This window comes from Lithobates pipiens, unplaced genomic scaffold (genome assembly GCF_037356315.1).
Source record: "Lithobates pipiens isolate NorthernLeopardFrog02 unplaced genomic scaffold, aLitPip1_a1.2 Scaffold_3, whole genome shotgun sequence".
In the NCBI taxonomy this organism is placed as follows: domain Eukaryota; kingdom Metazoa; phylum Chordata; class Amphibia; order Anura; family Ranidae; genus Lithobates; species Lithobates pipiens.
This window is the reverse complement of record NW_027507790.1, coordinates 6,573,110-7,603,606: the sequence shown is the minus strand read 5'-3', so window position 1 is coordinate 7,603,606 and position 1,030,497 is coordinate 6,573,110. Positions and strand designations below refer to the sequence as shown.

At 44.3% G+C, this 1,030,497-nt stretch overlaps 6 protein-coding genes, 1 long non-coding RNA gene and 1 pseudogene across 13 annotated transcripts in view; 2 read left to right on the top strand and 6 right to left on the bottom strand.

Annotated features, from left to right (window-relative positions):
- The window catches only part of MTMR3 (myotubularin related protein 3), a 150,476-nt gene extending 147,136 nt beyond the window's left edge, over positions 1-3,340 (top strand). For 5 of the 7 annotated variants that reach the window (XM_077461210.1, XM_077461213.1, XM_077461212.1 and 2 more), the window contains one exon: positions 42-3,340. In XM_077461210.1, coding sequence (XP_077317336.1) covers positions 42-198 — 157 coding nt within the window. In that variant the 3' untranslated portion in view covers positions 199-3,340. The remainder of the gene's footprint in view (positions 1-41) is intronic. The other 2 variants (XM_077461216.1, XM_077461217.1) reach the window with 1 other exon arrangement.
- Positions 3,341-105,680: 102,340 nt separating this feature from the next.
- LOC143940129 (acyl-CoA dehydrogenase family member 11-like) lies at positions 105,681-236,516 on the bottom strand. The gene is made up of 15 exons (XM_077461209.1): positions 236,382-236,516; positions 199,938-200,214; positions 190,708-190,940; positions 168,047-168,146; positions 162,628-162,745; positions 162,404-162,546; positions 161,796-161,945; positions 155,677-155,771; positions 155,498-155,597; positions 122,415-122,555; positions 122,235-122,327; positions 122,043-122,150; positions 121,638-121,809; positions 118,264-118,330; positions 105,681-114,131 (listed from the first exon to the last, which is right to left on the bottom strand). The coding sequence occupies exons 1-15, from the start codon at positions 236,396-236,398 to the stop codon at positions 114,005-114,007; spliced, it is 1,941 nt and encodes a 646-aa protein (XP_077317335.1). The 5' UTR covers positions 236,399-236,516; the 3' UTR covers positions 105,681-114,004.
- On the bottom strand, positions 105,681-754,242 carry LOC143940130 (uncharacterized). Its single transcript, XR_013263826.1, has 2 exons — positions 754,052-754,242; positions 105,681-105,950 (listed from the first exon to the last, which is right to left on the bottom strand). It is a non-coding gene; the product is annotated as an uncharacterized LOC143940130 (long non-coding RNA).
- On the bottom strand, positions 430,996-437,079 carry LIF (LIF interleukin 6 family cytokine). Its single transcript, XM_077461208.1, has 3 exons — positions 436,994-437,079; positions 436,073-436,260; positions 430,996-432,017 (listed from the first exon to the last, which is right to left on the bottom strand). Exons 1-3 carry the CDS (start codon positions 437,007-437,009, stop codon positions 431,559-431,561), a joined length of 663 nt encoding a protein of 220 aa, XP_077317334.1. The 5' UTR covers positions 437,010-437,079; the 3' UTR covers positions 430,996-431,558.
- On the top strand, positions 483,883-484,118 carry LOC143941754 (U2 spliceosomal RNA; annotated as a pseudogene).
- LOC143939951 (uncharacterized) lies at positions 689,803-699,992 on the bottom strand. The gene is made up of 3 exons (XM_077461045.1): positions 699,910-699,992; positions 694,632-694,768; positions 689,803-691,047 (listed from the first exon to the last, which is right to left on the bottom strand). Exons 1-3 carry the CDS (start codon positions 699,941-699,943, stop codon positions 690,619-690,621), a joined length of 600 nt encoding a protein of 199 aa, XP_077317171.1. The 5' UTR covers positions 699,944-699,992; the 3' UTR covers positions 689,803-690,618.
- Positions 754,243-783,893: 29,651 nt separating the features above from the next.
- On the bottom strand, positions 783,894-910,601 carry CASTOR1 (cytosolic arginine sensor for mTORC1 subunit 1). The gene is made up of 9 exons (XM_077461207.1): positions 910,417-910,601; positions 907,586-907,656; positions 859,697-859,875; positions 832,795-832,921; positions 814,595-814,718; positions 813,295-813,408; positions 811,641-811,723; positions 804,065-804,159; positions 783,894-786,775 (listed from the first exon to the last, which is right to left on the bottom strand). Exons 1-9 carry the CDS (start codon positions 910,527-910,529, stop codon positions 786,710-786,712), a joined length of 972 nt encoding a protein of 323 aa, XP_077317333.1. The 5' UTR covers positions 910,530-910,601; the 3' UTR covers positions 783,894-786,709.
- Positions 910,602-940,958: 30,357 nt separating this feature from the next.
- Positions 940,959-1,030,497, bottom strand: part of TBC1D10A (TBC1 domain family member 10A) — a 118,632-nt gene continuing 29,093 nt past the window's right edge. Inside the window, exons 2-9 of the mRNA XM_077461206.1 lie at positions 980,790-980,889; positions 978,186-978,293; positions 976,519-976,625; positions 974,206-974,320; positions 974,068-974,133; positions 962,022-962,211; positions 949,272-949,426; positions 940,959-942,363 (exon numbers count right to left, since the gene is read on the bottom strand). Coding sequence (XP_077317332.1) covers positions 941,845-942,363; positions 949,272-949,426; positions 962,022-962,211; positions 974,068-974,133; positions 974,206-974,320; positions 976,519-976,625; positions 978,186-978,293; positions 980,790-980,889 — 1,360 coding nt within the window. The 3' untranslated portion in view covers positions 940,959-941,844. The remainder of the gene's footprint in view (positions 942,364-949,271; positions 949,427-962,021; positions 962,212-974,067; positions 974,134-974,205; positions 974,321-976,518; positions 976,626-978,185; positions 978,294-980,789; positions 980,890-1,030,497) is intronic.

The window sequence follows — 1,030,497 nt, the reverse complement described above, 5'->3', positions numbered from 1 at the left end:
TTAGCTATTAAGCATCTGTTTGTTTTGTTTCCCTGATAAAGGAACTGTGGCAACGTTTTCTGCTCGAGCTGTTGCAATCAGAAGGTCCCTGTTCCAAGTCAGCAACTTTTTGAGCCGAGTCGTGTGTGCAAGTCATGTTACAGCAATCTTCACTCCAGCCTGGAACTGGAAAATCCCATCACTGCTACTTCTAACTAGGCAATCAACCTTCCGCAGAGAACGATTGAGGCCAGCCATGTATGAATCTGCTGAAAGAGAGCAAGTTTAACATTGGACAACAAGCTACCAATTTTAGTGACTGCCCTGTTTATGCCACTCTACATACTTTCGTTTGTTTATATCGGAGCAGTGTTTGGGTCTTGATGCTTTCAAGCTTGTCTAGGACACTTCAGGAGATCAGAACATCATTTCTTGAAGGACTGAGCACATCTCAATCTATAAGTGCAATGCACTCTTTTTTTTTTTTGGATGAAATATGGCATGTCTGCACCTTTTAATCCACATTATGGAACACATGTAGATGTTATAGTATGGGTATCACACATTAAGTGTGAAGCAAACGTTTTTTGTTTTTTTTATGTTGATTCCCTTGGTACTCAGGACAGGGACTCCTAAACATGGGCTGTGGTGAAATAAGGCACTGCATATAGGGCTTGTATATTATAAAATAAATGCTGACAGTACACAAATGGCCAAAGTAAACACAATAAGTGCATCAAAGCCTGGTGCATTTTATTGCATGGTCATCTCAGTTTTCCAAGTTGTGTGCTGGCACTTTATAGGGTTTAGCAAACCTTCTCTGTAGTCGAGCTGTATCCACTATAATAATCTGACCAGCATAGGGAAAGTAGCCATGTCTGAACTCCATTAACCAAGTGGAATGGTCCTCGAAGGAAATCTTTTCTGAGTGGAATATGGAGGCTGGCATTGCTGACTTCTCATATTGCAAATGCTAGTTGCCTAGCTGTCATTCTGTCCCTTTTTGGCTTTTATATATCCATTCATCAATTCAGAACAAAGTATGTAGATAAGAAGCTCCAATTTTACTCTTCTTCTTATATGCATGCTTTCTAATGGTCATCAACTCAAAACTATTGAAGCAAGTGGGTCAAAATAACAGCCATGCAACTTGAATTTTTCAGAAGGAAATCAAAATTTGTCTTAGGAAGGGTTTAACTTGCATCTGTTTTAAGGTATTGTGCGTCCCTAATATAGCTAGCCTACTTCCATCCCAGTCTGAAGTGTCCGGTTCAGAATCTGTGTTTTGAAAAGCTTTGAAATGCAGGAAAAAGGCTCCTCTGTATGTGCTGTGGACATTGTATGACAAATACAATTTACCGGACCTACTGTCTTTCGAGCAGCCTTCTTAAAGAATACTTCTGCATTCCCTAGTTGGCACACACTGCTCTGAACATGGATTTAACCTAATCCTGTGTGTTTTATATTTGTTCATCCAACAGCTGCAACAGACGGCATGTGATGTAGGAGGCTAGCAGGAGGCCACCTTGCCCTGAAGTCATTCTGCAGGCCTTCGCATTTTTAATACTATTTTTTGTTTTCAGCTACTTTTGTAAGCTAGCAGCTAAGAGTATTACCCCAAGTGGGAGTTTTAATAATAAGCTGTTGATGCTAAACTCCCCTTCCCAGTTATTGTGCTATCCTGCAGAGACTCGGTGTTATGCTGCAAGAATGTTTAAGCACCTTTTAAAATAGGCTCCACAGGGTGATAAGAATAGGTTATCATAGACTACTTCTTTAGTAACCCTTAATATTACTGTGTTTTTCTACTCCCCCCCCTCTAGTACTTGAGCACACCATGGGTTACAGTCATAGAAAATGTTATCCAGTGTAGAGCCTAAAATATATTCCTAATTATTATTATATTTTTTTTTTTTTTTTTTTTTTAGTACTGTGTAACTGATGCCATGATAAAAGTATTTGAAAAGGCTTAAAACAATTTAAAGGCTGTGTTAGGACAATTTATTTTGCACTTCATTATTTTTGTATAAATATTTATTTTTCTCATTTTTTACCCACTTGAGTGCACTTAATTAGCAAACCCGTGTTGTAATGTGCCCTGGGAGGCACCTGCAGGGGATGGGAGGGCTAATGAATTAAGTGGGACAGTAGGATAATGTTTTTTCTATTGCAGTGCAACAGAAGCCCTTCAGCACACACAGGGCTATGAATGACCAGAAGATGTGCTCAAAGTAGCTTGAATGATAAACTTTGATATAAGGTAGTTAAAAGTCCTGAGAACTAGGCATTTTAGGCTCAGCATGAAGACATAAGATGTCTTGATGCTTAGTAGCAAGCCATGAATACGTTATGGTGCATATATAAATTTTGTGGTATAGAATATAATTTTGCAGCTTACAATTGCAATCAGGGGACGATCACAACATAGAACATACTTAAAATAGAGGCTGAATGAATGCATGACAGGGTAGCAGCCAGTCTACACTGATAAAGAATTCTCTGAGAGAAAGAAGGAAAACCAAATTTGGCTGTCGAGTGCACCACTTATACTGTTAGGGAATAAAGGATGTATTAGTGGTACATACTTTAAAAAAAAATATATTCTCCACCTGGTGGTAAAGGTTGTTATTAACATCAGATAAATGCTGCCAGGCTCTGACCATTTTTTCTGCTGGCATCAGTGGCATTCTTAACAGGTCCTAGATTTAACACAACAGAGCTTGGTGATCTGCCAATATCCCACATACTCTGGTCAGTTAAGCACTCCCCCTTTTTTGTTCTGTTCTTCTTTTATAAGGAAGCTGACATCTTAGCTTGTGAAAAAAAAATATATATATATATATATATATATATATATATATATATATATATATATATATATATATATATATATATATATATATATATATATATATATATATATATATATATATATATTTCATATTCTCATATCTAATTTTTCACATCTCAAGCTCCCCCTTATATCACAGCGATAAAGAGCTATTTTTTTTTTTTTTTCTTCTGTCAAAGCAAGAGGTAAATAATTTTAGCATTGTTGACTATATAAATAAAGTTAAATTGACATGTTACTGGCTGCAGTGAAATATATAAGGGTGTGATTTGCATTTTGCTCATGCTGCCTGTTTGTCTGGGTCCGGTGACCTTTTTTTTTTTTTTTTTTTTTTTTTTTCTCTTCCCCTGTGGGATTGTTGCTGCCATTTTAACTATTTTGTTGCCCATCCCTCAAATTATTGGGTATGTCCCATGATTAAGGTAATAGAATAAATATATATATTTTTTAAAGGTAAGGTAATAGGATCTTTGATGTAATGTACCTGTAAATTAAATATTTTGAAGCATCTCCCCTTTTTTTTTTTTTTCTTTCATTGGGCGTTCCCTGCAAAGCTTTCACCAGGGTCCAATCACCTGAAGTAGCTAATTCCTGTACTGCTGGACTGGAAGTGTGGGACTAGCCTGGAATGTGACGTTTTTGAACGATGGGTTCCCCTTGTTTAAAACGTCAAGTGCTAGTAAAAGTTAGCCGCAGAGTGCTTTCCAGAGCCCTGGTACCAGATAAGCACTTGTCTTGTTTATGAAGACTCACTCTGTTGAGTAGGACAGTTGGGCTGCACAGCTGCTGCCTACTTTACTATGCTGAGGGGCTGGTTGACGTCGTCCTCTGGGTGGAGTGGCGTCACTTATTTCCCCCCCAATTCAGTGTAGTAGAAGCAATGTTCTGCTGCTCCTGTTTTTCAAAAGCCCCACATGGAACACTGGTCCATTCCTGCTGCTCACCTATAGGACCTGATCAGCACCAGCCATCTGGCCCTCATAAGTCACCAACTGCCTGGCCTTGCCTCCTACCTTTAAACCTAGTTGCATTACCGCCACATGATCACAAACATCTCTAACTACAATCCAAAAAAGTTAGGACGCTGTGTGAAATCTACTTAAAAACAATGCAATGATTTGCAAATCTCATAAATCCATATTTTAGTCACAATAAAAAAAATATTGAATGTTTAAACCTGAGAAAATTACCTTATTCTTTTCCTAAAATGGTACATTTTGAAATTGATGGCAGCAGCACCTCTCAAATAAGTTGTGACAGCGTCAAAAAGCTGGCAAAGTGGTACTAACAAGGAAGAGCTGGAAAAACATTTTACAACGAATTGGGGTAATGGACAAAAGATCAGTAACATGATTGAGTATAAAAGGGTATCTTGGAGAGTCAGGTTGATTTACTAAAGGCAAATCCACTTTGCACTACAAGTGCACTTGCTGTAGATATGAGGGGAAGCTCTGCTAATTTTATCATCCAATCATGTACAAGCAAAAATGCAGTTTTTTTATATTCCTTTGCATGTCCCCCTCAGATCTACAGTGACTGCACTTCCAAGTACACTTGCAGTGCAAAGGGGATTTGCCTTTAGTAAATCCCAGAGTGTCTCAAAAGTAAACATAGGCAAAGGTTCACAAAATGTGTTAAAAGCTTCCGTCATCATCTACAGTACATAATATCAAAAGACTGTGAATCTGGAGAAATCTGTGCACAAGGGACAAGGCCAAAATGCAATATTGGATGCCCCTGCCCTTGGGCCTTAAGCTGACACTGCAATAAAAACAGGCATGATTCTGTGATGGACATCACTGCATGGGCTCAAGAATACTTGCAAAATCACTGTCTGAACACAGTTCCCTGTGCCATCCAAAAATGCAGGTTAAACCTCTCACGCAAAGAAGCCACATCTGAACATGTTTCAGAAACACTGTTGTTTTCCTGGGCTCAAAGCTCATTTACAGTGGTCTGTTGGAAAGTGGAAAATTGTTCTGTTGTCAGACTGATCCAAAGTTTGACATTTTCTTGGCCACCATGGATGCCCTATCCTCCAGATTAAAGGAGTCTAAAGGACCAGCTTATCAGTTCAGAGTTCAAAGGCCCTTATCTGATGGTACGAGGGTGCAATAGTGCATATGGAATGTCCAGCTTGAATATCTGGAAAGGCACCATCAATGTTGAAAGATACAGTATCTCACAAAAGTGAGTACACCCCTCCAGGGGCGCACTGACTAGGACACTACCGAGGGCCCGTGGCCAGTAGTGGCCCCCATGAGCTAGGACAGTCACACTCTTTAAGAAGTTGTTCCATTCCCCCACCCAAGGTGACAGACATTGGGACAGACCTCTCCTAAGCAGGCACACAGCACTAATCACTATCTACATAAACATCCCCCCATCACTCTGTGTATGTCCCAGATAATGGGAAGTTCATTTATGACCTTTCCATTTAACCCTGTTATGCACACCCTGTACAATGAAGTGTACACTCACCACATAAACTATACACTATATACAAAACAACATTCCTTAATAAACATATGGGGGCACAATGTTCATGGCTATCTGCATGGAACCACAACTGTATAAACACTGATCATTTAGAGAATCATCTATGTTTATGGAGAATTGTTTTTTTGTGCTAAGGCCCCTTTCACATGGGCTTTCTGATCAGGTCTGCCTGTCAGGTTTTCAGGCGGACTTAATTGGACCCTCCAGTCTCCCCTATGGAGCAGCAGATGTCAGCAGTGACATGTCAGCTTATACCCGCTGCTATCCAATCTGATCCTGTCAACTGAATTCAGATGGATGGTGACCCTATCTTCCATTTGCCTATCGGATGAGATCAGATGAAAAAGGACAGGCGATCCGTTTTCATCCAATCTCCCCATAGAGGACAATGGGACTCTGACAGATTCATCTCAGCACAGTGAGCGGACATGGACCTGTCATCCCCCTGCTCAGCAGGGATCAGCGGATCGATCCACCTCTGAGCAAAGCGGGGCCCATCAAAACGGACGTGCCCCATGTGTAAGGGGCCTAACAGTTGGGCTTGGTTCACAACTGCAGGTGCAACCAAGCATGGGCAGGTTTTTTGGCATGTCGCGCCATGTTTAGGCAGGGTTGCTCCTAAATTTACCTACCAGGTGTATTTTCCTTGGCTAATTATAAGGGATCAATTGAACTCACCCCAAGTCTGGAATTGCTGCATTTCTCTCTTCTGCCGCTAGATGGCAGGGTTACCTGGTGATATTAGATAAAATAAGGGCGATGCAAGGACAGATTAGGAGTATATGGGGTATCTCAGCCAATGGGCAGGAGTTTTCTTGTCTTGCTGGGAGAACCTATATGTTTGAGTGAGGTCAGGTGATCAGTGTCCTGTTCCACCTGGATGCCTGATTTGGTGGATGTGTGTTTTGCTGACCGGGGCTGCTAAAAAAAAAAGAGGGGGGTGCAATGCCACGGTGGGGGAGAGGCTTGGCGCTGCGCTGGTGCCCTCCAACGTGGGAGTGGTTATAAAAAACACCCCCAAAAAAGAGCTAAAAGGGTCTCCCTCAAGCTCTGGAAAGCCTACTCATCTCTACAAATGGTATCCTCCCCTGAGAGGGGGTGGCTGGTCAGAGTGAGCATTAGGGCTATGAAATGTCTGCAACTGTTTTTAACACTGCAGCCTCTGTTTATTTTATGATGATTAAAAAAAAAAAGTTTAGCAATTTAATCACATCCCAGTGTGGGTTAAAATGCAACAGGTTCTCTTCCATTACCCAAGACCCTCAATCTGAGGAACTAGGGGCAGGAAAAGACTAATTCCCTCAGGAGACTGTGGTGAGGCTAATGACACCTCTTCTGAGGTAAATTATGGGTGGCCTCACAACATATTAGATTACAATTGAAATGTTACAACATGCACCTTCATCCCAAATAAGTATGAAATTGTTGAAAAGATCTGGTCCCCAGCCAGAAATGTCAACCAAAGAGAGAGAGTGGGGGGACTATTACGGTGCAATTTACAGGGTAAAGAACATTGAAAAAACGGCCGTAAAAAATTATATCAATTTATTTGAGTATAAAAACATTTGACAATACAAATGGTCCACAATTGGTGTAAAGAATTACGTATTTAGACTAGTTTCGCTTTTCAGCTTCCTCAGGAAATGCATATGTCTAGGAATATATATAGAGATCACAGTTAGGTATATAGTAAAAGGTAATATATGATCAAAAAGATACAATGGGGAAGAGTATGAAGTTACAATATGGAAAAACACTTCACAAGGACTTACCCGAACACCCGTGCCCCCGAGACAGCTCAGGTAACCAGGGGGAGCCTCCCCCGGCGACTGGGAGAGGCATTGAACCTGACACAAGCCGAGATCTATATAAAAATATTTATATTAAATCATGGTTCATACTTGTCATAAAACTTTTCTTGGGTGACACCCAGGCATGAGATTTATCTCCATCACCAGGGGTAGAACGATGTGATTGGAAAAATGGGTGTGCCAATGAAGTGGAACAAGCAATGTGCTGTAAGGCAGAACTAGAGTAAACCCCTAGGGCAGTGATGGCAAACCTTGGCACCCCAGATGTTTTGGAACTACATTTCCCATGATGCTCAGCTACACTGCATCATGGGAAATGTAGTTCCAAAACATCTGGGGTGCTAAGGTTTGCCACCACTGCCCTAGGGAAAGGGGAAAGAAAGTGACCTCTTCTGAGGTGTCAAATGCGGGAGAATTGGCTGTTCCAATCTTAATATTGATGGTGCAATTTATTGCTGAATGATTGCTTCACATTTTATGTACCCTTAACCACTACAATACAGGGCACTTTCGCCCCCTTCCTTCCCAGCCCAATTTTCAGCTTTCATCGCTCTCGCACTTTCAATGACAATTGCGCGGTCATGCTACACTGTACCCAAATGAAGTTTTTATCATTTTGTTCGCACAAATAGAGCTTTATTTTGGTGGTATTCACGACTCAGTTTTTTAGTTTTTGCGATATAAGCGCAAAAAAAGCGGAAATTTGGAAAAAACATTTTTCTTTTTTCTATTTTAAAAGAAATCCAATAAAATCAAATTTTGTCATAAATTTAAGCCAAAATGTATTCTGCTACATGTTTTTGGTAAAAAAAATTCCATTAATTATATAATAATTGGTTTGTGTGATCACAGACATATGTACTCAAATGATCATGTACAGATGTGTGCAGGTGATCACGTACATATGTGTGCAGATAATCATTGGAACATGTGATTTTAGTGGGACATATGTGGGGGACATGATTTTTTATTATTTGGGGACATGTGTGGTGACGTGTGTATTACACTAGACTGGTGATCAGTTAGTAAAAAGCTGTAAAAACAGCTCATACTCACTGATCACCAGCCGGCTGCAGCGATCTGCTCTCCTCTCCTCAGCGATGACTTGTGTGAGGAGAGGAGGAGCCGATTGCCTAGCAACCGGCTGTTTATATCACATGACGGTCATCATGTGATCAGGAGGGCCAATCGCAGAGCCCTCCTGCTGATCCAAGATGCGCCGTGTCCGGGTGACACGAGCACATCGGGATCGCGCCGCTGTGTGGGCGATCCCCCTCCTGAAGGACGTTCCTGAACGTCCTATCAGAAGTAGAGAGCTCCCACCCGGCCGTATATGTACATTGGCCAGGTGGGAAGTGGTTAACTGAGTGTTTTGGTTCCCTAAAGCCTGCTCAAGCTGTGCATACGTTTCCTGTCCATTCATTGCTGGAAACCTTTTTTTTTTTTTTTTTTTTTTTTGTATCACCCTGATAAGCATTTTTTTTTTTCTCCCTCCTAAAAAGTTTCCACTTTATCCTATGCTGGAGGAAATTCACAAGTAGGGTATGCCAGCAATTAACGCTGCTATATCCCCTGTGAATGAGTTTGACTTACCTGGCAGACAGTGCTCAAATGCTTAGGGATCCAATGGATAAAAGGGTGGAATTCCTATTGGGAAGGGAAAAAAAAACATTTTTTTTTCTCTGGCAGGCCTTTGCTAAGCGCCTTGTAAGAAGATCCTGGCTAGTCTTCCTTTTTTCTGTGAAACAACTATTGTTTTGGATAACACATCCAAAGAAATTCTAGCGGAAAGTGCCCCTTTTTGCCATTTAAGAAAAGGAGTAAATGTATTTTCCTTTTGAAAGCTCCTTCTGTGCCAGAGGCATCAGCCTCCAGGCAGTCACGGCAGCTTCCACCATCAGGTTCAATCGAATAGGGGGAATTCTTCTGCAGTTCTCAAGGATCTGGCAGAAAGAGTGCGGAGATGAATGGGGGAGTTCCTCAATATCTCCAGGGTACAAACTGGCATTTCAAGAGTTCCTGTCTCATCGTTTTCTCAGATCAAACTTTTCTAAGGATCCAGAGAAAAAGAAAAACGTGCTCATGGAGATCCCCATGTATGGAGTCCATCCCAATCAGTCATCTCCATCCTACAAGGAGGAGAACTTCTGGTGTCAATCGACATCAAAGATGAATACCTCCATATGCCTATTTCCTCGCTCGCTAGTAATATCTACTTTTCAAGGTGGAAAATTTTTCATTTTCAGTGTGTAGCTCTGCTTTCCAGTCCAGCTACTGAACCTTGAGTGTTTACAATGGTTCTGGTCCCTCATCTAGCCAGATTAAGGGCCCACGGTATAATGATTATGGTTTACCTAGTCTAGCTGTTCTTGATAGACCAGTCGGTTGCCCGCTTAGACCAAAGTATGGTCACCACGTTCAACTACCTGGAATATCTAGGTCGGATTCCCAACCTAGGAGAAATCTCCTTTAAAACCATGAAGAAGGCTAAAATACTTTGGTCCAATCATGGGTACACCCAGAAAAGAGGTATTCTTAACCCAGGCAAAGATCACCCTGATAGCGCCCGATCTCGTCTGATCTTGGAGGCTAAGCAGTGTCGGGCCTGGTTAGTACCCGGATGAGACCACCTGGAAATGCCAGATGCTGTAGGCTGAGTGCACCGGAGCCTCAGTTTATGGTTAATATCCAAAAATATACTAAAGGGGAAAATCCTTCCATTACCTGGGAAGTGGCCCAGATCAGAAATGTCCTTTCCCATTAACATTTTAGAAATTCAGGCAGAGCTCTTGGTCCTGAGGGCCTGAAAGTTCAGTTTACGGTATTTTCTTGCAGGATTCAATCCGACATCACCAAGGGGGCACAAGAAGTTGTGTGGCCCAGAGAAAGGTTAATCAGATCTTATCGGCAGCCTTCGTTCTAGGAATAGAAAATTGGCAGGCGGACTACTTGAGTCGCCAGCAGTTGTTCCCGGAGAATGGTTCCTTCACCTCGCTATCTTCCTGTCAATGTGTCAAAAATCGGGGATCCCAGGCATAGATCTGTTTGCGACCAGGTTCAACAAAGTGACAACTTTGTGTCGAGCACAAAGGATCTGCTAGCATATGGAACAGATGCCTTGCTATTCCCGTGGAATCGGTTCTTGCTGATTTTATGCGTTCTCTCTTATTTTGCCTGAGTCCACAACTTCTTTGCAGGATCAAACAGGAAGGGAAGTCGTTGATTCTTGTGGCCTCCAGCGGGGACCAGGAAATCTTGGTATGCAGAAATCTTAAAGATGGCAGTAGGGGACCCATGGACCCTACCAACATGGCCAGACCTTCTCTCGCAAGGTCCGGTGTTCCATCCTATGTTACAAACGCTACATTTAATGGTCTGGATATTGAGACCCACACTCTGAAGAAGCGTAGGCTGTCAGGTTCAGTAGTTTCTACCTTGGTTAATGCAAGGGAGCCGGCCTCCATAATTATATATTATGGAGTTTGGGAAACATGTCTCCCGGTGTGAAACCAGGAGTTGCACCCCAGGAAATATCCTGGGGTCAATCCTTGACTTTCTGCAGATGGGGTGAGAAATGAGGCTGACCTTGAGTGCTTTCTCAGGACAGGTCTTGGCCTTATTGGTATTTCAACGACCACTTGCTTCACATTCTTTGGTTTGTAACTTTTTTCAGGAGGCAACGCGGCTTAATCTCTGTTTAGGTAACCCCTGAACCCTTGGGACTTGAATTTAGCTTTGTCGCCATTACAAAACGGCTTTTTTTTATAAAACGTATTCCCTTGGTCCTTTTTTGATAAGGAAACTGATTTTTCTGGTAACCATATCTGCTTCAAGAAGGGTCTCAGAATTGGCTGTTCTTTCTTATAAAGAGCCATAGTTTTATTTTTCACAAGGATAAGGTAGTATTGCGTCCTCATCCTAACTTTCTACCGAAGGGAATATAAAGTTTTTAATCTAAACCAGGATATTGTTCTACCTTCATTTTTCCAGAGCCCTGGTCTATTGAAGAAAAAACACTACATTCTCTTGATGCGGTGAGAGAAGTCCATGTCTACTTAAAGGTCACTGCTCAGATTTGGAAAACAGATGTTTTGTTAGTGTTGCCTGAAGGTACTAAAAGAGGACAGGCACCATCGAAATCTACTATTTCTAAATGGATTTGACAAGTAATTATTCAAGCTTATGGTTTAAAGAGGTAGTTTTACCCTCTGATCAAAGCGTACTCCTCTAGGGCTGTTAGTGCTTCATGGGCAGTGCATCACCAAGACTCCATGGCTCAATTCTGCAAGGCCACAACTTGGGCTTCAATCCATACATTTACCAGAATCTATCTGGTGGCTGTAAAGACATGAGGATGTCTTTTGGCGCAATGTACTGCAGGCAGCAGTATAAATCCTCTGATCTCATGGTGCCCTACTTTGGTTGTGTCGCTCTCCCCTCAGTTGGAATTGCTCTGGGACATCCCACATAGTAACTATTATGGCGCTGTGTCCCGTGATGTACAATGAAAGAATAGGATTTTTATAACCGCTTACCTAATCTGGATTTCTCTCGCTGCCTGGACCCCCACCCCCATAGCACTGCTGACTTCCCTCCTTTTCTCTCCCACCAGCAGCAGTTGCGGTCACATAGGGGAATCTGTCAAGCCCCGTACAGACGATCAGAAATTCTGCCAGCAAAAGTCAGATGTGAGCTTTTGGTCAGAAATTCCGACTGTGTGTATGCTCCGGCGGACTTTTGCTGACAGAATTCTAGGCAGTAAAAGATTTGAGAGCAGGCTCTCTATTTCTCTTATATTCACTGACTGACACAGCTCCTCTGTAATACTAGGCATTACATGTTATGTAAAACACAGAACTCTCCAGTTCTGCCCAAGGAGCGGTCCCTTGGGTAACAACCCCTCAGCCTGCCATGCAGTCATCAGTTTTATTTTGCCTAGTGAAGAAGGACCTAGGAACCCTGCGGCCCATCGGTCCGTGATTTTTTTAATAATTTTTTCTGCAGAAGCTTTGCATTTTGCACAAGATGATAGATCCTGTGATCTGCTATCAACGGCCGGCTGGGTGACAGGCTGGATACCCTTATCCTTGTAGTCTCCCCAGCCTGGCCATCAAGCGTGTGCAGACCAAAGCTCAGCTTTGGTTCGGTTACGATGTACCTCAGCTCCAGAGGTGGTCGGTGAGCTTTAATGCTCCGGGGCGCAAATATTGACCGGGCTACTAATGTCTGCGTCAGTGTGCCGAGGCCAACAGCCGCCCTGTACTGATCAGAGAGTGGGTCTGTAATGGAATGTCTCCCAGCTCTTCAGGACTGGTAAGTACAGCTCTCCCTGCCTCGGTGGGGCTGAGCAGCTGGGCATTCCCTGGGAGTAAGATTCGGGGGGGGTCCCTCACCTCCCTCTCTTCTCTCCCTGTCCCTTTCTTCGCTCCCCCCTCCCTGTGGGGGATTCTGTGTGTGGCTGCCTAGCGGTGTGTGTGTGTGTGTGTGTATATATATAATGTGCAGGGGCTCTCACCTGTGGGGGGGCTGCGCTGGCTGGCTGTGTCCTGGGGGTGCCTGTGAGACTGTCCCTGTGATCTTTGCAGCACTGATACCGCCATTTTTTAGCTCTGTCCCTCCATGTTTTTTTCAGTGTCAACGACTATCTTGGGTATGGGCAAGGAAAGCATGCTCTCCTGTGCCTCGGCGGTCATTTTCCCTGTGATTTGTCCTTATACTGAACGCCAGCGGCCATTTTCTAGAAGCCTGAGCACCTTTTTCAGCTTCTCTAGAGACAGCATGTGCCCCTGTAGTCCGGTGGCCATTTTCCCAGTGTTTTATGTCCTTCTGGATGGCCATTTCCTTTAAACCTGAGCACATTGCAGAGCGGTTTCAGCGCCATTAGCAGCAGCTTTAACTGACACAAAGCAGTTTCCTCTGCACCTGGGAGCCAACAGAGACCACGGGCACTACTTGCTGGACAGCGCAGAAACCTTCAGGGTGGTGAGTCCTGCGGGAAAGAGACCCTCAGACAGCAGCAGTAAGGAGGGTGGGAGCATCACTGTCCAAAGTCCCCTTCAGGTGGCAGACAGGGTAGAGTCAGCATGGCTCCCCGAAATCCAGGCAATTGCAACCGGTTCGCCTGCAGAATGTGCAGTGCCTTTGGACACCTTGTTGCCAAGATGGAGGCGGTGCGTGGGTGCAAAGTTGCTAAAAAGCGGCCCCTGCCCCCCCCCCCCCATCCTCTGGGGAGATCTCTGATGCAGACTCTGGTCCTGCTGAGGCTGGTGACCCCTGTTCAGTCGTTTCGGATGGCGCTGACCAGGACCGTTCGGACAGTGAGGTTGAGTCCCTATCTGGGTCCGTGCGTGACAAAGCACTTGTTGGAGCACTTATCACAGCTGTGTGTGATACCCTGAAGATTCAGGAGCCAGTAGATCCCTCTGCTGATGTAGTGGTCCCTTTTTCCTCCCGCAAGCCAGACTGTTCACCTAAGGTGTTCCCGTATCTGACTTATTTTAACAAATTCATCTACACGGAATGGGGTCGCCCGCAATGGACCTTTTCGGTCCCCAAATACATGGCTGTGTTGAACCCCTTTTAAGAAGAGCCTTCTAAAAAGTGGGCGGCTCCTCTGGTCATCGACACCCCCCAGTATCCAGGGTAAACAAAGTAACCACAATCCCAGTAGAGTGGACTCCTGCATTTAAGCATCCCACGGACAGGAAGGCTGAGGCAGTGGCTTGTTCCTTGTTCATTGTTGTGGAGTCAGCCATGCAACCAGTACTGGCATCCGCACTTGTGTCGCAGACACTGAGTGGGCAAAACTGTTGCACCGCAAATTGGGCAAACAGCAGGCTTCTCCCGTCCTGTTTGGAACTAGCAGACAAACTAACGCAAGGCCTTAAGTACGTTTGTGACAAGGCCCTGGATACTCTTCCCCTGTTATCCAGGGCTTCAGTGTCAGCAGTGGTGCTGAAACGTCCCTGGAACTGCAAGCCTGTGAACAAAAGTGCTACCGCATGAAGGTTTACCCCCACCTGTGACTCTGGTGGAGGGTCGCCTTCGGGAGTTTGCAGCCCGGTGGTCCTCTCGACTGTCCGACCAATGGGTCTGCGATCAGATTTCCCACGGCTACAAGATAGTTCCTCTCTTGGCTGCCAAGCAGATTCTTCCCCTCCAGCATACCCATTCTCCCGGGTCGCCGGGAGGCCCTCTTGGGGGCGGTAAGGGACCTACTGAATCGCGGGGTGATTGTATCTGTTCTGGAATCGGAACGTTTCCAGGGGTTCTACTCAAACCTGTTTGGACATACCCCTTCCTTCTTGGACTACAATCTTGCATCTAAAACCCCTCAATCACCTTGTGAAAGTGCAGAGGTTCAGAATGGAATCAGTTCGCTCAGTATTTGCTGCACTCCATCAAGGGGACTCCCTGGCATCCTTAGACATCCAGGATGCGTACCTGCACATATCCATATGCCTCCGGCATCAAAAGTTTCTGCGATTTGCAGTCGGTGAAGCCCACTACCAGTTTATGGCTCTTCCTTTTGGGTTGGCATCAGCCCCCCGAGTCTTTACCAAGGTATTGGCTCCTGTGTTGGCGTTGCTATGGCAACGCAATCATGGGATACCTAGACTATCTCCTCCTGAGAGCATCTTCCACCTCAGAGTTGGAGGAGGATGTGGCAATCACCATACCGACCCTGCAGGATTTTGGGTGGCTGTTGAACCTAAAAATGTGGGTGATTGTGCCGACTCAGCGTCTGGAGTACCTAGGCTTGATACTGGACTCCATGGAAGCGAGAGTGTTTCTCCCTTTGGACAAGTTGCAGACTCTCAGGGCCGCGATCAAGCTGCTGATGAACCGCAAGTGGTCTTCGCTTCTGCATGCGAGTCCTGAGACTCATGGTAGCCTCTTTCGAGGCGGTGCCATATGCTCAGTTCCACACCAGAGTCCCGCAGAAGGAGATTTTGACTAAATGGGACAAATCTCTGTTGTCCCTGGATCGACAGATCCAGGTGAGCCAGTTAGTCAGGGATTGCCTGATCTGGTGCTTAAGTCTGGGAAGTCGTTTCTACCTCTGGAATGGCTAGTGTTCACAACGGACGCCAGCCTATCCGACTGGGGTGGAGTGATGGGAGTTCAGTCGACTCAGGGCCTCTGGTCGGTGGAGGAATCCAAGTTGCCAATCAATCTACTTGAACTGAGAGCGATCAGGCTATGCCTCTCCACATGGTCATTGAGACTGCAAGGGCATCCGATCAGGATCCAGTCAGACAATGCCACTGCAGTGACATACGTCAATCATCAAGGAGGAACAAGAAGCTTGACCGCCGCACGGAAGGTTGCTCAACTACTTCGGTGGGCAGAGCAACATGTATCGGCCCCGTCAGCCATTTACATCCCAGATGTGGAGAACTGTCAGATGGACTACCTAAGTCATCAGATGCTGTTGCTGATGCTGGTGTTCAGGCTACTGTGCCTGCGGTGGGGCACACCAGACATGGATCTTCTGGCCTCCCGTCTCAATCGGAAGGTGAGGAGATTTGTGTCAGATGCGCTGGTGGCTCAGTGGGATCAGTATCGGCTGATTCTATGCCTTTCCTCCACTGGAACTGTTGCCATGTCTGCTTCGCAGAGTGGAAGCCGAGGGGATCCCAGTGATACTGGTTGCCCCAGATTGGCCTCAGCGCCTTTGGTACACAGATCTAGTGCACCTGGTGGCAGATGCTCCCTGGAGACTGCCGTTGCAAGAGGACCTTCTATCTCAAGGTCCAATTCTCCATCCTGCTTTACAATCGCTGGATTTAATGGCTTAGCTATTGAGAGCCAGGTGTTGAGGAACAGGGGGTCTTTTGGACTCGGTGATCCCAACTATGTTGAGAGCATGGAAATCTTCTTATCTGAAGATATATCATCGAACCTGTAAGGCTTAAATCTCCATGTGTGAGGAGAGAGGATGGCATCTATGCTCCTTTTCTATATCCAGGATCCTGCTGTTTCTTCAGCAAGGGGTGGACCAAAAATTGGCGTTAAGCATTATTAAAGGGCAAATCTCAGCCTTAGCTGTCTTTCTCCCCCCCCCACGGACCTCTGGCGTCTCTCACTCTAGTGAGTACTTTTGTTCAAGGGGTGCGACATGTAGTCTCTCTGGTGCTTCCACCGTTAACACCAGGTTCAGATCCCATAGGGGTATCGGTGCTTCAAAAACCGCTGTTTGTAAATATCAGAGACATTCCCCTGTTGACTCTTTCTCAGAAAGTGATCTTTCTAGTGGCCATCACATCGGCCAGGAGGGTTTCGGAACTGGTGGCCTTGTCCTGCAAGTTGCTCTATCTGGTTATCCACAAAGATAAGGTGGTGTTGCGTCCACAACCGTCTTTTCTGCCAAAGGTGGTTTCGGCGTTTCACATTGAGGACATTGTTTTACCATCTCTGTGTCCTAAGCCGACACATTCTAAGGAGGTGGCCTTTCATGCTCTGGACGTGGTTCGGGCTCTGAAGGTGTATTTGTCTCACTGTTTGTGGCGGTGGCTGGTCAAAAGAAAGGCATGGCGGTCTCGTTGTCCACCATTTCCAGGTGTATCAGACAAATTGTAGTGCAGCCTACACCTTGAAGGGGCACGTGCCCCCCCCCCTTTCCAGTCACGGCCACTCCACAAGGGCAATCGGAACGTCTTGGGCTTTCCGACATCAAGCGTCTGTCACTCGAGTGTGCAAAGCGGCGACCTGGTCGTCTGTCCACACGTTTGCCAATTTCTACAAGGTAGATGTCAGTGCATCAGCTGATGCCTGTTTTGCAGGTGGCTGTACAATTGCAATTGTGTATGCAATTTTTTTTTTTCCTGTGTTTTTTACCTTTTTTTTTTTTTTTTTTGGGATAAAAACGCAGTACCTTTAAGTTAACGCACTGTTGCATTAGTTACCGCAATTTTTTTCTGCCTGAGGTGTACCCTGGTTTTGTGGTGGGTTTTTTCCCATGCACTGTAGTTTTTTTGTGAGTAAAGTTACAGTAGTTCCCACTTGCCATGGTGGATAAAGTTTTTTTTTTTTTTTTTTTTTTTTTTTTTTAATATGCTGTTTCCCACCCCTCATTTGGCACTGCTTGGGGACGTCCCAATGGCTAAGAGGAGCTGTGTCAGTCTGTGAATATAAGAGAAAATAGGATTTTTTGTCCTCACTGTAAAATCCTTTTCTCTGTAATTCACCGACTGACACAGCACCCGCCCCTCCTGTTTTTTCTTTATATTGTACTGCTCGTTGACGTACTGATGACTGCATGGCAGGTTGAGGGGTTGTTACCTAAGGGACCGCCCCTTGGGTGGAACTGGAGAGTTCTGTTTTACATAACATGTAATGCCTAGTATTCTAATAAAGGTGGCGTAACAACCCAATGGCTAAGAGAGGAGCTGTGTCAGTCGGTGAATTACCGAGAAAAGGATCTTTTTTCGGTTGGAAAAAGTTACGATTGGAAATTCCAATCGTCTGTACAACTTCTGACACGCAAAATTCCTACGCATGCTTGGAAGCAATTCAACGCATGCTCGGAAGCATTGAACTTAATTTTCTCGGCTCGTCATCGTGTTGTATGTCACTGTGTTCTTGACTGTCAAAAGTTCAGAGAACTTGTATGACCGTGTGTATGCAAGCCAAGCTTGAGCGGAATTCCATCAGAAAAACCATCAACGTTTTTTCAGATGGACAATCCACTCATGTGTACGGGGCATTAGGATGGAGAGTAGGGAAGGGGCTGGTTTCTAAGTTAACACAGTGAGTGATTGATACTAATCACTCACTGTATTCATAACTGAGCATAGTAAGCTGTGTTTACTAAGCCTCAGTTTATGAATGGGCAGTAGCATCTGTCTCCTGATCATTCATTTTCAGTGCAACTGAGGCTGCAGAGAAAGGATCCGTGGAATCTGTCCTTGGTACCTGTCTGTCTCAAAAGTGAGATTTCAGGGGCACTGTTCAAACCCCTGATATCTCACCAAAGTCACCCCCCCACCCCACCCGCAACAGAGTTGTGGCTAAATAAATATTAAATGAAAGGTGTTGTAAAGGTCATTTCTTTTTTTTTTTTTCTTTTTTTTTTTTTTTTTAAACAAACATGTTATACTTGCTTCCACTGTGCAGCTCGTTTTGCAGAGTGGCCCCCAACCTGGTCTTCTGGGGTCCCTCGGCGATTGTCTTGGCCCCTCACCATAAGAACTAAGCACCTTCATGCGAGCTCTCTCGCATGGTAGGTAGTTCTTGCGGACATGCTCCCGTGATACAGCCGACGGCTGTAGACGCTCACTGTATCACTCGGACCTGCCCCCTGGTGCGCTGCATCATTAGATATGATTGACAGCAGCGCGAGCCAATGGCTTCTGCTTTCCAGCCACCCACTATTAGCCAATCAACAGCCAGGCTGAGCGGCGAAGAGATGATCGGGGGCGAGCGCAGCAGGTGAACAAGCTCAGGTAAGTAAAATGGGGGGCTGGTGCTGTCGGATGTTTTTATTTCACCTTACTGCATAGGATGCAGTAAGGTGAAAAACACAAACCTTTACAACCCCTTTTAACAATTAGAATAAATAAAAAAAAAAAAAAATTGTAAAAAAAAAAATTCTGACTTAATGTGGTGGTAAACTCTGTACTACCACTTGTACCTACAGTTAGGCCTATAACAAGGTTTAAAAAAGAAGGTAGGATTGCGCTAAGGACAATAAATGGTATATGCGCTGGATGACGTCTTGACGAAATGCATAGGGCGTGGCCATAGGCCTCTCTCTCCCTCTCTCTCCCTCTCTCTCCCTCTCTCTCCCTCTCTCTCCCTCTCTCCCCCCCTTCGGCGGCAGGCATAATAACATTGTGGTTTATAAAGTTTGACAAATGTGAGTAGATTTTTAATTTAATAAAACGGTATTCTAAAACATACTACACTAAGGATATTCCTCTTTCTTATTAAACATCTGCATGAGATGATTAACCCATGGTGAGGAAAACAAAGCTCCCAGGGAGATACCACAAAGCAACACGGGCTCACACTGTGAAGGCAATTTTACCCCTGCAGGGGCAGGGTATCTGGGTGCAAAACCATCACCTTGTGCGAAAAAACGCCCCGGGTGTTTTCCTTCAGCCACTAAGAAGCAGTCAATTGTGCACAAGTCCCTCTCATCACGTCTTTGGACTATTAATTTAATTGTATATTTATTGTTCTAAAAACACTGGTATTTGTTAAAGGTCCCCTTTTTTTTTTTTTTTTTATTTATTTTTTTTTTTTTGGAGTAAGGGAAGTAGTTTGGTTATATATATTTTTTTGGAAACAAAAAAATTGAGTTCTCAACAATGTGCAGAGGATCTAACACTGAATTTGTTCATTTATTTAATCAATTTTGTTGGTTTTCACTTTTACATATTTATTTCTTTAATTCTTCAACACTGTATTTACATATTAATTTGTTTACCTATTTATTCATCTTACTTTATTTTGGCTTTGTTTTTCACTTTCACATATTTATTTTCTTAATCATTACTCAACAAGAGCACACCACGTTTTATTATTGTACACTTATTTTTTTCTATTTTATCCTTGATAATTTCTAAAGGCACTGCACAGATTTTAACTCGGTAAACCCTGAGATTGGCCTCTAAAGTACCAAAGTTTTTTGTTTGGGGTAATCTTAAAAACATACCAGGGGGTCCAATACCATAGTTACAAAACCACATAAAAATTTTAAAACTCATCCCCTCCTATTTTTAGTCAAATTAAACACACCCAGGCAAAAATAAACAAAGGTCTCACCTATGCTTTAGATAGAAAATCACTTGCTTCGGATATATTAACCACTTGACCACTGGGCACTTAAACACCCTTAATAACCAGACCAATTTTCAGCTTTCGGTGCTCTCACATTTTGAATGACAATTACTCAGTCATGCAACACTGGACCTATATGAAATTTTTGTCCTTTTTTACACACAAATGGAGCTTTCTTTTGGGGGTATTTATTCACCGCTGGGTTTTTTATTTTTTGTGCTATAAAAGAAAAAAGACCGAAAATTTTGTAAAAAAATGAATTTTTCTTTGTTTCTTTTATAAAATTTAGCAGATTAGTAATTTTTTCTTCATAAATTTTGGCCAAAATTTATACCACTACATATCTTTCGTAAAAATAAGTACAAATTGGTGGATATTATTTGGTCTTTGTGAAAATTAGAGTCCACAAGCTATGGTGCCAATATCTGAAAATTGATCATACCTGAAGTACTGACGGCCTATTTCAATTCTTGAGACCCTAACATGCCAGAAAAGTACAAATACCCCCCAAATGACCCCTTTTTGGAAAGAAGACACTCCAAGGTATTTAGTAAGAGGCATGATGAGTTTTTTGAAGTAGTCATTTTTTCCCACAATTCTTTGCAAAATCAAGATTTTTTTTTACTTATTTTTTTTTTTTTTTTTCACAAAATTGTCATATTATCAGTTTATTTCTCACACAGCATATGCATACCACAAATTACACCCCAAAACACATTCTGCTATTACTCCCGAGTACGGCGATACCACATGTGTGAGACTTTTACACAGTGTGGTCACATACAGAGGCCCAACATGCATGGAGCGCCATCAGGCGTTCTGGAGCACCCAGGACAATTCTGACATTTCTCTCCTACATGTAAAAATCATCATTTATTTGCTAGAAAATTACATCGAATCCCAAAACATTATATATGTTTTTTCAGCAAACACCCTGGAGAATACAATGGTGGTCGTTGCAACTTTTTATCTTGCACGGTATTTGCGCAGCAATTTTTCGAATGCTTTTTTTTGGAAAAAAAACAGTTTTGTGCTTAAAAAAAACACAGTAAAGTTAGCCCAATTTTTGCATAATGTGAAAGAAGTTACACCGAGTAAATCGATACCTAACATGTCACTCTTCAAAATTGCACAGGCTCGTGGAATGGCGCCAAACGTCGCTAACTTAAAAATCCCCATAGGCGATGATTACATTTTTTTTTACTGGTTATATGTTTTGAGTTACAGAGGAGGTCTAGGGCTAGAATTATTGCTCTCGCTCTAACGTTCACAGCGATACCTCACATGTGTGGTTTGAACACCGTTTTCATATGTGGGCGGGACTTACGTATGCGTTCGCTTCTGCATGCGAGCACATGGGGACAGGGGCGTTTAAAAAAAAAAAAAAAAAATGTTATTGCTCATTTTACTTTATTTATTTTAGTTTGACATTTTTTCCCCCCCAAAAAAATTTTTTGATCACTTTTATTCCTATTACAAGGAATGTAAACATCCCTTGTAATAGGAATATGGCATGACAGGTCCTCTTTACAGTGAGATATGGGGTCAATAAGACCCCGCATCTCACCTCTAAGCTGGGAAGCCTGAAAAAAAAAAAAAAAAAAGATTCTGGATTTTATCGTATTGGTGAGTCGGTAGAAGCACCGGAGGGCGGCGGGAGGGGGGGGGGGTGTCTATGGCTGGGTATTGCAGGGTATCACCGACTATGGCTGGGTATCTCAGAGTATGGCGTTGCAGAGTATGGCGTTGCAGAGTATGGCGTTGCAGGGTGTTGCAGGGTATTGCAGAGTTAATTTTCGGTGAGCAGCGATGTGGGCACTGCAGATGCAGCCCACATCGCTGCTGACACCGATCTCTTCCCCCTCCGCTGTTCCGATCGGTACAGAGAGGGGGAGGGAGGAACCGGCGTCATAACATGACGCCGGTTTGTTTACAAGTGATCACTCCGTCATTTGACGGAGCGATCACGTGGTAAATGGCCGCTATGAGCGGCCGTTTACCGTGATCCGTGATGCGCTGGGTCCGTCACGGATGCTCTCGAGTGCGCGCGAGAGTTGAATTCTGGGAGGACGTCATATGACGGCCTCCCAGAGGTAAGAAACCGCCCTGTAGCCGTCATTCGGCTATAGGGCGGTTAGTAAGTGGTTAAGGTATAGCGCCACGTCTACCTATTGCTTCTTTTACTTTTCTATAACGAGGCTTACCTGTAAGGTACTGTGAATATCTCCTAAACTTTTTTACAGTTTGAGATATTCAGAATGCATGCATCTGATGACATTGGCTCATGAGCTCTGAAGGTCCGGGTTAGAGTGCTGGACCTTCAGAGCCCTTCCTGGAAATTGCGGTTCCCACGTGCATGCCTAGGACTGACGTCATTGTGGCTCTGGCCAATCACATAGCCGGAGCTTGCGAACCCGGAAGACAGACGGAACCCGTCAACCCTCTCAGCGGTGACTTTACTGCACTGGAGGGCTTCATTCCAAACCACGCCCAATATATGCCAATATTTAGCCACACCCACTGTGTATCATGGCTATGCATGTCGCAGGTCAACTTCACCCTGGTAGGGGCCCATGATGCGGTTAAGGTGGCACTGCCCACGAGAGGTTCCTGGTACCTTTATTGGATCTCCAGCTTTAAGTCTCCTTCCACTCTGCATGTAGCCAAGCTAGGTGCCCCTCCACAAGGCCCTGCCACATTAATGTTGAATCATCAAGATGGCTGCCGTGTGCTGGCTATCTTTAAATCAGGGGGCCCCGTGATCCCCTAGTGCCCGGGGGGCCCCATGAGTTGTCAATCCGCCCTGCACCCCTCACATTTTTGTAATTTTTTTTTTTATTATCACTTCATGTGACAACACTGAAGAAATTACACTTTGCTACAATGTAAAGTAGTGGGTGTACAGCTTGTATAAAGCCACGTACACACGTAGCGGTATGTCCGACATACTTAGTCTGGCGGACTTCCCGCCAGACTGTCCGTCGGACTTTCTGAACGGGCTACTTGCCCACACACGGCACTTTTTGAGCGGACTAATACGGCGTACTAAGTCCGCCGTACTATCCGCCCTGCTTTTGAAATGAACGGACTCGCCCACACACGCAGAGGAAAGTCCGCTCATTTCGAGCGCGTCTCCAGGTAGGCGGGGCCCGGGAGGGAGACGTCGCTGGCCCCGCCGCCTGTTATGGACTTAAAGGGGAACCCCAACGCCGAAGAAAATCGGCGTGGGGGTCCCCCCAAGTCCACAACAGACCCTTGTCCGAGCACGATACCCGGCCGGCCAGGAAAGGGGGGGCGGGCGAGCGAGCGAGCGCCCCCCCTCCTGAGCCGTACCAGGCCGCGTGCCCTCAACATGGGGGGTGCCTTGGGGAAGGGGGGCCGCGCGCCCCCCCCACCCCAAAGCACCTTGTCCCCATGTTGATGAGGACAAGGGCCTCTTCCCGACAACCCTGGCCGTTGGTTGTCGGGGTCTGCGGGCGGGGGGCTTATCGGAATCCGGGAGCCCCCTTTAATAAGGGGGCCCCTGGATACCGGCCCCCCACCCTATGTGAATGAGTATGGGGTACAATGTACCCCTACCCATTCACCTGTAAAATAAAAGTACAAAAAAAACACAACACACAAGATAAAATACTTTATTGCACAGCTCCGGGGGTCTTCCGTCTTCGGGGGTCTTCTCGCCGGACTCCTCCGCTATCTTCTTCTAGCTCTTTTACTAGTGGAGGAGCCTGGCTTTCTTCCTCGCCGTCGGCCTCTTCTTCCGACTTCGGGGGTCTTGTCCCCCTCTTCGGTTCTTCTGCCGGGCCACCGCGCCTTCTTATAGCTCTTTTACAGGCGGTGGCCCAGTCTTCTGTCGCCGCCGCCTTCCGTTCTTCTTCTTCCTCTTCTTCTCCAGGAGATGTTGACTCGACAATCTCTCCGGCCGCAATGCCAGGGACGCGCTGCGCTGCCACTTATATAGGGGCAAGGGGCGGTGTCACATGGGTTTATGTCACATGGGTTTATGTCACATGGGTTGGTGTCACATGGTGACCCCGCCCCCTTACGATGTCACAGTCCCGGAGGATGCTGGGACTGTGACCATGTGACATCAACCAATGTGACCAACCCATGTGACATCAACCAATGTGACCAACCCATGTGACATAAACCCATGTGACACCGCCCCTTGTCCCTATATAAGTGGCAGTGCAGCGCGTCTCTGGCATTGCGGCCGGAGAGATCGTCGAGTCAACATCTCCTGGAGAAGAAGAGGAAGAAGAAGAACGGAAGGCGGCGGCGGCGGCGACAGAAGACCGGGCCACCGCCTGTAAAAGAGCTATAAGAAGGCGCGGTGGCCCGGCAGGGGGAGAAGACCCCCGAAGTCGGAAGAAGAGGCCGGCGGCGAGGAAGAAAGCCGGGCTCCTCCGCTAGTAAAAGAGCTAGAAGAAGATAGCGGAGGAGTCCGGCGAGAAGATCCCTGAAGACGGAAGACCCCCGGAGCTGTGCAATAAAGTATTTTATCTCGTGTGTTGTGTTTTTTTTGTACTTTTATTTTACAGGTGAATGGGTAGGGTTACATTGTACCCCATACTAATTCACATAGGGTGGGGGGCCGGTATCCGGGGGCCCCCTTATTAAAGGGGGCTCCCGGATTCCGATAAGCCCCCCGCCCGCAGACCCCGACAACCAACGGCCAGGGTTGTCGGGAAGAGGCCCTTGTCCTCATCAACATGGGGACAAGGTGCTTTGGGGTGGGGGGGGCCGCGCGGCCCCCCTTCCCCAAGGCACCCCCCATGTTGAGGGCACGCGGCCTGGTACGGCTCAGGAGGGGGGGGGGCGCTCGCTTGCCCGCCCCCCCCCCTTTCCTGGCCGGCCGGGTAGCGTGCTCGGACAAGAGTCTGTTGTGGGGGGGACCCCCACGCCGATTTTCTTCGGCGCTGGGGTTCCCCTTTAAGTCCATACCAGGCAGCGGGGCCAGCGACGTCTCCTTCGCGGGCCCCGCCTACCTGGAGACCCGCTCAAAATGAGTGGACTTTTCTCGGGGCAGGAAAAGTCCGCTCATTTCAAAAGTACGGCGGACTGGCACACACACACACGGCCGGATTGTCCGCCGAAATGCGAGTCCGGCGGGAAGATTGGTGTGCAACACGGCATTCTAAGTCCGCCGTACTTTCGGGTCAAAAAAGTATGCCAGAGGCTACACACGGGGATTGTTTGGCGGACTTGAGTTTGCCGGACTTTTCCACCGGATTGTTTGATTGTGTGTACGCGGCATAACAGTGTAAATTTGCTGTCCTCTCAAAATAACTCAACACACAGGCATTAATGTCTAAACCGCTGGCAACAAAAGTGAGTACATCCCTGTTTGAAAATGTTCAAATTGGGCCAATTAGAAATTTTCCCTTCCCCCCCATGTCATGTGACTCATCAGTGTTACATGGTCTCGTGTGAATGGGGAGCAGGTGTGTTAAACATGGCCCCTCATGGCAAAGAACTCTGAGGATCTGGAAAAAAATTGCTTTACATAAAGAGGGCCTAGCCTAGAAGAAGATTGCCAAGACCCTGAAACTGAGTTGCAGTACGGTGCGCAAGACCATACAGCGATTTAACAGGAAAGGTTCCACACTGAACAAGCCTTCCCATGGTCAACCAAAGACGTTGAGTGCACGTGCTCAGCATCATAGCCAGATTTTGTCTTTGGGAAATAGACATATAAGTGCTGCTAGCATTGCTGCAGAGGTTGAAGGGGTGAGGGGGTCAGCTTGTCCCCTGCTGCATGGCTGTTGTCCCTCTTCTCAAGATAATGCACAAGAGACTGCAAACAGTTTGCTGAAGACAAGCTGACTAAGAACGTGGATTACTGGAGCCATGTCCTGTGGTCTGATGAGACCAAGATAAACTTATTTGGTTCAGATGGTGTCGAGCATGGTGGTGGTAGTGTCCTGGTCTAGGGCTGCATCAGTGCTGTCGAAACTGGGGAGCTACAGTTCATTGACCTTGAATGCCAACATGTATTGTGACCTAGAAACAGAGCATGATCCCCTCCCTCCAGAGACTGGGCCGCAGGCAGTATTCAAACGTAATGCCCCCAAACACACCTCCAAGACAACCACTGCCTTGCTAAAGAAGCTGAGGGTAAAGGTGATGGACTGGCCAAGCATGTCTTCAGACATAATCCATATTAAGCATCTGTGAGGCATCTTCAAACACAAGGTGGGGGAGCCCAAGGTCTCTAACATCCACCATCTACGTGATGTCACCATGGAGAAGTGGAAGAGGACTCCAGTGGCAACCTGTGAAACTCTGGTGAACTTCACAAGGTTAAGACAGTGCTGGAAAACAATGGTGGCCATATAAAATATTGACACTTTGGGCCCAATTTGGACTTTTTCACTTAGGGGTTGTACGCACTTTTGCCAGCGGTTTAGACATTAATGGCTATGTGTTATTCTGAGGACAGCAAATTCACACTGTTATACAAACTGTACACTTTCACTACTTTACATTGTAGCAAAGTGTAACTACTTCAGTGTTGTCACATGAAAAGATAAAATATTTACAAAAATGTGAGGGGTGTACTTTTGTGAGATACTGTATATCCAGGTTTTAAAGCGGCATATGCTTCCATCCAGACAATGTCTTTTTCAGGGAAGACCTTGCATAGATCAGCAGTACCAAACCACACACTGCATCTTTGATAGTAACGTAGTAGTAGAGCCCAGGTGCTTAACTGGCCTGTCTGCAGTCAAGACCTTTCCTCAATTGAAAATATTAGGTGCATCTTGAAACCAAAAATACAACAAAGATGACCCAGGCCTGCTGAGTAGTTTAAATCCTATATCGGGTAAGAATGGGTCTTCTGAGTTGCCAGACATTTACAGAGTGTTAAAAGAAGAAGGGATGGTACACGGTCATAAAACTGGCCCTGTCCCCCTTTTTTGAGATGTGTTGCTGCCATTAATTTCAAAATTAGCTTAATTTTTTCTTACTTGGTACTTTTTCATTCGTTTAAACATTTTGATATATTTTCTGTTGTAAATAAAATGTGGGTTTATGAGATTAGCAAATGATTGCGTTCTGTTTTTATGTAGATTTTGCACAGCGCCCCAACTTTTTTTTATTTTGTTTTGGAATTTGTGTTGTAGATACCGGATATGTGTTAAACTAGGAATGCACCCGAAACTTAGATAAGCATATATACAGCTAACAATAAAAATGTGCTTCATAGTGGTTGCTTCTTCAGGGTAAATGTGTGTTAGGTACAAATGTCATCCAGGGATAACAGCCAAAATAGAATCTAAATATGTAGAATAGATAAAATAGAATCTGAAAAAAAATACATAGTAAACCTTTTAAATGTAATATTGTATACATGGTGAAGGGAGGGGAGGTGTCCTGCCATGACCGACATTATTGGGTCTACCTCATCGAAGTCACCCATATCTCTCTCCCATGGGTCTGAGACCTTATTACTCTCTTATATTAAATTTAAATGTAGGATAGCTACGCTTACTATGAAAATGATATGCTATTAGCTGCACTGGCGGATCTATAGACCTTTGAGAGAGTATAATTTTGCTGTATAGGGTCCTTACAATCTATAGCATTCCATCCATTTATTTGCTAAAGTTGGAATGCCAGATAATACAATCTGGCATTAGGAACAGCCAGGCCTCCATCTTTAACTGCAAAATTTCCAGTCTAATCCTAGGATGTTTATATCTCCAGATAAGATCTCCTGAACAAAGTGTTTTTGTTTAACCACTAGAGATCCGCACTATAGCCGAATGACGGTTACAGTGTGGACCTGCTTTGCCGGGACTACGTCTATTGACGCTGTCCAGTGCACGGGCGCGCGCGGCGAGCTCTGTGATCAGCGAGTCTGGGACTCGCCTGATCACGGATCGGAGCAAGGGGTCGATCCCGACCCCTTACCACGTGATCAGCTGTCAGCCATGACAGCTGATCATGTGACAAAACAGAGCCGGTAATGGGCTATTTTTCTGACAGGGAAACGCTGGGAAATGCAGCAAACCACAACTCGAGTTGTAGTTTGCTGCATTTCCCAGTGTTTCCCTGCTATGGTTGCCTCCAGTTAGGGAGAAGGTGGACAGGTTGTGCTTTGCAATCAGCAAAGCCCTGTGAGAGGAGTGCAGCTGGCAAGGTCCTGGTGACATCACTCAGCCTTCTGATGAGATACTGGGAAAGCTGAAGATCTAAAACCTTGTGTGAGTTGGGGTGTAAGAAGGACTTTAGAGCATCTCGTACAACAGGGCTTGACAAATTTGCTTGGAATCTAGGAGCCAGCTAAAAAAGTTAGGAGCCAGGTCCGTGACGTTGATCCGGACCTGTCCCTGGCCTGACATTTTTTAAATTACATTTTAGTGTAAATATGAGATCTGAGGTCTCTCTGACCCCAGATCTCGTATTTAAGTCATGCTTTTTTCTATTACAAGGGATTTTACATTCCTTGTAATAGGAATAAAAGTGACACAATTTTTTTTAAAAAAGAACAGTGAAAAAAAAAAATAGACGTTAAAATAAGAAAAAAATTTTTTTTTTAAACGTGCCCTGTCCCACCAAGCTTGCGTGCAGAAGCGAAAGCATATGAAAGCGATGTTCAAACCACACATGAGGTATTGCTGTGATCGGTAGAGCGAGAGCAATAATTCTAGCCCTGGACCTCCTCTGTAACTCAAAATGCGCAACCTGTAGAATTTTTTTAAACGTCACCTATGGAGATTTTAAAGGGTAAAAGTTTGTCACCATTCCATGAGCAGACTGTTGTCTTATTTTTTTATTTAATAAATTATTTTTCCCCAAAAAAATCCGCTGCGCAAATATAGTGTGACAGGCAGTATTGCAACAACCTCCATCTTATTCTCTAGGGTGTTAGAATAAAAAATATATATAATGTTTAGGGGTTCTAAGTAAAGGGAAGGAGATAGGCGGGCAGTGAAACAGGCAGGGGAAGCTCCATTAGCATTGCTGGTTGTCATACCAACGGCCACCACAAGAGGGCTCCAGGTTCCAGAAGGAACCATAGGACCCCAGAAGGCCTCAAAGCCGCAGCCTCAATTACTGGCCGGCGCGGCCCGACGCGATCATGCTGGGGGGGGGGGGGGGGGTCCATGGAGATGGGATACCCCCAGCTGTGCTGCCCCAGCCGCCAGGTCGCTAATTCTAGTCGCAAATGCGACCTGGCGCCCGAGTTTTGTCGAGCCCTGTTGTACAAGTTCAGTCAGGGCTCCATTAGGCTGAAGATATATGGAATAGTGAAAGACATTGTCATCTGGTTTCGAGATTCCGAAATTGTTGAGCTATGCAAGGATTCCTGTACCTGCTTCAGGATTAAAGGCTGTAATGTAACAAAATAGGTAAACAGCCAGGGGGTGAATACTTTTGCAAGGCACTGTATAAACCACCCCAATATTCCTCAGAGGTATTTAAAGAATTATTAGATTTTACTGCTGATAAAATTGATGCCCCTTGGTTAATAGTAGGAGATTTTAATAACTATCTCGACCCTTCCTTGTATTTAGCAGCTGTACCGGTAACTCCAGTAAGTACTTCTTTTGCTGGTTATATTCAGGAGATTGACCTCATGGATGTCTGGAGAATGTTACATTCCAATGAGTTTTTTTTTCTTGCTTCTCACCTCTGTTACCGATTATATCTGAGGTGTCCGATGCAGCTCGCGGACTGTCTGATCACACTCCATCGGTTCTTAAGCTGTCTCTAAATCCATCCCAGACGTGCACACTTTGGAAAACATAAACCTTATTGGATTGACCTTTTCCCTTCAAAAGAAAATGCTTGATATTTTGACTTATAGTACTGTTAATAAGCCTTCTGTGTCTTAAGGGATTTATTGGGATTCGTTAAAAACTTATATGAAAAGTCTATCTATTTCTCAAATCTCAAGGATCAAAAAAAATCTAGGGCTTGGGAAAGCTTAGTGACTGAAGATGTTTTAAAGGCTGAACTTTGGGGGGGGGGGGGGGCGGGGGGTGCGTGGCCGATAGCGTAATGTGAGAGGACGTGCATCACGGAGTTCCCACATTGATCCTCTTCCCAGCCCAGTACGATGACTGGAATCGAAGCTAATTCGGTGGGGGAGCCCTCCCAGACACACCCGGAATCAAAGGTGAGCACCCCAGGGAGCCATGCTGACCCGAAAACAAACAGACCTGACTGCCGGAAATCCAACATGGCACCCCGGCTCCACTCTCACAGCGCGCACGAGGCACAGAGAGAATGACTGACACGGGTAAGCCTCCAAAGACCCCCAAGGGGACAGGGAGAGACCCCCCAAGAGATGTGCTTTACTATGCCCAGAAGCTAGGGGGCCAGGTGGCACATGGGAGCGGGGAAGACATGTTAAATATCCCTGCTGTGTTCCATACCCAGCCAGCGGAGGAGATGCGCACACAGGGCCCTGCAGCATCCCCTAGTCAGACCCTGCCAGACATGGAAGAGGGGGAAAAAACAAAGCAACCTTCCCTGGCAGAGATACTGCGAGCGGTGCACAAATGCACAGTATCAGTGCACACCCTGCAGGATCACTTTGGAGGCCTGAAAGAAGAATTGGGTTTTCTCAGACATGATTGTCAGAAAACAGAGCGCATCAATGCGTCAGAAGGCTGCATCAGTGAGTTGGAAGACAAAATCACGCCATTATCAAGAGAAACTCAAATAACAGCTAGAATTACCAGAGCGAACAAACTTTTAAATCTGATATTTAAAATCGTCTGAGATGAAGCAATGTCCACATAGTGAGGCTCCAGAGAAGATGGAGGGCAGGGGCCCCACGGAACTTGTTGAGCAATGTTTGTTTGGGAAAGAGGCATTTACCTTGCTGTACTCAGTGGAACGGGCGCACAGAGTACCAACCTGGCCCCTTCCACCAGGGCACCCAATACGCACCATGCTAGCCAGACTACTCAATTATAAAGATAAGGAAATTGTGCTCTGCCAGGCCAGGGAAAGACACAACATCCCATTTTTAATGGGGCCCTGACTACTCAGCTGAGATACAGAAACGAAGAGCCAGATTCTTTGATGTAAAAAAAAAGGTTGCAACAGATCCCAGTCACATACGCCATGCTATTCCCGGCAAAACTCCAGATCATGACGGGAAGCCAGTCCCACTTTTTTGAGACGGCAGATGAAGAATCCTCATGGCTGAATGCTAATGAGACTATCCTACGACAAGCAGGTAGAGGGGCAGTGGAGGGAGACTAACATGTTATCCCCTAGATTCCGGACATATACAGAGAAGTTTAAACAAGTTTGGCTGGGAAGCTGCAGCCTACAGTTAGTCCACAAGCATTGAGAGCAAGTGAATTTAGCACCAAAATGTTCAGTGACTTTTAAGTATTAATCATCCATTAGTTTAACCCAAGCAGAACTTGGAGTTTAATCTGAGTTGCCATGAGCAACCCTACGTTTTGGTTGCATACCCCTATCCATTTTTTTTCTATTGACCTTTGCAGCCCCCAATCTTTCCTCTTCAGGTTGGAGGAGCTTCCCTCACCACTTCAGGGATTCCACTACCCCTTACACTGGAAGGGGGGCACTTTGAGCATTTGTTCTACAGCTTCACATTTTTTTGTTATTATTGTCATGTCATTACCACAACTGGAGCGCAAGAAGGAACCAGCGAGCAAGCAGGATGGACCGTGGCGGATTTCACATACATACCAAAGTAAACTATCTTAACTATGATTCAGGTATTCTGTTTTTGTCACACTTGGCGCATAGAGACTATGCATACCCTAGGGCACCTAGGGTACACAAGATGCCTTATCCTATATTACCCACAAAATTACACATAAATGAGTACTGTCCCATTTCTATCATGGAACATCAGGGGTGTTCAGAGTCCTCTTAAACGCACCATGGTTACCACAATACTTAAAAAATACTCCCCTGCTATCTATTCTTTTCAAGAAACCCACCCTGTGCTGCACACGGTCTCCTGTCTGAACTTCTCCTGCGTGGTTTGGGCATACCACTCAACTCATACCTCCTATTCCAGGGGGGGTGAGTGTTATGGTGCGTTGTGCCCTGGTTTTTCAACTATTAGACAAATTGATAGATGATGAGGGGAGATATTTGATACTACTATGTAAAATCCATCAACTGAAATGTATGAATGTGGCCTTGTATGTGCCGCCCCCCCCTTTAATTCTGAGGTATTGAGAATATTGTTGACGTATCATTTGTGTCACCCTGATGTTCCCCTCATTATTGTAGGGTATCTAAATTGCTACATGGATCCAAGCCTGGATAAACAACTGCCGCCTCCTCAAAAGCTCGAACAGCACTGCGGAAATTCACAAGGGAGGTAGGATGGGTTGATCTGTGGCGCAGTAGAAACCCATTGCAGAGGCAATTTTCCTTATTTTCTAAAACCTACCTATCCCTATCAAGGATTGACCTGTGCCTGTGCACACCCCAAATGACACACTTACTGGAGGACATTAGGTACCTGGTGAGGGGAGTGTCAGATCATTTCCCTTTATTGGTCTCCTTGGCCAAGCCCACCGTAGATATGCCTAGAGCTCCATGGAAACTTAATGCATTTTGGCTTAATCTATTTCCCTCCTATGAAAAAATAGTGGTTGAGAATGCTGGGTTCTGGCGGCTCCACGAGGATCATCCTGAACTGAGGTTAACCTGGGAGACGTTTAAAGCACTCCTCAGGAGGATATTGATTACTGAGGTCATGGGCATGAAAACTAAAACAAACACCATTAAGGAGCAGACTGAGCAGATGGTGAGCCGATTGGAGGCAGAATTTATTGCAGACCCCTCTGATGCAGCCAGAGAAGCATGGCTGGCTGCACAGGAGGCAGTTGACCGGATCACAGGGGAGGCAGCTGACAGAGGTTTGTTCAACAGACAGGCCTTCTATGAAGAGGTCGAGCAGACCGGTCACCTGCTTGCAAAAATAGTGAAGGCCTCCCAGACATCCCCATCCATCAGAGCGTTACGCACAGAGGGAGGATAGCAAACACCCCTACCCACATTATGAAAGAGCTGGTATTCTGACTTGTATAGATCCCGGTGCATTACTTGACCACTGAATTGCAGGATTATCTGCAGGAAATTGAGCTGACTGGTTTGTCAACTTCCCAGAGTACACTCCTGGATTCCCCAATTACACTAGAGGAACTTCAAGAGGCACTTAGCCTCTTCCCAAATACAAAGGCTCCTGGGGACGAAGGTCTCCCCATGGAAATCTTTAACTACCGTATATGTACATTAGCCGGGTGGGAGCTCTCTCCTGACTGGACGTTCAGGAACGTCCTTCAGAAGGAGGGGGGATTGCACGCGTGCCCACGCAGCTGCGTGATCCCGATGCACTCGTCACCCGGACACGGCACATCTTGAATCGGCAGGAGGGCTCTGTGATTGGGCCTCCTGATCACATGATGGCCGTGTCCAATCACAGCCGTCATGTGATGTAAACAAACAGCTGGTTGCTAGGCAATCAGCTCTCCTCTCCTCACACGGAAGTTGTCGCTGAGGAGAGGAGAGCAGATCGCTGCAGCCGGCTGGTGATCGGTGAGTATGAGCTGTTTTTTTTTTTTTTTAGAGCTTTTTTTTTTTAACATAAGATTTTATTAAATTTGTACAGTACATGTCAGAACAGTGGTACAATCTCAGCAGTGATTATTATGGCAGTTTACAGCGGTAAATCACGAAGAGTATTCAGAGAGAAAAGTCAAATCTGGGCTAAGCAGCATATAAACATATCATCTTACAACATACATTCAGGCAGTGTCTCTGTCAAACCAGAATTTCATTCAGAGAATAAGGTCTGTGGATTACACAACATCACGGACGGGATACCATCGTCTATACCTAACACAAGTCATCCCCATTTAACTTAAAAGGGCAGACAGATTCCCCGGCCGTCCCTACCACCACCACCACCTTCCTACTTAGAGATGTTTATACCGTCTGGAGCTTAGTGACTAAGGAAATGGTCTCTCTTTGGTCCAGGGGCCCCATATCTTATCAAATTTTTTTGGGACAGTTTCTTCCTAGGTACATCAATTTATAGAGCGGCAAGGCTGCATCAATCAGGGCTCTCCATTGAGAAACCGTTGGGGGACTAGGGTCCTGCCATTTAATTAGGATAGCTTTCCTAGCATAAAAGGCTGAATAGAATACAAATTGTTTTTTAGCTTGCGATGCTGGGAGCGTGTCTACAATTCCCAATAAAAGGGTAGTGGATCACAGGGGACATCAAATCGGCCTATAGAGCTGATCTCCGATGCCACCCCCCTCCAGAAGGCCTGTAAGTACACACAGGACCATGCAATATGGAAGAAAGTGCCAGAGGCCAAGCCGCATTTAGGGCACATACCATTTCTGTTAGGGTAAATTCTGGCCAAACGATCCGGGGAGTAGTAAGCTCGGTGAATAAACCTAAGCTGGGTGTATCTGTCTCTAGAGGATATCATGAGGGGTAGATATTGTTGGACACCCTCCTCCCAATCCTCCTCCGCCAATTCTGGTATATCCCGCTGCCGTCTGGAGAACAGATGGGAGACAACAGATGTATCAATACTATTTAGAACGGCATATAGGGTCGACAGCGTTTTCTTTTCATTCGAGGTGCCCAGAATGGTCTCCACAGGGGTTGCCTCCAGAGCGATAGCACATGTAAACTGCGCGCAATAGGCATGCCAGAGCTGGATGTACCTAAAAAACATGGAGTTAGGCAGCCCGTGTCTGTTTCAGTTCATCAAATGGAAGCAACCCCTGCGGGGAGGAGACATCCGCCAAAGTTTTGATACCACTCCGGGCCCACAACATTGGGTCTGGAATGGTTCGAAAGTGGGGCAGCCGCGGGTTCCCCCACAGCGGAGTATCAGGGGACCAACTGTGCGGTTTCCCTATCCTGGCCCTGACTGCATCCCAAACCCTCAGCGTGGTCCGCATCGAGGGAGTAACCCCGGGATTGGACCTAGGGCCTCTGTGGACCAAATTCCAGAGTTCGGAATAAGAGCCCAGGAGTGCCGCCTCAAGGGTAGCCGCAGGGTTTGTCGGTCCAGCCGACAACCACCACTGCACCGTTACCAAGACTGCGGCCCAGTAATATTTCACAAAGCACGGCAAAGCTAAACCCCCTAAAGAGAGCGGAAGCTGAAGCGTGCTCTGTGCTATCCTCAGGGTGCTGCCGTTCCAGATAAAGGAAATAATCAAACTATTTAACTTCCGGAAGAAAGCCTGGGGAATATGCACTGGGGTTTGCCGAAAAAAATAGGTGAACTTGGGCAGGACCGTCATCTTGATCAAGTTAACTCTGCCCACTGGCGAAAGAGGCAAAGTCCTCCAACCTGAGCACTGGCGCGTCAGTGAAGACAAAACCGGGTCAAGATTAAGAGGTATAAATCGGGGCAGGTCTCTATGGATTGCCACCCCCAAATATTTAAACTGGGTGACCAGCTGAAGTGGGGTGTTAACCTGGAGGCCAGCATCCGAGGGGTGAAGAGCAAACCGGACCGACTTGTCCCAGTTTACTCGGACCCCTGAGTACCTGCCAAAGTTATCGATAAGGGAGAGGGCCTCCTCCAGTGACGTGGACACCTCCCGGAGGTATAAAAGGGTGTCATCGGCATAAAGGGAAATTTTCTCCTCCACAGGGCCCAAGGGGATGCCACGGATCGCCGAAAAAGATCTGATCAACATGGCCATTTGGTTCTAGAGCTAGCGCAAAAAGCGCCGGAGAGAGCAGGCATCCCTGTTGAGTACCCCTGCGGAGGAGAAAAGGGAGAGAAATGACCGATCCAGAGCGCACTCGTGCCCTAGGGCCACCGTAGATGGCCTTCACCCAGGAAACAAATCTGGGGCCAAAGCGGAGCAGGACCCCCCAAAGATACTCCCACTCGACAGAGTTGAATGCTTTTTCAGCATCCAGGGAGGCCACTGCATCCGCCGGGGCCAAGTGGGCATCCGATCCCAGAACCGTGTATAACCTCCGAAGATTTATATCTGTACCCTTGCCCCGCATAAAACCCGACTGGTCCTCGTGAACCAGGGTTTTAGTAAGCACCTTGGTGTCGCCATTAAGTAAGGATATGGGTCGATAGGAGGAACACAGCTCTGGGTCATTACACGGCTTGGGTATAACCACTATGATCGCCTCAGTCATTGACGCCGATAGGGCCTCCCCCCAAAGAGATTGGACTATCGTATAGTGCAGCCTGGGGACCAACTCGTCCCCATACTGCCTATAAATTTCCAGAGGAATCCCATTGAGGCCCGGAGTTTTCTCTGCCTGGAGTTCCCCCAGCGCCCGCAGAACCTCCTCCTCCGCTATGGGGGCATCCAAAGAGTCCCGGGCCTCAGGAGAGAGAGTAGGGAACTGGATACGGTTCAGGAACCGGTCAAGGTCATCGCCGGAATAGTCTACCCGGGAGCTATAGAGATCGCTATAGTAGGAAGCGAACTGGGCATTTATGAGTGAGGGGTCCACCAGCACCGTGCCATCCCGAATACGGGCAATAGAGGTGGTAGGCTGTTGCTCTCTAGCCAACCAGGCAGAGCTTTTTACTCAATGATCACCAGTCTAGTTTAAACACGTCCCCAAAACACACATGTCCCCAAATAATAAAAAGACATGTCCCACTAAAATCACATGTCCCAATGATTATCTGCACACACATGTCCGTGATCACCTGCACACATCTGTACATGATCATTTGTGTACATATGTCCGTGATCACACAAACCAATTATTATACACTTAACGGAATTTTTTTTTACCAAAAACATGTAGCAGAATACATTTTGGCTTAAATTTATGACAAAATTCGATTTTATTGGATTCCTTTTAAAATGAAAAGAAGAAAATATTGTGTTTTTTTTTTTTTTTTTTCAAAATTTCCTCTTTTTTCGCTTATATCGCAAAAAATAAAAAACGGAGTTGTGAATAAATACCACCAAAATAAAATCTATTTATGCAAACAAAATGATAAAAATTAAATTTGGGTACAGTGTAGCATGACTGCACAATTGTCATTGAAAGTGCGAGAGCGCTGAAAGCTGAAAATTGGGCTGGGAAGGAAGGGGGGCGAAAGTGCCCTGTATTGTAGTGGTTAAACAATATGGGAGAATTATGTCCCCACATTTGCTAAAGGTACTTAATTATGCTAGAGAAGGTGAATGCTTCCCTGAATCCATGACTAGAGCCAATATTGTACTTTTTCTAAAACCAGGTAAAGACCCGCTAGACCTGGGCTCCCACAGGCCAATATCGCTCCTGCAGAGGGACATCAAAATCCTAGCGAAGGTCTTTGGCCTTACGACTCAATGGGGTCATCTCCTCCATTATCCGTTTGGACCAGTCAGGATTTATGCCCCAAAAGTCCACGGCCATCGACCTCCGTAGACTTTACCTGAACATGCAGACACAGCCGGATAATATGGGAGATAGGGCTCTGTTGTTGCTGGATGCCCTTTGACAGCATAGAGTGGGAGTATCTCTGGGCTTTCATGGGCAGATTTGGCTTTGGCAAAGGGTTTATGTCATGGGTGAAACTGCTGTATTGCTCACCCCAGGCGATCATTAGGGAGGCGGGACACATTTCTGCACCATTCACCTTGCATAGGGGCACTCGACAAGGATGCCCACTGTCCCCGCTCCCCTTTGCTTTCGCCATATAGCCCATGGCAGCCTTAATTAGAGCGCGACAGGGAATACATGGATTTCAATACGGAGAGATTCAGGAGAAGCTAATGCTATATGCCAATGACACCATGCTACTTCTGGGGGACATAGCTGACTCTCTGAAGGAAGCTATGGTAGTGATCGGAAAATTTGGGACCTATTCAGGACTGATAATTAATTGGACCAAATCCTCACTTCTGTTGCTGGATGCAAATCCGGACAACAGAAGGCAGATGATACATGAGGTAGTGGTGTCTACCGGCTTCAAATACTTAAAATTTATCTCCCTGAATCTGACCCCAATAATAAATAGAATCTGGGATAGAGCCAACATTTGGTTCTGCCTTAAAATGTCCCTGGTGGGGAGGGTAAATCTCATAAAAATTATTTTTATGCCCCAACTTCTATATATTTTGCACAACACACCAATGGTGATCCTTCTAAAGAGGTTTAGAATTATTAACTCAATCTTTAGGCCTTCAAATGGCTAGATAAACCCCCAAGGATAAAGTTAGAGCAACTACAAAAATCCAAGGAAGCGGAGGCCTCGCCCTCCCTAACCCTTGGGTCTACTATCTGGCGGCACAGGTGCAACACAGAAGCCAGAAGACCTGGAAACGGAGGAAGGAAAGCTACACTCTGAACCCATTAGGGCACTAATGTGCTATGTCACTGGTCTAGACAACATGCTCACGGGTATGGAGGCCTTGGCATATGCAAAAACTAATAAACCTTTTCCCACATACGTTTTCATCCAAAAAATATGGAACAAACTTAGACAGCTACAAGACGTAGAGGGCTTTACCGGACACAGCCCGATATGGAATAATGGATACTATGGGCAGCTGCAGTCATTGGATTGTGGTGCGTGGTGGGAGAGGCACGGGGTCACACACGTGCGATTATATATTTGCTGTGGGAAAATTGATTCCTTTTTTGGAGCTGAGGGAGCAATTTCACCTCCTGAACTCAATGCTCTTCTATTATTATGCAGCTGCATCACACAGTGACGGCGCAAACAGGGGGGCCCCGTGGACTCTCTCACCAACCCCAATATTCCGATACATGGCTTCGGTGTCCCAGTTTAAGGGCTTCGTAACTAGGGCCTATTCCATGATTCTTAAGATCTAGCTTGAAGGATTTCCCCAGGGGGCATCGAGCAAATGGGAAAGATGTGGGATCATTTTGAGGATGAGCAGTGGGAGGAGGCACTCCAGGCAGTACAACTTTGCTCCCTAAATGTGGCCCAACGGCTATGTCAGTGATGCAAAATACTCTGAGTACACTACACGCCTGCCAGGTTGTTTAGGATGGGAGTAAGACCGGATTCTAACTGCCCCAGGTGTGCAAAAGATCATGGGGACCTGATGCACCTGCTCTGGAGGTGCCCCAAACTACATTTGTTCTGGTCAGGGCTTGTGGCTACCATCAACAGTGTCTCAGACTACCATACCCACACATCCAAAAACTTGTATACTGAGGATACTGGATGACATTCATATGGAGGACAATTTCAAACAGGCCATAGCCAGGGCTCTATTTCAGGCCCGTAAGCTGATCCTTAGACGTTGGAAGGCGATTGAACCTCCAACGTTATAGGAATGGATTGCTCAAATGGGGGACACCATAAGACTGGAAAAATATATATTTCAACATATAAGTCGTCAGGGAAAGTTTGATAAGCTGTGGGCATCGTGGCTGGACACCCCCGGCCTCTCACCTGTTGATCTGGTGATGGGGAGATTGCTGAGATAAAGGCTAAGAAAGCAAGTGACACATTGAAAGGGTGGAGAATGGAAATAACTTATACTATAAGAACTCAAATATGGTGCAGACACATAAATAATTGGTCCCTTTAGAGGAAATACCTGAAATATATACTACAAGATGGTATTGGATGATGAGAATAATGTATGACTATACTGCCTGTGTTGGTAATTGAAATGTATGACAAAATCTGTGCCTTGTGAGCTGTAAAGTTTCCATGTACGTTGTGTTTTCTAGTAAACATTCTTCGATATATAAAAAAACGAAAAAAAAAAAAGCCGAACTTCAATATATAGTGAATCCTACCACAGAAACGCAACAGGAGTAGATACAAGAACAAACAGTAATATGCTGACGCCTCCCGTAAAAAGCAGAACAGAATTTTTTTTTTCTTTAACAACCGTATTTTGGGGCTGGGGAAAACACGGGCCATTTTTTAGCAGAAATACTAAAAGCTCAGAAACCGACAAGTAGTAGAATTATAAATTTCACCAACTGAAACGTATGATCTACTTTGGAGATCTCGACAGCGTTTTTTGATTTCTATAAAAACCTGTAAAGTATCCTATAAGGAAACCGAATTGCAATTATTTCTTAATTCTATCATATTAACTGAATTATCAGTTTCTGACAGAAATGTTGGATCAGCCTTTGACATTAGAGGAACTCCAGTTTGCTTCTGCGAGCCTACCTAATAATAAAGCCCCAGCTGCAAATGGGTTGCCGGGGGAAGTCTATAAGGTTTATGGAGCCCAGCTGTTGCCTGAATTATTGGAGGTATTTAATACATCATTAGAATGAAGCAATTATTAGGAGTTTTATCTGGTTTTAACAAAAACTATAATAATCCTGAATTATATTGTCCAATATCACTACTTACATCAGATGTGAACTTATTGGCAAAGGTGTTGGATATTCAATTAACAAAAGTAATATCTATGATAGTGCATAGAGATCAATCTGGCTTCATCCCAAATGGATCTACTGCAGTAAATTTAAGGTGCCTATTTCTTAACTTGCAGGTCCCGTATGAAAATCTGGTTAATATAGCTATATTGTCGCTTGATGCGGCAAAAGCTTTTGATAGTATAGAATGGAACCATTTATGCCATTGCTTAGAAAAATTTGGTTTTGGATGGCAGTTTATGAGATGGCTACAACTTCTTTATGCTGCCCCGGTTGCTCGGTGCAGATAAATGGACGTGTCGGCGCCTTTCACACTGCAAAGAGGAACAAGACAAGGATGCCCATTATCAACTTTGCTTTAGCTTTGGAGCCGTTGGCAGCATCTGTTCATCAATCATCTAATATTGGGTTTCGTAGATCTTTAGGAGAGCATAATATTGCTTCAAATGCCAACATTATACACTGCTATTTTTGAGAGATACATCATCTTCTCTAAAGGCAGTGATGTCTTTAATTAATACTTATGCCTCTTTTTCAGGTTTTAAAATTAATTGGGATAATTTTTTTTTGGTATGGAATTTCGGGGGACCCCCACGCATTTTTATTTTTTATTTTTACTTTTTAATGCTAATGACCTGTGTGCAATGCAAATAGCCTTAAAACACCCCATAGAAGACGTACAACATTAGAATCCTACTATAGCATGTAGATGAAATATTCGACCGGGAATGTATGATTGCAGCATAAGTGGGTTTCGCTGCTCTGTCGAATCTTCTTTAAACATTCCGACAGACACCATAAGCCTACAATGACAGATTTGACCGTAATTCATTTGGATTTTTAGACAAATGCAATTTTTTAACGGAAAACTAAATAAATAAAAACGAATTTCGGGAGTAACTAAATAAATGTATTTTTCGTAAGAAAACGAAATTCCGAAATGAAATATTTCAGTCTGCACATGTCTATTAATTTCTGATATGAGTTTAAAATGTTATTAATAATATGGATATATTGTAACTGGTTTAGACAACCTTTGGTTGGAAATGAAATCCAGGTTAATGGGGAAATTTGTAAAAATGGGATTAGTTTAGATTAAGATAACAATTTTGGAATTTTACATTTATTGAGTGAAAAAAAAAAGATTAAGATGAGGCTGTTAATTGGAATACAGCTGCCATAATATTTAACAAAGCCAAGATGGATGGTATACATAAGATGTTTTTCTACAAAGATGAAATCTAAAGGTTTGATAATAACTTGATGTGTGGCCCATGATGTGAGAGTAATAATAAATAAAATGTAAATATAACAGACCCATCACATCAAGTCCACACACCCTGTTAGGATAGATCCCACCTGCAGACAATTGTATAGTTTTTGATCTGGCTGAGAGCTTTCTGTTCTGTCATATACAGATTGTTGGCCCTTTTGTTTTTTATTTATTTTTGTATTTTAATTCCAAAGCAGAATGTGTGGACTGTGAAATGATGTGCCCCTTTCCTTGCCATGGTATAAGCAAAATAATATTTTAGATTTTTTAGACATCTCTGCATGACCGCAGGGTATTGTTATCATTTATTATGTTATGACACCAGGAAAATAATGTCAAATGGAAACTAAGGATTTTTGTTATCTAGCTAAAACTAACAACAGAGCAAGCAATGAAAATGTATAATATTGCCAGGAAAAAGTTGTCTTGTTGAAACATGACACTGGAGTTCTTAGACAAACAGCATGATAGAAAATAAGTTGTAATATATTTATGCAAGCTGGACCCAGTAATGAGGGGTTCACCCCAATATATCAGAGCTGTAGCTTTATGCAAAGGTGCTATTAGACAAAGTTACAGACATTATTTTGGTAAAATATTTTGTTTTTAAAGGTCCCACATTCTGCGCAGCAAATATACAGTTAACAAAATGTTTGTCTAATGAAAGGTTCAAAATATGAATTTGTTTTGTTTGTTTATGTACAAATCTATCGAAATCTGGAATTCTATTCACCCGTCCACAATGAACCCCCCCTTTCGCGCTTAAAGAAGTAACACCTGTTAGTTTTCTATAGTTAGTTCAAGTACTATTAAGGATATATTCCTATATGAAGCTGCTACTTCTTTAATAAACAACATATAAAACAAGGCAATATTCTAAAAAAAAAAATCACAGTTCCTTCATGAATATTGCAGCAGCGCTTCTCATAAACTGTCCAACATAAATTGCCAGTGATTAGTGGACTAATCAGAGAGATGCGTTTTTTGTTGTTTGTGCTGAAAAGCTTCCAGCAAGAGTCACCACGTGCAATGCAGACTCCCCTATGGGGATGCACTCGCCAAAACGCTGAGGAATTTGTGCCTTTGAAAATATTCCACCTCGTATCAACTTTCCAAACCATCCACTAGATGTCCGTATTTTGATAGGGTTCCGGGCTCATGTGAAAAAAATTAAATGTCCACATAGTGTAAAACTGTAAACAATTTTATTAGTCTCACCAAGCCCCCCTTATAAAAACCGCGTACCACATATAATGTAAAATGAAGCATAAAATTGATAAAGTACAACGCAAAAGAAGAAAAATGACAAATTTTATTAAAAATTTAAGATCTACAGCAACAATTAGATCAAATTAAAGACAGCCACCAAATTGTAGATTTTAATAATAGAACAAAGAAAAAATTTGAGAAATTAGATAGGGATACGCAAAAAAAGAAAGTAAAAAAATATCATAGGGACTTAAATGATTTTAAATCTAACCTAATTTACTCATGGCAACAATCACTTAATTCAGATGAAAACATTTCTCCTCCCAAACCATTACCCTTGCAACGGGTAAAGAACATGACTGCGGTTCCTGCAATAGGTAGCCCATGGTCTCATGAAAATATGGAGGCCACTCAACATGGCCTTTCCCTGACACACTCTTCAACACCGATAAAACGAGGGGGGGGGGGGAAGAAGCTCTAGGGGTAGAAATAATCATGAACAAGCAGGTAAACCATTTTTTTCAGGACCCTATAATGCATCAGAATATCGGGGGAAGGTACCCCATATGGCACCTTACAACATACTGGTATATAATAGGTTTCAGCCATTACAACAGCAAGATGTATATGAACCTTACCCACACCCCTGTCCTTTTTTAGGGAGGGGGAGGGGAAACCATTGGAGAGGACACGGTTTCCCACGAAGGAAGGGGAAACCACCAGGGTATCCGCAGGTACAACCCCTATACAACAACCCACAGGGCCAAATGAATTACGCAAATTACCCAGGAAAGGGTCCTTCGCAACAAGTGAAAACGGGGTTCAAATCACAACAACTACAAAAAACAGAAAAACCCATGGGTGTAGGGCTGGCTTCAGGGCCCAACAAAAGAAGGGAGTCGGAGGAGGGGGCATCTTCAATCTAACACAAACGGTATTAACAGATAAAGAATTAAATATTTTGAATTTAGGACTAAAATGTGGCATAAAGAAGCCCATTGATAAATTCAGTGTATTTATAAGACATTCATAAATACATAAGAAAATTAAACATAAAGAAACATTTTATTTATATTAATCCCAGAATGGGAACCCCTGTGAATTATCAAAACAAGGTGGTTAATAGTGGTTTAAAGAATAAATCTTTATTTAACCCTCCCAATAACCCCAATCATCAAGTAGAAGTGTTCAAAGGCCTGGTTTTGCAGGATTTGGAAACTCTGAAACCAAAAAAGGACATAAAGGTAAGGCATATAAATTATGTTATCAAAATGTTGGAAGAACGTAAGGACATTATTATACGTCCTGCGGTCAAAGGTGGAGGGGTAGTGATATTATCCAAGAATTTTTATCATAATCAGATAACGGATATGTTATCCGACACAATTACTTACAAAAAATTGGATGCAGATCCCACCCAAAAGTATAGAGATCGGCTGGAAAAATTTATGGAAATAGGCTCCAATACAGGAGTTCTAACAACCAAAGAAAGAAGATACCTTACACCTACAAGCAGTCGTGTACCCACATTGTATACCTTACCTAAAATCCACAAGGACCCAATAAATCCCCCTGCAAGACCTATCGTCAACAGCATTGATTCGGTCTCTTCCAGATTGGGTCAATATCTAGACAAGTTCCTACAGAAAAGTGTAGGGGAGACCCGGTCATATTTAAAGGATACAAAGCGTTTTTTAAATCACTTACAAAATTTGGAGTTAAATGATGTGGAACAGGTACTTTTGGTGACAGCAGATGTATCCTCATTATATTCATTAATACAGCACGCCGTTGCTCTGCTGGCTCTAAATTGGGCATTGAGTAAGCGAAATGATTTGCCATATAATCAGAAAATTTTCCTTAGGAATGCCCTGGATTTTTGTTTGAACCATAATTATTTTTGGTACAATAGCACTTTCTACTCTCAAAAAAGGGGTGTTGCAATGAGAGCGAAGTTTGCACCCAGCATTGCTAATCTTTTTATGGCAGAATGGGAGGATAAGGTGATTTTTAAACAACAACCATCTAAGTTGATTTTTTACAAACGTTTTATAGATGACCTGTTTTTTATCTGGGCTGGTACTGAATCAAAACTAAGGGAATTTGTGCAATATCTCAATATGAACGATCAAAATATCAGATTGACTTCAGAATGGCACCAGCAAGAAATACATTTTCTGGATGTTACTATTTACAAAAAGAATAATAAACTGGAAACTAAATTATATTTTAAGAAAACTGATAGGAATAGCTACCTACCAATACCAAGTGGACATTATCCACAGTGGCTAAGAAATATACCAAAAGGTCAGATAATGAGGGTCCGGAGAAATTGTTCGGAACAGGATATTTTTACCACACAGGCAAATATGTTGGCGGAAAGATTCGTGTCTCGAGGATATGACCCGGCAGTATTGGCGAAAGTCATTGAGGAAGTGGAAGACATCCCGGGATCAACCTGCTTAGAACGCGTGAAGAGTGACCCCAACAATGAAAGGGGTAGAAGCACACAAAATAAAGAATGGGGCTTCATCTCGGGTTTTCATGCCCAATATAAAGAGGTTGAGGCCATCTTTAAGCGACACTGGCATGTTTTACTATTAGATAAAAAATTGAACACTGAATTACCGGCTAATCCACAATTTTTTCACAGGAAGGCCACAAGCTTTGGTGATAAAATAATTAAGAAGGTCGTTGACCCACCAATACGCCCACCAACCTTCTGGGATCAGAATGGTTTTTATGCATGTAGGAAATGCAAGGCATGCAGACAGGTCTCTCGACCAATTTGGGCATTGGATAACTTTTCATCACCAGTAAATAATTGCCAATTTAAAATTGACCAGTTCATCACGTGTAATAGTACACATGTAGTTTATGCATTGAGATGCCCATGTGGCCTAATCTATATTGGAAGCACAAAACGAAAATTACGCGTGAGAATTTCCGAACACATCCATAGTGATACTTAGGCCGCGTACACACGGGCGGATTGTCTGCCCAACTTAGTCCGCTGAAACGTGTTTCAGCGGACAATCCGCTCATGTGTGGGCTTCAGCTGACTTTTTCAGCGGACAGTCTGACGGACTAAGTCTTTCGGAATTTCCGTAATTTTGTCCGTCCAAACTTGGTTTCAGCGGACAGTCCGCTCGTGTGTAGGCAAGTTGGACGGACTAAGTTTGGCGCATGCTCAGAAAGGATTTACACGCCGAAGGTTGCATTGCAGTGTATTGGACGTCGTATTTCTAGTCCCGTCGTACGTGCTGTACACGTCATCGCGCAAGCTTTCAGGGGACTGTCTGTTCATCGTGTGTGGTCAAGTCCGTTCATTCAAAAGTTGGACGGACTGTCTGTCGGATTGTCTGACGAACTTAGTTGGGCAGACAATCCGCCCGTGTGTACGCGGCCTTAGGAAGAAAATTGGGTCATTTAAAAAGTTTTAAAATAAAGTAGAATGAAATTATGTGCTATATAGATTTAACTTTTTTGTTTTTATTCTTATTTTTATTTTGAATTTTATATTTATTTATTTATTTTAATTTTTATTTTTTATTTTTTTTAATAGTTACATAATTTCAGAAATAATTTCATAAATTAATTCTTTATATATATATATATATATATATATATATGGATTTTTTTGCATAGATTTTTATATATGGATATATTTTGTATAATATTCTATATATAAATATATATATTTTTTTATTAGGGATATGCAAAATTTATAAAATCATTGAATTCAAGAATTCTATCAAGAATTCTATCTATAATACCGGAGCTTAATATTGATTGGTCTATTAGAAAATACTTTCACAACAAATTAAGTATGTAATTAATACAGACATACACATATACAAGGATCTCCAACTTGTGAGGAGGGACTACGATGTTGACATGTGTGTGGTATATAATGACTATAACACCTGTATGATTATGACTCCGGAAGATATAGTTTGCATTCAATTATGTAGAACCACAGATTATATAGCACATAAACATGTTCATAATCGCCTATAGGTAGAGATTGTATGGGTTTTTATGTTTTAAACAATGTATACTGAATTGTACGAGGATGGGATGTACACGGTACAATGTAAGGCGATCCGATCGGTAAAGCTGATCGAGTGTTATCTGTAATTCATATGAACATAGATTGGCCGGATCTCTGGAGATATGTCCTATCGTTTGAAGAAAAAAAATAAAAATTTTTATTGATACTTGGTCTATTGATCTTTTTTATTGAGAATCCCTTTTTTAACGGTCCCTATGTAATTGGACTAAATATGGGTACATTTTGCCATGTAGTTCATCTCCTGATATTAAAATTTAAATCAAGAATTTGTATTTTTATATATGATTTTGATAACGCTGCATATTTATCGAAAGATAATTCTTTTGCACAATTGTTTTGCATATGTAATTTCGAGTGGCCAAATGAGAACCTCCGTTGATGGGTCTAGGGTGGGTGGACGTTGTTCCATTGGTCCACTTAGTGATCCATCAATAAGGAGGATTCTGTCATGAACCAGATGTGACCAGAACTGTGTGACTGCGACAAGTGAACCAGACACAAATAAGTGAAGGTAAATTTATTAAGCAAACGCATATAAATGTGAACACACCACCAATACAAACTAAGTGAACAAACTAACAACCAAACAGTGCAGATAAGCAAGTAAACCAGTATAATGTAACAAAAGGGAGAACCAGAATCGTAGTCAAGCCAGGCCGGGGTCATAAATAGGAGGTAAGCAGAATAGGGGGACAAGGAGAGAGGGAACAGGTACAAGAGGCAGGATACAGGAAACAGGGATCGGGGATCAGGTAACAGGTAACAGGTAACAGGTATCAAACAGGCTGCAGGTCAGGGCTCAAGGACAATACCAAGGCGAAGTGTATATGAACTTGCCGGGTATTTATAATGGCTGCTGTCAGTCATGTGACGCCTGACTTTAGAGGGCAATACCTGCTCCATACTGCCAGGATCCCTCCGCTGGTGGACACCAGTACTGCGGACCAAAGATGACATAATTCCAGCAGGAGACACCTGCTGGTGGATCGCAGTACTGCATGCCAAATGATTGATATTACCAGCGGAGGGAACCTTTCCTGACAGTACCCCCCCTCAAAGGAGCGACCTCCGGACGCTCCAACTAGCAGTTGCTGGGGAAAGTCCACTGCGTCAAGCTGGGCTATGGGCAAAGTCACATTAGGTTGGGTAACAGACACTTCAAGCAGGGCAGCAGACAGAACCACATCGGGCCGGGAAGCTGGCACGTCAGGCTGGAAGGCGGGCAGCAGCACGTCAGGCTGGAAGGCGGGCAGCGGCACGTCAGGCTGGAAGGCGGGCAGCGGCACGTCAGGCTGGAAGGCGGGCAGCGGCACTTCAGGCTGGAAGGCGGGCAGCGGCACGTCAGGCTGGAAGGCAGGCACATCAGGCTGGACAGCAGGCACATCAGACTGGAAGGCATCGGACTGCAAGGCCGGGACATCAGACTGGAAGGCGTCGGACTGCAAGGCCGGGACATCAGACTGGAAGGCATCGGACTGCAAGGCCGGGAAATCAGACTGGAAGGCGTCGGACTGCGAGGCCGGGACATCAGACTGGAAGTCGTCGGACTGCGAGGCCGGGACATCAGACTGGAAGGAATCAGACTGCGAGGCCGGGACATCAGACTGGAAAGAATCAGACTGCGAGGCCGGGACATCAGACTGGAAGGCATCGGACTGCAAGGCCGGAACATCAGACTGGAAGGCATCAGACTGCAAGGCCGGAACATCAGACTGGAAGGCATCAGACTGCAAGGCCGGAACATCAGACTGGAAGGCATCAGACTGCAAGGCCGGAACATCAGACTGGAAGGCATCAGACTGCAAGGCCGGAACATCAGACTGGAAGGCATCAGACTGCAAGGCCGGGACATCAGACTGGAAGGCATCAGACTGCAAGGCCGGGACATCAGACTGGAAGGCCGGGGCATCAGACTGGAAGGCATCAGACTGGAAGGCCGGGGCATCAGACTGGAAGGCATCAGACTGGAAGGCCGGGGCATCAGACTGGAAGGCATCAGACTGGAAGGCCGGGGCATCAGACTGGAAGGCATCAGACTGGAAGGCCGGGGCATCAGACTGGAAGGCATCAGACTGGAAGGCCGGGGCATCAGACTGGAAGGCCGGGGCATCAGACTGGAAGGCATCAGACTGGAAGGCCGGGGCATCAGACTGGAAGGCCGGGGCATCAGACTGGAAGGCATCGGACTGGAAGGCCGGGGCATCAGACTGGAAGGCATCGGACTGGAAGGCCGGGGCATCAGACTGGAAGGCCGGGGCATCAGACTGGAAGGCATCAGACTGGAAGGCCGGGGCATCAGACTGGAAGGCATCAGACTGGAAGGCCGGGACATCAAACTGCAAGACATCAGACTGGAAGGCCGGGACATCAAACTGCAAGACATCAGACTGAAAGGCCGGGACATCAGACTGCAAGACATCAGACTGGAAGGCCGGGACATCAGGCTGCAAGACATCAGACTGGAAGGCCGGGACATCAGACTGCAAGACATCAGACTGGAAGGCCGGGACATCAGACTGCAAGACATCAGACTGCAAGACATCAGACTGGAAGGCCGGGACATCAGACTGCAAGACATCAGACTGGAAGGCCAGGACATCGGACTGCAAGACATCAGACTGGAAGGCCGGGACATCGGACTGCAAGACATCAGACTGGAAGGCCGGGACATCAGACTGCAAGACATCAGACTGGAAGGCCGGGACATCAGACTGCAAGATATCAGACTGGAAGGCCGAGACATCAGACTGCAAGACGTCAGACTGGAAGGCCGAGACATCAGACTGCAAGACGTCAGACTGGAAGGCCGAGACATCAGACTGCAAGACGCCAGACTGGAAGGCCGAGACATCAGACTGCAAGACGCCAGACTGGAAGGCCGAGACATCAGACTGCAAGACGCCAGACTGGAAGGCCGGGACATCAGACTGCAAGACGTCAGACTGGAAGGCCGGGACATCAGACTGCAAGACGTCAGGCTGGAAGGCGTCTGGCTGGAAGGCCGGGACATCAGGCTGGAAGGCGTCTGGCTGGAAGGCCGGGACATCAGGCTGGAAGGCGTCTGGCTGGAAGGCCGGGACATCAGGCTGGAAGGCGTCTGGCTGGAAGGCCGGGACATCAGGCTGGAAGGCGTCAGGCTGGAACTCTGGCTCTGGCACTCCGGGCTGGAGCTCTGGCTCTGGCACTCCGGGCTGGAGCTCTGGCTCTGGCACTCCGGGCTGGAGCTCTGGCTCTGGCACTCCGGGCTGGGACAGATTGGTAGGTGTGGAGGCAGGTTGGGTTAATGGTAAGACCATTTTGGTTGGGAAAAACTTTCGTTTTTTCTTTGGCTTAGCCACTGAAGCTCTGTAGGTGACTACAGGACTGTAAATAAGGGGTGCAGCAGACTGGAAAGGAGGATTGTGATATGGCAGAGAAGAGGTACCAGTAGCTGGGGAAAGAACTTGTGGGTTTGTAGACAGCGGAGAGGAAGCAGGTGGGTTGAATGCAGGATAAGTACAGGGAGTAGAGACTGGATAGGAGTATTTGGTTGGGAGCAGCGTGTACTGGGCTGCAACTGAGGCTGACATGGCTGGTGGGGAAACATACTTTTGGGTAGGCTCATACCTGATGGCAGAGGTGGATTGTTTGGCTGGGGCTGATTGCACCATGTCAGACAATGCTGAAAGTATGGGTTGTACAAACTGAAGTTTTAAGCCTCCCTGTCTAACCAAAGACTGAGCAGATACAATGCACTCAGCAATCACCTGTGGGGAACAGGCTGAGTAGTGTTCACAAAAATCAGAAGGATCATCTTCAAAAAGCCATACTAAAGATACAACCTGATTCATATCAAAAGGAGGAGTGAAATCATCACGGCCATCTGGGATACAGGGCAGGGCTAGCTCAGTACAGATCTTTATCAAAGGCTGCACCTCCTCAAACAATGTATAACCCTGATCGACCAGGGAGTGAGCCAAACGCATAGCTGCAAACAACTGGTCACTAGACCATTCTTTCAAAACCTGGCGGCAATAATCACCACTCTCAGATGCCAGCAGAGAAAAATAAATGATCTTATCAGCATTCATGTTTGCAACCAAACTAAAGCAAATGGTTCCCCTGTGCAGCCACTTCTGGTCAGGAATGGCCTTGGTATTCTGTCATGAACCAGATGTGACCAGAACTGTGTGACTGCGACAAGTGAACCAGACACAAATAAGTGAAGGTAAATTTATTAAGCAAACGCATATAAATGTGAACACACCACCAATACAAACTAAGTGAACAAACTAACAACCAAACAGTGCAGATAAGCAAGTAAACCAGTATAATGTAACAAAAGGGAGAACCAGAATCGTAGTCAAGCCAGGCCGGGGTCATAAATAGGAGGTAAGCAGAATAGGGGGACAAGGAGAGAGGGAACAGGTACAAGAGGCAGGATACAGGAAACAGGGATCGGGGATCAGGTAACAGGTAACAGGTAACAGGTAACAGGTATCAAACAGGCTGCAGGTCAGGGCTCAAGGACAATACCAAGGCGAAGTGTATATGAACTTGCCGGGTATTTATAATGGCTGCTGTCAGTCATGTGATGCCTGACTGCAGAGGGCAATACCTGCTCCATACTGCCAGGATCCCTCCGCTGGTGGACACCAGTACTGCGGACCAAAGATGACATAATTCCAGCAGGAGACACCTGCTGGTGGATCGCAGTACTGCATGCCAAATGATTGATATTACCAGCGGAGGGAACCTTTCCTGACAGATTCTGCATTGGTCGTGTGACCATAAGACGACTATAAAAGGCCTCCTTCCGGTAGATAAGACACGCCCTCGTGATGAAGTCGGATATGACGAAACGCGTCAAGGGCGTGGCTTACCGGAAGTGATGCGTGCGTTCCAGCGGTGCGGTCCAGCCAGCAGGATATCAAGCAGGTACACATCGGATGGTAGGAGTGCTTTCCGGCGGCGAACCCATTCTGAGACAAGGCACAGTGCACTTTATCAATTTTATGCTTCATTTTACATTATATGCGGTACACAGTTTTTATAAAGGGGGCTTGGTGAGACTAATAAAATTGTTTACAGTTTTTACACTATGTGGACATTTAATTTTTTTCACATGAGCTCGGAACTCTATTGAAATACTGACATCTAGTGGATGGTGTGGAAAGAGTTGATACGAGGTGGAATAATTTTAAAGGCACAAATTCCTCAGCATTTTGGTGAGTGCATCCCCATAGGGGAGTCTGCATTGCACGTGGTGACCCTTGGTGGAAGCTTTTCAGTACAAACAACAAAAAACACATCTCTCTGATTAGTCCACTAATCACTGGCTATTTATGTTGGACAGTTTATGAGAAGTGCTGCTGCAATATTTATGAAGGAACTGTGATTTTTTTTTTTTTAATCTTGCCTTGTTTTATATGTACAAATCTACAATGGAAAAATGTGTACATTTGAATCCAGCCACCTTATTGCCTCTATTGGAGGAGGCTGGAGAAAAAGGAAGTCACATGCATTACATAGATGACTCAGAAATCAGCTGCTGTGAGCCCAGTGCAGGACACACTCCCTGAAGACCCAGATATTTCATTTTTTGTAGATTTGACACCGGTTTTATACTGAGCATGGCAATACCCATACTGAGTATGCAGTATGTATTCAGAGTCATTGGATCCTTTTTCCCCAGCTCAGGAAGCAGAGCTCCATGTTTTAGCAAAGAATGAGAGCTATAGAGAGTATATATTCATTTAGATAGTAGAGAATTAAAGAGCTTTTAGTTCCATTTGAAGGGCCAGAAGTTTGTTTTTACTTTGACAGGTAAACCAATAAAGCATGCCAAGTTAATTGATTGGCTGGTTTCAGCCTTCCAGCTTCTTGCTGAGGTAGCCATATTAACTTTAAATCTCACACATGGAAGCAGACCAAGCAATACTAAGGATGCTGCATTTACAGCCCTGGACACTTGCTGGGTCTGTGCAACACAGATTCCACCCTAGTTCTGGCCCAGTATAGCTGGGATTAATAATTCAACTTTAAGGACCCCAGAACAAGAAGAACAAGTGGTTCACAGGGGGCAACTTCTTATGAAACAGCACTTTGGAAAAGGTGATCGTACATGTCTGCCAGCCACTCTTTTCCCTCCAGCTTGATACATGGACTGTGTCATCAGTCGCAAGCAGTTATGGCTGCCCTAGTAAATGAGCATGGGATAGAGCCAGGGTTTTCCAGTTGTTTTTATAACATACCACTTCTTGTTTTACCTGTCACCAAAAGTGTTACCAAAAGGTGAATATCTCTTCCAGAGATTACAAAAAGATATATCCAGATGCCCAAGTCAGGATCTTACTAATTTGCTTTTTGTTTATATGGACATGTTTTCTGGATGTCTGGATGTCCAGTGGCAAATGCTACTGCAAAGGCCACAGTAAAAAGTGTTATCAGAAGTAGTTTGTAAGTACAGAGTGCAGAATCTACAGAGTAACAGATTAAATATTTTTTTTATAGGAGAGTCCTTAATAGAAGTTTGGAGGTTTTATTTTTACGCCCCCTACTGTCTACAATGTAGCTGCAAAAGTAGAGTAAGAAACTAGAAAACTTTTGCCTGAATGTTTTCTTAGAATGTATCAAGTCCCTAAGGGGAATGCTGGGCTCTCTCCCTATGGGATTTGGTTTGGGAGTGTTACTCACTTGCTTATATTTTGTCTCAGCAGCTGAAGTCCTCCATTTGGATCTTGTGTAGAATGTTGCTGATCTTTTAAGGTTTTTGACAAACTCATTTATGTGTTTTCTCCCCAATTCCAGATCCTAAAATTTTGGAGGGATCCAAAACTAAAGTCAGGTGACTTGTGGATTGTTAATAGACATTTATATATAAGGAAATGTTTGGAGACTCAATACAGCATCTATTTCATGTACAGTTGTGCAAAACTTAAAGGAAAAGTCACCTGGATCAACACCAGATACTGCAAAAATTACTAAATTAAAGAAATCTCTGTGTTTGATTTGTTTCCCTCTTGTGATTAGTCTAGGATACTATTTATACTACTATGTATACTAATACTTTAATTGTAAGGGGGATATATATATATATATATATATATATAGTGCCTTGCGAAAGTATTCGGCCCCCTTGAACTTTTCAACCTTTTGCCACATTTCAGGCTTCAAACATAAAGATATAACATTTTAATTTTTTGTGAAGAATCACCAACAAGTGGGACACAATTGTGAAGTGGAACGAAATCTATTGGATATTTTAAACTTTTTTAGCAAATAAAAAACTGAAAAGTGGTGCGTGCAAAATTATTCGGCCCCTTTACTTTCAGTGCAGCAAACTCACTCCAGAAGTTCAGCGAGGATCTCTGAATGATCCAATGTTGTCCTAAATGACTGATGGTGATAAATAGAATCCACCTGTGTGTAATCAAGTCTCTGTATAAATGCACCTGCTCTGTGAAAGTCTCAGGGTTCTGTTGAAAGCGCAGAGAGCATCATGAAGACCAAGGAACACACCAGGCAGGTCCGTAATACTGTTGTGGAGAAGTTTAAAGCCGGATTTGGATACAAAAAGATTTCCCAAGCTTTAAACATCCCAAGGAGCACTGTGCAAGCGATCATTTTGAAATGGAAGGAGTATCAGACCACTGCAAATCTACCAAGACCTGGCCATCGCCCTCTAAACTTTCAGCTCAGACAAGGAGAAGACTGATCAGAGATGCAGCCAAGAGGCCCATGATCACTCTGGATGAACTGCAGAGAACTACAGCTGAGGTGGGAGAGTCTGTCCATAGGACAACAATCAGTTGTACACTGCACAAATCTGGCCTTTATGGAAGAGTGGCAAAAAGAAAGCCATTTCTCAAAGATATCCATAAAAAATCTCGTCTAAAGTTTGCCACAAGCCACCTGGGAGACACACCAAACATGTGGAAGAAGGTGTTCTGGTCAGATGAAACCAAAATCCAACTTTTTGCCCACAATGCAAAACGATATGTTTGGCGTAAAAGCAACACAGCTCATCACCCTCAACACACCATCCCCACTGTCAAACATGGTGGTGGCAGCATCATGGTTTGGGCCTGCTTTTCTTCAGCAGGGACAGGGAAGATGGTTAAAATTGAGGGGAAGATGGATGCAGCCAAATACAGGACCATTCTGGATGAAAACCTTTTGGAGTCTGCAAAAGACCTGAAACTGGGATGGAGATTTATCTTCCAACAAGACAATGATCCCAAACATACAGCAAAATCTACAAAGGAATGGTTCATAAATAAACATATCCAGGTGTTAGAATGGCCAAGTCAAAGTCCAGACCTGAATCCAATCGAGAATCTGTGGAAAGAGCTGAAAACTGCTGTTCACAAACGCTCTCCATCCAACCTCACTGAGCTCGAGCTGTTTTGCAAGGAAGAATGGGCAAGAATTTCAGTCTCTCGATGTGCAAAACTGATAGAGACATACCCCAAGCGACTTGCAGCTGTAATCGCAGTAAAAGGTGGCTCTACAAAGTATTAACGCAAGGGGGCCGAATAATTTTGCACGCCCCACTTTTCATTTTTTTATTAGTTAAAAAAGTTTCAAAAATCCAATAGATTTCGTTCCACTTCACAATTGTGTCCCACTTGTTGGTGATTCTTCACAAAAAATAAAAATTTTATATCTTTGTTTGAAGCCTGAAATGTGGCAAAAGGTTGAAAAGTTCAAGGGGGCCGAATACTTTCGCAAGGCACTATATATATATATATATATATATATATATAAAATGTGATTTGAAAAGTATTTTAGCCAGATCGGGCCCCCCCAGGTCGGGACCTTCCAGACCACCCCGCCAGTCGTCACAGACCTCCCAGCGGTCCCAATCTGGATCCCAGGCTCTTTGAGACTTGCAAGCCCAAAGATTCCAGCCATCTGGTAAAGGATGAAGAGGTTTGCCCCCCATCTTTTTTTGTTGCCCTATTTCATCTGTTGACCACCAACTCCCGTGCTGTGGGGACGTTACTTTATAAATTTTTCCCCTTGGTACCGTTTTTTTTTTCTCCCCCTGTTGCTCTCAACACGGAGTTCTGGTGAAATGCCCCGGGGCTCCCCCCCCCCATCAGACTGTAATTTGATACTGAACTGTTGCTTTAGCTCATAGAGGAATACCCCGGGGCAGGCTGCCTTGTTGTTATACTGGCGGCCGAGGGCGACACTGACACTGACGTTGCCACCCGGATGCCCACCAGCTAGATCCTTTTTTTTTTTGTTTGTGCTCCTTGGTGGCTCTATCCGGGTGGGACTCTGGTGAGGGATTGCAGATGGGGGTGAGGGGTGGGTGGCGGATGGGAAGTTTCTCCCCCACTGGTAGTCCACAGAGAGGCTGATTTTCCCACATATCTAGACCTCTGGACCCCTCTCCCTTCCATTTAGGTGGAGGGGGGACGGATGTTGTGGCCCGGCTGTGGGTGTCCGCCCGGCCTCCTGGGGGATGGTGGCTTGGCTGCCCTCTCTGGGGGCTTGGACGGACCCATACGTCCGCCCTTTTGTGGGAAAGGTTCACCCATATTTATTGCTGTATTTTTTGTTATACTCAATCTGTTTTATGTTTTTGTTAGTTCTACTCTATGTTCATTTATTAATACTGTTCTCATGTGTTTAATTTAGGCCGGTTGGTCCGACGGACCACTGCTCCCCCAAATGTGTGTACACCTGGCTGAGATGGGTTTCTCGGCCTTGGTCACACTCCTGAGTGGGCCGTTCAGCCCACGTTCTTGTACATCTTTGAGCTCCCTTTATATGCCCTGTCGAGCTTGTTCTTCTTTTTATGCTTTTTGTATCTCTTTTCTTTTCTCTCTCTTTTTTCCTTCTTGTCCTTCCCCTTCTTCCCCTCTCCCCTCGCTCCTTCCCCCCTTCCCTTCGCTCCCTGGGGTGTGGGAACAGAAGACGTGTTGTAGCATGCAGCCGCCATGATGGCGCTTCATTGGCTTTCCCTGAATGTTCAGGGTATGAACTCCCCCCAGAAACGGATCAAAATATTCAAATACCTCCAGCATCTTAAAATCAGCATTGCATGTCTACAGGAAACACATTTTTCTTCTTCTTCTTCCCCCAAATATTTTTCTGCGCATTATCCCCAAGTTTACCTAGCAAACGGCCCTACCAAGCAGAAGGGGGTCCTTATCGCCATTCATAAATCGCTCCCGTTTCTTTGCAGTAAACAGCTAGCTGACCCCGACGGCAGGTACCTCCTGCTGCAGGGCACCGTCCAAGATAATGAGATTACTATTATGAGTTACTATGCCCCGAATAATAATCCTGGCCCCTTTCTGACCCATGTCTGTTCCCTGCTGAAGACCCACCAGAGAGGTGTTCTCTTTTTGGCAGGTGACTCCAATGTGACATTTAACCCTTCTATGGACAACTACCCGCCGGCCCATAAATCCCCTTCCCCATCAGCTAAGAAATTCTTGCAGGCCCTACAAAACCATGATCTTATTGATGTCTGGCGGGAATACCACCCTATTGGCAGGGATTATACTCACTATTCCCACCCTCATCATTCCCATTCCAGGATTGATCACATGTTCTTGCTACGTAAGCATCTCCCTCAAGTAGCCTCTGTTTCCATCTTGACGGTCCCCTGGTCTGACCATGATCCAGTGTTAACTATATGCCACTCCCTTTGTGTCAAGCCGCAGGGCGCCCCTTGGGTTATGAATGACTCTCTTCTTTCTCTGGAACCAATACTTAAGAGCCTCCACAAAGCCTCTGAGGATTACTTTAAAACGAATGTTGGCTCAGTGTCCTCCCCGGTGGTGCTCTGGGAGGCCTATAAAGCCGTTCTTCGGGGACAGGTCATTCGTATAGCGTCCCAGAGGAAGAGGGAGAGGGTCCAGACCCGCTGTAGGCTTGAGGAAAGGTTGGAGGCTCTCTCCACAACTTTTAAACACTCCCCCTCTCTAGCAAAAAGTAGGCTATTGGACGAAGCTCGTTTGGACCTGGACCTATGCCTCACGGATGATGCAGAACGCACCCTCCGTTGGGCTCGTCAGAGGTGGTACGCCAGGGCAAACAAACCCAATGCTATGTTGGCTAGGAGGTTGCGGACCTTCACTCCGAAATTTCAGACCATCACTCTGCGCACCCGCCATAACACTCTGACGGGTAACCCCCGACTAGTATTGGAAGAATTTCGATATCGGCTGGCCAAACTTTATTCTGCCCCGACTCACACCTCCACTCTGGACCTGGGTGCTTTCCTAAAGGAGTTATCCTTGCCTTCTTTAACTGATCCCCAGATGTCGCTTATGGACCGGGACATACAGGTCTTAGAGGTCCTGCAGTGCATTAAAGAATTGAAGGTGGGGAAGCGCCCAGGCCCAGACGGTTTCACCGCTTTGTATTACCGCAAGTTGGCTGCGGTGCTGGCCCCCCACCTGGCGGCTGTGTATAATGCGGTGAAGGGAGGTCACTCCTTCTCACCACTGATGTTAATGGCAAATGTGGTAATGATCCCCAAGCCGGATAGGGACCTTTCTTCTTGGGCCAACTTCCGACCAATTTCTCTGATCAATATCGACGTGAAAATCTTAACAAAAATCCTGGCTACTCGTCTGAATTCCTTCCTCCCCCGACTCATCAAAAAAGATCAAGAGGGTTTTGTCCCCCGGAGGCAGGCTGGTGACGCCATTAGACGGCTAGTGCAAGTCCAACATCTGGCGCACACTAGGTCTCTGGAGACAATGTTTCTTTCCTTAGACGTGACCAAAGCCTTTGATACCCTGTCTTGGTCCTACCTGATGCGGGTACTTACCAACTATGGCTTTGGCGCGTCCTTTATGGGCTGGATTTTGGCTATCTATGACTCTCCACAGGCCAAGGTCTTCCCCATACGTAGGGGAACTCGCCAGGGGTGCCCACTCTCTCCACTACTATTTATTTTAGCATTGGAACCCCTGGCGGAAGCAATTCGGTCACATGTGGACATTTCGGGAGTGGAAGTTGTGGGCACAATGCATAAATTGTCACTGTTCGCAGATGACATTCTGCTGACGCTTACGAACCCCAGGCTTTCCCTTCCCAATTTGTTCTCTCTGTTGGATACCTTCGCTGCGCTGTCTGGTCTGGCAGTTAACCCAGCGAAATCTAGGGCGATGTCTATCAACCTACAAACCGCAGAAATGGAATCTTTACAGGCCGCATTCCCTTTTCAGTGGACATCCACTTTGCCGTACTTGGGTATCAGACTTTCACCTAAATACTCAGATCTTTACCAGGCGAATTACCCCCCTTTATTTCGGAAGTTGACGGGTTTTCTTGACTCTTGGTCAACTCTCCCAATCTCATGGTTTGGCAGGATAGCGGCGGTGTGTATGACTTATCTTCCAAAATTGTTATATTATTTTCGGGTGTTGCCGGTTCCCGTACCCCTTCATGTACTTAGAATCCACCAACGCAAAATCATGCGCTTTATCTGGGGCTCTTCGAAGCCTCGGATTAAAAAGCAGGTTCTTTATGCCCGTAAGGCTAACGGCGGTTTTTCTGTCCCTAATTTGCATGCATATTACACGGCAGCAGGTATCGCCCCCCTGACCCGCCTACATGAACGTCATCAAATACCCCTCTGGGCAATTCTTGATGTGGACTCCCATCCGATTCCATTAACGTCCCTTCCCTGGCTCCCGAAAGTGCAACGCCCACCGAACATAGGCCCAGGCTTGGCCCATTCTCTTCGCCTCTGGGATTCGGTGAAATACTCTGCAGGTCTCCAATCTCCCCATCTCCCGCTCCTTCGTTTTCTACACTGCCCCCTATTCCCGCCAGGCTGTGATAACCCTGGTCAGTTAGCGTGGTGGACGGATCATGGTTTTGTAGATGTCCATTCCTTGCTCACCCCGACTAATATTATCCCTTTTGCAGCCCTTCGGTCATCCCATGATATTCCCCTCAGGGAATTTTATACTTACCTCCAACTTAAGCACTTCCTTCACCAACTGATTGGGCCCCAATCTGCTCCCTACACACTGTCCCCTTTTGAGAGCCTTTGTAGATCTCGGCCCCACGCTCCAGGGTTGATCTCCCTCATTTATACAGCTATTTTATCATCTACAAAACCACCACTCCGACCCTATCACCTTCAATGGGAGGCCGACCTGGGTAAACAGCTTGACCCGGAGGACTGGCAGGCCATGACCAAGGCGTTGCCTACATGCTCCAGAAATGTTCTCTTTCTGGAGAATGCGTATAAGGTATTCTATAGGTGGTATTACACCCCGGCGAGGCTGGCGACATTTATCCCGTCTTGCTCCCCCCTATGTTTTCACGGATGCTCGCAGGAGGGCACAATGGCTCACATCTGGTGGACCTGCCCCAGGGTGACTAGATTATGGGTCAGAATATATGCTCTACTTCGTACACTCTTTCATGTGGATATTAGGAGAGACCCTTTTGAGGCCCTCCTATGGAAACCGATTGCAGAGCTCCTGCGTCCGGAACGTCAGCTAGCTGCACATCTCTTTACTGCAACCAAACTCACCATAGCAAGGGCCTGGAAGACTCCGGTTCTTAGCTATGAGGCAGTTAAGAACTGCATGAACGATATTATGGTGAACGAAAAACTGACGGCGATAACATCAGATATCCATGCTAAATTTCTTCGGGTCTGTCAGCCCTGGGTGGCTTATACCCGCCCATCCAGATTTGATCCGGTACTCCTCTCCCTTTGATCGTTGGATGTCCCCCCCGCTCCAGGGACCCCCCCCGCTCCCCCCTCTTCCCTCCCTCTTCCTCTCCCCCCTTTTTTTTTACCCCATTTCTTTCTTTCCGCCCCCTTTTCTCTCTTTTCTATATCTCTATTGCTATCTCTTTTCTCATTTGCTCCCTTTTTTTTTATTACATCTGTCTCGCAGCGCACTCAGGCTGCTCACTGGCATTTCTGACCAGTAGCGGGGGTTTCTTCTTATTCCCCTTTTGAAAGCAGCCCAACTCCATCTGTTTGCTGTGTAAGAGTTTTGCTTGCCTTTTTACCTGTTGTGTGGTTTTCAGACATTGGCACCTCATCGAATAAATGAACTCTGTCCGCCCCTACGCCCCATTAGCTTTGCTCTATGGGGAGCGGCTGCGTGTCGCGGCCAGCCTTAGATGCTCCTATATGATTATTTTGGGCCGGACACGAGTCCACCATTGTTATGTCCCTATGTAACTCTTCACATGTCTTTGTAATATTTTTGGCAGATTTATGCTATCTTTGTATTGTCTCACTGATGTGAAATTTTTTCAATAAACCTTTTGTAAAAGAAAAGTATTTTAGCCATGTTGAAGACATATTTGTCTTTTGTATGTCTTCCATTTTATGTAGAATTGTTTGCGTTTTCATATGCTGATAAGTCAGCATACCAACAATTAAGTGAAGAAAAAGGGGGAAAACACCGCGCTACCTAACAAACTTACAATGTATTAAGTGAATGACGCAAAACCAGCAGCTGACATACAAACAAACCAAGTCAAATAACTATATGTACTCAAAAATGCAGTGCTAGAAAAACGTATAAATGTGAAGTGACTAATTTGAGTGATTCCTTAGCCTAATAAGTTACGGTAATAGTGAGAAGAATTTACTTAATGACAGCATGTACAATATATGTCATGCTGCTTAGTATCAAAAATAAGTGAAAAAATATTTTATATGCTAACAAAAAAAGAAAAATTAATAAAAAACAGTCAGTCTTTGAACCAATGATTCTAGAGTGTCCAATAGTGTAAATAGTAGACAGAATAGATTCAGATATTCTGTTGACCCAAATCGCAGAAGGCCTTCAACCATCAACCAGGATTTATCACAGGAAAAGGTAGGTACTCTTACCAGAAATGGTGGACACAAAATACCATACAGCAAATGTGTCATACAAGCTTATAAAGGCTCCACATGAGTCAGGAGATTCGTATGCGTTGAATCATGGATCACACCCAGAGCGGCCGATGTCCTTTTCAGCTGTCCAACTTCCAGGTCAGATCTCCAGGGTATAAAACTCCAAGGACTTCAACGAACCTCCAGCTGTCTCTTAATGGTTTTAATCCAAGATGATTCCAAAGGGACTCACCATGTAAAGGAAAGCATGAACACAATGCCTTGCATAGTGAAGATCCACCATTGAAGGTTTATTTGTACAAAATAATATATTACATAAAAATCGAAAAAAATCACATGATCAAATAATGTGGATAATCCACCCAATTCATATAGAAAGGGGTCTTCACGGAATGACCACCGTGTCTCTGATCCTAATGATAGACCTAGAAATAGGGAAGTGAGCTATGAGCACAATACCCCGATATACACACAAAACCGTTATGCAGTCCTCCGTGAGGATGATCCCCGTAATGTTCATTATAACCAATCCTATGCCAATAGGGAGGATGAATACATGCGGACTCCTTATAACTATGAATTCCCCAGCCAGGCCCAGGCTTCGGGTTTTCACGAACCCAGTTACAATTTTGCTCGAAGTCCAAAACCAAGAGAGGTTGCAGAGGGGGCTGGCGCCTTTAATGGAGGTTAGGAAAGGGAATTTTCAATCTAAGCAAGGCCACGCTTTCAGATGATGAAAAAGTGGTTCTTGATAAAGGGCTTTATAAGCTTGTATGACACATTTGCTGTATGGTATTTTGTGTCCACCATTTCTGGTAAGAGTACCTACCTTTTCCTGTGATAAATCCTGGTTGATGGTTGAAGGCCTTCTGCGATTTGGGTCAACGGAATATCTGAATCTATTCTGTCTACTATTTACACTATTGGACACTCTAGAATCATTGGTTCAAAGACTGACTGTTTTTTATTAATTTTTCTTTTTTTGTTATTTATCATATAAAATATTTTTTCACTTATTTTTGATACTGAGCAGCATGACATATATTGTACATGCTGTCATTGAGTAAATTCTTCTCACTATTAACTTATTGGGCTAAGGAATCACTCAAATTAGTCACTTCACATTTATACGTTTTTCTAGCGCTGCATTTTTGGGTACATATACCAACAATTAAGCTAGAAGGCCATTCTGACCACAGGAGTGTACAGGCAGTACTCTGTAAAATATGTCTTATCAGTCATTTGTTTTTCACAATGAAAAGTCATTTTGTAACGAAAAAGCAGCTCAGCTATTTTCTCCACAATGGGGGTTTTGCCTCTTTGGCCAGGACTACCTCCACCTAAGCGTGTGGCGGTTCCAGGTTAAAGGTGATAGCAGGTAGGGTTAGTGATCAAAATATTGATCAAAAGAGAGGAGACTGTAAAGGAAAATCTGTAAGTTCTGTATATAATAGTATTCTATTTTGTATGTATTGCACACTGCCCACACTGTGCACATGGCATTAATAATGTTTTCATTACATGATTGCATTCTTTCGTGTCCTGATTAGATTAAGTCTGCCTATGTTACGCCCCTTGTTAAACGTACATTTGTAATATTAATGTGATACCTACGTAATCGTGTATAAAAAATCTTCAATTGCCTTATAATTAAGGAGAACAATTATTTGTAAATATGCGGAGTATATCTTTTCTGTCTGTTCCCTACTGCAGTAGTTGCTATTAATTTGAAGTTACTAATCAATATGAGGATAGGATTGCCTATCTATAAAATGTTTCACCATCCTAGCCTCAAATCACACAGAGTGGTACAGGTTTTACTCAAGAATATCCCTGTATTTAGCACCATCCACCTTTCCCTCAACTCTGACCAGTTTCCCAGTCCCCACTGCTGAAAAACATCCCCACAGCATGATGCTGCCACCACCTTGTTTCACTGTGGGGATGGTGTTCTTTGGGTGAAGTGATGGGTTTGCGCCAGACATAGCGTTTTCTTTAAAGGCCAAAAAGTTCAATTTTAGTCATCAGACCAGAGCACCTTCCTCCATACATTTTGGAAGTCTCCCACATGCCTTTTTGCAAATTCAAAATGTGCCATTTTGTTTTTGCAAGTAATGGGTTTCTTCTGGGCACTCTGCCATAAAGCCCAACTCTATGGAGAGTATGGCTTATTGTTGTCCTATGTACAGATACTCCAGTCTCTGCTCTGGAACTCTGCAGCTCCTCCGGTGTTACCATAGGTCTCTGTGCTACCTCTCTGATGCCTTCCTTGCCCAGTCCATGAGTTTTGGTGTGCGGCCGTCTCTTGGCAGGTTTGCTGTTGGTGCCATGTTCTTTCCATTTAATTATGATAGATTTTATGGTGCTCTTATGGATTATCAAAGATTTGGATATTTTTTTTATAACCTGACTCCGACTTGTACTTTTCAACAATGTTGTCCCTTACTTGTTTGGAGAGTTCCTTGATCTTCATGGCAGTGTTTGGTTAGTGGTGCCTCTTGCTTAGGTGTTGCAGCCTCTGAGGCCTTTCAAAAAGGTGTGTATATGTAATAACAGATCATGTAACACTTATATTGCACACAGGTAGACATCATTTCACTAATTATGTGAATTCTGAAGGTAATTGGTTGTCCAGAGCTTTTTATGAGCTTCATAATGCCCCGTACACACGATAAGATTATCGCACGAAAAATCCCGCTTTCAGAGAGATCGTTCGATAATCGAATCATTAGTACACGTCTGACGCATCCGATTATGGCCGGTCGTACGAAATTTATAGAAGGAACATGATTGAAAATTTTTCCTGTATGTGAACACAACGAACGATCATCGGATCATTGGTATGGTTATCGTACGAAAATTAAAATATCGAGAAGTGTACTGCGCATGATCGGAAACAAACGAACGAACCGGAAACAAAACCAACAAAAAGTAAACAAAGATACCTGTATATGTCATATTGCCTACATGCATGTTCTATAAATGTGAGGGGGACATTGGGGATCAGTTGTGGGTGGGTGTTCTGTGTATATATGCAGTTTGCTCTGTCTCTAATATATAGAATATATATATATATATATATATATATATATATATATATATATATATATTATTAAATAAATATATATATCTATATATAATTATTTATTAATATACTATTATATATAATAGATAAATAAATATATAATTTGTTAGATATTCATATACCAGCAATATCTAAAAATAATAGTAACACATATAGTAACAATGTCAGACACATAACTTTATTAACTTTATTAACATAAACTTTATTAAACGTTAACGATTATTACAAGTATGAGGCAAAAAAACAAAAACAATAACTGAACAAGAATAAATAATGATTTACAGCTGTGTGTAGTTGTAGTCATTTGACCACTGTGAGGGTGGCCTATCCCTGGGAGCATATTGCCAATGTGGGCCTTGCTGCTGCAATGGTTGGGACACCATGGGAGGAACAGGTGTTGGTGGTTCTTCTGCTAAATAGGTATTATGGGTTAATTTAACATTAACACCTTTGTGTAGAACCTCAAGGAGTAACTTCTCAGCCAGTTGTCTTTGCTCAGTGCACATCAATTTTAGTTTGTTGGCTACAACAATAGCAAAGCCATCAGAGTCATCCGGTCTCCTCTGTAATGCAGCAGCTGCCTGAGCTAGAAATGCAGAAGTACCATCTGAAGATTTTCTCTTCTTTCCTCTTGGCTCCGGTGTTTGAAATGGGGAAACGGTGGTTGTAATCGACTCTGTGTTTTCCTGGGTGATATAAAAAAAGGAGCCATTTAATAATTATATACACCTACATTATATGATGACATTCCTAATGAACCATATTTCTATTCACCTGTGTCAATAATTCTTCACCCGAGTTTTCACAATCCTGTTCCAGGGAGAGACAATCAGGTACTGGTGAAGTAGCAGAGGATGATGGCAGAGTACTAATTGAAGATCTGGAGTCAATCTCTTCTGTAAGAAATTGTAAACTTTCATAGTACCATAAGCGTGGTACATAGATATCATCCGTACCAGCACCTGATTTGTGGGATGCTCTGATCTTATTCAACTCTTTTTTAAATACAGTCCTCAGATTTGCTATTTTTTTTGTCACATAGTCCATTGTTGGATTCGGGCAAACAGCTTTGCATAATTCAACAAGTTTCTCCAGTGCCTCATGCCTTTTGTTACGGTCGTAGTATCCCTTCGACTTAACTTTCCACAGGCAGGGTAGTTGTCTATACATCTCAATAAATTGCATAAGGAAATCAGGCCTGGTGAATTTATCCGCCATACCTAGGAAAAGCATAGAAATGCTCAGCATATGGAAAATAACATGCATGGACATATAGAAGTAACAACTGTCCATTATTCTGTGTGGACTGTCCCCGATTGTAATTAAATTTCCCCTGTCCCTCTGTCCATAGTCAAGTAATAAATAGACAGATCTACATTGCTGCATCTGTAAATTGAATCAATAGGATCAAAGTACATTTTTCACATACCTTTAATACATTGGTGTGTGTGTGTGTATATATATACACAAACAAATATTATCCCTAAAAATTGTGTATAATAATATATATATATATATATATATATATATATATATATATATATATATATGTATGTGATATGCTTTCATCTGTGACTACACTGTCCAAAACAAAAACAATAGTTAACACAAAATCATAAAAAGAATGTGACCTACCTTCTTTCGGCAATGCTGACAGATCGCAGGGTAAAAAAAAAAATCGCTGGGTCTGTGTCTGAAAGATCGCAGGGCCTCTGATCGCTGCTTTGGCAAGATCTTTCCACACAAGTATGACACTGTCCGTGTGCTCCTAGCTCCGCCCCTCTCTAATATGTTTCGCGCCGCATTGTGAAACGTCAGTGTGATGCGCCAACTGCGACATCAGTCAAAACAAACGAAACCACGAGGTAGCATGGCGGACATTGCAGATGCAAGTCCGAAGAAACCTACAAAAAAGGCAGCCAAGCGCCATGATAGGACTTCCATGCAGAAGGACAGAGAAGAGCAGAGTCCAGCAGTAAAGGGTAAAGCAAGTCCCATGTCAAGAGCAGAGATGGTGGACATGGTTTTCATCCTGGAAAAGCATGACTACGATGGGAAGATGAAACACTATGAAAGGCCTAACACCAGGAAGGATCTCATCCTTGAAAAAGTGGTTGAACTCCTACAAAGAAAACATGGTGTTAACTGTTCAAAGGACCAATTAAGAAAGCGCTGGTCATACTTGAAGCTACGAGAACATGAGCAATTTAATCAAATCCAAGTTACCATTCAGAAACGTAAGTAACCATCTTCTAATATTAAACATCTTTATGCAATGTTCTTTGTCATTATGCAAATGTCATTATGTTTGTTTTGTCAAAACTATGTTTGTCTGTATTACATGTTATAAAATAAATGTATTATATTATGTTTGACAGGAAAGAAATTAAAGTTAGCAAAGAAAAGAAAGCGCAGAAGAGTACATACAGAAGGTCCTGAAGAGCATGATCAGGAGACAAGTCCTCCAGGTAATGCCTTTATTAACTGCTTGTTGCCCGCCCACTGTCAAATGAAAAGCTCTTGTTCTGGGCTGCCGTCAAATGGCGGCTCGGAACTTCTGTGGGGGCACCTAGCGCGGCGAGTGGACATTAGTGCCCATCTGTTCCACCTATCCATGCTGCCTATCTGTGCCCACCAGTAGTGCCCATCAGTGCTCATCGGTGCCACCTATCAGTGCAGCATATGAGTGCCTCATCTGTAGTGCCGCCTCATCAATGCCCACCAGTTAAGCCTAATAGTGGCCATTGGTGCCGCCTCATCAGCGCACACCAGTGATTTAATCTATTAAGAAAATTGTTATGTATTTTATTTAAAAAAAATAGAAAACCCTCAGTGTTTAAAAACCACCAAATGAAAGCTCTATTTGTGTGAAGAAAATGATAAAGAATTTTATTTGGGTATAGTGTAGCATGACCGCTCACTTGTCATTCAAAGTGCGACAGCGCTGAAAGCTGAAAATTGATCTGGGCAAGAAGGGGGTTAGAGTGGCTGGTAGTTAAGTGGTTAACAATATATATGAATACAAGAGTGCATTTAAGATACATTGTTTGTCTATTTACCTTTTCATAATTCCTTTCTAAACTGCATAGATCCTAGCAAAAAGAAAAGACTGGACGAAGATGTGGTAGTTTGTCAGTCAAGCCAGGGGCCATCTATTTATGCAGCAACACAGCTAATTGAAGAGGAAGACAGTGGTCACATGACCTTTGATGAATCCTCTAATCTGGGTATACCCCAAAAAGGTATGTCTATGTATGTTGGATACATAATTGATGTTTGATTTTCTATTTATTTCTTTTTTCTTTTTTTTAATAGTGTGTATGTATATATATATATATATATATATATATATATATATATATCATTTTTTTTTTTTAAATAGTTTATTTTAGCTATTATATCGGTGTATGCATCATCAGGCTGATGCTTCATCTGCCCCTGGCGTTTATGCCCTGAGAACTGAGCCACTGAACACAGTTGATGGCTCAATTCTCACTCCTCCACAAGCAGAGCTATGTTGACTGTTTATTAAAGCGTTGCTTCTGCTCTGGACATCAATCAAGTTAGCTGGAGGATCCTGACTTCCAAGTCAGGATTGGCAAGCTAAGTGGAAGGATGGGAGTTAAGTCAGCAGGGAGAGCAGACTCAAAGGGGTTGTCAAGGTAAATGTTTTTTCACCTTAATGCATTCTTTGCATTAAGGTTAAAAAACATCTCACAGTGCCGGCGCCCCAGCCCCCCGTTTTACTTACCTGACCCCTTAAACGTGCCGCGCTCGCCCCCGCCGCCCTCTCCACCACTCAGCCTGGCCGCTGATTGGCTGGAGTGGATGGATTGAAAGCAGTGCAGCCATTGGCTTGCGCTGCTGTCAATCACATCCAATGACGTGGCGCGACAGGGGGCGGGGCTGTGTGATACATCAAGCGGCTATAGCCACCGGCTGTACCATGGGACCGTGCATGCAGGTGCTTCTTACCATGTGAGTGAGTTTGCATGAACGTGAGAAGTACCTGCGGGAGGAAGCAGAGACAGCCGCCGAGGGACCCCAGAAGAGCAGGTTCGGGCCACTCTGTGCAAAACGAGCTGCACAGTTGGAGGCAAGTATAACATGTTTGTTATTTTTTTATTTGTTAATTTACAATCCCTTTAAGAACACTCTCAGCTAATAACGGGTCCCAAGAGCTATAAGAGAAAAGATCATGGTCGAATTGTTCTTTCTTTTATAACAGTTGAGAAATGATTAGTTTCAGGGAAGCTATTTCATTATTATTGAGTTCTAATATAATCTAAATCAATCATTTGCATTACAGATGTAATGTACATTACAAATAAAGGGTTTATTGCAGCTTTTGTTATCTTTTCAGATGATATAATAATCATTCAAACTGAGCAGGAAATCAAAGATGTGCCTAGCAATGGTGAGGATACACTATCAACAAACAATCAAGAAGACTTCTTGGAGAGCTCGTCACCTTCACGTAATGTACAATTTTAAAATTTCGCTCTCCCTCGCTCTGTCTCTACACATGCACACTGTATATAGAGGACATTATCTATACACACACCAACTGTATATAGAGGACACGCACATGTCCCCCCCCCCCCCCCCCACTCAGAGCTGTATTTCTATTGGTTCACCTGGGTTCCTCCAGCTGTATAAGGATGTCGATTTTCTTTGTCGCATAACATTAGTTCAGTTAATTATCAAACACAATTCTTTAGGTAAAAAATATATTTATCAATATAATTTTAGTGTGTTTGTAGGTAGTGAGGAGAATGTTTCCTTTTCTGCACATGATAAACGTGGGCACGGACGCCTGTCCACAGGTGGCTGACCTGTCACTCGTCAGGTGACAGGCGAGTAATAGGCAAGCCGGCTAGCCTGACAGAATGAAGAGGCCTGACACCATGAGACACCTTGACTGGCAAGGGGGTCTGGTACTTGTGCCACCATGGTGCAGATGCCGAGTCAAGGGGGTCATGGATGGGAAGCGATGTGGGGTGAGGTTAGTTGGAGGCACGTGTTCGCCCCCTCCCCTCGCATTTACCTGTCATGACACCCCTCAATATACAGGATTCACCGTAACTTAAGTATTGTCTGGAAGGCTGGCCAAGTTTAATATGCACAATGACCCCTATTAGGCGAATAGACTCACCTAAAAACATGGCATTAACAATATATGTTTTAGACCTTTTCCGTTGACTATAATCTAAAATCTGATTATTATCACCTTTTATAGGACCAGTATTCAACACCTTTACAGTTGGACAGATGTCATCTGCATTATTGCAGTGCTCCGCGGAACTACAAACAATTAAGGATTGCACTTCATCAATCATCACTCGCTTGAAATATCTAATCGATCTTTTGGCCAAAATTGGACAAGAGTTATATTAGACCTGTGTAGTTTGCCTCTCAGTGTTTACCCATATATGTTATTTGTGTTTGTTCAGTATGTTTGTTTGTTTTTGTTAGTGTGGCGCTATCTCCCACTATCAGCAAGGCACTGTTGTCACTTTTTGAAGTATGTGTGTTCCTTTGGTACATAGGCACGGTTGCCATGTGAACGCATATTGTACTTCACTAATGGTCAGGGCAGAATCTTCTAGATCTGTCTTTGACCAAAAATAGAAACAGTTTTTATTGGCACTTTTTGTTCTTTTATATTTTTCTACATAAAAGCTTTTAAAAATGATGTATACAGTTGAATTTAGATTCAACAGATTTTTCTACTTGTAGACTGTACAAACGAATAGAATTCCTAACATAATGGCTACTATAATATACAGTACCACATTTGGTCATGGGTGGGGGGGACCATCGGAAACACTTGTTTGAGTATGTACAGGTTCATCCTAACAGCTCAAAGTGTCGTGTCGATCTCCCCCATCGAATAGCTTGCGCCCTATACTGTGCTACTGCAGTTCGGAGGACAAAATAGATTTTAAAAGTCTATGAAGATAAACAGCTGATGGGCAGCTCTACACGGCGCCTGTGCACTTAATACATGTCCTGAGTCCAGTACTTCAAGTGGACATAGCGAGGCCATTCCAGAAATGTGGCTAGCAAGTGAGCCGTGATGGCCCTGTTACAAACCCCCACAAGCATCTGGAGCGTGGACAGACGCTGAGTACAGCTGTTCATCTTCACAGACCTTTTGCGTCTACTTTGTCATCCGTACTGTGCAAAAGCTATATCTGCCCAGTACAGGGCGGACACTATCCAATGGAGGTGGCATTTGTCTTTAGAACACTGAAACCCCACCCCCCTCTTGACCACATGGTACTGCATAACGCAGAGGCTGGAATAATGTTTATATTGTTTACGTTTGTAATCGATATGTACAAAGTATATCAATAATGTATATGTTCTTGATCAGGGATATGCAATTAGCAGAACTCCAGCTGTTACCTAACTACAAGGCCCATCATGTGTCTGCCTCTGGGTGTCATGCTTGTGGTTGTCAGTCTTGCTATACCTCATGGGACTTGTAGTTGTGCAGCAGCTGGAGGTCTGCTAATAGCATATTCCTGTTCTGGATCCTCCCCTTATAGAGGCCAAGGACAACTAAACATGTCCATGATTACTGGATAATATGTCAATCCGTACAAATATTAAAACAATAATTATGTTTCTCTATAAACAAAACAAACTAAAAAAACTTTCCTTATTGAATCATTGAGCTACTGTTCCTTGATTTGCACCATCATAGTTTTCTTTATTCTAGTTGAATAAAAACATTTGCGCTGTGATTTTGTTTTTGTCCCTTTTTTCTTTGATTGTAATGGTGAGTTGGTAGAAGCACCGGAGGGCGGCGGGAGGGAGGGCGGGGGGGGGGAAGTCCACTCTCGTCTCCTGTAAGAACTATCGAGCAGCGGAATAGCCGCTATGATCAACCTTGGAATCGCCAGCTACAAAAGCTGATATCTGAATGATGCCTGTAGCTGCAGGCATCATTAAGATATCCCCGCACAAAGTCAAGGACGTCATATGAAGACCGGCAGGCAGGAAGTGGTTAAAATGCATTTTTACACTTTACAATTATACACTGGAAGGCATTGTAGCTATGCATATCACACTGAAACATTGTTCACATAAGTCAGTTTAATGACATATAAAAGTGTTAAAACAGAATGTGACGTTGAAATATGGTATTTCATATGTGAAACATCAATTCATTATGTGTCTGCAATCTTTTTTTTTTTTTTTTTTACATATCTGACTGCCAGGGCACTGCTCCAATTCCAGAAAAGTAGTTCAGATATTCCAATCTGCATTGCCTTGCATTCAATGTAGGCAATCTCGGGTGTGCACTGCTCAACGGTGTGAGCACTTCCATAGTTTCTTGACCACCAAAGCCACTAACACTAGGCACTGCCATTGTGTCCGGATCCCTTGGTAAAGGGGTACTGTATGCTGGGGAATGTTGCCGTAAGTAGTTGTGTAAGACACAGCAACAAAGCACAAGAATATCAATTTTAGGTATTGACATATTTATGCTTGTTAGGAACAAACGAAATCTGTTGGCCAAGATCCCAAAGGCATTTTCTACCACCCTGCGGGCCCTTGATAATCTGTAATTGAAGATCCTTTGGTCTGGAGTCAGGTTACGCATAGGGAATGATTTTAAAACATTTTCACTTAATGCGAACGCATCATCAGCTACAAACACAAAGTTCATGTTTTCAAAAGTGTCGTCACGTGTGGGCAGGTTAAGTGTTCCATTCTGGAGACGGTGATAGAATTCTGCCTGCTGGATTACACTACCATCAGGCCGCGTACACACGCGGGGACTGTTCGCTCAACTTTGTCCGTCAAACAGTTTCAGCGGACAGTCCGCTCAAAATTAGCATGGACGGACTTGCCCACACACGACGAACGAACAGTCCGCTGAAACCGTGCGCGATGACCTGAACGGCACGTACGACGGGACGAAAAATACGACGTCCTATACACTGCAATGCAAACTTCGGCGTGTAAATCCTTTCTGAGCATGCGCGGAACTTAGTTTGACGAACAAGCCTACACACGAGGGGACTGTTCGCTGAAACAGAGTTTCAGCGGACAGTTTTTCGGAATTTCCGAAAAACTTTGTTCAGCAGACTGTCCGCTGAAACTGTCCGCTGAAAGCCCACACACGAGCGGACTGTCCGCCGAAACACTGTTCAGCGGACAAAGTTGAGCGAACAGTCCCCGCGTGTGTACGCGGCCTCAGAGTTCCGGCCATTTTTTCCTATTTCAAGATATAGAAAATTATATTTGGCATCTACTACCGCTAGCATTATGATGCTGTAGAAACCTTTATAGTTGAAATAGTAGGATCCAGAATTTGGTGGTGGAACGATGCGCACACGTTTGCCGTCGATGGCTCCTCCACAATTGGGGAAATTCCACAATTCTTTGAATTTATTAGCAACTTCCATCCACTCAGGTGGGTTGCTTGGAAACTGTAAAAGCAACAAAAAAATATAGAGTTTGAATATACTTTAGATTAGATTCTATTTAATATACTTTTTGGATTCTTTTCTATATTAAACTTATAAAAAATAAAAAATCTATACAAAGTAAGTTAGTCAACCACTTTTAAAAAAAAAAATTGGCGCTATATTTTTGTTTATAACGCAAAAATTAAAAACTGCAGAGGTGATCAAATACCACCAAAATAAATCTCTATTTGTGGGAGAAAAAGGACGTCAATTTTGTTTGGGAGCCACTTCGCTTGACTGCGCAATTGTCAGTTAAAGCAACGCAGTGCCGAATCACAAAAAGTGGTCTGGTCTTTCACCATCAAAATGGTCCGGTGGCCCCTTTCACACATGCGGACAGTATGTCCGTATTTCATCCATCCGTTTGCGATGAAATACGGACATACATGCATCCCTATGGGATAGCGGGTGTCTGCGGGTGAACATTAGCAGACACCCGCTATTGTCCGCCTCCGCTATGGTCCAATTCTGCAGACGGAAGAAAATCCTATTTTTCAATCCATCTGCGGATCGGATGAATACGGACAGATGGTCCGTGCTCATCCGATCCCCCATAGAGAAGAGCGGAGAGCTGACAGGGCGGTCTCCTGTCTGCCGCTGGCTCAGCGGGGACAACAGAGCGATCCCTGCTGAGCGAGCGGATCATCACGGGGGGGGGGTCATTACTGATCTGCCCCGTGTGAAAGGGGCCTAGGTAGTTACTATTGGTAGGTTGACATAATTTACCTTGACATAGTTTCTCTGCAGCGCATCAATGATGGCCTTGCAGGTTTCTGGTATTATTCTCCACAGTGATTGAGGTGATATTCCTGTGGAGAATTTTAGGTCCTGCAGACTTCTCCCGGTTGCAAGATACCTCAGTGTTGCAATTAATCTCTGCTCTGGACTTATTGGTTGCCGCATAATTGTAATTTGTTTTTTTATTAATGGTGTCACCAGCTGCAACAATTCCTGGAAACATTCATCATCCATTCTGAGGTAGTTTCTGTAATCGTCAGGATTATTCTCCTGTAATTCTTGCAGTAAGGTCATATGTGAATAGTTCTCTCGGTTCTGCAGCCATTGTTTTGACCATATGCTCCTTTTCTTTTTCTTTTTTTTCAAACCATTTTGGATGGCCAAAACTCCAAGCATTACCAGTGGCAGTGTTTGCTCTTCCATGTATATGTCCATGTTCCGAAAAGAACTGTCGTATATACCGAAATTCACACGAACGAACACACGTCCTTCTATGCTACGATCTCCACGCCACTGCGAACCCAAAGGCGTGGCCTACACAAGGTCAAGTTCTGACATCACCTCCGACTACCACGCTGCAGAACGTACCTACGCACAGGGGACGTTTGAGTTGATCGTATGGGGATTTTCTGATATAACTACGCTGCTGATTCGATTCTAGACGCGCATACGATTATATTTGGATGGATGTTCGTACGATATTCTTAACGTGTGTATGAGGCGGCTGATTCGATTAGAGACTCGTATAAGATTATATTTGGAAGAACGTTCTTACGATAATCTTATCGTGTGTACGGGGCATTACAAAGGGGTGAATACAAATGCACATATGCCAATTATCAGTTTTTTATTTTTTTATGAAAACTAGTTATATGTATATGGAAATGATTTAGTCCAATACCCCAGTGACACCTAATCAGGTTAGGCACCTCATCCCCCAATAAATATGTTATAAAGAGTAAAGGAATAAAGGAGGGGAATTTTTTAGCGGTGCAAAATATAACAATGGTATACACAAAATATACTAAAAATTCATGTTAATTTATTACATATACATTAAAAAGACATTGGAGTACAGAATTATACAAACAGTTGTATAAACATGATTACTAAGCTGAAGGGATCCCGGTAGTAGGTGTTGGCAGGATAATCGCACTTGTTCCCGACATGTTTCGCAATGTGCTTCTTCAAGGGAAACGTGCAACTGACAACAAATTTAATTTTCAAGAAAGAAGAAAAAAGAGGAGTTTAGACCATGCAAAAAAAACAAACAAAAACCTATTTTAAGGTATATTTAATTACTAAAATGAAAAACTATGTAGATATCAATCCAACAAACATGTCGATCTATTAAAAGCAGCGCTTACCCACAACTACCCAAGTCATGAAGTGCTCGGGATCAGCAAACAGATGGAATAGTGTGCACCCTATCAGCCGAACAGACGGCCCCCAAGGCCTATTGGAGGACACAGATGGGGGTAAGTCAGTGCTAAAAAATGAATAAATGAAACCGATTATAAGTAGTGATTGATTAGAAGAGTGCGTCTGCTAGCCTAAAAAATATATACAATAGGGTAATTATTATAATAATAACAATAACCTCATTTTAATGAGGAAAAGGGGCATAAGCCTCAATTAAGTCAATTTTTATAGTATCAAAAAGGACACTCATTACTAGTAGGCATTGCATATGGACATAATGAAATTATTAGCTATAAATGAAAACAGTTCCAGAAATAAATGAACCTATAACAATTTATCAGACAAAAGAGTGTGTAATAATGGCCATATACCTTTAATAATGGGTAGCAGGTGAGACGTGATGTTAAACCTCCCTATCAAACCAACTGTGCATTTTCTAAAAGCAGATAGTGACCAGAGGAGTCAGCAGCCTGGCACGTTGAAAAAAGCCAGGCTCTGTTGCCCCAGAGTGATTCCTTTTCCTGGGGACAAATACAGAATTAAAGCTGGATTCAGGGGTTTTAAAGTAAATAAAGAAATAAAATAAAAGGTATAAGTCTACAAATGAGATATATGAATTACCAGAGAGCAGGGCAGAGCAAAACTCCGTCGTGGCAGCCGATGGTATGTTTGAGCATACTGACAGGGAAGAGGATTGCACTGCTTATAAATCCCCCATCCATCGAGCCGGCGTCTGACGTCACCGGCTCGATGCGGACACTATGGGAGAGGCACTGCGCATGTGTAAAGCTCACCGCGCCGAGCCCAGACTACAGTTCCCATAATGCCGCTGGGCTGATGAAAGTGATGGACCGCCCGAGATTCGCTGCCAAAGGGCAGCAGCGGTGGGATAATCGTGTCGGATCTCCGCCGCAGCGGAGAGACGAGACTAATGCAGAGAGGCCAGAAAGCATGTAGGCGTTAGTCCTAATAAAGGGAACACATCGGAGGCCTAACCAAGACGGGCGCCCCCGGGGTTATGAACGCCAGAGGGCACCCTTGGGTGTCCGTATGCCCTCCAAAAAAACAGTAGAGGCCAGGGGATCAGGAGTCAAGCCTGAGTGGTGCAAATAGGTAAAGAGTGGATTCTCAGAAAACTGAAAAATAAGCGGTGGGACGCCACAGTGTGAACACAGATCAGGGAAACCTGCAGAGATCCCATGCAAGGAATCCATGATCGGCGAGCACTGATCGAACACATTTGGGACCGATATGACCATAGACCATAATTAAGTGTAACCATAAGGACATGCTAATTATACAGTAATATATTTAAGTTAAACACAGATAAACATAGTATTTAATTAGAAAATAAACTAAGAATGAAGAAAAAATTATTTAAAAAAAAAAAAAAAAAAAAAAAAAGTTGATGACTTTATCAAACAAAAATGGGAAGACAATTTACAAACATGCTCTATGGAAATGATGTCCTTGCTTTCCATCCAATATGCCCATGATATTGATTTGGTGGACAAGTCCATCAGTAAATGGTATGACGAACATGCTAAACTTATAACTACTTCTAAATTTAAACGTAAAGAATCAGAATTAGCCAAACATATTGAAAGCTATACTCTGGAAATTATACATTCAAAAGAAAATAAATTTACACGGGACAACAACTCTTATTCTAATGGCATGGCTTACAAATGGCCATCTGAAGGTAAAAGTAAGTTTTCAAGATCACCACGCCCCCCCCCGAATAGGGGAGGCTATAATGAGGATGAAACTAGATCTAATGCTTCTTCCACTTCTTTTCCCTCAAGTCATTCAACTATATACCGGGATCTTTCTGGAGACAGACTCCCGAAGAGAAGAAAAGGCGATCCGGATACCGCCGCTACGGTAGCACCTGATCACCATGTGAGCACTCCTTTACCTCCTCGCACTCACTCCGTTTCTAAACAGGCACTGGCCCGTCCTCTCACCATGTTCCATCACCCAGCACTACCCCCACCACATGTCACTTCCACCTCTGCCAACAATACCCTTTCCACTACCCTCACTCCCTCTTCCATCACCCAGGCACTACCCCCTCCACTTATCTCCAGTATGGATAAAAACATTATTATCTCACCGGCTGGTGCTCCCCTACCGGCGGATGTCCGGTTAGCCCCAATTTTTTTAGGGAAGGATCCCTCTCAGCCTCTCGCTTAATTCACGATTCTGCCATTCATTATGATACAAACACAGATATGAAATTATCCATCATTAACCTGTCATCATATCCTCTCACTGACAATGAGACGGACGTCCTACAATTAGGACATACTTTTTACCCGGATTCCAATTCTGATAAGTTTACTTTTATCAATGATATACATTTGTTTGCACATAAACTATTATTTAGAACCATCTTTCACAAACCTAATACATCAGTTGATCCGCCAGCATGCAATCTTTCCATTGATGATGAGGTAGTCGAACGACAGGCTCTATCTAATCTAATGGAGCTTTGGGAGGAAGGTCATGGCCTCCCCCCGAGGACCAGGGGGCCATTGCCCCTGTTGGTCTGTCGGTGAGATCCGTTTCCTTCCCCCCATTACAGACATTCAAACCAAAATCAACAAATTTTCCTCTTCTCAATACTAACCCCAATATTTGGGCCTTTACGCAACAAGTGTGTAAAGCCATTGAACAAAACAATTTTTCACCAATTAGAGCACATAATTTAACACAGGATCAGTCCAAAGCATTAAAACAACTCCAATTAAACTCCAATATTGTCATTAAGCCCGCAGACAAGGGCGGTAATATTGTAGTTATGGACATTTCACAATATCGTACTATGTGTTTAAAGATTCTCAATAACTCGAACTGGTATCGGCCCATTTCCATTTCTCTAATTTCGCATTTTGATTTAAAATATCGTAAAATCATTCTTAGAGCCTACCAATCTGACATCATTGACAAAAATACTTGGGATTTTCTTAACATCAAGGACCCTAAAATCCCAACCTTCTATGCTCTCCCTAAGGTGCACAAATCCTTAGTTGACCCCCCAGGACGTCCTATCATTTCTAGCTGCGAAAGCATAACTGAAAATGCCAGCTGTCTTGTTGACAATTATCTTACTCCCCACGTTATTTCTCTCTCCTCTTATGTGAAGGACACAATTGACCTCTTAAAAACACTTGAGGGTATTTCTTTGGTTAGTCTCTATTGATGTGGAGTGCTTATATAATGCTATCCCACATCATAAAGGCATACAAACCATACGTTCGTACCTGGAAGAGAGAGGTTCAACTTTCTTTGCTTATAATGAATTTGTTATTGAATTACTAGATTACATCTTGAGACATAACGTATTTCAATTTAATCATTTCCTCTACCTCCAGGTGCAGGGGGTTGCGATGGGGACTAAATGTGCCCCATCGTATGCCAACCTGTACCTGGGGGGGTGGGAAAAATACATTTTTTCGCGTGACGATCTTGTTCCATTCCTGGATAACGTCATATCTTGGTACAGGTACATCGACGATGTCCTATTTTTTTGGTCTGGATCTGAATCTGAGTTGAACCGTTTTTTGATCTACTGTCGACAAATCCTTTCAATTTAAAATTTACACTCAAATATAGTCAAGAATTCATCGAATTCTTAGATTTTACAATTAAAATTGACAGGTGACCTTCACTCGGCTTTATACAGAAAACCCACCGCTGGCAACACCATTTTGCATGCCACCAGTTTTCATCCGGAATCTCTAATAAAGAGTATTCCTTACAGTCAGTATCTGAGAATTAAATGCAACAGCAGCAATAACCATGATTTTCAAATTGCAGCGAAAGATCTATATAAACGACTTTGAATGCGTGGATACAGCCATGCATCTCTGAAGAGATCTTATAATAAAGTGAAGGAAAAAGATAGAACTACTCTTCTTTTTTCCAATAAAACGTCAAAGACTGTAGATACTGTTCGCATTGTCACTCAATACTCAAATCAACACAAAAAATTTCGGGCCATTGTTCAAAAGTTCTGGCCTCTCTTACAAGCAGATCCCACTGTACATCATTATATAAGTTACTCGCCGGCAATCACATTTAAGAGACCTCGGTCTCTCAAAGATCGCTTAGTAAGAAGTCACTTCATTGACAATTCGTTACCCATTAGACCTACACAATTAGGCACATTTTCATGTGGTAATTGTGAAATGTGCCCATACATTAATAACTCTGGCAAGGTCAAATTACCTAATAGTAATTGGTTCTTCCCTAAATTTCGTGTCACATGCTCTACTCCGGGCATTGTATACTTAGCGCAATGCCGCTGCGGAGGCTTCTATATAGGGAAGACGAAACGATTATTTTCAATTCGTATTAAAGATCACATCAAACCCATCTTAAACAAAAAAATAGTCACGGCCATCAGTAGACACATCGGAATTTATCATTCTTTCGATCCAAATTGGATTCGCTTCACTGCCCTGGTACACATACCTCTGAATTCACGAGGTGGTTCTGTAGACAAACTCCTCCTACAAACTGAAGCCAAGTGGATTTTTATCCTAAAGGCAACCCAATACCCGGGTTTCAATGAAAATATTAGCTATAGATCATTCTTATAACCTCGTCTGAGCATTCATTTTCCTGGGTCATTGGCCACTGCAATCCCCACCGCTGTTCTTCCCGTCATTGGTGGTTCGGGATTTCCTTCATTTTAATAATTTTTTCTTCATTCTTAGTTTATTTTCTAATTAAATACTATGTTTATCTGTGTTAAACTTAAATATATTACTGTATAATTAGCATGTCCTTATGGTTACACTTAATTATGGTCTATGGCCATATCGGTCCCAAATGTGTTCGATTAGTGCTCGCCGATCATAATTTCCTTGCATGGGATCTCTGCAGGTTTCCCTGATCTGTGTTCACACTGTGGTGTCCCACCGGTTATTTTTCAGTTTTCTGAGAATCCACTCTTTACCTATTTACACCACTCAGGCTTGACTCCTGATCCCCTGGCCTCTACTGTTTTTTTGGAGGGCATACGGACACCCAAGGGTGCCCTCTGGCGTTCATAACCCCGGGGGCGCCCGTCTTGGTTAGGCCTCCGATGTGTTCCCTCTATTGGGACTAACGCCTACATGCTTTCCGGCCCCTCTGTATTCGTCTCGTCTCTCCGCTGTGGCGGAGATCCGACACGATTATCCCACAGCTGCTGCCCTTTGGCAGCGAATCTCGGGCGGTCCATCACTTTCGTCAGCCCAGCGGCATTATGGGAACTGTAGTCTGGGCTCGGCGCGGTGAGCTTTACACATGCGCAGTGCCTCTCCCATAGTGTCCGCATCGAGCCGGTGACGTCAGACGCCGGCTCGATGGATGGGGGATTTATAAGCAGTGCAATCCTCTTCCTTGTCAGTATGCTCAAACATACCATCGGCTGCCACGACGGAGTTTTGCTCTGCCCTGCTCTCTGGTAATTCATATATCTCATTTGTAGACTTATACCTTTTATTTTATTTCTTTATTTACTTTAAAACCCCTGAATCCAGCTTTAATTCTGTATTTGTCCCCAGGAAAAGGAATCACTCTGGGGCAACAGAGCCTGGCTTTTTTCAACGTGCCAGGCTGCTGACTCCTCTGGTCACTATCTGCTTTTAGAAAATGCACAGTTGGTTTGATAGGGAGGTTTAACATCACGTCTCACCTGCTACCCATTATTAAAGGTATATGGCCATTATTACACACTCTTTTGTCTGATAAATTGTTATAGGTTCATTTATTTCTGGAACTGTTTTCATTTATAGCTAATAATTTCATTATGTCCATATGCAATGCCTACTAGTAATGAGTGTCCTTTTTGATACTATAAAAATTGACTTAATTGAGGCTTATGCCCCTTTTCCTCATTAAAATGAGGTTATTGTTATTATTATAATTACCCTATTGTATATATTTTTTAGGCTAGCAGACACACTCTTCTAATCAATCACTACTTATAATCTGTTTCATTTATTCATTTTTTAGCACTGACTTACCCCCATCTGTGTCCTCCAATAGGCCTTGGGGGCCGTCTGTTCGGCCGATAGGGTGCACACTATTCCATCTGTTTGCTGATCCCGAGCACTTCATGACTTGGGTAGTGGTGGGTAAGCGCCGCTTTTAATAGATCGACATGTTTGTTGGATTGATATCTACATAGTTTTTCATTTTAGTAATTAAATATACCTTATAATAGGTTTTTTGTTTGTTTTTTTGCATGGTCTAAACTCCTCTTTTTTCTTCTTTCTTGAAAATTAAATTTGTTGTCAGTTGCACGTTTCCCTTGAAGAAGCACATTGCGAAACATGTCGGGAACAAGTGCGATTATCCTGCCAACACCTACTACCGGGATCCCTTCAGCTTAGTAATCATGTTTATACAACTGTTTGTATAATTCTGTACTCCAATGTCTTTTTAATATATATGTAATAAATTAACATGAATTTTTTGTATATTTTGTGTATACCATTGTTATATTTTGCACCGCTAAAAAATTCCCCTCCTTTATTTCTTTACTCTTTATAGTTATATGTATATATTTTTCTAATTTTACTTCACCAACTTAGACTATTGAATTCTGATCCAAATAGGTAAAAAGCCAAGGGGGTGAACACTTTTGCAAGGCATTGTACCTACTGGGTTAATTCAAAAAATGTGTACATAGAAGAATTGAAGATTTGATGCTGTCTTGAAGGCAAAGGGTGGTCACACCAAATATTGATTTGATTTGTATTTCTCTTCTGTTCATTTACTTTCCATTTTGTTTATTGAAAAAACAAAACTATTCACACTTCTATTTCTGAAAGCATTCCTAAGTCACAGCATTTTTACATCTGGTTAAGCCAGTCGGATCTTGTCTGAAACTGTTGCATACACACGGTCGGACAAAGTTGGCGAAAAATCTGATCTTTCAGAACGTGATGATGTAATTTCGGTACGATGGGACTACATTCAGGCTAGTAGCCAATAGCTTTGATGTAGGAATTTGATCTGAGCATGCGTGGCACTTGGTCCGATCAAAATTCTCTACACATGATCGGAGTATGTCCGACCGGCCCAGTTGGTCGGGAAATATTTCCAACATGTTGGAAAATTGGGTCCGACGGAATCAGTCCGATGCATACCACACACAGTCGGATTATCCGGCGACACGGTCCGATAGGACACATTCCGATGGATTACCGACCGTGTGTACAAGGGCTTAGAGTTTTGCACAGTACTTAGTCAGCCGTGATCTAAAGCCTCATACACATACCGTATATACTCGAGTATAGGCCGACCCGAATATAAGCCGAGGCCCCCAATTTACCCCCAAAAAAACTGGCAAACTTATTGACTCGTGTATAAGCCGAGGGTGAGACATGCCTGTCCATCCCTGTGTGTGTGTCCGTCCATCCCTGTGTGTCCATCCATCCCTGTGTGTCCGTCCATCCCTGTGTGTCCGTCCATCCATCCCTGTGTGTGTGTGTGTCCATCCATCCATCCATCCCTGTGTGTGTGTGTCTCCATCCATCCATCCATCCATCCATCCCTGCGTGTGTGTGTCTCCATCCATCCATCCCTGTGTGTGTGTGTCTCCATCCATCCATCCATCCCTGTGTGTGTGTGTGTGTGTGTGTGTGTGTGTCCAGCCTACCTGTGTCCCGAGCCTTTGTCCCGAGCCTCCGTCCCGTGCCTTGCCTCCTTGCCTCCGTCCCGTGCCGTGCCTTGCCTCCGTCCCGTGTCGTGTCGTGCCTTGCCTTGCCTCCGTCCCGTCCCGTCCCGTGCCGTGCCGTGCCTTGCCTTGCCTCCGTCCCGTGCCCTCTTCGTCGGCGCCTCGGCGGCCATTGTAAAATTCAAAAGCCGCGCCTCCGCCTTCGCCTGTGATAGGCGGAACACTGAATTTCCCAGCAGCCTGTGTTCCGCCTATCACGGACATCGTATCATCCTCGTCCGTAGTACGAGGATGATACGATGTCCGTGATAGGCGGAACACAGGCTGCTGGGAAATTCAGTGTTCCGCCTATCACAGGCGAAGGCGGAGACGGAGGCGCGGCTTTTGAATCCTAGAATGGCCGCTGTCTGTCTGCTCGACACGCTGATCGAGCGGGCAGACAGCGATGACTCGAGTATAAGCCGAGGGGGGCACTTTCAGCCTCAAAAAAGAGGCTGAAAATCTCGGCTTATACTCGAGTATATACGGTACATAGATTTGCAGATGACCGAACGTCCGATTTTTGTCAAAAGTGCTTGTCCATAATTTTAGAGATGCTATTGGCAATCTGAAATTTTTGGTTTCACAAAGACTAACGTAGCTACGTACTATGAGTGTATAAAGAGGAAGTTTGTTTTTGTGCATGACCCCTCTGGGCCCTTTCCGCTAATTCTGTTAGCAGGCTTTCCGTGATCAAGCTTTTGTCATAATACGTTCTTTTGTGCAAGAACTAGTTATTATGGAAGATAATATAAATTTTGCTATTGTAGGGATAGGAGTAATTGCTCTGACCCCAGCTCTTTGCAAGAAAAAAGAAAAGGACCTCCTGGACCAAAAATTGGTTGCTCAACTGTGAGCAATTTTGCCACATTCCTTTGCTGCGGGAGCTTCAGGAGAATAATCCTGATGATTTCAGGAATAATCTCCGGATGACGGATCCCTGTTTTCACCGCCTGTTAGCCTCGGTGTGCCCCTATATCCAGAAGCAGGACACATGTAAGCGGATTTCCATTAATCCTGAACAGAGGCCAATAGCAAACTTGTGTTATCTGGCCACAGGGAAGTCTTCAGGATCTGAAATGTACCACGGGGATCTCCCCCCAAGCTCTGGCAGTAATCATTCCAGAGACATGTTCAGCTATTATTCAAGTGCTACAGAAGGACTATATCAAGGTAGGTGTTATCTTAATCCAACTTTCATTCCATGTGTTTGTGCTTTCTGTAAATTTTTTGGATAACATAATTCTTAATATTGTAATATGTTGGGAGTGTCCTCTTTGGAATCATGCATACTGTTTGGATTTGCTGCTCTTTTTTTGGGGTACAGGCATATTTTCCTACAGTAACCTCCCCAGCAATGAATTAGTGTCCATACACACCTAGTCTGTTAACTTTCCTGTGTTTTTCCCAGTTATATTTACTTTTTGGCTTATCAAAAGTTCATAAAAATGTGGCTTTAAAAAGGCTTTTTTAAGATGAAAAATTGTACAGAGAGCACAAAGCCTTATTCTGCAAAGCCAGTTTGCCCCTCTGCCCCAGGCAAAAATGCAAAGTCAGCAGTTACAAACACTGTAGCTGCTGACTTGAAAGATTATCACACTTCTTACATGTCCACTGAGCCGGCAATAGAGGAACAATAAGGGGCCAAACTAACAAGGAATCTTGCTGCCTCAAGCGCTCAAGGAAGTAAGGAGGGGTCTCCATTACCCCCTCCCCCCTGAAAGGTGCCAAATGTGGCACTGGGGTGGGGGGGGGGGGGTGAGAAAGCAGATCAGTTTATTTTCCACTTTTGTCTCAAAGTCCCCTTTAAAGTAGAACAAAAGGCTATAATTTTTAGTGCATGATTGGAGAGGGATTTGAGCCTGTCTGTTTTTATTGCAGTCTGTGTCCCGTTAGGAAGATTCACCCTCTGTTTGTCCTGTTTCCCCTTATCATTGAAATTTAACCCCTTGCCGCCGAGGGTACACAGATGTGCGTACTCGGCTTCCGGGGGTTATACCGGGATGATACCCGCACCTGCAGGCATCATCCCAGTACCGTTTTTCAGAGTGGGCGATTGGCTTCCCAGCCATAACAACCGATGTGGCTAAAAGCCGCTCGGCTGTTATGTCGGAGGAGCGGGAGGGGACATACCCCCCTCCCGCCGCTCTTACCAGTGCTCCCTTTCAAACGGGAGCACCGATCGCACATCCGATTCCTCCGGCGGCTGGGCAGGGACTGGAATGAAGCCGTAAGCGGCTTCATTCCAGTCTCCTAATGGTAAACATGGAAGCGATGTCATGACGTCACTTCACGTTTACTCGGCTGCCAAAGGTGCTGGATTAAAAAAAAAAATACACTATTCAGAATCGCCGAAAATGGCAATCTGAATACTTTGAAGTGTAAAGGAGGGATCGGGGGTCTTAGACCCCTGATCCCTTCATAAAGAGTACCTGTCACCACCTATTACTGTCACAAGGGATGTTTACATTCCTTGTGACAGCAATAAAAGTGATCACATTTTTCTTTTTTTAAAACAATTTATTAATTTTAAAATAAATAAAATAAAACATTTTTAAAGTGTCCGCCGTCCCCGTGAGCTCGCGAAGCAAAGAAAACGCATACAGAAGTCGTGCCCGCATATGTAAACGGTGTTCAAATCACACATGTGAGGTATCGCCGCGATCGTCAGAGCGAGAGCAATAATTCTAGCACTAGACCTCCTCTGTAACTCTAACCTGGTAACCGGAATTTTTTTTTTAAAGTAGCGCCTATTGAGATTTTTAGGTACCGTAGTTTGTCGTCATTCCACGAGTGCGTGCAATTATAAAGTGTGACATATTTGGTATCTATTTACTCAACGTAACATTATCTTTCACATTGTGCAAAAACCATGTGACATACAATATTGCAACAATTCTCTAGAGTCTCTGCTAAAAAAAAATATATATATAATGTTTGGGGGTTCCAAGTAATTTTCTAGCAAAAAATATGGATTTTAACCTGTAAACACCAAATGCCAAAAATAGGCTTAGTCATGAAAGGGTTAAAGTAAACCTAAAGTCCCAAATTTGGGGTTGTTCCCCGAAAAATAATAGCTGGGAATTTTTCAAATAGGGAAACTATTTCTGGTGATTTTGTGGTCCTCAATAAATTCCTTGAAATAGCTGATATTTTCTTTCACTTCCTGTTTGACTATGGGACAGGAAGTGAAGGGAAAACTCCAAAATTAGGACAGGGGTTGGAACCCTCCCTTGCTCTATCCTAACTGAAACATCAAAGTTTGGCCCCTAGCTCTACTTTAAGTATATCTTTATGTTGCCTAAGCATTTGTGTATCAAATATGTTTGCAATTTTATGTGCTGAAGTATTAATTTTTTAATTTATTTTTTTTCTCCACAGTTCCCACCCAACCCAGAGCAGTGGCAGGAAGTAGCAGGCCAGTTTCTGGAAGAATGGGATTTACCAAACTGTGGGGGTGCTATCGATGGAAGGCACGTCCGCATTGTCCCACCGTACAACTCTGGCTCTTATTTCAATTATAAAGGGTTTTGTAGTATCTTCATGCTCGCTGTGGTCAATGCGAATTATTCCTTTATCTGGACGTCGGCAAGAATGAGCAGGACTCAGATGGAGGAGTCATAATGCAAACTGAGTCCTATCGCTGGCTCCAGAACAGCTTGTTAAATTTGCCATCCTGCGCCCAAAATGTAGATGGCCTCAATTTAGTTTTTGTGGCAGATGAGGACTTTGCTCTAGGGGAACATCTCAAGTCCTTTCTTCAGCGCAACCTCACCCCAGAGCAAAGAATTTTCAATTATCAGCTATCCCGTGCCCGAAGGGTGGTGGAGAATGCTTTTGGGATCTTGGCAAAACGGTTCAGGCTCTTCATGACACCTATCAATATGCCATTATATAAAATCAACCGTATTGTCCTGTGCTGCTTTATCCTGCATAATTATTTAAGGAAACATGCAGAGAGGTATATCGGCTCCCTGCCAACTGACAGGAATTCTGCAATGCCCGGACCTAGTGGAGAGGCCAAAGGACATCAGGCTGTTGAGGGGATGACAGCCACCCGTGCTGGCTTGCCCACAAAAAGTGCCAGAGAATTGCGGCAAAAACACATGGACGCTTTTGCGGGAAGAGGGGCAGTTTCATGGCAGCAACTTCTTACTGAACCAGTGTAAACTGGTATTTTTTTTTTGTTCTTTGAGGGCGCTGTTGTTTTTGTTGTGATACAACCTATTTTTTCCCTCGTGTTAAGCATATCCTTTTGTTTGGCTTTTTTTTATAAATTGATAATATGCTTTATTTACTTGTCTCTCACTTTATAGCTTCCAAAATGGGATTTTGGTTTGACACTTGCTCCAAAAGTGAAATTTTTGCCATAAGGTCAAAATATTCTCTTCAGCTTTGGGGTGCTTCTACACACACACACACACACACACAATTGTTTGGTTCCTAAAGCATCAAATGCATTAAACAGCAAATCATTATGCCTTTACAACTCCTTTAAAATTTGGCTTCTGAAATTAGCAGGCGATGCCAACATGTACTAAGAGCACATTGTAAAATTAAATATGACAATTTACTAAGATTACAGGTATAGAGCAAGGAAATAAGAAGTCAAACTTTGTTGTGTCCAAACTATTTTACTCCAAACACATTCACAGGTACTTTGTAAGGTGCTTTAACAAAGATCTTTGTTGATAACATTAGGTTCTTCCCCATTTATCCTTAATTTTTGGTATGCAGGCATGTTAAAATATTAGCTACACCTAACAAGTGTAGCTAAGTGGTTTGAGAAAGTGAAGGGCAACAGGGACAAAAGTATCCCAATACAGGGTGGATATTGCCTTTCTCAAATGGGATAATCTTCTATCAACTCCCAAAAACACATAAATGGAAGTCATGCACAACTAGTGCCTTAGCAATGCCATTTAATACCTGTTAAAATTTTGCTTATGGTGGGTAGGGATGAGCCGAACACCCCCCCGCTTTGGTTTGCAGCAGAACATGCGAACAGGCAAAAAATTAGTTTGAACACCATTAAAGTCTATGGGACACAAACATGAATAATCAAAAGTGCTCATTTTAAAGGCTTATATGCAAGTTATTGTCATAAAAAGTGTTTGGGGACCTGGATCCTGCCCCAGGGGACATGTATCAATGCAAAAAAAAGTTTCAAAAACAGATCTTTTTTCGGGAGCAGTGATTTTAATAATGCTTAAAGTGAAACGATAAAAGTGAAATATTCCTTTAAATTTTGTACCTGGGGGGGTGTCTATAGTATGCCATGTTTCCTGTGTTTAGAACAGTCCGAGAGCAAAATTACATTTTCTAAAGGAAAAAAAGTAATTTTTTGCGACTATAAAGTAATTGAAAAGAACGGCATGCAATCCCCCCAGTCCATTTGGGTCTGGTATGAATATTAAGGGGAATCCCGAACCAAAATGTAAAAAAAAAAAAAAAAATTGCGTGGGGTCCCCCTCAAAATCCATACCAGACCCTTCAGGTCTGGTATCGATTTTAAGGGGAACCCGGTGCCAAAATGTAAAAAAAAATGGCGCGGGGGTCCCCCCAAAAATCAATACCTGGCAGGCTGCAGGAAAAGAGGGGGGACAAGAGAGCGGCCCCCACTCCTGAACCATACCAGGCCACATGCCCTCAACATGGGGAGGGTGCTTTGGGATAGCCCCCCAAAGCACCTTGTCCCCATGTTGATGGGGACAAGGGCTTTATCCCCACAACCCTTGCGGTTGGGGTCTGCGGGAGGGGGGCTTATCGGAATCTGGAAGCCCCCTTTAACAAGGGGACCCCCAGATCCCGGCCTCCCCCCTGTGTGAAATGGTAACGGCTTACAAATGTACCCCTACCATTTCACAAAAAGGTGTGAAAATCGTAAAAATGACATGACACGGCTTGGGACAAGTCCTTTATTAAAAAATTTAAAAATAAAAATGTCCCACGAAGTCGTCTTCTCTTGCTCCACCGACGGACTGAAAAAGAAAAAAAAAATGAAAAAACCATGGGAGGCTCCCGCCGTAATGACCGTCCTCGCAGGTTCTTTTATAACGGGGGGGGGGGGGGCGCACGGTGACTTTCCCAGGTGACCCCGCCCCCTCTGATGCACGGGGACTTCCCTATAGCCTGTGACGCACGGGGCCACCCGGTTACGTAAAAGGGTGGCCCGCCCCCTCTGACGTCCCCTGAAAGCCATAGGGAAGTCCCCATGCATCAGAGGGGGCAGGGGTCACCCGGTAACATCACAGTGTGGCCCCGTCCTCAGTTACATTTGTACCCCATTACCATTTCACACAGGGGGAGGCCAGGATCTGGGGGTCCACTTGTTAAAGGGGGCTTCCAGATTCCAATAACCCCCCCCACCTGCAGACCCCACAACCACCGGGCAAGGGTTGTGGAGATGAGATCCTTGTCCCCATCAATATGGATTGTATGCTCGGATAAGGGTCTGGTATGGATTTTTGGGGGGACCCCCACGCCATTTTTAAAAAAAAATTTGGCATGGGGTTCCCCTTTACCACTTAAGGACCAAGCCTATTTTTCAGATTCGGTGTTTACATGTTTAAAACATTTTTTTTACTATAAAATTACTTAGAACCCCCAAACGTTATATATTTTTTTTCTAGCACCCTAGAGAATAAAATGGCAGTCATTGCAATACTTTTTTCACACCATATTTGCGCAGCTGTCTTACAAGCGCACTTTCTTTGGAAAAAATTCACTTTTTTGAATAAAAAAATTAAGACAACAGTAAAATTAGGCCAATTTTTTTTATATTATGAAAAATAATGTTAATTGATACCCAACATATCATGCTTCAAAATTGCGCCCGCTCGTGGAATGGCGTCAAACGTTTACCCTCAAAAATCTCCATAAGCGACATTTAAAAAATTCTACAGGTTGCATGTTTTGCGTTAGAGGAGGTCTAGGGCTAGAATTATTGCTCTCGCTCTACCGATCTCGGCGATACCTCACGTGCGGTTTGACTACTGTTTTCATATGCAGGTGCTACTCACATATGCGTTTGCCGGGACGGGGTGTTTTTAAAAAAATGTTTTTTTACATTTATTTTACTTAATTTTATTTATTTATTTTTGCACTTTTAAAAAAAAACGTTTAAAAAAAATAATTGGATCACTTTTATTCCTATTACAAGGAATGTAAACATCCCTTGTGATAGAAAAAAAGCATGACAGGTCCTCTTAAATATGAGATCTGGGGTCAAAAAGTGCCCAGATCTCATATTTGGACTTAAATGCAATAATAAAAAAAATGTCATTTGAAGAAAATTACATTGAAAAAATGTGCTTTAAGAGCTATGGGCGGAAGTGACGTTTTGACGTTGCTTCCGCCTGCTATGGCATAAATACGGGTGGGGGCCATCTTCCCCTCACTCATCTCCATACCCAGCAATGTGAAGGACCTGATCGCCTCCACCACTACCGACGGCTCCGGTAAGAAGCGTAGGGCGTGGTACAGCGGTGGGAGGGGGTGGTACCTCTCCCACCGCCGATAACTGTGATCTTGTGGCAAACCCACCACAGAGACCACCATTATCGTACACACGACCGGCACCTGAAGAGGTGGATATCTCGGTTGTGTCAGCAGCCGCTGCCGTTACCGAGATATCCCTTTTCAAAAAATGGACGTACATCGTCGTGCGCCAGTTGTAAAGTGGTTAATATTTGGGGGACCCCCACGCATTATTTTTGATTTTGATTTGGGGTTCCCCCTAATATTCAAACCAGACCCAAAGGGACTGGTAATGGACTGGGGGGAATCCCATGCCGTTTTTACAATGATTTATTTTATCTGTATTGCCGGGACCGACAATTCATTATAGCCGTGAGTAGTTTTAGATGACTTTTTTTCCTTTAGAAATGTAATTTTGCTCTCAGACTGTTCTAAACATGGGAAACATTCACCACTTTACAGGCCTACTATGGACACCCCCCAGGTATGAAATTTAAAGGAATATTTCACTTTAAGCATTATTAAAATCACTGCTCCTGAAAAAAACAGTTGTTTTTAAAACTTTTTTTGCATTGGTACATGTCCCCTGGGGCAGGACCCAGGTTCCCAAATACTTGTTATGACAATACCATGTATATAAGCCTTAAAAATTTGCACTTTTGATTTCTCCCATAGACATTTAAAGGGTGTTCTGCGGCTTTTGAATTTGCCGCAAACGCCCCAAATTGTTCGCTAGTCGGCGAACACCCAATGTTTGAGCTCATTCCTAGTCACCACAATGCAGTGAAACATGCGTCGAGAAGGTAGCCAAGGTCCTGTGCACCTCTCCTCCCTGACGGAGGAGTACCGCGATTTTAGCAATGTCTTTGACAAAGGTCAAGCTGGTAGTTTGCCTCCACAACGGGTGTATGATTGTGCAATTGACCTTCAACCTGGTGCCATACCCCCTCGTGGCCGGGTTTACCCTTTGTTGGTCTTGGAGGATAATGCCACAGAGGAGTATGTTGCAGACGCACTTTCTTGAGGTTTCATCCGCAAATCCTCATCTCCTGCTGGTGCAGGTTTCTTCTTTGTGAAGAAGAGTGGTGAACTGAGACCTTGTATTTATTATAAGGGTCTCAATCGTTTCACGCTTAAGAATGCCTATCTGATTCCGTTGATTGCAGAGTTATTTGACTGCCTCAAGGGAGCAACGGTTTTCACAAAGTTTGATTTGAGAGGGGCATACAATCTTCTGAAGATTAATGAGGGTGTCGAGTGGAAAACTGTGCTTAATACCAGAACAGGCCATTATGAGTACCTCGTAATGCCTTTTGGCCTTTGTAACACCCCGGCAGTTTTCCAGACATTTATTAATGATGTCCTCCAAGATTTGTTGCAGTTATGTGTGGTGGTTTATCTCTATGAAATCCTCATATTTTTCAAGTCCCTGGAATGCCACCACACAGATGTCTGTCGTGTGCTTCAGAAACTAAGAGAGAACAATCTTTTGTAAACTGGAGAAGTGCGAGTTCCATCGTGAACAGGTTAAATTCCTGGGTTATGTAATTTCCACTGCTGGCTTTTTGATGGACCCAAAGAAACTTTCGCCAGTTCTACAGTGGCCCCGACCCATGGGTTTACGTCCTCCTGCAGCATTTCCTGGGCTTTGCCAACTATTATCAGAAGTTTATTCGTAATTTCTCGTCTCTGGTCAAGCCCCTCACTGATATGACCAGAAAGGACGGTAACCCACAGAGTTGGTCTCCGGAGTCCATTAAGGCCTTTGAGAGTCTCAAGGCTGCCTTTGTTTTCTGCTTCTGTGTTGGCACATCCTGATCCTACATTTCATGTCTCCTTATTAAAACCTTTGGTCTGCAAACTCTTTAGCACCTCGGTGCCACGTCCTCACCCTGTACAGGTTGAGAAACATGAGGAGTATGAAGTACAGTCCATTGTTGACTCCTGTAGGTTCAGTGGGTGCATACAGTACCTGGTGCATTGGAAAGGGTACGGTCTGGAATGCTCTTGGGTCTCATCCTCGGAGGTACATGCCCGTCATCCTCCGTGATTTCCATAGTTTTCCCCACAAGCCTGGTGGTCCTTCGAGGGGGAGGGGTCATTAGGAGGGGGTACTGTCAGGGCTGGGCTCAGCCCTTCCTTCTCTGGGCTGACCTCTCAGCTGTCGGCTAAATGCTAGCTCCTATCTCTCCACAGTTACACAGCTGTTGATGATATCCTGCTCATCAGTCCTGCCTACTTAAGCCGTCCAGTCCAGAGGTTCTCTGCCTTCACCTTGGTCATCAGCACAGAAACTATCTCCTGCGATCCTTTTCAAGACTTGCTTCACTGACATCCCTTCTGGCTCCAGATCCTGCTTGCTGTTCCACTACATTGATCCCTGACTTCTGGCTTGGCTGACTATTCATTCAGGTTACTGAACTTTGGATATGTTTTGACTACGTTTGTTCTTTTTACTTTTATTATTAAACAAGTGTGATTTAACTGTACTTCTGTCTCGGCCTGATTTCATGGTTTCTGACATTATCATGGGTTCACCTACAATTTTTTTGTTTGCCAGTGTCCAATCTTCCTGTAGGTGGCTGTATGATTCAAGAGGTGAAAAACTTCTTGTGCCCATAATTGACAAAAAAAGAAAAATGAATATAAAACGTTACATATTTTCAGGACCCTGAATTTTTCTACAACTAAAAATGGTACAATTATGCTTTAATTACTTATGGCCCAGAGGTTTTGTATACAGTATATGGCCTCAGCAGCAAGCAGTTGCAGCCATGACCCTGGTATTGTCAGCAGGCAATTGGCTTTCATGTAAGAGTGATCTGAGCAGCTTCACAGCCACCCAATCACTTCTGCAATCTCAGAGGACCTCCCTCCTTCGCTCCACCAGGGAGCCTGAGACCGCTGTAAGTAGTCGTGTTGACTGTGCACCAACGAGATGCAGGAACATAAATTGCAAAAAGGCAAAAACAGTCAATTCAAAACCTCCACCAAACACCGCAAATAACAATGTTGTTAAATCACTTAAAGTATAACACATAATATCCACTGCCCATGTGTGGTGTTATCTGATAAACCCCCACCTCCCCTCTGAGGGATTGATCTTGCTCTAAAAGCTAATCTCCCCGTTGATCTTTTTTAGCCACACTGTTGATAGAGGATATATTCACCTGCTCATATGAGTTTGTGCCGCTTGGCTTTGCAAGTGTTATATTTTACATGATTCAATAACAACGTTATTTGCATGTTTGAAGGTTTTGAATTGACTGTTCTTTTCTTTTAATGTCTTTTGTCCAATAAATTATATATATTTTGATAGCCTACTGTCTGGGGTCACTATATACCAATCTGGGAATCTGTCCACGTTTCTATGAGACTATAACAAGGGGTGTTCACCCCCTATGATAGCAAAAAAGTTAAATGAAAAAAAGTGTAAAAAACACCCCTGTCATCGCACGCAAATGAAAACACGCACATAGGTCAGGCATGCATATGTAAATGCTGCACCACATGTGGGGTATTACTGCAAACATCGTAGAGGAAGCAATAGATCCAGCACCCTGAACTGAAGAACTCAGGGTGCGTTGCTTATGGACAATGTTAGGTACTGTAGTCCATCACCATTTCACAGGCATTCAGAATTTTAAATCTGGACATGTTTGGTATCTATTTACTCCACACAACTTCATCTTTTATATTTTATGTCCAGAAAACAGCAGTTTTCTCTTCCGGCCGGCAGCAGACCTCCAGTAAGTCTGTTTTCTTCAGGAAGGAGCTCTTAAAAAAAAAAGCGTGAACGGCACGCCGTTCTGCGGCTTCCAGCCCCCCCTTCGCCATTTCTCTCTGTTGATCCCATAGGATCGGAGCCGGCGCAGGAAAGGCTTTCTTTTGAAAGGAAAGAGGAAGGGCCGTAGCAGTGGGGGGCGGGGCTTAGCATCTTCCAACACCCAGTGTGGTGAATGTATTTTTTAAAGGCATCATTGTTGCTGTGGCAAGCTGCGGAGGGACACGAGCGTATGAGGTTTGGTGACACTGGCATTCCTTTGACACATTTACTACTGCATCAGGCTGAGCATTAATAGCAGCAGCAGAGCTGGACTATTGCTCAAGCAATGCATGCATTCCTTCTGGTAGTACTTCTGCTTGGTGCATTGGGCTATAGTCAGAAGGGAGGTTAAAATTACCTAAAAAAGGGCTCTAGAAAGACTATAGTCACTAGGGAGCCTAGACCCACCTCAAAAAAGATGGCATCCTCCCCTGAGAGTAATATGGCTGGTCAGAATGACCCATCAGGAGGGGCAAGTGTTGCAGCTGCTTTTAGCATTGCAGCCCCTGTATATATGACTAAGGATGTTTTTTCTCAAACCATTCTAAGTTTGGAGCAAAACATTTATGTTTTAATCACATCCCAGAGTGGGACTAAGCATAACAGGTCCCTGTCCATTGCTCAGGACCCTCATGCTGAGGAACAAGGGGTGAGAGATGACAAATTTCTCTCAAGGGACCAGGAAGGGGCTAATGTCTGAAGAACCTAATACGAAAGGATCAGGTTCGCAGGAGAGGTGGTTAGTACAATCTCTCACTGAATTGGTCCGCCCCACATTTTTACTGCCAATAAGCGCAGTCAATTGATGAGCCCACTTCTGCTTTGGGTTCACTAAAGCCTCCTCAATCTGTTCATGCTTTTCTAATCCATTCATAGCAAAAAAACTTGTATGTGTTCTGAGTGGGAGCACCCAGATAAACAGTGTTTTCCTCCAAAAAAGTTTTCAATACTTTATCCTATGGAGGAAGAGTTCTATAAGAAATTGGGATTTCCAGCAGTTGATGCTGCTATATCCTCCGTACCTGACTTGACCAGGAGACAATGCTCATATGCTAAAGGATCTAACAGATAAGATATATTTCGCTTGCAGGCTCAGCCTGCGCTGGCAGCTATCAGAGTATCTCAGTCCTTAAAGGACCATTTTATGGAGGTACTCAAGATTATTCCTGATCAGCAGGCCCAAGATTTGGCCGGGATATCAGAAGCGTTGTGTTTTGCGGTAGACGCTATGAACGATTCCATTCTCCAGGCCTCACGGCTCATGCTAGGGCAGGTACATGTGCGTAGAAACTATCGTTGAAAAATTGGTCAGCCAAAGCGCCATGCAAAAGCTCTTGGCCATGGTGATCGGTTATTTGGAGACGATCTGGATATGTATATCCAAAGAATTTCTAAAGGGAAAAGTTTCCTTTTACCGGTTAAAAAGAATTTTAAGCATTTTTTCTTTTAAAACATGCTTCTTCTCCGGTGCTAGGGGCATCAGCCTCCAGGCAGTCATTGAAGGAGGAGAAAGAGTTAACATGACTGAAACTTGAATATAGCTGACAGAGGAATAATCTCTTAGACCGTATAGATAAGGTCTGGTAAAAACTGGTTTTGAAACGATTTGTCTTCAAAGTCAGAACATCAGCATTAAATTATGTATTCAGGTAATATCCCATCAGTTAAAATACTAGTTTAAGACTATGTCTGAGAGGCTAGATGTTTGTATAAGGATTATGTGTCATGTGATGAACTCTGTCCTCCCTGCCTCCTTCTTTGAAAGTTGTGCAATATTCTTTGTTCATAATTCATATAAAGATGAAAGTCTTACCATTAAAGCCAAGCATTCAGTGAATGACTTTCTGCATTGAATGCTTTCCGGAGCTCCGAAAGAATTCTACCAATTGTCCCAGGTCTAAGCAGAATTAACCCTTACAGTCATGACGGCCTCCACCGTCAGGTTCAGGAAGGTAAAACCTCAGGGTCAGTCCCAGGGTCAAAAGAGGACCTGGGGGAGGAAACCCACAAAACAAAATTCTGAAGCCTCTTTATGAAGGGGTACCCCTGCTCGCTCGAGTGGGGGGAAGGCTTCTACAGTTTTCAAGGGTCTGGCAGGAACAATGTTAAGACAGATGGGTGGCTTCCTTAATTTCTGTAGGTTACAAACTAGAGTTCCGAGGGATCCCGTCTCCTCGTTTTCTTAGATCAAACGTTCCCAGAGATCCAGTGAAAAATAAGTCTTTCTTTCTAGCTTTGGATCATCTCTTGTCTCAGAGTGATATCAGTGATCCTCTTGGAAGAGCAAGGATTAGGGTTTTTATTCAAACCTTTTCACGGTTCCAAAACCAAACGGGGACGTCAGACCCATTTTAGATCTCAAATCGACATCAAGGATGCTTTCTCCATGTGCCGATTTTCCCCGCTCACCAGAAATTTCTACACTTTGAGGTAGAAGATCTTAATTTCCAGTTTGTAGCTTTGCCTTCAGTCTAGTACTGCACCTCAAGTGTTTATAAAGGTCTTGGCTCCTCCTTTAACCAGATTAGGGGGCTCAAGGTATAACAATACTAACCTACTTAGACAATCTACTCTTGATAGATCTAATTGTTAGCCCGCTTAAAACCAAAGTTTGGTCACCGCAGTCAGCTACCTGGAATACCTAGGTTGGAGTCTCAACCTAGAAAAATCCTCCTTAAATCCATCAAGGAGATTGCAGTAGTTGAGGCTGATCCTAGATATAGCTCAGAAGGATGTTTTTTTCCCCAGGAAAGGATCAGTTACATAAGGGAACTGATTCAGTTCATCAAAGCAAAGAATCCTTCTATTCGACATTGCATGAAATTGTTGGGAAAGATGGTGGCTTCTTTTGAGGCTGTTCCTTATGCACAGTTTCATTCAAGACTGCTGCAAAACAGTATCCTGTCAACTTGGAACAAGGTCCAAGCTCTGAACTCCTCAATACGTTTATCCCCCAAACTGCGTCAGAACATCAGTTGGTGGTTGATATGCAAGAATCTTCAAAAAGGAAAATCCTTTCTAGCAGTTACCTGGAAGGTGGTAACAGATGCCAGCCTTCTGGGCTGGGGAGCAGCCCTGGAAGAAGCGTCTGTCCAAGGGAAATGGTCCAAATCAGAGTTGACCTTGCCCATCAATATTCTAGAGACTCGGGCAGAACGCCTGGCCCTGGACGCTCAGACTACGGAATTATCCTGTCAGGATCCAATCCGACAATGCCACCATATGCCAAAATGGAGAGTTCCAGACATAGATCTGTTTGCGTCTAGGTTCAACAAGATCAACAATTTTGTCTCAAGGACAAGGGATCCAATAGCATATTGAGCAGATGCCTTGTTTTTTTTCCGTGGGATCAGTTTTTCACTGATCTATGCATTCTGTCCTGTTCTGCTACTTCCTCACCTTCTCGCAGGATCAAACAATAAGGGAAGAAGGTGATTCTTGTGGCCCAAGAGATCTTGGTTTGCCGAGAAGTAGGGGACCCTTGGACCCTATTGCTATGGCCAGACCTTCTCTCGCAAGGTCCAGTATTCCATCCTACCTAACAAATGCAAAATTTATTGGTTTGGCTATTGAAACCCACATTCTAAAAGATTGTGGGTGGTTAGCTTCAGTAGTTCAACTTGGTTGACCGTTGTACGTTGGCAGAATGGCATGGCAAGCAAATGGGCGTACAGGTACGTCCCTTTAAATTTGCCGCCCTGCCATTGCGTGCCCACGGGTCGGATCCGTTAGTCGGACCGTGGGTCCCAAGGACTCGATCGAAGCGGGGATAACCCCGATCGTCTTTAGGGGAGGAAGCACTTGTTTACATTAGCATCTCCCCGTTCTGCTTAGTGACCGTGTCACTGATCCCTGCTCCCTGTCATCGGGAGCAGAGATCAGTGACGCGTCACGGACAGCCACGTCCTCCACAGTTAGAAACACACCCCAGGACACATTTAACCCCTACACTGTCACCTAGTGGTTAACCCCTTCACTGCCAGTGTCATTTACACAGGAATTAACAATGGTCCCAAAAATGTGTAAAAAATGTACGAAGTGTCCGCCATAATGTTGCAGTCATGATAAAAATCACTGATCGCCACCATTACTAGTAAATGATGAATAAAAATGCCATGAAACGATCCTCTTTTTGTAAACACTATAACTTTTGCACAAACCAATCAATAAACGCTTCTTGTGATTTATTTTTTTACCAAAAATATGTAGAATACGTATCGGCCTAAACTGAGGAAAAATGTATTTTTTATATATTTTTGGGGGATATTTATTATAGCAAAATATAAAAAATAATCCTTTTTTTCAAAATTGTCCCATTTTTGTTTATAGCCCAAAAAATAAAAACCGCAGGTGTTATCAAATACCACCAAAAGAAAGCTCTATTTGTAGGGGAAAAAACGAACGTAAATTTTGTTTGGGAACCATGTCGCACGACCACGCAATTGTCAGTTAAAGCAATGCAGTCCTAAATCACAAAAAGTGGTCTGGTCTTTGGCCAGCAAAATGGTCTGGGGCTTAAGTGGTTAGTGCTAGGAAGCCAGCCTCCGGAGTCATATACTATAGAATCTGGAAGGCATATGACTCATGGTGTGAATCCAAGGGTTGGCACTCCAAGAAATAGGTCATAGGTAGGACCCTTGAATTCCTACAGATAGGATTAGAAATTAAGCTGGCCTTGAGTACCATCAAGGCCAGATGTCGGCTTTATCTGTGTTTTTTCAACAACCACTTGCTTCACACTCTCCGGTTCATAACTTTATTCAGGGGGTAACGCAGATTAATGCTCCAGTCAGGTCACCCCTGAACCTTTGGGACATAAATTTAGTCCTTTCGGCATTAAAAAAAACCAAAACAGCCTTTCGGTCCTCTTGACGAGGAAAATAATTTTCTTGGTTGCCATATATTCTACAGGAAGAGTATCAGAGTTGGCTGCTCTTTCTTGTAAAGCACCATTATGGTTTATTCATAAGGATGAGGTTGAATTGTGGCTTCATCCTGAATTCCTACCTAAGGTAGTATTGGTTTTTCATTTGAACCTCGTTCTGTGGAAGAAAGGTCACTACATTCTCTTGATGTGGTGAGAGCGGTCAAAGTCTATTAAAAGTGTCCGCTCAGATTCATAAAATTTATATTTTGTTTGTGTTGCCAAACGGTCCTAATAGAGGACAGGCAACGTCGAAATCCACTATTTTTAAATGGATTCGTCAAGTGATTCTTCATATTAAAGCGCACTTCTCCAGGGCTGTTAGTGCTTCTTGGGCAGTGCATCACCAAGCCTCCATGGCTCAGATCTGCAAGGCCGCAACTTGGTCTTCAGTCCATACATTTACCAGATTCTACCAAGTAGATGTAAAAGATCATGAGGCTATCGACTTTGGGCGCAGTGTACTGCAGGCTGCAGTATGAGTCCTCTATTCTCTTGGTGCCCTACTTTTGTTGTGTCTCCCTCCCTTCAGTTGGCATTGCTATGGGACATCCCACATAGTAACTACTATGGCTCTGTATCCCGTGAAGTATGGTAAGAAAATAGGATTTTTATAACAGCTTACCTGTAAAATCCTTTCTTTCTCGTACATCACGGGACACAGAGACTCAGTAATTACTGATGGGTTATAGGGTATCACTAGGTGATTGGACACTGGCACGCCCTAGACAGGAAGTTCAATCCCCCATATAACCCCTCCCCCTACTGGAGGTACCACAGTTTTTTCACCAGTGTCTTAGGTGTTGGTCACAAGTAAAGATGTGCTGTGCTGAGCTCTGCTGGAATATCTTTACTGGGGCCAGCTATGCAACCGGATCCATTCAAAGTGTCTTTTCCAGGCCGAATTGGATGATACCCGGGCCTTGTGTCCGAAGAAACAAGTTTTTACCTGTAATGCTTCTCTTTTTAGAGAGCTGGACCCTGGGTTGGACCCTTTTTCAGCCATATTCCTGGCAGGGTGCCTTACGGGCCCAGAACTGCGGATCCCCCTATTTAAGGGGGCCCCAGTCTCTGAAGGTGAGAGGTGAAGATTGGGTCTGTTATGCAGACCCTGCAGCTGGATAAGGTAAGGGAGACTCCTCAAGAATTTTTCTATTTCTAGTAGGTTTTCTCCTTTTAAAGAGGAAGTAAAGGCAGTTAAAAAAAAAATGCACCCTGCAAGGCAAAGACATAATGAGCTAGTATGCATAGCATACTAGCTCATTATGAATAACTTACCTGAGAACGAAGCCCCCGAAGCGGTCCTCCGTCTTCATGTTCGCCGTTGCCATATATCCCGGAGTGACTTCCGGGTCTTGCTGCTCCGGCGCGGTGATTCGCGGGAGCCGCGATGACGTCACTCCCGCGCATGTGCACGGGAGCCGACACGAGCGGCATATTGCCGCGATCTGCGGCCTGCCCAGTGCACCGCTGTCTACGCCGCATGTGCCGTAGACAGCGGTGGCTGTCTTTTTGTAAATATCTCCTAAACCGTATAGGTTTAGGAGATATTTCTTGGACCTACAGGTAAGCGTTAATCTAGGCTTACCTGTAGGTCAAAGTGGTTTGTAAGGGTTTACAACCACTTTAAGTAAATGTATGCTATGCCTTTAGTCGCCACCGGGGGCTGCCAAGAGCACATACCTTTCATGCCTGACTGTCTGCTTGGTGTCCACGCTCTATGCTCCTCCAGCCATGCTCCAGCAAGGATGAAGGTAAGGGTTTTTTTTCCTTCTGGGATTCTCCCCCCACAGATTAGGGGACTGAGACAGGCCTGGGCAGAGAGCGGTAATATACTGCACCACCTGCTGCCGTCCATTGCCGTTCGCCGCTGCCATTACAGCAGCTTCACATCCACCGGCCCTTCCCTCTCCTCTGCCCCAGCCTCCCCTCCATGCTTACCAGCAGTGTTAGAGCCTCAGCTCGCACAGAGAAAGCTTGTTTTTAAAAAGCGAGCAGGGGTGGGGGGGCGTAAGTGGTTGGAGGAGGGGGGCGGAGCACTAGGCTACACAGGCTTTAAAGTGCACTCTTTTTCAGATGCACACAGCCTATGGAGGGACACAGAGCTGACAGGCGCATGTGAGTGTGTGAGACACAGGCATTCCCAGGCAGCATTTACTTAGGCACCAGACTGAGTCTTGGTAGCAGCGGCAGTTGCTGAACTACAGTGCTCAGCAGTCAGTGCATTTTTTTGTGATACCTCTACCTTTTGTTGCTTTGCACTATGGGTAGAAGAGGTAATAGTAACCCGAATAATAGGGGCTCTGAGGACCCCCCTTCTGCAGCACCTTCCCCCCTGCAGGACCCGGGAGGCTGGCCAGGGAGAGCCGTCGGGGTCAGGGGCTGCAGCTGCTTCTGGCACTTCCGCCTCTGTGTACATTACACTGGAGGTTTTTTCCTCAACCATAAACGGTTTAGAGCAGGGATCCTCAAACTACGGCCCTCCAGCTGTTGCGAAACTACACATCCCATGAGGCATTGTAAAACTCTGATATTCACAGACATGACTAGGCATGATGGGAATTGTAGTTCCTGAACAACTGGAGGGCCATAGTTTGAAGATCCATGGTTTAGAAGAAAGATTAGCCTTAATCGCATCTCCACTCAGTGGACGAAAACGGACTAGGCCCCCCTCTGTCACCCATGACCCTCAGAGTGAGGAACTCTGGGATAAAGGAGAGGATTGGGAGGAGACTGATGATTCCACTTCTGAGGAATCTAGTGGAGTAGGGCTCTCTTCAGCTTCTCAGGATGAGAAGATGTTGGTGCAAATTCTTGCTGGATTGGTCCGTTCCACGTTTAAGTTACCCGTACCTGAGTCAGTTAAAGAACTTACTTCTTCTCTGGGTTCACTGAAACCTCCTCAAACTGCACATGGTTTTCCTGTTCATGGTTTGCTGAGTGGGATCACCCAGATAAACACTTTTTTTTTCCTCCTAAAAAGTTTTCTACACTTTATCTTATGGAGGAAAAATTTACTAAGATGTGGGGTATACCAGCAGTTGACGCCACCATTTCCTCCGCAAACAAAAGCCTGGAATTCCTATTAAAAAATGTTTTCTCCTTGGCAGGTTCAGTAGCACCACCTGCAGTGGCAGCAATTGGAGTCTGTCAATATTTGAGAGACCATGTTAAACAGGTGCTTAAAGCCTTACCTGAACAGCAAGCCCGGGGGTTAGCCTTAACCTTCCAGCGGCTGTGTTTTGCTGTTGATGCTATCAGAGATTCTATCCTTCAGACCTCTCGCCTTACGCTTGGATTGGTACACATGCATAGAATCTTGTGGCTGAAAATTGGTTAGCCAAATCACCATGTAAAAAACCCCTAGCGGGATTTCCCTTTCGTGGTGCAAAGCTGTTTGGAGAGGACTTGGACAATTATATCCAAAGGATCTCTAGTGGGAAAAGCACCCTTTTACCAGTGATGAAAAGGAGTAAAGGTCCCTCCTTTAAACGGGCGCTTTCTCCAGTGCCAGGGGCATCAGCCTCCAAGCAGTCACGACGCCCTCCTCCGTCAAGCTCTAAGGTTAAAACTCAGAGTCAACCCCGGGGACAAAAGAAGTCCTGGGGGGAGAAGGTCTTCAAGACAAAACGCTAAGACCTCCTTATGAAGGGGCGCCCCCGCTCACTCGAGTGGGGGGGAAGACTACTAAAGTTTTCAGGGCTTCTGGCAGGAAGAATTTCGGGACAAATGGGTGGTCTCCACAATAACTCTAGGTTACAAACTAGAATTCCGAGAATTCCCTTCTCCTTGTTTCCTCAGATCAAATGTACCCAGAGAAAAAGAAGTCTCTCCTTCTAGCGTTGGAGCGACTATTGTCGCAAAAAGTTATCATGGTAGTTCCCATGCAAGAGCAGGGAATGGGGTTTTATGCAAACCTTTTCACGGTACCGAAGCCAAACGGAGATGTCAGACCCATTCTAGATCTCAAAGATCTAAACCGATTTCTAGAGATACGGTCCTTTCGCATGGAATTGATCTGATCGGTAGTCTCCATCCTACAAGGAGGAGAACTTCTGGCATCAATAGACATCAAGGATGTGTACCTGCATGTACTTATTTTTCCTGCTCATCAAAAGTTCCTGCGTTTCGAAGTAGAAAAACGCCACTTTAGTTTGTAGCTCTGCCTTTTGGGCTAGCTATAGCACCTCAGGTGTTTACAAAGATCTTGGCCCCTCCTCTGGCCAGATTAAGGGCCCAAGGTATAACGATAATAGCATACCGAGACGACTTGCTCATGATAGTCCGGTCGGTAACCTGTCTGGACTAAAATTTGGTCACCACAATCAACTATCTGGAACGCCTAGGTTGGGTCCTCAACTTGGAGAAGTCTTCTTTAAAACCAGTAAGAAGACTAGAGTATTTGGGTCTGGTCATAGATACAACCCAGCAGAGGGTATTCCTACCCCAAGCAAAGATCAGTGCTATAAGAGAACTGATTCAGGTAGTCAGGGCAAAGAAGGTTCCTTCTATTCATTTTTGTATGAGGTTGTTGGGGAAGATGGTGGCTTCATTTGAAGCAGTTCCCTACGCTAAGTCTCATTCAAGGCTACTGCAAAGCAGTATCCAATCGCCTGGAACAAGAAGGTTCAGGCGTTAGATTTTCCGATGCATCTCTCCCCTACAGCGCGTCGGAGCCTTAGCTGGTGGTTGATACCCGAGAAACTGCGTCGTGGGCGGTGCATCACCAGGCCTCCATGGCTCAAATCTGCAAGGCCACAACCTGGTCATCAATCCATACATTCACCAAATTTTATCAGGTGGATGTGAGTAGGCATGAGGACATCGCCATTGGGCGTAGTGTGCTGCAGGCAGCGGTACAGGGTCCTCAGGTCTGAGTACACCCTATGTTGTGTGGTTCCCCTCCGCTCAGATAGCATTGCTCTGGGACATCCCACCAGTAATTACTGAGTCTGTGTGTCCCGTGATGTACGAGAAAGAGAAAATAGGATTTTTATAACAGCTTACCTGTAAAATCCTTTTCTTTTGAGGTATGTCACGGGACACAGAGGTCCCTCCCCTCTTCTAATACACTTATATTGCTTTGCTACAAAACTGAGGTACCTCCAGTAGGGGGAGGGGTTATATGGGGGATTGAACTTCCTGTCTAGGGTGTGCCAGTGTCCAATCACCTAGTGATACCCTATACCCAGTAATTACTGAGTCTCTGTGTCCCGTGATGTACCTCAAAAGAAAAGGATTTTACAGGTAAGCTGTTTTAAAAATCCTATTTTTCTTTGAAGTACATCACAGGACACAGAGGTCCCTCCCTTCTTTGGTATACACGTGTATTGCTTTGCTACAAAACTGAGGTACTCCCACCAGTGGGAGGGGTTATATAGGGAGCGCACGTTTTAATTTAGGGCGTGCCAGTGTCCATCACCTGAAGGTGGCCTATAACCCACATAGTAACTACTATGGCTCTGTGTCCCGTGATATACTTCAAAGAAAAGGATTTTACAGGTAAGCTGTTATAAAAATCCTATTTTTACCAAAAAATTGGATTGTATATTGTGTTTATTTACACTAATATGCGTTTATCAAATGCAAATTTTCAAGAGGAAATACAATTAAACGACTATATAATATTGTGACATAAACTGCAACAGCCACCAACCATTTTATTCTCTATGACCTCTGCTTTCATAAAATATATAATGTTTGTGTTTATACACTTTCTGCTGTATGCAAAATTGCCTCGCTAGGCAAGCGGTTAAAGTGGCTGTAAACCCCATTCTTGAAATCTGACCTGGGTACATATATCTGTAGTGTTTACGTATTTCTCTCCAAAGCTCTAAGTGTTGTGTCTTTCCGCTACTCCTGTTATTAGCAGAGTCACTTCTGACAAGTTCTCCGACACGAGATAACAGCAGCTGAAAATCTGTGTTGGGGAGAAAGCTAAGAGGCAGAAAAGCAGAGATTTTTTTCTATTCATAATACAGCTCTGCATGTTTTTTCATTCTCCGGACTATGTGGGGGGGAGCGGGGGGTGCCTTTCCTCCAATCAGCTCTCACACAGTGTAAGCCCAGACTCCCCACCGACTGCTGGAAGAGGAACTTCTAACATGATCTGGAATTTCCAAAGAGTGTAAAAAGGGGAAGACAGCAGATATACAAGTAAAACTTATGTGGGTGTATTTGTTTCAACCCTGTGTATAATCTGAGGCTATTCACTTCACTGGGTATAGAGAGGGTTTACATTCAACTTAAGACAATTTGTTTACATAATTATATACTGTATTCTAGATTTCTTTTCAGCTTTGTTGGCGTGGTTTCCAAATAAATATGTGAAAAACCAAACATGCACATGATTACTAAAATATTTATTCAGGATATTATTACACATTCTACCTTAAAAAGACAATTATATCACATGAATATAACATAAGGCACCTTTGATGTTTTTGTTCAACAAATAAAATAGTTCCTGGGTTACAGAATTACAGTGATCTGTACAGGCTGCTTTATACTATGTTTTAAAGAAAAGAATTGCATTACAAAATGTGCTATTTAAGGCAAACAAGGGCAAGGTCACCTGGTCTCAAGTCAAGAGACAATAGTATTTCATATTAACCTTAAAGGTAGGATTTCAGCATACAGTTAAAATTATCCTATATGAATTCTCCATCTTCAGAGTTAGCTTACTGGTTTGTACATGTTTTCTTCAAACCTCTCAAAGTGCAGTAAAGCTGTTTTTTTCTGCCCTGCTTAGTGATACTGAATTGTAACTGCATATTAAACATGGTATTGCCGTAAACTATACAGAAACAGAATAACTGGTCATTTTTTCCCCTAATATTACAAAAATGTACACAATTTTTATGTATGCCTGTCCTGATCACAGGAAGGATTAGTATGACTGGGGTAGGAGTAGCATGACTGAGGTAATGCTTCCTGATCTCTGTGAGAAAGTCTGAGGTACAGTTTGCATACTGAAAGTGATTAGTGAAAGCTCAGTCTGTGTAATATACTATTACTGAAGTGTTAACCACTTTAAGACCGCAATAGGTATAAATTTTTTGAAGTAATTTACTGAGATTATGGCTGAACATATAAGCCATAACCCTAGTATTGTTTTTTAGATCCGGCAGCTGGATTTCTCATGAAAGCAATCCAAGCAAAGTCCCCTCCCGCTGCTCGCCGGTGTGTCTCCTGCTTACCGTTTCCACCGAAAAAACGATCCGACGGTGCGGCTGGCTAGTTCCGGAGGTGATCAAAGAGTAGATACTCTTTGGCCACCTCTATGGCCTTGGAGGACCGGAGCGATGTAAGGACATCACTTCCAGTCCAGGGTGGAAGTAAACTTTTTTTTTTTAAGCAAAAGAGCAAAAAAATATATATATTTTTTGATCTTTAGTTTTTAAAAGGTAAAGGAGAGATTTGGGGTGTTTTTGATCCCAGATTTCTCCATTAAGAGAACCTGTCATCCTCATTTCTATTACAAGGGATGTTTACATTGATCAAAAAAAACAAATTAAAAGAACAGTGTAAAAATAAAATAAGAAAAATAAAAAATGAAGCGCCCCCATCCCTCTATGATCATGTGCAGCAGAGATCGCATACTTTAGGCACGTACACATATGTAAACAGTATTTGCACCACTCATGTTAGGTATCACCACAAACATTAGAGAGAGAGCAATAATTCTAGTGCTAGGCCTCCTCTGTGACTCCAAACAGGTAACCTGTAAAGATTAAGTACCGTAGTTTGTGGCCATTCCAATTGTGCGTATATTTGTTCCCAAAAAATGACACTTGCAAAACCGCTCCGCAAATACTGTGTGACATAACAAATTGTAATGATCACCATTTTATTCCCTAAGGTCTCTACTAAAAAAAAAAAAAAAAGCAACATGTGTAATGTTTGGGAGTTATAGGTAATTTTCTAGCAAAAAATACTGATTTAAACTTGTAAACAAAAAAATGCCAGGAAAAGCCTGTTCATCATGTGGTTTTAATAAACTTTGCACAAAAAGGGTATATGGTTTAAAACACAGCAAATGTGCTATTGAGTGTTTGAAAAAAATGGGCTTCAGTGTTAAGGTACACGTATAGGTCTATTTATGTTTTCACCCAAAACTCGCTATTGTGACACATTCTTCTAATAATAATTAGTAAATACTGGGTAAAAGTTGTGTGAACCTTGAAATCATGAAAATATTGATAAATAGACCACACCACCAAATAGTGTGAAAAGAACTCAAAATCATTTACTCTGAAAAACAAGGAAAATAGTAGGGGCAGATGTATATAATGGTGAAGGGTTATGACAGCACAGGGATTATTTTATATGCCAGTTGACACTTTGTGAAGACTATTTTACCTTTGTAGTAACTCTCTAGACTTTATGAACACTGATTGGTAAATAGCAGTAAAGTACAGCACCAAATTTCTGTAGTTCTTACTGCCTACACTAGGGTACCAACAGACTAATTTTAATATTAAGAAATACCCCCAATTCTCAGTCGCAAACTGGCGGTAATGAGGACCAGCTCAGTGCTAAGAGTGGTGCATGTCTCCATGAGCAGAGCCCCCCTGTCCCTATGTATTGAACTGTATTGTAATTGTGCTATCCCTCCTCTACATTGTAAAGCACTGCGCAAACTGTTGGTGCTATATAAATTGTGTATAATAATATCTGTACTGGGAAGCTGCCATGAATGTGACAGCTTCCTGCAAAGGGCTCTATCTCTGGCCCCATTCAGCTGTTGGTTGAGGGATTCCCTGTAGAAAGATAAATGTAAACAAAGGGACAAAGAATAGTGGTGATGTCATTACCCAAATATGGCAATACCCATATTTGCATCTGTGCGTAGAATTTAACCAAGCCTATTTTTAAAAATTGTTTACTTTTTAAAATCATTTTTTTTGCTAGAAAATTACTAATAACCCCCAAACATTTATATTTATATTTTCAGACACCCTAGAGAATAAAATGGTGGTCCTTGCAATACTTTGTCATACCGTATTTGTGCAGTGGACTTACAAGTGCAATTTCTTTTTTTAAATACACTTTTTGGAATAATAAAAAAAAAAAAAAACAACAGTAAAGTTAGCCCAATTTTTTTTAATATTGTGACAGATAATGTCACGCCAAGTAAATTGATGCCCAACATGTCATGCTTCAAAATTGTGCCCACTCGTGGAATGGCAACAAACTTTGACCCTTAAAAATCTCCATAGGCGACGGTTAAAAATTTGTACAGGTTACCAGTTTTGCGTTACAGAGGAGTTCTTTCTAGAATTATTGCTCTCACTCTAACGATCGTGGCAATACCTCACATGTGTGGTTTGAACACCGTTTTCATAAGTGGGCGCGTATGTGTTAATTTCTTCGCACGAGCAGGGCGCTTTCAAGTTTTTTTATTTTACTTTTTATTTTTTCATTTTTACACTGTCCTTTTAAAAAAAAAAAACTTTGGGTCACTTTTATTCCTATTACAAGGAATGTAAACATTCCTTGCGATACAAAACAAGCATGACAGGATCTCTTAAATCTGAGATCTCACATTTAAACTTAAATGCAATAAAAAATAAATGTATAAAATTGTGTAATACCGTACTAAACACCAAATAAGACTAAAAAGCAGTTACTAAAAGTGCAATACATACAGTAAGAAAATGAAGAAACTTAATGTAGCAGCACTAAAAAAAAATAATGTGTCAATTAATTATCAATGGATTAGACCAAGTGGAAAAAAAATTAATAAATAGCAGTGAAATATCAAATCAATAATTAATAAAAAATAAAAAAAAGGACATAAATAAGGTGAGTTGTGTGCATAGAAAACAGTGATTGCAAATATATGAAGGGAAAAGTCTTTAGTAAATAAAGAACTCTGGAGTGAAATCAATATCGATATCAAATTCTTCCCTTCATGATTAGTACTGCTGAACATGCATTAGTGCACTGGTGATGGTGCAGGGCAAAGGTAAGTGGTTGTGTGGAAATTAGAAGTAGAGAGGACTCACGGAGAGAAGTTTAGAGATGAAAATGTAAAGCTTGGGTGGACAGAAGAACATACTTAACCATAGTAATAGTAGTAGGAACCATCATCAACTCTTGACACGACTACGCAAACTCCCTCTACATAGGACTACCTAAATTCCAGAATGCACGCCTACAAGTCGTCCAAAACACGGCAGCAAGACTAGTCACAGGAAAAAAAACCTGGGAATCCATCTCCCTTCCCTGAGGATCCTACACTGGCTTACCATAAAGGAACGGATCACATTCAAGACACTTTGCCTGACCCACAAATGCACACAAGGAAACACTCCTCAATACTGATGCAAAAAAAGAAAACACTACAAACCCAATCGCAAACACCGGTCAACCAACCAAAACCTCCTCCTCATCCCCAAGTCCCGGTACAAATCAAGGGGAGAACGAAGATTTGCAGTCCGAGGACCACGACTATGGAACGTTCTACCTTTGAACATCCGCCTGGAAGGAAACCACCGGGCCTTCAGGAAAAAACTCAAGACCCACCTCTTTTAAGAAGGATCAACGCAGGTCAGAACAAGCGCCTTGAGGCGATTTAGTTCGCATTTGCAGCGCTATACAAGTCATTCATTCATTTGCCTACTGGGCATTTTTGCCCCTTTCCTACCCAGGCCAATTTTCAGATTTCAACGCTCACACACTTTGAATGACAATTGCACCGTCATGCAGCACTGTACCCATATGAATTTCTTATTTATTTTTTTTCCACACAAATAGAGCTTTCTTTTGGTGGTATTTAATCACCACTGGGTTTTTTATGTTTCCCTAAATACATTTAAAAAAGACTGCATTTTTTTTTTTTTACAAACAGGTAATTTTTTCCCTTCACCGATGGGCACTGATGAGGCGGCACTGGTGGGCATTGATGAGGAGGCACTGATAGGTGGCACTGATGAGTACTGATTGGCAGCACTGTTGCGATTGCATTGATAATCAGTGTAGATGTCCCTGTCACAGAAGCCAGTTATTGGCTCTCCTCTCCTTACGCTGTCGGCGTGAGGAAAGGAATGGCAATAGCCGGCTTGTGTTTACATCATGATCAGCTGTGATTGGACACAGCTAATCACATGGTAAAGAGCCGCTGATTGGCTCTTTACCCTGATCTGTGATCAGCTGTGTCCAGAAGACAGTGATCACAGGGCGGGCGCGATCATGGGTGGCTGTTATATGATGTCCTCCCAGAACTGGCTGGCCATGCTGTGTCGGTCATTCGGCTATAGCATGGTTTGCAAGTGGTTAATAAAGAGCCAGGCAAGCGAAATGCAGCTCTGCAGAATACATGCCAGGGAGGCACATATTTGGTGGCAAAGAATATACACACATGATGTTTTATGTAGAATGTACAGGGGTTGGATGCAAGCAAGGTATTAATACATCCAACCCCTGTACATCATGGCAGATGGGGATACCAAAAATACATAAAGCACAATGGTATTTGTAAGCCTTTAACTAGTTGCTGCCTGCCCACAGTACATTTACTGCGGGCAGCGTGGGTGACGTACATGTACTTCATCGAGCATGGGGCACACAGCACACAGCTCCTTCGACTGCTGTGTCCACCGTTACCTTTAAGCCGCTCAGGAATCATCTGATCACTATGCAATCACAATGTCAACAAAGCTGTTATGAATGTCATTCATACCAGCTGTGCTTCCTATACAGGTATGCTGTGATTAGCCCACAGTTATCACATGGTACCTGGGCCAATCACAGCACCCTGTACCATGTGATTAGCTGTAGTCAATTCATGACAGTTGAAAATATTGCAGTTACAGTGAACATCATTCTAGCAGCAATCAAAGTGTAGTACAGTTTCAGAGTAGTAGAGTGTTACTATGGTGATGAAAGTATAAAAAAAAAAAGTGTAAAAAAATAAATAAAAAAGTTACAAAAATTGAACAAAAAAATTATTGAAACTTTTTTTTTTTTAACATACTGTCACCAGTCAGTGTCCCAGATCACCACACCAGTCATATGACGATAATGTATTGCACCGGTGACAGTATGTAAAAAAAGAAAAAAATGGGAAAACATTTTATTTTTATTTTAAATGTGACAATTGCCATGCCTCTTACTTAATACCTCAGACTGTCTACTTTCCAAAAAGGGGTAATTTGGGGGGTATTTGTATTTTCTTGGCAGAAAGACCTCAAGAAATTAGATTGGCCATCAGTACATAGGACTTGCTCAAGTTTCAAATATATATATCATAGTTTGCAGACACTATAAAACTTTCACACAAACCAATATACACTTATTGGGATATTTTTTTTATTTTTTTTTACCAATGACATGTAGCAGAATACATTTGGCCTAAATTCATGAAGAAATTTGATTTTATTGGATATATTTTATAACAAAGTACAAAATTTTTTTTTTTTCAAAGTTTTTGATTTTTTTTTTGTTTATATAGTAAAAAAAGAATTAAAAAAACTGTTGTGAACAAATACCACCAAAATAAATCTCTATGTGAAAAAAAATTATATAAATTGGATTTGCATAGTGTTGCATGGACGCGTAATCGTCGGTTAAAATATGCAGTGCCGAATAGCGAAAAATGTCATGGTCATAAAGGTATAAAACCATCTGGAGCTCAAGTGGCTAAAGAATTCATATTTTTTCTGATGGCAACAGGACCGTTTGCATTTCTGATGTCATATTACCACAGTTTATGTGAGCAGAAAATATGAATTCTGTTAATTGTGCAATATAGTACAGCATCTGCCATTCTGTATTACGCACATTTCAATATTTTATTTCTGACTGGTCTGGAGACCAGATTTTTGAGGTATATACATGATAAAAAGAAAACTAATCTTCAACAGACATTTGAGCTGCACTGAAAGTGAACCTGTAATACTCCCGTGTATTTAAAATAATATTTTATACCAATGTGCACACTGAAAATGCTACGTGCATAAGATATATTAATGATCCTGTGAAGAAACACAAAATCATACAATATTACGGACGTACATGAAAAGTCCAAATATAAAAGGTATATGGAATGGTTTGCACATCCAACCTATTGTGGAGCAAGATAACCAAAGTAACCATTCATGAGTCCCTGAAATTTTTCAATGTAACATTTTCGATCCCATAGATGTAATCACAGGGCGTCGGAAATCCTAAAATGTCCCGGTGATTTATTAATGTTTCCTAAATCTAATTTTAATTCTGTCCTCTGTTACCTTTCAGTATGACCCCTTTCACACTGAAGGCGTTTTTAAGGCACTAAAGGGCTAAAAATAGCGCCTATAAAACACCTCCACTGCAGCCCCAGTGTAAAAGCCCGAGTGCTTTCACACTGGAGCAGTGAGCTGGCAGGACGTTAGAAAAAGCCCTGCAAGCAGCATCTTTTGATGTGGTTTAAGAGCGGTGTATACATCACTTCTCCACCGCCTGTTGAAATTAATGGGTACCACTGCCGAAGCATCTGCAAAGCGCTCGCAGCAGCAGCGCTCTTCAGGCGCACTTAACCCTTTCTTCGACCACTAGTGAGGGTTGAAAGCGCCACTAAAACTAGCGGCGCTTTACTGAAAAACCAGCACGCTGGCAGTGTGAAAGGGGTCTTAGCCTCCGCAAACTGCTTGTCTCTCCTGCAATAAATAGCCTGCCTGCAATTAATTTTTTGCTTTTAGTTCCACTTTAAGTTCAAAGTCCATGTGTAATATGCCTGTCCTTTTGAACCACTGTTGCTCACAGGTTCCTAGCACCAGATTGGGGGGTAGGAGTGGTACAAACAAAGATGTACTGTATACACACTGCAGCCCCACTCTGGCCTGTCTCTGTATGTGAGCATAAGAGATGGTCTTAATTGCTTTAAGTTACATTATCTATGAACTCAAGGTCATTTTTTTGTCATTTGTTGCAGCTAAAGCAACTCGCTGTAAGTGGTGCGAATAAGAAAAGAATCTGTTGCACACGTTGGAACTCCTAGTGTAATTGTCACAAGGCTTTCAGGTGATAAGCACAGAACTTATATTTATATAATATTTATATATTTAAAGGGATCATTCTGCCAGAAGTGTGTTGTAAAAAGCTTCAATGAATCATCCTCAATGTATTTGAACACTGATCGGATTGGGGTAGAGAAAAACAAAATACAAATGTGGTATTGTTTTTTGGTATTTTCTCAGTTTCATTAATTTTCAGTTCAAAGGGAGGAGATGTGATGTGATATGATGGTCAGTTAAATCAACATGACAAGTAAAAATCAAGAAAAGGTTCCTAAAGTTTGTTCTTATACAACCTCGTATTAGCACTTTGTTTTTCCTTAAATCAGTCCTAATTATTATTTTCTTCCTCTTCACTATTATTTTCTACAGGGAAAAAAACCCCCTATATATTACTTTGCTATTTTAAGTAATGACAAAATCATTGCCAAATACACAGTCCAATAGCAGAAAGGTAAAAAGACTGCTCTGGTCCATAGGGGGCATATAGGTAGGTGTACCTGAAGTTGTTAAATATAATCTAGATAGGTATTTGTGCAATGTAAATCTATTAGTAATCATTTGAACTGAAAACCGAGTCCTAACAAAGGATACGACCGTCTTCTGTTTTAATCATAACCAATGTTCTTACAAATAAAACAGATGCACAATTTTAAAATCAGTACCACTACAGCTTCCCCATAAACAAAGGGCTTTTTTCATACACCAGCTGTCTGTCCATGGATGCTGCCTCTGAACTGTAGCACCCAGATACTTCTGCCTTGTTCACAGGACACAGATCTTGTTCACTCCACCTAAAATGAATCAAAGACAAATATTTTCATAGTTGTGCATTTTAACATTTTTCTGATGAATTCAACCCTTTCGCTGCTCTACAGTTTGACACCAGCATGGCGGAGGTTTAGAATGCAGAGTAGCAGGAGATCGGTGTACATTCATTCACAGATCTTCCCTGGGTAGCATGAACTCGGAAGCACTCAGATCTGAGCGCTTCCCAATTCAGAGTTGTCAAATACCACCTGTTTTTGGCCTGAGAATTAGCTGATCGAGCACAGTCCCAGCCAAGTGCAGAGGTAATGTTCTGGGTCTTATAGACCCCTGATGTTTCCTTCAAGAGAAACTATCACTTGCATTTTTCTATGATGTAAGGGGTTTTACCCACTTGTGTTAGCTATATTATTATTATTAAGTTAAATTTAACAAACAAAATTGTTCAGGAGAAAATGCTGGAATCGCCCACAGTGAAGACAGAATTACAAATTAGGTGAACATGGATTTATCCTCCACCGAACATCAACACACCAGGCCTCTTACCAAAAAGAATGGACCACTTAATCACAGGTGGTCAAACAGGCATGATAAATCCACAGAACCACAAAACCATTAATGGAGATCACAGATGGCTGGGTTTTGTAGTTCCACCAAAGAATCAGAGGTGCATGCATAAAATATAAAAGAAGGAACTCCTCAAGGTGTAGTATTATAAAACCAGAGTCATATTTATTCAAAGAAAAATCCAGGGTACTCACATTTCATCTGATAAAAACAAGCATGTAAAAAAACAGCAATCTGTATAAGCAGCATTTGTTTCCAACCATAAAGATGGCCGCAGTCGACACGTGACAGTGTTGTGATGTTAGAACTCCTAACGGGCCGTTTTGTCCGTTTTTCGTTCTATACCACCTACTCAGATCAGCATTTTTCAATTAAAAAGATTTTCAGAAAGCATTGGGGCATTAAAAAAAAAATTACAGAATACTAGGTCGCTTGCTCCCTGAACAACCTAGGGTCACCTATAGGGGGTGCACCCCCATTGAAACGTCAAGTAGCCCCAAATATTATTAGACCCCCAGTAAAACCAAACTTCTTTGGCGGTTTCAAGGGCTGCTATCTTTGTAGAAAATTTGAAGCTTTTATAAATAATTGCCTTAAGGAGAGGAAATATACCACTTTTATGCCCTGTACACATGTTCGGAATTTCCAACGGAAAATGTGCGATCGGATTATGTTGTTGTAAAATCCGATCGTATGTGGGCTCCATCTGACTTTTTCAGTCGGAATTTCCGACACACAAAGTTTGAGAGCAGGATCCAAAATTTTCCGACAACAAAATCCGATCATTTAAATTCCGATCGTGTGTAGACAATTCCAACAGACAAAGTGCCACACATGCTCAGAATAAATTAAGAGACCACAGCTATTGGCTACTGGCCCGTTTATAGTCCCAAAGTACGTGTTGTACGCCACCTCGTTAAGAACGATCGGATTTTCTGACAACTTTGTCCGAACGTGTGTATGCAAGACAAGTTTGGCACAAAATCCGTCAGAAAAATCCGATGGATTTTGTTGTCGGAATGTCCGACCATGTGTACAGGGCATTAGTTCTAATGTTACTGGTTGATCATATGATGTGGAATCTTTTATCACCTGTCCGACCAAGAATGTAGTTTATATGATCACATGCCCTTGCGGCCTAAATCATGTGGGTTGCACCATCCGCAAGTTGGAAACTCGAGGAGCACCTGGCAAATATTTGTAAGGGCTTCTTGAACCATAGTTTATCTAAACACGATGTCCTATGCCATGGTAAAAGTCCAAAGGGCACATCTTTTATGGCCATAGACAAGTTTGATCCATATTAGTGAGGCAGCCATATTAAGTGGAGGGCCACCCTAAAAAAAAAAATAGCATTAATATTCTTAAAAAAAAAAAAATGTTTTAACTTACCAGAAACCCCTGTTGCTAGGCATTCTTCCTAATCTGCCTCTTCCTATTCTGTGGCGCTTCCTCCTCTTCAGTGAGCGGCCCCGTTGCCTTCTGGGACATGCGTGTGTCCCAGAAAATAACGGGGCCATTCACAAAGCGCCGAGCGACTCACGCATGTGCAGTAGGAAACACCATCTTCCCTTCGTTAAGATGGCGGCGCCAACAGCGGATCCGATGGACGGATCGGCCTGGGGGGGGGCGACATTGCGGGCTCGCTGGACAGGTAAGTGTCCTTATTAAAAGTCAGCAGCTACAGTGTTTGTTGCTGCTGACTTAAAAAAAACAACACATTGTGGCCGGAATGCCCCTTTAGGAGAGAGATTTCAAAGATGAAGACCTGGTGGATTTTCTGTTTAAAATCTTACAGACCATTTGGTTTGAACGTAGAATGGGATGTGAATGCCTTTATTAACAACAGTTAGTTTTCTGTATGTTGCTTTTATATATTTGATTTCCCTGTTATAACTGTTTTCAACCACAAGATGGCAGCATTATGTCTACTATAGAGACAGTTTTTTGAATAAACTGTAATTCTATTAATATTTCCATTTTTTGATTTTTTAAGTATTCTTAATCTTTTCCATCCATCCATGGATCTCCATCTTTTCTTTACTATTCTTGTTTCCAATTTGTTAGGGTTTCTTTTCCTTTCCCCTCTCAGAGATTATATGGATACACTCAGTGTTTTCTATTTAGTCTCACTAAACATGGCTGCCGTGGGTGTTTCTAGCTATATATTTTGAGACCTGGATGTAAACATCCTGTTGTCTGTGGTTCCGCTTCCTGTGGATGGGAGAGAGGCTTGGAACACAGGGGAATGAGCGTGTCTACTTCCGCTCTTCCTCCTATATAAAGAAGTCAGTATGAACTCTAACCATGCCCCTGATGACGTTCGATTGGACGAAACGCTGCATTGGGAGGAGTTCTGACATCATGACACTGTCACGTGTCAACTGCGGTCATCTTTATGGTTTATGGTTCTTTGAATAAATATGACCCTGGTTTTATAATACTACACCTTAAGGAGTTCCTTCTTTTATATTTTATGCATGCACCTCTGATTTTTTGGTGGAACTACAAAACCCGGCCATCTGTGATCTCCATTTATGGTTATGTGGTTCTGTGGATTTATCATGCCTGTTTGACCACCTGTGATTAAGTGGTCCATTCTTTTTGGTAAGAGGCCTGGTGTGTTGATGTTTGGTGGAGGATAAGTTTGTATTCACCTAATTTGTATTTCTGTTTACACTGTGGGTGATTCCAGCATTTTCTCTTGAGCAAGGACTTTATTTCAAACACCATGGCCTTTTTATTTATAATAATACATTTATAGTGCTGCAGATCATATTTATTTAATTTGACCTAATCTCACTTTTTAGATTTTACCATAAAATTGCACTAAAATTTATTTTATTGTGTTGTTAACTGAAAATACAAATTTGATAGACAGTAATGCAATTAGCATTTGTCGTAAAAAACTGCCAACATTATATTATATTACGGTAAAAAAAAAAAAATCTTCAAGCCTAAAATGCGCTTTATAATATGTGTAATAATCAGTTTAGGCAGAGTAAAGTTTGAAGGAAATTATATGTCATTAGAGAAAAATGGATGCTTTCATTGCTGACCTCTCCTAAAAGTTGTCTCGCTTTTACACTGACCATCTTGCTTAAATACTTTGAGTCACTGACCTGGAGCAAATAAGGTTGTCTGATTCGTCTTATAAGCTGGCCATACACTGCTAATTTTTTTTTCCGTTCAGCCAACAGATTCCTCCATTCACACAAATGAGAGAGATGGAGGCGCTCCCCCGCCAAGAAACTGTATTCTGACAACAGCACCCATCGCTGTCAGTGGAGCAACCGAATGGCTGCAGCCGCTAATCGAAAATGTTTCCACCATGTCCCTTTGACAAATCAACTTCTGTCGAGCGGGGACAGCTGCAAACTGATCGAAATTCGCCCAGCCCCTGCTGAACTGGCAGAATTTTGATTAGTTTATGAGCCTGATCCTGCATACTTGTTCCTGGGAATTGACTGAAAGTACTGAAACCAGTGGATCAGTATAACAGACAGAAAATTAGCATTTTAGAAGAGGGCAAGCAGTCTTTGTCTCTCATTCTCTTATGACATTTTTAATTTAAATGTAGTAAGTACTTACCTTTGAGCACAATATATGGAAGTGTCTGTGCCTCCAGCCCAGGCTGCATGTTCAACAAGGAGAGAACCTAGAAGGACAAAAAACAGTAATATATATATATATATATAAAAAAAAAAATCACATGCTATAAAAGAACCACGTGAAAACAGTGTATATAATGTGGTTTTACAACCTCTTAATAGATCTGGCATGAGCTAGAGCCTAACTCAAAGGATTATAAGCCACACATCAGGCCTTATAAAAATTAACCAGGCAAATAAATATACATAACGCAGTTATAGGTTTTATCAATTTCCACCCTAAATTGGCAAATCTATTTTTTTAATTAACACTGTAGAAAGATTAATAGTTATAATAGCCCCTTTTTTGCTCTGTGACATTTTTTTATTCACAAAATAAATTTCATAAAAATAAACATGGCCGTGTCAGATCACTGTCTGTGCTGGTCCCTAGCTGCTACTCCTCCCATCTCGCAAATCACTGGGCTCTGAGCAGCACCCAGTGCAGTCTACCACTGAAGCAGAGTATGGGGGCTTGTAGTAGAAGCCAGCTCCATCTATTTTTTCTAAACCACACTGATAGCTTTCCAAGTGCTCACTAATGTGAAGCTGGGTATACACTTGTACAATTTTGTTTCACGTTTTTCGTTGTAAGAACATTTGTTTGTTTTTCTAATCATTGGTGTGGTCAAATTTACATTTGTTCTTGAATGTACAAATTTCTAACAGTGGTTTTCATTTGGTAAATTCCATTCATTCCAAAATCAAACGCTAAAACCAACCAAAATCTTAAACTACTTTTGAATGACAATAAAATGTTCTGGAGTATTTTCATGCTAATTTTCCTAAGAATTTCCATATATGCCTTCAGTTTGTTTCATTCTGGTCGGAGGAATGTCTTTTTTTTTTTGACAGCTCTGCACTATTTATATAGAACTGGGAAAATGTCAGTTTATATAGAATCAGGAGAATGACAAATCCTTCTCAGCACTATTAAGTATAGAAAAAAAAGCAGACAATTGCATTTAAAAGCTGACAGTGACAGTCAGCATCGGCAAGTGTGGGAGCCTGTCTGTACAGATTGCCCACTCACTGTGTATACTGCTCTGTCATGCCCCTCTCCTTGCACACACTGAATAGTATGTTACGTGTTATTCATACACAAAAACCAGCCACTAAATAGCCTTTATTCTTTTTAATTGCACTGTCAGTGATAGGTGATGTAGAACAAAAGTCAGAAAGAAGGAGCAAGAAGTAATTTCTGGAACTAGCACTGTACAAAAGTCTTGCTAAATATGTTCCCATCCCTGCTACAATATCTTATATATCCAATAAGCTGTTTAGCTCTCTGAATATAACCTATTAACAATAAGGTCTCCCAGGCTGTTTTTCCATGCCTGAGGGGGGCATTGTACCGGTTTGCTTATTTTGCTTTTAGTAATGTGATTAGATGATAACTACGTCAATGGTAGCAAATGCCTTCTGTGCAGCAATTCCTTTGAACCATTCTATGTATGCCTTTTGTTTTACTGTATATAATGTTTCCACCCCAACAACCCCCTGAGCTTAAGGTAACCTGTCAAGGATTGGCAGGCCTGTATAAATGTCATTTTCCTGACCAGATTCACATTACTTTCCTTCTGTATAACAATGCATGCATCTCCCAGTATCTGTAAATATGTAAATGTGATTTGCAGCACTTGTCATTACATGTGCTATGGAATTTATATTTTAACTTAAATTACTGCAAATTGAAAGATGTGGATTGCCAAAAAAGCAATGAGTGTACAAAGATTAAGGGGTACAGTACATTTTAAGTGAGGTGTTTTTTAACTATGTGTTTTTTTATTTATTTTATATTTAGGACAGTTGTAGTAATTTAAAAAGGAACTAAACCCATCCATTTAATAACAAAAAGTTACGTTCATGAATGTAAGCCCTGGTTTACACTGTGACTTGTCATGTGCTTTGGCGGTTCAAAACCGCATGACAAGTTGCACCCCATTGGTGGCAATGAAACTGTTCAAATTGCTGTAGCTCAAAAAATGTTCCTGCACTACTTTTTTGCAACTTGCATTGACTTCTGTTAAATTCGCAAGCCGCAATGAAATCAGAAATTTAAATCGCACTGATCTGCGGCTTTGAAACTGTGCTGAAGTGGCACAATTTCAAAGCCGCCCTGGTGCAAACCAGATTTAAAATGTTACTAAACCCAGGACTCTGCATTCACTATATCTGGTCTCCCACAGTACACAGAACATGGAAATGCAACCATTTTAGTAAATTTAAACTGCTAAATACTGTATTTATTGGCGTATAACACGCCCTTTTCCCCCCTTAAAATCAGGGGGAAATCGCAGGTGCGTGTTATACGCCGATCCCCGCTGACTGTGGGGGCAACAGGAGTGCTCCGACATTGGCTTAGCCGAGTGTACTCGGCTCTACTTGCAGTGATGCCCAGCCCCGCCTCCTAGCCGCTACGTCCTGCCATTGGCCCGGTGTTGTGTCCATCATAGGAGCCGGGCCAAGGGGCGGGACGGGGATGTGACTGCGAGGAGCCGAGTACACTCGGCTTGGCTCGGCTCGGTCTATGTCGGCAGTCAGAGGAGCCAAATATGTCAGCGGCGACAAAGGCTGCAGACGGTCACTGCAAGGCTGCAGATGGACACTGGGGAAGGCTGCAGATGGTCACTGCAAGGCTACAGTTGGACACTGGGGAAGGCTGCAGATGGACAGCGTGCAAGGCGGCAGATGACCCCTGCTTTGCTGCATATACAGACTGATTTTACTGTTGTGGGATTAGTGACACTTTTACTGTCACATTGGTTGTGCTCTTAACCAAACTGTCAAATCATCAAATGGTTGGTGTCATAACGGATCACATGTGCAGCATCAAGGCAGTTGAAGATTAAGCAAAGGGCAGGATGGCAGTTTTCTTGGCTGAAAACGATAAGAGGGTTTTGATCTGCTTTAAGCATATGATGATGCAGTGGGTTTGCCATACACACATTTATTATGGAAGAGCATATTATAGATGTTATACATATATATTCCCTTCACTTCCTGCCCTATAGCCAAAGAATAAAGTGAGAGGAAATCTCTGGTGTCCTCATTGGAAAATGTCCCCTCTTTTTCCTCTTTTCCTGTTCTGGTGACATTCCAAAATTTGTGATTTTCTTTCAATGTAGGTGATAATGCTAAGCAGAACAAATTTATAGATAATAAAGCTCCCTGACCTGACCGGTGTTATAATTCCTATTCACAAGTATAAAAAAAAAATTTGACTTTAGTTATGCTTTCATTTTCAACACAGGACTGGCCTGTACAATAACTACCATGGAAACATAATAGCTCTTTATCTAATGAAATAAATACCAATGAAGATCTTGGATAGACTGTAGGCAAAGTCTCGTGCAGCCAGTTCCATGAAGCCGCTTCCTTTTGTTCCTGCTGACTGAGTAAAGTCTTTCAGTTGCTGCAGAGCTTGCAATAACCTTAAGTTAGGCTGTGACAATTTGGGTTCATTAGATGAGGCTTCCAGGTTCTCCTGTTCAACAAATACAAGTTATGTTGGTTTGGACCATTCATATACAAGCAATAATTTAATGATTGTCTATCTGTATACCCGCTAAAACTAGCTAGGGGCAGGTCTATATAATATTTTTTTCCTTTGGGATAAACTAAAATGTCATAATTATTGCTTTGTTTTGCATTTTTGTGTGTGGTACAGTAACAATACATCTTATCAACCTGCAGCTGAGTGCTTGTTATATAGCTTACCTGAACAGCTGAGAAGAAAGAACCAAGTACCCGCCCCTGACTCTTGATTACTGAACGAAGAACATCTAATGATAGGATGTTAGTTGTCCCTTCCCAGATTGTGAGCACCTGTTATGTAGTATGAGAAAAAGAAAAATAAAAACATGTCATTTGTGCATTTTGTATGATTTTCTCTCTCTAAAAATGTCTTACCTGTGTATCTCTCAGAATGGCTGGTAAACCAGTGTCCTCCATGTAGCCCTGTCCTCCAAAGCATTCAAGTCCCTCTGATACTACAGCAAGAGCCTAGAGTGTAAATATGTATGCATGAGAAGATATGGATGTCCCAAATTATGTAATGAAGTAATGAAGACTAATTGCCTATTTATATACCTGTTTCCCAGTGTATAGTTTAGCAATGGGAGTCAGCAGCCGAAGGAGATGTTGGTCCTGCTCTGTTGCCATGTTTGTTTCTTCCAATCCTAACAAGCGTGCAACTTCCATTAACAGAAGAAATGCACCACGAGCCTCAACCTAGAAGAGACAAGTACACCATTCTAATGTACTTTTATAGAGTCGTAGCATTTTTGTACTCACTGTAAAATCATTTATTTGGAGGGACGCCTAAAAGTTTTTACTGTTGAATTACACTGCTGCCTTCAAGATGAATGGACAAAAAATGTAGGCCAAACCAAGATAATCCCTTGTGCTCCCAAGCATGCATAAATACGGAGTCGGAGGTGTGTGTGTGTGTGTGTGTGTGTGTGTGTGTGTGTGTGTGTGTGTGTGTGTGTGTGTGTGTGTGTGTGTGTGTGTGTGTAGGGGGTGAAAGGGAATGGTGAGCAACAGCAAAGTTCTAATAGGCCCACAAAAAAAAAAAGGTTTGGACAACCTGTAGCTCAAAAAGCCAACTGAAGGACCTTATGCCCAAAGCTAGCATCAGATTAGACCAGAACATGTCAACACAAGACCTTGCAAATCTGAAATACAGTAGCCTGATGCTGAAGAACCCAAAAAGCAGTCGCAGATTTAGTAGTGTGCCTTTACAGGACAGGGTGACACCTGATCCTTGAGATGATAAATTTAAATGATAATCTGCCTGAGCCACAGGTAAATGACGTGGAGATGGAGACAATCCGGAATGACAAAGAAAGAGTCAGTCTTTCTCAAGGAAGCAGCCCGAACTACATCCAAGCAAATGAGCAAAGATATATATATATATCATACAATCCAATATACCCAATTCTTTTTTTTTTTCCTTTCTTTTTTTAGGATTTTTACAAAAGTCCATACAACCATTTGAGAAGCACCTCAAGCCATCAAGCCATATACATAGTGTTAAAATCTCATTACATTACATTGTCGTGTATACATTTTTTTAAATAACCATCATTACATTGTTCTGTATCCTACATACTTATTTCCTTAAAGAAGGGAAAACAGAAAAAAATGAGAAAAACAACAGAAATAAAAGAAAAAGAAACCAAAACGTGAGCACCAAAAAAAAAAAAAATGTTAAAAGGTTCACTCAGCTACTACCAGTACCTCAACTCCCTCTCCTCTGTACTTCTGTACTTCCTTTTTTTTTAACCCCACTAACCTTTTTATGATCCATCCCTCCCCCCAGAATCTCCCTTGTAATAAAGTGCCGAGCATCACAACGATACACCAATTCTATTTACTACCAGTGTATTATATATTCTTATTCCTAACGTATTTCTCTCTCATCTACCACTTCCGCTCCCCTCTATTATTCCCTGATCATATCCACCTAGTCTTTGGGTATGGTCTCCCCCCCTAGTATCCCCTTTAAGGAGGACATCCCATTTTATCTAACCAGGGCTTCCAGATTTTTAAGAATTTATCCAGGTTCCTCCATCTAATAAATGTCACCTTTTCCCTCCATACTGTAGTGTCCATCACTTTATTCCATTCTTCTAAAGTCGGAGGTCTCACTGATTGAATTTTGGGCTATTATCTTTCATGCTTGGAATAGGCCTCTAATTGCTGCGCTTTTACCATTTACTGACACACTGTTGTCCTCTTTCGTCCCCAACAAACATATAGTACCGTTCAGGGCCAGTTTGAGCCCAAAGGTACGATTAATGTCCTCAAGTATCTCTGTCCAATACCTAAATAATTTTGGACATCTTCACATCATGTGGATCAAGTCACCTGTTCCTTGACACCTTGGGCATTTGTCATCGGGTCTATAGCCATACCGAAAAAGTTTCTTTGGGGTATAGTAAGCTCTGTGTAACAAGAATAGTTGCAACATTTTCTGTGAGGGAGAAACGGACACCTGGGAACTCAGATTTAATATCCTTTTCCACTGTTCTTGTGTTATTATTTTCCCCAGGTCCTCTTCCCATCCCTTTTTTTTATTTCTGGCCAATCTTTCCCCGTTGGTAAATTTGCTACATATCTGTTCAGAAATCTCTGATATTAAACCCTTGGAAGATCCTGTCATGGCGATTTTTTGTATACGATGTACTTCACACCATTCCACCCGTCGTGTTTTGAAATGGGTGCTGAGGGTGTGTCTAATTTGAAGATATTGGTAGAATGATTGGCTTGGGATACCATACTCTCCCCTCTTCTTCAAATGACTTCAGGGTACTCCCTTCATATAGTTGCACGAGTTTTCCAATACCGCAAGCCTCCCACTCATTTATTTTACCCATGGGGATCAAATCTGAAAAATATTTGTTGTCCCAGATTGGAGTATATTCTGTTAACCCCATATAGCCCATTACTACCCTAAACGCCTGCCATACTTTTGTTACTAATTTTAATGTGGGGGGACTGGAGGATAGGGAATCTGCTTCAAGCAAGCTACTGTGTGGGGCTCCTTGCAACATCATTGAAACATTTTTATTGGTCTCTCCTTGTATGTTACGTCGCCTAAGATGCTGCAGCTGGGCAGCCAAAAAATAGCTGCACGGATGTGGCACTGCTGCTCCTCCCTCTTTTATTGGTAGCTGCAATATCTGTATACTAATACGAGCCTATCCCTTCTTCCAGATTAGTTCCTGGAACAGTGTTTCAATTTTCTTGAACCATCCCATTCCGATCCATACTGGGGAATTATGTAGCTGGTACAGAAGCTGGGGCATCCAGATCATTTTAATGAGGTTGATTCTTCTGGCAGCTGACAGGGGGAGATGGCACCAGATGTCGCATTTCCGCTTGATTTTAAGCAAAAGGGAGGCGAGATTGTCCTCAATATACTGATCTGGGTTCCTTGTTAACCATACTCCTAGATACCTCATTCTATCTACCACCCTTAATTGCCCCACTGAGGATGGGTGGGGATTCATTGGGTCTACTGGCATCAAAGCCGATTTCTCCCAGTTAATTACCAGGCCTAATATCTTTCCAAAATCCTCCACAATGTTCATAGCAACCGCCAAGGATGAGTCTATATCTCCGAGGAAGAACATAATGTCTTCTGCATATAATGCAATCCTTTCTTCCCCCATCTCTCTTTTAAATCCCTGTATCCCCCTTGCTGTTCTTATCGTAATTGCTAATGGCTCTATTGCTAAAGCAAACAGAGGTGACAGGGGGCATCCCTGCCGGGTTCCGCTCTCCAGCTCAATTGAGGCAGCGTATGCAATGTTAATCCTAATCTTAGCGATTGGTGCTTTTACCCAACCTATAAAGGTGGGTCCAAACCCGAACACCTCCAGAGCCCGCCACAAATAGTCCCACTCCAAGCTATCGAAAGCTTTGGCAGCATCCAGAGACGACTGTTCGTGAGCCCTTATTCTGTATCGGAATCTGAAGGTTCAAGTATACCCGCCTTACATTGATGTTAGTGGCTCTATTGGGAATAAACCCAGATTGATCTGGGTGTATAAGCTTTTGTATATATTTGTTCACCCAGGCGGCTAGCACTTTCTCCTCTCGTCTTCCAGGACAGCCTCTGAGACATAGGGCTCCTCCCTCCGGGACAGGAAAAACGCATACACTATGTCTTTAAAAGGTGGTCCTCCAGGCCTCCCTCTTTAGTTATTGTGTTTCCTGCCAGACGGGTGTTAGGAGAAGCCTTTTAGCTTATTCAGAGATTACTAAAGGATTTAGGATCTCGGACTCTCTTTTCGTTAATTTTTCACGGGCCCGCAAAGGCTGCAGGGCCTCGAAATATTCTATCGCTAGATGGATAAGAATGGCAACTATAGAAGCTTATAAGTTGGAAGGTAAGCAAGCCCTGTTAGTTAAGGCACATTCTGCTAGGGCAGTCTCGGTTTCATGGGCAGAAAGGGCGGGAGCCTCTCCGGAGGTTATCTGTAAGGCCGCAGCGTGGTCCAGCTACTTGACATTTGCCAAGCATTACCGTCTGGATTTATTGTCTGAAAATGAGCAGACATTTGGACATACGATGCCTCCAGGCAGTGATCCCGCCCTGACAAAGTAAGTTTCTTGCTTATCATGTCAGAGGCTGTCCTGGAAGACGAGAGGAGAAAACCAGAGTTAGACTTAAGCTGGCCATACACCTATAGATTATCTGCAGATTTTCTATGGTTAGATGGAAAAAGTGCAACAGATTTCTCCATGTTCGCTAAACTGTGTGGATGGAGGAATCTCCCACTTTTTCCATCTAACCATAGAAAATCTGCAGATAATCTATAGGTGTATGGCCAGCTTTACCGGTAACTCTTTTTCTCGGAGTCTTCCAGGACAGCCTGGTTTCCCACCCGGTGTTTTGAATTGACTGATGTTGGATGTATTTAATAAAGTTGTGTTAGTGTGTATATCTTTCTGAGCCTTCCGGTAGTTCTTGCTTAAACTGAAGAGGGAGGCCTGGGGGACCACCTTTTAAAGACATGGTGTATGCGTGTTTCCTGTCCCGGAGGGAGGAGCCCTATGTCTCAGAGGCTGTCCTGGAAGACTCCTAGAAAAAGAGTTTTACCAGTAAGTCTAACTCCGGTTTTCACCAATATTTTTGCATCTGCACATAATAAAGATATTGGCCTATAGGACGAGGTATCCATTTGATATTTCCCCTCTTTTGGAATAACCACTATTGTGGCTTCTGCCTTTGAGGAGGGCATCCTCCCTCCCGCAGCCACTTCCCCGAACATCCTCAGTAACTCTGGAAGCATCACCTCACCATACTGCTTATAAATTTCTATAGGAAGACCGTCTGGGCTGGGGGACTTCTGGTTAGCCATCTGAGCCACTACGCTTTGCAGTTCCTCAAGGGTTATGGGGGCTTCTAGCACATTTTTTTCCCCTATACCCAATTCTATACCCACAGTTGATCCAGGGGAAGGCGAAAAACCCCAGCAGAGCATGATCCAATTTGCTAAAGCAGGGGAAAAAAATCCTCCCTGATCCCCCGAGAGGCAATCGGATTTTCCCCGGATCAAATTTACCTATAAATGTTAGCACCCAGTTATATTATGTACATTTACGAAATAATCCAGGCCTTTCTTAAAGCAATCTACTGAGCTGGCCACAACCACCTCTGCAGGGAGTCTATTCCACATTTTCACAGCTCTTACTGTGAAGAAACCTTTCCGTAATTGGAGATGAAATCTCTTTTCCTCTAGTCGTAAAGAGTGCCCCCTTGTCCTCTTAGTGACTGTAAAGTGAATAACTCAACACCAAGTTCACTATATGGACCCCTTATATATGATCATATCCCCCTTTATCTCCTCTTATCAAAAGTGAATAAATTCAGTTCCTCTAATCTTTCCTCATAGCTGAGCTCCTCCATGCCTCTTATCAGTTTGGTTGCTGCTCTCTGCACTTTCTCCAGTTCCCCAATATCCTTTTTGGGAACTGGTGCCCAAAACTGAACTGCATATTCCAGATGAGGTCTTACTAATGATTTGTACAGGGGCAAAATGATATCTCTCTCTCTGGAATCCATATCTCTCGTAATACAAGAAAGGACTTTGCTCACTTTGAAAACCGCAGCTTGGCATTGCATGCTATTATTGAGCTTATGATCTACCAAAATCCTCAAAACCTTCTCCACTATGGATCCCCCCTGTTGTACTCCCCCTAGTATGTATGATGCATGCATATTCTTAGCCCCCAAGTGCATAACTTTACATTTATCAACATTAAGCCTCATCTGCCACATAGTCGCCCAATTAGACAGAGCATTGTGGTTGGCTTGTAAATTGGAGACATCCTGTAAGGCCGTTATTCCGCTGTATAGATTGGTGTCATCTGCAAAGACAGAAATGTTACTTTTGATCCCAGACCCAATATAATTTATAAAGATATCAAAAAGCAGGGGTCCCAGCACTGAACCTTGGGGTACACCACTGATAACCTTAGACCATTCAGAGTAAGAATCATTAACCCCTACTCTCTGAATTGTGTCTTTTAGCCAGTTTTCTATCCATTTACAAACTGATATTTTCAAACCTGTAGACTTTACCTTACACATGAGTTGTGTGTGCAGATCTGTATCGAACGTTTTTGCAAAATCCAAGTATACCACGTCCACCACCACCCCTCTGTCCAAGGTTTTACTTACCTCCTCATAAAAAGAAATCAGGCTTGTCTGACAAATTCCGTCTTTCATGAGACCCAGGACTTGCATGCAAAAACGCAGCGAGGACCACCTGTAGAGTCTGCAGCTTGTCCGAAGGGAGAAAGATTCTCGCCTCTGAGAAGTCCAGAAGCAGGCCCGGGTACTCCAGGCGTTGAGTGGGCACCAACACTGACTTCTGTAGGTTCAGTATCCAACCAAACTCCCGTAGAGTTTGCAAAGTGATTGCCACATCCTCCCTTAATTATGAGGCGGAAGCTGCTCTCAGAAGGTCGTCCAGGTAACCCACGATTGCGATCCCTTGCTGCCTTAGCAAAGCCATAATTGGGGTTAGCACCTTGGTGAAGACCCTAGGTGCCGACGTCAGGCCGAAAGGGAGAGCTACAAATTGGTAGTGTGCAAATCTCAGAAACCTCTGATGCTTGATGCATATGGGATGGGGACATGCAAGTATGCGTCCTTGATGTCCAGGGATGCCAGAAAATCCCTCTGATGGAGTGCAGCGACCACTGAGTGAACTGATTCCATCCTGAACCTTTATACCTTCACAAAGCTGTTGAGGGCCTTGAGATCCAGGACCGGACGGATCCCTTCCTTCTTTGGGACTACAAACAGATTGGAGTAGAATCCTTGAAACCTTTCCGGCGTCAATAAAGGTACTATCACCCCACGCAACAGCAGGTCCTGTACAGCCCCAAACATGGCATCCTGACGAGCTGGTGGAAGATGAAGGTTGGAGGGAAAAAATCTGTTTGGCGGACAAGAAAGAAACTCTATCTTATATGCTGATGAAACCAGTTCACAGACCCACTGGTCGTAAAGTAGGGAGGTCCACCGGGCTGCAAACTCCCAAAGGCGACCCCCCACCTGAGAGTCTGGTGGGAGCAAACCTTCATGCGGTAACAGATTTGCTCACAGGCTTGTTTGGCTTGCGAAATCAGGGACGATTTTGTCCCTCAGCAGGCACCTTGTCGGACTGGGAATGCTTACCTGCCAACTTGGGTGGACAAAAAAATCTGCTTTTGAGTGGAAATGGAGGGCCCTTGCCTACAGCGTGGCTCCTTCCCTTTTCTGGACTGTGGAAGAAACATATTTTTACCCCCAGTAACATTCTTAATAATGTCATCCAGCGAGGCACCAAATAGCCTCTCTCCCTGGAAGGAAAAATCAAATCCGCCAGTGCTTTCTTAGATGCCTGGTCCACAGACCAGCATTTCAGCCAAATCAGACGACGTAGCACTACTGCTGATACACAGGCTCTAGAAAGCAAGGGGGCCGTATCTAAGGCTGCATCACAGACATATTTAAGGCCCCGCACCAACTGGTCCACCAGCTCCACGCAGGTCGGGGAAGCCTGTTGCTTAATCAACTCACGGTGCAACAATTTTGCCCATTCAGTAAGCATCTGTGACACAAGGGCCGTGGCTAACACAGGCCGCATTGCTGACCCCACCACCGTAAACATGGAACGGTCAACCGCCTTGGCCCTTCTGTCTGCACGGTCCTTGAAAGCAGGAGTCCCTTTCCACTGGAATTGTGGTTACCTTATTTAACCGGGATACCAGGTGGGTCAACAATCGGAGGAGATGTCCATTTCTTCAGGAAACTCTCCTCAAAGGGGTAATGCACCTCCATGCATTTCACGATTGAAAAGGCCCGCTGCGGTTTTCCCCACTCCTTGTAAATAAACGTATCAAAATAAGTTGGGTAAAGAAACACCTTAGCGGTGCGGGCCGGCTTATGGGAACGAAAAGGGAAAGACACCTCTGTAGATGCCCCGCTGTATCCTCCATTTATAAGTGCTCCTACAAGCGTCTTTTCTTTAGCTGGCCCTGACACGGAGTCATCCTCACTGTCCAAATAGTCCTGGTCCGTATCCTCTGATATGTCAGAACAGGGGCCGTCTGTCACAGCGGGGCCCGAGTCTGAATCAGAGCTTTGTCCAGAAGACAGTGGGGGAGAGGGGGCATTTTCTACCCCCCTTTCGCCTGCACGCCGTTTCCATCCTGGCAACAAAAGCCTCCAGGACCGCCGGCAGAGCATCCATAGGCAGCGCAGGTGCAGAGGAACCAGTTTCAATAACAGTGATGTCTGGAGAACAAGCACCAGCTTCCGATGCCATACTGACCCTCACTCGCTTGTCACCACATAGGGACCTAAGGCAAGTCACACAAAAAGTCCACCAACGAGCTGCCACAGACTGAGGGCGCCCCGCAGGACTCACCACCCTGACTCAGGTACTGCGCTGTGCTGCCGCTGTCCACTCTCCCCTGCGTCATCCACGAGGTGTCTGTGTGAAAAGCACCCTGTTCTAGAAGGGAACAAGCACCCAGCGCTAGAGGCAAAACTACCTGAGGCTACTAGAAAATGGCCACCTCAGCAAAAACATCTGAAGGCACCCAGAAATGGCCGAACTACCAGAAAATGGGCGAAAGGCAAAAACTGGCTGTGGCTACAAAAAAATGGCTACAGCCCCAGGAAAATGACCGCAGAGCGTGCGGTGACCTCCCCATATGTCACACACACCACAAACACCCCACCATGGCCCAGAAACAGGGAAGAGGATGAACAGACCCCCAACACAGTGCAGCCCCCTGCCAGGAACCAGAGCCCCCCCATAGGACCCCCCTGGTACATGCACTGCACCCCCATGTGCCCAGTCACACAGTGGCTCATAGCATGGGGAGGAGGGAAGGGACAGGGAGAGAAGAAAGGGAGCGTGAGAGACCCCCTAGTCAACCTCCCAGGGAATGCATAGCTGCTCCACCCTGCCGAGACAGGTGGAACCATACTTACCCTTCCTGCAGGGACTGCTGGACTCATTCCACGGACAGACCCATCACCCGAGCAGTACGGGGTGGCTGCCGGCCACGGCACACTGTGACACTGACAGCAGTAGCCTGGGCATATGTGTGCCCCAGAGCATATAGCTCAACGGCCGCCCCTGGATCAGACAGGGCATGTCATGGCTGACCCAGCTCGTAGCTAGGGCCTGCTCACACTCGATGGCCAGGCTGGGGGGGACTACAAGGATCTATATTATCCAGCCTGTCACCCAGCCCAGCTGTTGATTGTAGATCACAGGAATTAAAAATGCAGAAAAAAGGAATCAAATTCCCAGGACCAGGTCCTTCTCCTACAATAGGCAGAAAAAAAACTGAGCTGCTGGATACAGTGTGAGGAGTTATAGCCAGTAGGACCTCCCCCTGGGCGGTACTGTGCAAGTGTTGCTGTTTTTAACACATTCTGCCTAGTCCTCTCCTAAAGGGGTGATATAACCCAAAGGTCAAGATGAATATGCTGTGTCCATCAATAAACGAAAGAGAAAGGAGCGCGGATGCCATACCACTCGCAATACGAAAGCTCAGAAACGTGTTGCATATTAGTGATGTCACAGCCCCGTGCCACCACATGTCTTCCAAGCCTCGCTCTGGGTGAGACGTGACAACGCACGGTAGAGCGGCACGATTCTGGCTAAAATAAGAATCCCCTTTTTTTTTGCTTAGAAGATTCTCACGATTCTCATATATGAGGCATAACCTCATCTTTCACATTAAAACAAAAAAAATTGGGCTAACTTTACTGTTTTTTTTTTTAATTAATTGAAGTGATTTTTTTTCCCAAAAAATTGCATTTGAAAGACCGCTGGGCAAATACAATGTGACATAAAATACTGCAGCAATTGCCATTTTATTCCCTAGGGTCTCTGATAAAATATTTGTTTGGGGGTTCCAAGTAATTTTCTAGCAACAAATATTGATTTTACCTTAAAAAAAGAAGTCTCAGAAAAAGATTTAGACTTTAAGTGGTTAAACTTCCTCCATTTACATTGAAAACTTGGCAGTAGGGATGAGCCGAACACCCCCCGGTTCGGTTCGCACCAGAACTTTCGAACGGACCCCAAATTCGTACAAATTTTAGAACCCCATTGAAGTCTATTGGACTCCAACGTTCGAAATTAAAAGTGCTAATTTTAACGGCTTATATGCAAGATGCTGTCCTAAAAAGGGTTTGGGGACCTGGCTGCTGCCCCAGGGGACATGGGTCAATGCCTAAAATGTTTTTAAAAATGGCCGTTTTGGCGGGAGCACTGATTTTAATGACGATTAAAGTGAAAAAAAAGAAAGTGAAATATTCCTTTAAATATCGTGCCTGGGGGGTGTCTGTAGTATGCCTGTGAAGTGCCAAGTGTTTCCCGTGTTTAGAACAGTCCCTGCACAAAATGACATTTAATGGAAATAACATCATTTAAAACTGCTTGCGGTTTTAATGTTATATCTGGTTCCTGCAATATGGTTGAAAATCATTGAGAAAAATGGCATGGGTAGCCCTCCCTGCCCATTACCAGCCCCTTTGTGTCTTGTACGCATATTTAGGGGAACCCCGTACACATATTAAAAAAAGGAAATGCGTGTGGCCCCCAGGCCCTATATACTCAGAACAGCAGTATACAGGCGGTGCAAACAAGACCGGGACTGTGTAGGTTTGTTGTGTTAAGTTGAATCTGTTTGTAATTTTGAACTGGTACATTTTTAAAGTGTAGCTCCAGTCAAAAAAACTATTTTTAAGCTTTTTGGAAAACATAGGGAAGGATTATCACCCCTGTATAATTTGTTTTGTCGTCCATCTTTTTTCATCTCACTTGCTGTTGTCTCCTTCCATTTGCAAGTAGGAGATGTTTGTAAGTTGGATGTTTGAAAGTAGGGGCCTGCCCTATATGCTCTGCAGAAATGGCGGAACAAGGTGTTGGTTTTGCCACAACATTGTAAGCCCTCAAAGTGACTCTTGGTGGACGCTGGAGCGCCCTGCTGTGAACGATTATATCAAGAATTGTAATTACAAGCCATTGTTGAACAGTGGTAGAAAAATTGACCTTTGGTGGCTGTGGTGCTGGTGCCACAACACTATAAGTCCTCACAGTTACTCTGGGTGGGCACAGGAATGGGCCCTCCTGTGAAATATTATATCAAGAATTGTAATTACATGTCCCTGTTAAACAGGGGCAGAAAAATTGGGCCTTAGGCACTGGTGCTGGTGCCACGACACTGCAACCTCTCCCATATACTCTAGTTGTAGTGCAGGAATTAGCCCTGCTGCAAAGCATTGCATCAAAAATTGTAATTTAACGCCCCTGTTAAACAGGTGCAGAAAAATTGGGCCTTAGGCACTGGTGCTGGTGCCACCACACTGCAACCTCTCCCATATACTCTAGTTGTAGTGCAGGAATTAGCCCTGCTGCAAAGCATTGCATCAAAAATTGTAATTAAACGCCCCTGTCAAACAGGGGCAGAAAAATTGGGCTGATGGCATCACCCAGAACCAGAAATGTTCTTCCAACATATCAGCGGAGGAGGAAGAGGGTAGACAATCAACATAACAGGACAGTCACTCAGCATCAGCATAGGCAGTCTTGAAGGGATGTGATATTTCAAAAAAAATTATTCGGTTACATCAACTTCAGGTGCTTGGTAGCTGTGGGTGATCCAAGACGGATTCATCTTGATGAAGGTCAGTCGATCAACTGATTCGGTGGACAGGCACACCCTGTGATCGGTAACAAAGCCACCAGCAGCACTGAAGGTGCGTTCCGAAAGAACGCTGGATGCAGGACAGGCCAGTAGCTCAATTGCATATTGTGTAAGCTCTGGCCAGTGATCCATCCTCAAGACCCAGTAAGCCAGAGGATTTTCGGTGGGAAGGGTGTCCAGGTCTGACCTTGCCCCTAGGTATTCCTGCACCATGTAAATCAGACGCTGGCGATGGTTGCTGGAACTGATCATACCTTGGGGCTGCGGACTAAAAAATTGTCTGAAAGCATCGGTCAGACGGCCACCTTCTCCACCGCTCCTTCTGACCGATGCCTCTGCAACACGTTGTCCAGGACCAGGAGTTTGTAACCTCCCAGTCTCTGGGAACAAGTTACACAGACCTTTCTGCAAGGCCTCCCGGAGATGTCTCATCCTCTGCTCCCTCTGCAATGGCAAGATAAGGTCGGCAACCTTACCCTTGTACCGTGGATCAAGGAGAGTGGCCAGCCAGTAATGGTCCCTCTCCTTGATCCGAAGAATACGAGGATCCTTCCGCAGGCTTTGCAGGATCAGGGAGGCCATGCAGCGTAGGTTAGCTGAGGCATTCGGTCCGGAGTCCTCTGGGTCACTAAGGACAACATGATCCGCAGCTACCTCCTTCCAGCCACATACAAGTCCACGGGTTTCTTGGGACTGTAAATCATCCCTACAAGACTGCTGCTGCTGCTGAGTGCCAGCCTCCACCTCCATGCTGACACAATCATCCTCCTCATCCTCCTCATCCTGTGTGATGGGTGGCACAGCAGGAACACTGTCTGGATAAAGGGGGCCTTGAGAGGCAAGGAAGTCCTCCTCTTCCTGCCTCTGTTCTGCCTCAAGTGCCCTGTCCATTATTCCACGCAGCGTATGCTCCAAGAGGTGGACAAGAGGTACAGTGTCACTGATGCATGCACTGTCACTGCTCACCATCCTTGTGGCCTCCTCAAACGGTGACAGGACAGTGCATGCATCCCTGATCATGCCCCACTGGCGTGGTGAGAAAAAACCGAGCTCCCTTGACCTGGTGCCGTAGTCGCACAGGTACTCATTGATGGCCCTCTGCTGCGTGTGCAGCCGCTGCAGCATGGCCTACGTTGAGTTCCACCTGGTGGACATGTCACATATAAGGCGGTTCTTGGGCAGGTTCAATTCCTTTTGGAGCTCAGCCAGCCAAGCACAGGCATTAAATGATCGGCGGAAATGCACGCAGACTTTCCTGGCCTGCTTCAGGACATCCTGTAAGCCCGGGTACCTGCCCAAGAACCGCTGCACCACCAGGTTAAGGACGTGAGCTACACAGGGCACATGGGTCAGTTGTCCCTGTCGGAGAGGAGGTTGGTGCCATTGTTGCAAACCACCATTCCTGGCTTAAGCTGGCGTGGCGTCAACCACCTCACGGCCTGCCCCTGCAGAGCTGACAAAACATCCGCCCCAGTGTGGCTCCTGTCCCCCAAACAAACCATCGCAAGCACGGCATGGCATCGTTTTGCCTGTGTACTTGCGTAGCCCCTGGAACGCCTACGGAGCACCGCTGTTTCTGAGGACAGAGCACTGGAAGAGGCCATGGAGGAAGAAGAAGAGGAGGGGGTGGAGGAGAGAGGTGTGTCACAACCAATAGTAGCATTTTGGAGGCGTGGTGGCGGAACAACCTCCAACACTACTGCACCTTGTCCTGCATCCTTCCCAGCTGCCAGAAGAGTGACCCAATGGGCCGTGAAAGACAGGTAACGTCCCTGTCCATGCCTGCTGGACCATGAGCCAGCGGTAATATGCACCTTACCGCTGACCGCCCTGTCCAGCGAGGCAAGGACATTGCCTTTCACATGCCGGTAGAGAGCCGGAATCATCTTCCATGAGAAAAAGTGGCGTTTGGGGACCTGCCACTGAGGAACCACACATTGTACAAACTCACGGAAGGGGGCCGAGTCTACCAGCTGAAAAGGCAGCAGTTGAAGTGCTAGCAATTTAGCCAAGCTAGCATTCAACCGCTGGGCATGTGGATGGCTGGGAGTGAACTTCTTTCGCCGGTCCAGCAGCTGGGGCAGGGACATTTGCCTGCTATAATCGGACGTGGGTGTACTGCTAGCAGAGTGCCCGGAAGCACTTGGCTGTGACACACCTAATTCTACACCTTCATTCCTCTCAGAGCAGGTTTCAGAGAGGACTGAATGTCTAGTGGGGTTGGAGATCCCAGCTGATGGGGAGCAAGGAGAGGTCCGCTTTGTTCTTTGGTGTGGGTCTTTGAGGTACGCTTGCCAACGAGCTGCATGGCAGGTTAACATATGTCTGGTCAAGCATGTGGTGCCCAAGCGGCTGATGTTTTGGCCACGCGAGATACACTTGAGACATATGTTGCAAATAGCAGCGGTGCGATCTGATGCCCACACCAAAGAACTTTTAGAATAACGCGCAGAGGCAGCGCCCTGCACAGGCGGAGCTCTGCGGTGTGATTCAGTCGGTGTGCTGCCCCTAAGCTGGCCCCGGAGGGCATCCTGCCTCGTTGGACATGTGCCTCCTCCTCCTCCTACCAGGCACCCACGTGGAGTCAGTGCCCTCATCATCCCCTCCCTCTTCATCACTGGAGAAAACCTGACAGTATGCTGCAGCTTGTGGAACATGACTGCCAGATTGCTGTCCTTCTTGAGCATCCCCTCTCTCTGCATTCACGCTACCGCCTTCCTCTAGCTGAGTATCATCATCAGAGCCTACAAAACACTGGGCATCCTCCTGTATCCAACACTGTGCTCAAAGAGTTCAGGAGACTCCTCAGGAGGACGTGGTGGGTCTAGGGAATGAGTCACTGATGATGATATTGAGAGGAGGGAAGACTATGCGTTGGCAGCTGCTTTGCTAGTACCCTGAAACTGGGTGAGAGAGGATGAGGAGGATGAAGAGGGCTTGGTCATCCACTCTACCAAGTCGTTGGCATGTTGCGGCTCAACATGTCCAGCTGCCGAAAAGAAGGACAAGCGTGTCCCATGGCCACGTGCTGATGATGACGATGCACCGCGTCCACGACCAGCACTGTTGTCTCTAGACACAGAGCCTGGTTGCCCTATTTTATCGGCTCGCGTCTGTCTGCCTCTCCTTGCTGGCCTTCCAGACATGGTAATGGCCTGAAGGGAGTTGGGAAAAACAGCAATTGGGTAGTTTATATAGAAAGGATAGAGGTGGGACTTTATATGAGCCGTGACCATCCGGTACACCGAGCTCCATCCCTAATATTTGAATACAAAGAAAGGGGGGGCAGCAATGGGACTTTATATGAAACAACACATTGAAGGTCAATTAAATCAATCAATAAAATGATATTTTATTGGCGATGCACGGGGAGATACTACAATAAGTTAACAGTACGTCAATATTATAATACATAGACATATACAGAAAAGTATACAATAAAATAAAATATATATAAATAAAATAATAAATAGTAAATAATAAATAAGTAGTAATAAATAATAATAGATGGATAATAAATAAATAAGAAACATGTATGATGGTAACATAGATCAATTCATATTGTATAAGCGTTAATGTATATATTTCATATTGTAGTAACATAATTACACATAAATAGTAGCAGATCAATAGTATATCCCAAAGTGCATATACAGTGGAGACCAATAAAATGAATTGATGATTTAAATAAATAAATCAAACCCATGAGGGAGTCTTGGTTGTTGGGGCATAACATCCACTGGTAAAAAACTCGTAAAAAGTTTGACGCGTTTCGTGGACTGTTTCCACTCATCAGGAGCCGCTATAAAAATTGGGGGTACCTGTGGCAAAAATATACTAAGTATTAAAAATCAATGATAATTGATTATGCAGGAAAAAGGGGGGAACATACAAAGTGGTCCCATCCACTCTTACCTATAGAATAACAAAGGATGCATCTAGATCTCATAGTAGTAAAGGTTTTACTTCAGAGGCACTGTGGAGGGGGAATCTGCAACTTTCCGGGAGTTGAGGTAACATCCAAGAAGCCGGCAAGCAGGCCAGAGAGTGAATAGTCCTAAATGTGACTGGAATTTACTCGAAACGAGTAAGTGTGGTGGAGGGAGGCTAAGGAACCTAAAAAAAGGAAAGAATGTGAAGTGGGATAGGGGAAGAGGGGGGGGGGGGGGGTTTGATAATGAAGAAACAAGGAAAAGTAAGTGAAGCAGTGAATATTGATGAATGAATGAATTGATCTATGTTACTATCATACATGTTTCTTATTTATTTATTATCCATCTATTATTATTTATTACTACTTATTTATTATTTACTATTTATTATTTTATTTATATATATTTTATTTTATTGTATACTTTTCTGTATATGTCTATGTATTATAATATTGACGTACTGTTAACTTATTGTAGTATCTCCCCGTGCATCGCCAATAAAATATCATTTTAGCAATTGGGTAGTGTATATTGTGCTGGAGGCACACACAACTTCCACTAACTCCTGCAGATGACAGATAGCTCAAATAGAGAAGAGCTATGTAGGTGGATATAGCGGTGTATACTGGGTTCAGAGCACGCAGACAGCGCGCACAAGCTCCTACCGCTGACTGCAAGCTCTATTTAAAACGAGCAAGATAGTTTGCTATATAGGTGGATATAGCGGTGTATACTGGGTTCAGAGCACGCAGACAGCACGCACAAGCTCCTACCGCTGACTGAAAACTCTATTTAAAACGAGCAAGATAGTTTGCTATATAGGTGGATATAGCGGTGTATACTGGGTTCAGAGCACGCAGACAGCACGCACAAGCTCTTACCGCTGACTGCAAGCTCTATTTAAAACGAGCAAGATAGTATGCTATATAGGTGGATATAGCGGTGTATACTGGGTTCAGAGCACGCAGACAGCGCGCACAAGCTCCTACCGCTGACTGCAAGCTCTATTTAAAACGAGCAAGATAGTTTGCTATATAGGTGGAGGTTTTTATTAAAAAAAAAAAAAAAAACTGCTGCCAGTTGTATTTACAAAACAAAGACATAAATACTCATTCTTGAAAAGAAGAAAGGAAAACCAACTTAAACAGACTTAATAAAATAGAAAAGAAAATATGCTTTCTTCACCAGCTTAAAAGAAAAGTCACAGGGATTAGAACAGTTTATCTACAATAACAACCTATCTATATACACTACACACCCTTTATAGACAGGAACGTAACGAAACCATCAGTGCCTACCATGCTTTTAAAATTAGATTGCCCAAAAAACTAAACGTGAGGGACAGGACAGACAGACCCACCACCTAGGGAAAAAAAGGGGGGAGGATCATCAAGGTGGCCGGAAAGAAAAGCCTCTCCACAATCTGGCACACCTTTCCCTGCCTGTTCTTTCTCCCTCAAGATACCTCACCTTCACCAATTCCCGAAAGATATCACCCGCCACCTCATGCACGGGCAGGAACTTGCAACTAGTGGACACTAAGCACCGCGCGTGCCAGGTGTAATAAAGGCAAACTGTACTAACTAAAAACAGTGACGATAACTCATGACCCCTCCGGACCCTGAAGTCGCCGTACACCCTCTCAGAATAGGTGAGGGCCCGGAGACGGGGATAGCCAATGGCATCCCCAACCTCCCCCAGAACCTCCAAGTTGAAAGGGCACTCAACTAAAAAGAGTTCCATGGTCTCCAGTGTCCCTCCACACTCGGGACGAGGACAGCCCCTGTCCTCAAGACAGCCCCTGTCCTCAATCACAAAAGTACTTTAAGTTCGACCTCACATAGAGCCGTCCATGGAACACCCTCCATGCAAGATCCCTGAACTTGGCCAGAATTCTCTTAGAATTCAGAAGGGCTAATCCCTCCCTGAGAACCCTGTCCGGACAATCCCTTAAGGCTAGTGGTCTCAAAAAGTCAGAGGTCATGACCCGCTGGTACAGCTCGCGCCGACCCAACGAGCCCACCTCCAGGGCCGTTATCCTCCACCGCCTCAGTACCCTTAGGGCAGTTGGAACATACGTGGGGAGGTACCCATGGAATCTCCGTAGATCATCGGGGCGACCACCCCCCTCCCACCCACTCAGGAAAACCAGAAACCAGTTCTTACATGAGCGTTCCCACAGGGAGGGTTCGTCCTGAAAAATGGATTGTAGGTTGAACTTAAGAAACACCACGGTAAAGAAAACCGTGGGATTAATCATGTCCAACCCACCCTGCCTCCTCTGTCGGTACGTGACCTCCCTCTTTATCAGATTCAGCCTGTTTCCCCACAAAAGCAGAAAGAACAGACCGCAGATCCGCGCATAGAGCGATCTTGACAGAAGACAAACGTAGCTGACAAAGAGGAATTCGGGAAGCAAATAGGTTTTGACCAGACTCACCCTTTCCCTCAGTGACAGCTTCCAGCCTTTCCAGGCATTAACCTTTTGGGTGGCACTCACCAGCATGCGCTCCCAATTTAGTTTGGGATAGTCACCCTGGCCAAAAAGGATGCCCAGAATTCAAATTTCTGTCCGGGGCGTGGGGAACACGTCCGGGAGGGCAAACTGCTCACCCTCCCTCCCCAACCAGAGAACTTCACTCTTAGTCCGGTTGACGCCTCGGAGTAATCTCCAATCTGCGTTTCCACAAACTGGGCCTCCTTTCGGCTAGCCACTACTACCGAGACGTCGTCCGCATAGGCCACCACCCTTACCGCCTTATCCGTGCCACTGCAGGGCTCCGCCTGGACCCCCCTCAGGTGTCCGCAGTCTAGCCTCCTTACGAAGGGGTCAACCGCAAAGACGTAGAGCAGGGGACTCAGCAGGTAGCCCTGCCTAACACCAGAGTCCACCAGAAAGGTAGGACCCACCCAACCATTGACAAGAGGAAAGCTTTCAGCCCCCCTGTACAAAACTCTGAGCCAATCGATGAATTGATCAGGCAAACTGTATCTCCCCAAGAGAAGCCAGAGATACTCATGGTTCACCCGGTCAAAAGCTTTCGCCTGGTCTAATGCCAACAGATACCGCCCGTCACCCGTTTCCCTGCACCTTTCCACAGCCTCCCGGACGTTGAGGACAGCACTAAAGGTGCTGCGGCCAGGAACCGTGCAGTGCTGGGAAACAGACAGTAGCTTGTCCGCGACTGCAGACATACGCACAAACAGTATCTTCGCCAGGATCTTTCTATCCGTGGAGAGAAGGGCGATAGGGCGCCAATTCTCCACCAGGGACGGATCTTTCCCCTTTGACAGAAGGATCAAGGCCGACCTTCTCATCGAGGGAGGAAGCAGGCCAGACGCCAAACACTCACTGAACACCTCCCTCAGACAAGGAGCCAAGAGGCCCTTAAAGGTCCTGTAGAACTCCACCGTGAACCCATCGGGTCCCAGCGACTTCTTTAGAGACAAAGAGTCTATGGCCTGTTCAACTTCGGCCACAGAGATCTCCTCTGTCAAAGAGCCAAGGGGGTCAGACCCCACCTCAAGTGGAGTCTCATCAAGAAATTTCTTGGCTTTTCCCAGGTCCAAAGGCTTCTTCTTCAGGAGGTCCAAAAAATGGGCTCCGACGATCCCCAGGATTCCCGGCCTGGACCTCGCCAAAGAACCCGAGGGATCCCTCAGTCCGTGTATGACCTTCCCACTCACCGCGTCACCACAGCTCTTGTAGGGGTCCGGGTTGGTGAACTTCCCATAATCCCTCTCAAGAACCAGGGAGGCGAGACGGTCATACTGACACTCCTTCATCTGAAGCTTCAGACCTGAAATCTGGTCCTGAGGGCCACCATCAGAAACCAAGCGGTCAAGCCGCCTGCGCAACTTCTGGTAGGCCTGGTACCAGGAAGCTGCCCGACGACCAGAGACTTCACGGAAGAAGCCTTCCGACCTCTTCTTCCCTACTTCCCACCATTTCTGGCGAGAGCAGCCGCTCTCAAGGAGCGAAGCTTGTTCCATAAAGAAGTCTTCATAGGCCGACCTGACTTCAAGGTCCTCAAGTAGCGACCCATTTAGTCGCCACAGGCCCCTACCCTTCTGAGGGGTGTCCGCCACATTCAGAGTGACCGACACCATACAGTGATCAGAAAACTCGACCGCATGCAACACAGGAGCCGCAAAGGATGAGTCCCCCTTCAAAAAAAAACCTATCTAGTCTACTCTTACTACTACCTCTGGAGTATGTGAAACCAGTGAGGTTGGGGAAGTGGTGAACGTGCACATCCACCAACCCGGCCACCCTCACTATGCAATTCAAAAAGATACTATCATATCCCAGAGGGCCTGAGGTGCCTGCCCGGTCCTTTGACCTGGTGACTAGGTTAAAGTCACCACCAAAGACCACCTGCTGGGATGTAAACAGGTATGGTTTCAGCAGCACAAGAAGGTCCTTCCTCCCTCTCCTTGACTGGGGACCATAGAAATTTATGAGGCGGAGAAATTCCCCTCTCACGACTTCATCCACAATCAAACACCTACCGATTTCTAATTCAATCACTCGTCGACAAGCCACCGAACCGGTCTTAAAAAGGACCGCAACACCACTGCAGGGCTCAGCCGCAAGAGACCAGAGGGAGGGCCCATGTCTCCACTCCCTCTTTGCTAGGTGCATCTCTGCCACAGATGCCAGCCAGGTCTCTTGCAAAAACAAAATGTCAGCTTCAACACGGCCGAGAAAATCAAAGGCTGAAAACCTAGCCGCCGCAGAACGCACACTTGCAACATTAATCGTGATTAGTGATTAAGGTTTACGTTCCTCTCTATATTACAAACCCAAGTTAATCCTCCTCGTAATCGGAGGATAGGACCCCAAAACGATTCCAGAGGGCGAGCAAGGATCCCCCACCCGCCCCCAGACTGGTGCTGGGCTGAGGGTCCTCGCCACCCTCCTTCCCCAGGCCCTTCCTCTTCCGTTTTTTTGTCTTTTTCTTAACCCAGCCCGACTTGGGGGGCTCTCTCCCACTCTCACCGTCTGACCTCCCACTAGACACCTCCTTGGGGCGCTTATTCACCCCCTTACCCACCTCAGAGGTGTCCATTGGGATACCACCCTCCAGGCCAACCCGCCGACCACCCACCACCTCCGTGGAGGCAGGAGGAGGCATGAGAAGGGCTGCCGGATCCGGAGGCAGACATGGTATATCTGGGGGGGGGGAGAGGTGGACGGGGAAGGAGAAGAAGGGGGGGAAAGGGAAGGTGGCGGGGGACGGGAAGGGGAGGCAGGGAGAGGGGAAACAAGGGGGGGGAGGGGAAGGGGGGGCTGGGGAACTGGTGGAGGGGGGGAGGATGCTTCTTGACAGAGGGCTTTTTTGGTTTAGCCTGAACTTCTGCTGGATTCCCTACCGTCGCCCCATCGGGCACAGTACCGGACGGGGCCGGGGAACCTGCTGACATACCCACCCCTGCAGTACCCGCCCCCTGCTCACGCCTGGGGGGTCTGACCCTTTGAGGGAGGGGGGCGCCCTCATTCTGTGACCCAGAAGGATTGGGGCCCCCACTTTGTCTAGGGACCCGCCCACCCTCCAGGCCAGGAACACTCTCCTCAGTCTGGCACCCCCTAAAAGCTTTGGGGCAACGGCTGAAGGGGTGCCCCATTTCCCCACAGAGGTTGCAGACTAGAAGTCTGCAACCCTCAGGTGAGTGGCCAAAACCATTACACCTCACGCAGCGAGGCATAGTGCAGTCCGCGCTAAGGTGCGTGGGACTGCCACATTTGAAACAGCGACGGGGCTGGCCAGGGTAGAAGACCAGGATCCGGTCTCTCCCTATAAACGCACTCCCGGGTAAATGCGCCACGGTGCCGGATCCTGACCAACCAAGCACCTGTCCAGACCCCGCGGCCGTCCAAATTCTTCCTCAACCCTGTCTGGAGCTGCCCATACCACGCCAGCCAGGTTGCGATGTCCTCAGGAGGAAGGGACTCGTTTCTAACCAAGACGGTCACGTTCTTTATCTCCTCCTGCCTCGAGAGAGGTACTACACGGAAACCTTTCCACGGATCTGACTTCCTGACAATCTCGTACAGGGTCAGGAAAAGTTCCATAGAGACCACGGAGGCGAAGCTCACATCGAACTCCTTGCTGTTCGCAGGATGTATGACCGTGAATAAGTCAGAAACCTTGAAGCGTAATCCCAGCAGGTAGTCAATTACTTGACCCCTACTGGGACACGCGGCCGTCCCCTCCCACCTGAGCTGCACCACATTCCGCCTGCGCCTCTCCGGACCCCCCGTACCCCTTGACCACGCCTGTGCCCCCTGGAGCTGTTCCTCGGGGGGGCCCTAAAGTTCTGGGCACCAAACTGGCCATACAGGGGGCCCAGAGGAACAGAGGAACCTGCCACCTGGACAAATGAGCGCCCAGCTTTCAGGGCACCTATGAGGTTTGCCTCTTCCTGCGTGCCAAAGATGGGATTCGGGACTGTGGGGGAAGGGCCATACCCCTGCTGAGACGAGCCCATGGGCTCTGACGGAGCAGCACACACCCCCCCACTCCCACCCTCTATCCCCCCCAACGGGTGACTTGTTCTCAACCCCCACCGTAGATGGGGACATAGCCACACTCCCCACAGCAGCGGGGGCTTGAGAGGAACCCACTTCCATCTCCTGTGCCATATCCTGCTCCTGCTGTTGGGACCCCTCCAGCTCCCTGATGAAATCCAGGGCTGGGCACTCCCCCCTTAGTTCCCCCATAGGGGACTCCCCCCAACTTGTCTGTCCACCGGGTAAAGCTCCACTGGAGGATTCTGGGGTACCCATGGCAGTAGCCACCAGAGAAGCCTCCGAGACCCCCAAAGCCCCTACCTGACCCAGAGGAGCAGGAGACTTGGTCACCGAGGCCCGGGGTGTCCCCACCTCCTCAGTACATTTTTTCACAACCTCCGGGGTCACCGCAAATGGTACTTCCAGTTCACGCAGGTCACTTCTGGCCGCACCCCCGGAAACAGGAAGTGACACATCCATCTCCCCGCCCCCACCCTCCCTGGTGTCTGCAGAGGATGTTTGTCCAAGATGTTTTTCCCGCACATGGTCCGTGCTTGCCAGCACCTCCCCCTCACCACATGTGGCCGCGGCGGGGGCCGCCATTACGGCCGGCACCCCTCGCACTGTCCCAGATGCTGCGGGCTCGACCGGGGCCACTGGGGGGGCCCGCACAGCATCACCGTCCACCAACCTCCGGCCGCCGGTCTTCACAAGTCCCTCCGGGTGGCCTCTAGCAAGGACCACCACCAGCTTCCTTCCATGCTGTTCCATCCGACTTGCCTCTCCCCCGGAGCTTCCCTGTGCATCATGGGGTACCCTACCCGGATCTATCTGCTCCACAGCCTCTGGCTGAGAAGGTGAGACAACAGGGATCCGGGGACCCTCCGCACTTACGGCTCCGGGGGCCACGCTCACCTGGCTGGTCTCCACCTCGGGGAGCTGGTCTTCCTCACCCATTGAGGCTGCTTCCTCCACCGGGGTTTGTAGCTTCTCCTCCGATCCCGACAACACTTTCTAGGAAGAGCTCTTTCTCCTGGCCGCCTGGGATCCTTCCTGGCTTGCCCTCAGGAGTTCTTTCTTTACATCAGAGAGGCCGCCCAGCAACCGCCATAGGTCTCTGCATTCATGCTTCAGGCCTTCAATGGCCTCCCGGTATTCCCCCCTTCTGCTACTGGCTGAGCGGTCTCTGCGATTCCGCAGGTCCGCTAGTCTCTCGGATTTCAGCACGTAGGCCAACGTGGCCTTCTGCATAAGGACTTTAATCCTAGTCCGGCGCTTCTGCATCCTCCCCGGGTCCTCTCCCGGCTGAGCCCGGGTCCAGTCCAGTAGTTCAAACTGTGTCTGCAGGAACAATCTCTCCTCCCTGGAGAGGTCTTTCACTCCAGGGGGATGAAACGTGGGCCCAGGCCGGGAAGAGGGCCCCGGACCTGGGCTGGCTGACGCCATCAGCTCCCTCTCCTCCTCCAACTCTCTGGAAGCTCTCACACTCTCAGTACAGTTCAGAGCACGCAGCCAGCACGCACAAGCTCCTACCGCTGACTGCAAGCTCTATTTAAAACGAGCAAGATAGTTTGCTATATAGGTGGATATAGCGGTGTATACTGGGTTCAGAGCACGCAGACAGCACGCACAAGCTCCTACCACTGACTGCAAGCTCTATTTAAAACGAGCAAGATAGTTTGCTATATAGGTGGATATAGCGGTGTATACTGGGTTCAGAGCACGCAGACAGCACGCACAAGCTCCTACCGCTGACTGCAAGCTCTATTTAAAACGAGCAAGATAGTTTGCTATATAGGTGGATATAGTGGTGTATACTGGGTTCAGAGCAAGCAGACAACACGCACAAGCTCCTACCGCTGACTGCAAGCTCTATTTAAAACGAGCAAGATAGTTTGCCATATAGGTGGATATAGCGGTGTATACTGGGTTCAGAGCACGCAGACAGCACGCACAAGCTCCTACCGCTGACTGCAAGCTCTATTTAAAACGAGCAAGATAGTTTGCTATATAGGTGGATATAGTGGTGTATACTGGGTTCAGAGCAAGCAGACAACACGCACAAGCTCCTATATACACACACGCACATTTTTTTAACCAAGAAAAAAATGATGGATGTTGCATAATACTTGCACAGCAGTTTTTAAAACCTAAAAGTTTTAGAAAAAATTCGGAATGGCAAACAAATGACAGTACTTAAAAATTTCCATAGGCGGTAATGGCCTGTTTACATTAGACCGAAACCAAAAGTAATCTCTATGGTAAGCTGGAGAAACAGCTGGCTTTAGTCTCAGGCTCTCCGGTAACACCAGTGGGACGGGAGAGCCTGGGAAGGCATCATAGTGGCAGGGGCAGACCCGCATTCATGGTATGTAAAAATAGGATTTTTGTACTCAACGTAAAATCCTTTTCTCTGTAGTTCACTGACTGACACAGCTCCTTTATTCTTGACCATTGGGTTGTTATGCCACCTTCAGGAGAGGACTAGGCAGAACATGTTAAGATGTACAAAAAACAGAACTTTCTAGTTCCGCCTTCAGTACTGCTTCCTGCAGCCTCATTACGTCAGCAAGCAGTATAACGTAAATCAATAGGAGGGGAGGGTGCTGTGTCAGTCAGTGAACTACAGAGAAAAGGATTTTATGGTGAGTACAAAAATCCTATTTTCTCTGTAGTTCACTGACTGACACAGCTCCTTTATTTTTGACCATTGGGATGTCCCCAAGCAGTATCATAACAAGGCGTGGGAAACAGCATAAAAGAACTTCACCCACAAACAGAAGTGCTCCCTAACAAGGGAGTCACCACTTTATCTGACTGCATCAGAACTTGCAGTAACAATGCAACAGTGCATTATACTCAAAAGTAACTTATTTTCTTTAAAACAGAAAAAGTAGTGCAGAATTGCAACATTATACGCCCGCCCGCAAACTTGCGGCCAAGCAGGCATCAGACGATGCGCTTACATCCACTCTGTAGAAAAAACTTGCGGCCAAGCAGGCATCAGACGATGCGCTTATATCCACTCTGTAGAACTGACGACTAAATCGCCGCCTTACACACCAGAGCGACTGACACTCGATGTTGGAAGCCCGAGAGGCCCCATTGTCCTGGTGGAATGGGTCATGGTAGGGAAGGGGGGGCACCTGCCCCTTCAAGGCGTAGGCCTGTACCACATCTGTCTGACCCATCCGGAAATGGTGATCGACTAGACCTCCATACCTCTTTTTCGGACCAGCTGCCGAAACGAACCGAGATCCAACTCCCGAAGGGGAGCCGTGGCAGACAAATATATCCTTATAGCCCTGATCATGTCCAGGGAATAAAGGGTCACCTCTTATGATGTGTCGGTTTGGGACACAGAGATGGTAACACAATATCATCATTGATGTGGAACTCCAAAACCACCTTTGGCAGAAAGGAAGGTTGCAAATGCAACAACCCCTTATCCTTATGGTTAACCAAATAGAGCGAATTGCAAGACAAGGCCGCTAGTTCCCGAAATCCTCCTGGCCGATGTAAGGCCACTAGAAAGACCTTTTCTGAGAGAGTCAACAGGGGAATTTCTCTGATGTTCTTCAAATGGTGGTTTCTGAGGCGCTGATAACACCAGGTTCAGATTCCACAGGGTAACGGTGAACGCACCGGAGGAACTACAAGTTGGACCCCCTGAACAACAGCACTAGAAAGCGAGACGCCAAGGGTCACTGAAAAAAGACAGCCAAGGCTGATATTTGTCCCTTAATGGTGCTTGAAACCAACTTCTGGTCTACTCCTCGCTGTAGAAACAGCAGGATCCTGGAAACTAAATAGGTGCATGGATGCCATGCTTCCTCCTCCGATATAGAGATGTATGCCTTCCAGGTACAGCGGTATATCTTCCGAGCAGAATATTTCTGTGCTCTCAACATAGTTGAGATCACTGAGTCCAATTTTGGTACGGTACCTTAGCATCTGACTATTCAACAGCCATGCCGTTAAAACCAGGTATGGTAAAACAAGATGGAGAATCAGACCTTGGCACAGAAGGTCCTCTCGCAACTTCAGTCGCCAGGGAGTCTTTGCAATCAGGCATACTAAGTCGATGCGTCAGAGGCCAAGGCCATTCCGGGGCATTAGTATTACTGGAACCCCCTCGGCCTCCACTCTGCGGAGCAGACGTGGTAGTAGCTTTTGCGTGGGAAAGTCGTAGATCAGTCGGTACTAATCCCATGGAGCCACCAGGGAGAATGACGCATCTGCCCAAGGATTTCTTATCCTGGATACGAATCTCGGCCCTACCGATTGAGATGGGAAGCCAGGAGATCCACGTCTGGTGTGTCCCACCATAGGGACAATAGCCTGAACATGTCTGGATGCAATGCCCAGTCTCCTGGGTCCAGCATCTGGTGACTTAGGTAGTTAGCCTGCCAGTTTCTTCCTCCCAGGATTTAATGGCCGACAAGGCCTGTCGCTCTGTCCACTGAAGGATGTGAGCGACCTCCTGTGCTGCAGCCAAGCTACTTTTTCCTCCTTGATGGTTGACATATGCCACTGCCTTGGCGTTGTATGACTGGATCCTGATCGTACGCCCTCGTAGTCTCATTGACTATGTGGAGAGGCAAACCTGATCGTTTGGAGTTCGAGCATATTGGCAACTTGGGTTCCTCACCCGACCAGAGACCCTGGGTCGACTGTACTCCCAGTACACCACCCCAGCCAGTCAGGCTGGTGTCTGTTGTGATCACAGCCCAATGCAGAGGTAGGAACGACTTCCCAGACCGAAGTGCCAGGGACCTCAGCCACCAGAGCAGGGGGTCCCTGACTGGCTGGCTCACGTGAATTTGCTGATCCAGGGATAATGGAGATATGTCCCATTATGTCAATATCTCCTTCTGCAAGACTTTGGTGGAAAGGCGTATGGTACTGCCTCGAGGGAGGTCACCATGAGGCCCAGAACTCACATGCAGAAACATAGCAACGACCACCTGTGGTTCAGCGATAGTTTTACCACGGCCGTGAGAGTCTGCAGTTTGTCTGAAGGGAGAAAACTCTCGCTTCCATGGAGTCCAGCGGTAAGCCTAGGTACTCCAGTGCTGAATCTGTATGAGCACTGACTTTTTCAGGTTCAACAGCCACCCAAATACCTGCAGGGTTTGCATGGTGATTGCCACATCCTCCTCTAATTCTGAGGCGGGAGCTGCTCTCAGAAGGAGGTCGTAACTACGAGTGTGATCTTGCGTTGTCTCAACAACGCCAAAATTCAAGTAAATATCTTGGTAAGGACTCTCTGATGCCTGAAGCATATGGGTATGTGCAGGTACGCATCCTGGGTGTCCAAAGATGCCAGGGAGTCCCCTTGATGGAGTGCAGCGACTACTGAACGAACTGATTCCACACTGAGCCTCTGCACTTAAACAAAGCAACTGAGACTTTTAGGTCCAAGATTGGACGTACCCCTTCCTTCTTCGGGGACTACAAACCGTTTGGAGTAGAACCCCTGGAACCTTTCCGTCACCGGAACAGACACCATAATTCTGAGGTTTAGCAGGTCCCATGGGGCCTCCCAGCGAGCCGAGAGTAAGGGTATGCTGGAAGGGAAGATCTGTTTGTTGGCCAAGAGAGGAACTCTATCTTGTAGCCAAGGAAATCAGTTTGCAGACCTATTGGCCAGATAGCCGAGAGGCCCACTGGGCTGCAAACTCCCGAAGGCGACCTCATACGGGTGGGGGAAAACCTTCATGCGGTAACACTGTTCTTGAAGGCTTGTGGTTCCAGGGACGCTTTCGTCCCCAAGGGTCGTCCTGTTGGACTGGGAGCGTTTTGACGAAGTCCCAGACTTCACGGCGTGGCTCCTTAGTCTTCCTGGCCTGTGGGAGCAAGGTACCACCTGTGACATTCTTAATAATGTCATCCAACGACGCTCCAAAGAGCCGTTCACCAAGGAAGGGTAAATCTCTCAAAGCTTTTTAAATGTCTGGTCCACCGACCAGCCTTTCAGCCAAATCGGGTGCCTCAGCACCACTGCTGACACTGAAACCCTGGATAACAGAGGAAACGTATCCAGAGCCACGTTATAAATGTACTTACGACCGTGCACTAACTAGTCTGCTAGTTCCATGCAGACGGGAGAGGCCTGCTGCTTTACCCTTCTGTAAGTCTTTCCCTTCAGTAGGTGTCTGCGACACAAGTGCTGTGGTCAGTACTGGTCGTATTGCTGGCCCTCCACCGTAAATAAGGAACGGGCCACTACCTCGGTTCCTCCCGAACACAGGAACCTCTTCTACTGGGATCATGGTTACTTCTATTTAACCTGGATACTGGGGGATCCACGCCCGGAGGAGCCGACCCTTACTTAAGAAGGCTCTCCTCAAGGGGGTAACGTACTGCCATGTGTTTTTGGACCTAAAAAGGTCAGTGGTAGTCACCCCCATTCCTGTAAATGAACTTATCGAATAAGTCAGATACGGGCTGGCTTACGGAACCCAAAAAGGGACCGCTACCTCAGCAGAGGAATCTGCTGTGTCCTGAATTTTCAGGGTATCACGCACAGCTGTGATAAGTGCTCCAACAAGCGTTTCGTCACGCGCGGACCCGGACGGGGACTCATCCTCACTGCCCGATTGGTCCTGGTCAGTGTCATCTGAAATAACAGAGCAGGGGTCACCAGCCTCAGCGGGGTCTGAGTCTGCGTAAGAGCTCTCCCCAGAGGATGGGGGGCCCGGGGGCAGGGGCCACTTTTTACTGCCTTTGCACTAACACACCACCTCCATCTCTTGGCAACGACCGTGTTAAGGACCGCCGACAAGCATCCAGAGGCACTGCACTGTCTGCAGGCGAACCAGTTGCAATTGTCTGGATTTCGGGGGAAGAAACACCAGTTTCTGAAGCCATGCTGACCCTACCCTGTCTGCCACCTGTTGGGGACTTAGGACAGTGATGGTCCCACCCTCCTAACTGCTGCAGGTTGAGGGGCCCCCACCGCAGGACTTACCACTCTGATCGAGTTCTACGCTGTCCAGCTAGTTGTGCCTGTGTCCTGTGTCAGCTCCCAGATGCTTGTGAGAGAAAACCATGCTGTGCTGAGCCTCAAGGAACAGCGCTGAGCATGAAAAACGTGTTTAGACTGCAACAAAATGGCCACCGAGCGTCCAGTATAAAGGACATAATCACAGGGGAAATGGCCGCCAAACTACAAAAATATGGTTTCTGACCATGCTTCCCTCTGGTCACACCAATAATGGCCACCAAGCACTGGACACAGAGAGGGACAGTGAAACACAGGTAGAGGAAATGGTGGCAAACAGCGCTACAGCGGTCAGCAGACACAGACCTCCAGACACCCAGGGGAGAGACAACAGACATCCAGGGCACAGTCACCCAGCGCAGGCCCCCACCCAAGGTGAGAGCCCCTGTTCATGTGGCACACACACCGCTCAGAAGCCCATGCAGCATCCCCCATGGGGGGGGGGGGAGATAGGGACAGGGAGAGAAGAGAGGGACCCCTGAATCGACCTCCCAGGGAATGCCCAGCTGCTCAGCCCCACCGAGGCAGGGAGAGCTGTACTTACCAGTCCTGGCGAGCTGGGGAAACATTCCATCACAGACCCACTCTCCGATCAGTATGGGATGGCTACTGGCCCGGCACACTGTGACGCAGACATCCGTAGCCCGGTCATATGTGTGCCCCAGAGCATTATGCTCACCAGCCTCCCCTGGAGCCTGAGGGGCATGTCGTGGCCGACCCAGCACGGAACTCTGGTCTGCACATGCTCGCTGGCCAGGCTGCGGAGACTACAAGGATAAGGGTATCCAGCCTGTCACTCAGCCGGCTGTTGATAGCAGATCACAGGATCTTAATCTTGCGCAAAAGGCAAACTTCTGCAGAAAAAAATCCACTGACCGATGGGCCTGCAGGGTTCCTAGGTCCTTCTCCCTCACTAGGCAGAAAAAACTGAGGCTGCAGGAAGCAGGCTGGAGGGTTTTTACTGAAGGGACTGCCCCTTGGGCGGAACTAGAAAGTTGTGTTTTTTGTACATGTTCTGCCTAGTCCTCTCCTGAAGGTGCTGTGTCAGTCAGTGAACGTAAGAGAAAGCAATCCAGCGGCCATTTTATTTTATTCAACATCGTCATCTGAAAACATTGATACCAGCATCATGACTGCAGCTATGACCCCCTTTATACACTTTAACCAAGGACATAAAGGTACGTCCATTTGATGGAAGTGTTTATACAAAATACTGAAAATGATATACTTGCAGATTTTTTTTTTTGCCCAATGCCGGACACTTTCACCCCCTTCTTGTCCAGGCCAATTTTCAGATTTTAGAGCGGTCATAGCTTGAATTAGAATTATGCAGTCATGCAACACTGTATCCAAATACATTTTTTTTTTTTAGACAGATAGAGCTTTCTTTTGGTGGTATTTAATCACCACTGGGTTTATTTTTATCTTCATAAACTTATATCAAAATATATTCTGCTACATTTCTTTGGCAAAAATAACCCAAATCAATGTACATTTGTTAGTTTGTAGACTCAATAACTTTCACACAATGGTTTGTGTATATTATATATATATATATATATATATATATATATATATATATATATATATATATATATATACACACACACACACACACACACATATATATATATATATATATATACACATTATATATATATATATATATATATATATATATATATATAGGCATACTTATGCCCCGTACACACGAGCGGACTTTTCAACATCCAAAGTCCGTCAGACCGAGTCCGTCAGACTATCCGATCGTGTGTGGGCTGCAACGGACTTTAGCTTCGCAAAAGTCTGACGGACTTTAGAAATGAAGCATGCTTCAAATTTTCCCGACAGAACTCCGCCGGACCCGGTCCCCTTCGAAAACTCCGCTCGTGTGTATGCTACTCCGACGGACTAAAACCGACGCTAGGGCAGCTATTGGCTACTGGCTATGAACTTCCTTATTCGAGTCGGGTCGTACGTCATCACGTTCGAATCCGTCGGAGTTTAGTGTGATCGTGTGTGGCCAAGTCCGTTCGGCCGAAAAGTCTGTCAGAACTCCGTCGGAACTCCGGCGGAACTCCTTTGGAAGTCTGTCGGACATAAGTCCTCTCGTGTGTACGGGGCATTAGAATTACATCCAAAATATAGTGTGTTATGCCTCCCAAGGGGACACCCCATGTCAGAGACTTTCACAGTCTAGATGCATAGAGGGGCCCAAAATCCAAGGAGCACCTATCGGCTTTCAAGGAGCATAAATTACGCATCCAACTTCCGAATAAAACGAAAAGAAACGCTAAGGAGAAAATATTAAATGACATACAATGGAAGCTGCTAACAATATGAGTGAACATTTTGGCTGTGATTGATGATTGGGCTGATTCCTGTTACTGGAGGAGGCTGCCTATATAATTAAGCATGCTTTGACCCATCTTTTCTAAATGGTATTTTTTTCTGGTAAGTGTACTGTCCCACTAAAATGAGTATGAAACATTCACTCTTGGTGGTTTTGGTTCACTAATCATATGAAAGAAGTGCACAGAATGTATGGTTTGGTCTGAAAATTTTTTTTTTTTTTTTTTACACAAAGCTGTCAATTAGAAATATCTTATTAACACACATCATAAGCATACTTAGAATTACACCCCAAAACGAATTCTGCTCCTCCTCCTGAGTATGGTGACATTACATGCATGAGATTTTTTCACAGCATAGTTACACAGAGGGGCCATACTACCCATCACATTTTAGAGAATAAACATCCTAAGGTATTTTTAAGAGGCATTGTGAGTCTTTCATATACTTTGTTTTATTGCCACAAGTTTTTGAAAATTGTGGAAATAAACGCAAATCAAAATCAAAAAAGGTGGCAATTTAATAAGATATTTCTCACATGCAGCATGGGCATATTTAGAATTACACCCCAAACACATTCTGCTACTCTCCCGAGTATAGCAATACCACGTGTGAGACTTTTTTCACTGTCTGGGTTGATTTTGTACTGGACATTAACCAATTGTATCAAAGTCAATGTACTGTAATGGTCACCTCTATATGAGTGGTCAGGGAATACTATATAGTGTCACCTATAGCAGTCCCAGCTCCTATAAGCCAAGCAAGCTCAGCCTACTGGTTAAAGACTGCCCCAGAAATCCCATGCTCACTGGCCTGGTGTTTCGCAGGAATGTAGTCAGCGGCATGTGCAGATGGGTCAGTTGACATGGTCAGCAAACAGGCAAAGGATTGGTCCAGGCAGTAGGCAGAAACATGGTCAATAAACAGGCCAGAGTGAGTACAGGCAGCAGGCAAAGACAACACTGCAATTGTGTGGTGGTAATCAGGGACACTAACTATTGTGGCAGTAATCCAGGGACACTGAAACTGGTGTGGCAGTGATCAGGAACAATATGACTGGTGCAACATTAATTAGGGACACTGACCGGTGCGGCAGCAAATAGGGACACTGACCGGTGTGCCAGCAATTAGGGACACTGACCAGTGCGTCATTGATTTGTTTTAACACTCTGATTGCTTATTACAGTAATAATGACTTTATAAGCAATTAGTAACACTGTTCAAAGTTTTCATTTATGAAACCTTTTTGTATCATGGTGGCTGGTCACAGCTATCACATGGCACAGGACCACTGTGACTGGCCTTGGTACCAAGTGATCTCTGTGACCAATCACATTCCTTCTCCTTTCCTCCTACATCCTACCTATTCTGTGTACCCTGTATAAAAAAATAATTTGTGGATGTACCTTTAATCAGGTCCAGTCATGTGATTCAGCAGTCCTGGCACCCCTCCAAATATTAGCAGTAGTTCTTACACAAAATAATAGCAAATGCTTCACAAATCTACTATTGCAACTCTATACTATAAGAATATGTTATTATGGAATAGGTGGTTTTAGCTTCATACCCCATGATATGCCAGTTTAATATGCAATATTTTATTACATCTACAACATTCAATGGCACTCACCTCCATCCGTGCCATAGTCTGAATATGAAGTGGGTGGTCCTTTATCAGATTGCCAAACACAAATCGCTTTGATGCATATTCTCGTGCCAAGTTGATTACTCTGAATTTAAAATATTTGTTTAAAATTAATTTACAGATATAGTCAGTTTATAGATATACCGAATGCTATGGATTTATACCTTCTCATTACAGCTACTGCAAAAATGGTGTTATGAATCCGAGTGATGCTCAGCATACTGGAAATTGAAGCCACACCACGGCCTTCAGGAGAAATCTGATGTTGCAAAACATAAAACCTCTGTAAGTATAGGACTTTATATCTATTATTAAAATAATCAGTCATTAACAGCTAAACAGGGCATACTTATAGATGATATTAAAGATCAGGCAGGCATGCTGTTCAAATCTCTCCTTCCACCACCAAAAAAATGGAAAATCCCCTTAGTTCAAATAATGCAGCAGTACAATGCTTTCGACAAGTAACCATTTGGTTAGATGAATTACTACCTCATGGAGGGGATACATTCCTAAAACATTGTGCTATTACATTCTCTAATCTTCAAATAAAGGGATTTTCCATAAATAATAGAGTTCTGACTGGTGTTACTTCTTATGCCGCGTACACACAAGCGGACTGTATGGCATACTTAGTTCGTCATACAATCCGACGGACAGTCCGTCGTACTTTCCACTGAACGGACTTGACCACACACGGGTGCACAAACATGACGTGTACAGCACGTACGACGGGACTAGAAATAGGAAGTCCAAGACACAGCAAAGCACCCTTCCGCCGTTTAAATCCTTTCTGGGCATGCGCCATTCTTAGTCTGTCGAACTAGCATACTGACGAGCGGATTGTCCGCTGAAACCAAAGTACGACGGACAGAATTTCGAAAAATCCGAAATTCTTAGTACGCCGGACTGCACGCTGAAAAAGTCCGCTGAAGCCCACACACGAGCGGATTGTCCGCTGAAATGTGTTTTGACGGACTAAGTACGCCATACAGTCCGCTCGTGTGTACGCGGCATTACAGTAGATCAGAAAGATCAATCTACACAAACAGCTGAATAACTCACTTTCACTTGCTTCCCAGAGACAGATTTTGATGAGATCTATCCCGAGTTAAACTAGGTACAGTGCAGCTGAAAAGTATTCACAGGACTTTTTCCACATTTTGTTATGTTACAGCCTTATTCCAAAATGGATTAAATTTGTTATTTTTCTCAAAATTCTCTAAACAATACCCCATAATGACAACATCAAAGAAATTTGAAATCTTTGCAAATTTATTAAAAATAAAGAACAAAAAAAAAAAAAACACACACGTACATAAGTATTCACAGACTTTGCTCAATACTTTATTGCTTGTAGAATTTTAAAGGAAAACAATGAATTTAATCCAATTTGGAATAAGGTTGTAACGCAACAAAATTTGGAAGAAGTGAAGCGGTGTGAATATTTTCCGGATGCACTGTATACAAACTTGTTTTTTTTTTTTGTCCAACCAGCGGATTAAACAAATAAAAAACAGACAGATCCTGGCATCAACATAAACTATGTTGAATCCGGGATCTTTCCTGTTGTGCTATTGTATTCAGGCAGGGGGACCAGAGTACACTGTTCAGAGCCAAGAGCCATTGGCTACAAGCGCTGATTGAATGCTTGAAGAATGCTGAAGAACCGGCTTCTGCTGAGAACAGTATACACATCGAAAGTTGGCTGGTTCCTGCTGAACTGACGAATTTACGGTATTTGTGTACCTGGCTTTCATTATGAACAAGCATAAAAGCATTACTGGGACTTCTTATTTAAAAGCCCAGTGTGCTTTGCAATCTAATGGTCATGGAGGCACTCAGTAATTACGGTAATTGTTTTTTGTAGAGTACAGTGTATACAAAAAGGTATATGTTTACCCTAAATGTAAAATGTAAAATAAAATACACAAATAACCATGATACTTTTCCTGGTTGGATTGTGGAATCATACCAAGCACATGGGTGGATTACAGAAGACGCAGTTATCACTTTGCAGGATTTGAGTTTAGATAAAGCTGTGAATGGAGCATTAAGGATGTTTCTTTGCCTTATAATGTCTTTGTCTGCTAGTAACAGAGGCACTAATGTACTGCATACCACAGTGGCCTTATGATGTTAGAAAATAAAATAGGATTTTTATGTTATACTTACCTGCAAAATCCTTTTCTTTGAGTACATCATGGGACACAGAGTCAGGCTAATATTCATTACCTGCTGGGTTATACTCCACCATTAGGTGGACACTGGTAGACCAAAGGTCTTGAGACAGGAAGTGATCCCCTATATAACACCTCCCATACAGGAATTACTTTAGTTTTGTAGCAAGTACTAAATCCTCAAAAAAGAGGGGAGGTATCTCTTTGTCCCATGATGTACTCAAAGAAAATGATTTTACAGGTAAGTATAATGTAAAAATCCTATTTTCTTTTTCATACATCATGGGACACAGAGTCAGGCTAATATTCATTACCTGCTGGGACATCCCAAGGCAATAGCCTTGAGGGGAGGGAGACATCCTGTCAAACAATAGACATCAGAACTTATACGGCAGCCCGCATTACACTGCAGCCGAAAGCCGAATCCTTGGCTACTCAAACATCCATTTGATAAAATTTTGTGAACGTATGCACTGAAGACCAGGTAGCAGCCTCACAAATCTGAGCCACAGATACCTGATGGCAAAAAGCCCAGGAGGTTCCTACACCCCTGGTAGAACGAGCTCTCATCCTATTGGGAGGAGCTTTTTATTTCAGACCGTAGGCCTGAATGACCAATTGACGGACCCAATTGGCAATGGAAGCTGCCTGACTCTTCTTGGGTTCCTTTGGTAAAAGAAAAAAAGAAAAAAGAAGAGTCTGATCCTCAGATCTATGCAGACCTTGACTGCCCAGACAATGTCCAAAGAATGCAGTCGTCTCTCTTCCACCAAACGAGGCTGAGAGAAAAAAGATAGCAAAATAATGTCCTGATTTAATGAAAGGTCGACACCACCTTTGGCAAAAAGGATGGAACAGGTCGTAACACAACTCTGTCATATAGGATCTTGAGGCAGTAGATCGGGGCAACATGGAAGCGTCCATGGCCCGTCTATCCTCAGTCTCACAATCTCTGGGAACCAGGGCCTTCTGGACCAAGCTGGTGCCACCAGAATGACTGGAACCCCCTCTCTATGAATCCTGCGCAACTCATGTGGAAGGAGAGGGATCAGAGGGAGCATAAATTAGGGAGTACTGGCTCCATGAAACGATTAGAGCATCTGCTCCGATTGCCAGAGGATTTCTTGTTTGAGACACAAACTATTGTAGCTTGATGTTGAACCTGGATGGCCATCCCCAACATTGGCAAATTTCCTGGAACACCTCTGGGTGTAGGGACCATTCTCCCAGGCAGATCTGCTGGCAGCTGAGATAATCTGCCTTCCAGTTCTCTACTTCCGGGATATGGACCGCCAATATCATTAGCATATGTCCCTCTGCCCAGGCTAGTATTTAGTTCATCTCCTTCAGAGATCAACGACTCCTGGTACCGCCTTGGTGGTTTATATAGGCCACTGCCGTAGCATTGTCAGACTGAACCCTGATGGGGCAGTCCTGAAGCGCCACCATCCAGGATGGCAGGGCCAGATGTACTGCCCATAATTCTAGGACATTGATGGGCAGGGTCTGCTATGTCCCTGACCATGTGAGCCATCTAGGGTCGCTTCCCCGCCTGACAGACTGGCATCTGTAGTCAGTACTCTCCAAGTTATGGGAAAAAGGATTTTCCCTTTCACAGGTTCTGATCCTGCAACCACTAGTTTAGGCTTAAGCATGCCCGAGGAGATAAGCACAATGGATAATCCAGGGCTTTTCTCCTCTGTTCCAAGCCAACAAGATGTCTTGTTGTAAAGGCCTGGAATGGAACTGGGCGGAGGATACCATCCTCCCTAGAAGACTCATACAGAGCCGAATGGAGGGTTGTCTGGTGCCCCTTATCTGACACACCTGATCCTTCAGGGCACAGATCCTTTACGGGTGGTAAGAATACTCTTGCTTGGACCGTGTTTAGAATCAGACCTAAATATCTTACTGACTTTTCGGTATTTAGTAGAGCCACAAACTGAAAATGACGTTTCTCTACTGCAAAACATAGGAACCTCTGATGAGGCTGAAAGATAGGCACGTGTAAGTAAGCATCCTTTATATCGATGGAGGCTAAGTTTTCCCTCTGGAGTGAGGTTACTATTGAGCGGTCCGACTCCATGCAAAAGGACTGTATAAATAGATACTTGTTCAGGGACCTTAGGTCCAAAATGGGCCTTGTGTCCCTGCTTGTTTTCTGAACCGTAAACACCCTGTGCCCCTTTCAAATACAGGAACCTCTACAATCATGCACTAGATGATGTAATGCCTGAAGCAATAAGTTTCTTTTTGGAATATCCAAGGGAACGCTGGATCTTAGAAACCTCTGAGGGGAAACCCCCCCCCCCCCCCGTAACTCCATCTTGTAACTGCAAGATATAATTGAGGTGACCCACTCGTCCTGAATTGAATGGTTGATTTCCAAATGTCCGCAAAGTGCAGCAGCCATCCCCCATCTGATGGAGTGGTGGCGTTCACTCAAAAGGAGGGCTTGGTGCTGGGTTTAGAAGAATTTTCGACCCATGGCCTTTTCTGGCCCTGGCCATTCAGCTTGCCCCTGGCCCTAGCGCCCCGTTGGCGACGGAACTGCCCTGGCGCTGAGACATTTGAGGAAGCGGTCCCTGGGTTTTTAAACGAGGGACTTTGTTGCTTTTCTTCACAGTAAGTAGAGAACTCTTCCCTCTGGAAATCTTTTGGACATATTTGTCCAAGTGATCACCAAATAAACGTTCCCCATGAAACGAGAAACCTGCCAATAACTTTTTACAAGCAAGCTCGGCTGACCAGTTCTTAAGCCAAAAAAAGTCTGCGCATTTGTACAGACAAGAGAGCCACACAAGAAACCTGCTGTATTGAATCCTTTAAAGTATCAACAGCAAAACACAGCGCTCGAGGAATATCTGTCTTACTTTCAGGCCTAACCTCCTGGTTAGGCATATCCGGCCATTTGACCTGATCCTGGGACTGGCAAATACCAATAGCAAGACACAAGCAAAAAAGGTACACTTTGCAAACACTCACAGCTAACCCAGAACTCCCACATATGGTCACTGCAAACAGGTGTCCAGCCTTTAGCTAGCTTGACTGATTGTTACAATCACTGGGACACCCCACAATAATAAAATAAAGGGGTTTCCCTTACCCATCCAGGCGCAGGGCCACTTAGAAGCTAAGGGCCCAATCTTCACCCTTCAAGGCAGGTTCCTGTCACTTGGACCTTCAAGGACTGGGTAGGGTTTAGGGTTTCATGTTTAGGGTCTACTGCCTTGGACCTGTACAGCACCCTTAAGAAAATGCCTTAGCGATGTAGTGTCCAGGATTTCCACTCTGCAGGGTCTAGCTCCTGGAGGCCACGTTACAGGCAAAACCTCACAGGATCTTGAGTCTTCTTTGTGAGGCTCGGTTACCATTTATCTAAACATAAAAGCCTGTGTCAAATGGATCTGATCGGTCAATCCCGATTCATTTTTGGAACCGTTTGTGGGACTAAAGACCTGGAGCTCAGAGAGCTCAAACAAACTGTGCCATCCATCTTCAGACACTGGTAAAAAAAACTAAAGTACTTCTTGTATGGGAGGGGTTATATAGGGGATCACTTCCTGTCTGAAGACCTTTGAGTATCGCCCAGCAGGAAATTAATATTAGCCTGACTCTGTGACCCATAATGTATGAAAAAGAAAGCTTATGTCTACCTCTTCCTTTTAAAATATAGCCAAATGTACCTGAAATATGCTTAATAATTAGAATCCCTGCTTTCCATCAGCATCCAAAATATACTTTAGTTTCTGAGTCACATGGTGTATGCTAATATATCAGAGGGAAATCGGAAAATTGCTTACCTTATTTATAAATGTGTCTGAAGGAAGAACTATTCTTCTTATTGACATAAATAATACAGTATTGCTTAGCTGAGCCATTTGTCTTATCTACTGAAAGGACTAGTGGGGCAGAAACTGCATATGCATAAACTGTGATTATACAGCTATATAAAAAATCTTGGAAATGTACAAACTATAGAATAGTTTTTAATGTACAAAACAAGAGAACTTTATAATTTGATTTGTGACACTGACTGTGGTTCTGTCATGGTCTGCTTAATATATCTAATGTGTTATGTTATACCATCAGAACCCTCTTACCCTCAGGGCCTTTACACCATCCAACAATAGTTCTGCTGTTGGAACCTGCCGGGTGCCCAATTTATCTTTAAGCCTCTGAACCTCAATTCCATTTAATTGACCTTCTGCATCTCTTACTTCCAGGTAGAAAAGGGACAGTCCTTTAGTGCCCTACAAAAACCACAAAAACAAAAAGTTTAAAACACCCCAAGCATACAGTATGTATATGCTTACACTGTAAATCAAACCTATTAAAATTCACACTGCACACGATCAGTACAACCATCAGCATTATCAAGTCATGTGTTTTTTTTTTTTTGGAAAAAAAATGTCCTCTTTCTTGCCCAAAATGAAGAAGAAAAAAAATACCCACTATATCATTAATGAAGATCCAATGGTCTCTCCGGCTACCAGAGAAAGTAATAATCACTGTGCAGCACTACACGGCAGGATGTATATGAAATGAGCACAATTAACTGCTTACCATGTACATTTATAATTACAAACCATAAAAAGGAACATGGCTTTTAACACACATTAATAATATAACTTACATTACAAAAAATGTTTAAAAACGAATTTGGTTTTAACATGGAGTATATATCTTATGAATGTGACATACTACATACTTGTATTAAATGTCCTTGCTCATCAACCACTCTTCCTAGGGTCAAAGCCATATCTGAATCTGTGGCTGATGTAAACCATTTGTAGCCATGCAGTGTGTAGGTCCCATCTGGTCTAGGATAGGCCACCGTCTCTGTGCCATGAGCTAAAATAGAAAAGTTTAAAACTACTTATATTTGTGTTTGTAGCATAATTTCCAAACTGCATCTGCTTGTACATTACATACCCACATCTGATCCTCCTTTGCGCTCTGTCATCCATTGTCCTGAAGTCCAAAACTGTCTTGGATCTCGAGATGTAAGGCGTTTGAAGGCATCCTGAAGAGCAGCTGGGCGATCTAGTGTCTAGTAATGTGTTAGAATGCTTACAATGTTATCAGGCATTTCACTGACCAGCTAGTAAAAATTCTTAGGTATAGGTTTTAGATTTGTTTGGAAACCGGGGAAGCCACAGCACTGCAAACCAAAGATGTGTGATTCTACACATTTTCTACAGTATGTGTGATTTTCTGAAGAAGTGACATAATTTCCTCCTCCATAAAGTATGCTAGGATGGGTTTTGTGTATGGGAGGGGGTCTTGCCCCTCCATTTCATCTAATTTTCAAAGAAAATTGATTACCCAATGTGGATAGAAAGCAACTGACCGTCAAAAGTGTAGGGATAGGGGTCCTTGAAGGTCGTCCTGACTGGTAATGTCAAAGGTTCTATAATAGGATTATTAGGATTTATTTTATCATGGAACCATGACTCATCCCATTCAAAGGATACAATTTTATACTTGTTTGACAAACTGGTTGGAGTTAAAATCCATAATGAACTTCAGATTACTGTATTGTCAGTAATGTTGTCAGGCTCTTATAGGCAAATTAAAAGAAACGTAGTTAGGCACATTATCACAGCAGCCCGTTCTGTGATATCCTGGCGTTGGCAACATGTCGAGGCTCCATCAATGACTGAATGGACTTGTGAAAGATTGATTATGTGGAACGTATGATTGCATGGGATGAGGACAAATCTGACTCATACAAACATATGTGGACTGTATGGTCTCATTGCAGATTGTCCTATGACTTTGACTCCTTTATCTCTACTAACGCTTGTAGTCCCTATTGCTACCGGGCACCTCCCACAGTGGTTCATGTGGAAGCCGATTCAGCGTATTCACAGCTTTTATTGCAAAGTAGCCTTTACATATGCAGAGGTTTAACCCATTGTCCTTATGTCTTTTGTTGTGAACAACTTTTTAAGGTTTACTATAATATGGACTACTTAAAGTGTAACTAAACTCCTCTATCATTTTCAGCCAAGGAGGCCATCTTAGCCTCTGTTTGATCTGCAACTGTCATGGTACTGCACATGTGATCAGTTATGATTCCTGATTTGACAGTTTGGTTGAAAGCAAAAGCAAATGTGACAGTGAGCATTCCCTGCATGCTGGAAGTGTAACTGTTTTTTTTTTTACTGTTAAATGAATGGGTTTAGTTCCAATTTAAAAGTCCCGCTGTTTAAAAACTGCTTGCAGGCAGGCTTTTTTTTTTTTTTTCCAGAAAAGACATGCATGAATTCTTCTGCAATAAAATGCTCCTACCCACCATCTCCTCCGGCAGTATAAACTGAGTTGTGCATGTGCAGCTCATCTTGCAGTCTGGTCTGATCTCCAAGTTCTGGGATGACAGCCTCCTGCGCATGTGCAGGAGTGATGTCATCCCCTGCCAGCCAATGAAGAGGCCCGAAAACTGTCACTGAAAATACAGGCTCCGACGTAGGACTGTTGGACAGGTAAGTATGTAGAATTTAGTTCAACTTTAAGTATTTATACAGGGTGATCATATCACCTCCTCTCAAGGATGAATACATACAGCTAAGTTAATCATTCCTCATGACTGAGCTCCTTCATTACCTTTATTTTCTCTACCTTGTCTACACTATTCCTAACTCTATAATGTCCTTTTTGTGAACTGATGTCCAACACTGAACTGCATATTTAGGATGAGGTTTTTCTAAGGTTTTGTACAGGGACAAGTCTCTGCTGTAGCTGGCTCTGCAGAATGTCTGATCCACATAGTAGTTTTTAATGGCAACTATATTACTTTTTAACAGCTGTTCCTTGGTTTCTACAGTCCATTTGCAAATTTTCATACATTTACAACCTGTTTAGCTGCGTTTGCATGCTGCGTTTGCATGCTGCGTTTGCGTCTAGAAGGGTTTAGTAAGGATAATATCATAACCCCCCTCTGCAAGCTCAAAAAAAGGTTTTATATAACTATTTCAGCCATTTTGTGAGACCAGAGTGAGTAACAGCAGCAGTGCCCCTGTATTTGTCCCCATTTCTGTGTTTTTTTTTTTTTACTGAACAACGCGAAAATTGCGTATGAGGACCAGAGTTCGTCGCTGTTGGACCCATCCATTGATCGCGCAGCGCATGTCAGGATATTTTACCAACATGTACGTGTGTACCTACCCCGATAAATTATTTAATTTTACACGCATGTCCATTGCCTCATTTGACATTCTACTAGAAAAAGTTCGGCCCAGTCTGACACACTTGGACACGAACATGAGGAAGAGTGTGCCAACAGAGGAACGTCTTTTTTGACTATCAAATTTCTTGAAACTATGTTTGATCACGTCGGTGGTCAGGCTCAATGGTATGGTCACCTTTTTCATATCTAACAACATATGGGTCAAATTACAATTATACTTTGTAAACAGGGCCGGACTTTCCATAGGGCTTGACGGGCTCAAGCCCATGGGCCCCGTCCAATAGGGGGCCCCACGAGCCCTGCCTGTTAATTCTTTACACTAGGCGTCCGCGCGATAGCAGGCTACAGCGCGGACGACAATTGCTGGTAGGGCGTCCCTGGACGTCCTCCTCTTGTTTACTTCCCCGATGCGTGCCGCGGGCGTGCATCAGGGAAGTTCTGTGTTGGCAGTGTCCCTTGGACACAGCCAATCACAGAGCATGCTAAATGGCCAATCACAGCGGCCATTTAGCACTGATCTGAGTGTCCAATGAGAGATGATCTCATGAGATCATCTCTCATCGCCGGCTCTCCCCCTCACAGAGACAGCCTGTGAGGAGGGAGAGCGACATGCAGCTCGTGAGTAAAAAACAAACAAAAAAAAAACAGGAGAAAATAAAGTGCTGTCACTAGTGCCATGATAATCTGTCCCCAGTGCCACGTATAAGTGCCATCTGTCATCAGTGCCACCTGTCCCCAGTGCCACGTATAAGTGCCATCTGTCATCAGTGCCACTGCCACATATAAATGCCATCTGTCATCAGTGTCACGTGTTATCAGTGCCACATATAAGTACCATCTGTCAGTGCTACTGCCACGTATAAGTGCCATCTGTCATCAGTGCCACTGCCATGTATAAGTGCCATCTGTCATCAGTGTCATCAGTGCCACCTGTCCCCAGTGCCACCCCTTGGACACAGCCAATCACAGATCATGCTAAATGGCCAATCACAGTGGCCATTTAGCACTGATCTGAGTGTCCATGAGATCATCTCTCATTGTCGGCTCTCTCCCTCACACAGAGACAGCCTGTGAGGAGGGAGAGCGACATGCAGCTTGTTGTGAGTAAAAAAATAAAAATAAAGTGGAAAATAAAGTGCTGCCAGTGCCACCTGTCCCTAGTGCCACCTATCCACAGTGCCACGTATAAGTGCCACCTGTCATCAGTGTCACTGCCACGTATAAGTGCCATCTGTCATCAGTGTCACCAGTGCCACTTGTCCCCAGTGCCATTTGTCCCCAGTACCACCTGTCCTCAGTGCCATCTGTTATCAGTGTCACGTGTCATCAGTGTCACGTATTAGTGCCATCTGTCATCAGTGCCACGTATTAGTGCCATCTGTCAGCAGTGCCACATATTAGTGTCATCAGTGTCACATGTCATCAGTCCCGCATATTAGTGCCATCTGTTATCAGTGTCATGTGTCATCAGTACCATGTATTAGTGTCATCTGTCATCAGTGTCACGTGTCATCAGTGCCACTTATTAGTGCCATCTGTCATCAGTACCACATCAGTGTCACGTGCCATCAGTGCCACGTATCAGTGCCATCTGTCATCAGTGCCACGTCAGTGTCACGTGTCATTGTCCTAGTGCTCCAGGGCCTTCAAAATTGTAATAGGTAGCCAAGAAGTTAGATGTATAATTTATTCTTCTAGAACACCTGACGGCGCTCCCTGCATGTTGGGCCTCTCTAAGTGGCCAGGCTGTGGAAAAGTCCCACACATATCGTATCATAATACTCAGGAGGAGTAGAATGTACAATTTATCTTGCACTTTGTTCAATGAGTTATTTTGTTATATTCTTGCAATTTGTTGTGATTGCAACCTTACAAGGTAGTTGATTGTTTTTCAATATGTTTTCCAGGTAAATAAGTGTTTTATGTTCTCATTCTGACCAAGACATTTGTGCATTGCAATAAACCCTTGATCACTTTGAACTTTTTTAATCATTATTTATTTATTGGAAAAAAGCTTTTCAAGCTTCAATCGGTAATAGATTATTACTTTTTTTTAGCATTTAACACTGTATACGGTACCAGTCACCTTTTAAAAGTAGCTTGGCACTTCAAATAACGATTGGATCGATTATATTGTTACGGCACCAGATGGCGACAAATTAATATAGAAGGTAGGGCCCGAAAGTGACTCCCCCAGCACTCCAAGTCCTGCCCTGTTTGTAAAACAACATTGCTAGTGGTGTACTGGATTGGATCAAGGGCTATATATGGTTTATGAATCATTGCAAGTAATTACCAGTTTTTAAACTTTTTTAATGTTTTTTCATAATTTTCCGTAATTTTTTAGTGTTTTAATGTCCAAAAAATTGGGTACCTTTAAAAACGCTTATAAACGAATATGCGGCTAAATGCCGGTACTGCGTTTAGCCATGTTTGGCGTCTGAAATTTGGAAATCTTCGGTGTCTGAACTAATTTTTTTGAAGGCTGTTAAAGAAGGCTGTTAAATGCAACTGCCTAAAAACGACTGTAAACGAAACAGTGTACATGGTCACATAAGATAACATTGAATGAGTTCAGGGGCAGTCCAAAAAAAAAACCCCATCTAACTGCCTCTGAACGTGCGTTTAGCAGCAGCAGTGTACATGGAGCCTAATGCCGCGTACACATGATCTGACTTTCTGGCAAACTAGGTCCGACGGGATTAGTCCGTCGGACAAACCGATCGTGTGTGGGCTAATCCGTTCGTTTTTTCGGGAATAAAATCCGGCGGACCTAGAAATAGAACATGTTTCAAATCTATCTGGCGGGCTCAATTCTGACAGACTCATATCGGGAAAACCGTTCGTCTGTGTGCTGGTCCGATGGACCAAATACGACCCAAGGGCAGCTATTGGCTACTGAACTTCCTTTTTTTCTAGTTTACATCACCACTTTCAAAACAAACGGACTTTCAAACTGACCTAGTCCGTTCGTATGTGGCCAAGTCCGTTCATTCGGAAAATCAGCCGGGAAGACTGTTGGACCTAGTTTGCTGGAAAGTCCGGTTGTGTGTAAGTGTTTCTAAAAAAACTGTGGGGTATGTTATGTGGTCAGTTCAATAGACAAAGGTAGAAGAAGTAAACATACAAAGTATGCTCTATTTGCATGGTCAGATTTCTTACCTCTATAACCTTGGCTGCACCGTCAGTCATAGCAAGAGGACATGTAAACAGGCCTGAGGATGGTGCATACAGGTAGAGCTTCACAACTTGGATCAAGCGGCTACCGGAGAAAACAGAAAATGACTTCAGTTTTTTACATCCTATACCATCCAGTAACAATTTGAACATGTAATAAAGTGTGAAGTGCTGATACATATACACATAAAAGATCAACAGTATCATAACTGATAAAGAATGTAAAGATCTCTAGCAGTTGCAGGGGGGTTCAATTAAATGGAGATACCCTTTAGTGAGTATCATGTTTATTATGCCATTGTTAAGAAAAAAAAAGTATGAGTATGATTAACATTCCATAAACAATGCAGGTTGAGTAACAAGAGAAACTGCTCAGAAATTATCCCATATGATCTAGTATTGGAAATCCGATTGATAGCTATTTGTTACTGCAGATCAAGAGTACCAATGCGCATCTCTGTTCTGAATAAGTCCGTGTGTTAATTTTAACCAGTAATTATAGACAACACTTGAAGCTGAACTTCAGACAGATATAAACAGTACAAAGTAATGCAGCTCTGTAATCATTAAAACATAAAATGTATTTTCTTTAACGTAAGCAGTGCAAGTACCCGACTTTAACTTGGTAGCAGCGTCTTGCAAACTCTTCTAAATCAATCAGAGCTCAGTTGGAGGAGGGAGAAGTAACACAAGGAGCCAATTAGCTTTGATTCAGTACAAGCAGCATGCTCATGAGAGGACAGAGCAAGATGACAAAGTTAGGTTTTTCAGTCTGCTTCTTCTCCTTCACTATCCAGTCAAATGCTAGTGGAAGAATAAGAGCTGAATATGTCTTCTGCAATGCTAGACATGGCTACACTGTGTGGCAGAGCTGTGAAAATCTCAGGACTGGATGGACAGCCATACAAATCCTTTGGCAGGTAAAGCGGCTCCCTTATATCTATTTTAGCTGTGTATTTGGCCATTTGCCTGTAATTTAGCTTTAACTGAAATAGAAGGGGGTCTGAAAAGGACTTGCAGTAATAGTAGAGGTCTAGGATGCAAAATTGTTGTCAACTTTATAAAACACTTAGGTGTTTTTTTCCTACAATCATTGTCAAATTTTAGCCCATTCTGCAAAATACAAAATCAGTTGACATTAGCAGGAAATAACCAACAACTAGATAAAAGCAGGGCATGAGCAATAAAATAAAACCAAATTGTTGATAACAACTCAGTCGTCATTACTAGGAAACAAATCAGCAGTTTATCTAAACTGTCATAATCATCTTCATCATCAAATGTGGCAGTGACGTGACACCAAACAGAGATGCTACAGTTGTAGCGATTGCAAGAGATTAAACATCAGATGACCGTGATTTATGTACTATCTACTCCTCTTAAAGGGTTAGTTTACTTTTATAAAAATAATACCTAATGCAATCAATATATAAACACTATTATTACATAATTCTATATTAGATTTTTAAAACATGCATTTATGTGCCTTCCATACCTGCAGGTCATTTGCACAGGGAGTGAAGCCTGCCCTAAATCATCCTGATAGTTTTCAAAGTTCTGTCCTGTCTGCTTTCTAGGATGGACCAGCCATAGCGCGAGCAGCCCCCTAGTGGTACAGGAGCAAATACAGTCCTTTTTCAGAGCACCGCACATGCGCAGTACACTTTCCTGTCACCACAGATGAGCTTGGCAGCTCAACTCACTACAAAGAAGGGCAACAAAACTAATAAAGGGACTGGAAGACATTAGTTATGAAGAAAGATTGCGAGCACTGGACTTATTTTCTCTGGAGAAGAGACGCTTGAGAGGGGATATGATTTCAGTTTAAAAAACCATACTGGTGACCCCACAAACTTTTCCACGGAAGGGAGTTTATTAAGACATGTGGCCACTCATTATAATTAGAAGAAAAGAGGTTTAACCTTGAACAGCGTAGAGGGTTCTTTACTGTAAGAGTGGCAAGGATGTGGAATCCTTCCGCAAGCGGTGGTCTCAGCAGGGAGCATCGTTGGTTTCAAAAAACGATTAGATAAGCACCTGAACAACCGCAACATACAGGGATATACAATGTAATACTGACATATAATCCCACACATTGTAACAGTGATTCTCAACCAGGGTTCCTCCAGAGGTTGTTAGGGGTTCCTTCAGCATTGGGCAATTTCTGCCTCTCAGAGAAGTTCCCACTCATACCATTGATCTTTTTAGCAATCTGTAAGGAGGTAATTCTTCCCAATGATCACAAGTGTAAGGACCATTCTTCCCACTGACCATCACACTAATGTATCATGAGCTGTAGATTTCTAAGAGAACTATTTCAAGGGTTCCTCTGTGTTGAAAAGGTTGAGAAAGGCTGCATTGTAACATTCCGTCTCCTCTCCACTTGCAGAACAGCACAAGGAAGTGACATCCCTAAGTGTACTACTTCTGTCCTGTTATTCCTAGGCACTTGTATTTGACATCATATGGTATGGATGAGAGAGGAGTCACTTTGCTGCCCTTCATATGGGGGAAATCTCTGCCCTGACCCATGTATACTGCCCTGCTGACCCCTATACACTACCCTGCTGACCCCAATTACCATTAAAGGTACTTATGTAGCGCCATCAATTTACGCAGCACTTTACATGTACATTGTACAGTCATATCAGTCCCTACCCTCAAGGAGCTTATAATCTAAGGTCCCTAACTCACATTCATATACTAGGGCCAATTTAGACAGAAGCCAATTAACCTACCAGCATGTCTTTGGAGTGTGGGAGGAAACCGGGGTACCCGGAGGAAACCCACGCAGGCACAGGGAGAACATGCAAACTCCAGGCAGTTGAGACGTGAGTTTTTCTGCTAGGTAAGAGTGCTACCCACTACACTACTGTGCCGCTCAATTCACTGCCATGCTGAACACTGTTTTCTGGCCAGCTGACTTCTGTCTTCTGCGCTGCTCACCCACTGTATGCTGCTCTGCGCTCTGCCACTTGTTCTCACCCCCACTGACCCCTGTACTCTGCAATGCTGACCCATATACACTAACCTGTTGACCCCCCATTTACTTGTTCTCATCCATGCTGACCCCCTGTTCACTGCCCCCCTGACCCCTGTACTCTGCAATGCTGACCCACGGTACACTGCTGACCCACTGCCCCTGCACTACTGACCCCGTGCACACTGCCCTCATGAACCCTGTGCTCTGCCCTGCTATAATCTAACATACAAACTTCTGGCCCCTGTACTCTACAATCCAGCGGCCTCTATACACTGCCCTAAAAAAATGCTGATTCCTGTACTTGGCCCTAGAAGTGACCCCTGTACACTGTTCTACATACTATTGACCTCTGTATATTGCTCTACATACTAATGTCCCCTGTGCATTCCCTACATACTACTGATCTTTGTACATTGCACTACATACTAATGACCCCTGTACACTGCTCTACATACTAATTACCCCCTGTACACTACGCTACATACTTATGACTTCTGTACACTGCCCTAGATACTACTGAACTTTGTACACTGCAATACACCCTACTAACCTTTCTACACTGCAATGCATCCTACTGATCTCTAAACAATCTTTTTCCTACTGACCTCTGTACACTGCCCTACATACTACTGACCCCTGGACACTGCCCTACCTACTGCTTATACAGGCCACAATTGAAGCCAGCCAGGCCTGAAAATAGCCAAGTAAGGTAGCCTGCAGTACCGGTTGTTTTGCCTTCATGATGGACTCCTGCATCAGACTTGTTGACTAATTATTCAACAGACATGACAAAAATTGTGAATAAAACTGAACGGCAAGTTTCTTACTGTAGCTAACTTTTAAGCTAGGCTAAGCTCATATGTAGTCCTTATTTGTATTAGGACCACACATCAGGACAACACCCTGGTGATCTTTGATCTCTTCAATGTTGTTCAGGTACAGAAGATCTTAACATTTTAAAGGTTGCCTATACCTGCTTTAAAGGATGTATTACCATCCATCTTTCTACTGTTTATTAATTCATTCTACTTAACCACTTAAGGACCAAACCTATTTCTGATTTCTGACATTTGTTGTTTACAAGCTAAAAGCAATATTTTTTGCTAGAAAATTACTTAGAACCCCAAAACATTATATATATATATATATATATATATATATATATATATATATATATATATATATATCAAAGACTCTGGAACAAATACACTTCACAGAATAAAAAAAAAAACTAAACAGTAAAGTTAGCCCAATTTTTTTGTATATTGTGAAAGACGACGTTACGTGGAATGGTGACAAATTATGGTACTTAAAAAATTTCCATAGGTGACCCTTTAAAAATTTTTTTACGGTTACCAGTTTAGAGTTACAGAGGAGATCTTTTGCTAGAATTTTTACTCTTGCTCTTGCTCATATGTGTGATTTGAACACTGTTTACATTGGCAGGCGCGACTTACTTATGTGTTTTTTTTCCCCTCTTATTTATTTATTTTTTTACACTGTTTCTAATAATAATAAAAAAATAATATGATCACTTTTATTGCTGTCATTTATATTGCTGCCCCTTGTGACAGTAATAGGCAGTGACAGGTACTCTCTATGGAGGAATCTAAGGTCTAAAAGACCCCAAACCCCTCCACTGCACTTAAAAGTATTTAACCACTTCAATACCGGGCACTTATACACCTTCCTGCCCAGACAAATTTTGAGCTTTCAGCGCTGTCGCACTTTGAATGACAATTGCGTGGTCATGCTACTCCGTACCCAAGCTAAATTTTTATAATTTTGTTCCCACAAATAGAGCTTTCTTTTGGTGGTATTTGATCACCTCTGGGATTTTTATTTTCTGCTAAACAAATAGAAAAAGGCCGAAAATTTGGAAAAAAAAACATTTTTTTTTGTTTCAGTTACAAAACTTTGTAAATAAGTAAGCTTTCTCCTACACTGATGGGCACTGACGGGGCTGCAGTGACTGGCACTGATAAGGTGGCACTGATGGGCACCAATGATGTGGCATCAATGAAGTGGCACTGATAGATGGCACTGATATGCGACACAGATAGACACTGATAGGTGGCACAAATAGGCACTGATAGGTGGCACGGATTGTCATGGATAGGTGGCACGGATTGTCATGGATGGGTGGCATGGATAGGTGGCATTGATGGGCATGGATAGGCGGCATGGATGGGCACTGATAGGCAGCATAGATGGGCACTGATAAGTGGCACGGATGGGTATTGTAGTGTACAGTATTGTATAGGGATGATGCCAATCAGTGCCAAACAATGCGTGCCAATCAGTGATGCCCATTGTGGGCACTGATTGGCATCCATTATGGGCATTGATTGGCATCCATTGTGGGCACTGACTGGCATCCCTGGTGGTCTAGGGGGGCATACCTGTTGCTGGGCATCCCTGGTGGTCTGGTGGCGTCCCTGGTGGTCCAGTGAGGGCATCCTCGGGGGGGCTGTGCTGATTAGAGAAGCAGCCGATTGGCTCTCCTCTACTTGCGTCTGACAGACGCGAGTGAGGAAAAGCCGACCACCGACTCTTCCTATATACACTGTGATCAGCCGTGATTGGACACGGCTGATCACATGGTAAAGAGTCTCCGTCAGAAACTCTTTACCGAGATCGTAGTTGCGGGGTGTCAAACCGGGGGAGCTCCCGGGGGAGCACAGCGGCTTAATAACCTGATCACGTCATATGACGTCTGGTCAGGATATTAAAACCACTTTGCCACCGTCATTTTGCTATATGGCGTTCGGCAAGTGGTTAAAACACCAAAATCTGCGTTTTTATAATACTGGGGATTTTTTAAAATCAGCGCTGTTGGCAGCCAAGTAAACCAGAAGTGATGTCATGACTTTGCTTCTGGTTAACTACATCGGAGACCCAATGGAAGCAGATTCCAGCTTTGTTTGGAACTCTGGCCAGCCGGCAGACATGCCGACAGGTGGGTCGGGTCTCCTGGTGGGACAGAAGACCTGGGCACAGCGGGGGAAGGCAACGACCCCTCCCGCTTCTTGTGATAACGGCCAAGTGGCTGCTTAGCCGCATCAGTTGTTATCACCTGAAAGCCAACCACCATCTTTAAAAAACTGTACCGGGGTGAAACCTGCATCTGCGGGCATCACCCTGTTATAACCACTTCCTCAAAATGACATACAGGTACATCGTTTTGAGGGAAGTGGTTAATTGAATGGAGAAGGACAACATAGGTCAGGGATATGCAATTAGTGGACCTCCAGCTGTTGCAGAACTACAAGTCCCATGAGGCATAGCAAGACTGACAGCCACAAGCATGACACCCAGAGGCAGAGGCATGATGGGACGTGTAGTTTTGCAACAGCTGGAGGTCCACTAATTGCATACCAATTGAGAACTTGTTTGCAATAATTACTGTCTAGATGATGCATACATAAAAAAAGCTGAATCCAGAAAGAGTTCTACATTTATAACACACAGTGGGACTTATTGTCTATTATTAACCACTTTCAGACCGGACCATTTTGCTGGTAAATGACCAGAGGTCTTTTTACACTTTGGCACTGCGCTGCTTTAACTGGTAATTGCGCGGTCATGCAATGTTGTACCCAAACAAAATTTGCGTCCTTTTCTTCCCACAAATAGAGCTTTCTTTTGATGGTATTTGATTGCCTCTGCGATTTTTATTTTTTGCGATATAAACGTAAAAAGACCGCAAATTTTGAAAAAAAATGATATTTTCTACTTTTTGTTATTAGAAAAATCCAATAAACTCAATTTTAGTCATACATTTAGGCCAAAATGTATTCAGCCACATGTCTTTGGTAAAAAAAAAGTCAATAATTGTATATTTATTGGTTTGCGCAAAAGTTGTCACATCTACAAACTAAGGTACGTTTTCTGGAATTTACGCAGCTTTTAGTTTACGACTGCCTATCTCATTTCTTGAGGTGCTAAAATGACAGGGCAGTACAAAACCCCCCCAAATGACCCCATTTTGGAAAGTAGACCCCCTAAGGAAATTGATAAGAGGCATGTTGAGCCCATTGAATATTTTATTTTTTTGCCTCAAGCGATTGAATAATGACAAAAAAAAAATATTTTTTTTTTTTTTACACAAAGTTGTCACTAAATGATATATTGCTCACACATGCTATGGGCGTATGTGAAATGACACCCCAAAATAAATTCTGCTGCTTCTCCTGAGTACGGGGATACCACATATGTGGGACTTTTTGGGAGCCTAGCCGCGTACAGGGCCCCGAAAACCAAGCACCGCCTTCAGGCTTTCTAAGGGCGTAAATTTTTGATTTCACGCCTCACTACCTATTACAGTTTTGAAGGCCATAAAATGCCAAGATGGCACAAAACCCCCACAAATGACCCCATTTTAGAAAGTAGACACCCCAAGCTATTTGCTGAGAGGCATGTTGAGTCCATGGAATATTTTATATTTTGCCACAAGTTGCGGGAAAATTACAAACTTTTTTTTTTTTTTTTTTTTTTTCACAAAGTTGTCACTAAATGATATATTGCTCATGCATGCCATGGGCATATGTGAAATGACACCCCAAAATAAATTCTGCTGCTTCTCCTGAGTACGGGGATACCACATATGTGGGACTTTTTGGGAGCCTAGCCGCGTACGGGGCCCCGAAAACCAAGCACCGCCTTCAGGCTTTCTAAGGGCGTAATTTTTTGAGTTCACTTCTCACTACCTATTACAGTTTTGAAGGCCATAAAATGCCAAGATGGCACAAAACCCCCACAAATGACCCCATTTTAGAAAGTAGACACCCCAAGCTATTTGCTGAGAGGCATGTTGAGTCCATGGAATATTTTATATTTTGCCACAAGTTGCGGGAAAATTACAAACTTTTTTTTTTTTTCACAAAGTTGTCACTAAATGATATATTGCTCACGCATGCCATGGGCATATGTGAAATGACACCCCAAAATAAATTCTGCTGCTTCTCCTGAGTACGGGGATACCACATATGTGGGACTTTTTGGGAGCCTAGCCGCGTACGGGGCCCCAAAAACCAAGCACCGCCTTCAGGCTTTCTAAGGGCGTTACAGTTTTGAAGGCCATAAAATGCCAAGATGGCACAAACCCCCCCCCCCAAATGACCCCATTTTAGAAAGTAGACACCCCTAAATTTAGGGGTACACTAGTGAGACTAGGTAATAAATGGCGGGTGCCCTGAAACTATAAAAAAATAACTAACCAACCAGCGTCACCTGTAACAGTTATATGGTGATCACTGGTGAAAGGGTTAACTAGGGGGCAATCAGGGGGCTTTATGCGGTAGTATATGGGGGTCCCTGGCGCTATAAAAAGCTGCGGCGAACCTAAATACCTACCTGCCTAACTAGCGTCACCTGTGACACTAATACAGCGATCAGAAAAACGATCGCTTATTAGGCTGGGTTCACACTGGAGCGATGCGGGAACGCCACGAATGCGCGGCGGGTTCCCGCATCGCATGCCTCCCGGCGGCAGTTCACACTGCCCTATGCGAACTGCTGGGAGTGTCAGTGAAATGTTAATGACACCCCCAGATCAGTTCGCATATCGCAGTGCGATCTGCAAACTTGGATCGCATGGTGTGAACACCCATGCGATCCGATTCTGCTGCGGACCAAAAAAAGGGTCCCGTGCGAGTTTGCGGCGGGTGCGGCGGGTGCGACACGAATTCAGCCATACTATCTGTATAGCTGAACTCGAATCGCACAGAGATCGGATGTGATTTGCACTGCAGTGCGGTGCGAATCACATCCGTTCTCATAAACCGCTGCAATGTGAACCCAGCCTTAGTGACACTGGCGACGGGGGGTGATCACGGGGTTAAACCTTTATTGGGGGGGTTAGGGGGGTACCTTAGAACTAAAGGGGGCTAACCCTAACTGCCCTAACAGTTATTAGTCACAAATGACACCTGCCGGGTGATCAGGGGGTTAAACCTTTATTAGGTAATAAATGGCGGGTGCCCTGAAACTATAAAAAAATAACTAACCAACCAGCGTCACCTGTAACAGTTATATGGTGATCACTGGTGAAAGGGTTAACTAGGGGGCAATCAGGGGGCTTTATGCGGTAGTATATGGGGGTCCCTAGCGCTATAAAAAGCTGCGGCGAACCTAAATACCTACCTGCCTAACTAGCGTCACCTGTGACACTAATACGGCGATCAGAAAAATGATCGCTTATTAGGCTGGGTTCACACTGGAGCGATGCGGAAACGCCGCGAATCCGCGGCGGGTTCCCGCATCGCATGCCTCCCGGCGGCAGTTCACACTGCCCTATGCGAACTGCTGGGAGTGTCAGTGAAATGTTACTGACACCCCCAGATCAGTTCGCATATCGCAGTGCGATCTGCAAACTCGGATCGCATGGTGTGAACACCCATGCGATCCGATTCTGCTGCGGGCCAAAAAAAGGGCCGTGAGTGTGCCTGGCATGTTCTACTGTGTGTGGGATGTGTTGGTGCAACTTACTGATCCGCTCTCCTCCGTGTCGGAACGAAAAATACCGACACGGAGGAGAGAATACATCACTTCCTCTCCTGTGTTTACATTACAGGAGAGGAAGTGATGTCACCGGGGATTTCCATTCGTCGGGAGCGATCGCGAGGGGGTGGCCATGAATGAATGGCCGTCCCCTCGTCCGGGATCGCTCCCGAACGAAAACCGACCGCCGCAGGCACCGGGCGGGGGCCCGATCGGGCCCCCGACCCGCGGGAGGCAAATCACGTACATGTACGTGCTTATGCCTGCCCGTGCCATTCTGCCGACGTACATCGGCGTGAGGCGGTCGGCAAGTGGTTAAAGTGCAAGTCCACTCTAACACTAAAATCCCTACATCTACAGACAGCCATGATCTAACACTAACCTACCTAATCCTGTAAAGAAGAAGATGATCCAACCCGATCCCATGCTGAGCTGTCAGCTGCAGATTGACTGTGTAGAGGAGTGCAGAGGACACTCAGCCGACAACGTAAACCCCATAGTAAGTCTATGGGTGACGTCACTCCCCATTCATTTCACAGCCGTTGTTGGCTGTGTCCTCTGCAGAGCTTCCGCCGTTGGAGACCAGATCGGCTTCAAAAAAGGTATGTATACTGATTTATTCTTTACAGGGCTAGATAGGTTAGTGTAAGATTGTGGATGAAAGAGATTTAGAGACTACGTTCTCCTCAGAACAAAAGAATAAGATGTTGCTGTTTAATCAAAAGGCCTTAATGGAAAGCAGATATCAAGAAGGGGGATATAAGATCCTTACTAGGTGGTATAGAACACCAAAAGTGTTACATCAAATTTATCCCCAGATATCAGAGACATGTTGGAGATGTTTGGGAGCGGAGGGAACATTATTACATACTTTTTGGGAATGTCCAAAAATAAAAGTGTTCTGGGAGATGGTAGTTGATACTATTGTAATGATAACAGGAATTGACCTGGGAGATAAACCGGCAACTTTTTTGTTGCTGGATATTCCAATGGCAATAGAAAGATTTAAAAATTCTTTGCTGAGACACCTATTGATAGCAGCAAGGGCATGTATTCCGGCGCTGTGGAAAAAGAGCAGCCCTCCAACTAGAGCACAGTGGTTTCAGAGAATTGCAGAAATCCAACAAATGGAAAATTTGACAATGACAATGAGAGATCAAGATGAGAAATATCAGAAGATTTGGGCTCCATATCTAAAATATAGAGAAAGTATGATGCAGAACATTTGTAATATGGTAGAGCTGGCGAATCATGGGAGGGGGGGGGGGGGGGAGAGGCGAGGGGGTGGATTATTATGAAAATTCCCTTTTTTTTTTTTTTTCTGGGAGGGAAGGGTGAGGGATGGGGGAGGATGATGTGAAATTGAGATATAGATTGAAATGTTATAAGATATAGCTGTTAAAGAAACTGTAGGTATATAACGAAATGTAATGTGCAATCTATAGAAAGAAAAGATGGAAAAATAAAGAATTTATAAAGAATCTGTAGATGTAGGGATTTTAGTGTTAGAGTGGACTTGCACTTTAATAATAGACAATGGGTCCCACTGTATGTTACAAATGTAGAACTCTTTCTGGATCCAGCTTTTTTTTTTTTATTTATGCATCATCTAGACAGTAATTATTGCAAACAAGTTCACAATTGGTATCACAATATGCACAGCTGAATTTTGAATGGCTATGAGTGATTATGCCACTCAATGTCATGGTTAATGTCAAAATATTGTAGAGAAAATCCGTAATGTTTTCAGTGAGCACATCTTTTGCAGTGTTTAGGTTAAAGCGATAAATGATATAAAAAAAAATGGCAGCAGGCAGCTCTTTATTGCAGAAGAGATATGCAATATCTCTTCTGCAATAACAAATAATTACCTGCCTATTCACAGTCTCCTACTGAATGCACATTTCTTGTTTAAAAATAACCCAAATCAATATATATTATTTAGTCTGTGTGAAAATTCATAGTCCACAAACTATGGTATATATATATTTGAAAGTTGATCAGTCATGATTTACTGATGGCCTTCTCAATTATTGAGGCCCTAAAGTGCCTGGAAATTATACTCTTTTGGAAAACAGACAATCCAAGATATTTAGTAAGAGGCATGGCAACTTTTTTGAAGTTGTAATTTTTTGTCCCAATTTTAAGGAAAATAAAAAAAAGATTCAAATTTTGAATTTTTTACATACTGTAACCAGTGCAGTACAGCATCACATCACAACATCATATAACTGGCGAGACAGTGATCAAGGACAATGACTGGTAACAGTATGTAAAAAAAGAATGTAATCATTTTTAAAATGTTTTCCTTTTATTACAATTTTTTTATTCTTTTCATACTGTGACCAGAGCAGTACAGTGTTACCATATTGACACTGTACTACTCTGGGGAGGTGATCAGGATTTTTTTTTTTTTTTGCACACTGTGATTAGTTCAGTCTGTACCATGTGACAAAAGTAAAAAGTAAAATTGTAATGTAATTTTCTGTGAGTGGTTACAGTAATCACATGGTACCGCCAGCAGCCCAGTACATTGATTTGTCCACCAGACACAGTGGGTGACAGATCACGCTAAAGTGTAGCCCGATCCTAGGAGGATATCATGTGGCATCCACCCAGGATGGCAGTGCTCCCACTCGGCTGCCATTGTGCTATAGGCTGAGTGGGAAGTGGTTTAGCAAAAGTAATTTGAGTGACTATTAGACCACTTTCACACTGCTTCACAGGCACTATAGCGCTAAAAATAGCGCCTGCAAAGCGCCTCTCCTGTCACTCCAATGTGAAAGCCTGGTCTCATTACATCACATAAAAAATCGGATTGTAAAGTCGGACTATAAATTGCGTGACTTTGGGGTCGCAATAGTAGAAAACTAGCCTAAGGGAGAAAAGTTTGCTTTCTATTCTTATCAGTGGCGCAACTGTTGGGGGCCCCCCCCCCAAGACAACAGTTGCACTTATATTATTAATTTAAATAGTTTGGGACCTTAAATTTTCCTATAAAGACAGCTATGTGAAGTGAATGCATTTTTGAAAAGTACATATAGTGTAAATACCTTATTTACCAGTGGTGTGTTATTACAAATCAAATGTTGTACAAATAATGTAGTAATCACAGCCATAATAAGGCAAGATTCAATCCAGTGGTGAGATGAGAACGAGGTATTTTCTATACTGCGTTGCATCTGTTACACCTACATTAAACACGTATTACTCTTGTCTCAGAACTCTTGAGGCACAGAAATTCTGTACTATATGCCTCACCTACTCTAACTACAAGCCTGTGAGCAGAATTGTAAAAATGGATGATCTTCGGGCCGGTTCACACCATACCTGCACATGAATCACACAGGAGTATGCTGTACATTCATGTGTAATTCAGACCACATGCAAAATGCACTCCATTTGCGATCTGCAACAACCTTGTGATGTGATCTTTTTTCATTAAAACTTTTTGGACAAAAATTGCCGATCCATGGTGTGCTAGCGAATATGTACCCTAATAAAAAGTGAATAAAAACCCCAAATGCAGGTCACAAACGCAGTACGTTTGCCCGCACCGGATCGCATGATACTGCGATCCAGTTACAGTGCGTTTTAAGAAGTAGTGCATGTGCTACTTTGGTGCGGGGCAAATTTAGCCCATTCAAAATGAATGAGCTCATATCACACCACACAGAACTGCATCTGAATCGCACAGGAACACACAGCGCCTTCCTGTGTGATTCATGTGCTGGCATAGTATGCATGGCCCTCTCAGAGAAGGCCTACTATTTGACACATTGCTCCACTCTGCAGCCTACGTGGGATGCATACAATACAGTAGAGCACATAACAGCTTTACTACCACATACGGGGAATACCTGGAGTGCAACTAGACAGGGCAAGAAAATGGAAAATTGTATTCTCACCTTTCCGTAATTTTCCTTTCCTGACGCATTTCCATGGCAACACACACACACACTGGGTTGTGACTCCACCCCCACAACCTGACAGGATAGGTTGTGGGTATAGGTAACTATAAAAGATGAAGGAGAGGCACCCCACCTCATTCTCTGTAGCTACCACCTAATGAAGGTTGGGATGATGTGTGCTGCCATGGAGATGTGTCAGGAAAGGAAAATGATGGAAAGGTGAGTATACAATTTTCCTGACGCATCATGGCAGCAAACACACTGGGAAATAACTCGCCAGTCGGGAGGGTGCAAGTAAAGTAGTAGAATTTATTTATCATATGGCTGTAGAATTAGCCCGAATAACTGATCTGCCAAATTCCACTATAGACAACTGAACCAAATCTACCCTGTGGTGGGCCATGAATCTATCCTGTTGTGGGCCAGGTTGCTGCCCTGCAGATTGTCTCTGGTGACACTTGCAATATGTCTCCAGGTATCGTCAGATTCTGAACATTGTAGGCTTTCTTGATGGCCTTAACTAGCCAAGATGCAATGGTTCTAGATGAAGCCATTTGGCCTCTTCTTCCTCCATGAGGAATCGCCAATAGATTCTCGGTCTTCCTAAAAGATACAGTAGCTGTCAGGTAGTTCCTAATGGTCGTCATAATGTCCAAAGCATGTGGTTGCCCTTGATCATCAGTAAATTAAGGAAGGTTGATTTCCTGATTGTAGTGAATAGATGATGACACCTTTGGAGTAAAGCAGTCTGATAGTTTCAGTACCACCCTTTCTGGGTAATAGATCAAATAAGGTTCTGAGATCATTAACGCCTGAATCTCCAAAACTCTTTTAGCTGATGTGATGGCGATAAGAAATGTTAATTTCAATGTTAAGTTTCACTATGTGATCGAGTCAGCTGGATGAAAGGGTGAACCTGACAGAGTATTCAGGACTACTGATAAATCCCATGTTCGAAATGTCGGTCTTCTTGGAGGCCTAATCTTTACACAAGCTTTTATAAACTGGATTAGAAGAGGGTGTGATGCCCATCTGAACCCTGTTTTTGCGGATAAAGCTGAAATCTGCACCTTAAGGGTACTTTAACTGAGTCCCTTAGATAAACCTGTTTGAAGGAAAAGCCAGCCATACTGTTGCGCCATGATCGTGAATCTCTCTCATATCCTACCGTAAGTAATATTGGTTGAGAATTTTCTTGCTTGGAGTAGCGTTGAAACAACTTCCTGAGAACAGCCTTGCTCTAGGAACCTATTCCTCTCAACATCCATGCCATTGGATGGAGTCTCTCTGGATACGGATGGAAGAACTGCACCTGGTGAAGCAGATCCTGAGACAGTGGAAGAGAGTTGTAGCAGAGTTGTGAACCAAGGCCTCCTAGGCCATAACGGAATCACTGCTATTACTGAGGCTGACGACCTCCTGAGCCTTGACAGAAACCTCGCTATTAGAGGAGTTGGTGGGAATATGTATCCCAGACGAAAGTTCCACGGATGAAGCTGGCAATCCACCCCTTCTGCAGATGGATATGCTACCCTTGACAGGAACCTCTGGCACTTGGTGTTCGGTGTCGCGGCCAGATCAATTTCCCCCAAGTTTGAGTCAAAAGATCGAAAGATTGATGGTTCAGAGACCATTCGTTGTTTGACAAGAACTCTCTGTTTAAAGAATCGGCTAGTAAGTTCTGTGTTGCCGGAACATACACTGCCCGAAGGTCTGTTAGGAATAACTGGGCCCATTCCAGGATGGGGCTAACTTCCTGTAATAAGGTACTGCTCCTGGTACCCCCTACCTCTGAATGTATGCTACCGCCACTTTGTTGTCCATCCATATAAGGACACTTTTCCCCCCTCATGGACGTGCTGAAAGCTAGGAGGGCTTGAAAGGCTGCTCTGAGTTCAAGAACATTCGATATTATGCACACCGCGTGAAATTGCCATTGACCCTGAACCGCCTGGTCCCAATAGTGGGCTCCCCATCCTGTTTGACTGGCTTCTGATGTAATTACCTCTGGTTCTGGGTGAACTATAGGTCTGTGTCTTTTGACTGTTGTCTGTATTCATCCACCACCAAAGCGACTGTTTCACTCTGTGATGAATGGCAATCGGCTGGAGCATTGATACACCGTTCCACTGATTGAGGAATGAAGACTGCATCTCCCTCGTGTGCCATTGTGCCCATTGGACCATCGGAAGTGTGGCCGTCATTGAGCCTAAATGTGCTCAGACTCTTGCCGGAAGGAATGTTGCTGTCATTAACCTTCTTAGCTTCCAAATCAACGGGTCTATCTTCTTTTGAGGCAGGCGGATTCTGTTTGACAAAGTATTGAGTTCTGCCCCTAGAAAAATCATGTTTTGTGTAGGTTGAAGATTGCTTTTTTTTCCAGTTGATTAACCACCCAAAACTCTGGAGAGTGTTGATCAGCATCCCCTGATGGAGAATCTGCGTATCCTGACTGTCTTCTAGAAGCAAAATGTTATCCAAATGCAATCACTGGAAGGAGAGTTTTTGTAAAAGTCTTGGGAGCGGAGGAGATGCAGAATGGGAGGCATTGGAATTGGAAATGTCGATGATTGACTGCAAATCGTCAATATTTTTGAAATGCGTGATGTATAGGCTCATGTAGATAGGCGTCCAATAAATCTACTGACAGCATCCAGTCTCCTAAGTTTATGGCTAATAGGATTGATTGGAGGCTTTCCATTTTGAAGGCATCGATCTGAATTCCTTTGTTGAGCCCTTTTAAGTCCATCACAGGGCGTAAGTCTCCCATCTTCTTCTTCATTAAGAATAGGGGAGAGTAGTACCCCCTTCCTCTTTGAGGGGTTGGAACTTCCAGAATTGCCCCCTTGCTTTTCAAATCCACCATATACTTGAGAAGTAGTTTCCTCTTGACTGGTGAAGAAGGAAGTCTGGTTGGCTGGAAATGGCCTTCAGGGACCCCGTCTGAAAACCTCCATTTGTGCCCATGTTTTATTGTGGCCAGTGTACAAGCATCCTTTATGTGATCCATCCAGACCTGTTTGAATTTTTTGGGCCTTGCTCTCACTTTCCCAGGCAGGACAGGCATACCCTCAAAAGGACTTGTTATTCCCTGATGTGGTGATCTTAGAATTTTGAAGCCTCAAAAAAGAGGATTGTGGATTCTTCCATGTTCTTTTGAACTCTCTTCCAGGCTTAAACAATCTCGCTTCCCTATACCCTCTCTGAAAGGTTGCGTTTGAAAAATGAATGACATCTACTGAAGTATCTGCTACAAAATCGCCTGCCAGTTTCAGGTCTTGAAGGGAACTAATTATTTTCTCTTGGTCCGCTCCTTCATGTATGGATTTTTCTATATTGGCAGACCATCCAATGATCGCCTTACCGATTGTGGCCGCTGCTACTGCTGGCCTACACGCCCCCCCTGCTGTGTAGTAGGCTTGCTTCATAACCTGATCGATCTTCTGGTCCAGCACATCTCTGAAGGTTACTGCATCTTCTATTGAAAGGGTAACATGTCTTGCGAGTCGCATCAGGGAAGCGTCAACCACCAGTGGATGAATTAATGAACTCACCTTAATTTTCTTCAATGGATATCATTTGGCCAACCTGTTATTCAGGTTGGATCTCTTATCTGATCTTTCCCATTCATCCTTAATGATCCTCCACTCCTCGATAAAGGGAAAAGACTCCGGCTCTCTTTTTAAATTAGGGAAGTATTTCTGTATTTTGGGAGGAGCCGCCTCTGCTTCCTCCCATGCTATGGCCTCCTGTACTGATTTTAGAAAGGGTTCCACTAAGGTAAAGTCGAATCCTGTGGGCATCTCTTCATCTTCATTGTCAGAGGCTGAATCAGAATCAATGTGAGCATTATGAGATACAGCAGATGTGCTTGGCATGTCTTTTCTGGTTCAGGAGCTGATAATTCCAGAATAGATTCTTGTACAGATTCTCTGATAAGGTCAGATACTTCCCTTGCATCCGACTCCTTCTTCCTGGTTGCTTCATTAAAGCTTGCGCTGCAAGCTAATTTGTATGGCAAAGCTGGAGCTCCGCACACCCAGCAAGCGTTTGCTGCAGGGTGGGTGTGATAGCTCCTTTCACGATGAGGAGAAGGAGACCGTCTGCGTGAGCGCCTACGCCGCAAGTGACTGTGGCGAGAATGGGCGTGACCAGAGTGTCAATGACAAGATGAAGACTTTGGGTGACTTCTCCCTGATCTCCTATGGCTTGAGGTATGGTTTGAGCGACCTTGATGCCTGGAGTTTGTCGATCTTGACCTGGAAGGGCTGTCAGAAAGTCGCAGCATTAGAAGGTCACACACTCTTTTTCCTCTTTCATACTTTTACCTTATATGCTGAGGGGGGTCTGCTTGGGCAGTGACCTCCATGAAGAAGTGCACAGAAAAGGTAATACCTGATGAGAAACAACAGTATAGCAAATGCAATGCAAGAAAAACATACAGAGTTGCAAATAACCAGGTAAAAACAATAAAGCAGCCTACCAGAGACTGAGGGCAGAAACAGGCAAAAGAAACGATCCTGAGCAGTCTGCAGCCATCAGCATAATTCAAACAAGCTGTGGGCCTTTTAAAAAGGAAATGACATCACTGCACATGTGCAGAAGCACTCTTGTGGCACCCATGCTATATTGGAAAAGGGCAGAATGACCTGCAGCTCTACCCCACTTCCTCCAGTGCCTGTGTAGGGCCCAGAGAAGGATGCAACAGCCATAATGGCACAAACACTGAGCTGTGGAACTACAGATCTCAGCCAACCCCTTGTTAAATAAACAGAGAGGATAAAGCAAAGTCAAAAGCAATACCTTGGAATAGAAGAAAGGTAGGTCACTGCAGTACTTTAAGCTTCTTTAAAGCTTGTATAAATGCCAGAATGCGCCCTGAGACCACCAGATTGGGGTTCTATCCATAGAGGCTCCTTTAGAGACTGTACAGGAGAGACTTCCAGCCAGGAGAGGCTTAACCTGGTGGAGCGAATGCAGTAAGGGTGCTGAATCCTGTCCATCCGAATCAATGGCTCTATCCTTGTCAGGTGATGATAAAAAAAAAAAGAGAGAATGAGGTGGGGTGCCTCTCCTTCATCTTTTATAGTTAACCTATCCTGTCAGGTTGTGGGGGCGGAGTCACAACCCAGTGTGTGTGCTCCCCTGATGCGTCAGGAAAAGTGAATTTTACAAGGCTCAAATTAAGTTTGCTTTACTTAGGCATACTTTCAAGTCATGAAGCTAGATGCCATAAAACGTTATTTGGAAATGGAAATCTACTTCAATGTAAAGTAAACATATTGTTTTTGGAGAGAAGTATCCTGTTTAGTGGACTTGAAATGCAATAAAAAGATCAGAAGGCATAACACTGTGCAGCACTACTAAACAGAAAGCAGAGCCTGTACATTGTACTGTATAATTACAAACTGTACACAGGTTTACGAAACCAATTGCTAATAAGATTAGGTACATTGATCTTTCACATGTATATTTAAAAAACCGTCAAACCGACTAAACTAAGCAATGTCTAAAATAACAGTTAATATTTACCTACTGTTGATCTCCTCTCTTTAAAGCTACTAAAGGAAGATGGGAAGATGTTTGGTCCCCAATTGAACATTTTGAATCTACCTCCACCCCTGCATCAATACCATGTATTCGGCCGAAAGAACAACAGAGGACAAGGATTGCTTTTTTTTTTTTGTTTAATTTTGGGGAAGCCACAGTGCTTACGGTGTACCTACAAATAACTAAGAGCGGGCATAAAAGGCAGCTGTAGCAGGGTTATGGAAGAGAGCGCAACAACTTTGCTGCCATTGGTATACAAGAATGACTTCAGGAGACCAATCCCTACGTAGCCACAAACACCAAGAAGTTGGAATGATTTCCAGCAATATACTGGGAAAGTATAACATTGCCCTATAAGTAGTATTCAGTTTGCGTAACAAATACTAAGGCTCCTTTCACACTTGTACCACTTATCCTACAACTTGGGACTGCATGAAGTCGCATTACAAGTTGTTCTCCATGATTTCCAATGACAACCATTCATATTAGTACAACTTCAAAGTAGTCCCTGCTAAGGATGAGCTCTGGCATGTTCGTACAGCCCAGGTGCAGGGTCCGTCAGGAAGTCAGCACTGCGCTGAGCTAATCACAGGCAGTGAGACATTGTCCCGATGTGTGGCTGCAGAGAGATCGGGAAATGTCTCACTACCTGTGATTAGCGCAGCGCAGTTCCGGCTTCCTGGCGGGCTCTGCACGTTGGCTGTGCGAACACGCCGGAACTCATATTTAGTCTCTGCACTACTTTGGTCCAACTTTGATCCTACTTCAGCCCATTGAATATCACTGAAGTCGGATCAAAGTCGGATCGCCGTCTTAACTGATCCAACTTTGGCATGCGACTTGTGTTCTGATGATCCTGAAGGGGAACTCCATGGCAAATAAAAAAAACAAAAAAAACGGCATGGGTTTCCTCTCCAAGAGCATACCAGGCCCTTTGGTCTGGTATGGATTTTAAGGGGAACCCCAATGTAAAAAAAAAACTGTGTGGGGGGTCCCCCCCAAAATCCATACCAGACCCTTATCCGAGCACACAGTCCGGCAGGTCAGGAAAGGGGGTGGGGATGAGCAAGCGCCTCCCCCCCCTCCTGAACCAGGCCGCATACCCTCAACATGGGGGGTGGGTGCTTTGGGGCAGGCGGGGCCCTGCGCCCCCTACCCCAAAGTACCTTGTCCCCATGCTGATGAGGACATGGGCCTCTTCTCGACAACCCTGACCGTTGTCTGCGGGAGGGGAGCTTATGGGGATCTGGAAGCTCCCAGATGCCTGCCCCACACGCTATGTAAATGAGTATTGGGTACATTGTACCCCTACCCATTTACCTAAAAAAAAATTGGCAAAAATAAAATACAGTACACAGGTTTTTAAAGTAATTTATTAAGGCATTAATTAAATTATTAAATCGCTTCCGATTTCTTCTCCGCTCTCAGGGTCTTCTCTGCCCTCCTCTGATGTCTTCTTCCTCTGTCCACTGTCTTTTGCCTCTGCCGGGTCTTCTTGCTCTTTTGCTGGGTTTTCTCCGCTGTCTTCTCCCTCTGTTCTTCTTCCGATGTTGACTCAACGCTCTCTCTATGCTCTAATGCTGGGTGCGCAGTGTGCCACTACTTATATTGGCATGGAGCGGGGTCACTGGAGGCCCGCTCCTTATGATGTCACAGCCCGCAGCATGATGAGCGGTGACGTCATAAGGGGCGGGCCTCTGGGGACCCCACCCCATGTCATTATAAGTAGTGGCTCACCGCGCACCCAGCATTAGAACGGGAGAGAGCGTTGAGTCAAAATCGGAAGAAGAACAGAGCGAGAAGACCCGGCAGAGGCAGAAGAAAGCGGACAGAGAGAGAAGAACTGGAGAAGACTAGAAGACATCAGGGGAGAGAGGAGAAGACCTGGAGAGGGAGAGAAGAACCGGCAGAGTCAGAAGACATCAGCGGAGGAGGCAGTAGAGTCGGAGAGGGGAGAAGTCAGAAGAGACGCCAGAGCTGCCTTAATTAATTACCGTATATACTCGAGTATAAGCCGAGATTTTCAGCCTCTTTTTTGAGGCTGAAAGTGCCCCCCTCGGCTTATACTCGAGTCATCGCTGTCTGCCCGCTCGATCAGCGTGTCGAGCAGACAGACAGCGGCCATTCTATTCAAAAGCCGCGCCTCCGGCTCCCCCTTCGCCTGTGATAGGCGGAACACTGAATTTCCCAGCAGCCTGTGTTCCGCCTATCACGGACATCGTATCATCCTCGTACTACGGACGAGGATGATACGAAGGCAGTGATAGGCGGAACACAGGCTGCTGGGAAATTCAGTGTTCCGCCTATCACAGGCGAAGGAGGAGGCGCGGCTTTTGAATTTTACAATGGCCGCCGAAGAGGGCACGGGACGGAGGCAAGGCAAGGCAAGGCAAGGCACGGCACGGCACGGGACGGGACGGGACGGGACGGAGGCAAGGCAAGGCACGACACGACGGCAAGGCACGGCACGGCACGGGACGGAACGGAGGCAAGGAGGCAAGGCACGGGACGGAGGCTCGGGACAAAGGTAGGCTGGACACACACACACACACACACACACACACACACACACACACACACACACACACACACACACATACACATATACACACACACACACACACACAGGGATGGGTGGATGGATGGAGACAGACACAGGGATGGGTGGATGGATGGAGACACACACACACAGGGATGGATGGATGGATGGATGGAGACACACACACACAGGGATGGATGGATGGATGGACACACACACACACAGGGATGGATGGACGGACACACAGGGATGGACGGACACACAGGGATGGACGGACACACAGGGATGGACGGACACACACACAGGGATGGACAGGCATGTCTCACCCTCGGCTTATACACGAGTCAATAAGTTTGCCAGTTTTTTTGGGGGTAAATTGGGGGCCTCGGCTTATATTCGGGTCGGCCTATACTCGAGTATATACGGTACCTTAAAAACCTGTGTACTGCGTTTTATTTTTGACACTTTTTTTAGGTGAATGGGTAGGGGTACAATATACCCGATACTCAGTCAAATAGGGCGCCCACAGACACTGACAACCAATGGCCAGGGTTGTCGGGAAGAGGCCCTTGTGGGCAGGGCCCCCCTGCCCCAAAGCACCCACCCCCCATGTTAAGGGCATGGGGCCCGATACGGTCCGGGGGGGGGCTGCTCACTCATCCCCACCCCCTTTCCTGACCTGCCGGGCTGTGTGCTCGGATAAGGGTCTGGTATGGATTTTGGAGGGGGGGGGGCCCACGCCATTTTTTCTGCGTGTGGGTTCCCCTTAACATCCATACTAGACCGAAAGGGCCAATATGCTCTTGGAGGGGGAACCCATGCCGTTTTCTATTTTTTACATTGTGCCTGTAGTTCCCCCTAAAGATTCATACCAGACAGTGCCTGTTATTATCAGGGATCAAAGTCGGATCCCTGTTCATTGAAGTCAGACGCATGTCGGACTTCAAGTCGCAGGGCAAAGTTGGATCCACAGTCGTACGACTCTCGTGTTGCACCAGTGTGAAAGGGGCCTAAGAGTGAATAAATATAGCACCTAAGCATAAAATCTGTCTTGGGTCTGACTGTTTCAAACAGGCAAACCCACAAGGGGGAAGACATTGCTACAAGGCGAAGGCCTTTCACCTTCTAAAATATGGACAGATTTTAGTATTCATATATTTACCTCCAGCTAGAGTACTTCCTTTCATAAGCTTCTGCTATTAAGCCCTCTTCTGCAGACAGCTCTTTCATTCTTTTCCAGGCTGGGCAGGTGATGATACGATCGATCCTGTGGCCCCAGGCATCATACTGCTGCAGTTGTGGTAGGTTTAATTCACATTCTCGTCCAAGGGAATCAATCTCTTCCACTATGCGTTGTCCAAACCGCTCAAGATCCCTGCTTGCTTCCTCAAGAACCTGCATATCAGATAAAAAGTAAGGCAAGCTATTATGTCTAATTTACCAATGTGTTTCCCAACTATATGTCTCAAGTAACGTAGATAATACATACAAAGTGAGTTTTACGTCACCTCAGTGATGTTAAAACTACAAATCATTCAAGTTGTAATGATTTCTCGACCACTCAGGAATAAACATACTGTACTTTTTTGGAAAGATAATGCGATATTCTTGAATTAAAAATAACAATGTGCAAGATTACATAAAAGCTCCAGTTAAAAGTTAGGAGTAAAGAAAAAAAAGAACGTAAGAAAAACACAACACACAGCTCTTGTTGCAATAGTCACCTTCAAGTTATCTCTTGTGTTCTGGGCTGAATGATGGCAAGGTTGGGAGTATTTTCAAGTTCTGAAGATTAATTTTTTTCCATGAAAGCCTATCAACCAGCTATACTGAAGATATACCATAACTCTTGCTCACATTAAAAGGTAGAGTCATTTAGTAAAATCACACATACATTAGTGGAAGTAGATATAGCAACAACATTCATAAATATCAGAATGTGTTTAACATCTGTCCAATACTTGATCGACTTTTCTCTTTCAATAGTTTTTTATTCAAAAGTTTAACAAAGTACAGAGAAGACCAATGTAGTTAGACAAATATCAAAGAGGAGTGTTCCCTCTAATACAATTAAGAGTCAGAGTGTTATGGACAGGACCCAATTAAAGGAGCCTAAAGCGTCTGTTTACAAAAAGCATAATCTGAGAGTAGTTGTCCTATTACAGACATATAGTGAAGGCTTCTCTATAAAAGAATGTAATTTTAGCAATTGGTCAAATCGTAACGTAACTTCAATCCGAAAAACGTAGGAGTTATACAGAGATTATGTTCAGTACCGCAAAGCCTTACTCCCTAAATAATCAGGAATGAGGTAGGCTCTACTGATCCGCCAAATGCATCCGTATATAAAAAAAAAACATTGGTGGTTAATAAAGGGGGGAAAAAAAAGGTAGAGGGAAAGATAGAGAAGGAGAAAAAAGGGGGGGGGGGGAGTTAACAGGAGTCCTGTCGATTTCCAGGGGGCGTCGGGCCACTAAGGGGCATGGAGATATCTAATCAAGGGATTCCACACCCTCTCAAATTTGGTTTGCTTGTCTCTAAGAATACTGGTCAGGTTTGCATTAATCATAATCCAGGATATTTTGTGTTTAACCAGCGGGATATTGATCACGAGTGATTTCCATGCCCGGGCTATCGTAATTTTAGCAACTGTAAGTAGGAAAAAGATAAGAGTTTGAAGATGCCGGGAGATCTCATCCTAGAGGTCAGTGAACATAGCAGTTTTGGGATTTGTTCGGTCCCGTCACTGAATAAATTAGATCGAATACTCGAATTCAAAATCTTTGGACATTTGCACATAACCACCAAACATGGAACATATATCCCACCAGGCCACAGCCACAGAAACATTTGGGTGAGGCTCCAGGATAGATTTTTCGCTAACCTTGCTGGAAGATACCATCTAGATATCACCTTATAGTTCGCTTCTACTAAAGAGGTATTGAGTATTTACTTGATCAACGTTTAAAAATCATTGCTCAGAGCTTTTTAGGTTATAATATATTCAAACTACACTATTTTTCTATGAAAGTTTCTAACAATTAAAATTTTCAGAATGAACCAAAAAACGTTGGCACTATGTTCTGTAGCAGAAGTTAGAAGAGCCAAATATATTAGGTAATGTCCACGGGATGGTAAGGCCCGACTGTTGTTTAGTGATACCACCTAGAGTGGTGGAAAGAAGTCAAAAACATAGCCCAAACCACTACCCAAAAGGTCCTCACCAAATCCAATCCAATATGTGAATGTATCTTGTCAATAAAGAAATGCAGTGCAAAGACTGGCTCAGCAATATGGTATGTCACAAAAATTTTCATTGTTAAAACGCATATATCCAAGGAGCTGTATAGCTCATAAAATTAGTATCCTGAGGCGAAATGTGTCATGGTTCTGGTGGCTGAACGCTGTCAAGATGGATATCTTGCCTAAACTCTGGCATTATATCTGGAAACGTAAAAAATTTAGGATTCATTGTTCCTCCCTCTATTTGCTCAAATCTCAAGGTGATATTGCCCTACCCAATATTCTTCTATACTACCATGCCTCCTCTCTATTGAGATCGACTTGTACCACTGCCAGGAATCTAAACTGTTGACAGTATTAGAGAACGATTTGGTTGACCCTGAAGACTTTCATACTGTGGACAAACCCAGACGCCTGCCTGCCTAAGGACATTGTGTCTCTTTTGGTCACATCCACACTTCACATTTGGGACTCCTATATGGCGAAAGGTGTACTCTCCTCCAGCCATAGCCCTCTATCCCCTTATTCAAAACACATACAGTATCTCAAAAAATTGAGTACACCCCTCACATTTTTGTAAATATTTTATATCTTTTCATGTAACGCTGAAGAAATGACACTTTTCGACAATGTAAAGTAGTAAGTGTACAGCTTGTATAACATTGTAAATTTGCTGTCCCCCCAAAATAACTCAACACACAGCCATTAACCTCCCTAGCGGTAATCCCGAGTCTGGCTCGGGTTGGGATTTTCATTACAATAGCGGTAACCCCGAGCCAGACTCGGGTTTGCACCGCTCGATGCAGGGGAGGACACAGGGATCGTTACTTACCTTGTCCCCTGGATCCAGCGATGTCCGCCGCGCTGTGTGATCGAGCCGTCCTGCGCTCGATTCACAGTGCCGAATGCCGCCGAGCTCCGTTCCCTGCGACGTTACGACGCACGGGAGCGGAGAACGGCGGCAAATTCAAAAAAGTAAAAACACACAAAACACACACAGCACTGTAATCTTACAGATTACAGTGCTGTAGTAAAAAATACACACCCCCTTTGTCCCTAGTGGTTTGTGCAATGCCCTGCATGCACTTTTATATTATAAATACAGTTTTTTACTGCTTGGAATTTGGAGATTGTCCATAGCAACCAAAACATGTCCCTTTTTCAGTTTTTTTTGGATTTGATTACATTATTGAATAATTTTTATTATTCTTTATTATATTATAAACTTTATCATACCCGGGATGTCCGCTAGACTCTGGTTTGAAGAGATTTCAGAGCGTTATTCCTAAGAATTACAGGACTACAAAATAAAAGCCAGATTTCCATGCAAAATAATTGTACCGCTTTCAGCACCTTATTCCAGACTGAATCATACCGCCAGGGAGGTTAATGTCTAAACCGCTGGAAACAAAAGTGAGTACACCCCTAAGTGAAAATGTCAAAATTGGGCCCAATTAGCCATTTTCCTCTTCCCGGTGTCATTTGACTCGTAAGGCCGCGTACACACGGGCGGACTGTCTGTCCAACTTAGTCTGCTGAAACGTGTTTCAGCGGACAATCCGCTCGTGTGTGGGCTTCAGCGGACTTTTTCAGCGGACAGTCTGGCGGACTAAGTCTTTCGGAATTTCCGTAATACAGTCCGTCCAAACTTGGTTTCAGCGGACAGTCCGCTCGTGAGTAGGCAAGTTGGACGGACTAAGTATGGCGCATGCTCAGAAAGGATTTACACGGCCGAAGGTTGCATTGCAGTGTATTGGACGTCGTATTTCTAGTCCCGTCGTACGTGCTGTACACGTCATCGCGCAAGCTTTCAGCGGACTGTCTGTTCATCGTGTGTGGTCAAGTCCGTTCATTCAAAAGTAGGACGGACTGTCTGTCGGATTGTCTATGAACTTAGTTGGCCAGACAAACCGCCCGTGTGTACGCGGCCTTAGTGTTACAAGGTCTCAGGTGTGAATTGGGAGCAGGTGTGTTAAATTTGGTGTTATCGCTCTCGCTCTCTCATACTGGTCACTGGAAGTTCAACAGGGCACCTTATTGCAAAGAACTCTCTAATGCCGCGTACACATGGTTGGAATTGCGCCCAGCAAAAGACTGATGAGAGCTTTTCATTGGAAAACATGACCGCGTGTATGCTCCATTGGAATTTTGCTGGCCACATTTCCGCCAGCAAAAAATTAAGAGCAGGTTCTCAATTTTCCAGACGAAAAAAGTTTCTATCGGAAATTCCGATCATGTGTATGCAATTCCAATGCGCAAAAACTCAAGCATGCTCAGATTCAACTATGAGACAGAAGCTATTGAACTTCCTTTTTCTAGGCCCGTCGTATGTGTTGTACGTCACCGCTTTCTTGACGGTCAGAATTTGCTGTCACCGTGTGTATGCAAGACAGCTTGAGTGAAATTCCATCGGGAAAACCATCAGAGCTTTTTCCAACCAAAATTCCGATCGTGTGTAAGTGGCATTAGGATCTGAAAAAAATAATTGCTGCTCTACGTAGAGCTGTAAAATTTGCTGCTCTACGTAGAGCTGTAAAAAGGCTATAATAAGATTGCCAAGACCCTGAAACTGAGCTACAGCATGGTGGCCAAGACAATACATTGACCTAACAGGACAGGTTCCACTCAGAACAGGCCTCGCCATGGTTGACCGAAGAAGTTGGGTGCACGTGCTTAGCATAATATCCAAAAGTTGTCTTTGGGAAATAGACGTATGAGTGCTGCCAGCATTGCTGCAGAGGTTGAAGGGGGGGGGGGGGTTAGCCTATCAGTGTTTTAACAATAAAAACTTTGTGATATTGGTTTTAGTGATTTGGACTATGTTTTACATTTTCAGAATGTGTCTTTATTGACAGAATTGTGAAATCATGAGAGGACAGATCGGGAATAAAACATTTTCATGTTCCAGGCTGAAAAATTCCATAAAGCAAAATAGTGCAGAGAACAGTAAATATGTGGCTCTTTTTCTTTAGAAACCGTAACATGTGTTTTGCTGTTTGTGCAGAATTTAACTGCAAAATAATCAGTCATGGAGAGTTTATAGGCCAGACCAAAGCATTTTTAGTTCCACGTTATAAAAGTAAAGTTCAGAACACACTGTTTACAATGACCGTACCACACTTGGTAGGCAAGGGTTTAAAGAGGGAATATGATCACCATGTATAAAACATATCAGTGTTCCATATAGTGAACTTGATGCAGGGTTATTCACTTTAGGGGAATTACAAAGGACAAGGGGGCAATGTTTATGTCTGCAGTAAAAATATAATATACAGCATGAGCATAAGTACCAATTGCATTTGGGGAAACAGGAAACCTTTTTTTCCCTCCACTGGAACAAATTGGACAATGTTTTTTTTAGGTATTTTTCCCTTTTTTCTAGATCAACTGTGGGTAAAGGGTTTTGTATATGGAGATCTTCTATTTATTTATTTTCTATTGGTTGAATTAGATGGGCTTTTCCTTTTCTCAAAATAACTTTGAAACCATGTAGCTAGCTAAATTTAAGAGAGAAACAAAGATGCTTCCAGCAGGCCATCACAGCTACAATGTAAAATTCCAGCTCTTTAATCTACCCACTCTATTGGTGAAAGATTCATGGTCTCTACTAAGAAATCTCTTTTATGGACCCTTGACTATTCAGCCATGGTTTGTCAAAGTAACATTCAAAAGAGGGTTTCAACCACTCATCAGTGAGTTCCTTAAATACAGGATGTCTCCTATTACCACATTGGTCTCCTTTTTAAGGTGGCCCAAATGCTGGGTGTAGTGGCCCAAATGCTGGGTGTAATGGAAAGGTTTTTGCAGCTTCAGGGACTCTAACAAGGCTGGAGACTGCAGTCTAATCCTCCTGCTGCAGAGTGGTGCACACGGCATAAATACAAGCTAAATTGTTCTATTTTAATTTCAGGATAATAGCGGTAAACTGCACCTCCTCAAGGACAAACCCATCTATTACAGAATAGAGTGACTAAAAATCATATAGTCACTAGGACCAATGGCTCAGAAGCTGCTAAGGCCACAAGCAGATCAACTATAGAATCTGCTAAGGAAGGCACGGGAGGAAGCTTATAGCCTCTGCATTCATAATCAGTGAGAAGGTAGGTGAATTGGGCCAAAAAAGCTTGTATGATTGTAGTAGGGCCCCAACTAAAAAGGCAGGGGATTCGGCATTGGCGACACCTGACAAAGCTACGGAGGACTATGATGATGAAGACGACTCTAGGGACAGAGGATAACATGATTCCAGCTTTATATGTTGGCACTTTCTTATACAGTCCCAGAAAAATTAGTAGCGTGTGTGAGTTAGGGTCACCAGCTACAGCAGGACTGCCCTCTCTATGACTAGGATAAGACATGTTACAAGTGCATGGCAGTTAAAGCCCAATTCTGGGCATTTTTTTCCCCATGCAGTGGAGCTGTATACACACTGCAAGGTTTGCTGCACATATTGTCTAGGGGTGAACACAAAGCTTATACTCACCCAATCCTTTGATCCTCCGGAAAACGGCATTCCTCCATGTCCAGTAATGGACTTTTCTTGGTTTATGAAGCCTACTTTGTGTGTGATAATGTCAGGAACAGTCCACTATTCAAGACCGTTGGGGTGCTGCACCAGTCTTGTACTGGGAGGATTGGTTGATTAACCACTTCAGCTCTGGAAGGTTTTAGCCCCTTCCCGGCCAGGCCATTTTTTGCAATACTGCACTGTGTTGCTTTAACTGACAATTATGCAGTCTTGTGGGTGTTTCCTACAAATAGAGCTTTCTTTTGGTGGTATTTGATGACCTCTGTGGTTTTTATTTTTTGCACTAATAACAAAAAACAATATTTTTTACTTTCTGCTATAAAAAAATAAAAATGTAAAGAAAAAAAAATTTCTAACTGCTGTGACTAGAGGAAAACAGAGATCCGTGTTTCTGCTTAGCAGGTTCTCCATTTTTCTTCCTCGCAGAATGCTTTGTTTACATTACAGACCACCAGTCTGCCTCTCCTGTGAACAATCAGTGAGTCCCAGGGGCCATCTGGCTGCAGGACTCGTTGACCTGCTCCCATGGTGCGCTCCAGAGCCCATCAGAAGAATCACTTACAGGTACATGATTTTGTGCTTAAGGGCTGCCCTGCCACAGTATATGTACGTGGGGCAGTCCTTAAATGGTTAAGAAAGTATATCTCTACTCTCCTTTCCCCCTACACAAAAATTAGCAGTGCAGATACATCCCCACTCCATGGGAAAAAAAAAATTTGTCCGGAGCTTTAAGCAACATAAAGTTTAGGGTATGAGGCAAGGCCTCAGATACTCGCGAAATCCAAACATCTGGTAGCAGGTGAAAGTCAGATGGCTGGAGGTGACAGCTGTCGCTGTAGGCAGGCAGCAACTGAAGACTGGAGTAACATATGGCTCATTGCTAATTAGGAGCAGCAGGAAGGTGCTTCCTTGATGCTGAATGGCAGGAAAAAAAGCATAAAATGGGCACACACAACACTCCGCCCCGCAGATAACATCAGAGCTCAGTGTTAATGCCTGTCACAGCAGAAACAGAACAGGAAGTGGGGATTTTAAAGGCAAGCTGCAATCCAAGCAAAATAGGTAGGTCCAGGTGCTCATTGGCCTACTCACAAAGTGAGGCTTTAGAGACTGGGCAACAGCTCTGGACTAACTGGCTACCAGAATGGGGTCTGGGAAGTGTCTTACGCAGAACCCAGTGCCTAAAGGTCACTTTCAGGCACTGTCTAGTCTAGTGGAATCTGGATGGGGCACTCCAACAGCCAGGCTAGAGACAGCTTCACCAGATAGCTGCAGTGAAGATACCATCTCTAGCAGTTATGTAGTGAAGAGTCTTGCTTAAAAAAAAAATGTTGAAGAAAAAAATTATTCTAGCATTAGGTAGGTAGGTCAGCAAAGTTTAAGAAAAGACTTCTATCTTCCTAGGACACTATCAAAAAACTGAGGAATTCTGGAAGTGGGAGGGGCTTTTTGTGGCTGGCCTACAGTTTATTTTTGTTTGCAAGTGTTCAATCCTTCTGTATGCGTCAGTATAACCTGAAGGTAAAAGACTTCCTGTGTCCCTAAATGGTTGAGAAAGACATATATATTACACATCTGTTACAGCTCATCCCATGTAGTAACAAAAATTATTCCCTTATCCCATTGTTAACATTTGGTTAGGGGCTAAAATCCAGCTATTTAGATATTGAAAATTGTGAGTGGCCTCTAAAGATGATATTGATAAATATATAAGGTCAGTTAAAAGTTGTACCATCATCCAGAAATTTTTCTGGTCTTCACTCTTCACCTGGAATTTTTCATTCACTTATTCAAACCTGGTTCAATGGTCACGTTTTCCCGGATTTTCCTTTCACCCCTATTTACACCCCCCCCCCCCCCATGTGCTTCAGTTCATAGTTTACCCATTGCATGCACTTTATTTTATTCAGACTACTACTGGTGACGCTCTGTGCCCTGTGCATACTGGGATTCGGGTAAGCGGTCATGTATCTGTCCCCATTTAACAGCTTTATATTGTTTCAATTCATATATTTCCTGTAACAATGTTTTTTACTGCAAGTGAATAAATGCATTGTTTTTGATCATGTGCTAAGGAAATTGCAGATTTTTCCTGATGAAGTGGCTCACGGCTCAGTCCGTGAAACTAGTAGAAATATTGTCCGTGACCTACTATCCCACTGTGATCCCATCAGGAGAGTATTATCTTGGTGATAAACACATGGACCGTCACCTATATTTTTTAAACCTATTATTGTCATGTATTGTGTATCAATAAACTTTTGTATACTTTTTTTTTTTACATGATTGCTCATATATGTGAACTTACTTTCATTGCATTGTACCGAGATAGTCCAACCGTCCCCAGTTCTTTGGTGAACACCTGGTTGGGGATCAGGCTCCCAACCCTTTTATTTCTAGCTATTTAGATATAACAATGTTTATGCAACACCTTACCTGCAGGTGTAATTTAAAATAGCAAAGGTGGCAAATGCAGGAGGATCAGACCCCACTGTGTTACTACATGAGGGTCAGCAGACACTGGAAAGTTCTTGTTAATACAATAAAACATTTTCTATAAAAAAAAAAAAAAAACTTCTTTTAGCTAATATATTGTTTGCATATAAAGGTCTACTGCCCACCAGTGAAGGAAGATGTCTCCTCAAGTAACTTTGGAGAAGGGCATCCTCCAGAAATTGGTTCCCCAGTTTGGGCTGCTCCTGGAAAAAGCTTCCTATCACAGAACGAGAGACCGGCATCCGTAGCTCTTTCAGAACTGGGTGAGACTTGCTATCTTCATTGCTAATGGCTGGAGACACAGCACTCTTACTACCCATGTAGTATGCAGGTTGGTACTGTACACGGCATCTTAAACTTCTGCCAGGCCAGCATGGCACCAGAAAGTTGACTAATTTCACCCTGCAATGCAAAGAATTATTGTAAACCTATAAAATAAGAGGATAATGGGACTGCCATAAAAACTAAATAGCTTTGTGGAAAACAAAAAACAAAAAATCATCTGCATGACAACACTGTAAACAAATATTATTATTATTATACAGGATTTATATAGCGCCGACAGTTTACGCAGCGCTTTACAACATTAGGGTAGACATTACATTACAATTCAAGACAGGGGGAATCAGAGTGCCCTACTAACTAATGTTTTATTGTAATATACATATGAACGTGACCCTGTCCCCAGACCACTCATTTAAAAAAAAAAAATCTACTATTATATACCCTTTAACCTATTTTATGCATGCTATTTACCAGTAAAAGCCTTGCTTGTGTAGACATCCAAAAGCATCAACCCTATCGCCGGTCGCATTTCATTGATCAATATGATGACCCTAGTTAATCCTAAAAGGTCTCCAATTGATACACTACTACGAGCCACCTTCTCAGACGTTGCCAAAGGGACATATACACAGGTTGTAAAGTCTTAAGCCGCGTACACACGGGCGGACTGTATGGCCAACTTAGTCCGTCAGACAATCCGATGGACAGTCCGTCCTACTTTCGAATGAACGGACTTGACCACACACGGATGCACAAACAGTCCGTCGAAAGCTTGCGCGATGACGTGTACAGCACGTACGACGGGACTAGAAATAGGAAGTCCAATACACAGCAACCTTTCGCCGTGTAAATCCTTTCTGAGCATGCGCCATACTTAGTCCGTCGAACTAGCCTACTCACGAGCGGATTGTCCGCTGAAACCAAAGTATGACGGACAATATTACGGAAATTCCGAAATACTTAGTCCGCCAGACTGCACGCTGAAAAAGTCAGCTGAAGCCCACACACGAGCGGACTGTCCGCTGAAATGTGTTTCGACGGACTAAGTTGGCCAGACAGTCCGTCCGTGTGTACGCGGCTTTAAAGTTTTTCACGGTTTTATTTTTCTGCAGCGCCCCCACAGACCCCCCTTATTTCTTACCTGGGCCCATTCGTTCCAGCCCCGTGGCTCCAGCCTCTGGCTCTCATCTCACTGTACAGATTGATAGGAGAGGAAAACATTGGCTCCAGCTGTTGTCAATCAAATCCAGTGACACGAGAGCAGGAGCGGAATGAGTCCTGCTGTCTGTGCCAATAGAAGCAGCAGCAGAACTCGGGAGCATGCCAGCACGGGTGCCCCCAGGGAAAGCAGCTTTCCTGGGGGGCACCCAATGAAGGGGAGGAACCAGGAGCACCGGCGGGACACCCCAGAAGAGGAGGATGGGGGCTGCTCTGTGCAAAACCCTTGCACGGAGCAGGTAAGTATAAAATGTTTTTTTTTTTTCATTTTTAAAAATCCAAACCTTTACAGCCCCTTTAATGCATTCTATGCATTAAGATAAAAAGGCTTCTGTATATAGCAGCCACCCCAGCACCCCCTAATACTTACTTGAGCTTATCTCTGTCTAGCAGTGTCCACAAGTCCCTCTTTTGTCCGGGACTTCCCTCCCGATTGGCTGAGACACAGCAGTGGTGCCATTCGCTCCCACGGCTGCCAATTAAAGTCTTTTAGCCAATAAGAAGAGAGAGGAGGCGGGGCCGAACGGAAGCTCCGTGTCTGAATGGACACACAGAACTGCAGCTCGGCTGCTCCCATAGCAAGCTGCTTGCAGTGGGGGCACTCGACAGGTGGGAGGGGACAGGAGCAGCAAAGAGAGACCCGAGAAAAGGAGGATCTGGGCTGATCTGTGCAAACCATTACACAGAGCAGGCAATTCTAACATGTTTGTTATTTTCTTTTTTTAAAAAGGAAGAAAGATATTTGAGTCATAAATAAGTTTGTGTATACTTTAACTGTCCAGAGAAAGCTACACTAACAAGCTCATTGGGAGTTCATTTTTTTTTTTTTTTTATACAAAACTACCGGCCTCTATCTCATATTCCAGGGGTACTGGTGCCACAAGCATCATCTAAAGCCTCTTTTGCCAACACCCGATTCCCTTCCCAACAGCAGAGCAGTGCAGGGAAGTGTCAGTGAGAGTCTAATGCACTCCAATGTCACAATCCCCATGCTACACCTGCATTGGGGGGAAGGTACTGTGTCCCCGCACATTGTAAACAATGGGAAAACGTTGAATGGTTATGTTTGTATCATAATAAAACAGTGCTGTGCAATTCATAAATGTCCATAGTAAATAAATTCATATATATATATATGTATATATATATATCACTGAAAAAGTCCCAACTAGTGCATGTGGAGACAGTATAAATCACTGATTGGTGCGGTAAAACACACAGAAATGCTGGTAGTTCTGGTGACCTATGAATTGCGCAGCACTGTTTTATTATGATGTCTATTTGAGGTATTGTTTGAGTTAACCTTGAGTGCCAACTAGCAGTTCACTTTTATTTTTTGTGTAAGCGCTGAATATTCTTCCAAATTTTATCTAACTTTGTAGCTGCGATCGTCAGCTCTTGTGATGGGGAAGAGATTGGGTGCAATTCTGCTAAGGGGGTGGCCCCTGTTTCCAGGAGGAGGAGGGTAGTGATTGGCCACTGCCAAAGCCAATCACAGTCCTGATAGCCCCACTCATCATCTGGAGGAAGATGACTCGCTTGGTTGCCACTGCCAATCTCAGAAAGAAGGGATTTCACTGTGTTTGAGAAAACCACAATCGGGTGACAGTGTGTGGAATTACTGTTGAGCATATATATATATATATATATATATATATATATATATATATATATTTAGTGCCTTGCGAAAGTATTCGGCCCCCTTGAACTTTTCAACCTTTTGCCACATTTTAGGCTTCAAACATAAAGATATACAATTTTTATTTTTTGTGAAGAATCACCAACAAGTGGGACACAATTGTGAAGTGGAACGAAATCTATTGGATATTTTAAACTTTTTTAGCAAATAAAAAACTGAAAAGTGGTGCGTGCAAAATTATTCGGCCCCTTTACTTTCAGTGCAGCAAACTCACTCCAGAAGTTCAGCGAGGATCTCTGAATGATCCAATGTTGTCCTAAATGACTGATGGTGATAAATAGAATCCACCTGTGTGTAATCAAGTCTCTGTATAAATGCACCTGCTCTGTGATAGTCTCAGGGTTCTGTTGAAAGCGCAGAGAGCATCATGAAGACCAAGGAACACACCAGGCAGGTCCGTAATACTGTTGTGGAGAAGTTTAAAGCCGGATTTGGATACAAAAAGTTTTCCCAAGCTTTAAACATCCCAAGGAGCACTGTGCAAGCGATCATTTTGAAATGGAAGGAGTATCAGACCACTGCAAATCTACCAAGACCTGGCCGTCCCTCTAAACTTTCAGCTCAGACAAGGAGAAGACTGATCAGAGATGCAGCCAAGAGGCCCATGATCACTCTGGATGAACTGCAGAGAACTACAGCTGAGGTGGGAGAGTCTGTCCATAGGACAACAATCAGTCGTACACTGCACAAATCTGGCCTTTATGGAAGAGTGGCAAGAAGAAAGCCATTTCTCAAAGATATCCATAAAAAGTCTCATCTAAAGTTTGCCACAAGCCACCTGGGAGACACACCAAACATGTGGAAGAAGGTGCTCTGGTCAGATGAAACCAAAATCGAACTTTTTGCCCACAATGCAAAACGATATATTTGGCGTAAAAGCAACACAGCTCATCACCCTCAACACCCCATCCCCACTGTCAAACATGGTGGTGGCAGCATTGTGGTTTGGGCCTGCTTTTCTTCAGCAGGGACAGGGAAGATGGTTAAAATTGAGGGGAAGATGGATGCAGCCAAATACAGGACCATTCTGGATAAAAACCTGTTGGAGTCTGCAAAAGACCTGAAACTGGGACGGAGATTTATCTTCCAACAAGACAATGATCCCAAACATACAGCAAAATCTACAAATGAATGGTTCACAAATAAACGTATCCAGGTGTTAGAATGGCCAAGTCAAAGTCCAGACCTGGATCCAATCGAGAATCTGTGGAAAGAGCTGAAAACTGCCGTTTACAAATGCTCTCCATCCAACCTCACTGAGCTCGAGCTGTTTTGCAAGGAAGAATGGGCAAGAATTTCAGTCTCTCCATGTGCAAAACTGATAGAGACATACCCCAAGCGACTTGCAGCTGTAATCGCAGCAAAAGGTGGCTCTACAAAGTATTAACGCAAGGGGGGCGAATAATTTTGCACGCCCCACTTTTCATTTTTTTTATTAGTTAAAAAAGTTTCAAAAATCCAATAGATTTCGTTCCACTTCACAATTGTGTCCCACTTGTTGGTGATTCTTCACAAAAAATAAAAATGTTATATCTTTATGTTTGAAGCCTGAAATGTGGCAAAAGCTTGAAAAGTTCAAGGGGGTCGAATACTTTCGCAAGGCACTGTATACACACACACACACACACACACACACACACACACACACACACACATACATATACACACACACACACTATCTCACAAAAGTGAGTACACCCCTCACATTTTTGTAAATATTTTATTATATATTTTCATGTGACAACACTGAAGAAATTACACTTTGCTACAATGTAAAGTAGTGAGTGTACAGCTTGTATAACTGTAAATTTGCTGTCCCCTCAAAATAACTCAACACACAGCCATTAATGTCTAAACCGCTTGCAACAAAAGTGAGTACACCCCTAAGTGAAAATCCCCAAATTGGGCCCACAGTGTCAATATTTTGTGTGGCCACCATTATTTTCCAGCACTGCCTTAACCCTCTTGGGCATGGAGTTCACCAGAGCTTCGCAGGTTGCCACTGGAGTCCTCTTCCACTCCTCCATGACAACATCACAGAAAAGTGGAAGCTCCCCTTATCTGTCTTCTCCCCAATTTGGTGCCCCAATTGCCACCTCTCGGAGAGGATAGCGGGGTACCTGTTTTTGACAGATACCTGTTCCCCACTTCCATTGGACCTTGCCGCAGCGAAGTCCGTCCTCCCTCCCCTGCCACCGGACCAGTAAGAGCACAGCACGCTCTGCGAATGCACAGTAGGGAACGGCAAGACTTCACTGCCGGTTTACCATAACGGCAGCAGCACCCGAGAGCCTATTGAATCATCGTCTGGGGTGCCAACATCGCTGGATTCCAGGACAGGTAAGTGTCCCATTATTAAAAGTCAGCAGCTACAATATGTAGCGGGGGCGGAAAACCATTTTAAGCCAAAGTTGTTAGTATAAGTCTGGAACCGGTAGCAAACACACCATTTTCCTAATGTCAGTCTGTGCTTTATCACTTGTATATTTGAGCTGAGACATTTATGTGCCCAGCCTTTATAGTAGGAGGATCCACATATTTTTCACACATGTTGTAAACACATATTTGGGTCATATTAAAAATGCTGACTGTGCAAAATTCCTTTATGTAGCTTTGTAAGTTAATATGTTACACCGTCCCCTAAGCGACTTTTTGAAACATAAGTGAAACAATATTTATAAGTACCATCCTCCAGATATCCTCATAAGTGTTGCACTAAACACACTAAAGAGAAAGAAGTTGTCACCTTTCCTAAAGAAAACAACATTTACTTTGCTACCTTCAGCTACAAGGCATTGGTGTCTCTAGTGAACAGTTTGAGGAAGTGGTGTTCAGGCAAAGGTGTCCAATCAGCATCATCCTTATAAAGGGTCTATATCATGTCACAAGTCACCAGCAGGAGCAAAGGCATGGATTATCCATTTATTTATAGAAGAGTTTAAAAGAATATTGTGCTTAGCATTAGTTATCACAGACCCAAAAATTAACATCCCCTGCAATTTTGGGTCCAGGATGACAAAATAAATGGGAGCTGTCATTGATTACTACCAGCATGTTATCCAACTGCATTGTCTCTGTAATAGCTTGATCATTGTGCTGGGAGAGCACAGCAAGAAAACATGGTCGCATATGTGCTGTGAGTGGGCATTAAAGCCCACCTGTCTTGCTGCCACACATATGAGTTACATGGTCAGCCAGAGGTAATGACATATTAAAGCCTTTGATTATCCTCATACTCTTCTGGTTATCTCTTGCCTCTACTGAAAAAACCCTCCTCATGGACCTACTTCTCTACAGGTTATCGCCTCCTCAGTCCATCATGAATACTGGTGCCAGGCTCATCCATTTTATCAACTGCTAAGTATCTACCAACCCATTGCTGTCAATCCTTCCACTGGCTTTTGATCAAAGAATATTAACAACAACTTACAAAACCATTCAGAATGCTACATCACCAACCTCCTCCTAAAATATTAACCAAACCATCCACTTCCACTCTCCCAAGACCCTCTGCTCTCTAGCTCCCTCGTCACCTCCTCCATGCTCGCCTCCTTACTTTCCCGAACTAAAGTAATGCTTTCCATACACTATACGAAAAATTGGCCGAACCCATTTTCGAAAAACGAACATTCGGCCGTGAGCGCAAACGATAGTGCCATCATGTAAAGACTGATAAATCGTTAAGTGGACATAAATGAATGCATTTTTTGTTTGTTTTTTTTACATATACCTAGTGCAGACAGCAAACACATTAACCTTTCAGTTTATCGTTTATTCTGCAAAAAATTTCCAAACTTGTCCTTTGTTTTTTCGGCCTCAAAAACATCCCAATGATTATCAATTTTGTGACCATTAACTGACTGAAAAATAAACAAACTGTCGAAATAACCGAATTTCGGACGATTTTTCGTGTAGTGTATGGCCTGCAATACTGCATCTTGTATCACTTGCCCTTATCTTTTGATTGCAAGCTCTCAAGAGCAGGGTCCCCCTAACCCTCTTGTCTTGAATCGTATTGTAACTGTACTGTTTCCATTTGTTTTGTAAACCACTGTGCATATTGTTAGCTCTGAATAGATCAATAATAATAAAGCCTGCCAGGTAGCTATTTCAGAGAAAGCAATGGCAGCCCCAAGTTTCTCTCATGAAAGATTTACAGTAAAATTAAATGCCAGGAATCCAGTCACTTTCTAAAATGTGCTAGCTTTCTATGGGTTAACTCCAAAGAGGTGCATTCCACCTTGTGGGCTAATCTCTTTAATTTAAAATTTTCTGAGTGCTGGGAGTACAGCAACTACAACACTGGACCTTTTGATCTCAGCTCCTACAGCTGCAGAGTCATCTACAGCTGCTCTGCTCACACCTCCTCTCATCTTGCCCAATCACAATGAGCTTTGTATTATGGGAACCCATTCACAAAATACAAAGCCTTCTGTAAATGGACAGAGGAGGGGAGAGCTGGCAGAGCGTCTGCTGTGTGAGAAAGTAGCACCTCTCCTGTCAGAGTACCGGGAGTTTAGTGATAGCTGTACTCCCAGTGCTCAGTAAAACTGTCAGTGGTAAATAAGAGATCAGTCCAGGTGGTGTCATGCCCCTCATTGGACTTAACAGTAAGCCAGCATATTTTAGAAAGTGGCTAAAATCCTGGAGTACAGCTTTAAAGCAGTATAAAACATTTATTATATTGCAGCTTACAAGGGCTGCTCTTAGAAATCCCAAGGCCCCATACAGCCTACCTGACAGAGGCCCTTCCCCAAAAATATCAAATGATATTTTCTCTAAAATGCCATGGTCGCGATGCTATGCTTTGCAGTCACGACAGAAATTATACAGTCGCTACTACCACCTCAACGCCTTTTTTTTTCCCTCTTACTTTTTTAAATTACTAAATAACAATTTTACATTACAAAACCACACTACAAGTGTTTAGCTCGCAGTTGCAGAGCAGCCCCACTGAACTCAATAGGGGAGTTTGACAGGTAGTGCTGCCTGTCAAACTCTGCAGCCTGGGTTAAAAATGCTACAGCTGTGAAGTACAATATTGCAGCAATGCCATGTACACTGTACAAATGGTAACCACCCCAACTTATAACTGGCCTTTGCATTATGGAGCACATGGAAGGGCAAGTCAAAAAAAACAAAATACTAATTTCCAACTCACTTACCAACCAGCCTGTAACAAACGAAATTGTTCTGTCTAATGCCACGTACACACGATCAGACTCAGCCGGACTGTCCGAACGAGCGGACCTGCCCACACACGGTACTTATGCGGTGGACTTAGTCCACCAGACTATCTGCCGTACTTTGGAAAGAATGGACCACACACACACGGAGGAAAGTCCGTTCATTTTGAACGCGGCTCCAGGTAGACGGGACTAGAGAAGGAAGCGTCGCTGGCCCCGTCACCTGGTATGGACTTAAAGGGGAAGCCCTACGCCGAAAAAACGGCGTGGGGGTCCCCCTCTAGGCCCATATCAGACCCTTATCTGAGCACGCTACCCGGCCGGTCAGGAAAGGGTGGGGACGAGTGAGCGCCCCCCCTCCTGAGCCGTACCAGGCCGCGTGCCCTCAACATGGGGGGTGCTTTGGGGAAGGGGGCAGCCGCGCAGCCCCCCCACCCCAAAGCACCTTGTCCCCATGTTGATGAGGAGAAGGGCCTCTTCCCTACAACCCTGGCCGTTGGTTGTCAGGGTCTGCGGGCGGGGGGCTTATCGGAATCCGGGAGCCCCCTTCATCCAGAGTTGTTTATCACTAGTACATGGGATGTATTACTGGCCAGATCCCTTGGGGAAAAAGACAAAAGAAAAGAAGACTGTTGCAGCCACCACATCTAATGACTGGTAAGCTGCAATATAATACATTTTGGGTTTATTACCGCTTTGATTCAGCACAATTGGCCATAATACTTTACTTCATCCTAATTTTCACAGTATAATCATGTGCACATAAACAAAGTCTGTGAGAGTGAAAGATTTGGTAATAATGGTTTACTACAATAAACAGTTGCAAGCTAGTTGTGGTAATATAGTTTGGATTTTCCCAGACTGTTTACATCTTGCATAAGTAGCATAATAAAGTTAAATAGCTTTTGTAATTGAAAACATAACTTTGTTCCCTTGTCATATTTACAGTGAAAAAAGAAAAAGGAATACACCAGAATATAATTTTTTTTTTTAAATCGCAAAAATAAGGAGTCTTGAGATTACATGGCTATATAATGTCATCTTCATGATCATCCCCTATACAGTCAACCACCACAAAGTTCTTGATTCAGAGTTTGGGGCCTAACTAATAATTGTTTGTGGAAACCCCAGCCCAGCATTTCCGCATCATAACAGTTTACCATGTGTAGCTATCTCGAGTGTTTTGCTGAGCATTCTTGACTGCAGAAAGTAGAACATCCCCTGGATGGTAACGTCATCCGTGAGAGAGCATAGAAATTGTACCAGCAGTTCGCTACAAGAGACAATGCAGAAGGTACTGAAGAACCGCAACCAGGACCATCAACAGCACCAGAGCCTGAAGATTTTGAAGCCAGTAAAGGATGGAGCATATTTGGGGGCATATTTAGGGTTTAAATAATAGCCATTTATAGGCATTTTTTTTACCAAATCCAAAAATTTGCAGTTTTGTCACAATTCTCAGGTGCTCTAGGAACGTAACCCCCGCAAATTTGGGGGGTTGACAGCAGTTACATATACTTTTTTTTTTAAAGTTATATTTATTGTAATTTCAAGATGTGAACAAAACAATACAAAGCCTATTGGGCATACCCAGGCTCAGTCACTACAACTACCAAACGAAGAGAGAAAAAAAAAAGGGGCAAGGCATTACATATAACATGCATAACTACCTAAACCACTGTATGCTCAACCACCTGTGTAGAATATCCTAATCAAGGGGGGCGTGGCCTGAGGTGCAATGGAGTAGGACGTTGGCAGTAGGAGCTTCGCTCGTCCACACTCCTGCAACCTCCATCCTGCAACATCCTGCCTTGGTACAGTACCTGGATGACCCTGCCTTCTCCCTCGCACTACCCCTGGAGCCATCTGCCCGTTCGGATGCTGCACGGAGCTGCTCCGGTGGGATTTCCCCATTCGGGGACTGCCTCTAGGAAAGTCCGCGGCTTCGGCCTAGGCGCCGGAGCGGCGGCCATCTTGCTCTGCCCGGCGGCGGCTCTCTCGGACCTCCCCAGCCCTCTAAACCAACCCAGAACTGCCCCGCATCACCCCGGCCATGGGTGTGGGGCCTATTTTCATGATAACGGCCGGTGGGACAGTCCGCGGCTCCGGCCTGGTCTGTGTCAGCGGCCATCTTGCTACACCCGAGGCAGCCTCTAAAGACCTCTCTGACTGCCTGCATACTCGCATCTCTCTGCTGTGGCCGCCAGCTTGCTTCCTGCCACCTGTGAAATGCCCCCCTACCTTGCAGCCGGTGGGATAGCCTGTGGGGCCGGCCGGGGCCTAGGAGCAGTGGCCATCTTGCTACACCCGCTGTGGTCCTGTGCCCGGTGCTCTGCGACCCCCTGACCCCGTTTCTCCTCTGCTGCAGCCGCTGATCTTTTCAGGCACAGTCCATAACCCTAATTGCGGCACTGTATAGTCGTTGTGGGCGGGGACATTTAAGAAGTTGGCCTAATACACAGCGACCATCTTGAAACGCCCCGGACCACTTCCGGACCATGTCCCCACCTAAAAAGTCCGCCGAGGCCGCTGACAAGCTTGCCAGGTACCGCCGCCATTATGAGGAACACCGGGTTAAAGATGACGCTGGCACTCCCTCTGACGCGGACCACTCTGCATCGGCCACTAACCAAGTCCTTGATGCTATCGCCCTATGCCAGAGCACGCTCACCTCCAAAATTGAGGAGGTCAAAATTGATGTATCCCTCATCCAGCAAGACCTCTCCACCCTCCGGGACTGTGTGGTGGAGACGGAGACCCGCATAAGTAGAGCTGAAGACATCATACACCCCCTGCAACACACCACTGACGAGGTGCGCCGCCAGCTGCATCAGCTTAGTGCGAAACAGGACGACATGGAAAACCGTCTCTGGAGATGCAATCTCCGCTTTATTGGCCTCCCTGAGACGGCTGGGGGCAACGATCCGGCGGGTTTCCTTGAATATCTCCTGACCTCCACCTTCGGAAGAGAGGCATTTTCGGTGATACGCATGTGGCAGTATTCCCAGACTTCTCCACCGAGGTACAACGGCAGCGCTCCAGGTTTCAGGATGTTAAGCGACGCCTCCGGGTTCTCCACCTCAAATACGCAATGTTATATCCTGCGAAGCTTCGCGAGAAACACAAGGGACGAACTCACTTTTTTGAAGACCCTGCATTGGCATCCACCTGGATTGACCAGAGGGAACACCCAGACTGAACATGCTACCCTACCTATAAGCTATGGATGACCCCCTTTTTTTTCTCTCTTTCTCCTGCCTCCCTGGGCGCCCGCGATTTGCACATTACAAATAAAGGCCCTTTGCAGGAGCAGGGGGCAAATCCGGAAATTCCTTTACAACTAGTACTGGATCTCACAGCATGATTACCGCCTCCAGGCGACCTCACCGACCTGCGATCCCTGCCTCCCTTAAACCTGCGGAGCGCCTGAGGAAGACCGTAGGTTAAACGACATCCATAACTTTTCTACTATACTTTACCCACCATCCCTATGGGGGGCGGAGCTCCCCCCTGCTCAGCCATGATGGTGTTACACCTTTTTGGCTCCTACTCCCCAAGCACCTTTCAGAGAAGAAGTCGCCCCCCCCCTAGGATATTTTGAATTTTTGTGTACTTCTTCCTCCCCCGTTTGTTTGACTCTTTTTTTCCCCCTTTGTTTTTTTCTTTGTTGCCATGGGTATCTACGCCCCCCTGCAATTACGTTCCATGCCTCCAATGAGTCCTAAGCATTGGATGTCCCCTGTTGGTACCCGGTTATGGGGTTTGATGTCCAAGCCGTGTTGGTGTGGCGCTGGACTGGGTGGGGGGGAGGGAATGTTGTGGTTTTTATTTTTCTTACACCACTATGTTTGCAAACGTTTGTTTATGCTGAAGGTACTATGTTAAAGTTATACATGCACTATTGGTATTGGCTGCTATTGTGTTTTATGCAAACTGACTTAGCCGTGACTGCTCTGCTGACTCTAGTACACCTATGGTTTATTGTATGCGCCCTGCACCCGCCATGAGCTCTCTAAAGTTCCTTACGTGGAATGTCAGAGGCATGCGGAATAAGATAAAACGCACTGCCGCCCTGGCATTCCTTAAGTCCCAGCGTGCTGACAAAATCGCGCTTGTTGAGACCCATGTTACTGGCCATCTTCAATCCTCTCTCAAAAAGCCGTGGATAGGTTGGGCATACCATGCCACCCACACCTCATACTCCAGGGGGGTCTCAGTCCTAATTGCTAAAAGGGTGCCGTTTGACCTAGTGCTGCTCCAGACGGATCGGCAGGGCAGATATGTGATTCTACACGCCACCATTAATGGATCCCCTATTTTGATACTAGCCTGCTATGTCCCCCCTCCCTATAATTCAGCTGTAATTAAGGAGGGCCTCGCATTTAAGGCACAATACCCTTCGGTGTCGGCAGTGTGGATGGGGGACTTTAATATGACCCTCACTCCCGCTCTGGACCGAATGGGCACACCGGACTCCCCTACTGACCTGCCAGCCCATACCAGACTACATCGTATATTGACCGACTTTGCTCTTGTGGATACTTGGCGCCACAGGTATCCGCATGCTAAAGCATATTCGTGCTTCTCAGCTAGCCATAACATGATGTCACGAATCGACTTCATCCTCATTTCACAGACCTCGACACCCAAACTGGGAGATGTGGGCTTCGCTCCGAGAATCCTCTCGGATCACGCCCCCTACTGCATCACGATGCAACTCCTGAAGGCCTCTCCCCCTCCTACTTGGCGGCTGCACCCATTTTGGTTGACCGCCTTGCAGGGGCAAGAAGACATCCCTACGGAATTGCAACACTATTTTACAGTTAACAGGGACTCCGCTACGCACGACATAGTGTGGGAGACATTTAAGCTTTACGCCTGCTCCCTGCTCACCACGCGTATTAACAGACTTAAGCGGTCGTCAAAACTTGTTGTCCAACAGGCTACAGAACACCTACAAAGACTGGAGGAGGCGTTTCATCGAGACCCCTCACATGACACAGCTAATAATCTTAAGATTCAGCTACGACAGGTCTCCCAACTGTATACGGAGAAGGCCAAGCAGCGCATCTTTTTCTGTAGGCAAAGGATATTTGAGTATGGAGAAAGATTGGGCAAACTACTTGCTTACCTTGCCCACTTAGATTCCCGTCCCCCAGTTGTGGTATCACTGAAAGACATCCAGGGGAATGATATTACTGATCCACAACAAGCTGTGGAGGAATTTGCGAGATTTTATCGTGCACTCTATGCCACCCGGGTCACTCATACTCCCCAAGACACCAAAGACTACTTAGCGAGAATTACATTTCCCAAACTGACACATTACTGAGGAGGATATTTACGAGGCTATCTCCTCTCTGGCCACCTCTAAAGCACCAGGACTGGATAGTTTACCGCTTGAATTTTATGCCACCTACTCTGAAATTTTGACCCCTAAACTCCATAACCTATATGAATCCATATTTGACACGGGAATCCTACCCCGTTCTATGAGAGAAGCTCAAATAGTAGTAATTCCCAAGCCCGGGAAGGACCCAAACTATCCGGAATCATATACAGACCTATCTCCCTACTACAGGTCGACATTAAAATACTGGCTAAGATTCTTGCCTCCCGCCTTAACCAGGTCATCCTTTCACTGATCCACCCGGACCAGACTGGCTTTATGCCAGGAAAAAACACAGCCATGAATATCCGCCGCTTACTTATGAACATCCAGGGATCCCATGATGAAGTTGGCTCGCGGGTCGTGGTGGCTCTAGATGCTGCCAAGGCCTTCGACTCCGTGGAGTGGAACTACCTGTGGGAGTGCCTTTCGGGATTTGGACTTACATAGTTAGTTACATAGTTAGTAAGGTTGAATAAAGACACCAGTCCATCCAGTTCAACCTGAGTGTCTACAATTGTCCCTATCCCAGTACATTGCACACTCATATCAATCCCTACCCTCAAAGAGCCCAGGATCCAAGGTCCCCATTCATATACTAGTGTCAATTTTGGACAGAAGCCAATTAACCTACCTGCATGTCTTTGGACTTGGCCCCAACTTTATTCGATGGGTCCAACTCCTGTATCAATCCCCAAGAGCCAAGGTGTTTGTGAATGGCTGGCTCTCTGACCAGTTCCCGCTAGTGAGAGGGACCCGACAAGGCTGCCCCCTCTCTCCCATGCTATACGTGTTGGCTGTGGAACCACTTGCTATTATGGTTCGCGCAGACACCAGAATCCGTGGCCTTAGGATAGGGAATCTGGAGGAAAAGATCGGGATGCATGCCGACGATACACTTCTATACTTAGCAGATTCGGGTCCCTCCCTTCTTGCAGCCCTTCACACCATGGACTGTATTGGTAGTCACTCGGGTCTGAGTATCAACTGGTCTAAATCCCAGATCATCCCACTTGATCATTTTCCCCCTGTACCCACGTCCCCTCCTCTGAATCTCCCTAGAGTCTCTGTGATCAAGTATTTAGGAGTGCAGGTCACTAGATCGCTGACAGACTACGTACTCCTAAACATTGAACCCCTGTATACCCTGATCAAGAGCAAGACACAAACCTGGGCCAGACTACCTCTAGGTGTTATGGGACGCATCAGTCTGGTCAAAATGATACTTCTACCTAAGATACTTTATTTGGTGTGGCATGCACCCCTGTACATACCACAAAAGTTTTTCAAAACAATTGAATCAATTCTTAATTCATTCGTATGGGGTCACAGCAGACACAAATTGTCTTGGAAAATTCTGAAGAATCCAATGACACTGGGAGGGGCTGCTCTTCCAGATTTCCAGGATTATTATCTTGCCTCCCAATTGTCCCATTTTTATCATTTTGACAAGAGCGAGCTACCAAGATACCAGACGCTACTTTGCCAACGCCCCGACGACCCAGCCCATACCCCACTTCAGTCAGTCCTTCGGGCCCCATTGCCAGGATGTTCCTCCCATCACAAAGTAGACATGCTGACACACCACCGGAGGATCTGGCGGACGCCCCTGAAAAAAATTGGGACCCCGCAGGTCCATTCCTATACTCCTCTCTGGTTCAACACTCATTTGCCCGAACTGTTGTCCGTTCCAGACCCCGTGGCTTGGATACGTTATGGGATCCTGTACATGCACCAAATTATGACCAACACTGGGCTCAAATCATTCCAAACGCTAAAGGAAGAATTCTCACTCCCTAACCATCTCCTCTTCAGGTACTTACAGCTTCGACATGCTTTACAGACTCAATTCGCCGGCTCCAACCCAATCCTGACAGTCCCTCCTATAGTTGGCATAATCACAGGTGATGAGCCAACCAAGTTGATTTCCACCCTCTACTCCACCATCCGTCTCCCAGGCACCGCGACATTGGCTTATGCTGCTAAGACCAGATGGGAGGTGGATGTTGGAATAATTGAGGATGAGGAGTGGGATGAAGTCTTGGGGGATGTGAAGAGAGTTTCCCCCAGGCTGTCGGACCGCCTTACACAGTTGTACATCATACATAGGACATACTTGACTTCCCAGAGGATAGCACGGTTCAAACCAATGTATAATCCAGGATGCCGCTTATGCGACCACACCCCGGGCTCCTTTTATCACCTCATATGGTCCTGTCCGGTTATCCAAACATACAGGTGATTAGCTTTCTCCATGATCAGATGGGCTCTCCTGCTAACCTTGACCCAAAGATGTGCCTGCTTGGTCTGTTGCCAGAGTTAGACGCTGACAAACCTCTTCGCACCTTTTTACATGAAACGCTGTTCCTAGCGAGAAAAGCGATTGCTCGTGGCTGGATGCAGGCCCTCCCCCCCACTGTCCAATGCTGGAAGAAAGAGATTAAGGATACCCTTCCGTATAAGAAATTGATCTATGCACATAGAGGATGTCCACTTAAATATGAGCAGATCTGGGGTAGATGGTTGGGAGATGGGAAGACATGTACCTGATTTGCTGCTATATTGATCCCTTGCCCCCCTCCCCCTCTGCTTCTCCCTTTCTGTGTTTCTTCCACCCCTTGGGCCTCCTCTTATTATGTTCCTCTCCTCCCCCCCCCCCTTTTATTTTTATATAAAAAAAAAATTCTGTTTGCTCCCTCTTTCCTGGCTGATACAAAATGGCTTTATAATGACTTTACCTATGATGAGTATCTATCCTTATACAGCACAGCTAATCCAATGTACTCATGTATGCAATACTGACTTGGCCAGGTTGGCCTATGTTACCTGTTGTACCGTTGGTATGTTTGCCATGTCTGCTTTTTACCCTGTCTCCTGCTCCTTTCAATAAAGTTTGTTTTTCGATTAAAAAAAGAATATCCTAATCAATCTTCCAATTCTACATATACCCTACAAAGCTTACTTTAGATACTTATAAGATAAAGTGTACATTATAGTTAAATTTTTGCATTCGCATTCCCCCCCTCCCCACGACTATTGACCAAGCAACCCAGGGGTGTTTATGAGATCAGGGATGCCACTTGGGTCAATCGTGGTACTTACAATACTAATCATCTATCGAGTCTGCATTAGTGGACAGGGAGTCCGTCCAAATATCCCATACTTTGTGGAATTTTTTGGCACACCCACGTGACAGGTAGATAGCCGTGTATAATGGTAGAGCCACATTCACTAACCTCTTCCAAAAATGTAATGAGGGTGCAGATGATGCTTTCCATCTGAGTACTATCGACTTACGGGCATAGTAAAGTAATAATCCTAGTAGGGTTCGGATTGCCCGGAGTGGGGCCAGGGGTTCCACAAGTCCCAGCAGACATACCTCTACAGACAGTGGTACAGAAACAGTGGTGACAGTCAGAATAGAATTGGTTACCTCAACCCAAAAAATTTTGATCTAAGGACAGCTCCAAAATATGTGAATAAAGTCCGCTGAGGATGAGTTGGATCTCCAGCAAGAGGCAGGAATAGAAGGATACATTTTGTGCAGATGCACGGGTGTGTAATATACCTTATGTACTATTTTAAATTGCACTAATTTATCTCTAACTGATACTAGCTGTGAAAAGGGACACTCCCACATTTCTTCCCAATCTTCAGTGTCTAGTGTGGAGAAATTAACCACTCACTTTGCCTTAAGGTTTTCTAGTCCCGTGTGTATGTTAGGAAGTAATGCTTTATATATGGTGGATAAGGGCTTTGGTAGAGCTTCGTCCCTGAGCAGAGTCTCCAGATTCGATGTGTAAAAGGCAACTTGAGCATTATCAAAGTGTTAAAGGCGTGCCTAAGCTGCAGGAATCTAAACAAGTGTGAGTTGGGTAAATCATATTGTTGTTTCAACCTGTCAAATGACTGTAGTCAGCCTTCCAAACAGATCTGATTTATATATTTGATGCCCTTGCATGCCCAGACACTAGGGTTGGGAATGGACCCAAATTCTGGCAATTGTGGGTTAAACCAAAGAGGGCTATGCGGGCATATATGTCCAGAAGGCATGGGTCGCATGGAGTTTGCCACCGACCACGCCCGTATGACCGCTCTCATTGCCGTTGTAAGAGGGAAGGGAACTCTAGTACCCCCGAATAGTAGGTTCCTTAGCACCTCATATGACCCCAGATGTGCTGCTTCCAGAGCCACCGCTGCATTGGACTCATCAGAAACCAGCCAGTTGTGGGAGTGGGATAACAGAGCCGCCACAAAATAGGAGTGGAAGTCAGGGCAAGCCAGGCCTCCCTCTCCCCAAAGTCCCTGTAGCACCGTCAGCCTAAATCTCGGCTGACTGGTTCCCCAGAGGAAAGATAATAAAATGGTATTTATCAGGCAAAATACTTTTTTGGGGATCCAGACAGGGGTGTGTCTGAATGAATAAATTGATCCTGCCAATTAGAGAGAGGGGGGGATTTGCCCAAGCCTTTAATCTAGTCCCCGTCAATTGTATCAGTGGCTCCAAGTTAAGGGTATAATAGTCAGAGATAGATGTGGAGATGTGAATGCCTAGATATTTAAAAGATTTATCCCAGTTTACCTTGAGACCCGAGCAACTACTGAAATTTGAAAGAATGGTCAGCGTCTCTCGGAGGGATTGAGCAGGGTCATTTAAGAAAAGAATGAGATCATCTGCGTATAAAGCAACTTTCTGATTTATGGATCCCACCTGTATGCCCCTAACCCCATCCGCCTGCCTAAGGCCCGACGCAAGTGGTTCCATCACCAGGGAAAACAGAGCCGGCGATAGTGGACAACCCTCCCTCGTACCTCTTCCAACCAAAAAGGGTGCTGACAGAACACCATTGAGTTTTATCTGCGCTGTCGGGTCCTTATACAAAAGAGCAATCCACCTACGGAATTCTGCTCCAAAACCCATAACCTCTAGAACCGAAGACATAAAAGGCCATGCCACTGAAATGCCTTTTCAATGTCTAGTGTAACCATTACCCTCGTTGAGGACTCAGTGGAAGGTAGCCGAAGATGTGTGAACACTCTACATAAATTTATATCTGTTGATTTCCCTGGCACGAAACCTGTCTGGTCTATATTGATCAGGGATGGAAAAATCGCCCGCAGCCTGGTCACTAATATTTTTGTCAAGATCTTGAGCTCATAGTTTAGCAAGGAGATCGGCCTATAGGAAGTACAGAGGGATTTATCTTTGCCAGGCTTAGGGATGAGGACTATGTGTGCCTGGTACATGGAGGGGGGCAAGGACATCTGTTTTTTACTTTCAGAGAAGACCTTCAGCAGTTTTGGTGCAATTAATGAGGCATACATTCTGTACCACTCACCAGGTAGGCCATCTGGTCCCGGGGGTTTTGCCACCGAGGAACGAGCAAATTGCCGCCTCTATCTCCTCAGTGGTAAAATCTTTGTCTAAAAATTTAAGATCCTCCTGTGAAAGAGTGGGTAGGTGCAGGGAATGTAAAAACTCCCTACGCCGGTCCTCATGCCAGCCAGGGACTGCTTCATATAATTTTTCATAGAAGGATCTGAATTCATCCAGAATTAGCTCAGGAGTAGAGATCACCTGACCATCCGAACCACAGATTTCTGACACCACTGTCTGCGAACTAGAGTCCGCAACTAAATTCGCTAGGAGTTTGCTATTTTTGTCTCCGGACTCAGAGATCCTCCCAGCCAGAGAGTTCAAATTAGGTACATATACTTATAAGGACATATCACCACTGTATTTTAAATGAACTTACTGTCTGCTCACCTCAACAGACACCTGTGTCGCTTTTCTAGTTATTAAGTGTTCTTGCATAGCAAGACCACTTACTCTTTATTCACGTATATATTATTATTATAGCCAAATTTACCACCCTAACTCCTCCCACAGCTTTTACACTACATAGACAGTAATATATCAAAACGTGCGGACTGTTCCTGATTGGTGTGCTATTACTTTGTGGAACGTTTCGCCGAATGGTTCGTGAAATTGTTCCCATAAGAATGAATGGCAAAATGTTCAAAACTAGAGTGGGAGGTGACAAAAGCTGACAACCCCATGATCAGCCAAAACATTATGACCACCCCATGATCAGCCAAAACATTATGACCACCCCACAATCAGCCAAAACATTATGACCACCCCACGATCAGCCAATACATTATGACCACCCTATGATCAGCCAAAACATTATGACCACCCCACGATCAGCCAATACATTATGACCACCCCACGATCAGCCAATACATTATGACCACCCCACGATCAGCCAATACATTATGACCACCCCACGATCAGCCAATACATTATGACCACCCCACGATCAGCCAATACATTATGACCACCCCACGATCAGCCAATACATTATGACCTCCCCACGATCAGCCAATACATTATGACCACCACACGATCAGCCAATACATTATGACCACCACACGATCAGCCAATACATTATGACCACCCCACGATCAGCCAATACATTATGACCACCCCACGATCAGCCAACACATTATGACCACCCCACGATCAGCCAATACATTATGACCACCCCACGATCAGCCAATACATTATGACCTCCCCACGATCAGCCAATACATTATGACCTCCCCACGATCAGCCAATACATTATGACCTCCCCACGATCAGCCAAAACATTAAAACCCCCCCACGATCAGCCAAAACATTATGACCACCCCATGATCAGCCAACACATTATGACCACCCCATGATCAGCCAACACATTGTGTGTACATGATCACCCAAAACATTATGACCACCCCACGATCAGCCAAAACATTATGACCACCAGATGATCAGCCAAAACATTATGACCACCAGATGATCAGCCAAAACATTATGACCACCAGATGATCAGCCAAATAATTTATGACCACCTCATTATCAGCCAAAACATTATGGCCACAACATGATCAGCCAAAATATTATGACCACCCCATGATCAGCCAAAACATTATGACCAACCACCCCATGAAAACAAAAATAATAATAAAAAAATAATTAAAAAAATAAACTTTTTTCAAAAAGGAAAATACATTTGTGAAAAAAAAATATGATTTTTGTACTCACCGTAAAATCCCTTTCTCTGAAGTTCACTGACTGACACAGCTCCATTAATCTTGACCATAGGGTTGTTACGCCACCTTCAGGAGAGGACTAGGCAGAACATGTTATACATTTGAAAAAACAGAACTTACAGTTCCACCCTGGTGCGGTCCCTCCAGTAACATCCCCTCATCCTGCTTCCTGCAGCTCAGTATGTCAACAAGCAGTATAACGTAAACCAATAGGAGGGGAGGGTGCTGTGTCAGTCAGTGAACTTCAGAGAAAGGGATTTTACGGTGAGTACAAAAATCCTATTTTCTCTTTCGTTCACTGACTGACACAGCTCCATTAATCTTGACCATAGGGACGCCCCCAAGCAGTGTCATAACGAGGGGTGGGATCAGGACAAAAACTTCACCCACAACCAGAAGTGCTCCCTAATAGAGGAGTCACCATCTTATCTAGCCGCATCAGAACGTCTGGTCAACAATGTAACAGTGCATTAATACTCAAAAAGTAACTGTATTTTTAAAACAGAGTAAAGAGTGCAGAATTGCAACATTACACGGCCGCCTGCAAAACTTTGCGGCCAAAGCAGGCATCAGATGATGCGCTTACATCCACTTTGTAGAATTTGGTAAAAGTGTGAACGGACAACCAAGTTGCCACCTTACACACTTGAGCGACTGACGCTTGATGTCGGAAAGCCCAAGAGGTTCCAATTGCCCTGGTGGAATGGGCCATGACAGGAAAGGGGGGCACCTGCCCCTTCAAGGCATAGGCCTTTACCACAATCTGTCTGATCTACCTAGAAATGGTGGCCGACGAGACCGCCATACCCTTTTTTGAACCAGCCACTGAAACGAACAGAGAGTCTGACTTCCAAAAGGGAGCCGCGGCAGACAAATATACCCTTAGAGCCTGGACCACGTCCAGGGAATGAAGGACTACGTCCTTAGGATGTGTCGGTTTAGGACACAGAGATGGTAACACAATGTCTTCACTGGTGAAATGCCGAAACCACCTTCGGCAGAAAAGAAAGTTGCGTATGCAACACCACCTTATCCTTATGTATAACCAGATCATCAGGGAATTTCACTGATGTTCTCTAACGGCGGTTTCTGAAGAGCCGATAACATCAGGTTAAGATCCCATGGGAGTAAAGGTAGACGCACCAGAGGAACTACATGCGGGACCCCTTGAATAAAAGTGCTCACTAGAGAATGAGATGCCAGGGGTCATTGGAAGAAAATAGCCAAGGCTGATATTTGTCCCTTAATGGTGCTTAAAGCTAATTTATGGTCTACTCCTCACTGTAGAAACAGCAGGATCCTGGAAACAGAATAGGTACGCGGACGCCACCCTTTCTCCACACACATGGAGATGTAGGCTGTCAGGAATCCGCCCGTTCTGCACGATCGGGTGTCCGTTCGCGCACGCGCGTTCGTCCCGCGGGTCGTCGTGGGCACGCGCGCCCCCAAGCACGAGCGTGTGCACGCCGTTCGGATGTGCGCGCGGCTTACGCACGCACGAGTGCGCGTTAGCGCTATTGGCGCCAGTGGCCCTTTTTAAAGGAGCAGCTGCAGTCATTCTGTGCTGTTCGTCTGCAGCTTGTGCCTGAAGAAACCTGTGATTCATCTGCTACCTACCTGATATCTGACCTGGCTCCGTCTGACTCTGCTGACCTCTCCTGCTCTGACCCCGGCTTGTTTGACCTCTCTTGGACTGTCTACCTGCTGCCGAACCCCTGCCTGTACCTGACACCTCTGCCAGTTCCTGCTTGTTCCTGCATCTGTACCCTGCATCCAGAAGAACCCGCCATCCTGCCTGCAGTCTCCTCCCAGCGGCCTGCCTGCCACTGCCAGTTCCTGCTCCTGAGGATTCTCTCCTATCCGGTACCTGCTGCTGCTGCACCTGGCTGGACTCTCCTACCCCGCTGTGCTCCGGTCTCCCTGTTCCCATTCCAGAGAGGCCGGAACCAGAGCCGTAAGAGCGGTCCCCTTCCACTAAGTCAGACTCACCACCTGTGGATCTTAACAGTACGAACAGCCCTAATGTCTGAGTCTGCGGAAGGGGCCTCCGCTATGAAGGAGATCTGCTCGCATCTTGCGGCCCTGACTCAAGCAGTGAAGTCCCTTCAAGATGGTTACTCCAGGCTGGAGGAACGTGTGCAACAGCTATCTACCTCCGGTCCTCCTATCACCGCTCCTCAGCCTCCTCCTGTTCAGCCTGCCATTCCACCAACCGTGATGACGCTCCCACCTGAACCTAGGGTCCCCATTCCTGAGAGGTTTTCTGGGGATCGCTCCAAGTTCCGGGCCTTCCGTAACGCCTGTCAACTTTACTTTGCTCTACAGCCTAGGACTTTTTCTCTGGAGGCTACTAAAGTAGGATTCGTTATCTCCCTTCTGCATGGAGAGCCCCAGTCCTGGGCCCATCACCTCTTGGAGAATGACAGTCCTCTCACCCAGACCCTTGCTACCTTTCTTGAGGGAATGGCCCAACTCTACGAGGACCCCCAGCGGTCCGCTACCGCAGAATCTGCATTAACTGCGCTCCAGCAGGGCCGGAGGTCGGCAGAGGACTATGTATCAGACTTTAGACGCTGGAGCGCAGATACCCAGTGGAACGAGTCGGCCCTGAGACACCAATTCCGCTTGGGCCTGTCCGAGGGCCTTAAAGACGAGTTGGCCCGTGTTGGAACCCCAGATTCCTTGGAGGATTTAATCACTTCGGCCATTCGGATTGATAGGAGGCTCCGTGAGCGTAGGGCGGAACGCTCCACCCAATCCCAAAGACCAGCTTGGATGCCCGCCAGGACCCCTTCTTCAGCACCCTTCTTCATACCATCCTCTCAAGGGAGACCTGCCAGTGCCGCCCAAGCATCTGAAGAACCCATGCAGCTCGGGCTACTCCGGCCTACTCTGTCACCTGAAGAGCGAGCCCGCCGCCGGCAGATGAACTTATGCCTATACTGCGGTGGCCCAGGACATTACGTGATCAACTGCCCTGTTAAGACACGTAAGTGCCTTTCTTCTGTATCTCACAACCCTGTAACCCTGCCTTCCAACTCGTTCCATGTCGCTCTTCTGCTCTCATTCCAGCTGCAGGGAAGAATGATTCACGTCAGCGCTATCCTTGATTCAGGGGCCTGCGGCTGCTTCATCGACGCTGCATTTACCAGTCTGCACTCCATCCCCCTTCGGAAGAAACCCCATGAACTTTCCATCTTCCTGGCTGATGGTTCGCAAATTAAGTCTGGCCGAGTTACCCAGGAGACTCTTCCGCTACCCACTACCACTTCCTGCCAACATACTGAACTACTAACCCTGGACGTTATCTCATCACCACTTTTCCCTGTGATCTTGGGAATTCCGTGGCTTCAGGCACATAACCCCTCCATCGACTGGTCTTCCGGGGAAGTGAGGTTCCTCTCCTCTTACTGCCAGGATCACTGTTTGCCCGGAGCTCCGGTACAACCCAGAACACTCCTCTGTCTGGATCCAGACCAGGACTTGTGTCAGTTAGTTCCAGAACCCTACCAAGAGTTTCTGGATGTTTTCAGTAAACGGGGGGCTGATTCTCTTCCCCCACATCGCCCCTACGATTGCCCCATCGAGCTCCTTCCTGGGGCAGAGATCCCATTCGGACGTGTCTTCCCCTTGTCCGAAAAAGAGCAGGAGGCCCTGAAGGTCTACATCACCGAAAACCTTAAGAAGGGGTTCATCCGTCATTCCACATCTCCTGCCGGTGCCGGAATATTCTTTGTTACAAAAAAGGATCAGACCCTTCGGCCCTGTGTGGACTACCGGGAGTTAAATCGGATCACGATTAAGAACCGTTACCCCTTACCACTAATTCCGGAGCTTTTTCAAAAATTAAGATCAGCCTCTATTTTTACCAAGTTGGACTTGCGGGGAGCTTACAATCTGGTCAGAATACGAGCAGGCGACGAGTGGAAAACTGCGTTTCGGACTCGTTTTGGGCATTACGAGTACTTAGTAATGCCCTTTGGACTTTGCAATGCCCCGGCCACTTTCCAGCACCTGATTAATGATGTTTTCTGAGACTTTCTGGACATCTTCGTCATTGTGTACCTGGACGATATTCTCATCTTTTCTGGGTCCCTAGAACAACATCGTGGGCATGTCAGCAGAGTGTTGCTCCGGCTCCGGCAACACGGACTTTACGCTAAGGCCGAGAAATGTAAATTTGAGCAGCAGTGTATCCAATTTCTCGGCCTAGAAATCTCTCCAGCAGGCATCAAAATGGACCCGCAAAAGGTCTCTGCTGTGCTCGAATGGCCAGCTCCCACCGATAAGAAGGGAATCCAGCGCTTTGTGGGTTTCGCTAATTTTTATAGGAGATTCATAAAGGGGTTCTCGGCCATCATCGCTCCCATCACTCAGCTCACCAAACAGAATTCACGCTTTCATTGGGGACCCGAAGCGCAGGCCGCCTTCCAGAGACTCAAGAGTCTGTTCACCTCTGCTCCCGTTCTCAGGCACCCGGATCCGTCAAGACCCTTTATCCTGGAGGTGGATGCTTCTGAGGTAGCAGTAGGGGCGGTGGTATCCCAACGTCAAGGTAAAGATGACCTGATGTACCCCGTGGGGTTCTTTTCCCGTAAACTTTCTCCGGCCGAGAGAAATTATGATGTGGGGGACCGAGAGCTACTCGCCATCAAATCTGCATTGGAGGAGTGGAGATACCTACTGGAAGGGGCGGTACACCCCATACTTATCTACACAGACCATAAGAACCTTGAGTATCTCCGTACCGCCAAACGTCTGAAACCTCGGCAGGCCCGTTGGGCCCTCTTCTTCTCCCGGTTCAGCTTTCATCTTACCTACCGCCCCGGGTCAAGAAACATAAAGCCAGATGCGCTTTCCCGCATGTTCGATAGTCCCAAGGACATCACACCCCCGGATACCATCCTCCCAGCCAACGCCTTTCTGCTCGTCCAGCCAGACCTCCTGTCTCTGTTAAAGAGTGCTTCCCTCGAGTCCTCCAGTCCTCCAGGAGTTACGCTTATTTCCAGAGAAGGTCTGCTTTGGAAGGACAATCTAATCTTTGTCCCGGAGAACGTCCGAATAAAGGTCTTGAGTCTCCTCCACGATCACCCCCTCGCCGGGCATTTCGGTGTCCGCAAGACCCTGGAGCTGGTACAGCGCTCCTTCTGGTGGCCTGGCATGAGGGAGTACTGCAAAAAATATGTGAATTCCTGCCCTGTGTGCAGCCGGAACAAGGTCCCCAGGAACCGGGCCTGGGGTCTGCTGAAACCACTTCCCGTGCCCGACCGCCCCTGGCGGATGATCACGATGGACTTCATTGTGGAACTTCCCCCTTCTGAGAACTGTACAGCCATCTTCGTGATCTGTGACCGTTTGTCTAAAATGGCCCATTTCCTACCCTTGAAAGGAACACCCACCGCATCGGAGACGGCTCATATCTTCATCAAGGAGATAGTCAGGCTTCACGGGGTACCTTCCAATATTGTTTTCGATAGAGGGGTGCAATTCACCTCTCGTTTCTGGAGAGCCTTATGTGAAGCCCTAAGAATAGAATTGGCCCTGTCCTCCGCCTACCACCCGCAGACCAACGGACAGACGGAACGCACCAATCAAACCCTTGAACAATACATTAGGTGCTTTTCATCCTTTGTCCAGGACGATTGGGTCTCCCTCTTACCTTTGGCGGAGTTCGCCTATAACAATGCCAGCCATGCTACCACCGGCCAATTCCCGTTTTTCGCTAATTTTGGTTTTAACCTGTCCTTTCTCCCTGATATTCTTTCAGAATCCCACGTCCCAGCGGTACAGGACACCGTATCCTTTCTGCAGCGGAACAACCAAATCCTCCAAGAGACCATAGCCAAGGCTCAGGCAGATAGCAAGAGGAATTTCGATCGAGGAAGAAGGGGAGAACTGATTCTTCAAGTCGGGGACCAGGTATGGCTTTCTACTTCTAATTTAAAAGTAGCCTGCCCTTCTAAAAAGTTGGCACCCAAATTTCTGGGTCCGTTTCCAGTTAAAAGGAGGATCAATGAAGTTTCCTATGAACTGTCTTTGCCTGTTTCCATGAAAATTCACCCGGTCTTCCATGTAGCTCTGCTTAAGCCGGCCGTACCTGATCCTTTTCCCGGTAGAGGAACAGGCCCTCCTGACCCAGTGTTGATCGACGGCAATGAGGAATACGAGGTGGAGGCCATTCTGGATTTTAGAAGACGTCATGGACAAGGTCAGTTTTTAATTAAATGGAAGGGTTATGGTCCAGAGAATAACTCCTGGGAACCTGCTGCCAACTTACATGCAGATAGATTGATTCAGGCCTTTTTTACTGCACACCCTGAGAAGAGAGTCGTTAGGGGCACCCGGAGGTTGCCCCTTGTGGGGGGGCAATGTCAGGAATCCGCCCGTTCTGCACGATCGGGTGTCCGTTCGCGCACGCGCGTTCGTCCCGCGGGTCGTCGTGGGCACGCGCGCCCCCAAGCACGAGCGTGTGCACGTCGTTCGGATGTGCGCGCGGCTTACGCACGCACGAGTGCGCGTTAGCGCTATTGGCGCCAGTGGCCCTTTTTAAAGGAGCAGCTGCAGTCATTCTGTGCTGTTCGTCTGCAGCTTGTGCCTGAAGAAACCTGTGATTCATCTGCTACCTACCTGATATCTGACCTGGCTCCGTCTGACTCTGCTGACCTCTCCTGCTCTGACCCCGGCTTGTTTGACCTCTCTTGGACTGTCTACCTGCTGCCGAACCCCTGCCTGTACCTGACACCTCTGCCAGTTCCTGCTTGTTCCTGCATCTGTACCCTGCATCCAGAAGAACCCGCCATCCTGCCTGCAGTCTCCTCCCAGCGGCCTGCCTGCCACTGCCAGTTCCTTCTCCTGAGGATTCTCTCCTATCCGGTACCTGCTGCTGCTGCACCTGGCTGGACTCTCCTACCCCGCTGTGCTCCGGTCTCCCTGTTCCCATTCCAGAGAGGCCGGAACCAGAGCCGTAAGAGCGGTCCCCTTCCACTAAGTCAGACTCACCACCTGTGGATCTTAACATAGGCCTTCCAGGTACGATGGTATATCTTCCGAGAAGATTTTCGTGCTCTCAACATAGTTGAAATCACAAAGTCTGACAGGCTCCGGTTCCTTAGCACTTGGCTCTCAAAAGCCATGCCGTTAAAACCAGAGATGGTAAAGCAGGATGGAGAACCGGACCTTGACAAAAAAGGTCCTCTCGTAACGGTAGTCACCAGGCCAATCTGGGGCAATCGGTATTACTGGTTCTCCTCTCGGTCTCCACTCTGCGGAGCAGACGTGGTATCAGTTTTAGCAGAGAAAAGACGTAGATCAGTCGGTACTGACCCCACGCAGCCACCAGCGCGTCTGACGCATCTGCCCAGGGATCTCTTGTCCTGGATACAAATCTCGGCACCTTCCGATTGAGACAGGAGGCCAGGAGATCCATGTCTGGTGTGTCCCACTGCAGGTACAGTAGCCTCAACACCTCCGGATGCAACGCCCATTCTCCTGGGTCCAGCATCTGGCAACTTAGGTAGTCTGCCTGCCAGTTTTCTACTCCCGGGATGTAAATGGCCAACAAGGCTGGTACATGTAGCACTTCCGTGCTGCAGCCAAGCTTCTTGTTCATCCTTGATGGTTGACATATGCCACCTCCATGGCATTGTCTGACTGGATCCTGATCGGACGCCCTTGTAGTCTCATCAACCATGTGGAGAGGTATAGCCTGATCGATCGAAGCTTGAGCACATTGATAGGCAACTTGGATTCCTCCCCCGACCAGAGGCCCTGGGTCGACTGTACTCCCAGTACTCCACCCCAGCCGGTCAGGCTGGCATCCGTTGTGATCACTGTCCAATGTAGAGGTAGGAACGACTTCCCGAACTGAAGTACCGGGGACCTTAGCCATCAGAGCAGGAAGTCCCTGACTGACTGGCTCACCCGAATCTGCCGATCCAGGGATAACGGAGATGTGTCCCATTTTGTCAATATCTCCTTCTGCAAGTCTCCGGTGTGAAACTGGGTGTATGGTACCGCCTCGAAGGAGGCCACCATGAGGCCCAAGGTTTGCATGCAGAAGTGCAGCGATGACCACCTGCGGTTCATCAATAGCTTTACCGCCTTACCTCAGCTCTGAGAGTCTGCAGTTTGTCTGAAGGGAGAAAAACTCTGGCTTCCATGGAGTCCAGCAGTAAGCCTAGGTACTCCAAGCGCTGAGTTGGTATGAGCACCGATTTTTTTTTTAGGTTCAACAGCCACCCAAATTTCTGCAGAGTTTGCATGGTGATCGCCACATCCTCCTTTAATTCTGAGGCGGAAGATGCTCTCAGGAGGAGATCGTCTAGGCAACCTACGATCACGATCCAGCATTGTCGCAACAACGCCAAAATTGGAGCCAATACCTTGGTAAAGACTCGGGGGGCTGATGCCAAGCCAAAGGGGAGAGCCACAAACTGGTAGTGGGCTTCCCCAACTGCAAATCGCAGAAACCTCTGATGCCTGAGGCATATGCGTATGTGCAAGTACGCATCCTGGATGTCCAAAGATGCCAGGGATTCCCCTTGATGGAGTGCAGCGACTACTGAGCGAACTGATTCCATTCTGAACCTCTGTAATTTTACAAAGCAATTGAGGGCTTTTAGGTCCAAGATTGGATATACCCCTTCCTTTTTGGGGACTACAAACAGATTGGAGTAGAACCCCTGGAACCTTTCCGACTCCGGAACAGGAATTATCACCCCGGGGTTTAGCAGGTCCCTTACCGCCCCCAATAGGGCCTCCCGGTGAGTCGGGAGTAAGGGTATGCTGGAGGGGAAGAATCTGTTTGGTGGCCAAGAAAGGAACTCTATCTTGTAGCCAGAGGAAATAAGTTTGCAGACCCATTGGTTGGATAGCCGAAAGGCCCAGCAGGCTGCAAACTTCCGAAGGCGACCCCCCACCCGTGTGACGGGTGGGAGCAAACCTTCATGCGGTAGCATTTTTGCTCACAGGCTTGTTAGGCTTGCGGTTCCAGGGACACTTTTGTCTCTTAGAGGTCGTCCTGTCGGACTTGGAGCATTTAGCTGAGGTCCCAGACGGACGAAAAAACCTCTTTTGAGTGGAAAATGAGGGCCCTTGTCTGCGGCGTGGCTCCTTAGTCTTCCTGGCCTGTGGGAGCAAGGTACTCTTCCCACCTGTGACATTCTTAATAATGTCATCCAACAAGGCTTCAAAGAGCCGCTAACCAAGGGTAGATCCGTCAAGGCTTTTTTAGATCCCTGGTCCACAGACCAGCATTTTAGCCAAATCAGGCACCTCAGCACCACTGCTGACACTGAAACCCTGGATAGCAGTGGAAGCGTAGCCATGGCCGTGTCACAAACGTATTTAAGGCTGTGCACTAACTGGTCTGCTAGTTCCACGCAGACTCCCGTAGCCTGCTGCTTCTCCAATTTGCGGTGCAAACGCTTTGCTCAAATCGCGCTGTTCTGAGCAGCAGGGACCAGCGCTGAGCATAAAAACCACGCTGGGCTACAACAAAATGGCTGCCGGACACCCTGTATAAAGGACATAATCACATGGAAAATGGCCGCCGAGCTACAGAAAATTGGCCCCTGACCATGCTTTACACTTTACAATGGCCGACAAACAACTGTACACAGTGAAAGGACAGAGAAAATGGCAGCACAACAGCGATATGGCGATCAGCACATACAGACCTCCAGCGGGGAGACATTAGACACCCAGGGACACAGACACCCAGCGCAGCCCCAGTCTAAGGTGAGAGCCCCCCAGGGGACCACTGGCTACAAGTACACACACTGCTTAGCAGCCCATCATGCAGCATGGGGGGAGGGAAAATAGAGACACGGAGAGAAGAGAGGGAGGAGAGGGACCCCCTAATCGACCACCCAGGGAATGCCCAGCTGCTCAATCTCGCCAAGGCAGGGAGAGCTGTACTTACCATCTGGACGGGCTGGGGACATCCCATCACAGACCCACTCTCCGAGCAGGTCGGCGTGGCTGCTGGCCATGGCACACTGTGACATGGACATCGGTAGTCCGGTCATGTGTGCGCCCCGGAGCGCTGCGCTCACCGGCCGCCCCTGGAGCCTAAGGGGCATGTCGTGGTCGACCCAGTGCATAGCTAAGGTCTGCACATGCTCGATGGCCAGGCTGGGGAGACTACAAGGATCTAGATTATCCAGCATGTAACCCAGCCGGCTGTTGATAGCAGATCACAGGATCTTAACATCTTGCGCAAAAGGCAAACATTCAGCAAAAAATCCCAGGACCGATAGTCCCGCAGGGAGCCTAGGTCCATCTCCTTCACTAGGCAGAAAAAAACTGAACTGCAGGAAGAAGGCTAAGGGGTTATTACCAGAGGGACTGCCCCCTGGGTGGAACGGTACGGGGGGCAATTACTGGAACTGATCCCCTGTATAACCCCTCTCTACAGCAGCTGAAAGCCAGCAGGAGGCAGATGAGAAGTAGCCAGCTTTCAGCTGCTGCAGAGAAAGCCATACAGGGGATTACAGATGGATGACTCTTGTCTGAGGGCTGTACACATATCTAGTGACCTCTGAGGTCTGGTAAGCGCCAATTTATCTTTCTGAGCACAATGGTGATGCACGCAGCACTTTGAATTTTGTGGAAATACATCCTCCCAGTTCTTCACCATTCTGGGACTGTTGGTTTTTACAACCTTTAATAGTTCTTTTTGGGACTTTTTTTTCTCACTTCTGTCAACTTTTTATATCATTTTGTTTGATTGTACTGTCACTTATGTTACTATAAATGCCACCATTGTTATTTTAGTTTAGTTTTCATATTGTGTTAATTTGTGGATGGTATGGTGTTGCACATGTCATGAAGGCATTAGTGAACATTTGTGATTTAAAAAAAAAAAAAGCATGTGCATCTGTGTTTGTGAGCTTTGTCTCCAGCTCATTTAAGAGACAGCGCACTTTATCTTATTCTGTCACTTCACTTTTTCTCCTGGAATTCAGGGAGTTCCAGATGCGGCAGTCTCTCAATTGGCTAACGCACCCCATTTTTCTATTTTTGTTCAATTTGCCCAGCTGCCTGTGCCCCCCTGCTGGTCTGGGCCTTGTAAAGGAGGAGTGGCGTTACCCCCTTATTCACGGCCCTATTTGGGGTCACATGTATATCACACCCCCACTCATCGGAAAACACATTGTGTTTTCAGGGACATGAAACCACATGCTGCCACAGCAGCATGCAGCTCCATTGTTTAAAAAAAAAAAAATCTGACTTTTTCCTCGCATTTCCTGCAGGTACAGCAGCCTATTCAAAAGAATGGGCTGCTATGCCCAAGCAAGCACTGCATGCAGGATCTGCTACAGTGTGAACCTAGGCTAATGCACAGTTGTAGGCATATGTTCAGCATCTGTGTTTTAAAGGGTCTGTTTAACAAGTGTTAATGCACAAACACACTACATATCCTGGCCATATAAAAATATTTGTGATCTTCAATTAAAATATACACTATATTACCAAAAGTATTGGGACGTCTGCCTTTACACACAGATGAACTTTAATGGCATTCCAGTATTAGTGATCGATATAACAGCTTCAACTCTTCTGGGAAGACTGTTCATGAGGTTTAGGAGTGTGTCTTTGGGGATGTTTGAGTCTATTTTGTTACAAAGTACTAAACCAAAACATGTTCTATCAGCAATATATCAGATTCGTATTGCAAAAAAACATCCCGAGCCCCCAGAATTTACAAATAAATGGGCATACGATCATAAAGCGGAGGTTCACACAAAAATTGAACCTCCGCTTTTTGGAACCCCTCCCCCCCCTCCGGTGTCACAGTTGGCACCTTTCAGGGGGGTGCAGATACCTGTCTAAGACAGGTATTTGCAGCCACTTCCGAGCATAGACTCCCACGGGAGTCTATGCCTCTTCCTGTCCTGCCACGGTGTCTGCTGGGACACACACGGGTCACAGAGACAGCACGGACCATTCTCATTGCGCTGCGCGACTCGCGCATGCGCAGAAGGGAACCAGGAAGTGATGCCGCAAAGTTTAATTTCCTGATTCCCATGCCGAAGATGGTGACGGCAGCATCCGAGGACCGAGGGACGACATCGCGGGACCCTGGGACAGGTAAGTGTCCTTATTTTAAAAGTCAGCAGCTGCGGTATTTCTCTTTAATGTTCAAATTGGAGCAGAAGAGTGGGAAAAATCATTTATTCTCACACATTGCTTGTCACTGACAACTAAAGCCCAAGCTGGTTTCTCTTTGGTATGGATATCTAGCATCCCTGCAGAGTATAAACTCAGATACATCTAACATATGTTGGTGGTGTCATTCTGCTAAGGGTTTGTTGATACACATTTGGTGGGAATGTCCCCAAATTCATAATTTTTGGGACAGGATCATGCCACTGCATAGTACAGTTACAGGAGAACTAGTCTCCAACACACCACGAATGACTCTGCTATCAATTCTCCCAGGCTACTATAAAAATATTAAAAAAGGGTCTACTTAGACACTGGTTAACAGCGGCAAGATTGATTGTCCCGTGACACTGGCGATCAATACAATCGCCATTAGGAAGGAAGGATAATGGAAATGGATTACATTGAGAGGATGGGGAACCTCATGGCACAAGCATTGGATACATATGAAAAATGCCATCAGGTATGGGCCCCCCTGGAGGACTTATAGGGAGTCTTCAGAAAATTAGAATGATTTATGGGAATTTAAGCAGAATCTAAATAAGACATAATAATCTTTCAAAACATGATCTTTATGTGTTGCCATCAGTTTCCCCCTTTTTTTTTTGCTTTGTTGTTTTTTTTGTTATGTAAGCTTGTATAATGTATTTGTAAATTGACTAATGTATACATATTTGTCTATTTGTATAAAAATTTCCAATAAAATTAAGATTGAAACACATGAACTTTAATTGCATCCCAGTCTTAGTACGTAGGGTTCAATATTGAATTGGCCCACCCTTTTGCAGCTATAACAGCTTAAACTCTTCTGGGAAGGCTGTCCACAAGGTTTAGGAGTGTGTCTATGGGAATGTTTGACCATTCTTCCAGAAGTGCATTTGTGAGTTCAGGCACTGATGTGGAGGAGAAGGCCTGGCTCGCAGCCTCTGCTCTAATTCATCCCAAAGGTGTTCTATCTGGTTGAGGTCAGGACTCTGTGCAGGCCAGTCAAGTTCCTCCACCCCAAACTCGCTCATCTATGTTTTTATGGACCTTGCTCTGTGCACTTGGCCAAATCATTTGGTGGGGGGGGGGGGGGATTATGGTGTGGGGTTGGGGCTTGGCCACCTAGTTAGTTCCAGTGAAGAAATATCTTACAGAGGAAGTAAACCCTGATGAGTTTACTTCCTCTTTCATTTCCCGCAAAGGTAAAGCGTAATGGACTACTATGCATCACATAGTAGTCCATTATGTGTCACTTACCTGACACAGGAGCCAGCGAAATCACTGCTATCCCCTGTAGTCCAGCGCATCCATCTTCTTGGTGGGTCTTGCTGCCCCGCCGCTGTCATTCGGCGAAGCCGCGATGACGTCACTCCCACTCATTTGCACGGGAGCTGCCACACACGGCATATTCACCATTGACGGTGCCGCGCTCAGTGCGCCTACGCGCCGTAGACAGCGGTGCCTGTCTTTCGGAAAATATCTCCTAAACCGTGTAGCTTTAGGACAGGGGTTGACAAATTTGCTTTGAATTTAGGAGCCAGTGAAAAAAGTTAGTTTTTTTTTTTTTTAGAGTGGTATGGATTGTCAGCTCCCGGGGTAAGGCCACTCATTTTCACCCCCTATCCCTAACTCACAATGGAGCACCCAGTCAATAACTCCATTGAAACGTTGTTACATCAGGGTTATGGGCTGACCAGAAAGAGTAAGGCTGGCAACAGATGGAACTGGCTGGCACTGGCAGGTGGCACTGGTTGCCACTGGCAGGCACGTGGAACTGCCAGATGGCATTGGCAGGTGACACTGGTTGGCATTGGCAGGTGACACTGGTTTGGAACTGGCAGGTGGCACTATTTGAACTGGCGGTGGTACTGATTGGCAGGTGGCACTGGTTTGGAAGTGGCAGGTGGCCCTGGTTGGTGATGGCAGGTGGCCCTGGTTGGCAGTGGCCCTAGTTGTCACTGGCAGGTGGCACTGATTGTCGGTGGCACTGGTTGGTGCTGGCAGGTGGCACTGGTTGGCAGTGGCACTAGTTGGCATTGATTGTCGGTGGCACTGGCAGGTGGCACTGATTGGTAGTGGCAGGTGGCACTGATTGGCAGTGGCACTGGCAGGTGGCACTGATTGGCGGTGACAGGTGGCACTGGCTGGCACTGGCAGGCGGCACTGGTTGCCACTGGCATGCACGTGGAACTGCCAGATGGCATTGGCAGGTGACACTGGTTGGCATTGGCAGGTGACACTGGTTTGGAACTGGCAGGTGGCACTGGTTTGGAACTGGCAGGTGGCACTGATTGGCAGGTGGCACTGGCAGGTGGCCCTGGTTGGCGGTGGCACTAGTCACTGGCAGATGGCACTGATTGGCGGTGGCACTGGCAGGTGGCACTGATTGGCGGTGGCAGGTGGCACTGGTAGGTGGTGGCAGGTTGCACTGGTAGGTGGTGGCAGGCGACACTGGTTGGCACTGGCAGGTGGCACTGATTGGCGGTGACACTCGGCACTGGCAGGTGGCACTGACTGATGGTGGCACTAGCAGGTGGCACTGGTTGGAAGTGGCACTGGTTGGTGGCAGGTGGCACTGGTTGGCGGTGGCACTGGTTGGCACTAGCAGGTGGCACTGATTGGTGGTGGCACTGACACTGTCAGGTGGCACTGATTGGCGGTGGCAGGTGGCACTGGCAGGTTTCACACGGAGCACTCTGTTACTGAAATGTAACAGAGGAGCTGTCAGAATTGAGCTTAATGTCGGAATGGACGGGACCCGGCTGGGGTGTGAAACTGACAAGTAACAGAGAGTCGGATATGTCAGATTTGAGCTTGATGTCGGGGTGGGCGGGACTCAGCAGCTATCAAACAGCCAACGATTGGGCTGCTTAAGAAAAGGGGTGGGGCCACATACACGTAGCGGCCCGCCCAGATCCCATTGGCTGGTGTTTGATAGCTGCTGGGTCCCGCCCACCCCGGCCGGTGCCAGCTACCCCTGAAATCTGACAGATCCTCCTCTCTCCATTGCTTGTCATTTTCACACACTTAGCGCAACGCCGCTGAGTGTGGAGGAGGGAGGAGGACGACAGTCAGTGTTAATGCTGCTGCATGTCTGGGGCATCGATAGTGAGTGGGCTGGTGGCAGCTTAGGAGCCAGGTTGCGATTTCTGGTCGCATTGGCAACCTGGCGCCTGAGGTTTGTCCAGCCCTGGTTTAGGAGATATTTCTTGGACCTACAGGTAAGCCTTAATCTAGGTTTACCTGTAGGTCAAAGTGTGTTGTAAGGGTTTACAACCACATTAAGACGTCAACATAGCAAGACAGAATAAGAACAATTTCATACTCTCAACTTTGTGTGAACAGTTTGGGGATGGCCCCTTCCTGTTCCAACATGATGACTGTGTATAAAGAGAATAAATCTAATTACAATAATATATACATCATACACAGCAGCCCAATGAAAACATTGCTGGTGACGTTCTACTTATAACATTCCACATTAGACACAAACCCGACACCCACAACCCGCCTCTTCCGCCAACTCCCCCAAAATGCAGATTACCCTCTTCTAGGTGACATTGCAGATCGTCGCTTCAACTCTTAACAAGTCACGTGAGCAGCCGAGGGCGGAGTCCAGCTCGGTGCTTTGCCATGCTCTGATTCGCTGCAGGCGATCACGCGGGGATTTTTTTTCCCCCTTACACGACATTTGTAGTGGGAGCGGCTTCCGAGCCTGGTGCGCTATGATTGGTGGAAATCGGATCACTCGACATATGTGCGGCTGGGCGGGAAAGCGAGTGAGTCGTCAAATGAGGCGAGAATGTGTGATGACACGCTGTGAGGTAAAACAGAACAGTAATGTTAATGTCTGGTGCAATGGGAAAATGAGGCGTCAGCTCTGTGTGGGAAGTAGTGTGATATTACATCACTTGGTTTCGTGTGGGGCTTAACGTGCCATGGAAGTCCATAGCTCCTTAGTGGCCCTCATAAATGACATGTATATAAAACAAAGAAATATAGTAAAAATAAAACTACTACATTAAGCAATTCGGTTGCATTTTTTGTTTTACTTTTTCTAATTGTATAAAAATGCTTTGAGTATTTGCTTATGACAGGCACTTCTTTCAACAGCCTGACAACGCTGTTAACGCTGTAGTGGAGCGTTGTCACCTTGTTCAACATCGTTCCGTCATGCAGGCAGAATGCAGCAGCCAAGAAAAGGGACAAAATCCAAACAAATTATCCTTCCTACCTTCCATGTAGAAAAATGATTCTTCCTTCCTGCATTACATGTGCCATAGTGACCATTCCTTCCTGTCTTACATGTGCCATAGTGACCATTCCTTCTTGTCTTCCATCCATGTTCCTTAGTGATCCTTCCTGCCTTCTATTTGTAATAGTGATCCTTCCTGGATTCCATGTATCATAGTGATCCTTCCTGTCTTCCATGTGCCATAATGATCCTGCCTTCCATGTGCCATAGTGATCCTTCCCGCCTTACATGTGCCATAGTGATCCTTCCCGCCTTCCATGTGCCATAGTGATCCTTCCCACCTTCCATGTGCCATAGCGATCCTTCCTGCCTTCCATGTGCCATAGCGATCCTTCCTGCCTTCCATGTGCCATAGCGATCCTTCCTGCCTTCCATGTGCCATAGTGATCCTTCCTGCCTTCCATGTGCCATAGTGATCCTTCCCCCCTTCCATATGCCATAGTGATCCTTCCTGCCTTCCATGTGCCAGTGATCCTTCCCGGTTTCCATGTATCATAGTGATCTTTCCTGCCTTCCATGTACCTTAATGATCCTGCCTTCCATGTGCCATAGTGATCCTTCCCGCCTTCCATGTGCCATAGTGATCCTTCCCACCTTCCATGTACCATAGTGATCCTTCCCACCTTCCATGGGCCATAGTAATTCTTCCCGGGTTCCATGTATCATAGTGATCTTTCCTGTCTTCCATGTACCAAAGTTATCCTTCCGTGTGCCATAATGATCCTGCCTTCCATGTGCCATAGTGATCCTCCTTGCCTTACATGTGCCATAGTGATCCTTCCCACCTTCCATGTGCCATAGCGATCCTTCCCACCTTCCATGGGCCATAGTAATTCTTCCCGGGTTCCATGTGTCATAGTGATCTTTCCTGCCTTCCATGTGCTATAGTGGTCTATATTACAGTCAGTGGTATACAGTTTTCTTTTTTTCGTGTACATCCCATTTTCCAATGTCTCTACCTGTATAATTTGAAAATCGAAATAACATTTCTTAAACAGAAATTGTCCATTCTACACCCCTTGGGGCAGGTATCCTCTCAGTCACGAATGCAAGTTTTATGCCCACCAAATTCTTAGTCGTTTTTTAGGTGCAGGCAGGAGAAAAGAATAGATGAAGGGAGAACAAAAAATTATAAGGGGGGTAGAGGGAAAAGGAAAGGCCAGAGAGGGAGGGCAGCTGAGGGCTCATTTCTTGACATAGAGATGTAGAATGTGAAAGAGAGCTATTCAGTATGGTACTGTAAGAATTCATCAGACAGTTGAGATTAAGCCCACTAGAGCCATCTAGCCCTATGTTCCTCAGATTCATCCAGTAGGGCAGAAGTAAGCTGCTCAATGCGTTGTGTGTCATTCACCCTGGCAAACCAATGCACAACTGTTTTCACACATCAAGAACACAGGCTCTAGCAGCATATAGATGATGATTTATGGTAACATTTTCTGTACAGAGGCATCAGGTCTTAGCCCTTGTACACATGGTCGGACATTCCGATGGACAATGTCTGATAGGACCATGTTGTCGGATAATCCGACAGTGTGTGGGCTCCATCGGACTGTTTCCGTCGGAGTATCGGACGGACCAAGTTTTCCAGCTAGGCTATAAAATTTTTTCCTGACAACATGATCCGATCGGACTTTGTCCGATCATGTGTAGAGAATTCCGATCGGACAAAGTGCCACGCATGCTCAGATCAAATTCCTACATCAAAGCTATTAGCTACTAGCCTGAACATAGTCCCGTCGTAACGAAATAACGTCATCACGTTAAGTACGATCGGATTTTCTGACAACTTTGTCCGACTGTGTGTATGCAACAGTTTCGGACAAAATCTGACGAATTTGGTTGTCGGAATGTCCGACCGTGTGTACAAGGGCTAAGACCCCTTTCACACCCGAGGGCTTTCACACTGGAGCGGTGCGCTGGCAAGACGTCAGGAAAAGTCCTGCTAGCAGCTTCTTTGGAGCGGTGAAGGAGCGGTGTGTTTACCGCTCCTCCACCGCTGCTCCCCATTGAAATCAGTAGGGCAGCTCGCCTATACCGCCGGCACAACACCGCTATTGTGGATGGTTTCAACCCTTTCTCGGCTGCTAGCGGGGGTTAAAAGCACCCCGCTAGCGCCCAAAATGCGTCTCAAATCCAATGGTAAAACTCCGCTAAAAATAGTCTTTAATCCTGTTTCTATTTGAATTAAGCATGTCAGCTCTTAGAAAGCCGTGGCACAAGAGACATGTGATGTCCATTCATGTTTTTATCTTTTAAAACCCAACTAAAACTACTGCAGTCTGCTCACATAATTTGTGATAAAAACATCTTTGCCATTCTGAAGCTTCTCTCCAACCACTTTGCATACTATTTTATATAAACCACGATTCTGTACTTGCCAAATATGCTGCAGAAGTCTATCTGCAACCATTTTAACTGTGGGCAGCTGAAGCTGCTGCCCGTTCACTTCCTGGTGTGACATAGGCACATACCGCCAGTTCTACAGCTTTTGTTGGCCCTCTTATGACTAATCCCCCCCCCCTCCCTTCCTGTCAAACTCTCAGGAGAGTGAGATAGAGAGTTGTGTATGATGTCCTAAGCCTTGGCTAATGACCAGACAAAAAACAGGAAGTGGACTGTATAAGGTATTTACTGGCAGAAAAAAAAAAGTTTTACTATCCAAAGTTAAAACAACAAGGGCAGAAGATTTAATAGATGGAAAGATGAAAACATGACTGAAGGTCTGCTTTAAATTAAAAATGTAAAATACATTTCCATTTCCTCCATTGCTAAAATGGAAAAAAATGCTTGTCTTCTCTCTAGTGCTATTCCCTCAGATTCACCACTACGAGGTCCAGCACCAGTCATTTTCTAGGTTGAATTATGCCTAGTTTCATTCAGTCCATCTCTCGTGAGCCCAGGGCATCAAGGAGCACCAACCCCCCCCCCCCCCCCACCTCTTGCCCATACTCATTCACAATAACCTTTAGGACTCGTTTTTTACTTGCTAGAGTTCACCACAACAGGATCCTTCATGGCATGTTTTATGTTAGTGGAGACCATTGATCTGGAGTTAAGTCCAGGCTAACTGGTCTTATTGTGGCATTACATTGTGATGTCAAGACATAGCACTGTTAAGTGTTCAGGACCCCGCCGATGGACTCTTCTAACAGCCAAAAGGCATGAGCCATGTCACCAGAGAGCTAAGTGGGCATTGCAAGAAGTACCCTCCCAAACACCAGACGATAGAAGACCCGGGACCCAGTCTGTCACGTAATGACAAATTCCAGATTTTGTTACAATTTACATAGTGTAGCACCAGCGAAATCATATGTTAGTGAGAGACATAGTTTGTTCGGGCCAAGCAATGTAAAGTGTAACAAAAGCTGGAGTTCAGCTTAAAAAATTTACAATCACTTTAACTAATCTGAAAGTTTTATTTATAAATAAAATCCACCAAAAAATTTTCTGGGTCTCAGGTCTTGCCTCTTCTGGGGTCCTCTGCCGACACTTTTGGTTCCTCGTGTTCTTGGTGCAACCCCATAGGAAGGGGCTTTCTATTTGGGCAGACCTCTGGGCTTGTTCCTGAGCCGGGCTTTGTGCTTCTATAGACACACAGCCTGACTTGGCTCGGCCCGTTCTTCCTCCTCACTGGATTTGTTAGACATCAGCAGGAACTAATGCCTCCCAATGCTGCCTCTTTCCTGTGAATGCAGGGAGAGAGCCATTACAGATGGGCACAGCTCTGGATCGAGTGAGGATAAGTATTTCAAATCTTTTTACCTTTTATACAGGGAATAAATGAAAGTAAAAAATGTCATGTCTTAACCACTTGCTTACTGGGCACTTAAACCCCCCTCCTGCCCAGACCAATTTTCAGCTTTTAGCGCTGATGCACTTTGAATGACAATTGCGCGACCATATAACACTGTACCCAAATGAAATTTTTATCATTTTTTTCCCCACAAATAGAGCTTTCTTTTGGTGGTATTTAATTACAGCTGGGAGTTTTATTTTTTGCTAAACAAATAAAAAAAGATGCAAAAAAATAAAAAAATAAAAAACCATGTTTAATAGTTTGTTATAAAATTTTGCAAACAGGTCATTTTTCTCCTTTATTGAAGGGCACTGATAGGCTGCACTGGTGGGCACTGATAGGCTGCATTGGTGGACACTGATAGGCATAGTTAAGGCGGCACTAATAGGCACAGATAAGGTGGCACCGATAGGCACAGATAAGGCAGTACTGATGGGCACAGATAAGGCGGCACTGATGGGCAAAGATGGGCACAGATAAAATGGCACGGATGGGTGGCACTAAGGAGCACTGATAGGTACCACTGATAGGTGGCACTGATAGGTGGCACTGCTGGGCACTGATGGGCGGCACTGATGGGCACTGGTAGATGACACTGATGGGCACGGATATGTGGCACTAGGGTGCAGCACCGTTGTTGAGGCAGATTGTGGGCACTGATGTATGGCACTGTGGGCACTGATGGGTGGCACTATGGTCACTGATGGGGGGAACTTTTTAATTACTGAGGTGGCACTGGCAGGGGGCAGGTGGGCACTGGTAAGCTGGCCGTGATCGGGACTGATGTCCCGATCACGGCCGCCGGTGATCGGCTCTTTTTTTGACAGCGCGAGGAGGAAAAATAGCCGATTACCGGCTCCGTTGTATCACATGATCAGCTGTCATTGGCTGACAGCTGATCACGTGGTAAGGGGTCGGGATCGACCCCTTGCTTCGATCCGTGATCAGGCGAGTCTCATAGACTCGCTGATCACAGAGTGCGCTGCACGGGACGACGTCAATAGACATCGTCCCGGCAAAGGAGGTCCGTGCTGTAGCCGTCATTTGGCTATAGCACGGATATCTAGTGGTTAATCACTTTACAGGGGAGTTGCTAGCAATCGTTTTTTTTCTTCTTTATTGAGAACAGAGAAATTTAGTTTTCCTTGCAAATGGCTGGTTATTTGAGATGAAGACATTTTGTAATGGAAATACCTGTTTTCCTATACACTTCAATTTGTCATTTTTAATAGATAATTGTTTTTGCACAATCTGGTTTTGTCTACAATTTACAATTGGAATTTCCTATTTTAATGACTCATGTTTTATTCTAGACATCCCATATTAATAGTTTAAACATTGTTTAAAATAGCTATATTTAGACACCATGATATTATGCAATAGGAAGCTGTCCTAGGATTTGCTCAAGTTTTGCATGCTGACTCGCCCTATCCAACATGTAGGTTGCAGCAGTGTGTGGGTGTGGACCTATCCTAAATATGCTTAAAAACTGAAAGTGTATTGATTGTAATTTAATGAAAAATTACCTTCTTTGATTTATTGCTATCCTTTTCCAAATTCCCTACCCACATAAAACAACCCCTTTTATCTTTGACCTCACTGCAACTGTCAAGGTTAAGTCAGTACTCATTAATCACGGTATGTCTGTACATTTTATTGAGATACATTTTCCATTTTCCTGCTGTTTCTTTTCAGTGAAAATTAGTAATGAAATGATCTGAATATCTAGCCAAGTAAGTCATCTAATTTTCCTTAAGTAGTTGGCTGTTCTTAAAGCGTACATGTTCATGGAAGCTGTTGCAACTGTTGAATGCTCTTTCTGCTGTCAAAGTGATCTTCCATGCCACGCACTGAGCATTGTAGGGAGAAACTGAGTTTTCCTTGTAAACCATTTCTGAGGAGTTCTATAAGACCCTTGTGGTGTTAACTCGATTCTGCAGCTACTGTATGTTCGCTACTTTCCATCTTATTTTTTTATTTCTAGTGTCCTGGCATGAATCAAAAAATATGAAAAATGAAATAAAAATGGAGCATGGTCTGAGTGGTGAGAAGGAAGAGTGATGGATAGCTGACCTCCTTCATCCCTATCACATGCGCGCAGCATTTTGGCAGTTGCCAAAGTGGGTAACACAGGTGGCAGATAGACAATGGCAGGCTTCTTTAGTGGGCCAATGAGTTCCCTTTACATAAACATGCATATGTGTCTGCTGATGGTAAACATTGAGAAATGGCTAGGGTTGCTTTAAATAAAAAAGATTAAATTACTTACTTTACTTGTCTTGCATCTGCCTTTGTAGTTCAACCATATTTTTTTTAATTTTGAAACCATGAAAATGCATTCTTATATTTCAATTGATGAATTCGTGGATGTAAACATCATTCATGAAATCTGACCTGGGCACACCTATCTGTAGTATTTACTTATCTCTCTCCAAAGCACCACGTGCAGTTTCTTTCTGCTGCTTTGTTCCTCTGTTATCAGCAGGAGAACTTCTGACAAGCTCTCCGACACAGAGATTAACCACTTGCTTACTGGGCACTTAAACCCCCCTCAGTCCCAGACCAATTTTCAGCTTTCAGTGCTCTCACATTTTGAATGACAATTACTCAGTCATGCAACACTGTAACCAAATGATTTTTTTGTCCTTTTCTTCATACCAAATAGAGCTTTCTTTTGGTGGTATTTGATCACCTCTCGGTTTTTTATTTTCTGCGCTATAAATGAAAAAAGACCGAAAATTTTGAAAAAAAAAGAATTTTTCTTCGTTTCTGTGACAAAATTTAGCAAATTAGCAATTTTTCTTCATAAATTTTGGCCACAATTTATACTACTACACATCTTTGGTAAAAATAACCCAAATTTTTGCATATTATATGATCTGTGTGAAATTTATAGAGTCTACAAGCTATGGTGCAAATCATAAAGATTTGCAAAAAAAGATCACATCTGATGTACTAAGGCCTATCTCCATTCTTGAGACCCTAACAAGCCAGGAAAGTACAAATGCCCCCCAAATGACCCCTTTTTGGAGAGGAGACATTCCAATGTATTTAGTAAGAGGCATGGTGAGTTATTTTAAGTTGTCATTTTTTCCCACAATTCTTTGCAAAATTACGATTTTTTTTTTTTCACAAAATTTTCATTGTAATAGCTTATTTCTCCCACACGGAATGTGCATACCACAAATAACACCCCAAAATACATACTCCTACTCCTCCTGAGTATAACGATACCACATGTGTGAGACTTTCGCACAGCCTGACCACATACAGAGGCCTAATTTTGAAGTAGCACCTTCAGGCATTCTAGGAGCATAAATTACACATTTCATTTATCAACCACCTATTACAGTTTTGAAGGCCCTGGAACACCAGGGCAATGGAAACGTCCAGAAAATGACCCCATTTTGGAAAGCTAACATCCCAACGTATAATCTATGAGGCATAATTAGTCTTTTCAATGGTTCATTTTTTTCCAGAAGTTTTCGGAAAATGTGGAAAAAAATGAAAACGCATTTTTTTTTTACACAAAGTTGTCCGTTTATAAGATATTTCCAACACATAGCATTTACATAGCAAAAATAGCACCCCAAAATACATTCTCCTACTCCTCCTGAGTATAACGATACCACATGTGTGAGACTTTTACACAGCCTGACCACATACAGAGGCCTAATTTTGAAGTAGCACCTTCAGGCATTCTAGGAGCATAAATTACACATTTCATTTCTCAACCACCTATTACAGTTTTGAAGGCCCTGGAACACCAGGGCAATGGAAATGTCCAGAAAATGACCCCATTTTGGAAAGCTAACACCCCAACGTATAATCTATGAGGCATAATGAGTCTTTTCAATGGTTCATTTTTTTTCCAGAAATTTTCGGAAAATGTGGAAAAAAATGAAAACGCATTTTTTTTTTACACAAAGTTGTCCGTTTATAAGATATTTCCAACGCATAGCATTTACATAGCAAAAATAACACCCCAAAATACATTCTACTACTCCTCCTGAGTATGGCAATACCACATGTGTGAGACGTTTACACAGCCTGGCCACATGCAGAGGCGCAACATGCCAGAAACACCGTCGGCGTTCCAGGGACACATAGCCTGCACATACCAAGAATTACACCCCCAAATACATTATGCTGAGCAAAGGGTAAAGAAAAGATTACCTGTGGTTTTAGAAGCGCAGTTGTCCACAGGAGGATATCACTGGTCCAGGCAGCAGGCAGGGACTTGGTCAGCAACAGTGAACACAGTTTTTCAGGCAGCAGGCAGGGATACTGTCCATATTACAGTCCAGGGTCAGTGCAGAGATGTCAGCAGTGCCAAAAATATTGGTCCTGGTAGTAGGCAGGTCCTTGTGGTGTGGTCAGTGCGGCATGACGGCAGTAAGTCCTACAGGCAGCAGACAGAAGTAGAGCCTCGTTCAGGACAGAATGGGGATAGGGGTAGAGGCTTCTCCCTCCCAAATCTCTTTGAAGCCTCCGAGTCTCCAGACCCTAATCTAGGAATAAGAAAACAAAGAAAATTGTTTTCTTCTTCCAGAAAAACTATACTGGAGCCCCTCACATATGTGAGACCCCGTGTTGAATCCCACTAGTCCAGTTGCAGAATACAAGATCAGTCCAAGAGGCAGGCAAATATCGTGGTCAAACAGTCCAAGGTCAGTTCCAGATCAGGCAGAGATATGTACAGAATCGTTAGGCAGAAGCATGGTCGAATAACAGTCCAGGGTCAGTTCCAGATCAGGCAGCGGTATGTACAGAATCGGCAGGCATAAGAGTGGTCAAATAACAAGCCAGGGTCAGTTACAGAGCAGGCAGTGGCATAAGGGGTGTGAAGGTGTATGAAGGCAGGAACTGAGGATTATGTTTACCATACTTCACTAAAAATTTATTGAAGTATGGTAACGCCGAAAACAGTCGCCTATGCAGAGGCCTGGTTGGGAAGGACATTGTGCACAATAATAAGATGTGTCTCTTCTGACTCCTGCTCTGGTACACACCTTGCATCTTTTTTGACGTCTTTGGCCTGTTGGTTTGGGGGGGATTTTATCGGGAAAGTGTCGCTCTGAGATTCGACTAACAACGTCTGATCTGATATTTTCTGGTGGGCCATTTGGGAAAATAAGGGCAGTGAAAACTTCCTCCTGGTAGCCAAAGAAATGTTTGGGGTTTTGGGTGGAGTTGCGGTAAATGATATAGGAATTGTAAATGGCCAATTGAAAAAAATAAATTGCTACTTTTTTGTACCAATGGTATGTCCGTCTTGTGACAAGATATGGTTCCATCATTTGGTCGTTGAAGTCGACCCCTCCCATGAACAAATTGTATTCGGAAATGCATTTGGGTTTCTTTACGGGGCCATTCCTTCTGGGGATTTCCACGAAGGTATCGTTGTGGATAGAAGATAACATATACACATCCCTTCTGTCCCTCCACCTCACTGCCAGAACCTCCTTGTTTCTCAGACTTGCGGTTTCTCCTTTTCGCAGCTTCTTGTTCACAAGACTTTGAGGAAAGCCCTTCCGGTTCCTTTTTATGGTGCCACATGCTGGCGTCTTCTTCCGGTGAAGGTTGTGGAACAGGGGCAGAGATGTGTAGAAGTTATCTACATAGAGGTGGTAGCCTTTATCCAATAGGGGGTATATGAGGTCCCAAACAATTTTTCCGCTGGATCCCAAGTAGTCCGGACAATTAGGGGGCTGCAGCTGGGTGTCCTTCCCTTCGTACACCATGAATGAATATGTGTGCCCTGTGGCTCGGTCGCATAATTTGTAGACCTTCACCATATAGCGGGCCCTTTTGCAGGGCATAAATTGCTTTTATTCTAAGCCTGGCGCTAAATTTAATAAGGGACTCATCCACACATATGTGTTGGTCCGGGGTAAACAATTTGGGGAATATTTCTGAAAAATAATTTAGTATTGGTCGAATTTTGTAAAGCCGGTCATAATTTGGATTATTTCGTGGAAGGCACTGGGAATTGTCACTGAAATGTAAGAACCTCAGGATCATCTGATACCTGCTTCTGGGCATTACCGCGGAGAAGAGCGGTGAGTGGTGGAGGGGGTGGGTTGACCAGTAGGTACGTAATTGATTTTTTTTGTTGAGTCCCATATTAAATGTGAGGCCTAAAAAAACCTTGAACTCCTCCACCGTTAGGTCTCTCCATTCGTAGGGACGGGCATAATAAGAGGTCGGATTTTGCAAAATAAATTGTTGTGCATACAGGTTGCACTGGGCCACAATTGATGACAACATATCCTCCGTAAAAATTAAATAAAAAAAATCAATTGGGGTAAAGTTCTCTGTGTCTACCTGTACTCCTGGCTGGGCGGTGAAAGGGGGAACATTGGCCTCTCCTGAATTAGGAGGAAGCCACAAGGGGTTCTGAAGGGCATAGGGAAGGCCGGCATGGCTCCTAACCCTTTGGGGCTGAGATGACACCCCACTGGTACTTGGCCTTTCTTGCCGGGGCACTGCGGTGCTGGTGGACGGCACTGCGGTGCTGGTGGACGGCACTGCGGTGCTGGTGGACGGGCCTGCCTCACTAGAACGCCTTCATTTGATGGGCCGGATATCTCCCTCCTCGGATTCAGTCAGTGTTTCACTGCTGAAGACTGGCTTATAATTTACGTCGGCTTCAGAATCCGAATCTGAAAAGGAATCTGAAGAGGAGAGCTCCCCGTTGCTCTCGTCGGCCGTGGAAATAATTTGGTACGCCTCCTCAGCGGAAAAGACACGTTTAGCCATGGTAGCGCTGATGGGCACTGATGAGGTGGCACAGATGTGCACTGATTATACAGATGGGCGCTTTTGAGGTGGCACAGATGGGCGCTTTTGAGGTGGCACAGATGGGTGCTTTTGAGGTGGCACAAATGGGCACTGATGGGTCGGCACAGATGTGCACGGATTTATTGCACAGATATGCACTGATTTATTGCACAGATGTGCAGATTTATTGCACAGATGGGCACTGCTGAGTCGGCACAGATGGGCACTGCTGAGTCGGCACAGATGGGCACTGCTGAGTCGGCACAGATGGGCACTGCTGAGTCGGCACAGATGGGCACTGCTGAGTCGGCAGATGGGCACTGCTGAGTCGGCAGATGGGCACTGATGGGTCGGCACAGATGTGCACTGATTTATTGCACAGATGTGCAGATTTATTGCACGGATGTGCACTGCTGAGTCGGCACAGATGGGCACTGATGGGTCGGCACAGATGTGCACTGATTTATTGCACAGATGTGCAGATTTATTGCAGATGTGCACTGCTGAGGCGGCACAGATGGGCACTGCTGAGGCGGCACAGATGGGCACCGATTGGTACAGATGGGCACCGATTGGCACTGGCGGTGCACAGGTGGGCACTGGCGGGCACAGGTGGGGTAGATCTGGGCACTGGCGGGGTAGATCTGGGCACTGGCGGGGTAGATCTGGGCACTGGCGGGGTAGATATGGGCACTGGCAGTGTAGATCTGGGCACAGATGGCAGAAACAAGTTGTTCTTTATTGACTTACAGTATCTCTCTCCTCACACGCTATCGCTGTGTGAGGAGACAGATTCGGCAATGGGTGATGATCTCATTTGTTTACATTAGAGATCATCACCCATTGGAGGCGGCGATCGCGCTGTAAACGGCCGCTGTGATTGGCCGTTTACAGCGATCTGTGATTGGCTGTGTCCAGGGGACACGGCCAACACAGATTTTCCCCGATGCGCGCTCCCGGGAGCGTGCGGGGAGCTCTTAAAGGGGACGACGTCAATAGACGTAGTCCCGGAAATTGAGATCCGCGCTGTAGCCGTCATTTGACTATAGCGCGGATCTCAAGTGGTTAAAGCAGCTGGAAATTTGTGTCAGGGTGGGTGATTCGAGGGAGATTAGCAGAGAGCTGGTCTATGCACAGTACAGCTCCGCATGTTTCTTTATTCCTCTGCCTATGTGGATAAGGGGTGTGTGCCTTTCCTCCAATCAGCTCACATACAGTGCATGCCCAGACTCCACACCCACTGCAGAAACAGGAAGAAACATTTGTAGCATAATGTGTACTTTCTAAAGAATATAGAAAGGGAAAGACAGCAGATATACATATAAAACTTATGTAGCGAGATTTGTTTCATCTCTGTATATCATCTGAGGCTGTTCACTTCATTGGGCATAGGAGAGGGTTTACATCCAATTTTATTATATTAACCACTCTCTCTCTCTCTCACACCTGTAGACCCCCTATGGATCAGATCATTTTTTATATTTCTACTATGGACCTATTTATTTGGGAATAACTGTGTTATTACTTCAGATAACAAAGTAATACAAATAAGTGCACGCAAGGCTTTCTTTTTGTTCTAATGCAATCCTTACATGAAAAAGTAACAAAACGAGGAGTGAGAAGCGCCAAGCCAATCTTTTAACCACTTGCCGACCGCGTCACGCAGATCTACTGCGGTACAGTGGCTCTCCTGGGCGAAATACCATACGGGTATGTCCTACCTATTTTTGGCCACCGCTGCATGGCGTGAGTGTATTGCAAGGTAGATTCATGGGTGCCAGACACTTCTTGAATTTGAAGAGATTTATTTTTTATTGAACAGAACAGTGGGAGAGAGGGTTTAGTGCCAGGACACCCTTAGGTAGTTGCAAATCCTGTGAGCTCTTCTAATCTTTTTACTTTAGTATCTTCCTCAAGCGTCACCTCTGCTTCCCTGGCTTGGCACTCCAGATACTCCTCAAGTGTAACTCCTCTAGCTGGGTCCCTGGCTTGGCACCTGCTAAAGTTTCTCAATTCTTCACCGTCCCCCGTTGTTGAGAATACGGCTTCGGTACTTGCTTCAGCTACTCCTTTAGTGGCGACAGCTTTCCCAATACCTCATACCACGACAGGCTTCCTGGCCGGCAGAACTGTCACATCTGGTTGGACTGCAAGCCGCAATCCCAACCCTACGCTGTTTTCTTGCTTCTGGATAGGCCCTCAGATAGCCTAGCAGCCAGATGTGCCCAGGATAGGCCCAAACTCCAGCCTAGCAGCACAACATATGTCCACTCAGACAGCCGTCAAATATATAGGTTCTCCCAGCAGGCCAAGGGATTTAAGCAAACCTCTGCCCATTGGCTGAGATACCCCATATACTCCTAATATGTCCTTGCTTTGCCCTGGTCTTATCTAATGCCTCTGGGTACCCAGCCACCCAGTGGCAGAAGGGAGAAGTGAAGCAATTCCAGACTTAGGGGGAACTCAATTGATCCCTAACAATCGGCCAAAGTGAATACACCTGGTAGGTAAATTTAGGAGCAACCCTGCCTACACATCAGGGTGGTACATGTATATGAATTAAACAAAGTAAATACAAAAGTAATGTTACCTCCTATGTCTCTATTTCCTATGTGAACATTGTTGATAAACACTAAGGGCTGTAGGGAAAGGCATGTTCCATGCACGTTTCCCGCACCACCCTGGAACACACTGCACTTGCCATCTGGTGCAGTTGCCAATGTTTTGTTAACACCCCAAGCCCAGATCACAAGTGCATTTGCAGGCACCAAATCATATGGTGCCGCAGTACCATGCCATTTGGTGTGGCGTGTTTTAAAAGTAGATGAATGGATTGCAGAATCGCACCACACATGGAACGTGAAGGAATAGCACAGGAACACATGTCGCATTCCTGTGCGATTCTGAAGTGGACCGGCCCTAAGTTAGACAGTTCTGCCTTTTGACAGCTGCAGCTGCTATAGCTACAGTATGTACACAGCAACTCCTGGCTTCATTTTCAGAGCTGAGAACTGTGGAAGATTGGGAGAGGGGTGCTGCAGAAGGGCAGAAGGACTGGGGTTCTATAAATGTTCTGTGTACTTTTATTACTTTTTTGGGGTGTGCGTAGCATCTCAAGCACCCTAGACTGGTTTAAACAAATGTGCTTATATTAGAGAATATTTTTTGTCCATTGACTATATTGTTAAGTTTGGAGCATTGTTCTATATTGTTGACTGTCTCACCTCTGTCCCTTTTATTTAGGGATATTTAGATAATTGTATGTGACATACCACTTTTAATAAGAAATTACATTCGAACCTCTCAAGGGGCACTGAAAAAAAGAAATTACAAACTTATATACATATTTCCAATAATGGGAATACAGTTTCCCATCTAAATTTATAGACCCACCCCCTCCCCCAACCCCCCCTTTTTTTTCTCATTCTTGTCCTTGTCGAGGCTATGCTTGGCTTGGTATTGTAATACCTGTCCTTTATGCTGGCTGGTTTGGTGATGGTGATGTGGGGGTTCCAATGTAATTTATGGAATGTAGTTATCTTCCCCAAGACATGATTGTACAGGTTGTGTTCTGCCCCCTGTCTCTCTGACCCCACTCAAGCTCTTGTATATTGGCCTTTGGCTATAGCGCGGGTCTCAAGTGGTTAAGGAAAAAAACTTTTTAAGGGAAAAAAACGTACATTTAAATGCCCATCAATGCAGCCTTATCAGTGTGCATCTGCAGCCTTGCACAGCGTCCATCTGCATGCTTGTTAGTGTCATTTGCAGCCTTGTCAGTGTCATTTTCAGCCTTGTCAGTGTCATTTGCAGCCTTGCAGCCTTGTCAGTGTCCATCTGCAGCCTTCTCAGTGTCATTTGCAGCCTTGCCCAGGCTGCAGTTAAACTGCAGTGACATGTCAGTGTCACTGCAGTTTGAAAATGGCGCTGCCGAGATACATAGAGCTGGCCCTGTGTATCTCGGCTCCTCTCGTAGTCCCGCCCAGTTCCGCCCTATGATGGACATAACACAGGTCCAATGGCGGGACTGGGCATGACTGTGAGTGGAGCCGAGCGCCGCCCATATACATACATAGCTGAGTGTACTCGGCTAAGCTCGGATAGCTCTGCTCACAGTCACACCCAGTCCTTGTGTTATGTCCATCATAGGGCAGGACTGGGCGTGACTGTGTGAGCGGAACTAGCCAAGGATAGCCGAGTACACTCGGCTATGTATAGATATCGGTGGCGCTCGCTCCTCCACTTACAATCAGCGGGGGATCGGCGTATAACACGCACCCAGGATTTTCTCCTGATTTTAAGGGGAAAAAAGTGAGTGTTATATGCCGATAAATACAGTAATTAGATTGAACATAAATTTATTGACCACGTATAAAACAATCTGAGTTTTTCACAGAGTGTTTCTCTGTTATACAGATTGTGCTTGCTGATGACGGGTCCGTCTCTGCTCACTGTGTAAAGTCGGACTTGTCAGATCTCCGATCTCCTATATAGAGAGATCAGGTGAAAATGGACCGCCTTATGCTCCTCTCTGTAAAAGCCAGTGCTAGCAAATCAGCGAAGTTCAACCCACGAAACATAAAAAAAAAGATGATCACTAAATAGGATATACTGGCAATTATTGCCTTCTGACGAAAGATCTGTTGGGTTTTACTACAAAATGACTACAAAAATATACAGTTCAGAGAAACACATGTAAAAGTGTTAAGCTTGTATAAATATATACATAATTGTGATGAATTTCAGATAATACAATTATAATTTATAATATTAGCTCTGCTAGTCTGAGAATTGTGTTAGGAATTTTGTTTCTAAAAAAATAAATGAAACCACAGCTTTCTGTTTAAGGAAAATTACAATGCTTTCAATTCCTTGTTATCAGTAAACCTTTAAGTGAAATTGGTTATGTGAAACTGCCCTTTCTGAATTTCTGTGAAAGGGGGGAAATGATTATGGTTAATCACAGTGGTGTGATGAGAAATAAGGTGGTGCCTGAAGCCCTTTTACCGAGCATGAGGGAATCTCCAACTATTCACTGTCTTTTTCCCAGCCCACACACGTTCCTCCCTACTGAATGAACGAGTGAAAAATAACAGACAAAAGCTTTGCTATCTCTGCTTGCACATGTCATCCTGTTGCGAAATACTTTAGGCTGCAGATAGCAACAAATACTGAGATGATATACATATATATCGCTTTATTCTATTTTTAGCGCTGGTATAAAACGAGCCTTTTCTTGCAGAGATTTTGACCATTGGTATTTCTAGCTTTCTCCGTTGTATGGACATGACACACACTGTATGCATTTGCGAAGGCAAGGTAGCCACCTAAGAAAAGTAGGTATGCTTTTCCACTGAGCATTTCCAGTGTCACCAGAAGCAAATATAATCCCTCCATTTTGATTAACTTACAACCCTTTGCCAAAATATTAATTATTATTGGATTCTTAAAGTACACTGTTCAAAATAATTGAAGAAACACTTTTTAATCAGAGTATAACATCAAGTTAATTCAACTCCTGGGATAATGATCTGGTCAGTTACGTCGTAGAGGGTGTTGTTGATCAGTTTCAGCTGCTTTGGTATTAAAGAAATAAACAACAGGTGCACCTAATGGGCAACAATGAGACGACCTAAACAGGAAGGGATTTACAGGTGGAGGCCATTGACATTTTTTTTCCCTACTGATCCTTTCTGACTGTTTTTCACTAGTTTTGCATTTGGCTAGGGTCAATATCACTACTGGTAGCATGAGGCGATACCTGGACCTATAGAAGTTGCACAGGCAGTCCAACTCCTCCCGGATGGCACATCAATATGTGCCATAGCCAGAAGGTTTGCTGTGTCCCCCAGCACAGAGCATAGAGGAGATTCCAGGAGACAGGCAGTTACTCTAGGAGAGCTGGACAGGCCCGTAGAAGGTTCTTATCCAATCAGCAGGATGGTATCACAAACAGAATTCATGAGGGTGGCCTGAGAGCCCAATGTCTTCTAGTGGGCCCTGTGCTTACTTCCCAGCATTGTGGCAATTGATTGGCATTTGCCAGAACTGGCAGGTTCGCCACTGGCGCCCTTTGCTTCTTACAGATAAAAGCAGGTTCACCCTGAGCACATGTGACAGATGTTAAAGGGTCTGAAGAAGTTGTGGAGAACATTATGCTGCCTGTAACATCATTCAGCATGACCGGCTTGGTGATGGGTCAGTGATGGTCTGTGGAGGCATATCCATGAAGGAACACACAGACCTCTACAGGCTAGAAAATGGCACCCTGACTGCCATTAGATATCGGAATAAATTCTTGGACCCATTGTCAGACCCTACTCTGGTGCAGTGGGTCCTAGGTTCCTCCTGTTGCATGACAATGCCCAGCCTCATGTGGTGAGCGTATGCAGCCAGTATATGGAGGATGCAAGAATTTATACCGTTGAATGGCCCCCACACTCGCCTCATCTAAACCTCTGGGGCAATATGTTTTGGTCCATCTGACACCACCAGGTTGCACCTCAGTCTGTTCAGGAGCTCAGTGATGCCCTGGTCCAGATATGGGAGGAAATTCCCCAGGACACCATCCGTCATTCCATTAGGAGCATGCCCTGATGTTGTCAGGCATGCATACAAGCATGTGGGGGCCATACAAACTACTGGGTACCATTTTCTGAGTTGTTGCAATTAAATTTCAGCAAAATGGACTAGCCTGCTGCATCATTTTTTCACTTTGATTTTCGTGGCGTCTTTGAATTAAGCCCTCTGTAGGTTGTTTTTTTAATTTCCATAAAACGATGTGGCATTCTTTCATTCCTAATGCATTACCCAGTCCATATCAGTATAGATATCCAGCATGATATTTTTCCCCATTGAAATCTAATGTGTTTTCAAAGTGTTCCTTACATTTTTTTGAGCAGTTTATAACTAAAGGCAAAACTTATTTTTTAGATTTGACCCTGCGGGACAGAGGCATAATAAGCTAGTATGCATAGCACACTAGCTCATTATGAATTACTTATTTGAGATCGAAGCGACCCTCGTTCAGCTCCTCTGTCACTGCCATGATACCGGAGTGACTTCCGAGTATCACTGCTGTGACTGTCCGGAGCAGCGATGACGTCACTCTGGCGCATGTGCGTGAGAGCCGTCAGTGACGGCATGATCGCCTTCACTACTGGCATGCTCAGTGCCCGTTTTTAGGAAAATATCTCCTTAACCGTGTAGGTTAAGGAGATATTTCTTGCACCTACAGGTAAGCCTTAATCTAGGCCTACCTGTAGATTAAAGTGGTCTGTAAGGCTTTAGAACCACTTTAATGTTTAGCATGCTCTGTTGAAACCACTGTAGACTTAATTTATGTTACAAATATACTTCATATTTTCTTAACATTTCACGCAGTATATGCACTTTAATTTACAAATAATTTTTATATTTTGACAAGATGTATAGTATATTAAATATTCTCTATGTATGGTGGAGAAGTCAGCTAGAATACATAAAAATAAAAAAGACTTTCACATTTAACTAATGATAGTTAGGTGCGGCTTTGAAATCGCACTACTTCAGCGCTTATCCTATGAATATGCTTTATTAAATACCTGAGCTAATAAAAACATTCTCTGCAGGGTCCAGCATAATAAATTAATATAATCTAATATGTTGAATACATGACATATCCAGCAAAAAAGAAAATGGATAATAAAAGATGTAAATTATAGATTCTTAGATTATCTGTGTGAGACTACTCTCTATCCATATGGAAATGGAAAAAGCTCAAAGTTTAGTTCAAATGATGCAGATAGTGTCTAGCATACAGAATGAGGACTAGGTTCATACTGTATTTTCGGCCACTTAACCTCCCTGGCGGTATGATTCAGTCTGGTTTTAGGTGCTGAAAGCAGTACAATTATTTTGCATGGAAATTTGGCGTTTTTATATTGTAGTCCTGTAATTCTTAGGAATAACTCTCTTAAATCTGTTCAAACCAGAGTCTAGCAGACATCCCGGGTATGATAAAGTTTATAATATAATAAATAATAATAAAAATTATTCAATAATGTAATCAAATCCTAAAACACTGAAAAAGGGACACTTTCTGGTTGCTATGGACAATCTCCAAATTCCAGCCATAAAAAACAGTATTTATAATATAAAAGTGCATGCAGGGCACTGCACAAACCACTAGGGACAAAGGGGGTGTGTAATTTTTAATACAGTACTGTAATCTTACAGATTACAGTGCTGTGTGTGTTTTGTGTCTTTTTACTTCTTTGAATTTGCCACCGTTCTCCGCTCCCGTGCGCCGTAACTACACAGGGAACGGAGCTCCGCGGCATTCAGCACTGTCTATCGAGCGGAGGATGGCTCGATCACACAGCGCGGAGGACATCGCTGGATCCAGGGGACAAGGTAAGTAACTCTCCCTGTGTCCTCCCCTGCATCCAGCGATGCGATCCTGAGTCTGGCTCGGGGTTAGCCGCTCCTGTTAGTAAAATCCCAACCCGAGCCAGACTCGGGATTACCGCCAGGGAGGTTAAAGCACTGCTGCCCAACCTACAGCCCAAAGGCAGTCATTAGTGGGAGCACTGATTTGTAAAGGGGCCTTTAATAACCATGATCTCCAACACTTTCATGTAATACAGGGGTTGACAAATTTGCTTGGAATCTAGGAGCCAGCTTAAAAAGTTAGGAGCCAGGTCCGTGACGACGATCCGGACCTGTCCCTGGCCTGACATGGAGACGAGTGAGGGGAAGATAGCAGCGCCGTCGCCGCCCCCCCGTCTCCAAGTCATTGCCCATAGCTCTTAGAGGGACATTTTATTTTTTTCAAATGACAATTTTTTTTTCAATTGCATTTTAGTGTAAATATGAGATGTGAGGTCTCTCTGACCCCAGATCTCATATTTAAGAGGACCTGTCATGCTTTTTCTATTACAAGGGATTTTTACATTCCTTGTAATAAGAATAAAAGTGACACAACATTTTTTTTAAAAGAACAGTGGAAAAAAAAAAGTTAAAATAAAGCAGAAAAAATAATAATTTTTAAACGCGCCCTGTCCTGCCCGCATATAAAAATCGGTGTTCGAACCACACATAGGAGGTAGCGCCGTGATCGGTAGAGCGAGAGCAATAATTCTACCCCAGACCTCCTCTGTAACTCAAAACGTGCAACCTGTAGAATTTTTTTAAACGTCGCCTATGGAGATTTTAAAGGGTAAAAGTTTGTCGCCATTCCATGAGCGGGTGCAATTTTGAAGCGTGACATGTTGGGTATCAATTTACTCGGCGTAACATTATCTTTCACAATATAAAAAATAATTGGGCTAACTTTACTGTTGTCTTATTTTTTTATTAACTAAATTATTTTTCCCAACAAAAGTGCGCTTGTAAGTCCGCTGCACAAATACGGTGTGACAGACAGTATTGCAACAACCACCATTTTATTCTCTAGGGTGTTAGAATAAAAAATATATATAATGTTTAGGGGGTTCTAAATAAAGGGAAGAAGAGGCAGGTAATATAATACAGGCAGAGGAATCTTCATTAACATTGCTGGTTTGTCATACCAACGGCGACCACAAGAGGGCGCCAGATTCCATAAGGAATCATAGGACCGCAGAAGGCCTCAAAGCCGCGGCCTAAATTTTCGGCCGCCGGCGGAACGGCCCGACGCGATCACGCTGGGGGGGTCCACAGACACAGGATACCCCCAGCTGTGCTGCCCCAGGCGCGAGGTCGCTATTTCTAGTCGCCAATGCGACCTGGCGACCGGGTTTTGTCGAGCCCTGATGTAATATATCCCTAGTCTCTGATTGTTTTCTACAGTATGACAACAATCTCCATTCCGGTAGAACAATCTCTGACTTTTTCCTCCAGAATGTCTTTATTCTATGACAGTCTTCTGTAGCTTTACGTAAATAGAATTAGAATAAATATTTTATGCAGACTGCATATAGTTCCAGATGGAAATAAAAAAGCACATAGAACAGGGATATGCAATTAGCGGACCTCCAGCTGTTGCAGAACTACAAGTCCCATGAGGCACAGCAAGACTCTGACAGCCACAAGCATGACACACAGAGGCAGAGGCATGATGGGACTTGTAGTTTTGCAACAGCTGGAGGTCCACTAATTGCATATCCCTGACATAGAAGATGGATTATTAACCCCCCTATTCCATGCGCCCGGCCCCTAATCTACATGCAGGGAGCCAGACGCATGGATTCCAATGTTTTTTTTTTTTGAAGCATGTGATTAGAGCCGGAGGATCTAATTGGCTTCAAAAAGGGTGGACTCATGGTGGAGAGCACTGCGCCCTGAGCCCACCCTGTTGTGTGACATTAGCAAATGAATATTTGCTAATGTCTTCTTCTTTCTCCTCCCTGCCAATCACGAATTGGGTACTGAAACCCCATTAGCTGGGAGTCCTAAGACCCCATTGGCCGGGAGTCCGAAGACCCCATTGTCCGGGAGGAGAAGCGACGGTCAGGACATGGAGGAGACAGAGGGAGAAGCTACAGTCAGTCGTGACCTGCATGGAGTAAGTACAGGGCTGATGGGGGGCCTGGTGGGCCCGAGCCGGTGACCGTGGGGGTGTGTGGGCATGGTGTGTGGTGGCGGGCTTGAGCGGGGGGAGGGTTAGTGTGGGGTGGCAGGCTGGTGGACTGGAGCAACGGGGGGGCTGGCTGTGGTCAGGTCAGTCTGACGCCCCCCCCCCGACCAATGGAGCACCAGCCGTCACTGATATGGACTATGGAAACCTAAGTTCAATGGGAGGCTCCCTTTGCCGTATGCAACATAGGTGCTATACACACTAGGTTCTCTCTAATTTTATATAAAAATTTAGCTGTAGCAAAAACAATGCTCTAATATAAGGATAAGTTTAAAGGCCGTGTTGAGGTCTGCAAGCCGTCAATCGCAATCTACCAGTCAACCATGGGCAGCCGACAGGTAGATCATGAACACCAGTTTGTTATTGTGAAAAATTAACTCCAGCGGCTCCCGCCCTCCATCCAGCATAATGCTTTCTTCCACTCTCTGCTCTACTGTACACATGCTGCCAGGTAGGAGAGTGCCACCTACACAGAGTTGTGTTTGTGTGTGTGTGTGTGTGTGGGGGGGGGTGATGTGAAGGGGACAGAGGACACTGTTGGAGGGGGGACAAGGCACACTACAGTGGGGGGTTTTGTGAAAGGAGGCAGAGGACACCTTGTGGGGGGCAGAGGACACTACAGTAAGGGGAGGGTGATGTGAAGGGGGTACGGGACGCTGCTTGGGTGGGGGGAAGGCACAGAACACTGCTTTGGGGGGTAGAGGACACTACAGTGGGGGGTGATGTTGAGGGGGGAAGAGGACACTGTTTTGGGGTACAGGACACTACTGGGTGGGGAGTAGGGGGCAGAGGACACTGCTATGGGGGGCAGAGGATACCACAGGGGGGAAGGTCATGTGAAGGGGGGCTGAGGACACTGCTTTGGGGTGAAAAGGACACTAGAGTGTGTGTGTCTGGGTTATGTGAGGGGGTTATGTGAAGGGGGCAGAAGACACTGCACTCATTGGATGGGAGGGTACAGGACACTACTGTGGGTGGAGGGGGCAGAAGACACTACAGTGGGAGGGTGATGTGAGGGGGCAGAGGACACTACTATGGGGGATGATGTGAAGGGGGCAGAGACACTACTGTGACACACTATGGGGGTTATTTACTAAAGGAAAATCCACTTTGCGCTGAAGTGCACTTGGTAGTGCAGTCGCTGTAGATCCAAGGGAGACATGCAAGGAAAATAAAAAAACAGCATTTTAGCTTGCACATGATTGGTAAAATCAGCAGAGCTTCCACTCATTTCAGATCTTCACCTTAGATTGAGAGCGACTGCACTTCCAAGTGCACTTGCAGTGCAAAGTGGATTTGCCTTTCATAAATAACCCCCTATGTGTTCTTCATGCCGTCTTTTTATTGGGAACTTTATTTAACTTTATTTTTTTTTTTAAACCCCAGGGGAATTTTGATTTACTCCATGTTGTCCAGGTAGATATCAACATCTAAAAGGTTGCCTACCCCTGAAATACAGGATGATGGGACATGGGAAAAAATTCCAAGCACACAGTAAAATAGTAAAATAATTTTGGTTCCATTTGCATTCACTGAGACAGGTTGTATGCCAAAGATATGATGTATTCTTCAGTGTTAACAAGTTCAAAGTCTGCCAAAACCATTATCAAATGCATAAAATCCTTTTTATCCAAAAGGTAACCAGACCTCATGGAGGGATACGTGAACATCTTTGTGCATTGAGGGCATCATCTCTAAGTCTATACATGTACACAGCCCACAGATGCAGGCAACTTCAATCTAGTGATACAATACACCAAAGGTCAATATCTACCAATAATGATCACCAAGTATGGATGTATTCACAGCAGCATCATAGCCAGCATTATAGCCAAAGATAACCCAGGCTATGGATGAAATGCATTCAAGCCCCGGACCATTTGGCTGGCCAAAGACCAGAGGACTTTTTACAATTTGGCACTACGCTGCTTTAACTGGTAATTGCATGGTCACACATTGTTGTACCCAAACTAAATTTGCATCCTTTTTTCCCCACAAATAGAGCTTTCTTTTGATGGTATTTGATTGCCTCTGCGATTTTTATTTTTTCTTGCTATATGAACGGAAAAAGATGGAAAATTTTGAAATAAAATGATATTTTCTAATTTTTGTTATAAGAAAAATCCAATAAACTCAATTTTAGTGATACATTTAGGTCGAAATGTGTTCAGCCACATGTCTTGGGTAAAAAAATGTCTAAGCGTATATTTATTGGTTTGTGCAAAAGTTATAGCGTCTACAAACTAGGGTACATTTTCTGTAATTTACGCAGCTTTTAGTTTATGACTCTCACTTCTTGAGGTGCTAAAATGGCAGGGCAGTACAACCCCCCCCCCCCTTAAATTACTAAATTAGTAGACACCCTAAGGAAATTGCTAAGAGGCATGTTGAGCCCATTGAATATTTAATTTTTTGTGATTGAAAAATTACAAAACAAATTTTTTTTTACAAAAAGTTGTCACTAAATGATACATTGCTCACACATGCCATGGTGATATGTGGAATTGCACCTCAAAATACATTTAGCTGCTTCTCCTGAGTACAAGGATACCACATATGTGGGACTTTTTGGGAGCCTAGCCCCGCACGGGGCCCCGAAAACCAAGCATCGCCTTCAGGATTTCTAAGGGCGTACATTTTTGATTTCACTCCTCACTACCTATCACAGTTTTTAAGGCCATAAAATCCCAAGATGGAACAAAACCCCCACAAATGACCCCATTTTGGAAAGTAGACACCCCAAGCTATTTGCTGAGAGGCATGTCGAGTCCATGGAATATTTTATATTTTGCCACAAGTTGCAGAAAAATTACAAACTTTTTTTTTTTTTGCACAAAGTTGTCACTAAAAAATATATTGCTCAAATATGTCATGGGCATATGTGGAATTACACCCCAAAATACATTCTTCTGCTTCTCCTGAGTACGGGGATACCACATGTGTCAGACTTTTTGGGAGCCTAGCCACGTACGGGGCCCTAAAAACCAAGCATCACCTTCAGGATTTCTAAAGGAGTACATTTTTGATTTCATGCCTCACTACCTATCACAGTTTAGAAGGCCATAAAAAGATAGCACAAAACCCCCCAAATGACCCCATTTTGAAAAGTAGGCACCCAAGCTATTTGCTTTTTTCAAATTTCAAATCTTTGCGAGATCTGCAAAATACTCACCATACCTCTCAGCAAATAGCTTGGGGTGTCTACTTTCCAAAATAGGGTCATTTGGGGGGGGGGGTGGGGGTTGTGCCATCTGGGCATTCCATGGCCTCCGAAGTAGTGAGTTGTGAATTAAAAAATTTACACCCTTAAAAAGCCTGCAGGCGGCGCTTGGTTTCGGGGTCCCGTACGTGGTTAGGCTCCCAAAAAGTCTCACACATGTGGTATCCCCGTACTCAGGAGAAGCAACAGAATGTATTTTGGGGTATAATTTCACATATGCCCATAGCATGTTTGAGCAATATATAATTTAGTGGCAACTTTGTGCAAAAAAGAAATTGCCTTTTTCCCGCAACTTGTGTCAAAATATAAAATATTCCATGATGGACTCAACATGCCTCTCAGCCAATAGCTTGGGGTGTCTAATTTCCAAAATGGGGTCATTTGGGGGGGGTATGAACTGTCCTGACATTTTATGCACAACATTTAGAAGCTCGTGTCACACATCACCAGGGGCGGACTGACAACTAATGGGGCCCCCGGGCAATAGAAGCTCATGGGGCCCCCTTGGGCGCCACACCTTGCCAGGGAGACAAGGGGGGGAGCACACAGGGGGAAACTGGAGGGAGAACGCACACACACACACACTCACACAAACACAGGGACACTCACACACCACACACAGGGGGACACACTCTCACACAGGGAGACACACACACGGGGACACTCACACACACACACCACACACGGGGGGGACACACACAGGGGGATACACTCACGCACACACACACAGGGACACACACACACACCACAGACGGGGGGGACACACACAGGGGGATACACTCACGCACACACACACAGGGGGACACGCACACTCACACAGGGGGGGGACACACTCTCTCACACAGGGGGACACACTCTCACACAGGGGGACACACTCTCACACAGGGGGACACACTCTCTCACACACACACACACACAGGGGGACTCACACCACACACAGGAGGACACACTCTCTCTCTCACACACACACACACACTCACACACACACACACACAGGGGGATACACTCACACACACACACAGGGGGATACACTCACACACACACACAGGGGGGATACACTCACACACACACACAGGGGGATACACTCACACACACACAGGGGGATACACTCACACACACAGGGGGATACACTCACACACACACACAGGGGGATACACTCACACACACACACAGGGGGATACACACACTCACACACACACACACAGGGGGATACACACACTCACACACACACACAGGGGGATACACACACTCACACACACACACAGGGGGATACACACACTCACACACACACACAGGGGGATACACTCACACACACACACACACACACAGGGGGATACACTCACACACACACACACAGGGGGATACACTCACACACACACAGGGGGATACACTCACACACACACACAGGGGGGATACACTCACACACACACACAGGGGGATACACTCACACACACACACAGGGGGATACACTCACACACACACACAGGGGGATACACACACACACACACACACACACACAGGGGGATACACTCACACACACACACACACACACGGGGATACACTCACACACACACACACACACACAGGGGGATACACTCACACACACACACACACACACACACACACACAGGGGGATACACTCACACACACACACAGGGGGATACACTCACACACAGGGGGATACACTCACACACACACACACACAGGGGGATACACTCACACACACACACACACAGGGGGATACACTCACACACACACACACAGGGGGATACACTCACACACACACACACAGGGGGATACACTCACACACACACGGGGATACACTCACACACACACAGGGGGATACACTCACACACACACAGGGGGATACACTCACACACACACACACACACACAAAAACACACAGGGGGACACACACACATACAGGGACACACACACATACATACGGGGACACACACACATACATACGGGGACACTCACACACATATGGGAACACTCACACACATACGGGGACACTCACACACACACACACACACATACGGGGACACTCACACACACACACACACACACACACACACACACACACACATACGGGGACACTCACACACACACACATACGGGGACACTCACACACACACACACACACACACACACACACACACACACACACACACGGGGACACTCACACACACACACACATACGGGGACACACACACATACGGGGACACTCACACACACACACACATACGGGGACACTCACACACACACACACACACACATACGGGGACACACACATACGGGGACACTCACACACACACATACGGGGACACTCACACACACACACATACGGGGACACACACACACACGGGGACACACACACACACACACACACATACATACGGGGACACACACACACACACACACATACGGGGACACTCACACACACACACACACATACGGGGACACTCACACACACACACACACACACACACACACACATACGGGGACACTCACACACACACACACACACACACACATACGGGGACACTCACACACACACACACACACACACACACACACACATACGGGGACACTCACACACACATACGGGGACACTCACACACACACACATACGGGGACACTCACACACACACACACATACGGGGACACTTACACACACACACATACGGGGACACTCACACACACACTCACACACACACACACACACATACGGGGACACACACACATACGGGGACACTCACACACACACACACACATACGGGGACACTTACACACACACACATACGGGGACACTCACACACACACACACATACGGGGACACTTACACACACACACATACGGGGACACTCAGACACACACACACACACACACACACACACACACAGGGGGATACACTCACACACACACACAGGGGGATACACTCACACACACACACAGGGGGATACACTCACACACACACACAGGGGGATACACTCACACACACAGGGGGATACACTCACACACACACACAGGGGGATACACTCACACACACACACAGGGGGATACACTCACACACACACACAGGGGGATACACACACTCACACACACACACAGGGGGATACACACACTCACACACACACACAGGGGGATACACACACTCACACACACAGGGGGATACACACACTCACACACACACACAGGGGGATACACTCACACACACACACACACACAGGGGGATACACTCACACACACACACACAGGGGGATACACTCACACACACACAGGGGGATACACTCACACACACACACACACAGGGGGATACACTCACACACACACAGGGGGATACACTCACACACACACACAGGGGGATACACTCACACACACACACACACACACACAGGGGGATACACTCACACACACACACACAGGGGGATACACTCACACACACACACACACAGGGGGATACACACACACACACACACACACACACACACACACACACACACACACACACACACAGGGGGATACACTCACACACACACACAGGGGGATACACTCACACACTCACACACAGGGGGATACACTCACACACACACACAGGGGGATACACTCACACACACACACACAGGGGGATACACTCACACACACACACAGGGGGATACACTCACACACACACACACAGGGGGATACACTCACACACACACGGGGATACACTCACACACACACACAGGGGGATACACTCACACACACACAGGGGGATACACTCACACACACACACACACAAAAACACACAGGGGGATACACACACACACATACAGGGACACACACACATACATACGGGGACACACACACATACATACGGGGACACTCACACACATATGGGAACACTCACACACATATGGGAACACTCACACACATACGGGGACACTCACACACACACACACACACACACACACACACACACACACACACACATACGGGGACACTCACACACACACACACACACATACGGGGACACTCTCACACACACACACACACACACACACACACACATACGGGGACACTCACACACACACACACACACACACACACACATACGGGGGCACACACACATACGGGGACACTCACACACACACACATACGGGGACACTCACACACACACACATACGGGGACACTCACACACACACATACGGGGACACACACATACGGGGACACTCACACACACACATACGGGGACACTCACACACACACACATACGGGGACACACACACACACGGGGACACACACACACACACACACACACACACACACACACACACATACATACGGGGACACACACACACACACACACACACACACACACACACACACATACGGGGACACTCACACACACACACACACACACACACATACGGGGACACTCACACACACACACACACACACACACACATACGGGGACACTCACACACACACACACACATACGGGGACACTCACACACACACACACACACACACACACACATACGGGGACACTCACACACACACACATACGGGGACACACACACACACACACACATACGGGGACACACACACACACACACACACACGGGGACACTCACACACACACACACACACACATACGGGGACACACACACATACGGGGACACTCACACACACACATACGGGGACACTTACACACACACACATACGGGGACACTCACACACACACACACACACATACGGGGACACTTACACACACACACATACGGGGACACTCACACACACACACACACACACACACACAGGGGGATACACTCACACACACACACAGGGGGATACACTCACACACACAGGGGGATACACTCACACACACACACAGGGGGATACACTCACACACACACACAGGGGGATACACTCACACACACAGGGGGATACACTCACACACACACACAGGGGGATACACTCACACACACACACAGGGGGATACTCACACACACACACAGGGGGATACACACACTCACACACACACACAGGGGGATACACACACTCACACACACACACAGGGGGATACACACACTCACACACACACACAGGGGGATACACACACACACACACACACACAGGGGGATACACTCACACACACACACAGGGGGATACACTCACACACACACAGGGGGATACACTCACACACACACACACAGGGGGATACACACACACACACACACACACACACACACACACACACACACACACACACACAGGGGGATACACTCACACACACACACAGGGGGATACACTCACACACACACACAGGGGGATACACTCACACACACACACACACACACACACACACACACACACAGGGGGATACACTCACACACACACACACAGGGGGATACACTCACACACACACACACAGGGGGATACACTCACACACACACACAGGGGGATACACTCACACACTCACACACAGGGGGATACACTCACACACACACACAGGGGGATACACTCACACACTCACACACAGGGGGATACACTCACACACACACACAGGGGGATACACTCACACACACACACACACACACACAGGGGGATACACTCACACACACACAGGGGGATACACTCACACACACACAGGGGGATACACTCACACACACACACACACACACAAAAACACACAGGGGGATACACACACACACATACAGGGACACACACACATACATACGGGGACACACACACATACATACGGGGACACTCACACACATATGGGAACACTCACACACATACGGGGACACTCACACACACACACACACACACACACATACGGGGACACTCACACACACACACACACACACACATACGGGGACACTCACACACACACACATACGGGGACACTCACACACACACACACACACACACACACACACACACACACACACAGGGGGATACACTCACACACACAGGGGGATACACTCACACACACACACAGGGGGATACACTCACACACACAGGGGGATACACTCACACACACAGGGGGATACACTCACACACACACACAGGGGGATACACTCACACACACACACAGGGGGATACACACACTCACACACACACACAGGGGGATACACACACTCACACACACACACACAGGGGGATACACTCACACACACACACACACACAGGGGGATACACTCACACACACACACACACACACAGGGGGATACACTCACACACACACACAGGGGGATACACTCACACACACACACACACAGGGGGATACACTCACACACACACACACACAGGGGGATACACTCACACACACACACACACAGGGGGATACACTCACACACACACACAGGGGGATACACTCACACACTCACACACACACAGGGGGATACACTCACACACACACACACACACAGGGGGATACACTCACACACACACACACACACAGGGGGATACACTCACACACACACACACACACACACACACACACACACACACACACACACACACAGGGGGATACACTCACACACACACACAGGGGGATACACTCACACACTCACACACAGGGGGATACACTCACACACACACACAGGGGGATACACTCACACACACACACACAGGGGGATACACTCACACACACACACAGGGGGATACACTCACACACACAGGGGGATACACTCACACACACACACGGGGATACACTCACACACACACAGGGGGATACACTCACACACACACAGGGGGATACACTCACACACACACACACACAAAAACACACAGGGGGATACACACACACACATACAGGGACACTCACACATACATACGGGGACACACACACATACATACGGGGACACTCACACACATATGGGAACACTCACACACATACGGGGACACTCACACACACACACACACACACACACACACACACATACAGGGACACTCACACACACACACACACACATACGGGGACACTCACACACACACACACACACACATACGGGGACACTCACACACACACACACACACACACACACATACGGGGACACACACACATACGGGGACACTCACACACACACACACACATACGGGGACACACACATACGGGGACACTCACACACACACATACGGGGACACTCACACACACACACATACGGGGACACACACACACACACACACACACATACATACGGGGACACACACACACACACACACACACACACACATACGGGGACACTCACACACACACACACACACACACACACACACATACGGGGACACTCACACACACACACATACGGGGACACTCACACACACACACACACACACACACACACACATACGGGGACACTCACACACACACACATACGGGGACACTCACACACACACACACACACACACACATACGGGGACACACACACACACACACACACACACACACACGGGGACACTCACACACACATACGGGGACACACACACATACGGGGACACTCACACACACACACATACGGGAACACTTACACACACACACATACAGGGACACTCACACACACACACACACATACGGGGACACTTACACACACACACATACGGGGACACACACACACACACACACACACACACACGGGGATACACTCACACACACACACACAGGGGGATACACTCACACACACACACACAGGGGGATACACTCACACACACACACAGGGGGATACACTCACACACACACACGGGGATACACTCACACACACACACAGGGGGATACACTCACACACACAGGGGGATACACTCACACACACACACAGGGGGATACACTCACACACACACACAGGGGGATACTCACACACACACACAGGGGGATACACACACTCACACACACACACAGGGGGATACACACACTCACACACACACACAGGGGGATACACACACTCACACACACACACAGGGGGATACACACACACACACACAGGGGGATACACTCACACACACACACAGGGGGATACACTCACACACACACAGGGGGATACACTCACACACACACACAGGGGGATACACTCACACACACACACACACACACACACACACACACACACACACACACACACACACGGGGATACACTCACACACACACACAGGGGGATACACTCACACACACACACAGGGGGATACACTCACACACACACACACACAGGGGGATACACTCACACACACACACACAGGGGGATACACTCACACACACACACACACACACACACACAGGGGGATACACTCACACACACACACAGGGGGATACACTCACACACTCACACACAGGGGGATACACTCACACACACACACACAGGGGGATACACTCACACACACACACAGGGGGATACACACACACACACACAGGGGGATACACTCACACACACACACAGGGGGATACACTCACACACACACACACAGGGGGATACACTCACACACACACAGGGGGATACACTCACACACACACACACACACACACACAAAAACACACAGGGGGATACACACACACACATACAGGGACACACACACATACATACGGGGACACACACACATACATACGGGGACACTCACACACATATGGGAACACTCACACACATACGGGGACACTCACACACACACACACACACACACATACGGGGACACTCACACACACACACACACACACATACGGGGACACTCACACACACACACACACACACATACGGGGACACTCACACACACACACACACACACACTCACACACACACACAGGGGGATACACTCACACACACACACAGGGGGATACACTCACACACACACACAGGGGGATACACTCACACACACAGGGGGATACACTCACACACACAGGGGGATACACTCACACACACACACAGGGGGATACACTCACACACACACACAGGGGGATACACACACTCACACACACACACAGGGGGATACACACACTCACACACACACACAGGGGGATACACACACTCACACACACACACAGGGGGATACACACACTCACACACACACACAGGGGGATACACACACACACACACACACAGGGGGATACACTCACACACACACAGGGGGATACACTCACACACACACACACACAGGGGGATACACTCACACACACACACACACAGGGGGATACACTCACACACACACACACACAGGGGGATACACTCACACACACACACACACACACACACACACACACACACACACACACACAGGGGGATACACTCACACACACACACACAGGGGGATACACTCACACACACACACACACACACAGGGGGATACACTCACACACACACACAGGGGGATACACTCACACACTCACACACAGGGGGATACACTCACACACACACACACAGGGGGATACACTCACACACACACACACAGGGGGATACACTCACACACACACACACAGGGGGATACACTCACACACACACACAGGGGGATACACTCACACACACACACACACACACAGGGGGATACACTCACACACACACACACACAGGGGGATACACTCACACACACACAGGGGGATACACTCACACACACACACACACACACACAAAAACACACAGGGGGACACACACATACATACGGGGACACACACACATACATACGGGGACACTCACACACATATGGGAACACTCACACACATACGGGGACACTCACACACACACACACACACACACACATACAGGGACACTCACACACACACACACACACATACGGGGACACTCACACACACACACACACATACGGGGACACTCGCACACACACACACACACACACACACACACACACACACACACGGGGACACTCACACACACACACACACACACACACACACATACGGGGACACACACACATACGGGGACACTCACACACACACACACATACGGGGACACTCACACACACACACACACACACACACACACACACATACGGGGACACACACATACGGGGACACTCACACACACACATACGGGGACACTCACACACACACACATACGGGGACACACACACACACACACGGGGACACACACACACACACACACACACACACACATACATACGGGGACACACACACACACACACACATACGGGGACACTCACACACACACACACACACACACATACGGGGACACTCACACACACACACATACGGGGACACTCACACACACACACACACACACACACACGGGGACACTCACACACACACACACACACACACACACACACACACACACATACGGGGACACTCACACACACACACATACGGGGACACTCACACACACACACACACACACATACGGGGACACACACACACACGGGGACACTCACACACACACACACATACGGGGACACACACACATACGGGGACACTCACACACACACACACACACACACACATACGGGGACACTTACACACACACACATACGGGGACACTCACACACACACACACACATACGGGGACACTTACACACACACACATACGGGGACACTCACACACACACACACACACACACACACACACACACATACGGGGACACACACACATACGGGGACACTCACACACACACACACACACACATACGGGGACACTCACACACACACACACACACGGGGACACTCACACACACACACACACACACACACACACGGGGACACTCACACACACACACACACACACACACACATACGGGGACACACACACATACGGGGACACTCACACACACACACATACGGGGACACTTACACACACACACATACGGGGACACTCACACACACACACACACACGGGGACACTCACACACACACACACACGGGGACACACACACACGGGGACACTCACACACACACACACACATACGGGGACACTCACACACACACACACACATACGGGGACACTCACACACACACACACACACACATACGGGGACACTCACACACATACACATACGGGGACACTCACACACACACACACATACGGGGACACTCACACACACATACGGGGACACTCACACACACATACGGGGACACTCACACACATACGGGGACACAGGGACACACACACAGGGGAGGACACACACACACACACACAGGGGAGGACACACACACACAGGGGGGACACTGGGTTGGGGGGATCCGGGCCCCATGCATCTGTACCGCCACCCCCCATTACTTGTGGCAGGCCCAGGCTTCACTTACCGGCGGATGCCGATAATACTTTTAACGGCGCAGCTCCCCGCCGGCCCCTGCACTCTTCTGCTGTGCACGTATCTCATGCCGATTACAATACGGCTAACTCCGTGCTGCTCCCCGCCGGCCCCTCCTTCCCTCCCGTCCGTCCCAGGTGCTTGTACTGTATGCGTTGTGACATCACCTGAGATGGACGGGAGGGAAGGAGGGGCCGGCGGGGAGCAGCGCGCCGTATTGTAATCGGCATGATCGCGGCATGTGATACTGGCACAGCCGCTTCAAGTGGCCTCTCATGTGGCCGAGACCGGGCCCCTAATGACCTCGGGCCCTCGGGCGGCGCCCGAGTGACCGACTGGTCAGTCCGCCCCTGCACATCACCCAATCTTCTAAGCACTTGAAGAAAAAGCCCTTTCTGACACTTTTAGTTTACATGAAAAAATAATTTTCCTGACAGACTCCATGGCAGCCTACGTGTGGGTTAACCCTGCCTCCTCTCCAATGCTATAGGACTCCATTCAAATAAATGAGCACTCACCGCTAGGTACTACGTTCCTTTTTCTTCCTCCAATGGACCCCACACACGCTGTTTGTGTCCAGTCGGATGGATTTGGAAGGTTTTGGCATAACTTTTGCGGTGTAGCTCAGAGCTCAGCCATGGGCGGGCGAGTAGCTTAAGAGGCCCGATGATACCCTGGTGGTGTGGGGGTGGTTGCCTCTGTATGCCTAACAGACGGATGGATGCACAACTGCTAGAAAGGTCTGAAATTGTTTTCCTTTCCTCCATGCCAGGCACCTCCTTGTGAGATTTTATGTTTGTTTGTCTTTCTACCATGCAGAGTATTCCTTTTTCCCCTTATGGCGACGGGAACACTTCTGCGTTCCAGCTCGCTGTGGCTTCCGTGTCGTGGCCATCTCCGCCAATTGCGCATGCGCCGAACCCTCCTCTAGATCGAGGCTTGGCTTATGTCTGCGTGGTCCGAAGGCTCTTTTGGCAGCCACGCAGGCACCGTTTGGCTATCCCCTTCCATGTAGGCATGCAACGGGGAGGGTGGTGACGTCACGGGCGGGGGATTTAAATTCTGCTTCGAGCTCCTGTCTCTTGGGATTCCCTGGCAGTGAGCGGAAGCAAGCTGATCGCTGTGGTTCCCCCTGCCCTGAGCTACTCTACCTTGGTGTACTGCCTCTTAGGAGGGCATTAATTTATTATTTATTAATTTATTGATTTATTAATTTAATAATTACATTTTTTGTAAGTATTTAATTATAAATTCTGAGGGATTTGTGTGGAGTCTGCTCACTGTTTTCCGGCATTCTTTTTTGCAGACCACCCGTTTTTTGCCATTTTTTCGTCCAGAGACTATGGACAAGTCACCACCTTTAAGTAGCCAGCCCTCACACACAAGGTATGTGCTCGTGAGGGGAGAGGTTTGAGGTTCGGTCGCGCAAGTATTTTGCACCCTCTGATTCATGTCGCCTTCCCCTCCCCACATTCTTTCTTTTTCAGCCCTTCCAGAGTGGAAATTAGAGACCTTGCCAGGCCACAACATCATTTGTCTTCAAGATCCAGACGTGTCTCTCTATCTGAAATGCACCACCATTCCTCCTCCAGACACTGATCCCACCGCCATGATGGCCGCTCTGATCGCAGAGCCTGCTGGGGATGTGGGACACGAGTCCCGGAGGGCAAGTCCTTGTGTGACCGTTGTTATGGCCGAGTGATTTGGGGAAAAGGAGATGCAAAACTGGAGTTTGGCGTCTCTTGTGAGGCATGTGGTGCAACAGTCTTTGAAGTAAGTAGAGACACCCCGCACGCGGAGCCAGTCCACCACTTTTTCTGGCTCCCCGGCGGTTGAGGCACATGAGGTTGCAGGCCCCTCTCAGCCCTACGCTTCTTCGCCTGACTCTTCGGATGGTGAAATTTAAGGTAAAGAGGATATCGGAGGCTTTTATTTCTCTTTGGTCTCACCTCTAATCAAGGCAATTCAAGAAGCCCTTAAATGGGAAGATCCATCCCCCCTAGCTAAGCAGAAAATTTTTTTAAGCAGCTGGAAAAAGAGCATTCAAACTTTCCGCTCCTTACTGAGTTAAAGGACATTATTGAGGAAGAATGGAGCAAGGTGGACAAGAAGACTTCAATGTCTAATAAAACTTCCAGACAATATCCCTTCAAGGCAGAAGAGGTAAAGCATCTGGAGGATGCAGTGTCCTTTAAGGATGGTCTTGAAAGAAAGATAGACCAGGACCTCAAGAGGATCTATGGGCTTGCCGGCATGGCTTGTAAACCTGCCTTGGCATTAGCAGCCATGTCCAAGGCCATGGAAGCTTGGACGGAGAACGTGGACTCCTTCCTTAGAGGTGTGTCAGAAGAATTGGCCAGAAGTTCAGCAGCAGTGGAGCTAAAGTTGGCGGCAGTCTTCCTGGGGGAGGTGTCTATTGATCTGATCCGCCTGCTGGCGCAGATTGTTATCCTCAGTGACAGCCAAACGGGCATTATGGTTATGTCCCTGGCTCGCTGACCCAGTCTCCAAACAAGCTTGGTGTAAAATTTCCTTTGAAGGGTCTCTGTTTGGCAACAAATTAGATGATGCCATAGCCCGGGCCTTCAGGAAGTAAGTCTGGCTTCCTTCCCCAGGACAGGCATCTGTCTAGTCGGAAGAAGTTCCAGTACAGAAGACGCAGCCAGGAGCATTCGAAAGAAGCACGCTCTTACAAGCCTGGTCGGGACTTCAGGAGAAATTGGGGCAGAGGACAGGCTTCCTTCCGTAAGCCCGCTAAGAACAAGACATATGATGGTGCTGAGCCGGCTAAGTCTTTTTAGGATTGCGCCCGCCCAGGCGGGTCAGGTATTAGCATCTGCTCCTCTTCCGTCACGTCTGGGTGGCCTCGATCTCAGACCATTGGGTTGTCAAGATAGTCTCGTCAGGTCACAATTAGGCCTTCTCCAGTACCCCTCCCCCAAGATTCATATCCACTCTATTCCCTTCTTCAGAGAAAAAGAAGCAGGCATTAATGTCCTACGTGGACATACTAAAGACTCAAGGGGCAGTGGCACACATTCCAAAAGATGACTGGTTTCAAGGGGTATACTCCCCTCTCTTCCTAGTTTGAAAAAAAAGTGCTGCTTGGCGCCCAGTCATCAACCTGACCTACCACAACAAATTCATAAAGCACAGAAAGTTCAAGATAGAGACTCTGTCAACCATTCAGCATGTATGTATCTGTACAGCCAGGAGGTTGGCTGATTTCAGTTGACTTAAAAGACGCATTCTTCCATGTCCCAGTGGAAAAAGAGTTTCACAAATTCCTCAGGTTTCAAGTTGGGGAAGAACACCTGCAATTCATCTACCTTCCCTTTGGGCTGACAACGTCCCCCCGAGTCTTCTCAAAGGTTCTGTTGGCTGTAGTGACCCTCATCAGACTAAAGGGCATACGTCTTTACCATTACCTCGACGACCTCCTAGTGTTGTCCCAAGACGGAGAGCAGTTACTGATCCACAGGGACTAGGTAATCTCCACCTTGTCCAGCTTCGGGTGGCTCCTGAATTTGGAGAAAAGTCACCTAATCCCAGTCCAACGTCTGGTCTATTTGGGAGCTCAAATCGATACAGTAGGAAATACCATCTCTCTCCCACTAGAGAAGATTCCGGTGATTCAAGAGACAATCTCTCGGGCCCTACATGCCTCACGTCTAAAGGCCTCTTAGTGCCTGGAGATCATCGGCACAATGGTCTCTACGACTCCTATGGTCAAGTGGGCCCTGTGGAGGTTACGCCCGTTCCAGTAAGGATTCCTCCGTCAATGGAAGTGAGGCGACAAGAATCAAACTATTCTTGTATCCACAGCAATAAGGAACAGCCTCTTCTGGAGGCTTCAGTGCAAGAACCTAGTGAATTGGCACTCCATTGCCCCCATCTCCTGGGTCACAGTTACAACCGACACCATCGGTACCAGTTGGGGGGGCCCTCTACGGATCAGTGCTTGCTCAGGGCAAGTGGGACACTCATCTCCTCAACCCAAGGTCGAACGTTCTAGAACTTCGAGCAGCCTGGTGTGCTCTCCAATCCTTCTCTCATCTGTTGAAGGGAGAGTCAGTGTTATTAAGGATGGACAATACCACAGCGGTATCCTATGTGAAGAGACAAGGAGGCACATGGAGCTCCACACTCCTTCGGGAAGTCAAACCCATCTTTTCATGGGCCCAGAAGAATCTGTCCGGCATCTCTGCAGTATTTGTCTAACAGTCCTGCACCCTTGTCCGGCACAGCTGAGACTGAGGGTATGGTTCTTTTTATGTTTTTTATTCTTTATTTAATTTTAAACATCATACAAAAATATACATCACATAAAACAAAATTCATCTAATTAACCCCCCCCCCCCCCCCCGACCCCCTCCTGCACCAATATCTCTGTTAATATAGGCAATGGCTCTTCTCCCTTCTCTTCCACTACTTATCTTCTTCTCTAGTCTTCCTAACTCCTCATCTTTCTCCAGACTTATTTTATAAAGCCCCATACACACAATCAGTTTTTCTGCAGAGTTTTTCCTTCAGGTTTACCAAAACCATATAATATGAGGTCAAACCTTAGGAGTTTCAATTTGTATGCAATCAGGCAGGCCCTTCTACTACATGGTTTTGGTAAATCTAAAGGAAAAAATCAGCAGAAAAACTGATAGTGTGTATGGGACTTAATTCATTTAGTTATATTGATCATATATCTCCAGGAGTTTTTAAACTTATCCCATTCTTTCCATTTATCCTTCCGGTCGACCTCGCCTATCTGGTCCTCCTCCCATTCCTCTTCCTTCTCTAATTTTTGTATCCTATTTACTCCAAATATCCAATCCCGAATTTTAGGATTTTCTGTTTCCTGCTATTTTTTTGGGATTAAGCTTTTTGCTACATTCAGCAGAATTAGGATTATCAAAGCTTTATATTGCCTTACTGATCTATCAGTCCCATGAAATAAACATATCCATGGATCAGCTGGGATTATTTCGTTAGTGAGTAGCTCAATAAGGTTAAGTATCTCCCCCCCAATATTTTTTAAGGATGGTACAGTCCCACCAAATGTGAAACATTGGGCCTTTATTTTTACACCCTCTCCAACACTCGGAAGACCTTTCTTGCTGGAAACGCCTAATTCCATCAGGCGTGAGATACCATTTTACCAAACACTTGTAATTTGTTTCTGCCATCTTGGCATCTATCGCTGACCCATGTGTCAGTTTTCAAATTTTACCTAATCTCTGTGTGGTGCAGTTAGTTCCTATTTCCCTTTCCCATATCTTGATATATGGAGGGACCTCCGATCCCTCTCCCTCGGAGAGGATTTTATATAAACATGCTATTTTATTTTTTAGCGTTCCCCTTAATAATCCACCTCTCAATCGGGATGAGCTCTTCTCCAGATCCACATTTAATTGTACCCTACACGTCCCCTGCGCACGGGACGTACTATCCATCGAGGGGTCCAGGCCGATTTTTAAATCCCCCGCTAGGATAAGCTCCCCCGCCTTAAACCCTCCAGACGATTCAGCATCTGTTTCAGGAAACAGATCGGGTTTTTATTTGGGCAGTAAAGGTTCGCCAGAGTGTATGTTCGCTCCCCCAATCTACCTTTTATGAATAGAAGACGGCCTTCTGGGTCTATCACTCTTTCAGTTACCGTAAATTAGATTTTCTTTGAAAACCCCACTGTGACCCCCTTTGCCCCCCTTATAGGAGAGTCACTATAATACCAAGTGGGGAAATCTGTTGAATATATTATATTTTGATATTAGTTTCCTGAGTCAGATGTGTCTCTTGTAGAAACACCACGTCTGCCTGGTGTTGTTTAATATCTTTAAGAAACTTATGTCTCTTGATCCAGGAATTAAGTCCCTTCACGTTATATGTCGAAAAATTAAAATCCATCTTCAACTCTTTTTTTTTTATCTAGGAATACTCGGGGTCAGAAACATTACCTTAAAATCTTGTAGGCCCCTTCACCCTGTTTGGTGCAACCCGCATCCCCTCCCTTTCCCCCTCTTCCCTCCTCTTCCCTCCCTCCAGCCATAGCTCGGCTCTGTGCCCATAGGAGGGAATCTGTACTGATCCCAACTTGGCCACCAACTCCCGAGGGTGGCTCACCAGACATGTTGGCCCAGATCCAACCCCTCCCCCCCTCTAAAAGGGGAGGGAGGGAGGTCGGAGCATGTAGGATATTTCACCCCTAAAGTTTTCAAACTCCTTAACCCCTTCAACCCCCCTGCCCGGTAGTTTATCCCAGTTCTTCCTCCTCTCTCCCTAGGAGCAAGCAAGCAGAGACCTAGACAAATATCATATCACAAGACAAACAACCTCTAAAGTGTTGCAGTGTCCAATAACAAACAGCAAACTAAACCCCCCCCCCCCTTTATCCGCCCCGTTTTTATTAACTCCTTCTGTTAATTTGGGATAGTAGGGACAGGAATGTCCAAGTTTTTACAAAACTCTTGGAGGTCATCAAGAAATCTCAGTCGAACTGTCCTTCCTTCATTATGGACCATTAACATGGATGGAAATCCCCAACTATACTTCAAATTTGCCGTCCTCAGTAAATCTAAGAGAGGCTTCAATTTTCGTCTCCAGGCTACTGACAAATCAGAGAAAACTTGGATCTCAGTTCCTTCAAATTGTAGCGGGGGTAATCCTCTCAGTTTGTTCCAAATTTTATTTTTATCCTCATACGCATGAAACTTAACTATAACGTCTCTAGGGATCCCTTCTCTGTGGCCCGGAGGTTTCCTAATCCTGTGGACCCAGTCTATTTTTAAAACCTCTCCTCCTCCTCTGCCTAGGATTGGATTGAATAACTTTTCAATTTTTCCCCGACAGGTCTTCCCCTTGTTGTTCTGGTAGGGATCGGATACAGAGGTTTTGACGTCTACTTTGGTTCTCCTGCTCTTCCAGTTTATATAGGATATCTCTGTTAATTTGCAAGGCCTTCATTTGAGATTTAAGTCCCTTTATTTCTTGTGCTTGCTTACCAGATATTGAGATTTCTAGTTTTTAAACATTTCTAGGTTCGTGGGAATTTGTGCCATGTCCCCTAATTCAAGTGGCTTGTTTAATTCTTGGGCTCCCTCTGAGCCTGCTTCATCCCATATCTTCTCCTCCTGTTCTACTCTTTGTTTCTCCAGCTCCTTTTTTTTTCCTTAGTCGCACTCTGCTTCTTTTCCATACCAGGGCTTTTTACATTCCCGTCCTAAAGATATTTCTGAATCGAGCTAGTGTTTAAGTGTGTTCTTGGGTTCCGTCCCTCTCTGGGAACAACCTTTCATGGTTGATCAGCTTTATCAGATCTAAGTGACACTATGCTATTAAACCTCGTCTCGCCACTTTTACAATAAGGGAAAAAGAGACTGTTTATGCCACTGTGCCACTATGCCATATTCTGATGATAATGGCAAATGTAGTTACCTAACACAAATATCCACCAAAGAAGGAAACTTAATACTGTGAACTCTGGAACCTTGAGCTTAGGAGCTTATGATATTAAACGTTTTGTTGTTTTTTTTTTTCCCTGCCCAAAGGGGGCAACGCCACTTACTGTATGCCAAAGGATGGGGGAAAGCTTTATCCTGCTGTTTCAATTTCCTTTTAGACAACTTTCCACACACCCTGAGGTTTCATAAATGTCTCAGTTTAAGCCACAACACTGTCTTTATCCATTGCAAACTTTTCGCTCATACCTAATGAGGAGGCATCAGTTCTCTAACTCAGTCATCCTTTAACATAGTAAAATTGCTGTTACCGTGGAATATACGCTGTCATCCTGCGTAATGTACGATCTCTGGCTGCTCAGGTGTCGCTGGGAGTCTCCAGGGGCTTGCTGGGTGTAATACAGCCTGTCTTGCTGCCGAATTGTGGGACGTTGCAGGGCTGCTATAGGGCTACAGCCCTCCCATGTCCCCCTTCCTCTGTACTCCTCCTTGATCACCAGCCATCCGCCGATTTCAACCGCCGGGCTTGTATGGAGTTTGCGGGGGTGCGCGTCAGAGGGCTCTCAAGAGGCTCTCTGGGAGACGGAGGATCGCCTTTAGGGCTTGTGTGGGCTCTCACTCCACATGGCCCCCTTCCTCTGTTCATCCAGCGCGTCCTCTCCACGCTCACACAGCACACTCACACGGCCGACATCCCCTGGCTCCTCCCCTCACCTCCAGCGCCTCACGTCTGCATCCTGTCGCCTGATGGTATGGTTCTTGAGAGGGAGAGGCTGGAATCCTTTGGATGCTCCTCAAAAGTGATTTCCACTCTAGCTCAAGAAGGAAAAGCACAAATAAACTTTATGGGAGAATCTGAGCCAAATTTGTTGAGTTTTCTTCCTCGTTGGGCAGATCCTTCAGACATCCAGAAGTTCAGGATATTCTTACTTTCCTCCAATCTGGCCTAGATCTACAGTTATCTATTAGCTCTCTCAGAGTCCAAGTGTCAGCCTTGTCAGCTTTCTCAGGAACCTCACGGGCAGTTCATCCTTCAGTTTGACAGTTTTTCCATGGAGCATCAAGACTCAAGCCCAGAGGAGACCAAGGTTCCCCAAAAGGGATCTTCCCCTCGTCCTCGATTATTTGTCTGGACTTAGTACCTTGGGGCATTCCCCTCTTTCCGTTTAAGGACTTTTTTGCAAAAGTAGCTTTCTTAATAGCCATTACCTCGGCCAAGAGGGTCTCTGTGATTGGGTCACTAAGTCATGAAGAACCCTTCCTGACGTTTTTTCCGGATTGAGTAGTACTCACCCCCATGCTGGGCTCAAACCTGAAAGTGACGTCAGTGTTCTACAAGAACCAGGAGATTGTGTTACCCACATTCTGGTCTCCAGGATCTTCTGAGACGCACCCTCTCGACATAGGTGAAGTTCTAAAAGATTATCTACGAATCACTTCTTCCTTTAGACGATCTGATCACCTTTTTATCCTGCTCTCTGGCGCTAATAAAGGAAAGAAAGCCTCAATCAGGACAATCGCATGCTGGATCGTACAGATCATCCAGCAAGCATACAGGGCTAAGGGCTTGGCTCCTCCAGAGGTGATGACAGCACAATCCACTCAGGGCATAGAAGCTTCTTGGGCAGCGGCCCGGCATGTGGCTCCAGATGTCATTTGCAAAGAGGCCTCCAGGGCCTCTATCAATACATTCATGTCTCATTATTGTATAGAGCCTGCTTCACTGTCTTCTGTAAACTTTGGTCATAAAATCCTATCGCTTAATAGGACAAATTCAATTGTTCAAGCATACCCTCCGATGTGGTTTTGGCTAGTTATTTCCCACACACAGGCTGCCATTAGGGATGAGCTTCGTGTTCGAGTCGAACATACGTTCGACTCGAACATCAGCTGTTTGCCCGTTCGGTGAATTGTGAATGTTATGGACCGTTCGCGCCAAATTCGCGTGGCGCTTACGGCCCACAATGCACTGCGCCATTGCAGTGCATTGCTGGCTCATGATTGGCCAAGCATGCACTGTGAGCCCGCATGCTTGGCCAATCACAGCGCCGGCAGCGAGGAGAGCCATGATTGGCCACAGGCAGGATGCCTGTGGCCAATCATAGCTCAGACTGTAGTACAGGCCCCACACTATATAAGGCCGCCAGCGCGGCGGCCTTGTGTAGTGTGTTAGCGTCTGTAGGAGTTAGTGGGTGTTCTGTGTACCTTCAACACAGTATACACCGATCGTTATCGGCCGATTTTGCGTTCTTGCTCTTCTCTAGTGGTTGTTGTCTGCGTGCCCTGAACCCAGTATACACCGCTATATCCACCTATATAGCTAGCTAAATTTCTCTTTTTTAATAGAGCTTGCAGTCAGTGGTAGGAGATTGTGTGTGTGTGTGTGTGTGTGTGTGTGTGCGCTGTCTGCGTGCTCTGAATCCAGTATACACCTTTATATCCACCTATATAGCTAGCTATCTTTCTCGTTTTAAATAGAGTTTGCAGTCAGTTGTAGGAGATTGTGCGTGCTGTCTGCACGCCCTGAACCCAGTATACACCGCTATATCCACCTATATAGCTAACTATCTTGCTCTTATTAAATAGAGCTTGCAGTCAGTTGTAGGAGATTGTGCGTGCTGTCTGCGTGCCCTGAACCCAGTATACACCGTTATATCCACCTACATAGCTCTTCTCTAATTGAGCCATCTGCCATCTGCAGGAGCTAGTGGATGTTGTGTGTGCCTCCAGCACAATATACACTACCCAATTGCTGGTTTTCCCATCTCCCTTCAGGCCATTACCATGTCTAGAAGGCCAGCAAGGAGAGGCAGACAGGCGCGAGCCAATAAAAGGGGGCAAGCAGGCTCTGTGTCTAGTGCTGGTCGTGGACGCGGTCGTGGACGCGGTGTATTGTCATCATCAGCATGTGGCCATGGGACATGCTTGTCCTTCTTTTCGGCAGCTGGACATGTTGAGCCGCAACATGCCAACGACTTGGTAGAGTGGATGACTAAGCCCTCTTCATCCTCCTCATCCTCTCTCACCCAGGCTCAGGGTACTAGCAAAGCAACTGCCAACGCATCGTCTTCCCTCCTCTCAATGTCGTCATCAGTGACTCCTTCCCTAGACCCACCACATCCTCCTGAGGAGTCACCTGAACTCTTTGAGCACAGTGTCGGGTACATGTTCCAGGAGGATACCCAGTGTTTTGTAGGCTCTGATGATGATACTCAGCTAGAGGAAGGCAGTAGCGTGAGCGCAGAGAGAGGGGTTGCTCAAGAAGGACAGCAATCTGGCAGTCATGTTCCACAAGTTGCAGCATACTGCCAGGTTTGCTCCAGCGATGAAGAGGGAGGGGATGATGAGGGCACTGACTCCACGTGGGTGCCTGGTAGGAGAGAGGAGGAGGAGGCACCGGTCCAACAAGGCAGGATGCCCTCCGGGGGCCAGCTTAGGGGCAGCACACCGACTGAATCACACCGCAGAGCTCCGCCTGTGCAGGGCGCTGCCTCTGCGCGTTATTCTAAAAGTTCTTTGGTGTGGGCCTTTTTTGAGACGAGTGCATCAGATCGCACCGCTGCTATTTGCAACATATGTCTCAAGCGTATCTCGTGTGGCCAAAACATCAGCCGCTTGGGCACCACATGCTTGACCAGACATACGTTGACCTGCCATGCAGCTCGTTGACAAGCGTACCTCAAAGACCCACACCAAAGAACAAAGCGGACCTCTCCTTGCTCCTCATCAGCTGGGATCTCCAACCCCACTAGACCTTCAGTCCTCTCTGAAACCTGCTCTTAGAGGAATGAAGGTGTAGAATTAGGTGTGTCGCAGCCAAGTGCTTCCGGGCACTCTGCTAGCAGTACACCCACGTCCGATTATAGCAGGCAAATGTCCCTGCCCCAGCTGCTGGACCAGCGAAAGAAGTTCAATCCCAGCCATCCACATGTCCAGCGGTTGAATGCTAGCTTGGCTAACTTGCTAGCACTTCAACTGCTGCCTTTTCAGTTGGTAGACTCGGCCCCCTTCCGTGAGTTTGTACAATGAGCGGTTCCTCAGTGGCAGGTCCCCAAACGACACTTTTTTCTCATGGAAGGCGATTCCGGCTCTCTACCGGCATGTGGAAGGCAATGTCCTTGCCTCGCTGGACAGGGCGGTCAACGGTAAGGTGCATATTACTGCTGACTCGTGGTCCAGCAGGCATGGACAGGGACATTACCTGTCTTTCACGGCCCATTGGGTTACTCTTCTGGCAGCTGGGAAGGATGCAGGACAAGGTGCAGTAGTGTTGGAGGTTGTTCCGCCACCACGCCTCCAAAATGCTACTATTGGTTGTGACACACCTCTCTCCTCCACCCCCCTCCTCTTCTTCTTCCTCCATGGCCTCTTCCAGTGCTCTGTCCTCAGAACCAGCGTTGCTCCGTAGGCGTTCCAGGGGCTATGCAAGTACGCAGGCAAAACAATGCCATGCCGTGCTTGCGCTGGTTTGTTTGGGGGACAGGAGCCACACTGGGGCAGATGTTTTGTCAGCTCTGCAGGGGCAGGCCGAGAGGTGGTTGACGCCACGCCAGCTTAAGCCAGGAATGGTGGTTTGCGACAATGGCACCAACCTCCTCTCCACCCTCCGACAGGGACAACTGACCCATGTGCCCTGTGTGGCTCACGTCCTTAACCTGGTGGTGCAGCGGTTCTTTGGCAGGGCAGGTACCCGGGCTTACAGGATGTCCTGAAGCAGGCCAGGGAAGTCTGTGTGCATTTCCGCCGATCATTTAATGCCTGTGTTCGGCTGGCTGAGCTCCAAAAGGAGTTGAACCTGCCCAAGAACCGCCTTATATGTGACATGCCCACCAGGTGGAACTCAACGTTGGCCATGCTGCAGTGGCTGCACACGCAGCAGAGGGCCATCCATATGTACCTGTGCGACTACGGCACCAGGAAAGGGTCAGGGGAGCTCGGTTTTTTCTCATCACGCCAGTGGGGCATGATCAGGGATGCATGCACTGTCCTGTCACCGTTTGAGGAGGCCACAAGGATGGTGAGCAGTGACAGTGCATGCATCAGTGACACTGTACCTCTTGTCCACCTCTTGGAGCATACGCTGCGTGGAATAATGGACAGGGCACTTGAGGCAGAACAGAGGCAGGAAGAGGAGGACTTCCTTGCCTCTCAAGGCCTCCTTCATCCAGACAGTGTTCCTGCTGTGCCACCCATCACACAGGAAGAGGAGGAGGAGGAGGATGATTGTGTCAGCATGGAGGTGGAGGCTGGCACTCAGCATCAGCAGCAGCAGCCGTCTTGTAGGGATGATTTACAGTCCCAAGAAACCCATGGACTTGTACGTGGCTGGGAGGAAGTAGCTGCAGATCATGTTGTCCTTAGTGACCCAGAGGACTCCGGACCGAATGCCGCAGCTAACCTACGCTGCATGGCCTCCCTGATCCTTGAAAGCCTGCGGAAGGATCCTCGTATTCTTCGGATCAAGGAGAGGGACCATTACTGGCTGGCCACTCTCCTTGATCCACGGTACAAGGGTAAGGTTGCCGACCTTATCTTGCCGTCGCAGAGGGAGCAGAGGATGATACATCTCCGGGAGGCCTTGCAGAAAGGTCTGTGCAACGCGTTCCCAGAGACTGCGAGGTTACAAACTCCTGGTCCTGGACAACGTGTTGCTGAGGCATCGATCAGAAGGAGCGGTGGAGAAGGTGGCTGTCTGACCGATGCTTTCAGACAATTCTTTAGTCCACATCCCCAAGATATGATCGGTTCCAGCTACCATCGCCAGCGTCTGATTTACATGGTGCAGGAATACCTAGGGGCAAGGTCAGACTTGGACACCTTTCCCACCGAAAATCCTCTGGCTTACTGGGTCTTGAGGATGGATCACTGGCCAGAGCTTGCACAGTATGCAATTGAGCTACTGGCCTGTCCTGCATCCAGCGTTCCTTTGGAACGCACCTTCAGTGCTGCTGGTGGCTTTGTTACCGATCACAGGGGGTGCGCCTGTCCACCGACTCAGTTGATCGACTGACCTTCATCAAGATGAATCAGTCTTGGATCACCCACAGCTACCAAGCACCTGAAGCTGATGTAACCGAATAATTTTTTTAGAAATATCACATCCCTTCAAGACTGCCTATGCTGATGCTGAGTGACTGTCCTGTTATGTTGATTGTCTATCCTCTTCCTCCTCCGCTGATATGTTGGAAGAACATTTTTGGTTCTGGGTGATGCCACCAGCCCAATTTTTCTGCCCCTGTTTAACAGGGGCGTTTAATTACAATTTTTGATGCAATGCTTTGCAGCAGGGCTCATTCTTGCACTACAACTAGAGTATATGGGAGAGGTTGCAGTGTCGTGGCACCAGCACCAGTGCCTAAGGCCCAATTTTTCCCAGTTGAAGTCTTGACGACGTAACGCGTAGGACGCCCGGAAGTGACGTTCGTATCCGGTTTTATTTGCTGTTTGTCGTATGTGTCTATTTTCCTGCTTCACTTGTGAGTAGTTTTAAATGGAAAAAATATACCGCGCTAAGAAAAAAACATAAATACAAATAAACTATATGTGAAACAGGCTGCAGCAATAGATGTGATATAACACCCAACAGATATGCAAAAATAGAAAAACTGCGCCAACCCTATACTAATAAAAATAATAATAGTGAAAAAAGTATATAATAATAAATAAATAAATAAAAATAAAAATAAAAAATATATATGAAATATATTATCGAAATATGTAAGTGATTATCACAAATGATTATAACAATAAGAACACCTTAAGTGCAAAATAAAACACAGCAATACATCAGGAATAGTGTCATAAACAAAAGTCCAATCATGAAAAGTTCATATGTGAATCTGGATAAACGTTTGTGACACCACAGTGATTCAACACGATCCAAAAGCGCATGAAAGTGCCCGTCACCGTATATTAGATGCGCTTACCAGAAAATAGGCAAGTTAGGGCGTTTATATATATTCAATGGGTCTCATCAGAAGATATCCTCCTCTTTAGTGGGTCAACTCTTCATCTCATAATAGTGCCCTCCAGATAATAATGATACTTCGTGATCCCAAATGGGGAGCGAGCAGCTCCGCTTCAACACGAGGTAATCAAGATGGCGAGAATGGCAGAAGGGGCGTTTAATTACAATTTTTGATGCAATGCTTTGCAGCAGGGCTCATTCCTGCACTACAACTAGAGTATATGGGAGAGGTTGCAGTGTCGTGGCACCAGCACCAGTGCCTAAGGCCCAATTTTTCCCAGTTGAAGTCTTGACGACGTAACGCGTAGGACGCCCGGAAGTGACGTTCGTATCCAGTTTTATTTGCTGTTTGTCGTATGTGTCTATTTTCCTGCTTCACTTGTGAGTAGTTTTAAATCATTTAAATAAATTGCTATATTTTAAAAAACAACGACACTATGGCGGTTTTCTCTGATTCATTCCTCTGAGTTTACCTACCATCCATGAGGAAGCCATAAGAAGTCTCCTAAAGAAAATTCGTTTATACAGCCATCCCTGCAATCACCTTGGTGCCCATTACTATCTTTTGCTGTGTTACTCACAGCAGTGAGGTAATTGCATAGTATTAACACTATCTGCACGGACCATCACGGATGGATCTATCACCCAGCACGTTGCACGTTTAATCTCGTGTGCCTACTGAATTGCACATTTAAAATTTGTGTCCATTACTATTTTCGCTGCGTTACCCACAGCAGTGAGGTAATTATATAGCATTTACACCACCTGCACGGATCACCACGAATGGACTCATTACCCAGCACATTGCACGTTTAATTGAGTGTGCTTACCGAATTGCACGTTTTGATTTGATTGTGTATGGGACATTCTATACAAATCACGATTTAATATTTATTTATTTTTCTTTGTATATATATATTACACGCTGAACACGTGCATATATCTTATATCTTATTTTTTACGTTAAATATTTATGTGTTTTTTTGTGTTTTTTTTGCACTTATCAATCACCGGCATGGTTTTTTAACTCATTGATATATATGTATAGGGATATTCTCTGATTGATTTATGCACGGTTGCACTTTATATAGCTCTATAATTGCACATTTTTAGTTTTGTTGTGGCTATTTGAATGTTTTGTAATTAGCGCATCACATCTTTATTCAATTAATTACAATTTTTGATGCAATGCTTTGCAGCAGGGCTCATTCCTGCACTACAACTAGAGTATATGGGAGAGGTTGCAGTGTCGTGGCACCAGCACCAGTGCCTAAGGCCCAATTTTTCAGCCCCTGTTTAACAGGGGCCTTTAATTACAATTTTTGATGCAATGCTTTGCAGCCGGGCTCATTCCTGCACTACAACTTGTCATGGTTATGCAGTGATCTTCCTGTTTGCTTACCTCCCCTCATGTGTTCAGACTAAGAGGCCAGCCACTTCCACCTGGTGGTTTTTATAACCTCTCCTCTAAGCATGAATGAATGAAATACTTGTATAGCGCACAATGCGAACTGAATCGCCTCTAGGCGCTGTGGCGAGCTTTGATCATCTGCTAAAAGAGGAAGGTCTTGAGTTTTTTCCTAAAAGCCAGGTGATTTTCTTCCAGGCGGAGGTTGATTGGTAGAGCATTCCATAGCCGAGGCCCTTGGACAGCGAATCGCCGATCCCCCTTGGATTTATACCGGGCTTTGGGCACGAGGAGGAGGTTTTTGTTGGCTGATCGAAGACTGCGGTTTGGTGTGTAATGATTTATTTTCTCCATTAGGTATTGCGGAGCTTCTCTATGCACGCATTTGTGGGTGAGGCAAAGGATCTTGAACGTGATCCGATTTTTTTACGGTTAGCCAATGTAAGCTCCTCAGCGAAGGAGAGATTGATTCCCAAGGTTTTTTTTCCTGTTATCAGCCTTGCCGCCGTGTTTTGGACCAGTTGTAATCGCGCAAGTTGATATTATGGTAATCCTATGTAAAGAGAGTTTGCGTAGTCCAGTCGTGAATTAATGATTGTTCCAACTACCACTGCTTTGTCATTCTTTGGGATAAAAGGGATGAGTCTGCGAAGCATGCGTAGCAGATGGTGAGATCCACTGACTACAGAGCCTATTTGCGCATCCATTGACATTTGTGCGTCCAAAATAACCCAGAGACTCTTCGCTTTGGTCTTTGGGGAGATAGTCTGCCCAAAGACGGTTGGTGGAGACCAGGAGGTTTTGGTTGAGGGCTTATGATTTGGGTGTAAGATAAGAAGCTCTGTCTTTGATTTGTTCAGCTGGAGGAGCATGGCTCCACCCCAGGCCCTATCCGGGAACCCTATATTAACCTGTGCACTGCTAGCCAACCCGGCTGATCAACCATTTTGTGTTAGCTTCCTGTTACCTGCCGCGTGCTCTTCTGTTGTTCCGTTACTGACTTTGGCGTGTCTTTGACTATCCCTGTTTGCCTGTGATCCTGACCTTTTGCTGTATCCCTGACTATTCCCGTCTGCTTGTGGCCCCCGACCTTGGCTTTGTCCCTCACCATCCCTATCCTCCTGTTGCCTACTGTGGGTGTGAGCTGGGGGACCCTGGGGGTCGCAACCTGGAGCCAGTTGCAGCCAAGTCCATCCTCACCACTCGAGGCTTTGGTGAACACCTGCTGGCTCTTAGACTCCGCGCCCCAGGGAATCTTACGCTCTAACCCCGGTGGGACCTGTCTCCCGTCCGCAGCAGTCAGCCGTAGGGTCCACAACCTTGCGGTGCACTCCTGATCCCTACGGTGTGCATCTGTCACCTCGCCTCAAGGTGACCTGACACAACTAGAGTATATGGGAGAAGTTGCAGTGTCGTGGCACCAGCACCAGTGCCTAAGGCCCAATTTTTCTGCCCCTGTTTAACAGGGGCGTTTAATTACAATTTTTGATGCAATGCTTTGCAGCAGGGCTCATTCCTGCACTACAATTAGAGTATATGGGAGAGGTTGCAGTGTCGTGGCACCAGTGACTAAGGCTCAATTTTTCAGCCCCTGTTTAACAGGGGCATGTAATTACTTGATATAATATTTCACAGGAGGGCCCATTCCTGTGCCCACCCAGAGTAACTGTGAGGACTTATAGTGTTGTGGCACCAGCACCACAACCACCAAAGGTAAATTTTTCTACCACTGTTCAACAATGGCATGTAATTACAATTCTTGATATAATCGTTCACAGCAGGGCGCTTCAGCGCCCACCAACAGTCACTTTGAGGGCTTACAATGTTGTGGCAAAACCAACACCTTGTTCCGCCATTTCTGCAGAGCATATAGGGCAGGCCCCTACTTTCAAACATCCAACTTACAAACATCTCCTACTTGCAAACGGAAGGAGACAACAGCAAGTGAGATGAAAAAAGACGGACGGCAAAACAAATTATACAGGGGTAGGGATGAGCTCAGGCGTGTTCGCATGGAACACGTGCAGAGCCCGCCAGGAAGTGAGCGCAGCGCTGCGCTAATCACAGGCAGTGAGACATTGCCCGATCTCTGCAGCCACGCATCGGGGCAATGTCTCACTGCCTGAGATTAGCGCAGCGTTGCGCTCACTTCCTGGAGGGCTCTGCACGTGTTCCATGCGAACACGCCTGAGCTCATCCCTATACAGGGGTGATAACCCTTCCCTATGTTTTCCAAAAAGCTTAAAATAGATTTTTTGACTGGAGCTACACTTTAAAAATGTACCAGTTGAAAATTACAAACAGATTCTACTTAACACAACAAACCTACACAGTCCCTGTCTTGTTTGCACCGCCTGTATACTGATGTTCTGAGTATATAGGGCCTGGGGGCCACACGCATTTCCTTTTTTTGGGTACGTGGTTCCCCTTAATATCCGTACAAGACCCAAAGGGGCTGGTAATGGGCAGGGAGGGCTACCCATGCCAATTTTTCTCAATGATTTTCAACCATATTGCAGGAACCAGATATAACATTAAAACCGCAAGCAGTTTTAAATGACGTTATTTCCGCTAAATGTCATTTTGTGCAGGGACTGTTCTAAACACGGGAAACACGTGGCATTTCACAGGCATACTATAGACACCCCCCAGGCATGATATTTAAAGGAATATTTCACTTTTTTTTTTAATCATCATTAAAATCGGTGCTCCCGCCAAAACGGCCATTTTTAAAAACATTTTAGGCATTGACCCATGTCCCCTGGGGCAGGAGCCAGGTCCCCAAACCCTTTTTAGGACACTATCTTGCATAGTAGCAGTTAAAATTAGCACTTTTAATTTCGAACGTTCGAGTCCCATAGACTTCAATGGGGTTCTAACATTCGTACGAATTTGGGGTCCGTTCGAAAGTTCTGGTGCGAACCGAATCGGGGGGTGTTCGGCTCATCCCTAGATGCCATGTTTGATGAAATAAAAAAGATGATCTTAGGCTGAGTACATGGATACCAAACACGACATGTTTTAAAATTGCGCACAAACGTGCAGAGGCGACAAGCTACATACATTTTTAAAAGCCTTTAAACGCCTTTAAAGGTTACCACTTTAGATTTATGGAGGCGGTCTACTGCTAAAATTACTGCCCTCGATTTGACCTTCACAATAATACCTCACATGCATGGTGCAATTGCTATTTACATAAGACGCCAGACCGACGCTTGCATTCGCCTTTGCGCGGGGGGGGGGGGGGGGGCTTATTTTTTTTTTTATTTTTTTTTTTTTTTAAACTGTTCCTTTTTAATTTATATTTTTTTAAAATAATTTTTATTGTTATCTCAGGGGATTTGTAAATATCCCCTATGATAGCAATAAGTAGTGACAGGTACTCTTTTTTTGAAAAAATTGTGGTCTATTAGACCCTAGATATCTCCTCGGCCCTCAAAGCATCTGACCACACCAAGATCAGTGTGATAAAACGCTTTCTCAATTTCCCAATGGCAATGTTTATGTCCGGCGTAATCTAAGTCATGAAATGCTTGTAACTTCCGGTTTCTTAGGCCATAGAGATTATTGGAGCCGTTCTGGTCTCTGATCAGCTCTATGGTCAGCTGGCGGAACCACCGGCTGAATTGTCAGGTTCCCTATTGGGACAGGAGATCCAGAGAAAACCATGGAAGACAGTGGGGGGGGGGGGGAACATTCCCTCCCACTGCTTGTAAAAGCAGTCTAGAGGCTAATTAGCCGCTAGAATTGATTTTCCATAAAAGCTGACCTCTGGCTGAAAAGAATGATACCAAGATGATACCTAAACCTGTAGGCATCTTTCTGGTAAAACCACTCAAAGTCCCCAGCAACATACCAGTACGTTGCTAGTCCTTGTTGGACATATATTGCAATCTTTTGTTTTTTTATGCAGCCTGTGGGCTGAATGAAAAAAAGAGATTGATCGGTGGATATGCCCACCATTAGAATACCTCCCTTCATCCACCCACTTCTAATGGTGGGCATACATGCACCATTTTGTTTTTAACTGTGGTGATGAAATCACTTCCTACAGCGTTGGAGTCACAGCTTTATGTATCGTGGGAGCAAACACTGTTGCTGTCAAGATAAATAAATCAGTTCTGCAGCTGAATGGAAAAAATATAGGCCAAAGCATGGGGCCATCCGCCCAAAAAGTTAGGAGCAAATCGCTCCTCCACCCCTGCTGCCCCCATGCTTTGGCATATATGCTCTTTTTTTTGACTGTGGTGGTGAAATCACCTCCGACAAGCGCTGGAGTCATGGCTTTATGTATCGTGGGAGCAAACGCTGTTGCTGTCAAGATAAATTCTGACGGAAAATGTCCGATCGGACCATGTTGTCGGATAATCCGACTGTGAGTGGGCCCCATCGGACTGTTTCCGTCGGAATATCCGACTGACAAAGTTTTAGAGCTGGGCTATAAAACTTTCCGACAACATGATCCGATCGGACTTTGTCTGATTGTGTGTAGAGAATTCCGATCAGACGAAGTGCCACGCATGCTCAGATCAAATTCCTAGACCAAAGCTATTGGCTACTAGCCTGAACGTAGTCCCATCGTAACGAAATAACGTCATCACGTTACGTACGATCGGATTATCCGACAACTTTGTCTGACCGTGTGTATGCAACACAAGTTTCGGACAAAATCCGTCGGACAAAATCCGACAAATTTTGTTGTCAGAATGTCCGAGCGTGTGTACAAGGGCTAAGACTTACCGTCCACTGACTCCATCCACTGCCCCACTGACACAGACCACTGACCCACTGACACCAACCACCCCCTATCCCAAAAGCACTGTGAAAAAATATATTTAAAAAATAGGGGGGAAAGATAAAAGAAGATTATATATATATATATATATATATATATATATATATATATATATATATATATATATATATATATATATAAAACGAAGCACGGGACAAAGAAAATTAGAATGTACTGAAAGACAATATGACAGTAACATTTTGTTATATGATTTTATGCTGTTTTGTATTATGACGATTTGTATGAAGGAAGAAAAGTTAAATAAAAATGTAATATGAAAAAAAAAAAGAGGCCCCAGGGCAGGCGGCCTACCGGGAAATCTCCCGGTATCCCGGCAGGCCAGTCCGGCCCTGTGCTTGGCCGCTGTACTCTGTATGTAGGCTCAAGTTTTAAGGCCCTGCAATTTTAGTTTGGCACCCACAATTTGCTGGGTGCACTACACATGCCTCTATTAGCCTGGCCCAACAGTCCATCCTCCTTCTCAGGAATTCAGATTTTCAAAAGTTCCCAGGTATGCACATTAGGTGTGTGTCTGTCTGCACTGGCCAAACCAAACCCTGGAGATACAGCTGCTGCATGAGCAGCATGTGAACATTGTCTGTTTTCCAAACAATTGTGAGCGGGATTTTTTTTATTCTAGAAGTCATAATGTGTCCCTTCTGCAATAAAGGATTCTTCTTACCTTAAAAAAAAAAGAAAAAAAAAAAATCGGATCGCATGGGTGTTCACACCCATGCAATCCGATTCATGTCCAAACTGTCAGTTCACAGTGTGATATTCGAGCTGAAATGGGGGGTGTGGTTAACACTGTATGACACTCCCCAGCAGTTTGCATATGGCAGCGTGAACTGACACGCTAGTCGGATGCGATGTGGGAACCCGCAGTGGATTCGCAGGGTACCCAAATCGCACCAGTGTGAACCGAGCCTTGGTGGAAGCAGTCAGGTGACATTTGTAGGGCTGTATGCTTTGAGGCTCGGTTCACAATGATGCGATGCGGGAACCCTGCAAATCCACATCGCATCCGACTCGCACAGCAGTTCACACTGCCATATGCGAACTGCTGGGGTGTGTCATACAATGTTAATGACACACCCATTTCAGCTTGCATATTGCACTGCAAACTGACAGTTAGGATATGAATCAGATCGCATAGGTGTGAACACCCATGCGATTCTGGTGCGGGCCAAAAAAAGGGTCCTGTTTGGTTCGAATGCAGTACGATATCAGCCATACTATCTGTATGGCTGAAATTGCACTGCACAGACATTGCATGTGATTTGCACTGCAGTGCGGTGCGAATCACATGCGATCTCGCACAGCACACTGGTGTGAACTGGCCCTAAGCTCATTCAGCCTTACTGGGTGTAATTATAAAAAGTGAGAAATCCACCCCTCCCCCACATAACAAATCCTGGTGATGGAAAGGAATGTTGCAACTGTGATCAGGTAACCTCACACACACTGCACTCAGTGGCGGAACTACCGTCATAGCGACCCACGCGGGCGCTATGGGGCCCGCAGCCAAGTTGGGGCCCGGTGAGTGGTGTTACTAGGCGGGTGCTGGCCGCTCCGGGTGACACCCGCCAGAGGGGTGACACGCTTGGGTAGCGGCAGCCGCCCATACCGCTAACACTGCTCTCTGTAGTACCTTGTGCCGCTGTGTCCCTCAGCTGCACGGACCGGAGCCACCTCCCATCCTCTCTGTTTACATCCACAGAGGAGGAGGAGCCTGCGCTCGAGGGACACACACGCTGCACTGTGTATCTGCGCTGTTCTGAGGTATGTAGGGGGGGTCAGCACTACTGAGGGGGTCTGCACTGAGGGGGGTCTACACTACTGGGGGGGTCTGCACTGAGGGGGGTCTGCACTACTGCACTACTGAGGGGTGGTCTGCACTACTGAGGGGGGGTCCTGCACTGAGGGGGGGTCCTGCACTGAGGGGGGTCCTGCACTGAGGGGGGTCTGCACTACTGAGGGGGTTCTGCATTGAGGGGGTCTGCACTACTGAGGGGGGTCTGCACTACTGAGGGGGGTCTGCACTAAGGGTGGTCTGCACTACTGAGGGGGGGCCTGCGCTCAGAGGGGAGTCTGCACTACTGAGGGGTGGTCTGCACTACTGAGGTACTGAGGGGGTCTGCACTACTGAGCGGGGGTCTGCACTACTGAGCGGGGGTCTGCACTACTGAGGGGGGTCTGCACTACTGAGGGGGGGGTCTACATTACTGAGGGTGGGTATGCACTACTGAGGGGGAGGGTCTGTGCTGAGGGGGGAGTCTGCACTACTGAGGGGGGGGCCTGCGCTTAGAGGGGAGTCTGCACTACTGAGGGGGTCTACAGTACTGAGGGGGGGTCTACAGTACTGAGGGGGGGTCTGCACTGAGGGAGGTCTGCACTGAGGGGGGTCTGAACTGAGGGGGGGCCTGCGCTCAGAGGGGCTCAGAGGGGTGGTCTGCACTACTGAGGTACTGAGGGGGTCTGCACTACTGAGCGGGGGTCTGCACTACTGAGGGGGAGTCTGCATTACTGAGGGAGGTCTGCACTACTGAGGGGGGTCTGTACTACTGAGGGGGGTCTGCGTTACTGAGGGGGGGGGGTCTGCACTGCTGAGGGGGTCTGCAATTCTGCTGGGGGGTGTCTGTAATAAGGGGGTGTCTGCACTGGGGTGTGTCTGTACTGCTGGGGGGTCCTGCACTGAGTGGGGGTCTGTAATGGGGGGGTGTCTGCACTACTGAGGGGGGTCTGCACTACTGAGGGGGTGGGTGTCTGCACTAAGGGGGGAGTCTATACTACTGAGGGGGGTCTGCACTGCTGGGGGAGGGTCCTGCACTGAGGGGGGTGTCTGCAATGCTGGGGGTGGTCTGCACTGGAGGGGTCTGTACTGAGGGGGTAGTCTGGACTGGGGGGGTATTTGTACTCCTGCACTGAGGGGGGCTCTGTAATGGGGGGGGTGTCTCTACTAAGGGGGGTGTCTGCACTGATGGGTGTCTGCACTAAGGGGGGTCTGCACTTGGGTGGGGGTCTGTACTGAGGGGGGGTATCTGCACTGCTGGGAGGTCTGTACTGCTGGGGGGGGGGGGTCCTGCACTGAGGGAGGTGTCTGTACTGCTCGGGGTCTGCACTAAGAGGGGTGTGTTTACTGCTGGGGGGTCTGCACTGAGGTAGGGGGTGTCTGTACTAAGAGGGGTGTGTTTACTGCTGGGGGGTCTGTACTGAGGGGTGTCTGTACTGCTGGGGGGTCTGCACTGAGGTAGGGGCTGTCTGTACTGAGGGGTGTCTGTACTGAAATGAATATAAGCTGTTGCCTGGGTACTGTGCCACATGGGTGTGGTAATCTGTTGTTCAATGGCATTAGTTCATTTTTTTTTTTTATGGGGGGGGGGGGGGGGGGGCATACAACATTTTGCTATGGGGCCCTGTGATTTCTAGTTACGCCCCTGACTGCACTATAACAATCATCAGATCACTGAATGTTCTACTCTGCCCAGCTCTGACAAGATACAGCTCCCCTAAATCACTTGTCTGTCTATAGTCTGCTGGCTGTTCACTGCAGCATACAGGAGGATCCCATCCCATGATGAGAAACATCCAGTCAAAACACAGTAAAGGCAGCCAATCCTGGGAGAGCTGGAGGGGAGAGGGATGTGAGTTGTGAAATTTTTACACAGGATGCATGAGATATGTAAATCACCTGTCACTCACAGCAAGGGGGAGGTTTTGACAAAGGTTTTGTCTGTTTCTCAAGATTTATCTCATTGAACAATAAAAGAGGATTGCTCAGAGATGGCATAACTCTGTGCGGCAAGACTAGGCTCAAATGATAGGAAATCGTATTATCTATATTATGACATCAAAAAAATAAAAATTCAGGTTTACATCCACTTTAATGAATGAGTGAACATAAATTTTCACATCTTTCACCCAGAGGTGGCTATCTTTTGAATATATACAATTTTATGCCTGTTTTGATGATTATTGTGGCACATTTTGAACTTGCTGCCAGTGAGTGATATATAATTTCTTTTGCACCCAAGCTGACTTGGTGGATAAAAAGGAAACCAAATTTGAAAAATCAGCACTATGAATGCTCCCTTGAATGAACGCCTATCTAGAATGGCTTATTTTGTATAGCTATTTTTCTACCCAAATGGTATTTTGACCCATGTTTCATCATGCTGTACATCTTTGAATTGATCAGTATATTGGAGCATCACTTATGTTGCATCTACATTAATTATATGGATTAGTGGGACTTTAGTGTGGATAGCAGCCTCTCATTGTGCTTAGATTTCCATACTGCATGTTAGCTGGCTACATGGGACAGCTTTGACCATACAACATAGATATAATTCCCTGTGCTTCAGGAACATCATAGTTATTCTACTTCTATGCGCTATTGTGATCCATTTGAAACTATGATTTCAATAAGTATCCTCTAAGTCCGTGGTCTCCAAACTGTGTCCCATGGGCCCAATGCTTGTCTGTATCAGGCCTTCGGTCCATCATTCCTCCCACTGACTCCTGCAATGGGGTGCTATTCCTCCCACTGACTCCAACGATGGGACACTATTCCTCACATTAACACCTAGGATGGGGCACTTTTCCTTTCATTGACAACAATGATGGGAACACAATTCCCCTCAATGACACCAACAATGAGGCAGTATTCCTCCAATATGACAGAGCACCATTCCAACTCCTACTGACCAGAGCTTCTACCTGCATGTCTTTTGTTTTTTACTCCCATTCACTCCCACTGACTCTGGAGTATTTTCTATGCCTTCCACAGTCTGGCCCCCCCTTAATGTCTGAAGGACAATAAACTGGCCCTTTGTTTTCAAAGTTTGGAGACCCCTGATCTAAGTGGTTTAATGTACTGTATGTATATTCCGTGTGCTATACACTTTCTGCACAACTGGAACTAAACTTTGAGTTTAGACTTTTTACATTGAGGTAGTACATTGTCTTTGAGCTTGTACAGGCAATATACAAATCTTTAATTCACCTCTTTAATGGTGGAGTACCCAGATCTTGAACTTTTGAGTAATGTGTGCTATGTTTTATACCTTATTTGCTTGTATGTATTTAAAATATATATGTTGCAAACATAGGTTGTTTTGCTTGATATGTAATGTAGTCAATATACATATTTGTTGGTATTAGAATATATAAGTTTATTATGCAGGGCCCTGCTAAGTTTGTTTTTAATAGTTTTATTAGCTCAGGTAGTTTATAAAAAATAAAAATATATATGTTCTCTGTATGTTTAATGTTTGGCTCTATTATGTTTTTTTTTTTTTCCCTGACAGTCCTTTCTTACTGGGGATTTTGAGAAAATGTTTTGTAGTTTGTGGTTTAAAGCACCAGACAGGAAGGTAGTATTGGTTTGATTTTTCCCTTTCTAACCAGCACTCATTTTCCTTTCTGGGTTAAGTAATGATTTTTACAATAAATGAAAGTGGCTAGATGTAAAAATTCCCCTAGTCAGTTTGAGTCGTACTTCATGAGTGGACGTTATCCTTTATGAGACCACATTTTCTATGCATAGGCTTAGGGCATGCCATCATGCTTATTGCATGTACTGAATCATCTTTTGAACTAATGGAAAACATGGATCCACTTTTACCTTGTTTGAGTTATGTTGCGGAAGAAGTAGACAGGAAACCACATAATCATCACATATTGCAACAGCAGTTTTCCCGTTTAGAAGAGAAAAGGAAATAGTGCTTTTTTGCGAAACAAAGATAGCAAATTAACACTCGGTTTTCAAGTAGTTGAAAAAATTGTAATGGAGTTGAAAAAAGATTACTTTTTGTAATTGATTGAAACTATTCTACAAAGTATTTTAGGTCTAAACTCTGCCTTCTTACACTTCATTCTGTATTCTACAAGCTCCCTATCGGAAGAGAATTAGAATGGGATGCTCAGGAACCTAGTATTTGTGAAGACTCATGCCGCGTACACATGGGCGGACTGTATGGCCTACTTAGTTCGCCGAAACACATTTCAGCGGACAGTCCGCTCGTGTGTGGGCTTCAGCGGACTTTTTCAGCGTGCAGTCCGGCGTACTAAGTATTTCGGATTTTTCAAAATACTGTCCGTCGTACTCGCATTTCGGCGGACAATCCGCCCGTGTGTATGCCAGTCCGCCGTACTTTTGAAATGAGCGGACTTTTCCCGCCCGGAGAAAAGTCCTCTCATTTCGAGCGGGTATCCAGGTAGGCGGGGCCCGCGAAGGAGACGTCACTGGCCCCGCCGCCTGGTATGGACTTAAAGGGGAACCCCAACGCCGAAAAAAATCGGCGTGGGGGTCCCCCCCAAGTCCACAACAGACCCTTGTCCGAGCACGCTACCCAGCCAGGAAAGGGGGGCGAGCGAGCCCCCCCCCTCCTGAGCCGTACCAGGCCGCGTGCCCTCAACATGGGAGGTGCCTTGGGGAAGGGGGGGCCACGTGCCCCCCCCCCACCCCAAAGCACCTTGTCCCCATGTTGATGAGGACAAGGGCCTCTTCCCGACAACCCTGGCCGTTGGTTGTCGGGGTCTGCGGGCGGGGGGCTTATCGGAATCCGGGAGCCCCCTTTAGTAAGGGGGCCCCTGGATACCGGCCCCCCACCCTATGTGAATGAGTATGAGGTACAATGTACCCCTACCCATTCACCTGTAAAATAAAAGTACAAAAAAAAACACAACACACGAGATAAAATACTTTATTGCACAGCTCCGGGGGTCTTCCGTCTTCGGGGGTCTTCTCGCCGGACTCCTCCGCTATCTTCTTGTAGCTCTTTTGCTAGCGGAGGAGTCCGGCTTTCTTCCTCGCCGCCGGCCTCTTCTCCCGACTTCGGGGGTCTTGTCCCCCTCTTCGGTTCTTCTGCCGGGCCACCGCGCCTTCTTATAGCTCTTTTACAGGCGGTGGCCCGGTCTTCTGTCGCCGCCGCCTTCCGTTCTTCTTCTTCTTCTTCTTCTTCTTCTCCAGGAGATGTTGCCTCGACGATCTCTCCGGCCGGAATGCCAGGGACGCACTGCGTGGCCACTTATATAGGGACAAGGGGCGGTGTCACATGGCTTTATGTCACATGGGTTGGTGTCACATGGTGACCCCGCCCCCTTACGATGTCATAGTCCCCATGTGACATCAACCCATGTGACCAACCCATGTGACATAAAGCCATGTGACACCGCCCCTTGTCCCTATATAAGTGGCCGCGCAGTGCGTCCCTGGCATTCCGGCCGGAGAGATCGTCGAGGCAACATCTCCTGGAGAAGAAGAAGAAGAAGAACGGAAGGCGGCGGCGACAGAAGACCGCCTGTAAAAGAGCTATAAGAAGGCGCGGTGGCCCGGCAGAAGAACCGAAGAGGGGGACAAGACCCCCGAAGTCGGGAGAAGGAGCCGGCGGCGAGGAAGAAAGCCGGACTCCTCCGCTAGCAAAAGAGCTACAAGAAGATAGCGGAGGAGTCCGGCGAGAAGACCCCCGAAGACGGAAGACCCCCGAAGACGGAAGACCCCCGGAGCTGTGCAATAAAGTATTTTATCTCGTGTGTTGTGTTTTTTTTGTACTTTTATTTTACAGGTGAATGGGTAGGGGTACATTGTACCCCATACTCATTCACATAGGGTGGGGGGCCGGTATCCGGGGGCCCCCTTATTAAAGGGGGCTCCCGGATTCCGATAAGCCCCCCACCCGCAGACCCCGACAACCAACGGCCAGGGTTGTCAGGAAGAGGCCCTTGTCCTCATCAACATGGGGACAAGGTGCTTTGGGGTGGGGGGGCCGCGCGGCCCCCCCTTCCCCAAGGCACCCCCCCATGTTGAGGGCACGCGGCGGGGTCAGCGACGTCTCCTTCGCGGGCCCCGCCTACCTGGAGACGCGCTCGAAATGAGCGGACTTTCCTCCGCGTGTGTGGGCGAGTCCGTTCATTTCAAAAGTAGGGCGGATAGTATGGCGGACTTAGTACGCCGTATTAGTCCGCTCAAAAAGTGGTGTGTGTGGTCCGTTCATTCGAAAGTATGACGGACTGTCCGTCGGATTGTATGACGGACTAAGTAGGCCATACAGTCCGCCCGTGTGTACGCGGCTTCAGATCCAAGATCAGAAAACTCAGTATTGGGCACCATAAAGATTTAGTGAGCAGGATAAGCTCTGCACAGAATGCCAGCTTGAAAATTATTATCACTCAGTAAGTAGGCCATATTCCCTGTATGAGATTAAATGCAAAATGTTCATGTTTAGGCTCGGTTCACACTGCAGCAATGCGGGAACCCTGCGAATCCACTGTATCACATGTCTCCCGGTGGCAGTTCACACTGCCCTATACCAATTTCAATTAAAAGGTAATGACATCCCCAAATCAGTTTGCATATCGGAGTGAGATCTGCAAATTCGGACAGGAATCGGATCGCATGGGTGTGAACACCCATGCAAACCGATTCTGCTGCGGACCAAAAAAAAGGTCCTGTGCGAATTTGGGCTGAATGTGATGTGAATTCAGCCATACTATCTGCATGGCTGAATTCGCATCTCACGGACACTGCATGTGATTTGCACTGCAGTGTGGTGCAAATTACATGCGATCTCGCACTATGCAGCAGTGTGAACCGGCCCTTAAATTATAACTAAAGACAAAACTTTTTTTTTTGTTTTGTTTAGAGCGGAGAGGGATTTGAACACTTGTCAGTTTTTTGTTGCTGTCTGTGCCCCCCTAAACCACTTGACCTCTGGAAGATTTACCCCCCTTCATGACCAGGCCATTATATGCAATGCGGCACTGTGTTACTTTAACTGACGATTGCGCGGTCGTGTGACACTGTACCCAATAAAGATTATGTCCGTTTCACCACAAATACAGCTCTGCTGGTTTTATTTTTTGCGCTATAAACGAAAAAAAAAATATTTTTCATTTTCTGCTATAAAACATATCCAATAAAAACTGTAAACAGTCTAATTTCTTCATCAATTTAGGTAAATATGTATTCTGCTACATATTTTTGGTAAAAATAATCCCAATAAGCGCATATTAGTTTGCGCAAAAGTTATGGTGTCTGCACACTATGGAATTAGAAAAAAAATTGTTTTTATTAGTAATGGCAGCAATCAGCGACTTATAGCGCGACTGTGATATTGCACTGGACAAATCGGACACTAACTGCCACTTTTGACACTTTTGTGGACCGGTGACACTAATACAGTAATCAGTGCTAAAAATACAGTGGATAAAAAATTCTACACAACCCTGTTAAAATGTCAAAGATAAATAATTTCAGAACTATTTCCACCTTTAATGTAACCTATAAACTGTACAACTCAGTTGAACAACAAACTGAAATCTTTTCGAGCCCTTTCATACCGAGCCGCGAGGGGGGGGGGGGGCGTCGGCAGTAAAGCGGCGCTATTTTTAGCACCGCTTTACCATTGTTTTAGAGGCGCTATTCAGCCGCTAGCGGGGGGGGGGGCGGTTTTAACCCCTCCGCTAGCAGCCGAAAAAGGGGTTAAATCCGCCTGCAAAACGCTGCCGGGAGGCGTTTTGCCAGCGGTATCACAGCGCTGCCCCGTTGATTTCAATGGGGAGCAGCGATGGAGGAAGAAGAAGCTGCTGGCAGGACTTTTTGTGATGTCCTGCCAGCGCACCGATCCAGTGTGAAACCCCTCGGGCTTTCACACTGGAGTGCATGGAGCAGCTTTTTTCAGGCGCTATACAGGAGCTATTTTTAGCGCTGTAGCACCTGAAAAACCCTGGCAGTGTGAAAGGGGTCTTAGGTGGATGGAAGTAAAACTAAAAAACTAAAATATGTTTGCATAAGTGTGCGCACCCTTAACCACTTTCAGACCGGACCAATTTGCTGGTCAAAGACCAGACCACTTTTTGCGATTCGGCACTGCGTCGCTTTAACTGACAATTGCGCGGTCGTGCGACGTGGCTCCCAAACAAAATTAACGTCCTTTTTTTCCCACAAATAGAGCTTTCTTTTGGTGGTATTTGATCACCCCTGCGGTTTTTATTTTTTGCGCTATAAACAAAAATAGAGCGATAATTTTGAAAAAAACTCATTATTTTTTACTTTTTGTAATAATAAATATCCCCCAAAAATATATAAAAAAACATTTTTTTCCCTCAGTTTAGGCCGATACGTATTCTTCTACATATTTTTGGTAAAAAAAATCGCAATAAGCGATTATTGATTGGTTTGCGCAAAAGTTATAGCGTTTACAAAATAGGGATAGTTTTATAGCATTTTTATTAATTTTTTATTATTTTTTTTTTACTAGTAATGGCGGCGATCTGCGATTTTTTTATTGTGACTGCGACATTGTGGGGGACCCATCGGACATTTTTGACACATTTTTGGGACCATTGTCATTTATACAGTAATCACTGCTATATAAATGCAGTGATTCCTGTGTAAATGACACTGGCAGTGAAAGGGTTAACCAGTGGGTGGCAGTGTAGGGGTTAAGTGTTCCTAGGGGTGTGTTACTAACTGTGGGGGGGTTGGGCTGTCATTTAGTGTACACTGATCTCTGCTCCAATCACATGGAGCAGAGATCAGCGTCACTAGTTGCTAGGCAGAATGGGAAAATGTTGTTTATACAGCATTTCCTCCATTCGGCCGCTCCGTGAGACGATCGCGGGGATGCCCGCGGCGATCGAGTCCGTGGGTCCCGCGACCGGACTCACGGGGGTCCCGACCAGCGCGGGAGCGCGCCGCCGGCGGCACGCTCCCGATGGCACGGCGGCAACGAATATTGGACGTACATGTACGCCAATATGCCTGCCCGTGCCATTCTGTCGACGTACATCGTCGTGCGCTGGTCGGGAAGTGGTTAAACTAATACTCTGTTGAAGCCCCTTTTGATTTTATTACAGCACTCAGTCTTTTTGGGTATGAGTCTATCAGTATGGCAGATTTTGACTTGACAATATTTTCCCACTCTTCTTTGCAAAAACACTCCAAATTTGTCAGATTGCGAGGGCCTCTCCTGCGCACAGCCCTCTTCAGATCACTCCACAGATTTTCAATTGGATTCAGATCTGGGCTCTGGCTGGGCCATTCCAAAACTTTCATCATCTGGTGAAGCCATTCCTTTGTTGATTTGGATGTATACTATGGGTCGTTGTCATGCTGAAAGATGAAGTTCCTCTTCATGTTCAGCTTTCTAGCAGAAGCCTGAAGGTTTTGTGCCAATATTGACTGGTATTTGTAACTATTCATAATTCCCTCTGCCTTAACTAAGGCCCCTGTTCCAGCTATCGAAAAACAGTCCCAAAGCATTGTCAGGGAAATTCTAAGCTTCTCCCTATAAGCTTAAAAGCACAAATACAGCCCTCTTTTATATAATGCCGGGAAAGCGTGCGCGTTTATCTCTCCAAGTAACACAAACAGATGCTGGTATCACCTCCAGCTCAGTATAATCCTGAACAAAATAGCCAAGCTGCTTTTATTTATACTAAACACATGGATAACAAAAGAGGGTGCTGCCTTCAGAATCAGCCAGACACTTGTATTCATTCAAAAGAACCAATGACACACTTGCATATATTCAAATAGAAATGCAGTAGTGAGGTGTGCAAACAGTTGTGTGCAAAACCATGGGGCGAGCACATGGTTCTGAAAATGACCGTGTGCACAATCCCACTGCTACCAATGATGCGAGCCATTCTATATTATGGCCCAGTGGACCATAATTTTGTATGATTATGCTATGGTTCCCAAGTACGCAGATCTGCTTACTTAGGAGTTTAAATGCGATCGCCAAGGAGTAGCCAGTCCCTTGGTGAGGCATAAACAAACATCCTTAAAACTTGGGGTAGCGGGTCAGTTCCAAGACAGTGCGCTTCAAAGGCCATCAGTTGACAAGAGAAGCCCTGAGGGTCGGGGGTACAGTGCAGGAAATGGTGCAGTTGTGCCACTTTCCAAATTGAAAGTTGGTAGGGGCCCACTAGGTTGGTCAACTCCGGAATGGAGGGCCACTGCCCCACAGTGACAAACTTAAGAGGCAGCCTAAGTCATGCAAGGATACGAATTGAAGGTTGAAGGCCTGGCGAAAATTTTGGATGTCCGAGAATCGGCAATAATGGTGAATTTTTCATTGTGAGAGAAGCTTGCAGGGCAACTTTGAAGTTCTGCCTTAATGTGGTCCCTATCAGTGGGTGAGATTTCATCTCTTGAGGTAAGGAATCATAGCACCATAGAGCACTCTTCAAGGGTATTTTGATTTGAGTTTGTTCTATTTGTACCCAAAGTTTAGATACCGCATGGCGTTGCCAATCAAGCACTCAGCCCAGATGGATAGCCTGTAATACTTCTGGATATCTGGTAATGCCAGCCCCCCGTTTTGTTTTGGTAGAGACATTTGGGTCCGAAGAAGGCAGGGTTTTTTGTGAGCCCAAACAAAGCGTGTATCAACCACTGATAGTCTCTGTATGTCTGGGGTCAATTTGATTTTACAGAGGAATGGCTCTAGAGATAAAGCAAAGAGAAGGGGTGATAGAGGGCCTCCGTGCCTCGTTCCATTAACAATGGGGAAGGGGTCAGAGAGTAGGCCATTTGCTTTCATTTGAGCTGTCGAGTTGGAGTAGATCTTGCCTATCCAGCTGAATATCCTCTCCCCGAGACCAATGTGGCGGAGCACTGAAAACATAAAGTTCCAATTCACACGGTCAAATGCCTTTTCGGCATCGGTGCATAAAAAAACACACGGGGTACCCGTAGAGGTTGCTACATGGAGGAGGTTGAGTACTTTGGTGGTGTTATCTCTTGCCTCCCTAGTGGGGATAAAACCCAGCTGCTCAAGATGGACCAATTTCTAAAGATGCTGCGCCAGCCTGGTAGCCAAAACCGTAGAGAACAGTTTCAAGTAAATTTTTAAAAGCGAAATGGGCCTTTAGCTCCCGCAAGGGAAAATTGCATCGGTTCCAACTGCATTAAAAAATGCCACCACATGGTCCTATTAGCAGGAGGAGAGTTTGATAGTATTGTATAGTATAGCAATCCAGGCCTGGGGCTTTACCTGGTTTCATGGCTCCAACAGCTAGCTGGAGTTCCCTTAGAGTAATATGGAAGTCTAGTTCTTCCTGAACCTCCATGGGAAGGGACGGGAGCTGAGACGTCATTATATGCTGTAGTCCTCAATGTCAGTTTGGGAAGGTGTTCTGTTAGGTAGGTTGTAAAGTGTGAAGTAGAAATCTATCTATCTATCTATATATATATATATATATATATATATATATTATAATATAATTTTTTTTTTCTCATATTGTAAGATAGAAAATAGAACATTTTTATTAGCTAATGTGTATATACCCCCTCCTTTTGATATGGTGATCCTGCTTGATTTAGTGGAGTTTGTGCTGGACAAGCCGGGACTTCCCATTCTGGTTGTAGGAGATTTCAACATGTTTATTGATCAGACACTAGATAGGCTCCCTCACGGGACTCTACGGGGAGGGTCATCTCATGGCCGATTACTTCGTTTTATGGGAGAGATGGGCCTAAAAGATATTTGGAGAATAAGGAATCCAGGGTCCTGGAGTTATTCCTGCTTCTCCAACACACACTCCACATTATCGAGGATCGATATGATGCTTGGCAATGATGAGATGCATGACAAACAACCCTAGGTACATGCCCAGAGAACTCTCGGATCACTCACCAATGATAGCTTCACTAGCGCCTGTAAAGTGCCTGCAAAACTGCTCCCCTGCAGTCTGTGTGAAAGACAGAGTGCTTTCACACTGAGGAGATGCGCTGGCAGGATGTTAAAAAAAAATCCTGCAAGCCGCACGTTTGGAGAGGTGTATACCCCTCCTCCACCACTTCTACCCATTGATATTAATGGGCACCACTGCCAAAGCACATGCAATGCGATTTGGCAGCTGTGCTTCACGGGCACATTTAACCTCTTCCTCGGCCGCTAGCTGGGTTATATGCGCCCCACTAGCAGCCGAATAGCACAGCTAAAATGATGGTAAAGCACTGCTAAAACTAGCAGCGTTTTACCATCAACGCTTGCGCGCTCCAGTGTGAAAGCAGCCTTCATAAGTGATACAGAAAATTTCTTACATTTAAACATTTATTAAACAAAACAAACCTCCAATCAGTTTACTTGTATGTATGATTTAGATAAAAAAACAAACAAAAAAAACTATATATTAAATAAAAACAGGTAGTCAAAACTTTTGGAGGAAAAAAAATGGGCTACTATTTTATTTTATTTTATTTTTTTAAATCATTAGTGTATTTTTTCCCCAAAAAAATTGCATATGAAAGACCGCTGCGCAAATGCCGTGTGACCTAAAAATATTGCAACAACCGCTCTTTTATTCCCTAGGATCTCTGCTAAAAAAATATATATATATCATTTTTGGGGGTTCTAAGTGATTTTCTAGCAGAAAATACAGGATTTTTACTTGTAAGCAGCAAGTGTCAGAAAAGATTTAGTCTTTAACTGGTTAAACTGAGAACTCTGCACACTGAGTTGAGTTCATTCATTCAAGTGTAAACATTGTATCTCTTTACTCTTTTCTTGGCAGACTGCCCAGAGAGGAGGAAAGTCGCTTCTATGAAAACTCAGGCAACTTGCATTGACTTCTATACAGAAGTCATTTGCAAGTCGCGCTGTAGTTCTAATCGGCCTTTTTATCGGCACATAGCCGATATATCAGTCGACCTTTACAATTAAGGTTTTCCTCCGGGGATGGCTGAGCCAGCAAATTTCAAAAATAAAAAAACAATCAAAGGAAGGGCAGGAAGCGGCAGCAAGGAAAGTAGTATCCTCAGAGAAAGCATATATAAATGACTCGACAACCGTGAACTTTAAGGTTTGGACGGAGGCACAACAGATCTATCGTTTAGTACTATTAGGTAAAGCGGAGAACAAACAAATTTTCCAAAAGCAAATTGCTTTTGGGGATGGGGAAAACTTAGGTAGGATGTTGGCCCACTTGGTTAGAACCAATCATCGGTTGTACCAATGATTAATATTGGTGAGGGTAGGACATCCACCTACACACCAGAGATAGTGGATAGATTTAGCACTTACTATGAGAACCTATATAGGTCCAATCAGGAGGGAAATGAGGAAGAAATGGACAACTTTTTTCGGGAACCTGGCAGTCCCCTGTCTCTCTGAGGAGGACAGGGCCGCACTAGAAGGCCCTGTCACCCTGGAGGAGATAAGGCGGGCTGTCCGGGAAATGGAGGGATGGAAGTCCCCGGGACCGGATGGTTTACCGATTGAAATCTATCGACATTATGGGGGGGGGGGTACTTCTTCCTGAACTCCTGAAGGTCTTCAACTATTCGGTAGCAAAGGGAGAGCTTCCCCTGTCCATGATGGAGTCTACTAGTCTACTATTATCATTATCCCCAAAATAAACTAAAGATCCGCTTAGCCCTGCCTCATATAGACCCATTTCTCTACTTAATTCCGATACTAAGGTTTTAGCAAAGGTCTTGGCGGCCAGATTAAATGGAGTCATACAGAAACTGGTCCATCCCAATTTATACCCGGTAGGTCTACCAGTATAAATATCAGACAGCTATTTTTAAATATCCAAGATGCCGCCAAGGCCTTTGATACCCTTGAGTGGAAATTCCTCTGGAGAACTTTGATGGAATTTCAGATTGGACCTAATTTTATTAAGTGGGCGAAGCTCTTATATGGATCTCCTGGGGCAAGGGTAAAGGTGAATAATGAACACTCAGCCAGGTTTTGATTGCTGAGGGGGACGAGACAGGGGTGCCCTTTGTCCTCCCTTCTTTTCGCCCTTGCTATCGAGCCCTTGGCCCTGTCTCTTAGAGCTTCCCCAGGGATAAAAGGATTTATACGAGGAGAGGATGAATAAAAGGTAATATTATTTGCAGGTGATCTTCTTCTGCTATTTAGAGATACACAAGATTCGTTGAGGGAGACCATGTGTAAAATTAAATCCTATGGGCAACTTTCAAGATTAAGGATAAACTGGGAGAAATCTATTTTTGCTGCCCATTGACCCACTAGATAACCCTTTGCTCCAAGAGGCAAAACGGCTACAAATAGCGAACAAAATAAAATACCTTGGTATAAACATCTCTAGAGACCCTAAACAATTTATTATGAATAACATAGTTCCATTGTTAAAATTATTCAAAGGCAAAATAAAAATTTGGAAAAAACTCCCACTTTCAGCAGCAGGCTGTTGTAACTTAATTAAAATGATACTCTTGCCACAATTGTTGTAGGTTCTCCACAACTCCCCAGTAGGGATTCAAAAACATGGTTTCATAAAATTGATTGTTTATTTAGAGAACTAATTTGAAAGGGGGGTCCATCTCGCATTAACCTTAGTACACTGCAACTCTCAAATAATGAGGGAGGGGTATGGGGGGATGTGAAAATCAGAGAGAAGGTCGAGAGCGGAAGATCCTCCCTTGTAGCCTGCCAAACAATTCTTTGGTGAAAGCATTAGAGGCGGGGACATTCCCGAGGGCACTCCCTACTCTTGACCTGATGGCAAGAGTATGGGAAGTAACAAAAAAATTTTGTGTTACAGAGGATTTACAGAGTACTCCCCTCTATGGGAAAACAGCAAGTTGGGTGAGGTGCAGAAATTGGGTCCGATTAGAGAATGGGATAGACGGGGTTTAAAGTTTATTTCTCCGATTTACCAGGATGGAAATTTGAAGATCTTTTCAAGATTTGAGAGATCAATTTGTACTCCCCAAGAGATCTTTTTTTAGGTACTTGCAGGTAAGACACGCCTTGACATAACAGTTTAAAGGGAGGACATTAGAATGGAGTAATATGCCAGTGTTACAGAATATCATTAAGGCTAAGTCAAGAAAGGGTCTAATATCTAAAATATATCTAAATATACATAAAGGGAGCCGGGAGGGGTCGCTAACAAGGAGTTATAGGGAGAAATGGGAAAAAGATGTGGGACAAATAAAGGAAATACAGTGGGGAAGGATTCTTGAACTTGCTCCATGGGGGGTAACACCTCGGGGGGTAAAGCTCCAGCCGAGCGGATGAGGTGTCCACAGCTCCTAACAGCCTCCCACAACCTCCTGGAGACAGTGTGGGTACAAGCCAGCCTCTTTACCCCCCCTCCCCGGGGGGGAGGCCCCAGGAGGGGGGGCACCACATCCGAAACCACCCCACCAACCTACCCCACATACATCATTAAAACATTTGAAAATGCAACTAAGTAGTATCGCAGTGTACAGTATATTGTTATGTAGGCTGCGCCCTGAGAAGCAGACCTAGTATCTGAACACAGATAAAGGAGCTAAGACTACCCATGCTCTGAATACTGGGGAAACTCCAGAAAAAACATTAAGGCACAAAGATCTTCTGGGCTGCTTGCAGGTGCCTAGGGGCATTTCTGCACCTGTAGTTCACAGGGGATAGAAGTCTCCTTGTCATGTATGGACAGTTATCTGGCATGGTGGTACACTCCATTGGCAGGGTGCAGGTGGTAGGGTGTATCCCACAGTAATAAGATGGTTTCAGAACATATGTGCCATAGCGAAGCTGTGAGGAGGCTGGCCATGTGCTGGGGGCCATGTGCGTGTGTGCCAACAAGAAAAAAAAAAGGGGGGGAAGAAAAAAAAGGGAACAGTAAATGCAGCACAGCCTTTAGGTAGGACAACTAGTATACTAGTGGAAGACAGCTTTTGTGCTGCGCAGAGCTACTCACGACTCACATGTCTCCTCCGTGATGTTGGCGTGAGCTGCGGAGACTCCTGGGTTGGTATGCACTGCCGGGCGTAGCATGGCCCACACGGCCATGGGATCGCGGGATGAAAGCCAGTCTGGTACCACATTGGTTCCGACTCCAGGAAGGGGAAGGGGGATGGGAGGGACTGCGGAGAGTGAAGGAAGGCTGGTACTTGCGGAAGGTGATCGATTGGGGGAAGCCCCATCGGTAGGTGACATCCAACCTCCTGGCTAGGTCTAGAAGCGGCTTCGGGAGGGCTCAGTGCTGCAATGTTGCTCTGGAGAGGTCTGGCAGGATTTTGACCAATGCACCATCAAACTCCAGGTCTCCTGCTTCCCATGCTTTTCAGGCTATAATATTTTTGTGCATATAGTGATGCAAACTGCAGATCAGATCTCGGGGTATAGCGGGATAGTTCGACTGGTGAATCAGAGCTCTATGAATCCGGTCTAATTCCACAGTTTCTGGTAGTTGCTTGCCTGCCACTTTCTTGAAGATGCTGGTGACCATGTCAGTTAGATCTGCTGGGCCTGTAGCTTCTGGTAGACCCCGCAGAGCCGCAAGTTGTGCCTTCAGCTCTGGTCCTCCATCTCCTTCAGCTGTAACTGCAGGCCCAGAGAAGTTTCCCCCGCTGTGAGTCTGGTGGTAAGGGCTTGTATGTCCTGTTTAACAGTGCAAAGTTCCTTCCTGTGTGTAGCTTCCACGCGCCCTATCAGGGCCTCAATGTTGGCCTTCATCAGCAGTGCCTGAAGGATAGATTTCAGCTCTGCATCCTCTCTGTAAGTTAGGTGCAGATGAGGCAAATTCCGTGGGTCCGACAGGAAAGCTGGTGGAATGGTAGGGTATATCACTGAGCTCGAGGACCCTGCAGGGGAGGCAGGATAGGCTAGAGGGTCGAGGCCTTTGGAGTGTGAGGCATGTGCATCCGCCATCCTAAACTCTGGGGAGCCTGAGTGGGGAAGCTGGAAGAATCACTGGATCTCACCCGGGGATGGAGCAACTGGAGTCTGTTTTGTGCCCTTCGTGCTCTTCGCGTTCCGCTTAGCTGTGCGCTTCTTAGATGGAAGCATAATGTATTAAATGGAGCTAGATAAGCTGGGGTAGATAGGAGATGGCTGGGAACTCAGCAAGCACACATCTCTACTCGACCATGTCCAGACCAAACCCCCGATAACATTTGTTTTATGTGTTTTTTTTTTTTTTATGGATTTTTGGTTGATATTCTGTCTCTATTATTTAAAATACACCTATGATAAAAATTATAGACCCTCGTTTCTTTAAAAGTGGGCAATCTTACAAAATCTGCAGGGGATCAAATAATTATTTTCCCCGCTGTACCAGTTGCCTACTGTCTCTTCCCTAATTGTTACTAAAGCTGGCCATACATGGATTGCAATTCAGCTTGTTCAGCAGGAACTGGATGCATTTTTATTCATGTATGGACAGACTGGTTGTACAGAAGTCGATCTGCTTTTAAATGCTTGTTGATGCTAATGGAAATAATTACCTGCTTTTGTGAAAACAACATAGAATGGAAAATTAAGCTCCTACTATAGTATATGATAGCAGGGGAAGGGGAAACCTCAGGTAGCTGGTATTGGAGGTGGACAAGTTCTAACAATGTAAACAAGGTGGCGTTATAGTAATGAGGAGAAAGTACTGATGTCAATGTCATGCAAGGAGGAAGTAAGGAGTGGCCTGCAATTCTGACAGTATCACTTTTTTGGTACTTGCGGTGTTACCCTGAGGAAATGTACATGCCTTCAAAATTTTTCCCTACACATATAGCCGACTTATAGCAGTCCCTATGGCATCTATTTAAAATCTGCCATATAATTAACAAAAATTCCAATAACAATCACCTGAAGAGTACCGTATATACTCGAGTATAGGCCGACCCGAATATAAGCCGAGGCCCCCAATTTACCCCCAAAAAACTGGAAAACTTATTGACTCGTGTATAAGCCGAGGGTGAGACATGGCTGTCCATCCCTGTGTGTCCGTCCATCCCTGTGTGTGTGTCCGTCCATCCATCCCTGTGTGTGTGTCCATCCATCCATCCATCCATCCCTGTGTGTGTGTCCGTCCATCCATCCCTGTGTGTGTATCCATCCATCCATCCATCCCTGTGTGTGTGTGTGTGTGTGTGTGTGTGTGTATTCATCCATCCATCCATCCCTGTGTGTGTGTGTGTGTGTGTGTGTATCCATCCATCCATCCATCCATCCCTGTGTGTGTGTGTGTGTGTGTGTGTGTGTGTGTGTGTGTATCCATCCATCCATCCATCCATCCCTGTGTGTGTGTGTGTGTGTGTGTGTGTGTGTGTGTGTGTGTCCGTGCAGCCTTGTGTGTGTGTCCAGCCTACCTGTGTCCCAAGCCTCCGTCCCGAGCCGCCGTCGTCCCGAGCCTCCTCCGTCCCGTGCCGTGCCTCCTCCGTCCCGTGCCTCCTCCGTCCCGTGCCGTGCCGATGGATCGCCGCTCCAGGATCGCCGCTCTTCTCGGCGGCCATTCTACAATTCAAAAGCCGCGCCTCCGCCTCCGCCTGTGATAGGCGGAACACTCAATTTCCCAGCAGCCTGTGTTCCGCCTATCACGGACATCCTCTCATACTCGTCCGTAGTATGAGAATGAGCGGATGTCCGTGATAGGCGGAACACTGACTGCTGGGAAATTCAGTGTTCCGCCTATCACAGGCGGAGGCGGAGAAGGAGGCGCGGCTTTTGAATTTTAATGTCCGCCGTCTGTCTGCTCGATACGCTGATCGAGCAGTCAGACAGCGGTGACTCGAGTATAAGCCGAGGGGGCACTTTCAGCCTCAAAAAAGAGGCTGAAAATCTCGGCTTATACTCGAGTATATACGGTAACTCCACTTTTATGGAAAAAAAACATTCCCCTACCTGTTTCTGCTATGAAAAAAAAAGCTATTTGTTGTCTGCCGAATATATCTCTAGGCCTGTCGGTATAGGACAAAGGGAAGCTTTTATTCTTCTAACACTTTTATATAGGAAACAGATTATCACGGGAAGTGACTTTTTTTTAAATTAATTATCTGATGCCCTTTCAGTGTTCCAATGAGAAAAATGCAGGGTCTACATCCCTTTAGAAGTGATTAACCTTTTGGGAGTATGTCACCAAAATTTATTTATTTTTTTAGTTGCAGAGGATGCCTAAAGTCTGACTTGTATCTTAGAGCAGACTTCTTGGAAAATCAGTAAGTCAATCGCACAAGCAGGAAATTATATTTCAGGGAGTGTTCCTTACACCAATGGTGTACAGAAGGCTTCCAGGTTCCCATTTTGCATTGGATTTTACAGAAAATTACAGCATTGCAGATTGAAAAGGAAAGGTCTTTTTAATTACATTATAATATTGTGTTGCGATTGTATTTGCTATATTTTTTTTTTATTTACTATTTTTTTTCCACAAAAGTGGAGTTACTCTTTTTTTCTCACATACCGATTGCTTGCATTTGAAAGTGGTAGTAAGATTCACATGATTGTATAAGTCTCATTTGTATAGTTGAATCTTCTTCTTACCAGATAACAAGTTTTTTCCTTAATTTTCAGAGGCCAGCACAGTCCATTAGTCATACTTCTGCCTGTTTATTTTCCTTAATTGCTCTGTAATTGTTTGGACTCAACTTGTCAGTCCTTATCCTGATCATCGGCCTGGTATCTCTGTTATTGTGTGTGTTCTGAATCCAATCAGATGCAGTCTGTTATTGTCAGTGTGTGTTCTGAATCCAATCAGATGCGGCTGCTGTTCTGGTATTCTGACAGCTGCAAGCTGTCAGAATGCATTGACCACAGCAGGAGATTCGTCTCTCTGCACTGTATAGTGTGAATGGAGGAATATTTTCCTATCAGCCTTCAGGCTGAAAAAAAATGTGTGTGTGTGTGTGTGTGTGTGTGTGTATGTATGTAGCCAGCCTTACTTTGCCACTTTATTTAGTTTTGACCCTGTGTCTGAGGACTTCCAACCTTTCTAGCATCTATCCTGCATTTTATATCTGGTAACACAGTGGGCTTCCCAAACTCCTTGACACAGCATAACTGTTTTAAAAAATGTGATTGTCATGGATCTAAGGGATCTCTATAGGATTTTCCACTTTTTTTCTTATTGTAAAAAATGCATTTGAAATATGTCTCTTTTTCAAGAGAGATCATTATTTTGAAGACTAATGGTCTTACTCAGCTAGATTACCTTATTGATGAAATAACTTCCTTCTAGTTCAATGACTACTTTTCTTAACTGACATTAACTTATATAATAAAGTGTATTCTCACGAAATCCTAATAACCGGCACATGCATTTTTGGTTAAATTCTTGTGCTTTTAAGTTATGTACGTAATGTTGGCTACTTCATGCATATCTTTCTTTAAGTATAACGTTTCATTATTAAAATCAGTTAATTGTGCCTATGCCATGCTCACCAGACACATTTTCAGATTTTATTTGACTATATTTAGCAATAACCATTTAGTGTATGAGTTTATTTCATTTGAACAGCTTCAGTGTTGGTTGGTTGGTTTGTTGTACTGATCAAATTTGACTATACGTGGTGAGATCAAATGTGGCCTTGCCAAAGCCTCTCTTAGGTGACAGATACTTTACTTTTCAAGATAATAACAGATCACCACAGTGTGAGGAGTATGCTCTATATTCTTGAAAACCACCTTCTAACTACTTGCTAACATTTAGGTTAGCTGAGATTGGGAGTGAGCCCAAGGAGTTACAAATATCTGACCACAATAGACACTGCAAGAGGTGTCCAAATCATTATCCTAAAGCAAGCAACTTAGCTGTTCCATTTCTCTGTAATTCGAAATTATATTGCGAGCATGTGTTTACCATCGCCAAAAATTGAACTACAAGTTCTCAATGAAATACAAGTCATTGAGACTTTCTTCAGCTCTCTGTATCTTGGTACAGGCAGGAAGATGGTGAAAGAGTCTGCAGCAGTGTGACATTGTCTCTGTGATTCAAAGATTGTGGGTGCAATTATTTGCAGGCTCCTGTGAAGATGCATGCTGATGAGATTTTTAGTGAAAGGTGGGGAAGGGTCTGCTTTAAACACATATATTTGTTTTCAGCCCTGGCAATTTATTCTTTTAATGCCAATTGTTTTGTCACACCCAGGGGCGTAACTATAGGGGGTGCAGCAGTCGTGACCGCAACTGGGCCCTGTGATGCAGGGGACCCATGCAGCCCCCTCTACATATGGCCGGCAGCAGCATAGGCAGCTAGCACACACTATTACATACCCCTTCCATATCCCCCTGGGGACAGGGACCCCTTCTCACGTGGGGACAGGGACCCCCACCTCCCCTGGCGACAGGGACCCCTTCTCACCTGGGGGCAGTAACTTCATCTGTCCTGGAGAAAAGGACCTCATCTCTTCTGGGGACGGGGACCCAATCCTGCCTAGGGACAGTCCCCCAATGGGGCACCTAAAAATGTAAAAAAATAAATAAAAACTACTGATACCAGTGGTGGAACTACAGGGCTCACAAAGGTCATACCTGTGAAAACGCCCTGGAGTTCCACCACCGGACTCGGAGGGAAGGGCCCTGGCTGGGGTTCAGGGGGGCCCTTCAGGGTTTCTTGCATCGGGGCCCTGAAGGTTCTAGTTACGCCACTGGTCACACCCAATATCTTTCTATGTAGGAAGATTACAATGGCCAAGATGAAATGTAAAAGATGGCTTGTATCAAGGCCCACAGTTCTCTCATTTATCCATTTTCTATGTATTTTCTGTGTGCAAGAAACATGTTCTGATTAAAAATGTGGTTTGGCATCTTTAAAGGGAAATCCTTGTGGCTTTCATTACAAGTGCAATGAGTTTAACGTGCAAGCAATGCCGAGAAATGCATTATAATATGATTCTCTGTAATAGTAATGCAGGCAGTTTACTGAGAAGCATCCTACATTTACATGGAGGAACAGTGGACATTCATAAACCAGGTTAAACCACATCCTGTTTGTTAAAGCCTAGCAAATAAGTATACATAATATATAGTTATGTTTTTTTTTTCTGAAATTATATATCGAACACTGTCATTTCTTTTTTTAAAAAGTTAACCAGACGTTGTGGCTTACTATATAATATTTTTAGACGTGTGATTTACTGATTGTTCTTCCCTTTAAGCAAGTTTGCTTTCATGCAGCTCATACCTATTCCTCATTCCCCACTGCTTCAGTCATCAATCAGAAACAAAAAAAAACTGTACTTTTGTTGTTAGATAAGCAATTAACTTGCACCCTCTCTTCCCTGTAATAGTGCTGTTGCTCGATTAGACCCATGAATAACAAACTTTACTTTTGATTAGACCCGTGTTGTCACATGGAAGCAGTAGAGAGCTTTAAGCCATGTGTAAGCTCTGACTATAACATCTAAGAGCTTACACAGGGCTTCCTTTTTTTGCTTACAGTTGTTGAACAGGATGAGAAAAGGCTGAAGGAAACATGAATATCTGCTGCTGCAAAGAGGACAATTAAGCCTCATGCACACGAGACGCAGTTAAACGCGTGTTCAGATGCAGTTGGACACTTTTTTCAACTGCCCCTGAACTAATTCAATGTTATCCTATGTGTCCATGCACACAGTCTAGTTTTTTGCCGTTTTTAAGCAGTTGCGTTTAACCTCGTTTTTCCAGAAGCAAAAAAATGAGTTCAGACGCAAAAATTTCCACTCAGAAATATGATCTGAGAATGACATTTTGTGACCCGAATTTGGGGCCCATATCTTGGGGCCACTTATTGCCAGGAACCCAAAATTTGGTATGCTGACACGGTGGATCTAGCACTACAACATATCCAAATTTAGGGCTCCTATCACCAAGGGACCCCGAGATAGGGGGCCCCAAATTCGGGTCGCAAAATGTCATGCACTTTTCTGCATCAGAATGACATTTTGTGACCCAAATTTGGGGGCCCATATCTTGGGGCCACTTATTGCCAGGAACCCCAAATTTGGTATGCAGACACTGTGGATCTAGCACTACAACATAGCCATTTATTGCCAGGAACCCCAATGTCATGTCATGCACTTTTCTGCATCAGAGATACATGGCCTCAAAGTCAACTGTGACCATCTGCGGCAATGTAATTTGGTCATTAGGGTTGGGTGTTATGGTAAGTGGTTATCCGTTAGGGTTAGGGTTATTGTTTAGGATTAAGGGTTGGATTAGGGTTGTTTAGGGTTAGTGTAAGGGATAGGGTTAGCTGTTAGGGGTACGGTTAGTGTTAGGGGTTAGGGTTAGTGGTTAGTGTTAGGATGAATGGTTAGGGTTAGGATTCTGGATATTTTAAGGCATTAAAAAATTTTATACTACCATATACAGCAGCAAAGAATTTAAATATATTAATGAATACATATTTCACGATAAAAATATAAAACATGTATAAAACATGTATGTGCAGCTGCGTACCTCCCCCGACAAGTTTTTTAATTTTACCCGGATGTCCATTGTCACATTTGATCTGCTCTTAGATAAAGTACGACCTGATCTGACATTCGTGGACACCAATATGAGAAACAGTGTGTCACCAGAGGAACTGCTGTTGGTAACGATCAGGTATGTGTATATATTTATAAAATATATTTTATCTATAGATGTACAGATGAATTTTTTTCTCTGTCCTTTATTTAAAAAAAAATGTCTATTTATAGAAAATTATCCAATTTTTTAAAATATCTAAAATTTTCTTGTGGCAATTTTTAACATGTTAAAAATATATTAAAAAATTGGCCAAATAAATTTAAAACAATTATAAAAAATCGAATTAACATAGATTTGCTTTTAAATAAAACAATTTGAAACTAGAAAAAATTAATAAAAACATATATTAAGATTAAAAAATAAATTATTAACTATTTTTAAAATTGGTTTATATGAGAAATAACGAAAACATGTTAAAAATTGCCACACGAAAATTTTAGATATTTTAAAAAATTGGATAATTTGCTATAAATAGACATTATTTTTTTTTAAATAAAGGACAGAGAAAAAAATTCATCTGTACATCTATAGATAAATATATTTTATAAATATATACACATACCCGATCGTTACCAACAGACGTTCCTCTGGTGACACACGGTTTCTCATATTGGTGTCCACAAATGTCAGACCAGGTCGTACTTTTTCTAAGAGCAGATCAAATGCGACAATGGACATCCGGCTAAAATTAAAAAACTTGTCGGGGGAGGTACGCAGCTGCACATACATGTTTGTGAAATATCCAACGGACATTCGCTGTCCCATCAACGGATGGGTCCAATATCGATGAGCTCTGACTCTGAACCTCTCTCGAAATTTGCGACGAAGTTGCTGTCTCATCAAGAGCAACATCAGGAGCATTTCCTGACATATATTCAATATGGGATCCATTTCAAAATATATACCACAGAAAGAGAGGCAAATGCAAGTGTACAACTGCTCTCTATGCTACTGCTGCTCACTCTGATCAAAATAGCAGAAATAGTTAAAAAAAACATGCTTTGAGAGCTTGGGGAGGGTCTACATGATGTTATCTTTATAAACGCTTATAAACGCAAGCACGGCTAAACGCGTATAAACGCGGCATGCAAGCGTGGCAAAACGCGCGTTTCTAAACGCGCGTTTCAGCTTTTTTTGAGCAGAGTTTTCACCTGCGTCTCGTGTGCATGAGGCCTTAAGCAACCTTACAAAGGCAGATGGAGCACCTTTTGGATGCCTAACCTGTACAGTACCCAGTGAAGTAACTGGCCACAGATGATACACAGAGATGAAACAAATCCTCCTACATAAGTTGTATCTGTTTATCTTGTCTACATCCATTCAAAGTCCAGAATTACAAAGCTTGTCTGAGCTGTCAATAGGGATGGGGAGCTGAAATTACACATTGCAGAGCTCAGTAAAGGCGAGCTCTGAGAGGTGATTGAATAAAAGGCACACACACACACTTCATACAGCCCACAGGGACAGAGTTAAAGTGATTGTAAAGGCAGAAGATTTTTTTTTATCTTAATGCATTCTATGTATTAAGATAAAAAGCCTTCTGTGTGCAGCAGCCCCTTTCAGCCTGTCTAATACTTACCTGAGGTCCCTCTAGATCCAGCGATGTTGCAAGAGTGACTTGGCTGCCCGGGACTCACCTCCTCATTGGCTGAGACAGCAGCGTGGTGCCACTGGCTCCTGCTGCTGTCAATTAAAGTAATTTAGTCAATGAGGAGTAGGGGGTGGGACCTGGCCACAACTGAATAGACACAGGGAGCTGTAGCTTGGCTCAGGTGCCCCCATAGCAAGCTGGTTGCTGTGGGGGCACTCAACAGGAGGGAGGGGCCAGGTACACCGAAGAGGGACCCAAGAAGAGGAAGATCTGGGCTGATCTGTGCACACCCACTGCACAGAGCAGGTAAGTATAATGCACACACGATAGGATTTTCCGACAACAAAACCATGTTTTTTTTCCTGAAGGATGTTGGCTCAAACTTGTCTTGCATACATACAGTCACACCAATGCGGTGGGAAACTCCAAACATCAAGAACGCAAGGGACGTACAACGCGTACGACAAGCTGGAAATTCCGCCAACAAATGTTCTATGGAGCATACACATGGTCGGACTTTCTGACAACAAGCTCGCATCCAACATTTGTTATCGGAAAATTCTACAGGGCATAACGTTTGTTATTTTGAACTAAAATAAACAAGACTTTACAATCACTTTAGGGCTGTCATTAATAGGCTGTATGCTGCAGGAGAACCCTCCCCTGTCACCTTTTTTCTCTTGGTATCAGGAATACTAGTCAGAAATGACTCATGGAGATAAGAGGAATGGGATAGCAGATAGAATTGACACTTAAGGCTCTGGTTTGAGACAAGTACACTAGAGCTGCCACGACGCGTCGACGTAATCGACTACGTCGACTAAGAAAATACGTTGACGTGCGTGCAGGGCGTCGATGCGTCACAGTGGGGGCAGTGCTTAGCATTTACTGCTCCCCTCCGTGCCGCCGTCCCCCTCTCTTCTCCCCCTCCGTGCCGCCGTCCCCCTCTCTTCTCCCCCTCCGTGCCGCCGTCCCTAGGGGTGCAACGGATTATTACCGATCCGTGCGCACATGCCGCGATCCGCGGTCTCGGCCTTAGGAGAGGCCGCGGCTTCGGCCTAGCTCCGAAGCGGCGGCCATCTTTCTACACCCAGGCGTTTACAATGTGATCGCTCCGATGGAGCGATCACTTGTAAACAAACCGGCGTCATGACATGACGCCGGTTTCTCTCTCCCCTCTCTGTACTGATCTGTGCAGTGGAGGGGAGAGGTCGGATGGATGCAGCCATCCCTCCATACCCTGCCAATGCAATACTCTGCCCTGCAATACTATACTATACTCTGCTCTGCCCTGCAATGCCCTGCCCTGCAATGCCCGCCAATACTCTGCCCTGCAATGCCCGCCAATACTCTGCCCTGCCCGCCAATACCCTGCCCTGCCATGCCCGCCAATACTCTGCCCTGCCATGCCCGCCAATACTCTGCCCTGCCATGCCCGCCAATACTCTGCCCTGCCATGCCCGCCAATACTCTGCCCTGCCATGCCCGCCAATACTCTGCCCTGCCATGCCCGCCAATACTCTGCCCAGCCATGCCCGCCAATACTCTGCCCGGCCATGCCCGCCAATACTCTGCCCGGCAATGCCCGCCAATACTCTGCCCGCCAATGCCCTGCCATGCCCGCCAATACTCTGCCCTGCCATGCCCGCCAATACTCTGCCATGCCCGCCAATACTCTGCCCTGCCATGCCCGCCAATACTCTGCCCTGCAATGCCCGCCAATACTCTGCCCTGCAATGCCCGCCAATACTCTGCCCTGCAATGCCCGCCAATACTCTTCCCTGCAATGCCATACAATACTCTGCCATACAATACTCTGCCATACAATACTCTCAAGGTTATCCAAAGGATTAATTAGCTAATCAAAAAAAAAAACCACTAGATTCATTAAAAAATAAAAATAAAAAAAATAATCGGATAGTCGTTGACTAATCGAAGAAATAATCGATAGATTAGTCGACAGCCAAATTAATCGTTAGTTGCAGCTCTAAAGTACACGCTATAGAGCTTTGTTCATATTTAATGTCTGAGGTTTACAACCACTTTAAACAACTCATACAAAAACAGTATTGGATAAACTACTCAGATATGGGTGATCTATGCTAGTGCTAGTACTTCCTATGATACACAAGCTGCTCTACTGACTTCAGTGCACTTGTGCCTGCTTGTGTCTGACAGTTTTCTACACCACTGTCCTCTGAGCTCCCACCCTGTGCCGTGCTGGCTGCTGTCTGCTAAGATACCTGTGCATACTGCTGAGATCGACAGTGTATGTAGATATTACTAAAGGAAAATCCACTTTGCACTGCAAGTGTACTTGAAAGTAAAGTCGCTGTAGATCCGAGGGGGACATGCAAGGAAAATAAAAAAACAGCATTTTAGCTTGCACATGATTGGATGATAAAATCAATCTACCCTTTATGCCGCATGCACATGATCGGAATTTCATGAGAGCTTTTCGTCGGAAAATGCGACCGTGTGTATGCTCCATCCGAATTTTGCTGGCTGAATTTCTGCCAGCAAAAGATTGAGAGCAGGTTCTCAATTTTTCTGACGGAAAAAAGTTTCTATCGTAAATTCCGATCACGTGTATGCAATTCCGACGCTCAAAAACTCAAGCATGCTCAGATTCAACTACGAGACAGAAGCTATTGGCTACTGGCTATTGAACTTCCTTTTTCTAGTCCCGTCGTATGTGTTGTATGTCACCGCGTTCTTGGCGGTCGGAATTTGGTGTGACCGTGTGTATGCAAGACAGCTTCAGCAAAATCCCGTCGTGATATAAGGCCACCATAGATGTGCAGAGATAGTCTGTAATGTTGCCTTTTAGCACCAGGCTCTTTGCAATTCTTTATTGCCTGGTCGACTGGCAAAGTGCTATACAGGTCCATGACAGTAACCCTGGTCATGTTCCTGAAGGCCCTAGTGGCATTCCCTCTGAGATGGGCATAGTTTGGACTCCCTGCAGCAGAAACGGTGAGTGCCTCTGATAGGTGTCCTTCCACTGGCTGTTCACTGGGGGAGGGTTTTGCCTTTACATTTCCCCTAATATAATGAGCTGGGGACTGTTTTTTATCGAACTGATCTCCAATCATGCGGTCTATGATTCCATCCTGGTTTAGAGTTGCTGGATTTAATGGGTTGGTGATTGAAGCCAGAGTCCTGAGAAACGGGTGTCTCCAATTTAGGGCTAGAAAGTTTCATTCACAGAAGATTTGCAATCGGACTTGAAAGTCTTGTGTGGTGTGATGCACATAAACTTCATCCTTGTAAGTACATCTTGGGACACATTTTGGCTTTTCCCCCATATGGAGTAGACAAAAGTTTGGCTCTGAGTACCTTCAAGGGTCAAATTTCGGTCTAGGCAGTTCTCTGCCAGAGAACCATTGGGGGTTATTTGCGAAAGGAAAATCCACTTTGCACTGCAAGTGCACTACAAGTGCACTTGGAAGTACAGTCGCTGTAAATCCGAGGGGGACATGCAAGGAAAATAAAAAATAACATTTTAGCTTGCACATGATTGGATGATAAAATCAGCAGCTCTTCCCTTCATTTCCGATCTGCCCCTTAGATTTACAGCGATTGCACTTCCAAGTGCATTTGTAGTACACTTGTAGCGCAAAGTGGATTTGTCTTTTGTAAATGACCCCCATTGTCTCTCATTCTTTAGTGTGTGCCTTCATACAGGGTGGAATGTGCATTGCTTCACTGCTTTCCTAGTCATTCATTGAAATAAGGTGGTTTTACAACCTCAGTCATATTTTTTTCCTAGAGTGGTTTCTTCGTTACATCCCAACAAAGATATTGTGCTGCTGTCTTTCTGTCTTAAACCTCAGATGATGGAAGAGAAAGCTTTTTATGCCTTAGATGGGGTTCATGCAGTAAAGATTTACCTAAAAGCGACTGCGTTGATTCAGAAATTTGAAACTCTGTTTGTCCATCTTGACAGACTGAGGAAGGAGCAATTAGTTTCAAACTCTACCATTTCTAGATGGATCCATCAGCTTATGTCCCAGGCTTACGGTCTTATAAGAAGGGCTCCACCATTCCCTGCAATGGCTCATTCTACCAGTAGTGTTGGTGCTTGCTGGGTGATTGAACAAGCCTCTGTAGCTCAGGTTTGTAAGGCTGATACCTTGTCTTTAGTTCATACCTTTACTAAGCTCTACCAGGTAGATGTTTGGGAGTCTGTGGATGCATCCTTTGGGCTAAGGGTCTTGCAGGAGGGTGTGTGAGGTGGTCCTAGCCTACTGAGGTTTTTGTTTTTGGGGCCTTTTGGCTTGTTGCCAATTTGCCCCCATCCTCATAATCAGTGCTTCAGGACATCACTATCATAATGGAAGATGAAGATGCCCTGTGTCCTGTGATGTACAGTACATTAGATAAAATGGCATTTTGGTTTACCTGCAAAATCCTTTTCTTGAAGTACATCAGATGAGACAGGATCTCCAGCCCTTTTCCTATGTTGTTCATGGCTTGCTACAAAACTCAGTCTGTGACTATCTGGGAGGGGTTGTGCCTGGGAGGGGAATATTGACTTTTTCTGCCTGAAGGTGGCAGTATAACTTTAAGCATAATGGATATGAAGATGCCCTATGTCCTGTGATGTACTCCAAGAAAGGTATTTTACAGGTAAATCAAAACTCTTTTTTTTTTTTTTTAGATATAAATACATAAAATCACTGTCAGCTCGCAAATACAGCACAACTTGCAAGATTTTTACTTATTGTAAAGGATTAAATCTGTATTGAGTCAATAAATAAATAATTGTCAAAAGTAGGTTGTGTCTTTTTGTGAAAAGGTGAAAATCCAAAGTATGCAAAACTGTGTATAAGCTATGTGTGTTACAAAAACTAGAGGCTGACTTCACACCCATACATTGTGGTTATGCCCAATCTGCACTGCCTTCTGCGCACAGCGTTATTGTGCATTGCAATAAAATGATGAGGGCATACATTTTAGTGCAAGAGGTAAATTTAATGTAATTTAAAAAGTAAAAAAAAAATTCAAACACCACTATGTGTTGTAATAACACAGTGCACATGTACTGGCTGATGCATTGTATGTGTTTGGGCACATGTTCATTATGTGTGTGTGTGGAATTAGTGAGTGGAGGGTGTTTTAATTCTGCGATTTTCTTTTTTAAACATTACTGTAACTTTGATGTCACTTTTGTGATAGAGAAAGTGATAGGGGAAATAGAGTCCCCAACCTACTTCTCCTTTGCTGCCATCACTTGCTACTGAACACAGGTTGTTAGTACTGAGCATTTCCATGTTCATTGACAAATAGCAGGGATAGCAAACATGTCATTCATTGCAGGCACACAGTGGTTAGCATCAGTGACTGGCAAGGCATGCTGGGGGAAGGGGGAATGTCCCTGTCAATGTTCATCGCTATTTAAGTCAGTCCAGCATGCATTAGGATTACTTCTAGGGACCCAGAGCAAGGTTCCTGGCTTACTTGGGGTGGCGACATATGGATTAAAATTTGTGTGGTTCAGCAGGCACCAGCCAAACTTCAATTCATGTATGGGCAGGCTGGTTGTACGCAAGTGGATCTATCGATCAACGTGTGTACAGCCTGTCAGTTTTTCCCAAACAATCTCAGAGAAAGAGACTAAAATATGTATTAATACTTTTTTTCCCCGCATTGTGGGCATTTGGGAGAGTCTACTGAGGTTAAACGCTGTAAAAAAAACGCTTCTAAACCTAAACACGCATAAATGCGGCATGTAAAAGTGGCAAACCGGATGTTTTTAACGGTCGGTTACTAGCTGTCAAGTTCCAGCATTCAGAATAGGTTTCCTGTGTACATGAGGCCTGATAGTTAATTTAAATGTTCTCATTTCCAAATCTCTGCAGTGATAATATGAGAAAAGAGAAACAATGTTAGTGATGGGAATTATATGTACATACTGTATTATACATGTTGTATAGTATGTTCAGTTGAACTGTTACCAACAGAATTGCAAATTGAACCACCATGGCATTATAGTACAAAAATATGGAGGCTGATTTCACATCCCTTAGTTGCTGTAAAAAGGTATTTTACTCAGTTCTTTCCGCTGCTGGATTGTATAATTAGAGAAATTCCACTTGAGCAGATTACTTACAGTGATGTTGGCTCAGGTGATCGTCTATGCTATATTTTTAGCTTGGAAGTGTAAGACCTGCATTCTTTTCAGCAGGATTGCAGCAACAGGTCTGTTTGTGTACTACTTAGCAGGAAACTGTTTCTGTGTAATCTGGGAAGTTTTTCATTTTCCCATCATCTCCTCGATATTACAGATCCGGTGAAAATTGCCAAATTGTGCATGTTAGAACATACTAACTCTCAAAACACAGACTGGAATGTGCTTGTTCCATAAAATACTTCGTAAATTTACTCTGTGTATCAGGCAGGTATAAACATTTGTTCTTAGAGATACGTGATTATCTAACATGCTTTAAAAATGTAATGTTAAAGCTTCCGTAGTGAATTTATTTGAGGTCTGAAGTCTAAATTGTCATAATATGTACACATTACAATCATATGATGATCATTTTGTTCCCCTTATTATACCAAACACTTTTTAAAGGGAAAGTGTAGTATATGATAAATTTAACAGTGCATTCTCAAAATTCCAATTAATAGGTCCAATCACATTTCCTTTCAGCTAGGAAAACTTTGCTCCCACAAAGTTTAATCTCTGGTCACAATGAAGCTGGCAATTTGCTTCCCTTAGTCTGATGAAGCACTTTAAAGCACTGATAAAGGTAACTGTTGACAGATTTTCATGCATTTCAATGCGGATAGTCTAAGGAGAAAAGCATGCGATGATCAGACCATAGGTTTTATATTACTTATGGGCCTTTTAATTAAGAAATTACCAAAACAGTGCATGCTGCTTTACGTAAAAGTAGTTGAGACTTCTATGTGTTCTTTAAGAAGTCATTCTTGCTGTTCTGTTTGTTGTCTTGAGTTTCCTGCACCACATGCAGTTTTATGTCACATTGGTAGTCGATTTTCTACCATCCATGACCCAAAATTCATTGACTCTGAATTCTATTAAAGTTTGGCTTTGGCTCTGACAGAAGATCTTGCTGTGATAGTGGAACAAGATCATCTTTTGGCAGAATGCTTGTTGGATTAGCTGTATTACGCCTGCAGCACTTTAATTTTCTTTGATAGTCATAAGATCTCTGTGATTTCTTTACTTGGACTGCAATTTCATAATTCTAGCAACCACTTTAGGAAGTGTTGCCCAAGAAGAAATCCTACTCAAGAATGTCCATGTGATTGCTGACTATTTTTGCAAATGCCTGGACTGTCCTAACTTCAGGATCACCAACGAATAGCTCAGCAATGGGGGCAGGTATGGGGTCTGTTTCTTGCTAACACAAAAATGTGGTTCCTGAAAACTGGATTGATGTAGAAATGTTTAATGAATAATAAGATGTAGAAACATGGTTGGCTAAGGTTTTGTACTGTGTCAAATACTTTTGGATGGGATCTTTATTTTTTTGTATGAATAGGACATGATTAGCGATAAATATAGAACTTTAAGCTTCATTGTTGTTGTTTGCTAACTCAGAGTCTGTCCCGAAAAATTTTGATGAATTTTTCTATGGATTTCCAGTTTGGCTTTTAGCATAACACTTATCCTGGGAGAGCAGCCGAAAGCTTCAATCTTGGTATTGACATTTTTGTAGGTGCAGCTCTTGCCCTAGTCATCAATAACCTGCATTTACAAAGTTTATAAGGTTTAAAAAGGACACAGGTCCACCCTCTCTCTGAACCTCAGCGTCTTCATGCTTGTAACTGAGATAACATTGTAGACTATAGCCCTCACAGCTAGCATCTTAAAAGTAGTATTCTGTTCTGAAAATGTTGGTATGGTTTTGCATGGGATATCGTCTTGATATTGTAACTTTGGAGAGACAAACCCAAGAGGATTGTACACAGGAGCAATTACAGACAGGAGACCACAACGTGTCAAAGATTTATCTGGTAAATCAACATTAAAATGTAAAGGTATTACCTGTTTCGAGCTTCTGTAAGCAGTTGTTTGGGGTATGATGCTGATCATTGCTATTGTGATGGCTACATGCACGCTTCTACTTCCGTATACTAGGACTCTCAGGGGTTTCTGACTCTTTCCTCCCCCCCCCCCCCTGCTTTTTTTTTTTTTTTTACCTTTTTATTTAAAATCCTTTTTCTTTCTTTTCTGCAAGGATGTCCAGTTTAAGTGACTACTTTCCTTATTCTTTCTGTGTTACCAATGCATCTGTTGCACTTTGAAAAGATAAATGTACCCCTTTGCCTCATTTTCTATGTGGAGACTCTGTATGTTATCCGGGTTCAATACTATGTACTGCAGTGCGCTGCATTGTCATTGTTGCGGATGACTTGTACTATTTTGTTTTCTAATAAAAACTTTTCTGATTTAAAAAAAATAAAATGTAAAGGTATAATTTTCTGCTGCTGCATTGGATTAAGAGAACTAAAGAGATTCTTGTGGTTTCTGAGGGATCTACACAGTCAAGAGTTTTTTTAAATTTAAGTTAAACATATGAATTATTCCTCCTCTTTTACACAATTCTATAGCTTTGACAATGAGTTTCATGGGGTTACCGTGTTGTATACACAGAGGTTCTTCTTAATAAAGGTTGATCGTAATGGATAGTTAGTTTGGTATTACTGAGCAAGAGACTGACAGTGTGGGGCCTTGCTACTGTGACAATGGATGTAAAAATGACACAGGGTTCACACCAGGCCTTTTTTTCAGCTGCAACTTGGTGGAACTCAGTTCCACCACCTCTGGTACAATCCCTCTGCTCCCTGCTCACCACTATCTCTTGTAAACACAGAAGTCTGGCTTCTGTGTTTACCAGGGATAATTTGTCTTCCAATGACTCCTACAGATCTGATCTCCTGAGCTGCTCCCACTAAGAGCAGGGTAGGAACAAGGGAAATGCAGATGCCCTGGGGTGCATTGCGGCTAGATGAACTCTCTGCAAGTGAGAGAGTCAGAGCCACCTACAGTGTGCTGATCCAATGCTGATTTTGTATGTTTGCCCATTGACAAAGAAATGCTCAGTCTGTCAGCAGCCTGTCTCCTTCAGCAAGTGAGGGGGAAATCACCAGCAGAAGAACAGCTTAGGGCAGACAAGGAGCGATAGGTCTGTGCAGAGACAGCTGTCTGTTCATCTCCCTGTGACACAGACTCCAGCAGTGCACACAGAGGGATCACACAGAAATCTCCAGAAAACATAGCGAGACGTTTCAAGTGTAGAAAGATCACCAAAATCCTCATCCTTATTATCCTCATCATTTCTCGTGGCCTTGCTTTTTTGAGAACGAGGAGTAACTGAATAATAACCGGACCAGCTTTACATAGCGACACAGGGGCTCACACTGTGGAGGCGCTTTAACCCCTGCAGGGGCAGGGGAGCTGGTGAGTGCAGCAATTTGTCTTATGCATGGAAAACGCACCGGTTGCAATTCAGGATACATCAAAACACTGAGCACCAGTCACTTTAATCTATGTGGAACTTTTTAAAAACGTTTGCTTTTGATTCAAATGGACTTTAATATGTGGAGAAAATAGAAGACCTATAACCACTTTTTTTTTGCATAAGAACACAAGCACTTTATACTGCACATAGCTGTGGATATATAAAAAAATCCTTTTTTTTTGTCAATTTTATTCCTAATTTTATAGAGGTTTACTTGCACTAGCACTTCTAGCTTAAAATCTGCACATTTAATTATTTTTTACAGATGTTTACTAGCACTTTTAATTTGTAATCCGCATGTGGTATTAACCACTTCAATACAGGGCACTCAAACACCTTCCTGCCCAGACCAATTTTGAGCTTTCAGCGCTGTCGCACTTTGAATGACAATTGCGCGGTCATGCTACACTGTACCCAAATGAAATTTTTATCATTTTTTTCCTACAAATAGAGCTTTCTTTTGGTGGTATTTGATCACCTCTACGGTTTTTATTTTTTGCGCTACAAATAAAAAACTACCGAAAATTTTGAAAAAAAAAATGTTTTTGTTTGTTTCAGTTTCAAAACTTTGTAAATAAGTACGTTTTCTCCTTCACTCATGGGCACTGATGGGGCTACACTGATGGGCACCAATGTGGCACCAATGAAGTGGCACTGATGAGGTGGCATTGATGGACACTGATATGTGGCACTGATAGGCGGCACTGATGGGCGACACGGATGGGCGACACGGACGGACACTGATAGGTGGCACAAATTGGCACTGATAGCTGGCACGGATTGGCATGGATGGGCAGCACAGATGGGTGGCACAGATGGGCATGGATAGGCGGCACAGATGGGCATGGATAGGCGGCACAGATGGGCACGGGTGGGCACTGATAGGCGGCACAGGTGGGCACTGATAGGCGGCACAGGTGGGCACTGATAGGCGGCACAGGTGGGCACTCATAGGCGGCATTGGTGTTATACTATAGTAATGGATGCCAATCAGTGCCAAACAATAATGCATGCCAATCAGTGATGCCCATTGTGGGCACTGATTGGCATCCATTATGGGCACTGATTGGCATCCATTGTGCTGACTGGCATCCCTGGTGGTCTAGGGAGGATTACCTTTTCCCTGGTGGTCTGGTGGCGTCCCTGGTGGTCCAGTGTGGGCATCCTCGGGGGGGGGGGGGGGCTGTGCTGATAATCGATCAGCACAGACCCCCCCTCTCAGAGGAGCAGCCGATCGGCTCTCCTCTACTCGCGTCTGACAGACGCGAGTGAGGAAAAGCCCATCACCGGCTCTTCCCATTTACACTGTGATCAGCCGTGATTGGACGCGGCTGATCACGTGGTAAAGAGTCTCCGTCGGAGACTCTTTACCGAGATCGTAGTTGCCGGGTGTCAGACTGACACCCCGCAACAACGATCGCCGTGATGCGTGCCCCCGGGGGCGCGCAGCGGCTCATAATCCTGATCACGTCATATGACGTCCGGTCAGGATTATGCAACCACTTTGCAGCCGTCAATTGCCTATAGGGCGGGCGGCAAGTGGTTAATTATCATCCTGGTGAATTCTGAATTATAGTAGATAGAGATATATGTACATTTTGCTGTTTCAGGAGAGCGCCATAGCTACCACCACAGTGTTCACATTTCTTCCAACCTATTAGGCTGGTAATATTTGGTAGTGGCAGCCCCCCTTTTTCTATTATTATTTCTTTCATTATTTATATATATTTTTCAATTAACATTTTTCCATAGCGCAACCTTATCCCCCCCCTTTTCTGAGGTGGGATGAAGCCATCAATCCCATGTCCAGGTCTTACTGGAGAGTGGCAACCTAAAGGTTGTGTGAGTGTACAGCTCAGGGCTCCTTCCAAGAGTGGGGTATAACCTTGTTTGAAGACAGGTCTGTGATCTTGTCTTGAGATGGAGGTGCTGTACTCAAGGGACAGCACTCCAGAGAGATTCCTTGTCCATCAGACAGAGAGAGTTGAGGTGAATATGCAAGTGTGGGAGACTGAGAAGGCTGAGACAACTAGGTGAGTCCAGGGGACTGAGGGAATCTGTAAGGGCACTTTCACACTGGGCAACTGTTGATGTGCATTTGGGGTTTAAAAAGCAGGGGAAAAATGAATTAAAATTGTATCCTTTTAAATCCTGTAGAAGTCTTCACGCTGCAGCTGCACTTTGAAGTCCTGCATACTGCATCTTTGGTGCACTTTTTCAAAAAGCACCTTCCATTGTAAGCCAGGTGGAAGGAATTAAAAGGTGTGAAAGGGCTCTTAGGGTCCGTTCACACAGGGGCAACTCCGATCCGACTTCAGGTCGCCCCCTAGTCGCCTCAGGTCGGACAACATTTAAAAAGCAATGTAAGTGAATAAGAGCCGTCTTAATGCACACTACTGAAGTCGCTCCGACTTCAGAAAAGGTTCCTGTACTACTTCTATCCGACTTGTAGGCGACCGGTACCCATTGATTTCAATGGAGATCGCCTCTAAGTCGGATCTCCGTCTATACGGAGGCGACTCTGACAGAATTATCAGCTCTCAAGAGGGCACTCCACGCCAAATTTATGAATAAAAATTTGGCGTGGGTTCCCCCTCCGAGAGCATACCAGGCCCTTAGGTCTGGTATGAATATTAAGGGGAACCCCCTACGCCGAAAAAAAAACGGCGTGGGGGTCCCCCCCAGATCCATACCAGACCCTTATCCGAGCACGCTACCCGGCTGGCCAGGAAAGGGGGTGGGGACGAGCGGGCGGCCTAGCTCTTTTACAGGCGGTGGCCCGGTCTTCTGTCGCCGCCACTGCCGCCTTCCGTTCTTCTTCTTCTTCTTCTCCAGGAGATGTTGACTCGACGCTCTCTCCGGCCACAATGCCAGGGACGCGCTCCGCTGCCACTTATATAGGGACAAGGGGCGGTGTCACATGGCTTTATGTCACATGGGTTGGTGTCACATGGTGACCCCGCCCCCTTACGATGTCATAGTCCCCATGTGACCAACCCATGTGACATAAAGCCATGTGACACCGCCCCTTGTCCCTATATAAGTGGCAGCGGAGCGCGTCCCTGGCATTGTGGCCGGAGAGAACGTCGAGTCAACATCTCCTGGAGAAGAAGAAGAAGAACGGAAGGCGGCGGCGGCGACAGAAGACCGGGCCACCGCCTGTAAAAGAGCTATAAGAAGGCGCGGTGGCCCGGCAGAAGAACCAAAGAGGGTGACAAGACCCCCGAAGTCGGAAGAAGAGGCCGGCGGCGAGGAAGAAAGCCGGACTCCTCCGCTAGCAAAAGAGCTACAAGAAGATAGCGGAGGAGTCCGGCAAGAAGACCCCCGAAGACGGAAGAGCCCCGGAGCTGTGCAATAAAGTATTTTATCTCGTGTGTTGTGTTTTTTTTTTTGTACTTTTTTTTTACAGGTGAATGGGTAGGGGTACATTATACCCCATACTCATTCACATAGGGTGGGGGGGGCGGTATCCGGGGGCCCCCTTATTAAAGGGGGCTCCCGGATTCCAATAAGCCCCCCCGCCCGCAGACCCCGACAACCAACGGCCAGGGTTGTCGGGAAGAGGCCCTTGTCCTCATCAACATGGGGACAAGGTGCTTTGGGGTGGGGGGGCCGCGCGGCCCCCCCCTTCCCCAAGGCACCCCCCATGTTGAGGGCACGCGGCCTGGTACGGCTCAGGAGGGGGGGCGCTCCCTCGCCCCCCTTTCCTGGCCGGCTGGGTAGCGTGCTCGGACAAGGGTCTGCTGTGGACTTGGGGGGGACCCCTACGCCGATTTTTTTTTTTCGGCGTTGGGGTTCCCCTTTAAGTCCATACCAGGCGGCGGGGCCAGCGACATCTCCTTCGCGGACCCCGCCTACCTGGAGACGCGCTTGAAATGAGCGGACTTTCCTCCGCGTGTGTGGACGAGTCCGTTCATTTCAAAAGTAGGGCGGATAGTACGGCGGACTTAGTACACCGTATTAGTCCGCTCAAAAAGTGCCGTGTGTGGGCAAGTAGCCCGTTCGGAAAGTCGGACGGACAGTCTGGCGGAAAGTACGCCAGACTAAGTACGTCATACAGTTTGACCGTGTGTACGCGGCATAAGCTGAACAAAAACACACCAACATTTTTTGTATCAGTCTAAAAGGGCCCTGAGTCTCAAGAGGAGTGAGAGAGCACAGGGTGTCAGGAGAACCCCTATTGAGAGGCCAAGAGTGGGACTCTATAGCAGAGAGCTGTGACTGCAGGCTGAGTGAGCCAGGAGAAAGGCCAGAGAGCCAGAAGAGATGGTGAGAAAGTATAAGGGACCAGTGACTAGAGCAGTGGTACTGCTGAACGAAGAGCTAGGTGGCTTGGTATTTCTGTGAATCTGTTTTGCTGTGTGAAACTGAAACCCCTGTTTTATTAAGTTTTATGGACTTTGCTTTCATGTGTATAACCACTTCTGGACCACCCCACGCAGATAACCTGCAAGAAATCAGATAACTGTACGTGATTTCATGCAATAGGTCTGGGGGCACCGTAATGCAGTGCCGTATCGCAAAAAATGGCCTGCTCATTAAGGGGATAAAACCTTCTGGGGCTGAAGTGGTTAATGAAAGTATTCTGACAAGCACTAAACTAAGTTTAAAGTGGCAAAAGCTTACTTAAAAAATGCTTCTGCCATTGAGCTGAATTCCCCATATCCTAATACTTAAAGTGGAGGGCCACCCTAAAATAAAAAATTGCAGTAATATTCTTAAAAAAATTGTAATAAAACATTAAAACTTACCTGATACACCCTCTGTCACGCCCCCTTAAAGGAGAATTATGCAAAAACAATTATTAGTTAAACCCACAAGTGCTTTTTTTACCACTACTATTCTTTTATACTGGCTTTTAAAATCTACACATGCAGCAATTTAGATATCGGATGAAAGGTTTAGCACTGGGAAACACTTTTTGAATGATAAATAGTGCATTTTATACATAACTATATAGATCAGACCAAAATAAGGGACAAATGACAAGGAAAGATGGACAGAGGGACTTTGTTTCATATCAGGGACAGTCCCTCGAAATCAGGGACAGTTAGGAGCTACAGTATGTAAGTATGAGTCGTTTGTAAGTCAGATGTTTGTAACTTGGGGACTGCCTGTACAGTGGATCCTTGGTTTACGAGTAATACGGTTTACAAGCGTTTTGAAAGACGAGCAACTTTTTTTTAAAATCCTGACTCAGTTTGCCAGTGTTGTCTCGCAAAACAAGCAGGATTCAAACCAATGGGGTGAGCAGTACAGCATTAGGGCATTGGTGACACTTGGAACGGTTTGGGGAATTTCCGAAATACTCAGAATCACTCGTAAATACTCGGAAACACGAATGCCGCGTACACACGATCAATCGGGTGGAAAAGTCCGGCAAACTCAAGTCCGCCGGACAATCCCCCCGTGTGTAGCCTCCGGCATACTTTTTTGACCCGAAAGTACAGCGGACTTAGAAAGTAGTTTTGCACTCCAATCTTCCCACTGGACTCGCATTTCGGCGGACAATCCGGCCGTGTGTATGCCAGTCCGCCGTACTTTTGAAATGAACGGACTTTTCCCGCCTGGAGAAAAGTTCGCTCATTCGAGCGGGTCTCCAGGTAGGCGGGCCCCGCGAAGGAGACGTCGCTGGCCCCGCCACCTGGTATGGACTTAAAGGGGAACCCCAACGCCGAAAAAAAAATCGGCGTGGGGGTCCCCCCAGGTCCACATCAGACCAATTTCCAAGCACGCTACCTGGCCGACCAGGAAAGGGGGGGGCGAGCGAGCGCCCCCCCCCCTGAGCCGTACCAGGCTGCGTGCCCTCAACATGGGGGGGTGCCTCGGAAGGGGGGCCGCGCACCCCCCCACGTTGATGAGGACAAGGGCCTCATCCCGACAACCCTGGCCGTTGGTTGTCGGGGTCTGCGGGAGGGGGGCTTATCGGAATCCGGGATCCCCCTTTAATAAGGGGGCCCCCGGATACCGGCCCCCCACCCTATGTGAATGAGTATGGGGTACAATGTACGCCTACCCATTCACCTGTAAAATAAAGTACAAAAAAAAACACAACACACAAGATAAAATAGTTTATTGCACAGCTTCGGGGGGTCTTCCGTCTTCGGGGGTCTTCTCGCCGGACTCCTCTATCTTCTTCTAGCTCTTTTGCTAGCAGAGGAGCCCGGCATTCTTCTTCGTTGCCGCGGCCTCTTCTTCCGACTTCGGGGGTCTTGTCCCCCTCTTCGGTTCTTCTGCCGGGCCACCGCGCCTTCTTATAGCTCTTTTACAGGCGGTGGCCCGGCAGAAGAACCGAAGAGGGGGACAAGACCCCCGAAGTCGGAAGAAGAGGCTGCGGCGACAAAGAAGAATGCCGGGCTCCTCCGCTAGCAAAAGAAGAAGATAGTGGAGGAGTCCGGCGAGAAGACCCCCGAAGACGGAAGACCCCCGGAGCTGTGCAATAAACTATTTTAAACATGAGGACAAGGTGCTTTGTGGTGGGGGGGCCACGCGGCCCCCCCTTCCCCAAGGCACCCCCCATGTTGAGGGCACGCGGCCTGGTTATGGCTCGGGGGGGGGGGGGGGGCGCTCGCTCGCCCCCCTTTCCTGGCCGGCCGGGTAGCGTGATTTTTTTTTGGCGTTGGGGTTCCCCTTTAAGTCCATACCAGGTGGCGGGGCCAGCGACATCTCCTTCGCGGGCCCCGCCTACCTGGAGACGCGCTCGAAATGAGCGGACTTTCCTCTGCGTGTGTGGGCGAGTCCGTTCATTTCAAAAGTAGGGCGGATAGTACGGCGGACTTAGTACGCCGTATTAGTCTGCTAAAAAAGTGCCGTGTGTGGGCAAGTAGCCCGTTCGGAAAGTCCGACGGACAGTCTGGCGGGAAGTCCGCCAGACTAAGTCCGTCGGATAGTCGGCTACGTGTGTACGCGGCATTAGAAATACTCAGTTCCTGAGTGTTTCTGAGCCTTTCTGAGGGTTTCCGAGTTCAACCGAGCTGTCCCCGAGTATTTCAGAGGCTCTCCAGTGACCCCCACCTCTGGCCACATGCGGTATTGCACGCAATAGAAGTCAATGTGGAACAAGTTATTTTCGTTTCCATTGACTTCTATGGGGAAATTTCAGTTTGATATGCGAGTGCTTTGGATTACGAGCATTATCCTGGAACGGATTATGCTCGTAAACTGCACATCAGAAGTCTATCCAAATCACAATGAAATCATCACAAAGTAGTGCAGGAACCTTTTTCATAATTGTTGCAACATGAGTCACGGCGATATGAAGGGTTCCATTTTCCGGCGAACTGTCAAAACGCATGACAAGTCGCATCTGTGTGAACAGGGACTTATACTGTTTGTTGACCTTTAACTTCCTTTTTAAATACCGGAGGTGAAAAATAGCATGTTTCTTGTTGTATACTTTTAAAAGGAATCATCTCATTGTGTCAATTTTCCTTCCACTTGATGTTTTTGCTTAGGAGATGTAGAAAATGAATATCATCTTGGGATTCATATTTTTCCTAATAGCTCTTCTCATAAAGGTTTGATTGGATGGTGTTTAGAATATCAGAGGTAGCGTGAAAAAGTATCTCCTTTGCTGCAGTTTTTGTAAAGGTACTTTTTTTTTTTTTTAAATAACAAACATTTCATACTTACCTGCTCTGTGCAATGGTTTTGCACAGAGCAGCCATGATCTTCCTTTTCTTGAGTCGTAGAGATCCCTACGATTGATTTTATGCGCTATTTCGATGATATTCTGTAAATGAAACTTTTTATCTACCTATTAAAAGTGTTTAGAACGATTACACTATGGAGGCATCCGTTGTTCTTTTTATTTTATGAGTGGCATGATTGCCATACCCGTACCCACTTTGTGAGTCGTTTGAGGAGTCATTATAGGTTTTTGGGGTTACCTGAGAATTTCTCCCCTACGCTTAAAGTGACCATTGCAGTATAGTCATGTGGAGTCGGTAAGGGTTATTATTACTCACTTCTGGTGTGTCACTTATTTTGAATTTAGTCACCGACTGGGATAAACGAGTCTGATTTTCACTCATCTGAGATTGGATCGTGTTTCTCCAGCACTTTTATGTGGACTATTTCTTTGTGCACTACCTACTACCTCACTTTATATTGGACTTTATTTATTTATATATAATAATTTTTTTTTGATTATTTATATATATATATTACTTGCATAGGTTATATATTATTGATTGTTATCACAGCAAAGGATTTTTTTTACACATGTTAGGATGCTTATGAATTTTGGTTGGTGTCTGCCTTAGTTTTAATCTTTCAGGGATTTTTCACCACTACTTGGGTATTGATTTTATTTATTTAAGATTTTTTAATTTTTATTTATTTCACGTCACTTTGGTGGGTTATCATATTCATTTTATCTCACTTTAGTGGGATAATTAATCAAATAAGTATATCAATATTTTTTTATTTATTTATCTATTTAATTTAGTTATTGTATGTTATATTGATATTTGATTCAGTTTGGTATTTTTATTATTAGCGCTGCACTTTTTTGCACCTTATGTGTTTGTACATGTTGATCATATCCCCCCCCCCCCCCCCTTAATCTCCTCTTCTCAAGAGAGAATAAATTCAATCTATCCTCATAGCTGAGCTGCTCCATCCCTCTTATCAGTTTGGTTGCCCTTCTCTGCACTTTCTCCATTTCCCCGATATCTGCTTACTTTCTGATATAAAACACATCCAATAAAAAAATGGAAAAAAATCTAACTCAAATTAGGCCAATACATATTCTGCTACATTCATTTTTTTACTAGTAATGGCAGCGATCAGCGACTTATAGCAGGACTGTGGCTGACAAATTGAACACTAATGCCGTGTACACACGATCGGACTATCCGGTGGACAATCCGCCGGACTTTGCAGCGGAGGTCAGCTGGAATTTCCGAACGAGCAGACTTGCCCACACGCGCCCACACACGCCCAGACTTTTCTAGGTCTACTAGGTCCGGTGGACAATCCACCGGACTATGGCAGGGGGTCTGCCGGACTTTTGAAATGAACAAACTTGCCCACACATGGAGTAAAGTCCGTTCATTTTGAACGTGGCTCCAGATAGATGGGACTAGCGCAGGAAGTCAATGTCACTGCCTCCATAGGCGAGATTGACACTTTGTGAGCCCTGTCACCTGGTATGGATTTAAAGGGGAACCCCTACACTGACAAAAACGGTGTGGGGGTCCCCCCAAAGTCCATAACAGACCATTATCTGAGCATGCAGCCCGGCCGGTCAGGAAAGGGGGGGGATGCGTTTACATGTTGTAGTTCCTTGATTAGATAGAGTAAACATGATTCATAATATTGTTACAAATGTAATACAACTATTATTGTGGGTGCAGTCAAGCAGAGTAAATCACTGTAACTTCCTGGCACAGAGCATTGTACGGCTTCATGCAAACTGTTCTATTGACATTTTTTTTTCTGCTTCAGGAATTTAGCAGCAATGGAAATGGTGTAAAAAACGTGTGTTTATGCACATTCTTGTGTTTGCCATTAATACATTCTATCGGTCAGAATTCTGGCCACTAGAATACATTAATGAAGAAACACGCCCGGCCGGTCAGGAAAGGGGGTGGGGACGAGCGAGCGCCCCCCTCCTGAGCCGTACCAGGCCACGTGCCCTCAACATGGGGGTGCTTTGGGGAAGGGGGGGCCCTGCAGTCACCCCACCCCAAAGCACCTTGTCCCCATGTTGATTCCCCTAGACTGTGAAATCACAAGGGGTGGGGTCACCATGAGACATCACCCGGTTACCCTGCCCCTTATGCCTATATAAGTCGCCACGCGACGTTTCCCTGCCATTAAGGCCAGAGAGAGTGTTGTGTCAACATCGGAAGAAGAGAAGAAGAAGAAGAAGAAGAAGGTGGCGGCGACATCGACAAACCAGGCCAACGCTAGTAAAAGAGCTGGAAGAAGAAAGTGGAGGCCCGGCAAGAAGAACCAAAGAGCGGGACAAGACCCCCGAAGTTGGAAGAAGACCCCCAGATGGCGGCAGCGACGAAGGAGAAAACCGGGCTCCTGCGCTAGTAAAAGAGCAGAAGACAGAGGAGGAGTTCGGCGAGAAGACCCCCGAAGACAGAAGAAGACCCTCAGAGTTGTCTAATAAAGCATTTTAAAAACCTGTGTTTTTTTTATTAACAGTTTTTTCCCCAGGTGAATGGGTAGGGGTACATCGTACCCCATACTCATTCACATAGGGTGGGAGGCCGGAATCCGAGGGCCCCTTATTAAAGGGGGTTCCCGGATTCTGATAAGCCCCCTGCCCACAGACCCCAACTACCAACAGCCAGGGTTGTCTGGAAGAGGCCCTTGTCCTCATCAACATGAGGACAAGGTGCTTTGGGGTGGGGGCCTGCATGTTGAGGGCATGCGGCCTGGTATGGCTCAGGAGGGGGGGCACTCGTTCGTCCCCACCCCTGTTCCTGACCGGCCGGGTGGCGTGCTCGGATAAGGGGCTGCTATGGACTTTGGGGGGACCCCACGCCGCTTTTTTCGGCGTAGGGTTCCTCTTTAAATCCATACCAGGTGACGGGGCTCGCGAGGTGTCAATCTTGCCGATTGAGGCGGCGACATTCACTTCCTTCTCTAGTTCTGTCTACCTGGAGTCATGTTCAAAATGAACGGACTTTACTGCAAGTCCGTTCATTTCAAAAGTCCGGCGGACGAGCACACAGACGGACAATTTTGGGAAGAAAAAGTCTGCCAGAGCCCACACACGGGCGGATTGTCCGCAGGACAATCCGGTCGTGTGTACGCAGCATAAGTCACACTTTTTGGTTACCAGTGACACCAATACAATGATCAGTGCTAAAAAAATATGCGCCGTCACTGTACTAATGACACTGGCAGGGAAGGGGCTAACATTGGGGCAATCAAAGGGTTGAACATGTTCCTAGGCAGTGTTTGCTATGTAGGGGATGTGCTTGTACTGTGGGAAGGCAGATATCAGTGTTCCTGCGGTAGACTGAAGTGGTAACTCAGATAATGGAATCCCCATAGGCAGGAATGGGGCAACAATATGCATGTGCAGTAGAAAAGCAACCATGCTGGGAGGAAAGCTTTGCAGCTCAGAGTAAAGCTGCACACTGAAGATCACTTAAAGCGGTTGTAAACTACGGCTGTGTGGCTTGTGGGAAAAAAAAAAAAAAGAATACCTGCAAGACAATGGCATAAGAGCACATTATGAAATACTCACCTTGGAACGAAGCCCTCCAGCGCTGTACTGTGACTGCTGAGAGGGCTGACATGTTCTCCCTTTTCTTTCTTCCGGGTTTGTGCTCTCCGGCTATGTGATTGGCTGAAGCTGCAATTACATCACTCCCATGCCTGTGCGCGGGAGCCCTATGTTCTGGCACGAAGCACTGAAGATTCAGCAAGGTATGCCAGACCGTTAGAGCGCACACGCTGGTGAAATCACTGGCTGCATCCAGGGTGATATCTTCTAAACAGTGCACATTTAGGAGATATTCATTTTACCTACAGGTAAGCCTTAGTATAGGCTTACCTGTAGGTAAAAATGACCAAGCAGGGTTTACTACTGCTTTAATTGGAACTGAAGGTATGTAAAGTGCGCTTCATCGCTGTGCATTGTGTTCTGGAAAAAGGGTCTGGTGTGGTTTTTGAGGTTTTGGGGAATGTTGGTTGCCCATTCAAAATAAATTAGCTGCCCTATTTCAACACACATGGATGTGCAACCTAATTTACATTAATATGCGTGTATTAATGCACCATACAAGTGTGAACTTGGCCTAAGGCCAGCCATAGAAGGAGCAAATTTATTTCCTGCACCCACGGGGAGGGGGGCGGGAGAAGCTGTCCCCATGCCGGAGAACACAGTGATTATTGCTATCGGCTAGAACAGCCGCTAGCAATAATCGCATGTCAAATCTGGGAGGCTGGTTGTACCAAATTGTATCGATCGATCAACTTAGGTACATTCAGCCTGCCCATATATGGTTCGAACCGTCTATGGCCAGCTTAGTGTCTACATTTAATGCCAGCACTTTAAAGTGGCACAACATTTTTGTTGCCGTGAATTACAGAGAATTATGTGAGCTGTATTTGTAGTGTGCTAGATTGTTATATTAGCTCATTGATAGATTTCACTGCCTGGATATGTTGTACCTTTTATAACAAAAACTAGCTCATGCTCTTTGGATTCTTCATAATGTAAGATACAAGTACATTGAAGAGAACCTTTCACCTATGGAAAAAATTTGTTTACCTGTTGCAGTTCCTTGATTAGATAAAGTAAACATGATTCATATTATTGTTGCAGATGTAATACAACTTTTATTGTGGGTGCAGTCAAGCAGAGTAAATCACTGTAACTTCCTGGCACAGAGCATTGTAAGGCTTCATGCAAACTGTTCTATTGACATTTTTTTTTCTGCTTCAGGAATTTAGCAGCAAAGGAAATGGTGTAAAAAACGCGTGTTTATGCACATTCTTGTGTTTGCCATTAATACATTCTATCGGTCAGAATTCTGGCCACTAGAATACATTAACGAAGAAACGCGCCTAGAATTATTGTGCATTTAGGCTCTTTTTAGCATTTGTTATGCTAAAAAACACACACACAAGTGATTTCTTTTTTTCTGCCTCTAAATGTCCCTGCGTCTAAACCCTAATGTGTGCATGAACACATACATATATTAACATAGAGGGACGTTTAGAGGCAGAAAAAAAAAAGCTCAAACTTATGTTAAAGCATAATTTTTGAGAATGAGGCTTAAAGCACTCTCACACCACTAATCTATTATGCAGTTATTATAAGATTTATATTAAACGCACAAAAACCTATTGTTTTCTTCTGTTCACTACTCGGCACCTTATTAATACATTTTAAAAAGTTATTGATTTCTGCCCTGTCTCTGCTCTGTAATATTGTAATCTTGCTTTGTGTACAACAGATTCCTCAACCATAATATAGTTTGGGTGCTTAAAAAGTATTTTGATACATTTTTTTTAATTTTTCACAATGATTTGATTTAAAAAAAAACATCAAGCTAGTCAACAGTAACTTAACCTTCGAAATATGGAATGATAAAGATAGGAAGCATTTGTGAATACATTGCCAGATGCCTTTATAAAGAAGTAGTCACATATTGCACATGCTCATGACTAACTACACCTTGTCGTAGATCGCTCATTCTTCCCAGATCTAGTTTTTATATGTCATATCTGGCATTTAGATACAAAAACCCCAAGGAAACACCTCAGGTTGGAGTTATTGGAAACTTTTACTGAAAAGTCACTCATCTCAGAGGGGAAACCTCCCTAATGATTACTAATATAAAACAGTGAAAACTACAAACATGAGTCTTTTAACAAAAAAAAAAATGGACTGGAATAAACTTGTAAACTGCAACTACCCCTCCTAATTATAGCACACAGGCATTACAGTAAGTTGATACCTTCTTGCAAATTTGACTCACTCCTATCAACAATACTTCACACATAATCCTTTTGTAGAGAACTGAATCAAAATCTAGTCTGTACCGACATGGATGCCATCTAGCTCTCTTAAAGTATATAGGAACTCAATTACTAGAATCTGATGTACGCTATAATATGTTAATATACCATCAAGAGTGATTTTCATTATTTCGAAATCTGCAGTTTCCTTTAAAATAATACCTCTAATGAAATTTCTAAGTCTGAATAGTTGCTGTGTAAGGTAATAAGCCTAGTTTAAATTACAGTATACTCCTGTCACAGAAAAACTTTTAGCACTGGGGCTGAGAGTACCAGCTGTCCTATAATGAAGGGATCCTGTTATGTACCATATTTTTCCTCTCTGCTTGTCTATTCTGTTCACAGGCAAGGCAAGTGTTCTGTGAATGAACAGTGGGAGGTTTTGTTGTTTACCTGCCCCTCCTCTTACCGTGTACATTTACAGAACAGAGTAGAAGCCATTTTGTGAATGGACAAGGGAACAAAAGGAAAGTGTACCAATTACTTAAAAGAGAAGTACGTTTTTTTTTTGCAGATTTATACTTACCTAGGTGGATGCTACAACGATCTGATGCTGCCTCTGTCCCCCACCAGCTCTAACATGGAGAACCGAGCGATCTAACACCGCAGATCACTCGGTTCTCACAGCTCCCCAAGCAGACAGCTGGTGACTCTCTGTGGCTTTAGATGGGGTGGTAGTGGCTGGTTCAAGCTCTAGGCTCTTGTTTGGTGCCAGTCCAGTCATATGGGTGGATCCTGACATCAGTGTCTGAATCTTGCCAGTGGCTGGACCGGCTCAGTGACGTCACCACTCTCTGCTGTAACCAGGTTACAGGAGTACAAAACGAACTGCACTCCTGTGATCCACAGGAGAAGTGCAGCCAAACAAGCTTTAGCTGTACTCCTTTAACAAATAATTATTAAAAACAAAATGCACTCACATTTGGATGCACTCACATTTGGATGAAAAAAGGGGAAATAGATCTGGCGCTATACCCTTAAATAAAATAATTAATACCAATAAAGTGAAACAAATTGTGAAAAAAAAATGAAATTATCAGCACGCTGGTAAATAACGAGCTTATAAAACATAAAATGTAGAACACTGTGAAGCCCAACAGTATTATATAGAAGGCAAAGAAGGACCGTGCTATTCTAAGTGCCTAGATCACTCTAGGTGCCATATATCAGGTGCTAAATATGCTGGTATCAACTAAAAAAAAAATTGCATAAAAGCTAAGCGTGAATACAATAATCAAGTGCAAGCCAAAAACACATAATAAATCAACTGACAAAAATAAAAATTGCAATTGCAATAAAGATACAAATAAAAATAAAAAGTACAAATAAAAATAAAAGTAAAAATTGCAATCAGTGAAAGTTCCACACTTATAGAAAAACCAGTGTGTTTTGTGCAAAAAGATGGGTAACTGGTGAATGACAATGGATAATGGTGATTCTCTTCAGTGATTATCTTCATAAAACACAACTGCTTCTCCCAGTGCACAGTGAATAATAATGTGATTTTTGTCAATTGATTTATTATGTGTTTTTGGCTTGCACTTAATTATTGTATTCACGCTTAGCTTTTATGCAATTTTTTTTTAGTTGATACCAGCATATTTAGCACCTGATATATGGCACCTAGAGTGATCTAGGCACTTAGAATAGCACGGTCCTTCTTTGCCTTCTATATAATACTGTTGGGCTTCAGTGTTTTACATTTTATGTTTTATAAGCTCGTTATTTACCAGCGTGCTGATAATTTCATATTTTTTTCACCATTTTTTCACAATTTGTTTCACTTTATTGGTATTAATTATTTTATTTAAGGGTATAGTGCCAGATCTATTTCCCCTTTTTTCATACAATTATTTCCACCCATACAGGGCGGCAAAATAAGTAGAGGCTGCTCATACCATAGATACACCAATTGGGTCCGTAGCGCAATCTTTTCTGTTTTTGTCTCTTCACTCACATTTGGAGACTTGAGAAAGGAGTCATACACCCCCAAAACACTTGTTATCATGGCAACCCGCTTTGTGAGGTGTGGGAGTGATGATTTACTCTGCCAGAGGGATGTCAGTATAACTTTCCTCAGAGCCCTGAAAGGGATTGGTAGATGCCAGGAGCCCGGGTGCTCTGTCTTGCAAGCTTACTGGTTAACCTGGCAGAGGAAGGATTCTACTGGCATTTACCATACTATTGTATCTGGCTCTGACAGGCTGTGAAAGGTGCACATCCCCACTGGGCTCATGTGAGTGCATTGTTTTTCAATTATTATTTGTCAAATAAAAGCTTTATTGTGCTAGTGGCGTGCTTCCATTTGTCTTCTACAGTATCCTACATCCCCTTGTGCCGTTTAATAGGGACATCTGCAGATGTAAGGGTTATATGTGAACAGCCAAAAAAGCATGGAGAGTGCAGAAGTTTTTTTCTTTTGTATGATTGTGAATGGACAAGGTGAGCGGAATGGAAAGGTAAACAACAAGATCCCTTCACTGTACAAAAGCCACTGATTTCAGCCGCAGTGCTGGAAGTTTTGGGCTGACAATAGTATCTGGCACAAATAAGGCCCCGTTTAACCTTCAAAGACACAAATGTTCTGGGTTAAAGGCATAGTCCCACCTTTTTCAAAAAATAAATTCACCCTCATTAAAGAGGAGTTCCAGGTTCCCCCCAAAAAATAAAAGTCAGCAACTACACATACTCTAGCTGCTGACTTTTAATATAACGATATTTATCTGTCCAGGGATCAACGATTTCCTCACCCAAACTAATTTTTCAATTGAGCTCAGCTGCAGGCACTGGCATGGCAGGAAAAGGAGTCAGGAAGTGAAGCAGGTTTCCTACTGCACATGTGCGAGCCACACTGCGCCTTGTAAACTAGCCTGTAACCAATTAGAAGTGCCAAATCCTTTTCTTGGTATAGCCTAGGGTTGTTTCAAAAGAAAATTGCTGGTGGAAATTTTATAAAATGGCAGACTATATTCTTGCATGGTCAGTTTACATCTCTTCTTCGAGACTACATGCTTTGTTACAGCATTCTGTATCTCCAATGTCTGAAGAAGAAGTTTTCCATCCCCAGCCTACCAAGCTTTGGGAAATAAGTCAGTCACATGACTGCAAAATAAGATTGTAAAAAAAGATATCTAACTATAGGTTTATCTCCCTAGGATGTTTTAATTCATGTTTATGTTAGCTCTTGACTGAACTGTCAAACCATCCAATGGCTGGTGTCATAGCTGATCACATGTGCAACCCCATGGCAACTGCAGATCAAACAAGCTAATATGGCAGCTTCTTGGCTGTAAATGATATAAGGTTTTAGTCCTGCTTTGAATAATGTATATGCTAAAAAAAAAGATGAATTTTAAATGAAAAAGTACTTCATGCTTGTTGACTACAAGTTGACTACTGCGCTCATGTTAATAAATGTCTTCATCACAAAGTAATCTGTATTGTCCCGTTTCCTTTAGCAAATCAGCACCATACATGTCATAACTGTGCCTACTTCCAACATTGATTTCCTTTGCAGCACTCTGTAATCGGTCGCATAACATCGCAGAACTGCAAAGGATGTTGATGCTGGAAGACTTTTGGAAGGTGCTAATTACAGGTGTGGGCAAGGACCACATGGCTTCATGAAGTCTAGCAGAAGGCCCTGACTGCGGATCCCACCATAAATTAAGGACTAAATGGGGGAATATCCCCTTTTAGGGCCACCAGTTCAATATATATTATTTGTACTGTCCTGGCGAAGCAAATGTCCCCCAGTCGAGTCCTGCTTGTTTCTATTTTTGTGCAGATGACATATAAATTTGTTCATTTACAATGAAGCTCCTACTTACCGCAAGATAGTAACAAAGTAGTGTAAAAGTTGTATTGTGGTTTGCCACTTGGTTTCACAATACAGTTCATATATGTGTATACCTGACTTTCGTTTTTACTAAACCAGTGAAAGCCAGCACGCAGAAATAAGATTTAATTTTTCACATATGCCCTTTCAGTTTTAAATTCCATTTATTTTGTTATCTTCAGACCTACCCTTTCTAAATATTGGTCCTTTCCTGGTGTCTGTTGCTTAAGAACACCAAAGTTATTGTTGTTCAACAATCTCCCAACGTTGGTGCATTAATACTTAGTGACAGAGAGCCATCATCTGGTCTTCTTCTAATACTCATCAGCCATTCTGATGGGATGGATGTTGAAAATAAGAGTGCCCCAAAACAATGGAAAGTGTATATATTGTAGTAGTTTTACTGAAAATAATGTATTTAAAAATATATCTTCACTCACATGTAGAAGTGCCTTTGGAGAGGCAACTGACCCAAACAGATCTATATGTCTGCGAACCTTGTACCACCACCCTCATCTACCAGAGCCAGCGTGTATTCCACAGAACTGGAAGTGATGTAGGGTTAAAACCAGAAATTACATCAACCTCTCAGCCTCTATGCATTTCAGGAAATGCATAGAGGCTGAGAGGTTGATGTAATTTCTGAGAAACTAGTCCTTCTGTATTGGGTCTCTCCAGCTTGCGATCCACTAACAGTTCCGGGGCGGCCTGTAGTGCCACTCCTTATGGACCTGACACCAGTAGCCCGGACCATTGTCCTCCGGTTGGGGACCATACACTGTTTGGGGTCTTCCTTATCTCTGTCAGGTATGCCCCCACCTAGAAGGCATTCTGTACAATGACTGTAGAACTCCTGACAAACTGTTCACATCCCATGTGTTTTACAGACCATTATTCATTTTGAGTCATTTATCAACAAATAAGCTGTTCCCACTGGTAAACTGGCTTTGTCCTGCTGTAATAAATCTCTGACCATTCCTGTTGAAGATGCACTAGTGTTTAAGGATCCCTAGCAGGCCCCTTCATTACAACCTTCCATGGTTGTGATATTAGTCTACTAAACCTTAGGGGAATGGACTAAACTCAAGTTAAAGTAGAAATCCACCCTAAAAATAAAATCCCTGCATCTATAGACATTCACGATCTAACAGTAACCAATCTAGCCCTGCAAAAAATAAGTCAGTATAAATAACTTTTGTGAAGCCGATCCGACCCGATCTTCAGTGGCAGAAGCTCTGCGGAGGACACAGCCTACAATAGCTGTGAAATGAATAGGGAGTGATGTCACCCATAGAGTTACTATAGGTCTTCCTGTTTCCTGTGCACCCGCCTCTACAGTGAAGCAGCGCCTGACAGCTCTGCGTGAGTTCGGGTTGGAGAGGCTTAAAAAAATGTATGCATATTGATTTTTTTCTTTACAGGGTTAGTGAGGTTAGTGTTAGATCCTGGATGTCTATAGATACAAGGATTTTAGTGTTAGGTGGACTTCTACTTTAAAGGCTTGAGCTTCTGTTCATACTGGTCTTTAATTTATAAAGCGTTTAGAGCTCATGCTGACAGGCTTACACTATTGTGCAGATAGTGTAGCTAATGTAGTTGATACCACCCATCTTAATTCCCCTAATTAATGTGGAGCACTCTGTGGTTGAAGTGTTGGTCTGCAGAATAGCAATGTAAAAAGGAATTGCTGCACATCAGTGTAGATCCTCAAAAGTGGTGCCACTTGGGATAAAAGTACTCAATCGCACCAGCAGAAGCCTAAGGCCGCGTACACACGGGCGGATTGTCTGCCCAACTAAGTTCGTCAGACAATCCGACAGACAGTCCGTTCAAAATTTTAATGAACGGACTTGACCACACACGATGAGCAGACAGTCCGCTGAAAGCGTGCGTGATGACGTGTACAGCACGTACGACGGGACTAGAAAAACGACGTCCTATACACTGCAATGCAACCTTCGGCCGTGTAAATCCTTTCTGAGCATGCGCCATACTTAGTCCGTCCAACTTGCCTACACACGAGCGGACTGTCCGCTGAAATCAAGTTTGGACGGACAAAACCAAGTTTGAACGGACAAAATTACGGAAATTCCGTAAGACTTTGTTCGTCAGACAGTCCGCTGAAAAAGTCCGCTGAAGCCCACACACGAGCGGATTGTCCGCTGAAACACGGTTCAGCGGACTAAGTTGGACAGACAATCCGCCCGTGTGTACGCGGCCTAACCCTTAAGCTAGAATTACACCTTCCCCCTCTGAGGCCAAAAATAGTTCCTTTCCTTACTCCCAGACTTCAATTTCCAAGACCAGACCCAAACCAGGATACAGTACAGCCACAAACGCTGGGCCTTTAAATCTCCCAAACCTGTAGATAAGTTCCCCTTGACATAAAGAGATTCCCCCACCTTCCTGTTCAGAAAGCATCTTGGATGCCTTGGTAGGAGACATGGGGGTTGATTTACTAAAAGTGCTAAATCTGGTGCAGCTGTGCATGGTAGCCAGTCAGCTTCTAACTTCAGCTTTTTTAATTAAGCTTTGACAAAAAAAAACATTGAAGCTGATTGGTTTCTATGCAGAGCTGCACCAGATTTTTCCCTCTCCACTTTTAGTAAATCAACCCCATGGTTTCCATAATGTTTGCTTTTTTTTTCCCTCCCTGCTTCATGTGTTGTAAACTGCCTGTATTTCCACACAGACTAACAGACTTGCATGCTGCTCTTGCAGATCTTTTGAATCTAGAAGACAGGTTTTACAGTTTTTACTCCAACATATTTACAGTTCCCAATCCAAAAGGATGTATTTGTCCCATCTTGGAGTTGACCTTAAATGTCAGATCGAAACATTTTGCATGGAATACACCAGGTCTGTCATAGCCTCCCTCCTTCATCAGGAGGCTTTATAGCCTTTGTGGACATCAAGGATGCATGCTTGCATGTCCTCATCCTTCCAAGACATTAATTCTGCCTCCATTTTGCTATGGGTGCTAATCACTACCTGTTTTTAGCCCCACTATTTGGTTTGTCCTCCACACCCTGCTTGTTTATTATTTGTGGAAAATCTTGACAGTCTGCTATGAGGGAACAATCGACAGATTCTTACTGACAGTGTAATGTGGACACTCCAGTTTAGTTGGATCCTGAACCTTTAGAAATCAGCACTAAAACCGACTCATTGCATGGAGTGTCTGTCAGAAACCATAAACCAGACAGAGACAGAAAGTGCAGATAAAATCACAACTTTAATGAAATAGAAAAAATAACACAGTTGGGCAACGTAGTCAAAAACAGAAGCCGGGGGGGGGGGGGGGGTGGCGTGGCTGGCCTTGGATGGCCGCTTTACTCACTAGCTCCGTAACCTCACAGCCCTTCCTAAGCTCCTACGGGGTTCCACTTAGAGATTTTGCAAATCCAAGCATGGGGACTGCTTCCCAGAACAACTCGACATCAAGATCGAGATTGCTGAGAGGTAATAGAGGACAGAACACTTACCAAATACCGGAAATATTCCGGTCACACAGAACAAACATGGCGTCCTCCACTGCTGCCTCCTCACAAGCGCAAGACATAGTATTAGCGCCTACCATCTCTGACATGGCAGCAAGCCAGGGAGTGTCACAACAACGGACCATACAAGATCTCAGATCAGTTGCTACGGATATAAAGGACACCCTTACCGCTGCTATAACTGAGCTCTGTCAAAAAATACAGGCCATTGCGGGCAGGGTACAAATGATTGAGCAGAAAACAACTCGGCAGCAATTAACAATAAATAATATCACTTATGCCGTTGATAGCCATACTACACAACTGGGAGACATTCAAAGACACATAGAAGACTTGGACAATCGTGGCAGAAGGCACAACTTGCTGATGAGAGGACTCCCTGAAAGCGTAGACAATCCACAACTTGCCGCACCGTATCTGCCCTGTTCAACTGGCTATTAGACAAGAATAGTGCAGAATCCATAGTTATGGAGAGAATCCATAGAGTGCTTAGACCGTGTGGCAGGGAATCGGATCCCCCAAGCGATATCATATGTTACAGCAATGATTACCAGTTAAAGGAGGCAATACTCAAACAAGCAAGAAATAAGAGACCTATGGAGTATGAAGGAAATTCCCGTTTGCGTTATCTGCGACCAATCACGGTCGAACTGCAATACTTCGAGTACCAGAAGACCTAGACACATTTTGCCAGACTCTCGACATCCCATACACGGTGGTACCAAACTGGTATCCGGAATACAACATCCCAGGTTCACCAGACAAAACTTATCTTGAGGACCAAATGGAAACGCAATCCACCCATTTTAGATGCCGAAGATCTCCCTCGTCCACAAGAATGGGACATAATCACATAATTTTGCAGTTGCTCAGGCAACCCAATTTCACACTACCCTCTCTTCATTATAGGGCAAGTTCAGGGCTATGCAACCTGATCCCCCTTCCCCGTGCTCTCCCACGAACAGCCATATGGCATGGTAAGACCACATATGGGGAAAGATCGGGTAATTAAGAGTATGTTAACACTTACATGGCTCCTACATATAAAAATATTATCGGTGTAGGTTGAAACATCTGCATAGTTGAGCCTTATAGTAAACTTGTTAGCAGCTTTTTACTGTTTTATGACATATTACAGACGTGGATTGTCATATAAGCCGGTTATGCCTCTACAGACATAAGGGAACCTTCTTTATTACCTATTTGGCACACAAATCTGTATATAGAGAAGCTAATGACTAAATAAAATTGAGAATTACAAGTTGTATTAACAATGAAGACATAGTCACCTGATTTAACTCCCCCTATCTATCGAAATCAAATTTAAAGAACATGATGCTAACATAAAGGATATTTACTAAATCCCACCCTTAAGTCTGTAGGAAAATTGCGATTGGATCCAGTTTCATAGACTGGTAGTGCTGGTTCCTCCCACAATTGGGGCAAGGTTGTATAACATCATATCGACCACTTGTATAGTTCTGAATTATAATATAATTGTTAAAACTTTGCTGTTTAAGAATATATGAATGCTATGTTATACCTTCTGAGCCATCTCTTCAGCCTTTTTACTAAGTTATCGATACATGACACAGAACATTTGATCTGGAGATTTCGTTCGATATAGATAGATAATATTACTCCTCTTCCAGATAATCCAACACCCTTCTTCACGATCAAATGGTCCCATAGAGGTAAGATACTATATGAATATCACACCTGATATGCACATATTAACCTATAGGCATCTAGAACCCATGTCACACCACAGCTCCTACATATACAATTCCTATAAAGAATGATCATGTCTGGCAGCCCCTAACCTCTCCATTACTTCATTGTACATTTCCATCAACAATTACCATACCCCCACTTTTTATTAAACTACGTAATACACCCCTACTACACCTTGTAGATTACCACCTCAATGCTGAGGAGCTGATGGTACCTTCTAAATCACTGTACTTCAAGACCAAACCAAACCCCACGAAGTGGGACAGATCCAATAATTTCTTCTTACACATATATATTTTCTTTACAAACCACTGCCTGACTCCGGCACTAATCATACCCTATTGAGATAGGTGAGCAGGTTCTCATCTATAGCTGGATTTCCCTGACCTCCCCCTCTCCCAGCACATTTAAGACTGTATTCACGATAAACTTACTTGAGTATCATCCCACATCCATTAACCAAAGACCCGAGGTGTGATCCTACGGTTGACATATCTTCATTATCTTCCACGAGTGGCTATACTAAAGACTTCCAACTGCTACCATATAACTAAATCTTTCTGGGATACCTACCGTCCCACATACCTGCACCAGCAATGGCTTCCACACAAGCTGTGGCAGACCATTGCAACTCAAAATCATTTCCTTAAACGCAAAAGGGCTGAACTTGCCAGAGAAGAGGTCACAACTGCTTTTAACTATGAAACTTAATCGAGCAGACATTATTTTCGTCCAAGAAACCCATTTGCGCACCGATTCGACCCCTAAACTGAGAAACGTGAACTACCCCGAAGCTTATCACTCCACCACATCGACATCTAAAACAAAAGGGGTATCCATACTATTAGGAAAAAACTGCCCTCTCCAAATTACTGACACAATGATTGATGATCAAGGCAGATTCCTGTTCTTGAAAGGTGCTTGTAAAGGCAGGAAACTCACATTAGGGAACGTATACGCACCAAACACTGGACAAGTGTCTTTCTTTAGAAAGTTAGTTCTACAATTGACAAATTTCAGAGAAGGCACCCTAATTTTAAGGGGCACCTTTAATGTCTCTCTAAACCTGCTCTTGGATACATACAATGGGACCTTCCATACTCAGCCCTCAAAGCAATCAGAACTGAACTCCAATCTCTAACACTCCACGACTCATGCGTACTCTATATCCCAACTCTAAAGATTACACTTTCTTTTCGAAACCACATGACAAGTACTCAAGAATTGATTACTTCTTCCTAACCCAATCAGACCTCCCATTCCTCCAAAAAGCTTCTATTGACCCAAAGTACCTCTTCGACCATCACCCGATTTCCATTTACCTGACCTTTCCTGAATCACACCCACTTTCCAGTACATGGAAACTAGACCACTCCTTATTCACCGATCCCGAAATAGCAAAAGAAGTAGAAACTGGCATACAACAATTCTTTAAAGAAAATAACATAAAAGATACCCCCCCTCCCAAAAGATTTGTGTAAAAAGGGGTATACTCATTGCTGCGGCAACCAAAAGACAGAAATTTAAAATTACAACAATTTCAAGACCTGACCAAGCAGATAAATCAATTAGAAAAAGCTTATAAACGCTCCCAAGCATTGACGGTATTAAACTCACTTGTAAATGCCAGAAAAGACCTACTAAACTTATTAGAGAAACAAACTAGCCGTAAATTTATTCTGGCCCAAAAGACATATTATGAATTCGGTAACAAGGCAGGCAAACTGTTGGCAAGAGCTTTACAATCCAAAAAAACGACTGTCCACTCTCTCTCCGATGCACAGGGATGTAAATTGTACTCCACACCAGAAATAGCTAATCAGTTCATGTCATACTATTCTAAACTATACGACTTACCCAACACACACCCGCCTTCACAAAAGGAAGAAAGAGCACAGCTGATTATAAACTTCCTCAAACAATATAGCCCCAATCCCATTTTGGAAGACCAATGTCAGGACCTTGACAAACTCCTGAATCAGAAGAAAGCAAAGTTAGCCTTGAACGTGCTAAAAGTTGGCAAAAGCCCTGGTCCAGACGGATTTACAGTAGGCTATTATAAATCCTTCAGGGATATTCTAACACCTATATTCTTGTCAACGTTGAATACATATGCAACACCCACAATACCTCCAAGAGATCTATTATCTGCCCACATAGCAGTTATCTCTAAACCTGGAAGAGATTCCCAACTAACCACCAACGACAGACCCATCTCATTATTAAATGGTACGCAAAAAATCCTAAACAATAGACTGCTCCCCTTACTCCCTCAATTAATACACCTAGACCAGGTGGGTTTTATCCCTGGAAGAGAGGCGAGGGATAACATCCTCAAAGCCATTAATATCCAACATTGGCTCACGAAAACAAACCAATGGGGATTTTTCCTATCATTGGACATGGAGAAGGCATTTGACAGAGTGGCCTGGGATTACATGTCAAAATCCCTATTACATATCGGTCTCCCAGAATTTATGCTCAATTTCATACTCTCACTATATTCTAACCCTACCACAAAAGTACGAGTGAACGGCCACTCATCGGACACCTTCTCCATCTCTAATGTTATGTCACCCATCGGACACCTTCTCTATCTCTAATGTTACAAAGCAGGAATGCCCCTTATCCCCTCTCATTTACGTCCTCACATTGGAACCATTGTTAAGATGCATCAGAGAGAATTCGGACATTAACGGCATTGACATACATAACCACTCCTATAAAATAGGAGCATTTGTGGACGATGTCCTCCTGTTCCTAACGGACCCATTGACAACGATACCAAATCTCCTCAAAACTCTTGACCATTTTAACCGCTTCACGCCCGCCCTATAGCCGAAAGATGGCTACAGAGCGGACGCTAACTGCCGGGAGGCCGTTCCTGAACGGCCTCCTGTTTACTTCCGCAATGTACGCTCCCGCAAGTGCGCATAAGGGAAGTTCTGTGCTGGCCGTGTTCCATCGGACACAGCCAGTCACAGATCGCTGTAAACGGGCAATCACAGCGGCCGTTTACAGCTCGATCGGCGTGTCCAATGTGAGATGATCTCATATGTAAACATATGAGATCATCTCTCAGCGCCGCTCTCCCTTCTCACACAGACAGCGTGTAAGAAGGGAGAGATCAACGGCTGCAGCGGCCGTAAGTTAAAAAAAAAAGGAAAAAAGTGCCATCCGCCCCAGTGCCATCCTCCCCAGTGCCATCCTCCCCGGAGCCACCTGCCCCCAGTGCCGCCTGTTAGTACTATCTGTTCCCAGTGCCACCTGTTAGTGCTATCTGTCCCCAGTGCCACCTCTTGTCAGTGCCATTTGTCCCCAGTCCCATCTGTCATCAGTGCCATCTGTCATCAGTGCCACGTGTCATCAGTGCCACATATTAGTGCCATCTGTCATCAGTGCCACGTGTCATCAGTGCCACGTATACGTGTCATCAGTGCCACGTATCAGTGCCATCTGTCATCAGTGCCACGTGTCATTGTCCTGGTGCTCCAGGGCCTTCAAAAGTGTAATAGGTAGTCAACAAGTTAGATGTGTAATTTATGCTCCTAGAACATGTGATGGCGCTCCCTGCATGTTGGGCCTCTCCATGTGGCCAGGCTGTGAAAAAGTCCCACACATGTGGTATTGTAGTACTCAGGAGGAGTAGCAGAATTTTTTGGGGGGTGTCATTTGTGGTATACACATGCCACGTGAGAGAAATAACCTATTACAATGAATATTTTGTATAAAAAAAAAATCTTAATTTTGCAAAGAATTGTGGGAAAAAATGACAACATCAAAAAGCTCACCATGCCTCTTACTAAATACCTTGGAATGTCTACTTTCCAAAAAGGGGTCATTTGGGGGGTATTTGTACTTTTCTGGCTTGTTCGGGTCGCAAGAAGTGAGATAGTCCACCAGTATATCAGATGTGATCAATTTTGTATGATTCGCACCACAGCTTGTAGACTTTCTAACTTTCTCAAAGACCAAATAATATCCACTAATTTGGGTTATTTTTACCAAAGATATGTAGCAGTATAAATTGTGGCCAAAATTTATGACAAAAAATTTATAATTTGCATAATTTTGTCACAGAAACAAAGAAATATGCGTTTTTTTTTTTTCAAAATTTTCGGTCTTTTTTCAAAATTTTCGGTCTTTTGTCATTTATAGCGCAAAAAATAAAAACCCCAGAGGTGATCAAATACCACCAAAAGAAAGCTCTATTTGTGGGGAAAAAAAGACAAAAAATTCATTTGGGTACAGTGTTGCATGACTGAGTAATTGTCATTCAAAGTGTGAGAGCACCGAAAGCTGAAAATTGGTCTGGGCAGGAAGGGTGTTTAAGTGCCCAGTAGGCAAGTGGTTAAACTTCTATCCAATCTTCAAATACATTTTTCCAAATCCAACGCTTTAAACATATCTCTTACAAACAATCAATGTATGCAATGCCAAACGAATTTCCCCTTCAAATGGAATAAACAAGCTATAACTTATCTTGGCATCCAATTAACTGCCTCTACCACTAACCTATACTCAGCAACCAATTGTCAGCCTAAGGACCAGAGGTCTTTTTACAATTTCGCACTGCACTGCTTTAACTGGTAATTGCGCGGTCATGCAATGTTGTACTCAAATTAAATTTACATCCTTTTCTTCCCACAAATAGAGCTTTCTTTTAATGATTTTTGATTGCCTCTGCGATTTTTTATTTTTTACGATATAAAAGGAAAAAGACTGATATTTTCTACTTTTTGTTATAAGAAAAATCGAATAAACTAAATTTTAGTCATACATTTAGGCCAAAATGTATTTAGCCACATGTCTTTATTAAAAAAATGTCAATAAGCGTATATTTATTGGTTTGCGCAAAAGTTATAGCGTCTACAAACTAGAGTACATCTTCTGGAATTTACACAGCTTTTAATTTATGACTGCCTATCTCATTTCTTGAGGTGCTAAAATGGCAGGGCAGTACAACCCCCCCCCCCCCCCCCCCAAATGACCCCATTTTGGAAAGTTGACACCCCAAGGAAATTGCTGAGGGGCATGTTGAGCCCATTGAATATTTTTTTTTTGTCCCAAGTGATTGAATAATGACACAAAAAAAATAAAGTTTACAAAAAGTTGTCACTAAATGATATATTGCTCACACATGCCATAGTTATATGTGGAATTGCACCCCAAAATATATTCTGCTGCTTCTCCTGAGTACGGGGATACCACATATGTGGGACTTTTTGGGAGCCTAGCCACTTACGGCACCCCAAAAACCAATCACTGCCTTCAGGATTTCTAAGGGTGCAAATTTTTGATTTCACTCCTCACTACCTATCACAGTTTTGAAGGCCATAAAATGCCAAAATAGCACAAAACCCCCCCAAATTACCCCATTTTGGAAAGTAGACACCCCAATTATGATCGGGGGGGATTTGTGTGCCTATGTGTACCTATGTGTCAGTGTAGTGATTGGTGCACTTACTATGTCCTCTCCTCGCAGTCCGGTCAAAAAGACCGCCCCGAAGAGAGTGACATCACTTCCTCCCTGCCTGTGTAAAGCTTCTCACTCGCCAGGAGCGATCAAGAGGGGATGGCCAGAAACCAATGGCCATCCCCTCATCCCGGATCACTCCTGAAGCAAAACGGACCGCCGCAGGCAGTGGGAGGGGGTCCGATCGGACCCCCCACCCGCTGGAAGGCAAGCATGTATGGGTACGTGCTTGTGCCCGTACATGCCATTCTGCCGACGTATATCTACTTGCGGCGGTCCTTAAGTGGTTAAGAAATACCAACAAGCATGTCACCTGACAAGAATTATTGATTGGAATATATATTCACACACCAAAGAATTTGTCAAACTGAAAACTCCCTTGCCTCCATTCCACTTACCCAAACTCCATGGCTGCAAGAAAACCATATTCCAACTGAATACAGTTCACATCCACTAATAGGCCCAATGCTTGCCATTTATCAATATATTTGCTCCAAATATAAACTTTCATCAAGCACATGTCCGCTGACCCCTCTGAAAATGAACCTGAGTTCTCACCAGGAATGAACCCCTCCTTTCTGAAGGACATCTGGCCACACACAAATATACAAGCCATTAATTTCTTTACTGATGATAAACCCATCCCGTTTTGCGATCTGCAAGACGCTATACGGCCAAAGACTCTCCCATACTGGACATACAGACAAATTCAACATTTCCTTGACACAAAAGCAAAACATTCCGACTGGTACCACCCTCTTACCCCATTTGAAGAAACATGCCAGAAAAAAGAACCTCAGAGACATCTTATATCCTTCATTTACACTCTCTTATACTCTGACCAGAACTCCACAAACGATTGGACCAAATCCCAATGGAACAAAGATCTGTCCATAAATATCACACATAAAGAATGGGAATTGATATACACGGTTGCCCACAAGGGTTCCCAAAATATAAACTCACATAAAAATGCATACAAATTAATATGGAGATGGTACAAAACACCCCTTAAACTGAATCGTATATTCCCATCAGTCTCCCTGCTCTGCTGGAGATGCGGAAAAGAACCGGGATCTCTATTACACATATGGCGGTCATGTTCTAAAATACAACTGTTTTGGAAAGAAGTACACAAATTTATACACTGCATTACTACACTTAAAATGGAATATACATGGCACAATTTTTGCTCCATTATCCAACACGACAACCACGCAAGTATCTGTGATCCCTACCTATGCACATGATTTTAGCTGCAAATATGTGTATCCCTCGCAAATGACGGTCTCCAGACCCACCAATTATAAGAGAAGGGTTCAATCGAATACAAAAAAAAAATTGCAGAAATTGAAGATTTAATACTCCAAGCCAGGGATACCCCTTCCAAATTCATCCACTCATGGTCCTGCACTTAACTACAACCGATACTTGCCTCCAAATCATTAAGTAACAAAACCCCATTAACTATGTCACCGTACTCATCAAACTCATAAACCACCCTCACTGGCACCTCTCCCGTACAATAACACCTTTGCCTTGTTCCTCCCCCAATCCCCATTACAACACAGCTCACATATAGTCTATTGTTTAATGAGTAGTAGTTAAGGAAATAAGAATGCTCCCAGTTGTGAATACACACTCACACCAGAAACTTTGACAGACTCTAAGCCCTTGTACACACGGTCGGACATTCCGACAACAAAATCCGTCAGATTTTTTCCGACTGATTTTGTCCGAAACTGGTGTTGCATACACACGGTCGGACAAAGTTGTTGGAAAATCCGATAGTTCGGAACGTGATGACGTTATTTCGTTACGACGGGACTACGTTCAGCCTAGTAGCCAATAGATTTGGTCTAGGAATTTGATCGGAGCATGTGTGGCACTTTGTCCGATCGGAATTCTCTACAAACGATCGGACAAAGTCCAATCGGATTCATGTTGTTGGAAAATTTTTATATCCAGCTCTCAAACTTTGTTGGTCGGACATTCCGACGGAAAAAGTCAGATGAAGCCCACACACGGTCGGATTATCTGACAACGCGGTCCGATCGGACATTTTCTGTGTGTACAAGGGTTAAGTGTATTACCAATATACATAGTTACACACCAGGGGAACTCCCCCATATAGAGAAACAACCATTTAAACATCAACATGCTATCGGAAGTACAGACAATATCTTAAAGATATTTTTCGCAAACCCCCAACCCACATCCTTTTCATAACACCCGCTTTGAAATCTGCTAATAAAGGTTTTTCTGTTTAGCATCCTGTTTTCCTGTTAAGGTTTGCTAAATATGTTTAATAGTTATGAAGCGGCTACACCCACATTGGTTTTGTTTAAGTTTATGCCTCTTATGATTCTTCTGAAGGATCTAAAATTGACTTTTCCTGGTGGCACTTTGGCTCATACATAAGAGAAAATACCCATTACATCCATTCCAGATAGGCACACATACACCCTCTACCCAGCCACAGATATATCCCATTAGGGGTGGCTGGGAGCGGAGGAAGCGATTAATATTACACACCATACTATCGCACAGAGCCTACCAACTATGAACAAGCATACTACTTCTAACTCTTAAGGAAATATGTCACAGACTCCACATTTCATTCGTAAATAGACATTTGCTCTTTATTCTTTGAAAATGAAAACCAGCAAACAAAACATAACCTTGAGAGATAAATGCTGGTACCAGAAATATGTCTACACACACCATACTATATAAGAATCAGCATGTATTCAGCTATACTTTTTGCTTATATTCATTGTTAACCACTTCAATACCAGGCACTTAAACACCTTCCTGCCCAGACCAATTTTGAGCTTTCAGCGCTGTCGCACTTTGAATGACAATTGCGCGGTCATGCTACACTGTACCCAAATGAAATTTTTATCATTTTTTTTCCCACAAATAGAGCTTTCTTTTGGAGGTATTTGATCACCTTTGCGGTTTTTATTTTTTGCTAAACAAATAAAAAAACTACCGAAAATTTTGAAAAAAAAAATGTTTTTTTTTGTTTCAGTTTCAATACTTTGCAAATAAGTAAGTTTTCTCCTTCACTGATGGGCACTGATGGGGTTACACTGATGGGCAATGATAAGGCGGCACTGATGGGCACCGATGAAGTGGCACTGATGAGGTGGTATTGATGGACACCAATATGTGGCACTGATGGGTGGCACTGATGGGTGGCACTGATGGGCGACACGGATGGGCACTGATAGGTGGCACAAATTGGCACTGATAGCTGGCACGGATTGGCATGGATGGGCATGGATAGGCGGCACAGGTGGGCATGGGTTAGTCGGCACAGGTGGGCATGGGTAGGCGGCACAGGTGGGCATGGGTAGGCTGCACAGGTGGGCATGGGTAGGCGGCACAGGTGGGCATGGGTAGGCACTGATAGGCGGCACAGATGGGAACTGATAGGCGGCATTGTATTATAATATATTGTACTAATGGATGCCAATCAGTGCCAATCAATAATGCATGCCAATCAGTGATGCCCATTGTGGGCACTGATTGGCATCCATTATGGGCACTGATTGGCATCCATTGTGGCACTGACTGGAATCCCTGGTGGTCTAGGGTGGCATACCTTGTCCTTGGCATCCCTGGTGGTCTGGTGGCGTCCCTGGTGGTCCAGTGTGGGCATCCTCGGGGGGGCTGTGCTGATAATCGATCAGCACAGACCCCCCCTGTCAGAGGAGCAGCCGATCGGCTCTCCTCTACTCGCGACTGACAGACGCGAGTGAGGAAAAGCCGATCACCGTCTTTTCCTATTTACACTGTGATCAGCCGTGATTGGACACGGCTGATCACGTGGTAAAGAGTCTCCGTCGGAAACTCTTTACCGAGATCGTAGTTGTCGGGTGTCAGACTGACACCCCGCAACAACGATCGGCGCGATGCGAGCGAGCGAGCGTGCAGCGGCTCATAATCCTGATCACGTCATATGACGTCCGGTCAGGATTATGCAACCACTTTGCCACCGTCTATTTGCTATAGGGCGGGCGGCAAGTGGTTAACTTGAAAAATTTTAATAAAAACTTCTTAAACAAAAACAGAAGCCAGGGTCTGGATGCCAATGGCTGAGAGCGCTGACTGGAGTGTTCTGGCGGGGAGCCATCCCCCAATCAGAACACAATAGAACAGCGGGGGAGATCGCTGTACTAACATCAGATTGTTAGTGCAGTGGCTCTGACCTGAGCTGTCAGTTTTTTTTTTCAGCCCGCTGAGCTTTAGTTTAACAAAAAACTTGCAGTGTGAACTAGGCTTTAGAACATTTTTAACAAGTACAGAAAATACCTGTGGATCTTTTTTTTTATTTGTTATTTTTATTTTAGTAATATTTTGTCATTAAAACAAGAGATCACACGTATAAAAGGAGAGGGGGGAGGGGGTGCATTTAGCATGGTACCAATGAGGACAACAGCAATAGCAGGGGGTCTTAAAATGTTGTGATGATAAGGGCACCCTCCTCGATCTATGTGGACAAGCCTCTCTCCCATGTGAGGAGAGAGTAGGGTGTTCTCAGACGTAAGATCTAAAGCTAGTGCATATATGACTCACAATACATAGATATCATAAGTAAACTTGCGGTGCCAAGAACAGTCAAGCACCAGGTGACCGTTCGGGTAGCTTGAAAACGGTAACCCGAATCGGCAAACGTTTTAGCCCTGAAAGAATGGAGGCATCTCCTCGAAGGTACCACTGTGTCGGTTCTCATTCTTTCTGACCATAAGAATCTCACATTCTTGTTTGAGGCTAAATGCCTCTCACCCAGAAGGGAATGATGGGCTTTTTTCTTGTCCAGTTTAAATTACATTGTCTCGTTCTTACCCGGTACTAAGAATGTAATCGCTGACGCCTTGTCACGACAATTTTCCTCCGCTTCCAAGTTGGAGTTGGTTCCAGTTCCTGTGATTTCTTCTGATCATATTCTGGCTGCGGTTCACACCAGTCTCACTTCTCCTTTGGGTGATAGAATTCTTTCTGCTCAGGTCCATGCTCCTTGTAACCTTGTGACCGCTGCTTTGTCCCAGAGAGTCTCCGTACTGCCGTGCTCCAGTCTCCCAAGGCTACTGGCCACCCTGGGAAGAATCAACTCTTTTGGCCCATTTACCAACAATTCTGGTGGCCTAGTCTACGTGCTGATGTAATCTTTGTAGCTGCCTGTTCCGTGTGTGTTTAGAGTAATGCCGCGTACACATGACCAGACTCTCCGGCAGAAAAGGTCAGACGGAATCATGTCATCAGATATTCTGATTGTGTGTGGACTTCATCTGACTTTTTTTTTTTTTTCAAAAATTCTGAGGGACCTAGAAATAGAACATGTTTTAAATCTTTTCGACTGAATCAATTCCTATCAGGAAAACCATTTGTCTGTATGCTATTCTGACGGACCAAAAACAACGCAAGGGCAGCTATTGGCTACTGGCTATTGAACTTCCTTTTTCTAGTGCCGTCATACGTGTTGTACGTCACCGCATTATAAACGAACGGACTTTGGTGTGATCTTGTGTAGGCAAGTCCGTTTCAGCGGACTTCATCAGAAAGACCAGCAGAGTTTATTCTGACGGAAAAAACGGTCATGTGTACATGGCATTAGACTCCATGACACCTTCCAGTGGGTCTCCTACAACCCATACCCAATGGAGAGAGGCCCTGCACCCCCCCCTGTCTATGGATTTCATTGTGGAGTTACCCAACTCCCAGGGCAACATAGTTATCCTTCTGGTGGTTGACCGGTTCTCAAAGATGTGTCATTTTATTCCACTTAAGAAGTTGCCCACTTCTAAGGAACTGGCTTCCATTTTAGCTTGGGAGATCTTTCGTTTACATGGGCTACCCAAGGTGATTGTCTTGGACAGGGGTAGTCAGTTTGTGTCCCAGTTCTGGTGAGCCTTTTGTGTACAGTTGGGAATTCAGCTTACTTTCTCCTCTGCATATTACCCATAGTCTAATGGGACCACAGAATGAACCAATCAATTCTTCGAGCAATTCCTACATTGCTATATTTCTGACCATCATAACAACTGGTCAGACGTATTACCGTGGGCAGAGTGGGCTCACAACAGTGCCTTGAATTCTGCTTCCCGATTGTCCCTGTTTATGGCGAATTATGGTTTCCAACCTTCCATGCTGACTGACTCGTTTGTTAGAGGAGCATCTCCATGCGTTCCACTTGGGCACAAGTCCAGGAGGCTTTGCGACATGCTAATGATAGGTACAGACTCCATGCAGATCACGGACGCCTGCCTGCGCATTCCTACCAGGTTGGGGACAGGGTCTGGCTGTCAACTGCCAACTTCGTGTTTCCTCACTGAAGTTCGCACCTCGGTTTATTGGGCCTTTCCGTATTCTTTGCAGGATTAACCCAGGGGCTTACGCATTAGACCTTCCTTCTAATATGTGTTTTTTTTCCTGTATTTCATGTCTCCTTATTAAAACCTTTTGTCTGCAACCTCTTTACCACCTCGGTTCCACTCGTAAGGTTGAGAACGATGAGTATGAAGTACAGTCCATTGTTGACTCCCGTAGGTTCCGTGGGCGCATACAGTACCTGGTGCATTGGAGAGGGTACGGTCTGAAGGAGCGCTCTTGGGTCTCATCCTCGGACGTTCATGCCCCTGTCGTCCTCCTTGATTTTCATAGCTGTTTTCCCCTCAAGCCTGGTGGTCCTCCAAGAGCGAGGGGTCATTGAGAAGGGGGTACTGTCAGGGCTGGGCCTGGCCTTTCCTTCTCTGAGCTGGCCGCTCAGCTGTCAGCTAATTGCCAGCTCCTATCTCTCCACAGTTACTCAGCTGTTGATGATATCCTGCTCGTCAGTTCTGCCTACTTAAGCCGTCCAGCCAAGATGATCTCTGCCTTCACCTTGGTCAACATCACAGAGACTATCTCCTGCATTCCTGTTAAGGACTTGCTTGGCTGACATCCCTTCTGGCTCCAGATCCTGCTTGCTGTTTTGCTACGCTCATCTCTGACTCCCTGACCTTTGGCTTGTCTGACTAGCCATTCTGGTTCCTGAACTCTGGCTATGTTTTGACTATGTTTGTTCTATTTTCTTTTATTATTAAACGTGTGATTTAACTGTACTTCTGATTTCATGGTGTCTGACAGCATGTGAGGAGCCTGGGAGCTGTGCAAATCTCGAACAGCACTTTTCCAAACTCCCTCTGAAACATTCTGCTACAGGGAATATCAAGTTGTATTGTTCTCAGTACTGTTGTAAGCATGCACCATAGCAGAGAGGTGTCTGTGCCAATGCAGTTTTCTTTCTTAAGGGTAGTCCATAGTGAACACTAATACTGTGGAAGCTCTGGCGTTGCAAAAGCTTGGGCATAACCAATGAAATGATCAGTCACTAACAGTATGGTCCCTTGGCCATACATGCCAGGATCAGCACTTAAGAAATCAATGCACACCAAATCCATGGGGTCTTCACTCTGGAGATGGCTCATTGGGGCAGCTCTGGAGGGAAACGTCTTCCTGTGGATGCAGCAGCAATAGAAGTGACAATAGCTCTTGACTTCAGTTCACATACAACATCAGTAGAATGATCTCTAACTAACTTGTATGTTCTGTCAGTTTCCATATGTCCATGTTCATCATGTAATGCATTCAGCACTGGCCCCCCTTTGTTTCTCAGGGAGGAACAGTTTCCATCTTTCTTTATGCTCATCCAAGGGGCCCCTTCAGCAGACCATCCCGTCCAGCAACTGTAAAGAATCTCATTCACTGTAGGCTAGTCATGCCTCCTTGGGAGAATCTGTGGCTAGTAGAAGCTCTGGGCAACCACTATCCAAGGCTTTCAAAGTAAAACAGCAGATAGTATGTTCTGCTTGGTCTTTCCTCAAGTCTTTCTTGGATATTGAACAGACCCTCATTCCTCACCTGGGTCAATTTGCAGTAGAGCTCTGGGATACTGACAGCGTGACTTTGATGGCTTTGGCCCTTGTTTCCCCTCTGGCTTTGTACGTTTGACATAAAGTTTCTGAATGCAATTGAATCCACTTTTCCTTAGGAATCTGTCATAGGGTCTTCTTGACGGAGCATCAGTGTCCCTATTTCTGACTCCAGGGCAGTGTTTCAAACTGAAACAAGACCCAGACAGTGCTGTCAAGCATTGATGTCCCATGGCACCAAGTTTGGACATGGTAAGAACATATGTGAACTGGTTTTCATCTGCCTTAACTTGTCATGTATCTGGATGGTTTTGAACCTGGAATCCTCTGATTCTGGTTCTGCAGCTCTATTTATGCTGCCAAACCCTTCCACAAACCTCCTGTAGTAAGAACAGAACCCCAGAAAGGATCAGTTACAGATCCGGGCCTAGGCCAGGTGGTGACGGCCTCCAAATTCTTGGGGTCAGTGGCCTCTCCCTAGTGGAAACAACATTCTCAAGGTAGGTGACCGATGGCTAATAGAACCAGTACTTCTCAAGAGACAATTTCAACCTTCATAGTGTTGCTTCAAAACTTTATCCATATCCTCCACATGCTTTTCTATGGTCCATCCATGATTGTGTTGTCCAGGTATACCAACAATCAGTAAGGTTCATGACGCCAACAGTTTGCTCCTTTAAATGGTGGAATTTTGCATGGGCTCCTGCAGGCTCTGTGGCATCCGATTAAACTCAAAGATCAAAGCAATTTTCTATTGATCGTCAGGCTGCATGGGGATCTGATGGTACTGCCTTCTCATGTCCAGCACGCAAAACTATTTGGCCCCTGACAGACATTGCAGAGTGTCCTCTATTCAACAAGTGGTGTACTAGTCTGGAACTTTTTTTTAGTTAAGGGTGCAGTAGTACACATTAGTGGATTTTGTGCAAACAGAAAAGACACAACAATGGGGATGTGGTCAAGGCAGGCATGTGAGAGGATGCATCTGCCATAGCTCCCGGCCGCCCAATCGAGAACCTACCGGAATATGCTGCACACCTGTACCTCAGAGACCCCTGCGGAACCACCACCAGCTCTCTGCACCAGAGGGATGACCCGAAATAGACAGGTAGAGGCTGCGGGTCTGGAGATCCAAGATGGCACGCCGTGCTCCCTGTGAAAGGTACACCACGAGGCCAGGAGAAGCAAAACCCTAAGTTAAGTAAGCCACCTAAATCCCTCCACAAGGAACCCCCTAAGGACCTGGTATATTATGCCCAAAAGCTATCTGGGCCCATGGGATCGGAGCAGCCATCCCACTCAGGGGGCACACAACGCAGGCAGCACACTATGCAGACAGCGCCTGTCCCTGATCAATGGGGTGAGGAGGAGGGAGAGCAAGCAGAAGCCACACTGCTAGAAACCCAGGCCCCAGACTAACAAGACACAGCACAACCCACACGGGCAGATATCCTAAAGCTGCACACAACTGCACTGTGTCTGTTAACACATTACAGGAGCAGTTTGGGGGCCTTAGAGAGGATGTATCACTATTAAGGCAAGATATGCAGAAAATACATGAACGTACCATGGCTGTGGAGAGCAGAGTCAGTGAGGTGGGGGACCATATGCAGCCCATGGCCTAAGACTCTAGAGCTGCGCTGTAAATGGCGCGGGATGCAAACAGAGTGCAGAGGATCTGGAAAATCGCTTGTGACTAAACATTGTATGTATAGTGGGACTGCCAGAGGAGGTGGAGGGCAGAGACGCAGAGCCAAATTCACTGATGTCAAACGACAGCTAAGGCTCCTGCAACTACCCTATGCCATACTATACCCGGTAAAACTCTGGATAGCAGTGAGGGGCCAAGCCCAATTCTTTGATTCAGCCAAAGAGGCCGCAACGTAGCAAGACCGCAATGAACAAATGCTGCAAAGAGCACAAGAGGATGAGGACTGACACTTGCATTGTGAGTTGACCGGCGGACATGTATAACTACATGGCGAAAGGTACTTTATGTTTATCTTGTTCAGGGGAGACCCCCCGGCATATTTGTTAAGAAGACACTCCCTGGCTGGGGGACAAAATATTGCACAATACAATAAGAGCGAAATGGATGACACATCACCAACTCAAAGGTTGTCGTTGGACAGTGAGTGGCGACAGAAGGTCGCCAACGAAGTTACAGCTGCCCTGTTGGTAGCCAGCAAAGTTCGTAGACCAATTTGGTCTGCAGTTTCAACTCAAGGTTTCTTCCCTGACAGTTATTGGCCAAAAAAGGTACACTACAAAAGACATGGACTCCGTGCCTGCTCGAACACAGATAACTATACAAAGACCAACCAGATGGAGATGAAAAGGCACCCACCTATAGGACCGTACGTATATCTGCACTCACAACCATTCTGTCAAATTTTATTACTGGTATAAATAGCTAAAGTCCCCATAGTGTTCTGGAATGTCAGAGGCCTGCACTCCCCATTAAAACATACTATGATCTTTATGTGCCTTAAGAAATTCCTCCCTGGGGTAATATGTCTACAGGAGACCTATTTGAAAGCAGAGACAGAATGTTTTTTGCGATACTCCTGGGTGGGGAAAGCCACTCTACACATACCTCCTCCTCCAGGGGGGTAAGTGTATTGATTCACGGGGCCCTGGACTACCAGGAATTTTAAAGTGTCATAGACACAGAAGGGAGATTTGTCTTTATCCATGGCAGGTTTCATACATTGACATTGATATGTGTGTTAGCATGCATATATATTCCTCCGCCGTTCACGGCAGCGGTATTGCAGCTCCTCCTAGCATTTCTGGATGGTAGACCGGAGGTGCCGCTGCTCGTGATTGGAGATTTAAATTCAAGGTTGCTGCAAGAGGTGGGCTGGTTGGATATCTGGCGGCACCGCAATCCAGATGCAAAGCAATTTACATGTTTTTTTCCAAATCATATGGTTGTCTTTCTAGAATTGACTTGGGGTTTGGGAACCTGAGCATGCTCCCGTTTGTGGCTGACATAATACATAGACCCCATAGCGTTTAAGATCACTCTCCCTTAGTGATCCAGCTCCTGGTAGCACTGCCTTCCACGTTACCTAAGGCCCCCTGTAAGTTTAATGCCTTCTGGCTAAAGTTGTTCCGCTCACACGAGGGGATAGTGGGGAGCATGCGCGGGTTCTTTGACACCCAGGACCAAGATGTTTCAAGGATATTACAATGGGACGCCTTTAAGACGTACTTAAGGTGACTATTGATTGGTGAAATGAATAAGGTAAAACATGAATCACCTGCCCTAATGAAGGAGGTGAAGGTGCGGGTTCAAACAATGGAACAAGCATACATTGACAGCTCTTCTGATTTGGCCAAGGAGGCATGGCAGGTGGCACAGGATGCCTATCAGCATCTGCTCTCCTCCTCGGCCATGAAGAAGAGGTTCTTTACAAAACAGGTGTTCTTTGAGGAGGGTGAGAAAACCGGGCACCTTTTGGCAGGGATTGTGAACTCCCACCAACATTCGCCTGTAATAGGAGCTATAAGGTCTCAAGCGGGTAACATAGTGAGCCAGCCAGAGTGGATAATGCAGGACTTAACTGGTTTCTATAAGTCCTTGTATAATCCTGGCACGACATACACCCAAGAGGACTTGGATTTATACCTGAGCCAAATTGCTTTCCCTGAACTGTCTGAGAGTCAACGTGCCTTACTGGAAGGAGCTCACAGTAGAGGAACCACAGGTGGAAGTTGGGACTTTCCCTAAATATAAGGCCCCAGGGGAAGATGGTATACAAATAGAAGTATATAAACTTTATTCTGAGGAACTACTACCACAACTACTAAAATTTTTCAATGAAGCTAGAGAGGGAGAGCCCCCCCCCCCCCCCCCTTGTCCAAAGCAAATATAGTCCTACTACTCAAACCCAGCAAGGACCATGTAGACCCAGGGGCATACCGACCAATTTCATTGCTCCAAAGTGACGTTAAAATACTAGCAAAAGCACTGACAATTAGAATGAATGGGGTGATAACATCTATTGTGCATGATGACCAGGCTGGCTTCATGCCCAATAAATCCACAGCAGTCAGTTTGAGAAGACTGTTCCTCAGTATTCAGTCATGGGCAGACAACATGGGCAGTAGAGCACTGCTGTCATTGGACGCCACAAAGGTGTTCGACAGCATAGACTGGAATTACTTATGGTCAGTTCTGCTGAGATTTGGCTTCGGCCCAAACTATATCTCTTAGGTAAAACTCCTATATAGCCAACCACAGGCAGTCATTAGGGGCTTCGGCTCACTATCTCGGAGCTTCGCGTTGAGGAGAGGAACGAGACAGGGCTGTCCCCTCTCCTCTTCACGCTAGCTATTGAGCCACTGGCCATTGACATCAGGACAAACCAAAGCATTATAGGTTTCCGCTATGGTGACCTGCAAGAAAACGTTATGCTATACGCGGATGACATGCTGCTTCTGTTGGGGGACACAGATATCTCCTTCAGGGAGGCCATGTCGGCCATATCCAGATTTGGAGGATTTTCGGACCTACTTATTATTTGGTCAAAATCTGCTTTGCTCCTGCTGGATGGGGACAATACACAGATAATTAATTCTGCCTGCCCTATACCCATAGACATGTCCTTTAAATACCTGTAGATTCAAATCGCAGCCAAACCAAGGGATTTTCTGCACTTAAATTTTGCTCTCCTGTTACTGAGGTTTAGAGATGAGGTTAAAACTTGGAAATCACTCTTCCTATCAGGGGAATAGGCCGCAAAGCTCTTCACAAAAGCTACTATTACACAATGTATGTAGGGGACCTGTTCCCAAGGCCTTGGCCAAACCTCACAAAACATACCCCACCCTTAATTTAATCCAGAAAGTATGGAATAAGTCTAAATATATTCAAAATGCAGAAGGATACACAGAGTACAGTCCCATATGGTGGAATGACACATACACTGAACTGGCCAAGCTACAGACAGGTGCTAGGTGGAAGAGGTATGGGGTTACACTCCTTAAACACATATTCCTCAATGGGGTGCTGCGCCCCTTTGAGGATTTGAAGGAAACCTATGATCTCCCATCATTAATGCATTTTCAATACGTGCAGCTCAGCCATGCTGTGGCAGCACAGAGCCGCTCTTCGGAGTGGCGATTGTCTCCGACCCCGGAGTTCAGCCTTCTGGAGGATGCTGCCTCATCTAAAGGATTTATTTCTCAATGCTACGCTATCCTGTTGCAATTCGTGATGAGGCAGCATCCTCTGAAGGTAAGGGAAAGGTGGGAAGCAGATGCCGGACAATTAGATGGGGAACAGTGGGAGGAAATATTCCAGGCAGTGGGTGTTCATTAAATATATCGCAAAGGCTGACACAGCTGTATATCCTGCTGAGAACGTACTACACCCCCTATAGGCTTCATTTGATGAGCCTACAACTTGACCCCACATGTACTAAATGTAAAAGAGAACATGGGAGTCTTATACACATGCTATGGCGCTGCCCCAAACTACATATGTACTGGGCAAATGTAGTGACTACAGTCAACTCGGTATTTAAAGTTTCCCTCACACAGGACCCGAGAGCATGTCTCTTGGGTGCTCTGGAGGAATACGAGTGGGAAGAACATTACAGAGAGGCAGTGCATAGAGTCTTATTTCAGGCAAGGAAATTAATTATGTTACATTGGAGATCTGAGATTCCCCCGACCACAAAGGAGTGGATTGATAATATTGGAATGATGCTACGTATGGAAAAATTTATATACCAGCATAGAGGCAGCACGCACAAGTTTGAGAAACTGTGGGCAATGTGGCTAGATGTACCGGGACTGGCTCCAATGGACCTGATAGCAGATGAATTACTGGGAATATATGTCGGGTGAGGTTTGAGACAGGCAAAATAATAAAGGGAATAAAGTGATGCTATTAAGGTAGACACATAAGGAAATGTTTTCTGATTGAACAAACTGCACCGTATTCCATAATGCAATAAAGATTTATGTATACTGCAAATGAACACTTAGGCCGCGTACACACGGGCGGACTGTTGGCTCAACTTTGTCCGCTGAACAGTGTTTCAGCGGACAGTCCGCTCGTGTGTGGGGCTTCAGCGGACAGTTTCAGCGGACAGTTTGACGAACAAAGTTTTTCGGAAATTCCGAAAAACTGTCCGCTGAAACTTGGTTTGAGCGAACAGTCCGCCCGTGTGTAGGCCACTTTCGAAATGAGCAAATTGTTCCCGCTCGGAGGGAAGTCTGCTCATTTCGAGCGCGTGTGCAGGTAGGCGGGGCCCGCGACGGAGACGTCGTGGGCTCCGCCGCCTGGAATGGACTTAAAGGGGAACCCCAACGCCGAAAAAAATCGGCGTGGGGGTCCCCCCAAAGTCCACAACAGACCCTTGTCCGAGCACGCTACCCAGCCGGCCAGGAAAGGGGGGCGAGCGAGCGCGCCCCCCCTCCTGAGCCGTACCAGGCCGCGTGCCCTCAACATGGGGGGTGCCTTCCCAAAGCACCTTGTCCCCATGTTGATGAGGACAAGGGCCTCTTCCCGACAACCCTGGCCGTTGGTTGTCGGGGTCTGCGGGCGGGGGGCTTATCGGAATCCGGGAGCCCCCTTTAATAAGGGGGCCCCCGGATACCGGCCCCCCACCCTATGTGAATGAGTATGGGGTACAATGTACCCCTACCCATTCACCTGTAAAATAAATGTACCCAAAAAAAAACACAACACACGAGATAAAATATTTTATTGCACAGCTCCGGGGGTCTTCCGTTTTCGGGGGGCTTCTCGCCGGACTCCTCCGCTATCTTCTTGTAGCTCTTTTGCTAGCGGAGGAGTCCGTCTTTCTTCCTCGCCGCCGGCCTCTTCTCCCGACTTCGGGGGTCTTGTCCCCCTCTTCGGTTCTTCTGCCGGGCCACCGCGCCTTCTTATAGCTCTTTTGCAGGCGGTGGCCCGGTCTTCTGTTGCCGCCGCCTTCCGTTCTTGTTCTTCTTCTTGTTCTTCTTGTTCTTCTCCAGGAGATGTTGACACATCGCTCTCTCCGGCCGGAATGCCAGAGCCGCGCTGTGCGGCCACTTATATAGTGACAATGGGGCGGTGTCACATGGTATATGTCACATGGGTTGGTCACATGGGTTGATGTCACATGGGGACTATGACATCGTAAGGGGGCGGGGTCACCATGTGACCAACCCATGTGACATATACCATGTGACACCGCCCCATTGTCACTATATAAGTGGCCGCTCAGCGCGGCTCTGGCATTCCGGCCGGAGAGAGCAACGTGTCAACATCTCCTGGAGAAGAACAAGAAGAACAAGAAGAAGAACAAGAACGGAAGGCGGCGGCGACAGCGGCGACAGAAGACCGGGCCACCACCTCTAAAAGAGCTATAAGAAGGCGCGGTGGCCCGGCAGAAGAACGGAAGGCGGCGACAGAAGAACGGAAGGCGGCGACAGAAGACCGGGCCACCGCCTGCAAAAGAGCTATAAGAAGGCGCGGTGGCCCGGCAGAAGAACCGAAGAGGGGGACAAGACCCCCGAAGACGGAAGACCCCCGGAGCTGTGCAATAAAATATTTTATCTCGTGTGTTGTGTTTTTTTTTGGGTACTTTTATTTTACAGGTGAATGGGTAGGGGTACATTGTACCCCATACTCATTCACATAGGGTGGGGGCCGGTATCCGGGGGCCCCCTTATTAAAGGGGGCTCCCGGATTCCGATAAGCCCCCCGCCCGCAGACCCCGACAACCAACGGCCAGGGTTGTCGGGAAGAGGCCCTTGTCCTCATCAACATGGGGACAAGGTGCTTTGGGGTTGGGGGGCCGCGCGGCCCCCCCTTCCCCAAGGCACCCCCCATGTTGAGGGCACGCGGCCTGGTACGGCTCAGGAGGGGGGGCGCGCTCGCTCGCCCCCCTTTCCTGGCCGGCCGGGTAGCGTGCTCGGACAAGGGTCTGTTGTGGACTTTGGGGGGACCCCCACGCCGATTTTTTTCGGCGTTGGGGTTCCCCTTTAAGTCCATTCCAGGCATCCATTCCCGCCTACCTGCACACACGCTCGAAATGAGCGGACTGTTGCCTCGTGTGTGGGCGAGTCCGCTCATTTCAAAAGTTGCGTGGACTTAGTACGACGAACAAAGTTTGCCGTATTTGTCCGCTCAAAAAGTGCCGTGTGTGGGCGTGTTCGTTCATTCAAAAGTTTGAGCGGACTGTTTGACGAACTTAGTTTCGGCAGACAGTCCCCGCGTGTGTACGCCGCCTTAATGCAAAGAGAATTATGATTGTAATGTACCTGTGCAAACGAAATAAAATTTTGTTGGATAAAAAAAAAAAGAAAAGACAAAACGGTGATAAATACATTTGGCCCCTGACAGATATTGCAGAGCATCTTCTAATCGACAATCGTTGTACTAGTCTGGAAGGTTTTTTATTTAAGGGTGCAATAGTACACATTGGTGGATTTTTTGCAAACAAAAAAGACAAAACAATGATAGATACATTAAATACAAAGTGGCACGTGTGCTTAAAAGTGGCAGATATTAAACAAATCAACCAAATAAATATCTTTTAACCCAATCCCAAAAGTCTACAAAAAATTCTCAATCTTAATCAAAATAATTGGTAGAAAAATTATTTTTTTCCTATTTATAAAATTTATTTAAGAATCTTATGCCCAATCCATGAATAGATTTTAGCATGTGTAAGCCATCACCAGCCCACAATCCCTAATGCCGTATGTTCCAAATCACTTACCAAATGGTTTTCCCAACAACCAGCCCACACACTTAAGGAAAAGATCTTGTCTCAATCTTCAAGAGTCTCCACAGTATGACACCTCTGCAGTGTACTATAAACAAACCTTTCATTGCGCAAAACTGTATGCATTCTTAAAACACAAAATTGTACCACACACTCATATTAAAAAGTGTCATCACCGTCACTAGTATAAATCGCAGTCATCTGTTATCACAAGCCAGCTTCTGCCATTCTCATCTGGCTGCAAGCTCAAATCTGATCTCCGTGATAACGTACGATCCAACAGCCACGCCCGATGCACGTTTCATCTCTAGACGTCTTCCAGGGGCAGATAGTTGTATGAACAACTGAGGGTGAACATCACAGGCAATATAAATATAGTAACATTCCAACTAGGTATAGAAGTCAAATGTAGAAAACATACATATACCATGATGTCATGATGGTACAAACATGGCATTGTTTATAACAACAACTGTAACTGGGGAAGCATTGGGGGGGTCGTGGGGAATTATGAATAGATGAGGTAGGGGAAGTCGCAGGGTATATTCATTGTATGAGGGGCAGGTCTTGGTCAGGCCCCATAGGATGATGCAGGGAGCTCCATAGCCTCCAGATGGCCCAACAGTGTTTTACTTTATCCAAGAGCTTTGCTTAAAGCGTAACTCCATTTTTGTTGAGAAAAAAAACATTCCCCTCTGAGTGATCTATGTACATTGCAAGGATTATAACAACCTTTGTTGCAGATTCCTACCTTTTGTTATTCTGAAGAAATCCATGTGTGTTTGTCTGTTACACTGTGCTAAATGGGTCTGATGGGAGTGGTTTAATAATTAACTGCCAGGTGTGCAGCTGCAGAGCACAAATGAGGAAATTTGCTGGGCCTGAATCCCTTTAGATGTGCTCATATTGAAAGTATCTCTCCAAAAATGAAATTTTTGTTGCAGGGGATGCCTGAAATCTGACTTGTATCTTAGGCAGACTTCTGGGAAAATTGGTGACCCAATCACACAAGCAGAAAATTATGTTTCTGGGGAGTGGTCAGTACACACTCTGTGTACAGAACACCTCCCGGTAGCCACATTGCAATGCATTCTCAGAAAATCACAGTGGTTGCAGATTGAAAAGGAAAGGTCATTTTTAATCACATTCAATTACAATATGATTAGTGTTACAATTATATGTTCCTATATTATTATTTTTTTATTTGCTATTTTTTTCCCCATGAAAGTGCATGAAAGTTTTTCATGCAGCAGTATAGCATTAACTCTGGATTTGGTGTCGCCTATAGATAGAGTGGATATTAGCCATGCTCTAGCAATCGTTTGCTTTGCAGCAGTAAGGATATACAACAGTAACTTAAAGGCATTGTGACTTAGGGGGTTATTTCCGAAAGGGAAATCCACTTTGCACTGCAAGTGCACTTGAAAGTGCACTGAAAATGCACTTGGAAGTAAAGTCGCTGTAGATCCAAGGGGGACATGCATGGAAAATAAAAAACAGAATTTTAGCTTGCACATGATTGGATGATTAAATCAGCAGAGCTTCCACTCATTTCAGATCTACCCCATAGATTTAGAGCAACTGCACTTTCAAGTGCACTTGCAGTGCAAAGTGGATTTGCCTTTTGTAAATAACCCCCCTAGTCCTGGGGGCCTAAGGTTAAGGAAGGCATATTGAGCAGCAAAAAGCACAGGGACGTTAATAGTTCAGAAAACATTGGACATGCCCACCACACATGGAAGAATGTGTGTCTGCCCACAGTTATGGAAGTAGAAGGCGACCACAATGGGTTATAGCGGGCCACTCTAGAAGGAACAAGGTACCATCTCATCAATATGTTATAATTTCTCTCTGCGGCTAAAACATTGATGGAGCAAGATTTAGCAGATTCCCAAATCTGTGTCCAATCCTGGACCTCCAATTCAATTCCTAGTTCAGATGTCCATTTTTGAGTAAGCGTTGCAAATTCGGCATCAAAAAATGCATATAGAGAAATGAGATCATGACAACGGTGTGGTGGTCAGAGGTACACTTCTCTTTTTCATGCGTGTGGGGAATGTGTTCAATCTCAGAGAATGAACGCCTTACCTCACATGGGTGAAAAAGACAAAGCTTTGCTACAATAAAATAAAGAGAATAAAACCACAAAATAAGTATTTTGAAAAACGTTATTCAAAAGAAAAAAAAAATATTCATTATTTTTTCAAGCACATAAACAGCTGGGAAACTTTAAAGGCAACTACTATTAGGAGAAATGTAACTACATATAGTCATCATTCCAAGCCACTTGACCCTCTGGGGAAGCAAATTGATTTCAAATGTTCATGACTTGAGAAGTGGAGTGTAAGTCCATAAGCTGAACATTCTGAGCAGGGTTTGGGGGCATAGGTACAAAGGGAGCCTCTCTCCTTATCAATTAGAAAATTGTGTAGCACACAGGACCACTTTTGTTACGTTTTCCACATCCAGTTGGATGGAGGAAATGAGTACATGCCACTTAGCAGTACAGACTCCAAATGCACACTCCACAACTCGACGGGCATGGCTCACTCGGTAGTTGAATATTTTCTGTGTGTGGCTGAGTCCATATCTACTATAGGGCTGCATTTGTTTCTCAAATAAAGGCAAGATTAGCGCAGGTCCACAGTACTATACAGCATAAAATATAATCCTAAATATGATTCTAAATATGATCATATCTTCTGTGCAAATATACAAAACAAACTGACACATATATGTGCAAATCAGCAATATATATATATATATATATATATATATATATATGAGAGAGAGAGAGAGAGAGAAACGTATATGATGAATGATTGTATGAATGATATTTGTTTGTGTAAATATACAAATAAAGTGCAAACTGTATATGTGCAAATGTGCATAAACAAAATGTGGAAAAAATTTAAAATAAGAAATATCAAATTATTAAATTAAACCTAAAGTTGCAACAAAAAGTGAATCAATATTTTAATGTTCCAACAATTAAAGACCAATAAATATCTACAACAATTGTGCAGTGTTCCTTTGATATGGTGGCTCTTCAGGCCAATTAAACACCCAGTGTTCAAAAACAAAAAACAAAAACATGAGTCCTTCACCAATCTCACCAAAATAAATTTGCTGTTTGAGATTGTGAACCTTCCAATAAGCTTCAATCACTGCTCCGCTGCACTGATTCATCATACAGTGCCTTGCGAAAGTATTCGGCCCCCTTGAACTTTTCAACCTTTTGCCACATTTCAGGCTTCAAACATAAAGATATAAAATATTTATTTTTTGTGAAGAATCACCAACAAGTGGGACACAATTGTGAAGTGGAACGAAATCTATTGGATATTTTAAACTTTTTTAGCAAATAAAAATCTGAAAAGTGGTGCGTGCAAAATTATTCGGCCCCTTTACTTTCAGTGCAGCAAACTCACTCCAGAAGTTCAGCGAGGATCTCTGAATGATCCAATGTTGTCCTAAATGACTGATGGTGATAAATAGAATCCACCTGTGTGTAATCAAGTCTCTGTATAAATGCACCTGCTCTGTGATAGTCTCAGGGTTCTGTTGAAAGCGCAGAGAGCATCATGAAGACCAAGGAACACACCAGGCAGGTCCGTAATACTGTTGTGGAGAAGTTTAAAGCCGGATTTTGATACAAAAAGATTTCCCAAGCTTTAAACATCCCAAGGAGCACTGTGCAAGCGATCATTTTGAAATGGAAGGAGTATCAGACCACTGCAAATCTACCAAGACCTGGCCGTCCCTCTAAACTTTCAGCTCAGACAAGGAGAAGACTGATCAGAGATGCAGCCAAGAGGCCCATGATCACTCTGGATGAACTGCAGAGAACTACAGCTGAGGTGGGAGAGTCTGTCCATAGGACAACAATCAGTCGTACACTGCACAAATCTGGCCTTTATGGAAGAGTGGCAAGAAGAAAGCCATTTCTCAAAGATATCCATAAAAAGTCTTGTCTAAAGTTTGCCACAAGCCACCTGGGAGACACACCAAACATGTGGAAGAAGGTGCTCTGGTCAGATGAAACCAAAATCGAACTTTCTACCCACAATGCAAAACAATATGTTTGGCGTAAAAGCAACACAGCTCATCACCCTCAACACACCATCCCCACTGTCAAACATGGTGGTGGCAGCATCATGGTTTGGGCCTGCTTTTCTTCAGCAGGGACAGGGAAGATGGTTAAAATTGAGGGAAATATGGATGCAGCCAAATACAGGACCATTCTGGATGAAAACCTGTTGGAGTCTGTAAAAGACCTGAAACTGGGACGGAGATTTATCTTCCAACAAGACAATGATCCCAAACATACAGCACAATCTACAAAGGAATGGTTCACAAATAAACTTATCCAGGTGTTAGAATGGCCAAGTCAAAGTCCAGACCTGAATCCAATCGAGAATCTTTGGAAAGAGCTGAAAACTGCTGTTCACAAACGCTCTCCATGCAACCTCACTGAGCTCGAGCTGTTTTGCAAGGAAGAATGGGCAAGAATTTCAGTCTCTCGATGTGCAAAACTGATAGAGACATACCCCAAGCGGCTTTCAGCTGTAATCGCAGCAAAAGGTGGCTCTACAAAGTATTAACGCAAGGGGGCCGAATAATTTTGCACGCCCCACTTTTAATTTTTTTATTAGTTAAAAAAAGTTTCAAAAATCCAATAGATTTCGTTCCACTTCACAATTGTGTCCCACTTGGTGATTCTTCACAAAAAATAAAATGTTTATATCTTTATGTTTGAAGCCTGAAATGTGGCAAAAGGTTGAAAAGTTCAAGGGGGCCGAATACTTTTGCAAGGCACTGTATCAAAGGAACACTGCACAATTGTTGTAGATATTTATTGTTTTTTATAATTGTTGGAACATTACCATATTGATTCACTTTTTGTTGCACTTTTAGGTTTAATTTAATATATTGATATGTGTTATTTGTAATTTTTGCACTTTGCACTTTATTTTCATAATTACACAAATGAATATCACTCATATAATCATTCATCATATAAGTTTCTATATATATATATATATATATATTGGAGATTTGCACATATATGTGTCAGTTTGTTTTGCATATTTGCACAGAAGATATAGGGGGGTTATTTACGAAAGCAAATCCACTTTGCACTGCAAGTGCAAACTACAAGTGCAAAGTGCACTTGAAATTGCACTGAAAGTGCACTTAGAAGTGCAGTAGCTGTAGATCCGAAGGGGACATGCAAGGAAAATAAAAAACAGCATTTTAGCTTGCACATGATTGGATGATAAAATCAGCAGAACTGCCCCTCATTTCAGATCTACGCCACAGATTTACAACGACTGCAGTTCCAAGTGCAACTTGTAGTGCAAAGTAGAGTTGCCTTTCGTAAATAACCGCCATAGTCATATTTAGAATCATATTTAGGATTATATTTTATGCTGTATAGTACTGTGGACCTGCGCTAATGTTGCCTTTATTTTACTACAACTGACTCATGTCAATACTGAGAAAGCCATGGTCCATTTTGATTATTATATACATCTGTGGCGCTGTAAAAACCTCTTTGTATTGTATTAGGTTCTCTGTAAGTCCAAAAGCCTCATGATAACAAGTGGCAGACTAGGCTCAATTGTGCAGGGAATCCTGAGATGTCCTTCATATAGCCAACGCCACATCTCAGACTCTGTGAAGATTCTGGAATCTTCTTGACTCCCATAGGATCCCACAATAACAGACAAGAAATGGAGGTGGTCATCCACCAGTCCCAAAAGGATGATTAAAAGTAAGGAGTATGAAAAATAATAAAAATACTTTAATTCTGAGTTTTGTGCCACTTTCACCCCAACATGTTTTCCATTAAGGCCTCCAATGCAGTTGGTAAACTAAGGCCGCGTACACACGGGCGGACTGTTTGCCCAACCTTGTTCGTCAAACAGTTTGGGCAAACAGTCCGCTCAAAATTTGCATGAGCGGACTTGCCCACACACGAGCGGACTGTTTGACGAACAAGGTTGGGCAAACAGTTCGCTCAACTTTTGAAATGAACGGACTCGCCCACGTAAGGCGGAGGCAAGTCCGCCCATTTCGAGCGCGTGTACAGGTAGGCGGGGCCCGCGAAGGAGACGTCGCGGGCTCCGCCGCCTGGAATGGGCTTAAAGGGGAACCCCAACGCCGAAAAAAATCGGCGTGGGGGTTCCCCCCAAGTCCACACCAGACCCTTGTCCGAGCACGCTACCCGGCCGGCCAGGAAAGGGGGGGCGAGCGAGCGCGCCCCCCCTCCTGAGCCGTACCAGGCCGCGTGCCCTCAACATGGGGGGGTGCCTTGGGGAAGGGGGGGCCGCGCGGCCCCCCCACCCCAAAGCACCTTGTCCCCATGTTGATGAGGACAAGGGCCTCTTCCCGACAACCCTGGCCGTTGGTTGTCGGGGTCTGCGGGCGGGGGGCTTATCGGAATCCGGGAGCCCCCTTTAAGAAGGGGGCCCCCGGATACCGGCCCCCCACCCTATGTGAATGAGTATGGGGTACAATGTACCCCTACCCATTCACCTGTGAAATAAAGTACAAATAAAAACACAACACAGGGGAAAAAAATATTTTATTGCACAGCCGGGGGTCTTCCGTCTTCGGGGGTCTTCTCGCCGGACTCCTCCGCTATGTGTGTGTAGCTCTTTTGCTAGCGGAGGAGTCCGGCTTTCTTCCTCCCCGCCGCCGGCCTCTTCTCCCGACTTCGGGGGTCTTGTCCCCCTCTTCGGTTCTTCTGCCGGGCCACCGCGCCTGGTCCGGTGGCCCGGTCTTCTGTCGCCGTCTTCCGTTCTTCTGTCGCCGCCTTCGGTTCTTCTGCCGGGCCACCGCGCCTTCTTGTAGCTCTTTTACAGGCGGTGGCCCGGTCTTCTGTCGCCGATGTCGTCGCCGCCGCCGACTTCCGTTCTTGTTCTTCTTGTTCTTCTTGTTCTTCTCCAGGAGATGTTGACACGTCGCTCCCTCCGGCCGGAATGCCAGAGCCGCGCTGTGCGGTCACTTATATAGTGACAATGGGGCGGGGTCACATGGTATATGTCACATGGGTTGGTCACATGGTGACCCCGCCCCCTTACGATGTCATAGTCCCCATGTGACATCAACCCATGTGACCAACCCATGTGACATATACCATGTGACCCCGCCCCATTGTCACTATATAAGTGGCAGCAGAGCGCGTCCCTGGCATTCCGGCCGGAGAGCTCGTCGAGTCAACATCTCCAGGAGAAGAAGAAGAACAAGAAGAAGAACAAGAACGGAAGGCGGCGGCGGCGGCGACGACATCGGCGACAGAAGACCGGGCCACCGCCTGTAAAAGAGCTACAAGAAGGCGCGGTGGCCCGGCAGAAGAACCGAAGGCGGCGACAGAAGAACGGAAGACGGCGACAGAAGACCGGGCCACCGGACCAGGCGCGGTGGCCCGGCAGAAGAACCGAAGAGGGGGACAAGACCCCCGAAGTCGGGAGAAGAGGCCGGCGGCGGGGAGGAAGAAAGCCGGACTCCTCCGCTAGCAAAAGAGCTACACACACATAGCGGAGGAGTCCGGCGAGAAGACCCCCGAAGACGGAAGACCCCCGGCTGTGCAATAAAATATTTTTTTCCCCTGTGTTGTGTTTTTATTTGTACTTTATTTCACAGGTGAATGGGTAGGGGTACATTGTACCCCATACTCATTCACATAGGGTGGGGGGCCGGTATCCGGGGGCCCCCTTCTTAAAGGGGGCTCCCGGATTCCGATAAGCCCCCCGCCCGCAGACCCCGACAACCAACGGCCAGGGTTGTCGGGAAGAGGCCCTTGTCCTCATCAACATGGGGACAAGGTGCTTTGGGGTGGGGGGGCCGCGCGGCCCCCCCTTCCCCAAGGCACCCCCCATGTTGAGGGCACGCGGCCTGGTACGGCTCAGGAGGGGGGGCGCGCTCGCTCGCCCCCCCTTTCCTGGCCGGCCGGGTAGCGTGCTCGGACAAGGGTCTGGTGTGGACTTGGGGGGAACCCCCACGCCGATTTTTTTCGGCGTTGGGGTTCCCCTTTAAGCCCATTCCAGGCGGCGGAGCCCGCGACGTCTCCTTCGCGGGCCCCGCCTACCTGTACACGCGCTCGAAATGGGCGGACTTTCCGAGCGGGAACAGTCCGCTCATTTCGAAAGTACAGCGGACAGGCCCACACACGGGCGGACTGTTCGCTCAAACACAGTTTCAGCGGACAGTTTTTCGGAATTTCCGAAAGACTTTGTCCGTCCAACTGTCCGCTGAAACTGTCCGCTGAAAGCCCACACACGAGCGGACTGTCCGCCCAAACACTGTTCAGCGGACAAGGTTGGGCGAACAGTCCGCCCGTGTGTACGCGGCCTAAGTTTTCTCCCAAAATTGTTATGCCAACTCTTCACACACATTTTCTGTTGAGGCATCATAACAGTGCCCACCAGGTTTCCTGGGTCACTTTGAAAATGAAAAAAAAAAAACAAAGAAAAAAGTTATATATATACAGTCATGGCCAGAAAATTGTTCGGTTACAAATGTATAGGCATTCTCATGTTTATTTATTTTGTTTTCATTGGTAAGACACAAAAAAGTGGAGAAACAAAAAGCCAAATCTGACACATTCCACGCAAAACTCCAAAAATGGACTGGACAAAATTATTGGCACCTTCATAAAATTGTAAGCAATAGATGCATTCCAAGTTTGTGATGCTCCTGTCATTTGTAATTAAACTTGCCTCTATCAATTAACAAGTGCTGACAATATAGAAATCACATTGGCAACCAGTTAAAATGGTAAAAAAAATTGTCAACCTTTGTTGTGTGTCTCTGTGTGCCACACGGAGCAAGAAGAAGAGAAAGAGAAGCAAAGAATTGTCTGAGGATTTGAGAACAAAAATTGTGAAAAAGCATGGACAATGTTAAGGTTACAAGTCTGTTTCCAGATATCTTAAAGAGGAAGTAAACCCTTCCAAACAACTTGGACCTATAGGTAAGCCTAGATTAAGGCTTACCTGTAGGTCCAAGCAATATCTCCTAAACCTATATGGTTTAGGAGATATTTGCCCGAAAATGGGCACCGCTGTCTACGGCGCATGCGCCGTAGACAGCGGCGCGCATGCGCACTAAATGCGGCAAATCCAAGAATGGATTTGCCAAATTTGTCGACTCCCGTGCGCATGCGCGGGAGTGACGTCATCGCGGCTTCGCCGTATGACAGCGGCGGAGCTGCGAGGCGCGACTCCCGTGCGCATGCGCGGGAGTGACGTCATCGCGGCTTCGCCGCTGTCATTGGTCGGAGCTGCGAGACGCCACCAGCAAGATGGACGCGGCGGACTACAGGGATCAGCGGCGACTTCGCTGGCTCCTGTGTCAGGTAAGTGACACATAATGAGCTACTATGCGATGCATAGTAGTCCATTATGCTTTACCTTTGCAGGGAAAAAAAGAGGAAGTAAACCCATCAGGGTTTACTTCCTCTTTAATGTTCCTGTGTCCATTGTGCACAACATCGTTGAGTTTACAGCCCATGGCACTACATCTAATCTCCCTGGACATGCACAGAAGAGAAAAATTGATCTAAATTGCGATGAAGAATTGTTCGAATTGTGGATAAAGAACCTCAATCAACTTCCAGACAAATTCAAGCTGCCCTTTAGGCACATGGTACAACGATGTCAGCATGCACTATTCGTCACCATCTGACACAATGGTAGGAGACACAGGAGGACCCCACTGCAGGGGTGCCAATATTTTTGGGCATGGCTGTAAATATATGTATCTGCACACACACATTTATGTGTATATATGTACAGTGCCTTGAAAAAGTATTCTCGCCCCTTGAAATTTTTGCACATTTTGTCATCTTACAGCCAAAAACGTTAATGTATTTTATGTGATAGACCAACACAAAGTGGCACATAATTGTGAAGTGTAAGGAAAATGATAAATGGTTTTCAAAATGTTTTACAACTAAATATCTGAAAAAGGTGATGTACATTTGTATTCAGACCCATTTTATTCTGATACCCCTAACTAAAATCTAGTTAAACCAGTTGCCTTCAGAAGTCATCTAATTAGTAAATAGAGTCTACCTGTGTGTAATTTCATCTCAGTATAAATACAGCTGTTCTGTGAAGCCCTCAGAGGTTTGTTAGGGAACCTTAGAAAACAAACAGCATCATGAAGGCCAAAGAACACACCAGACAGGTCAGGGATAAGGTTAAGGAGAAGTTTAAAGCAGGGTTTGGTAATAAACAATATCCCAAGCTTTCAACATCTGACATAGCACTGTTCAATCCATCATCCGAAAATCGAGTATCCAAACTGCAAACCTACCAAGACATGGCCGCCCACCTAAACTGACAGGCCAGGCAAGGAGAGCAATAATTAGAGAAGCAGCCAAGAGTCCCATGGTAACTCTGGTGGAGCTGCAGGGATCCACAGCTCAAGTGGGAGAATCTGTCCACAGGCCAACTATTAGTCGGGCACTCTACAAATCTGGCCTTTATGGAAGAGTCGCAAGAAGAAAGCCATTGCTGAAAGAAAACCATAAGAAGTCCCGTTAGCGGTTTGTGAGAAGCCATATAAGGTACACAGCAAACATGTGGAAGAAGGTGCTCTGGTCAGATGGGATCAGATTTGAACTTTTTGGCCTAAAACACTATAGGTGTTATTTACTAAAGGCAACTCCACTTTGCACTCCAAGTGCACTTGGAAGTAAAATCGCTGTAGATCCGAGGGGGACATGCAAGGAAAATAAAAAAAAGCATTTTTAGCTTGCACATGAATGGATGATAAAATCAGCAGAGCTTCCACTCATTTCAGATCTACCCCTTATACCATGTACACACGACCGGACTTTCCGGCAGACTAGGTCCGACGGTCTTTCCAACAGACTTTCCGAACGAACGGACTTGGCCACACACAATCACACCAAAGTCCGACAGATTTGACCGTGATGACGTATGACCGGACTAGAATAAGGAAGTTCATAGCCAGCAGCCAATAGCTACCCGAGCAGGTTTTTGTCTGTCAGATTGCATACAAACGAATGGATTTTTCGACCAGACTCGAGTCTGTCAGAAAGATTTTAAACATGTTCTAAATCTAAAGTCCATCTGATTTTTCGACAGCAAAGGTCCGATGTAGCCCACACATGGTCGAATTGTCCAACAGATTTGTTCCATTGGACCTTTGCTGTCAAAGTCTGGCTGTATGTACATGGAATTAGATTTAGAGTGACTGCACTTCCAAGTGCACTTGCAGTGCAAAGTGGATTTGCCTTTCGTAAATAACCCCCCTATGTGTGGTGGAAAACTAACACTGTACATCACATTGAGCACATCATCTCCACCGTGAAACATGGTGATGGCAGCATCATGTTGTAGGGATGCTTTTCTTCAGCAGGGACAGGGAAGCTGGTCAGAGTTGATGGGAAGATGGATGGAGCCAAATACAGGGCAATCTTAGAAGGAAACCTTTTAGAGTCTCCAAAAGACTTGAGACTGGGGTGGAGGTTCACCTTCTAGCAGGACAACAACCCTAAACATACAGCCAGAGCTGCAATGGAATGGTTTAGATCAAAGCATATTCATGTGTTAGAATGGCCCAAGTCCAGACCTGAATCCAATTAAGAATCTGTGGCAAAACTTGAAAACTGCTGTTCACAGATGTTCTCTGTCCAATCTGACAGAGCTTGAGCTATTTTGCAAAGAAGAATGGGCAAAAATCTCATTCCCTAGACGTGCAAAGCTGGTAGAGACATCCTCAAAAAGACTTGCAGCTGTAATTGCAGCGAAAGGTGGTTCTACAACGTATTGATTGAGGGCCTGAATACAAATGCACGCCATGCTTTTCACATATTTATTTGTAAAAAAATTGTGAAAACCATTTATCATTTTCCTTCCACTTCACAATTATGTGCCACTTTGTGTTGGTCTATCACTTAAAATCTCATTAAAATATATTTACTTTTTGGTTGTAACATATCAAAATGTTGAAAATTTCAAGGGGCATGAATACTTTTTCAAGGCACTGTATATGCACACATACATTTGTTTGCTTTTTTCACATAATGTTAACAGTGACATTATAATAATAACATACCGTATATACTCGAGTATAGGCCGACCCGAATATAAGCCGAGGCCCCCAATTTACCCCCAAAAAACTGGAAAACTTATTGACTCGTGTATAAGCCGAGGGTGAGACATGGCTGTCCATCCCTGTGTGTGTGTCCGTCCATCCCTGTGTGTCCATCCATCCCTGTGTGTGTATCCATCCATCCCTGTGTGTGTGTGTGTGTGTGTGTGTGTATTCATCCATCCATCCATCCCTGTGTGTGTGTGTGTGTGTGTGTGTGTGTATCCATCCATCCATCCATCCCTGTGTGTGTGTGTGTGTATCCATCCATCCATCCCTGTGTGTGTGTGTGTGTCCGTGCAGCCTTGTGTGTGTGTGTGTGTGTGTGTGTGTCCGTGCAGCCGTGTGTGTGTGTGTGTGTGTGTCCGTGCAGCCTTGTGTGTGTGTGTGTGTGTGTGTGTGTGTCCGTGCAGCCGTGTGTGTGTGTGTGTGTGTGTGTGTGTGTGTGTGTGTGTCCGTGCAGCCTTGTGTGTGTGTCCAGCCTACCTGTGTCCCAAGCCTCCGTCCCGAGCCGCCGTCGTCCCGAGCCTCCTCCGACCCGTGCCGTGCCTCCTCCGTCCCGTGCCTCCTCCGTCCCGTGCCGTGCCTCCTCCTTCCCGTGCCTCCTCCGTCCCGTGCCGTGCCTCCTCCGTCCCGTGCCTCCTCCGTCCCGTGCCGTGCCGATGGATCGCCGCTCTTCTCGGCGGCCATTCTACAATTCAAAATTCCGCCTCCGCCTGTGATAGGCGGAACACTCAATTTCCCAGCAGCCTGTGTTCCGCCTATCACGGACATCCTCTCATACTCGTCCGTAGTATGAGAATGAGCGGATGTCCGTGATAGGTGGAACACTGACTGCTGGGAAATTCAGTGTTCCGCCTATCACAGGCGGAGGCGGAGAAGGAGGCGCGGCTTTTAAATTTTAATGTCCGCCGTCTGTCTGCTCGATACGCTGATCGAGCAGTCAGACAGCGGTGACTCGAGTATAAGCCGAGGGGGCACTTTCAGCCTCAAAAAAGAGGCTGAAAATCTCGGCTTATACTCGAGTATATACGGTACCTGAGTGTCACCAGGAGATGTTCTTCAGGTGACACACTCAGCCTTATCTGGGTTTCTTTGCGAGAGGGTCTGGGTCGCAGCTTTTGAAGAAAGTCATTAAAGGTACCAACAGACATCCACGTAAAGTTAAAACATTTGTCAGGGTGTTTTTGTGGCTTCCCATACATGCTCGTGAGGTAAGAAGCATCGTGAAGAAAAACACTTAAGGCCTGTACACACGATCTGATTGTCCGATGGGAAATGTTGGCTGTCAGGCTGTTGGCAGAAAATCCAACCATGTGTATGCTCCATTGGACAATTGTTGTTGGACTTTCGACGAACAAATGTTGGCTAGCATGTTTTCAAATTTTCCGCCAACAAATGTGTGTTTTCGGATTTTCCGATCGTGTGCACACAAATCCATTGGACAAAAGTCCAAAGTACAAACACACATGCTGGAAGCAGAAGTGGTCGGTCTTGTAAACTAGCATTTGTAATGGAGAATTAACATTTGTGACGTGGCAAATTATGAAATCTCCAAATGCAGCGCACAATTCTCTTTTTCTTTAATGGGACAATAATAAAGCTGATTTGTTGGTGATACTGATGTAGTTATTGCAAACAAATTTTCAAAGGCTTTTTTTTTTCCTAGTGATATCAAGAATAATATTATTATTATTATTTTAAATTTTTTATTTGTGCAAATTACCACGACACCATTATTCCCTAGTTTATAAAATCAAAGATACAACTATGTTGGTGTCCCTTGTCAATTTTAGATAGAACTGTTATCTGAAGTAAAATTATTATGCATTAAAACAAAACAAAAAAAAAAGACATGCTATTTGCCAATAGAACTTAACCAAAAAGTGCATTCTATGCATCCAAAAATATAGAAAATATACCAAATCAAATCATTATTCAACCAAAAAAAAAGTCAAAGCAATAACTCCAAGGCCAATAATAAATAACACGTATCTCCTCAGATTCTGCAACTTGTCTGGTTGACAAATGGCCATTCAGAAACTAACTGAAAAGAGCGAACTGAAAAGCGCTAAATGAAAAACACGAAAAGAAAAGCATGAATCAACACTCGCCAAACTTCTACTAACACAAAATTAGCAGAAGGAGCCCAAAGCGTGGCGCTAAAGAGCTGAAAAACCACATAGTATGTCACTACATTTGTAGTTGTTGCTCAACATTTGTGTGGCCATGTGTATGCAAGACAAGTTTGAGCCAACACCCTTTGGACAAAATTCCACGGTTTTGTTGGCGGAAAGTCCAATCATGTGTCCGAGGCATTAGATGGCAAAGGATGTCTGTCTTCTTACCCTACTCAACAAAATCAGCGGGACTGCTTCATCAGACTTGTTGAAAACCCGATCCATGTTGAATGCAGCAAAGAAAGACAGCTAACTTTCTGCTCTAACAGTGCTGTCTCTGCTCTCAGTGACAATAGCATAAAAAATTTAATAACTAATGTATTGCAATGCATTGTGGGCATTTGGGAGTGAAAAATGAGAAGAGGAGATTGTGTTAAATATTAACACTTGTAAACGCGAAACACACCTAAACGCACATAAATGCATTTGCACTATGTGGCTTTAAGTACTTTTTTATGCCACTTTTTCCTGTCAGCTGTTCTGACATTCAAAGAGGATTTCTCAGATTCCTTGTGTGCATGAGGCCTTATGATCAGCCATCATTGTATATTACTTTCTAGAAAACAAATTGACTTATTATATTGTTGTGTAATTATTTATACATTCCAACCAAAAGTAAAGTTCCCAGTAGTTGAGCAAGTTGCACTAATTTACAGTTAGTGCTATGAACTTAAGCCAAATCTTTCTCTTTCATGCAGATTAGAAGAGCATTAGGCCTCTTTCACACTGACGTCCCGTTCAGGCCCGCCTGTCAGTTTTTCAGGCGGACCTGAACGGGTGCTCCATAGAGCTCTATGGAGCGTCGGATGTCAGCGGTGACATGTCCGCTGACATCCGACCCGCTCCGATCCGAAAAAGTGTAACGGAGGAAAAAGCTATTTTTCCATCCGTCTGCGGATCGGGTGACGACGGGCACTGCGGTCCGTCGTCATCCGATCTCCCATAGGGGAGAGCGGCGCTGTGACAGGTCCGTCCCTGCGCAGTGTGCAGAGACAGACCTGTCATCTCCCTGCTCAGCGGGGATCGACGGAGTGATCCCCGCTGAGCAAACGGATATCCACGGGCGGATCAGAACTGATCCGCCCCGTGTGAAAGGACCCTTAAGGTCTTTCTGAACTTCGCATAATCAAATATCCTGTTAAGCATACCAGTAAACTGTTAACTACTTTCAATTTACTGTGTAATTGTAGCATATTCATACAAATCAAAAGTCATGTAGTCTACAAAAAAGAGAATACTAAACAGAAATGCTCTCAGAAAAAAAGCACAGGATCGCACACGGAAAGGGACCGCCCCCTTGGACTTTTAAGGCAGAAAGTCTATTGGAGGTAAATATATTTTAAGTGCAAGACATGGTAAAAAGATGAACATAAATCTTACAAAATGTACATATGCCACAAATAATCAAACCCAATAAGAGCAAGTCTGCCCAATCACTGCTGTGGTCAGACCATAGGGATTTCTTGCATATGTCCTGACATGTTTCGGAATTAATATTGTATATACCTTTATCAGGGATTTAAAATTTGGGTGACTTTTTCTCTTTCTGAAATATAAACATAGTCATATAATAGTCACACTGGAATACATAATGTAGACAGGACCATTAATTTCACAAAGTAGATTATAATGTATTTATGGCTGTTTAGAAACTTACATGGAGAGGTTAACAAAGCAAAAATGAGGAGCAAACATGTGAATCAATGGGGGAAACCCATAGTGGCTGCACCGATCTTCATGGAAACGCCGGGTGGATGGGTGTGCACCCCTAATGAGTAGTCTGCAAACATCCACAAGAAACACCCTGTAGGCTACACCGACAATATTGGTAGCAGTATCTGGAGCCAAAAAGGGAGCCATATTAACATAAAATTCCTTAAAAATGGTTACATAAAGGCATGTAGCACTTTATGGTAGTAAGACAGGAACACAGACAAAAGTTAAGTCTCCCTGTCAGAGATTGCAATACCTTTGCACAAGCTTGTGCAAACATTCTACCACAGTGGCAGTGCTTGATCCGAGACAGACCTGCCGGATGTGAAGAGTTTATATGTGGAGTATCCCACTGAGGTAACCAATCCTCAGAGGGGAAGTTGCTGGGTCCTTGGCACCAAAAAACACTGCATAACGAGCAGCTGGGGCCAGGGACAGGGTGGTTCTCTGACGAGGAGGCGCACCGCGTAATCCTGCCCCTAGGAGTGTGATGACGTCACACATTCGAAACGTCACCAGCCTGAAAAATTCCCCAACTACGTCAGGAGAGGACCCTGTGGGGATGGGTAGGTGCTCCTCCCCGCAAACAGGACGTGAGGGCAACAGGAAGTGGAACCTCCAATGCTGTCTACTGGCCATGTGCAGGTGGTGCCTACCTACCAGGTAGTGTATGCATAGACTCCACGGGGAACGCACGCAGTGTCATCTGGTGGACCATGCGGTCATGACAGCCAAAGTAGATATAACATGGTACAAAGAAACAGAAGGACATGATAATCCAGAGACATATATTGCAAAAATTGTGTTAATAATAATATTGATAAAGCAAACGTTAATAAAAGCAGCAACCATAATCAAGATCAAATTTAACCTCCCTGGCAGTATGATTATTTCAGATTTTAGGTGCTGAAAGCAGTACCATTATTTTGCATGGAAATTTGGCGTTTTATATTGTAGTCCTGTAATTCTTAGGAATAACTCACTTAAATCTGTCCATACCAGAGTCTAATAGACATTCTGGGTATGATAAAGTTTGAAAAATGAAATCATAAATTATAATAAATAATTATACCAAATAAATACTAATAAAAATGATTCAATAATGTAATCAAATCAAAAACACAGAAATTTGCTCAGTTGCAGAATTGTCACTGTCATTGCTTTTCAGTATTTGATGATGGATCTCCCCACAAATCACTATCACTCAATTCTGCGAGTTATTCTAATTTATTATCGCTGTTTTCTAGCTGGTTTAAAACCATTTTTGATGTAAAGGGACAGTTTTGGCTGCTATGGACAATCTCCAGTTTCCAGGCATAAAGAACAGTTTTTATAATATAAAACTGCATGCAGGGCACTGGGCAGACCACTAGGGACAAAGGGGATGGGAAATAATTACATACAGCAATGTAATCTGTAAGATTACATGTAATGTGTGTGTTTTACTTTTTGAATTAGGCGCCGTTCTCCATCCCCGTGTGTCGCAACGCTCACAGGGAACAGAGCCCGGCGATGTGATGAATCGATCCGAGTCTGGCTCGGGGGTTACCGCATTTGGTTCTAAATTTTCACCCTGAGCCAGACTCGGGAATACCGCCAGGCGGGTTAAGTAAGAAGAAAAAGTAATGACAATCTTGAGGGAATACAGGTCTTTGTAATTAGAAACTACAAAGTTAATTTGCATCCCCCTGACACAAATCCTGGAAGGAAGGGTTTAAAGTTAAATGCCTGAAGATCAATAAATACAGTTCGCACTGTAGTAGGTGCTTGTTAAGATCGCCACCCCTGGAGTTGCAGTGTATGTGATCCACTGCCAAAAAATTTACTTTGGGGGTGCTGTCAGCATGGACCAATGCCATGTGTTGGCCAATAGGCACTTCCGGATTACGTTTGCGCATACTGAATAGATGCTGATAGATACGCTTCCAAAATTAATTTATTGTCTTCCCTACGTAGTAACATCCACACTCACAAGAGAGTAGATACTATGCCGGGGGTCCTTGATGAGTGGCTGTGATAGCTCCCTAGTTCTACTAACCCCCACCATGGTGGAGGGGGGGTGGATGGGGGCATTTGTAGAGGAAGATATCTGCTAAACGAAGACAGACTGCTGCACAACGGACACTGAAACTAAGTTATATCTTTTGTGCTGCTTTTTATGTATTTTTTTTTTTTACCTAGGCTTTAAAAAAATGTTTTTGATGAAAAAGGGAAGTTTTTTTTTGCATTTTGCATTGGGGAAATTACCTAACGTTCCATACCACTGACTATCAGAATGTTATAGGGACAGAGACAGCAACAAAAAACATTTTTGTATGAGAAATTCTTAGGACGGTCTGTGCTTTTTTTATCCTGGTAACCCCTTATTCTTTTTGTGTTGTCACTGGGATAAAAAAAGAAAAAAAAAAGAAAAAGCGAGTCACAGAAAGCAATAAAAAACTGAATAGAAATTCTAACCCTACTGCCTTTCTCTTCAAAAAAAAAAAAAAGAGAAACTTCTGGCTGAACTTTTTTGGTCATGCCAGGAAATACTATATGTCTGACAGAGTTTCAGAGTGAAAGGAATATATATATACAAACCTTTCTTTGAAATACTACTCTTAGGTGTTCTGCTTTCAAAGCTTCTATCCCTAAGTACAAGACAAGTGTACAGTCATACCCTTCTCTGTAATTATTGCAGTTCTATCTACAGGGCATTATTACACCTTTTTTTCCACTTACTTGCACTAGTACAATGTTATGTGATATTTTTACTCTGTTACCTCAAAGGCCCTTCTGGAAATCACCAAATTTGTTTAGTGGCTTCAAGATTAGTTTGTAGGCTGCATGGCTTTCCCAGAATGTTCCCCTATCTTACTGTATCCAGATTTTTTTTTTTGTCAAACTACTACTTGATGTAAGTTATTAGCTCTCCATATTCATGAGAAACCATCACAAGAATGTTTCAGTGCAACGTCAAAAGCTAATGTAGTTTTATTAACATTGTTCATCCTAAATTGTCCTTATTTTAATGGACCCCATGCCAAAACATTATGCAAAATGCATGATCACAGAGGGAAATTACCTCTGTAAGCCCTTGTACACACGGTCGGACATTCCGACAACCAAATCCGTCAGGTAAATTCTGACGGATTTAGTCCGGAAGTAGTGTTGCATACACACGGTCAGACTAAGTTGTCGGAATTTCCGGTTGGCAAGAACACGGTGACGTAAGCCGTGTACAACGGGACTAGAAAAGGGAAGTTCAGCACCACGTCCGGCACCCTTTGGGCTCCTTCTGCTGATCTTGCGTTCATCGCGTGTTAGTAGAAGTTTGGTTAGAGACAATTCGCGCTTTTCAGATTTGTGCTTCAGATCGTTACTGCTCTTCAGTTTGTGCTTGTCGGTGCGTATCTGATTATCAGTGCGTGTAGTCAGTTAGCAATTGTTGCTCATTGTGGACTATATCTTTGTACAGTACACTTTGATTTTCATTGCTTATTGTCTGCTCATTTCTGTTTTTCAGTTCGTTCTTTCAGGCCTTGCTGTTTATCGGTGCTTTCTGTTGTCCGTTCTGACCAGCCGACCCTTTTCAAGCAATGTTTCGTGTACATACTCGTCGTAGAGTTCGTGCTGTGCAGGGGCTTGGTGTTGGGCTTTTAGCTTTGACACAAGCCCGGTCCATGAACAGGGTGAGGAGGAGTTCGTGGACCAAGAATTGGTTGCGCAAGCATGACCAGTTCTCGCACATGCCTTTGCTTCGTGAGATCCGGGAGAATAATCCTGATGATTTCAGGAATTATCTCTGGATGACGGACCCCATTTTTCACCGTCTGTTGGCTTTGCTGTCCCCTTATATCAGCAGGCAGGATACCTGCATGCGGTAAGCCATCACTCAGGAGCAGAGGCTCGTCGCCACGTTGCACTACTTGGCGACAGGGAGAAGTCTTCAGGACCTCAAGCTCTCGACAGGCATCTCCCCCCAGGCTCTGGGAATCATTATTCCAGAGACCTGTTCTGCCATCATTCAGGTCCTGCAGAAGGACTATATGAAGGTAAGTTTTCTCCTATAACATCACATTCTATGTATTTAATGTTTGCCAATGTGTTGTATTTCTTTCCTTATTCCCTAATTACCATGGTTGCAATATGCTCTAATTGATATGCTGTGCCCCTTTGTCCTCATGCATGCTGGAAGCTTTTCAAGTTCCTTTTTTGTCCTTCATGCATATTTGCCTTCACTAACTTCCCCAGCATGCTCTTCTGGGGCCATAAACCTATAGTCTAGTCACTTAGCAATGTATTTTGTCAGCTCCATAGTATTGCTTTCCCCTAAACACCCCCTAAAATGTGTACAAATGTTATGTGTGTGCTTAAATTCATGCAGAGTGCCAGAATTATTTTTTTGGTTGGGCCAAACTCATTAGGAACCCCCCCCCCCCCCCCCAACTGCTAGGTCAGCTGATAGCAATCCTCTATCTGCTGACTTTGCCAAACCCAATACACACTATACCTACCTCTTTTCTGGTCAGATTTATGGATGAATTCACCAAAGCATGTAGTGCAAGGGCCTGCCTCAATACTTTCAAATGCTACAGTTTAAAGTTTTTTTTCTCCTATTATTATCTTGATAGGTAATAGCAAAATGTCAAAATGTGCTTCCATTTGTTCCTTTTTTTTGTATTATGACACTTTTTACCTGTCTGGTGTAAGTAAGGAGGGGCTGGCCAAAGTATCACACATTATTTATGCATTCAGCTCTCAATGAAGTGGTCCAAAACAGCCCCCCCCTCATTTTTTGAAATGGCCCATCAGATGGGGGGTGGGGGAGGAATGGGGGGGTGATGAATCTGATAAGGGGACCTTATACTTTAGGCTTTAAATACTCATTTTCCAAAATGTTATACTGATATTGTCCAAAAATGTTTGTGTCTAATCTGCTTGCAATGTTGAAAATGACAATTTTTTTTTCTTGTTTGACTCCACAGTTTCCTTCAACGCCACAGGAATGGCAGACTGTGGCCTCCCACTTTACCAGCAGTTTTGGACCAATTGGGACCAATTGTGGAGGTGCAATTGATGGGAAACACGTCCGCATCGTCCCACCCCCCAACTCGGGGTCCTACTATTATAATTACAAGGGGTTTAATAGTATCGTGATGTTGGCGGTGGTGTCAGTGACCTATGATTTCCTGTATGTGGACGTGGAGCAAATTGGCCGGATGGTGGAGTGTTTGCATGGACGGAATTCTACTGATGTCTCCAGAGTGGCAGTCTGGGCTTGCCACCTCCAGAGGAGAATGTAGAAGAACTCCTGTTTTTTTTTGTTGCGGATGAGGCGTTTGCTCTTGCAAACCATCTGATGCGGCCTTTCCCGATGAGGACCCTCACCCCGGATCAGAGGATCTTTAACCTCCCTGGCGGTATGATTCAGTCTGGAATAAGGTGCTGAAAGTGGTACAATTATTTTGCATGGAAATCTGGCTTTTATTTTGTTGTCCTGTAATTCTTAGGAATAACGCTCTGAAATCTCTTCAAACCAGAGTCTAGCGGACATCCCGGGTATGATAAAGTTTATAATATAATAAAGAATAATAAAAATTATTCAATAATGTAATCAAATCCAAAAAAAACTGAAAAAGGCACATGTTTTGGTTGCTATGGACAATCTCCAAATTCCAGGCAGAAAAAACAGTATTTATAATATAAAAGTGCATGCAGGGCATTGCACAGACCACTAGGGACAAAGGGGGTGTGTATTTTTTAATACAGCACTGTAATCTGTAAGATTACAGTGTTGTGTGTGTTTTGTGTGTTTTTACTTTTTTGAATTTGCCGCCGTTCTCCACTCCCATGCGTCGTAACGCCGCAGGGAACGGAGCTCGCGGCATTCGGCACTGAGAATCGAGCGGAGGACGGCTCGATCACACAGCGCGGAGGACATCGCTGGATCCAGGGGACAAGGTAAGTAACTCTCCCTGTGTCCTCCCCTGCATCGAGCGATGCGATCCCGAGTCTGGCTCGGGGTTACCGCTTATGTAATTAAAATCCCAACCCGAGCCAGACTCGGGATTACCGCTAGGGGGGTTAATGTGCGGCTGGCCAGAGCAAGAAGAGTCGTGGAGAACACTTTGGGATAATGGCCAGCCGGTTCCGCCTATTTTTGACGCCAATCCACATGGCGGAATATAAACGAAATCATATTGTGCTTGCCTGCTGCGTTGTGCACAATTTTTTGAATAAACATTCATCAAACTATGTGGCCTCAGTTGGCCCTGATGCAGACTTGCCGGAAAATGTCAACCTCACGGCCCTTGAAGCTGGTCGTCCTGGCCCGCCCCCCCAAAGCGCCCGTGAGGGATTGGGAGCTCCAGGGGTGAGTCATGACTTACTATTGTTCTTATTTGTATTTCTATTCTTTATATACCACTTTTGGATTGAATATTAATTTCTGTTTGTATATGATTGTAATACTTATCTATGTATTTTTTGTTCATGTAACTCTATTCATTTTAAAAACTATATCCTCTTTATATATATTAGATTTATAAAGTGACGTTCTCTGAGGAAGCAGCGTTTTCAGTGCCGCGAAACCGGTCGGATGTTCACGTCAATCCTACACCTTTGTAAAAAATCCCTCTGTTGGAAAACCTCTAGATCATTTTCGAATTTATTCTGTCTTTTTTTGGCTGAATATATTTTGTTTATTTCTGTTTTGTTATGTGTATATTTGTGTATATCTATTTATAATAAAATATGAGTAAATTTTATGAACTATTATCTTTCAATTACTACATGATACCGCAATAGTCCCTATTGTTCCCACTTAACTACTAGGAAACTCTCTAAGTTTGAGTTGTTTTCCCTGATGTTTTGAGCGTATGCTCAGTTCTTCTGTATACACTAACTGGGACGATGGTATCTTATTTTAAATTCGAGGCTGTTACACTATCTATAAAGCGCCCGTGAGGTCAGAAACCAATACATAGAGTACTTTGTGGGTAGGGGGGCCATTGATATGCCAGACAATGTCCGAGAGGCATTTTTTTAATACATTTTTCTTTGAAACTCCAATAATCGTTGTTTTCATTTACTGCTTGGCTTTGTTTTAGGTGTCTCCTAGGTATTTTTGCTGTTTTTTTGGGCCTTTTTCTACAGCAGTGCAAACCCAAGTTCTGAGCAAGATGAGGTCAGTCTCTTCTTCAGATAATCTTATTATGTTGTGGGTCTGCTACACACATACCTTGTTTTTGTTGATAATGTATTTAGTGCATTACTGACAAAAATATTGCTCATTTTCAGCACCATGGCAGAAATATGTGGGGTCATGAAAATGGCATGATTGGGGAAATGTAAACATCACTGTGGGTGTTATTTACTAAAGGCAAATCCACTATGCACTACAAGTGCACTGCAAAAGTGCACCTGAAACTGAACTTGGAGTGCAAAGTGGATTTGCCTTTAGTAAATAACACCCATTGCCACAGAAAACAACAACTTTACTCCAAATACTGCTTTTGCGCATTGAAAAGGGAAGCCACACATTGTTGATAATTTAACTTTGTACTCAAAGCACATTCACATGTGCGTTTAGAAAAGGGTTTTAAAACAAACCAACATATTTGGTGTATATAACATTATTTTGGGTAACATTTTTAGAACTTGGTGTTTTTGTGTAAACAGGCATGTATCAAAGCATAACATACAGAACACAGGAACTTACGAAGTTCAACTTTGAAAAGTGAAGACAATATCAGACATGAGTATGTACAAACTGTGCTGATATTGCCTTCATCGGATGGGGTGTCACCCCTGGAAAAGCCAAATTTGGAAGAGGCACACAAATTGAGAACCAAAAAGTGGCCAGTTTCCTCCTGATCCCATGCCTAATGTCAACATGTGCTATCTCCCATCATGGGGTATCAATGTACATGTTTTGGGGGTGCAACCCCTTCATCTCAGGCACTTTAGTAGCAAGGAAGGGGTTGCACCCACAAACAACGTACATTGATCCCCCATGATAGGAGATAGTACATGTTGACACACTGTGTGCATCTTCCGAATTTGGCTTTTCAAAAAATATAAAAGTGTTTTTGAGAATTTAAAAACTGTGCTAGCTAGTTTGGGGTGTTTCAGACTCTCCCTAAAACATCAATGATGTTCTTAATTTTTTATTGAACATCATTAATGTTTTTCTGTATATTCTCTAAATCGCGATTGCACCCCATTATCTGCCCAATGAGGATGTGGGCACTTTCACTGGTAAAATGCGCTTCGTCTTCCACATCACCTAAAAAAAATAATTAAAAAACACCATGTATTATAAATATGCAGACATACATTGATTAGCTTACCAGAAGCTGTGGTCTCCGACACTCACCTATTGTGGTGCCAATTTCGCCAATTTCAAAAATCTCTCCTTCCTCCTCCTCCTCTGCTTGTGCTTTTGGTATTTCCCCTTCTTTGGGAGGTGTGGGGTCCCTGGTGTCCTCAGATGCCCCGAGTCTTCTCTCCCCTATGAGAATGTAAAAAAGGAATACTTAGCACACTGTTATTTGAGGGCAGAACTAGGAATATGAAACATTGCTTGAAAGTGTCGTACAATTGTGTTTTTTGGCAGAGTTCAAAGGTGAAAACATTATTTTTGACACTTTCTAAAGCTGGAATACTTACCTGTAGTGTGAACAAATGTAGTCAAGTACAAGTTGGTAAAACATTGTTTTTGGAGTGGGCTAACGAATGATGTTTTTTTACGAATGAGCGAACCCATGAACATGAAAGTGGCCATTTTAAACTGTACAACATTAAATTAAAGCGCATGGAGCAGTATGCAAGCAATAATAATAATAATAATATGAACACACGACAACTACTTACTTTTTTGAAGAACTCACTTAATCCTTCTGTACTGATCGTGCTCCCTCAGTTTCAGGTCTGACCAGCGTTTTCTCAGTTGATCCTTGGATCGTCGTACCCCAAAATTCTTCTGAAGACTCTTCATAACTTTAGTTATGATCTTGGCCTTTCTGATATTTGGGTTTGGGTAAGGTCCATACTTCCCATCATAGTCGTTCCTCTTCAATATGTCCACCATCTCCAACATCTCTCCAAAAGACATATTTGAGGCTTTAAATCTTCTCCCCCGGAATCAGGAAGTTTCTGGCTCTGGGCTTTCCTTGTCCTCCTCCTCATTAGTGGAACTATTAGTGCGCACCTGATGTGTCTCCGCCATGTGCTCTCCCCACTGCGCCGAAAGAGAAGGGGCGGGGAATAGTGTAGAAAGAACGGAGAAACTGACGCGCCGATCGTGCAAACGAAGGTACAATTTTTAACTTTGTACATCACTAGCCTATATTGCTTCTAGATTAAGGCCTGTATTGGGACAAGATGTAGTGGAGTTTAGCCTCTGACGGAGGCTTTTTACCACCTGATCAGCCGTGTCCAGTCATGGCTGATCACGATGTAAACAGAGAAAGGGTTTAGGACTTTGAGTGAAGCATGCAGATGGAGAGCAAGGAGGCACTGAAGGTTATCAAAATTAATTTTATTCCATAAATACAACATACAATACAGTACATTACTGGCACAGAGATACATTGAGACCCACAAGCCATCTAAAGTTGAGTTGCATAATTTATAATATGCGGTATAAATTCGTAAACATAAGATACAATTGTATATGACATCCAATACATTAGTGATGTAAATGAAACCTAAATAATTACACTATATGGTCTTCTCTATCCTTTCCTACATATCGGTTGAATCCTGACATTATACTTACCTGAGCGGAGACGGACCTTTCTCCAAAAGTTTTGGGACACTTCTCCAAAAGTTTTGGGACACATCTGCAGGAATCGTTTTTTGGCTGTCTGCTGACATTCTAAGCTCTACTGACTCACAGAACATATGTTCTTTTGGGTAAGCTCACATCTTCACTGGTGGTGGTCTTGTCACATTGATGATTGCAAGATATTTTGTTTTCTCAGTCGCCTGAAGAGCGTGCAAACTTCTGACCAATCACTTGGGACTTTTGGCACAATCTTTAAATGGACTTTTTCACCTAAAAATTGTTTTGCTATATAACATTGCTCCAATGTTTAAATCTGTCTTTGGACAGCTTATTATATGTTTATTTTAATTTATGTTTATATATGCGTGATCTTAATGTCACTACACTAGTCACTCTTTCACTGTTTATTGTTTTTCTCTGACACCTTCTTATTATAAGATTGGTTGCCACTACCTGTCACCACTCAGTGTGTAATAAGATTGGTTGCCAGTACCTGTCACTATTTAGTGTGTCATAGGATTGGTTGCCAGTACCTGTCACTATTTAGTGTGTCCTTTGTACACATGATGGCTCCAACATTCGTTTAGCTATGCTATTGCTTCAGCCATTTTAAGCGCTACATTTTATATATCCATTTACCTTTGAAACAAACTTATCCAGTTGTTGTGTTAGCTGCTGTTTTTCTATTTAGTTTTGGGAAGCGCAGTGTTCCCTTGATTTTACTCATACTTTCATGGCACAGTGTTTCTTGGCGTGTGGGCTGAGTGGATTGCTTGGTGCGGCTGTGGTTGGTCATGCCCTAGGAGCTGCAATGTGCACTGGGGGTCCCCCCCTTCCTACTCCATTAGTGGAGGGGTCGGATGGGCGTTCCGCTGCATGTTGACGCCCCGGGTGCATGGCGTTCATCTGACGTCAATGCGCTGGCTTCCTGGGCTTTACATCCGGTGTTTTGGATGAGTGAGTGGGTTTGGCGCCATTCGCTGGGCAGTTATCGCTCAGGTTGATGCTTCCCTCACTCCCATATCTGCCAGCGTGACATTGGTGGCAAACAATGGCTGCAGTGTAGTATTCATACTTCAACTGTTTGAACGGGCACTCTCTGTTTGGGCTGGTGCTCTCTGGGTTATCATGCACAACTATTTCACATACATGCACATCCACTTAAAAAGATAATTTTCATCTTTCATCCCTGCTTTTTTTTTTTTGCCTTTGTAGTTTTTTTATCTCCATTCATCTTTTCACCCATCTCATTTAAGTTCAGGCACATCAAAAATATTGGTGTTTCCTTTATAGTGTGTTTTTTTGTTTTTTTTCACATTCTATTCCACATTTACGTTTACTTCCCACATCTTTTACCACTTTCTTATAATAGATTTGGATTACTGCTTCACCAGTGATATAATAATATCTCACATACTGCTCATATATTCATACACACTTTTATATTCATTTACAGATGTTATCATTCACAAACCATGCACATACATGGATTTTAGAGGGGTCCACTCCCCCAGTCACACCTCACCGTTCAGGATTCCCCGTTGCTCTATCATTGTTTTTGCCACCTCTGCTCCCGTGGGAGACAATTGTCTGCAGCTTTGCCTTGGAATCTACTGCCGCACTCCACGTTCATTGTTGACCTGTAAGTACGGGTGAATGTTCCATCATTCCCTCTTCCCCATCTTATGTGTCTTTAGTTTACTCACTGTTCACCTTTCAATTTTTTAGACATCCCTACAGCGTCTGCTCCCGATGAGTGACAGTTAGTCACGAAACGCGCCGAGCTATAGATGCTACAATCATGTTATGTTATACATCCAGTTGTTTGAGCCAACAATGCTGCTACCTTATGTTTACAGTCAGTGAAAATTGTATCACTAATGTATGGGATGTCATATACAATTGTATGTTATGTTTACATATTTATATTGCATATTATAAATTATGCAACTCAACTTTAGATGGCTTGCGGGTCTCAATGTATCTCTGTGCCAGTAATGTACTGTATTGTATGTTTTATTTTTAGGGAATAAAATTAATTTTGATAACCTTCAGTGCCTCCTTGCTCTCCAGCTGCATGCTTCACTCAAAGTCCTAAACCCTTTCTCTCTTTTTGCTGCGCAAAAGCTGGGATGGAGGTACCTCTGATTCATACTTCAGAGGCCTCATCTAAAGTCCCAAATTCTTTTCTTTTTCACGATGTAAACAGAAAGAGCCGTTGATTGGCTTTTCCTCAGTGCTCTCCTGACAAGGGGGGTCTGTGCTGATTGTTTATCAGCGCAGCCCCCCCCCCCCTCGGATGACCACCCAGGACCACCAGGATGCCGTCAGGACCACCAGGGATTGACACCACCCTGGACCACCAGGTATGCCACCCTAGACCACCAGGGAAATTCTAATCAGGGCCCAGGCAGCTGACAATCAGTGCCCATGCAGCTGCCAATCAGTGCCCATCCCCAATTCCTGCCAGTGCCATCAGTGACGCCTATCAATGCCATCTATCAGTGCCTATCTGTGCCACCCATAAGTACCCATCAGTGCCCACCAGTGCCACCCATCAGTGCCCATCATCAGCGCCACCTCATTGGTGCCGCCTTATCAGTGCCCACCAGTGAAGGAGAAAACTTACTTATTTACAACATTTTATAACAGAAACAAAAGAATTTTTTTTTTGTTTAGCAAAAAATAAAAAACGCAGAGTCGATCAAATACCACCAAAAGAAAGCTCTATTGGTGGGCATAAACTGATAAAAATTCTGTTTGGGTACAGTGTAGCATGACCACGCTATTGTCATTTAAACAGCGACAGCGCTGAAAGCTGAAAATTGGCTTTGGCAGGAAGTTGGTGTAAGTGTCTGGTTTGAGGTGGTTAAAGTGATTGTAAACGATCACCTTGTAAAACAACCCATTCAGTTTAAAATAGAGATTAAGGCCCCTTTCACACTGACGTCCCGTTCAGGCCCGCCTGTCAGTTTTTCAGGCGGACCTGAACGGGTGCTCCATAGAGCTCTATGGAGCGTCGGATGTCAGCGGTGACATGTCCGCTGACATCCGACCCGCTCCGATCCGAAAAAGTGTGACGGAGGAAAAAGCTATTTTTCCTTCCGTCTGCGGATCGGATCGGGTGACGACGGGCACTGCGGTCCGTCGTCATCCGATCTCCCATAGGGGAGAGCGGCGCTGTGACAGGTCCGTCCCTGCGCAGTGTGCAGAGACAGACCTGTCATCTCCCTGCTCAGCGGGGATCGGCGGAGTGATCCCCGCTGAGCAAACGGATATCCACGGGGCGGATCAGAACTGATCCGCCCCGTGTGAAAGGACCCTAAAGGCAAAACATTTTTGAATATACATTATCACATTCCCTCTGTTCGGATAAGAGCTGGGGGGAGGAGAAGCAACAACACACAGAGCTTCCCAGTGAATGGCTGTGAGGGGGGGCATCAGGACAAGTCTGATCATTGGAGGGGAGCACACTGAGTTCCCAGTATAGCTAGAGAACTGACCATGGTATGTTTTCCTGCTTAGTGTGGTCAGTTTTTACTAGAAAAGCAGAGGGACTAGCAGGAACACCAGGGATTTCACATAAAGGAAGCATACAATGAGAACAGGATACTTTCTCATACAAGTACATGGTTCAGCAGGCACATATCATGAATATGAAGTGTTGGGGTAACAAACACTTTAAATACTCACAGAAAACTCAATTTGGTGCACTGAAAGTAGAGTTTTCTCTGTTTCCCCACGGGAACACTTTTTCTACAGCTTTGGTAACACCAGACTTACCACAACTTTTTATAAATACTTGAAAGCCAAAGGATCTATTTGAGAACTCCCACCAGAAATTACTCCAATATATACCTAACCTTACTAAGGATGGATGAGATGGCATTACTGATACCTGGTTTCAAGATGTAATCACTACTGTGGACAAGCTCATACACTTAAAATATATTTAACAATTGTGGTATACATCAGCTAAACTATTCTGTGTGAGTCTTGGGACTCATGTCCAATGTCCCACGGATGCTGCTGCACCAATAGATGCACACTTTCCATATAGCCTTCACTCCTCCCACCCCACCACCCACATGTTTTGTTCTGAAACCCCACACCCTACTCCCATACAGTTATTACACCCACAACCCTGAGGATCCAACACTCACTGGCTTTCTCTCAAATGCATAGTAAACATTCCTACCTGCATCTTGTGTTTTTCATCTGCATAAGATGTGTATTGATCAGGTGGTTTCATTATGTCATTTGCTGCCCTGTACACACAGCCTACAGTATAGTAAATCTTCACATTTCCATGTCAACAGTTTTTGTTTGTGTTGAAACATTAGCCAATAAGCATGGCTCTGCACAGGTTAATACATGCGTTCTGTCTGTAGTGTAAGGACTGGCACTTCCTGTGAAGAAAATATATACAAATTGCACATTCTCTAGGAATCTAATGCTAGTGCTCTGCAGGTGAGAACTACACAGTAATTAGATCTGGCACACACACAAGCTGACAGAGCATTCACAGACACACAGAAAGCTCATCCATGCAGCTGGGAGATGTGTTTTATCACATTAGCTCTTCCACATTTATGTTTCAACACAAAGGTAATGGATAGAACAGGGTAGCTACAGCACACCATGGACATAGAGGAATTGATCAGTCAAGACATTTCAAACAGTAGCCTCAACATGTGACATCAGCATTACAATGCAAACAAACAACACAAGGGATATGGCTACACTACCCAGTTAAACAACAAAACCATGAAAAAGTGTACAATTACTGATGCAGTTATGTATATTTAAGTTGTTGTAAAGGCAGACAGTTTTTCATTTTAATGCATTCTATGCATTAGGATAAAAAGCCTTCTGTGTGCAGCAGCCCCCCCCCCCCTCTCCCCAATACATACCTGACATCCCTCTAGATCCAGCAATGTTGTTGAGACTTGGCTGTTTAGGACTCCCCTCCTCATTGGCTGAGACAGCAGCGCAGAACCATTGGCCCCTGTTGCTGTCAATCAAAGTCAGTGAGCCAATGAGGAGAAAAAGGGGGCAGGACCAGGCTGCAACCCCATGTCCGAATGGACACATGGAGCTGCAGCTCGGCCCGGGGGGCCCCCACAGCAAGCTGCTCTGCTTGCTCTGAGGGCACTCAACAGGAGGGAGGGGCCAGGAGCACCGAATAGGGACCCTAGAAGAGGAGGATCTGGGCTGCTCTGTGCAAAACTACACAGAGAAGATAAGTATAACATGTTTGTTATTTTTAATGAAAAGAAAAAGAAGATTTTAATATCACTTTACCTGTATATTTTTGCTACAATATTCACAAACTTGTTGTTTGTTTGTTCTTATTTTATTTTAAAACCTCAATGAAATTATTGAAACAGAGATCAGAGAGGAAACAAATTTCAGGTTTTATTGTTATTTGTGTCCCAGTGGTGGAGAATTTTTTTTCACTATGATCTCTATTCTCTTCAATAGGTACACATACAGCATAAACATGTTTTTTTGAGTAAAGAAACGGTTACTTATTCTTCTTTTAGAACCTCTATCAGATTTTTATTGCCCTCTTAATTGTTTTCATTTAGAATACTAATCACACTTTCTGAACCACTTTCAGTGATCACTAGGACAGAAAAGGGGGAAATCTCCCAGAACACCCAGACACCAATAAAACCTTCTAAATTGTCTAACCCCCAACACATAAACTAGAATAAAACATTAGGTGAGGGCCACACTTTGTTAATTCCAGAAAAAAAGTTTAATAAAGTGTATGTAAAGGCAAACCTTTTTGTTTTGGATAGAGTAGGAAAGGGTTAGATCCTCTGCCAAGTTTTTATTGAAATCTGCAACCCTACTCAGGTAATTCACCCTCTCTTTGTCCTGGTGACCATTGTCACCAAGTCATGAAGTGAGGGAAATTCTACATTTTGGAGTTGTCATGAGAGCAGGAAGTCTTTGACCCTTGAAATATATACTGTACTGCAAATTGGAAATATACTTATTGTTCTAGATTAGGTATAATTTCTCAGCCAAAGATACATGTACCCCTTTTAAAAGTACTTTGTTAAATCAAAGAACCTCAGGAATTTTCATTCTGTAGTACTTGATGGCAGAAGGTTAGGGTTAGTGTACAGTATAACATGCAATTTCATTGTGTCCTTTTCTAGGTATGCGGCAACAGAACCTTTCCTGACTGTTACCCTTTTACCCACATGAATCTGGACCCTGTGTTCTGCTGTTTGCAATTTAGGTTTGACCATCATAGACATCTATGGGGATTTACTACTAAAGTTCAGAGCCATATCTAGTGAGGGACACTATGGAGGTAACTGTAGATTGCACATTAAACTTGGAACTGGATACTGTAGAAATCTCAATGACTACAATGAACTGAATTTTTTAGGATACATTCTTCATGTTATTTATGATAACAGAAGGAATGTTTTGTCTATTCCAAAGCAGACATGATAACGTCTTGAAACAAGTAGAAATCATTCTGGAGTTTCTAAGTATAAAACAACTGAGTATTAATAAATAAATAAATTATTATAAAACAACTGAGTATTAATAGATTTTCATTTTTAAAGTGGTTCTAAAGCCTTACACACAATCGGAATTCTCATTGGAAAAAGCTCTGATGGTTTTCCCGTTAAACTGTCTTGCCTACACACGGTCACACCAAATTCCGACCACCAAGAACGCGGTGACGTACAACACGTACGACGGGACTAGAAAAAGGAAGTTCAATACCTAGTAGCCAATAGCTTCCATCTCGTAGTTGAATCTGAGCATGCGTGAGTTTTTGCGCGTCGGAATTGCATACACACGATCGGAATTTCAGATGAAAAGCTCTCATTAGTCTTTTGCTGGCCGAAATTCCGATCGTGTTTATGCAGCATTAGGCTGGGTTCACACTATTGTGAATTGGATTGCATCCAATCGCATTTCAAGACATTTTGACTGGCTCTATATGGAGCCAGTTCACACATCTCCACAGTGGCTCCGGTGCAAATTGCTCACAAGTTCTGTGCGTCTTCTGGTCTGTTTCAGGTCCGAATTCAGTCAAAAATTCGGGCTGAAATCAAACCTGAAACGGTGAATGGGGATGCACCAGATGCAGTGGTGGCCCGTGCAGTATGGGCGCCTCCGCCGCCCTCCCTATTCCTGTGCCCGACCCCTTTCAGGACGCTGGACACATGAAATACTATGGCGGGGATAGGTGGGGGGTGTGTATTTTGAAGTATGTTATTAGAGCCAGAGGCTCTAATAGGCTTTAAATCAGGGTAGGCTCGGGGGCCCAGAGCACTGCGTCCCGATTGCACCCTGTTGTGTGGCATAGCGAATACATTTCTGCTTTTTTTACACTAATGTTCCTCCCTGTCAATCAGCGGGCAGGTCAGTGAGACCTGTCTCCCGATTGGCCAAAGCATTAGTCGATCCTATTGGATGCCTAACACTTTGGCGGAAGAGGAGACACAGTGGAGGAAGCCAGAGGAGCCGAGCGGACACAGGAGCTGCATCCGCCACTTCCCACCACTACAGAAGAGGAGGAGGAAGCCGCATCAGTCGGTAGGTGCCGCCAAACCAAGGGGAATTGGTTAAGTGACAGCCGAGACGGGGGATGCGCCTGGCTGTATTTGATGGGCACAAGTGGCTTCATATGATGGCCACAAGTGGCTGCATATACTGGGCACAAGTGGCTGCATTTGACGGGCACAAATGGCTGCATATGAGATGGGCACAAGTGGCTGCATATACTGGGCACAAGTGGCTGCATATGATGGGCACAAATGGCTGCAAATGATGGGCACAAGTGGCTGCATTTGATTGGCACAAATGGCTGCATATGATGTGCCCAAGTGGCTGCATTTGATGGCAAAAGTGGCTTCATATACTGGGCACACGTGGCTGCATATGAGATGGGCACAAGTGGCTGGATTTGATTGGCACAAGTGTCTACATATGATGGGCACAATTGGCTGCATTTGATTGGCACAAGTGGCTGCATTTGATGGGCTCAGTGGCTTCATATGATGGGCACAAGTGGCTGCATTTGACAGGCACAAATGGCTGCACATGATGGGCACAAGTGGCTGCATATGATGGGGACAAGTGGCTGCATTTGATTGGCATAAGTTGCTGCATATGATGGGCACAAGTGGCTGCATTTGATGGACACATGTGGCTGCATATGAATGGCACAAGTGACTACATATACTGGGCACAAGTGGTTGCATATGATGGACACATGTGGCTGCATATGAATGGCACAAGTGGCTGCATTTGACAGGCACAAATAGCTGCAAATGATTGGCACAAATGGCTGCATATGATGGGCAAATGTGGCTGCATTTGATTGGCATAAGTTGCTGCATATGATGGGCACAAGTGGCTGCATTTGATGGACACAAGTGGCTACATATACTGGGCAAAAGTGGTTGCATATGATGGACACATGTGGCTGCATATGAATGGCACAAGTGGCTGCATTTGATTGGCACAAATGGCTGCATTTGATGGGCAGAAGTGGCTGCATATGATGGGCACAGTGGCTGCATATAATAGGCACAAGTGGCTGCAATTGATGGGCATAAGGTGCTGCAATTGATGGGCACTAGTGGCTACGTATGATGAGTACATTGGCTGCATATGATGGGGCACAGTGGCTGCGTATGATGGGCACAAGTGGCTGCATATGATGGGCACAAGTGGCTGCATATGATGGGCACAAGTGGCTGCATATGATGGGCACAAGTGACTGTGTATAATGGGCACAATGGCTGCATATAATAGGCACAAGTGGCTGCATATGATGGGCATAAGTGGCTGCATATGATCGGCACAAGTGGCTGCATATGATGGGCACAGTGGCTGCGTTTGATGGGCACAATGGTTGCAATTGATGGGCATAGTGGCTGCATTCAATGGGCACAATGGCTGAATTTGATGGGCAAGTTGGCTGTATTTGCATCAATTACAGTGAGGCTGTAATTGATGGGGGGTGTCAGTATTTTTCAGTTTGTTTGCGCGCCCCAAAAAAAAAATTTGAGCACCAGCCACCACTGACCAGATCCCTGCTGTGAGTCGCTCTGTGCTGTGGTGTGAACCCAGCCTGAGGCTCCATTCACACCTGAGAGTTTTGGATCACGGACGAAATTGCCCCGATTCTGCCCACTGATTTTAAAATCGCTGCAAAATGTGACACGCATTTGCGATGCCATTATTTCTTAATTGCACCCCAAACGCGGTGCGATTTTGCCACGATTGCCGAGCTACAAAATGCACTACAATCGCAGCAAAAATCACAACCGCAAATGCTCCTGGCTCTGTGCCAAGATTTGGTACATGAGTTTCTTTGGAGCATTTTTGGAGTGGAGGGAGGCCCATTCAAATGAATGGTGCCGCTCAAAAAACGTTCCACTAAAAAACAGCTAACAAAACAAGCTGCAGCAGCTGTCGCTGTGCTATGCTCAGGTGTGAATGAAGCCTTAAAGTGGATGTAAACCCACTCTCATCCTTTCTGAACTGGTTATCTATAAGGATATACATGCCTCCTGCATGTATCCTTACCTGTCAAATATTTCCCCTCTGTCTGTTATGAGACCCGAAAAAAAAAAGCTGTTGTGGGTGGGTCTGTTGTCCGGAGCTTGGTGGGTGGAGTCATGATGTCAGTAGACACCCCACCCACCCCTACACTCCCCTTTTCAACACAGGAGAAAATTCTGCTATGATCACTAACATCCAGTCAAACCCAGAAAAGTCACCACATGACTGAGGTGTGGATTAGTCAATTTTGGGAGAGATGGAGAAGAAAGGAGGAGGGGATGGGAATTACACATAATGCCTCTACAAGGCTCGTGCATGAGATATGTAAGTCACCTGTCACTCACAGTAGGGGGAATAACTGACACCTATTTCTCTGTCTGTCTGTTTTTATGTCACTAAAAAAAGATAAGGGGATTGTTCAGAGCTGGATTAACCCTTTGTGGCAAGACTAGACATAGATGATATGAAATCCTATACTGTAGAAGTTACAAGCCTAAATTTAAAAAAAAATCGGGTTTACATCCACTTTAAGGTTTTTCACCTTAATGCATTCTATGTATTAAGGTGAAAAATTCTTCTGTGCTGCAGAATCCCCCTCAGCCCCCTTAGTCTTACCTGAGCCTGTCCTGATCCAGCAATGTGCACAAAAGCAGCAGCTCTCGCTGCTGTCTCCCTCCTCCCTGGGCAAATTGATAGCAGTGGAGCCATTGTCTCCTGCTGCTGTGCTGGGCAAGTGGGGGCAGGGCCAAGATGCAGACAGGATGGCTCCAAGCAGGTATCTATGGGGCCACTTGCAGAAGAGGAGGAGCCTGTAGGACCAATAGGGGACCCTAGAAAAAGCCGATCAGGGATGCTCTGTGCAAAACCATTTCACAGTGCAGGTAAATATAACAGATTTGTTATTTTAATAATAATTAAAAAAAATAAGCTTGTAATATCGCTTTAAGGCTGGGTTCACACTGGAGCGATGCGGGAACGCCGCAAATCCGCGGCGTTTTCCCGCATCGCATGCCTCCCGCCGGCAGTTCACACTGCCCTATGCGGACTGCTGGGAGTGTCAGTGAAATCTTAATGACACCCCCAGATCAGTTCGCATATCGCAGTGCGATCTGCAAACTCGGACAGGAATCGGATCGCATGGTGTGAACACCCAATGCGATCCGATTCTGCTGCGGACCAAAAAAAGGGTCCTGTGCGAGTTTGCGGCGGGTGCGATGCGAATTCAGCCATACTATCTGTATGGCTGAACTCGCATCGCACAGAGATCGGATGTGATTTGCACTGCAGTGCGGTGCGAATCACATCCGGTTCTCGCTGCCGCAGCGGTGTGAACCCAGCCTAAGAAAGCTGAGGCTGAACAATACTTTTTTATAAGTTATAATAATGACAGCTGGAAGAAGGAGAATTTACTTCTATTTATCAATCTCTGCTGCTCACAGTTTATCTGGTAAATTGTATCTTTGTCAGCATGAAACGTTCTAGGTTAACTTCAGTTACTTAGAAAACGTAGATCAATTCACAATCACAGCTTGATCTGTGTGGTTTCCTTTACAACCACTCCCCTTTCTGTTTATAATAGTTCCTGCACATAGGTCAGCTCCCAGAAGAAGACATTGGCCAAAAGGAATGCAGAATAAATACATTTTTCTCTTCTCTTAGAAAAATGCACGCAATAAAATGCCCGAAGTTTGAACCCAAGCAGATCTACAGAGAATTATTCAGAATCAAAAAATTATGAATCAGCAATTCTCCTAAAGCAATTATCCCTATTCATGTTCATGGGGATATTACATAGAGAGTTACATTGTATTGCTCAGAAACAATTTTTTCTATCACTTCAAGCAAGAAGACCTCTGTATAGAATCACTATTGCCAAATTAAATTGATAGATACATATGGATTAATCAACTAATTTACTCCAATAAATGAATAATCTGTAACACACATACTGTTATACAAAAGAAAATTTAAATACCGGTACTTAAAAAACAAATGAATTCGGTTCTGGGCAACCCAGACTTTATACCGGGCTTCCAGAATCCTTGCTTTCATCGTCTGCAGATGGGTGACAGGCGGCGGCTATGTGACTTTATTGGCCCGGATGGTCGACTCACCCCGGAGGCAGGGCCGCGGGCAGTGGAGCAGAGGACTTTTGGAGCGGCCTGCAATTGAGGAATTTCTTGCGTAACTGTTTGCGGACGCCGGGCATCCCTCGCCCCCTCACGGGGTTAGAGCGTATCTGTCATTCGGGGGGAACTGGTGCGGCACTGCCTCTCGCTCCTTTACTCTGCCCTGATTCGTCCAAGTGAGGGGTATGTCCCCCCATTCGTGGCCAAATGGGAGGCGGAGCTCTGTACCCACTTTACTCCAGATCAACAGCAGAAAATTCTTCATTTTGCGCAGAAATCCTCTATGGCTACACGGGTTCAGGAGACGTGCTACAAAATCACATCTAGGTGGTATAGGGTCCCATCCGTTCTCCACCGCATCTTCCCCCAGGTTCCTGCCTGTTGCTGGCGTTGCGGGGAGGCGGAGGGAACCATGTTGCACGTCTTTTGGGCCTGTCCCCTTCTGGCGCGGGGGGTGACCGACACGATCGGACGTCTGACGGGTGTCTCCCTGGAGGGGAACCCTGCGGCCTGCCTGCTGCACCTGTCGGAGCGATCCATTAAAAAGTATAGGAACTCTTTGACTATTCAATTGCTGAATGCAGCGAAGGCCTGTATCCCTTTGTGCTGGAGATCAGAGAACCCACCGGCTATGGCTCTATGGTTCTCTAAAGTGAACGAATTAAGAGATATGGCAGACCTCACAGCGACGCTTTACAATAGGGAGGAGGCCTTTCGTGAGACTTGGAGACCTTGGCAACATTTCACCTACACTGAGGCTTACCTCCGGGTGGTAGCTTTAAATGCCCGTTGAGAGAGGGTCTCTGTTCGCTGGCTTCTGGACCCCCCCCCCCTGCGGCTTGGTGGCGCCCACGGTCATTATTCTGCTCTTTTGTGTTGGGCTCTTTTGCTTCAGCCTGCCTGGAGTCTCTTCTTTGCTTCTTCTGTTTGGTCTGTCTCTCTGTTCTGATCTCTTTTCATTTCTCTCTGGCTCCCCTTCCCCCTGTCTCCCCCTGTAGTCCCTTTCTTCTGTAACCTCTTCCCCCTTATCGTTTCACCTCCTCAGTCCTTTGTCTTTCACGGTTAGATTTTGCCGGCTAGTCCATGTAGGCTGTGGTGGGTTGTGGGCTCCCCCGGGAATGACCAGTTTTCAACAATGTATGCTCTGCCCGCCTGGGGCCGGCCCATCGCCCATCTCCCTCCTCTTCCCTTTCTTTATAAAATAACAAAATTTGTGCATCTCACTGTAATGCATGGCCATGTGATGATTACCGCTCACCTGGGTGGGATCGGATTGCCTAATTGGTGTCGGAGGTCTTAGAGGGGAATTTAGCCCCCTGTTCGGGAATGCTTCCATGTTTAGTTTAAGCCTAAGTTGGGGGTGGTCTCTATATCTCCCACCCGGGTGCTACCGAAAGGTTAATGTTTTGAAATTCTGTATGTTTTATTAATGTTGTCCATGCGCCTGTTATTTCTTCTGGCATTCAATAAAGGAATTACAAAAAAAAAAAATGAATTTATTCTCTAGAAATACAACTCTAATTTAAAGTATAAAAAAGCTGACCTTCCACTAAAATATCAAGATGCACTAATGAGTGCATTAATGCACTAAAGGAACCCCTTTCCTTGTGTTAAAATGCTTGTGGGGGGGGGGGGGGGGTTGTTAATATGCTTACCTTTCCCTGTTGAAGTCATTATCATTCTCACAAGATCCCAGAAAATGTTGAACTAGCACAAAATGCTGAGCCCAAATAGGTGAAAGCCACCTGATACATGCACAGGTATGGCATAGGCTTGGAACTGTTGGACATTCAAGTGGTGGTCAAAAAAACAGACGACCGTAAACAAGTAGATGCTAAAAAGTAGAATGTAGATGCTAAATAAAGTCTTTTAAAAAGCGTTAAAATTGTCTCTAATGCACTAATGCAGAACTTAAAGAATCCCTGTCTCTTGGAGAGTGCTACAATAGTATAAATATCTATTTATATTTAGCAGGGGTATGCACTCAATAATTGATATGCCTACCTCTGCCCCCAGCGCTCATAGGGTGCAGTCAACTTCCTCCCACCTGGGAATAATTCTCAATATTTAGCTGCCGTTATAAAATAAACCTTATCATATAGATACAAATAAGTGATTAACCTGAAAATTCAAATACAACCACTAACAGCGCTAATACCACATCTCCATGTAATTAATAGTTATCTATACTGAACATGTAGTATTTTTAGATCCAACAAGTCTTTTGTCAGAGAATTTGTCCACAAACAAACGGTTTAAAGCTGAGAGCACACACTATTCCACGTCAATCAATACAGTCCTTCATATTCATTAACTCTTCCAAACTATCTGGATGTGCGTGGTTGTGGTCCTACACCTTCAGCATAAGCTGTTCCACCTCCGTGAATATGTATACAGATGGCTGCTTACCAGACCCCAGTCTCTTTAAAGCCTATCTCTACTGTGTGGAACTCCTCTGTGTGATTCTTTGTGTCCCGCGGGTTGCTCTGACATTGGTAATGGACATGAAAAAGATTCAAGGGGTCTCATATAGTGTAGTACCTTTTATTAGGATTCAATGAATTCCCTACCCCCCTTACATAATATGCTTACATTAAAACAATTTAAAACAGCCTATAACATTTGGGGTGTTAGTGGTGCCGTACAAGCGCCTCACCGGTAGGCTGCAGGTCTCATCCGACGCAGTCTCCGTGTGAAGACCCGGGTCCTTGTCGGCTCTCACTCCCCTCTCTTGCTCGCGTGACCACCGCCCTGACGCTTTTCGTGTTTTTACGTCTTCGGAGAGCGTGGTCACACGGCATACACAGCAATCTTTTATAATAGTATGATTGTAAAAGAGGGGCGTCGCTAACCTCCGCGGTTGCGCCTGTCCCTCCCATCGTATCCAGCAACTGTAAGCAGCGAGTGATCTTTCTGTCTTCCCCTCATGCCGCTCTACTTCCGGTTCAAATGTCACCGGAAGTATATGACTATGTCGCTGCGTACGATTAAAAACATTACATCCGTCCTGCTTTACTGCCAGTGTAGTTTAAGCAGGATAGAAAATATCTAACTTCATTCAATTAGTTACATCAGTCATACATACTCCATTGCGCTTCTGCATAATACTTATACTTGCTCAGTATGTCATACTTACAAATAACTACATGTTTACATGCAATTGAGAATATTCTATGTTATGCAGTAACGATATAGGAGTAGCACATATCCCCTGGTATGTACTGATTACATGAAGTAGATGTCTAAGAGACCTTATATGCATAAGACAATATATGTAAAAAATATATATAAAACAATATATATAAAAATTGTACATGAACAATATAACAAAATATATGAACATAGCGGGATTGCCTATCAAACTACATATTACAATATGTGTGCAAAGTCAGTAAGGTATGGAAGTCCGAACTAACAATAACTTATGAGAAATGAGAATAATACAAAAAAATATAAAATAAATAAATAAAATTTAATTAAAATAAAAATAAAAATAAAATGAAAATAAAAATAAATAAAAATAAAAATAAAAATAAAAATAAAAGTGAATAAATAAATAAATGAATATAGTTCAAAAATGATGAAAACCCGAATAAATAGAGGTACACCTAAAGGTCTAGAAATAAAATTAAATTAAATGCACAATATCTTAATGACCTACCCCTATTTGGGCCAGACATATATACATGAGTATTCGTACTATACCCCTCCCTTAGCACCTTGACCCAATATTTCTCTCTTTTAAGGAATTTTCAATAATTTGATACTCTAATCCAAAATTTCTTATTGCTATATTTCAAAGGTATTAGAGATTATAACTCTACATGTGGAGCTACTTCTATTCGTTGGTATAATTACACGAGCCTCTAGTGTGTTCTAATAATTACTTATATGGCAATTAATATCAAGTTCAATGTTAAGGCCCTTAGGGCTAAGTGTATCTGTTAGGAAAATCCATTCGGTTTCACGGCGAGAGATCTCCCTCACCATGTTAGAACCTCTCCAATTTGGATGTATTTTATCTATGCCCCAAAATTTAAGACCCTTAGGGTCTCTCTTATGCTTTTTCCTGAAGTGTAGTGACACGCTGTGTTCTTTGTATCCTATAGTTATATTATAAATATGTTCTGCAACTCGTGTGGATAGCATGCGTTTGGTGCGACCTATGTACATGAGGCCACATGGACACTCTAGTGCATACACTACATGTGTAGATCTACAAGTGATGCACTCCTTAATTGGGAATGTAGAATTATTTGCCGTTGATGTGAATTGGGTCAATGCTCTAAAGTGAGTAGTCACCTGTCTGCAGGCTTTACATCTCCTGCAAGCGTGAAATCCTGTCTGTTCCCAGAACATTTTCAATCTTTTCGTTGGATCAAGTACTTAAACTCCAATTTGTGGAGAAAGGATATAAACCTGAAATATTGGATAAATTAATAGTGAATATAAGCCAAAAGACTCAGGATGATTATTTACTACCGAAAATTAAACGAGATAATACTACTCATGAGTGGGGGTTCATTTCCAACTATCACAAACAATACAAAGATGTAGAGGCTATCATTACTAGACATTGGCATATTCTCCAATTGGATAGGGTAATAGGCCAAAATATACCAGTAAGGCCACCCTTCATATATAGAAAAAATGCTACGTTCGGTGATCAGGTCGTTAAAAAAGTACTTGATCCACCGAAAAGATTGAAAATGTTCTGGGAACAGACAGGATTTCACGCTTGCAGGAGATGTAAAGCCTGCAGACAGGTGACTACTCACTTTAGAGCATTGACCCAATTCACATCAACGGCAAATAATTCTACATTCCCAATTAAGGAGTGCATCACTTGTAGATCTACACATGTAGTGTATGCACTAGAGTGTCCATGTGGCCTCATGTACATAGGTCGCACCAAACGCATGCTATCCACACGAGTTGCAGAACATATTTATAATATAACTATAGGATACAAAGAACACAGCGTGTCACTACACTTCAGGAAAAAGCATAAGAGAGACCCTAAGGGTCTTAAATTTTGGGGCATAGATAAAATACATCCAAATTGGAGAGGTTCTAACATGGTGAGGGAGATCTCTCGCCGTGAAACCGAATGGATTTTCCTAACAGATACACTTAGCCCTAAGGGCCTTAACATTGAACTTGATATTAATTGCCATATAAGTAATTATTAGAACACACTAGAGGCTCGTGTAATTATACCAACAAAAAGAAGTAGCTCCACATGTAGAGTTATAATCTCTAATACCTTTGAAATATAGCAATAAGAAATTTTGGATTAGAGTATCAAATTATTGAAAATTCCTTAAAAGAGAGAAATATTGGGTCAAGGTGCTAAGGGAGGGGTATAGTACGAATACTCATGTATATATGTCTGGCCCAAATAGGGGTAGGTCATTAAGATATTGTGCATTTAATTTAATTTTATTTCTAGACCTTTAGGTGTACCTCTATTTATTCGGGTTTTCATCATTTTTGAACTATATTCATTTATTTATTTATTCACTTTTATTTTTATTTTTATATTTATTTTTATTTTTATTTTTATTTTATTTTTAATTTTATTTTTATTTTCATTTTCATTTTATTTTATTTTTATTTTTATTTATTTATTTATTTTTTTATTTTTATTTAATTTTATTTATTTTTTTTATATTTTTTTGTATTATTCTCATTTCTCATAAGTTATTGTTAGTTCGGACTTCCATACCTTACTGACTTTGCACACATATTGTAATATGTAGTTTGATAGGCAATCCCGCTATGTTCATATATTTTGTTATATTGTTCATGTACAATTTTTATATATATTGTTTTATATATATTTTTTACATATATTGTCTTATGCATATAAGGTCTCTTAGACATCTACTTCATGTAATCAGTACATACCAGGGGATATGTGCTACTCCTATATCGTTACTGCATAACATAGAATATTCTCAATTGCATGTAAACATGTAGTTATTTGTAAGTATGACATACTGAGCAAGTATAAGTATTATGCAGAAGCGCAATGGTGTATGTATGACTGATGTAACTAATTGAATGAAGTTAGATATTTTCTATCCTGCTTAAACTACACTGGCAGTAAAGCAGGACGGATGTAATGTTTTTAATCGTACGCAGCGACGTAGTCACATACTTCCGGTGACATTTGAACCGGAAGTAGAGCGGCATGAGGGGAAGACAGAAAGATCACTCGCTGCTTACAGTTGCTGGATACGATGGGAGGGACAGGCGCAACCGCGGAGGTTAGCGACACCCCTCTTTTACAATCATACTATTATAAAAGATTGCTGTGTATGCCGTGTGACCACGCTCTCCGAAGACGTAAAAACATGAAACGCGTCAGGGCAGTGGTCACGCGAGCAAGAGAGGGGAGTGAGAGCCGACAAGGACCCGGGTCTTCACACGGAGACTGCGTCGGATGAGACCTGCAGCCTACCGGTGAGGCGCTTGTACGGCACCACTAACACCCCAAATGTTATAGGCTGTTTTAAATTGTTTTAATGTAAGCATATTATGTAAGGGGTGTAGGGAATTCATTGAATCCTAATAAAAGGTACTACACTATATGAGACCCCTTGAATCTTTTTCATGTCCATTACCAATGTGAGAGCGACACACAGAATCACACAGAGGAGTTCCACACAGTGGAGATAGGCTCTAAAGAGACTGGGGTCTGGTAAGCAGCCATCTGTATACATATTCACGGAGGTGGAACAGCTTATGGTGAAGGTGTAGGACCACAACCACGCACATCCAGATAGTTTGGAAGAGTTAATGAATATGAAGGACTGTATTGATTGACGTGGAATAGTGTGTGCTCTCAGCTTTAAACCGTTTGTTTGTGGACATAATCTCTGACAAAAGACTTGTTGGATCTAAAAATACTACATGTTCAGTATAGATAACTATTAATTACATGGAGATGTGGTATTAGCGCTGTTAGTGGTTGTATTTGAATTTTCAGGTTAATCACTTATTTGTAAGTATAAATATCTAACTACCGTATTTATCGGGGTATAACACGCACCAGCGTATAACACGCACCCCAAGTTTAAGAGGGCATTTTAAGGAAAAAAGTTTTAGGAGGGAAGTTTAAGGGAAAAACTGGGCAGGACTGCGAGCCGAGCCAAGCCGAATACACAGTAGAGTCGGCTCGGTCTTTATCGGCAGCACTCGCTCCAGAAACAGCAGGGAGGCGGGATTACGAGCGGATCCGAGCAGACGGCTCTGTCTTTTTCGGCGCCGCTCGGTCTTTCTCGGCGGCACTCAGTATTTTAGCCTCACAGACAGTGGGGATCGGCGTATAACACGCACCCACGACTTTCCCCCGATTTTAAGGGGGAAAAAGTGCGTGTTATACGCCGATAAATACGGTATACCTGTCTATGATGACAGTAGGCGTTACAGACATTTATTCTAAAGTCATAATTGTCATTGCTGTTATTGTAAAGGGTTGATAGGCCGAAAGCTATCTAGAGGCAGTTTGGTGTTTAAAGGGTTAATTGCTTTGTTAACTAAACCCAATCACAATTGCTCTAAGTCTGTTGGCACTTAGATTGTGATCCCACAAGCTGGAAAATCTTTGTGTAGGGTGAGGCTGAGAGTGTCTTTGTCGCGTATCAGTGACCGGGTGGTGTGAAGTTGATCAGCCATTTATCACAAGTTGGTGAATAGGGAAATAGTCTGACCCACGTTTGTCACAAGGTCATCTCTCAGCCTGGATTCACACTATTGGGATGTGGGAACCAGCACAATTCCAGTGCCAGTTCCGGCATCACATCTCCCTTGCAGGCAGTTTACACTGTGGGTGATGCTGCGGGTGTCAATACAAAGTTAATGACACCCCCCAGATCGGTTCGCAGATCGCAGTGCAAATTGTGAATTCGGACAGGAATCAGATCGCATGGGTGTGAACATCTATGTGATCCGATTCCAGTGCTGAGAAAAAAAAAGTTCCTGCACTTTTTTTGTGCGAATCTAATGTGAGTTCAGCCACACAACTGTATGGCTGAATTCGCATTGCACAGTCATCGCATGTGATCGGCACAGCAATGCGGTGCAAATCATATTTGATTACTGTGTTGGTGTATGTGTGAGCCCAGGCTCACTTTTTAGTAATGGTTTGTCAGTTTCCTTAGTAAGGATTATGTTTGCCTAATTGTCATAACTAGAATTTTTCATACTAGTCTGGGGAGAGAGAAGGAGGACTAAGGGATCAATGATAAACATTTAATACAATAATCTTTTGGACCTCTCAGTGTGTTGGAACAACAGAATATGCAGAATTTATCCGATAAAGCAATTGTAGCAAATGATGCTTGATTGGAATACTCTATCTCTGATCTACCTAGTCTGATTAGGTAGAGGACTAATGCTGGGTACATACGGTAAATTTATCTTTGTTCAACCCAGCAGGTTAGTGATGTTAGTGCGGCGATCTCCCCCCCCTCCCCCGAGCTTTTGTTTTCTGACAGGGGAACTGCCCCCCGCCAGAGCATAGTGAAGGCTGCAAGCGCTGATGTTGGTTTTCCAGCTTGTTTGTTCATCAGAAGTCGTTGTGAGAAGCGTGTACCCAGCATAACTCAGTTAACACTGCTGTTATCAGTGATTTGAAATACGGTGACTTTTTTTTTCTTTCAATAGTTTTTATTTCAAATTTGCAAATTTTCCATAGTAATACAGAAATATTACATGTTCTAACCGTTTCGTAGTTATAAACATAACGTCTATCTTTAACACCAATAAAACTTTCAAAGATATGGAGCCAATTTATTATCTGTCATAATGCTTTTGATATTATTGTTATCACATTTGTAATTCTCTAGTAGGGTCTGCATCTATTCTCATAAATCATGTTTACATAACTGTAAAATAACCCCCCTTCTTCTGCCAGCTCCCTTTCGGGTACCAATGAGAATGTGTGTACCCATAAGGATATGATAGAAAGGAATGGAAAGAATAGTAAGTTAGAGTTTTTTAGTCAGATAAAGAGAAATAAAGAAAGAGACCCTCGTGCCCCCATCTCTGCCCCCCTCTGGACTGCCTACACCTGCACCGCCCTAGAGCCTTCTGCTAAGTACTAAATCCAGGGGTTCTACATTTTTTCAAACTGTTGCATTTTGTCATTCAGAGATGCTGTCATTTGTTCATTAAGCATAATCCAAGACAGCTGGTATTGGAGCTGATCAAATGGCACCGTGGCCCGTTTCCATGCCTTTGCTATTATGATTTTGGCTGCTGTGAATATAAACCTTATAAGACCCTTTTGGGATTTTGAAGCTGATTTCAGTTCCGTCCCCAATAACGCCTGTTCCGGGGATTTAATCAGGTTCACCCGAGTGAGTATAAAATTAAAGTTATACACTCTAATCCAGTAGCGCCTTACCTTAGGGCACTGCCACCATATATGGTACATTGTCCCTATTTGTCCACATCCATGAAAACACTGCGAGGATGCACCGGGTACGAAGGTTGCCGGTCACGCCGGGACCATATACCATCTCAGTATGACTTTAAAATTTGCCTTTATCAAGGAAGTATTTATGATGGATTTTGAGGCCCCCTGGGCTATTTTGTGCCACTCGTCCGGCTCAATGCCCCCCTGGATGTCAGCCTCCCATTTCTTCATATATTCTAACTTTTCAATACAATTTGTCAGTGTTGTATATATTACCGAGATATGCCCTTTAATCTTATCATACTGTACACATAGATGCTCCATTGGAGTCATAGTAGTTATATCTGAGTTGCTGGATAAAGCATTTAGGAAATGTGTTATCTGTGCGTATCTAAAAAAACTCTGTAGTCGGTAATTGATGCGTATCTTCTAGCTTTTTTCTCATTAAGATACCTTTACGATCACATATGTCTGCTATTCTCAGTAGCCCTTTGTTCGTCCACCATTCAAACGTTCTAGGGGTGAGGTCCGGGGTAAAGTTCACATTCCCCAATAATGGAGCCAGCGGGGTGTGTAGAGATTGGAATTTGTGGGATTTAAGTAGTCTGTCCCAAATGCTCAAAGAAATGGAGAGAGCTGGACATAGAATTGGGGGTCTCTGCTTAGGGAGTAGCCAAAGGATGGAGGAGATTGAGTGTGTTCTACATGCTTTGGCTTCTATCTGCATCCAAATTGGATGGGATCTTGAGCTAAGAAATCTAGTGACATGCGCCAATTGCACAGCCTAATAGTATTTCAGCAGATCTGGGAAACCCAGCCCACCTTTACTCCTTGGAGCATATAGCGTACGAATATTCACCCTAGGCCTCTTATTCCCCCATATAAATGACAAGAGTTTAGTTTGGAATGGTTTAAATAAATTCTAGATATGGCTACTGGTAGTGTTCTAAAGAGGTACAGAATTCTAGTTAGCACATTCAATATGAACGAGTATAGTCTACCAAACCACGACGGCGGGTGGAATGAACTTCTTGACAGATCCGCCCGTATGTTTTTGAACAGCGCAGGATAGTTCTGGGAGTACAATGTATTCCATGGTGGGGTGAGATTTATTCCCAAATATGGAAGGGTATTTGTTTTTCACATAAACTTATAGGATCTTTTTAGGGGGGAGATTATGGCTTCCTCCAGGGAAATGTTCATGGCCTGTGATTTGTCGTGATTTATTTTTAGTCCTGATATTATGGAAAATGGTTTAAGTATGGCGTATAGATTGGGGAGGGTTTTCATGGGGGATGAAATTGCCATCAGTATATCATCCGTGAAGAGGATACATTTATGTTCTATGCTCCCGCAGTCTATTCCTCTGACATCTACTTAAGTTCGTATCTTTAATGCTAATGGTTCTAGCACTAACACAAAGATTAGCGATGACAGAGGGCACCCTTGGCGTGTTCCTCTTTGAATGTTGATTGGGTCTGAGAAATATCCTTTTATCACTAACGCTGCCATCGGGGAGCTGTACAGTGTTTGAAGTGTGGTCAAGAAGTAAGCTCTGAATCCTAGTTGGGCCAGGACAAATAGGAGGTAGTCCCAAGACAGGGAATCGAATGCTTTATGTATGTCTAGTGATAATAGCATTCCCTGCCTTGGATCTATGACCCTTCTTTGATCCGTTGTTTGACGCCCCAGCACAAAGCCCGCTGGGTGTATATAATTCGCTAAAAATGAGTTCATTCTGACCGCCAGGATCTTTGTCATAATCTTTAATTCTGAATTGATCAGTGAAATGGGGTGGTAGTTTTCACAACTGCCATGATCCTTTCCCGGTTTTGGGAGGACATGTATATATGCTATGTTTTCTTGGCCCGGGTAGGGCTGTGCCCTGTCTGATCACATTGAAAAAGGTACAAAGATGCGGGGTCAGAATTTCTGGAAATTTTCTGTAGTATAGGCATGAAAACCCATCTGGGCCCCGTGCCTTGGAAGGGTTAAGACTCTTAATTGCTTGTGCTATCTCTGTTTCAGTGAATGCCTGGTCCATAAGTTCTATGTGTTCTTGCTGTATTGTTGGGAGAGGTTTGTCAGTCCCTACTTTTTCTGAGGCCCTGTAGAGTTTAGCGTAGAATTCCGTGAATTCCGTCACTATTCTTTCCGGATTCTGGGTGAGTTGACTGTTTTTTAGCCGTAACTTGGGCAGCGCTGATGTGTGGGGTCAGGGCACTAACTTCCTCACTAATAATGTGGTGGGTTTATCCCCCATCGTATAATATCTGTGCCGAGACCATCTTATTCTTTTTTCCGCTTGAGTGGTGAGACTTAGATTTAATGCCAATCTAGCCTCATTTATCTTGTGTCTGATGTCTACTTGTGGTTTCATTTTTTGTTCTGTGATTGCGTCCCGCAGTGTCGGTTCCTTTTGTGCCACTGTGCTACCTCTGGACCGCTTGTTTCGTGCTGCTAGTTGGAGTAGTTTACCTCTTATGGTGGCCTTGTGCGCTGCCCAGTTTATCACCGGGGAGGTGGTTACTGGCGAGTTTTCCTTAAAGAAAAGGCGTATTTCCTTCTCTACTTCTGCTACCGTTATCGGGTCATTTAACATGGCCTTCAGTCTCTATGGGGATGGGTAGGGCTTTGTCCACAGGTTAGTGAGGGAAAGTTGGACTGGCGAGTGGACCGACCATGGAGTGTTTAATATCCCAGCGGACTGTATGTATGGTATTGGCGGGGTCACTATGAAGATATGGTCAATTCTAGAGTATGTCCGATGGACATGCGAATAGAAAGTGTAATCCCTTGCTGAGGGATTATCCTCTCTCCATGCGTCTAAGATCATTGTTATGTAGTAGCTTTGCTAGACTATTACTACTCTTAGGTATATTTTTATATAGTAGTTTTCTGTGAGATGTCTTGTCCAGTGTTTGAGCTAATGGCAGGTTACTATCCCCTCCCAAAATGACCTGTCCCTGTATTTTGGGGAGTAGTATCTTGAACATATTATGAAAGAATTCCATGTGACCCGTATTAGGGGCATAATATGAGATAATAGTTGTAATTTGGTCGTTAATGTGTCCTACTGCCATGACATATCTATCCTGTTTGTCTCTTATTATGGTGATGGGAACAAATTGCACTTCACTGGAAAAACATATAGCTATGCCAATTTTTTTTTCTGGACCTGAGGACATGTAAAATTGTGGATATTTTGCACTAAGGTATTTTGGGGTTGAGGTTTTGGAAAAATTAGTCTCCTGTAACATCAAAATGTCAGCCCTTTGTTAGCTTTTTGGGGGAATTAAAGCCCTGAACATTGTGTGTAAGGATGGTATATTTGGTTTGATAATCAATCGCCATCGTGGTTTTGCAGAGTACACTTACCCTGTCCCAGACATGCAATCATCAGCTTCCCAATTCCCAGAGATGAGGAAGCTTCAGTGTTCCACCAGGGCACCACTGGTCCGGGGGGTGGGAAGAGTCAGCACCCCGTAGAAGAAGAAAAGAGAGGAGAAAAGATTAGAAAAGTTTAATAATGTTTGGAGAAAGCTCCAATACCATCCTGTTGGCACAAGATATTGCATTATATCTAACTACCCTGTCTCCTAAGGACAGGGATCACTCCAGATATTTTACCTGGGATTTAGATGCGAAGTTGTTCCCACTCGTGAATGAGAACAAGATCGCTTGAGTGACATGTGTGTCCACCCCGGCCTCCAACATATTGCTTAGCTAGGTAATTGCAGGACATGAACTTGTTAAAACAGAGTAAAAATAGTGTAAAAAGGAAAACTAAAAAGTGAAAGTTATTTGCGATACCCAAATGGACCGCCAGGAGTGGATCGTTTAAGCATATAAATTCCTTTCCTGGAGTCCCCTTATACAAATGTTATAACGACGGGACCTATTCTCTAAATCCATGATTTTTGCATAGGCCTCTTCTAGTCGCTCCTGCATTTCTGCTGTCATCCTGGGATTTTCTGTGTACCGATTTGTCGACTTTTGTTTCAATTGTGTCCAGCCTAATTCCAAAGCTTTGTATATCTTGTTTAATTGTCATTAGTTATGATGGTGCATGCTTTAGATAACTCCTGTTGCAGCATGGCTGAGAATCTTGCTAGTAATACTGCATATACCCGTGTATGGAACTTGTGGAGGTGTTGGATCTGCTGGGGCAGGACTGGCTTGACTAAATATGGAGTCGGCCAATTCCGCCATATTTCTGTCCGTGGATGAGCCTGGGGACCCTGCCCAATCCCGGGCGCCCCAGGGATGCTCCGGTGGATAGGAATAGGGAGGGTGAGACCGCTCCCTGTAATTCCTCATCTGGGTCCTCAGGGGACAGAGAGGAGAAGGGGCCCCTGGACTCAGCGGCTAATGATATTTGAGAGTGTTGTGGGGAGACTGGCTGTTCAGTGCTCCGTCTGCCTCGTGCATCCTGCTTACCCAGTGCCATCTTGGGAGAGGGAGACTGTGCAGAGTGAGGCTGCCACGGCTGATTTTTCCTTATTGCCTGCTTGTATTGCCGCCTCTAGCATCTCATTGCCTTCCCTGCGGGTTCCGGTTTGTGGATGGGTCTGTGTCTGGTCTGTATGTTCAGTCCTGCACTAATGATAGCTGTTAAGCCGGCGGTGTGCGGAGCTTGGCTACAGCATAACCGCCCCGGGTGCCGCGCGCATGCGCACTTGTGACTTTTGTTTTAAAGCAGTTTTGGCTGGCCTGCCTTTAGCTGACTCAGTCCAAGGAGAACAATTTTTAACTTTTGAGACACAAAAAATGCCACTAAATTTACAAACATCTTGTGATATCGTTATTGAAAGCAATGATGATGAAATGGTGAATTTGTGTTACTAAAGGGACATGAGAAAATTGGTACACACACCCAATGATCACAATCCACTTACTATTGTGCTATTGTACACACACATGTTCTTTGCAAGTATTGTGGTCCCAGTTTGCACCATACATGGAACATCCAACTACAGATGCAACAGACACTCCAGTGAACAGATTTCATATTAGAACAAACAAAAAGGAGGATCAAGGAGGCACAAACAAAAAGCCCTGAAAAAGAAGGATCCCCAATCACCCAAAACATGTTTGCTACACCTTTGTCAGATATCTATAAAATTATTATTGTTTTCCCACCAGCTCAAGTTTTAAAGACTTTTCATTTAACACAGCACTCCTCACATATCGCCACATGTTTAAACAGACCCACTCCAAGGACCCTTCATGAGTGACCAACAACAAGGTCTATTGCTACCTCACACAACAAAGAACAGAGAAAATAAGACAGCACATGTATGGGAATTTATTACTGGCACCTCTATTTTCAAACAGCAGCATAATAAATCATGTACGTTCACCTTCTCTGAGGAAACCCTGCCCATCTGCACTTGAGCACCATGTTCCATTCACATACATTGTGATACACCCTGTATAGCAGAGGTTTTAAACTGGTGGCCCATGAGGCATTGCAAGGCTGACAGTTACAAGCATGATGGGACTTGTAGTTTCACAACAGCTGGAGGGCCGCCAGTTTGAGACCCCTGCTATACAGCATGGATGATGGCCTTTTTACTTTTACTCGTTTTTTTTTACAGTGTACAGTACAGTGTGCACTTCATGTGGTTAATGACTTGAATGATAGCCCATTTCTTATCCACGTATTGTCAGAAATGCCCATATATTGTCAAGTCAGTTTTTTAAGAGGACCATCCTACATTCTATAATCTGTATTCAACCCGTTCTAGGGGCAGCTCCCCATATCCACATCCTAGGTGTGTAGCAAAAAATAATAGGGAAGGGGTACCCCCTTCCAAGAAAAAAGTAGGACTTTAAAGGATATGGGGTGGTCACTGAGGGGAGCACATACACAGTATTAGTGTATAAAAAATATAATTTTATTGTACAAACATAGTTTAAAACGTATAGTTGAGTATAAAAACATATAATGATATACAGACAATAGCACAGCCGCTAGAATTTTTGCATATTTCCAAATTCCAGTAAATACATAGGTCCAATGCGTTATACAGAACTATTTCTCTGGTTTATTAGGGAACTTAAATGTATATCTAGATTATTATTAGATTTGAAAAAATAAAAATATTATACACCCAACAGTTTTTTGTTATTTAATATGTTATCTCGTTTGAGCGAGTAAGTAGATATTCTCACCAACTTTACCACAGTACAACTGTTTAAACCTTCCGAGGTGTGAAAAAGGGGACCAGAACTATGGCTCCATGGACCATCTTACTATAATTTAATCCCCTGAAGGCCTGAAACTATCATATGATGCTTTTATTATTCCTGTATTTTGCCAAAAGAAACGTGCACTGCAGTTTACCCATTATTACTGTTCTACCCCACATTTTGTCTTGGGTCACTGACTTTCAGAATTTCTCACTTATGCTGATTACTGCACATTTATATGGTATGTTTGTTAACTAAAAACATGGACTGTTAATAAGACATGTGGACAGGATGGTAAATATTCCTCTGAGGCTCTGTAAGAGACAGTAAAGTGAGATATTTTTATGACAAATTGATGTTGCAGCACATGGCAATCATCAGCTGAAAGGCTAGGCATCCATCTTCTGAAAACCTTACTGTGACCATGGATGTTACTAACATCCTCATTACAGCAAGTTTATAGTTCAGAGGAATGTGAACACTTTTAGAGCATGTCTTAGTAGCGTGTATGCTCTTTAGGTTGTAAGGACATGATCAGTTCATGTTCAGGCCAACAGGCAGGAATAATTCCTTTATAAAGGTTTACGAAGTGTACCATGGTGCACCAACATTCAAATGTGATTGTACTTACCAGTGTTTTTATGTTTGATATTATGGCTTTAATGCCTGTTTTTCAGCAATGTGGACAATTAGAATATGGTTACTTGTGCACTTTAAAATCTCCATTATTAAATCAGAAATATAAAACACGTTTGCATGCTTACATTCTCATATGAACAAAAGCAACAATACCAGAAATAACTTCAAAATAAATATTTATTGTAAAAATACAAAAATAAATATATAAATAGTCATAAAGATCCCAATATACATATATATATATATATATATATATATATATATATATATATATATATATATATATATATATATATATACACACACACACAGAAAAGCAGTACAATGTTCAGTACATTCGCATTCCATTTTGCTGATAAATGGTTTCTGCAGATATATTCCATGTTTATCGTATTGCTGCAATAGCCTAAAATTCAGGGAAATCACCAATATATGTGAGGTATGGTTGAAGTCATATGTCTCAAATGGTTTGCATTGCATATTTAGTTTATTTTGCTGAGATTTGCTTATTACTGTTTAATGATAATGTGCCAATTTTGTGCGGGTTCCTGCACAGATGTATATGCAAATCGCACCCTGAAATCGCCAAAAGTAGCACCAATTCGCACAGTGCCATTGCCAGCAATAGCCACCAATTTGGCATGCAATTTGACATGTTAAATCGCATACCAAATTACTGTAATGTAAACCAGGGCTCAGTGTAAGTGAATATTTAGTAGCAATTGCTGCAAAGAAAGGCACATGTTATATCATATACATAAAATACTAAGGGAGCTTGTTTTTTTTTTTATATTAGTCATGGAGTTTCAAGTTTATAACTTCTTCTTTTGGGTGACAACAATGCATTTTAAGACATATTAATAAGATTCTTTACATTTATATTTAAAGAAAACCAAAAAAAATATTGTTTCCCTTTAAAGAGGTTTGCTGAGATAAAGTAAAGTTTGACCAAAACTTCTGATTCATTTGTATACTGACAAGCATCTCTCTACCATTCCCTTTGCCAGACTAGCAGTGGTACCCTGCTACATTTACTTGGCTGACAAAAAGTTGACATAATAGAGATCATATAGTGGAGATACAGGTGTAATCTCAGATTGTGGCTTTAACTTCTGTTCAATAAGGGAAGAGAAAATGCAGGGTTTGATGAAGGTTAATTTAGCTTTTAAATAAATTAGGTACTTTAGCTGAAAATCAGCCGTATGCCCGGATATCTAGATTCATGCTGGGAAACTTTTGGGGCTAATGACCTCAGAGCAGTGCATGTCAATGTTATGTAATTTGGAGGTTCTGATTTCAAGGAATTCTGTACTCTTAGATGAGGAATAATGAACTGTAAATCAGTACCAGGGAGATACATCAGTGAAATGGAATGTAAACAGATTAAATTTTTCTGAATTTAATTGGTTTAACTGCCTAAACATTATCAGTGAAATGAAAAGAGAACCTTTATGAAAAAAACGCTGTCCTACAGTTAGAATGTACTATATATATATATACATCATAGAAAGAAATCGCATTTTAATAAAATAAATAACTAAATATATTAAATAAATAAATTAATCTGTGCTTCTTTTACTTCTGTAAAACACAGAAAACTATACTTTTCAAATTGAAAAGATGCACTGAACATGAACCTATGGGATTCGTTTAACATCTGTGTAAATTAACATAAATAAATAAATAATCAATAATAAATAAAGATTGAACCAAAACATAGGTCTATTAAACTGTTTCCTTCCTCGGTTATAGTAACATTTTATAACTTTTGGCTGATTGAAGGGTCCATCAATCGTGGATGTTTTATTTGTAAGAGATATGCTGGAATATTAAATCAGGTGCAGGTTCCTTTTTTTTTTTTTTTTTCTAATAGTGAGACTCTGGTAGTAAAAATTCTTTGTTTGAATTCCCAGGTCTGCACACCTGCCATGGAATTTATGAGGAGGATCCAGTCTTCCTGCAGGATTTTTAGGAGGAGCAATGTAACTTCATGGTGACTGCTGGGAAGGGGTAAAAGCTGGGAGCTAAGGCAAGGAGATCTCACTGCTGGAGACTCACAGAATTAGAAGAGGACAGTGGATGGCGTACAGTTCAACAGACCCCACCTATAACTAAAATATTACTTGTGGGTGGATTAGCCTAAATTTAGACATGGTTAGAATCCATATACAAAGGCCAGCTATCAGTAAATTGATCTGTAAAAAAAAAAAATCCAGAATTTCTGGTTTAACACAGTAAGTCTTCATGCACAAGGGCAGAAACAGCGTTTTTATTTTAGGCTTCTGAAAGCAGCTCTAAGTTATCTAATGTGCTTATGCACATTATATAGCTTCCCAGCATATTTTAGAGCCATGTTTAGAGGCATAAAAAAAATCCCCAAAGCTTTGTTTGGAGAGGAGCTAATGAGCATAATTTAGGCACCTAAACACACGCAATTGCATGAAAATTTGTTTTTTACAATGGCTGGAATAAATGGCTACACCCACATGGCCATAAAAACGTTACTGATCTTATGATGCAATGATCAGTAAATACTTATGTAAAACTGTCCTGTTTTTTTTTTCAGTATCCGCATCTGGCATATATGTGTATACGTATGTCCTAAGATGCCATTTTTTTATTTTGTCTTACAGATCTGAACGCAATGCATGTTTACGCACCTGCATGAATGTCTCCATTGAAAACAATGTAGCTGCGTTCAGATCTATAAATAAAGAGCACTTGGAAATGCATTTTTTATGACTGCGTGAATGTAGCCATATGCTTCTAAATGCCATATGCTTCTAAATTCACAAAGAAGCACATACATATTCGCATAAATGCGCCTACATGCGTGACATTCAAGACTTTTTTTCTTACAACTTCTGGCAGCATATTTGGAGCATAAATTCATATGCCTGTATGAATGTAGCCTTACAGGGCAGTTGGAGCTCCATTCACATTAAAAAAATCAGTTCAGTTCAATGTTCTTATTTCTTGTAACACTGAATTAAATATGTAATACTGTGAAACTGAAGTTTTTTTGTTGCATATATTTGCAAATATATGTGAAGCCACACTGCCACGTCAAGGCACCTCTGCAGAGTGTGGTTAATTACTATAACACAGAGGTTTTTGTTGCATACATTTGCAAATATATGTGAAGCCCCACTGCTACATGTTTGCATCGGTAAATATACATTCTTTACAGGAGAATGGCTTTTGAGCATTGGTTGGTTTCTTAAATAGCAGTGCACATCCTGGAATGTAAGTGTGCCTAGGCATTTCTGTGCCTAAAGCATCAGAGCTGTATATCTGCAGTAGGAGATCTAAGGCACTGTTGCCTCTGCCCATTAGTCTCATGAGATTTGGAGTTATGTGAGGTCACTTTGTCTACTTTCCGCATCTCTCCTACTCCTTTTTAATCAATGCCCCACCAGTCATCAGCAGCTCTTGTCCTCCGCTTGCCAACCCTTTTTTGTGTGGACAGCTTTGTGGACAATTCATCTGTGGCTTGTAGATGGATCTTCAACGCTGTCTGCCGTCTTAAACCAGCCACCTGTGATGTTCTCTGCTTGTGAAAGAAAATGTTTGTATTTCTTCAGCACCTTACATCCCATTGTTTTCCTTTGAAATGTTGAGGATGGAAAGCTCATTCCATAATGTACAGTCACTTGTGTTATATGATACCTCCGACAAAGAATACAAGACAGGTTGGAAATAATAGCCGTTATCTCAGCCTTGCTTGTATTTAGCTGGAAGTGCAAACTCTTGCTTTTGGGATTCAGTGTCATCTGTTGCAGCGTGATGTTTCCTATTGCGGCTTTCATATACAGAAAGATCTTATACAGTTCAATAAATTTTTCTTCTTCACTTGTATCCGTTACATTGAATTTAGGAAGATTAAGGGATTCTGGATTACACAGACTATTAGTATCCAGGTCTTTTAGGTTTTGATGGTTCTGGAAGAAAAATAAAATGTGAAGTTTAGTTTACATAAGTTGTTGTGTTAGTATGTTTTGTACAATTGACATGAAATTGGATAATATGCTGTGAAAAAAATCTGCTATGTTTGGAGAGTATTGATGTATTTGCTATACATTGTTATTAATTTGTGGAGAGTAAAAGAGTTAGCCCTTGTACACACGGTCGGACATTCTGACAACCAAATCCGTTGGATTTTGTCCGACGGATTTTGTCCGAAACTGTTGCATACACACGGTTGGACAAAGTTGTTGGAAAATCCGATTGTACATAACGTGATGACGCTATTTCGTTACGACGGGACTACGTTCAGGCTAGTAGTCAATAGCTTTGGTCTAGGAATTTGATCTGAGCATGCGTGGCACTTTGTCCGTCGGAGTAGGCTACACATGATCAGAGTATGTCTGATCGGAGCATTTTGTCGGAAAATTTTAAGTTGGAAAACTTGGTCCGTCGGATACTCCGACGGAAACAGTCCGATGGAGACCACACACAGTCGGATTATCTGACAAAACGGTCCGATAGGACACATTCCGTCGGAATCTCCGACCGTGTGTACAAGGGCTTAGACTCGTTGCTATCACCCTCTGAGCAGGAAGATAACAGGACAGCCGCTCTTCTCTATGGGACGGTCGGATGGAAACAGACTGCATGTCCATTTCCATCCGACTGTCATCTGATCCCCATCAGTCTTTTTTTAGTGGACCGAATTGGATGGTGACGCGTGTCACATCTGTCACTCCATAGAGAGCTATGGATGGCCCGATCCGGTCCGCCTGTCAGTTTTTCAGGCTTGATCAAATACACAAGTAAAAGACATATATGGCAGCTGCTTTACCTGCTAAAATATATGTATTTCTGTTCATCCAGTTCAGAGATTTACACAGCTGTGCCAAACATCACAGCCCTGTCTGGCAGGACAGGAGACCTTACATCCCTGAGCCTGTGACTGGACAGTGAAAGAAGAAGCAGCACCCTCTGTCACTCTACTCTTTACTTCTATCAACATGCTCCTTGAGCACTCAAGCACAGCTGACTGGCTCCTTGTGCTCCTTCTCCCTCTTCCACTCTGAGCTCTGTTGTACAGTGCAAGAGGCTGATACCTGTTATTTTAAATTCATGGACTACTGCTAACAAAATAAATATAATGATGTATTCATGAAAACAGATCTCCATTTTTAATTTGTGTCTTTTAAATCTGCCTAAAGTTCAGGTTTAAGTGCGACACGGTGAAATTCTGTCTTGATAAAATTACTGTCAAAAAACACCCTGAAGATTAAATCAAAACACAACATTAGCCAGCTTTCCTTTATGTTATATTTGCCTGTTATTGGGAAGAAGGAAACCTCATTCTTTTAAAGGATTGGGTCACAAACTATACAATAACTTTCAGCCTTTGCCTTTACGCCGTCAACGACCCCTAGTATAACGATTATAATAAATTGATCATTATAAACTGAAAATAAAATGTACAAAACTACAACATTAACCTTCCTGCATCAGAGTATCATATTCATACACATAGGATTTGTGCAGCCAATTGCATTAGGGTGTGCACCCCAAAACTCGCACCTGGCACAGCCCCTGCGCACGCCTATGTTCATACAAAATCTGCTTGAGGGTCTGATGAAATAGTAGGTGAACTGGATACCATCTTATGCATTTTACAAGCTTAAGATCCATGCCTCTCCCTACAGTAGTTGATTAAGGTTATTAAAAGAAAGCTTGTGCTCTGTCACCTGCATAAAGACACTGTGGTCTTAGACCTCTTGCACATGGACATGATGTACTGATGGTTATACACAGGATCTTGCTAGCAGAGGCTGGCAGAAAGACCCTGAGTAAAAACGCAAGTTATGTTCCTCATGTAGAGGCATGTAAACATGGATTACGTCATGTATACATGTGTAAAATTAATCTTCATCGTGTTCTGCCAGTCCTTAAATTTATGCAAATTCACCCGTATGTACTTGTTTGTTCAATGGACAACTATGCACCTGTGTTCTGATCTGTAAAAAAATACGGCAGCATTTTTTTCATCCATGTGCAAAAGGTTTTACGCATTTATATGGTCACTAAACCCAATGAAATGCCTAGAAATAGCAAACGAGATCACTTCTCTTGTCCCTTGGATTGACAGTTAGGAAATATCCAAAACATTGAGTTCTCACCAGAACAGGAATAGAGAGGAAAATTTCCAGTAAGCTTACTTGTTCTTGTCCAACCCAACGGATGGATTTACTTTACTTTGGAGACAGTTACTCTCACTTCTGCCTGTGTATACAATACAGAAGGTAAAAGGAAATTTCCTTGGTTCCACCCCCTACCCACCTACCTGCACCTTTCTTGGTTCCACCCCCCAACCAAAAATAGACCCCCCAGCAGCAACAACAGATCTCCTAGCAGTCAGCATCAATAGGCCATTCAGCTGCCAGCAGTAATACACCTCTCAATCAAAGGTAGATCCCTCCCAGCAACAATTGACCCCCCAGCAACATAAGTCCTCCTGCCAGCAACAATAGACCCCCACACAAAAATAGATCCCTACCACAGACAATAGATCCCCCAGCAGGCAGCTTTACTAGACCCTCCAGCACACCCTAGCACTTCTTGCCATAATATACAGTGCTGCATTCCCTCACGTTCCCGTTGAAAAAAAGCCCTGGCAGTAGTTATACTTTACATTTCGATGTCCTTATAAAATCAGAGCAGAGCTGTATTATCCTCATCTAGCAAACAGTACAATGGTATCACTCATCTTTGTTGTTATTTTTGGATAGCCTAGATGACACCCAGTATGGATTTTTTTCACAATGTGTGAGTTAAACTTGATATAAACTGTCAACCTGTGTGGCCTCTTTAGGAGGTGGCGTTGAGCATGGTCAGGGGAGGACTGACAACTCATGGGACCCCCGGGCAATAGGAGATTATGGGGCCCCCAGGCAATCAGAGATTATGGGGCCATACAGTATTCAATCACACAGTATACACATACATGTACACACAGTATACACAGACATATTTTTATTGGCTGAGAAGGTACTGGAGAGGTGGGGCAGCTATAATCTCGGGATTTTTAGACCAAAAGTTTGTCGGTAAGGGACATTTCAGAGACAGATGTAAAAAAAACACAGATTTTTACATACTGTCCCTGGTTTTACTGAGGCTGGCAACCCTGATGGGGCACCCTAATGGCCCGGGGCCCTTGGGCAGTGCCCGAGTGGCCAAATGGTCAGTCCGCCCCTGAGCGTGGTATATGTAAATAGATATCTTAGGGCCCACTCAAGCTTAGTGCACTGAAAAGCGTTTTTCACAGTTGAGCCCTGGTTCACACTGGAGTATTTTGACATGCGATTTGACATGTCAAATCTGTGGCAATTTCTGTCAATGGCACTGTCCTAATCAGTGCCACGTCGCTCAGTCTTATTTGCCGTTAGTAAATTAACCCATATGTATACATCTTGGGAGGCTTTGAGGTTGATTTACTAACAGAAAATAGACTGTGCATTTTGAAAGTGCAGTTGCTCTAAAACTTAATAAATGAGGGGAAACTTTGCTAACTTCCATCATCCAATCATGTGCAAGCAAAAATGCTGTTTTTTTATTTTCCTTGCACATGATTGGGCACTGTTTGTAAAGTGAAGCTTTACCTCATTTACTAAGCTCTGGAGGAACTACAGTTGCAAAGTGCAGTCTATTTGCCCATTAGTAAATTCACTCCATTGCCTTTTAAATGTATCAGCCTCCCTCAGCCTGTAAAACTCTAGGTTTGAAGATATCACCCCTCCTTCCTAGAAATCATTCTATTCCGTCAGCTAACTTCTCAACAGTTTCTGTCAGCATTTGATAGGCTGTCAAAAAGTCTTCAGATATTACACACCCTTCTGCCCGACACCAGGAAACGATCCAAGCCTCAGACCTGGTGATGCAACACAACTACAGGAATGTGACAACTTCCCCTTAATCATTTTCATGACAGAGCAATATTCTTTTTTTTTTTCCGAAACAAGGTTTCCTAATATATTTAACTTACATAAGTGTGTAAAAGATGCCCAGCTTCTGTGTGCATTTGTTTTATCTGTGATTGGATCTGTTCCATGATGGCAGTGAGGTTCTTGTTGCACTCGTTGACATCTGCACAGAGGGGGCTTGCAGCATCCAATGGCTTCGCTCTTCCCAATAGCAGAGCCCATTGCTGGAAAATCAGTAGTTGCACAATCACTGTTCAGGAGAAAACATATGTTTCACATTATGCTGTGTTGAGTAGCTTGCTTTCATCCTTGTGACAAATGAGAACTGTAACATCTCTGCTTTGTGGTAAGAAAACTTTTACTGTGAAAATAACGTTTCCTTTATTTGCTTACATAGATTTTGCGCCGCTCTGAAGTTACAAAAAGGTACTTTTCTTTTTAGTAGCATTAAACAGACTTTAAACACTATCTCAAATATCTTTTCAAAATATTTGTAATTTTCATAAGTAAACATATTCATATTTTCTGGCTGACATCATTTGACAAAGCTTATAAGTTTAACATTAGCATTTATATTGTATTGGATGTATTAAAAGGCTATTGGTTAATAAGCAATAGATACCCAATGGTAAAGGCACAGTTTTCTATACTCAATAGCTGCTATGGCATTTTGTTACTGCCACACGTGTCTGCTTTAAATGCGTGGAGAACTCATTCTGTCATCTGCCTGGGCTTGCCTCTGAGAGCTCGCTAAACAATACACTTGTACGACAAAAAGTTAACTTATCACTCACTGATTCCGCTCAGTCTACAAACTACATAACAACTCACAAGTCTCAGAAAGAAAACTATGTACAACATGCAGTCTGCTTATAATTACATATTTAAAATCACTTGAAAAAAATGTCTGGTATGCCAATTCCCTACAGAAACAAATGCAGCATAGCAAAGCAGTCTCTTTAAATGTGAAGAACATGGGTTACCTGCCAAAAGCTGCATACTCTGTTGAAGCCTCCCCTGGGCAGGCTGTGGAATATAGCTGGTTTCAGGAGGGTTTCTTCCTCATATTTATAACCATGGCTTATATAGCAGAGAATGAATAAAAAAAAACCAAACAATTCAAGGCTTTCCTTGCCTGCTCAGCCAATCAGTAAATACAGGAAGTGAGAAGAGACTTTCATTATTCATTCATAGTTTTTTTTCTTTTGAACGTGCAACTACTCTGCTCATCAAGTCTAGTATTTCCATTGGGTTACCTCATTTTTAATCTGGAAAATCCCTGATGGGAAAGTGGTAAAGGGGGGCAGCTGAGTCACTCATCGTCTGTTTTAGCAAAAACTTTTTTGACTCAGTGCATTTTCAGATGTTACATATAAGGATTTTAGAAACTAAGTGAAAGTTGTAAAGTTGAGAGTAACAAGTAAATTTTACAGTGTACTTTTACAATAAGGAATACGGTATATATTCACATACAGTTTTTCCCTTGCTATAAAAAAAAAAATGTCTTTACTTTTTTTTTTTTAAACGATTATTTGCCCTCTGTTTTTGTTAAAATCAATAGATGATGCTACACTATCTCCAGCACCAAGTTAAATACCAGTAACCTGCCAGTTAGAAGTTTTTAATAGTTGTAACCTTTTGCCCACTAGCTGCAGTGTCTGTATTGTCAGGTAATAATGTTTAGTAAGATGTCAGTATAAATGTAAATTTAATTAGGGCTGTGGAAATTAAAGATTAATTCCTTGATTAATCAATACATTTTTTTGATCGATCAAAATTATTTTGATCGATCAAAATTATTTTGATCGGTACTCACCTCTCCGCCGGTTTTTGGGTCTTCAGGGAGTTCCGGCGAGGAACCGGTGATGTCACAGACATCGACGTCACTGGACTCCTCCCCCTTCCCTAAGTCTACCTCCATCTGCTAACGAAGGGAAGGGGGGGAGTCTGGTGACGTTGAAGTTCTGATTGAACGTAACGCGTATGGGAGAGGAACTATGCATGGCGTCACCCGCTGCTGCCCTACGCAACTAACACCATTGTCGGCTTAACATGCTGCATTTTTATCATCTTTATGTGAGTAGTTTGTGTTTGAACACAAAAATTTTAATCTTATACTTAAGCAGTGAGCACTTCGATCTTTTCTTTATACCCATGACCTGGCGTCCTTGCTGAGATATAAGGAGACGTGAGAGAAGTTTATAGTCCTTTTTAACCCTTTTGGTACCCACTTGCATGACCACCTGTTTGTTCTATGCCATAAGGTGAGAGTGATTAGTTAGACCAGAGGTGGAGGGATTGTCACGCTATTGTGGAAAAAAAATTACATACGTCAGTGCTACAGTTTTAATTTAAAACGTCTTTGTGTGAACTGTGAAGTTAAGTCATGGATTGTGGAAAATAACTAGTGTCAGGTGATTGTATATAGTTTATACCACATTTACCACTGACTAATGCAGAGTTGCAATGCAAGGAGATCAGCTAAAAGTAGTTGGATCTGTATGTATAATTAATCAAAATTAGTCGATTAATCGATTTAAAAAAAAAGATTAATCGAACACGAAAATTTTAATCAGTAATAGCCCTAAATTTAATATACAAATATACATTTTAAAGTAAAATTGTATCATCTCTAAAATAAATATAAATTTTATGAGGCCCTTTGGTCACTTACCAAAGATTTTGTTTATATCAGTCTGCATTTTTATGTACTTTCAGCATACTAAAGTTACATTTCAGGCAAATATTAAAAATAAATAATTCAATTCAAGTGTGTCTTAATTAAAAAAAAAAAAATAGGCAAATTGAAAACATACATTTTAATCCAGTTAGGTGTTCATTAAACTATATCTAAAGAAATCCTTAGTTTTGGATGGAATGCCTCCATAAGGTTCTTATTGCCATTTGTGTCTGTCCTCTGGGAAGATGCATCCTCTTTTGTGACCATAGTTACTTGAATAGAAAGTGAAATCTAAAATGTTATATTTGTCTCTGGGCCAGGAAGAGATAAGTGTGGTTTTACATTTATGTAAATAAGGTATGAGGTATATAACTTAAGTCGTAAAATTATATTTTTGGGCTGGCATTCTGCTTAAATAATTATTTAAGGTGAACCTGCTACTACAGGGACACTTGTACAGAAAGCACACCCTGTAAAACAAGAGACAGTATACTTACCTTTCCCACAATATTTTCAATGTTCCATGTGATACATGCCATCACTTTCACTGGCTACAGCATGTATTCCCCTCTTCCTGGTGTGTAGAATACCTATTCCCTTGTCTCCTGCTGTTGTGAATAAAGGGAAAATACCGTGCTAAACCCAAAAGGACAAATTAAATAAGTGCAAATTGGAAAGCTGTTAACACACAAACAAAGTCCCAAGTAATAATGTCAAACAAAAACTGTAGCGCTAAATTAGACTCAATATAAAAGGGCCACAATAAAAAATCAAAATGATTTTTGCTGTTTTTCCTCCCACCGGCTTGTATATGAGCCATTAGGAGGAACCGTTGTGTGCAGAGGGGTGAGAGTTTGGAGGTTGGGTGGTTTTGCTCAGGTGTTCTACCTATCCCAACTGTTGTATACTTGCAGTGAACTACGATAAGCAAAGCAGTGTTGAGTAAATTCATTGTAAAGTTACTTTTTTTTTCTTTTTTCAAATAACAAACATGTTATACTTACCTGCTCTGTGCAATGGTTTTGCACAGAGCAGCCCCCGTCCTCCTCTTCTCGGGTCCCCTGCCAGCACTCTGGGCTCCTCCTCTTCTCTGTGTGCCACCAAAGGAAACTGCTTCCTATGGTGGCACATGTGCAGGCTCGATCCCAAGCTGAATGATTTGATTGACAGCAGCAGGAGCCAATAGCTCTCACTGCTCTCAGTAAGGCCAGTGAGGAAGGAGAGAGAGGTGAGAGCCCCTGTTCTCAGGCACAGTGCTATATTGAGATCAAGCTCAGGTGTATATTTGAGGGGGAAGGGGGTGGCCTGAAGAACTATTATTAGAAGGTTTTTCTTTTCCATAATGCAGAGAATGTCTTTACAACCACTTTAAACACATGCATCGCTGGAAATTAAAAGTGTCCCCCACCGAGTGCACCCATAGCAAGCACATTACTATGAGGGCAGTCGTGCGTGCTAACCCAGTTCTGTGAGTTCATAAGGCACACAGAGCAGGGCTCACCCCGCCTCCCCCCCACCCATGCTCCCTCAGCACTGGCTCTGATTGACAGCAGCGGGAGCTAATGGCTCTTGCTGCTGTATCTGAGCCAATAAGGTGTGAGAGAGGCTTGGCTCTTGTAAACATTTATGGATCAAGATCAGGTACAGATATGTATTTAGGGAGGGCTGTGGGGGAAGCTGCATGCAGAAGTTTTTTTTTTTACCCTACTGCATAGAATGGAGTAAGGTAAAAAAAAAACCTTCTGCCTTTACAATCACTTTAAGTATACATCCTTTTATTTTATAGGATGTTCTTTCTTTCTGTACAAGTAACTCTGGTGACAGGGTCAACTTAAATAATGCTACAAATACCTGAAGTCTCTGTTTATCCCTTTTTATCGTATACCCTTGAATATCTGTACTATAGATTTGACAGAGAGGACTAGTATTGAAATCAAATTAGACCATTGTAATGCACAGTATCAATTAAACACAATCTAACAATGAGAGCTTGCTTACAGGTTTATAGTGACCTTATTTTTAAAATGAAATCCAGGGACACCCTACTGACCATTTACACCTTGAATGGGGCGGGTTTAATAGCACCGCATTAAATGGTGGGTGTGACCAGACAGTGGAAGCAACTTAAAACGGTAATAAACCCAAAACAAAAAAATGTATATATTGCAGCAATTCTTAAATGTGGTGGCTGCATTCATTTTCGTAAGGGCTTTTTAGACTTTTTCCCCTCTGTTTTCACCTGGTGATCCGGCCAGTAAGACATCTTCTGTATTAGAGCACTCTGGATGAAGGAGCACAGATTGACCTTTGGATAGTAGCATTCCCAGTCTGGGGGGGGGGGGGTTTTGATGTGCTAGCAGATTTATATAGACTAATAAATTAAAAACAAACTCCACTTCAAACTGCACTTATAGCAAACAGTTTTGTTTCTTTTGGGATAAAGATTTTACATGAATAAATAAAAGCTGATCATTGTAAGCACCCCTGTCAGTGGTAAATGGATTGTCCCAACACTCTCAACTGCTACATTTACAGGAGAGCTTATTCTTGTGAAAAAACAACAGGGTAACTGGCTGGATCATGAACATGAAAATAAAATGAACATGAAAAACGAAAAAAAGTCTACAAAAGAAAACGATTATAACCATTACACCTAGGAATTGGTAAGCTGCAATATAATAAATGTTTTCTTTTTAGTTTATTACCACTTTAAGGGGTCTGGTTTATAAAAACCTGAGTCTTCTCTTCTTTGGGTCAAGAATGGATAATGCATAGAGTGAAGTGGTCAGGAGTGCAAACCATATAGAGTGCAAGGGGCACAAACGTGCAACTTGTAGAGTGCAAGAGCCAAGAGTAAGTAACAGAGGGCAGGGTTCAAGATTAAGTAAGACACCAAGTTCAGAGGTCTGAAATAAGTAATGCACAGAGTACCTCGCAAATTAAAAGTCTCTTACCCTACCAATACAACCCCCTCCCCCCCCCACCCTCCATGACAAGACCTTCTCCATCACAAATTTCCTCTCCCTCCCTAAATGGTACTCACCAGACCTTGGTAATGCATCTGCTGCTGAGTTCCTTGGTTCCCAATGCCATGACCACCCACAATTTTTTTTTCTATATGTCACTCATGCTGTAATTGTTATAATACGTGAGCAACAAGTGGGTAATCATAACAATGCATGAGCAACAAACAGGCAATTGTGACAATACGCAATCGTATGGGAGAAATTGGGGGCCACTAACTGTGGACAGATCAGGTATGAGGTGTTTTGAGGCAGGGGTCAGTAGTAAGTAATGTAGATTTCAGAGGCCAGTAGTATAAAATACACTGTTCAAGCCTATGTTTACACTGGATCGATTTATCATGTGATTTGAGAGATCAAATCGCATGACAAGTCGCAGCCTGTTGGTGGCAATGGCACTGTTCCAATCGGCGCGACACTGATATTGTGGCGCTGCACCAATTTGCAAAAGTAGTTCCTGCACTACTTTTGCCAATTTCAGGTGAGACTTCAATAAACATCTATATATGAAGTCACACAGGTGTCTAACAAATATCCCCTGAAATCGCATTGACCTTGCTACTTTGAAATCATGCTACTTCACTTCAAGTAGCGCGATTTCAAAGTATCATCAATGTGAACCAGGGCCCAAAATCAGTAGCATTTAACACAGAGTTGAGAGTTCAGTAGTAACTAACTCAAGAGAGCAGAGGTTGGGAAAAAGTAGGGTTCAAAGGTCCACAGGGATTAGAAGAACGTAATGCAAAGTTCAGAAGAAAGTAACTCAGGGGTCAGTAGTGAGTACTGCCGAGTTTAGAGGTTAATAGTATGTAACACAGATATCAGAGGTCAGCAGAAAGTAATGCCACATTCAGAAGAATGTAACGCAGTGTTCAGAGATCAGTAACAAGTAACACAGAGTTCAACAGTCAGTATTAATGCACAGTTCAGGGGTCAGTAGCAAGTAACACAGAGTTGATGGTTGAGGAGTAAGTATCACAGAGTTCAGGGGTCAAAAGTAAGTATCACATAATTTAGGGGTCAGTAGTAACACAGAGTTCAGGGGCCAGTAGCAAGTAACGCAGAGTCTAGGCACGAGAAGCAAGTAATGCAAAATTCAGGGGTCAAAAGTAAGAAACGCAAAGTCCAGTGGTCAGGAATATGTAAGCAGAGTTCAGGGGTCAGTAGTAAGTAACAAAGGGTTCAGAGGTCAGTAGAAAGTATTGCAGACTTCAGAGGTCAATAGTATGTAATGAAGTTCAGGGATAAGGACTATGTAACTCAGAGTTCAGGGGTCAGATGTAAGTAATGCAGAGTTAAATAGCAAGTAATACAAAAGGTCAGCAGAAAGTAATGCAGAGTTCAGAGGTCAGTATTAAGTAACAGAGTTCAGAAGTCAGGGGTGAGGAGTAAGCAACACAGAGTTCAGGGGTCAGAAGTAAGGAACGCTGGGTTCAGAAAAAAGTAATGCAGAGGTCAGTAGTAAGTAACACAGAGTTCAGAGGTGAGTAGTAATTAAAGTGGGGTGCCCCTTAAAAAAATCAAAAAAAAAAATCAGCAGCTACAAATACTGCAGCTGCTGACTTTTAATAATCGGACACTTACCTGTCCCAGAGTCCAGCTATGCAGGGGAATGAAGCCCCACTCGTTCCCCACTGCGCTGGCATTCTTACTGTGGGCACCCGGCCGTGGCTTCACAGCCGGGCACCCACTGCGCATGCGCGAGCGGCGCCACGCACCGTGATACGACGTGTCATCTGGGACCTGTCACGTGTCCCAGATGACTGACTGCGCTGAGGGGAAGTGATGTCAGGTGCCCGGGCACTGAAGGAGGCAGACTACACAAGGGACCCCCTAGCAACAGGCATTTAGAGGTGAGTTACATATTTTTTTTCCAAATTTTTTTAGGAATTTTAATAATTTTTTTTTGGGGGGGGGGGACACCACTTTAACTCAGAGTTCAAAGGTCAGTAGTAAGTAATGCAGAGTTCAGGGGTATGGTGTAAGTAACATAGAGTTCAATGGTTAGAAGTAAGTAATGCAGAGGTCAGTAGTAAGTAGTAGAAAGGTAAATAGAAAGTTCAGAGTGCAGAGTTCAGCTGTCAGTATTATGTTACAGAGTGCAGGAGTGGGGAGTAAGTAGCAAAGTTTTCAGAGGTCAGGAGAAAGTAATGCAGCATTCAGAAAAAAGTAACGCAGAGTTCAGCAGTCAGTAGTAATGCAAAGTTCAGGGTTCAGTAGTATGTAACGCAGAGTTCAGAGGTCAGAAGAAAATAATACAGCATTCAGAAGAAAGTAACGCAGAGTTCAGAGGTCAGAAGGAAGTAACACAGCATTCAGAAGAAAGTGACGCATAGTTCAGAGGTCAGAAGAAAGTAATGCTGCATTCAGAAGAAAGTAACGCAGCGTTCAATGTTCAGTAGCATGTAACACAGATTTCAGAGGTCAGAAGAATGTAACGCAGCATTCAGAAGAAAGTAACGCAGAGTTCAGAGGTCAGAAGGAAGTAACGCAGAGTTCAGCAGTCAATAGTAATGCAAAGTTCAGGGGTCAGTAGAAAGTTCTCAGAGATTAGTAGGAAGTAACACAGAGTTCAGGGATTAGTAGTAAGTAGTGCAGTGTTCAGAAGTCAATAGTAAGTAATACAGAGTCTAGTGGTGAGGAGTAAGTAGCGCAGAGTTCAGGGTCAGAAAATTCCTGCTAAAGATTAATGTGTATTGTGTTAATACGTGAAGCTCTGTGTGTGAATGAGGGTAGCCTATGTTACACTATGGGGTCGCAGCAGCAAACGAACACAGCCACAGGTCCTAATTTGACAGGCGCATGGCTGCATGTGCACGGCCCTGAACACAGACAGTGTGAATTAGGGGACACTCACCCACACCTACACACCTGTTAAATTAGGACCTGCAGCTTGTAATGCTGCTGCATCTTCATAGAGAAACAGGCAGCTTCAGCCCCATGAACAAACCATTCAGATGACAATAGTACCTGTGTGAATGAGTTCTTAGGGCTCATTCACATGTGAGGTTGGGGGGGGTGGGAGTAAAATCCCATGGTTGAGCTGCATTTTACTGCCCCCAACTGCTGCCCCTTTACCTGCAGAGGCAGTGGCTGCGGGTTAACACATGTTGTGGCCGGAATTATACTCCCTGTCAAATGCTACCTATTCATGTGAATGTTGCTGCTCTGCGAACACCTAGTAACCGTGTGCAATGCATGTGGTTGTGGCACCCTAGTGGGGGTTTTAAAGGGTTAAAGCAGGTAGTGGGAGACAATACACCTCCTCCCTAAAGAGCAATAAGAACACTGTTCGCTCTTCAGACATTAAAGCACAAGTGTATTCTTTTTTACAAATATATTTATTTTCTATTTACATCTTTTTAAGCCCAGAGACAGGGGAATTGGTGCCACAGGAAGGGGGGGCACCTACTGGAACCAACCTTCTTGTCGATCCCCCTACAGCATAGCTGGTGGGGGGAGAGGAGAAGAAGCTGGATGCACTGAAATGGGGTGCCACAGAGGGATCAGTTTCAGCAATAGGGCAGTACAGCTGGCCCTCCTACTGTTGAACTGATGGGGCCTGGGCCCCATATAGGAGGGCTGGCTGTAGTGCCTTATCAAGTGGGAGTCAGGGGATTTGGTTGAACTATACACATGGAGAATGCTTGCAGCTACAACAGTAAGGTAGGACATATACTGGAGCAAAAAGAGAGCTTATAAGATTATGCATTGTATCTGGAGTTCACAGACAGTTAATATACACATGGCTTTTCCAAGAAAATGGGGCTAATTTACTAAAGGATATGAGTGTACACCGGTGCATCGTTCGTCCACATTGTATCAGCATGGTATAGTTAGGTTTACACTGGAAGGTCTGCTCCAGCACGTGAATCTGAACCAGCTAAACCATGACAATCCTAAAATAAAAATTTGATTTTTACTAATGTTTTAGGGTCTATCTAACTGCTTTTAATATTTTTAGATTTACATAAATGTAGGAAAAAAATCTCATCATTATATTAGTTTGCCAAAGCACTGTATGCCATGAAAAATTACCATGTTGTGTTTCTTTTTTGTTTTTTTTTTAAATAAAATATGGTTTTCGTTCTTTTTCTTTTTTTTTACATTTAAGTGCTGCTTATCTTCACTGGTCTCTTCCAGCCACCACTTCTTGTCTATGTTCACTCTGCACAGCATGAACTGCACATTATTTTTCGCTACCAGCTTACTAAATGCTGGTGGAACATGTCTGAGCAATACCTCTGCTGGGTTAGCCTCCCCAGATCAAATTTTTTTGAAAAAAATCATATGCAGCTTGTTAGATCAGGTTAGATCAACCATTGTTTGTGTTAGATCTCACACAGAAGAAAGATATTAACAGTTATTTGCTTGAAGGGCTAACCCATCATCAGCCCCCCCCCCCCCCCATCAAAGAATTGACCAAACAGGTATGTTGGAAGCTATTTGTTAGATCCGGTAAGATCAAGTGGTTTTAACGTTAGATCCCACATAATTAGAGACTTATTAAGTGATTAATGAGGGGGGTCCCTGAACAAAAAATCATTCAAGCTAAAAGATATTCGTTAGATCTGGTAAGATCGATTGGTTTTAACGTTAGATCTCACATAATTTCAGAGATATTCCACATAAAAATAAAGATATTAGGGGTACATAAGGATGAGTTAGCCCCCCTACATGCAATTTTATGACCAAAAAACATTCAGGCTAATAGATATTCGTTAGATCTGGTAAGATCAATTGGTTTTAACGTTAGATCTCACATCATTTCAGAGATATTCCACATAATTTTAGAAATATTAGGTGGTACATAAGGATGAGTTGCAACACACCCACATGCAATTTCCTGGCCAAAAATCATTCAGGCTAATAGATATTCATTAGATCAGGTAAGAGAAAGTGGTTTTAATTTAGATCTCACATAATTTCACAGATATTCCACATTAAAATAGAGATATTAGGTGGTACATAAGGATGGGTTAGCCCCCCCCACATGCAATTTTCTGACCAAAAATCATTCAAAATCAAATCAAAATCAGGCTAATAGATATTCATTATATCCAGTAAGATCAAGTGGTTTTAACATTAGATCTCACATAATTTCAGAGATATTCCACATAATGAGATATTAGGTGGTACAGAAGGTACATTCATATTATCTGGTACAGAAGGTACATTCATTTTCATCTGTCTCTGAATGGTCTCTGGAACCGTCTTTGTATCATTTTTCAGCAGGTGCCTGCAATCTCTCCTCACACCTCAGTTCATCTCCCTGCCTCATGGTGATCTCTCCTCAGACCAACAAGTTTGAGTCCTCTAGTCCTCCCTTCTTGCAAAGTAGGCTGGGCTTGGTAGTTCCGCCCCTTGTAGAAATGAATGGGGCCCTTTTGTGATGAGACTTTAAATCCCGTGGTCCTCTTCTGCTGCTTGATTGGCTCCTTCTCCCTGCCAATAGGGACACAGAGAAAAGAGCAAAGTGGGCAGATGCCTGTGAGTGAGCACCGCTTGTCACTCAAGGAAGAAGAGAGGGAGAAATCCCTTACAGGGACTGACAGGCATGCTCCCTCAGTGAGTGCCTGTGTCAGTGACTATTCAGTCTGGCGGTCGCTGGAAGGAGGTGCAGGAGCACGGGTGACAGAGCAGCCCCCTCTACACACTCCCCCCCCACCAAAGAATCTTTGGTCCACCAAAGGAGGTAAAGTGTCTATGACCTGTTACATGCTCTTGATATACACACAGAAAAAAAAACAGGTTAGTGTGCACAGGAAACCATATGATTTACATCTGCATAAAACCCTGGCAGAGGAACATCCCAACAATTAGCATAGGAGGGGAGGCTGTCCTGCCTACAGGCCACCTGAACTGGAATGGTCCAGCTAGATGTGCCAGGGGGGTGAGTTGGGATTGTCCACCACCAAATCTGCAGTGGAAGGGTCAGTTGCTTCAAGAGTCCTTTTTGCAATGAGAAGTACCTCCTCAGAGCTTTCATCCAAAGTATCATATGTTAGTCTTTTGGGCAGGTGAATAACCCTTGGCTCTTGCTGTTCTTGGGTTACAGGCACACTGGTCTCTTCTTCTTCCTGCATATCAGCTTCAGCTTCCTCCTCAATGAAGGATGGGAAGTCTCTGCTGGCAGTAGGGAAGATTGAGGGTCTTCCAACTCTTCAAAAGGTAGACTTTGAGGTATAAACTGTTTTCGCTGGGATCTTTTATGTGGAATATCTCTGAAATTATGTGAGATCTAATGTTAAAACCATTTGATCTTACCGGATCTAATGAATATCTATTATCTTGAATGATTTTTGGCCAGAAAATTGCATGTGGGGGGGGCCAACCCGTCCTTATGTACCACCTAATATCTCTATTTTTATGTGGAATATCTCTGAAATTATGTGAGATATAATGTTAAAGCCACTTGATCTTACCGGGTCTAATGAATATCTATTAGCCTGAATGATTTTTGGCCAGAAAATTGCATGTGGAGGGGCTAACCCGTCCTTATGTACCACCTAATATCTCTATATTTATGTGGAATATCTCTGAAATGATGTGAGATCTAACGTTAAAACCACTTGATCTTGTCGGATCTAATGAATATCTATTAGCCCAAATGATTTTTGACCAGAAAATTTGGTAAGGTGGAGCCAGCCCCCCCTTCATTAATCACTTAATAAGTCTCTAATTATGTGAGATCTAACGTTATAAATAAATAGCTTCCAAAATAGCTGTTTGGTCAATTTTTTGATAAGGGGGGGCTGATGACGGGTTAGCCCCCCAAAAATAACTGTTAATATTGCTTATTCTGTGTGAGATCTAATGCAAACAACAGTTGATCTAACCTGATCTAATAAAGAGCTAACAAACTGCAAACGATTTTTCAAAAATTTTCATATGGGTGGGCTAACCCGGCAGAGGTCTGAGTAATGCCTGACTGCTTGTAGTCTCCAAGAGTAGCTAACGTGGTAGAGTGACAACATAGTAGCAACACTGGGAGACTATTGTTTATTACACCATAACAGGAAATTCCTGTACCAAGGACCTTCATGGCAGCATCATCATGATAACTACGTGCTTTAGTTTATTTGCCCTAATAAATCAGGCCCAGTGACCAACTATCTAGTGAAGCAAGGAAAATTATGACAGCTTCATTGCTTGCACATTCAAAAACAAACAAGTAGCGCCAGCTCCCTTATTTCTATCCTAACAGGTTACAATGTTCAGATCTGACATTATGCTACATTATGCTACAGTGATCACTACACAAGAATTCAACAAGAACTGTTTGATCAATAAAGGCCATGCCACTTTTTGTCAGCTGACTGAAGTGGAATTTTATTGTGGGCTACACTGCTGCTGTACCAGACAAAAGAGAAATACATAACCACTGACAGAGCTGAAATAATCAGTAACCTCTTCTTCCCCAGTTCTGGAGATTCAGGATCTGTTTACTTTATTTGGGGTGCATTAACATGCGTTATGTTGCACATTAACATGCATTCCATTAATACAGCCTATTTAAAATGAATAGACTGTCTACACACCCCAATGTGGTAAAAATTAAGCATAACCATTTTTTGTAACACAACACACACTACAACTACTCCCTGCGTTACAATAACACGTGTTGTAAGTGCTACTGCAGGGTGCAGTAACATACACATTACCACGACACAGACATTTAAATGGGCCCTAAGGCTGCATTCACACCTGAGGGTATCATCTTTGAGTGGTTTTCCGGTGTTTTTGCATGGTTTTTTGCATGATTTAGGTGCCTTTTTAAGGGGGATTTGCGCGTTCTTATACAGCATTTTTGAGCTTTGCTGTTTTTTTAGTAGCCAATAGAGAAAAGTATCATCTATTGCTAGGTTTTTCAGCTTTTTTTTCCCATCAGCTTTTATTTTATTTTTTTAATTTTTATTATTCATTTATTATTAAATTGTTAAGGTAAGGGGTTAGAGTTAAGGTTAGTTTAGGGTTAGTATTAGGGGTGAGGGTTAGGATTGGGGTTAGGGTTATGTATTATTTTTTTATTTTTGTTAGGGTTAGAATGTTACTACTACTACTAATAATAATAATAAATGAATAAATACATGTAAAATAAATACACAAATAAAAATAATCATAAATATAAAATAAATAAATACAATAAATGAATACTATGTAATAATAAATAAATAATTAAAGCAGAGTTTCACCCATAAATTGAACTTCTGCTGTTCGGATCCCCCCCCCCCCCCCCCATGTCACATTTGGCACCTTTCAGGGGGGAGGGAAGAGCAGATACCTGTAAAATCCAGTTATCTGCTCCCACTTCGGGGGAAAGATCGCCACACACTATGTAAGGTCTGGCCCCTCCCGCTGCTTTCTGGGAGACACACAGGTCCCAGAAGACAGAAAGGACCATTCATAAAGTGCAGCGCGACTCACACATGCGCGGTAGGAAACAGGCAGTGAAACCTTAAGGCTTCACTGCCTGTTTCCCTTAGTAATGATGCCGGCACCTGCACCCGGAGCTGATGGACAGGTTGGCTTCAGGTGCCGACATTGCGGGCTCCAAGGTCAGATAAGTATCCTTATATTAAAATCAGTATTTGTAGCTGCTGACTTTTAATTTTTTTTTACCCAGGCAGAACTTTAACCCCTAACCCTTGAAAAAAATAAAATGAAATTATAATAATAAAATAATAAATAACTAAACACCCTAACCCTATCACAAAATAAATAATTAATAATAAAAAAATATTATTAATATTTCTATTAATAATAATAATAATAATAATAATAATAATTTTTTTCAGGTTTGTGTGTTTATTTAGTATCTTGTTGTTGTTGTTATTATTATTATTATTATTATTAATAATACTAATAAAATTATTTATTTATTTAATTTATTTAATATATTTGTAAAGGTTAGGGGTTAATTATTTATTTATTTACTTATTTATTATATATTATAAATTTATTTTACTTTATTTACTTATTTATTATATATTATAAATGTATTTTACTTTATTGATTCTTTTTAGTTATTTCTGTATTTATTTTACATTTATTTATTCATATATCATAACTTTTTTTTTTTTACATTTTTTCATGTAAGCAGAAAATCGCGAATGCGCACATTAACATGCTTTCATTAATTTCTATGGCAATAAAAACGCACCAAAAACATGCAAATCTGCCCGATTTGGGCTACAAAAAAAGCTCCAGAGCTTTTTTGAGCTTCAGGCATTTGGCTTTAGAAAACTTATAATGGAAATGTGAACCAACTCCATAGAGAATAATTGTTTTTTTTGAAGCTTAAGCCTGGGTTGACACTGTAGCGATGCGGAAACCAGCACAATTCCAGCGCCAGTTCCCTACTAGCATATTTCTCACTGGCAGTTCACACTGCCTTCTGTGAACCGTTGTGGGTGTCAATGCAATGTTAATGACACCCCAAGATCGGCTCACAGATCGCAGTGCGAACTGTGGATCCAGAAAAGAATCAGATCGCAATGAGAGAGAACTCCCATGCGATCTGATTCCAGTGCGGGAAAAAAAAAAGTACCTGCACCTTTTATGTGTGAATCCAATGCGTGTTCAGCCATACAAACTGTATGGCTGAACTCGCATTGCACAGACATCAAACCAGTATAGATTAAAAGCTCAATAGCAGAGTGGAAGGGGAACATCAGCAACTAACTTCCATCCTTCCCTTTTTACATGGTTGGATTTCCCTGTATATTACAGTTTCGGTACTTGTACCCACAGACAGAACTGATTAACCATACTATCAGCATAATTATAATGACAATGTACTGTTCTAATACTGTTACATTAGCAAAAATGCAGACCTGTTATATTTCACTTTCCACTGGTGAAAGTTACTCCGCTTCATATACAAGTGACTACCCTTTGCATTGTCTAATACTAATTGCATTAATAAAGTATCACAATGACTAAGAACACATGCATGATCTACATAGACAATGAGAACCTTGTATAGAAATGCTTACATAAAAGCCAGACAGAAAAGATATTATTTAATACCAGGTTCCCTCCTGAGTTCAAATACCTACCGCATACATGCATTCTTATATTAGGTCAGAAGGACAGTTATATGAAGCAACTCCATTGAATCATTCAAGTGTGTGTAGGAAATCTGACACTGAGCATCCTTTAACTGTGTGCAGTGCTCAGGCATGCCTGGACATGGTTCATGGTAAAGCCAGATAGTTTATTGAAAGGAAAGTTGGTACATAGCCACCACATTGCATCTTGTGCCAAATGCTTAGGACACACGTTTTTGTAAAAATGTGCATTGTATATTTTACATTTTGCATTATGTAAACATTTACAGTACTCCCACATGCATTTGTTCATTTATGCTTCACTCTTCTATCATTACAATTTTATTTTCTTATTTGAAAATGATTGAAAATGGCACCTCAAAATGACCAAATGGCAAAGAATTTAAATTAAATTATTTAGTGGGGCATGGCATGGATTCAGGAAGCCCCAGTAGCTCAAATGGGCCCTAAATAGGGCATAGGCATTATTATTATTATGCTAAAGTGGCCTTTTGAGCTTCTCATTGCAGCATGCCTTAAAGTAGACCTATAGGCAAAACTGGATAGAACAGGGAAGGGTTTAACCACTTGCTTACTGGGCACTTAAACCCCCCTCCTGCCCAGACAAATTTTCAGCTTTCAGCGCTGATGCACTTTGAATGACAATTGCGCAGGCATACAACACTGTACCCCAATGAAATTTTTATAATTTTTTCCCACAAATAGAGCTTTCTTTTGGTGGTATTTAATTACAGCTGGGAGTTTTATTTTTTGCTAAACAAACAAAAAAATGCAAAAAAAAAAAAAAATCATGTTTAATAGTTTGTTATAAAATTTTGCAAACAGGTCATTTTTCTCCTTCATTGAAGTGCGCTGATGAGACGGCACTGATAGGCTGCACTGGTGGGCACTGATAGGCTGCACTGGTGGGCACTGATAGGCATAGTTAAGGTGGCACTAATAGGCACAGATAAGGTGGCACCGATAGGCACACTTAAGGCAGTACTGATGGGCACAGATAAGGCGGCACTGATGGGCACAGATAAGATGGCACGAATGGGTGGCACAGATGGGTGGCACTAAGGGGCACTGATAGGTACCACTGATAGATGGGACTGATGGGCACTGATAGGTGGCACTGCTGGGCACTGATGGGCGGCACTGATGGGCACTGGTAGATGACACTGATGGGCACGGATATGTGGCACTGGGGTGCAGCACCGTTGAGGCAGATTGTGGGCACTGATGGGTGGCACTGTGGGCACTGATGGGTGGCACTGTGGGCACTGCTGGGTGGCATTGATGGGGGGCACTTATTTATTCCTGAGGTGGCACTGGCAGTGGGCAGGTGGGCACTGGTAAGCTGGCCGTGATCAGGACTGATGTCCCGATCACGGCCGCCGGTGATTGGCTCTTTTTTTTTTCTCCCCACGCTGTCAGCACGAGGAGGAAAAATAGCCGATTACCGACTCCGTTGTATCACATGATCAGCTGTCATTGGCTGACAGCTGATCACGTGGTAGGGGGTCGGGATCGACCCCTTGCTCGGATCCGTGATTAGGCGAGTCTCATAGACTCGGCGATCACCGAGCGCGCCGCGTGCGCCCCCCAGGGGGCGCGCAGGCTGCTCGTGCACGGGACGACGTCAATAGACGTCGTCCCGGCAAAGGAGGTCCGCGCTGTAGCTGTCATTTGGCTGGATTCTTATTTATTTTATTTTTTTTGCCGTCTCCCATTGAGGAGATTTCCCTTCACTTCCTGTCTCATAGCCAAACAGGAAGTGAGAGGAAATCCCTGCCATTTTAGGGAATTCCTTGAGGACCCAAAAGGTTACCAGAATTAGTGTCCCTATTAGGAGATTTCTCCTTTATTTCAATAGACGTCGTCCCGGCAAAGGAGGTCCACGCTGTAGCTGTCATTTGGCTGGATTCTTATTTATTTTTTATTTTTTGCCGTCTCCCATTGGGGAGATTTCCCTTCACTTCCTGTCTCATAGCCAAACAGGAAGTGAGAGGAAATCCCTGCCATTTTAGGGAATTCCTTGAGGACCCAAAAAGTTACGAGAATTAGTGTCCCTATTAGGAGATTTCTCCTTTATTTCTTTTCTGGGAACAACCCAAAATTTGGAATTTTCTTTTACTTTTACTTTCAATAATGGTAAACAGGACAAATAGAGAGGAGGGATCGCTATAAAGTTGAGGTCCCACAATTAAAATTTTCTTCTAAATAAATTAAAAAACCTAGAAAAAAATGTACTTTTGTTGCTAGGCAGTCTTCCTAATCTGCCTCTTCCTCCTCTTCGGCTAGCTCCCCCGTTGTCTTCTGGGACCTGCATGTTTCCCAGAAGAAGACGGGGCCATTCACAAAGCATCGTGCGACTTGCGCATGCGCAGTAGGAAACGAGCAGTGAAGCCGCAAGGCTCCACTGCCAGTTTCCCTTAATTGCAATGGCGGCACCGGCACCCGATCCGATGGACAGATCGGCCTCAGGGGGCTGACATCGCGGGCTCGCTGGACAGTTAAGTGCCATTATTAAAAGTCAGCAGCTACAGTGTTTGTAGTAGTTAACTTAAAAACAAAAAAAAACGGCTGGAACACCGCTTTAACCACTTAAGCCCCGGACCAGCTTTAACTGACAATTGCGCAGTTGTGCAAAGTGGCTCCCAAACAAAATTGACATATTTTTTTCTCACAAATAGAGCTTTCTTTTTATGGTATTTGATCTACATTTTTTTCCGATATAAACAAAAAAATAGCGACAATTTTGAAAAAAAAAACGCATTATTTTTTGCTATAATAAATATTCCCCAAAAATATATAAAAACATTTTTTTGTTCCTTAGTTTAGGCCAATACATATTCTACATATTTTTGGTAAAAACAAATCGCAATAAGAGTTGATTGATTGTTTTGCGCAAAAGTTATAGCGTCTACAAAATAGGGAATAGTTTTATGGTATTTTTATATATTTATTTTTACTAGTAATGGTAGCGATCAGCAATTTTTAGCATGACTGCGACATTATGGCGGATATGTCGGACAATTTTGGCGTGATTTTGGGACCATTCACATTTATACAGCGGTCAATGCGATTAAAATTGCACTGATTACTGTGTAAATGTGACTGGCAGTGAAGGGGTTAACACTAGGTGGCGCTGTAGGGGTTAAGTGTGTTCTAGGGATGTCTTCTAACTGTAGGGGGGATGGGCTAGCTATGGCATATCAATGATCATAGCTCCCAGTCACAGGGAGCTATGATCAGTAACACTGTCACTAGACAGAACGGGGAGATGCAGGTTTACATTAGCCTCTCCCCGTTCTTCCTCTCCCTGAAACGATCACGGGTATCCCCGTGGACATCGAGTCCACGGGACCCACGACCCAACTCATGGGGGTCCCAGCCGGTGCACGCGCACATGCGATGGCATGGTGGCAAATTTAAAGGGACATACAGGTACGTCCATTTGCCCAGCCGTGCCATTCTGCCAACGTACATGGGCATGCGCCGGTCGGGAACCGGTTAACATGGGCACAGACAGCAATAAAACTTGACAACCATTCTAATCCCTCTACCCTCTATCCAAAACAAAACAAAACAAAAAAATAACAGCTTCATGAATCCCCATGACCCCCATACATTTTTAAAAGAAAAAAATACAAATGGGAGTACAGTGTACCCTGGGCATGTAGACCCGATGCTGATGCTAGAAATTTCAGGATAGAGTTTTCTCAGTAACCATCAGGAAGGCTACTTTAGAACTAGTAAAATGAGGCAAACTGAACCCTTGTTCATTTTTCTTAATCGCTTCAGTCCCAGAAGAGTCTACCCCCTTCCTGACCAGAGCACTTTTTGCGATTCAGCACTGCGCCGCTTTAACTGACCATTACGCATTTGTGTGACTTTGCACCCAAACAAAATTGACGTCCTTTTTTCCCCACAAATAGAGCTTTCTCTTGGTGGTATTTTATCACCTCTACGGTTTATATGTTTTGCGCTATAAACAAAAAGACAAAAAAAACGCCAATTTTGAAAAAAAAACAAATTTTTTTCTTTTTGCCATAATAAATATTCCCCAAAAATATATAAAAAAAAACATTTTTTTTCCTCAATTTAGACCAATATACAGTATATTCTTCTAAATATTTTTGGTAAAAAAAATTGCAATAAGCGTATATTGTTTGGTTTGCGCAAAAGTTATAGTGTCTACAAATTAGGGGATAGATTTATAGCATTTTTATTATTATTATTTTTTTGTTACTAGTAATGGCAGCAATATGCGATTTTTATCGTGACTGCGACATTATGGACACGTAACAATAATGCGACATTATGACACGTTGGACAATTTTGACACATTGTCTGCGCTAGTCTGTGTATGTATACCTCCTGTAAGTATTTGGGATTGTAGGTTTTCATTAGAGGAGGAGACTGATGGTACTGATTCTATTAGTGGATTGCATTGGTGAATAGCTACATAAATAAAAAAAAAATATTTAAAAAGGAGTTAACACATAGGTATCAGAAGGTGGTCATTATCCACTAGCGTCCCTGTATGCCATGCTCCTAATTTGAGTGTTGCTTCCAAATCAGACCTTGTGGACCAGAAGCTGAACTCCAAGAGCAAACATTTTCATTTGAATATATACCTTCATAGCCACTAAGGAATGAAATGCACTCTTTACACTCTAGAGCTTCAGTCACCCTGAATCCAACTTTGAAATCGTGCGATTTCATTTGAAGTCACACAATTTCAAAGTCATATTTCAGTGTGACTTTGGGTGCAACTTGGAAGACATCTGTTCGACTTCATGCACAGATGTCTTTGCAAATAGCACCTGAACTTGCAAAAAGTAGTGCAGGAATTACTTTCAAAATTGGTGCAACTCTGATGGCGTCAGAGTCGCACTGATTTGATAGCTTCCATTGTGGACAATATGGTTCGACTTGTCATGCAATTCAAAAATAATCCAATCGCATGACAAGTCGCACCGGTGTGACCAGGGACTATGTAAACCCAGTTGTTACCTTGTAACAAGTAGTGGTAACCAAGCTGTGGGTGGACTCAACAGGCGCACACCCAATACAAGCTGCCTGCAGAAAACTACAGGAGGAGAGACATACATAAGTCACACTGTACAATGACAAAGAGGCCACGTTTTACATTAGATTACTGCTCAGTTCTGGAAGAAATACACAAAGCATACTTAAGCCAGCCATAGACAGTTCAATATTGGCTGCTTCAGAAGATATCAGCCGACATTTGAACCATGTATGTGATCTATCAACTTGGGTACAACCAGCCTGTTGTATTCAACATGCAATTATCACTAGCAGCTGTTATAGCAACTAGCAATAATCACTGTGTTCTCCCAGGAGGGGAGGCTTCTCCCACCCTTCACCCCTGCCTGGAGAACACAATGGCTCCACAAGAGGGATTACGCCATCAACATTGACCGTGTTGATGGGGGAATCCATCCCATGGAGCTGTTCCTTTCCCATGGTTGCAGGAAAGAAAATCGCTCTTTCTATTGCCAGCCTAAAACTCACATAAAAAGTAAAATTCCTCTTTTATTTAGGCAACATTTGCGGATAATAGAGTACTGATTTAAAGCGGTAATAACTCTGAAGCAAACATTTATTATATTGCAGCTTATCAATTCTTAGATGTGATAGCTGCATTCGTTTTCCTTTTTAGGATTTCTTTCCTTTACTTTTGTCTGGTAATCTAGCCAGTAAGTCTATTGTTTTTCAAAAGAGCAAGCTGTCTTGCCGATGTAGCAGTTACAGGGTTGACACAAACCATTTACCACTGACATGTGGGCCTACAGTGATCAGCTTTTATTAATTCATGTAAAACCTTTATCTTAAAAGAAGAAAAAAATTGCTGTAACTGCAGTGTGAGCTGGAGTTTGGCTTCCATTTTTTCATGTATTTAAATCTGCTAGTATATCTAACACTCTTCTTCGCCCCGACTGACAATGCTGCTGTCCAAAGGTTCCCCTATGCTCCTTCATCTGGAGTGGAGGCACTCTAACACAGGAGTTACTGGACAGATCTATTGATCGACTTTAGTAGAATCAGCCTGTCAGGTTTTTTGTGTGATTACTAACGCCGACTATAGCCGGCAGCAGTTATCATTGTATTCTGATGGTGAAGAATCCTCTTGTGCCAGATTACAATAGCAAAGCGGGGGATTCAACCCATGGTTGAAAGAAAGCCTAAGGGTCCTTTCACACAGGGCGGATCAGTGCTGATCCACTCGATGGATATCCACTTGCTCAGCAAGAATCCCCGGAGTGATCCCCGCTGAGCAGGAAGATGACAGGTCCGTCTCTGCACACTGCATAGGGACGGACCTGTCACAACGCCGCTCTCCCCTATGAGAGATCGGGTGATGACGGACTGCAGTGTCACCGCTGACATGCGACGCTCCATAGAGCTCTATGGAGCATCCGTTCAGGTACGCCTGAAAAACTGACAGGCGGACCTGAACAGATCGTCTATGTGAAAGGGGCCTTAGAAATCGGTTACAAGTGACTGAGTTTTTTCTTGATCATACATATAGGACACAAAATTAAGTATTCAGGAACCAAGAAGTTATGCTGCCATCTGCAGGAGATTGGACACTGACAACACAGGACATCCCTGGATATATCCATCCCATTCCCAGCAAGTCTAATTTTTTTCTATTGTCCTGGGAGAGAGGTCATCTTCTCTGTGCTCTGAGAGAAGCTACCCAATTTTAATTTTATTTATCATTTTTCTTCTAGTAATTTTTTTCAGTAACTGCAGAGATACTGGGGCTCCTGATTGCTGCTTTCCAAACCAGCTAATTCTCAGCATAGCCCTAGAGGAAAGTGCAGCACTTTCAGCACTGGACTCTACTATAGGTGCTTATCTGGGCAGACGATGTACTGTGAAATGTGATTAGACAGCTGCACAGTGCTTTACAGGTCCAGGGTAGTGGTCCACCCATCTGGAAGAACTCTGTCGATGAAGACTGCTTAGGAGATATGCCCTCTGCGAGGGTGAAGATCCAGAGATCTCTTTTTTGTCTCTTTCTCCCCACCCCTCTGCATAGTGGAAATCTACAGAGCACTGCAAAGCTACTGGCATTTTTATAACATCATTTTAACGTCCAGTGTGCATGGAGCCCTATGGAAGCCTGAGTGTTCTAGAGGCTGCCTTCCGAATCTCCTAAGATTTTAACTCTGTAGTTTACTGTTTGTGTAGTTCTCTAGCGGAGGAACTGAGAACTTTGCCAGGCTCCAAGCTTGGGTGCCACATTGAACCTGCCTTCCATTTAGATTAGCCTTTTGCACAGGCGCACTTTTAGCTAGCATGCCCAGTACCAAGTTACTCTCTCCCCACCACCGCTCCACACCGCCAAAAACATCTGGACTTGGGCTTTTTGCTGCCTCCAGTGACAATCACATTCAGCAGTTAACCCTTCCAGCTACATCTGGGTGGTCCATGATTACCTCTGGCAGGATTCACTTACATACAAATATGGCAGATCACAGGCACAAGGGTGGGAGACTATCAGGCATGACCAACTTATGTAGAGCTACCCACATCACCCCTATGGTCCCTGACACAGATAGCGTGTTCCCTGGACAGTTGCAGCATTCCACATAGTGCCTATTAACAATTTCAAGGAGTTAACCTTTTCTCAGTATTGTCTAGGGAGGGTTTCTCAGCTATTGTGTCTCAGTTTATGGAGAAAAATAACAACCATGTTAGCTGATTCAGAATGCAGGGGCTGCTAGTGTGATTTCATGGCCTCCACTCCAGAGTCCATCTCTGATTTTCCTGGAGCTGCAGCTGCTTCTTCATAGTTAGCCGAGGATAAGGGGAATCTCTATTCTTATTTGAGGACTTAGTACATGAGGAGTCTCAGTCTGCAGACATTATTCCAGAACTTAAAATACCACCTCAAGCCTTGTTGATACAGTCTGTACATACCTAGATGTGGACCTGCCTGTGTTGAATACTCCAATACTCCAAGTGTGTCTAGCCTGGGTCCTCTGAAGAGTCCTCAACTTGTTAAGACTTTTCCAGTGCAATCCCTATTTTATCTAGTCATGTATATGATTAACCAAACCCATCAAAAGTGTTTGCTCCTCTTAAACGTTTTGTCAAACAATACCCTTTAGATAAATTATTTTCTAAAAAGTGGTCTGTCCCTGTTGTGGATCCAGCCCTTCCTGTCTTAACTTGACTCTGACTGTCCCTGTTGAGTTCATCCCCGTGATTAAAGACCCAATTTTCTCCTGTCCCTCACAGGCCCTGCTCTGCAACCTGCCATTGCAACTATGTCTATGTCCAGCTGCCAGATCTTAGTTGTCTGGTCCACAGTCAAGATCCTGGTTCCATCCTGACAGATCCTTCTGTCCTTTAACAACAGAAACTTGAACTTCCTATTAAAGAGGCTAAAAAGAGTTTTTATAGTTTTTCTCAGGCTTACAGGTCCAAGGCCAACCTGGAATGACCTTCATGCTATCCGGTCCCAGGACATTTCAGACATTTGGGTATAGAATGTTGTATCCAGAGACTAAAACCTGGAGTTTCAGTCTTTCCCTCCACCCCACTTCATATTGCCAAGCTTAGACCTTCATGCTACTCTGGCCCTGGTCCTCTATCATTCCATTGTGCTGGAAGCAGAGGCGTTTCAAGGTTTCTACTCAAACCTGTTCACTGTCCCTAAGGTAAAGATGGCATCCACTCCATTCTGGATCTGAAGATCCTCAACGCCTTCTTCCAGTGCAAAAATTCTGTATAGAATCTGCCTGATCAGATTGTCTCCTTTTATGTGGGGGACCTTCTGGCCTCTGTGGACATGAAGCATGCCAACACATCAGATATATTAGGAACACCTCCTTCTGTCTGCCAATGTTTAACAAAATGTGCAGACCTTGCTGAGCTTCAGATGGATTCTGAATCTCCAGAGATTGGAGTATCTGGGCCTGATCTTAGACTGTACCCTGTCCAAGTTTCTCTTTCCTCTGCTCAAACTCCAGGCCCTCCTCTCTCACATATAGAATATGCAGTCCAGGAGCTATTTTGCCCTCCATTTTTGCATTAAATTATTGAAGTTCATAGTGTCCTCCTTTGAGGCATTTACATATGCCCAATCTCGCTCCAGGCTAACTTCCTCAGTTGTCGAGGTCAGTAATCCAGCAAGTGGTCTCTCCACCCTGAGGTGTTTTGGAACCTCTGTCACAGGTGGGTGGGGACCTTAAAGCTTCATGGTTCCACAGCAAACTGAGCAGGTTTGTTTTAAGATCCAGGGATCCTCTTGTCTTCTCAGTGAATGCACAGGTGACTCCATGGGATCAGTTCTACTTCATCTACATTGTTTTGCTATCTCAAGCCCTTTCCTTTTAGATTCCACGGGATTGAGTTGGAGGGTATGTCAAATTCTCACTACATTAAATTAGACCAAGATGAAGCAGTACTCTGATCTTGTTAGACTCCTAGCAGATTACACTTGGGCCTTTCTGGATTGCCTGGACCTTCTGTCCCAAGGGCCAGGTTGTCATCCTTTTTCTCAGTTCCTGGTTTTAATGGCTTGGCTTTAAAAGCTCAAGTCCTAAGGGACAGGGGCCTGTTATATTTGGCCATCCCTACACTCTTGAAAGCTATGATATCTACTTCTCACAAATTCTAGTGTCACACTTGAAAACCATATTTCTTTTGATGCAAGACAAGAATGTTGCATCACAGGAAGTTATCCATGGGATGAATCCTGTTTTTTTCTTATTCGCAAGTTTTGAGTTGATGACCTTAACCTGTAGGGAAACATTTTTTTCTGAGGTGGTTTCTTACTTTTACCTTAATCAGTACATTGTTCTGCGATCTCTCTGTCCTACTCCTATACATCCTAAGAAGATTCCTTCCATTGTCTGTGAGCTTTTTGAGACTTACTCTGTACAGACCAAAGGCCATGCAAATTTTGCAAATATCACTTTAATCCCATTTATTTTACTGTTTCTGTTTTGTGATCTCTTTTCTGTAAAAATAATTTTTGCACCATTTGTTTTCTTTTCATTAAAACTATATTTTAAAATTCTGAAGCTGAATGTTCTAAAATATGCATTAAAGAAATTATTGCCTCATTTTGGACAAAGCTATCATATTTTAAACTCTGCAGCATTCTATGACATATAGCCCTGGTGCCCAACCTGCGACCCAAGGGCCGCATTGGCCCTTTGGTATATGATGTGTGGCCCTCAGCAGTCTGTAGTGGGAACATTGATTAGGGTAATAACATTGATCTTTGCTATCCTCATGTAGCATGTTTCCAGGTTCATATTGTCTTCTGCAGCCATCCTATTCCAAAAATAAGTACATCCTTTTTTTCAAGTACTCGCCAGTATCGATTAACAATACTTTTTTTTTAATGTCATGTGAATGTGGCACTAATATGCACTACTGATGAGCACTGATAGGTGGCACTGATAGTTAGGTGGCACAGATAGGCGGCACTGATGGGCACTGAAATGAAGCACTGATTGTCAGTTGCTGGGTGTCAGAAACCATGAAACAGACTGAGACAGAAGTACAATCAAATCACACTTGTTTATTAATAAAAATAAAAAGGTAAATAGAAAAAAGCGTAGTCAAGCATAGCCAGAGTCCAGTAGCCAGATCGGGTAGTGAGCCAGTCCAAAGTTCATTAACCAGATCGGGTAATCAGCCAGGCCAGAAGTCAGGGATCCAAGGAGAGCAATAAGAAGCCAGGGGGGATGTCAGCAAGCCAGTCTTGAAACAAACAGCAGGAGATGGTTCCTTGTGATGTGACCAACACGAAAGCAAAGGAAAAAGTGAGCTGGAAGGCTTTAAATAGGCAGGTCAGACGAGCATCATCGGGAACAGCTGGTAGACCTGCCTGGCCACAATAAAGGCACAATCTCTCCCTCCTCCTAAAGGCTCTCTCATCCGCAGAGAGATGCGTGAAGCCCAGGTGCATGGGTTCATCTTCACTGACCAACTCGGTACCAGGAGGCATGGGAGGTGAGGGAGGCATGGGTGGGACTACAAAGCTCGGTGGCAAACGTACAGGAGGCTTCCGCAAGCGCTCCTTAAGAGAAAGTCTTTCTCTGAGTCTGGAGTCAATGAGGATGGCAAACGAGATCAAGCTCTCCAGCTCAGTGGGTATATCTTGGGCTGCTATCTCATCCTTGATGGAATCTGAGAGATCATGAGAAAAAGCAGCCACGAGGGCCTCATTGTTCCAAGCAACCTCTGCTGCCAGAGTACGGAATTCAATGGCGTAGTCGGCAACAGTTCTGGTACTCTGATGGACATGAGGCACTTGGCAGCAGAAGCGGAGCGTGCAGGAACGTCAAAAACCCTTTTAAAGGAGGCCACAAACTGAGAGTAACTCAAGACAACAGGTTTTTGTGTCTCCCATAGAGGGTTAGCCCAGGCCAAGGCTCTCTCAGAAAGCAAAGATATCACGAAACCTACTTTGCTTCTGTCCGTGGGAAAAGCCTGGGGCAGCATTTCGAAGTATATCTCAACCTGATTGAGAAACCCTCTGCATTGAACTGGATCGCCCCCAAATCACTGGGAAAGCGGAGCAGAACCAGACATACCTCTTATAGAGGTAATACTCGAGGAGGGTGCCTGCACAGAGACTGGTGCAGCAGCAGGGATGGCCTCCGGTTGTACCGGAGCAGCCACCGTGGGGGATTCCAGGTGAGCCGTGCGATTCAGGAGCGTTTGTAACGCCAAGGCAAATGGATCCATGCAGTGATCTTGCTCATCCAATCTGGAAAAAATATTACCAACAAGTGGATTGACTGTATCTTCTGAATTCATGGCCTTCGCGTACTGTCAGAAACCATGAAAGACAGAGACAGAAGTACAATCAAATCACACTTGTTTATTAATAAAAATAAAAAGGTAAATAGAAAAAGACGTAGTCAAGCATAGCCAGAGTCCAGTAGCCAGATCGGGTAGTCAGCCAGTCCAAAGTTCATTAACCAGATCGGGTAATCAGCCAGGCCAGAAGTCAGGGATCCAAGGAGAGCAACTGCAGGCAGGATAAGAAGCCAGGAGGGATGTCAGCAAGCCAGTCTTGAAAAAAACAGCAGGAGATGGTTCCTTGTGATGTGACCAACGTGAAGGCAAAGGAAAAAGTGAGCTGGAAGGCTTTAAATAGGCAGTTTAGACAAGCATCATCGGGAACAGCTGGTAGCTGTGGAAAGAGACGAGAGCTGGCAATTAGCCGACAGCTGAGCGGCCAGCCCAGAGGGGGAAGGGCTAAGCTAGCCTTGACAGTACCCCCCTCAATGACCCCTCTCCTTCGGAGGGCCACTGGCTTGAGGGGAAACCATCTATGGAACTCGTGGAGGAGGACAGGGGCATGTACATCAGAGGATGAAACCCAGGATAGTTCCTCCGGACCGCACCCTTTACAATGCACCAGGTACTGTATGCGCCCACGGAACCTACAGGAGTCAACAATGGATTGTACCTCATACTCCTCATAGTTCTCAACCTGAATACGGTGAGGACGTGGCACTGAGGTGGTAAATTGGTTAAAGACCAACAGTTTCAATAAGGAGACATGAAACACATTTGAGATGCGCATACTAGCAGGAAGGTCCAACGCGTAAGCTACTGGGTTAATCCTGCGAAGGATACGGAGAGGCCCAATAAACCGAGGTGCAAACATCAGTGAGGGAACATGAAGCCGGAGGTTGCGAGATGACAGCCAGACCCTGTCCCCAACCTTGTAAAAAGGCGCAGGCACGCGTCTGCGTTCAGCATGGAGTCTGTACCTATCATTAGCATGACGCAAAGCCTCCTGGACTTGTACCCAAGTGGAACGAAGACCACGGAGATGCTTCCTCTAATGCAGGAATACTCTGTGGAACAAATGGGTCAGGCAACATGGAAGGTTGGAAACCATAATTCGCCATTAAATGGAGACAATCGGGAGGCAGAATTCAAGGCACTGTTGTGAGTAAACTCTGCCCAAGGTAATAGGTCAGACCAGTTGTTATGATGGTCAGAAATATAGCAACGTAGGAATTGATCCAAGGACTGATTGGCTCGTTCTGCGGCCCCATTAGACTGCGGGTGATACGCAGAAGAAGACGCAAGCTGGATTCCCAACTGTGCACAAAAGGCTCACCAGAACCGGGAGACAAACAGACTGCCCCTATCTGAGACAATCACCTTGGGTAGCCCATGTAAGCGAAAGATCTCCCGAGCAAAAATGGAAGTCAGTTCCTTAGAGGTGGGCAACTTCTTAAGTGGAATACAATGACACATCTTTGAGAACCGGTCAACCACCATAAGGATAACAATGTTGCCTTGGGAGTTGGGCAATTCCACAATGAAATCCATAGACAGGTGAGTCCAGGGCCTCTCTCCATTGGGTATGGGTTGTAGGAGGCCCACTGGAAGATGTTGTGGAGTCTTACTCTGAGCGCACACGGGATAGGCAGCTATGAAGGCAGTAACATCAGCCCGTAGTTTAGGCCACCAGAATTGTTGGGAGATGGCCCAAATTAGTTGATTCTTCCCAGGATGGCCAGCTGCCTTGGGAGAATGGTAAGTCTGGAGCACTGCAGTACGGAGACTCTCTGGGACAAAGCAGCGGTCACAAGGTTTATTAGGAGGAGCATGGACCTGAGCAGCAAGAATTTTGTCACCCAAAGGAGAAGTAATACAGGTGTGAACCGTAGCCAAAATACGATCAGGAGGAATCATTGGAACCGACTCCGACTTGGAAGTGGAGGAAAATTGTTGTGACAAGGCATCAGCCCTTACATTCTTAGCACCGGGTAAGAATGAGACAATGTAATTAAAGCTCGACAAGAAAAGAGCCCATCGCGCCCTTCTGGGAGACAGTCGCTTAGCCTCAGACAAGAATGTAAAATTCTTATGGTCAGTAAGAATAAGAACGGGCACAGCGGTACCTTCAAGGAGATGTCTCCATTCTTTCAGGGCTAAAATGATCGCCAACAGCTCTCTGTCACCAATCTCACAATTGCACTCAGCAGGTGACAATTTCTTGGAAAAGTAGCAACACAGATGCATAGCGCTCTCAGAGTTAGGACGTTGAGACAGAAGGGTGCCAACTCCAGTCTCAGAAGCATCAACTTCTAGGATAAAAGGCAACGTAGGATCAGGATGTGCCAACACAGGAACAGAAACAAATGCAGCCTTGAGAGTCTCAAAGGCCTTAATGGACTCCGGAGACCAACTCTGTGGGTTACCGTCCTTTCTGGTCATATCAGTCAGAGGCTTGACCAGAGACGAGAAGTTACGAATAAACTTCTGATAGTAGTTGGCAAAGCCCAGGAAACGCTGCAGAGGACGTAAACCCACGGGTCGAGGCCACTGTAGGACGGCTGACAGTTTCTCTGGGTCCATCGAAAAACCAGCAGTGGAAATTACATAGCCCAGGAATGTAACCTGTTCACGATGGAACTCGCACTTCTCCAGTTTACAATAGAGATTGTTCTCTCTTAGTTTCTGAAGTACACAACAGACATCTGTGTGGTGGCTCTCCAGGGACTTGGAAAATATGAGGATATCATTGAGATAAACCACCACACACAATTGCAACAAATCTCGGAGGACATCGTTAATCAATTCCTGGAAAACTGCCGGGGCGTTACAAAGGCCAAAAGGCATTACCAGGTATTCATAATGGCCTATTCTGGTATTAAACGCAGTTTTCCACTCGTCACCCTCCTTAATGCGCACGAGATTGTATGCCCCTCTCAGGTCAAGCTTTGTGAAAACCGTTGCTCCCTTGAGGCGGTCAAATAACTCTGTAATCAATGGAATCGGGTAGGCATTCTTAATCGTGACACGATTGAGACCCCTATAATCTATACAAGGTCTTAGTTCACCACTCTTCTTTTTCACAAAGAAGAAACCAGCACCAGCAGGAGACGAGGACTTGCGGATGAAACCTCCAGAAAGTGTGTCAGCAACATACTCCTCCATGGCCTTATCCTCCAAGACCGACAAAGGGTAAACACGGCCACAAGGAGGTATGGCACCAGGTTAAAGGCGCAATCATAAGGCTGGTGTGGAGGCAAACTACTGGCTTGAACTTTATCAAAGACATCACCAAAATCACTGTACTCCTCCGGCAGGGAGGGAAGGGAAGTGGTGCACAGGACCTTGGATACCTTCAGGAAGCATGTCTCACTGCATTGTGGTGACCAGGAGAGAACCTGAGTACGGAGCCAATCAAAAGAGGGGTTGTGCCTCTGTAACCAAGGATAACCAATAACCAGCGGAAATCTGGGTGAGGAAATAACTTGGAATTGGATTATCTCATGGTGAAGAACCCCTATAGCCATGGACAACGGAACCGTGCCATAAGTCAAATGGGCAGGCTGTAAAGGTCTCCTGTCAAGAGCCTCAATGGCAAGTGGAGTGTCACGCAGCTGCAGCGGAATCAAGTGCTACGAAACAAATGCAGCATCAATGAACAGGTCTGCAGCCCCAGAGTCGATTAGAGCCTGTATTTCGATGGACGACTCAGCCCAAGAAAGGGTGACCAAAACCAGGGGCTTATCCTTCTGGATAATTGGGGATGAAACAACTCCACCTAAGGTCTGTCCATGACAGTACCTCAAGGTTCGAGCGTACCCTGGACGGGTAGGACAAGACTTCAAAAAGTGACCTGCCTGGCCACAATAAAGGCACAATCTCTCCCTCCTCCTAAAGGCTCTCTCATCCGCAGAGAGATGCGTGAAGCCCAGGTGCATGGGTTCATCTTCACTGACCAACTCGGTACCAGGAGGCATGGGAGGTGAGGGAGGCATGGGTGGGACTACAAAGCTCGGTGGCAAACGTACAGGAGGCTTCCGCAAGCGCTCCTTAAGAGAAAGTCTTTCTCTGAGTCTGGAGTCAATGAGGATGGCAAACGAGATCAAGCTCTCCAGCTCAGTGGGTATATCTTGGGCTGCTATCTCATCCTTGATGGAATCTGAGAGATCATGAGAAAAAGCAGCCACGAGGGCCTCATTGTTCCAAGCAACCTCTGCTGCCAGAGTACGGAATTCAATGGCGTAGTCGGCAACAGTTCTGGTACTCTGATGGACATGAGGCACTTGGCAGCAGAAGCGGAGCGTGCAGGAACGTCAAAAACCCTTTTAAAGGAGGCCACAAACTGAGAGTAACTCAAGACAACAGGTTTTTGTGTCTCCCATAGAGGGTTAGCCCAGGCCAAGGCTCTCTCAGAAAGCAAAGATATCACGAAACCTACTTTGCTTCTGTCCGTGGGAAAAGCCTGGGGCAGCATTTCGAAGTATATCTCAACCTGATTGAGAAACCCTCTGCATTGAACTGGATCGCCCCCAAATCACTGGGAAAGCGGAGCAGAACCAGACATACCTCTTATAGAGGTAATACTCGAGGAGGGTGCCTGCACAGAGACTGGTGCAGCAGCAGGGATGGCCTCCGGTTGTACCGGAGCAGCCACCGTGGGGGATTCCAGGTGAGCCGTGCGATTCAGGAGCGTTTGTAACGCCAAGGCAAATGGATCCATGCAGTGATCTTGCTCATCCAATCTGGAAAAAATATTACCAACAAGTGGATTGACTGTATCTTCTGAATTCATGGCCTTCGCGTACTGTCAGAAACCATGAAAGACAGAGACAGAAGTACAATCAAATCACACTTGTTTATTAATAAAAATAAAAAGGTAAATAGAAAAAGACGTAGTCAAGCATAGCCAGAGTCCAGTAGCCAGATCGGGTAGTCAGCCAGTCCAAAGTTCATTAACCAGATCGGGTAATCAGCCAGGCCAGAAGTCAGGGATCCAAGGAGAGCAACTGCAGGCAGGATAAGAAGCCAGGAGGGATGTCAGCAAGCCAGTCTTGAAAAAAACAGCAGGAGATGGTTCCTTGTGATGTGACCAACGTGAAGGCAAAGGAAAAAGTGAGCTGGAAGGCTTTAAATAGGCAGTTTAGACAAGCATCATCGGGAACAGCTGGTAGCTGTGGAAAGAGACGAGAGCTGGCAATTAGCAGACAGCTGAGCGGCCAGCCCAGAGGAGGAAGGGCTAAGCCAACCCTGACACTGGCCTGGCATAATAAATTAAATGAGTGATGAGAGGAAAGGAAGGATTTTGCAGTGCTATATGCTGCAATGTACATCTTGGTACACCTTGCAATCAGCCGCCATAGTAAGCAGCAGTGACATCTTTTTTTTACACCCAGTCCAAACTATATGGGCTGGGTGTAACAAGATGTCCGCTGCTGGCTTACTGCAGCTGGATGCAGGGTGTACCAAGATGGGCGTCGGGATGATCAACCTCTGAAGGAGACACGGAACGTCACTTCCGTTACGCAATGTGACGACACTGATTCTGATAGAACATGCTGCTGTGCCCTGCACCTCTGCCCTGGCAAGCTTACCTTCCGCTGCTGCCAGCCTGTTGAGGATTCACTCTCCGCTCCGTACTCCGCCCATTGACTTCTGGTTTCGAGCAACACTGCCTCTTCATTCCCAGGTATTGGATTAGGCATCAGGAGCATTTGTGCGAGTACAAGTACTCGGTATTGGCCCCAATACCGATACTAGTATTGGTATCGGTGCAACCTTAGTAAGATCCAAACTATATTAATGGAGCTTACACAGGGCTCCAGTGTGCAAATATGGTGACATGGGATTGAAGAGAGGTAAGTATCAATATAAGGGTAAGTCAAGCCAAACAACCATACAGTACAGAACACAGGTCTTCAATCATAATGAATGGGTTATATGGTGCACCTTCAGGTGATTGGGCAATGAAAGCCACTCAAAGCTTTAGACAGTTCCTCACATAAACCCTCCTGCCATGTGATTTTTCAGGTTTTTGCTATTGTCCTTAGGTGATGGATGCATCTTTCTGGAAATAAATTTGATTTGATGATTTCGTCTATCAACACTATTAATAAATACACCATGCCACTGCAGCAGAGGGTGTGAGTCTCCTGAATCAGTGCCTATTGCTTCCATACTATGAGGACTGTAGCCAGACCCGTGTCAAAATAGGACTGGGCCTGGCCTCTAAGCTTTGCTTGTACAGGACCTGGTGCATAGGCGGTTCACCTAGGTACAGAGAGCTACACATGTATCATCACTGGATGCTATACAGGTCCAAGGCAGTGATCCCCCTGCAGGGAATCCCCCCATCATCGGTGAAGGCGGAACGATTAGACCCAAACTGGGCAGATGCCTTTTGAGGGTTCTGTGGGACCGCTCTACAGGAGTGGCATGTGGGCACCAGTATTTTAAGAACAGATTGGGGTGGCTACTGAGCATTTTTATTCCCCTCCTCTTCCATATGTGGCTACCAGCAGGGTCTGGCCCAGCATACAGGGGAAACATAGTGGTTAAAGTGGTGTTTAACCACTATTTTTATCTGTTCCCCAATGCCACCGCCATACTGCTCCTCAGGCGTAGATCCCATCTTGGGCTTTTTATGAGCGTTCACAGCACAGGTACAGGTTCCATTTTGAGTCACCTGGCACACTGACTGGCAGCTCATTAACAGCTCCTGGCATTTAATAGGAAAAACAAAATACTCTCAACCCAGAGAACAGATCCAAAACATAGCGTTACTTCCAGCAGTGCTCAAGGTATCACAGACAATATGATTTTAAGTCTGCAAGGGCTTTCATTTCACTATATCATATTATATATTTTTGCTCAATTATACCCTTGAAGAAGGAGAGTAACATATATTCTCCGCAACGTGTCGGGTGCAAGAATTACTATTGTGCTAATTATATTATGATATCATGACAGCACTGTAAATCTGTTCTATTACATTTTTTTATGTGTCTTTTTTTTTTAACATGTTTTGTATTCTTTATATTGAATACATTTTCATACTAGATTAATTTTGCTAACAATCCTTTGTGCCTTTAAAGTCCACCAATAGGGGATTTTGTTCTTTTTCTATAAAACTGGATGTGACACAACCATATGCTCAAATATAACCAACTCACCTGTTGTTAATTAAAGGTATTAAAGATAGCTCATTCTTCCATCACCAGTTAAAATTATTCTCTGCAGCCTTATGTTACTGTGTGGAAGGAATTAGTGATATACTTCATGATTATCATGTATTGTACTTCTGTCTGTACAAATGCAGAGAATTCTCTGACTAAAGTGTTGGTCTGCTGAACCAGCCTGTAAGAAAAGACTTTAAAGAATTCCGTTTTGGGGTGAATTCCCTTTCAGGGAGTTCTTGGATTCTTACATCAACAAGATTACAGGGGAAAAAAGTTTGCTTTGTTGCCATATAAGGTAGATGAGGGACTCCTCGGGAAGTCATTCTTTCATTCCCCATATTTATTTTCGCAGGAAGTCTTGGTCCTTCAGACCCTCTAAACCAGGGGTCTCAAACTGGTGGCCCTCCAGATGTTGCGAAACTACAAGTCCCATCATGCCATTGCCTTTGGGAGTCTTGCTCTTAACTGTCAGCCTTGCAATGCCTCATGGGACTTGTAGTTTTTCAACAGCTCTAGGGCCACCAGTTTGAGACCTCTGCTCTAAACCAAGCTTCAAGTCCTCTTCACAATGAAGAGGTGCCCCAACGGATCATCGCTGTCACAAGGTGCTCTGGTGACACAGCGGAATTAATTTTAATGCTTTCCCCCACCTTCAGTTGGTACTTATCTGTCTCAGAGGATCAAGGTGGAAAGGACTATGATGATTTTGATAGTTTAAAGAAGGGGTTGGTTCTCAATGCTCTTTGCATGTTAGTAGAAACAATCTGGCTTCTTCTAGATCATCCAGGCCTTTGATGACAAGGGCCCATTTACCACGCTTATTCCTGGTCACTGGCAATGACCGCATGGCTGTTGAGGCCCAGTTCCTAAAATAATCTCAGAATTAGAAATCCCTACACTTCTTAAGGCCAAAAAAGGCTATATCTTGTAAGACATATCATGGATCAAAAAACTGGCATTAGTACTCTGAAAGGGCAGGTTTTGGTATTGGCCCTTCTGTTCCAGAGACCCCTAGCCTTTTACTCCTTGATAAAGGCCATTGTTCAAGGAGTTGCTCATATTCTTCTACTTGTCTGACTTTCAATGATGCCATGGAACCTTCCTTTGGTTCTATCGGTCAAACAAAACCCGACCTTCAAAACGATCTGATTATTTGGTGGATCTTATCCGTAAGGTATCATTTCTGGTGGCTATTACCTCTGCCATATGGGTTTCGGAGCCGGTCAACCTGTCTTGTATAGAACCCTTTTCGGGATTACGCAAGGACAAGGTCTTGTGTCCGAATGTTTCCTTTTTGCCAAAGGTGGTGTTTGGTTTCAACTTAAAAGAGGTTATTGTTTTACCTTCCCTTTGTTCTTTTCCAAAAATCCAAAAAAGGAGGCAGCTCTTCACTGTTTGGACATGGTGTGAGCTGTAAGGGTTTATATTGCAGCTGACTCAGTCAGAAAATCTGAATCTCTCTTTGTCTTGCCTGATAGGGATAAAAAGGGTTCTTTGGACTTGTGATCCATCATTGCAAGGTGGATTCGCCATATCATTTCTTGAGCCTATTCTCTCAAGGATAAGAAGCCTCCCTTCCCATTTAAGGCTTATTCAAATAGATCAGTTGCCACGTCTTAGAAGTTTCAACATCAGGCTTCTGTTGCACAGTTTTGCAAGGTTGATACCTGGTCTTGTGTGCATACTTTTGCTAAGTTAATGTTCAGTCTTTGAGTGACACCAGTTTTGGGCTCAGAATTTTACAGGCCATAATTTAAGCTTAGTTGAAATTATTAGGCTTTGTTTTATTTCTTAAAGGTCTGTTGGCCATAATTTGGTTACCCGTTAGTTAGCCACCCCCAGTTACTGATTTGGGGCATTCCCTCAGTTATGATTGAAGACCTGTGTCCTGTACTGTATGATAAAGAAAATTAGATTTTTTATGTACCTGTAAAATCCTTTTCTTGTAGTACAGCTCATGACACAGGACCCTCCTATCTGTACCTTTGGTCTTTTATTGCTTGCTACAAAACATGGTGGGAGGGGCTAAAGCTTTGGCAGTGTCTAATCAATTAAAGGTGCAACATATAATCCACCCATTATGATTGAGGACCTCTGTCATGTACTGTACTCTAGAAAAAGGATTTTACAAGTAAGTAAAAAATCCAGTTCTGCACTAATAGGAAGTGGTGAAGCTGTGCCTGTCAAAGTTGCTTGGAGTTTTGGCCATGACAGGATGGTTTGGGAGGCAGCTGTAAGAATGTGCACTTTATACCTGCAGCAGTTTATATTTTTTACCCATAGCAGTGTCTCTTAAAATTTTAATTGTGTTACACATAGTTCTTTGTACTTGGAATGTTATAATAAAAAGATCAAAGTCCCCTGCATACAAATGCCTAACTCTTCCATTAATTTATTTAAAAGATATGAAAAAAATGTGGATTTACCAAATATATTTATATGTACATATTCATATATACATACAGTATATTAAAAAACATGAGAAAGGTTTAATTCATGCCCTAACTTTTATTAATTTTGTTCCATGGAAGCAAGGCCCATTATTGCTCCTTTAATCTATGCATCTCTTTTATTCGTTTTGATGCGTTTTGTGCACTTAGAAATCGTACTATTTAGTATTTGTCTATAGGCACATACAGGAAAGGACCCAAACCCTGTGGGTGGTGAATACACTCTCTTACTACACAGAAAAAATGCTGTATTTAGCAGGTTTAATGCTACAACATGCTGTCTCCGTCCCAAGCACATTTCCAGTTTCAAGTAGAACTCCATAAGTTTTTGCTTTAACCTCTTTGAGTTTTTTTGTGGCCACACATGAAGGTGAGAAGAAATTGTTTTAACAAGGATACACAGAAATAAAAACAGAAAAAATAAATCTGAGTGATTTTCAATGGACTTGTTGACATCTGAGTGTTTTGTTGCCTGTAGCAAAATGCTTTCTTTTTGGTAGATTCCAGGTAGAATGCAGGTATTTCAGCCCCATAGAAATCAATGTGGAAAAAAAAAGAAAACATGTGAAAATGTTATGAGATGAGCGTTTTGTTGTGCTTTTTCCATGCACACGCTGATCACCCTAATCAGCTGCACTCCACCCCTTTGACTGACAATCAAGATGGAGGATGGCACATCCCATCTCCTAGAGCCAGAGAGCTTCATTGCCCTGGTGTAGTTCTACCCTTACCTTTTTGACACCAAGAACGCTCAATATAAAAACAGGGGTCAGAAGTTTTGCAGACTGGGCCAGATACTCTGCCTCCCAGAGGCAAGAGAAAGGTAATCTCAACACCATTGCATGCCTGCTCATATATCTGCAAAACTGCAGCTGCATTTCTTGCAGACATATGATTTCAGCAGCATTGGACCGGTGAATTTTTTAGCATAAAAAAGCAGATATTTACATGTATGAGAGAAATGTCAGAATTGGCCGGTAGGGGCCCATACACTGTTTTTTTTTGTTGGTGGCTCTTTTGTTTACATTAAGCTTTCACTGTGAGGTCCTCTGTTGACAGCAGGGATGACTCATCCTTGTTAGGAAGCTGGCTTCTTAACATCCAATGACTTATCCTTGTTGATTGGTGTGGTGGTGATCAGAGACACTGTGGCTGGCTGCACTGGTATGGTGACACTGTTCTGGTGTGATTAGTGATAAGGGTCATTGGCTGGCTGCATTGGCATACAGTGTAATCAGAGCAGCAAGCCAGTGTCCCTAATCACTTGCGACCCCTGTGCAGTGTCACCATAATGACACTGTACTAAGTGACTAGTGATCAGGGACACTGGCTGGTGATACTGTAGCTGTTAAAAAATTGCTTTGAGAGAAAAAAAGAGTGCTGGCTGCAACATGCCTCCTTTCTTTACATATGTGATCACGATGACTGGCCACAGCAATCATATGGTACATGGGAAATTTTATTGGACCTGTATACTTTGCTCAGTGAACTGCTGTGTATTTTTATTAGAGAAAGTAAAAAAATACAGTCCAAAGTAAGACAAATAAAAGATTCCAGGTAAGCATAGGAAAATCAGAAAGCATCAACTGAAAACATATTAGCCCTTGTACACACAGTCGGACATTCCGACAACCAAATTCGACGGAAACTGTTGCATACACACAGTTGGACAAAGTTGTCAGAAAATCCGATCGTACTAAACGTGATGACTTTATTTCGTTAGGACGGGACTACGTTCAGGCTAGTAGCCAATAGCTTTGGTCTAGGAATTTGATCTGAGCATGCGTGGCACTTTGTCCAATCGGAATTCTCTACACATGATCGGACAAAGTCCGATCGGATCATGTTGTTGGAAAATTTTATAGCCCAGCTGGAAAACTTGGTCCGCCGGATACTCCGATGGAAACAGTCCGATGGAGCCCACAAACTGTCAGATTATCCAACAACACGGTCCTATCGGACATTGTCCATTGGAATGTCCGACCGTGTGTACAAGGGCTTAGTATATAGATAAAAACATCTACACAAAATCATGGTTTGAAGACAACTATAAGTCATCAAATATCCAAAAGGAGGACCCAACATTGATTTACCTAAACTTGAGAGTGCAAAATCGGGTGCAGCTCTGCATGGAGACCAATCAGTTTCCAGGTTTTGCCAAAGCTTAATTGATCAAGCTGAAGTTATATTGGCTATCATGCAGCACTCCACCAGATTTTGCACTCTCTCTTTTGGTAAATCAACCACAATGTTCCTAGAGATAACAGTGGTTAGCAACTAGAATGCTCTGTGTAATGCTAAATAGGTTTTAAACAGAAATAGGAAACAAGGGTAGAAGAAAAGGAAAAGAAAAGTAAAGAAAAACGGAACTTGAAACCTCTCGTAACTTCCAAATGTAGTGTCTAGTCTAGTGTGATTATAAAGAGATCTGGATATATTGTGCTCAAGGGTCCCTTACACTTTTCAAATTGTTTGCAGGTATCATTCAAGATATCCTCTCATTGCTCATGTTCCAGGAAATGTTTTTCTTAAACAAGAAAACCGATGCTTTCTTGTATGTTCTAGCCATAGTCAATTTAGCTGCTAAGAAAATAAAGAAGATAAATCTTTGTAAATTGTGAGAAATATGTTCAACTGGTTCGTTTAACCTGTTCCTGACCAGCCGCCGCAGTTGTACTGCGGCAGAATTGTACAGGCAGGCAAGACGCCATTATCCTACGTCAGGTGCGCGGCCAGCGAGGAGGCGTGTGCGTGCACCGCCCACAACGATGGGATTCGATCAGGAACAGATCAATCCCCAGGTCCAGGCCAATGATTTCTGGCCTGGACTTGGTGATCGCTCCTGACGAATGATATCCTTCCCCTGTCTGTGTAAACGGAACATCACAAGTGAGTTGCACCAACAGCACACTGACACCAGGTCACGTAGGCACACAATTCACCCCCGATCACCACCTGTCACTGTGTCACCCAGTACAGCAATCAGATTTTTTTTGATCGCTGTACTAGTGTCATTAGTGACACTAATCAGTGTTAGGGTAACTAATATTAGGTTCAGATAGGACTAGGGACCCCCCTAACCCCCCAAATAAAGGTTTAACCCCTTGATTACATCCATGTCACCTGTGATCACAGTATAAGTGTCACGGGTGACACAGTTTAACTAGTTATTTTTTTATAGTGTCAGGGCACCTGCCGTATTTTACCCAATAAAGGTTTAACCCCCTGATCACCCGGCGGGTGATCAGAGTTAGGTTTTAGGGTCACGTAGAGTCTGCGTCGCTCCCCAGGCAGCATCAGGTTAGTGCCAGTACCGCTAACACCCACACACGCAGCATACACCTCCCTTAGTGGTATAGTATTTGAACGGATCAATATCTGATCTGATCGGATCTATACTAGCGTCCCCAAAAGTTTAGGGTTCCCAAAAACGCAGTGTTAGCGGGATCAGCCTAGATACCTGCTAGCACTTGTGTTTAGCCCCTCCGCCCAGCCCAGCCCACCCAAGTGCAGTATCGATCGATCGATCACTGTCACTTACAAAACACTAAACACATAAGTGCAGCATTCACAGAGTCAGACCTGATCCCTGCGATCACTAACAGTTTTTTTGGTAGCGTTTTGATACAGTCGCTGAAAGCCTAGTAGCTCTTTTTCCTGTGAGTCTCACTAGTGTACCAATAAATTTAGAGCCCAAAATGGCAAATCGAAGGTACACTAGTGAAGAGGCCTACACGTTTCTGAGCATGACAGATAGTTATGAGTCACTCATCTGTCAGATTCAGGCTCAGAATACGAAGCCGTAGACTGCAGCAGCACCCTGACAGATAGCTCTGACGACAGAGTTGTGGCCCGTACCAGACCCCCATCTTCTTCTGCTGTCACTGAGGTGCAGGAACCGCAGGTCCCTCGTATGGAGCAGAGCAGTAAAAGCGAGGCTATTCATTTTGGTGAACTGGCAAGCACCAGCAGCCTAGTACATCCTGGTCGTACATCCAGCACTGCAGTGGCACGTGGCAAGTTTCATAAGTGCAGTTCAAGCTAGCGAGGTGGCAAGCACAAGTAGTGTCCCGCTGCCACCAAGAAGACAAAGACAGGCCCATCAAGCCCATAGTGCCCTTCCTGCTGCATTCGCCAATCCTAATTGGGAACCCACCACTTCTGCAGCACCCGTACTTCCACCATTCACTGGCCAACCCGGCATTCAGGTGGAAACAGTTGATTTTACGTCACATGATTTTTATTCTGTGTTTTTCACCGAAGATCTCTATAGATCGATTGTGGACCAAAGCAATTTGTATGCTGGTCAATACATCGCCACTAATCCCCAGCTGACCCTTGCCAGAGATTGGATACAGATTACGGTCTCCGAATTTAAGACCTTTCTGGCCTTTCCCTCCTCATGGGCATAGTTAAAAAGAGTGAGTTGTGGTCATATTGGTCCACTGACCAATGCCCGTGTTCTCTGCTTCCATGACCAGGACACAATACGAGCAGATCTTGCGGTTCATGCACTTCAGTGACAATGAACTCTGTCGTCCTCGGGGTGACCCTGAATTTGATCGGCTCTACAAAGTTAATGTTTTGCAGCCTTGTTTACTCCCTTGTTTACTCTACAAGTTGTCTGCGTTGATGAGTCCCTGATTAAGTTTTCTGGCCGCTTGTCATTCAAACAGTACATTCCCAGCAAGCGTGCGAGATACGGGGTCAAGATGTATAACCTCTGTGACAGGGCCACAGGCTATACATGTAGTTTCATGGTTTACGAGGGAAAAGATAGTCACGTAGAGCCGCCAAACTGCCCTGACTACATAGGAAGCGCTGGCAAATATTGTGTAGGACTTGGTGTCACCCTTATTCGGAAAGGGGTATCGCTTGTATGTGGACAATTATTATATAAGCGTGCCACTGTTTAGTCACTTGTTTGATCAACAGATTGGAGCATGTGGCACCGTGCGACCTAATCGACGGGGCTTTCCCCAGCGGCTTGTAGATTCCCGTCTTAGGCTGGGGGAGAGAGCCTGCTTGAGATGTAATAATTTGCTCGCTATGAAGTGGAGGGATAATACGAATGTTTTCATTCTTACCTCCCTTCATGCAGACACGACTGTCCAAATTCCTATGGCGACTGGTGTTGTGGAGAAACCCCTCTGTGTCCACGAATATAAACTTAATATGGGAGGGTTGGACCTCAACGACCAGTTGTTGGCGCCATACCTAGTTGCCCGTAAGGCCAGACGCTGGTACAAAAAAGTGTCTGTATACTTATTTCAATTGGCTTTGCTGAACGCTCATGTGCTATACAGAGCTTCAGGATGAACTGGATCCTTTCTTAAATTCCAGGAAGAGATCCTTCTGTATCCAGACAGTGCTCTGGCCCAACTTCCCAGTGCAAATGCAGTATGCCGGCTGCATGAGAGGCATTGTCCGCATGTCCTCTCTGGTACCCCTACCCAAAGAAGATGTTGTGTCTGTAGAAAGCGCGGATATAGGCCTGACACTCGCTTTTATTGTCCCTGTGTCCCCCTCCAAAGATGTAATGGCCATCACATTTTGAGAGACCCTAATCTGCAACGTTCAATTTATAGTTTTTTTTACAGTTTTTATAAAAGGGATTTTGAGTGATTATACCAGAATGGCCGGCGCGACAGACTTAAGGCTTTGAAACATCAATGACATTGTAAGTGTTATTTTATATTCTTTAAGTTTTTTAATAAAGGGTTTTTACACTATTGGAGCCCTATTCTCTTTTCCAGGGTGTACGTTTTGAGCCTTCCAAATTTGTGAGAAGTATCCTATGAAAAACGCATCCAGCTATTTGTATATGGAAAGGGGGGTGTAAAGGCGAACAGGAAGGATTCCTTTGGAGTGGGGGACAACCTTATATTTATATGCTCACCGTGATCCTCTGTAGTTGGGGATTATGAAGTTCCGGTAAGAAGTAACTTCAGATACTTGGTGGTGGATTGAACACTTTTCGTATATGGAGGACTCTATTTGTATCTAATCCTTTACAGCTGGACTTGTTTCTTCATTTATTCATTTGTTTATTACTTTGTGTTTATTTAGAAACTTTCAGTTCACGGGTGTTTTTAGATGTGATCACCTGATTTATATGATTTACATAATTTTTGTACACTAAGTTGTGACCTGCCCACTTAAGGGTGTGGCTGGGAACAACACTTATATTGTTTATTCTCCCACTGGTTGGGAGTAGAACAATATTGTCTGCACATTGTCACTTTAATCTGTTATAGTGCACTTAGCACGGCTTAATATTTTTACTATATTTTTCCTATACCAGAATGATGCCTGTGGATTTAGGTATCATCTTGGTATCATTCTTTTCAGCCAGTGGTCGGCTTTTATGTAAAAGCAATCCTAGCAGCTAATTAGCCTTTACAAGCAGTGGGAGGGAATGCTTTACATGGTTTTCTCTGGCTCTCCTGTCCCAACAGGGAACCTGAGAATACAGCCAGTGGTTCTGCCAGCGTAGAGCTGATCAGAGACCAGAACAGCTCCAATCATCTCTATGGCCTAAGAAACCAGAAGCTACGAGCATTTCATGACTTAGATTTCGCCGGATGTAAACAGCGCCATTGGGAAAGCATTTTATCACACCGATCTTGGTGCGGTCAGATACTATGAGGGCAGAGGAGAGATCTAGGGTCTAATAGACCCCAATTTTTTCAAAAAGGGTACCTATCACTACCTATTGCTATCATAGCGGATATTTACATTCCCTGAGATAAAAATTAAAGGAGCAGTTTAAAAATAAGATAAAAAAGCAAAAAAATAAATTTTAAAAAAGCACCCCTGTTCCCCCCCTGCTCTCACGCAAAGGCGAACACAAGCGTCGGTCTGGCGTCATATGTACACAGCAATTGCACCATGCATGTGAGGTATCACTGCGAAGGCCAGATCGAGAGCAGTAATTTTAGCAGGAGATCTCCTCTGTAAATCTAAAGTGGTAACCTGTAAAGGCTTTTAAAAATGTATGTAGTTTGTCACCGATGCACGTTTGTGCTCAATTTGAAAGCATGTCGTGTTTCGTATCCATGTGCTCGGCCTAAGATCATCTTTTTTTATTTCATCAAACATTTGGGTAATATAGTGTGTTTTAGTGCATTAAAATTTAAAAAAGTGTGTTTTTTCCCAAAAAAATGTGTTTGAAAAATCATTTTAATCTGTAGAGCCTTTGCTTTAAAAAAAATATATAATGTTTGGGGGTTCAAAGTAATTTTCTTGCAAAAAAAATATTTTTTCATGTAAACAAAAAGTGTCAGAAAGGGCTTTTGTCTTCAAGTGGTTAGACGAGTGAATGATGTGTGACATAAGCTTCTAAATGTTGTGCATGAAATGCCAGGATAGTTCATATCCCCCCCAAATGACCCCATTTTGGAAAGTAGACACCCCAAGCTATTTGATGAGAGGCATGTTGAGTCCATGGAATATTTTATATTTTGCCACAAGTTGCGGGAAAATTACAAACTTTTTTTTTTGTACAAAGTTGTCACTTAATGATATATTGCTCAAAGACGCCATGGGCATATGTGAAATTACACCTCAAAATACATTCTGTTGCTTCTCCTGAGTATGGGGATACCACATGTGTGAGATTTTTTGGGAGCCTAGCAGCGTATGGGACCCCAAAAACCAAGCACTGCCTTCAGGCTTTCTAAGGGTGTAAATTTTTGATTTCACTACTCACTACCTATCAGAGTTTTTCGGGGGGCCCTGTACGCGGCTAGGCTCCCAAATAGTCCCACACATGTGGTATCCCCGTACTCAGGGAAGAAGTGGAAAAATGTATTCTGCAATTCCACATATAGCCATGGCATGAGTGAGTAATATACCCATTTAGTGACAACTTTTTGTAAATTGTCATTATCCAATCACTTGGGACAAAAAAATGTAATATTCAATGGGCTCAACATGCCTCTTAGAAATTTACTTAGGGTGTCTACTTTCCAAAATGGGGTCATTTGGGGGGGGGCGGTTTTACTGACCTGCCATTTTAGCACTTCATGAAATGAGATAGGCAGTCATAAACTAAAAGCCGCGTAAATTCCAGAAAATGTGCCCTAGTTTGTAGATGCTATAACTTTTGCGCAAACCAATAAATATACGCTTATTGACATTTTTTTACCAAAGGCATGTGGCTGAATAAATTTTGGCCTAAATGTATGACTAAAATTGAGTTTATTGGATTTTTCTTATTAAAAAAAGTAGAAAATATCTTTTTTTTTCAAACTTTTCCTACTTATTGTGTTATGTTGTAAAGGGGTTTTCTATCGTGAAAGTAATGGCCTATTCTTTAGAGCTGTTTATTTAATCACCAACAAAAAGCTTTGGGATCAAGACCAGGAGGAAACATTGGATTGTTAAAAAGATGCACTAACAGAAAGAAGGAGGAAGTGAGATTCCTATTGTGTCTCAATCTATCTCACACAGCCAGTGAGTTGGACAGCGTAGTGACAAGTATAAGTGGCCATTGCTTTGCAGGTTTCCACTTTAGGTAATCTAATGTATAGGGATGGCCTGCCCTCTTTCCATTGCCACCCAATCAGGCTTCTCCCCACAACAATATACAGCGGACTGTTGGGTTAATTGGGCAGCTTGAAAATAAGATAGCATAGGATTTGTAAATCCAAGGCCACCTTCAGATCTTAATAAAAAATAACACCTTTATGGATAACCTATGTATGTATTTTACCACCCTAAATATAATTGTCAGGTCACCTTGAGGCCAGGTGACAGATGTACACCGTAGGGATCAGGAGTGCACCGCAAGGTTGTGGACCCTACGGCTGACTGCTGCAGACCGGGGTTCAAGGTGATAGGAAGGCAGGGCCGCCAGAACACCAAGATGGATCCCACCGGGGTTATAGCATAAGATTCCCTGGGGCGCTGAGTCTAAGAACCAGCAGGTGTTCACCAGAGCCTCTAGTGGTGAGGATGGACTTGGCTGCAACTGGCTCCAGGTCGCGACCCCCAGGGTCCCCCAGCTCACACCCACAGTAGGCAACAGGAGGATAGAGATGGTGAGGGACAAAGCCAAGGTCGGGGCCACAAGCAGACAGGAATAGTCAGGGACACGCCAAAAGGTCAGGATCACAGGCAAACAGGGATAGTCAAGGACACGCCAAAGTCGGTAACGGAAAACAACAGAAGAGCACACGGCATGTAATAGGAAGCTAACACACAAAGGTTGATCAGCAGGGTTGGTCTGCAGTGCATAGGTTAATATAGAGTTCTCTGATAGGAGCTAGGGTGGAGCCATGCCAGAGGATGTATTACAAAAACAGTCAGGTGAGGGTCGGCTGGTCTCTAGAGATGAACACATGGAGACAGGTAAGCAGACAAACTCTATTGCATAACCATGACAATAATGTATTTCCTTCCACTGAAAGCTCAATATATTGGAGCTATTAATTGCAATAGGAACAGAATTGCTCAGAAGCTGAATCATTTATGCCGCGTACACATGATCGGACCTTCCATCAGACTTAGTCGGCGTACCGGAATCCGTCGGAAAATTTGATCGTGTGTGGGCTCCAGCGGACTTTTTTTTCCCCAAAGTCCAACGGACCTAGAAATAAAACATATTTCAAATCAGTCCGATGGACTCAAGTCCGACGGACTAAAAATCGGGAAAACCATTCGTCTGTGTGCTAGTCCAACGGACCAAATACGACGCAAGGGTAGCTATTGGCTACCAGCTATTGAACTTCCTTGTTTAGTCCCTTTTACGTAATCACGTTCAAATCGAATGGACTTTTGAATGGACTTAGTCCGGTTGTGTGTGGCAAAGTCCATTTTGTTCAGAAAGTCTGTTGGACCTCCGCTGAAAGTCCGTCGGGAAGACCGTTGGACCTAGTCCATCGAAAAGTCTGGTCGTGTGTACGCGGCATTAGAGCTACTTCAGCTTTCTATCCAGCCAAGGACTGGGCAGAGAAAAGCCGTGAGTGGCAGTTGAGGAGTGCCAGAAATTATCATGGTGGGGGGGGGGGGGCAACATGGTAACATAAACTTCTGTACACTTTTTTCACATCTGCCTCCTGTACTGGGCCTTTTGGCTGGGACCAGAGGAGTCTTTATACTAGGCAGAAGACCAGCCATTGTATTACACTTTGGCACTTTTTGATACAATTGTCTTTTATCCCCATCCCTTTTATATATGATGTTTGATTTTTGCACAGTACTATACATTTTCATTTAACACTGCCTAGTAGAGTGTAGGTCCTCAGACTTGCTCTTAAAATTTCTTGGAGGAGGCACATGGAATTTTGCTTGGGTTCTCCTCCTCCCATGGGGTCTCCCTTCAGGAGAGCCTCACCTAGTACTTAGGAAGGCCTTACTTCTGCAGCTCTTCCACAGAGAGGGGTCTACCAGGTTTCAGCCAGGTGGACCAACAAGTACCCTAGTCCCTGTCAGGTGGAATGCACCCTGTGGGATCAGGGCTAGGATCCTTTCACAGGTTGCTCAGAAGCTGAATCATTTCCAGTTGCTCTCCAGCTTTCTATCCATACAATTGTCTCCAGTCCCATAGACCTCAGTTTGTAAATTAAGCATTTGTGGTATGCAGTATCAAACACTTTGCAAATTCCAGATAACATCCACTGCCCACTTAGTCACTGCTTGGTTCCCATTAGAATGTCAAAATGTTTATCTGATAATAAGAGCTTCTCAGCCTTTTGGCTAAGATCAAGTGTAGTATTTGTTCTTATCAGTGTTTGGCGACAGAACCCTGGTTCCCTTCGGCAATTTGGGGAACCGGTTAGTAATTCCTGGTGTAATAAGGTGTGTGCAGGGGAGGGCTCTTTTTTCTCACAGGTGGAACTTGGCCTGGTGCACCAGGCTTGTCCCCAGTTGAAGGCAGTGCTTTCTTTAAGTAGCAATGCCTTTCTAGTAGCAATCATGCCTCATTTGTCTGACCCGGACTGTGCAGAGAAAAGCCTGCGGTGCAAGTGCACCTGGAGTGGCAGTCATTCTCATGGTGGGGGAGCTCACTCTGAATTTATTATGGCACCTTGATAACATGCACTTCTGCACACTTTTTCCACACCTGACTCCTGGGCTGAGCCTTTTGGCTTTGACCAGAGGAATTTATTGTACTGACCAGAAGTGCAGCCACTGTATTGCACTTTGGCACTTACCGCCATCCCATTTATATACGTTGTTTGTTTTTATGCACAGCACTATGCACTTTCACTCAACCCTGACTGGTAGGGTGTAGATCCTTGGGCTTGCCCTGAAAGTTTTTTGGGGGGGGAAAGAAAAATTGGTCTTGTTGTCCCCCTTCTATGGGGTCTCCCTTCAGGGGAGCCCCACCTAGCACTTGGGTAGGTCTTACTTTAGCAGGTCTCCCGAAGAAAGGGGTCTACCTGGTTTTGTCCAGGTGGACCAACAAGTACCCTAGTGTGGTCAGCTGTCTTGAGCCCTGGGGGATCAAGGCTGGGGTCCTTTTTCCTCGGAGAATCATGTGTACAGCCTGTGCACTTTTTGTTTGTTTTACTATTGTGTGCTCTATAAAAAAGAATCAAAGGGGTTGTAAAGGTAAATGTTTTTTCACCTTAATGCATTCTATGCATTGAGGTGAAAAAACATCTGACAGTGTCGGCGCCCCCAGGCCCCGTTTTGCTTACCTCACCCCTCGAAAGTCTCGCTCGTCCCCCGACGTCCTTTCCACCGTTCAGCCTGGCCGCTGATTGGCTAGAGTGGATGGATGGAAAGCAGCGCAGCCATTGCCTCGTGCTGCTGTCAATCACATCCACTGACGCGGAGCGCCGGGGGCGGGGCCGTGTGATACAGCGAGCGGCTATAGCCCCCAGCTGTATCACAGGAGCGCGCCCGCAGATGCTTCTCACCATGCGAGGGAGCTCGCATGAACGTGAGAAGCATCTGAGGGAGGAAGCTGAGACAGCCGCCGAGGGATCCCAGAAGAGCAGGTTCGGGGCCACTCTGTGCAAAACGAGCTGCACAGTGGAGGTAAGTAAGTAAAAAAAAAATAAAAAATTCTCTTTACAACCCCTTCAACTACTTTGAAGTAGAACTATAGGTAAAACTTATTTTTTTCGTTGTGCATAGAGTAAGGTAAGGGTATAACTCCTGTATTTATTTATTTTTGCCATCTTTTTTGTCCCATTGGGAGAGTTACCTTCACTTCCTGTCCATAGCCAAAACAGGAAGTGAGAGAAAATCACTGAAATGTTTGGTCTTTGGACCCCCCCCCCCCCCAGGTCACCAGCACTTGTGTTCCCATTGGAAGATTTCCCCTTTATTACTTTTCTGAAGACAGCCCAAAATTTGGGGATTTATTTGGGATGTTTTACATTTTTGTTTTGGGTGCTTTGAGATTCTGATACAGTATTCCCAAAGCACGATGCACTCCTGTGACCTACATTTAGCAGGCTAAAGCCTGCTGCCTGCTGATGTCCCAGAGCTGGTTCAGACTCTGAGAGGCCTCTGCCAGCATGCCACTGAGAGCCTGAGCCAGCTGCTCGCACCCCCTCCACAGCCTAGCATTCCAGTGAGCACTGGAGGGGCAGAGAACAGAGTGGTGGCAGACAGTCACTGCTCTCTTCTCCAAGCGGACCCAAGAACTGAACGATCATCTGTCTTTTGATCGCTCAGTTATAGTGTAGAGCCAGTTGGGGACAACTGCAACTCTGGTTAATGGTGCAGTCATCTATGTGAGTATGTTTGGGGTTGATTAAAGAGGAAGTAAACCCTGATGAGTTTACTTCCTCTTTCATTCCCTGCAAAGGCAAAGCATAATGGACTACTATGCATCGCATAGTAGCCCATTATGTGTCACTTACCTGACACAGGAGCCAGCGAAGTCGCCGCTGTCCCCTGTAGTCCGCCGCATCCATCTAGTTGGTGGGGTCTCGCAGCTCCGCCGCTGTCATTCGGCGAAGCCGCGATGACGTCACTCCTGCGCATGCGCACGGGAGCCGACACGCGCGGCAGCTCCGTCGCTGAGAATGCCACGCTCAGTGCGCCTGCGCACCGCTGTCTATGGCGCATGCGCCGTAGACAGCGGTGCCTGTTTTCGGGCAAATATCTCCTAAACCATATAGGTTTAGGAGATATTTCTTGGACCTACAGGTAAGCCTTAATCTAGGCTTACCTGTAGGTCAAAGTGGTTTGTAAGGGTTTACAACCACTTTAACGAAAACTGTAACTAAAACTGGAGAGTGCAAACTCTGGTGCACCTCTGCATATGAACCTTTGGGTTCTTTGTCAAATCTTAATTGAACAAGCTGAAGTTAGAAGCTGAGTGGCTACCATGCACAGCTGCACCAGATTTTGCACTCTCCAGTTTTAGTAAATCAACCCCTATGTTTGTTTGTTTTTTTATTCCCCACTTCTCTTTTAATAACAGACTAATGCCGTGTACACACGTTTGGAATTCTCGTCGGAAAAAGCTCTGATGGTTTTCCCGACGGAATTCAGCTCAAGCTGTCTTCCCTACACACGGTCACATCAAGTTCCGATCGTTTATAATGCGGTGACGTACAACACGTATGACGTGACTAGAAAAAGGAAGTTCAATAGCCAGTAGCCAATAGCTTCTGTCTCGTAGTTGAATCTGAGCTTGCGTGATTTTTGGCGTGATGGAATTGCATACACATTACCGATAGAACGTTTTTCTGTCGGGAAAATTGAGAACAGCATTTTCCGATGAAAAGCTCTCATCGGTCTTTTTCTGTCCGGAATTCCGATCGTGTGTACGTGGCATTAGAGACCCTGACAAGGGAAAGTAGGGGCTGGGAAAGTATGTTCCTCTCTGTAAATGTTAGCAGACTGGGGGCATCTGCATTTGTGGACAAACCATCTGTGCATTTAAAGTGACCCTGTCACCAAGATGGGTTTCAAAGTTAGGATATTACTTATCTAGTACTTATCTTACTTAAATAGGCATAAATACTTGCCAAAGTCTTCTATAAAATTGACACTTCCCCGAGTGTTGATAACATTTGTCCCCCATAGCATTCACTTGTTCCTCTCACTCCTGCTTCACTACTGTGTCTTCTAGTGACAGCAGGAAGAATCACTCAGCCCTGCAGGGAACACAGGAGATTGACACTCCTAGATGTGTTGATGCTCCAGCATACTTTAGGGACAATGCCTTACCAACAGAGTTACATTTGCCATTGGGGGCAGCAGAAGAAAGAAATATGTACACCGTTCTTTTGTTTTGTCAAAATGGTAAATGTAGTATACACAGTGTGTATAGGGATTGCATAGTAAAAGTGGCCTTGTCACCTCTTGGGCGATAGGATGATGTTGATCTATGTTACCTGTAACAGCTCAGGTGCAGTAGCTAAGCAGTTTTTTTGGCTATACTCCTAAAGAAGAGATGGAGGACAGATCCTTCTTTACAGGTGACATCTTTATATATATTGCTTGCTTCCCAGGGCCCATTTTTTAAATTTAAAGCAAAAAGTGATCTGTTTTAAAAATTTGGGAATATGCAAAACAATGGAGTGAGTTTCCAAATATTGTATACATAAAACGCCTATTGTATACATACAGGGCCGCTGATAGGGCAGTACAACCAGCCCTGTTGTACCGGGCCCGGCCAGCAGGGGGGGCCCGAGCAGCTTTTAACTTCTAGCTTAAAAATAAAAAATAAAAAAAAATAACTATATTAACCTGCACCCACTTGATTACTAACATATATAAGGAATATATATTCATTTCCTGGGCCCCATCAGGTTACCAGAGGGGCCCAGGAGGTGAAAGCAGAAGAGGGACTTTTTTTCTATTTTCGGGTGCAGGGATACAATGCTGTGCCGCATGCTGTTCTCAGTATACCTGCACAAACTAAAGTTCTTCCTGCTCACTGTATGCCTCTCCGGCGGATGGATATTACTGTTATACGGCTCCCTTCATCCAGTAAGTGCTGCAGCTTGAGGGACTTATCACTGGGACGGCTGAGACAGACAGAGCAGCAGGAGTAATCTGGACAATGGCAGTGGTGCACAGGCAAGCAGTCCCCTGCACACACACACACACACACACACACACACACTGACAGGTCACACTATTGTAGCATGTGCAGTCCCTAGACTCTGTGTGCTCATGGTTATTATCATTATGATGATCAGGGCACAGTAGGTGCTGTATGGCTCTGTCAGTGTAACATGACTGTGTGGTGCTGACTTTCCTGATATATGACTGTACTGTGTGTTACAGACTATAACTCAGCACAGCCATAACAAAGTCAGCATCACACAGTCATGTTACACTGACAGAGCCACACAGCACCTGCTGTATTCTGATCATCATAATGATAATGACCATGAGCAGGGCCGCTGTTAGAAATCATGGGGCCCCATACAGCCTACCTGACGGGGCCCCATTGACCCCGCCCACAACCCATCCTGGCTCCGCCCATAACCCCACCCCTGCCTCCACGCTGTCAGGGCAGGAGGCAGGAGCTGGAACATTTAACATTTACAGCGCCCCACCAATCATAACTGCATCTGAATGGGAGAGATGTCAGTGTTTTGACATCTGTGCCCATTCAGTTTGTGTCTTCATACGGAGCTTTCAATCAGGTCTGCATGAAAAAGGACCTAATTGCAAAGCTTGGGTGAAAGGTTATGAAAGGAGAGTGGTTTGGGGGTGGTAAAAATGCAGCTTGGCTATGTATTTTTACTGTCCCTTCCCCCATCACATGTGTAAAAGTAGCATCTCACTATGTGCTCATGGTCATTATCATTATGATGATCAGAGCACAGCAGGTGCTGTGTGGCTCTGTCAGTGTAACATGACTGTGTGATGCTGACTTTGTTATGGCTGTGCTGAGTTATAGTCTGTAACACACAGTACAGTCATATATCAGGAAAGTCAGCACCACACAGTCATGTTACACTGACAGAGCCATACAGCACCTACTGTGCCCTGATCATCATAATGATAATAACCATGAGCACACAGAGTCTAGGGACTGCACATGCTACAATAGTGTGACCTGTCAGTGTGTGTGTGTGTGTGTGTGTGCAGGGGACTGCTTGCCTGTGCACCACTGCCATTGTCCAGATTACTCCTGCTGCTCTGTCTGTCTCAGCCGTCCCAGTGATAAGTCCCTCAAGCTGCAGCACTTACTGGATGAAGGGAGCCGTATAACAGTAATATCCATCCGCCGGAGAGGCATACAGTGAGCAGGAAGAACTTTAGTTTGTGCAGGTATACTGAGAACAGCATGCGGCACAGCATTGTATCCCTGCACCCGAAAATAGAAAAAAAGTCCCTCTTCTGCTTTCACCTCCTGGGCCCCTCTGGTAACCTGATGGGGCCCAGGAAATGAATATATATTCCTTATATATGTTAGTAATCAAGTGGGTGCAGGTTAATATAGTTATTTTTTTTTTTTTTTTTTTTTTAGCTAGAAGTTAAAAGCTGCTCGGGCCCCCCCTGCTGGCCGGGCCCGGTACAACAGGGCTGGTTGTACTGCCCTATCAGCGGCCCTGACCATGAGCACATAGTGAGATGCTACTTTTACACATGTGATGGGGGAAGGGACAGTAAAAATACATAGCCAAGCTGCATTTTTACCACCCCCAAACCACTCTCCTTTCATAACCTTTCACCCAAGCTTTGCAATTAGGTCCTTTTTCATGCAGACCTGATTGAAAGCTCCGTATGAAGACACAAACTGAATGGGCACAGATGTCAAAACACTGACATCTCTCCCATTCAGATGCAGTTATGATTGGTGGGGCGCTGTAAATGTTAAATGTTCCAGCTCCTGCCTCCTGCCCTGACAGCGTGGAGGCAGGGGTGGGGTTATGGGCGGAGCCAGGATGGGTTGTGGGCGGGGTCAATGGGGCCCCGTCAGGTAGGCTGTATGGGGCCCCATGATTTCTAACAGCGGCCCTGTATACATAATACAACATAAGCCTATTTTTAACTTCCCTGACTGAATTAAACCACTTGCCGACCTCTGCATGTAGATTTACATCGGCAGAATGGCACGCCTGGGCAAATGGGAGTACAGGTACGTCCCTTTGAATTTGCCACTGTGTGGTCTCGTGCGACCCTGTCGGGAGCTCCATGAGTAGGATCACGGGTCCCGCGGACATCGAATCCGCGATCGCCTCACGGAGCTAAAGAACAGGGATATGCTAATGTAAACAAGCATCACCCCATTCTGCCTAGTGACACTGTCACTGATCATAGCTCCCTGTGATCGGGAGCTATAATCAGTGAAGTGTAATTTGTAGCCAAGCCTCCTAATGCCTCATACACACGGTCGGACATTCCGACCAATACCAACGGATTTTGGCCGAAACTTGTCTTGCATACACACAGTCGGACAAAGTTGTTGGAAAATCCAATCATTCGGAACGAGGTGACGTAAACATTGTACGACGGGACTAAGTAGAGGCCAGTAGCCAATAGCTTTCATCTCCAAATTTGGGTGTCGGAATTCTCTACACATGATCGGAAAATATCAGATTGGATTTTGTTGTCGGAAAATTTTAGATCCTGCTCTCAAACTGGAAATTCCGACAGAAAAAGTCAGATCGAGCCCACGCCCGATCGGATTTTCCGACAACATAATCCGATCTGACTTTTTCCGTCGGAAATTCCGACCATGTGTATGGGGCATAACAGTTAGAATCACTCCCCAGGACACACTTAACCCCTCACTAGCCCCCTAGCAGTTAACCTCTTCACTGCCAGTGTAATTTTTGCAGTAATCGGTGCAATTTTATAGCACTGATCGCTGTAAAAATGACAATGGTCCCAAAAATGTGCACAAAATTGTCCGACGTCTCCGCCATAATTTCGCAGTCCCGATAAAAATCGCTGCCATTACTAGTAAAAAAAAAATCAATAATAAAAATGCCATAAAACTAACTCCTTTTTTGTAGATGCTATTTTGAGCAAACCAATCAATAAACGCTTATTGCACTTTTTTTTACCAAGAATATGTAGAAGAATACATATCGGCCTAAACTGAGGAAAACATTTTTTTTATATATTTTTTATAACAAAAAGTAAAAAATAATAAGTTTTTTTCAAAATTGGCGCTATATTTTTGTTTATAGTGAAAAAAATAAAAACCACAGAGATGATCAAATACCACAAAAAGAAATCTCTATTTGTGTGAAAAAAAGGACGTCAATTTTGTCTGGGTGCCACGTCGCACAGCCACGAAATTATCAGTTAAAGTGACGCAGTGCCGAATCGCAAAATGTGCTCTGGTCTTTGGATAGTAGCCCATTATGTGTCACTTACCTGACACAGGAGCCAGCGATGTCACCGCTGTCCCCTCTTCCGGTCAGGAAAGGGGGTGGAGACAAGCGAGTGCCCCTCCCTTCTGAGCCATACCAGGCCACGTGCCCTCAACATGGGGGGGTGGGTGCTTGTCCTTGTCCCCATGTTAATGAGGACAAGGGCCTCTTCCCAACAACCCTGGCTGTTGGTTGTCGGGGTCTGTGGGCGGGGGGCTTATCGGAATCTGGGAGCCCCCTTTAATAAGGGGGCCTCCAGATTCCGGCCCCCCCACCCTATGTGAATGAGTATGGGGTACGATGTACCCCTACCCATTCACCTGGGGGAAAAAAGTGTAAATAAAAAACACACAACACATGTTTTTAAAGTCGTTTATTAGGCAGCTCTAGGGGTCTTCTTCTGACTTTGGGGGTCTTCTCGCCAGGCTCCTCCACTATCTTCTGCAAGGCGCCCCCCTTCCCCAAAGCACCATCCCCCATGTTGAGGGCACACGGCCTGGTACGGCTCGGGGGAGGGGGCCGCTCGCTCGTCCCCACCCCCTTTCCTGACCGGCCGGGCTACGTGCTTGGATAAGGGTCTGGTGATGACGTTGTGGGGACCCCCACGACGTTTTTTCAGCGTAGGGGTTCCCCTTTAAATCCATACCAGGCAATGGGGCTTGCAAGGTGTCAATCTCACCGATGGAGGTGACGACATTGACTTCTTCTCTAGTCCCGTCGTACCTGAAGTCACGTTCAAAATGAACAGACTTTACTCCATGTGTGGGCAAGTCCGTTCATTTGAAAAGTCCGGCGGACTAGCACACAGACGAGCGGATTGTCTGCCGGAAAGTGAGTCCGATTTTGGGTCAAGTCTTCTTTCAAAGTCCGCTGGACTTTTGGGAAGAAAAAGTCAGCCGGAGCCCACACACGGTCGAATTGTCCGGCGGACTCTGGTCTGCCGGACTAAGTCCGCTGGATAGTCTGATCGTGTGTACGTGGCATAAGGGTTTACAACCACTTTAATATGTGTTATTGCCAAGTGTTTTAGATGTGCATGTCTTTGGCAGTTAATTAAAAAATAGTCTTGATTTACAGAAGCTTATCACAAACTAATAAAAAGTTTCTGAAGACAATCAGACCAAATAGTCTTTAGGACTTCCAGGAATCCATCATGAGGCAGAAGCTTGTTGTAGGTAACGTTAATTGCATGCATACTTCAATTGCAAACCCAAAAACATTAATTACATATTAGATGGGGTTGAAAAAAGACACTATTAGGTGGGGTTGAAAAAAGACACAAGTCCAACCTATGTGTGTGATTATATGTCAATATTACATTGTATATCCCTGTATGTTGTGGTCGTTCAGGTGCTAGGTCCAAGTATACACTGGCCGCAATTGTAACCACCCACTTCCGAGCTCCTGGTTACCGCTCCTAATCTAATTAATAAGGTAACGGTATGTTGGTATTGGTTCGGCCTAGTCGACGGTTCGGCCATCTATGACAACATCTGAGGGTGCCCAATGAGGGTGCCCACTCACATGGTGGGTGTTGTGGTGCATCTGAGGGTCCTTCAATATTTATATTGATTGGAATGGACCCTGGGTGTGTTGTAAAAGTTAACTGTACCTTTATGGGTGTGCCCAGTGATTAATGTATGGGGTGCTAACCCATAGTTTCTATTTTATTTAATTTTACTTTATTTTATTAATAGTGTTTGATTTTAGATGATTTTTGATTTTTTTTCGGTTATGGGTCGAATCCCATGACTACACTAGGGGGTTGACTCATAGCCTTTAATCGGATAGTGCAGCCCTTTTTCGATCGGGGACAATGAATTTCCCTTTGAGTCTTAGGATTTCTGCTACATGTGGATTTATCTAGCATGAGTCCCATATTGTAGAAATATACTTTTAAGTATATATTTTTTATAAGGGAAGATAGGAAAAATGTTTTGAAAATAAAAATGTTTTTTATAATTTTAAATATAATTTTTATACATGTTCTGACCATCATTTTGGGTATGTAACCTTTATTCTAAAGAGGTACATAAATGGTTAAGTGTATATGGGTCCCTATATGATTAACTGTATATACTTACATTATTTGATGGATCAGAGAGGGACGCCCCTATCCAAGGTACATACTCCTAGTGGAGCTATTAAGGTTTAATGGTAGTGATTGCATTCGTGAATCTATTATTAATATAGGAAATTGTTCCTTCTTTCTCTTAAATTAGTTTGTAGTATATGCCTAATGTTAAGGGCAAGCTATCAATATTGCCCTATTCTAAAATGGCGGATTAGGAGCGGTAACCAGGAGCTCGGAAGTGGGTGGTTACAATTGCGGCCAGTGTATACTTAAGGCGGTGGATCAGCGCGCCGCCCGTACCCCAGGAAGAAGTCAGCTTTGACGAAACAACGTAGGGTTGAGCGGCGTGCTGACGTCACCGCCATTCCCCGTTGGTCTAGGAAGGACGGGCAGTGTGAGCGAGAGAGAGCCGGCCGGCTCGTTACTGTATATACACGCTTGTATGCGGCTGAAATTGTGAGTTTGCAATCTCTGTTTTATTTTGTTTAAATAAAAGTTTTATATGGAGTTACGCTATGGGAGCCTTTCTGTTTTATCTCATTAAATGATTGTGGTGAAACGGGAGACGCTCCGAGGAGGGGATGCATGAGTTGGAGATATCAGCAGTGTCTTTTAAAGGGACCGGATTGATGGTTTTGTTTGCGAGCATGTATGATCTCCCTTTAAAGAGATCTTGTCAGCTGGTAAGCCTCACTGAATCTAGTGGTGGAGGAATTCCTTTCTCTGGGTGCACTTGCTACATACTCTGAGGGGGTTTTGTACGGTGTCACCTAAATGGATTGAAGCCTCATCTTCTCACCTCTTTCCCCCTTTTTTAGACTGTTCACGTTTTCAATTAGTTTATGTTTTTTATTTATTTGTATTATTTGTGGTTATATCAATATTTTTGCACACAGGGTGGAAGAATTATGTTATGATGATAATGATATGATTTTGCACTATACGATTTCTAGCACAGCTTCCTTTTTTAATTTCATAGTACAAACCCAGATTCTAAGACGAGAGGGGTGAGTATCTTGCTCTCTGGGTTGGTATCATGGTCTTTTGTTGAACAGATGAGTGACCCAGACGGACGGTATCTGTTTGTTAAGGGTGACCTAGCGGGTCGGCGGGTTACTTTAGTTTCTCTTTACTTACTGAATAGAGCTCAGCTCATTTGTTTGGATAGTATTCTTAATACTTTGCAGAATTTTATGGAAGGGGGGGTGATACTGGGTGGAGATCTCAATGTGGCTCTTGAACCACTATTGGATGTTTCTAAATCTGCCTCACACCTCCCATACCAGTATCTTAGTTGGATAAAAAAAGACCTCCAAATGTATGTTTGGTAGATATTTTGAGAATCCAACACCCAGTTGAGCGCAATTATACTTTTTACTCGACGCCGCACAATATTTATTCCCGTATTGACTATATATTGGTATCCCAATCGCTACTACCTATGGTAGTTAACTCGTCAATTGGATTACAAACTTTGTCTGACCATGCTCCAGCGCTTATTGATCTTCAACTGCACAAGGTTAATAGACCTTGGTCATGGAAACTCAATGAATTATTAATACAGGAAGGCCCACTATGTAATGACCTTGCAAGTGAACTGACTAGAATTTTTAACGAAAACAATTCAGACGAAATTTCCCCACTTATATTATGGGAAACGCATAAATGTGTTATGCGGGGTATTTATATTAAAAAGGCAGCTGAATTAAGGGAAAAAAAGCCAAGCAGCATTTCAAGCCCAATTAAATCGGGTAGCAGACTTAGAAATTAAGCATAAAACAACATTGGTACAATCTGTAGCAATAGATCTTAGGCTAGAGAGAGAAAAATGACATTCCCTAATGAGACAAGAGACTAATATACAGATATTGAAAGCTAGGAATACGTACTATGAACAAGGGAACAAATCTGGCAAACGGCTAGCACACTCACTTAGGGAAAACTCTCAGAAGAATTATATCCCACATATCGATTCTGACAGTGGAAATCACACTTTCAAATCTAATGAAATTAGAGACCTTCCGAGAATATTATATGTCGCTTTATAATCTGCAGACTAATATTTCATCAGATCTTGATAAAGCAACAAAAATTCAGGGAATATCTCTCTTCCTCAGGACTACCATCAATTAACCACTTACAGACCGGACCATTTTGCTGGTCAAAGACCAGACCACTTTTTGCGATTCGGCACTGCGTCGCTTTAACTGACAATTGCGCGGGCGTGTGACGTGGCTCCCAAACAAAATTGACGTCTTTTTTTTCCCACAAATAGAGCTTTCTTTTGGTGGTATTTGATCACCCCTGCGGTTTTTATTTTTTGCGCTATAAATAAAAATAGAGCGACAATTTTGAAAAAAACGCATTATTTTCTACTTTTTGTTATAATAAATATCCCCCAAAAATATATAAAAAAACATTTTTTTCCCTCAGTTTAGGCCGATACGTATTCTTCTACATATTTTTGGTAAAAAAAATCGCAATAAGCGATTATTGATTGGTTTGCGCAAAAGTTATAGCGTTTACAAAATAGGGATAGTTTTATAGCATTTTTATTAATAATTTTTTATTATTTTTTTTTTACTAGTAATGGCGGCGATCAGCGATTTTTATTGTGACTGCGTCATTGTGGGGGACCCATCGGACATTTTTGACACATTTTTGGGACCATTGTCATTTATACAGTAATCACTGCTATATAAATGCAGTGATTCCTGTGTAAATGACACTGGCAGTGAAGGGGTTAACCAGTGGGTGGCAGTGTAGGGGTTAAGTGTTCCTAGGGGTGTGTTACTAACTGTGGGGGGGTTGGGCTTTCATTTAGTGAACACTGATCTCTGCTCCAATCACATGGAGCAGAGATCAGCGTCACTAGTTGCTAGGCAGAATGGAGAAATGCTGTTTACACGGCATTTCCTCCATTCAGCCGTCCCATGAGACGATCGCGGGGATGCCCGTGGCGATCAAGTCCGCGGGTCCCGCGACCAGACTCACGGGGGTCCCGACCAGTGCGGGAGCGTGCCGCCGGCGGCGCGCTCCCGATGGCAGGGTGGCATTGAATATTGGACGTACCTGTACGCCAATATGCCTGCCCGTGCCATTCTGTCGACGTACATCATCATGCGCTGGTCGGGAACCGGTTAAAGAGGGTGCGTCGGAAATATTGAACACACAAATTTCAATTGAGGAATATACAAGGGCAATTAACACACTCAAGCCTTACAAAGCTCCTGGCCCTGACGGATATATGGTAGTATATTATAAGGCATTGGCCTCTATTTTAGGCCCGCGATTCATAAACACATTTAATTCCTTGTTAGAAGACTGGCCTATACCAAGAGATACCCTTAGAGCACATATTACAGTTATCTCTAAGGAGGGCAAGGATCATGCTCAATGTAAGAACTATCAACCTATCTCCTTGTTAAATGTTGATTTGAAAATTCTCACTCGTATACTAGCCACTAGGTTACAGCCGCTCCTTCAGAATGTTATCCACCCTGATCAGGTGGGTTTTATGCCTACTAAAGAGGCAAAGGACAACACTACCAAAGCTCTAGATATTATCCATTTGGCTTATGCCCATAAAATACCAATGTGCTTATTATCCTCCGATGCTGAAAAAGCCTTTGATAGGGTGGATTGGACATTTCTGAAGGAGATGTAAAGGAGTCTTTACCAAGGTTTTGGCTCCGGTTTTGACGTTGCTACAGCAACGTGGGATCGCGATAGTGGGATATCTAGACGATCTCCTCCTGAGAGCATCTTCCACCTCAGAGTTAGAGGAGGATGTAGCGATCACCATGCAGACTCTGTAAGAATTTGAGTGGCTGTTGAACCTAAAGAACTGATTGTACCGACTCAGCGTTTGGAGTACCTAGGCTTGCTACTAGACTCCATGGAAGTGAGAGTTTTCTCCCTTCAGACAAGCTGCAGACTCTCAGATCTGCGTTAAGACTGCTGATGTACCGCAGGTGGGCGTCGCTTCGCTTTTGCATGCGAGTCCTGGGGCTCATGGTGGCCTCCTTTGAGGCTGTACCATTTGCCCTGTTCTACACCAGAGTCCTGCAGTAGGAGATCTTGTCTAAATGGGACAAATCTCAGTCGTACCTGGGTCGTTAGATTCAGGTGAACCAATCAGTCAGAGAATCACTGATCTGGTGGCTGAGGTCCTCGGTAATTCAGGCTGGAAAGTTGTTCCTACCACTAAAGTGGACAGTGATCATAATGGACACTAGCCTTTTCCGATCAGGGTCCAGTCAGACAACGCCACTGCAGTGGCATACGTCAATCACCAAAGGGGGACAAGAAGCTCAGCCGCGGCACGGGAGGTTGCTCACATACTTGTGGGCAGAGCGACATGTACCGGTTTTGTTGGCCATTTACATTCCGGGAGTGGAGAACTGGCAGGCGGACTGTCTGAGTCACCAGATGCTGGACCCAGGAGAATGGGCGTTGCATCCGGAGGTATTCAGGTAACTGTGCCTGAGGTGGGGCACACCAGACGTGGATATTCTGGCCTCCCATCTCAATCAGAGGGTGCCAAGATTCGTGTCCAGGACAAGAGATCCGTGGACGGACGCGCCAGACGTGCTGGTGGCTCCGTGGGATCAGTACCAGCTGATCTATGCCTTTCTTCCACTGAAGCTGTCACCACGTCTGATTCACAGAGTGGAAGCCGAGGGGATCCTAGCAATACTGGTGGCCCCACATTGGACTTAGCGACCATGGTACGCAGACTTGGTGCGTCTGGTGGCAGACGCTCCCTGGCGAATGCCATTACGAGAGGGCCTTCTGTCTCAGGCTCCAATTCTCCATCCTGTTTTACCATCGCAGGCTTTAATGGCATAGCTATTGAGAGCCAGGTGTTAAGGAACCGGAGTCTGTCAGACTCGGTGATCCCAACTATGTTGAGAGCACGGAAATCTTCTGCTAGGAAGATATATCATTGTACCTGGACGGCCTACATCTCCATATGTGAGGAGAAAGGTTGGCATCCACGCTCTTTTTCCATTTCCAGGATCCTGCTGTTTCTTCAGCAAGGAGTAGACCAGAACTTGGCAAGTTTCAGCTTTGACTGTCTTTTTCAGCGACCCCTGGTGTCTCACTGATAGTAAGTACCTTTGTTTAGGGGGTCTGTCATGTAGTCCCTCTGGTGCATCCACCGTTACCCCCATGGGATTTGAACCTGGTGTTATTGGTGCTTCAAAATCCGCTGCTTAAAAAATATCAGGATGTTTCCCCTGTTGACGCGTTTTCAGAAAGTGTTTTTTCTGGTGGCCATCACATCGGCCAGGAGGGTCTTGGAACTGGCGGCCTTGTCTTGCAAGTCGCCTTATCTGGTTATCCATAGGATAAGGTGGTGTTGTGTTCGCAACCGTCCTTTCTACCGAAGGTGGTCGCGGCTTTTCACATTAATGAGGACATGGTGTTACCATCTCTCTGTCCTAGACCAAAAACACCCTAAGGCTTTGGGCGTGGTTCGGGCGCTGAAAGTGTATTTGTCTACCACTGCTCCCATTCGGAAGTCAGAGTCGCTGTTTGTCTCAATAGCTGGTCCCAAGAAGGGCATGGCGGTCTCATTACCACCATTTCCAGGTGGATCAGACAGATTGTAGTACAAGTCTATGCCTTAAAGGGGCAGGTGCCCCTCTTTCCGGTTATGGCCCACTCCACAAGGGCAATCGGAATGTCTTGGGCTTTCCGACACCAAGCGTTTATCGCTTAGGTGTGTAGGGCGGCGACCTGGTCGTCTTTCTACACTTTTACCAAGTTCTACAAGGTAGACGTCAGTGCATCGGCTGATGTCTGTTTTTGGCCGCAAAGTTTGCAGGTGGCTGTATAGTTGCAATTGAATATGCAATATTTTACCTTTTTTTCCTGTTTTTTTTTCGATTAAAAACACAGTACCTTTAAGTTAATGCACTGTTGCATTACATTCCGCAGTTTTTTGTGCGGTTGTGGGTAGTCACTCCTGTTGAGGGTACCCTGATTTTGTGATGGATTTCTCCATGCACTGTTCTTTTTGTGGGTAAAGTTTCACTTGTTCCCACTTGCCACGGTGGATGAAGTGTTTATGCTGTTTTCCCATGCCTCATTTTGTTCTGCTAGCAGGCAGGAGGGTTGATACCTAAGGGACCGCCCCCATGGGCGGAACTGAGGGTTCTGAGTGTTGTATTACAACTTTGCCTAGTATTCTCCTAGAGGTAAGGTATACAACCCAATGGCTAAGAGAGGAGCTGCGTCGGTCTGTGAATTACAGAGAAAAGGATTTTACGGTGAGTACAAAAAATCCTATTTTAGTTTTTTATCACGTCACCAGAAACTATGTTTCCAAATCTACTAAAGGAGTTTGATTGCTATAGTAAAGTGTTGAATTTTAAAATTAACGTTCAAAAATCCGAATTATTGAATATCACGTTGTCAAGTAAACAAGTACAGGCTCTTCAATCTTCTTTCTCTTTCCCCTGGGCATCTACATCTTTGTTATACCTTGGGGTAAAATTGACTTCTTCAGTAGATAAGGTTTTTCATGCAAATTTTCCACCATTACTGCGTGAACTCTCCGTAGATTTGGAAAGATGGAATAAAGGTCCCTAAACTTGAATGGGTAGGAATGCTATTCTCAAAATGAATATCCTACCAAGACTACTATATTTTTTTCAGACTTTACCGATAGCTATCCCAGAGTCATTTTTGAAATCAGTTCGTAGTGCCTTTATTAGATTTGTCTAGGCAAAAAAACATCCCCGAATAGCCTTTCACTATCTGTCAATGCCCAAAACCCAGGGTGGTATGGCTCTCCCGGATCCAATAAAATACTACAAAGCAGTTCATCTCGCCAGGGTATTAGCCTGATGTAGAGATGAGGGACATAAAACCTGGGTATCGATAGAACAATCATATACAAAGATCCCATTGCCTTGTTTGCCATGGTTAGGGCCAAGAAATTTGGGAACATTAAGACAGCACCCTTTGATAGGGGCAACTTTAAGAGTAATCCAACAAAGTAATTTATTTGTAGAAGTGGAGGGGGAAATCACCTGACTCTTTCCAGTTCTGGGGAATCCTTTATAACCTCCAGGGTATACAGATAGTAGCTTTAAATAAGCTAGGAGAGATGGTAAAATCAGATTAGGCAATTTTTTTTAAGGGACAAGGATGAAAACTGCTTCGGAAATACAGCTTACTCACTTTCTCCGTTCTCTTATGTGGGGAGAGAGATCGGATTGCCTAAATACACCAATGGAAAATCTCTGATAGAAAAACCTACTTCCCATGCGGTATCGGAGGTATATAAAATATTAATAGATCCTCCGGAAGATTATGTCCCTAGATTTCTTGAGAAATGGGAAAGGGACTTAGATACCACATTTTCTAAAGAACAACATAACCAAATCCTATACTTTGCCCATTATTGTTCTACAGCCAGTAACTATCAAGAGTTATGCTATAAAATTCTTACGTACAAAGTCCCATCGTTAATACAGAGAACTTATCCGGAAGAGACAAATATTTGTTGGCATTGTGGAGAATTGGTGGGTGATATGCTACATATCTTCTGGTCATGTCGAAAATTACTAGATTTTTGGGTCAAAGTGAAACAGATCATAAAACAGTTAACAGAATATGATTTGTGATCTGACCCAGCTAGATACCTCCTCCACCTTTCAAAACATACATACGGAAACTCGTTGGTCGCTCATTTGTTGAATGCAGCAAAGGCATGTATCCTGGCCTTATGGAAGCAGAGGACACCCCCTCCGACTTCACAGTGGTTTAAAAAAATAGCTGACATATGTGCTATGGAAAAGGGTATTGCAACCACATATGGTAAAGAGGAGAGGTTTGAATCAAAATGGGAACCTTGGTCTCATTTCGTATCCACCAGAGAATACGGCAGGGAACTTGTGGAAGAGGAACCAGGGGCAGAGGGAGGAGAGAGAAATTAATTACTTTTGTTTTTTTTATGTGTTTATGTATAATCGGATGAAAAATGAAATGATATATATTTAAGATATGTTTTGTGATACGCATGCAATGGAGTTGTATTTGTGTTAATGTATAAAAATTATTGAAAATAAAATATAGAATTTACAAAAAAAACAACAAAAAAAACAGGAGTTTAAAACAGGAGTTAAGGCAAGAGTCTTATAACCTTAATCTTCCGATAAGTAAGTATAATGTAACTGGGAAATGAGTGCTAGCAAGATTGAAGGTTTTTCTCAGTGCAAAGTGTGCCACATGTATGCAGAAAGGGTGCAACAGCTCCAGGATGGATGTAAGATGTGAAAAATGTAAGCTGATTGCTCTTATTAGATATCTAGAAGAGCAAGTTGCAACACTGAGCAGAAAGGACAACACTGAGCAGGTGGTTATTAGGGCTGATGTGGTGGGGGGAAGTCAGGGATTTCATGTAGGAAGATGGGTTAATGTAGTAGGAGGGAGTGGTAGGGGTTTACAGAAAAGGAAGGCTAGTCCTATGTTTGTGGTTTCTGGATGTCACTGCTACCCCTAACAGCCGGGAGAGCAGCCCATCTAGTGGGGGGGGTTCAAGGGTAGTGCAGGTAGGCCTAGACAGCTGGGGTTAATAGGGTATTCAATAATCAGAAGGACTGATAATAATTTGTCGCCCCAACTGAATGGTTTGTTGTCTCCCTGGCTGGGAGACCCAGAGCTGCTACACGTTGACTAGTCCACACACTAAAAGGAGCATCTCTTGTAGCTGTTTGTCTTACAGACTATTTTTCAAATGATTGGTGGGTCTTTACTACATATTTTTATACATATATGACTCCATTCTATCGTCACAATTTAAAGAACTAGGCTGCCAGTTGAAGGGAAGGAACTCCAAGGTGATAATCTCTGAAATATTGCCTGTGCCATGCGCAACACAGGAAAGACAGGGGGATATTACAGAACTGAATGCATGGCTAAAGACCTGGTGTAAGAAGGAAGAGTTTGGGTTTCTAGAACACTGGGCTTATTTTTCATTTCAAACATGGTTTGCACCTAAATGGAAGGGGGTCTGCTGTGTGTATTTAAATTAGGAATGAGGGGGGAGAGTGAACTATAATTCAGTCGGGCAAACAGGTCAGTTAGAGGGTCAGACATTAATGGAGGGTGCAATGGGGATAGATCTGGGGAGGGTTATGGCAGGTGACAAGAAGGTTCCCATGTTACAAACAACCATTAAAAATGATAGTGGTATTTATACTACTAAAAAAGATATGCAAATTACAACAGCAAAATGTAATAATGCATTCAAGTGTTTGCTCACTAATGCCAGAAGTCTGCCAAGCAAAATAGGTGAAAAATTGGGGCATAAAGAGAAGTATGATTTAATCAGTATTACCGAATCTTGTCTTTATTCTTCACATGACTGGGATAATATTCCTGGCTATGCACTCTGTCTCTATGTGAGAAGTGATTTCAAAACAAGTGTGAAAGAGGACCTAGTTGATGGAGAGTGTGATGAGGCTGAAGCTTTTATGTACCTGCCGGATGAGCGTGACATGCAGTGGGAAGGCTGTCTCGTACAACCCCGGCTCAAGGGCCACCGGTGTTGCAACAGTGGTCGCAAGAGCCTGGCGGTGTATGGGTGCCTGGTTCGTCTTTGGTCTTGTCAGTTCAGCTGGTGCAGCAGGAAACAGGAAGCAGGCTGGTAAGCTGGGGAGACACTGAATACGTAGTCAGACAAGCCGTGTTTGGTAACAGATGATCAGCTGTAGATACAGACAACAGGCAGAGAATGGTCAGGATACAGGCAAAGTTCGACAACAGGATATCAAGCAGTGTAGAGCTGAGCGTGGTTACAAGGCAGGCCAGGGTCAGGATAACAGAAGTCAATCGTAGTCAAACAAGCCGGGTCAAACACAGGAAACAGATCAGATCACAGGAACAAGAAGTCATGGGAACAGGTATGAGCTGCAGATCAGACAGCAAAGACACGGTGCTGCTGAGGTGTTAAATAAGGCAGCCTGTAGCCAATCACTGAAATTAGTCTGCACTATTTTAACCCCTAGGTAGCAGATCCATGACAGAAGCATTATGGGTGCAACTGCATATAGACATAATTAGTTTAAAGAGTTTGTTATAGGTCACCCAGTGTTAACGAAGAGGTGGAGACTCAGCTCCTTGCACAGATGGAAAGGGCTGCAATTTAATGTAATGTTAGATGCAAGCAACAAAATACATGAAAGATAAAAACACTTAACTTTAAGAGAGCACATTTTCCAAGGATACGGGCTGCTTTCCAAGACTTGGAGGACTTTGAGGAAATATTGGCATCGATGAACACAGAACAGAAATGGGAATTCTTCAAAGAGACTGTATGAACACAGTGCAAATATATTCCCATGGGCAATACGTTTAAAATGCTAATATCCAAAGTTCACATCCAAAGTTAATAAAGTTATAATAAAGAAAATAACTTTTAAAAATATATAAAAATTAAAGAATACTATTATTGTTTAAATGTTACAAAGAATATAACAGAATATGTAAACGGGAAATTAAGTATGCAAAAATTCAAAATGAACGACAGATTACAAAAGATAGTAGGATAAAACCCCAAAAAATTCTTCAAATATATTAAAAGTAAAAAGGTCGGGTCTGAGCATGTAGGCCCTTTACAAAATAATCTGGAGTGGATGACTGAGGACAAAGAGTAGGTATAATTATTACCTTTTTACTTCTGTGTATACAAAGGAGCATGGGGGAGCGCATGTCCATAATGGGAATTAATTATATTATTATATGGGAATTATATCGCCACAGCCCCATGGGGGAGCTCGTGTCCATAATGGGAATTATATTGCCACAGCCCCAAATTAACCACTATGGTTTAAAATTGATATGGTCCGGGAATATTTAGACAGAATAAAGGTGAATAAAGCACCTGGACTGGATGGAATATACACCTCCTATACACATCCTAAAAGAACTGAGCTCTGTCATTTCAAAGCCATTGTTTCTAATTTTTAGGGACAGTTTAATGACTGGGATGGTACCACTGAATTGGCGTAAGGCCAATGTCGTGTCTTTATTAAAAAAGGATCAAAGTTTTTACCAGGTAACTATAGACCTGTTAGCAGTGGCAGGTGGTGTTTTTTTCTTTTGCCTGTTTGCCACCCCCCCGTCAGTCGGCCAATGGTGGCAACCCCCCTCGGAGGAAAGTCGGGACATCAAAGCCCCGCGCTTACCATCTAGGAAGCGGGCGGGTGGGCTACGTCTTCTTGTTTCAGAAAAACACCCTCTGCCACTGTAATTCATGCGCCCGGTGTCCTGAAAGGGGCCAAACACATGAATAGGGGGTGTCTGCGGCAGCCATGGATAGATAGATGCTATGCATGAATCTACAGTGGTGTGAAAAAGTGTTTGCCCCCTTCCTCATTTCCTGTTCCTTTGCATGTTTGTCACACTTAAGTGTTTCGGAACATCAAGCCAATTTAAACAATAGTCAAGGACAACACAAGTAAACACAAAATACAATTTGTAAATGAAGGTGTTTATTATTAAAGGTGAAAAAAAATCCAAACCATCATGGCCCTGTGTGAAAAAGTGATTGCCCCCCCCTTGTTAAAACATACTATAACTGTGGTTGTCCACACCTGAGTTCAATTTCTCTAGCCACACCCAGGCCTGATTATTGCCACACCTGTTCACAATCAAGGCATCACTTAAATAGGAGCTGCTTGACACAGTAAGGTCCACCAGAAGATCCTTAAAAGCTACACATCATGCCGAGACCCAAAGAAATTCAGGAACAATTGAGAAAGAAAGTAATTGAGATCTATCAGTCTGGAAAGGGTTATAAAGCCATTTCCAAAGCTTTGTGAATCCAGCGAACCACAGTGAGAGCCATTATCCACAAATGGCGAAGACATGGAACAGTGGTGAACCTTCCCAGGAGTGGCCGGCCGCCCAAAATTACCCCAAGAGCGCAGCGACGACTCATCCAAGAGGTCACAAAAGACCCCACAACAACATCCAAGGAACTGCAGGCCTCACTTGCCTCAGTTAAGGTCAGCGTTCATGCCTCCACCATCAGGAAAAGACTGGGCAAAAATGGCCTGCATGGCAGAGTTCCAAGGAGAAAACCACTGCTGAGCAAAAAGAACATCAAAGCTCGTCTCAATTTCTCCACAACACATCTTGATGATCCCCAAGACTTTTGGGACAACATTCTGTGGACCGATGAGACAAAAGTGGAACTCTTTGGAAGGTGTGTGTCCAAGTATATCTGGCGTAGAAGGAACACTGCATTTCATAAAAAGAACATTATACCAACAGTAAAATATGGTGGTGGTAGTGTGATGGTCTGGGGCTGTTTTGCTGCTTCAGGACCTGGAAGACTTGCCGTGATAAAAGGAACTATGAATTCTGCTGTCTACCAAGAGATCCTGAAGGAGAATGTCCGACCATCTGTTCGTGTACTCAAGCTGAAACGAACTTGGGTTCTGCAGCAGGACAATGATCCTAAACACACCAGCAAGTCCACAACCGAATGGCTGAAGAAAAACAAAATGAAGACTTTGGAGTGGCCTAGCCAAAGTCCTGACCTGAATCCTATTGAGATGTTGTGGTATGACCTTAAAAAGGCCGTTCATGCTCGAAAACCCTCTAATGTAACTGAATTAGGACAATTCTGCAAAGATGAGTGGGCCAAAATTCCTCCAGGACGCTGTAAAAGCCTCATTGCACGTTATAGCAAACGCTTGGTTGCAGTTGTTGTTGCTAAGGGTGGCCCAACCAGTTATTAGGTTTAGGGGGCAATCACTTTTTCACACAGGGCCATGATGGTTTGGATTTTTTTTCACCTTTAATAATAAACACCTTCATTTACAAATTGCATTTTGTGTTTACTTGTGTTGTCCTTGACTATTGTTTAAATTGGTTTGATGTTCCAAAACACTTAAGTGTGACAAACATGCAAAGGAACAGGAAATGAGGAAGGGGGCAAACACTTTTTCACACCACTGTATCTATTAATCATATAGGGGTGGTGTGGATAGAGGGGGCAACACCCATTCACCCTTAATGTACGGGCAGCCCCTACCTGTTAGTTTATTTACGTAGTATATTTATATTTTTCCAAAGCGTTTGACACAGTTCACCTAATGTGTAAGGTAAAGTCTACAGGATTGGAAAAATCAGTTTGTAAATGGATAGAAAACTGGCTAAAAGACCGAATTCAGAGAGTAATGGTTAAAGAGGAAGTAAATCCCGATAGGTGCGCATGCGCACGGGAGCCGCCACTCGCGCCATATCACCGTTGACAGCGGCGCCTGTGTTTTGGCAAATATCTCCTAAACCGTGTAGGTTTAGGAGATATTTCTTGGACCTACACGTAAGCCTTAATCTAGGCTTACCTGTAGGTCAAAGTGGTTTGTAAGGGTTTACAACCACTTTAATGATTCATACTCTGAATGGTCTAAGGTTATCAGTGATGTAACCCAAGGTTCAGTGTTGGGACCCTTACTTTTTAAAATATTTATAAATGATATAGGGTCTGGGATTAAAAGTACCATTTCAGCATTTGCTGATGACACCAGTGGAATAACGTCCTTGCAGGGTGTCTCCAACCTGCAAGCCAACCTCAACGCACTGTTTCATAGGGCAAGAGTGTGGCAAATGAGGTTTAATGTTTATAAATGTAAAGTTATGCACTTGGGGGCTAGAAACATGCATGCATCATACATACTAGGCGAAGAACAGCTGGGTGAGTCAATGGTGGAGAAGGATCTAGGTGTTCTGGTAGATCATAAGCTTAACAATGGCATGCAATGCCAATCTGCAGTTTCCAAAGCAAGCAAAATCCTTTCTTGTATTAAGAGAGGCATAGACTGCAGAGGGAGAGATATCCTTTTACCTCTGTACAAATCATTAGTAGGACCTCATTTGGAATATGCAGTTTAGTTTTGGGTACTTGTTCGTGTTGTGTTTTTTTTCTTTACACTTTTTTTCACCAGGTGAATGGGTAGGGGTACATGGTACCCCAATACTCATTCACATAGGGTGGGGGGCCGTTATCTGGGGGACCCCTTATTAAAGGGGGCTCCTGGATTCCAATAAGCCCTCCACCCGCAGACCCAGACAACCAACGGCCAGGGTTGTCGGGAAGAGGCCCTTGTCCTCATCAACATTGGGACAAGGTGCTTTGGGGTGGGGGGGCCGCAGGGCCCCCCTTCCCCAAAGCACCCCCTATGTTGAGGCCACGTGGCATGGTACGGCTCGGGGGGCCCTCTCGCTCGTTCCCCACCCCCTTTCCTGACCGGCCAGGCTGCGTGCTCGGATAAGGGTCTGATATGGACTTTGGGGGGACCCCACAGCGTTTTTTCGGTGTAGGGCTTTCCCTTTAAGTCCATACCAGGTGTCAAACTTGCCAATGGAGGCAGCGACATTGACCTCCTTCGCTAGTCCCGTCTTCCTGGAGCCGTGTTCAAAATGAATGGACTTTTCTCCGTGTGTGGGCTAGTCCATTCATTTCAAAAGTCCGGTGGACTAGCACACAGACGGACAATTTTCAGTCAAAACTTCTTTCTAAGAAGCCCACACACGGGCGGATTGTCCAGTGGACTCTGGTCCGTCGGATAGTCTGATCGTGTGTACGCAGCATTACTGGCAGCCTGGTAGGACTCCTGCCTCGTTTTGTTTTTTTGGGGACTTTTGTTTTTTTCCTCACCCCTTTGTAGGCATTTCTTTGGGACAACCCAATGGTCAGAGATTACAATCTCCTCTGTGTCCTTCAATGAACTAAGGAGAAAATGGGATTTTTCACTCAACATAAAAAAAAGTCTCTAATTTCATAGAAGAACATAGAACCCATGCCTCTGGTTGTGCTGTCTGTGACCAGTTGTCATTGCTACTACTTTCTATCTAACTATGCTGCCTTTAGCAGGTTGGGGGTTTGATCACCATTAGGGGCCACCCCTAGGCTGTGCTTTGCTTTTTGTGTCTAGTGTCCTTCTTCTGTAGGTGGCTCTATAATCCAGTGGTCAGCGGTAAAGATCGATGCTGTGTCCTTCAATGAACTCACTCATTTTGAAGTGATTACAAAAATTTCATTATTCCTCTTTCAAGGATATTGAACAATGCCATTCAAATCATTCTTTATTCCCCTGTGCATGCAAAACTGCTGGTTTATACCAAAGATGGATCCTAATATTACAGTGTAACTTACCAAACTGCACACAGGTATATTTAGAATTGATTTGTGTAATGTATTAAAAGGATGTGGCCTTAAGTATTAAAAAGTAGCTTTGCCACCTAAGTCTGTCAAGTAAGTCACGCAAGACACAGCAGTTGGTCATGTGTAGAATAGTTAGTATTTTTGTCTATTCCTCCTGCTGAACGCTCTTTTCTTCATCCAAAGCTTTCAGTTCTCCAGAGCTTAGTCATTTCTCCTCGAGAGAGTGGTCACATTTTACTTTTCCTCCTTTGTCCTACTTCATCCTTCTCACTCTTCCGTTTAATTTTTTATTTGCTCTACTAAGGTTGGTCATTTCTCTTATGTGGAGTGGTTAGCTCTTCTTTTCTCTGCTTCTAAGCCAGTCTTCCCCGTCTTGCATGTCCTCCCAGACATCCATCTCCGTTCTCACTGTTAGCAATCCATCTTCCTAAGCTGCCTTTTTTTCCTTCTGCTTTATTTTTCCTCCCTCAACTTCAGCCATCCTTTTCCCTCAGCGGTGGTAATTTTCCTCAATTAGTAATAGCTGCCCTTCTCCCTCATCACCAGCTGTCCTCCTCTTCCCACCCTGTCAACTGCCTTCTTCCTCTCTCAATGTCGGCACAGTGGCTGACATTGAGTTTGCATGTTCTCCCTGTGCCTTCATGGGTTTCCTCCCACACTCCAAAGACATGCCGGTAGGTTAATTGGCTCTTGACTAAATTGGCCCTAGTATGTGTATTTATAAATTAGAGTCAGGGACCATAGATTGCAAACTCTCTACCACCATGCTGAGGATGGACACATGCCACAGATGAGGGCTCTTGATTTTATGATGTCTTTTAACACTCAACGATCTTGTAAGTGCTTTTAACCCTTTGTGCAATTTATTACATTTTGCATACTGCACTTAGAGGCGCCTTTCTTTTCCTCTTTTATAGAGGACAGTTTACTCTTAGGGCCGGTTCACACTGCGACGCGAGGCGAGGCGACACGGCTCGCCTCGCCTCGCTCCCGCAAGTCGCCCCCATTCAGTGCTATGGAACCGTTCTGAGAGGAGCGACTCGAGTCGCTCCGACTCAGAAAAAAGGTTCCTGTACTACTTCGGGGCGACTTCGGGGGCGACTTGCATTGACTTCTATGCAGAAGTCCTCTGCAAGTCGCCGCTGAGGTCCGTGCAGGTCGCGGCGAGGCAAGTCGGAGACGCCTCGCCGCGCATCGCTGTGTGAACCGGCCCTAAGTAAATGCCTTCAATTATTAACATTTTAGTTCCATGGAACTATGGTGCTATTAAATAGAATGCTTAATGAATCAAAGTGATGATACTTGTGCTGCCACGCAGGTGCGTTGAGGTGCTATTTAAAATTCCCAGAATCACCAAGGTACATAATGTGTGTTGCCACTGGTACAGCAGCACAATAATAAGAATCCAGATTAAGGGTTGCACAAAAATAGTGCAATGCCTTTAGGCCTTTGCATATTATCACTATAACAACCCACCAAATTCCTTAGTGTAAATCCTCCATACTCAGTAACATAGCACAAATATGTCAACCACACAGAATTCTGTATTGGATAAAAAGGAAGTTGGATGGTTTACAGAAGTCGCCATTAGCAACCAGCAACATATGTGTTGTTATGTTTCAGACATATGACACTTCCTTAGGATACAACAATTGTTGGGTGCTTGTGTTGTTCAGGCCAGCTATGAAGAGGGGGTCTTTCAGACCAGAAACAACACTGAATTAATATTGCACTTCAAAACATGTAGCCTACTTCATTAAGTACCCCACATACACGCAGTAAATGGCATCATGCGCCTTGTTATTTTTCAGCACTCCACAGCACATACTGTTTTAGGCTCTAAATATACTCCGTAAACCACAACTTGTATGCCATTACATTAAGCACACTGCACCAACCAAGCACTTCACTAATTCAGCTGGCAGCTACATACATTTGACAGCAATTAATATTTTTCAGCATTCACTCCTTTTCATTTGCACCCCATCAAAATAAATGTAAGAAACGTAATTTACTAAAGCCTGAAAGATCTGTCATTTGAGTACTGATATTTTAATGGCTTCTTAACACTCTTTCAGCACTCAACATTTTTTCTAATTTTTGTTCATATTTAGGGCTCAGTTGCACGTGAGCTTTTTTATTACTGAGTAGTGTAATGCTGGGATCCAGACATTTGCTTCTTGTGCAAGAAACTGAAATCAGTGCATGGAAATTATATGGTGTATTTACAGAGATTCATGTGAAATATGCCCAACATTCGTCCATATTAAAAATTCTGTATTATACACAGTATCAGCACCATGGATAGCAATTGTCAGTAAGTGGATGAATTAATGAATGAATAAACTGTTATTATTCACCCAAAACATTCCCTCAAAGGTGAAAAATAAATGCTACTGACCAATATTTGCTCTAGTGAGATTCAAACTAATACAAATCTCCCAGTGAATGTCATATAATAATATAATAAATAGTATGAGTCTGGCCAGAAAATGCTAAGTGAATTCCATCAAATCTTTCTTTACCTATATTTTTAATGAAACAAGCATATTTCAATAACCAATCATTGATAAACACACACCAACATTTTTTTAAACAAACATAAATCTCATGTTGTCATTACAAATGTTATAGACAGTATATCACTGCAAACTAACTTACATTTATTTTCTCTTTGTAAAGTTTTTTAAAATTTGGTTTAGTTTAGTTTTTTAAGTGAGACATATCGACAGTGGCCAAACAAATGTATTAAAATTAAATCACCTTATTGAGTGTATAATAAGCAGCATGCAGTACAATATTAGCTCTAATTTTTGAAGAGAGTATGTACATGCAAGACATTTGCAACATACAAGGAAGGGTAATTTTAGCAAATATTTTTAAATAGCATTCCCACATCTTCACTATCATAATGGTTGACACCTGAAAGCCACGTATCTGGCAATAGGGGCAACTCTCAAAGAATCTTTCTGCTTGAACTCGCATGAACAGATAAACTTTCCCCTATGCTGTATTATCAGTGCTACTGAATTTGAATAAATACTGGTTAAAGAAGAACTATCTTGCATGTTTAGGTATTTATTTTATACTGCATAACATCATGTGAAAACACTTTTTCCATTACTTGTCAAATTTGCCCCACTAGCGTTTTAGTGTCACATTTCATAATGATTATGCGCAGTTTTAAGAGATCTATGTGTATGCCAAACCATGTTGTTTGCCGTTAGAGCCATATTCAGTTTTGTCAAAATTTCCTTCTCAAGGTCATGTGTTTGCAGATCCACTAGCTCATTTTATTCAGTAATCCCTTTTGAAAGCTCATTGCCACATTAAAGAGAATCTCTATTAAAATGATTGACATATGTGCATGAAATTATAGGGAAATTATATGTAAATTACCCAGTAAGGAAGTAGTACACTTCCCTATTGGGTAAATAACATAACACCACAAACAAATTCCTAGCATTGTATGGAAAAATAACAAACATAAAATTTACAGTTCAACTACTGTGTACAACTTGTACTCGAAATGACAACTCCAGCAATATATATTAGCAAGATCATTTAGACGTGTTTAATCGGGTGCTCCCTTTTTATTAGAAGTATTACTAACTTTATTTGAAATTTGTGTTGGCATCTTTTGTCCCATGCATTCGGACATTGAAGCACAGTTTTATGCTTAGGTCAGCTGGTCTATCTGGGTTGAGGCTGGCATGCAGCATGCTTCCTACAACCTATAAACTCCCTGTGTCCAGTCATTCTTTTTGTACCAGTATACTCACTATCATTTAGTTTTACTTGTACCCATAATCTCCCTGGCACTTAGTGTTTTTGGCCCAAACCTTTATTTGTGTAAATATGCTACCTCTTATTTAGTGGTCTACACATCTTTGCTCTCTGTTTTTATTTTTGTGCCCATGGATATACTGTACGTAGGTAACCATGTTTAAGAAGCCATCCACTAAATTTCCACCCTCGAACACGAATCCTAGTGTAGTAATCTTTCTAAAACAAACCATAAGAGACATTTGTAAACTACCACGTACAAAAGGTAAACCCCAGAATCTAACAATGGAAGAGAATGAAGCTTTAGAATCATTATGTAACAATGCAACAATCGTAATAAAACCTTCCGATAAGGGTGGCAATGTTGTCCTTATGGACAACCAGGACTATATACTAATGTGCCAAAATGTGCACATCACAGGTGACGCAGATAACCACACCCAGTTCCCACTAAGTGTCAGATCCCAGTTGGGCTGCCAGAGGGGAGATTGGATTGAACATGTGTCTTGCTGCCCGAGATGCAGTGTACCATCATCTCACATCGCAATTGCCATTCCATCATCTTGCTATTCTGATTAATCTGCTCGTTTTGTTCTCAGATTACTGTTACTGTTTACATTTTGACGGACAGACACGATCCAATCTCCCCTCTGGCAGCCCAACTGGGATCTGACTCCTAGTGGGAACTGGGTGTGGTTATCTGGGTCACCTGTGAAGTGGTGGAGCAATCAGAGGCACATATGGTTATTAATTATTTTAAGGACCAGATGAAATCTGTGGTATATGCAAAACCTTGACGAAGCAATCATGTGAAATATGTTGATTCTCCTTATCAACGCATCAGATTACGATTATCAAGTATTGTTTCATGGTCCATCAAATACGCTATAAATATGTATTTTTATATGTTTTTGATACGATTAATAAATGTATATATTTAAAAAAAAAAATTGGTGTCTTATGTGCCTACCCTATCAATAGACCTTGTCTCAATTAAAATCCCATTATTCTTTAAAGAGACTTGTCTCTTTTCTCCCCCCTCTCTTTTAGCATTACCGGGGATTTGAGACAGTGTCTATTCTGGAAATGTTCAATCATCAATATTTATAGGACTTTCAGAGTCTGCCAATACCTGGAGACATTAGGACTCATTCAGCAAGGGCAGTGACAACTTCCTGGGCAGTATATTGCAGGGTGTCACCAGAGACAATCTGCAGGGCAGCAACCTGGTCCTCCAGGCATACATTTATGCCCCACTACAGGGTAGATTTGGCTCAGGTATCAACAGTAGAGTTTGGTAGATCAGTTATTCGGGCCAATTCTACTGCCATATGATAAATATATTCTGTTACTTTACTTGCACCCTCCCCACTGGCGAGTTATTTCCTAGTGTGTGTGCTGCCATGATGCATCGGGAAAATTGAAAATTTTATACTCACCTTTCCGTAATTTTCCTTTCCTGACGCATCTCCATGGCAGTACACAGCATCCCACCCTTCCTTAGGGGATAGTTACAGAGAATGAGATGGGGTGCCTCTCCTTCAACTTTTATAGATAACCTATCCTGTCAGGTTGTGGGGGCGGAGTCACATTACAGAAAGGTGAGTATACAATTTTCAAGGTTTTTTTTTTGCACGTGTGAACGGTAATATTTTGTTCTGTTTTATGGTCTTATGGCTGCACCATCGTTAATGCATCTTTTAGGGTGTGCCCCCAAAATATCTTGTTTGTCTATTGTATGAATTCTGACCAAATACTTTTGGGCAGGAGCACCCCACTTCCTCATCATTGCCTCTCATTATTGTCCACCTGTGTCATAGGTGGAGTCCTTTAGTTCTCCCATATAGAGGAGTATATGTCTCCCATGGTTCAGAGAAGCAGGATCTCCCATTCTATAGATAGCGTAGGACCCACTAACTATGGGGTACTTTGTCGCAGTAAGTGGGTTTAAGCACCATATAGTAATATGGTGTCACCAAATCTAAACATTAAAAAAAAATATGGGGGTGTTTTAGTTTTGGTTGCAGGAGGCAAATGTCTTTTTTGCATGTGTGTGCTGTAATATTTTATTAAAATTGGTGTTATCGCTCTCGCTCTCTCATACTGATCACTGGAAGTTCAACATGGCACCTCATAGCAAAGAACTCTCTGAGGATCTGAAAAAAAAGAATTGTTGCTCTACATAAAGAAGGCCTAGGCTATAAGAAGATTGCCAAGACCCTGAAACTGAGCTGCAGCACAGTGGCCAGGACCATACAGTGGTTTAACAGAATAGGTTCCACTCAGAACCGGCCTCGCCATGGTCGACCAAAGAAATTGAGTGCACATGCTCAGCATCATATTCAGAGGTTGTCTTTGGGAAATAGACAATTGAGTGCTGCCAGCATTGCTGCAGAGGCTGAAGGGGTGGGGGGTCAACCTCTCATTGCTGAGACCATACGGCGCACACTGCATCAATTTGGTCTGCATGGCTGTCTTCCCAGAAGGAAGCCTCTTCTAAAGATTATGCACAAGAAAGCTCGCAAACAGTTTTCTGAAGACCAGCAGACTAAGGATATGGATTACTGGAACCATGTCCTGTGGTCTGATGAGCCCAAGATAAACTTATTTTGTTTAGATGGTGTCAAGCGTGTGTGAGGCAACTAGGTGAGGAGTACAAAGACAAGTGTGTCTTGCCTACAGTCAAGCATGGTGGTGGGAGTGTCATAGTCTGGGGCTGCATGAGTGCTGCTGGCATGGGCGTCCGCAGAACTTTTTCCAAGGGGGGGCATCATTTTAAGGCCACTCATGCTCCGCCCCTTTTTGACAATCTCATGAAAATCTTTCCACTGGTAATACATATGTGTTATATAACAGATAATTCATCTTCACTTTGTATTGGAAGTTACTCTGGCGGCTGTGTTCCATGCCCATATAGCCTAGAGAATGTACATCTTTTTACATTGCAATACATCTGTTGTGGCCATATTTTGATCTCATACTGTCACTGTATAGGCTGTTTTCATCAAGATAAAAATATGGCAAAAACAGTTATATTGCAGTGTAAAAAGATGTACATTCTCTAGGCTATATGGGCATGGTACGCAGCCACCTGAGTAACCTTGCGGACGCCCATGCTTTCAAAAACCAGCCCTGGAAAAAATGTCATACCAGCCTCACAGCATTATTATACCAGCCCAACAGCATAACGTCATTATTTTCTTGTTCATGAAAGGGAAAACCATACATTTTACCAGTTAATAGTGGTAAGTGATCAATCATCAAGGGGGACCCCAGGAACATCAAAATGTTGGGGGGGACCACCTTCTGCAGAAAGAATACTCGAAGGTAAGGGGGGGGTGGGTTACTAATATAAGGAGGAAACCCTTTATATCAGTGCCCCTTACATTATCGTATTCACTCCCCCCTTACATCAGTGACCCCCGACTGGCCTGGCGGTGCTTTCACTGACCTCCTCTCAGGTGCACTGTACAGGGCTCAGTCAGTCGGCTCCAGCTTGGTGGGTCTGGTTTTATCCTATGGTCTCCTGTCCACAGTCCACACAAATCTGACTTTTCCCATGACCCCCATCCCAGCGGTGCTCCCACTCTTGACTCCTCTCCAGACTCCCTCAGAGACTGCAGACATGCTACAGGAGATGGACAGAGACTGCAGACTTGATGCAAGAGCTCAATGCAGCCTCACCAGTGCCCATCAAATGCAGCCTCACTGTGCCCACCAAATGCAGCCTCACTGTGCCCACCAAATGCAGCCTCACAGTGCCCACCAAATGCAGCCTCACAGTGCCCACCAAATGCAGCTTTACTGTGCCCATCATTGCAGCCCCTCCTGTGCCCCATGTCCCAGTCTGCAGTCCCTGTCTGTGGGAAGGTGTGTTGTTGATGCTTGGTACGGTACCTTGCATGCCAGCAGGATATCCATGATGGGCAGCAGCAGGCAGGATCTGTTCTAGTTTTGGATGGGGACGGTGCTCATTCCAGAGGATCTGTCTGCTGTGAGATGGAGTGGTCCCTGGCCACCTGCACCTTCAGCCATCCTCATTTTCCAGCCCCAGTCAGCCTGTCCTCTGGTCCTGGGGAAGTGGAGAGCACTGGGTGGGAGTTGGAGAGAAGGGGGAGCGTATTAGAGAGTAGAGAGTACTGGCGGGGTTGGAGAACACATGGGTGGGGGCAAAGAGCGAGGGGGAGTGGAGATCACAGGGGTGGGGAGCGCTGGGGGGCCAATAAGAACAGGGGTAGAGAGCACGGTAGGCTGAGAGCACTGGGGGGGCTAAGAGTGTGGGACGGTGAAGAGCACTGGGGGGGGCAGAAAAACAGGGGTGGAGAACACGGGGGCTGGAGAGTACTGGGGGGGTACAAAGATACAAAGAGCAGGGGGAGTGGAGAGCACCAATGGGGGCCAGAAAGAACAGGGGTGGAAAGCACGGGGGACTGGAGAGCACTATGGGGGGGGGGGTGGAGAGCACTGGTAGGGTTGGAGAGCACATGGGTGGGGGCAAAATGCAGGGGTGGAGAGCACGGAGGGTAGAGAGCACTGGGGGGCCTGGAGAGCACAAGGGGGCAGAAAGGACAGGGGTAGGGAGAATGGGGGGCTGGAGAGCACTGGGGTGGGGGCTGGAGAGTGATGGGGAGAGCTGAAGAGCACTGGGGGGAAAGAACAGGGGGCAGAGCACGGGGGAGCACTGGGGGGAGTGGAGAGCATGGGGGGAGAGCACTGGGGGGGAGTGGAGAGCACAGGGGGGGGAAGAACAGGGGGGAAAGAACAGGGGGAGAGCACTGGGGGGAAAGAACAGGGGGGAGAGCACTGGGGGGGGGAGAACAGGGGGGAGAGCACAGGGGGGGGGAGAACAGGGGGGAGAGCACTGGGGGGAGAACAGGGGGGAGGAGAACGGTGGGAGAGCACGGAGGGGAGAGGACTGTGGGGAGTGGAGAGCACTGCGGGGGGGGGAACAGGGGGGAGAGCACTGGGGGGGAACGGGGGAGAGCACTGGGGGGGACGGGGGAGAGCACTGGGGGGGACCGGGGAGAGCACTGGGATGGTGGCTAGAGAAGGATGGGGAGAGCTGGAGAGCAGGGGGGGTAGGAGAGTGTGGTGTTGGAGGAGAGCACTGGGGGGGGCAAGAGAGTGTGGTGGTGGAGGAGAGCACTGGGGGGGCAGGAGAGTGTGGTGGTGGAGGAGAGCACTGGGGGGGCAGGAGAGTGTGGTGGTGGAGGAGAGCACTGGGGGGGGGCAGGAGAGTGTGGTGATGGAGGAGAGCACTGGGGGGGGGCAGGAGAGTGTGGTGGGTGGAGGAGAGCACTGGGGGGGGCAGGAGAGTGTGGTGGTGGTGGAAGAGAGCACTGGGGAGGGCAGGAGAGTGTGGTGGTGGAGGAGAGCACTGGGGGGGCAGGAGAGTGTGGGGGTGGAAGAGAGCACTGGGGGGGGGGCAGGAGAGTGTGGTGGTGGAAGAGAGCACTGGGGGGGCAGGAGAGAGTGGTGGTGGAGGAGAGCACTGGGGGGCAGGAGAGTGTGGTGATGGAGGAGAGCACTGGGGGGGACAGGAGAGTGTGGTGGTGGAGAGCACGGGGGGGCAGGAGAGTGCAGTGGTGGAGGAGAGCACTGGGGGGGCAGGAGAGTGCGGTGGTGGAGGAGAGCACTGGGGTTGGCAGGAGAGTGTGGTGGTGGAGGAGAGCACTGGGGGGGGCAGGAGAGTGTGGTGGGGGAGGAGAGCACTGGGGGGGCAGGAGAGTGTGGTGGTGGAGGAGAGCACTGGGGGGGGGCAGGAGAGTGTGGTGATGGAGGAGAGCACTGGGGGGGCAGGAGAGTGTGGTGGGTGGAGGAGAGCACTGGGGGGGGGCAGGAGAGTGTGGTGGTGGAAGAGAGCACTGGGGAGGGCAGGAGAGTGTGGTGGTGGAGGAGAAGAGCACTGGGGGGGGCAGGAGAGTGTGGTGATGGAGGAGAGCACTGGGGGGGGCAGGAGAGTGTGGTGGGTGGAGGAGAGCACTGGGGGGGGGCAGGAGAGTGTGGTGGTGGAAGAGAGCACTGGGGAGGGCAGGAGAGTGTGGTGGTGGAGGAGAGCACTGGGGGGGGGCAGGAGAGTGTGGTGGTGGAAGAGAGCACTGGGGGGGGCAGGAGAGTGTGGTGGTGGAAGAGAGCACTGGGGGGGCAGGAGAGCGTGGTGGTGGAGGAGAGCACTGGGGGGCAGGAGAGTGTGGTGATGGAGGAGAGCACTGGGGGGGACAGGAGAGTGTGGTGGTGGAGAGCACTGGGGGGGCAGGAGAGTTCAGTGGTGGAGGAGAGCACTGGGGGGGCAGGAGAGTGTGGTGGTGGAGGAGAGCACTGGGGGGGCAAAAGAATGTGGTGGTGGAGGAGAGCACTGGGGGGGCAGGAGAGTGTGGTGGGGAGGAGAGCACTGGAGGGGGGGCAGGGGAGCACAAGGTGAACTGGGTACAGTAAAATAAGTTGGATACACCCCCCCTCCTATCCAGGCACTGTGGCACATAGGGCGGGCTTTACCTGCAGCATCTCCTTCTCTTGATCATAGTGCTGGGTGTCTCTGTGTACTGCGGCCGCTCTGTAACATGGCCCCGCCCCCCCAGACAGCTCATGTGATAGGCGGAACTTTGATTCTCTTTACTATCACACGAGCTGGTCTGAGGGGGCGGGGCCATGTTACAGAGCGGCCGCAGTAAACAGAGCCATCCAGGGCTCTGATCCATAGGAGTCAGAGAGGGCGGAGGATGCAGCTGCGAGCGGACAAAAAAATGAAAAAAAATAAGTGAAAAAAAATGCAGCATGGCAGCGGCTAAGGCACCTTGGGGATTCCGGGGGGGCACTTGACCCCCCTTGCCCCCTGCTGCGGACGCCCATGGCTGCTGGCACTGTGGAGCTACAGTTCATTAAGGGAACCATGCATGGCATGAATATAATAAAATATTTACAAAAATGTGAGGGGTGTACTCACTTTTGTGAGATACTGTGTGTGTATATATATATATATATATGACATGGAACTTCATTTTTATTTTATTTTTTATAACACTTGAGTCCTGACAAATTTTCAACCCCACGAGAATCAATGCCGAAAAAAGTTCACTAAAAAAGTGGTACTAGACTCTGCCATCTCAGTCTTAAACAAACATCTTATGCCACGTACACACGATCAAACAATCGGGTGGAAAAGTCCGGCAAACTCAAGTCCGCCGGACAATCCCCCCGTGTGTAGCCTCCGGCGTACTTTTTTTACCCGAAAGTACGGCGGACTTAGAAAGTAGTTTTGCACTCCAATCTTCCCGCCGGACTTGCATTTCGGCGGACAATCCGGCCGTGCGTATGCCAGTCCGCCGTACTTTCGTAATGAACGGACTTTTCCCGCCCGGTATGGACTTAAAGGGGAACCCCAACACCGCAAAAAAACGCCGTGGGGTCCCCCCAGGTCCACATCAGACCCTTGTCCGAGCACGCTACCAGGCCGGACAGGAAAGGGGGGGACGAGTGAGCGACCCCCCTCCTGAGTCGTACCAGGCCGCGTGCCCTCAACATGGGGGGTGCCTTGGGGAAGGGGGGGCCGCGCGGCCCCCCCACCCCAAAGCACCTTGTCCCCATGTTGATGAGGACAAGGGCCTCTTCCCGACAACCCTGGCCGTTGGTTGTCGGGGTCTGCGGGCAGGGGGCTTATCGGAATCCGGGAGCCCCCTTCAATAAGGGGGCCCCCGGATAGTGGCCCCCCACCCTATGTGAATGAGTATGGAGTACAATATACCCCTACCCATTCACCTGTAAAATAAAGTTAAAAAAAAACACAACACACAAGATAAAATAGTTTATTGCACAGCTCCGGGGATCTTCCGTCTTCGGGAGTCTTCTCGCCGGACTCCTCCGCTATCTTCTTCTAGCTCTTTTACTAGCGAAGGAGCCCCGGCTTTCTTCCTCGCCGCCACCCTCTTCTTCCGACTTCGGGGGTCTTGTCCCCCTCTTCGGTTCTTCTGCCGGGCCACCGCCTGTAAAAGAGCTATAAGAAGGCGCGGTGGCCCGGCAGAAGAACCGAAGAGGGGGACAAGACCCCCGAAGTCGGAAGAAGAGGGTGGCGGCGAGGAAGAAGGCGGTGGCCCAGTCTTCTGTCGTCGCTGTCGTCGCCGCCTTCTGTTCTTCTGTTCTTCTCTTCAGATGTTGCCTCGTCGCTCCCTCCGCTCACAATGACGGGGACCGGGTGCGCGGCGACTTATATAGGGACATCACCGGATGATGTCCCCGCCTATCATGATGTCACAGTCCCAGCATCCTCTGGGACTGTGACACCATAATGGGCGGGGACATCATCCGGTGATATCCCTATATAAGTCACCGCGGGTCGCGTCGGAGCCATTGTGAGCGGAGGATGCAACGAGGCAACATCTGAAGAAAAGAACAGAAGAACAGAAGGCGGCTACGACAGCAACGACAGCGGCGACAGAAGACCGGGCCACCGGCCATCTGTCTCTCCAGTACCTTCTCAGTCAATAGAAACATGTCTGTGTATACTGTGTGATTGTATACTGTGTGTGTGTGTGTGTTTGTGTATACTGTGTGGCCCCATAATGTCTGATTGCCTGGGGGCCCCATAATCTCCTATTGCCCGGGGGCCCCATGAGTTGTCAGTCCGCCCCTGGGTTGTGGTAATGTTTCTGACTTTATGCATTGTTTCGGGTCCTGCCCTATGGTCCAAGTGTTTCGGTTGGACCTTGGTTCCTTCATATCCACGGTATTAGACCTCTATAATACTGTATACTATATTGTACACTATACCCTAAAAATTGTCCGCTAGGTATAATTAGCAATGTTACTATATCTAAATATATGACACATTTGCAAACCCTATATTTCTTTGCTAAAAAAAAAAGGGTTACCGTATATACTCGAGTATAGGCCGACCCGAATATAAGCCGAGGCCCCCAATTTACCCCCAAAAAAACTGGCAAACTTATTGACTCGTGTATAAGCCGAGGGTGAGACATGCCTGTCCATCCCTGTGTGTGTGTCCGTCCATCCCTGTGTGTCCGTCCATCCCTGTGTGTCCGTCCATCCCTGTGTGTGTGTCCGTCCATCCCTGTGTGTCCGTCCATCCCTGTGTGTCCGTCCATCCATCCCTGTGTGTGTGTGTGTCCATCCATCCATCCATCCCTGTGTGTGTGTGTGTCCATCCATCCATCCATCCCTGTGTGTGTGTGTCTCCATCCATCCATCCATCCCTGTGTGTGTGTGTCTCCATCCATCCATCCCTGTGTGTGTGTGTCTCCATCCATCCATCCATCCCTGTGTGTGTGTGTATCCATCCATCCCTGTGTGTGTGTGTCCGTGTGTGTGTGTGTGTGTGTGTGTGTGTGTGTGTGTGTCCAGCCTACCTGTGTCCCGAGCCTGTGTCCCGTGCCTTGCCTCCTTGCCTCCGTCCCGTGCCTTGCCTCCTTGCCTCTGTCCCGTGCCGTGCCTTGCCTCCGTCCCGTCCCGTGCCGTGCCTTGCCTTGCCTCCGTCCCGTGCCTTGCCAGGATCGCCGCTCTTCGTCGGCGCCTCGGCGGACATTCTACCATTCAAACGCCGCGCCTCCGCCTTCGCCTGTGATAGGCGGAACACTGAATTTCCCAGCAGCCTGTGTTCCGCCTATCACGGACATCGTCTCATCCTCGTCCGTAGTACGAGGATGAGACGATGTCCGTGATAGGCGGAACACAGGCTGCTGGGAAATTCAGTGTTCCGCCTATCACAGGCGAAGGCGGAGGCGCGGCGTTTGAATGGTAGAATGTCCGCTGTCTGTCTGCTCGACACGCTGATCGAGCAGGCAGACAGCGATGACTCGAGTATAAGCCGAGGGGGGCACTTTCAGCCTCAAAAAAGAGGCTGAAAATCTCGGCTTATACTCGAGTATATACGGTATCTCTCCTTACACTAACCACCTGTCTTAAGCTGATTAATGATGATGTGGGCTCAGAGGGAGCAGGAGATGATAGGTGCAGTAATATTGTGAGGGCAGAAGTGAGGGTGATATGTATAAGCTGTGGGGTGGAGAGGATTAGTAAAGAAGTCAGAGTTTGAGGACAGAGGGCTTTAAAGAAGGGTAGTAAGTGCATGTTGGAGGGTGAAGAGAGGGGAGAAGCAGGTTGAGGAAGAGACACGAGGGATGAAAGTGCACTTGCAGACTGTTTACTCTTATAAGTAAAACCTTTATCCCAAAAGGTAAAAAAGCTGTTGCTGTAACTGATTCAAGTTAAAAAGTGTTAGCTGGAGTTCAGATTAAATTTGCTAGTCAATCTAAATTTACTGGTGCATTTAACACATAGTTACATAGTAGGTGAGGTTGAAAAAAAGACATAAGTCCATCAAGTCCAATCAAGTCCAACCTATGTGTGTTATTATATGTCAGTATTATATTGTATATCCCTGTATGTTGAGGTCGTTCAGGTGCTTATCTACAGTTTCTTGAAACTATAAATTTCCCCTGAAACCGCCACCGGTAGAAGGGAATTCCACATCCTTGCCACTCTTACAGTAAAGAACCCTCTACGTAGTTTAACCACTTGCTTACTGGGCACTTAAACCCCCCTCAGTCCCAGACCAATTTTCAGCTTTCAGTGCTCTCACATTTTGAATGACAATTACTCAGTCATGCAACACTGTAACCAAATGATTTTTTTGTCATTTTCTTCATACCAATACAGCTTTCTTTTGGTGGTATTTGATCACCTCTCGGTTTTTTATTTTCTGCGCTATAAATGAAAAAAGACCGAAAATTTTCAAACAAAAAGGAATTTTTCTTCGTTTCTGTGACAAAATTTAGCAAATTAGCAATTTTTCTTCATAAATTTTGGCCACAATTTATACTACTACACATCTTTGGTAAAAATAACCCAAATTTTTGCATATTATATGATCTGTGTGAAATTTATAGAGTCTACAAGCTATGGTGCAAATCATAAAGATTTGCAAAAAAAGATCACATCTGATGTACTAAGGCCTATCTCCATTCTTGAGACCCTAACAAGCCAGGAAAGTACAAATGCCCCCCAAATGACCCCTTTTTGGAAAGTAGACATTCCAATGTATTTAGTAAGAGGCATGGTTAGTTATTTTAAGTTGTCATTTTTTCCCATAATTCTTTGCAAAATTACGATTTTTTTTTTCCACAAAATTTTTATTGTAATAGCTTATTTCTCCCACACGGAATATGCATACCACAAATAACACCCCAAAATACATTCTCCTACTCCTCCTGAGTATAACGATACCACATGTGTGAGACTTTTACACAGCCTGACCACATACAGAGGCCTAATTTTGAAGTAGCACCTTCAGGCATTCTAAGAGCATAAATTACACATTTCATTTCTCAACCACCTATTACAGTTTTGAAGGCCCTGGAACACCAGGGCAATGGAAACGTCCAGAAAATGACCCCATTTTGGAAAGCTAACACCCCAACGTATAATCTATGAGGCATAATGAGTCTTTTCAATGGTTCATTTTTTTCCAGAAGTTTTCGGAAAATGTGGGAAAAAATGAAAACGCATTTTTTTTTACACAAAGTTGTCCGTTTATAAGATATTTCCAACGCATAGCATTTACATAGCAAAAATAACACCCCAAAATACGTTCTACTACTCCTCCTGAGTATAACGATACCACATGTGTGAGACTTTTACACAGCCTGACCACATACAGAGGCCTAATTTTGAAGTAGCACCTTCAGGCATTCTAGGAGCATAAATTACACATTTCATTTCTCAACCACCTATTACAGTTTTGAAGGCCCTGGAACACCAGGGCAATGGAAACGTCCAGAAAATGACCCCATTTTGGAAAGCTAACACCCCAACGTATAATCTATGAGGCATAATGAGTCTTTTCAATGGTTCATTTTTTTCAAGAAGTTTTCGGAAAATGTGGAAAAAAATGAAAACGCATTTTTTTTTACACAAAGTTGTCCGTTTATAAGATATTTCCAACGCATAGCATTTACATAGCAAAAATAACACCCCAAAATACGTTCTACTACTCCTCCTGAGTATAACGATACCACATGTGTGAGACTTTTACACAGCCTGACCAAATACAGAGGCCTAATTTTGAAGTAGCACCTTCATGCATTCTAGGAGCATAAATTACACATTTCATTTCTCAACCACCTATTACAGTTTTGAAGGCCCTGGAACACCAGAGCAATGGAAACGTCCAGAAAATGACCCAATTTTGGAAAGCTAACACCCCAACGTATAATCTATGAGGCATAATGAGTCTTTTCAATGGTTCATTTTTTTCCAGAAGTTTTCGGAAAATGTGGAAAAAAATGAAAACGCATTTTTTTTTTTACACAAAGTTGTCCGTTTATAAGATATTTCCAACACATAGCATTTACATAGCAAAAATAACACCCCAAAATACATTCTAATACTCCTCCTGAGTATAACGATACCACATGTGTGAGACGTTTATACAGCCTGGCCACATACAGAGGCGCAACATGCAAGAAACACCGTCGGCGTTCCAGGGACACATAGCCTGCACATACCAAGAATTACACCCCCAAATACATTATGCTGAGCAAAGGGTAAAGAAAAGATTACCTGTGGTTTTAGAAGCGCAGTTGTCCACAGGAGGATATCACTGGTCCAGGCAGCAGGCAGGGACTTGGTCAGCAACAGCGAACACAGTTTTTCAGGCAGCAGGCAGGGATACTGTCCATATTACAGTCCAGGGTTAGTGCAGAGATGTCAGCAGTGCCAAAAATATTGGTCCTGGTAGTAGGCAGGTCCTTGTGGTGTGGTCAGTGCGGCATGATGGCAGTAAGTCCTACAGGCAGCAGACAGAAGTAGAGCCTCGTTCAGGACAGAATGGGGATAGGGGTAGAGGCTTCTCCCTCCCAAATCTCTTTGAAGCCTCCGAGTCTCCAGACCCTAATCTAGGAATAAGAAAACAAAGAAAATTGTTTTCTTCTTCCAGAAAAACTATACTGGAGCCCCTCACATATGTGAGACCCCGTGTTGAATCCCACTAGTCCAGTTGCAGAATACAAGATCAGTCTAAGAGGCAGGCAAATATCGTGGTCAAACAGTCCAAGGTCAGTTCCAGATCAGGCAGAGATATATACAGAATCGTTAGACAGAAGCATGGTCGAATAACAGTCCAGGGTCAGTTCCAGATCAGGCAGAGGTATGTACAGAATCGTTAGGCAGAAGCGTGGTCGAATAACAGTCCAGGGTCAGTTCCAGATCAGGCAGCGGTATGTACAGAATCGGCAGGCATAAGAGTGGTCAAATAACAAGCCAGGGTCAGTTACAAAGCAGGCAGTGGCATAAGGGGTGTGAAGGTGTATGAAGGCAGGAACTGAGGATTATGTTTACCATACTTCACTAAAAATTTATTGAAGTATGGTAACGCCGAAAACAGTCGCCTATACAGAGGCCTGGTTGGAAAGGACATTGTGCACAATAATAAGATGTGTCTCTTCTGACTCCTGCTTTGGTACACACCTTACATCTTTTTTGGCGTCTTTTGCCTGTTGGTGTGGGGGGAATTTTATCCGGAAAGTGGCGCTCGGAGAGTCGACTAACAACGTCTGATCTGATATTTTCTGGTGGGCCGTTTGGGAAAATAAGGGCTGTGAAAACTTCCTCCTGGTAGCCAAAGAAACGTTTGGGGTTTTGGGTGGCGTTGCGGTAAATTACATATGAATTATAAATGGCCAATTGAAAAAAATAAATTGTTACTTTTTTGTACCAATGATATGTCCGTCTTGTGACCAGATATGGTTCCATCATTTGGTCGTTGAAGTCGACTCCTCCCATGAACAAATTATACTCGGAAATACATTTGGGTTTCTTTACGGGGCCATTCCTTCTGGGGATTTCCACGAAGGTATCGTTGTGGATAGAAGACAACATATACACATCCCTTCTGTCCCTCCACTTCACTGCCAGAACCTCCTTGTTTCTTAGACTTGCGGCTTCTTGTTCACCAGACTTTGAGGAAAGCCCTTCCGATTCTTTTTTACAGTGCCACATGCTGGCGTCTTCTTCCGGTGAAGGTTGTGGAACAGGGGCAGAGATGTGTAGAAGTTATCTACATAGAGGTGGTAGCCTTTATCCAGTAGGGGGTATATGAGGTCCCAAACAATTTTTCCGCTGGATCCCAAATAGTCCGGACAATTAGGGGGCTGTAGCTGGGTGTCCTTCCCTTCGTACACCTTGAAGGAATATGTGTACCCTGTGGCTCGGTCACATAATTTGTAGACCTTCACCCCATAGCGGGCCCTTTTGCTGGGCATAAATTGCTTCATCCTAAGCCTGCCACTAAATTTAATAAGGGACTCATCCACACATATGTGTTGGTCCGGGGTAAACAATTTGGGGAATATTTCTGAAAAATAATTTAGTATTGGTCGCATTTTGTAAAGGCGGTCATAATTTGGATCATTTCGTGGAAGGCATTGGGAATTGTCAGTGAAATGTAAGAACCTCAGGATCATCTGATATCTGGTTCTGGGCATTACCGCGGAGAAGAGCGGTGAGTGGTGGAGGGGGTGGGTTGACCAGTAGGTACGTAATTGGTTTTTTTTGTTGAGTCCCATATTAAATGTGAGGCCTAAAAAAAGCTTGAACTCCTCCACCGTTAGGTCTCTCCATTCGTAGGGACGGGCATAATAGGAGGTCGGATTTTGAAAAATAAATTGTTGTGCATACAGGTTGCACTGGGCCACAATTGACGCCAACATGTCCTCCGTAAAAATTAAATTAAAAAAATCGATAGGGCTAAAATTCTCCGTGTCCACCTGGACTCCTGGCTGGGCGGTGAAAGGGGGAACATTGGCCTCTCCTGAATTAGGAGGAAGCCACAAGGGGTTCTGAAGGGCATAGGGAAGGCCAGCATGGCTCCTAACCCTTTGGGGCTGAGATGACACCCCACTGGTACTTGGCCTTTCTTGCTGGGGCACTGCGGTGCTGGTGGACGGCATTGCGGTGCTGGTGGATGGCACTGCGGTGCTGGTGGACGGCACTGCCTCACTAGAACGCCTTCGCTTGATGGGCCGAATATCTGCCTCCTCGGATTCATCAGTCAGTGTTTCACTGCTGAGGACTGGCTCATAAGTTACGTCGGCTTCAGAATCCGAATCCGAAAAGGAATCGGAAGAGGAGAGCTCCCCGTTGCTCTCGTCGGCCGCGGAAATAATTTGGTACGCCTCCTCAGCGGAAAAGACGCGTTTAGCCATGGTAGCACTGATGGGCACTGATGAGGTGGCACAGATGGGCGCTTTTGAGGTGGCACAGATGGGCGCTTTTGAGGTGGCACAGATGGGCACTGATGGGTCGGCACAGATGTGCACTGATTTATTGCACAGATGTGCAGATTTATTGCACGGATGTGCACTGATGAGGCGGCAGATGGGCACTGCTGAGGCGGCAGATGGGCACTGCTGAGGCGGCAGATGGGCACTGCTGAGGCGGCACAGATGGGCACTGCTGAGGCGGCAGATGGGCACTGCTGAGGCGGCACAGATGGGCACTGATAGGTCGGCAGATGGGCACTGATAGGTCGGCACAGATGTGCACTGATTTATTGCACGGATGTGCACTGATAAGGCAGCAGATGGGCACTGCTGAGGTGGCACAGATGGGCACTGCTTAGGCGGCACAGATGGGCACTGATTGGCACTGGCGGTGCACAGATGGGCACTGGTGGGCACTGGTGGTGCACAGATGGAGCACTGGCGGTGCACAGGTGGGCACTGGCGGTGCACAGGTGGGCACAGGTGGGGTAGATCTGGGCACAGGTGGGGTATATCTGGGCACTGGCAGGGTAGATCTGGGCACTGGCAGGGTTTATTAGTATGACTGGCACTTTTTATTTCTGACTGGACTGGCAGAGAAGCTCACTCACTGTTCGCTGTCTCCTCACACGCTATCGCTGTGTGAGGAGACACATTCGGCAATGGGTGATGATCTCATTTGTTTACATTTGAGATCATCACCCATTGGAGGAGGCGATCGCGCTGTAAACGGCCGCTGTGATTGGCCGTTTACAGCGATCTGTGATTGGCTGTGTCCAGCGGACACGGCCCACACAGATTTTCCCTGATGCGCGCTCCCGGGAGCGCGCGGGGAACTCTTAAAGGGGACGACGTCAATAGACGTAGTCCCGGAAATTGAGATCCGCGCTGTAGCCGTCATTTGACTATAGCGCGGATCTCAAGTGGTTAAGGTTAAACCTATTTTCTTCTAATTTTAATGAGTGGCCACGAGTCTTATTAAACTCCCTTCTGCAAAAAAAGATGTATCCCTATTGTGGGGTCACCAGTATGGCATTTGTATATTGAAATCATATCCTCTCTCAAGCGTCTGTTCTCCAGAGAGAATAAGTTCAGTGCTCGTAACCTTTCCTCATAACTAATGTCCCCCAGACCCTTTTATTAGCTTTGTTGCCCTTCTTTGTACTCCATTTCCAGTACATCCTTCCTGAGGACTGGTGCCCAGAACTGGACAGCATACTCTAGGTGCGGCCGGACCAGAGTCTTGTAGCGTGGGAGAATTAGAGTTTTATCTCTGGACTTAATCCCCTTTTTAATGCATGCCAGTATTCTGTTTGCTTTGTTAGCAGCAGCTTGGCATTGCATACCATTGCTGAGCCTATCATCTACTAGGACCTCCAGGTCCTTTTCCATCCTAGATTCCATCAGAGTTTCTCCCCCCCCTCCCCCAGTATATAGATTGCAATCATATTTTTGCCACCCAAATGCATTATTTTACATTCTCCTACATTGAACCTCATTTGCCATGTAGTTGCCCACCCCATTAATTTGTTCAGATCTTTTTACAAGGTCTCCACATCCTGCGGAGAAGTTATTGCCCTGCTTAGCTTAGTAATGTCTGCAAATACAGAGATTCAACTGTTTACCCCATCCTCCAGGTTGTTTATGAACAAATTAAACAGGATTGGTCCCAGCACAGAACCCTGGGGGACCCTACTACCCACCCCTGACCATTCTGAGTATTCCCCATTTATCACCACACTCTGAACTCGCCCTTGTAGCCAGTTTTCAATCCATGTACTTACCCTATGGTCCATGCCAACGGACCTTATTTTGTACAGTAAACATTTATGGGGAAATGTGTCAGATGCTTTTGCAAAATCCAGATGCACCATGTCTATGGGCCTTCCTTCATTTAGATGCCAACTTACCTCCTCATAGAGAATTAATAGATTGGGGGGAGATGGGGACCCAATGCACGTGCTCGGCAGCCGCAATGTCCGCCGGACACCTGCAATTGCCCGGTAACAGTCAGGACGTGGATCTGTGTATGTAAACACACAGATCCACGTCCTGTCAGGGGAGAGGAGAACTAATCAGATGTTCCTTGTACAGAGGAACACTAATCGGTCTCCTCCCCTCATCAGGCCCCTCCCCCCACAGTTAGATTCACTCCATAGGACACACATTTAACCCCTGCAACGCCCCCTAGTGTTAACCCCTTCCCTGCCAGTCACATTTATACAGTAATCGGTGCATTTTATATAGCACCGATCGCTTTGTAAATGTGAATGGTCCCAAAATAGTGTCAAAAGTGTCCGATCTGTCCGCTGCAATGTCACAGTCACGATAAAAATCGCAGATCACTGCCATTAGTAGTAAACAAAATAGATAACTAAAAATGACAAATCTATCCCCCATTTTGTAGACGCTATAACTTTTGCGCAAACCAAACAATATACGCTTATTGGTATTTTTTTTTACCAAAAATATGTAGGAGAATACATATCGGCCTAAACTGAGGGAAAAATAAATATTTTTTTTTAAATGGGATAGCTATCATAGCAAAAAGTAATAAATAATGTTTTTTTTTCAAAATTTACGCTCTTTTTTTGTTCATAGCACACAAAAAAAAAAAAAACGCAGAGGTGATCAAATACCACCAAAAGAAAGATCTATTTGTGGGGGGAAAAAAAAGAAAAAATTTGGGTACAATGTCGCATGACCGCGAGTGACAGCTCCAAAATCTGAAAATTGGCCTGAGCAGGAAGGGGGAGAAAAGGCCTGTATGGAAGTGGTTAATATGCTCTTAAAGCAAACCCATCTCCCCTCCGTGTTCTTTGTTCCTAAGATTTTATCCCAATTTATGCCTTCTAGCAAGGTTCATAGTTTAGAGAAGTTGACTCTTTTGAAATGCAGTGTCTTTGTATTCCCCTTATGTTTCCTATTTGTGTGATTTATACTGAAGCCAATTGACCTATGATCACTGTTACCTAAATTGGCCCGTATTTCCACATCCGTGATCTTGTCTGTATTGTTGGTAATCAGTAGATCCAGTAACGCTTTATTTCTAGATGGTGCGTCTACATAAAATTGTCCTGCAAGACATTTAGGAACTGGCAAGCCTTAGATGAATGTGCGGTTCCCTCCACCCAGTCTATGTCTGGATAGTTAAAATCCCCCATTATGATAACACTTCTCATCCTTGCTGCTAATCCAAATTGTGGTAGGAGATCTGTCTCCCCTTCTCCCTCAGGTTAGGGGACCTATGACATACTACCAGTATTATTTTCCCCTTTGGAGCTCTACCCATAAGAATTCTACCTCCTCCCTAGCTCCCTTAGTGATGTCATCTTTCACCTGTACATTATTCTTGATATATAGGCATACCTCTCCCCCTTTTTTACCCACTCTATCATTGTGATAAAGGGTATACCCTTGCATGTTTGCCAGCCAATCATGAGAGCTGTTGAACCAGGTCTCTGAAATTCCCACAAAATCCAAATCCTCCTCATACAACAGTATCTCTAGTTCACCCATCTTGTCCACCAGGCTTCTGGCATTGGTGAACATGCCACGTAGTTTAGACAAGTCTCATAGTATCCTATTAATGGGTGTTCGGAGATGGCAACTAGAACTTGCTACTATACTTACCTTGGTTTTATGTGCTTTGTTCAACCTACCACTAATGCCCCCAATATTACCCTCTGGAATATGTTCCACGCTGACTATCTCTATCTCTGGCCCCTCCACCCCATCGCCTAGTTTAACCACTTTCAGACCGGACCATTTTGCTGGCTTAAGACCAGTGCGATTCGGCACTGCGTCCCTTTAACTGACAATTGCGCGGTCGTGCGACGTGGCTCCCAATCAAAATTGACGTTCTTTTTTCCCACAAATAGAACTTTCTTTTGGTGGTATTTGATCACCCATACAGTTTTTATTTTTTGCGCTATAAACAAAAAAAGAGTGAAAATTAAAAAAAAACGCATTATTTTCTCTTATATTCACCGACCGACACAGCTCCTCTCTGTAACTAAATGGGTTGTATAGCCTACCATTAGGAGAAACTAGGCAAAATTGTTACACAATACACAGAACTTTAATCCCGCCCCAGGGGGCGGGCCCCGTGCTATCAACCCTTCCCACTGCTCCTAGCAGCTTCAGTTTTTATTTTGCCTAGCAAGGAGGGTGACTTAGGCCGCGTACACACGGGCGGACTGTTCGCCCAACCTTGTCCGCTGAACAGTGTTTGGGCGGACAGTCCGCTCGTGTGTGGGCTTTCAGCGGACAGTTTCAGCGGACAGTTGGACGGACAAAGTCTTTCGGAAATTCCGAAAAACTGTCCGCTGAAACTGTGTTTGAGCGAACAGTCCGCCCGTGTGTAGGCTACTTTCGAAATGAGCAAACTGTTCCCGCTCGGAAAGTCCGCCCATTTCGAGCGCGTGTACAGGTAGGCGGGGCCCGCGAAGGAGACGTTGCGGGCTCCGCCGCCTGGAATGGGCTTAAAGGGGAACCCCAACGCCGAAAAAAATCGGCGTGGGGGTTCCCCCAAAGTCCACACCAGACCCTTGTCCGAGCACGCTACCCGGCCGGCCAGGAAAGGGGGGCGAGCGAGCGCGCCCCCCTCCTGAGCCGTACCAGGCCGCGTGCCCTCAACATGGGGGGTGCCTTGGGGAAGGGGGGGCCGCGCGGCCCCCCCACCCCAAAGCACCTTGTCCCCATGTTGATGAGGACAAGGGCCTCTTCCCGACAACCCTGGCCGTTGGTTGTCGGGGTCTGCGGGCGGGGGGCTTATCGGAATCCGGGAGCCCCCTTTAAGAAGGGGGCCCCCGGATACCGGCCCCCCACCCTATGTGAATGAGTATGGGGTACAATGTACCCCTACCCATTCACCTGTGAAATAAAGTACAAAAAAAACACAACACAGGGAAAAAATATTTTATTGCACAGCTCCGGGGGTCTTCCGTCTTCGGGGGTCTTCTCGCCGGACTCCTCCGCTATCTGTGTGTAGCTCTTTTACTAGCGGAGGAGTCCGGCTTTCTTCCTCCCCGCCGCCGGCCTCTTCTCCCGACTTCGGGGGTCTTGTCCCCCTCTTCGGTTCTTCTGCCGGGCCACCGCGCCTTCTTGTAGCTCTTTTGCAGGCGGTGGCCCGGTCTTCTGTCGCCGCTGCCTTCCGTTCTTCTGTCGCCGCCTTCGGTTCTTCTGCCGGGCCACCGCGCCTTCTTGTAGCTCTTTTACAGGCGGTGGCCCGGTCTTCTGTCGCCGCTGTCGTCGCCGCCGCCGCCGCCTTCCGTTCTTGTTCTTCTTCTTGTTCTTCTTCTTCTTCTCCTGGAGATGTTGACTCGACGAGCTCTCCGGCCGGAATGCCAGGGACACGCTCCGCTGCCACTTATATAGTGACAATGGGGCGGTGTCACATGGTATATGTCACATGGGTTGGTCACATGGTGACCCCGCCCCCTTACGATGTCATAGTCCCCATGTGACATCAACCCATGTGACCAACCCATGTGACATATACCATGTGACACCGCCCCATTGTCACTATATAAGTGACCGCACAGCGCGGCTCTGGCATTCCGGCCGGAGAGAGCGACGTGTCAACATCTCCTGGAGAAGAACAAGAAGAACAAGAAGAAGAACAAGAAGAAGAACAAGAACGGAAGGCGGCGACGGCGACGGCGACAGCGACAGCGGCGACAGAAGACCGGGCCACCGCCTGTAAAAGAGCTACAAGAAGGCGCGGTGGCCCGGCAGAAGAACCGAAGGCGGCGACAGAAGAACGGAAGGCAGCGGCGACAGAAGACCGGGCCACCGCCTGCAAAAGAGCTACAAGAAGGCGCGGTGGCCCGGCAGAAGAACCGAAGAGGGGGACAAGACCCCCGAAGTCGGGAGAAGAGGCCGGCGGCGGGGAGGAAGAAAGCCGGACTCCTCCGCTAGTAAAAGAGCTACACACAGATAGCGGAGGAGTCCGGCGAGAAGACCCCCGAAGACGGAAGACCCCCGGAGCTGTGCAATAAAATATTTTTTCCCTGTGTTGTGTTTTTTTTTGTACTTTATTTCACAGGTGAATGGGTAGGGGTACATTGTACCCCATACTCATTCACATAGGGTGGGGGGCCGCTCGCTCGCCCCCCTTTCCTGGCCGGCCGGGTAGCGTGCTCGGACAAGGGTCTGGTGTGGACTTTGGGGGAACCCCCACGCCGATTTTTTTCGGCGTTGGGGTTCCCCTTTAAGCCCATTCCAGGCGGCAGAGCCCGCGACGTCTCCTTCGCGGGCCCCGCCTACCTGTACACGCGCTCGAAATGGGCGGATTTGCCTCCGCCTTACGTGGGCGAGTCCGTTCATTTCAAAAGTTGAGCGGACTGTTTGGCAAACAGTTCGCTGAAGCAGTCCGCTCGTGTGTGGGCAAGTCCGCTCATGCAAATTTTGAGCGGACTGTTTGCCGAAACTGTTTGACGAACAAGGTTGGGCAAACAGTCCGCGCGTGTGTACGCGGCCTTAGGAAACCCTGCGGGCCTCTCGGTCCATGTTTTTACTGCAGGTTTGCTGCTCTTTGCGCAAGATGAGAGATCCTGAGATCTTCTATCAACTGCCGGCTAGGTGAGGCTGGTTAATGAAATCCTTGTAGTCTCCCCAGTTCGGCCATCGAGCGTGAGCAGGTCACAGCTACGGCTCGGCAGGCCACGACATATTTTTTTGCTTCTTTTCACCTCACGGCCATCTTGGATTTGGGAAATCTATAGATTCCCCTGGGGAGCTTCAGCAGCCAGTTTCCCTGGGATTCCTATGGATTGCATTGGCAACCATTTTGTGAAAGCCAAAATGCTCTCTTCACCGCTGGCCTCTTGTGACAGCTTGCAATGTGCTTTCTCTTGTCACTTCCTGTATTCCCTGTGTGTGAGGGACACTGGATGGCTCTGTGTGGAACGCTGAAGCTGTTCTGCAGACCATTGCACCGCTGTTAGAGCTGCTGCTGCTGACACAGTTTTTTCTCCTCTCTGCATCTGGGAACCTCCTAGGGACTAAAGGCACTGTTGTTGGCATTCACAGAACGCCCCAGGGTGGTGAGTCTAGCGCTAAGCACCCCCCCCACGTGGCGGCAGCAGGAAGGTGGGACCTTCACTGTCCTAAGTCCCCTTGCAGGTGGCAGACAGGATATGGTCAGCATGGCTTCAGAAACTGGTGTTTCTTCCCCCGAAATCCAGGCTATAGCAACCGGGTCACCTGCGGTTAGTGTGGTGGGCATGGACACCCTGACGGCGTTCCTGGACTCCTATGTTGCTAAGATAGAGGCGGCACGTGGCAGGGAAGGTGCACACAAGAGGCCCATGCCCCACCGTCCTCTGGGGAAAGCTCTGATGCAGACTCTGGCCCTGCTGTGGCTGGAGACCCCTGCTCTGACCTATCAGACGTGGCTGACCAGGACCGTTCGGACAGTGAGGATGATTCCCCGTCCGGGGAATCATCGCGCGACAAGTCGCTTGCTGGAGCACTTATCACAGCTGTGCGTGATACCCTGAAGATTCAGGAGCCAGCGGATTCCTCTGCTGATGTACAGGTCCCTTTTGGGTCCCACAAGCCAGCACATTCACCTAAGGTGTTCCCGTATTTGACTTATTTCGACAAATTCATCTACAGGGAATGGGGTCACCTGCAACGGACCTTTTCGGGTCCCCAAAAACTTGGCGGTGCGCTACCCCTTTGAGGAAAGCCTTCTCAAAAAGTGGTCGGCTCCTCCGGTTGTGGACCCCCCAGTATCCAGGTTAAATAAAGTAACCACGATCCCGGTTGAGGGGACTCCTGCATTCAAGGATCCCAAGGACAGGAAGGCCGAAGCAGTGGCTCGTTTATTGTTTACGGTTGTGGGGTCAGCCGTGCGACCTGTACTGGCATCCGCACTGGTGTCGCAGACACTGACTGAGTGGGCAAAACTTTTGCACTGCGAATTGGGAGAGCAGAATGCCTCCCCTGTCTGCGTGGAGTTAGCAGACCAACTAGTGCATGGCCTTAAGTACGTTTGTGACGCGGCCCTGGATACTCTCCCTCTGTTATCCAGGGCCTCAGTGTCAGCTGTGGTGCTGAGGCGCCTTATTTGGCTGAAATGCTGGTCCGCTGACCAGGCATCCAAGAAAGCCCTGACGGATCTTCCCTTCCTCTTTGGAGCCTCGTTGGATGACATTATTAAAAATGCCACGGGTGGTAAGAGTACACTACTCGCACAGGCCAGGAAGGCTAAGGAGCCACGCTGCAGGCAAGGGCCCTCCTTTTCCGCTCACAAGCAGCTTTTTCGTCCGCCCGGTGCTTCGGCAAAATGACCCCAGCCCGACAGGACGCCCGCGGACGGTCAGAAGCGTCCCTGGATCTGCAAGCCTAACAGGCCTGCGAACAAAGGTGCTACCGCATGAAGGTCTGCCCCCACCCACATCTCAGGTGGGGGGTCGCCTTCAGGAGTTTGCAGCCCGTTGGACCTCCCAGTTATCCGACCAATGGGTCTGCGACCTGATTTCTACAGGCTACAAGATAGAGTTTCTCTCTTGGCCGCCAAACAGATTCTTCCCCTCCAGCGTACCCGTGTCCCCGGTTCGCCGGGAGGCCCTGTTAGGGACAGGGCCTCCAGGTGGCCCCCTATATGCTGAATCAGGGGGTGATAGTACCAGTTACGGAATTGGAACGCTTTCAGGGGTTCTACTCTAATCTGTTTGTGGTTCCCAAGAAGGAAGGGGTACGTCCAATCTTGGACCTAAAAGCCCTCAATCACTTTGTTAAGTGCAGAGGTTCAGAATGGAATCAGTTCGCTCAGTAGTCGCTGCACTCCATCAAGGGGACTTCCTGGCATCCTTGGACATTCAGGATGACTACTTGCACATACCCTTATGCCTTCGGCATCAAAAGTTTCTGCGTTTGGCAGTCGGGGAAGCCCATTACCAGTTTGTGGCTCTTCCCTTTGGCCTGGTATCAGCCCCCGAGTCTTTACCAAAATACTGGCTCCAGTATTGGCGTTGAGACAACGCGGGATCGCGATCGTGGTTTACCTAGACGATCTCCTCCTGAGAGCTTCTTCCGCCTCAGAGTTAGAGGAGGATGTGGCGATCACCTTGCAGACCCTGCAAGCGTTTGGGTGGTTGTTGAACCTAAAGAAGTCGGTGGTGGTACCGACTCAGCATCTGGAGTACCTGGGGTTACTATTGGACTCCAGGGAAGTGAGGGTTTTTCTCCCCTCAGACAAATTGCTGACTCAGATCTGCGGTCAAACTACTGTTGAACCGCAAGTGGTCATCACTCCGCTTTTGCATGCGGGTGCTGGGGCTCATGGTGGCTGCCTTCGAGGCAGTACGTTATGCCCAGTTCCACACCAGAGTCCTGCAAAAGGAGATCTTGCTGACATGGGACAAATTTCCGTTGTCCCTGGATCGGCAGACCCAGGTGAGCCAGCCAGTCAGTGACTCCCTGATCTGGTGGTTGAGGTCCCCGGTGATTTAGGCCAGAAAATCGTTCCTTCCTCTGAAATGGACAGTGGTCACCACGGACGCCAGTCTGTCCGGCTGGGGTGGAGTGATGTGGATTCAGTCGGCTCAGGGCCTCTGGTCAACGGAGGAATCCAAGTTGCCGATCAATCTGCTCGAATTGAGAGCAATCAGGCTGTGCCTCCACACATGGTCGGCGTGTCTTCGAGGGCGTCCGACCAGGATACAGTCAGACAACGCCACAGCTGTGGCATACATAAATCACCAAGGGGGAACAAGAAGTTCAGCCGCTGCTTGGGAGGTCGCTCACATACTTCGGTGAGCAGAGCTACACGTTCCGGCCCAGTTGGCCATTTACATCCCGGGGGTGGAAAATTGGCAGGCGGACTATCTGAGTCGTCAGATGCTGGATCCAGGAGAATGGGCATTGGATCCAGAGATATTCAGGCAGCTGTGCCTGAAATGGGGCACACCAGATGTGGATCTATTGGCCTCCCGGCTCAATTGGAAGGTGCAGAGATTCGTGTCCAGGACAAGAGATCTGTGGGCAGACGCGCCAGACGTGCTGGTGGCTCCGTGGGATCAGTACCAGCTGATCTACGCCTTTCCTCCGCTAAAACTGTTGCCACGTCTGCTTCGCAGAGTGGAAGCCGAGGGGATTCCAGTAATCCTGGTTGCCCCAGATTGGCCTCATCGGGCCTGGTACGCAGACCTGGTGCGCCTGGTGGCAGACGCTCCCTGGCGACTGCCATTGAGAGAGGACCTCCTATCTCAAGGTCCAATCCTTCACCCTGCTTTACCATCGCTGGCTTTAACGGCCTGGCTATTGACAGCCAGGTATTGAGGAACAGGGGTCTGTCGGACTCGGTGATACCAACTATGATAAGGGCACGGAAATCTTCTTCCAGGAAGATATACCATCGTACTTGGAAGGCCTACATCTCCATGTGTGAGGAGAAAGGGTGGCATCTGCACTCCTTCTCTATATAGCCGAGGATGAACGGCGCCTGCGCACTGAGTCCAGGTTCTAGCCCCACCATCCAAGTGGACATAGAGTAGGAATAAAAAAGAGCCGAGTGCAGCGAGGCCGAGCCCGAAGCGTGGCGAGCGAAGCTCGCCCACGAGGGGCCGTCTAATTTTCACAACCCTATATCCTCTTGGATGGTGGGGCTACCACCTCCACTCACGGCGCAGGCACCGTTCAGCTTCGGAAATTTTACAAAGCTTCTTCTGCCCTGTACTGCGCATGCGCAGTACGGTGCGGACGCTATATGATGGCCGGACTGAATATGCCAGAACACCGGCACTCCTGCCAAATGCCCTCATAGCAAGCAGCTTACTATGGGGGCACCTGAGCAGGCTTGCTTCCAAGACGCTGCTATGTGTGTCCATTCACACATGGAGTGTGGCTTAACCCTGCCCCACCCCTGCTCTCTCCTCATTGACTCACTGGCTGTAACTGACTCAGCCAATGAAAAGGAAGAGACCTGAGAGATATGCTGTTCTTGTGCACATCACTGGATCAAGATGGAGCTCAGGTAAGTATTTGGGGGGACTGCTGCACACAGAAGATTTTTTATCTTCATGCATAGAATGCATGAAGGTAAAAAACCTTGAGGCTTTACAACCACTTTAAATAGAAAACGAATGCAGCTACTACATTTACTGATTGGTAAGCTGCAAAATATAATTTTTTTGGTTTGGATACTCTTTAAAGAGGAAGTAAACCCTGATGAGTTTACTTCCTCTTTCATTCCCTGCAAAGGCAAAGCATAATGCACTACTATGCATCGCATAGTAGTCTATTATGTGTCACTTACCTGGCACAGGAGCCAGCGAAGTCACCGCTGTCCCCTGTAGTCCAGCGCATCCATCTTCTCGGTGGGGTCTCGCAGCTCCGCCGCTGTCATTCGGCGAAGCCATAGGTGCAATAAATATCTTATAAACCTACACGGTTTAGGAGATATTTGCAAAAGACAGGCACCGATGTCTACAGTGCATGCGCCATAGACAGCGGCGCAGGTGCACTGAGCATGCCACTGCTGACATCATCGCAGCTCCGGTGCTGTGACTGGCCAGAGCCGTGATGAAGTCACTCCGGGATAGATGTCGAAGGAGGACAACTTCAGGGGCTTCCATCTCAGGTAAGTTATTCATAATGAGCTAGTATGCTATGCATACTAGCTCATTATGCCTTTGCCTTGCAGGGTCTATTTATTTATTTTTTTAACTTTGGCTTTACTTCCTCTTTAAGCTGTTTCCCCTTGCACCCTCACGTTTGTTTAACAGGAAACCACAATCTACCTTCAGAGATTTTACTTTGTATTATTCTAAAGGTGACGTGGAGTAATTATGATGTGACATTACACATGCTTACTGCTCTATATTTTATTGATTATGTGCCATATACAGAGTTTTTGAGCTTTCCTGTATCAGGGAGCTTCAGTAGCACCCCTGCTGAACCTCTACTAAAATAAATGTAATTACCATATACAGTATCTGTTCTCAGACCTATAAGCTTGCAGTGAGAAAATGGAGCTGTAAAGTTCAATCTCTGTGTAGCATTCCTAAACAAGAAACACAGCCATATAGGCAGCAAGCAACTATGAATGCAGAGTTCAATATTTTCTTACGTAGTTAGCTGATATTTAAAGATGAGGAAATGCTGGTTGCGACGCCATAACATGAAGTCAGCTGTGTTTGAAAAAAATAATTTTTTTTTCTGGGCATTTGAACTCCCAAAATACAGATGACAACAATGGTTATATTATTGCAGAATGTGTGTATATATTTTACAGTCTGTGATGGTTTTCACATATCTGGTCATGATATAGTTAAAAGTAGTTAGTCACATTCACAGACTATTTGTGGTGTATACCCTGTGACTGGTGGTGGAATATGAGAAAACAACAAGGAAACGTGTGTATTGCAGGGTCCACTTACATTTTATCCTTAAATGACAACATTATAATTTCACCTCCAACAGCTTAGAAACATAGAAACATGGAAAAGTGACAGCAGAAAAAGACCATGTGGTCCATCAAGGCCGCTCATTTTTTTTTATACACGTTTTTGAACTTTTATGTCTAGTATAGATCTATCTATGTTTGGCCCAAGTGTTTGGAGTCATTACTGTTGATCAACTGACAACTTCTGCTGGAAGACTGTTCCAAGCAACTACACTTTCAGTAAAATGATACTTTCTAAGATTAGTTTTGGACTTTCCTCCTGTTTGAGGTCATATCCTTGTGTTCTTGATTTTGGTTTCATATTGAAAATCCTACCCTCTTGAACCTTATTCACACCCCTGTATTTAAAGGTTTCAGTCATGCCTCCCCTTTCCTTCTTTCCTCCAGTGAGGTCTCCAGAACTGGGCACTGTATTCTAAATGAGGTCTAACCAGGGCTCGAGTCCTGCGGGAACGCGTGGGAACGGCGTCCCTGCACTTTTTTCACAGCAGGAACGCCGTTCCCTTTGCAGACTAGAGCCGCCCGAGCCGATCCTTTACTAAGCGCCGATGACCAGCATCGCCGCATAGTGAAGGACAGAAGGACACAGTGCAGGAAGGAAGTCGGCAGCCGCATCTGCCGATGCCCAGTCTGTAGATCCGGCCGCTTCTGCCCACAGCTACTGAGGTGTGTGAGCGGTGCCGGAGTGATCTCCAGCCTTGTTTGCTGCGCCGGAGTCTGGGAGGGGGGACGTGTCTGACAAGGGGAAATCCCGCCCACTGCCCCACCATGCAGTTTGACATGCCGCTCAGACTCTGAAGAGGGGCAGCCAGGAGCCGAGGACACTATTGTAAGGGGAGAGTGGGGAGAAGTGTATGGGGGTGAAAGGCTGTGCAGTCTCCTCATGCTGTGTTTGGATGACTGGTGGCAGCCTACTCTGCTGGAACTTGTAGTGCCCTCTGTTGGGGGCTGAGATATGGCAGCCTCCTATGTTGGGACTTGTAGTGCCCTAGACTGTGGGTGGACTGAGGAATCCTCAGTCCCCCACAGAGGGCACTATAAGTCCCAGCAGAGTAGGCTGCCATTCTTCAGTCCCCCATAATCTAGGGCACTACAAGTCCCAGCATATCAGGCTGCTCTTACAGAACAGGAGAAGGAGATGGGAGGGGGATTTGTACTGGAAGAGGAGAGAAGGAGGCGGTTTGAGATGGGGAGGATTTGTGATGAGAGGGGGGATTTTTGCTGGGAGGGGGAGATGGCGGAGGTTTTTTTTTTCTAAGAGGGGTAATATATGCTGGGAGGGGGAGATGGGGGAGGATTTGTACTGGGAGAGAAGAGAAGGAGGCACAGGTTTGAGATGGGGGGGGGGATTTTTGCTGAGAGGGGGAATTTTTTTGCTGGGAGGGGGAGAGGGGGGATGATTTTTGCTAAGAGGGGGGATTTATGCTGGGAGGGGGAGATGAGAGAGGATTTGTGATGAGAGAGAGAATTTATGCCGAGAAGGGGGAGATGAGAGAGGATTTGTGATGAGAGAGAGAATTTATGCCGAGAAGGGGGAGATGAGAGGATTTGTGATGAAAGGGAGAATTTATGCTGGGATGGGGAGATGGGGGAGGATGTGTGCTAGGAAAGAAGGTGAAGGCAAGGGTTTGTGCTGAGAAGGGGAATTAGTCCTGGAAGGGGTTATATGAGGGTGAGGATTTGTGCTGAAAGGTGGGATTTTTGCTGCTAGGGGGAGACGGAGGGGACAGGAGTCTGTGCTGAGAGGGGGGATTAGTACTGTGAGGGGTTATATGAGGGTGAGGATTTGTGCTGAAAGGTGGAATTTTTGCTGCTAGGGGGAGACGGAGGGGACAGGGGTCTGTGCTGAGAGGGGGGATTGGAGGTAAGAGAATTTGTGGATTTATGTTGTAGGTGGGATATGGGGAGTGAGGATTTGTGCTAAAGGGGGAGGTATTTGTGCTAGAAGGGGGCATATGGGGGTGAGGAGTTTGCCCTGGGCACTGGATGATCTTGTCCCAGCATTGGCACACTCTACAAATTGCAAAGGCAGAGCTGTGAAGAGAGAGGGCCAGGTGCCGACGTGAGGACTGGATTGGAAGTTGCTGCAGCCTGTACTGATGTGGTGGCGACTATGGCGGCCAGGAACGGCAGACTCGTGAGTACCTAGTGGCTCTGCTGAGTGAAGTGACACACACACACGTGTTTCTTTGGTAAGATAGCCCCCACAGCTAGCTTAGGTGTATAGAGTGGCAGTCGGAGGAATAGTGTCCCATCATTTATTTTTTTTTGGTGGGGGAGTGGATCTTGGGTGGGAGTTCCCACACTTTTTTCCCCAGGACTTGACCCCTGGGTCTAACTAAATATCTATATTGGGGAATCAGGACCTCCTTTCTCCTGCTGGTGATCCCTCTAGCTATGCATCTTAGAATTCTATTCATTTTTCACACTACCTGGTAACACTGTTTGCTCATTTTAAAATCATCTGAACTACCCCAAATCTTTTTCCTCTGTAGTGCTCACCAAAAGCATTTTTACAAATTGACACAAACTTGACTAGCTTATTAAACATTTTTTTTTTAAATCAATCAAAATTTAATCTGTGGATAACTTTTAACTTCTGCATCATTTATGAAAGGATTATTTAACCACTACAGCCCCGGAAGGATTTACCCCCTGCCTGAGCACTTGTTACAATTTGACACTGCGTTGCTTTAACTGCTAATTGCGTGGTCATGCAATGCTGTAACCCAAACGAAATTTGCATCCTTTTTTTCACACAAATAGAGCTTTCTTTTGATGATATTTGATTGCCTCTGCAATTTTTGCGATATAAACGGAAAAGTTTGAAAAAAAATTATATTTTCTACTTTTTGTTATACAAAAATCCAATAAACTCAATTTTAGTCATACATTTGGGCCAAAATGTATTCAGCCACATGTCTTTGGTAACAAAAATGTCAATAAGCGTATATTTATTGGTTTGTGCAAAAGTTATAGCATCTACAAACTAGGGTACGTTTTCTGGAATTTACACAGCTTTTAGTTTATGACTGCTCATTTCTTGAGGTGCTAAAAATGGCAGGGCAGTATAAAATCCCCCTAAAAAACCCCATTTTGGAAAGTAGACACCCCAAGGAAATTGCTGAGAGGCATGTTGAGCCCATTGAATATTTAATTTTTTTAGTCCCAAGTCATTGAATAATGCCAAAAAAATTAATTACAATATTGCCCACACATGCCATGGTTATATGTGGAATTGCACCCCAAAATACATTTTGCTGCTTCTCCTGAGTACAGGGATACCACATGTGTGGGACGTTTTGGGAGCCTAGCCACGTATGGGGCCCCCAAAAACCACACACCGCCTTCAGGATTTGCTGAGAGGCATGTTGAGTCCATGGAGTATTTTATATTTTTAGTTGCAGGAAAATGACAAACTTTTATTTATTTATTTGCACAAAGTTGTCACTAAATCATATATTGCTCAAACATGCCATGGGCATATGTGGAATTACACCCCAAAATACATTCTGCTGCTTCTCCTGAGTACGGGGATACCACATGTGTGGGACTTTTTGGGAGCCCAACTGCATATGGTGCCCTGAAATCCAATCACCACCTTCAGGATTTCTAAGGGCGTAAACTTTTGATTTCATTCCTCACTACCTATAACAGTTTCAAAGGCCATAAAATGCCAAGATGGCACAAAAACCCCCAAATGATGGTGAGTATTTTGCAGCTCTCATTTGTTTTTGAAAATGAAGAAAGAAAATAATTTTTTTTTTCTTCTTTCAATTTTCAAAACTGTGTGACAAAAAGCGAGGTCTGCAAAATACTCACCATACCTCTCAGCAAATATCTTGGGGTGTCTACTTTCCAAAATGGGGTCATTTGGGGGGGGGTGCCATCTGGGCGTTCCATGGCCTCCGAAAAATGTGATAGGCAGTGAGGAGTGAAATCAAAAATTTACACCCTTAGAAAGCCTGAAGGCGGTGCTTGGTTTTCGGGGTCCCATACGCGGCTAGGCTCCCAAAAAGTCTCACACATGTGGTATCCCCGTACTCAGGAGAAGCAATAGAATGTATTTTGGGGTGTAATTTCACATATGTCCATAGCATGTTTGAGCAATATATCATTTAGTGACAACTTTGTGCAAAAAAAAAAAAAAAAAAGGTATTTTTCCCACAACTTGTGTCACAATATAAAATATTCCATGGACTCGACATGCCTTTCAGCAAATAGCTTGGGGTGTATACTTCCCAAAATGGGGTCATTTGGGAACCGTCCTGGCATTTTATGCACAACATTTAGAAGCTTATGTCACACATCACCCACTCTTCTAACCACTTGAAGAGAAAGCCCTTTCTGACAATTTTTGTTTACATGAAAAAATATTTTTCTTTGCAAGAAGTTTACTTTGATCCCCAAAACATTATATATTTTTTTTAAGCAAAGGCCCTACAGATTAAAATGGTGGGTGTTTATTTTTTTTTTCACACAGTATTTCATAGCGATTTTTCAATACGCATTTTTTAGGGATAAAAACACACTTTTTAAAATTTATTGCACTATATTGCCCAAGTGTTTGATGAAATAAAAAAGATGATCTTAGGCCGACACATGGATACCAAACACGACATGCTTTAAAATTGCACACAAACGTGTAGTGGCGACAAACCACATACATATTTAAAATCCTTTACAGGTTACTACTTTAGATTTACAGAGAAGGTCTACTGCTAAAATTACTGCCCTCGATCTGACCTTCGCGGTGATGCCTCACATGCATGGTGCAATTGCTGTTTACATTTTACGCCAGACTGACGCTTGCATTCGCCTTTACGCGAGAGCAAGGGGGGACAGAGGTGCTTTTTCTCCTTTATTATTATTTTTGCTTTTTTACTGTATTTTTAAACTGTTAGTTTTCTTTTTTTTGTTATTATTTTTATTGTTATCTCAGGGAATGTAAATATCCCCCATGATAGCAATAGGTAGTGACAGGTACTCTTTTTTGAAAAAATTGGGGTCTATTAGACCCTAGATCTCTCTTCTGCCCTCAAAGCATCTGAACGCACCAAGATTGATGTGATAAAATGCTTTCCCAATGGCGCTGTTTACATCCAGCGAAATCTAAGTCATGAAATACTTGTAGCTTCCGTTTTCTTAGGCCATAGAGATGATTGGTGCCATTCTGGTTTCTGATCAGCTCTATGGTCAGCTGGCCGAATCACTGGCTGTTTTCTCAGGTTCCCTGTTGGGACAGGAGAGCCAGAGAAAAACATGGTAGAGACTGGGAGGGGGGATGACTGCTTGTAAAAGCAGTCTAGAGGCTAATTAGCCGCTAGAATTGCTTTTACATGAAAGTCGGCCGCTGTCTGAAAAGAATGATACCAAGATGATACCTAAACCTGCAGGCATCATTCTGGTATAACCACTGAAAGACCAGCAACATACCAGTACGTTTCTGGTCCTTGTTGGGCATATATTGCAATCTTTTTTTTCATGCAGCCTGTGGGCTGAACAAAAAAGAGATTGATCGGTGGGTGTGCCCACCATTAGAATACCTTCCTTCATCCACCCACTTCTAATGATGGGCATACATGCACCATTTATATATGCCGAAGCATGGGGTCATCCACCCGCAAAAGTTAGTAGCAAATCGCTCCTCCACCCCTGCTGCCCTCATACTTCGGCATATATGCTCTTTTTTTTAACTGTGGTGGTGAAATCACCTCTGACAGCACTGGAGTCATGGCTTTATGTATCGTGAGAGCAAACGCTGCTGCTGATAAAGATAAATAAATCCACGCTGCAACTTAATGGCGTACCTGCTAAGCAAATGATGGTTAACAATAAAACAAAGTAACATTACAGTATAACAGTAAGACATACCATACCTGCAAAGCAAATACAAAAAAAAACTAAAACATTTTTTAATGCAATCTGTTCCTAAAATATATATATGCCGAAGCATGGGGGCATCCACCCCAAAAGGTAGGAGCAAATCAATCCTCCACCCCTGCTGCCCCCATGCTTTGGCATAAATGCTCTTTTTTTTAACTGTGGTGGTGAATTCACCTCCAACAGCGTTGGAGTCACGGCTTTATGTATCGTGGCATCTTGGGAGACCCTGTGAAAGTGTGCCTAGTCTGTGCAGTGCTGTACCCTAAGCCAATACTCAACTAGTGTATGGTAGCATTCAAAACATTCACCAATGAAAAGACCAGGATTGTCAGGACAGCGGGGACAATAATAATGGGTGTCACGCCTATATCCATGCTTGCTGCACACACGACATCTTCTTTGGGGGGCTCGGGGTAGGGGAACTCGGGAGGACATAAGGAAAATGCCTCTCATGCAGCCGGCTTACTGCATTTGGATTGGGAAGCTGTGGTGGAGCACCGTCTGGAAACAGAAGGGCTCTGACGATCTCATCCTGGAATTTAAGGAAGGATACAGTCTGTCCTGAAGCTCTGTATAGCACATGAGCGTTCAGCAAAGTCCAATTGAAATAAATAAACAGACACTTTCTTGTATCAGCATCTGGCCTTATGGGCAACTAGGTACGGCACCAACAACTGGTCGTTGAGGTCCACACCTCCCATGTTAAGGTTATACTAGTGGACACAGAGGAGTTTCTCCACAGCACCAGTCGCCGTAGTAATTTGGACCATCATGTCTGCATGAAAGGAGGTAAGAACGAAAACATTCTTATTATCCCTCCACTTCATAGCAAGTTATTACATTTCAAGCAGGCTCTCTCCTCCAGCCTAAGACAGGAATCTACAAGCCGCTGGGGAAAGCCCCGGCGATTAGGTCGCACGATGCCACATGCTCCAATCTGCTGATCAAACAAGTGACTAAAAAGTGGCACGCTCATGTAATAATCGTCCACGTACAAGTGGTACCCCTTTCCCAAATAAGGGTGACAATAAGTAGCACACAATCTTACCAGCACTTCCTATGTAGTCAGGGCAGTTTGTCGGCTCTACGTGACTATCTTTGCCCTCGTAAACCATAAAACTACATGTATAGCCTGTGGCCCTGTCATCCTGCACGCTTGCAGGGAAGGTACTGTTTGAATGACAAGCGGACAGAAAACTTAATTAGGGACTCATCAACACAGACAATTTGATGGGGAGTAAACAAGTCTGCAATACGTTGGTTGAAGTGGTTTATGAGGGTCCGAATTTTGTAGAGTCCGATCGTATCCAGGGTCTCCATGAGGACGACAGAGTTCATTGTTGTTGAAATGCATGAACCACAAAATCTGCTCGTATCGTGCCCTGATCATGGAGGCAGAGAACAAGGCATATGATTAGTTGGGTCAGTGGACCAATATGACCGCAATGCACTTTTGTTGGTTATGCCCATGACGAGGGATAGGCCCAGAAAGAGCTTAAATTCAGAAACCGTAATTGGTTTCCAATCTCTAGGAAGGGAGGACTGTGTTGACTAGCATAAAAATTGCTTTGGTCCACAATAGATCTATAGAGATCTTTGGTGAAAAACAGTGAATAAAAATCAAATGACGTAAAATTAACTGTTTCCACCTGAATGTCAGGGTGGCCAGTGAATGGGGGAAGTACGGATGCTGCAGAAGTGGTGAGTTCCCAATTAGGATTTGCGAATGCAACAGGAAGGGCACTATGGGCACAACAGGCCTGTGTTTGTCTTCTTCTTGGTGGCAGCGGGACACTACTTGTACTTACCACCTCACCAGCTTGAACTGCACTTATGGGACTTGCCACGTCACCACGTGATACTGCAGTGCTGGTTTGACTTTGACCAGGGTGTACTAAGCCGCTGGTGCTTGCCAGTTCACCAGAAGGATGAACGGCACTAGTATTTCTCTGCTCCATATGAGGGACCTGTGGTTCTTGCACCTCAATGACAGAAGAAGATGATCGTGATCTGGTACGCCTGACCTTGGCAGGGACTACAACTCCATCGTCAGAGCTATCTGTCATGGAGCTGCTGTCATCCACAGGATTGTATTCTGAGCCTGAATCTGACAGATGAGTGACTTCCTCTTTACTATCTGTCATGCTCAGAAGCGTGTAGGCCTCTTCACTAACGTACCTTCGATTTGCCATTTTGCGACTGTATCAAAACACTACCAAAAAAACTGTTAGTGATAGCAGGGATCAGGCTTGACTCTGTGAACGCTGCAGTTATGTATTTAGTGTTTTGTAAGTGACAGTGATCGATCGATACTGCACTTGGGTGGGCTGGGCGGAGGGGCAAAACACATATGCTAGCAGGTATCTGGGCTGATCCCACTAACACTGCGTTTTTGGGAACCCTAAACTGCTGGGGATGCTAGCATAGATCTGATCAGTTCAGATATTGTTCCGTTCAGATACTATACTGGCAACAGGGGTGATAAAGGGGTTAAACCTTTATTATGGGGGGTTAGGGGGGTACCCTAGACCTAAAGGGGCCCAACACTAACTGCCCTACCACTTATAACAGTCACAAATGACACCAATACAGTAATCATAAAAAAAAAAATGCTATTGGTGTCACTGTGACAGGGGTTGCAGGAGGGTGATTGGGGGTGAAATGTGTGCCTGCGTGTTCTACTGTAAGTGTAGTGTTGGTACAAACTCACTTGGATGTCTTCTCTCCTCGGCGCTGGACGAAAAGACCGACACGAGGGGAGATGACATCACTTCCTCTGCTCCTATTTACATTACAGGAGCAGCGGATGCTTTCCATTCGCCAGAGCGATCGCGAGGGGGTGGCCATGAATCAGTGGCTTCCCCCTCAGCATGGATCGCTCCCAGAATGATGCCGACCTCCTCGGGCAGGGAGGGCACGATGTGCCCCTCGCCCACGGGAGGCAAGTAACGTACCCATATAATACTTTGCCTGCCCCTGCCATTCTGCTGCAGTATATCTGCGTGAGGCGGTTGGCAAGTGGTTAATAACTGGTTAATTTCATTTAGAGGGATTTATTACAACTATAATTCCCTTCCTGATGAAGAGCCTGTGCAGCACAAAACTGATTAAAACAGCGTTTCTTCTAAATTCTGGAAGTTATAAAAGAAGAATAAATGTTAACTGCTATAAGTAACAGTCCTGAAAGTGGTTGTAAACCCTTACAAACCACTTTGACCTACAGGTAAGCCTAGATTAAGGCTTACCTGTAGGTTCAAGCAATATCTCCTAAACCTATATGGTTTAGGAGATATTTGCCCGAAAACGGGCACCGCTGTCTACGGCGCATGCACCGTAGACAGCGGCGCGCAGGCACACTGAGCGTGGCATTTCCAAGAATGGAGCTGCCGCGCGTGTCGACTCCTGTGCGCATGCGCGGGAGTGACGTCATCGCGGCTTCGCCGGATGACAGCGGCGGAGCTGCGAGACGCCACCAGCAAGATGGATGCGGCGGACTACAGGGGACAGCGGCGACTTCGCTGGCTCCTGTGTCAGGTAAGTGACACATAATGGGCTACTATGCGATGCATAGTAGTCCATTATGCTTTGCCTTTGCAGGGAATGAAAGAGGAAGTAAACCCATCAGGGTTTACTTCCTCTTTAACCTACATGTAAGCCTAGATTAAGACTTACCTGTAGGTGCAAGAAATATCTTCCAAACCTGAAAGGTTTGGGAGATATTTACAGGAATAGTGGCACCGATGTCTGCGCCGTAGACATCGGGCGCAGGTGCACTGAGCGTGCCGTTTCTAACGGCGATCATGCCGTTAGTGGTGGCATCAGCAGGCATGCACGGGAGTAATGTCATCGTGGCTCCAGCCACCAGCTTTTCTTAGTGGTGTGATAGTGTGAAAAGATTTTTCTGTTACTCTAGTGTCTCATCCAGACAGGTTGAAGGGCTCCAGAGTTCTTGTCTCATGCAGAGAAAACTGGATGTTCAGTTTCCTTAGAGGTTGGTAAAATCCAATTTGAGACCTGGAGTTTGGGGGCTTCATAGAGACTTGAGAGAGATGAAGTCTCCAATACTGCGTTCAGGTTTTGTGAGCAACTAGCACACTGATTGTGCAGGTGTATGCAGGGCTTTCATTAGAGAGGTGACTAGTGTTCACGGCTCCCCCCCCCCACTCCGTCAGACTCATTCCGATGACAAAATCCATCGGATTTTGGCCCAAACTTGTCTTGCATATACACGGTTGCACAAAGTTGTCGAAAAATCAGATCGTTCAGAATGAGGTGCTGTATATCACGTTCGACGGGACTATAAACGGGCCAGTAGCCAATAGCTTTCGTCTCGTAATCTATTCTGAGCATGCGTGGCTCTTTGTGCTTTGGATTTGTCTACACACTATCGGAATTTAAACAATCGGATTTTGTTGTCGGAAAATTTTAGATCCAGCTCTCAAACTTTGTGTGTCAGAAATTCAGACAGAAAAAGTCAGATGGAGCCCACAGATGATCGTAATTTCCTACAACACAATCCGATCTCACATTTTCCATCGGATAGTCCGACCGTGTGCAATAGCATTTGTAACAAAAGACTGTCTGGAGGAGACAGACCAGGTCCTGAGGCTTGAGGCCACTGCAGCAGTGGTGCAAGTGTAGGCCAGGAGGCTGATGAACAGTTGTTTTGTTAAGAGACATGCTGATGTGATGTTTTGAACTTTTTAATAAAAGTTGTCAAGAAAGGTCTTTAACCACTTCCCGACCGGCGCATGATGATGTATGTCGGCAGAATGGCACGGGCAGGAAAATTGGCGTACAGGTACGGCCATTTAAAATTGCTGCCATGCCATCGCGTGCACCCCAGCGGTGGCGCGCATTCCGATCGGGACCCCCGTGAGTCCAGTCGCGGGTCCCACGGACTCGATCGCTGCGGAGATACCCGCAATCGCCTCACAGGAGGCTGAAAGGGGAGAAATGCGGAAGTAAACAGCATCTCCACGTTCTGCCTAGCAACAAGTGACACTGATCTCTGCTCCCTGTGATTGGAGCAGAGATCAGTGTTCACTAACACACAGCCACGCCCCCCACAGTTAGTAACACGCCCCTAGGACACACTTAACCCCTCCACTGCCACCCCCTGGTTAACCCCTTCACTGCCATTGTCATTTACACAGGAATCAGTACATTTGTATAGCACTGATTGCTGTATAAACGACAATGGTCCCAAAAATGTGTCAAAAATGTCCGATGTGTCTGCCATAATGTCGCAGTCACAATAAAAATCACTGATCGCCACCATTACTAGTAAAAAAAAAATTATTAATAAAAATGCCATAAAACTATCCCCTATTTTGTAAACGCTATAAATTTTGTGAAAACCAATCAATAATCGCTTATTGCAATTTTTTTTTACCAAAAATATGTAGAAGAATACGTATCGGCCTAAATTGAGGGAAAAAAATTTTTTTATATATTTTTGGGGGATATTTATTATAGCAAAAAGTAAAAAAGAATGCGTTTTTTTTTTTAATTTATGCTCTTTTTTTGTTTATAGCGCAAAAAATAAAAACCGCAGGGGTGATCAAATACCACCAAAAGAAAGCACTATTTGTGGGGGAAAAAAGGACGTCAATTTTGTTTGGGAGCCATGTCGCACGACCACGCAATTGTCAGTTAAATCGACGCAGTGCCAAATCGCAAAAAGTGGTCTGGTCTTAAAGTGGAAGTAAACCTTTCTATCGTTTTCAGTCAAGGAAGCTGCCATCTTGGCCTCCAATGATTCTTCAATTGCCATAATGCTGCACATGTGATCAGTTATGAAACCAGCCATAGGATGGTTTGAAAGTTTGGTTGAGAGCACAACCAATGTGAAAGTTAGCATTTCTGGCATGCCGGGAATGTAAGTGTTTTTTGAAACTGGGTTTACTCCCGCTTTAAGCCAGCAAAATGGTCTGATCTGAAAGTGGTTAAACAGAAGATTTAAGTAAGTGGCTGTATCCTTAATGCTCTTCACTGAAGCTTGTTCTCACAGTGGTTAGAGGCATCACCTATTTTCTTTACCTAAATGCAAGCCTGCACCAAATCCTGTTTTATTTTGTGTCTAATTTTTTTTTCCACTAACACCAATAAGACATAATGTCTCCCACTGACACAGATTATAGGGCTTATTTTATCCCACTGACACCAAAGATGTGGTTTATTTTGCTTTCACTTTCTCTTTAGTGTACGCTAAGCCCTATTTTGCCTGCAACATAACAAAGCAGAATGGGAAAAATTTCACACTACAAGCCATATGCCATGAAACCACAGCCACCTCATTGGAAACTCTTATGCCATGTACACACGATCGGACTTTGCGACAACAAAACCGAAGGTTGTTGGCTCAAACTTGTCTTGCATACACACTGTCACACAAATGTTGGCCAACAATTACGAATGTGGGAACGTGGTGACGTACAATGAGCCGAGAAAAAGGTCAATAGCCAGTGTGGCTCCTTCTGCTTGATTGCGAGTATGCGTGAACTTTTGTGCGACGGATTTGTGTACACACGATCGGACTTTCTGACAACAAGTTTTGTTGGCGGAAAATTTGGAAACCTGCTAGCAAACATTTGTTGGCGGAAAGTCCGACAGCAAATGTTCGATGGCGCATACTGTGGTAGTACGGAATCTCCAATCCTGGGACCGGGTTTTGGGAACAGCCAGCAGTCTGGCTGGATGATTGCACAGGTGGGTCTTGGGCTTAAAACAAAGCCAACACCATGGTTCTGGGCTCCACCCTCCCGAGGAGTCCAGGCGAGTAAGGGAGAAGAAGTGTGCATGTCTGCACAGGTCGGTCTGTCAGAGCAGACAGAGGGTCCAAGCTTGTGGGCTGAAAAAAAAAGAAACTTGTAAAGAGTGCTGAGGTACTGGGTGTACAGCAACCCTGTTACAGAGCCGAGAGGGCTGCAGCATTAGTCTGAGCAGCAGTGCTGCTAAAGAGAGCCAGGTGGCTTGGTATTTTTGGTTCTACTTACATTATTGCTGTGGAAAGCTGAAACCCCTGTGTGGGCAACTATTTTGTTATCGGACTTTTCTTTCTTTAATAAAAGTGGGCCTACAAGCCCTTAAAAATGGCATATCTGGCGTGGACTCAGCTCACTGGTAAGCTCTACCTTTAAGCTAAAATAACCCCCAAATATTACAATACACACTGTTGGACTTTCCGACAACAAGCTCACATCCAACATTTCCCATCGGAAAATCCGACCATGTGTACACGGCATAACATTTGTCCACAACTTTCTGTATGACCATTTTTATTCTCAGATCCTTCAAGGTGTTCATTCTAATTATTTCAAAATGTTGGCAGCTATATAGTTATCATGCAACTTCTGAGTTTTGCAGAAATCCTCATATTCTAAACTGTAAAACATAGATCCATGCTGTAAAAGCCTAGAGGGTGGAATGTATTCTTGGCACAAATGCACTTTCCTCTGAATAGTTACGTGAGCTGACTCAGACAAGTCCCAGACGTTTATCTGGATCTGCGTAGTAGAAGCTCTGACTTGTGTCAGTGTTCTTCCAGACACTGGGAAAGACACCACTCCTTTCTACTTTTCCTTTATCCTTACTGTAAATTAGGGTCAACATGTGTTAACTTAAAAACCTAAAAGAAAAAACAACACACTCTGAAAGGGAAATTGTGAAATGATCTGTCTGGCCAAATTGTATCTACTTGCACGCATACAACCTCTTATGTTTGTTGTTGTGATGCTCTACTTAAGTACTTCCCAGGCTGTCCCTCTAGGACCACAAACAGGTCATGCTTTCTAGATCTCTTACAAAATCAAATCAGAAAATAAAACAACTCTGTTAAAAAATTATTATTTAATAAACTTGAATTTCTGATAAAGCGTGGAAAGCATGCTTTTTTAATGTGGGATACACTGACCATTCCAAAGTGAGCCTGTCATGACAAACATAAAAGTGCTGCAATTGCAAACCCAGTCATCTGCTTGTGGCACCAATCCTCTGGCTTCTCTATTTCATGAAGCTTTGACCAGGATTAGGTATGCAGATCAGAACCTCACTGGCAGCATAATGTTCCAGGTTAGTGACTTAAGTACTGAAGCCAGTGCATTTACAGTTTGCAGATCACTCCAAGCCATCCATCATATTAAACAGTAATCAATATTGTTTATATAAAATTATGCTGATGCATACAGTATGTATACAATTCTTTGGATCTAAAAAAGGAAAGGAGATCACAATATAAAGTGTGAGGGGTTAGCTCGGCAGCGGGTGTGTGTGACCCCCTGGATGGGTTCACAACACAAAATCAGGCACAGCAGACAGCGTTGTAGGTGCAAAAAAAACAAAAGATGCGGTTTATTTCTGCTACATGCAGTGATACATATAACAGCCAAACAAAATAAAACATGAAAATAAATCCTGGTCAGCTTGACCTCTAACTACACACTTAGATTTCCCTGTCTAACAACTGAGAGCAGCCTTGTGCTGCCCCAGTCCCTGTCCCTGTTCCTGTCGTAGAGGTTTGCCACACAGGCGTTAACTCACCGCACAGAACAGGTGTCACACTCCCCAGTCTATACAACACAAAAACTGGTTCCAGGATGGAGCATCTCCCTAAGCATGCTGGGGTTTTTTGTAGAGGTCTTAATGAGCCCACTTACTTCAGCTGGGCTCATTAACTCTTCCCCTCTAATTGTAAAGGTCTGCATAAAGCCTGAATCTAGGGCACACATATTTCCCATCCTGGATACAACCAGGTGACTTTACCTGCCTGCTGCCACATACCCCCCCCTCTTGTTTCAACCTTGGGGTTGTAACACAAGCAGTCAGACACGCATGTATCCGAGACAAAGCATCCACATTCCCCATTTTAACACCAGGGCGATGCTTAACTGTAAAGTTAAATTCCTGTAGGGCCAGGAACCACCTATTTACCCTTCTATTGGTCTCCTTGTTTTGAGCCATCCACTTTAAAGGAGCGTGATCAGTCACCAGGTCAATGTGCCTACCTAGCAGATAGTACCGAAGGGAATCTAGAGCCCACTTCACTGCTAAACATTCCTTCTCAATCGTGGAGTAATTTACCTCATGGGACTTCAACTTCCTGCTGAGGTAAATGACTGGGTGCTCTTCCCCGTTCCAGACCTGGGATAACACTGCTCCTAACCCAACGTCTGACGCATCAGTTTGTACCACGAAGTCCTTAGAGAAGTCTGGTGAGTACAACACTGGCTGGCTACATAAGGCTGTTTTTAAGGACTGAAATGCTTCTTCAGCCTCTGGGGACCATTTAACCATGACAGACTCTTTCCCTTTTGTCAGGTTGGTGAGGGGCACAGCCTGAGAAGCAAAATGGGGAATGAATCGTCGATAATAGCCAGCGATTCCCAGAAAGGCTCGTACCTGTTTCTTGCTGTTGGGAGGTGGCCAACTCTGTATGGCCTCGACTTTATTGACTTGGGGTTTTATGACCCCCCTCCCAATAGTGTACCCAAGATATTTGGCCTCCTCCTGTCCAATGGTACACTTCTTTGGATTGGCCGTAAAGCCAGCTTCCCGGATAGAGTCTAGGACTGCTTGTACTTTCGGCAAATGTGAGACCCAGTCTGTGCTATGGATAATCACATCATCCAGGTAAGCTGCAGCATATTTCTTATGGGGCCTCAGAATCTTATCCATTTTCCGCTGGAATGTTGCCGGTGCATTCTGTAACCCAAACGGCATTCTCTTATATTGGAATGCCCCATCTGGGGTTACAAACGCAGTTTTCTCCTTGGCCGACTCGGCCAGGGGAATTTGCCAATACCCTTTGGTGAGATCAAGAGTTGTCATATATCGGGCTGTTCCCAGCCGGTCAATCAACTCATCTATACGCGGCATGGGGTAGGTGTCAAATTTTGTAACTTTATTTAATTGTCGAAAATCGTTACAAAACCGCCAGCTCCCATCAGGTTTGGGCACTAGTACGATAGGACTGGACCAGTCACTCTGGGACTCCTCTATCACACCCAATTCCAACATCCTTTGAACCTCCCCACGTATTGCCTCCCGTCGGGCCTCTGGTATTCTATAAGGTTTTAGTTTTACCCTTTCTCCTGGCGGGGTGATAATGTCATGGTCTACGCCAGATGTTTGTCCCGGAAGCTCAGAGAAAATCTCTTTGTTACGAAGTACAAACTCTTTAACCTCCTGTTGTTGGGGTTTCGATAAGGTGACTGCTATTCCAACCTCAGGAACTAAGCAATCAGGCTGTACTTGTGACAAAGTCTCTGCGACTAGGGATTCCCTATCCCTCCAGGCTTTCAGCAGATTGACGTGATAGATCTGCTCCGGCTTTCGCCTTCCTGGCTGTCTAACCCTGTAGTTCACCTCACTAATTTTTTCAATTACTTCATATGGACCTTGCCATTTGGCCAGAAATTTGCTTTCAACCGTAGGGACTAGCACCAAGACCCTATCCCCCAGGGAAAAAGTACGGGTCTTGGCCCCACGGTTGTACACTCTCTGCTGTGCTAACTGCGCTTGGGTTAAATGTTCCTTTACAATTGGCATTACCTGTGCAATTCTATCTTGCATCAGGGCGACATGCTCAATCACACTCCTGTGAGGAGAACTCTCATTTTCCCAAGTTTCCTTGGCGATATCCAGCAGCCCTCTTGGGTGTCTCCCATAGAGCAACTCGAAGGGTGAGAAACCCGTAGAGGATTGGGGTACCTCCCTAATGGCAAACATCAGATAGGGTATTAGACAGTCCCAATTCTTTCCATCTCTATCCACCACCTTCTTTAACATTTGTTTTAGGGTTTTGTTGAATCTTTCAACCAACCCATCTGTTTGGGGGTGATACACAGATGTACGCAATTGCTTCACTTTGTACAACTTGCATAATTCTTTCATAACCCGGGACATAAAGGGTGTACCTTGGTCCGTAAGCAGTTCCTTACAAATACCCACGCGGCTAAAAACAAGAGATAGCTCTTTGGCTATGGTTTTGGCCGAGGTATTTCGGAGAGGAATTGCTTCCGGATAACGGGTGGCATAGTCCAATATAACCAAAATGTACTGATGGCCCCTGGCGGACTTCATTATCGGACCTACCAAATCCATTGCGATCCTTTCAAAGGAGACCTCAATGATAGGAAGAGGTACCAGCGGGTTACGGAAATGTGGCATAGGTGCCGACTTCTGACACACAGGGCAGGAGGAACAATAATTTTCTATTTCCTTCATGACCCCAGGCCAATAGAATCTCTGCAATACCCTCTCTCTGGTTTTCTCTGTCCCCAGATGACCTCCCAGAATGTGCCCATGAGCCAATTCTAACACCAACTTCCTGTAAGGTTTGGGCACTACAAGTTGCTCAATGGGTTCTTCTGCCCTTTGAGCCACTCGATACAGCAGGTCCCTTTCCATAGTGAAGTAAGGATAAGGGCAAGTCTTATCTGGGTTCACTAACTCGCCATCTATTTTCACCACATTTTCCCGTGCCTTTATTAAGGTGGGGTCTTTTAACTGTTCTGTGGCAACATTTTCCCTGTGAACCTCAAGATCCGAAAACTCCACAGACGGCATGTTTTCATCTGAGGATGTTGGCTCCTCCCCAGTTTCTCGAGTTTCCCCCGCCAATACCGACAAGGGAAATTCAGGAGAGTCCTCACCACTCCCAGAGGAATTCTGGTCATCTTCCTGGTTTATAGGGGCACCAGTGGGGGGCTCAGGACAATCCCAGAGTTCCCAGAATTTTGGAAAATCCCTTCCCACAATAGCATCATGTGGTAAGTGAGACACTAACCCCACCTGATGAGAGAGGTTACCTTTGGGGGTCTCAAAAAACACTGAAGTTACAGGATACTCTCGGGTGTCCCCATGCACACAAATAACAGCCACCCTGTTCTTCCCAGAGACCTCCGTAGTAACTAATTCAGCTTTTATCAATGTTACCAGGCTACCTGAATCCAGCAACACATCAACATTTCTACCATTAATACACATTTTACATAAATGTTTCTCAGGTCCCCGAATGGCAGTGCATGCAACTGTCGCAAACAGCGACTGACGTCTCTCCCTTATAAAGTCACATTGCATAGGCTCATCCACCACGGGGCAATTGGCTGCAATATGTCCCTCTTGCCGGCAGCGGTAGCAAATAATCTTTTTCACTGTCTCTTGCAGCATGGGCTTCCTGGGCTGCTCCCGCCAGACCTTAGGTAGAACCCCCACCCTCTCACTCTCTCCACCCTCACCCCTTGGAGTCATCTTACCCGCCACTGGGGATGATCTGGTCTTAGGATGGAAAGTCCGTGAGTCCCTGGAAGAGGTGGTCAAGTTCTCTGTAGCCAAGTACCTCTCAACCAGATCCACAAGTTTATCTGCATTTTCTGGGTCTCCAAGGCTTACCCATTTTTGGATGGCAGTAGGAAGAGCTCTCAGGAAACGATCCATAACAACACGTTCCACAATGTTTGGTGCGGTCAAAGTCTTTGGCTGCAGCCACTTCCTGCTCAGGTGAATGAGATCATACATTTGAGACCTGGGGGGGTTTTCCAACCTGAAAAGTCCAATTATGCACATGCTGAGCCCGGACGGCCAGGGTGACACCCAGCCGTGCCAATATTTCTGCTTTTAGCACCACATAGTCTTTTGCTTGGTCAGGCTCTAGGTCATAATAAGCTTTCTGCAATTCCCCAGTTAACAGAGGGGCCACCAGTCCAGCCCATTGCTCCTTAGGCCACTTTTCCCTTTCAGCAGTCCTTTCAAATGTGGTCAAAAACACCTCCGGATCATCCTCTCCAGTCATTTTTGTCAATAAACGGCTCACACCAAAGGATGCGGTATTATTGTAACCACTTGCTTCATTGGTCTGCGGACGTTGCTGTATTAATGTCTCTATTTTCTGTTGAAAACTCTGCTCTTGCTTCTGCAACAGGTCTATAAAGCGGGCTTCAGATTGCTGCTGGGCTTGTTGCTGAGCTTCCAAACTCTGCTGCAAAGTTGCATTTATCTGCTGCTGATTTGCATTTGTCTGCTGCTGGGCTTGTTGCTGAGCTTCCAAACTCTGCTGGTGAGCCTTCTGCTGATTTTCCAGACTCTGCTGCAAAGTTGCATTTGTCTGCTGCTGGGCTGCAAGGCTCCTTTGTAAACCCGCATTTGTTTGCTGCTGATTTGCATTTGCTAGAGCCAGCTGTCTCAGTATCTCCTCCATGCTGGCCTTTAAAAAAAAAAAAAAACTGCCAAAATTCTCCACCAACTGTGAGGGGTTAGCTCGGCAGCGGGTGTGTGTGACCCCCTGGATGGGTTCACAACACAAAATCAGGCACAGCAGACAGCGTTGTAGGTGCAAAAAAAACAAAAGATGCGGTTTATTTCTGCTACATGCAGTGATACATATAACAGCCAAACAAAATAAAACATGAAAATAAATCCTGGTCAGCTTGACCTCTAACTACACACTTAGATTTCCCTGTCTAACAACTGAGAGCAGCCTTGTGCTGCCCCAGTCCCTGTCCCTGTCCCTGTCCCTGTCGTAGAGGTTTGCCACACAGGCGTTAACTCACCGCACAGAACAGGTGTCACACTCCCCAGTCTATACAACACAAAAACTGGTTCCAGGATGGAGCATCTCCCTAAGCATGCTGGGGTTTTTTGTAGAGGTCTTAATGAGCCCACTTACTTCAGCTGGGCTCATTAACTCTTCCCCTCTAATTGTAAAGGTCTGCATAAAGCCTGAATCTAGGGCACACATATTTCCCATCCTGGATACAACCAGGTGACTTTACCTGCCTGCTGCCACAAAAGTCAGAGGAAAGATTGGTTATAAAAGCACATGGAAGAGGGGAAGGAGAAAGGGAGATGGGGGTGGGGAAGGGATGGGGAGAAGCCCAAAAAATAGAAAAGGGAAAGAAAGAATGGGGCATGAGGGAAAATAATGGTGTGGGAAAGAATGAAGATGAAGGCAAGGGAAGGGATATGACAGGCAGCTTTGGTCATAGGAAGCCTTTTTTAGCAATCTCTGGGCTCCACACAAGCGTCGATAAGTGGGTACATTTGTAACACCATTAATCAGTATGTTCCCCTTGGGAAAATTCTCCTTCACTTCCAGTCTGGGTGACAGACTTAATTAGATTCACATTTAAAACCTGAGAAAATATTTTGTTTAAACTTGGGCTTCAAAAGCAGTAACAAAATGGCACTTAAAGAAGAAGCGTTATAGTACTCAGCTTGATCTGGGAGGGGGGCAGTATGAGAGACTGTCCCAAAAATGAAATTTTGATTGTAATCAGACCAAAAAACTAGAGTCACTGCCATTGTTAGAATCCCCACCACCTGACACTTCCAGACATGCTGCATGCCTGTGTTTCCCTGCTACTTGCTGTGGCTTGACCCTTTCCTTGCCACTGTGTAACTAGTGTTGGCTGTGAGGGTTCATGCTTTGAAAGAGATCAAAGATGAGTCAATAAAAAATAGAAAGTAGTATAACTGTTATTTGTTATGCTATATTTTCTTAGACCTATACCATAGCAATGCCTCTTTAGGTTTGGAAATTCAAAGTAAAGTATGACTGACAATTTTTGAGGACCAAATGGACATTGAAACCGTTGCTGAAAAAATGAGGGTATAATGCCTACTTACAGAGCCTTAGGGAAATAAAAATGTCCTTTTTTCCAAATTAGTAGTTTAAATAAATCTAAGCAAGGGGAGAAAATGAATACAGTGTATTGCATATTAAGCTCGCTGAAATGGGGGCCGTAAGTATTTTATTGTAATCAGGGCCGGTGCTACCACAAGGTGGAGTAGGCAGCTGCCTAGGGTGCACTACCCCCTAGGGCGCAGCCACGGCCTCTGTCCCTCTGAATCTCAAGGCAAGTTTGAGTTTGCCCCTGTCCCGGGAACACATCTGCATGCCTCAAATGCCCCAATGTGTCCCGCTGAGCGCCCCGCTGTTCCCTCTCTTCACAGAGTAAAATCTCACAGCGCCGCTCCGGGACTCCTTTGCTCCAGCCACTGGAGCGGCACTGTGTGTCTGTGTGTGTGAAGCAGAGGGGCGGGGCTCAGTGGAGATTGGAGCATCGAGAGGTGCAGCGTCTGTTAGCTGACCTCCCGGCCGGTGGGGGCACCATAGCAATACTGCCTGCCAGAGGTGGCTCTAGGATTTGTGAGGCCTTAGGCGAAACTTACACATGGGGCCCCAATCACACTCATAATGGGAAAAAAATTCAAGCAATAAAAATGGCTGCAAAAAGATGCACAGATCTAGCACACAGTTCTTCGGCACCACTTCCAGGGCACCCTCCTCACCCATCAGACATATGCAGCCATTAAAACATCTGGGGCCCACCAAGGTGGCAACCCCTCTAAGAATTTCCCGTGTCTTGGGAGAATGGGGAGGAGATGTCACTGAGCCATTCCACATCCGCAGAGGAAGTAGAGTGGGGGGATCCCAGCACAGGGGGAGCGAGAGAGGGGAAGGGAGACAGAGAGGAGGGGAGGGGGAGAGAGAGGGGAGGGGGAGGGAAAGAGAGGGAGGGGAGCAAGACATTGTGAGTGAGAGGGGAGGGAGAGTGGGTGACCGAGAGGGAGGCAGATAGGGGGAGAAGGGGATGAGAGAGGGGTAGAGAAAGGGTGCACAAAAGGGGGAGAGAGAGGTGGAGAGAGGAGAGGAGGGGAGGGGGAGAGAGAGGGAGGAGAGAGAGGGAGGGGTATAGAAAGGGTGTGCAAAAGGGGGAGAGAGAGGGAGAAAGAGGGAAGGTAGAGAGGGAGGGAAGGGAGAGAGAAGGAAGGGAGGAGGAAGGGAGGAGAGAGGGAGGGAAGGTAGGGAGGGGAGAGAGAGAAGGGAGGAGAGAGGGAGGGAGGAGAGAGGGAGGGAGGAGAGAGGAAGGGAGGAGAGAGGGAGGGAAGGGAGGAGAGAGGAAGGGAGGAGAGTGAGAGAGAGGAAGGGAGGAGAGTGAAAGAGAGGAAGGGAGGGAGGGAAGGGAGTGAATGGAGAGAAGGGAGAGAGGGAGGGAGGGAGGGAGGGAGAGAGAGGCAGAGAGAAGGGAGGAGAGAGAGAGAGAAGGGAGGAGAGAGAGAGGGAGGGAATGGAGGAGAGAGGGAAGGAAGGGAGGAGAGGGAGGGAAGGAGAGAAGAGAGGGAGGGAAGGAGAGAAGAGAGGGAGGGAAGGAGAGAAGAGAGGGAGGGAAGGGAGAAGAGAGGGAGAGAGGGAAGGAAGGAAAGGGAGAGAGAGAGGGAAGGAAGGGGAGAGAGGGAAGGAAGGAAGGGGAGAGAGAGAGGGAAGGAAGGGAGGGGAGAGAGAGAGGGAAGGAAGGGAGGGGAGAGAGAGAGGGAAGGAAGGGAGGGGAGAGAGAGAGGGAAGGAAGGGAGGGGAGAGAGAGAGAGAAGGAAGGGAGGGGAGAGAGAGAGAGAAGGAAGAGAGAGAGGGAAGGAAAGGAAGGAGAGAGTGAGGGAAGGGAGGGAGAGAGGGAAGGGAGGAGAGAGAGAGGGAGGGAATGGAGGAGAGAGGGAAGGAAGAGAGAGGGAAGGAAGGGAGGAGAGGGAGGGAAGGAGAGAAGAGAGGGAGGGAAGGGAAAAGAGAGGGAGGGAAGGGAAAAGAGAGGGAGGGAAGGGAAAAGAGAGGGAGGGAAGGGAAAAGAGAGGGAGGGAAGGGAGAAGAGGGAGGGAGAGAGGGAGGGAGGGAGAGAGGGAAGGAAGGAAAGGGAGGGAGAGAGGGAAGGAAAGGGAGGGGATAGAGAGAGGGAAGGAAGGGAGGGGAGAGAGAGAGGGAAGGAAGGGAGGGAGAGAGAGAGGGAAGGAAGAGAGGGAGAGAGAGAGGGAAGGAAGAGAGGGGAGAGAGAGAGGGAAGGAAGGGAGGGGAGGGAGGGAAGGGAGAAGAGAGGGAAGGGAGAGAGGGAGGGGGAAGGGAGAGAGGGAGGGGGAAGGGAGAGAGGGAAGGAAGGGAGAGAGGGAAGGGAGGGGGAGAGAGGGAGAGAAGGGAGGGAAGGGAGGGAGGGAGAGAAGGGAGGGAGGGAAGGGAAGGGGGATAGAGCGAGGGAAGGGAGAGGGCGAGGGAAGGGAGAGAGGGAAGGAAGGGAGAGAGAGAGGGGTGGGAAGGGGTAAGATAGAGGAGTGTGGTGAGAGAGGGGGAGAGAGAGGGGGAGGGAGGGAGAGAGGGTAAGAGAGAGGGGGGGAGAGAGAGAAAGATAGAGGGGGAGAGAGGGGGTAAGAGAGAGAGAGGGGAGGTGAGAAAGAGGGGGTGAGGGAAAGGGGGCGAGACAGATCTAGAGATCTGTCCCTGTCTGCAGCCCCTGGGGGGGCAAAGAGCAGGGAGGAGCTGCAGAGTGCTGGGGGGTGGGGACCGGAGAGTGCTGGGGGGTGGGGACTGGAGAGTGCTGGGGGCCAGAGAATGCTGGGGGTGGGGGGCGGAGAGTGCTGGAGGCCAGAGAGTACTGGGGGGTGGGGGGCGGAGAGTGCTGGTGGCCAGAGAGTGCTGGGGGGTGGGGACCAGAGAGTGCTGGGGGGTGTGGGGGCGGAGAGTGCTGGGGGCCAGAGAGTACTGGGGGCAGAGAGTGCTGGGGGCCAAAGAGTACTGGGGGTGGGGGGCGGAGAGTGCTGGGGGCCAGAGAGTGCTGGGGGGTGGGGGCCGGAGAGTGCTGGGGACCAGAGAGTGCTGGGGGGTAGGGGCCAGAGAGTGCTGGGGGTGGAGGGTGGAGAGTGCTGGGGGTAAGAGAGAGCTAGGGGGTGTGGGGTGGAGAGTGCTGGGGGCCAGAGAGCGCCGCAGGGGGTGTAGGGTGGAGACTGCTGGGGGCCAGATAGTGCTAAGGGTGGGGGGTGGAGAGTGCTGGGGAGGAGCTAAGCTTAAGAGGGGAGGCCGAAAGAATTGGAGAGCAGGGGGTGCTGGCGAAATGGGGGTGGAGCCAGGGAGGACAAGATTGGGCTGGAGAGCAGGAGGGACGGAGCCAGGGAGCAAAGGGAGGGGCTGAAGAGCAGGAGGCGGGGAGAAAGGGAGTACAAAGGAGGGGCGGAGCCAAGGAGCACAAGGAGGGGCTGGATAGCAGGAGGGGTGCAGCCAGTGAGCACACGGAGGGGCTGGAGAGCAGGAGGGGCGGGGCCAGGGAGCGCACGGAGGGGCAGAGCCAGGGAGCACAAGGAGGGGCCGGAGAGTACGGGGGATGCAGAAAAAGTTAAATAGGAGGAGCGGTGGGGAGACTGCACATAGATAGTGGAATTTATTTTTCCATATTCCTCCATGCAACCGCTGAATGATCACTTCTCATCCTCTCCTCCCTGCAGACATTCAGCGGCTGTATGGAGTAATATGGAAAAATCAATTCCACTATGTGCAGTCTCCCCACCGCTCCTCCTATTCAGGCACACAGGGAAGGCTGCGCGGCATGGGCACTCACCTTTGCTCTGGTCGGCAGCATAAGACTTCCTCCCTCTTCACACTCATGGTGGGACTATCCAGCTGGATCGTTTTTCAGCAACCCACTCCAGAACCAAATAGGAGGCAGGTGCGGAGGAGAGGTCTGGTGAGCGACACAAGAGGGAAGCTCAAGTGAGGGTCCCACATGGACATGCCGCCCTCATGCCTCATGCCGTCTGTCATCCAGCCGCTGCGCCACCTAGAGGCCTCTACTGTCCCGCTCCCCGCACTTGCTGCCACTGATCGATTGCGAGGCCCCTGAGACTGCGAGGCCTTAGGCAATCGCCTAATTTGCCTAATTAGAGAGCCGCCTCTGCTGCCTGCCCAGCGCTGAGGAGAGTGTCCGGATGTGATGGTCAATGAAGCAGAGGTAAGGAGGAGGATGGATCCTCCCTATCTACATTGAGCTGCGTATGGGGGGGTGAGTAGTTCAGGAAATAGGAGTCAGGTAGGTAAGTTTATGTGTCAGGTAAGTCAATGTGTGTGTGTGTGTGTGTGTGTGTGTGTGTGTAATGGTAAGGTAGGTCAGTGTATGTGTCAGGTAGGTGGGTCAGTGTGTCAGGTAGGTAAGTCAGTGTGTGTGTCAGGTAGGTGGGTCAGTGTGTGTGTCAGGTAGGTGGGTCAGTGTATATGTCAAGTAGGTGGGTCAGTGTGTGTCAGGTAGGTGGGCCAGTGTGTGTCAGGTAGGTGGGCCAGTGTGTGTCAGGTAGGTGGGTCAGTGTGTGTGTCAGGTAGGTGGGTCAGTGTGCGTGTAATGGTCAGGTAGATCAATGTATGTGTCAGGCAGGTGGGTCAGTGTGTGTGTCAGGCAGGTGGGTCAGTGTATGTGTCAGGCAGGTGGATCAAAGTGTGTGTCAGGTAGGTGGGTCAGTGTGTGTGTGTGTCAGGTAGGTGGGTCAGTGTGCGTGTAATAGTCAGGTAGGTCAGTGTATGTGTCAGGTAGGTGGGTCAGTGTATGTGTCAGGTAGGTGGGTCAGTGTGTGTGTCAGGCAGGTGGGTCAGTGTATGTGTCAGGCAGGTGGATCAAAGTGTGTGTCAGGTAGGTGGGTCAGTGTGTGTGTGTCAGGTAGGTGGGTCAGTGTGCGTGTAATGGTCAGGTAGGTCAGTGTATGTGTCAGGTAGGTGGGTCAGTGTGTGTGTGTCAGGTAGGTAGGTCAGTGTGTGTGTAATGGTCAGGTAGATCAGTGTGTCAGGTAGGTGGGTCAGTGTGTGTGTAATGGTCAGGTGGGTCAGTGTATGTGTCAGGTAGCTAGGTCAGTGTGTGTGTAATGGTCAGGTGGGTCAGTGTATGTGTCAGGTAGGTGGGTCAGTGTGTGTGTGTAATAGTCAGGTGGGTCAGTGTATGTGTCAGGTAGGTAGGTCAGTGTGTGTGCGTAATGGTCAGGTGGGTCATTGTGTGTGTGTGTGTGTGTGTCAGGTAGGTAGGTCAGTGTGTGTGTGTGTGTGTAATGGTCAGGTGGGTCAGTGTATGTGTCAGGTAGGTAGGTCAGTGTGTGTGTAATGGTCAGGTGGGTCAGTGTGTGTGTAATGGTCAAGTGGGTCAGTGTGTGTGTCAGGTAGGTAAGTCAGTGTGTGTGTAATGGTCAGGTGGGTTAGTGTATGTGTCAGGTAGGTAGGTCATTGTGTGTGTAATGGTCCGGTGGGTCACATATTGCAAAGGGGGTGGAGTCATGGGTGGAGCCAATGAGGGTGTCAAAATGAGGTTTCACCTAGGGTGTCAAAAATTATTGCACCAGCCCTGATTGCAATGCTAGCCCATTTGAAGACAAAGGTAACCCTTCATTTCTGCATTACAACCTCTGCAAGTGAGTGACTTCTCAGATTTTTCAAGGTTTGATAAAACAACCTTACATTTCCGCATCAGGCTATTCAGAGGGATGTATGAATTTGTACAAGAAAAACTGAAAATTTATATCAAATACTTACCATAACTTTTCTTTCCTGATAGGCTCCATGGCAGCATACGTGTGGGTTAGCCCCGCCTCCATAATTACCCAATAGGACCCTACTCCCATAAATCTTTGCTCCTGGCTGCTATCCGTGTTCCGTAACTAGCTTACTCCAAACATTTGGGAGGGAACTCCTGCTGCCATGGAGCCTATCAGGAAAGGAAAATTACGATAAGTATTTGATATAAATTTTCCGTTTTCCTGACAGGCTCCATGGCAGCCAACGTGTTGGAAATAACTCGCCAAAACACACCCTGGTGGGCAAAATGTTGAGCAAAGAAAAAAACCTTTGCCTTTTAATTCTACTTCAAACACAAAGCAAATCCTAATGATAGAAACAATGTAGTCCGATCGGATTATATTGTCGGAAAATCCGATCGTATGTGGGCTCTATCGGACTTTTTCTGTTGGAAATTCCGACGGAAAAAATTTGAGAGCAGAATCTATAATTTTCTGACAAAAAAATCCGATCAGACTTTTTCCGATCGTTTGTACGGAATTCTGACGGACAAAGTGCCACACATGCTCAGATCAAATTACGAGACCAAAGCTATTGGCTACTAGTCTCGTCGTATGCAACGAACATCACCACATTCGGAACGATTGGATTTTCCGACAACTTTGTCAGACCGTGTATATACAACACCAGTTTTGGACAAAATCCGTCTGAGAAATCCAACGGATTTTGTGGTCGGGATGTCCGACCGTGTGTACAGGGCATAAGAGCTCTCAGACACCATGCACATGGATCCACGCTGAAGGATATGTAAGCAATTTTTTTCCAAATATGCATGATAAGAACTGTAATCCTTAGGGTATGTGACATTAACAAACACTCTGCATGACATTCAAGTCACTGAAAGGTGCTTTTTGTTTTGCTTTTTGGAAGATAGTCCTTAGATTCCAATTGGGTCTGATTTTTTTTTTTTAACTACATTTATAGTAATATATATAAAAAACAATAAAGCAAACCAAAAAAAAATGCCTATTCTGTGCTTCCTAAATTTACAGTATCTCACAAAAGTGAGTACACTCCTCACATTTTTGTAAATATTTTATTATATGTTTTCATGTGACAACACTGAAGAAAATACACTTTGCTGCAATGTAAAGTAGTGAGTGTACAGATTGTATAACAGTGTCATGTGACTTGTTAGTTTTACAAGGTCTCAGGAGTAAATGGACAGCAGGTGTGTTAAATTTGGTGTTAACGCTCTCGCTCTCTTCTACTGGAGACTGGAAGTTCAACATGGCATCTCATGGCAAAGAACTCTATGGGCACATAGAGTTAACTATGCACACAAACGTCCAAAAGAAACTGACCACACACAGCATATTCAAGCTCAGAGTTACTTTAACATATCATAAATACTGCTATAACAACTTGGTGTTAAACCTTGTGGCAGCAGATTTGTTTGTATGTGTTTTGCATGTGAAAGTGTTGCAGGTTTTTCCTATTACTTTTCAGAATTCTGGCAATCTGGTAGCCTTCAAAGTAATATATGCAAAAAAAACAGCCCAAAAGCTAATGCTGCGCTAGAAAAAAAAAAGGTACAGGCATACCCCACTTTTAATTACACAATGGGGTTTATTTACTAAAGCTGGAAAGTGCAAAATCAGGCTCACTTCTGTATAGAAACCAACGGGCTTCTAACCCCAGCTTGTTCAATTAACCTCCCTAGCGGTAACCCTGAGTCTGGCTCGGGGTGGAATTTCAGTACCACGAGCTGTAACCCCGAGCCAGACTCTGGATCACATCGCTGGATACAGGGAGACTTACTTACCTTGTCCCCTGAATCCCGCGATGTCCTCCATGCTGTGTGTGCAAGCCGTCCTCCACTCGATTCACATAGTGCCCGAGTGCCGCCGAGCTCCGTTCCCTGCAATGTTATGACGCACGGGAGCGGAGATCGGCGCCAAATTCAAAAAAGTAAAAATACACAAAACACACACAGTACTGTAATCTTACAGATTACAGTGCTGTATAAAAAAAAATACACATCCCCTTTGTCCCTAGTGGTCTGTCCAGTGCCCTGCATGCACTTTTATATTATAAATACTGTTTTTTCTGCCTGGAATTTGGAGATTGTCCATAGCAACCAAAAAGTGTCCCTTTATGTCAAAAATGATTTTATACCAACTAGAAAACAGCGATAATAAATTAGAATCACTTGCAGAATTGAGCGATAGCGATTTGTGGGGAAATTCGTCATCAAACACTAAATCTAATGACAGCGACAATTCTGCAAATGAGCAAATTTCAGTGTTTTTGGATTTGATTACCGTATATACTCGAGTATAGGCCGACCCGAATATAAGCTGAGGCCCCCAATTTACCCCCAAAAAACTGGAAAACTTATTGACTCGTGTATAAGCCGAGGGTGAGACATGGCTGTCCATCCCTGTGTGTCCGTCCATCCCTGTGTGTGTGTCCGTCCATTCATCCCTGTGTGTGTGTCCATCCATCCATCCATCCATCCCTGTGTGTGTGTCCGTCCATCCATCCCTGTGTGTGTATCCATCCATCCATCCATCCCTGTGTGTGTGTGTGTGTGTGTGTGTGTATTCATCCATCCATCCATCCATCCCTGTGTGTGTGTGTGTGTGTGTATCCATCCATCCATCCATCCATCCCTGTGTGTGTGTGTGTGTGTGTGTGTGTGTGTGTGTGTGTGTGTGTGTGTGTGTCCGTGCAGCCTTGTGTGTGTGTCCAGCCTACCTGTGTCCCAAGCCTCCGTCCCGAGCCGCCGTCGTCCCGAGCCTCCTCCGTCCCGTGCCGTGCCTCCTCCGTCCCGTGCCTCCTCCGTCCCGTGCCGTGCCGATGGATCGCTGCTCCAGGATCGCCGCTCTTCTCGGCGGCCATTCTACAATTCAAAAGCCGCGCCTCCGCCTCCGCCTGTGATAGGCGGAACACTCAATTTCCCAGCAGCCTGTGTTCCGCCTATCACGGACATCCTCTCATACTCGTCCGTAGTATGAGAATGAGCGGATGTCCGTGATAGGCGGAACACTGACTGCTGGGAAATTCAGTGTTCCGCCTATCACAGGCGGAGGCGGAGAAGGAGGCGCGGCTTTTGAATTTTAATGTCCGCCGTCTGTCTGCTCGATACGCTGATCGAGCAGTCAGACAGCGGTGACTCGAGTATAAGCCGAGGGGGCACTTTCAGCCTCAAAAAAGAGGCTGAAAATCTCGGCTTATACTCGAGTATATACGGTACATTATTGAATCATTTTTATTATTTATTATATTATAAACTTTATCATACCCGGGATGTCTACTAGACTCTTGTTTGAACAGATTTAAGAGTTATTCCTAAGAATTACAGGCCTACAATATAAAACTCCAAATTTCTATGCAAAATAATTTACCGCTTTCAGCGCCTAAAATCAGAAATAATCATACCGCCAGGGAGGTTAAGCTTTGGTAATAAAACCTGGAAGCTCGTTGGTTTCTATGCAGAAGTGAGCCTGATTTTGCACTTTACAGCTTTAGTAAATAAACCCCATTGTGTACTTAAAAGTGGGGTATGCCTGTATAAACACAGCTTCTAGCATCCCAAAGTGTAATACAAACTCAAACAGATATACATACAAAATAGATGCAGCACTAGCGATTGTGAAAATTTACAAGTGAAAAAAGACTTAGAATAAAAGACTAAAGCAGAGTCCCAAAATTTCAGTCCATAGATGAAAGTGAAACAAACATCCGTGCTCTGTATAGATGATAAGCTGTAGGTGAGGAAAACGTGACACTCCTTCACATTATATGCATCCAGCTCCACACCCAAGTGAGAGTAAGTAGCCTGTTTACCAGCTCTCTGTGATCACTAGAATAATGGTCTCACCAAGCACAGAGAAATAGGTCTCCCCAGGAACCTTATTAATGTCTGGAAACTCAATTTTGCTAGTAAAACTCAGAAATATTAAAAAGAAATGCTCCCATAGTACAGTACTTTAAATTATACAGATTTAATAAAATGAATGGGTTGCACTTACAAGATAAAAGCAGAATATAGGCATCAAAGGCAGCATGTTGTGTTTTTAAGAACCGCGGCGTCTCCACAGGCTTCGCTTCACTTCCTGGTTCGCTTGTCTGTCAACCCCCTGGGGGGAAAAAGCGTGATGACGTCACCGTCGTAGGCCCCACCCTATGCGTTTCATAATTAAAGGGCATCGTCTGGGGATTGGGCAGGTGATTATGTCAACACGCATATCATTTATATGATCCCATGGCGCCATCTTAACTACTGGCCGCTGGATTTAATGCTATACGAAGCCAACGACCAGTAGTTAAGATGGCACTGCGGGATTATATAAACAATATGTGTGTTGACATGGTCACGGAGAGCTGGTAAGCAGGCTACTTACTCTAATTTGGGTGTGGAGCTGGATGCATATAATGTGAAAAAGTGTCATGTTTTCCTCACCGACAGCTTATCATCTATACTAGGGATGAGCTTCGTGTTCCAGTCGACTCAAACATCGGCTGTTCGCCCATTCGGCAAATTCCGAACGTTGTGGGCCGTTCGCGCCAAATTTGTGTGGCGCTCACGGCCCACAATGCACTGCGCCATCGCAGTGCATTGCTGGCACATGATTGGCCAAGCATGCACTGTTACCCCGCATGCTTGGCCAATCACAGCGCCGGCAGCGAGGAGAGCCATGATTGGCCACAGGCAGGATGCCTGTGGCCAATCATAGCTCAGGCTGTGTAGTACACGCCCCACACTATATAAGGCCGCCAGCGTGGCGGCCTTGTGTAGTGTGTTGGCGTCTGTAGGAGTTAGTGGGTGTTCTGTGTACCTTCAACACAGTATACACCGATCGTTATCGGACGATTTTTCGTTCTTGCTCTTCTGTAGTGGTTGTTGTCTGCATGCCCTGACCGTAGTATACACCGCTATATCCACCTATATAGCTAGCTATATTTCTCTTTTTTAATAGAGCTTGCAGTCAGTTGTAGGAGATTGTGCGTGCTGTCTGCGTGCCCTGAACCCAGTATACACCGCTATATCCACCTATATAGCTAGCTATCTTGCTCTTTTTTAATAGAGCTTGCAGTCAGTTGTAGGAGATTGTGCATGCTGTCTGCGTGCTCTGAACCCAGTATACACCGCTATATCCACCTATATAGCTAACTATCTTGCTCCTTTTAAATAGAGCTTGCAGTCAGTTGTAGGAGATTGTGCGTGCTGTCTGCATGCTCTGAACCCAGTATACACCGCTATATCGACCTATATAGCTAACTATCTTGCTCTTTTTAAATAGAGCTTGCAGTCAGTTGTAGGAGATTGTGCGTGCTGTCTGCGTGCTCTGAACCCAGTATACACCGCTATATCCATCTATATAGCTAGCTGTCTTGCTCGTTTTAAGTAGAGCTTGCAGTCAGTTGTAGGAGATTGTGCGTGCTGTCTGCGTGCTCTGAACCCAGTATACACCGCTATATCCATCTATATAGCTAGCTATCTTGCTCGTTTTAAATAGAGCTTGCAGTGAGTTGTAGGATATTGTGTGTGCTGTCTGCTTGCCCTGAACCCAGTATACACCGTTATATCCACCTACATAGCTGTTCTCTAATTGATCCATCTGCCATCTGCAGGAGTTAGTGGGTGTTGTGCGTGCCTCCAGCACAATATACACTACCTAATTGCTGGTTTTCCCAACTCCCTTCAGGCCATTACCATGTCTGGAAGGCCAGCAAGGAGAGGCAGACAGACGCGAGCCGATAAAAGAGGGCAAGCAGGCTCTGTGTCTAGAGACAACAGTGGTAGTCGTGGACGAGGTGCATCGTCATCATCAGCACGTGGCCATGGGACACGCTTGTCCTTCTTTTCGGCAGCTGGACATGTTGAGCCACAACATGCCAACAACTTGGTAGAGTGGATGACCAAGCCCTCTTCATCCTCCTCATCCTCTCTCACCCAGGCTCAGGGTACTAGCAAAGCAGCTGCCAACGCATCGTCTTCCCTCCTCTCAATGTCATCATCAGTGACTCCTTCCCTAGACCCACCACGTCCTCCTGAGGAGTCTCCTGAACTCTTTGAGCACGGTGTTGGGTACATGCTCCAGGAGGATGCCCAGTGTTTTGTAGGCTCTGATGATGATACTCAGCTAGAGGAAGGCAGTAGCGTGAATGCAGAGAGAGGGGATGCTCAAGAAGGACAGCAATCTGGCAGTCATGTTCCACAAGCTGCAGCATACTGCCAGGTTTGCTCCATCGATGAAGAGGGAGGGGATGATGAGGGCACTGACTCCACGTGGGTGCCTGGGAGGAGGAGGCACATGTCCAATGAGGCAGGATGCCCTCCGGGGGCCAGCTTAGGGGCAGCACACCGACTGAATTACACCGCAGAGCTCCGCCTGTGCATGGCGCTGCCTCTGCGCGTTATTCTAAAAGTTCTTTGGTGTGGGCCTTTTTTGAGACAAGTGCATCAGATCGCACCGCTGCTATTTGCAACATATGTCTCAAGCGTATCTCGCGTGGCCAAAACATCAGCCGCTTGGGCACCACATGCTTGACCAGACATATGTTGACCTGCCATGCAGCTCGTTGGCAAGGGTACCTCAAAGACCCACACCAAAGAAAAAAGCGGACCTCTCCTTGCTCCTCATCAGCTGGGATCTCCAACCCCACTAGACCTTCAGTCCTCTCTGAAACCTGCTCTGAGAGGAATGAAGGTGTAGAATTAGGTGTGTCACAGCCAAGTGCTTCCGGGCACTCTACTAGCAGTACACCCACGTCCGATTTTAGCAGGCAAATGTCCCTGCCCCAGCTGCTGGACCGGCGAAAGAAGTTCACTCCCAGCCATCCACATGCCCAGCGGTTGAATGCTAGCTTGGCTAAATTGCTAGCACTTCAACTGCTGCCTTTTCAGTTGGTAGACTCGGCCCCCTTCCGTGAGTTTGTACAATGTGCGGTTCCTCAGTGGCAGGTCCCCAAACGTCACTTTTTCTCACGGAAGGCGATTCCGGCTCTCTACCGGCATGTGGAAGGCAATGTCCTTGCCTCGCTGGACAGGGTGGTCAGCGGTAAGGTGCATATTACCGCTGACTCATGGTCCAGCAGGCATGGACAGGGACGTTACCTGTCTTTCACGGCCCATTGGGTCACTCTTCTGGCAGCTGGGAAGGATGCAGGACAAGGTGCAGTAGTGTTGGAGGTTGTTCCGCCACCACGCCTCCAAAATGCTACTATTGGTTGTGACACACCTCTCTCCTCCACCCCCTCCTCTTCTTCTTCCTCCATGGCCTCTTCCAGTGCTCTGTCCTCAGAACCAGCGGTGCTCCGTAGGCGTTCCAGGGGCTAAGCAAGTACGCAGGCAAAACGATGTCATGCCATGCTTGCGCTGGTTTGTTTGGGGGACAGGAGCCACACTGGGGCGGATGTTTTGTCAGCTCTGCAGGGGCAGGCCAAGAGGTGGTTGACGCCACGCCAGCTTAAGCCAGGAATGGTGGTTTGCGACAATGGCACCAACCTCCTCTCCGCCCTCCGACAGGGACAACTGACCCATGTGCCCTGTGTGGCTCATGTCCTTAACCTGGTGGTGCAACGGTTCTTGGGAAGGTACCCGGGCTTACAGGATGTCCTGAAGCAGGCCAGGAAAGTCTGTGTGCATTTCCGCCGATCATTTAATGCCTGTGCTCGGCTGGCTGAGCTCCAAAAGGAGTTGAACCTGCCCAAGAACCGCCTTATATGTGACATGCCCACCAGGTGGAAAGCAACGTTGGCTTTGCTGCAGCGGCTGCACACGCAGCAGAGGGCCATCAATGAGTACCTGTGCGACTACGGCACAAGGACAGGGTCAGGGGAGCTCGGTTTTTTCTCACCACGCCAGTGGGGCATGATCAGGGATGCATGCACTGTCCTGTCACCGTTTGAGGAGGCCACAAGGATGGTGAGCAGTGACAGTGCATGCATCAGTGACACTGTACCTCTTGTCCACCTCTTGGAGCATACGCTGCGTGGAATAATGGACAGGGCACTTGAGGCAGAACAGAGGCAGGAAAAGGAGGACTTCCTTGCCTCTCAAGGCCCCCTTTATCCAGACAGTGTTCCTGCTGTGCCACCCATCACACAGGAAGAGGAGGAGGAGGAGGATGATTGTGTCAGCATGGAGGTGGAGGCTGGCACTCAGCAGCAGCAGCAGTCTTGTAGGGATGATTTACAGTCCCAAGAAACCGTGGACTTGTACGTGGCTGGGAGGAGGTAGCTGCGGATCATGTTGTCCTTAGTGACCCAGAGGACCCCGGACCAAATGCCTCAGCTAACCTACGCTGCATGGCCTCCCTGATCCTGCAAAGCCTGCGGAAGGATCCTCGTATTCTTCGGATCAAGGAGAGGGAGCATTGCTGGCTGGCCACTCTCCTTGATCCACAGTGCAAGGGTAAGGTTGCCGACCTTATCTTGCCATCGCAGAGGGAGCAGAGGATGAGACATCTCCGGGAGGCCTTGCAGAAAGGTCTGTGCAACGCATTCCCAGAGACTGGGAGGGTACAAACTCCTGGTCCTGGACAATGTGTTGCTGAGGCATCGGTCAGAAGGAGCGGTGGAGAAGGTGGCCGTCTGACCGATGCTTTCAGACAATTTTTTAGTCCGCAGCCCCAAGGTATGATCGGTTCCAGCAACCATCGCCAGCGTCTGATTTACATGGTGCAGGAATACCTAGTGGGAAGGTCAGACTTGGACACCTTTCTCACCGAAAATCCTCTGGCTTACTGGGTCTTGAGGATGGATCACTGGCCAGAGCTTGCACAGTATGCAATTGAACTACTGGCCTGTCCTGCATCCAGCGTTCTTTCGGAATGCACCTTCAGCGCTGCTGGTGGCTTTGTTACCGATCACAGGGTGCGCCTGTCCACCGACTCAGTTGATCGACTGACCTTCATCAAGATGAATCAGTCTTGGATCACCCACAGCTACCAAGCACCTGAAGCTGATATAACGAATAATTTTTTTAGAAATATCACATCCCTTCAAGACTGCCTATGCTGATGCTGAGTGACTGTCCTGTTATGTTGATTGTCTATCCTATTCCTCCTCCGCTGATATGTTGGAAGAACATTTTTGGTTCTGGGTGATGCCACCAGCCCAATTTTTCTGCCCCTGTTTAACAGGGGCGTTTAATTACAATTTTTGATGCAATGCTTTGCAGCAGGGCTCATTCCTGCACTACAACTAGAGTATATGGGAGAGGTTGCAGTGTCGTGGCACCAGCACCTGTGCCTAAGGCCTAATTTTTCTGCCCCTGTTTAACAGGGGCGTTTAATTACAATTTTTGATGCAATGCTTTGCAGCAGGGCTCGTTCCTGCACTACAACTAGAGTATATGGGAGAGGTTGCAGTGTCGTGGCACCAGCACCTGTGCCTAAGGCCCAATTTTTCTGCCCCTGTTTAACAGGGGCGTTTAATTACAATTTTTGATGCAATGCTTTGCAGCAGGGCTCATTCCTGCACTACAACTATAGTATATGGGAGAGGTTGCAGTGTCGTGGCACCAGCACCAGTGCCTAAGGCCCAATTTTTCAGCCCCTGTTTAACAGGGGCATGTAATTACAATTCTTGATATACTATTTCACAGGAGGGCCCGTTCACCAGCACCACAACCACCAAAGGTCAATTTTTCTACCACTGTTCAACAATGGCATGTAATTACAATTCTTGATATAATCGTTCACAGCAGGGCGCTCCAGCGCCCACCAAGAGTCACTTTGAGGGCTTACAATGTTGTGGCAAAACCAACACCTTGTTCCGCCATTTCTGCAGAGCATATAGGGTAGGCCCCTACTTTCAAACATCCAACTTACAAACATCTCCTACTTGCAAACGGAAGGAGACAACAGTGAGATGAAAAAAGATGGACGACAAAACAAATTATACAGGGGTGATAACCCTTCCCCATGTTTTCCAAAAAGCTTAAAAATAGATTTTTTGACTGGAGCTACACTTTAAAAATGTACCAGTTGAAAATTACAAACAGATTCTACTTAACACAACAAACCTACACAGTCCCTGTCTTGTTTGCACCACCTGTATACTGCTGTTCTGAGTATATAGGGCCTGGGGGCCACACGTATTTCCTTTTTTTAATATGGGTACGGGGTTCCCCTTAATATGCGTGCAAGACCCAAAGGGGCTGGTAATGGGCAGGGAGGGCTACCCATGCCATTTTTTCTCAATGATTTTCAACCATATTGCAGGAACCAGATATAACATTAAAACCGCAAGCAGTTTTAAATGATGTTATTTCCGTTAAATGTCATTTTGTGCAGGGACTGTTCTAAACATGGGAAACACATGGCACTTCACAGGCATACTATAGACACCCCCAGGCACGATATTTAAAGGAATATTTCACTTTTTTTTTCACATTAATCGTCATTAAAATCAGTGCTCCCGCCAAAACGGCCGTTTTTAAAACTTTTTTTTGCATTGACCCATGTCCCCTGGGGCAGGAGCCAGGTCCCCAAACCCTTTTTAGGACAGTATCTTGCATATTAGCCGTTAAAATTAGCACTTTTAATTTCGAACGTTCGAGTCCCATAGACTTCAATGGGGTTCTAATGTTCGTACGAATTTGGGGTCAGTTCGAAAGTTCTGGTGCGAACCGAACCGGGGGGGGGGGGGGGGGGGGTGTTCGGCTCATCCCTAATCTATACAAAGCACAGATGTTTGTTTCACTTTCATCTATGGACTGGAATTTTGGGACTCTGCTTTAGTCGTTTATTCTGATTCTTTTCTCACCTGTAAATTTTTCAGTATCACTAGCGCTGCATCTATTTTGTATGTAAATCTGTTAGTTTTGAAATTGAAGCAGAACTCCAGGCTAAATACATATTGTCTAAATCAGGTTCAGTTTTTTCCTAAACAATTAGTGCCACAGGCTATAAGCCGGCAGCACTAATCATTGTGTTCTGCTGGCAGCGATGGCTCTCCTCACTTCCTGAGAGCAGAAGACAATAACTCGGTGGGAGGGAATCCCCCATCAACACTGAATGCGTTGATGGGGGAATCAAACATTTTCTTTCCTTCCTCCTCTGGTGGTAGGAAAGAAAATTGCATAATGTATGGCCTGCTTTACAGGAATCTTGGTGTTCTTTGTGTATTTCTTCCCAATTTGTGCAGCAATCAATCATTATCAATTGTGCAGCAACTCTGTGCAGGACTTTCCTGTAATAAAGATCGGTAACTGCTGTACTCTTTCCTTGTGCAGGGTGACTGGTCTTGTATCTGCACCCCTGTAGTTTTCTGTAGAGAGCCTGTAGTGTGTGTGTGTGTGTGTGTGTGTGTGTGTGGGGGGGGGGGGGTTGGGTGAACTACTAGGCCCTACTTACAGCTCTGCTCTCAGCACAGGCTATGTGTATGCATACCCTATGCAGCTAATATGGAGATTTTTAGTAAAAACTTAAATTCTATTTTAAAATCTTTGTTGGGATCTTTTAAAGGGGTTGTAAAGTCAGAATCTTTATCTTAGTGCATTCTATGCATTAAAAAAGCATTCTGTGTGCAGTAGTCCCCCTCGCCCACCCTAATACTTACCTGAGCCAGCCCCATAGATGTCCATGAGTGGTTTGGCCGTCCGGCACACTCTCTCCTGATTGGCTGAGAAACAGCAGCGGTGCCAATGGTGAAAGTCAGTTAGCCAATCAGAAGAGAGGGGGCATGGGCCAAACCACAGGTCCGTGTCTGAATGAACACTGGGAGCTGTGACTTGGCTTGGGTGCCCCCATAGCAAGCTGCTTGCTGTGGGGGCACTTAACAGGAGGGAAGGGATCTGGGCTGCTCTGTGCAAAGTCACTGCAACAGAGCAGGTAAGTATGACATGTTTGTTATTTTTATAGAAAAAAACAGAGACTTTACAATTACTTTAAGGATCTTTAAGATTAAATTACTTCACTTTACAAACAACTAGAGAAGTATAAATAATTTAATGTCCATGTCATAGGGACTTTTACACTTTAACTACTTCCGGCTCGGCCACCGCACATATACTGTAGCAGGGTGGCCCGGCTGTGTGAAACAACGTACATGTACGATGTTCGCCTTCTTCTGGGTCTGGCCAATCACAGCGGGAGCCAATCAGCAGGTCTGGCAGCCGTGATGGCTGCAAAGACCCACCGATTGTTCACTGGAGATGCAGAACAGCGGTCTGCCTATGTAAACAAGGCAGACCTCCGTTCTGTCAGAGAGGAAGAGAGAGATCTTGTGTTCCGGCTAATCAGAAACACAAATTTCTCGCTTCCTCTGGTGTCAGCATTCCCCCCACAGTTAGAAAGCACTCCCTAGGAGTACACCTAACCCTTTGATCGCCCCTGATGTTAACCCCTTCTCTGCCAGTGATTTTTTTTTTTTTTTAGCACTGATCACTGTATTGGTGTCACTGGTCCCAAAAAGTGTCACTTAGTGTTAAATTTGTCTACTGCAATGTCGTAGTCCCACTAAAAATCACTGTCCACCACCATTAATAGCAAAAATAAAAATGCCATAAAAATATCCAATAGATTTGCGCAAACCAATCAATATACACTTATTTATATTTTTTTACCAAAAACATGTAGCAGATTTTTTAAATCTTTTTTATTTGGTATGTTTTATGCAAATTTTAAAGGAGTCACAATTTTGTGTGTTTAGTATTTCCAAATGATCATAATTTTCCCCCCAAAAAAGTGATATGTGCCAACATCAGAAATACAAATGTAATTCCCAAAATTCAGAGGGTAACATTACTATTCTACACACCAATATATGTATATATATTGGTGTGTAGGCATATGTCCAAAGAAATACAGTATTTATGTGTAGGGGGGGGGGGGGTTCGACCACCATTGCAAATCATGCCATATAATGGGCCTTAACATTTTCCCACCAGCACTAATTGTAGCCTATTACCAAGCAAAAAGCAACAACATTTTGAGATGGTTCAGCATGCTGATCGTAATCAATCATAACCAGCCTTCAAAACAGATGGCATATGCCAGAAACAGGCTGTTCAATGGCTCTCCAGCCCTCCACAGTACATCTGCATTGATTAACTTATTGCACCCCTGGGACTTATGACTGATTGACACCTAGGGTTGCCACTTTTTCTTCAAGCCAAACCCGAACGTTTTAGCAAAAATATATATTTTATACACTATAACCGTGGTCTCCAAACTGTGGCCCTTTGCTTGCCTTTATCGGGTCCTTGAGTCATTATTCCTACCATTTGACACTAACAATGGGCAGTATTCCTTCCACTGACATCCATTGGGCATCATCTCTTCTAACAACAACAAAAATTGGGCACATTTCCTGCCATGGACACCAACTGTTTCTCCCCCTAATACCAAAGATCTGGCATGGTTTACTCCCACTGGGCACAGTCTGGCCACCCTAAAGTCTGAAGGACAGTAAAGGGGCCCTTTCTTTAGAATGTTTGGAGACCCCTGATCTATAGGATTGTAACAGGCCTGGGACACCTTTGGGCTCTCCAAAGAGAATAGCAATGTGGCATGCATAGTGCCCCATAGAAGGCCCTTAGAACGCCCTTAGAACAGGCCCTCATATGGGGCCCTGTTCTAAGCCACATTCCTGTCTGAATATTGTGTCCGGGTTTCAGGTGGACTGAAACCCGAACACATGATTCAAAACCCGAACTGTCCGGGTGAATCCCGAACAGGTGGCAACCCTATTGAAACCACAGAGATGCAGCCTACATCCATGTTGCAGCATAGTGGCTAATGGGTTAGCACTTTTGCCTAGCAGCACTGGGGTTGATGGTTCAAATCCCAAACATGCCACTTCATGTTGAGAAGTTGTCTGTTCTTCCTATGTTGTTTAACATAACTCCAGACTCGTGTCCTTGCATAAATGTAGTATTTATGTGGTGGAGGGTTCCACCACCATAGCAAACTATGCCATATGTTTTTCATGGGCAAGGACAATAATCAGCCTTAAGATTTCCCCACCGGCACTAATTGCAGCCTCTTACCAAGCAAAAAGAAACAACATTTGAGATGGTTCAGCATGCTGACAGTAATCAGCCATACCCAGCCTTCAAAACAGATGGCATATGCCAGAAAAAGGTTGTTCATTGGCTCTCTGGCCTTCCACAGTACATCTGCATTGATTAACTTATTGCACCCCTGGGACTTAGCCCTTGTACACACGGTCGGAGAATCTGTCGGAATGAGTCTTATCGGACCGTGTCGTCAGATAATCCGACTGTATGTGGTATGCATCGGACTGATTCCGTCCGAATATCCGTCCGACCCAATTTTCCAACATGTTGGAAATATTTCCCGACCAACTGGGCCGGATGGACCTAATCCGATCATGTGTAGAGCATTTTGATCGGACCAAGTGCCACTCATGCTCAGATCAAATTCCTACATCAAAGCTATTGGCTACTAGCCTGAATCTAGTCCCATCGTAACGAAATTACATCATCACGTTCTGAAAGATCGGATTTTTCGCCAACTTGGCCCGACCGTGTGTATGCAAAAGTTTCGGACACAATCCGTCGGACTAAATCCGACGAGCAAAATCCGACGGATTTGGTTGCCAAAATCTCCGACCGTGTGTACGTGGGCTCAGGACTGTTTGACAGTACAGGGATGCAACTTCTATCCATGTGGCAGCACAGTGGCTAACTGGTTAGCACTTTTGTTTAGCATTACTGGGGTCAATGGTTTGAATCTCAAATATGCTACTACCAGGCTAGAGATTTGTATGTTCTTCCTCTGTTGTGGTTTTAAAGTTTTTTTTTTTCTCACCAGTGATTACATTTTTGATGGGTTTCACATAATGGATGTATAAGTCTGGTGTGATCTTGCACACATATTTTAATTTTGTATGCTGGTGATGAATGATGAATGCACTTTGTCAACAATTTGTGTGAAGCAGCCCTCAAAAAGTTATCATTTCCTGTTTTGTACACTCCACACGCCCAACAACGTACAAGTTTAATGTGTAGATTTTTTATATCACTGATCATGGCCAGAGCTTTGGACATTTGTTATTTTTAGGTTCACCCTGCACAGATATATATGCTGATGCTTTCTTTGATTTGTAAAGAGTGTGTGTTCCCGATGAACAGGTGTGAACACTTGAGGCATATATGAAGAGACAGAATCAATAACACTGGGGGGTGTGCCCTTTACTGGGTGGGTTTAAATGTGCTAGCAATCCTAGCTAGGTTATATAAAGGCCTGCAGTTGTGGTGGATGTTTGGCCTGATAAGAAGCCAGAAACTTTGTTTGCAGTGCTTATATTGGTTTACAAATAGATATGTTTTAATTTTTAATTTTTTTGGGGGGGAGAGTGTGCATAATGCCCGACCCACTAAGGCTGTGGTTTGATGATTGCTTTATGTGTTTGCTGGTATAGTTTTGCATTAAGGCCCTCAAAAGTGTGTTTTTGTGGGCATGGTTTTTGTTTGTGTGCTGCTTCTTTGGATTTTGTATTCATTTGGTTTGGTTTTGCTTATGATCCTGAAATTTAACTTTTTCGTTGTTTGGGGCGAGGAGATCCATGCCTCATTCATTTTTAGAAATGTGAGGTAGTTAACACTGTCGTGAGCTAGGCGAGTATGCTTATCGGTCACGATCCCCCCTGCTGCGCTGAACGTCCTTTCGGACAGGACACTGGACGAGGGGCAAGCCAACAGTTCGATTGCAAATTGGGCAAGCTCTGGCCAGAGGTCAAGCCTGCCCACCCAGTAGTCCAGGGGTTCATCACTCCTCAGAGCGTCCACATCGGCCGTTAACCCGATGTAGTCGGACACCTGACGGTCTAGGCGTTCCCTGATGCTGGATGCGGATGACACCTGTCGATGGGTCGGCTGAAAGAATGACCTCATATCAGAAGTCACCAACACATCTTCAAACCGGCCTCTTCTTTCAGGCGCTGTTGGATTGGTACCCGCAACTCCTTCTCTGGGAGTGGGAATTGCTCCTCTGCCAGCGCACGCAAAAGCAGAATGCAGCATTTCTCGAAGCAAGGCCTGGAAGTGCTCCATTCTGACAGCCCTCTATGACGGCGGTAACATTTCCGCCATTTTGTGTTTGTACCGGGGGTCTAAGTACGCTGCCACCCAGTACTGGTCCTTGACCCTTATGCTTTTGCCATTTGCACTAAACTGGAAGCGGTGTGGTGGCCTGGCTCCTGCTCATCATCCAGGATAATGTCGTCCTCTTCATTCTCCTCTCCCCATCCACGCACAACAGGGATCCCAGAAAGGTTTAAAGCATGCTCTTCTTGCTCCTCCTCATCCGCCCCGACACCATCCTCCTCTGACTCCTCTTCAGACTCCTGTTGTTCACTTGTCTCAGATAGAGTAGCCCCCCCCTGGGAATTCATCCAGCATTGCGACTTCCTCATCTTCCCGCTCCTGCTCCTCCACAGCTTGATCAATGACACGACGCAATGCATGCTCCATAAAGAAGGCATAAGGTACTATGTCACTGATGGCGCCATGGCTGCGACTGACCAGTTTGGTGATCTCCTCAAATGGCCACAGAAATCTGCATGCGTCGCGCATGAGCAGCCACTGGCGCGGTGAAAAAAAAACAGCTCCCCAAAACCTGTTCTGCTGCAGAGTTCATACAGGTAGACGTTAACTGCACGTTTCTGCTGGAGCAGCCTATCAAGCATATAGAAGGTTGAGTTCCATCGCGTCGGGCAATCGCAAATAAGACGTCTGACCGGCAGATTGTGTCGCCGCTGAATGTCAGCAAGGCGAGCCATGGCCGTGTAAGATCTTCTGAAATGGGCCGAGATTTTCCTTGCCTGCTGCAAGATGTCACGACCAAGTTTAAGACGTGTGCCATGCATGGCACGTGCTTAATTTTGCCCTGTTTCAATGCATTAAGCAGATTGGCACCGTTGTCACACACCACTTTACCAACTGTCAAATTGAGCGGTGTTAGCCACTGATCTGCCTGTGAATGCAAAGCTGAAAGGAGTGCCGGGCCATTGTGGCTCTTGGCTTCCAGGCACAACAGACGCAGCACGGCATGGCAACGTCTCACCTGGCATGTCAAATAGGTTCTGGGGAGCTTGGGCGGCGCAGCGGAAGAGACGCTAGCAGCGGAAAAGGAGGAGTCAGCCGAGGAGGAGAGGGAGGAGGAGGAGGAGAAGAAGAGCCAGGCCTGCATGCAATCCGTGGCGGTAAAACCAAATCTACACAGGTGCCACGGGTTACATGCTTGACGGCCGTCAGAAGGTTCACCCAGTGGGCAGTAAAAGTGATATACCTTCCCTGCCCGTGTTTGCTAGACCACGTGTCTGTGGTCAGATGTATCTTGGCACCGACACTGTGTGCCAGAGATACATTCACTTGCTGCTGAACATGACCATTTAGCTCTGGGATGCCCTTCTCTGAGAAATACTTCCTTCCTGGGACCTTCCATTGTGGTGTTCCAATGGCCACAAATTTTCGAAAGGCCTCAGAGTCCACCAGTTTATATGGCAGTAGTTGGCGGGCTATCAGTTCTGAAAAGCCAGCCATCAACCGTTGGGCAAGAGGGTTATCCAGCGTCATTATTTCTTTACGCTCGAACATTAGGCCCACGGAAGCCTGCCTTTTTGCAGAAAAACGTGAGCTTGGCGTGATGGAAGGTGGAGTGGAGGACAATTGTGAGGAGAGAGGAGAAGAAGTAGAAGATGAGGCTGGATGGTGAGAGCCTGGAGTGTGGCTTTGTGTGTTCCGTTGCTCCCACTGGGCTAGGTGATGGCTGCTCATGTGCCTTCTTAAGGCGGTCGTCCCTAGGTGAGTGTTGGGCTTACCGCGACTAATGTGTTGACTGCAAAGATTGCAGATGGCAACACTATTGTCAGCAGCGGACACGTTAAAAAAGGCCCACACTGCGGAGCCATGTGCCGGCGTCCTGGGAGAGCGCCAGATGTGACTGTACATGGTCGATGACTCGCTCCTGATACATTAGCAGTCTGCTTTGTCCCTCCTGTGCAATGTAAGTTATTCCTGCTTCTCCTCCCTATCTGCTGGTCCATATCTCCCTCTGAACTCCCCTCCTCTTCCTCTCTTGTGGGCACCCACGTGACATCACTAGACACGTCATCATCGACGTCACCTTCCCCACCGCTATAAGTAGAGATCTCGGAGTAGGCAGCAACACCAGGGACCAACCTCCTCCTTGGGTTGATCTGGGTACTGTCGTCAGACTGCTGAGTGGCGGTTCTTGCTACCTCCTCTTCCTGATCCAATGCCAAGAGTGGCTGCACATCAGAAATGTCTTGATATGGATCGGAAAATTATTCATGTGACTCAAGTGGAAGGTATGTGGTGGTGGTGGTGTTGTTGGTGGTAGTGTCTTTGGGGGTGCACATAGCAGAGAGTGAAGAAGAGGGTGCAGATCGAGAGGATGAGGAGGGTTCAGAAGAGTAAGGCTGAATGAGCCACTCAACCAAGTCTGGTGCGTCCTTTAAAGTAATTGAACGCACCTACTGCAACTTCCCACTTTGGCTCAAGCCTGTTGCTCCTGCCCTACCCCTACCACCCCTGCGGAAGGGCCTGCCTCTTCCTCTGCCTGTCATTTTTTAAATTACCCTGTGACAAAACTCTCAGTCCCTATACTGATAAAGGACTGCTGCAGAATAGGGCAGCAGTCAGCAGTAGTGCACCTCAACCCTATATATTGTGGACCTATACCAGTCCTTAAGGAATAGCAGACTGTACCTCACTCAACCCTATGTACTGTAGTACACTATACCTTACCAGTCCTTATAAGGACCTTTGTGGAACTATTAGTGAAAGACATTTTGTGCTCTACAAACTATTACTACCTTGTCTCTTCACATAGTTATCTAGTTTATAAAACCCTACTAAGCACACTGATATAAAGTTACTTATGAAAACACACACATTGCTGCTAGTAAAACACCATCTTATTTATTTCCCAAGAAATTAGGAAAGCTAACATAAAGTATTAAAAAGACATTACAATATCACAAAGCTTACAATCAGAACATATAATACAAGAATATGAAAGATACTTATCACACGGTCCTCCGTGAGGCTTTGCTGCATCGGCTAGGCTCAGACCAGGAGAGGGCCTTCACCATGAGGTTTAGGCCGGAGCCATAGCCCAGAGTAGGCCAAAATCACCACATGACAGAGTCTTGCAGCAAACAGAGAGAGACAGCTCTCTTTGATGAATCCCTTTTTGATAAACACACACCATCCAAACCGCATCCTACTGCCAGTCCATTTGCTTTGGACCAATCAGTGTTCACATGACAGCCCTCCTAATATTACTGACTGTCCTGCCATACTTGGCTTCTGTGGCCAGTATTGCAGTCGATGTGCCCTGGGCCGTCTTCGTCATCAATCTCTTTGAAGCTTTGTGCACACCAGGTGGGCTGAAGATAACTCCTTTGCTATGCAGATTCTGCCACATTCCTCTATACCTTTTAAACATGTGGGACTGCAAATATCAATATGGCTGAGTTCGGTTGTACAAACAGATGTGTCGAACTTTAGATATATAACATTACTTCTTGTTCACTTCCAACAATTAGGTTGTGAATGATTAGCAGACTGTACCTCAGTCCCTATACTGATAAAGGACTGCTGCAGAATAGGGCAGCAGTCGTGCACCTCAACCCTATATATTGTGGACCTATACCAGTCCTTAAGGAATAGCAGACTGTACCTCACTCAACCCTATGTACTGTAGTACACTATACCTTACCAGTCCTTATAAGGACCTTTGTGGAACTATTAGGTTGTGAATGATTAGCAGACTGTACCTCAGTCCCCATACTGATAAAGGACTGCTGCAGTATAGGGCAGCAGTCAGCAGTAGTGCACCTCAACCCTATATATTGTGGACCTATACCAGTCCTTAAGGAATAGCAAACTGTACCTCACTCAACCCTATGTACTGTAGTACACTATACCTTACCAGTCCTTATGAGGACCTTTGTGGAACTAGTAGGTTGTGAATGATTAGCAGACTGTACCTCAGTCCCTATACTGATAAAGGACTGCTGCAGTATAGGGCAGCAGTCAGCAGTAGTGCACCTCAACCCTATATATTGTGGACCTATACCAGTCCTTAAGGAATAGCAGACTGTACCTCACTCAACCCTATGTACTGTAGTACGCTATACCTTACCAGTCCTTATAAGGACCTTTGTGGAACTAGTAGGTTGTGAATGATTAGCAGACTGTACCTCAGTCCCTATACTCATAAAGGACTACTGCAGCAGAAGGGCAGCAGTCAAGTATAATATTCTTTCTATATTTGGAAGAAAGAATATTATACGTGTACAAGCCTATTACCATACCAGTCCTGAAAAGAGCCTTTGTGGACCTAATAGTAACAGCTACTGATTAAACTGACTGTCCCTCACTGCCACACACAGCTTCCTGCCTTTCCATATTTAAACTGACAAAACACAGGCTGCTGGAACAATAACTTGAATAGCACTCAAAACTATATCATGTACTACTTTACCATACCAGTCCTGAAAAGGACTTTTGTGGACCTAATAGTAACAGCTAATGATTAAACTGACTGTCCCTGCTGCACACAGCGTCCTGTCCCTCTCTCTACACTGACAAAAGACAGGCTGCTGCAACAATCACTAGCACAGCAGTGCCTCAAACCTATATCCTGAACTACACCTAACACCTATACCATGATACCAGTCCTTAAAAGAACTTTTGTGGACCTAATAGCTAGCGATTTGGGTCACTGCAGTCTCTCCCTGCTCCACACAGCAACCTCTCCCTATAGTGACATGTGAAAGAATGTAAAATGGCCGCCGGATCGGGTCTATTTATAAGTTAGGGGGAATGTCCAAGTGTCCATGTGCTGTAATGTCTCAATTGGCTGACCTGTACCCCATGATGGATGTGTCATCATAGGTCAAAGTTCTTTTACACAGTAAACACGGAAGTCTGCCGGGCGAACAGTGGCAATAGTCCGCCGATCGGGCGGACCACGAACAGCCGAAATTCGCCCCGAAACGACCGCTGGGCAAACCGTTCGGCCATCCCTACTTATATGCAAGTTATTGCCATAAAAAGTGCATGGGGACCGGATACTGCCCTAGAGGACACAATGCAAAAATAAAGTTTTTAAAACACTAGCTTTTAACCACTTTCAGACCAGACCATTTTGCTGGCTTAAGACCAGACCACTTTTTGCACTTCGGCACTGCATCGCTTTAACTGACAATTGCACGGTCGTGCGACGTGGCTCCCAAACAATTGACATGCTTTTTTTTCCACAAATAGAGCTTTCTTTTGGTGGTATTTGATCACCTCTGCAGTTTTTATTTTTTGCGCTATAAACAAAAAAGCGCAAATTTTGAAAAAAACGCATTATTTTTTACTTTTTGCTATAATAAATATCCCCCAAAAATGTATAAAAAAACATTTTTTTTCCTCAGTTTAGGCCAATACGTATTCTTCTACATATTTTTGGTAAAAAAAATGCAATAAGTGATTGGTTTGTGCAAAATTTATAGCCTTTACAAAATAGGGGATAGTTTTATGGCATTTTTTTACTGGTAATGGCGGCGATCAGCAATTTTTATTGTGACTGCGACATTATGGCGGACATTTTTGGGACCATTGTCATTTATACAGCAATCAGTGCTATTTAAATGCACTGATTCCTGTGTAAATGACACTGGCAGTGAAGGGGTTAACCAGGGGGTGGCAGTCTAGGGGTTAAGTGTGTCCTAGGGGCATTGTACTAACTGTGGGGGGCGTGGCTGTGAATGAACACTGACAATCACAGGGAGCAGAGATCAGTGTCACTTGTTACTAGGCAGAACGGGGTGATGCTGTTTACTTACGCACCCTGTCCAGCTTCCCCTTGAGATGGTCGCGGGTATCTCCGTGGCAATTGAGTTTGCAGGACCCGCGACCGGACTCACGGGGGTCCCGACCGGTGACGCACATGCAATTGCATAGGGGCAATTTCAAATGGACGTACCTGTACGCCAATTTGCCTGCCCGTGCCATTCTGCTGACGTACATCGTCATGCGCTGGTCTACAAGTGGTTAAAGGAGCAGTGATTTTAATGATGCTTAAAGTGAAACAATAGAAATTAAATATTCCTTCCGTGCCCGGAGTCTGCCTGTAAAGTGGCGCATCTGCACAATGTATAGAAAATGCCACAGCTGTAATGTATTGCCGGCTCCTGGCAATATAGGTGAAAAAAAAATGACGTGGGGTCCCCCGCCCCCAGTCCATACCAGTCCCTTCAGGAAAGTGGGGGAACAAGCGAGCGCCCCCCTCTCCTGAACCTTACCAGACCGCTTGTCCTCAACATGGGGAGGGTGCTTTGGGGTGCAGAAGGACGTCAGAAGGGGGCGGAGTCATCTAGTTGCGTCACCCGGTTGCCCCACCCTTGCCTATTTAAAAGCTGTCAAAGTGAAGAGAGTGCAGTCGATGAGAGGCCCTCCATTGAGGCAGAGTTTTTTAATTTTTGCAATTTTTTCGGGTACGTCGGGCAGCGTGATTAGCGGTGTATTTACATTGCGAGACATTATTTAAAAAAATAAAGGATTTGTCAAAAACTGTCTGTTGTGGTTTTTACTTTTTTAGTGAATGGGTAGGGGTACAATGTCTGTTGATATTGTCAGGATCCACCCGGCTTGCAGATATTCTGCCTTTCAGAATGCAACCAGTGACAACCATACCTGTCTCCTCACCATTATACTGCTGCAGTTAGCACTAGAGAAGCAGAGCAGAGAACAGTGATTGACAGTCAGTGCTCTCCACTGCAAGCAGACTGAGAGTGAACTGATCAGTGGTCATGTGATCGCTCAGTTCTCGGTCTTGTTGTTGGTGTGGGAAAGCTGCAATGTCAGAGAAACGCTGCAACATGGAGGTATGTATTTTTTTCCGTATAACCCATCATTTTCATAAGTCGTGTCTCTTGTATTAGTGATATTTGCAGCCTTGATGTAAAGTTTGTAGCATGAAATGAATCCTTCAGTTCTGTTCATTCTAGGTATTGTGACTGGTTTGGAATGTGAAATTAATTGATTTTAAGCTCTTTTCCACAAAGAAGATTTGAAGGTAATATACAAAACATCCATCATAAATCACGTATCATTCATAAAACATCTATAAATCCATGATTCAACACCCAATGCAAATGAAAATGTTCCTGCCACCGTTGTGCTGATACAATGGAAATTCTAAAACAGACAGTGATTTATTCCATAGGAGAAGCCCAACGGTGACAGGAAATTTTTAATTTGCTTCTTAGGTATTTAATCATGGACTTATAGATGTTTTATTGACAATACTTTATATAGTCATGGTATATTGCATGGTATATTTGCATTATTCACATATTGCATGTATATTATTCATGAAGTAGATGGCAATTATCTTTAACCACTTCCCGCCTGGCCTATAGCAGATTGACAGCCAGGCGGTGGTTGCGTTATCCTGACTGGGCATCATATGACGTCTAGCAGGATAACCCTTAGCGCTCGCCGATCGGGGACGGCGTGTATGCCTTGGACACAGTGTTTCCCCGATCAGGGTAAACAGCCAATGAAATTGGCTGTTTATCATGTGACCAGCTGTGTCCAATCAAAGCCAGTCACAAATGCAAACATTGAGGAGCAGTTACTATCTGATCCCTGTTCTCTCCTCACACCGATCGTGTGAGGAGAGAGCATTGATCAGTAAGTGAGATCAGTGTAGTGTATTGTCTGTAGTACTGTACTGTGCACAACACGACCCCCCCCAATAAAGAGGAGCTGTCACAACATCAGCCCATCTGTCAATCAGCCCATCGCCATCAGTACCGCCACACAGGCCTGCCACCGGTACCGTCATCATTACCTCAACCCGTGCCACCATCTTTACTGCCATTGTTACCACCATTGGTACCGCCACCAGTACCACCACCATTACCGCCACACAGGCCCGCCACTAATACTGCCATCGGTACCACCACACAGGCCCGCCACCACTACCACCAGCAGTACCATTACACAGGCCCGCCAATAAGTACTGCCATAATGTCTCAAAGTGTTTACACATCTGAGGAGGCATATGCCATTCTTGCCATGTTGGATGATGAGAGCAGCGTAGAGCTCCCATCATCCAATTCTGGTTCAGAATACGAGCCAGTGGAGGATAGTGCATCAGAGTCTGAGTCAGCGGAGGAAACCATCCCTCCCAAAAGAATAAGGAGATCAGGACCAAGATCAAAAGACCTGCCCACCACCAGCCACGACAGACCACTCGAAGAGGAGCCCAGTACAAGTACTGGAATTACATGCCCAACCCAATCAATCAAGCCCCAGTCCTACCTTCCTGATGCCCTGGAAAACCCTCTTATGTTTGCCTGCCAACTCAGAATCCACTTAAAAAAAAAAAACGCAATAAGCTATTATTGATTGGTTTGCGCAAAAGTTATAGCGTTTACAAAATAGGGGATAGTTTTATGGCATTTTTATTAATAATTTTTTTTTTACTAGTAATGGCGGCGATCAGCGATTTTTATTGTGACTGCGACATTGTGGCGGACACATTGGACATTTTTGACACATTTTTGGGACCATTTTCATTTATACAGCAATCAATGCTATACAATTGCATTCCTGTGTAAATGACACTGGCAGTGAAGGGGTTAACCAGGGGGTGGCAGTGTAGGGGTTAAGTGTTCCTAGGGGCATGTTACTAACTGTGGGGGGCTGGGCTTTGTGTTAGTGAACACTGATCTCTGCTCCAATCACATGGAGCAAAGATCAGCGTCACTTGTTGCTAGGCAGAATGGGAGATGCTGTTTACAACGGCATCTCCCCGTTCAGCCGCCCCGTGAGACGATCGCAGGTATACCTGCGGTGATCGAGTCCGCAGGACCCGCGACCAAACTCACTGAGATCCCGACCGCCACGCGAGCACCCCCACCTGTACGCCAATATGCCTGCCCGCACCATTCTGCCGACGTACATTGGCGTGCGCCGGTCGGGAACTGGTTAAATTGTTTTTGGGCTTACAAAAAAGAACGAACTCCACGCCTATTGGTCCACCAACCCCATCCACCACATACCAATATATTCTGCTGTCATGTCCAGGATAGGATACGACATGATTATGCGTTTTCTACACCTCCACAAGATCATCCGAACCAGGACAAATTGTACAAGATGTTTTTATCCCAGACCAAAAAATTTGAGTGGACTAGTCATTTATACATTTTACTGGCCGACTGCACTTCAAGCAGTATATCCCAAGTAAGAGAGCCAGGTATGGGTGAAATTAAATAAATTGTGTAATCGAGCCACTGGATACGTGTTCACATTCCGGATTTATGAAGGCAAAGACTCCCAGCTCTAGCCCCGTAATGGGCTCCCATGACAGGCAGCTGTCTGAGGGGTGCAGGAAGACAGCGGCCTGTGGGGAGATGTGTGCTGTTGCTGTGGGGAGAGAGAGAGCTGCACCCCAGAGGAGCTGGTGGGAGGGTGTCACCCAACCCCCATCACACTGCTCTATTGTGTACAGTCATACCTGACCAATGTACACTCCTTTATATTCCACCATACCCTGTATACATTCATCATACCCGGCACACACCCATTACACTTGATACCCTTCAGACCAATGTACAGCCATCTACTCCCTGCAGAGATCTGATACCACCAAACACTCCCCATTACATCCTATTATATCCTGCATACACACATCACACTCCAATATTACCCTGCCAGCAACTCTCACCACAGATTTCCCTCACTGCCAGGAGGGTGATTCTGATTCTGTTCTTCTAACCACCACTGCTCCTGAGCTGACCAGGTTTGCACAGCTACTTAACAGTTTAATTCTTCCTTACACTATAGATTAATTGTATCCCTGTTATTCAATTAACTCCCTTACTAAAACAATGATGAGGCAAGGATTTCCTTTACCTAGAACTTTACTGAACTGTTGAAGAACTACCAAAATACATTAGTTGACATGCTAGCATTCCTTCATAAAATGACACAAATCCAACAAATCTAAACCTTGGTAATATGTACAAAAATTATTGCTTTCCACAACTTGTTTTTTTGAAGAATTGTTTGATATTTGACAGGAGGGGTGTTGTGGTGCTACTTACAGTTCAGACACTCTGCTCATTTCCCAGTAGGCCATAAGCTTCCACTGGTCCATATAGCTTTCCCCAGGTTCAAAGCATGCCATCCTGCTGAGAGGATCAACCAGCTCTTACTCTGCTGATATTCCAAGAAGACCTTGCAGTGACTTCTCACATCCCTAAAGTGGGAAGAGGGTGAGGCCTGTCCAAAGAAAATCGCCTATTAGGGAAGTGGCAAATAATTAAAGAGAAATACCAGATCTAACCCCTTGGTAAAAAAAAAAAAACATAATAAGAAATCCTGTCTGTAGGGCAGCCCTGTACCAGTAAAAAGCCATGGCAAACTGGCTGCAACTATTTACCACTACTACAATTATGTTCAGTCATTGTCCACTGATTATGATTCCCTGATAAACTTAAGAAGATATAAAAAAAAATAATAATTCTAATCGCCAGCACAACAAAGCGGTCCACCAATTAACTTGACTCCAAAATGCTGCTTTGGATCTGGTTTTTATATGTGTGTGCGAGTGAGAGATTTGTTCTCATGACACTGTATGAGTTCATAGATAAAATCAAAAACTCATTTGTTCTGAGTTTATTCCTCACACTTCAAGTTGAACATTTGGCATAGGTAAGAGCTCATTGCAACATATCGTGCCTTTCCCTCAAAGTGGTGTAACCAGCTAATCTCCTTTCTTTCTGGCAGTCTGCTATCGTGTTTTTGCCAAAAAACACAGATATGTTTATTCCTAATAAACTATTTATTCACATCATTCTGAAAAATCTAAAATGTACTGTTTTATTACTGTAGAGGTGGAAAATGGCACTAGACAAACACTTTTAAGTAAAATTTAAATCTGTACCTTTTATTGCTTTCAGACTGCTGAAGTTTAAGGACACATCATATTCCAAAGGGCTGCATGCGGCCTTTGGGCCACAGGTTGGGCATCAGGGGCATAGAACATGACCATAACTCTAACATGCACTGCTCATTCCATACATTTGAAAGAAAGGGGAAAATAGAGAGGTTTGGAAGCTCACAGAGGACATTGAGAGGTCATCTTGTGATATTGGCAGCATAGGGGAAGATTGTTTTCTCCTATTAGGAAAGCATTCCCTGTGCCTGAGAAAGCTTTGATGACCAGTGGTGGCCTATGGCATGTATAGCAATGAACAGTATGCCTGAACTGTAAGAAGCACCATAAGACCCCTCCTGTAAATTGTGGGATGGATCTGAAGTAACTCAAGATATGGAAAGGTTGCACTTTTCTGCCAAGTGGTGGACTTCTGTGTATGTGCTATAGGCTGAAAAATTACCCTTGTATGGATTTATGTAACTTGTTAATCATTCAAGGGTTCTGTTAAAGTTCTGAGCAAATCAAATCCTTCCCCCATCACTGTCTCAGAGAGGAATTATGTTTAATGAATGCCATTGGCACAGTAATTATTTGGTGTGAAGAAGAGTTAAATTGTTAAATATGTGATTGTGCAAACCTGGTTGGCTCTGAAGCGAGTGGTGGTTAGGGGACAGGAATCACCCTCCTGGCGATGAAGGAAGACTCCCTTGTGTATAATGCACCAGGTGACCTTGTCTCTCATACAGCATGGGCCCTGTGTGAGCAGATGAATTCTCCAAGCCCTAACCATGGAACACACAGACATGTGTGTAAAGGTGCTCTGGGTCAGTGACGTAGCGTGGGGGGTGCGGAGGGGGCCGTGGCCCGGGCGCAACATTTAGGGTGGCAAAATTCTGTCTGCCTTCTCCTAAATTTACTTATCTGTGTCCCCACGCCCTGGCTGCCATGTTCAGTCTCCGGCACCCTGTGATTGGGTGTATGGGGTCATGTGCGTCGGTGGGGCTGGCCTGTCCATGATTGCGGTAGATCCTTGTCAAGCCTCTGATGTGAGGCCGGGTTGCTGAGAGGGCGCCCCTTGCGGCTGAGTGAGACAGGGAGTATGGTGCCCAAAGGTGCACGGGTTGCTGGATGCGGTTTGCTGGGTAGCCGAGTTGCTAGGGTAGCTGGGGTGCACTGATATAGTAAGTTGGGAAGCCATGCATGGAAGGATCCCAGTGGAGCAACCAGGAACAGGATCAAGCCAGGCCAGGGGTCGTACACAACAGGATGAATCAGGAACAGAGTTAGTAGCCAGGCCAGAGGTCAACACCGTGCGGACAAACAGAGGTACAGGAGTGCAGACGGAAGCGTAGTCAGGTCCAAGCCAGGGGTTGGTGCAGGCAGAGAACAGGGAGAGTCAGACAAGCCGAGTAGTGGACAGGAATCAGACACAGGCAGCAGGTACAAGGGACACAGGGAGCTGACGATAATCTGGCAACCTGCCTACAGTCTGCAGCAGACCTAAACAGGCCAGAAGGCGCCAACTACTGTCACCGTGCTGGCACACTGGCGTAATTCTGTGCGTACCTGCCGTAGTACATCTGCGTACGCCCGCCGTATTGCACCTGTGTGCGCCCATTGTCATGCACCTGTGTGCGCGCATGCGCCCGGGGATTCAACTGGCGTGACCACGACGGTTTCTGCCAGGATCGCCAGTCCTACAGTTGCTTCCCTGACAATGCCCCACCCAAGGGGCAGCCTCTGGGTGCCCAATCGGGTCCAACTCTCGGGACAGAGGGCTCGGAACCTCTAACAGTCTAGGAGCATGAATATTATTTGCTGGTTCCCAGGAATTTTCTTCTACATCATAACCTTTCCATTTAACAAGGAATTGAATTGTCCTACCTCTCCACCGACAGTCCAGAATGGCTTCTACTTCATATTCTGTTTCGTCTCCCACTGAGACCGGAGGTGGTGGAACTTCTTCTCTTCCTGGAAAGGGACTAGAGACAACAGTTTTAAGCAAAGAGACATGAAATGCAGGATGAATTTTATAGGAAATTGGCAATGTTGGTTCAAATGCCACTGGGTTAATTTCCCGTTTAATTATAAATGGCCTGATAAACCTAGGTCCCAGTTACCGGGAGGGACAAGGAAGCCTCAGGTTTGCCGAAGAGAGCCACACCTTATCTCCAACCTTAAACACAGGGTTCCTCCTTCTCTTATCGTACTAATTTTTGCAATCCTCTTGGGCCTTTTGCATAGTCGCCTGGCGGATCCGATAGTTGACCTGGGTGGCGTTCACCCTGTCCTGGACTGCTGGAACTGAAGCTTCCGGAATAACGCTAGGTAGAAATGAGGGATGAAACCTGTAGTTAGCTCAAAACAGGGATTGGTTGGTGGTTGCATGAGTTGAATTATTATATGCGAACTCCACACATGGGAGTAAGGAGATCCAATCATCCTGGGAAAAAGAGCAGAAACAGCATAAGTATTGTTTTAGAGTTTGGTTTGTTCTTTTGGTTTGACCATTGCTTTGGGGGTGATAAACAGAGGATAGATGTATCTTAATTGACAGCATTTTGCAGAGTTCCTTCCAGAATCTGGAGGTAAATTGTACCCCCCTATCGGACACAATACTATTAGGTAGGTGTAGTCTGACTATTTCTTTTATGAAAGTCTTTGCCGTTTCAGCGGCAGATGGTGTACCCCTCATGGGCACAAAGTGAAAGAAAGGAGATTAAGATCTGGTGTGACCCCTCTGATACCTCCCTAATAATGCACAAAAAACACGAAAAATAGCCCTGGGACTTTAAATGAGGTGAGAGAGGTTTAGCCAATGTCCACAACAAACACTGAGACCAAATCAATTTATTTGTTTCAAAATGTTATGTAACAGAGCGGCAACAACAATGATTCTGAGTTACCCGGCATAATAGCCAATGTACACAACACAGATGAAAGTAAATATACAAAGATTTATTACAAATGTTGTACATCCATGAGCAACAATAAAACTTAAAAGTTGCTGGGTCAGTAAATACACATACACAATAAAAATGTACATACATGTGGACAGGAAATATGTAAACATAATGCAGACATCAATAATACCCAGAATGTACTGGCATAAAACAAGCATCAATAAAGCCGTATGCATTTTGCGAGACCCTGCTCGCTTCTTCAGGGGCGGATGCATGAATGTTGTATCTGCAATGTAAATAATATCAATAAATGTATGTTGTTGATAAATGGGGACAGGCGGAATAATTGGCAAGAGAGGTAAAAAACAGACCCCATACTTATCGAAGGTCTGAGATAAATCGCCAAACGCTGGATATCAAAATGGCAGCCGTGTAGTGCATCTAGCTCGGGAGCTGAGGGGGCAGAACAAACAAAGGCCACAACAGGGGAACATCCGGAGGATCTGGATATTGGTATTTCTCACTGCGGTCTCCACTTAGCCCCTTAAATCGTGTCTTGAAAATGTCTGCAAGGATGCACATATATCGGAAGGCATCATAATTGCAAAATGGGCTTAATGTATAAGGTTCTAAAATGTAATTTATATATACATAAAGATGTAAATAAAATAATTAAACTTATTAGAGTATGTTGGTATGAAAGACTATCTGAAATATGGAATATGGTAAATGCATAAATGCAGACCAACATAGTTATAAAGCTGGCATGGGCAGAGAAACTACAGGACAATATAGAAATGATATAAGTATTACATGTGTATAAAGACAATGTAACAGACCCAATAGGTGTCAAGAAAGTAAGAAAGTTGTACCTCAATGGAGTGAAAAATCCAATGGTTGTCAATTTGTTCTTACATTTTTCCTTTTATTACACATATGAGTTTTTGTCACATTTGTATGTAGCAGCTGCATGCCACTATAATATTTTTGTTTCGCTGCATTTTAGCGCAGTAATTACCATTTTTTCTAGAGAACATAATGGGACAGAGCATCTCCGTTCCCATTCTTGGATCCAGGGCGGAAGGTTATGTGGAAATTGAATCGGGCAAAGAATAGAGCCTGTCGAGGTCTTAACCGATTTGCGGTGCAAAGGTACTCTAGGTTCCTGTGGTCCGTGAAAATCATTATGGGGTGAGAGGCACCTTCGAGGAGATATCTCCACTCCTCTAGAGCAGTCTTAATGGCCAAAAGTTCTCGATCAACCACATCATAGTTCCTTTGGCTCATTTTCCATGAAGAGAAGGCCACGAGATGCAGTAACGATTTAGGCCCCTGGCGTTGGGAGAGAACTGCCCCAGTGGCTACCTCAGAGGCATCGACCTCCAGGATGTAAGGCAGAGCGGGATCAGAGTGTTGTAGGATTGGGGCTGAGGTAAATAGAGACTTCAGCTTGTGGAAGGCAGATTGGGCTTCTGGAGACCACAGGAACCGAGCATGTAGACGGGTTACTTGGGTTATAAGTGACATAATAGAAGAGAAGTTTTTAATAAACCTTCTATAAAAATTTGTGAAGCCCACAAATCTTTGCACCCCCTTTTTGTCAGATGGAGTTGGCCAATCTAGGATTGCCTGCACTTTCTGTGAATCCATGGCTACACCACTCATGGAGATGATTAATCCCAGAAATGGACGCCTTCTTAAAGTCACACTTTTCTGCTATGATGATGAAGAAATCTAGGTATTCACAGAAAATATTGTTTACAAAATGTTGAAATGTGGCTGGGGCGTTGCATAGCCCAAAAGGCATTACCAAATACTCAAAGTGTCCAAAACGTGTTCTGAACGCTGTCTTCCATTCGTCACCCTCTCGGATGCAAACGAGATTGTAGGCCCCCGTAGGTCCAGTTTAGTGAATATCCGGGCAGTACGAAATCTCTGTAAGAATTCAGGAACAAGAGGGAGAGGGTAACTTTTTTTATGGTAATCTTGTTAAGTTCCCTGTAATCCACACATGGTCTTAGGGTCTTGTCCAAATGGAATTTCGGCCCCAGGGATTAATTCAATCGGACAATCATAGGGCCTATGTAGGGGCAGAACATCATCTTTTTTCTTATCGAAGAAATCCAAAAATTGGTGATAGACTGGTGGCACATTTGGATAACTGGCAGGTACAGGTTGAACTGACAGACAACTGGTGATGTCCTTGTGGCTGGGAGCTAGGCAATGCTGCAAGCAGTAAGGAGAGGTGAACAAAAGTTTTCTCTTGATCCAGTTGATCTGAGGGTTATGTGCTTGGAGCCAGGGAGTACCCAGGATGACTGGAAACATGGGGGAGCTCAGGACATCAAACATATGAACTCCTGATGGCCATCAGGAGTAGTGACAAAGAGAGGAGCAGTCTCTAGGGTAACGGGACCAGAACTAGGAAGGGTACCATGGGCCAGGAGAACTTCCAGCCTACGTTTCTTGCCAGGTTTAGATCCAGAAACAGCTTCATGCCCCGGGAATTCACTATGGCCTGCAGAGGAACACTCTTTTCCGCCAACTGCAGCACAATGGAAAGGACAAGGTGGGAAGTGGAAGTCCCGGAGACCTGGAAGTACACTGGGGTGCATTTGAGTGGCTTGCAGGGCCTAATGGGACACTTGCAAAGGAAGTCTCCATCTCCTCCGCAATAAAGACATAAGTTGGCCTGACGCCGACGTTGTTTCTCCTCAGGGGTCAATGCAGTTTGCTTCATAGTAATTGGTATAGCCCAGTCTCTGGAATAAGTGTACCGAAAGTCTGTGATTGTTCGGCCTGGTGCTCCCGTAGTCGTCTGTCCAACTGGATTCGGAAAGTTCTAAACGGAAATTATGTTTTAAAGCTGCCTCATTCCAGCCTGTATCCATAGACCACTGATGGAAGTCTATGGTGTAGTCCTCCACTGGCCGCTGTCCCTGCCGTAGAGAATGTAGAGCAGCTTCAGCGGTGGCTGTGAGCTGAGAATCCTCCTAGAGCTGTGACATGGCTGCAAAGAAAGTGTCCACTGTGCGGATAACTGGGTCTTTACGTTCCCACAAACTGTGGGCTCAAGCCTGGGGGTCACCAGATAGTAAGGAAATAAGGAATTCAACTTTAATAGTTTAAATGGAAAAAGTAGGGACTGCAGAGCCAGATATAGCAAACAGGCATTTTTAAAAGATCTGAACTTTAGTCGATCTTCGGTGAATCGCTCAGGAGATGGTACTTGTGGTTCTGGAGGCAGGATCATCACTTTAGGAGTAGTTGATTCCATTAATAGCTGTAGCCTACCCTCTAAATGCAAGTATCCTTCCTGTAGTTTTTGAACTACTTGAGTAAGGGTAGAAGCCTGTTGTTACAAAGTCTCTACAGGGGACGCACCTCTGTCGGCCTCAGTCATAGCTGGATTATACTGTCAAGTCTCTGATGTGAGGCCAGGTTGCTGAGAGGGCGCTCCTTGCGGCTGGGTGCAGCGTACCCCTGGGAGTGAGACAGGGAGTATGGTGCCCAAAGGTGCACGGGTTGCTGGATGCGGTTTGCTGGGTAGCCAAGTTGCTAGGGCAGCTGGGGTGCGCTGGTATAGTAAGTTGGGCAACCGTGCGTGGAAAGATCCCAGTGGAGCAAACAGGAACAGGATCAAGCCAGGCCAGGAGTCATACACAACAGGTTCAGTCCGAGAGGAGGTACAACGGGATGAATCGGGAACAGAGTTAGTAGCCAGGCCAGAGGTCAACACCGTGCGGACAAGCGGAGGTACAGGAGTGCTGACGGAAGTGTAGTCGGGTCCAAGCCAGGGGTCGGTGCAGGCGGAGAACAGAGAGAGTCACACAAGCCAAGTAGTCAACAGGAATCAGATAATCAGATACAGGCAGCAGGTACAAGGGACACGTGGAGCTGACGATAATCCAGAAACCTGTCTACAGCATTTACGTGCACCCGCCGTATTGCATCTGCGCACACCCATTGTCACCCACCTGTGTGCGCGCATGCACCCAGGGATTCGCCCGGCGCAACCATGATGGTTTCTGGCAGGATCGCCAGTCCTACGGTTGCTTCCCTGACAATCCTGGAGTCCCGCCTCTGCACATTTTCAGTCTCCAGAACCCTGTTATTGGGCGAATGGGGTCATGTGTGGAGGCAGGACTCCAGGAGCAACCACGATCATTAACAGGAAAGCCCCACCGCCGCACATGACCCAATACGCCCAATCACAGGGCGCCAGAGTCTGAACATAGTGGAGCGTGGGGGACACAAGAAATCAAGATTGTGAAGTGTAGTGGACAGTATAATTCTCAGTGTAGTGTAGTGGACAGTATAGTGGACAGTATAGTGGTCAGTGTAGTGTAGTGGACAGTATAGTGGTCAGTGTAGTGTAGTGGTCAGTATAGTGGTCAGTGTGGTGTAGTGGTCAGTATAGGAAACAGGTTGGTTAGTACTATTGTAGGAAGGGAAAGGACAGGACTTGGGGAGTGCTAAAAGGCTACAAGTTAGGGGGCGCAAATTACTTGCCTTGCCCCGGGTGCTGACAACCCACGCTACGCCACTGCTCTGGGCATAAGGGATTTACAGAATTTAGGACCAGGAGATGAGTCAGAAAGGCCTATGGTCTCCATCCGTGCACATGATGTGAGGTACTCGCTTGCACCCTAGACACTAGGGATGAGCTCAGGCGTGTTCGCATGGAACACGTGCAGAGCCTGCCAAGAAGTCGGCTCAGCGCTGCGCTAATCACAGGCAGTGAGACATTGCCCGATCTCTGCAGCCGCTCATCGGGGCAATGTCTCACTGCCTGTGATTAGCACAGCGGTGCGCCGATTCCTGGCGGGCTCTGTACGTGTTCCATGTGAGCTCATCCCTACTAGAAACATATCTACCCGCCAGCATAGGTGTTTTCTAGCCTGCACCAAGTGCCGTGTAAACCTCAGCTCAGTGATAGGAACTTCCTCTATGTACACCTTCTACCCACACTGCAATTTTCAGTAATTTGCTCTGGTTCTGTGCCTAAAGTTATTCACAAACTCTCCATGCAATCTCAATCTTTTTATTGCACCCATATGCCTCTAATAGCACACAATTCCGTGTCTATACATGCTTGGACCTTTGCTTTTGCATTCGTGTTACTTTTTATCAGCATCTTTGTTCCATGGAGGAATAATACCTCTAGGAAACAACAGTGACTTCTACAATTTAAAGTCCTCTACGGGGGGTGTATGGATGTGTGTGGTGGCCATCTGAGTACATAGACAACGTTGTCTAAGTGAATTTGCACAATTAAACTATATCTACTTTTTGCTAAAACACCTGTTCCTCTTTGAAGAATTGCTTTTTGGAATTGCTTCTTTAATTCCTATTTTTTCTTGTATGCTTTCACAATTCAGAGGAATTCACCACAGATCTCAACTAGAGAATGTGTCTATGGTGTGAGCATTTAGCTAATTAGAAGCAGGTGCTCTCCATTTTTGCATCTTGATCTTTGAATTTAAATTGTTTAGGTAGAGCCTTTTACAGTCATTTTTATTTCTCAGTTTTTACACTTTTCCAATCATGTTGTTGAACCTGATGACAGATAAAGGGGTACTGTCATTTTTAGATGTGGCTCCATTCTTTTAGGCCTGGTTCACACTTATTCGGTTTGATTTTGATCCATTTCTGCAATTATTTTTGCAGTGTGCAGGGCCATCTTTAAGGCAGGGCAAAAGGGGCAGCTGCCCTGGGCCCTGTCATTGTTGTGGGGCCCAAAGCAGCTGCCTCATACTTGCCAACTATCCCAGTGTAAATTCCCTTGTCCCTTGAAGTTTTAGTCCTGTGCTGTGTCCTGATATCTCAGTGTGAAGTGATGGTACTAATGCTGCCCAGCTCTGCCCTATTGTTGTGTACAGATAACTCACCTGCAGACCCTGTGTTTACATGTAAATAACCGGCATTCATATGTAAATAGTGGTGGCATTACTAAGTAAATAGATGCGGCCGGCAGCATTGATATGTAAACAAAGGTGGCATTCATATGTGTACCATGCTCCCCTGAAGTGAGGAGATGATGTGCTGTAACCTCCAGCAACCAATCAGTGAGCAGTATTACTTTACAGTAATCTCTAGTAACCAACTAACAAGCAGAAATCATTTGCTGTAACCTCTAGCAACTAATCAGTGAGCCGTAATGTGTGCTGTAACCTCTAGCAACCAGTCATTAAGCAGTAATGATATGCTGTAACCACTGGCAACCAATCGCAATTGCTGCCTGATCTGATACAGTAAACTGATTTTAAGTCTAGCCGCTATTCATTTTATGTCCCAGAGCAGGTGGAGAGCAAAATTGCATGGGGGGGGGGGCCCAAGAAAATTTTTGCCCAGGATCCAATCAGTATTAGATGGCCCTGGCAGTGTGTTTTGCATTTTTGCACACATTTTTTTTTTATGCATTTTGCGTTTTTTATGCTTTCAATTTGTTGTTGGGCAGATTAAAAAATGCAAAATGTGCCAAAAACTCATCAAAAATATGTCAAAAAACACAACTTATGTTATGGAGATATTTGGGTATTCTTTTAAATTTAAGAATTGCTAATGAATCTTTTGGATGTTTATAATTGGTTTTATTCTTGGAAATTATTAAAAGGGGACTTTGATAGATTGCAACAGATACAGTATTATACTTGTAATGTAGTGTTTATCATTTATCTTTTTGATATTTTTGATCAATTACTGGTATTAGCAGCAGCAGCAGCAATGAAGTGGTTTCCTACTGTACAAGTAAATTGCATAGTCCTGGACAGCATACTATTTAATTTACATTAGATGAATGGCACGTATTCCCAGAGAATTACCTGGTAACCCTGGTAACTGACCTTGCAGAAATCTTACACTTGATGCAGGTCCCTGGATAATGATGTTCCATATGAGGGTGAAGACATGCAGCCCTCATTGCTACACCACAGATGTGAGCCATTATTTTAACATGATCATTTCTATGCTGTGTTTATGAGTGAAGTTTGTCTATTTGCACCCCAGGGGCATTTTTTTCCATGAACAATTTCCTGTCTGGTATGACTGTTTATCTACTTGATCATTTAGTACTCTGTAGAAGGTTCAGTTTATCCATATGATACAAGTACAGAATATCAGTCATATACAGTATGCTCACTGGTTTGAGTTACTTATGAATTTCACCAGGACATGATCTGTCCCAGAACCTTAAGTAATAATTAGAATAGCCAAAAAAAAAAAAAAAATGTTTTGAAGCCGAGTTGCACAGAAATCCAAGAACACAGAGAAAAGAATAAAAGTTTGGCTTTATGATGCTTTCTCAGCAACAACAGTTTCTCAATCAGAGCTATTGTTATGCAAAACAATGTCCATGGTTTCAAAAGAAGTTTCTTTCATAATGAGAGCTGAAAATGATTTATGCTGGTTACTTTGTCTGCTATGCTAGCCAGTTAGCATCTACAACTGTGTGAACAGACTGTGGGCCTCTCTCAGCAGCTATCAACCAACTCTCAACTCTCTCTATCAACTCTCTCTACTTTTTTTTTTAGGCATATACAACAATACAACTTTTTCTTTGTATTTTTTTTCAGTCTTCAGTTAATGGTTCTCAATCTCAGTCCTCAAGTACCCCAACGACCATGTTTTCAGATTTTCCTTTACTTTGCACAGCTGCTTTAAATCAACATCAATGACATGGTATTGATAAGAACTATTTTATCTAAGGGGAGTTCCCAAAACATGGCCTGTTGGGGGTACTTGAGGACTGAGGTTGAGAACCACTAGTTTAAACAGTCAAGGTAATTTATAGGAAAAAATTGTGAATGCTCATATATATTAACTAGCAGTCACCCCAAAAATATACTATAGTTGCTGAACACACCTATACAGCAATACAGGTAGGTCTGGATTTAGACCTTGAGGGGGTTTTATCAATTTGCAACATCTCACTTCAATTTTCAAAAATATTTCTTTCTAGAATTGACATCTGAAAAATCTTTATTGAGCTCCTCGAACCATATTATCTTTAGAACACCAGCAGGCACAGAGCACATAGACGGATCCAAATTCAGCCTGGTTTAAGCAGGAATCTGACAAATTTTGATCCATCTACAGGCAGGCTGGTTTTACTGAAGTCAATCCAGTCTTAGCTCTTATTTCAGTCTTTTTTTTCACCCGATCATGCTGGCGGCTATAGCTGCCAGCAGGGCTGGACTGGGACAAAAATTTGGCCCTGGACTTCATCCAGACCGGCCCACTTTAATTTTGAGTGTCCCCATCACCAGCAGCCCGCTTACATCAGAGTGTCTCACAGTTCTGAAGGCAGCATCTCGTTCCTCTCTCCAGTCATGTGATAAGGGGAGAGAGGAAGGAAAGAAGGTCTGTCTGATGTCTAGCTCCCCCTGCAGGCTGGAGGGAGCAGAAAGCCTAATCCTCTCTCCAGCAAGTGATGGCAGCTGCTCACTCACTGTCAGAGAGGAGCGGCTCCAGGACTGCAGCTGACCAGCCCACTGAGCCATCGGCCCACCGGGAAACTCCAATGGCCAGTACATGCCTGGCTGCCAGCAGTGATCATTGTATTCTGCTGAAGGGGAAGACACCCCAAGCTCCCAGCCGGCCGAAAATAATGGCGCTACAGGAGGGATTCCCCCCACCAATACTGAGCTTGTTGATGGGGGGAAATAAGAAAATGTATTTCCCTCAACCCAGGGTTGAAGGAAAGAAAATTGTATAATGTATGGCCTGTCTTACATTTTCATGGGTCATTTTGATTTTTAGATAATTCTTTATCACTTAGCTGAATCTCACTCCTGCACAACTAGTGTTCATCAGGCTAAATTATATTCAAAGAGCTAGATTAAGGCCCCTTTCACACGAGGCTTTGGTTGTACGGACTCCACTTGCTCAGCGGGTTTGTTCCGTTGATCCCCGCTGAGCCAGCGGATGACAGGTCCCTCTCCGCTCACTGTGCAGGGACAGACCTGTCAGAGCTCTGCTCTCCTCTATGGGGGATTGCATTAAAACGGACCGCCTTCCATTTGTCTGGATTCAGCGGATCGGATGTCAGCAGTAAGGATAAGCTCCGGCTTGTTTGCATACGCCACGTGCAGAGCCCGCCATGAAGTCGGCGCATCGCTGCGCTAATCACAGGCAGTGAGACATTGCTCCGATGCGCGACTGCAGAGATCAGGCAATGTCTCACTTCCTGTGATTAGCGATACGCCGACTTCCTGCAGGCTCTGTACGTGACATATGCGAACATCCCGGAGCTCATCCCTAGTCAGCGGACATGTCACCGCTGACATTCGTCACTCCATAGACTTGCATGGAGCATCCATTCAGGTCCGCCTAAAAAACTGACAGGCGGACCTGAATGGTCCGCCCATGTGAAAGGGGCCTTACACTTGGAAAGGTATCAGCTAGTCCATCATCATAACAGCACCTGTTGAGATAGAGAGAGACATGGCATAGCAAATGCAAAAGCTGCAATTGGACAATTTCATCTGTGAAAATTGATATGATTTCTCAGTCTTAGGTCTTATTTCAGTATCATGTAACAGTATAAGCTGACTATAACTTTGAATCAGTGTGCACTGATTGGTACTCTACCCTGCGTATGTGTAGGGCAACAGAAAATGTGACACTGCATCATTATGAGGTCCCATGCGCACACACACATAGTCATAGGCTACCTTCTAGAAAGTAACATTAAATTAAATTTAGTTCGTTTTTAATAAAAAAAAAAGAGGTACGATACCTGCTCTGGGCAACGTTATTGCACAGAAACGTCTTTCCTCTAGTTCTTCTCCCAGTCCCCGCTGGTGCTGTAGGTTCCTCCCTTCCCGTGCATGCATGGCCCTCTTGGGTTCTGTTCAAACTTTGTTTATCCATAGACACACACAGCACTAGTAAGCCACGCTCCTGATCCCTCCTCTCAGGATCTTGACTGATGGCAGTAAGAGCCTATTACTCTGCTGCACTTAGCTTCTAATGTGAAATCAAGAAGTAAGGGGAGCAACGCTGGAGGTAGACAGTGCTGGAAGAGTGGCATGTAACCAGGTAAGTGTTTAGCAATTGGGCGGTTATGACAGGTGTGGGGTGTTTTTTACCTTAATGCAGAGAATGCACTACTGCATACTACTTTGGCACTACTTTAACCACTTCAATACAGGGCACTTTCGCCCCCTTCCTTCCCAGCCCAATTTTCAGCTTTTAGCGCTCTAGCGCTTTCAGTGACAATTGCGCAGTCATGCTACACTGTACCCAAATGAAATTTTTATCATTTTGTTTGCACAAATAGAGCTTTATTTTGGTGGTATTTATTCACGACTCCGTTTTTTATTTTTTGCGATATAAGCGCAAAAAAGCGGAAATTTGGAAAAAAAAACAATATTTTCTTTTTTCTATTTTAAAAGAAATCCAATAAAATCAAATGTTGTCATAAATTTAAGCCAAAATGTATTCTGCTACATGTTTTTGGTAAAAAAAATTTCGTTAAGTGTATAATAATTGGTTTGTGTTATCACGGACATATGTACGCAAATGATCATGTACATATGTGTGCAGGTGATCACGTACATATGTGTGCAGATAATCATTGGGACATGTGATTTTAGTGGGACATATGTGGGGGACATGTTTTTATTATTAGTGACATGTGTTTTTATTATTTGGGGACATGTATGTTTTGGGGACATGTGTGGGGACATTGTGTTTATACTGTGTGGTGTGTTTACTGTGTGGTGATTTGTGTGTACACTAGACTAGTGATCAGTGAGTAAAAAGCTGTAAAAAACAGCTCATACTCACTGATCATCAGCCGGCTGCAGCGATCTGCTCTCCTCTCCTCAGCGATGACTTCTGTGTGAGGAGAGGAGAAGCCGATTGCCTAGCAACCGGCTGTTTGTTTACATCACATGACGGCCGTGATTGGACACGGCCGTCATGTGATCAGGAGGGCCAATCACAGAGCCCTCCTGCCGATCTGAGATGCGCCGTGTCCGGGTGACACGGGCGCATCGGGATCACGCCGCTGCGCGGGCGCGCGCGCGCGATCCCGCTCCTCCTGATGGACGTTCCTGAACGTCCTATCAGGAGTAGACGGCTCCCACCCGGCCGTATATGTGCATTGGCCGGGTGGGAAGTGGTTAAAAGAATCTAATTGTTAAATTGTATTGTTGTATGGCTGAGGCCTGGTGCAATTTCCCCTTATAAATCCAGGACTGAACACAGGCCCAAAAGTAGTAAAGCACATAAGCACATAAGCACATCATAATATTCCCTCCACTATACTCCATAGCGAGAACAAAATTATAGTGTTGGTATGCATGTATATATCACCGGTATGCAAGAATTTACTATATGACTGGAAATGGGGGAGTTCTGAAGTTGCCACTGCATGGTGAATCTGTAGTTACACAATATTTGAATTATTAGTCTATGCAGTCATATTTCAATAGTGTCTATACTACACCAAGAAGCATTTCCTTGCATGCAAATTCAACTGTGCCTCCCACTTCTCAATGCTAAATATATGCAGCTATGCCTGGAAGTGTTATGTTGCCCTATTTATTTCAGGGTTATTACCTCATTTAGGATGTGATTAGGAAAGTAAAACAAAACTTTCTGAGATTACAAATCGTTGAAGGACACGATATTTTCATGCGGACTGTGAATGCAAAAATGTAAAGCTAAACATACATGGACCAATTATCCACTTAATGAATCCACTTGTTTAAAGTCATGTAACATTTCTTTGCCTCCACTGACCTGTATGCAAATTCTACACTAATGCCAAATAAATGGACCTGTAAAACTGAGCTTGAATTGGCTGAGTATTATAAGGTCTGTCACAAGCACAAGTTTGGTCAAGCAATCCAGTCTCAATGTGTATTGCAAGCATTGATATTTCTTTATCGTACATCACGGGACACAGAGCAGTTATTCATGACTATCTGGGTTATAGGCTACCTCTAGGTGATTGGACACTGGCAACCAATAGCAAGAAGGTTCCTCCATATAACCCCTCCCATGCGGGAGTTACCTCAGTTTTTTCGGCAGTGTCTTCGGGTGATGGTCACGAACGCGAAGCTCTTCAAAATTTCGTCAGTTGAGCGTCCCGGTGAGGACGTTGTAATCGGATCCGTTCAGATGGCACGAAGCTAAAGGAATGGTACCCGAGCCTCGATGCAAGAATGAGGTTTTGATTGTAATGTGTCCTATTTAGGCGCTGGACCCTTGGATAGTGGTATTCTGGTCATTATCTTGCCCAAGATAACCCAAAGGGTGCTTTACAGGCCCAAGGGTGTGGATCCCAAGATGGGGGACACGGTCCTTGAAGGTCCACAGAGGCACTACCCGCCGTGATGGGGGAAGATTGGGCCTGGCTTCTCAGGTCCTGCAGTGTGGACTGATGAGTACTCCCTCTGGGATTGCTGTTATTTCCCGTCTGTTACTGTGTCTTTTCAAAAGCTGTTACAGAATGTCTCCATGCTGTGTTTTTTATAACGATGAAACGCTGGCGCATGCAGAGACGCTGATGCCGTATGAACGTGTGCACGTGCTGTTTCCATATGGTTGTACGCATGCGCCGCTGAGGTGATTTTGCCTCGTACGGTTGGCGGTCTCCAGCCACACATGCACCGTATTTTGGTGCCACTATAAGTTCAGATACCACGCCTTCCGAGCGGATCGTATGAATTTGTAAACCTTTAAAAAGAGGCAGTTCACCCGGTGTGTACATGGAGACATAGAGCTTGTTGGGCACGTGAGTCTACAGGTTTTTGGACACAGTTGCATCAGGTTAAAGGGGACAGTGTTAAAACTGTAATAGCTGCTGTATACTGGATTCCAGTTAGAAGCTCAGAGGGAGTGCTGTCTTCCCATACTTGTAAGCGATGTCTTCCAGTGTCCCTGCCTTGGCTTATGTTACTAAAGATGATTTGGCATCCGCTTTATCTGGCCTTGAAGGTAAAATAGCGGGTATGATTGCCTCGGTAACACAAGCAGGGAGAAAATGTAACAGATCTCCCTCTCCAGAACCTGATCATGATGGTGAGTCATCTGAGCATCAGGATTCTAATAACCAGGCAAGGCCAGGGGACCTGTACCCAGAGTGGGAGGAGGATCCGGGGGCAAAGGATCGGGAAGAAGGAGAGGCTGAGGACTTTTCAATGGGAGAGTCTAGCTCGGACGAGCCATTTTCAGCCTCCCAATCCCAAAATGTATTTGTCTATTCTCTGACTGAGATGGTTCGAGCTGGGTTTAAATTACCCCCAGTACAAGAAACTGGTCCCTCCTGTTCTACTTTGGGTTCTCTTTGACCTCAGCAGGGTTCCCAGGCATTTCCGGTGCATTCGTTATTAGAACTGGTGATCTATGCAGATTGGGATCATCCTGACAGGATATATTTACCTCCAAAAAGGTTTCCCCTCTTGTATCCTATGGAGGAGAAATTCAAGAATAAGTGGGGTACACCTCTGGTGGATGCCGCCATTTCTTCGGTAAATAAAAATCTGACCTGCCCGGTGGATAACGCCCAGGTATTTAAGGATCCGGCCGATTAAAAAGCTGGAAACCTTTACTAAAGGCCTCCTTTACAGTTGCTGGTTCAGCTGTTCAGCCAGCGATAGCGGCTATTGGCATTTGCCAGTCCTTAAAAGATCGTGTTAAAAGATTGGTCAGGAACCTACCTTGTCAAGGAGAAGCTACCAAGGAGTTATCGGAGCTCCCTCCCACCTTGTGCTTTGCAGTGGACACATTAAAAGATGCAATCCAACAGATGTCTCGTTGTGCACTTCTGTCCGTGCATATGCGCAGGGTCTTGTGGCTAAAAAGCTGGTCGGCCGAAACGCCATGCAAAAAACTTCTTGCAGCTTTTCCTTTTCATGGTGAACGCCTGTTTGGCGAAGATCTTGATAAGTATATCCAAAAGATCTCAGGTGGGAAAAGTGCTTTGCTCCCTGTTAATAGGAAGAATAAGCGACCCTCCTTTAAGAAACCCTGGACTCAAAGGTCAAACAAGCTCAGTTCTAAGTCTACCCTTTGAAGGGGCGCCCCCGCTCTTACGAGTGGTGGAAAGACAAGTGGGTCATTTCCATCATAACATCAGGATACAAGATAGAGTTTCGGGAGTTCCCTCCAACTCGGTTCTTGAGCTCAAGGGTCCTGGCGGAACCAGAGAAAAGGAAATGTCTGCTCCTAGCTCTAGATCTACAAGCCTTAGGGCATGTCCGCCAAATATGGGCCATTGTGCCTGCGCTTGCACAGCCCCGAAAGCAGTTGGGTGAGTAGAAGCGGATAAAGCGAGCTATCCTGGATGGTGTATAGTACCACCTGTAAAAAACTTTGTATGCATTCTCCAGGATGGATACATTCCTGGAGCTTTTCATAAGGGATATTGTCATGGTCTGCCAGTCATCCTGATCTAACATCCCACCTAGGTCCATCTCCCATTGAAGGTGGTATTTTCTAACTGGGGGTTTCTTAAAGGTGGTGATAGAGGAGTAAATCAAAGATATTAATCCTGAAGAGTGAGGTCGGGTCCTGCAAACATGTTCGAAAGGGGTCAACGTGTACGGAGTAGGTAGGGCCTTGAGAAGTTGTTGTATGAAATGTCGGAGTTGTGTTCCAGAGCAACATTCTAAAGGCCTGGAACAAAACCAGTATAACTTTGGATCATCCTATGGTCCTGTCCCATCAGACTCTACGGAGCCTAACTTGGTGGTCAAAAGCCAGCAATTTAAAGGTCGGGAAATCTTTTCCACCAGTAGCCTGGGAAGTTGTGACCATGGACGCCAGCCGTCTGGACTGGGGTGCAGTTCTGGGGGAAGCGTTCATCAATCTCTTGGAGATTCGGGCAGCCCGACTAGTTCTGCATTTCTGGATGACCAGGCTGCAGGGTCTCCCAGTCCGGTTTCAAACTGACAATTCCACAGTGGTCGCTTATATCAACCACCAAGGGGGCACCAGGAGCGTAGCGGCTCAGGAGGTGGATCACATATTAAGATTGGCAGAGAGGCATGTGCCGTTTCTGTCGGCGGTATTCATACCGGGGGTAGACAACTGGAAGGCAGACTATTTAAGTCACCAAAAGTTGTTGCCAGGAGAATGGTCCCTTCATCCCGAGGTGTTTCTCCAGATTTGTCAGTATTGGGGGACCCCGGATGTGGATCTTCTAGCATCCCGGTTCAATGCGAAGCTGGACAGATTTGTGTCCCGAACCAATGATCCTCTTGCAGCTGGGATAGATGCGTTGGTGACTCCTTGGCACCAGTATTTCCTGCTGTATGACTTTCCTCCAATCCAGATCCTGCCGCGTCTGCTGCGCAGGATACAAGAGGAACTAAGACCAGTGATCCTGGTGGCCCCAGCCTGGCCCAGGAGGTCCTGCTACACGGAAATTGTGAAATTAGCAGTAGGGGATCCATGGCCCCTTCCGTTACGCCCGGATCTATTGTCCCAAGGACTAATATTCCATCCTGCTTTACGGTCAATGAATTTGATGGCCTGGCTGTTGAAGCCAGGATGTTAAAGGACCGCAGGGTTAGAGGTGAAGCCTTGTCCACTTTGATAAATGCTAGGAAACCGGTTTGCAGGGCCATTTACTACAGGGTTTGGAAATCATACATTTCCTGGTGTGAAGGGAAAGGTTGGAATCCTCGTAAGTATACAATTGGAAAGATCCTTGCTTTCCTTCAGGCAGGTGTACAATTAAGATTGGCCTTGGGCACAATTAAAGGTCAGATTTCGGCCTTATCTGTTTTTTTCCAAAGACCGATTACAGCCCATTCCTTGGTGCGTACCTTTGTTAAAGGAGTGACACACCTAAGACCACAGATTAAGCCCCCCTTATGCCCCTGGGACTTAAATTTGGTACTGTCAGTCCTTCAGTATCTTCCCTTTGAGCCTATTAAGCAGATTCCTTTAGTCCTATTGACCAGGAAATTAGTCTTCTTGGTGGCCATAACTTCGGCCAGAAGAGTGTCGGAGCTAACCGCCCTTTCATGCAGAGAGCCTTACTTGATTCTACACCAGGACATGGCAGTCTCGTCGAGAGTTTTTGCCAAAGGTAGTTTCCAATTTTCATTTGAATCAGGATATCATTCTGCCCTCCTTTTTTCCAAATCCCGGGTCTAAGGAGGAAAAGTCACTCCATTCATTGGATGTAGTAAGGGCTATTAAAGTCTACTTGAAGGAGTCAGCCTCTTTCAGGAAAACTGACTTTCTCTTTATTCTGCCTGAGGGTCCTAAGAAAGGTCAGGCAGCTACGACTTTGACTATCTCAAGGTGGATTCGCCAAACTATCATTCAGGCATATGAGTTGAGTCATAGGATTCCACCGAGAGATCTGAAAGCACATTCCACTAGAGGGGTTAGTGCTTCGGGGACAGTGCATCGAAGGGTGTCTTTGGCTCAGGTCTGCAGGGCAGCCGCTTGGTCTTCAGTTCACACATTCACCAGATTTTATTAGGTGGATGTCAGGTCTCGAGAAGAGACAATCATAGCGTGTTGCAGGCGGCCTTATAGGGCCAAAGGACAATTGGGACTTGTCTAAGCTGTGTATCCCTCCCCTTAGTTGCATTGCTTTAGGACATCCCAGATAGTCACGAATAACTGCTCTGTGTCCTGTGATGTATGATAAAGAAAAACAGATTTTTAAATACAGCTTACCTGTAAAATCCTTTTCTTTGAATACATCTTGGGACACAGAGATCCCTCTCCTCTTTCCTGGGACTCTTCATTGCTTGCTACAAAACTGAGTTAACTCCCGTATGGGAGGGGTTATATGGGAGGAACCTTCTTGCTATTGGTTGCCAGTGTCCAATCACCTAGAGGTAGCGTATAACCCAGATAGTCATGAATAACTGCTCTGTGTCCCGTGATGTATTCAAATAAAGGAATTTAACAGGTAAGCTGTATTTAAAAATCATTTTTTTCCCTTAAAGGTGGGAGTTTAACAAACCCCAAACTGTGTATTCTGCCTGTACCCAGATACTAGTTGAACAGGTGACTTTTACTAACTGTGTTTTTCCTTCTGTTTAATTTGTGGATGTAGTATTTTGTTATTGCACATAATTGTATGGGGCCAAAAGCATTTTCATCTGTACTTGTTGTTGCTATAGATGATGAAACAATCATCAGAGCAGCTTGTGAACATCTTTAAAATAAACAATCTTTCTGTGTTGCCAGTTTATCAAACTGAAATTTTTGGACAGGGGCCTTGGAGTTCTAGAATGAATTACGTTACTTCTGCCAAATACACACTCAAAAGCAAGGACTAAACAGAACTCTATTCAAACAGGTAAATACATAATCAATACATAATTAAAATATAGTCTGTGCACTATTTTACCTCCCTGTCCCTTTTTCCTTTTTCAGCTTTGCATTCCATTGTCACCTCTTTATTTCCAACAAGTTTGCTGGATACATTTTCAGTATCATAATCTCTAGCCAGTGAGAAAGCAGTTGATCTAGGAAATTGTAAAGCTGAACCATGAAATAGTGGAGCTCTCCTATTGACTATAAAGTGTGACAATTGAATGTGAGTTACTAAATTGGCTGATCAGATTACAAATCAATTGAAAAGTAAATAGCTAACAAATATTATTTTTATTTTTTTTATTATTTAATTAACGTTTATTCAAAATGAATATGCACATGTCAGAGTAGAAAAGAATTGTGGTTTATTGAAAGTGAAATAGGTACTACTAATGAGAATACGTACACATTAATGACAATTCAGTCATTGTTTAAATATTATTAGTGAAGACACCTACTTGTACATTTTCAGAAGAAATTCCAATAATCACTATATACATCATATAATTCCAGGCTAGAAGAGGTGGTTTCAAAGGAGATCTAGCAGACCCATGCTCCACAAAAGTGCTCATAATGCCGCATACACCCGATCAAATAATCGAGTGGAAAAGTCCGGCAAACTCAAATCCGCCGGACAATCCCCCCGTATGTAGCCCGGCATACTTTTTTGACCCGAAAGTACAGCGGACTTAGAAAGTAGTTTTGCACTCCAATCTTCCCACCGGACTTGCATTTCGGCCGACAATCCGGCCGTGTGTATGCCGTCCGCCGTACTTTTGAGATGAACGGACTTTTCCCGCCCGGAGAAAAGTCCGCTCATTTCGAGCGGGTCTCCAGGTAGGCGGGGCCCGTGAAGGAGACGCCGCTGGCCCCGCCACCTGGTATGGACTTAAAGGGGAACCCCAACACCGAAAAAAATCGGCATGGGGGTCCCCCCAGGTCCACATCAGACCCTTGTCCGAGCACGCTACCCGGCCAGCCAGGAAAGGGGGGGACGAGCGAGTGCCCCCCTCTGAGCCGTACCAGGCCGCGTGCCCTCAACATGGGGGGGTGCCTTGGGGAAGGGAGGTCCACGAGGCCCCCCACCCCAAAGCACCTTGTCCCCATGTTGATGAGGACAAGGGCCTCTTCCCGACAACCCTGGCCGTTGGTTGTCGGGGTCTGCGGGCAAGGGGCTTATCGGAATCCGGGAGCCCCCTTTAATAAGGGGGCTCCTGGATACCGGCCCCCCACCCTATGTGAATGAGTATGGAGTACAATGTACCCCTACCCATTCACCTGTGAAAAAAGTAAAAAAAAAACACAACACAGGGTAAAAATAGTTTATTGCACAGCTCCGGGGGTCTTCCGTCTTCGGGGGGTCTTCTCGTCAGGCTCCTCCGCTATCTTCTTCTAGATCTTTTGCTAGCGGAGGAGCCTGGCTTTCTTCCTCGCCGCTGCCCTTCTTCCGACTTCGGGGGTCTTGTCCCCCTCTTCGGTTCTTCTGCCAGGCCACCGCGCCTTCTTATAGCTCTTTTACAGGCGGTGGCCCGGTCTTCTGTCGCCGCTGTCGTCGCTGCCGCTGCCTTCTGTGCTTCTGTTCTCTTCTTCTCTTCAGATCTTGACTCGTCGCTCCCTCCGCTCACAATGGCTCCGGTGCGACGCGCGGCGACTTTTATATAGGGACATCACCGGATGATGTCCCCGCCTATTATGATGTCACAGTCCCAGCATTCTCTGGGACTGTGACACCATAATGGGCGGGGACATCATCCGTTGATGTCCCTATATAAGTCGCCGCACGCCCGGTCCCTGTCATTGTGAGCGGAGCGAGCGACGAGGCAACATCTGAACAGAAGGCGGCAGCGGCGACAGAAGACCAGGCCACCGCCTGTAAAAGAGCTATAAGAAGGCACGGTGGCCCGGCAGAAGAACCGAAGAGGGAGGCAAGACCCCCGAAGTCCGGCGAGAAGACCCCCCGAAGACGGAAGACCCCGGAGCTGTGCAATAAACTATTTTATCTTGTGTGTTGTGTTTTTTTTGTACTTTATTTTACAGATGAATGGGTAGGGGTACATTGTACTCCATACTCATTCACATAGGGTGGGGGGGCTGGTATCCGGGGGGCCCCTTATTAAAGGGGGCTCCCGGATTCCGATAAGCCCCTCGCCCGCAGACCCCGACAACCAACGGCCAGGGTTGTCGGGAAGAGGCCCTTGTCCTCATCAACATGGGGACAAGGTGCTTTGGGGTGGGGGGCCTCGCGGACCCCCCTTCCCCAAGGCACCCCCCCATGTTGAGGGCACGCGGCCTGGTACGGCTCAGAGGGGGGCGCTCGCTCGTCCCCCCCTTTCCTGGCCGGCCGGGTAGCGTGCTCGGACAAGGGTCTGATATGGACCTGGGGGGACCCCCCACGACGATTTTTTTGGGCGTTGGGGTTCCCCTTTAAGTCCATACCAGGTGGCGGGGCCAGCGACGTCTCCTTCGCGGGCCTCGCCTACCTGGAGACGCACTCGAAATGAGTGGACTTTCCTCCGCGTGTGTGGGCGAGTCTGTTCATTTTAAAAGTACGGCGGATAGTACGGCGGACTTAGTACGCCGTATTAGTCCGCTGAAAAAGTGCCGTGTGTGGGCAAGTAGCTCGTTCGGAAAGTCAGATGGACAGTCTGGCGGGAAGTCCGCCAGACTAAGTCCGTCGGATAGTCAGCTACGCGTATACGCGGCATAAGAGTTACCAGAAAAGTGGGTAAGTTCTTCCATAAGACAAACATAAACATTGTCTATTTTATTGGGAACTATAGTTGTATGGGTGGGCAATCATCTTTTCTAGAACAATGGAATGAGGGATATAAGCTGGGTACACACTATGATGTTTATTATAATTTTTTTAGAATTGGAAGAAAAATTCCTTACGGGCATGATCATTTGATTTTTGTATAGTGTGTATCCAACTTTTGACATCCAATACAGACTTTCAAAACAGAAAATTCTGAAAGGACAAACTCCAAAATTTTTCTTGTACGTGAACAGAACAAACGATTTTCGTTTAATGTGTACTATTTTTGTACGAGAAAAATCAGATACGTAAGACTATGCATGATCAGAAACAACAAGGAAAACTGGACAAACTATTTTTCTGATAGTGTGTACCCCCACCTTTAGCAGTATTCAATAGGTGGGGGGGGGTAGTAACATTTAGGCTCGGTTCACACTTGTGCGATGTGGGAACCCTGCAAATCCACTGCGGGCTCTTGACTCGCATGGCAGTTCACACTGCCATATGCAAACTGGTGGCAGTGTCAATATAATGTTAATGACACCCCCATTTCAGCTTGCATATCCCACTGCGTACTGACAGTTCGGACATGAATCGGATCGTATTGGGTGTGATTCTGGTCCTGTATGAGTTTACCACCATACTATCTGTCTATCTGTCTGAAATCGCATTGCACGAACATCGCATGTGATTTTCAGTGCAGAGCGCAGAAGTGTGAACCGGGACTTAAGGGAACATTGCATGTAATTTGACCAGGGCAATTATGCTGCCTTTGAGATAGAAGTTTATAGTTCACTTCTACCACTTAGAAGATACAGAGAAGACATAGGAGAGTAGTAGAGTTATGTTTTTTGGTTTTCCAGTATCTGCTAGTGTAAGTTTCCCATTGTGAGAGGAATCCAGGGTAGGATGTTGATCCTAATTGTAAGAGAGCTTTATAAAATTAATATAAACTGGAGGCTCAAGGAATGACAGAATACGTTCAAAAGGGTTCAGCTCTTTCAGGGTATGCATTGATAATGTTTGTGTAGCACCCTGATGTTTAGGTAGAGTTACTAGTAAATGTACCTGCCCAGTATAGTTGCTTTGGCCAATTGATAGGAAATCAATTGATTCCACCCTAATTCTGGAATTTCTGCACTTCTCTCATCTGTCACTAGATGGCCCGGTTATCTGGCGGCATTAGATGAGGCAAGGGCATAGCAAGGACAAATTAGGAATAGATGGGGTGTCTCAGCCAGTGGGCTGGGATTTTCTTGGGTCCCTTGGCCTGCTGGAAGTCAGGGTTCTGTGCACCTGGATGGCTATCTAGGTGGACGTGTATTGTATTGCCCCGGGCTGATGGCCAGAGCCTGAGGCCTATCCTGGGGACAGCTGGCTGCTGACTAAGGACCTACCCAGAAGCAAGAGAGCAGCGCAGGGTTGGGACTGCGGCTTGCAGTCCAATGAAAAGTAACGGTTCTGCTGGCCGGAGAACCTGTCGTGGTCAGAGGTAGAGGGGAAGCTGTTGCTACTAAGGGACCATCCACCTTATTACCAGGGACCACCAAGAATAGCTGAAGCAAATACCAGAGCAGTATTCTCACCTACCAGGGACAGTGAAGAATTGGGAATTGAATTGAGCAGGTGTCAAGCCAGGGACCCAGCCAGCAGAGGTGATGCTTGCAGTGCAGCCTTGTATGCCAAGCCAGGGACTGAGCAGGCTAGTGGGGTGATGCTTGAGGAGTATCTGAGAGTGCCAAGCTAGGGACCCAGCAGGGACATGGGCGTGATGCTTGAGGAAGATACTCAGTGAGAAGATTAGAAGAGCTCAGGAGATCCAGTGGCAGTGGATCGGCGGGTCTAGGTGATAGACCGGGAGCTCAGTTGACTGAAGCTCTAAAGAGGAGATCGTGGAGGAAGTAAAGGAGTTCATTGCAGCCTTTGTTAGCAACTGTTCAAGATTGTTGCCATAGGAGGCAGCATGTCTATAAATGCAGATGTGGTGTCCGGCTGGGTGTCTTTCCCTGCATGGCTGTCTACCTATAGAAGTCTGTTAATTAATATTTCAACTACTATAGGGTGTCCTAGCCCTAACCCACTCTCCCACAGTATTGTTTAAGAGAAAATAAATCTCTTTGCGTTCAAGAAGTGTCTTGTGCCTATTAATCCACCTACCACCCACCATGCCTCGTAACCCACTCTACATCTCACTATTAGGCCTGGGGAGGCTCAGGACTTGGCTACATTTGTATTAATTGAGATAGCTGAGCATATCTACATTTGTCCATAGCTGATGTTAGATCAAGGTCCCTTAGTTAATCCAGAGGTTTAATCACTGAATCACATGGTGTAGGAGAAGAGGATGTTCTGGAGACCAATGTCATTTGATGCTGGGCTTGAAGTATGTCCTATATTGCCAGCAATAAAAATAATCAGTTGTGAAATATGGGGTTAGCACGCTCTATACCTTTTAGGAATATAGGGTAAATTATGAAGGACAGTGTTTCTCAAGAGATATTCTACGTTTCATCACAAGCATGCGTCTTGTGACGAAACATCGGGCTTTACCAGGGACGAGTGACGCGTTGTGGAACACAGAGTGGCCGCCGGCTTGTAGGTGGAAAGCGATGGACGCTTTTCTCATTGTTTGTAATACACGTTTGACATGTGAGTGCATATTAATATATTTTAATTTAATAGACTTATCTTGATCTGGATGTCTGCGCAATGAGAATCCCTTTCTTATGTTCCATTTATGTGGCTGCTGTGAGATTCCATCAAAGCATATTCTCTGGTCAAGTTTATTGCTGAGCTTGGCGTATTAGCACCAGATGGGTCATTGGAGGAGATATTATGATTATGCAGATTGCCTGGAGGATATGAGGATCTGATTGAAGTTGTTCATTCTGCATATTGAATGCACTGGCGGTAAGAGTCAGTATATTAGGGTGTCGGTGACGGCTCTTCTTCTTCATCAGTTTCAAGTGTAATATTAATGGACTGAATTTAATTAGCACATCTGTTTAATATGTTTTAATGATTTATCTGTTTATACAATCTTTAAAGTGCTACACTTCCTTTTTCTATTTTTGTGATTGTTCCTAGCAATATTGTGTTAGCAGCTGTTCTTGTCATATTGAATTTAATATTTATATTTGTTTCTTTTTTCCATGTTGCAATACCGCCCTGCTCCTCAGTCCCAGAAGGGCGGAGATCATATTCTCTTCAGAATGTCACAGTACATGTTGGCATTCATGGTTTCCTCAATGAACTGTAGATCCCCAGTACTGGCAGCAATCATGCAGCCCCAGACCATAACACTCCCACCACCATGCTTGACTGTAGGCAAGACACACTTGTCTTTGTACTCCTCACCTGGTTGTGACCACACATGCTTGACACCATCTGAACCAAATAAATGTATCTTGGTCTCAGCAGACCACAGGACATGGTTCCAGTAATCCATGTCCTTAGTCTGCTTGTCTTCAACAAACTGTTTGTGGGCTTTCTTGTTCATCACCTTTAGAATGCTTCCTTCTGGGACAACAGCCATGCAGACCAATTTGATGCATTGTGTGGTGTATGGTCTGAGAACTGACAGACTGACAGACTGACTCCCCCACCCCTTCAACCTCTTCAGCAATGCTGGCAGCACTCATACATCTATTTCCCAGAGACAGCCTTCAGATATGATGCTGAGCATGAGCACTCAACGTCTTTGGTCGACCATGGGGAGGCCTGTTCTGAGTGCAACCTGTCCTTTTAAACTGCTGTATGGTCTTGGTCACTGTGCTACAGTTTAGTTTCAGGGTCTTGGCAATCTTCTTATAGCCTAGGCCATCTTCATGTAGAGCAGGGATATGCAATTAGCGGACCTCCAGCTGTTGCAAAACTACAAGTCCCATCATGTCTCTGCCTCTTGGTCTCATGCTTGTGGCTGTCAGATTCTTGCTATGCCTAATGGGAATTGTAGTTCTGCAACAGCTGGAGGTCCACTAATTGCATATCCTTGATGTAGAGCAACATTTCTTTTTTTTTTCAGATACTCAGAGTTTTTTGCCATGAGGTGCCATGTTGAACTTCCAGTGACTAGTATGAGAGTGGATAATGCCAAATCTAACATACCTGCTCCCCATATACACCTGAGACCTTGTAACACTAACAAGTCACATGACACCGGGGAGGGAAAATAGCTTATTGGGCCCAATTTGGACATTTTCACTTAGGGGTATACTCACTTTTGTTGCCAGTGGTTTAGAAATTAATGGCTGTGTGTTGAGTTATTTTGAGGGGACAGCAAATTTACACTGTTATAAAAGCTGTACACTTACTACTTTACATTGTAGCAAAGTATCAGTTCTTCAGTGTTGTCACATGAAAAGCTATAATCAAATATTTACAAAAATGTGAGGGGTGTACTCACTTTTGTGAGATACTGTATATACACACACACATACACACACGTTTTGCCTGAATGGGTTGTTTTACAAGGTAAGGGTTCACATATGCTTTAAAAAATTAACTGCAGTCTGCTCACATAATTTGTAATAAAAACAGCTTTGTCATTCTGAAGCTTTCCTCCAAACACTTTGCATATTATTTTATATATACTGTGATTTTGTACTTGCCAAATATGCTGCAGAAGTCTCCCTCTATTAAAGCTGCCTGCATCCATTTTAACTGTGGGCAGCTTAAGCTGCTGCCGGTTCACTTCTTGGATTTACACAGACACACAGAGGAACGCCTCCAGCTCTGCAGCTCTCACTGGCCCTCTTATGACTCATTCCCCTTCTTTCCTGACAAACTCACACAATAGTGAGTGAGAGAGCTGTGTATGATGTCATAAGCCTAGGTTAATAACCAAACAAGAAAGCCAAACAAGTGGGCTGTATAAGGTATTTACTGGCAGAAAAAAATGTTTTACTATCCAAAGTTAAAACAACAAGGTCAGAAGATTTAATAGATGGAAAGATGAAAAAATCACTGAAGTTCCGTTTTAAGTAATTATTATAAGTTACTGATCTTTTGAATCAGACTTTAAATTTGTTTGTTACTCTTACTTTCTCCTAATCCCTAGTTCAATTAGTTTACCTTTCATAGTCACTTTTTGTGCTTCCCATAAAAAGGCAGAGGCATGATGTTCATACGAAAGTATGATTTAAGATCATGGGTCAGCTGGACCAGGTCTATAGTGTCTTTAAGTACTTCTCACCCAACCATGGAATATATACGGCCGGATGGGAGCCTTCTCCTTCTTACTGGACATTCAGGAATGTCCATCAGAAGGAGGGGGATCATGCGCGCGCATGCCCACGCAGCGGCGTGATCCCGAAGCGCTCCTGTTACCCGGACATGGCGCATCTCGGATCGACAGGAGGGCTCTGTAATCACATGATGGCCGCGTCCAATCACAGCCATCATGTGATGTAAACAAACAGCCAGTTGCTAGGCAATCGGCTCTCCTCTCCTAACACAGAAGTCATCACTGAGGAGAGGAGAGCAGATCGTTGCATCCGGCTGGTGATCAGTGAGTATGAGCTGTTTTTTACAGCTTTTTACTCACTGATCACCAGTCTAATATAAAACACACATGTCCCCAAATAATAAAACCACATGTCCCCAAATAAAAAAAACACATATGTCACACTAAAATCACATGTCCCAATGATTATCTGCACACATATGTCCGTGATCACCTGTACACATCTGTACATGATCATTTGCGTACATACAGTGCCTTGCGAAAGTATTCGGCCCCCTTGAACTTTTCAACCTTTTGCCACATTTCAGGCTTCAAACATAAAGATATAAAATTTTTATTTTTTGTGAAGAATCATCAACAAGTGGGACACAATTGTGAAGTGGAACGAAATCTATTGGATTTTTGAAACTTTTTTAACTAATAATAAAATGAAAAGTGGGGCGTGCAAAATTATTCGGCTCCCTGGCGTTAATACTTTGTAGAGCCACCTTTTGCTGCGATTACAGCTGCAAGTCGCTTGGGGTATGTCTCTATCAGTTTTGCACATCGAGAGACTGACATTCTTGCCCATTCTTCCTTGCAAAACAGCTCGAGCTCAGTGAGGTTGGATGGAGAGCGTTTGTGAACAGCAGTTTTCAGCTCTTTCCACAGATTCTCGATTGGATTCAGGTCTGGACTTTGACTTGGCCATTCTAACACCTGGATACGTTTATTTGTGAACCATTCCTTTGTAGATTTTGCTGTATGTTTGGGATCATTGTCTTGTTGGAAGATCAATCTCCGTCCCAGTTTCAGGTCTTTTGCAGACTCCAACAGGTTTTCATCCAGAATGGTCCTGTATTTGGCTGCATCCATCTTCCCCTCAATTTTAACCATCTTCCCTGTCCCTGCTGAAGAAAAGCAGGCCCAAACCATGATGCTGCCACCACCATGTTTGACAGTGGGGATGGTGTGTTGAGGGTGATGACCTGTGTTGCTTTTACGCCAAACATATCGTTTTGCATTGTGGGCAAAAAGTTTGATTTTGGTTTCATCTGACCAGAGCACCTTCTTCCACATGTTTGGTGTGTCTCCCAGGTGGCTTGTGGCAAACTTTAGACGAGACTTTTTATGGATATCTTTGAGAAATGGCTTTCTTCTTGCCACTTTTCCATAAAGGCCAGATTTGTGCAGTGTACGACTGATTGTTGTCCTATGGACAGACTCTCCCACCTCAGCTGTAGCTCTCTGCAGTTCATCCAGAGTGATCATGGGCCTCTTGGCTGCATCTCTTTTTTTTTTACAAACAAAATGTTTATTGGGTTGAGAAAAAAAAACTACAGGCACAAAGTACAGAATACATACAGTACGTAAATAAAACGGAGTTACATCAAAAAATAAACCATCATGCTGAGTGGGAACAGCTGGTAGCAGGAGCCAAAGTAATGAAGAGGGTGCATTGTAATAACAATTAACATGGTCAAGTGGATAGGGGGTAAAGCAAAGCACTGAAACAGAACAGCGCAGGGGGTACAGAGCAGCATTACGGACAGTCTTGGGGGAGATAGGGGAAGGGGGGAGACCAAGGTGGCCGGACCCTCCAGAGGACAAATATATTTGGGATCAGGGATCGACCTCTATGTCATTACAAGTGGCTGCGTTACTTAACCATATATCCCATATCTTCCCATACTTAGCAGGGCAGCCCCTATGTGCATATATTTCCTTTTTATAAGGAAGGACACCATTGGCGGTAGCTATCCATTCCTGTACACTCGGGGGTGTCCCTCTCATCCATTTCCTTGCCACCAACAACCTGGCAAGAAATAATACCTCCTGTAGAAAAGTGATATGGGGCTTGTCAAAGTCTGGATCTGGGAATATCCCCAGTAAGCACTGTTTGGGGCACATGGTCAAGGGGGATCCCATCTCATCATGTATAAATTTAACAATATGGGACCAGTAATCATGTATTACCGGGCAGGACCACAGCATTTGGAAGAAGGTACCGGGGGAGCCATTGCATCTGGGACAGCTAGGGTCTTGTACCGGATTAAACCGAGCAAGGCGGGATGGGGTGATGTAGGCCCTATGAACAATGTACATTTGGGTCAGGCGGTCAGAGAGTTTGGTAGACACCTTTTTACATGTAGTCAAAGCATCTTCCCACTCCTCATCCTCCAAGTGTCCTACGTCCCCGACCCATCTATCCCTCAGCTTGTATGCAGAGGCGGCCGCTACAGGACGGAGAAGATCATTATAAAAGAGGGAAATTAGTTTGGAGGGGTCCTGCCCCAGCAGGGTAGCCAAAATGCCCGTGCGGTCCAAACTCGGGGGATGATCACGAAACTGGGTCTGAAGGGCATGCCGGAGCTGGAGAAATCTGAAGAACATGTGGTTGGGGATATGGAATTCATCTTTAAGCTGTTGGAAAGATTTAAGAACCTGATTACTGTAAACATCTGAGAGATATGCCACGCCCTTAGTTAACCACAGGCCACAGTCTGGTATCGACATCAGTTCCGGTAATCCCGGATTGTGCCAAAGGGGGGTGTGCGAGTGCATAGCGGGTCGTCCCAGCCTGCGTCCCACCAATTCCCATATCCTGCAGTGAGCATACAGCAGACCCCGGCGATTACGCAGCGCCTCGGGGTCCATAGGAGTCTTAAATAGCACTTGGTAGGGGTGAGTGTACCCAGCAGACAGGGGTGAGCACACCAGGGTCAGATACCGCTCCCGGTCCTGTTTGTCCAAATGAAAAAAGTGAGAGAGTTGGGCAGCCAGATAGTACAGGTTGAAGTCGGGTAGCGCTGCGCCGCCCAAGTCGGTGGGACATTTCAATACCTGCCAGGACAGTTTATGTCGGTTCCGCCCCCACACGAAGGAGTTAAGGATCGCTTCAATGTCTTTAAAGGTTCGAAGGGGTAAATATATGGGGGCATGCCAGAGGACATACAAAAATTGAGGGAGTACAATCATTTTTATCAGGTTAATACGGCCCATTATTCCTAGGGGGAGTTTAGCCCATGTTTGTGTTTTGGTTTTAAGGGTCGCAATTAATGGCTCTATATTAAGTTTAGTAAAGTCCTCGGGGGAGCGGGTAATCATAATACCCAGATACTTCAGGGAGCTCTCCCGGATAAGGGGGGAGGAGGCTTGTTCCGCCGTGGGAGGGCCAAAGTCTATGGGAAGAATTTGGGACTTATCCCAGTTAATTCGTAGCCCCGAGTAGTCACCGAATACACTAATGGTGTCCAGGGCCGTCTTCAGAGATGGGCCAGAGTCTGCGAGGTACAGCATCATGTCATCAGCGTAGAGACTAAGCTTGTCATGTAGCCGACCATGTCGCAGTCCCCCTATTCCGGGGTGCGTACGCAACGCGGAGGCGAGGGGCTCCACCGCGATCGCATACAGGAGGGGCGATAATGGACACCCCTGACGCGTCCCCCTGAACAGGGGGAAAGCCTCCAAGACCCTACCATTAACAAGAACCTTAGCAGTAGGGCTCTGGTATAACAGGCGTATCCAATTGGTAAATTTGGGCCCAAAGCCGAATCTCCCAAGGCAGCCCCATAGGTACCTCCACTCCACGGAGTCGAATGCCTTGGCGGCGTCCAACGACACCACCACCCTGGATCCCATCTGATCGTGGGTAGCCTGCAGGCGCATATGGAGTCTACGGAGGTTGTGTGCAGTGTTATAGGAGGGCATGAACCCTGTCTGGTCCGGGTGGATAAGGGTCAGAATCACCCCATTTAGCCGAAGCGCCAGAATTTTGGCAAGGATTTTTATATCCAATTGGAGGAGAGATATCGGGCGATAGTTTTCCGGAAACTCGGGGTTCTTACCGGGTTTAGGTATCAGTACGATATATGCCTCGCGCATGGTCTGTGGTAAGACACCAGTGGAGTAGATGTGGGAGAATAATTCCTGCAGTCTAGGGAGAAGTGTCTCCCGGTATGTAGTGTAAAATTCAAGGGGCAGGCCGTCCGAGCCAGGGGCCTTAGAGGGCTTGATGTGAGATATGGCAGTGGATATGTCATCTTCAGTAATGGGGGCGTCGAGCAATTCTACTTGGGGTCCGGTCAAGGCGGGTAGTTCTATACCGGCCAGGAACGTTTCAATGTCCTCCTGGGATTTGTCATTGGTAGAGGAGTATAGGGATGCAAAAAAGGAGCGGAACTCTCCCGCCACCGCGTCGGGATCTGTGATCAGGTCTCCAGTCTGGGAGCGAAGGGAGACCACCGTCGGTGGCCTGTGGTCTAGGCGTGCCAAATAAGCCAGTAGCCGCCCCACCCGCTCCCCAAATTCATACACTCTCTGCTTATTATAAAAAATCTTCCGTTCAGCTTTCTCAAATAAAAGATTGTTCACAATACGGGTCTGCAATTTTAGCTTATCGGCATTGAGGGGGGAGGGGTCGTTAGAAAACTCCAGCTCAGCCGCCGTCAGAGCCTGTTCCGCCTGGTGAACCGCTTGGGAGGAGGCCCTCCTGTACCTGGCTATGTGGCGGGCTAAGGTCATACGGGCATGAGATTTAAATGCGTCCCACACAATCCCAAAAGGGGCCGAGCCCATATTGGCCTGGAAAAACACATCCCACTCACCACCCGCCCCCTCCAAATCAGGGACCACTGTCAACCAAAAGGGATTGAGTCTCCAACTATATGTTGAGGGTAGGGAAGCAATAGAAAGCTCGACCCAGTAGGGCGAGTGATCCGAGAGCACTCGGGGGCAGAAACCCACCCCCCCCAACAAGGGAAGAAGGGACCGGGAGATAAGGATAAGGTCAATGCGAGACATACTGTCATACGTCGCGGAGAAACAAGAAAAAACCTTCTCAGTTGGGTGACAGTGCCTCCAAGTGTCTACCAGGGACAGCTCAGTAAGGAATTTCCCAAAACGGGTGCCCGAGTGTGCAGACGGGGTCAGCGGGATTGCCTGCAACCTATCCAGCTCCCTGTCCATCACATTATTGAAATCCCCCAGCCAAATAACTGGTATGGTGGGGAATTGAGCCATAAACGCCAGCCCCTCTGTGAGGACAGCGAACTGGAAAGGCGGCGGTATGTATATCGCCAATATCAGCACCTCCAGACCACCCGCCCTAGCGTGTAAGAAAAGGAACCGGCCCTGTGGATCAGACTTGATAGTGAGCAAAGAAAACTGGACGGTCTTGGCCACCAACACCGCAATCCCTCTAGAGTTATAGGTGTACGGTGCCTGGTATACCCAGCCCACCCACGGTTTTTTGAGGGAGAGCATCAGTTGGCCAGTCAGGTGCGTCTCAACTAGTACCATCAAGTCAGCCTTTTGCGCCTTTAGATACGACAAGACTGCATTACGTTTGGGCTTGGCCCTAAGTCCCCTCACATTCCAAGTTAAACATTTCAGGACAGACATTTGCGAATAAGAACATAGGTAACATGCCCCCCCATCTCCCCGCCACCCTCCATCCCCCGTATCCATCCCCAAATAAAGGCCCGGGGCCCTCCCGCGACTGTGTCACAGGGCACCCCTCCCAAATATCCACATCCAGCACCCCACATAAAATAATAGATATAAAACCATTGGTAACATATCACACTGTACTTTTGAGCACCAATAAGACAAATTAGAAAAAACGTGCAAAACTGATAGCAGAACAGAAACTGGAATTGTAACTCACTGTCCGGCTCGGAATGCCAACGCCCCCCAACTGCAATCGGGGTGAGCCGCCAGGTCCGAGCAGTCCAGGGAAACATTGCTTGCGCTCTAGGACGAGCAGAACTAAAAAAAGTACAATAAGCAGGGCCAAAAACTGCACCCTCGCCTAGGGGGGCGATTCGTCGCTGCAAAACAGGCAGCAGCACAGGGAGGGTGGTCTCCAAGCCAAGGACTCCAGGATGTTGCAGGATCAATGCACAGGAGAATGAAGAACATTGAGTCCAAGTCACGGATGCCACGGTGGGTATTAGCTTGCCAAGCAGGTGAGCGGGGGGGAGAAAACAAGGGGGAAACAGCCGCAGTATTATGCAGAAGAAAAAGCCAAAGAAGACAAAAGGGTAAAAGGGAAGGGGGGGGGAAACCACAATTCACTGGTGGCGACATCAGAAGGCAAGGAGAAGACGTGCACAACAGCACCTGATTAACGTATAAAAGCAGTGTTCAGCGTGCGAAGGGGTCCTGAAGGTCGCCAGGAAAGTATGCCACAGAATCAGGGTTGGTCTCGTGCCCGTTCCACTCCCCCCCTCAAGCCAGGCAAACACCGCTTCTGGTGTGTCAAAAAAATGCGTCTTGCCCTCCCCCACGACCCGGAGTCGAGCGGGAAAGAGCATTGCATATGAGTAGTGGCGGATGCGCAACTGTCGCTTGGCCTCCGTAAATTGTGCCCTCCTCTTCTGCACCTCAGCGGAGAAGTCAGGGAAAACACGAATTTCGCCATTTTGGAATGGTATGTTCCCCTTCAATCTAGTAAGGCGAAGGACCGCGTCCCGGTCACGAAAATTCAACAGCTTCGCAAAGAACGTACGTGGAGGTGCGCCCTGGGGAGGCGTTCGTCCCGCCAGTCTGTGAGCCCTCTCCACCATGAACGACGAGGAGAATTCGGTCCTTCCGAACGTACGGGACAGAAGGTCTTCCAGGAACGAAGCGGGATCCGACCCTTCCGCACCTTCCGGCAAGCCCACGAACCGAAGGTTACACCGACGAAGACGATTCTCCATGTCGTCCTGTTTAGATAGGACCATGGTGAGCTGATGTTGTAGTCGTTCGGTGGTAGTCTGAAACGGTCGGACGTCGTCCTCCACCTGGGATATGCGGGCTTCCGTTTCCGTGACGCGGTCTCTAAGCTTCTGCATGTCTTGGCGGATCAGGGAGACATCGACCTTCACCTCATCGATCTTGCAGGTCAGGGTGCTCTTACAGTCGGAGATGGCTTCCAGCACCCGGGCAGTATCGGCAGCCGCCGAACCCTCTGCGGGAGGCGCGCCGGCGCCATGTTCTTCTAGGCCTCCCGCCTCGCTGTGGCGGTATTTGGCCAGCTTGGCCGCCGAATCAGTCGCCCTCTTTGGCGGTGACATGTTCCCCCGCAGATCGCACACAAGGTGAGGCAAAAAAGGAATGTTTTAGTCCCCAGGATGAGTTAGAACGGAGTTTAGGCAAGCGGAGCTCCCTTCAAACACTCCCTACACCATGCTGGTTCAGGCCACGCCCCTCTTGGCTGCATCTCTAATCAGTCTTCTCCTTGTCTGAGCTGAAAGTTTAGAGGGACGGCCAGGTCTTGGTAGATTTGCAGTGGTCTGATACTCCTTCCATTTCAAAATGATCGCTTGCACAGTGCTGCTTGGGAAATCTTTTTGTATCCAAATCCGGCTTTAAACTTCTCCACAACAGTATTATGGACCTGCCTGGTGTGTTCCTTGGTCTTCATGATCTCTGCGCTTTCAACAGAACCCTGAGACTATCACAGAGCAGGTGCATTTATACAGAGACTTGATTACTCACAGGTAGATTCTATTTATCACCATCAGTCATTTAGGACAACATTGGATCATTCAGAGATCCTCGCTGAACTTCTGGAGTGAGTTTACTGCACTGAAAGTAAAGGGGCCGAATAATTTTGCACGCACCACTTTTCAGTTTTTTATTTGCTTCACAATTGTGTCCCACTTGTTGATGATTCTTCACAAAAAAATTTAAATGTTATATCTTTATGTTTGAAGCCTGAAATGTGGCAAAAGGTTGAAAAGTTCAAGGGGGCCGAATACTTTCGCAAGGCTCTGTATGTCCATGATCACACAAACCAATTATTATACACTTAACTGAATTTGTTTTACCAAAAACATGTAGCAGAATACATTTTGGTTTAATTTTATGACAAAATTTGATTTTATTGGATTCTTTTTAAAATTGAAAGAAGAAAATATTGGGTTTTTTTTTCAAAATTTCCGCCCTTTTTTTGCTTATATCGCAAAAAATAAACCGAGTCGTGAATAAATACCAGTGCGAGAGCGCTGAAAATTGGGCATGGAAGGAAGGGGGCCACAATGCCCTGTATTGTAGTGGTTAAGAAGAAATTCATTAAAGTAGATCTATAGGCAAACAAGACAAACAGAGGGGGTGAATCTCCTTAACATGGACACAGACTGCAATAAAAACAGACAAGCATTCTAATCCCACTCTACCCAAAACTAAAAAAAAAAGTTTTATCTTTAGTTATACTTTAAGCTTCCATTGACATTTTTGAATCTAGAGCGTGGAAATACAAATTTGCACCATTTTAGGAGAATGATCGAAGGTGGTAGTGGCTTTATACTAGTTTTATGTAACTGTTCTAGGTTATAGTGGTCTATCAAGATATCATCTATTCTTAAATAGGAATTGTGGGTTGCCGAATAATAGGAGTAATTTTGCAGGAATCAATAAGTTGGGTGTCATGAATAAATTTCCTAATGTATTTAAGCTGTTTGTAGGGGATTGTGAATGACCCTAGCGAGGTACATTGGTACCTCCCTCCACCCTCTCTTTCCTATTAACTGTGCCCCTAGTTGAGGTAACTAAAGCAGGATTCATGGCTATGATTATATATCGCTAGCCATAATGGTATGACCTGTAGTGAATTCAAAAAGTTTAGTAAGATTTGACACAAACCTGAAAATTGGATAAAATACTTACCATAATTGTCCTTTCCTGAGGCCAATCCATGGCAGCATACATCTGATATAGCTCTGCCCCTATATCCACCCACAGGACCTGTTTAAACCTATAAAAGTCTGACTGAGAGCAACTGGAGACCAAAGTTTAGTAAGATTTGACACAAAAACTGAAAATTGTTTCAAATACTTACCATAATTGTCCTTTCCTGGCGCCAATCCATGGCAGCATACATATGATATAGCTCCGTCCCTAAATCCACCCACAGGACCTTTTTAAACCTATAAAAGTCTAACTGAGAGCAACCTCCCCAATTCTCTGTTAGAATAACAGATCAAAAAATGGAGGGTTCATATGCTGGAATGGCATCAGGAAAGGAAAATTAAGGTAAGTATTTGATACAATTTTATGTGTTTGGTGATTTCCTGATGCCAACATGGCAACATACATACAGGTTGCTCTCAGTGAGACTTATATAGATTTAAATAGGTCCTGTGAGTGGATATAAGGGTGGAGCTAAATCATATGTATGCTGCCATGTTAGCATCAGGAAAATTTGGTTTGACACTGATTAGGGTTGTAGATATTAGCCAGGGTGCAGGGTGTAATTCCTATAATGCCTTCATGAAGTACCTCTTATAGAGGTCAGAAATCACATGAGAATGTACAAAAGGAGTGTTCTTTGGAAATCCAGCGTTGACCCCATTTGCTTTATTAGTGGCTAATAAACTGTAATATCAGATAGGGTAATATAGGGATTAAAGCCTGGTGAAAAGTATCATGTGTCACATGCATTTCTTGAAGAAATTCAATATCACAATAGAGATGTTTTCATTCTCTAAGAATTCTCGAAATACTCTTACCCAGAGTATTTAATCATCATATATTATAATTGACTAGAAGAACAGTTGTCATGAGAGCACCTTACAGTTGCAGTCTGCCTTAGCTGGTACAGAGGGAAAGAGAGAGCAGAAATAATTTGTCCTTTGATTAACTAAAGCCTTGTGGAGAGTAATGGATGTCCAGAACATGTTAACTTAAAGTGATTGTAAAGTCTTGCTTTAAAAAAAAAATGTTATACTTACCTTCTCTGTTGTAGTGGATATGCACAGAGCAGCCTGCAACCTCCTCTTCTCGGGTCCCTCTTTGCTGCTCCTGGCCCCTCCCTCCTGACGAGCGCCCCCGTAGACCAGCAGCTTGCAATGGGGGAAACCGGAGCTAAGTCAAAGCTCTGTGCATCCATTCAGACATGGAGCTCTGACCCAGCCCTGCCCCCCTCTTCCCTGATGGGCTAACTGACTTTGATTGACAGTTGTGGGAGCAGCTGTGCCCCAGCCAACCAAGAGGAGAGTCCCGGATGGCCAAGGGAATCATGGACATCACTGGATAGAGAAGGGGCTCAGGGTAAGTGTTAGGGGGTCTGAGGGGGCCTGCTACACACAGGTTTCTTTCTTTCTTTTTTTTAACAGAAAAATGTTATTAGTCGACAAGGCATTAATACAGCTTGAATATACAGTAATGAGGCATATGAGATATTGAGATAGCAGAAGTAAATACATACAATGGTATATTGCTAGACATTAAAAGGTCTAGAGTGAGCGAGCAGGGTGAGAAAACTTCTAACATTAGGGTTAATTAATCAACACGAATTATGTTGCGGTCTAAAAAAAGAAGAGAAAAAAGAAAAGGGGTTCCATAAGGTTCTAAGAGGTACCGTGGACGCACCTAGTTCATCGGGTGCCAATTATAGTCATCTCCATCCCCAGGGGGCAAGGTCTAATTGAGGGGAAAAGACAAAGCATAAAGGTGGGGGAGGGGGTGGATGGCGGAGAGGGAGGGATAAGTGCAGAGTAGACTTGGCGCTATACCTTAAAGGCAACTGTTGTCATATCTTTAAACGATAAAATTGAATACTATATAGAAATAAAAAAATGTTAATTACAACGTGTGCCAGATATATGAACGTGAATCAATAAATGAATTAATCGGGTGGTGGTGACAAAAAAATTAAAAATTAAAACAATTGATTACTAATATCAATCACTATACGTGCATCTAAATATCCAAATATAAATTTACCGTATATACTCGAGTATAGGCCGACCCGAATATAAGCCGAGGCCCCCAATTTACCCCCAAAAAAACTGGCAAACTTATTGACTCGTGTATAAGCCGAGGGTGAGACATGCCTGTCCATCCCTGTGTGTGTGTCCGTCCATCCCTGTGTGTCCGTCCATCCCTGTGTGTCCGTCCATCCCTGTGTGTCCGTCCATCCATCCCTGTGTGTGTGTGTGTCCATCCATCCATCCATCCCTGTGTGTGTGTGTCTCCATCCATCCATCCATCCATCCCTGTGTGTGTCTCCATCCATCCATCCCTGTGTGTGTGTGTCTCCATCCATCCATCCATCCCTGTGTGTGTGTGTGTCTCCATCCGTGTGTGTGTGTGTGTGTGTGTGTGTGTGTGTGTGTGTGTGTGTGTGTGTCCAGCCTACCTGTGTCCCGAGCCTTTGTCCCGAGCCTCCGTCCCGTGCCTTGCCTCCTTGCCTCCGTCCCGTGCCGTGCCTTGCCTCCGTCCCGTGTCGTGCCTTGCCTTGCCTCCGTCCCGTCCCGTGCCGTGCCTTGCCTTGCCTCCGTCCCGTGCCCTCTTCGTCGGCGCCTCGGCGGCCATTGTAAAATTCAAAAGCCGCGCCTCCGCCTTCGCCTGTGATAGGCGGAACACTGAATTTCCCAGCAGCCTGTGTTCCGCCTATCACGGACATCATATCATCCTCGTCCGTAGTACGAGGATGATACGATGTCCGTGATAGGCGGAACACAGGCTGCTGGGAAATTCAGTGTTCCGCCTATCACAGGCGAAGGCGGAGCCGGAGGCGCGGCTTTTGAATCCTAGAATGGCCGCTGTCTGTCTGCTCGACACGCTGATCGAGCGGGCAGACAGCGATGACTCGAGTATAAGCCGAGGGGGGCACTTTCAGCCTCAAAAAAGAGGCTGAAAATCTCGGCTTATACTCGAGTATATACGGTACACCTTCAAAATTAGTGCTCAAGTGCACATGCCATAAATGTGAAACTGTCCACTTGTACATGCAATAAGTCTTAATAATGTGCAAAAATGTCAAAAAAATGATAATTAGATAAATAGTCCAACTAAAAATTCCAACAGAAAGCCCAAGGCCGCGTACACACGCGGGGACTGTTCGCCCAACTTTGTCCGTCAAACAGTTTCGGCAAACAGTCCGCTCAAAATTAGCATGGACGGACATGGCCACACACGACGAACGAACAGTTTGCTGAAACCGTGCGCGATGACGTGAACGGCACGTACGACGGGACGAAAAATACGACGTCCTATACACTGCATTATAACTTTCGGCGTGTAAATCCTTTCTGAGCATGCGCGGAACTTAGTTTGACGAACAAGCCTACACACGGGCGGACTGTTCGCTCAAACAAGGTTTCAGCGGACAGTTTTACGGAATTTCCGAAAAACCTTGTTCGTCAAACTGTCCGCTGAAACTGTCCGCTGAAAGCCCACACACGAGCGGACTGTCCGCCCAAACACTGTTCAGCGGACAAAGTTGGGCGAACAGTCCGCGCGTGTGTACGCGGCCCAAAAGATTATTATAGGTGACTTGGTGCAAAAAGGGTATTGCCACTTCTTAGAGAAATTCCCCCAGTGCGCGTATCCGATATAAAGTGATGCTATTGCCCTCACCAGATCAAGTCGCTGCCTGGTGTCTCCCTGGGAGGTCCGTTTTTTTTAGAATCCGTTGGGGGTACCGCATTCAAATTGTTAATAGAAGAGAGGGACATCCATAGTGTAAAAAGCTTCCATATCAAGTTTATTAGAAAGAAAATTACTCGCATATGACACTGTGTTAAAACGCCTGTATAATACAATACTATGGCCATGCCCTACGCGTTTCGTCAGGACGATGTCATTTGGAGCGGCCATGTTGGTGCACCTCTCCGTTTAAATAGGGTGCAGTGCTCTACTGTACCTGCGTGAAGCATACAGGATTATACAAAACAAATAAAAGTTACTTGGCTCAGGTTGTATATTCCTTCCCCTAGTATTCTCTTTTTCTTTTTCTTTTTCCACCATTTTAAAAAAAATGGTGGAAAAAGATCTGAGAGAATTAGTAATCAAAAAATCAAAAGGGAAGGATACATGGAAAACCATTAAGCAAATAGAGAAGAAAAAGGGCATCATAATTAGACCCGCGGACAAGGGAGGTGGCCTGGTCATATTAAACAAACAGGATTATGAGAAAGAGATGGAAAAATTACTAAGTGTACCAAACATACAAAAAATTTAAGAAAAATCCTAACAGTGAATACGAGAAGGCACTCAAAGAGTATGTAAAGAAGGGAGAGGATAAGAGAATTCTAAATAAGAAGGAAGCAAGATACCTGACACCTAATATAACAAAAACTCAAGTGATATATTATGTTCCCAAGATCCACAAAGACCAAGCTCATCCACCAGGGAGACTGATAATTAGTGGCATAGACTCCCTTTTTTCCAGATTGGGAGCCTATGTTGATGGATATTTGCAACCTATGGTCGTTGAGGGAAAATCATACCTAAAAGACAGCAAACAATTAATTGGAGAGTTGAAAAACTTCAAAATAGAGGAGAATGATATATTGGTAACGATTGACGTGAATTCGTTGTATATAAATATAAAACAGGAAGACGGTTTAAGTAGTGTGGAATGGGCACTACAAAGACAATCAGATTTAAAGCAAGAACAAATTAAATACATTATAGAAGGCTTAAAGTTGGCGATGAGCCATAACTATTTTTGGTACCAAGGCACTTTTTATGTACAAACAAAAGGCGTAGCGATGGAGGCAAAGTATGCCCCCAGTGTGACAAATTTGTTCCTGAATAGGTGGGAAGAAGAACAGATATATGGAGTACCCAGGGAAAATCTTAAACTATACCAGAGATACATAGATGATATTATTATAATTTGGGGGGGCACATTGGAAGAACTACAAAACTTTTTTGACAAAATCAACCAAAACATCTATGATATCACGTTCACAGGAAATTGGACAAAGCATAGATTACTTAGATCTGCAAATTTACAAACAAAATGGATCTCTGGGTACACATACTTTCTTTAAGGCCACAGGCCGTAATGGGTATATTCCAACCACTAGCTGTCACCATCCGCAGTGGATTGGGAATATACCCAAGGGCCAGCTTATGCGATTATACAGGAACTATAGCAATAGCATGGACTTTGAACAACAGGCCGAAGTAATTATAGAAAGGTTCAAAATGAAAGGATATAAAGAAAGAGAACTACGTGATCTTAAAGAAAAGTTAAAACAAATGGAAAGAAATTGATTGATTGAAGGAACAGCTGAGAAGAAATCGAAAAAACGAAATAATCTGGAAATTGCCTTTCTTACAGGGTATAACAGACAGTATAGTGATGTTGAACACATCATAAAGAAATATTGGCCCATTTTGCAATCAGATAATGTGCTTAATACTGTATTACCAAACAAGCCCTCATTCATTTATAGAAGAGCACCTACCCTGAGAAATAAATTGGTGAAGAACACCATAGACCCACCAAAACAGATTAGGATATTTGAAAGCCTAAAGGGGGTTTTCAAGTGTGGGAAATGCCTTCCATGCAAAATTAGTAAAAAAAAAAAAAACAATAAAAAGAAAACCACTTTTAATTCAACCACCAATGGGAAGGAATACAAAATAAATTAACTAATTACGTGCAACAGTACCTATGTCACTTACGTCATCGAATGCCCATGCCACAAACAGTACATGGGAAGAACCACACAGGAATTGCACGTCAGGATAAGAGAACATATTACCAATATAAGGAATGGGTTCCATAAACATAGTGTCTCTAGACATTTTAGGGACTTTCATAATCGGGACCCAAGACAGATGGTCTTCTATGCAATAGACAAAATAAAGGGTCACTGGAGGGGCGAAGATAAACGGATTAAAGTATCACAAAATGAGACAAAATAGATTTTTAATTTAGATACCCTCCAGCTGGCAGGAATGAACATTGACTTGGACCTTAACTGCTTTTTGACTAATTTTTGATTAACTAAATAAACACTTGGACATTCGAGTAACCTTTGGGGAAATACAATTAAAAACGTTCTCTATTTGGGCGGGTCGAATGTTATGTGTTCCTTTAATATTCCTCAGTAGGGAGGAACGCATGACATTGGACTTTCGGATAAAATCAAATGTAATATATACTGACATTAGCATTCTATACCCTTAGGGATTCTATGGTGCCTTCCTTTTCTATGAGATATATTTCCAAAAGGGTTGCACACACTCAAATGGACATTATTACATTCTAACTTGTACTTCTAACTTTTAATTTGTTTTGGACTTTTTAGTATATTAAATTGGCCAGTTATCATATTTTTAAATGTGCCCACCAGAAGCATTAAAAGTAGGCCCATTCATACATTTACATTTATATCCTTCACGGCATTAGGTTCCCTTAGTGGCCTTGCGACAGGTATACTGCAAGGAATTCTTTAATCCCCCTCTTTTTAATTTTTTTATTTTAATTTTTTTCATTTCAGGGCCTTGGTCAGGTTTTTCACTAACAGTTTCCCCTCAATATACATTTAGGCAGCACAGGTCGAATGTTAGACATTAGGAAAGTAACCATCTTTTAGCTCATTATGATTCCAGAACTGGGATAATGGCTGGATACAAACATATATGGTATAAGTATGAGCAAAACATCAGTTACACCAACTAAACTAAAATGGTTTTCAGGTATATTTTACCTCAAATTCCTCCCCCATAGACTTCTTATCATAATGGTGCCCCTTTTTAAGGTCCTGTCTTTAATGACTTGGGAGTTCATACTTGTATAATTTTAATGGTATTTCACTCATTTTTGATATTTTATTTTACTTCCAATTCTTATTTTATTTCTTATTCTATTTTTATTTATTTTTTTATTTTTTTATTTTATATACAATTTTTTAGGTGTATGGTAAAGGTTTCAATTGTATTTTATTTGTTTTGTATAATCATGTATCTATCGTAAATTTTAGGTGTATATTATCACATGCCACAAATTATAGGAACGGACCTAGTAGGTTAAGAATGTTCCTTAGGATAGCACTGGCATTATTGATAGTTTTTGAAGTGGGTTGCAGTGCTCTACGTTTTTTCCATATAATAGACAATTGTTTACCCTCCTGCGTGATCAAAATACAGGGGCATTTCCATAGTTAATTTGGCGCTCCCTGCTCAGCGTGTGTGTGATGGAGCAGTGTTGGTTAACAGAGAAGATTGGGCTGGCATTGCCTTAGTTAAAATGGTGTTCTGCGGTAGAGCACTGCACCCTATTTAAACGGAGAGGTGCACCAACATGGCCCCTCCAGATGACATCGTGCTGACGAAACACATCGGGCGTGGCCATAGGACGCACACTCTCCTTCTCATACTGTAGCGGCTGATGGCTGTTGTATTATACGGGCGTTTTAACACAGTGTCATATGTGAGTAATTTTCTTTCTAATAAACTTGATATGGAAGATTTTTACACTATGGATGTCCCTCTCTTCTATTAACAATTTGAATGAGGTACCCCCAACGGATGAAAAACTGACCTCCCAGGGAGACACCAGGCAGCGACCTGATCTGGTGAGGGGAATAGCATCACTTTATATCGGATACACGCACTGGGGGAATTTCTCTAAGAAGTGGCAATACCCTTTTTGCACCAAGTCACCTATAAGAATCTTTTGGGCTTTCTGTTGGTATTTTTAGTTGGACTATTTATCTAATTATCATTTTTTATAAATTTTTCCACAATATTAAGACTTATTGCAAGTACAAGTGGACAGTGTCACATTTATGGCACATGCACTTGAGCACTAATTTTGAAGGTGTAAATTTATATTTGGATATTTAGATGCACGTATAGTGATTGATATTAGTAATCAATTGTTTTCATTTTTTTTTGTCACCACCACCCGATTAATTTATTTATTGATTCACGTTCATATATCTGGCACACGTTTGTAATTAACAGTTTTTTATTTCTATACAGTATTCAATTTTATCGTTTTTTCACATATTTTTCACTTTAAAGATATGACAACAGGAGCCTTTAAGGTATAGCGCAAAGTCTACTCCCCCCTTTTTTTCACAAGCGTTATCCCCCCCCCCCCCCACTATTTTGGGAGGAGGTATTAAGTAGAGGCAGCCCATACCCATTCGTTTTCTGGTTCAATCCATAGCGCAATCTCACTTTTTTCCTTTCAGGGAGAGATAAGTGTTTTAAAGGAGGATTGGAGTTGTCTAAAGCCCACTCTTAGCAAGCGTGATCAGATTAACATGTTCTAGAGCACAAAATTCAAAACCTCCACCATCCCGCATATCAGCATCCCGCATATCAGTGAGCCTGGATCTAGATATTGAGTGACCTGGCCATGACTTCCACACCTTTTCAAATTTCTGGGGACACTTGGGACCCATTTATGTGAGTTTGTACAGGGGCAGCACAGAGTCTACCAGCATGCGCCACTGGGTGAAGGTTTCTTATCTTAATGCATTAAGCTATAAAAAACCTTCTGTCTCTACAACTCCTTTAATAAAACATGGTTAGTGCAAAACAGTTGATAGGCTGAGTTGCATAGATCTATATATGGGCCTATAACCATTTATAAACAAGTCAACAGAAAAAAAAATTAAGTTCTATAAAGAGTTGGAAGGATAAGTTGGGAGACATACAAAGATCTCTCTCATTTCATAATGAGAAGCTGGGTTTGTCAGAATATCTCATCTTAGTTTGTTGCTGCAATTGGCACTGCAAGAGAGTAATACAATTTGGCACAGCGTCTCGTCAGTCTAGCATTGCTGGCAGGTCAAGCTGAAGACCAACACAGAACAATTCTTTAGTGAATTTGGGAAGAACCAAGCACCCATCTTTGCGTGAGATTAAGCAGGCAAAAAAACCCCAGCAGCATGCGGTGTTCACTGCACGTAGCTTTCAAGCAGGGGTCGCAGAACTTTTCTGCATTTCATGGTATTTCCAAGAAGCATCATGAAAGTCTATAGTATGGGTATTCCTGAATTTTCACATAATTTCTTATTTTTCTAACAGATAACATGCCTTGGTGTATCTATAGAGAGATTGCGAGGTCGCAGGGCTGAATGTACTTAATGCGATGGAAATGTGACTGGTTTACTTAGTAGAGTGTTAAATATGCCCACACTGTGTCGAGGAGATTTTTATTCTTTGTAATTTCAGGATAAAAATGCTTGTGATAGCTGCAGAGGAATAGAGGTTTATCATCTTTGAGCTCATTTAAACACATCCATTCAGTGCCATGCAGTAGCCATGCCCCCAATCAAATATTATTTTAATATATTTAGCTGTTTGTCTATTTTAATTTTAACATATTAGTGAGTTTTAGTCAATGAGGTGGAGTATAGATTTATGTGCTATAGTCGGGTTAAACGTCTACCGTTCAGGTAAATTCAAAGGGATGTAAAGTAGTTGAAAGCAAAACCCTCAAAACAGATTTTTTTTTTTTTTACTGAATTGGGTAACAGACTCATGTATGTGGGCACAATCACAGTCTATGGTTTATTGAACAGTCAACTTTGAGAAAGCTTTTAAATATGACCTTCCTTATAGGGCTTTGGTCATATTTAGTAATATTTCAAAATAAAATCTGATATTTGGACACACTTGTGTATATTGTGAAAAAGCCACAGTTAAGCATTTTGTAAATAGTTTTTGCTGAGCTAATTTTTTTCTGTTTTTGACAGTAAGTCCTGTGCAAGTAGTGAAATATAAGAATAGTCTTAAAGCAGTATTAAACCCAAAATCAAACATTTATTATATTGCAGCTTTCCAATTCTTAGATTAGATGGCTGTATTAGTTTCCTTTTGTATGCTTTCTTTCTTCTATTCTCATCTGGTAATCCAGCCAGTGGGTCTGACCATCCAGTGAGCCCCGATTTACATTGGTGCGACATGCACTCTGACTTTCAGAGCACATGTTGCATGACAAGCTGCGCCCCATTAAGTGCAATGGAACCATTCTAATAAGAGTGACTGGAGTCGCTCTGACTTAGAAAAAGTTTCCTGCACTACTTTTGATCTGACTTTGGCATGACTTGACTTGACTTCTGTTAGGAAGTCGTATGCAGTTCATGACGCGGTCACACTGGGATGTCGAATTCAAAGGCTCGGCAGTGTGAATCGGGTCTTAGTCTGTTTTTCACGGCATAAGCTCTCACACAAAATATATCAGTTGACATGGAGGAGACAAACCACTTAACACTGGTAGCAGTGATTAAAATTATCATGATTTATTTAAAACCTTTATCCCAAAAGGAAGAAAACTGTTGGCTGTAACTTTATAAAGTGTGAGCTGGAGTTTGTCTTCAATTTGTTAGTGGTTCTAAATCTGCTAACACTACCCCCCATCCCCCACACCGAGAATGGTGCTGTCTGCTGTGCCTTCTATTCTCATTCCTTACTAATACAGGAGGTGTGTTATTAGCCAGATCACTAGGTCAAAACAGGGAGAAAAAGAAAAGATAACTGATGCAGCTATCACATCTAATGATCTGAGATGCCATATATTATATTTTTGGCTTTGAGTTTAACCACTTCCCGCCCGGCCTATAACAGATTGACGTCAGGGAAGTGGTTCTGTTACCCTGACTGGGCGTCATATGATGTCCAGCAGGATAACATGTCGGTCTGACATGCCGCATCTCTGATCGTGATCAGCTGTGACCAATCACAGCTGATCATCGTGTGAACTAGGAAGTGCCAATAAGTGGCATTCCTCAGTTTGTGCTGACAGGGAGAGCCGATCAGTGGCTTTCCATGTCGGGGGGGGGGGGTCTATGCTGATGATCAGCACACTGATTATCAGCACAGCCCCCATCAAATGTACCCATAAGTTGCTAATTGGTGCCCAGTCAGTGCCCCATCATAACCCCCTGCCAGTGCCCAATAAAGTGCCAATCAGTGCCCACTACAGTGCAAATCAGTGCCCCGTCAGTGTCGATCACAGTGCCAATCAGTGCCCAGCATTAACAACTGTCAGTACCTGAACAATCAGTGCTGCCAATCAGTGCCATCTATTAGTGTCCATCAATGCCACCTATCAGTGCCGCCTGTCAGTGCCACCTGTCAGTGCCCATCAGTGCCACCTATCAATGCCCATCAGTGCTGCATATCAGTGCTGCCTATCCGGGACCATCAATTCTACATATCAGTGCCGCCTCATCAATGCCCATCGGTGCCGCTTCATCAGTGCCCATCAGTACCGATTCATCAGTGCCCGTCAGTGAAGGAGAAAACAAAATTTGACAACAGAAACAAAGAAAAACGGCGGTCTTTTTTTGTTTGTTTAGCAAAAAATAAAAAACGCAGAGGTGATCTAATACTACCAAAAGAAAGCTCAATTTGTAGGAAGAAAATTATAAAAATGTAGTTTGGGTACAGTGTTGTATGACCACGCAATTGTCATTCAAAGTGCGACAGCACTGAAATCTCAAAATTGTCCTGGGCAGGAAGGGGAGAAAGTGCCTACTATTGAAGTGGTTGATAAACCCAATCAGTAAAATGTCATATCATATATACTTTATTTGTCACTGTGGCCTTACAAATGAGTTTCAATCCTTGCAAATTTGCAATTTAAATGGAAATAATAACCAGTGATCATAACATGAAGGTTGTAACAGCTATCTCCTATTTGCACTTCTGCCATATTGCCATGTCATGTGCATTTCTGACTTAAAAGCGGAGCTCCATCCCAAAGGAGAAGCTCCGCTTGTTCACACACTCCTCCCCTCCACTGCCACATTTGGCACTGGGTGGTTTTGACGGGTACCCACTCCCAATTATGGGTTAGATCGCCGATATATGCCATTTCCAGTCCCTCCTTCTTCCCTCCCCCGCTGCCTTCTGGGACACATCTCATTCAGAAAGTGCAGCGTGACTTGCACATTCACAGTAGTAAACCGGCTGTAAAGACTGAAGGTTTCACTGCCAGTTTGAAAGAAAATAAAAACCCAGCACATAATATTATAATAGTTATGATAATCCTTTAGTGTAGGTATATGTTGTCAATAACAACTAAAGTTGATGCAGATAGCAGTTCAGGTGCCAGCCATCCCCAGAGTGTATACTGAGACTCTGGAGGAAGGAAGGGAAAAACAGGAAATAAAAAGATACTAAAGTGCAAAATACTCAAGTGCTGGTGTGGTGAAAAACCTAATAATCGTAAAGTAAAAAAATAATAAAAGCTGCACCAATATCAGTGATCTCTCACTTGTTCAAATGCAAAAAACTATATATATTATTAGTGTGCTAATATCAATAATCAATACAAAAAATCTCCCAATATTCTTGTGCCATAAAAATCAATAATTTGTGTAGATAAATTAATGATAAATAACCGTGTATATAAATAAATTAAAAATGAAAAATGAATAAATTCTCTATAGTTAGTACACCGTGTATATAAATAAATAAATAAAAAATTAATTCTCCTTAGTTAATGCATTTCGTACGTATATGAAATAAATACCACGTATACAGCATGTATAATTATCTGCTCCTGATAGGATGGATGGATCAAGGATATAATCAAATACAGCTCTTATATCTAAACTGCCATCAGAACACTCCCATGCGGGGATGTCCACAAGACTCAGGATATAATACTCAAGATGATTTATCACTCAGTCCCATGTATTCTGTCCACAGACACCATACCAGACAAGTTTTCAATGCTGTCCCGCTGTTCCGCGTATACCGCCGCTTATCTCTTGCTCCTTAACTTTTACCTTTCATTTGCCATGGGAGACAAATGAGACAGGGGATAGTGTACTACTGCCATGTGTAAATAAAACTTTATATGTGCACGTCGATCCACTCACAAAACCTTTCCAGTCAAAGCATGAAATAGCGGCATAATATCAGATTGTACTCCTCCTCACAGCCTCTCCGTGTCTCTGAACACTGTCGGCTTGACGTCACTGGCTCCTCCTCCTGACGCGTTGCGTCACAGGTCACGTGACATTCTCAAGGGGAAAAAATCTTTCATCCACACAAATTATTGATTTTTATGGCAAAAGAATATTGGGAGATTTTTTGTATTGATTATTGATATTAGCGCACTAATCTGTATAATTTCTTTACAGGAAACAGGAAATACAGTGAATCCAAGCTGCCTGGCATGGAGGGAAATTACGTCAACCGGTGGGCAGGCCATGATGGAAGGGAGGACTGAATCTAGGCCAGTATCGCACGGTTCAACACAAACGATGTAACAGTCGACCTGCCTCATGATTGGCAGAGAGGAAGTTTAGTGTGAAAATAGCAAAAATGTATTTGCTATCAGAACAGGGTGGGATCGGAGTGCAGTGCTCTGCGCCCGAGCCCATCCTTTTTTGAAACCTATTAGAGCTTCTGGCTCTAATCAGCTGCTTCAAACCCCCCCCCCCCCCACCATTGGAATCCACAATCCTGCACCCTGATATGTAGATCAGGGGATCGGATGCATGGATGGGGGGGTGGTGTCCATGTGCCCTCTATGGACGGGCCGCCACTGAAAATCAGTATATGCAGAATAGCATGCTTGTTATACTCACTGTGGAACTTAAGGGGTTAATCCTCTGTATTGTTATAAATGGCTCTTTGATCCTGTATGGACAGATCCTCCCCCTCCTGCAGGATCTCTCTTAGCAAGTTCAGATAAGACGTAGTGAGGGATGTACTGCTACACATGCTCAGTTTGGTCTCTAATGATGAGAGAACATTTCCTTGTTGAGCTGAGATTTTCAGGTCACATGGTATTGACATCACACATGTGTGCGTGTATACAGATCCTAAATGACAGCCCAGTCTCTCCCTCCTCCATGCCCAGTAACTAAAAAAGAACAAGGTGGGTGGGATGTCAGCACATCTTGATTGATGGATGATCCGCCTCCCATAACAGCATGAGGACACAGGCTGTAGTAGAAATCTCCTCCTACCTGAACACTCAGCACTCGGGCAAACCCTGCAGTTTATCATGTAACTGTGGTATACAGAGCAGCCAAAAAGGTTTATAGTGGCAGTATTTTAATGTAAAGAAGAGATTTATAGTGGGGGGAGGGGGGCAGATGAACTATTTTCAACTATTTTCATATTACTGGGTTTAGTAGCACTTTAAGCTAGGTACACACGGGAAGTTTTTTTTTCATTCAACCTAGCTATGCTATGCAATGTTAGTGTGGCAATCTCCCCTGCTGAGCTATTGTGTTCTGCCCCCCACCAGAACACACTGATCAGCGATTGCATACATCCTTTTTTGACTGAACTTCTACTTTAAAGCCATCAATAGTATGTATTTGATTAAGGGATGAAAAGTCAAGCGATCTTTCTTCTAATATTTTCTTTTCATAGAATACAGTATACACCACAGGTGCCATTTTGTACAGGCATAATCCAACCACTGTAGAGTGCAGAAATAATAAATGTTCCAATGTGTTTAACCACTTCAATACCAGGCACTTTTGCCTCTTCCTGCCCAGGACAATTTTCAGCTTTCAGCACTGTCACAGTTTGAATGACAATTGCGTGGTCATGTAACACTGTACCCAAACAAAATTTTTATTATTTTCTTCCCACAAATAGAGCTTTCTTTTGGTGGTATTTGATCACCTCTGGGGTATCATAACATTTTTGTTTTCCCCTTCACTGACGGGCACTGATGAGAAGGCACTGTTGGGCACTGATGAGTTGGCACTGATGAGGAGGCACTGATATGTAGAATTGATGGGCACTGATATGCAGCACTGATGGGCACCAATAGGCAGCACTGATATGCAGCACTGATGGGCGGCACTAATGGGCACTGATGGGTGGCACTGATGGGCACTGACAGATAGCTGTGATGGGCAATGACAGGCGGCTGTGATGGGCAATGACAGGCGGCTGTGATGGGCAATGACAGGGGGCTGTGATAGGCACTGATAGGTGGTACTGACTGGCACTGATAAGTGCCACTGATGATGAGGTACTGATGTGTTACTGACAGGTGTTAATGCTGGACACTGATTGGCACTGTGGTGGGGACGCCCAGTCAGGATAGCAGAACCACTTCCCGGCCGTCATTCTGCATACGGCAGGCGGGAAATGGTTAAAAAGGAACTGCAGTTTGCTCACATAATTTGTATTAAAAACATCTTTTCCATTCTGAATCTTCCCTTCAACCACTTTGCATATTATTTTTATATATACTGTGATTCTGTACTTGCCAAATTTGCTGCAGAAATCTCCCTCTACTGAGTCTGGCTGCATCCATTTTAACTGTGGGCGACTAAAGCTGCTGCCTGTTCACGTCCTAGATTTACACAGACACACAGAGGCACACCTTCAGCTCTGCAGCCCTGCAGTTCTCATTAGCCTGCTCATGATTCATCCCTCCTCCCTTCCTGGCAAACTCTCATGAGAGTGAAAGAGAGAGCTGTGCATGATGTCATACGCCTAGGCTTTTTACCAGACAAGAAACCGGAAAAGGGCTGTATAAGGTACATGCAGAAAAAAATGTTTTATTATCCAAAGTTAAAACAACAAGGGCAGAAGATTAATTAGCTGGAAAGTTGAAAAAAATGACTGAAGGTCCACTTTAAATACCTTATCACTTGTATTCACACATAATTACCAGACTTTAATTTATGGCCCGAAGGCTGATAGCTAAAAAATGGATATCCCAGACTCCACTCACATATGATCATCAGAAACAATTGAAACATTCAATAATACATTTTTAGAAGCACTGGGATATCTGACTGGAGACCCCTTATTTGATATTACATAAGCTATTACACGAGTTGAGCATTGAACCATTTGCATGATCATAATTAGGGAATCTATAGTTAAGATTATTGTATACCTAAATTTCTGTGGGTTAGACATGAGTTGGCAATCATTACACCCTTACCATACTAATGACTCCTTTTGTAACCGTTGCCTGATGTTGTTGAATAACTGTTGATTTGGTACTCCTGTTTTTAATTTACAAAGTGTTGTTATGATAGTCTGAATACACTTATCCGTAGTTGAAATTATGAGCACATGTAGAACCTTGAAACTATTTTTTCCTCTTTGAAAGCTTTTTGTTTTTGTACGTTATGGAATGTATATAGGGGAGGGAGGGGTGCGTAAGTGTTGTACCTACATGTTTTAAAACCTGTAAAATCAATAAAAACATAGCTGATTTAAATGGGTATCTTATCTTAAATATCTCAAAGTGCTTACTGAAACATATGGCATTTAAACTGCATTATCACATTTGATAACAGTATCCAAAAATCCGCATTCTGGTCACTAGCTATGCCACTTTACCTAAACAACTATACAATCGCTTATCTACAGTTAGGTCTATATATCACTAATAAAGCTGGTAAAAAAGCACTCAAAGAGACAGTCAACACTTTTCTTTTCTGGTCATCGTCTCTTCTAATGACTGTCCTGAAAATTTAAAACACAGAACAGGCCTACATAGTGTGATTTCTTTATAATGTAAGCACATTAGAATTATAACAGAACATAAACTCACATGGACTTGTGTTCAAATAAGCAAAAGTGAGGAATGCTTAAAATTGAACTAAGACCACTGATTTAATTTTTTCTCAAAGCAGGCATTTTGTGAATGATACCTGTCACAGTTGCTTGTGTTGTCAACTGAACTGTCAAACTATCAAATTACTGGAGTCATAATTGATCACATGTGCAGCTTGATAACAACTGCAGATCAAACACAGGCTAAAGCCTAGTACACATGGGCCGAATGTCAGGCATGTGTACTGTCGGGCATGTGTTTCAATAGAAAACGTCCGACATTTGACCCATGTGTACTGGAGTTCGGCCAGCTTCTGTCGAAGGGGCCTGACCGAAAAAGGTCTGCCAATTGGCTCCACACTCAGCCAATGGCAGGTTACAGTTGGGTATTTCCATCAAGAAGCTGCTTCCCAAGTCCTGGAATACGAGACCAATGGATCTGGCTATAGTAACCCCAAGAACTAGACAACACCAGTCTTGGAGTACACCAGAAATAGCCTGGTTTATTTGAGATCTCACACAAATTTATACAGCAGGATGTCGATACAAACTGTAACCAGAAACCTAATTAACATGAGCTGATTTACTAATCATTTAACCAGACTAGGTGACTCAGAGATATGACCTATCAGGTCCTAACCTTGTCATCTCCTAGCTCACTACAATACACATTATCATAAATATCAACATAGAACTACTTCAGACAGTAGCAGAGTTAAAGCGGGAGTCCGCCGTTTTTTTTTTTTTTTTAAAAGCCAGCAGCTACAAATACTGCAGCTGCTGACTTTTAAAATAATGACACTTACCCGCCCAGCGCGCCCGCAATGTCGTCACCCGAAGCCGATCTCTTGATCGTCTCTCGGGTGGTGCCGCCGCCATCTTGGGTATGGGAATCAGGAAGTGGAGCCTTGCGGCTTCATTTCCCGGTTCCCTACTGCGCATGCGCGAGTCGCGCTGCGCAATAAGGATGGTCCCCGCTGTCTCTGGGATCCGTTTGTTTCCCAGCAGGCAGCGGGGGACCTTCGGAAAGGGGCATAGATTCTGCGGAAAGGGGCGTAGCTTCTGCAGAATCTACGCCGGAAGTGGGTGCAGATACCTGTACTGTACAGGTACCTGCACCCCCCCCCCCCCCCCTGAAAGGTGCCAATTGTGGTGCCGGAGGGGGGGAGGGTTCCAATGAGCAGAAGCTCCACTTTAGGGTGGACCTCCGCTTTAATTAGCACAAACAATGGGTGAAAGACTCTTAGAAGCCATACTAGACTTATTTACAATAAACACATTATAGCACACTACAGAAAGACAGGTGGCTGGAATTGATGACATCAGCATCTGAGTCCCAACAGTCAGTCATGAAGCAGTCAGTATTTTTAATATGGCATTTAGACCCTATACAGGGTTTCCAGAGTCTGTGTGTCTTGGGGGAACATGGACTTTAATCCAAAGTAACATTACGTCAAGGGTCCCCAGGCATACACCTCACAAAGAGTAGTGTTATGTTATAATCCAGGTCCCATAATCAGTAAGCAAGTGGCTAGCATTCAATCCCCTCCAAAAGCCTCTGTTCCAGGTGAGCTAATCATACCATCCATTAGGGGCACAAGGGTGCCGCCCCCCCCAATCCATGCAACTGGCCCTTACCACAGGAGAGCAAATGAGGGTGCCAGGTCTGTTTGCCGCAACACCCCCCCCCCCCCAAATATTGACCACCAGTCTGGATGGTTGGGGAGAAGATCGACTTCGCACACAGACCATGGAAATGAGTGGAAGAGAGGGAGGGGGATAGGGAGAGATACACAGATGCTGAGAAGAGAGCCAGATGACGGAGGCACGTAATCTGACCATGCTGTCATGGATTAGCAGTCAAAATTAGCTTGGGCAGTTTAATCAGGGGAACACATTAACAGGCAGGATTAACCAGGTATTGTACAACATACAAAGGGACAATTGACATGGCAAAAGTACTGTGCTATAGCTTGTGCCCTAATGGGACAACCCTGTTTTTTTGTTTGTTTTTTCTTAGGGTTACAACTACTTTAAGGTTGCAGAGCCTCTTCCTGCCTGAGATTCAATGAGATGATATGGTGGACAGTCTTAAGCCCCATACACACTATCAGTTTTTCTGCTGAGTTTTTCCTTCAGGTTTACCAAAACCATGTAGTGCAAGGGCCTGCCTGAATGCATACAAATTGAAACTCCTAAGGTTTTACCTCATATTATATGGTTTTGGTAAATCTGAAGGAAAAACTCAGCAGAAAAACTGATAGTGTGTATGGGGCTTAACTGGGCCTGTTTTGCCTTTCTTTTACAAAATTAGGCAAATAAGTCCCATGTGTGTTTTATTCTTACGGATGGAGTGACAGCACTTTGTGGAAGTCTTGCACTTGTATTGAATACTGAGTGTGTTTCTGCATGGACCTTTAATCACTCATTAATCACATATTATAAAGGATATTCTTTGTTTGTGTTACATGGATAATTAGTTATATTTATTATCTTTACCTTTGAGATAGTTTGATTAATGTTTTACATTGTAACAGTTATTTGGTTTCCTCTACACATGAGGGCAGCTTGGTGCTGGGCTATGAGAGGTGTTAGCTACCTTTTATATATACAGTACCTCCTATACAGTGGTGGCCCATAATGCAGGGCACAGGGGTGCCACCCCCCTATCCATGTGTCCAGCCCCCTAATCTACATGTGGAGTGCCAGACGCATGGATTCCAATGGAGTTTCTTATTTATTAATCATGTGATAAGAGCCAGAGGCTCTAATCGGTGACTGACCCAGTGGAGGGGGGGATGGGGTGCGGATGACCCGACCTACCAGGGGTGGTAGCTGTGGGTGCATTGTTTCCCGCCCTCCCCCCAAAAAATATACCACCAGCCACCACTTCTCCTTTATTACCTCCCGATGAATAAATCTATCTTTTTAGTAAATATGTTTTCTCAATAATTTCTGTATCAAACCTTCTTCATATTAATCGCTACAGCTCTTCTGACTAAATTTCAACAACTAAAATTTTGTTTTGCAAATGATATCAACATAAAATTTATACTTTCCAACTTTTGAACTTCCAAATGAGGGACACTTGAGGTAAGGGATAACCTGCGGCGCACGTAGTGGGTGTGGCCAAACTTGTACCAGTGGGAGGGACTTAAGGAGCGTGGTTAAACAAAACCCAGGCTTCTTTGTATAAAATATGCTTTCATTGCTTTATCTGAGCCTACCTTAAAGAAGAACTACATTAAAATATTCAGGGACTGCATAGCAACCAACAACTGTTGAGAGAATGAATACTTTGGTGAGAAGTATATAAGGTATTGCACTGCATATCACACACTTGTGTGATAATAGCAAATGAACATTCGCTATTTTCACACTGATTCTCCAATGTTTTTGGCCAAGGAGGAGGATGGAGGGAGGAGACCCCCGGCTGGGGGAGAAGTAGGAGAAGACCGATGGACCCAACAGCTACCACTCCAGTAATGGCTCACCATCTGGCTCAGCCATAGAGGGGATGGGCAGAAGAGAGCTAAGGAGGCCACCCATCTCCCGTGGCGGTGGCGGCAGGGCGGGGGGGTTGTATATGGTGTTCCCGGTGTTTGTTTTCCGCAGGGGAGGGGTGGTTGGATGGTGTTCCCAGTGTTCATCTTCCATGTGGGGGACAGGGGTGATGTTGGTTTGTTGCCCCCCTGAATTATTGAGCCCAAGCCACCACTTGCATATATAGTACAGGAGTGTATAAGGCAGAGCACAGGGTCGGGGATGTACAATGCACAGAGTCCTGCAGTCAGTGTTCATTTTAAGATACATAACACAGGCTGCAGGGGTCCAGGGTGTGTAATGGAACGTGTTCAAGGATCAGGAGTATGTAACATACAAAGTGCTGTAGTCATTGCTGGTTTTAGGAGCACATGACACACATAGAGCAGGGTCCAGGAGTTCATAATGCATAGAATGCAGGGAACAGGAGTGTGTAATACACAGAATGCAGGAATATGTGATGCACAGAATGCATGTGTCAGGATTGTGTAATGCACAGAATGCAGGGGTCAGGAGTATGTAATGCACAGAATGCAGGGGTCAGGAGTGTGTATTGCACAGAATGCAGAGGTCGGAAGTGTGTAATGAACAGTATGCAGTGGTCAGGAGTATGTAATGCACATAATGCAGGAGTCAGGAGTGTTTAATGCACAGAGTGCAGGGGTCAGGAGTGCGTAATGCACAGAATGCAGGCGTCAGGAGTATGTAATGCACAGAATGCAGGGTCAGGAGTGTGTAATGTACAGAATGCAGGGGTCTGCATTTTTTTTTTTGCTACATTCTTTTACTACATAAAAAGTGAGGGGTGCGCTACATAAAGAGGGCAGGGTTGCGGGGTGCACTATTTACAGAGTGCAGGGTTGAGGGATGTGCTATGTACTGAGTGCAGGGTTGAGAGGTGCGCTGTTTACTGAGTCCAGGGTTGAGGGATGTGTTACTGACTGCGTGCAGGGTTGAGGGGTGCTCTACATACTGCATGCAAGGTTGGGGGGTGCGCTACGTACAGGGTTGTGGGGTGCACTACTTGCATGCAGGGTTGAGGGGTGCGCTATGTACTGCTTGCAGGGTGGAGGGGTGCACTACATACTACGTGCAGGGTTGAGGGGTGCGCTATATACTGCGTGCAGAGCTGAGGGGTGCCCTATATCCTGCCTGAAGGGTGCTCTACGTACTGCGTGCAGGGTTGAGGGGTGCACTACGTACTGAGGGGGAGAGGGAGAGAGGGTAGAGAGAGGGGAGGAAGGAGAGAGAGGGGGGAGAGAGAAAAGAAGGGAGAGAGGGAGAAGAGAATGGTGAAGGGGAAAGAAGGGAGAGAAAGGAGTGAGAGTGACCCCTATCCCTGTTTGCAGTCCCTCCTGTGCCCCCATTGTCATTCCATCCCAGCAGGATATTCATGACAGCCAGCAGTGGACAGGTCCCGTTTTCATAGCTGGGTGAGGACAGGAGGTCTCAGAGGTGCTCTTCTCCTTTCAGAAGATCTGTTTGCTGTGAGATGCAGCTGTGCCTGGCTGCCTGCACTTCCTGCCTGTCCTCGTTCTCTGGCTCCGGTCAGCCTGTCCTCTGATCCTGGGAGGTCTTTGGAGCTCTTCTCCTTCCAGGGCAATCATTCCTGCTCTTCTTTCCCGCAGCCTCCTGGAGCCACGTGCTATCATCGTGCCCGCATGTGGAGGCCTCTGCTGTCCCACTCCCCGCACGTACTGCCACCTGACTCTCCATGACGAGGACCCTATTGGCCCAGGGCAGCATCCATTTGGTTAGTCTGCCCCTGGGCTGCAGAGTTTCTGTGGGGGGAGGTGGAGTTTCTGTGTGGGGGGGGTGCTTGACCACAGGCAAATTAGGCAACCGCCTAATTTGCCTTATTTAGGCAGGGAGAAGTGAGCAGCACTGGCTGAAAAAAAAGCCCTGCTGGTGCCTACGCCAGTCCGCCCCTGCCAAGAAAATCAATGGAGCTAATTTCTGGAACTTATTCCAGAAATTGGTTCAGCTCTGGGACATTGTTTTGATTCGCTGGGACCTAGATCAAATCCCGGGACGGTCTCTGAGAATCCAGGACAATTGGTATGAATGTAAATTTTGATGCTTCTTTTTTAAGATTTACCACCTCCTTGTTAAAAAGTAATTTTCACATGGACAATATCTATCTTTAAAAAAATAATATGAGGGAAAGAGATATTTAAAATTAAATTAAAGGAATTGAAGAGAAAATTGAGATGTAGATGATATGATACAGAAAGAATCTAATTCAAAAGAATAACGCCACGTACACACGACCAGACTTTCCGGCAGACTAGGTCCGACGGTCTTCCCGACGGATTTTCGATGGAGTTCCAATGGACTTTCTGAACAAACGGACTTTGCCACACACAAATGGACTTATGCCTTGTACACAGGGTCGGACTTTCCGACAACAAGATTTTGTCCTAAACTGGTGTTGCATACAAATGGCCGGACAAAGTTGTCAGAAAATCCGATTTATTTGATGCAGAATCTGTGAAAAAGTGAACAGAATTCGTTTAAAAGATTAGCAGTCTAATACACACGATCAGAATTCTCATCCGAAAAAGATCTGATGGTTTTCCCAACGGAATTCCGCTCAAGATGTCTTGCCTACACACGGTCACACCAAATTCTGACCGCCAAGAACGCGGTGACATCCACCACGTACAACAAGACTAGAAAAGTTCAGCACCACGTGCGGCACTCTTTGGGCTCCTTCTGCTAAGCTCGTGTTTATCGCATGTTAGTAGAAATTTGTTTAGAGACGATTCGCGCTTTTCAGACTTGTGCTTCAGATCGTTCCTGCTCTACAGTTTGTGCTTGTCGGTGCATATCTGCTTATCAGTGCGTGCAGTCAGTTTGCATTTGTTTGTCATTGTGGCCTATATATTTATATAGTACGCTTTGATTTTCAGTGCTTATTGTCCGCTCGTTGCTGATTTGCATTTCATTCTTTCAGGCCTGTTTATCAGTGCTTTCTGTTCTGTTCTGACCAGCCGACCGTTTCAAAGCCATGTTCGTGTACGTACTCCTCGTAGAGTTCGTGCTGTGCGGGGGCTTGGTGTTGGGGTTCTTACTTTGACACAAGCCCAGTTCATGAACAGGGCAAGGAGGAGTTCATGGACCAAGAATTGGTTGCTCCAGCGTGACCAATTCCATCATATGCCTTTGCTGCATGAGATCCGTGAGAATAATCCTGATGATTTCAGGAATTATCTCAGGATGACAACACACGTTTTTCACTGTCTGTTGGCTTTGCTGGCCCCTAATATCAGCAGGCAGGATACCTGCATGTGGCAAGCCATCACTTTGGAGCAGAGGCTAGTTACTTGGCGTCAGGGAGAAGCATTCAGGACCTCCAGTTTCTCGACGGGTATCTCCCCCCAGGCTCTGGGGATCATTATCCCAGAGACCTGTTCTGCCATCATCCAGGTAGTGCAGAAGGAATATATGAGGGTAAGTTTTATCCTTTAACATCACATTATATTTATTTACTGTTTGCTAATGTATTGTATTTCTTTCATCATTCTATTAACATAATTGTAATAAGCTGGGAATTTCCTCTTTGTCCTCATGTATGTTGGATTTTTGTATGCTTCTTTTTTGTCCTTCATGGATATTTGCCTTCACTAACCCCCCAGCATGCTATCCGGGGCCCATATACTCCTAGTCTAGTCAATTAACAATGTATTTTGTCAGCTCCATTGTAATGTTTTACCCTAAAGACCCCCTAAAAATATGTACAAATGTTATTGTCCTTAAATTCATGCAGAGTTCCAGAGGTTTTTTTTGGGGGGCCCAAAATCATTTGGAACCCCCTTCCCCCCAACCGCTAAGTCAGCTGATACCAATCCTCTATCTGCTGACTTTGCCAAACCCATACACACTATACCTCTTTTGTGGTCAGATTTATGGATTAATTTCTCAAAGCATGTAGTGCAAGGGCCTGCCTCAATACTTCCAAATGGTACTGTTTACATTTTTCTTCTCCTATTATTATCTTAATAGGTAATTTCAGAATCTACAAATGTGCCTCCATTTATTAATTTGTTTTGATGCCACTTCTTATTACCTGTCCAGTGGGCTGCCAATAGTGTATTTAAAGCAGGGCTGGCCAAAGTAACACACATGATTTTGTAACCTATTACGTAGTGGAGAGGGTGGTTACCTGTCCAAAACATACCCCCCCCCTAAAATATTCACAAGGGGCCATCAGAGGGGGTGATGAATCTGATAAGTGGACCTTGTATTTTAGCCTTTAAATACTCTTTACCAGAATGTTATACTGATGTTGGCCAACAATGTTTGTGTATAATCTGCTTGTAATGTTTCTTTGCAAAATTACTAATTTTATTTTACTTGTTTGACAGGAAAGGCAGACTGTGACCTCCCAGTTTGCCCAGCGGTGGGATTTTCCTAACTGCAAAGGGACAATCGATGGGAAGCACATCCACGTCGCCCCCCCCCCCCCCCCCCATTCGGGGTCATACTATTTTAACTATAAGAGGTTTCATAGTATCATGTTGATGGCGGTGGTGCCGGCGACATATGAGTTTCTATATGTGGACGTGGGGAAGAATGTCCGGATGTCGGATGGAGGAGTATTTACCCGGACCGAGATTTACCGACATCTCGAGAGTGGTGGCTTGGGATTGCCACCCCCGGAGGAGAATGTCGAAGGACTGCCATTTGTCTTTGTCGCAGATGAGGCTTTCGGTCTGGGAAACCATGTCATGAGGCCATTCCCTCAGATGACCCTCAACCCAGAGAAGAGGGTTTTTAATTTCCGGCTGACCAGAGCCAGAAGAGTTGTGGAGAACGCATTTGTGATTCTGGCCAGCTGGTTCCACCTGTTTCAAATGGCCATTAATATGACGGAATACAAACTTAATACCATTGTCTTGTCTTGTTGCATCCTGCATAACTTTTTGAAAAGAAATAACTCAAATTATGTGGTCACAGTTGGGCCTGACGCCGGACTTCAGCAATCAATGACGTCCCTGGAAGCGGCCCGTCCTGGCTTGCCCCCCCCCCCAAAGCGCCCGTGAAATGCGACAAAATTATTTGGAATATTTTTCAGGGAGGGGGGGCCATTGCTTTGCCAGCAATTTTGAATACATTTTACATTTAATCTGCTAAAATCTGGATTTTGATTTCCTGCTTGTGTTTCTTTTTTGTGTCTCCTAGTGCACTTGTAGTGCCAAGTGGTTTGTACATTATTATATAACACCCATTGACAGTGTAAACAACAATTTAAACACAAAAAATGGTATTGGTCATGGAAAGAAGAAGCCACACATTGTTGAGTAAAAATCCTTTTACTCTGTACACATTCACATGTGAGTTGTAAAACATTTTTTTTTAGGTTACATAAAAAGCCATGTTTCAAAACAGAACATACACAACTCTGGAACTTACAAAGTTCAACATTGAAAAACTTAAGGCAAGATCACACATTATATTGTCCAAAATGTGTGAATCTTGCTGTCAACAGATGGGGTTAAGTCACCCCTGTAAAAGCCTAATTTTGAAAAGGCACACAAATTGGGAGTCAAACTGGGGATTTACATTCTGATCCCATGCCTAATGTCAACATGTGCTATCTCCCATCATGGGGGATAAATGGATGTGTTTTGGGGGTGCAACCCCTTCCTCTTACCTATTTGAGTTTTGAGGAAGGGGTTGCAGGCACAAAACGCATACATTGATATCCCCTGATGGCAGATAGCACATGTTGACATACTGTGTGCATCTTCAAAATTAGGCTTTTTAAAATGTTGTCAAAATGTAACAAAAAAACACATAATGGTGCCAATTATTTTGTAAATTATATTCTTCCAAGGACATCAATCATGTTCTTAAGTTTTACTTCAATTTCCATAGTTTTTTGTTTTATAATGTCTAAATCCTGACTACACCACATGATGTCCTGGATTAGCCTTTGGGCACTGTCACTGGTGAAATTATTTGATTGTTCTTCCACAACCTGTACATCATCTAAAAATCAAAAAAACACACCAAGTATTATAAATATGCAGGCATACATCTCTTATTACCTGAAGCTGGGGTGTCAGACACTCACCTGTTGTGGTCTCAATCTCGACCACCCTCTCCTTCCTCCACATCCTCTGGTTGTGACCTCTGTTCCCCTTGTTCAGGAGGTGAGGGGGTCCCTGGTGACGTCATATTTGCCGATTCTTTGCTCCCCTATGAGAATGAAACAAAAGGTATACTTAGCACACAGATATTTGAGGCAACAAATATGAATGATAAACATTGCTTGGAAGCGGGTTACAATTGTCTGTTTGGGCAGAATTCCTAGCTGAAGACATGATTTATTCCCTTACTAAAGCTGGAATACTAACCTTTTTTGGACAAGTTTCCCACCTGGAAACACCCCAAGTATCCAATGGAGTACCTGTGTTTGACACCTTAAATGTTTGTTCTTGTGTCCCACACTAGTGCACCTGAGTCCAGATGTGAAAACATCTGCTGAGTGTCCTCTACATACATTACACTGAATCTAGTTTGCTATTCCTTCTAGGTTAAAACACATCTAGACAACAATGTCCTAAACCTCTTTTATTAAATTAAAAATTAGCATGAACAAATGTATTTAATCAGGTATCTGGGAAAACATTGTATTTATTTGGAAAACGAACGATGTTTACTACGACGATTACTGTGCGTATGAACATGAAAGTAGCCATTTTTAAATGTACAACACCATAAAGAAAAACACATGGCGCAGCATGCAATATTAATAAAAATAGGAACACACAACAAATACTTACTTTTTTGAAGAACTTTCTTGATCTTTCTATACTGATCCTGCTCCCTTAATTTGAGGTCTGACCAGCGTTTCCTCCCTCCAGTTGATCCCAAAATTCCTGTACAGACTCTTCACAACTTTAGTCATGATCTTGGCCTTTCTCAGGGTTTGGGTACGGACCATAATTCCCATCATAGTCATTACTCCTCAAGATGTCGACCATCTCCAACATCTCACCAAAGGACATATTTGTGGCCTTAAATCTTCTCCGGGATCGGGACGTTTCTGGCTCCGGGCTTTTCTCCTCCTCGTTACTGGAATTATGCACCTGCTGTGTCTCCGTCATGTTCCTCTCCCACTGCGACAAAGACGGAGCGCGGAATATTCCAGAAAGCATGTCAGGGGCGGGCGGTGTTTCAAGCATGCGCAGTGTATATAAAGCTTAACACTTGTGTGTCGTAACTACATACTGTGTGCAGTGGAAGGAGGAACGGAAGCGACAAACTTTATAATGAAGGTAAGATTTTAACTTTGGTGACATGAGCGGACTATACTGAATCTAGATTGATGCCTATTGTCATGGTTATGCAATAGAGTTTGTCTGCTTACCTGTCTGCATGTGTTCATTTCTAGAGACCAGCCGAGCCTCACCTGACTGCTTTTATAATCCATCCTCTGGCATGGCTCCACCCTAGCTCCTATCAGACAACTCTATATTAACCTGTGCACTGCTAGCCTATCCTGCTGATCAACCTTTGTGTGTTAGCTTCCTGTTTCCTGCCGTGTGCTCTGCTACTGTTTTCCGTTACCGACTTTGGCATGTCTTGACTATCCCTGTTTGCCTGTGATCCTGACCTTTTGGCGTGTACCCGACTATTCTTGTCTGCTTGTGGCCCCGACCTTGGCTTTGTCCCTCACCATCCCTATCCTCCTGTTGCCTACTGTGGATGTGAGCTGGGGGACCCTGGGGGTCGCGACCTGGAGCCAGTTGCAGCCAAGTCCATCCTCACCACCAGAGGCGCTGGTGAACACCTGCTGGCTCTTAGACTCCGCGCCCCAGGGAATCTTACGCTCTAACCCCAGTGGGATCTGTCCCCCATCTGCAGCAATCAGCCGTAGGGTCCACAACCTTGAAGTGCACTCCTAAATCCTACGGTGTGCATCTGTCACCTGGGCTCTAGGTGATCTGACACCTATATTGGGTTAAAAGATTATCCTGAGATGAGTTTTTTTGTCTTTTGTTTGGTCTTGCAGAGAAAATGTATCCATTTAAAGACCAAGAATTCCTGGGAGAATTCCTGGATAAATATTGTGATATGCGCAATTTATGGGAGGTGAAAAACCCGTTATATCACAATAAAGTAGCTAGGAAGGCAACGCTGAAGAAGCTGCTTGAATTTGTAAGGACTCGGGTCCCCAATGCAGACATGAGTTCTCTGGAAACTAAAATTTGTAGCTTGAGAAGCACCTATAGGAAGGAGTATCAGAAGGTCCAGCAGTCCCTGAGGTCAGGAGCAGCAGCAGATAAGGTGTATGTACCCAGTCTGTGGTACTACAACAGGATACATTTTCTTGATGACCAGATTGAGGGCAGGGAATTGCTTTCAACTCTTCCGGCACCCCTTCCCTCCAGCCTTCCATTCAGTCTTCCCTCAACCCCAGCTGAGGCTTCCGTGGACCAACCTGGGCCTTCCATCCAGGAAGAGATTGAGGAGCCCAGTTGGAGCCAGGTATAGGATTTTTATACATATTTTTTATGTGAAAATGATGGTTGTTAACTAGATGTTATTATTGATAATAAATTAATGATTTAACAAAAAGTGTTTCACATATCAATAGACAGTAGTGGCCAAAAATGATTGTGACAAGAATGAAAAATGTTGGGCTCAGAATGATAGTCTTTTCTATTTAGTAACATTAAATTTGCAACTGTCATGAGCTGAAAATTATGTGTGTTTGATGAACAAAAAACTAAAACTATGTACCTTTTTCATACACAGGAAGACCTCAGCCAGGATGAGGCTCTGGCAAGTTGCACACAGGAGGAGGTGGGGGAAAGTGTCAGCCAGGAGGTGGCAGGTCCCAGTAACACCCAATCTCAGGTGCCTCCCCTCTGCCTTCCATACAAAAGGCCCAGGAAGGGGACTAAAACAGAGGAGGCAGCACTGGCCCTCATCAGGGAGGCTAATGACGGTCCGAAATCCCCCCTTGATGCTGTAGAGGCCTATGCCATCTACATAGCCTCCAATTTACAGCAAATGGAGGAGGGCCAACAGCGCAACTGTGAGAAACTCATTTTTGCAACCATCCACAAGGGGTTGAGTGGCAAAATAACTGATCATGACCACCTGTGTGCGCTCCCCCATCCTCCTCCTCCTCCTGCCACAAGTCCACCTCCAGAGCCATAGCCTCCAGGGAAGGCTGCAGGGAAGGCTGTACGGAAGACAAGAAAGTGATTGCCTGCCTTCAGTCTGGTCTGACAGAACACACAGCCTGTTGTAGTACCACAGCCTGGGTACATATGTCATCTGCTGCTGTTCCTGTTCTCTGGGATTCCTGGACCAGATTGACCTCCACAAAGTTGATGTGTGCCCTGGGGGCCAAAGGCTTCGCAAATTCAAGCACTTTCTCCAGCGTTGCCTTCATCTTTATTTTGTTATTATGATGGAAAATAAATTGTGATTTATTTTTTTCAGGAAATACTTGCCTATGTGTTTTTCTTCAAATAGCAAATATATAATTTTTTTTGGGTGAGTAGGCAGGTACATTTCAAAAATACAATGTCAAAATTAACAAGGGACACCAACACCAAACAGGTTTACAAATATAACATAATAATGGTGTTGTGGAAACGTGACATAAAAAAAATAAAAAGGTAGTGCACAAGAAAATACAATAATCCAAATATTTATATTAAAGAAAAAAAAAAGACTTTTAAAAAAAAAAACATATATTATGTAGATTTGGCTTAAATTCAAATGAAGATTATTCAGGAGATACCTAGAAATAATAAAGAAATAAGTTTGTGATAACTCTGTGTGAATATGAGCAACAAAACAACTTCATTCTTCTAGCATTATAAAGAAGAGAATTTGCTGCATTGAACAATTAAAAAATTAGCAGTGTGAATAATCTGCTATCTCCATTATGAACGCTAGTTTTATCAGAACGAGCGGTTCCGTCTCGTACTAGATTGTTCGCATGCGTGATTTTTTGCGTGTCGGAATTGCATACACATGATCGTAATTTCCGATAGAAAGTTTTTCTGTCGGGAAAATTGAGAACATGCTATCAATTTTTGGCTGGTGGGAATTCGGACAGCTAAATTCCGATGGAGCATACACGCGGTCGCATTTTCCGATGAAAAGTTCTCATTGGTCTTTTTCTGGCTGGAATTCCGATCGTGTGTATGCGGCATAAGATGCTAAATAGGCAATAAGAGAGAGGAGAATTTTGAATTTCATCACTGGTAGAACATGGTTTTGGGTATTGCATTACCTTTACATGTAAACATTTTTAGATTAAAAACAGTAACATTAAGAACATTAAAAACCATTTTTTTTTTAATAATGATCAATTGAGCAATTGTCATCTCATATTTATGAGTCCCCTCATAAGCAAATTAAGTGTAAAACTACTTTAATAGATGGAGCTAGGCTTTACTAGATGGATTGGAAACATTGAGAATTGTTGTTTATTTGGGTTAGTTTTTTATAGCCACATCCAAAAGGTTTAGAAATATAATTCTGGTATGAAGTGTCCTTTTTCTTTATGCCAATTCTATTATATTTTCAATATTCAGGCTGAGATCACATGTATCCAACTTCATTTTATCTGTCTAAGGCCAAAAGTTCATTCTTGAATGAGTCATTAGTATGGCTCCCAGAGGTTCGAACAAAATACATTTTTTATTTTTTTTAGTGTTCATAGATTAATTTATTTGTGTGATTCTGCCATCTGTTGATAGAATATATTTCTTACAATCAAAGCAGATAGGCAATGTGGGCTCATGCCTACAGAAGTTTTTTTTTTCTTTTTCTTTTACAGCTGGCCTATGCTTTTGCATCTCATGAATAAACATTTCCTGGGCAAGAATGACCATCAGTATAAACAGAGTACTAGTGTTTCCATTGCACGTTTTTTTATAGGTGGTATGAATAAAGAGAAAGTTTAAACTGTGTGCATTTAGCATTAAGAGAATTCTAGGCAACAACGACATGTTAAAACAAATGCCCACTAAATCTGTAATGTAGAACTGGTTTTAGACAGTTTGGCACATCTTCAGTCAATGGTAATACACTAGAACATTCAGTGCCCCCTTTCCCAGGAACCACACTGTATACAAATGGGGTAACAACAAGAACAATCTATTCTGGTAAGTAGGAAATGTTACTGGCTGAGTAAACTGCAGTTTTACAGCACTATCTTTGATCTTGCACTCTGCCACTAAAGGGGCAATCTCAAGACTTGTCAATACACTGCCAGTCACCTCTTGCTAGGTGACATTGCACAATCAAGACAGTTGCTCTCTCTTGCTAGACAAGAGAACATCTATATCAGGGGTGCACAACCAGTGGCCCGCGGAGCAATCTGATGTGGCCCACGGCCTCCTGCTCTGGGATGGAATAGAATAGAATACTGTTGTTAAAGCTCAGTTTATTACTAAAATCACAGTGTATATATGGGCATATCTCTCCTGCGGGGTTACCTGCACTGAGCCATAGACTTCTGTTATTACCTTCGAGTTTGGTGAGCTTTCTCAAAGTGCACCAAACCTTCAGAATATAATAGAAGTCTACTGCAAAGTGCAGGAAAGCCAAAGGTACACTGTGTTGCACCCGCGGTGCAGGAAAACCGCAGTGCATCAGTGTGAAAGCAGCCTTGAGCCCCTTTCACATGGTCAGTCTGACCCAATTGGACCCTCCATTCACCTCTAAGGAGTGGCAGATGTAAACCAACTTGTGTCCTACCTCCAATCTGATCCTCTAAAAAAAAAAGTTTAGTGGGCTGTGTCTATGCAGAGCAGACACGGACCTGCCATCTGCCTGCTCTGCTCATTGTGGCCCACGACCGGTTACCAAGTGACTTAAGTGGCCCCCGTGCTTCAAAAGGTTGGGCGCCCCTGATCTATATCAACACTCCACATTTCATAAGGTGTACCCTAACACCCCATAAAGTCCAGATCAATCTGTGCCACTTACAGTGAACAATGTATAAAGTTTGTTGAACAAGATGTTTGAGCACAACTGAAAAACTGTTTCTCTGTATTACTTAAGTCAATGAAAGATATGCCACCATTGTATTCAATAATTATCCAGAAAGGAGATTCTATTTTCAAGTTTGTTCATCCTTATTGTGTAGGCTCCATCGGACATTTCGTATCGGAATTTCCGATAACAGATGTTTGAGAGCTGGATCTCCAATTTTCAGACAACAAAATCCTTTGTCAACTTCTGAGCGTGTGTAGATAATTTCGACACACAAAATTCCACACGTGCTCTGAATCAAGTACGAGACGGAATCGCTCAGTCTGGTAAAACTAGCGTTCGTAATGGAGATAGCACATTCGTCACGCTGAAAATGTTTTACTCTTTTAATGCAGCGCATTCTCTTCTTCTTTATAATGCTAGAATAGTAATAAGTTGTTTTGCTGCTGATATTCACACAAAGTTCTGACAAATGTATTTCTTTATTATTTCTTGTGATCTCCTGAATAATCTTTATTTATTTTTTTCCGCCAGATCTCCAGAACAATGTTTCTATTTTTTTTATAGTGATCTCCTTTTTTTTATCACGATCTCCTGATTTTTTTTTGTTAATGTTTTTTTCTAGTGATCTCCATAATATTTTTTGTCGTTTTGTGTGCCAAGTTACCACAACACCATTATTATCTTATATTTTTTAACCTCAAGGGAATTGGTTGGTGTTGTTATCCCTTGTTAATTTGACATTGTATTTTTGAAATGTACCTGCCTACTCACAAACAAATTTTCCTTTTTTAACTAAAACACATAGCCAAGGTTTTGTAAAAATAATATAGACCTTTATTAGGGGTCATAAAAAAAAAGAGGAAGGCAACGCTGGATAAACTGTTGAAATTAGTGAGGCCTTTGTACCCCAGGGCAGACATCAATTATTTGACAGGCAAAATTGGTAGCCTGAGGAGTCCATTTAATAGGGAGCACAATACAGTCCAGGACTCAGAGAGAGAAATCGTAAGCAGCAGCAGATGACATGTATGACCTCAGGCTTTGGTCTTTCAACAGCCTGTGTCTTTTGCCAGACCAGACCGAACCCAGGCCATCACTCTCAAGACTTCATTGCATGCTTCCTTCCAAGCTGTGGCTGTGGTGTTGGAGTTGTGGCAGGAGGTGGAGGAGGAGTATGGTCCATCTCACATATGTGACTTTTTGTGAGTTCGCCTTATTTAGGGCCTGATAGATGACTTCCTCACAAATGAGGCGTTGGCCCACCTCCATTTCCTGCATTTTGCTGGCTGTCATGCAGGCATAAGCCTCTTGAAGATTGGGGGTGGTTCTGCGGGCCGCAGTTGCCTGCCGAATCAAAGAAAGCGCTGACTCCTCCACATTACTCCTCTTCCTGGGCCTTTTTGTTGGAAGGCGGAGGGGAGAAGCCTACGATTCGGTCAGGCTACTGGACATGGCACCTCCTGGCTGCCACTTTCCACATTCACCTCCTCTCCTGGCTGCCACTTTCACCCACCTCCTATTGGCTGAGACTTTCCATGGCCTCCTTCTGGCTGAGACTTTCCTGTGTATGAAAATGGGACATATTTTAAGTCTTTAAAATAGTGGGAGAGCACATGGCGGAGACAGAGCAGGTGCATGCCGAGGAGAGCAGCAACGACAAGGAAAGCCCGGAACCACAACCCCCCTCACCCAGGAGATTTTTATTTATTTTTTTACAGAAAAGGATCCAGGAGATTTAAGGCCTCAAATATGTCCTTTGTAGAGAGGGCCGACTATGATGGTAAATATGGACCGTACAGAAACCCAAATTTAGAAAAAGCCAAAATCATGATTAAAGTTGTGAAAAGTCTGCAGAAGAATTTTGGGGTATGGCGATCCAAGGATCAACTGAGGAAACCATGGTCAGGATCAGTACAGAAGAATCGAGAGAGTGCTGCAAAATAGTAAGTATTTTGTCGTATGTTCCTGTTATTATTACTTGCATGCTGCGCCATGTGCTTTTTCTTTATACTGTTCTACAGTTTAAAATGGCCAGTTTCAAGTTCGTGGGCACAGTAATCGTTCGTAGTAAACATTGTTTGTTCGCCCACTAATACGATGTTTTTGGCAGATGCAGTTTAAAGCGGAGCTCCACCCTAAAGTGGAGCTTGCGCTCATTGGAACCCTCCCCCCCTCCGGCACCACAATTGGCACCTTTCAGGGGGGAGGGGATGCAGGTACCTGTACAGTACAGGTATCTGCACCCACTTCCTGCATAGATATCTGCAGAATATACGCCCCTTTCCGCAGAATCTACGCCCCTTTCCGAAGGTCCCCCACTGTCTGCTGGGAAACACACGGATCCCAGAGACAGCGGAGACCATCCTTATTGCGCAGCGTGACTCGCACATGCGCAGTAGGGAACCGGGAAATGAAGCCGCAAGGCTCCACTTCATGATTCCCATACCCAAGATGGCGGCGGCAGCACCCGAGAGACGATCGAGAGATCGGCTTCGGGTGCCGACATCGCGGGCACGCTGGGCGGGTAAGTGTCCTTATTTTAAAAGTCAGCAGCTGCAGTATTTGTAGCTGCTGGCTTTAAAAAAAAAAAAAAACGGCAGAACTCCCTCTTTAACTACATTTGTTCAGGCCTATTTGTAATAAAAGTTTGTTGCCTAGATGGGTTTGTAACTAGAATGAAATGCAAACTTGATTTAGTGTAAGGAGAGGACACTCAGCAGCTGTTTACACATCTGGATGCAGGAGCACTAGTTTGGGACACCAGAACACCCTTTTTAGGGTGTCCCACGCAGGTGCTCTAGTGGATACTAGGGGTGTCTCCATATGTGATATTTTACCAAAAAAGGTAAGTATTCTAGCTTTAACAAGGGGAAAAAGCATGTCTTCAGCTTGGAACTCTGCCAAAACAGACAATTGTAACATTGACACTTCCAAGCAATGTTTCATATTCATATTTCTTGCCTTAAATATCTGTGTGCTAAGCATATTTTTTTTTATTCACATAGGGGAAAAAAGACTCGGGACATCGAGGACACCAGGGATCCCCAACCTCCTAAAGAAGAAGTCACCACACCACAACCTGACGATGTTGAGGGAGGAGAGATTCATGACGTGGATGAAATAGTGACCACAACAAGTGAGTGTCTGAGACCACATCTTCAAGTAATAGATGTATGCCTGCATATTTATAATACATGGTGTGTTTTTTAATTTTAGGTGATGTGGATGTTGTGGAAGAAGAAACTCATTTCACCAGTGCAAGTGCACACGTCCTCATCGGGGAGATCATGGTGTGCAATTGTGATTTAGAAAAGATAAAGGAAAACATCAATGATGTTCAACAAAAAATTAAGCACATCATTGATGTTTAAGGCAGAATCTAAAGCACACAAAAAATTTACTGTTTTGTCAAGGACCTTTTTTATTTTAAATCAAGTTTTAAAGTATTTTACAAAATTTTGAAGATGCACACAGTATGTCAACATGTGCTATTTGCCATCACGGTATATCAAGGTACTCGTTTTGGGGGTGCAACCTCTTCCTCGTAACTCAAGTAGGTGAGAGGAAGGGGTTGCACCCCTGAAACATGTCCATTGAGCCCTCATGATGGAAGCTAGCACATGTTGACATTAGGCATGAGATCAGGAGGGAAATCCACATTTTGACTCCCCTTTTGTGTGCATCTTCAAAATTTGGCTTTTACATCTGATAAAGGCAAGATCAACACAGTTTTAACAAACTAATGTCTGATATTGCCTTCACTTTTTCAAAGTTGAACTTTGTATGTTCCTGAGTTGTATATGTTATTATGGTTTTAAACATGCCTGTTTAACCAAAAAAGGATATTTATAATGTCAAACATAAAAATGTTATACACCAAAGATGTTGGTTTGTTCAAAAAACTCTTTCTAACGCACATGTGCATGAGTAAAATGTTTTTATACTCAACAATGAGTGGCTTCTTCTTTCGATGCTCAATACCAGTTTTTGGAGTAAGTTTGTGTTTACAGTGGCAATGGGGGTTATTTACTAAAGGCAACTCCACTTTGCACTACAAGTACACTTTCAAGTATACTTTCAAGTGCACTTATAGTGCAAAGTGGATTTGCCTTTAGTAAATAACCCACACAGTGCTCATGCCATTTTAGGGACTCTAAACAATTCATGGTGCTGAAAAGGATGATTATTTTTACCATTAATGCATTACATACATTAACAACAAAAACAATGTGTGTGTGTGTGTGTGTGTGTGTGTGTGTGTGTGTGTGTGTGTGTGTGTGTGTGTGTGTGTGTGGCAGAACCACAACATAATAGTTAGCTGAAGAATAGATTGTCACCTCATGTATCAAATAAATTACATTTGCACTATTGAAGAAAATGTCCAAAAAGAAAAGCCCATTGGAGAACCTAGGAGACAGCTAAAAGAAACGCAAGCAGTAAATCAAATGAAATATTAGTTCATTTAAAAAAAAAAAATTTATTTAAAAAATGTTTTATACATTTGCTAGCATGTCAATGGCCCCCCTACCCGCAAAGTACTTCAGATATTTTTGTCTGACTTTGCGGGCGCTTTGGGGGGGGGCAAGCCAGGACGGCCAGCTTCAAGTGCCATCAGGGTTGCTTGATCTGGAAATCCAGCCTCAGGCCCAACTGAGGCCACATAGTTCATAGCATTTTTACGTAGGGAATTGTGCAAAATGCAGCAGGCAAGCACTATATGGTTGAGTTTATATTCCGCCAAGTGTACGGGTGTTAGAAATGGCCAAAACTGGCTTGCCATAATGCCGAAAGCATTCTCCACCACTCTTCTGGCTCTGGCCAGCTGGGATGAGGGTCCTCATCGGGAATGGAGTCATCAGATGGTCTCCCAGCCCAAATGCTTCATCAGCGACGAACACAAACAGAAGACCAGCCACATTGTCTTCCGCAGGTGGCAAGCCCAAGCCACCATTCTGGAGCCTTCTGTAAAACTCTGTCTGGGCGATGACTCCACCATCCGACATCTGGCCATTCTTCCCCATGTCCACATACAGGAACTCGTATATCGCTGACACCACCGACAACATCACTATACTATTGTTAAACCCCTTGTAATTATAATAGTATGATTTCTCCTCCACAGTTGGGAAAGTCCCACCGCTGGGCAAAATGGGATACCACAGTCTGCCATTCCTGTAGGGTTGAAGGAAACTGTGGAGTCAAACAAGAAAAAAAAAGTATGTACTTTTGCACATAAACATTGCAAGCAGATTAGACATAAACATTCTTGGCCAACATCAGTATAACATTTATTTTAAGGATTTTTTTAAAGACAAAAGTATAAGGTCGACTTATCAGATTCCTTACACCCTCTGATGGCCCATTGTAAACATTTTATGGTGGGGGGTGGGGAGATGTTTTGGACAGGTATCCCTCTCCACTTCATTGAGAGCTGAATACATAAATAGTATGTGTTACTTTGGTCAGCCCCTCCTTACTTACACTATTGGCAGCCCAGTGGATGGGTAAGAAGTGTCATTATTTATACCGTTACATGACCATATCCACTGTCACTACCGAATAAATCAAAATAGTGGCAGTGGGCCCCTCTGAAAGAAATAAGTCCTTATGTCACTCCTCAGAGTCTACAAGGCCGAAGCCGTAGCTAACATATAGTCTGAAGAAGTGTCATAATACAAAAATATGAATACACACTGTCAAAAATGAAGCACAATTTTACATTCTGCAATAGCCTATCAAGATAATAGGAGAACAAAACTTTAAACAGTACCATTTGAAAGTATGAGAGAAGGTCGTTGTTAAGGTTTTCATTCACTTGAACCAGTTTCCGACCGGCGCACGCCGATGTATGTCGGCAGAATGGCACGAGCAGGCATATTGGCGTACAGGCACGTCCATTTTTAAATGCCGCCCTGCCATCGTGTGCGCGCCACCGACGGCGCACTCACGTGCCGGTGGGGACCCCCGTGAGTCCGTCGCGGGTCCCACGGACTCGATCGCCGCAGGGATACCCGCGATCATCTCACGGGGCGGCTGAACGGGAGATGCCGTTGTAAACAGCATCTCCCCGTTCTGCCTAGCAACAAGTGACGCTGATCTCTGCTCCATGTGATTGGAGCAGAGATCAGTGTTCAGCCCAGCCCCCCACAGTTAGTAACACACCCCTAGGAACACTTAACCCCTACACTGCCACCCCTGTTTTTTTATATATTTTTGGGGGATATTTATTATAACAAAAAGTAAAAAAATTATGCGTTTTTTTTTCCAAAATTGTTGCTCTATTTTTGTTTATAGCGCAAAAAATAAAAACCGCAGAGGTGATCAAATACCACCAAAAGAAAGCTCTATTTGTGGGAAAAAAGAACGTCAATTTTGTTTGGGAGCAACGTCGCATGACCGTGCAATTGTCAGTTAAAGCGACGCAGTGCCGAATCGCAAAAAGTGGTCTGGTCTTAAGCCAGCAAAATGGTCCGGTCTGAAAGTGGTTAAGTCAATCTAATTGTAGAACTCCTTATCTGGCCATTTATCTTTACAGCAGATATGGTTATCTTTAGAGACTCTTTTAGAATGTTAGACATATCTGAAACTATAAGAAAAAAGTTTACTGGAAAACCCACATCATATACCACCTAATGAGCATGGCATGGCGAGAATTTTTTTATCTTAGTAACATGAAATTGGATGGGGAATATTTGATACTTGATTGCGTGGGTGCTTACTAAATAAATGAGTGTCTTTTGACATCACTAGTCTGGTTTCATATCCTACACAATCTGATTTTGTGTCTTCTATTTTCTGACCTTTTGATGTTATTTTTAACATCGTCTAATACAGATAACCATACTTGTCATTTTTATTTTTTTTCTAAGGAGAAAACAGAATTTCGTTTTTTGTACAGGTTCACATTTCCTTTTTGAAATGAAATGAAACTAAAAGGCATACCACTAAAGAAGCCGTTAAAAAAAACTACCATTTTAGCAAACCAAACACTGAATTTGTTTCTATTTCATTCTACCAAAAACTGAATTTCTGACCATAGTTGCAGAATTTGCTCCTAGATCCAGTAGGGACTGGTCACATTGCCCAAGCACTTGGTCATATAATATTTGCTAATGAGATCACCCAAAAAGAACAATTGACTCTCTTTTGGACACACTTAACTGCAACTATACATGCAATAAAAATTCATTATTTAATATGGTCAGCACTAATAAAAAAAACTAAAGGTAAATAATTTTTTTGCATAAATAATATGCAATTTTCTATCTAGCCAGCAGCTTTAACTGACTCTTTTTTTCATGTTTTACCTATTTCTCTGTAAAATGCCCATTTTTACACACCTCAGTAGCTCAAGCTGAAATTAACATTCACAAGTGAATAAATTGGAGCAGTGACTCCTCCCTTTATCCATGGTTTCAATTAGACAAAGCCCTTGTACACACAGTCAGAGATTCCGTCGGAATGTGTCCTATCGGACCGTTTTGTCTGATATTCCGACTGTGTGTGGTATGCATCGGACTGTTTCCGTCGGAATATCCGTCGGACCAAATTTTCCAACTTGCTGGAAATATTTTCCAACAAACTGCTCCGATCGGACATACTCCGATCATGTGTAGAGAATTCCGATCGGACAAAGTGCCACGCATGCTCAGATCAAATTCCTACATCAAAGCTATTGGCTACTAGCCTGAACGTAGTCCAATCGTAACGAAATTACGTCATCACATTCTGAAAGATCGGATTTTCCGACAACTTTGTCCGACCGTGTGTTTGCAACAGTTTCGGACAAAATCCGTCGGACAACGGATTTGGTTGTCAGAATGTCCGACCGTGTGTACAAGGGCAAACAGAATAAGCCTTAAGGCAGGAAGCTACTGCTGACTGCTTAATAGCCCATAGTGCACCAGAAGTCTTTTGTCATGTATTTAGTGGCAAACTGGCAAACACTGCATCAGCCTTTCTCAACCAGTGTTCATCCAGAGGTTGCTAGGGGTTTCTTGAGCAATGAACAATTTCTTCAAAGATCTTTTTAGCCATTGGTAAGGGGGGGGGGGGGGGGTTGTGCTCTCTATTGATCACAATAATAAGGAGCATTCTTCCCACTGCCCATTGTGCTAATGTACTGTGAGCTGTAGATTGTAAATAATGATTTCAAGGGTTCCTCAAATGTGAAAAAGGTTGGAAAAGTCTGCACTAGATCTTCATTAAAACTGTGTCTACAGATAAAGATGATATACCTGAACAAATGAACATAAAATTGGCATGGCATATTTATTCTCAGAATTTAAATTTACAAAAAATGCAGATTTGTCACATGAATAAAGTAGGTCCACTCCTACATTAACCATCACTTCAAATTCATAACATTAGAATCAGGTGTTCCAGATTAGATGGAACCTGCCTTTCTTAAACCTCAAATATCTAGAGTCTGGTGTTCTCTTTATTATTGCTGTGTGTGGTGGCATGATCAAATGAACTCTATGCCTATGATTCTATCAAGGAATTTAAAAAGAGTGTCAATTTATTTGAAATCAGTCATTTCACTGTAAGGTAAATAATAAGTGCTGATCATTTAATGTTAAAAGTCTTCAAAATGCCCCAATTGTTTGATGCCCCAAAAAAACACATTAGTGCAAGACTAAAGTTTGCCATTGAACACGTAGACAAAGATAAGGCATTCAGCAAAAAATGTGCTTTGGGCTGATAAATCAAAGCTAGAGCTGTTTGACCACAGTAACAGTAGACATGTTCATTGCAAATTTCAGAAGGAGAACCTCATGCCAACTGTGAAGCCCAGCAGGGCCAGGCTGGGCTGTGTGTCTAAATAGATGCAAACAGCCTGGCTCAGGAGCAAGCCCCATGAGTGTCCCCAGTCAGAAGTGCCGGTGTAGGACCCAAGAAGAGAGAGATTGAGGTGGCTCTGTACAAAACCATTGCACAGAGCAGGTAAGTATGGCATATTTATTATTTTAATGAAAAAATAAAAGTTTTACAATCACTTTAAAGTGTATGTGTTAAAGAGTTAAACTAGAAATGGATGTGAACATTGTATGGACCTGACAGCGGGGGGTTTAACACACAATTCAGTGGTTGCAGCCACCAGGATTGTGTGTGTGAAACTGACAGGCAGACTGCTGCCTGTCAGGTGAAAGCATTCAGGCAGCAGCGCTGCCCCCGGTTGCTCCCACACCCCCCGGTACCGGTGCCCCCCATGCACATCCATGCCTCCTGGGCTCCGCTTGCTCATTTGCAGGCCAGGAAGCAACATTATGGGTGACGGCGGCTAGGGAGGAAGGAGAAGAGAGGACACGTCTGCTATCCTTCCCTTCTTGCTATGACCCGAAAAGCGACGTCCGTGATGTCAATTCCAGGTCAGCATCTCGGTGTCTCCGGCTAGCTTTACCGGGAAGGAATATTCACATTAAGTGGAGTCCAAAGGAGATATGCATGGTCTTTCTAGACCCTGCAATCTCATTAAAGAGAACCTGTCACCTAAAAATCATCACATAGCAGATGTTTTGTTCCTTATGTGATGAAAAAAAAAGTTAAGTAAAAAATTTTTTTTTTACAAAAAAATCAAGTTGCACCCAAGCACATAACCCCCCCCCCAAAAAAGGAATGTAAACGCATGTGTTGGGGGCAACTTCAGTTGCGATACACATGTTACATATTGTCACCCACGCCAGAGTGAAAGCAATAATTCTAGCACAAGACCTGCTCTGTAACACTAAACTGATTCCTATAGGAGGCTTTTGAAGCGTCGCCTATAGAAAATATAGGGTACTGAAGTTTGTCACCATTGCACGGGCACACACAAATTTAGGGTTTGACATGTTGGGTATCTATTTACTCAGCACAACCTTGTCTTTTATATTTCACTAAAGATTTGGGTAATGTATTGGGTATGTTTGCCCTAAAATTCACTTTAGTGTAGTTTTTTTTACTGAAATTTTGCATTTCTAAGACCTTTGTGCTAATATTGTGTGAAATAAAAAATTGAAACTACCACAATTTTTTTCTCTAGGGTGTCTGCTTTCAGAAAATATATAATATTTGGGAGTTTTACATCATATTCAGGGCTAAAAGTGAAAATTCTGATTTAAATCTCCCTGAAATGTTGTGGATGTATTTGGAATTGGCTGTTTATACAAGGAAACCCATAAATATCTTGCAACAGAAGGCATTTTGCAAGGAGTGGACACAAATTTCACAATCACAGACACGGATGGCCAGTAAAATGCCTACATGAAATCATTTCTGCTAAAAGGGGCCATACCAATTTCTGAGGTCAAGGGTTTACAGTACTTGCTCATCCGACAATTAACTCAATTCAATCTATTGATATTTTTGATGAATAAATAATTGAAAAGGTACATTTTCCTTTTTATTCTATTCAAGTATACCACCTTTTTCTGTAAGTACTGTTTAAATAAACAGCTAATGTTTGCCTATAATGAAAAAGTCAACCATGTTCATGGGGTGTACTTAATTCTTTACATGACTATATAGCTAAAAAATAAAGATGCCATTTAGTTTACCTATACAGGAGAAACTAAAAGGGTCACTCAACCCCAGTGGCGGCTGTTTTTTTTTTTTGGTGGGGGGTAGCAAACAACCACACCCCCCCAGTCGGCCAGTGGCACCCCCACTCCCGCTCCGAGTCACCCTTAAAGACCCCCTTTGGGGGTCTTGCGGTCGGTCATCCAGCACTTACCGCACTTACTTCCAGACGGGCAGTGCTACGACGGGCAGGGGGCAATGCGTTTCCTCCTCCTCTGTATCACGACGTCTTCCGCTGTGCGTCTCCTCCCTCCTCCTCCTAGGTGTCCAATAGGATCACCTGTCCTTTCAGCCAATCTGGGGATGGGTCTCACGAACCGCTTCCTGGCTGGGAGGAGGAACAGTATGAGAATAGTCAATATTCATTTGCTATTCTCACTCAAGTGTATGAGCATGGAGCACAGTGCTCTGGGCCCTGAATCAACCCTTTTTTTGAAGCCTATTAGAGCCTCTGGCTCTAATCACATGCTTAAAAAAAACAGCCCCCCATTGGAATTCATGTATCCAGCACCTCAAATTTAGATTAGGGGGCCGGAAGCATGGATGGGGGGGGCACCACTGCTTAACCCCCTTCTCCCCAACAGAATTTACTCGCCTTTCCTGAGCCATTTCAGTGCGCAGCTAACAATGTTACTCATGTTCTTCCCCGATGTGAAAGAGCAACATGGCTCATAACTGAGTCCATAGCCCTGAGTGAGCTTTGACAAGACAGTCTGGAACTTACATTGCGCTTTCTTTCCTCAGTACTGGTGACAGAAAAGAACAGCATGGAAGAAAGGAAAGATGTACACTCACCGGACACTTTATTAGGTACACCTTGCTAGTACCGGGTTGGACCCACGTTTGCCTTCAGAACTGCTTTAATTCTTCATGGCATAGATTCAATAAGGTGTTGGAAACAATTCTCAGAGGTTTTGGTCCATATAGACATGATAGCATTATGCAGTTGCTGCAGATTTGCCAACTGCACATCCATGATGAGAATCTCCCATTCTACCACATCCCAAAGGTGCTCTATTGGATTGAGATCTGGTGACTGTGGAGGCCATTGGAGTACAGTGACCTCATTGTCATGTTCAAGAAACCAGTGGTGAGATGATTTGAGCTTTGTGACATGGTGCATTATCCTGCTGGAAGTAGTCATCGGAAGATGGGTACACTGTAGTCATAAAGGGATGAACATGGTCAGCAACAATACTCAGGTGGGCCGTGGCATTTAAACCATGCTCAATTGATTCAAAGTGTGTCAAGATTAGAATATATCCCCCACACCATTACACCACCGCCACTCTGAACTGTTAAAACAAGGCAGGATGGATCCATGCTTTCATTTTGTTTACCCCAAATTTGGATCCTACCATCTGAATGTCGCAGCAGAAATCGAGACTCCTCAGACCAGACGAAGTTTTTCCAATCTTCCATTGTACAATTTTGGTTAGCATGTGCTTAGCTGACAGGAGTGGCATCTGGAGTGGTTTTCTGCTGCTGTAGCCCATCTGCTTCAAGGTTCCATGTGTTGTGCATTTAGAGATGGTATTCTACATACCTTGGTTGTAACGAGTGGTTATTTGTGTTACTGTTGCCTTTTCTATCATCTTGAACCAGTCTGTCCATTCTCCTCTGACATCGACAAGGCATTTTCATCCACACAACTACCGCTCACTGGATATTTTCTCTTCTTTGGACCATTCTCTGTAAACCCTAGAGATGGTTGTGTGTGTGTGTAAATCCCAGTAGACCAGCAGTTTTTGAAATACTCAGACCAGCTGTCTGGCATCAACAAGGATTTCACATTCAAAATCCCCTTTCTTAAATCCTGATGGTTTAAACTTTAGCAAGTCATCTTCACCACATCTAGAAGCCTAAATGCATTGAGTTGCTGCCATGTAATTGGCTGATTAGCAATTTGTGTCTCAAGCAATTGAACAGGTGTACCTAATAAAGTGGCCGGTGAGTGTATCTGTACTGCTGGAAAAAAGGGACATGACTTTATATTAAAAGGGATATTTTAAAGTACAGGAAATCTTTTTCACATAGTCATTAAGGCCGGGTTCACACCGCTGCGATGCGGGAACGCCGCAAATCCGTGGCGTTTTCCCGCATCGCATGACTCCCGCCGGCAGTTCACACTGCCCTATGCGGACGGCTGGGAGTGTCAATGTTATGTTAATGACACCCTCAGATCCGTCCGCAGATCGCAGTGCGATCTGCAGACTTGCACAGGAATCGGATCGCATGGTGTGAACCCCCATGCGATCCGATTCTGTTGCGGACCAAAAAAAGGGTCCCGTGCGAGTTTGCTGCGGGAGCGATGCGAATTCAGCCATACTATCTGTATGGCTGTACTCGCATCGCTACGGAGATCGGATGTGATTTGCGGTGCGAATCACATCCGGATCTCCCCCCGCAGCAGTGTGAACCCAGCCTTAAACATGGTTTGCACTGATGCTGTAGTATATGTACCTTATCCTTTAGACCCTCTAGTGGTAAAAATTATAGCTTATATTAATTGCCTTACGTGTAACAGATTTTGCAAGTTTATTTTTTTAGCAAAATGTGCTTACACTGTGTTTCTCCGTTGAGCTCTTATAAAACCTGCTGGTCTTATTTTTCTTTTCTTTTTTATGGTTTAGGTTAAATTTTATTTGGGGGTTTATTTCAATGGCGTTCTTCAGATTTTTCTTTCCTATGATCTATCCACTAATACTGCGTATACACGACCGGACTTTACGACGAACTAGGTCCGACAGTCTTCCCGATGGACCTTCGGCAGAGGTCCGACAGACTTTCTGAACGAATGGACTTGGCCACACACGACCGGACTAAGTCCGATCAAAAGTCTGTTCATTTTGAACGTGATGACGTAAACTGAACCAAACAGACAAACTTGTGTTGTATTTGGTCCGTCGGACCAGCACACAGACGGATGGTTTTCTCGATTTTTTAGTCCGTCTATAGATTTGAAACATGTTCTGTTTCTAGGTCCGTCTGATTTTTTTTTAGAAAAAACGGTCGGACTAGCCCACACACGATAGGATTGTCCGACAGACTGATCCCGTTGGACCTAGTCTGACGGAAAGTCCGGTCGTGAGTACGCGGCATAAGTCACCGTGATAAATAACTCGCTTTCCTCACCCCACTACACACCCCAGTACTCATAGGAGAAAACAAAAAAAAAGGAAATGTAATATGAAGAGCATAAAAAACGTTGACAAGTGCACCAGTTTGCTATTCTCTACTTGTGATCTGAAGTACTTGGAGTAAACCACAATTTGTAAAGTATTCCAATCATTGAGAAAGCTGAAATAAGTGGACTCTATTACAGAACCCATCAAATGTACTTCTGTTTCCTGCTGGCTTAATGCCAAGGTTGGTATTTCAACATGATTTATCAGTGTTATTTAGTTTTAGGTTGGCTTAACATCTGTTCCCCTTTTTTTTCATGCATTTTTCTATGCAGGTTTTCATTAAAGTGGTTAACAGTTAAACATTTTTTTACCTTAATGCATTCTCTTGCACCCCCAGCCCGCTATAATACTTACCTGAGCCCAATCTTGTTCCAACGCTGTGCCCGAGAGTAGCAGCACTGCTCTCTCACTTCATAGGCTTGGAGCCATTGGCTGCCACTGCTGTCTGTCAAAGCCAAGGAGCACAAAGCGGGGGGGGGGGGGCCAAGCCATACTGTGTGTGTCTATGGGTCTTTGGACACACAGAGCTGGCTCAGCAGCAATCCCACATATCTGCCCCATAGAAAGTGCTTGCTAAGGGGGCAGACACTAAAGAGAATAGGTGGAGAGTGCAGGCAGGTGATTCCAGGAGAGGAGGATTGGGACTGTTCTGTGCAAAAACCATTGCACAGAGCACGTAAGAATAACATGTTTGTTATTGATTTTTTGGGCAGGGAATGATAACACTTGGCGCGCGCCATAACAAAAATGGGTGTGTTTTTAATTGTGCTGAATACTGGGCATGACTTAAGAAGATGTAATTAAACAGAGTGAGAGATGACATATAGTATAGAGTGAGACAGTGTTAAATAGGGAATGTACAGCACAATATCTATGGTGGTACATTGAAGGGGTCAGGGCCCAACATTAGGTGTTGGGGCACTTGTTCAGGGGTTAGTAATAGGTGACTTACATATGCTCCTAGTCCTCCCAAGCATACCTCCCCAGTCCTCCTAACTGTGCTTGTCACTCACGAGCCCTCTTCTGGCTGCGACCAGTTGTTCCTCTCCCTTTAGACTTGCCTGGCAATGCTCTCTCATGCTGTCCTCTTCTGCTCCTCCTGTGCCTCCTGTCCAGGACACCTCCACAATTTCTTGACTGGCCCCGTCCGCACCCGAGCCCAGGCCCAAGGTCACCCCCCCAGACTGGGGGGGCTCTCTCAAAGGCCCCAACAGCTTAGCATTCCATCTCCAAGCTCTGAACAACTCCAACCCCCCCCCCAGCTTGGCTGATCCAGGGTATTTAAAGGGGCCTTCCCCCTGCCAATCCAAGTTGCGGATTGGTCAAGGCTCCTTAGAACACTCCAGGCAGCTCCACCTCTCCTCTCTTTCTAGAATGAAGAGGGAGGTCTCAGTGATGCTGCCTTTGAGTCATCAGCTGCTACTCTGAGCCACTCCCAGCCCAGACCAAATCAAAACAAACAGGCCTGGCTGGAAAAATTTACCTAACCTACAGAAAAAATCCTACCCTAGCACCTACCTACCTAGAAGGTGCTACATCCCTTCCTCCTATTCCCTGTTCCACTAGATGGGGCTAAATTACAGTAAATCCTAGCCCCTGACTACTGGACATAGAAATAGGATAAGGGGGTGAAAGGCCTTTTGGGGAGAAGTAAAGAGCTATGATTGGTTGCAATTCACATAGCCCCACCCCCCTTCTCCCCACACTTATAGGCCATCCTGTCCCTGCATAAACAAACTGTGTGTGAGGGACCTGCTGGCCATAGCACAGCCAAAACTCCTAGGCAAATGCCAATGCGCATGTGCAGGTGCAGTCCTGCAGGTGCCAGTCTTGCTGGGCAAAGGCACACGAATATTCGCACGCAGAGGTGAACGTACACCCATGTTAGCCATTAACACTGGTGCCAAATGGCCTATATAAGTGCACTAGTACTTTGCTGTCTGATCTGCAGCTTTACATGTTTACCTGTTTCCGTGATCTATGCTTGATCTCTGTGATTGACCCAGCTTATCCTGGCCATGCTTGATCTCCACTTGTCCTGACCTCGGCTTGCCTTAGACTTTGTTTATCTCTGCTCATCTGCCTGATATCCTGTTGCCAACCTCTGCCTGCATCTTGACCTTTCTCTGCCTGCCGTTTATGCTTCTACTTGACCGTCTGTTGCTGGCCTGGCTTGTCTGACTCTGCATCCAGTCATCCATCTGCTTTGCATTGTGCCTAGTGATGCTGATCTTCCATCTGCTGTGTGCTGCCAGCCTTCTTGCATCTGCTACCAGCTGCTGCATACCCAACCTGGGGTCTGCTGTTCCTGCTGCCACCCACTGCTTCAACTATCCAGCGCAACTTTGCTGACGCACCTGCCACGCACCTCAGCAACCAATGGGAGATCTTATAGGCACTCTTACCTTACCACGCTCTCACGCCCACTGTCACAACATAAGTGGTCCTTGAGCCAGGGCTGTACGAGAGGTCTCCCTTTACACGTCAGGCTCTGCCACAAGGTACGTGACACAGTGTTTCTCCTGAAGCTGCCTGTGACAAGCACAGCTGCAGTGGAGACATTTGTTCCCCACATTTGTTGTGCAATGTGTGAGGGCACATGGGGCCCATGTGTGTTGCACACATTGCACACATGGAGGATATGCCACTGAGTAAGGGATTTCTTTAAGGAGTGGAGAGGGATTATAACACGTCAGGTATTATTGCTGTCTGTGGCCTGTTAGGGAGATTAACTCTCTCTATTTGTCCTGCTTACCGTCATCATCAAAAGTGAAAGTAAAAAAAAATCCCAAATGTTGGGTTGACATCAGAACACTAATAGAGGGGAAATCTTCCAGTGGAGACGCTAGTTCTGGTGACCCTGGATACATCCCTGTATTTCATCTCACTTCCTTTTGTGGCTACGGACAGAAAGTGAATATAAATCACCCCAATGGGACACAGATGGGAAAAATGACAGGGTTATGACCCTCCCTTACACTATCCAAAAAAAAACCTGTCAGGGATAATAATTGTCCCTTTCTCTATCCAAAGTGGAAAAAGAAAAGTTTTGCCTTTAGTTACACTTTAATAGAGTGAACAATAAAGTGGCCTAGCAGGCTAAAAAATAAGTTACCTCTTACCATGCAGTGCACCACCTAAACTCCTTAAAAAACCGAACTTCTGTATGTCGGAAAAATGAGTACATTCCCTTTCACCTCTTATTGCCTGAGAAACCAATCTGAAGACCAGAGCATTGTAGGGTGGGATTGCATGCCTACACATATGAAAATACAGACTTTTAGAAATGTGGTACAGTATATCCACTTTACGACCGGCGCACGACGATGTGCGTCCATTTTTTTAAAGAGGGATATCTTGGTAACGGCAGCAGCTGCAGCTACAACCAAGATATCCATCTTTTCAGGCGCCGGTCCTGTGTACGATAATGGTGGTCTCCGTAGCGGGTTCGCCACAAGATCACCGTCATCGGCAGCAGGAGAGGTGCCACCCCCCTCCCGCCGCTCTCCCGCGCCCTCTGCGCGCTTACCGGAGCCGTCGGTGGCGGCGGAGACGATCGGTTCCTTTCCTGTGCTGGGTATGGAGATGAGGGAGGCTAAGATGGCCCCTACTCGTCTCTATACCATAGGAGGACAGAAGCGACGTCAAAACGTCACTTCTGCCCGTACCTCTAAGCCCTTGTACACACGGTCGGAGATTCCGTCGGAATGTTTCCTATCGGACCATTTTGTTGGATATTCCGACTGTGTGTGGTCTGCATCGGACTGTTTTTCCAACTTGCCGGTAAAATTTTCAGACAAAATACTCCTTACAGACAAACTCCGATCATGTGTAGCCTACTCCGACGGACAAAGTGCCACGCATGCTCAGATCAAATTCCTAGACCAAAGCTATTGGCTACTAGCCTGAACGTAGTCCCGTCCTAACGAAATAACGTCATCACGTTATGTACAATCGGATTTTCCGACAACTTAGTCCAACCGTGTGTATGCAACATCAATTCCGGACCTCGTCCGGAATTAATCCGTCGGAATTACTCCGAAGGATTTGGTTGTCGGAATCTCCGACCGTGTGTACAAGGGCTTAAAGGCACATTTTATCAATGTCATTTTTTCAAATGACTTTTTTTTTTTTTTTATATATATATATATATTGCATTTAAGTCCAAATATGAGATCTGAGGACTTTTTGACCCCAGATCTCATATTTAAGAGGACCTGTCATGCTTTTTTCTATTACAAGGGATGTTTACATTCCTTGTAATGGGAATAAAAGTGATTCTTTTTTTTTTTTAAACAGTGTAAAAATAAATAAAATCAATTAAAATAAATAAGAAAAAATATATATTTTTTAAAACATCCGTCCCGACAAGCTTGCGCGCAGAAGCAAACGCATACGTGAGTAGCACCCGCATATGAAAGTGGAGGTCAAACCACACATGCGAGGTATCGCCGCGATCGGTAGAGCGAAAGCAATAATTCTACTCCTAGACCTCCTCTCTAACGCAAAACATGCAACCTGTAGAATTTTTTAAATGTCGCTTATGGAGATTTTTGAGGGTAAAAGTTTGACTCAGTATTATATCAGTGTGACTTGTATTATAGGGGATGGGACTTTGTTACAGTGACCACCGGGATATTCAAATCGAAGGTCCGTGACAGAGTTCTGTGTAATCAAGCTGCATTTAATTGGCACTGGTAAGGCTGCATTTAATTGGCACTGGTAAGGCTGCATTTCATTTGCACTGATCAGGCTTCATTCAATCGGCACTGGTAAGGCTTCATTTCATTGGCACTGATCAGGCTGCATTTAATTTCCACTGGTAAGGCTGCATTTAATTGGCACTGGTGTGGCTGCATTCCATTGCCACTAGTAAGGCTGAATTTCATTGGTACTGATCAGGCTTCATTTCATTGGCAATGGTAAGACTGCATTTCATTGGCACTGGTAAGGCTGCATTTCATGGGCACTGATCAGGCTGCATTTCACATACTGACTCCTACCGCCAAGACCACTTCAAATCACTGAAGTGGTCATGCTGGTTAAAGTGTTCCTTTAATATCTCTCAGAAGAAGTAAACCTCTGTATATGGATTCCACTAGAGCAGTAGTCCCCAACCAGCCGTCACTGGGGACTGGCTGCATGGAAGAAAATTGTGACAATGACTGGGGGGGGTCACGCGGGCGATTTTTCGAGGGCAATTGCTGGTGTTAGCGCTTCAATCATCACAGCACCATGCTTGATATGGTGTCAAGGTGATTGAAGTGCACTATTTATATTATTACATTGTAGTAATAAATTAAATAGTTCCACAATGTTAAATAGTTCCATAATGCAGAATCAGTGGGAGCCCTGAGCGTGTCATTTGCCACTGTCACCTGCCACCAGATGCGGAATGTCACTTGCCATGCTGCCTGCCACTAGATGTGGATTGTCACTTGCCGCGCTGTCTGCCACCAGGTGTGAATTGTCACTTGCCATGCTACCTGCCACCAGATAAGGATTGTGACTTGCCACGCTGCCTGCCACAAGATGTGGATTGTCACTTGTCACGCTGCCTGACACAAGATGTGGATTGTCACTTGCCACGCCACCTGCCACGTTTCCTGTCACCAGATGCGGAATGTCACTTGCCACGTCACCTGCCACGCTGCCTGCCAGATGTGGATTGTCACTTGCCACGTTGCCTGTCACCAGATGTGGAATGTCACTTGCCATGCCACCTGCCAGGTTGCCTATCACTAGACATGGAATGTCACTTGCCATGCCACCTGCCACGCTGCCTGTCACCAGATGTGGAATGTCACTTGCCATGCCACCTGCCACATTGCCTGTTACCAGATGCAGAATGTCACTTGCCACGCTCCCTGCCATCACTGCATTGGTGACAGCACTGGTCCATTTTGCAAAGAGGCAGGCCTCTGTGCAGTGATGGGTTTCCGAATGAAGGCAGGAGAGCGGTGATGCGGGGCGGGCAGTGAGAGATGATGCCATCTCTCTGCTTCCCGCTGCACCTCCGACACTGAGTCTGACAGGACACCGGCTGTGAGGATGGAAGAGCAGTGATGCAGGGAGGCGGAGAGAGATGGTACCACCTCTGCTTGCCCACTTGCTTCTTCCATCCACCCAGCTCTTATATCTTATATAGAAGCCGCTCGGCTGTCTCATGCCGCCCGCCCAGATGTCTCATGCCGGCCGCCTTCACTCGTGGCCTGGCTGCAGAAAGGCCACGGCCCAGTAGTGGGCCGCCGCCCGGGGGTTGATGACCCCTGCACTAGAGGATTTGATCATCCTCTAGTTATGTTAAATTGGTGGGGGGGGTGGTCGGCACGAAGCGCCACCTCCCTGAAATGAGTTTTTGCAGGTTAGGATGTCTGTTTTAGGGATTTATAGAACACCTGATTAAGAGTTACATCAGAGTTGTCAAGGATACAGTCCTTGTAAGGAAGTATTTCAGTCTATTTAATCACTTGAGCGCAGGAAGATTTACCCCCCCCTCCATGACCAGTCCATTTTTTGCGATACGGCACTGCGTTACTTCAACTGACAATTGCTTGGTCATGCAACACTCTACCCAAATAAAATGTATGTCCTTTTTCCCCATAAATAGAACTTTATTTTGGTGGAGTTTGATTACCTCTGCATTTTTTATATTTTTTTATATGTTGTACTTTCTACTATAAAACATATCCGATAAAAAAAATTTAAATATCTAATTTATTTATCAATTCAGGCCATTATGTATTCTGCTACATATTTTTGGTAAACAAAAACCCAATAAGCGTATACTGATTGGTTTGCGCAAAAGTTATATCGTCTACAAACTATAGGATATATTTATGGATTTTTTATTTATTTATTTATTACTAGTAATGGCGACGATCAGCAACTTATAGTTGGACTGCAATATTGCAGCGAACAAATCGGACACTAACTGACACTTTTGATGCTTTTTTGGGAACTAGTGACACTAATACAGTGATCAGTGCTAAAAATATGCACTGTCACTGTACTAATGACACTGACTGGAAATGGGTTAACATCAGGGGTGATCAAAGGTTTATCTGTGTGCCTAGCTGGTGTTTTTTTTACTGTGGAGGAGGTGTCCATGTTCCTGCTTTGCAGGAACACACGATCGATGCCTTCCTTACTGACAGAATGGTAATCTGCCTTGTTTACATAGGCAGACTGCTGTTCTGCCTGTGTACTGATTGATCAGTTCAGTGCACCATCACAGCGGGCGCGACCCAGAAGTGCGGGATCACGAATATATGCGAGATCCTGCACACATCGGCTGACCTGTAACAGTAAAGCTACAATAGATTCTATTAGATACTATTACTGTTGAAGAAATGTAGGCCCTATCATATAAACATCCAAGTATAAGAGCTCGCTGATTGTATGATGCTGCTGTAAAGTTTACCAGACTTCCTTCACACAGTTTCCTTAGATTCCAAAAGTAAAACAAAGATATTCTATATGTAGCTATGACACTTTGGACAAGGTGTCTGTCATGTACAAATTTAGTTTTTGCCTCAGAACAGTAAAGGGGTTCTAGGGGTTAATTATGTAGGTTTAACTTTGGCATCAGTTTGGCTGGGCTGTATTAGAGTTCTGCCTGGTCATGTGTACAGTTAAGGCACATGACAGGCTCAGAACCAGGCCTGGTTGGATGCTTTGGGTATCAGCGTTCCCCGCAACCAATCAGTGGGTGCGCGGGGCCCCGCTGAGGAATCTGGGGAAGGGCACTTAAGATGTTGAAGTCACGTGTTCTGGGTTCGTTCATGAGGCCATAGCGGCCTGTTCCTGATTCTGGACCGGGTAGCCCCGCGAGGGGTCCCGGTCATGGGAGCGTGTGTCGGTCCGCAACATGCTTCGGTTGGTTAGCCCCAATAGGCCTGGTCTGAGGTGAGGATCTGTCTGTTCCCGAGTCTCGTAACCGGCTGGTCCGAGGCGCAGTAACCGAGGGAGGATTCAAGGCATCCGGGTGTGCTCTCGGCTTGGAGGGGCACCGCAGCTCGTGTAAGCGACCGGGAGAGGAGTCTTCAGAGGAGGGCCAACAAGCTGGCATCCCAAGAAGTGCCTGGTTGCTGGGTTATGAAGGACACTAACGAAAACAACGCTTTTGCGGTACTGCCAAGGAGACAGAGAACGTTCCATGTACTGAGGAAACTTTCCTGTTCACTTTCTGTTACAAATTACTCACGGTCAGAGATTTCACAAGTTCCGGATCAAAGTGCTGATTGCCATAATCTCTGGCTAGAGATTTGTTCAGCTTTGAAGCGCCCAGCTGCGAGTGGCTAATCTGTGGGTGGTATTAGAGACTTTCTGATATTAGCAGTTCAAGGTGCCTGAGTTTCTTCACCCTTGCCCTCTGTTCCCATACGAGACTGTGTTTGTTGGCTGTTACCCCTGCAAATAAAAACCTTTCTAAAGGACTTTTATGGTGTCAGTGTCCAAAGTGTTGGGTACTAACCCTGGGAACCCCTAGACGTGAAAGAACAAGCCAAGCGGAGGAAACCGGTAAGCCCAAAAGTTAAGGCCACCCTGCTGTTTTCTTGTGGAAAACTAGATGGCATAGTCTTATGCCTGTCATACACGGTACAAATATCTTTCCTGCAACAATGGGTTACAGGAAATAAATTTTAACGATTCCCCCATCAACACAGGCAGTGCTGACAGGGGGGAATCAGTAATTGTCTTCTCCTGGGGAAGGAGGGAGAAGAAAGGTCCAGAAAGCAGAATTGTCTGTAAACATCAGATGGCAGTTTTCATTTGCTTTCGAGGCATGGCTGTGAGTGTGGTAAAATCATCTCCTTTGCAATTCTGCAATAATATGGGATGTGGCATAAATTATTTATCAGTCAAATCACTGTTTGATTTAAGTGGTTGTAAACCCTCTTACACCATTTTTACCTACAGGTAAGCCTACACTTCCTGAGGATGGCCAATCTGATAGGCCGAAATGCACAGAGGTTGAGTCACGTTATCGTGACACACTTCTGCCCACACATTCAACCCAGAAATCAAGCCTTCACTGAGCCAGTGGCTGTATGAACTAACCAGGCAGATTTCATGGATTTACTTATACCTGCTGTTCACTCCGGGTGCCAGGACAGTAGGCACCCCATACATGTGAGTTGAATATCTTTTGGATATTTTTTGGAATAAAAAGCTCTTTATCAACGGTACTGCACAATGAGGCTTTTTCTATTATATCTATTTATATGAGGAACATTCACCTCAGTCAATCATCGGTCCAGAGGACATCCACAGGGGTCGCCCCACCTAACTAGCAATAGTTGGTCCACTCCCAGGGGTGAGTGCACATCTACTAGGGGGGGCATCCTATTTAAAGCACTTAAGAAGCATTTAATCATCCATCTATTATTCAGCAGTGGGTACTGTTCCACTAGCACAAGCACCTTTTTTCACTGGGGACTTTTATTCATTTTATTAAATGTTACTAGTGTATCACCTATATTTATTACCTGTATATAATTTTTTTAAGCATTTAGTGCGGTATACTTTTTATCAAGCCTATAACAAGGCTTACCTGTAGGTACCCTAAATATCTCCTAAACTTGCACAGTTTAGGATATGTTCAGTATATGGGGCTGTCTCTTCAGGAGTCGTTACGCATGCACGGGAGTGACGTCATCGTGGCTCCGGCCAATCACAGCGTTGGAACCCGGAAGTAACTCCGGTGGAAGATGTTCACGCTGTACTTGGAGGGCTGACGTGATCCAAGGCATCGTTCTAAGGTAAGTATTTCATAATCAGCTAGTATGCGATGCATACTAGGGAATGGGAAGGGAAAAAATCTGTTCACACTTGCCTGGCCGTATGTGTAAAAGTAATTGACCCCCCCCCCCCCCATGCTGAATTATGAATGAACTGTAATTGACCACAATTTTTTGGAAAGCTAAGTTAAATTACACTTGCCACACCCACACCCCTGATTACTGCCAGACCTATTGAATCAAGAATTAACATAAATAGAAGCTGTCTGACAAAGTGAAGCATACTAACAGATCACAAAAAAACACACATCATGCCACAATCTAAAAAAAAATCAAGAATAGATTAGAAACAAAGTAATGTATATGTACTGGTCTAGGATGGGTTTCAAATCCATTTTTAAGGCTTTGCAACTCCAGTGAACCACGGGTACTGAGCCTTAAAATAATTTATCAGTGCATTAGTAATAGATATAAACTGACAGTAAACCAAGAAAAAAAATATGCTTTGACTGAGCTTTCAGTTCACCTTGCCAATGCCATATGTTCAACTTTTACTATGACTGTCTACTGTATGTAGTTATGATATTGTATCTTAGTAAAACAGGCCAAAATTGAGACATCACTCACTGTATATATACATAAAGATACTGTATATGCACTACTTTTAGCTTAACAAATTGAAAACAGATAAACATGTGACCCATGGCTCTTCTTCCAGAAAATATTAACAGTAACCACCGGTTACTTCAAATTAATTTTTTCTCTGATTTTTTACACAATAAATGTATATCCCATCAAAAAAGTCTGTAAATGTCAACGCACAAGAAAATGTTTGCCAACTAACCACCCCTCAACCTAAAATGATTAAGTGTCAATAAAACATACAAAGCAAAATGTTTGTTTAATGATTAAACTCTCCTTTTATTAGATGTTTTATATTCTTTAAATTAAATTAAATACAATAAATAATTTATATGAATATATATAGATTTAGCAAATATAAACATACATAATACATAAATAATATCGATCATTATTCAACATTTTTAAACTTTGATCTTTGATAAATAGACCTAAATGCCTTAAATATATTTTTCTGTTAAGAACAAAATAAAAATAAATAATATATGTATACACTGTTTTGAAAAGTATTGTTCTATGAAACTGATAAGATTACCGGTTACCTTATCACATTTGTCAGTTGTGCCAGCAACACATTTAATAAAATACTTCTACAAAAAGACTTATCTTCATGTCAGTGCCAAGGCAAGAGCGTAACTGTAGATGGCAGACCCCTTAGTGGATTTCTAACATCCCATCCCCTAAATAGCCACTGCGATATCAATATTTTGTCCATAATTCACAAGTTCCTTGAGCATTATTCATTATGGACAGAGCCTCTATAGGCATGAGGATTTCTTTACTTTATGAAGATCCCCTTTCCTCAGGTAGTATGGGGTGCTTTGGGGATAGTTAAAGCCAAACTCCTGGCAAACAGTTAAGTTTGTTCTTGAAACACATTTTTGGGAACTGACCCAACAAAGGCTTTATATTACTGTCCATTAATTCTGAAATATATACAGCCTATTGACACAGACCTGATTGTCCCATGTTGCAGCTAAACAACCCAGCTAGGTCATCTCCCTGCCCACAACCTGTGACTGGACAGTGAAGCAGCAACAACAGACTTCACTCACATATTTTTGGTATCACTCAGAGGTCCTGTACCTCTCTTCCTCCAGCTATGGGTGCTAGCAAACCCCAGGCTCTATCACTTTCCTCTATTGTCTGCATACAAAAGTTGTGAAGTCGCACACCGCTGATCCTTTGCATACAAGCATTCCAGCACTTATAGAGACACTTCAGATATGTCCCCCACCAGAGGCACTTTACCCCCAACTAAGGGCTTAAGGCATGAACTGACTTGGGTTCAATCAGCCTGCTCATAGATGGATCGAATCTCAGCTGGTCCCTGATGAATTGGCTGAGATTCGAACCATCTAAGGCTGGCTTAAGCCCCAGTAGATGACATGACACATCAAGACTTATTATCTCTGGAGAAGAGATGCTTGAGAGGGGATATGATTTCAATTTACAAATAGCATACTGGTGGCTCCACAAAAGGGGTAAAACATTTCAGCGTAAGGGAGTTTAAAAAGACTTGTGGCCACTCATTAAAATTACAAGAGAGTTCTTTACTGTAAGAGTGGCTAGGATGTGGAATTTCCTTCTACATGCTGTGGTTTCAGCGGGGGCATTGATAGTTTCAAAAAACTATTAGATAAGCACCTGAACGACCACAACATACAGGGATATACAATGTAATATTGACATATAATCACACACATAGGTTGGACTTGATGGACTTGTGTCTTTTTTAACTTCACCTACTATGTAATTACGTAACTATGTAAAGAAGTGTGAGGAGTCGTTTTCTCTGTTACTGTTGGAAGATTCACATTTTTGTATGCAAGGGATCATTGATGTCCAGCTTCACTACTTTTGTATGCAAGCAGCAACAGACTAATGAGGTATTCGCTCTGCTCTGTCATCCTGCCAGCATGTCCCTTGCCAGCACCTGTAAACGCAGGATACCTGATTGGCCCCAATTACTTTCCCAGTTCAATACTGCTGGATGGGATTGCAAGAAGATAAAATCAAGTCAAAATAAGATAGTTATACTAACTATATTTAAAACACATTTCATAATTTTGCAATAAATACATAACTGCCTGAAATTAGGGTGAGATGCCCTATGTCCTTCCTTGATCACATCTTCACAGGAAAATGTTTTACATAGACAATATTTTGTTAAACTGTCAACATCAAAGTGCAGAAATAAACTTCTGGATACCAGAAGTAAATTGTTCTGTTTTTGCTAAGCAGAGTGCTTGTAAAACAGTAAATACAAATGCAAAAACAACAAAGTAAGTCCAAAGAGGTGTGAAAGTGCACAGGATTCATTGTTCTTTTGCTTGGTTCGGATGCTGAAAACATGCCCTATTACTGAATTATCATTTACTTTCTGTCTTTTTCAAATGTATTTAATTTGATGTAATTAGAAACAAATAAGTAACTAAGCTTTTATATTGTAAATAGACTCCTAGGCTATCATTCTGCCCTGTAGCCAAAATCAGGAATCAGACAGATTGAGCTTCTTCCTTCTGTTATAATCTGTACATATCTAATATACTAAACATATGATCAGGGCCAACTTTAAGGCAGGGCAAAAGGGGCAACTGCCCTGGGCCCTGTCATTGTTGTGGGGCCCAAAACAGCTGCCTCATACTTGCCAACTATCCAGGTTTAAATTTCCTTGTCCCTTGACGTTTTAGTCCTGTGCTGTGTCCCAATATATCAGTATGAAGTGCTGGTACTAATGCAGCACAGCTCTGCCCTATTGTTGTGTACAGATGACACACCTGCAGACCCTGTGTTTACATGTAAATAACCGGCATTCATATGTAAATAGCAGCAACAATACTAAGTAAATAGCTGCACCCGGCAGCATTGATATGTAAATAAAGGCAGCATTCTTATGAAAATCATGCACCCCTGCAGTGAGGAGATGATGTGCTGTAACCTCTAGCAACCAGTCAGTAAGCAGTAATCATATGCTGTAACTGCTGGCAACCAATTGCAATTGCTGTCTGATCTGATACAGTATACTGATTTCTAGCTGCTATTTATTGTATGTCTCAGAGCAGGTGGAGAGTGAAATTGCATGGGGGGGGGGGGGGGGGGCAAGAAAAATTTTACCCAGGGTCCATTCAATAATAAAGACTGCCCTGCATATGATAATAAATAAGAATAAAATGCATATTATTGCTACTATTTTAAAACATTTTTGCTCTAAAATACTTTCCATGTAACAAAGCCCTATTAAAGTAACTGAAATGTAATATGTTTCATGGAAATGGTACTTGTCTGTATGTACTCTCTGATATTGTTGGACAGTTCCTGAGGAAGAACCAGTGGGTTGGGTAGAATTCTCCCAGGCAATCTCTATTGTTTTCTCCCTTGAGATAAGCTGGTGCTGTAGGTTTCTGAACAGTACCCTCTTCAACAGTGATGTGTATGAAAGCCTGTATCGTGTCTGCTTGCCACCAAACACCTGTAGATATCTTAAAGACCAACTCCAGCCAAACCTTCTTTGTTGCTGTCCATGCCCCATTGAAGACTCCCTGTCCTTCATCCTGTCTGGAAATGAGGGAAAATTTCCCCAATACTGATACAAGGAGCAATAAAAAAAAAAAACTTCCCTAAGTTCAAAAAAGTATATTGTAGTTTAAAGTGTTCTGTGCTATTCTGTTTGTGAATTACATAAATGATCCGCAACAAAAATAAAAACAAGGCTCCACAAGTGTTTAACCTTTGTGCAACAAAACCATTTGCTACAGTGGTAAACTTGTGCAAAAGTATGGCAAAAAGAGTACCTTCGAATCTTACACATTCAATTTCCGGTAGTTAGTTAAAAACACTTATGTCCATTGTTTTCACTGGCTAAAATCCTGAGTGTTCAAGACCTTTAAAAAGCAGCAATCTTCCAAACAAAAATAAAGGTTGTATGGAAGGAACTGAAAAAATGAGTTTGACATTGAATTTAGTGTTAGTAAACCAGAACAGCCTTATTTCTTTTCTTCCTTCTCTGATTACGCTTATTTAACTCTTTGTTTACATCTTTCAGGAACTTCACGTAGTAATTGGATAGTTTGCAGCAATCAAGCTTTTTTTGATAAATTTCTCTATCGGGTATTGCAAGTCCAGTTTCATTTACTCCATTTTTTCTGTTAAGATACATTTGAACATTATTTCGCAGTGCTTCAATGCTCGACAGAACCCTTGTGATCATTGTCTTATGTTTATATTCATCTGTATGTTCATTCTTTAGGTCCTTAAAGGCTTTGTGGAAACGATTCAGGTTCCTGTCTATCCCTTTTAGTAGCTTTTCAGTATTATTTAGATTAGAGATATTTGGTTTTGTAAACCATTCCAGGATCTGGTCACAAGCTTCTTTAGAAATTTCATGTTCTGTTAACTAAAAATATATAGAAAAGTTAACACTTCAAATGTTATCTCTGCTCAGATGAATCATTACTGATAGCAGCTTTCAGTATAAAAGGGTCATTAGTAAGAACTACATTTCCTTCACAGACACAAATCATTCAAACCTGCTCTGTAAAATCACTGTTGGATTCTGAACATTTATAGCCTAAAAAACGTAGCTGTATATTTCTTAATATAACCATAATTTAGCACCGAAGAGCAAACCAAAATAAATTCTCCTGCTCCTGACAATCGCAGTGATACCACATATGTGTATGTTAGTTATTGTTTGTACCCATAGTAGGGTTTAGAAATAATGATGCACATTTTTGCATTTTTTTATTCTGCCTAAAACACTGACACTAACTGACACTGATACTAATTAAAACATTTTTTTTTAAATTCTACCCAAAATTTGGTGGGCATTTTTGACCCCGACCTTGACCCTAACAAACCTTGATCTTGTCCTTTTTTCTTTATTTTTTATTCTTTATTTTTATTCATTTATTTATTTATTTATTTTTACACACACTCCCAGCACAAATACGCATATGTGTGCCCCCCCCCCCCCCCCCCCGGCAGAAAGGGTTATAGATGCATTGTTATATGTTGATGTGTACTGCCATTGCCATCAATAGGCCTTTTACAGAGTGTTAAAGGATTTGTTAACCCAAAAAAACAAAACAGATCCTCTTCTCTTAAAGCATGTTTTACAGCATAGCACTTGCGCTGTGTCATTTGGCCCCCTGTATCAGCTGTAATACCTGTCTGATCCTGCCTGGCTATGCCCTTCCCCTGAGCTTTGACTACTATATATCAGGGCTGCTTAGCCCTGACACCATTGTCAGCATACGTGCCTCCGTCAGCCACAGCCCTGCACTCTGTCTCCTGTGTTCTCTTCTACATCCTCTGCCCCCCACCCCTCTCTGACTGCTCGTGTCAGCGACCCCCCTCCCCCCCCCCCCCACTCTCCTGCTGCTCTCATACTTAACATTAACATTAAACTCCCATCCACTCTGTATTATAACATTAGGTTCCCCTGTGTATGTGACTCCTCAGCTCTGTCTCTCCTCTCCTCTCCGGCTGATGTCAACGGCAGTGCTCGGCCCCACCAATTGTAACTGTCAGCCGGGCAGAGGAGAGAGGAGGCAACTGATCACAGAAGGACAGTGTGTTATCAGTACAGATAAGCATATTTATGATATAACACAGACACAGGGGAACTTATTGTTCTGATACAGAGAGGATGTGAACTTTTTATACAAGTGGCTTAACAACCACTTCAATGTATCAAACCTGAATGTCTTTGTGGCAACATATATTAACACACTGCACAAATGTGAACTGGCACATTACAAGCAATGTCAAACCTATACATATGCAGTTACATGTTTAAAAGAAACTATACTTATAACAACTTGAAAAAAATTATTTTCTTTAGCAAGGAACATACATACAATTATACTACCAAAATGAGTGTGTGCTGTAAATTGCTTCCAGCATTGCTCCTGTTTTTTCTTGCTCGAGGCTGCCATTTTTCTGCAGTCCAGACCCCTTGAGCAGCAATAAATCTTTAGGCTGTCAGCAGATTGACCTCTAGTGGCTCTGATTTTTGGCACAGTGCCCCAAAATATAGAATAATTGAGCATGTGCAGAGCAGGGTGAGACAGTGTATTACTGTTTTTTAAACAGTATAGACATTTATTTTTACGTAGCTATACCTGAAAAAGGGGCCAGTCTGAGGTGATCTAGCAGGACCTAAAGTTCTACTTTTAAAATGCACATTTATGTATGGGCCCTTAATTTTTTTTTTATAACTCCCAGGGCATATTTGACTATAGTGGGTCTGAACCAATGCGCAGATTGTATTTCATAGGGCATGACCATACATCAGGCTTACGTAAATGACCCATTGAAGTCAAAGTAATGTGCGTTTGTAAAGGACAGAACATATATTGGCAGCACACAGTGGATCTTTAAAATATTGTCCAGATGTTTAATAAAGCATCACAGCAGTAAAAGTGCAACATTTTGAGACCAGGCCGGAGTCCTTCACTGGGCATGTAATAATTTGTAGACATGTGTGATTTATTTCGTATGAAACGAAAATTCGTATGAATTTCCGGAAATTCGTACATTCGTACAAATCCGAAATACGAATTCCGTACGAAATACTAAATTTTGTTTACGAATTTCGGATCCAAATTCATAACGAAAATTCGTAATTGTTACAAAAAGTTAATGAACCTAAAATTTAAAACCCCAGGAAGTCAGCACAGGGATGGTGGGAACCCTATGGGAATTTCTATGCTTACGAATTTCATACGAAATCCGAAATTTCTTTAATGAATTTCAGAATTTCGGATCCAAATTAACAGAATTGTGACTGGTGTTTTGCTCACAAATCAGAGGAAGTCAGCACAACACAGGGATAGTGGGAACCCCTCATAATGGACACAGCAGGTGTACAGACCTGGGAACACAGCACAGGGATGGTGGGAACCCTATGTGAATTTCTATGCTTACAAATTTCATATGAAACACAAAATTTCGTTAACGAATTTTGTTTACCAATCAGAGGAAGTCAGCACAGCACAGGGATGGTGGGAATCCCTCATAATGGGCACAGCAGGTGTACACTCAGACCCAGGAACTCAGCACAGGGATGGTGGGAACCCCTCATTAATGGGCACAGCGGGGGTACAGACCCGGGAACTCAGCACAGGGATGGTGGGAACCCCTCATAATGGACACAGCAGATGTACAGACCTGGCAACTCCTCGTAATGATAAATTCATCATAACGAACTTTCGTTATTTTTACGAAAAGTTAATGAAACTAAAGGTTAAAAACCCAGTTAGTCAGCACAGCACAGGGGTGGTGGGAGCCCCTCATAATGATAAATTCATGATAACGAATTTTCGTTATTTTAAGGAAAAGTTTACAAACGTACGAATCCGAATTGAATTTCGTACACGAATTACAAAATACAATTTATTTTTTTTCGTACGGAAGGAAGCGTAACGAAACTAAACACATTTTTTGATGGCGCCCATGTCTAATAATTTGTCACATGCCTGATGGAGTCCTACATGGCTTCAAAAACGTTGCACTTTTACCACTGTGTTACACTCCCTACTCCCTACATCATGTGATAGTGCTTGGGCCCATCGATTTGCTGCTACACCCGGAAATCGTCACAGGAGAGGAGGTCACAGCAATGTAATTTTCTCAGGCTGTGGCAGATACAGGAACAGAGATGGTGCGCTGGTAAGGTGAGTATAACCGAGGCATGGGTGAATGAGCAAAGGGATAGTATAGTATATCTAAGTTCTAGCTGTAATACTTAAAAATAATGAAAAGTTTAATTATCACAAATCTTACATCCGGTTAGCAAATATAGTTTCATTTTGTTAAATGATTGTCTGTGGATTTGGTTTCCTTCATTTCCATTCAAAGTGATTTTTAAAAGTCATTCTACAAAACAACCTACAACATTGGGTTTTCCACCTAATAAATATGTCAAACTCCTTGTCATGCACACCGTAGTTGTTATCTGCATAATATGATACTTACAGATTCGTGAAATAGGTTTTCGGCATCTATTAGCATTTCTTGGCTTTTGTTCATGATCTGTTTATATCTTGAATTGTTTGCACTGTTGCAGCAGTTAACTGAGATAATGAGTAGCATAGCGACCCCATAAATGAAACCTAAGGATACAGAAATAAACAACAAATGGACCTTAGTCATGTTTCACTGCATGCATTTATGTTGACTTATGTTGTTTATTTGGAATTCTACTAGTGCTCTATTTCCTGGGGTCAGATTGGCTTCCCCCTACTCAGAAAGAACACCTCAGAACTTAGTATGATGTGGACTTATATAGCATTTTGAACTGAATATTAATTTCATACTGGTTCTGGGTCAGGATTCCTGAACGTTTGAGCAATGTCAGTATGTGGCCAGAATACTCCTTACAGATGCTACATACACAAGATACACAAGAGAAGGTATTTAAAAAAACGTACACAACAGAAAACAAAGTGATTTCTATTCTATGCTTATTTCTGTATTGTTTTATGAATGGCATAATAGTTTGAATGCATGGATGCATTCTAAATCGTGAGCAATTTTAAACAACTAGCAACATTTTAAAGAGTCATTAAACCCGGACAATGAAAAACTCTCATTACATGCTATGCAACAGAGCGTGCATACTCACAAAGCCACCAAAGCATTCTTCTTGTGTAACGTGAAATATATCTGATTAAGCCTGTCTTTAGCTGACCCTCCCATGTTCTCTGTATCCCCATGTGTAGACCAGCTGGTGTCCTCTACTGAGCATGCTCATATTTATGTTACCTTCTAAGTTCTTTATTTCCTCCTTTTTCCTATCTGCACACATGACTTTTGAGTCACACATGTGGGTAAATACACAGTGGTAAATGACGCTCCCCTTCCTCCTCCTCCATGTCGTCCTATTAATAAGCACTATGGGGGCAGGATGTAGTATGCTGATTGATTACATTCACTAAAAGACTCACAAAAAAAGCTTTTAATATAAAACAGTATTAAATATATTACATGTAATTGCTAATACCTGTAAGGTATAAAAAAGATTTTCGATGCACATGCCACCTGAATGAAATTAAAGCTAGTGTCAAACATCTTTGACTCTGTCTACATCATAATTCACAAAAAATACACATTTGATGTTCCATAAAGATTGATAGGGAGCCTTAAAACAGTTTTATGTTATTTATCATTTAAATTTAATTGATCTTCGGTTAGAAACTGTTGGCTTGAGCAAAAAAACGTGAAACACAGGATGAATCTTCATATTATTCGGTAAAGATAATTCAAATGCCACAGCGTTGATACTTTTCTTAATTGAAAAAGGACCCAGGTATCTTGAGCCAAGCTTTTTTGAGGGACACTTCAATTTTAAATTTGCAATGGAAAACTAGACCCTATCTCCTGGTTTCAAATTTAAATTCACTCTCCTCTTCTTATGGAGAATGAAGTCAATCTCGCCGCCTCCTTCGGCGAAATTGACACCTTGCGTGCCCCGTCGCCTGGTATGGGTTTTAAGGGTAACCCCTACCCCGAAAAAACAGTGTGGGGTTCCCCCAAAGTCCACTCCAGACCCTTCATACACCGTACCCCTACCCATTCACCTGGGGGGTAAAAGTGGTAATAAAAAAACACACAACACAGGTTTTTAAAGTAGTTTATTAGTCAGCTCCGGGGGTCTTCTTCTGACTTTGGGGGTCTTCTCGCCGGGCTCCTCTGCTATCTTCTGCTCTTTTGCCGCTCTTTTGCTAGCTGAGGAACCCGGCTTTCTCGTTCGTCGTCGTTGCGGACCTGGGGTCTTCTTCTGACTTTGGGGGTCTTCTTCCGACTGGGGGGGTCTTCTTCCGACTTCTCCCGCTCTTCGGTTCTTCTACCAGGCTCCTCCACTATCTTCTTCCAGCTCTTTTATTAGCGTTGGCCCAGTCTTCTCATTCATCGCTGTTGCCGCCTTCTTCTTCCTTCTTCCTCTCTTCCGATGTTGACATGACGCTCTCTCCGGCTGTAATGCCAGGGACGCTTTGCGCGGCGACTTATATAGGCATAAGGGACGGGTCACCGTGTGATGTTACATGGTGACCCCGCTCCTTATGATGTCACAGTCCCAGCATCCCCCGGGACTCTAGTCCACTGGACTAAGTCTGCCGGATAGTCCGATTGTGTGTACGCGGCATTACAGGCAGCCAAAATGATCATTGGTGTCATTATTATTATTATACAGAATTTATACAGCGCCAACAGTTTGCACAGCATTTTAAAACATAAGGGCAGACAGTACCATTACAATACGAAGGAAGTGGAGGGCCCTGCTTGTTAGAGTTTACAATCTAGGAAGTCATGCTGCTAGCTCTGTCAAGTGGCACTGACCCAGTACTATGCAGCCACCATAAAATGGAAGGTAATTTAGCCACGGCTCAAGGAACTCCTAGCCATCTCTGGAGAAACCCTGGCTGCCATAAATGCTGTTACTGCTGGTCAAATAGAAACATCATCCAAGAGATAGAATAAGGAAGGCAACAATTTAACCACATTATACAGTCAAGTCTCTGAAAAATAAAAAACAGAACTTCATCTGTAGCCGTGGATAAACCACAATGTATCTCAAAGAGTTTTTCAGAGGAAAGAAAGAAAACTCTTTCAGATAAACCACCAAGGAAGTTTGGCTAAAAAAAAAATAAGAAAGTGTAGGTAAGCAACAGCTAAATAAAACCTCAGAAAGGCTTTTAGTGTCACTTGCCTTAAATTAATTTAGTCCTCTTGCTATCAGAAAAGTCCCTGCTGTTGGCTATGTTTTTCTTTAATGGGATGTATAGCTCTAGTTTTATAGCTTTTAAATTATTGACTCAGAAATAAGTAATGTGTCATCCGGTTGCATCAACTTGAGTGGTCATACGTCACTTTGTGTGATCATGTGTTATGATAAAAAGGTTGTGAAAGTTTAACCAAGCAAAGGAAATTACCAAAATTGGCAGTGGATGTTACATTTATCCATGTAACAATATACTTTCTGTACTTTATATCTCTTTTTTATATATACCTTATGTCACGCTGACTGAATGTCAAGAATATGCAGAGTTTTTACAGTGCCTGTAATTAATCTTATTTCATTCTAAAATGCATTTTTTCTGTTGGCTACTATCCTGCTAGCTGTAGGTTAGATTACATTTGGAATAGGTATGGGCTGGCAAACCTTATATGAATCTTGATTGAGGTCAAGCTGAGGTTCAGCTTTGGCCTTCTTCAGGTTGGAGATTGCCATTTTTTTTGCATTGCGTTGTACTGTAACATACATTACGGTATTTTGGATGTACAGCTGGGAATTTTAATTTTATTTTGAGGGTGTTGCACCTGCGTGTACTGATTCTTATCCTATGTACTCCCACTATACAAGGTCTTATGAGATCATAATGTCTATCTCATGGACTACATCCAAAAGTATCAATCATCTTACAGTATATCTTATTGCCTAACAAACGATTTATTGCACATTTATGTATGAAAACATGGGTATCACTAAATTCAGAATATTCTGCAAAAATAAAGTAGATCTACTGACTTTAATTTACTAAAGTATGGTTTATCATAAGCAATTACCATTTGTTTAGCGTTTTTACCCTTTTAAATCTTGGTTACATAGCAGCACTGATGATCTACTGTGACCTTTGCAGCAATTTTCTGTCTACATGCAATTGCTGCATGTCACTTCTCAGGGTCAGTTTCCTGACAGTAACAGCAGTGGACCATATCTGTGAAATGTCCTGCATAATAGTAGTTCGTTACCTATGAGAAAGTTTGTGACAAGATGACAGGGAAAGTGTTACTCTGTAATAGGAAGTGCTTGAACAAAGACCTTCCTGGCAGGATCACCAGTTATGACTTAAATGGAAGCGAAAGATTAGAAATATTGAAATTGACTTTTGAAATTACTTTAACTTGAAAACTAACATGAGATTTTTAGTGATTGGTTTTACATATACTGTAAGTTACATGTCATGATGAATTACAACAGACTGAAAGCCTCTGGGTAACCCATCTATGTAACTGAACAGTCTGTATCTGTAACCATGATGCTGTCATGTGATGATTACTGTCTGTAATGCTGCAGATTATTTTTTTTTTTCAATATAACACCAATAAAAGCAGATTTGAGATAGTGTTACAGGAGTGTTACAGGTACTGTTTCTGAAGGTTTGACTGCAGGTAGACGTATAGTAACAGTGAGTGCTTATTTCTACAGTAGGCCAAAATCACAAAGACCAGAAAATAACAACACAGTGTATATACCAAATGATACATCACAGCATATTTTCTGCCCACTCAAAAATGGTTTTAATTCTGAAAATGCTACTTAATCTAAAATATGTATGGTTTATTAAGCAAGCTGTTTCATAGCTCAGAGTCTTGGGACTGACGGAAAACACCTTGTGACTCAGTAAAATCAGCCGTGCAACTTGATTTAAACAGTTCTTTAAAATTCCGAGAAGCATTATAGCTTTTCTTCTTTTACAAACCAAAAAGTTATCCTTCAACATGCTACATTGTTGCCAACCCCTAAAGTTATTGTAAAGGCTAAAAAAAAATGTTGACCTTAATGCATTCTCTGCATTAAGGCAAAAAACCTTTTGGGTGCAGCTCCCCCCCTAAATACTTACCTGAGCCCAATCTTGGTCTAGCACTGTGTCCGAGAGCAGCGATGCTGCTCTCTCTCACTTCTCACTGGATGCACTGCAGTGAGAGCAGCAGGAGCAATTGGCGAGAGTGACGACAGAGCCAGGGGCAGGGCCAAGTTACAATGTGTTTGTCAATAGAGTCACACGGCGTGGCTCAGGAGCCCGCACAAGTACCAAACCCACCCCCCCCCCCCCCAGCAAACAGCTTTGTAGGGGTAACTTGTAGACTGGAGGAGCCAGAAGTGCCAGCAGGGGACCCCAAAAGAGGAGCATGCGGGCTGCTCTGTGCAAAACCATTGCACAGAGCAGGGAAGTGTAACATGTTTGTTGTTTAAAGAAAAAATTATCCTTTATAATCACTTTTGGATAGTTATATATAATTATTTTAAATTTTAAGTATAATTAGGAATGAGCTAATAAAACTAGAGCAGGCATATATAATGCAGCACCAATACCTTTCTATCACATTTCAATCTCAATCTTGTGCATAACATGCATACTGTAAACAATATAGTGATAGTTACAGTATAGCTGAGGATTTAATATTTTACATAGCAGACAATTAAATTATAAATATGTAGAATATTGAGTTAGAGCAAAAAAGAACATACCTGATAATATTTTAGACCTAAATTCTCGAACCATTTTAAGTGTGGTACGACCGTCCGCTTACTCTGGTGTGTGTGGTTATAAGTGTTTCAAAAAGAAGAAGTCGTCTTTTATGTTGTATTCAGTTGCTTCCTATATGCTCATGGAAAATACACATTAACAATATGCCGCATAAAAGCTTCCACAAAACAGCTTCCACCCCAGTATATCATAGTTCCTAGAGGTTACTCTCATTTCACAAATTTGTGTACAGTACCACAAAATACTGTAACATCCCACTTTGACTTTATTTTCATTCTGACTTTAGAAATACATTTATGTGTCACCTTTTCATGGTGTTCAAAAATAACACAAATTTTTCTAAAACCACTTTGATAATCTCTACACCAGAGGTAGGCAACCCTGGAGAGGTTGAGATCTACCTGAACAACATGAAAAGGATCAAAAATGACCAGGGTGCAACAGAGTGCAGAGTTCAGTAGTATGTAAGGCACAGTGCAGGGATCAGGGGTAGCACAGAGTTCAGAGGTCATTAGAATCTAACACAGAGTTCAAAGGTCAGAAGTATGTAAGGCAGAGTGCAGCGGCCATATAATGCACACTGCAGGGTTAGAAATAAGTAAAGCAAAGTGATAATTTGGGCAGTCACCATATAACAGGGCGTTTTTCCCCTTTCTTTCTCTTCCCCTCTCTGCTGTTTGAGTCAGCATCTGCAGCTATTGGGACCAAGAGAGCTCACACTGTGGGAGGTTTCCAGCAATTTCTGTGAGTGCTCCCATGTCTCCCAGTGAAGACAGGATTGAGTGAGCTTTAAAATGATTTTAAAGCCTTTTAATTAAAAATGAGAGTGACAAACAGGCTTATACATACCTGCCCTGTGCAATGGTTTTGCACAGAGTGGTCCCAAACCTCCTCTTTCAGGCTTCCTGGCTGTCACTCTTGGCTACTCCTCCTTGGCTCCTCCTCACAGCCAAGCTGTGTGCATCTATAGATGCACACAGAGCAACTTGGCCCTGCCCCCCTGCTCCCTCCTCACAGGATTTAATTGACAGCAGCAGGAGCCAATGACTTGCACTGTTGCCTTTGTCCTGTGAATGTAGGGGGAAAGAAGAGAGTGGCTACAGACAGACACAGCGCTGGATCGAGTGAGGACTCTTTAAGCATTAGGGGTGGGAATGGGGGGGGGAACAAATGCTGTGACATTTTTTACCTTAATGCAGGGAATGCCCCCTCAGCCCCCTAATACTTACCTGAGCCCCGTCTCCATTCCCCAGTGTGCACAGGTGCCTGGGCCGTCTGGGACTCTCCCATTGGCTCCTGCTGTTGTCATTCAAAGTCAGTTAGCCTAGAAAAATAGCCGCACTCCCAATACAGTCTGTATGGTTAACATGTTTGAGATTGCCTCAGTCTTGCACCACTCCACAAGCCACGCCCTCTGACTTGTTTCACCCCACCCATACTTGTATGACTAAACCCCCGGTGGGAGGGGCAAAACATATCACAGGCCGTGGCCTGTGGAGTGGTGCAAGGCTGAGGCCATCTCGCACATGTTAATCACACAGACTGGATTGAAAGTACAGCAATTTTTCTAGCTTTCTATATATGTATGCCTACTCCAAACCCTGAAAAAGATTTATATTGAAACACGTCTGGTCACCCCACGTAGAATTATCTGTCTATTACAGCAGCAACTGAATTGTTATGGGAATGTGGGAATGGGAATACGATCGATGAGACCTATGTCTAGATAAGTATTACAATACACATATTCAGCCTTTGATCGATTTAACTCACAAGGTTTTTATTGATTTTGTAATAAAATATATGTTTTAAATATTTTATATCATATTTTGTACTTTAACCACTTCCCGACCAGCGCACGACGATGTACGTCGACAGAATGGCACGGGCAGGCATATTGGCGTACATGTACGTCCAATATTCGTTGCCGCCGTGCCATCGGGAGCGCGCCGCCGGCGGCGCTTCCGCGCTGGTCGGGACCCCCGTGAGTCCGGTCGCGGGACCCGCGGACTCGATCGCCGCGGGCATCCCCGCGATCGTCTCACGGAGCGGCCGAATGGAGGAAATGCTGTATAAACAACATTTTTCCATTCTGCCTAGCAACTAGTGACGCTGATCTCTGCTCCATGTGATTGGAGCAGAGATCAGTGTACACTAAATGAAAGCCCAACCCCCCCACAGTTAGTAACACACCCCTAGGAACACTTAACCCCTACACTGCCACCCACTGGTTAACCCTTTCACTGCCAGTGTCATTTACACAGGAATCACTGCATTTATATAGCAGTGATTACTGTATAAATGACAATGGTCCCAAAAATGTGTCAAAAATGTCCGATGGGTCCCCCACAATGTCGCAGTCACAATAAAAATCGCAGATCGCCGCCATTACTAGTAAAAAAAAAAATAATAAAAAATTATTAATAAAAATGCTATAAAACTATCCCTATTTTGTAAACGCTATAACTTTTGCGCAAACCAATCAATAATTGCGATTTTTTTTACCAAAAATATGTAGAAGAATATGTATCGGCCTAAACTGAGGGAAAAAATGTTTTTTTATATATTTTTGGGGGATATTTATTATTACAAAAGTAAAAAATAATGCGTTTTTTTCAAAATTATCGCTCTATTTTTGTTTATAGCGCAAAAAATAAAAACCGCAGGGGTGATCAAATACCACCAAAAGAAAGCTCTATTTGTGGGGAAAAAATGACGTTAATTTTGTTTGGGAGCCACGTCGCACGACCGCGCAATTGTCAGTAAAAGCGACGCAGTGCCGAATCGCAAAAAGTGGTCTGGTCTTTGACCAGCAAATTGGTCCGGTCTGAAAGTGGTTAAAAGTCTCAAACACAATTGTTCTTGGATTTTAGCTGATTCCTGTCACTTAAGTACCTCGGCCCCACAGTGGGATCTTGTGAATGCATAGGATCCCCAATCTTACAAGAAGACACTACAGACCTGCACATGAGTGCATTCCCCATGGGATTTGCAATCCTCAGTTTTTCAGTATCCTGGGTGTAAGGTAAGTAATTTGTATGGTTTTCTTTAATTGCTTTAATCTGGCATATTGTAATCTGGGGTGGGGTGGATCATATAAGAGGACATCTTATGCTAGCGCAAGGTCTAATGTACAGTGAGCTTATGGATGGTTGGTGACAATCAAGTAGTTATTTTTTTCATTCTTCTCTTTTTAAATGGATTTGTGTCTTTTTTAAACCTCACCAACATTGTAAATCATAAATCCTGCTTTCTTCAGTCCAGTCACATGCTGTCAAGAATCCCATTCTTCTTCTTCTGGCGGATGGTTGGTCCTGAATTTTACAGAAAACAGTGCCACATGATGACATGGTTGCTGATTCTTGCAACATTCATCATTATAGCCTAAGGAAGATGAGTCCAAGGCTTTAAGGGAGTAGGCTGGGTGTCATTAAGCCTGGAAGAGGACTAGCTTTGGATCACAAAGTGACGGGTCTTCTTGGACCATCATCCGCAGTAAGTTACGTATTGCGGGGGGAGCTGCCTTTTTTTAATTAAACCTTTGCAGGGCTTTTATTATTTTGAAATGTTTTCAAAAGCTGAAGTTAAGCTATAAGAAACAGTAAATGAACTGATAAACAAGCCCTCACTGACATCTGGTGCTGCAGGCATTGTGGAGCAATTTACCTCAATGTTCACAACAGAGGCACTGAAACCTTTCAACACCTCTCAGGCAGGTCAGTGTATGTTTATTCAAATGATTGCCATAAAGATTGGTGAACTGTATAAATAAACAAACCAAAAACGAATAAGCTATTGAAAACTGCGTGATGCAAACCATAAAATGCGTATAGCCCTTATTTTGGACATTTGCAAGAGGTGACTTTTGAAAACCAGAGTTGAGATAAATGAGGCTAATACCTTCACAATCAGACCTGTAAAGAAAAAATAAGGATGTAATTTATTATGTTTGATCAATATTTTGCTTTATTTTCTTCACGGAGTAAAGAGCACTTATGTACTAGGACCAGTGTTCAGAATAAGAGGTAATGTCTAAGAATGCTGATGACACGTGGAAGCCCAATAGCGACATTTCTCTATGAAAAGAAGCACTATAACTTTAATTGATTGTTATAGAGGGGTCTAGCCAAGAATAGCATAATAGTAATGACTAATAAGCAAGGAGTGAGGATCAGCATTCGTAGTGCTCTGCATCATCTGACATCACAGGCAGCTTATTTGTTGTAGCAGGGTATAGTTACCATAAGAACAAAAGTCTTGCACCACTGTATTAAAATGAATAAAAAATGATTTGTTTTTATTGGATTTTAGGGTTACTGCCCTTCATGTGTTTTTATTTATTATAAGAAATGTTAGTTATATTGTGATATTTACTTGCCCATCCTTTTTGAGACTTGTACTGTAAATAGGTTCAAGAGCATACACATTTAAAAAAAAAAAAACAACCACATTTTATTTTCCTTTCATATTTCACAGGAAGTTCTGGGAACTAAACAAAACTACGGTAAGCGCATAGCCCTTTTTGAACCTTCTTTGGGGGATGTTGCTTGCTGCTCTCTCACTTTCTCTGTCAAACTGCATTTGAACAAGAGTAAGCAAATAAACACGTGAAACTGATTTCTCAATGAGTAGCAGATGCTTTACAAGTTGGCATTTTTGGTGTAGTTAAATGATTTAGAAACTGCACGTTAAAAAAAAAGATCTGCATGTATAAAAATATTAAGAAATGTATCACAGTGCATAGGCAGTGCATTCAGAAATGCAGGGACACTTGTAGTGCAGCTGTCGGGTCCCAGCATTCCCAGAGGGAGCATATAGTTACATAGTTACATATAGTTACATAGTTATTCAGGTTGAAAAAAGACACAAGTCCATCCAGTTCAACCTTAAAAACAAATAAATAAAATAAAAAATAATCGTACAATCCAAATACCCACCAATTTTATGCCCACAATTGATCCAGAGGAAGGCGAAAAAAAACCCCAGCAGAGCATGCTCCAATTTGCTACAGCAGGGGAAAAAAATTCCTTCCTGATCCCCCAAGAGGCGATCGGATTTTCCCTGGATCAACTTTACCTATGTTAGTACCCAGTTATATTATGTACATTCAGGAAAGTATCCAGGCCTTCCTTAAAGCAATCTACTGAGCTGGCCAGAACCACCTCTGGCTGGAGTCTATTCCACATTTTCACAGCTCTAACTGTGAAGAAACCTTTCCGTACTTGAAGATGAAATCTCTTTTCCTCTAGACGTAAAGAGTGCCCCCTTGTCCTCTGGGTTGACCGTACAGAGAACAACTCAACACCAAGTTCAATATATGGACCCCTAATATATTTGAACATGTTGATCATATCCCCCCTTATTCTCCTCTTCTCAAGAGTGAATAAATTCAGTTCCTCTAATCTTTCCTCATAGCTGAGTTCCTTCATGCCTCTTATCAGTTTGGTTGCCCTTCTCTGCACTTTCTCCAGTTCCCCGATATCCTTTTTGAGAACTGGTGCCCAAAACTGAACTGCATATTCCAGGTGAGGTCTTACTAATGATTTGAACAGGGGCAAAATGATATCTCGCTCTCTGGAGTCCATACCTGAGAGGTATGGACTCCAGAGAGCGAGATATCATTTTGCCCCTGTTCAAATCATTAGTAAGACCTCACCTGGAATATGCAGTTCAGTTTTGGGCACCAGTTCTCAAAAAGGATATCGGGGAACTGGAGAAAGTGCAGAGAAGGGCAACCAAACTGATAAGAGGCATGAAGGAACTCAGCTTGGCATTGCATGCTATTATTGAGCTTATGATCTACCAAAACCCCCAGATCCTTCTCCACTATGGATCCCGCCAGTTGTACTCCCCCTAGCATTGATCTGTAAAGGCTCCCTTCATTTTAGTAAAGTTCAACTGTATCATGCAGCATGTCTCTGATAGCTTCCTATAGCATGACTTCAGTCTCTAACCACTCCATTAGAACAACAAGTAAGTTTTAATATATAAGCCCTTGTACACATGGTCGGACATTCCGATGGACAATGTCCGATAGGACCGTGTTGTCGGATAATCTGACAGTGTGTGGGCTCCATCGGACTGTTTCCGTCGGAGTATCCGATGGACCAAGTTTTCCAGCTGGGCTATAAAATTTTCCGACAACATGATCTGATTGGACTTTGTCCGATCATGTGTAGAGAATTCCGATCGGACAAAGTGCCACGCATGTTCAGATCAAATTCCTAGACCAAAGCTATTGGCTACTAGCCTGAACGTAGTCCCGTCGTAACGAAATAACGTCATCACGTTACCTACGATCAGATTTTCTGACAACTTTGTCCGACTGTGTGTATGCAACAGTTTCGGACAAAACCCGTCGGACAAAATCCGACGGATTTGGTTGTCGGAATGTCCGACCGTGTGTACAAGGGCTAACAGTTTTCTGTAGCATTCCATGTAATAAATATTATATGTGGCCCTTTGAATACATTAGGGGCCACATTTGAGGCCCCCTTTACTTTGCAAATTGTCAACCACTGTGATAAAAAATGTTTTGTAGTTCAGCTGATGGGCATTTTTATTTGATTTGATCTTGGGTGGCAGTTTTTTGCAGATAATCTTTGACTATTTCAGAGTGATGAAAAACAGAAATCATAAGAACAATTGTCCTTTTTTCCCAATCTATTTGTGGCCGCACCCCTTTTTTTTTTTTTGACTATTGTGGTTTACAGTTAACGACAGAGGAAATCAGTCCATGTGATTATGACATCATTTGTCTAAGATAATGTTTTTAAAGAAATGGTGATCTTGTTAAACTAAATATACCTAGTATCAAAAAGATTATCATGTGATAGAATGGTAGCTGCATTTCAGAAGAAAATTACTCAGACTTGGTAAAAAACACTTTCTCGAAAGAAGCACTGAGGTTGCCATTGTTGGCTTCTCATTCTGAAAATGATTGTTACCTGGCTGTCTTGCGGGCTCTCAGTACTTTTAGACATTTTCCAGGGCAAAGACACCTGACTTTCCTTATCTGCATTCATGTTCCATGCCAAGGACTGAAAATATTAAAGCCAGTGAATAAAAATGACAACAAACCAGGTTTCAGCAGCTCCAAGAAGTTTAAAATGCTGTTTGACCCTGGGTGGGCTTTAAATTGTATTAATTTCTAAGGTGGGGGTATAGAGCATATGGAGCATTGTGTTCATAAAGTTCACTTTACACTGTAGTGATCCTGCACATTTCTTAATATTGCTAGGTGTTTATAGCCTTTGGTAAACAACTGGGTTGCATTCATATTCAGACATATTCCAAACAGCTCAAAGCAACAAGTAAAAGCAGTGAAGTATTAATGCAATCAAAGAAACATCCGAACATCCAAGCAGTGCTAAAGTTAGCAGGTCCACCCAGTTTTCATTAAAGCAGAACTCCAGGTCTACTATGAGTCATTTAATGAAAACATCATTAGTATGTTGATGAGCAGGAAAAGAAGGAATCCAGGGATTGCAACATTTAAGCAGTATAAACTTCAGTTTTAAAAGGTATGTTCACCTCTTGTAACATGTTACACCCATGTTTAGGGTGTAACATGAATGTATTATGTTAGAGCCATGTTTAGGGTGTAACATGTATGTATTATGTTAATGTACAGCACCTGCCCACCCCAGACCCCCCCCCCCCCCCCCCCCACGGTCCCCATGTTGATCAGCACCCTGGTAGTTTACATACAGTTCCTGCATCTGAGTAACTGTCTGTACGAGAGGTACAGGCAGACAGCTCTCAGCAGCCTTTGCAATAGCCTGACAATGGACCCACAATGCACAGATCATGGGTGCAATGCTCTGCAGGCTTGATTGTAACAAAAATAAAAATAAATGCACTTATTATGCAATGCTGATTGGCAGGTATAGTTCCTACTCCACTCGGCAGGTGGCACCTTGCCACCTCGGGTATGGAGTGGAGTTCTAAGGGGAATGATGTTCGCCTGCAGCCTCTGTAGGTGTCACAAGGGGGAGCAGCCATCTGATTGGATGCTGCCACTCCTGAATGACCTTCTGTGGCCATATGGCTGGGGCAGTGCTAATAAAATAGCAGTTCCCCACTTTATTTGATGTGCATTTGTGAGTAGTTAGTGTAGGAAGAGGAACTTCAGCTGGCAGGAACAGAGAAATAGAGTCAGGGAAAGGTTCCAGCACGAGGAGGGAGAGAGTAAGGGACACTGTGGTGTGCTGTAGCCAACACTGATCTCCAGTACTGCTGCCTCCACTTGCTTCAGGCCTATTTGAGCTGCCACCTTTGTCAACAACCTGCCAATTCACCCCCCTTCCAGCAGATGTTGCCCTGGTGAGATCAACTCAGTCTGTGTTGTAACCTGCTGTACCTGGGAATATACTGTTGTAGGTCTGCACTAGATTACAGGTACCCGGTATCACCCAGTCTAGCTTTACTGCTCAGCCGCTCCTGTCTTTTAAGGACTGTGTTAGTGTTCATCTCAGATCCACGATGCGGGTTCCTGAAAGAGTTACTGAACCTGTTACTAAGTTCTACTGTGCCTGTTACCACAATTGTTAGTGGACCTGTCTAAGGCAATACCACTATTACTCACATTTGTGCTCTGTAAGTGGAAGTGTTACAGTATATTGCGATTTGCACTCAACTAAATAAAATGATATAAAACAGTCTTGGACTCTAAGAAAGGCTTCACACTGCTGCTTCACACTTTGGCTGCAGTGCAGTATACCTGCGGTATAGCTGCGGTGAGCTAGCTGAGCTTTGCCATAGCCTTCTATTATGTCCCACAGCCTTGATGCATTTTCTGAAAGCGCATCAAAAGTCCTGCATGGAGGATTGAGTCAGAAGATGAATGCCAGTGATTCAGCAGATGGATTGTGTGTTACATTTTCACATTCGACTTGGGTGCTGGACTGCTTCAAAAATAGTTGGTATCCAGCTGCTTCTGAGTGGTGCTAGTTGTATTACCACTTCATTCAAGATATTCTTAGCTATAAATAACTTGCTTTTCTCTAGTAATGAAATTGCATCATAATATAAACCCACAATTTATGCAGCTCTGCAGAGAGCAAGGAAGAAACATCTAAAAGAAAATGTAAGAATATTTTAAGCTTTAACTTTTGGGAAGATTCCAGCAAAAATAAATGAACTTACCTATACCAAACGGTTATTTAAATAGGTTTGGGCACATGTAGTTCTTCAGGTAATTATTAAAAACCATGTCCCTCATAGAACACTTTGGTACATTCTCAGGCTTCTCAATTAACTGGAGTAAGTCTGCCCTCCTGCCTCTGGATACACTCACAAATCCCCTACCAGATTGCGCCCAGTCCCTGCAAATAGTCTAGTCGTTTAAATACCTGGGAGTAATAATATCCCCCGACCCTGCTGACTACTTATCACGATAGACCCCTTGCGTAACATATTACTTCCGGCCGAGGAGGATCTGCTTGCAGCCTCGAGCCTTGAGGCGGGTTTCCCTCAACACATTAGCTCACTGCCAACGGTTCGCTTAAGCACAGCTTAAATATGCAGGGCTTCACAGTACACACTCCAATATGGGGCAATTCCCTTTACCCAGAGTTGCAGATGTTGGAAGGATTTCAGTCCTGGAGGGTAAGGGGCAGGGCTGGACTTACCATTGGGCTTGACTGGGCTCAAGCCCATGGGCCCCCCGCCCAATAGGGGGCCCCGCCGAGATACATAGCTGAGTGTACTCAGCACCACTCACAGTCACGCTCAGTCCCGCCCTATGATGGACATAACACAGGGACTGGGCGTGACTGAGCCGAGCCGAGTACACTTGGCTACTCTCGGCTCTGCTCAGGAGTGCGAGAGGACCCGAGAGCCGCTGAGAGGACCTGAGAGCTGCCGAGATGCACAGGACTGTATCTTGGCAGTGCCATTTTTAAACTTCAAGACTGAAATGACAAGGCTGCAAATGACACTGGGGCAAGGCTGCAAATGACAATGAAAAGGCTGCAATGACACTGGACAAGGCTGCAGATGGATGGGCAAGGCTGCAGATGGACACTGATAAGGCTGCATTGATGGGCATTTAAATACAAAAAGTTTTTTTCCTTAAAATTCCCTCCTAAACTTGGGGTGCGTGTTATACGCCGGCGAGTGTTATACACCGGCACGTGTTATACGCTGATAAATACGGTAATGTATAGAAGGTAGGGCCGAAAGTGACTCAAGCCCAGGGGCCCCCACCACCCTAAGTCCTGCCCTGGTAAGGGGGGTTAAGTTGATGTCACAACTCTACTCTCAAAACACATTTAAATCTTTTAGTGACCTACAGAAGGAATTCGACCTCCTGAAACATGACTTTTACAAATATTTGCAGTTACGACATGCGGTACAAACACAAGCACGCTCCTGCAGGATGGTACAAACTGAACACCCAACAGTAACCTATATCCTCACTTCACTAAACAAAAAAGGCATGATCTCGCAAATATACAACTCGCTCTTGCTCAGAACATAGGGAGCGGCGAAACTTCCATGTAGACAAAGATGGGAACAAGATGTAGGCGAGATAGGAGATGAAGAATGAGAACTATGTTTACAATCTTTGCCAAATGTATCTGTATCCCCATCGGGTAGACTGTCCCAACTCTTTATTTTGCATAGATCTTACCGCACGTCGGTACTACTCCACAAATGGGGCAGGAGGGACTCTCCCTTATGCCCCAGGTGTGAAACGGCTAATGGTGATCTTATCCACCTGATGTGGCGGTGCCCCAAGCTCTTCGGGTACTGGAGGGGGTTGACCAAGACTATTTCATCCATATACCAATCCACTGTTCAGTATGGACCACTCACTTGTTTATTTTGAGTCGTTGACAAGGAATTTTTTACCCCTCCAACAAACATAGCGGTAATCCGACTGCTATACATCGCACGTAAGCAAATTGCCCAACTCTGGCTGACAGCCCGTGGCCCTACAACTAAACACTGGATTGAGCAAGTCAATAACACACTTATAAAAGAAAAACTGATCAACACAGGAATGCAGTCCAAAAATTTTACAAAATCTGGCAACATTGGCTGGACACCCCTGGACTGGCGCCCCCTCAGCTAGTATTGGATAGATTACTTCAGGTATGACCACCAGATATGGGTTTAAACTAGCCAATTATGCAGGACAGTGGCATAAACAATGTCAAATAACAATATAGAATGAGGCAGTAATTATTAGCTGAGTTAAGTCCCCTGGTGGAAGTTCACTCTGCAGGGCGTTATGATCTGAGGAGGTATAGAGTGGAACCTGTGAGAAGTTAACACCACAGTTATCTTCCCGTTGGAAGATGTTATGTTTATATGCAAATTATTTTTTTTTTTAATAATAGAGATCAAACCTATTAATGTGTCAATAATGTAAGCATGGTGACAATCACGTGAAATCTTTAAAACTTTATTGAAAACAACAGTATGTACAAATATAATTCAATGATGTAATCCTATGTAAACACTATTCCACCTGTATTGCTGCTACACTTGATTGTATACATTTTTACTGTATTTTTGTTTATCAAGACACAATAAAAACTTTTCTGATTAAAAAAACAAAACATATAAACAGTGAGTGGGGGGAGGAGCTTTGACTGCACCAAAGCCTTAAATATTCTCTTATACCTTTTTGAATAAAGTAAGTGAATGTTTGTTTTTCTTTTCAAATATTTTATTGAATATAATGCAATAAAAAGAGTCATACAATAGGTTTAGAGTTAAGTAGAATGTATAAAAGTGTGAAATGAGGCTTCTCAGTATATTAACAGGAGGTGAATACTATAATAACAGTCATGTAATTTGGGATATATTAGTTTAACACATTTTAGCTAAAGATAAACATGTATAACGTTTTATAACTGGATTAGATACATAGTAAAAATTGTAGTTTCAAAGTTTAGGATTGGAGGAGATTTGGTATAATATAGGGTAAAATAAAGGTTGTTACCAGGAAGGTATAGAGAGGTAAGTAGATAATTCAGGGCCAAGATCCAACCATGTGGCTTGGTTATTCCCTGAACTTTTGTTTTTCATAGACATATCATTAATTTACTGTGAACTAAAAGGTTAACTCCTGCAGTAGCTGATACGTTTGTTTTGGAGCAGCAACGTTGCATTGAATTACCTGCTATCTTCTTGTACCTTACAAGATTCCAGCAATGAGCCTAGTTCGTTTATCCTTCCGGCCTCCTGAAGGCCATATACAAGTGTCCCTGCCTTGCAGAGGGGCATCACAATCATTTTTTTAAGTCTATGTGTAACTGAATTCTTTGTTAGAGCGTGATACCATTGTTTGGTCTTGTAATGGTTGCTGCCATTAGGCAGAACTGCTATTTTCAGGGAGAAAGTGTTACTGCTAGACTACTTGAGACTTATAAGAAGGTAACATTTTTGCTGTGAATTTCTCTTATATGAATAAAACAGAGTGAACCATTTATTCCATAAACTGCAGATTATCTGTATATACAGTTCATTATTAATTACAATCATTCATGTTTAGGGAAGTACTAGGAGAGTAGGGTATTTAAGAACAGATGATCATCTGTGTTCTGATAAAATCATGTTATCATAACACCTGCACATCAAATTTCCCTTTGATGTTTATGGCTACCATCAGATAAAGATATTGCGTGGAGGGATGGAGGACTTATATTTAGCAGAGTGACAGAAGAAAACCCATCGAGTGGATGTTATCTTGGCTTAATAGTCATTTGTAAAATCAACTTTTGTAACAGTGACATTTATGTAATATATTTTATATATATATATATAATTATTCAGGATTTATATAGCGCCAACAGTTTGCGCAGAGCTTTACAATATGAGGGCAGACAGTATACTTACAATACAAATCAATACAGGAAGGATCAGAGGGCCCAGCTCTATATATATATATATGTGGTGTGTGTGTGTGTGTGTGTGTGTGTGTGTGTGTGTGTGTGTGTAGTGCTTGCTCCTGACGAGCATGCGCTATATGTTTTTGAAAGTTAATATTCCTGAAACCACAGTTGGTTTTTAGGGCTAATTTTACTAAATTATGATTTCTGTACCAGTCCAGCTGGGTTGCACTGGGTTCTCCTTGGCCGCAGGTGTCACTGTCATTGCCGGCAAGTGGTACAACGCAGTTTAGCTGGGTGTATTGAATGCCACGTTTTTCTTGGAACCAGCCCAGTGGGAGTGTTCACCTGCTCTGCATTCTGGCAGGTGGTATTTAAGGTACTGACATCATGTGCTACAGAGTTCCATGCCAGAGGGTTTTTCTGTCTGTGTGGCTCTGGTCCTCCTGACCAGCCCCCATGGCCCTCCTGGCCTGGGGTTTGGTTCCATGCATTTCCAAGTCTCTGGACTGGATAGCCTGAGGCGAAGCAACTGCAGGGACAGGCTTGAATGGATATTGAGGCCTGGTGATTCAAGGGTGGTCCGGTGCCGTCTCATCTAAGGAGAGGCCCAGCAACTGGAGAAGCATCCAGGGGAGGACTCTTCAGGAGAAGGCTATGCACAAGGCTGACTTCTCTGAAAGAGCCTGGAGGCTCAGTTGAAGGACACTTCATGGATCCACACTCATACGGTATCGTCGGACCGTCTGAGAGATACTGGTACCGTATGATAGCTCTATAACTTTGTCTATGTCCCTCAGTTACACTCAAGTCTGTGGCAGAGACTTTTTTTCTTAAGTATTCTACGCTCAAGTCTGTGGCAGAGACTTTTTCTCAAGTATTCTACGCTCAAGTCTGTGGCAGAGACTTTTTTTCTCAAGTGTTCTATGCTCAAGTCTGTGGCAGAGACTTTTTCTCAAGTATTCTACGCTCAAGTCTGTGGCAGAGACTTTACTTTACTTAACACCCTACCGGTTGCTAGGCCTAGTGGAAGGAGGTCTATCCGGGGGTTGTGAAAATCCAGCTGTGAAACGGTCATTCTCTGGATTTCTTCTATAAAGACTTTCCATTTTTTGACATTCCAGAGTGCCTGAACTTCCTCCTAACCCTCTACCCTAAACTGAGAGATTCTGTTTCTATTTCAAATAAATAACCCAAAAGAAGATCCAGTGTCAGCTTCTACTTTCTTTGGGCCATCTACCATGGGAAACCCTAGACAGAGACGAGGTCAGGAAGGTAACGGTAAGCCCAAATCAAACGAGCAGCTCCTTTGGAGGTCAGTGCTACATATATATATATATATGTGTGTGTGTGTGTGTGTGTGTATTTCAGTACATTATAAATGGTCATACGGAGGAGCAAGTGGTGTGGTCATTTTTCCTGTATTTCCTGGGTGCCGCCGTCATTAACACTCAAGAAATACATGTTGTAGGCCATAATATGTAGCCACAGTAATCCTGTGGTGCCCCACAAAGCCAAAACTTCTATAAAATTTCAGTAAATTTCATCCATTTCAGGTAACTTGTAACGAGTACTGTCACAAAATGAAACTACAGTTTTACAAATCAAGCATACGAGTATGTGCATTTTCCCCACAACTATTCTTAAAATAAACATTCTGCGTGATTAGTCATTTAGATTCAAAGTAAAGTATAAGCAGTAATGTATAAAATACAGTTTGAGTGACCTACATTGTAAGTGATGCTTTTCTTATGATGCTGCCCAGGGCCGTCTTTAATATTGATTGGACCCTGGGCATTTTCTTCCCCCCCCCCCCCCCATGAAATTTTGTTCACACCTGCTCTGAGACATACAAAGATAACAGTCTACTGAATCAGATCAGGCAGCGATTGCAATTGCGATTGGTTGCCAGAAGTTACAGTGTATCATTACCGGTCACTGACTGGCTGCTAGAGGTCACAGCACACATTATGGCTCACGGACTCACTGCCATTTTGCTAGAGGTTACAGCACATGACTTCTGCTTGTTAATTGGTTGCTAGAGATTACTGTACATGAACTGAAGCTGTTAGCTGTTGGGAGATGAGGGTCGGTGGAGGAGACACGAAGTCAAGCTCCTGAAGCACATTTTTGCTGATGGGAAACTGCGCCCTTTTTCGGCACTGATTGAGCAATTTTGCCTCCTCCACTCAATGCTTATTACATGCAACTGAGACATGCAGTAGCTTCCACTACATGGCAGAGGTGTCTCTGTTCAGGGGATTCATATATAGATGCTATTCCATGATCCTCCATACCCATCTGGAGAGCTTCCCTCAGGGGGTGGCAAGTAGGTGTGAAAAGGATGTGCGCACCTTCGAGGCAAAACAGTGTGAGGAGGCGATACAGCCAGTATAGTTATGCTCCCTTAATGTAGCCCAAAGACTGTCCCAACTAAACATTGTCCTTAGGGTTCACTACACCCCGGCCAGACTATTCAAAATGGGGATGAGATCAGACTCGCACTGCCCTAGATGTATGAGAGACCATGGCGATCTCATACATTTGCTATGGCACTGCCCCAAACTTCACTGGTTCTGGACAGGGGTTGTGTCCACAATAAAAAATGCCTTCCAGGTCATGGTACCATTGGACCCAAAGCCCTGCTTACTAGAAATTATGGATGACATCCCCACTGGAGAGGATCAGAAGCAGGCCATTGCTAGAGCCATGTTTCAGGCCCGCAAATTAATCCTCAGGTACTGGAAAGCAGTTGAACCCCCAGCGCTGAAAGAGTGGCTGGCCCTCTGCGGAGCCCACTCTGCTCTATGGGTGGTCAGATGTAAACAAACTCTGCTGTCCATTTACACCCGACTGCAATCTGATCCAATCCGCCCAGGCGGAGGGGAACAGATCCCTTGTCTTTAGCGGACTGCAATGAATTGGAGATTGCACCTGCTGCTCTAGATGAGGGGGGTGTCCAATGAAAGGGGGAGGGGGGCGCTCGATTTTAGTCTTGCCTAGGGCAGCACAAAATCAAAATACACCACTGCTGGTGTCTCTGAGAAGATATTCCCCCATTTAGACCTTAGTCATAGTGATACCTGCAGTCAGGCCTGCTGGGTATTAAACAGCCGTTCAGATCTGCAATCACAGTGCCTGGCAGAGGAAAGTTCTACCACCAATCTTCTTTGTGGTTCTGAGATGTACAGATGCCGAGAACTGCAAATGACACATGTCCTTTAGGAACATTCAACTTTCATCATACCCGTCAGCAGGGCCGGCGCTAGCAATAGGCAAGTCAGGCAGCTGCCTAGGGCGCCAGGGTAGTGGGGGCGGTAAAATCCGGATCCCTAGCCACTCGCTGGGGATTCGGTTTTTAAAATACCTGCAGGGCCGGTAATACCATAAAGCAGCAATGTCGCTAGGCTGAGGGGGGGGGGGGGGGCGCGGTAAAATGTGCCTGTGATCCCCGCACAAACATATAACCCTCTCCATCCCCCTTCTGTCGGCCTCCTTTTTTTCTAAGCTCTCCCGGGTTGGGTCTCTCAATGTGAACGCCGTGGACTCCCCTGCCAGGACTTCACTCTATCCCCAGCCCGAAGTGCGTCCCTGGCAGAGGCAGTAAGAAGAGGAGGGGAGAGAGCCAGGGACAAAGAGCAGCCCCGGCAGGCCCTGAAGTGCTTGCTTAGTTGCAGGGCACATGGAATCGGCCGGGGCGGATGAGATGGAACCCTGCATGTAAGTTTCGAGCTTGCCGCGATTTCCCTGTCCTCCTCCTCCTAGACCATCGGGGATCTTTTGTGGGAAGACAGGCAGCAGCTCCGATCTGCTCGAGGTGAGGCCACCACGCCGTTCGCACAGGTAGTGGAAGAACAAGCACCACACATCCAGTAACTTGAATTAAAAAAAAAAACATTTTTCTGCTGTATAAGTTAATATTGCATTGTCAAGTTTATATTGCATTGCATGCACAAAGGGGAACAGAGGTGGGGTGGTGGGTGCAGAGGGGAACTGTTGTGCATGGAGGTGGGGGTTAAAGAGGGCAATAGATATATGGGGGGGGGTTAAAGAGGGGAATAAATATATGGGGGGGCAAAGAGGGGAACAGATGGGGGGAGGGGTAAAGAGGGGAATAGATATATGGGAGGGTAAAGAGGGGAATAGATATGTGGGGGGGGGGTGCAAAGAGGGGAACAGATATGTGTGGGGGGGGGTAAAGAGGGGAACAGATATGTGTGGGGGGGTAAAGAGGGGAACATATATGTGGGGGATGTAAAGAGGGGAACAGATATGTGGGAGTGTAAAGAGGGGAACAGATATGGTGGTGGGGGGGGGGGGGGGTTAAGAGGGGAACATATATGTGGGGGGGGGTAAAGAGGGGAACATATATGTGGGGGGATAAAGAGGGGAACAGATATGTGGGGGGGGATAAAGAGGGGAACAGATATGTGGGGGATGTAAAGAGGGGAACAGATATGGTGGGGGGCAAAGAGGGGAACAGATATGGTGGGGGGGTAAAGAGGGGAACAGATATGGTGGGGGGGAGGAAGGTAAAGAGGGGAACAGATATGGTGGGGGGGGTAAAGAGGGGAACAGATATGGTGGAGAGGGAAAGAGGGGAACAGATATGGTGGGGGGGGGTAAAGAGGGGAACAGATATGGTGGGGGGTAAAGAGGGGAACAGATGTGGGGGAGGGGGTAAAGAGGGGGAACAGATGTGGGGGGGGGGTAAAGAGGGGGGAACAGATATGTGGGGGGTAAAGAGGGGGGAACAGATATGCGTGGGGGGTAAAGAGGGGGGAACCGATATGTGGGGGGGTAAAGAGGGGAACAGATATATGGGGAAGGGATACAGAGGGGAACAGACATGTGGGGGAGGGTACAGAGGGGAACAGATGTGTGTGAGGTGAAAAGATGTGTGGGGGGGGTACAGAGGGAACAGATATGTGTGCGGGGTACAGAGGGAACAGATATGCGGGGGCAAGTGTCCAGAAGTGAATAGGTGTGTGTGTGTGTGGGGGGGGGGGGGGTACAAAGAGGAACTGATGTGCTTGTGGGGGGAGGGGGGTTACAAAGGGGTAAAGGTGGACAAATTGTGGTGATCTTAGGCCTGAGAATACAGGAATTGGGGTGATTTAAGGCGTGGAGGTTCAAGTTCACCTTTGTAAAGAAATAATAAATGCAGATCTTTTTGCAGGTAAAAAATGTGCATTTATTATTATTTAGGCATTGTTAGTGTAGTAGTTACACAGTTAGCCTGTCGGTATAATACCCTAGGCTGCCCTTATACTACCCTAGCCTGTCCCTATACCTGCAGACCACAGCTGGCATGAGGAAGCAAGCCGGTACCACCACTGTTTGTCTTCAGGCTGGGTCCAGTGATGCAGGTGTGGGCCTGTTGATCATGGCCTAAAGATAAGGTGGCGAGGTGCAGCAAAAATCTACAGGGGCAGAGCTAATTGGGGGGGGGGGGGGGGGGCGCCGAAATGAGGTTTTCGCCTAGGGTGTCAAAAATTCTTGCACCAGCCCTGCCCGTCAGATAACTTTTTACCATGGCATACTTTCTGTGCTAAATTTTCTTAAGTCACAAAAATCTGTCCATACCATTAAAGAGCCAGTTGGTTGTGGTTTCCTCCTAGACCAAATGTTCTCAGTCCTCCTCTGGATCATTGTAACTTATTTTTAGCTTAATGTTTTTTTTTTTTTTTGAAGGATGAGTTATTCCAGCTTTTACTATATGTTCTTTAGGCAGGGCAGGGTAGATCCCAAGTGTCAACCAAAGAATTTAACAATACAATCCTGGCACTGTCTCACTTTTACCTGTAATTTTATTGATGACCGTACACTTGCAGGATTCCTGTGTTGACTTTTGTTGTTATTAACTTCCGTGTTATTTTACCTACTTGTACGCAAAATATACTCTCACCTGCCCGAGTATGAGATTTCCAGACTAGAAACAGGAGACATTGGTCAAGAATGCCTTTGATGTGTTTGAACTCAAACACTCTACTATTTACAGCCATTGCTCATCACCATGAAAGAATGTTTTGCTTGGAAAAAATACGATTATAATAAAGAACCATATTTGCCTGCAGTGAACATATTTCCAATCAGTGTAATAAGAGTTCTGGTTTCACAATGTTGTATACTAATAAAAAGACAGAAAGACTATTCCGGATTTATACATTCAGTGAGCATGCTCTAAGCCCATCTCTTCGCTCTTCCTCATTCTGATAGTTTTATGCAGCTCCTTCTGATTTTGCAGGTTGCACCCTTTCATTCTCATTACTTAACTCATTCACCGTGACTCCTTCCCCCAACTCTGTGCGGCAGTCTATGTGCTCTCATACTGTCAGAGTTGGACTTCAGTAAACCCTGTGTGTCGCTAATGACAACAACCAACAACAGCCAGGATGGGTGTTCGAGTGTTGTAAGCCCTCAGATGGGTAGGGCAACAGCAGACAACCAGACACTGTGCCAGATTGAGAGAAAAACATGTAAGTTGGATAGAACAGAGGGTCAAGGCGGGAGGCAAAGAGAAGTGTGGTCAGAAAGCAAATGCAAATGCTGTAGTCAGGCTGATGCGGAAGAAGTGAAAGTTGATTAGGAAAATAATGAGGCTCAGGTACCAGCTGGAAAAGGTTCATGACTGGTTGTTACCAGGGATTTGGCCAAAAAATTTTCAACCTGTGTGGGTGTCAATGTGAGTTTGTGTCAACAATAAAAATCTAATTTCCCTGTATGTTGCGATCGTTAAGATGTTCATTTAATAGTTTTTTTTAAATTATTGACACTGCCTGCTGATACTACTGTTTGTGGAAGGGAGTTCCACATCTTTACCACTCAGATAGTAAAGAACCCTCTACACAGTTTAAGTTTAAACCGCTTCTCTTCCAGGTTTAATGAATGGTGTCTTTTTAAACTCTTTTTAAACTCCATGCCACTGAAAAGTTTTTTCCCTATGATAGAATCAACATTAGGCTTGTTGCACATGGGAGTAAAAAATGCTGAGTTTTTTACGGATCTGAAATGAGATGCATTGTTGTCTATGGGACATTGCACACAGCTGAATAAAGATCAGTAATACAGAGTTGAGTACAGGCAGTGCCCGGGTTACAAACGAGATAGGGTCTGTAGGTTTGTTCTTAAGTTGAATTTGTTTGTAAGTTGGAACAGGTACAATTTTTAATTGTAGCTCCAGGCCAAAATATTTTTTTTTACATTTTCTGGATAGCATAGGGAAGGTTAAACACGCCTGTAACATTTGTTTTGCTCTTTGTGCCCCTGTTCAGAAGATTTAACCTTACTTTCTGTCCCTATGATAATTGGATTTTGAAAATTTTGGGTTGTTGTGGAAACAAGGATTGGTGCTAAAGCTTCAGTGGATCGGACATTTGCTGTCGGAATTTCCACCAACAAATGTTTGAGAGCACTTTCTCAAATTTTCTGCCAAAAAGTTGTTGTCAGAGATTCCGAGTGTGTGTACACAAGTCTGACACACAAAATTCCACGCATGCTCTAAATCAAGTACGAGACAGAAGAAACGCAGTCTTGTAAAACTAGCGTTCATAATGGTGATAGCATATTCGTCACGTTGCAAATCTTTCAATGCAGCACATTCTCTTCTTCATAATGCTAGAATAATGAAGTTGCTTTGCTTCTGATATTCACACAGAGTTCTGCCAAACTGATTTCTTCTTATTTCTAGTGATCTCCAGAATGATTTTTTTTTTAATAGTGATCTACTTTTTTTCTCAAGATCTCCCAAACTTTTATTTTTTATAGTGCTTGCCATAATTTTTTTTGTCATTTTGTGTGTCAAGTTACCACAACACCATTATTATCTTGTATTTTTTAACCTCAAAAGAGGTTGGTTGGTGTTGTTGTCCCTTGTTAATCTGACATTGTATTTTTGAAATGTACCCGCCTACTCACAAACAAACAGCCCTTTTTGAAGTAAAACACATAGCCAAGTATTTGTCCAAAAAAACATGTAAAAATGTTTTAGGGATCCTAACAAAATAAAGAGCAAGGCAATGCTGGATAAAATTGGTGAAGCCTTTGTACCCCAGGGCAGACATCAATTATTTGACAGGAAAAATTGGTAGCCTGAGGAGTCCATTTAACAGGGAGCACAATCCGGTCCAGGACTCCAAGAGATCGGGAGCAGCAGTAGATGACATATATGTCCCGAGGCTGTAGTCTTACAACAGCCTGCATTTTTTGCCAAACCAGACTGAACCCAGGCCATCACTCTCAAGACTTCCTTGCACGCTTCCTTCAAGGCTGTGGCTGTGGTGTTGGAGGTGTTGTTAGAGGTGGTGGAGGAGTCAGTCGTATGGTCCAACTCACAGACGTGGCTTTTATTGGTGAGTTGGCCCCTCACCCCCTTATTTAGGGCCTGAAATATGACCTCCTCACAGATGAGGCGTTGGCCCTTCTCCATAACTTGCATCTTACTGCCTGTCATAAACGCAAAGGCCTCCTGGACACTAGGGGTGGTTGTGAGGACCGCAGTAGCCTGCCAAATCAAATTAGTCGCTGACTCCTCCAGGTCCCCCCCCCTCCGTATTCCAACAAAAAGACCAGGAAGAGGAGGAACCTGGAGGAGTCAGCGACTAATTTGATTTGGCAGGCTACTGGGCACGGGCACCGCCTGGCTGCCACTTTCCACAGCCTTCTCTTGACTGAGACTTTCCTGTGTATGAAAATGGGACATAGTTTTAGTTTTTTGGTCATCAATCACACACCATTTTGCACTCATGACTGTTCCAAATTGAATGTTAACAGATAGAAAAGACTATCATTCTGACCCCAGAAATTTTCCTTCTTGTTCCAATCATTTTTGGCTACTGCTGTCTATTGATATGTAAACCACTTTGTTAAATCAGAAATTAGTGATCAATAATAACATCTAGTTAACATCATTAATTTTTTGACAAGAAATATGTTGAACATTGCTATACCGATGTCAAGCTGGGCTCTTCCACATCTTCTTGGGTGGAAGGCCAGGTTGTACTTCAGAAGCCTCATCTGGGGTGGAAGGAAGAGTGGAATGAAGGGTTGAGAGTGACGGCCTGGGTTCACTCTGGTCTGACAAAAAACACATTTCTGTCGTAGTACCAGAGCCTGGGGACATAAATGTCATCTGCTGCTGCTCCTGATCTCATGGAATCATGGACCTTCTTGTGCTCCCTATTATAAATGCTCCTCAGGCCACCAGTTTTGCATTTCAAATAGTTTGTCTGCTGTGGGAATCCCTGGCTTCACCAATTCCAACAGTTGATCCAGCGCTGGATTCCTCTTTATTTTGTTGTTATAAAATTGGTGTTTCACTTGCCACAGACAAGGCAGCTCCCTGTACTTATCAATGAAGTTGGGAAGGAAGTCATGGTCATTAAATTTATCCATTTTCTCTGCAGGACACAACATAAGACAAACTCTAATGTCAGGCTAAACTCTCCTAATCTTGTCCCAATAATAAGCAGTGTATGCCACTGACCACTGATGCCCCAAATTAAAATTGTACCTTCGTTTGCACGATCGGCACTTACGCTACTCCATCCTCCGCTCACAGATTGTACATACGACGCACGCATGTTATGTTTTAGATACACTGCGCATGCATGAAACTCCGCCCCTGACATTCTTTCTAGTATGTTCCCCGTCCCTTCTTTTTCAGCACAGCGGGAAAGCACATGGCGAAGAGACAACAGGTGCATGATAATAGCAGCAAGGAGGATGAAAGCCGGAGCCAGAAACATCCCAATCCAGGCTGAGATTTAAGGCCTCAAATATGTCTTTTGTAGAGATGGTGAAGATGGTGGACACCTTGAAGAGGTCTGACTATGATGGGAAGTATGGACCATACCCAAACCCAAATGTGAGAAAGGCCAAGATCATGACTAAAATTGTGAGAAGTCTGCATAGGAATTTTGGGGCTCCATGATTCAAGGAGCAATTGAGGAAACACTGGTCAGACCTGAAATTGAGGAAACACAATCAGTACAGAAGGATCAGGAAACTGCTTCTGAAAAGTAAGTATATGTTGTGTGTTCCTAGTATTACTTGCATGCTGCTCCATGTGCTTTTCTTTACTGTTGGACAGTTTAAAATGGCGTTTAAAGTGGCAAGTTTCAGGTTCGTGGGGACAGTAATCGTTCATAGTAAACATCGTTCATTCGACCACTAATACAATGTTTTTAGCAGATGCAGGTTAATTACATTTGTTCAGGCCTATTTGTATTAAAGAAGTTTAGTACATTGTTGTCTAGATGGGTTTGTAACTAGAATGAAATGCAAACTTGATTCAGTGTAAGGAGAGGACACTCTCACATCTCTACACATCTGGACGCTGGAGCACTAGTGTGGGACACCATAACACCCTTTTTAGGGTGTCCCACACAGGTGCTCCAGTGGATACTAGTGGTCTCTACATGTGTGAAACTTTACTAAAAAAAGTAAGTATTCCAGATTTAAGAATTGGAAAAAATCATGTATTCAGCTTGGAACTCTGCCAAAACAGTCTATTGTATGACACTTTCAAGCAATGTTTCATACTCCTATTTCTTGCCTCGAAAATCTGTGTGCTAAGTATACTTTTTTTTTATTCACATAGGGGAGAAAAGACTTGGGACATCTGAGGACACCTAGAAACCACACTTCTGAAGAAGGGGGACTCCCCACACACCTCAAAGAAGATGTGGAGGGAGGAGAGGTTCATGAATTGGGTGAAATAGTGACCACATTAGGTCAGTGTCTGAGACCACAGCTTCAGGTAATAGATGTATGCCTGCATATTTATAATACATGAGGGGTTATTTACGTAAGGCAAATCCCCTTTGCACTGCAAGTGCACTTCAACGTGCACTGAAAGTGCACTTGGAAGTGCAGTCGCTCTAAATCTAAGGGGTAGATCGGAAATGAGTGGAAGCTCTGCTGATTTAATCATCAAATCATGTGAAAGCTAAACTGCTGTTTTTTAATTTTCCTTGCATATCCCCCTTGGATCTACAGCGACTTTACTTACAAGTGCACTTTCAGTGGATTTTCCTTTAGTAAATAACCCCATGGTGTGTTTTTCTTATTTTTAGGTGATGTGGATGTTGTGGAAGAAGAAACTCATTTCAACAGTGCAAGTGCACAAATCCTCATCAGGCAGATAATGGTGTGCAATCGGGAATTAGAGAAGACAAAGGAAAACATCAATGATGTTGAAAAAAGACTCAACAACATCATTGATGTTTTAGGCAGAATATAAAAGACCAAAAAAATTTTAGTTTGTCCTTATATTTTTTTTTTTTACTAATTTGAAAGCCAAATTTTGAAGATGCACACAGTGTGTCAACACGTGCTATCTTGCTAGCTGCCATCACGCGTTTTGTGGGTGCAACCCCTTCCTCGCAACTAAAGTAGATGAGAGGAAGGGGTTGCACCCCTGAAACACATCCATTGATGCACCATGATGGGAGCTAGCACATGTTGACATTAGGCATGGGATCAGGAGGGAAATCCATGTTTTCACTCCCAATTTGTGTGCATCTTCAAAATTTGGCTTTTACAGGGGTGACATCACCCCATCTGATGAAGGCAAGATCAACTCAATTTTGACATACTAATGTCACATATTGCCTTCAATTTATCAAAGTTGAACTTTGTAAGTTCCTGAGTTGTGTATGTTATGGTTTTCAAAATGCCTGTTTAACCAAAACACTACTGTCAAACATAAATGTTATACACCAAAGATGCTGGTTTGTTAAAAAAAACTTTTTATAATGCACATGTGAATGTGCACGGAGTAAAATGTTTTATACTCGGCAATGGTTGTTATTTACAAAATGAAAATCCACTGAAAGTGCATTTGGAAGTAAGGTTGCTGTAGATCCGAGGGGGACATGCAAGGAAAATAAAATAAATAACAGCATTTTAGCTTGCACATGATTGGATTATAAAATCAGCAGAGCTTCCACTCATTTCAGATCTACCCCTTAAATTTAGAGCGACTGCACTTCCAAGTGCACTTTCAGTGTATTTTCAAGTGCACTTGCAGTGCAAAGTGGATTTGCCTGTCATGAATAAACCCCAATGTGTGGCTTCTTATTTCAATGCTCAATACCAGTTTTTGGAGTAAGTTGTTGTAGTTACAGTGACAATGGGGGTATTTACTAAAGGCAAATCCACTTTGCAAAGTGGATTTTACTTTAGTAAATAACCCCTACTGTGCTCTAAAATTGGCCACAATCAGGAAATTTTAGGGACTCAAAGCAATTAATTCATGGAGCTAAAAAGGATGATTATTTTTTCATCAATGCATTACATACATTAACAACAAAAACAATGTGTGTGTATAGCAGACCCACAAACTGATAGCTGAAGAAGAGATTGTCACCTTGTGTATCAAATAAATTATGTTTGCACTATTGAAGAAAATGGCCAAAAATAAAAGCCCATTGGAGAACCTAGGAGACAGCTATAATAAACAAAAGCAGTAAATCAAATGAAATATGAGTTCAGTTTATACCAAAAAAATTTTATTTAAAAAACGTTTCACACATTGTCTGGCATATCAATGGCCTCCCTACCCAGCGGGCGCTTTGGGGGGGCAAGCCAACTTTTGTCTTACTTTGCAGGCGCTTTGGGGGGGCAAGCCAGGGTGGCCAGCTTCAAGTGCCGTCAGGTTTGAAGGATCAGGAAAGCCGGCCTTAGTGCCAACTGAAGCCACATAGTTTGTTGCATCTTTTCTTAAATAATTATGGAGAATGCAGCAGGTAAGGACAATATGATTCAGTTTATATTCCGTCATGTTGATTGCTGTGAGAAATAGATGGAACCAGCTGGCCATTATTCCAAATGCATTCTCCACTCTTCTGGCTCTGGCCAGCCGGTAATTAAAAACCCTCTGGTCCGGGGTGAGGGTCCTCATGGGGAACGGCCACATCAGATGGTCACCCAAACCAAACGCTTCATCAGCAACGACCAGCCACATTGTCTTTCGGATGTGCCAAGCCCACGCTGCCATTCTGGAGCCATCTGAAGAACTCTGTCTGGGCGATGACTCCACCATCCAAAATCCGGCCATTTTTCCCCAAGTCCACATACAGGAACTCGTATGTCGCCAACACCAGCACCAACATCACAATACTATTAAACCCCTTATAGTTGTAATAGTATGACCCGAGTTTGGGGGCCGGACTAAGTGGACATTCTCCACTGCGCAATTGGGGAAGTCCCAATGATGGGAAAACTGTATGGCAGTCTGCCATTCCTGTGCATTTAAAGGAAACTGTGGAGTCAAAAAAGAAAAAAGTACTTTTAAACATAACATTGCAAGCAGATTAGGCACAAACATTCTTGGCCACCATAAGTATAACATTTCTTGAAATTAGTATTTAAAGACAAAAGTATAAGGTCCACTTATCAGATTCCTCACCCCCTCTGATGGCCCATTGTAAACATTTTAGGGTGTTTTGGACAGATAACCCTCTCCACTTTATTGAGAGCTGAATGCATAAATAATGTGTATTACTTTGGTCAGCCCCTCGTTACTTACACTATTGGCAGCCCACTGGACAGGTAAGAAGTGTCATAATACAAAAATATGAATACATGCTGTACAAATTGAAGTTCATTTTTTTAAATTCTGCAATTACCTATCAAGATAATAGGAGAACAAAACTTTTAACAGTACCATTTGAAAGTATTCACATAGGCCCTTGCACGACATGCTTTGGTGAATTCAACCATCAATATGATCACAAAAGAGGTAGGTATAGTGTGTATGGGTTTGGCAAAGTCAGCAGATAGATATTGGTATCAGTTGACTTAGCAGTTGGGGGGGAGGGTTCCAAATGAGTTTTGCCCCCCCCCCCCAAAAAAAAGCCTCTTGCACTCTGCATGAATTTGAGGACAAAAATAAAATTTGCACACATTTTAGGGGGTGTTTAGGGTAAGCACTACAATGGAGCTGACAAAATACATTGTTAATTGACTAGGCTAGATGTATATGGCCCAGGATAGCATGCTGGGGAGGTAAGTGAAGGCAAATATGCATGAAGGACAAAAAAGGAACTTTAAAAGCTTCCAGCATGCATGAGGATAAAGAGGACATTCACAGCATATTACAATCATGGTAACTAGGGAATGGTGAAAGAAATACAATACATTAGCAAACATTAAATACATAGAATGTGATGTTAAAGGAGAAAACTTACCTTAATATATTCCTTCTGCAGGACCTGAATGATGGCAGAACAGGTCTCTGGAATAATGATTCCCAGAGCTAGGGGGAGATGCCAGTCAAGAACTTGATGTCTTGCAGACTTCTTCCTTGCGCCAAGTACCGCAAGGTGGTGACTAGCCTTTGTTCAGGAGTGATGGCTTGCCGCATGCAGGTGTCCTGTTTTTTCCTAATATAAGGGGACAGCAAAGCCAACAGACGGTGAAAAACGTGGTCCGTCATCCTGAGATAATTCCTGAAATCATCAGGATTATTCTCTCGGATCTCCCACAACAAAGGCATGTGCCAGAATTGGTCACGCTGGAGCAACCAATTCTTAATCCATGAACTCCTCCTTGCCCTGCTCATGGACTGGACTTGGGTCAAAGCAAGAACTCCAACACCAAGCCCTTGCAGAGCATAAACTCTACAACAAGTACGTACCCGCAACATGGCTAGAAAATGGTTGGCTGATCGGCACAAACTAACAGAACGCACTGAAAATCAGAAAGGCCTGAGAAGAGTAAGCTGAAAATCAGAAACGAGTGGACAAGAACGCACTGAAAAACAGATACAAACGAATAAATAGAACGCACTGAAAGACAGTAACAAACTGACAAAACGCACTGAAAAACAGATACAAACCCACAAGCACAAACTGACAAGCAGAAACAAACTGAAAAGCACGAGGCTGAAAAGCGCGAATCATCTCTCACCAAACTTCTACTAACACAACATAAACACAGGATTAGCAGAAGCAGCCCAAAGGGTGGCGCACTGGCTATTGAACTTCCTTTTTATAGTGCCATCATACGTGTTGTACGTCACCGAGTTTTTTGCGATCGGAATTTCTGACAACATTTGTGTGACCATGTGTATGCAAGACAAGTTTGAGCCAACATCCGTTGGAAAAAAAATTCACGGTTTTGTTGTCGGAATGTCCGATCATGTGTATGCAGCATTACAGGAGTGAATTTCAGTTCCTAGGGTTAGTTTCCTCTCATTACCTGTTGTCTCCCTCCATTTGTAAGTAGGAGTTGTTTGTTTGTAACCCGGGGAGCGCCTGTACACAGCATTAAAACCAAAAAAAGAAAACTTTTCATTTGAGTGCAAGTCATTTACTCACGTATTTACTCGTTTTGGCCCCTTGCACACGGGCATCATAAGTGTAAATGAGAATATTACAATACTAGCAGAAGAATTTTACTTGTCTATACTCGTCTATACGTTTATTTTACTTGCATATACTCAGCTATACTCAACATTACTCAAGTCTTTACACACAGTTTATGGCCCCTTGCACACGGACATCACAAGTTCCTGAGTAAACATCAGTAAATTATGATGCCTGTGTGCAAGGTGCCTAAGAGCCGGTTCACACAGCGGGCGAGGCGACACGACTCGCCTCGCCTCGCTCTCGCAAGTCGCCCCCGTTCTGTACAATGGAACCGTTCTGAGAGGAGCGACTCGAGTCGCTCCGACTCAGAAAAAAGGTTCCTGTACTACTTTTGGGCAACCTCGGGGCGACTTGCATTGACTTCTATAGAGAAGTCATCTGCAAGTTGCCGCTGAGGTCGCGGCAGGTCGCGGCGAGGCAAGTCGGAGTCGCCTCGCCTCGCCTGCAGTGTGAACCGGCCCTTAAGGTATTTGTATATTGCTATATTTCCTCTCAAGCATCTCTTCTCTAGAGAGAATATGTTTAATGTTTGTATGGTACCTTCTTTCCTGTCAATGATTATTAAGGAAGAACCCACTGTGTTCTCAGCAACCAGTTCTTCTCCCCCTCTTCCTTGCCAGGCTACATGCTCGGATTAGGGCCTGGCATAAATTTGTAGGGATCCCCACACCATTCCCAGTAATTTAATTTACATTTTATTTCTTTTACTTTTTTTTCTTTACTTTACTTTTACTGTGGTACTTTGTATATATCCTTGTGATGTGCCACTTCATAGGCAGGATTAGGGAATTCCCCAAGCAGTTGTTTTTAAAGGAATAGTGCATGTTTAATGGGCTATGGGGGAAGAGGTCCTTGTCCTCTTGCCCCCCCCCCCCCCCACGAGGGCACATGGCTTGGTATTGTTCATGAGGGGAAGGTGACATAGGCCTGCTTCACCTCTTCTTGCCTTGCCAAAGCTGCATGCTAATATGTTTCCCCTCACAATTTTTATTTGTTTTTTTGCATGCTAGATCAAAGGGTCATGCTAGATTAAAGGGTCAAAGGGTTTTTAATGACCAAAGTGACTGAATTTTCTTTTTCACGGGCTTCCCCCTTAAACGCTGTACCAGATCTCCAGGGACTGGTGTGGATTTTGGAGGCCCAAGAAATTTGTTATTGTTTTCTTTGTGTTAGCCCTCACCTAAAAGCCATACCAGATCTGAAAGGTCTGGTATGGATTTTGGGGTGGACTCCACACTTTTTTTTTTCCACTGCAGAAGTGACAGATATAAAAAAAAGAAGATAAAGGAAGCTTCCTGGTTAAATTATAGGTAATTTGAATGAGATATTTTTTTCTTTGTAAACGTCACCTATACTGTGATGCACCACTTCATAGACAGGTTTGGAGAATTCCCCAAGCAGTTGTTTTTAAAGGAAAAGTGCATGTTTAATGTTTCAATTTTAAACCACTGCTCCCACAAAATGGTATTTCTAAAAATTTTTTTATTGGTGCATGCCCCCAGAGTAGTGCCCAGCCCCCGTGCCCTTTTTTTGTCAATCCCTTGCCCATTAGTCTTGAAAGTCTTGATTTGGCATCTGAACATGTGATGTGTTCGCAGACTGTTCTCCATTGTGGCTCCTAACTCTGATTTTGCAGAAGATTGTCTGCTCTCATCCTCACTGTGTCACTCCTTCACTGTCTTCCATCCTGGCACAGTGCTGCAGGCTGTGTCACTTTCACTGTTCCACTCCTCTACTGTAGCTATTTGTCCCCTGGCTCTGTGCTGCAGGCTGTCATCCACACTATTTCACTCCAGCACTGTGGCTCCTTCTTCCAATGTCTCTATGCTGCAGACTGAGCCCCCTCATCTTCACCCTGACCTAGTTGTATACCTCAGTCTGCTCGCTACCATCTTCATTCTTCTCCCTTACTGTTTCTTTTTCTCCCCAGGCACTTTGCTGCAAGCTCTGCCACTGTCACCTGCACTGTACCACTGTTTTGCAATGGTACCCAGTCCTGGTAACTCTGTACTTCAGGATATGAGGTGGTGTCATCTGCACTGTTCCACTCCTGCACTAATGCATCTTCACCTAATGGAGGCTGCACACTTTCATCTGTTCTGTTTAACAAGTTTTTGTTTTGTTGCACCCTATTAAAATATTGTTCTGTGCTCTAGTGTATTTTTTTCTATAGCAGCCAATCAGTTTTCATTTATCATTTTTGCTGATCTGAAATAAAAATTAAAATAAGTATACTGATGCTGGTAACAGTTTTTTTTTCTCATAGCATTCTTTTCATACGTTATCTCTTTTGTTTATGTATAGATGTATATAGTGCTTGCAACATTTGCTGATAACCACATAGCTGTTTACATACCGTGCAGTTTTTGTTAATACCCCATCAGTTCAACTCCAAATGTGTGAAAGTTAGAAAAGGATGTTCTATCTTCAAACCTCTCAAAATTGTGAATTATGTTCATGCATAATATTGTGTTAAACATTTGAGTTCAAAATATTAGTTTCACATAGTATATATGTTTATAGACCCTAAAGCTGGCCTTGCATGTATAGATTTGTTCATTAGGGATGGGTTGAATGGACCCCTGTTAGGTTAGCACCAGTACTTTCGAACACTACAAAAGTTCGGTCTTGAATAATGAACCTCCATTAAAGTCAATGGGATCAGAACGTCAAAAATCAAAAGTGCCCATTTTGAAGGCTTATATACAAGTAATTGGGCATACAATGGTTATAGGGGTCCTGCCATGGGGGACATGTATCAATACAAAAAAGTTTTTGAAAAACTTTATTTTTAAATGAACAGTGATTTTTTGATTTTTAAAGTGAAAGAATAAAAATGAAAAATTCCTTCCAATATAGTGAATGGGGGGTAAAGTGGCAGATCTGTACCATGTCTAGAATCTGCTGCAGCAATAATTGCATTTATAAAGCCAAAAAAATAAATTTTCCCCGCAAGTTGCCTTTATTTTGCTCAGCAACAGCTGGGGGAGCCAGTGTGTATGATGGGGCCACAATGTAGTGCACTGGGAACAAGATGAGAGATTTTTTGAATACATTCTGGTGTCACTTTGACTTTGGATAGAAGTAACGGGTGCGTAAAAATTGGTCTTTGGGTGTCGGCGGCGGTACCTATAGAGGTACTCTTGATGAAACCAAGAATTGGCCTTGCTGTAAAAAATTGCACTGATATGCACCTGTCAAACAGGTGCTGAAAAATTGGTCTTTGGGTGTTAATTGTGCCCATGAAACCTATACCAAAACATTCTTCCAGATGAAATGATTGAACACACTCAAAGCTAGGCAGCCTCGAAGTCCTGCAGAGATTGCACATGCCAAAAAGACTTAATCAGTGACATCGGCATCTGGGGCTTCATAGCTGGTAATCCAGGACTGATTGATTTTTATAAAAGTGAAACGGTCCACGGAGTCTGTGGACAGACGCGTTCTATGATCAGTAACCAAACCTCCTGCAGCACTGAATGCCCATTCTGAAAGCACGCTGGACAACACAGCAAATTCACTAAACAGAGGAAATGATACCCTGCCTGAGGACTGACCACCACGTCCACCTTTACCTGTGGACACATTTGTTGCTGGCCCCGTTACAGTGCCAAGGGAACGTCTACCTCTCCTTGTTGTCCTCCCACACATTATTGGGAGGGAGGAGGCAGTGCTTATAAGCAAATGTAAAGAAGGAGTTGAAATCTGTATGTAGATGCATTTTTACTCAATGTAAAGAGTTGTTTGGTGCACTTAAATTTGAGTACTCACACTACACAGACACACTCCACGGATACACTATAATATACAGCAATATAATGTGCCAAACATACAGTGACGCACAAAACTATATGGCATTAAACTGGCAGTAATGCACACAGAACTATATGGCGTTAAACTGGCTGTAATGCACGCAAAACTATATGGCGTTAAGCTGGCAGTAACACACACAAAACTATATGGCGTTAAACTGGCAATAACGCATGCAAAATTATATAGCGCTGAACTGGCAGTAACGCACACAGACCGATATGGGGTAAACTGGCAGTAACGCACACAGAACTATATGGCGTTAAACTGGGAGTAATGCGCACAGAAGTAAATGACACTAAACTGGCAGTAACGCAATCAAATTCAACCATCGCTACTCTAACGCTATCTGAACTGTCCCTACTCTAGCAATACAAGAATATCAAGATTACTGACACGGTCTCACTACACTACACTGAAACTATATGAGCTGTCCCTAATCTAGCTGCACACTATGCAAAGCTGAATGATTGATCTCCGCTCTACACTCACACTATCCCTAGACTGAAACTAAACTAATATTCTACACTGATAATTGAAGCAATGTAGCAGAGTATAGCACACTAACTAACTACTAGCACTTAAGAGAGCCCTGTCCTATCTTTCTCCACGCCGAAATGACACTGAAAATGGCTGCCATTGAAAGAATACTTTTATACTATGGGGTGGGAATGAACCATGATTGGATAAAGTCATGATGACAGTGTCCAATCATGACTCTGACAGTGCTCTGTGCTCTGAGTGGCTGAAGCTTTCACTGCTTCAGCCAATCAGGGCTTGCAATGCACTGATTAGCATTGTGGTCATTTGGCTGTTCGTCGAACGTCTGAACAGCAAAAGTTCGGCCCAGACTTATACTCAGGCCGAACTGTTCGCTAGAGTTGCCACCTCATCCCTTTAAACCTGGACACATATTAATTACACAGGTTCTGTGGCTGATTATGGTGGTAATTAAACTCACCTGTTGCCTTATCTGCATTTAATTAGCCTAAGAACCTGTGTAATTCATATGTGTTTGGATTTAAAAGGATGAGGTGGCAAATCTAGTGTTCGCCCATCCCTATTGTTCATCCACATGGATTGACTAATCTCCCCCTGTGATCCATTGTATTCGGGCAGCCAATGCTGCCAGCTGTAAGAATACCAGAACAGTGTCGGCATCTGATAGGCATTGTTCCGCCAACAATTTTCAACCCAACTATTCCATTTGAAGTTTGTCAGGCGGAGTAGTGCAGAAAGGGCCACTCACTGACTAAATGTTGGCCAGTTCGTTAGGATTCTAGCAAATTTTGCTCAGTATATAGTCAGCTTACATTTGGATCCAAATGAGAAGAATAATTGAGAGAATAAGCCAAAGTTGGCCACACACATTATAATTTGGTTGTACTATTGCTGTATCTGACAGAATACAAATCAAATGCATTGTTCAGGTAGGCACAGACACTATGATATCTGTAGTAAATTGAACAATTTGATTGTAACTTCAGTGCACAGGTTAGGAGGATTCCTTGACCAAATATTAAACTGGTTTGTCATAAAGAGTAAATCCAGAAATAAGAGTGTTATACGGGACATACACTGATTATTTCTTCATAACTGAGGTGAGATTGTGGAAGTCAAAATTATTACGTAAAGTTTAAATGTTTACCAAAATAATTTCTACACAAGCTGACATTTTAATGTGTGATTGTCATCTAACATTAAAGATAATTTACCGTCATGTGGCAGCAGTGGATTTATATTTTTACCATAAGTTCAGGATATAATTAATGTTATAAATCATAAATTTTTTGTCACACTTACATATCTTCTGGGTCCACATCCTTCTAAGCAAGGTTTGACTGACCCTCTGCAACTGCTTGTTCTATATTCTGGTCCCACATTCCTTCCATAAAGCATTTCCTGATGGTTTGATTGACCCTCTGCAACGGCCTTCTTCTGTTTTCTGCACCTTACAGAAAATATTCTTATGTAGTAAATGCCAAAATTCCCCAATTCATTTTATTGTCTGCATGGTGGTTACAGCAGTGCTCTGGTGTAATCTACACTTCTTTATATACTAGTTGTTTATCAATGAAATGACTGCCGGTGATGTAACATTAGCACACCATTGACAAAATTAGACAGAATATCACATGTATAGTGAATGTTATGACTAGTTATTGGAACTGGTAGATGTGGGATGCATTTTGTAACAATTGACTCATTCAAAAACTGTATAAAGTTACATCAATTGAATGGAATAGGGGAAATAATAAAACCTCAATGTTCAGCCATGAATACATATTATCCTTATTATATTGTATTGAAGATTAGGGATGGGCAAACACCCAAATTCGACCATTTGTTCGGCCCACCAAATTACCACAATGCACTATGCCGCCGCACAGTGCATTGGAAGCCCTGATTGGTCAAAACTTTTATTGCTTCATCCAATCAGAGCACAGAGCACTGTCAAAGCCATGATTGTACGCTGTCATGATGACTCCATCCAATCATGGGTCATTGCTCTTTGTCTCGCTCCACACTATAAAAGTATTCTTTCAATAGTGGCCATTTGTAGTGTGATATCGGCGTAGAGAGCGATAGAACAGGGCTCTTTTCAGTGCTACTAGAGAGTTAGTGTGCTATATTGATTCTATTGTCAGTGTGGAATATCAGTTTAGTGTAAATCTAGTGATAGTTCAGTGTAGTGACCATTCATTTTTACTTTAGTTTCACTTTAGTATTTCTGTGCATTAGGGCACGTTTAATGCGGTAAATTTGTGTGCATTAGTGCACGTTAATGCAGTGCATTTCTGTGCGTTAGTGCACGTTTAACGCAGTATATTTCTGTGCGTTAGTGCACATTTAACGCAGTATATTTCTGTGCAATAGTGCATGTTTAACGCAGTATATTTCAGTGCGTTACATGACATTTAACACAGTATATTTCAGTGCATTACTGAATGCTTAACACAGTATATTTATGTGCGTAAGTGCACTTTTAATGCAGTAAATTTCAGTGCATTATGTGCTGTTTAACGCAGTATATTTCAGTACGTTAGTGCGCGTTTAACACAGTATACTTTTGTGCATTAGTGCACGTTTAACGCAGTATATTTCAGTGCGTTACTGCATGCTTAACGCAGTATCTTTCTGTGCATTAGTGCACATTTAATGCAGTATATTGCTGTGTGTTAGTGCATGTTTAACTCAGTATATTTCTGTGCGTTAGTGCACGTTTAACACAGTATCTTTCTGTGCATTAGTGCGCGTTTAGTGCAGTATATTGCTGTGCATTAGTGTATGTTTAATGCAGTATATTTCAGTGCATTACGTGCCATTTAACGCTGTATATTTCAGTGCACGTTTAACACAATATATTTCTGTGCAATACTGCACATTTAACGCAGTATATTGCAGTGTGTCAGTGCAGTTTAACTGCAGTATATTGTAGTGTGTCAGTGGAGTGTGTCTGTGTAGTGAGTATTCAGGTTAAAGTGCACCAAACACCACTCTCCATTGATTAAAGTGCATCCACATACATATTTACACATCTTTATTACATTTTGTTAATAAGCACCCCCCCCCCCCCCATTATTTCTGGGAGCCCAACAAGCAAAGGTGGACTTGGTCAATCATCAGGCAGGGCATCATGTCCTCTGTTTAATAATGTTTCCTGTGCTATCCAGCCATAACATGCAGAGGAGGTGGTGGATTGGCTTACTAAACCATCCTCATCCTCCATCACCCAAGCAGTGACTAGTGTGCAGTTCACTGCAGCTGCCAGAGTGGCTAAACCTGCCTCCTTGTCCACAGGTATTCCTGTCATAGGCCCAACATCAGGCATGGAGAAGTCAGCTGAGTTACTTGTTATTTGAACACAGTGTCAGCCACTTTCTCCTTGACGATGCACAGCTATTACTTGATTCTGATGTTGGTTCTGAGATTGAAGAAGGTAAGGAACATGAGCCTACAGAGAGGGGTGAACACTGGTACACAATTTGGCAGTCATGTTCCCCCAGCCGCAGCTTATTGCCAAGTTGTCTCCAGTGGTAATGAGGATGGAAGAGATGATGATGAGGTCACTGACACGACTTGAGTGCCGGATAGAGCAGAGGGGGAAAGTGAGCATGAGGCACAACCTTGATGAGGCAGCCATCATGTAAGAGTAGAGAGCAGGCACCCTATTCCATTATATTGTGGAGCTGCTATCTCCCGGCTCACTTCCCTTAGCGCTGTCTGGGCTTTATTTAGCCCATGTGCAGCCAATCGCACTGTTGTAATTTGCAAACTTTTGGGTACTAGGCATTTAACCTCCCACCACTCAACCCATTGGCAAGAGTACCTAAATGCCACACAAAAGGGACACAATTCTCCTCGTTACTCACCTCAGTCTAGCCCGGCTATACCTCATGACCTCTCAGCAGCCTCCACTGACAGGGATGGTAGTATAGCGCAGGGTGTCCCAGGTCCTTGCAGCACATCTGCCAGTAGCACACCACCAGCTGTAGACTATAGCTGGAAAATTTCTCTGCCCCATCTGCTACAATGAAAAAACAATAGTCACTGCCACCTACATGCCCAGTGTCTAAATGCAAGCTTATTAAAGTTGCTGGTTTACAACTTCTGCCTTTCCATATGGTGGATTCTGCCCCCTTCCATGAATTAGCAGAAAGTGCTGTACCACAATGGCAAGTTTCCAGTCACTATTTATTTTCACGTAAGGCCATTCCAGCTCTGTACCATCACGTGGAAGGCAATGTTGTGGCATTGGTGGGCAAGGCAATCAGCCGCAAAGTCCACATTACTGCTGACACATGGTCCAGCAAGCATGGTCAGGGACAATATATTTAGTTGACAGCACCACTGGGTAACTCTGCTTGAAACTCGGAAGGATGCAGGACAGGGCTCAGTGCTGCAGTTTGTTGTCCCACCATCTCCATACAGATAGTGGTGATGATACAAAATTTGTCAGCTCTACCCCTTCCTCCTCAGCTCTACACCCTAAGCATTCAAGGGGCTATTCAATTAGTCAGGCTAAAAGGTGGCATGCAGTGCTTCAGTTGGTGTGTCTAGGGGACAGGAACCACACCGGAGTAGAGATGTGATTTTGCACTTAAGGGCCACCCTGCCACAGTGTATGTATGTGGGGCAGTCCTTAAGTGGTTAAATATTATGTAGAACTGGGTCACATGGGCACAACTCTTCTGACCCCTGTTTGAGAACTCCATGTAGTGGTATATTTAGGTTTTGTGCTTCCCTAGGCCTGACTAAACTTATGCACCCCTAATTTAAATATGACCTGACCCTTCCTGTCAAGTCCACACCCCTTTCTGTTTAAGACCCACCCGGTCATCTGTAAACCACACCCCGTCTTTAGGCTCCACCTCTTCCTCTCTGTACATTAAAATTGGGTACTTAGTGCTTACTTGTAAGTTCATTGAGGGCAGGGAACAATGTTAATGTACAATGCAGGCCTCAAAATTTCAAGTCATGAGCCACTAGCCAGGCCTTAAGAGTTACTCACCACCACTTGCCCCACCCAACCCCTACCCTGCCCCTACCCTAAACACGCTCTCATAAATTATCTCATGAGACGACACTGTAAGGCCCCTTTCACATGGGGTCGATCCATTTTGACGCTCCGTTGATCCCCATTGAGCAGGTGGGGATGTGGGGTGGGAATGAGCCATGCTTGGATAAAGTCATGATGACAGTGTCCAATCATGACTCTGACAGTGCTCTGTGTGGCTGAAGACAGACCTGTCAGAGCCCCGCTCTCCTCTATGGGGAGATTGGATGTCACCTGGTGTGGTGACCGCCCTCAGACCCTAGGATCATTAATGCATAATGGCCTTCAGGCCCTCTTACCACATCCAGCGAAACAGCAGCATTGATCCCTCCAGCTGGATGTTCACTCACCCCGTGTTGTGTAGCGCTCTCTGGGGTGGTGCTGGGCAGCGTGGCACTCTCTCTGGTGGTGCTGGGAAGTGTGGCACTCTCTCTGGTGGTGCTGGGAAGCGTGGCAATCTCTCTGGTAGTTCTGGGCAGTGTGGCGCTCTTTCTGGTGGTGCTGGACAGCATGGCACTCTCTCTGGTGGTTCTGGGCAGTGTGACGCTCTCTCTGGTGGTGCTGAGCAGAGTGGCGCTCTCTCTGGTGGTGCTGGGAAGCGTGACGCTCTATCTGGTTGTCCTGACAGTGTGGTTCTCTCTGGTGGTGCTGGGCAGGGTGGCACTCTCTCTGGTGGTGCTGGGCAGCGTGGCTCTCTCTGGTGGGGCTGGGCAGTGTGGCACTCTCTCTGGTGGTGCTGGGGAGTGTAGCGCTCTCTTTGGCCTTTACCCAGCACAGTCCTCTCTTTCTTTTTCCTGTCTCCTGTAACTGGCTGCTCTCACTCCCTCAGCTTGTTCCCGGGATCTCTCTCCCTTCCCCCAGCATAATGCATGCTGGCGGGTTGTAGCCAGCTCCATCTGGAGAACAATGGGGCCACCAATCTTCGGGGACTACTTGTCCCATGATGCTCCTCTAGTCTCTTTTGATTGGCCTCCACTGTGGCCAGTGGTGAGGGGAAAAAAATGGGCAGGAAACTAGGTAGCAAATCTGAAAAGAGCCCTCTATCTTATCCTGCGCGGCTGACAGGAAAAGAGGGGAGGTGAGCGGGGGAGACCCTCCGACAGCCTGCCTCTCCCCTGTCACAGTGCCAGTCCCTTCAGTCTGCAGCTTAGAAGCAGTGTGCTGTCACCGCTTCACAACTGGGGGTGAAGTAATTGGTACAATAAGTATTATTCAAAGGTGGTTACGGATCCCTTCTATTTATTGCACCTATGTATTAAAGGGGTTCTGCACTCATAATCAAACATTTGCCCATTCTGTTGCCTCTAGTTCATATATTTCATAATGCCACCTGTTTTTTTATTTTCATAATGCCACCTGTTTATTTCATAATGCCACCTGTAATAACCCAAATCACGCGAGATGTCGGCTGTAGCACCCGAAATCTCGCGAGATGTCGGGTGCATTAGCCGCAATGTCTCCTGGGATTACTTCAACGAGATCCCAGGAGACAGTGCGGGCTTCAGCAGGAAATGACGCTGATCCCCGCAAGAGACCGCCCATCGCCGCAGGGGTTTAAAATAAATTACTACAGATTACAAAAGGTAGGTGAATCCAAAAAAAAAAACAGGTGGCATTATGAAATATATGAACTAGAGGCAACAGAATGGGCAAATGTTTGATTATGAGTGCAGAACCCCTTTAACTTGTCTATTCCTATAGTTAGCTAGTCTATTAAAACTCTGATCACATGTTACTGTTGATATCATAATAATACAAGGTTAGCTATGAAACCAAGCACTCTGCTTAATAAAACAAAGTCTTATTTATTTCCCAAGAAAATAGGAAACGCTAACATGAAAATACTAACGAAAGATATTACAAGCATATAGCAACAGAACACATAATACAAGAATATCAAAGATACTTATCACAATGCTTTCCTCAAGGTTTTGTATCATTGGCTAGGCTCGGATGGTAAAAAGAGGGAGCCATGCAGCTCAGACACAAGCCAAGAGCGAAAAGGGGACGAATTTCCTCATGTGTGCCCTTTTTACACATTCATTCAGACCCATTCTTAACCACCCCCACTAGCCTCCTGTCCAATGAGATATTGCCAAGAGGTAGTCCTTTTAATATATTATATTACTATCCGTCCTGCTGTATTGGCCTCTAGGGGCAGCATTGTCCATGTATCATCTCTAGGTGCCTGTTGATCCTTTGATCTTTGTCACCCACCATCATCAATCATCCTGGCAGCCATGGCTCTCTTTGAAGATTGCTTGCAGTGTATCAGCAACAGACTGTCTGGAGGCAAGCATTCAGATGCAAATTCTGATATGCTACAAAGCTCTGGAATGTAACTAGTTATATTCCAACATTCCAACTTGGGGCCATCTGCCTTTATCAACCAGGGAATGAATTACCAGAAATATGATATTAAACCATGTTGCCTTCCAACAGGGGGGCTCGACAGCACCCGCTTCCTGGAGGGTGTCACTGGGAGCGTTCCGCCCCCACTGCCTGGGGGTTCCCCACATCCTTCTCGCTCTCCTCTTCTGGACACAGACAGATCCCACCCCAGGGAGAAGTTGCAACATGTAAGGATGCCAGTGGAGGAGGGTAGGAGCATTAAGCTCGGCCTCCACCAGTTGCATGGCCAGTCACCGACCACTCTATGGGAGTGCTAGTCCCTCCCCCCACCTTGCCAAGTACGCTCCATACTTCCCATAACAAGTGCCATGCTACAACAAGCCGCCGGCCTGCGGGGTTTGTATATGTGCGCAAGGTGGCCATGTGAGGCTTGGGCTTTGTTGGCCTAGCCCAAGAGACAGCACTGACTCCATGTTGTATATGTGTTAGTATGTCTTGTTTTAGTCATTAGCAAAAGCTTACCTCAAATCCTTAGCCTTAGGCTAGCCATACACAGATAGAGTTACACAATTTCCACCTAATTCTTTGATCCATCTAGATTTTTTTGGCCAAAAAAGTAATCATATACAAAGTAATAATAATGCATTGTTCTACGTATACAATGCATTGTATGCGTAGCTCTCATTTGAGCAATCTTGTTAGGAAAATATAAAAGATGGTTGGCTAATCTTCACTTTTTGATTTTATATTGGATTTAAAACTTTTTGTTTCTTTTTTGTGTGTTTTGTATTTTGAATAGATTGGGAAAGGATTAAAAATCCTATTAGAGTGTCTGTGCCTCATTGGATAAATGTTCCTTCGCTTCATGTGTTGAAGACACAACAAGGAGTAGGAGGGAATCTCTCCAAAGTCAGGAGAAACACTGTATCTCCAGTAGAAGATTTCACCTCCTGCCCCTGGTGATAACTGTAAAATTTGGGATTTCCTATCACTTTCTATCCAGGTACAAGGTCCACAGGACAAATAAAGATTGTAAATAAGTAATCCAATTCTTCCACACCCCATCCAAAACAAAACAAAACTATGATCTTACATATACAGTGCCTTGCAAAAGTATTCAAAAGTATTCACCCCCCCCCCCCCCCCTTTGCTTTTTACTTATTTTGTTACATAAAAGGCTTTTAGTTCAATGTTTTTTTTTAATCTGAGTTATATATGATGGATCAGAAAACAATATTCTAATTTGGTGAAGTAAAATCAAAAAAATATATACATAAAACTATTTTTCATAAATATAAAAAATGATAATTGGCATGTGCGTATGTATTCACCCCCTTTGTTATGAAGCCCATAAAAAGCACTGGTGCAACCAATTACCTTCAGAAGTCACATAATTAGTGAAATGATGACCACCTGTGTGCAATCTAAGTGTCACATGATCTGTCATTATATATTGTCACAAGAAGTACTTACCGAGGGCAGGCCGAGGGTCAAAACACTTCTAAGCAGGTTGAGCAAGTTCATAAAGCAGGCTGAGGGTCAAACACGTGTCGGTAGATCCCTTGAGCAAGCCGAGGGTCAGATTGAGGAAAACAGCAGCTTAGTCAAGAACAGTCCGGGTCATAGCAGGTAATCAGATATGGCAAAAACTGGAAGCAGGTACAAACGGGAAGCTGACGACAAACCAGCAACCCGTTTGGACCCTGTCGCGCACACTCACCAGCCATTGCGCACACACTTGTGCCATTGCGCACACGTGCGTGCCGCACCATCGGGTCGCACACTTGTGTGCGCAGGAGCGCCAAACCGCCACGCATGCGCGCAATAGCATGGTGAGCATGGGTGGAAAAAGTCCTTCTTTGACACATATACACACCTTTTTGAAAGGCCCCAGAGGCTGCACAAACCTAAGCAAGAGGCACCACTAACTAAACACTTCCCAGACGACCAAGGAACTCTCCAAACAAGTAACGGACAATGTTGTTGAGAAGTAAATGTCAGGGTTAGGTTATAAAAAATATCCAAATCGTTGATGATCTCTAGGAGCACTATCAAATCTATCATAACCAAATGGAAAGAGCATGGCACAACAGTAAACCTGTAAAGAGATGGCCACACAACAAAACTCAAGGACCGGGCAAGGAGGGGATTAATCAGAGAGGCAGCACAGAGACCTAAGGTAACCCTGGAGGAGCTGCAGAGTTCCACAGCAGAGACTGGAATATCTGTACATAGGACGACAATAATCTGTACGCTCCATAGAGTTAGGCTTTATGGCAGATTAGCCAGAAGAAAGCCATTACTTTCAGCAAAAAAACTAAATGGCACGTTTAGAGTTTGCGAAAAGGCATGTAGGAGACTCCCAAAATGTATGGAGGAAGGTGCTCTGGTCTGATGAGACTTTTTGGCCATCAAAGAAAATGTTATGTCTGGCGCAAACCCAACACATCACATCACCCAAAGAACACCATCCCCACAGGAAACATGGTGGTAGCAGCATCATGCTGTGGGGATGTTTTTCAGCAGTTGGGACTGGGAAACTGGTCAGAGTTGAGGGAAAGATGGATGGTGCTAAATACAGGGATATTCTTGAGCAAAACCTGTACCACTCTGTGTGTGATTTGAGGCTAGGATGTAGGTTCACCTTCCAGCAGGACAATGCCCGCAAACACACTGCTAAAGCAATACTTGAGTGATTTAAGGGGAAACATGTAAATGTGTTGGAATGGCCTAGTCAAAGTCCAGACCTCAATCAAATAGAAAATCTGTTATATTAAAGATTGCTGTTCACAAGCACAAACCATCCAACTTGAAGGAGCTGGAGTAGTTTTGCAAGGAGGAATGGGCAAAAATCCCAGTGGTAAGATTTGGCAAGCTCATAGAGACTTATCCAAAGCGACTTGAATTGTGATAGCCGCAAAAAGTGGCACTACAAAGTATTGACTTTAGGGGGGTGAATAGTTATGCACATTGATTTTTTCTGTTATTTTGTCCTATTTTTATTGTTAGCTTAACAATAAAAAAAATCTTCAAAATTGTGGGCATGTTCTGTAAATTAAATGATGCAAATCCTCGCACAATCCATATTAATTCTAGGTTTTGAGGCAGCAAAACAGGAAAAATGGCAAGGTGTGTGAATACATTTGCAAGGCACAGCGGCGCACAGGCGCACTGAGCGCGGCATCTTCAACGACGGAGATGCCGCGCGTGTCGACTCCCGTGCGCATGCGCGGGAGTGACGTCATCGCGGCTTCGCCGAATGACAGAGGCGGAGCTGCGAGACCCCACCTAGAAGATGGATGCGCCAGACTACAGGGAACAGCGGTGACTTCCCTGGCTCCTGTGTCAGGTAAGTGACACATAATGGACTACTATGTGATGCATAGTAGTCCATTATGCTTTGCCTTTGCAGGGAATGAAAGAGGAAGTAAACCCATCAGGGTTTACTTCCTCTTTAACATGGTTGTTACCTTACAAAACCCTTTCACTGCCAGCCCCTCTCCTTTATCCGGTGATAATTCACAGTATACATTTTTTTAAATCTATGCCTCTAAATACCTTTATTTCAAGTATCTTCAGGCCAGTCACATGACTCCCACTACTACGATACAGGGCTACAGCGGGAGGGGCCGTGATCTCCCTATGATGCTTGGCACCTCCAACTGTAGCCCTGGATCGTAGTAAGAGATCGACCGGGAGTCACGTGACTGGCCTGAAGAAAGAAAGGTATTTAGAGGCATAGATTTAAAAAAACACACTGTCAGTTAACGCCGGATAAAGGAGAGGGGCTGCCAGCTGAATTTTGTAAAGTTTTATTATTATACAGGATTTATATAGTGCCAACAGTTTGTGCAGCGCTTAACAAAATAAAGGCAGACATTACAGTTACATTACAATTTGGTACAAGAGGAATGGAGAGAGCCCTGCTCATTAGAGCTTACAATCTAAAAAGGGAGGGTCAATTGATGCAAAAGGTAATAGCTGTGGGGGATGAGCTGATGGAGGAAGCAAAACAGTGTATTAGTTATAAGCAGGATAGGCTTCTTTAAAGAGAAGGGTTTTCACTTTCACGGATTATCTAAAGATGGATAGATTAGGACAGTCGGACAGATTGGGGTAGGGAGTTCCAAAGGATGGGATAAGCTCTGGAGAAATCCTGGAGGCGAGCATGGGAGGAGGTTACAAGAGAGCTAGAGAGCAGGAGGACTTGGGAGGACTAAAGAGAGCGGCTTGGTTGGTATATTGGGACTAGGGTAGTGATGTAGCTGGGGCAGAATTATGGATGGCTTTGTAAATTATTGTTAGTACTTTGAATTTTATTCATTGGGTGAGTGGAAGCCATTGAAGGGATTGGCAGAGAGGAGTGGAAGACACTGAATGGTTGGTAAGGTGGATGAGTCTTGCAGTGGCATTCAGTATGGACTGAAGGGGGGATAGTCTATGTAAAGGTAAGCCAATGAGGAGGGAGTTGCAGTAGTCGAGGCAAGAGATAACCAGGGAGTGAATTTGAAGCTTGGTGGTGTCATTAGTTAAAAAGGGCATATTCTGGAAATTTTGTGGAGGCTAAGGCGCATTGATTTGGACAGGGGTTGGATGTTGGCCTCAAAGGACAGTTCAGAGTCTAAGTTTACCCTTAGTACCCTGGCATGTGGGGATGGACTGATAGTTGTACCATTGATCTTGACAGAGAAGTCAGGGGACGGGGCACATGGGGGAGGAAATAATAAGAGCTTGGTTTTAGAGTTTGAGGAAGTGGTTTGACATCTAGGCTGATATGTCTGTTAGTAAATCAGTGATGCGTGAGGAGACTGATGGGGTGAGCTGAGGGGCACAGAGATAGATTTGGGTGTCATCAGCATATAAATGATAGTGGAAGCCATGGGAGGCTTTATGTACTACAAATATCGTCAGGAGGGGGAGGCGGAGACAGCTCACACAGACACAGGAGCTGACAGGCAGGGAAGGAGGGAGGGGGAGAGGAGGACAGAGAAGGAAAGAGCAGGGCTGTGGATGACGGAAGCATGTAAACTGACCACTGTGTCAGGGCTCAACAGCCATGATAAACCATGGACAGTTTACAGGGGGAAGGGCGGGAACTGGCAGGATCAGCTAGGTTTTATACAGTTTAGAGAGGGGAAGCTTAGACAGCACAAGCACTGTGCTGTTTAATCTGCTATAAGGGAACATTTTTTGGCTTATAAACACTTTAAACCATATTGAAAATCTGTGGAATGACTTGAAGCCTGCAGTCCACAAACTTAACTGAACTTGAGCAGTTCTGCAAAGAAAAGTGGGCAAATATTGCAAAGTCTAGATGTGCAAAGTTAGTAGAGACATATCCTAAAGGCTGTAGTTAAAGCAAAAGGTGGTCCAACAAAATACTAACATAAGGGGGTGATATTTTTTCCAACTCAGTGAGTCTGTTTTTTATTTTATTTTTTACATATTGGTGTCATATCTTTCACCTGGCTGTTATAAGCTGCACTTAATAAATACAGCTGGATAAAAAAAGACTGTGACTGTCTTCATTTCAGGCTGCAAATCAACAAAATGTGATTACTTTAAAAGGGGGAGGGGAGTATTATTTTCCATACTATACCAGTGGAGGCCCGTCCATAGGGGACACCCGGCGCCCCCCCCCCCCCCTCCCCCCATGTAGTAAAAAAAAAAAGTAAAAAAAATATTTAAACATGTCCCTTTAAAAAAAAATATATATATATATATATATATATTATTTTTAAAGGTCCCTATGTGCACTGTATCCTGGCGCCGGGCGCAGTGCAATATGGGAAGCGCCACGTCTATGGAATCACAAGATTGCAGACAAGGCGCTCCATTTGCCCAAAAAAAATGCTCTGTGGCGCAGCCGATCGCGCCACAGCTTCCGGCGCGATGGACTGGCCGGGCGAGGGCATAGACTTGGTCTTTGAGTGACATGGGCGGCACTTCCGACGTCACTCAAGGAAGTGACGTTGGCACGCTGTTCTCCCTGCAACGTCCCGCCTGAGAGGATCACAGGCTCACAGGCTGAGGTAAGGCATGGCCATGCTTTCCAACATATATTTAATATATATATATATATATATATTATAATATATATATTAAATATCCTTTTTCCAGCGGCCCACCCCCCAACCTTAATTCTTTTTCTTCTTCTTCTCGGCGGCAAGATTAATTGCTATTTTCGGTGGCCCCCGGTGGTCGGCGGCACACCAATCCCCCCCCACATGATTAAAAAGCAAAACCGAACCCCCCCATTTATTAATTGTGATTAATTCATTGTTAGTTTACAACCCCCACCCCCCACAGTCTCATTCTCTTCTTCTTAGACAGTGGTTGGTGGTTCTTGATGAACAGTGCTCATATAGTGACATGTGAATGCTGTTCTGCAGATCAGTACTGTAAGCCCAGGCAAGTGTGATGAAGCACCCAGATATGCAGATATGTGCAATTTACAGGTTGCAGAATGCAGATATGTGCGATTTACAGAATGCAGATATGTGTGATTTACAGGTTACAGATATGTGCGATTTACAGAATGCAGATATGTGCGATTTATAGGTTGCAGATATGTGCAATTTACAGTTTGCAGAATGCAGTTATGTGCGACTTACAGAATGCAGATATGTGCAATTTACAGGTTGCAGAATGCAGATATGTGCGATTTACAGGTTGCAGAATATAGATATGTGCGATTTACAGAATGCAGATATGTGCGATTTACAGGTTGCAGAATGCAGATATGTGCAATTTACAGGTTGCAGAATGCATATATGTGCGATTTACAGATATGTACGATTTACAAGTTGCAGATATGTGCAAATATAGGTTGCTGAATGCAGTTATGTGCGATTTACAGTTTGCAGAATGCAGTTATGGGCGATTTACATAATGCAGATAGGAGCAATTTACAGGTTGCAGAATGCAGATATGTGGGATTTACAGGTTGCAGAATGCAGATATGTGCGATTTACAGGTTGCTTTACTAGAGCCCTGTGTATAATGTGCAGCCTGGTATATGAAGTGCATAGCCCGGTGTATAATGTGCAGCCTGGTATATGATGTGCAGAGCCCAGTGTATAATGTGCAGCCTGGTATATGATGTTGATTTGATAAGGGGTGTGGCTTGTGAGAAGTGGCAGTGGCCAAATGGGACGGGGTCTTGTGCCCCCCATCCTAAAACTTCACCAGCCGCCACTGTACAATACCCACTGTAGAATTGTGTGTATCTGATAAATGCAGAGATCTAGTTTGTTGTAGCTGTGTGATTCTCACATCAGGTTTTGCTTAATTTGTTTCTTTGTTGATTATTGCTATTATAAAAAAAGTTAATTTTTTCCTGAAAAAATAGTTTAAAAAACCATTAGTATGCATTACTGAGGTTTATACCAACACTCCTCCATTGCCCTGCATCATTGACATCTTCAGTGGGCAGCACTTCTGTAATGACTTGTAGTATTTTCTCTCAGTGTTAGAGAAAGTGTGCTGTGATTTGTAGATTTAGCTGGAAGATAATGTACCAATCCCTGTCAAGTTTGCATATAAGCCCACTACCAGGTATAACTCTAATAGCAGGGATAGTAATTGCTAAGATTTTGGCCATAGTTCAACACATTGACTTGCTGTACCAATAAGGTCATTCTGCGGCATGGGAGGACACGGGCTGTGCAGTACAGTTTGGAGGCAGAAGAAAGGTCCTTAGCCCTGGGTACACTCCAACACAGACTGATTCACATAAACCTTACGCGGGACTGCAGTGGTGGGGTGTTAAGTATCCACAGCAAAGTAGGTTGGCTGTAAGGGTAACCTGTTGCTGTCCTCTGCATGGGCAAAGTGACAGGTTTACTTTACTTTTTTTTTTTTTTTTTTACAGAAAAGACTGTTTGCAAACTTTAGATGCTTTTTAAATTGCAATTTTTTTTTTCAACCAAACTTATGGGTCAACCTGAGGTTTTTATAGAGATGGATAAGGGTTCCTTGAGCAGTAAGCAGAGTTGAATTGATTTTCTATAGTGCCTGCATAGTTTGAGTCCCAATATCATTTAACAGGCGGCATTACACTGATTACTAATGTAACAGGGCATTTCTGCTGCTGACCACAAATGTAAGTAGGCACCTCACTGACTGACCACCAATGTAAAGGGAAAGTAAGTAGGCACCTTTTTTTCTGACCACTAATGTATAGGAGCACTTTTCCTCAGACCTTCAGTGTAAGAGGTTGAGTTTTCCACTAACCACCAATATAAAGGGGCACTTCATTGACCAAAAAAAAGTAGGCATTTTCTCACTGATCACCAATGCAAAATGGATGCTGTTATTTACTATTGTTTGTTTCACTTCATAATCGTAATGAATGTTTTGGTATAGAAAAAAACAAACAGAAGGTGCCTCTTATGCCCCGTACACATGAGCGGATTTTCCGTCGGAAAAAACCTGGATGGTTTTTCCGACAGAATTTCACTCAAGCTTGGCTTGCATACACACGGTCGGTCACACAAAAGTTCTCTGAACTTTTGACTGTCAAGAATGCGGTGGCGTAGAACACCACAACGAGCCGAGAAAATAAAGTTCAATGCATTTAAGGATGCGTTGAATTGTTTCCGAGCATGCGTAGGAATTTTGCGCGTCAGAATTTGTATAGATGATAGGAAATTCTGATCGGAACTTTTTCCGACCGAAAAATAAAGAACCTGCTCTCAATATTTTGCTGGCTGAAATTCTGCCAGCCATTGTCCCATGGAGCATACATACAGTCGGAATTGCTGACCAAAAGCTCACATCCGACATTTGATGGCAGAATTTCTGATTGTGTGTACCTGGCATCAGTGCAGCAACACAAGACTTTAATTGTCCAAAGATAAAAACATACTTATTAGAATTAAAATTGAACAAGGCTCATGATGGCAGATAAGGTAGCAAGTCGAAAGTAGAAAGTCACAAAGTTAATTCATATTGCAACTAAATTGGAATAACTTTGGGACTACCTGCCCCTGGACGTCCTACTTTATCCACCATGATGAGCCTTGTTCAATTTTAATTTGTTGCACATTGTAGCAAAGTGTAATTTCTTCAGTGTTGTCACATGAAAACATATAATAAAATATTACAAAACTGTGAGGGGTGTACTTACTTTTGTGAGATACTGTATATCTATTAGCACTGACCAGACTACAATCCGTTCAGATGGAGATATTAGTTGGCTTTCCAAACCTTATCTTAACTAGTGATGAGGAAAATGGGCAAAGTTCAGTTCACAGGAGACTTGGTGAATCTATATAAAAATCCACAAACCTGAACATAGCTCCAAACCCAACTGAAGTCTATGGGAACTGAAGCTTGTTAATTTTGGTTTCAGGGCCAATTTGAAAGCTTTTGTTAAAACATGGTATGGGTCTGCTGGGCACTGCCATGGGGGGGGGCATTAAAAATACACAAATCCCTTAAAGAGGTGTTCCAGGGGGTGTGGTCAAGCAGCGGATGTAGCAGTAAATTTAGGCTCTCTGCCCCACCGATAATCTGGTCTTTGATCCTGTGGACACTCTCTTACCCTGCAGCCTCACCTGATCCTGTTATTGGATTTGATTGCGGAAGTTCCCGGTGACCCAGACATTTTATAGATAGGAAACTCCTATACTCATATTGATTAGTGGTTCCAAATTAATAATAACTACTGCAGTAGGGAACAGACACAAAAGATACGCTCAGCATCTTTCCAAATAATAATAATCTGCTTTATTATGATGCAATTGAAAGTTTTTATACACGATTACATAGGTATCACATTAATATTACAATTGTACATTTATGGTACCAAGGGGCAATACATAGGCAGGCTAATTCTAATCAGGACTTGAAAGAATGCAAACATGTTCTGAAAACATTATTAGTGCCGTGTGCACAGTGAGGGCAGTGTGCAATACATACAAAATAGAATACAATTATATACAGAACTTACACATTTCCATTACACCGGCTACACAGTGGTGCTTTTCTTTTGAGTGCATGCCATGTCAAAGCACGGAGAGGCAACCTGCACCATTCCCGATCAAGCTGGTGGCGCACTGTCTCATGCTGCCAAAGAGAAATATGAGGAGGTGGCCCAGAAATTTTTCGCTCCAAACAGAAGCGGATGATACAATCCTGCTGGAAGATTCTGCAACACCGCTGCTTCCCTGGGATAATGTGAGTACACCTGCAAGTAGCTCTGCCATGAGGTTGGTTTCCTCATCTGACTAGGACAGCCCAAAACCGACATTGAGACATTATGGCTGCAGTCACCTCTTGCAACAACTCTTTAGCAGCTCTGACTTCAGAAATCAGAATTGTCTTTTGTCAGACAAGACATGCAGAAATTGCGGGACCACACTACTGCATTAGAGGGAAGAGTCTGTAAATTAGAGGAGGATTGGGCCCCCATACATTGTGATGTGCACTACAATATGGTTACTGTCGCTAAATGACATGGAAAATAGGATGCAGAGAAATAATGTCCGGGCTTATGACATTCCAGAAAAGACTGAAGGGAAAAACCCAGTGCACTTTATTGAACAGTGGCTCCTTCAAATATATGGGAAAGATGCCTTTTCTCCCGTGTCTTGTGCGCACAGAGTACCCCTGAGACCATTACCGTTGGGCAACCCCTCGCTCATGTTTTTACATCTCAACTATAAGGATTGTGATTTTATGCTCTCAAAAGCCAGGTCTCTAGGGGATGCTTTGGTGATGGCTAACTCTAAAATCTCGCTATTTCCTGATTTCTCTGCTGAAATGCAGAGACAGAGAGCGCAATTGCGGGCCCTCAACGTACAGTACTCCATCTTATATACTGCTTCTCTACATGTGGTGGCCAGAGACCAGGTTCAGTTCTTCAGAAAACCACAACTGGTATTGCAATGGCTGGACAGAGAATAATGTTCCATTCGAGAGGAGGTGGTGAACCGAAGGCAAGCTATCTAATGACTGTGCGTTTACTACGAATCTTCTGCCACTTTTCTCAGGGATCCTGGGTGTTCCCTTTGGTTATGGTATTGGCAAGGCGGATACCCTGAGAGACGTGTGATAACTTTCACAAGCTGGTGTTGCCTGTTGTGACACTTATGCGTGTGAGTTGCCTTGGCAGACAGGCCAGAGACCCTGTCCCCCCAGACTTGATGGTCCCACGGGGCCGAAGACTTCTTCAGTTGTTTTCTGCAGAGGCCCTGTTGGTCTATTTGTTGATCTCTATCGTGAATCAAAGCCTTATTCAGGGCTTAGGAGGGGCACCGCCCCAGCTAACTGCTGATCCAGTAACAATGCCTGAACTCTTTGGTGCTGAAGGAGCAATTTTTTCTATACATAGACAATGGTACTGTAATTTTATTTGCTATATAATGGGAGATTATGTTCTGTTACAAGTTTTGTCTGCCCGACCGTCATTTTTTGGTGAGGTATAAACGTACAATAGCTAGATTTCACATAGTGCTTAGTCAGAATGTGAGAGGCCTGAGGAATAGAGTGAAATGGTTGGCTGTGACTCATGTAGCTAAACGACTTTGTTCCTCTGTCTGCAGGAAACACGTATGCAGGCGGATCGGACTGTACAATTCTCTGCTTGTTTGTTCAGCCAACAGTTTCACTCCGCCTATACATTATTTTCTCGGGGGGTGAGTATATTAATCCCCTAAGGGGTCCCTTTTCATGCACACTTTCCGTACAGGACAAAAATGGGCGGTATATTTTTCTAAGGTACAACTTGGATAGGTTAGATTGTATTTTGGCCAATGTGTACATACCTCCTCCTTTCTCCGTGGAAGTCCTTAAGATCCTTGTAAAAGTACATTCTGGAAAATAAACCCATTCTGACTCTCCTTTTTCCCACTCCTGACCTGGTAGTTCCCGCCCTAACTGGCTTTATCAGCACTCTTAATAGAAACACAACGACTTCAGGTATGTACTGGGAGGCCCTTAAGGCTTTTCTCAGGGGTCAGTTTATTAAATCAATCACCTCTATAAAGACTAGGACCAAGTCTTGGGCGCTATTGGTACTTCAGGAGGCTAAAGAGGCAGAGTCGGTATTCACTGCAAATTCCCCAGATCACTCTGAATGGAGGTGGCTGGAGGCATAAAAATTTGGCTAAGCAAATTACCTTAACAAAGGCAGAAAACAAATGCTTCTTTCTACAACAGAATTTCTATGAGGAAGGAGAGAATATTGGACACAAGTCCAACAGAGGTTTCTCCTTAATTTCAGCTGTCCAGGGCGTGTCTGGGAGAGTAGTGAGTTCTAACTCTAACATTTTGCAGACCTTTCTGGCCTTCTATTCAGATTTGTATGCCTTTAAGGTTTCCGCTGGTCCTAAGGCAATTCAGGACCTCCTAATGGGGTGTACTTTTCCCACAGCTTTCTAGGTCTGATAGGGACATGTTAAATGTCCCCCTCACCACCGACAAACTACTAGAAGCACTGGCCCTTTCCCCCCTGGAAAATCTCTGAGAGAGGACGGGCTGCCTGCAGAGGTTTACAAAGAGTACTATGAATCTCTGTTGCCACAATTGAAGCAGACTTTAATGGATGCCTTGGAACTAGACCACTTGCCTCCATCAATGACTGAAGCCACCAAAATTCTTATACTTAAGCCAGCTAAAGACCCTCTTTTCCCAGACTCCTATAGACTGATTTCCTTACTAACAGACCTAAAACTTTTAGCCAGGGTTTTGGCTAATCCTCTAGTGTCTGTCCTCCCAAAGCTTATTCACCGAGATTCATTCCTTCTAGGTCCACAGCGTTGAATATTAGACGTTAATTCCTCCGCTTACAGATCCCTGTAGATAACCCAGGCAATAGGGCAGTGCTGTCCCTTGATGTTGCCAAAGCATTTGACAACGTGGAATGGCCGTACCTGCAGGAGCTTTGGTTTGGGGGATCATTTCATTAAATGGGTTCAGTTATTATGCACAAAACCCATGGCCAGGCTACGCATTAATGGATATCTCCCTGACTCTTTCTGACCCTCCTGTACTTGGGAGATACTTCCACTTCATTGCAGAATGTCCAGCCACACATCCTTGTCAGGAACATCTAACATTTGATAACTTGAAGGCACAACTAGATCCAGTGGGATCGCTCCGGGAGGTAGGTGGGCAATTCACCTGTTGGTGGAGGTGGTGTCACTTATAACTGAAAAGTATTTTTCGAGAAGCAGTTTAAGAAGCTATAAAACTACAAATTTTCAAGCCCTTAAAAAGGATTTTTTTTCTTATGGAACTTTGTTTTGTTTCACTTTATATATTTTTATTTATTTATTATTTATATGACGGTCGATATGTCATGTATATGTATATTGGAATTGTTATATGATTTATTTTGGAATAAGCGCACTGTTCTTCAATTCTCTGGCTAATAAAGATGACCGCTGGAGACCAAAGGGTCATATCATAAGAAAATGTATTTATTTTTTGTGTTTTTTGCCTTCCCGTTGGAGGGTAGTTGGATCATCTATATCACTTTTGCTTATTTTACTATGTTTGTATCAATCACTCAGTTGCCCGTTCAAAGTATGAATGCTTGGTTATACAATCCAAACAGAGGTACGGTTGCTAAAAATGTGACCTGCTCTATATGGAAATGATATATCTTAGCTTTTTGAACTTTGTACCATTCTTTGTATACTCTATGGTTTTACTGTATATGCTGATGGTTTCTTCTTTACATAGTTAATCAGGTTGAAAAAGGACACAAGTCCATCCAGTTCAACCACACATCCAGTTCCAGTATTTACTGTACAACTGACTTTGTGACACAATAAAATATTTTTCTGATTTAAAAAAAAGAGGTGTTCCGGTCCCCCTCACGAAAAGTTTAAAGTCAGCAGCTAGCTACAAATACTGTAGCTGCTGATTTTTAATATTAGGACACCTACCTGTTCAGGGTTCTCACGATGTCAGCACCCCAGCTGATTTTCGGATCGGTTGTCGGGTGCTGCTGCCGCCATTTCTGCTAAGGGAAACCGGCAGTGAAGCCTTTTCGGCTTCATAGCCAGTACCCTACTGCACATGTGCTGCGCTTTCTTATTGGCCCAGGTGTGGAGGAAGGAGGAGGGGGACTGAACTTCCGAGGGACGGCAACGCAACGCTGTCAAAAATAAGTCCCCATTCCTCTCTCCCCCCTGAAAGGTGCCAAATGTTCAATTTTTGAGTGGAACTCCACTTTAACCACTTTCAGACCGGACCATTTTGCTGGTAAATGACCAGAGGTCTTTTTACAATTTGGCACTGCGCTGCTTTAACTGGTAATTGCGCGGTCATGCAATGTTGTACCCAAACAAAATTTGCGTCCTTTTCTTCCCACAAATAGAGATTTCTTTTGATGGTATTTGATTGCCTCTGCGATTTTTATTTTTTGCGATATAAATGGAAAAAGACCGCAAATTTTGAAAAAAAAAGATATTTTCTACTTTTTGTTATTAGAAAAATCCAATAAACTAAATTTTAGTCATACATTTAGGCCAAAATGTATTCAGCCACATGTCTTTGGTAAAAAAAAAGTAAATAACTGTATATTTATTGGTTTGCGCAAAAGTTGTCACATCTACAAACTAAGGTACGTTTTCTGGAATTTACGCAGCTTTTAGTTTACGACTGCCTATCTCATTTCTTGAGGTGCTAAAATGGCAGGGCAGTACAAAACCCCCCCAAATGACCCCATTTTGGAAAGTAAACCCCCTAAGGAAATTGATAAGTGGCATGTTGAGCCCATTGAATATTTTATTTTTTTGCCTCAAGCGATTGAATAATGACAAAAAATAAATTTTTTTTTTTTTTTACACAAAGTTGTCACTAAATGATATATTGCTCACACATGCTATGGGCATATGTGAAATTACACCCCAAAATAAATTCTGCTGCTTCTCCTGAGTACGGGGATACCACATGTGTGGGATTTTTTGGGAGCCTAGCCGCGTACGGGGCCCCGAAAGCCAAGAACCGCCTTCAGGTTTTCTAAGGGCGTAAATATTTGACTTCACTCCTCACTACCTATTACAGTTTTGAAGGCCATAAAATGCCAAGATGGCACAAAACCCCCACAAATGACCCCATTTTAGAAAGTAGACACCCCAAGCTATTTGCTGAGAGGCATGGTGAGTCCATGGAATGTTTTATATTTTGCCACAAGTTGCGGGAAAATTACAAACTTTAATTATTATTTTTTTTTTTTTCACAAAGTTGTCACTAAATGATATATTGCTCACACATGCCATGGGCATATGTGAAATGACACCCCAAAATAAATTCTGCTGCTTCTCCTGAGTACGGGGATACCACATGTGTGGGATTTTTTGGGAGCCTAGCCGCGTACGGGGCCCCGAAAGCCAAGAACCGCCTTCAGGTTTTCTAAGGGCGTAAATATTTGACTTCACTCCTCACCACCTATCACAGTTTTGAAGGCCATAAAATGCCAAGATGGCACAAAACCCCCACAAATGACCCCATTTTAGAAAGTAGACACCCCAAGCTATTTGCGGAGAGGCATGTTGAGTCCATGGAATATTTTATATTTTGCCACAAGTTGCGGGAAAATTACAAACTTTTTTTTTTATTTATTTTTTTCACAAAGTTGTCACTAAATGATATATTGCTCACGCATGCCATGGGCATATGTGAAATGACACCCCAAAATAAATTCTGCTGCTTCTCCTGAGTACGGGGATACCACATATGTGGGACTTTTTGGGAGCCTAGCCGCGTACGGGGCCCCGAAAACCAAGCACCGCCTTCAGGCTTTCTAAGGGCGTTACAGTTTTGAAGGCCATAAAATGCCAAGATGGCACAAACGCCCCCCAAATGACCCCATTTTGGAAAGTAGACACCCCTAAATTTAGGGGTACACTAGTGAGACTAGGTAATAAATGGTGGGTGCCCTGAAACTATAAAAAAATAACTAACCAACCAGCGTCACCTGTAACCGTTATATGGTGATCACTGGTGAAAGGGTTAACTAGGGGGCAATCAGGGGGCTTTATGCGGTAGTATATGGGGGTCCCTGACGCTATAAAAAGCTGTGGCGAACCTAAATACCTACCTGCCTAACTAGCGTCACCTGTGACACTAATACAGCGATCAGAAAAACGATCGCTTATTAGGCTGGGTTCACACTGGAGCGATGCAGGAACGCCACAAATCCGCGGCGGGTTCCCGCATCGCATGCCTCCCGGCGGCAGTTCACACTGCCCTATGCGAACTGCTGGGAGTGTCAGTGAAATGTTAATGACACCCCCAGATCAGTTCGCATATCGCAGTGCGATCTGCAAACTCGGATCGCATGGTGTGAACACCCATGCGATCCGATTCTGCTGCGGACCAAAAAAAGGGTCCCGTGCGAGTTTGCGGCGGGTGCGACACGAATTCAGCCATACTATCTGTATGGCTGAACTCGAATCGCACAGAGATCGGATGCGATTTGCACTGCAGTGCGGTGCGAATCACATCCGTTCTCAAACCGCTGCAATGTGAACCCAGCCTTAGTGACACTGGCGACGGGGGGTGATCACGGGGTTAAACCTTTATTGGGGGGGTTAGGGGGGTACCTTAGAACTAAAGGGGGCTAACCCTAACTGCCCTAACAGTTATTACAGTCACAAATGACACCCGCCGGGTGATCAGGGGGTTAAACCTTTATTAGGTAATAAATGGCGGGTGCCCTGAAACTATAAAAAAATAACTAACCAACCAGCGTCACCTGTAACAGTTATATGGTGATCACTGGTGAAAGGGTTAACTAGGGGGCAATCAGGGGGCTTTATGCGGTAGTATATGGGAGTCCCTGGCGCTATAAAAAGTTGCGGCGAACCTAAATACCTACCTGCCTAACTAGCGTCACCTGTGACACTAATACAGCGATCAGAAAAATTATCGCTTATTAGGCTGGGTTCACACTGGAGCGATGCGGGAACGCCACGAATCCGCGGCGGGTTCCCGCATCGCATGCCTCCCGGCGGCAGTTCACACTGCCCTATGCGAACTGCTGGAAGTGTCAGTGAAATGTTAATGACACCCCCAGATCAGTTCGCAAATCGCAGTGCGATCTGCAAACTCGGATCGCATGGTGTGAACACCCATGCGATCCGATTCTGCTGCGGACCAAAAAAAGGGTCCCGTGCGAATTTGCGGCGGGTGCGGCGCGAATTCAGCCATACTATCTGTATGGCTGAACTCGAATCGTACAGAGATCGGATGTGATTTGCACTGCAGTGCGGTGCGAATCACATTCGTTCTCATAAACCGCTGCAATGTGAACCCAGCCTTAGTGACACTGGCGACGGGGGGTGATCACGGGGTTAAACCTTTATTGGGGGGGTTAGGGGGGCACATTAGAACTAAAGAGGGCTAACCCTAACTGCCCTAACAGTTATTACAGTCACAAATGACACCAATGCAAAAAAATAAATAAAATGCAATTGGTGTCACTGTGACTGGGGGGGGGGCAGGGGTAATTGGGGGGGTGATCGGGGGGTAAAGGGGGGGTGTGAGTGTGCCTGGCATGTTCTACTGTACGTGTGGTGTGTTGGTGCAACTCACCGATCCTCTCTCCTCGGTGCCGGAACGAAAAATACCGACACGGAGGAGAGATTACATCACTTCCTCTCCTGTGTTTACATTACAGGAGAGGAAGTGATGTCACGGAGCATTTATATTCGTCGGGAGCGATCGCGAGGGGGTGGCCATGAATGAATGGCCGCCCCCTCATCCCGGATCGCTCCCGAACGAATACCGACCGCCGCAGGCACTGGGGGGGGGCCCGATCGGGCCCCCCACCCGCGGGAAGGCAGGGACTTATATATACGCCCATATGCCTGCCCGTGCCATTCTGCCGACGTATATTGTCGTGCGGCGGTCGGCAAGTGGTTAAATAATATTCTTGAGGGATGCTTTAAACCTGCACATAGAATTGCGCACCAATGCAATGTATTCTTTTAAGGCCGGGTTCACACTGCTGCAGGGGGAGATCCGGATGTGATTCACACCGCACTGCAGTGCAAATCACATCCGATCTCCGTAGCGATGCGAGTTCAGCCATACAGATAGTATGGCTGAATTCGCATCGCTCCCGCAGCAAACTTGCACGGGACCCTTTTTTTGGTCCGCAAAAGAATCGGATCGCATGGGTGTTCACACCATGCGATCCGATTTCTGTGCGAGTCTGCAGATCGCACTGCGATATGCGGACGGATCTGGGGGTGTCATTAACATTTCATTGACACTCCCAGCCGTTCGCATAGGGCAGTGTGAACTGCCGGCGGGAGTCATGCGATGCGGGAAAACGCCGCGGATTCGCGGCATTCCCGCATCGCTGTGGTGTGAACCCAGCCTAAATGTGACAGTTAAAACGATGGTGATATCACTCGGGTCCTTGTTATATTGTTTAACCACTTCATAACAGGGCACTTTCCCCCCTTCCTGCCCAGACCAATTTTCAGCTGTCAGCGCTGTCTCACTTTGAATGACAATTGCGTGGTCATGCAACACTGTACCTAAACAACGTTTTTATATTTTTTTTCCCACAAAAAGAGCTTTCTTTTAGTGGCATTTGATCACTACTGGGGTTTTATTTTTTTGTGCTACAAATAAAAAAAAAACATTTTTGAAAAAATTTATTTTTCTTTGTTTCTGTTACAAAACTTTGTAAATAAGTAAGTTCTCATTCACTAATGGGCATTGATGAGGCAGTACTGATTGGCACTGATATGCAGCACTAATAGATGGCACTGATAGGTGGCACTAATGGGCACTTATAAGAGGCACTGATAACTGGCACTGAGAGATGACACTGTTAGGCAGCACTGATCAGGAGGCACTGGCAGGCATCACTGATGGGCACAATGCCCAATGGGCACTGATTGGCATACCTGATGGTCATGGGTGGGCATCCTCGATGGTTCTGCACTGATAATCAATGCGCTGATTATAAGCGCAGATCCCCCCCCCCCCGTTAGTGCGAATGGAGGAAAAGACGATAAACGGCTCTTCCTATTTACACTGTGATCAGCTGTGATTGGACACAGCTAATCATGTGGTAAAGAGCCTACGTGACCAAAATCGGAGATGCGGTGTGTCAGACTAACACACCACACCACACCACTGAGGGTTGCGCAATTGCGGCTTATCCTGCTGGACGTATTATGACGCCCAGTCAGGATAACAGAACCACTTTACGGCCGTCATTCTGCTATATGGTGGCTGGGAAGTGGTTAAACTGGTATTAAAGCCTTGTTTTTTTTATTTTAAATAGCAAATGTTATATACTCTATGCAGTGGTTTTACACAGAGCAGCCAATGGCTCCTGCTGCTGCCCTAGGCCAATCAGGAGTGCGAATCCCCGGAGAGGCAAGGCTCTTGTGGACATCGCTGGATCAAGAAGGCACACAGAAACCTTGTGCCTGTACAACCACAGCCTTTAACCACTTCAGCCTCAGAAGGATTTACCCACTTCCTGACCAGTCCATTTTTTGCGATAAGGCACTGCGTCGCTTTAACTGACAATTGCGCGGTCGTGGGATGCTGTACCCAAAGAAAATTTATGTCCTTATTTTCCCACAAATAGAGCTTTCTTTTGGTGGTATTTGATCACCTCTGCGGGTTTTTATTTTTTGCGCTATAAACAAAAAAAGGGTGACAATTTTGAAAAAAAAAACAATATTTTTTTACTTTTTGCTATAATAAATATCCCTCCAAAAAATAAAAAAAATAAAAATTTCTTCATCAGTTTAGGCCGATATGTATTCTTCTACATATTCTTGGTAAAATAAATTGCAATAAGAGTATATTGATTGGTTTGCGCAAAAGTTATAGTGTCTAGAAAATAGGGGATAGATTTATGGCATTTTTATTATTTTTTTTCTTTATTTTTTACTAGTAATGGCGGCGATTTGAAATTTTTAGTGGGACTGCAACATTGTGGCAGAGGGACACTTTTTTGGAACCACTGACATTTATACAGCGACCAGAGCTAAAAAATAACCACCAATTACTGTATAAATGTCACTGGTGGGAAAGGGTTAACACTAGGGGGCGATCAAGGGGTTAAATGTGTCCCGTTAATGTGTGTTCTAACTGTGGGGGGATGAGACTGACTGGGGGAGTTGACCGATTGCTGTTCTTAATTACTATGAACAGACAATTACTCTCTACTCCACTGACAGAACGGAGATTAGTCTGTTTACATTGACAGACCTCCATTCTGTGTCTCTCAGGAGCAATCGCTGGTGCCCGGCGGATATCGCGGCCGTTGGGCACACGCATCAGCTCCTACATCACGGGGCACGAGCGCGCCCTTTATACCCCTTAAATCGCCTGTCGTACAGCTATGGCGATTTGCGCAGGGGAGCCAACCTGCCGCCGTATTATGATGGCGGCTGGTCGGCAAGTAGTTAAAATCATCACAGCAGTTGGGGATCTGACACTCAGTGACAGCAGTGCAATGAGGGGTCAGCATCATGAGTTGTGGCTGGTCTTTGTAATTGATGGTATACAGTACAGGCGGTCCCCTAGTTACAAACATCCAACTTACAAACAACTCCTACTTACAAATGGAGGGAGACAACAACAGTAAGTGAGAAGAAATTTACCCCTAGGAAGGGAAATTCACTCATGTAAGAGTTATTATGGGGAAAAGATACCTCCACTGATGCTTTATCACCAAGGCTTGTTTCCACAACAACCCAAAATTTTCAAAATCCAATTGTCATTGGGACAGAAAGTGAGGTGAAATCTTTTGAACAGGGGCAAAGACAGCAAAACAAACATTAGAGGGGTGTTAACCCTTCCCTATGCTATCCAAAAAGCTTAAAAATAATTTTTTTTGGCTCGAGACACTTAAAAATTGTACCTGTTCCGACATACAAACTGATTCAACTTAAGAACAAATCTACAGACCCTATATTGTTTGTAACTGGAGGACTGCCTGTACTGTGCAAACATTTTAGAGTTAGGTGCATGAATAACCAATTATACCTAGCAGGTGCTAATGATCATTAACTATATACAGAAGAGTGTGCTACGTACAGAGTGCAGGGTTGAGGGGTGCACTACATGCAGAGTGGAGAGGTGTGCTATGTGCAGAGTGCAGGATTGAGGGATGTGCAGAGTGCAGGATTGGGGAGTGTGTTATCTGTAGAGTGCAGGGTTTTGGGGTGAGCTATGTGCAGGGTTGAGGGGTGCGCTATGTACAGAGTGCAGAGTTGAGGGATGCACTACATGCAGGGTTGAGAGGTGCGCTATGTGCAGAGTGCAGGATTGAGGGGTGTGCTATGTGCAGAGTGCAAGATTGAGGGGTGCACTACATGCAGAGTTGAGGGGTGTACTATCCACAGAATGCATGGTTGAGGGAGTGTGCTGTACATCCAAGTCCAAACCCAAGCCCCCCAAAGAAAAAAGCTCTTGTCCCCTTGGATTAAAGTTTAGAGCTCACCCAAACAACAGAGTGGTGCTGCAGAAGAGCCATGCATATCTGTGCAGGCTGCCGGTCTCTGGAGAATCTTTTGCATATATAGATGCCCCGCCCCTCCCTCCTCTGCTCTCACAGAGATCGATGTGTGGAGCAGGGAGGGGTCTGAATAGCTGCACGGAGAGGATTGCTGTCACTTGTAAATACAGAAGCAGTACTCCTCTTACAGAGAACAGTAGCATGCAGCCAAAGTGATCAGCACCGGAGTTGGCAGAACACCAGCAGGCAGCAGTTGGGGCCCTCCAACAATGACTGGGCCCAGGGCAGCTGCCTTGTTTGAGCCGCGGTAAAGACACATATTTCTGAAAGAATTCTTAATTTTCTGAATTTTTTTACCCCTGCCTAAAACTATAGCACAGTAGTATACTTCACTGGATGTTGTGATTGACACTAGCTTTACATAAGGAAACCATTTTTATTTTTTTTTAAACATTTTTCTACATGCATTTATGTATTTTGAGGAGGACCTTTTTTTTTTTTTTTTTAAAGTGCAGTATGCAATGTTTTTAAAAATACGTACTGTCCCTTTAAGAAAAAACCCCAGAGGGGGTCCCCCAAAAAATCTTTACCAGACTGTTCTACAAGTGTGCAGCCTGTGTGGCCAGGAAAGGGGGGGGCATACAGCCTGCCACCTCCTTATCCATACCAGGCCATATGCCCTCAACATTGGGAGGTTTCCTTTCAAGGAGGGAGGTTTTAATAAGTAACATATTGTATTAATTGTTCATTCACCTGGGGGAGGTAGATATCTTGGAGTCCCCTTATTCGAAAGGGGACTTCCAGAATCCCATAAGCTTCTCCACATCCGTTTTAGGGACAGAATGTAGGGACTAGCCCCTGTCTTCAACAGGTTTAGGCAGGCAGATGAACTGGTGAGATCTGGCTAGTTTGTTCATCCATTCACTGAACAGGCTGGGTTTGGGTCAAAATCATGTTCCACCCAAGTCCAAAAGCTTAACTCTAGCCTAGTGAAAGGATATCTCCCCAAAGTGCAGGGCAATCCCCTCTAACACAATTGTCACTAGAAAAGGTGTCCCCATTAGGAGATTTGCTTTGTGGTAGCAACTGTGAGATTTTGGTTGTCCCATTACTTTCTGTCCCAGTGACATTGGTGCCTAGGACAAAAAGCGTGAACTCCAGCGAGGACATAAATAGCAAAGAACGAGCTGACAGAGGTTCAAATCCTTTTCTATCCCATCCAAAACGAAAAAAGAAAAATGTTTTGGCTAGAGATATACTTTAATGGCAATCCAGATAGTGTAAATTGTAAGCAGAATGTGTGTAAAAATTGCTTTATAGTCTTCATCTGCTTTGTAAAAGCCAGTTGTCAGCTGTTCATTAAAGAAAAATCTGTTCTCTTTTATCTGAATCCTATCATCTCTAACTTCAAACAGACCAATCATTTCTTTTGCGTCAAGTTCCCAGAATTAGACCAGCACACATCTTTTCCTTTTCACGTCTCAGTGCTCCACTACCTGCATGGAACCTAGCTCTACATGAGAAGGTTACTGAAGCCAAATGCTGTATACTGTTCACTTTGGAAAGGAATTTTCCCCCAGGCTAGTGAATGTGGTGAAAATTCACTTTGCAAAGAGTACCCAATCATGTACAAGGAAAAAAAAAAAACAGCATTTTTGCTTGCACGTGATTGGCTGATTAACCTCCCTGGCGGTATGATTATTTTGGATTTTAGGTGCTAAAAGCGGTACAATTATTTTGCATGAAAATTTGGCGTTTTATATTGTAGTCCAGCAATTCTTAGGAATAACTCACTTAAATCTGTTCAAACAAGAGTCTAGCAGACATCCCGGGTATGATAAAGTCTGAAAAATGAAATCATAAATTATAATATAATAAATAACTATAAATAATTATACCAAATAATAATATAACAATAATAAAAATTATTTAATAATGTAATCAAATGAAAAACACTGAAATTTTCTCTGTCGCTGTCATTACTTTTCAGCATTTGATGACGGATCTCCCCACAAATCGCTATCGCTCAATTCTGCGAGTGATTCCAATTTATTATCGTTGTTTTCTAGCTGGTCTAAAATCATTTTTGATGTAAAGTGACAGTTTAGGTTGCTATGGACAATTGCTATGGACAATCTCCAGTTTCCAGGCATAAAGAACAGTTTTTATAATATAAAACTGCATGCAGGACACTGGGCAGACCACTAGGGATAAAGGGTATGTGAAATAATTACATACAGCAATGTAATCTGTAAGATTACATTATACTGTATGTATACTGTGTGTTTTACTTTTTGAATTTGTCGCCGATCTCTGTCCCCGTGCGTCGCAGCGCTCGCAGGGAACGGAGATCAGCTCCGTGATAGATCAGGCGGAGGACGAGCCACTCGTACAGCGCGGGGACATCGCTGGATCCAGGGGAGAAGGTAAGTAATCTCCTTCTGCATTCAGCGTTGCGGTCCCGAGTCTGGCTCGGGGTTACCACTTTTGGTACAAAACTTCCACCCCGAGCCAGACTCGGGAACACCGCCAGGGGGTTTAAGTAAGCAGTGCTTCACCTAATTCACTAAGCTCTGGGGAACACTACCTTGTAGAGTGAACAGTCTGTTTTTAGTAAATCAACCCCTTGTTTTTGTGTCAGGTGCTGGAATTCTGTATGTTCATGCCCATGCATTCACTGCAACTTTAGAAATACAGAACCTAGGGATGGGGCACAAAATTTTGGGGTTGCTAGACCACTTCTTACAGATACCCCATAACCATTAAGTCTTCACCCAAGGCTATATTGTATAATCTTTAAAAACAAAGAAGTTTTTTGTACCACTTAATTCTTTAACAACTTCACCCCCGAAAGGATTTACCCCCTTCCTGACCAAGCCTTTTTTTGCGTCGCTTTAACTGACAATTGCGCAGCCGTGCGAAGTTGTGCCCTAACAAAATTGACATCCTTTTTTTCCCCCACAAATAGAGCTTTCTTTTGGTGGTATTTGATCACCTCTGCAGTTTTTATTTTTTTGCGCTATAAACAAAAAAAGAGCGAACATTTTGAAAAAAAAGCATTTTTTTTTTATTTTTGCTATAATAAATATCCCCAATATATATATTAAAAAAAAATTTCTTCCTCTGTTTTAGGCTGATATGTATTCTTCTACATATTTTTCGTAAAAAAAAAAAAAATCGCAATAAGCATATATTGATTGGTTTGCGCAAAAGTTATCACGTCTACAAAATAGGGGATAGATGTATGGCATTTTTATTATAATTTTTTTAGTAGTTATGGAGGCGATCTGTGATTTTTATCATGACTGCAACATTGCGACGGACAGATGGGAAATTTTTGACACTATTTTGGGACCATTGGCATTTATACAGTGATCAGTGCTATAAAAATGCACTGATTACTGTGTAAAAGTCACTGGCAGGGAAGGGGTTAAACACTAGGGGGCGAGCAAGGGGTTAAGTGTGTTCCCTGGGCGTGTTCTAACTGTAGGGAGATGGACTCACTAGAACATGACAGAGATCACTGCTCCCGATGACAGGGAGCAGTAGATTCCTGTCATGTTGCCAGGCAGAAAAGGGAAATGCCTTGTTTACATAGGCATCTCCCTGTTCTGCCTCTCCATGTCACGATCACGGGCCACCGGCAGACATCGAGTCTGGGGGACCTGCCGGCACTCTCTCACGGCACACCTGCTAACTGCCGATGACGTAGCGACATATGGGTACATTGTTTTGCGCACCCGTGCCAGTTTGACATATTTCGGCCTGAGCCGGTCGGCAAATGGTTAAAACTAATAAAAATTATTTCATAAAAAAAAATAAAAAAATTACTCCCACATGGTCCTCTTATGCTGATATTTATACACACAAGGTTAGCAGACAGCAGCAGCAGATGTTCATTAACCTCAAGCTGAACTTAAAGCAGAAAACACAAAAGTCCTCACTTGCAGTGGGGCTGCTCCCCACTCCAAATGTTAACTGCGGGTTTATGACTCGGGAACTATGAACAGCGCTTTTACTTACCTAATTCCCCCGCAGGCTTCCCTGTTCTGTTAGACTGGTCCCTGCAGGCTCTGTTTCCCTGTACTCTGACTGTCTAAGGTCCTCAGACATCACCCTGACTCCTGCATAGACCATAGCCCTGCATTGGACAAGTGGAGGCTGAAGGACAAACCACTACCAGAGCATAGGGGAGCACCATTTGCAGTGGTGCAGGATTTTAGGGGTTAAAACAGGCAACAAATAATCCACTGTGGAGCGCTCTTCAGAGGGCAGTGCTTGTGCAAACAATCCCTAAAAGTGTTTTTCCTGTCCCCTAGACTAAGTTAGTAGTAAACGCTTTGCTGTGATGTCACATTGCGAGGAAGGACTTTTTATTAGACATGTGCAAAACTAAAAAATCCATTTCCTTTCCGTTTGATTCGTTATTTAACTCACTTCGTTTAGTTAGATTTGTTGAATTTGTTTTCGGAATTTGTTTTGTTTATTCGTATTCTAAATCGTTCAGCATTTCTGATTCGGTCGAATTATTGTTTTGGTGAGACGCAATGAGACAGATGTTAATGGGACACTGGTGCTACGAATGTTTCTGTACACTGGAACATGCTTGCTGTGACAGCTGATTGGTTTCATTGGTAAGCTCTGACAGATGTTGATTGGACCCACACTACTACTACAGGTGTTTTTGGGCACAGGTACACTGTGATAAATGTTGATGGGGCACTAGTAGCACACCTTGCCTAGAGACATTTTTAGAAATGAAGAATGACCATTACTTTTTTTTCATTAGCAGGAATATGATGTACTCATTTCGATCTTGTTTTCAAATTCAAATCGATTGTTATTTCTGTCAGTACAATGCACAAGTATGTTTCATTTAAAGCACCTAAATACCGGATAATTATTTCCTGCCCAAGCCATTTTTCAGCTTTCACATCAGATGTTGTTGGGACACTAGTATTAGAGAGGTTTTGTGAAATGGCACACTGTGAAAGATGTTTTAGTGTGCGCTGGTACACTGAAAGATGTTGATGGGACACTAGTCATACAGATGTTTTTATACAGTATTAGTATTTATTCTCTTTTTTTTCTATTCTACCCACTTTTTATTTTATATTCTAACCCATGCTTTTATTTTCTATTGTATGCTAAACTATTCTTTTCTATTCCAATTCAAATGTATTCTATTTGTAATTTGAATTTCAGAAGAGGGTTATATTCTTGTTCTGTTTGACTCTATTCTTTTCTATTCCTTTATTTTCTATTCTATTATATTGTATTGTAACATTTAAATAATAATAAAAAAAAACAATTTGAATCAAATTTGAAAACTATTTCAACTGAATTCGAAAATGGTTCAAATTTCTTCTGAAATTTCTTTTTTTTTTTACTTTTGGATTTAACTGCTTCAATACTGGGCACTTTTCCCCCCTTCCTGCCCTGGCCAATTTTCAGCTTTCAGTGCAATAACAGTTGTGTGGTCATGCAACGCTGCACCCAAACCAAATTTTTATAATTTCTTTGGGACAGATCCAGCTTTATTTTGGTGGCATTCAATCACCACTGCGTTTTTATTTTTTGCAAAAAAAAAAAGAAAAAGAACCTTTTCTTCGTTTCTGGCAATTTTTTTTATAAATAAGTAATTTTTCTCCTTCACTGATGTGCGCTGATAAGGCTTCACTGATGGGTACTGATGAGGTGGCAATGATGAGGAGACACTAATATGCAGCACTGATAGGCGGCACTGATTGGCAACACTGCTGGGCACTGTTGGGGCTACCCTGTGAGTAAATGTCGCTTTTCGGCTCTCCTCACCTCACACGCTGTCAGTGTGAGGAGAGGAAATCTGATATCTGGCATTTCCTTGTTTACGATCAGGTGTCATTGGACACAGCTGATCACATGGGTAAAGAGCCGCATTATTGGCTCTTTACTGAGATCGGGGATGCACTTTGTGACATTGTCCCAGAACAATAGAACCACACTGCAGTCGTCATTTCCCTATACGGAGGGCTGGGGCTATTTAAATGTGTTACTATTGAAATTTGGATACAGCCGAATTTCAGAATAATTTGTCCGATTTTAATTCGGAACCAAACGATCTGCACGTCTATTTTTTATAGTTTTCTGGGGTTTAGAAGGTGTTTCTGCAGAGGTTGCTAGGGGTCCCTTGAGTAAAAAGCAGAGGCGGATTCATTTTTATACCCATACATTACTACCACTATTGTTTCATTTCTTGGTTATTGATAATTTTGTTATATAAACGTCCCTGGTTCACTCCCTTTTGATCTGTTAAATATACCATTAAAGGAGTATTATAGCAGTTTAACAAATGCACAAAAAACGCTTTCGCTGTTCATCCAGCAAGAAATCTTATGAGCTGACAACTTACGTTGCTTTCTGCTTCTGCACAGTTATCAGTTAGCATTGTTCCCTGTTATGGAGAAAAGAGGGAGGTGTTATGTAGCCTTAACCCTCCCTGGCCTAGGGTGACAATACTGATCAGTATAGTTGTCACGCTAGGACATGAAGTGTATTTCCAGGTGAAAAAGGAAAACATTTAAATTGTAAGAAATGAATATTGAGCTTTCAAAGATTCAATGGAACATGATAAAGTTAATGGTAATCTCAATTCCTGCACCTTCACACCTCAGATCACCCCAAATCCTGCACCTTCACCCCTCAGATCACCCCAGTTTCTGCACTTTCACCCCCCTAGTTCCTGCCAGTTCCACTCTCCATAGCTCCCCTCATACTATCAGGGCTCTCCTTAAATCAAGGTCTCCCCACACTTACATAAGAGTCCCCCTCTTACATTGGGGTCCACAAAGTTTTCCCCACTTACATCAGGGTCCCCAGAGTTTTCCCCACTTACATCAGGGTCTCCAGAGTTTTCCCCACTTACATCAGGATCCCCAGAGTTTCCCCACTTTATATCAGAGTCCCCAGAGTTCCCCCTAACATCGGGATCCCCAGTGTCCCTCCGCATTACATCAGGCTCCCCCAAAACACTCCATCATATTTACACCATGCACCGCATACACCCATAACCACCCCATAATCTCATCTCTTATATATACCAGCTACCAGAGAGGACAGTAGCCCCTCCTTCACTGTGTCTCAGCTTCCCCCTGGCACAGGACCACAGCCATTGCCTCCCCCTCATAGTAGTCCTGCCAGACCCAGCAGCCCAGAAACTGGCATGTGTAATCACACACAGCAATCCCGGGACCCAGACACAGCCAACAAGCGTGCCTTTGTCAGGAATCAATGGGGAGGTGGGGATTGCATGCAGCCACAGTTGCCATAGGAATTATCCTCTATCTCTAAGAAAATTACAGAACGATTCCTGTGATCCTGTCTGCACAATTAGAATTTATTTGATATATCTTTTGTAGAATTTTAATTCTGGTAAATTTTTATCATAGATGGCTTCCTTCTCCCAGAAGGAAGCCATGAAGAGGTTTGCCACCGATGGGGCATATGTAGCCCCCATGGCCACACCTTTCTTCTGTCTAAAGTATTTCTTCTCATGTCAGAAGAACCTGTGACTCATTGCAAGGTCGAGTGCCTGTAATAGAAACTCCTTCTACTTAGGTTTGATGTCAGTCTTCCCCAGGGCCCATCCAACTGCTTCCAATGCATGATGTTGCTAAATATTTGTGTATAATGGGTTAACATCTACACTAGCCAGAATGTGTCCATTCTAGACTTCAATAGGTTTTAGTAGTTCTATACTAAATCACACTTGTTTAATAATAAAAGTAAAAAGCCAAAACGTAGTCAAAACATAGCCAAAGTTCAGTAACCGGAACGGATAGTCAGCTAAGCCAGAAGTCAGGGATCAATGTAGTGGAACAGCAAACAGGATCTGGAGCCAGACGGGGTGTCAGCAAAGCAAGTCTTGAACAGGATCGCAGGAGATAGTTTCTGTGATGTGACCAAGGCGAAGGCAGAGAACCTCTGGACTGGACGTCTTAAAGTGGAAGTAAACCAATGGATTTAAACAGTTAAAAATGCCGGGAATGCTAACTGCACATTGGCTGTGCTCTCAGCCTAACTATCAAACCATCCAATGGCTGGTGTCATAACAAATCACATGTGCAGCACCATAGCAGTTGAAGATTAAACAGAGGCAAATATTTCAGCCAAGGAAGCTGCCAACGATAGGGGAGTTTACTTCCACTTTAAGGCTCGGTTCACACAGGGGCGACTTGTCCAGGCGACTTCGCCGCCTGACAAGTCGCGCTCCGTTCTGTACTATGGAACCATTCTAATAGGAGCGACTCAAGTCGCTTCCGACTTAGAAAAAAGGCTCCTGTACTATTTTTGGGGCGACTTCAGGCTACTTGCATTGACTTCTATACAGAAGTCGTTTTGCAAGTCGCCGCTGATCGTGTGCAGGTCGCGGCGCTGCAAGTCGTGCCGCCCCTGTGTGAACCGAGCCTAAGTAGGCAAAACTGACAAGCAGGATATCATCAACAGCTGAGTAACTGTGGAGAGATAGGAGCTGCCAATTAGTCGACAGCTGAGTAGAAGTTTTATCATCTGTATTAAGGCTATAAAAAACTGATTGTATATTAGAAAGTAGAAGAAGAACAAGAAAGAAAGAAATTATATTTATGATGTGTATTAAGAGCTTTTCAAAGAATTGTATATGTGAATTGTAAACAGGAAATTATGTAATTTGGGTGGAGGAAGTTGGCGCTATTACACTCCATTGGTTAGGTTATTGCAAGAGGAGGTATCGCTCCTCGGATATAAAATTGATCACGTGAAACCGAAAGAGATGTCCTTGATGACGCTCTGGAAGAGGGGTGAAGCGCGTTGACGCATTTATGGTTTTCCAACAACTGACGCCACTTCCGCCCTCCGTGGAATGCACGCCGATCCGCTGCAAACCCGGATAAGCTAATTCTCTGTCCTATGCCTGTTATTATCAGCAATCAAGTGGCACTTATGATTGCATTAAAAAAAAATCAGATTTTTAACAGTACTTCACTATCAGCCTTTATTTGTTTTTTTTATCGAGCCTGGTGAATTTTTGGTCACCCCCAAGACCCTCTATGTTTGGATATCCTGCTAAGGAGTCCTGGAGTTCCACCCCATCAACACCAGATAACAGCGTGTTTGACCCCCAGACTGCAAAGCTGAGGGTCCATTGTTTCTGTTGAGTGGAGACACGGCACAGTAATTTCAAATGAAGCATTTCAGCACTTTCTACTTATTTGGAGCACCTTAGCAAGTTGCAAGAGACTATGCTATGTATTGACAATTCTTTGTTGTTATCACTTCTATATCACAACTGTAAGCGTTGTATTGATTTTTGTTTGACATTTTTGAGGTTTTAGCACCTTGTAGACAGCAGCTGCAGGCCCTTATCACATGTATGCCTTTCACATTGACAACATAGCACAAGTATTTATGGTTTATAATACTAATGGCTGGCAACTCTGCTTGCGTGCCAACATAAATGCAGCTGCGTGCCATGCCATGGGTTGCCGAGCCCTGGTGTAGCCAAAGCTAAGATCAATAATACGCACGCACAAGTGATTAGAAGCAAGATTGGCATGTAACAGAGCAAGGGCCATCCTAAAATGCAAAGCCTCAAATCGTCAGACTAAAACCACTGTGGAGGAAGATCCTATACATAGGAATTGCTGGAGCTGGGATGGACACCTCTAAACTGGGTGAATGGCCAGGTCTGTTCCAGCTTGTGTTAGGCTTGCAAAGGATCATGGGAAATGCAATGAAGAGCAGCACCTCCTCTTCATCAGTCTCGAGATGAACACAAGCAGGAACAGACCTGGCTGTTAACCCAGCGCAGAGGCATCCATTCCAGCTCCAGCGATCCCTGTGCATGTGCGGTTCCTCCACAGTGGTTTTAGTCTGATGATTTAAGGCTTTGCACCATAGGATGGCCCATGCTCTGTTACATGCAAATTCTGCTTCTTAACTCTTGTGAGTACATATTATTGATTTTACACTAAACTTACTACACTATGAGGGCGGTCTGCACCCCTATTTTTCTTTTGTTCTTCTATACGCTGGTATCCCAAGCCCCTACAGAAGTCTGTGGCATGCCCCTTAATTTTTGTTAGCCAACCACAGGGATATGAGATCTTTCATTAATTTTTTTAAATACCGTTTTATCATGTGGTTATTTATTTAAGTGTGTTACAGCATTTAGTTTACGTAGCCACTTGTACAAATTGTTACATTTACGCAACTTTGTGGGCAGTTTTTCAGCCCTTTTAGCCCCCTGATGGTTATTCATGTACATTTCAGATCCCATAATCTACATAATTTCCAGCTCACAGGGTCACTGAGTGCGCCACAGGTTATTTATTTTTTTGGTTCAAATTGTACGATGCAATACTATATTTTTTGTTTTTGGGTGTAGAAACAGTATGTTTTAAATACACATTTTATTTAAAACCCTTTACAATCTCCTGATCATGCTAATTTAAGAAAAGTTAGCTTAAATAAAGACTTTCTAATGCCGCGTACACACGACCAGACTTTTTTTGAGGGACTAAGTCTGACAGACTTTCGACGGAGTTCAGACGGAGTTCTGACAGAGTTCTGACGGACTTTCCGAATGAACGGACTTGGCCACACACAATCACACCAAAGTCCGACGGATTTGAACGTGATGACGTATGACTGGACTAGAATAAGGAAGTTCATAGCCAGTAGCCAATAGCTGCCCTAGCGTTGGTTTTTGTCTGTCAGACTAGCACACACACGAGCGGATTTCTCAGTAGGAACTGGGTCCGGCGGAGTTCTGTCGGAAAAATTTGAACAGGTTCCATTTCTAAAGTCTGTCAGACTTTTGCAAATCAAAAGTCCGCTGCAGCCCACACACGTTCGAATGGTCTGCCGGAATCATTCCGTCAGACTTTTGATGTTGAAAAGTCTGGTCGTGTGTACGAGGCATAAGAGCAGCTGATTTGCCTGTTTCCAGGTGGTTACACATTGTAATTTTCTTTTAAAAAGTCTGTTTGTACTTTATTAAAGTAGTAGTAAATTCATTTTTTATCTTTATCTACAGGTAAGCTTACCTAAGGGCTCTTTTGACATGGCTGATCCATTCAGGTCCGGTTGTCAGTTTTTCAGGCGGACCTGAACGGATGCTCCATAGACCTCTATGGAGTGTCGGATGCCAGTGGTGACACGTCCGCTGACATCTGACCTGCTCCGATCCGAAAGTGTAATGGAGGTAAAACCTACTTTTCCATCCATCATTGGATTGGATCGGGTGATGACGGACTCTGCGGTCCGTTGTCACCTGATCTCCCATAGGGGAGAGCGGCGCTCTGACAGGTCCGTCCCTGCACAGTGTTCAGAGATAGGCCTGTTATCTTCCTGCTCAGCGGGAATCGACAGAGAGATACCCGTTGAGCAAGCAGATATGCACGGGGCGGATCATCACGGATCCGCCCCATGTGAAAGAGCCCTTAAGGTGAAAATTAAGATCTTGTAAACATGCACAGTTTACCAGATATTCAAATGAGCAGCAGCCGGTGGCGTCACCAGCGCATGCGCTGTGAAGGAATGCGATACGTTCCTTCAGAGCTGTGTGCTATGACTGAGACTCCTGCACAGGAGTGACATCATGGCGGCTCATAAAATCAATATTGGTCCTGCGCAAATACAATGTGTAATAATAAAAAGTGCTACGTGCTTAAAATAAATAAATGAATATATAGAAAGTGATTTCAAGATTTAGTCCATATAGCAAGTCTTTCAATATAATTCAACGGCACCAGAGGTATTCAGATAGATTCAACTCGTATAGCAAGGAAAGATATGGGCTCCCAGAACTCTCACCTCTACTTCTGTAAAAAAAGGCACATCAAATAGAATAGGTAGCCTCCGTTCTCTCTTTAACCAGCAGGGGGTCCTCAGCAGTAAATATCTCCCAAATTATGAACATCCACAACGGGCCACCAGAGGCCCATTTATTCCTGTAATAACTGTACTGTGGTATAGGCAGCGGTCTCCACAAACATATGCCACTCCATATAGTCACATAAGGGAAAAGAAAAGGCTCCAATAGTGCAGTATTTTTAGCAAAAATGAGCGGTTTAATTTATTAAAATACGAATAAGACTCTCACATTTGAAAAAAGTTAAACAGCACACAAAGAAAATGGTGTCCTGGCGTCTTCCGGATCCACTGATGAAGTCACGTGATTGACGTAAAGCGTAGGCAGTGGCCGTCGCAATACCGGAAGTGATGTAAGACTGGACTGAGGACCCTTTGCTGGTTAAAGAGAGAACGGAGGCTACCTATTTTATTTGATGTGCCTTTTTTTCCAGAAGTAGAGGTGAGAGTTCTGGGAGCCCATATCTTTCCTTGCTATACGAATACGTTTTTAATTATTATTCCTCTGAGTTGAATCTATCTGAATACCTCTGGTGCCGTTGAATTATATTGAAAGACTTGCTATATGGACTAAATCTTGAACTCACTTTCTATATATTCATTTATTTATTTTAAGCACGTAGCACTTTTTATTATTACACATTGTATTTGCGCAGGACCAATATTGATTTTATTTCCCACTGGTTGGTATTATGTGAATACTACTAGGTTCAGCTACAGTTATTAGCACTTTAATTGCTATTTGCACGTGTACACTTTTCAGTGACACTTGTTTGGTTTAATTTAATTTATTTATTGCATTATTACTTTACTCAGTTATTTTTTGTGTATGAGGTTTTTCACTATATATATATATATATATATATATATAAATAATATTCTTTTTTATTCGTAATCTTACACTTATAAGTAGTAGCGCAAAGGCTTCTTTCTCCACCATCATTGCGGCTCAGCCATTCAAGCCGCAGCAGGAAGTGCTTGCAGCGGTGTCAGTGCACTGCTGACTGGTTTTGTTTTAAGGTAAGTCTCTCATAATATGCTAGTATGCAGTGATTTGTTCTAAAAATAGTATATGCAGTTTTTGTAAAGTGGTCAGTATCATATTTGAACAAATTACAATACCAGATTCCCTTGCAATTGGCTCCTTTTGCAGGGGAATCAGATTTACATTACTACACAGAGCGTGAAAAATGCTTTCAAGGGTAGCACATTCCCAACATATGCTTACATTTTGATACACATTGCCAAAACAAATCAGTGTCGTACAAAATAGATGCTACTTAAATCTAGCTGCCTCAAATGTTTTGCTTGTTGAATTACATAAAAAAAAAAAAGTAGTATCACTTTCACAAAGAGAGAGACTAGTGGCTTGTAATTGTCTTCTTTACCTCAAAGCTTTTTTTTTTCCTGTTGAATTACAGCATGATCTCGTTGCTCATATGAATCTAGACAGAAATCGGGTAATGGCTTCTCTTGAACTTCATAGAAAGCACTCAACTTGTCCTTGCACTGACCGCTTCCTCTATCATTACAGCCAACTGAGAGCTGTAAAGTGCTCTATCATCAGCACCTGGCTTCCATTTGACAAAGCATGCAGTCTGTGTTTTTAAAGGGTGTACATATGTACCCAGGTATAACACAGCAGTGTACCACATTTATAAGGTCTATTTCAGTTCAAGTATTTCATTAAAAAAACATCAGAAGTAACCCTGAAAGAGACCTGGATTTTTACCAGGTGATTTACATAACACCCAAAATTTTGAGCATGCATTTTTTCATTGCAACATGGGAGGATAAACATATCAACAGCAAAATTAACCACTTCAATACCAGGGACTTTCACCTTCCTGCCCAGGCCAATTTTCAGCTTTTAGCGTTGTCGCACTTTCAATGACAATTGCGCAGTCATGCAACACTGTACCCATATTAAAAACTTTTATCCTTTTTTTTTCAAACAAATAGAGGTTTTGGTTGCTATGGACAATCTCCAAATTCCAGGCAGAAAAAAACAGTATTTATAATATAAAAGTGCATGCAGGGCACTGCACAGACCACTAGGGACAAAGGGGGTGTGTAATTTTTTTATACAGTACTGCAATCTGTAAGATTACAGTACTGTGTGTGTTTTGTGTCTTTTTACTTTTTTGAATTTGCCGCCGTTCTCCGCTCCCGTGCGCCGCAACTTCGCAGGTAACGGAGCTCGGCGGCATTGTGAATCGAGCGGAGGATAGCTCGATCACACAGCGCGGCGGACATCGCTGGATCCAGGGGACACGGTAAGTAACTCTCCCTGTGTCCTCCCCTGCATCCAGCGAAGCGATCCCGAGTCTGGCTCGGGGTTACCGCTCCTGCTAGTAAATTCCGAACCCGAGCCAGACTCGGGATTACTGCCAGGGAGGTTAAAGCAATCTACTGAGCTAACCAGAACCACCTCTGGAGGGAGTCTCTTCCACATTTTCACAGCTCTTATTGTGAAGAAACCGTTCCATATTTGGAGATTAAATCTCTTTTCCTCTAGACGTAAAGAGTGTTCCCTTGTCATCTGTAATGACCTTAAAGTGAACCTCTCCTGAGCGGAGAGGAGGATGTGGATCCATTCACATGAGGAAAATGTATATATAATAATCCTTTTTTTCTTTATGTATATTTGCCGAATAATTTTGTATATTGTTTTTCAGATGTTTGTATATAGCAATCAAGAGATGCATTTGTGACATCTGAGATGGTCACGGGAATGAACATTGGGACCCTTTTTTGGAGTAATCTTCTACAATGTTTTAATAAAAAGTTTTTCTTTTGCACCTTTCCGTAGGGGTTTAAGGCCGTATAGGGGTCCCCGTATGGACACCCAAGGGTGCACGGTAGGTTGGACTTACGAGTCTTTCCCGCCGTGTGCCCACCTTGAGGCCCCCTCTGTTCACGGCTCCCAGGTTTGCCTGTCGCCATATCATCCTGTACATTCACACCATGGCATTTCACTGTCAGCAAAGTATGTTATTGCAGCTGTGCTGACTGGAAGTGGTTACTTCAGATTTCCGGGTTTTAGTCGGTGCCCTGTGGGCCTCCCTAGAGTGTCCACATGGCGCCATGACGTCACACGCCGCTTTTTGGCGCCAACAGGGAGGGATATAAAAGCTGCACAGCCTTTGTGTGCAGCTTGAGGAGCTCATATTCAACATGGAGGACAGCACAGGGTAAGGAACACATCTCTATGATTAGAACTGATGATACCTTGTCCAGCTTTGTCTGGACATTTCATTTGAAACAAGTAACAATAACAAATTGGTTTTCCTTGTTTTTATTTTTTCTAAGTGAAACCATCTATTGAGAACACATTTCAGTTTGTATCATGGAGATACATTGGTTTGGCATTTTTCCCTCTTTCATGTGATAACGCACACCAACTGATTATCAGGTGTGCGTGTCAAGATGCTATACATCATTAAGAGGTGAGATATGTTCCCTATGAATTTAATCCCTCTGTTTCTGGATAAAATCATGAAAATTATATAGAGGTATATTCATGTATATCCTCTTTTACATCTGTTACTTTTTTTTCAAATTTTCAGGTGTACTGTGTGTTATGTGTTTGACCTCCATGTGCTTGAGCTCCCAATAGAGATACTAGATATATTCAGCGTAAACTTAGGAAAAAGAAAAGGGTGAGTCTGGGGTATGTTTATATTAATCCATGGACCTGTTATCCCATATATATATATATATATATATATATATATATATATATATATATATATATATATATATATATATATATATATATATATATATATATATATATATTGTCAAACTCCAAATGGTAGAATTTGACTACAATTATATATGTTATATCTTAGGTATTATTATCAATATTCGTTGTGATAAAATTGACATCAAGTTATCCCTCCCTACAGGTGTCCCAACACGGCTGCGATTGACCACGGAGTGCAAAATATTTTTGTCGGATGACATTGTTGGTTGACTCCCTGTATGTGCTCACCTGTGGTGTGGTGTGGTGTCGGTGTCTCTCTTCTTGGATGGATGTTCCCGATAGGGTTTCATGTGGCCATCTTGGACTGACCTAATGCTGTCTATGTTTATGTGTTTATTAACCACTTTCAGACCGGACCAATTTACTGGTCAAAGACCAGACCACTTTTTGCGATTCGCCACTGCGTCGCTTTAACTGACAATTGCGCGGTCGTGCGACGTGGCTCCCAAACAAAATTGACGTCCTTTTTTTCCCACAAATAGAGCTTTCTTTTGGTGGTATTTGATCACCCCTGCGGTTTTTATTTTTTGCGCTATAAACAAAAATAGAGCGACAATTTTGAAAAAAACGCATTATTTTTACTTTTTGTTATAATAAATATCCCCCAAAAATATATAAAAAAACATTTTTTTTCCCTCAGTTTAGGCCGATACGTATTCTTCTACATATTTTTGGTAAAAAAAATCGCAATAAGCGATTATTGATTGGTTTGCGCAAAAGTTATAGCGTTTACAAAATAGGGATAGTTTTATAGCATTTTTATTAATAATTTTTTATTATTTTTTTTTTACTAGTAATGGTGGCGATCTGCGATTTTTATTGCGACTGCGACATTGTGGGGGACTCATCGGACATTTTTGACACATTTTTGGGACCATTGTCATTTATACAGTAATCACTGCTATATAAATGCAGTGATTCCTGTGTAAATGACACTGGCAGTGAAAGGGTTAACCAGTGGGTGGCAGTGTAGGGGTTAATTGTTCCTAGGGGTGTGTTACTAACTGTGGGGGGTTGGGCTTTCATTTAGTGTACACTGATCTCTGCTCCAATCACATGGGATTTCAGTTGCTAGGCAGAATGGAAAAATTTTGTTTACACAGCATTTCCTCCATTCGGCCGCTCCGTGAGACGATCGCGGGGATGCCCGCGGCGATCGAGTCCGCGGGTCCCGCGACCGGACTCACGGGGGTCCCGACCAGCGCGGGAGCGCGCCGCCGGCGGCGCGGTCCCGCTGGCAGGGCGGCATCGAATATTGGACGTACCTGTACGCCAATATGCCTGCCCGTGCCATTCTGTCGACGTACATCGTCGTGCGCTGGTCGGGAAGTGGTTAACCTCCCTGGCGGTATGATTCAGTCTGGAATCTGTTCAAACCAGAGTCTAGCAGACATCCCGGGTATGATAAAGTTTATAATATAATAAAGAATAATAAAAATTATTCAATAATGTAATCAAATCCTAAAACACTGAAAAAGGGACACTTTTTGGTTGCTATGGACAATCTCCAAATTTCAGGCAGAAAAAAAAACAGTATTTATAATATAAAAGTGCATGCAGGGCACTGCACAGACCACTAGGGACAAAGGGGGTGTGTATTTTTTTAATACAGCACTGTAATCTGTAAGATTACAGTGCTGTGTGTGTTTTGTGTACTTTTACTTTTTTGAATTCGCCTCCGTTCTCCGCTCCCGTGCGCCGCAGGGAACGGAGCTTGGCGGCATTCGGCACTGTGAATCGAGCGGAGGACAGCTCGATCACACAGCGCGGCGGACATCGCTGGATCCAGGGGACAAGGTGAGTAACTCTCCCTATGTCCTCCCCTGCATCCAGCGATGCGATCCAGAGTCTGGCTCGGGGTTACCGCTCCTGTAATTAAAATCCCAACCCGAGCCAGATTCGGGATTACCGCTAGGGGGGTTAATTTGTTTTTTCTCTTTTCTATACACCTAAGGTTGACAATTTATATCAGAATTTATCTAAAAATTACTTTTGAACAACTTTGTCCATTTTTCCTGATGAAGCCGTTTTTGGACACAGTATTTTAAGTGTAAGAGTACAGCATTAACAGTGTCGCTAATAGGGATTTTGTGTATACACCTATGACTCTGAATATATGTCTGTATCCACCTTTTTATTTGAGTGTTGTGTATAAATAAAAAGATTTTTTTTGTATTTTTATAATAATACGTTGTAGTGTATATTTGAAATATGTACCTTTAAAATCCCTTATCCAGTACTTTATTATTCTTAAAGTGAATAACAACACCAAGTTCACTATATGGACCCCCTATGTATTTGTACATGCTGATCATATCCTCCCTTAATCTCCTCTTCTCAAGAGGGAATAAATTCATTTCCTGTCATCTTTCCTCATAGTTGATCTCATCCATGCCTCTTATCAGTTTGGTTGCCCTTCTCTGCACTTTCTCCAGTTCCTTGATATCCTTTTTGAGAACTGGTGCCCACAACTGAACTGCATATGCCAGATGAGGTCGTACTAATGATTTGAACAGGGACAAAATTATCTCTCTCTCTCTCTCTGGAGTCCATACCTCTCTTAATACAAGAAAGGACTTTGCTTGCTTTGGAAACCGCAGCTTGGCATTGCATGCTATTATTGAACTTATGATCTACCAAAACCCCCACATACCTCTCCACTATGGATCCCCCCCCAGTTGTACTCCCCCTAGTATGTATGATGCATGCATATTCTTAGCCCCGAAGTGCATAACTTTACATTTATCAACATTAAACCTCATCTGTCACACAGTCGCCCAATTAGACAGAGCATTGAGGTTCACTTGTAAATTGGAGACATCATGTAAGGACGTTATTCCACTGCATAGCTTGGTGTCATCTGCAAAGACAGAAATTTTACTTTTAAATATCTTTATAAATGATATTGGGTCTGGGATCAAAAGTAAGGGTCCCAGCACTGAACCTTGGGGTTCACCACTGATAACCTTAGACCATTCAGAATAAGAATCATTAACCACTACTCTCTGAATTCTGTCTTTTAGCCAGTTTTCTATCCATTTACAGACTGATATTTCCAAACCTGTAAACTTTACCTTACACGTGAGCCATGTGCGGAACTGTATCGAACGCTTTTGCAAAATCCAAGTATACCACGTCCACAGCCACCCCTCTGTCCAAGGTTTTACTTACCTCCTCATTAAAAAAAAAATAAAAAAATAAAAAAAATCAGGTTTGTCTGACAACTTCGGTCTTTCACAGTTAACTCTTTACAGCTTAACATCTGCAGGCTGGTGCTTCTGGTATAAACCTAGGTTCAGACTTGTGCGATCTCGGACACCGCATGTGATTCGCACCCGCACCGCAGGTGTTGATCACATGCGATGTCTGAGCAATGCAAGTTCAGCCATACAGTTGTATGGCTAAACTTGCATTGGATTTGCACAGAAAAAAGCGCAGGGTCTTGTTTTTCCCCGCACTGGAATCAGATCGCATGGGTGTTCTCACCTAAGTGATCCGATTCCTGTACGAATCTACAGTTCGCACTGCGATCTGTGAACCGATCTGAGGCTGTCATTCGCAGAAGGCAGTGTGAGCTGCCTGCGGGAAGGATGCGATGCGGAAATTGTCAGGCAGCCATATGCTGCCTCCTCACCAACTGTATGGGCATGGGTGAGGCTGCAACAATGGGCACTGGTGAGGCAACGCTTTGTACCTACTTTAAGCCCACATTGGGCCGATTTGGCATACTATTACCGGAAATGGCACAATTGGTGCGAATTGGCGATATGCCAATTTTGTGGGCCGCACCAATTCCCAAAAGTAGTTCTTGTACTACTTTTGGCAACTTCAGGGGCGATTTGAATAGATATCTGTGCATGAAGCCACACAGTGTCAAATTGTCCCCGAAGTCAGACTACATTGCCGGTTTGAAATTGTGGAGTTCAGCCGAACTCGCACGATTTCAAACCCACCCTACTGTGAACGTGGGCTTAATGTACAGAGGAAGAGGTGTGGTTTACAGATGACAGGGCAGGTCTTAAGCAGGAAGGAGTGTGGTATTGACAGGAAGGGGTGGGTCATATTTAAATTAGGGGGTGCATGAGTTTAGTCAGGTCTAGGGCAGCACAAAACCTAAATACACCACTGGGTTAAGGTCACTGCTAACACATAAGGGGAAAAACCAGCCATTTCCAATTGGGTTTTAAGGTGGGATTTTAAGTGCCATCAGTAAAAACCCCTGAAGGTAAACATGCTTCTACTGGTCTAGTGGGGTTTCTGTTTAAAAAAAAAAAAAAAAAGTGGCTAGGTATCACCCAATGTAGCTGAAAAGGACACATGAGGTAAACCCTATAACCATAGGGTCATCAGATTGCGCCGCATCCCCCCAGACACAGTAGATGGCCCCTGAACCACTCAGGGAGTGTGAGATAGCTTGTAGCACTTGTTTTTGTTGTTGTTTTTGATTTACTGGAGTTTTGAAGATGTTTTTCTATCTGGCATGATTATGTTATGCGATTTGCACTATTGCACGGATTGATTGTTTAATACAGTTTGTCATATTGTTATATATTTTGCACTTTATTATTGGTACTTTCATGCACTTTATCGTTTTGCACTATTTGTACTTTTTTGCTCATTTGTATGCACTGTATTAATTTATATTTGTTTAATTTTAATTATATTGTTGTGGAGAGTACACATGTAGTAGTATTTTAGTTAGCGCCACATAAAACACCCCCTGTTGTAGCAGAAAGACCACCCCTCCGTGTTTAAATGCAAATATGAATAATTTACAAACTAATGCAACATTATGCTCTTTTACATTGTTGACTATTTTGTCTACATCAGAATAAAATCAAAATTAAAGTGATTGTATAGGCAGAATTATTATTTTTTTTTTTTTAATCTAAATGCATGCTTACCCAAGCCCATCTCTAACCAGCGATGTCCATGAACGAATCGGTTGTCCGGGACTCTCCCTCCTGATTGGCTGAGGCAGCACTGGCGCCATTGGGTCCTGCTGCTGTAACTCAAACTCAGCCAATCAGGATAGAGGGGCGGAGCCAACCCACAGCTGCACATCTGAATGGACACATGGAGCTGCAGCTCGGGTACCCCCACAGCAAGCCAAAATTTAAATCAAATTTTATTTCAGGTGGTAACATTACAGAATGCTACATGAAAAATTAAAATTATATAAAGCAAACTATACAGAGCTGCAATACTACTTAAAATCATAGTTTTTCCAACCATTCTATGAGGTTAAGTGCGCAGCTCAGCTTTCAGCACCGAGCTGGTCTGAGTGGCAGGATGACTAGCTCCTGTGCATACGCAGGAGGCATGTCACCCCTCGCCAATAAAGAAGCCTGAGGAATTTGGAGAGGTGAGCATTAAGCCTTTTAGGTCCGCTTAAAACTCCAAACTTCCCACAATAAATATCAATAGCTAACGTGGTATAAGACCCAACTATCTTCCCATAAAAGAGACCTTACACCCTGAAATATTGCAGCAAAATATAATCTGCTCTTTGCACACAACTGTTTTTAGTCATAAAGCTCTCTGGCTTCTCTAGGAATATATGCATTAAAATGAACTTTACGAATAACTGATTTAATCAAATCTAACGGAAAAATCTGTGTGGTCAAAACTTCATCTGATGTCAAAAGTATTTACAGCTACTTTTACCAGAAGTGCTAAGGGCATCTTAAGATCAGGCTATAGATATTACTTAAACAGCATCAGGCATAAAACCGTCAGCACGCTAAACATAACCTCTTACTCTGAACTCTAAGACTTGTTTATTAGGGATATATCCTGACTCAAATTTACGAAAATATTCCTACACGAAAACACTGTTTCTAGCTAGGAAAGTCATCGCTGGGAAATGGCTGTCACCTCCTACCCTTGCTGAATGGAAATCAGGGGTTAATGGAACTCTCCCTTATAAAAAAAATTCCTGTATATTAATAGAGGTTGTCCTGCTAAACATAACCAGGTCTGGGATCGCTGGTTGAACGCCTCTTCAACCTGCACTTAATGGAACCCGGTATACTCAGAAGAAGCACATACACACAATTATATACTTTGGTTATTAACATCTCAGTTGACTGTGAAACACAAAATACCTAAAATGGAATGCATCTATTACTGTATTCATGTTAGTTGTGTTTTTTTGCTATTACTACAGTATTGCCGTACAGTATGTAACATGCATAATCATTCTGTATGTATATATTGTTTAATTAAAAAATTAATTTTATTTTGTAAAGAAAAGACAGCACGCTGATATTTTTTTTTTAGCATTTTTATTACCCAACATATAGTCTAAGTGCAACCTAAAATGTGTTTAAAGCAGAGGTCCACCCACCGCTGCAAAAATACACATACTGCAGCTGACGACTTAATAAAAATCGGACACTTACCTGTCCTGGAGTCCAGTGTTGGCACCGCAGCTGATGTTTCCATCAGCTGTCGGGCACATGCCGCCTCCACAGCGAGTAAGGGAACCCAGGAGTGTAGCCTTTTTTTTGGGCATGTGCGAGGCTCCGTTCCTCTCTCCTACTGGCCCGGCGACAGGGGGAGGAGGGGGGAGCCCCAGCTGTGATGTTAATACTCGCGCCTGAGACTCCCAGAACTGGGAAAAGCATACTTGTGAAAAGACAGGTACGCTGTCCCCCCTCCCCCCTAAAGGTGCCAAATGGGGGGGGGGGAGAGGAGTACAATGGGTGGAACTCCGCTTTAAACATTCTTCATATATAATACTGTCACAAAAAACTCCACATCATCTTACAGTAGTGTCAAATGCTAAGGCAACTTCAAAGCAAAAATGTAGTAAAGGAGGCAAATCCACTGAAAGTAAGGGAGCTGCAGAGTTCTGGCTGTGGCATTCCATTCTTCATAAGGCAGTTGAGTGTACAAAACAGATCCACATTGTGATATCAATTGAGGTATTTTAATTTGTACTGAAATTGCACAAACAATCCATGAAGTGTTAATAGCCAGAGTTATTCCAACTTTAGCAAGCCTCTATAACAATCTTGTTAAATTATCAAAAAATACAAGTGCTGAAATACCTCTACCTTTAGAAAATGCTGCCAAGTTCCCTACAGTTTTTGGCACGTCTTAAGGCATAGGCACTTGGTCATTTGAGCTCTGCTGAACGGACAGTTAGACCCCTTTCAGATGGAACAGATCTGTCTGCTCAACAGGGGGATCTGTCTGATGATCCGCACTGAGCAGGCAGATTACAGCCCCATGTCTGCGCCACTATGCAGAACGAACACAGACACAGCCCGCTCTCTTCTATGTGGCAGTTGGATGAAAACAGCCTGCATGTTTTGATCCGATCCGCCAGATGGCCAACTTATCACCATACGTCTGTTTTTTAGCGAATCTTATCAGATCGGATGTCCAGCGGTTCTGCTGACATCTGCCGCCCCAAAGAATACAATGGGTGGCCTATTGGGTCCACTTAGACAGGCGGACCTGATCAGCCTGCTGGTGTAAAAAGGGCCTTAGGATTCAGACTGCCTTGTCCCCCTTTGTCTGAGATCATGTAACCAAGTGCCTAGAATTTCAATTGTGTAAAGTACTGAAGGGAGTCTGTAGCTGCAATTGTGCCAATGTGGAATGGTATTAAAGTTGGAAGAACAATGTATCCTATATTATTTGCTCACACCATACAATACTTTACATACTGTAACAAAGGAATAGATTAGCTGCAGGGTGCAAGTGAACAGAAAGGGTCCACTGTCAATGTAAACAGACATAAGATTTACTATTTGCAACTCCAGCACACAGTAGGGGCTCAACGGGGGTTGACCTTTGGGTACAATCCCATACATTTAACTATATGTTTGAGGTGACCTCCTCTAAAGAGAACACATTGTGTAGCTATGCCACGTTCCTCAATATTTTTCTTCAGGATTGCACTCTTAAAAGTGGTATCCTAATGGGGACAGGATGTTGGAGCCTTTGAGGAGAAGCAATGGGAGGAGACTCTTGGTTACACAATGCTTCCTAAATGTTGCTCAATGTCTCCCGCAGTTCTATTTACTCCTGCGGGTTTATTTTATGCCAGCTAGTTAATATGAGAGAGAGGACAACAACTGCACTCGCCACAGTATGGATCATGGTGATCTGATACATTTATTATGGCGGTGGCCAAATTTGCATCTATATTGTGAGGATTCCAAACAATTCTTGCTGGGCATATTAGAACCCCCCCCCCCCCCCTTGAAGATGTCCCCAAGCAATCTATAGCTAGAGACCTTTTTCAGGCCCATAAATGATCACCCAACTGGGAGATATCATACAACTTGAAAAATATAAGTCGACCAGCACAGAGGATGTACTGGTAAATTTGACAAACTCTGGCCTCCCTGGTAAGATGTTCCAGGCCCAACCCTGATACAACCTTTTCTGGGCTGCATTTTGTATTTGTTTAGTATAAGCGTATGACTGTCTATACCCATATTTACGATGACCGATGTTATATTATAAACGGTGTCCATTTGCTTAATGTGTGATGCTGTTATCTGCGCAGTCTTTCTACAACTGATTTGCTCATAATTCTTTATTTCATTTGTTTAAAGTCTTTTTTTATCATCTCAAAAGAAACAGACAGGAGATGCTGCAGACATTCTAATAAATAAAAATTGGCCAGGTTGGAAAACTAAACTACCAACCAAATAAAATGTGACTGCTTTCATGCTCACAACATAGGTTTCATTGGTTAAGTCTTGTCAACATCCAAATGGCACTGAATGTCAAATATGTAAAGCAAAAGAAATGCTGGTATAGTATAAACTGCCATTCATTCATAAAGGACCTAGTCTGATTTAAGGACATTGTTTCCCTTTACCCAGAATTGTGTATTTTCAAATATATAAAATAAACCTCCCCCTTAGATTGCCATCACTAGTCTGCAATCAATATTGTCGGTCTTAGACTTTGTGCAACAGTACTCAGATTCAATATTGCAAAAAAATAAATGGAAACGGTCTGGTCTTAGAATACTCAATAACAATGCACATATATTTTGCAACCAATAAAAACTGGCCTTTGTTAAAGGTTGACCAGTGTAAACTACTGAAACTTGATTTCCAAGGGTCAATTCTTAGCACTCTGTGCTTTATCCCAGCTATCATCTTGACCATTTGCAAATTTAACACTGCCCTCACAATTAAGCCAAAACATGGTAGGCAACCCCCTTTGGGGCAAGTCTATTCAATTCACTGCCCCAAAGCACTGCAAACACAGCCTTAAAAAGTAGCGTTCACAGCAGGAGATATCACACTTTGCTACATTTGAATGTGATATTATGCTAAAACATTTTAAAAAATTGCCACATTGAATATCTATCCAATTGTTTATCTTTGGATACGGATTCCTTTTGTAATTTTAAAAGAAGCTTGGTGCAAAAACAAAAAGGAACAGATGGAAACTAAACGTTCAAAGTGTGCAAATACAACAGAGAATTGTTTGCCTATACTAGAACCCGTAGTGACTACCCGAATATCAGAGCATAACTTATTGTCTTTAGTAAACGTTCAGTCAGCTGGCACTCGAGAAAGTCAACATAGCACCTTAAATAGATCTAACTGATAAATTCTCTCCTGCGTCACACGTCTGGCTTGGCAATACGTCACACCCAGCCAAAAAGCATGTGTAGCCTATGGCCCAACTTCCTCTTCTCTGTCATGTTGCATCATCAAAGACTGATGAACTGAGAGGCAGAGCTTGCCTTAGTTATTATTTTCCTGACGCTGGTTTAGTAACTCAATCACACAGTCAATGTCTTCTTCTGGAACCTGTTTATAGAAAAAGAGAAGGGCAAAAATGTTAGACAGCAAACAATACGCAAGTTAGGAAATTAAAACATACTATACAAAACATTTCATGTGTATTTTCTCCTCCAAATTCTACATGGGAGCCGCTTATGAAACAAAAAAAAAAGCTCCAAAACTAGTACACGTACATTAGAAATTTGTTAGGTGCTTTTTTTTTTCAGGACAGTAAGCATATAAAAACTGAATTTGTTTCACGGGGTTCCCCCCCCCCAGGTTTGGGATAATAATAATAAAACTTATATTTGAAAAAAAAAAAAAAACTGAATTTGTTTGCATTTTGAAAAATAAAAAAATACAATACAGCTAGCTCAAAGATGATAACATTTATTTAGGATCTATGGGGTGCTCACAATACCACCAGTCATACTCTGTGAAACAGCTACGGTCTTTAGCACTCACCTGCAGGCAGTTAGATGCAGGTATCAGGCGATAGGAAACCAAATGGTCTCAATAGGGAGTGCTACAGTTAATATTCAAGCTCAAGCTTCACCCCTCCTTGGTCAGGCTTACCTGAAGCTCAAACTCAGCAAAACCTCTCCCCTGGACCCATATAGCATCCTTCAAGTCATTTCGCATGATATACCAAGGTGAGTGCTTAAAGAATCCAGTGCTTAGGCAGCAACTTTTGGGCAGACCCATGCAACTATCCCCAAGTAAGGCCCAGGTGTTGTTTCTCAAAGATAGATATTCCTCTGGGAACTAATCTGGCTGTAGACCACCTTGCCTTAGGTCTATATATTCAACACAAACTTCTAGGTCAGTCACCTAAGAACGCTAACAAAAATCTGGGAGCCTGCTGCATTGGGAGGGGTTATATACCTGAGAGAAGTCCAGTCCCCTTTTCAGTGAGTATTCGAGTCTATTCACCTGAAGGTGACGGTATATAACCTAACGATAATGACTATAAAGCTCTGTGTCCCGTCCTGTGTAAAATAAAGAAACTATGTAATAACCATTTGTTGCCCACATAGTTAATGATTCCCATTAGTATCAAACCACATCCTAAAAATTGGCTCCATTCCCAAGGTGTATTAGGAGGACCACCAATAAATTAACCAATCCACAATTAAGATAAGAAAACGTAATGTTCCTCAGAAAAAGAATAAAAATAAAAAAAAAGGGGGGGGGTGTGGGGGGGGGGGGAGACAGACACTGACACAGCCCAATTTTACTCATGATTTTATTTTAACTGGAGTCCCCCAACCCCTCCAATCCACTAGTAAAACAATATATAGCCTATATTTAGGATATTAAAGCACTCCAAAGAGTGATAACACTGCCCAGTTCTTCGATACTGCCCAAATCTAGTATCGAAGAACTGGGGGAAAGAAGACATTTTTTGGAGAGCCCAAACTATTTTGGGGATAGGTCACACCCAAGTAATTTCCATACTGCCAGGCTTCGCAATAAAATAAAAAATTCCCCCAGGCTGTACAGCTGTATATGACTAAAGCTGGCCATTTGGGAGTTTGTTTTTTTGATCAGCCAGCAGGGGGGGGGGGGGGGGGGGGGGTCAGTTATATGTAGCTCAGTTTGTTTTCTGTAACACTGGATGTTTTATATGCAATCCCAATTCAAAAAAACTTTGGGACGCTGTGTAAGATCTACATAAAATTTAGAATGCAAGGATTTGCAAATCTCATAAACACATATTTTATTCATAATAGAAAATATCAAATGTCTAAACTGAGAAAATGTGTAATTTTAAGAAAAAAATAAAGTACATTTTTGAAATTACTGCCCACTTGTCTCAAAAAAGTTAGGACAGGGCAACAAGCTGGCAAAGTAAGTGGTAGTAACAAGGAAGAGTGAGGAGAACATTTTGCAACCGATTAGTTTAATTGGCAACAGTTCAGTAACATGACTGTGTATATAATGAGCATCTTAGAGAGTCAAAGTGTCTCAAAAGTAAAGATGGGCAGAGGTTCACCAATCTGAAAAGCTGCATCTAAAAAATTGCTGAACTAATTGCAAGAATAATGTCCCTCAGCGTAAAAATTGTAAAGATTTTAAATATATATATATATATATATATATATATATATATATATATATATATATATATATATATATATATATATATATATATATATATCTCATCTACATTACATAATATCATCAAAAGAGTCTGAGACTCTGAAAAAAAATCTGTGCGCAAGGGACAGGGCCAAAACAAATATTGGATGGCCGTGATTTCCTGGCCCTCAGATGGCACTGTATTAAAAACAGGCATGATTATATAATGGACATCATTGCATGGGGTCAGGAATACTTCCATAAATCACTGTCTGAATACAGTTCACCATGCCATTCACAAATGCGAATGAAATATCTTTATAATGCAAAGAAAAAGCCATGTTGGGACATGATCCAGAAACAGCATCTTCTCTGGACCAAAGCCCATTTAAATTCATCTGTTGCAAAGTTGAAAACTGTTCTGTGGTCAGGCAATTTCAAATTTGGCATTCTTTAAAGGTAGGGGACGTCAACAGGATGGAGGACCCGATACGGACTGCTCAGAATAGAGAGCGATATTCCAAAACATGGCGCCACTGGAACACGTTCACATGAAATTCTGATGAGAGCAAGGCCCTAATGAATACCTGTTCTGGGGAGTGATTTTTCCTGGCCTCTTTATGGTGCGGTGCATGCTGGCTTAGCAAACCCCCCCCCCCCCCCTCTATTTACCCTCTTCTACTCTCTATATAAACAAAAAATGTGTGTCCCGTCAGGACCTAGCTCTCAACCTCACACTGGGGAGAGCGGTAGGATGGGGACGTTTTCTGCTATATTCCAGTTTCCATCATGTCTTTTATCCATATGCTCTTAATTTAAACCTCTCTTCTAACGATTTGTATTTTCTAACCTCATGCATTTTCATATCTATTATAGATTGTAGGGATGCACCAATACCATTTTTATGACAAGTACGAGCGGCGATACTTTTTTTTAGTACTTACTGATACCAACCGCAACTGTTTTGTTTTCACTTCAGCTGTCAGCAATGCTACAAAGCATTTAAAAGTTATTCACAAATGTAAAAAAAATTTTCTTCATTTTGCACTTTCAATGCGTAATATATATTTTTTATATATATATATATTTTTTTTTTTTTCACTAACAAAGCAAAACGGAAAAAAAAAGTTTTAATTGTTTATCGTTTATAAAAATTGACGTGAAAAAACAAAAACAAAAACAAAAAATAAAAAAAAAAGGCAGGAAAATAATTAAATGGAGGAGAAAATAGGAATATTTTGTACTCACCATAAAATCCTTTTCTCTGTAGTTCACCGACTGACAGCTCCTTTCTTAGGCCATCAGGTTGTTACGCCGCCTTCAGGAGAGGACTAGGCAGAACATGTTAACATGTATAACAAAAACAGAACTTTCTAGTTTCGCCCAAGGGGCGGTCCCCTTCAGTAACAACCCTCCAGCCTGCCTCCTGCAGCCTCAGTACGTCAACAAGCAGTATAACTTAAAAAATAGGAGGAGAGGGTGCTGTGTCAGTCGGAGAACCACAAAGAAAATGATTTTAAGGTGAGTACAAAAAAATCCTATTTTCTTACGTTCACCGACTGACAGCTCCTTTCTTAGACAATCAGGACGTCCCCAAGCAGTGCCAAAACTAGGGGTGGGAAACAGTATAAAAACTTCACCCACAATGGCATGTGGGAAACCGTAAAAAAAAACTTCACCCACAAAAAACGGCGTGTGGGAACAGCATAGAACTTTTACCCACAAAAAAACAGAGTGCTTCTAAATCTGGGAGTCACTACCTTACAAACCGCCTCAAACTTTGCGGTAACAAATGCAACAGTGCATTTACTTAAAGTGTGTTCTATGTAAAAAACAAACAATTTAAGTGCAATTGCAATTACACGGCCGCCTGCAAAACTTTGCAGCCAAAGCAGGCATCAGCTGATGCACTGACATCTACCTTGCAGAATTTTGTAAAGGTGTGAACAGACGACCAGTCGTCACTTACACACTTGAGCGTCAGGGGCTTGATGTCGGAAGGCACAAGCTGTTCCAATTGCCCTGGTGGAGTGGGCCGTACTACAGTCTGTCTGATCAACCTGAAAATGGTGGCCGACGAGACCTCCATGCCTTTTTTTTGGACCAGCCACCAAAACCAACAAGGAGTCTGACTTCCGAAAGGGAGCCGTAGCAGACAAATACCCCTCAGAGCCCGGACCACGTAGAGGGAAAGGAGGGCCACCTCTTTAGGATGTGTTGGTTTAGGACAGAGAGATGGTAACACAAGGTCTTCATTGATGTGGAACGCCGAAACCACCTTCGGCAGAAAAGAAGGTTGCGGACGCAACACCACCTTATCCTTCTAGATAACCAGATAGGACGACTTGCAAGACAAGGCCACCAGTTCCGAAACCCTCCTGGCCGATGTAACGGCCACTAGAAAGACCACTTTCTGGAAAGAGTCAACAAGGGAATTTCCAGAACCCTCCTGGCCGATGTAGTGGCCACTAAAAAAAACACTTTCTGGGAAAGAGTCAACAGAGGGATCTCTCTGATATTTTTCAAATGGTGGTTTCTGAAACGCCAATAACACCAGGATTAGATCCCACGGGGGTAACGGTGGACGCACCGGAGGAACTACATGTCGGACCTCTTGAACAAAAGTGCTCACTAGAGAGTGAGACGCCAGGGGTTGCTGACAAAAAACAGCCTAGGCTGATATTTGTCCCTTGATGGTGCTTAAACCAACTTCTGGTCTACTCCTCGCTGTAGAAACAGCAGGATCCTGGAAACTTAATAGGTGCACGGATGTCATCCTGTGTCTCCTTACACAGAGATGTATGTCTTCCAGGTACGACGGTATATCTTTCGAGAAGAATTCCACGCTCTCAACATAGTTGAGATTACAGAGTCCGATAGGTCTGGCTCACAGCAGTCACACCGTTAAAACCAGCTATGGTAAAAACAAGATGGAGAATCAGACCTTGACACAGAAGGTCCTCTCACAACGGCAGTAGTCAGGGAGTCTTTGCAACCAGGCGTACTAGTTCGGCACATCAGGGACGCCAAGACCAATCCGGGGTATTGACATTACTGGAACCCCCTCGGCTTCCACTCTGCAGTGCAGACGTGGTAGTAGCTTTTTCGGAGGAAAGACTTAACTCAGCCAGTACTGATCCCATGGAGCCACCAGCACGATTGACACATCCGTCAAAGGATCTCTTATCCTGGATACAATCTCAACCCTTCCCGATTGAGACGGGAGCAAGGAGATCCACGTCTGATGTGGCCCACCGCAGGCACATAGCCTGAACATGTCTGGATGCAATGCCCATTCTCCTGGGCCCATCATCTGGCGACTTAGGTAATCCGCCTGCCAGTTTCTTCCTCCCGGGATGCAATGGCCGACAAGACTGGTACCTGCCGCTCTTTCCACTGAAGGATGTGAACGACCTCCCGTGCTGCAGCCGAGCTACTTGTTCCTCCTTGATGGTTGACATATGCCACCACCGTGGCATTGTCTGACTGGATCCTGATCGTACGCCCTCGTAGTCTCATCGACTACTCCCAGTACTCCACCCCGGCCAGTCAAGCTGGAGTCTGTTGTAATCACAGTCTAATGTAGAGGTAGGACCAACTTCTCGGACGGAAGTATCGAGGACCTGAGCCACCAGAGCAGGGAGCCCTTAACTGACTGGCTCACCCAGATCTGCAGATCCAGGGATAACAGAGATATATTTTATTGTGTCAATATCTCCTGCAAGACTGTGGTGGAAAGTGAGCGTATGGAAACGCCTTGGAAGTGGTTACCATGAGGCCCAGAACTCGCATGCAGAAACGCAGCTACGACCACCTGCGGTTCAGCGATAGTTTTACCGCGGCTCAGAATCTGCAGTTTGTCTGAAGGGAGAAAACTCTTGCTTCCATGAGTCCAGCGGTAAGCCTAGGCACTCCAGCGCTGAATCTGTATAAACACAGACTTTTTAGGTTCAACAGCCACCCAAATACCTGCAGGTTTTGCATGGCGATTGCCACATCCTCCTTTAATTCTGAGGCGGAAGCTGCTCTCAGTCCGCCTGCCAGTATGATGGGCGGGGGCAAACCTTCATGCGGTAACATTTTTCTCGCAGGCTTGTGGTTCCAGGGGCTTTCGTCCCCAAGGGTCGTCCTGTTGGACTGACGAAAAAGCCTCGAGTGGAAAATGAGGGTCTTTGCCTGCAGCGTGGCTCCTTAGTCTTCCCAGCCTGTGGGAGCAAGGCACTCTTCCCAGCTGTGACATTCTTAATAATGTCATCCAACGAGGCTCCAAAGAGCTGCTCACCAAGGAAGGGTAAATCCGTCAAAGCATTTTTAAAATGCTTGGTCCGCCGACCAGCCTTTCAGTCAAATCAGACGCCACAGCACCACTGCTCACACTGAAACCCTGGATAGCAGAGGAAACGCATCCAGAGCCACATTCCAACGTACTTACAACCGCGCACTAACTGGTCTGCTAGTTCCACGCAGATGGGAGTAGCCTGCTGCTTCTCCATTTTGCGGTGCTGACCCACCCAACCGTAAATAAGGAACGGGTCACTGCCTCGGTTCCTGTCCGTGGGGTCCTAAAACACAGGAACCTCTTCTAACGGGATCGTGGTTACTTTTATTTAACCTGGATACTGGGGGGTCCACGACTGGAGGAGCCAAACATTATTCCGGAAGGGTTTCCTCAAGGGGGACGCACAGCCATGCGTTTTGGGACCTAAAAAGGTCTGTTGCGGTCATCCCCATTCCTGTAAATGAACGTATCGATCAGTCAGATATGGAAACACCTTTGGTGTACAGGCTGGCTTACGGGACCCAAAAGGGACCACTACTTCAGCAGAGGAATCTGCTGCGTCCTGAATTTTCAGGGTATCACGCACAGCTGTGATAAATGCTCCAAAAAGCGCAGACCCGGACGGGGACTCATCCTCACCATTCGATAGGTCCTGGTCAGCTTCTTCTGAAACAGAGCAGGGGTCACCAACCTCAACGGGGGCCCGAGTCTGGGTCAGAGCTCTCCCCGGAGGACGGAGAGGGGCAGGGGCCACTTTTTACTGCCCTTGCACCCACGCGCCGCCTCCATCTTGGCAATAAACGTGTTAAGGACCGCCGACAAGCGTCCAGAGGCACTGCACTGTCTGCAGGTGAACCGGTTGCAATTGCCTGGATTTCAGGGAAAGAAACACTAGTTTCTGAAGCCATGCTGACCCTACCCTGTCTGCCACCTGTTGTGGACTTAGGACAGTGATGGTCCCACCCTCCTAACTGCTGCAGGCTGAGGGGCCCCCACTGCAGGACTCACCACCCTGTCCGAGTTCTGCGCTGTCCAGCTAGGTGTGCCTATGTCAGCTCCCAGGTGCTTGTGAGAAAACCACACTGTGCTGAGCCTCAGGGAACAGTGCTGAGGCATGAAAAACGTGTTTAGGCTACAACAAAGTGGCCGCCGAGCGTCCAGTACAAAAGGACATAATCACAGGAAAAATGGCAGCCGAACTACAGAAAATAGGATTTTTATAACAGCTTACCTGTAAAAATCCTTTTCTTTGATGTACATCAGGGGACACAGCCATAATAATAACTATGTGGATTATATCGGCGTATCAGGTGCTGGACACTGGCACGCCCCTTAAGGCATGAACTTCCCCCATATAACCCCTCCCACTACCGGGAGTCCTCAGTTTTGTAGCCAAGCAATCAAAGTGTATACGAAGAAGGGAGGGACCTCTGCGTCCCCTGAGATCAGACTCTCGTTTTAGACCCGATACTGAATGATCTATTAAAAGTAGATCTTCTAATAGGCTAGGACCGTTATGCCTTGAGCCCTTAACCTGGCTAAAGGTGCCAGAATCTTTCAGAACACTCGTAGTGCTGTGGCTAAGCTTAATGGCAGTGCCACGATTGATAAAAATAATTTTATATTTCAAACCGCAGAAATTTCTGGGAAACTTTGGCACATGGAGATATGCAACTCCCCTCCTTGCAGGATGGACACAGCCGATCGAATTATGAAAGGATCGGATGTTCAAGTGCCGATTCAGATCTCCAAGATCTAGAATGGGTCTTACCTGTTTGGCTCTGGGATCTTAAAAGGGTTGAGCCAAAATGACTTTTGTATTCCGACTTCTAATCATAAAAAAGATTGAAAGAAAAAAGCCACAGATGTGGGAATCTAACCTTTAATTGCCATGTTACCCTGTGTGCATCAGTACCAAGGCCAAACATTCCAGGTTCTGTAAACTTTTGATCAGAGCCATTTGGGCAATTTCTATTATGGATTTAAAAAGGAGCCAATTATATGATAATAAATGGCTTCATATGATCATTGTCCTTAACCACTTAAGGTCCGCCCCTATAGCAATTTTAGCACCCTCTGACAGGTCACATACATACATACATATATATATATATATATATATATATATACACACACACACACATACACACACACACACATATATATATATATATATATATACACACACACACACACACACACACACACACACACAGTATCTCACAAAAGTGAGTACACACCCCACATTTTTGTAAATAGTTTATTATATAATTTTCATGTGACAACACTGAAGAAATTAGTTTGCAACAATGTAGTAGTACAGCTTTTATAACAGTGTAAATTTGCTGTCCCTTCAAAATAACTCAACACACAGCCATTAATGTCTAAACTGCTGGCAACAAAAGGGAGTACGCCCCTAGCTGAAAATGTCCAAATTAGCCATTTCCCCTCCCTGATGTCATGTGATGCGTTAGTATTACAAGGTCTCAAGTGGTAATGGGGAGCAGGTGTCCTAAATTTGGCGTTATCGCTCTCTCTCATACTGGTCACTGGAAGTTCAACATGCCAAGACCCTGAAACGAAGCTGCAACACAGTGGCCAAGACCATACAGTGGTTTAACAGGACAGGTTCCACTCAGAACAGGCCTCACCATGGTCAACCAAAGAAGTTGAGTGCACATGCTCAGCGTCATATCCAGAGGTTGTCTTTGGGAAATAGATGTATGAATGCTGCCAGCATCGCTGCAGATGTTGAAGGGGTAAGGGTCAGCCTGTCAGTGCTCAGACCATACGCCGCACAGTGCATCAAATTGGTGTGCATGGCTGTCGTCCCCGAAGGAAGCCTCTTCTAAAGATGATGCACAAGAGGGGCATGTTCCAATGTGAACAGCGGCAGGCGTGCTCTAGGAGAGCTCCGGGCATCCTCAACTCCATCCTTTGCCATCCGTGCACCTACCGACCGGGTGAGAGCCGCCACAGCCTCCAGACCGTTCCCCACCACCCCCTGCTTTGCCCTAGCCATATATTGTGCAGAGAAGCCGCACGCTGATGGCAACATCCACTTGGCCGTCCTGCATTTGCGGCCGCCGCCATCTTCACGCTTGGAGCCTCGCATCTGCACACCAGGCCCTGACCAGCCATCCCTCTGGCCTCCTCTCGTTCCTGACTGTCTTTGAAGGCCTGCCGAGCCGACACTCCCTGTGGAGGCCTGCTGAGGCCTAGTTACCGGCTGCAAGCTCCCCATCCTGGACTCCGGAGCAAGGTCAGACCTGTAATTTCCACCCATCCCATCACCTTCTCCTCCCCTGTTGATGCTGGGACAGCCGCTGGGCTAACAACCATCAGGGCTGTCCAGGGCCTGGTGATGGCCGCCATCTTCCTAGGGCTCATCCTGCTGGACTGCTTAGGCCTCCGTGCATCCCAGACCTCTGCTCTCCTGTCCCTCTTCCTGCCGGGTGAGGGAGGACTGCTGAGCCGCATCCGACTGCTCCGACTGTGGTACTCCAGGCCTGGGTCGCTACTGCATCTGAGTGTCACCTGCCCCCTCGCATCCACCATCCCTGGCACAGGCTCTGCAGACCCTCTCCTGCATCTTCCCTGTTGCAGATGCCCTAAAAAAAAAATATATATATATATATATAAAAAATAAAGACATCCCAAGTCGGTGGTCACTGCATTCTGGTGGCTTGTTCCGGACAGATCCAACCTGGGCCTGGGCCATGGAAGCTGCAGTGTTACGGTCTACGGAGGCTTTGTCGAACCTCCTTTTGTGGGGTCCAAAGGCTCCGTATGACCTGACCCCCTCCACGAGTACCACCCTTAAGGCCTGACGGGAGGGCTTGGCCTGTGAAAAGTATGCTTCGACTGCGGTATCACCGCACCCCCCCCCCCCCCCCCCTTGGAACAATCCCAACATACATCACTTTTTGAAAATTACAAACACTGTGGTGTGGACCAAGTACCATATCAAAGTTCTCTCAGATGTCACCTCAGACCTCTCGATCTTCCCCTTTGATCATTTAATAGATCACCACAGTGCGCCCTCACACAGATTCAGGTATCTTCAGCTGTCCCATGCTTTCAGGGCCCAGTTTCCAACCAGGCAAGGTGCAGCTACTGCAATCTGACTTGGAACGGATTTTGCGCTTTGACTGCACCAAAAAGCCCACCTCCGTGCTCTACGAACATCTCCTCCGGGTCTCATCTCCCGAGTTGTCCAGGCTCTGTCAGCAATGGGGCCAGGATGTTCCGGAGCTGGACTCCGAGGACTGGAAGGATATATGGGACCTCCTATTTAAAATATTATTTAGAATACTGGTTTCTTTGAGAAATCGCCTCATTCAGTACAAGATTGTTCATATAACATATCTCGCTCTTGCTCGGGTGCACAGGATAAGGTCTTTCCTCTCCCTGGAGTGCTGACGGTGTGACCATGCTCAGGGGGACTACATTCACATGATTTGGTCCTGCCCGCACAAGTGCTGCCAACACTGGGGAACTACAGTTCATTGAGGGAACCATGAATGACAACATGCACTGAGACATACCGAAGCAAAGCATGATCCCCTCCCTTTGGAAACTGGGCTGCAGGGCAGTATTCCAACATAACTACCCCAAACACACCTCCAAGATGACCACTGCCTTGCTAAAGAAGCTGAGGGTAAAGGTGATGGACTCGTCAAGCATGTCTCCAGACCCAAGCCCTATTGAGCATCCTCAAAATGTAAGCGCAAGGTCTCCAACATCCACCTAAACCCTATTGAGCATCTATGGGGCATTCTCAAAACAAAGGGGGAGAAGCACAAGGTCTCTAACATCCACCAGCTCTGTGATGTCTTCATGGAGAAGTGGAAGAGGTGGTAACCTATGAGGTTCTGGTGAACTCCATACCCAAGAGGGTTAAGGCAGTGCTGGAAAATAATGGTGGCTACACAAAATATTGGCACTTTGGGGTGTACTAATTTTTGTTGCCAGCAGTTTACATTATTATACAAGCTGTACACTTACTACTTTACATTGTAGCAAAGTATAATTTCTTCAGTGTTGTCACATGAAAAGATAGAATAAAATTTACAAACATGTGAGGGATGTACTCAACTTTTGTGAGAACATTTTATGATATATATATATATATATATATATATATCTATATATAAAAACACACACACACACACACACACACACACACACACACAGTAAGTTTGAACTGGATGAACTTGTGTCTTTTTCAACCTATGTAACTATGTACACACACGCGCGCGATCCGATTCTTCTGGGTAGGGGGCGTGCATGCGCGCTGCTGGTGGCTTGCTCCCGCGGTGATTATCACAGATTGGATGCCCACCAGCACTCGCTGATCATCAGGCAGAATGCAGGTCTGCCTATGTAAACAAGGCAGATTGCCATTCTGACAGGAGGGAAGGGATGAAATTTGCGTCCCTCAAATTCCAGCTCTTCCCCTAGTAAAAGCACCTCACACAGTATAGTAAAACACTGTTTAGGCACATAGTTAACCCTGAAGTTAACCCCTTCTCAGCCAGTGTCATTAGTACTGTAACAGTGCATATTTTTTAAGTATACATATATGCAGCACTTACAGAAATGCATGTGCTCATATGAAGTGCTTAGATGCTCATAAAATATATTATTAAAGTGCTACATATAACACAGTCACATATAAATGCAAAAACAAAATATTGTGCAAAGTGCTCCAATTAAAATAAAGTGCTTTAGTGCTCCAATGATTCCAGGTGCTGTGTGCCACGCCCCCCTCGTGACCCCACTCACCAGAAATTATGGACCCTCAGCTTTGCAGTCAGTCTGTGGGTCGTAGACGCTTATGATCTATTGATCTGGTGAGATGGGATGAATTCCTCAAACTCTCCACATGAACAGAGGTCTTGGGGATGGTCAGAAAAACCGAATGCAACAGGCTCCCAAAAATAGTAAGAGAAGCAAATTGTGAAATACTGCAGTCACACACGCACATTATAGGCGCCACTTACTAGACAATGGAAACTGAGAATGTAATTCGACAAGTCTAAAGAATCTCATATCTTAGTGTTAAATTTGTTCATCTCTATGTATATACACAGAATTTTGTGGCTAAAAGCTTTAGTCGGATAAAGATGGTTTTATGAGATGTCTTCTGCACATGCCTTTTGATTGTGAACGTCTTTCGGGGAGTCCCTTAAAGTCATCAAGGAAGCCATAAGAAGACTGGAGTGTACCCATATAACTCCATCCACTCTGTGAAGCTCCAGTTATTTGCTCTCCTGAGGTGATGGACCTTTTGCCAGTGTCTAAACACTTCAGCATATAACCCATGGCCCTATAAATACCAGTCCTGTAATGTACACTTAAGATATTAACTTATTTGCTTATACAATTATTGAACCGGTCAATAGCCAATTTATTACCAGAAACACACAGGACCTTCTTGGTTCTCCTCTGACACTGACAAGCCCTACAAGTAGATAAGCCACATGAAAGAAAAAAAAAAAAAAAAAGCATAGGGGTGCCAATATAAGTGCAGCAATAATTTTACTGAAATGTATCTAAAAAGTGAGACAAAGCCAGCGGTGATGAGTCAGAGTTCCCTTTTATAAAACTGATAGACTGACTTCCCCGATAGCCAATCAGGTCTGATGAAGAAGTGGAAGCTTCGAAACGCATTACCTCCCTTTTATGTTTGCACTACCTCCCGACTGACGTCCAGTCTGGCCCCATCTTGCGCTCCACGCTGGCTCATGCAGCGATCGGCTGCTTCCTGATGTTTCTATCCACGCAGCTCCACTTCTCTGGTGCCGTTCTTCCACCTAGGACTGCCTGGGAGACGTTCCAAGACTGGCCACAGGAGACATGCATGCTTGTTTTACCGTTCAAGATTAGAGTTGCCCTTTGTCTCGCTTTTTATATAAATTTTAGTACAATTAATGCTTCACTTAAGCCCCATACACACCATGAGATTTTCTGCTGATTTTTTCCTTCAGATTTACCAAAACCATATAACATGAGGTCAAACCTTAGGCGTTTCAATTTGTATGCAATCAGCTTTTCTGTTTGTGTGTCTACAGATTTGTCTGCTTCACTCTGAAGCGGGGGAGAACAATCTGTAGATCATTGACAGGTTATTGCAGATCCTCCATCTCAGAGGATCAAACAGAGTGCAATGCAGAGGGACTACTTGTAAGTTCATAGTAGCTGCAATAGGAAGCAAGAGCCGCATTAGTTGATGCCTCCTCTGTAGTGCCGGCTCCTGTTCAATGCGGAGTGATACCAACTGCAATCCACCTCTCATCCCTACTAGCGTTCTCCAGAGTGCTACCACCAGCAGGAAAGAAGAGATCTTCAGGTCAGTATGAAGCAATACACTGGGTATACTAGTATAGGGCTGCTTTCACACTGATGTGCTGCAGTTTCCCCACACCACTGGTGCAGTGTACCTGCAGCTTTCCTGCTGGTTTGCTGCAATTAGCCATAGACTTCAATCATATTCTGAAAGTTCAGTGCACTTTCTGTACGTGACTCATTCACAAGTGCAGCAGGCACTGCTGCTCCTCTCAGAAAAGCGATCCCAGTCTGTTTGGCAGGTGGTGAGGTGGTGATATGTTGCCTCGACCCCACCTGATTTAAATCCACAATTGCCATGCAATGTACGCAATTGTAACACGGTAGTATGGCAATTAGAGGTTTAAATCAGGAGTGAGGTGGCGAAACTGGGAGACACTGTGACAGATGATCTTTGACTTCTCCCATTTTGTTCAGCTAGATCTCCACCTCTTTAGGGTTGCCTACCCCTGCCCTAAAGGGTGCTGCCACTGATGCTGCTTTTGGTTACTTCCATCATATGAAACAGTTTTTTGTCATGGACTCGTGTTTCATGGACTTTTATATTTATGGCTTTGTGATTTATTGATCACATTTATTTTTTTTACGTCCCTTCCCTCCAACGCCACTTCTTTCTTTTTCTTAGAAGACATTTATAAGAGCTCTTAGTTGACAGCCAGTTCCCATTTTGCACAAATCAGTGAAAAAAGGTGACAACCAGATGGATCCCAATGTTGGATCCCTAGGACTAACAAATCTACAGCCTCATAAAATTGTGGGTTCACATATAAAATGGGAAAAATGTTCTTGATAATGCTAGTTCACCTCATTATATTTTTCATAATACGTGGTAATGAAAGCCTGTTATATTTTACAAATTTTTTTACAATTTTCATCAGATTTCCTTCTTTTCTGCTGAAGTGGCCTGTCTACTCCTTCTCCAGCTAGTTTGGATATGCTCTTGGTTTCAAACAGGAAGTCATATTAGTCTCCCTTTCAAATAAGTCACTAGAACAGCAATTTCGAAGGGCTCTTACAAAGTCTCCTATAGGAATAGCTTTAAACCTAGGTTCACATTGATGTAGTCCATGTTACATTTTTCAGTGCGAGTTTAAGTAGCAGCTTTAGCGCAGTAGCGAATCTAATGCAGTTCAGAAGCTATTCCAATGAGTTTTTGATGCGATTTGGATACAGTCTCTCTCTTGAAATGGACCAGGGATGTATGATCAAAGCAAAGACTTGCAGAAAACGTCCTGGAATTGTGTTATTTTAGGAGAGAGATGCAATCTGCAAATGGGGAATAAAACAAAGACTTGCAGAAAATGTACCAGAATCGTGTTATCTTAGGAGACAAAGTATCTGCATTTGATTTCTATTCAAGTCTATGAAGCTACAAATCAAATCACACCACTCTAAACCTGCACATGACCCCCCCCCCCCAAAAAAAAAAAAAATCTTTAGAATTGCACTGCATATATGTCAACGGCCTTCATAGAGACTTATGTTATTTCACTTATGTGATTCCACACATTATGGAATGCATCAGGAATCGCATCAGTGTGAACCAGGTCTAATTGTATGACCTGGAAAGCACAAATGGCTCTCAAAATTGAGTTAGCAGTAGGTTTGCGAAAAGATGATTTATGGACATGCCCCAAGATCATAATTGCTAGGGTAGGATCGAAAAATAAAAATAAAAGTCAGGTCATTCCAATTACAGGAGAAATTTTGATTATCCCCTTTAAATATACCATGTCACTGTAGGCAGGAAGAGGGAACAGGTCTAAGATCAGAGTTGGCTCATTGCAAATCAGAGTTGCAAATTCAATGACGCCCAGCAGTGCAACAATGAGGTAGCTCCTGATGCTCAGTCTGATAGGCCTACTAACAGAATAAGTCTTTAGAGACAGAGACAAGGAAAGAGAAAATGCCAAACTGCTCTGGAGCTTTACAGCGTTCACCAGCTAACTTGTTACTGGAAAGCATGTACTGTGGAAACCAGTACGCCAAAGGTTACGTTCAGGCTATCCCCACAAATGTTCAGCCCAGGAGGGCCTATTAGAGCACGCTAAAGATAAGCTGAGGGAAGGCTGTTACAGATATCTGCCATTGTAGAAACCAGCTCAAACAATGTTGTGGCAGGTTTGCAGTAATCCTGGGCCGGCCTACCGTTTTTTTTTTTTTTTTTTTGTCCAAACCTCCTGTAGGCAGCAATATAACCTGAAAGTCAATTATCTCCAGTTTTCTTCAAAAGTACGAGAAAGCAAGTTTGTTTACAGCCAGTATGTTTGCAATTAGGCAAGTACTGAAAATTTCAAAAATAGAATATGAAGGAAAAATACAGAGAAACCAGAACTACTACCTCCGATACCAGAACACACACATTCATCAATGGCTAACCCCCCTTGACTGCAGGAACTAAGAGATGCACCAACACACCAGTTAATACCAGGGAAATGCCACCGACCAGGGGAAAAACTTGGCCACCTATGTATGCTAAATCTTAGGAATAAATCTTCAGTTTGTGAAAAATCCCCTTAAAACAGAAAAGCTAGTTATGTACATCCAATTCAAAAAGCTGGGCTTTTTATGAACTTAAACTGGGAAACAAGACACTTGCATTGTTTCAATTCAGAAACCTTTTAGAAAAAATTCCTTGTGGTAAAATGTATTCATAACCATGCTAAAGGCTTGGATCATCACTGAGGTTAACCTAACAGGAACTCAAGCCTATAAGTTGAACATTGGTTGCGTCTGTGCTAGTTTCTATACATTTATAAGTAAATTAGAAATGATGCCCTATAGCACATGGCCTACTCATTCATTTCAAGTTGTGCCATGATCTAATGTTTCAGTTGTGTCACACAGCAGCCAATTTCCTATGGTCTTAGCAAATGCACTTCATAGTAGGAGTAAAGCTTCATCCTCCAGAAACTTTAAAGTGGAACTATACTCATCTTCACTCCAGCTATGCAGTGACTCAGAGCTCCCTACCAGCTGCTGACATCTCCGGGCAGCTAGCTTCCAGGTCATTGGCCAGATGGGGATGACCTCACTCCTGTGCAGGAGTTCAGTCAGATTCAGCATTGCAGAATTTGTACAGAGAGCTACCCGTGCGCGGCTCACTGAACAAAGGTGGACAGCCAAAGCATGTCTCTTATGCATTAAAATTCCTGTCTGTTCGCCCATCTTTAATTCTGGCCTCAAGTTCCACTTTAACACTGCTCTTGTGTTTGCCTGAAAGTATAAGCCCCAACACATCTGCATGACAGCAGGCTACAAATGTGTTCCCATAGACCTCATTATAACACCCGTTCTAGGTCTTATAATGCATGGGCTTGATAGGCAATAGTAAGTAAGCTGCCCATCGCACACGCAGTTATCAAATCCCCCCCCCATATTTCCTAGCCAGCACCAACTGCTACAAGAATCTTACACACGTTTCACTTGCTTCATAAATCATGAGATCAAGAGATTACATTAAAGAATTGTATAAACAGGAAAGCAGCATGCACTGGTCCTATAATTTACAACATTGTATCTCACGTTTTGTCAGAGGTTTTAGTTATTCATCTCTCCTCCAGCCAAATCAGAAACTGGAAGTAGTAATTATGTTGTCCACTTACCAAGGCATGGTCGAAATTAAAGGTGCTGATATAGTAAGCAGATATGTCTGCAGCAGCTAAAGGCTCAGCAATTTGTGCCACTATTCCACATTCATCTATAGTTAAAAAAAAATAAATAAAAAAAATAAAGAAGATTAAAGCACATTATAGGTAACACAAGGAAATATTTTTTTAGACAGAACAGTGTACTTGATAATTTAGGATGTTGAAGGGAAAGTCAGTTTGGCAGTCACTTTTTTAAAATATAAACTTAATACTGATTATATTTACACACGAATAAAAAACAAAAACAAAAAATAATAATAATACTACTAATGTAAGGGAGCACCTACCCCAACCTTATAAAGATCATTAAGGCAGCTGCCCTTTTAAGTGTATAAAAACACTAAATGAACAATACAGAATGCAAAAGGAGGTGCTATCCCTTTAAACGTAAATACTAAAATAGATGCAATAAAAAATTAAATAATAAAAAGTCCAGTGATCTTAATAGTGACCCAAAACCAGTGTCCATATAGAATGAAATGGGGAAAAAAAGAAAAGAAAAAAAAAAAAAAAGAAAAAAAGAAAAAAGAAAAAAAAGATTTCTATCTTCATCCAACTCCCTCAAAAGTGCTCCACCACGTGCCAATCTCTCTGTACTCACCAGAAAGCTTTGGCCAACAAAGCAGACAACCAGCTCTCAAACAGCTAGATCCAAGCCATAATGATCCCAGAAGCGATCGTCTTCCTAAGGGTTAACGATTTCTCTCATACCCCAGATAAGCATAAATTAGAGGGAACCAAAAAGGAAAGTATACAATGTAGTAATTTTTATGCAAGCTTGAGAAATAAAGCTTATAAAATGCAGGCACCAGCATATACAGCTCACTAGTCACGGCACTCTCTCTCGCTCCACTGTTCATAACCACAAAGCCGAGGTGCACTCCAGAGACTTGGAAGTGATGTCAGCGGCTCAAGCCTCAATGCATTGCACGCATCATCAAGAAGCTAAACAAGTTTAGCTTCCCGATGACACACACACATGTGCAAAATACACTGAACCTTGAGCTGCTGACATCCCTTCCAGGTCCAGTCCCTATGTCACTTCTGGGTCTGTGGAGCACACACCAGCTCTGTGGTTGTGAGCAGCGGGGTGAGAGTGTTGTTAAAACATGGTGGTGGCAGGATCATGCTGTGGGGATGCTTTTCTTGAGCAGGGACAGGGAAGCTGGTCAGAGTTGATGGGAAGATACAGGGCAATCTTAACAGAAAACCTTTAGTCTGCAAAAGACTTGACTGGGGTAGAGGTCCATCTTCCAACAGGCCAACATACAGCCAGAGCTGCAATAGAATGATTTAGATCAAAGCATATTTGTGTGTTAGAAAGGCCCAGTCAAAGTCCAGACCTAAATTCAATTGAGAATCTGTGGCAAGACTTGAAAATTGCCATTCACAGATGCTCTCCATCCAATCTGACAGAGCTTGAGCTATTTTGCAAAGTAGAATGGGCAAAAATACCCTCAGGGCATGGGTGGTGGCCAGGCGGGGGCTGGTAGACCCACAGGACTGGTCTCCCCACTGCCCACTTTGGGGTAACCCTAGTCTCCTCCATATGAAGATGGTGTCGGACCCACAGGTATGGGCCAGGTATGGGATCGAGACCTTGGGGAATATATTTGTTGCTGGAGTCTTGCTCTCATACTCGGCCCTACAGGATAAGTACCACCTACTGGATTGGATGGCATTCAGATACTTCCAGCTGCGTCACGCTGTCAGGGCCCAATTCCCGTCTCCGATAGGGGTACGAATGGACCCCATTGAGGAGATGTTCGTGCAGGAGAGAATAGATAGACCCCTGTCTGCATTGTACCTGAACCTACTGCGGACTGACTCTGCTAAGGTGCACAAATTATGGGACTTATGAAAGGCAGATTTACCCGGATTAGACAGATCGGATTGGGAAGAATGTCTGGCAGATAGCGCAGCTACCCTTATATCCTCAAGGGAAAGGTTGATCCAGGTCAAATTTTTGCACAGGGTCTATTACACCCCTACTTCCTATGCTCTTTAGGCCTTTGATCAGTTGTTGGAGGTGGAATGATGGATGTATGCGGGTGGCGTGGGTTAGCCGCGCCGGCGCTAGCAATATGACTTGTCACCCGTTAAATATCGTTGAGAACTGGTGTCTCTTTCCTCTTTTACTTATCTCTCTTCTTTCCTTCTGTTATACATTTCCATGTTATGCCTGCCTACTGTATACATACTATGTTTTGGATTTGGTCCATGTTGGTCTACTTACTGTACTGTGCCTTAATTGATTGCAATAAAGGAACATTCTAGTTTGTTAAAAAAAAAAAAAAAATAAATAAAAGAATGGGCAAAAATGTCACTCTAGATATGCAGCTGTAAATGTAGTAAAAGATGGTTCTGTTAAGTAATGACTCATGGGGCTGAATACAAATGCACACCACACTTTCACATTTATTTGTAAAATATTTGGAAAACCATTTAACATTTCCCTTCAACTTCACAATTACAGTGCCTTGAAAAAGTATTCACTTGACATTTTCCACATTTTGTCATGTTACAACCAAAAACCTAAATGTATTTTATTGGGATTTTATGTGATAGACCAACACAAAGTGGCACATAATTGTGAAGTTAAAGGAAAATTATAAATTGGTTTTCTAAAGTTTCACATATTTGTAAAAAAAGTGTGGTGTGCATTTGTATTCAGCCCCCCCGAGTCAGTACTTTATAGCACCAACGTTCGCTGCAATTACAGCTGCAAGTCTTTTTGGGGATGTCTCTGCCAGCTTTGCACATCTAGAGTGAAATTTGTGCCCATTGTTCTTTGCAAAATATCTCAAACTCTGTCAGATTGGATGGAGAGCGTCTGAACAGTAATTTTCAAGTCTATATAGATTCTCAATTGGGTTTAGGTCTGGACTTTGACTGGGCCATTCTAACACATGAATATGCTTTGATCGAAACCATTCCATTGTAGCTCTGGCTGTATGTTTAGGGTCATTGTCCTGCTGGAAGGGAAACTTCCACCCCAGTCTCAAGTCTTTTGCAGACTAACAGGTTTTCTTCTAAAATTTCCCTGCATTTGGTTCTATCCATCTTCCCATCAACTCTGACCAGCTTCCCTGTCCCTGTTGAATGAAAACATCCCCCAACATGATGCTGCCACCACGTTTCATGGTGGGGATGGTGTGTTCAGGGTGACATGCAGCATTTGCTTTCTGACGCACATAGCGTTTTGCTTTTAGGCCTCATATGGCTTCTCGCAAACTGCAAAAAGGGACTTCTTATGGCTTTCTTTCAACAATGGCTTTCTTCTTCCCACTTTTCCATACAGGCCAGATTTGTCTTATATTGGATCCTGTGGTCCGATTCTCCCACCTAAACTGTGGATCTCTGCAGCTCCTCCAGAATTTCCATGGGCTTCTTGGCTGCTTTCGATGAATGCTCTCCTTGCTTGGCCTGTCAGTTTAGATGGACAGCCATGTCTTGGTAGGTTTTCAGTTGTGCCATACGCTTTCCATTTTCAGATGATGGATTGAAAAGTGCTCTGTGAGATGTTCAAAGCTTGGGATATTGTTTTTAATAGCCTAACCCCGCTTTAAACTTCACAACTTTATCCTTGACATGTCTGGTGTGTTCCTTGACATTCATGATGCTTTTTGTTCACTAAGGTTCTCTAAAAAACCTTTGAGGGCTTCACAGAACAGCTCTATGTATACTGAGATTAAATTACACACAGTCATCAGTAAAGGGGGCTGAATACAAATGCACACCACACTTTTCAGATATTGTAAAGAAAAATAATTGAAAACTATTTATCATTTTCCTTCCACTTCACAATTGTGTGCCACTTTGCATACAATCCTAATAAAATACATTCATGTTTCTGGTTGTAACATGACAAAATGTGGAAACATTCAAAGGGTATGAATACTTTTTCAAGGCACTGTAGAAAATCACCTTTTATTTCATTTCTATTTGAACACTGGTTTTAGGTCACTATCAATTGAGACCACTGGACTTTTTATGGTTTAATTTTGTATTGATTACATATTGTAGCATTTGTTTTAGAGGGCTAGCGTCGTCTTTTGTATTCTGTATTTACACACAAATGCATATATTGCTGAAAGAAAGAAAGAAAGAAAGAAAGAAAGAAAGAAAGAAAGAAAGAAAGAAAGAAAGAAAGAAAGAAAGAAAGAAAGAAAGAAAGAAAGAAAGAAAGAAAGAAAGAAAGAAAGAAAGAAAGAAAGAAAGAAAGAAAGAAAGAAAGAAAGAAAGAAAGACCAAAAAAGCATTTTTTTTTTTAAATGATCACATGATTGGTAACCACACTGACTGGTTCCCAAACATTAGTTTGAGACATGTGGATGTCACAGTGGAGTCTCAGAACTGGGAGTACACAGGTGCACATTGCCATCTTACAACTGCAAAAATTTAGATTAAGGGCGTGTTCACACTTGCTAAATTACCGACGCTCAAACGCTCCTATAGCGTTAATATGGGCATCAGACAGGTGTCAATGAGCTTTAGAATGGGGCGTTTTAACGCTTGTAAAACGCTCCCTAAACACCCTATGCGTGGTTTCATATCGTTTGATGAGCAGTAAAACTGCTCCACAATGGAAGGGACAGATTTTAACTCTCCACAACCGCCCCAAAACCACGCTGAAAAACGCCTGCCAAGCATTTGCCGAGATTTACCATAGACTTGAATGGGAGGCCATGGAAAAGCTTCAACGCCTCCCGATTCGACATGAAGCCTCAATTTTGAAGCAAAGCAATGCTAACGCTTCATGTTTTTGTAATGTGAACAGCACACTGTGCTGTCTATTGAATCTTGTGCATAGGCATTTGAGGGGCATTTTTAACGCCTCTCAAACGCCTGTTCTTAAACCAGTGTGAACTCTAAAGCCCCATACACACTATCAGTTTTTCCTTCTGGTTTACCAAAACCATGTAGTACAAGGGCCTGCCTGATTGCATACACATTGAAACTCCTAAGGTTTGACCTCATATTATATGGTTTTGGTAAATCTGAAGGAAAAACTCAGCAGAAAAACTGATAGTGTGTATGGGTCTTAATATTCTCATTTCACAAGCAACTGTGCCCGAACATTTTTCTATTGGTTACAGACAGTTAAGCAAGAGGTCATTCTAGGGACATACTAACAGCATTGTGTAAGAATTGGATTCCTAATTTTGGCACACATAATTCTGTTTAACCCTTTTGCTGCCAGGCCCTGTGCTCCAATTTTAGACCATTATTGAAATTTTTCCATGTTTTTTTTTAAATTTTTCAGCTTTCAGACCCCCAAAAAACACATATTTTCCCGAAAGCAAGTGTGATTTTTAGGGCCCCATGATATTTGCGCAAATGTTTAGAGAAACAATACTTTTTCACAAAAATACTAAATATAAAAGTTGAAACCTGCATTAAGTTAAACACTAACAAATATTTGTACATTTTAAAACTGCGCCTTTTTGCAAAATGACCAAAATTTCTCTAAACACCTGGGAGATTTTCATTTTTTCACTTACAGCTTTCAGAGATCGTAAAAGACTAAAAACTAACAGGTGGACCCAATTGGTCCACCCATGTGAAAGGGGTGTTACTATGGGATTATTTACTTAACAGGCACAATTTTTTTCTTCTGATAGGTGTCGGGGGGTCACTTTGGAGAGACATCAGGGGTCTAAAGAAACCCCTAATGTTTATTTTTTAAGACAGAGAGAGGGACTGAAGACAGTGTTTCTCTGCAGCCTGAGCTGCACTGTAGGTGAATGAGATAGGAGTCTACATAAAGACTCCTATTCATTCACAAACTGAAATATAGTAAACGGTGTTTACTATACTTCAGTAATGAATGAACAGAAGTGATCGTTACAGATCACTTTGTTTATTCAGGAAAGAAAGGAGCTGGCTAGTAAAGCAGCTGGCAGGAGAGGGTGGAGGGACGGCCGACCAACAACGCTGCATGGACAGGATGGCAGGGGGGTATTTTTTTATTGTACCTTTTTAGCGGCCAGGGCAGCAGGTTAGGTGGTAGTACAGAGAGAATTAGGAGGCAGACAGGTGGGGGGGTTGTCACATTAGCTGTGATCAGCAGACGTCATCCAATCAGAGCTATTGTTTTGTTCAGCAGTCTGCTGAACAATTCTGCTATAAGTTCATTCAGGAGCTTATAGCAGGAGGAATGCAGGTCCAGCATACAGGCCTGGCCAGCTGGAAACAAGGCATTTTTCAGCTTTCAGCGCTGTCACACTTTGAATGACAATTGCGCGCTCATGTTACACTGTAACCATGTACATTTTTTTTAATTTTATTCACACAAATAGAGCTTTCTTTTGGTGGTATTTAATCACTCCTGGTTTAAACCAAAAAGATTCTTAGCTTCTGTCGGTAAATTTTGTAAATAAGTAATTTTACTCCTTCACTGATGGGCGCTGATGAGGAGGCACCAATATGCCAAACTTTTGGGCACTGATATGTGGAACAGATAGGCTGCACTGGTGTCAGGTCTAAATCTGCTAGCTCTCTGCTGTGCTCCTCCAGTGCTCAAAAGAGTGTCAGGTTGGGAAGGAGTGAACATAGCTGGCTCTCTCTCTGCATTGACAGGCGAATCCTGTAAATCACACAGCCAGACAATATTGTCAGGATCCTTCAAAACTTGGCACAGTTCTACCCTTTCAGCTGATAGCAGACAATACACCTAATGTCAACAAGTACGAGTTTGTGTGTATACAGCCATTGTATGGCATTTTTCCCAATGCATACGTTTGAGCAAATATACGTTGCAGCTGTAGCTCCCAGGTGCCACAACTACAACCCCAGTTTACTCTGTACATTTCATTTAACGCTGAATCATTTTTTGGACCAAGTTAGTCCAAAGAAACTGTGGTATTCACTTATACATGTGTACACTATCAGTCAGTGCTGCATACATCAGTTTCATCATCAGCTACATCCACTATACAGCAATGTACTGAGAACAAAATCAAGTTGAGGGGTGATCAGCCTTTTACTTAAAGCTTTGTATTTATATGAATGAATACAAGGTTTCATCTGATTGCCTGAGGTGGAGAGGAAGGCAGATGAAATCACAATCTTTGCCTCAGCTAATCGCAGGAAGCATTGTATACATGCATAAAAATACAAAGCTCCATGTGAATGGCTAAGCAGTCCTGACTCTATTTTGAAGCAGGGAGTGGGATCGGAAGTTCCCATGCCTCTGCTGAAACACAGCACTGCATAGTGTATGTAGCCGAGGCTACATACAGATCATACAGCACGGACAGCAGGTGCATGTATTAGTAAAAGGAAATCGTTTTTTTTTGGACTAGCTTGATCCAAACAATTTAAGGTTAAATGAACCCTAAACTTTGGCTTTAAATGACTGGGTGCAAGAGCCTTTTATCAAACAAGGATATTTGGAGAACAGCTTAAGGTCACTTGAACAACAGGATTCATTTTGGTTCCGATCCAGGTTTATAAACTTTTTCTCTGCACCATTCTTTGCATGTACATGTGTTACTCTAAATAGTAATGAAAACAAAAAAAAACTCACCAAAACCCAAAGGCTGCCCACCAATTCTCACCATTCGCCATAGCTCTCCAGAGGAACTTGTTAAAAGTAGGTCAGCTGGAAACCTGAGGGAAGTTGCCAAAGATACTGACGTCAGAAATGTTACTTACATCCTTTCAACCTAATTCGTTTGAACTTTCTGACCTTTTGCACTGATGGGATGGGATGCACACATTACGTATACAAACGTCCCGACACTTTACTACAACTTAAGCAACATGATCTGTCAGATCTATAAAAAAACAAACAAACTGCTGTACCACAAAAAACAAAACAAAAAAACCCCGCAGATTTGAAATACTACTCTATGAAATATTCTTAATGGAAATCATAATCAACACACAAAAATCCCCAACTTCTTCTAAAAAAGCAAAGCATATAATTATTATTATTGTACAGGATTGATATAGCACAACGAGTTATTTCAGATGTAAAGCATAAGGGCAGACAGTACAATTACAATACAGTTTACTACAGTATGGAATCAAGAGGGCCCTTCTCTGCATAATAATTCATGAAAAAACAAAAAACTATGCTAAACAATGCATGTCATATTTAGACCGCTGCTAAAGGGAAATAAATGAACTGTTCATTTATACCATTTAGGGAAAATTCACTGAATATATACAAAAATATGACATACTGCAATCATTGGGGTTGTGCATACCTCAACATTGCATGGTGGCATCCTTCAAAGTGTATTTGTGATTTCTACCAAAAGGTAGCAGCTTTATATTATTAAAGGTACTTGCAGATATCGCAAGCATTTTCTGTTTTCTTTAAGATTGTTTAGGCTCACCCCTCCTGCATCTCAGTACCGGCCTGTAAAATGGAACACTGCATACACTGGCCATTTCCACCTTAGATCAGCCCCAATGTTAGCACCTTCAGACCTCAGACTATCCCCAAATCCTGCATGGTCAGAAACCCAGGGGTTTTAAATTCCTATCTGCTGCAGCTGGCAGTTCCACTAGGTGCAGGAAGAGGGTAGGTGGGCAGGCTTCTCTGTGTACAGTAATCCTTAATGTCCGTGATATGTGTGGATTTCTAAGCACAGAAGGGCAGGCCAGGCTTTGTAATTGACAGACTAGTGAACTGTCAATTACACTGGATGTCACCAAAAAAGACAGTTCTTGCCTGGGTAGGTTGGCAACCCCTATCTCTAAACACCACCCAATACAGTACACATCTTGCAGGCAGAATTCTGCCTGCTGTTACACTTCTCTGCCAGGCAAGGGGCACCAGAGAAGCAGAGGATAATAGGCAACTAACTTGCTTATAGGATCATCTTAGGCCAGCCATACATGGTTCAAATCTCGGTCGGTTCAGCAGGAACTGGCCAAGATTTGATCCATTAATGGGCAGGCTGAATGTACCAGGTTATTCAAATGATCAACTTGGGTACAGCCAGCCTACAAGATTCTCTTGCGATTATCACTAGCGGCTGCTATAGCCGCTAGCAATCACTGTCTTCTCCCACCCGCCAGCACTGTGTGTTAATGGGGGAATCGTGTGACCAATCATTTTGTACAGCAACATTATAGAGGATACCAAATTAAGAAAAAAAAAATTGAGTTCTACAATATCTGTATTAATTTAGAGCACAATATTTAATCAAGCAATAATTCATACATACTTCTTCTTTGTCTCTGTATCCATAACAATGGATATATATCCATCTATCAAGGAGAAGGCAAAGAAATGAAACGACTCTGTGTCATGTGTAGTTACAGGTGAGCCATGCCAAGACCTGGAAATGAAACATGAAAAGCAGAGAAATACAACATGTTGTGTTATAGAAACCAAGACGACCTATACAAGAAACGTACAAGATCAGAAGTGTCTATTCTCACTCCTAATCCAATAAGCGCCAGCGACGTCCTGCCATGCTCAACACCTTTTCCCTGTTCTCTATCAAAAGAAGCCCAAATGAATCAGCAGCAAACAAAATCTGATCACATATGCAAGCCATATCCGACCACATAAACATATGGAAGAAATAAATTAACAGGGCAGATTAGTACAAAGAAAAAAAAAACTACTAAATTGATAAGTTTAAATGTCCTCTGTTAACCACAAAGTCATGTGCTACGGTATTTATTCTTTGGCAGGGAAAGATGTTTGACATTTTGCTTTCGATTTTACTTTTTAATTTGTCCCATAACTTTACCTTAAAGTAAATCAGTTCTAGACATCTGCATTAAAGGTGATGATGGAAGTAAATGGCAAATTTTGTAGTGTTATTGTCGTCTAGTTAAAATGCATCAGTTGGAAAGAAATGTGTAACTAGCTTAGAACATGTCCATTCTACTACTATTTCAGTACAAAGAATTACTGCTCTAAGGTAATGACTTCTCCCAAAACAGCTGTCTCCACAATCCCACAGGGTGCTGGCTCTGTTTGCAACAGGAACTGAAGTAGAAAAGACGTAGTTGGATAGCTGCACTCTGAATTAATCAACTTTATTTTAAAAAATGTAATTAAAATCATAGCATCTAGGCTGGTAAACAGACTAACTGCACAGCCGCCGACATGTTTCACACCAAACACAGTGCTTAGTCATAGCTACCCTGTCAGTACATCAGAAGTATCAGACGCAAGGTTTTCATACTGCAATCATGTGTAACGAGCAGATACCTATAGAAACTAAATTAAGATTTTGTCAAATGAAAAACGAAAAGGCTTCCCATTGGTTGGATTACCAGATGGCTCATTGCCCTTATCCGATATGAACAAATCTGGTCTATTTATTTTTATTTAGCCACTCATTGTGAAGCTAATGGCAGTGTAAAGAACATTAGCCTGAATATCAATTAGTGTAGTGCCACAAAGATAACATTTCTTCACAACTATATAGTAATTGCACGATCTTTATTTATCATATTAGGATCACTGGTTCTTCATTTGGAAAGGCAGAAGTGTCACTGTTCACTCACATATGAGAATAGAAGAGGACATCTAAGAGAATGGTGGAGATGGATGGTAGAGTGTCACGATCCAGGGTGAGTATACAGAACTTGTTCCCTGGACTTTGCACAGGATGCACTGTAAGATCACACGCTAGAAAGAAAAGACATCATATTGGTCACTGCAGAGCCAAAAAAATCTGCACGGTTTAGAACAGTCTCATGCCTTTATGCACATGTAGTGCCAAATTAGCCATATTGTGTCCTGATGAAGGGCGTGAGTATATCGAGTTACACAAATATTACGAAAGCAACGTCTGAGAAATGATTTGCCCCCGAATATTTAGGAAAGAGTAATGTGCACCAGCTGTATGTACGTAAATGCTGCTATGCATATGCCATAAAAACCGTGACCAAGCATAAAATATACTAGTATACTGCCCTCTTGTGTTTCAATGGCTGCATTGCAGATTCTACATTAGGAGAAGATTATCTAAAACACAATTGACAGTTTTTCACGTTGTAAAAAAGTTACATTAATAGACAACAAAAGCACGTCATAAAAACAATTATGTGACATTGTTGAAATGTTTTAATCCCTCATTTCTTGACGAGATCATGTAAGAAATACATACTTTTAGAGGCTCAAAGATTCGCTTCAGGTACCGTAAAAGCAGTTCTGGCACAAACTTTATAAACCAGAGTGGGGTACATTTATGTAGTGGAGATAAAACATAATTTAAACATGGCAATATCCTAAATGAGCATATAATAGAGCACCGGTTGCAACCCAGGAATTCACTGACATTGGCACCTGTTTTTAGCGGAATTTTTCAGTTTTGATATTACTGTTTTTTCTGACGTGATTTTTTTACCAACTTTAAACGTGCAATTAATAGCATATTTTCTTTTAGCGATTTTGAAATAATCGCATGCCTCAATTTAGTGATTTCATGAATTAAATAGACTGGATTTATGTACCTTAAGAACAAGAGACACTTTTTTGCACTATTTTGCATAGCTGACGTTGTTATGGCACTTTGTTAAGCACGCAGCACTTTTTCGTATGGTTTGCACAACTTATATAAGCACTTTAGTATTGCTAGAAGAGGTTTGTTTGAGCATCTTTTATGCATATTTGCACATTTAGTGAAGCACTTTAATTATTGAAACAAGGTTTTTTTTGTTTTGAGCAATTTTCCACATATCTCATACAGATTCTGTATGGGTTTTTCCACGTTTCACTTTATATTTAAATTTTAATTTAATTTTATCTTTATATTCACTCCTGCAAATAATCAGACACAAGGATCAGCAGGCGGGTTTAGCCTGCAAATATAATGAACAAGAGGTGTGCGCCGTAACTACCACCCTAGTATATATTTAGGTCTTTCACCTTTTAGGTGAATATATTAGGTAGTGGCAGCCCCCTTCACCATAACACAGTTTGTTTCACACTTTATCTTTGACATTATTTAGTGACTATTGATTAAATTTAGTATTTGTATACTGTTTTTGTTCTTTTAAAATAGTCCAGGGTCCTTAGTGCACCTTTACCCTCCCCCTTTCTTTTTACTCATACATACATACATACACACACACACACACACACGATCAAGGATAATAAAAGTGGTTGGAATGTGTGTGAAAGGTAAAAGACATCTATAAAAATGTATTAGAGAACAAAAAAACACTGTCAAAAATCATTAATAAAGAAATTTAAATCAAACTCAATGTTGAGTCCGTCAGGTGAGAAAGTGTCCATTAAAAATATCCATTTGGATTTGAGTTGACTAAGAGTAAGAGTCCATTCACACAGGGGCAACTCCTGATCCGACTTCAGGTCGCCTCAGGTCGCCTCAGGTCGGACAACATTTAAAAAGCAATGTAAGTGAATGAGAGCCGTCTTAATGCACACTACTGAAGTCGCTCCGACTTCAGAAAAGGTTCCTGTACTACTTCTATCCGACTTGTAGGCGACCGGTACCCATTGATTTCAATGGAGATCGCCTCCAAGTCAGATCTCCGTCTATACGGAGGCGACTCTGACAGAATTATCAGCTCTCAAGAGGGAACTCCACGCCAAATTTCTGAAAAAAATTTGGCGTGGGTTCCCCCTCCGAGAGTATACCAGGCCCTTAGGTCTGGTATGGATTCCAAGGGGAACCCCCTACGCCGAAAAAACGGCGTGGGGGTCCCCCCCAGATCCACACCAGACCCTTATCCGAGCACGCTACCCGGCCGGCCAGGAAAGGGGGTGGGGACGAGCGGGCGCCCCCCCCCCCTCCCGAGCCGTACCAGGCCGCGTGCCCTCAACATGGGGGGGTGCCTTGGGGGAGGGGGGGCGTGCGCCCCCCCACCCCAAAGCACCTTGTCCCCATGTTGATGAGGACAAGGGCCTCTTCCCGACAACCCTGGCCGTTGGTTGTCGGGGTCTGCGGGCGGGGGGCTTATCGGAATCCGCGAGCCCCCTTTAATAAGGGGGCCCCCGGATACCGGCCCCCCACCCTATGTGAATGAGTATGGGGTACAATGTACCCCTACCCATTCACCTGTGAAATAAAGTACAAAAAAAAAACACAACACAGGGTTAAAATATTTTATTGCACAGCTCCGGGGGTCTTCTGTCTTCGGGGGTCTTCTCGCCGGACTCCTCCGCTATCTTCTTGTAGCTCTTTTGCTAGCGGAGGAGTCCGGCTTTCTTCCTCGCCGCCGGCCTCTTCTCCCGACTTCGGGGGTCTTGTCCCCCTCTTCGGTTCTTCTGCCGGGCCACCGCGCCTTCTTATAGCTCTTTTACAGGCGGTGGCCCGGTCTTCTGTCGCCGCCGCCTTCCGTTCTTCTCCTTCTCCTGGAGATGTTGACTCGACGAGCTCTCCGGCCACAATGCCAGGGACGCGCTCCGCTGCCACTTATATAGGGACAATGGGGCGGTGTCACATGGGTTGATGTCACATGGGTTGGTCACATGGGTTGATGTCACATGGTGACCCCGCCCCCTTACCATGTGACATCAACCCATGTGACCAACCCATGTGACACCGCCCCATTGTCCCTATATAAGTGGCAGCTCAGCGCGTCCCTGGCATTGCGGCCGGAGAGCTCGTCGAGTCAACATCTCCAGGAGAAGAAGAAGGAGAAGAACGGAAGGCGGCGGCGGCGGCGACAGAAGACCGGGCCACCGCCTGTAAAAGAGCTATAAGAAGGCGCGGTGGCCCGGCAGAAGAACCGAAGAGGGGGACAAGACCCCCGAAGTCGGGAGAAGAGGCCGGCGGCGAGGAAGAAAGCCGGACTCCTCCGCTAGCAAAAGAGCTACAAGAAGATAGCGGAGGAGTCCGGCGAGAAGACCCCCGAAGACGGAAGACCCCCAGAGCTGTGCAATAAAATATTTTTTCCCTGTGTTGTGTTTTTTTTTTGTACTTTTTTTCACAGGTGAATGGGTAGGGGTACATTGTACCCCATACTCATTCACATAGGGTGGGGGGCCGGTATCCGGGGGCCCCCCTTATTAAAGGGGGCTCCCGGATTCCGATAAGCCCCCCGCCCGCAGACCCTGACAACCAACGGCCAGGGTTGTCGGGAAGAGGCCCTTGTCCTCATCGACATGGGGACAAGGTGTTTTGGGGTGGGGGGGCCGCACGCCCCCCCTCCCCAAGGCACCCCCCCCCCCCATGTTGAGGGCACGCGGCCTGGTACGGCTCAGGAGGGGGGGGCCGCCCGCTCGTCCCCACCCCCTTTCCTGGCCGGCCGGGTAGCGTGCTCGGATAAGGGTCTGGTGTGGATCTGGGGGGGACCCCCACGCCGTTTTTTCGGCGTAGGGGGTTCCCCTTGGAATCCATACCAGACCTAAGGGCCTGGTATGCTCTCGGAGGGGGAACCCACGCCAAATTTTTTTCAGAAATTTGGCGTGGAGTTCCCCCTTGAGCTCATTCTCTGCTTGGCCACGGCAAAAGTCGCCTGGCCTGGGGCGACTTGTAAGTCGTCCCAAGTCAGGTTGAAGTCATCACAAGTCGTGTTGAAGTCGTCCCAAGTCGCGCTGTGATCTTAACTCAAGTCGTGTACAAGTTGCCTCACTCAAGTCGCCTACAAGTCGTGTTGCCCCTGTGTGAATGGAGTCTAAGAGTTCTTACCTTGTGTGTAGGGTTTTTGTTGTGAAATTTTGCAAAGAGTTTGAAAACACTGCGTTTCTCATAATCTTTTAGTATATTCTGTACATGTTCCTTAAGACAGATTTTCAGAAGTCTTTTGGTACGGCCAATATATTGTAGCCCGCAGCTACATTCTAGGGCATACACTGCCCCTTCAGTATAGCACTCTATAAATTCCTGTATGTCATAAGTGCTGCCATTACTGGTAGATTTAAAAACTTTAACTTCTTATCCTTAGGGTGTTTAGTTAGAGTATGTGCAAGGATAAAAACCATTACCAGTAAAAAATGTGAAACTATGTACTCTTTACTTGTTTTTATTATACTATATAAGCATTTCGCCTTTATTGCCCTTGCAGTTATCCAAGTTTTTTTCATGTTTACATTGTTCCTTACGGTACTTCCAAGGCCCCTTACTCATTTTTTATATGCATTTCCAGGAGGCTATATGTGCCCCGCTATAAGCTCACCCCCCCCCCCCACCCCCCGTTTAACCACTTCAGCCCCGGAAGATTTTGCTGCTGAATGACCAGGCCATTTTTTGCAATTGGGCACTGCGCCGCTTTAACTGACAATTGCGCGGTTGTGCGATGCTGCACCCAAACAAAATCAACGTCCTTTTTTTTACCACAAATAGAGCTTTCTTTTGGTGGTATTTGATCGCTTCTGCGTTTTTTATTTATTGCGCTATAAAAAAAAAAAAAGAACAATATTTTGTACTTTTTGCTGTAATAAATATCCTCTTTTAAAAAGCTATTTTTTTCTCAGTTTAGGCCGATATGTATTCGACTTTTTTTTTACCAAAAAAAATAAAAAATTATTTGTAATAAGAGTATATTGATTGGTTTGCGCAAAAGTTATAGCATCTACAAAATAGGGGATAGTTATAGCATTTTTTTTTTTTTACTAGTAATGGTGGCGATCTGTGTTTTTTTTATTGGGACTGCGACATTACGGCGGACACATCGGACACTTTTGACATTTTTGGGACCAAAGGCATTTACACAGCGATCAGAGCTAAAAAAATTCACTGATTACTGTAAAAATGTCAATGGCAGGGAAGGTGTTAACACTAGTGGACGATCAAGGGGTTAATTGTGTTCCCTATATACGTTTCTAACTAAAGGGAGAGGGGACCGACTAGAGGAAGTGACGGATCGTGGTTCCTAGCTAATAGGAACACACGATCTGTCACTCCTCTCAGAACAGAACAAGGAAGTGTGGATTTACACACTCGTCCTTGTTCTGTCTCTCATGCTCACTATTGCCCGTGGTCATTGCGCCTGTCGGCCACAAGCATCAGGACCCCCGCTGTGCAGCGGGCGCAGGCCTGCTGTCCCAATCCCGCAAGCAGAAGCATAGCTATGACAGTTCGTGGAATCATGCCGGCCTGCCGCAGTAAAACGACGGTGGCTGGTCGACAAGCGGTTAAACTATATTTTATTAATTTTATGCAAACAGTTTTTATTTATTTATTTTATTTAACTGTTCACTCATCTCGTCCCATTTAACTGTTCTCATCCCTGGGTTCTCTAGTGTATCAACGACATGTCCGTTGATTGTATATCCTCTAGGACTTCTTTTTAATGGCCGCCATATTGTTGGCCTATTGTTATCCCCTGATGAAGTCATGTGATTTGATGATACACGTCGGGATTGAAGCAATAGGTGGAAACCGGAAGTGATGGAAGCATACAAGCTCAGCGCTCGTGGAGGGTTATCTGAGCATTTTAAATACAAAAGCCAATTGGAGGCGAAAGCTGTACCATATCTATGATCCATTTTTGCATACACCAAAGAGGTACCCTCTGAAGATTACTGTTCAAAGCATTTGATTCATCTATGCTGTAACCTTACAGCAGTAAGGTGAGTGGCTTGTGCACATCCAGCAGTGGATTGGCCTGGCATCGACCATTTTGTTTTTTTCACGCTTCACGGTGAAAGGATATAGGTCACTCATTTAACATTGATTGTCAGTGTTTTTTGGACTGTTTTACACATATTTGAGTCCAGGGTGGCTCACTGGACATTTCATCTGTATGTGTTCATTATCACTATATGTCATTTCAATATTGCACCCAGTAACTTTTGCGATTAAGGTTATATTGTTTAGTGGTTTATTATTATGCTTGTTGCACTTTACAATACTTCAGCACTTAGTAATTTGTGTTACAGTTCATGATTCCACTGCTATACACTTGTGTTTACTTTTGTTTATTATCTTGCACCAGCACTTTATTGTAGTGATCCACACCATTTGCAAAAGGGTTCACAGCGTAACATAATTTACCCACTTTTTCATCTGTTAGGGATCAGCTAACTAGGCGCCTGCTGTAGTGTACCCTTAGTCTGTAACTTGACAGCGCGGGGGTACTATTTATAGATCAATGTTCAAAGTGCTGCCGTGTACTGTAAAATCTTTACTTTTCTTTATGCTGGTTTGTACAGCTCCTGCTGTACTGCCAGTCCGATTTAGATATGAAAGCTGCAAACCTCATACATGGAAGCACTAGTGTATCTATCCTCCTTTCCATACCCCCTTGGCCATTCACAGACTACATGGCGTTCTATAAATGGCCAAGGGGAGTTCTGCTGTGCCAGAGTTCTGCTTCAGGCAAGAGCCTCATCTATTTATGCACATGTTGTACTCAATTAGCCATATTGTGTTCTGATGAAGGCCACGAGTATTTTGTATTTCACAGATATTACAAAAGCAGCTTTCTCGGGAAGTGATTCATTTGCCTTAGAACTTTTAGGAAAAAGTAATGTGCACAAGCTGAACATATGTAAACACTGTTATGCATATGCCATTAAATTAGTATACCGCCCTCTTGTGTCTGAAGAGCTGCAGTGCAGCTCATACATTACAAGAGTATCTAAAACACCAGTGACAGTTTTTATTTATTAATGTGATTGAACACAAAGTGATAACCCCTGGAATAGTCATGTTTATTAGTTATGTGCAACAAATAGTTGTTCAGATTGCTACTCTATCCTATAAATCTGTACTTTTCTTTTTGCTGGATTGTACAGCTCCTACTGTTCTTTCGGTATGACCTAGATATGTAAACTGTGGGCCTCATTGATGGAAGCACTAGTGCTTATTTGGCCCTATCCCCTTTGGCCATTCACAAAGCAGATGATGTATCACTTGAACTATTTATGGAATACATGGTGCTCTATGAATTATCAAGGCGCAACACAGGAAAAAAAAAAAAAATCATCAACAGGCCCAATGAAAAACAAAACACAGAACTGGGGACTGCCTGAAGCACCCTTACAACTAGAGCTGGCATCAAGTTTACAACTTGTGAACAGAAGACCAGGTGACTTAATTACAAATCAGTTGCTTGATGCTGAAAAGCCCAAGCAGCACTCACTGATAAATTAGACTGCACTTTGCTAGGAAAGGGTGGTATATGATCCATGAGATCATAAGCTTGGATGATGATCTGCCTGACTCACCTGGGTGGTGGAATGAGAGGCCAATACACCCTTAGAGGGTCTATTCAGGACAACAAAAGGGGAATCAGTTTTAATGAAAGATGCAGTGCCTAAGAGCATTGCCTGAACCAAATCTAGACAAAAAAGGAAAACTTCCTTTTGGTAAACTGGAGCCTGACAAGGGGACAATCTTGGTTGAGGGTAGAGGAAGAAAGTAAATTAGACAAGTAGGAAGTCCTGGGCCCCAACACCATCTTATCCCTATGCAGAATCAAAAAAGGTTCCTTGCAGCATAAGTTTGCAAGTTCGGACACTTGCCTCGTAGAGGAGATGGCTCAAAAAAAATATGCCAGGAATCTTATCAGGTCAGCATGCCATACCCATACCACACCAGGCTGTAGATCAGGACCAAGTCTTCTGCACCAACAGGGTGCCCCTTGACTTCTCAAAACAACAGGCTGGCGTCCATCATGAGGAACCCCCATAGATGGGAAGGAAGGATATCTCCAACTCCAGAGATGAATAATAAGAAGTTATCAGACCTAGGATTTTAATGCAAAAGCAGACAACAACTGGACTGGGGAGCATCTGAGATTTTAATGTCTAAAGTTTCTCTTCTGGAAGTAACACTCTTGTCCAAGCTGTATTCAGGACTAGACCCAGATACTCCAAACGATGAACTGGTTCCAACAACAATTTCTGAAAGTAACCCACAATGGACCAGTAGATCTGAATCTCGCCCTCACAAAAGATGTAATTATGTCTGCAATGAGCTCCCTTAACCCAAATAACACCCCTGGGCTGGATGGATATCCGGCGGAGTGGTACAATACTTCCAAAGAGTTTCTGGCACCAAAATTACCTGAGTTATATATAACGATGCATTTGACAAAGGGCTACTTTCCGACACTCTGAGGGAAGCGCTTACTCTGTTGATTCCCAAGCCGCACAAGGACCACAACTTCTGTGAATCATATAGACCCATATCATTGATTAATGTGGATGCTAAAATGTTAGCCAAACTTCTAGCTAAACATTTAAACAAAGTGATAGCCTCTATTATTCATTCGGATCAGACTGGCTTTATACCAATGAGATTGACGGATATAAATCTCCGTTGACTCACCACCATTCTGCAGGGCCTAGCTCAGATACTCAGGTCATAGTGTTATTGGACATTCATAAGGCTGTCGATTCTATTGAGTGGTCCTACTTTTGGCAGTCCTTGGGTGGCTGGGATTTGGTCCTAAATTTATTGCTTGGGTGAAATTACTGTATGCCAAGCCATTGGCTCACTTGAGGGTTAACACCACTGACACCTTTGAAATAGCTAGGGGCACTTGGCAGGGGTGTCCATTGTCGCTTGTTTGCCCTCTCTATAGAGCCATTGGCAGCCATGTTGAGGGCAGATGGAGATATAAAAAGGATGTTGGGTAAATACTCTGGAAGAAAAAACATCCCCGTACGCCAACGTTAACTGGAACAAGTCCATAGTTTTTCCCTTTAACCAAGAGTATAATCCTAGTTTACCCCTGGATATTCCATTGAAGGTAGTTTCTAGATTTTGGTACTTGAGAGTTGGGATTTGAGATTCAGTTACCATTGCACAAATACATATCTAATAATCTCTCTCCCCTGGTGTCTCAAGTGAGGGATAATTTACAAACCTGGTCTAAGCTGCCTCTCATCCTCTTATGCCGAATTAAAGTATTCAAAATGAATTACCTCCCCAGAATTTTTTATCTCCTATAATAGGTGCTCTTGGTAAATCCATATACACATTCTTTCAAGTGCCATTTGTGGATTAATTTATCCAGTTTCCCTGTATGGGATGTTAGAGAGGCTTGAGTGGACCTGTCTGAATGAGGTGAAGGGCTTCTCCCTCCTTCGGCTATTGGGGAAATGCGTGTGCTTTTGTGAACCAAATTTGATTAAGAAGGTTACAATATTTCATCTATGAAGGAGATTATATTTCCTAAAATATCGAAACACATTGGATGACCCGCTCATTCCGCTACCAACAGTCTTCTGGGTGTCTTGGCATGATCAAGCGGATAGTATCATTCTTTCACAACTCATTGTTTTTAGATTAGATTTAGATTGTATATTGTTTTTCCTTGTTATGCATTTTCTATGAATTGATTCTTTATATATTTTCTTTCCTTATTGTTGCCTCCAAAATCCCACCAAATAGAGGTTTTTGTTGAATTGGTAGAATAGAGCACATCAGTGGGCTGAATAGCATCCAGGAGCAGGATGGGTGACCAGGTCACAGTATTTCCACTTCTCACTGGTGGTGTAGAGCACATCAGATTCCCTGAAAGGATGAGGGCGGTGTGCTGTCAGAGCCTGTTCTCAGCGCTGCAAGACTTGGCGTCCTTGCTTGCTTGAAATCGCCATCGGCCGATTGTGCGGATTAAAAAGGCCGATTATAACTTCAGCCCGACTTGCAAATTACTTCTGTAATAGAAGTCAAAGCAAGTTGCCTAGGTCTTCTGTGGAATGACTTGTTTCTCCTCCCTGGGCAGTCTGCCAAGAAAAGACCAAAGAGATGCAATGTTTCTTCTTCTTCAATGAACTGAACTGTGTGTAGGCGTTCTCAGTTTAACCATTTAAAGCCTAAATCCTTTCTGACACGTTCAGTAAAAATCCTCTATTTTATGCTAGAAAATTACTTAGAACCCCCAAAAATGATATATATTTTTTTTTAGCAGAGACCCCAGGGAATAAAATAGCAGTTGTTGCAATATTTTATGTCACACGGTATTTCCGCAGCGGTCTTTCAAAACGCATTTTTTTGGGGAAAAAATACACTAATGATTAAAAAAAAAAAAAAAAAAAAAAAAAAAAAAAAACAGTAAAGTTAGCCCATTTTTTTCCATCCAAAAGCTTTGATTACCCGTTTTTTGTGCATTTAATATATCTTTTTTTTTAAATCTAAATTATACATACAAGTGAACTGATTGGAGGTTCGTTTTGTTTAATAAATGTTTAAATTGAAGAAATTTCCTATATCGCTTATTACTTAAAGTGGTTGTAAACCCTTACAAACCACTTTGACCTACAGGTAAGCCTAGATTAAGGCTTACCTGTAGGTCCAAGCAATATCTCCTAAACCTATATGGTTTAGGAGATATTTGCCCGAAAACGGGCACCGCTGTCTACGGCGCATGCGTCGTAGACAGCGGCGTGCAGGCGCACTGAGCGCGGCATTTCCAAGAATGGAGCTGCCGCGCGTGTCGACTCCCGTGCGCATGCGCGGGAGTGACGTCATCACGGCTTCGCCGAATGACAGCGGCGGAGCTACGAAACGCCACCAGCAAGATGGATGCGGCGGACTACAGGGGACAGCGGCGACTTCGCTGGCTCCTGTGTCAGATAAGTGACACATAATGGGCTACTATGCGATGCATAGTAGTCCATTATGCTTTGTCTTTGCAGGGAATGAAAGAGGAAGTAAACCCATCAGGGTTTACTTCCTCTTTAAGGCTGCTTTCACACTGGAGCAGGCAGGCGTTGACGATAAAATTCTAGTTTTAGCCGCGCTATTCGGCTGCTAGTGGGGCACTTATAATCCAGCTAGCGGCTGAGAAAGGGTTAAATGCACCCGTGAAGCACCCCTGGCAAATCGCAAATCGCATTGCAGGCGCTTCGGCAGTGGTGCCCATTCATTTCAATGGACAGGAGTGGTAGAGGAGCGGTATACACCGCTCCAAAGATGCTGCTTGCAGGACTTTTATTTTTTATTTTTTTTAACATCCTGCCAGTGCATCTCCTCATTGTGAAAGCACTCGGACTTTAACACGGAGACTGCAGGGCAGCCGTTTTGCAGGCACTTTTCAGGTGCTATTTTTAACCCAAAAGCACCTGAAAAACGCCTCAGTGTGAAAGGGGTCTAAGATTAGATTTTATGAGATGAGGGGAAAAAAAAAAAAAAAATCGGCATCAGCTACAGAAAAATTGTGAGAATGCAAGAAGCACCAACATAGGGATACAGGGGCCAACACCTTAGTGAATACTCAAGGTGCATTATGTAAGAGCCCTACAGAAATCACTGATCTGCTAGAAAGATGGGGACATGTAAGCAAACATCTTTGATGTCCATACAAGTCAAAAAGTCTGCCTGGATAAAGGAAGGCAATGACGGTTTTGGTAAATTCCATGTACACACATACATTTGTGATATCCAACCAACTGAGGCAATAACATCCTAATCCAGAAAAACAAGGGTGGCTTAATAAAAGATCTGCAATTCAGTGCCATGACACAGGAAGGCTGGAGGCAAGAAAGAGGAGGGAGACTATCTCCACTTTGCATCACTGGGGAGGCCACCTCCTGCACCCAAGTGCCTAGAATGCAAGCTGTACAAGCATCTTCAGAGGTTAAACATTTTCCCACTCTGGAAAGCGGGGGATCACCATCATGCAGTGGAAGGCTTGCAAAAAGAATTGGCAGACGTGACAGACAGGGGACATTTCTTAACAGAGGAAGATGGGTGCCTTTGTCACCAGCAACACCCTTGTTGATATTTAACTAGTTCCTGCCTGGCCTATAGACATATGAAGGCGGGAGGGCCCGCTCTATATACAGGTGGGCGCCATATTACATCCTCCCCGTATCAGAACATGCTGAGGTGCGATCCGTCACCCGCTGTCACAGCGATGACAGAACACTGTACCAGGCCGCTGCCGATACCCTGTGATTGCTGTGAACAATCACAGCAGATCACATGGCAATTGTACACAATGAATGGCTTTCATTCATTGTGTACTAATGCACCGATTAATGTGATTGGTCACATGATACAGGCAGGGCCAATCACAGCCCATCTGTACCATGTGATTACACACTAAATAAATTGGTTTCAGGGTGTAATCACTGAATGGTTGCTTAGAACAATGAATATCACCCTTATAAAAAAGGTAAAAGTGCAGCGCTAAAACGTCAAGTGAACAAAGATCATTGAATAGGTCTCACAATGATCAATGCAAACAATGTGGGACTCTAATTGAATGAATGCACAGTGATTTTGCATAAAAAAAAAAAAAAAAAAAAAGAAAAAAGAAGAAAAAAAAATGTTCACACTTTAGTTATATACAAGGGGCCCATCTGGGTAAGTATAAGCTGGCTAACCAGGGTGGGTAGTTCTATATTTTCCATATCGAAAAATGCACTATGAACGAAATGTTTTGTATTATGTATTGTATCATTGATGGAATTTGTTGTCTTTTGAGGTAGCAAATAGACACTTAGTGGTCTGCAAAGTCACTGAAGAAGTGCCTAGTGGCGAAACATGTTAGGACTATAAATCATACGACCACTGCGGATGTGATTACAGCATTTTGTATGACCTAAACAAATGAGAGCCATTTTTTAATACACACGGATTTTAATAAAGTGATGAAAAATTGGGCGCAAAACACATGTGTATATATGATCGCCAGGCATATAGTAGATGGAAACCTTCCTCCATTATCTAGGATCTTCCAAGCAATATGTAGCTCCAATCGACTGTTTCCAATATCAATCAAACTTTATTCAAACAAAAACTGTGAAAAGTGTGGATCCAGCACTCCTTGTCATCAGATCTGTAAACATTGGCTCCCCCATAAACGAGCTACAGAGAGGCAACATAGTGTAATACTGTCTTTTTTTTTTTTTTTTTATAAACAAAACACTTACATGCTTATCTAAGTACAGTAGATAGCAGCACAGCTGGGGGATTAGGCAGTGGCCGGTCTGTCACTAAGCATGCGAAGCAGGAAGCGCCGTGCGTCTTAGCTGGGAGTGGAAGTGAAAACCCCCCTGTATCAAGCGACTAGTTTTCAATGCATTTCATGCTCAGGCGCATGTCATCAGGAAAATGGAGCTGCCGCTATGATACCGGAGCCTAAATGCTGCACAATAAGATGCCATTGGTCAGTGGCGATCACATGGAATGGAATAAGAATTTCCATAGAGAATCTAAATACATTGAAGGACAGGCCTCTGTCTCATCCATACTGGCCTCACAGTGGAACCATATGATAACAAATCATTTTTAATATTAAACAGGAAATAATACAAGTATAGACAAAAGACTGATTAAAATACAAATCCGGCATAAATATGAACATGGCTGCAAGATTCAAACAAATGCTAATATGGAGCCCTTTAGGCAATATTAAAAAAAAGATAAACTCATGGCTCTCATATCGATTGTGCCTAATCTATATGTTCTAATTATTTGGACAGAAATTGTAAATATATACACAATCTTTTAGCCATAGTAATGTTATGTTATAAATATCACCGTGAGCTTGCTATGCAGCTGCACCATCTAGTGGCACCAATCCATATTACAGGAAACTCAAAACTACATGCATATAAGGAGTGAAGCCCAAACCATATTATGTGTTGTAAACACATACAGTACATATCTGCTCACTGAAGGACCATCACATACATATATGCATACTAATTCCAATGAAATTGATATGAAGTTTTATTCCAAATAAAACAAGTTGTATATAAAATTCAAGTAATGAATATCGAAAGCTTCCATATATATAGTAAAAACTGACACGTAAACCATAAAGCAGAAGAGATAATGTACAGTAAAGTAAAAAAACTGTTATAAAACAGTTTAAAATCTCAATGTTTAATTCATTCTAAAATATAAAATGTATTTAGATTCTCTATGAAAATTCTTATTCCATTCCATGTGATCTCCACTGTCCACCGATTATTGTGCAGCATTTAGGCTCCAGTATCATGGCAGTGGCTCCATTTTCCTGATGACGTGCGCCTGAGCATGAAATGCATTGAAAACGAGGCTTGAGATGTTTGTGCTGCTATCTGCTGTACTTAGATAAGCATGTAAGTTTTTTTTTTTTTTATAAAGACAGCATTACACTATATTGCCTCTCTGTGGCTCGTTTATGGGGGAGCCAATGTTTACAGAACTTTGAGGAAATACCATGTCCTTTTACCACCCCCCCACCCCTCCACAAATTAAGCTTTTTAGAGGTATTTGATCACCTCTGCAGTTTTTATTTTCTGCTATAAAAAAAACAAAAAACATACCCAATTAAAAAAAAAAATATATATATATATATATATATATATATATATATATATATATATATATATATATATATATATATATATATATATATATATATATATATATATATATATATATATATATATAGTAAAAAAAAAAACCCAATAAACCTATATTGATTGGTTTGCGCAAAAGTTATATCATCTACAAACTATGGGATATTTTTATGACATTTTTATTTATTAATTATTTTTACTAGTAATGGCGGCGATCAGTGATTTTTAGCGGGACTGCGACATTGTGGTGGACTAATCGGCAACCTGACACTTTTTGGGGACCAGTGACATTATTACAGTAATCAGTGCTAAAAATATGCACCTTTACTGTACTGACACTGGCAGGGAAGGAATCAGGGGAGATCAAAGGGTTAAATGTCTCCCTAGAAGGTGCTTGCTAACTGTATTAGAGATGGACTGAGTGTGGAAACACAGAAATCAGATCTGTGTCCTGCTAAGATCTGTGTCACCAGAACGGTGATCCACCTTGTTTACATAAGCAGATTGCCGTTCTGCCTTTCTGGGGAACGATCCGCCGGACACGCAGTTTGGCTCCCCCTCTGCCCAATAGGTGTGCGCTCCCAGCATCTATTGCATGAAATGACATACAGGTATGTGATTTCGCGCAATAGAGCTGCCCTGCCACAGCATGTAGGCGGTCTTTGTGGTTAAATGCATTTTTTTTCTGTTTTTGGGCACCATTATAATCCCACCAAATAATCCTTGCTCTTGGACATTTTTACAGGGGATGTGGTGCCGAATAGCCATGCCACCTTATGATGAAACAATTTCTTAAATTTTCCAAATAAAATTGTGACAAAAAAAAAAAAAAAAAAAAAGAAAGAGTCAGTACACCAGGACTGATTTTCAGATATGCAAATGCAGAGCTCTGTCCCGTTTGCCTCCTCACCGATCAGCAGGTGCAGGTGGACATCTATGCCAGCTTATACTATGTCTAATAACAGCCAGCATGTTCCCTACCCAGTAATGCAGAAACACAAACAAACAAACCCTCTTTTTAGAGGCATCCCAGCTACCCCTTCCTCCGTGGCTCCACAGCGCTGGAAGGAATTTCAACTCTCCCCCCTCCCTCCCTGCAATCTTCTGGGACACATCACAGGTCCCAGAAGATTGCGCAGCCATTCACAGCACGCAGTGCGGCTCGCACACGTGCAGCGCGAGCCCGGCTGTGAAGCCACAGCCGGGGGGTGCCCACAGTAAGAATGCCGGCGCCGTGGAGAGGAGCATAGGGGTTCGTATGCCCGCATCGTTGGACCATGGGACAGGCGAGTGTCTGATTATTAAAAGTCAGCAACTACACTTTTTGTAGCTGCTGACTTTTTTTTTTTTGCGGAACTCCACTTTAAATACTATCAAAAGAAATTGATACATTTTATATTGGTACAGTGTTGCATGCCGCGCAATTGTCATTCAGTGAATGACAGCGCTGAAAGTTCATAATTAGTCTGGGCAGGAACGGGGTGAAAGTGTCCTGCATTGAAGTGGTTAAAGCGTTTTTTGGGGGGGTTACAGGTACCTGCTCCCTCGGTGGCTCGAGAAGTTCTCTCCTTTCCCCCTTTCGCTTCGCAATCTTCTGGGACACGTCACAGGTCCCAGAAGGTTCCCCAACCAATAGGGATGTGCTGCGCGACTCGCACAAGCTGTCACAGCTGGGTGCAATGCCGGCGCCACGGAGAGGAGAGGGAGAGAAGCGAGGAGGCTTCGGGTGGCCGCATCACTGGACTGTGGGACAGGTAATTGTAGCTGCTGACTTAAGACAAAAATAAATGGAACTCTGCTTTAAACACTACAGCCATTTGATCCACAACTTACTTCTACCAGTAGGAAGCCCGTTTGTACATGAAGCCAACTTAACATGCACAAATTTATGCTGACCCCCACATAAAAGCATCAGTGTGTCAAGCAGAAGTTTAGTAAAGTCAATAGTTTGTAGAGATTTGTGTACAGATGAATATGAGCAAGTCAGATCAGGTCCCAGTCTGAGTCATACTAACATTGGTCAAGCTTGGACCAATGTTAAGTGTAGATATCCCATACTCGAGGGACCGCTGTGGAAGTGGACAATCACTTAGTAGTTTGCACTACTGCAGTGAATAACCACACTGCTGCCATTAAAGGACATCATGATCTCCACCTCTGCCAATCATAAATTGCTTTGTATTAATTGGAAAAATACAAGGCATTCGGTAATGGTGGCAGTGCCAAACAGGCGACCCCTTGTGGTCAGTGTGGTCACTCCAAGGGCCCAGAAGATCATGCACTATAGTAGCACCGACTACTATAACGATATTGATTTCCACAATTGTCCCTCATCTACAAGATATGCACACTTACAAATGTTCCAAATTTTACCAATGCAAGTATGAAAGGCCGTAGCCAGAGTTCAGGTTTAACGCAGTAAGCATTGCAAGGAAAGTGATACATCTGATAACTATATGTAGTTAACACATGTAATGCTACACAAAAACCTGTATAAATACTATTTTATATGTCTTTATACACTAATCAGCCACAACTTTATGACCACCAACCTAATATTGATTAGGTCCCCCTTTTGCCACCAAAACAGCCCTAACCCATCGAGGCATGGACTCCACCAGACCTCTGAATGTGTGCTGTGGTATCTTTAAATTCTTCTGAGTTGCAAGGTGGGGCTTTCATGGATCAGACTTGATTTTCCAGCACATCCTACAGATGCTTAATGGATTGAGACCTGGGAGAATTTGGAGGCCTTGTTAACATCTTGAACTTGTTGCATTTCTCAAACCATTCTTCAGCAATTTTTTGCAGTGTGGGGCAATATCCTGCTGAAAAGAAGCCACTGCCACCAGAGAACAGGGGTGTACTTGGTCAGCAACAATATTTAAGTAGGTGGTACATGTCAAGTAACATCCACATGAATGGCAGGACCAAAAGGATTCCAAATAGATTACCCAAAGCATCACAATGTCCCCACCAGCTTGTCTTCTTCCTGTACTACACCCTGGTGCCCTCTTTTCCCCAGGTAAGCAACACTCATGCACCCAGCGATCCACCTAATGTAAAAAAAAAAAAAAAAAAAGCATGATTTATCAAACCTGACAACTTTCATCCATTGCTCCATGGTCCAGTTCTGATGGTCACGTGCCGATCGTAGGCTCTTTTGGCTGTGGACATGGTTCAGTATGGGCACCCGAACTTGTCTGAAGCAATGCTGCCCCAATGAACAAACTGTGATGCCCATTTTTCTGTTTTCAACTTCAGGAACAAGTTGTTTACTTGCAGCCTAATATATCCCGGTGACTTTCAGATGGCATTGTAATGAGAGAATCAAGGTTCTTCACTTCACCAGTCGGTGGTCATACAGTTATGGCTAATCAGTGTATTTTCCCCTAATTATTACTGGCAAATTTAACAGTGGCTGTGACAAAATGCAACTACTCACTTTAATAAAAGCTCCCTCCTGGGACTGCATATGGATGAAGTCGGATTATAATTATATATTGGTGACTGTTAGAGACAGATTTTGTTACTGACTTACAGTTTCTAGTCTTCACACCGTTGCTTTCTTCGCTGACAATTGGGACCAGGTCTCCATTTTCTTCCTTGTAGATGTGTATATCTCCTAGAAGTGTGTGGAACACTACAGCCAAATCATCCTCACGAACCTGCGTAGTATGAAAGTAGACACTATCATATCTAGACACAGGGGAAAACCTTAAAATGCAGTGGTCTTAAAACAGATAAATGGAACTGGTTAAAGCTTTTACATATTTAGGAACAGGAGAGAAGCTCAACGGTATTTGAAATCCCTACAAACTATGTGGCCGATTTACTAAAACTGGAGAGTGCAAAATCTAGTGCAGCTGTGCATAGAAACCAATCAGCTTCCAGGTTTATTTTTGTCAAAAGCTTAACCACTTGAAGACCAGAACAATTTGACATTTGTTGATTTTACGTTAAAGGATAAGTTCACTTTTTTTTTTTTTTTGCTCCCCTATGCACCAATATAGTATGTATTTAGCAAAAATATAAAAGCTTTCCATTCATTCCACAGACACTTCACTGTCCTCATCCATGTTTCCAAACGTATCCATTGCTTCTGCCTTACTTCCTGGTCAGACTAGGAGGTCATGACATCTCTACGAGTTGACCATCTGACCTCATTAGCACACACCCTGCATCATCTACCCTCCTACCTACCCACCGATTCCCAGCTGTACGTTTTTTTAAAAAGAAATGCAATCAGTGATCACTGTTCTCAAATACACAAGCATCAATTTTTTTTTCCTTCCTTAATTTGAATCTTGCATAGATTGTTTATTTGGCATATTGAAGTGTACAGGAAATGAGAGCTGAGATAACAGTCTATGTGGAGCAGAGCAGTAGTACTGAAAATAGGAGAAGTGTGTCCTGAGTTCTTTAACTACTTTACCCCCTTAATGCCCAAGCCAAATTTTAGCCCTGTCGAATGCCGGATACAGCGCGGACCTGCGTTGCCGGGAGGACATCTACCGATGTCCTCCCGTGCCGATAGGCCTGCGCGCCTGCCCGGTGCGCTCTGATCTCATAGATTTGCTGGATCACAGATCGAGGAGAAAAAAAAAAATTATAGGCGATTATCGGCGTCTGTGAGAGTGACATCAGTCCAGATCACGGCGAACTGCCGCCAGCTGATCAGTGCCCACCTGTGCCCCCTGCCAGTGCCACCTAGAAGTAGGCAACAGTGCCACCTACCAGTGCCCACAGCACCACCCCACAGTGCCGCACATCAGGGCCAGTGCTTTCTTATCTGTGCCCAATCAGTGGCCACCAGTGCCAACTCTTCAGCGCATATCAATGAAGGATAAAAATTACCCGTTTGCAAACTGTTATAACAAAATTATGAAACATGATTTTATTTTTATTTTAATTTTCCATTTTTTGGTTTGTTTAGCAAAAAAGTAAAAATCCCAGCTGTGATTAAATACCACCAAAAGAAAGCTCTATTTGTGGGGGAAAAAAAATTATAAAAATTTTATTTGGGTACAGTGTTGTATGACCAAGCAATTGTCATTCAAAGTGCAGCACTGACAAAAATGTATAGAGAGACATATTCACAGGGAGTAATGCCTCCCCTCTATGTACGAAGCAACAGTTATATTGATACAAAAAACAGATAAAGATAGAACTGAATGTGGGTCATACAGACCAATTTCATTACTAAATATAGATTAGAAAGTACTGGCAAAATATTAGCTAAAAGGCTTAATGAGGTAATTTTGTCTACTGTAGCAGATGACCAAACTGGATTTATGCCAGGGAAATCCTCTTCAATTAATATTAGAACAATGCAGTTTATGATACAGATGAGAGAGTTCATACCAGAAACAATTGCCTTGGCATCATTAGATATGGCCAAGGCATTTGATTCCATAGAATGGGCGTTCCCTCCAGACAGTGCTGGGAAAAAATGGGTTTGGGGAAAAATTTAGAAAATGGATTAGAATAATTTATAAACAACCATGTTCTAATCTGTTAATAAATGGAATATTATCCTCCACAATAAAATTACACAGGGAAACAAGACAGGGTTGCCCAATGTCACCTCAATTATTTGACCTTGCAATTGAAGCATTGGCAAATACATTTAGGCAATCAAAAAGGTACAAAGAGATTAAAGTGGGGGGAAAAATTGAGCATATAGGTCTATATGCGGATGATATTATATTATACATGGGAGACGCACCAGCATCCCTGACTGAAGCGATGAAAATAGAAACATATGGATTATTTTCAGGACTTAAAGGGGTTGTAAAGGTAATTTTTTTATTTTCTACATAGTTTCCTTTAAGCTAGTGCATTGTTGGTTCACTTACCTTTTCCTTTGATTTCCCTTCTAAATGTTTTTTTGCTTTGTCTGAATTTCTCACTTCCTGTTTCTCCTCAGTAAACTTCTCACCATCATCCGAGCTGGTGGTTAGTCAGCCAGAACAGCTTACTGAACAGCTTACTGAGGAGGAACAGGAAGTGAGAAATTCAGACAAAGAAAACAAAGACATTTAGAAGGGAAATCTAAGGAAAAAAGAAGTGAACCAACAATGCACTAGCTTAAAGGAACCTATGTAGAAAATAAAAAATTTACCTTTACAACCCCTTTAAAATAAACTGGCAGAAATCAGCACTTATGTTGTTAGGTATAGGTAATGAAAGGAGAGTCCAGACCCAATTAAAAATAGTTGACGTGTTTAAATATTTAGGAATAAATATCACTCTGAATCCTGAGGAAGACATGAAAGTTAATCTAATCCCCTTGGTAGAATATGTTAAGAGAAAACTGGGAATATGGATAAGGCTACCAATATCAATGGCAGGGAGAATTCATCTGATTAAGTCCATTATGCTGCCCAAGTGTTTATATGCGTTTGCACATTCCTCTGTAAAAATACCAAAACAGATATTTAAAAAATTAAACTCACAGATGACTAGGTTTATCTGGGCATATGGTAGATGTAAACTAAAACTTAGCAAGTTACAAAGACCAAAAATAGAAGCCGGGTTGGCTCTCCCGGACTTATACCTATATTATCTGGCAGGGCAATTGAAGCATTTAAGGTCTTGGATAGGACAGGGAAGAAAAAAAAAAAGGATAGAGGAATATCTATTGATAGAAATGCAAGTAGATTATCTCCTGGTAGGATTAGAAATAAAGGATTGGAGGAGGGTAGGAGTAAAAATCCCTCTTCTAAAAAACTGGCCAGGGCAATATGGAAGGAAGCAAAAAAAACTGATGGGTTATACGGATATTCCAAGAGAAACTGCCTTATGGAATAACCCAACATTTGAACATCTAGAAATATTTGAGGATAGCAAATTCTGGAAGCAGAATAAGATTACATCTATCGGTCAGCTGTATGATAAAACTACAATAGTAGCTTATGAAAACCTGTGTAAACAATATAACTTATCGAGTAAAACAGTTTTATAGATATCTTCAGCTTAGACAGGTGCTTCAGGTACAGTTTAGAAGGAAGGAATTAAAAATATCCCCTTATAGGTATTTTGAGATCACAGGGACCAAAAGGGATTAATATCTAAGCTCTACACACACTTGTTACAGAAAAAAATAGGAAGTGAACCATTGAGAAAAAGGGGTATAATGGCAGGCAGCTATCCCAGACATAAGTGATCAGGAATGGGATGAAGTCTGCACCTCTCACCTGAAAGTATACCCGGCAATGAATAATAGGATAAGTCAGCTAAATATCATACACCAGACATACAGATATTGGCAACAGGTGATCAGAAAAATAGAAAAAGTTTTAAATAAATCTATCTCGGCCACACTGGAACTCAGGGTTTACCTTATGAAAGAATAATGTATGAAAAAAGGGGAAATGTGCAGAGATATGAAAACATATGGGCAAAATCAAATAGATCATGCTTAACAATAGACACAGGAATATCCAAAAATGTAGTGTAAAGTGACCATGGGTGGATGTGAGAGAATGGAGTGAATGCAAGGAGAAAATGGAAATGTAATTAGAAGCATTTGAAGAATTGTATAAGGATATAAAATGTAACTTATTATGTAAAAAAAAAATATTTTGTAATAAAGAGTGTTGAAAAAAAAAGTGCATCAGCGCTGAAAGCTGGTCTGGGCAGGAGGGGGGTTTAACTGCCCAGTAAGCAAGTGGGCAGCACAGTGGTGTAGTGATTAGCACTTTCACCTAGCAGCAATAGGGTTGCTGGTTCAAATCCCGACCACGACACTATCTGCCTGGAGTTTGCATGTTTTCCCTGTGCCTGCGTGGGTTTCCTCCGGGTACTCCGGTTTCCTCCCACGCTCCAAAGACATGCTGGTAGGTTAATTAGACCCTGTCCAAAAAAAAAAAAATTGGCCATAATATGTGTATGTCAATGTTATAAGTGTGTCAGGACTCTACAGGTTATAGAACCGCATAAATAGCTGCAGATGGACACCGGTGGCAAGAAAAGCGCCCTGAGGCGATTCAGTTCGTATAGGTAGCGCTATACAAGTCATTCATTCATTAAATGACAATTGATGATTGCGCGGTAATGCTACACTGTACCCAAACAGGATTTTTAGAATTTGTTCCCATAAATAGAGCTTTCTTTGGGTGGTATTTGATCACCTCTGCGTTTTTTATTTTTTGCTAAACAAGTAAAATAAAAAGATAATTTTTTTTTGTTTCGGTTATAAAATTGTGTAAATAAGTTTTCTCCTTCACTGATAAGGTGGCACTGATGGGTACGGATAGGTGACACTGATGGGCATTGAAAGGCTGCACTGATGGGTACTTATGGGTGGGACTGATAGGCATCACTGATGGCACTGGCAGGCATTGGGGATGGGCACTGATTGGAAGCTGCCTGATGGTCTAGGGTGGCATACCCGGTGGTCCTGGGTGGGCTGCGCCAATAATCAGCACAGACCCCCCCCGTCAGGAGAGCACCCGATCTGAGCATTTTTACTCATGCATAGGACTGTCTGAATGGGCAACAATCGCCCCAAAGAAGCTTTATAATGGAGCTTGGTGTGTTTTTACTGTGATTATTGGTGCAGCGCATTTCTGAAATGCAAGGAAACGCACAGATGTGAATGGAGCCTCGTTCTTTTGTTAACGCAACAATTTCACTTTCAGGCCCCATGCATATCTAGCATAGTGGGAGCGCACATTGTGTGTCTTGTGTTTCCTGCGACACGCATAGAGCCACCTGTTGGTTTTTATGGTCTGCGCTACATGTGGCTCATGGGACATTTTGGCGTGTTGTGGGTTGCGTGTTTTTTGCAGCGATTACCACTTGTTTTTTTACATGGCAAAATGGGTGTTTGCTGTGCCGTTAATAATTAAAGAGGCATTGAAAGCGCAACTAAGTTATTTTAGGTGCAAAAAAGGTGGCCATACACTATACAATCTGATTGTACAATCTCCCTTAGATTTACCAAAGTTATACAACAGGCGGAAACACCTATCTAGTCAATCACTCTGTATCTGATCACAGGTCCTTGCACTACAAATGTGGATGGTAGAGCTAAAGGAGATTGTATGTACAGAACCCAAAACACGCATCTTTTTTTCAGTACTACAGCTCTGCTTCCCATTATATCATCTCATTTTCTGCACACTTCAAAATGCCAAACGAATGATCTATGCAAGATTTAATAAATTCAATAAAATTGATGTCTGTTTATTTAGTGAGAAGGGTGATCACTGATTGCCTTTCATTTAAAAAACATGCACCTGGGAATGGGTGACTAGATGATGTAGGGTGTGTGATAATAAGGTCAGCTGGTCAACTCCTCCTGTGTCATGACCCATAGTCGGCCCAGGAAGTAAGGCAGAAGCAATGGATAGGTTTGGAAACATTGAGGACAAGTGAAGTGTCTGTGGAATGAATGCAAAGCTTTGATATTTTTGCAACATAAGTATATTAATGCTATATTAGTACATAGGGGAGCTGGAATTTAGAAAAAAAAAAGTGAACAAAAAGGTTAAAATCAGCATTTTTTGGTAGAAATTTACTTAGAACCCCAAAATATAAATATTTTTAGCAGAGACTGTAGGGAATAAAATGGTGGCCATTACAATATTTTATATCACACTATTTGTGCACCAGTCTTTCAAACGCAATGTTTTTGGAAAATTGACAAAAAAAAAAAAAAAAAAAACCTCTAAACCAGGGATGTCCAAACTTTTTTCAAAGAGGGCCAGATTTGATGAACTGAACATGCGTGAGGGCCGACCATTTTGCCTGACATTCTTTGAACCATTAAAAAATTCGGTCTAAGCGTGTCCATCCGAGCACTAATACACGGCCCAACAAGAATTATCTTGCCTTTGTGGCTGTGTGTGGTGAATAGATGAACTCAAGTGTATTTGGATACACCATATTTATTGACGTATAACACGCACCTTCACTTTAAGAGGGAAGCTTCAGGAAAAAAAACCTTAAAATTTTAAATAAAGAACTGTGAAGCAAAACAAGGGTCAGTGTCTATCTGCAGACCCACAATTGCTGGGAATGCAGCGCTCACCATTGCTAGGAATGCAGCGCCCACCATTGCCAGGGAATTCACCCACCATTGCCAGGGAATTCACCCACCATTGCCAGGGAATTCACCCACCATTGCCGAGAATTCACTCACCATTGCCGGGAATGCAGCCACCATTACCAGGGATTCACTCACCATTGCCGGGAATGCAGCCACCATTGCCGGGAATGCAGCCACCATTGCCGGGAATGCAGCCACCATTGCCGGGAATGCAGCCACCATTGCCGGGAATGCAGCCACCATTGCCGGGAATGCAGCCACCATTGCCGGGAATGCAGCCACCATTGCCGGGAATGCAGCCACCATTGCCAGAAATGCAGCCACCATTGCCAGGAATTTCACCCACCATTGCCAGGAATTTCACCCACCATTGCCAGGAATGCAGCCACCATTGCTAGGAATTCACTCACCATTGCTAGGAATGCAGCGCCCACCATTGCCAGGGATGCACCCGCCAATGCCAGGAATTCACTCACCATTGCCGGGAATGCTGCCACCATTGCCGGGAATGCAGCCACCATTGCCGGGAATGCAGCCACCATTGCCGGGAATGCAGCCACCATTGCCGGGAATGCAGCCACCATTGCCGGGAATGCAGCCACCATTGCCGGGAATGCAGCCACCATTGCCGGGAATGCAGCCACCATTGCCGGGAATGCAGCCACCATTGCCGGGAATGCAGCCACCATTGCCAGAAATGCAGCCACCATTGCCAGGAATTTCACCCACCATTGCCAGGAATTTCACCCACCATTGCCAGGAATTTCACCCACCATTGCCAGGAATGCAGCCACCATTGCTAGGAATGCAGCGCCCACCATTGCCAGGGATGCACCCACTATTGCCAGGGATGCACCCACTATTGCCAGGGAATTCACCCACCATTGCCAGGGAATTCACCCACCATTGCCAGGGAATTCACCCACCATTGCCAGGAATGCTGCCACCATTGCCAGGAATGCTGCCACCATTGCCAGGAATGCTGCCACCATTGCCAGGAATGCTGCCACCATTGCCGGGAATGCAGCCACCATTGCCGGGAATGCAACCACCATTGCCAGGGAATTCACTCACCATTGCCAGGGAATTCACTCACCATTGCCAGGGAATTCACTCACCATTGCCAGGGAATTCACTCACCATTGCCAGGGAATTCACTCACCATTGCCAGGGAATTCACTCACCATTGCCAGGGAATTCACTCACCATTGCCAGGGAATTCACTCACCATTTCCGGGAATGCAGCCACCATTGCCGGGAATGCAGCCACCATTGCCAGGAATTCACTCACCATTTCTGGGAATGCAGCCACCATTGCCAGGAATGCACTCACCATTGCCGGGAATGCAGCCACCATTGCCAGGTATTTCACCCACCATTGCCAGGAATTTCACCCACCATTGCCAGGAATTTCACCCACCATTGCCAGGAATTTCACCCACCATTGCCAGGAATTTCACCCACCATTGCCAGGAATTTCACCCACCATTGCCAGGAATTTCACCCACCATTGCCAGGAATGCTGCCACCATTGCCGGGAATGCTGCCACCATTGCCGGGAATGCAGCCACCATTGCCGGGAATGCTGCCACCATTGCCGGGAATGCAGCCACCATTGCCAGGAATGCAGCCACCATTGCCAGGTATTTCACCCACCATTGCCGGGAATGCAGCCACCATTGCCAGGGATTCACCCGCCATTGCTACAAATTCCCTCACCATTGCTGGGAATGCAGCCACCATTGCCAGGAATGCAGGCACCATTGCCAGGAATGCACCCACCAATGCCAGAAATTCACTCACCATTGCCGGGAATGCTGCCACCATTGCCAGGAATTTCACCCACCATTGCCAGGAATTTCACCCACCATTGCCAGGAATGCAGCCACCATTGCCAGGAATTCACTCACCATTGCCAGGAATGCAGCTACCATTATCATCAGTGCAGCCATGGAGGGCAGGACGAGCGCCAAAGATATCTTACAGGAGAATCTCCTGTTTACACAACGGCCTCTTTAAGAGAAAGTCCCGCCTCCTTTGATGGACAGTACAGTCATCCAATGGCAGAGACGGGACTTCCTATACAGCTGCCGTGTAAACAGGAAATTCTCCTCCTGTGTGCACAGCACTCGTCCCGTCTCCTCCCTCCGAGGCAGCCAGACTATATATCTTTTGTGGCCCCGGCGCTGGGAGATCGCCGGGGGCCACAAAAGATATATGTGTTTAAACAACCAGGCGGGCCGTTCAAAACCAGACCGCGGGCCGCGATTGGCCCGCGGGCCGGACTTTGGACATGCCTGCTCTAAACAGTAAAGTTAGCCCAGTTGTTTTGTATAATGTAAAAGATTAAGTTACGACGAGTAACTAGATACACATGCCATGCTTTAAAATTGTGTACACTCGTGGAAGGGTGACAAACTACAGTACTTAATCTCCATATGCAACGCTTGAAAATATTTTATTGGTTACCCATTCAGAGTTACAGAGGTCTTGCACTAGAATTATTGTTCTCGCGTTAACGATTGCAGCAATTTTGCATTTGCAGGCACGACTTACAGTTATTACAAGAAAAAAAAAAAGTTTTGGATGCTTGCAGCATCAACCCGGTACAACCGATTGAAGCCAATGTCGTACAGGTACGCAATTTGGCAGCAAGTGGTTAAACAAACTGAAGTTAGAAGCTGATTGTTTTCTATACAGAGCTGCACCAGTTTTAGTAAATTATCCCATGTGTCTCAGTCCACCCCACCACTATGTTCTGCTGGCTGACAGTACAACGTGCACAGGAGCACAGCTAGGAAACAGCTCATTGAATTATTATTATACAGGATTTATATAGCACCAACAGTTTTCTCAGAGCTTTACAACACAAGGGCAGACAGTACGGTTAGGCCCCTTTCACATGTGCTGAACGTTCAGATCCCCAGAGGATGTACAACCATTTTAAGTGCCCAGTGGTTAAAACACAATGAGCCTCATTTGATATCAGAGAACCAAAAAAAAAAATACTGGATTCTCCCACCATTCCCATGAAAACAGCAGTGGTGTATAGAGTTGGTAACTGCTGCTTATTATTGCATTGACCACATCTGCTTATATCAAAGATTTAATTGCAGTGTCATTATTCCGGAGTAAATGTTCTGCTAAACTAGACAGCAATAGCATAATCTCTGGTCCCCAGAACATTAAAAAAGATAGAAAACGCCTTCAACGTGAGCCTGTGGTCAAGGGATAGACATCTCAGCATTTACATATACCTAAGCAGTAAACAATCCGACACTTCCCCTTTTATTGGTAGGTACGGTAAAGCAATTTATTGTCAAAATTCACAGCAGAACAATGGAAGCCATCCAACTTGTTCTATTTCAGCAACTCTGCTCCAGCTTCCAGCAGTGACTCCAGACTTCTAATCTCTTATGTAAAAAACAGAGCAGCTTCTCTGGGAGGGGGAGCAGAGCTGCTGAAAGAACTTGAATGACTAGTCCAGTGACGGCGAACCTTGGCACCCCAGATGTTTTGGAACTACATTTCCCATAATGCTCAACAACACTGCAGAGTGCATGAGCATCATGGGAAGTGTAGTTCCAAAACATCTGGAGTGCCAAGGTTCGCCATCACTGGACTAGTGCTTCTGCTGTGGTTTTAAGGATAAACTCTTCCATAGTTGATGCAGCAATGGAAGTTAGTGGGAGACTTGTTTTAAAACCCATTTCCTGAGGACGTGCCTGGACATGGCCATGTGAAAAAGTGACTTTGCAGAGCTCCCGGCCTCTGACCCACTTTCCTGGCTAACCTCTATGACTCGGTATGCTACCGTCCAGAAGACATAGGACCAGAGCCACAACTCGGGGGACATCCACTACTAAAAATTCGGGCGAAATACACCACTTCTTCAAACAGATATCGGGACCGGCACCGAGAACCAGGGCTGCGGCTCCTCAGGGTTCCCCACGTGGTGCTAAGATCAAACAGGAGGCTTCCCTTACTCCTTCCGAGTTACCGACACAGCCTGATAGCGACGATGAACTCCCGCACAGCCCTCGGTGTGATCCTGCCTCCCCGGCCCCACCAGTGACCACTGCCATGGACCAGGATATCAGGGCCCTGCTCCAGGCCCTGCCGACCAAGACGGACATAGATTGAGGAGACTCACCGCAGGGACATCCAAGAGGTGAGAGGAGAGGTGTCTACCTTAGTGGAACGCGTTACCGCAAGGGAGTCCTTGGTCTCCTCACTGGAAGGACGAGTAGCGGCATTAGAACAGGCGAGAGACCAGCACCGGGACTCGGCTAATGCCTTGCAGCTCCACCTTGAGGACATTGAGGACCAGAGCCGCCATAATAACCTGCGGCACCGCGGTATTCCGGAGTCCACAGAGGCGGGTGGCCTAGAAGAGGTGGTCCTAGGAATCTTTCGTACAGTTATGGAGGACCCTGTGATGTCCTTCGAACTAGACAGGGTCCATAGAACATTGGGCCCTAGATCGACGGACCCAAGCAGACCGCGTGATGTAGTGTGTAGGTTCCACCGTTACACCCAGAAGGAATCTGTGCTGAGGAGAGCCTGGGAACATGGCGATGTTGAGCTGGAGGGCTCACATGTGCGGCTGCTTCCAGACCTCTCGAGAGCAACACTCAAAAGCAGGTCACTTCTGCGCCCCTTGCTGGATATGGTACGTCAGAAGGGCTATACATATCGCTGGGGCTATCCCCATGTCAGTGTCTATCCGGAAAGATGCCTCCTCATTCACGCTACAATCACCTGCGGATCTACCTGCTCTCTTTCAATATCTAGAAGAGGAGCCGATCCCGATCCCCGACTGGCTCCAACTCTTACCACGTCCGTCAGGCAGATCGGGCCCCCACTTGTTTAATGGTCCGTTGCCCCGTCGCACACAGAGTGGACAGAAGACAGTGCTCAGCATCCCGGGAGGGACTCCGTGAGTAATGTACCAGTCTCTTCCTCACACCAGCTTCCACCCGCTGATGGCTCTTAACTACACGCTTCTCACACCCCGCTGGAGACCCCCTGATTGTGAACGTCCTTGATGGTGGAGCCACATCTACTCAGATTATTCTCTACCCTTTTTAGGGGCTGCCACCTTGATTTGCCCTACCCCGCACTGGAGATGCAGAGCTAACTCAACTTTCCTGTAAGCCCTCCCCAGAGATGGTTCATGCTTCACTGGGAGACGGAGGCATGGTTTTCACAGGTCCAGTGAGTGAGCTGGGATTGACGTGGAGGGTAAGACGCTGCCGTTTGGGGGTAGGGGACTTATTCAAATGTTTAGTCCGGATGCTTCCCTCTAAACTGCCCCCAGGGAACTAACTTCAGCAATGCCTTTGTTGAGTGGGATAAGTGGCCTTGCCCTTGCGTGTCTCCTCCACCCTTACTCCTGAGCCGCAATAATGTTAAGGAGACTGATCCCTGATCCTCTACCCTGACCACGTCCCTCCCCTGTGCACACTGCTTAAGCTCTGCCTGTTACCGTGCTGTGCCCTCTTTGGGCAAGCTGCCAAGATTGACACACAAAAGACTGCCCCTCGTGTCTACGAGGGGAGGCACTGATACGCTACACAGCTGCACCTGGCAGGACTTCCTCAGAGGACTCCTTCCTCCAACAGGAGGACCTGAGCTCTGGGAAGAGGGATGGTTGTGGCAGCACCCTACCCTGGGACAGCTGTGAGTTTGCCCCCTTAGGCCCTTTCGGGGGAGGAGGGTGCCGGAGGGGGGATAATGCTTGGACATATCTGCCCGAGGGGTTGAGAACATAAACGTGTGTGTGGTGTGGGTTGGTGGGTAGGTGTTGTGGGGAAGCACTTGTTTCAGATTTGGCTCGTGGACTGAACATCCTCCGTCTCTCTGGATATGAGAATCTCTCTGCCTAGAGCTGGGTCTGTAACTGTGCGAGGCGTTCTACTACATGGGTTCGTTTCAGGTTACACGCTGTTAAATGTTTGCGTTTCTGGTCTGGTTAAATGCCCTTCTATAAATTATTTACAGATTTAGAAAAGGTTACTTTTATTTGCTGGGGGTGGGGAGGGGGTTCGGGAGCTCCTTCTCCGACCTGTCTGCCCACTAACCCCCCAGGGACCGCGCCATAAATCCAGTGAACTACTGGTGAGCGCTTTAGCAATCTCTTGCTACTTTAGTCCCCTTCAGCCACACTCAGTGTGTGGACAATTTCATTTCTCATGGTTTCCCTTTTCTTCCTTGCGTTCTCTTTTCTTTTTTACCCTCCTGAGTCGTGAGGCCTAGCTCTCCCTTATTTCCCCTCTTAACCTCTCTCTCTTCCCCTTTCCCTTCCTGCCCCCCTTAGGCAGTTCCCTACGCCTTTCCCGACTTCATGTAACTTCTCAGGTGGACCCCGAGGGGCGCTATCTTTTTTTGAAGGGCTGTGTTGGAGAGATCCTTTTCACATTTGCGTCGATCTAGCGAACATCAGGATAGAGTCATCGGACTGCACTTGACAAACTAATGGAATTTAGAGAGAATCAGTTAATATTAGGGGGAGACTTTAACATCCCACTATTGCCCTCTTCAGACACCTCTTCGGGTAATTCCTCAATCCCGAAGGGTAGTAGGCGGCGAGTAGCGAAATCCCTTCTAAAGACTCAGTTAGTGGACGTTTGGCGCCTCCAGCACTCCGGAGAAAGGGACTACACCTTCTACTCCTCCCCGCACAAAGTAAACTCTAGAATTTACTTTTTTGATCCCACATGACCAACTACATTTAGTGAGTTCCTCCTCCATTGGCCACATTACCTGGTCAGACCACGCACCTGTAGCCCTTACATATACCCTCTCTAGGAACCCCTCACTCAGGTCTCTGTTCTGGCAACTGAATGAGAGTCTTCTTCAGATCCCAGAGGTTCTGGCAGATGTGAACAGGGAGTTGGAATTATATTTCCAAGAAAACACTACACAGGGTAGTGACCCGGGGGTTGTGTGGGAGGCGCATAAGTCCGTGCTTCCGTGGGGTCCTCATTAAACATGGGGCACGTATTTAAAAAAAAAAAAAAAAAAAACACGAAACGAACTAATGGGTCTTCTTAAGGACCTGGCTTCGATGGAAGCGAAACACAAAACATGCCCCTACACAGTCCTTAGAGTCCGAACTGGGGTCCTTACATGCACAGATAACAGACCTACTCCATTATAGAGCCAAGGCGGCTTTGCAATTCTACCGTAGGGTATCCTATGAATCGGGGAAAACTTTAGCCAGATCGGTAAAAGAATTGAAATCTAACGCCTATATACTGCATGTAGTGGACTCAAATGGTCAAAAGGCTTCAACCCCAACCCTGATAGCCAAGAGATTTGGCGACTTTTACTCGGACCTCTACAACCTACCCAACACTAACTAACCAGGAAGACGTCGACACATCAGGGATTCAGGCCTCCCGACCCTCCCATCTGAGATTCGAGAGTGCTTGGATGTTCCGATCATGTTAGAAGAGGTTCAGAAGACCATAAATTCACTAAATCATGGTAAAGCCCCAGGCCCGGATGGATACATGGCCCAATACTACCAGACATTCCTCCCCACTCTTGGGCCCTGTTTAGTGACACTGTTCAATGCCCTAGGCACTGTTGGGGAGTGTCCCAAGGACACCCTTAGAGCCCACATCTCGCTGATACCCAAGGAGGGTAAGGACCCGAGCTTATGTGGGAGTTATAGGCCCATCTCCCTTCTAAATTTAGACTTAAACTATTCTCTAAAATCCTGGCCACAAGATTAGCACAACATTTCCAGTCCCTTATAGACCTAGACCAAGTGGTCTTTATCCCCACTAGAGAAGCGAGAGACAACACCATTAAGGTTCTGAATCTGGTGCACAAGGCAAAATCCTTTAAAACCCCATGCATCTTTGCGAGTATGGATGTTGAAAAAGCCTTCGACTGCGTAAACTGGAGCTTCACGTTTTTGGTCCTTTGCCATATCGGCGTGTGGGAAAAAATGATGCGCTGGATAGGCAACATTTATTCCCGCCCTTCAGCCCAGGTTAAGGCGAATGGAGTGCTTTCCCCTTCCTTCGCCATTGGTAATGGAACCAGGCAGGGTTGCCCCCTCTCCCCTCTTATTTGTGTTGTCCTTGGAACCCTTCCTCTCCACAAACCAGCAAAACTCAGATATCTTGGGTCTCCAAAGAGGCAACATTGACTGCAAAATATCTGCCTGTGCAGATGACATGATGTTCTCTTTGACGAATCCCAGAATTTCGTTACCAAATCTGCTCCGAGAGTTTAAACACATACGGAAGGGTCTCAGACTTGAAAATAAACTTTTCTAAGTCGGAGGCTATGGGGGTGGCGGTCCCCACGCAAACCCTGCTGGATCTACAATCCAACTTTCGGTTTAAATGGACTGACAAGGCCCTTCAATACCTGGGCACCTATATTCCCCTAGACATCTCAATGTGCTGAACTTCCCCCCCCCCCTTACTAATTAAGGCACGTCAACTACTTTCCAAGTGGCACTCAGGTTTCCACTCCTGGTTCGGGCAATGTAATCTTGTTAAAATGAACTTACTACCCAAGTTTACCAATCCATTTCAAGCCCTACCGATTCAGATCCCAGCCTCATTCCTTAAACAAGCTCAGTCCGCACTTACCCACTTTGTTTGGGCACACAAGAAACACAGACTTAAAAACGGTCACAACTAACACTCGTGAAACGGGGGGGGGTTGGCACTCCCCGACCTACGACGATACTATCTAGCCTCCCACCTCGGCAGCATTTTAGACCGGAACCGCAATAATGCCTCCAAACTCTGGGTCCGAATTAAACCATCCCAAACCAACATTCCTGTGAAAAGTGCCCTGTGGTGCTATGCAGACCTACCCCCAACATTGAAGTCGCACCCTACCATAGGGACCTCCTTAAGACTTAGCCATCAGACTGTTAATCAATTAGCACTGACCTCTTCACCCTCGGCCTTATTCTCTATACTCGGTCATCCGAAGTTCGAACCTGGGATATATTCTGCAGATTTTAACCCCCTCAGGCTCTCCAAAATTGGACCATGCGGCTAAATTCGTCATTGAAAGGAAATGGCCCTCTCTGCGGACACTCATCGACCCATTAGGAGCCTTTCAACTGCCTTTCTGGGGAGCGGCGCAACTCCATCACTAAATACCTGACCCTCGGGGGGGGGGCGTCAGGCAGCTCCGCCGAATCTCCGTGATATTATCCTGGGAGCCCGCTCCATTCAGCCCGGAGACCCGCCGAAAGCTACCTGTCTGCCTCGCTAATCCTGACTGAGCCGCCCAATACCATCCGGGAGTCAGACAGCCGCCATGAAGCGGCTAAATCCACCCCACGCAACGGACCTCATGGGCCAAAATGGCGCCGCCTCGCAGCGCTCCGCAAAGGATATCCATAGGGAGGCGGCTGCAAAGCTGTTCTCCAAATCGTTCTCCTCGGACCCGGCAGCCTTCCCCAGCAGGACGGAGGAGCTCAATGGAGGGACATTGGATGCGGATGATACCATGCTGCTGGAGGACTCGCATAGCGCCACACTACCTTGGGACACAGTGAGTACGCCAAAAAATGCCTCGGTTGGGCCCTTATCCCAGAGCAGCCCTGACAATGAGGGGGAACCTACGTTAAGAGACATTTTCACGGCAGTAAACTCCTGTAATGTTTCCATAACAGCCCTCACCACTGAGATCAAGAGGGTTAAAGCTGAGATTACTTTTCTGCACCATGATGCGCAGAAGCTCAGGGAGAGGACGTCTGCACTAGAGGGGAGAGTGAGCTCCCTGGAGGATGACATGGCGCCCATGCAGAATGACCTTACCTACAACAACCATCTGCTCCTGCAACATGCCGCCCGTTTAGATGACATGGAGAATAGAATGAGAAGAAATAATATAAGGGCCATAGGCATCCCAGAATGCATGGAGGGGAAAACCCCGGTGGAGTTTATTGAAAGATGGCTGATCAATGCCTTTGGCAGGGAGGCGTTCTCCCCCATGTTTTCGGTGGAACGTGCGCACTGAGTCCCAGCCAGACCACCGCCACAGGGAGCTCCTCCTAGACAATTCCTTTTCAAACTCCTTAATTATAAAGACAGAGATGCGAATCTCCTCAATGCCAGGATAAAGCCCACCGCCCTGAAGCTGGAAAATACCAAGATCTCTCTCTTCCCTGATTTCTCCGCTGATCTACAAAAGAAACGTGCTAAATTTACAGATGTCATGCGTTGGCTTAGAGAGCTCGATCTTAAGTATGCTATGCTGTACCCCTCTCGATTACGGGTTGAAGCTCTGGGCAGTTCTTTGATACGCCATCTTTAGCAGTGCAATGGTTGGACCGCGAGGAACAGTCTATTCGTGCTGCCCACGCCAGGCGCGGCGCACCCCCATGAGGAACTTAGCTTGCAAGTCGTCATATGGGTCTCATTGCACTTTTTCTCCCCACTTACATCATGCCAAGGCGGAGGTAACTTGCTATCTGTCCAACTGTGTTTTCATGTCTGGAAATACGTATAGCTACAGTTCTTGCTGTTGAGAAGTTTGGGACACTTCGTGCACTTCCTCTGTTGCCCTCAGGATGGACTGGACAAGATCCCCATCCGGAAAGTTATTACGGTCCTGTTGGCCTACTGTTTTTGGTTAATTTTTAAATTTTTGTTTTTGATTTCCTCATCTTTTTCTCCTACCGCAATGTTTGCCTTGACTTCAACACTTGCCTTGACATTGGGGATACCCCCCTCTCACTATGTTATTTCTTCACGTCTATTTTTGGAGTTTCTACTACTGGACTTATTGCACCCTCCTAGGGGCAATTTTCTGAACTGGCCATACCCCATCCTAGGGGGTGGCCTGCACACTATGGGGTCATATGTATATGCTTTGCTTGTAACGATACTCTTTGCTGATTATTTGCTCTTACCCCAATGTCTATAGTAACAAGAGTGTTGTCCCGGAATGTCCGGAGCCTGAATAACCCGATCAAGCGCTTGGCGGTGCTGCGGACAGTCAGGCGCTTGAATGCTGATGTGGTGTGCCTACAGGAGACTCACCTCCCCCCAACCATCACTCCAGTGTTGGCGAGGAGACAGTTTAGCTATCAATACCATGCTACCTGCTCGGTGTACTCGAGGGGGGTGAGTATCCTGGTTAAAAGTGGCACACAATTCTCCCCGCTGGATACCAAAATCGACCCAGAGGGCCTCTATATTTTTTTATTATGCTCCCTTTTTGGGACTAAATGTATTATTGTAGGGTTGTACATTCCTCCTCCGTTCTCGGCCACCCTCCTTAACTTACTGGCGGACTATATGTCCCACTTCCCGGGTGTACCCTTTTTGGTTGTAGGGGATTTTAACAATTACCTTGATGTAGAGCAAGACAAGTTGGGTATCGGGGGAGGGGTTGGGCCCCAGATCAAGCAACGGGCTACGCCGTTTGCACACCTTCTCCAGGAGATGGGCCTCACGGACGTGTGGAGGATGCATAACCCAGAGGCTAGGGTGTTTTCCTGTCAATCAGCCTCTGAGGGGGGTCTATCTCGCATTGATATGGGATTGGGGAATGAAAGTATGTTGCCTTTGATTGTCTCCTCGAGTAATATCATGCCAGACGCATCTCTGACCATTCTCCGCTATCTGTGGACATTGGCCTGGGAGCGGTTAGGAAGGGGGGCTCCTGGAAGCTGAATCCATTCTGGCTGTCCCTCTTACCACACCCAGACCCGATACAGTCTCTCCTGGCCTCCTTTTTTCAACCGAATATAGGTTCCACAGATTTACCTATTGTCTGGGAGGCAGCTAAGGCATACCTCCACGGACAATTTATAAAGGAAATTTCTTACATTAAGTCCAAAACTAAGGAATGGGAAAATTCAGTACTGGCAGAGGCACAGAGAGCAGAAGCACTTTATGTAGCTGACCCCAATGACACAACCAAGAGAGGGTGGTTATCTTCCCAGTCTCTACTTAAAGACCTAACCCTACAACTAGCAGAAAACAAAAGGTTCTTTATAAAACAAGCTCATTACGAGGAAGGCGAGAATACGGGTCATATGTTAGCTCTGCTGGCCAAATCGCAACAGCCAGCATCTCACATAGTAGCGGTCAGGGACAAGCAAGGGAATCTTTGCTGCTCTACACAGGCCATTATGGACACGTTCAAATTGTTTTTTCAGGAGGTTTATACATCCAAAGTGCACCCCTCTAAGGAGGTTATTTGTCGTTTTTTAGACAGATATCCCATACCCTGTTTATCTGGAAAGGATACTACCTTGCTGAATGCTCCGCTGACGGAGGAGGAATTATTAGAGGCCCTAGCTCATGCACAGAATGGGAAGGCTCCAGGAGCCGATGGCTTGTCTTCAGAGGTCTACAAACGTTATGCCTCGCAGTTGATCCCTGTCCTCCTTCAGGTTTATAATGGTGCTTTTGAGACTGGGTCGCTACCCGCTTCTATGAGTGAGGCTTTAGTGGTGGTCCTGTTGAAACCTGGGAAGGATGCTCTGTCCCCGGATGCCTACCGCCCTATCTCGCTGCTTACGTTTGACGTTAAGCTGTTGGCCAGAGTGCTGGCCAATAGATTGGATACATTTGGCCAAACAGTAATACACAGAGACCAGTCTGGGTTCATCCCAACCAGGTCGACTGCTCAAAATCTACGCAGACTATTCCTCAATTTACAAATCCCTGTCGATAATCCAGGTAATAGGGCCATTCTCTCCTTAGACGCGGCCAAAGCGTTTGACAGCGTTGAATGGCCATACCTCTGGGAAACGCTGCTGGGGTTTGGGGTAGGTCCCTCATTTTTAAAGTGGGTCCAATTACTCTACCATGCCCTGACAGCGAGAATGAGAATGGTGACGTTTCGGATCCTTTTAACCTTTTTAGAGGTACACGACAGGGATGCCCTTTGTCGCCCCTGTTTGCTCTCGCACTAGAACCTCTAGCTATACACATCAGAGCCTTCAGGGTGCTAGCTGCTAATCCTAACTCCATTCCATCATGGAGAAATTCTAAAACTGAAAGTATTTCCTGGGGTGGGAAATCTTTCTGCAAGCACCAGGAATTAAACTTCTTCCATGTCTTAAAATAAATAGCTCTTGTAGTCTCTTTCCGACTACCTAAAAGAGTCAAGACCTGTTTATCAGATAATCCCCTTCTCTTTAGGATCTGCTCCTCAGTAACCAAGCTGTTAGACTGAGGTGCTTGATATTTGGGTGTATAAGAGGTCATTGGGTTAGGAGATCTCGCCAGCAAGGAAGAACCCAATGAGGTTCCACCGCCATCTTCTGTATGGTTGCAAAACAAGCTCTCTTGGGCCAAAAGGGAGCCACTAGAATCATACTTGTGGATTCCCTTTGTAACTTCTTCAGGGCCAGGGGGATCATCTGAAACTGGGGAAAAGCGTAGCACAAGTGGAAGTTCCAGGGTTGTGCTAGTGCATCCTGGCCCCTCGATTGGTCCCGTCTGTTTAGGGGAAAAAAAAGGTTTCTACCTTTGTGTTTCTCTGGGATGCAAACAGGTCTATCTGTGGACATCCCAATCTTTCTGTTAATTTTTGGAAAATTTCGGGGTTCAGACTCCACTCTGACTCCAGGATACTTTTCCTGCTCAAGAAGTCCGCTACAGAATTCAGGTCGCCCTTTAGATGTATCGCTGTCAGGGACTTCAGATTTCTTTCGGCCCAGGACAGGATCTGGCCTGCTAGGGTGAGCAATACTCCGTTTCTTGTGCCACCCTGTCTTGTTATGTAAGACACTGCTGTGGCGTTGTCCGACAGGACCTGGATATGGAGACCCTGAACCAGTGTCCTGAAGGTCAAGTCCCAACAGGATAGCCCTTAGTTCCTTCCAATTGGAGGATCTCCTGGCCTCCTTGGCTGTCCAGTTTCCCCGAGCCATCTGTCCCTCCAGGTGCTTGCGTCTGTTTTCAACCTCCTGTCTATTGGGAAACACCATAGTAGGCCCCTGTCTACATTTGAGCGGCTTCTCCACCACCAGAGCTTCCTCTGAACATGAGGAGGCACTCTGAATAGCTTTTCCGGGGACTCTCCATAGGACCAATTTCTCAAAATTGCCTGCTGGAGATCCCTTGCGTGGAGGCGTGCCCATTGTACAGCTGGGATAGATGCAGTAAGAAGACCCAACACTGACATTGCTGCCCTGATGGAAATAAGCAGGTTCGTCTGGGTCTTCTTTACTGCGCTCTGGACTTTTATTATCTTTTCCTCCGGGAGAAAAATTCTCTTCTGTATGGAGTTGATGGTATAACCAAGGAATCTTAGTGACTGAGCTGGAGTCATGTGTGATTTTTCCTCGTTTTATTATCCAACCGAGGCCTTCCGAGAGCCCCCTAGTCCTTGTCAGGTCCTTCACCAATAGGTCCCTTGTGGCAAATAAAAGAAGATCGTCTAAGTATGGGACAATCGATACTCCCTTCATTTTTAGAGGAGCTAGGGCCTCTGCCACAATTTTTATGAATATCCTCGGGGACGAGGACAGCCCGAACGGGAGAGCTCTGAACTGAAAATGCAGGACTGAGGTTTCTGTCCTGACCTTAAACCTTAGGCGTTTTTGGGATGCCGTGGCTATAGGCACGTGGAGGTAAGCATCCCTCAGGTCTATAGATGCCATGAAACAGCCTGGGGTCAGAAGACTTACTGAAAAGATGGTGTCCATTCTGAATTTCTTGTGTCGGATCGATTTTTTTTTAATTTTTTAATTCAGAATCTGAACTTGCCCGACGGCTTTTTTTACCAAGAATGTGTGTGAATAACACCCCTGTTCTACTTCTTCGGGGGAACGTATGTAATCACCCCCTGCTGGAGTAATTCTTGTAAGATCGCAGTCATGGCTACTGCTTTCTCTAGGTCTTGAGGAGCCCGAGTTACATAGAAAGGAACTGGTGGGGTTTGAGAAAATTCCAGCCTGTAACCTTCCTTTATCATTTTTAGGATAAACGGGCTGGTTGTCATAGACTTCCACTGTGCGAAAAGGTCTGAAGCCTTGCCCCCACAGCCGGAAGACCGTCACTGACTCCTTGTGTTTGGGGCCGGGGAACGGAATAGTACCCCTGACTTACCCCTGTCTCTCTGAGGTTTCCAGGGTCTTTTGTATACCGCCTCCTTAGTTTCTGGGGTTTTTCGAAAAAATTCTTGCCACCCTGAGGATTGACCCTTTTCTTTACAGGAAAAGCCTTTTTCTAGGTCTGGACCAAAAACCAAATCCCCCTCAAACGGTAAACCGCAAAATTTGTTTTTTGAGGCTGTATCCCCGGTCCATGTCTTAACCCAAATGGCTCTAAGCGCTGAAGATCTCGCCAACATTTTTATAGATTCGGCCGAAGCATCTGCCATATATCCTACTGCCATTAGAAGAACCGGCAGGGTATCCAGCAAGTCCTTACGGGAGGTTCCTGCCTCGATATGGGTTTTTAGCTGTTCCAACCAGTGTTCCAGGTCCCTGGCTACCACTGTTGATGCCATAGCTGGTTTTAAATTTGCTAGGGTAGAGTCCCAGGCTTTCTTTAAAAGGGAGTCAGCCCTCTTATCCATGGTATCCTTTAAGATGCCCATGTCCTCAAATGCTAGGTCCGTATTCCTAGAAACCTGAGAAAATGCTGCGTCAAGCTTAGGTTTTTTATTCCAAACCTGAGAGCTGTCCTCATCAAAAGGAAATCTGCGTTTGAGGGATCGGGAAAACAAAGGGGGCCCTCTCTGGGTCCTTCCATTCCCTTTTAATGATTTCCGAAAGAAACTTATGCACTGGAAACACCCTGTGTTTCACCTCGCCCATTCCCTGAAACATCCTATCGTGCAGAGATAGCTGGGTTTTATCCTCCGCGATGTTTAGAGTTGTGTGGATCGTTTTCAGGAGATCATCCACCTCCTCTAAGGATAATTTGTAACGAGAAGAAGAAGCTTCTTTAATTTCATCTGCTTCTTCCTCGGAGGACATACTACGCCCCTCATCCTCTGAGTCACTGCCCCCTCTGGAAACAGAAGCCGAGGACTGAGAATGGGGTACATTGCTACCAGCAACTGGGCGTCTGTCCAGATAAGACCTAAAAGTCTCAAACGTGCCCGCCAATTCTTTCCTAAAGGAAGTAAGCAATTCTCCTTGCTGCGACGCAGGAGTGGCGGGAGTGGTTTCTTCCTTAACCAAGTCGCTTATGCAAGAGCTACACAGGAGTTTGGTCCAGGAGTACCCGAGTATATTTTTACATGGACATTTTCTTTTGCAAGGGGAGGAAACATGTTTAGTCTTTTCTTTCACCTTCTGAAAAACATCAACATTTCCATTTTCTCTCTAAAACCTTAGAGAAAAATAACATGCTGAACAAATAAGCAGAAAAAGACTAACACTTTAGCCCTGCTTAACAGCCAGTGAATCCCCCCACAGACTCACTATAACAATTAAGATACATTCTTCCTGCACAGAATAAACCAGAAAAAGGAATGCAGCAGGTTCCCAAAACAACAAACAGACCAGGTAAGGGAAACATTAATAGAGCCCAAAAGTAAAGTCAGAGACCACTGTCCCTGCTTACCTGGGCCTGGCTGACTAGTGTGGCTCCTGCCCCTGCCATCACCGATTGATCCTCCTCCATGTTTCTTAGGAATCAGTGGCGCTAGGTGTTTAAATTGTCGCGTTCTTTCACCGCTGTGAAGACCGGAAATTAAGTCAGCCGGGACCGCCCCCTCTTCCTGCATTCCAGCGTCCGGAACCGGAAGCCGCGCCCCCGGCCAGAATGACGCGCTCGCCATCCGAACCCGGAAGGCATGAGGCCAATGAAAACGGCGCGAAAATCCAAAGCGCTTTAGCCTCATGCCGCCGGTCTATTAAGGAGAACGGGCTTCCAGCAGCCAAAGACCGCCCTGGGCTTGCGAAAGAGGACGACTTCGGAACGTCCCCCACACGTAAGGGAGGAGGCTGGGATGGTCAGAAAAAAAGAAAAAACCAAACTGAACAGGTATGCCTGCAGCGCTTCCACCATGGCCGGAGGAAACACTACGACTGAGGCCATGGTGGAACTGACCGGTCTTTAAAGACAACTGCAGTGTTTCCTGGGAAAGTGGGTGGAGCTGCGCTCTCTCCAGGTGCGGTCCTGAAAGACGAGGGGAGAAAAATTGTTTTAAAAAATTGTAATATAGAAGCCAAACGGTACCACACTGGCATCTGGGTAGAAAGGGGTTAACGTCATCCGGGTGGCTTGCTGGTAGCACATGGAGAATGGACAACCTGAACCACATTCACAGCGAAGGGTAACCTGACAGGGAAGGAGTGATTGGCAGCTCACTGTCTTCACACTGGACGTCAGGTTCCCGATGGCATCCAGGGTGGGCTACCACAGCTGTGGGAGGACCCTCTGCTGTTTGTGGGGAAGGACTGTGCCGAGATGCAGGCAGTGAGGTGAACGTCCTCTGCTGGGGATGGAGCCCCCCCCCCATAATGTCCTTTACCCACCTCCCCCCATAGCAGTTTCCTGTGCCCCCCCCCCCCACTGTAGTGTCCTCTGTACCCCCATAGTGCCCCCCCCCCTGCACTCCACACACACACTGTGTAGGTAGAACTCTTTCCTTACACGGGTACAGAGATCGACCGGTATCACAGGGCTAGACGGGGGCGGGAACTGCTGAAGTTAACTTTTCACATTAACAGGCTGGTGATTGGTTGCTAGGATCGCTCAGCAACCAATCACCTACTGTTTAATGTGAAAAGTTAACACCAACAGTTTCCGCCCTCATCCAGCCCTGTGATGCCGGCTGCTGTCCAATGAAGAGGAGAGCTGTGAAAATGTCTGTGGGCCAGTTGCCCATGAATTCATCTCGGGTACTGACGGGCGGGACATTTAGCGGTGGCGGGGCGGGTGCAGCCCGCGGACTGAAAGTTGTCGATCCCTGTATGGCGGATTACAAATTCTTAGATGCAATGGATGCCTTTGTTTCAAAGTTGAGGCTTTTGTTCCCTTTATTTTTACCTGGAGACCAACAAGTCCATTTTTCAAATGAATAAGCTCTCCTGCAAATGTTTCGGCTACCATTGTCAGTCCAAATCATTTACAACTGACAGAAGTGCCAACAATGATCAGCTTTTATGTAAACCTATCCCAAAAGAAAACAAAACGGTTACAGTAACTGCTTGTTCAGTGCTTTGTTCGTTTATACAAATCTGTTACTACATATAACACTACCCTCACCCCAGATTAACAATGCTACTGTCTACTGTGCCCCCTTTGCCCCTTCATGCAGATTTTAAGCACTCTAATACTGGAGATCATCAGCCTAAAAAAGAAAACAATGTAGACACCACATCTAATGATTGGTAAGCTGCAATATATTACATTTTGGGTTTAATATCGCTTTAAGAACAAAAACTAGGGTAGTAGAGACCATAACGGTGCTCACTTGTAAAGTGGTATTAGCTTTTTCCTAAATCAGATAAAAATAACATAACTCACATGCAGTTTAGCTGTTTTCTTTTCATTTCCCCCTTGAAGCTTCCTTTGTGAAATGCCCCCTGGCCATCATGTTCTCTGTGCCGCCAGGATCTATGGAGCCCTGTGCAAGTGTTTATATTGGGGCTCCTGGCCTGTACTACAGGGGGCCAAGGGACGATGGAAAACAGAAGCTAATAAGAGTAATACATTTTTAAAAAAATCCCAAGTTATTATGAGTTATGTTATTTTTATTTGAATTAGTAAAGTAAAAAAAAAAAAAAAAAAAAAGGAGGACTTTAATATAACTTTAGCTCAAGATTTTAAGCTTTCAGATTGGTTCTTTACAATGATTATAGGCATGAAAACTAGATGAATATCTCTTATATAATGAAGCTCTTCACCGAGAGAGAAATCCTCCCCCATGACAGATGGGACTTGCTTGACAGCTCAGCTTACTGCCAATGTTGTAGAACTGTATATATTCTTATGAAATACCTCATGTAAAAAAACACTGATACCCAAATGTAATCAACTGAAGAGCCAGTGACCCATAACTCTAAACTAATACTTGAAGTAAGGGAGGACCCCTCACAAGACACACCAATTAAAACCCAACGAACATTAACACCTATGCCACTTGCTTATTGCAGGTGTTTCCCAAATTAGTTTGATCTCTTGCACATTAGGGTGCTCCAACAGGCATGCCTGCAATTCATTTATAATATGCACATTTTGTGTTGTCAGGAGGAAACAATCTTCATTCTGCATCTACTCTGCCATGCACTATAGAATGGAAATCATATATACATACTTTGTCCAAGGGCACAAAGCCAGAATGGACCTGACTAGAGCATCAAATAAGATTAATAAAAGACAAAAAACCCCAGTCATTACCATTCCACAGAATACTCTCAAATTTGAGTAGTACTCAAAGTTTGATCTAGGTCAGTGCCAGGGTTAGCGTTTGGGTCAAAAGGTCAGGGTCTGCGTTTTGGGGGGGGGGGGCGCAGGATTTTTTTTTATTATTAGTATCAGTGTGTTTTTAGGTAGAAAGGAAAATAAAAATAAAACGCCTATTGATTCTGGGCTGTACTACAGGTACAAAACAACAACATACATGTATGTGGTATTACTGCGATCATCAGGAGCAGGAGAATTTATTTTGGGCTGTTCTTTGGTGGATGGTTATGGTAGTGGCTAGAAATCGCCAGCTAAATTTAAAGAAAATATGCTTGTTTTTTTTTACTATTTTGGGCTAGTTTTCATTTGCTAAAAATAAAAACCCAAGACATATCCATTACCATTTATCACCAAATGAAAGCCCAAGATGTCCTGGAAAAAAAAAAAAGCAGGATAATCCACCTGGATGCAGTAGTTGTGATGATATGTACGGTTTTACTAACACATGTCAAAGTTGTAAAGTTATGCTTAGCATTTTGTTTTACCCTTTAGGCGCAAAGTGGTTAATTATCACTATTCATCTTTACTCAGCAAACCAGATGCTAAAACAAATTTATATTGCATTTTTACTTTTAGGCTGGGTTCACATTGCTGCGGGGCGAGATCCGGATGTGATTCGCACAGCAAATCACATCCGATCTCCGTAGCAATGCGAGTTCAGCCATACAGATAGTATGGCTGAATTCGCAGCGCTCCCGCAGCAAACTCGCACGGGACCCTTTTTTGGGTCCGCAACAGAATCGGATCGCATGGGTGTTCACACCATGCGATCCGATTCCTGTGCGAGTCGGCAGATCGCACTGCGATATGCCGACGGATCTGGGGGTGTCATTAACATAACATTGACACTCCCAGCCATCCGCATAGGGCAGTGTGAACTGCCGGCGGGAGGTGTGCGATGCGGGAAAACGCCGCGGATTCGCGGCGTTCCCGCATCGCAGCAGTGTGAACCCAGCCTTAAATATACCGATGATTGTCTGCAACCCATTATATAGAATTAGGCATCTTACCAGAATGTAGTCTGTTTGATAGGTGGAGAGCATTAGCACAGACACATTATGCTCAGCCAGGGGAGCAATGACAGACTTTGCAATCTTTGTAACTCCTCCAGTCTGTATTCCATTGGACAGCACATTTAGGACTCTCCAGGTGTTCTCTGCCACATGAAGGAAATCAGACTTTGCAAGCTCTGACGGGGACATAGCAAAAGAAAAAAAAGAAATGAACACAGGAACACCGATGTCACATCATGAAAGTCTAAGCAGGTTTCATCTCTATTTTAGATCATTTATATACTATAAACCATAAATTCTAAAAGTACAGTGTTAGTGAGGCATTAGGTCGATAGGGGTGTTAGCAGGTAAATGAAAAAATAAATATATATATATATATATATATATATGTATATATGTATATATATATATATATCTCCCCAAGTAATTTTTATAGCAACAAAATGTCAGAAAGAGGCTCGGTCCTTAACCACTGGGCACTTAAACACCCTTAATAACCAGACCAATTTTCAGCTTTCGGTGCTCTCACATTTTGAATGACAACTACTCAGTCATACAACACTGGACCTATATGAAATTCTTGTCCTTTTTTTCACACAAATAGAGCTTTCTTTTGGTGGTATTTAAATCACCGCTCGGTTTTTTTATTTTTTGTGCTATAAAAGAAAAAATACAGAAAATTCTGTAAAAAAAAATAAAAATAAATAAAAATATGTTATAAAATTTAGCAGATTAGTAATTTTTTCCTTCATAAATTTTGGCCAAAACTTATACTACTACATATCTTTGGTAAAAATAAGTACAAATTGGTGGATATTATTTGGTCTTTGTGAAAGGTATAGAGTCCACAAGCTATGGTGCCAATATCTGAAAATTGATCACACCTGAAGTACTGACGGCCTATTTCAATTCTTGAGACCCCAACATGCCAAAAAAGTACAAATACCCCCCAAATGACCCCTTTTTGGAAAGAAGACATTCCAAGGTATTTAGTAAGAGGCATGATGAGTTTTTTTGAAGTTGTCATTTTTTCCCACAATTCTTTGCAAAATCAAGATTTTTTTACTTTTTTTTTTTTTTCACAAAATTGTCATATTATCAGTTTATTTCTCACACACAGCATATGCATACCACAAATTACACCCCAAAACACATTCTGCTATTACTCCAGAGTACGGCGATACCACATGTGTGAGACTTTTACACAGTGTGGCCACATACAGAGGCCCAACATGCAGGGAGCGCCATCAGGCGTTCTGGAGCACCCAGGACAATTCTGACATTTCTCTCCTACATGTAAAAATCATCATTTATTTGCTAGAAAATTACATAGAATCCCAAAACATTATATATGTTTTTTTGGCAAACACCCTGGAGAATACAATGGTGGTTGTTGCAACTTTTTATCTCACATGGTATTTGCGCAGCATTTTTTCGAATGCTTTTTTTTGGAAAAAAAAACAGTTTTGTGCTTAAAAAAAAAAAAAAAAAAAACAGTAAAGTTAGCCCAATTTTTGCATAATGTGAAAGATGAAGTTACGCTGAGTAAATAGATACTTAACATGTCACTCTTCAAAATTGCACACGCTCGTGGAATGATGCCAAACGTCGCTACTTAAAAATCCCCATAGGCGACGATTTAATTTTTTTTTACTGGTTATATGTTTTGAGTTAGAGGAGGTCTAGGGCTAGAATTATTGCTCTCGCTCTAACGTTCGCAGCGATACCTCACATGTGTGGTTTGAACACCGTTTTCATATGTGGGCGGGACTTACGTATGCGTTCGCTTCTGCATGCGAGCACATGGGGACAGTGGCGCTTTAAAAAAAAAAAAAAAAAATGTTATTGTTCATTTTACTTTATTTATTTTAGTTTGACATTTTTTTCCCCAAAAATAAATTTTTTGATCATTTTTATTCCTATTACAAGGAACGTAAACATCCCTTGTAATAGGAATATGGCATGACAGGTCCTCTTTACAGTGAGATATGGGGTCAATAAGACCCCGAATCTCACCTCTAAGCTGGGAAGTCTGAAAAAAAAAAAAAAAAGGATTCTGGCTTTGATCGTGTTGGCGAGTCGGTAGAAGCACCGGAGGGCGGTGGAGGGGGGGGGTGTCTATGGCTGGGTATTGCAGGGCATCTCCGAGTACGACTGGATATCTCAGAATATTGCGTTGCAGAGCGTTGCAGGGTACCGGCGAGCGTTACAGGGTACCGGCGGGTGTTGCAGAGCGTTGCAGGGTATTGGCGGGTGTTGCAGGGTATTGGCGGGTGTTGCAGGGTATTGGCGGGTGTTGCAGAGCGTTGCAGGGTATTGGCGGGTATTGCAGAGCGTTGCAGGGTATTGGCGGGTGTTGCAGGGTATTGGCGGGTGTTGCAGGGTATTGGCGGGTGTTGCAGAGCGTTGCAGGGTATTGGCGGGTGTTGCAGAGCGTTGCAGGGTATTGGCGGGTGTTGCAGGGTATTGGCGGGTGTTGCAGGGTATTGGCAGGGAATTGAGGGGTTAATTTTCGGTGAGCAGCGATGTGGGCACTGCAGATGCAGCCCACAGCGCTGCTGACACCGATTTCTTCCCCCTCCGCTGTACCGATCGGTACAGAGAGGGGGGGAGGGAGGAACCGGCGTCATAACATGACGCCGGTTTGTTTACAAGTGATCACTCTATCATTTGACAGAGCGATCACGTGGTAATCGGCTGCGATGAGCGGCTGTTTACCGTGATGCGCCGAGTCCACTGGACCCGGCGGTCACGGATGCTCTCGTGTGCACGCCCCAGGGGGGCGTGCATGATCGCTCCGTCAAATGACGGAGCAATCACTTGTAAACAAACATGACGCCAGTTCCTTCCTCCCCTCTCTGCACCGTGCGAGGGGAGAGGGGATAGCAGTGCTGTGGGCTGGATCTGTAGTGCCCATACTCTGCAGTACTCTGCCCATACCTCGCCAAAACTCTGCAATAAATTAACAGAAACAACAAATTTTTATTTTTAGAATTTTTTTTTAATTTTAAGTATTTTTTTGATTTATAGCGCAAAAAATAAAAAACCCAGCAGTGATTAAATACCACCAAAAGAAAGCTCTATTTGTGTGAAAAAAAAAAAAAAAAAAGGACAAACATTTCATATGGGCACAGTGTAACTGTCATTCAAAGTGCGAGAGCACCGAAAGCTCAAAATTGGTCTGGTTAAGAAGGGAAGTGCCCAGTGGTCAAACAAAGAGCAATGTACCATTTGAAGAAAAAAAAAAAAAAAAAAAAAAGTAACATTTTGAAATTGGCAACGGCCCATGTTTACCATGGTGTAGTATCCTCTTCTTTTAATAATATAAATGTCTGGGAACTGAGGCGACCAGTTACTGGCGTTTTGGGGGAGGAAGGTTGTCCCATTCTTGTCAGATATAGGACTCTAACTGCTCAACATTCCTTGGTTTTTGTCATATTTTATGTTTCAAGATGCGCCAAAGATTTTCAATTCATGAAAAGGTCTGAAACTGTAGGCAGGCCAGTTATGCACCAAAAAAACATCAAATTTAGATTTGTCAGACCATATAACAGTTTTTCACCAGACCATTTTAAAAATTAGCTTTGGCCCAAAGACGGTGGCATTTCTGGATTATGTTCAGATATGGGTTCTTCTTTGCATGATAAAGCTTCATTTTGCATGGAACAGCAAACTGTCCACTGATTTTTGGAAGTATTCCTGAGACCATGCAGTAATGGCCATCAGAGAATTAGGCCGGTTTTTAATGCAGTGCCCAAAGATCACGGGCATCCAATATTGCGTTTCGGTCTTGCGCACAGAAATTTCTCCAGATTCTCATAACCTTTTGATAAGTTTTTGCAATTTTTCGTTGAGGAACATTAGTCTGAAATTGTCCGACAATTTTTAGATGCAGTTTCACAGATTGGTGAAACTCCATCTATCTTTACTTAGAAAGTCAGTGCCCTTTAGAAGATGTTTTTATACCCAATGACGTTACTGACCTGTTGCGAACTAACCTAATTAGTAAAATATTCTTCAAGCTCTTCCTTGTTAGTACCACTTACTTCACCAGCTTTTCCTGTCCCAAATTTTTTGTGACGTGTTGCTGCAATCAATTTAAAAAATTGACTTTTTTTTTTATAGAAAAAAAAAAAGTAAAAAATGTTCTCAATGTAAACATTTTACATGTTTTCTATTTCCATTTCCTATTGTGAATAAGATATGGGTTTATGAGATTTGCCAATTATTGCATTCAGTTTTTATGTAGATATTACACATTGCCCCAACTTTTTTGGATTTAGGGTTGTATATTTTCTGAAAGCAGAAGCCCCGGGGAATAAAATGGCATTTTTTTTTAATGTCACCTGATATTTGTGCAGCCATTTGTCAAATGCAAATTTTCAGAAAAAAGTACACTTAAAGAGGAGCTGCACCTAAAAAAAAAAATATTAAAAGCCAGCAGCTACTAATATTGCAGCCGCTGACTTAATAAAATCACACTTTCCTGTCCCAGGTTCCAGCGATGTCGGCGGCAGATGACGAGCGATCGCTCGGCTTCACTGCCCGGTTCCCTACTGCGCATGCGCGTCTCTTATGGTCCCCCGCTGTGTCTCTGGGAACTGTGCGTTTCCCAGAACACAACGGGGGGGGGGGGGCGGAGCGTCTGCGGGGGTCTGGCCGGAAGTGGGTGCAGTTACCTGGATTATCCAGGTAACTGCACCCCCCCTCCCCCCTGAAAGGTGCCGATTGTGGCACCGGAGGGGGGAGGGATAAGATTAGCGGAACTTCCCCTTTAGGGTGAAGAACCGCTTTAAATTAATTTTAGCACACACACACACACTAATACCCAATTTCTTGGTAAAATATAAAAGATCTTGCATAGAGTAAACAGATACCAAACAAACATTCTAAAAACTGACTCCTTTCACACTGAGGGTGTTTTGCAGGCGCTATAGCGTTAAAAATAGCGCCTGCAATCCCCCCTCAAACAGCTTCTCCATTGACTTCAGAGTGAAAGCCCGAGGGCTTTCACACTGGAGTGGTGCGCTGGCAGGACGTCAGGAAAAGTCCTGCTAGCAGCTTCTTTGGAGCGGTATGTTTACCGATCCTCCACCGCTGCTCCCCATTGAAATCAATGGGGCAGCACGGCTATACCACCAGCAAACCGCTATTGCAGGCGACGTTAACCCTCTCTCGGCCGCTAGCGGGGGGTCAAAAGCGTCACACGCTAGCGGACGAAATGCGCCTCAAGTCCGACGGTAAAACGCCACTAAAAATAGCGTTTTACCACCGACGCTATGGGTGGCACAGTGTGAAAGGGGTCTTTGTTTGCATCCAGTTGCGATCACAGTGAACAGGCAGAAACAGCCAACAGCTTTTCATTTCAGTATACAGGTGCTCCCACATGCAGTTGTCAATCCCTGCAGCAAAAATCAGATACCTACTGCTGGAATATGCATTGCGGCAAAACTCCCAAGCAAAATGAGCTTTAGTTACAGAGATTAGGGAACAGACCTTTCAATAGTCTTTGTAGTTTGCTACCCAGCCCATTTATCAAGTTTCTAGACTCCTCAGGGGAACACAAGAGGATGGCCCTGCTCACTACAGTAAAAGTGATCAGGTAGCTGTAGAGCCACCCACATCACTTCTTCCTGAACATCTGATTGCCAGCTGTTAAAAAAAAAATAGATATCAAACTTGTTATACCACTTGCATCCAGGATGGTTTTACACATTTGTGCACATCAAATAGTTAAAATAGATCTGAAATATTCAAAGTGCTGCCTTAAGGGGGGAGTGGCCTAGCAATGGAAGCGTAAGGATGCTCAGCCTGGAGCTCTGCAGAAGCCAGCCTGGAGAACAGCCCGCCGGCTTGTCACAAATTTCTGATAAATACATGCCAGGGGAGCACAAACACCCGTGGGGCACGGGGGACACAGAAAGGTCCAGGAATCACAATTTCCTCCATCAGCACAGCGCTTCTCCCGCCACGTCGGTCAAGAAGGCGCCGCAGCGGGTCCCCCTCAAACGGCGCCGCACACCAGAGGAAAGGTGCAACAGCGGGAGCCATCGCATCTGGTAACCAGGCCTCCCAGAGCGACAGGGCACACTCTCCCATCCTGTCACCTGCCTCACTGAATCTTAGCTCTGCACACGGAGGGGGACTTGATGGCAATGCAGAGGGCGCCCTGCGGGACATTGTGGCAGGTCTGTCCGCAAAGCAGGATCTACAGGAGATGGCGGCTTCCATCGTCAGTGCTCTATCCAGGGAATTACACAACCTGCGCCAGCAAGTGGAGACTGTAGAGGAGAGGGTCACCGCTTTGGAATCCTCCAGTACCACATCTGACACCCGTATTGCCGTCCTCAAGTCGGGGCAGCAGGCCCTCCGTCGCCATTTGGTGGAGGTACAGCTAAGGCTAGATGATGGAGAAAACAGGAGGAGGAATCACCTGCGCCCCCGTGGCATTTCGGAGGCTACCATGGGACCTGACCTCCGCGCCACGGTTGTGGCCCTGCTGAACCAGGTCTTGGGAAAGCCGCCGTATCTGGAGCTGGAACTGGACAGGGTTCACTGGATCCCGGGACCGAGGGTGGCCCCAAGAGACCCTGCAGTTGCGGACCTGCCATGTGATGTACATTTCTTCCCCATAAAGGAAGAGATCCTGCGTCTGGCCTGGGAGAGGGGGCCTATTGACTTTGATGGCGCACTCAGATATACCCGGACATCTCCAGACAAACTAGAGCCATACGAGAACTCATGCGTCCCCTTGACATGATCCGTGAAGCTACCTACCGTTGGGGACACCCCTTCCACCCGATTGTGAGGAGGAGAGGCGTTGAGTTCCATCTTCGCACGCCTGACCAGCTACCGGACCGGTTTGCTCTTCTTGACAAGCCTGCAGTACACGTTCCTAATTGGTTCGACTACTTGCTATCACAGGAGGCGCTTGGGCCACCTCTGCCCAGGCCGCAGCGGGTCCGTCGGCCCCACGCACCTAGCCGGGAGAGCACCAGACCTCATCTGATGTCATCGGAGGACTAATTCACCTCCCCACCCCAGGGACTGGTAAGATGCCGAGTCTGGCATATTGCCAGCTCATTGACGAACACTTTGTCGCATACATACGTTCTTGCAGCAGATGGACTGGATGCGAGTAGATAGACTGGTCCCGCTCTGGTGGGCACCCACCTACATACTCTGATGGGGTCCACGGCCTCTCCCACAGACTTCTATTGTGTGGGGGGAAGCCGGAGGGGTGCTTGTGGGAACATGTTAGTATGTTTTGCTTGGGGGTGGTGGATCTGGGGGATGGGCACCGCGCTCCTATGCTCTCAGCCATACCCATCTTCGCCCCCTGGTCACCCCCGCCCCCCTGTTGGCCAAGCAACCTGGAGCTCTAACTGCACAGGCTCCTCCCGCGCACCCCGTTACCTGGTGCCGAATTCCTTGTGCCCCCCTTGGGTGCGGAGTCGGTGACCTCTTTGGTGGTTCCGTTTGCCAGAGGCGGGTTGGGGGGGCCTGGGTTAGGTATGAGGGCTTGTGTCCCCCGCCATTCACAAGTGCACTCTCTATTGATATAACCCCGTGTGTGTCCCGAGGTGGGCTCCAGGCCCCGGTATTCGGGGTAGAGGTGCAGTTGGCTCCAAGCCCAGTGGGGCGCTGGGGGCCTGGGAAATACGTGGGCTGCAGATGCTCCCCGTGGGATCACAGCGTGGGCACTCAGTCTCACTGAATAAGGTACTGTTTAATGGTTGACGATTATAGTTATGTTATGTCACTTGCATGTTTTCTAGGCACAAATGTTCTTTAGCATAAGGTTCTCTGGAGCCTGGCCCCATGCATCTCCAATAACATTGTGAATTAAATCTCACTGATTTCCTACTGGTTGCCTTTAAAAGTCCTGATGCTCATTTCTACCCTATGTGTGGACACCTTGAGTGCCCATTAGGGGACCTTAGAACTTATATACCACAGAAACCATTCATCCTCCCCCCCCCTTCTAGTAGTCCTCCCCCCTCCTCTTCCCCCCCCCCCGCCTCCCCTTCAATTCCACCTACCCGGTTCTCCTGCTCTATCTGCTGTGGGCCCCTGCATAAGCTCATTGGTAGCTGAACTTCTGCCAGAAGACACGATGGATCTCCTCGAGGTCACCTCCCTAAATGTACGTGGGCTAAACACACCGGAGAAGCATTTGCAGCTCTTGACTGACCTGCGTAAGGGCAAAACCCAGGTGGCGTTACTACAGGAGACGCCCTTTCGTGCTGGTAGTACGCCTAGGCTGACCAACGGGGCTTTTCTGCTGGCCTACCACAGTGTTTCTCAGAGTTTCTCTGAGTATCTTGGTGGCAAAATCATTACCATGGTCGTTCAAGGCGCACAGAACAGATGCACAGGGCCGTTTCCTCCTGCTGAAGGGGAAGGAGGAGTCGGGAGTGCAGGTCACCTTTGTCAAAGTATACTTCCAACACGGACCACCCGCAAGTTTTTGTGGAGACTCCGCTCTGAACTCCTTGAGTTTGCAGAGGGAATGCTGGTCTTTGGCGGAGATCTTAATTTCGCCATGGATCCATCTCTTGATGTATCGAGGGAGTCTAATCTACATGCGCTGCACCTGGTTGATCCCTGGCGGCTGCTGCACACGCAGGAACGAGATTACACATTCTTCTCGCAGGTGCACCACACTTATTCTTGGTTAGACTATTTGTTGGTGTCACACAAGGATCTATCAAAAGTGGTGTCCACCTCTATCGATGTCATCTCTTTTTTGGATCATGCACCAGTCCATATGACCTTGCAGATGGGTCATGAGCCACGACCCCCGCCGTCATGGAAATTTAATGCAGCCCTCCGCCAATCGGAGGGCACTCGCCCAGAGATACTGAACACCCTACGTGAGTATTTTTCCCCATCAATGTGGAGTCTGTGGCAAACCCCCTTGTGGTGTGGGAGGCCCACAAGGCGGTTGTCAGGGGCGCATTAATCAGAATAGGAGCTTGCCTTAAACAGGAAAGAACTCATCGCGCAGAAGACCTCTTAGCCCTGATATGCAGATTAGAGTGCTCGCATAAGGCGATTCTTGCTCAGACCACCTTCCAGGATCTCCTCAAGGCGCGCAAGGAACTTATGCTCCTATTTCACAAAACAAAAACTGGCATGGGCACGACGCACCATGAAGGTTTGGACAAGCCCTTCCTCGCTGACCCCTGCACAGGGGATAATCTAACCCCTCAGGCGTACGTATCCTCCTCGGGCATGCCCTCTCTTCCCAGGGAAGTCCAGGATGAGCCCATCACAGTGGCAGAGTTGGGGGTGGCCCTGGCCGCCTCAAAGCCAAGAAAGGCACCTGGCCCCCATGGCTACACCCCGGCCTATTATAAAACTTTTTTGACATGCTGGCACAACCTCTCACCTCCGCTCTTAACTCCATCACAGAGGGGAATCCCTTTCCAGTCGACTCCTTGAGGGCTCAGATCGCCCTCATTCCAAAGGAGGGGAAAGATTTGCTGTGATGCGGAAACTACCGTCCGCACTTTTAAACACCGACTTAAAACTCTTCGCCAGAGTCCTGGCCAACAGGCTACTCCCACACATCCTGAGTCTAATTCACAGAGACCAAGCTGGCCGCATTTTGGGACGACCTGACCTTATTTCTAACCAACCCCCTTACCTCTCTCCCTAACCTGCTCCAGTCCTTGAAAGACTATGGAACCCTCTCTCTCTTTCAAATCAATCTAACCAAATCCTCCATCCTCAATATAACGGTGGGTAAGGACGTGGTGCAGCGTCTGCGGTCGGCCTTCCCACCAAGGTGGGCGACTGACTGAATTCGCTATCTGGGAGCAGATGACCCCGCAGACTTGTACACTGCCAATTTTGTGCCACTGTTGGATCGTCTCAAGACAGACCTCCTGCACTGGCACACGCTCACGTCGACATGGTTTGGCCGCTCTAACGACCTTAAGATGACCCTACTGCCAAAGATATTGCACCTGATGCAGGCACTACCCATCTGCCTACCTCCAGCTTTCTTCAAGCGCATTGATTATGTTTCAGGCGTTTATATGGTTGCATCACAAGCAATGCATCAGATTACAGCTCCTACACCAGGCAAAGAGCAGCGGTGGGGTTGGCTTCCCAGATATTAAGGTCTATTACAGAGCGGCCCATCTCACCTGGATAGTGGATTGACATTGCCATGCGGAAGCAAAACACTGGGCGACCATGGAGGGGGAGGAGTCGGGGGACACTATCAGGAGCTGGCCCTGGCTCACAGAGCCTTTGCCAAGGGACATAGTGGATCACCCCACACTGGGAAGTACCCTGGTGGTGGCGAGGGAAGCCTTTAAAAATTCTTTGGTGTCTCCGGTGCCCTCTCCTATGGTGGCAGTTTTGGGTAACCCAGTTTGTGCCAGACCTTCAGCGTTTGGCGGTAGGTGTCAAGCAGCGCCTATGCGATTTTGTGGGGCCAGATGGCAGGCTCGACCCAGAGGCGGGGCTACTGGCGGCGGACCCCCCTCTGGACTTTTGGAGCGGCCTACAGCTGCGGAATTTTCTGTGCAGCTGCTTGCGGAAACCGGGCACCTCCCGTCAACTCACGGAGTGGGGAACCAGTGAGGCACTGTCTCTCACTTCTTTACTCCTCCCTGACCCAACCAGCAGAGGGTTCTGTCCCCCCGTTCGTATCTAAATGGGAGGCAGAACTTGGTACCCACTTCACTGGCGACCAAAGGAAGAAAATCCTCCATTGCTACCAGGATCCAGGAGACCGGTTATAAAATTACAACCACATGGTACAGAGTACCTACTACTCTCCACCGCATTTTCCTGAAGGTGTCGGACCGTTGCTGGCAATGTAGTAACGAAGAGGGGACGATGCTGCATGTCTTTTGGTCCTGCCCTCAGCTCGCCTCTTTCTGGCGTGAGGTGACCGGCACAATCACCCATTTGACCAATGTGTCATTGGAGGGAAATCAAGCGCCTGTTTGCTCCACCTGACAGAACGACCCATAAAAAAAAAAAAAAAAAAAAAAAAAAAAATCGAAGAACTCCTTGACTATCCAGTTATTGAACGCTGCAAAGGCTTGTATGCCCATGTTGGAGATCGGAGAACCCACCAGCGAGGTCCTTGTGGTTTGCCAAAGTGAATGAGTTAAGGGATATGGAGGACCTCACCGCTACACTGCATAACAGGGAGGAGGCCTTCCGGGAGACTTGGAGACCCTGGCAAAAGGTCATCTACACAGACGCCTACCTCCAACTCCAAGAGATGGCTCGTAACACTTGACCCAATGAGCTGGTCCTCCCTTACCCCCCCCCCCCCCCAGGTAGGGGACATCACCTGACTGTTTCTTTCCTTCTTGCTTCCCCCTTTTTCTACCCCCCCCCCCCCCAACTACTGTCCCCCCCTTACTAGTCTCCCTCCCCCCCCCCCTCCTGACCCTTTGTTCCCTCCTCCCCCTTAGTATACCCCCGTCTTGACAGTTTGCATCCTTTCATGAGTATTCGGCCGAATAAAGGATTTTGGAATTAAAGTACTATTTTATGCCTCACGTTTAGGCCAACTAGATAGCCGAATTACTATTTTTCCACATCATATAGAAAACACTTGACCATGTTGCTATATTGCATGACTGGGCACCGGTCATTATCAGACCTAGATTGGATGTGGTGATAAGCGGACAGCCTTAGAGGCCCCGCGTATCATCCGCACTGACAGGCTGGAATCCTTCCGTATTAGGTCCCCACCATGGTGCGGGGTTGACCCATTCAATTTGCTGTCTTAATGGTACAATGTATCATGATTTTTGACCTGACATCTGTTTGTATTAATGTCGACCATGCCATTGTTATGCTTTTCTTTCCTTTAAGAATTAAAAAAAAAAAAAAAAGAAAAAAAAGTGCTGCCTTTAACAAGATGGCTTCCTCCACATGGAGACATAGTACAGAACAAGGTATGGTAAGTCAGTAATGGAGAATAAGAATCAGCTGCAGGGAACACACAGGCAATACTGGTGGCTAGTCCTTTGCCCTTGACTTGTCTTTTTTGAGCACAGCTTTTTAGGTCCTCTTTAACCACTTCACTACTGCTGTACATTAAGAGCAGAGTGGTGGACATATCTTTCTGAAGTGCTGTTAAATTCCCTTATCCCCATTCTATGCGACCTGTAGATTAACCTCTTAATTGCCTCCTTCCTCATTTAAGGGCCTAGCACATGGCAGCACTGGGGTTGTAGCGTCGAATTTCAAACAGGGAACTACCTGCCTGAAGCTGGCATGTTCTCCCTGTGTCTGTGTGGGTTTCCTCCAGGTACTCCGGTTTCCTTCCACACTCCAAAAGACATGCTGGTAGGTTAACTGGCTCCTGTCGAAATTGGCCCTAGTATGCGTATGTATGAATATGAGTCATAGTCTTAGACTGTAAGCTCCTGGAGGGCAGGGACTGATGTAAATGTATAACACTGTATGTAAAAGCGCTGCTTAAACTGTTGGCGCTATACAAGTACCTGTAATAAATAACCTATCTACTGCATCTGATTGAAAACAATTTCGCTTTGTAATCAACACTATGTTACTGCATATAGTGCTTTAGGTTACAATGTGATGGGGTTCGGTATCAGCATAAATCGTGAAGTTCCATTTGTGAAGGGTTGATTATCTGGATACCATAGTCAATTACATATGAGATTATGGGAAAATACTAACCCTTTATGTGAAACTGTTATGGGCCATTACCCCGACATAGATCCCTATCCGTTGGGCCATGCTGGCCACTTGTGCTGATGTATGTATGACTCATTTTAGGTTTTATGGTTTTTCTTTTTTGTGACGTTACTTGACACGTGTCATGTTTATACCAGGTTGAAAATTTGAAATAAAAAGCATTTTCAAAACAATAAATAACCTATTATTAATGTGCTACAAATGGTACACCAGTACCAAGCTTCAGGTTTTAAAACCCCCTCAATACCAGCATGTTTCTTCATTTACAATGTGGCAAAAATTAGATCTCCTTGTGTGAACTTATAACAAAAAAGTCATTTTGGGTGTTTGTGTACTGTCATGGCATTTTTATTTGAGATGTTTGATAACAGAATATGAGAGATTTATTTTTCAAGGGTTTTGGCATTTTATTCAAGAAAAACTAAAAAACCCAGTAATGAATATGACCAACAGAAAGCTCTGTCTGGAAAAAAAAATTATATAAAATATAATTGGATCCAGTAATTGTTAGTCAAACTATAACAGCACAGAAAACTAAAAAACGTCCTGGTAAAGAAGGGGGGTATTACGGGCTGGTACTCAAGTGGTTAAGATTGTAAGCTTCTTCAAGAACTGATACAAATGGTCCGATGTCCTTCGTAAGATTACGTCAGTGCTTTGTGAACACTGGAAATAAATCATGTAAAAACGTAAACGGAGCATGTCCCTGGGTTTGTTGAAATATTTAGAGGTCTGGTAATTCTTCATTGTGCTACTTTCCAAGAAACAATTCCAGATGGAGATGATTGATGAATGGACTAGATTAAATGCGATTACGGAAGAATCCCCAATGAGGCTTTTGTAGGAAACTGCCAGCAAAATCTATAAATTAAACCAAAAGAATTTCACCAAAGAAAGCAATCCTTTCAGCTTTCTATGAGTAGATGAGAGGGCTTACATTACAAAAAAGTTTTCACCCATGTGTAAATGTTCCTTAAAGCGGAGCTCCGGTCACCATTACAGGTATCCCCTCCTACTGCATTAATATACAAACTACCGTATATACTCGAGTATAAGCCGAGATTTTCAGCCTCTTTTTTGAGGCTGAAAGTGCCCCCCTCGGCTTATACTCGAGTCATCGCTGTCTGCCCGCTCGATCAGCGTGTCGAGCAGACAGACAGCGGCCATTCTATTCAAAAGCCGCGCCTCCGGCTCCGCCTTCGCCTGTGATAGGCGGAACACTGAATTTCCCAGCAGCCTGTGTTCCGCCTATCACGGACGTCGTATCATCCTCGTACTACGGACGAGGATGATACGACGTCTGTGATAGGCGGAACACAGGCTGCTGGGAAATTCAGTGTTCCGCCTATCACAGGCGAAGGCGGCGGCGCAGCTTTTGAACTTACAATGGCCGCCGACGAAGAGGGCACGGCACGGGACGGCACGGCACGGGACGGGACGGGACGGGGGCAAGGCAAGGCACGACACGGGACGGATGCAAGGAGGCAAGGCCCGGCACGGGACGGAGGCAAGGAGGCAAGGCACGGGACGGAGGCTCGGGACAAAGGTAGGCTGGACACACACACACACACACACACACACACACACACACACACACACACGGATGGAGACACACACAGGGATGGATGGATGGATGGATGGAGACACACACACACAGGGATGGATGGATGGATGGATGGATGGAGACACACACACACAGGGATGGATGGATGGAGACACACACACACAGGGATGGATGGATGGATGGACACACACACACACAGGGATGGATGGACGGACACACAGGGATGGACGGACACACAGGGATGGACGGACACACAGGGATGGACGGACACACACACAGGGATGGACAGGCATGTCTCACCCTCGGCTTATACACGAGTCAATAAGTTTGCCAGTTTTTTTGGGGGTAAATTGGGGGCCTCGGCTTATATTCGGGTCGGCCTATACTCGAGTATATACGGTATATGCATATATGCTAGTGGACAGTAATCCTATTTTTAACTTTACTTATGATTTATTTTGATCCTCTTCTGGCCATTGCCATGATGTGTGGGCATATGAAGCCCACTCACAACCTCCTCCTGGATAACATATCATGGTTACCCAGCATGCACCTCTCGATCTCGTGCAATGTTCCGACGGCCGTAGTACCGATGGTTTATCAAGTTGCCATAACGGGCGGCGGTGGAAGGTCCCACCCCATTGTTATGGCAACCTAGATAGATCCACCTTAAATCGTGTGATTTCCTATTGGGAAAGAATGGGATTTTTTGGACACTCCTGCCCACTGACTCCTCGGAAATGGCGACTCACATTTCCCCCAAGAGCACAGAAAAGTAAAGAACTGATGCAGAGCTCCGCGGACCCGGAAGTGGCAGATTAGGAGCCACCACCTAGCAACAGGGCACTTCGAGCAAGTATTAAAAAAGAAATAATTTTTGTTCCACATGTTTGAGTATTGATCACGGTTTGAGAAAGTGTAAAAATAAATAAAATTCAGGGTGGAACGCCGCTTTAAGGCCCCTTTCACACTGCCACGACTTGAAAGTCGCGCAATTTTTCAGGCGCGAGTTTGACGTGATTTCAGGGAATCCCTGTGTAAACTTGGGGTCACATCAAAGTCTGACCAAAGTAGTACAGGGACTACTTTGAAATCACAGATATGAATGGTTATCATTAGAAATCATGGGGTACGACTTATCATGCGACTGATGTCCAAAGTCACAGGAAAAGTCACACAAGTGTGAAAGGGGCCTAAAACCATTTACAGTATTATACCATACCTGGCCAATGTCCATGGAAGCTGGAAATCACTGAAGTAGACTACTCCACTGATCTCCATTTACAACCGGTTCCTGAGACAGAGGTTGATTTACTTAAAAAAAAAAAAAAAGTGCAAAATCTGGTGTAGCTGTGTATGGTAACCAATCAAGCTTCTATCCTCAGCTTGTTCAGTTAAAAGTGGTTGTAAACTCTTACACACCTCTTTGTGCTACAGGTAAGCCTATAATAAGGTTTACCTGTAGCTACCCTGGATATCTCCTAAACCTGCACGGTTTAGGGGAAATCCCTTGTATTTGCATGTGCCAACGTCATCGGCACTGACACAAACTGAAGCAATGGCAAGTATGTGCCGTTGCTTCAGTGACTGTGCTGTTACCACGTGCATGCAGGTGAGTGACATTTCAGCTCTGGCCAATCACAGCGCCGGAGCCACGATACCCGGAACTAACCCCCGGGAGTGATGTGGGCCGCTGGAGCGGTGTATGGGCACTGCAATGAGGGCTTCAATTTCAGGTGAGTATTACATAAAGAGCTAGTGTGATATGCATACTAGCTCATTAGGCCTTTGTCTTGCAGGTGTTACTTTTTTTAAAGTGGGTTTACAACCACTTTAAAAAGGGGTTGTAAACCCTCGTGTTTTTTCACCTTAACGCATCCTATGCATTATGTTGAAAAAAGTTCTGTCAGTGACCGGCCCCCCAGCCCCCCCCCCCTCTCATTTTACTTACCTGAGCCTCATAATTCCCTCGGGCAGAGATGCGCTCTGTCTCTGCACGGGGTTCCTGGCTCTTGATTGGATTGATAGCAGCACAGCCATTGGCTCCCGACAACGTCTAAAATACCCCAGATCTCTCTATAAAGCAGACCTGTCACTGCCCATGGTAATCACAAAGCATGTTATTCATCCCTTGTGATAGCAATAAATGTGATAAAAAAAAAATACCGCGGCCGTCCCACTGTGCTCGCACACAAAGGTGAACAAGTACGTCAGGCCCCCACACACCCACACACACACGTAAGCAGCGATCACACCACACGTGCAAGGTATCGCTATCAACGTTATAGTGAGAGCAGTAATTATAGCACCAAACCTCCTGTATAACTAAACTGGTAACCTGTAAAGACTTATAAAGCATTGCCTATGGAGATTTTTTTAAGTACTGTAGTGTGGCGCCATTCCACGAGCATGCTCAATTTTAAAACATTACATTTTAGGTATCTTTAATTGGCTTAACCTCTTTTTATATGATACTAATCAATAGGTGTTATATTGTGTTTTTGTGCCTTAAAACTCTGCCCCCTTTCACACGGACTGCATATCCGTTTTTTCATCCATCCTTTTTCGGATGAAAAACAGACATACACGTATCCCTAATGGGATAGCGAATGTCAGTGGAAGAACATCCGCTGACATCAGTCTCTGCTATGCTCCATTTCTGTTGATGGAAAACCCTACTTTTCCATCCGTCTGCAGATCGGATGAAAAAACTGACTCTACAGTCCATCTTCATCCGATCCCCCATAGAGGGGAGCGGCGTTCTGACAGGTCCCTCCCTGAACAGTGTGCAGAGACAGACCTGTCATCTACCGGCTCAGCGGGTATAAACAGAGAGATCCCATGCTGAGCAAAGCTGAGCCTGTACACGTCCGTGTGAAAGAGCCCTAAAAAAGTGTATTGTTCCTCAAAAAATTTAAAAACTGCTGTGCAAATACTGTGAAACATAAAAAAATTGCAACACTATTTTCATCTCCAGGACCTCCGCTTAAAAAAATATAATGCTGGGGGGTTCCAAGTAATTTTTTTTTTGCTAGAAAAAGATTTTACATATACAGTACACTATATTGCCAAAAGCATTGGAACGCCTGCCTTTAAACGCGCATAAATGTTAAATGGCATCCCAGTCCTAGTCCATAGGGTTCAATGTTGAGTTGGCCCACTCTTTGCAGCTATAACAGTTTAAACTCTTCTGGGAAGGCTGTCCAAGGTTTAGGAGTGTGTCTATTGGAATGTTTGACCATTCTTCCAGAAGGGCATTTGTGATATACTGATGTTGGACGAAAAGTCCTAGCTCTCCTCTAATTCATCCCAAAGGTTCTATCAAGTTGAGCTGCAGGCCATTCAAGTTCCTCCAACCCAAATTCACTCATCTTTTTTTTCAAATCTTATTTATTTCAAGAAACAGAAAGAAAAAAAAAAGAAAAGAAAAAAAGATAGTAAAAAACACACGCATCTTCTAACAATTCAGATACTTCAAATTAACATCATTCATCTTAATCATAACCTTCTAAATATCATGATATATATTACATAGTAACCACTTCTACCCTTAACGGACAACATAGCTTCCCACATTATTCCTCTATACTTCAGTATCTGTTCCATCATATTATAACCCGTTGACAACAATATTATTATGTCTCAAACTGAATAAAGAAAAACAAACAAAAAAAGACAAAAAATAAAACACTCACTCATCTATGCCTTTATGGACCCTACAGACTTAGGCTGCATTCACACCTGAGCGTAGCTTTTTCAAGCGTTTTTTGCGGCGTTTTTACCGCGATTTGCGGCGTTTACCGTGATTGTGGCGTTTTTTACCGCGATTCGCTGCGTTTTTGCGGCGTTTTGTCGCGAATTTGTGCAGGGCAAAAGGTCACCAATGTTAAGCATTGAGCAGATACAGCGTCAAAACGCCCATAGAAACGCTCGAATCGAGCGTTTCCATTAGTTTCTATGGGAATGAAAACGCCCAAATCAGCCCGATTCGCGCGACAAAAAAGGGTCCGGAACTTGTTTGAGCTTCAGGCGTAGGGCTTCAGGCGACTTGGAGTGGAGATGTGAACCATCTCCATTGAAAATAATGTATTTTTTCCCCTCCAGCGTTTTGTAGCTTCAGGCGTAGGGCTACAAAACGCTCAGGTGTGAATGGGGTCTAAGACTGGGATGCCCTTAAAGTTCATGGGTGTGTAAAAGGCAGGTGTCCCAATACTTTTGGCAATATAGTGTATGTTAGAAGTGTCAGAAATAAAATAAAAAAATCTCGCTCTTTTGCACTTTAAACTGCTCAAAGATTTCAATGAATCCCTTCTCAGCTCTGTATTAGGAAGGAGAGGCTTTATTTCAGTTGTCATCTAGACTTCTGAAAAATGCTCACACGTTAGGTACCGTGTTCATAACTTTAGAGCCCGTTCAACTTGGGATCAGACTATGCAACTACGTAGGTCGCCTCAAGTCGCTCTGTTGAGAAAATCAATGTTAGTTAATGGAGCTATCTTGATGTACACTACAGCAGTTGCTCCGACTTCAAAAAAGGTCCCTGTACTACAAGGATATGCAATTAGCGGACCCCCAGCTGTTGCAAAACTACAAGTACCATCATGCCTCTGCCTCTGGGTGTCATGCTTGTGGCAGTCAAAGTCTTGCTATGCCTCATGGGAATTGTAGTTCTGCAACAGCTGGAGGTCCGCTAATTGCATATCCCTGCTGTACTACTTCAATCCGACTTCTACCCATTGATTTCAATGGAAGTCGCCTCCAAGTTGGATCTTCATCTATATTGAAGTGACAATGTCGCCTCTCTCACAGAATAATCAGCTCTCGAGTGGGAACTCCACGCCAAATTTTAAATAAAAAATAAATAAAAAAAATAAATGGTATGGGTTGCCCCTTCAGAAGCATACCAGGCCCTTAGGTCTGTTATGGATTTTAAGGGGAACCCCCCCCCCACGCCCAAAAAACGGCGTGGGGCTCCCCCCAAAATCCATACCAGAACCTTATCCGAGCACACAGCCCGGCCGGTCAGGAAAGGGGGTGGGGACGAGCATGGGGGGGTAGGCCCTTTGAGGAAGGGGGGCGCCTCCCCACCCCAAGGCACCCTGTCCCCAGGTTGATGAGGACAAGGGCCCCTTCCCGACAACCCTGACCTTTGGTTGTCGGGGTCTGTGGGCGGGGGGCTTATCGGAATCCCGGAGCCCCCTTAAATCAGGGGGCCCCCAGATCACTGCCCCCCCACCCTATGTGAATGAGTATGGGGGTACATCGTACCCCTACCCATTCACCTGGGGATAAAAAGTGTTAAAAATAAAAACACACACACACAAACATCCCACAGATATTTAAAGTAATTTATTAATCAGCTCAGAGGGTCTTCTTCCGACTTCTCTCTGTTCAGCATCTTCTCCCGCTCTCTGGTTCTTCTGCCAGCTCCTCCGCTATCTTCTTCCAGCTCCTTTACTAGCGGAGGAGCCAGGTCTCCTCTGTCCTTCCTATGTCGGCACAACGCTCTCTTCCGCTGTAATGGCTTGCGTGACAACTTATATAGGCATGGGGTGTGGTCACCGATTGATGTCACACGGTGACCCGCCCCTTATGACGTCACAGTACACGGGACGTGGCATCATAAGGGGCGGAGTCACCATGTGACATCACCCGCTGACCACGCCCCATGCCTATATAAGTCGCCACGCACGTCGCACAAGCCATTACAGTGGGAGAGAGCTTCGTGTCGACATCAGAAGAAAGAAGAGGGAAGAAGGAAGAAGAGGGAAGAAGGACGGGAGGAGACCGGACTCCTCCACTAGTAAAAGAGCTGGAAGATAGAGGAGCCAGCAGAAGAACTGGAGAGGGGAGACAACGCCGGAGAGCGGGAACAGAGGCCAAACAGAGCAGAGAAGTTGGAAGAAGACCCCCGGAGCGGATTAGTAAATTACTTTAAAAACCATTTTTTTTATTGAAACTTTTTCCCCAGGTGAATGGGTAGGGGTATGATGTACATACATACTCATTCACATAGGGTGGGAGGCCGGGATCTGGGGGCCCCCTTATTAAAAGGGGACTCCCAGATTCCAATAAGACCCCTGCCTGCAGACCCCGACAACCAACAGCCAGGGTTGTTGGGAAGAGGCCCTTGTCCTCATCAACATGGGGCCAGGGTGCTTTAGGGTGGGAGGGAGCGCAGGGCACCCCCCTTCCACAAAGCACCCCCCCCCCATGTCTAGGGCATGCGGCCTGGTACGGTTCAGGAGGGGGGGGGGGCACCCGCTCGTCCCCACCCTCTTTCCTGACCGGCCGGGCTGCGTGCTCGGATAAGGGTCTGGTATGGATTTTGGAGGGACCCCCATGCCGTTTTTTCCAGCGTAGGCGGGTTCCCCCTTAAAATCCATACCAGACCTAAGGGCCTGGTATGCTCAGGTAGGGGAGGGGGGTCATGGAGTGTTTTTTTTTTTTCTTCATTTTGCGTGGAGTTCCCCCCTCGAGAGCTGATTATTCTCTGATTGGCCACGGCCAAAGTCGTCTGGCCTGGGGCGACCTAAAGTCATGTTGTAAGTCGCGCTGTTATTCATACTTAAGTCATGTCCAAGTTGCCTCCAAAAGACGCACTGGAAGTTGCGTTGCCCCTGTGTGAACTGGCTCTTTGGCTCCTCAAACTGTATCCCTTTGAAGGAGTGCTGTGGACTGAATTAAACTGATTGTTAACAATCACCTTGTAAAACAACCCATTCCATTTAAAACTAAAATGAAAAGCAAAACGAGGGGCGTGGCCGGGATGTGAAAGAAGGAAGACGTGTGACCGATGAGCTCCACTCCACCGTTCATCCTAGTCTTCCAGCGCCAATTCTCCCACAGCGCAGCCTTCTCCCTGCCACCCCGGGGCAGAAGAAACCCTCCGGCACCTCGCAGTCCCCTCCGCTACCCCTGGGTAAGCTCTGCTCGTGCTCAGTTGATGCGGCCAGGTCTGGCGAGGCGATCTTTCTCACGAGGCACCCTGCTGCCACAATGTCCGCCAGCTCTCAGACCCCCTCCAATCCGCCCTCATCTTCGGCTGATTCCCATGCAGAGCTCCTGGAAGCCATCAAGGAGGGCAGAAACTCGGTGATGGTTAAAATTGATCACCTAGTGGTGGATGCGAGTTTGATCCAAATGATATGGACAAATTTAGGGCCCGGATTACAGAAGCTGAAGGCCGCATATCCCAGCCCATAGACTCAGGAGAAATAACATCCATGTCCTGGGCATCCCTGAGAAGGCAGAGGGCTTACGGCCTGCTGAATTCACTGAATCCTTCCTAAAGTCACTCCTGGACCTGCATGACATGGTTCCTACCTTTGTGGTGGAAAGGGCTCACAGTGTCCCTCCAACCCCTCTGATCCCTGGGAACCCTCCACGACCTTTCCTGCTCCGGCTGCTCAATTATAGAGACAGGGACAGGATTCTGACAGCGGCTAGAGAAAAACGTGATTTGCTCTTTAACGGCACCAAAATCATGCTTTTTCCGGATTATTCCCCGGAGGTGCAACATCGTTGCTGCTCCTTTACAGAGGTTAGGAGGCGCCTGAGAGATGAAGGCCTGAAGTTCAGCTTACTCTATCCTAGCAAACTCAGAGTGATAGACTGATCGGACAAGTTTCTTGGATGCGGAGGCAGCCATGTCCTGGCTGGATGGCCCTTAACGAGCCGTACACCGTGGCAAGTACCCCCTGCATGACATGAACGTCTTACACCTTTAATTTCCCTGCAGTCTCCCTTATCGTTTTTCTTTCTTTTTTTGCTTTATTTTTGCCGGGGACCTGTATCCTTTATTGTGAACCTGCTGTGGCTCATGTTCTCCCCCCCCCCCTCCCCCCAATCACCTGTATTGCGTACCGAGAAGCCCACCTGCCATGTGGAGACTGACCGTACTCGAGGATTGAGATCTGCTCATCTCTTCCCCCCCCCCCCCCTTTTTTTCCCCCCTAGTCTCCCCCACCATGTCAGGCTGTTTGCTCACTAGGCATTGCAAGGCACTCTCATAGGAGCAATATCGCCCAGTGCTCTGTTCTGGACACACGTTACTATGATCAATCCACCACTGCGTCCTGGACTGTCGCTCCCCTCCTCCCGTTTTCTTTAGCCAGCGACCAACGTTGCACCCCCCCCCCACCCCCGGCCATCAGCCACTGGCTATTTGTGACTTAGACCAGGCGAGTGTGCTAGGACAGGCACCAGATCTGTAGAACCCCTAATTAGGGGTTGCTTGCAGCTACTAGCTAGTTTTTTTTTTTTTCTTGGGGATAACCCATTTCTAGATCGTCCCCGTTTTTTTTTTTTTCCTTTTTGGGAGAGATGGGACATAGTAGGAAAGGCACATGGTGCCTGGGAAAAATGAGACCAGTTTGGGTCTCCAAAGGTTTTTATTTTTATTTTTTTTTATGTTTAAGTGCTATCGGTGTTAATTACAATGTAACAGATCTTGCTGCTTATAGGGTACTCCCAGGTATGCCCCCAATTACATCCTTATTTTTCCATGCCCTCCTCGCTTAATGGCTAACTGCTTGATTCCTTCACCATCTTCTCCTGGAATGTCAGAGGCCTTAATTCGAAATTTAAACGAGCCCTCCTATTCCAGTAAATAAAAACTCACTCCCCCCAGCTTATTCTCCTCCAGGAGACTCACCTTGTGGGCAGTAAGGTCCTGACCCTCAAAAAACCATGGATACAGCAAAAAATACATGCTACATACTTTACCTACGTTAGGGGTGTTTCGATTCTTATCCATAAAAACTTCCCATGTACAATTGAAGAAATCCGTACTGATCCCCTGGGGAAATTTGCGATAGTAGTGTTCACCCTATGATCCCAAACATACATTGTAATTAACCTATACATCACAAGCTATAGTGTATGATGTATTAGAGAAAAAAAAAAAAAAAATTCCCACCTTTCTGTGCCGGGGAAGATTTTGGTGATGGGCGATTTTAATGCCACCTTGTTGCTGGACCTAGATAGACCTACCCTGTCTAAAAAACGGTGTACAGACCTCTCTACCTGGGCTCAGGCGATGGGTCTGGTGGAGGTTTGGAGGTTGGCACACCCCAACACAAGGGCTTATTCCCGTTTTCTCAGCATCTTATAAAATAGCATCACGGATAGATCTGGCTTTCTCCAACCCCGCACTGTTAGTGGACATATTGGAGTCATCCTATCTTTCCAGTGGGCTGTCTGATCATAGCCCTCTGGTGGTGGTGTTTCGCTCTCCGGCCTCCCAGAGTGTGGCGCTTTGGAGGTGGGGCACGCATTGGGTCTCTCATCCTGATCTCTCCGACAAATTACCAACCCTGCTGGCTGAGTATTGGGAAAAGAACGTAGGGTCCTCCTCTCCTGATCATGTCTGGGATGCCTTTAAAGCCTTCACCAGCCTTCCTGTATTGCGGACATTAAAAAGAAACATGACTCAAATACTGCAACAGAAAATAGCTGAACACACTGACAAATATGCTGCAGACCCCACCCCCGCCCATTTTGACCTGCTGATGGCAGCTCAGAGGGAACTACATTTACATCTGACTAAAGTCACACAACTTGAAATGTACAAGGGGAAGCAGAGGACAGGAATGGTAGCCTGCTGGCCATGTTGGCTCAGCACGACCAGGCTCTTACCCCTTGCGGACCCCGGGGGGGGTGGAACAGCACCCCCCCCTCAGACATTCTACAGACATTTAACACATTCTATGAGACTCTATACTCCTCTAGCCTGCCCTCTGACTTCCAGCCAGAAACGCTTAACAGTTTACGTTTTCTTTTTATTTAGGTGTGGTAGCAGCGCACAGGTTTTGTTGTTTTTCACTTGCAGATTATTAGATCAACAAAATTCCGTGTTGCTGCTGAACCAGCTGATTTTTGATCAATCCATGGGCAGTTTTAGGAGGGCCCTGCTCGTGGTAAGAGCTTACAATCTAAAAGGTATGATTAAGTGAAACAAAAGCGGGGACCACTCCCCTGGTTCTATATAGAAACCCTGGCTGGGGAAAGAGCCACAAGCTGTTGCAGATCTCCCTAAAAAGAGATCCTTGAGTCTGGTAAGCAGCATCATCATCGGTGGTGGACTTTTTCTATCATATCCTGTCACTGCTTCTTGGGTGCTAGGGTGTTACGTCACTAGTAAATAGAGCTCTAAGGCATCTCCTTTATCAGTCGCATCTGGTGGAACATTGAATTTGGACTTCAGTTTTTCTTTTTAGGTTACATCACTGTATTAGTTATATTGAATGATTCATTCATATTTAACTTTTTAGCATGATCAGTTATCACATATTTGTTATTTTTTCCAGTGCGGCTAAGAATTTTCTTCATTAGTTTACTAGACCCGTTGGCGATTGGGTGGCTGTCTGACCCCGAGAGGGAGACCCTGCTTCAACCATTTATGGCTTTGGAGGTCGTTAAGGCCATCCGGTCCTTCCCTCCTGACAAAGCCCGGGACCTGACGGGCTCCCAATTGACTTTTATAAGGCTCACAAGGACCTCCTAGCACCCCAACTAGCACAACTGTATACCACATGCCTGGCAGCTGGAGGCTTACCTGCATCCATGTACCATGCCTACTTGACATTGATCTATAAAGCCCCCAAAGACCCTACATCTTGTGCATCATACCAGCCCATAGCATTGCTCAATTCTGACTTTAAAATCCTTACCAAACTTCTGGCTCTTAGGCTCTATCCCATGCTGCCCTCAGTAATAGACCCTGACCAGACTGGTTTAATGCCCCGTAGATCAACGGATGTAAACCGCAGATGACTTTATACTAACTTACATGCTCAACACCTAAACACGGGAACACGAGCAGTGGCCTCCCTGGATGTGGAAAAGGCCTTTGATATGGTCGAGTGGCCCATCCTGTGGGAAACATTACGCAGGATGGGTTTCCCCTCTTTTTATCAATTGGCTCCAGGTAATTTACAGAAGCCCTTCCTCTTCGGTGCGCGGGGGGGGGGGGGGGTCTGTCTACCCCCTTCAGGCTCTTCAGGGGGGACCAGGCAGGGCTGCCCTCTTTCTCCAGCTTTATTTGCCCTTGCTATCCGCACCTTACCATATATCAAGGGCCTTCGTCTTGGGCTGCTGGAGGAGAGGGTGGCCCTATATGCAGACGACATGCTGCTTTTTCTTTACCACTTCAGCCCCGGACCAATTGTCAGCCTAAGGACCAAAAGGTCTTTTTACAATTTTGCACTGCACTGCTTTAACTGGTAATTGCACGGTCATGCAATGTTGTACCCAAACGAAATTTGCGTCCTTTTCTTCCCACAAATAGAGCTTTCTTTTGATGGTATTTGATTGCCTCTGCGATTTATTTTTTTTGCGATATAAATGGAAAAAACGAAAATTTCGAGAAAAATAAATGATATTTTCTAGTTTTGTTATAAGAAAAATCGAATAAACTCAATTTTAGTCATACATTTAGGGCAAAATTTATTCAGCCGCATGTCTTTAGTAAAAAAAAAGTCAATAAGTGTATATTTACTGGTTTGCGCAAAAGTTATAGCGTCTACAAACTAGAGTACATTTTCTGGAATTTACACAGCTTTTAATTTATGACTGCCCATCTCATTTCTTGAGGTGCTAAAATGGCAGGGCAGTACAACCCCCCCCCCCCAAATGACCCCATTTTGGAAAGTAGACACCCCAAGGAAATTGCTGAGGGGCATGTTGAGCCCATTGAATATTTATTTATTTTTTGTCTCAAGTGATTGAATGACAAAAAAAAAAAAAAAAAAATATATATAAAAAATAAAGTTTCCAAAAAGTTGTCACTAAATTATATATTGCTCACACATGCCATAGTTATATGTGGAATTGCACCCCAAAATATATTCTGCTGCTTCTCCTGAGTATGGGGATACCACATATGTGGGACTTTTTTGGAGTCTAGCCGCGTACGGGACCCCGAAATCCAATCACTGCCTTCAGGATTTCTAAGGGTGCAAATTTTTGATTTCACTCCTCACTACCCATCACAGTTTCGAAGGCCATAAAATGCCCCCCCCAAATGACGCCATTTTGGAAAGTAGACACACCAAGCTATTTACTGAGAGGCATGTTGAGTCCATGAAATATTTTATATTTTGCCACAAGTTGCAGGAATATTAAAATTATTATTATTTTTTTTGCACAAAGTTGTCACTAAATTATATATTGCTCACAGATGCTATGGGAATAAGTGAAATTATACCCCAAAATAAATTCTGCTGCTTCTCCCGAGTACGGAGATACCCCATGTGGGGGACTTTTTGGGAGCCTAGCCAAGTACGGGACCCCGAAAACCAAGCACTGCCTTCAGGATTTAAATATAAAACGCTACAAAAAAAAAAAAAAAAAACTGTTAGCGATCGCAGGGATCAGGCCTGACTCTGCGAACGCTGCAGTTATGCGTTTAGTGTTTTGTAAGTGACAGTGATTGATCGATACTGCACTTGGGTGGGCTGGGCGGAGGGGCAAAACGCAGGTGCTAGCAGGTATCTGGGCTGATCCCAATAACAATGCGTTTTTTTAGAACCCTAAACTGCTGGGGACGCTAGTATAGATTTGATCAGATATTGATCTGTTCAGATACTATACCACTACGGGAGGTGTATGCTTTGTGCGTGGGTGTTAGCGGTACTGGCACTAACCTAGCGCTGCCTGGGGTGACGCAGACCCTGACCCTAAAACCTAATTGATATCACCCGCCGGGTGATCAGGGGGTTAAACCTTTATTGGTTAATAAATGGTGGGTGCCCTGATGCTATAAAAAGCAAACTAACTAACCAGAGTCACCCGTAACACTTATACGGTGATCACTGGTGAAAGGGTTAACTAGGGGCAATCAGGGGGTTAAAATCTTTATTAGGTAGTATACGGGGGTCCCTGGCGCTATATAAAAACCTGACGGGGAACCTAAAAAAATAACTAGCTACCTAGCAGCACCAGTGACACTAATGCAGCGATCAGAAAAACGATTGCTTAGTGACACTGGCAAAAAGGAGGAGAAAGGGTTAACTAGGGGCAATCAGGGGGTTAAACCTTTATGGGGGGGGGGGGGGTAGGGGGCTACCCTGGACCTAACACTAAATTTGTGTGCCTATGTGTACCTACATGTAGTGTTTAGTGCACTTACTTCCTGTGTTCTCCTCGCAGTCCGGTCAAAAAGACCGCCCCGAGGAGAATGACATCACTTCCTCCCTGCCTGTGTTTACTATACACAGCGGGGGAAGCTTCTCATTCGCCAGGAGCGATCGAGAGGGGATGGCCAGAAACCAACGACCATCCCCTCATCCCGGATCGCTCCTGCAGCGAAACGGACCGCCACATCCAGCGGGAGGGGTTCCGATCGGACCCCCCACCCGCTGGAAGGCGAGCACATACATGTACGTGTTTGTGCCTGTCGGTGCCATTGCGCCGACGTACATTGCCATGCGGCGGTCCTTAAGTGGTTAATGATGCCGGCCCATCATTACAGGGGCCGCTGACAGTCTTGGACAATTTCGCTGAGGTCACAGGTCTTAGGGTAAACTGGTCCAAGTCCCTTCTGTTCCCGATTGATAAAGCGGCAAAATCCACATCCTTCCGACAATCCCCTCACATGGGTAGACTCCTTTTAGAAAGCTAGGGGGGTTCACATTTCTATTTTGGCATCAGATTTCATAACATTAAATCTTCCCCCGGTACTCCCAGAGACCCAAACGAAGTTTAAATCATGGAGTAACCTACCATTGTCATTATGGGGACGAGTAAACCTTAAAATTAAGTAGGGCTGAAACAACTAATCGATTAATCGACAACTAATCGATTATGAAATTAATCAATTACTATTTTCATAATCGATTAAGCGGCCAGTAACAACACTAAAGTATATAGAACAAAAAGAGCAAATAACCTCTACTGTAAATATTACTTTCAATGTTCTATAGTAAAAAATGAACCCCTTACAGTATTACAGTGATTATCTGTTTTTGTACTATAAAAGGGCTAATTTTAGTTTTTTTAACTCTAGTCTGTTACTAAACATCTTAGACCTGGTTCACATCTATGTGTTTATTGGGGCTTTTTGCAGAAATGCACTACAGTTCATTTACATGGTTTCCCATGGGACACGTTCACATCTGAAAGGTTCAGGGACTTTTAAAAATGCAAAATGGTGCTTTATTGGTTCAATATACTTCAATTGAGAAGCCTCAGAAAAGCATGCAATTTGTGCTTTTTAATCTGCCCCAAAAAAATGAAAAAAAAAATGCAAATTGCAGTAAAATCACGTGCGCAAAAATCAAAACTTACAGCAAAAAGCACGGCAGAATCAGATCAAAATCAAACTGCATAGGTGTGTACCCAGCCTTATGCTGGTCACACGGATCAGTTTTCAGATGAGAATATTCAGACAAAAAGTCCTTGTACATTCGCTGAATGAAAGAACTTTGTTTGAAATTCACTTGTTTTTAACATTCTGTTTTTAAAATGAATGTAATTTCTGAACGAAAACCACATACATTGCCTGAAAATTCCTTTGACTAAGATGTTTTCTATTTCCAAATTGTCCCGTCACTGTGGTTTCAGCTGTGTATGTTCTACGCGGTGTTAAAACTAAAATAAAAACAATTATTTATTTTTTTAACCACTTGAGGACCGCCGTATTGCCATTGTACGTCAGCACAATGGCACAGGCAGGCATAATCACGTACATCTACGTGATTGCCTTCCAGCGGGTGGGGGGTCCCATCGGACCCCCTCCCGCTGGTTACGGCGGTCCGATTCGGTCCAGGAGCGCTCCGTGATGAGGGGATGGCCGTTCGTTTTCGGCCACCCCCTCTGGATCGCTCCTGGCCAATGAGAAGCTTCCTCCCCTGTGTATTGTTTACACAGGAAGGAGGAAGTGATGTCATTCTCCTCGGGGCGGTCTTTTTGACCGGACTACGAGGAGAAGAGTAAAAGTAAGTCTGCACGAACACTACACTGACATGTAGGTACACACAGGCACACAAACCCCCCCCGATCCCCCCCTTGCCCCCCCTCCCCCCCCAGTCACAGTGTCACTGATTGCATTGATCATTTCTTTACTGATCAATGCATTCAGTGTCAGTTGTGACAGTAAAAACTGTCAGGACAGTTAGTGTTAGGTCCAGGGTAGCCCCCTATCACCCCCCAATAAAGATTTAACCCCCTGATTGCCCCTAGAGTTAACCCTTTCACCCCCTTTTGCCAGTGTCACTAAGCGATCATTTTTCTGATCGCTGCATGTGTCGCTAGTGTCGCTAGGTAGCTAGTTATTTTTTTAGGTTCACCGCCAGGTTTTTATATCGCTAGGTACCCCGATATACTACCCAATAATGTTTTTAACCCCCTGATTGCCGCTAGTTAACCCTTTCACCCCCTTTTGCCAGTGTCACTAAGCGATCGTTTTTCTGATCGCTGCATTAGTGTCGCTACAGTCGCTAGGTAGCTAGTTATTTTTTTAGGTTCACCGCCAGGTTTTTATAGCGCTAGGTACCCCGATATACTACCCAATAATGTTTTTAACCCCCTGATTGCCGCTAGTTAACCCTTTCACCCCCTTTTGCCAGTGTCACTAAGCGATCATTTTTCTGAACGCTGCATCAGTGTCGCTAGTGTCGCTAGGTAGCTAGTTAACTAGGCTCCCAAAAAGTCCCCCACATGTGGTATCCCCGTACTCGGGAGAAGCAGCAGAATTTATTTTGGGGTGTAATTTGACTTCTGCCCATAGCATGTGTGAGCAATATATCATTTAGTGACAACTTTGTGCAAAAAAAAAAAAGTTTGTAATATTCCCGCAACTTTTGGCAAAATATAAAATATTCCATGGACTCAACATGCCTCTCAGTAAATAGCTTGGGGTGTCTACTTTCCAAAATGGGGTCATTTGGGGGGGTTTTGTGCTATTTTGGCATTTTATGGCCTTCGAAACTGTGATAGGTAGTGAGGAGTTAAATCAAAAATTTGCACCCTTAGAAATCCTGAAGGTGGTGATTGGTTTTCGGGGTGCCGTGCGCGACTAGACTCCCAAAAAGTCCCACACATGTGGTATCCCCGTACTCGGGAGAAGCAGCAGAATGTATTTTGGGGTGTCATTTCACATATAACCATGGCATGTGTGAGCAATATATCATTTAGTGACAACTTTTTGTAAAAAAAATTTTTTTTTTTTTTTTTTGTCATTATTCAATCCCTTAGGACAAAAAAAATAAATATTCAATGGGCTCAACATACCCATCAGCAATTTCCTTGGGGTGTCTACTTTCCAAAATGGGGTCATTTGGGGGGGGATTTGTACTGCCCTGCCATTTTAGCACCTCAAGAAATGAGATCGGCAGTCATAAATTAAAAGCTGTGTAAATTCCAGAAAATGTACTCTAGTTTGTAGACGCTATAACTTTTGCGCAAACCAAAAAATATACGCTTATTGACATTTTTTTTACTAAAGACATGTGGCTGAATAAATTTTGCCCTCAATGTATGACTAAAATTTAGTTTATTCGATTTTTCTTATAACAAAAAGAAGAAAATATCTTTTTTTCAAAATTTTCGCTCTTTTTCCATTTATATCGCAAAAAAAAAAAATCGCAGAGGCAATCAAATACCATCAAAAGAAAGCTCTATTTGTGGGAAGAAAAGGACGCAAATTTCGTTTGGGTGCAATATTGCATGACCGCGCAATTACCAGTTAAAGCAGCGCAGTGCGAAATTGCAAAAAGACCTCTGGTCCTTAAGGTGTTTATTGGTCCGGAGCTGAAGTGGTTAATAAATGAAAAGCAAAACATTTTTGTATAGATATAAACAAGCGATCACAATCCCTCTGTTCTCAGCTGCATAAGAGCTGCGGAGAGGAGAAGCAACAGTACACCAAGCTTCCTAGTAAGAGGCTATGCAGAGGGGGCGTGTCAGGACAAGTCTGATCATTGGAGACCAGGCATAGCATAGCTAGAGAACTGAGCACGGTGTGCTCTCCTGCTTAGTGTGTTCAGTTTTTAATAGGAATGCAGAAGGACTGGCAGGAACACCAGAGATTTCACACAAAGGAAGCAATACAAAGAACAGTCTACTTTTTAATACAAGTACATGGTAGAGCAGGCACATACCAGGAATATGACATGCTGGAGTAGCAGGAAGGACATAAAAAAAAAATTCTGCAATTTTTAGGTTACATGCACATGACCTGCATTTGCCCTTGCAGTGTTTTTTTTTTTTCAATCAAATAAATGTATTGTTTTTTGTTAGAATACAAAATAAACATGCAGTATAAAGACACTGCTTACTTCTGGTGTATGGGATTGTCCTATAGCTGTATACAGCCACCCAAAGACATGAATGGGTGATGGTATACACAGCGATGTGCCGCTAGCTGCATACAATAGCACGCAGAATACACCAAACGTTGGGTGTGTTCCATGCGTTATGTCTGTATGCACTTCTTCATACAAATGGCTGCATGCAGCCGCCTTCCCCCATTAATGCCTTTGGGCTTCTGTACACAACTCTAAGACATCCCAGACACCAGATATATGCAGTGTCTTTTCGCGGAGGGAAAATGCACCCATGTGAATGTACCCTTAAAGCACAGCTGTTGATTTTCTTGTTGTCAAACTGCTGAGATTGTTTTAGCAGCAGTCTGTGTTCCCCTTAATGAATACTCTACTACCATTCCCCCCCCCCCTTCCCATTTAAAAAAAGAGTGTCACCTTTAGAACAGGCCCTTCATTTCAAAACCAAGTTAATGGCTAAAGAAAAGAGTTTAATAAGAAGTAAAGCTCAACAGGGTGTATAACCTAACTTTCAGGGCGCATATTACCTTTACAGCAAAGCAAAAAGTTTACCACAAGCTCTACAAACCACATACAGAAGAGCATTTATGGAATACAAAAATTGCATTTGAACTTTTACTCAAAACGGCCCTTGCCGTTGCTAATCACCATTTAGTTATCAGTATAAAAAGGTTGGTGAAATCAATGTGCCGCTTCATGAATGGCATCCTCCCTAACACCCATCACTTTTTTCCATGGCTTCCTCTAATGCCGCGTACACACGAGCGGACTGACAGCAAGGTCCAACGGAACGCATCCGGACAATTTGATCGTGTGTGAGCTCCATCGGACTTTTGCTGTCCAAAAATCTGACAGACTTTAGAAATAGAACAGGTTTCAAATTTTTCCTCCGGAACTTCGTCGAACCCAGTTCCTAACGAGAAATCCGCTTGTGTGTATATGCTAGTCCGACAGACGAAAACCGACACTAGGGCAGCTATTGGCTACGGGCTATGAACTTCCTTATTCTAGTCCGGTCGTACATCATGTTCAAATCCTTCGAACTTTGGTGCGATTGTGTGTGGCCAAGTCCGTTCATTAGGAAAGTCCCTCAGAACTCCGCCAAAAGTCCGTTGGGAAGACCATCGGACCTAGTCCATTGAAAAATCCGCTCATGTGTAAGCGGCATTAGATTACTTTGAGCACTTATCTAAAGCTGGCCATACGCTTTTTTGTTCCATCCAAAAAACTAAGGAAGATTCCTCTATCTGCACAAATGAGGTAGATGGAGGAATCCCCCAACAGAATGCTGTAGTCTGACAGTAGCTACCGCTGCTGTCAGAATCCTGCGATGTCCCCCCCCCCCCGTTTTAATGTGCTTAGAATCTTTTTTTCTTCAAAATAGAAAAAATGAAAATATGCCTGTAAACGAAACATGGCTAAAGGCGGGTTAATGCGTTTGGCACTTGAAACGCCTCTAAACTCAGCATCTGAACCCATTTTTTTGCTTCCCAAAAAAAGCCTCTAAAAACTCAGCTGCCTAGAAACGACCCTGTGTACATGTACTGATAAGATAATAGGAGAGTTCAGGAGCAGTTGAAAAAAAAAAATGCCCAACTGCTCCTAAATGTCCGTTTAGCAGCAGCGTACATGAGGCCTAAAAGAATGAAAAAACAAAATTTATGCTCAAACCAAGATTGCAAAAGATGATGTTCAACTCACTGATTCAAACATAGAAAAAATGTTGACTGCAAAAACATTAGCCATAACCTAAAATGGTACCACATCTCCCAATCACACTTACCTAAAAATAAAAAACACCCATCTCTCTCACCATCTGATTGTCAATCAGTGACCAAATGGTTTGGATATAGAGTAAATAACTGTCCAAACATTAGGTGACTTTGATTTACTGTAAAGTATCATATTGACCCAGGGGGATCCACTGGATATGGGATGCTTGAGCTGCTGGATTGGATCTACACATGCATGTGGTTGTAAATCACGAGTTTGCCATACTAAGAAGTAGTAGGAAAACCTACATCATTTTGAGATTCAATATCAATTTTTTTCAAGATTGTATTGATTCTATTGTAGATATTGAAACATAAAAGATACAGCTTTGCAGTGGTCCAGAGGGGGCCCCTTAAGGGCTATGGAGTGCTGTGAACTAACTAGCTATGCTGTAGCCGCACAGTTTGTGCCAAGGTACAATAGGGTCTTGGCCGCCTGCCCCATACTGTTATATAGAAATAGCAAAGTGCTTCCAATAGGTTCCCTAGATTGTGAGTTTGTTTCCCCAAGACGATTCTTGCGAGTTCTCAACAACCAACCTTGATAGTTAGATCAAGAGGAAAGTATGTATACTCAAGTCCTGTAAATAATACAATAATTCTCTATTGATCCATCCATGTGCAATCTGTTAATCATGGCATTCCAGTCCATATACTTTGAATGACATTTTTGAAAAACTCCACTAAGGAGGCGATATATTCGTTTTCACATCCAGGGCTTCAATGCTAGCATTTTTCAGTTCAGGTCCCCCAACAATGACTGATTCCCTACTCTAAGGCCACACTCACACTTATCACAATAGCTCTGCCTGTAACCCTAAAACTAAGAAGGAAGTTACAGGTAAAGTTACAAGTAAAGCTAAAACATTTATGCAAATTTAGTAATGCTGCAACATTTCCTGAAAAGCAGTATGTTGGTGACAGATAAAACCACCATGGGAGGATATAGCACACTCTAAGACTACCATACATTTTTATTACTGGACAAGCATAATAAAGAAAAAAAGGCAGTACAAGGCAAGGATTCCTGTTGACATACAGGAGTGAACGTCCCATTGTGGACTTGACAGTCTACAATATAGAAACTGCACTACAGCACATTTGCTATGGATGTCATAGTAGCAGTTTCATGCAATAGGATGAGAAAATTCTCAGTGGATTGACCGAAGTGGTGCTATAAACACTGGAATAATATACCTGCTCTAGCCTGCTTAACTCAGCTGTTGCACATGTTCCATTAGCTTGTATAGGGCAGACTTAGCCACGTTACCGGTGGACAGCCCATGTTGATCAGAAAGCTGAACTCTACCTATGCATTGACCTTGATTTTCCCCATACATTCCCAAATCCAGTCCTCAAGGTGCCTCAACAGGTCATGGTTTTCAGGCTTTCCGTTATTTTGCACAGGTGATTTGATCAGTTTCCCTGCCTTAGTAATTACCACAGCTGTTTCATCTGAGGGAAATCTTGAAATGACCTGTTGGGGCGCCTTGAGGACTGGGAGTTGAGAAACAGGCTTAGATTGTTGGCCAGTACTAATTCATAGGTCAGTGTTCCTCTGGCCGATATTCCTAGTATGCAAGACTGTCACTATCCAGTCTCTCTTACAGGCTCCACAGTCTAACTGAAGGACAATTAGCTGCTGTATACCCTGATGATGTTAGAAGTATTGCATGGCAGGCTGGACCCAGGACGTGATAAGAGCTGATCAATAAGACTAGATGGATCATCTGTTGCAAGCTCAGCTGGTATAGGTTCAGCGAGTTAATTAGAACCAATCAAGGTTGGACTAGGTATACATGCTCATTTACAACATCTCATAGTTCCTTGCTTTTAAAAGGATTGTCTGAGTTTTAGCCCGTTATATGAGTTATACAAGCTGTGATATCTGGGTAATGTGATGGCCGCAGCCTAGTTTTCTCTTGCATGCCCTGCTGTCAAGCCACTTAAAACACCAGTTGTGTTGGTGTAACAGTCATTGCATAGCAGGCAGGACTATATAATATACATATGCAATTTTGCAATATACATAAAGGGTTGTGAGCAGCGCAAGTAGCTTAAATGGATTATCTTTACCATTTTTTTGTTCCCCCCCCATTACAGTATATTCAATTTGTATACTGGTTGTATTCCTGCTGCCACTTATCTCACAGTGGGATATTATAGGATCTGGCCATATAGATCTGAGGGGAGGGGGAGGGAGCTGGGTCTTTGGATTAGGGAGTGCAGTGTGCAGGGTGGAGGGTTGGGAGGAGAGCACACCCCAGGGGGGTTTTGGCTTTTGTACTGCCATTTCTTTATTATACATGTCCAAATGATAAAAATGTATGGTAGCCTTAAGTAAGCGCTATGTCCTCTGAGGTGTTTTTGATTTTTTTTTTTTCAGATTTTGTCACCTGGAGTTGCACTTTAGAGCAAAGTGCAGTAACTAGTAAAAACCAAAAACTTTCATCTTTAAATCAGGTTAAAAGTAGAGGGTCTAAACTTTTCAGTACGAGGACCACAGAGTGTTTTACAAATATAAAATGACAAAAAAAAAAAAAAAAATGTAAACAAATTTTTTTCATTTTCGGAACCACCGTTATTTTTTTTTATTTTATTTTTTTTTAAATAATCAGAAAAAGTTTATTAAAGAACAAAGCAAAAATACATCCATATAGATTTTACGTGAAGCAATAAATCCAAGTACAGATGATATTGTATATAAAATACAAGTGTTCAAAAGATACCAGCATATTGGATTGAAGTTACTTTAAGATCGTTGAACTGATGCCGCATAGCATTACATCGTCAGTGTGCAACTATGCAGAACTATACATCCATATCTCTATTGCGTACAGGGGATAAGATAGAAAAGAGAAATGGTAACAACAACATTTTATATATAAAGTATAGTAGAAACATCTAATACTCAAAATTAGCAACCATTCCTAAAATGGGAAATCGCTTGTCTCTCAAGTTACAGTTTTGCCCCAACATCAACCAATTCACATTTGTAGTAGTCTGTCCTTCACCAACTGGGTTGGACCTAGTCTAGGCGTGTCCAGCCATGGTTGACACAAGGAGTAGGAGTTTAACCTCCCTGGCGGTATGATTATTTCTGATTTTAGGTGCTGAAAGCGGTACCATTATTTTGCATGGAAATTTGGAGTTATATATTGTAGGCCTGCAATTCTTAGGCATAACTCATCCCGGGTAAGATAGTAGTTTGAAACACAAAATCATAAACAAAAAATAATATTCAATAATGTAATCAAAAAACACTGAAATTTGCTCAGTTGCAGAATTGTCGCCGTCATTAGATTTAGTGTTTGTTGACGAATTTCCCCAGAAATCACTATCGCTCAATTCTGCAAGTGATAATTATCGCTGTTTTCTGGCTGGTCTATAACCACTTTTGACATAAAGGGACACTTTTTGGTTGCTATGGACAATCTCCAAATTCCCGGCAGAAAAAAACAAAAACACAGTATTTATAATATAAAACTAAATGCAGGGCACTGGCCAGACCACTAGGGACAAAGGGGGTGTGTATTTTTTTAACCAGTACTGTAATCTGTAAGATTACAGTACTGTATGTGTGTTTTTACTTTTTTGAATTTGGTGCCGATCTCCGCTCCCGTGCGCCGGGCACCGTGTGAATCGAGCGGAGGACGGCTCGCACACACAGCGGGGAGGACATCGCAGGATCCAGGGGACAAGGTAAGTAACTCTCTCCCTGTCTCCTGCAACACGATCCTGAGTCTGGCTCAGGGTTACCGCTTATGGTACTGAAATTTCACCCCGAGCCAGACTTGGGAATACCGCCGGGGGTGGGGTTTAAAAGAACATTCCTATGTTGGCAAGCGAGTTTTTTGCATAACAGTATACTGTTTACCACGTCAACCCATTGCTTCCCCGTTGGTACCAGTGGAGTTATCCAGTGCCTTGTGATCATTTTGCGTGGCAAGTACAATAAACGCAATAATGCGGTATGACCACTTGGCAAAAGTGAGGGTATCTCCAAGGCACTGACCACGCAAATAACTGGATCATGTGGCAGTGGAAGTTGAAATACTTGTGAGTTAGTGGAAAACACATAGTGCCAGTAACTAAACGGTTTTGGGCATTTCCAAAACAAATCACCATTATTTCTGCTGCACTTTGGGCATATTGACGTGTCCCTGAATCCCCACACATGAAGTAAAACTGGCATCCTATAAAATCTGAATAATAATATTATTATTATTATTATTGAGACAATTTGTGATGCTGAAACCGACACCAAGGGGGCACAGACCCATGTTTCCCACCCTCTTCGACAAGGTAGTTTGAAAGCATCATGTGTGGATTGTGTGGATTGTAAAATAGACTAGAATAGACTGAAGATCATTTTCTTCCTGTCCTCTATCAATAGCACATATCATCGAGGGATGTGTCGTTGATGCGAACAGGGAGGTTCCAGTCTCTGAATGGCATGCCTTAGCTGCAGATATTTGTAAAATTGGGTTCTAAAAGGAGGGCAAACTCCTCTTGTAGTTCCATAAAGGATTAAAAAAAAAAAAAAAATTAGGTGCCATTGAAATTAAAATCATTAAGTTTGGTCAGTTCTTTGTAACATTTATTCTGCCATGGGGGAGGGTAAATGAGAAAAATCCCCAGACATGCAAAATGGCTCCATTATATTTCCATAAGGTAATTAGGAGGAATATTGTTGGGAGTGTTTCTGATAAATGTTAGAATCCTGCTTCTAAGTGGGATAGTGCCGGGAGTAAAGAGCTGTCTGGTACAAAGACCTGATGGGATCTATTACATCTTCACGACCCTAGTAACCCAATTGTTGGATTTGGGAGGCCACAAGTAGGATCTTGAGTGCGGAAATTACATTCCACATTGATCTTTTGCAAATTGCCATGTGTATAAGCCAATACGTGCCATTTTATTACCCCATATTAAAGTTCTAAACAGAGTCTATTTGGGAAAACCCATTTATGTGGTATCCATATGGAGCGTTATGGAATATACAGTGCCTTGCAAAAGTATTCACCCTCTTGGCATTTTTCATGTTTTGTTGCCTCCCAACCTGGAATTAACATGGGTTGAAGGATTTGCATCATTTAATTTACAGAACATGCCCACAACTTAGAAGAGTTTTTTTTTAATTGTGAAGCAAACAAATAGGACAAAATAACAGAAAAAGTCAATGTGCATAACTATTCACCCCCCTAAAGGCAATACTTTGTAAAGCCACCTTTTGCAGCTATCACAGCTCCAAGTCACTTTGTATAAGTCTCCATGAGCTTGCCAGATTGTGGGATGTACCACTGGGATTTTTGCCCTTGCTCTTGATTCCTCCTTGCAAAACTGCTCCAGCTCCTTCAAGTTGGATGGTTTGTGCTTGTGAACAGAAATGTTTAAGTCTGACCACAGATTTTCTATTGGCTTGAGGTCTGGGCTTTGACTAGGTCATTCCAACACATTTACAGGTTTCCCCTTACACCACTCAAGTGTTGCTTTAGCAGTGTATTTGGGGTCATTGTCCTGCTGGAAGGTGAACCTCTGTCCTAGCCTCATATCATACACACAGAATAGTACAGGTTTTGCTCAAGAATATCCCTGTATTTAGCACCATCCATCTTCCCCCTCATCTCTGACCAGTTTCCCAGTCCTGACTGCTGAAAAACATCCCCACAGCATGATGCTGCCACCACCATGTTTCACTGTGGGGATGGTGTTCTTTGGGTGATATGTTGGGTTTCTGCCAGACATAGCGTTTTCTTTGATGGCCAAAAAGTTCAATTTTAGTCGCATCAGACCAGAGCACCTTCCTCCATACATTTTGGGAGTCTCCCACTTGCCTTTTCGCAAACTCAAAAACATGCCATTTTGGTTTTTGCTGAAAGTAATGGCTTTCTTCTGACAACTCTGCCATAAAGCCCAGCTCTACAGAGCATACGGCTTATTGTCGTCCTATGTACAGATACTCGTCTCCGCTATGGAACTCTGCAGCTGCTCCAGGGTTACCTTAGGTCTCTGTGCTGCCTCGATTAATGCCCTCCTTGCCCGGTCTGTGAGTTTTGGCGTGCGGCCGTTTCTTGGCAGGTTTGCTGTAGTGCCATGTTCTTTCCATTTGGTTATGATATATTTAATGGTGCTTCTAGGGATCAAAGATTTGGATTTTTTTTTTTTTTTTAAATAACCTAACCCTGACTTGTACTTCTCAACAACATTGTCCCTTACTTGTTTGGAGAGTTTGTTGGTCTTCATGGCAGTGTTTGGTTAGTAGTGCCTCTTGCTTAGGTGGTGCAGCCTCTGGGACCTTTCAAAAAGGTGCGTATATGTAATGACAGATCATGTAACACTTAGATTGCACACAGGTAGACATCATTTCACTAATTATGTGACTTCTGAAGGTAATTGGTTGCACCAGAGCTTTTTATGGGCTTCATAACAAAGGGGGTGAATACATATGCACATGCCAATTATTTTTATTTCCGAAAAATTGTTTTATGTATATATTTTTCTAATTTTACTTCACCAAGTAAACACTATTGTGTTCTGATTCATCACATATAATTCAGATTAAAAAAAATTGAACCAAAAGGCTGTAATGTAACAAAATAGGTAAAAAGTCAGAAGGGGGGGGGGGGGCTGGTGAATAATTTTGCAAGGCACTGTATATAAAAGTTGCGGGGCCCATACCATCTTAATTAAATGAGCTCTCCCAATGACTAACAGTGGAAGTTTGGTGCATTTGGTCAGGAATTTTGCAAAGCAAAGAAACCAGGTTTAACGTGATGTATTGGTTTGGGTTCTGAGTCACTTGTATTCCAAGGTACCGGAACTTAGTTACCCTTTGAACATCAACTGCACAGTTGGGTAAGGTTCATGTCAGTGGGTCTAGGGGCATGAGCACCGATTTATTCCAATTAATGGTGAACCCTGACAGATCCCCAAAGTCAGTAAACAATTACATGGCATGCCTCAAAGAGCTGTCAGTGTCTCCCAAATAAATCAGAGCGTCATCCACATATAAGGAGATGACATCTTTTTTGGGTACCCCGAAGAAAACCTAAGGTATTTTGCGAGGCTCTGACATGGGTATGGCAAAGGACCCTAGGGCCATGGCAAACAGCAGGTGTGAAAGTGGGCACCCTTGCCGTGTGCCCCTAAAAAGCCTAAAGAGTTCTGATATGTCCCCAGTAACTCGCATTCTTACAGGAGGATTGGTGTACAGCAGCTTTATCCATCTGAGGAAGGAGGGGCCAACCCCAAATCTTGTCAATACTTCCCATACGGACCATTCGACGCTGTTGAATGCTTTAGCCACATAATGAGAAGATGGACCCATTACTGGGATCGTCAGTTGGCAACTGTAAATTTTAAAATAGTCTCCGTAAGTTTTGGGACGTGGACCTCGTTGGTATAAAACCAGACTGATCTTTATGAATCACTTTTTGGATGCATTTGGCTAACCTGTTAGCCAGCACCCTAGCCAAAAGTTTGATGTCAAATCTAAGTAACAAGATAGGTCTGTAAGAGTCTGGTGAGAGGGCCTCCTTTCCTGGTTTTAAAAAGGACAACTATAAGCACCTCACTCGTGGGGGGAGTTGGGATTATGGTATATCGTTTGTAGACATCGGACGGCAAACCATCAGCTCCATGCATGTGGGCATGTTTGCATCCACAGTGGACAGACGTGGAGAGTATCTAGGAAGGATTGGGAGGTCAGATGAGGGTTGTACTTTGGACATGTAGACATCTTTTAAAAAACATAAATAGGTTCATAATAGCTTTAGTGGAATAGCACGGCGTTCCCTGTTTATCTGCCACAGCCACTATATGGGGGGGGGGGTTATGTTTTAGCTAGTAGAGTTAGCATATGGCCAGTGTTTTCTCCCTCTACAAAATGCTTCTGCTGTAAAAAGAACCTTTTATTGTCTGCCAAGTGTAAGGATAAATTGCCTGAGTATCGATTGTGAAGCCAACCATGCTCTCTTGGAATCATCATCAGGGTCAGCAACATATATTGCTTCAGTTCTATGTGCCTCTGATATAATCAGCATTTCCCACTTCTTGGTCTGTCTTTATGCAAGATTTTAATCTAATGAGCTGACCACGTAAGAAGCGTTAGCTGTATCCCATACATTGGCTTTATTCTTTGTAACCTATGTTATGTCTAAAAAAGGACAACAAACCTGGGAACGGATCAGGGTCCGGTAGGAGTGACAACCAGAAAGGGTTTAGCTTCCATAGCGTTCTGCTCCGATCCGCCCCCGCCCGTATCAGAAGTAGGGAGTGGTCAGAGACCTGTCTAGTAGAGTAATATGAGGAGATTACCATAGGCAACATGAGTTCATCCCCCGGGCCCAAGTCAATCCGGGACAGTCTCCCAATCAAGGCAGATTGACATGAGTACACCCGGGCATTAGGGTTGTGCATTCTTCAAACGTCTGTAAGGCCCCTCTCCAAGAGAAGGCGGGCAAAGGGTGTAGGCCCCTGGAGTTTTATTAAGCAGCTTCTGGCATGGGCAGATAATTTGTCTGACAGTCTATGTAGTAATTAAAATCCCCTAGGACCAATACCAGTATGCCAGGAAAGCAGGTTACAAATTTGGCTAGTATTTTAAGGAGGAGATGGGCTGAAAAACGGTTGAGGAATGTACATCCCTGCTATTATATACTTCATCCCATAAAGAAAACAATACAAAAAACACATATCAACCATCCGGTTCAGTTTTAACTTCCATTCAGGAAAATTGTGTACCCCATTGGATTAGGATACTCACGCCGCTGATACACTAAACATGTAGCATGAAATTGGTGATAAAACTGTCTATGCGCAAGTAAAGGTGTAGAAGTCGGGAGAGATCAGTCTCCTGTAGGCAAATCACATCAGCATCTAAAAGATTGATCCTGCAGAGCACAAACGGGTTGTTTAAGACCCGGACATTCCAAGACATAATCGTATTTATTGGCGTATAACACACACCCCAAGTTTAGCAAGGGGGGGGTGTTTAAGGGGAGAAAAAAAAAACACTTACATTTAAATGCCCATCAATGCAGCCTTATCTGCAGCTTTGCCCATCATTGCAGAATGATCAGTGTGAACCAAGCCTTACCCAAGTGCCATCTGCAGCATGATCATTTAAATTACCGCCGCAATAGACAGAGCTGGATGTCCTGTGTAATCTGCTCCTCTCGCAGTCCTGCCCTTTGGCCCAGCTCCTATGATGGACACAACACCGGTCCAATGGCAGGACTGGGCATGACTGCAAGCGGAACACGCGGCTCTGTCTATTTCAGCAGCATTCGTTGCCTCCGAGGCAGCGGTTCGGCATATAAAAACAAACATGCTAAAGAACAATTTCCCCGATTTTAAGGGGGGGAAAAAGCTGCGTGTTATAGGCCGATAAATACAGTAACTCTAGTAAGTTTAAACATTGCACTGGTATTGCAGTAAAAGCAGAAGTGAAGCCAGTAATTGATATACTGGGCAGTGGAATAGCATACCGTCCAGTGATTATACAAGCGAGAAGGAGCGAACAGCAAACCAGACCATAGTAGGAAACTCAAAACAAAGTACCTGGCCAACACGGCCATAATACATTGCCATGAGTTGGCTAGACGTCTATGCCAGACCATCCAGTGGGCGACAGTGGAAGCACACTCCAGTGTCACAACTTCTCAACAGCGAGAACATAACACGAAGCCTTTAAACAAAAGTTATAGCAAAAAATAAAAATAAAAAAAATAAATGGACTCTGCCTTGACATAGGTGTCAGTGGACAAAATTGAGCTTGCAGTCAGCTTGAGTGTAGTATCCTTCATGATGAGGCAGGGAGTCTATTGCATGCCTCACAACGCGATTGTTCTTCCCGGTCCAGCCATTGTGCAGCCACAAACTGTATCAAAGAATTGGCCCGAACCTAGAGCTTCGATCCGAATGCAAGCCGGAGATAACATGGCATACTTTAATTCCAGATCCCTGAGGCATCGTTTTACATCAAGGAATTTAGCTCTTTTGTTTCTGCAGGTCTGCTGAGAAATCCGGAAAAAGATACTTTGGTATTATCAATCTTCAAAGCTGCAGGTCTTGTTCTGGCATTGTGAAGGATCGTATCTCTATCCTTATAATTAAGGAGCTTGAACAGGAATTGTCGGTGGGGCCCCTGGTTGTGGAGGCCTAGCCAGAAACCTGTGTGTCCTCTCCACTGAAAACATAGGGGAGAACACCTCTTTGCCAAAGATGTTAATGAACCACTTTCAATAAATTCAACTGGGTTATTGCCTTCAAACACTCTCAGGTAGACCTATGGCTCTGACATTGTTGCATCTCATCCTGTTCTCCAATTCTTCCAAACGGGAGGCGTGTTGTGAGGTGACTATTGTAGGACTTCACTTATAATATAGTCACCTCACAGAGTGCCATGTCATCCTCTATGGAGCTCACTCTCCCCACTAGACCTGATGTGCTTTCCCTCAGCTTTTGAGTGTCTTGCCCCCCCTTTATCTCAGTTGTAAGGGCAGCTATGGATAGGTTACATGTGGTCACCGCTGTAAAAATGTCCTGTAGTGTGGGCTCACCTGTGGCATCCTTAGAGTGGTCAGGGGGTCTAGCAAAGATATCCCCTGGAGTACTGTGTCCCAGTCAAATCCCATACCATTGGTATCCTCCAGTGGTACCGTGTCATCTGCTTCAGATAAACCCCCCCCCCCCCCCATGAGTCATCTGGTATGTTGGCAGAGGCTGTGGGGTCCATGAAGAGCGGCAGGGAGAACAGCTTTTCAGCTGCCTCTCTGTCTATCCTTATCAGACCATTGGGAGAGGGCGTCATTATGCACCATGAGGTCCACAGACCGGGCCACATTCTGTCACTTTGTGGATGACATCGTGCTTGTGTCAGCCAGATAAGGATAGTGCCATGCTCAGTGGATCTTCCAATAATCGTTGTGATGTAGCCGGTACATTGAAGATCGTGTCCCCAGGATAACAGAGCATATTCTCGGTAGAGAGAACTGAAGATGCATCCAGCTACATCCACGCCCCATCATGATAGGATTAGGGATTTTAAAAAGAACGTCACCATAACAAAAGCAGAGATTCCAAATAAACAAGCATTATTAAAGACTGAACAAAGATGACAAAAATAAATTCAGTCTGCGCATTCTTATCAGGGATCCCTAGTATTAGAGTCCCCCCTTACATCAGGGTCTTTCATCAAAGCCCCCTAGCCCCCTTTACATCAGAGTGTGCCCACCAGAGTCACCCTTTACATCAGTGCACCCAGGGGTGCTGCTGGGGAAGGAAGAGAAGCAAAGACTGTGCACATCAGCTGTGAGCCAGATAAGTTCTTGTAGCAAACCACACGTGGCCCTCAGGCCGTATTTAATAAGTCTGCACGTCACTCCCGCTGAGGATTCAGACAAAGTTGAGAAACCTAGAGTCTGTTCAAGCTCCTAGCAATCTAGAAAAAAATTGGCAGCGCTGGCAGAACTTGGGTGGAACCATAGTTCCCAAATAAAGGGCAGCAATGGAAGGAGTCCAACTTTTGTGAAGCATCTGGGGAAACATTTAAGAAATGGCATGCAAAGGCATAAGGTGCGTGTCACCTGCTGCGGCCAAACAAAATTCAGCATTAGGAAACAAATGCAAACTTAATCCTGAGAACTTCAGCAGAAATCAGTCATCACAGGGTACGTGAAGGTGCAAGCTTTATGAATATAACATTTTCAGAGTGCCAATGACTCAAAAACCATTAGAAGGAAGTGAAGCAGCTCTAATTGTCATCTCTGGGGTATACACTGTCTGTACAGGTACTTCTCTAGTTTACACACACTTACTCATGATGTGAGATGTACAAGTATGAGCTCGCTGACGGATAGGAAAGGGTAGCTCACTACAACATAACAGAGTAGGGCGTCTGCTTTCCTTCCTGGTATTATTTCCCTTCCACTGTTACAGTGGGATCTGGCCAAGGCCTGCTCCTATACAATTCAGTGTATAATCACCACAGTATTGGTGACAAGAAGTGGGGCCAGGCTCCCTGTCTACAGACATTTGGAACAATTATCTGTAGTCTGGTGCGGCAGAAGCAGAAATGTGCTGGCAGTAGCACATTCTATGTGTCCCGTCTCTATTAACTCCAACAGTAAACACGGAGCGCAGATTAAAATATTGTACATAGAACCACAAAGAGGGACAAATGATCAGATATCTGAGAGAAAAATCTGATCCCAATCCATACATCTGCCTCTATATGTAATAATTGTACAACACTATTACTCCCAGCAAGATGTGTGGTCCAAAAACGGTAATCTTCCACATCCAAACAATTACCAGTACATGGTCAGTTCTGTTATAGGATGCGGCAACCACACCTAATCAGGGTCAGACAGCCTAGTGTATGTAGCCCACATTAGCATTGTCATAAGACTTCAGTTTTTATGCCAGGGCTGGATGCATTCCAAGACCCAAATAAGCGAATAGACCTTAAAAAAAAAAAAAAAAAAAAACCTGAACAATGAATTACAGCCAGTACCTAACTTTGTTGAATATTCGCAACTGTTGGAAATGGAAGCCCAAATTTCCTCATCCTTTAATAAATGCCTGCTGGCATTACACCCTCTTCTCAACCAAATCAAATGTATACATGAAGTGTGTACATTGCATGGTTGATATGCTCAATCAGCAACCAGATGTTGTAGTCCCACAAGTAACACCTTTGAAATTTCACACAGAAGTGATAAGACGCATCTGGTCAATTAGTTATACATTAGCCCACAGCCACGAGGAGACCTACAGGAGGGTCATGATGGCTGTGACACCAAGAGCAGAAATGCCCTCAGCCCATGATGTAGAGTGGGGACAGAAAAGATTGGATATCAGCATGCACACCAGGCAAACCCTTCTTGGGAAGAAGAGTCAGCCACTCTATGCAACTGTTATTTTATAAGCAAAAAGGTGTGCACAACATATATACAAATGGTTATATCAAGTAACTTTGGAGTACTCTGTTACAGCCATTCCCTGCCAGGGAACCATATGGTTCCTTCAGACATTTACATTTTTTGAGCTGTGGCTGATTGACTACCCATCTGATGGTTCCTGGATCGTTCCAGGGCCAACACCATTTGGCAGAATCAGCTGCATGAAACCAGTGATCTATCCAGCCGTCTATAGGGGTGGCATGACCAGAGGCTTACACCACTGCACTGACTCCAGATGCAAGATGTATTTTTACTATTGACCCCCTATGAACTGGTTTTAGCAGGGGTTGTCCAAAACCTGGAAATTACAAGGGTTTCTCCAAAGAAAAAAAAAAATAAGAAAAAATTTAGGAAAGGCTGGCCCCACACATTACAACCAATTTGCAGATTACCCAGCCTAGTGGTGAGATGTGGGGTCTTATTGACCCCATATCTCACTATAAAGAGGACCTGTCATGTCATATTCCTATTACAAGGGATGTAATAGGAATAAAAGTTTTTTTTTTAAATCAGCAAAGTGTCAAAATAAAAAAAAGTAAGTATAATAAAAAAAAAAAAAGAAGTTTTTTTTAAAGCGCCCGTGTGCTCGCACGCAGAAGCGAATACATACTTAAGTCGCGCCCACATATGAAAACTGTGTTCAAAGCACACACACACACACGAGGTATCGCTGCGAACGTTACAGCGAGAGCAATAATTTTGGCCCCAGACCTCCTTTGTAACTCAAAACATGTAACCAGTAAAAATAAAAATAAAAATTTTAAACGCGCCGCCTATGGGGATTTTTAAGTAGTGAAGTTTGGCGCCATTCCACCAGTGTGTGCAATTTTGAAGGGTGACATGTTAGGTATTTAGTCGGCGTAACTTCATCTTTCACAATATGCAAAAACATCGGGCTACCTTTACCGTTTTGTTTGTTTTAAAAGTACAAAACTTTCTTTCCCCAAAAAAATTTAAAAAAAACACGTTAAAAAAAAAAAAAATTCCTGCGCAAATATAGTGCGAGATAAAAAAATTGCAACAACTGCCATTGTATTCTCTAGGGTCTTTGCAAAAAAATAAAAATAAAAAAAAACCTATATAATGTTTGGGAGTTCTATGTAATTTTTTAGCAAAATAAATAAATAAATAAAAATAAAAGGATGATGATTTTTACATGTAGGCGAGAAATGTCAGAATTGGCCTGGGTGGCAAGTGGTTAAAGGAAAAAAATAAAAATAAACTGTGAGGAGTTGGGAATTAAGGGCAATGACATTAACTCATTCACCAATCAGATTTCAGTTTACTAAAGTTAACCATTAATGTGGATGATTTGCTGGACTTATTTGTCCTTTACATTACTGAATAAGCCAAAGTCAGCCCATAAATGTAAAAGCTGATCGCATCGTGGTCACATACATTAGCACACACTGCTCAGATTGATTCAGATTATGATTGGTATACGAAGAATCTTTAAACACTGAGCCCAGTTCTCAACACATGAAGAGAACCTCACTACTTTGGGTATATAAAATATGTAATTTTATATTATATAACAAAATATATAATATAAATGACAAAAAAAAAATAAAAAAATAAGTGATTGGGTATACCTTTAAATCCCTCTTCATCCAGCATCACTGTGTAGTCTTCTGGAGTTTCCGTCAAACTGAAAAACTTGCATCTGATAAAAAATAATAAAAAAATATAATATATATTCTAAAAACAAAAAATCTACATTATACGAACAACAAAATGTTCCAAAAGAATGTATGTGACACTACAACTCTCACTCCGACCGACTAGGCAATTGGAATGGAAGTTCCTTCCCACCACCCCTCTTCTGGTCAAAATAAGTTACCCCCTCCCCAAAAGTGCTATTCTTGAAAGAGGAGGGAGGTCTTAAAGTGCAACTTCCCCTTTCAGGTGGAGTCCTGCCTTAAGCTTTGGCACAACTGGAAGCCGATGGCTCCAATGTAAAGTTGCACAAGATTTTGCACTCTACAGTTTTAGTAAATGAACCTCTGTGTATAAGAACAAGGCACAACAAGAATGATGTGTGATGTAATTTAACAGTTGTGATGTGCAGATTTAGGCTGAGTTCACAGCTATGTGAAATGAAAGCAGGTTTCTCCGCATTCAATTTGCATTGTAGGAGATTGTGATCATCTCTCTATGGAGCCGGTTCACATATCTCCGCTGCGGCTCCAGTGCGAATATGCACCAGGATCTGTGTCTTTTGGTCAGTTTCAGGTCCGAAATCAGACCTGAAACTGAACGAGGACGCACCGGATCCTTGATGTGAGCCGCATGCATGACGCGGGAACCAGCGCCGGTTCCCGCAACGTTCCTCTCCCACAGGCGGTTCACACTGCAAGCCACTACGGGTGTCATTAACAAAGTTCACAGAGTTAATGACACCTCCAGTTTAGTTCACAGATCTCAGTGCGAACTGTAAACTCCCACGGGAATCGAATCGCATAGGTGAGGACACCCATGCGATCCGATTCTAGGGCAGGGAAAAACCAAGTCCCTGCACTATTTTCTGTGCAAATCGAATGAGAGTTTAACGGTTTTTCTCATTTTTGAGTTTATGCATCTTTATGTGATATTTGATTGCCTACATATTTTTACTTTAATCACTTTATTATTTATAATCTTCTGTGAAAATTTTTTTATATATATATATATATATATATATATATATATATATATATATATATATATATATATATATATATATATATATTTTTTTTTTTTTTTTTTATGCGATTTCACCTTATCCAAGTAGTTGCTTTGGGATATGCACACCTAACTGTTTTATCTGCTTGCTTGTACAATTCACTTAAACTTCAGTTTTCAAATATCATATTATATGTGAGTTCAGGTGACTATATGGGATTTCACATTGCTTATGCAGTCGCATTCTGAAGTCGCATGTTCCAGTTACACAATTAATTGGTTTCTTTTGGTTGTAACTTTTATACACTCTAGCCATTGAGGGAGAGATATTTTATATCAATCTGCTTCCAGATTTCCATTCTGATTAGGTTCTTGTGTATTATATACATCATTAGCGCTACACATTTATTATAGATTTAACAATACAATTAGTCTGATTGGCTGCTTAATACTGAGGTCGGCACAGTATTGCCACTACTTTTCACTCATACGAATGTATGGCTGAACTCGCATTGCTCAGAGATCGCATGTGATCGGCACCTGCGGGGTGGGTGCGAATCACATGCGATCTCTGAGATCGTGCTAGTGTGAACCCAGGCTTAAACCTGGACACAGCGATTACACAGGTTCTGAGGCTAATGTAATGCAGATAGGGCGCCAATTTAGTTTAATTACCACCTTTATCAGCCACAGAACCTGTGTAAATAATAATATGTGTTGGGTTTTAAAAGGGATGACGTGGCAACCCTACTTAACAGCCATCTCTGGGAAAATAAAAAAAGTCCTTGTGACCGCTCTGCAAGAGTTAACCACTCGTCTTTGTCTAAGGCAATGTTTCTCAACGCCAGTCCTCAAGGCACCCCAACAGGTCATGTTTTGAGGATTTCCCTCAGATGAAAGGCCCGTGGTAATTACTAAGACAGTGAAACTGATCAAATCACCTGTGCAAAGTAAAAGAAAGCCTGAAAACATGACTTGTTGGGGCGCCTTGAGGACTGGAGTTGAGAAACACTGGTCTAAGGGACAGTAAGTGTTTCACTTACCCGATCCTCTGCTTTAGTGGTAGACCGTCCTTTGGCAACTTTATGTCCCGATGAAGTCGTTAGACATCTGTATAATCCATTTTTAGGTTTACCAAAATGTTGAGTATCTACCTAAACAAACCAATCAGGGAGGCCATTGCACTACAAAGCTGTTGGTAGATGTAAATGAGATTGTACAATCAGATTGTAGTGTGCGTGGCGAGTGCAGGGGAGAAGAGGCTGCAGAGATTGATCTGTGCGTTGGGGGGGGGGGGGGGGGGGGGGGAATGAGTGAAATAAAACTGCCTGTACCCGGACCCCCTAGAGAAGATCCACAATCAGTTAACCCTTGCAGTACAGGTAGAGCCCCACCATAAGGGAGTCATTTTCATGTTTCGGAGTCTACCTTTAATGACGATGAATCCATAGTGTATGCTTCATCGTGTGTGTGTGTGTGTGTGTGTGTGTGTGTGTGTGTATATTTTTCTTCTTTATTATACACACAAACACAAATCAGCCCTACAATAGGGAATAATGATCCCCTATCCTTCCTGAGAAGACAGCTGGCAGCATGGACTTCCCAGCTCAACCAGTGGTCGTCTATAGAAGGGGTTGGTATACAGAACGTTATTTCTTCCAGCCAGGCTGGCACCATGTGACCATGAGGTCCTCTGCTTATCGTTGTTGGGGGTGATGAAGCCTCTCCCTGGGGAGGACACCATTCCCCCCGGAGGACTCACCTGGTCCGGTGCCGCAGGAACAGTAACTTGACAAGCGGGTGTGTGTAGAACCAGAGGCCGGACTTGTCTATGCTGGTCACCCGCACCCGATGCTCCAAAAGCTGCAGGTCCATGCTAGACGAATCCCCGGATCCAGCGTGAGCACCGAGGGGCTGCACGAGCGTGCAATGGGGCGTGTCCTTCTGCGTCTAGGGCGTGCCTAATGGACGGGGCGGGGCTTATCCTGACACATGCTAGAGCTAGACCATGCCGCTTGTTCTGTTTTGGGTAATAGGAGGAGGTGAGGAAAATAACAATCTTATCACAGAAGGCGGGGCTTCCATACAGGTAACCCATGTGCTGTTCTATTGCTGACGATCGCAGTGATACCTCACATGTGTGGTTTGAACACCGTTTACACATGCCAGCATGACTTACGTATGCATTCGCTTATACGCAGGAGAGATGGGGCGCTTTAAAGAAATTCTCATTTATTTAACTTTTTATACTGTCCTTTTATTTATTTTGTTTATCACTTTTATTCCTCTTACAAGGAATGTAAACATCCCTTGTAATAGAAATAAGCATGTCAGGTCCTCTTTATTGAGAGTTTTGGAGTCAAAAAGACCCCAAATCTCTAATTTACCTTTTACTACTTAGGGAACAGCCGCCGCAGCTGTACTGCAGCAATGCGGCTTGATCCTGTGAAATGCCATCATTGTATGTCGGCTCATACATGCCAATTTGTGGGCGCGCGTGCCCATTGGCTAGTGGGGGAGCCAATCAGCGCGTGGGGCTGACTTGATGTCCGCCGGGGCCATCCCGGTCATTCCCCGCGTTGACAGAATGCTGATCTGCCCGCCCGTTCTGACAGGGAAATCATACAGATCCTGTCTTTCTGCTAGGCACAGTTCCCCATACAGTTGGTAAACACAAACAGGAAACACAATTAACCCCTTTATCACCCCTGATGTTAACCCCTTCCGTGCCAGTGTCAGTACAATTACAGTGCATATTTTGTGGAACTGATTACTGTAATTATGTCACTGGTTCCCAAAAAAGTGCCAAAATTGTCAGTTAGGTGTCTGATCTGTTTGCCGCTGTTGGAGTGCTGCTAAAGATCGCTGACCAAAATTATGTAGAAGAATACATATTGGCCTAAACTGATGAAAAAATAAATATTTTTTCAATTTTTTTTAGGGGGGGGGGATATTTATTATAGCTAAAAGTAAAAAAATATTGTTTTTTTGTTTGTTTTTTTAAAATTTGTCTCTATTTTTTGGTTCATAGCGCAAAAAATAAAAAATGCAGAGGTGATCAAATACTACCAAAAGAAAGCTCAATTTGTGGGAAAAAAGGGACATCAATCTTGTTTGGGTACAGTGTCGGACAACTGCTCAGTTGTCAGTTAAAGCGACGCAGTGCTGTATCGCAAAAAATGGCCTGGTCATTAACCACTTAACAACTGGCCCATAGCCGAATGACGGCTACAGGGCGGTTGTTTAACTCTGGGAGGCCGTCATATGAGGTCCTCCCAGAATTCCGCTCTCGCGCACCCCCCTGGGGCGCGCATTTGAGAGCATCCGTGACCGGATCACGGTAAACGGCCGCTCATCGCGGCCATTTACCACGTGATCGCTTCGTCAAATGACGGAGTGATCACTTGTAAACAAACTGGCGTCATGTTATGACGCTGGTTCCTCCCTCCCCCTCTCTGTACCGATCGGTACAGCGGAGGGGGAAGAGATCTGTGTCAGCAGCGCTGTGGGCTGCATCTGCAGTGCCCACATTGCTGCTCACTGAAAATTAACCCCATCATACCCTGCCATTACTCTGCAATACTCTGCTGCAATACTCTGCTGCAATACTCTGCAGCAACACTCTGCAATACCCTGCAAAAACACTCTGCAATGCTCTGCAACACCCGCCAATACCCTGCAACACCCGCCAATACCCTGCAACACTCTGCAATACCCTGCAACACTTGCCAATACCCTGCAACACCCGCCAATACCCTGCAACACCCGCTATACCCTGCAACACCCGCCAATACCCTGCAACACTCTGCAATGCTCTGCAACACCCGCCAATACCCTGCAATGCTCTGCAACACCCTGCAACACTCTGCAATGCTCTGAAACACCCGCCAATACCCTGCAACACTCTGCAATGCTCTGCAACACCCGCCAATACCCTGCAACACTCTGCAATGCTCTGCAACACCCGCCAATACCCTGCAACACCCACCAATACCCTGCAATACCCTGCAACACTCTGCAACACCTGCCAATACCCTGCAATACTCTGCAATGCTCTGCAACACCCGCCAATACCCTTCAACACTCTGCAATGCTCTGCAACACCCGCCAATACCCTGCAACACTCTGCAATGCTCTGCAACCCCCGCCAATACCCTGCAATGCTCTGCAACGCCATACTCTGAGATATCCAGTCATACTCGGAGATACCCAGCCATACTCGGAGATACCCAGCCATACCCAGCCATAGTCGGTGATACCCTGCAATACCCAGCCATAGACATCCCCCCCCCCCCGCCGCCCTCCGGTGCTTCTACCGACTTGCCAATACGATCAAAGCCAGAATCTTTTTTTTTTTTCAGGCTTCCCAGCTTAGAGGTGAGATGAGGGGTCTTATTGACCCCATATCTCACTGTAAAGAGGACCTGTCATGCCATATTCCTATTACAAGGGATGTTTACATTCCTTGTAATAGGAATAAAAGTGATGAAAAAAAATTTTTGGGGGGAAAAAAATGTCAAACTAAATAAATAAAGTAAAATGAACAATATAATTTTTTTTTATTTTTTTTAAAGCACCCCGTCCCCATGTGCTCGCATGCAGAAGCATATGTAAGCATATGTAAGTCCCGCCCACATATGAAAACGGTGTTCAAACCACACATGTGAGGTATCGCTGCAAACGTTAGAGCGAGAGCAATAATTCTAGCCCTAGACCTCCTCTGTAACTCAAAACATATAACCAGTAAAAAAAATTTAAATCATCGCCTATGGGGATTTTTAAGTAGCGACGTTTGGCGCCATTCCACGAGCGTGTGCAATTTTGAAAAGTGACATGTTAGGTATCTATTTACTCAGCGTAACTTCATCTTTCACATTATGCAAAAATTGGGCTAACTTTACTGTGTTTTTTTTTAAAGCACAAAACTGTTTTTTTTCCAAAAAAAAGCATTCGAAAAATTGCTGCGCAAATACCGTGCGAGATAAAAAGTTGCAACGACCACCATTGTATTCTCCAGGGTGTTTGCTAAAAAAACATATATAATGTTTTGGGATTCTATGTAATTTTCTAGCAAATAAATGATGATTTTTACATGTAGAAGAGAAATGTCAGAATTGTCCTGGGTGCTCCAGAACGCCTGATGGCGCTCCCTGCATGTTGGGCCTCTGTATGTGGCCACACTGTGTAAAAATCTCACACATGTGGTATCACCGTACCCGGGAGTAATAGCAGAATGTGTTTTGGGGTGTAATTTGTGGTATGCATATGCTGTGTGTGAGAAATAAACTGATAATATGACAATTTTGTGAAAAAAAAAAAGTAAAAAAAATCTTGATTTTGCAAATAATTGTGGGAAAAAATGACAACTTAAAAAAACTCATAATGCCTCTTACTAAATACCTTGGAATGTCTTCTTTCCAAAAAGGGGTCATTTGGGGGGTATTTGTACTTTTCTTGCATGTTAGGGTCTCAAGAATTGAAATAGGCCGTCAGTACTTCAGGTGTGATCAATTTTCAGATATTGGCACCATAGCTTGTGGACTCTATAACTTTCACAAAGACCAAATAATATCCACCAATTTGTACTTATTTTTACCAAAGATATGCAGTAGTATACATTTTGGCCAAAATGTATGAAGAAAAAATTACTAATCTGCAAAATTTTATAACAGAAACAAAGAAAAATTCATTTTTTTACAGAATTTTCTGTATTTTTTCTTTTATAGCACAAAAAATAAAAAACTGAGCGGTGATTAAATACCACCAAAAGAAAGCTCTATTTGTGTGAAAAAAAGGACAAAAATTTCATATAGGTTCAGTGTTGTATGACTGAGTAATTGTCATTCAAAATGTGAGAGCACCGAAAGCTGAAAATTGGTCTGGTTATTAAGGGTGTTTAAGTGCCCAGTGATCAAGTGGTTAAATGGTTAAAAGCAAAAAATAAAGAAATAATATTTCTCTTTTAACCACTTGCCCACCGGGCACCTATACCCCCTTCCTAACCAGACCAATTTTCAGCTTTCAGTGCTCCCACATTTTAAATGACATCCAGTCATGCAACACTGTACCCATATGAAATTTTTGTCCTTTTTTCACACAAATAGAGCGTTCTTTTGGTGGTATTCATTCACCACTGGGTTTTTTGTTTTTGTTTTTTTCTGCGTTATGAATGATAAAAGTCCAAAAATGTTGGGAAAAAAATGCACTTTTCTTTGTTTCTGTTAAAAAATGTAGAAAATTAGTAATTTTTCTTCATAAATTTTGGCCAAAATTTATACTGCTACATTCTTTGGGAAAAAATAACCAAAGTAAGTGTATATTATTTGGTCTTTGTGAAAGATATAGAGTCTACAAGCTATGGTACCAATCATTAAATATTTATCACACCTGATCACAATTGATGCACTGATGGCCTATCTAATTTGAAAGTCCGACGGACTTTTAGCGGAGTTCCGACGGACTTTCCGAACGAACAGACTTGGCCACACATGAACGGACTATTCCGTTTCAAAAGTCTGTTAGTTTTGAACGTGATGACGTAAACGGGACTAAACAGGGAAGTTCAATAGCCAGTAGCCAATAGCTTCCCTTGTGTCATATTTGGTCCGTCTGACCAGCACACAGACGAATGGTTTTCCAGATTTTAGTCCGTCGGAATTGAGTCCGTTGGATAGATTTGAAACATGTTCTATTTCTAGGTCCGTCAGATTTTTTTTTTTTTTTTAATTATAAGACTAGCCCACACTTGATCGGATTGTCTGGCGGACTAATCCCTTCGGACCTAGTCTGCCGGAAAGTTTTTGGAAAACATGGAAAGAAAATGAAAACATATTTTTTTTTACACAAAGTTGTCCATGTATAAGATACTTCTAACATATAGCATGTACATAGCAAAAATTACACCCCAAAATATATTCTGCTACTCCTCCTGAGTATGGTGAAACCACATGTGTGAGACTTTTACCCAGCCTGGCCACATACAGAGTTCCAACATCCAAGTAGCGCCGTCAGATGTTCTAGGGACATAAATTTGAATTCTAATTTGTCTATCTATTACGCTTTTGTGAGGCCCTGTAGGGCATTCGTGTGGTATGAATGTGGCACGGATGAGCACCGTTGTGGCATGGATGTGGCATGGATGAGTACTAATGTGGCATGGATGAGCATTGATGTGGCATGGTTGTAGCACAGAGAAGCACTAATGTGGCATGGATGTGGCACTGATGAGCACTGATGTGGCACAGATGGGTACTGATGTGGCACGGATGAGTACTGATGTGGCATGAATGAGGCACTGATGAGCACTGATGTGGCATGGACATGGCATGGAAGAGTACTGATGTGGCATGGATGAGTACGGATGTGGCATGTATGTGGCACGGATTAGTACTGATGTGGCATGGATATTTCACAGATGAGCACTGATGTTGCACAGATAAGTAATGATGTGGCATGGATGAGCACTGATGTGGCATGGATATGGAATAGATGAGTACTGATGTACCATGGATTTGGAACAGATGAGTACTGATGTGGCATGGATAAGCACTGATGTGGCATGGATGGGACATGGATGAGTACTGATGTGGCATGGATGAGCACTGTTGTGGCATGGATGTGGCATGGATGAGTACTAATGTGGCATGGATGAGCATTGATGTGGCATGGTTGTAGCACAGAGAAGCACTAATGTGGCATGGATGTGGCACTGATGAGCACTGATGTGGCACGGATGGGTACTGATGTGGCACGGATGAGTACTGATGTGGCATGGATGAGGCACTGATGAGCACTGATGTGGCATGGACGTGGCACAGAAGAGTACTGATGTGGCATGGATGAGGCACTGATGAGCACTGATGTGGCATGGACGTGGCACGGAAGAGTACTGATGTGGCATGGATGTAGCATGGATGAGCACGGATGTGGCATGTATGTGGCACGGATTAGTACTGATGTGGCATGGATTTTTCACAGATGAGCACTGATGTTGCACAGATAAGTAATGATGTGGCATGGATGAGTACTGATGTGGCATGGATATGGAATAAATGAGTACTGATGTAGCATGGATAAGCACTGATGTGGCATGGATGTGACATGGATGAGTACTGATGTGGCATGGAGAGCACTGATGTGGTATGGATGTGGCATGGATGAGTACTGATGTGGCATGGATGAGCATTGATGTGGCATGGTTGTAGCACAGGGGAGCACTGATGTGGCATGGATGTGGCACGGATGAGTACTAATGTGGCATTGATGAGCACTGATGTGGCATGGATTTGGCACAAATGAGTACTGATGTGGCACAGATGAGTACTGATGTAGCATGGATGAGCACTGATGTGGCATGGACGTGGCATAGATGTGTCACGGATGAGCACTGATGTGTCACGGATGAGCACTGATGTGGCATGGATGAGCACTGATGTGGCATGGGAGAGCACTGATGTGGCACAGCTGCGCAAGAATGATGCATGGCTGGGCATGGATGAGGCATGGATGAGCATGGCTGGGCATGGATGAGCCAGAATGAGCACAGATCAGCTCTGTGGGCACTTCAGATCCAGCCCACGGGAGCTGCTGCACCTAGCTCCCTCCTCTTCTCACACACTGTACCAAGCGGTGTGAGGAGAGGGGAGAGCTGAACGGGACATGCACTGGCTTGTTTACAAGTGATTGCTCCATCATTGGACAGAGTGATCACGTGGTAAAGGTCTGCTGTTATCGGCCCTTGACACCAATCCAAGATGCGCCAGGTCCGGACGACACGGCCATCACGGACAGTTCGGGAGAACATATTTCCCAACATTCAAGTCTGTCTTATCATCCAAGTTGCACCATCAGATGTTCTAGAGACATAAATTTGAATTCTAATTTGACTACCTATCACACTTTTGTGAGGCCCTGTAGGGCACTGATGTGTTATGGATGTGGCACGGATAAGCACTGATGTGGCATAGATGAGCATTGATGTGGCATGGATGAGCACTGATGTGGCATGGATGTGGCGTGGATGAGTACTGATGTGGCATGGATGAGCATTGATGTGGCATGGTTGTAGCACAGAGGAGCACTGATGTGGCATGGATGAGTACTGATGTGGCATGGATGAGGCACTGATGAGTACCGATGTGGCATGGATGTGTCACAGTTGAGCACTGATGTGGCATGGATATGGCACGGATGAATGCTGATGTGGCATGGATGAGTACTGATGTGGCAGGGATGAGTACTGATGTGGCAGGGATGAGTACTGATGTGGCATGAATGTGTCACGGATGAGCACTGATATGGCCATGGATGTGGCACGGATAAGTAATGATGTGGCACTTATGTGGCACGGACATGGCATGGATCAGTACTGATGTGGCATGGGTGTGACTCGGATGAGTACTGATGTGGCATGGATGTGGAACAGATGAGTACTGATGTGGCATGGATATGGCATGGATGTGGCACGGATGAATACTGATGTAGCATGGATATGGAACAGATGAGTACTGATGTGGCATGGATGTGGCACAGATGAGTGCTGATGTGGCACGGATGAGCACTGATGTGGCATTAATGTGGCACGGATGAGTACTGGTGTGGCATTGATTTGGCACGGCTGAGCACTGATGTGGCACAGCTGGGCATGAATGAGGCATTGATGAGCGTGGTTGGGCATGGATGAGCCATAATTGGCAGATCAGTACTTCAGATCCAGCCCACAAGTGCTGCTGCACCCGGCTCTCTCCTCTCCGCACACACTGTACCAAACAGTGTTAGGTGAGGGGAGAGCTGAACCGGACATGCATTGGTTTGTTTAAAGATGATCGCTCCATCATTGGATGAAGCGATCACATGGTAAAGGCGACCCTTGACACTGATCCAAGATGTGCCGGGTCCGGACCAAGGGGGCATGTGGGAAGCGCGAGTTCAGGAGATTTTTCATATGGGTGTTTTTATTGTTATTATTATTATTATTATTATTATTATACGTACAGGGTTGTTTGGAGGGGTCCCTAGTATTCTATGTAACCTTTTTGTTTGAGGTGCCTTTGTGCTTTCTGGGAAGTTCTGAGCTGCATGACAGTTGATTTAGATTCATATCTGGACTGGGCACTTGTTTATAATTATTCAGCTAAAAATCCAGTCCAACCTATAGCCCTCAATGTCCCTGTCCTCTGGGGGTAATGTTAAGTTCTAATGTATTTTTATTTTTTTTGAGAAAGGAGAGATTCCACCGTTGTGTACCTTCAGTTTCTCTAGCATTTTGAAGTTGAAAAAGGGCCTTTCTCATTTGAGCTTCAAATTCTGGTGTGTGTGGTGGAAGATTAGGCATTATTGGTAGGGTTGACCCAATGTGGGGAGTGGGAACATCATCCTGTTGATGGAGGGCGGCTCTATTACAAATTAAATTCATCTTAGCAACTCTACTCTGATCCATAGGACCAAAACAAAAAAAGGGGGGAAGGGGAGAAGGGTGGGGGTGTAAGAAAGGTTGTGTACAAAGACAATAACAAATATGTAAAAAGGATGAATTTACCAAAGTGGAAAGCACCAAGATAATGATATTAAATGAATAAAGTCCCAAAAATAAATATAGTCCTTGATCCAAAGTTCTATATAAAAGAAGAACCTTGGATCACAGCAATCTCCTGTAGGCAGCCTTGACAACTCCTGGAGATAATAAGTCTGGCGCCAGGGGACTGGGACATGGATTTCTCTGGGAACAATGTGTGGTATCCTACAGGGGACCAAAGAGCAGCTGTGTGGATAAACACACCAGGATTTGAGTGAAACAAAGTACAAACATTCAGAAACAACCACAACTAGAAGCGATGATCAGAACCATCCCATTTGAACAAATTCTTAGATGAAGTCAGTAGGATAAAATCATATGTAAATTTTTTGAGAACATGTGGTCGGGTTGATGATTGTCAACAGTTAAAATCTCCTTGCATGAATGAAACGGCAGTGCAACTTGATCACCACTATGACAGTACCTTGTAAAGTGGTGGGATATAGACAGGCTGTATGAAGCAATGTTGTGGTGCTAAATACCTCATGTATCCGGCCAGCTCCACTGTGAGGGGAGAACGGATGTGTACAAAGCCAGATGTAGGGTCAGGTGCTTCAAACTGGAGTTCCGGTGGTGAGAGGCAAAATGGCTGTGCAAGGTGGGGGAGCCGAGAGACAGCTGGAACAACCGATGTGTCAGAAACCATAAACCAGACCGAGACAGAAGTACAATTAAATCACACTTGTTTATTAATAAAAAATAAAAAGGTAAATAGAGTAAGCGTAGTCAAAGCATAGCCAGAGTCCAGTAACGGGATCGAGCAGTCAGCCAGGCCAGAGTTCAATAACCAGATGGGGTAATCAGCCAGGCCAGAAGGGATCCAAGTAGAGGAACAGCAAGTAGGATAAGGAGCCAGAAGGGATGTCAGCAAGCCAGTCTTTAAACAGGAACGCAGGAGATGGTTTCTTGTGATGTGACCAAGGGGAAGGCAGAGAAGAAGTGAGCTGGACAGCTTTAAGTTGGCAGGTCAGATGAGCAGGATCAGGAACAGCTGGGTAACTGTGGAGAGAGATGAGAGCTGGCAATTAGCCGACAGCTGAGCAGCCAGGCCAGAGAAGGAAGGGCTAAGCCAGCCCTGACAGTACCCCCTCCTCAACAACCCCTCTCCCTCAGAGGACCGCCGGGCTTGAGGGGAAAACATCAATGGAAATCGCAGAGGAGGGCAGGGGCATGTACGTCCAAGGATGAAACCCAGAAGCGCTCCTCCAGACCGTACCCCTTCCAATGCACCAGGTACTGAATGTGCCCACGGAACCTATGGGAGTCGACAATGGATTGCACCTCATACTCCTCATGGTTCCCAAACTGTATAGGGTGAGGACGTGGCACCTAGGTGGTAAATCGTTTGCAGACCAACGGTTTCAATAAGGAGACATGAAACACATTTGAGATATGCATACTAGGAGGAAAGTCCAACGCGTAAGCCACTGGGTTAATCCTGCGAAGGATACAGAAAGGCCCAATAAACCGAGGCGTAAACTTCAGTGAGGGAACACGAAGTCGGAGGTTGCAAGATGACAGCCAGACCCTGTCCTCAACCTGGTAGGAAGGCACAGGCAGGCGTCCGCGGTCAGCATGGAGTCTGTACCTATCATTAGCATGACACAAAGCCTCCTAGACTTGTACCCAAGTGGAACGAAGACCATGGAGATGCTCCTCTACAGTGGGAATACTCTGCGGAACAAACAAGTCAGGCAACATGGAAGGTTGGAAACCATAATTTGCCATAAATGGAGACAATCAGGAGGCAGAATTCAAGGCACTGTTGTGAGCAAACTCTGCCCATGTTAATAGGTCTGACCAGTTGTTATGGTGATCAGAAATATAGCAACGTAGGAATTGCTCCAAGGACTGATTGGCTCGCTCTGCTGCCCTATTAGACTGCGGGTGATGCGCAGAAGAGAAAGCAAGCTGAATTCCTAACTGTGCACAAAAGGTTCGCCAGAACCGGGAAACAAACTGACTGCCCTTGGATAGCCCATGATCTCCTGAGCAAAAAATCTCCCGAGCAAAAATGGAAGCCAGTTCCTTAGAAGTAGGCAACTTCTTAAGTGGAATATAATGACATATCTTTGAGAACCGCTCAACCTCCATAAGGATAACAGTGTTGCCTTGGGAGTTGGGCAACTCCACAATGAAATCCATAGACAGGTGGATCTAGGGCCTCTCTCCATTCGGTATGGGTTGTAGGAGAAAAATTTTAATACCCCATCACACAAAATGACATCTTACTGTAGTGAAAAAATCCTACATAATATAACCCATTTATATAACATTAAGTCATAGTCCTTATAATGCAAAGATAATTTAAATCGGATTCCGCTGTCTCAAATCAGTTCCCTTGTCTCTTCTGTTGCATACTCCACAAGTGTCACCAAAGGAAAACAAACTCGTCCCACCACCACCTTAAAGAATGGCCACTCACCAGACTTTACCATAAATTGAGCCTTCGGTTCATTCACCGGATAACCAATCCTCAATCAAATCTCCTATTGGTAATGCCTCAATTTCCATAAAATCATACAAAGGTAAATGAAACCAACATAGTGTAAAATCGTTTCGCTTTTAATTAAGAAAATCTTTAAAAAGAATTGCACTCACATTTCAGTGTGTCTATATGCCGACACCAAGCTTATCCAGCCATAAAAACAGCATGAAATCGGACAAGCCAAAGATCTTCCACAGGTGGTACTCTCCTCCCTTCACTCGGCCAACCTGTTCCTGGCTATTCCTATAAAAAAAAGTCTCCCACAGCTTCTTCAGGAAGCATTCTTGCTTTAGACTCAGATCCATACTAGCATTTATTTTTCCCCCACTGTGCAATAAGAAGGATAAACAGCTTGTAAGGGTAGGTAGGTGATACCTCCTCCATGTTCCCCTCTTCATTGGGCACCAAGTGTGGGTCACATATGAGGCCTACACTGTGGTGAGTTCTTTTGGGCTACACCAGGCTATGAACGGGGTCACAGGGGTAACACCTTTCTTAAGGTGTGCTCACCAATGCCAAGACCAGACGGGGGCCTTGGTCATGTGAAAAGGTACCTGTACAGTACAGGTATCTGCACCCACTTCCGGCGTAGATTCTGCAGAAGGTACGCCCCTTTCCGCAGAATCTACACCCCTTTCCGAAGGTCCCCCGCTGCCTGCGCAGTAGGGAACCACGAAAGGCTCCACTTCCTGATTCCCATACCCAAGATGGCGGCGGCAGCACCCGAGAGACGATCGAGAGATCGGCTTTGGGTGCCGACATCGCGGGCGCGCTGGGCGGGTAAGTGTCATTATTTTAAAAGTCAGCGGCTGCAGTATTTGTAGCTGCTGGCTTTTAAAAAAGAAAAAATGGCAGACTCCCGGCGGACTCCTGCTTTAACTATTCTTTTTCAGTACCAAGTGATCAGGCATAGATCTCCGTAACACTAACTCACTCCTAGTGACCTGACGGAGACAGATAGATAGGGAGGGATTCCAACCACTGACCCCCTCACTACCAGAGAACCTGTCAGCTACTAGGAACCACACCAAAGACTGGTTGCGGTTTACGTTGTAGTCACTCATGAACTTTTGCTGTAACAATGTTACACATATCCTTAGACACCAGGACCCTACATGCACTCCTTGAGTATCTTTAGACTAGGCCTTAAGCAGTTGAAACAACTTAAAGTGGTTGTAAAGGGATTTTTTTTTTTTTAATAATAAGTGGCCCCGAACCTGGTCTTCTGGGGTCCCTCGGCGGCTGTCTTGGCTTCCCCCCACAAGTACTTCTCACGTTCATGCGAGCTCCCTTGCATGGTGAGAAGTACTTGCGGGCACGCTCCCGTGATACAGCTGTCGGCTATAGCCGCTCACTGTATCCCTCGTCCCCGCCCCGACACGCTGCGTCATTGGATGTGATTGACAGGCTGAGCGGCGAAGAGGATGTCAGAGGCGAGCGCGGGACTTTCGAAGGGTCAGGTAAGTAAAACGGGGGGGCTGGGGGGGCCGGCACTGTCAGATGTTTTTTCACTTTAATGCATAGAATGCATTAAGGTGAACAAATGTTTACCTTTACAACCCCTTTAACTGAACTTTTGGCAGAACATGCAGTAACTAACTAAACCTAACTATTGCTGCCTCATGTTACTTGCACAGGAGAAGTATATTTGAGAAAAGTCCAAACTTGGCTGTGTTCTTACATAAAAGTCCATGTTCCGGTGTCCTCTGGCAGCTCGGTGTTCCCGAGCTGACCATAGGTCCCAGCGGGTCTTTAGCGTAGGTCCCCCATCCATTTCCCAAGTGCATTTGCCACAAAATGAGGAAAATTTTGGAAAATTTCAAGAGGTTTGAGTACTTTTTCAAGACACTATATGTCATCTGTAAGCCAAGATAAAAAAATATGGGTCTGATTGGACTCCTTATGGTAATAGAGAAAATGTGTACAGGATAGCTGTGAATTTCTGAAGCGGTCAACCGATAACAGACCAAAAGGAAGCAAATAAGAGAAGTTAATTGTTAGGGTTTACATACACATTTCTCATGGTTTGATGTGACTATTGCATTTTTACATGCTTCCCATTTCGACTCTGTGTTATAGTTTTAAATATAGTGATTGTAAGTTAGCCACTAGAGGGAGTGCTAAGCAGACTGTTTGTGAATCCAGGTCAAGTCACAACTTGTTTTTTATTTGTTGCAAATTGGGTATGACTTCTTTTGTAATTTTACAATGTATACTATACATCCTGCTTTGCCTGTTATTCTATTTAGTAACAAACATAAATTTGTGTTCTCACAGAAGAGAGAGAGTTTACTCTTTTATAAAAGATTTATTGATGACTTATTCTTTGTCTGGGAAGGTACTGAATCATCGTTAAATGCGTTCTTGTGCGAACTTAATTCTAATAAGAATAACATAAGATTGGATTACTCATGCAGTAAAGAATTTATCCATTATCTGGATGTGAATGTGTATAGAACAGGGAGATCACTGACAATGACAATTTATTTTAAGCCCACCGATAATAGTTATTTGCCAATTAATAGTGGGCATTCCTAAGGGGCAGATAATGAGGATAAGAAGGAATTGTACTACAGATAGTGATTTTAGATCTCAATCAAGTGTCATCAAGGATAAGTTTGTCCAAAAGGGCTACAATGAGCAACAATTAGACAAAATAATACAATCTGTAGCTGCTATTCCACTTGATACGTGCTTTTTGAATAAAGAACCTGGGGCAAATAACAAATACGAATGAGGTTTTATAACTTCCACGTTCAGTATAAACAAATTGAAAATATTTTTAAAAAACATTGGCATATATTATTTATGGACAGAGTATTACAATCGGCTTTGCCTGAGAAACCAGAGTTTATATACAGGAAAGCTCCCAGCTATGGAGATAAAATAGTAAAAAAAAGTGCTTGACCCTCCAAAGAGACCAGGTACTTTTTGGGATGTAGCAGGGTTCTATTCGTGTAGAAAATGTAAAGCCTGCTCTAAAGTGAATTATCATATTAGAGGATTGACAGAAGTCACGTCCACAGCCAACCATAAATTGTTTGAAATTACTGAATTTATTACATCTGCTACAAAGCATGTTGTATATGTTTTTCAATGTCCGTGTAATTTAATGTACGTCGGTTGTACAAAAGGGACTCTGAAGAAACGTGTGTCTGAACATATATATAATATAGAGGTGGGTTTTGAATATCACAGGGTTTCTTTACATTTTAAAAAAAAAATCACAACCAGGACCCATCCAGTTTGAAGTTTTGGGGTGTTGATAAAATACTCCCCAATTGGAGGGAGTCCAATATGGTAAGGGAAATTTCCCAACAAGAGACCAAGTTGATCTTTCTTATGAGTACGCTATTTCTGCTTGGTATGAACGTCGAATTAGACGTAAATTGCTTTATAAGTGATTGTTAATCTCTTGTTGGATCCAGATTAATTATCTAGCAGTTTACAGTATTTGTTTAATAATAGTGATTTTAACTCATTATTAGTTGTATTTTAGTCATGATTAATTCTAAAGAATTATTATTACTATATGGTCATATGTATAGAATTAGTGTATTATTATTATTATTATCATAATAATTCATTATGAGTAATGAATAATTACCTACCTCTTATATTATAAGTAATTTTTTATCCAATTTTATATTCCGCACTTTAGACTTTATTGCATTATTTTTCTGATTTACCATGAGTAATGAGCGATCACCTACCTCTTATACCATAAGTAATTTTATATCCAATTTTATATATTATATTTATATTTTACTGCATCTTGTTTTCTGCTTTATTTATTTATTTTGATATTATGTCCATAGTATGTTTATTCTTATTTTTTTCTTTTTTTTGTAATTTAGCCGGCTGGCCTCCTATGCTCTGATGAGTAATTTTAGTGATTATGGATTATGGAGTAATCTGATTAGTATTTTTGTGAATAATCGATTAATTTGTTATAGATGTTTTATAAGCTTAATTTTACTCGGCCCGACTATCCTATCCCATCACCATTATGAGTTTATAAGAAATATTTTTAAGGATTATTTTAAGATATATTTTTAACAAATATTTTGATATTAATTATCATTGCATTGATTGATGTTATTTGGTTAATAAGCACTGAAGGATTTGGCATGTGTACTTTATGGTCATATGCTGTTATATGTTTGCATGGAGGTTTAACCGTACATGAACAAAATGTGCTCATCCCGATTGTGGATCTTAGCCGATCAGTATGACAACTGAGCTAAATGATGTGAAGCATTTTTAGCGGGTGTAAGTGGACTGGGGGGGGGTACATGATGCGTTCCATTACATATGGTACTACTCTATATGAGTGATATTAGGACATGATTGATGCAAGCTGATTGGCTTGTCAAAGTGTCCAAGGTGTACCGTGGTTGCATATAGCAGTTGGGAGTGATCTTTAACTGACCGATGAGGTTGGGCACCTGATATTCGCTATACCATAATTGCTATTTGCTACATTTTAATAGATAGTGTTGGCAAACCATTTGCTAGATTTTAATTGATATGGTTGACAATATTATAAGTTATTTAATTCTGTGTGTTGCGCTGCGGGGTATGTAAATGGTATGGTGCTTGGAATAAAGATGTGCACACGCAGCAACAGGTGTTCATAAAATGGGTTAAGCCTGCAATGCAAACTTGATTGATTGTATTATATAAAGGGTGAGTCGTGCTGTGTAGCCACGCCCTCAGATGATGTCCAAGATGACGAAACGCTCCAGGATGTGGCTATACGAATAACCTTGAACTAGATCCATTGAGTAGTGAAGTCACTGTTTGAAAAACCTCGCCGTGAAGCCGATGTCAAACACCGCAATCTTGTTAGAAGATACAACAATGTTTACAGTGCTCTGGCATTATATCTTCATTTTTATATTTAATTAAAGAATGACATATCCTCGTTTATATATTTAATGAGAGATATGGATATAACACCAGTGGATGAAAAAGCATCTCCCAGGAAAACGCCAGAGAGCGGCACAGGGGCTCACACTGTGGAGGCGACTCCACCCCTGCAGGGGTAGAATCTCTGATGAGGGCAAACACATTACTGGGCACTGAAAAGCGCATCAGGGAATTTTTTTGTCCAACTGTGAAAAATCAAGGATACTTTGCACAAGTCACTTTCTCCATTTTTTGTGGGACTTTTTCTGACATCTTCCTATTTTTATTAGTTTTCACTCATATATTTATTTGTTTTTCACGTGCACTTATGGATATATTGGTATAGATTATTGTATGAATTATATGCACACTGATTGTTCATTGATTATTTTTAGGCACGGATAGCAAAAAAAGTGTTATAATAATTTTTTTTTTTTTTTTTTTTTTTTTAGGTGGAGAGGAAATTATAATTAATTCAGGAGGCTGATACACCCTGACAGATTTAATCACAAGTATCACATTATTATATTAATTGATAGGAAATGTACAGATTATGATATAAGAGGAATATAATACTTTATACTCTGACTTTTGATTTTAAAGGTATAACGCCAAATCTACCCATTCTCTCTTTCATACAGCATAGTCCACCTTGGCGGTTAGACTAATACGGTAGAGGCAGCTCGTTACCAAACAAGTTTTTAATAACTAATCCATAGCGCAATCTCATTTTTATTTAATGATTCGTAGTTTGTTTATTGAATCTATTAACACACACAATGACAATATCTCTTCTCCTCTGCTCAAATACAATACAACACCTTTCTCACTCAGTTCTCAGGAATGCACTTTGCCCGTAATCCAACCTCCAGCACAAAATTAATCAGCTAATTGGACTGTAAGATTTACTTTAGGTTGACCTTTTGTTTCATTAGATCTTTAACGTATTACCGAATCATGTCAAATTCATTAGTTATAGTCCCTATAATTTCTTTCGTATTAGTTGAAATTCAATGCATCCGAATGTCCCAAAGGTGAAAATTTGGCCGAATTTCGATTCGTTAGGAAACGAGTTGCACGAGTCTAGTATATACAGTATCTCATAAAAGTGAGTACACCCCTCACATTTTTGTAAATATTTTATTATATCTTTTCATGTGACAACACTGACGAAATGACACTTTACTATAATGTAAAGTAGTGAGTGTACAGCTTGTATAACAGTATAAATTTGCTGTCCCCTTAAAATAACTCAACACAGCCATTAAAGCTTCACAGGTTGCCACTGAAGTCCTCTTCCACTCCGCCATGACAACATTACGGAACCGATGGATGTTAGAGACCATGCGCTCCTCCACCTTCCACTTGAGGATGCCCCACAGCTCAATAGGGTTTAGGTCTGGAGACATGCTTGGCCAGTCCATCACTGAGGGTAGGGGATTATGTTCTGCTTCAGTATGTCACAGTACATGTTGGCATTCATGGTTCCTTCAGTGAACTGTAGCTCCCCACTGCCGGAAGTACTAATGCAGCCCTAGACCATGACTTTCCCACCACCATTGCTTGACTGTAGGCAAGACATGCTTGTCTTTGTACTCCTCACCTGGTTGCCGCCATACATGCTTGACACCATCTGAACCAAATACATTTATCTTGGTCTCATCAGACCACAGGACATGATTCCAGTATACCATGTCCTTAGTCTGTTTGTCTTGAGCAAACTGTTTGCAGGCTTTCTTGTGCATCATCTATAGGAGAGGCTTCCTTCTGAGACGACAGCCATGCAGACCAAGTTGATGCAGTGTGCAGCGTATGGTCTGAGCACTGACAGGCTGACCCCCCCACCCCTTTAACCTCTGCAGCAGTGCTGGCAGCACTCATATGTCTATTTCCCAAAGACAACCTTTTGATATGATGATGAGCATGTGCACTCAACTTCCTTGGTCAACCTGTTCAGAGTGGAACCTGTCCTGTTAAACCGATGCATGGTCTTGGCCACCGTGCTGCAGCTCAGTTTCAGGATCTTGGCAATCTTCTTATAGCCTAGGCCATCTTTATGTAGAACAACAATTCATTTTTTTCAGATTCTCAGAGAGTTCTTTGCCATGACGTGCCATGTTGAATTTCCAGTCACCAGTATGAGAGAGTGAGAGCAATAACATCAAATTTAACACACCTGCTCCCCATTCACACCTGAGACCTTTTAACACTAACAAGTCACATGATACCAGGGAGGGAAGGCAGCTGCTGCTACGTTTGCACATAGTGTCAGAGGCAAATGTTAACTGATGGGCACTGGTAGGCTGCATTGATGGGCTTTGACAGGCTGCATTTGTTGTGTGCTTCATTAAAAAGGTGGGGCAAAGGTGGTGGAGCCGGGGGGGAGGGGGCAGCAAAATAAGGTTTTGCCTAGCGTGTCAAAGGTCCTTGCACCAGCCCTGCAGGACTGATGGTAGCGGCAGGGCCGTGGATAATTTTTTTCCTGGGGGGGTTCTGGTCTTTCAAACTTAAAGACAGCAGAGTGGGGCCATGAGACTTTGCAATGCAGCACAGCAAAAATTATCCCCATTCAACTGAATAGAACGCAATGCATGCTGTTGTGGTGCGGTAGTGTACTCATTAGTACAGCAAGCTCCTCCTAAGCTCCCTAGTTCTTTTTTTCAGGTAAACAAAACTTACCGTGTAAACCAGGCTTTAGATTCATTCATATGTTCTAAATGGCCATGAAATGGCAAATATACCATGAATACCTACGGCCAGGATCCCAGATGTTCCCATTTTTGTCAGCTGCTCAGCCTGTTCACTTGAGTGATGGGCTGAAAAGAGCTACTGCTGATAACATGTATCTGCACATCCAGTGGTCCCCATGTTTAGGCTTCGGGGGACAAAGCAAAACACGTTGGGATGTGACCAGGTGGGAACCCAGGCTGAGGGCTGTCCCATCACTACTACATTACCATAGGACTCTGTGGATGTGCGGCACCAGGGATTTCTTTCCTCTCTTCTCTTCAGTGACTACAGGAGTTGGGATGAGCTCCATCCCTCGTCGGCACTCCTTTTAGCACATTCGGTATCATGTACAGTGCCTTGCGAAAGTATTTGGCCCCCTTGAACTTTTCAGGCTTCAAACATAAAGATATAACATTTTTATTTTTTGTGAAGAATCACCAACAAGTGGGACACAATTGTGAAGTGGAACGAAATCTATTGGATTTTTGAAACTTTTTTAACTAATAAAAAAATGAAAAGTGGGGCGTGCAAAATTAAATGCGTTAATACTTTGTAGAGCCACCTTTTGCTGCGATTACAGCTGCAAGTCGCTTGGGATATGTCTCTATCAGTTTTGCACATCGAGAGACTGAAATTCTTGCCCATTCTTCCTTGCAAAACAGCTCAGTGAGGTTGGATGGAGAGCGTTTGTGAACAGCAGTTTTCAGCTCTTTCCACAGATTCTCGATTGGATTCAGGTCTGGACTTTGACTTGGCCATTCTAACACCTGGATACGTTTATTTGTGAACCATTCCTTTGTAGATTTTGCTGTATGTTTGGGATCATTGTCTTGTTGGAAGATAAATCTCCGTCCCAGTTTCAGGTCTTTTGCAGACTCCAACAGGTTTTCATATAGAATGGTCCTGTATTTGGCTGCATCCATCTTCCCCTCAATTTTAACCATCTTCCCTGTCCCTGCTGAAGAAAAGCAGGCCCAAACCATGATGCTGCCACCACCATGTTTGACAGTGGGGATGGTGTGTTGAGGGTGATGAGCTGTGTTGCTTTTACGCCAAACATATCGTTTTGCATTGTGGGCAAAAAGTTCGATTTTGGTTTCATCTGACCAGAGCACCTTCTTCCACATGTTTGGTGTGTCTCCCAGGTGGCTTGTGGCAAACTTTAGACGAGACTTTTTATGGATATCTTTGAGAAATGGCTTTCTTCTTGCCACTCTTCCATAAAGGCCAGATTTGTGCAGTGTACGACTGATTGTTGTCCTATGGACAGACTCTCCCACCTCAGCTGTAGTTCTCTGCAGTTCATCCAGAGTGATCATGGGCCTCTTGGCTGCATCTCTGATCAGTCTTCTCTTTGTCTGAGCTGAAAGTTTAGAGGGACAGCCAGGTCTTGGTAGATTTGCAGTGGTCTGATACTCCTTCCTTTTCAAAATGATCACTTGCACAGTGCTCCTTGGCATGTTTAAAGCTTGGGAAATCTTTTTGTATCCAAATCCGGCTTTAAACTTCTCCACAACAGTATTACGGACCTGCCTGGTGTGTTCCTTGGTCTTCATGATGCTCTCTGCGCTTTCAACAGAACCCTGAGACTATCACAGAGCAGGTGCATTTATACAGAGACTTGATTACACACAGGTTGATTCTATTTATCACCATAGCTCCTCGCTGAACTTCTGGAGTGAGTTTGCTGCACTGAAAGTAAAGGGGCCGAATAATTTTGCACGCACCACTTTTCAGTTTTTTATTTGCTAAAAAAGTTTAAAATATACAATAGATTTCGTTCCACTTCACAATTGTGACCCACTTGTTGGTGATTCTTCACAAAAAATAAAAATTTTATATATCTTTATGTTTGAAGCCCGAAATGTGGCAAAAGGTTGAAAAGTTCAAGTGGGCCGAATACTTTTGCAAGGCACTGTACATTACTCCCCACATCGATTGAACCAGAACAACACACTAACAAACTGTGGGTCACAGTGGTTACCTGCTGTTTGGGACACATTTCTGACCCTGGATGCAGAGAGATTTTATCCAAGGGCAAAAATGTATCCCTACCTGCAGGTAACCACTGGATGTGCAGATACATATGGATACATGTTTACAACAGCAGACAGCCTTGTCTCTTTTCAGCCCATCACTCAGATGTACAGGTTAAGCAGAGATTGGAAAATCTGAGATCCCAGGTGCAGGTATTTGCAGTATACTTGCTGCACCATGGTCATGTATGATGTATGAATAAGATACAAGACTGGATTTAACCTTACTGTGCAAGTTGAGCCGGTGCAAGGGGCAACATATTGTGGTGGGCAGTAAATGCAGTGATTTATTTAAACCTTAAAAAAATGTGTCCTAAGAAATTTTCTGAAATGTTTTAAGAGATGAAAAAAAAAATATTGTGCACTACCTACCACAGGATGGTGCCCTGTGCACCTGGTCAATATGGTTGGCTTTTATTCAGTCTTAAACTGTAGCAAACCCAGCTTTTGAACTTGTAGCTACAAGTAAGCCTCTAATAACGCTTATCTGTAGGTATAGTGAATATCTACTAAACTTGTGGTGTTTAGGAGATATTCACATGGAAAGCGTCCGGTGATGTCACTAGTGCATGCACTCTGAAGGGGCAGCATACTGCTTGGTTGTACTTCTCCTGGGGAGGAGTGCAGTTCGTTCTGCACTTTTGTGACCCATTTTAGCGGACAGCCAGCTATAGCCCGCTGTCAGCTGACATCACCCAGCAGGTCCAGGCTGTAGAAAGATCCTAAATTTAAAGTCAGGATTCACCCAGATGCCTGGACCAGCAGCTTGCTCAGCCTCTCAGTGAGCCGCAGAGACTCTGAGCAAGCCACTCCTGCCCCCTCCACAGCCTGCCATTTATACATTAGGAACTCTTGTACCTAATGGGCTGCATTCTGAACTACAGTGTCTTTTTGGATAATTAATACTCTGTTTAATACCGGGCCTTTTCCATTATCTCTATACCTACATTCACTAAATACTTTCATTGATGAATAATATGTTGTTTAATTGTTGGTATTATTAGCTTCTGCGTAATGTCATCCCCTTTAAAATAAGGCTTGAAATAAGGTATTGCATATAAAGATGCTTAGTGCACGGAGGAGGGAGTCGTCTCTCACTATCTCTAAGGTTAAAGTGTTACTAAACCCAGGACCCTGCATTCACTATATGTGGTCTCCCACAGTACACAGAACATGGTAACGTAATTATTTTAGTAAATATAATCTGCTAAATACCTTTTCTCATCAGCAGTATACGAGCAGTTGTGTGACTTCTATCAGTGTCTGGTTAAAGCTTGTAGCAGTTTTCATTTTGCTCTGACTGTCCTATGAAGCTGCAAGGCCCCTGGTCATCTGTCTGGACAGTGCTGATTGGTCCTGTGCCAATCACATGCACTCTCCCAAAAAAAAAAAAAAAAAAAACTCCAGCAAGACACACTAAACCAAATATGTGCAGAGTGACTCCAAAGGCTCTGTCTTATCAGGAGATGGTTAGGGGACAGTGGAAGAAGGGGAGGACCAGAGAAGACAGGATCAAACAGCCTTTTTACACAATGTGGGGGATTAACCCCTTAGATTCCACAGTGAGTATAACAAGCCTGCTGTATTGCATATACAGACTGATTTTACTGTTGTGGGTTTAGTATCACTATAATGACACCAAACTCTAAAGGGCAAGCCTGAAGTGATCCTGGTAGATCCGCAGGAGACTGAAGATCTTACTAAGAGGAAGAAAAAGCAGTGAATAATGGACATTTATGTCTGGAATTTCTACACAAAGTTTTACGAATTCCTGCTACAAGTGTCTCTTTTGGCTACTGGATCTTTCGGAGAAAACCTTTTCCATATGTTATTGCATCACTTTCTTTTGAATACGCAAATGTTACTGTTGAATTGTCTGGAAATTGAGTGACATTACACCATGGTTTATGGTTGCTGCTTCTATAAGAAAACCATGTCACTGGTTCACCATAAACATTAGTACAATAAAACATTGTTTACTGTTCTCTCTGTACTGCCTAGACACGGCTAAGATTTTACAGGTGAAACTTCCTATCAATAACTCCGCAATGCTTTGCATGGCTTTTGAATTTCAATTCAGCAAACATAATTTTACTGCATCTGCTGTTTACTACTTTCATCTTTTTTTTTTTATTGTTATTTAATGTTTTGCATATTTTTAGCTTTGTATGCTATTATTTTTTACCACGGTGGTTATTTATAACATTGCTTTTTACTAGTATGATCAGGACGATTCCTCCTGCTCATTCTGCAAGGGTGTTGTAATTACCTTCTCTGTGCATTTTTGGTGCTTTTTGCATTTTGCAGATTTGCACTACAGTCCATTTATCATGGTTTCCTATGGAACACGTTCTGTAGTGCAAATCTGCAAAATGCAATAAGCACTAAAAATGCATAGGTATGAATCCAGACTGAGTGGTGAGACAGAGAGCGCTTGATGTATATCACACATTCCCTTAACCTATGCGGTATTTTGTGTGTTTCCTAGATACATGTGGAGCCTCATATGTCATATTTTGGAAAACTCTACCAGAGATCTATAAAATGCAATCTATATAATGTAAAATACATAAAAAAAAAAAAACACACACACCTTAAATAATCCACATTTAAAATTGATGAACCAATGCACTCTTACACAAGTTGAGTTAAAGAAGAAGTAAACCCTGATGAGTTTACTTCCTCTTTCATTTCCTGCAAAGGTAAAGCATAATGGACTACTATGCATCGCATAGTAGCCCATTATGTGTGACTTACCTGACACAGGAGCCAGCGAAGTCACCGCTGTCCTCTGTAGTCCAGCGCATCCATCTTCTCGATGGGTCTCGCTGCTCCGCCACTGTCATTCGGTGAAGCCGCGATGACGTCACTCCCGCGCATGCGCACGGGAGCCGCCACTCGCGCAATATCGCCATTGACCCTGCGCGCCGCTGTCTACCGCGCATGCGCCGTAGACAGCGGTGCCTGTCTTTCGGCACGGTTTAGGAGATATTTCTTGGACCTACAGATAAGCCTTAATCTAGACTTACCTGTAGGTCAAAGTTGGTTGTAAGGGTTTACAATCACTTTAAGACATCTGTATGTGAAGATCTTTTTTTGCTATTTTGAGCAGCTCCAGTTTCACTGTGTTAATGAGCAGCTGCTAGGAGGGAACTGTCTTCCCCGCTGACAACAGCTACAGCAGTGAAAGACCATGGGTGACATCAGGACTCTTTGTAATTCAGCCCCGTTGTCAGGCTTGCACAGTGACACAAAGAGGCTTGAGCTATCAGATCATGTGATCGCTTGTAAGAAAAGGTTATATGAAAAAAAAATAATCAATAGTACAACACACTGTGAAATATGAACTGTAATATCCATTCAGATAAACAAAAAGCAATAAAACAACATTTAGAAACCCCATAGCAACCAATACAATTTTATATTTCACTTATCTGACAACAGAAACCAGGTTTAAAAAAGTTCCATATGTTGGAGTACAGTGCAGGGCACAGACTGGATATTCATAGACCCTAGAGCAGTGATTCTCAACCAGGGTTCCTCCAGGAGGTTGCTAGGGGTTCCTTCAGCATTGGGCAATTTCCGCCTTGCAGATAAGTTCCCACTGATACCATTGATCTTTTTAACTATCTGTAAGGAGGTAATTCTTCCCAATGACCACAAGTGTAAGGATCCTTCTTCCCACTGACCATCACACTAATGTATCATGAGTTGTAGGTTTCTAATTTTTAGCAGGGGTTCCCTAAGACTGGAGAACTATTTCAAGGGTTCCTCTGTGTGGAAAAGGTTGAGAAAGGCTGCCCTAGAGGTTATAGGACCCGTTTCTTGAAGCAGCAGGTCTGGCCTGTTTGAAAGAGACCAGGGATCACCTTTTAGACATTTGATCATTGCTCTGTACCAGGTTCTCTGCAATGGAGGGAGGAATGGTATATTAGCTGAAATGGAGTCCAGGAAATTACCAGTGCATTCAATGCTAGTGCTAGAGAATCCTTGGTCCTATCCACAAACAGGGGTAACATGGTGTTGAACCTGGAGGCCAGGATGTCTACAGCTGGAGTTCCCCATTTCTGACATAGGAGACTGAAGATGTTGGGATGAAGGGACCATTGCCCTGGTCCAGACGGAGATGGCCTGCCAATTGTCCACTCCTAGAATGTGAACAGGAGTGGACAATTGCTGGACAGTAATTCTCCACCCAGGAGAGAATCAGACTTCATTCACTTAAGACTGCCTTGACTCCTGGAAGCCCCCTGATGACTGACATAGGCCACTGCTGTAACACAGTCTGACTGCACACTGATTTTATTGATCTGACCTCCAGGATGTTGGTGGGGAGCTTTGCTTCCCTTGGGGACTATGTGTCTATGGGTAATGCGTTGGCTAGTTTTGTATGTATTCTTTCAGAGCATGCGTAGTCTTCCGCTTACGTTTTTTTTTTTTTTTTTTTTTTGTACAAAAACCATACTAACTAAACAAAAATCAGAAACACGACAATAATTTCATAGTCTGCACATCCAGCTTTTGGCTGATGAAAAACCGGAATGGGCCGTCGAAAGCACCATACTAACGATCCGAAAATCGTTTTCACGCGTACAGGCCTTTAGTCTTGGAGAGCAGCCCTCGTCCTTGGAAAATTTGCTCTCTTAAAGTTACGTTTTTTTAAATCTTTCCCTTATGTATTTGTTGCTTACTGCTAATATAAAATGAAATCATGTTATGGTCACTGCTACCCAGATGTTATTTTATATGAACATTAGTAATAAGCTCTGCATGGTTTGAGATTACCAGGTCCAACAGAGCATCATTCTTAGACCCCTTTCACACTGGGGCGTTTTTCAGACACTTTAGCATTAAAAAATAAATAAAAAAAAAGCGCTTGAAAGAAGCCGCAACTGCAATCCCAATGTAAAAGCCCGAGTGCTTTCACACTGAGGCGCTGCGCTGGCAGGGTGTCAAAAAAAATCCTGGAAGCAGCTTCTTTGCAGCGCTTTTGGAGCGGTGAATACACCGCTCCTAAAGCGCCCCTTCCCATTGAAATCAATGGGAAGCGCATGCAAAACACCTGAAAATCGCTTTTGGCAGCAGCGCTTTGTGGGCACTTTTAACCCTTTATTTGGCCACTAGCAGGGGTTAAAAGCGCCCCAATAGCGCTAGAAAAATGCTGGTAAAGCGCTGCTGGTTTAAGCGGCACTTTACGAGCGTTTTTTGGGTGCTGACATTGTGAAAGGGCTCTTAAAGCACTTGGACTTTCACATTGGGATTGCAGATGAGGCTTCTTTCAAGCGCTTTACAGGCGCTTTTTTTTTTAACGCTAAAGCACCTGAAAAACGCCACCAGCGTGAAAGGGGTCTTAGTCAGGGCTTCTATGAACTGTACCATAAAATCGTTTTGGAATAGGTTTATACATTTTTGCCCTTTTACTGTTCCAGCAGTGCCATTCTTCACACAAATAGAGCTTTCTTTTGGTGGTATTTAATCACTGCTGGGTTTTTTGTTTTTTGTAAAAAATAAGACCATAAATTTTGAAAAAAAATAAAAATATGTTTTTTACTTTATTTCTGTCAATAAATTTTGTGACCGAGTAATTTTTCGCCTTCACTGATGTGCGCTGATGAGGCGGCACCTATAGGCTGAACTGGTGGGCATTGATAAGGGGCACTTACTGGCACTGATGGCATTGACTGGCATCGCTAATGGGCACTGATTGGTGGCACTGGCAGGCACTGTTTTTTTTTTTACTATTGTAATCAGGGCACTGATGATAAGTGCCCCGATTACATTTCTAAATATTCCCATGAGGAGATGCCACTGGTTGGCTCTCCTTACCACACACTCCGTCAGTGTGATGCGAGGAGCGCAGATTACCGGCACATCCTTGTTTACAAGTGACAGGATGTGATTGGACACAGCCGAGCACATATTTAAAGAGCCGAGGAATGGGCTCTTTCCACAGATCGGGGTCGCGCTGTGTCCTAGCAATACGGTGTGCCCCCCCTCGCAAATGTTCTGGGCCACCGTCATAAGACAGCGGTCCAGAACAAGGGCTACACCACTCCACTGTCATATGAAGGTGGGCGGACAGCAAGCAGTTAAAGTTCAAATCCCCCATTATGATCACTGTCCCAGCCCTTTCCATCTGTGCCAAGTCGCCACTCCAACAATTAACTTTGACCTACGCACATCTACAGTATATGCAGTTCTACCCATAATGCTTTGGCTTCATCACACTCTCCATTAATTAGGTCCTCTTTCACACTCGCTTTGAGAACACTTCTCACATCGAGACAGACACCACCACCCCTCTGTTTTACCCTGTCTCTCCAAAAGAGTGCATAGCCAAGAATATTAATCACCCAGTCTTGTGAAGAATGAAGCCAAGATGCAGCAATACCAACCAAATCAGCATTCTCTTCATGCACCAAAGTTTACTACTCCCCTATTTTGCGTGGCATACTTCTGGCATTGGTGAACACTTTAATGCATTATTAAATTTTGCTGTTGTGTTTTGCATATCCTTTTTCAGTAGTACAAATAGCACTATAATTTCCAAAAATAAGTTTGTAACATTGGACACAAAGCCACAGGGTTTCATTGTGCACCATTACAATAATCTAGCACAGGGATATGCAATTAGCGGACCTCCAGCTGTTGCAAAACTACAAGTCCCATCATGCCTCTGCCTCTGGGTGCCATGCTTGTGGCTGTCAGTCTTGCTATGCCTCATGGGAATTGTAGTTCTGCAACAGCTGGAGGTCCGCTAACTGCATATCCCTGATCTAGCAGTTGACATTGTAACAACCAATGACATCATCAGTTAATAAGGACGTTGTCGAGGGTGCCTGCACAGCATCCTTGTTTGCCCATGTTATCAGAGTGAGGGAGAGAAAAATTGTAATACTAGTTAGTAACAGTGTGTAAAAGGTATATTTGCTTTGGAAGAATAAATCACAGCCAATATTGGGCAGCCTACGTGTGTGAATGTTGCTGCCTTATGTAAAACTATTACTTAAATGTTTTCCATTTTAGAATGGGGTGCCTCAAGATCATACAGAATTTTAACAGGTACTTTGACAGAGAAAACTGAGGAAACACTGGTCTACAGCACCCTTTCACTAACTACACTAGCCAAGGTGAGCGTCCAAGTAAGAACCAGTGTCTGAAGTAAAATCACAGGTCGTTCCCACAGTGTGGGGTCTGTTCCCCAAGGTATTACTGAGGTTATACTGATCCAAAAGGTACTACTTCTATTATAGTAAAAGACAGTGAATATTTCTTCAAATAATCTAAAATAAAATCATTATTCAAATAATAATAAAAAACAAGGAAACTGGATAAGCATAGAAAAAACTCCATCAGAGAAGAGGTCCATCATCGAACGGCACTAACAAAAGGATTTGTGCAAACTGAAAGATACTTAAAAAAACAAAACAAACAAAAAAAACCCACATCAAATGCAGCCACTTGTGCCCCATCATATACAGATACGATGACCCCCACCCACAGTGTGCCCATCCCTTACCCTATATTAGTGGCGGGTCAGGCAGCAAGCTGTGGGATGGCTCCTGTGTCCTCCATGCTTCCACCTCCTCTGTTCTTCCATTCTGCTAGGCGTCCAATAGGTGCGCCTTCAGCCAATCAATTGACTGGTATTAGACCCGCGCTTCTTGATTGGAGGAGAGGAGGTTCAGGGATAGAAAAGTAAATATTTGCTTTTCGAACACATCTGGGTGGACTGCAAGTGCAATGCTCTGCCCTCCAAGTCCTCCTTTTTTTGAAGCCTATTAGAGCCTATGACTCTAAACAGGTGCTTCAAAAAATAAACACCCCTGCCGCTGTAATTCAAGTGCCTTGTGTCCGAAAAGGGCCAGACACCTGAATAGGGGGTGGCAGCAGCGGCCATGGATAGATTCATGCTATGTATTAGGCATATAGGGGTGGCCCCCATGTACCCTTAAAGGATGGACTGCCCCTGTCTGACTATCCAATCTGTATCCTGTGTCCTCTGCTGTAAAATAAAGTACTTACGCAGAGATTTCTTAATTGTATGCAGCGTGTGTAATGCCACGTACACATGATCGGAATTATGTTTGGAAAAATGTCTGATGGTTTTCCCGATGGAATTCCGCTCAAGCTGTCTTGCCTACACACAGTCACACCAAATTCCGACCGTCAAGAACACAGTGACGTACAACGGGACTAGAAAAAGGAAGTTCAATAGCCAGTAGCCAATGGCGTCCGTCTCGTAGTTGAATCTGAGCATGTGTGAGTTTTTGCGTGTCGGAATTGCATACACATGATTGGAATTTTCAGATATAAAGTTTTTCCGTCGGGAAAATTGAAAACATGCTGTCAAATTTTTGCTGGCGGGAATTCGGCAAGCCATATTCCGATGGAGCATACACACTGTCACATTTTCCGGCGAAAAGCTCTCATCGGGCTTTTGCTGGCCGAAATTCCGATCCTTTGTATGCAGCATTGAGAAACGAGGTTTTTAAAAAAAAAAAAAAAGTAGATTTAGCCTTTCTTCCAGTACAAAGATCTCACTAATAGAGACCCTGGGAGGTACAGGAAACTAATGTTGATTTGCTAAAGAAACAAAAACCAGTTCACTTAGCAAACTTTATGTGAAAAACTTGTACTCACTTTGAATACCCAAACGTACAAAAGAAAAAGTATGTTTTCTACAATTTTCCTCACTTTATTTATTTATTTTTTTAAACCCTTGCTTTAAAAAGTGAACATTCACTTTGCTAGGTGAACAACTGTTACTTTAGTAAATCAACCTGTGTGTGTTCTACTTTAAGACCGATTTACTACCTCCACATACGCACCTGCTTTTTACAAGGAATTGTATGGTACAAGTCGTCTTGTTGGTGTGCTTCTTAATGAATGCACACATTTTAGAAATGTTTTGGGCAAATACACGACTATGGCTTAAAGCGGAGCTCCACCCTAAAGTGGAGCTTCCGCTCATTGGAACCCTCCCCCCCCTCCAGCGCCACAATTGGCACTTTTCAGGGGGGAGGGGGTGCAGATACCTGTACAGTACAGGTATCTGCACCCACTTCCGGCATAGATATCTGCAGAATCTACGCCCCTTTCCGCAGAATCTACGCCCCTTTCCGAAGGTCCCCCGCTGTCTGCTGGGAAACACACGGATCCCAGAGACAGCAGGGACCATCCTTATTGCGCAGTGCGACTCGCGCATGCGCAGTAGGGAACTGGGAAATGAAGCCGCAAGGCTCCACTTCCTGACTCCCATACACAAGATGGCAGCGGCAGCACCCGAGAGACGATCGAGAGATCGGCGTCGGGTGCCGACATCGTGGGAGTGCTGGGCGGGTAAGTGTCCTTATTTCAAAAGTCAGCAGCTGCAGTATTTGTAGCTGCTGGCTTTAAAAAAAAAAAAAAAAAAAAAAAAAAACGGCGGAACTCCCGCTTTAAATACTAATGTCAGATAACAAGCCGTCTTTTTGGAGATGGCCTGTGTACAAACAGGTTCACCATATAAATTACTTCTAATATAAATAGCTCGATAGATATTGAGAAAGAAATGACACATGTAATTTTATTGTAATCTAAATATTGGCAAGTGTCTTTATTTTTTCTTTTTGCAACAGCTAATACCATAGATAAATAAATATTCCTGCTTGGCTGTGTTTAGTGTAACTGTATAACAACACACTGTGGAATACGAACCCTTCCCTGCAGTGTCAGGAGGAGGGAGGAATAGTGTAGTTTGGTCAGGTAACAGCATACAGTTCATTCCCAGAGTCTCCCACAGAGACCCAACATACAAATTTGGATTTCCTTTTATTATGTACAGCATCTAATAAACATATGAAGAAATTCAACAGACAGTCCATTGTGCTGAGATATGGAGCACAATTCAGACTCCTTTTAATCCATTTACTGGTACAAAGAGTATCTGTGGGGTGGAGGAAGAGATCGTCTGTTCCATTTCTCGGCTTGGTCCCATGTATAGAGGAAACAATAAACTCGTTGTGCATAGTAGAAAATTCTGCTCTCAGCAGCAAAACATCTGGAATGGAACAGAACACAGGCTGCATGGCCTGTACCCATTACACTGACATTAGTCACAATACAGAAAGGATCCTTTGCAGCCTGGATGGTATATCAAAGTAACCGTTTGATCCCCATTGCTATTCACACCAGGAGAGACGTGAAGAACCTTGCTACAATACATAATCAAGGTTTTATAATCTCTTAGCAAGATGACTTGTGAAAGTACACATATATTTCATGACTCCAAGACAAATCCTGTAATTGAATTTCTTAAACTAAGACCAGTTCCTGTATTTTCACTATATATTCAAGTCTGATTTCTCTTAGTTGTTGAAGAATGGCTAATACAGAGATCAAAAGACTCCACAAGCACACTCATGGCTATGATCGATGTGGTCATTTGATCATGTGGTGTAATTGTGGAAATTATAAATAGGTGTCTTCACTTTCTTTGGAGCACAAGCTCTCGCTGGACTGATGCACATTTAAAGAGTCATTTTGGGTTACTTTGGCCAAGAGAGGCTGTACCGGTTCCTGCCGGTGATCTCTGCTCCCCCCGGTTCCATTTTCTGTTCCATTCTTCTCTTTCACAGCCCCATTGGACTGGTCAGCTTTTCCTTTACTCTTTTTCTTTTCGATTTTCTTTTTCTCTTTTTCCATCTTCTCCTTCTCCTTCATCTCCTTACTTCGCTGCTTTTCCTGTTCCTTCTCTTCCTGCTTTTGCTCCTTGGCCTTCTTCCCAGTGCTTACATTGGATGGGAGGATGATGGAAGGGGAATGCATTAAAGGCTTATGACCTAGATGGTCAGCATCACTGATCGCTTTGGCCCCGTGCATACGGGATGGGGATATGCACTGCAGCTCACCAAATTCTTCCTTCCATTTCTTTAGCTGGATCAGATGCTCACGTTCCACATCCCGCTCCGTGATGGGCAATTCCAAAATCTTATCAGAAAAAAAAAAAAAAAGAATATAAAATCATGTTACTCTCACAAATGTTGAGCTTTTGCAAATATACACTGAAAAGATAAAAACTACAGTCAAGGCATTTTTCGTCTGCCTTTGTTACCTCTATATAACATCACTGGCAGTGGTAGTTTTGTTATGATAAAGCATAGAATATGATAAAGCAGAATAAAGCGTTTGTAAAATGATTCTTTTTTTTTTTTTTAAACAAATATGTCATACTTACCTGCTCTGTGCAATGCTTTTGCACAGAGCAGCCCTGATCCTACTCTTCTGGACCCCCACTGGCTCTCCCTTCCCACAGAGTGCCCCTATAGCAAGCCCACAGCTTGGCCATACCCCCACCTCACTTGCTGTGATTGACAGCAGCCAGAGTCAATGGCTCCAGCTGCGGTATCTAACCCAATGAGTGAGAGAGACCCGGGAGAGCTTCTGCTGTCATGCACATCAGTGGATCAGGCTCAGGTGAGGTGAGTATAAGGGGGGAGAGCAGCACACTGAAGCGCGCCCCCCCTCCCCCCAGAGAAGCGATACTCCTCAATAGGAACACAGATCAAAATTAAAAAAGTAACAGGAGTACTAACACATCCCTAGAAAAGAAAAGTTTTGGCTAGGGATACACTCTAAACATACCATCAACAGCATGTTTTCAGATCTATTTAAATATATGCAAAATTATCTGTTCCTGCCAGGAATATGAGCTAATAACTTAATGTGCTTCGATGCCATCAGTTATTATCACTGTTCCCAGCTCTCTTTGAAGTCCAGAATAACTCCTACTTTTGTTGTGGAGAAGTGTGTTCTGTGGTCCTAACATACTTCTTACCTTACAGTGACAACCTTGCTCCTCCAAAGATACAGTACAGTGAGTAAATATCATCATAGACAGAATGTGAGTTTTTGGCAGAATCAGCAGGTAATGAAGAAAAGCCAGAAAAAAAAAAACACTGCCACAGCTAAGGACCGGCAAACTGCAATATATTACACTCACACATTACTATCAGATAAAGTGCACTCCCCATTAGTGGTGCACCAAAATTTCAGCTGCCTAAACATATCGGCCGAAACCTGTTTTCGGGATGCGGCCAAAAGAAGAAAAGGTGCAGATAATGTCACCCAAAAGGGGGCAGGATCCGCCCTGGGTGCCACACATTGTGAAGGTGTCATCCGTCCTACTCTCCCTCCTCCTTTTCAAGCAGAGCGGTGATCTCCCTGAATTGTCCAGGTAAAAATGCCGGTACATTGAAACAATGCGACATATCACAGGAGGCAGGTCACTGTTACTCCGAGACACAGCGGGAGATCACCCCTCTGATCCAGGCACTGGTGAGGCTGCATTGATCTCCTGCATCACGTCTGCTTGAGCTGCACCGAATGAAATTTTTTCCAATACTATTAGCAGTGTGTTTAAGAGATTGCAGACATGATACAAGAGATAGAGACTGTGGACATGATACAAGAGATGGTCAGAGACTGCATTTTTATTGAGCTTTTCTTTCACTAAAGGTGCCAATAATGGGCAACAATAAAATAATATTAATTTAAATAGATGCTAATAATTTAAAAGTCAAATATAATACAATTATATATTTTTTTTAAACGGTCATTTTTCGGTTTTCAGCGAAGTGCATCCTGCATTTTCCTACTTACACTTTTTGCCTCCTTAAGTGGACCTAGCCAATCCCACCCACCACCCTCCAGAGACAGACTTACCAAAGTTGGCTTGGTTAGGTCAATTTAACACCTTAGTGGATGAGGGTTAAACAAATGTTAAATGCCTGAACAGAGTTTTTAAACTCTGACATGTGTAAAATTGTACATATTATTGCAACTACTTTGTGTATCCAGGTGGATTATAGCGTGTTTTTTTTCAGGACAAATTGGGCTTTGAGTTGGCAAATGGTAAAAGATCTCCCGATTTTTTTTTGTTATGGTCAAAAGGAAAAATGGCCCAAAATAGTAAAAAAAAAAAAACACACACACAAACACACACACACACACACACACACACACAAACTTGAATAACAGTGTAAATTTGCTGTCCTCTCAAAATAACTCAAGCAGTCAATGTCTAAACCGCTAGGCAACAAAAGTGCCACCATTTTTTCCAGCACTGCCTTAACCCTCTTGGGCATGGAGAGCTTCACAGGTTGCCACTGTTGTCCTCTTCTACTCCATGACAATATCATGGATCTGGTGGATGTTAGAGACCTTGGGGGCTCCTCCACCTTCCATTTTAGGATGCCCCACCGATGTTCAATAGGGTTTAGGTCTGGAGACATGATTGGACAGTCCATCACCTTTACCCTCAGCTTCTTTAGCAAAGCAGTGGTCGCTTTAGAGGTGTGTTTGGGGTCATTATGTTGGAATAATGAACTGCGGCCCAGTCACCGACAGGAGAGGATCATGCTCTGCTTCAGTATGTCACAGTACATGTCGGCATTCATGGTTCCCTCAATGAACTGTTGCTCTCCAGTGCCAGCAGCATTCATGAAGCCCCAGACCATAACACTCCCACCACCATGCTGGACTGTAGGCAAGACACGCTTGTCTTTGTACTCTTTACCTGGTTGCCGCCACACACGTTTGACACCATCTGAACCAAATAAATGTATCTTGGTCTCATCAGACCACAGGACATGGTTCCAGTAATCCATGTCCTTAGTCGGCTTGTCTTCAGCAAACTATACATCATCTTTGCAAGAGGCTTCCTTCTGGGACAACAGCTATGTAGATCAATTTCATGCAATATGTGGCGTATGGTCTGAGCACTGACAGGCTGTCCCCCCACCCCTTCAACCTCTGCAGCAATGCTGGCAGCACTTAAGTCTATTAACCAAAGACAACCTCTGAATATGACGCTGAGCATGTGTACTCAAATTCTTTGGTCAACAATGGCGAGGGCTGTTCTGGGTGGAATCTGTCCTGTTAAACTGCTTTATGGTCTTGGCCACCATGCTGCAGCTCAGTTTCAGGGTCTTGGCAATCTTCTTATAACCTAGGCCAGAGATGGCAAACCTTGGCACCCCACGTTTTGTAACTACATTTTCCATGATGCTCAACTACACTGCAGAGTGCATCATGGGAAAAGTAGTTCTAAAACATCTGAGGTACCAAGGTTAGCCATCACTGGCCTAGGCCATCTTTATGTAGAGCAACAATTCTTTTTTTTCAGATCCTCAGAGTTCTTGGCCATGAGGTGCCATGTTGAACTTCCAGTGACCAGTAAGAGAGTGAGGGTGTTAACACCAAATTGAACACACCTTCTCCCCATTCACACCTTGGACCTTGTAACACTAATGAGTCACATGACATGACACATGGGGGGGGGGGGGGGGGAGATTTTGGACATTTTCACTTAGGGGGTGTTACTCCATTTTGTTGCCAGCAGTTTAGTTTAGACATTAAATAGCTGTGAGTTGAGTTTTGGGGGGACAGCAAATTTACACTGTTATACAAGCAGTACATTCACTCACTGCTTTACATTGTAGCAAAGTGTCATTTCTTGTCACATGAAAAGATATAATAAAATATTAACAAAAATGTGAGGGGGGTTGTACTCACTTTTAGGAGATAGTGTGTGAGATATATATATAGATAGATACATACATACACACACACACACACACACACACACACACGAGGGATTGCGGCACAAGAAAGCGTTTTAAATAAAAAAATTAAAACATCCAAAATATATAGGAAGTCATAGTAGTAACAGTTTCGGGCTAATATAGATCACGCCCTTCTTCAAACCTTCATGCCTATGAATGACCACATAAATGGTGCAATATATTATATATAACTCGTCTGTAATCTATTAAGCAAACAATCTGTCTGGAATCAATTGATTAATGAATCGTAGGTGAAAAATTAGCAAGATCCAAAATCTTATATTACCTCCAGGCTCGGTGCTGGGCACATGGGACATGGCTAATTTATATATGGCCATTCCATGCACTCTTGGCCTGGAAGAATGTCAATGTCTATTAGACAGGTCTAAAATATACAAATTTATTTTCTTTTGGATTTTTTGAAGATAGTCCTTGAATAAAAAAAAAATTCTCTTCCAAAACTATTTGCAGCTCACTGAAGCTGCTATGGGCTCAAATGTGGCACCCCCATATGCCAATGCATTTATGGACATGTTACAACAGGCATTCATCTACAATTGTAAACTTTTCAGTGATAACTGCACAGTTTGGTACAGGTTCATTGATGCCGTCGCCATTTGGATAGGCGATCTTGAATCTTTATCATTGTTCAATATATATTTAAATCTATTGATTCCAGGTCTAAAATTAAACATGTCTGTTAATTATGAGGACATTCCATTTTTAGATGCATTGTTATCAATTAAAGAAGGACATATTGTTTATGACCTATACAGGAAACCAACTGACCGTAACCAATTATTAAAATTCTGTAGTTGCCATCCTCCTGGAGTTTCTAAATCCATCCCCTGGAGTCAATTTAAAGGGTAGCAAGGAATCACTAGTAATCCCGATACCCGAGAGATTAGACTAACAGAAATGGAGGACAGGCTGCGACAACGGGGATAGCCCAAAGACTTGGTCCGTAAAGAACCTATCGGTTTATGAGAATACCAAAATCCCTATCTTGGGCCGCAGAATGCCCTTCATTTCTCAATTCCATCCATTTTCTCACAAAATAAACAACTTCATTAAAAAAACACTGGTCCATTTTGAACTACAGTTACCCTTCGGTCCCAGAGTTTTACCCCTGCCCCCCCCCCCCCCCCGCCATCATACCGTCGAGGGAAGAGTATGTATGATAGATAGGTAAAATCTGATCAGTACTCTGTACCTACCCCTCGTGTGACTTTTTAGGTCCCAAAAACAAGGGATCGTTCCCCTGTCTTTGCTGTATACAATGTACTAGTATGATCAAGGGCAAATGTTTTTCACACCCTTTAAAAGGGTTATGACATACCCATCAAAGATAACTACACCTGCCAATCCTCTTATGTCCGTGTGGTCTCCTATGTGCGTGAGACTACACAAAAAAAAAATAAAAAAAATTGCATAGCGAGACACATATATTCCATTAGGGATAAGTTAACACTAGCCAGACATTTCATGGAAAAAGGTCATACGGTTTTTCAGATCAATTCCCTATTGCCACCCCATCTGTTTTTTGACACACCATCAATCACCATAAATCTGGAGTTGAGAAAAAAAAAAAAAAAAGAAGTGAATTGGATACACCGGCTTGATACCCTCCAACCTAAAGGGTTAAATTCAGAATTTGATTTGTATTTATTTCTTTAATGGTGTATGTATGCATGCATATGTATGTATGTGCGCGTGCGTCTCCATGTCACAGGTGCATATATGCAGTGTATGCCTGATTTTGGGAGGAATACTAATTGCACACCTGTGGGCTGGATTCATAAACATCCCAGCAATAGAAGTCGGTGCTCAGACTTTGAGACAGCGCTGCCCGCAGACAGGGAGTCTGGCCTAGGAGGTCAGGACAGCTCCAGGAGAAAGACAGGAGGTCTCAGAGTCTATTGTTTGGTTATACAGTGATAGTGGAACCCCCTGCGAGGGAAGATTACTGTTTGAACTTTTTCGTTACCTTTAAATAAAAGTGGGCTGCCATGCCCTAAAGCGAAGTGGCACTTTTCTGGAAAACTGCATGCACCACTTGAACCTAATCACCCTGGATCGTCACAATACATACACTTTCTTTTTTTTTGCTAGGCTTCCAGATCAATCTAACCTGTGAAGTGTAGGAATACTCTTACACCTGTTGATCTTTTGTTCCGAGATTGTTTTACATTGTATATTTCACAATATGTTTTTGTTCACTATGATTCATTCATCAATTGATTCCAGACCGATTGATTGCTTAATAAATTACAGATGAGTTTTCTCTCCCTCTCTATATATCTATCATATATACACACACACACATTTATGTGGTCATTCATAGGCATAAAGTTTTGAAGAAGGGCGTGATCTGTATTAGCCCAAAACTGTTACTACTATGACTGTCTGTAGATTACTGATACATTTTTTCAATAAAACAAACACTTTCTCGTGTAGCAATCCCTCTTGATTTTTTCTATGATATAAGCCCTTGGAAAGGCTTGATTTCTCTTGCATATACTATAGTGACCGACATGCACCTTACATATACACATATATATATATATATATATATATATATATTTTAATATACACACACACACACACACACACACACACACACTATATTATAATTATTATACAAAATAAAAACTAGCTTTGACCTCAACACTAATCCTGGCATTAATCCTAACCATTTTTTTCTTGCAACACATTTTTGTTTGTTTACATCTTCTCATGCAAGGAAAAGAAACCATGCAGAATTCAGAAGAGAAAGTAAACACATGGGAGGGCTGTACAGGGACTGATCACTGTGCTAGCCAATCAGACTATCACAGCGATCAGATGATCCTGACTGTTATTAGGAGAATGCTCCCAGCCCAAAAACCAGGTACACAGATATGCGGGCCCCATAGATAAAAGCCCACTACTGTGAAGCTGAAAGGGTCAAACAGAAAAAAAAAAAAAAGGGGGACTTATTCTAAGGACTCAAATATAAAAATAAAGATAAAAACGCACACCTTTGACAACCTCAATTTAGGATATAATGAGGCCTGTCTTTTGTATCCTACTAGCCTATAGACATTACAAGGTCTTTGTTGTATCTTCTTATATTTTATTATCTGAACATTTGCTGCAACCTGGGGCTGTGAACTGCCGTCTCTCTTTTTTATGTATTTGTCATCACAATACATACAATACGTTGCAAAATAAAAAAATTATACGGAAATAGATTTCATGACCTACTTTACTGTTCCTTTACATAATGCTCACCTCTGCGATAAGAAAATTTTCCTGCATGTATTTTGGATCAATTGCTCTCAACTTCTCCATTGTTTCATACTGACCCTGACACGATTTGAGCTTTTCAGTGGAGCCAAGTGTATACTTTAGAAGGATAAGTGCAACTCGAAAGATGATTTTTACACCTGTAAATACAAATAAAAAAGTGTATAACAAATCAAATATAAAAAAATAAATAAGTGATAATTTAGGATTTTAAACTTTCACTATTAATCTGTAAAGAACAAAACAAATTGTACCATAACATAGCAATCAAAACTGTGCCTGAAATAATAATTCCAGACCTACAACCTACAGGTATATCCAAAGCTATTTAAACTATTCAGATTCTTGAAGGCCACAATATCAACATACTATATCAGACATGAGGGCAGCAGGTGATTCTATCACAGCTCTAGGAACACATGAACCTTTTGCATCAGCTCTGTGACACGAGAATGGCTTTATTTCCTGTGGTGACTTCAGCAAAAGGAAATCTGATTGGTTGTTATAGACTATGGCACCTTGTAGTTAGGGCTTTGCTACTTAAGTTGCGCTTAGGACACGTGTTTCAACAGCAAGTGCAGCATATTTCTACAGGAGGTCAGAGGGGGGGGGGGGGGGGGGAACCCTTCTAAAAGGAATATTTTCCTAACAAACAGTTGCAGCTTCAGCTCACTTATTCTGTAAATTCCAGTTTCCTGGCTGCCATGCTTACACTAGGGCTTCTATACCTTTATTCAGTATGCAGATAAAGACTTCTTATGCCCTGTACACACGATCGGAAATTCCGACAGACAAGGTCCGATCGGATTATATTTTCGGAAAATCCAATTGTGTGTGGGAAATTCCGACAGAAAAAAAATTTGAGAGCAGGATCTCAAATTTTCCGACAAAAAAATCTGATCGTTTGTAGAGAATTCCGACAGACAAAGTGTCACGCATGCTCAGAATAAATTACGAGAGGAAAGCTATTGGCTAATGGCCTCTACGTAATCCCATCGTACGCAAAGAACGTCACCGCATTCAGAACGATTGTATTTTCCGACAACTTTGTCCGACCGTGTGTATGCAACACAAGTTTCGGCCAAAATCTGTTGGAAAAAATCTGACAGATTTTGTGGTCGAGATGTCTGACCGTGTGTACAGGGCATTACAGTCAGGATCTTTGCAGAGTAATAGCTGAAGCTGAAAATTTACACACATAAAGACTCCAGACTACATATCAACACCACTTCAAAATGTTCCACAGACTGACTTTATGTATATTGATTTGTATTAATCTTCTGGTTTTCACAGAATTTCTTAAAAAGGGAGACAATACAGTTTCAATACAATTCCATATCAAAGGGTTATTAGGATCCTGCTTGTGACAGCTTACAATCGAATAGTATCACCGTTTGCCCGATGGAGACCCTGTGTGGACCCAAAATGGTTAAAGTTGTTTCTACTGGAGACGTAATAAAGTTGGAATGTGGAACGTTTCATATTTTTATGTCACACACAAAAGTTTTAGGCAGTTGTGAAAAAACAAAACAAAAAAAACTGCAAATTAAGAATGCTTTAAGAAACTCTTAATTTATTCTCAGTACATTTGCACAGTTTTTTTTTGAAGGAACTCTGCAGGTAGGTTGTTCTAAACATCTTGGAAAACTAACCACAGATCTTCTGTGGATGTAGGCTGCCCCATATCCTTCTGTCTCTCGGTCATGTAAATGTGAGAAATATAGTATAATAGGGATCAGTAAAAGCAGAGAATGTGTCCTTTAAGCTCTAGAAGTCACTGCTTACATTTTTGGCCTAAGTAAACAGAAGTGAGCATACCACACATACTGTACTTGAGTATACCTCACCGGCAGCAGTTCTGACTTCTGTATGAGGAAGCCATCACTCCAATAGAGAACTGGCTTTCCTGTGGAATGTGAGGCTGACTTGTAAACATGATAAAAGCGTACTACCCATAGCATTAAAAAGGGTGTGGCCTGAATCTCCTTTTTTCATAAGAGGAATTATTATAATATAGATTATATATATATATATAAAAATTATTATTTATTTTAAAAAAATTTACACACATACATATATACACACACACACACACACACACACACACACTTCAGTCTGTTTGAGAAAGATGGATTGAGCGCTGTCGAAACACTGACGATAAAAACGTCTAGTACCATTATGCAGACAGTTTAAAAACAGAGACCCAAGATCGGCAATGAGGTTGCAGTAGTGATAGTGATGGTGTCATTACCATTGAACATATGGATTCAAATTGATCAAAAGGGAAATGCTTGAAACAGAATAGAATATATCACTAGAAACACCAACTTTGTTGCCCAATCATTGTTTCTACTGGTAACCCAAAAAAAAAAAAAAAAAAAAAAAAAACAGCAACCAGGCCTTCACACACCCAGCAGTACTAGGAGTAAGATGGTAAATACAGGGAAGAGACCCTTCAATGAATTCCAAGAAAAGGATTTTATGGCAAGTACAAAAATCCCCCCCCCCCCCCCAAAAAAAAAAATGATAATATTGCTTATTGAGGTAGGCACAATTCAGAGACAACTGGGACATCCAAAAGTCCAAAGGAAAGGTGAACAATAACACTAACATGCTCACACAACAGATCCAAAAGAACTAGGAGCTGCCTGGAGGACCTTACACTCAAAGCTGGCATCAGATGAGGCCTGAATGTCCACTTTATAAAACTGAAGGACATAAAACCCAGTGACAGCCTTGTGGGGGAGCATCTGGTAATAACAAAAGGGAGTCATCTTTCTGAAGGAATCAGAAGTTGCGAGGTAAACTCACACAGCACAAAATATATCCAGACCATGAAAAAAAAGGTCTTTATGTACTGGAGCTAAACATAGGGATTGAAGAACAAATGTCTTGGTTGAGGTGAAAGGCTGAAACTGCCTTAGGAAGGTGACTGGGTCATAAAGCCCAAAGCCACTAGCTCAGAAACCTGCCTTGCAATGATGATGGCAACAAGGAAAACAACCTTTTGAGTGAAAATAAATATATATATATATATATATATATATATAAGTGCAGAGAAAATCAAATTCAAATCCCACGAGTTACAGGAGGTTGAACAGGGAAAGCTATATGAGAGCCCTCCTGTAGTCCTAATGAAAGAATGTTGGTGGTGGTGGGGTGGGGGGGGCTAGCAGAGAATTTATTTTTGTTACTCACATAACTTACAAAAGTTTACAAATGTAAGGAGCATTGTATAGGGGCACCACAGTGATCATAAGCATAATAGGGCATTCTTTCTTTTAAGGGGGTCAGGTTAGTTGGCATACAGTATGTTGTATGACATAAAACGGGGTATTCATCAAGTAATTCAACATGGATGCCTGTACATTAATGTGATTCTGCATTTAGGTCACTTAAGTGATTGTTACACTGCTTGTATTGATGTACATGATTCTTTGAATAAGAATATATTAAAAAATAATATACAATGAGCTGTAGATATCATCATATTTGTGTGGTTCCCCAAAACGACAATGAAATTTAGCAGTTCCTCCATGGTAAAAAGGTTAAGAAAGGCCGATTTAGACCGCTTAGGAGAGCTCATTGATCAGATCAGAGTACTACATTTGCTTGGGCCAATCCAGGAGCTATGAGTGAGTATCTCTGGATTCTATGGAGCAGATGAGGGATGGGTTTCAAAGAAAGGAAAGGCGTACATCGGGCTCTACTGCTCTCATCAGAAGATCTCATTATCTGCCAACAAAGGTCCTGGAACACTTCTGGGTGTGGGGCAGTGGCAGAACTACCAGGGTTGCAGCAGTCAGACTCACGACTAGGCCCTGGCATTTCACCAGTGTGGGGGGGCCCCAGGACGGCCAAATAGTGCTCGGGTTCAGACAGGCTTGGGGGCGGGGTGGGCACGCTGTGACGTTTCTAGAAAGGAGGATAGGCCAGCATACACCAATCCTGCAGAACGTCTGTAGAGTTGCACTCCGAAAGGCCTGGATAGGACATCTCTACCTAAGCTCTCCATCAGCAGGAGACTGGCTTCCTGCCAAGCCAATGTCTCCATTGCTGGGGCCATTTTGTTGAAGTCTGCCCATATACAGAGTGGAGTTGGTTTTCAACAATATGGCACCCAAAATCACAACTATGGAACAAATGTTTCTTGTGAATGAGATGACAAACTACACTGAACGGGTGGGCGATATGAAGGAGGAGTGGGAGAGTCGGTAGGAGAAGAGTATGATAGATCAAAGCCAAGGTCTGACCGAGCCTGTCCTGCACCCCGAGCAATGGAGGCGGTGAGGTCAGTTTGACAGCTCCAGCCAGGCCACACAAAGTCTATTGGAGGGGGGGTCACCAGAGTTGAGCTATGTCTAGTATAAGATTCCAAGCAATGCGTTCCAGAGCAGAACTTTTTCAAGGTCTGAACGGTCCACATCACATTATCAGACAGAACCTGGGTGGACGCAACAGGAGGTCATACAGATATCCCAAGATAGGAGTGCAGGAAGGTTAGCACAGGGGCCACTACCTTAGTAAACACTCAGGCTGCAGTGCACAGGCCAAATGGAAAAGCCACATGTAGAGTATTCCTACCCCCATTTACATCGTAATGAGGGTGTCCAAGGCAGATCTGAAGGAAGGGACGTCAAACGGAGGGCAAAGGTTGAATCTTCTTAATTTTCCTGGAGTTGGCCTTTACATTTTTCTCAGTCAAGAAAGGGCATCTATCCTCTTGGAAACAAAACAAAAAAACCAAACACACCACGTAGGCAAGCTGGGTGTGGGAAGAGTTAAACTGATCTGGTCAGTTTTTTCTTTTTTTAAATCCACCCGTAGGTGGCAGTATAATTAAATTGTCTCTGAACCCTGGATTTGTATGGGTGAAATTTACCCTTTTATACAGTCAAATGCAGAACATCTTTCGAGAATCAAACAGTTGAGAGGCATTGACTTTAAAAACCTGGTATACACAGATCTTGACAAATAGCTTTAACGTGCCAGCACCAAAAGCATTTTTGTTTTTCTCGGACTACATTTGCTGTTCTGTACTTTCATGCAGTGGATCTATGGTCGCATTCTTGGACTAGTCAGGTTAGGAATTTGGGGTGTGTGGGTATAGGGGGCGCTATGAATCTAGTAACAATCTAGCTACAACAATATATTAAAGTGCATAGTGCTAAACAATTCATGACATATGTGCTTATATGACAAAAGTCCATATATTAGTTGTGATACGACTTCAATCTTTACACAGTCACCAATGGCAAAAACTTTCATATAAATCACCCGGTGGATGTGAGTGAAAGGCCTAATCACCAGACCACCATGACCTCTAACTAAGAAGAAGGTCGGTTTAGGCTGTGCTTTGTGGGTCAGGAATCTTGCTGAACCTGGCAATATGACAACCCCCCTATATGTATAAAGGACGCCTATGTTTAACCACTTCCCATCCGGCCAATGCATATATACGGCCGGGTGGGAGCCGTCTACTCCTGATAGGACGTTCAGGAACGTCCTTCAGGAGTAGCGGGATCGCGCGCGCCCGCGCAGCGGCGCGATCCCGATGTGCTCGTGTCACCCGGACACGGCACATCTCAGATCGGCAGGGGGGCTCTGTGATTGGCCCTCCTGATCACATGACGGCCGTGTCCAATCACGGCCGTCATGTGATGTAAACAAACAGCCGGTTGCTAGGCAATCGGCTCTCCTCTCCTCACACGGAAGTCACCGCTGAGGAGAGGAGAGCAGAACGCTGCAGCCGGCTGATGATCAGTGAGTATGGGCTGCTTTTTACAGCTTTTTACTCACTGATCATCAGTGTAGTGTAAACACACAACACACCACACAGTACAAACACAGTCCCCACATATGTCCCCAAAACACACATGTCCCCAAAACATACATGTCCCCAAATAATAAAAACACATGTCCCTAATAATAAAAACATGTCCCCCACATATGTCCCACTAAAATCACATGTCCCAATGATTATCTGCACACATATGTACGTGATCACCTGCACACATATGTACATGATCATTTGCGAACATATGTCTGTGATCACACAAACCAATTATTATACACTTAACGGAATTTTTTTTACCAAAAACATGTAGCAGAATACATTTTGGCTTAAATTTATGACAAAATTTGATTTTATTGGATTTCTTTTCAAATAGAAAAAAGAAAATATTGTTTTTTTTCCAAATTTCCGCTATTTTTGCGCTTATATCGCAAAAAAAAAAAAAAAAACGGAGTCGTGAATAAATAACACCAAAATAAAGCTCTATTTGTGCGAACAAAATGATAACAATTTCATTTGGGTACAGTGTAGCATGACCGCGCAATTGTCACTGAAAGCGCTAGAGCGCTGAAAGCTGAAAATTGGGCTGGGAAGGAAGGGGGTGAAAGTGCCCTGTATTGTAGTGGTTAATGAATACATATAATTTTCTAATGAATCATTGGTTAGAAAGCAATTTAGATCTACGGTACTTCTATGTTCATGCCAGCGGGCTGTAAACTGTCCAATTTATATAGCCATTTCATTTTGTAAAACTGCTCTTTTAAGATTGTTCCCTCTCCAATGTTTAACGCCATCTATTCCATAAAAAGTATAGTGTTGGGTCCCTGTTGTGAAATTGTCTAAAGTGGTTTGACACACTGTTTCCACGGCGGTGGAATGCATGCCGGTCCTACAAGTGGAAGCTTAATGGCTGAATCATCCATTTGTGACTTCCGCTATTATCCTCAGTACCAGGCTAAGGCATCAACTTATGTAAGTGGACATTTGGCTTTAGTTTTTTTTAACCACTATTTTATATTAAACGCTTTGGTCTCATGTTTATCTGTTTTTTAATGGGTAACTGCGGTGGAGACAACAAGGTTCCACGCTTTATCCATATATCCGGTACATCAGCAACATTCCGGACCCATAAAACACAGCCTAAACCGACCTTTTTAGTTAAAGAGGTCACAGAGAGTAGGCCTTTCACTCACATCCACCGGGTGATTTATATGAAGTTTTTGCCATTGGTGACGGTGTAAAGAGTGAAGAAGCCATATCACAACTAATATATGAACTTTTGTTTTGATGAAATATTTACTTTACTGTCAATTTTTCTAAGCACATATGTCATGCATATTATATGAATTGTTTAGCACTATGAACTTTAATATATTGTTGTAGCTAGATTGTTACTAGATTCATAGCGCCCCCTAGAATCACACACCCCAAAATCAGTTTAAATTGAACCTCCACTTTTTCGGAACCCTCCCCCTCTCCGGTGTCACATTTGGCATCAGGGGGGAGGGGGTGCATATACCGGTCTAAGACAGGTATTTGCACCCACTTCCGGGCATAGACTCCCACGGGAGTCTATGCCTCTTCCTGTCCTGCCAAGCTGTCTGCTGGGACACACACTGTTCCCAGAGATAGTGCGGACCATTCTCATTGCGTGGCTCGACTCGCACATGTGCAGTAGGGAACCAGGAAGTGAAGCCACAACGCTTCATTTCCAGATTCCCATACCGAAGATGGCGATGGCAGCATCCGAGGACCGAGGGACGGTCGGCCTCGGGTGCCAACATCGCTGGACCCTGGGACAGGTGAGTGTCCTTATTTTAAAAGTCAACAGCTGCAGTATTTGTAAAAAAAATTATAATAATTTTGCGGGACTCTCTCTTTAACCACTTGCCGACCGCCGCACGACGATATACGTCGACAGAATGGCACGGGCAGGCATATGGGCGTATATATACGTCCCTGCCTTCCCGCGGGTGGGGGGCCCGATCGGGCCCCCCCCGGTGCCTGCGGCGGTCGGTATTCGTTCGGGAGCGATCCGGGATGAGGGGGCGGCCATTCATTCATGGCCACCCCCTCGCGATCGCTCCCGACGAATAGAAATGCTCCGTGACATCACTTCCTCTCCTGTAATGTAAACACAGGAGAGGAAGTGATGTAATCTCTCCTCCGTGTCGGTATTTTTCGTTCCGACACCGAGGAGAGAGGATCGGTGAGTTGCACCAACACGACACTACACAGTAGAACATGCCAGGCACACTCACACCCCCCGATCACCCCCCCAATTACCCCTGCCCCCCAGTCACAGTGACACCAATGTCATTTTTTTTTTTTTTTGCATTGGTGTCATTTGTGACTGTAATAACTGTTAGGGCAGTTAGGGTTAGCCCCCTTTAGTTCTAATGTACCCCCCTAACCCCCCCAATAAAGGTTTAACCCCGTGATCACCCCCCGTCACCAGTGTCACTAAGGCTGGGTTCACATTGCAGCGGTTTATGAGAACGAATGTGATTCGCACCGCACTGCAGTGCAAATCACATCCGATCTCTGTGCGATTCGAGTTCAGCCATACAGATAGTATGGCTGAATTTGCGTCTCGCACCCGCCGCAAATTCGCACGGGACCCTTTTTTTGGTCCGCAGCAGAATCGGATCGCATGGGTGTTCACACCATGCGATCCGAGTTTGCAGATCGCACTGCAATATGCGAACTGATCTGGGGGTGTCATTAACATTTCACTGACACTCCCAGCAGTTCGCATAGGACAGTGTGAACTGCCGCCGGGAGGCATGCGATGCGGGAACCCGCCGCGGATTTGTGGCGTTCCTGCATCGCTCCAGTGTGAACCCAGCCTAATAAGCGATCATTTTTCTGATCGCTGTATTAGTGTCACAGGTGACGCTAGTTGGGCAGGTAGGTATTTAGGTTCGCCGCAGCTTTTTATAGCGCCAGGGACCCCCATATACTACCGCATAAAGCCCCCTGATTGCCCCCTAGTTAACCCTTTCACCAGTGATCACCATATAACTGTTACAGGTGACGCTGGTTGGTTAGTTATTTTTTTTATAGTTTCAGGGCACCCGCCATTTATTACCTAGTCTCACTAGTGTACCCCTAAATTTAGGGGTGTCTACTTTCCAAAATGGGGTCATTTGGGGGGGGTTTGTGCCATCTTGGCATTTTATGGCCTTCAAAACTGTAACGCCCTTAGAAAGCCTGAAGGCGGTGCTTGGTTTTCGGGGCCCCGTACGCGGCTAGGCTCCCAAAAAGTCCCACATATGTGGTATCCCCGTACTCAGGAGAAGCAGCAGAATTTATTTTGGGGTGTCATTTCACATATGCCCATGGCATGCGTGAGCAATATATCATTTAGTGACAACTTTGTGAAAAAAAAAATTAAAAAAAAAAAAGTTTGTAATTTTCCCGCAACTTGTGGCAAAATATAAAATATTCCATGGACTCAACATGCCTCTCAGCAAATAGCTTGGGGTGTCTACTTTCTAAAATGGGGTCATTTGTGGGGGTTTTGTGCCATCTTGGCATTTTATAGCCTTCAAAACTGTAATAGGTAGTGAGGAGTGAAGTCAAATATTTACGCCCTTAGAAAACCTGAAGGCGGTTCTTGGCTTTCGGGGCCCCGTACGCGGCTAGGCTCCCAAAAAGTCCCACATATGTGGTATCCCCGTACTCAGGAGAAGCAGCAGAATTTATTTTGGGGTGTCATTTCACATATGCCCATGGCATGTGTGAGCAATATATAATTTAGTGACAACTTTGTGTAAAAAAAAAAAAAATTATTTTTTTTGTCATTATTCAATCGCTTGAGGCAAAAAAATTAAATATTCAATGGGCTCAACATGCCACTTATCAATTTCCTTAGGGGGTCTACTTTCCAAAATGGGGTCATTTGGGGGGGGTTTTGTACTGCCCTGCCATTTTAGCACCTCAAGAAATGAGATAGGCAGTCGTAAACTAAAAGCTGCGTAAATTCCAGAAAACGTACCTTAGTTTGTAGATGTGACAACTTTTGCGCAAACCAATAAATATACAGTTATTGACTTTTTTTTACCAAAGACATGTGGCTGAATACATTTTGGCCTAAATGTATGACTAAAATTGAGTTTATTGGATTTTTCTAATAACAAAAAGTAGAAAATATCATTTTTTTTTCAAAATTTGCGGTCTTTTTACGTTTATATCGCAAAAAATAAAAATCGCAGAGGCAATCAAATACCATCAAAAGAAAGCTCTATTTGTGGGAAGAAAAGGACACAAATTTTGTTTGGGTACAACATTGCATGACCGCGCAATTACCAGTTAAAGCAGCGCAGTGCCAAATTGTAAAAAGACCTCTGGTCATTGACCAGCAAAATGGTCCGGTCTGAAAGTGGTTAAGTTAGCACTTTTGAGGGGAGCTGCTTAAAAACACTATTAAAACCAAATCGCTTAACCTATATATAAAAATTTCCATACAGCGAGGTACTTCTCACTTTCAGGTTAGGAATTTGCCATAAGATGCCTGAAGACAGATGGATTGTCTTATGTTCCCCTTTTTATTCCTCCAGCCAACATGGTTTACTGAGGAAGTATATCCCCCAAGAGAGCACAGGAAGTTGAGGTATCTTATAAATAGAAATACTAAGCATTTAAAGACGATTATGTAATATTTTATTAACCAGAACAGCGCACTTAAAGAATTAAGGTGGTATAGCATATGTAAATACCACCTCGATTTTGTGGGAATACAAATATATTGCGATATTCATAGTATTTTTAGTACCCTTTAGGATTATAAGCCCAATGAGCAGGGCTCTCCTATTCCTTCTGTATTGAACTATATTATAATCATACTGTTGCCCTTTACATTATAAAGCACTGCACAATTTTGTTGGCGCTATATATATCCTGTATAAATAATACCCATTTTTAATAATGTACTTAAAGTCATTTTTTACTTTAAATGCATTTGTCCTTTAAATGGCAAAAACAGGAGGGGTGTGACACAGACAACATGTGCTAAATGACACTAGCCAGAACAGAGACACTGTGCTCCTCACTTGTCCTGGAAATGCATGTAGAGACAAGCAGCGCTAGTCACACACCCTATAATGAGTAACAGCTCCTTGCAGCATCAATCCTGCCCATCTAACAAGGCCACCGCACGCCTCACACTCTGAGCTGGCAGCACACCGAGAATGCCCTAGGTGAAGACAGTACAGTGCATCAGATATGAGTCATAAGGGCAGCTTCACTGTAAGCTACAAAATACAGCTTTTCTCCAATTTCACACAATTTGCTTTACTGTACTGCACGAGTGCAGCTCAGCAATTCACAGGAAAGGTCACGGCTAGGTAATCTCTTCTAGAAAGAAACATGTGTCCCCCTCTCTACCCTACCTTAATGCGGAGTTCCACCCAAAAGTGGAACTTCTGCTCCTTGTACTCCTTCCCCCCTTAGGTGCCATATTTTAGGATACCCATCTTTCACAGGTATGCTTTCTCCACTTCGGGAAGCCTCAGCCATGGGTATTGATGTCACCATCCGGGCTCTCTCCTCCTTCCCCGGCCGCTGGGCCAGTAGGAGAGAGGAGCGGAGCCTCACACATGCTCAGTAGGGTTCCCGACGTGACGCCGCAAGGCTTCACTGCCTGGTTCCCTTATTCGCAATGGCGGCGGCGGCATGCACCCAACAGCTGATGGAAACAGTCAGCAGCTGCAGTATGTGTAGCTGCTGGCTTAATTTTTTCAGTGGTGGTCGGACCCCCACCTTAACTTTTAAACATCCCAACAATATATTTAGGGGTGCAGGTTTTCATAAACATTCATAAATGTTCATACGTCATTTTCTGGCATGAACAAAAAGTACTAAATACATATTTGCTTCACTGCTGCCATTGCTGGCTAACACAGTACACCTATTGACATATAAAGAAGCAAAGCTTTTCAATAGAGCTACAGAGAATTACATAAAATTACCTTCACCCCCCTCTGCTGAATGTTTTAGAGGATGTGGCCAAACTGCCAATTTCCTACACGGTTTCTGGACCTGCCTGGTGGTTCAGGACTTCTGGACAGATATAGGTTCCTTTATTTCCTCTGCATTAGGTCTACCAAACAGTATGAATCCCAAGAACTGCCTCCTGGGCATCTTTGGTGACCTGGCTATCCCCTCTGATGCTAAGAAATGACTCTGCATCTTATATATTTTTATGCAAAGAAGTCCATGTTATTATCATGGAAGCGATTGCAGTACCCAATGAGACCCCTTTGGTTGAAATCAATCAACAACTCTACCGTTATTTCAACTCACATCTGAGACTCGGAAAAGAACTAAAACATTTCATAAAGTTTGGGGCAGATGGACAGCTAGCCCTCTGACCCTCACACCAATGTAAATAAGCTAGCTATATTCTTTGGTCACGCTAACCATCCTATTGATTTCTTACTATTTCACAGATTCAAAAATCTGTCACCTATACCAGTGGTCATCAACCCTGTCCTCAGGGCCCACTAACAGGCCAGGTTTTATGTATTACCTTGGGGGAGATACAGACTAGAATAGTGCAATCACTGAGCAGCAAATGATATCACCTGTGATGTATTTCAGTTGTCTTGCAAACCTGCCCTGTTAGTGGCCCCTGAGGACAGGGTTGATGACCACTGAACTATACAATTCCTTGTAACTATACATTTAATAACATTAAGAGACATGCAGGATGATAATTATTCTTGTTCATCGTTTATTGCTTGTTTGAGTGCATGGACCTTCTATGCATTGTGTTGGACAACAAAAGTTTTTTTTTTTTGTATGCAAGATCGTCTGTAAAAATCAATAAACAGCTTTAAAAAAAGTTTATATTAATATATATATATATATATATATATATATATATATATATATATATATATATATATATATATATATATATAAATAATAATAATTACCTTCACTGAAGAACATGTCCCACACTCGCAAAACAGAACTCCAGGGAAGCGTCCGTGAAAATGCACACATGAACCATTCTGTCATATATAAGATGGGGTCAATCTTCTGCTTGCTCAAGTGTTTGTAGGCCACTGTAGATACTTTACGAAGCAGTGCAAACAGAATCCTTCCATCCAACTGAATCGCTTCCTGGTACAAGGAAAAAATGTAAAATAAAAAAAGGCAAAAGTTTAGCTGAAAAATAATTCAATGGGCATCACTTAATTTGAAGTCCAAGTTCACCTTTACAAAAGAAACAAAACTAATAATTTATGCACATCTTTTTTGCAGGTAAAAAAAAAAAAAAATACATTATTTTTTTTCATTAGGAGCCTTCAGAGCATTACACGGGTGAAATGAATGGATCCTGCAGACTGTCAGTGTAGCCGTCTGGCCATACCACGTACGGACAGGCAGTAACTGAATGACAAGAAGGACCCATGAACTACCTAGAACGTTCAGCAGCGCCCTGGTAGTTCTTGGAGAATTACAAGCAGACGGCAACAAAGACTGTTGGTACTTGGAGTTTTAAAATTGACAGACCTCTGTGAATAAATGACGCAGCTGGGTAGGCAAAGTCATATTCAATTTTTTTTTTGTTTGTTTAATTGTAACAGCGGGCTGCTCATTTAGTAATATGTAATCTGTTATGAAAGGTGAACTTTAAAATAGAACTAAAGTAAAAACGTCTCATTTTGGATTGTCAATTTTTTTTTTTGCCATCTCTGTCCTGTTGAGATTTCCCTTCACTTAGCTAAAACAGTAAGAGAGGGGAAATGACCAGAACTAGTGCCCCCATTGGGAAGATTTCCCCTCTATTCCTGTTCTGGTGACAAACAATTTGGAATCTTTCTTCATTTTCACCCTTGGCGATTATGGTCACCAGGATAAATCAAGGGGGTGAATGTCCCCAACCGGGGCATAGAACGCAATGAAAACCTCTGTTGTAATCCCTCTTCACGAGTGGCGGCGGGGCATCGCCCCCCTAATTTATGTGCCTGGCCCCTAATCTACATGCAGAGAGCCGGACTGATAGATTTCAATGGGGTGTTTTTTTGTTTTGTTTTTAAAGCACATGATTAGAGCCTGAGGCTCTAATTGGCTTCAAAAAAGGGTAGGCTTGAGGTGCAGAGCACTGTGCCCTAAACCCACCCAGTTGTGTGACAATAGCGAATATTCGCCATCGTCTTCCTCATTCACCTCCCGGCCAATCGGGCCTCACGACCCCCTTCCTGTTCGGCCAGGAGGAGAAGGAATGGCCCTGAAGCGAGCAGCTGGAATGAGGAACAGCAGCCCTACCCTGGATCCCTGTCATCTGCCTCCTAAGGTAAGGAGGCTTCTGATTGCCGCCTTCCCATCGGTCTCCCATGCGCGGTTTGCTGCCCCCAAAAAAATATTGAGCACCAGCTGCCATCGCTCTTTAATATCGCAAAAAAAGAAAAAAAAAAAAAAAGCCTTGGCCTTAAGTTATACTTTAAAATAATAAATTGTGAAAATAGGTATTACATGTGTAAACAGGAATCTTACAGAAGACAGAAGTAAACTCAGTTAAAATGTGCTATATGCATGTATTTATTCATTCATGTAACATAGAACGTTAAATATGTAAAATTTCATAAGAATTAAACAAAGGCTTATGTACAGTGGATATAAAAATTCTAAACAACCCTGTTAAAATGTCAGGTTTCTGTGATGTAAAAAAATAAGAACAAAGATATATCATTTCAGAACTTTTTCCACCTTTAGGCTGAGTTCACATTGGCATTAACAGCAGGCATTTGAGAGGCGTCAAAACGCCTATGCACAAGATACACACACAGTGGTGTTCATATTAAGCATTCACGTCACTTCAAAACTGAAGCCTTGTGTCGAGTCACGAGGCGTTTGATGCCTTTCAACGCCTCCCATTCAAGTCTATACTTGTAGGCAGTTGCGGGCATCAAGATTAGTTAATTTACTGTAATGGAATAGGCGTTTGTAGAGCAGTTTTAACGCTCGTCAAAAGCTTCAAAACTGCCCATAGGGTGTTTGGGGAGCATTTTTAACTCCTCATGCTTGTAAAACACCCGTCTAATGCCCATACTAAAAGCTCATTGAGGCCTGTCTGACACCCATACTAAATGCCATACAAACGCTATAGGAGCGTTTGAGTGTTAGAAATTTTGTCAAGTGTGACCTATAAACTGTATAACGCAAATGAAAAACAAACCGAAATCTTTTAGGTGATGGGAAGCAAAAATAAAAAACTAAATGAATATGTTTGCATAAGTGTGCACAACCTTAAACTAATGCTTTGTTGAAGCACCTTTTGATTATATTACAGCACCCAGTCTGTCAGATTGTGAGGGCATCTCCTGTGCACAGTCCTCTTCAGATCACTCCACAGATTTTCAATCAGATTCAGGTCTGGGCTCTGGCTTGGCCATTCCAAAACTTTAATCTTCTTCTAGTGAAGCCATTCCTTTGTTGATTTAGAGGTATGCTTTGGGAAGTTCCTCTTCATGTTCAGCATTCTAGCAGAAGGCTGAAGGTTTTGTGCCAATATTGACTGGTATTTGGAACGGTTTATAATTCCCTCTACCTTGACTAAGGCCCCTGTTCCAGCTGAAGGAAACCAGACCTAAAAGCATGATGCTGCCACCACCATGCTTCACTGTGGGTATGGTGTCCTTTTGGTGATGTGTAGTGTTTTTGTGCCAAACATATCTTTTGGAATTACAGCCAAAAAAGTTCAACCTTGGTTTCATCAGACCATAAAACATTTTCCCACATGCTTTTGGGAGACTTCAAATGTGTTTTTGCAAAATGTAACTGGGCTTGGATGTTTGTCTTCATAAGAAAAGGCTTCCAATGAAAGCCACTTGCCACTCTACCCCATAGCCCAGACATACAAATATGGGAGATTGTTGTCACATGTACCACATGGCCAGTACTTCCCAGATATTCCTGCAGCTTCTTTAATGTTGCTGTAGGGCCCTTGGCAGCCTCCCTGACCAATTTTCTTCTGGTCTTTTCATCAATTTTGGAGGGATGTCCGGTTCTTTGTAATGTCACTGTTGTGTCATATTTTCTTCAATTGTGACTGCCTTCACTGTGTTCCATTGTATCTATAATGCCTTTGGAATGCTTTTGTACCCTTCTCCCAAGTGATGGATACCTTTCAACAATGAGATCCCTCTCGTGCTTTGGAAGCTCTATGTGGACCATGGCTTTTGCTGTAGGATGTGACCAAGAAAAGGTCAGGAAAGACCTACTAGAACAGCTGAACTTTGAGGTTAATCAGAGGCACTTTAAATGATGTACTGACTCCTATTTAAAAGGAGTTTGAATGCAATTGCTTAATTCTGAACATAGCTACATCCCCAGTTATAAGAGGGTGTGCACATTTATGCAACCACAGTTTAGTTTTTTAGTTTGGTTTTCGTGAAATGATCCATCTTTGCCTCATTTATTTTACATCACAGAAACCTGACGACATTTTAAAACAGGTGTGTTTTTACACTGTAGGTTAATTGTAGTTAGCACAATTTAGTGTCTATTCATGTTGGGTTGGGTCAGATCAATCCGGAGAGGGGTGGAGGGTACTTAGTCCACTGCCCCCCTGCATCTCTGCTACAACAGATCATTGTGGTCAATAAGCAATACATTGCAGTATTGCAGTGACACACTATTGTAGAGAATGTTCTTATGGGGCCCTCTGTAGCAGGACCAGAAAGTAGTCCAGGAGCTAACTGCAGCAGTTCCAGAATCCCAACCAGGAGCCACTACAGCTGTCCTCATGCTCCGATGTTTTAAAATAGCGCTGTGGCTGACAGCAGTTTTTGCAGTGTGGTTTTCAAACTGCACGGCTAAAGTGGTTAACTATTCCAAGCCTTTATGTCTCGAGTATCTGTACTTTTTTTTTTTTTTTTTTTTTAATATAGAAAGATTTTTATTTTATTATTTGCTCCATTTTCTGTTCTATTCATAGATATCTCACAGGACCTCACAATTAATGTCAGCACAGAAGTACAGGTTAACTACTTCAGTCCCTTAAAGTTATTTCAAAATCACATATTTGTCAGGCATTACTTGGGTAGTAGATCTGGATACAATTTATGCAGTTTTTATTTATTTTTTTATTACGAAGAAAGGAGGAAAACTATTATTTATTTAATTACGGTCCTTATTCTAAAAACAGCTTTTACCTTAAATGAGTGCAAGTCTAGATTACCCAAAATAACAAACAAACCCTGTTGATTAAAATGGCCCCAGCACACCTCTTAGCCCTTGTACACACGGTCGGACATTCAGACAACAAAATCCGTCAGATTTTGTCCGAAACTGGTGTTGCATACACACGGTCGGACAAAGTTGTCGGAAAATCCGATCGTTCATAATGTGATGACGTTATTTCGTTACGATGGGACTATGTTCAGGCTAGTAGCCAATAGCTTTGGTCGAGGAATTTGACCTGAGCATGCGTGGCACTTTGTCCAAATCTGAATTCTTTACAAATGATCGGACAAAGTCCGATCGGATCATGTTGTCGGAAAATTTTATAGCCCAGCTCTAAAACTTTGTTGTCGGATATTCCGCTGGAAACAGTCCGATGTAGCCCACACATGGTCGGATTATCCGACAACACAGTCCGATCGGACATCTTCTGTCGGAATGTCCAACCGTGTGTACAAGAGCTTAAAGTCCAACTTCACTCTCTCAATCAACATTGACCATTATGAATCCTTATGCTGCTAGCACTGGTAAACAGGTAGAAACTATATTAGATTGACTTGTCTGAAACAGTTTCTTACATCTCTCTTTACTTCCTAGTTTTCATGCCTAGGCAAAATTATGTCATACATCCCAAAAGTCTTCAGGAGGGGATTTCTCAGCTAAGAACACCCTCCTGCCTGCATGCCTGAGATGAGGGCAGATTGATTCCAGGAAGTAAATGCTACACGAATAATCTGCCCTTATTCAAGATGGCCACAGCCAGAAATGCTAGGGGGTGTTTTTCTAAGTAATTTCTCAGCAAAATAAAGCATGAAGACATGGATGAATGGGTAAGTTTGCTTTGAATATTAAAAATGAATTAAACATTGTTTTTGGTTTGTGGTGCTCAGATAGTGTAGTTCTGCTGTAACTTGAATGCGTCACCACAGATAAAATGCTGATGTCACTCAGAAAACCAGAACAAAACCCCATGGCCCAATATCTTCCAAATAGCGAGGTGTTTTGGGGCCATCCTGTGAAGGTGTAGACTGTGTTACTGAGGACTGCTGGATACATATGCTTGGTTAACCCCTTAGAATTTGGAGGTGAAGTGCTTTGTATTGGTGGCGATCAGTCACGAAAAGAGGTGCAGTCCATATTTGTAATCACAGCATCGGTCTGCCTCATCATTCTGCAATGGATGGATTCACAATCTTTCATGGGCACTGGATGGCTTTGCTCTCATGAATTTTGATGTGATGGATTGATATGCACAGAAGCACTTTATGATCTTTGATTATTGCACATAGAGGCACTTTAAGTATTACGAATTTTATCACACATGATTTTTTTTTGATTAAGCAGTGGATACTGATGAATTTTTTATAGCACTACAGCACTTTGTATGAATAGCACAACATCACAACTCTCTTTTGGTTTTTATATGGACATATATTGTGTTCAGATAGAGGTTGCTGCAGTCTCAGATAGCTGTGACATTAAGTGTGGAATAATTTTTAGTTTTTTTTTTTTTACTAAACAGTTTGTGAACAACATTTCACATATTTGGACAAGCAGCTGGCATTCACACATTAACAGCAAATTTCATGCAGTGCAAAACTTATTCTTTAGGTGTTCATTTTGGATTTTACATATAAAACACCAATTTATTTTTATTTTTATATAAAAGCAGAGAAGCACATTATGCTCACGTTTCCTTGTCTGATGGTACTTGAACAGTGATAGATTATGAGTCCGCACTACACACTCTGAGTGTGTGCTATTCAGAAAGGTTAAGCAATATTTATATTCGAATACTTGCACAACCTCTCATTGCTAACAAAATTATAGAAACCGCAAGCTCGGAAAGATGATAATAAATAAAAAACAGAACTGCCAAGAATGCCTCTCTCCACACCAGTACAACTGAGGATCATCCAATTATTAACCCCCATGCCAAAATGAGAAATTAGATGAAGGGGGTGAGCTATGTCAAGGCAAGTTTCTAAAACAACATGCCTATGATTCCTACTTTTTAAAATAGTAATGTGGACAGGATTTGGACATTCAAATAATTACATATTCTTAACAAATAAATACATTTTAACAGCACACCCTCACTGACCTCTACAGATACAGCCGCTGCGGAGCAATTCATCCTCAAAGTTTACAATAGAATCAGGGAAGTCCTTCAAGTAAGGACAAGCAAGTCTAAAGCCTCAGGCCGCGTACACACGCGGGGACTGTTCGCCCAACTTTGTCCGCTGAACAGTGTTTCGGCAAACAGTCCGCTCGTGTGTGGGCTTTCAGCGGACAGTTTCAGCGAACAGTCCGCTGAACAAGGTTTTTCGGAATTTCCGAAAAACTGTCCGCTGAAACCTTGTTTCAGCGAACAGTCCCCTCGTGTGTAGGCTTGTTCGTCAAACTAAGTTCCGCGCATGCTCAGAAAGGCTTTACACGCCGAAAGTTATAATGCAGTGTATAGGACGTCGTATTTTTCGTCCCGTCGTACGTGCCGTTCACGTCATCGCGCACGGTTTCAGCAAACTGTTCGTACGTCGTGTGTGGCCATGTCCGTCCATGCTAATTTTGAGCGGACTGTTTGCCGAAACTGTTTGATGGACAAAGTTGGGCGAACAGTCCCCGCGTGTGTACGCGGCCTCAGTCACATGTCCTTTATAGACAGGATAGCAGAATCCTGCAGGACAGATGACCAGCCCTGGATGCAAGCTGCCTGTAGAGTCTAAAGGTCCTTCTTTGGGTGCCCATGTCACTGCTTTGTTGATGTGAAATTTTCATATAGGGGAAGGGAGTCCTTTCAGGCAGCAGGTTACTGCACACGTTATCACCATAAGGTGACCAGATGAGGCAAGTAAGACTAGGCTTTTGATCATGGGTCTCCCCACTCCCAAAAGAGGCGCTGGCGATTGAAACCTTTTACCAATTAGTGTACGGAATGGATCAGTGACAGGTTTAACTTTACCCAGAGATGCACTTTAAAGCGGTTCTCCACCCTAAAGTGGAAGTTCCGCTAATCGGATCCCTCCCCCACTCCGGTGCCACAATCGGCACCTTTCAGGGGAAGGGGGGTGCAGTTACCTGGATAATCCAGGTATCTGCACCCACTTCCGGGACAGACCACCGCAGATGCCCCGCCCCCCCCGGTGTGTTCTGGGAAACACACAGTTCCCAGGACACAGCGGGGACCAGCAGAGACGCGCAGCGTGACTCGCGCATGCGCAGTAGGGAACCGGGCAGTGAAGCCGCAACGCTTCAATTCCCAATTCCCTGACAGAGGATGGCGGTGGGGGCAGCAGAGAGACGAGCGATCGCTCGTCATCTGCCACCGACATCGCTGGACCCTGGGACAAGCAAGTGTCCATTTATTAAAAGTCAGCAGCTGCAATATTTGTAGCTGCTGGCTTTTAATATTTTTTTTTTTAAGGTGCAGAACCGCTTTAAGCCTGTGCAAAGCATTTATCTGTGCTACCCTACTGAAAGTGAATATACTCTAATGTACTCAATGAAAAAAAGCAGACTCCATAGCCAGTTTTACGTTTCCAGTTATTGTACCTTTTCACATACGTACACACATTTACCTAAACGTCAAAGGCCATTACGCATTGAACAAAGTCATTTTTACAAAACCCAAAAAACAAATACTTCACAGAAGACAAAGCCAGGCGATAACAATACAATGCTCGATCCCAAGAGATTGGAAACATTCCTCCAACCACGTTTCCTTAGGAACATTATACTGGTACATAACCTAAATTCCACTGTTAACCTTGGAGTGGAGTAACTAAAAGGAAAAAATGTACAATATTTACATGTATTCACTAGTTTCCCAAGGAAAAGGACAGTTCTATTTATTATGCACATAGCTCAGCTGCCACTGCAGACAAACTATTGTAAAATTTGAGTGTACTTGCAAATAATAAAAAATAATGGAGGCTATGTTCATTAAAACTGCTTTAAGAAGAACTCAGCCATAAATTATATATAAAAAGTGATTAAGTAAAATAAGATTAAGACTAGAGGCACAACTGAGTAGGCAGGTATAGATCAAAAAGAAGCAAACTGAATCCTAAGGCTGCTTTTACACTGGGGCGTTGGCGGTAAAGCTCCGCTGTTTTTAGCGGCACTTTACCGTCGTTTTTCCGGCCGCTAGCAGGGAGCTTTTAACCCCTGCTAACTGCTAAGAAAGGGTTAAATGCGCCCGCAGAGCGCTGCTGCAGTGGCACTTTGCCAGCACTTCCCATTGAGTTCAATGAGCAGGAGCACTATAGAAGCAGTGTATACACTGCTCCTACTGCGCTTCAAATATGCGGCTTGCAGGACTTTTTTTTGGCATCCTGCCAGCGCACCACTCCAGTGTGAAAGCACTCTGGCTTTCACACCGGAGTGAGAGGAAAGGTGCTTTACAGGCGCTATAGCACCTGTAAAGCGCCTCAGTGTGTAAGCAGCCTTAATCTGACCCCCCACAGTAGCTACAGCTTATAAATCTTTTTACATTAAAATACTGCCACTATATACCTTTTTCGCTGATCTGTATACCACAGTCATATGATAAACTGCAGGGTCCGTCCAAGTGCTGAGTGTATAGGCAAGAGGAGATTTCCAATGCAGAGAATTAACTCCATAAAGCAGAGTTCCGCCAAAAAAAAAAATTAATCAAAATTCAGCAGCTACAAATACTGCAGCTGCTGACTTTTAAAATAAGGACACTCCAGGGCTCCCTCGATGTCCTCCCCTGAAGCCGATCTGTCCCTCAGCTCCCAGGTGGAGACACTGGCATCTTCAGTAAGGGAATCAGGAAGTGAAGCCTTGCGGCTTCACAGCCTGGCTCCCTACTGTGCATGCGCACCCTAACTGGTCCCTGCTGTCTTCTGGATGTATCCCAGAAGACAGCAGGGGGGACGAAGGAGGGGCCGGACATGGCAAAGATCGCTACAGAATCTGCAGCGATCTGTTGCTGGAAGTGGGAGCACTCTGCTTTAAGTTCCACAGTGAGTATAAAAAGCATACCATTTTGCACATATAGACAGATTTTAATGTTGTGGGTTTAGTAACACTCTAAGCTGTGGGGCCAGATGTGGCCCTTTGCTTGCAGTCTGGCCCCCCTAAAGGCTGAAGGATAGTAAACTGGCCCTTTCTTTAAAATGTTTGGTGACCCCTGTTTTAAAGTATACATTTTTTTTTAGCTAGAGTAGGGGAAGTTAAACCACTTTTTTTTTTTTTTTTTTTGCATCTGTCTCATAGGGAGCTTCTCCTTCACTTCCTGTCCAGTAGATTCAACAGGAAGTGAGAGCATGTTCCAATGTGAGAAATATCTGCTCTTAGTTGTCATAGGAATGAATGTCCCCACTCTGTTTTGGTTCTGGTGACAACTCAAAATTTTTGCCTTTTCTTTCTTTTCATTCCAGGTGAGACATTAGTTTTTAGGCCAATGAGGGGCAGTAAAGCTGGCCATACACCGATCAAAATTTAGATGCTCCACCGGGAATTGGCCGCATTTCAATAAGTATGTGGGCTCCCCCACTCAACATGCAAAATTTTTAATCAACCAGTGGCTCCAGTCATCATCTGTGGCTGCTGATCAGTGTATTCTGACAGCGCTGGGTAGCACAAAAACCTGACCGTGGTTCCAAGTCTCTTGCAAAAAGAGACAGATTTGCCTTTAATTAGATTTGAACCAAATGGAGATTTTCCTTTCCATGTGTCAAAGGTCAGTCATATTAACTATTAGTAGGAAATAGCAGATCACTAAACCTGTGTTACAATGTTTATGGTGCATAATTATAACGCCATGAATGAGACTCACTAATCATTCACTGTAAAGTAACACATACACATTCACCTACACTGAATTTTTGCTGAATCTCATATTGTCAGCTTTATAAATATACCCCTAGTTTTTACAGATTGTTACTTCTGTGGCCACCTTTTCAAATGTGCATTTGTTAGTCACCTTATAGACAGACAGATGTGTGTGAACACACTATAAAAGAACATGTGTAGCTCTTCAAGCGGTATTAACTAATTTGAGTAAGAAAACAGAAGTGTCGTGCCGTGAACAAGGTTTGTCACGAAACGCATCAGCCTTCATTTTAACCTGGTCATGATAAAATAAAGATTACAGATGGAATTTCCAGAAGTGCCGGCTCTTCCGTTTTGTTTCTCAAGCCTTCGTTCCTGGATGTAGGAAGGACATCCTGAGCTTAAAGCGCACCTGGATTTGGGTGTGCTGTTTTGTAACCACCTCATAGCTGGGCATCACGGTGCAGAATGGTGAGCTTTTTGTGTCTGCTAAACTCAAAATATAAAAAAAAAATGCTGTCAGGAAGGTTTTTTTTTTTTTTTAGGACAGAAGAGAGTCGAATGGTCTCTTTAGCCATAAATGCTTCCCACTGCTGGTCAGTAGTAAATGTACACAGAGCTGCGCCATGCACAGCTCAGGAGACATTTATGGCACAAGCTCTGTGCCATGAGTGACTACCGTGCGCATGTTGGGAGTGAAGTCAATGCAGTACAGCCATTCAAGTGGCCAAACAGCACAAACCCATAAGGAAGAAGATAGGAGCACCTGAGCACTGACATCTCAGTACTGGAGGGCTTCCTTTGACAGCAAGTCATAATGTGAGGGGTTAATACTAGCACATTGTGGCATAAACACGCAAGAGGCACATTTATAAAAATGTATTTAATGGGAGTTCAATACCATTCTCAGGCATGAACTGTCACAGACCTCTGATTAGCCATGACTGGACACCTGAAACTTTTTTTTTTTTTTTTTTAGGCAATGAAACTGGCATAATAGAGCACCTTTTAAAAAGGTGATCTATACCATTATATGATTTCATATTTGTCAGACAACAAAGGTTGTACATATCCAACCATAACTCATCAGTCTCCATCTACAGTCATTTTTATAAACCTTTGCTACACCTAGGACAAAAGTCACTACTTTTGATAGGGGTTAATTACCAGTCTGGCAAGTACTTAGAGGGTATTAAAGCATAGCCTGTACACTAACGCCTGGTTCACATGGATGAACCTGTAAACCTGTGCGAGGGCTGCGTTTGCCTGCATGGAAAGTGCTCCATGCATCCGCATGCAGGTAGTCCCATTCATGTCAACAGCTGCTGTTCAAAATTAGACAGCTCTGTGGGTGCAGCCTACTGAATGTAGACAGCTTGCATTTGGGGACCCGCACTCGCAAGTCTTTCAAACTGGGAGCAGTGGCTGTGTCATGATGTGAATAAGACTTCTGCATGGGGATGCACAGAACACCTGTGCATCCCCATGTAGACAAAACACAGCCCTTGCATGGGTGCAAGCTTAGGTACGCCTGTATGAACAAGGCCCAAGTGCTTGCTGTTATCACTAGTATCTTCTAGATCATAGAGGTTTGATTACAGAGATTGACTAAAATCGCTGGTGGCTGCACTGTGCAAACATATACTTCCAAGCCAATAAGTGAAACCCATGTATATATAGGGGATAAATCGGTTAAAAATAGGAAGCGTTAATTTAAATAAAAAAAAACACAATTTTCCCCTGAATTTTTAAACCATACCTCATTCTTTTTAGCATACGCACTTAATGTTTTTTTATTTTTTATTTCAGGATACAGAGAGAGTCCTGTATGCCAGGCCTTTGTTCAAAACCGTGTAGTTTTCCCAGCCTTACTCAAAATCCTGATAACGACTTTCAATGACCCTTGTTCTGCATCTAGCATGGTGCCAATCTTTATCTGCAGCTCTCCAATGAAAACAGTGGCTGTGCCAGAACTGTGAAGTTTGTCCTTACCAATTTCTCACTGTAATATCCCGGCAGGTACTTCTCGCAGATCTGCACCAGACACCAAAATGCTTGCTGTGGAAGAGACAAGAGTTGTGAGATTTGTGGTCACCTCATACTTGGCATACAGTGGACTGGACTTCTCACCTCTGCTGGCATGTGCATTAGCAGGACAGCTGCAATGGGTGCCTGGGCCTGACAGTATCCTTCATCAGGCCTGTACAGAGTGTAAGCTTTTAGTACCCTGAACAGATCTTGCTGGCTAAAAAGACAAGAACATCTCTCTTATATAAAAGGCGAGGGTTATGTCACTGAAACACAGGATTGTTATTATGACCATCAATTAGGTTTGAACTAGACTGCTGTATATAATTAAAACACAAATGTGCTGCAACACTATATTTATAAAGGTGGAGATGACATTTCATAGCAGCACTTTCCTGTGCCTGTACTTTCACTCTTCTTTCTGATACGTCATCTGAAAAACCTACGGAGCTCTGGTTTACATATAGCAAACAAGCTATGAGTGAGAGCTGTGGACTGTCCTCTTCAAAGGTTTACTACTGGTCAGCAAATCTGCCTATCACAAGGAAGAGCCAATGGTAAAGCACAGAAAGTGGGAAGGGGTAGGCCACATGCTGAAACCTGGTTGTTTTTCACATTCCCAAGAATAAGTGCAAATACATTGCACAGGTACATTTTAAGCCTAACATGGGTGCTCAACCTGTGCCCCTTCAGCTGCTGCAGAACTACAAGTCCCATGAAGCATTGCAATCCGCTGACAGTTCAAGCATGACTGTTGTGTAACAGCTGGAGGGCCACAGGTTGAGCACCCATGCTTTATAATGTCAATCTAATATAGAGTATAGATGAGAGTAGTTGTATAAACTTGTTTTCTGTATTAGCTTATTTATCAACTACTATGAATTGTCTACAACAAGACCAATCATACATAGGCAGATAACCTCTTGGGTACAGTCAGCCTGTCAAGATTTTTACATGCGTATACTGCCTGTGGTCATAACCGATAACAGTAATCATTGTGTTCTACCATCTGGGAAGGCTCCTCGTGCCCCCCACCCCCCCAATTACTGCTAGTGATTTTCTTTCCTTCACCCATTGGTGGAAGGAAAGAGAAAGACGCATAATCTATGGTCGCTTAAGGCACTCTTTAGAAATGCTTACCTCCTTCCCATACAATTCAGGACCAATTGTCCTGCATTGTATGTGATGATGGCAAGGGAGAGTGCCCACAGTCTGGAGCAGGGGGAGAGAAGAGGAGAGCTCCAGAGTGAGTGGTATTGTAAGCAATGGACATGTGCCTATAGGCAGCCGAGGTAAGCAAGTGGCTTTTTATCTCCATAATTATCTGTCTAGTTTTTTTTCCTCCCATAATTACTAGAAATATGTTCATCTCATACAAGTTTTTTCATATCATTATAAACCAGACTAGGAACAGTAAAACAAAGGATTTTTAAGCAAGGGAATAGATCCCAACAGCATAGTGTTGATTCGGGCACCGGTTAGCATTAACAACCATTTACCCTTCAAGTGCTGGCAGCACTGAATTGTATGAAAAAAAAATAAAAATAAAAACAAAAAAACAAAAAACCCGAGTTGGGTTTAAATTGTAAAAAGTTAATAGCTTTGCCTTGTCTTCTAAAATGAAGCCAACACATCTTCCTTCCTAGTAACAATTTAATCCTAACCATAGTAAAACGATTGTTCCCTTTTATGGTGAAAGTGAAAGCTGTCATGAGAGAGGCATGAAGACTACCACTGCTGACCTTCTGAAATTGCCAGTTATGTGGCTTTCATGCCAATACGCTGGATTTAATAATTGGAGTCGCTGACCCAGAACAATTACACAGCCTGTGAGGCCAATGTTTCTCTTTGGTGTACTTCCTCTCGTCAGTGACCGTTCAAAATTGCCATAAAAATTTCATACTGGGATTATATACTGGTTATGGATGATGTCATTTACAAAAATCGATCATTTATGTTTCCTGCATTATTTTTCCATCAAAAAACAACAAAAGTAATACAAAATAAAAAAAATTAAAAACATTTACTTGGAACAAAGAAAGCACAGAGAATGCTTGCTGTCTAGTTTCACAATACAAAGCAACAGCTCTATAATTACTCTGTACTGACAGACACAAGGTTAAAGCAATCTATACTGTTGGCAAAGAGATTTCTAATAATACAGCACTTAACGCTTAATAAATATGGCATTAGGCCATCGTATGATTTAATAAAAATATCTGCTGTTCTCAGGCCTGTAGAAATCAATAACCCTAACAGAATGTGGTTATGCAGCCAGGAAAAGTCTGAATAATGCAATGCGGGCCAATGCCAGCATAAAGATATAGAAAGCTGAGCTAGTTAACACAGGCTATCAGAGAATATCGGGAAATAACAATCGACACTTTTTTCTTTTAGGAGGCAGGAAACACTTACCCATGACCCCCTCGTGCCACAAACATTTCATGGAAAGGAAACTGCCTGTGAAGATCTCGTTCTATTACATCCAGCCATTTAGGATCACCTGCCATTGAGTCCAGCTCCTATGGGAGCAAAAGAAGAATCAGGACACTGGAGTCAAATAATAAGGCGACACAGTAATATGTCCACATAGCATTACTTCCGTTAACGCCAAATTCCAAACTTAATTTAAAAAAGTTCCAGTCTTCTGTCTTGCACCCTCAAGAAAAACATCCCTACCTCTACTTATCCAAAAATCTTTAGCCAAGTGATGCTCACACAACCACTGATCTCCAACCTCTTCTGGGTCTTCTGTCCAGCACTGCCCTCGGTGATGTAAAGCTCGGTTCACACTTCCGTGACCTGAAAGCCACGCAAACTTATTGTGCGACTTTGCCAGGCAACTTCCTGCGATTTGATACGACTTTTTAGCCTCCTGCAATGTCGGCTCCAAATCACATCAATATAAATGAGGATCGGACTTGGAGGCGACTTCTATTACAGTCTATGGACACAAGTCGGATAGAAGTCGCCTTGAAGTAGTACAAGAACCTTTTCTAAAGTCAGAGCAACTTCAGTAGTTCTAATTAACCACCTAAGCACCATCCACCACATATATACTGCGGCAGGACAGTCTTATTGCGCGAAATGACGTATCCGTACGTCGTTTCATGCACGAGTCACTGGGGCGTGCATGCGCCTGCTGCACAGTGGGGAAGTCGATGTGTGGGTCCAGCAGCCACGCTGTCTAAAAAAAGCAGTTTAAAGAGGAAGTAAACCCTGTAGGTTTACTTACTCTTTGATTCCCTGCAAAGGTAAAGCATAATGGACTACTATGCATCGCATAGTTCCTGTGTTACTGGACACAGGAGCCAGCGAAGTCACCGCTGTCCCCTATAGTTCCGAGCGTCCATCTTCTTGGTGGGTCTCCATGGGTTTCGCTGCTCCGGCGCTGTGATTCGCAGGAGCAGCGATGATGTCACTCCCGTGCATGCGCACGGGAGCTGACACTCGCGGCATATCGCCGCGATCTGCGGCTTACTCAGTGCGTCTGCCGTATAGGTTTAGGAGACATTTCTTGGACCTACAGGTAAGCCTTAATCTAGGCTTACCTGTAGGTCAAAGTGGTTTGTAAGGGTTTACAACCACTTTAACTGAGTGCTTTTAATGCCCCCCCCCCCCCCCAACCACAAGCCTAAATTAACCCTTAAAAATACATCTAGCACTCAGACTTGTGGTTGGGGGGGTTGTTAGAAATGCAAGCTTGAGCAAAGGCATCGAACGGGGGTGCTTGCATACAAACTATCGCTCCTGTTGCACTTGCAATAAGTCCACTAAACCCAGCTGAGCAAACTCCCAGCCACCACCTGTAATGCATGCAATTGTGGTGCATTGGTGCACAATTTATGGAGTAACAACAGGCAGTGAGGAGGCCTCAAAGCCTCCTCACCGCCTGTGAAACGCCTCTGAAATGTGATCCAAACACAGAAAGCCTTCCAGAGGTGCAGCAGTTTAGATGCAAGTTTAAAATTAGCATCAATTTTTTTTCAGTCAATGCATAATACTGCATTAAATATAGCTTCTGCCTGGAGATCAGCTTTAAAACTAGATTTAGCATTTTTTTTACATCAGTATATACTTACAGAAAATTTATGGGGGCTCTGGTCCATCCTTACTCTGCTTCCAGAAAGGTACTGCCATGCTCTGCCACGCAAGGATGGTGGTATTCCCTTATGACACCTCAGCTTTATCTGCAGAACAAAAACCCCCCGTTACTGTAAAATCACCTAATCACAAAATGTCCCCATGTGATAATCAGAGGCTGAAAATCGAATGTAGTAAGGAGAAGATGCTCATTGCACTCCAAAGAAAACTTGCCTGTAACATCATAAAAAGGGATCAGAATGATTGTATGCATATAAAAGCATCAAAAGGAAAATAATTTAAGCCCAATTAGATTAGCAAACCCCCTCCCACCCCCAACAAACCATTGGTATGGGTTAATAAAAGAAAAAAAATGGTTGATGGTCCTTCACCCAGAATGCTGTGGATATGGCCTAGAGCCTTAGAACAGTGGTCACCATCCCTGTCCTCAGAGCCCACTAACAGGCCGGGTTTACAAGATAACTGAAATACATCTCAGGTGATATCATTTGCTGCTCAGTGATTGCACTATTCTAGTCTCCACAAGGTAATACATAAAACCTGGCCTGTTAGTGGGTCCTGAGGACAGGGTTGATGACCACTGTCCTAGATTTATATAAAGTGACTCATGCAGATAGAGGGAAGAGATAGCAAGGAGAAATCACAACCAGTGCTCTGGATTGACACAAGTATACACTATAGAAGGATGAGCTTTCTTTATATTTCATGCTGGAACACTTTTTTTTTATGCCTCAAGTCCTACTTAAATTTGCAAGGTGGCATTCTGAAGCAACAAACATTGTACATAAGAAAAGTCAAATGATCGTTATTTTTCTCTGTAAAGGTAACCTAAAAAACAAACACTCATTTTCGATTGCCCTCACATGTTCTAACAGTATCATTTGTGGTCTGCCTAGCAGCAGATATGACCTCACTAGACTCTTTCCCACAACTGAAAAACTCTACATTGACTTTCAGCTATGGCTTTGAGCTATAATAAGTAGATTTGGTGATAAAGTTATAAAAAACAAAAAAAAACACAACACACCTTTTTCTTTACATTGCATGTGCAGGCATGGTTTGCAAATGGGCTTTACTTCGTAGACCGTTTTACAAAGTAGTTTGGTCAGCTGTGCAAGACCATACCGCATTTCATCTAAAGTGTGTGGTCAGAGGCATAATAAACAACTGAGGAAAGTTTGTCTAGACAATGCACTGCCCTGCAGTCTTCGCATATATCATAGCTGAGTGTCTTTCTTCTGCAGATGTCAATCAGCGAAAATCACGAGGGGCAGGATTGAACTTGTATACGAGCATCCAGTTCCCAACAATTACTGTAATAACAGGGGATCAAACCACAGACTGCCTTTAGGTTTATACCATATAGGACTTGGTCCAGGCTCTGCAGTGCCGGTCATTGGAAAAATGCTTTTAGCAGCAGGGATAATTCTACATTATCCCTGTACATCAAAAACAGAGGCTGCTCCTCCAGATACTAAATATCACAACTTGAAATGATAGCTGCTGCATTGAGATGTTACGGGTGTTAATCGCTACATACGGCAGAACGTTTAATTGTTTAGTATGGTGTATTCAAACTTTGCAGAGGAAAAAATAAAAAATAAAGAAATTCTAAACTCAACTTTGTTAGGGTTACAGAAAATATTGGGGTGCTTCGATGGGGATCTTAAGCTTACGTATGTATTTGCAAACTAAACCCCCGTTTTTAACGCATACTGTTACACCAGATGACTTGGTTGGTTGCAAGCTGGCCGTTAAGTTGAGCTGGGAATTTCTTTGGTTTTGTTTTGCATGTGTTGCTCTTCCATATGCTCCTTGCTGCAAAGGCCAGTTATAGGTGAGGGCAGAGGCCATTTGTTTGTACTGTTGAAATATTGGTGAGGGGACGCACTGCAAACCTTTGCTGCCATGGTGCTATATGCTGGGTGTCCAGTGTGCCACTGTGCCTTTGGGCTACCTCTGGGCTCACCTGCCCTCTCCCTATCCATTATAATGTATGTGCTTCCATTGTGGAGGCTCTCAAAATTTGGAGTTAAAATGACAGGCACTCTGTAGCTCACGCATATATTTGGAAATATGTGCAAACTAAACCCTGTTTTTAACGCATACTGTTAGACAGGCTAATTTGATTGGTCGGTAGGTTGAGCTTGGAATTTCTTTGGTTTTGTTTCACATGTTCTGCCCTTCCATGTGTTCCTTGGTGCAAAGGCCAATTACAAATGAGGACAGAGGCCATTTGTTTGTACGGTTCCAAAAACCTGTAACCCAGTTTAATTTAATGTTGCTTAAAAATGGTTTACCAATTTGGTATTTAGAGCACAAAGTTAAATCAAGAGCCTGTTTTAATGACCTCTACGTAGGTCTCAGCCTCACGTGAACGTGCCAGTCTTTCCAGCCAAATCATGGCTCATTATAATGATCCACATAGGAAATGGGATGTTGCTTGAACAATATTTAAAGGACCTAAAAATAAAGTATATCCCAAAACAAGGTGCTCTGATCACACCCTAGCATGCTACACCCAGATGACTGGGTGAGGGCGTGTGATTATCAGATAGTACAGCATAAACAAAGGACTCTACCTTTTTGTGCCTTTTTGCCATCCATTTATCCCAGTTTGAAAGCATGTCCAGCCATTTTGCTTCCCTCTGTCGTAACACGTCAACTGGCACCTCCTCTTCCCTGTAAAAGAAGAACACATTTGCGTTACAAAACATATGGGCCAATTCAAAGAACAATGCGGGATGCAGACCAGAAGAACCAATCAAAATTCAAGCGGGAAAAAAAAAAAAAAGTAAAAATATTGCAGCTTATCAATCTTCAAAAGCAACAAAAATAAAAAAGGGGGGGTGAACACACACACACACACACACACACACACACACACACACACACCACCCGACCCGATAGCTTTTACTGCTCGCATAGCCAGTGCAGCTGTCCAGGGATTTAAAAACGTGGTCTTAGGCCTTAGGCTCCATTGACATATGGAGTTTTGGGATCTTGGCAGGATCGCAGCAATGTGCACTGCAATTGCCGAATGCAGGTTTGGGTGCCATTCATTTTCAATGGCAGCTAAAACGCGGTGTGGTTTTGATGTGATAAATCTCATGGTAGTTGCGGCAAACCAGAACGTGCGAAGCTTGTGGCTTTTTTGAACGTCAGGCTTTGCGCGCTGCGATAATCGTGGCAAAACTGCTGTGTGTTTTAGGTACCATTGAAAATGAATGGCACCCAAACCCGTGTTTTGCGATTGCAGTGCAATTCTGCCCAAGATCCCAAAGGGGCTAACGTGAATCTAGCCTTAGGGGCAATGAGAAAGATCAGGATTCTGATCAGTCAACGCTGGTAGGAAACCACTTTGACCAACTGGAATCACTTTGATCTGTCCCGGCATTTCTAAGACGGCTTTCACACTACCGCAACCATAGCGTCGTTTTACCCTCGGATTTGCGGCATATTTTTCGGCCGCTAGCGGGGCACTTTTACCCCCTGCAAGCAGCCGAGAAATGGTTAAAAACCGCCCGCAATAGCAGCATTTTGCCGGCGGTATAGCCGCGCTGCCCCATTGATTTCTGTTTCAATATGTTTATTGTGAATTTTTGAATAAACAGTAATAAACAAAAGAGCATAATCATCTCCTTGTGAGCCCTCGCAGGGGCCACTAATCACGAATATAAATCCAAAGGGCTAACCATCACAATATATTTCTAATAAACTCAGGATAAGAAAGGGAGATGAGCAAAAGATGGAATCTAGACTGATTCAGTGTCAAACAACTCGTCTCTTAATCATGTTCTGCGAGTAAGCCCTGTTCCTGCCACCCCCGTCCATGGGAGGTAGCAGTTTTTAATTAGCAATGGGAGAGATTACTAATGAGAGAGAAGAGAAATAGGGAACAGAAGAAAGAAGGGTAGAGAGAAAGAGAAAAGAAAAAAAAAAAAAAAAAAAAAAGGGGGGGGGGGAGAAAAGGAAGGGGGGGAAGCTCGGGCTCGGACGCCCCGCCAGGAGAATTCAGACCAAGCCCAGGCATGCCGCTTGGAGCGTGGGGAACTCATAAGAGATCTGCCCCATTGATTTCAATGGGGAGCAGCAGTGGAAGAGCGGTAAACACACCGCTCCTTCACTGCTCCAAAGAAGCTGCTAGCAGGACTTTTCCTGTCAGCGCAACGCTCCAGGCTTTCACACTGGAGGCAACGCAGTAGCGGTTTGAGGGCGGATTGCAGGCACTATTTCTAATGCTATAGCACCTGCAAAACGCCCTTGGTGTGAAAGGGGTCTAAAGAAAGAGGAAGAAAACCGCAGCTTTCAAATCCCTGGACTGCTGCATTGGCTGTGTGAGCAGTAAAAGCTAGTCACTTTCTTGTGCAAAGATAAGCTAACACTTTTAAATGGTTGTAAAGGCAAAAGTTTTTTTTTTATCATAATGCATTCTATGTAATAAAGTGGACCTTGAGTCATTTCTTCATCTTTCTATCTATTAAATCTTCTGCCCTTGTTGTTTTAACTTTGGATAGTAAAACATTGTTTTTCTTCCAGGAAATACCTTACACAGCACACTTCCTGTTTCTTTTCTGGCCATTAGCCTAGGCTTATGACACCATCATGCACAGTGCTCTCTCTCACAAGAGTTTGCCAGGAAGGGAGGGGGATGAGTCATAAGAGGGCCAATGAAAGCTGCAGAGCTGGAGGTGTGTGTGTGTGTGTGTGTGTAAATTAGGGATGAGCCGAACACCCCCCGGTTCGGTTTGCACCAGAACTTTCGAACGGACCCCAAATTCGTACGAACTTTAGAACCCCATTGAAGTCTATGGGACTCGAACGTTCGAAATTAAAAGTGCTAATTTTAACGGCTAATATGCAAGATACTGTCCTAAAAAGGGTTTGGGGACCTGGCTCCTGCCCCAGGGGACATGGGTCAATGCCTAAAATGTTTTTAAAAATGGCCGTTTTGGCGGGAGCACCGATTTTAATGATGATTAAAGTGAAAAAAAAAGTGAAATATTCCTTTAAATATGGTGCCTGGGGGGTGTCTGTAGTATGCCACGTGTTTCCCATGTTTAGAACAGTCCCTGCACAAAATGACATTAAAACGGAAATAACACCATTTAAAACTGCTTGCGGTTTTAATGTTATATCTGGTTCCTGCAATATGGTTGAAAATCATTGAGAAAAATGGCATGGGTAGCCCTCCCTGCCTATTACCAGCCCCTTTGGGTCTTGTACGCATATTAAGGGGAACCCAGTACCCATATTAAAAAAAGGAAATGCGTGTGGCCCCCAGGCCCTATATACTCAGAACAGCAGTATACAGGCGGTGCAAACAAGACAGGGACTGTGTAGGTTTGTTGTGTTAAGTTGAATCTGTTTGTAATTTTGAACTGGTACATTTTTAAAGTGTAGCTCCAGTCAAAAAAACTATTTTTAAGCTTTTTGGAAAACATAGGGAAGGGTTATCACCCCTGTATAATTTGTTTTGTCGTCCATCTTTTTTCATCTCACTTGCTGTTGTCTCCTTCCGTTTGCAAGTAGGAGATGTTTGTAAGTTGGATGTTTGAAAGTAGGGCCTGCCCCATATGCTCTGCAGAAATGGCGGAACAAGGTGTTGGTTTTGCCACAACATTGCAAGCCCTCAAAGTGACTCTTGGTGGGCGCTGGAGCGCCCTGCTGTGAACGATTATATCAAGAATTGTAATTACATGCCATTGTTGAACAGTGGTAGAAAAATTGACCTTTGGTGGTTGTGGTGCTGGTGCCACAACACTATAAGTCCTCACAGTTACTCTGGGTGGGCACAGGAACGGGCCCTCCTGTGAAATATTATATGAAGAATTGTAATTACATGTCCCTGTTAAACAGGGGCAGAAAAATTGGGCCTTAGGCACTGGTGCCACCACACTGCAACCTCTCCCATATACTCTAGTTTTATTGCAGGAATTAGCCCTGCTGCAAAGCATTGCATCAAAAATTGTAATTAAATGCCCCTGTAAAACAGGGGCAGAAAAATTGGGCTGATGGCATCACCCAGAGCCAGAAATGTTCTTCCAACATATCAGCGGAGGAGGAAGAGGATAGACAATCAACATAACAGGACAGTCACTCAGCATCAGCATAGGCAGTCTTGAAGGGATGTGATATTTCAAAAAAAATTATTCGGTTACATCAGCTTCAGGTGCTTGGTAGCTGTGGGTGATCCAAGACTCATTCATCTTGATGAAGGTCAGTCGATCAACTGATTCGGTGGACAGGCGCACCCTGTGATCGGTAACAAAGCCACCAGCAGCACTGAAGGTGCATTCCGAAAGAACGCTGGATGCAGGACAGGCCAGTAGCTCAATTGCATACTGTGCAAGCTCTGGCCAGTGATCCATCCTCAAGACCCAGTAAGCCAGAGGATTTTCGGTGGGAAAGGTGTCCAAGTCTGACCTTGCTCCTAGGTATTCCTGCACCATGTAAATCAGACGCTGGCGATGGTTGCTGGAACCGATCATACCTTAGGGCTCCGGACCAAAAAAATTGTCTGAAAGCATCAGTCAGACGGCCACCTTCTCCACCGCTCCTTCTGACTGATGCCTCAGCAACACGTTGTCCAGCACCAGGAGTTTGTACCCTTCCAGTCTCTGGGAACGCGTTGCACAAACCTTTCTGCAAGGCCTCCCGGAGATGTCTCATACTCTGCTCCCTCTGAGGTGGCAAGATAAGGTCGGCAACCTTACCCTTGTACCGTGGATCAAGGAGAGTGGCCAGCCAGTAATGGTCCCGTTCCTTGATCCGAAGAATACGAGGATCCTTCCGCAGGCTTTGCAGGATCAGGGAGGCCATGCAGCGTAGGTTAGCTGAGGCATTCGGTCCGGAGTCCTCTGGGTCACTAAGGGCAACATGATCCGCAGCTACCTCCTCCCAGCCACGTACAAGTCCACGTGTTTCTTGGGACTGTAAATCATCCCTACAAGACTGCTGCTGCTGATGCTGATGCTGAGTGCCAGCCTCCACCTCCATGCTGACACAATCATCCTCCTCCTCCTCTTCCTCCTCCTCATCCTCTTCCTGTGTGATGGGTGGCACAGCAGGAACACTGTCTGGATAAAGGGGGCCTTGAGAGGCAAGGAAATCCTCCTCTTCCTGCCTCTGTTCTGCCTCAAGTGCCCTGTCCATTATTCCACGCAGCGTATGCTCCAAGAGGTGGACAAGAGGTACAGTGTCAATGATGCATGCACTGTCACTGCTCACCATCCTTGTGGCCTCCTCAAACGGTGACAGGACAGTGCATGCATCCCTGATCATGCCCCACTGGCGTGGCGAGAAAAAACCGAGCTCCCCTGACCCTGTCCTGGTGCCGTAGTCGTACAGGTACTCATTGATGGCCCTCTGCTGCGTGTGCAGCCGCTGCAGCATGGCCAACGCTGAGTTCCACCTGGTGGGCATGTCACATATAAGGCGGTTCTTGGGCAGGTTCAACTCCTTTTGGAGCTCAGCCAGCCGAGCATAGGCATTAAATGATCGGCGGAAATGCACACAGACTTTCCTGGCCTGCTTCAGGACATCCTGTAAGCCGGGGTACCTGCCCAAGAACCGCTGCACCACCAGGTTAAGGACGTGAGCTACACAGGGCACATGGGTCAGTTGTCCCTGTCGGAGGGCGGAGAGGAGGTTGGTGCCATTGTCACAAACCACCATTCCTGGCTTAAGCTGGCGTGGCGTCAACCACCTCTCGGCCTGCCCCTGCAGAGCTGACAAAACATCCGCCCCAGTGTGGCTCCTGTCCCCCAAACAAACCAGCGCAAGCACGGCATGGCATCGTTTTGCCTGCGTTCTTGCGTAGCCCCTGGAACGCCTACGGAGCACCGCTGGTTCTGAGGACAGAGCACTGGAAGAGGCCATGGAGGAAGAAGAAGAGGAGGAGGGGGTGGAGGAGAGAGGTGTGTCACAACCCATAGTAGCATTTTGGAGGCGTGGTGGCGGAACAACCTCCAACACTACTGCACCTTGTCCTGCATCCTTCCCAGCTGCCAGAAGAGTGACCCAATGGGCAGTGAAAGACAGGTAATGTCCCTGTCCATGCCTGCTGGACCATGAGTCAGCGGTAATATGCACCTTACCGCTGACCGCCCTGTCCAGCGAGGCAAGGACATTGCCTTCCACATGCCGGTAGAGAGCCGGAATCGCCTTCCGTGAGAAAAAGTGGCGTTTGGGGACCTGCCACTGAGGAACCGCACATTGTACAAACTCACGGAAGGGGGCCGAGTCTACCAACTGAAAAGGCAGCAGTTGAAGTGCTAGCAATTTAGCCAAGCTAGCATTCAACCGCTGGGCATGTGGATGGCTGGGAGTGAACTTCTTTCGCCGGTCCAGCAGCTGGGGCAGGGACATTTGCCTGCTATAATCGGACGTGGGTGTACTGCTAGCAGAGTGCCCGGAAGCACTTGGCTGTGACACACCTAATTCTACACCTTCATTCCTCTCAAAGCAGGTTTCAGAGGGGACTGAAGGTCTAGTGGGGTTGGAGATGCCAGCTGATGAGGAGCAAGGAGAGGTCCGCTTTGTTCTTTGGTGTGGGTCTTTGAGGTACGCTTGCCAATGAGCTGCATGGCAGGTCAACATATGTCTGGTCAAGCATGTGGTGCCCAAGTGGCTGATGTTTTGGCCACGCGAGATACGCTTGAGACATATGTTGCAAATAGCAGCGGTGCGATCTGATGCACTAGTCTCAAAAAAGGCCCACACCAAAGAACTTTTAGAATAACGCGCAGAGGTAGCGCCCTGCACAGGCGGAGCTCTGCGGTGTCATTCAGTCGGTGTACTGCCCCTAAGCTGGCCCCCGGAGGGCATCCTGCCTCGTTGGACATGTGCCTCCTCCTCCTCTCTTCTACCAGGCACCCACGTGGAGTCAGTGCCCTCATCATCCCCTCCCTCTTCATCGCTGTAGCAAACCTGGCAATATGCTGCAGCTTGTGGAACATGACTGCCAGATTGCTGTCCTTCTTGAGCATCCCCTCTCCCTGCATTCACGCTACTGCCTTCCTCTAGCTAAGTGTCATCGTCAGAGGCTACAAAACACTGGGCATCCTCCTGGAGCATGTACCCAACACTGTGCTCAAAGAGTTCAGGAGACTCCTCAGGAGGACGTGGTGGGTCTAGGGAAGGAGTCACTGATGATGACATTGAGACGAGGGAAGGTGATGCGTTGGCAGCCGCTTTGCTACTACCCTGAGACTGGGTGAGAGAGGATGAGGAGGATGAAGAGGGCTTGGTCATCCACTCTACCAAGTCATTGGCATGTTGCGGTTCAACATGTCCAGCTGCCGAAAAGAAGGACAAGCGTGTCCCATGGCCACGTGCTGATGACAATGCACCGCGTCCACGACCAGCACTGTTGTCTCTAGACACAGAGCCTGCTTGCCCTCTTTTATCGGCTCGCGCCTGTCTGCCTCTCCTTGCTGGCCTTCCAGACATGGTAATGGCCTGAAGGGAGTTGGGTAAAACAGCAGTTGGGTAGTGTATATTGTGCTGGAGGCAGATGCCTTTATTATAGAACACCAGAGATAAAGGGGTATACTGTAATGGAGTCACACAACACCCACTAAGCCCTGCAGATGGCTCTATTAGAGAACAGCAATAAAGGGTAGATACAGGTGTATATTGTGCTGGAGGCACAAAACACCCACTAACTCCTGCAGATGCCTTTTTTTTATAGAACACCAGAGATAAAGGGGTATATACAGATGTATACTGTGCTGGAGGCACACACAACTTCCAACAACTCCTGCAGATGGCAAGTGGGCTCAAATAGAGAAGAGCTATGTAGGTGGATATAGCGGTATGTACTGGGTACAGAGCATGCAGACAGCACGCACAAGCTCCTAACACTACTGACTGCAAGCTCTATTATAAAAGATAGATCACTAGCTATATAGGTGAGGTGAATATAGCGGTGTATACTGCGGTCAGAGCACACAGACAACAACCACTACAGAAGAGCAAGATCAAAAAATCAGCCGATAACAAATCGGTGTATACTGTGTTGAAGGTACACAGAACACCCACTAACTGCTTCAGACGCCAACACACTACACTAGGCCGCCGCGCTGGCGGCCTTATATAGTGTGGGGCGTGCACTACACAGCCTGAGCTATGATTGGCCACAGGCATCCTGCCTGTGGCCAATCATGGCTCTCCTCGCTGCTGGCGCTGTGATTGGCCAAGCATGCGGGGTCACAGTGCATGCTTGGCCAATCATGAGCCAGCAATGCACTGCGATGACGCAGTGCATTGTGGGCCGTGAGCGCCACACGAATTTGGCGCGAACGGCCCATAGCGTTCGGAATTCGCCGAACGGGCGAACAGCCGATGTTAGAGTCGAACACGAAGCTCATCCCTAGTGTAAATCCAGGAAGTAAATAAGCAGCAACTTCAGCTGCCCACAGTTAAAATGGTTGCAGCCAGACTCTGTGCAGGGAGATTTCTGAAACATATTTGGAAAGTACAGAATCACAGTATATATAAAATATGTAAAGTGGTTGGAGGGAAGCTTCAGAATGGCAAATGTTTTTATTAAAAATGTGAGCAGACTGCAGTTCTTCTTTAAGATAAAAAGCATTCTGTGTGCAGCAGCTCATACTTACCTGAGCCCCATCTCGATCCAGTGATGTTGCACGAGAGACTCTGCTGTCCAGGACTCTCCTTCCTCACTGGCTGAGACACAGCAGCAGGCCCCATTGGCTCCCACTGCTGTGAATCAAAGTCAGTGAGCCAATGAGGAGAGGGGGTGGGGCAGAGCCACGGCTCTGTCTCTGAATGGACATACAGAGCAGCAGCTCAGCTTGGGTGCCCCCATAGCAAGCTGCTTGCTGTGGGGGCACTCAGCAGGAGGGAGGGGCCAGGTGACAGACCTGAGAAGAGGAGGATCTGGGCTGCTCTGTGCAAAACCATTTCACAGAGCAGGCAAGTATAACATTTGTTATTTTTAAACAAACAAAAAACAAAAACAAACAAGACTTTAGTAAGTGTTCTGGCTGCATTATTTTCTTTTTTATTCCCTCAATTCACCTGGTGATCCTGCCAGTAAGGGCCGGTTCACACAGCAGGCGAGGCAAGGAGTCTCCGACTTGCCTCGCCGCGACCTGCGGCGACCTCAGCGGCGACTTGCAGATGACTTCTGTATAGAAGTCAATGCAAGTCGCCCCGAGGTCGCCCAAAAGTAGTACAGGAACCTTTTTTCTGAGTCGGAGCGACTCGAGTCGCTCCTCTCAGAACGGTTCCTAACACTTCCTGTCTTAAGGGGTCTCCACTCTGGATGGAGAAGTAACAGACACCTTTGGACAGCAGCATTGTTAATCCTGACCCTCTTTATGTACCTGATTAGGGATGGAGATGAATGTCATCATGCGTCTCATTCAAAGTCCCAAAAACCTCCTCTATTGCATTGTTAATTTGGAGAGAGGGTAGCGTTAGATGGGCTAGCGAATTAAGCCGGACTTGACTATCAAATTAAAGCCAAACTCCAGCTAACACTTTTTTTTCTTTTTGGGTGAAAACGTTTATTCATTTATGTAAAACCTGACCATTGTAAGCACCCCTTTTAGTGTTACATGGTTTGTCTCAACCCTCTGACTGCTACTCTTGCTGGACAGCTTGGTCTGTTAATGGAAGTTGGAAAAACAACTTAAAGCTGGATCACCAGGTCAAAAAAAAATATTAAAAAAAAAAAGAGAAAAAAAATAACCTAGATAAAAAATAAAAATAAAATGCAGCCACTACATCTAAAGATTGCTAAAATGCAACATAATATATGTTTTTAGCTTTTCAAACCACTTTCAGCTTCCATCAGCCCCCTGACAAATCGTGTATATTGACTGGTTCTCCAATAACTGCTGCACTCCAATATTTTACAACTACAGACCATTCATTCTACACACAGGCTTGTACTGTGACTGTTTAATTGCAGCTTTAATACATGTCACACATTTATTTTTTCTATAGTAACAGTAGAAGAGATGTGGTGGCGATATAAAGGAAGCATCTGGTACTAATGCACAACGAAAGGACGTGGCAGTCTGAGTAGTAATAACATCCTACACAGATATACAGTTCTGTATACAGATAACGGGCCTGTAGCTCATGGCGGATGACTGAGAACAGAGTCCAATAAATGATTCATTACTTTATTACAAGACTTGTGCTTCCGCCACATAGGAGACTAGATTTAAAGAGAAACTCCAGTTTTGTTGAGAAAAAAAAAAAAAAATGTCCTCCAAGGCAGCCATGCATATATAGAAGGGGTCTTTAACAAACCTAATTGCAGAAATAGAAACCTCTGTCTATACTAGAATCAAATAGTCATTCCCAGTGTTGTAATAAGTACTAAGCCCTGCCATCCTTTTAGACATGCAAGCAATTAGCCAAAAATGGAACCCCCAGAGTTATAAACCAGAGGATGCCAAGGTTACTGCATTTCATGGAACAGGAGGACGTTAGCCTGCTTATGTGCCCATTCTAAAAGTGGCAGATGAGGATGCTCGGAAATTCTGTCTGTCTATACACCAAGTACTGTTGCAATGTTTTTTTTTTTTTGTTTTTTTTTTTACAATTAGTACAAGTACCCATTCTTATTTACAAATGAAATAAATTGTTTTTTTTTTTTTTTATTTGGCGCTTTTTCAATGTGAAATGTATAAATATATGTTAAAGAGGAAGTAAACCCTGATGAGTTTACTTCCTCTTTTTTTCCCTGCAAAGGCAAAGCATAATGGACTACTATGCATCGCATAGTAGCCCATTATGTGTCACTTACCTGACACAGGAGCCAGCGAAGTCGCCCTGTCCCCTGTAGTCCGCCGCATCCATCTTGCTTGTGGCGTCTCGCAGCTCCGCCGCTGTCATTCGGCGAAGCCGCGATGACGTCACTCCCGCGCATGCGCACGGGAGTCAACAAATGCGGCAGCTCCATTTTTGGAACTGCCGCGTTCAGTGCGCCTGCGCGCCGCTGTCTACGGCGCATGCGCCGTAGACAGCGGTGCCTGTGTTCAGGCAAATATCTCCTAAACCGTATAGGTTTAGGAGATATTGCTTGGACCTACAGGTAAGCCTTAATCTAGGCTTACCTGTAGGTCAAAGTGGTTTGTAAGGGTTTACAACCACTTTAATGTATGTGTAAAAATATTAACTAACAAACAAAACAAAAAAAAATTAATTGTTTATCGTTTATAAAATAGACGTGAACAAAAGAAAAAAAAAAAAAAGCAGGAAAAATAATAATTAAATGGAGGAGAATAGAGAGTTAATAAGGGCGGATTAGAGTAAATTAAGGGTTAAGGGGTTAAACAGAGGAACATTTGTTCATCCCTTTGATCTGCAGATGAAGAAAAAGAAATATACAAAAAGAAACAAAGTTTCTTTTTATTTTAGTGTTTAACCACTTGCTTACTGGGCACTTACACCCTTCCTGCCCAGACCAATTTTCAGCTTTCGGTGCTCTCACACTTTGAATGACAATTACTCAGTCATGCAACACTGTACCCAAATGAATTTTTTGTCCTTTTTTTCCCACAAATAGAGCTTTCTTTTGGTGGCATTTGATCACCTCTGGGGTTTTTATTTTTTGTGCTAAAAAAAGGAAAAAAGACCGAAAATTTTGAAAAAAAGCACATATTTCTTTGTTTCTGTGACAGAATTATGCAAATTATAAATTTTTCGTCATACATTTTGGCCAAAATTTATACTGCTACATATCTTTGGTAAAAATAACCCAAATTAGTGGATATTATTTGGTCTTTGTGAAAGTTAGAGAGTCTACAAGCTGTGGTGCGAATCGCACAAAATTGATCACACCTGATGTACTGGTGGCCTATCTCATTTCTTGTGACCCGAACAAGTCAGGAAAGTACAAATACCCCCCAAATGACCCCTTTTTTGGAAAGTAGACAATCCAAGGTATTTAGTAAGAGGAATGGTGAGATTTTTGATGTTGTCGTTTTTTCCCCACAATTCTTTGCAAAATTAAGATGTTTTATTTATTTTTTTCCCACAAAATTGTCATTGTAATAGGTTATTTCTCTCACATGGCATGTGTATACCACAAATGACACCCCCAGAAAAATTCTGCTACTCCTCCTGAGTATTACAATACCACGTGTGTGGGACTTTTTCACAGTCTGGCCACATAGAGAGGCCCAACATGCAGGGAGCGCCGTCACATGTTCTAGGACCATAATTTACACATCTAACTTGTTGACTACCTATTACACTTTTGAAGGCCCTGGAGCACCAGGACAATGACACGTGACACTGATGACAGATGGCACTAATACGTGGCACTGATGACAGATGGCACTAATACGTGGCACTGATGACAGATGGCACTAATACGTGGCACTGATGACAGATGGCACTAATACGTGGCACTGGGGACAAATGGCACTAATACGTGGCTCTGGGGGGAGGATGGCACTTTTTTTTTTTTTTAAACTTACGGCCGCTGCAGCCGTTGATCTCTCCCTTCTCACACGCTGTCTGTGTGAGGAGGGAGAGCGGCGCTGAGAGATGATCTCATATGTTTACATATGAGATCATCTCACATTGGACACGCCGATCGCACTGTAAACGGCCGCTGTGATTGGCCGTTTACAGCGATCTGTGACTGGCTGTGTCTGAGGGACACGGCCAGCACAGAACTCCCCCAATACGCGCTCGCGGGAGCGCGCATTGCGGAAGTAAACAGGAGGGCGTTCAGGAACGGCCTCCCGGCAGTTAGCGTCCGCTCTGCAGCCGTATTTCGGCTATAGAGCGGGCGCGAAGCGGTTAAGGGCTGAGCAACGTTGTTAATAAACATTGCTGGCTGTTTTTTTTTTTTGACAGCTCCAATTACCGGACTTCTTTAAACACTGGGGAGATCCACTGACAGCTCAAAGAACCGAGCCTGAAAGCATCTGCATCTGCATGAGTACCGATACTTGTGCAAACACTCATCCATGACATCCATGTGTGCACAGCCCTGAAAGCACCCAAGCGAGTTTGGACACACATGCACGCACGCACACACGTCACATTAGAACACAGCAACAATATACAACAATGGGATTCCAGCACTCCGAGTCCCGTGCGAGCCCATCTTTTACTGCCGCGGGGATGCAGTGTTGTCTGTGTATCCCTGTGTCAGTAAAAATGGCTCTGCACAGGGTACACAGCTAATCACCCCTTGTGAAAGGGGACTAAAAAACATGGCTTCTCTGTGCAACTTTCATATGCACACAAAAAAAAAAAAGAAAAAAAAAAAAACACACCTTCTAACTCAATCACGGCATCAATGGTGCATGAAAACCCACGTTACATAGGAATGATAACACATGTAAAACCCGTGCAAAATGTGTCAATGTCCCATATTAAGGACTGAAATGAAGCTCAAGAGATTCTGTATCTTTAAAAGCAAAAAGCGATTAAGGTTTTTTGTTTTTTTAATATAGGCATTTTGGAATACAAATCATGTTGCTATTCTATGATTTTTTTTTTGTTCTCATTATGGTAATTGTCTCTGCTGAAGGACAAAAGCAAAACAATACTTTCCACAAACATTGGGGAAACCAAGCAAGCATAAAGCGATAATGGTTCATTTGCATACAATGAACAGGAACCTGTTCACTATAGCGTTCAGTGTGGAGGAAATGGCTGCACGTGCACACCGCGTAAACAACGGCATGCTACAGGAGCATGCTCACTGCTTGCCTACAACAGTGTGATGCTGGTAACAGACAGATGCAGATTATTGTAAATCACAATAAATCCCTTTGGATGGTCCCCGTGGTTTCTAAAACTAATGTAATCCAAGCAACAGTTTCTACTGAGAAAAAAAAATTTAAAAAAAATTACAAAAAAAAAAACTAAAAAAAATAAAAGAAGGAGGATAGAGAATAATAATATTACACACACACACACAGACACACACACACACAATCATAATTGTTTATTATATATATTTTTACACACACACACACACACACACACACTCTCTGATACAGATGGCACCAAGTACCTGTAAAATTATTAAGGTACTCAAAGACATGCAAGTTTGCATAGACCTTCAACTGCAAAAAATTTGAATGTCTACATAATACTCCATGGTGATCAAGAAGCGTTATGTAGAACAGCTGGTAGACAGTTGGAATGTATATATTAACAGATCTCAGGGGCAGTCGTCCCAGTAAAACATATGAGGAGTTCTATTCTTCTAAACGTGTTCAGCCTACATCCCATGATTAAAAACTTAGGTTGGATAGACAACCCAATTGGATTTTCCAGTTATGGGATGTAGTCTGTAGTATATAGAGATGGCTCTGATTTGTATTATACATTTTTCATGGTCTTCTACACGTCCTGAAGAAGCAGTATTGTGTAATGTGAAATGCGTTGAAAAAAAAATCAGATCCAGCTCTCAGAAGAGGAAGGGTTTCTGTACAATTCATAATTATGAGTAGGGGACTGGTAGGGTATAATAGGGCAATAATTTGGGTGGAAGCTTTTCAATACTAAAAACAAGTCCACACAACGTTTTATGATGTGTCTTTAAAGAATTTTCTATATATGGCTAAATGAAAAACTGATGTGTGGATCATATTCAAGTGGCTCTTAAAAAAGTCCCATTGTTCAGATTTGTTAAATGCGATACAATTTTTCACGTGGTTGAAGTATAAGAAGATGGTTGGTCCAGGATTACAATCAATTTATTTAAGTTACCACTAATGCTGTATATACTACATTTGGATGGCTGTTGGGGATGCTAAAAATCTTAGCTGTATTTATGACAAATAATACTGTCCTCTATGATCTGCCAACACTTCTGCTGATTAACGGCACTTGTACTGTGAAGATTAGTGTCCATTATCCCCCTACATCCATTCCTAAAAGCTCTTGTATTCTATTCACACAATACATGGCATTCTGTGAATAGACAAGAGGAAAGGCAGAAGCAAATGAATGACAGGACCGCCGCTTGTTCAGTCACAGAATGCCTTGCATTATGGGAATAAAAGGTTTTATGAATGGATTAGGGAGAAGGAAGGAGGAGAGTAATAACACCATCCTTCACTGTACAAGTGCTGGAACTCAGAGCAGCAGAGCCAGAAGATCGAAGTATCCGTCATGCATAAAACTAAAGCCTCATTCACACTGGCACTCCTGCACTTAGCTTTTCTTAATGCAGAAGTCATCTGGGAAGTATAAACAGTTTTACTTCCCAGGTCACTTTCTGTTGCGTTCAGAAGTTCCAGCTTAGTTGTCAGAAACAGTTTTATATTGTTGCCCATGTTTAAAAAAATAATTTTCTGGCCTAAAAATTACTTAACCCCCCCCCCACCCCAAACATACTATATATTTTCTGAGAGCAGAGACATTGGAGAATAAAATGGTGGTAGTTAAAAAAGAAAAAAAAATTATACTTTATACTAGTTTCAATCTTTTACATCACGCTATATTAGCGCAACAGTTTAAGAAGTGCAACAAAAAAAAAAAAAAAAAAAAAAAAAAAAAGGTAATTTTAGGGCATACACAATGCAATATATCATTACACTTTTGATGAACTATAAAAAGATGAGGTTGTGCTGAGTAAATAGACACCCAGCAAGTCAAAACTTTTGTTACCCCATATTTTCCATAGGCGACACTTTAAAAGGCCCATACAGGACATTACTAGAGCTAACCATACATGATTGGCCTAGAATTATTGTTCTCTCTTTAGCATGCACTGCTATATGTAATGTGTAGCACAATAAAAAAAAAAAAAAAAAAAAAAAAAAAAATTGTAGCACATTTAAAAGGCCCGTACACACGATCTTTTTGACAACAAACATGCAAATTAGCTGTTTTAAGGCAACATCCGACCGTGTACGCTCCATCAGACAAACTTTTTTGGTTCTCATCGGACTTTTGTTGGCTGTGCGAATGGACAAACTTTTTGACAACATAAGTCCAATTGTATGTACACAAAACCATTGGACTTTTGTACAAAGTACAAACAGGCATGCTCAGAACCAATGCAGACAATACAGAAGTTGACGAAAGGGTGGTGCTGGAGTAATTGAACGTCCTCTTTTAAAGTGTTGTCAGTACGTTGAAACGTCACTATGTTCGTGTTTGTTGCCTAAAAAGTCCGATCGTGTGTATGCAATACAAATTTACGGCCAACGCCCTTTGTACAAAAGTCCACGGGAAAGTTTGTACAAAGTCCGATCGTGTGTATGAGGCTTTATATTATATATACTAAAACACACACACACACACACACACACACACACACACACACACACACTATAAAAAAGTAAAAATCCCCAAATAGCCATATTTATGTCACAATTTTCAAACCTGGAAGGGATGCTAATGTGCAAGGAAAAACTATATTTGCCCAGGCCCTGTGGGTGAGGTAAGGGCCCCCCAATGGTGCACTGGATCAGGAAAGGTCTCACACTGCCTGTGATTAGCGGTGTGCAGCATCAGCTTCCTGGCGGGATCAGGCAGGTGGGATCCCAAACACGCTTGAGCCCATTCCTACCCCAGGACCCTGCATTCACTATATCTGATCTTCCACAGTACACAGAACATGGACATTTAATTATTTTAGTAAATATAAACTGCTAAACACCTTTTCTCATCAGCAGTAGACTTCTATCCATGTCCAGCTGAGCACTGGTAAAGGCTTGTTGGAGGAGTTTTTACTCTCCGCTGACTGTCCTATGAGGCTGCATGACCCCTGACCCTCTGTCTGGACAATACTGATTGGCCCTGTGCCAATCACACCCCCCCCCCCCCCCATTTTTTTTAAATAGCAATACACACCAAACTGAGCATGTGCAGAGTGCCTCCTAGGGCTTTGTACTAACAGGCGGATTTGGGAAGGTGGAAGAAGAGGTGGATCAGAGCAGACAGGATCAACAGCCTTTTTACACAGTGCAGCGGTTCCACAGTGAGTATAAACAAGCATGCTTTACTGCATATACAGACTGACTTTAATGCTGTGGGTTTTCGGTACTTAGTAGTGACACCAAGGCGCCTTCTTTACAGTGTGTTTGCCATCTTAGTCTGGGTATAGGTTCATTTTAGAGTAAAGAACAAGGGGGGTGGGCATCTGCACTAGTTATAATAACAGAACATCCACAGCCAGCACACTTTGTTGATTGTCAAACAATAAAAAAGTCCAAAATGCAGCACTTGTTTCAAATAACAGGTCTTTCCCAAGAAGGGATAGATATGAAAGGACCCTTCACCAGCTTCAGTGTGTATGGAAAAGCACACCACACCCAATGGAAAACCAATCTGCTTACCAGAAGGTGATAATAAAATGGGAATAAACTCATCACTGCATCGTTTATCCAAACACTGATGGTAATAGACTTGATCCAATCATAGAATATAGCTTGTAATGGGTATTTATTAAAGCCATCAAAAATCACAAACTCCAAGGATATGGTAGATGCAATTTATCCACTCAATAGGTCAGCGATACCTTCCTCATAGAAGATAAACAGGTTCATCTGCCAAGAAGCGTCTTTCATAAATTCATGCCAATATGCGTTAGTATTGAAATTTTAGCTGCCCAAGTATTTCTTACATACAGTAAGTATACACGATCAGATTTTCCGACAACAAAATGTTCGATGTGAGCTTGTTGGCTGAAAGTCCGACCGTGTGTATGCTCCATTGAACATTTGTTGGCGGACTTTCCTCCAACAAATGTTGGCGGACTTTCCGCCAACAAATGTTAGCTAGCAGGTTCTCAAATTTTCCGCCAACAAAACGTTGTTGTCGGAATTTCCGATCGTGTGTACACAAGTCTGACGCACAAAAGTTCACGCAGTCTCGGAATCAAGCAGAAGGAGCCGCACTGGCTATTTAACTTCAGGTTGTCCTACTTCTTCTAGGTCACTACGTTCGTAATTGTTGGCCAACATTTGTGTGACCGTGTGTATAAGAGAAGTTGAAGCCAACAACCTTCAAAACAAAAATCCACGGTTGTGTTGTCGGAAAGTCCAATCGTGTGTACGGGCATAAAACTAGCTTCCATGTGACCAAACATTTGCTGGGTGGGTTTTCTTCAGGACTTTATCCCACAGGGCACGAGGCCTTAAAATAAATGAACAGGCTCCAAGGAATAATATCATATCAGCAGCCTCCTATTACTTTAGAAGTCCCCCCCTTACGTCCGAGTGCTCAGTCCCCCCTTGTCCTACCTTACAATCTTCAGCACAACAGCAACAAAGCACGGGGCGGAGGACGAGGGAGGCAGAGCAGGTCCTCTTCTGAATGCTGGGGTGGCCCTGGGTGCCTCCTAACTTGAATTAACGTCATGTGTTTTCATGGTGCAATGGGTCCTACAGCCAGCACCATGGCAGCAAATGACATTGTGCATCATGGTCACTCAGCGTCATTGATTGGTATGGTTTTGGCAGCCAGCCCGCCTGCACCACAGAATCGCATGATGCAAATATATGACAAGCTGCCGTAAAGCAAGTAAAATCTTGTAGTGAGTTAGATGGTGGCCAGCAGGACATAATTTGAAGACCCCCGAGCTAGGGCTTAGCAGAGTTGCTCCACATACAAACAGTCCACATAGCGTAATGTCCATCTCGTCTGTCTCTACCCCCCCCCCCCCCCCCCAATTATCTAATTTGTAATTCACGATGTAGTGGAACATTTTTTAGTAAATCGCTACTTGATCACAGTGAGTATTCCCCACTTCCCCACTCTACTAATCCATTGGTGTGTATCCAAGAGTACACTTTAGCAGAGGGACCCCTTACAATGTGTATGAACTAAAAAGAGTGAGGATTTACCATGTTTTAGAGAACATTTAGAAATGTTAATTATGCCTCAGCAGGATCCAAAAAAAAAAAAAAATACAAAATAAACATAAACAACATAAATAAATTGATCTTTTATGGAATTTCACACCACAATGCTGTGCAGATCACAAATTATGTCTATGCGATGCAAATCCAGCAATACAGATTGTATGGCTGAATTCGGGTCGCATTTGCATGGTGATGGACTCCTTTTTTGGTCCGCACTTGAATCAGATCGCATGGGTGTTCACACCTTTGCGATTTAATTCCGGCACTATTTGGCAGTTTGCACTGCGATCCGATCTGGGGATGTCATTAACTTTGCATTGACACCCGCAGCGGCTTCGCAGAGGTCAGTGTGAACCGACAGCAGGTGGCATGCAATGCGCAAACCTGCACTGGAATCGCGCTAGTTCCCGCATCGCATATATGTGAACAGGCACTGAAAGAGGAAGCAAAAGCTTGTCTCTACCAAGATCAATGCCTCCGCACTGAGGGCCAGTTCACGCAATAGAAACACAGTCTAGATGCTTTTCTGCATGCTCAATCTTGATGCGTTTTTCAAGCGTTCCAGTACATTTTTCCCCTCTTTTTCTTAGGAAGAACATGTGTTCCAGCAAGTTTTTAATACTTTTTACAGCGTTCCAGTACAGTCCAGTGCAGGGAAAAAAATGCAGCATGTTCTACTTTTCTTTTCTGGAACTGGAACGCACTGGAACAGCAAGCACTGGTGTGAACTATGCCATTGAAAACCATATAACCTACTTTCTATGCATTTTTGATGCAGAAAAAAAGCCCCGCACTGGACTGCACGTGGTGTGAACTGGCCCCGAGACAGTGCAGAACAAGCCATGGTAAATTAGCAAGGACTCATGTATGTGGTATATATTTTTTTTCCTCCCCTGGACACCTTTGCTCCAGAGTAGGAAAACCTAAAGCCTAGCGATAATGAGCGTTTATGCACGTTGCTGTTTTTTCTGCCCAAACCCACTTTAGACCCCTTTCCCACTGGGGCTTTGCAAGCGCTACATCTCTAAAAATAGCACATGTAAAGCTCCCTGAAAGAGCCGCTGCCGTCTCTCCAATGTGAAAGCCCCGAGGGCTTTCAAACTGGAGCGGTGCGCTAGCAGGACGCAAAAAAAAAAAAAAAAAAAAAAAAACTCTTGCTAGCAGTATCTATGGAGCGGTGAAGGTGTCGTGTGTATACTGCTTCTGCCCATTGAAATCAATGGGGCAGCGTGGCTATATTGCCGGCATATAGCTGCTGCAGCAGCGTTTTACGGTGGTTTTAACCCTCTCTCGGCCACTAGCAGGAGGGTAAAAGCACCCGACTAGCGGCTGAATAGCTAAGTGAAATTGGTGGTAAAGCGTCAATAAAAAATAGCGGCGTTTTACCGCCGACGCACCCACCGCCCCAGTGTGAAAGGGGCTTTTTATTAACAGTTGGGAGCTATGCCTTTTGTAGGGAATGCCTCATTCCTTGCCTAGGTGAGGGTGGCTTCTCTTTACCAGGAAGTAGAGCTGTACGATTCTGGCTAAAAACGAGAATCGCGATTTATTTATTTTTTGCTTAGATTAAAGATCACGATTCTCGTGGCTTAACATCTTTCACATTATACAAAAAAATTGGGCTAACTTTACTGTTTAGTTCTTTAATTCGTTAAAGTTTATTTTTTTCCAAAAAAATGGTGTTTGAAAGACCGCTGCACAAATACAGCGTGACATACAATATTGCAACAAATGCCATTTTATTATATGTATGGGGGTTCCAAGTAATTTTCTAGCAAAAAAAAAAATATGGATTTTTATCTAGTAAGCAACAAGTGTCAGAAAAATGGTTTAGTATTTAAGTGGTTAAACTGACCTCATTTACAGACCAAAGTTCATTCCTTTGATCTAAAAAGCTATATTTTGCAAGGTTTCTCTTTCTTTCCCATGTTGTGATAAACTTGGCAGGCTGCCTGGATTGTTTTTTTTTTTCCTCAGCTATCAGAAGTGAGCAGAGTACTCTTGTTACATAGAATCAGGAAATGCTGTTTAAATATAGCCGTTTCTAGGCAGTTGAATTTAGAAGCTTTTTTTTAAAAAAAGCACAAAAATGCATTCAGAATGGATGTTCAGAGGCATTTAAAAACGCCAAATGCTTGTAAACGCCTCTAAACGAGTTCATTTGCATTTATAAGCGCTTTTCGTTCATAGGCGTTTGTAATGGGAAAGGAGGGAGGAGTCTATATTTTCCCATTGCAATTGGTCAGAAAATATTTCCCATTGAAAACGCTTGTAAACGAAAATGTTCGTTAACGCGGTATGTAAACATGGCAGAATGGACATTGTTTACTGTCAGTTACTAGCTGTCAAGTTACAACATTCAGAAGAGGTTTTAAAAACGTCCAGTGTACATGAAGCCTTAAAATTGTGAGGAGAGTTGAATCGCGATCTCGATTCTTTAACGATTAATCGTGCAGATCAACCAGGAAGCTTTAGACGTGAAAGCCAGTTCCTGAATCCAATATGGCGGCATAGAGGGGAAAAAATAAAAAGCCGCAAAGATTTTGAGTGGGCTGATAGACAAGTGGTTTCCAACAATTCAGCAGCTACAGTACTTGCAGCTACTGACCTATTTTAGAATAGCCAGAGAAACTCGCTAAACATTAACTTTTTTTTTTTTATATCCCCCTGCTTCTAGCATTAGTAAATAGATAGGGAAGTTTATCATATTTACTTGAATGAATTGGAGGCTTTTCAGAGGCCATTTCTAGTGCTAAAGTGCCTGAAAACCACCTCAGTGTGAAAGGAGCCTTAGGCTTCACACATACAGGACGTTTTTACAACCTCTCCTGAACGATTTAACTTGACAGATAGTAAACCACATTTAAAAACGTCCGTTTTGCCACGTTTGCCTTTAGAAGCATTTCTAACAATAAATAAAAACACATTTTTTTTTTTTTTTTTTAAATGCCCAAAAACGAAAAACACCTATAAACAAAACACGGCAAAATGCAGGTTACCGCATTTAGCATCTGAAATGTGGAAATCTTCGGCGTCTGAACGCATCTTTTTTGCTTTCAAAGAAACGCTGTTAAAACGCAACTGCCTAAAAACGGCAATAAACGAGACTGTGTACATGGTCACATAGGATAACATTAAATGAGTTTGTTTCTGGCCTGGATAAGAAATTAAGTCAAAACATTATTTTTTTTTTTTTTTAGCCAAGCACACCCTCCTGCCTGCATGCCTGAGCTAAGGGCAGATGGATTCCATGAAGTAAATGCTACATTAACCACTGCAGCCCCAGAAGGCTTTGCCCCTTAATGACCAGGCCATTTTTTTGCGATACGGCACTGCGTCGCTTTAACTGACAATTGCGCGGTCGTGCGACATTGTACTCAAACAAAATTGGTGGTATTTGATCACCTCTGCCCTGTAAAAGGACACTGGCAAAGAAGGGGTTAACACTAGGGGTCACTAGGGTTAAGTGTGTTCCCTGGGTGTGTTCTAACTGTAGGGGGGATGGGATATCAGGGACATGACAGAGCTCCTCCCCCCTGCTGAGCGCCCCTATAGCAAGCCATTTGCTATGGGGCACTCATGCCTGCCTGTTCCCAAGTCCCGCTCTGTGTGTCCGCTTGGCCCCACCCCCTGCTTCCTCTGTCTGATTGACAGCAGCGAGAGCCAATGTGATTTGAAAGCGATTTCTCTGCAAAATAAATCATGGAAACATGGATGGGATTGGAGAGTTTGCTTTGAACATTAAAAACGAATTTGAGTTTTTGGCAGATACAGTGAAGTTCCGCTTTAGGTTATGTGCAGTATATGAAAGGTTTAGAGGGCTGCTGCTTTACAAACAAAAGACAGCAATGGTACAGATTATAAACATGGAATCGAAGACTTATGCCCTGTACACACGGTTGGACATTCCGATGCCAAAATCCATCAGATTTTTTCCAACGGATTTTGGCCCAAACTTGTCTTGCATACACACGTTCGCACAAAGTAGTCGGAAAATCCAAATAGTTCAGAATGAGGTGACGTACAACACGTACGACGGGACTATAAAGAGGGCAGTAGCCGAAAGCTTTCGTCTCATAATTTATTCTGAGCATGTGTGGCACTTTGTCGGAATTGTCTACACACAATTGGAAATTAAACAATCGGATTTTGTTGTTGGAAAATTTTAGATTCAGCTCTCAAACTTTATGTGTCGGAAATTCCAACGGAAAAAAGTTTGATGGAGCCCACACACGATTTGCTTTTCCAACAACACAATCCAATCGCACATTTTCCAATCGGAAAGTCCTAAGAGTTTTCAGCTCATAAAACGCTCGTAAAACACGCTGAAAAAACACCCAACAAGCAAAATCCCATTTTCAATGGCACCTGTTCATATCTGAACGTTTTGTCACCTGAAGCAAAACACCTAAAACGCCCTTAGCTCAAAAAAAGAACATGTGCTTCTTTGGGACAGATTACAGGCGTTTTTCTGCCTTTTACATGGGTGATCTGAACAAAATTGCGGTAAAAACGTGCCTTTGAAACACTCAGGTGTGAATGCAGCCTAAAAGCAGTCAAAAGCATTTTGAAAAAAAAAAAAAAAAAAGGGTAGTGAGAAAAATTGTTTTGGATTTCCTATACCATGTTGTTGAGCAGTTTAAACAAAGATACACATCGGACAGGAAATACCTCATTAGCATCAACGGGTTAACCGTTTACGCCATTCAGAAAAGGGCTAGATGATTTGTTCTAATTATCGCAGGCCATTTATAATGCACAATTATGTGGAAGATATATTAATCACTGTCTTAATTCCAGTCACAACCAACTCCCAGCTTTGGTTTTATAAGAGCTATAGCACGTTCGTAGTCAGGACCCCAGTCACGTGAAGGACAGAACTGTACAGTTAACATGAAGCAGACAATACAAAAAGTGGGGGGAGGCGGGGGCGTCTTTCGTCCCTGAGAACTGATAAAAAAAACAAGGTATTGTTTAGAATGAGGGCATTTATCAGACACTTCCTTTTTTGGATGTGCAGTACACGGACGTCCCCCTACCCCCACCATCATAAATATGACCTCAGGAAGGAAAGAAAACTCATCCAGAGGAAGTGGAAGAGTGGCTTCTGAATCCCACGCACCATTGAGTGAAAAATGAACGCCCTGGTGTCTCATCACTTAGTCCTTGCGCATGACAGAGGTGTTACATCAACAATACCTTAACCCAGAAACAAGCCTTATATATTATTAATAAAGCCAAAATGTGTGACTCAGAGTTATTTCAATGGCAAGCCTCAAAGCTTCTGCCTCCCTCCCAAATATCTTCGTTCATATTCTGAACATGTTTGTTTACATCTTCTGCATTGATTAGCTAGGCCTCACTAATCACCTCAGGACAGAACCACAGCGGCCGCGTTTCAGTACCTTTCAGTACCATTACTTGTTTACAAGATACACTAATGAAGGCAGTGTGGTCACATAACCAGGAAGAAAAGATTACATTTTATAAAACATTTTGGGAGCAATGCAACAAAGCATTTGCAACACATTTCTGCCCATGTGTATGTAGTCCGAAGCCTTGCAATGCAACATTCAGCGCTCAGGCCACAAATACAACTAGTTCCTTTTATGACATTTTCACCGTATGGCGCTATTGTTGCGGCAAATTCATAAGGAAATATCCTCATATTGGTGAACACCTCTTCTATATCAAAGTAAATAGTGGATTGTACGACACAGGTGGTTGTTTCTTTAAGGTCCCTTTCATACTAGCAGACCGATAGGTGGACCCAGTCAGATCTGTCCATTGACACTCGCTGACATCCAATCTGCTAAAAAGAGACAAATCTGTTCCCCATCTGTCTGGCGGATCAGATCAGATGGGAGTTGAGTGTAAATAGACAGGAGAACCAGCTGTGTCTGTGTCCGCTCTGCTAAAGCGGAGCAGACACGGACCAGCCATCTGCCCGCTCACCAGGGATCGGCAGACAGATTCCTAGTTGAGGACTCCAACAGAGCCCACACAGAGTAAAAAGGGGCATATAACTTTACCAAAAAACTGGCGATGCAGGAAAGGGGCACCAGTTAATAAAAACAAGCTGCAGCTTTGATTAAAGTTGAATAATGGCCTTGCTATAAGTACAGGCCCCACCCATTTATGAAGCCTGACTGAAAAAGACTCCTAGAGATTGCATCATCCCATCATGCCTTGTTGCTAGGACATTGCTAAGAGACTTCTAGCTCCACTTTGACCACCAACAAAGGAGCAAGCTCTTTTTCAGATTCAAACCTCCTCACATGCACCGTCTCTCTCCTGACACAGTAGCTCTAAGCTCAGTGTTTGTGAGCCCGCTTCTGTGATGGTGGAGGTGAACAGCTAGGAGTCCCTTAGCAACAAGGCAGGATAGAATGATAGGACCTCTGGGTGTTTTTCAGTCATGCTTCAGGAGGGACATAAATGGCCTACAGCAACAACATCATCCAACTTTATTCAAAGGTGCACTGCTTGTTTTCATCTACAGGCACCCCTTACCTGCATAGGCAGTTTTTGTTTTGGTAAAGGTGAACTATGCCTTTAAAGTTCCATTGCATTGGATATTTGATAGGTTTCCATCACTCTTCCGACTTTCCCAAATATATTCTCTGCTTGTAAGGCTGGGTTCACACCATTGCGAATTGGATTCGGGTTCTCTACATCCAATTCACAATAAGCAGGAGATTTTGACCGGCTCTCTATGGAGCCGGTACACATATCTCTGCAGCAGGTCCAGTGCGTTATGCACAAAAGGCTGTGTGTCTTTTGGTCCATTTCAACCCGAAATTCGGGCTGAAAGCGGACCTGAAGCAGTGAACCAGGACACACCAGACCCCTGCTGTGAGCCGCATGCAGCTCATATGTGAACCCATGCCTACAAGTCCACCACTTCAAAAGGAGAGAAAACTTTCAACAGATTAATTTACACTCTATTGACCTGTACATAAATCTTCTGCAAGTTCCAAAATGTATTGCACTAGCATGGGACAGATTTCTAAAAAGAGTATTTACCACACTCTTTACAAATTGCAAGGTTTATATTTTACTGCACAACCAGGAATGGGAAGACTAGTCAGGATCGAGGGAAAGATGAATGCAGCAATGTACAGCAACATCCTTGATGAAAACCTGCTCCAGAGTGCTCTTGACCTCAGACTGGGGAGAAGGTTCATCTTCCAACAGGACAATGACCCTAAGCACACAGCCAAGATAAAAAAGGAGTAGCTACGGGACAACTCTGTGAATGTCCTTGAGTGGCCCAGCCAGAGTCCAGACTTGAACATCTCTGGGGAGATCCAAAAATGGCTGTGCACCGACGCTCGCCATCCAATCTGATGGAGCTCGAGAGGTCCTGCAAAGAAGAATGTGCAAAACTGGCCAAAAATAGGTGTGCCAAGCTTGTAGCATCATACTCAAAGACTTGAGGCTGTAATTGGTGCCAAAGGTGCTTCAACTTAATATTGAGCAAAGGCTGTGAATACTTATGGTATATACATGGGATTTTTTTTTTTCCATTTATAATAAATTTGCAAATATTTAAAAAACAACCTTCTTTCACATTGTCATTATGAGATATTGTTTGTAGAATTTTGAGGAAAATAATGAATCCATTTTGGAATAAGGCTGTAACATAAAAAAAACTGTGGAAAAAGTGAAGTGCTGTAAATCCTTTCCAGATGCACCGTAAATATAAATTCTAAAAGTTTGTGTTATTTTTTTGCACGAGTGCTCTGCAGACCTCTACAATTACTAGAATAAACAAATTAATCTGCTGGTAAGGCATGTTGGAACTTGCAATCAACTAAACAGATCTGTCATAGAAGGACTAGGACGGGACTCTGACTAAGCCTCCAACTGTCTTTCTCTGCTACAGACACAACAGAGGTTATCGGAAGACATGGAGACTTGGAGCTATCACCATCTCCGGGGGCCGCTTGTCTAGTCATGCCACAACCACACCTGGACAAGAGAATTCACTTTGGATACCTGTGCTTAAAAGCAACTGTCTATTTTTTAGTCAGAACTAAATCTATTGATTTGACAGTTTTCCAAAACAGTTAAATTCAAGGCATGCCATGAATGATTACAGCTACAGTTGCTTGGGTTCTTAACCAAGCTGTCAAGCCAACAAATGGCTGAAGTCATAACTAATTACACGTGCAACACTATGACAACTACAGATCAAAGCAGAAGCCAGGATGTCAGCTTCCTTGGTTGTAAAAGGATAGGAGGGTTTTGTTTGCTTTAACCACTTGCCGACCAGCGACGTACCTGTAGGTCAAGTGGTTATACTGGGCTGATGCCTACAGCTGCAGGCATCATCCCAGTAACGGTTATTTTGAGCCAGTGGTCGGCTCTCCTGTAAAAGCAATTCCAGCAGCTAACTAGCCGCTGGATTGCTTTTACAAGCCATGGGAAGGGGGAGACACACACACACACACACACACACACCTCTGGCAGCTTTCTTGGGAGACCTGAGTGGCTGATCAGAGCCAAACACAGCCCGTAACGGCTTTGACCAGCTTTTGGCAATAGTAACCTGGAAGCCATGACCTGACATCACTTCCAGTTTACCCAAATGTCAGTGGCACCATTTAAAAAAATTAAAACCATTTGAAAAACGCAGATCTGGGTGTGATCAAATGCTTTTAAAAAAGGGAAGAGGAGGAATTTGGGGTCTCTCCGTACAGAGTACCTGTGACATGCCTATTGCTGTCACAAGGTTTACATTCCTTGTGACAGCAAAAAAAGAAAAAGAAAAAATGTATTGTGTTTTTTTGCATTAAAATTCAAAAAAAAGTTGTTTGTCTTTTTTAAATTGCATTTGAAAAACCACTGCGCAAATACCATGCGCCCAAAAAAATCCACCAATTTATTCTCTAGGGCTTCTGCGCAAAAAAAAAAGTATTGTTTGGGGGTGCCAAGTGAATTTTTAGTAAAAAATCTGATTGTTACATGTAAACAAACCTCTTGTTGACCACTCACAGTAAATATACTGCCAGCGGGCAGGCTTCAGCAACATACATGTACGTGGCCAGCTTGCTTCTGGGTTTGGGGCACACATGCATGCACCCCCTGCCGACCCGTGCTGTGTCCAATCAGTTTGACAGCAGACTTCAGCCAATGATTCTGGCTGAAACCTGCTGATTGGCCATGTACAATCACAGAGACTACTGTGTTTACAAAAAACAAACACAGAACTCTGTTTACAGTGATCTAGTGGCTTCTTCTCTTTGAAAAGCAGGGAGAAAAAAAATAAACACCACACAACAGTAGTATGCAAAAGCAGCACACATTAAACTTGTTAGGCACACCGGTAACCCCTCGATTGCCCTAGATGTTAACCCCTTCCCAGCCAGTGCCTCTAGTACAGTGTCAGCGTGTAGAGTATTATCACTGATCACTGTCCGTGTCAGTTAGTGACCCTCCCAGCCAGTGTCAGTGCCAAATTGCTCGCCACCCTATCACAGTCACACTGGCACTGATCACCATTACAGTATAGCATCTATAGCTGCAAAAATTAGATTATAAATACCATAGTTTGTAGACACTATAACTTTCAAAAATCATGCTACGCTTACTGTGATTTTTTTTTATTTATTTTTTTACCAAATACATGTAGCAGAATATATGTTAAATTTATGGAGAAATTAGTTTTTGATTATTTTTGTGGACATGTCTTATAACAAAATAAAAAATCGTTTTTTCTTCAAAACGTCTTTTTTTGATTAGATCACAAAAAAAAAAAAAAAAAAAAAAGACAAAAAAAGTAGTGTTACATAACCGCGCAATTGTCAGTTAAAGAGCAAGTAAACCTGATGGGTTTACTTCCTCTGTTTCCCTGCAAAGGTAAAGCATAATTATGTGTCACCTGACGCAGGAGCCAGCGATGTCACCACTGTCCCCTCTTCCACGGAGCGTCCATCTTCTTTCCGGGTATTGTGGCTCCGGCACTGTGATAGGCCGGAGCCGTGATGACATCACTCCCGAGCATGAGCATGGGAGCCGCCACTAATAGCATATCGCCGTTAGTGCCATGGTCAGTGAGCCTGTGCACTGCTGTCTACCGCGCAAGCGCCGTAAACAGCGGTGCCTGTCTTTTTGCAATACATTTCTTGGATCTACAGGTAAGCCTTAATCTAGGCTTACCTGTAGATCAAAGTGGTCTGTTACAACCACTTTAAAGTAGCGCAGTGCTTAACAGCAAAAAAATGCTCTGGTCATGCCTCAGGATCCAGGGGCTCTACCTGGATCATGGCTGCAGCTGCACATTTTTCAGCCAGGCATCTGTTTTTATTGGCTGCCTTGGAGGACAGAGGAGGGATCAGGGTTCTTTAAGACCCAAGAGCTCTCAATAAAGAGCAACTTCCCAAGTCATCACAAGGGATGTTGTGCATCCCTTGTGAGAGCAATAAAGTTGAAGAAAAATCTAACAAATAAAATGAAATTACATTAAAATCAAATAAGAAAAGAAAAATGTAAATCATGTAGGTTCCAAACAGATATGTGAACAGTGATTGCACCACACATATGTGGGGTATCACTGCAGAGCGAGGCTGGGTTCACACTTGTGTGATCCCAGACGTCGCATGCGATTTGCACTGCATTGCTGTGCGGTGTAAATTCAGCCAGTTTGTATGGCTGAAATCGCATCGCAACTGCACCAAAATGGTCCAGGACCCTTTTTTTGTCCGCACTGGAATAGAGTCACATGGGTGTTCAGATCTGTGAACCGATTTGGGATCATTCATTTTGTATTGACTCACGCAGCAGTTTGCAGAGAACAGTGTGAACTGCCCGCGAATAAGATAAAAATGCAGGAACCTGCACAGGAATCCTGCTGGTTCCGGCATTGCGCCAGTGTGAACCGAGTCTATGACCAAGAAATTTAGCATCAGAGCTCACATTTAAATCTAAAAACGGGTAAAGCGTCATGGAAATGTTTAGTTGTCATTCCAGTTGTGTAAAATTTTAAGGCTGGGTTCACAGGCAAGTGTGACCGACTCTCAATGGAGCCGGTTCGCACATCTCCAGGGTGGCCGCGGAACACACAGCAGAAGGGTCCTGTGTGTTTTCGGCTCAGTTTCAGGCCCAAATTCAGGGGAAAAAAATTTCAGACCTGAAAAACGGTGAATGGGGACGCACCGCCCTGCTGTGCCCCATGACAGACATAATGTGAACCCAGTCTAAATCTTGACATGTTTGATATCCATTCACTCTGCACATCATCTTTTGTATTTTACCAAAAGTATTAAATTGTGTTTGTGTGCACTAAAATGCATTTCAGTGTATTTTTTCATGAATATTTGCATTGGATTAACAGCTGCGCAAGTATTGTGCAACAGAAAAAAAAATTGCAACAACCATTTTATTCGCCAGGGCCTCTGGTTCCAGAAAATATATAATGATTGGGGGCTCCAAGTAATTTGCTAGCAAAAGGAAAAATAAAAGCTGATTTTACCATGAGAGTAATGTCAAATTTGTCCCAGATGCCAAGTGGTTAACACAGCTGTGTACACTGAAGAGTATACTGGGTCTTCAACCTGGAGCAAAAACACCATCCCTCCCAGAGCCAAATCCTCTATCATTCAGCTGTCAAATACCAGAGCCTTTAATGGCCATTGTGCTGCATTCATACAATCCTCTAAATAATCCCAAAACTTTTTTTTTTTTTTTTTTTTTTTTAAGAAAAAAAAATGGCCCAAAAGTCACAGTATGTCTTTAAGAAGTAGTGCCCTCTGCACTATCCTTGTCCATGGGTGACCTATTACACATTCATAATCTGTATAGCTCTACAGAAACCATTACATGAATGGCATTCAGCATGCAGGCAACCATACTGTTCATCAGAGGAAGCTCTGTGTCAGCAGCAAGGGAAAAATGCAGAAAAGGAGTCCAGAGTCCACTCTGCCCTTCATACAAATTAGCTTAATTATTATTTAAATGGGTACAACACTTGACCATTGAGCGAAATTAACTGAATGAATGCAAGTTCACTAATACAACCAATTCAGTGTTCATTGTAAGCAAATCACGCGGGGTGACCGCATTAAAAAAAAAACGGACATTAAACCTTCCTTTTTTTCCCCTTTACAATAACAAACATATTATAAAACTTACCTGCTCTGTGTAGTTTTGCACAGAGCATCCCTGATCCTCTTATTCTGGGGGTCCCCCCCCGCTGGCGCTCCTTCTCTTTGTCAAGTGACCCGATAGGAAGCTGCTTATCGGGTCACTTGTGCAGGCTCGATTCTGAGCCATCTTGCCCGTGGCTCAATCCTGAGCCACCCGAGGGCTTTCACACTGGAGTGGTGCACTTGCAGGATGGTCAGAAAAGTCCTGCAAGTCGCATCTTTGGAGTGCTGTAGGAGCGGTGTATTTACTGCTCCTAACGCGCCCCTCCCCACAGAAAACAATGGGACAGTGCTGCAAACCCACCTGCAAAGCACTGCGGTTTTAACCCTTTTTCGGGCCACTAGCGGGGGGGTTAAAACTGCCCCGCTAGCAGCCGCATAGTGCTGTTAAATATAGCGCCGCTTTACCGCCAGCGCCCGCAACGCCCCAGTGTGAAAGTAGCCTTAGGCTTTACAACCATTTTTATGCATGGGGATTGCAACATGCATTCGTTTTGCTTCCCCCCCCCCCCTTTTCTTTTTTTTTTTTGCTTTGGCAACACAAAAACTGGCCAAAACCCATCTTTCTGAGATGTAAAAAAATAAATAATTGGTGAAGAAACCCTTGATGGCAGGTGACCAGGTTTGCAAACATCTCGGGAGGGATTTTGGTCCACTCTTCTTTACAGATCTTCTCTAAATCTGTAAGGTTTCTTAGCTGTCTCTTGGCAACTCAAAGTTTCAGCTCCCTCCGTAAATTTTCTATAGGATTATGGTCTGGAGGCTGACTAGGCCACTCCATGACGTTAAAGTGGTTGTAAAACTCAGTTACTATAGGCACTGTAAATATCTCCTGAACTTGCACAGTTTAGGAGATATTCACTATATGGACTGCTGCCGTCATTGGCGCATGAGCACTGAAGAAACAGCCCGCTGGTGCAGTTTCTTCATTGGCCGTGCCATAACCGGCAGGAGTGGCATCATCAAGGCTCCGGCCAATCACAGCGCCGGAGCATGCAAACCCGTAAGTAACTCCAGTGAAAGAGGTCGGCCGTGGAGCATTTCATAATGAGCTAGTATGCAATGCATACCAAACGGAGTAGCAAATGTCTGGAGATATCTGAACAGAAGGTGGTTGGCAAGCCAAAACTTCTGCTTGAGAATGTCAAAAAAGATATTAAAGAGCTATCTGTACAGATATGGTCCAATGTTTTAATGCCCCAGGCTACCCAAATCGCAGGATCAGGTATGGATTGGCGCTCAGGAGAGTAGTGGATTAAGCCACATAGGGGTGTCCGGGGTTCATGCATGTAGATATTCTCAACGTTTACAGATTTGCGTTTGCCAGGCTCTAATTACAGTTTTTATAGAGGGTGTAAGAGAAAAAGGGGCCTTGATTCCTCTATACAAGATATTTCTCAATGATTCGTATGACCCAAGATAGGCTGCCTCAAGGACCTCAGCCTGTACCTTTAGCAAAGAAACAGCACTAAAGCATAATGTTTCCACCTCCGTGCTTGACTGTAGGAATGGTGTTCTTGGGGTCAGAGTCAGCATTTTTCTTCCTCCAAACACTGCGAGTCAAGTTAAAGCGCTCAATTTTGGTCCCATCTGACTTTTTCCCAATCCTTGTCTGAATTATTTAGATGTTCATTGGACATTGCACATGTGCCTTCTTGAGAAGGGAGACACGCCGTGTTTGGAGGAAGAAAAATTCTGACTATGACCCCAAGAACACCATTCCTGCAGTGAAGCACGGAGGTGGAAACATGCTGGTTTGGGGCTGGTTCTCCGTTAAAGATACAGACCGACTTTGCGCCATTGAGTGGCCAATGGATAGGGCCATGTGTTGTAAAATCTTGGATGAGAACCTTCTTTCCTCAGCCAGAACACCGAAGATGGGTCATGGATGGGTCTTTCAGCATGACAATGACCCAAAACATACCACCAAGGCAACAAAGGAGTGGATCAAGAAGAAGCACATTAAGGTCAGGTAGTGGCCTAGCCAGTCTCCAGACCTTAATCCTATAGAAAATGTATGGAGGGTGCTGAAACTTTGAGTTGCCAAGCAACAGCCAAGAAACCTTAAGGATTTAGAGAAGATCGGTTAAAAAAAAAAAAAAGCCAAGTACCAAGTCATGTTTAGCTTGGGGATCAAATAAATACTTATTTTAGTCACTGAACCATAACTCAATTTATAACATTTGTATCGTGTTTTCATTTCTTTGTGTTTTAATAATTTTCCCCACTGTATACACATGTACTGCAATTAAAAACGTAAAACAATTTTGACTATGAACTCGTATTACTGATCGTTACGCAGATGTGTACATTGTTTCATAGACCAGAACATGTTCAGATCAGTAAAGAATTTGGCTCTCTTTACCGCCTGTGTGCCAGAGGCCTATATTAGAATGCAAACTAAAAGTAAGAAAAGCCAAGTATTCTTTAAAAATAAAAAATAAATAAATAAAATAAAAGGCTTTCCCTCCCCTTCTAAATATCTGTGTACTTACCTTTTTTTTATCTGGTCTGGTCATATGATCTTGCAGCTCCGCTCCAGCTCCCCCATGCAAGGGAGCGCTCAACAACGGCAATACATTTCAGGGGCAATAAAAGGTCACCCATTGGCTACCATGGCTCAGTGGTTGTCAGCACTCCCTCTTCTCCCCTGCAGCAGCCGCTCACAAACACAGGTGAGCCGGAGTTGCAGGATTACGTGACGAAACCAAGGTGGATCAAGCAGAATATAAGGAACATTTAAGTTGTTATCGCTTTCACTTTAAAGATAACCTGTAATGTGAACTATATAGGCTGTTATGGTCCAAACAAAGTTAATGACACCCCCAGATCGATTTGCAGATCGCAGTGCAAACTGAAATAGTGCAGGAATCAGATCGCATGGGTGTAAATTCCAGTGTAGACCAAAAAAAAAGAAAAAAAAAAAAAAAGGGTCCAGCACCATACTGGTCCGAATGCAATGCAAATTCAACCATATAATTTGTATGGCTGAATTTGCATCGCACAGACATCGCATGTGATCTACACACCAATGTGGTGCAAATCATATGTGATGTCCGACATTGCAATAGTGCTAGCCCAACCTAAGTCACTGACCTAAAAGTATATAGTAAGCTGCACCTGGGTGATGTCAGAACTCCTGATCTACATACACATTCCAGGTTATTAGTAACTCAGAAGGCCAATCCATGACCACCTGACATCTAGGATTTTGAAAAAGGAGAGGTAAACAATGGCAGAAACCATATTTTCCTTTAGGTCCCCTTTAAGACATTTCATATAGTCTACAACTACAAAACATACACCTAATCTTACTGAATTCTTCATAGCAAAAATCTAAATGATCCATATACACAGTTATACTGCACTGCAGAACCCAGGCACCTAAAAAATAACACCCAGGGAAAGTCATTATGTTTGACTGCAGCCCTCAATTGAATTTTTACATTAGCTTGGAGCCAGCTAGAACAACATGGAAATAGGTTATTATAATTAATGAACTTATTTACACATCTGAATCTGTTTTTGAAAGAGAGAAGAACACTTAATTATCTGAGCTCGACTGTCAATACCACAGACTGCCAAAGAATCTTCATGTGGATGTAAGTTATGAAGTAAAGGCAGAAATGTCATCTAATTGTATGTAGAGGATTCTATGCGCAACCAATAATCAACCCCTAAACCAGAGTTTCTCAATCAGGGTTCCTCCAGAGGTTGCTAGGGGTTCTCTGAGCAATGAGCCATTTCTGCCTCTCAGATAAGTTCCCACTGACACCATTGATCTTTTTAGCCATCTGTAAGGGGGTAATTCTTCCCAACGACCACAGGTATGAGGAGCATTCTTCCCACTGACCATCACACTAAGGTATCATGAGTTATATAGTCATTTTTAGCAGGGGTTTCCTGAAACTAGAAAGTTATTTCAAGGGTTCCTCTGTGTCGAAAAGGTTGAGAAACCCTGCCCTAAACAATCATATACATTATCTCACAAAAGTGAGTACACCCCTCTTATTTATAATATTTATTTATATTTTATTATATCTTCATGCTACACTGAGTGCACACTACAGCGATCTGGAAGTCGGTCGCGACTTTGCCCGGTAACTTCAAAGCAACATCAAGTAAACATCAAGGCAACTTCAGGGAAATCCTGGGTAATCTTCCTGTAATGTTGGATCCAAATCACATCAATTAAGATAATAATCCAATTTGGAGGCAACTGCCATTGAAATCTATGGGTGCAAATCAGCTTGAAGTTGCCTTGAAGTAGTACAGGAACCTTTTCTGAAGTTGGAGCGACTTCAGTAGTGTACATTAACCACATGCCGACCGGGCCATAGCCGAAACATGGCTACAACGCGGTAGGCTTATTCTGGGTGGACGTCCGTTGGACATCCTTACAGAATCGGGAGCATACATGGGAACATCCATGACCGCCAGGTCCGGGGGTCCCGCCGCATCATGGTAAACGGCCTCTGATAGCGGCCGTTTACCACATGATTGCTTCGTCAAATGACGGAGCGATCACTTGTAAACAAACCGGTGTCATGTCATGACGCCAGTTCCTCCCTCCCCTCTCTGTATCGATCAGTACAGTGTGACAGGAGAGAGGGAGAGGGGAGAGATTGTTTGCAGCACTGTGGGCACTACAGATCCAGCCCACAGTGCTGCTCAGTGCCCATATTCTGGCAGTACTCCGTTTCTGTTAAGAGTATTGGCAAAGATTTTTTTTTACCGAATTTTCAGTTTTTTTTTTTATTTATAGCACAAAAAATAAAAAACCCAGCGGTGATTAAATACCACCAAAAGAAAGATCTATTTGTGTGAAAAAAAAAGGACAAACATTTCATAAGGATACAGTGTTGCATGACTGGGTAATTGTCATTCAAAGTGAGAGCACTGAAAGCTGGAATTTGGTCTGGTTAGGAAGAGGGTTTAAGTGCCCAATGGTCAAGTGGTTAAGTCAGCTCTCATTCCCTTCAATGGAATTTCTCATGTCCAGCGACTTGAGGTCTGACAAGTCGGATCCCAAGTCGCTGTAGTATGAACCGCTTCTTAAGAAATTACACTTTGCTACAATGTAAAGTAGTGAGTGTACAGCTTGAATAACAGTGTAAATTTGCTGTCCCCTCAAAAAAACTCAAACAGTTATTAATGTCTAAACCGCTGGCAACAAAAGTGAGTACACCCCTAAGGGAAAATGTTCACATTGGGCCCAAAGTTTCAATATTTTGTGTAGCCACCATTATTTTCCAGCACTTCCTTAACCCTCTTGGGCATGGAGTTCACCAGAGCTTCACAGGTTGCCACTGGAGTCCTCTTCCACTCCTCCATGATATCACAGAGCTGGTGAATGTTAGAGACCTTGGGCTCCTCCACCTTCCGTTTGAGGATGCCCCACACATGCTCAATAGGTTTAAGGTCTGGAGTCATTATGGGGTATGGTCTATAGAATTTTGAGGAAAATAATGAATTTAATCCATTTTGGAATAAGGCTGTACCATAACAGAATGTGGAAAAAGTGCTGTGAACACTTTCCAGATTCACTGTACATCCTATATACATTTCATCATCCTTATTTTTAAGCAAAGTCCTCCAAAAGTAGTCCTTTTGTGATAATACACTATCCACCGCGGATAAATGAACTCCTACAATGTGCCCAAAGCGGGTTCCACCACCAGTCGCACAAAGTACTCACCTGGTTGTATTGATCAAATAAATAGTTTACCCATGCCCCTTTAAGGGGTCTCATTCGTCATCTTAGAGGGCCCCAACTTTTATATTCCTGGATATCCTTCTCGTCCTAACCTCTCAAAACAGACGCAAACCCCCAATATTCATAAGGAAACGCCTTCTGCTCAAGGCAATTCCAAAACTATTATAGCGTTTTGCTGGTTATAAATTGGCACCTTTATTTAAAACAATAGAAATACACTCACAAGTATAGTGCACAGACATAAAACCACTTTAAAAAATACAGGTGTATTGCCCCCTTAAAGTGGTTTGGTACCTAAAAATGAAAGTTCATGTTATTAAAATCAACAGATAGCATACTTACCTAAACGAACCCTGAAAAAAAAATATATTATTTACTTACCTTTTATTTCTGATGTTTCAGCTGACTTCCGGGTTGTCCTCCCGTGGGAGTAGGCGTGGCTATCGTCCTCGCAATGGTCCCTGGGAAATTTCCCAAGAATCCATGGGGGACAATGAAAGTTTTTCTTTCCTTGTCACTGCTCTCACTGAGCATGTGCAAGATGGAGCGGAGCATGCTGGGAGCCAGACGTCATCATATACCAGGAAGTAAATGCCTGTGGGCTTCAGACGCCCACAGTTAAAATGGAAAACGCCAGAGCAGGTTTTTATAAGTCATCCTGAGGAAAAGATTCGTCGCGCCGGGGGTCAAATAAACGCCGGACGTGGATGCCAATCGAAGGTAGCACTCGCCCACCAGTGAGACAGGTAAGAAAAAAATAAAAAAAGAGCGGAATCCCGCTTTAAGGTTTTAGACCTCAACATCCCCTCATAAGCCAACCATCCAGCCACCTTTGGGTAGCATGAGGACATCATGAGGCTCTGCCCAGATGCGTTTCATTACCGACCCAATGAAACTTCAAGAGTAAAAAAAATTTTGTGGTGATGAAATGGTCAGGGAGGAGTCTCGTGATTTTATCGAGAATGTAGCATTCATAAGCTGGGTACGCATCTTAAACTTAAATGTGCATAGCCCTGCAGACCCTGCACAGACTGTATTCAGAGGCATAGATCTGTACATGTTCGAGTTTGTTAGTAATGTCGTATATACATACATACACACACACACACACACACACACACACACACACACACAGCCATTGCAACTCCTGGGTGAGGAAATGCACTGGAATTTTACATTAACACGCCTGTGTGCATGGGGTCTAAGCCCTTGTTCACAATGAACACGGGTTTGAAAAAAAAAAATCACACAAGTTCAGCTGAACTCGCACAATTTCAAACGCGCATTTCAGTGCGAGTTCAGGGGCGATTTGAAAGACATCTGTGCGGGTTCATGCACAGATGTCTATTGAAAATCGCCTCCAAAGTCACCAAAAAAAAACAGTGCAGAAACTACTTTAGGAAAATTTGTGCGGAGCCGCAAAGTCTGCATTGCACCAATTGAGACAGTGCTGGTGCCAGCAATATGCTGCGATTTGTCATGTCAAATCACGCCAATGTGAACGGGGGGCTAAAGGAGATTGTACAATCAGGTTGTAACATAGGCCAGCTTATATCAGTAACCAGCAACATGCTGAATTTGCAGTTACTGGGAAGTATATTTGAAAATTGACACAAACTTAAAATTCATGCGTTTACCAGCCCTCGCTCCTAGTTCATAACTAGAATAGGTGCCGTTTCACCCACCGCAGGATCCCACTTCCCTTTTCCAACAGTTGCAGCTGAGCTGGTAAAAATGTATTACCAAGCTGCTTGTGCACTAAATGGTGCAAAAGACTTGAATGGATAGTCAAGTCTATAGGAACAACCACAAAAACTAGTTTTGTAGTGGGCAGGCTGCAAATAGCACAGGAGACCGCAGTCACCGAAAGAGACAAGTGCAGAAGGAAGGGGAACACAGCTTAGAATATGTAAAGAGGCTGGAACTATTTTTTGTAAAGCCATGAACTTGTAATTTAAATCTATATTAGAAAAAAAAAAAAAAAAAAAACCCACACACCTTATAATAAAACAGGGATGTACAATAAATATGTATTAAAATACAGGCTGCTATTATAACCTAGAAATTGAACGCGCTGCATAGCTTGAAAAATAGACGTCCTAATTACCAGTGTACTGGGAGATGAGATTACTGGAAACTGCCCGAGATATGCCGCAAAGAGGATTTTCTTTATTAAAACTCGCAGAACTAAAACACGCTGATAAAAACCTGTGGATATAAACCCAGTTCATGAAATCTGACCTAGGCACATCCATCTGTAGTGTTTACTACCCTCTCCAAAGCCCCAAGTCCCGTGTCTTTCTGCTGTTTCGTTCCTTAGTTATCAGCATGAGAACTTTGGACAAGTTATCTGACACAAATTTACAGCTGCTTTTATCTCGTGTGTCAGAGAACTTGTCCAAAGTTCTCATGCTGATAACTAAGGAAAGAAACAGCAGAAAGACAGAGGTAACTTGGAGACAGATAAGCAGAGAGCTTGTCTATTCACAGCACAGCTCTGAAAGTTTCTTTGTTCCTCTGCCTATGTGGAGGGGGTGTGTGCCTTTCCTCCAATAATCTGTCACATGGTGTATGCCCAGACTCCACCCCCACTGCTGAAACAGGAAGAAAAAAAAAAACTAACACGATGTGCACTTTCTAAAGAAAATATAAAGCTGACAACCGCAGATATACATGTTAAAAAATAAATAAATAAACCCACTTATGTAGGGATATTGGTTTCATCTCTGTATCATCGGAGGCTGTTCACTTCACCTGGTATAAGTGAGGGTTTATAGCAAGTTTAAAGGAAATCTGTACTGAGAGAAGCATGAAGGCTGTCACTGCTGACAACCTTCTTAAAAATGCTAGCTGCAATACCTTAAAGTCACTGCTTCCGGAGCAAGGATAGTAATGTCTAAGCTCCTAATCTGCATACGTGTTCCAGGTTTGTACTAAATTTTTACCCAAACACATTTTCTGCATTAGAGTGGTTTCACGCTGTCATGCTGTGGTTTGGTGTACCTGCGGTTTCCCATAGACTTCCATTAGCGCACCAAAGATGCAGCATGAAGGACTTTCAGAAAACACACCAAAATCACTCAATCTAATAGAAGTCTATTGGATACTGCAGGTAACCTGCATGAAAACCCAAGGTACAATGCGCTACAGCCAAACCTGCAATGAGACAGTGTGAAACCGCCCTTATAGTAAGAACAACCTTCCAATACCGGTTTCCCCAACCCCCTCCTGATTTTTATTTTTAAAAAAATATAATATAATATAATATAATATATATATATATATATATATTGTAGACATGTCACTGGAGAAGTGATCGAGGGGGTGTACATCTCACCTAGGTTGCTACACAGTGTGAGATGGTAAATCCAGGATGGATCAGTTTCTCAGCAGCGATATGCTGCTGAGTTGTTATTTAATTTTGCCGGGCCTGGGTTTATATGGAATGGCAGGTAGGTTTGGTAGAGGGACCTGTCATTCCACATCCCCCGATCCAGTTCTGGGTTTGGGATCAGGTGAGCTTGGATCCTAATTAGCCTGGGAAGCTAAAGGCTCTGTAGGGTCTGCAGGTGATTGCTTCTCAGCCAGGGAATGAACAATCTGTGTGTTGAAGGAAGCTGCAAGCACAGCCACTGCTGGAGCTAAAACTCACCCTGCGATATCCAGGCGAAAGACGCTGTGTTTGTAAGTGTCAGATAGGTGAGCAGAACCTGTTAGTAAGCGCCCAGCCGGGCTAGGACTTTTATTTTTGTTGTACTTAGAAAGCACGGTGTTGCTGTATATTTTGTTTGCTGGACTGTTTGTACCACGAATAAACGCCAAGATCTGCTTTATCAAATTCCAAGTCTGCTGTGAACTGTGTCCAAACACACCCTACCCCGGGAAGATCCCTTACAATTGGTGGAGGTAGCGGGCAACGCGGTTGCTAGGGGCAACGGTGTGGACAGACTTGGCTACAGCTGCTGATGTCCTGGGTGAAAGCTGCAACTACACTCCAAAAACAGTCCAGCAACATGGAGGAGATGCTGAAGCAGTTTATGCAAGTGAGTTTGCAACAACAGCAGGCTCAGACAGAGGCCAATAGACGACATGAACAGTCCATGGCTGCACAACAGCAGATGATGGCTGCACAACAACAACTTATCGAGCACCTGATAGTAAATCGAGAGGCGCCTGTGGTTGCTAATCCACCCACAATGGAGGGAGCCGCTCCAGAGATTTTTTCTGGGAGAAGGACTGTGCAGAAAGCGCTGCAAAAGATGACTGCTGAGGACGATGTTGAGGCCTATCTAACAGTATTTGAGCGCGTGGCTGAGCGAGAGAAGTTACCAGCCGCTGAGTGGGCAGAGGTAATTGCGCCCTATTTAACAGGTGAACCTCAAAAGGCCTACTATGACCTCAGTGAGCAAGAGGTTAAGGACTATACTCGGCTAAAAGAGGAGATGCTTGCCCGACTAGGAGTTACTACTGCAGTCCGTGCCCGGAGGGTGCGCAACTGGAGCTACAGTCTGGACAAATCAGCGAGGTCCCAGATGTATGACCTAATCCATTTGGCAAGAAAGTGGTTGGAGCCAGACACTTCTACTCCTGCACAAATCCTAGAGAAGGTCGTGATGGATCGCTACCTCCGAGCCCTTCCTACTGACTTGCAACGCTGGGTGGGACAAGGTGATCCTAAGAATGCAAACGAACTTGTCAACCTTGTGGAGAGGTTCCAGGCGACTGAGGACTACCTCCGTGATGTTCCTGCAGCATCTTCACCTCCCCGGAGCGCCAGATCTGTGCCGTCAGCTGGTAAGAGACTTCCATCTATTGGGGGAGTGTGGAGGGGTGCTGATGGGGGGAAAAGGGCTCAAGTGGTGTCTCAGGGACAAAAGACTGGTGATGGTCCCGGGTGGCTAAGGGGCTCTGAAAAGGACTCCTTGCCAAAGAGACCAGGCCCTATCCAGTGTTGGAGATGCCATGAGGCGGGACACGTGTCGGCCCATTGCCCTCTTACCTCTGAACCCATGGAATGTGACGCTAGCAGGCGTCAGTCGCTATTTGCGGAACCATCTTGTGCTGCAGTTCCTGGACTAGAGACTGAACCGCAAATCTGCAACATCACAATCAATGACTTTCCTGTTAAAGCGTTAATGGACTCAGGAAGCCTTGTAACCTTGGTGCATGCTAGCCTGGTGACTGGGGACTTAGAGTCTAAAAAGCATATGAGTGTTGTGTGCATACATGGTGATACAAAAGTGTACCCTATAGTGCTGGCTAAAGTCGGGACTGAACAAGGCACCGTACAATATGAAGTGGGTGTGGTTAAAAACCTCATGCATAATGTAATATTGGGGCGCGATTTTCCATTATTCTGGGCTCTTTGGGAAAAAAGAAAAATCCCCAAAAGGAGTGAGGATACCTCTAAGGGGGTTGCCTTGTCCACTGTGAATGATAAAAATGTGCAGGATGAAAATGATTGTTTTCCTTTGCAGGTCCTGGCTGGGGAGGAGGAGGCTCCTCCCACTGAGCAAAATATACTAGACTTAGAGGTGTCTAGCGATAATTTTGGGACTGCACAATTACAGGACCCCACTCTCAAAAATGCGAGAGAGCAGGTTGCTGTTATGAACGGGGTACCTCAGGAACCAGATGCTGAAAAAAGATTTCCACATTTTTCGGTGACTAATGATCTTTTCTATAGAGTCAATAAGGTTAAAGATGAGATTGTGGAACAGCTTCTGGTACCTAAGCCGTACCGGCGTCAGGTGCTTGACATGGCACATAACCATGTTCTTGGGGGACACTTGGGGACTGACAAAACGCGAGAGAGGGTTCTCCAGAGGTTTTTTTGGCCGGCCATATATGATGACATTAAAAAATACTGTGAGTCGTGCCCCACATGTCAGGTTAGTGCCCCAGTGTCACATTTTCGCAGTCCTTTGGTTTCGCTCCCTATTATAGAGGTGCCTTTTGAGCGTATTGCCATGGATTTAGTGGGTCCCATTGTAAAGTCAGCTAGAGGACACCAGTATATTTTGGTAGTCCTGGATTATGCGACCCGCTATCCTGAGGCTGTACCCTTAAGAAACACTGCATCTAAAACAATTGCACGTGAGTTGTTTTATATGTTCTCTAGGACTGGGATCCCCAAAGAAATCCTAACTGACCAAGGTACGCCATTTATGTCGAAAGTAATGAAGGAATTATGCAGACTATTTAAAAACTCACACATCCGTACCTCTGTGTACCACCCCCAGACGGACGGATTGGTGGAGAGATTTAATAAAACTTTGAAACATATGTTGAAGAAAGTGGTGGCAAAAGATGGTCGTGACTGGGATCATTTATTACCCTACCTCATGTTTGCTATTAGGGAGGTGCCCCAAGCGTCCACAGGGTTCTCACCATTCGAGTTGGTCTATGGTCATCACCCTAGGGGTCTACTAGACATTGCAAAAGAGACATGGGAGAATGAGTCCACCCCATACAAGAGTGTTATTGAGCATGTAGCACAAATGCAGGACCGTATAGCCACTGTAATGCCCCTGGTAAGGGAACACCTCCAGAGAGCTCAAGAGGCCCAAAGTAGAATTTACAACCGGTCCGCAAGAATCAGGACATTCAACCCAGGCGATAGGGTCCTTATACTAGTCCCCACTGTTGAGAGTAAATTCTTAGCGAAGTGGCAAGGTCCTTATGAAATTGTTGAAAAGATCAGTGAGGTGAACTACAAGGTGCACCAACCAGGTAGAAGGAAGCCTTTCCAAGTTTATCACATAAACTTGATCAAGCCCTGGAAAGACAGGGAATCCTTGGGGGCGACAAATACTGTTAATAATTTGTCACAACCAATCCCTCCAGTCAAGGTAGGTGATACTCTATCAGTGTCACAGAAACAGGAGGCTCAGGAATTTTTACAGAAAAACAAAAACAAGTTCTCTGACCTCCCAGGGCGTACACACCTCATCCATCATCACATTGAAACTGAGCCTAGAAGCAGAGTAAACCTTAAGCCCTATAGGATACCCGAGGCACGTAGGGAAGCCGTATCTGCCGAGGTAAAACGTATGCTTGCTCTGGGGGTAATTGAGGTGTCACAGAGTGAATGGTCCAGCCCAATTGTGCTAATCCCAAAGCCCAATGGAACTTGGAGGTTCTGTAACGATTTCAGAAAGTTGAATGAGATCTCCAAGTTCGATGCGTATCCTATGCCCAGGGTAGATGAGTTGATTGAGAAGTTGGGTAACGCCAGGTACATAACCACCCTCGATCTCACAAAGGGCTATTGGCAGATTCCACTTTCTGACGAGGCTAAAGAGAAAACTGCTTTCTCCACCCCTGATGGGCTATTCCAGTATGTAGTGATGCCGTTCGGGTTACATGGAGCGCCTGCAACTTTCCAGAGGTTGATGGACTTGATTCTGCGACCACATCGTGACTACTCAGCCGCCTACCTCGATGATGTGGTCATTTTTAGCCCTGATTGGGAAAGTCACCTCTGTAAGGTACAGGCCGTGTTGGATGCCATAAGTGATGCAGGGTTGACCATAAATGCCGAGAAGTGTGCTCTAGCCCTAGAAGAGGCCAAATATCTGGGCTACATTGTTGGAAGAGGATTGGTTAGGCCACAGCTAAATAAAATTGAGGCAATACAGAATTGGCCTAGACCCCTGACAAGGAAACAGGTTAGAGCTTTCCTGGGTATTACGGGTTATTACCGTAGATTTGTGCCGAACTTTGCCTCAGTTGCTGCTCCGCTAACTGACTTGACAAAGGGCGGAAAGACAGCAATGGTCACGTGGACCCCAGAGGCCGAGGAGGCTTTCCAAAGCCTTAAGTCTGCCTTGTGCCAACCACCTGTGTTAGTCACCCCCGATTTCAGGCGAGAATTTCTGGTCCAGACAGATGCCTCTAGCACAGGCTTAGGTGCAGTACTCTCACAAGTAGTGAATGGTGAGGAGCATCCGGTGACGTACTTGAGTAGAAAACTAACCCCGGCCGAGAAAAATTATGCCATTGTGGAGCGAGAATGTTTGGCAGTGAAGTGGGCCCTAGAATCTTTAAAGTATTACTTGCTAGGCAGGAAATTCAAGTTGGTGACAGACCATGCCCCCCTAACATGGATGAAGTTAAACAAGGAGAGAAATGCAAGAGTGACTAGATGGTTTCTCTCCCTACAAAACTTTAATTTCACTGTGGAACACAGGCCAGGGAAATTACAGGCAAATGCTGACGCATTGTCAAGGGTAAGTTGTCTGTGGGGACAAAAGGCTCAGCCCTCCGGTCTGAAAAAGAGGGGGGGGATATGTAGACATGTCACTGGAGAAGTGATCGAGGGGGTGTACATCTCACCTAGGTTGCTACACAGTGTGAGATGGTAAATCCAGGATGGATCAGTTTCTCAGCAGCGATATGCTGCTGAGTTGTTATTTAATTTTGCCGGGCCTGGGTTTATATGGAATGGCAGGTAGGTTTGGTAGAGGGACCTGTCATTCCACATCCCCCGATCCAGTTCTGGGTTTGGGATCAGGTGAGCTTGGATCCTAATTAGCCTGGGAAGCTAAAGGCTCTGTAGGGTCTGCAGGTGATTGCTTCTCAGCCAGGGAATGAACAATCTGTGTGTTGAAGGAAGCTGCAAGCACAGCCACTGCTGGAGCTAAAACTCACCCTGCGATATCCAGGCGAAAGACGCTGTGTTTGTAAGTGTCAGATAGGTGAGCAGAACCTGTTAGTAAGCGCCCAGCCGGGCTAGGACTTTTATTTTTGTTGTACTTAGAAAGCACGGTGTTGCTGTATATTTTGTTTGCTGGACTGTTTGTACCACGAATAAACGCCAAGATCTGCTTTATCAAATTCCAAGTCTGCTGTGAACTGTGTCCAAACACACCCTACCCCGGGAAGATCCCTTACAATATATATATATATACACACACACACACACACACACACACACACACACACACACACACACACACACACACTAGTATGGGATCAGCATGGATTTCAGGCATCTGCATATTCAGAAGGATGGCTCAGCAATGGCAGCCATCATGTTTGTCCAAAACTGGCTTCCTTCAAGTGTATTTTTAAACAATCTTGCATTTTTGAAGCGATAACCCATGAGCATATCTTTAAAAGAGAAGGAATGCATCACTATACGTGTGTGTTACATGCATCTTATTGTACAGAGTGGAATACAAAATAACTTCATGGAAATAAAAAATAAAATAAAACAGAACATATGCAAAAAAAAAAAAAAAAAAGGTAATTTGCATACATTTTCCAGCATGGAGGTATGAAAATGCCCAAACAATAGTCTCAGCATATTGCTAACTTTTATTGTGAAAGGATAACAGCCACCTCCTTAGAATCACAATAGGCACCATGGTCCCCAATACTGTATCACACCAATGTGTACATAGCCTGACCACACCAATAATAAAATAAATTTAAACCCTAAGAGCCGGTTCACACAGGGGCGACACGTCAGGCAACTTAGCCGCCTGACAAATCGCGTCCCGTTCTGTGCAATGGAACTGTTCTAATCGGAGCGACTCAAGTCGCTCCGATTAGAAAAAGGTTCCTGAACGCCTTTTAGGGCGACTTGCATTGACTTCTATACAGAAGTCATTTTGCAAGCCGCCGCTAAAGTCAGATCCTGGTCTCCTGAGGCAGTCGCGCTGCAAGTCGTGCCACCTCAGTGTGAACCGGGTCTAAGAGGATGGCATTTTCTGTGCACAGTGTACCAAAACAAAGTGTTTTTTTTTTGTAATGTGTTCCCATTAAAACAACAATTCCCAATTTAAAAAACAAACAAAAAAAAATAAATTATATTTATTTTTTGAAGATTTGCCATTTTTTTTTTTTTATGTTTCTCAGGGGGACTGCAAGTTTCATTTTGAACAAGGTTAGGGTGTACTCACACTAGTGCTTTAAACTGGTCTCAGGCACAGCTCAGGGCCAGTTCATTTGTGTAGGGTGAGCACACCAAACCATGCCAGCACCAGTTAATCGAACTGCGCCCTCTTCCTGTTCCACTTGGAGTAAGTGGTACTGAGCATGGTTGACTTGCCACCTGGTACCGTTTTCTGAAGTGTGACTGCAAACCATGCCAGAGCACAGTTCTCTCCATAGAGAAACGTGAAGCAAGACAGGGGTTTTGCTGGTCTGATTAGCAGGGAAGTAGGCCCGAGACCACTTTCTAACAAACCAGTGCAAGTCCAAACCAGCAGGAGGCAAATCAAATTTGGGCATGGTTTACTTAAATTGGCCAGAGAGAGCGGGGGAGAATGCTGTACTAACGCCGCATAGTGGGTACAGAGGCTCTGACCAGCGCCATCAGTTTTTGTTGATTGAAAAGAAAAAAAAAAAAAGAAAAGAAAAGAAAAGAAAAAAAAAAAACCTCAAAGTGTGTACCAGGCTTTAAACTGTCCAAAGTCTGTCTTCTTAATGCAAGAAAGCCCAGCCTCTGCACCTTTAACCTTTAGTTAGAACAAACAGTGTTCATATCTAGTTAGAATTAATAAAGATCTGCCTGCACAGTACAGACAGGGCTAATTAGGGCAAACATGGCTGCCCAGCCCCCTTATGAACAAAGAACTACCTAGAATTTTCTTTGCTGCAGAGTCCAGAATAGGGCATCTAAAAAAAGAAAGACCCTGTTCACACTGGTGCACTTTTGCCACGCTAGAACACACTTTTCCTGCACAACAAAAGCACATGAAAAAGAATAATTTAAATACGAGGTCCAGCCTGGGTGAAAAAAAAAAAATGAAAAGTCAGCAGCTACAAATACTGTAGCTGCTGACTTAATATTAGGGCACTTATCTGTACAGGGAGCCCACGATGTCGGCACCCCAGCTGATCTTCAGATAGACTCCTGGGTGCTGCTGCCGCCGCCAATCCTGGTAAGGGAACCAGGCAGTGAAGACTTTCGGCTTCACTCCTGCGCTTTCTAATTCGGCCAGTAGCGGGGGGGAAGGAAGAGGGGGTCCGAACTTCCGGGAGATCAGGCCGCAGCCCATCTTCGGAAGTGGGGGGAAAGCACACACCTCATACTGCAGTATGATTGAGGAGAGTAATGAGAAAAACAAACAAACAAACAAACAAGTAAAAATAATGCACTAGCAATATAGCTGCACAATTCTGGCTATGAGAATTGTATTTTTTCCCCCAAAATATATATATTTTTTAATACACACACACACACACACACACACACACACACACACACACACACACACACACACACACACATTTGGAGGTTCCAAGTAATTTTCTAGAAAAAAAAAAAAATGCAGATTTTTAACTTGTAAACAACAAATGTCAGCAAAATGTTTAGTCTAAGACCCCATTCACACCTGAGCGTTTTGTAGCTTGAAGCCTGAAGCTACAAAACGCTAGAGGGGAAAAATTCTATTATTCTCAATGGAGATGGCTCACATCTCCACTACATGTCGCCTGAAGCCGAATGCCTGAAGCTCAAACAAGTTCCGGACCCTTTTTTGTCGCTCGAATTGAGCAGATTTGGGCGTTTTCCTTCTTTTAACATTGGTGACCTTTTGCCCTGCACAAAATCGTGGCAAATCGCGGTAAAAAACCTAGCGAATCACAGTAAAAAACGCTGCAAAAACCGCTTGAAAACGCTACGCTCAGGTGTGAATGCAGCCCAAGGGGTTAAACTGCCCTCATTTACAGACCGAAGTTCAGTCCTTTGATCTAAAAGAACCAAAATGATATTTTGTTTATAGTTCTCACCCAGCGTTGGGCAATGTTGATAAAAAAAAAAAAAAGCTTGCAAATGTTTGACAGCTGTGAGTGAGCAGAGAACGGCTCTGCACTGTATGAATCACGGAAATGCTGGCATAAGATTGTGGGGGGGTTGAATCAAGATCGTGATTTTGTTGAAAAGGGGGTGCAGAGATAAGGCAGATGGCTGTGGTAGAGACAAAGTCCATGTAGGAATCACCCAAAACCTTGTCTTGGCCACCGGCTGGGAATAGGATGGGTTTCAGGAAAGAAAATAAATATATAAATATGACAATGCCAGCAAGAATGGAAGGAGCTACTGCGAAGTCTGGAATTCCCTGCCGTCACTGCAATGCTCCCGAGACCAGGAACGCCTTTCAAAGCGATCTGCACCTTACATTAAATTCAGTGGAAACACACCAAAAATGCACCCTGTGTTTTTTTACGTGCATTTTTTTTGAGTCGCATGTCATTTTCCCCCCAGGTGACCTGGAATAAAAATGCATATAAAAACGTATATGTATTGCATAAAATTTGTTAAAAAAAAAAAAAAAAATGCATAAAATCGCAATGTGCTTAAAAAGTATGCATCTTGTGTTTCACAACGCACCAGTGTGAATGGGCCCCAAGCTGAAAGTTTTTTTTTGTTTTTTTTGTTTTTTTTTTTTTAAAGCAGTTGTAAACCTCAGACATGAAATATGACCAAAGCATATCCCTCTATAGTGTGCACTTGTCTCACTCCAGAGCACCAAGTGTCATTTCTGTCTGCCGCTTCTTTGCTTCACTCCTGACACCAAGAGAAAAATGGTGACGGGAGAGGATCCTCCAGCTGATTGACAGCCTCAGCTCTGTTCCTGTGTGGAGGGGGGTCCCTTCCCTCCAATCAGCTCTCAGAGCTCACCTCACTGAGATCTGCAGAGTAACTTCAGCTCTCTGCCCCCCCTTTTTTTTTTTTTTAACTCTCAGGCAAGCTTTAAAATCCAACATTTTGAGCAGATATAACGTATGTAGGAGGATTTGTTCCATCGCTTAGCAGCACCCGAGGCCAGTCACTTCACTGGGTATATGTGATGTTTGACTTTAAATCAAAATATGTGAATGAGGACATGTAATAAACAAACATACACAGTAGTAGGCGCTACCCCAGTATGTGTGAGCCGAGCATCCATGGGTGTTTTTTTATTTAAGCCTCTGTACAGACGTGTTTTTGTGCGTTTTGGCCTTGAACAATTTTTTTGGAAAGCTAGTTACCAAGCAACAAAATATGCAAAAAATAAAAAATAAAGAAGTACTTTCTCACATGTTTTTCCAGCACTTCCACTTAAGTCTTTAGGGACAAAATGAAGCTCATGTACTTTTTCAAAAGGCGAGCTTCAAGTGACGCTACACTCAGGTGTGAATGGGCGTCATTGACTATACTAGAAATCCTATTGACAAGTATTGAAATGCTTCAGGCGAAGTTTCAAATTGCATTCAAATCGCTCAGGTTTGAATTGGGGTCAAACTGTAGAACGCTTCTCGTTTTTCTGTACATAGTAAACCTGGCAGATAAAAGATGTTATAGTGTAACATTATCCTTTGGGGATAAGGCCCCTTTCACAGTGACAGACCTATCGGTCATCTTTTCCGGCAGACCTGACTGGACCATCCATTATTCTGTATGGAGCGGTGGATGTCAACGGACGTGTGTGCTGACACTCGCTGACAGCCAATAAAAAAAAAAAACAAACAGACGGATGGGGATCAATTCCCCATTCATCTGGCGGATCGGAGGACAGTTTCCATCAGACAACACATGGAGGAGAGTGGGACACTTGTAGTGGATATGGACCTGTCATCCGCCTGCTCAGCGGAGAGATCC

What these genes read in the sequence shown, in the direction of transcription:
- LOC143940129 (XM_077461209.1), bottom strand. An exon ending in GGAGACATCTTCCTTCACTG is followed by an intron (nt 190,941 to 199,937) that starts GTGGGCAGTAGA and finishes TCTGATATGCAG; the next exon opens with GTTCTTGAGGAAGCAAGCAG. An exon ending in ATGGTGTAAAGGCCCTGAGG is followed by an intron (nt 155,772 to 161,795) that starts GTAAGAGGGTTC and finishes TTGCAACATCAG; the next exon opens with ATTTCTCCTGAAGGCCGTGG.
- LOC143939951 (XM_077461045.1), bottom strand. Translation starts at nt 699,943, where the DNA reads ATGGTTCGAGAATTTAGGTCTAAAATATTATCAG. An exon ending in TAGGTCTAAAATATTATCAG is followed by an intron (nt 694,769 to 699,909) that starts GTATGTTCTTTT and finishes CTGTATCCTTAG; the next exon opens with GTTTCATTTATGGGGTCGCT. An exon ending in AAAACCTATTTCACGAATCT is followed by an intron (nt 691,048 to 694,631) that starts GTAAGTATCATA and finishes ATATATTTTTAG; the next exon opens with TTAACAGAACATGAAATTTC.
- CASTOR1 (XM_077461207.1), bottom strand. Translation starts at nt 910,529, where the DNA reads ATGGACCTGCAGCTTTTGGAGCATCGGGTGCGGGTGACCAGCATAGAC. An exon ending in TTCCTGCGGCACCGGACCAG is followed by an intron (nt 907,657 to 910,416) that starts GTGAGTCCTCCG and finishes ATTTTTTATCAG; the next exon opens with ATGCAAGTTTTTCAGTTTGA. An exon ending in TTAATTTCGACCATGCCTTG is followed by an intron (nt 786,776 to 804,064) that starts GTAAGTGGACAA and finishes TTCTATAAACAG; the next exon opens with GTTCCAGAAGAAGACATTGA.
- LIF (XM_077461208.1), bottom strand. An exon ending in GGCATCTTTTACACACTTAT is followed by an intron (nt 432,018 to 436,072) that starts GTAAGTTAAATA and finishes TTTTTCTTCCAG; the next exon opens with AACCATCAAAACCTAAAAGA.